This window comes from Syngnathus leptorhynchus, chromosome 8 (assembly GCF_054491065.1).
Source record: "Syngnathus leptorhynchus isolate UIUO chromosome 8, UIUO_Slep, whole genome shotgun sequence".
Taxonomy (NCBI): domain Eukaryota; kingdom Metazoa; phylum Chordata; class Actinopteri; order Syngnathiformes; family Syngnathidae; genus Syngnathus; species Syngnathus leptorhynchus.
The window spans coordinates 1602975-2699280 of record NC_141202.1 but is presented as its reverse complement, the minus strand read 5'-3'; the positions used below and the strand labels follow the sequence as shown (position 1 = coordinate 2699280).

The following is a 1096306-nucleotide window of genomic DNA, read 5'->3' as shown; positions in this document are numbered from 1 at the left end:
TACCTTTTAAATTTCCTTTTATTCTTGCAGGAATAGTTAAACACACTAACAGATTTTTTTTTTTAGAGCAAAGGACTTGAACGCGTCTTATTAAAAGTTCCACGTAATGAGGTGTCTTTCTTCGCCCGTGTATCACTTGGCTCTCGGACAAAGGCTATCAGAGAGCGGCTTAATCTGTAACCCGAGCCTCCTGATTCCCTGAGCTCTGTGCCAATCGTCCTCCCAGCGGTGTAGAGCCTCCTTCCTTCACTTGTGTGTCTTTCAGGGGAAAAAAAAAAAAAGACTTAATTAAAGAACGCGGCGTCTCCACGGACCTGATCTTCACGTCTTCCTTTTGTCTTTTTCCTTGCTTGCATAGAGCCAGTGTCAATGTACTATATAAATATATAGACATACCCTCATATATATATATATATATATATATATATTTGTTATTATTTTTATATTTATTATATTATATTATGAAAGAATGTCCAGTACGCATTGAGGGTTGCCATGGAAGTTCCTCTTTCACGCTATTGTTGAATTCCCCCTCTCGACAGCAGATCCCACTTGCAATATTTGTCGTGTATATCGGCCGGACTGGGCGACACCCACTTGTTGTAAAAGGTTGTCGTTGGCACGAGCTGTGTCTCGCCGCCGGCGTTGTCGAACTCTCCGGAGTTTCTCTCGCTCGGTTTTTCCGAGGCCAATAATAAGCTGCGGTGTAGCTGTCAGCGGGTGCGGTAAACACACTGTAAAAAAAAAAGCTGCAGGCTCCTCATCCCGTATTCTGAGCTTTCTCATCAACCTCGCGAGACAGGCCTGTTAGTAAGGATTAGCCGTTTCATAAATAGATACTACTCGCATTCATGTCCGGCAATATGCTTCATTTCCTGCTTTGGCACCAAAAAAAAAAAAAAGCCGATCAGTCACTTGCCACTATTGTCCCTGGGCGAGGCGTTCGTCGGCTTGCTACAGATGTCGGCGTTCGCCGGCGGGTGACGGAAACCAAAATAAATCCATCAGTTCATTAAATCGCACATTATCTTCCAACACCTGGCAATTAGCCACCGCTGTGATTGCGTGCCAGATCTAATAATGTAGCGACTCACTAATTTGTTATTTGCTGGCTATCTCTTCATTTCCAAGGGTTAGAAATGAATTGTTTTTTATTTTTAGCTGTTTGTTAGGAGTCATGTCACTCATGCTGGTTTGCATCTTGTGTTTACAAGAACCAAGGGGCCTTGAGATAAGAGTTTAATTTGTTGCGTCAACACACTTAACTTAAAAGTTGATCACAAATAATCCTTGCCTATCCAAATGAATAGAAATGCCATTAATCCGTTCCGGCTTCCCGGAAAATTTTAGCGAATGAATATTTTATTCAAGTAATGTCGTACTCTTTATTGCCCCTTTGTAGTTTGAGTGACTTGGCCACCAGGGGTGTATAGTACTGACATCCAGACAAAAAAAAGAAGAGTTTCACAACAAATAATAGATTGTGAGCCACTATATGACAATGACAAAGTGTTTTGGGATACCTTGAGATGCGCTAGTTAGTTATTATAAAATTATTGGTAGTCTACAGCGACTTTCATTGAGTCATATTCTAAAGTAACTCTTATTTGAGTCCAATTTTTTTTGCTTCTCTCCCCACCTTTGTCATCCGGTATAGACCCAAGTTCCACGCAAACCTAATGAGGACAACCGTTAGAAGATAGATGTACCGAACAAACTAACTAACCTAACCTTCGCAATCCTTTTATGTTTAATTATAGCAAAACAAAGAGCAACAGAAGGTTGAGGGGGGCGGGGGGGGGTCACCATCATAACATCGATGATGTTTGACCAACGCATTTATTCCTTCCCACTCCTTGTTCAACACAATAGCGTTTTTTTTTTGTGTAGCGTCGACATTAAACAAGCCAATCAAGCGAGCTCCTGACAGCGGCGCAAACAATCCATCGTCTCCCGGCCCCACTTAGCGCAACAACATTTACATTTATGAATATGTGCACAAAGGAGACTATTACTCACACACTATCTGGTGGCGTCTGTGTTTTTTTTTTGCATTAGTATGTACGAGTCATCCATCATGGAGTTTTTTTTTTTGCTCTGTCGCTAGATGTCAGATAGCACCTCCGCACGCACCAGCTCAGCAATCATCATAGTGGTTATATAGATCCGGCCGTGCCAGCGGTCATTAGTCACAAATAATAAGGCCTGCGAGGTATGCACTTGTTTGGCTTTTCGGGAGCAAAGTGTGGGAAGTTTTTTTTTTTTTTGGGGTGTGTGCGCGTGGCGTGCCGAAGACACTCGCAACCCCCGCCCGCCATTAATTAGAAACGATAGGGAACGCACCTGTGTGATGGATGACTGCTCTCGGCGTAATAAGACGCAGCGGAGGTCTACGCCGAGTAAATTTGGATAGACGGCAAAGAAAGTCATCGTCTCGACTTCCAAACTTTTGACATCTCGTCGACTACGTGAGAAGATCATTGTTGCGTTGAATTTGAGGCTAATGCAAGACTTCATTTAGCTTGTGTTCTGTTTATGCTGACGGTACCAAAAAGATATTTGTAATTTTGGTCTCGAGATGGATAAAGTTAAGGAAAGTGTTAAAATTGATGTTTTAAGGTGGCTTTTTTTTTTTTTTGATTGACAGGTGATAAGTCTCGGGACACCGCCCCTCAGCCTAAGTCAGCCCCCTCGGTGACCCTAACGGGATTAACGGTTTAGAAAATGAATAGACTTAAGGCTACATTGACAGCAAAAGCGCATTTTCCCACACTTTGTAAAACATTGAACATATAAGACTTTTAGTTATCTTTAACTTTACACATGCATAGAAAAAACATTTTTATTTTGCTCTAAAAACGAACTGAGAGAAAATCTGAGTCATATTTGCTCGGTTTTTATCATTCAGAAATTGTCAGTAAAATTTAAAGGGAGAATAAATGTTTTTGTTTTTAATGGGTTTGAGGAACAAATCCAACGTAATCGCCTTTTGTTTAACCAAGTCTTGTTTTCCACACATTTCCACCAAAATCTCTCCCATTGATGTGCATAATAACGTAAGACGTGGAAATGAAGCTCGACTCGGTCTTAATTGACTGTTTCATTCCCTCCCGTGCTGATGAGGAACTCATCAGCAGCACTTGAGTGAAAATGAAGTATTGATGTCCAATGCTAACTGTGATTGCTTTGAACTCAAACGTTGGCTCAGAAGCTTTAAATAATGTAAAGGCCATTAAATGTGGATTTGCACGTTGATTGGGTGACAATTGAGAACAAATGACTGATTCAAGGACATTACTTTTACAGTATAGGCTCAAACCAGGTGATTTTTTTTTTTTTTTGCTGAAACTTTAGTGCGGAAATTGGGCTCCTGCAATTTAAGTCGACCGGCTCCTCTGGGAAGACTTTGGAGTGTGTCTCTGGGAATCTTTGTTCCAAATGCACTCAAGCAGGCATTTATGGACTTTATTTGAGCAATGGACCTTTCGCAAGAAAGTTTGAAACATGGAAAATTTCTGCATGTGGATGGGAAAGGAGTGAGGAACTAGTTTATGCGTCGGCGTAAGAATATGCGGTCACGTGGTACAAGCGCAGGCAGACTTTGGGGTAGTTTACGATTTTTTAAGACTTTTTTTAATTTAAAAATTATTTTAAAAAAAAATGTTGAAATTAAATATTTTGTTAAAGTTTTAAATTTTGTTAAAATTAAAAAAATTTGGTTGGTTTTGCGGACACTCAGAGACACCATTGCCCCCCACCCCCCCCAAGAAAAAAAAATCCTAGCACCGCCAGTGAATGGCGCATATTGCATACAGATTTCTCGTAAGAGCATTTTCATCCGGACACTATCGTTGTACTAAAAGCGGAATTTGACAGAAATAATAGATTGTGCATTTTTGAAAATGCCTCTATAAGAAAAAAAAAAAAAAAACAGCGGCATCGGCACATTTATTAGATGCTGTCACAACTCATGCTAAATACATGCCAGTAAAAACCACATGGCCTGAAGCAAATAAACACACACTTTTTCTATCCCTGACAGCCAAATCGACGACTGACCGCCTTTCCCTTCCCCTTTGTTATCTGCCCGCGTTTTAGCAGAAACGTAGGGTGAGACGGGAATTTATCTTCCCCACCCATGTGTTAAATTTGAACAAATTGCCCACAGAGAACAAATCCCACAGCAAAAGGGCTGGAGGCAAATCACACAAACACACACATGCACACACACACACATACTTGTTGTCAGTCGATGCCAAGCTTCAGTGGCGTAATCAGGTGCTAATAACAAGGCCGCGCTGTTTACAACCCGTTTTCAAAGCACTTATATACATCCATAAATATACAATGTATGTGTGTATATGTGTTTCGAGCCACACACACACATGCACCCAGCAGATGTGCATATGGCGTGCTCGCAGGCTAATGATGGCAAGTCTGCAGCCTTATGCCGAGCGCGGTCACAACAGAGCGGAGCCGGCTTGTGTTAATAAAGCCGAGCGACACCACAATTAGGGTTTATCCTCTCGGGGATCGTAGACGTTGTCATCCCAGCCACCTGCCCGGGTCTAGAGGTGCAACTTAATAACACTTAATGGGGCTGCGCTAGAAACTGTAAGGTTGCACACAATCTGGTTGAGGATCGGGAAATCAGGTTTCTCATGGGAAATAATTGGAAGTGGTCTACATTGGTAAATGTGTTTATGGTATAGGCAATATTTGAAGGAATCAATTCTAGGTGATGTTTTGTGTCAAACAAAACAAAAATAGCGAATTACACGCTTATTTAAATCGACCACATAGCTTTGCCGTAATAAAGTCAGTTTAGCAAAGTCAAAAAGGCTAAAACACCAACAAACAGGCTAACAGATAGCATCGGTGTTAAGCGAACAAAAATGGTGGTGCAACACATAGTCAGACAATATAAGGCTACTCATAGGCATCTTTAATGAAGACTTTCAACCGGCTCGGTTTTATACTGCCCCCAGGTGGCCAAGTTGCGCACACCGGAAGGAGCCACACAATGTTCTTCGAATTAATGCCCAAAAAAAAAAGTGTTATTTATGTCTTGAAAGTATGTTTGGATAAAGTACAAAGCCAAATAAGTGGTACCTCAAAGCTTTTTAGAAAAACCGCCGGTAGAATTTCAATTCTGGAGGGGGCATTTGAATTGCGACTTTTTTTATCTGCTTAATGGAGTCAGCGAGAGCGGGCGAATTTTTGAGAGACACTTGATTACGAGGGCAACGGAGGTCGCCTAGTCAACAAACACACACTACGGCGATTCTACCCGCAAGGAAGAAAAAAAAAGCAGACGTCTTTAATTGAGGTTTTATCCATTTAAGCTGTCACAAAGCGGCCGACGCTGAAAGCTTTTCAACCGCTTTCATCGGCGTAATGACGCACATCACAGAGTTAATGTGTCTGTGTCTGAGCCCCCCCCCCCCCCCCCTTCACCCACCCACCTAGCAGAATGGGCTGGTACAGTAATTATCCGAAAATTGGGACACCGCTAAGTGAATTATGACTTTGTTTTAAAAAGTCACAGGGCAGCGGTCCTGAAAATATTTGAATGCAAACAACCGCCACCGTATTTGTAATTAGGAGCGGAACTTTTTTTACGGGGATAGTTTAGCGCGTCTTGGCCTGGCTGGCGCACGCTGTGCCGTCGTCTCAGCGTGCGGCTGCTTCTTCTCTTGCTGTCTGTTTGTGTTTGCGCTCAATTTACTGACAATACTACACACACACACACACACACACACACACACACACACACACACACACACTCCTTTACAGCCCTAATGTTGGCTTCTCTGCATCACTTCTTTCGCCGTCGCTCGAATCTCAGCCACTGCGCGTGCACGTTTGTACGTGCGCGCGTGTGTGTGTGTGTGTGTGTGTGTGTGTGTGTGTGTGTGTGTGTGTGTGTGTGTGTGTGTGTGTGTGTGTGTGTGTGTGTGTGTGTGTGTGTCTTATTCCTTCCTGCTTGTTTATGAGGGATTAACGTTTTTGGCTTCCCGTCCTGGAATCGATCAATCCCTCCGCACTAAAAGAAAACTTTGGAATTTGCACACGTGTGAGTTTGTCGGAGTCACTGCGGAAATTAACTTACTTACAGCAAATTCATGTTTTTTTTTTTTTTTTAATTGTATATATTATACTCATTATGAATCCTCAAGGGGGCTGATGGATATTTTATGTTGCACAGACACGGAGAGTCAGCGAAAGGTTGCTCAAGGGCAGCCCGAATGTAGCAAACTAGCGTCTCTCCAACAAGTTTTTTTTTTTTTTCTCGGGCCACAACGTTTGACAAACGTTCCCTCTTCTCTGACCTGGCTTTATTCTTGTGATTGATGACTTCAAACCAAAAAACGATCCTGTCAGAATCCATAATGTGGCATACGCGTATCCGTGGCGGCTCTATAAATTGAAATAATATATTTCTCCATCGATGGCTTGTGAATAAATGAGGTCTCACCGCTGTGAAATAACTGCGCCAGTGAAGGCAAAATAACATTACCGCCATGAAACGCTTCCCGGGGTCCATTCATATGCAACATTGCCTGGGATGCAAATCACATTGCTACAGATGTATATCATCATATAAATCATCATCTACCCCCCCCTCCCCCACCCGCCCAACCAGCTGCGTGCATCCACGTGTGTGTCTGTAGTATCATTTGCTTTGATTTCAATCCAACGTAAATGTCAGCCGTTGCGCATTTGAGCGAGGGATAGCTCGCCGGCCTAAGCGCAAACACCCACGCAAGTCTCCAGCGCTCCCAGGCGTGGAAATGCCAGAATATTTGCCGTAGTAAGACGACATGTGAATGAGAATTTACCAGTCTTGGTAATTAAAGTCCAAGCTTGGCCCGCAGGAGGTGAGCGCTGTCTTGGTGGGGGTGGGGGGGGGAGTAGGAGTGGGAGGGGGGGCCGTTCTTGGAAGATATATGTGCGGTTGGGGTGGTAGGGGTTGTTGAAATGAATGCACCCCTGGTTCAAAAGAATTCTGTGTCACTTCCCGGGAGAAAGGGAAGTAAAGATAGTGGCGGGGTGTGTGTGGGGGAGGGGGGGAGTAGATGTCGTAGAATAGAATGTGTTGTGTGGAGCTAGCGGAGTTTATGCAGCCAGGCAAACACTCCTCCCATCCCTAATATGTGCATATGTGAAGGAGAGCTTGTGTTCAGATACAACCATACCACCCACATGCATGGCAGCCATAAATATGCATGCTCCTCCTCAACCTCCCGTTTCATTTTCTTACGTACATGCGAGGCGAGGGACGAGGGAAATATGCGAGGACAAGTGCTGTCATTTCCTCTCTCAAGGGAGCGTACTGTTGTTGTTGTTCCCCCCCGCCCCCGACAATGCTGATTATGGGAACTAGAGTAAAAAAAATAATAATAATAAAAGCAACAGATTGTAATTCTGGATCAGGGTGGTAGGAATTCTGAACAGTTCATCATCATTGTTGGCAGAAAATCTTCAGGGTTATTCAGAGGTGATTTTAATGCCAGCAGGTGTGTGATTGGCGCAGTTGTGAGGGTGTGCACACTTGCGCAACCACGTTATTTAGATTTTTTTACCGAGAAAATATTTTCAAATTCATCTGAAGGTTACTCCATGTATTTGATGTTTACTTGATTCCTCTTCGTCTTACCCACACTGGCCCCGCCTTCCCAGTAGGGGACCACAGAATCCGAGGTCCAGTGTGTGAGAAATGACATCAAAGGGTCTTTTTTTTTTTTTTTTTTTGAGTTTAGGTCCAATTAAATAAAAAAAAAACTGACTGATGCCACACACAATCCACCCACTCGCTGCGTGTTCAAATATTCTTCCAGCATCACATGTTGGATTTTCTCCACTGTATCAAGCGAGATAATCAAAGCCGAGTAGGCGACTGGCGCATTCTAGCATGCATCTTTCAGCCTCTGGGGTAAAAAAAAAAAAAAAACAACAAGACGGACAAAAAACTCACTTACGGAAGGGCAAAGACGAAGGAGGGGAGGCCACGGAAGAGTAGCGAGAGGAACAGTACTGCCAAAGCCGAGGTCAATTGTGATGAAAATGGCCGTTCAGCATGACAACAATAGCAACAGCGTGAGTGACAGGACTAAAGCGGCGCCGCGGTCGGGCTTATCCCGATCACTCTGGGCCTTGACTGTGCCGGTGCGATCACAATCCCCCCGGGAGATCTGTCCTTTTTTTTTTTTTTTGATCACAGAGCGCCCACAGTCCCAAAAAGCTTCGGCCCCCGCAACGTCCCTGGCATTAGCATGTCAATGCCGGCCCGCTTGGCTGCCGCCAAGGAGCGGCGTGGCCGTGCCATAGTTGCCTCCTGGTTAGCGGCGCCCTGTGCCTTCTTTCCCGCCGCCATTCAACGGGGAGTCAATACGGACTCCGAGTGGGAACGGGATGAAGCTCGTCCCCCCCCCGAGGATGAACTGAGCTGAGCAATCCATCAAAGACATTAACTAGTACTATTTGTGTCTGGCCTCCACTTGTATCCCAAATTATCTTGCCCCATTGAAATGAATGGAAATGCTATTATTTCGTTCCAGCCCTACATTGTGACTCTTTTAGTTTGCACGCCTGGGCTAATATTAATCGTTCTTTGCAGAAGATAAAGAATATATACCTTTATATTGTTTGTGTGTGTTGCTACCAGTGGTGTTCATGACACAATGCTATTTGTTAGCGGACTTTGCTAGCGGGTGTGGTTGTTTTAAAACTTACTCATTCATTTTTTGAACTTTAAGTAGTGGCAATAAACGCTCAGAAGATTCCGGTTTGAAGAATCGTTTCCTATTTGCCAAACTGTCGCTTGTTGTCAAGCGAATCGAGCGAGTCCATATTTTGTTTCGCCTCTAGCAATCAAAACACATCTGCGTTTGTTCTCCCTGTTGGTGACCTGATTTAAGTTCTTACTGGATTACACCAAAAAAAAAAGTCCAATTTAGCCCGATCCAGGCGTACAGAGGTGCAACACGGGCCTATTAATTTTAGGTGACAGCCGCTCCCCAACGGAAAGTCCCTGAAGGAGGCTCGCCGACCCGGAGTCGTTAAAACAAAATGTTCGGGACAAAAATTTAGCCTGGCGGCGTTCGGCTTCCCTGCACAGCTGCTTGACTACATTTAACATTATCGCACGAGTTCAACATCCCACTTGCCAGTTAAGCACAAGCGCATCCCGACGAAATCCGTTCCGACCGTCCGAGATGAACCAAAAATGCCATGACTGCGCTTCACTTAGCCTGATACGCTAATCAAAGCAATACGCTACGACGGAATGTCCAGAATGAAACGTACCGCGGGGGTCCGAGTGCTATCTCATCTCACGCCATCGGTCGCTTTCAATTAACAGTCAGATCATTTGTGTGAATATTTAACAAGCAGTCTGTGTGATAACGTAATGACTCCGGAGAACTGGCTGGCTGGCTGGCTAGCTGGTGGGAGCGTCAGCAGCATAGCAGCTGCCGCGTTCCGTTTTTTGGCGCCACTCCGGGGCTCCGGATTAGTCAAGTATGAATAACTACTTGCTGACTACATCATTGGGTATGCGTGTATCACAACAGTAATAGTTTTTTAACTGGCACCTCTTAAAATTCCAGACGTTTTTGGCTTTATTCGGCAGTCATGTCGAATTGGACACTATTATGTGATGGTCATTACGAATTATTGTCCAGTAGGTCTTTGGAAGCAATATCCTCCATATTACAGATCATTGGGAATGGCAAAATGGTGGCGGAATCAAGATGGAGGATTTTAGAACTGTCGGAAAAAAATGAAATTGTTATTGGAAAGAATTTTTGTACTTTGTTTTGGTTGAATTTGTGAGTCATTTCTTTGAATATATATTTGTTTTATTTATGAGTCGTCAATTATTGGTTTTATTATTTGCATTTGATTTTTATTTGACATGTATGAAAGGTTTTGCATTTATTTTTTTCAATCTTAAAAAAAACAATTTATTGCATTTTATCCTTATTTCGGGGGTAAATTTGAGCAATGGGCGAGTTATCAATTATATCGAGCATCCCGAGTGAATTTCATTTCATCAAAAATATGTCAACCATTTTTTTTTCCTACAAATTGAAAATTACCTTTACAATGGAATTTCTGTAAAAAAAAATTATACTGGTCCTCCCTTACGCTCGTAGACCTGACAAGAAAACAGATGACCCTCTTGGGTTCCCCCCCCCCCCCCCCTCTCTCTCTATATATGATGAAAAAGAAGAAGCAGAGGATGAGAGTGAGTGAGAAAGAAAACTGTGGAGAAAATCAATGTCGAAAAAACGTATCTGAAGAGAAAGTAAAAGTTTCGGCTGCGATATTGGCAGCGGACGTCATGCTTTTGTCACGGAGAATCAGAGGCGCCGTGCGAGATGCTGTTTGATGTTCTGCTCTTGTTTTAATCTGTCAGTCAGTCAGCACACACACACACACACACACACACACACACACACACACACACACACAGTCTGCATTCCCTGGCTGCGCTTGTGCAGAGTGCTGGGAGGTTATCATGCATCGTCAGGTGCCAGACCGACTCAGCAGCACATTTGTCATTTGTAATTAGGAAAAAAAAAAAAAAAAGTGCCTCCTATCTCACCTCTCTCCAATACTCAGGATGACTTTCTGGATATTGACAAATAACACACACACACACATACACACTCGTGCCAACACTCATGCACTGACACATGTTTGATGAGCCAAGTTTGATTCCATTAAGCCGAGTTAGTCAGCGAGGTGCCGGGATGAATGTGGATGGGGCCCCTCGGAGCCAAATGGCATCGAAAGCAGACACTCAGAACTAATTGTCACACAACATACACACGTTAGCGCAAGCACACTCACACACACATGATAACAATGCCGATCTGGTCTTGGGTGTCTTTGCGGTCACGGTCTTTGAAGCTTTGAGTTCTGGTCACGGTTAAAAGGGCTTCCTTGCAGGGGAGATGCCAGCCCAAAAAAAAAAAAAATCAAACTGTGTGTGTGTTGGGGGGGGGGGATCTGGGACGGACTAAGGGGGGGGGGGCAGTTTTGGAGGCCGCATGCGTCCATTCCTGATGTATTCTAATGCTAAGTGTGTATCGCAGGCACAAGACCCTCGTATACTATTCATATGCATATCTGTCTTCGTGTCCATTTTTTTCTGTGGCACACATTTCCATATCAATGTGAACATGGTTCAGGTTGGAAGAACCTGATGGATTTTTTTCCTCTTTACTACTGATTCAACCCGAAATGACAAAGTCTTGGTCTTGACCGGGCCATAGCTCCAAAGTCTTCTAAAATGGAGTTTTTGTCATGATATGGACATGATAGGCCAATTAATTATATTGACAAATTGTGCTAATGATTTGTTTCCTTTCATGGAAAAATCCAAGAGCAGGTCTTTTTTTTTCTCATGTTATAAAAGTCAAGTGCCAAAAGCACAACTAGCTCAATGATAAAAAGTGACATGCTACTATAACGTTTCCCATTGGGACAATTATTGGACTCTAAGGTCGCCGAGGTCAAAACTTATTTTTTTCCCAAGCTATAAAAGTCAAGTGTACAAAATCAGTAACTTGAGTGAACTACCAGTGAAAATGTATTGCATCCCTAAAGGTACATAAAATATTGGCCTTTTTTTTATTATTTTTTTATTGATGTATAATCACATTTGACCTGAACTCTGCTTATTTGGACTTTTTTTTTTTTCCAGATTGACGTGCGTGCCCCTAGATCCCCCAATTCAAAGTTGTGTACTCTGCTTTCTTTGCCGTGTGTTCCGGTCCCTGACCGATTACGCCGTGAAATTCCACATTATCAGGCGGCGGGGAGTCTCACATGTGGACGGACGGATAACAAAACACACAAACTCAATAACGCGGCAAGTCAGAGAGGCCCGGGATAGAAAACAAAGCGGCGGTGTGGCGGTCGGTGTCAAAGCGTCGTGACGGATGTTAGTTGTAAAACTGCTCGCTCACAGCTTTATTGTCATGAGGGGAAAAAAAAAAAGACCAACGGTTAGATCCGGTAAGATTTATGCAGCTTCTTTTATTTATTTATTTTTCACAGGCAGATGTAAAAACACAGCATAGGTCAGCACGCAAATTTGCAAAACTCCAACCATCATTCCGCAGCTTTTCATCCTTGCATTGGATTGTTCAGGTGTCCCTAATGTTCTGGCCAGCTAGTCTTTAGCAAGCAACGGCACGGCACCTGAATACCAAAGATAGTGGCTTTCACCTCCGAGTGCGCGCTCGTGTGCCCCCGAGTCGCTGGAGGTGATTTGATGTCACCGTGTTGTCGCAGAAGAGCCAGGCCTCCCGCTGCAGGGAGGTTCACCTGCCTCTCCTCCACCATCCATCATTCGTCTCTTAGCAGACGCTCACCTCATTATACTTCCTCGGGACTTCTCTTGCTCCATTTCAGCTCTCGCTGGGCTGCCCCTGGTAATGTATGCCCAGTGGTGGGAAGTAAGCACAAAGACTTTTCTTACAGTACTTACGGATCTGTGGATACAGTGGAAAAGTCTACACCCCCCCCCCCCTCCCCCCGTTTGAAAGCCAGGTTTTTGGATTGATTGTGGAAAATGATTGCAAGATGAATCATTTCAAAACTCTCAAAGATTTTCTTATGGTCCAATGAAACCGAGGTTGAACTTTATGGCCATCATTCTGAACACGTTATATCAATAACCGGGTGTGCACACTTTTGCAACAGCACTATCTTCTATTTATTCCTTATCGAATTTTTTCTTGCCCCCCCCCAATTCATTTGAATTGCGCAGTTTGTAGGTGACACAAATAGGAGGAAAAAAACTGGGGTGTGCACACTTTTGCAACAGCACTATCTTAGTTGCGAATTTGTCATTCCATATCCAAAAAGTTTTTTTTTCTATTGCACAGTTTGTCAGTCACATGAATAGGAAAAGTTTTGAAACGGTTTCCATTTTCATATCGCAAATCCTATTCTTTGAACAGGGGGTGTGTAGACTTCTCATATTCAGTAGATCATTTGAGTACAGAGTATGACTACTTTTTCCACCTGCATATAACCCCCCCCCCCCCACCCCCTCGTCTTCCCCCAGCTGCCAGCAAAGTATTATTTGCGCGAGCGTGTCTCTGTCCTCTAATTCCGATTATAAGGCGCCGATGGGAAAGCGATGGCGGTCGGCCCGAACGCGCGGCGCGTCTACGCACTTAATCAAATCGCTCGGCCGTAATATTGACTCATATCACCGTCTGGCGACATTGCCGTTTAATAGCGTGCGTGCGCACGGCCGCCTCCGTTGGTGTGTACGCCTCTCGAGGACTTATGCGGCTTGCCGGAGCCATTACGCTCTAATAGGCCTAGCGGAATGTTCCGTAATGACACAATAAAACAATTGAATATGGTGGAGGAGAATTACTTTTCAAAGCGGCCCGAAGCCAGAAGCAATCTCGGAGCGACAAACGCAAAGTTAAAGACGCAGGCTTATTAAGAGGAGAGGTGAAACTCTTGCTCCGTTGTCATCCGTCATCAAAAGACACAAAAAAAAAAAGAGATGATCGATGAAGGAAAGGCACCGTGGTCAAACTTTGAGCGCCATCGCCGCTCAATCACACAAAATTGATCGGAATCTTCCTTCCGATTCAATAGCTGGCCGATAAAACCGAGCAGGCGGTTTAATGTAGATGAAGATGCGAGAAGCGGAATTTATTTACGCTTCAGATATGCTTGAAATATTTGCAGGAGATTGATGGTGACTCATAAAGACTTGTTTTATCCTAAAGATCTGGCGTAGGGGAATAATTACGTTTTAAAGACTCACTTTGTCTTTGTCATCATTTTTTTTTTTTTAAAGTGAGGAGTTCTTAGAATCCAATCTAATGCTTTTTTTGAATTGAAATGTTCATGGATCAAGGTAACGATTCCCATTGAAATGAATGGAAATGCAATTAATCCGTCCCAGTTTACAAGTTTGTTTTTTCAACAGTGTATAGTAAAAATAAATCAAAGAAAAGAAGCTCAGTGTAAGTCAATTTTGAGACAAATCGAGACAAGCTCATCATTTCATTTTGTATCATGTTAGGTACCGTGTCATTTTTCCAAATGCAAAATGGCCACCTTGTCTCAATAAAGGTTCGGAATCACTGGCATAGATAAGCCGCTAATGGGCTGCATTAGCAAGAGCGTCCGCCGTTGTCAACAAATAAGCCGTGAGAGCTTCTACGATGGTTATCATCAAACTACCAGGAGGGCCATTAGGGTGAGACGGGCATCCATATTGGAAGTGGGCGGAAGCCATATGTGCAAATGTGGCTTTGTTGCCGTGCACATCTTCTGAAAGTGCCTAGTAGGGTGTTAGTCTCCTCTCACGTCGTCCTTCTTTCTCCCGCCGGCCGCGTGGCGTGTCTTTATGTAATCATTTTGTAGAGATCTGTTGAGAATTAGAGATCGAAAACCCATTTGCGGAGGTTAGCCGCGCGCACTCGGCCTATTTGTCTGCGGTGAAATCGAAACCTCGCCCTCCGCTGCCCTCTACCTCTTCCCTTCCTTCTCTCGCTTGTCCCCCTTACGTCTCGCCGGCTTTCTCGGGGAGGGTCACAAAGCCGTCGCGGTGGAGAGATTAGATGATTGGGAAGAAATTAGGGAATTTGTTAAGGATAGTGGGATGGTACAGTGAGGTTGTTTTGTGCGCAATAAAATAGACAGTGTTAGGGTCAAGCTTCATTAGAGGGGGGGGGGGGGGGGATGAGGTTCGATGCTTTGCCGGCCAAAATGTGCTTTTTGAAGAAAGCTTCTTATAGATGAGCCATACAGATGAGACCTTTCAAAAAATGTATACATGCGGTCCTCAGTTTTAATATACGAGTCCTTTTTTTTTGTTTTTATTTCGCCTGCCCTTAGCTTAATGCTAACACACAATGCTATCAGGCTAATGAATAGCTCCTATGCAGACATTTGAACAAAAATGGTGCATCAACACATGTAGACAGACAATATCACAATACTCACATGCATACGATTTGTTTTATACTGCCCCCCAGTGGCCAAGCCATGATGACTTACGCTGGAGCAACTGTTTACGAATACGTTTCCTTTTCCCATCATGAATCAAATGGCTCGTAAGTTGTTCCTTATTTGTTTGTCTTGTCAGTTTCATATTATTCGTACAGGCCTTCCATTCAATCGCTAACAAAAAAAATACTTGATTAACTGATTGTTAGTTGGTCCGATGCCCGCCCCTTCTTGTCACAAATGTAATCTATTCTCGGCAGGATTTGATCAATTCTTGTGTTGGTAATTATTTGAAAATGTCAGAGCTGTTTTGCAAATCAGTTTCCTCGCAGGAGTGCAGTTTAGGCTTTGTTTATAATTATATTTTAGGTGGCTGGGGCTGAATAATACACAAATTGGACTCAAACTGGAATAAAATACTTGATCACTTTTCCTCGATGGCAAGATATTTGGTGTAATTGTTTAATTTCTCCCCCCCCCGCTTCATTTTATGGGTAAACAATCCGGAATCCATCAGTCAAAACAAGATGCTTTCATTGGCCGGTCGTTTGCTGAACACCTTTTGAATTATTAATGCAATTGTGAATATTAGATTAAGCGTCGCTCTATCTGACTTTGATCGAACGGCCTGAGTTGTGCAACGTTAGAAGCCGCCATCTGTTACGCCCAAGATCAATTCAAAGCAAAGTGGAGTGAGTGTTAGGTGATTGAGCCCAGACAAAGCAGAAGTTTAAAAAAACAACAACAAAAAAACAAATGTGTTCTGATAGAGTGAGACATCAAGCTAACAATAATCTATTAATAGCTCCCGCTAATGCTTGTCACTTTCAACCATTCATCATCTAATTGCCATTTATCAAGTTTTTAACTTCCTGACGAATGATTGAACTAAATTCTCCAATTATGGAGCAGAACGAATCAACTTGTGTTGAATTTTTAAATTTACCAGGCTAACATTAGGTTGAATCATTTTAGCATGCAGTAACGTTAGCACTTATGCTAACACATTTGTCAAAGGGCTGGTCCACTATTGCCTGTCTTTCATGACCTTTTCACTTTTCATTTCATGTTTTTTTTTTTCCATCTTCACCTTGATGAGTGAAGGAACGTACAATACTGTATGTCACACCTCCATTTTTTTTCACACGCCAACACTGAGGAGAATCCCCCAAAAAAAAAAAAAAACGCCAGAATGATGTATTCGGCCTTGGGAAGCAAGCAAGACGCATTAAACGCCATCACACATGCACAATTGCGCCGAGAGGACGTGACGGAAGAGGAAGTGGGAGGTGGAGGAGGAAGGGATGGAGAGAGGCGAGAGGCAAGGGGCTAATAAAGGGAGAGATAAAAAGCTGACGCTGCACTTTGGCGCTTGGTGGGAGGTCTTTGTCTCAGCTCATAACATAGTGCTGATGACTGTGTGTGTGTGTGTGTGTGTGTGTGTGTGTGTGTGTGTGTGTGTGTGTGTGTGTGTGTGTGTGTGTGTGTGTGTGTGTGTGTGTGAGTGGGAGAAGGAGTCCAAAGCACACTGAAGCAAATCAACTGTGAATGAAATACAGCACCATTCAACCCCCCCCCCCCCCCCCCTCCTACTCGATGCATATATGAATCATCATTTCGACTTCCCCCACCATGTTGTGGAGTGATTCCACCATGATGAAAGTTATTTTGTCATGTGCTTCCACCATTTTATGAAGTAGTTCCTCCGCTATGTTTGCGTGGTGATTTACTGTCCTACGGTGTTCCGCAGGGTTCAATTGCGAGGCCCCCTATTGTTTTCATTGTATTTGGGTTCCATCGTAAGGAAGCGTGATCTTTTCTTTCTTAGCGTTGTGGATGATAGTCAGATCTAGAAAGCAGGATGCTTTTCTCCTTGTGTTTCAATCTTGAAATGGTCCTGCCTCACCTTACCTAGCTCAGTTCTTCTATGTCAGGTCAGCAGACTTGAGGTGATTCCACTGCATTTGTCCGCCATGTTTTTTATATGATTTCAAAAATTCTTGGATTTTTAGAATTTGGACTGTTTGTGGAGTGGATTCAGATGATCGTTACCACATTGTGCTTGTAGATCCGACTCATTCTTTCATCGTGATCTAGATGTGACTCCTCCGACCATGTGCGTGGAGGAAACAAGAGCCAAGCGTCAAGGTTCCTGCAGCTGCAAACATTAGCATTTTTTTTTTCTTTCTCACCCCTCGCTCTCACTTTTTTTTTTCACTTCTTGTTTTTCTCCTCCAATGCACCCTCCTCACCTCAGTTGCAAAATACAGCTAATCATACCACAAACGAAAAAAACACGCTCAAGACAAAGACGCGCGTTTATGCAAAGACGGCATTTACTCTCGGAAGCGCCGGACCGCAACCAATTACAAGAGGTCCAATTACTGTCTACATGCAACACTTGATAGCCAGCAAAAAAAAAAGGTTCTGTTCAGCCTGTAGTCAACAGCATTGAGATTTAAGTGAGAACACCAGGATGATTCGGTCTGCTTGTGTGTGTGGTTGGCTGACCTGTAGGTGATTCCCAGTTTAGCTAATGGTCTTCTCTGATTGGCCCGGCTGCCGGTTTCATCACATTTCACCCCCCGAGTCAGAAACAGACCTTAAGGAACTGTAACCCGCAGGTCTCATGTGTGCGCTTGTTAAAAATGACTCTGTGGGGACTCTCCAATCTTGACACGGTGGAAGCTGAAATTTTTTGTGGGGGATCCAAACTTTCGCCCCCCACACACACACACACACACACAATTCCTCAGAAAGTAAATGATAAAAGTGTGTGTATGTGTATAGCTCAGTGTTTTGGCTGAATTCGATATGTTCGGCTTGGCAGGCCGCTGCTGTGTGGAAGCCATTTTTTTTTTTTTTTTTGTAGGAGCCCGAACAAAAGCACACAATGTTTGAAACAGCTGTCTTCAGCATGATAGTCTCGCTGGCTTGTGGACACGCACGTGACGACTCGTCGGGTCCAATATAGGCGAGCGTGTCATTTAATGAGCTCCGGATTCTTGAATGTTAACAGAAATGACGACTTGACAAATAATAATGCTCAGTTTTAGCATACTGAGAGTTGATCTATTTTCAACGTTTACAATCGTGCACTTCGTTCAGAAGTCCTAAAAAAGGCCAACGATAGAAAACACTGCAATAGTTTTGCTTTATTTGGGTAATTTTGAAATGAGCGTTTTGCATTTTAGCGTAATGGAGATCACCATGGCTTTAACCATCAATAGAAGACGCTTAGATAGTGATTTGTTATGTGCTTGCTTTTTAATGCACGATCTTAAAATTAGATCAAAGTGGCCTTTTAAAGTCCTAAAAAAAAAGTTTTACATTTAACTAACTTCAGCTTGCCGTTTTGAACATCATGGAAACTTCAACAACACTTGGATGTATTCTCAGACCACAGCATATTTCTCGAATCTGTCAAAACTTTATTTATTTTTTGTCTCTATACCGCAAAATACAGCTTGATGATAAATTACACTTGACCCTCGTGTCTACATTGTTTAACTCCTTCCAACTAATTGCGCCTCCATTAAACCATTTTAACAAGGCCCCGAGATGCCTATGAGATAAGTCTACAAGCAAATGGAAGCATTTTAAATGATTGAAAGTGATTTTACTCTTTGGTACAAACTTCACTTCAGAGATAAGCCCCTCCCTCCCCGCCTTCTTCCGTCCGTTCTGTGATCCTCGAGATAAACTAATGGACGGACGGATGCCTGTTGCCTGAACCTTGGCTTTGAAGGCCACAAACCTGCCGTAGATGCCGATAAGCGAATCGGGAAATATTCTGCATTTCAATCGGCGCGGGGGAGGAGAGATGTCGAAGTCAGACAGCCAAGGAGATGAAGGGGGGGAGGGTCAACCTGTGATAGATAAGCAAAGCTGATGGAGATATTTTACATAGGAGCAGATTGATGGATATGACAGGAAGGGGACGGGGCGAAAAGATAATGACTCCGATACGGAGGCAGGTAAAAACGACAGGTGGCGAAGGGATTACAACTTTACACAAGAGTGGAGAGATTGGCGGTGACCAAGACCAGAAAAGAAATTGTTTGATGACAGTTGTGGCGGGGGGGGGGGGGGGGGAGGAAAGAAGTCCTTGCCAGAGGGAATGTGGGAGAAAAGTCAAACTCCTAAGCCAGCTGCCTCCGAAAATATACCCAACGTCTTTTTATACGTGCGCCTAAAAATTGGCTGTCAAATGAGGTCCAGAGGAGCCGAGGTGAGCAGGTGGCACATCTGCCTTCAAAGTGCACATTTACAATTTCAAAACCGGGAGTGCCGGGGGGCCCTTCCCGCGGCTGTAGGAAATTCACCAAGGTGAAGTTGAAAGCGAGGCAGCGAGAAATAAAAACGCCGCCGTGCTAACTCTCAAAGCGACAAACATCCAAACAAGCATGTGTTTTGAACATCAACTCTCTCTAATCGGAACGCCAGTTAACGATTAACCGCTCTCGTCGGAATCTAATTGCACCTCGTTGATGAGTCTTACTAAATTATCTTTAGAACCTCGAGAATAATTTGTAACGGTATAGGCCACATTTCAACATGAACTGCCATACAATTGTAGAAAGATCAATCCATCCGTTATATCCTGTATATTGATTATTCTCGTTAGTTAGTTGTTGCTTTTTAGTTGCTAGCTAAGAATAACAACGTGATGTACTTTTTCTTAGCGTGAGTGTGTTAGGAGTGCAAGAGTTAGAGTTTAGATAGTTAGCTAGCTCAGCTAGCTAGCTATTTAGGTAGCTCGTTTGTTAATTTGCTCGCTATTTCGTTGGCTAGCGAGTAAGCTAGCTAGCTAGCTATTTAGTGAGCAAGTTGTCACTCCTTGATTTAGTCATTGTTTACCTTTTGCTTCATCGAGACAACTTTTGAGTGTTGGAATTTGTTGCCTCCGGGTTCAACGTCTGTCTCGCGTTTGAAATCTTTGCGACCGACGGTTACTGACACAACATAAAGAAAATACTGAGAGGTTTACGCAAGACCATCGCATCGATTGTTTGTGGAGCGCATCAAGATGTTAGCGTCGTGTCGAAGGACAGCTGCTGATATAACGCCTTTCCATTACGACTCCACGTTCCGAGCGAGCAAATGTACGCAGCTGTTATTGCATTTGCTTGGTCAGCACAAAGTTGGCACTCAAACTGATAAACCATTAAGCATAGTGTGCGCGTGTTTATGTATGCGCGTGTTCTTTAATGATCTTTTTTTTTTTTTTTGACGGTGGGCCGGTGCGGATATTGAGACGGATGGTCCATATGCTCTTTATGCCCCATGCATATTTCATCTTGGGCAGAGCTTCTTTGGCGGCGGCTTTATGAGCACTCACAGCTCTCGCCGCTTCACTTTTGGAATAAATAGCAAGAACATGAATAAATACAGCACATTTCAGAAGATGGCCACATGTTGGCCAACCTTAACTCCATGGGAAGAATATCAGCTCCCGAAATGGCAGCCATATCAAAATAATAACCTGAACTTGTCTTTGTTTGGGGGAAATAAATGCCGACTTTGCCTTTTCCACTTCTATTTGGAGATCCCGTTGTGCCAAAGTCATATTTTTATATTCCACTCTTACTTTACTCCACCTCATAAGCATAGTTGGGATTTTTTTTTTCCATATCTCTCAATATTTAGTTAGTTAATAGTTTCTATATTTAGCCTTTTTTTTATTTTTTTTAAGTTGGCTACTATGCGCCACGTGCGCACGGCTTCTTACATTGAAGCTTCAAAGGCAGCGAAAAGCAGGTCAGGTCTTTGCCGTGTGATGTTTTATTTAATACGCACTCGCACAGGTCCGCCCGCGTCAATGCACATTCTGCTGACTGTCACGTGATGATTGACAGCCGGCCACCACACCGTTAGACATATTGACATCGGGGGCGGAGAGAGACGACACATTGACGGGGCCAGTGGAGGGAAGAGGAAAGGGATGGGAGCCTCAGGTGTCGGTGAAGAGCGCCGTCAAAAAAGATTGAACGTGAAATATGAAATGGAAGGAGAGACAGATGGGGAGAGGCTGATAAGGATGGAGAGACAGAGAGGGTGGGGGGGGTGAGTGATGTGGAGGTGGGAAATGGGAGAAGGATGTTCCGCTGATAGACCGTCGAGTCTGACAGAGTCGGCTCATGTTCACCGGAGAGAATCACAGCTTCGCCGACGAGTTGTGACAAAAAAAAAAAAAGGCTCACGACGCGGCAGACAGTGGTCAAAGTGATTTGTTGATGTAATTGACTTGTTAAAAATTGAAAACAAAAATGGAAATGTAGGTTTTTTTTTTTTAATTTACATTCTTCGTGCTTAGTAAATGTTAGACGCGACATAAATGTCACCCAGCGTGAAGTCGGCAGAAAGCACGACGACAAAAGTAGAAAAGAACGACTGCCTCGTTTCGCTCCATTGATTTCTCCGACACGTAATTATTTTTTTTCTTCAGGACCAATTGAGATCCAAACTCTTAGACAAACAATCTGTTCCAATCTTCAGGCTTTCACTTCCACAATAACAATACGTGAATACGTTTATTTATTCTAGCCAAGGAGGACGTGTTTGAAAGTGCTACCAAATGAGCATCAAGGCTACGCTAAAGCTAAAAAGCGAAAATAAATGCCACCTTCTTACCATAACATCTGATTGTTGTCAGTAATTTAGAGAGCAGAGCGTACAAGAACAAGAATGGACCACATGCTGCTTCACCACAGAGTATATTCATGACGTGGGATATTTTGGTTTCCAAACTCGTTTTGTCGATGTTGTTAGCCCCCCCCTAATATTGTGCCTCCTTCTGAGCTGCTTCCCAAATGGCTTAAGCATGAGTTTCCCATTTGCTTTTAATGCTTGTGCTTTTTTTTTTTTTGTGTGCATGTGTGTGCGTAGCGAAAAAGAAAGAGAGACATGGAATTCATTTAGTCCGTGGTCAGGTTGAGGTTTTCAAAGTGCTCGGCTTACTCCAAACTGTTTATTTTGGCTCTGGGCCAGATGGATTTACGAAGGAAAATACGCGTCTAAACAAAACCATCTGACACGTCAGATTGATGAATTGTTTTCAAGCCTGCAAAGTTTGGAACTATCTCCGAGCGTCTGTATCTTATATCGAAAAGATTTTGCTTTTTGTTCCTGTTTATGGAAGACGGGAAAGGATGACAATGAAACGCATCTTGCTATCGATAAATGGAGGGAAACAAAAAAAAATGTTGCTTTTTTTTGTGTCCGTGTAACCACAGAAGAGCTGATTCAAATCTTGTGTTCAGGATCGGAGACTTAAATACGGCCCTACTTTTTTTTGTCATTGATGTGCTTGTGATTACAGTCACATGTCACATTAGTCACATGACCCAGGTTGTCTACAGGCCACCGTATCCACTCAGCCTCCTACGCTGCTCTTAGCCTTCTTCTTTGTTCATTTGGAAACCAAAGTGAAAAAAGGGCAGGCGAGGGGGGGGGGGGTTCTTTGAGGAAAAAAAAAAAAAGACGGGACACAATTTGCCACAGTAATAGCTGATGATTTGTGATAATGTGCAGCAGTAATAAGTGCTACTTAATTAGCCATTAGGGAGTCTGAGGAGGGATGTGGATAAAAAGCAAATGGATGGATTTGAAGACCAAGCAATGAACCCCCACAGCCTCCTCCTTCCTTTTTTTTTTTTTTTTATAGAGGGGGGTTACAAAAGCTCCATGGCGAGGGCTTCTTCTGTCGCCATGGAGACTAATGTTGAAAGCCAGCTGTGGTTTTGTCTTGGAAGCCCATTAGGGCTCTTTTCTTTTCAGTTCCTCGGACTTAGAGTCATCAAACTCGCTGCTCCGTGTCTAACTTGGCGGAATATACGACTCGGGTCAATTAGCTGCGGCAAATTATTCGGACACTTCGGTTTTGAATACGGGCAAATCAGTTCAAAGGTTGTTTGGGTCGCCTTTGTTTTAAGTTAGGTGTGAATTATATAGGTCAGGTTAAGTTCTATCAAAAAAATAAATAAAATAATAATAGTTCCCCTTTTTGAGTTTCCAATATCTCGCTGTGAGGCTTTCTTCTTCATATGTGATGCCATTTATGAGGCAGATCTTTTCCACCTTACCACTTTAAGCAAATATTACCTTCGCCAAGACTTTTTCTTTTTTTCTCTCTAACACCACATCATCCCTCTGCCAGGAAAATAATGTCTTTTTCCATCCGATCTCGTATTGGATGTGGCTCGGGAGACGGTCCTGAGTGATGTTGTTATCGTTGGAAACGTTGCCTGGGTTCTTTTTTTTTTTTTCCCCGAAGAGCTGATATTGGAGCCTTCGGCGCTTGACCCAAACATATCAGTGGGACAGAAGACCGTCACGCTGAGCCAGGAAGTAGCAGACTGATTGTTATGCGGGGCATTGATCAGTTTTCACAAGACCGCGCTGCACGATCAATTCGGTGTGTGTTTTTTTTTTTTTTTCGGTGTTCGGGATCGGGTCGGCAGTTGCGTTGTTTGGGGCAACGAACGGGGAGAATCGATAACTAGGGGCAGAGGGTAATGTCTGGGCGAGTGCTGAGTCTATCCACAGCCATCCCACTGCATCAGCATCAATCATAGCTTTGCCAACAACGAGCACTCTATCCTTCGCTCTAGTGGCGGCTTTTGGAACTGCAGCAGCGCCGAAAAGATTGATGGGAGCAAAAGGGATTGGGAGGCTTTGCCAGAGAAAGTGACGAGATACGCCGGATGCTTGTAAAATGCTTGATAAATAAAGGTGAAAAGAAAATCAATAAGTCAGCAAATTAAGGGCCGAAAGCACTTGTCAGGCTTTTATTCACGAGCGTTTGCCTTTAATCACCGTTTCTAGTCTTAGTTTGTTTTTTTTCCACTTTCAGTATGTTTCTCTTTCGTAAGTCCGTTTATTTTTGTTTTGTTATGAAAAAACACAAAGGTTATTTATTTATTTATTTATTTATTTATTTATTTATTTATTTATGAAATTGAGTGGGGGTTTTTTTGGGACAGTGATAGTGGTACAGTCTTTTGTTTAGAACTCAGAATCCCCCGACTGGATAATGGATGGAGGGAGAAAGGGAAGACAAGCAGCGAAAGAAAAAGAAAGAAAGAAACGTGACAGGAGAATGAAAAGATTTTTCAGGCTGTAACATTTTTATCAATAACCACCAATGGACCATGAGTAGCGAGAAAGGTGTTGTATCAGCCTTGAAAGAAAGATGTTGCGGCCTGCTTGACACACTCCAGACACTTATTGATTTTGACTTGAAGAAAGTGCACCCATCAGCCACTTCATTAGGTACAGCTGCACATCCAATCTCAGATCCCACACGGGACGCGAAAAAAATTCCGCCGAGGGTTCGAGAAAAGGAAAGTAACAGTCCTTATTCAAGTAGGTCCTAAGCTAGTGGGAAGTCTGTATCGTTCTGTGTCCTCCTGCAAAAAAAGGGGTGTGTACACTTTTTATAAACATTATTTTCTTTGTTTTGACTACATATATACAGAATCTCATTAGATGCACCAACGACAGCATCTCTATCAAAAGCTGTGCTATCAAAAGTTTTTAACTCCCGTCTGTATTTATCGAAGGCAAAAAAAAATAATAATAATCTGATCGAGACTGAATGGACACAAAGATGATATAAAAAAAAAAAAAAAAGAAAAGAGTGGTGAGCTGAGGGAGCTGGAGTAGGAAGATTTTCCTCGGTGTTTGATGGCAACGTCAGTCATGCTACACATGTCTGGGAGTCTCCATTCAGCAGGAGAGATGTTCTCTTCTATCCTTCGCTCTGATGCCTGATTGGAACCTACACACACACACAATGTTGGCATCTCTGAGCTGGAGTAAGATGAGATGAAGAATGGTGGCCCCCGGGAGGCTGAATAGCTTTTAAATCCTGAATAGCAGCAATGTTTGGAACACGGGCCACTTTTGAAGATGGCGTAGACTTACATCTGCTTTGATGTGTTTGGAAAAAAAAAAACATTTCGGCACATTTTGCTCTTCTGTTGTTACTCCACATTTTTAAACGCCCACCGCAACGGGGAATTGTGACTTCACAAGGTTTACGGATATATTTTGTAACAAAAAAAATCCGAAAGGCCTTGGAACATACAAACAAATGGTATTTTTTGTTATCGTGTATTTGAACACAAATGGTGAAGCAACACATGTAGACAGACTTTTTTTTTTTTTTTTTTTCCCCTCCAGATTTTACCATTTTTATTGTAAATTTAGACCCGCATCTGTGCATTCTGTGAGATAAAGACATAAATGAGCCAGTCACATCAGACGTAAAGGAATTATTAAGGCAAAACTAACGGCGGTAACATTTAAAACTCAGCTGTCATCATTTAAAGCAAAATGAGATCTGGCGCATCAATAAATGATGTTAATTTCCAGTTACATGTGTAATTCAACGGCGGAAAGTTGAGCAATTATCTCATTGGCTTTGCTTCTTGTCTTCCTAATGACCTCCACGCCGATTTTTCAAGGCTGCTGATGAGATGATTTCAACATTTCCAATTAAGACGCATTCTGGTGAACAATGAGCTTTTAATAAAGCCTTGTACAAAATGTACCTGTTAAGATCATTTCTCACCAGAGAGCTTTTTCAAAAGGGCACTGGTGAGCTTTTAGGAGCAAGACTGGTTAGGAGTGGAAAAATAATAGAGAGCGAGAAATCCACCAGGTACCGGCAAATTAGGGCGCTTCCATTGTGTGCAATTTTCGATGAAAGGGATGACGTCGGGGGAAAGTGCGCAGACAATTTGAGATCCATTCTTGAAGAAAAATATGATAGAACAAACAGAACTCTCGAGACTTGCCATATATTAATAATATATAATAAAAACATCTATATGGTTTTAATATATGTTATATATATATTATATTTATATATATATATTATATATAATAAAATGTTCTATATATTTATTTAATATATTAATATATATATTTTTATATATGTTATATATATTATTTTATATATATATATATATATATATATATATATATATATATATATATATATATAATAAAATGTTCTGTATATTTATTTAATATATTAATATATATATTTTTATATATATGTATATAGATATATTATTATATATAATACAAATTATTTAAAAATAATTCAAATGAAACATAAGTATATCATATATTAAAAAAAATTACCAACAAGAGTTTTATATCTGATAATATTCTGACTTTTTGCGAGCAAGATGGAGTGATCCGACATGAAACATGGAGGGAAGCGTAGACAACGCCACTTTGTTTCCTTCCCCCAAGAGCCTTTTTATGTCATAAACTCCATCAAGGCAAATGGAAATCCATTAGGGCATTTTGGAATGACACAAAAATCCATTTTGATACCCTCCACTCTAAACGGACGCACTTTCCGTTATGGAAATGTAAAAAAGCTGGTGAAAGAAATGTGATGATGACAGGATGGAGGGTGTCACATGACGTTTGCACAAAAGAAACAAGTGGCAAACATAAGCGTGAGCCATCCCGCTGGCCCCGTTTCATTCCGCGACGAGAATTTTCAAGTCGCTGGTCTCTTGGGTCGGATTTCCCTCGTAACGTAATCACAGAGCATATTTGAAAAATGAATTCCGTTTGATTCAAATCGTTGAGCAAAATCGTTGGAGCTCTCCCAGTGCCACCAGATTAAAATACAGTAGCGTAAGAGGCCTAAGTGTTCATCCAAATTCTTCTTCATAAGAAATCACAATTAGCCAAAAGTATGGAGACACCTTTGGTATCTAATAGCATGAGTAAGTGTTTCAAAACATTAAAAAAAAAATGTATAAGCCATCTTAAAGTCAAAAAGTTTTAGCGTGACATTCTAGTCTGTGTTTTTTCTCCAGCTGTCACCAAAATACAAATCACTGGAGAACAAATTGCAAGCCATTAAAAAAAGGAAAAAAGCCAATTTGTATCAACAGATCAACTTTTTGTGTGCGCTTTGAGTGCAGCACACCATTTAATGTTTCACTTCATTTCCTCCGTTATTTTGCTCAACATCACTTTTCGATTAGTCGGCACGACGAGACGGATGCTTTAATAAACTTAAATCCCCAAATCACTCATTCCCGCAGAATACAAACGGGTCTGCTGTTTGTTTTATTATCGACCTTATCCTGCGGTGAGATTGCAATTTGACATTGTTTCATATTTGCTTTGCTCCGCCCCTTAAAGAGGTCTTGCCATCCAGTTTAGAAGATTCCAGATTGATGCTTTGATGTCTCACACAGTAAATGCTTGTCCACAGCAGAAAAGCAAAGCAGGTGCACAGACACACACACACACACACACACACACACACACACACACACACACACACACACATTGGGGATGGTAAAATGTGCTTTTATCTTAAGGCGGGGATTTGCTTCCAGATTACTCAAGATGCTCCGAGCTCATTTCCCTCTCTTTGTTTTCTCCCCCTACAAGCGCTAAAACTCTCTCTTTTTTTTTTTTTCCTTTTTCTTCACGTGCATGCTCCATTTGAGCTCCCACCGCTCCCTGAGTTGATCTACATTCAGGCTTCCTTGGCGGAAGCCGTCTCTCGCTCTTACCTTGGCTGGCTTTTCTTTCCAAACACTGAAAATAGCGCTTTCACCTCGCTTTCCATTTGTAACAACTGTATTTCTTAACAAAACGTGACCCTGCAGCAGAGGAGAGCAAACCTTCACCTTTAACCTTTACTGCAATGGCGATGTCAGTTGTTGTAAACGTAAGAAAATAACCTGAAGTGGATTCAAATGCAGGATGAAATAATTCATAGATAATAATTATTTAAATAAGGAAATTAGTGTTGTAAGCAGTGGTGAAAGTGAAAGTGATTTGATGCCCTCTAAAAATGTTTGTAATTACTCATAGGTGCCACAAGATGGCAGCAAAGTCTTAATGAAACTCCTCAATTTACCTGTACATACAAAATACTTTCTGAAGATCCATTTCTTTGTTTCTTGTAATCTTTGTGAATGCTCACTTGTGGGTTTTTTTTTTTTGTTACATTAAGTCCAACATGTCTGCATTGCGTATAATTACCCCAAAAAAAAAAAACTGAGATGGCCCAGGGAGAAGCAGGAGGCGGAAGAATGACTGCCCGGCATTTAATTACTCTTTCATGCGGCTATAAAAGCGAGGAAATGAGGGGGGAGAAGGACGAGGCTTTGAGAGGAGCTGTGAGGGGAAGACATTGTTTCGATCTTCATTTAATAATTGAATAATAACCTCCTTAGAGACCTGACCTAGAACCAGCGAGGAGGAGACGAGAAGCCGCATCAAGACGTAGCGTGACACTCTGCTGCCCCCTTGTGGCCTTTTAGCAACACATGAACTTTCCAACTGACTGCATCATTCTGTTCCTGATTTACAGCAGATATGAGCCACGCTCAGTCATGGGAAGAGAAAGATGACTTTTGGATGTCAGGAAAGAATATATTTTATTTTATAAAACACACACACACACCAAGAAACTGTCAGACCTTATCTTCCTGTCAGGCATACTTGCTTTTTATTTTTAGGGCTGAAAGCGAACACTGCGTCGATTTTTGGGCTGATGTACGAGCGTTGGGATTAGGGGACAACATGGCGCGAACGCTGAGAAGACACACGGTCACCCCGGGGTCCATTCGCAACAAATACTTTTGTGTTCGGAATAACTCCGATTTGAATTAATGATGGATTGCCCCCGGTTTGTCACGTCAGTGCTTTTTGTCCAATTTTCCTGTTTTGTTTTTTTTTGCTCAGTCTGCGACGGGAGGGCTACACGATGCAGGTGAACGTCAACGACTACCTGGACATCTACTGCCCTCACTACAACGACAGCCAGCGCATGGTGGGCACCAGCGAGCAATACATCCTCTACATGGTTAGCTACCGCGGCTACCGCAACTGCGACCCCCAAATGGGCTTCAAGAGGTGGGAGTGCAACCGGCCGCACGCCCCCCACGCCCCCATCAAGTTCTCGGAAAAATTCCAGCGCTACAGCGCCTTCTCGCTGGGCTACGAGTTCCACGTCGGGCAGGAGTACTACTACATCTGTAAGCGGCCTGTTGCTCTTCAGTCGTGGCTTTTTATTTCATCGAAGGTTTTTTTTCTCTTTAGCCACGCCCACTCACCACCACGGCCGAAGCTGCCTGAGACTACGTGTGTACGTCTGCTGCTCCACAGGTGAGACACACACACACACACACTTTGATCCCCGGCCTATCCAGTCCTGAAATATTAACCTCTCCTCCCCGGCAGACTCCATCGCCCTTCATTCTTTTTTCCACTCGACCCCCCCTCCCTTCCCCTCCCCAGTGCTGCCGTGGCTTGTCAGTCAGATCGCTCCTGGCCATTTTGTTAACCCCCCCGTGCTCTTCCCCAATCCTGCTCTCTCTCGAACGTGTCTGTCAAACTGTCTTCCTCAGAAGTAATTAAAAGCCCTTCGGTCAATAGTTTAACCCCTTGCTCCTTGCCCCCCCCCCCTCCCTCTCTCTCAGCCTCCGACGTGGACGGCGAGCCGGAACCGACGGAGGCGGACTACACGCTCAGACCGGGCCTAAAAATGGATGACGTGGGTGAGTGGTTTTTCCCGCCAGTGTGGAAAACATCTTCCAGGCACATGTGGATGTAACCAGACACACTGGTACTTGTTCACACTGGAATCACAGCTGGGATGGCGGAAAACGTGGCAAACATCAGAAAAGAACATGAATGTGGAAATCTTGACAAAAGCATCAATGAGCTTTAATTGTTGAGCACAAATGATCGTTATGTATTTTAAGAAGAATTTGCTGTTTTTTGTCCTGAAAACAATTTTATTTTTTGTATGTGTGTGTTTGCTGAGAGCTCATATGCTCTTTTTGATTGACTGTCCAAAGCCCCTCAGCGAGCTGGTGGGATATGCTCCGGCCACCGGAGGCTTTATGCGGATATATTTTTTGCAGCGCCGACATGTAGGCTGAAGAAAGATGCTCAATATATTCGAATTTGTTTGACAGTTTGTCAGGATTCAGTGGACACGCCCACCACCGTGTTTAATAGACCTTGAAATTCTTTTCATAATTTTGCAGCCTCAATTTTTTATTTTTTTATTTTGTATAGTTTTTTTTGAACATGTTTAATTCCAAGCCCCGAGCCATATGTTTGACACCCTTCTGAAGTATGACAAACATGATGAGTCAATTTGGGGAATTTTGCCGCTCGATTTATTGCAATCTGAGTGTTTAGCAAAAAAAAAAAAAGGCTGTTTTCTTCCATTAAGTTACAACATATTGGCGAACCTTCAATTGCACAGCAGCTGATGTCACCCAAATGATGCTAAATCCGTCAGCGCTGATTTAGCATCGGCAGCGCAGCGGGCAGTAAATTGCTAAGTTGACAGACTCAATTAAACGCTAAGGTGGCTTTACAGCAACCCCAAAAAAAAACAATGTGCGCTTGACAAGGTCTTATGGAAGCGACCACGTGGGCATCAATCCTCATCCTGTCAAGTCTTTGCACTCTTCTGTGACAGCTTGTAAAATATGTTTGTTATTAATCTGTGTGTGGGTGTGTGTGTGTGTGTGTGTGTGTGTGTGTGTGTGTGTGTGTGTGTGTGTGTGTGTGTGTGTGTGTGTGTGTCTCGTAAATCAGTCCGGTCGCACAACTGTCACGAGAAAAGTCATCACTGCCGTGCGAGTCTTATGAACTCGCCTCGGACGTTCTGTCCAGTTCTTCGTCTTCCCGCGGTCCATTTTTTTTCGTGCAGCCTCCGTGTTTTTCCATCGCCTTTGATCCTGCATAGGAACGCAGACAAGATGAGGAAACCTGTACTGAAATTTAAATCTTTGGATTTATGGACAGTGTGTGTTTTCATTCCAGTTGCAGACAAAAATCTTTCAAAACAGTCATTATTTTGTTCCCTATTGAGTCCATTTCTCGTTGTGTAACGTCAAAGAATGTCTGCGTCTCTCCCGTGCAGAATTTAAAAGTCGTCGGCTGTGTTCACGCTCACAACGGCGCAAGCGACTCTTTCTATCTAGTTTGAGCAAGACATGTAAAATTCTATACGGTCGCTTATCTAACGCAAGAGTCAAAAGTGAGCAGCCGAGCAAACCTGCGAACAAGCGCATAAACAAAGTTAACAAGCCGAGGCGTCTCCTCGACTGACATCTAATTACACTTGTCGCGACACATTTTTAATTACTGTTATTCACCTTTCACGCTCAGGACGGCAGCCAGTTGCAAATCAGCCGGCTTATTGTCACCGCGCCCGTTTCACTCAACCGCCCTTCCCTGTTTACGACACTGGCGCGATTCGATTACTTCTGGTTCAGGTTTCAGCTTCTGACCAGCAGGTCCGGCCATTAGCGGAGAAATCAGAAGCTTTTTCTTTAATGGCCTTTATTATCGCGGCAATTACCGCTGACGACGTGTCGGACGACCTCTTCCGGGAACATGGAGGAGGGACGTCACTGATGAGAATGTAACGTTAGTCACACGGCCGCTTTTAGCATCGACGCCAGGCCCTTTCGCCATTCTGAGCCTTTTTATTTTGAACTACAATTACATTGTCGACTCTTTTGATGGACCGCAACCTCACAATTTGTTTTGAGATTCAGGTCGACTTTCAAGGTGGTCTGATAGGATATTTAAAAGAAGCGTATCGCTTTGCTCGTCAGTGTCATAGTGTCATAAAACACAAACGGTGCATCTAAACATGTAGAGAGACAGTATACAAATACTCAATGTGTTTTTTTAAATGACTAACATTCCTGTTACCCAAGTTTTCGGTGAATCTCCTCTTATTTCTGTTGGTAGGAATATATTGCACTGCCCCCTGCTGGCCATGTCATGCACACCCGAGAGAGCCACATTAAATTAATCACCATTAGTTGCCATTTATTAAATTCGATTTTGTTATTATGATATGATTTTATGTAGCAGAATATTATAGAGTACTTTTTTGTAAATAAAATGTTTTTTTTGAGAGGTTGAAACACACAATTTTGGTCGAACTTAAATATTTTAAGCAACTTGTAACGGTCATCGGTTTTGATGAATTCAATTCCTGGACTCTTTTCAATTTGCTGAATTGTTTTTTTGTGAGTAATTACGCTAAGGGCAAATGTGTGTTGAGGTTGGAATGATGATGAAAAAGTTTTCATAATGAAGCAAACAGCTGAGTTCACTCACAAGCACCGCAAATGACAGCTGCTGTCTGGAATTGTTCTAACAACCATTTGAAGTCAGTGAGGTCAAAACAGGTTCCTTGGCCTGTGTTGGGACTTGAATCTTCCCATCGAGGCACTTTTCCCAGACTAATAAACCCATGATATAAATATTTCTACCGTTTCGCCAGACCTTACAGATGACAAAAGTTCACCGCTATTATGTTTAGCCTGCGTTTGTGCTAACTTACCAGAATGCCCGAGGACAACATGGATATGACCTCAAAGATTTTGTGCAAGCAGCTTTTCATCTATTATCATTCCCATGCTGGCTCCAGTTACGTAACGTGGTAATTGCTCTCTTTGATTGCAATGTAAAAGTCTCCGGGTAAAGTATGTGCTGCTGTTTGGGTTAGCAACTGAGCACAAGGCAGGTGTCGTCTCATCATTACATGAGTCTGCTGTCTGCACTGAGCAGCTGCCAGACTATAGCCGCCTTTATTTTTTTTTCTGCTGACCCCGCCGTTAGTCGGCTGGGTCAGAAGGCGTGTCTGACCGCACGCCGTGAAGTGCGGCGAGACTTGCTATGACCTCACCAGGTGTGTGTGTTTTTTTCTCGTGTGTCAGCGCAGAACAATAGAAACGTTATAATAACAGCTGACACGTGCTGCGTGTGTCACTCTGGTTGCCTGTCGGCTTTTTTTTTTTTTCTTTTGAAACGTTACCGGACAGTTAATTGGGTACAAGAAGCGAGATGAGCCAAATGGAAAAATATTCACGCAGAGTTTGGACTGATTGATTTAGCAATAAATGTATTGTTCTTGACCTTTCCAGTGGCGCCTAGCGAGTTGGAGCATGTTATCACGTCCATTCAAGATGAATGTTTCATTTCAAGGCAAATTGGTTGAACTCCAAAAGTAAATTCCTTATTTTTTTCCTCTCTTGTCTCCCTCAGATGAATTTAACCCTTCTGTCCCCAAGCTGGAGAAAAGCGTGAGCGGTAGCAGCCCGTCCCGGGATCGCCTCCTGCTCACCGTCACCATGCTGCTGCTGGCCGCGCTCTTCGTCTCCTAGCAACGGCCGTCGCATCAGCGTCACCATGCCAACGAGCCTTCGGAGGGTGGACGGTGCAGCGGCGGGCGGGCGGGCGGGCGGGCGAGCGGGACAGTGAAGATGCAGTTTGTGTATGTGTAACGTCTGTCTGCGTGTGTGTGTGTGCGTGTGTGTGTTAAATCATACGCGCCACATAAAGCATTTATAAAAGTGGCTACATCAGACTGAAATTATTAAATAATTGTAAAACGGGGAGAAAAAAAAAAAGTCATTAAATCCACCCACGCTTTTGATTGGCTGGTTCACTTCCTGTTGCTTCGTTGTCATGGTTTCACGCAATTGAACTCAAGTGGATCAAATGGATGTTTCTCGGAACTTGATGGGAACATTGTGGAGCGATGGAGGACTGTTTTTTTTTTTTCTTTCTTGCCCAGCAGAAGATGAACACAACTTGGGACTCCTGCTTTTTTTTTTTCTTCTTCTTCTTCATCATTTCCACTCACAGTCAAGCCGAGGGGGTGGGGGGGGGGGGGGGGGATCACTCGTAAAAGCATTTAAATATCCGAGGTTAACAAAGCACACGTGTGCACAGTCACGGCTGAGCATCCCTGCATGTGAACACTCAGCAATATTGAGGAGGGAATGAAGGAGGGAGTGTGTTGCTCTTTCTATCTGTGAACGGATCCAACCCGCCAATGACACGCTTATGATTCAAAATTCAAAAAAAAAAAAAAGCAATGTGAAGATGGAGAGGTTGTGACCAGCCAAAAAGTCAACCACTACTACTCCAATAACGGACTGCTTACCAAGGAGAACGTTCCCATGGCAACTAGCACCTTATTTCACCATGGTTACCAATCCCCCCCCCCCCCACCAGTCAATCATAATGGACAATATTTGGAACGCCCAGACGGACTCTGATGAACCACCCTCGCATTCAAACGGCGTGTGAGGCGTTCAGGCGTGCGTGTAAATGTCAAGACCGAACCGCGAATGAACATTTAAACGTTTTGAAACGTAATGAAAGAGGGGGATTTTTTTTTTCTACAAACTTGAAACTCAGTGTCCCTTCAGTGTAGCTTTCATTTGATTGTTTTTTTATTATTATTATATTATTATTATTATTATGACATTTCTGTGATGTGTCTTTGTTAATGGTGATGGAATACTATTGAGCCATATGTTAACTTGGGCTGCATTGCAGACTGCTTGTCAATCCTTGACGTGTTTCATTGAACTATTACATGACAAGATTGTAGAGCCTATATGTGTGAAAAGCTTTTTTTTTTTTTTTATTCTTTATTTTATTATATATGTACAGTAGTCTGCTTTTAAAAAAAATGTGGCCTTTGCAATCATCTCTGAAACTATATATATATATATATATATATATATATATATATATATATATATATATATATATATATATATATATATATATATATATATATATGTGTGTGTGTGTGTGTGATCATATTAGTATACAATGCAACACATATGGACTCTATGGTCTGACAGTGTGATGCAGCCCAGGTGTATATTTGGCTATGAGGGTGGGGAGGGAGGGTCAATCATTCTTGCACTTAAGAATTAGAACACAAAAGAAAGTACGTGTGCGTGTGTGCGTGTGAAAGTGTACGCGACGTTGTCTGGCGACACAACAGAAGCATTTAGTAGTGTTGGAAACAACAGTTACAATCATGTTTACCTTCGGACCGGAATGACTTTAAATGTAAAGCGAAGAAACAAACAAAGCATAACAACAGAGGTTCTAACCATGAGCGTGATAACGAAATAATACAAATCCTACTTTTAACAAAGATGTGCTTCCCGTTTCTTTTATTTGTCTCAACAAACACATCAACACAATCTTTTTGAGGATGTGACAAAATGGACGGGTAATCCAATCCCAGAGGACAGCTGGAGGTGTTGCAGCAGAGCGTGTGCGTGCTGTGTTGATAATGTCAGATTGGATTTTTTTTTTTTTTAACATATCAAAGTTGACGCTGTCCCTTGCCAATAATGCTTTGACACTCCGACGCTCCGACGGATAAGATCTGCCGTCACCTGCATGGCACGTGAGTGATTTCAAATGGAGGGCCATGTTTGTGCAACAGGTTGAATGTTGGGAAGAGTAAACACAAGTCATGTCTCACTGTGGTGTAGCATTCAGTTGAACCTAAAAAAATAAAATAGATCCAAAAAAGGCACATATAAAATACACAACCTCCTGAACAGCTCTAGATTATAGAGGGGTGTCAAACTTTTTTTCGTGGGCAGCATTGTCGTCATAGCTTCTTTCGGAGGGTCATTATGACTGTCGACCCAAATAAATGTATGAGCACCTCATATTTTATACAGTAAAAGCTACAAAACAAACTGACGAATAACATGTTTTCAAATCAGATGAGTAAAAACTGGTCAAATATAAAAAAAGGGTATTCAAAGTGAAGACAATTTGTAATTCTAGTAATGACACGATTTTGATGCACAATTGGTTTTCGCGGGCCACATAAAATGATGTGGCGGGCCGTATCTGGCCCCCGGGCCATAGGTTTGATACCGGTGCTCTAGAAGCGCAATAAGGCCCCTGCTAATTTGAATCAGGTGTGTGAAACAAGGAAACGTCAAGCCGCACAAGCTCCGTCGGATCGGACCTGCCTAACCTCGTTTGAAATGTTTACAACTATAAAACAAGCGCAAATTTGATCATTTAATAGTTAGGATTGCATCTGGCAAACATTCTTTGCCAAATAAGGTAAGAAACATTAGCTGTCATTTTTTGTTGTTGTTAATTGGAAGCCCGGTTACTGCTCCTGACATTAGCTAGCTAAGCTAATGAAGCTAAGCTTTGTCGTTATCCACAAAGATGCTTTTATCATTTTTTTTTTTTATCTGCTCCAAGATTTAATGTTACCTTTGTGTTTGTTGTTATTATGTATGCTCGTTAACAGAATCGTGGTCATTTGTTTTCTCTATAACTTTAATAAGTGTTTCACTGAGTGAGCTGACAATTTAGCCTTCTTTGTCAAACATTACCCTCAAGGCTATAGCGGTTAGCATGGTAGGAGTCGGATGTAATTAGCGGTATATGAGGAAATGACTGTTCCTCCCAATTGTTAAGTTGCAGTCAAATGGCACATAGTAATCCGAATTTCTTTTTAATTAATATTCTCTATTGAAACAGTCCGTAATCACCGGAACAAAGCAACACGCAAACTTCAAACGTGGCAGCCGCCAATTGTGACGTCATGGAAAATAAAGTTGCCATTCAATATTGCTGGCCTTTTGTTTTTGTGAGAATTCAGATTTTATTTGATGTCATGGATCACGTGCATTATTGATTGGAAATAAGAATACTGCTGATGTTATACAAGTTTTAATGATTTTCCATCAACCAATGATCTGACTGTCTAGCTCGAACTTTATATTTTGTATAAGTGAAGTGAATTTTGTATTATTTCCTATTAAGGACACACAAAAACAAAGAAGCGAAACAGAAGACAAACAGGATGGATGACACATCTTCACAGCGCTTCGGAGAAAAACTGTCAGACGCAAGATGTGACTCATGGTTTAGACCCATTACCTTTATTTCAGGTAATGTTTTACACACAAAAAAGGAGAAAAGTGCCTCAAGGAAAGACGGCGTAATAATGATGACTAATGGCTGACAAGTGTTATTTGTAAGAGGGAGGGGGGGAAAAAAAGGCATTGAGGCGTTTGATTTAGTCAGGCGGGATAATCTTCAGCCTTCATGATGCGTTTGCCTCAATTTTTCACTTTTCTTTTCCTTTATGTTCATTTACAGTGATCATCACTTCCTCCTTTGAATCATCGGCGTAAAGAGTCAAGTCAGAACGTTTGCATTCTGCGCCATAATGCGCGATTGAGCTGGTGAGTTTCAAAGAAACTTTTTTTTAAATTTCACTATCAAGGTTTGCAACCAGATATGATCCTGCATATCTTTTGCAATTTCAAATATTTTCCGATGTTCAGTTTCTTTTGTCAATAAACTGCAGTACCGCCTCCAGCCACAGGGCGTCGCTGTAAAGCGCTTCGAGCGGTGCCCTCGTCGTTAGGCTCCATTGTCATCTTTCATGAGCAAGAGCAAAATCTGTTCAAGTCACAATAGCCATTGTGTAACTCGAGTCATTGAGATTAAACGGCGGATTTACTTTATCGGGTTATGATATAACGCTATGAGAGTGCTGAGGTCATGAACGGAGAAGACAATGTGTGGCTGGGGAGATGTGAACTCACACACTACGCTGACAACAACTATTACCACAGGATTTAATTTACTATCATTGACAAGTCAAGGTCTTGCCTTGAAAGTCACAGAGGAAAAATTTGCTTTTAATCCATCTTCCATGTACTGCATTATTGGGTTGGCATCCACATATGGTCTGAATAAGTACAGTGGTTATGAAAAGTCTACACACCCCTGTTTTCACATGCCAGGTTTTTTTTTTTATATATAGAACATTAGCCCAAGATAAATAAAGCCTGCAAGTTTTGTGCAAACACTGGCTTATATCTGAAAATGTTCACATTTTATCTTGACCAAGGCCCCAAAACAAAAAAAAGCTAAGGAGGAGCTGGTTTAGTGTTTTGTTTCATTTAATAATATGCTCTTTTTTTTTCTAATATGACAATTTATTGCAAATCAAAATTTTGGACGCCCGAAGCCATACCAGGTGGAGCGGGGGTGCCCAGTTTGGCAACCATTAGGCGGCCATGTTTGTTCCCACGACCCCCTTGACAGCAGCGAATGAAAGACGTCACGTTCAGTCTTGAATAATTTTGTGTTTTCTCCAAGTGGAGCCACCTTTATGTTTCCAACACCTCCAAGGCATCAATAGCATGAGGCGCTGGGTGTTTGTCGCACCATGTGACTGCTGATCAAGTCCTGGGCCTCGTGCGCGCGCCGAGCGCTCGGTTGTGTCATCGCCGTTTAAAAATGAATCGCCAAGACAGAAGGTTAACAATCACACTTGATCACGTTGCGACCTCGTGAGATGCTAATGGGATTTTTTTTTTTTTTTTTTTCCCCCTCCCAGTCACGTTATCTTCTATCTCGACACAAAACATTTTTTTTTTTCTGTTAACAAAAAATATATATATAGCGCTGGAAGAACTATGGCCCTGTCCCGACACGGCTTTGGCAATTTTCTTCTCCTAGTCTCAAGTAGATTCCACAACACAGTGGATGTTTTTCTCTTCTACTTGATCTCATCAAAGAGAGTCACTGAGCTGACTGTGACAAATGGCCCTGTCGCTGGATAACCTCCATTTCTCTTGCCGTCTTTGCTGTTTGGACATTTTGCTTTCCCCTCCTGACGGCTCCTCCCTACAGCTTATGGATGACTTCATTTTCACACTGTCTACACTGCTTTCAAGTTGTTGTTGTTTTCTCCTTCCCGCCTTCCTATTGGCTGCTTTGACGCTGTCACTTGCCCTCAGATTGATGCTCGGCGAGTTAGTCACGGACCGAGTTTTTTTTTTTTTTTTTTTTTTCCTCTTTCTCTCCCCTTCGACACAGCCTGTCCGCTCTAAGTTTAGCCGCAATTCTGTATTTTTGAGACAGCATCTGGACTGCAGAAGCAGATGGGAGGGTTATATTTATTCTGCCTCTCACGCTCGGCCAAAGCCGACTCCAACACGGTATTTAAATAGAAGATACAAATGAGAGGTTGACTTTTAAAACTTAAGGATGAGAGCAATTAAAAGTAAAACGGTTCCCATAAAAGGTGGAGAATTGACTTCTTAATTGCTTGTATTCTGAGACTTTGTTCTCGCGAGTGCCCGCCCATCAAGTGTGAAATTAAACAACCGGGGTAAATGTTTTGCCATCTGTTATCGACTTCTGAAAAATGCGTCCGACTTTATTTGTATTTATTTTGTTTACTTCAGATGATCTGTGGGTAGGCTTATAAATATTCAACAGACTCGATAATTAAAAGAACATTTTGATTTCTTTTCAAATAATTTTAATCCGTCGAGTTTCTCCCTAACTGCTCGCCCACAATCAACCCCCCCATTTGTAAAGCATGTGACGCAAGCATGTGATTGGCTGATTCACATCACGTGGGAGGCGTCACAATTTCCATATGTTCATACATGTGCCACTGTATGAACTGGAAAACCTCATTTAGCATGGAGACATTCTTCACACCCAATACTGTAATCTTCTACATCATTCCAATGAGCCCCGCCCCCTCCCAAACGTAAACAATTAAATGCTCCCTGATAGGAAAAATATTCCCCACCCTGCCATATGTTTTTTGTTTGCCTTACAGTAGCTGGTGCAAAACGAGCGCAGGTGTTAAAAGAGAGCAGACTGGTTATCGGATCGACTTAATGGCTTTAGATCTCATTTATTCCGAGTGGCGCTTTAAATGTCCTTCCTTGGTATCTAATCAGAAGCTTATATGACTGCAGATTGCAAGAAAAACAGCTTTAGTCTCAGAGCTGGCATATGAGGGTTGTACAGTTTGTCAAAACCGGTCATTGTGGGAGAGAAGAAGGACTCGTGAAGAATGTGCAAGCTCTCTGGTCTATTATCTTTTCTCTTCCAGACAGCTCGTACTCTTTAAAAACATTTTGTGGCAGATAAAGTCTTTGGAAGAAAAAAAAAAAAATGCTGAAGTATTGTGCGAAACCTGAATAATACGATAACGGCGTGCGTTGACAATGTTCTTCGGATTGACATCCACGATGTCTCTTTGACAAGCAAGGTCAGCTTTGCACGACAATGACGAATAAGTTTGAAAAATCTTAACGGCAAATAATGGTGAGGCTGAGGTTCTGAGTGGGAGTCACATTGCCTGGGTCTTAAGTACTGGCTGTATCAGAAGCAGAAGAGAGAAGGTGTTCAAAAGAACAAAGCCTCTGGAATTGACCCAGAGTTCTGTTTGGACACCTTGTTTGTCCACAAGTGTAAAACTCCCAACAACATGCCCGTGAAGCTTCAAAAATCATGATCCTTAGATTACGTTGCGGGAATTGAGAGTAAATCTCTAGCTCAGGTGAAGATCTTGCCTTGGGGTCTTGTTTGATAGCAGACAGACTTCCATTTGCTCTTTGACTGAAGTTTTCATTACATGATAGACAAGCGGCTGAAATGAATTTCCTTTTGTACGATGTCTGGAATCACTCTCGGAAATTTGATATGGATCTTGATTATCGCGTGACTCGAGGCTGGTTGAGAAAACAACAAGGGCTCCAGCAGGAGGCCCTGAGGCACACCAAGGAAGGGGCCCACATTTGGAAAATCTTGTGTCTCCGCTGGAGACGGGGAAAGTCTGAGCTGCTTTGACTTCTTCTCTCTTAGCTAAGTGGCAAGAAAAGACTTTCTAGATGAACGCTAGGCAGTCACATGTGATTTGATAACCCACACACGAAGCTGGCTAGCGACACGATGGGTGGCAATCAAGTCACGCTCGTCTGATTCATCCACCCGTGCACGCACAATTTAACCCACACGACCTCACACGCTCGCCGCTTCCAAGCTCCCGAGCGCTTGTGAGACATCTTCGTGGCAGCGAGCGACCAAATTTCCACGTGTTGATTACCTCTTAATGCCAGGCGCCAACTGGTCCACACCAACACGTGGCTGCAAACATGTTAGAATGTGACCCCCCCCCCCCCCCCCCTCCAGCTGGGATGACGTGGTCATCACATGCGGCATAACCACCCTCCTGACCTCCGTTCCACGGCGTGAAAATCAGAAACAAAATCAATATCGTGCCCACTTGTGAGATTTCAATAATAGAATCATTTTACACTTGGATCTAGGATCACACTTAAGACACGGACGCCGTTTGATGGCTCTGTGAGAACATTTCGATACTGACGGTCAGTGGGACAATGTGTGAGTCCATTGTTTCTTAATTAATCGGCACCGGTCCACTTGGCTGCCAAAGTAGCGCGATGTTCTCTCATCTCATTGGTGTCCAAGGAGCAAAATAAAAGGCTTATACTGGTAATCCACACTACTTGGTTTGAGTAGTGGATAATAGCTCGACGCGGCATATGGCGATGCGTCCACATGTCCCGAGATTTCCCTCCTAATCTCGCTGTACTAATTTTATGTCCCGATCACACGGACGTCATTTCCTTTTGCCAAACTTGTAAAATCGTTTCCACTTTTAAGTCCTTAAAATGCCTGATGACTTCCGAATAAACAGCTGAACCGTCTGGCCGCCGCGCACACACACACACACACACACGGGCTGTGGGCACGTTGCAACTTGCTGCGTACTGCTTGAACCAAATCGAGGAATTAATGAGGGAAGAAATAACAGGCTGTCATGGCGGGATACTGTAGAATGTGTGTGCGCGACTTGTTAAAATCTGGTCTGGCTGATTTTTGTCGTGACAATTAATAATAACAGCACTGTCTGATTAAGGCAGTGCGGCGTGTTTCTGATTCATGGTGGCATCAATACAGTTTATTGTGTAAAAGGGTTTTGGTGGAAAGTTTTCGGGTAAATAAACTATTGCGCCTGTATTGCAATGCCTCTCCTGATAAGATTGTTTTGGCTTTTGGCCAGTTGAATTGACATATCGTTCATATGTCTGGGTTAGTTTGGTCCTTATTGGCTGCATCGTTCGTTTTTATTGGCTTTGTTTGGTTGCTTCGTCAGCAAAAAAAATAATAATAATAATTCCGATGAATTACATGGTGGAAGGCATTAAATGTTAATCCAAATCCAGATAATTGCTAATGTCGGCATTCAACATGAACCAGACAATGGCTTGCTGACAAAAAAATGGACAGACAAGTTTGGTGGTGAACCATGAGGAATTCTTTCTTTTTGACATTTGTGTCAAAATATCCTCGCCACAGAATGAAAAAAAAAAAAAAGACATTCCTATCATCTTATGCTATCCTGACGCAGGAATGCTATTATGCTAATATACCAAGTCAACCCAAAACACTTCAAGCTTATGCAGAAGTGGCCCTCTGTTCTTTTCGGATACCTGGACTGCTATTCAAATTGACTAAAGCCATCTCAAGCATACACACACACACACACACACACACACACACACACACACACACACACACACACACACACACACACACACACCTTTAACTGCACCTGCAGCAATTTGCTACATAGACACCAAAAAAACAACTTTGTGCCATGCTGTCATCATCGTGTGTGCCAACCCGTCTGCATTTGTCGGCGTGTACTCGTTGGCACATGCATGCACAGGAAGCAAACATCCACCCTGGAACATCAGGGTCACGCTCCCGACAGCATTGTGGCCTAAGCCTGTAAAATGAGTGTCTGCTTCTTTGGCCCCCAGCACACAAATAACCGCTCTCATTTAGACAAGACATGCAGTAAACCTCCACTCATCTTCTTATCTCATGTAATTACAAATCAACATTGGTTTAGCGCCGCCGTGGCTGCCAATGTGGCTCCTCCCCGAACTGCCTAAAAGTTACCTCCAAATCATTCGGGGGGGGGGGGGGGGGACGGTGGATTATGCTGAGCTGTTTCATTATTGGCCTTCACATCTGTACCCTTTGTGCGCTCGGAAATTGCTCGAGGCTAAATATAGCGTGAATGGATTTGTTTTTCATTACTTATACAGATGTACTTAAGACTTATTTTTACTGAATGTAAAATAAATGCAAAGAAAACATTCAAGGAATAGTACACTTACATTTGTCTTTTGAGTAAGAGCTAACAAAAGCCTTTTAATAATAATAAAAGCATTTTTTTTTTTGGCGCTAAAAAACTTCCTTACAGGTGCTACAGAAAACAAAAACCTGTTCAGGGAGTAACCCCCGACCGATAATAGGTGGAGTGACTGACATGTCAACACCACGTTCATAAAAAGTGAGTCAGATGCTAACGTTATGGAAGGCACTCGAGCTAAAGCAAAGTGGAAGAATACTTGAACATTTCCAATGATTTTCTTTTCAACAGTTAAAAAGCATTTATGAGCCAAAGAGTTTCAAATCAAGTGTCAAACATGGAGGAGAAGCGCGTTATGATCGGGAACATCCTTTCTGGTGTTAATTAAATGATGTGACTGCTGACAGATGTAACAAGATGGATCAGGAGGCGTAAAGAACTATTCGAGCTGCTCGCATTCAAATTAGCGCTACAAAAGTGACACTTGAGCAAGGACCCTAAACGTTCTGTGAAAGCAATTTAACTTTCTGAAGGCAATTAAATAGGATTTTATTCAATGGCCCAGTGATGTTAACCCGGTAGAGCTTGACTCACTGAAAAAAGAAGGCAGCAAGAAACTTCACAATTAGGATGTCCAAGGACTCCACACAAGTAATAAAATAATGGTGATATTTACAACTGGGCCGCTTTATCAATTTACTTTTGCTTGGAAGTTCTTTATGTAAAATGTTGAATACCATTACTTTTTCATTTCGTTGCCAATCAATCATAAGTTGTTGTCCTTTGTCAGCATTTCACGTTGTGTTCCTCAAGGTTCAATCTTAGGGCCCATTCATATTCTACATACTTCCTCTCAGATGTCAAAAGAGATTTGGAGGAATCTCATACCATGTCTCTGCAGATGACCTTCAGCTTTTTTTTTTTTTTCAGCTCCGACTTAAATAGACAAACTCAATTGGAGAAACCGAAAGACCAACTATGCCACGTTCATCATCTGGAGCTTCTAAGAATCAATACATGGTAAGAACATCAATCTTGATTTATTAAATGCATTCATGTCAGTAGATTGCTACAGATGTGTTTCGCTAGTCCAGCTCGGCTTGCTTCACCAATCAGATGATGGAAAAATCCTCCCGTCGACTCTGTCCCCGTCAGGACGAATTTGAAATCTGATTTGGTTCAAAAGCGCAGCCTCATTCCTTATTGTCATTTAAAATATACCAACCAGAACATCTGATTCTGAAGGCTGACACCGAGAAGCTTCCGATGTCCTCAAATAGTGGTTGCGCAATAACGAGCCGAGCCACGAACGGCTCATTAAGTTCTATCAGCTTCCTAACCGACCGACTTTCTCACCGATCTGGCCTGACCTTTTGACCTTCACATGCCACGAATACCGGCTGCTTCCATATCTCCCAACGAGATGTGCGGACGGGTTACAGGCCATTGTGCGAGCCAGACATTGTTTTGGTAGCGATAAATCTCTGTCAGTGCAGCTGGTATCACCTCTCCGTGCATTCTGCTCCGAAATATTTCATAATAAAGATCAAGCCAGCGTTGATCTCGCTGTCGCGATGCAAAAAATAGAACTGAACTGCATCCGTACATGTATAGCGTGCCATCTGTTTGATCTTCCCCGTGACTGTACGCTAACTCGCGTTGCTTAAATGGAATTTGTTTTGCGGAACGCTCACAAATGCGGCGACTTAATGCTCTTGTTTTCTTTGAGTAAGGGAGCGGGGGGGGGGAGAAAAAAAACGGATCTGAACCAACTGTGTCTTTTCGTTTGTAATTGTTGGCACAAGAGAACTTTTGCATCGCATGCAGGTGGTAACTGTGGGAAGCCTAAAAAGAAAAAAAAAAAGCAGATGTAATGTTTTTCAACCCCCTACAGCTACCAGCTGTGAGTTTGCTGCATGGACCACTGTGCTGCCAGTAAAAACGTAATTTTTGTTTTGACTGCTAAAATGACCTTTACAAACGAATGCGCGCACGCTTCGACGTATAGTCAGCACGATGTTCATCAAGACATACACCAAAACTCCGATTATTTATCCCCCCCCAAAAAAAAAAAAACAGAAAATGAGCACTTAGCTTATGTACACAAGATGAATGTGTCCTCTCGTAAGAACATGCAATCACGGCCCAAGATTTACAGTTTGTGGCTTCCGTGTAGACAGCAGTCGTATATTTGCGTTTCAACGAATATGGATTGCTATGACGATGATATATCATGAAACCTCAGAGGTCAAACGCAATCGGTTCCGAGACACTGCTTGTTGTTTCACCAGACGAAATAATGAACTGTTACTGGGTCGTACAAAGAAAACCATCAGTACTGTAACCAAACAGGCTATTTATTTATTTATATTGTATTTATTAAAAAAAAAAATTCAATTTATTTATTTGTATATATTTAATTGTATTTATTTGTGTTTAATTTTACATCATTTTTGGCCAAGCTTAAAATTTCACAAAGCAAGTTTGACTTTGGGGGGGGAACGTGCAGAACCGTGAATTACACTCCTTATTAATAACACATTTTTGCTTTAATAGTCTTATAGTGTCTCTAATTAAAAGCGGTATTAAGCCGAACTAGTGTCACACACACACAGACCTGGATACAGCGACAGGCACACACATAAATGAATCCCCTCATTAACACGCATCCTGCAGGCTGCCCTTGATTCATTTTGGCATCAACGGCATGTTAACACGCGCGTATATCGCGAGGCTATTCATTCTCGTTTGCGGCCTATAAATACGCTCGTGCCCTCCATATGGGGCACGTCCAGAAATAACCGCTAAGTAATAGAGAAGAGATTATAAGGCAAGATGGATGGCCGGACAAATGCATAATAAAGACAGAGAGGGAGTTAAAAGGTGGGATTACATCTACAGCGCTATGTCACCGGGGCAGGACTGGAGGTCAAGCGTGACGGAGGGAGGAAAGTAGAAATCTGGAAACATCTGGAGTGTGGTGGCATGGAATAGCACACAAACACAGTGGTGCTTCTACTTTTGTCTGCGTGTAAGTGATAAATGAGGTTAGCCAAAGAAGCTGCGCGCGACAACTATTCCCTCTTCTTTCTTTCCGAATGGAAACAATCCAGCGGCCATCACTTGCCAGCATCGAAAGGAAATAACAGCGTATTAATGATAAACATTACTTCATAATGGATTTTTTTCCCCCAGGTATCTGGACTTAAAGATTGAATTTAATATTTAATTTTATTCTTATTGTTTTTGCTTTAGTGCCTTATATTTAAAAACAAGTGCAATATTGGAAACATTTGTTTTATAGTTCAAGCCTCAAAACGGCCCCCTCGCATATGTAATTCCATTAAAAGTTATTCAAACACTTTTAAAACAATTTGTGTTTCAACATAAAAGAATTTAATATTTTTTTTGTATCAAGTCCTACTAAATAACAGGGAGGGTTCCATTGTTGTTGTTTTTTCTTGACAAGTTAGCGTGCAGCTTCTTTCTTCCGTTCACCATTATGGTTACGGTAATCGTTTCGTAAACAAGACGTTCTCTGCAAATTGAGCTCACATTTGAAAGCATAAAACAAGCTTAACGAGCGAGCAAACCTGATTTGTAACTTCAAATCGAATGGGGTAAAGTGTTCTTGGCACGTGTTGTTGTGTCAGACTCGAGTGAGTCATCCATCCTCCGTGTAGCACGTGGTGGAAATGTTGACTGCACATAGCATTTAAATCTGTGGATCAATCAAACCCATCATAGGCGATATGTTCCAGACTTCAACTGATTATCTTCATCGACTTGCATAGATGGTCCTCCCACAGTGCTTAGTTAATGCCTAGTAAACCATTTCAGAAGTGGCGTGGGGGGGACAATGCCCTCTCGGCCCCCCCTCTAGCTCCGCCAGTGCATTGTTGCTATCTACAACTTTTGCTTTGACCAGAACAAGTGGCCACTTAATCACTCACACACACACATAGTCCATACACATTCCCAAACACACACACACTAGTCTAATTGTTTCCCTTTGGAAACAAACACAATTGTGTTTGGCTGCGCAAACGGTCGTGACAGACAAAGAGACGCCGCGCTACGAAGACACGGCAACGGGTCAAACGGAGATAGCGTGATTGATGGCAGCCCGAAATGATAGAGGATGGCGGGGACAACAACACGCTTTGGCTTTCATCGCCTCCGACCTCGACGCGAGAGAGTGAGTGGCCGCGTCGGTTTCTACATCTCGACTCGCACGATACAATTATACCGTCTATTCCAACTTCCAAAAGACCATGTGACGTCTTCTCTGCAATCACCGCTCGACGCGGCAGTAACTCGTTCTTTTATTGAGAGAAGACTTATCATTAGAAGAAGAAAAAATAGGCAGCTTCCTGCTGAGTCTTTTGCTTCCAGAATCAACTGGACTGGCTTACATTACGTCTCCTGAAAACCAAATGAAAAACTCCCAATAAACAAAAAGCCAGCTAGCACGGAGTAGGCTGCAATTAGCACGCATTAAGGAGTGTTAGCGCAGGCAAACGATACTACACCCATGTCACAAAAGGCTTCGGGTTTCAGCGGCCGGGAATAACGCTGACCGCGGCGTGCCGTCACATACAGCAGCACGCTTACGCGTGACTCAGACAATGGAGCCAAGAGCAGGTTGAGAGGTAAACAAGTGTCGAGTTTCTCCATGCGTGTACAGTAAAGTGTTGTGTCGGTGACCAGAAATGCATTACACACACAAATGATGTCATATTGTCCAAAGAGTGATAAGGCCGTGGAGGGAAACTACGGAGAGGAAAAAAAATAAATAAATACAGACGCATCAGCGTGGCCCTTACAAAAAGTCTGCTTTTAATATTGCCCTATTTGTAATATCTAGTCTGACGACTTTATTTCATATCAACTTTGGGTATCTTGCAAAAAAAAAATTCCACTTGATTCATTTCCTTCATGAATAATGTGTCACAGCAGACTTCCTGCTCAGCATCAACCGAAGCCATATTGACGCCTAGATGTTTTTTCTTCATCAGTATTTTCTTAGAACTGAAACATGTAGAATGCTACTTTCCATTTTCAACCTATTCCTATCTCCGTATGATCCGCGGGGGCGTTTTGGTCAATACAGCGTGGAAGTTTTACACGGCCCAGACGTCTCCCGTGTGGGTAACACTTGCCGTCGGTTATTCTTAATACCCTCAAATCGATGCACGCATCAACCTGCGTGTGTTTATCATCACGCTGTGCTGACACTGCGGGCGGTCGAGCCACACGCGAACGCACACATGCGCTAACACTTGTGATATTTCATACTTTAATAGCCTCTCGTAGAAACCAAGACAAGTAAACACTTTGGGATGTGAACAACAACGCTGCAAAGTCTGCCCTTTAGTAACTCCGCTGAACTTTACCCCTCCACTTGTCCGACAATAAAAGTTGGATTGACTTACGATAAGGAGGACAATACACTCCTTTTTTTTTTTTTTTTTTTATATCCTTAACCCCGTAACCTTTTGGCTTATGTGTGAGATACACGCCCGAGCTCGCACGTACTATTTCCCGCGCTCGCACGTTTTTTTGTTTTTGTTTTTTTCCTCGCACGTACGTAATGATCCTCACCGAGATCCTAATGACGACATGCACGTACGCTTCCACGTGGAACTGCGGCGATTTGTTACACAAGGGATTGTTATTGCGCATATTATCGTCCGTAGGCTCGCGATAATGCATTCACACAAGCGAGCCCCGAGGGAGGAAAAACAAAACAGAAGTAGCAGTAGATGCGTCTCTAGTTGCCATGGTAACCCAAACTCACATGTCAACCCTTCTTTGAGCTTGACCAGAACAAGAAAAATGTATCGTTTTGAGATATTTGGTAGTCTTGCACTTCGGAAGTCCGCCATGTTTTATTTTATTTTTTGGTTGTTTTTGTTTTACATCGGTTCATTAAAATACCGCTTAAGATGTCAGTGGCCCAAAAAAAAAAAAGGAGCGCTGGCCTAAAGTGGGCATTAAAAGAGATATAAGATGCATTTATGGAAATGTTGCCCTTAATATTCCTGTTATGTTTCCACGTAAAAGGCGGCTGCATTAGCGCACTTCTAATAACAGACTAAAGATGCTCTAAGCCGTTGTCGTCGTTGTTTTGTGCGGCTGCTCTTAAGCCCCGCTTAGCCTACTGTTGGATGTCTGAAACGATGCTAGCTTACTAGCATGTGGGTCAGAGCATTACGCGGCAACTTTGACACTTTTATGTTTTTATCTCGTCTGATCTTTAAGGGGTCAGACGAGAACAATCGGAGCGCTTGGTCGTTTGAGCGCTAGCGGGTTTAAATAAGCAAGAGGCCTCATGGCTCAAACCCAAAGTGTTTACTCATGCGCCCCACCCAAACACGCACGCCACCCAACCCTCAGAGACCAACAACTTCTACAAATGTGTGTGTGTCCGCAAGAATCTTCTCAACGTGACGTGTCATGTGCAAGGCCTGACTTCTGGACACCCCTGGGATATATTTTAGTCATCCATGTCTGAACATAAAACTAATCTGATGACTTTTTTTTTTTTTTTGTCTGTCTCGATAGTCTTCTCCTCAGGCTTGATAATCTGCTTGGTAACGGCCAGCCGTTTCAGGGAGCGTCCAAAATAAATTTGACAGCGATCACGTTACCATTTACCCTCATATCACCCCTCTTCCTCGTCTTCATCTTTCCTCTCGTGCTAATTTTTACACGACTGGGGGGGAGAGAAAAAAAAAGCTACTTTTGAACGTACTGGCCAGTCAACTATTTTCACAGCACATTTGCAGCTCACGTAAATTCCCACCATTTAATGTCTTCCTTTTTACAATTCCCCAGACTTTTAGTTTCCCCCTGTGGACGCTGTAAAATATACGGCATAATTAAAATCACACACACTCTTAATTGGACCTTTCCCAGGTCCATTCATAATGTTTAACGTCACACCTCTCTGGGTTTGTATGCATCTCTGTGTGTCACTGAAGGCACAAGTGGGAAATTAAGGAAACCGGAACACAGTAAAAAGCACAGCGCTGTCTGGATACTGTGTGTGTGTCTGTGTCTGTGTATGTGTGTGTGTGTGGTGCACTCATTAGCCCATGCCCTCTAATGAGAGCCCCGGGAGGGGAGGGGGGGGGGGGTGATCACACCTATAGCTGGGGCCCATCTATGCCAGCCTGCTTGTAATTATAGCAACCAGTCCCAAGCACAGCACAGTGCATTAACTGGCTTCTCTCCGCTCTGTAATTAGAAATGTCAGAGCTGACCTATTGTTCGACTCGTCCAATCTTTTTTTTTTTTTTTTTCTTTCTCCCGTGTGGGATTTGAACCGACGACTGAATCCCCAGGCAATTATTTCCAGTGTGGTCACGCTGGCGTGGAGGCCAGTAAAGGCGTGCCACAGTGAAAATATGCGCCTCAAGAATATTGCAAATACAGCAACGGAGAAAGGTTGACATCTTTGACCGATCTAGTTTTGGATACAATGAAAAAAAAATTCACGGCAAACTTCTCAGAAAGAGGATCTTTTAGTTTCCTATTTACTTGCTTATTGGCAAACATAAGCACATGGTGGGATATTACAACCCTGAGATTGCTTGACTCAAGGGCTCTTCTTCACCCTGGAGGTTTACCGATTAATTTCACATTCATGCCGTCCTCCAAGGTTACTTTAATAAAATTCCAAGCCGGCTCTATTTTATTTCCTCCGATTTTAATACTAACAAAAAATGCGAGGTGGCTGAGCGGAGGCGGACGAAATTCATTTGAAAAGTTGACACTAAAAAATCCATATCGGTGCTGCGCGGTGGATTATGTGAGTGCTAAAGTCACTGAAGGTTTCTGGATGATTTTTAAAATCCTATTTTGGTGCAGCGAGTGGAAATAAACAGTAATATCTCGCTATGGTGACGCTCGTTGGACTTGACACTTTGTTGAGCCGTGTATCAAAACATCCAAATGCTATCGTTAAAATGTATTTATTTGTTGCCTATTCATTAAATAAGTGTTACAAAAAGAACACCATCGTCAAGCTACTGACGTCAAGCCACTCTAAAGTTTAACATCCCATGATCGGATTTCCTCTCACGCAGCCAGAAGAAGGGGCGGAAAGCACTCGCCAAACCATAAAATCATCAGTGCTAAAAGGTTCATCTTAATACTCCTTCCTGCCGAGGCTAGATGACAGAATATTGGATGGTCGGATGATCCGCCATGCTTGGCTGCTTCCCATAAGCTCGTTATAGCTGGACCCCCGGACCCACCTGCTGTCTGTAATTGGACAAGAGTTTCTTTGAGAAGCAAAGTAACCCGGCGCGGCGGTGTCCGTTAGCTTAGTCTTTGTTTAACCCAATGACCTGTCCTCCAGTGGTATCGACTTTAACCTGACCACCCTGAAGGTCGTGTAGGCTTGCATGCCTCCTCTGTATGGGCGTCGTCAACCAAAACACCCCCCAAGAAAAAAAAAAAAGTTTGTCGTCACATGAATAGGAAAAAAAGCCAATAATGGTTTCAGGACACGGCCGTGAAGAATGGAGGTCTGGCGCACATGGTTGAAATCATAGCCAAACATCTCGCACACACCCCATTTTTTATTTCATTTGTCATTCCCAACTTCTCATTCTTTGGCAGTTACAAGTATGATCCCGGGAAATCGCACAATGTGTCCCATTTTTTTTTTTTTTTTTTTTTTTTTAGGGGTGTAGTGAAAGGCACGAGGCCAACACATGGCGGCTTGCGAACTTGCTCCCTCGCTGACAGTCTAACATGATCCCACATCACACGAGAACATTCTGTTTGAATGAGGAGATCAGGACCTCCCTCTCTTTGTAACTAAAAGATGTTTAAAACAAAACAAAAAAAATCCTTCCCAATCCCCAAAGCCTCTTTTGCGCAGGTCTTTGTGCGTGTCATACTCAATCAACATTGAAGTGGCAAACGCTCCATTGTGCCGGAGGACGCCATCTGCGAGCAGTTTTGAGCTGGAGATGAGACCACCCTCTGAACTTTCTCTCCGTGCCTGTTTTAACTCCAAATGTGACCTTCCAATAGGCCATCACCTGCTGTCAGCAAGCAAGTGGATGCACGGCCTCCGCCTGTTTAGGACACTTGGATTATTTCAGTGGATGCCTGTCGATAAATCACTCAAGTTAAGTAGGCCTCCTAGTGTGTGTGGATGACCCTCAGATGATCAGGTTTGGAATATCCCACCCAAACATGTTGTACATACTGTACATCTGCAGTGGAAAACATTCAAACCCCTAGTAACTGTGTCTCATATTTTCCCAAGAAGTTAAAAATAAATCATACAAAAAGGTGAATATTAGTCAATTATCTTTTTTTTTTTTTCACCATAAACTCCAGAAATGCTTATTACGTCAATTATTTGGCTCTGCTAACACAAAGAGTGGTGAGCCTTGGTGTTAGCAGTTGGCGTCGTATGCTAACTAGCTAACATTTCCTTCCAAAAATTATACACATGAAGCTAGTTTGCTATTTGGTCATTTAGTTGGTACTCACAAAATTATTCAAAAATGCGAAATAATCCAAAATGGCGCAATGATAGCGCATTAGTTCTGTTTGAGTTAGTCTCTTTAGCAATTTTGTATGAGCTTTATGTAAGTAAACGTGGACATTACATCCAAATAGTGAAGTACATTTTTTGAGGGGGGCGTTTTTAGAAATGAGTCTAATAGTGCGTAGAGTTGTTCACAAAAGCTTTTCCGCCAGACATGAGTTGGGGAATCTGTTTTTAGAATCTCAGTGCAAGTCATTACAAGTTTAGAAAATCCATTAAAATTGCCTTTGTTCGGTTGCTCAACGTCTCACGATGTTATTGAGAAAAGTCTCAAATCATCATAGTAACCGGTCTTACAATAACACACACAAAATCTATTTGAAGATCATATTATATGTATACAGAAGGATAAGTTCTGATATTTGCCAGTCTCTTATTAGCTTTCGGAAGTATCATTTTTTTCTGTCTATCTTTATGCGATTGCTTTTCAAAGCAGTGGTAGTATTTGAAATCTTGTATAAGACGGCATAATAATCGTAGGTGTGTGGCTAAGAGGTCGAGTGTGGGTGGAATTGGCTGCTTGGATTAACTGGTGTCAGTTATTGCACGCACAAGTCAAGACAACAGGTAGTAATGATGACAAAAAAAAAAAAGACTGATGTATTTTATTTGTCCATTTGGTGCGTGAGTGTAAAGTGGTACAAGTGTGAGACTGAAATTGAGCATTTGTACAATTATGCAACAAATCTTGTCGATGCCAATGATTGAGGACAAATAAAGAACAGGAGGCTGTGATTTAAAACACACGCACACACAAAAGGGAAAATAAAAGCAAAGGCACAGAAATTATATTAGAAACTTTTACTAGCCCCAAAAAAACGCAATACAGTATAATAGGACGCACTTGTGCCACATATATCGATCGGAGCAGTTCCGAATCAATATTTATCTAATACGATGGCAATAAAATTGCAATAAAATACATCGTAGTCGCCAGAGAGGATGATTATTAGATGTAATAATGTGGACATATTGCTACGAGCTTGTTTGACTTTTGCTATATTAGTGACATTTATCTCACAAGCTCGCAGGCTAGCTAGCGACAATGCAGTTAGCAGTTCATTTAATTTCATGGAACAAATGTTCGTTTAGATTTTGTTCGCGTTTTGGTCAGGCCTCACTGACCCTGACTGGTAAAATGGGATTCGATCTCCAAGTGAGGTCGTTCCAAACTATATTTGGAAAGGGTCAAGTCATGTGTGCGTGCATTTGGAGAATGCTAGCATATCCATGACACACATTCATGCACTTTGCCCTTGCACCTGTAACATTTTAACCTCAGCAAGTGTGTGTGTAGATGTGTGTGGGCGTATACGCCATTAGCGCATTTAGCAGTGAGGGTTTTAACGTCTTGGCTGGTCCATGTGTTGATCCTTTGGGTCTATCCATAGAAACTGTTAGCATAGTTTACGTGTTTGTGGGTTGTTACCCTGGTGGATTAATGCATTCAAGTCTGACATAATGCAATTACCACATAGCTGAGCAACGTTTAAATAAACTTAAGGATTGGTTTTACCGCTAAGAGCAATTTATGAGTTCAGGTGCTGATGTTTTTGTGATTATGTCTGGACACCAGTTTGTGTTCCACTTCATTCCGATGGTGTCTCGGAGAGGTCAGGGGCCAGGGATTCGTTCGGGGTGGTCAAACGCTTCCACGACAAACTTGGAGGAAGTATTTTTCTGGCCGTGACCTTGAACACTGTGTTAATATCCTAATTAGAAACAGAAATTATACTATCATTGCCGTAAATTGGCTCGCACTGGTGCAAATATTGTAAATATTTTAACCGTTGCCACTGTTGTGATTTTTATCCGAACTGCGAATTAACATTGAATATAAATGTCCGAATTAATAGCGGGCTGAGTACAGAGCCTTGTGGCACACCCAGACATAATTGCTGAGCATGCTGATGATTTGCAATGAAACGAGAACGAATTTCGAATTTTTTTTATTTCGATTTTCATTTCACTTTGTGACGATCCTACCCATGTGCATCATTTCCTATTAAAATTCCAAACGTCTTTGTCAAATCTGCAGAGATGTCATGCGAGAATTGCCGACAGACGGCGTAAGCCATGCATATCATCGGCAACATATGCACGCGTACAGTCGCCATATCGAGATCCACGAGCAGCCCACGCACAACCGCGTAGGCCCCCTCTCGCACGCCGCTTCCCCCCATCGAGGTTATGTCGGTCCATCTGGGATCATTAGCGCTACGTAATGAATATAAGGCCGAGGCCAGGAGCATGTGTGGAGACGAGGGAACAACACAGACACAGAAAGATAAAAAGGACAATGGAAAGAAAGGATGAAGGAGGATAATGGATTTTTTTTTTCGCTTGACAAATGCACTGCCCGAAGTCGAAGAAATCGAGTCCGCACGGGAATGAATAAAACAATAGAGGCCGAAAAGGCAACAATCGCAATGTGAAAGTCGCCCGCGTGAGATGTACTTGGTATGTTCTGACCACCGAGCGAACAGAAGGAAAGGATGGAGCGACAGCAGAGACGACAGATGAGCCGAGAGAACAGACAGGAGGGGAAGAAGGAGAACAAATGACAGCCGAGCGCCGCAGTTAAATATTTCACTGGGAATTTGTTTCTGCTTTTGTGCCTTCCAGTATGTGCGTCTGTTGACGAGCCGGGTTAATGATTCCTTTGGTGAGAATAGTGAGACACTGTTAGCCCATCGGGGAGTGAGAGGGGGGGGGGGGGGGAGCTCATTTACCCCCGACGGTGAACAGACGCCATTTTTTTTTTCAGCTTTATCTACATGTGACTGTGTTGCATTGTTAGCCACAATTTTAGTGTCAAACTCAAAGCACAAGTCGTGTTTATTTATAGAGGTGGGAAGTGCAGATACTTTGTTGCCACACTAGAGTAAATTTTAGCCCAATTTGTTTTATATTTTTTTAAAGGAAGCACTTTCAGATATTAAAAGTGACAAATAGTAAATAAAAACTAATTAGCATGGAACCGCTAGGGTATGTTTTTAGCATTTAGCCTACTTGCACATTTGGAATTATTTGCCGGTGAGTTATTCATCCACTTTGGCACTTCCTTGTTCCAGGTTTGTTTGTTTCTCACCGTGAACACAATTTAGCATAAGTGTGCCTCACAGTGTGTGCGTAGAAGACCACCTGTATGTAGATGAATGTCTACGAGGTGGGGGGGGGGGGCAGAAGACGTGCGTGCCTTTGTGGTGCCAGAGAGGCAGCAGCTTGTCAGAGTGTGCCGCTATGAGCCGGGGGAGGGGGGGATAAAGGCAGAGCGCGTCGGGGTGACAAGCTGTCCATGTGAACATGAAACAATGCCAAGTGTTAACAAGACTAAGCTAGCGGTAATGGCGAAGATCAGCTGGACAAAAGAAATGCAATCTGTGGGTTAGCTGAGAGTCAATAGAAGCAGATTACGCTCCTTTCATCCCACATTCACGGCGTCCTTATGTTGATGTTCCATATGTCCTTTTTTTTTTTTTCCCCCAGTGACGCGAAAGGTCGTTCACGGGTGATTTGGAGGATGAAGACGTGGCACCAGGGCAACACGTGCGACGATGCGAGAAAACAAGAGTCGGAGACGTCATCAACAGGTCTCCTTTTTCTAAAATTAGAAAACACTCCCAGGTCCCGCCCATCCTTCATTTATCCTTGCAAGCAGCAGCCTGCTTTGGTCCCAAACGCTTTTTTTGTCTTTGTGAAGCTTCGGGGTGACACTCAGCCTTTCCACGTGTATTTTTAGCTCCGACAGCCCTTTGGCCATGCAATGTTTTCAAGCGTTCACTCCACCTCGATTTGCGTTTCTCTTGTCAGATACTCTCGTGTGTGTGAGTGTGAGTCATCTATTTTTGTGTTTTTGTTTTTCTCTCTGTGTGTTGTTTTTTTTTTCCCCAACTGCATCACTAAGGTAAAAAGGCCAAGCTACCTTATTTGTTTAAATCTCAACTCAAGATTTATCAAGGCGAAAAGAGTTTATTTTTCATTTTCTTGTTGTATTTAAAAGAACTCTCCATCTTCATCAAACATTTTTGTTTTCTTTCCTGTCAAGTGCATACCCAAAGCAACAGGGGAGCGCTGTGACCCCTGACCTTGAGGCCGTCTTAGCCAATCAGAAGCATATGTCCTTAAGGTAAGATAAGAACATGGGGGGGACTTGAGTAATCATATTCTTGAAGTTACTTCCGAAATATGAAGTCTTGTCAAATCAAACGACATATCTCATCAGTAAACGCCAACTTTTTAGTACTCAGCAATCTTATCCGATTAATCGGTAAAAGAAAAAAATCTGCGTCACTCATTTACAGTAAGACCGACGCGGCTCTGGTCACAGTGCCGAGAAGCGCGCTTGCGTGTCGGCTCTGCAGAACTAACACGGCAACACAAATCACGTGACAAGCATCAGCGTGTATGCACGATCTGCACCGAGGTATTCACGTAGGTCAACGACTATCCGCCTCATCGCCCAAAGCCATTTGGAGGCGCAGGTTTGACGGGTGGCGCGTGTAAGAAAAACAAATGTTGACAAAGTGGATCACAAAAGCTCGACTGGTAAACAAAAGTCCTTTTGAAATTGTTAAAAAAAAAAAACTCTCGCCCTCACGTTCACCTTTGAGATCAAAACAAAAGCAAAAGGTGTTTCGTACAAAAGCGGCACGCAATTTGCTTTCATTTCGTGTAGTAATTGTACGTTATGCAACTATGAAATCCCCAACACCTACCGCCGATTGCGTTGCTCGGATACAAATCCCCAGAGAATCAAAACAAGACAAGTTCTGGAAACTTTTACACACGGCAGTCTGATTTTTGTCACTGTTAAAAACATTTTGCGCGTGTGTGTGTTTTTTTTTTTTTTTTTTTTTTTATAGAGCCGAGCCGTTCAGTTACCCAGCAACCTTTTTGGCTTTGGATCTCCAGAACATTGCTCATCCATGACTGCGTACATGTGTGAAGGGAGATCCCCGCCGTCTAGGCAGAGGCGAGGTGTATTTGTGGGTGGTAAATGTCGAAACGATCCGGGCGGTGTGGTGTTCCGTTCCGGCCCTTCCGTGTGTCCGTCCGTGTGTGTGTGCGTGTGAGAGAGAACCGGGCGATCCAATTGCCGGTCGTCTGAACTCTGTGAGTCACTGGCTGGTTCTGGAGCTGCTGGAACTGTATTTGCATTTCACGCATGCCTCAGGTAATCAATATGCTAGTTTGGTGTTGAGATGGATTGGTTAGCTTTTATATTTGATTCCATTATGGATAAAAAAAAAAAAAAAAAAACAATTCAACCTTATTTTTTTATTGGACCAGAACACAAAATTGTGTCCCAGCTGCTCAGCGCCGTCACGAAAAGAAGCGCAGAATTTATACAGTAAATGTTCTTTCACACATCCTCCGAGGTACTTTACGACTCTTTAAGTTTTAGTCTCCTCTATTTCATACTTATGTGACACTTAAGAATGTTACCTAAAACATGGCCTGTCCGCTTCATTAAGGTTTTACGGTGATGCGCAGAAGATCTGGAACTCAACTCTGGAACAGATGATTTCAATTGTTTCTTATTGCAATTTTTTTTTCTAAATACCAACAAACGGGAAAGCGGAAAGTTTTCTGGGAGCGATTGTGTTTTCAGGTTTCGGTTTATTATTGTGGCAGGAGTTTGCTCTACATCATCCCTTTTTTTTTTTCTCATATTTTGCTCCCGTAATGGGATACGATTAGCTAAAATACCTTTACGTGCTAAACTTCATGTAGCTCTCGGTATGATACATTGCAGTTCACCGCTGTAATCTACTAGCATAATAAAAAAACATTGTTATGTAAATACTTCCTAGACGATGTCAAACAAATGAGCTAACAGCTAACAAAGTGTCTGTTGGCATTCTTCTCTTTCCTTAATTGACTACTTGTACCCGTATTTTTTACTCACTCGTCATTTTTTCCCGTCACCAGAGTGTAATAACTCCCTCGGTCGTGATTAACACCCCACTCAGTGTATGTGTGTGTGAGGGATCCTGTGTCAGAGTAGGCGAGCGTGTGTGTGCTTGCCCAGCCAAGCCTAAGGACAGACCCCCCCCCCCCCCTTTCCCAGTACCCTGATACACATGAAATACTCCTCCATGAACATACATGCCCCCCCCCCCCGCCTCCCCAGCCAGCTGACCCAGGCCGGGCTCCATCCTCGCCCCAGGGAAGTCTTCTCATGCCGGGGCCACAATTACACCACGGCCTGGACTTTATCCACTCCATCTGCGACCCTGTTTTCTACCGTCTGGGGGACGAGTGCCGAGCACGAGATCAAACTGATAAAAAAAAAAAAACGTAATAATTCTTGACTACCTGACAAAATGTAAACAGAGCACTAGCGTGCCTCGGCGGCTACAGTCTGGAACTAAATACACTTCTCGTGAGAGGGGTTCTCGTATAAGCAGTCGGGTTGACAGTGTGTTTTTGTAGATTAGTGCTTCAGTCCGTCACAAGAGAGGAGAGACGGGGGCAATTGTGTTACAACATGGCCGTATGATAGATGAGAATGTGTAGAAAGCAAATGGCGTGAGTCAGTGGGGAAATTAACAGATTGCAACAGTGGTGGGGAATAAATAGCAGGACTTGGAAAGCTGAATTTTTTGCCTATACCCGGGGTGTCTAGACTTTTGCAATTGAAGGCCACATGCTCAGGTACGACCCAAATGAGGATACGTGTATGAAATAAATCCAGCTGTCATTTGTTGAACAGAGTCCAGTTTTTGCTGCTTAAGTAGGTGAATGGCAAGCAATTAGATAGGTTTTGCATATTTTGAAGGTCAAAAAAGTATTTATCGTTGCAGTTGGGATGCTTTGAAGATGTTTTTTTTGTTCAGGCAGCTGATAAGTACCAGCACCTTAATAGGACTTTTGGTTTCAGGGTAACAACACGTACACACTTGACTGTTTGAACCAAACCTTTTTGTGGCAGTTTTTTTTTTTTTTACGTTTTACTGTCCATTTCTGTCTGGATATGTGATTTTACAAATGCATTTATACGTTTTGTAGGGGACTGCATTTTTCCCCAGCTGTATTTATGTTTCCATCCTATTCCACAGACTCTATGATGCAGCTAGCTGGTTTTAAATCATACCCACAATCTATTTTCAACGTTTTTCGTACAGTGATTGGGATTCCCCAAGTGTATTAGCATTTTTATTTTTTTTGGGTGGGGCAATTGCATGGTTTTTTTTGTTGTTGTTGACGTATTTAGGTTTCCATCATTTTTTGCCGCCTGCATGATGCACTTTACTATTTTTAACATCTGACGTCTTGTCGACTTTTTCACTACACTCTAATTCTACAACTCCTCATCGTTGTTTTTGTTTTTTTTCTCTTTCTCTTGCAGCAGCAGCTGGAGGGCGCGTCTGCACTTGCTCCTGGTGGTGGGCGGGGGCACGTACACAACTGCCTCTCTGTGATTGGCTACTTGTAGCTGAGGGGCGGGGTTACGAGTAGACAAAACAGACGGGAGTCGCGCTCCGGTAAACAGTCATTGAGTTTCCACTTGGAGCGTCAGACCTTCGACTACACTACAAGATTCCCGTTAATTATACAAAGGCTTTTTCAACTATGGATTTGGCGTGTGTGCTGTTTTTAATTCTGAGCGTCGGGGCTTGGTTCTCCAGCGCCGAGAGGCACAGCGTCTTCTGGAACACCTCCAATCCAAAGTAAGTTGCAACGTGCGTCCGTTGTAATGCTCTTTTATGTTCTTTGAAGATCTTGCATGTCTGTTAAGTTTCTTTTATGTCGCAAAGAACGCTCTTTTATTCGTTTTTGTTGTTTTTAAATCCGCATTAGTGGCATTTATTTAATAGAGAGCGTAAGTAGATCGGAGTTTTTTTCCTCCCAACAGACAGGTTCTGCAGCGCAATTGCTCAACGTAATAGCACTCAATGGATATTGCTAAAAGAAGCGTCACTAAGTGCCACATCTCGTGCACAAAATGCTGATTGCACTGCTTTGCCGTAGGGGGCAGAAATGTAATTCCAGCCGACTCACTCAATAGGATCGATGCGGCTTGACGTGGAGGGGTGCGATTTATTGAGCTTTCAGGGTACAGAGAAAGAAAGATGGATTTGATTTGGTTGAAATAGGATTGAGTCTAGCGTGGGGAAAATAATAAATAAAAGAGCAAGATCAAAAGCCATATAGGTCTGGAGTTGACCTTTGACATGGACCGACCTTAAAAGACAGACAACATGAGTGCCTGTATGAAAAGGGAAGGCTAGTGGAAAGTCACGAGTTGTTTTGAAAAGGTTCGCCTGAGTCACATAACACCTGAAGGGGTGGGGCCTCAGGTAAGTTTCCTGGAGGCTCAAATGGACTTTGCAACAATTCCCGTAAAGGTTTTATTGACGATTTCTATCAAATCCTATCTCGGTCCATAAATTTGCCACCACTGTTCTAAAATGGTCGTTAAATGTCACAAAACTAGAAATCCTACACCGTTTTTGCAGCATCAACACATAGATTGAACTTTGATGTTGACAATCCTCTTCATCTTAATCAATCGGTCACCTGTTGGAGGGATTGGCTAAATCCGTCAGCAGCCTTTGACTGCGCCGTGACTGTGGATAAGTGATGCTAATTGATTCTCCGTCCCGATTGTACAGCGAGTGATTTGTCTTTGGGATGAGGACGCCGAGCAGATGGCAGCAGTCTGTCCATTCATGTAGGCGACCGCGTGTGTGTGTTAAAGTGTCCACTAGTAATGATTTAGTGCGTGTGTGTGTGTTTCCCCATGACAGGTGGTGAGGCATGTTGTTCGCAGTCAGGTCGAGTCTTGTTCGTCATGTGACATGCCTCTTCTTGTTATTGCCAGAGTGGAACGGTGGCATTACCTAATAGAAAGCTTTGAATGATTGGAGATGAGTTGATTGCGAGCACGTCACAGTCAAATAAGGGAGCGGCGGTCAATCCGGGCATCGTCACGTAGATGTGTGAGACACACACACACACACTCTCGGGTGGCGAGAGTGGGCCCGGGCGGACTTCAATGTTAATATTAGCATCAGGCGGGCATTCCAACGCAGTCAGCTGTGAGTTTATGAGAACTTTGCTGACTTTTTTTTTTTTTTTTTTTCTAAACTCGAGACTCCTAAATCCCACCCCGCATATTCCCCTCGTTTGTGTCGGTCAGGACTCCGGGCGTGACGTCTGGCCGTGATTGCGGAGGCAGTCAGCGGGCGGGCCTGTCTGGACACGAGTTTAGCTTGAAGACGGCCAAACCAAAACAGCCCCTCCAGCCAGCTCTCCCCACTCCTTAACCCCCCCCCCCCTTTTTTTTTTTTTTTTATAGCCGGCCTGTCTACTCCTCGGGCCGTTTAATCCCGCCAGAAGGAGAGCGCACACTAACATAGATTACAGACGGTTTGTAATCTGACCATCTGACCCATAGACACAAAAACGATCATCTCACTGACTTGGCTCCGTGCTATTTTTTATCTGCTCCAGTGAGCCGGTGATGTAACGTTCTTTTTTTTTTTTTTTTTTAAACCCGTTTCATTACATTATGTTCCCCACAATCTATGAGGTAAAAATAGCCAGCGAGTAATAGTCCTTGCATAATCTCCGATATAGTTAATATACTTGGAAAGTAAATCCAGTACATCATTGTACTTTTCCCTTTCTGGGTAAACTGGAGATGCATGGAAAAAGCTTCTCCTAGTCTGCTTTTTGACCTAGCCCAGCAGCAAATAGCAAGAATACATGACTATAATCGGCAAAAAGTAGCAACAAAGCACTACTTTTGTCTAAATGAAGATCCTCGGCTATTTTTCAAAACACTATTATGTCCAAATGTAGCTCCTCAATAAAGTTCCTCTGCACCAATATGCAACCAGATGGTGGCAAAGCACCGCTTTTGTCTAAAGGAAACTCCTCAACTCACTTGAGCAGTGTCATTTGGCCCCTACCTAATAGTGAATGTCAAACAGTAAACAAGTTCACTTCGTAATAGATACCTTGGAGTCCAGTACATTAGTGTAGTATGTTGCTAATGACAGTAATGGAGTCATATGTCACCCCTTTTTTTTTTCCTGAGAGTATACATTAAAAAAATCAATAACAAGGCTAAGTTCTTGTTGGCCCATCAATCACTTGCAGCTCTGTGATTGTCCTCTCCTCCTTTCTGCTCTTCCTCTCACTTCCTTATCTGTGCTCCAGACTTCCTTCTTCTTCCTCCTCCATTTTTTTTTTTTCCACAGACCCCTCTCTGTTTTGGCCCTGGTATTTTTCCACTGGAGGTGGACAGGGCACCTCTCAACTCTCGACATTGTAGTATGTGTGGGCAGGCATGCGTCATATGTGTGTACTCTGCTCATTCACTGCATTTCACACATAGTTTTGCAAATCCAGCCTGTGGCCCACCATCGCCCCCTGAAGGACACTTTTAGCCACGTTGAGTGGCTAAAACCTCTAGTTTAATTAAATCAGGGATTTTTTTAAATGCAAACATCTTGCTGATTTTATGCCCCATTTAGCTTTTTGCTATTTATGTCTGACAGAATGTGAGAAAGGGGGGGGGTGAAAGGATTTAGGGGCCAGAGGGGAGGAGTTGAGGTCTGGGTGGAGGGTGAAACAGCGTGTTGAAAAATTAGCCTGGACCAAGAGCGCTGGTTTATTAAGTCAGCATTAAGAGACGGAACAACCCCGAGGTGAAGACGTGAGAGGGTTGGAGCTCATTTGTGAGAATAAAGCGAGGCAGGCCAAGGGAGGAGAGAGTGGACACTGATGGATGGATGGATGGATGGATGGATGGATGGATGGATGGATGGATGGATGGATGGATGCAGGGGGGGGGGGGTTTGAATGAAGGATTTGTTTATTCTGCAAATGTCAAAATGTACATAAAAGCACTGGGAAGAGCAGATAGTGAAGAGAATGAGGCGAAAGAATTGGGATGACAATTTGACGACATTTGTTTGATAGCAAATCAACAATATATTTGTATGATTTGTAGTAAATAAATTGTATATAAAAATATTAAATAAATATAAAAAATACGTTACTGCGAATCCACCGTCTTCAAGGACAGCTAACTTTTTTTTTTTATTTTGGCAGCAAAACTAGTCGAGCAAACTCCACTCCATGTTGTCGCAATCACTAAATTAACGCCACTTAAGTGACAGAACGAGTAATTATCCGTTAATCAGCGACAGTGTTATGAAAGTCAATAGGCTGTAAGCCAGTCATCCAACAGTGGAAGAACCACTGACAGCTCCTAAGGAGGTGGAAATCTGACTCACCCGACTGAATTAATAGGGTATTAAATGAGCACACCCGAGTACGGGTCCTTAGCGCTAAACTACCCAAACCGCAACCCCCCCCCCCCCCCCCCCCCCCCCCCCCCCCCAAAATGGCGGTGGAGGGGGTGCATCGAAGGTTCAGCTCTTTAGTGTTTCGATGTTGCTGACCGCGGGGTTTTTTTTTTTTGCGCGTACGAAACAGATACGTGTACTGCTGCTGCTGACTCGGGGGGCCCTGTCGGCGCGCGTGAGAAGCATAGCAACCGTGAACCCTGACCTTCTGACCCACGCGTTCCCCAGTGAAAGAGAATGTCAGTTGTTTGACACCCCCCCCCCCCCCCCCCCCCCCCCCGGACCAGCCAGTCAAGTGCTCCGGGGACAAATGGAAGCACTGTAGTACGGTCAGGGTGAAATGGAGAAAAGGGCGAAGTGGGGGGGAAAAAATGTGGCGGCAGAATGTGACAACGGTGAAACAAGCTGGTCCCTCGCTCTACAAATGTTACATCGGCGTGCAAACATTGCCTGGTGATGCAAAAAGCTCATTAGTGAGAATTGACCTACCTCTGCCGCAAAGCGTCGACCTTAATAAACAGATGTGTTCAGGAGCCCGCGGCATGAGTTGCCCTCAATTGTCACGTTGGCACCAGGCGCTAACGCTTGATTTCAGCAACATTGCTCCAACTTGGCACAATGTCCAAAGTTGCTCCAGCCAAAGCGGAATGCGTACGCTAACGGCTACATTTGCCAACGTAGCATAGCCACGTTAGCTAGTTTAACATAGCTTACGATGGCTCGTTAAAACGTATAGAATAGACTCAGTCCCCGGTTCACGTTCACGCACTTTATTCAAAAGCAGTAAGAAGAAGAAAAAAACGGTTAAAAAAAAAAAAAAAGACGCTTTTATTCACAAGGACACTACTCACTGGCTAACGGGCTAGCTAGTAAACAATCAGCTAACGCTACATGTTATGCCCCAGGCCCGGTGCCGCCTCTTAAATCTCAAGCCCAATTTAACAAAAACATGATCTGAACCTCACTTGTATGTTATTGCGTTGAATAATATAAAATCAATATAGCAAAGTCGTTCTTTGGCACTTTTTAACTGCAACCTTTGTGAAGTGTGCGCCTCTTCTCTCTTAATGAGACTAATGCGAGCCTTCAGAGCACCTTCCCATGAGAATCTCACGCAGGAAAACCTGGGCTAATTGGGTTTTTGCAACAACGCACACACACACACACACACACACATAAAATGCAGCTTCAGTATCACGTTAACGCGACTCTCACCCCCGTGAGAAGTGTCAGCCTGTGGCAAGCGAGAGACGAGAGAGCTTTGATGGGCCAGATGTAAAAGGGCGGGAATCACGGGAACATTTCATCCGATATTTTTCAAAAAACAAACGAAAAGCGCCAAAGCCGCAAATGCTCACAATACATCATCGTCAACATTTTCCGATTGTTGCGTCATTCCGATACGTTCCGAAACAAAAAAAAGTTTAATTGTGAGAAAAGCACGCTCATAAATTGAACACATCCGCCGCAATCACGGTAAAGTGAACGCTCCACAGGGGGGGGGGGTTAGGTGCCGAGGTTGGAGGGGCCCCCGGAGCCTTGAGGCCTGCACTCTCTATGGGGAGGGGAAGGCTATAATTACACTCGATTCATTTCTCCGCCCCTCCTTTTCTAGTCAACTCATCGGCCCCAGACCGCTTAACAGCTTTTAATTAGCTTGGCTATTGGAGGCGCCGAATAAAAGACGACTTTTTTTTTTCCCTCCCCCCTTAATGATAAATGGTGTTAATGGAATTGGCAACACTATCCATTTGCTCCGCTTTAGCCAAGCTGTGCTATAGAAACCAAACCTTTTTTGGGCCAATTAGTTGGTTAAAAAAAAAAAAATTCTAGTACTAAGAAAATGGCAGGACAGGTTTGTGTGATTGAAACAACAAAGATAAATATAACAGAAAGAAATAACAAGGCAGCATTTCATTCTTGTCAATATTTTGAATGTTTGTGGAATTGCGGGGGGGGGGGGGATGGGGCAAGCAACCTAACAAGTTTCGAATTGCGCTCGGCTAACAAAGCATGTTTTGACTGGCGGGTCACGGCTAACGCACACGTATGCACACATGCCGAGGCAGGAAGGAGGGGTTAAAGGCCCGTGATTGGAGCCACTCTGTCTGCTTAGGCCAGGGGGTCCGAGAAGGAGCCACAACAACAGGAGGCGGTTTTTGAGACGAGGGGGTAAAGAGGCACCACGTCCTGCGCTTTGATGCTAACAGGCGCGCAAACACCACACGGGAGTTGCTTTCCTTCACAAGCGCGTTTCAATTCAAATGAAAATCACACCTTGACTTTATTTTTTTTAGTGTTAGTTTTAGATCTTTTTTTTTTTTTTTTTTTTATTCGTATGGAGCTTTTGCATGGCTAAACATTAACAGTGAAATAATTAACCGCCAATCAAGTTAATATCTTTGACGTCTATAACCGTCAATGGCACTGAATGAGTTCAAATAAAGCCCCAAATATTTTTTTTTTTCTTCCATTTTTAGTTTGAATAATTTCATTAGCTTTGATTAACTACAGTAAAGCCTCTGTTGAGGCGCAACCTTCGCGACGACCAAGTGGAGACGGCGGCGAGGCTTGAAAAGAGTCGTAAAACCCTAAAGGAAGGATGAAGATGAAAAGAGAGCAGGAGGGCGTCAGTTTGACTCGACCCCGCCCCCTTTGTCTCCGTCTTTGAAGGAGCAAAGTGGGGAAAAAACAGTTTCAAAAAAAAAAAAAGTGTCTGTGTGTTTGTTTTGTTTTTAAACCCAAAGTGTTTGGCGCGAATAAATGTCAGTGTGTGAGCGTAACGGCGCCAAGGCCAAAACAAGTCCGACCTGACTTTGAAATTGTCACACTAATTTGCGCTTTCTATAACAAAGCTGAACTTACACAAACACTCGCAGCAGATGCTAAGCAGGCGCGCGTCGGGATTCCGACACGCGTGTTTAAACCTCGTCATTAGTGTCAACGCGCTTGCTTGCAATCAAAACATTGGTGAGGCCCTCCGTCATTAAACGCGCTCCTCTCACCCCTCCCTCAGCTTCCTGTGGGACGACTACACGGTGGAAGTCCGCATCAACGACTACCTGGACATCATCTGCCCGCACTACAGCCACGGCGAGGTTCCGCCGCATTTAGCCGAGCGCTACGTACTCTACATGGTGGACAAGGACGACTACGACGTGTGCAAGCCGCGCTCTTTCGACCAGCTCCGCTGGGAGTGCTCGCGACCCTTCGCCCCCCACGCCCCCGAGAAGTTCTCCGAGAAGTTCCAACGCTTCACCCCCTTCACCCTGGGCAAGGAGTTCAGTCAAGGAGAGAGCTATTATTATATCTGTAAGTATTTGTACCTGAAGTGTTCCTCAAATTCTAAAAAATGTTGGGAGGTTGAAAATATAATTGCGTGCGCTCTCCCCATCAGCCAAGCCAATCCATCATCACGGCCAGGATTGCCTGAGGCTCAAAGTGGACGTGGCCGGAAAGAAAGGCGCGGGAAAGACTCAGACGGGAAAGTCCAAGGCAGAGACGGGGGAGAAGATCTCGGACCCGGCGAAAGCCAAGTTCGTCTCTTCCGGCGGAGTTCACAACCTGTCCAATCGTCTCCCAGCAGGTGAGGCATCCATCAGTAGACGGTCGCTTTATTATTATTTTTTTTTCCCACACACTCACTTTTTGTTTCTCTCCTGTTCCCAGACGACCCGACGGCCATGGAGCCCAATGTCCAGAGAAGCGTTGGAAATTCAGGAACGCGGCCCGTCTGCTTCTCGCTCTCCTTGACGCTCCTTCCCGTTTTGTTAGCGGCGATGCTACACTGAAAAAAAAACATTGCAAAGAAGCCCAGTGCCGGTCACCGGGGTCATGGACACTTTTTTTTTTTTTTTATAACTAATACAGAGCTTTTATACAAAGACAAAGCTGTGAGTGTGTGTGTTGTGAATGTGGAGTGTTGATCACTCCGAAGAAAATGACCTCCATTTTGTTTTGTTTTTTGTTTTTGTACTATGATGAGCATGAAGCAGCATTTTCCGTTCTGAGCAATTTGTTATTGATGTTTTCATACCACTTTGTTGTAGGTACACGTCCAGTCCCTGCGTCAGTGGCTAAGTGGCGGCCGACGTTTTGTTTTTGGTGCCGTTATTGTGGAGCACTCGCAAGCCTCAAGTCAGCATACCACTTTTCGCGCGTTATTCATTCAGGGACGACATCAAACACATTCGGGTTCAATACGCTGACCATTTGAAAATTGTTTTTATTCGATGTTTTGTCATTTCATTCCTCATTCTCCAATTTATACCACCCTGAAAGTAACTCTAAATACTGCAGCGATATTAAAATAACAGTAGTGTAGTAGGTCTAAGTGTTCTTGGGGAAAAAAAATGTCCTGCACAATTTGAACTGTGAAGAAAAATGGGAACTTTGAGGGGAAAAAAAAAACTGGACCACTCTACTGGAACATCCAAAATGAACTAATGATATGAGAACATTTTAAAAATGGTCAAAAGAGTGCAATGTTGTTTAGTCAGTCTTGTCTTGGTACATGCTTGCAGATGCCCGATGCTTGCCTCCCCCCTCCCTGACTTGTCAAGCCTCAAACTGAAGGGACTTTTTGAAAACATACACTGTACAGTCATTTTCTACCTGTTTATATGTACATTTGTACATAGGAAAAAAACTAAGATATTGTTGAAAGATGTGAAAACTTCATGGAATAAACAAAAGTGTTGTAATATAAATCCTGTCTTGTTGGTTTTTATTTTTTTTTTTATCTCATTTTGGCAAATGGCAAAGCTATCCCCCGACGAAACGTTCCAAGCCCACCCACAGGTCTTTCCCAACTTCTCCCGGCCTCGGGCTTTTCCACGACTTTCATCCCGTGTGTCGGCAGTTTGCTCTGGCTCCCGTTTCACAGACTGCAAACCAAACACGGATGGTCGGGGGTGCACGCTAGCAAGCGGGTGCGAAGGTGTCACTCTCGCCTCCTCACATGGACCCTTTTTTTTCGGGGCCTTTTTTTCCGCCTCTTTTACTGCTCCATACATCGAAAACCCAGGACGTGCCCACACGTCGGAATGAAAGACAAGCCGTCGAAAACCTCAGAAATGGCTGAAAACTGTCAAAAATCGCTCTCCTCTGTAAAACCCAGCAACATATACATACGTATTGTACATACCAAAGCAGAACATAAGGAGTTATTTACTTTTCCTTGGTACATACTCACCAAAAATGAGCTCAGACACCGAGAACGCCATATGCGTTAAAGCAATGATGATGTCATCGAACGCGTGTCAATCATTCATCCATTTTCTATTCCACGTTGGGGTCATGGGTGAACTGGAGGCTATCAGGGGAAAAAAAAAAAAATTACATTTCTTTGTGTTTGGATGAAATGAAAAAGGAAATCTGTGATACAGTCAAATAGAACAATAACACAAAGACACCACCAAGGGGCAAACAAAAGTAAAATGTCAAATAAAATGTCAAAAATGAAGGAAAGACAGGAAGGGAGAAGAAATGATGTGTGAAGAAGGGCTGTTGTTAAAGGTCAAACTTCAGACCTGTTGTCAGGGCGACTGGACTTGTCTGCTCAATAATAAATCTGATGTCCATTGATACCTAGAATATATTTGTAAAAGGAGCATTTAAAAAAAAAAGATCATTAGTTCTTGTATTGGATTTTATGAAGTGCATCCCAATGAACTGTCCGGTAAACATGTAAGGAAATAAAAACGTCTAGAGTTTGTCAAATATTGTTTATTTCTAATAGAAAGGTTGATTTTAGTTATATATTTCAAAATTGGATCAGTTCGAATGAAATTTATCAGTTCAAATTTATTATCATGATGACGTCAGGTGTACCCGTTTTAGCGTACCATTGGACAGATTACGTACCACGTGATTTGGTAAACAACCAATCGAAGCGCAGAATCATCAAGCAACTGATTGCAAACACGGAAATCCAACCAGAAAAGAAGCCCGCCGTGGGGTGTAATAATTTTGCTTTTCACGACTCTTATATTCGATAAACATATATTACACTCTAAATTACGAATATATTTATCGTTTTTTAAATCCTTTTTATGGATTTGCTGCATCTTTTATCATGGACGTGCATCGTGTTTACACTCGGGATGTTCTCGACTGGGCTGTAAGTAGAATTGTGTTTTTTTTGCGGCGTGGCAAACTTTCAACTCTTTTCGACCCAAATAATCATTTTGTGCAAATGTTTTCAACATTGTGTTTACGAGGTGAAATTCCTTTTCTTACAAGTGCGTTGTCAACTTGTTGCACTGTAGCTGTCAGTTGCAGTGATGAATATTTACGAGATTAACGTTTGCATAATCTTCTCAGATGATGTTCTCTTCATTTTTCTATTTGTGTGTGCAGGGTCGATCTAAAAAAAATGCAAAAATCCAAGAGTACCGACAACATCCAATTTCTGCCTTTTCTCATCACATGTGCCAAGTAAGTATTGTTATTGGAAAGCAGATGAAAAAAAAAAATCAAAGTCCTAAAACAAAGCTTTTCAGGCAGACTGACAAGAATGACTGTCATGAATTATTTGTCGTGTCTCCTTGCCCTGTTCATCCTCTCCATTGTTTTGGTTTCCATAGTAACCTGGGATGGTTATACTACGGGATGCTGAAGAGCGACCAAACGCTTATTGTCGTCAATCTTATCGGCGCTTTTCTGCAGTCCGTCTACATCCTCGTATACTTCAAGTACACAAAACAAAAGGTTAGCGTGGCATTATGTTTGCCAGTTTGTACGTGAAGCTCGAGGCCATTTTGTTTTTTGTTTTAGAAAAATGTCCTGTTCCAATTACTTGTCATCTCAACGTTGGTGACCAGCGCCAGGTTGTACTTTACATACCTCCCTCCGGGCGACCTGCTGCTAAACCAGCTCGGCCTCGTCTGCAGCGTGGCCACTGTGGGCGTGTATCTGTCCCCTCTCGCGGACCTGGTAAGAAACGTGTACTTGGGTCGTTTATTCAAATACAGCAAAAGTTCAAAACAAACTCCAACACTCCTGCACACCTGCGTGTTTATGTTTGTGTGGAAGCGAAGAGTCAGTTGTCACGGGGCCCCATCACATGTCTTCTTTCCTGTGGCGTTTGTCTCTGATCCTGTTTGTCTCCTTCCCTCCATCTGCCGCACAGTCAGAAACCAGCCCGTGGCTTTCCTCCCATTCTTCTCCTCCTCATCTGCATCTTCCTGTTATTCCTTCACCGTTTGGCCCCCCCATCCCCTCGGAGACGCCAGGTTGACTTCTTAGCCCTAATAGTGTGTTGGCATTTGGCAGCCGCTAATTAGTTTGAAATCCACGCTTGATTGGTTAGCTGCTCAAACTGTTGCCATTATTCAACTTTTATTAAAGGTACAGATAGTGATTGAACAAGTAACGTTTACAACGAAGGTTTGATAAACTCAGGTAATATTTATACCATTCAAAAAAAATTATTACACGATCAAATGTGTTATGAATATTTTTTTCCCAAATCAGGTTTTATTTTTTTAAATTACAGCAGTCGTTCCCATATTACTTTTCTGAAACCTAATTTTTTGGGGGGGTAAGATTATGATTGTCAAAAAAAAATGTTTTTGCCCCAAAAAATGAACATTTATTCTCAAAATATTTCTTTTTATTGACGAGGAATATACATTTAAATACTGAATGCCGTATTTATCAATTGATGACCATTGAAATCGTTTGAAACTGGTTTAATCTAAAAAAATTCTCCAAAAAGCCTTGAAAAATGTAAGTTTTCCTCAAAAAACAGAGGCTGCCTTCACCCCAACAAAAACATATACCACACAAAAATCGGTTTGAGCTTGAGCTGGCCTAGAATATTCTCTTTTTTTCCAACTTTTTGGGCTGAATTGACTTTGAACCTGCTAGCCTCCCGCCCGCAACCTGTTCCTACTTGCTTGACTTGTTTACAACCCTCTCGTGAGCCTGGTCTTTGTCGAAGCCATTCCTCGTGTTGAAATAAGCACGCGTGATTGCCTCTCATTCAGATGGCCATCGTGCGGAGCGGCAACGTACAGTGCTTGTCCTTCCCCCTGACCGTGGCCACGTTCTTCACGTCCACTTCCTGGTTCTTCTACGGCCAGCAGCTGGATGACTACTACGTCATGGTACCACACACAATTAGCAACCTTCATTTATGATGCTAATCAACAGCAAATCAGAATTTTCCAATTATTTGCCGATATGATTCTCCTGCGTGTGCATTTTAGGTCCCTAACCTTCCTGGAATTCTCACAAGCATCATCAGATTTTATTTGTTTTGGAGATATGCCCATGTCAGCAGCCCCTATAAGTCCATGCAGGTATGATCCTATCCAGCAATGGACATGTTGCACAATGTCAAAGAAAGTGCCACTGTGGGCGATGACATCTATATTCCACAAAGTTGTAAGTAAAAGTATTTATTTTTACAAAGGTGTATTGCAATACTTAAGACATTTAATTCAGGTCTTTTGTGAAAGGTGTCCCCTTTAAGTGCCTTGCGGTGGCTACTAGTGGGTATCCTGGACAGACTGGGAAAAAAAAAAAAAGATAAATAGTAAAACTTTTTTTCAAATGATCACATTTGGCGAAAATCTTTTCAAGTGCATTGATTTGTTTACTGCGATCCAAAGACCGCGTTGTTTGTAGGCTGCTATTTCGAAGAGGACCAACAAATGCTTGTAGAGCGTTTCCTCTTTGCTTCTGCCGGGAAAATACTTTTTTTTATTTTTTATTCTATTTCCTCTTGTGCCTTTCCTTGTTACCACAACATATCAGTGGCAGTAAGTTGTGTTTCTATGATGACTGTTTACATCAGCTATTTTTGAAAGCTTTTTTTTTTTAAAAGTGTAAAATGGACCTAAGTATGACTGATGACTTTTTGTCAATAAATGATGACAAAGTGCCCAAGTGTTTTTTTTTTTCTTCCCCCAATTAAATTTAAAAAGTGCATCTTGGGGATGCCATTGGTATTCCAACGGGAGCAACAGCGCCCCCTAGAGCCTTTCCCCTGATTGTAAAAGGAATTTGTCTGTGTGTGCATAATACAAAGCTTGCTTGATAGTGCGGTGGCGCGAATGAGCTTGTTTGTGTGTGAGTGTGTTGATCCAGAGAGGCCAGTGGTGGGAAAGGCCACGCCAGAGGTTCTCATCCCATGTGTGTGTGCGTGTGTGTGTGTTACATGAATCCTTTTCCTGAGCTCAAACAACACACACAGACACAACACGGCATTGTGTTGCTGAAGTGAGTGAAGGTGGGAAACCAATGTGGCATATTGAACGGAAGACGGGCCATGAATCAAAGGCGGACATTTAAATGGTGGCTTTTGTTTGACATTTAAATAATAAATGTCAACAACATGAGCTACAATTATGATGGTTTTCTGAATCAAGATTCTTCATTTAACCACAAGAGCAAAGCAGTAGTTTGAAAATGATCATTAGGTTTGCTATTGGGAAAAAATGTAACATGCTTATACATATTTAAGTTCATGACCGTTAATACCCATAAATGGTCTGCTAATAAAAATATATCAATCCAAACTGCTATCTGTTTTTACACTTGTGTAGCATTTTTGAATATCGAAATTTCTGCAAAGTTCATTCAAGTGTTATAATGGCAAAAGATCGGTTATAGCCCAAAATGAGTAAATGGAGCAAACTGGAACCACAATTCCGAATCATTAAACAGTGTCGATCCATGTGCACACCATAGCTTAAATTTATAACGTGTGAATAAATTGTGGTGGGGGGGGGGGGGGGGGGCATAGGGTGAGCGAAAGCACATTCCAAAATGTGCAAAACAGCAGCTGGGACAGGTGTGCATTTACTCGGACGGCCTGCGTGGGTGCACAGTGTGCTGAGTAGTGTCCGCTAACTGTGTGTGAGTGTGTGTGTGTCATCACTTTGTGCAAGCTGCACAAGGTGCTCCTTGCATAGGGGGGGGGGCAAAATGCCAGTCAGCTCATATATATGTGTGTGTAGTCTACGAGGAGGCAGGAAACAGAGCCATCCTGTTTGCAAGTTGAACTCATTGTTCAGCTGATTGTACTCCCCACCCCCCCACCCCCTCCCCCTCCCCTCCCTCATCGTCACCCTTACTCCACTACTACACACGCAACAAACAAACCCGCTAAAGTGTTTACTCTACTGCAAGCGTTGTAAACGTTCAAGATAAAGGCCGTCATTGTCCCTTTAAAAAGGCAGAGGCAGGAAATCGACAAAGCAACACATGTACAACTTGTTGCGTGGAATTCCAACACACACACAAAGACAGTGAGAGATGGAAATCTTCAGCTGTGTGCAGTTGTCACTTCAAGACCTTTGCTCCACATACATTAACAGGCAGAAGCTTCTCTGTGTATGTGTGTGTCCTCAGGGCGATGCACAAGGCGGTAGATTGTTTTACCACCTTCCTCCTCGTCTTTGCTGGTATTTTGGCGACGGCGAGGTGACATGCGGACAGGCGCTCATTAAACTGTCAGGGGCAGAAGGACGGCCCGGCCCGCCTCTTGACTGCCTGCACGCATACTTCTTCATTTCATACAAATCATCTGACACGCTCGTCTCGCTTTTTACACTGACGTCTCAATAAACTCACTTGGTTGGATTTACTCACTCGCTTTTTTCACGGGGATGTAATAAGCATTTTTTTTTTCCCCCCTCTCACTGTAAATTGCAGCATGTTTTGGGATTTATGGAGGGTTAATGTTTTTTTTAAGGCAAATTATGATACACGCTCACAATGACTGCCTGCCTCAGCACGCTTCAAGTTTGTGGTGCAAGAGAGAGAGAGAGAAAGAAAGAAAGACAGAGACATACTATATCGACACTATATGTTGAGAAAGTGCCCCGGGGTAAAACCAGTTTGAGTACTGTATGTTTCGATGCTTGTTGTTCCTGCAAATAATTCTTGATTTTTTTTTTTTTTTTATCAACATACAACGATAACAAATGGCTCAATAAGACAACTCCCAGTCGATTGTGTTTGTGAGAAGATTGAATGTGGGTTTTTTTTTTTTTTTAAATATATGATTCTACAGTGTGCTCAATCATTTATGGTGCAATTTTACGAAGCAATTGATGGAGGCAATTCTCAATGAATATAGTCGTGAGAAAGAGTTGTTGAGCTGTACAAGCATGTTTTGTTTACTGTGGGTGTAACCAAGTTAAAAATGTTACAAAATGTTCAAGTAAATATAAATTCAAAACGTGGATGAATTTTTTAAAAATATGTTTATCAGTAATCATGAACATTTTCAATGTAAGATGATATATTGTGTGATATTATTGAATAGCAAATAATTGTTTTACATAAGTTCTGTTTAATGTGTTCAAAAATAGTAGATGAAGAAAAATTAATTTGTGTATAATTAGCGTAAATGTATGAATCACATCCGGGGTGAAAGGTCAAGAGTAGAAAACAAGATGGTCGACAAGGGAACTCATTTAAGTAAATACAATTGGAATTCGCATCATTGAAAGTAAGGTACCTTTGTTTATTTTTCCTCTTGTGTGAAGGAGCCATTTGTTTTAAAAACGTAGCAGCAATATGTAATATTAGAAGTGAAATATATCAGTTTCATGAAACTTTGACATTCATTAACAATAAATGCCTTCATATGATAACATGAAAACCCCAAAATAACAAAAGCATGGATAACATGAGGTGGAAATGTCCCTTGCGTTGAAACTAAAATTGTGTCAAAAACATTTGAATACTTTCCATTCTTGTCAATTCTATTCAAACATAACAATTGCACAATTTAAAGAAGATAAGCCACAAAAACAAAGGTAATGTCGCCGCCTAGTGGTTTGATTGTAACATTGCAAGCTCACTCGACAGACACTGCTGTCAGTTTGCTCACAGCTACTCACGGTAATGTAACCAGACTCGACATGTTTAAAAACGCTAAACCCTAATTTGAAATCCTAAACCTGCCCTGACGTATTAACTTCACTAAAAAAAACAACCATTAAAAAAAAAAAAAACTGCGGCCATTCACACAAACGGAGCTGTCAAGTCACTCAAACAATTAATGGAAGGCTTGCCCTCACATGATGCTGTGTGTTACGCAACATTCACTCAAAGACAGCGTGTACCCCCCACCCACTTAATCCCAACTTGTCTTCTAGTTAACAATACCAAACTATCGACATTTACCAGCTGTTAGCAAGCAAAACAAAGTTAGGTACGTTACGTGTCAGATTACAAGTTATTTTATTCTTATGATTAAAAAAAAAAAAAGCAATGCATACAGTGTCACGTGATTCCACTCTGTCTATCACACTCATTTCCTAGAAAAAAAAATTCATGTACAATCAAGTTCAAATCCTGTGTAAATATTACAATATCGACAATCAAAGCTGTCAGGCATAAACAACCACATCATTACCTGCACAAAAAGAGAAGAATGTTCATATTTTACCCACACTGTCACGGAGGTATTATTGAATATAATAAGTGATGTGCCTTGGAGCTAGTTACAATCTAATAAATGTGCCTTAACAGCCCGTGAGGCCACACACATACAAATCAATCATTCATACAAAACATTCAATTGACAAACATATGCTGTATATATGCATGTTCAACACATGCAATGAAAATAATGAGGCAAATACATCACAAGACCTTTCAAAATTGCAATAAATATACTGTTGACATACAAAATGGTCATATGAATTCAATTCCAATCAATCTTCGGGAAAACAATTGTATTATCTCTACCCATCACGCTACATTACAAATAAAGGCTTCAATTTTTTTTGACAGAGTATATCTGCAGTGCTTTTATGTGGTAACAATCATAAAATAAATAGAATGCATCACATGCAATATTTGTCCCATGTATAAGTTATGCATAGTCAAAATCTTCGCTTCAGCCACAATGTTAACATGAATTCAGAAGCGTGAAAAAAAACAATGCTTGATTGCGCGACTTCATGATTTACTAAGATCGGTAGCCCGTGTTTTGATGGTGACCCTGGGCGGCGGCGGCGCCTCCTCCTCTATGCTGCGACTGGCCACCAGGTCCTGCAGCTGCAGGGCGCCGCCGCCGATGAAGCAGAAGGCGGGACAGACGGGGGCCGAGCAGTCCACGTTGCCCTCCCACAGCACGCGTAAGGAGTGGGCGTCGTAAAAGGCCACGCAGCCCTCGTCGCAGTCCAAGCACACGCCCAGCCTGGGCGGCAGAGGCGTCGTATAAGGGTGGGCGGGCTTGGAATGTTGATGGCCTCGGGGGAGAAGGATTTTGCCCATGCCCATGGTGAGGAAGCAGAAGGCGGGCGAGTCCTGGTTGTCGTCTGCCTCGCTGTCATGGCCGCTGTCTGGGTCGTACCTTAGGATGGAGAGAAAACGTTTGGTTCAAAAGGCCTGATCTTTTCTATAGCCTGCAGAGGGCGCCAGAGAGTTCTCACCGGGGACTGGCCATGTCTTGCGGCTGATGGAACCATTCTTGAAGTTTGGCCTCCTGTCCCACTCCAACCTGCATAAAGGGCCATTTTTTTTTTTCTTCAAACGAACCCTGAAGAGCAATGCTATGACAATCACTTGAAAATGTCCAAAGATTCTCCTGCCTTGATCAGGTAGGAGCCGGGCTCCACAGAGCAAGCCCAGTAGTGCCTGCCTTGAGAGACGGCCAGGTCGGCCACCAGGAGGTCGGCGGTCAGGTGGCAGGAAGTGAGCGCGCGGTCGGCGACCTTCAGCAGGGAGAGGCCCGGCACGCTGCGGGCGTACGTCTGACCCTTGCCCAGCGCCAGCCGGTCGGAATGCAAGCCCCAGCGAGAGTCCAGGGAGAAGGACAACACTAGACAGAGGGAGATAAGGAAGAGGAATTCACAATGGAGGAAACAACAGGAAAGCAGAAAAAGAAGTACGAAGAAAAAAAAAAAATTCAAACCCAAAACATTCACATTTTAAACGTTGGCGTAAACGAGAAGACGTGAATTTACCGGGAGCCGGCGGCGTGTGAAGGTACACGTCCTCGCTGAAGTCTCCAAAGCCGGCCTTGTTGCAGCCTCGCACCCTCATCACGTACACGCTGTCGATCTGCAGTTGTCCCACGATGGCGCTGGTCCCTCGCACTTCGTCCAGTCTCCGCCACGCGGTCGAGGCGTCGGGGGATCGGGTGCCGCCCCACGTGTCTCCGGACGCGCCCGTCCGTCTCCGGTACTCGACGGAGAAATGCCAGGCCGGGGCCGAGTCCTGCGGGAGGCGCCAGCACAGGAAGAGCTGGTCGTACGCCAGCGTCTTCTGGGTGTCGATCACTGGGGCCAGGGGGGCTGCCAGTCACAAAACAAGTCAAGTGGATTACAGTTAGGTGTACCTAATGTAGCGTCCAGTGCGGAACCTACCGCGAATGAAATCCAAGCCGTTGATGAGTTTGATCTCTTTCGTTGCATCCAGGTAAAAGTGTCTGAATGACGGATCGGCGTTCAGGGAGAAGCACTGGAGGTTTGTGATGGCCTTCACCAACCTGTCCGGGAAAATAAAACAATCATATTTAGGACAATAATAAAAAAAAAACGTCAACGAGAAGAAGCAACCTGTTGTGAGTGACTCTGGCCGCCTGCACGAAACACGGCTGGTCGATCTCCTTGAGGAGCTCGTGCGTGTAGGCCATCATGCCGGCGTGCTCCAGCATGTCTCGCCTGGCCGACGCCTGAGCGGACAGCGCCTCCTCCCTGCGACCGCGCGAGCCCTCCAGGGCCACGGACAACACCCCCTGCCGCTCGGCGATGGACGCGGACAGATCCTGCATGCAGCGGCTCAGATGACGGAGAGCTACGGCGCTGTTGGCCTGCGGGCACAAATGGAAGGATGGCCACCTTTAGCTCAAAACAATCATTAGCATTTGCTAACAACTTGGCTCAATTGGTATCCGCATACCAATTAAGAACTGTCTTTTCATACTGTACGCAGGCGCCCTCTAGTGGTATGTGAACAAATCACAGTCCAAGTGCAGTCGATTTGCATGGAATCTAGTCAAACCTGACCTCCATCTGTTTGATGGTCCCCTCCAGTTGTGTTATCTGGTTCTGGATGGTCTCCTGGTTGGCCAGGATGTAGTTAACCTCCTTGGTTAGCTGATCCTGTGAGAACAGCAAGCAAAGCTGATACCAGCGCCATTAAAAAAAAAAAAAAGAAAAAGACAATGTGGGGCACCTTCAGGGCCTGGTAGGCTTGAGTCACTGGTAGGACTTTGTGGCCATGGTGGTTGCGGCGGAGCTTACACAGCGGACACAGCAACCTGCGGCAAGCGCAGCAGTACCACAGCAGACGTTCCTGCTCGTGCTCCGTGCACGTCAGCACCTACGGGCGCCGAAACGTCACATTCGACGGAGACTATCCCGGGAAGGGAAACGAGAAGAAAGACAAAAACCTTTGGGCGAAAGTTGTTTGTGGGGAGGATGTGCTCGTGTTGGGCTCGGGGGGTCCCCCAGGGGTGGTAGAGCTTGAAACATTCATTGCAGAAGTTGGCTTTGCAGTCGGCACAGCCCTTGGTGGCCTCCAGAGATTGAGGAGGCTTGCAGAATGCGCACACGATGGACGTGCTGCCCAGACTCTGCGTCTGCCTGTACCTGACAAAATTCAATACAAAATCAAATTTGGTCATAAATGAAAAGAAATACAAATAATTAGAATGAATAAACTGTGTTTCTGGCATTTCCCCAGTTTATTATTATTATTTTTTTGCAGTTACCTTTCCACAATGCGCTCCAAAGTGAGGTTGCGGGGACAATCGGTCAGACCTTTCTCGCCAAGCTCCACATCCTCCTGACAGGAAGGACACGGGAACAGCATGGGGGGAGGGGCCACGTCCTTACGCCGCCGCCCGGGGTATGTGCTGCATGCTTGTGGGAGGAGAAGAGAAAATCAAAAGGAATATGTGCCAAATATTGTCAACGGAAAGAAACACCGAAACACCAGGTTGAGGGCTGACCTCATGGATGATGTCACACGAGACATCATCTCGCACCGCTCAATTTTGAGATGTTCACTTTCTAATATAAAAGTCGATGACTCACCATAGGTTCCTCCTCCCTTACCAGTTCTTAGGATGTGGTCCGGGGTCCTCTGCGTGGGTCTGCGGGGCTGGCGCGGGGAGCGAGTGTTGGGCGTGGAGGCCGGCGACCTCGGCTCCGGGGGGAGGTCAGGTTGAGGGAAGCCCCTCTGTACCAACACGTCGGCCGCACACAGTAAGCACACGCTGTGCTGGCAAGGCAGCAGGATGGGCTGCTTCACCATGTCGTCGCACACGGGACAACGAAGCTCTCGCTCCATGCTCTTCATGTTGGACTGGAATGAGAACATTATATCATTCAACTATATTTAATCCTGACCGGCGAGAAGCAGCATCCCGTTTCTATGACGACGTACATCACCTGTGATTTCAGCTTCCTGTGCTATGTTTAAACATTTTGTCTCGTGTGAACTATTTGGGTGCTTTTTTTTTATCGAATAGAAATCTTTAGTTTGCAAGGGGTAGCTAAATACAAGCTATGTGTGACATGCCCTAATATAACGACGCATTTGGACATTGCTAGGGGAATAAAGATCATTCCAGGGATTTTATACTCACACTGATACGAAGCAAGGCATCCATGATGGAAGTGAAGCTTTTTAATTCCGTGTCTGCCATCTGCCGGTGCCAGGGAGCCCTCTTATGTCTGTGCTAGCAAAAAGCCTACTGACGTGCTGCTGTGAGCATCCTCAGAAAGGTGAGATGGGAGAAAGAACGGTTTTGGGAGGGGGGGGGGGGGGGGCTCGTCTCGAGGCGGCTTAATTCGGTCGCATTCGTTTGTCATCCATCATATTATTGTTGCTGTTGGTATTATTATTATTATTATTATTATTACGTGCGTTAAAGTTTTCTATTCAGATGGTCAACGTTATGAAATAAAGAAAAATGAGCTGCCAACAGACAGCAGCATTGTAAAGCCCCATTGTCGTCGAATCGGAACTATTGCTGTATGAATTTGTAATTGGTGTTTCCTCCGGATGATAATCCAAAACGTACAATGCCGCGGTTGCTGTAGCAACCGATGCTACTTCCGGCTATAGCCAAGCCATTTGAATGTTAAACGCGGCGACAGACGGAGTAAACAAGCTTTTTGTGTGTTATTCTAGTGACCTGTTTTCCTTTACAAGGTAAATTTAACTATAGTTAGTTAATAACGTGCTGAATGTCGTGTTATTTTGTTACCTAACAATTTGCAATAGACAGAGGATGCCGACTAATCCGCGCAACTATTGTGTTTTCTAAACAGGTAACTCCAAAGTTAAGATGTCGGCCATCAGCAGCCTTATTCCTGCTCGATTCCTAACAATCATCGCCCACCTTGTTATTGTCATCACCATCTTTTGGACGAGGGTAAGATCATTTATATATTTATTGGTAAAACAACGTGTACTGTTTTATTCTTAGATTAAAATAGAATAGAATTTTGAGATGGCTTCTTTTTGTCATCATTTTATTTTATCTAGGTCTTAAATGCTTCTACTTGAGCCAACTATTTGATTGACACCAAATCTTGTTTTTGCAGGAATATAACGTGAAGGCGTGCTTGCCATTGGAGTTTACGCAAGAGCAATACGACAGCGAAGATTTAAAGTAAATACAAATAAAATGCATGCACACGGACACGCACTCAAATGCATTTTGTGTGTGTTACAGGTTGGTGGTGGCCCTGTCAGTCACACTTGTGTTATTTGCCATCGAGTTAGCTGGCTTCTTCTCGGGAGTGTCCATGTTCAACGGCAGCCAAGGCCTTCTGTGTATCCTTCGCCTACTCTGAGATGTGTATGACCACATCATCGATGGAGAAAAAACAAATTCCATGACTCCTGTCCCAGCCACAGGAGCCCATGCCTGTGGCTCAGTGGCTCTTCTTTTCTTTCTATTTGAGCAGTGGGACTGTGCAGTCTACTGGTGGATTATTGCATTCTGCAGGTTAGTTTGCTGTAGTTTAAAAAGAAAAAAATGATTTATTTATTTTTTCCCTGACATCCACATCACCTAGCATTGACAGTCCACTGCAGCGCATCCGTTTCCTTGTCTTATTTTATTTTTGAGAAGTGGGAGTGCTGGACATATTGGGTTATTTTTGTACCCTGCAGGTTGGTGCACATGTACTGATTTATGCAAATTGATATTTCTGGCTTAGACGGTGGAGTAGTCTGAGACTACAAGTTAGAAAATGATATTTCTGATAAGATGTCATTCTCTGTGTTTTCTTCTAGTGTGCTGCCCGCCCTCATGGAGATTCTTCTGTTTATCGCCGTTTTAGGACTTGCAAAGAAGCCGTTATGATGTAGAAAATGTTGACAAGGAATTTGTTGTGCAGTATTCAGTTTATCATGCTAGTGGTTAGCAAAGTTTGCCTCACAGTTGAGAGGTTCTGGTTCAGAATCTCATCTTGGTATGTGGATTTTGCTATTTGCAGACTTGCCTAGTCCCTTTCACTCACTGTATTGCTATTTCTTTTATTGTTACTTTTAACACTATTATATCCTACTGTATGTATGTTTTGGTTTTTATATTTATTAAATTTTCATTGAATATAATATTATTACTGTTAATTGTTTTCTGTTCATGAATTATGATCTCTTTCATGAATACAATTATTTGACTATTTACAATTTATTTATGATTTATTTTGCTATTTTATTTGAATAGCTCCATAGACCAGTTCCGGGTGAAGGTTCCTTCGGTTCCTAGGTCGTAACTCTTACCTATTCGGCTAGTTCGGCAAAGTTAAATTGGACCTTTAAAAAGTAAATCAAGAAATAACTACAGTTACAAGCAATTAACTTGGAACGATGGGTATGTATTACATTTAATAACAATTTATTTATGGGGATTTTGTGTGTTTACAGACGTCCAACCCCATTACTTCGCTCAAGTAGCTAGCTTGTCTTGCTAACTATTTAGCTAACTAGCACTGATTCATATCAATACTAGCGCTAAGTGTTTTAGCCATTGTGGTAATAAGCTATACTCTAAACCCAAAACCTTGTTTTTGCGTTATTACTGGCTATACGCTTACGTGTTTTTGACGAGTTTGACGTTAGCATTAATTTAGCATTTGCAAGGCTTCCGTCCGAACACTGACGTGTCATTAGAAGGCGTTCAATTTCACAAACTTTAAACTGTCAAACTAACCTATGCTATATTTACGTTCATGAAAATAAATCAAAAGTCATCTTACATTTTTCTCCTTAAGTACACAGCTTTCTAAATTATTTTCCCTTGTCCCAACTTTGAGGTAAATGAGTTGCATTGATTATTTATGAATGTGACATGCTTCATAATTTGTAAACTTGTGTATTCATTGCATTACATTTTTTTTTGCCTTTATATCCCTAATAAAGCTAACCAAAATATAAATCAACTGGTGTCATAAATGGCGAAAACGAATCGACTAAGTTGCTTGTTTTTGTCTCTGCAGCAGTGAATACGGGCACGTCTCTGGTGCTGTCCAGCCTTCTTTCCGTGTTGGTATTCGCCGGCATGCAGATGTTCAGTAAGCAGCTGGCATCCTGCGAGTGGCTCACTATCCTGGGGGGCTTCCTTGGCTCCGTCCTCTTTATCTGCTCCCTCACTGTATCCTCCATGAGCACAAGACTGATCACTTGACTTTTTGTATTTTCGATCACAACCGCTTAGCCTTAACACCTCCTTCAGGCATTTAGTAATCTGGAAAATCTGTTTTTTGGGAAAGGATTCCAAGCCAAGATCTTCCCTGAAAGTAAGTTTATGCAGAATGAGATTAAGATGGAGTATTTGGATTATGGTATATACATTTGTTTATTGTTTTCCATATTGTTGAAACTTTTAGTTCTGGTGTGCCTGTGCCTGTCGCTGTTTGCGTCGGGTCTGGTTCATCGCGTGTGTGTCACCACATGGTGAGTGACTTTCTTTACTCGATTGTACTCCATCCTTTTTTTTTTTTTGTCCTCCACTAAATCTGTCAACATTCTCTCCTCATAGCTTGATCTTCTCCCTCTTCGCCCTGTATTACATCAACAAAATATCCGCTGCCCTCTACCAGGCGGCCACGCCCATGGCAGTGCCCGTCAAGGCGCCCACCAAGAGCAAAAGGAAGAACTGAGGAACGGAAACAAGACGTCCCCTCATTTGACCGAAACTTTGATTGGCCACATTCCATGAAAGAGAACACATTTTGTAATTAAATAATAAAAAAATAAAAAACATTCAATGTGTCTGGTCTCATTCAAACTGGGGGGTATTGTTCAGTGAATTAAAACTCAAATAAAAAAATTGAATAATTAATTGCAAATTTTTCTGGTACCTTCCTTCCAACATGAAGCAGGTGGAACTTTTTTACTCCCACTGAACATTTTGAAAAGAAAAATATTTGATGTCATGTAACATGGCCGGATTATTCTCTGTTCAACTTGTTGGATCTTAACCTCAACTTGTGACTCACGTCATGTATACTTTTATGTATTATTATTTTTTAAATCACAGGTATTGGGACACTTGAGGAATCATAGCAAGGCCCCCACCCTTGCTTTGAATCCACCATGAGTCATCCTGAGTTCCAATAAAACCTCAAATAGGAATTTCCCATAAGATAAATGTATAACAATAAGAAATGATCATTTGCCTTACAAATCTATTTCCGTTTTTATGTCTCATTGGAACATACAGAAGAGGCAGAACATGGCGTGCTGTCATTGACTACCGCATCCTGGTAGAATGTTTGAAGGCTGACTTACAATTCACCCTTTCATTTAACAGCCCAACAAACTAGATGGAAACTTGTCATTCGATGCAGTGTGACTTCAGTTGGAAAAACTCAACTTTGTGGTTGTGATAGTCGAGAGAGAGAAAAAAAAAAGCATTTGGGGAGTCATATTCAAAAGGGTGTGTGGAGAAATGAGCACATTATTTTCTTGTACTCCCCTCCCACTTTTTTTTTTTTTTTTTTTCATCCCCTCCCATCTCCTCCTCCCGGGCGTTGCCCGGCGGACTATATATACTCGAATAAACTCACGTTGAACTCCTCCTTTCCTCTCAAAGACATCTTGCTCACTCAGCCTCTTCGTAGCTACGGTAAGTTTCTTCATTTTGGAACTTTTTTTATTTTTTTGGGTAGGGGGGGCGGATTGCGTTCATTTTACGCATGCATAGCAGAAGCGTTAGTTCACAAAAAAAATAGGAAAATAAACACTCAGATGGTTCAAACATCGTGTAGATGTCGTCGACTCATTTGAGTGACTAGTTTTTGTCGTTTCTTCTCCGTTTTACGCCAAATGTTTGCCACTGGGTGTGTTCCCATGCGTCATTCATCGGGAGGTCGCGGTTTGGGCGCACGTAGTACATTTCTCCAAGTGACAAGTAACCACTGGCCTTCTGCTTCCTGTGCTTTTTTTTTTTTTTGAAACTGATTGTATTCTACTCCTATTTTAACGACTTTTGTTTGAGTGAAATCCAATAGGAATACGGCGGATGTGGAGTAAAGGGTAGAGGCGATAAGGATGTCCGTGTGTTGCGGAACATTTGCTCTTATATTGAAAGAATTTGCTTTGAGTGCCAATAAAAGCAACGCCTGTATCCTCCCTTTTTGTGTGTTCACTGTTTGCTTTGGATAAGGATGATCTCGTTCGCTTATCTTTAAGTGAGCTTTTAAATCAACATAGATCATACAATATAGTGTCATTCATTCAATTTAAATTCAGAATGTCAAAAATCTAGCACACAAATGACCTTTATCGTGGTTTATTTTGCCATGACCTGACCACGCCTGATCATTTTCTACTTTTTTGTCCATTTGCAGCTTCCTTCCACCTGCCTCTGCAGTCATGTCTGATTTGGAGAAATGCATGGAGAACCTCATTGTCATCTTCCACCGCTACGCCAAAGATGACGGCGATGGCAGGACTCTGAGCAAAAAAGAACTGAAAAAACTACTGGAGACTGAGTTGCCCACCTTCCTCAAGGTGAGAACACTCCCGAGTTGCCGATCGTGCGACCAGCATTCCGAATCAGATCATTTGACTTATTCCTCATGACTGTCCCCTAACCACCTTTTTTTTTTTGTCTTTCTTTTCCCCCCCCCCCCCCAGACTCAAAAGAACCCCAAAACAGTGGATTGCATCTTGCAGGACCTGGACCACAACAAAGATGACAAGTTAGACTTTGAAGAGTTTCTCCCCTTGGTGGCGGGCCTCTCCTTGGCCTGTGAGAAGTGCTACGTGCTGCACCAGAAGAAGGGCAAACAGTAAACACATGAGTATAAATGAATTTCTGACTGAATATTTCTTTGTCTGTCTGATTATTCACACCATGAAGGTCTGTTTTTGTATTTTTATTCTGCACGATTTGAACACATGGAACCAGTTTCGACCAAAAGGCGTCCACCCTGTTTGTTCTGCCTCTGAAACGCTGTGATTGATAACCAAACAGTTGAGAAATGGCAAGTGAACTATTTGGCACAACCTTCTAGTTTTCCGTAAAGTGTTTCCGCTGTGTACTAAATCACAAAGCTAATCAATTCTCTGTATGTATGTGAGTCTTAATGAAACTTTCACGGCTGAAATAAAATGTTAATCTGCTAGCAGAATGGCTTCTTTTTTTTTTTTAGCTAATGCTTGGATAGCTGGTTGTTGCTATGCAGAAATTGATGAGGGTCCAAAAAATGTGGGCATTCAAACCAGATTAAAAAAAAATACACGCACTAAAAAAAGCAAAATCAACCAGTCCTCATTTTAAGAGTTTGAACTTCTGTCATGTTAAGCCCATATTTAAAAGTGCTGGAAAAAAGATTTAGCATAATCCATTTTCCTTAAATGAAGCTTTGTGATTTACATGCCTAAAACAGCGCCATCTGCTGGGACTCTTCCCTGGCTTGCCCCTTTTAGTACAAGTTTCTCGCAGCCTAAATGTTACACAAGGCTTGAAAGGATGACACACCACTATCTGGCATCCGAGGTTTGCAAGTGCTTTAAATCACGCCCTTAGAACACAGCATAGTTGTATCTGAGGAATTCAAAACATGTGATATGTTGCCATGACAACCTTGCCTGAGTATACAGAATCTGCACTCATGTTAGTCCACACTATTCTCCATTCATTTCAAACAGATGACATCACTTCAGAGTACCAAATCACAACTAAAAAAAGTTATTTATCAATTTAACAGGAATACACAGAATTAATGGATGGCATGGTAACAAAAAGCATGCCAAATCATGATAAATCCTAGATAAACGACCATGTGCTAACGTGCTAACAGTGTCATACGCTTTCATGTGACATGATAGCAACTTTAAAAAAAAAAAAACTTAAACAAGGCAAAACTAAACACTAGAGGGCAGCATCGATACAAACTAGGGATGGGCACATTGTGTTTGTTTTCTTTCAGCTGTTTTGACTCTTGTGCAAATCACACACAGGCGCGTCAGAACCGGTAACACCAGTCTGGGCAATGAACAGAGCTTGAGTCATAGTTCTTTGTATGCTTGAACGACTTTAAAAGTCATACAAGCGGAGGATTCCGGTTGACTTGCTGTACATATCGTGAGTATCTATCTATCTATCTATCTATCTATCTATCTATCTATCTATCTATCTATCTATCTATCTAATCGTCCATCCGTTTGTCTGTCTGTCTGTCTGTCTGTCTGAGCGACCCAACCCTTAGTCATACTTTCAAGAATTCTCATGAAAACATTTTCCATTCTTTTTCTCTCTTCCTTTGCACCGATTTCCAGGAGCAGATTTTTTTTTACTCTTCCCAAGTAGCCATGGGTGAACTGGAAAACGCGATTAAATGTTGCGTGGATGTCTTTGTAAAGAACTGCGGCGAGGGCAGCGACTGTTTGAACCTAGACGAGTTCAAAACAATGATGGGGAAAGAGATCACCGCCTCGAGTTATAAGGTACAAAACTTCTCGGGACAGGAGGAGATTGTGGAAGCGTCACTTGAGGTTAACCTCGATTTCTTTCACAGGGGAAGTTTAACTTGAGCGATCTGGACGAGGCCTTTTCCAAATTGGACAAGAATGACAACGGCGAAATCAGCATTCAGGAATTTTCCAGATGCATTAACATTCTGATTAAAGGTTACTACCGCAAAAATGTGAAAGCCAAAAGAGGTGGCAAAGGAGGCCGCGGCCGCAAGCAGGGTGACAAGGGAGATGGCGGCGAAGATGAGGATTAGCATATTTTCAATCTTTCTTGTTTCTCCTGCATTCTCAATACAAGCTCGGCACAAATAAACATAATAAAGACTGATCATTTGATTATCTTCAAACAGTTTCATCCTGTCTGGTTATTAGTGACAAACATTGACATGAGACCTTGTTTAACTTTCTTTTATTGCTCATATTGATAATGATGGGAAAACGAAGCTTCAAATTTGCTTCATGAACCAGTTGTAGTATTTTTTTTGGATGGCACTTTCTGTTTCAACATTGGACTGAGCTTACCATTTCATAAAAGCCTTTCTTTCTCACCATCACTTTTTTTTTTTTTAACCTAGTCAAGTGTTTCAAATCAACCGGCTGGGATCTCCGTGCCATTTATATGACACACCCCAGCGTTAAACATTGATTGAGGAAGTTAAACAAACGTGTGAGTCACCGAGCATTCTTATAGATGTGGCAAGTACATAAATATATATTTTTTTTAATTTACTTGAACCTGTGAAACACGCTTTGTGTTAAGTTGTCCTCGTAAGCGGTTTCACTGGCAAATTGGGCTCAGCAGACAAAAACCAGAACGGTAAAACCAGTCTAGGTGGAGTCTGAACAGTTCTCCCTTGATGACATTTGTCTCCATGTGTCATTAAATGAATTAGCAGGTCCAATATAAGAAGATTCATCTCACTCAAGTCCATTTTGACATCTCTTGAGTGTCACACGGGGATCTCTTCTTGACTGCTGAATATTCTGTAAGTGACGTTTGGTGTGTGATGGATGCGTGTTTGGCTAAAAATGAGAAGATATCTGCAATTCTGGGTGTTATTCAAATCAATACTGATTCATTCTTTTTCAAAACAATTAGAAATATCTCTCCCTACCAAGTCGCGTCACCATGGGTCGCCTGGATGAAGTTATCGTCAAGTTAGCGGAGCTCTTCAAGGAATACAACACCGACGGCGACAAGTATTTGAGCCCAGCTGAGACAAAAGCCATGCTGGAGAAGGAAATCAACATCGACAACTTGCAAGTGAGCGACACATTCCGTGCTTGCTGATGTGTTGCCAGATTCCCTGCGGCTTAACGTGTTCTTGATTTGGGGTTTTGACAGGGGATACTCACCCTGGAGAATGTCAAGGAGAGTTTGAAGCAGCTGGATGACAGCAAAGAGGTCAACCTTAGACTCTTTGACTTGGGAAAAGCTGTGACTGAACTGACGGTGGCTTACAACCGCAAGAAAACGAGCCAGTAAGCAATTAAAATAAGAAAAAAATACCCAAATGATTAAGGATGGTTAAAATAAAAAGGGAATCATATTGCTATCATGGAGTACAATAAAGAAAAATATTTGGATTTATTACAAAGTTGCTGGTCTTTTTTAACTGTCTGTTACTTTGAATAAATAACAAAATAAATAATGTGAAAAGTTTTTGAGAGTCCTGGCCTTTATTGGTGTTGTTCTCAAGCTTTTTCTGACATGTCCGTTGAAAATAAATGCAACATATTTGAGGGTTGTATCCTTGTTTAATTTTCCAATATTTTTGGGGCAAATAAAAAAAGAATACTTTCAAGTTTCATGTTGTCTTTGCATCATTTTCGTGTCATATTGGCTCTCAATTTTTGTCAATTCGACGGTGCATTTTATAATTGCATCGCTGCGCGGGCCCATGTTAACCACATTGGCCTAGATGCTACGTGCTAAATGCTAAAAAAAAAAAAAAGCTGAACCCGCTTTAATTGCCACTCTTTGGAAAGCCAGAAGTTGTCCATCAGTTTGTCTTGCTTCTCCTGATCTTGTCAATACGATTTTGACAAGAAATAAGACTCTATTTGACTGATTAAGATTTTTTTTGATCACATGATTAAAGGAACTCTCACGTCATCATCATACAAAAGCATCCATGTTATATCATATTTTCTTGTTTCCTATCATAATACATATGATAATATGTAATTAAAGTGTTTTAATTGAACATTATAGGCCTCACATGTAATCTCGCAGCACACCACCAAATAAAAAGAAGTGTGACAAAAACTTACAATTATAAGATGTGCGCTTGTTTAGTTGAACACAAAGCTAGGTTTTATTCTGCGAATGGCAACAGGTGCAATTGAGGATGGCGGATTCAAACCTCCAAAATTCTTTAAATAAATATAATTGTTTTTACATAACAGTGAATACACCTCAAACATAATGAGACAGAGAAACACCTCCCACACTCCCCAAACACTCACGAAAGGTTAATTGAAGTCGAAATTATCCGTGACTCAATGTTTGTTGGCTGACGTCCAGTTTAGGGTATACCTCGACTTTGGGAGAGGCTCCAGCGCACCCCGCTTGGACCGGTTCAAAGAATGTTTAAATGACCGAAACAGTGAAACCAGTCTAGGTGGAGTGTGAAACAATTTTTCTTTAATAACATTTAATTGAGTCTGTGTGCATGTGTTTGTGTAACATTATAAGAAGGACAAAATAAGTACATGCATGTCATTTGAGTCCGTCAGCATCTCCAAAGAGTCACTTGAGATCTTACCTCGTCCGCTGAAGTTACCGTAAGTGTTCAAGGAAATTTCTGAATGCTCATTTGGCTAAAATGAATCAAAGTTTAAATGAATTATGTCTGGGGTTTTTTATTTTTTCAAAACATTTGCAGGAAGAAGACTTTTGGTCAAACCGAGTCGCCATGGGTCGCCTGGATGAAATCATTGTAACCTTGTCAGATCTCTTTGAGGAATACCAAACTGGCAACAACCCAAAGCAAAAACGATTGGGAAAGGACGAGATTGCGGCCATGCTTGCGAGTGAAGTCAGCATCGACAAGTTTGAGGTGAGAGGACTTGAAACAAATTGACACATTCACAGTACTACGTTGCTTGACGTTTTCCACATTTGGTTCTTTGACAGGGCAAAATCTCCTTGGATGCTATCAAACAGACCATGCAGCAGGTGGACAAGAATAAAGATAGTGAAATCAAAATTCTTGAATTCTGCAGAGCTGTGACTAACCTGGCCGTGTTATACTACCGCAGAAATACGCCCGGGGAAAATGTTTAAAAGGAAAACTAACAACTGTCAAATTATCAGAAAAATAAATAATGTGGAGAAAATGTAAACATTTGTTATTTTTTCTGTATGCTTCTTTTTCATGGCAGGAATAAGACAAAAAATAAAAGACTTTTTTTTTTAAAAGCCTTTTACGGTCCTGTCTCTTTATTGGAGTGATTCTCAAGCTTTTTTTTTTTTTTAAATGTCTCAAAAAATTTCAGTCTTTGCATTCCAGTGCTAATTAACTAGCACCAGCTAGACGCCAATGCTAGCACTAAGACAAAGGTGGGCAGACCCAGAAAACGTCCGCAGCTTTATATTATTTAAAAGAGATTTTTTTGTTTGTTGGATATACAAATGAAATGCTGACATGAGAAACAATTAAAAAAAAACAACAACAATTTCGACATATGAAAAAAAATTCGGAGCCCATTCATTTAAATTTGTACTCAGATGAAAAATATTCTCACCAAGAAATTTTAACTTTAGGGAACATGAATTAGTCATGCAGGCATGTTAACAGGTTGTCATGATAATGTTGTTTAATGGGACAAGTAAACATAATGTGGCGTGACTTGTTTTGACTGACATCTGTAATGCGGAAAACTAGCTAAATTACCTTAGTGAGCAAAGGCCAAAAAATCTTAAAAGGGAATTAAAAAAATAAATTAAAAATGAATAAAAATAAAATAATGAACAAAAATAAAATAAAATGAAATGTTGCATAGGTCTTTTCAGTCATGTGTGCGAACGTGACTTGTGTCAGCCCTTTCTGCTCACTTTATTGACTAACAACACAAAAAAGAATTGAAAAAAAAAAGGCAAAATATCCCTGTTTATGTATGCAACAAAAACATTTCTACAACTTCTTTCAACTTCTTTGTTTTGGAGTGTTATACAGTTTCTCACAAATGTCAACATCTTCAGTGACTGCACAGACAAACAGGACCAAACTAGTAAAACCTGTCAAAGTGGAGGATGGCAGACCAAAACGTCAGTGTGATTAGTCATCGGGGCGTTTGTTTATTTATAAAAGGCATTCGCTTCATTCTCAGACTGTCTTCGTTAGAATACTAGAGAAGAACATTTGGTACGTACTGATGGAACTTGTGATATGTTATCTGCATGTTTAGATCTGTTGATATAAAAACATCGTGTGCACTTATACCAATTGAAGATTATTTTTCTAACCCATTCTGCAACCCTAACACCGTCATCTTTACTCTAGATGATCCTAACTCCAGTATTTTTTTTTATTTTTCTCTCCAGAACCAGATTGTTTACCCACCCGAAGCAGCCATGCGTGACATACAAAATTGCATTGATAAATTTGTGGATCTCTTTGAGGAGTACTCCAGTGAGGAAACGGACTGTTTGAGCAGGGAACAGTTCAAAGCACTGGTAACCAGTGAAATCAACTCCCCTGATTATGAAGTAAGTGTCAAAATAATAAACTTATCCATCCACATGATAGAATATTGTGGGTTGTGAGTCTTCTTTTATTTTTGTTTACTTGAAATCAAGTGGCCTGATTTGTGTTTTCATAGGGGAAACTCGAGTTAAGCGATATTGACGAGGTCTTTGCAGAGCTGGATAGAAACAATGATGATCAGCTGGACTTCCAAGAGTTCATCAGCTGCATGGGCAAAATGATTAAAACTCAGCGCAAAAAGGCTGGCAGAGGTCGCAGGGGAGGCAAAGGGCGCGGCAAGAAGGGAAAAGGGAGAAGGGGCAGTGGCGGTGGCAGTGGCAGTTGCAGTGGCAGTGATGAAGAATGCGGTGGTGGCAGGAGTGGCGGCGGTGGCGGCGGCGGCCGCAGGGGTGGCGGCGGCGGCGGCGGCGGCGGAGGCGGCCGTGGCGGCCGTGGCGGTCGCTGAGCACTGTCAGTGCAAGTCAATAAAACACAATGAAGCATAATAATGACTGTGCGTCTCTTTTTTTAATAAATCCACCTCAGAGTTCTTCAATTTGGGCTTCAAAACTTGGTTTTGACTCCCCCGTGTGGAGTTTGCGTGTTCATCCAATACTTGTGTGCAATGCATGTCACATCACCTCATGTCATTCTCGTCCCTGTCATGTGACGTCACGTCAGGTGATTTTCGTGTCAGCTCAGGTCGTGTTTACGTTCTGTTGTGGCTGTTACCATGACATAAAAAGAATGTCTTTAAGGAAATGCATGAAGGGAAAAGCAGGAATATTGCATGACTGCTTCATCATTGAAGAAGTTACCCAAAATGGATCCATGCAGAAATCTGTAAAAAGTTGAATGCTACATTTTAAAAAGGTACGTATGTTTATTATGGTATACATATATATATTCTCGAAACCGGAGAGATTTGTTGACTTGTACATTGCTTCTCTGCCAGGACATTTGAATTTTATTTTAAATACATTTTCCACATTATTCCAGTCTTGACATGAAAATACACGTACATAAATAGAATGTCATTTTATTATATAACGCCAAACCCTTAAATGAAATCAGTACAAAACAAATTATGATAGTCAGTGGTGTGTTGTTGGGTGTGTCTTCAAAAACCTGTTTGATCAATTCAACTGCCAACACCAAATTGGTTGTAAGAACCGGTTGTAATTTGGGACAAAGAAGTTGTGTCAGGGGAAAGATACCCCCCTGCCCTCCATAAAAAATAAAAGCACATTTCCCAGTAAGAACCAGTAAATAAAAATGTCATTTAAAGTCATATGTCAAAACATCTTCAGAGATATTGGGATAAGGCTTGATGTTTGCAATGCTAGCCCAGGGGTACTAACAAAATGGCTGCCCCCTTGAAATGGATGAATGAATCTGCTTAATTCTTGATGCACCAACTCAATTTCAATCTGAATTGCATATTTAGATTTAGCCAGAATAAATAGAACCTAAAATTGGACTTGAATTCAACTTTAAACCTGTATTTTAATGTACCACATTTTGAATTCAGACTTCTGATCAAACTTACAAATAACCCCAAAAAAAAGACAAAACAGCCAGCATATCTCACGTAACTCAAGAGTGAAAGCAAAAGGGCGTGTCGAGTGTTTTATAAAAGGTCTGGAGTCATTTTCTGTTGACATTTCTTGAACATCGTTAGCTGATCATACAAGTTTGGTGAGTGGAGATTTCTTTTCAAATAGCATCAAATCTATATTTTTCTCCTTCCAGAGCAAACATGAGCGCCCGGATAAAGTTGGCAGGAAGCACACAGCCAAGGGTGATAGAGGCAATGTGCATTCTCCAGGATACATTTGTAGAGTATGCAGAGCGATCAGAGGACAAAACCACTATGACCAAAGCAGATTTCGCGTTGATGCTTCGTAAAGAATGCTGCATGCAGGTGAGTGAGAGACAGAAAAAGATGAAATTCCTTCACATTCCAACTTAAATTGCTGCTTTTGTAACAGGTCGACAGCAATCTGACTGAGTTCTTTGACAGCTTGGATTCCAATGGTGATGGTGTTCTGGACTTCAATGAGTTTTGTGTTCTCATGGCAACATTTCTTACATTGTTGTCACCTTCATAAAAACATATTTGAAATGTTTTTTTGGTTGCTTTAACAAGCACACGGGAGTCTAAGTCTTCTCATAAAATGTCATGAATTTTAATTGACTCATTTACTCAGTTTTAGCCATTTGGTTGAGTGGTGATGAACGTGCACTGCTGCCACCTAGTGTTGAGATTTTGAATAATGAAACGTGTCAAAATGCGAGTGAATTTTCCTGTGTTTATTTCTCATTATATTTAAAGAGGAACGTTTGTCACTTGGTCTTAAAGTAACCTTGCTCTTACTTGAGTACAGATTTTAGGGAAACTCTACCCACATTTGTAAATAGTAAGTCAGTCTTGTGTTCAAATCATCTGACAAGATTTCACGTACATCGAGTCAATTGTAGTAAATTGAGATTGTCTTGATTGCGTTATTTTTACGTCTTGTGATGTTTATGTTTGGGTCATAGTCTTAAAAGATTTTTTTAATTTAATTGCGTGTTTTGTTCAAAAAAGGGTAGAGAACACGCTTAATTCTGCTAAAATAACAACGACCGTTGATGCGGCTCGCGTGAACGCGCTGAGGCGCGGTCACGTTAATCATCGGCGTCTTTCGGCATTTTCCGCTCTCCCGGACTGTTTAATGGTTTAGCTAGCGCAGCTGATTAGCCTGCTTTTATTCCGCTAATATCCGTCGCTTATTCGCCGTTTTCCCAACTGGCGCGGATGGCACAAGTGCTATAACAAATGTCGGATGTCGAGAGGCACGTATTTTGTCCACCGCTGCCTCAACATTCAGCGTGTAACGGTACCCGGAGCGGCGACATCACGCCGGACGCCGCCGGCGGTGATTTCGGCGGCTTCCAGAACCGCAGCACCGCCGTGACGTCGGGCCCACGTCTCATCCGAATAGTCAAGTCAGATTCGGGCTATGGTTTTAATGTCCGGGGCCAAGTTAGTGAAGGAGGGCAACTCCGGAGTATTAACGGAGAACTGTATGCCCCGCTGCAGCACGTCAGCGCCGTCCTGCCGGGAGGTGCCGCCGACCGAGCCGGCATTTCGAAAGGAGACCGGATTCTGGAAGTGTAAGTGGATTTTCGTGCTTATTGTTTGTGTGCAAAGTCAATGCCACAGACAGCGGAGTGTTGAAGCTGCACTGGGCTGGTGAATGGCTTGTTTGTGCCAGGGGTTATTATACATTCCTGTCACACAAGTTCCATCTCACCCCCCTATTCCCCATTCATACTTGCTTTTTATTCTACCTATCACCACCAAGCCACTTGAGTCTCATCAGAATCATTGAATTGTGACATGCTTCATCTTCTAATATTCACCGTGCAGTAGAGATTGGGAGCTGATGTTAGGCTCTGTTGCTATGGTGAGGAGTGTGCAGCATCCACTTGAGCATCATCTGTGTGTGTGTGTGTGTGTGTGTGTGTGTGTGTGTGTGTGTGTGTGTGTGTGTGTGTGTGTGTGTGTGTGTGTGTGTGTGTGTGTGTGTGTGTGTGTGTGTGCGTCAAATGTATGCAGAATGGCAGGAACGCTCATCCCTGATTGGCTTTGCTCTGGCAAAGTTGCCGATTCATTGGCTGGCTTCTGAATGCCGCTTTGTCGCTGGATGGCCTGCGGTAACCTGGCAGTTTGGTGACCACGTTATTTTGTGGGCAGGTTTCGTCATTGCCGATATGAGCGGTTTTAATTTCATCTACTAAGTTTGTATACGTGTAACAAGTTACGCAGCTTTTTCCTTTATTCTATGTATACTGTTTGTACACTATGTTTGTGTTACCCAATGCTCGAGTTCTTTCAATATCTAAGGTCTTTGAAATTTTCTGTCATTGTTTTTGGGGAGAAATGTTATTTATCAAAAGTAATAGTGGTATTGATACTTAGTATCGGTGACTACTCGAGAAAAATGTGCCTTTTTGCACCTCCAGTTTTGCAGAGAGAGTTAAAGCCCCTCAATGACAAAAAATAAATAAAAATCTCCTAACAGGTGATCCGAGGCAATTGAAAACATAAATCATTCCCTGGAAACGCGAGAAAACGACTGACTTGATGACACTGTGGAAAGTGCTGAAGTTGCAAGACCAAAAGTCACTGCATGAGGTGCTTATGGAGTCATAAAACTGGCGAGTTGAAATGGTGCCAAGTCGGTGCTTTGCACTTGCTCACCACTTTTTTTTTTGTCACTACTGCCTCTTAATTCTCCATCCTGGCTTTGCCGTATCCACGCCGCATTACATAACAACAGCTGACACCCGATCAGCTGTCAGTCACAAGTTCCTCTGAAATCATTTCCTGTTGGTCCGTGTTCTAGCTGACTATTGCAAATGGATGTGCCTTCTGCTATCCAGCATCTTGCTTCACTGCTGTTCAGCAACATAAAATACCATCAGGCCCCTTTGGGAATTGTTTTAATTAGCTTAAAACATATGTTTGGCTGCTGCTTTAGCATGAACATATGCTCCAATCAGTTATGGTTGCTGTTCTTGTTTCCTACCTTCAACCATGTTTTTGTGGCACTAAAATGTCATATTATTTAGTCATCAAAAGAAATGTGATTTTTTTTTTTTTCACAAAATTATCTTTGACTTTTAATGTACGTGACTTTAAAAAGTTAGGGCATGCCTGGTGAGTGACGTGGGAGCCAGAGGAAAAGAATGCAAAGGTGGCTCATTTTAGCACCCGACTAACTGTTAGCAGCTAACTAGCAGTGGCAGGCGAAATGAAATAATCAAACATTAATATTTGGCACAAATCCATGTCAATAATATGAAGGCTAATTAGCTGACATTCTTTAAGCTATTGTCTTTCTTCCTTTGATTAGTAACCGAGTGAACGTCGAAGGCGCCACGCACAAGCAGGTGGTGGACCTCATCCGGGCCGGAGAGAGGGAGCTGCTATTGACCGTGCTCTCAGTCCCGCCTCAGGAAGCCGACTGTTTGGATGTCGGCGACGATGGCTCGGCCCTGTCCTGTTACGATTACTCCGACAAACAAGCCGTCCCCATCTCCGTGCCCAGCTACAAGCACACAGAACTCAACCAGGAAAAGTTTGTGGTGAGTACACACATGGAAGATCGTGAGTAATCCAAGGTTTGTTCCGTGAGTGTCTGAAGTCCGACCTGACCTGCTCTCTCCCTCCCAGGTTTATAATGTCTACATGGCGGGAAGGCAGCTGTGCTCAAAACGCTACCGAGAGTTTGTGATTCTTCACCAAAACCTGAAGAGAGAGTTTGCTAACTTCACTTTCCCCAAGCTACCCGGGAAATGGCCTTTTACTTTGTCCGAACAGCAGCTGGATTCGCGACGCAGAGGCCTGGAAGAATATCTGGAGAGAAGTATGGAGGGAGAAAGTTGAGAGCATCAATCATAAGTTAGGATAATATTCACTGATCTTCTTGTTCCGTCTGTCTGTAGTGTGCTCCGTGAGGGTCATTGGCGAAAGTGACATCATGCAGGAGTTCCTGTCGGAGTCAGATGAAGTAAGAATTGACTGAAAAATGTGTGTGTGTGTGTGTTTTGTTGCACTGCAGCACGTCTTTCCTTTCTCCTAATTTAGAATTACAACGGCATGTGGGACGTGGACCTGAGAATAGCTGTTCCCGATAAGACCACCGTCACTGTGCGGGTTCGCAAAAATTCTACCACTGACCAAGTGTACCAGGTACCAAAAAAAAAAAAAGAAATCTTCACAAAATATAATCGTTAAAGTCTGATTAGAATGTGTTCTTGACCCTGACTTTTGTCTTTCAGGCATTGGTCATGAAACTTGGAATGGATAGCATAACGGCTAGCTACTTTGCACTCTTTGAGGTCATCAACCACACCTTTGGTGAGTAACTAAGCACCCTTTTATTACATACATGAATTTATCGTTAATTTGAAGTCAATATGACCACAAAAAAAAAAAAGTGGTCTTTATGCATGACGATGAGTTGAAAACCATGTTTTGTCCTGTGAGGCATATTTGTCCACCTTATTTTCGATTTGTTGGCTTGCTTCAGATGCTCTCCTTTTTTTTTTTTTTTCCCCTTCCAGTGCGTAAGCTTGCCCCCAACGAGTTCCCTCACAAGCTGTACGTGCAAAACTACACCTCGGCCATTCCCGGAACCTGCCTGACCATGCGCAAGTGGCTCTTCACGACCCAAGAGGAGACCTTGCTCAATGACAACCAACTTGCTGTCTGCTACTTTTTCCACCAAGTGTGTGCTGCAACGGTGCGACATTTATTTCCCTCCCCTCTTTAATTTGATTTGTCTTTTTTACAGGCCTTGGAGGATGTAAAGAAAGGTTTCATCAAAGTAGAGCAGAAGTCTTATCAGCTGCAGAAGGTTGCGGAGCAGAAAAATATGCCCATGGTTAGTCTCTCATATACAGTTTTACGGTAGCTTTCCAATCCAGGTTTTATTCCAATTTATAGAAGTAGATAAGTGTTCTATATTCCTGTTGTGACCATTGAATCATTATAACAACACTTGGCATATCATTAAAAAAAATTGCCATTTATTACTTAGCATGTCATAAAAAAAAAGATAAATATATAAAATAATAATAAATAAAATAAATCAAACTAAATAATTGTGGCAGCAGTGTATAAAATGAAATCATACAAAAAAAAATAAAAAATAACCGGCGCTGTCTCTTTCATTTATCCCCCCCTCACAGTATTTGAGTTTGTTGCGGGGCTGCGAGGGCTTCAATGAAATCTTGTTCCCTCATTGTGCGTGCGACTCCAGACGCAAAGGCCACGTCATCGCCGCCATCAGCATTCAGCACTTCAAGCTGCACGCCTGCACAGAGGACGGGACAATGGAGGCAAGGGCAACTGCTTTTTTTTTTTTTTTTTTTTGCATGCCATTTAACCATACATGTAGAAATAAACCGAATGCCTCTCAGCCAAAAAAAAACAAAAATCCAAGTGGAAGTGATGCCGTTAGGGAGCAGCCATTTTCTTTACTTTGATATCTGATGCTAACTTTAAGATTTTGTGTCTTCTAACAATTTGCATTCAGAACCAGACGATTGCCTTCGAGTGGAGCGAGATGCAAAGGTGGGACACTGACGAAGAAGGCATGGCCTTTTGCTTCGAGTACGCGCGAGGGGAGAAGAAACCACGTTGGGTCAAGATATTTACGCCTTACGTGAGAAGACAAAGCTCTTCTTTCTTTTTTTTTTGTGGATCATTTTTGTGGACTCAGTTTGTACTCTTCTTATTTATCCTTCCAGTTTAACTACATGCACGAATGCTTCGAGAGAGTTTTCTGCGAGCTAAAATGGACAAAGGAGGTAAAGGCGGTCCGTTTTTAGCTGCTTTCCAGTAGAGTCGACCAAAAAAAAATAATAATAATAATCTGCTTCTTTCAATGTTCACAGGTGGAGGAGGAGGCGACGGACAACGATAACAAGAACGTCTCCCACGATGGTATGTGTGGCAAGGTAAAGCTAAACCTGCCTCGGGCCCAATTAGCAAACCTGACCGAGTCTATTTCTGATCTAGTCCCGTCTGACTTTACAGAATATTTTCCAGCTGCTGAGGCACCGCAGCGATGGAGACACCCAGCAAGAGAAATCGTTACCTCTTGACTACGCGGCAGAATCCTCGGCTCTGCTAAGCCCCGCCCTCTTCTGAACGCTTAAGGACACGGTCGGCATATCCATTTCCATCCAACAGACGAGCCATTCCCATACGTGCGAACCAGCAAACATCTTCGAAACATCTCGTGAATTCTTCAATCACGCACTGAGAACATCGAGATCAAGTCGACTCAAGTCGGGACGAAGTGGGGTAAGTTCACCTCAATAGACTGAGATGTGTTTTGCAACTTTGAAAAGGGAAACTGGAAAGTAAGGTATGTTTTAATGGATTGCAAAATATGGCAATAAGCAACCTTTGACTTGTACTCAAAGCAAAACGGCGTGTTCTTTCACACGTAACGACGTCCATCGAAATATTTCAAGTCGGTGTCATTCAAAAAGTCAAGCTCAGCGGAATCTTTATTTATCATTTTGTAATGTGGCAATTGAACAAAGAGAAGAATCCGGAAAGGTTTTTCTAAATTGATGTGTACAGTGGTGGCCTCTGGATTTCTCTTTTGTCTTGTATTTAGTTGGCTAGTAAACCTCAACTTTAAGCAGCTGAATGAAAAACTTTTTGTAAGAAAACATTTATGTGCCAAACTGCAGCTGCTTTTAAAGCGAGTCAGATTGATTTTGCTGCCACTGCCGAGCGCTCGTGTCACACTTGCAAAAAAGGAAAAATGGAGTCAGGTCACCACTGTCCAAATAGCAATCCCGAGCATTGTCCAAATAGCAATGTTTCGAAACATGACAACACCATAAATCCTTTCAAAACATCTTTTCAAAGAATGGACTGACCTCAAATCTCTAGACACCTTTGAGACCTAAAAATAAAAACTTGTCAAAGCGCCTTTTGATTAAATGGCCGCATTCAGTCATGGCAGTCTTATCAGAAAATGCTTCAAATATGTCAGATTGTGAGGACCCAGCCCATTGAAGGGGGGGGAAAAAAAATAAAAAAATAATATATTTTTTTTATTATTTTTTTTTTTAACGGGGCGTTTCACTTTCACTGTGAGTGGTGATGCTAAGCTTATTTGAAAATTGTGACTGACTGCCTCATAAGCCACTTTGTATGAGTCATCATCCAAACGTCATACATTTATAGTGTATTATATAAACAAACCCGAAGACTTAAGTCTTTATGGGGATATTAGTCTGAGAAAAAGCGACAGTTGTTTACTCAGAAATGTGTGCGTGACCCAGACCGAACAGCCGACCCCCCCCCCCCCCCACCACCACCACCACCACCCACCCGCTCCGTGATTACTTTGCCCGCTCGATTTATAATTGGCCTTAATTCAAACATACGACAATTTATGCTTTACGCTCGGCGGGTAAATCCCTCACGCCGTCTCATTTCAGACGGAATATATTTACAACAGCACTAAAGAAATGTATGTGAAATGTAAAATCATTTTCAATAAGGGCTGAACAAACAGTAGCCGCAGTCTAATGCGGTGAACCGTCTGATATGATATCCTGTTATTATTACCGGAGTCATTTAATAGGAACGGCGTGGAAATGAGATATGGTGAATGTCATTACAGTTTATCAAACAAAAATATGCAACATAAATATGGATAGAAAGAGATATTTATTGTTTGTTTTTTCCCCAAATGATTTAGGAGGGAAAGTTATCGTGGTAATCAGAACAAAAACTTTCTCGTGTTGTGAATGATGATGTCATCAATATGTCGTCATGCACTTAGTACTCGTGAGCTCTAACAGGAAATTTGGGGCTACTATAGTATTGATTACGAAACAATATGTTTGTTATTCTCGACGGAGTCATCGCGGCTTACTTTAAGAATGTGAAATTTTTTCATTAAAGCCATGCCTGGAGAGTTAATTAAGATTTTATAATGCTACCTGTTTGAACAAATGAATTCTCTATGCATTATTCCCCATGGGGGGGAAAAGTGCTTTTAAAATGACTCGCTATTGTCTCCGAACAGAATGTGCTTAATATTTAAAGGGGAAGTCAACCCAACATTTTTATTTTTTTTTACAATAATAAGCTTTGAATTTGCCGGAGCCATTTTTGCAGGGTTCTGTTTATTAAGCGAACCGTGTCTGATGTTTTCCATTTCTCTCTGTTTCCCTCTCACTCAGTCCAGTTTGAGACTAATTTGTCGCTTTGATTATTTATTTACGGATTGTATCAATTTCTGCATCTCTGATAATAGCCCCCCCAACCCTCCGTCGAAAAAGCTAACTGACGACCCGCGGATTGTTGTCTTATTGTGATAAACTAAAGTATTCTTTTAAATAAATCATTTTATTGACACACTGTTTACACTCTTTCTCTTTTGGAAAAATGGGACACATTCTTTTCTTCTACTTATCCCACTCTCTTCTCATTGCCCTCCTCCTCTTTAACTTCCCTTAATGAGATGTGGGAGACAAATACACAAAAGTGGCCAAAGGGCCGTTCAGTATCGACCCGTGTCAACTCACCCGTTGCTGTGTAATTAATAACTGTTGACGCACAATATGAGTTTAGAAGGATGAGCATGAAAACTCCTATGATGTCACCTGGATAAATCGAATCATGCATTTTTAATAGTTGAACCCGAGACTCACTTAGGACAAGCCCTCTCTGCATTGCGAGATGACTACGGACAAAATAAAAAACAAAGAAATAAGTGAAAATAAAAAAAAATACAAAGAAATAATTTCAAATAATGTATAGAAATAAAAACAACATTAAACTATACATTCCAAAATAAAAAGAATAAAAAAATAAAAAAAGTATTTAAATTTTAAAATAGCAAAATAAATGTGGGGATAGATTAAAAATATAAATAATATATATTTCAAATATAATTTAAAAAATCACTTTTATTTATTTTTGTTTTTCTATATATAATAAATAATTCATTATTTGTTTTTTCAATTGTTCTATTTTCACAAAAAAATAATATCGCCCTAAGAGAACAAATAATTAAAAAAAAAACATGAGTCATTTTATGTTAAACCATTTTATTAAGACTAATAAACAAATGTACAAAAAGTAAGAAAGAGAATATAAAATATCTAATAAATTCCAAGTCCATCAATTCCTTCTTCTGTATTAGACAGCGGCGGGGAATCATAAAGAGTTTTACTCTTCGTTCAGGTAGACCATTTGCACAATGGCACTCAGGACACTGTTTCGTGCAGCGACCAAGGTTCCATCACAGTCCATGGCGTTGTAGTTTACAGAGCCCTCAATAAAGGTTTGGAACAAACTTTGGGTTATGTTACAAGCGGCGGCAGCGCAGAAGCAGTAGAGAGGACCTTGTGCCACATCTTGACGCAAGACTGGGATCGGACCCAGAGTGTTGACCAGCATCATGCCGATGGCCTTGCTGGCGTTGGCAGATCTTTGCAGCAAAGTCGCGCTGATGGTTTTTTCTTTGCCGGGTGTCTCCAGCTCCTCCAGAAGCTTGTCCACAGCCGTGTCTATGATACGCCTCACCAGGGAGCTAGTAGCACTGTGGAACAGTGGGAAAAGATCTAGTCTTTCTGCCATGGTCATCTGGGTCTTGTTCAATAACATCAGCAGCTTGTTGCAAAGTTGGCTGAGGAAAGCCTCGGTGTCCTGTTCGGCTTGAGGCAGCAGCAGTGTCCAGAACTTTCGGAGGCCTTCAAGCGTGACCTTGGGAAGACAAAAAAAAAAAAAAGATAGCTAAGCCACTGAAGTGTTGCATGGTTCATTTAGGGCGGGAAATAATTGACTTACCTTCCTACTGAGCAATCGCGATAGGCGCGCCTCTTCCGTTAGTTCCATGTAGACCTCAGTCTGAAGCTTATTCAAGTGTAGGATCCTTGTCTTTGTCCAGGCCTGGAAACGGCATCACAATCATAAATCAGAATGTGGGATCGAGACATTATTGAAAATTTTGCTTGTTCTGTATTTAAAACGCCCCCCCCCTCCCCCAAAAGAATAATCCATAAATTAACTTTTTTTAGCAGGTCAAATGTAAGAAGCGAATCTACTGACTTTTATATCGTCACATAACTTTTTTTTTAATTTCTTTCAACTCTTCAGTTCTTACCACTTGAATCATCTGAAGCATGCTGGGATCCACACTCTTTTCCATTTCCTTGTACCTATCAAATTTAAACAAATAGTTCATTCATTTTGGGTGAATTCATGAAAATATTTTTTAATATTGTATGTATATATATTTCACCCACTCTTGCTGGAATTGTCTTTTCTTCATCAACCACGCCTTCATGTCTTTGGGCAACAGGCACGGTGGGACTCTGTTTTCCATGGCCAGTAGCACAAACTGCCTCATGAACATTTTCTGTATATTCAAAGACAAAACGTGTTATTGATAGATTGAAGTCTTAAGATATCATTTCCAAATCTTTTACCTCTGCATTGGCCATTCGTTGCTCTCTCGCTGATAAAGAAGTCGTTTTGAGGAGTTCTTCAAGGAGGTTGACGGAATCCTCGGTGAAGTAGGATCTTTGAACACACAAAAAAAAATTAGAAAGGGATAAAAAGTCTCTCATGAGATGCAAACTGATATCCGTTAAAAAAAAAGAGTGCAATTGTATTAATTTCCACAAAATTATTTTTAGAATCCTTTGCACAGTTAATGTTGTAATTTTATTTTATACCATATTCAACAAATTTCTGAGTTTGGAAATATTTATACATACTTGATGGACGTTACATTTCCCATTGTTGAAAAGGTGAGAGCTCCGTGCGTTTCTGCTGGTCTGATGCTTTAGTTGAATTGGTCAAGTTTGCTTGCTTGATGTTTGCCACATATATATAAGTGCAAAAAAGTTCTTTCATCCTCTTTGATATCCATTTGTCTCTTTTATCGCGCGTTGACGTCATTGAGACGCACCTTTGCAACGGACCAATCAAAATCAATCTTGCATCAATAGTGAAACCGTTTATTTAAATCAATGTTTACTAAAACATAATTCACGTTAGGATGACATGAAAGTATTAAAAACAGTGTGCTCTTGTGCTAAAGTTGCAAAAGGAAAATGTTGCACCAACCATTTATTTGACCGTTTACTTGCGAGCACTAGCATGCTTTGTTGCAAGTTAGCTTTAGCGGTAACGGTTGAGTTCCGTGCGTAGATTTCAAAATTAAAGCTTTGATGCTTAAAATAAATAAATAAAATAGATAAATAAATCGGAGGTCAAGTTAAAACTTTACATTGTACTCTGGGAACTTAAAATGTCCACAATAATGTATTTATTTTTTCTCAAAATGATAATGATAATATTTATGGTCAAATAAATAAGATAATGGAGTTAACTTTAGCCCAAAGTCACCAAACCAAATAACACTAGACAAATTTTGTTGCAGTTCATAAAATACAAGCTTTTGATTAAAAAAAAAAAAAAATTGTCACTTTCAACTATAACAATTATGAAGATTTCATTCTATCACTTGAGGAATGTTTAATAGATTTAAGGCAATTCTTGTCATCCATGCATTTTTAAGTTGTCGTACCGTACGTAGCACACAACATACGCGTTCCCATGAGTGGGAGTTTTTTCGGTGTGTGCCGGTGCTGTCACAGTAGAGCACATGGCTGACGTTTTCTAAATTCATGACCCGCTCTACGTTTCATTGCAGCTCACCAGCACAGTCGCGTGATGCAACCGTAATATATACTCAGCAGCCACTTTATTAGGTATACCTACATGAGCAAATTTTACCCGGACAAGAGTAGAAATACTCCGAAGGTGTTTGTTGTTTACATGGCAAGGTCAGGGTCACTTCCCTCAAGTTGCCTCCCTCTTTAATGGCCAATCATTTAAAAAAGTATAAAAGCCTGTTTGCTTCCTCAGCGTGTTTCACTGTTTGCTCTCTCTCGGGCATATTCTTTATTTTTTTTTGCATCCTCTGCATAGCTCTCCTCCTCCTCTGTCTTCAATCATCCCCTCTGTCTCATTTTCTACTTTATCGCTAATCACTTCCTCCACCACCATCACTCTTGGGCTAGTTATCCTTCACATCAGCCCCTTCTGCATCCTCTTAAAAGTTCCACAGCCTGTTTGTCCAAAGGCGTATCAATCTTACTGTTAGGTTTATATTTTACAAAAAAAAAAATTGTCACGCTGTATGTAAATCATCCCATCCATCCGGCATAAATCCATATGTGGCATCATTGCTTTGAAGAACCACCAATCTCTCTTGAACATCTAAACAATTTGTTTTAATAGCCAATGACACGGAAATGTACATGCACGCAATTTCCACATTGCTCACTTTGCATGCAGTTCTCGTATTTTCACCATTCCTTAACGTTGCTTGGTCAAACAGCAAAATTGCACTTGCAAAAAAAATCCTAGTTGCTTCTTAGAGGAAGTCTTTGGCCAGAGCTTCTCCAAAATTGGGTGCGGCCATGAGAATGGCGATGGTGCAGATGATGTTGAAGACGCTGAATCCGACCAGACACAATCGGTCGATGACCGCCGCGGCGAACTGCCACTGCTCGGCTAAACTGAGCTGCCGGTCCTGCTCGCGAACCCGTTCTACCAAGAACTGCACTTCTGTGAGAAGAGCTTGGAGTTGGTTGTCCACTGCTCTGCTTCCATTGAGGCCACTGTGGGTGTTTGAGGAGGCCAACCTCCCTGAGCCCATCCCAGCTTCTAATCCACCTGGCCCGGGAGACGTAGTCGTCGACTCAGGGTTTAGCGACAATGGCGTTCCCTGCGAGTTCCCAAATGAAAGGTGATGGCTCTGCATATCTGCCCCTCCATCCAGTGCCTCTCCATCTTCACCAACAGGTCCGTAGGAGTTTCTCATTTGACTGTGACTTTGGGCTTCTCTTGTGGGTGAAAAGCCTTGGAAGCCTACGTAAGGCAGATGACCGTTTGGTTGAGGATGTAGATTGGGGCTGGGTTCTCTGTGGATGGCATGTGGTACGATGATGGCTCTGGAGATGCATCCGTGTGGTGGTGAGTGGTGAAGCTGAGCCAGACTGGCTCTCAAGGAGGCCAGGCTCTGAGGGAGAATGGAGGTCAGCTGGGTGGCAGGTGAAGACAGGGTCTTGCTTTGAGTGTCTGCCTGGCTGTGGGGAAGATCTTGTTCGGTTCCCTCGCCTGGTCGTTTCATTCGGAGAAACCAAGGAACCCACTGCAGCAGAACCAAGTTCACCTGAGAAAGAACAACAGAAGACAACGACTTGGTTTTCAATGTTCTACCTAAGCTTGAAAACAGAAGACAAACAGTCAAACTCACCCAATGTGGAATTTGGCCATTGTTGGGGTTGTGGTGATGGAACTGAAGAACAATGACCGTAGCCACTACGGACATGCCAACGATCACCATGGTACTGGCAAAATACTGCCCTGAGAAAGACAACATTAAATCCATCGTGACCATTGTCAAACTATGCTAAGAACTGAAGAAACTGACCTATGAGCGGTATGGAATCCGAAGTGGCGGGCATGATCTCAGCAACCATCAACATGAAGACTGTCAGAGAAAGTAGAACAGTAATGCCTGGAAGAATGAGATCAAAAATAATCATCCGTATTGGAAAAGTCCTTCAAGTTGGATTTGACAACTTTTATCATGCCTCGAGCTCATTTTAGCAAATGTCAAAGGATGAACTCGACTCTGCTTGTGTTTTGCATTTGACTTGGGATTCTTGTGAAATAAGCTGACTTGTTTAAAGGGCTTATGTTATGGAAACTTGACTTTTTATTGCTTGTGTACGGGAGTGCCAGCTCAGCCATTAAATCTGAAATGAAACTATCAAATACATTTTGTATGGCTATAAATTTAGGGTCCTTGGGGTATTGCGATGAAAGCTTGTCAGACGTCGCATCTTTAAAACAGAAAGACTCGCTGAAGATGTAGACCGCTATGTTAGCTTCTTATGCTAGCTGGTGACTACTTAGTTGTAATATGCTTACCACCTGTGATCATAGGTTAGAGTATTTTGTTTTATGTTATTTACATATGTGGAATTGTGTTTTGAAATCAACCTTCCACCAGTTTCTTGCGGTTAAACCCAAAAAGGAGTTCTCCCTGAAGACTGCTACGTTAGCTTCTCATGCTAGCTGGCGTGTCGCTTGCGATCAAAGCCAGGTTTGCGAGTCATCCAAATCAACGTTCCACCTGTCTCGTGGTTGGACTTTGAGGCACCATCGTAATTTACTCAGTATTCCGTGCTTGATTTTTAATTTATCAGACTTTTTGAACATTTTTTCCTTCTCATCTTCCTTCTTATCTGTTCTCTGTCTCATCGCAATTCTCCCTGAAGCGTCTCCAAAGCGTGACCAAAAAAAAAAAATTCCTCACACGTCTGTCTGTTTACTGTCTCCTCACCCAAACTGATCTTCTCGCCAGAATTGGCCGGGAGCAGAAAGACCAATAGCGTCATGGACGAGAGGAGCACGCAGGGAATGAGGAGGTTGAGAGCGTAGTAGAGGGTCCGTCGGCGTAAGGTGACCACAAAGGTCACGTCCGGATAAGGCTCTGCGCAACATTCGTAGAAAACTTCGTGGCGACCGCCGGGAACCTCTGAGGGAAAAAATAATGCTTGGTTTGATGATCCATGAATGACCTTGCCCAAGGAGAAAAAGGTTGACACTTAAGAAAATCTTCTTCCATGCGAGTTTTTGTCGAATTTCCCTTTTGGGTTTCTTTTTCTGTCTCTTAAAGGGCTAAAGGATTTCTCTTGACACCTCACTGTGCTTTCTGTTTTATGTTGAAATTCAAGAAAAAGCTGCCGCTTTAGGAACTGAAGCAAAACCAAAGACTTCCTGTGTAGGATGTTAAATTATGAACTGCGGTAGAGCTCATCCATTTTTTTTTTTTTGAATATAAATTAGAGGGGAAATAAGTTGTCTGCGGAAAAGAAATAAAAATCCCACCAGAGAGCAACCTTCATGGTAGAAATATACTATATATAGAATCATGAAAAAAAAGTAGACGACGCAGTGGGATACCTCGTCTACAAACGTGCACAAAGTTATGCATTCGATTTAAATAATGAGGAACATTCCGGTAATATTTGAATATCTGGTCAATGCATGTAGGTTACTGCTGTTAACTAAAACCCATTCAAAATGAAATGATGATATTTCATTTTCAACCTCACCCAGTAAGTCCCACTCTCCATTGGGCATGTATCCCGACACATCTGCCTCCTTCATCTGGATGTCCAGCAACCAACCATCAAACGTCCAGGAGCCAAATTTCAGCTCGCATCGCTGAATATCAAAGGGGAACCAGCGCACGTCCACGTTACACGTGCTAATAAAAATTCCTTGGAAAGAAAAGAGTGGAGGAAAAAAAAAAGGGATCATTTTTGGAGAGGGAGAAAATAATAAAAATAAATATAATGTAAGAAAAATAAAATAATCATAAACATCATCATAATAATAATATATAATTATTTTTGATTTGTGTGTATAATAAATAATACTGAACAAACTCACCTGGAGGCAGATACTCACAGAAGCCACTGGAGTTTACCAACACGTTGGTCTTAAAGGTGCTGTCAAATTTGTCGTGAGCACTGCCGAAATATTGTTATTCTGACATATTCATCCCGTATGGAACGCAGCAAATGTGTGTGCGTGACATACCTATTATAAAGCAATATGTCAGGTGTCCATATTTGATCTGCAGTGAAGCGAAGGTTTTTAACTCCAGGGTACTCTGATTGATTCCACTGCAAGTAATGATCATACCACTGCTGAGGGACACAAATATAACTTTCATTGATTGTTTAACGGATGCTCAGATTTGCATAACAGGCATAAATTATGCATGTGCGGGTAATTGTATTCAATTCTGTATTTGTGTTCCACCTAGTCTTGCCATCTGTGTTGCTGCGTGAGCTTGGCTATTTATATACAGCTATAATAACAAATGATTAATTAATAACTCACCATCTGCAGCCAGATATTTGTGGTGAGGATCTGGTTCTTTTCATCCTTGGAAAATGCAAATGTAAAAAAAAAAAAAAGGCTTTAATCTGTGAAGTGATTATTTTCCGGACACTTTTTATTAAAGAATTGTTCAACCTTGCCAGAGCCTACTGGGTGCCATTGTACACTTGCCGGTTATTGATAACTTTAATTACAGTAGCTTGTGTAAACAAAGCTATTTAAAGTCAAACTCACAAGTAAGACTATTGTGTAAAATTGTAATTCTATGTTTTGTTACCGTTAGGTAGCACTTAACGAGAAAATGCCATCACAAGAACATTTGAAATATAAAGACAAAAACTACCTTCATGGCACAGTTGCCAAAAAAAGAAAAACTGGTAGGAAATAAAGTATTAAATAATAAATAATAAATAAAATAAAAATAAAAATTTAGATTTTTTTTTTGTGCCATCATTTGTGTTGTGCTGGTTGTGTCACTTTACCTACCACATCCATGACTTGCATGAGAGTGATGGAGAAGTGGACGGTTAGGCCGTGGGAGTCGTTGGCCACGGGCCTCTCCATGGGGTTATAATCCCTCAGCAGCTCCCTGAGCAAAAAGCGTTGATGGGGACCCTGACTTGTCTCTTGGTGGGTCGATAGAAGGGGGACAAGTGGAGATGGAGAATTTAGAAAGTATTGATTATGTGGGGGGGGTAAAATAGGAGAGAAGAGCCATGAAGAAGAGAACGCTGTGTCAGAAGAAAGCAAAAGAGTAATAGAAGCTCGCTACTTCTAATCAATTAAAGCCCCTGATTGATCACCGGCAGACACGCCATCTCTTCCTGCTGTTGTAAAGATGTCCGCTTGGTTTCAGGCGTAGAAAGTGAAGCTGTTAAACGGGGAGATAACCAGCGGGTCACATAGCATTCACTGGAATATGAGCTTTCACTCCGCGGCCCATAACTCCACAGGAGGGGGCTTCGATTGGGTGATTTCTCAAGAGGGTAATTATACTGATGTGGACACAAGGATCACTCAAGAGTTACTGCTCATTTTGCATATGGACAAAAGCGTCGAGCTAGTCTTTGTGATGGCTGCACCAGTCCTTTCATCAAATGGGTCAGGTATTTTGGAGATGAGGTTTAAAATAAAAATAACAATCATTAAAAAATATGATATACATTATTGTTATTTATCATTATTATTATATCAAATAAATAGAAATTATTGTCTATGTCTGCACATCCATTTTCTGAGGGCTCAAAGCTTGCAATTTTTGAAACAATTTGGAAAACCACATTTTTGTGTGAAAACTCGTATCCCAAAGAAGTAATCACTGCCATATAAACCAGCATGATATAAATCCCCTACATTTTATTACAGCCATAAAAGTTTATGCTCACTGCAAACAGGACCAAAATAAAATCATCCACTCTACTTATATGTTGCTTGTTTTAATCATCCAATTTCGGGCAGAAAAAAAGCTAAATGAATGCAACAAATAATACAGGAATCTTGATGTCACAGTTACGTTGACGGGATTTAAGAACGGATGTGGCCCATCTCTGATCTGTACCATACAGCGTCTGCGAGTGAACTGCACAACTTCCTTTTCATTATCAATCTTCTCCGAACCTTTAATACCAAGCACATTCATTTTCAACCTACTGACCAGGGGCGTAGCCAACATTTTTTTTTGGTGGGGTGGCCAGGGTGATATAATGACTCGGGTATGCCTGTGTCAATCTTTATCATACCATCCACAATCAGGGTTTTGTCGAATTAAATATTATCCAAGTGGCTCTAGCCACCCCTGGCCACCCTGTAGCTCCGCCCCTGTTCCTCACAAAGTAGGCACGCCAACTCTCATCTTCACAGAATTAGATTTTTTTTTTGAATGATCCATTTTCAGTAAATACATTATTTTTATTGATTTAATCACAAAAAATGCATCTGAGCATGGGTGTGTAAACTTTTTATCCTCCTGATTTTCTTTTTTTTAAATTTATTTACTTATTCAGCATTGAATTGCCATACCAATAATTAATATAATAGTAATTCATATCTCTTTATTGTAGCATGATTGCGTCAATCCTCTCATGCATTGGAAACCTCTCATACATGACGCTTATCATTACAAAGCAGCTTCTTCAGTGGCGCAAACATGCAAGGTCACACGCGTGCACACACACACACACACACACACACACACACACACACACACACACACACACGCAACATAAACAAAACCACACTTGTTAGAACCCAGAAGGCCCGTCAAAGTCACTCACCGGGCAGCCGGGTGGCAAGTGTCAAAAGCCAAAGTGCCGCAGCCTGCAACATGCTGCGTGCATTCCCTCTTCGTGTATGCGCGGAGAAAGAGATGATGGATAGATCCAGATGTGAGGAGAGGTTGAGTGTGAAATGAACAGCGGCGGAGCGAGGAAAGAAGCAGGAGATTGGGGGAGGGAGGGTGAGAGGGAGTGAAACAAACACTAGTGGGATGGATTGGGGGGGGGGGGGCTCTGTTTGGCTTGTACGTGCACCTTAACACATGCAGCATTCATTTTTTTGGACACTTTCTTTAGTGATGGAAGTTCATCATTTGCAAAATTCATCAATAGACCCGCTCCGTCTCTTATTTAGGGTATTGAAGGTAAAGAGAAGAAACAAAAAAAGGTCACAAAATGATTGGCGCTCTTCAGCGCAGTATAATACGTACTTGGAATCAACTGTTAGCGTTCGTCTGGAAAGTTCACAGTAGAGAAATGCTGACATCTAGTGGACGTTACCGCAAATGACAAAAAAATACTTAACACGTCTTTGAGTTACGTTAAATCCAAACACATGAATAATACAACTTTTCTCTCAAATGTATGTCTTTATTTATTTAGAGTTTATTGAACAGGTCAGTCGAATAAAAGAATGCCCGATGACAATCTGGAGCAAAAATAAACCCACACCCCATCAGGGAGTCATAACACGAGGTATACATAAACGTATTTTCAGAGGAGTTGCATGATTCGTCCAAAAGTAAGGAAACATTTTCTCGTTATCATTATAAGAGGTATTATCGAGCCTGAAACAGTTCAACCTCGTGTTGTTATCACTGTTGATGAATGTAACCGATCGGTCATTGGTGTTCACTTGAACTCGGATCTTCTTCATGTTCTCTGGCAGAGGAAAGGATGTTGGGATGTTCACACGACGAGAACTTTGGTCTCTCCCATTTGTGATTATTCTCTCCTCAACATTCACCATTGGCAAACCGCTTGCTTCCATGGGTTTTGGCAGAAAAGGACCCCCCCACTCACGGACCGATATCCGGTCTGTGATGTATTCCATCTCATCGAGCCCTGATTGCAACACCGCCGTGTCAGAGACGTCTTGTTTTACAAACATTTTGTATTTTTCATGACGACATGCAAAAAGCCATGCTTTCATGGTCTTTGGCTGACAAGGATCCCCCAACAGCATCCCCACTGTCCAGTTTGTGTTGTCTCCCACCTCAACATCCCACACGTGGTTTCCCGAAGCCAAAGCACAACCGAGCACACCCTTCCACTTGAACTGCTCAGGATTCTTTGGGCGCGGCTGGTCTGTTCCAAATTTCACAATGGTCAGGGTCGGAGAGAGACTGAGGGTTGGATGGGCTGTGTTGGGGTCCAGAATGACGGGACAGTAGGGGACCATTTCCTTCATTTTTTCCCACACGCTGTACTTTAGGTTGCCTACGTGTTTGGCTTCTTCCAGGGGAAATCCCCTTGGGAGCCGCTCAGACTCGTCGGACAGCTCCTGCATTCTGGTCCTCAAAGTCTGGAAGTTATTTATGAAGGAAAGGTTGTCAGACATCAGCTCTGACATCTCCTTTGTGGTTCTGATTATGTCTGAGAGAGCGGCCATCTCTGTGCTGAGAGCCTTAATTTTTGTCTCCATCATCTGAGTCTTGATCTTCTCTTCCTCCTTCACAGCAGACAACCTGGCCTCCTCCTCAACCTGCAGGAAGCGCCGAAGCTGCTCGAAATCCTTCTTAATCTTGTTTTCCACCCGCTCCCTCTGGACCTTGATGTACACGGAATATTCATTGGAGTTGTCCCTTATCTCATTAGATTCTTTCAGTCTTTTCTTTGCAGCCTGAAGGACTTCTTGGAGTTTCTCTTTCTTATCTTTTGCAACTTCATCAATGGGGCGGAACTTGTGGTTGGTGTGGATTTCTGAATCTCTGCAGATGAGGCACACAAGCTCCTGGTGGTCCAAACAGAAGAGTTTGAGTTTCTCCTTGTGCAAGCGGCAGATGTCCTCCGACTTCGTTGAGATTTGTGAAAAGGTGTTGCACACGTTCCTTAGAGCCAAGTTCGAAGGGAGATCCAACGTTCCGCACGGTTTCCTACAGACTGGGCACGTCCGACTGACTTTGTGTTCCCACCACTTCTCCACACATGTACGACAGATGCTGTGACTACACGGCAGTAAGACGGGATCCTTAAAGATGTCCAAACAGGACGGACATTGGAGATCCTCCTCAACTTGGTGAGCCATCATTTAACAAGCCTTCAACGAGCACTACCAGATCCCCAAGAACAGGTTCTCTTTTTATTTTGCCCCGACCTCAGAAAAAAAACACACGCCTACCTCAAACCCATCAAACTAACTTACCCAGATGACAAAACTCGCGAAACAAAAGCAATAAACTGGAAAGCACGCACCCTTAAAATAGCTTGATGATGTACCATACAATGTTTTTGTTTTTTTTACAGACCTAACAAACCCGGTTATTTTTTGGGGAAAACAACCTCATGTTGTGGCAGACAGCCAACTTTCCGGGTCGGTCTAATCATACAAAGGCCTCAAACGCAGTCCTCAGCGACAAGTTTAAAGAAAGATTCAACCATGTAAACCTTTTTAACCTTTACACCTCGGAGGCGCTGACCCTGAACGATGTCCGCCATCTCCTGGGTAAAATTGGTATTACATCTTTCAATGGTCCTAGCAACAATAAACGTTTTAATTTTCAGAAGTTAATCGGGACAGCCCCGAGTTCGGCCCGCTGGCCACCAGTATAACATTGATAAACTATCCAGAATAATGATAAACCCATATTTACATTTATATTCAATATTTTTCTAACACTGATACACAGGAAAATATGTCAAATAATATTATTTAGTTACATTTAACCAATTGCGAAAAGACATTTCATTTAAATAGTCTTTTCTTGAGAATAATACAAATATTTAAAATTGAGAATCGCAACTTTGATTCCAAACGTTTCACTTTCGTGACGCAATAATCCCGCGACAATCGGTACCATCTTGTCGCAGGCCAAATGCGTCACAATTACCCGTATCGTGTACGGGATTGTTTGCATCTCCGCAGTACGCTTTTCCAAGAGCCAGCGGGGACAAAACAGTGGGTCGAGGTAAGGGCTGGAATTTTTCAGCATTTTGTCAGACGTTTTGAGAGTTGTTGACGAAACTGTATCATGTGGATAACGAAAGGTCTGCGAACCAAGCGCCAGGTTAGAATTGGTGCAGTGGCGACCTCCGGGCTACTAAACGGGCTAACCTCCGTTAGCTTGAAGAGCCGCTAACGATGCTTTGCACTCTTGAAACTACAAATCTGAAGAATCGCTCCATACGCGTTTAATATAATGTACAGCCATTAGATTAGCGCGTGGATATTGTTGATCCTTTTTTTTCGCCACCTGAAAATTGCAACGAACACAAAAAGCTATTTCATCTTTGCTCTTCCGGATGACTTTTAATGTTGTTGTTGGTGCACCTGTCTGTCAATGTTTATTCTTCTAAATATGCATAACCCTCACCCTAATAGTGTACTTTCTATACTACGTGCAATAATTGCACGCGCAATTTACATGTGCGCTCTTGTCGTAAAAATATGCACACACGAGACTGTACAAGAGTGGTGCACATTTGTATTTGTTACGGACTGTCCGTAAAATTAAGCTGAAAATAAGGCAGTCCGTATATTTAATGCGTTTTGCGTTCTTGGCTGTGACTTGCGTTTTAGGGCTGAATCCAACACGTGCTCTTGTTTGGTGATTGACATGTTATTGTTTTGTGTCTGTGCTTTTTTTTTTTTTTTAACATCACCAGTGGGTTTTTATTCTCGTTAAAATGCCCAATACAACACACAATAGTTTCTGCCTTTACAAAAGTCAACTTCGAATAGTTTTTAATTAGTGTTTTGTTTTACCGCAACGTCCAACATACTGTCTTCCGGTCACATGACTCAAACGAAAGTTAACCTTCTTTAAAGAAACGAAATCGAAACTAAATTTCCCTCGTGGCTTGTTTTTCTTTTTTGTTTTTTGTTTTTACTTTGTCCTCTTTCACGATTTAGCCGCTAAAATCAGTTGAATGATTAACTAGTGCGTTTTTAACTTGCCTTTCTATTTTTTTGTCTTCATTTTTTGCTTCTTAAACCTGTCGGAAGGTGGAAGAAATCTTATAAAACCTTTGCTGGGATTTGCGTGTTATTTATCACTTTTGTCGCCACGTCGTTTTTATACTCTTCATCGCAGCCACCTCCAATAACAAGGTGAGGATCATGTGAATTACAAAAAATCATTTGGGAAAAAACCGCATTTGCATCAAATAGAAATATTTTGCTTTTATTTCGCTACTCGTTTGAATTCCAATCGTGGTTTTAAGACTCTGATATATTCCACTCCCACTAGCACAGTGGAACTAACGGTTATTATATATTCTCAACTTGTAATAGACCCATTTGATTTGAATTTGATTTTGAAACACTAAAGAATGCACTGACAATTATATATTGCAATTATATTTCTATTTATTTTTTTGCAAAAGATAAATATATGCCTGTCACTATTCTATTCTCTGTCTTCAAGTGCATTTCTGCCCAAGACTTAGTCCAACCAGATAAAGTGACGTTTTAAGTTTGCAAAACAAACAGTGGAGGGGGTTCTAAAAATCCTCAATCCTAAAAGTTTGACTGTCATTGCCAGCGTCATTCCCGTTTGTCCTCGGGCTTTTGTCAGCCCTAATTATTGTGATGTCGTCCATTAGCTGGACAGCATTCAGATCTGCTCACATCGATGTGACGGGCTGCTGACTGAAAGAAACCTGACTCAGTATTTGGTGTTTTGTCACTGGCTAAAGTCAAAATAGTCAAACAGAGTTGCGGCTGAAACGGAGTGCCGGCACCTAACTAACGCTCTTTCTGAAACTTTTTTTATAGTCTGGTGACAGACTGTGTCACATCTTTTTTTTAAATTCACACTCATCCAAAACATTGCAAGGCTCAAAATAAAAAGGAATAGTCACAAGAAGATCTAAATTATTCACCACCCTCCTTTTACCTAGGGATTGAATTTCCCTGCGACCGGGCCCGGGGACAGTATGTCACCTTTGTTGACTGACAAGGTTATAATTCTCTCGGAGCGTACAACGGCAGGCGCGGTATTGATTTCCATCGTCTATTCCCCGCCGCCATGGTACTGATATCGTTTTTAGATCGCCGAGTAGGAATTTCTGCTGTGGAGGGAAAAAAAAAAAAAAAAAAAGCTCCCTGATGCGGTATTGATATTGTACATTTTCTGCACATTATTCAGAGACACTTGATCACGCCAGGTTGAAAGGTCTTAACAGGATATCGCTTCTTCTTGGATTTCCCTACGCCCTTCTGCTATCTAATTTTGTTTTTGTTTGTCATCCAGGGGTACTCACTCCTGCGACCTTCGAGGTTCGCTTTCCGGTCGGTGTGCTTCGGGCCCCATCTTACTCGACCCCTCGCGCTATGAGCAGAGGTAGAGGCGGGCTCGACAACGAACACTATTACCGACACCCGCCGCCTTATCGCCAAGCGAGGCAACCTTCGGAAAGGCCCGGCCCATCCGCTTCCTTCCCGGGAAGCGGCCCGCACTTCCAACAGCCGTATTGCTACGACCGACCTGTCCGTGGCGTAGCATCCTCTCCGTTTGCCTCGCCCGTACCAAGCGTGACTAAGAAGCCTCCCAATCCTAACACACCCTCGCAGAGTTATACCCCCCACCCTGTCCTCAATTCTTTTCAGTACCTACAAGTCCAGTTTCTGAGAGGACACAGCGCCGAGGCACCCCAGTTCAAAGTCAATCCGCAAAAACCCGGCGGCTTCGATAATTCCTCGTACCCGCAGCAGCCAGGTTACAGTGGATATCCAAAACCACAGTGGGGTCGAGGTTATCACAGCCAGACCCCCAATCTCGCCGGAGAGCCAAAGCAGGCTCAGAGTCAATACGGCGGGGAATGGCACTTCGATGCTAACGCCCTCTGCGATAGTTTTCAGAGCGTGTCCCTCTACAAAAAACCAACGGTCATCACGTTCACTCCAGAAATTCGGGAGCGGGTGCACAAGGCTTTAAATCCAACCAAAAGTGTCTCTGCTAGATTTTTAGCCAAAACACTACATCTTCCCAAAAAGGTGGTCAACCAGGCTCTGTACTCATTGTTGGAGTCACACAAAGTCTCCAAGGTAGGCCTCGCCCCTCCAAAGTGGACTTTATACTTCAATCCCGCCAGGGACGGGCAACCTCAAAAATCTCTTTTGGGGAAACCCCAACAAGTCAAGTTAGAGACGACGACAGAAAAAGAAGAAGATTCCGACGCCGATTCAAAGTTTTCCAGCTCTTCTTCTGAGTCGTCGCTTTCAGAAGACTCATTTGGACAAAGTCGCCGAGCTCAAATTTCCACAATGCCTGATCAGAAGGAGGAGATTTTGCAGCACCTGTTGAACTTAGGGCCGGTAACCGCTCTGGTGCTCTCCAAAAACATGAGCTTGAAGACTTCCAAGCAGGTCAATTCCACCCTGTACGCCCTGGAGAAGCTCGGCGACGTGGTGAAGAACGGCCACGTCAAACCGCCCACCTGGGAGCTCTCGGCCCATCGCAAAGAGAGGATGAGGAGGACCCTGCAAGCCGCGCAGAGCCAGCACATGATCAAGGTAGAAGATCAGGTCAAGGATCTCCTGCTGCCTGAGGCCATACCAGAACTTGAGCCGCTGCCGTTTGATGAACCTTGGTTGCCTAAGACTGAAGTGGTACGTCCCCCCCTTTTTTTTTTTTTTTTAAACCTTTGATTTGTTTGCAGCTAATTTAATTCGCTTGTGCCCGTAGCTGTCTCCCACCACGGTTCAACCTCCGACTTTAAACGCAAGTCAGGAGGAAATGACCGTGGAAGGACAGTGGGCCTCGGATGATATCCCCGAATATCTAAACGCCATTCGCAAACAGACCGACTTGGAGAGAGCGGCCGCCGACAACCCGGTGGGAACCGTCGCCGTGTCGCTGGCCGCCCCGCCGGCGCAGAACCTTTGGGCCAAGTTGCAAGAGGTCCGTCTGAAGAACCCCGTGAGCGGCCTAATGGAGTACGCCCAATATCTGGGACACAATTGTGAGTTCATACTCCTGGATCAGTCGGGACCATCCCATGACCCCAGGTTAGTCCACCTGGAACTCAACAAAAAAAAATTGTTCTTGCTGCACAATTGATCGCTTGCGCTCCGCCTACCAGATTCCGCATGCAGGTGCTGCTGAACGGGAGATTGTTTCCCATCGTGGAAGCCTCGGCGAAGAAGGTCGCCAAGAAAGACGCCGCCGCCGCCACTTTGCTGATCCTTTTCGGCGAGATGCAAGGAGGCGCGAGTAGCGGGAACGAAGGAAGTACCGCCGGGATGGACCAAACGGTGAACGCTCTCTCCGACTCTCATGTAAGTTGGGACTCGGGTTTTGGATAATGACCACCAAATAATTAACTGGTTTTTTTTCTGCCAGGGCACCATTGAGGGCTCCGGAGGGGTTTTTGGAGGAGGCACGGTGGAAGTGATGGGCATGCCCGAGGGACCTCGCCAGCCGCTGTCACGCTCTCTCCTCGGCGGGAAGAACCCCGTGTCCGTTCTGATGGAGTACAGCCAGCGTAGCGGGAATCCCATCGAATTCATCATCACCGGACAAGTTGGCCCGCCGCATGATCCGAGGTTTGGTCATGTGACACTCGCAACCTGAGATATGATTGGTTGCTACTCGTTGAGCACATGTAGCAAAAATGCCATTTTTTTTTTCTGAAGGATTAAATGTACATGAGAAATTATCCAATTAATTAGGAACAGTTTGGACTGCTGGAATTGTCTAAATAAGTGCACTATCCCTTTAAGTGCTCACCCCCACCCCCTCTGTATTTGAAGTTGGGTCTTCCCCCCCAAGGAAACACAGTCGTGTGTCAGCTGAGTGGTTTCTACTTTTGCACAGTCAGCTGAGCAGGACACACAGCGAGCTTGTGTTTTCGGAATTTGCCTCAAGCCATTTGTTCTTCTGCACCAGCGGATGCCCTCGTTGCAACAATTACACACCATCGTTGTGGATTTGATCCAATTTCAAATGGCATTCCCAGTTCAAAGGCTAAACTCTCGCGTCTGGCCTTCAGGTTCATGTACAAAGTAAAGGTCGGCGAGAACCTGTTTGCGGAGGCCTCGGCTCCGAGCAAGAAGGCAGCGCGCCAGCTGGCAGCCGAGGAGGCCGTGAAAGAATTGATGGCCGACGGCAGGCTGCAGCTTAACAAGGTGAGGAGCGGCAAGAGGAGGAAACTCCTGGAAGTTTGATGGTCTTGCTTGACTTGTTTGTTCTGTAAAGTTTTCTCCTTGTCTCCTCGCCATCCCGCCGCAGCCCCAGCTGCCCCTGGGCTCTTCCAGCGACAGCGACAGCTGCGGGACCTGCCCCTCTCTGCCGCCCCTGACGGCCGACGAGTTGCGAGCGGCCCACGAGGCCGGCGTGGGCGATCTCATCAACCACTTGAACAATAACGCCGTGTCGGGTCTTCTGGAGTACGCCCGGGCCAGAGGATTTGCGGCTGAGATTCGGCTGGTGGGCCAGTCGGGGTCCGCGCACGAGCCAAAGTAAGCGCGGAGAATATCATTTTTTATAACATATTTAAAAAAAAAAAAAAAAAAGCAAGTCTTGATTCCGTTTCCTGGCTTTCAGGTTCACCTATCAGGCCAAGTTGGGTGGACGCTGGTTCCCGCCAGTCTGCGCTTCCAACAAGAAGCAAGGCAAGCAGGAAGCGGCCGACGCCGCGCTGCGCGTTTTGATTGGAGAGGCGGAGAGGGCAGCCCGTACCGGAGAACTCATCCCCGCCGAGGTACAAAAAGCAGACTTACATTTTTGAAGGGTCAAAGGAAAAAAAAAAACAAATTTCTTACGGTCCCGTAACTCTGGTTTTCTAGCTTCCCGTGAGCGGCAGCACGTTGCACGACCAGATCGCCATGTTAAGCCACCAGCGCTTCAACGCCCTGACCACCCGCATCCAGCACAGCCTGCTGGGACGCAAAATTCTGGCCACCATCGTCATGAGGCGAGGGGAAGGCCTGGGAACCGTCGTCAGCCTTGGCACGGGTGTGTGACGTTTTTTTTTAAATTTTATTTATAAATTGCTTTTGACTCACTCATCTGTGACATTGTTTCTGGGTTGTTCGTTTCAGGCAATCGCTGCGTTAAAGGGGAGGAGCTAAGCCTCAAAGGAGACACTGTGAATGATGGCCATGCTGAAATTATCTCCAGAAGGGGATTTGTTAGGTACAAATTGATTTTTTTTTTTAATCGTTTTATTTTTACATGAATGCCAAATTTGTCTCCCTTTGTTAGATTTCTGTACAGTGAGTTGCTGAAGCACTTTGAAGGTGGCGACAGCATATTCGAAGCGGCGGCGGATCAGAAACTGCAGATCAAATCCGACATCACCTTTCACCTCTACATTAGGTTGGATGACGTTTCCCGCCTTCCTCCCTCCCTCGCCGCCTGCCGCACGGGCACTTTTTCACATTCCGACCGACCGCTCTCTCATTTGAAGCACGGCGCCATGCGGCGATGGCGCTCTGTTCGACAAGTCGTGCAGCGAAACGGGGGAAGAGGTGGGCTGTCACCAGCCGCTCTTTGAGAACGCCAAGCAAGGCAAGCTGCGCACCAAGGTGGAAAACGGTGAGAACACACAAAGATGATTTTTACGGCGCACTTTTGAGGCCCGCCCCCCGTGTGACCTTTTCGGGGTCTGTTACAAGGCGAGGGAACCATCCCGGTCGAGTCCAGCGCTATCGTGCCCACCTGGGATGGCATCCAGCATGGGGAGAGGCTGCGCACCATGAGTTGCAGTGATAAAATCCTGCGCTGGAACGTGTTGGGCCTACAGGGGGCGCTGCTCACTCACTTTCTGCATCCCATCTACCTGAAGTCCATCACACTTGGTAAGCCATTGTCTTTTTATCATTTAAATATTTGTATCAACATTTTTTTTTTTTTTTATCTGAGCTGTTTTTTGTTTTGGTTTTTTATTTTTTATTTTATCTGAGCTGTTTTTTATGTTTGTTTGGGTTTTTTTTTTTTTTTTTCTCCGTACAGGCTATTTGTACAGCCACGGTCACCTGACTCGTGCCGTGTGTTGTCGGCTGGCCAGAGATGGCGACGCGTTCGGCCAAAGTCTCCCCCCTCCCTTCCAGCTAAACCACCCCGAGGTGAGAACACTGTCATAAATCACTCTGTGTTCTTTTCACTAATCAAAGCCAGCCCTCCAGCCGTTTTTCTTTATCAATGAAACAAGCGTATTGATTCTCCGGCACCAAACAAGTGAGTCACTCTCACTGCGAGGTGAAATGTGACGACGTTTGCACTAATTATCTTGGTTGTGGTGTATCGTGTGACTGAATTAGCTATTTGATACTAAGCAGTACTTTGACGCCTCCACAGGTGGGTCGAGTCAGCGTGTACGACTCGACGCGTCACACGGGCAAAACCAAGGAGTCCAGCGTGAACTGGAGCCTTCCGGACCACACGAGTGTGGAGGTTCTGGATGGGACCAAAGGCAAACTCGACGGGTATGTCCGCTAACTCGTTTTTTTTTTTTTTTTTTTATGCTAATAGCTTTCCAAAGCAGTGGAATCGCTAAAGATGAACGCCCTAAACATTTTTGTCACCCCAAAAAAAAAAGTGTTCATCACATTGGGAATTATGATTTGCTTTCAATCACGCTTCAAGTGTCCTCCAAATTTGGTTCCAACAGGAGCAAGCTGGGCGTGTCCCGCGTGTCCAAATCCAACCTGTTCTGTCTGTTCCGCACACTGTGCCAGCGCTGCGAGCGCCCCGACCTCCTCGCCATGCACTCGTACTCTCAGGCCAAGCTGGCGGCCAGCTCCTTCCAGCTGGCCAAGCACCGCTTCTTCCAAGCGCTCGGCGACCACGGCTACGGCGCCTGGATCGGAAAACCGCTGGAGGAGAAGAGCTTCGAGGCCCGGGAGGAGGCGGCTAACGCGCCGGCCGCGTTCGGCGCTGCTCGGAACGGCGGCGCCATGGAATACAACCAGGCGGAGGCGTAGGGTGGGGTGGCTGGAAAAATCGAGAGGGGAGGGGGGGGGGGCAAAAAAAAAAGGACAATCAAAGCTTAGCCACTGGCCGCCCCATGTGTCATCTGATGGAAGCGTCGCTACCGGCTAATAACGGACCGATGAGAAAGGACAGACTGAATTGAAGGGAAGATGAGATGAGAAGCCTGAAGGAGGACTGGCTGTGGAAATGGCAAGAGAAGGACGGAGCAAAACAAAGCAGCTACGGAAGGCAGATTCTTTGTTTTTACACGCGCCATTTTGTTGAGCCCCACTGGTCGGTTCCCGTGTCTGAAAATCACGTGACCCGCCGGTGGCTTCCTTCTCTCATCAGGACCAAAGGTGAAGTCGAAAAAAAAAAACCCTCAAGAAGCGGTCAGCTTTACTTAGCATTTCTTTTTTTTTCTTTTTCGAGTGGACAAAAAGGCGCCGCTCGTGATTTAAACCAGCAATGAAAACATCCCTCTGTAACGTGGTCGCCGTGGTTACTGTTAGCACAACAGAGTATCGTGCACCGATCCTATGCTTTTATATTTACACACATGAGAAAAAAAGATGTCATGGCCGCCAGGCTGCACACGTGTTGCACTTTCGCGAGGTCACATTTCTTTTACTTTGTCCCGTGTCCGTTTTTAGTCATTTGCTGTCGACTAAAATTATTATTATTTTTTTAAATGTAAATGATGTCCAATCATAAGTAGCTCAAATGTGTGACAAATTGTCCCTACCGTAGTAAAAGAAGAGAGTCCAAGTTTCAATGCACACCACCGGAAAGTAAGTTTGACTTTTTATTGCGTCTTCTTCCCCTGTGCCCACTTTGACGCCTGTGGAAAAGATCTTAAAAATCCAACCCGTATTTCTTTTTTTAGGAATTGATTGAAAGCTTAGGTTAGAATTGAAAAAGTTCATTCCTTGGTGAGTCGTTTCCAAAAGGTTCCAACTTTCTAATTGGTGCCCTCTTAAAATCTTTTAGAAGAGGATTTTTATTTTCTAATTAATGTTTTAAAAAAAAAAAAAAAAGGCTCTCTCGATGCCTGTTTGCAATTTATTGTAGACACTCAAACGTTTATGTTGGTTTAATCTTGTGTTTTTTTGGTTGATATTCTTTTTTTTTTTTTTTTTTACAAATGAAGATATGTTCCCAAAAAATAAATTAATCATATTCCATCCCATTTTGTTTGGAGGTTTCCTCTCATCCAAAATTCATATAGCATCTGCTGTTTAGCCCTGAGGTCAGACGAGAGGGGCTTTCTTTACCTCTGGGCTGAATTATGAGAGGAACGCTCGATGTAACCTTCAGGGATTGCCCGTCTTTGCCGCAAATCTAGGCGCTACGCCGAAAACACCACCGAAGGCTTTTGATGCTTCTATCTCCACGAGGGAGCCGGGCTAAAAATGGCATCGCCCGGGATGAAACCGTGAGCAGCTCGGAGCTTTAAGAGGTGTGAATGTCAACTAGACCTTGTGGAAGCGGGCCGGGGTGACCTGCATTCACAAGAACTCTTGTCTAGGCGGGTTCTTGTGTGCTCTCAATGTTAGGACTGAAAAGCAAAAGGAGATGATGCTTTCTCAAACCCTTCAAAGTCATAATGCAAATGCATCGGCTGGTGTTGAAGTGGTTTCGATAGGCGCACTCGAAACCCTGGCTGATTAAACGACTAAAATGAAAGAGTGCAAAGTAAGTCAAGCCATTAGAAATTAAAAGTACTGAGTCAAATCTCAAAATGTACGACAGCTATTCCATCTTACTGTGCGATTTACAGATTTGCTTCAAGAAGACCGGAGCAGCTGACCCCACAAACCTGTTGGCAAGACAACAAAAAGAAGGTGAGGGGATTTATTTATTTTTAATCAAAGCTACAAAATAATTCTAGTGAAATTGCTTAACTGACAACAGCTAAAGCCAATGAGGATGCAATCAAGAGGAATGGGAGTAACACGAGTCTATTAAATTGGTCAAAACTCCAATTTGTCCGATAATAATCATCAAAATCTTTATCTGAAGACTTTGTGACTGGGATTGCCTGCCCCCCCCATCCCTCCCCGAAATGACGAAACACGCCCCTGATCTCGAATGACGCAATAGTTCAAACTCGGCACGACTGAGCAATCATCGTTCCTGTCAAGAGACTAGATGACAATATTACCAGCTAATTAGTCACGTTACTCATAAATAATTTTATTACAATATCCCCAACCCCTTCCCAAAGACACTCGTGGAAAACAAACTCAACAACATGCAGGATTTGTAGGACGTCTCATGTACTTATTAGCTCCCAACTAATTTGTCATCAGCTATGCGTGCGTATGTGCTCAATAATGAGAGCGCATTTCAATCAATGCTCTCCACCAGCCTCAAGTCAAGTACTTTGAGACTGGGACTAATGATGAAGAGTGAGACAACAAGCACGTAGGAGGGTGAGAAGGTTAGCTGGGGGTCTCGGAGTGAAATATTAGTCCAGAGCCGAGTGCTCGGGGGGGGGCCAATCGATGCTCACCAAAGGAAATAAATGAGAAGAGGGAAAGGGGGAATATCTCAAAAGCTGAGACCTCAATGGAGTCAAGTGTGGAAAGACGAGATCACAACAACTTGGAAGTGCGGGTGGGTGGGTGGGTGGGGATGAGGAGGCCTTATTGAGTTACAAAGAGTGGTCACGTGACTAGTTGTGGCGCAGCGTGAGTCAGACAAACCAATGGCGTCATTTGAGTGAAGGTTCGGGCCCAGTTGACTCTGGAGTGCAGTCATCTCCCATTGCCAACATAAATTTGAACGTCACGCAGACTTAATTTTTTTATTTTTTTGGAGGAGCGCAGCGTGCCACTTGTAAATATTGGCGTAGAGACAGCTGCGCTCGCTCGGCGGGGACCGCTGGCCTCTTCAATCACACCCGACACTATTACAGCCATTTCTCCAGACCTTGAGTCTATAAAACCAAGCCTGAAGCGGACGTGGCATCTTATGAGGGTCTTATCGATGCTGAGAGGGGGGGGGGGGCGAACAGTTGTGCTATATTTTTAAAAAAAGACATCGGATTCATCTTGTGATGGCACTTGGAAGAAATCCGACTGGAATGTTAAAGTGACATCAAGTGCCTAAGAGTGGAAATGTGTGTGTGTGTGCACTGGAATGTATCTATTTGCCGATGCTGCAAAAATGATGGTCGGCCTTGGCAAAGTCAGTCCTGTAGTATTTTATGTCAGTCAAGCCCCTCGTCTCGGGTTCAATTTGTCTGTATTTTGAAAAATGTTTCACACCAGCAGCACGTTGGGCCTTGTGTTGAGTACAAGTGACTCACATTTCAGAGGCTCTGGGTTTGAATCTCATCCCCAGCCTTCTTGTGGCATGTCAGACTTATTTTTATCATGGGCAACGTTCTAGTCATGACGTTGACGATGGAGTGATTTAATATCCGTTCTATCCGGAAATGATGTCGGGTAGGCTCACCTTCACCGAGGCTTGTGCGAGGGAACGGATTTGAATATGTTTTGCAGGCGGCATAAGCCACGATTCATTTTCTTCAGTGTTGTGTTGATGGTTTCATTAAAAAAAAAAAAAATGCTCCGAGACTTCAGATTCATAGCGCGTAAAGATTTATGAAAAGCAATAATAAAGCCCTTCACTGTGTTGGATGGATGTGTCGTATAAGTATAGTGATCCATCTAGCAGTAGTTGTAGATTACAGGTCAGCCCATCCAGGCATCACAATGCAATGCCGGTTATTTAATATGCGACACGGCCAATTAAGTATCTTGAAGTGACCTCCCTAACTTTTTATTTATTTTTATTTTATTATTATTATTATTTTATTATTATTATTATTTTTAATTAATTAATTTATTTTTATTTATTTGTGAAATTCATATTCTCATAAAATGTTCAGTTTTAATTTTCTTGTAATAAAAAAAAAATTCCGTGTCGCTCTAATCTTTATTCTTTGGGAAAAACTCGACAATCAGATTTCGGATGTCGAAAGGGCACAATTTGCACTTTTGATGGAGAACCTGAAAGCATCTCATTTGCACATCCTCCTCCATTAAAGCCCCAAACAAAGCTTGCAATTACACCGCCCTTCCATTTTCCATCATTTGCACCCTATCGTCCATACAAAAGCTTCTTTTTTTTTTTTTTGTATCTACTTTGACCTTTTATGAGCCACTCCCCGATTCAATTCCATTATAAAACCACGTATGCGGTTTAGAAACAAGCCTCTAACTAATTCCTCCCACCTGAAACAACACACGAAATGATGCGAGCGTGACTCAACATTGAAGAAGTGCTGCATGTCTTTTTAATTGTGCACATGACTAATATTATATAATTGTACGTTATGATGTGCATTATTGACGCCCGGCGGGCTGACCTGTGATCAGTACGCTCTTTAATCCGCTCCCCCGCAAATTTGAGAGCTGAGCTCATCCGATTATGGTGAACATTAGCCCGCGTGCCACGTCGTATTCATAGCATTAAAGCCAGGTAGAATGGTCTCATTAGCCGGGATTATGCTGAATACGCTCTGTGGCGTTGACAATTAAACATTAATGAGATATTACAAGACTGAATCACACACTTTGGTGGATCGAATGACTAAGTGGTGCTTTGAGATACAAGTGGCACATCTTACAAGTTTTTTTTTATACTAGAAGTTGTTTGGCCTATTTTTTTGCTTTGTATGTATTCTCCCTCTGATTTGAAATTTCCTCAAACTACTTAAAACAACCTTGGCTTTAAGTCTGTTAGCTTAATGCTAACATTTGATGGGGAAACACCATAGATGGGCTGGTGTGCAAACACTGTGGCTATATTGACTAATTTCCGTAGTTTAGATGCTTTATATAATATCTTGTGTTTTTTGTCATCTGTCTATAACGTCGTGTTTTTTTAGATGAACAAAACGGCTTTGAGAAGAGTCCTTATGGAGGCTACCAAAGAAAGTTCTCCAGCTTTACGGCAGGGGGTGCTAGTGATCCCGGGCTGCTTCATGTGCCTACCTGTAGAAGAAGAGACCTCCATTTCACATTTTCAGTGAACAGCTGAGGAGCAGTCGTTTAATTGTTTGGTTTACATTCGTTATGTTTTTTTGTCTTACGTTTTTACATTTCGTTTTCGAGGATTACATATCCAAATGATTTTCAACGATGGATTTTCGGTCGAAGCAGGAGGTCATCAGTAAAGGAAGAGCAACTCCGGAGTTAAAAGGTTTAATTCGGACAGCGGGACTTGGGAACGGAGTGGTACGTTTTTGATTCAATGTACTTTATTGAGTGTTTTTATGTGCAAAGACTGCTGATATGAGATTTTAATTAAAATAGTTCAAATTAAATAATGAATAAGCCACACTAGAGCAGCGGTCCCCAACCTTTTTTTTGTGACATGGTTAGGTGCCGGACAAATTTAACCGGGGGGGGGGTGACGTCAGTGCGTTCCGAGTCATGAACTTCACCGCACGTCACTGGTTGGAATACATTATTTGCTGTTTTCAATCATCGTTTTCAGTCAAATTAACTGTCAAATTAAGTGGGGTGCCATCTATTGGTCGCCCGTTGAATTACACCCTAAATAGCAGAAAGCGGAGCAAAATAGTTATGAACTGTAAAAATATCAGCGAGAATGTAATGGACCTTTCAAAAAAAATAATCAGGACGAATTGTGTGTATATATTATTATGCTATGTAATATTAAGCATTATATATTTATTTTGAATGACTCGGCTAGAATCAGAGTCTGCACTTGTCTACAATTCATTGGCGATCCATATTAAAACGTGTCATCATGGTAGACTCCGTTCCAGTGAAACAATATGACGCTAATATAATATTCCATCTTGTATAATTGCATGTCACACACAGTGGATACGGATCGTAGCCACCTGTTTCCATTCCAGCCCGTCTCAGCCTCCATCCAATGGGAGCGAGCGGGGGTGGCTGGTGAGTTGGGGGCGGAGGAAGAGCAGAGAAGTTGGAGGAGAGAGTGAGAGACGCTCATCCGCGTCCACGCAGAGCCGTGATTGAGTGGAAGCACACGTATTCAATCACTTGGCTCAAGCTGACGGGCGCGTGTACATATTTGGGCTGTTTTTCTTTTTTTTTTTTTTTTGTTGCCGAGGGAGACGCGCAAGCCACAGGTTGACACATCCGGTCATGGCTCGTCGTCCGCGAGCGACCACCGTGTCCGGCGGCGACGTCGACGTGGGCCCCGCGGACGGCTCGCCCGGGATGGGGAAGCACGCCGAGTGAAGCGCGTCGAACGAGGAGGAGAGAGGAGAGGAGCAGAGGAGAGGGGGCGTCGGAGCGTCGGGACGCCGTGCGCAAAGCTCGAGAGGCGGGTTGGTGGACCTGTGGAGGAAGCCTCATGAACGGAGGCGAGAGGGGGGCGAAGAGAGACACAGAGACAGACAGACAGAGAGAGAGAACGAGGGAGGATGGCATGGCTGTAACAACATGAAAAAGAAAAAAAGTGGGGTGCTCTGTCTTCATCCAGCCAAGTGATCCAAACACATCTGCTCTGGGGGAGTGGAAGAGAAGAGGTAGGTAGAAACCGTGCCAGGGGGTCTGGTTATGTCACACCAAAAAAAAAAAAAGTAGGCTATTGTTTTTGATCTCACCGAAGCTTCTCCAGGAGCCGTCCATCTCCCGGCTGAGAAACAACCCGAGAACATGCTATCGTAAATATCGCTAGTGCATGAGTAATGTGCTTCTCCTCTGATTGTTTAATTTCCTTCATCCAGTCAGGTGGCGTCCACCTGATGCTTTCCGTGTCTTCCGAGGCATCGGCGTAACTGTTTGTGTTTGTCCCCACCAGACAAGAGGCTGTGACCATGGAGCCTCCTCCCTCTCTGAGCCTGGCTCTCCTCGGAGGCAGCGAGGACGAAGACCAGCGTTTCCTCCTCCCGCTGGCTGGCATCTCCCACCCGGCCGCCTCCGCCGGTCAGGGTCCGGGCTCCAACCACTCCAACCACACGGCGCCGTCCAGCCTGGGCCGCCTCAACGGCAGCAACCCGTCGCCGTCCCCCGCCGCCACGCCGTCGTCCCTGCCCAAGTTGTCGACGGCGGGGCCGCCGGCCATCCCTAATGCCTTGCACCCCACCAGCACCCCGCTCTCTTCCTGCTTGGGCTCGCAGCACAGTCTGAGCGGGGACAACTCGCCCATCTACAACGCCCTCTTTTACTCCTCCCACTCGCCCTCCATGGATCGCGAGAGGGACCGGGAACGCGGGTGCAAACACAGACAGGCCAGTCCCTTGGTCCACCGCAGGGACAGCAACCCCTTCACCGAGATCGCCATGAGCTCCTGCAAGTACACGGGCGGCGTCATGAAGCCCCTGAGCCGCCTCAGCGCCTCCCGGAGGAACCTCATCGAATCGGACAGCAGCGAAACCAAAGAGGGCGGGGTTTCCGCTGTTGCCGGGGCGGCCGGAGGTCACGACCGGCAGCGGGAAGCCCCTCCTACCTCCTTGCTCAGCCAGTCCTCCACCAATCAGCCGCCCCTCCAGAGCCCGCCGGAAATTATCATTTCATCCAAAGAAGACTCGCCGTACCCCAGGGCAGGATATGACATCAGCGACACCGCCTCCAACCAGATGTCCATCTACCACCAGAACCACGCTCTGGTGGAGAGTCGCCGGGCGCAACCGGGGAGGGGCGCCAGTCAGGGCGCCTCGGGGGCGGTGGGAACCGGCGCCAGGGCCGGCACCACCAAGGCCCACAAACGGAAGAACCAAAACATTGGCTACAAACTGGGTCATCGCAGGGCGCTGTTTGAAAAGAGGAAGCGATTGAGCGACTACGCTCTCATCTTCGGGATGTTCGGAATTGTCGTCATGGTGATCGAGACGGAGCTGTCCTGGGGCGTCTACAACAAGGTGAGACCATGTGAAATGGTAATATCAAATCCTGTGCTGTTGCATTGTGAGAATCCCAATCTTTGGCTGAGGCCTCAAATCCAGGTCCAGAACGTAAACCCTGTCACGTTTTCTCTTTCGCCACAGGTGCTTCTTCTGCACCTGTGGCTGAACACAACCTGGACCCGCATGTCCTATCAAATCCAATAAAAATGTCGCTTAGCTGTCTGAGGGGATGGATGAGATTTTTAAAGATCTTATATTCCAGTCCTAGCGATTGGGATTCCGGTGAAGTTCTAGGTTTGATGCTGGAGGTGTGCGCCCAGTGATGTAATACCACGATAAAGAGAACAAGGGGGGCGGGGATTGTAGATTATCAGCAGGAGGCCAGCATCTCATTTATCTGCGTAATGGTGAGTGGAATAAGACGAATGGTGCCCGAGCAGCGATTGTCTGTTTATCTTGGCCAAGTCCTTTTTGTTTTTAGCGTGACATAGCACAAAAGGTCAACCGGTGGGGGGGCACGGCTAATAAAGTGGAACCAGCGTACGGATGGACGACGCGCACAGGTAGCCAGCCGCTGGATTTTGGGCCAGTGGGCGTGTCTGGCGTTATGATTACAGAGAGGGATATCTGTCTGGGTCATTTTCCCCGAGCGCGGCGCTTTGAAAGCTTTCCCTCCCCGTTCATTACATCCTAAACTGCCCCCGACTCTTTTTCATTAAGGGAATTGTGCCGTTTGAATTGTTTCTACACATTCATCATTGTCTCTTTTCTTTTTCCCGTCAGCCTCTGGTGTGATCTTTCTGTCTCTTTTTTCTTCTTCTTTTATTCCGGCTGTCTGTTTATTTGGCTTTTCTTTCTTTGACGTCACTTTTTTTTTTTTTCCTGTGTGTTTTTGTTAATGTTAATTGACAACTTGAGTCGAACTTGAGACAAATTGATTTGTCAGTATTTACTGTCACTGGAGCGCAATGGATTCATTTCCCAACTTTTTTTTTTTTTTCTTTATGGATGCATTTGTTGTCTTCTTGTTGTTGAGCAAGGCCCAGCTGCTTCGTGTAGTGTCCAAAAATAGAGATGAAAAATAAGAATGGAACTGAGGAGGGTGTGTTGTTTGTGTTACTGCAAGAGGGCAAATACTGTACGCGCATTGATTTGAAAATTGAGCATACAATTCAATTCGATCCAATACAAATAAATGTCTTTATAAAGGTAATAAGGTTCATTTAGGACTGGCACTGTCGCATCACTTCTTCTTCCAAAGAAGTTGAAGCTCATTAGAAAGTTTGGATTCCAGATGCTTGTTTACTGATTAGCCAATTATTTGTCAGGCTTTCACACACTTTGCAGTATTGAACTATGAAATAATTCATGAGTCGGCGGGAAAAAAAGTGGCCCCTCTGGCAGAATTGTGGCTTTTCATACAAAAGGAGCCTTTGAATACTCAAGCTTGATTTGTTTGTACGCCTGGACTCTTTGCGGCTGGCTTTATTACTACTCTGCAAAAATACACAACTGATTTCCATTCTTCCATTACAAAGGGCACGGGCCACGGAAGAGCCCATTTCATTCTTATGAAGTTCCAGAAATTTGATTTGCTCATTATTGCACAATGGGCAATTTATTTTTTGTCATTTCCCTTCAGTTTTTTTCATGAATAATGCATGAGATCATATTTGGCTTACTTAACTCGGACATATGTGGAATGCAGCAGAACCTCGAAGGTCGAACCCCAGATGGTCCTGGATATAAAATAAAAATAGGGAAAAAAAATTATCTTGATTAAATTTGGAATTTTCACACTTGTAGACTCACCTGAGCCTCCTTCTAAAGGATTCCGTGATGGGATTTCCCAGCGTCAGATTAAAGTGAGAGCTTGGCGGTTTGACACACGTCTCTATCTGAGAATAACCGAGGCAGGCTGCACGAACTCTAGGGACCGTAGCGTGAGGCCTGTCAGATCAATGCGTCATTAGAAGAAGGCCCACGTGGCTCCTTAGTGGCCCCCGGGCCTACCATGACTTGTCTTGAGCCCGCTGATGATGAAACACTCCCAGCTATTTTGGGGGAAACGCACAGCTGTGGTCAACATCACCTGTCAATACGCACAAACTGTACAGCTAGCTGCTACGTGTGTGTGTGTCGGTAGCGGAACTATGAGGAATGTTTGAACATTTTCTTTAGAATATAATGTATGTCCCCCCCCCCCCCCCCCCACACACACACACACTTGTCTAAACACAGCAATCAGATTGATATTACATTTGTGGAATATGAGTTAAGCAGCAAAATCCAACCGTTTCTATCCATCTCAGGGGGCGGCCATTTTGTCACTTGATGTCGACTGAAAATGACATCACCAGCCAGGTCACAACCAATGACGGCTCAGCTTAAAAAAAATGGTGAGCCGTGATTGGTTGTGACCTGGTAAGCGTGATGTCATTTTCTGTCGACAACAAGTGGTCGCTCCACAATGTTTATCTTCTGGTTCTCCTCTCAGAAGATCTTTGGAAATGGTGGTTCACTGCACTTAGTGTTCTCGTAGTCCCCTGGGCGAGCTTTTTCTCCAAGTAGCTGGCCAGTCGCTCCACTCAAAACCGACAGGGAATTAAACTGGCCCCGTCATTGACGTATATATATTCTCCGAGGATGTCATCAACCGTCTTAGTCATGTGTCACCTCTTCTCATTGTCACCATCTTCCTATATCGCCTTCAGGCTTCTGAGAGCCACCGCATCCCTCAGGTCTTGTTGTTAACGGTAACAAATTTGGATAGTTTGACTTTTAGCTGGAGTGTGGTGAAAAGTTGGACTTTTGCTTCATTCAGTCTTGTGACCTGATGAAAGCATGGCTGTGTGTGTGATTGTATCCGGCTAAGGTGACAATGGCCGCTCTCCCTCCTTCCATCCCGTCTGTTTCCCTGGAGACTGATTGCAAGAAAGCGCCACTTTGACAGCAAGAGAGGCTCAAGGCTAACTCTTTCCGACGCAATCGAAACGTACGCACATTCATATTCATCTGCAGCAGCACATGTCATGGAAAAACATATGGCCTTTGCCTATCTCAATACCAGCCTTAAAAAAAAAATGACGCTTTGCTTTTGCAGAGTTCTCACCGTCGTTATCTGTCCCATCAGTTGGGCAGCTTTAAGTTGAATGCGAGCAGAGAGTTTACAGTCGTCGTAAACTTGTTACATCTTCAATAAACACCTGAGAGCATGGTCCATTAGTGCTCACGTCTAGCCGCTAATGTCAAAACACCCCTTACACCGACCGTGATTGTGGTTTGTTTTGACTCGGTTTCCTCTTCCTCATACTTACGTTGACCTTGTTTTTTTTTGTTTTTTTTGTCAGTTTAATTTCTATCTCCTGCTCGTAAATGTTTGCACCTCGTTGTAAACACTCCATTTATATTCCCGCTGGCAACCCTTGATTGTCCATCTAGCCAACTTTTGTCCAGAGTACGTTTGTAGTGAAGTGCTTTTTCATAACCACTCTGCACTCATCCACTTTTGCTGTCTTGAAAATGGTCGCTCTTTGAATATGTCGTATTTTTATGCCAAAGGCGACACTTTAATCACATGTTGAATGGTTTTTTTTTTTTTTTCAAAGCCATCCCGTTGGTCTATATAGATAAATTCAGGAAAAAAAATCTTATGATTAACATTTTACCCCCAGCTAGCTTACATGTGTGTAAGATTTTGTTTTTATCTCCCTGATGGGTGCCGGCCAGACGTCCCAATACTTTTGTCCATATGTTATGAGTGCCCATATTACGCACATAAAGACAAGAATGAACACAAAACAACACTCTCCAGTTACGCTACATTGTCGTTATTGCTATTGAGTCATAACATCCTCAAACAAATTCGTAAGTCCCATTCAGCCGAGAGTCATTTGCTTATTTACACCTGTAAAACTTATTGGCTGGTTGCCTGGCAACCCCGCCGAGACTATTGTAACGCTCGGTATTACAAGCTCATGTAATGGATGACCTGAGCTATTCATGTTCTGTGCACACAGATTGCGTAAACCATGTGTGATTCAGTTGACCTTAAAATGACAGGGGCCAAATTATCCACATTGTACATTATAATAAGAACACTGTCGCTGTTGTTGCCACGCCGATTCGGAGTCGTGGACAAAAGACGTGTCACTCACGCACACTTTTTGACAAACACTGTCAAAGAGGTATGATCCTGATTATATTTAGAAATTTGATGCCCCTTATGAATATATATTTTATTTATGTATTTAATCTAAATAAATGAAATAGTATTAATAATATTGATGTTAGATTTATTTATTTACTCATAAAACCAAAATATTATACAAAACACTTCATAGTCTTTATATAAAAAGTCTGTTCAACTGCCAAGTGAAATCATTTTCGCCTCAATAATGTGATATTGAATTTAATATTATACAAACATGAAGCAAATATTGCTACCTGTAGTATATTCCCCCCCCCCCCCCCCCCTCATTTCCTGTCCTCCTTAATGTTAAAATGGCATCCAGGTGACTCCGACAGGCTCCAAAGTGATTTTTTTACTCTCAAAACAGCTAAATTGAACAAAAGCAGAGCACCGCGAGAGCAGATAAAATAAAATAAGGTTGCAAGTCGCTGGTGTGACACTGTGTTTACAGTCAGGCCGCTGAGCTCGGTATTTTTCTCATTAACAAGACAAGCGGCGTTTCCTTTGCAGTCACTTTGCTCCAGTGAGTACAAATGAGATGTTGGCAATGGGGGGAGTGAGACAGGAAAAGAGGGAAATAAAAAGCAGACAACAGCTTGCAGCCCTAGTGTTGCGCTGTGGCCCATAACAACAACCACTAACTACTCACTCACTTCACTGACTCAATGATATTCTGCATATGGTTCCAAAATCCAGTCTTTGACTTTACTTCCTTGATCAACAGTAGGACAAAATTCAATCAATTGATGATTTTTTTTTTTTTATCGTTACAGTAAATGATTTTTAATCATGTACTCATAATAGCAATTTTTCTAAAACTAGAATAAAAACTGACTACAATGAAAAATCCCCAAACCATTATAACCTTATGTGGCTGCAGCACTGGCGGAACTGGGGGCAAGAATATGGAAGGGGGTCTGCAAAACAAAAACTTCCAAATTTTCCCCCCCACAAATGTTCCTAAAACGCTGAGATGATATTTTCCCTTTGGTTGACAGGTGGATGTTTTACGAGTGACAGAAATCAATGTTGGGAAGCTTGCGTGTTTACATCCAGCTGCATTTCCACTTATTTTGGGCGGGAGCCGCAATAGACAAGATAACACACTGACACACTCTATTTTCCAGGACACTGACTCCCAATATATATTCATGAACCGATGCAGATTGTGCTTAATCACCTCATGAGGGAGACTCAGTAGTCAGCCACTAAATTAAGACTCCAAGTGCATGCCGGCATGAAGCTTTGACTCGGCCACTAAGAGGTACATTAAACCTGAAGCATTCACAGCAGCAAAATTATTTGGGGGAAAAAAATTTATAAAAAAGTTCGCTGCCATCACTAGTATAGGAATAAAAAGGAAATGAGCTCTCCAGTCAGACTTGGATTGCTTTTGTGAGCTAATCAATATAAGCTCAGTTCAATTACAATATTGAATTAGGCTGCATACTCTAACACAGGGGTGTTAAAATTATTTTTGTCACGGGCCGCATTATAGTTTGCTTGAAAGGGCCATTAAAAAAAATAAATGTATGAACGTCTCGTATTGTGTATATATAGTATAGGCTACACAACAAACTGATGAATAACTAGTTTTCAAAACAGAGACTAATACAAACTGTTCAAAAATTAAAAAAATGAAATATTGAAATCAAATATTTAAAAATAAAAAAAATAAAAAAATAAAAATGGTCATAAAAATTCCTAACAATACCTCTAATTTTCAAAAGTGAAAACAATTTGAAATTTTGGAATTGACATGAATTCGATGCACAATTTCTCTTCGCGGGCCACCTAAAATGATGTGACGGGCCGTAGCTGGCCCCCGGGCCTCGATTTAGACACCTATGCTCAAACACATCTCAGAGCTCGTGACATTAAACAAGACAAAAAGTCATTTAAACATCAAGTGCAAATTTTTGGGACGAGACATGATGCTGAGGTCACCTTTTTTTTTTTCTTTTTCCTTTTTTTTTTTAATCTACTCTTGCCTTCAATCCCCTCAGAACTAATTAGAAGCCTTTCGAGGAGACTTTTATCAGTTATTGGATTGGACTGCCACTATCCCAAGTGGTTCCGTATTTCCCTGATAACGTGCACTATGCTATTAACACGCCCGTACCTGCAACTGGCCGTTAACAGCCGACGCAATCTCACGATGGTCTCCAGACGCCATTGTGAGCCTCCGCGTAGTTTTCGAGTATGCAGTAGTTAAACTAATGAAGAGAAATAACAGTCATCCGCAATGTCACCCTGGAGTGTGCTAAATCTCTCTGCGAAGGCTCGCGCAAAATCAACTTTTGGATTCTGTGCTGACGTCGGGAAAACTGGATTAGAGGAACAATTTGATATTAAAAAAAAAAAAAAAGATGTGATATCCAACTGTGTGTGTGAAGCCAGTGGGTCTCTTTCCTCATGACAAGTTTTATTGACGAGCGAAACCGTTGTTTAATCCGGCACACACTTTAAATATGATTCTGTATTGAGACACAGTGTTAATGCTCTTAAATCATGGCCGCTCATTAGAAAGAAAGAAAAAAAAAGAGAGAGCTTGCGCTTAAATCTTTAATGTCCACTTATTTTGTGACGGTTCACCGAGTCTTACTGTAGTCCACCTGATGGAGCGAGAGAGAGAGAGAGAGAGAGAGAGGCATTCATGCTGTTGCTACGGCAACCGAACTTAAATGTGACCCGATTTATATGTTGCCGCTGTAGAAATTGAAGATTTTTTTTTTATTTTTAAAACATCCTCATCGTATTTATGTTTTTATTTCTAATCCCATTGAATTGAATGTCACGATAACCCGCTTCTACCGAGGATGTTTTCTTGAGAGTGGAAATGGATTTGATGACTGGAAAGCCCAAATAATGAGTTAAAAAAAAAAAAAAGAGAGAAAATCTCCCATAATGATGCTTGATTGATGGTGCTGAGGAGGGATTATGTCATTCAACTTTTCATTTTTCTTTGACCTATCATAATCAGCATCAGGGCTGAATGATTTAGAAAAATATTATAATAGTGATTATCATCCTTGCAGTTCTTTTTTTCAAGGTCCTCTTCTCGTGTATTTTTTAACAAGCACAAGTCATAAATTAATCAGTATTCAATTTATTTTCTCTGAACGTTTTGGTCTCATCAATTAGGTTTTAGCTCAAATGAAATATGAATTAATATGAAAGTTTGTACTTACTAAACATTGCAATTTCACAAAAATGAAAACAAAAGATTGTGGCAAAAACAGAAAGTCTTAAACAAAATTACAATAATAATGCAATCTCACTCTCACTCTCTCTCTCTCTCTAATCTATCTGTTTGCTAGAGTAGTCCATGGGGGGGGGGGGGGGGGGGTCAAGGAAGCCCCAGAAGTGCTATGAGTTGTATTGATCCAAAGTTCCCCGGTGCATTGATTATAAGCCCCTGTGAAAGTAGACGAGGGAAAGATTTAAAGCTCGGCGGCGGCAGCGCGCTATCGACAGGTGCAATACCTCGGCTCAACCTTTGAAAATCTCTTTGGTAAAACGAATCAGCCCCCAAATGACCCGATATGTCAACGGGTGCATCGTTGTGATGTTTTTTTTTTTTTTTGTGTGTGTGTGTGTCTTGTGCCCGCAGAGCTCCATGTATTCTCTGGCGCTGAAGTGTCTGATCAGCCTGTCTACCGTCATCCTGCTGGGCCTCATCATCGCCTACCACGCACGGGAGGTTCAGGTAAAATGGCTCACTCGTTCTGCGTCATTTAGCCGCTTCGTCCCCAAAAAGATTCTTTCTTCTTGAACACTCACCGGACACGACATTAGGTACACCTGTGAGTCGATGCTGCTGCTTTACTATTCATGTTTAACATCATTTAAGAATACATCATTAGCGGCCACTCGGGACCGGTTAATATGGATTTTTTTTTTTTTACGCTGATAGATTCTGATGAAAAGATTAGCATCTGTATGATATCTTATAGTCAGCTACATGGCGGCCATTTTGTTTTTAATGTGATTGCTACAGTGAGATCCATACAAATGTCATCATCACAGGAAAAAAAGTTAGATGCGTCGAAAAAGATTTCTTGTGTTTTGTCGTGCTAACGCTACAGTCGTAGAAAACGTAAGCACGCTTATAGCTGAGCGTAGCCTCGCTGTGCAGCTGTTCCGACACAGGTCTATTCCCTTCCTAATGCATTCCATCCCTCGGGCGCCTTCGGGGGCCCAGGTGTGTGTCCGCCTCACCAATTAATGCCATTAGCGGCCGTCACGACGGCATCGACTACGACCACGTATGCTGTAGCTAGACCGCGCCAATCGACCGCGCGCGTGCGTCTCCATGTATGAGATTTTGTCGTTTTGGCTAATCCAACCTCAGCGTGCTCATTGGGCCGGCGGTTTCATCATTCATCGTACATCGACTATTCATGTGAGCCTTGCGGGGAGCTGGGAGTGCCCCCCCAGACCAGCTATTACTCCCCATCACAAACCGCAATCATCCATCAGGCCTCATGCTGGTTTAATACCGCTACTAGCTTACATTACGTCATGCGCTAGCCTAGTGCGATGCGTTCGGGGAGGATTCATTGATAAAGTCATAAAAACGCTCACTGTGGAAGTAACACGTTACGAGGGGGAGATGAAGAAGCCGCGCTGACGAGAGGAAAAGCGTTTCCGTGATTCTGCTTGATGAAATCACAGGAGTAGCTCTGGAAAATGTGACTGTGACGCGGTGGAGGATGTTGGCAGTCTCGACACGAACGGTTCGTTTGAGCAATTCCACTGCAACATAAACTAAAGCGGGGTACACGTGAAAATATTTTAACACCTTAACTTGGGCTGAATTAATTTGTATCAATTGATAGGAATTTATTGTTGGGCCAAATATCGAATATTTTGGGATTGGGATATTGTACTGAAAAGTCGATTTGAATAATTGGGTATTCAGATAGATAGATTTTTTGTTGGTTGGCAATTTTCTTCTCTAGAAACACTAGTAGCAAATCTCTGCCCATAGATTTTGGTCTGTGAAATGTTGGTTTATGAACGGTGGTCATGACCCACTACGGCCACCCCATAGTTCCGCCCTTGAGTAACATTTAAAACAAGTCAACTTTTTCCACAGCACATCGTACATGTATGTATTTTTTTCTTCTTCCTTGGTTGGTCGCGTGTGACTTTTTTCTCCTTGGCTATCAGACAGAGGACGAATGGATGGATGGATTGTTTGGCCTGAAAGTACACAAAATTATTCAACGCGGGGGGGGGGGCTCGACCGGGTGTAGCGAAAAGAAAAAGCGGAAAGAGGCTGACAGACTCTGTTGGGCGTGTACACACCGTGCCAGTTGCTGACAAACAATAAAATGATACATTTGGGTTTTGCTTCTCCGTATGCTTTCCATTTTCACCTTTTTGATCATTATTGTGCAAAGTTACAAGCTAGACAAAGTAGAAATAAAAGGAATTATTTGCTTGATTAATTACAATAAATTAGTTTTTTTTAAAAAGCACTAAAATAAAAGTCATATTTTTTTTAAGGAAACCTGTAAGAACAATCTCATAATATTACACTATTTTTTTCTGAGAAAGATATAAAAAAAATATGAAAAAATAATCTTATACTCTCGAAATAAAATGTCTCTTCATTAAAAAATACGATTTTCATCCGTAATAATTGGCCTTTTTTGTTCATTAAAAAATACTTTATTCATGCCGGGTTGTTGGATTTATGTGATGACATGTCACAGTGATATTAGAGCTTTTAATTGGCCCTCTGTTCAGGTAAGGAGAAGCGATGGGCTCATTGAACATAACGCCATCCCATAATATTGTGCTCTTTTCCCTTCATAGCCTCGCGGGGAAAAAAAAAAAAGTGTGCAGCATACGTCAACATTCTAGTTGTTTGCCTCCATACACGAACATTTGTTTTGAACATCAATACAACGCAATATTTACATAACAAAGCGCTTTGTCCGGACGCGTCGCTCAGCGGGCAGCGCAACGCTGAAGGCGCAATCACATCGATTATACAGAGTAAACGTTTTCCTCGTTTGTTTGTTCCCTCACGTCATTATACGAAAAAAAAAAGTGACACCTGTCGGGCGTTTTCTGTTTACTTCCAGAATATCAAATTTTGCTTTGATTCTTGATTATCGTCGCTGCATGCAAAATGAAAAACATTTGTCCAATCACGATAGACATCTCACATCTTCGGACGCACTCTTCGTCGGGGATATAACAGGATATTACATTCCCTCACACACTTTATAGAGCGTTTCTGTTATAAGATTCCGTCGGCGTCTTAGCACCTTCCCTGGGTATCTTCCTTCTCTTTTTCTTTCCTTTTTTTTTCTTCCTCCATCTGTCTTTATCGCATTACGTCTGCCTCTCTTGTCTTCCACCGGGACTCAATTCAATTTGCCCGTCGATTTCTTCCTCTGTTCTGGCTCAGCATCCAGCATCTTCACCTATTCACCCCGACGTGCCCATCTCGCCCTCGAAAAGCCCTTTTGTAACTTTTTGGACTCTTTTCACACGCCCCGGCTTGATCAAATTCATTTAACCGCTCGCTTTGCGTCTCTTCGGCGTCTTCGCTAATCTGTCAGGGAGGCGGGACAGGCCCAGCCGTGCTCGGCATGAAAGCGTCGTTCATCTGTAATCGCAGCCGACTGCAAATCTCTGCTTGATTCCGTCTTGTCAAGGGAGGGAATGTAAGTTTTCACTCCGGAGGTTGTGAGTGTGGGGCGTCACTCCCCATTACAGACAAAAAGTGAAAGGAAATAGAGAGAAAGATGGAGGCTGACCTGAGAAATTCTTCGTTTTGAGCTGGAGCTGTCGTTTTCTCATTTTCTGCCTTATGTGGAGGCGTTACGTTTATTTTGATTATCTCGTCTCTTTCTGTAGGCCTAAAAAGCAGGATCACGACAGACTTTAAATGAAGACGTGATGTAACGGTTGCGTTCTTCTTTGCTAAATTGTAGTCTCTAACTAACTAAGCATGCTGCCATCTAGTGGTCGAAAGTGGTATCACAACAGGAGTACGAACGTTTCCGTTTCATTGAAAATGATTAGATTTTTTTAATTGTGAAAAGAGCTTGGCAAGATGTAAGCTTAGCAACAAAAAGAGACATTTCTCGTTCAGTAACTTCAAAACACAAGACCTGGAATGTTCTTATGACTCAGTTAATAATGCTCAGGAGAAACCATTGAGGTCCACTGCACTGACAGATTTTCCCGGCTACTGCCACATCTCCTCTCTTGTTATTCCTCCCTAAGACAAAAAAAAAAAAAGTGCTTTCCCTCAACTTGACCTTTTCGCAAAGCGCAATATTCCAAAGTGTTTATGTCGGCACTTATGGCTGTGTTAATTGCCCTGCAAGTAGCCATCAGACCTCGCTGGTTCTGGCTGAAAAAAGTGATGACATTTCAGTGCTGAATAATTTCATCTCCCACGTTTGGAAATAGATCGGCACCGAGTGTTGTGTTAAGAACATTTGGTAGATTTCTAAGAATTGATCAAGCATTCTGTTTCGGAAACCATAAGCTCGATATGAAAATTGTGAATTAAACATTAAGATGAATTAAAGATAAGACAACGTTTCCATCATGGAGTTAACATTAGCTGCCTATAGAATATTCTATCGCTAATTGGCATTTACATATTCCATTTAACCTCATTAATCCCCGACATCTTATGTTCTCTTCGGAATCCTGTCATGTTAATTGAACTTGAAAAATACGACGCAGTGCAACTTCCGAAGTGGAGGACTATTTGTTTCATGATTCTGCTTGAAGGAATTCCCAGTGGGAAATCATGTGGTCAATTAATTTCCTTTATTAACCATACACGCAATGTTCAAAATAGCGTTTACATTTTTTAAAAACAAATCCAATTATTTTGTCTCATCTCGTGTTTCACCCGTGTCACAAATCGTCTCGCTGACTTGCCATCCAAGACCAAAAGAAAAGGCAATAATAAAACACAAATGATCTGACAGCCGACTGTGAAATACAGCGCGAACATCGGCCGTCTCCCTCAGGATGCGTAAAGGTGCCGTGATTGATTGGCCGTTATGTACAACAACGTCAAACATTCGTCTGATTTAGCTCGGCCTGAAATATAATAGTGTTGGATCAAGGAAAAAAAACACCCCGAAGACAACAATGATTCCCACGGAGAACACTGTAAATGGTTATGTGGCTTGGGAGACAAATGAATGAATAAAAAAAAAAAAAAAAAGGAACGAAAATTGCACGATTGCAAAAGCTTGCACCATTCAGACATTTGATGTAGCCAGCGGCAAGTATTTGAAGTTTGGAGCTGTTTGAAGCTTTCTTTCTGTTCTGGGGTCCAACTTTCACTGCCATTTACTCCTCAGGAAATGTTTTACGATATGTTTGTTGTCTGTTTGCAGTCGTTAGCAATCATTTGCTATTGTTAGCAATCGTTAGCAATGAGGAATATGTTTTTAGTCATTTCTAATAATCTTGAGGCCGTCAACGTTTGGCTTTGTCATTTTTCTCAGCCTATCGTTCCTACGGCTCACCAATTGACACGGGAGCAGCGTTGCAAAATCGCTTCAGGTTACGGAGCATCACAATCTCGAAACTTTTGAAGGACCTGAAGTCGGTACGGGTGTAGCTTGAACGCATTCCGAAGCCTCGGCTGAATGGAACGTTTGTTGATGCCGAATTCCATGGCAGGCCGCCGGGTAGACGTTGCCTGTCTTTGTATGTTGGATGTTTTTATCGGTGGTGGCGGCGGCAGGCCTTTCGCCCTCCTTATCAAGGACAGATCCTGTTGAGAAAAAGTTGAATAGCATAAATGGTTCTTCAGCGTGAGGGTTGTAAAGCTTTTAAAACCACCACAAAAAAATGCAGGCAGGGAGAGAAACATTTTATGCAACGATATATTTCCGTTTTCCCGCTGGAGCGTAACAAAAAAATAGATGGGCGTTATTTCATGGTATCGGTACTCGCGACATTGATCGATACCAATATCAGCCCATTTTATGATCAGAAATTATGATACACACATGTATATTTATTTTTCATTTATATTTAATTTTATGTCATTTTAAGGAACATTTCTATCTTGAAGAAACAAAAAATCGACCTCATTTTTTTTTAGGGAAATTTTCTGTATCAAAAGTACTAGCGGTATCGGTAACTACTCAAGAATAATTGAATTCTGACTGACGAGACTTCGGTTGCGTTCCGTTAGCTTCTGTCTTACGCGCCTGCAAGAAAACCAGGCAAACAAATGCAATCAAACAGAAACAAGAGGTGTGTTTGTGTCTTTCAAGAACGAGCAAGAGCGATATGCCTCCAGTCCATTAGCGCGCTTCCAGCATTGCTCAAGTGCGTCAATTCACTTACTTTGCCCGCATTTCACAAATGCTCCATTGATCAACAAGACACCAGCTTGATTCCCTCAAAACTAGCAAACGGAAAAGTACAAAGGGTCATCTTGCTATTTAATATCTGAATGGGCATTTAATGATGCTCACCGCATTGGGAGGAGTAGAGCAGCGTTTTGTTTTTTTTGTCTCGCTGCCATTTATGGGCTCGGTGCAAATTAGCATTGAATGAAGGGAATTTCCCATCGCAAGACGTCTCTGGTGGAATCATCTTTACACCCCGCTTGCTGTTTTTAGACCTTTGTGAAATTCAGCACGTCGCTCGAGTGTGAACATTTTTCCTTTGTCACCTCACCTCACTCCCCCGCTCCGTGTTTACACTCTTGGCTGTGAACAAGTAAGGCTCGGGTGTTTGTCCTTGGAGAGAGAAGGGGGGGGGGGGGGGGGCTTGTCGCCGCAAAAGTCTTGGGACGCTCGGAACTCAATCAAGGCGTTGGATTCTGTCATGACAACTGATGGGAGCAAACAGTTTTATGCTAACAACAAGGCCAATGGGCAGGTGTCCCTATTTTTTTGAAAAACCCAATGTATAATTGTGAAACTAACCAAAAATTACCAGGGTGTGATGTGTCTATTTATGAATGTGTTTGTTTTGCTCCTTTTTCGCCCGTTTGGGGGATTTCCAAGCTATAGGACGTGCACACACTCCCCAGGGGTGCGACTTCGTGTTTGTGTGTGTCTCGTGCGTTGGCTAACTCCTTCGTTGATCAGACGAGTCTTCCCACCTCCCCTCCTTCGGGAAATACCACCCTGCCGACTAATTTGCCGGCATTTTCTTCTTCTCGCTAGACCATCTGGGCGTTTGTGTAAAAAGTTTGCATCCCTTTGTGTGTTTGTCGACCTGGCAGATTGTTTCCAGCGTCGCATCTGTTTCCGTGATGAGACGCGATTTAACCCGATTAGCTGTGTAGCCTAGCCGCAAGGCCTGGATGCGATTCAGGCAGAGATGGATGGACAAAGGGAGAAAAGGTGAAAGGTCAGCAGTGGCGTCCAATGTGACACATTTTTTCTTTTTCTTTTTTTTCTTCTTTTTTTTTGCGTTGCCCTCCTTCTGTCCGGCTCGCTTTTCATTTTGCGCTCAGGCGTTGTACTCGACTGCCACATTTTGTTAAAGATAAAGCAAAGGATTTTTGCTCAGTGTTCCCTTTTGGGTCTCTGTGTATACACACTAGCTCGAATTTATCGAGTATTTTTTTTTTTGGGCCACACGCACACACACACACACGTCTAAACATCCAAGCACCACCACTCACTTGCCTCCCGTTTTGGTCATGTAGGGGCAGTGGCACTCACTCACTCACATTGACAGATTACTTTCCTAATGGAATTTAATTATTTATCCCTTCCTCGTGGCGGTTTAGCCAGGAAAAGACCGACAGCAGCAGGAGGCAGCAGGGGAACGACAGGACCGGAAGGTGGGAAGGAGGAGGAGGAGGGGGGGGGGGGGGGAGTAGAAGAGAAATGGGCAAGGGGAGGGGGGGGTGCTCATTTCCTTGTGGCGAAATCTGGACCACCTCACATTTTTTTTCGGTTCTCTTGTCAAGCGGGGGAAAAAAAAAAAAGATGAATGGATAATGGCTGCCCAATTAAGATTTTACAACTCATCATGTCTCATTCTCAATTATAAAAAGTTAAGTGTGGAAACTTGTTCGGTAGCACCGCTTGGAACGTGTGGAGAAAAATTCGCTATTGCCAACGGTCGACTCGATCGACACGAAATCAAGGTATGACAATACGACAGATTTTTTTTTTCTCTCTTTGACTTTAGTGTGTTTTGTGCCGCAAAGTATTAGCACAAGAAAGCATAAATCCATCAAATCATATTTCACCTTCCTCACATGGCGAGCCAACCTGTTGAGTACTTTCAAAGACCTCAAGACATCACAAGAGTGTCTTACATCTTCTTGCAAGAAGAAGACGGGCTTATCTTACCTGCAGCCGCGGATATAGCCAAAGAAGTCTTTGATCGATCCACAGCGGATAAACTTAAGCCATCCGTCAGTCATCCAGATAATGCCAGACGATATCAATGATGATATGATTTTTTTTTTTTAATTAACGCAAGCGCTCATTTTAGAACTTTACGAACCAAAACATACCGTAGCGACTCCCATCAATTTAAATTACGTCGACCATTGTTGCATTTCCCACTTGAGAAGAAAAAACTGAAATTGTTGCCGGTTTTGTGTGCCAAAAAACATGAAATTCTAATTTTGGTCAGATCTTGACCAAACATCTCATGTGTGATAAAAGTCCTGCCCCGAAGAGATTCATGTGCCACTTTCCTTAATTATAGTGCCAACTGATGCTGACAGGAAAAGTCTAATGACAGATGGCCCGCATTAATCTCTTCCCTTAAGGAATTTTATTCAAATGTTTTGATAAATAGGAAACTGTTCACCGGTGTCTTCATAAGAGACCAAATATATAAATGTCAAAACGTTTTGTTTCAATTTCCTTCCAAATTTGCCCTATTTTATACTTCAATGTGCGACAGCCAGTTTGTGCCTCCCTCTCTCTGTATCTCTTTGACACGCACACCTCCATCATTTTTCTGACATCTCCTCAGCCTTTCTTCTCGCCTCGTCTGGAAACGTGTTTCTCCCTCCTTCTTTTCTTTTTGATTCCCTTCTCTTCCGCCGTCTTCCTGCTGCTCCCTCGCTCTCACTGGGGATCCTAATTAAGCTTGGCTGCTCTTTGATGTTGTCGCCGTGGAAACCGTCACCATGACGAGGCCGGGTCTGCAAACGCGCGCACGCCCTCACTTGAGCGTACGCGCACACACGTAATCGACGGTGGTTGACGGAGAAGCGAGAAGCGGCGTTTGACCCTCCGGCCTGCTCGATGGCTTCCCCCATTGGCTCCAAATGAGTGCGTTTGCGCACATGTTAGCAGCATGCACACGCGTGTAGCTAGTTGGAAGACACATTTCCTGCTGAGCCATCTCCCGCTTTAATGATGGACTATTGGCCGTGCATCCATAGGTGGTCTTGGCAGCAATGTGCCATTCATCATCTCATAGCTTGCAAAAAAACCCCCAAAAAAAACCACATTTTCATTTGTTTCCCCGAAGAGAAAAAGATGCTAAAGCTAAGAAGCTAAAAGCTAGTTTAAAAAAAACTAAATAAAAACTCAATATGCTAAAGTTAATGAGCTAGAACCTAGCCTAAAAAAAAAAAGATGCTAAAGCTAAAAAGCTAGAATCTAGTTAAAAAATAGTTAGCTAAACTTTGTTTATCATTAACCTTTTTGTTTACTTTTCAGGAATATAAACCAAATGCTTGAATAAAGAACAAAAAGCACGTGCTTAGATGTTTTGCCACAGGGATGTCAATTCCCTCTCGCGTTGCATTTATTTTTATAACCGTTCTCATGTCGCCAAGAGTCTTCCGCTCTATAGCACGAGTGGGAAAGTCCTCTGAGAGCCATGCTACTTTTATGAAATAATATTATGTAAGATGTGTTTGTGTGTTAACAGAGACATAATTTTTTTTTTTTTTCACGCAATTTGACACCAGGAATGCCTCTAATTTTTACTTGTAGTCTGACTCATACTTCTGTCTGATTCATAAAAACATTCTAATACTTAGACACGCAATAGCCTACCAGGGATTGTGGGGAAAAAAAAAATATTTAAACCCCCAAATGATTAGCAGATGTGGCAAACTGCCACAGTCATAGCGCCAACTATTGGCAAGGAAGACTTACTTCATTTTTCTGAAACCTTTCCTTGTAACGGCGCCTTTCATAACAACATCAAGATTAGCACAGCAATTAGCAACAAAAAGGTCCAAATACCGCAGGGGGAGTACAATTATACCAAAACGGTCACGGCGATCCCTTCTCGGAGCGTATCGAGATAAGCAGCGCTTGTTATTTTTATTTTTGCTAAGCAGCCCCGACGCGAAATGACTCGGCGAGACTTGTGTGTTGTGCTAATGAGGCCTCAGCCAGGCTGAATAGACGCCGATCAAGAGCCGTTTAGCCCCTTAAAAATAGCCCGCGCTGCCTTCACTCATCACATCCATCACGTGTACTGATAAGTGGACTCCTCTCCTTCGCATCTCCGCAGCTGTTTGTCATCGACAACGGGGCGGACGACTGGCGTATCGCCATGACGATGGAGAGGGTTCTGCTCATCGCTCTGGAGCTGCTGGTGTCGGCCGTGCACCCGGTGCCCGGCGACTTCAAGTTCCAGTGGCGGGCGCGGCTGGCCTTCACGTTCGTGCCGTCGCAGGCCGAGGCCGACCTGGACATGGTGCTGAGCGTGCCCATGTTCCTGCGCCTCTACCTCATTGCCAGGGTCATGCTCCTGCACAGCAAACTCTTCACCGACGCCTCCTCGAGGAGTATAGGGGCACTCAATAAGGTCAGATATAAATAATATATATTTTTTAGAATCACAGGATGTCAGGATTTAAAAAAAAAAAAAAAACACAACAACTTCAGAAACATGTAACTAGTACGTGCTCATCACTTTTTCACCCCCCCGCCCTCCTGCGAGAAAATGATAAGGTCAAAAATCTCTTAAGCTCAAATGAGATTGGTGTTCTCCTCCATCCTTCCAATCACACGTCTTTCTTTTGCACCCACCAGAGACCTAAGCTACTTGGAATCCCTCATAACACAATATGAAACGAGAGCTTGAGATGGGAGCGAGATATTACATGCGGCTCAAATGGGCCATGAAAAGAAAAGATCGAAGTAGTGCCAAGACGTGTCTGAGCCGTGCAGTAAACGATCAGTGTTGGATTTTAATGACGGTAAATGATGATGACAACGTTTCGAACGACGCAGTATGTTGTGGAGAAATTCAGTTTTTTTGGGGGATTTTTCTCTAGTGAAGTGAAAAATAGGTGAGGCTGCAATTTAAGTGAATGTGTTAATAACGTTGAGATTACCCCAATTGCCAGAGGAGTATCATTTGAAAATGAGTCAATTAACCAAGCTACTTTTTAAGGGGGGGAAAAAAAAATCTGTAAATTAGTTAAATTACTTTTTCAAAGTAACTACGGCAACACGTTCCACTTCACATAAGTTATTTTTTGCAGAAGATAAAGAATAGATTCCTGTAAGTATTGTCTGTCTTCATGAGTTGCTGCACAATTTGTGTTCAAATATTTGTTGCTTAAAGAAGCTAGGTACATTAAGTTTATTTCTTTTTTGCGACACAATTTGCAATTCTCTCCGTTTTAGTGCTCCCTTGACTGTAAACTGCTTTTCTCTTACAGCTCTGGTGCAGAAATTAGTCACATGACTTTGGTAACAAATAAATAAACCAAGATATAAAACAAACAAATGATAGCAAAAATGAAGACGCTATTGGGATTCAGCCAGCTCAATTATTTTCCCCTTTTGTATCTCCAAGCAAAATGACTGCATTGTTCACAAGGTCACTCCAAGACACTCCAAGTCATACCATTAAAGCAAATTCATCCACGCCAGCTGCCAAGAAGGACAAAGGCTTCAAGCTGTACATGTCACATTCGATTCATGACACATAGAAATGTAACTGGAGCTTGTATGTGGCCGCTTTTTAAATCCAAACAACTGTGACCAATATATTTTGCACAATATTGTGCAGTTGTACTAACAAGCGTGTGGGGATGTGTTGCAGGTGCATTTTAACACGCGCTTTGTCATGAAAACGCTCATGACCATCTGCCCCGGGACGGTGCTCCTGGTCTTCAGCATCTCTCTGTGGATCATCGCCGCCTGGACTGTGCGTGTCTGTGAGAGGTCGGTACTAGCGTGCGTGCGTGCGTGCGTGCGTGCGTGCGTGCGTGCGTGCGTGCGTGCGTGCGTGCGTGCGTGCGTGCGTGCGTGCGTGCGTGCGTGCGTGCGTGCGTGTCGCCAGAGTATGTCGGTTGCATCTGATTGGAAGAAAAAATGAAATACAAACGCAATGTCTCACCTTTGTTGATGAACAAGACTGACATTTTCAATAGCAAACTTTAATAATAATAATAGTAATAGTAATATAATAAGTATTATTGTAACATAAAATAATAAGTATTATATTATTTTTATGTTATTATTATTATTGTTTATATATTTAATTGTCTATGTGTACTATGTACATATATATTATGTACATGTATAAATATATGTATATATAATTATGTATGTACAACATAATATAGATCTTCACAGCCTAGCTGACAATGTCATGGGAGGAGAAAGTTGGTGAGGGGTTGGTTATTATGTAAATGAGCTGCACGGCTCCACAGAGGCAGTTATGGGCCCAAGGCAATCTCGGTCATGGGGCCCCGCCACATCCGTGTGCTGAAAAGATTTTTAATGTTAATAGCCATTTTCCATAACCAAAGTCTGAGTGAGGTCAAACCCTAAAACGTCATTAAGCAACATTAAGCGTTTCAACTGATTTAATTATGACATTGTCACCATTAAAAAAGATTTAACCTGCGTTAGTTTTGACCAAGCTTTTTTGTTTTTCTTTTATCTGCAAACCTCTTCCATAAAAGATTTAACCTGCGTTAGTTTTGACCAAGCTTTTTTTTTTTTTTTTAATCTGCAAACCTCTTCCATTCAGAATCAAGTCTGAGAAGATGGAATAGTCCATTGCATGAGTACAGGCGGGCGATCATGATAGATTTTACATCGATGATCGATGATCCGATTTGTTTTCGCAGCCTTGCCGCTGCATCATTTTAACTTGTCGTATGGCAAAAACAAAGCAATACAGAGAATTATTCATGGCTTAATAAGCTTATTTAAATGCATAAATGCCCTGCTGCTGGGAAGCCCTCTTTTGGGTGGCATCCAACTTTAATTGGCATCGCCTCTCCTTTGTAAGCCCAACTAATGAAGGTTGACAAAAGCGGGTTCCAAACTGCGAGCGAGGCGACACTTTGACGACCTGGTCGCAAAAGCGCTCGAGCAAACATTCCAAGCTGTCGTCGACTGTTTTTCCGATAAATATTTTTGACAAGACAACATCGTGTCCGATTTGCGCCGGCTCGGTTGCTACGGTAACAGTGTTGGGAGTGTATGTGAGCGTGTGTTTGTGTAGAGAACGCTCATTGGAGCCAAATGAGCCGTGGCTCGACATTGTATTTCATTTAGGGCACGCGCGCCGGGTTTAATCCGATACTTTTTAATGTCGGAGTTTTCCCAGACGCATTTATATTTATTTGCATTGTTAAGCATTCATTAACCGCTGTCAAATAAATAAACAAGCTCCCCTCCAAAAATATGCATGTGATTGTGCAGGTACCATGACTCACAAGATGTGACCAGCAACTTCCTGGGAGCCATGTGGCTGATCTCCATCACGTTCCTGTCCATCGGCTACGGAGACATGGTCCCTCATACTTATTGTGGCAAAGGAGTTTGTCTGCTCACTGGAATCATGGTGGGTACAATGCCAAACTGTACTCGTAAAAACGCTCCGATGCTACAGCACCGATACCACTTGAGCAAAATTATAATATTCACTGGCGTAGAATCGTAAAATCTGCGACTGAAGCTTAGTTGAAATGGTTTTCAAATGAAAAGTTGAATCTGTATGCAGTACGTCGCCCCCTGGAGGCCATGACGCACACAACAAAAACTGCACAGTGCGCTCTCGGCGCTGTCCTTGCCTCGTTCAAAAGGTCAACAGATTACAGCGCACTTTGTCCCCGGCCTGAGAAATTCCGCTGTTCGTGTAGCACAGAAGCACCACCACCATCGCCGTCCCCCCCCCTTGTCACCGCCCCCGAGCACCCTCTCGAATTAGCCTGCTCCTGCGTGTTTGTTCGTAGGTGCACAAACAAGAGCGAGCCCATTAATGTCCTCATTGCATAATGAAGGTCCCACCTTTCCAGGGTGTCACATCCTCCCACTTGCTGCTCCTCTCTCTCTCTCTCTCTCTCTCTCTCTCTCTCGCTCTCTCTCTCTCTCTCTCGCTCTCTCGCTCTCTCGCTCGTTCTAGCTTTTCCTACTTATCACATTTCACTTCCCTGGCTGTCCATCTCCTCCTCCTCCTCATCGTGACTGCGCTGGGCTCCATGTTTATTTCTACCCAGGCGTTTGTTTCTCAGTGTCCCATTTGAACACTCTGGATTTTTAAAAGTTTGTCCCAAAAAAAAAAAAATTGTCTGTCTGTTTTGAATGATTCCGCAAGGTCAGGAAGAGGAATGAAGATTGAAATGAAGCATGCAACCTCTGATTGCTTCCCTCAAAGGACATTTTTTTTTCCACATGGAGACTAATCGAGAGACACGGCACAGCGCCTCAATTGGAGATGATGCATTTTTTAATATGTTAGCTAATCGTATTAACGTTCTGAATGACATTTAGTTCTCCAAGCCCGTCAGCTGTCGTTCTCAGGAGCACTTTTTTTTTTTTTTACAGAAATGCAAATGCTTTCAAATCCATTTACTTCCAAATAATTGTAGCGACTTGGCGATACTTTGGAATTTGCAGAGAGAAATTGTCGAGCTATTATTTATAAAGAAGACAATTCGTGCTAAGTACAGTGAAAAGCTTATTTGATCATGATCCCCTTATATACGCTAAAGAAAAGTATCAACTTTAGTTTTTGCCAAACTTCTTTGGTGTAGTACACTGATTAAAACGATGCAATTAAATCAGCAGGGAGCTTTTGTCAATTAAAACTGAATCTTATTAGCTTGGCAAAGGCTAAACGTTTGATAGCGCTCTTGAGTTGATTGAGCAAACAAAAGAAGAATTGAGACTACCATGCTGGCCTGCGTCCTCCACACAGCACTGACACACACACACACACACACACACACACACACACTTAAAGAGGACTCCCCCCCACACACACACAGCACGCGCTCTCCTCCCCTGTCGCACACAAAAACCCTCATCAGACTTTGCCGAGTGTTTTATTTTCACTGCTCATCAGAGGAGGAGCGTTGGAGTGCGCCAGGGAAAATGGCGTTCGGAGGTGAAGCCCTCGCCATGAAAAACAGGTGACACTTTGGGTGACAGCTTAAGAGAAAGAAAATTGATTCCTTTGAATGATTCTAATGAGTCTGAACGGAGACAAGTCTCCCGCTTATTACTATGGCAACCGGGAGAAGATGATGGACTGGAAAAGTGGACATGTCCAATGTGCGGTGCATTTAAAACTAGGGTCAGGGTTTCAAATGAGGTTTTCAAAAATATGAAAAGATTAAAAAAAAGATTATGAAGATATTGTTGCGTCACACAATCAACTTTAGCTTTCATGATGAAATTTCAACACACATATCCAAATGTAGCTGATCTTCACAGCCCGGCAAAAATGTTCCGATTGACTCCTTGCGGCGTATAATTGTGGCGCAGATGGTAATTCCCCGTTCCCTGACAGCGAGGTGGATGGGCAGAGCGAGCGAGCGAGGGGAAATACTCCCAAACAAATCACAGCGGTTCGCTTCACGTCAGTCCGACTACGGAGATTGGATAGGGAAACCCCGACGGAATCCAACAAGACTCCCACACACTCCGACTCAAAACGCACGCCGACAACAAGTCTCGCATCGAGCAATCAACGCCGTGCTGATTCGGACCGCGGGGCGCAATTGCTTCACGTTGCGCCGCAGCAACTGCCGTATAAAGTTCACCGAGGCTTTGTGGCTTTCCATCGGCTTACATCGTGTTTTATTCATGTGGACGAGCGGAGCGACACGTCCACAAAAGTCTGTTGCATTTGACTGAACTTGGGCAAAGTTCTTTTCGGGAGCAAACGTCTTCTCCGTGTGCTTTTCTTCTGGCGTTGCGAAGAAGGACGAGGCGCCCCCGTACATTTTCATTAAAGGCGCTTAATCTTAATTCGTTGCTTATCAAGAGATACGTGACCTCATTAACATTGCCTTCCTTTGCCGCCGTCATTCCACTTCCTCCAGGATTCATCCTGCCTTTGCCATTTGTATGCACTCGCAGCGCTTCACGCTCTTTATCTTTGCCCCCCCCCCCCTCGCTTTCACGGCCCTCCCTCACCATCCCTACTGAAAACAATATCTAATCCGAAGGTTTGTTCCCTTTCCCCGCTCAAGGGCCTCCCGTCGGCCGACTGACACGGCGTAATTAAGATGGGGCGGTGCCTCCATGAAATGACATTATGAAGCGTCAATCTCCGAGGTTTTTTTCCAGCGCGCGTTGTCTGTCACATATTTGAGGAATATGGACGGTGGGGATCATGGAGCAGATGGATTGCAAGTTAAAATAGACTTGGCTTGCCTGTCGACATGAAGCATTGCGGATATGGAACGGAACTCCCCCGACCTAATTCAGTTTGCTCTCTCTCTCTCTCTCTCTCTCTCTCTCTCTCTCTCTCTCTCTCTCTCTCTCTCTCTCTCTCTCTCTCTCATCACTTCTGTCTTGCTTATGTTTGTGTCCCCTCTCGGGGTCTCAAAGTCAAATTTGCAACTGACCCGGTGTTATGCCTCGCAGGGTGCCGGTTGCACGGCTCTGGTGGTTGCCGTGGTAGCCAGGAAGCTGGAGCTGACCAAGGCCGAGAAACACGTCCACAACTTCATGATGGACACCCAGCTCACCAAGAGGGTGCGTAAAAAAAACATCTCGTCGTGTTTGTTTCAAAGAATCCGACAGGTTCATACCGATTGACAAAAATCCCCCCCCAAAAAAATAAAGCAGGAGCATTTGTTTCATCGTCTTTGGGAAAAGGTGCAGACCTTCACATTCGAATGGACGGTACACTAAAAGCAGCAATATTAGACATCATTCGAAAGTCATGTAAAAATTCCGGAAATCGTCTGTGACTCGCTGGCGAATGGACCGTTGCCATCTTAGCTGAGCGAGTGGTGAATCGTATCATTCGGTGGATTCGTCCCTGAGTGATTCTAAGCGTTTGCTCCTCACGGGAATAGCCCGGCATCCGTTTCTCCAAGTTAACGACTAATGTTGAGAGTCAAGCCACAGGAGCGCGTACACGTCTCCCATTATCCTAACGGACTGGACACATAAAAGTAATGAGAGGAAGGGGAGGGGCTGAGTAAATGTGCCGAGTAGGCTAAAAGTTGCCGACCGTAGGATGGGCACTTGGAGATCGCTTTCCAACCCACGATGTGTGCACAGAAGTGTTGGATTTTTCAAGCTTTAAAAAAAAAAATATGGCGTCGTTATCAGTTTTCAGGTGAAAAAAAAAAAGGTGCCGTTTGGTGGGGGATTGACGGCTTGTCCTTTTGCTGCGCCTCTTTTGCCCTCGGTAACAACACGCGACAGGGCTGTGTTATTTTACAGAGTGGAAGCAATAAAAGGTTATCTCTTCGGAATTTGCCTCGCCAAATGTCTGACTGTCTTTCCATCACTGAGCTTTTTTTTTTCCTCCACTCCGCCGCTGCCTCGCTTGGGCAAGTGTGACATTTGTCTCTTTTACTGTAAAATCCCGTCCTTCCTTTTCAATGTGATATCTTTCTGTTCTTTGCTTTTCTCCCCCCCCCCCTTGCCATTTGGCCTCCCTTTTCTTGCTCTCCGGGGCCTTTTCAATTTTTCATACAATTGAAAGACCCATGTTTTAAAAATAGCGGATGGTATCAAATATGTAGAGTACGTTATGGCAAGGGGGAGGGGGGTGATCAATGACTTGATGGACTCAAAAGCAGATGAGACGTTCGCCAAGTTGTCCGACGTGTTGGACAATTTGAACAGTTTTTGTTTCAATTCTCATATTTTTTTTCATATTTCTTGAATAAATGCAAGTTGTTGTTTTTTTTTTTTTTTTAATGAGCTCTCAGCCACTTCCGTCATCTGCTGCTGGAGATTATACAGTGAGCAGACAAAAAAAAAAAAAAGAAGAAAATCCACCCAGAGCCATTTGTAATACATTTGAAGCATGTCTAGGCTTTTTAAGAAATACAAATACTTGCTTTTCTGGCTAGGGTGTAATGACAACCTGATTCACATTGACCTCTCAAGTATTTTGTCTGCATATTGATTATTTATTTCTCCCCCCCATAGCAGAAATGTCATTGAATTTAAAAAGTGACGTGATCTCAATTAACACACTCCAGGAGTGTTATGTCAAGTGCCGCGGGTGTTCGGTGTGCTGACATTTCCTCGAAAGAGTTTTTCCGGGTTTACGCGGCGGTAATTGTCTCCTGCCCTCGATTACTGAGCGGCTAATGATTGAAGCCGTCGTATGCGCATTGATTTACATTTCTCCCTCATAGGCGTAACACGAGAACACAATCACTCAAGGCTATGATGATGATGAATAATGCAACAATAGACTCCCCCTGACATCCTGTCCATCTTGCGCACGTCGTACACGCACTCCGGGAATTACACCGCGCAATCTACTTTGGCGGCGCGGTGTTCCCTTTTTAATGGATGAACACGAATGGCTAGCCAATTAGCGGACACCGTGTCCCGTCAACCATAGTCGCTGCGGGGATGTGTGTCTTGTGGGGGGAAAAAAAAATAATAAAATCTTTTCTTACTCCATAAAGCATTGTGAAGATGCTCTGTACAGGAATTTAGCATAACACTCATTCGAGGGAAGACTTTGTTTAATAGTGCCGAGAAAGCAAATTACTACTCTGAGCTTGAACACACCGCGGAGATACTCATGGGCATGTATTATTGAGGAGCTGCCACAGTGATCACGGGGGATTGCCCGAAGCAATTGAGAGTCAATATGGCAGCTCTCTTGGAAAATGATCACAAAAAGTAGTTGGACCATTCTTTACTGTAATTACTGTAAAAATGGTCTCCGATCAACTGCAACTCACGGTGACATCAACGAGAAGCACATTTTTCTTCAATGGAGTGTAATCGGATTTAAGATCTTATTTGATAATAGTTAACGTGAGGTTTTAATTGCTCATGGGAGATATCAAGACTAGTATCAAAGGCTCGTCTCTCTGTTTGTTGATGATGACGGCGAGCTAAGCTAACGCAGTTTCCTCGACTATCCCAATTAAAAGCAACAGCGATGCACAACTGTCTCCATTAAAAAAAAAAAAATGTCATAATGTTCTTTTTTTTTTTTTTTTTTATCTTGTCAGGCAAAATTTGGCTGCTGGCATGAAACGCCGACGAATTCGTTGCCATTGGAGAACAAATATGCCGCGATACAACTCGCAGTTTAAACCATTAGCCAAATGGGGCATTCCCCTGAGATAGCTGCTGGCTTTCACTCCATAAAAAAACAACTTTTGAGGCCCAACACCTCCCTCCCATCCTGGAGGTGATCGGGAAACTAACTTTTTAATTGCCTGTATGTACAAACCAAGTCTCAAGAGTGGCCACCCACCAATCGAGTGTGAAATTAGGCGGCCATTTTGTTTCCCCTGTAAAATACAGATAATCTCCATAAACAATACATATTTTTTTTTGGAGCCTGTGTGGACATCAAGATTATTTTTTTAATAAAAAATTAAAGACTTGATTTAAAATTACACTTGATTGAAAGAATTAAAGATTTAAAGACTTTCTAGAAAAGTCAAACCTGAGACCTCTTTGTTTACGTTTTTGTCCTCTTCACCTCATTCGACACTCCCACACGCAGGTCATTATGGCGGAAAGGGCCAAGTCCGCCATAGTGGTAGTGATTGATTAAACCTTCTCAATCTGGCAAACTCTCAACGCCGCTTGTTGTGACACATTTCCCATGTACCTGACATAAGGTGTGCAACGGAACACATCTTTGACCCAGATGGCACCAACACGGCTCCCCATCAACCAACCATATGCCGCCACTATTGCTTCGTTAGCTCCTGTTTACTTTCCGGTGTATTTTCACATTCCATAGTCGATATTCAAATTCATCTCAATTGCCCACAAACGGATGAAAACAAAATGCCCTTGTCGCGTGGGTAAAATGCTGGGAAAAAAAAAAATGCAGTTGCCCTTGGCAACGTGCTACATCTGTGCCTCTCAACAACCCCTTTTACGCTATCAGAAAATGTCAGCATTTTTTTTTTCCCAGGGTCTCTCTTCTGTATTTCCGACACGAAATTGTCAACCCAGCAATGTTCCACCTTTGACTCCGAGGCGGAACGCCACCTTTTGAACCGTGGGATGCTACAAAGCGATTGTTCAACAAGTTTTGCCTGGCGTTGATGTCATCAAGCATCATTTGCACAATATCCAGTCTCCCAAACAAAAACAAAATTCAAACTTGAAGTCTCGATTAGGCCTTCTGTATGTTTTTTTTTGCGTGACTTCCTAGGTGTCATTGGAAATTACGTGTCGTGTGTGTGTAGCTTGACTGCAGGGGACGGGGGCTGATTAGCCAAGCTGCCGGGGGTCTTTTGTACTCCTGGAATTGAGGGAGAGGGGGGGTATAATTGCTCTTTGTTGAGCGCTCAGCTTCTCTTTGAAGTCTCTCATTCAATTGGCGTCTTTCTCCATTGGCCGCTTGTCTTCACTTGTCCCTGCTGCAACGACCCGCTGTTCACCACTTGGCTTTTCTTGTAATTACACGGCAACCTTTTATATGCGTGAGACATGTTCCACATACAGATATGGTCAAAGTGTGTCACAAGACCATGCAATACATCGGATATGTTGATGTTTCTATTTTTAAGAAATTTTATTTAAAAAGTGTTTTGGACTAGACTTTTATCCTAAAATAGTCTACAACAAAAAAAATGTGTGCGTTATAAAAAAACAAAAAAACAAAAAAAAACTTCACATGCATCAAGAAAAAAAATAATAAAATCGATTGGCGGACAAACCTGTTGCAAGGGTAACCTGTTGCTAATGATCATGTGTGTGTTTGCGCGTGTGCGTGTCGTCTGGGAGCAGATAAAGAACGCGGCGGCCAACGTGTTGAGGGAGACCTGGCTCATCTACAAGCACACCAAGCTGATGAAGAAGATCGACCACTCCAGAGTTCGCAAACACCAGCGGAAGTTCCTGCAGGCAATTCACCAGTGAGAGCCCTCACTACTAACACACGCCCACACACACACACACACACAAACACACACATGCACACTGATGCTACCTTTGAAATCCCTTGCATCCACCCCCGACTTCAATGAATCATCGTTCGCAAAAGGTTCATCCAGTCAAATACACTTGTGGCTAATCAACATGCATCTTGCTATTACAAACACTTTGATCATCATATGTAATCTGCACTGGAAAAAAAATATCGTTGAATTTACTCAACTGATTTTGTCAAGTGGTTGCACAAAATTAAATCTGATTTTTTAAGAAGATGATTCTTTTTTTTTAATTATTTATCCGGATTCAGATTAATTTATTTTGAGCAACCACGGCTGGTGCTAGATACTATCAATCCATTTTACGGTATGATTACGGTATGATAAAAAAATATATATAAATATAAAAAAATTGTTGAAATATTTTATTTTACATAATAAAAAAAATGCATTTGAACAGGGGTGTGTAGACTTTTGATATCCCTTGTAGCATTTCTAACGGTGGTCTTCTGCAATAATTTCAAAGTGCAGTGACATATAATCAGTCAGCACTCGATTGTAAAGGCCGCATGATTAATTATTCCAAATCACGCTCATAACTTTCCGGTCAAAGTTGTGTTCTGAGAACTCACCGGCTCCTATTTATAATTGCCTGGCAAGATTATTTTCAAAAAAAAAAAAACTAATTGTATTCCCTTTTGTTCATTTCCCCAAAGGTTTCATTATGCCTAAGGTCTCATCCTATGAAATGCCACACTCTTATTTATTCCTCCAGAGCTGAAATATTTGCTTGTGTGATTTACAAAGCCGTTAGAGAGGGAAAGCACACGCTGTGCCCCAATGTTTGCACACTGGCGTGTCCAGACACAGGTAGCGACAAAAGGTGATGAGGGCCAAGGTGACTGTGACACAGTCTTGTACTCGCTGAGCCGCAATTTGGTGGGACTTTCCTTGCATCTCAATGTGTGTGTCTGTGTGTGTGTGTGTAGATTGCGCAGCGTGAAAATGGAGCAGAGGAAACTCAGCGATCAGGCCAACACGCTGGTGGACCTGTCAAAGGTGGGTCGCGTACCGCCGAGCCTCCGTTAATTGACACGTTTAGAAGGGTTCCTTGTGTGCAAATGGTGCCGTTGCCATGACGACCGGCCTGTTTGTCTCTCCTTAGCAACCGCAACGAGTGTTGTGAAGCAGGGATGACTGAGTGGGAATGTGAGGAGAAAGGAGAAGAGTGTTTTTCTTTTTTGTTCTGCGACCGTGGGTGTCTGAGTGAGCGTGTGATCTGACATAAGTGTGTGTGTGTGTGTGTGTGTTGTGTGGAACCTTTCATTCTCTGCTTTCTCACAATGTTCCATCCAGAGACTTCCCTCGAGCCTCCTCTTTATTCTTGCATACACTCCATCTCGGACATCCCTCCCTCCGACTTACTCACTCCTCTCAGGCAACCTATTTTTACTTCTGCTCCTTCAAACCCCCTTCCAGCGTTGTGTTACAATCAAACAACACACAATATTGTCCTTTGCACTTTTTTTTTTGAAAGGATTAGACCTCCCACAAGCCCAAACAACAATGGCCGCGTGGAAGGTCGGTCTCTACTTAGCTTTGCGGCTAACCAAAGCAGTTGTATCGCGAGTGGTGTCTAAGGAAATGGACAACGGTGCTTCTTTGTGAAATTTACTTTGAATTAATCAAAAGGAAAACATGAAAGTTTGAAACCTTTTTAATTTTTTTTGCAAAAAAAAAAAACGACTTGATTTTTATAGTTAAGGGTTGAGGGTCAGAGGTCAAAGGCTAGTATATGCAATTCCTGCAGAAATTGCATAGTTGTCTGTTATTTCGGACAATAAACAAAACATGTGAGTCAGTCATGAGCAGAGTAGTGTTTTATTGGCTTCATTTTAACCCATCAATTTGTAAGGATGCATCAATTGATGGCAACACATTTTAATGACGACTGAGTGATTCTCTCTAATGGACACAGAAGGCACTTTATATCGATCCTCGAAACGTTCACGGCGCCTTCCTTCTTCTCGACAAAAATCATCAAGAGTCACCTTTGACCTTTCAGATGCAGAGCGTCATGTACGAGCTCATGTCGGAGCTCAACGACCGCAGCGAGGACCTGGAGCGCCAGATGTTGTCCCTGGAGCAACGGGTGGAGCAGCTGACGGCCGGCTTCAACGCCCTGCCGGCGCATCTCTCGGCCACCCTCGGCGCCCAGCACGCCGCCCTGGTGCACCTCCTCCGGGAGAGAGACTCCAGGGATGGGAGGGACGCGGGAGCCGTGGTGCCCCTTTCCCCCGCAGCTTCACTGACCTCCACCGCGGTTACGGCCACACCGGTATCAACTCCAGAAGTTCCTCCTCCTTCTGTCCCCCCACCGGCCGCTTTGGAGCCCCCTTTGCCCGGACCAGAAGGGAGCTCGGAAGTGAGTCCGACCGGCAACACCTCCACCTGCTGAGAGAATTCAGGTGAGGACAAACGCAAGGAAGCCAACGAGAGTGGGCGCGCTGACAAATGAGCCTCTCAAATTGATGAAGCTGGCCCAACGGGGAGAAATAATGGGAACGGGCGGGAGCGCCGGGGTGAGTGATGACACTTTTTTTTTTTTTTGGTGGGGGGGGGGGGGGCAAGCGAAATTTAGCAAGTAGACTCTAAAGGGTGCGGGGGCAGAGGAAGGGCGTCAAGAGGGTGAGAAATGGCGCTAGGAAGTATAAAAGGAGGAGGAGAAATAACGAGGATTAATTATGTGAACTCTGAAGGGTTGGGGGGGAAAAAAGAAAAAGCCTTTATCTCTCTTTCTCTCTCTTGCACTCTCTCTCTCTTTCTCTCTTGTTCTCTCTCTTTCCGTGCCCTTTCATCAGGAATTAATGACCATGACTTTTTATCCTTATGATGTATTTTGTATCAGAATGCTAATTGTGTGATAACGACCATCCCTTTAACAGAAGGTTAGATCAATACGACTGGAATTTATTGAAAAAAAATAAAAAGTGGCGCACACACACACACACACACACACACATCACCCCTGCACTAGACACCACATTGACTTTCACAATGCCCTTAAAATAACACTCAAGCCTCTACTGCCAGTAGTCAATGCACTGTCAATCTGCACAAAGCACTGCCAAGCAATGTAAAAAAAATAATAATAATAATTCTCCATCGTTTGAGAGCCCCATCGCTAAGAACGCACTGAACCACACAAAACACTCATCAAGCACATTTCTGCACTGAATTTAATGAAAGCGCCATCCGGAGTTTTGTTGTCATAAACTAATCAAATATGGATGACAGAAGTAGGATTATAACTTTTTTTTTCTTTCTTTCGAATCCCGCAAATGACAGCTATCATTTCACGGTTAAACGGCTTTGTACTCTATGATTCCTAAAGTCCTTCTTAAGCTTGTGGCAAAATGTGATCGATTTCTAAAAATATTCTTATGTGAGCGGTCACAACTGGTTCAAAATTGGGTGACGTCACTACCGCGGCAATGCAACTCTTCTTCACCAACTCACTGTTTTCATGAATGTATGCTTGAGCTTGCTTGGTCACATACGCACGCACGCACGTCAACAACCAAAGTGCTCTCTCCTAAATGGACTCCAATAAAAGACAGGGACCGCTACTGCCACCGTGGACAAAACATAACAAGAGACACCGTGGACAATATTTTTCCGAGGGAATAACTGTGAAAATCCAAGCACGGACTTGTTAAGAGTGCTGAACACGTGTTTGGTGGGTTGGGGGGGGGGGGCGCTCCTTACGTCACGTCCGCTTTCAAAACAACTACCCAAGGCGGACTCTGATGATGAACACAAATCGACCTTATAAAGGATACATGGCCATGAAAAATGATTTAATAACACGCAGAAAGGGAGATGAAGGTAAAACTGGAGGAATTATAACAGGGAAAAAAAAAAAAAAAAAACTACTTATGGCCTGACAGAGACAATGTGGAAAAATAGTGACACGCTGTGGCCGGACTACTGATTTACATCAAGTGGAAATATTCTTGTACAGTATGCTGTTCATGAACGGACTAGCTTTGTATCGCTTGGTCTTTTCTACCATTCTGATTCAACTGAGTCCTAGCTAATATTATTACTCTAGTATTCTTCTCATTCGTCATGACAACTATATCTTCTGTACATTCACAATGCGTTGGAAGGAAACGGTCTGGGTTTGAAATTCTTTTGTAATTTTATTTTATCAGAGAGAATTAATAAAGTATATATCTATAACATGACAAATGAGCCAAATTAACTTGTGGCAGTATTGTTTTGCAAACACATTCATGTGATCTTTAAAAAAAAAAAAAGTCTATAATATGTTTCCATGATGGTGTATGTCGAGTCAGCGTTTAAGAAACTATTGTACACGGCGCGTAGTTAATATTTTATCACTTGGCACGCAAGAAAATCCAATATTCCAGCTATAACTTGCAAAGTGTACCTGCGTTGAGTTGGAAGCTAATAAACACCAACCCCGCGGGTTAAACTGACGCATTCACACTAACATTTCAATTCTTGGCATGTGTGATTATTATTTTTTTCTCTCTCTCTCTCTCTCGTCCTTTCGGTTTTGTCTGACGTAGGAAATTGATTTTTGCGTATTTGTAAAGGTGTCCTATAAATCCGCTGTGTATTGTGCAAACAAAACAAGGTTAACGGATGTGGGAATGAAAGGCGGCGGTATGCTGATCAACTTAGGTGCGCTTTCTTTTCTTTTCTTTTTTTCTTTTTTTTTTTCATCGCCAGGCTCTGCTGCTCTGATTAGGTGCTAGAAGAACATGGCGCCGCTGTAACTCTTTGTGACTCGCTCCGCATGGTCCAGAAAACCCTCATGAGGATTTCTGTTTAAGGACAGAAAAAGAAAGAAATATTATGGGAATTTGCAATCAGGGGTTTCACAAAGCCATAAAAAAATTCAAAAAATGACGATAAAGTGCTGATGTGGGAGATAATTCCCGGAGAAATCAGAAAATACCAAAAAGTCAATTATATAGCCTAGCAACTGAGACGGTCCAAGTATATTTTAAGGGGAGGGGCGGTGCCCCTGCTGCCCCCCTCTAGCTTCGCCAGTGCATGGATCTCATCAGGGGCAGGGTGTGCAATGCCCCAACAGTTCCATTCCTTATTTTTCACATTCATCCATATTTTCCAAAGAGGAGAATTGTGAATTTTAAAAAGCACATCAAATTAGAGTCTTGTACTGTTGCTTCTTGGCATCATGTGCCCTACCTACTGTCATGTCCGTGGCCATTTTTTTCTGCTCGACAGTGATTAATTGAGAACACACGGGAGGAACAGCCACGGAGGCGGATTTACAAGGCGCCGTGAAAGAGAAGGCGCTTAGATAAGACACCTTGCATGACATTTGCAGATGGAGTGCCAGTGTTTGATAAGAAAATGATATATCGCGGCAGCTGGAATGAAACACGGCAAAGACAGTCGCACAGCATCTCACTTTCTGAGAAATAATCACGTGTAAAATGAACACAGATTAGGACTTGTGTGTTCAGAAATCCTTCTTTTTCTTTGGCAGGAATTTTTCTAGGAAGCTCCATAAGAGTGCTCATGTTAAATTCTACAAGGAAGTGTGATTTACACATTTTAGGCAAAGGCAAGGGTTGGGCCAGGTTGATGTGCCACGAAAGGACCCAAATCTGGGTCAGATAATACATTTTTGGGCATTAAAAAAACAACAACTCCGGGATTGTTTTTCTTGCATTTCTATCCGTTATATGGAACATATAATAAATGTTTATGAGCATTATTTTTGGGGTTTATATTTTTTTTTTACAGCTCCCCCAATGCCCCCCCCGAAGGAAAATAAACCTATCTCCGAGAGTGACTAGTTGCACTAACCAAGAAGTAGCAAATACATACATTAGTTAGCATATAGTAGCATATATTAGTCTCCAAATACTGGCACAAAGCATCCCCTTGAGAGTACAAGTAGCTTTAAATGAGCACCCTTCTTGAGCGGAGGCCCTTTAGCTCACCGAAGCAGGGACATACTTTTGTTACCATCAGTGCAGACGATTACAACATCATCTCCATGGCAACGCCAGCCTCCCACACCGCCCCCCCCACCCCCTCTCAGTTTTGTGCAACGGGGACATACCGGTGCTAGCGAGAGCAGAGGTTTTTTTAATTGACCTATTTTTCAGACAGTTAAATCGTCATGTAGGCAAAAGATGATTGGGTGATTTTTTTTTTTTTTAATGATCCCGCAGGGGAGTTGTGCGCCACTTCCTCCCATGACAGCACTCCTACTGCTGCCACTTCCACTGACACTACCTGGGAGGCCTCAACAAACCACACACTCATTTCTAAGCACCTTCTCACTGTGCACATCTGAAGCTCTTTGCTGCCGTATTATGCATGAGGAAAGACTCGTGTGGAGGTGTATGCATGCATGCTGGAAGCCCCTGGCCCTGTGGAGGCAGTCAAGGAGTAGACAGACACCCAAGAGTATTTCCACTTGGTGGGCTTTTCCACTTCAAGGCTATTCAGACGCTACTATTTTTTTTCCACCACAATCATTCAAAAGCTCTAATTGTAAGAATAATATTCCTCTGTATTGCGTAACTTCTCCCCGGTAACATGCTGAGTGCCTTTGTTTAATTCTCCTGTTCTATCAGGAGATGGATCTATCAACATGTTTCTGTTCAGCCAGAAAGGTTGGAGGGGGGGGGGGGGACTCTCCCAAAAACATCAGAAAAAATATTAGACCTGTGTGATCACACAATTACTCAGAACATGGGGCATGGTTATAAATAATACATAACTTTTTTTTTTTTTGTCCTTATCGTCTCTCTGCCATGGTGGCTGGCTGCGGAGTTTGCCCATCGTTTACATCCTCCTCCTGGCCGGCCATTTTATTTTGCCCCAACACCTGTCAAGTGATGATGAACGACTGTCTACCTTCATCCTTTACGCTCGTGTAAGGTCCTCGCTGACCGGTCGTCCTACCGCAACTGCATGCAAGATGCTGGCAGATAAGTGAAGCTACTCTGCCTGGAGAAAGAGAAAGGAATCAAATTTGAAAGGAGAGATGACTTGACATGACCTGTGTTGTTGTTTGACGTTGATTGATGGAAGGTATGGGAAATGGTGTAAACCAGGGACGTGCGGTCCGTCGAGGCAAGGGAGGCTTCTTTTATGCACGTTTTCTCCAAGCTAACGGCTAACTTCATTCAATGAAGGAATGCAATTTCACATTAGACTGCTTGTTTGAAATTTACTTTTATTATTATTATTATTTTAATAAACATTTATGTCAAAACTTGTTTGGTGTTTTATTCCTTGTTTTTATATTTGCCAATTAAAGCATAAAAATCTGACATTTGGTTAGCTGTTTTTTTTATGACAATATGTGTTTTACGTTGTTATGAGCTGGTGTCCCCCAAGATAACAAATGTCGATTTTTTTTTCAACCTTTTATTCAAACACAAACACATTTGGTATGATAACACCATCAACTACAATCCAACAAATACAAAACCAAAACATCAATGTCGTCATAACGTGTGTCGGCTGGCATAGCGGCAACTCTGTCACTCTTTCGTGAATCTTCGCGAATGAACCTGAAAATGGCGGTGTACCTAATGGAGTGTCCAAATGACGTCACATATCAACCAGCCAATCAGAAAGTGGGGGTGAGGGCAGGTGTGGCACTTTTCACTTTCACTTAAACTTTTTCCCTAATAAAGTGATTAGGTACACCTGTGTCCTTGTGACGTCACAGATCAACCAGCCAATCATAAAGTGGGGGTGAGGGCGGGTGTGGCACTTTAACTTAAACTTTTTCCCTAATGAAGTGATTAGGTACACCTGTGTCCGTGTGACGTCACAGATCAACCAGCCAATCAGAAAGTGGGGGGTTGTTTGGGTGTGGCACTTTTCACTTTCATTTAAACTTTGACCATGATTTTTCCCTAATGAAGTGGCCTGTGATTAGGTACACCTGAAAATGGCGGTGTACCTAATGGAGTGTCCGAGTGACGTCACAGATCAACCAGCCAATCAGAAAGTGGGGGGTTGTTTGGGTGTGGCACTTTTCACTTTCATTTAAACTTTGACCATGATTTTTCCCTAATGAAGTGGCCTGTGATTAGGTACACCTGAAAATGGCGGTGTACCTAATAGAGTGTCCGAGTGACGTCACGGATTAACCAGCCAATCAGAAAGTGGGGGTGAGGGCGGGTGTGTCACTTTTCACTTTCAGTTAAACTTTTTCCCTAATTACCTGTAATTAGATACACCTGTGTCGGAGTGACGTCACAGATCAACCAGCCAATCAGAAAGTGGGGGGTTGTTTGGGTGTGGCACTTTTCACTTTCATTTAAACTTTGACCATGATTTTTCCCTAATGAAGTGGCCTGTGATTAGGTACACCTGAAAATGGCGGTGTACCTAATAGAGTGTCCGAGTGACGTCACGGATTAACCAGCCAATCAGAAAGTGGGGGTGAGGGCGGGTGTGTCACTTTTCACTTTCAGTTAAACTTTTTCCCTAATTACCTGTAATTAGATACACCTGTGTCGGAGTGACGTCACAGATCAACCAGCCAATCAGAAAGTGGGGGGTTGTTTGGGTGTGGCACTTTTCACTTTCATTTAAACTTTGACCATGATTTTTCCCTAATGAAGTGGCCTGTGATTAGGTACACCTGAAAATGGCGGTGTACCTAATGAAGTGTCCGAATGACGTCACAGATCAACCAGCCAATCAGAAAGTGGGGGTGAGGGCGGGTGTGTCACTTTTCACTTTCAGTTAAACTTTTTCCCTAATTACCTGTAATTAGATACACCTGTGTCGGAGTGACGTCACAGATCAACCAGCCAATCAGAAAGTGGGGGGTTGTTTGGGTGTGGCACTTTTCACTTTCATTTAAACTTTGACCATGATTTTTCCCTAATGAAGTGGCCTGTGATTAGGTACACCTGAAAATGGCGGTGTACCTAATGAAGTGTCCGAATGACGTCACAGATCAACCAGCCAATCAGAAAGTGGGGGGTTGTTTGGGTGTGGCACTTTTCACTTTCATTTAAACTTTGACCATGATTTTTCCCTAATGAAGTGGCCTGTGATTAGGTACACCTGAAAATGGCGGTGTACCTAATGGAGTGTCCGAGTGACGTCACAGATCAACCAGCCAATCAGAAAGTGGGGGGTTGTTTGGGTGTGGCACTTTTCACTTTCATTTAAATTTTGACCATGATTTTTCCCTAATGAAGTGGCCTGTGATTAGGTACACCTGAAAATGGCGGTGTACCTAATAGAGTGTCCGAGTGACGTCACGGATTAACCAGCCAATCAGAAAGTGGGGGTGAGGGCGGGTGTGGCACTTTTCACTTTCACTTAAACTTTTTCCCTAATTACCTGTAATTAGATACACCTGTGTCGGAGTGACGTCACAGATCAACCAGCCAATCAGAAAGTGGGGGGTTGTTTGGGTGTGGCACTTTTCACTTTCATTTAAACTTTGACCATGATTTTTCCCTAATGAAGTGGCCTGTGATTAGGTACACCTGAAAATGGCGGTGTACCTAATGGAGTGTCCGAATGACGTCACAGATCAACCAGCCAATCAGAAAGTGGGGGTGAGGGGGGTGTTCACTTTCCGTGAAACTTTGAACATGATTTTTGATTATTTGATTTTATAAAAAAAAAAGGATCAGATTCGTTTAACTAACGGTTCGTTTGAACGAATCTTTTGAGTAAACTGATTCTAAAGATTCACTTCACTTAAAAGAAGTGGAATACACATTTACATACGATACAAATTTTAGGTTGACATCAGTGCCTCCCCAGTCATGAACCTCACATCCCGTCAAAGCCAGATATGCTGTTTTTCCTATAACGAGCATGTCGCTAACCAACCACTTACAGTCCACACTGGAAGGCCGGAGGCAAGATTTGTACCCATGACTCATGAATGTTTGTATTATACTGCAGCCCAGTTGGCCAAACAGCATTGAAGATTAATATATATATATATATAAATATATATATATGAATATATATATATATATAAATAAATATATATATATGTCACATTTCAATCAGTGCCAATTTAAACGTGCAGTGCAGGTAAGAAAACTGGAGCACCATTATATTCAACATCAGCCAGCTCTTTATTATTATTTGGTCACTGAACAGGACAGCAATAAATTAACGTAACATTAACAACTGAATCAGTGAATAATTTGGCATACAACTTCAGTCACATGTTTAAAATGGCAAAACATTGTAGCCAATGGATGTTTTCTTTTTAATACACATTGCAGCAAATGTCATTTTAGCAGAGTAAAGGTTTCTCAAAACCTTACACATATATCGCAAGTATCTAATAGTGTGTTGTAAGCAAGCCCAAATCAAAACCAAGACAGACCTTTCTCTGAATCAACCAGGAAAAAAAAGGAACCGTCATATCAGCCAACAAAAGCCAGACTGCAAACATCTACTTGAAATCAAATATTTACTTCTTCTAAGTGTTGCATTTATCAATAATCGATCAAAGAACATGATCGGAGCAAGGAATTGTAATCTCCAGGTGGGGCCACCGTGTGTCTCCCTTTCCGGAAAAAGCTTGGAATTGTTATTGAGCGGCTGATATCGGGAGCTCTCGCTCTCTCCCTCAACCCTTCAATCTGGCTTCATGTTAATTGTTCTGCTAATTTGAACTCTCAATTTAGCGAGGGTACACAAAGCACTTAGGCGATGACAACGATTAAACATACTGGGCTTAATTTAAAGAACGTGATTAAGTGGCGTCTGGGGGGGATGTGGCAGAAACAGGCCATACATCCCCGGGGGAATCGGTGTCATCTGATCTTGTTTTCCCGCGTCGGCCTCCTCGGGACCACAGCAGCGGCACTTCATTCAAAACTTTGCGTCGTTCTCAACAGTCGTATTGATCCGAGTTAGTGTTGTTTCCTCCTGAACGAACAACCTGTGAAGATGAAGACACAGACATTTGGTTATTAAAAAAAACATTTTGCTGGAAGTTTTGATGTCGCATTGAATGTTGATGCCCACTTCAAATCCCGCAAAATGTGCACATTTATCTCCGGGCGCTAGCTGTCACAGAATGAATCGATAAGAGACACTAATTTCATCTGCCCCATCAGAGTGACAGCTAGACAAATGTGTGTCAGGTGCCTCCATACGGTCTACGAATACAGCGCATCGGGAAAGCAGCGGTTGCCATGGAAGCAAAACACAGAACAAAAGTAGTCAGGATGCTCCGGTACAAACAAACCGGGTTTCCCGTGCACCCACATTCCGGTGCAGGCGATCCCTTTCAAAAAGCGGCGTTGTTTGTGCTTGCGGCTAAATGTGTTTGAAATACATCAGAGATGATGAATTCCCATCACAGCTGCAAGAATCAATGTCTGCCTTAGTTGACACCCAGTTCACGATGGATGCGATGAGAGGGCAACACAAAGGCAATGAATGATTGAAGACTTTTCAAAAGGATTGGCTACGGATCAGTTTGACTGCCTGAACACCAAATGAAACATTGAAAGCGCCAGGCTGGGGTGAAGATTTGATTCTTAAAGACTTTGAAATGACTAATGGCATCCCCAACCTTGGGATTCTAGTGTGCAAAAACTTTTAAAATGATAAATTGTCATAAAAAAAATAAAATGTTGAAAGGTACACACGTAGAAATAAATAAATGAAGACACCGATCTTGAACACGCTAAATTTGCATTTGAGCATTTTTTTAAACTGTTGTAAACTCTTGATCTAGGACTCCCCCTACAGGGCACAAACGTAATTTATTTCTATCTAGATGGTTTTAAAATTTTAAGTATGCTTTCATGTGAAGACGACGCCTCACCTTCTGTAAGACGAGCTTTACCTCCCGTAGGCTGGCAGAGGACCGTGGAGCAACCGACACACAACACCACAGTCTGAGCGTGACTGAACACGGTTGTGATCTTGTAGCAACCTGAAAACATAGTCAAGTAAACCTCAGTTGCATTTAAGATTCGACAACTAACAATGTGTTCACATAATACATATTTGAAATGAACAGAAACTTCTTCGACAAACCTGGACATTTGACATCCATAAAATAGGAATTTGGGCTCTGGACGAGTCGTTTCTTCTTGTGTCTTCTCTTCTCCTCTTCAGCAGAGGGAAGCAACAAATCCTTTGCGAGCTGCAGATTGCAAGTACAAAGAATATGATGAGACGTCACAATAACTATGATAATGAGAAAAGCTTAAAAACTTCATTTTTTTATAAACACATGAATAATGTTCTAAACGTGTATCATTTATTTTTGCTACTAGAACGAAGTTTGACTAATCTTTCAATCTTGTCATTTTGTCGCTCAAAGAAGCTAACGTCGCTAATCGACAACGTGCGTTGCTTTGTCAGCCACGTGTCTCGCCATATTGCGTTCTTTCTCGGCTCCTTATTTCCGCATTACATGACGATGCGATGTCACCAAAGTAAAACAAATACATACACTCGTGCCGAAATTATTGTTGCCGTTTATACACTTTAAAACGACGAACGACTGTTCGAGTAAGCGTAACAGTACTTACGGGCATGTCTGGACTTGTTTGGACTAACCGGAAGAGGACGCGGTGACAGGAAGTTGCCAGCACGTCACGTGATCTTGAAACAAACCAAAAAAAATGGAAAATTTCTTTTTTTTCCTTGCTGTACTACGATTTTATGTACAATGTGTACCTTTTATTTATACCTTTTATTTGTAACTTTTTTTATATTTACTATTCATTTACTTCCCCTGTGAGAAAATCGAATGACGTAGTGCGTATGAGTCCACGGCGAATTTGCGCTATCAGTTTAAATAGCAACTACTGTGAAAAATACAAATAATTATATCTGTGCTGTACGACCCCAAAATAAACATGATTTTTTTGAGTAATCTACTAATTTCTGAAAATATATTTTTGCAAACTCACTAAACCCTACCTAAATTCGAAAGCAATCAAATGGCGCCATCTAGTGTAGTTTCCCAGTAATGCCTGTCTGGGAGATACTCCCACGAAGCTCTCCCACTACGTAAGCTCTGGGCCGACTGCAACTTTTTCTGTTGTTGTTGGGGGGGAGGCAGAAAAAAAAACACGTAGACACTTTGGTATGTTTGGAAACGAACTCAAAAGATCCCTTTTGTTGAAAGTGAGACGACATTCATGCGGTGATGTATGCGGATGTGAACAACTGGTCAACAACGCTGGTCAACCCAAACGGGACAGAAGAGGGGCACTGAGGGGGTTCCGAGTTTACCGGTGTCAAGTTTGAGAAAGAAGAGAGGAAAGTTTTGCTGACGAAGGCTTTTTTATCAACTTTGAACGATTTTGCATTTGAAGGAGCGTCTTTGAACTATGGCGAAAAAGTATGATTTTCTCTTCAAGTTGCTGCTTATCGGGGACAGTGGAGTCGGCAAAACATGTCTGATCATTCGCTTTGCTGAGGACAATTTCAACTCCACCTACATCTCAACCATCGGTATGTTTGTGAGAAAAAAAATCTTTTTTTTCCCACTTTATTGTCATGTCTAGATTTTCTCATCTGATCTTTGTCGCACTTTTTTTTTGTTCCTCTCGCGATTCAATATGACGCACGTCATTCTTCCACCCACACCCATTCCTATCTTTCTAACCATCTTTCGCTCCAATTTTTTCCCCACCCATCGGACTGACCTATATGCGACACTATGTGTTGTGCGCATGAGTGGGTGGACGCAAGTCTGAGGTATTTTAACTGATTGTTTACCTCCCTCCTTCTCAGGCATCGACTTTAAAGTTAAAACTATTGAAGTGGACGGGAAGAAAGTCAAACTGCAAGTATGGTAAGAGATGATGCTGCGTTTTGAACTGTGCGTCACTTGACACTCGATGTGAATACTTGATGACGTTTTAAGCACTTGTAAGATGAATTGGAAAAGATCAACTTGAAATTTGGTGACACTCTCATCTTAAACGGCAAGACTCATTTGCTCAGTGGTTCCACTTAGCTTAATAATGTCATTATTTCCAATCCCGCCTTGAGCCCTCTTTGCTGTCACTTCAAGTCAGATTCATTGCTTGCTGTCTGCACACTTTCTTGGCAAGCCGATGACAGCCATTTTGTTCCCTGCCAACGTTTTTAAAAATGCACCCCGTAGATGAAAAGTGCAGCCCTGCCTTCTTGTCCACTCTGTTTTGCAACACGCAGGGACACGGCGGGCCAAGAGAGGTTCAAGACCATCACTACAGCCTATTACAGAGGAGCCATGGTAAGATCAGGCATGTGCCAATGCCATGAGCGATAAAGCAAGCTGACTTCTCTTTCGACCTCTGCCAGGGCATCATCCTAGTGTATGACATCACAGATGAGAAATCCTTCGAAAACATCCAGAACTGGATGAAGAGCATCAAAGAAGTGAGGCTAAAAATTCAAATCAAATAAAATCAATTCAAGTTAAATTAAATACATTTGACCTTGCAAAGTGAATTATATGACTATATTATAACCCGACTTAATCAATCAATTTCCTGACCCCCTTTCTTTCCCAGAATGCATCAGCGGGGGTGAGTCGAATGTTGCTCGGTAATAAGTGCGACATTGAGGCAAAGCGGAAGGTTACCAAGGAGACGGGAGAAAAGGTGAGCCGACCCCGACGAAAAAAAAAAAAGAAATTGAGGTGTTTTTTTTCACGAGCACTTGCTGACAGTGATGATCAGTGGGAGGAATTGTTTGCGGAAGGAGAAATCATTCGGTGGCTCGGCATTCTGTTTACTCGAGATAAGAAACAGGAAGTGATTGCCATCTATATCCTGACCCTGTGTAATTAAGTCGCGCTTGTTGTTTACAGCTGGCTAAGGATCACGGCATCAGGTTCTTTGAAACCAGCGCCAAGTCCAGTATTAACGTTGAGGAGGTGAGCTGCAATTCAACCATGTGGAGATTTTTCGATTCAGGCATGAGTGTTCTTTTTTTAAAAATCTGTCTCTATTTTGATTTTCTAGTCCTTTCTGTCATTGGCAAGAGACATACTTCAGAAATCCAGCAGAAAACCTGTAAGTCAAATATTATAGAAGGCAATTGAAAACTTTTGATTGGGCAGACGCAATATTTAAAAGAAATTTTAAAAGGGTCCTAAATGTCTTCTTCCGCTTTTGTTTTTTTTTTTGTTTGAAAGGCTCCCACGGGCCGAGAGGTGAAGATCACCAGCAGCGCACAGAAAAAAACGTCCAAATGTGTGCTTCTCTAGACACCGCAGCGCAGACAACACAAACGATGCCAGTTGCCCTTCAACTTGAAAAAAAAACAACACACACACAAATCCGTATGAACCAGTCACCTGTCTCACATGTCCAGAATATGTCCAACACATTTCTTGTCTTTTGCACAGTTTCAATTCACATTTTTTTTGGTCACATTTCCTATCACAGTGGATAAGTGAGCATTTGTGAGATGTTGTTTTTTACGATCGAGTGAATGAGGTCAACATTTTAGAATTGACAAAAGTAGCACGCCGACACCTGGAAACTAAATACAGTATGTGAAGAGCAATTTTTTTTTTTTATGAAAAGACTGAGTATGTGGAAGTTTGAAGCAGTCATAAGTGCAATATAGAAGATGTGAGGAGAGATGAAAAATGGATGAAGCAAGTAAATGAGATTTGTCAGATGGTTGGAGCAATTTCCTTTCACAAGTAATGTGATGATAACAGCTGACTTTTTTTTCTTCTCGGTCAAAACAAGTGTCCTGCCTTGCGTGGTAGCCGGATTCACTTTGCTGCTCGCTATATTTGGATTTGGTTTGTGGCCACACTTGTGTTGAATAAAAAGTGAAAAAAGTCATCTTTGTCTGGTGGTTTGAAAATACTTGAGAGAACGGCGACACAAACCATACCGTTAGCCATATAGCATGTCATATTTGACCACCATAAGTCAAAAGTTTCCAGTTACCATGACCTGAATGGCAAAGAGACAAAAAGAAAAAAAGTCAATATGTTATTAAGCACATATTTTTTTGTGATAGTGTGACAATGTTAAAAATGGCTCAGGTTAGCTTAGATTTTATAGCAGACAAAATATAATATTAATAATTAATTAATAATTACAAATAATTTTTAAGTGTGACTAATAAATTTGCCATTTAAAAAAGATCTACAATTGTTAAATACATTTGTGCCGATGACAAACCTTAGTGAGCTTAGTGTGCTAACCCACATGAACTCAAAAAAAAAAAAAAAAAGTGGATCTTGGCAAGATGTCTGTTTATTCTTGCTTGTGAATGAGGCCCATTGAGAGGGAGCCGAGTAGTTCACATTGCGGACTTTCAGGCACCTTATGATCAATTTTCTTTTTCTTTTGTCATGCATCTGCTGCAGCTGGTTGCTAGGCAACCATGGTTGTGCTCCTTCCTTCCTTCTTTCCTAGTTCACCTCCTTCCTTCCTAGCTCGCTCACCCCCTCCCTCCCTTCCTTCCTTCCCAGCATCAGCAGCACCCTCTGCCGCATCTCACGCACACTTTACGTGCCTTGTCATCATCACGCACTGGGGCAGGTTCGGGCTTGCATATGGCACGATGCCGGAGGCGGATCCACGCTGGATAACACGCAGAGGCGTTCAAATGGTGATTTGAAATGCGGCGTGTTGTTAAATATGTAGCTTGTGAGCAAGAGGGGGAAGGCGCAGTGTGCTAACGTCCGGCACACTTAACACGCAAGTGGACGTGATGCCCGCGTGACCGCGGGGAGGAAAGAGGCGGCACACCAAGGCGGACTTGTCACCATTCGATTCCCGTGAGGTGGCGCATCCTTTTTGGTGCATTTTCCAAATCGATGGAATGTGTTTGCTGTTGATATAGGTGAGAGAAATTCCGCTTTTTTTCCCATCTCGGTGCTCCAGATAGAAGGTCGGAGGATGCTCGCTCGGGAGGAGCACAACGCACACACACATAGCCGAGCGGCCCGCAAGCTGAGAGAGATGCGCGTCTTTCCATCTTTGTGGGATGTTTGACAACGCGCTACCTGCTGATGCTTGCCGCAATGCCACTGGCGAGAGTGGAAGGAGAGGAAAGAAGCAAAAAAAAAAAAAAAATCAGCGAGAACAACCGTCGATATGAGCCATGCAGAGGAGTCTTATTGCAGGAGGGGGTTGCTGCTGCGAGCTGTATTGACTTCTACGGCCATGGCTGAAACAGTCAAATGAGCTGGCTGTCCATTCTCAACTTTCTGCTGACCAGGCTCACAATGTTCAGCCACCCTTGAACTTTGCTTAAAGAACGACCGACCGATTCCTTCCATCACATCTCCAACATGCCCTCGCCGTCAGACTCCAGCAGCGTGGCATCGGCCTCGGGCTCCCGGGGTTGGTCGGACAGCCGGCGTGGCATTTCGGGTCGAGGCCCCGGGGGGGCCAAGTTGCTCCTCTATCTGGGCTTGTGCCACCTGGGTCTGGGCGCCATGGTCCTGGCCTTCTCCTTCACCAGCATGGCCTTCACCTCGTCTGCTCGCGTGAGGCAGTCTTGCCCCTTCTGGGCTGGATTTTTTGTAAGTAGAGCAACTCACAGAAATGGTAGCACATCTGGACTATCACTAGTTTGAATGGAATCGATAAAAATTCAACCCCAGTTAGAGGAAGGGTGTGCACACTTATGCAACTCCACTTTTCTCTGCGCTTTACTTGTTTGTAGGTGGTGGCATCTGGGATAGTCGGCATTATCTCATGGAGGAGACCTTTGACGCTGGTGGTATGTCCATTTTCCTTTTCCCAAACTTTTTTACCGGGGACTGGTCCTCTTACTTCAATGAGTAACAGGTATAGAAAATGGATGGAGGTTTTACGACAAATATACGGTAGCTGGGGGAGACAGACGGGATGTGGTTTGACGTGGCCGAGAAATAACCAACAAGGCACTTAGTCTTTTCACAAGATGTCATGCAATTGCACTTTTTTTTTTTTTTTTAATAGACACCATAAACAGCAATTGAACGTGACAGTCCGCACGAGGGGTCTTGTATTATTAATCGATCTGGCAACCCCTCGCAGATGGATCCTCTTGTAGTTGTGAATTATTGATACATTCCTGTGAAATATGGCTTACATATTTGCAAAGTTACTCCAGGATGGAAATGTCTTTCTCCCTGGAGGAATACTGATGGATAGATGGAAATTGTAACGATACTTTCAGTTTGGTCCAAATTGATATTATGGTGATAAAAAAAGAGAATAAAAAATCTGTGGTGTGTCCCCGTTCCTCCGCAGGTTTCTCTTTTCATGCTGCTGTCTGCAGTGTGCGTGATCCTCAGTCTGGCCGGCTCCATGCTCTCCTGCCAGAACGCGCAGATGGTCAAGTCCATGCTCACCTGCCAGGTGTAAACACAGCGAGCGCTAAAATGCCCTTCGGAACAGATGGAATATTCCAGGATTAGATTTTTGTCTTTTGGTCAGATAGCAGTATCGCAAAGCCTGACTTGACTTTTGTGTGTGTGTGTAGGTGGAGAGCGGCCGTTGTGTGTGTTGCGCGCCCACTGAAATCTGCTCCAGCAAAGAGGACGGAACCCTCGTCCTCAACCGTAATTCCGACTGCCACTCGGTTAGACATCAACTGAAGGTAAAGCCTCTCGATCCTTCTCGTTTTCAGGTCAAATGATGATGTTCCGTATTGTTCTACAGGACTTGTTGTTCAGCGCGTGTGGTCTGAGCATTCTTTCCACCATCATCTGCACTTTGTCCACGGTCACCTGCAGCATCCATATTTTCTCCTTGGACCTTGTTCACCTGGTGAGTCCACACACAAATCTCATGGGAGGTTTTTTGTCGATGATGCGCTTCCCATCCCGACCTAGCTGGCGCCGCACCGTTCTCGTTCCGTCAACCCGGAATGCACCACGCCTCAGGACGCCTTTCTGACCAATATCATGGACTTTGAAGAGTTTGTCCCGCCCATCCCGCCTCCCCCTTACTATCCTCCTGAGTACACATGCAGCTCAGAGACAGACGCACAGAGGTAAGATTTGGATCTTCTCACTTTAGCGATACGTCAATAATCCCAATTGCGTTGTGTAGTATCACCTACAATGGCTCCATGGAGAGTCCCATTCCGCTCTACCCGACTGACTGTCCTCCTCCTTACGAGGCCGTGATGGGACAAAGAGCTGCCAGCCAGGTGAGCATGATTGTGGACAATTTTCTTTTTGAAGTGGAACTCTGCTGATGTTTCTGGTGATATTGTGTTAAGGCAACAATGTTCGACCAACAGGGCGCTGAGCTGTCTGGTGAGCGAGCAACGTCCACAGCGTTCAGTGGAGAAGGTGAGCAAAGTCTTACATATGATTGTAGACTCATCAAATTTTAAAAAAGATATGGCATCATTTTCCCTTACTTCATGTATTTAGTCTCCATGGACAGTGGGTCTCTGCTCATGTCAGAGATCGTGGACATCCCAGATGATTCATCCCCGTCCGAAGATTCCTGTCTGTTGGAGGTGGGGATGAGGCTTCAAGGCGGCAGGGCCAGCAGGACAGCCAGCGAGGTGAGCGACGGGCCGGACGTCGGATCGGTCAGCTTCCGCTGTCCTCGATCGCAAACGCCCGAGAGTCCTCTGGCCGGAGGACCCAGAGCCAGACGTTTTCTCCGAGGAGAGAGGTCCAATTCGTGTTCTTCCCCCAGCACTGCGACCCCCACGTACAGGTGGGTGGATGCCGGTCATTTGGAATAAGATCCAGTCCCCCGGTTTTGTTCGTCTAAAGGCAAGAGTGCCAAAGAATTTTTGGTGTTACTCGCCGTGTTCTTGCTCACTCCTCCAGGTCTCCAGTGTTGCGGCGCCAGGCGTTGCTAGCTCGAAGCTGTTCCCAGTTGGGGTCCATGGAGGGTTCCGACTCACAACAGAAATCCCCCATACCGGACATCCGAGTTCGCCCGTCCACTCCTTTACGCCGAGGGGTTGTCCATGACGCCGGCGAGCAGAGCGGTGGACAGCGCCAGCCTCTGTACCTGCGACGACGGGCCGGGAGGAATAACGGCAGAAATGACAACGGAGGCGTCCTACGCATCATGAGGTCACGCAGTGAGCCGGGCCTCAGCTCCTCTTTAGGTGCAGGTAATTAGGGCAGGGCGTTTCGAATGTCATCAAAATATACCCAAAAGTCCTTGGTTCCTTTGAAAAGGTGCTAGATGACTGGTTAAAAATATCTTTTTGTCCTTTCTCCTCCAGACTTTAGCTTTGGGATCAGCAAAGCTTCTCCAGACATAGGTAATATTTTCTCAACTTTATAAAGATGGAAGAATATGGTGTGTCCATTCCATATGAGTTGAGAAGAATGATTATTTTTCTCCAAAGGTCCATCCAATGAGGCGTTGCTTCTGCCCCGCACAGCTTTACCGCCAGCTACGGCTTTACCGAGAAAAGACGGCATCCAACCTGCAGATCCGGGGGTGCAAGTTCCCCCAAAAGCTCCGCCGGTGTCGCCCTTGCGTTTACCCAGAGAATACCACCGCTCACTTGGCGACCTCAAGGTTTGTCTGAAAAGGTTCTCAAATATGTCCGACTTCCCGACCTTGGGAAAAACGAACCCAATCTGAGTTCTGAAAATAATTTGGTTGTGTGAATACAATGTCATAAGTCTGTTTCCAAAAGTCACTGTGTCCTACTTTAAGCTTCCATATTTATATTTCCAATCTGTCTCCCCCGCAAGGTGACTCGAGTTCTGGTGGCTCGCTTCCTACAGCGTTCCAAACGCAACCTGGCGCCCTCCTCCGAGCATGCTGGAAGCACGGGGCAAGTACCTAAAAGAAGAGCAGGTGCCGAGGGCACTGCCACCAACCATCTGTCTTTGGAACAAGTATGTCCATTCCATTATTCCCTCAAATAGGACATCCTTGCTTATATAACAAAAACAAAAATCATCACGCAGGTTTGGCGGGCGCCTTGGAGTACCAGTCGAGGACAACCCAACCAACAACGTACTCACCATCACTCACACAGCGACAGCCGCCACAACCGTAGCCACAGCGGCCGCGCCCCGCAGGGCATCCACTTGCGCAGCTGCGGGGATCTGAACTCCTCGTCGTCCCTCTCCGTACGCCGATTAGTGTCTCCTCACCTACAACGTGGCTCGTCGGGAGCGCTTTACTCGGAATCGGCCCTGTGAAGATGATCAAATAGAAGATCCATCAACTCCGAAAGTCTTATGGCCTTATTCAGAAAGGTGCTGTACATCACTCTGAATACCAGACGAGACGCTCTTTCCGTTCGGCCGCGGCCTTCCCTAGTGGAAAAATACTGGAGACTGACGTTCAACATAATGGATTACAATATGCTAAAGACCCTTTTGTACATTATTGTTCGACATAAGGGGTCGGCAGGGTGAACAGTGATTTAAAAAAAATATATATTTTGTCTTCCATGTAAAAAGAAAATGAAAAAAAAGACCTGACCATGCATATTTAGCTGAGTGCGATCCTTCTTTTGGCAATTCCACCCGCTTTCCGCCACCAATGTATTTGCCAGCATCTATAATATGAATGCTTGTATTCTCTATGGCTGGCCCCCTTGGAAATACGGTGTGGCGTTTGTGCATGTTTTGCGACCCCCCCCCCCACAAACATCAGACACAGTAAATATATCTTGTGAAATGTCTTCATTTGCATGGGTTGACACCCCCTCCCCCTCTTGTCCACACTAAACGTACAAGAAGTGTTCAAAGTGTGTCTAATATAGAGTGTTGCAAAAAAATAAAAATAAAAAAATGCATATGCAGCACACCCCGTTTGGTGTGCAATATGTCCTTGTGCACCAAGCATATCTGATTGTGGCTTTTTCAGTCGGATCCTGTAAGATAAAGATGTGTTAGTTGCACTGAGACTCAAATGAAATGAGGTTCTTGTAATAAATGTATATAATTACAAGGACACTACCGTATAGGGCTCAGACCGATGGGATCAGACTGATTTGTTTTTTCTGCAAAATGTACCCAAGTGAAAATGATGGTATCAGCAATGGTGCATTTTGTATCCACGTATAAGAAACATATTTTCAAAATGTACATGTACTGTCTACACACATACAAGCACTCTCCACCGAGGCGTGTTTCTACCTCCTCGTCTTGCATTATTATTGCATTATGTCTTGCATTATTTATTGAAAGAAATGAGTATCTGTATGGCAGGCTTTGCAATACAATCTTAAAACCTGAATAAATTGTATGTAAATATGACACCTATGTATTGGTTCTACATGTAAACTGCGGGTAGTGAATTTGTCTTTAAATTTGGCAAGGTATTAAGTGAAAGAAAATATTCAAGGTTGCCGAATTGTAAAAAAACAAGATATTTAACGCGTATATTACTTTCTTTCTTTATTCATGTTTTAGTTGAGTTTTTTTTTTAAACTTTTATTGGTCTCTTAAGTAGAAAAAAATAAAGGCTCGCCCATTGGTTCACAGTATCCACACTCCACTTGAAACTCCTCCCACTTTTGAATTCCATTGGCCAGTCTGTGAAAAAGCCTATCCTGGTTCGATACAAGTGGCCAATGAGAACGCAGAGTGTCAAATCGAGTCTTCTTAATCTCCGCCCATAACTACAAGGCGCAAGGCGTGATGGGAAATTTAGTTTTCCAGCTTCCTAATAAAACGGGCGTTATCCCAATGAGAACTACAATCTGCACATCCTGGTTTCAAGAGACATTCACGGTCCTCGGTTTGATTTCAAATCAAAAATCCATCGAGGCGCAACTTTGCGTTGATACAGTTTGGGAGACGACGACAACACAAGTATGGTACGTAAAGAACGTGTGTAGTTAATAAAAGTTGTTTTCTTTATGAGCGATGAACACCGGTCGCTTGCTGATCGGCAGTTTAAAGGTAAACGATTCCAGTTAACGTCAGCCAACGCTACTTGTGATGACAAGAGAAGCTGCTAGCTAATAATAGCAATTCAGCTTAATCCTTGCTCACTAACTAAACGCAGCGCACCACTTGCTCGCGTTCAAAGAAGCAATGTCAAAGGCTTAGTTTTGGAAGTCATTGGAAAGGAAGGACACTCGGACCGTTTTTTAGGATGAGGCACCTTTTCCGATTGCCCGTCCCGAAAATGCTTCGCATCATGCGGCCAGTCGGGACGTCGCTTAAAGTACAACACCGGGCATCACTGCTGTCGTCTCTCCAGGGAGACAACATCTGCAACGGGTCTCATAGCAAGAAGGCTCTACTCTCGGACCCGGGGCTGTTCGAAGCCCAGTTCGAAGAGCTAGTACGGGAGCTGACGGAGCAGGACCTCACAGACCCTGTACTGCTCGACGCCATGAACCGGCTCAGAGAGGTGACATGACAGCTACAGTCTCACTGACTATGCCCCGTCTAGTGAGTAAGACTACTAAAATTAATGGTTTTAGGTTTTGCTCTATAATGCCCCGGGAGGCAAAAGGAATCGCGGCCTGTCTGTGATTGGCTCTTTGCGAGAGCTCCTCCCACCGACTAGGCTCACGCAGGACGACGTGCAGCGCGCTCTGGTGGTCGGATGGTGTATTGAATTGGTAAGTTGTGACGAGGTCATCGATGACCAATACTTGTGTGTGGCTCCCCAAAACTCCCTGTTGGTCTTAAGACCGTAAAAATGTTTTTAACCACATTAATTTGATCATTTTTGTCCATCTGTGGCACCTAATGTGTCACACTGCTTCAACACCTTTTCGCTCTGCGGGTGTTTTTAGCTTCAAGCCTTCTTCCTTGTCGCCGATGACATTATGGATGCGTCTGTGACCCGCAGAGGACAGCCCTGCTGGTACAAGAAGGTGAAGCTTGATCCATTTGGGGGGGAAAAAAATCAATGGAGAGTGTCCTCCATTTTTTTTTTTTTTTTTGTATGACTCCTGTTTTTAATCATGATTTTAAAAGGACGGCATTGGTTTGGATGCCATCAACGACTCCTTCCTCTTGGAGGGCTCCATTTACAGACTTCTCCGCAGACACTGCAGAAACCAGCCCTACTATGTCCACCTGCTAGAACTATTCAATGAGGTACTACTTTATTTCTAGGTTGTATTTTTGTAATATACTAAATTCAAGGCCAGCACGGCAGGCTAGTGGTTGGCACAAATGCCTCGCACGTCAAAAGCACTTGGGTTTAAACTCTTGTGCGGAGTTTGTATGTTATAAGTAAAGTTGTGATTTCTTTTTATTATCGCAGACCTCCTTCCAGACAGAACTGGGCCAAGCTCTGGACCTCATGACAGCGCCCCCTGGTCACATTGACCTCAACAGATTCACCATCGAGAGGCAAGTAGACAACATGGAGGGAATAAAATCCCTGCGGCACTATTCCATGAAATAATCCAATTTCACTTCATTGGTCTGAATAAAAAATTTCACCTTGTCTTGATAAATATTGTGAAACACTTTCAGGTATAAAGCTATTGTGAAATATAAGACTGCCTTCTACTCCTTCTACCTCCCAGTGGCAGCAGCCATGTACATGGTGAGCAAGGCAGTCATTGAGCCCCCCAATTAATAAAACTCTTCCTGAAACATCTCTATCACATTTTTATAGGCTGGAATCAATGACGAGGAGGAACATAAAAATGCTAAACTCATCTTACTGGAGATGGGTGAATTTTTCCAAATACAAGTAAGTAATTATTGGATTTTTTTTTTTTTTTTGGGACAGAGACAAACAATGTGCTTGTGTTGTAGGACGACTACCTGGACTGTTATGGAGACCCCGCTGTGACAGGAAAGGTCGGCACAGATATCCAAGATAACAAGTGCAGTTGGCTTGTCGTCAGGGCGATGGAGGTCATGACCCCTGAACAGAGAACAGAGTTAGAGGTAGGTTTCAGTTGAGCAATCTCCCTGACTCGATTGGCTAAAAGTGACATTCGTTGTGTCCCTCAGGCGTGTTACGGGCGGCACGACGACGCCAGCGTGGGCAAGGTCAAAGCGTTGTACGACGCCCTGCAGATGCCGAGCCTCTACCGCGAGTACGAAGACGAGAGCTACCAGCGCTTGCAGAAACTCATCGCGTGTCACGCTCAGAACCTTCCTCATGCCGTGTTCCTCAACTTTGCCAAGAAGATCTACAAGAGGAACAAGTGAATGGGACAATGACAAAGGACTTGAAAGATCTGAAGTGGGGGGAGTTATAAACCGTAGTGGCAGTGGTTTAAATGAATTAACAATTTTGCTTCTATTCATTGCAGCATCGCCAAGTCATTTAGAATTCATCTGTGATTTGAAGATGCATGAATTTTGCCATAAAATCAGAGCTGCACTTTGAGGCAGACCTGTTGTCTATATTTTTATATCAGCTGCTGTAAGTATAGCCTGCCCAGAACTTGTTTATTGCCTTTAATAAATATCAAATGTACAGATATATTATGCTGTTTTCCCTGACGTCTTGTTTTTTTTTTATTAACGTGTCCCAAAATAAACTCTCATCCACCTTTTTTTTGTTTATTTGGATCGCCTATCCAAGCTTGACTTTAATTTATATACTATGTCAAGTCGCTGCAAGTCAGTTCCAATAAAAGCCAGCAGGGGGTTAAGTTCGAAAGTAATTATTTGCAACAGAACGAGATGAATGAGATGTTATGACAAGCCAAGTAAAGAGGTGGGGGTCAGCGTCTGGCAAGGTTGGTACAGCTTGGTGCCGGAGTCGACGGAGCGCTACGCCCTTGCGGGAATCACGTGACACACCGGGGGAGAGCAGTACCGACCACGTGACCGAGCGCCCTCCCTTTTCCCCCCTCGCATCATCATTTCGGTCGTATCGGTCCGCGGTGGATCGCGAGGAGACTGATGCTCATCACGTCCGGGAAAAGACGAACCGCCCGAGATGGACGCCTTCTACTTTGACGTGAGTCGTCATTTAAATCTTTTATTTTTTATTTATTTTTTATTCTGTATACAAGTACATGTGAAATAACAGGACGATCGGCCGCTTGAACTGTAACACAGCTACCGATTTAAAACGATCGCTTGACATGATCTTTTAGGTCATAATACAAATGCAGTAGCGTTATTTGAGAGTGTAATGGGAATATGTGCCCCAAAACAAGCGGATGGGCCTTCATAGTAGGGCGATGCGGATGGTACCCCCACCTCCCTCCGCCCCTCCCTCCCACCCTCCTCCCAGTCTCCATCATGTCTATAGGATCAATAAATGCAGGCTCAATACCGTACACGTAAGCAGAGTCAAATTACATGTCATCACGTCCTATTTTCCAAGGAGCTTGATTTTTTTTTTTCTCTCTCGTCTCGACGTGCCAATCAAGAATGAGCCGAGTGTGATTTACATTGCAGTGACGTGAAAGGGCACAGTGCAGCAATGAGCAATAGCATTCCTCTCATGCAGCCTCACCGCTGCTGCCTGATTATTTCATGCTCCACTTAAAGCGGCTCGATCTAGCTTTAAGGGATGCTTTTGTTTCCTTTCAAAAAAAAAAAAAAAAAAGAGGAAAAAAAATCATATTCATTAGGAGCTGGTGAGGGTGGATGCACAGATGGAGGCAGGCAACAACAGCAGTGAGCAGGCTGAACAGATGATGATGATGAGGAGGAGGATGGTGGCATTATAAGTAAAAGTGTATAAATTAGATTATAGTTGAAATTCACATTTTATAACATTAATTACGGTAACATTTTAACTCGATTGATCGATCAATGACGATTCAAATGGCCCATGACTGATGAAGACTCTCGAAAATATCTTTTTTAATTTACAGCGATTAGAAAATGAAACTAGGTCTCATTTGTTTTTTAAAATTACATGGATCAAATATTCTTGCAGGCTGTATATGAGTCAAGCTGAAAAGTTGCCCACCTCGGCTACAGACGATTGATTTAATTTCAAAAGTGATGCAAAAAAAAGTCACATATTGCTCATCATGAATATTCACTATGTGTTTCCTTTGATGTTTCAGGGATTAGGAAGTCATTCCAACATGTGATCGTCACGCCGTGGCAAAATTTGGCTCGGCCCAGCGTTTGTTACGATAAAACCAAAATATCTTATTTAAAAAAAAAAAAAAAATCCAATTATCACGATGCAATCCTCCGCTCAGCCTGGCAAGCCGCGGCGTTTTGACGTCAGCAGGCGGACCACGACCTACATGGGACCGAAGTCTCGCGGTGCTCAGAAGGAGGATAAAAACATGAACACCGTCACTTCGTCCTCCCCGAGGCGGGTCACGAAAACTCCCGTGGCCGCCCCCAGGACCAGGCCGACGGCGCCGCCGCCTCGGGTTCCGTTTACCCAAAGCCGGTTTGGTGCAAAACAAAACTCCGTCTCCTTTAAATCAGCAAAACCCAAACCCAAAAGTGTTCGCACGGCGGCGGCGGCGGCAGTGACCAAAACGTCGCCTCCTCTTCCTCCGGCTCCTTCCGTTCTCCCTCTCGACCCAAACTGCAACGAGCCCAGCCTGCCTTGCTTGTGCTGCGACGGCCGCTCGCCGCAGGACAGCAACAGTATGTTCAACCATAACCACAACAACAACAACACCGTTTCTCTCCGGCACCAACTGCAGCTTCCCCCGCCGCCGCCGCTGGTGGTACCCCAGAAGAAAAACGAGGAACAGCCTCGGTCCCCCTCTGGAGAGAAACCGCAGCCTCCTCCCCAAACTGAAGAAGAAACCGCTCTAGATGACAAGAAAGACGTCAAATCCGAGGAAGAGGACGACGAAAGCAGCAGCGGAGACATCGATATCGACGACGAGGACGACGGCGACCACGACGACGAGGACGACGACACCCTGGTGCCCTCGTGCTGCGATTGCCCTCCCTCCCTGCTGGAGTTCTCGCTCTCCTCCTCCACCTCTTCTTCGTCCACTTCCATTAGCTCCTGCTCCGATCTGGAGTCCGACTGTGCCGATCAATACCCTCCTGAACAGCAAGATCGGGTATCGACGTCAATCAAAGAGTCTTCTCCGCAATGTCAGGCGCCTGCACGTTCGCTCCCTTCCTTACCGATCAGTCGCTGTCCCGTAACCTCTCACACGCCCGTTTCGTCCCCAGATGAGGGTTACCCCTCAGCTCTGGACACGCCTTCTCCAGACTACTTGGGAGTTAAAGATGATCCCCAAGTCACCAAGCTGGGTTTGCTGGATTTTCTGGAATCGGTGGGGGAGTTTGGGAAAATGGAGCGTTTCAGTCAGGTGATCCAGGTGGCCCGTTGGGATTTGGAGGGCGAGCAGAATTGGGATGTCTTGAGAGATCGCTTGGACCACTTGGATCGCTTGGAGAAGGTCAACAGGGAAATCAAACTGGCCTACGTTGCCAGACTCCACGAGAAGGGGTTTGATCTGGGGGATCTGGAGGAGCAGAACCTCTCCGACGTCATGGATGAAATGGGCAACGTCGACATGGGCTGGAAGCTCTACAAAAGCGGCGGGGGATTCATGGGAGAATCTCAGGAGTTCTCAGATGCCGGCGTGGACCTGACGGCTCCGTCGGACAGCGACGATCCTCCCGCGCCGGACTCCCTCACCCCCTCCCCGGCGGAGCCGCCTCCTCGACCCCCGAAACCTCCGGCCCGTCACGCCAGCGTCAACTCCGACCTCCACACCTACATCAACATCAGCCGGGAGACCACCTCCATGGCCGTGACCACCTCGCCCACCTTGTCCACCTTCTCGCCCAACTCTTCCTCTCCCACGTTCAGCACCTTTCGCTGCGAGAAACCTTTGCCCCCGTCCCCGCCGTCCATTCCTCCCCTCCCTGCCTCCAAACCTGTCCAGTACCTAACTCTTTACACCGCCTCCTCTCCATCCATCCCTACCCCAACTCCTCCTATTCCTCCACCTCGGAGGAGACATCTGGCCAGGAAGGAGGCCCAACGCCTCGCTGCCCTTCAAGCGGAACAGGAAAAAACGCCGCTGTCTCTCCCGCCTCCCACCACACGCCCGCCGCCTTTGCCTCCTCCCCCGGCAATATCCTCCTCCCTGCCCCCTCCAGGTATCCCCCCACCACTGCCGCCGGCGCTGCCTCCTCCTCCTTCCTTCCATGCTCTGGATGTGGAGATCCGCAAGTTGCTGATGCTGGCGGGATTGACCCAGGCTGAGCTCCTCAAACTGAGCCCAGAATTGGGTGACTGCGTCGGGGTGCTAGAGGAGGAAGATGTGGGGATTTGTTTAGCCGAAGAGTTCAGGGACTGTGATCCCGAAATGGTGGAAAAAGACAAATGGAGTAGCAGAGGGAAGTCAGCTGGGGACGGAAGGGCAGACGTTCCCAAGGTGGGGAAGTCAGTGGAGGGCAAAGGGGTCCAGAGGACCACCTCGTTCTCCGAGATGGCTCGAAGGCGGAAGAAAAGCAGCATTTTGACATCAGACACTTACTACAGCACCACTTTAAGTCACACGCTGGACACAAAAGCAAAAAACACGAGCTCTGAGTCCCGCCATTATCCAGGTGAGACGCTAGATTCACCTCCCCCTCCTCCTCCACCTCGACCTTTACCACCAGTCCCACCAAGCGTGCCGCCCCTTAGGGTTAGCACGCTCCTGGCTAACTCGGCACAGCCCGAGCGCTTCGATTGGCTGATCGCGTTCACGCCCGAGGCCGACATTCCGTCGCAACCCGCCCAATTAAGAAAATTCCCCGTCGAATCGGCAAAGAAGAACTCCCCGGTTCCAAAGGTCACCAGCTTCAAAGAGTTGCGTTACCGCAACAAAAGCAGCGCCCCTACGACTAAAGTGATCACCGACCCGGACCCCGATCCCTCGGTCATCACTCCGGACCCCGACATATTGTACAACCTGAAGTGGAGACGGGAGAAGGAGGGCAGCGGAGGCAGCCAGTGGGAGTACACCTCTCAGGCCCAGGCCTTGTTCATGCAACCGCCCCCGGCGCTCACCTCCATGGCGGCCCTGAAGGAGATGCTGCAGAGGGTGGACGAGGAAAGCGCGAGAGGTGACAAGCTAGGCTGTTCGCTCAGCGACAGCAGCCTGTGGACAACCGGCAGAGAGTGGGAGCGCCAAGATTTGACGGTGAGGAAGGCGGACAAGGAGAGGCGGGAAGAAGAGGCGGAGGTGAGAGGACAGGCCGACGGAGGGAGAACACTTGAGTCAAGAAGCATTGGTGAGAGGCCATTCTCATTTTACAATCTTATATGTGACAGATGCACTCATAGTGCCATATAATTTAATGTAACAATGGAGAGAACACGAGTGGCAAGATGGAGGATGAGCATGAGTCACACAACCCTTACAGATAATGAGAGGACAAACTGGGAGGGATGACTGTGTGTGTGTGTCTGTCTGTCTGTGTGTATGTGGAAGGGAGATGGATACTGGGGGTAATATGAGGAGAAGGTTGGAAAGTCTCCAGCAAGTGTTATCAGAGTGTGATGTCATCACTGCCTCATTCAATTATTTATTGCCTCTCCTTGGTAAGCAAGGGAGAAGGTGGAAAGTTCTCCGGTGACCTCACCAGTTGTTGTTGTTTTTTTAAACCTCCCTTTTAAATATAAATCTGTGTTATCTCGTTTGCTGTCTTTTAGTTTCGTTTGAATCCATCACTTTTGGTGAACCGCTTCCAGCGTACCCTGTCTCCCACTCTCCAGAGTGACACAATAACTGGGATCGGGTTACTTATCTCATACAGTGCTGCAGGAGAAACTATAAAACTCGTCGAGATAAAACATGATTTAATTCGTTTCAGACCAATTATTCTAACATTTACAGAAATGATATGGAAAATTCGCGAGTCGTTTAACTTGAGAATGTAATGATTAAGGCTAATTTGCAGAATGGTCCGTTTAATGTGACGTTTTAAGTGTGTACGCCTTTAAGATTTGTACGGGGCGGGGCTTAGAAGCTCAACCAATTACTGACAACTTTTCTTCCAAAACAGGAAGTGCTGCTTGTTTACTTCCAACCCGAGTCGAAACGTGATATCTGTTGTTCTTATTTTTTAATCTCAGAAGTGATCGAGTGGAATTTAACGATCAAATCAAGGTAGTTTTCATTCGATCGAGCGGTGTACTATTAGGACGGAATAGGTTCGAGGTCATTGCTGTCTGACATCTGACTCCGCGTGTGCGTTTGGGGCATGTAGGAAATCTAAATGCCCGTCCTTATCCATGGAGAAAGAGCAGGTGACATTTTTGAAACATAGTTTCACTTTTATTTTTGGTGTCATCTCTTATCGTGTCCTGCCAGCTAAAATCCAATAGTACTGCTTTTCATGAATCACTCAAACTGTAAAAAAATGATCTTTTATTTCATGTATGTCTTTTTGACTGTGATACACTTCTAAGTGTGCATTTTTCTCTCAACAGACACTAACATTCTCTGCATCTCTCTCCTTCCTGTTTACCACTTCTTTTTTTTTTTTTTTACCTCTCTTCCCATTCTTATGTCTCCATTGTTTGTCCACGCCGCTCCTGCATTACTCTGCTTATGCCTCCCGCAGTTTCCTCTCCCCCACTGTCCCTTACCCAGCCCCCCCAGCCTTATTTCCTCCACGCTGCCCCTACTTCCCATCCACAGGGCCACATTCATATCAATTCAAGGCCGCACGCCCACGTCGGCCGAGAGTCCTCAGACACGCTCGGAGACCCGAAGTGGGCTCATGCTGACGCTGTGTTTAGCAACCGATCCCGGGCTGATTTTGTTTCTCCCAACCGTGGGAAGGAACTAAAGCAAAATACAGCAAAGCAATTTCCCAATGGTTGCAGGATTGATGACACGCCGGGCTCTCGCTGCAATTTGGACTCTCTCTACTGCGGCGACAAGCCCGGCATTGCAGACGGTGTTCCTGAATGCACCACCCCGTATAAAAACATAGACGTCATGATGACGCATTCGCGCGGCCCACCAAAAACAACAGACCCTGACGCTAACACCACCAGGATGTCCAAAGAGCTGCCCCCTTTGCCCACCTATTACCTGCACCGCTCCAAGCTTTGCCCACTGCACGGGGGCTCCCCTCCTCGCCTCTCCCCCATCGGAGCCCTCTCGCCTCCCCAGCGGCCGGGACCGCTCCCTCCCGGCGCGGTGGGCTCCGACCTCACCTCGCCTCTTTTCCCCCGCTCGCACACTCTTCCCGCCCTGGCCGCCCCCATCTACTACCCGCACCTGTATCCCACAATACCCCTCTGTGCTCCCCCTCTGCCCCCCAAACTCTACCAGGGTTCCCGACAGCCGCGCGTGGCCAGTAAGCTCTTTCTTTCTTTCTCTTCTTCCTCTCTCTACTGTATTGTCGTTCCTCCCCACTGTCATGATTGGAATGGGAAATCGATGTTAAAGAATATCATGCTGCCAAATATAAGCTTGCGTGGGGTGACATCTGCTTCTGACACATTGGGCTCTTGTCACTGCCTGTCCGTCTGTCTGTCTTCCTTGTGTGGCTGATTTGTTATTTTAGACACACTTGAGTTGTGTCTTTAAGCGAACACAGACAAGACAATCTGTTTACATTACGGCCTCCGATGTGTCTGTCGCCGACGTTTACGGATTGTTTTGTATCCGTTTTACGTAGACTAAGATAGATGAAGAACCATAAAATGGCCTAATGGCTGCCTATGACTCACTCCTCCTTCAAATCATTTGCTTTGTCCTGCCTCATCACCGATGTCACCTATTAACATTTTATTTTTTTAGTTAAGCTATATCTCTCCGCCATGGCTTCTCTTGCGCTTGTTAATATCAGTTTTTATTCCTCTAAGTCATCCCTCTCTTTTATTTATTTGTTTTACTGCTTCCGCTGCCAGCTGTTCGCAGTGTGTCGTTCGCCGGAGCTGTGCAGAGAGGCGACGCGTCCTGGATGGGCGACGAAATGCCGCATCCAATGAGAGGACAGCGGCTCTCCTCTCTGCACCTGCTGGAGAAGAGAGGTATTGCAGCTGCACTTTTTGGGTGCGCTTTTTTTATTTTTTTTATTTTTGCTTTAACCGCGCAACTGTTATTTTTCCTCCAGCTCTCGTCAGTGCGGTCAGCGTGGCGGTCGAAGCCGTCTTGGCCCAGTTCAGTTCTTCTCGCACGGTGGTTCAAAAGGTGAGTCATTCTTCAGTGACGGACATTTTGCTTTCCATCTCAAGGCGAATGATGCACTGGATTTGCCGTATCTCGCCTGCTCCCTCATCTTGTCGCCCTCCCTTCCAATCTTCAGGCCTTATCAGGAGACAGCACCGTAAATCCATCTCTGGGCCGCCTGGTGCTGCAGTGCCTCTGCCCCGCCCTCCACGGCCTGCTGACGGACGGTCTAAAGCCCCACCAGAGTGACCTGATTGCAGGCAGGAGGCCAAATTCGGCCTGGAGCTTGGTTTTGGCTTCGACGCGGCCAGGTGCGAGAAAGTATTACTGCAATTGTCAAATCTATTGATTTGATTCAGAGCTGTACTGAATGGACTCCAAATTGTGTCTGCATTCTTGCAATCATCACTCAGGTCCTAAAACAAAAGCGCTATTCAATTTACAAGTTCGAGTTGGCGAATTGCCTCAGCTGAAACAGAGCAAACAGCGCTTCAATGCCTTCGTTCTGGGATTACTCAAGTAAGTGTCGCTTGTTCACGGGAAGAAATGATTTCTTTGATCGGGGTCTATAGATCCCCCTCTCTTTCGTTCTAGTTCGAAGCAGCTCGATTTCTGGGTGTCTCTCCTTCACTCTAGCAGCGGTGAGTACCCTCAGATTTGTTTTTGTCGTTTAAATGGCCTTTCACCGCAGTCGTCATCATCATCATCATCTGTTTTGTCGATCCGCAGATGTGTTGGACACAAACTACCGACCGTCCTCCTTCATGCGGTTGTCGCTGAGCGTCTGCCAGCCCTTGTTCGACGAGCTTCTCCTCGTGCTGCAGCCTCTCAGCCTGCTCACCTTCAATCTGGACCTGCTCTTCCAGCACCACCACCTGGAGCCTCACAGTCCCGCACCACAGGCGTGCAGTCCCCCCACTCAGAATGCGGGACACTCAACAAAGGCGATCCGATCCGAAATGAGAGGTGGGAGATATATGGAAAGCCTCTCGGAGGTCGACTTTACAGGTCCCGCACATCAGGTAGAGGAGGAGGGTAAAGGTAGTCCTAATACAGCGTGGTCCTTCAATCTGGATCACACAAGTCCACAGCTGCGGTGGGTTCAAGACAAGAGGATTGGAGAACTACCTCCTCCAAACATGGAGGAGGAAAGCCTCGCTCAGCAGGCCGGACAGGTGCTTATTGAAGTTCAAGTCAAGTCTGACTATTCGGACCTGACGTTTGTCTTTCCGAATCACAGGCGATCCAGCAAGGGTGGGGCGCAGTGATGCGGTGGGGAGGCCGACTGAGCCAGAACCTGGCCGAGCTCAACCCGGCCGCAGGGAAGACGGATGAGGCGAAGACCGGTCTGCCAAATGGTCAGGCCCAGACAGAAAGCGATTTTGCTCCAGTTAGCTCTGTCGCGCAGGTGCCATGGAGTCTGGGTCGCCTCTTTGGCTCGACCTCTTCCAAAAGCCCCGATAGCCCATTGGGTCACGCAGCACCAAGCAGGTGAGTCCCTTTAAGCGTTTTGGGTTTGGATTTCACGGATAAGATAACCACATTTTTATCTGCGTGCGCAACCATCTAGGCGACCCTCACAGTGGTTGGCTCCCGGTGTCACGGCGCTGACCCGATTAGTGAGCAGCACTTCTGCCCCGGTTTTAAGGAAGACCCCAGAACCGATGGAAGAAAGTCACACGGTGGCGGAAAGAGCGTCTGATACTCCAGAGACAACAGACAAACCACACAGGTACTTTTGTACGCCAGCTCAACATAAAACCTTTTGACATAAGATCCAAATCTAAACCCTGGAAGCATTTCACTGTTGCAGTACAGCACATTTTTTTAATGGAAAATTTTGCAATATTTTTGATTGACTCTCCAAATGAAAATACTCAGCCTAATGTTTTATCTTTCATTTTATAGCTTCTTATGAAATTTAATTGGCACTTACGGGGATGATGTCATTGCTCGTGTTTGTTTGGCTTACACTATCCGTCTTGGCTGCGGGCCGCTCCTCAGGTCCGTCCGAACGCTGTGCGACCACGCCGCCGGGGCGGGCGCCGAACTCAGCTTTCGCAAGGGGGAGGAGCTCGTCGTCTTGGGAGGGGTGGACCAAGACTGGATCCGTTGTCGCCAGGGAGACAGAGAAGGGCTGGTACCTATTGGCTACACCTCGCTCATCATGTGACGCCGCAACAGCTGGAAAAACAAAACAGTCCAATTATATATGGGAATCCATCGAGTATGGTGGAGCAAATGGAATCAATTCTTTAGGTAATATAGCCCATTAAATGCCCATCCTGCCCAGCGGGTCGATCAGATCAGCGAGCGCCAACTGGTCGACACGCTTTGGGATTACTGTCCCGGAACCTCCTATTGCATACGTGATCATGTCGTGAACTGTAGCTGTGTGTAGGTGTGTGTTTTATTGCCCTTTCAGCCCTAAACTCACCTTTTGCCACCTCCCGGCCACCTGGTTCAAATGTGTTTGAAATTTTACTGCTGTATAAATATACATAAATATATATATATATATATAAAAAAAACAAATATATAGGTACATATATATATATAGATATAAAAAGTGAGATTGATATTGCATTAAACAGAGTAAAAAAAACGCACGCGGATCCATTCTCGAGTGGTCGTCACACATACGTGTTTGAAATCCAATAACCTTCCTTCCCGCGTGCTTCACGTGTCGTCTCCAAAATCAAATGCATTTGCCGCTTTTCCTCAAATAGCGGCCTCCTTTTATTTCCTAGATAGTACAATAAATGCCGCCGATTGAACTACAAATTCTATTCGAGCGAAACCAATCAGTCTTTAAATAAAGGTCGTCAAATGCCGAGTCAGCAGGCTGCTATTTGAGGAAATACAATCGCATTTTATGATTACCCACTTATTAAGGCTAACTAATTTCCTACTGGTTCAACCCGGCATGGGCTCATTAATCTTTGCTCATGTTTGAACACCGAAGTGAATGCAGCAAGCAAACCCTCTCATGTATATGGCGATGATGATAATAATAATAATAATAATGTCTGCCGGTTTGTTGGCTTTTGCATCCACCTTGAACCCGCAAACCTGCCATGTTTAAGCTTCTCTCGTCATCCATGTTAGCTACAGTGGTAGTAGAAAGTGGTCATGTTGTGGCAGTGATAGGTTCATAAACAGTAGGCTAACTTTGCTTTGCTGTCATCTATTTGAGTGATTCTTCTCATTTTTAGAATTGACAAGACATTGTATTGTACAACGTGAAGTAGAGTTGTTTCATTTGCTAGAAAGTCATCCACCCATTTGTTTGGTTGCACTGTTTGTATTCTGAGCAGAGAATGAGCCATTCTCTTTTTTTTCATGTTGAAAAGAAAAGAAAAAAAAAAAAAGAGTGAATGAGGCGAAGTTGAAATGTTTACCAATGACGTCATGATTTTTTTTTTCTCTTATTGATCAAATCAGCTATCAGGGAACGCTTTTGTTATCGTGTCAATGGCCGTGTAGCATTACCGTCACCATGGCAACAGTAGCATTACGTTAGACTGGTGCTCATAATTCAAGACTCAAGATGGTGCCATTAAATAGACGAGTTAACAAGAAGCAATCCGTCTGGCTAGAACATCAATTGACACTTTTTTTTTTTTTTTTTGCATTACCCCAATGTGAGGGTAACGACTGCCATGCATTTGTTTGCACGCCTTTTATTTATTGGATGGACTATTTATTGCTCTTTAGGAGTTGAATCGCTGGGTTCTGAAATATGTGAGAGTACGTGTTCATGTCAGGGAAAGCACATACTACACTTTCACTTGTGTTTAAGTGTGCGCGCAAGCGGGGGGTGTAACATGGGTAGTAGTAGTTAGTAGCTTCCTTCTCCTCCTCCTTTCCTCTCTGGTGTCATGTAGCCCGTAGACATACCCTGTGCGCCCTATTATTGATTACGGCATAAAGTGTCCCTGTCACTGTCTACTTCCTGCATGTGCTCGTTTGTAAATACACCAAATAAAACCTACCAGTATGAACCAAACTTGTTTGTATTTTTTTAAAGGAGTTTTACGTTTAAAAATTGTGACAACATAAATGTATGACGGAACTATTGAATTGCTTATCTTTTTGACCACGCTGTGGTCGGTTTGATACTTTTCAGACTACGAAATATGTGACATTTTCTACCATGGACATAAACGGGGACATTCGTTCGACAGTTTTGACGTGGAATACACCGTACGCGTACCTTGACTCGGTTGAAGACCGCCCTTAAGATCCCCTTAGTCGGTATTAGTTTGTATTTCGACCTGACTTTATATATTATTTGCGTATTCGAAGTACATTTTTGATGAAACGTACTCACATTTTTTTACCGCCAGTGTAGGTTTGATTGTGGCGTAGGCGCGTGCGCAGATTGAATATTATTCGCGCATGCGCATGCCTTCCTGTCAAAAAAAAATAAAAATGGCAATGATTGCGCAAACGTCAACATCTAGCGTTACCATCCGCTTTTAAATGTTTGTCTCTCAGATTAAAGCTACGAGATTGTTGCCCCCCTTCAAAACAAAACAAGCCTTTTACGAGACATAAGGCCGCTTGTAAAAGCCATCATCACCCTTTTAAATGACCTCGAGATACTTTGGCGCTATTAATAGTTGTTTTCGAAGAGGAGAATTATTCCCGGGAGATATCCACAACCCTCCCCCACACCTTGCAGCTATCATCTTCACGTCCTCTATTATGGGTCATTATGGAGGACAAACACGTCCTAAGCAATATAAACACCACTAGGTGCCACTGTTAGGACAAGATGGGACACTCCCACCTCTCTGCACCGTTCGTTGCCTTGTAATCAAATGCACCACAAGAGTTGGCAGGGTTTGGAGCTGGTAGACATAAAATGCTTTTTATTATTGGATATATATATGCAAAAAAGAAAAATCTGATCTTTCTATGACGTTTTGTTTTGCAGATGTACAGTGTTAGAGGCAGCAGGCAAAGGTTACATGTCATGCAAACTAGATAAGTCTTAAGCGTACCTTTGCGATAAAGTTAACTTGCAGCAATGCACTGTTTTACAAAAAAAGGAAAAGGGGGAATATATATATATATATATATATATATATATATATATATATATATATATATATATATATATATATGTAGGATATGTAAACAGTCAAAGAAATTGCACTTTCTTGGCTTGTTAATTTTTTTTTTTTTTTAAAGCCACAAAAACTTAAAAATCACTGACCAATAAAAACATGCTTGTCTAAAAAACATTACGAATAAAAAAGGTATACAATCATAGTCTAATGACAATTGTCTAATGTATTGGTCAGATGTAAAAGAACACTATTGGATGATTAACTCTTGTCATATAGTTTTGATATGTACATAAAACTAAATATTGTGTATTGTATGAAGCGAGCAAATGCTCCTAAAGTAAGAGCAATCGAAGAATAATCTGTACATGAAAATAACGAATAAAACAAACTTATAATGTATCATATAGTCTTATTAGGAGATATTGCTTGGACACAAGACAGCATGGCACTTCTACTTAGCATTTCATATTTGCCATCTTTTTCTCATTTTTTTTGTTTTCTTTTAAACACCCTGGGACATTCTGATTGTCAAAAAAAAAAAAACATTCTCAACGGCAGTCAGTCTGAAATACATAAAGACACATTTGACTTTCCTTTCTTCCCAGGAAGCAATACTTGAAGAAAATAGTTCACAATAAACATTCCTAGTGTTCATAGATTTGTTTAGCACACAAAAAAATAACATCTTTCTTAAAACCTTATTAGAAATTCTTTTGCAGCGGTGCCAAAATTCCTCTAATCACTAAGAGCCCCCCTCCCCCCTTGTCTTCTTATTCACTGGCTTGTAAAGTGAAGAAAAGCCAAACAAGTGCTTTTAAGCTGGCGAGCTTCCTCCCTTTTCCTAAAAGGTGCAATGTGACTTTGGAAGCTTCATTAGTGACCTAGTTAGCTCTCCCAGCCCAAGAGTTTGTGTTCTTTTCCACAGTTTGCTTCAAGGTGGCGAAGTAGGAGCAATCTGAGTGCATACACACTTGTTTAGTGTCTTTAGCGTGCTCGGGCACTAGTGCAAATTAATTTTAGCTGGTCTGTTTCTGTTGATCCTCCCTCCCTCTCCCTCCCTCTCTCTCGCGCTCCCCTTCTCTTTTTTTTCCTCTCTCTTTCATCCCGGACAAAAGATGTGTTGCCATGGTTTCATCCTTGGTGTGATGCCCTTCAGAGCGCTCGGTTCAGCGGCTGTCAGAGCGCGCCGTGATGTCTTTCTCGCGTTTTGAAATTCTCCTCGCTCCGCTTCCTGGCGTGTTGGTTGATGTTATTATTTTTTTTTTTCCAATTCAAATGCAGCACCTGTCCGTGCGTGTCCTGCGGCGTGGTCCCTTTTCCTCTTGAGTGCTCCTGCCTACACAGAGCGGAGAGATAGCGTCGATCAATCCGAGCCGACTATTACGAGTTGAAACGATGAGATGACGAGTTGACTTTGCTACGCCGAATGTTTCGAGATTTTTACGTGTATGTCGACAAGAGAGGAAAATTGAAGTTTAAGGAAGGGCTTCGCTAACTCTGGAGTGATTTCAAAGCGAGCTCCACTTGCCTCAATGTGCGTTAGCTTCTGAATGCTGCAGGGTCAAAAGTAGATCGTTCAGCCGCTTTCTCCTCTGCTCTCTGCTGCATTCTCCCGCTTTGTCTTCCTCACCCTCCTCCTCCTCATCCTCTTCTCTGTTGCCGCTCTCCGTGGGCTGCGATGAACAAGATCACAAAGCTATAAAATTGTGCGTATAATCGGAGGACGGATCGGAATAATCGTATCCGGCTCGCACGTACGCGGGGGCTGCTGGTGAGCGAGCGGGGGGTGTCGTCACTGGCGGGGTGGGGGTCACTGCTGGATATGGTCACCTCCGCCACCCCCACTGGTACATCTGGAAAGAGAATAGACAGAAGTCGTATTGTATTTTAGTCACGGTGATCCAGGGAGGAAGGAATCGGGATGTGAAGGATGCTCACTTGACAAAATATTAGGTACACCTCAGTTTTGCTTGACATTCTCAGAGAGATATTAGCGCGGTTGTAGTTAGCATTTGTTAGCATCTTCAGCTTTCAATTGCTTTCAACGCAACACGGCTTGACGAGGCCCGTGCCAAATGTCACACCCTTGTTTCGGCATTTCTTTACACGCAGGCGCCATCCCACCTCATGTAGATGTCACACTCCCTCAGAAGTCACAAAACCGCCAATGTCGGAATGGAATTGAAGACGAGAGCTTTTTTTTTTTTGGGTGCGCTTAAGCATTCTGTGGTTGGAAAAGCACTTTAGTTTGTGCTGCAGCCCGTGACGGAGAGAGCTAGCGATGAGGCTTGGAAAAGCGGCACACAAGCATGATTTAAAAAAAAAAAAAAAGGAAATGACACAGGACACCCACAGCACGAGAACCCTGTCCTAAATCCCCCAAAACTGGTACGGTATTGAAGCGGTATGATGTCATGCAGGATCTATGTGTCAATACAGAAAGGGGAGTCGTGATGATGACCAGACAAATAACAGCGACGGAGAGATGAAAACGGCATCTCTGTTGCGGCCACTCAGTAAATAATGGCTAAAGTGGCAATAAATCGTGATAACGTCAGCTACGTTTAGCATTGATGTGACGAGAATCCCCTCCCGGGCTCGCGCTGTAATCTTCCATCTGCGCGTAATCGAGTCACGTCGTCAGATAATGGTGAGGGCGCAACTTTTTTTGGGGGGGGAAGTTTTACGACTCGGTGATTAACTTCTTGTCACGCTTTCATTTCTTCAGGGATTGTGTTGTATTTCTGCCCAACGGTGTATGGAAAGGTAGAAAAGTGTGAACGTGTGACACCCACAGAAACAAAAACTAACACACACACTTGCTTCATGGACCTGACTTGATGTAGCTATCGTCCCCGCCGGCTCCGTCGGCGCACACCGCGTGCCAGTCCCCCTCCTCGGCCTCGCTGTCCCCCTCTCGCCTCCCCTCCTCCGTCCTCAGTCGGATTTGTCGTTCCCTCACCAGCTCCCAGTTCCTCACCAGGAACACGCGATGTGTCACCACGAAGCTCCTGACCCACATCGGAAACACATCGGGGTCAAATGGCTCTTACCGAAATGCGGCTTTGATTCCCGTACCGTTCGTCGCTGCTCAAGGGCTCCATGTCGAGGTGAGGAAAGAGGCTGGCCAAGTCACCCGAGTTCTCTTCCTGAGTGAGGAAAAGCAAATCAGTATTGAGCTCGTATTTTATGCATCAGTACAAACAACTTGTCATTGACTCTCACCGCTGCGTGCTGAGAAGGGAAAGTCCTTTCCTTCAGTCGGCCTGTGTGTGTGAGAGACAGTGAGACCCCATTTGAAGGCAATCATTTGAAACATTTTAATTTATGTAGAATACTCACAGTAGCGCCGCTTCCTCTTCAGAGGGAAGGCAGGTTGCCTCTGAAGCTATTGAGGAAATAACATGCCACGGTGACCACTTTGGTATAGGAAAGCAAGCAAATGAAAAACCACAAATATGGAAGGTAACATGGGAATTGCTAAATAATTGCGTCCTATTCCTAATCTTGACGATCTGGACCTGCTAATCCCCCGGATACATTTTTCCCATTGGCTGTAATATAATATAATATAATATAATATAATATAATATAACTTGACATAATACAATATAATAAAATATAATATGATATAATTTTCAATTAAGTCGTTCACTGCCATTGACGACTATAGACGTCCAAGATCTATTTTAACTGGCCTGGCAGTGAATGAGTTAAAATTACAGACAGAAATAACCAGAAATCTTCTCTACAGTGAATTTTGGGAAGAAAAAAAATTGTCACGGATCTATCTAAAATCCCCGATAAATAAACTGGCCAGCTTAATCTATCACTAGATACCACTCAAGTCAAGTCACTGATCTCGCCTTTGACAGTCCTACGCTTGGCTGCCAATGAGTTTCAGGACAAAGAAATATAATAGCTCGGCGGTCACAAACGAGCTCCACATTTTGTTCTCGGGATCAAGTTGAAATCCGATGAGAAATGACAAGGCTATTATGAGCCGTTCCAGTGTCGACTAGAAATAACCACAAACTGAAATTCTCTCCGAGATGACGCGCCAACACTGAACTCGGTTTCAGCTTTGAAATGCCACGCAAATCATATCCAAAGACTGAAAAATCAATCGCTCCGACTAAATACATCAAGCTGTGATCTCACCTTAGATCTTGCAAAGTCTGACATTACCATTCCCGGGTTGTTTTTAGAAACAAACTAATCAGCACCAGACAACACATCACCGATTTAAATGTCATAATGTGTCTGCATTTCACCTGGTTGTGCTGCCAAAGCCACATGACATCATAGGGTAACTGGAAATGAATCCTCTTCATCCTCAAGTACTTCCCTGTCAGAGACAAAAAGCAGGAGACTTTGGATGAATGCTCATTATTGACACCTTCTTTCTCCTCCGCTCGTGTCGACTCACCGACGTGGATGGGGGCCGGTAAAAGGCTGCACTCGCCCGGTTTGTACTCGGCGCTCCCTCTGGAGAAAAGTTGCGACTGGGAAGGAGGACTGAAAACAAAAGGTTGGGAATGAAACAAAATTCACGATGTCATCAACTGTCTTGAATGTCATCAACTGTCTTGAATGTCAGCGACGTGCTTACTCTGTCGTTTTGTAATCATCAGAGTAAAGGCCAGCCTTTAAAAATGGCTTCCTGGGTGGACCGTCTTCACTCTTGTCTCTCTGGACGGCAGCCGGTCGGGATACGGGCTGCTCGGGGGCCGATCGGCCGAAACGTTCGGCGGGCGAGTCCAGGCGCCCCGTCTCGTCCTCGGCGAGGCTAAAGGGAAAGCATGAAGCGAGAGATAGAGCGACAGGGAGGAAAAAAAAGAGAAAGAAGAGGCACTGGTTTAGCACACAGTGCTGAAATGTGCTCGGTTAATATGATGTCGATGTTACACGGCAAACGAGAGGCTGAATTGTGAGGGGGAAGCGTTCGGGGGAGCGTTTACCTCTGACGACAAGGAGAGGCGTCGTGTTTTCTCTTGCGTCCTTGCTTCCTCTTGGCCCGCGGCTCCGAATCCGTCACCTGTCGCACGGCGCTAACCGCCGCTCCGTCAAGGTCGGACAGCCTCCCTCCGGCGTCGCCGTTCCTCCCTCGGGCGAGGTCCAGGGACGACACGGGGGGAGGCAAAGCGGAGGGCAGAGGGCGTTTCCTGGGTCGACCGGGTCTTCGTTTGTTTTTCTCATCGGCGCCGTGCGTTTTTGGCACACCTTTGAGTTGCCCGCGGCTTCTCGGGTCACCTTGGAAAGCTGCGATGGGTGAAATGGAGGAGGAGGAGGGGGGGGGTTGGGTGTGAAAAGTGGCAGAGGAAATGAGACAGATGTGGATCAGCCATGAGGCCCGCAGGAGGCGTGAGGTGAGAGCACTCTCGGCTGACTCATGCAGATGGGCCACAGATTAGATGAGTCACGGCGTTTCCTCGGCTCACGCTATTTCTGGGAAAGTGATTTAGAAAACGCATGCATACAAAAACTAACCCAGCACGCTTACAATTTTCTTTGTGTACATGGAGGAGGGGCAACATCTGGTAGCAGCACAATGTATGGAAGCAAAAAAAAATAATTACAGTCAGTACCACAAATATTGGCCTTCACTTTTGATGGTCTTTCCCCAAACATGTTCTACTCATACGTTGTGTCCGGGCAACCTCGCACTGACCTCCATCAATCACTCCTGAGCTCATCTTTCCTCTTTCTTGCCATTTTTCCACAGCCTCCGACAAGGCCGACCAGGCTTTGCTTATTGAATCTCTCCAAGTCAAATAGGCCCTGTCGGCCGGCGGCCCGTCCTTAAATAGCCAATCTTGTGGTTAACTAATGACTGTGCTCGCTGGGTAGCCTTGGGCTCAAACACGGTGCGGTTCGCGACAGCCCGGAGAAAGATTTTTTTTGGCTGGTTCTCATCAAGACTCCATAACACTTTTTAGGGGGGGGGGGGGGAATTCCAACAGAAAGCGGTTGCCGAGCGGTCGTGCGTGTGTAAAACACATCCGCCGCTCAGTCGAAGGAGCCTATAAAAAGACAAGTCTGATCTCGTCTCAATCGGTCTCCATGCTTGGAAAAAAAAAATGTCACCCTTTTTTTTTTCGTAGTTAAACTGCAAGAACAAAATCATAATATATGTGTATATCAAAGAGAAAATAAAAATAAACTCAAAGGCCTATCTATCATCCATATGGTTACCATGGGATATTTTGGATTTTTTTTTCCAGATTTTCTATTGATAGCAATTATTTTTTGTGAAAAGTGGGCGGAGCTAAAGTAAGGGCCATAGATATACGTTTAACCCTGAATTTATCAGCATTTTACCTGCGTCTCTCCTCTCCGTCCAAGCTGGCTCGTCCGTCCTCCATAACCTGTCGGCGCTTCCTAGATTCCTATTGGCCGACACACTCCTCAAGCCACGCCCCCCGGTCGCCACGTCAACCGACGTGAACAGGTTGGTGTGCGTCGGGGACGGAGGCGTCCTGCTCTGGTGGGGGTGGTGACCGTCATCCTCGTCGTCCGGGTCGGAGGGGATCATCGGGCCTGCGCGTCCGGCGGAGGATCCCCAGCTGGTATTTGGGAATCCGGCACCTCGAAGTTTGGTCCAACTTTGACCCAAGGCGCCCCAGCCCCCTCCAAACGAAGACAAGTGAGAAGAGCCCAACCCCACGGAGAAGAGAGGCGCGTGTTTTGATCTCTCTGCCAACGATGATGATGATGCGGCAGCGGAGAAGGAATTATTTGCGTTCTCCCGTAACCATGGTGACTCTTTGGAGCGCACGCCCCCGATTCCTTTTGTCCCCTTCCACCCTCCTCCTTGCCCCAAAATGAACCTGGACTTGGAAGTGGAGAAGGTCTCTCTCGTCTCCTGTTGGTGTTCTAACGTGGCCTCGTCTTCCACGTTGCGTTCGCATAGCCTCTGTCTGTGTTTATGTTTGTGACCGCAGTCACACGGGTAACTTAAATTGCCTTCCATGTCCCCCCCGAGGGTGCCGTCCCTCAGCAGCCTGTTCCTCCGCCTGTGGAACCTGGCGGGGTTCAGGAGAAGGTGGGCGTGGTGGTGCTGTTGCGAGGCAAACTGGTGAGGGGAGGGGAGCGGGTACGAGCCGGGGAGATGATGGTAAAGCGTGGTGGCCGGCGGGTAGCCGCTGTAGAAGCCCATGTTGTCCACGGTCTCCTGGAACTTGGACGGGCAGCCGCACTGCCTGCGTTCCGGCTTTCTGTTACAATGCAACGTCTGGCAGGGGTAGAAAGATTGCGGGGGGAAGGAAGGGTTAGCGGCGTAGGACGACGGGTGAGGCGAGTAGAAGCCGTTCAGATTGATCCGGAAGATATTGGAGCGGTGGGAATGCGAGGGGTGATGGCGCCGGCCCCCGTCGAAAGCCCGATTCAACTCCGATCTGGCCCAGCCTCGCCGGCCGATGTGGACTTGGCCGAATTGACCGATGAGCTCTTCCAGTTCAGACAGGAACTCCGGATCCTGCCTGAGTAGCTGCTGGTGTTTCTTTTTGTGTTTGTTTTTCGCTCTCTTCGGTACGTTGTGGGCGATGCGAGGGAAGTAATCGGAATGAGTGCACTTGTTATGTCCGGAACAGGGACAGAGGCAATTGCAGGAAGAGGGACAGCTGTAATCCCGCCGTCTGTGCCTATGTCGGTGGCGTTCCGCGGAAGGCGGATTTACCATCGGATGTCTGGTCATATGCGGGTCGGCCAGAGAGGAGAGTTTGGGGCCCCCGAGGATGGCGCCGGACCCTTGGCCCAACCTGAGCATGCCTCTAACGCCCCTCATTTCCGCTCGCTCGCTGACGCTATTGTTATCCGTTCCGATCCCGCTGTCGCTAGGCAAGGTCTCTTCGCTATGCGATTCGCTCCTGGGTGACGGGGTGGCGTCTTTGATGTGGCCGGGCGAGCCGGGCGCGGGATGGAGCGGAGCGCCGCTTGAGGACAGCTTACATGACGACTGGTGAAAAGGGAAGTGTTGCCTGCCCTGGCAGGGACAACTTTTCTTCACAAAGGGGGACGAGGAACTGGACGGGGGACGGGGGGAAGTGCAGGAGGACGACGGCGACGGGAGGGAGAACGGCGGAGGGAAAAGGAGAGCGGAGCTCGGTTCCGTGATGCTCCCTTCGCTGTAAGGGCTCTGGGCCCCGCTGGAGTGGGTGAGGGACGGGGAGGGAAACGGATGAGGGGCCACCGGCGGCTGGTTGGACACGAAGAGAGACGTTTCGGTGGGCTGGCCGAACAAAGACGACTGAGCGTAGCTGTGGGAATTCAAACGAGCCGTTTGGGATTTGGGCTTGCGGCCTCTCCTCTTCCCCATGTAGATGGTTCCTCTCTTGCTCACGTTGATCTGAGGGCCCAGCTTGGTCCCGAAGGAGGAGGACAAGTCGGAGAGCGTGGGCACTGTCGGAGGTTCGATGGGTTTGTAGGTTCTGTGAGAAGTTGCAAATGCTGGAACGCGCTTGTTCTCGTCTCCCGCATTGCTTGACATCATGACTTTGTGAAGTCTCTTCTTCTTCCTTTTCTTCATCTCATTGATCAGCCTCCTGATTTTTAGCTGCCTGGGAGGATCTCCGTTCTTCTCCACGTCATCCGTTTTCCGAAGGGGTTGTTTGCGAGGACGGCCGCGTTTCTTTGGGCTCCGGTCCGGAAACGGGCTTTTCTGAATGTCGTCGCACTCCAGGAAGGCAACCTCCTCGGGGGAAAGTCTTAGAGGAGGATCGGTGAAGATCATGGTGTGGGATTTGGGTCGGCCGCGTTTTCGTGCCGACTGTTTAGGAATCGATACGTTGGGGTTGTGTTTCGGAGAAGATGCTTTTGCCGTGGAAGAAAGTGACGAGGAAGGAGTCGAGTGAGTCGGCAACTTGGGAGAGAAACTCGGAGAATCGGCTTCCTGATTTTCCACTCTGTGAGCTCGGTGAACCAGCTTGGTCCAGCTGGGCCTTCGGGCTTTGCGTTTCTTGAGTGGTCTGCTGTCCTGCTCTGGACAAGAAGATGGTGGCGACAAAGGGGGCGGGCCAGAAGATAAGGCCGGAGGAGACCTGATGATGTCATTCCCGCCGTCGGCAGCGGTCGCTTGCGGCTCCGCCTGTTTGCCCTCGTCAGATCTTTCTCGGTCCGTGACTTGATACGATTGATCGCATTTAGCCCCGCCCCCCGAGCACGTGTTCTCTTTTCTGTGTTTCTCGAGGCTAATCTTGCTTTTGTCGGCCATTTCCCCAATCTTCAGTTCATGTCCGTCTTTACCCTGTCGCACTTTTCCATCCTTGACTTTTTTCTTCTTTTTGATTTCATCCTTTCTGTCATCACTCGTTCCTCTCTCCGCTTCCAGTCGATTGCCCTTGGGTTTTCTTTCTTTTCGTTTGTCTTTCTTTAATTTACGCTCTTTCGCTCTCTTTTGGTCATTTGAGCGCTTTAGTGAAGTTTCCTGAACTTGTGACCCGGCAGGTGACATATCCAAAGAGGAATTGCAATTTTCTGTTTTGGAAGAACCTGGAGACGGACAAACGGAACTGCTGTGTTTTGCCGTTTTGACATCTCTGAGTTTATCTTCAGCGCAAAGTCCTTTTTTGCTCTGTACCACGCCATTGTGTTTCTTGACGATTTCCCTTCCAGTTTCGGCGCACGACCCGGAGAGAGCGGCCGAAGCTTCCTGGTCGGAAGTGGACGCTTTGAGCGACTGCTCGTGGATCTTCTCTTTCTTCGCTTTCTCTGACGAACCGGCGCCCTCTGTAATTCCCGCCAGTTTGAGAGGCAACTGGAAAATAGAAGAGAAAAAAAACAACGCAATCTACGTCACAATAAACATTTCCAATACGTTGACGACGGCCCAACTGACGACAGCGCTTAGGCGAGACAATTACCCAAATGCTTTTGTTTTTGTCCGCCCGGTTAAGTCCAGACTGAGGACAAAGTGACTCAATCAGGCAGAGAAAGGAGGACACAGGGAGTGAGGTGACGGAAAGGAGGGAGGGAAGGGGGGGTGACACAGAAAGGAGAGACGGAAGAAGAGAACAGAAAGGGAGTGAAAGATAAATGAGAGCAGGTAGAGAAAGGAGGAGATGTAAAAATAGAAGAGAGGGGACTGATATAGAGTGTCGGCCAGCGAGGAGAGCCGCGCCATTGGCTGCTATAAATTGCCGCTAATACAGATGAGGAGGCCTGACATTTTGTACTTGTCCTTTCATTTTGCTCGGCGGCAGCTTGAGTGGCGTTTGTGCGCGCTAAAGCAATAAGCTTCCCCCTCGGGCTATCGTCAGAAGGACCGACGGACCAATGCCTGGAATGGCCGAGGCGGTTGCTGTGCCGCTTGTCCTATTTATAGGTCCCCGTTTAGTTAAATGCGCCGCTTTGCTTATAAGTATGGAGACAATTGCTCATTTGACCTTACGGACGGCGCGGCTAAGTGACGTGAGCGAGCGAGCGAGCGTGTGTGGAGGTGAGCAAGAAAAACAACAATGCTCGCTCGGCTACTGTGGCATGAATAATGTACCAGTCTACTTTTGAAAGTAGCTTCGGCTAATAATCCATCCGTCCGTCCATTTTCTGGACTTAGAAGAGATGGGAGCTCTCAGCGAGCGGAAATAAAATGCCCGGGGGCGGGGTGGAGGAGAGGGTCCGTTTACCCTGGCTAGGGTTCCGTTCCTGAGGCGGTGACGTAACCCAAATTCGTCCACACCATCGTTAACGTTCTAGCGCAAAGTTTGGGAGGAATCAAAAAAAAAAAAAAAAAAAGACTCGATTTTAAGCTTGTCCATCCGATTTGGTACTTTCCCATTAAACGGGAGGGGTGCTTGTTTTCCAAGCAATCTTACACAATAATATTTTGAATGCCAGCAGCTGACGGGTTTGAATGCGTGCGCTCTCGCCAAAAAGCGAGCGTCACCGGTAAAAACGGAGCTGCGGAGAATGATCACCCGTCTCCGTGACTCCCGTCAGCTTTACTGAGCTTTAATAGTGAGTTACACCTCATTGTTTTGCTTTAGCGACAAGGCTTTTATTGTCCTGGCTCGGTCTCAGCGCTGGGGAGACACGTGTGTGTCGTGGATGTTAAATAAGCAACATATCGTAAAAAATAACGATTTTTTTCGGCGAGTTGTTTACGCCAGGTTTGACTCACCTGTTTGGGGCCCGGCTTGGCCGAGGCTACGGCGGGAACGGTCGCATTTGTCGGCGTTAAGGACTGCGCTGTTGCCGACGATGCCGTTTGGGTGACATCCGAGCCCGAGCGGTTCTCTCTGCTCGGGTCAACCGGATCGGCGGCGGTCCTGGCGGGCAACGCGCACCCTCGACCCTGCTGCCTCTGATAGGTTCTGATGGTGGGCTTGCAGACGTAGCTCTCCAAGATCTTGGGCGGTTTCTTGGTACGCTTGGCTTGCACTCCGATACGGAGTCGCACGTTCCCGTCGGGGCAGCTGGTCTCTCTGCCACATATCTGCCCCGCGCCCCCACAGCGCCCTTCAATGAGCAACTCCAGCACCGCCCCCTTGTCCCCTTCCCTCTTCTTTCCTCGCTTGTCCTCCTTCTTACCCACGTCTGAATCGTCCTTTCTTTTCTCTTGGTCTTGCTCAAAATCCTCAGGTACAGTCGAGGCATCCAATGTGGAGTCTGTCATTAGAGGGTTGTCCCCCTTCATTCTCTGATCCATCAGAGAAGTCAGGGGGGAGGAGAAAACAACTGAATAGTTCCCAGTATACCACTGAAGGAGTTCTTCTTGCAGGTGGAAGTCAGGCTTTTGGAGAAAAAAAAAAAAAAAAAAAACACTCAGTGGAGCTTGTTCATCCGGCAAAGACAGATCTTGTCCTTTGGGCTTGAGCTGACAAAACGCCTGTTAAGACGAGAGAAGAAAATAGAATCCAGCGATTAGTCGGTGAGCGCAGATGCTGAGCAACAGCAGCGGCGCGGGAACCGAGAGAAAAGTCCTCCTTTCAAGCGGGCAGCAGCAAAGAGGCGCTACAGTGTATGTCCACAAAGATGATCTCATCACACCGAAGACCCCGGGGGGGCTCATCAACACAATTCCCAGAATGCCTGCACTCAACTGCCTGGAAGCGGGACTTAGTCACATCATTGTAAAACACTAAACGCTCAACTTACGGCAATGAAATATTTTCAGTCCCTTCAATATCACACACGCAAGCTGCCGCCATCTTTGCGCCTTCTGTTCTCAGCGACTCCTTCTTCTCTTCCTGGCGCTGGGCTGTACTTTCTTTTCTCTCCGAAAAACTCCCCGTCTCATTTTTGGCAGTAAGCTTTCGCATGCATTCTCTATTAGCCCCCTCCCCTCTCCCTCCCTCCCTCCCTCTCTCTCTCTTTCTCTTGTTCTCTCGCTCTGAGTCGACCGACCGCACAGCCTAACGGTCAACTCAAACACTATATTCTTGTTAATCACAACCATATTTCCTCCTACACTTCATTCTTTTCCTCCTTTTCGACTTAAATCCCTCCATTCACGCTACTCCGCAAACCCCCCCCCCCCCCCCCCCCTCGCCTTTCAGTCATGGTAACACCGCGTCGGGAAAAGGGGGGAAACTTATTTTTGGAAAGGAGCGCAAATTCCTTCTCCTCCCATTGCTTCCTCTGAGTCAAGTAAGCTTTTCATTGACCCCATTGTAAATGAACGTCTAATGTGACATTAGAGCGAGAAACACGCCCTAAAATAACATTCAGCCCACCAAAACAAACTCGCTTTTGGTTCAGGCCAAATTTGGCCCCCCCGGCGTAGCAAATGGATGCAGCCTTCGCCCGTCCTTCATAACGTCGGCGCCCGCATCAGGGGAAGCATTCATTTCACAATAAAAAATGAAAAAAACCACACCTTGCCAAGCATTTTTGCGCCTCTTATGACATCCACTCAAGCGCCTCAGGAACAGTCGAGATAATGTTTTCATTTAGAGCCCCCCCCCCTTCTCCACCCCCCCCCCCTAAAAAAAACCCCATTCGCTCGAATCAGACAGAGGAGCTCAAATCAACATCAGTTCCAGTAAGAGACATTACGTAAGACCTTTGGAAAGTATTTCCACCGCCAAACCCTGCTGTGAAATTTGAATAGAGTACACTGCTAAGTATCTTTATTAATGACCATCTCGTAAATCATTGGGAAGTAGATTAGGGACTAAGGACCGAGCCCTGAATTCCAAAAAGACAGAAAAAAAAAAAAAAGTCAAATAATTTGAATTGGCTATATTGAAATATATAAACATATTCCCCGGGTTCATTGTAGAATAGAAAAATCCTTCCTTTCCACTCTCATGACAGGTCCTTCAACTTGAGAGAAATCCATTCTGCATGGCTATTAACAATCTTTTATACTCTCTGGACTATTCCGCCCAAACATAACTCTAAATTATCCCAACATTGGACCAGCAGTTATTTCCCGTGACAGGATGATAGGTGGACCTGACACACAGAGTGAGCTTGGACTCCTCAGCAGCGCCGAGGCGACGATTAAATCATGATAATGGCCCCCGCCGTCTTTTCCGGCATCCAATGGCGGCGGCGGCTTTATCATCATCAATAACCGCAAGCATCTGCCTGACAACAGCGCCGGTGAGGGAGCTCAGCTGGATGTCAGGATGCGGTGTTAAAAAGCCTTGCGGACGTATATGTCCTCACCAAACCCACTCACTGTTTTTCATTTGGCTGTTCGATATTCCCAAGCCTAAAACGTGTTTTTCATACCAATATATTTGTTAAGATTTTAACCTTTGTGCAAATTAGGGTTACATTGAAGAATAAAAATCTTCAGTTGTACTTCAGTTGCTAACAGTTTGCACTTTTAGCACAAGCCCCCCCCCCCCCCCAAAAAAAGAAGCAGGTGCAATAAGTTCCCATAGTTGTAAAAGTCAAATGTACAAAAGTGAAACCTTTACCGTACCAACCCAGTACAAAGTCACAGTAGCTAAATGAATGTACCTCTTGTGGTTAATTATTGGACTCAAATGGGTTTTCCCCTGAGTTGGAAGGTCAATGGTATCATAAATCTACATTCAAGTAACCCCCCATGGAGCGCTTTTATTGACCCCCCCAATGTAACTAATGCCGGATTTCCACTGATGGACAAAATTCAGATTTTTTTTTCTGCTCTCATGTGGCACAATTGGGTCATGCGTCATGGGAGCATGACTAGGGAAAAAAAAAAAAAAAAACCCCGCATGTAATCAGAGATGGATTGAATCAGTCCTCCTCTAAACATGGATGAAAATCTGTCACCCAACTGATATTTGATAGTGGATGTTACGTGATTTGTGGGCTACACAATGAATAATTGTCTTCACGTTATGTTTAGTTTGACAGTAAACTTCAAGTGTAAGTGGCATTCAAAAACTTGAAGTCTGTTTAAGCTAGCTGCCAAACTGCTGCTAGTTGTGAAGTGAGTTGAGACAAGTTGTGCAACTTGAGCATTTTGAGTCAAAGCGAGAAAAAAAAAACCCAGCTCATATCTTGAAAAAGTCTTAAAATGGGTCACTCTTATCTCAAGGCACCACATTATACATCAGGCTGGTAAAGAGTATCAGTGTCGTAGTATCGCAGCTTTTTTACAGTTGTACTTGTCTTGTTATTAATGCATCCATACTAAAAAACCGAACCAGGTACCTTTTCTGGTTCCCGAACCTCAAGTTTCAGAACCCACATAGAGTAGCCCACTCTATCAATGAAAGTACCCTCCTTCTTCCACTTGTAGTCTGAGTGTTACACGCGCAATAGTGTGTCCTTGTGAGTGTGTCAAGCGTACATTGTGTACCCATATGGCAGCTGCGTAGGCTAGCTGACATTTTCACTGGAACTACTTCGAGTATGGGCAGCGGGGGTGTTGCCGCACTCTCCTGTCAGTGGCACAGGAGAGCGTCCACGTACCAAAAAAAAAAAATCACAACAAATCACGCCTGACTGGAACGCAACAACACACGTGTCGTTTTTTTTTTTTTTTTTTTTTCCCCCAATGGTAACACGCACACGGAAGTGAAAATGCGCCACCTTGTTGTTTTTCTCCCTCCTCTTACTGGCGGGAAAAGACAGCATCGTGTACTCGGCAACAAGGGATAAAATTAGCGCAAAGTGTACACTAGCAAATGCTGCGTGGCGCTGACAGGCCCACGCAGCGTAGCAGTGACATTCCGGAATGAAAAGCTACGCAGGCTACTTACCTAATAACCCCCCGAAAAATCGTCCCGGAGCAAACTGCGTTTAAGACGCGGGAGGTGAAGGTGTTGCTGTCCGGATTCCTTACCCGCCTTCGTCGTACTGTGTGGTACCACCACCTCCGCCCACCCGTGTGACGACTGAGTGGTCCTCAAGCGTGAATGACGTGGCGTGGATCGGACGGGTAAAAAGGTTAGAAAAACAAGAGCCCCAACACAGCGAGCTGGAATACATTGGCGGGAGTGTTTTCATAATCATACAGTAGGCAGTTCTCAGTCCGCCGTTAGGGGGCGCGGTAGTTGATCTCAGCGCTGTCTTTTTTTTTTTTCTTTAGTCACTTCCCGGGTTGAGAAAGTTGCGTCGTTTCCCGCCAGTTGCGTTGTGTCCCACTGGCAGTGAACGCATCACCACCTTGTCCGCTTGGAGGGGGGGAGGGGGGGATTTCATATAAGAGACCACAAAACCACATTAATTTTAATGAACAAAATTATTTACAAAATAAAGTAAAATGGGAAATATGCAAACCCACCCAATAAATAGTTGGTTTATTGTATTAACTGTATAGGTAAACACAACTCAGTGGTTTGTTTTTCAGCGTCACATTTGGCCTAAATAGATCATCCGTTTCAGGGCCAGATGATGTCATAAAACCATATTTACAGTACCGACAACATTTAAACATTTTTGACTACATTACAAGTGTAAACATATATTGACCACTGTTTCAAATAAAACTGTTTTAAACAATGAAACTCTCCCTTTGAATGTGACAAGGGAATATCGTAAAGGCTGGCCCATATTTTCATCAATACTGTAGTCAAATTCCGAACTGAATAGGTCCAACGGCAAAGCAAAACCCAAATCATTACTTTAACTAGTGCTATGCACCAAATTTGCTTTGGGGATCGATAAGGCCTATCTCATTGTGAGTAATATGATGCAATTATTGTTTATAATCATAAAAGTAAGTACTCAGAGCCTCCCCATTCCCCTAGCAGACAATGCAGGACATTATCGCTCAACTGTTATCACTAATGGTGATATTGTGCACTTGTGGGAGGATATGTATTAATTTCATGACTGCAAAAGATGCCGACTCGGGGCTCTGGTATCTGGGGCAGTTTTCCCTGCTTGGCCTGGTTGGTACTCAAGCTTTGCATGGAGGATTACCTAATGCTTCGGGAGGCCCTGGAGCAACATTTTTTTTAATGCTTTTATCTTCATCCATCGACTCGCCTCCCACCCTTTGTTTGCCTGCTACACTTTCAGTCACAGTACTGACCCCAAAAACATCCAGCAAACAACAATGTCTAATTACGTATGGACTCTAACCTTTTAAAACACATTAGTGTACATTTGTACAACTTTAACCAGAGGATATAAAAAGTCTACACACCCCTGTTCAAAAGTGATATTGGAGCATTACAGTTATACTGTATATTTCACCGTAGGAGGTCATGTGACATCCAAAAGGCAAATTTAAGAGGAAAGGGGGCAATTAACATGGGAAGCCAGATGTATTATGACTCATAAAAGCGTAGGAATTTTGGAAGAAAGCCAAAGAATTAAGTGGGTAGTTTCTTGCAGCAACATGATGAGTAGATTATGTGCAGTATCATATGGGCCATATGGAGCAGCCATGGGTGAGTAGTTTCAAGTCCAGTCCTGCAGATATGAAGTATATGAAGGGCGTATGAGTGGATGATTTTGAAGGGATTTTTGAAGTCACTTATATAAGGTTACTGCCCTGCTAATTCTGAAAACATTAAGATTTGATTGTGGAATGTGAGTAGCATCTTGAGACTAGTGTTTTTGTGAGAGACAACTGTTATGAAAGAGGGGGGCTAATTACCTCATCACCCCCACATTGACTTTAAATAAAAATAGAATTTTAGAACTATATGCAGCTATCCCCCAAAACATTTTTGCACTCCAACAGTGTAAAAACTCCTCAATATAGCTTATGTATAAAGTAATTTAAAAACACAAAAACAAAACTCCATTTTACTGTTTTACCTAGTGTAACCTGATTGGTGCATGTGAAAACGTCACTTCCTGTCAGGCTGGCTGCATGATGGCGGCGCCCCTGACGTCTCTGGCACATTGACTGCTACCGTAGTCGTACGTGCTGGTGCTCTTCCACGTTATCCCGGAAAGTAAACTTGTTGATGACATTATTATAAACATTTAAAGACCGGGCGTGTTGGTAAATGTATTTATGTGCTTTTGTATTCTAAAGAAATAATAGCGTTGTCTGCAACTTACTAGCCTGCTAGCCAACCAGCTAGCTACCTGCTACATGTTTACCAAAGGTGACAGGATAGTGCCATTGTAGAATTCATCTTGGACATATTTGGGTCGAAAGCTTGGTTTTAGTTTGCGTTATATCCTCAACTTTACAGAAGATGGCTCTTCACAGAATGTCCTTCAGGCTTCGGCAAACGGTAAGCTTGGGAAAAAGATGTTACATTGCACATTGTCTCGCAATATAATCTCCCCCTTTATATTTTCTTGTAGGTGACGCATGTTCGATGGCTTCATACGAGTGGATTGGGCCAACAGCAGGAGGCCTTGGTGGCTGAGCCAGAACCTGAGCCCTTTTCAGTCTTCAGAACACAGCAGAACGATCCAGTAAGTAAAGCTGCTCCTCTTCCACATATCAGCATGAACACATGTTGTCAAAACATTTGTTGTGTATGAACGTGTGATTTTAATTCATTCACTTTTATGTCTCGTTTTAGGCTTGTCAGTCAGAGAAACACATCGGACAGTTTTACACAATACCGTCTGCACACATCCGGACGCTCTTCCCTCACGGGCTCCCCCGACGATATCAGCAACAGGTTTGTTCTTTAATACATGCACCCAGCTATCGTCTTGATTTTTTTTTTTTTCAACCGCTATGTCATAACCAGGAGCTTACTGTGTGTAGGTGAAGACGTTTACCGAAGCGACCGTGATGGTGAGGCAGCCCGCTTTGGAGGTCATCTCCTACCTGAAGGAAACAGATATGAGCAAACCAGTACAGCGTTATATGTTCTGTATCCTTGTCAAATTCATCACATAGTCTGAAAGACAAGAAACAACAAAAGGCAATTTTTATCTGTATATGGACTTAATGGATTTGCTCAGATGGATTAAAAGGCGGAGGAAAGACTTTGTCTCTCTGTCACGTCGTCCACTTTTGCTTCTCGCAGGGATGGCTGGTTCTGCATATACCTGATGGTGAGGGAAAAAAAACTTAGGATCTCTGTTGGCAATTTATTCAAGAGAATTGTTTTTTTTTTTTTTTCCATGTAGCTCACAGCTGGGTGAAGAACTGCAAAGAGCTGCTGCCTTCGTCCTTCAACGCCTCTCGCTTCGACCAGCCTTTGCAAGCCACCGAGTGGTTGCGCAACTTCAAAATCACCAACGAGCCCTTCCTGTCCAAGGTAAATGAGGAAATGTTACATTCAATAGCTGCGTGATATAAGACAAGCAGTAACTAACAAGCCACGTTTAGACCGTAAACGAGCCTTCATTGCGTCGTCGCAGCGGGTCGGGTTACGTGCCGACGCGCATAAAGCAGCGGGCGCTCGCCGGCAGCTGCGAGGCACGATGGGCTTAATTATTTAATGAGACATTAATGGAAGTCATTATGCGTTGGCACTTTATAATCTACTTCCCTAAATTAAAATATAATCATCGGTGCCCACACAACGATGCGCAATGGCACAATGACGGCACGTTAAAATCATAATCAAACCGCTACTTTTTCGTCTCCAGTTAAAGACGACGCAGCGCTACGTGTGGACGAAGAGAGAGCTCACCGAGGAGGGAAGACCTCTTGGCGAGCTGGTGGACCAGGTTGTTATTTTTTAGCTTCACGGATATTTTTAAGCCACGGACAGAGCTTCCATGGCATTGGTTTAAAAGTGTCATGAATCACTTTTACTTCCCCTCTTGAAAATCTTTTTTGTTTGTTTCTGTGCCAGGGCATCGCTCGTGTGAAGAGCAGCAGCGATGTGGTTGGAGCGCTGATGAAGGAGCTGAGGCAGCAGAGCGGGCAGCCTGGCTGTGACTTCCGCCTGGCTGTGGCTGTGGATGGCGTCAACGCCCTCTGGGGCAAGTCCAGTATGAAAAAGGAGGACAAGAGCGAGGTGAGTAAATCCAGCCACACTTCACACCGCCTTTGCAGCTACCTACTCATGTTTGTTTTTCACCAGGTGAATCCAGATGAGCTCACTCTCATATATAACCTAAGGAAGATGATGAGGAACGACTGGGTGAGAAAAACATGCAAAAAGTGTCGCTAAATTATATTGCCCCCCCCCCCCTTTTTTTTTTTCTTTTTTTTTTTTACATGTAACTTCTTGTTTTAGACGGGAGGTGCCATCATCACCACTTTGTCTCATACCGGCGCTGTGTACCCGCCCAAATTGGCTTACTTGCCCCAGGACCTGATGGGAGAGGTCAGAGTTCATTTGTGTGATTATTATTATTATTATTTTTTTTTTTTTGCTCACTTGAAACACAGCTCGTGAAGATGCTAACTTGCTTCTACACTGCACTTGGTTTTAGAGAGGTTTTGACAACATGGACCCGTTTATCCCGGTGTCCGTGCCCTATTACAGCGAGAAGGAATTTGAGAGCTGCTACCTCTACTACATGGACCGTAACTGGCTGCAGCATCCAATGAGTAAGAGTCACTCGTATGGGGGATGTTTCCTCTGACATTTGTATGTAATGCTTATTCAACTTTTCCCTTCTCAGGTCGATCAGAAGGAGGCAAGAAAGAACTCATCTTTATGACTGACAGGATCCCATCGTTAATGGAGAGAATTTGTGCCTTCCTATGAAGTCTCAGACAAAAAAAAAAAATGCTCATGTCACACAATAATCTGCATTCTAAAAAAGCAGAAGCTCAATATTCATGTCTATAATGTGTATCTGTAAATTATTCATTTGCTGTGTTTGCTAATAAATGTTTCTAAAGCCAATGTGTTCTTTTATTCAGCTCATGAGTGATTCAGAAAATGAATAGATGGGAAAAAAAAGCGTAATTACTTGTATTTTTACGAGACAGCAGAATAGATTGAAGAACGCATTCTGAAAAATTATTTCCTTACATTTTATTTGGAATAGACTTGAAAAAAATCCCGTTTTTTATCTTGACTAAACAGCACCTCCAACTGGCACATCCGGGAAATTGCATATCACATGAAAGTCACGTGACTTTCTCTCGACTCAAACCGTCAGAATGTCAGACTGGTTCACTCGTAAATCGTGACCCCCCCGACGAGAAGCGCGAACTTTCTCTTGACGAAATGTTTCTGTCATTGCGTTGCGCTGTTTTGCTAGCCGCCATTTTCCACACAACAACAACAACGACAGGTAAACATAAATTCTCTCTTCTGGGCTCAAAACGTTCTGTGTTAGTTGCAACATTAATTCTCCGTCATCTCCCTACAAGAACGCAACAAGTGTCTCGCTAGAAGCTTCGGTCATGACTCGGTGGTATGTGAATGTAACTCCACATACTGCGACACCTTGGGCATGGTTTCTCTTCCCCCGCCGGGTCACTACATCTCCTACCTGAGCAGCATGGAGGGAAGCCGGCTCGAGGACAGCCAAGGTCCAGTTCGACCCAACAAAACCGGTGCTGGTGAGTCTCATAAAATGTGGGAAAGTTACTTTTATCATGCTCATAAGACGCTTTATAATTTCTTCTTCTTCTGGCCACTCTAGGAGGATGTTCATTGAGTTATTTAATTTTACATAAAAAAAACAACATGACAGTTTCACTTCAAATGACAACTTTCTGACTTTCTGATACTAAAAGAAATCAAAGTTCTGTCTTATTACAGCCAGGTGTTGTGTTTATTATACAATATGTCACATTTATCCCTCCAGGCCTCAGACTGACTCTCCAACCCGACAAGAAGTACCAGAAGATAAAAGGATTTGGTGGCGCTATGACCGACGCAGCAGCACTAAACATCTTGTCGCTCTCCACTGGAACGCAAGATCAACTGCTGAGACAGTACTTCTCCGAAGAAGGTAGATAACTCTTTATAAGGTATGCTAAGTTTTAGTTGACATAGTCAGAGAGGTATTTATTCCTCTAAGAATGTGTGTCAATATGTACAAATAAAACAATGTGTCAATATTTTACGTTTTCCAGGTATTGGTTACACTGTGGTGCGTGTGCCCATGGCCAGCTGTGACTTCTCCACACGTCAGTACACATACGCTGACACGCGGGATGACTACAGCCTGCATAGTTTCAATTTGGCTCCTGAAGATGTACACATGAAGGTTGGGGAACATACACAGAAAGATTATTGCCAAATGCACTTAAATGCTAATGTTGTTGTTAGCTTCTGCACTCAACCGCATCTAAGCTACGAGGGTGTGTACACTTATGCAAAGTTGTTAAGTTTTGACGTTGCGTTGTTGTTAGATTCCTCTGCTGCTCAGAGCCCAGGCCATGGCTCCTCAACCTTTGTCCCTGCTGGCCAGTGCCTGGAGCGCCCCCGCCTGGATGAAGACAAACGATGCGCTCATAGGAAAAGGCTCCTTGAAGGGAAAACCTGGTGGAAAGGATCATAAAAGTTGGGCTCAATACTACATAAGGTAGTTCTTCATGCACATCGAAGATGTTTTTATAAAAGCTTCTATTGTATCGTGATAGTTACTCTTCGTCCTTCTCAGATTCCTTGAGGAATACGCCAAGTATAATTTGACGTTTTGGGCCGTGACCACAGGGAACGAACCAACTGCGGGACGACTTACCAACTACAGGTGTCCTCTTTCTCACAGGATATGAAAGTTCAAACAGATTTAGAGACATCATGTTTTGTCTCCATGCAGTTTCCAGGCATTGGGCTTCACTCCCGAGGAGCAGAGGGACTGGGTGGCATTGGACCTGGGCCCCGCCCTTCACGCTTCATCTTTCCCGCATACTCACGTACTCATTCTGGACGACAACCGCCTGCTGCTGCCTCGGTGGGCCAAAGTGGTGAGTGCGTCTTTTTTTTTTTTTTTTTTTTTTCCACTCGATATGTTTAGGCCGATCACGGCAAAATGTATTTCCGATACCGTGACCGCCACTAGGTGCTTAGTGACATCCACGCAGGTCGCTACATCCACGGGGTGGCGGTGCATTGGTATTTGGACGTCTTGATCCCCGCCGGGCCCACCCTGGTAACCACCTACCAGATGTTCCCGGAGTATTACCTCTTTGGCACCGAAGCCTGCGCAGGCTGGAAACCGCCGGACCGGGGAGTGAAATTGGGCAGCTGGCAGAGAGCCGAACAATACGCGCATGACATCTTAGAGGTAGGAAGGCGGCGGATGTGAGTCAGAAAGCCCGTAGGCTGTCAACACAAGCCGGGACGAGTTGGTTTTATTTTTTTCTGCTTTTATATTCAGGATTTAAATCATTATGTGACGGGCTGGACCGACTGGAATCTAGCGCTGGATCAAACAGGCGGGCCTAACTGGGTGAAGAATTTTGTGGACAGCCCCGTAATAGTTGATGCTAAGCGTGATATCTTCTACAAGCAACCGACATTTTACAGCTTGGCACACTTCAGGTACTAAGGCAAAATTGGATTTATAGATTTTTAGACTGTAGCCAAATTAATCTTTATTTATTTATTTTTATTTATAAATATTTTTAATTCATTCTTTTATTTATTTATTATTATTATTATTTTTTAAATCTGGATATAGTAAATTCTTGAGTAAGGACTCCCAGAGAGTCGGCGTGTCCGTCAGCGGGGAAACGGACCTCGAATTCTCTGCCGTCATCCGACCAGACGGCTTAGTGGTGCTCATCGTCCTCAACAGGTTGTATGATCGCCTAAATCTTTGCAGTTTGGAATTTAATCTTCAAACATAAAACAAAGAAAACCACACATTGTGTATTTAAAACAATCACCTAGGTTTGCTGGTGTTTAGCTCAATGCTAACAAATAATATATAACGCCATAGACAACTCGGAAGTGTCACCCAACGGTTTGTGTTCAACTTTGGAGGTTCTACTTTTCGAGTGTGACTTGGCTCTAATGAACCGTGTGTGTGTGTTGTTTAGGTCATCATCAAAGATCCAGTTTGAGGTGTGGGACCCAGTGGTGGGCTACATCCCCTCCACAGCACCACCTCGTTCCTTACTCACACTTGCTTGGTACACACTGGGATTAAATGTGTAATAAGATGTTATTGTTCACATACAGGTAAGACCTTAACTTGGCACTACAGAACTGCTCTTTTTTTTCTTAGAACTTTTAATGGTCGCTCACATTTCTGGCACACTGAAAAGACCAAAAAACGGGTTTTCCAAGAATAACACTGAAGTATGATAGACGTAATGTTGCATGATCAACATTTTAGTATGAGTTTATCTTTTAAATGATAAAATGTTGTGATGTGAGAATAATTTTATGTGCTTGAAAACAATTGCCTTAACTCTCAAGTAATTTTTTTGAGGCAATTTTAACATCTGATTGCCAAACTGGTTACTAATTTAATGCATTTGCGTGAAAGATTTCTTTGACATCCAAATATTTTTTTTTGCACTCAGGACTAATTTACATTTTTATCAGTGTTTTGATATGCTCACTTTCATCAAACTGTATCTATTTAATTGTAAATAAAAATAAAAAAATACTGCTCAGTCTTGACTTGGAAAGAGACAAAAAGAGAAGGAAGTTTTTTTTAGTCACTTTATTAATACATGATAGACATTTTTCATTTATATAATATACAGTTTGTTACCCATGTGTGCCATTCACATTTGCGCCTGTTGTTTTTCTTTGCAAACCTTTTTGGTTTGTGGACTACAATTATTTACATAAAAAAAAAAAAAAAAAGTTGTAAAAATGTGGTCATACACAGAGGACTAAAATGAGCGGGATGACAGAATATAATCTGACGTACATCATCAGAAACCGGTGGGGGGGAAAAATAAGGGACGAGCGATGATGGTTTTGTTGGTGCGAGGAGTTTTAAGCTGCAATTTCCCATTTAAGAATGCTACAAACAAAACAATAAACCAAAGGAATACGCTCGTGGACCGTCAAATAAATACAGAATGTTTACAGCAATGTGCTGACTTTTGTCCCAAATTGTGTTTAAAGGGAGGGGGGGAGTGGGTAAACATGGATGGGCTTCATCTGAAGCGGAAAGAAGACCTTAAAGGGGACCTAGTATGAAAACTGACCAGCTAATTGCTCGTATACAAATGTCTTTAAGATATTTGAAACAGACCTCCCAAAAGGATCCTGGAATTTGAACTGAAGCATCTCACAGAATTTGCCAAAATGTAGAATGATGTCTCCGTTAAGATCTGAGTGTACATGGTTCAGGGGAAAAGACATTAACAAGAAAATGACCCCCCCAAAAAAAGTGATTAAGACGGCAACGGAGGTGAAGGGGAGCGAGAAGCGGCTCCTAGGCGAGTTCTTTTTTTTTTTTTTTCCCATCCAGCTTCAGAAGGACCATCTCTCCTGTGTGCGGGGGTCCATGGAGAGCGAGGGGGGCTCTGACGGGGGCTGGCTGCTGCTGTCTTCGCCGTTCAAACTCTTCCGACAAACCGGACACGTGTCGTGCTGTGGAACGCCGACGCGCAGTTTTAAAAGCCGATTTGTCTTGTGACTTGTTTGTTGTGACTCACCATCTCCAGCCAAGGTACGATACAGGCTGAATGGAAGAAGTGGTTGCAGGGGAGCTGTCTGACGGGCTCGCCCACCTCAAAGTCTTCTTTGCACACTGGACATTCCATACAACAGTCTGCGAACACAAGTTTAAAGTCATTACTTTTGGGGTGGACGTGATCAATTAGTCAATCCACGATGGAAGTGACGGTAGATCAATCTTGAAGCTCTGAACGCTCACAGATATTTTTCTTGTGGTCATTCAGGATTTATATTTGAAGAAGATCAGATGCTGACCGACGAGTGAGGTGTCGGTGCTTGAAATTGATATTGCAGATGTTCAAGGTGAGCACCGAACCTCGCGTTGTAATCATTTCTACAGATTTGGTGAATTGCGACTTTAAGGACCCACCCTGTGCTTTATAACATAAGGAAATAATATGCAAGTCTAACCTGCTTGTTCCTGAGAAATATTCACAAAGGGTAGAGAAGAGATCCTCTCTTTCTCGGCTGGAGGAGGCCCTGTGTTCTCCAGCTGACCGAGTAACTACACAGACACACAAAAACGATTAGCGATGAGGATAATATAAATAAAAATTTCTCAGGTATGGCATGATTTGCTATACTTGTGTTATAACAGCATCCAGGCCTCCCTGTCCCCAGGCGTAGTCTCCCGGATTGGAATGCAGCATGCCTGTCCTGGAGAGCCACAAAGACCATTTGTTGACGGTCACATCGCCATACCAAATAACATCCGGACAGAACTCGAAGGTTGTAGCGTCTCACCATGACAACGGCGGCGTGCCCGAGACTCCCGAGTTGGCGAAGAGACCGGCGAGGAACTGTTGTACAATCCTGATCGACAGACGTCGATGGTTTAATGCGCAATTTGGAAATTTGCATTCAGGTGATGTCAACCTACCCTTCCACAGCGGGCGAGCGGTCGGGCCTGCTGCTGACTCTGGACCTATACCTCCTCTGGGTGTGTAGGCGCGGGGGTCGTGCCGGGCCCCAGTGGTCGCCGGCGCCTAGCGAACCCGCCATGGGCCCTCCGAGGCCGGCGGGGACCGAGCCCCCGATGGGTCCGCTTCCGAATCCCCCGAAGTCGCCGAGCCCGCCCAGGCGCCCGCCGGGGAGCCGTGGTTCCGAGTCGGGGTTGTCGCCGTCGATGGAAAAGGGCCGTTCCATTAACAGCAGGTGCCATAACTGCGAGGGTGACAACACAACACGGGAGGTTAGTCGCTATCTAAATATCATAAATATAGACCATCTGGATTTAACATAAATGATCTGCAGAGTCGCGATTTTTTTTCCAACCACGTGGAATCAAATGGTTTCATTTATTCGATTGTTTCGGTCACAGGCTGTCACTCAGTTAAGACAAGTACCTCTGCAAACTGATTGGTTGTGTCATCTAGTCCGTTGGCGCCTCCCTCTAAGAGGCTGCTGGAATTACAGACAAAAAAAAATAAAAAAATAGACAACTCATCACGAGATGTAACCCATCGAATGAGTCACAGCTCTTACCTGGAATCTTCCGTGACTTCCTCGATGAAGCCCGACTCGCAGCGAGGACAGATATACTCCTTGGAAAAAGTTAAAGCGCGTAGTTTTAACATTTATGATAGAATGATAAAATTATACACAATTTCTTTTCGGCTCGCTAATATTTGTTCTGATTGATGATTTCGGAATGTGTCAGGGTTTCCCAGGAAGACGTCAGATGGACTTCAACTGGGTTTGTGTGTTACATTTCCGCCATAATGATGATGCCAGTGCGAGTCAGGTGACTTCTGCCTGTCGGGAGCGGATGAGTTCTTTTTAATCTACAAATGATTTGGCCTCTCAAATTAAATGCTGCCTTGGAGCAGGCAAGTTCACCCGCGCTTGTTGTCAAATATGATCCACACATTTATATATATATATATATATATATATTTTTACATGATATTTTCTTGACTGTTTTCAATTTCATTTCAAGTAAGTTGGAACACAAAAAGGTGGGACAGTGATCGAGAGTAACCCAAGAGGTTGAGCTGGTCTACCGGCCACACCTAACGTGTTCGACACTATGACAGACTGATTTGCTTTTTTTTTTTTGTGAGCTCGGCGATCACAGATGGTCGGGGTGTCCTCCTCGTAAGTCATCTACGCTATTCTTGAACAATGACACGGAGATGTGGATCACTTGGCTTGGAAAGGCCACAGGTTCCAGCAATGTCCGCGTGAGACAAGCCGTCTGGAATTAACCTCACAACTGCTCAGTCAGGTCAGAAGATTACATTTCGTGTGGCTATAATATATTTAGATCACACAGTAAAGACTCTTAAGTCAGACTTTATTTCTGCTCTGTTTTGAGCGCCAAATCGAATGGTAGAAAGAGCATCTAAATTATGAAAATATTGAATCGGCTTCTTTTTTTTTTTTTACTCCACATTTATAAGCCTCTTTCCTCCCACCAGGTGTAAGCGGAGTCCCCTAATACCTCAGCGGCAGTCAAATGAAGTCATTATGCAAAATGTAGGCGGTGGCAGACGCATCTGGTTGAGCAACAGCGCAAGGATACAGGTGTCATCTTCGTCTTTTCGCCTTTGGGGCAAAGTCCAAGGTGCGCAAAGTGCTTTGCTACGCACAAATTTCATCCGCAGCCCGGAAAATCTATTAGTCATGATTTGTCTTTGTCATAATTTGTCTTTTCATTATGTTTGTCTGCATTCATCTGACACGTAAACGTTCTTGAATCTAAAATTGATTTATGGCTGGGTGATTAATTAATTTGATCAATTAGCATTTGTTTGTCAGCACAGATTTACTTTTAGCGGCAATCCATATTGCTTGAATCGAATTTTCAAATAGAAATGTCATTTGGGGGTCAGAGAAAATTGACTATAATGAATGAATTAAATCATTACTACTCTTTTCAATCCATAACTGCTAATTGTGTCAGCGGTAGCGAGAAACCTTTCTATTAAGGGACATTTTGGAAAGCCAGTGTTTCGAGTTTTTTTTCCACCAAGTACAACTAAGACACAAACTGCATTTAAATGTTTCAATTAAAATGCATTCCACAGGTAATTTGAAAAATATATTACACATTAAATGTAACTGTCATGATCGGAAGAATACAAATGAACTTTGGCAGTGCTTCAAGGTTTGGAGCTTTTCTCTTAGAGGTTTTTTTTTTTTCTTTGTTTGTGGAAATTGTGATGCAAAGCTTGAGTCGGCATTCCGTGTCCAACATGCTGCTACTCCATTTCAAATTGAAACTAAAAGTAATTGTGAATGCAAAAATTCCCCTGCTTGGACATAAACGGGGACTTTTTTTTAATCAGATTAAAAGGGTGGGGTGAAACTGTCCGTGAAGGAAATTAAAATACTATTTTATACGTCCTTATTCTGCCTCAGTATTGTGTATTTTAATGCAACACACAACAACCAGAGCAGACAAGCCGAGGCTCGAGGCTAACTCTTTGGACATGAATGTCTTCCACGAGCATTGCAAATAAAATATGAGTCCCATTTACAACGTGCATTAATGGACACATATATTTGTATTTGTTACCGGTGTATTTTGCACATTCATAACTAACAACAAACGCCGCTGACTGCTCGGAGGCTAACTAGCTTTTTGGCTAAGGAAGGCAAGCGGAACACACGGTAATCGGCATAGACGCCAATTTGTCAACTGAGAAAATACGACGACATAAAGCCGAGAGTGAAAAACAAAGGTCTTACCGGTAGTTTGGGGTTTACTTCTCCCTTACAACAGTGACAAAAAAACCGATGCGGGGGAACAGCCGCAGCCTCCGCCATCTTCCCCAAGCGAGCACACAAACAGTGACGTCGGTCCTCCACCAAGTCACTACGAGGGCCCGCCTCCTTCCCATCATGCACCTCGCCGCAGACCATCCAATCACAGAAAGGTACTCGTCTGTTGACAAACAGAGACCTGCGTGTGTCTCCCGAATGTTTCGGTGCCTTTTTTTAGCAGCCAAGTGATGTTTTCCAAGACTGGAAACTCTCAAAATGTAATTAAAAAAACCTTTATTCCTCATTAAAGATTATTTCCAGTTTTGACTGTATATAAATCCATGTTATTTTCGTTTCCATGCCGTTTTCAAACACATCGAGCTGACATTTGCCCCCACTAGCTTAGCCTCGTCAGGCACGCAGTTTCAAGGGCGTGTCGTACTATCCCGTGGCAGCGGACACTGAAAAACTTCCGGTATCTCCAGCTGCCACAGGAAGTGCTATGACGACAAGCCGCCACAACAAAATGCGCTAGCCATTTCTTAAGAGCAGTATTGTGACTAGTGTTTGTTCCCCACTTTTTCCATCCGTATTTGATTTAATACAACATTTAGAAAGCGGCAGCAGTCATGTTACGACCGAAGGCTTTGACGCAGGTTCTGAGCCAAGCCAACACAAACGGAGTCCAAAGCACCCTGTGAGTACTGCTAGCCTAGCCTCTCCGGATGCTAACTTGTCAGCTGATTGGAAAACTTTAGAGTGTCAAATACTGACTTATAAAACGATTGTTTTGAAATGCATCCACTAATAAAAGTCCTGCCATGATATTCAATGATTTTCAAAGGGTTGTCAATGCCGCTAAATGCCACCCTTTTTAATACTTTATGGGTATTTCTAAAAGTGTAATGCATTTACTAGTCTTCATGAAATTTCCCAATAATTCATGCACAAAATACGGAAACATGCACTTATTGTGGTAAATAGTTGCACGGGGTTCCTTAAACGGCTTGTTACTATAAGTAATGTTATTGAGCCAAATCAAACATTATTGACTTGTGCAAGTTCCTTTATTTTTTATATTTGCTTTTTGGCTGTCAGATTGCTAAACAACGAAGGCTCTCTCCTGGCCTACTCTGGCTACGGGGACACGGACGCTCGGGTCACCGCTGCCATCGCCAGCAACATTTGGGCGGCCTACGACAAGAACGGCCACCAGGCCTTCAATGAGGACAAACTCAAATTTATACTCATGGACTGCATGGTAAGACATGCATTTCTCCTTGGCAGAAATTCACTTTCACTGACAACATGACATGCGTTTTTCATCATAGGAGGGAAGAGTGGCCATCACGCGAGTGGCCAACCTACTCCTATGCATGTACGCCAAAGAGACAGTGGGCTTTGGAATGCTCAAAGCCAAGGTGAGGCAACAACTTCCTCATCCTGGTTGATTTATTGCTCATGTGTGCTTTTGTCATGCAGGCTGAGGCTTTGGTGCAGTACCTGGAAGAACCTCTGACCCAAGTAGCCGCATCTTAGTTGGATTGTAGCACAGGCCGGCAATTGGTGTGCCTTTTCACTCACATCATGTCTCTCTTTTTTTTTTTTTTTTTTTATTTAATCATGGAAAGGTGTTGATGTTATTAACTTTTTTTTGTCTCCTCAGTTAGACTTTGTGTTGTATTTTTTTCCTCACTGTGACATTAGTTTCATGAAAGGATCCTGATTTCTTACGTGTCATTGAAATTGTAATTAAGTTGAAATGTTACAGTTTATTTCTAATGTGTACATAAACATTTTCTGATTACAGAGCTTATCATTTTATTGTTCATTTCGGGACTTAGTAAGACAGAGTTCTCACAAGGCTGGAGGCAGGTAGGAAAAAGTCTGACATTCTATACAACAAAAACTTCAGAAATACAGCAACTTTTTACATTACATTAGACCTTGTTTTACATTACATTTTCTCATATCCAACAAAATGTGAATTTTTACCTAAAAAAAATCCCCCAAATTGACTCTATTCTCATATTACTATTTTTTAAGACCTCTATATACAAAATACTATTTCATCTTTATCCAACTTTAAAAAAAATATACAAATCTAGTTAGGAAAATATTCAAAATCCGACAGATGACATCGAATAGGAATATTCGGTATGTAAGGTTGTGGTGAGTGTTCCTTCTCATCCCCACCACCAGGAGGCGCCTGACAGAAACTGAGCTTTTCACCTGCCCCCACCCCGCCACCTGATAGTACCACACCTCCATTACCGCAGCCTGGCCACTCCCTGACCTGGATATGCGCTCAACATGTCTCACCCCAGCAAGCCTGAAATGTAAGCCAGCAGGCAGGAAAGCAGGAAGGCTGGACGGCTGTGCCAAAACCGGATGGTTTCCGTCCTCTGGTCTGACGGGGACCTGTCAGTAGTAAGACGGCTGCCGCTTGCCGACTGAGTCACTTCCCACAGAAGAAGGCGAGACACGGGAAGCAGTGGATGGACGCAACATGGGCTCGGACGAGGCCTACAATTTTGTCTTCAAAGGTGAGTCCATTTGTTCTGGTTCTCATGTAAGCATTCCAAAAGAATGAGTGTGTTGTTCAACTCTGCAGAACAACCTTGTCTTTCCATGCACACTTCCTTGTTTTTGATAAGCTTGACTGACGCCTCTATCTGCTTGGCTCACTTACACTGCCTGCTACATATTGAAAAAATAATAAATTTTTGTGTTTCCGACTTGAGAGAGTAAAATTAACTAACCCTAACTCGGGCTGTAATAAGAGTAGTTGTAACTAACAAACTTAATGTAACCCCATAATTTACAGTAGCTAAATTAAATATAAAAGTAACCAAACTAACCCTAACCTCCTAATCCTAACTGTAATTAAAAAAAAAACCAAGCTAACCAAGTATCATGAATGCCTGCATATTTATGATTTGATGCTCAGGTCAAAGTCATATCTAATAAAAAAGTGGTGCTTTGGCGCTAGCATCTCATCTTGGTGCCAAGCAACTATGTTGACATGAGGGGAGGAGTTTCATTTCGTCAGGCCAGGGCCTGATCTAATGGGATAAAATTCCTTTCTGACCATCCACCACGACTACAATTAGAAAATATCTCTCGCCAATAGCAAAGTAAAAGTAACTAGCCTAACCCAGTTCCCGATAAAAGTCAAAGGCACTACCAACAAACTGTAATACGAAACTAGATTGTAGAATGATAAAAGAAAAATGCAGGTTGGACAGAGCAACTTCCTCATTTAACTCTCGTCGAGCATCTCGCCCCGTCCAAAAAAACAGCGGTTGAAACCGGACAAACATGGTAATTAGGGCTTATCCAACAGAGAACAATACTGTCTACTATCTTATTGTAAGCGGCGTGGCGGGACCAGAAAGACTGGAAAACGTTGGAAAACCATTGGAAATGTGTTAGCCGTAGTGTTATTTGTTTCATATGACTTTTTTACGATGATTTTTAATATGTAAGTAGTCAAAAAAATGTTCATTTGTGGTATTTTTTGACGTTGTTTAATGCCCTCTGCAACAAACTGGGATTTGAAAAAAGTTGATGCAGTAAAGGAGAAAAACAACATTTTAAATTACAGTATGTCTGTTTCGAACAGAACATTCCCACGAACAAGGTTAGTAGATTCCAACAATGCCTTACAGTTTTTTTTTAAATATTAACCGCACAACCTCAATGAATCACTCGTTAAAAGTGATCTTTCATCTATTAAATATTACCCATGAGATCATGCCACATTGTTCAGTTCTTTCCTTTCCTGCTAAAACAAGCGAGCAAGGGGGAAAAAAAGTCAAGTGTAAGAAAGAAAAAAATTCCTGGGACTCAACAGTCCATTGTGGTAGAAAGCTTCATGCTTACCCGCACTTTGGGAATTGTTGCTATTGTTTGTATAAGTAGTTACTGAATAGTGAAGGACGCCAGTGGAAAAAGTGGCATTATTATCAATTCACGAGGGAGGGGGGGGGCTGCATGGATACTAGAGAGTGGCCTCCAAACCAGACAGAGTAGATTATTCCTCAAGGTAAACATTCTAGAGACAAAAGTGTCATCTCATCTCAGCATGATTATCTTGAAAAAAAAAATAAAAAATAAACAGTCGCTATGAATTTTGTGATTAGGGAATTCCAGAATGCCTAACAATGTTATCTAATCCAGTTCAAATTTTTTTTTTGTGACCTCCTCAGTCGTCCTGATCGGCGAGTCGGGCGTGGGCAAGAGCAACTTGTTGTCCCGCTTCACCAAGAACGAGTTCAACCACGACAGCCGCACCACCATCGGTGTGGAGTTCAGCACGCGCACGGTGCAGCACAACGGCTTCACCATCAAGGCCCAGATCTGGGACACGGCGGGACTGGAGCGCTACCGGGCCATCACGTCGGCGTGAGTCGCTGATGATATTGTAAACACAAGCGTGTGCTTCCACTTGTTTTCAGGACAAACACTTGACGTCGAGTTAACCTGCAAAACAACCCGCACTGAAAACACTGGACAGCCGAGGAGGCTCTTTTAGACAAAAGTAGTGCTTTGCTGTCATGCCATAGAGTCTATATTGAATATATGAACGATATTGAAGTGAGCTGATGAGCCTCATTTAGATAATAGTGCTTTGCATCTTGGTGCTAAAGAACAATTTTGAAATAAGATGATGAACTTCATTTGGATAAAAGTAGTGCTTTGCCGCTAATGTATAACATCTACATTGAAGAGTTGAGGCGATTCATTGAGACAAAAATGAGTGTTTTGACATTGTTGTGCAATGAGTTGAGGAGCTGCATTTAGACAAAAGTAGTGTTTTTCCGCCATCTATGCAACCAAAGAATTGTTGAAATGAGTCCAGTAGATTTGCTGCCATTCTGTGGCACCTCCAGGCAATTATAAATCTTTTTGGGGGTCAACAGGTACTACCGAGGTGCAGTGGGAGCCCTCCTGGTTTATGACATCACCAAACACTTGACCTACGAGAGCGTGGAGCGCTGGCTGAAGGAGCTCTTCGACCACGCCGACCCTCACATTGTGGTCATGCTGGTGGGCAACAAATCCGACCTGGAGTCGGAGAGGTCGGTGCCCACGGATGAAGCCAAGGACTTTGCAGGTACTGACCATACATTCAAATCGGCGCTCCGGTTAAAAAAAAGCTATAAATCATATAATATTCTTTTTTCTCTCTAATTTTGCATAGAGAAAAAAGGTCTGTTGTTTTTGGAGACCTCCGCTTTGTCATCAACTAACGTGGAGGCTGCGTTCAACACTGTCCTAACAGGTAAACATGCTAAATCATTTTACTCGCTGGACAATGCTATTCCACTCCAGTCCATTAGGTGGCAGTAATGAACATCGCCAAGTGTTTTCCAACTACCACACACATTTGTCCACAAAGGATGGATTTTTTTCATAGAATGCTAACTAACAAAAAATGAAGTCTCATTTTGTATGATAATGATTTAATTAGGGGGTTATATTGTGATAATCTTTTATCTCCCCCCCCAATGCAGAGATTCACAAGAAGGTGAGCAGTAAACAAGTATCTCGAGGTTCTATCACCGCTGTCACCTTGAGCACCCCAAGAGTGGAGTCCACCGAGGAAAAGAAACCTTGCTGCAAGAATGTCTAAGCTTCCGAGGGAGCGCATGGGAGAGATGGGTCATGAAACTCCTCTTTAAAAATGACTGATTTGAACATACACCAGGCTGGTGTCATGTGAATAAATGCAATATCCTGCCTGTTGTATTGTACAACTTGGGTTAGCTATAATTTAAATAATTAAACTGGATTTTTTTTTTTTAAATACACGTTAAGAAGGGAAGCTTTGCTTGCTGTCGAATGTAAAGTGTGTTTGTGTGTGTGTGTGTGTGTGTGTGTGTGTGGGTGTGTGTGTGTGTGTGTGTGTGTGTGTGTGTGTGTGTGCTCCTGCTGAAATAAATGATTTGCGATAAAAATGTTGACTATTAGATGTGACTGTGCTTTATTATAACGTGGTGAAGAAATAAAAGTCTTACTTTTATGCCATCTTGTGGCATCCTGGTGCCAAGGAATATATTGAAGTACATCGAGGAGCTTGAGCTGCACCATTGTATGGTTTTGCTACCACCTTGTGGCAAATATAGGTACTTATAGACAATTTTTGCAATTTTATCGTTTTTATTTTTAATTTATATTTGATATAGTTTAAATTATGTTGTATTTAAAAGTTTAATATTTGTATTATTTTGTATGATTACTATTATCGTATTGATTTAAAAGCCATTTTTATTCCTTGGCTTTCAACATAGCATGACCGTGCCCTTGCTTTAGTGTCTGATTTGTTCTTATTTATTTAATGTCGGAAGAAAAACAAGTAGAGTAATCAAGTAAAGTACGAATAGAAGGTAAAAAGTGCTTCGGTGCTTGTTTGTGTGCTCACTTTGCTGCTGCCATAGGTGGTGTCACCTGTGTTGCGGCTCTGAGGCGAAACCCAATTCTTACGTGACGTGACAGCCAGGTGAGCCAATCGCGTCGAGTCGCGTGACAGGTGTCTGTCGAGCACAGACCAATGGGAGCTGAGTGAAGGCGTGACCAACAAGTGACGTCACGCCGCTGCGGCCGCCCCGCTTTGCGGCAACTAGTGGTGACAACAAGAAAGCGGAGGCAGAGGGAGGAGGACGACGACAAACTTTGGCTCATACTTTTGCCTTTTTTTCCGAGGGGGAGGACAGGACGACATCACCGCTGACAACGTGTTGTTTGACCGGCTTGACGTTCGCCTTCCGTCGCTGTTGTCATCGTCTCTGTGGTTTTTGAAGTTCGTTCGACTTAAATAAACGCGAGTGCGTTGAGTGAGACGAAACTATGACGGGCCGGGAAGATGAATATGATTATCTCTTCAAAGGTGAGTTGCTCCATTTTGTCTCCCGCCTACCCCCATTCTATTAGCTGGCTACATTTAGCTTACCTGCGTTCGAATGACGACAACCCCCCCGTGACAACTTTACATGTTTCAGGGTGACGGCACCTGTTGCTACACATCTAAGCACTTTAAAAGCTATCGCTAGGGCATTAGCAACATAAGGTCACTTTTGTGAAGTAAGACAACCGGCATGTGATGTGGCGAGTAATAATCTTGCCCAAGCCGGTGACGACCTCATCATCTTTGGACGAGGTGACGGGTACCGAAGCTCCAAAACGCAAACAAATTTGCCAAAATTAAACTCGCCTATTTACTTTTTGGAAAGTTCAGGGTGAATTAAAGGTGTCCTTATTTTATTTTCTCTTTAAAGCAAAGCATTTCCTCACAATAAAAATACCATTTAAACGAACCAGAAATAGACTTCCTTCTCCCTAAGAAAAATGCTTTGTCTGTAGCTGTGGTTGTTTTTAAAGTACTCTATTAATGAAAAGTTGTGTAACAGTGCTGTATACAATAAATAATCAAATAATGCGATTACAACAAACAACAAAATATTTTTTAAATAAAATTTATTCAGATTTACTTATTAGAAAAACTCAACAGCAGTTGTTTTACTTAAAATTAGGGGCATTTCTGATTCAAACTCATTCAAAACTTTCAATGGTATATTATTTCCCTTAAAGTAAAAGCCAGGGAGGTCATACACATACACACAGTACTATCTTAACTTTTGGCTCATATCCCGTTTTACTCTGAAACATTAAGAATGTGCTGAATGTTTCCCCAAGATAAGAACAAGATTGGCTTTTTAATACCCGTTTGTTCAAATACTAGCATGACCATAGCTGCTACTTGGCTTATGACACACACACACACAAAAAAAAAAAAAAAAGGAACGAGCTGGCACCAGCCGGGTGCAAACAGTCATCCATATTTGTACCTTGATGTGAACAAGAGGAACTTCAGAGGCTTAAACGAGTCAGCGTTGTCAAACTGGAAATACCTGCATGGAGTGTGTGTCTGTGTGTTCCAGAGAATGCGAGTGTTTGTGTTCACCCAAAGCCATACAAAACCTTTGTCACAAAGCAAAGAGGAGATGAGATTTAATTCCAGGCATGAGCAGAAATTATAGTGACAAAGTGCGAACACAGTCAGGTGCCATAGGTTTTATTACTTTTCAACTTTTTCCGCCGCTCCTTTTGTTCCTTTTTTTTTTTTTTTAATGCCTAAGCTGTTTGCTGCGAGTCAAGCAGGGCAAGCTGCACACTGACTCACGCTTCCAAGCCCATTTGGCCATCGTCAGCACAGGAAGTCGTTCGTCCACAGCTGTCCAATTTGAGCCTTCTTTGTCGTCTTCCACGACTTAGCTAGAAATTTTTCCCACCCAAGAAAAATCCAAAGCAGAAACCCCACATTGGTTTATTACCTTATAGTATATGTATAGCCCAATATTAACTTAAATGATAATAAGAATAATTTCCTCCTAAAGCGACGGTGTCCCGCAGGGATCAATGCAAGAACCGTGAAAAGTTCATCTAACTTGCTTTTGCTTCACATGAACAATACGATATAGCTTCTGCTTTTTTTGTTGTTGTTATTTGTAGTAATTTTAAGTAGTTCAGTAAGTCATTTGTGGAGCTGTTTTTGCTCATATGTCATACTGAGATCCAATTTAACTAGTCTAATCTTTTTAATTTCCAAAAATCATTTAGCGGATTTCATCTGGCAGGCTCTGACGTCATCTGACCAAACAGGTTCATCCTCCCAGAATTAGCTTTATTGCTCACGTGAGCATTTGCAGACTTTGGGGAAAGCTGTCATACGATGGGTGCGGGAGTTGATGTCAGGAAAGTCTGATGTCTTTTATTGGCAGAAATGTCAACAACGTGCTTCGGAATGGGCGCGTAACGGAGACATCGTATCCCTCCTCATCTCGATTCAACTCAATCACGGTTGCCTAATGATTCTTCTCCTTCACCCGATAGTCCCAACAAATGGTGGTAACTTCGAGATAAAACAGACTGCCCGTGTCTCTTGCGCCACATTTGCTTTGACATTGCAACAGTGTTGAAACACAGCATGGTTTGTTGCTGCAAGTTTTAATTTCCTATTTTGTAAAGACAGGATGGCTCAAGTGGCGTGACTCACTTGACAAAAATCTCAATATGAGGATCTTGGTGATTCCAAATTAAGCCATGATTCATAATTGAACACAAATATTCCTCTTTGTTTCCCCAATTAGTGGTGCTGATCGGCGACTCGGGCGTCGGGAAGAGCAATCTGCTGTCCCGCTTCACCCGCAATGAATTCAACCTGGAGAGCAAGAGCACCATCGGCGTGGAATTTGCCACGCGAAGCATCCAAGTGGAAGGCAAAACCATCAAGGCGCAGATCTGGGACACTGCGGGACAGGAGCGATACCGGGCCATCACTTCTGCGTCAGTGCAAAGCATCATTTGGCTATTTCATCACATTTATTGCGTTTATTGCAATGTTGCTGTTTTCCAGGTACTACCGCGGCGCGGTGGGAGCGCTACTCGTCTACGACATCGCCAAGCACCTGACGTACGAGAACGCCGAGCGCTGGCTGAAGGAGCTGCAGGATCACGCCGACAGCAACATCGTCATCATGCTGGTGGGCAACAAAAGCGACCTGCGCCACCTGAGAGCCGTGCCCACCGACGAGGCCAAGGCCTTTGCAGGTGCCCACGCCAGATCACTGACACTTAAATTGCGTTTCGACTAACTTTTACTCATTTCACTCTTTAATTCTTTTATTCATAGAAAAGCACGGCCTGTCATTCCTGGAGACGTCGGCTTTAGACTCGTCCAATGTGGAGCTGGCCTTCCAAACCATCCTCACAGGTGACTTTGACCTTTCCGTCAAAATCCCTTAATGTCAGACATTATCTACCATCCGCCTGTAGATGGCAGCAACGTCCATCTAATGGGTTCCTTGTCTCAGTGGGTGCACTGAGGTGACTTCACATCATTAGTATTAGTTCACATCAATGGATAAATGCGATGTACTCGAATTGAGTTAATGAAAGAAAAAAAAAAAGCTTAAAATGGCTTCACTTCAGTCTGCAGCTTTTGCAAGTACCTAATGCTCTCTCTCCCATTTCTCTCTCAGCCATCTACCACATCGTGTCGCAGCGGCAGATGTCGGGACGCAACGACTCGGACTTCTCGCCCGCTTCCAACGTGGTGCCCATCACGGTGGAGCCCACCCAGAACGCATCCAACAAGGGCATGTGCTGCCAGAACAACTGAGCTGCGCAAAGACAGTTAGATCCAGATAGACAGACAGAAGGGAAGACCAAGAGGTGGGTAGACATAACCACTACACTTCTTTGCTGGGTGGGAGTATCCATGTTGAACACTCCTATTAACGTTAAAGGTTCCTGGGTCATTTTGACCCATTCACAAAAAAAAAGAAAAAAAACGTTTACTGTATATCTAGGCTTGCAAAATTAGGCTGAAGTATGAATGCGAGTCAACCATCCATTTTATCACTTTCAGGTTTATTTTTGTTACTTCTCTTAGTAAATTACCAACTTTGAGAATTCTCCAAAATTGTCCAACCTAAGTTGTAGCTCTGCCGTCAATATTTATAACTGATTAAGCTTATAAATATCTTTTGATTTAACTGTCGGTTTGACATAATATGAGGAAGGTTAAATGGAGGTTTCCAGCAATGTGTGGCGCACGCCCCCAGATCTGTCAAAATTAAGATTACTAGATGATCCCCCTCCTAAAAAAAAAAAAAAAAAGCAGTGGAATTCCCCATCACCTTCACTCAAACTTTCCCAAAGACTGTTGCTACTCCGCTCATTTGCTAAGTGATTCATCTAGAAATATTTATTGAACACTAGGTTTTTATCATTTTCATTGCTTTGATTTAAATCTACGCTTATTTGCGAGGACATCTGACTCTCCATGAGGGGCGTGATGGCGTCGTTTTTCATAAATCCACACGTTGGATCCTGGTCTGGCATTTTCAGATTCTTCTGGAAGGGGGGGGGGGGGGGGGTATTCCGGGTTGTAAATGGGTGACACACCACTGCCTTCTAGTGAGATAAATCAATGGATTTTTGGCTTTTTTTCTGTAAATCCCGGAGCCTCTTTTACTGCTATCTGTCTTAACTGGACCAGGATTTTTTTTTTTTTTTTTTTGCCTTGCAGAGGTCAATCCTCTCACTTGCTTCTCTTTCCCGCGGGAGGAATTTTTGTTTATTATTATTTTTAATTCAGGCAGACAGGTTCTTAGTGTGTGTGTGTGTGTGTCAGTAAGGGTTTGATTTAAAGTGCACACAAATCACCTGGTGTGTGCTGTGTGGCCTTCACAGGTCTTTAAACTGGGTGGTGTAGGACAAAGCATTTTTTTTTTTTTTAAGAAAAAGCAAACAATTATTCTAATATGTATATTGGACTGCATTCAATATGTACAAATAAATCTGATTTGTAATAGTGTCTCTAATGTTCTTCTGACGACATTCGAAACAGTTTGGTGTAATTCCATGAAATTAATTTTGGAGACAGACAATTTCAATTGATGTCTACCGCCAATTATATTACGCAATATATTTCACTGCCCAAGAGGAGTACACTTAAATTTAACCAAGCTCTTATCTTGTGGGTCAAATTGACCAGGTTTTGCATTTTTTTTTTTTTAATGAGGTTATTCACTGCTGTGTTCTTTTATATTCATTAGCTGGAATCTAACCATTTATTGCAAATGACAAATATATTCTTCAGATATGTTTTTCAATGGGGCAGGTATGGAAGACCGTCTTGTTCAGCTTGTCTGAAATTCAAGCTTGTAATGACAAACAGATGCCAGTAGATGGTAGCGTTTCATCCTGTTGGAATTGACATCAGCACAGCTTTTGAGTAGAAGAAAAAGATTAGGTAAGAAATCTTGTCATCACTTTTCATAGTGAACAAAAGCATGTCACCTCTATAATCATTTTCATTTTGTTCTTTTTATTAGAAACATTTACAATACATCTTGTATCTTGGAAAAATAACAAAGAACCAGAACTAACATGGAGCAGATACATTAATAATAATAATAATAATAATAATAATTAATCATAAAAATGTCTTCCAAAAAATGTAATTCACTCGGAAAAAAATGTGTGCTATAAGAAATAAACCTGCAATATCACATGCCTCGTCGAGGGCATGGCACACTGTAACAGAGTTCAAAGATTTTTTTGTGTAATTTTTCCTTTTTTTTTTTTGTTTGTCGTTTTTGTTCCCATCCATCAAAAAAAAGTTGACGGTCAGCCACAGAGCGCCACACACACACACGAGCGTGAGGGGGTGGGGGGTGGGGCGACCCTCTTTTCACCGTTTACAGAGGAACCAGAAACTAACGCCAGCCCGATGATGCTGGCCCGTAAACTAACGCACTACCACCACTATTAGACCGGCATGAAACACACACACACTAATTGTGCTGCAAATATTGGAAAACGCTACCAAGAGACAATCTGTCGGCCGTCTTCGGAGGAAGGTTGCAAGTTTTCACCTTTGGTCCCGTCACGTGCAGCAGGAAATGTGTCAAGTTTTGACCAATAAATACATAAACTACAAGAACTTCAAGTTGATTTGCTGTGAGGTGAATACTCGCCATCCAAAAGTATTGGAACAGTGAGGCTAATTCTTTGAGATTGTAGCTTTTTGAGTAAGAGATCAAAATTAGGCAGTGAACTCAGTTTTCCTCATTATTTGGTCTGAAACCGGTGTTTTTGATCATATTATTCCATATTAACAAAAATTCTGATGCTTATACTGTCACAGAAGACAATATTGAGACACAACAATGAGTTAACTGAACAACATCATTCATATTACATTGTCACAATTTTTCCTAATTTATGAGCTTAAATAACAATAAGCAGGTCAAAAGTGAGTATACATAATAAGATCAGTTATTTTTCCATTCATTCATTTTCAGCAAAACTGAAAGAAGTAGCCTCACTGTTCCTACAATATCCGACGTGGGGACCGACCGGCATTAGAACTCGCCACCTTTTGACCTCCGAAAACGCTCTCAACTATGAAAATCTAGTCTAAGTGACCACACGACATACTACATGCAAACTAGTACAGTAATGAGATTGTTGTGTGTTATGTATGTGTGCTATCTAGTTACAGTACAGAGATCTAAGAACGTGGTGCGCCCTGTTAAACACCACCGGGGCCTCACTTTTGTTTCCGAGAGCCCACCAAATCCGCAAAAAAAATCCGCCTTTGTCATGCTGCTCTGTTGCTGTCAATCAAAAAAAAAAAACTTGGAGATGCCAAAAGAAAAAGTTGTACGCAGTCAAGACCTAGACCTTGGTATTGGGTTTTGAATCACGGAGAAAATGTGTAATGCAGTCAGTAAGTCAGTACCATGGGCTTACAGTTGAAGGCATATGTGTGCATGGGGGGAGCGGCAAGGGGGATTTACTAATGCAGGACATGAATAATAACAGTAATAATAATGATATAATCGAGGCACAAGATTGATGCTCTGTGACTAAAATATCTCCAAATTCTTAAAAAATAGTTTATTCTGTCGTGGGCGCGGCACGAGTGTCGTCCGGCGTCCATAACCGTCATAAATAAAACTTTTTTCTTTTTTTTTTCTTTTTTTTACGTAGAAACTGACTTCCCCCCATCTTGTTTAGAAATATATTAACTTCTTGTCATTTGAATTAAAAAACAAAAGGTCTTTTAAATAGGCTTGTTTTCTTAAATAACATCCAGATACTGACTTTTTTTTTCCCCTTACTCTCTCCGTTTCTAAGAAATAAAAACCAATGTTAGCAAAATAGATCTGACAAAACTGTAATGTTTTTTTCTTTCTGGTTTCTATAAATGTATGCGGAAGAACTCAAATATATTGAAAACTCGTCACAAATTCCTTCCCCAAAAAAACAACAACAAAAACTTAAAGCTTGTAATAAAAACAAATTAAGGAGTGCATTAGGTTGAGTGTTTTCTTCGTACATTCAAATGCATTACTTGCTCGAGTTTCGTAAAAAGTTGGTTACAATTGCTTAAGTGCATCCATTGAGAATAAGGATTTCCTATCACTCCTTCAAAGGGATTCTACATAAATGCATAAGTCCATTTCCATAGCAAGAAAAAACATCAACAGTTCCCTATTTTGACTAAAACAGAAAGAAATCGTAATACGATATCGTAAAAAATAATACTACGGAAAAATTAACGACTCCAATGTCGCCGCGAGTCATCTCCGCCCCTTTCAAGTCGCTCCTGTCTCAATCCAAAGTATTTCATACCGGCCGGTCCGAGCTGCACAAATGAAACTTACGCACGTTTCTTAACAAGTCTATTTTCGTGTATCGATTAAACTACGCTGCAATACTGTATACCATTTAGGAAAAACCCACGTTCGCTTTGAGGTCGTAAAGCCTTTTTGTATGCGGATAACTCTTAGCTATACGGTACAATATCTTGCTAGCATGCAGTGGAAAACGCCAAAGTCAACTCTTAAAATTGTCAGCCCCTATTTTGGGGATTATGACCCACACATGACCCGATTGTGGGGTGTTCCAAACCTGATATGTTTTCACAGATTTGCTTTCACAATATCGCTTTTTATAACACTACTAAGTTGGCTCTGGTCGTACGTTGGTCTTTGGCTACATGTGACCGTAATACAAAGCAGAGGCGAAGTCTGGAAGCTACGCTAAAAGCTAAGAGGCCCCCCATTAGTGCCATTAGCATTGTTAGCTTCCACTTTTGTCTTCTCAGTGCCGCTCAGAACTCCTGAAACGAGTGCTTAATATTCAACATATCACGCAAAAAAAGACCCTGAAGAGCACAGTAATTATCCTGTTTTTTTTGTTTTTTTTTTATTTTCATTTTTACTAATCAAAGAGCTGCGACGAGCTACCAAAACGCTAATATGCTAATAGTCAAAGTAGTCTGAATAGAATATTACTGTTTATTGCTTCATCTTAATGTACATAGAAACTTGTGTCTTCATTCAGGGGTTATTATTATCATTATTATTGTTATTACACATACAATTCATCGGAACTTTTACGTATTTGGGATTTATACAGTAGAGGCTTCATAAATGATATAGTAGCGTCTGATAATTTATATACTACTAAGTTAATCCCTTGAAATAATATTTGTTAAACTTATGGATCTATCTCATATAGCCTATTATTTAAGTCAAAAAGTGATGGGTAAAACGTATAATAATAATAATAATAATATTTTTTTTTCCTGTGCTAAATTGGCGTAGTAATCCAAAAGCTTTGTGGAAGCAGGGCATCCAATGCGCAAATAAATGTGTATTTATTTACAAAGAGTCTTTGAATACTCGAATATAAAGAGGCGGCATCCCTCTCTCGTCGTGATAGCAACAACAAATACAACATAAAACAAAAATGATAGGGAATCCTTATGTGCATTTCTTAAATTCTAGGAAATATTTCACCATCAGTGGTCGGTTTGGTATTCATCAGATGCGCAGTTTTTTTTTTTTTTTCTTGGTAAATAAGGTGCTTTACTCTTCATATTTATATTGTGTTTTTAACCCCGCTGTTTGTTTCTCAGGAACAGCAATAACGTTCTTGGGTCAATTTGACTCGTGACAAGTAATTGAGACAAAAGGGTCAGAAACAAAAACAAAAAAAATCATTAGCTGCATTACAAACATTTCCTAGCCAATATGTGTCTGTTCATACCCCAAAATGACTTTTAATGTTGTTCTTTCGTGTTAAAATGGGTCAATTTGACCCGCGACGTAACAGACGGGTTGAGGGTGTCATTTCCTGAACCCCTTCCTAAGCCAAGTGTGATTCACATTCTTTAACTTGAAAAGTTGTTTTAAGGGGGTGGTGCAATGGAAGGCCAACATGTTAGCCTAAATGGCATTATTGGAATAAACGAAAAAGTAACATTAAGGCATAAAACAAAAATACTAAGATTTTTTTTTTGTTGACTGTGCAATTTCTCCATAGAATGATACTCTTTATTTCTACTCTCTGTAGAATTTAAGGTACTTTTATTTTTAAGTGTTCCACATGCTTTGCTCGGTGTTTGGCTCTTAATAGGAGGACAAGGAGAGGGGGGGGGGGGCTTCGGGGGTGGGGGGGGGGATGTCTCTTGAGGGTGGCTGGGACACAATTTTAAAAAGGCCAGATGACTTCTCTAGCGGTGGGAGAAAATATCGATATCGTGATACATCACATCATTATCACAGTATCAGTAGACCAACATTTGGTATCGATACCTTAAAAACGGAATTGAATTGAAAACAGTTGAAAGGCTCAAGCCGAGGCGATACAGGTTTTCTAGTTATCAGCCGCAGTATCGATATTGTGATACAGTGCATCATCATCAGCCAAGTATTGATACCTGATACCTTTAAAACAGTTTGATGGCTCAAGCTGAAGTGATATTGCAATACATTGCATCTTCTCAGTAACGATGCACCGACACTGGTGATCGATACTCAATACCTTTAAAACAGTTTCAAGCCCCATGTTCTCTAGGCGTAGAAACATGTATTGATATCATGATACATTGCACCATTATCACAGTATGGATAAACCAACATTTGCTAGCAAGACTTCCACCCACTACCATGTAAATACGCCCCCTTGTGTTTGAAAGCAGCATAGACGGGCGAGCAATCGGCCGAAGTTCTTCCCCCAATGCTATGACAGCAAAATTTGGAAGTTTTATTAGATAGCGTAATTATTGTGCTGTGAATATTATAATGTATCATAGTTATCAATACATGCTTTATCATATAATTGGGACAGTATTGTTCGGTATAATATGGACTCTAACATTCCCACCCCTAGATGGCGCACCCCCAACCCAACAAGACGCCTTCCCTTTTATTCAACATCCCCCACCTTCTAACGCTAACCCGTTGCCCTCCTTCCCTTTCGAGCTCAGGCTTGAGCATAATTTGATTCAGAGTGAGTGCTGGTTCAATGGGGCGTTTCCTCCGCTTTCCTGCCAATTACAATTGTCTGATTTCATTCAAGCTAGGGAGGGGGGGTGGGGTCTTCCATTGGCTGGGGGCCTCAGTGTCCATAGTGAAGGGGCAGCTGCTGGATGTCCCTTACAGTAGCCAGGGAGGGGTCGTCGGGTTGGCCTATTTGGATCTGTCACGTAAACCCTGTTTTGAATTTCACAGTTGGTGTGTGTGTGTGTGTGTGTGTGTGTGTGTGTGTGTGTGTGTGTGTGTGTGTGTGTGTGTGTGTGTGTGTGTGTGTGTGTGTGTGAGAGGGGGGCGGGGTTTAATAAGGGGGCTAAGCAGGGGGGTGGGGGGTCACGCTACACCTCATGTGATAGGACCATTTTTTTTTTAACATGGCCACATGTTTTTCATCAATGGTGCAGCTTACAAATCTTGTCTGTGGGGGGGTTGGATTCTCCCGTCCGATCTGCACCTGGACCGGCCCATTTGCCTAATTATCGAAAGAGCGCCCGCCGGGCCCCGCTGTCCGAGCGTCCGCACACAATAACCCTCCTCAATCCAAGGGAGGGTCACACTGTAAGAGAAGGGGACCATGGGGTGGGGGTGACCAGATATCCATACACCTGCTCCAGCCAGACGCAAAATCTTAAAAAAAATAGATATATTGTCTTATTTGCATGAGGTTTGCTCACATTGTCTAGTGACGAATATAATAGTAATGACAAAGAGAAGGTGGCTTGGAGGGGGGGGGGGGGCGTTTGTCGAGGCCAACTGGTCCGGTTTCAAAGGCGGTTTTCCTTTTTTTGGGGGGGGGGGGGGGGGGTCCTGGGCAAATAAAATCAGGCCTGTGAGCTACGAGGGGAAGGCGAGCATCACTGAATCTTTTCAGCAGATTACAGCGAGCCTTGTGTAATCAATGCACCGCCCCGAATGAGATTTGCACATTTTGGGGGGGCCGATGCACTGAACAATGACACCGATAAAATGGCAAATAATAATGTAATGCCCCCCCCCCCCTAAAAAAAAAATAAACGGAAGAAGTGGTTTGACTAAAACCCTTTCACATTTTCTGTCAAAGCATAGTAAAATGATTCAAAAAGTCTGATTGACAACCCTCTTTTAGACCCGAGATGATTGTTTGGTGCGGTGTGAATGAAATCATCCTCCACCCATATAAACCCACTTCATGGTAACGTGATAATACAAAAAAAATTGGAGTAATAATAAAATGTTCACATTATGTCGGCCTACACTGTGATTCTGTGTTTAAGAATAACAGCAGCAGTCCCATCATAAAAAAACAAAATACCAGAAAAAAAAAAATCAAAACCTGAAAAGGTACTATACTTTTCTTATAAACCAAACTTTTATAAAATATATATGCATATATATGTATATAAAAGAAAAACTGAAAAATATCTCTTATACTTTTTAGTAAAGCAAGCAGTGCCTTCTAAAATAGCTGCTTGATTGTTTTAAAATTTTTCTGAAAAATGAAAAATGTATCGCAATAATAGGAATAAGAATAATAACAACAACCGTAATAAGAGCAACTAATTAGCCGACCGACAAACGAGAGACCGAAGAAGAAAAAAAAAAATAAAAACCCCAAAAACACACAACTGGCTAAAAAGGGATCCTTAAGAGAATATTCGGATGGCCTGCGAAACCTGCGTGTGGCACACGGGACACTCGGGGTGGTTGAGCTCACAGATTCGGATAGCGCACTCCATGCAGAAGAGGTTGTGGCCGCACGGGACCAGGGCGGCCGTCACTTTGCTCTCAAAGCAGGTCATGCAGTCCCGCACGGCCGGCGGCGAGTCCGGCACGGGGAGCCGCCCGGGAAAGCCGCCCTCCCCGGCCGAGGTGGGCTCGCTGTGGGCGCGGCGAGCCTGCGCGTGGGGCGACGCCATGCCGCCGACGGACGAATTGGCCGGCGGTTCCGGTAGCCCCGGCGAGAGTCTAGTGAGGGGCAGCGGGAGCCCGCCGAAGCTTTTGGATCGCTGCTGGGCGTAGAAAGCCATCTGCTTGGGGTAGTCGGGGTCGCCCCAGCTCTGGGTGCCCTCCGAGCCGAAAAAGGAGCACGGCTTCTCTCCGGAGCTGGAGAAGTTGCCCTTATTGTAGATCCCCACGCCGTCGCCGCTCCCTCCTCCCCCGAGGGCGTCGGAGAAGTTCTGGCGGTAGCTGCTGGTCAGAGGTTTCCGCTGGCCCCCCTGGAGGCCCCACACTTGCTGGAGTCGACTCTCCAGACCGCCGCCGCCGCTCCCGCTGCTCCCGGCCGGACTGCTTCCGCCGTTGGGACCCAGGCAGTCGTTCTCGTTGTTGTGGTCGTGCAGGCCTCCCGTCCGGAAGGCGATGTGCGCCTCGATCTCTTCGCGGGCTCGCTCGGCGTTGCTCGGCGAGCCCGTGATCTCGAAGACGGGGTCACGGTCTCGGCTGGGTGTGACGATGTACGTGCAGGTCTGCTGCTGGATGCGCTTGATGGTGGAGCCTTTGGGGCCCACCACCAGACCCACCACTCGGTACGGCACCCTCACCTGGATGGTGGTCTGGCCCGGGAGCGGAGTCGGCGGGGAACCGCTGAAAGACACGCCCAGCTTGTTGCGCGACGCCCTGAGCATGGAGAAGTGCTCGGCGGCAGAGATGATCTCGCGGCGGGCCAGAGCCACGTCCTCCTTACGGCCGGTGATCAGGAACACGGGCTCCTCGCCTCGGACAGGGGTCTTGATGTAGGTGTTGGTCTTGGCCCGTAAGGCTTTTATCTTGCAACCTGCAGACACACAGACGGTTTACAAGCTGCTTGTGGATGTTCTCATTCATACAACCGGACCAAGACAAGACTTAGAAGACATTTGACCTATCATCTGACAAGGCGTCATCAGTTCCACTAACAGGATTTGGTTAGGGGTCTGTCCTAACAGAACCATTAGTAGAACCATATTTGACTGAGCAGTTTTACTTTATGCTCCGCCGTGTGTGTGTGTTTGAAGATTTCCAATAAATGCCTCATCTATGCTAAATTCCGTTAGCCCGTGTATGGTATTTTTCATGTTATGTTAGCATTAAGCTAGAAGTGTTTCATTAGACACTGCCGTGGTTTCTCACTTTATAATACAATGTTTAATTAGTTTTCCGTCTGTTTTACGGTCAACTTTAACACTGAGTGACAAAAATGAAATGTGCAAGCAAGACTGTTTTTCCTGTACGAAAATCTCCCAACAAACACTTGTTTAACTACAGATGTGGTGGGCCTGAGGAACCAGCGCAGATCTATTTGCAGCATCACCCGTCATCCTTACAAGTTCTGACCTCTCCTTGAACTTGAGGCCACTCGCAACTTGCTTTTTTTTTTTGTTCGGCCTAGTTCATTTGCTCCTTTTTGGAGATATTCACAGCGATTTTTGTCAAGTTACGGTGAGGTAAACCGGATGTTTTCATGCATCCACTCAGCTGGCCATTGAGAAACAGAGGGAGCCAGCGCCCTGGATATTGACCAGTCGGTCCGGCCTTTCTTAAAGGAACCAGCTCTTTTTATATGGCAGAAGGGAAGGGATCCTTTTTTTTTTTTTTGTTTCATTCGAACCCGACATCTGCAAACACCCTTCGGACGCACCCGTGGTTTAACGAGGCTAATTGACGTGGTGGTGTCGCGGAGGATCACCGAGCAAGGCATTCCTCCACGCCGCCTTTTAATCAGTACAAATGAGTGTCCCAATTAGACAATTACAGAGGCAGAGATTAATCAAACACAACAAGAATTTAGTCACCCGAGATGCTTCATCTGTAATGGTGGGAAATGGGAAATTTGCCAAAGGTAATGCAATAACAATCTAGTAAAAAGGTCTGTAAAGTTTGGGGAATTTTCACTTGGAAATTCTTCATGGGAAATATACAAATATATTTAAATGGAGTTCAAACCAGGAATTTACAATGTTGAAAGTCAGGAATTTAAATATACAGTGGTTGGATAACGTTTAGCATCATTGACCAACCAATATAAAAAATGTAATATTTCTATCATTTCCTATCTTAAATGGCTGGAAACCTTTCTGAAAAAAATTCCACCCCATTCCAACCCTTGAAAAGATTGAAAATATTTTTGGAACAATGACAAAATAACCGAAAACACTGTAATACGTGTGCCAGCCCAGTAGATGGCCACATAACTAAACGCTTTGAGTACACTTTACTTGCATTTTACTTCACTAACAATTTTGTCAATAAATTAGTAGTAATTCTGTGTAAAAATGTATGTTCCACCATACAATGTTGTGACAATTTTGATTTTTTTTCGGTTGTAATATGCATACCAGGCCACTAGTTGGCAATATAAAGAAACACAACACATACAATTTTCTAAATAAACAGTAGAAAAGTTAGCAAAAATATTCAGCCTAAAATTGTACTAAAGTTTTTGATTTTCACCTTCAATTAAACCAGATTTATATCTCGACCCAATTGGCCGACTGTACTTGAAGGAATTTGTCAAAATAAGTCCCAAAATGTGTTTTGGCCACATTTGGCTACATTTGGCCAAAAATCAATCTGCAAAAATGTACAAACAAGAAACTAATCAAAATGCTAATTTTTTTTTAATACCAGCTTTTGGACAACAACAAAAAAAAAACAACAAAGGGTGTGAACAAAAGAGGTTGTAGACATTTTTGGGGAATCTTTTTAAGCTTTTTGTGCTATCGTACTTGAAGAAATTAGTCGAAAGAATTCACACAGCAATTGTAATGCTTATATTAATCACTTGTGCTTTTGAGCCAGTGTCATTATACCATCCCTCAAAATTCAAACCTCATAAATGTTCCAAAATTGACCAAACATGCTCACTGTAAATTTCAATATGTGATGTGAATTGAACTTTTCCAAACACAAGATGGGGAAAAGGGTGAGGCAATGCTGGCTAACTGCCTGGCTGGCTCCCTTCTTTTGTCCTAATGTGTCAGTGGGCCACATGCACAAACAAGCCCCCCAAAACATCAGCCCCGCCAGAACCTGGCAGAATCCAGAGCTCCTTTCTCTACACTAGCAGCCCCCCACCCCCCACCCAACCTTCACCCACTCAGTCACCCACCCTCCCCCCACCGCCCTCCTCACAACAGCACGTTGCCTTTTGAACAGTCTGGCGCGTCCCAGACGACAAAGGAAGCCAACGCTCCGGTGACATTGATGGCCTTGGATTGTGGAATCGTGCACCAACACTCGAGGCTTCGCTACACGAGTGCTTAGAAAAGGGAATCAGATCAGATGATGAAATCATAAAAGGGAGGAAATATGAATAATAATATATATATTTTTTTTAAAAACACCCAAAAAAAACAGAGCTCCTGTGTGATGATGGAACTTGTAAGGCAGGCAGGAAAAGTGGGAGGCTGATGCCTCATGGAAAAGGAGGAATAAGGGGAGGGGGTACCAAAAAACACCACCACCACTCCCTTTTCTTTGTTAAAGGTAACATTGGAAGAAGAAAAGTTTGCAAGGAAAGGCATGCTTCTTTTTCATGATTTTTTTTTCTTTTCGGTTATGGAATTACCTTGCCTGCCCACTATCTCGGCCACATGCTCGGAGCTGGGCACCGGGACGCATTCGGTGATGTTGCAGCCGCGTCCTTTGGGCTCCCCGGACGAGCTCTCGTACAGGGCGCACAACTTGCTCTTGCCTTGGAGGATCGACGGGTCTCCTCCGCCTCCCATTCCACCGATTCCCCCAATTCCTCCTCCTCCACTATTGTGGTGGTTGTTGTTGTTGTTGTTGCTCCGGTCTTGCACTCCGCACGTCGGAGCTCCGCCGCCGCCGCCGATAACAACACTACCTCCACCACCTCCTCCACCACCTCCTCCTCCACCGTCCTCGCCCTCGCCGAGCCCCAGGAGCGACAGCTGGCCGAGCGCGACCCTCAGGGCGCGGGAGTCGTCCTCGTCCTCGTCGGGGGGACCCAGCAGACCCGCCTCGCCCCCGAAGCCGGAGCCGGCAAGATCGGCGCCGTAGCCCCCGTTTTTCTCCATGATCCCTGCGAGCACCAGCAGGCTCGGCATGGCTAAACAAAAGAGTGGCGCGAGACAAAGACGACGGGGAAGAGACTGGAGAGAGAAACTGCCTCCTCGCAGCCGCCTCCTTCCACCGGCCCCCCCTCCTCTTTTTTTGCGCTAGTCCCTCCCATAGATCGACCCACCAGCCACCCAGCCGACCCTCCCTATCCCCCCCGCCCCCCCTCCCTCCTCCACCACTCCGCCCCCTGGACTCCCACACTACTACTTCCAGTACGCTTGCTGGAGAGCTCCAGGGGCGGACGGGACACGCTTGGAGAACAAGGCCGGCGTCTGCGCGCTCTTCCCGGGCTGGACTTGCCGGTGGCTGGGGGGGGGTGGATGGGGGGAGGAGGGATGGCTGCTGCGCGACGCTCCACCCAGTCTGGCTCCTTCAAGCCGCTCCCCTCCTCATAGTTATGCTTTAAAAGAACCATGTACTGTATTAATATATGGACAATCAGCATTTGTTCTCTCAAGCAAGAAAATCGAGATGCTAAGAAAAATGACGTCATGTTTCCTTTAATTAATATGAACAATAATTTGTGAGGGTAAATGGGGGGTGTTGCCGCCCCCTCCCCTAAAAAAAAACAACAACAGTTTTTGTTATTTGGACAATCCTTTTCTTTTTGTGGTGAAAAATAAGAAATTCTCGTCTGATGTCCATTCACGTCTTCGTCACATTCTGACTATTGTTTTGTTGAAATCACAATATCAATTTTAAAAACATGGGGATGAATGGATTGGGGTGGATGCCCAAAACAGAAACATGCACATTATTATTCCTTCTGTAGTTTACCTAATGTCCTGTTTAAAAAAAAAAAAAAGGGGAATTGGATTTCATGCTCATGGTAAAGGATGACGTCAACTTTAGCACTCGTGTTTGTACTATTATTTTGATGAATCGTAAGGATTACTGATGATAGATGGTGAGTTTGTTGAGGCGATAGAAGGGGTGGGTGTACGCCCACCTCGTGTAGCCACGCTTTGCGGCACCACGTTGTCGTCTCCGCATGAGGATGTTATGTATAGACTACAGGGTGTCTGGCACAGGGGGAGGGGGGAGGCATCGAGGAGAGGTGGGGGTGGGCGGCGTCTGTACATATATTTATATAATATATACGAGGGGGATGGGAGTTGGCAGACTGCAGACCCTATGTAGGAGGCGGGGGCGAGTAGGGGGTCGCGCACGGCCATCCGTACATCCAGTTCCCAAAAAAACAGGGAAAAAAAGAGAGAAAAAAAAAAGCGCTTTGCAGCAGCAGCAGCAGCAGTAATCGTGCCGGTGAACAAAAGAAGCGCACCCGTTGCTTCAGACTCCCCAACAAGATGTCGCACACAAGCCACGCCTGACGGCATGTTGGTGGGAGCACACAAAAGCCGCCCCCCCCTCTCCCCGAATCTACCCTTACACAAAAAAAAAGATTTTACACGTGCAGTTTTTCCTGGCAAAAGTAGCCGTACATGCGGGGTTTTTTTTGGGGTCCCCCACCTTTTTGTTTTATTCCTGGGAGTCAAAGTCAAGGTTGGCCATGTGTGTGCACAAGGATGTGAATGACAAGGCAAACTCTGCATGAGCAATATGACACTCTCCCAAGCCTTGCTCCCTCCCTCTTCATCCTCCTCCTCTTCACTAAAATGTTTTCCATCTCCACGCGCGTTAAATAAAAAAGATTTTCCTCTCAGCGCAGCATGCTGTTAAAAAGAAAAAGAAGGATGAGGAACAATTCTCCAGGGCAGGAATGTGTGATCGCGCGTTCCCACGTTGGGAGAAAATTCCATCCAAAGGAATTCTTTCTTTATCTTTACATGGCCATTAAATTTCACTTGACAATTCTCTTGTGGCATTCAAGGTGTTTTGCCAAACACTGTTTGCTTTTCAAAGTTTTGCAGCTGAAACATACAATTAGGTTCCAGAAAGGCAGACCAACAAAAAAAATGCACCTGAAGCGTTGTAGTATTTGGAAATTAAAAAGAAAACATTACAGAAAGATTTTAGCATTTCATTTTCAACACAGTAATGCAAAAAATAAAAATAAAAAAAACGTTTTGGTGGGCTGAAAAAATATACACCTTTTTACTATTTTTTTTTTTGGTACATATCTTAGCAACACATTTGCACCACAAACTTGTCAGTTAGAAAAACCGCCCGTTGTTTGTTTACATTCAAACTCATTTTGTGTCAATAGTCTGGGTAAATAAAACGTATCAATATAGAGCAGGTGTCTCGAGGGGGGGGGCGGGGCGGAGCCAATCAGGGAAAGGCCTGTGTGCGTGTGCTGGTCTCAGGCTGGGATTAAAGCAACCCCCATGACCCATTCTTCTAGAAGGAGGAGAGCGCAATGGCGTGATGCATGGAGTCGCAGCGCGTGTGGGAGAAGGGAGGGAGGGAGGGAGGGGGGCGGTTGATCCCACCCATTCTGCCCCCAATCCTTAAACTCCGGGAATGGACGCCGCATGAGCGTAGTGTCGTTTGTCCGAGAGGTCGCGTGACTCCATTAGGAGGAAAAGGAGGGTCCACCGGGACAGGAGAGACCCGATCAATACGGAGATCCATGATCAGGTTTCTGCCTTGACTACAAGGGTGTCTTACTAGTAACACATTTCCCACTACTCGTGCAATTTTTGGCCTAATCGTAGAACTACAAAGCCATTCGACCCCCTCCTCCCAATATCTATCTTGTGGTCCACATACTAGTACGCGTTGTCCTCACCAGTAAAACAATCCAACCCACTAGTAACACAAATAGGAAGGACTAGAATTTTTTTTTCCATCACCAGAAGAACTTTACAGGCCTTACTTTCATGACTTGTGTAAATCCTCCCCAGCATGTGGGCATATCTCAGACAAATGAAAGGGAGGGCTGCGCCGCTGTGGGAATGCTTACAACTGACTTCAGAAATGTAACACAGTTGTCGCTAATGCAGCGAGTACGTTTTATTTGTTTACTATTAAGTCAAGAGTGATTTTTGGGAAATTTTTATTAAGTTCAAGATTCTATGAGTCGTTGTACTTGAGTGGGTCTATCTTTATCAAGGATATGGAATAACTGCTCAAAGGATTTTATGTGTGTGTGTGTGTGTGCGTGAGTTACAGGATACTTGTGAAAGTACAAGTGAGGTCATGTTACTGATTGGGACCATCTGGCCGTCAGAGTGGTCCCCACTGTCCTTCCCCCCCCCCCCCCCCGTCTCTGATGATGAAAGGCATCTTTGGGTTACTGTGCCTCCCCACATTTGTGCACGCACACACACACACATACACACAGGAGGCCCTTTCTTTGTCCGCTATCATAGACGATCGTGATGATCCACGCGGAAAGACAGATGCGAGTTAAGATGTGCAGCAAAGTGTGTCTTTTGAATGTCCAGCAGCACATGTCATTTTTCTTTCTTTCTTTTTTTTTCTTTTCTTGTAAAAAAAGACGCGTGCTACACAAAGAGACTCACCAAGCAGCACGTGCTCAACAGGCCGATGATGTCAGGGCTGCCTGCAACAAAGAACGACGCTTGGGATTCGGCAAGCTTCTATTTCAGAATTTTGGGGCTGAGTGCCAATTGAAAAAAAATCCATAATAATAATAATAATAATTAGCGAATATTTTTTTTTTTTTTAAATAAAGGTGCAACCTGAATATTTTTCTTCTCTCATTGTGTGCACCAGTAACACTTTAAACTGTGAGAATCATGGTGCTATAAAAAGACTTTCTATGTCATTTTTTATTGCTTTAGATCCATTTGAAGAGCCCCATAGAGGCCCTTAAACCCCACAATTATGTGGCCTGCCACATTGACCCATTTCAAGTAAATAAAAACAAACAAAAAAACAATAAAATGAAAAACAATCATATTTGGATTCTATCATTAGTTAATCCATTTGTATATATGTTAAATATTACATTTAGTGTTTTTGTAACCACTGATTACATTTGCAGTTTAACGGCGAGATGTTTATTTTTGCGCAGTCAGCACTTTTTGGCATTGTTCCATTGAATCTGGCTGCAATGTTTTGTTCCACACACAAATGTGCAATAGCATCAAGCGGACGGATCTTGATGACACTCGGCATTTAATGCAAAAAGAAAACTGCTTCAAGCGATGGAATATGAAAAAAATAAATCATTAAATTTGACAAAAAAATCTCAATTATTCTAAAAACTCACAATAAATAATAAAAAAAAAAAATAATGACACTTGTGGAAAAACATACTCCAAAAAAAATGTGCAATAGCATCAAGCGGACAGATCTTGATGACACTCGGCATTTAATGCAAAAAGAAAACTGCTTCAAGCGATGGAATATGAAAAAAATAAATCATTAAATTTGACAAAAAAATCTAAATCATTCTAAAAACTCACAATAAATAATAAAAAAAATTATAATAATGACACTTGTAGAAAAACATCCTCCAAAAAAATGTTTTGTTTGTCCACACTGGCTGGCGCTGATGTTGCTGTCATGTGGGAATATGAGTCAGGGTGGATGACTTCATTGCTTTTTGCAGCTATTAGGTCACTGCCACCTCGAGCCCCCCCCCCGCCCACACACACACACACACACACACACACACACACACACACACACACACACACACACACACACACACACACACACACACACACACACACCACTCCCCTCATCCAATCCTCTTCCCTCCCTCCATTGCCCCCAATCAAAGTGAGGATGATGAAGGCTCCTCACCTCAACGCTTGCTTCCAGGATGCTGATGACCTCATCCGGGTGACATCACCGACAACAAACACATGCGCCCACACACACACTGTAACACATTTAGACGTAATGTAACCATGTCAAATAACGTTACAAAAATACTATTTTTCAATGTGGATTTTTCAGGTATGTAGGCTGCTTGAATGTTTTTCCGAATACTTTTACTCCCTACATTTACCACTGCATTATTCAATATAATGATAAGAAAACACCCTACAAGTCTAAAATACAAGAAATACACGTATATAAAATAATTAATAAAAATCGATATGACAACATTTTGTTTAAAGTTATTGTGTTAATGAAGATTAGTGAATGCACTTGTTACTTAAATTCCAATTGGATATTCTTGATGCGGAATAATTTGTGCATTTATTCCACATCCATAATATATTTTTTAAAAAAAAACGCGGAAACGTCCTCGCATAAATACTGCACCTGTTCCCCGCCCCCAAATTACGTCCGCCAGGTGGCACTGTGCAATTAAGCAAAGCAAGCGAGCAGGCCTACTCCCCCGACACTCACTCACACACACACGCACACAAACTCTTTGCGTGTGTTTTCAGATTTGCAGCCAGTGTGCACTAACGCAGCTTCTTTTTCTTGCCTGGATTTAACACGTGGATTTTTGTTTTTTTTCTCAGGCGTGTCTGCTAATTCCTGTGATGTGACAGTGTTGTGTCCATTGCGGCTGGCGTTGCTCTTATTGGATGCGTGGACGTAAAACACGCGTGGAAAGAACGCCAGATTGCAAAACGAGCCTGAGGAAGATTCGAGAAAAGTCAGGTAAGATTCCCGCTTTGGAACGTAGAGGGACTATTCCGTGTTTGCTATTGCTATAAATTACGACGTTGTTATGTTTGGTGACGTCATGAACTCTGCGACCCTTTCATGAGAAAGCACATACTGGAGTTGGATTCCTCACCCGCCGCTAGATAGCGCTATGTGACTTTTTAACAGGACTGTGAGTTGTGTTAACACCGGCAGAGGGCGCTACAGAGGCACCTGCAATTCACAATAAAATGAAAAAGGGCGTCAATAAGATGACTGAATGAATGTAATGAGATAAAAATAGTGTAATGTCAAAATTAAACGCCAAAAATACAAATTAAATGCAAAGAAAAAAATCTAAAGGTCACTAAATAAAGTAAACTAAAATAATTTCATAAAATGTATATAAGAAAAAGAAGCTAGATAAACATTATCTAAATGAACCAGTAAATGAATTTTATTAGAAATAAAACATTCACAAAAATAACTCATAACACTAAAACAAATATAAAATAACATTTACTTGAAATTGAAATATGTGAGCTATGCATTAACAATTAGAATTGTATTTAATCCCATTAATTTATGTCAAAACTGGACCCATGTCGTTTTCTTTTTGTGCAGGTTGTGATGTCAATCATCATTTTCATTGAGACGTCAGCCGTCAAACCCAATGTACACATTGAGTGTTTACATTGTCTCACCTTCCTCCCTCAGGTGAAACAATGCGCGCTCAAAAATTTCCTTTTGATTCATATTTTTGCCCATTAATACCAGAACGTGATTGTAAACCCCCATAAAGCATCCGAACCAATATTAAGGACTTTTTTTATCGGCCCCACCCAGGAAGGGAAAATGACATTGCAATGATAACAACACGTCACTCTGCTTGCGTGTTGACTATTGTATGTGCGTTTTGCGTTGCTATTATAACAAGACTTCGCTAGAAAGACATACATTTGGTTTGACTCATTCACATGTTACTTAGATGAGAATGTAGTTTTTTTTTTTACACCTCTGACAATCTCTCTCGGTTCAGAATGTCATAACCCTATTTTGATTAAGGATTAAAAAATATAAGTTTTCAAATGCAGGGAGTTAAAGTCATTACAAAAATAAATACTCAAAATGTACAGCATAGCCATTATTAGTACAATAGAATATTTGTACTTTATTAGCTCCCACCAGGGATGTTCATTGCTGTACTTTTATTCCCAGCGCCTTTGTTTGAAAAAGAAGTGGGAAGTCAGGTTTCTAAACTGGAGCGGGAGGCGCTGGCTCATTAAACTTTTTTTTCTCTCTCTACGCTTCTACAAGCACACATTTACATTTTAGTCTGACATTCCTCTGTGAGTGTGTGTGTGTGTTGTGAGTCAAAGTCGACAGACACACCTTTGGTGTTGTGCGTGTGCCCGCTTGGAATGTTGCAGGCCCGACCCGCGTTTGCATCTCGCCTCGTCTGATGTGTTACATCACAGTCGCTTGACACATCCATGCTCTTATTCGAGCTTTCAACTAGAAAGTAGGCAGGAGAGCTGCACTTTCTAACAGTTTACTTTAGGAACGGAGCAGTTGCGAAATGTCCATTTGCCACGTGGGCCTAACAAAAAAAAAAAGAAAAAAAGCCAGAAATTGTACAGGGAGTCAATCATTTTGGTTTGAAGCAACATTTTGGGTGTTTGATGTTCATCTAAGAGTCCAGACTGTTGTGTAATTCAGTAGAACTTCCATGGAAAGCCTAAGGGGGGGGAAAGGAGGCGAAGAAGGAGGAGGTTGTTTAAAATTGTGACTGCTCCTTTCCACTAGGCCTGCCACCACCAGACCAAACCAGGACGCACCATCCTAGTCCATATTTAAGCACACGCGCAGACGTGTAAGCAAGTTCTTGTATCCTCTCCATCTCCATGGTTCCATTAACTCCACCCAGAGAGCACGCATATAAAAGTCTCTTCATTGAGACATTTGAAGAGTTCGCCCGTGAATTTCTGGATCGATCATTGGAATATCATAGATGACCGGATTTTTTTTTCATCCTTTGTTTCCGGATTCAGTGGATCACCAGAAGCTCATACTCAAGGATTCTGTAAAGAGGATGTCCTTAAAGAAGTGAGGATTCTTTTTTTTAGATCGATAACAACAGAAGCATGTGTACTTAATGTTGTGGCCAGTGTTTATAGTTATATTCAATTGAATGCATTAATATACTTTATAATGTACTGCATGTCACACAAATATTTATTTTGTATTTGTTACATAGGCAGATTTATTTTTAGCTGAATTATTTTGTGGTACAAAAACATAAAAGGGGCCCTAATAAAGATCCCTGTGGGACACCGTAACGATCTATACCGTATCATCATCCAAAGCGTTATGCATCGTACGTTTAGCATTAAGTTAGAAAATGTTCATTAGACCATTTGGATATTTAGGTGTGTTTGGTTGCTCTGTGTATCACACATTTTCCACCTGTCCCAGGTGGGTCCCCCCCACGGTAAAGTGGGTCATTTGCAGACTTTCAATAGGGGGCGGCTAAGTGTCACGACGTCTGCTGAGATGTCTGACTGCGTGCAGTGTGCTATCTGGGTGAGCGCAGATAAAGCGCAACAGCTGCACAACTATACACACACACACACACAGTCTCGCCTGACTCCTCCTAGTTGCCTCCCTCCGTCCCACCCTGCTTTCCTACAAGCCGGAAAGCAGTCTAGTTTTCCAGGCGTAGACTCACACACGCATACACACACATAGAAGTATGCACGCACACACACTCGCATAACCAGTAAGCGAGCACTCTTCTTCTTCTTTTTCTCCTCCTCCTCGACACACACACACGTCGAGCAATCTTCTGCCCACATTTGCAGCTCTGAAGAGGTAAGGTTTAAAATTCTCTGTCTTTTCCTTCCTTTTAGTTTGGAGTGTTCACGTGGCCCGGGAGAGGTCAGGAACAACTTTTAGGCGGGGAGGAAAGCCAAAAAAAAAAAAAAAAGGATCATTGGTGAAGTAGGCGCCGGTTAAAAGCTCCCCACATGTGTGAAGAGTGTAAATGAGCACTTTGATATGATTTGATGTATTAATGAGCACTTTTACACTTTGAGAGAGCTCCTGACTTTGCTGCTCATGTGGGCGTGTGCGTGCACATGTCAGTGTGGGCTGCGTGGGTGGTAAAAGTTTGCCAGCCCACATAGGAGCCCCTCCGAATGGACTTTTCCCGGCACTGAGTGTCCCGGTGCGAAATGGTGATTGCTCTGATGTGAGTGTGCCAGAAGCTGGTCAAAAGTATGATCAGATTTATTTGAAATATTGTTTTAATGATAAAAAAATGTATATTTAAAATAAAAAATAGCATATTGTGACAGTAAAATTTCACGTAATGAGTTTAGAACTGATTTAGCATTTAAACAATCGTATGCACATGTGAGGTCAGGTATTTTTTTTTGTCCTCTCAGGGTTGCCATCCTCACGTTCTACTGTAGTATCTGTGACTTTTGAGCGTGTACGCCTTTAAAAGGCGGGACTTGGATTGGTGAGTGACGTGGGTTTCGACAAATTAAAAGTGTACAGCTAGATAGCTGAATGAATTTGAATGAATTCAAATGAACTAAAAATGGTAGTACCTTTTAGTAAAACAACTAACTCGATGTACATTTGACATTTAAAATGCCCTTTGTCCTGGAAATGTATGACTTGTCCAAGAAAAACAATCATGATGGTTTAGTTTGCCTGCTAGCAGATGATGCTAATATTTAAATATCCAGTAGCCTACAGTACGTCTGCTCTTTTGATTAGAAGCTGCCATTTCCATCATTTTGCTTTCACATTGCTCCCAGGCGACTCTTAATATGTGTGCCGTGCTGAGTGTTTATTTACAAAGACGGTCAACACTCTGGCAACTCAATTACCTGGCCCACCTCTCCATTAAATAAAATAAATTGGTCAAATGTTTGACCAGGCCTGGTTGGGAGTCTCATGCAGATGGATGCTTGTTCTGGTGGGAATGAGTCAGGAAATGCGTCCAGCCTTCCTCGCTAACATAATAGAGGTTGTAAAATGTAAGAATAACAGGCACGTATAATTGAATTGGATCTGGAGGCCCGTGGAAAGTTTTTACGACCACTAAAAAAAGAAAAAAAAAACATTTTTAATGTCAGTGTAACAATGGTTCATACATGTCGTCCCGCAGTGACCATCCCGATCCGAATCCCTCGCCGCCATCGCCATGGAAACGTCAAGCCAGAGACGCAGCGCGCGCGGCGCCAGCTCGCCGACACGAATCACTCGCCTGCAGGAGAAAGAAGACCTGTGCAACCTCAACGACCGTCTGGCCGTCTACATCGACAAGGTGCGCTCGTTGGAGACCGAGAACGCGGGACTGCGTCTGCGCATCACCGAATCCGAGTCGCTGGTCAGCCGAGACCTCAGCGGCATCAAGGCGGCCTACGAGGCGGAGTTGGCCGACGCCCGCAAGACTTTGGACCAGGTGGCCAGGGAACGGGCTCGTCTGCAGCTGGAGCTGGGCAAGGTCAAAGAAGATTACAAGGAGCTCAAAGCCAGGTAAGAAACCATGCACTTGTTCTTGAACATTTTGTGGGAGGTCTCAAAATCACACCCCAAAAAGTCTCGTTCATTTCAGGGAGGATCTTCTCATGATAGACACATTTGGGAAAGAGGTTAAAACCTTTACCCCAACTATGGAATAATCATTAGTCTGATGGAGATCTGGAGACCTGTCAGGAGCGTGCAGGATGTCGTCAAATGAATGTCTCCCGCGGGTGACTTTGTACCGGATTGTTGTGCAGGATGCCACAGGTAGCGCTGGCATCTTAGGAATGTCTTTGAGTAGTTCAAGCACAAGTGAAAGGAGGGTGGGTGGGTGGGCCGAGGTCCAAAAGGGAAACTGCTGCTAATTATAGCACACTGAAGTGTTTTTCTGTGTGATTTTATAAGCAGCTTTGTATTTCTAGTGGGTGGTCGCTTTCGAGGCAAAACGATCATAATCGGTGTCGGTCTTGTGATTACGAGATGGGCACTTGTGACCTGGAATCACCCCATGTGTCAGCCCACAAGGCCTTGGGCTGCTTTGTGTTGAGGTTGTCATGGCGACCGGGAAACCTTGGACTTCCCCCATGTGATTGAGCAGTGACTCACCAGAGACACTGATTGGTTTACGTTTTGGAATGAGTGACTTTGTGGATGAATTGGAAAGTGTGTGAAGGAGTTAATGGAGTACTACTGAAGAGAAAACATACAGCACCGCCCCCCCCCTCCCTCAGGCAGAAGCTCACGTTACTGGTGCCAACGGTTCCTCATTCAATGTATGGAAATAAGGAAGGAGAGGAGTGCTGATGAGACTCAATGATATCCCAAAAAATGGTCACCTTTTTCGATTGCCTTTTGATTTGATCAACAAATTAAGTATTCATGATTTTTTCTTTAAATATTTAAATAATTTCTTTTAAATTTTTATTCTTTCATTATTTAAATAATGTATTTATTTAAATTAAAAAAAAAACAGTTCATGTAATATTACATTGTTTTATCCATGACTTATTTTAGAAACTTTGCTTCAAATACTTTTTATTTGGAAGGCATTACGTTTTTGAAAGGTCCTGTCATGATTGTGGACTATAACATTGATTGGCCTCCGCCCCGCTTGTAAATAAGAGTCCGGGTAAACATCTCGTCAGCGTCATTGACGCTTATCAATTGGCATTTACCAAGAAGGGTTTACCTGCTGTTAACTGATCGTTGGTTTTAGGGTGCGGCTTTAGGGTGTGAACACCATTTGTGAACATGTCATGGCTGGACAAGCTTCAGTCTGAAGAGTTTAACAACAAAGGAATAGTTCACAAAGTTATGGTGGTGCACATTTATTTCGTAGCTCTTCTGGACATACTGTAAATTGGGAGAAAAAAAATCTTGAACCCATTGAACATGTTTGATCATTTCTCAGAGAGCGTGAGGCCTGCGTTAATTGTCTTCTTGTTCCTATTAAAGCGAACAGTAAGGCATTGTTGTCTACTGTGCAAATGTATGGCAGATGTTGCCAATAGACTTTTTCTTTTTTCTTTTTTTTTTTTTAGACGTAGGATAAATGAGGAGATTCGACGCCACAACTTGGTGACGAGTGAAGTTCTTGGCAGGATAGTTTATATTGCGGGTGTGTGTATATGTGCTTAAAAGAGTTTATAGAAGTTTCCATGGAGGTTTGGAGTCAGCTCAGCCCTCTCTGTGAGTCACCGTAAATTATTGTAAGATGGCGGATAAATGTTCCCAGTAGGCCGTGGGTCAAAAGCTGGTGCGTTTCCACTCGGTGTGGCTTCTTATGTAACATGGAATAGCGTTTTAATTTGAACCAAATGTATTTTTTTTACTGCTTGGACCTCTGGTAGATTTGTTTCTATTTACTAACCTGCATGAGAAAGTGTATACTAATTGCATTTAAAAGAAAGATCATCTAATTCCACCTTAGTCGGACAATGGCAGGAAAGCCTCGTAAAAACAACAAAACATTTCCCGTGTTGGTGAATTCAGTTCAGTCTAATGAACATCTTAGATGTGTGATATGAAAACTAAAACGAGATTGTGGCGATAATGAATGTGAAAAACTAGTCAGAACTTGTGACTCATCCTCCACCAAATCGTTGCAAAACGACACGGGACTGGCACAATGGGGGCCTCGTATTACACACGCACACACACACACACACACACACACACACACACACTGAGCGACAGTGTTTGCCAAGTTCTAGTGTTTGCATACAAATGCTGAAGTTGAGTTTCTCGTGGCGACGAACCAAACAAAAGGCGTCGCACCGCCTCTTTTCTCAACGACGAGCTTTTCTTCGACACCTCCTTTTTCTTTTTTTTTTTTTCAGCCGCTATCCCCTGGGTAGCTCACCCTCTACCCACTGGGCTTCCCCCTCCATCACAGCTTGTCAAGCATATGACGTGCAGTGGTTGTTTGAAACTGGAAACTGCAACGCTCATCATGAGCACATTTTGCATACACAATGCTGCACATTGTCCTCCACACACAAGCCGTGGTCATGTGACTGACTGCCTTCCCCGTCAGAGGCCCAAGTAGACATGAGCTGTTATTGTTCCAAAGAGTTGATAGAAATGTGGGGGAAAAAAAACTTTTGGTTCTATGTTTAGATGGTACCCCCATTGGAAAAATCCCACACGCACATGCGCACATGTTGACCAGATGTGAGTGTGAGTGAGATGAATAGCTTGTGACGCTTCCATCCAATTGCAGCGTGGCCCTGGTGGGCAGCTGCTCACAACCAAAATGGCGCCAACAAGACGGACGGCTCTGTGGTCCAGCTGTCCAAGCATGAGGTGGCGGCTGGTTGGCCGTCTTGTCGCAAATGGTCGCTTCCATTAAAATACAAACAGTGAGGCAAGACAAGCGGGCTCTGTAGATTTATAGTTATTCAAATGGTTCCGTTATTGTTTCTATAATTGTCATAAATTTTACTTTTTTTTTTTTTTTTTTTTTTTGACAAATTTGCTGATTTTCTTTTCTCCATTTTATTATCGTGGTGTAGAAAATGACCATTTTCAGGTTGCATCCTGCTGAGGTCAGGGTTGCCCTGGCAACACCAAAGCAAACTTGGTCGAAGCGTGCGGGCAAAGGGGAAAGCAGGAAGTTCTTTTTTTTTTTTTCGACTGGTGGCGAGCGTCATTTGTGGCTGGCGCGGTGGACAAAGATAGCAAGGCTGCCTCTGAGTCATCGCTGAGACTGGGAAAAGAGCCAACACATTCCTCCTCCTCACATTTCTCATCTTTTATTCTTTCTACCATCCAAACGGTGTCACACGGGCTAAAATCTTCAGCCGCCTCCAAAAATGAGCTTTCGAGCTGCACATCTTGGCCATATGGCAAATGACTTCCTCGAGCGTTTAAAAAAATGCTAAATACAGCGAGTAGCTTTGCAGCCATTTTGTCAGTAGTAGCGTACATCAGCAAACACATTAAAACAACCAAGCTGTGGTAGCATTTAGCATATCATTTAAAAGCTTAGCGTCATTAGCTCCTAGCCACGTCGGCACTGTTTATTAAAGCCACACTAAGTCACGGTAATAAGATACAATGAACAATTTCCCCTCGGAGCAAATGGAATTACAGAGAGCTTGTTTCCGTGTTCTTTCCTGCTAACAGTGTGCACACATGCTGGAAACATGAATTCTCCTCACCGAGGAGTTTTATGGCCACTTACTGTCTAATTTAAGGCTAATTGCAGCGTGTTGATGGCGATGTGTTTAAAAAAATTTGCTCTGTGATTTCGGTCATGCGGTGTAAAGCAAGCACATGATTTGGAGTAGAAAAAAAAGACATTAGTTACAGTGGCGACCTCAGGCACTTTTTGCACATTAGAAGTCAAAAATAGAATCAGATTTGGAATATTTTGGGGTCTTTTCTTTGCATAGTCGCTACCAGCTGTACAGGGTTCGGTTATAATGAAATGAAACATTTGAAAATTGTAACATTATTATAAGCAGCAACCATAACATAGAGTAACATCCACGTGTGACATAATCATCTTGATGTGTTGGGCAGGAACACCAAGAAGGAGTCTGACCTGGACGCAGCTCTGGTCCGCCTCCGGGACCTGGAGGCTCTGCTTAACTCCAAAGATGCTGCCCTGAATACATCCCTCGGGGAGAAGCGCACCCTGGAGATCGAGATCAAGGATCTCAAGGCTCAGATTGCCAAGGTAAAGACAAAAACAAAATTTGGGCACATCACACATTTTATGTTCTATGAGCGGTGGTGGATGCTGAATGAAGATAAAGTGGCTCGATTGCTCCACCTAGTGGCTCGTTTCACGAATGACTCTTGTTTTTAAATCTTGCGGTTCCCCCTCAGTTGGACGGTGCCCTGGCAGACGCCCGTCGTCAGCTTCAAGACGAGATGCTTCGTCGCGTGGATGCTGAGAACCGCTTGCAGACAGTGAAAGAAGAGCTGGAGTTCCAGAAGAACCTCTACAATGAGGTGCCAGCTTCTGCATAATTATCCGCCAGCTTGCCGTTGACGCAATGTGTGACCAATCGACATTTCCTGTCGCAGGAAATCCGCGAGTCCAAGCGTCGTCATGAGTCTCGCTTGGTGGAGATCGACAGCGGGCGGCAGATGGAGTTTGAGAGTAAACTGGCGGAGGCTTTGACCGACCTGAGGGCTCAACATGAGGAGCAGGTGGCACTGTACAAAGCTGAACTGGAGAAGACTTATAACTCCAAGGTAAACTGCACCACGACGCCACCTACTGTCCAAGCTTTTACGAAATGATTTCAATATGATCCCACACGATGACAGTCGCTAACCGAAGTGGTCCATTTTTGTCAGTTGGAGAATGCCCGGCAGTCGGCCGACCGAAACAGTCACATGGTTGGCGCCGCGCACGAAGAGCTCCAGCAGACGCGCATTCGTGTCGAGGGTTTGTCAGCTCAGCTCAGCCAGCTGCAGAAACAGGTTTGCAAGATATTTTTTATTATTTAAAAAAAAGTTAAAGTACACCACTTTTGATCATTTGAATCCCTGGCTAGCTGTCCCAGAGCGAGTCGAAGGTGCGCGAGCTGGAGGAGATGCTGAGCCGGGAGCGTGACGTGATGCGGCGTAGAATGGAAGACAAGGATCGCGAAATGGCCAACATGCAAGCGCGCCTGCAGCAGCAACTGGACGAGTACCAGGAGCTCCTCGACATCAAACTCACTCTGGACATGGAGATCTACGCCTACAGGAAGCTGTTGGAGGGCGAGGAGGAGAGGTGACGACACGTCTGCCGATTGCAAACGCACCGATTTGCTCGGAACAAAACAAAAGTGACTCCGCCCCCTCCTTCAGGTTGCAGCTGTCGCCCAGCCCTCAGACGGGCCGAGTGTCTGTGACGCGTACCTCGGGCTCGTCCCACAGCCACAGCCGCCTGCTTCACGCCACGCCCGCCGTCGCCTCCAGCAGCCGCACGTCCTCCGGCGTCTCCAAGAAACGCCGTCTCAACGACAACGACAGCGACACGTCCAGCGTGGCGGCGGCCGGCGGCACCGTCACCAAGACGCGCATCGTCCAGCAAGCCGCAGCCAGCGGCCGCGTCACCGTGGACGAGGTGGACCAGGACGGGAAGTTTGTGAGGCTTAGCAACAAAAGCGACGAGGTGAGCGGCGAGCCTTGAAGCCCAACTTCACAAAGATTTTAGGAGTACCATGCTAACCAGCAACCTCCCCCGACAGGACCAATCGCTGGCCGGCTGGCAGTTGAAGAGACAGGTCGGCGACGGCGACGCCATTGTCTACAAGTTCCCTCACAAGTACACTCTGAAAGCTGGAGCCGCGGTCACCGTAAGTTCAATGACTAAAACAACAAAAAAAGGCAGATTGTTGTTTCCAAGTGTGAGCCTTAACTTTTTTTGCACAGGTTTGGGCCGCGTCGGGCGGCGGAACCCACGCCCCCCCGTCAGATCTGGTGTGGAAGAGTCAGGACTCCTGGGGCACCGGCGACATCCTGCAGACCGTTCTCATCAGTGCTGCTGGAGAGGTGAGTCGTTAGCTAGTTAGGGTTTTAAGGCTAGAAAGACTTTTGTCTTCATCACCACCAGGAAATGGCCAGCAGAAAAGTGACCCGCACCCTCTTCCAGGAGGATGAAGACGACATGGTAACATCTTTCTCCTCCGCTTCTTCAAAACGGTGAAGTTGAATGTGCAACTGTGAGCGCGTTCTGCCGCCCCCCGCAGGGAGCACACAGCACTAGCGGCGAGAACGAGTACAACCTCCGCAGCCGCACGGTCATCTGCGACTCGTGCGGCCAGACGTCGGACCGCGGACACGGAAGCCACGGTGGCGGCGGGCCCGAAGGCCTCGTGGGACATTCCTTTTTTGTGGCCGACAACCTGCCCAGACAGGTAACACTCGCTTATTATGAAATCCAGGTGAACATCTTTATTCTCATGCAATTCCAATTTTTTTTTTTTCTCTCATAAAAGGTATTCTCTGGCATTTTATTGGCATTTCACTATTTTATCGCTTTTCTCGTGATGACACAAAAATGAGTTTAAAAATTTTTTTTAAAGGGGAATTTAATCAAACCTTTACATATTTCAATTTTCTCTACCCATCTGAAAATTGACATTTCATATTTTAGTTAGTTATCTATTTTTGTGTGTGCAAAATGTTTTGATGTTTGCTCTTTGTCCTTCCAGAGTCGCGTCAAGCCTGAGAACTGCGTGCTCATGTGAAAGCAGACTTGCCACTGCCTCCACTTGCGCAATCATTAGTCATCGCAGGGATGTATTTTTTTCTTCTTCATTACCATCCTTTTTTTTTTTGTATCTATCAACTTTTCTGCTGCTTAGAAGGTTGCTTGAAGGTCACAGGAGCTTGCTTGCTGATGTATCCACTTCCTGCACGTGCGCTTACGCTAATGCTAATACACGCGTCACTCGGTTCACATTTCATGCTGTCAAATGTCAACGCGCACAGATGGTAAACCCCATTTAAACCGTCCGTTTGTCCCACGTTGCGGTTCATAACTTTGTTAGTCGAATAAACATTTTTGTTTTATTCAATGAACTCGTGCCAACTGTGGCTAATGATACATGTGCGGACATAAATATACTTTCATAAGAAAGTCAAGCCAATGAGGCTCGTTTGACCTTTTAGCTTCTGACGACTCAGTCATGATTACAAACAAACAAATAATTTTTCTTATATTTTGTATTTATAATTGCGCCTGAGATGAACAGTTTCATCATTTTGCAAAGAGTCACTTTTTTCAATTCCCCAGCCTGACTATTTTCACCAAATCTTGGTGATTTTCGGTCCTTGTGCCACACGTGAGCATTTATAGTTGTTGCTCAATCATGGATCATTCTGGCATATGACTTGATGCTTTTTTGCTGGCTTTTTTAAAACACCTTTTCATGCAATTTTTTTTTTGCATTGATGGAATATTATGTACTGTATACGAGCAGCTTGTCAGCCAAAGAAAGCATAGCCAAGCGGTTATTGGAAAATACTTGATGGCTTTATTTTTCCGTTGCTTTTCTGGTGATATTTTGTTGTCCAAAAGTGCCTTCAAGTTCTCTCCAAAGATTTCTATTTAACAGTTGTTGTGTAACAAATGCTGTCAATTCAAACATTTTGGATGAGTTGGAAATCTGCCAAAGGAAGTGCTCGCTGTTTGGAGATATCATGTCTGTCTTCAAAGCCATATTGGTCAATATTGGATTATTTTTGTGCTTCTTTTCCAAATAAACATGTGAAAATATGACAATGCTGTTGTTTCTTCATGAATATATATTTTTTTTAATTACAAATGTACAACAAACTTATGGTTACATCTCAAAATATGTGCACAAGAAATGAAGAGTCACATAAATGTGTTGGCGTGCTTGTAGATTCCGTCGCATTTCAATGCAGTTTTTGTCTTACCTTCTGTATTTTGACCCATTTTTTGCAGCAATTTTTATGTAATTTTCATTTCTCAGAACTATAATCTTATAAGCATGATCAAGATCTCACTATTATAAATTGTTTTAAAATGTCATTATATGAGACATTCTAGCATTACAAAATGATGCCACTCATTTATTACTTTCAATTTTTTTTTTTTTTTTTTTTTTACAAATACACACAAAGATAACAAATGGTTACGTCCAGAAATAAATGACCACATGTACAGAAAAAGAAAAAAAAAAACAAGCGCCCTCCAGAGTATGAGTGGCATCTATAAAGCTTTTTACATTGGATTCAGAGAAGTCCAGACAGTCCAGAGAAATTATTTAAAAAAACAAAAAAAAACGGTTTGGGGGCTTGGCAATACTACAACAGCTTTGTGCTGGGAAGAAGTGATGTACATTCCAGTTCTTTTAAGTGAACTGAATCTTTTAAATCGGTTCACTCAAAAGATTTGTTCAAAAGAATCGTTCACCTAATCGTTCGCTACACTTTATTTATTCATTAATTTTTTTTCTACCTCGTGTAGTGTACCTATTGAAGTGTCCATGAGGTGTACCTAATCACAGGCCACTTCATTAGGGAAAAAGCCTAAATGAAAGTGAAAAGTGCCACACCCGCCCTCACCCCCACTTTCTGATTGGGTGATTGATCGGTGACGTCACTCGGACACTCCATTAGGTACACCGCCATTTTCAGGTGTACCTAATCACAGGCCAATTCATTAGGGAAAAATCATGGTCACAGTTTAAATGAAAGTGAAAAGTGCCACACCCAAACAACCCCCCACTTTCTGATTGGCTGGTTGATCTGTGACGTCACACGGACACAGGTGTATCTAATTACAGGTAATTAGGGAAAAAGTTTAAGTGAAAGTGAAAAGTGCCACACCAACCCTCACCCCCACTTTCTGATTGGCTGGTTGATCTGTGACGTCATTCAGACACTCTATTAGGCACACCGCCATTTTCAGGTGTACCTAATCACGGGCCACTTCATTAGGGAAAAATCATGGTCAAAATTTAAATGAAAGTGAAAAGTGCCACACCCAAACAACCCCCCACTTTCTGATTGGCTGGTTGATCTGTGACGTCACTCGGACACTCCATTAGGTACACCTTCATTTTCAGGTGTACCTAATCACAGGCCACTTCATTAGGGAAAAATCATGGTCAAAGCTTAAATGAAAGTGAAAAGTGCCACACCCAAACAACCCCCCACTTTCTGATTGGCTGGTTGATCTGTGACGTCACTCGGACACTCCATTAGGTACACCGCCATTTTCAGGTGTACCTAATCACAAGCCACTTCATTAGGGAAAAATCATGGTCAAAATTTAAATGAAAGTGAAAAGTGCCACACCCAAACAACCCCCCACTTTCTGATTGGCTGGTTGATCTGTGACGTCACTCGGACACTCCATTAGGTACACCGCCATTTTCAGGTGTACCTAATCACAGGCCACTTCATTAGGGAAAAATCATGGTCAAAGCTTAAATGAAAGTGAAAAGTGCCACACCCAAACAACCCCCCACTTTCTGATTGGCTGGTTGATCTGTGACGTCACTCGGACACTCCATTAGGTACACCGCCATTTTCAGGTGTACCTAATCACAAGCCACTTCATTAGGGAAAAATCATGGTCAAAGCTTAAATGAAAGTGAAAAGTGCCACACCCAAACAACCCCCCACTTTCTGATTGGCTGGTTGATCTGTGACGTCACTCGGACACTCCATTAGGTACACCGCCATTTTCAGGTGTACCTAATCACAGGCCACTTCATTAGGGAAAAATCATGGTCAAAGCTTAAATGAAAGTGAAAAGTGCCACACCCAAACAACCCCCCACTTTCTGATTGGCTGGTTGATCTGTGACGTCACTCGGACACTCCATTAGGTACACCTTCATTTTCAGGTGTACCTAATCACAGGCCACTTCATTAGGGAAAAATCATGGTCAAAGCTTAAATGAAAGTGAAAAGTGCCACACCCAAACGACCCCCCACTTTCTGATTGGCTGGTTGATCTGTGACGTCACTCGGACACTCCATTAGGTACACCGCCATTTTCAGGTGTACCTAATCACAGGCCACTTCATTAGGGAAAAATCATGGTCAAAGCTTAAATGAAAGTGAAAAGTGCCACACCCAAACAACCCCCCACTTTCTGATTGGCTGGTTGATCTGTGACGTCACTCGGACACTCCATTAGGTACACCGCCATTTTCAGGTTCGTTCATTGTACGGAAATTGATGTTTTAATTTTGTATTTGTTGGATTGCAGTTGATGATGTTATTATACCGAATGTGTTTGTGTTTGAATAAAAGGTTGAAAAAAAAAGTCATGCCGACATTTGTTATTTTGGGGAACACCAACTCATATAATAACATAAAACACATTGTCATAAAGCAGTCATTTTCTTCTTCGTTTTGTTTTACGGCGAGGTGGCAGCAGCTTCAGTGTGCATTACCGCACCTACTGGTTGAAGTCATATGAACTGAAACTCTCGTTCACTGAAAAAATTCCTTCTGTTCAACGAATCGTTGACTCACGAGCCAACACGACTGGGAAGTGTAAAGCTGAAGAAAAAGTATGTTTCCAGAATACTAAACTCTTATTGTCTAAAATAAGGCATCATTTTTTGTTTTCATTGACGTGCAGCTTGTGGGAAAACCATGTTAATTAGCGAGCAAATTAAAAAAAATGGCTAAAGTGCATCATTACATCGCAAATAACTTTAGGAAACCAGCCAAAGTTGTACAACTTCAAAGAAAAAAGTGAACATTAGCTATCTGAAGAGGGTTCAAACCATTCTTGACGTCCTTTTCAAGTCATTTTCCCCATCCTGAGTCCCTCTCCTCGGGCGGCGTCCCACATCAACATGGCGTCTCCTCACCAGTCGTGAAAAGACCAGCGTCCTCCCTCGGGCGGCGGGGGGATCGTACGCCGTCTCGGAGGCGGCTTCGGGAGCCTCGCTTGCGTTTGCGTCAATGACGGAGGGTCAGCGTGGCGTCCTCTCGGGCGAAGGGGGCCGGCGGAGGGGCGGCAGGTCATAGTGGCCCGGGATGTGGCTGTTGACAGGGAGGTCGTAGTGGCCCAGCGGGTCCTCCAGGGGGGCGTGGCCAACTGAATGCTGACGTTCTGCAGAAAACAAACGGCAGTCAGCACACACCTGCCACCATTTCAGGTTCAGTTGTTCTATTTGAACTGGGGGTGTGTAGACTTTTTATATGGGCTGTATAATCTGCCGTGGTTGTCGCTTACGTCGTCGTAGAGAGGCGGTGCTGAAGGGTGGGGGCGGAGGAGGCGGGGGTCCGCTCTGGGTGTACGCTCGCCCTCGGGGGACAGCCGCCTTCATCTCCATATAGCTGCTTTCAGGGGGGCAGAAGGGGGGTCCCGGAAGATCCTTGATGGTGGCATAAACGTTCTCGCTATTCAGGGAACTGCTGCTCGCCATCCCTGCCACCTCTGTGAGTTCTGCACCAACAATTAACAATTCTTTTCAGGAGTCAGCAACACGTAGATCACCACAAAAACACTCATGGAAACAAACATAATCTAAAAATCATCAATCCTGTTTTCCAGATGAAAAAAATTGAAGCCTAATTTTTTATATTTATGTGGATTTAAAAATATCAACTTCTATGATTGTAATGTGTTGAAAGTATTTTTTTGTTCTCTGGATAAAGCATTTATTTGTTTTCAATTCTTGTTTTATTCCCACAAAATAAAATAAAAAAAACTTGGGGGGGAACTGGGGTGGGTGGATTTTAAGTATTGCAGTACCACCTTATGCCTCTAGAGTGTGTAAGTGAGTCGTTAGTACTAACTGCAGTGAGAACATTCGACCAACCTTTGTTGAAATATTTTCCAAGGCTGGCGCTGTAGCTGTAACTCCGATCGATCCCAAACGCCCCTGTGAACACCAACAATTCCTTTTATTCGGGAGAGAGATCTTATAAAATGCAATTTTATTGTTTTTATACGTCCATGTTGAACAAGTCTTTTTGACTCTGCCTCGAGGAAATACTGTCAAAGTTGTTTTATGGTCAATAAAAGATGACTTGGCAATACAATAACAAGACGATTGATTCACATCCAACAGACCACAAAAATAAATCAAACTTTTTCTCGTCTGCTGACTTTGAAAACCTAACTGAAGGTAGGCAGCGGTGGAAGTTACATCTGTACCTCACTAGATCTCTTTATGTATTTAGTTATCTGACTGGCAACTTTTGACACACATTAAAAACTTTCTTTGTCAAAACAGGCTGGTTAACTTCTTTTTTTTTTAAAAACATGAATGAAGAGAGTAGACTCAAGAGTAGACTTCTACTTTTTTTTCATACAAAAATATGATTAGACTTTTACTGTAAAGCTGGTTAAGGCAGGCCAAATTTTCAAATTTTTTTCATTGTTTGAGTACATGATGAAACTGATCTGACCTGGCTCCTTATTGCGAGCTTCGTGATGTTTCCAGTCGGCAGGCAGCGTCGCGTTGCTCTCCACGTCAAAAAGCCCGCGCCTCTCTCGTTCCGTGTTCTTCATGCTGCAGAATAACTGCTTGTTTGTGTTCTGCAAAAAAAAAAGTAGGGGGGCGGGGTATCAGAAAAGGGGGCAAAGGGTGACCTCAAAGGAGCAGAGTGCAACCTTGATGGTGCGGTCATGGTTGTTAGGAAGGTGAGGCAGCGGTGGACGGTTGTCCTGAAGTGTGTGGTAGCTGGGGTTGGAGTAGTAGTGCTGGTAGTTGGGAGCCATATCTACACACAAACAATACAAATCAAAAGTGATCTAAAAAGTTCAAATGAAAGGTCTACATTTGAAATGCAAAAAAAAATTGCCACGACTTACCTGGAACGGCGTACTCGGAGTTGACGGTGCGAGTGGTGGAGAAGGAGACGGCGGGCGTGTTATTGTGCTTGAGCTTCTGCTGGCGTCGGTACAGCAGCAGGAGAACCAGCAGCAGAACCACCAAGATGACCAGCGCCACCACGCCGCTGATGGCCGCCCACGATTCCTTCTCTCCTGGGGGTAGCGGGACCATCACGCTGCCGGGCTCTGACGATTCTGAAAGCAAATAGTGGATCGAGTCAGACTTGCGCAGGGATTCTTAAAGCCTTCCTCAATTTAAGAATCGCGTGAACCTTGTTGACAGTCAGCGTTGTCGCACAGACACTCTCCCGTGACGCGGTCGCACAGGACGTTGGTGGGACAGGAGCAAGTTTGGGAGCAAAAAGATCCAAAACGTCCCGCGCTGCAAGCTGGAAAGCAAACATATCTTTTATTTAAGATACAATACAAGAAGTAAAGGATCAATATGAAAATAATCAATTGGTGCTGACGTATGGAACAGTCGGTGGCGGTCCAGCCGGGTAGACATTGGCATTGGCCGTCGCGGTGGTTGCACGTGGCGTTGTTAGCGCAGCTGACGCAAACTTCAGAACAACCCTTGCCGTAGTAGCCAGACGGACATACTGCAGCAAATGCACACAAAACACAACACATTTGTCATGTGATCAACCTTGACCTTGGAGGTCACCATTCATTTCTAAAAAAAAAAACGCACCTTGATGGCAATCGTCTCCGGTGTAACCCGGAAGGCAGTCGCACTCCCCGGTCACGTGGTGGCAGCGGTACGACTGGCCACAGGACGGACAGGACTGGCCGCACTGCTCACCGTACGTACCCGATCTGCATTCTGCGGAAGGCGGAGGGAGACGAGTCAGCCGGGGACTGCCGTCGCCATCGGGAGTCACTCGGCGACACTCACTGTTCTGACAGGTGACGCCCCAGAAGCCCGGGCGGCATACGCACGCCCCCGTTTCCCGCAGGCACGTCTCGCTGTTGGGGCAGTGCTTGAAGCAGGTCTGGTTGCAATGGCGCCCCCACAGGCCTTCGGAGCACGGTTCACTGCAACGTGGCCCTGACGGAGACAAGGGGCAAGTCGGTTATCACTATTGTATTGAATTTAAGTTATACACCACTGCAAAGTATAACCAAAAATATGAAACATATTCTTCCATGAATACATCTCAAAAGTGAGCTATACTAGCTCATAAATGTGTTTTTTTTAATGATACTGTATTGATTGAAAAAAAATGGCCACTTACCCCACCATCCTGGCAGACAGTGGCACTCCCCTGTGGTTGCCTGGCAACCGTCAGCATTGACGCAGTCGCATCTCTTCAGGCAACCCGCCCCAAAGGAGCCCATCTGCGAGTAGGAACCAAAGCTAGTCAGGACAGTCTCTGCAGGCTCTCAATTGGACCGACGCCGGACAAAATGCTACAACGGTGGGGGGGGGGGGGGGCTGTCGCCATGGCAACGAAATGAATAAAGCCTTCCAAGGAAATTGTAGTCACATTTTGTACAGTAAGAATATACATCAATGGAGAAGAGTGACTTGGCCATGACTCTATGTGGTCACTTGTTGCTAGGCAGAGTTCATCAATGGTCCTACAAGTCAGTGTGGCAAAAAGCTCACCGGGCACGACTGGTCGCAGTGCGCCCCCTGCCATCCCGCTGTGCAAGTGCAGGATCCGTCCACAGGGTTACACTTAGCTCCGTTAGCGCACTGACAGGTGCCGTTGCATCCGCGGCCCCAGGTTCCCTCCGAGCACGGGAGCGAGCAATCGGGTCCTCGCCATCCTGAAGACATTAAACGATGAGATTGACGGCAGGAGATTGGTCACCTGCGTGTGTGAAGAACCTTCACCTTCTTTGCAGAAACAAGCACCGTCGATGGGCGAGCAGTCCACAAAGTTCTTGCAGGAACATTCCAGGGAGCAGTTCTTGCCGTAGGTGCCGCTTTTGCATAAACTCTCACAGTGAACACCCTGTGGGGAAAAAGAAATGCAAATGACATCATAGCACATCACTACAGAAAAACGAATGATGGCTGACCGTGTATCCCGGGCCGCACTGGCACAGTCCGGTGGCACCGTGGCACACGCCGCCATTAACGCACAAGCAGGGCTCTAAGCATCCGTCGCCGTAGAAACCGTGGGCGCAGGTTTCGTTGCAGTGCAGCCCGGCCCAACCCGCCTGGCACGTGCATTCGCCTTTCATCGGGTGGCAGCTGTCAAGAAGACACAATTGTGTCATTTTACATGAGTTCTTTTAGACATACAATATTTAAAAAAACTTATGTGAATGTAAATGCAGAATTTTTATATTGTTAACAAAATTAAAAATACCAAACACTTGTTTTTAGGATGAAAAATTGCATTTATTTAATTTAAATTTGATTTACATTTCATTTATTACAATTTAATTTAATGTCATTTAATGTCATTTCATTTAAAATCAAAATGTTTAATATATTCATTTCAAAAAATAATTAATCAATTTTAGTTTTCCTGATTATAATAAGAATTACATTTAAATGAAACTCAGAAGTTTAAAAAGTGTTTTTGGGGGTTGCCAGGGGGCGCTATTTCCCTGCAAACAGTGTCGTGGCCTCTTACTGACTTTAGCACGAACACCAGCAGAACCAGACAACAGTTGTCGAGTTGTGTGATTTGCGTCAACTTGATTTCTATGCTCACCTGAGCGTGTTTTTGTCCTGGCAGAGACACGAGCGTTCGCAGTGCATGCCGTATTTTCCGTGCGGGCACATTCTGTCCTTGCAGCTGGGCCCGCTGAAGCCCGGTTCGCACAGGCAGCCGCCGTCGATGTTGTAGCAGCGAGCGCCGTTTGCGCAGTCGCAAGCCCCTTGGCAGTCCTGACCGTAAGAGCCCACTGCGCATTCCTCGTTGCATCTGAGCACGACAAACATGACGTTAGAATTATTCACCTCTGTGATCTCCAACAAGGTAACTTTATCTGGGCTCTTAACAAGTACACACCTGTTTCCGGTGTAACCTTTGGCACACTTGCACTGTCCCGTCTCAGGGTCACATTTGCCGCGATTGTGGCAAATGCACTCCTCAGCACAGTTGGGTCCGTAGCGTCCCTCGGGACAACGCTCGGTACAAACAGAACCCTATAAGGCGGCCAAAGGAGGTAGATGGATGATCACGAGAAGTGCTCGCGAACATTTGGACCGTTTCTGTACAAGTGACTTTTGAATTCAGTTCTTGACAAATGAGAGGCAAAATAAAAAGGTGACATTTCTTCTTATTTTTCAATAAATGTACAGAATGTGCGGTTTTACTTACCATCCATCCGGGAGGGCAGGCACAGATCCCTTTACCCCGACAGATGCCGCCATTTTGACACGGACACCGAGCGGGACATTTTCTGGAGCATGGCCTCTCGCAGCTAAAAATTGCATCCGATAATATCTGTCAATATTGTGCCTTCAGCGAGTCTCACGTCTCATCAGTAAAAAAATACGAGTGAGGGACACCTGCTTGAAATGTCTAAATTCATAGTGTAAATGATAAATATACCACAAATTATGTTCTTGAATATTTTAGTCACAGTTGATTTGCATAAGAAAACATACCAGAAATGCACAAGACTCTCCGCTAACAACCCAAGCTAAAGTTGACATACAATCAAAATGCTTCACTGACACCAATTACTACTTTCCTATTAAACCAGGTCACGTTTAAGAATCTATTCTCCTGAATGACTTACAAAGTACCAGTGAAGCCATCCCGACACGTGCACTCCCCGCTGGCTTTATTGCAGGATCCTCCAGTCCCACACTTGCACTTCTGCAGGCAGTCCTTTCCAAAGGTTCCAGCGGGACATGCCTCTTGGCATTGGCGTCCAACGAAACCCGGCGGGCACTGACACGTCCCTTTGACCGGGTCGCACAGGGCGCCGTTCTTGCAGTTGCATTGCTGGCCGCAAGCCGGACCCCAATGTTTGTCTTCGCAGGCTGAGGGGAGAAGGACAGTTTGAGTTGCCTGGCATCTTCAAGTCATTGTTTATCATTTGGGATGTATGATATTTCATACACATGGGTCTTTTATTTACTTGTTTGGATTTGACTCATCATGTTCACATTCTTATGGTGTCCCACAAGGATTACAACTTCTGCTGTTTTGTAACACCTCATCCATCAAGAGTTGGACACAAATACTTTGGGTGTCCCGAAGTGAGAATTCTTTATTTTATCAACAAATGCTGCTCACTATATGGTGGGAACAGTTTGAGGAACATTTTAGCATGTTTTCCGGTAAAACTCGACATACAGTCCAACATTAGGCGTTTGCAGGACGTAGGGAAAAAGTTATTTTTACAGACCTCCTTCAACTCTGGCACTTAATAAATTTCCAACCATTCATAACAACAGTCACCTTACGGTAAATGCGTTTAGCGTTGTGTGGTAACACTGGATGATGACATCATCAAAAAAAAAAAAAAAAAGATTGAAAGACTGTCAAAAAACATTGAGTGTGTTTAGCCGCATATAAATGAAGAACAGAACACTCTTGCACCAATTGTGGTTTTGCAAGCCCCGCCCTCAACTCCTGTCATCCAAACACTGGGGTGTCGTTTTACCACCCCAGAGATTTCAATTATCGGGGAGATTTGCATGGAGCTCACCAAAGATGGACTTTGTTTTATCCAGAAGTGGACTTTCACACAGGGTTTGAGTTTCCCAGAGCATTCTATCTATTCGATGATGTCACTGACGGATGGGCGTCAGTCACATAACACGATTTCACGTTGACCTCTGTGGATGTTATTTTTAAATCACTCCGTAATCTGAATTGAGGCCCGAGTCACTCCTTACATTTTGTTGTTGTTGTTGCTATTGGGCGCTACGGGCTCCTAAAATAGTTTTTACTCGATCCAAATTTGGCTCGAAGCGAGCTGCCCTGCCAGTGTTTACGCGGCCAACGTTATTGCTTCTTCTCGTCTGAATGGATCGGCAGAAGGAGGGGGTGGGGGGGGGGACTTGGCTCAACTCTGTCATGTTGAGTAATGAGAAACTCAGCTGGTGGAGACCATTGTGTTTACACAGGCATGCAGATTTACTGAGGTGACTCACGAGAATAAAAAAAAAAAGTAGAAGTGGTACTTGTGCAGTGATTCTTAAGTACACCGATGAAATGAATTAACACCTCCACGAGGTCGTAAAAATCGTCAAAACAAGATATGAGCAACTAAAAAAACAGGAGGGCAGAAGGTAATCCATCCATCTGCAAAACATTTATGCTGATGATTCTTTTTTTTTTTTTTCTGGTTTTGATGACGTCAGAAGCCCCGAAAGCTTCAAAGACTATTGATTCTTAAAACCCCAAAATGGAAAAACAAAAATCCCACGATTAATATTTCACACAAGATTCATCATTTTTCCACCGACGTTGCGATTCTGATACGTATTTTCCTGTAATATCTCTCTGGAGCGCAAACATCCAAACCACAGGAGTGCGTTTTGGAAGCTGCTTCAAAACCAGCTGCTGTGCTACGCTAACGTCGCTAAAGTCACTCCTGATGACATTTTAATTGTCCGAATGTGATTTGAAGAGATGACCGCTTGGTAGAAAAGCATTAGTCGCTTCCTAACATTAGTTCGTATCATTTTACGCACGAGGCTGGGTCTCAATCGGATCCAGTAATTTTTTTTTCGCACTATCATCCCCCATCTTTTTCCATCCCTCTTCATGCTACTTAGCTTACTTGCAAACCTCAAAAAGCCCTCTCCTCCAATTTCACCCACTTCGATAACTCCACATTCAGACTGTTCTCCGAAAGAGAAAAAGAAGGCAAACAGAAAGGAAGAAAGCAAAAAAAAAAAGATTTAAACATAAAAAAAAAAATGAAGGGGAAAGGGTACAGAGGGAGCAAAAGGCGAGATGGAGAAACTGTGAAAATCAGAGTGTGGGCTCATTTTTTCCGTTTCCTCATTGTCAAGACAGCAACTGCTACCCGTTTAAGCTAATTCCCTCTCTCTCTCTCTCTGCTGCACGGGGAAAAAACAAGAATAAAGTGGCGTACTTTTGACCCAACTGAAGTAGGCTGTGGAAAATAGCCACTCAGGCCAATGATATGAAGTTCTGCTTTCACTCTTGATTAAAGAAAAACAATTCCGCCGTGTTTTGCTGACGTCTTGAACAAAATATGTGAGTATCTCATTCATGCATGTCAGAGTAGAAAAAAAAAAATAGCAAAGCCGTTTTAAAACTTGTTTTGGAACTTTACTAAAGCGAGAGTGCGCGAGCGCTTAAAATCGTAATTTACATAGAGGCTTGTTGAGCGGCATCACACAAGGATCCCTACTCGAACCCCTGACGTTTGAGTAATGACCGTCAAGTTGCTCTTTTAATCATTCATTGACATTTTCCTTCATTCCAAAACAGCACAATAATTTTTTGACTGAGGTGTTGTTATACGTAGACTATTTCATAACGGTGTGCACCAGGGATCTCTATTAGGTCCCCTAACGAAACAACAAATTAGTGCTTTATTAATCATTCACATCTATATATCATTAATATTTATGAGGAACTACTAAAGCTTCTTTCATGACTTCAATATGCTGTTTCCATCTGGGAACAGCCTGCCTGGTGTTTGTAATGGCCCCGAGCCGCTTAGCCTGACGCAGGGACGTCGCTACTTGTTGTATCGCTGCTGTTAATGAATGTCGAATGTTTATGCATGCTGTCACTCACATTAACAGTTTGGGATTAAATGGTAGAGATTTTTTTTTTTTTTTTGGTGGAAGTTTCCATACCGCTGGAGCAGTCGTCGCCTCGCCAGCCTCCCTCGCACTGACAGCGGTCCGGAGCCAGGCAGCGGCCATGAACGCACTCCTTGGTGCAACGAGCTGCGGAGATGAAAGGCAGACAATGTATGTCATCACATAAACACGACAAGTCGTTTTGCTTAATGATATGTTTATTGGCCGGCAAAAGAAAGAGAGCCCTTGTTTGGGAAGAAGCCGCCTTTAGATGTTTCAATTCTATAAGTTGCGTTCCAGTGACTAAAAGGTATTATTTTCTTTGGCCACGTTTGATCTTGTTGCACTCCATTTATAAACTTTACCACAGAACTCAGCACGAGGCAACGTGTACTATAATCACACACAGAGCCACAAATAGAAACTCACGATAAGAGACTAATATGCCTTCAAACGTTTAGGATGACTCAATTATATTGTCTCAACAAATTTTCGAAGCACACCGGTATTTTTAATTAATTACGCAATTAGGAGAGAGAAAAAATAAAAGAAAAAAAGAAAGAAAAAGAAAATAAGATGGAAAATAAAATTAAAATAAAAAATATATTAACTTCCTCCCTTAAGGAAGCATTTTTTCGTGTGAACTGGCAGGATTACGGCCTTCAGTACAAAAAGGATGCACGGCCTAAGCAAAAGGTGTGAACCCGGTAATTTTCTCGCATTATCTCTTCACATCAAGTTGCTTAATTGAGGTCAAACGGTGGAAAAAATCTGGAGAAATCCTTCCAGTCAACTGAAATCTGAAGAGAAATTTCCTTGATGGGAACGTTTTGGGGCTTTTTTGCAACACGGCTGCAGCCAGTACAAATAGCGAGCGGCCACATGGAACCCAAACCCTTCATTTTGTAGAAAGTGCTTTATGTTGACCGTGCAGAAGAAAAGCCAAGTGAGCATCTTGTTTCAGGAAGGCTTTCTTTAAAAATTACTTTTGAACTCTCCAATAACAGTTTTGTCTACCACTATTTAAAACTGGCTATAGTAGCAAAAAAATGAGCGCTATCTATTTAAAAACATATTTCAAGAAGACATATTGCCTTTTCTTCCCAGTTTGAAACCGTTTCCATCTGTCTTACTCTTAATAAAAATAAGAAACTTTAGTCAAAACATTCCAAAGAACAAGAATTATATGACACTTTTCACCCTTTTTGAGTCTCACAGAACACAGCAGGTATTATTTACGTCCACTAGGGGTCGCCATACATACATTGTAGTATTTGTGACTTTGAATGTGTGTGGCTTTAAAAGGCCAAGCCAGGTCTGTCGAATGACATGAGGGTAAAAAATAAATAAAAGTGTAGAATTGGCTCAGGATCGCAGTGAGCTGTTAAGTAGCTTTAAACTAGTTAACGATGTTTACTTTACCATCAAGCCAGTTCGGCTTTGCAGTAGACACGTTGACGCCGTAATACGCCGACTGTATTCTCTTGTGATGTTGACAAAAATTTCTTTTCACTTACGGACGCATTTGTCGCGGCTCTCGTAGTAGCCCGGGCAGCACTGGTAGCGTTTGCGGTAGTCCGTCTTGACGGCTTGCCTGTAAGCTGTCTTGTAGGTGATCCTGAATGAAGAACAACAACGGGATCAGCCTTCTCTGATAACATAAAAAAAAAAAGGTCAAAAGCACTGAGCTACATTGACAACATTTCTGATACCTGTGTCTGGGACATCTGTAGTTACTCCGAGGGTCAGAGCAGGGTTCTTCGGTCACGTGGTCGTAAGGATGCGAGTAGGACTCCTTGACGGAGGTGGTGAAGCTAAATGGAAGCAACAAAACACACAATGAAAATCAGGTCAGAGGAAAAAAATAAAGTGACACACAGGAACTAGCCAAAATAAACTAACATAGCATTGTTTCACCCGCAATAGTCTTTTCATAGGTTCACTACAGTCGCTTGACTTGTTGGCTTGGAATTCACCAAACAAGGAGCTAAAAAGGCAGAGAAAGTGATCTAACATTCTAAGTGGTGATCCTTGCTCCTCCGTCCTCTCCATCATGTCACGCGGCGTTATGAGAAGGTTATGCTTTCACGTTTATGACAGCAGCAGTAGCAGAGCGGGCCTCACCTCTCCCACAGGCTGCACACATTGGGGTCTCTCGGGTTAAGCGAGTAGGCCAGGCTGAGCAGAAAGCAGAGGAGAAGAAGCAAGTCCACGCCGTGCGTGCTCCGCATGGTCCTGCGAGTGTCCCCAATTTAAAAATAAAAAAACAATAAATTGTTAGATATTTTTAAATATAGCCTAAATCAATTAGAAGAGGGTTAGCATATGTAGCACTAGCATGTATGAAAATCAAAAATAATTACAATAAATAGATAATATAAAGAAAATGAAAGAAAAAAAATGAAAGAAATAAAATGAGTCCAGCAAATGCTTTTTTTTTTTTTTTTTTTTTTTTTTTTGGTGACCCATGACAAAACAGAAAGGTCATTGTCTATGTATGAATGACTAAGTGTCCACAAGAAACCACAAAGCAATTAAAACACCAGCGGACGTCCTGACACAGCAAATGAAGAAGTGTCAAAGAGGAAGAGCGAGGTGAGGTCAGGAAACGAAGCTCCCAACTCCATCCTGACCTCAATCCATCACAAGCTCATCTCTTCGCTCTCCTCGCTTTTTTTGCTCTGGTTGTCTCGGTGCTCGCTCCAACAGCATCTGGATTTCATCACAAGCCGTCAACCCGAGAGAGCTGGAGCGGCACGGGGACCCTGTTAGGCTCTCAGGGAACGAGAGGGAGACTTTTTTTTTTCCACCCCCCTTTACACCTTTTTTCATTCTCGCCTCAGAAAAAGAACTTAAGGGAGGCGATAAGACTTCAGGGGAAAAACATTGTGAAAATGTCACATCACCTATCGATTCCAATCTCATCTGGTGTTGATTTTTTTTTTTTGCCATTCGCCACCATTGTTTAAAAGTCTATGAAGAGTGTATCACAACGTGTAATGTGGTCTGTTTGATGTGTTGGTACCCAATAAACACATCATTTCATTGATTTACACACAAAATCTCAAACTTGCCGAGGAGTTAATTCACTCAACAAAGAGACTTTTACCCGGGGAGGCATATGGCTCCTATTAGTGGGGGGGGGGGAGTCATCAACTGGGTGGGTTTATATTTTTCATTAGCTTCACTTCTTAATTGTACTTCATTAAAGAACGGCTCTAAACCGCACGGGAAGATTCTTGAATGCTGACAAAGACGACTCGAAGGACTTGTTGTTTTGGAGTTTTGGAGGAATTTGTGGCCTGCGGGGGGGGGGGGGGGGGGGGGGGGGGGTTGCAGGTAGACAAGCTGAGCTCCAGGTGGTGTTGTCATTATGTGGAAGAAAGTGAGCTCTTGGAGGAAACAACCTTGATTCATGGAAAAATCATATTTTTCTCTTGGCCGGCGACGAACGGCGACCGTTTTTCCAATCATTTTTCAAGCTAGCGGCTAACAGGCACAAGTGTTTTTTTTGTTTGTTTTTTTTTTCACACGGGACATCAAAAGCTTGACGATAAACTCGGGATTCATTTGTCTACAACTTGTCCCGTTGCCGTTTGCTTTTAAGATATAGCTAGCTTCATGGGACTTGAATTTCAGGTGTACATTCAGGTAATTTGATCCATGACATCAGCACAATAAGGGATCGGCACCTTACACACAGAGTAACAAAGAAAATGTTATAATGCAGCAAAATGACAGCCTGGCAAATGTTTAAAGTCTATTTCCCAAAACCACAAAGTGGAACTGTAACCAAATAAACAATAAAGTCAATAATAAATGTTTTTTTGGGGGGTGGAGAAAATCCTTTTAAATTGAATCCAGTCAGAATTAATCCAAGCCAGATGCTCTTCGAATGCTAACGCTAGGTCTTTCCTTCAAAACGAGATGTCAATCATCACATTATTTACATCTGGTAAATATGCTGCAACTAACTGCAGCCAATATTTATTTTTATCGTAGCAATGATATAACAACCTTTCACATTGGGTAACTCAGAGTGTGACATATGCTCAAGTGGAGTGCCACAGGTATCATCATTAGAAATATTCATTTCGCTCCTACTATCACTGTTTAAAATATATATAAACTACATGGACACAATTATTGTGACACAAACCGCAAACGGAATAAAATATGGAGTTGATCTGCTTCGTAATGAACATCAGATACATACAGTACAGTACACGCCCTCCCAGGGGCCATCGTTGCTATTTCGAGCTATGACACAACAACACTGTTTACAAATGAATTCATAGAAGAGGAGGGGAACAAAATATTTCGTGCATGAGCATATTTTTGCCAATTCACAAAATAGGCACATACATATCTGCGCAAGAATACTTTACACGGCGGGGGACACAACAAAGTCTAAAGATAAACATGTGTTGGTTTATTGTCGGTCTCTAAAGACACTTGTAGCCATGATGTTCGCGTCCATCAACAATGACAGCTAAGCGTTTCATTCTTTTCCATCTCGAGCGGGACAAACTAGCAGGACGGACTTCACACGAACCGAGTGAGCGGTTGAAGAAATTCATTTGAATTATTTGCTGTAATGGCCATATTGGCTGCGACACATAAAGCAAAGCCGACCAGTAAATCAAGTCAGTGAATTAATGTGCGGCCGTGAAGTAAAAAAAATAAGAATAAAAAAAGAACGAGCAAGTAGTAGCTCACGCAGTTGTGAAAAGAGGCTTTTGTTTTTAAATGTGATGCAGCTGACGCAGAGCGACATGGCTCCAAAAATTAAATGGAAATAAAAACAGGAATAATTGAGGAGGACCTGGCGCAACTACAGTCTCCAGTAACCTTGGCGTCTTTGAAGCAAAATGGCCGACTGACTTCCTGTTCATTTTGGTCCATTTTGGTGTATCCTGTAAAAAAAATGAAGTCAAGTCCAAATATTCTGTTCACGTTGACTTCAACCGGCTCTGACAAGAATGTAAAATATAGTTTTCTTCCGAGTCGAAGCTGTTTCATGGTCGTGCTTTTCTCGAATGTACAACATTTGATCTATGCGTTTGGCGGCCATGTTTCCGTGGCAACTGTGAAGTCAATACAGCGGATGAGCTCGGAAATGTGTTGCAGGTGCGTGATGCAGTCAAGCACGTTCGTTTCATGTCACCTTGTCACGTAAATCAATCACGGCGCAAAGCCACACTTATAGCATTTGATTGACGATAATTCACTTCGAGGTCAAAATTTGCGCGATTGAAGTTGTCCCGCAAATTTTGTGGCTAGCGAAGTAACGACAGATGGTTATTTGTCGAGAGGTGAGCGAGTTTGTCTGCGAAATTCCGAGGTTTGAAAACCACCGTAATGACACACAGAGCCCTGTAGATGGCGACGTTGCATCGTTTTGGTTTTGAGATCAGCACAAAATTTTGAGCAAACGAAAATCGAATCTTCGCTTGACATTCAACTTGAGGCATGCAATGAATCACTGCGTTTCTTGAAATCAATTCATTCTTTTTGCCATCTTTTGTTCTTTTACAGTATCGAGTGACGCAAAAGAAAACGATGCTTGGCGTCAGCGTCGTTTTGTTCTGCTTGACATGTTTCTTTTCGCACTGCTGTTTTTATAATCTAGAAATCCACATCACATTCCCTTTTGTGACTCAATACTGCTTTTGGAATAAATAAAAAAAACTCCCTGGAGCAATCCACGTTCCATATGACACATCTACCACCGCGGCCCCCCACTCCTCCCCCTCCCCCACCAGAGTTGCTCTAAAGCCATAATGCTTCTCATGTGGAGCCAAGGGCCCCGTAGAGACCGCAATGGGACTGGCACATGTTGCTTTATGTTGGGCGAGGGGGCCTTCGGAGACCCTTAGCAACACACTGGTGGAGTAAGAATCATCGCACCGCACCCTGAAATGCGAGCGCGGAATAAACACACCCACAGATCAGGCTGTGTTTACGGTAAAGATCCCGAAAACGCCTCGCGTCGTTGGAGCCGAACCCCTGCGCTGGAAAATGATGGTAAGCGGAAAAGGGTTAGACGGTTCTGGATATGCTTTTGGGACAAAAGATGATCCAGAGAAAGAAAAATGGCAGCTGAGGCTCAAATTTCGCTGATGACAGGAGGGGGCACTGCCCCACCAGAGGAAAGTGAAATGGCAGAGAGACTAGCTAGCTACCATGTCGCTCTGCCACTAGGTGGCCTGGAGAAAATTTGTCTTCCTTTGCCCTCCGTGCTAAAGTAAGTTTACGAGTTTTAACAGGTAAGACGTTAAGGGCAACGTTAGTGGGGAGTTCAATTTGTGAATTAGCCGAGCTTTTACGGAACATGTAGCCACCTAGCATCTTTGTAATATTCATGGACAACAGCAAGCAGGAATTTCATCCATCCCACATCGACGGTGATTGCTTACAAGCTTCCTCATGAAAGCTCCTGATTGGTCCTTGCTACATTTTCCCGCCATTCCCTAAATGGACTTTTACAAGGATGAGGTCAGCGCCTCTTCTTTCCCATGCTGTGAAGGAGAACAGAGCTCACGGATAACGGCGTCGGAATGATAACGTCGCCACGGTAACGCTCATGTTGTGGACCACGTGAGGATATCAACAAGAAGAGTTCAGCGAGGATGAAAGGAACATTAAAAAACACACACGCATTCACTAGCAGGTCAATAAACGTGTCAGATGAACTATTTCAAAAACGGATGGGTCATGTTTTCGATTCCCGGTACAGGAGCAAGTTCAACGTTTTTTGTAAAGAGTCAATTTGGAGTAGGCAATTGTTGTCTTTCAAAATATATTATTTCACATCCCTCTTTCAATTTCAAAAGTCGTTTTTAAGACAGGAAAGGACATTTTTGCGCCAAACCTTGGATGCCACAATCTTTGTTTGACGATTTCCTCTTTGGCTTTCAGAACTCAATATCAAAATTTACCAACAGGCAAACTGTTTTAATTACTTAACGATACGGTTGGTTCTTTTAATACAAAAAAACAAATTTCCTTGCCGTAATTACGCTGACGACCGCACGCGCCATAAATTCATCTCTCTCAAAAAAGGAAATGGAAGCAGAAAATGACAAAGCAAATAAATAACCGTCTTTACATTTTGCAGATGTGGGCCAGCCATTACATTTTGGCTTCTTTCCAGTTGGAGACAAAAAACCCTACGCCTGCGCTTGCGCCTGCACTCGGGCCGACCCAAACCGCAGGCGGCGTGGCTTGTGGCTCCGCTGGTCAGGGAGACAAACTAACAAACGGAAAGGCTGGGGAATGACACGGCCTCCATTGACAACACACGCATTCAGCCAGCAAAATGGCGGAAAAGCCAAAATGGATGACTTTATAAGAGGACACGACCATACTGGCTTGTAATTATATGTGGCGTAATTCACTGTGGATCATAATCTGAGACACTCTGACTGAAGGAAACCCAAAACCAGAAAACATAGCTTTGCTGTAGAAACATCCGTATTACCAACACCAGCGACAAAGCCTCCCTGTCCACAATGTCGCACCCAACGCGGCGGACTGTTGCTCAGCAGAATTCACAGCTGCCCTCTGACCTTTTAAGTCTACAGGTGTCAAAATGAATCGACGACAAATCGATGAACTAATTAATCAGGGTTTCAAAAGTACATCATAAATCTAATGATGGAAAGCAGACTGATTTATCGTTTGCGTTTCACCAAAACGAGACATTTGCAAACATCTGCTTTTATTTTCGAAAACAATGACCGTTTATCTTGTTTTTTTTCAAATGACTAAATAATAGCAAATAAAAAGAATTGCAGTTAACAAACAATCATCGGGTAAACAAAATTAATACACTCACGCAAACGAAATAAAAATGAATTATTCAGTTAATCAATGGAATAATCGATCAAATCGTTGATTCTAAAAATATTCAAGAATGTGTTCTCCAAGCTTAGGATCATCAATAGAAAACATTTAAAAAAAAATTCAGACTGAAAATTTAGACCACTGCAATCTGCAAAACATTATCACCAGTGTATAAAAGTCAACACCAAAATCTCCATACTGAGCCTTGGTTAGAATTTATTAGCTGTTAGCCTCAGGACCTCCACAAACATTTGCGACCTCCAGTAGAGACAAAGAGGATCATCTGGAGGGACAGCGGCATTTTTAAGACACTTCCTGAGCCTTGTAGGACAATCTCGGTGTCCGTTTCCTACTGGGATTTATAACCTTGTTGTTCATTTTCACCCCGTCGTGTAAGAGCTGGCTTACTTCCTGCCGTCTAGTGGGGAAAAACAAAACAAAAAAAAACACCACACACAACGTTCATCAAGTCTTCAATGAATCGGAGACAATTTACAGTTTTGGAAAAACGAGGACACTTTTGAGTTTTCACTGAACATTAATGGACTTTGGAGCCTTCAGTGAACCTTTAAGAAGAGCAAATCAAATTTAGAATCCAACATGTACGTTTTCAAATGCTCACATCTGCTGTATTTTAATACATACGGGAAGCATAAAGGAGTTTTAAGATGTAAGATACCACATTAAGGGGACACTCAACGTAAGAATGTCCTGGCTGGCCTTGATGCATCACGTTAAAAGCGTCCATCCATTTCTAGTTTTTTTTTTTTTTTTTTGCCTTATGACGAAGCTGGAATAGTCCTTGGCGGCGTTGTTTCACAGTGAATCACAGATGACTTGTTGATTCAGACATACGTTGTCTCTTCCTGGTCTTTATTATTTGGCCGCGTGTCGGCCAGCCTGCCAGGAAACTTTACATGTGTCTCGCGTTACACTTTCAAAACAAACCATCGTTGGGAATTCGTGCTAGTAGCCAACAAAATAGCCGCTGTGGACTTAGGGTCAATAATTGGCATTATCTTCTTATTTTTCCATGGAATTTGACACGCAAGGTCAAATTCCCAAACGATGTACGCCATCTTCCATTTTGAGGGTCACAGAAGCTGTGGGAAACACCACAGCGATTGAAAAAAAACAAAAAACAAAAAAAAAACCACACAACAGCGAGTCGTTCATTTGTAGTTATAGCTCGAGTTCCCTCAACACAAACGCAAGAAAGGTCGACGGGGGTCAAGAGCCTTTGAAATGATGAGTTGAGGTTAGGAAAACATGGCTAACCTCTGCTAACGTCTCACAGCTATGATAAATTAGCGTTCTGTACTGGACTGGAGTACAAAGATAGTCTTCAAAGAACTCCAAACTAACATACACAATGTGTTTTCGTAAGAACTGAAGGCAATCTTTCTCCAACGTAACAAAAGAAATAATCACTCGGCTTTTTCAATGACCCCATTATGCGTGATTTGCAGAGATGGAACATTAACAACGTCTACAATCAACTCGCGTGAGGAGGGGGAAGCAAAAGGACTGCTGAGTCATCCCAAAATGTCATGTTGACATAAACACAGATGCATCATCCAGCTCACTCAAGGACACCATGCGGCCTTCGGTCTTGGAAGGAGGCTGCCGCCGTTTGCTAACACTTGACCCTCGCTGAGGGTGGGAGGACATGCTGAGGAGTCAGCCGGCTGTTGTTCGAAACATGTTTGAAGTGTGGAATCAAACCGCAACGACTACACGGCAACCATATTTTTAGAATTAGTTTGCACGATTGGTGCCAAAGCACTACTTTTATATGGAACAGGACTTTGGAACACTAAAAACTGCAAGTAGGTACGTTTTTAAGCAACTAGCGAGTCATCAAATCCAAAATGTTTCCAGAAATGATTTTAAAGAACGAGGCCTGGCCGTCTATCTGGGTGTCCTCGTGGCGAGCGAGCCTTTTTGTCGATATCCCGCGTCTTTGTCAGCAGACACACGTTTAAGAAGTGTGACCGTAATTCAAACAGAGACCAAGGTTCCCATTCGACGGCTCTTCGAGTCACGGCTAAACGACGCGGAGAATAATTTGGAGATAACCGCCGCACATCTGCTTTGGATTGAAAAGGACACTTGTGAAGTGAATGTATGGCAGCTCCTACCGTACGTATCACTGCGTTGGAAAATGTTGCACTCACACTGATTAGTCATGTCGGTGGAGTCCACACTTTCCATCAGTGTTCTATTGTGGGGATTACGGTAAAATTGATGACTCAAGGGAAGCTAGCATTAGCATTATTATTAAGTATGGTGTTGCTCCAACTTTTGAGGTTTTCCAGTTTGTTGATTGATTTTTTTTTTTTTTTAATAACACGGATTAATGGCATTCCCATTCATTTGAATGGAGTAAGATGATTTGAGATGCGAGTGTTTTGAGTTACAAGCGTGGTCATGTGACAATTTATATCGAAAGGCATCATTGTAAATGCAGAACTATTATGCCAGACCACCATCCTTAGTCGGGCACCCTCAGGACAGTTTTTTGTGAACCGTAGTCTAGACAACGTGCTAATCCGGACATCAAAAGCAGTAGGCGTTATGAGCTCACCTTCCCCGTTGTTTTTTTTTTTTTTTTTAAATGGCCATTTACAGGAAAACCAAGCTGGGCCAGTAAACGTGCTCAACGTTGGGGCCCGCCGATTTTGCGTACCACCTCTGGCATGTGCTACGTGGTCCGTGTCTGGAGAACCTGAAAGTTATTACGCTGATCACTTCAGAGCCCCGAAAAGATGACTTTTTTTTCCCTCTCTTTGTCCAGATGGGGTCCATTGAGAAAGCATCTGGAAGCCAAATATGCTCATTTTCTCTTCTCCGAAAAAGCAAAGAGCCACGTGTGCTTACCCCCAAGGTGATTGTCATAACCTTTGTGCTATGTCACTTTAGCAGCTAGCATTTCAGCATGCAACCAACATAGGGTCATCTCGGGTTGTGTTTTGGGTCAGCTTGGCTCTGTGTAACAGATTTGTCATCAGGACACCTGGGAACTGTTTGGAATTGCGAAGGAAAACAAAAAAAAAAATCTGCAAAACGCATCTTGTTTCAGAGATGAAAGACAAATACGTAGACCGCACTGGAGTTAATGGACAACATCGGTGCGGTCAGCAGTGTTTAGCAGTACGCAACAGGAAGACCGGGGTCCGATGGGGTCAGGGGGTACGAGAGCCACACGCGGCAGGACTTCCTGGAAAATGACACAGTGGGAGCCAACGATTGAGGTGCTGGGCGTGGTCTAATCTTCACAACAATGACAAAAAGTCAAAGGGAAACTGAGGCATGTCTCAGTGATAGGAATCAAGGCAACAATTGTCACTTGAGCACTGGGAAATGTTACTGTCAGCATATTTTAAAACCAGGCTGTCTTGAGATGGAACTTTGATTCTTGCCATGACCACGCTTGTAACTCAGAACAGATCTCAAATCAGCATTCCCCACTCAAATGAACGGAAATGTCATTAATCTGTTCCAAACCCAACTCCCCCCCCTAAAAAAAAATAATGTAGTGTTTTTAATAAGGAAAATTACATTTAAAATAATACAAAATAATACTTAATCAAACACCAATGAAAATACAAATTAATTTAAATAATATAAATTAACATTTAAAAATTCATCTAAATAAAACTCTCGACGTCTTATGGATCGAAAAATCGTGTCGTTTGTTTATGATCTTCCTGTTGACTGGCCTCTTTCATAGAATTTTTTTTTCTCATTTCTCATATCACGTTATCTTCTTTCAAAATACTTGCGCGGGTTAAAAGTGCAGCAAAGGATAAATGCAGCTTGCAACTAAGACATCAAACTGCAAATATGTTCAACTTTACAAATGACTTTTTTGTTGTTTCGCCGAACAAATGGCCTTCATCAGTCACGCCGCAAACGTTTGAAAAGTGGACCTGCAAGACGAAATCGAAACATAAGCGCTCTCATAAAAGCGAGATGGACGACAGGGAGCAGAGAACAGCTGGTGGGAGGATGAAGAGGACCAAGAGGGAGGAAAAACTCAAGAAAAACAGCAAAAGTTCTCTCGGTTCGCGTGTCAGGCTGCCAAGCGTGACATAAACTAGACTGGGGACTGCTTTTGTTTTTTTGGATGCAAAAAAAGCGAGTCAGCACCAACAAAAAGAAGGCCAGCGAGAACTGCAAGTCGTATGATTTATGCAATAATCCACAACACAAACAAAAACTCAAGGCAGCCGTTGGCGTTCTTTTGGGGGGGCCAAATTATTTCACGTGTCGGGTTTCAACGAGTTTCGGGCTTAACGAGCAATGCCTGCGGTGTGGATACGCACGCACACGCTCGCACGTACGCACACACATACGCCAACATAAGCAAGTCCAGGAAAGACCCTCACCACAGTACAAGTAGCCTGTGGTCTGTGCCTCTTGCTGGCTCCTCTTTCACATTTATGACGAGCACATATGGAGCAGAGTGAGGGGCCCGCTTATGTAAGGCCCCTCGATTCTCTTTAAAAATGTGAAAAAATACAAAGCAACACACCAAAAAAAAAAGCCTGACACATTTTTTCCTTGTGTCCAAATAAATGTCCCAGTGAAAATAACTGAAGATGCAATTATTCTTACACGCAATATTTATCTAAACAGAAATAAATGCAGCCCTCGGTTTTTCACTAGATGGTGCTATTTCTCTCTATTCAAAGCATGCAGCGAGATTTCCTGTTCTTTTACTTTTGTCTGCATGAGTGCCTCGTTACTGAAATGATAATTGCGATCATAACACACACACACACAAACACACACACAAACACACTCACACACTTAAACGCACACGAGCACACACTGATCTCTACCATCACAACTTTGGTTTTCAGACGGTTTTCTGGGTGAACGTTATGAAGCACAGAAATGATTCAGAATAAAAATCAAATCTAACATGCTTTGATGAGAACCCATTTTGATTTTACTTTTATATTAATTTTTTGGGGTAACTTTTCATTGAAGTTTTGCACAGTTTGCAGCCACACATTAGATGAATTGGATCATGAGATTATTAATCCTCTGACATTTGTTTCTTTAGGGGACAGTTTGAGGAATTAAACATCTTAAAATGCATTTTAAACATTTATCATTAATATGAATATATTACATTGAGTCAAGTCGAAGAAAATTGTGCCGCGTATTTGGCCAAATAATAACATTTTTTTCCATAATTAAAATTTGAAAATAACATGTCCGTCCGGAAGATTAAAAAAATATTTGTTCTCAATTTTTAAAGCTTTGAATGGGTCAGTTTGACCCGCAACATTTACATTATCACACCCAGTAGCAATAAATCACGATCAGCACCCCTCCGCAATCATACAAACAAGTATAGTGGCGTAAGAAAATTGGAATAATTCCGTGATAGTTTTACAAATTAACATTTTGTTGCATGCACACAACAGCTGCAACATGAAGCACACTTAGGTACTTAGACAATGCAATGACATCCAAAACGTAAGAATCTTCTGATGAAATGAAATAGCCAAATTATTCGACACAGCTCTCAGTGTGATGCAAATTATGATCACATTGATAATAACAATAATAATACAAATAAAAGATGAATCTGTATCTTTCTGACAGTACCAATCAAAAGTTAGCATCTTTTTGGACAGTGCCGACCCGTCCCACTAAGTCATAAAAAGTCTTACGTGTGCTCACCTTCCCGCCGCTTGTTGCCTGATGGTCCTGTCCGGGTACGACTGCACTCCAAGATCTCCCCAAAACAGGAAAAACAAAAAAAAAAGCAGAAATGTTACCTTTGTTTAATACTAAAACGTTGATCCACAGACTGCGTAAAGATCTTGTTGCTCAAAGAGGGTCGGGCAGACTTGGTGAGGGATAGAAAATAAGAAAGTAGCCACAGAGGAAAGAGTCGTGTGGCATCCCAAAAAAAGGAAAACAGGGAAAAGGGGGGAGGGTCGTCAAGACCACGCAAAGTGGAAAAACTGTGACAGAGGGAGGGAGGGACGGAGGCGGGAAGATGGCTGTTTTAACTCTTTTTAAATATCCAGAAGATAGATCAGATCGATTAGATAGATTACAATCAATATAATACAATTAAAATAGGAAGAAAACAAAACACAATACAATACATGGAATAACTACCACATAATAGCATAATGCAATATTAACAACAACAATAAAAAATGAGATGAAAATGAAAGATAACTCAAATGTTTATCGTAAATATCAGCGTTATTTTAACACGTGCGTGCATGTGCATGTTTGTGTGTGTGCGTGTTTGTCTCGCACACTCACTCGACTGTCAGCTGTGGAGCTCCTGCGAGACCACCAGTCAGTTTGTCAGTGAGCGTTCCTGACAACAGCTGGACATCTTTCCTCCCTAAAACGGGAAGCTGGCCTTGATAAGCAGCTGCCGCGCTGCTTGTCTTCTCCTCTTTTGCAGATTAAGACCTCATGCAGGCATGCATGCTCAGGGAACATGACATCCTAGTGGAACAAATCAGAATATTTGTTTCATGAAATTGCATGCACAATCTAATCTGCCCACGGTCTTCACAATCAATACTGCTGACGCATGGAATTTTGACAGTTATGGAAATCACAACTTCAACAAGTAAAACTCAATTGTTACTCTTATATTGTGTGTTTGTATAGTTTTTTTTTTCATAATTGCATTGATGTCACTGAGGTGGATTAATTCGTGTAAATCATGCACGAATTTAGGACACATGGTAACATTTGTTGCTTTATAATATATAAGGACTCATATATCATAACTTGTGATATATGAGTTATTCATATATATTATATCATTTAATTCACGTAATTGATAAAGTTATGATTGATAACTCGCTTATGATTCATAACTTTATCAATTACGTGAACAAAATGAGCTACTACTTCATCACGACGTCAGTGGAAGTTAAACGTGTTTGAATACCAATGCTGCCATCTAGCGTTCGTTTTTTTATATCTAATAAGAGTACACAGCACTTCAGCAACTTTAATACAGTATAACGTTTTAGGAAAGCTATAATGAAAACTGTGTGGATATATACCATTTCTAGGATAAATAAGATATCGATTAATATATTTTTTTACACGACACGCAATGTGTGATAATGGGAGGTGCTGAAACGGAATCAAGCGTTTAAACGGAGACGTTCAAAATTGACCCGCATTAACATAAAAATACATATAACGAAACTTTAAACAGACGCTAACGCAAACAAATTGGGCTAAATATATAAATACTACTTTATGAATAACGAAATATTTGATGGGAACTAAACATATTTACTTGTTGACCACTTTGTTGTTATTTATTTAAATAAGAGAAAGCTCTTCATTACTTTTAAAAAGAAACCAAAAAAATGGATAAATTCTTACCGCTTTCTTGACAGTGTAACACGGAAGTGCACGTGACGTATTTCCGGTGTCATGTCGGCCTCCTGCTGAAGCCTCATGTTATATTTCTCGAATGGTTTCAGCTGTATTTTCATATCTACGTTTGCGGAATTAAGGTGACAATGGAAAACTTTTGTTTTATTTAAAGATCGCCGTCAAAATATTACCAATGTAATGTTACAAGATGTTTTTATTGTCATGGTGTAATACCCGTATCTTCTTACAGATGACTGACGTTGTGCATAAGGGCCACGGATTGAGGTTTGCCGAGCGGCTGCTTAAGAGTCACGGCTGGAAAGAGGGTCAAACATTGTATTAACACTTGTCTACTGCCACTGACAACTACTGTACCATGACGTGACTATTAGTGTTTCTAATCCTCAGGTAAAGGACTGGGTCGGGATGAGAACGGTATATGTGAACCCATCAAGGTCACAAAGAAATGCAACAAACGCGGGGTGAGGGCTATGGATTGTTGATGTTCTTGTGAGGGTGGGTGCACATGTGAAGTGGCATCTAAACACTTGTTTTGTGTAAGGTGGGCCACCAAGAAGGAGAGCAGTTCACTTTCCAGTGGTGGGATCACGTTTTCAACAAGGCTTCATCCAGCCTGCAGGTGGAATCCCATCAGGTCGGTGGTTTAAAAGTAAAAAGCTATTTACACTCACGAAAACATAATGTCAATCTTTTTGATCTCCAGGATGGCATTTCATTAAAGAAGATGACCGAGGACGGCGAAGAAGATGGCAGCGTGATTTCTAACAAGAAGCCTCGGAAGGCCTCACTGGCTAAAGACAAACTCTATGGAAGCTTTGTCAAGGTAAAACACTCAAAGGTTTTCCGAACTCATAACTTATTAACTGAATGGTTGTCCCCCACCCCCTTCAGTCAGCAACACTTCTTTCTGGTCAGCCAAAACTAGCAGTCGACAGTGATAGCAGCAGCTCGGACCAGGAGGAAGATAACAAACTAGATCTGTCTTCCATTGCCAAGTAAGAACATGTTTGCTATATTTCTTTTGTGCATCATATGAATATTGGATGCATGAAAAACATTTGCTGATTTCCCTCCAGGCTATCTGATTGCAAACTCATGAATGCTTGCGGAGGACGCACTGCCCATAAGTTAGTCTATTTCTTTTATGGAAACACATCTTCAGGACTGAAAGACTTGTAAATGCTCATTTTGTGTTTTGCTCATCCTCCCCCAGAGGAGCCAGACACGGCTTGAAGATGAGCGCTAAGCTAGCCCGGCTGGAGCAGCAGGAGGCCGACTTCATGGCCAAATACGGTAAAAAGACTGAAGACGGGCAGGAAGGAATCGAGACTAAAAACAAGGAGAAGACTGAAGGATTAAATGTTCACCGTGTTTCACTTTCGGAACCGACTGACATCAAAATCAAAAAGAAGAAAAAGAAAAGGACAGATGAAGAGGAGGAAACAACGTGCGTAGAAAACGCTCACGAGAACCACAAGAGGAAGCAGAAAAAGAAGAAAAACGGAGAGTTTCTAAATCCAGAGCTTGACGTCGCTCCGCTGCTGGAAAAGAAGAAAAAGAGAGAACGGCAACTTTCAGTAGAAGAAACACATGCAGAGCCACTTGAACATCAAATCAAGAAGAAAAAGAGCAAAAGAGACTCAAACATCTGCGAGGAGCCTCAAGCATCATCTCAAACAAAAAAGAAAAAAAAGTCCAAAGAGTAACTTTTTTTTTTTTTTTACTTTTTGAATTTGTCTCAAGATTTTTCTTAAACACCCTAAATAAACCCTCAATGGATCTTTGCTTCCATTCTTTATCCAAACAGTTGAAATTAGGACTTGACAAAATGTTGTGCTCAAGAGATTTTTTGTTTCTTCAAGGAGAAGTCATAGCCACTCAAAATTGACAATGGCCTGAATACATTTATTCTCCTCAATACCTTAAGGTTATTCTTAGTGTACATTTGTTCAAATGAACCGGACATGGCGCAAAGGTGGATTGCGCAACTCAACTTCTCGGAAAGTATTACACGAAACAAGGTTCAAATAGAGGAAGTCGGACATTTGCGTTGGAGAATCTCTGTTGATAAAACACACAACACGCTGTCTCTCCTCATTTTGTTTTTATCCTCACGTTGGGATTTGGATTTGCTATTAAAATGTAAATGTAGCAATCCTGTATTTTTTGTTTATTTTATTTCCCCCCCCCCCCCCCCCTTGCCTACGATGACACTGAATGCTATTGGGACACACATATGCGGATTATTTTTCATAGTTGCGCAACACGTGGTTGCTAAATACTTGCTTTTACATCACACCACTGGCCAGAAAAATATCAATAACTCACATTGGGCTGATTTCATAACAAAATAAATATTTAAGCTCCTTACTCTGTCAGTTTTTTTTTTTTTTTTGTTATTAATTGACAATCTGTCCATTAAACCATAGTGTGATTTAGTGTGGATGCTAACTGGCTGTAGGTCTGTATGCTGTATTCAAGGAACGTGGGATTTCCCATTTCCGAGTAACAGAAGCAAACCAGCAACCAACTCAATTTGTACTATAACGTTTCTATTTTTTTGTGTTAATGTGGATCTGGCCAGGTGATGGCATGGGTTTGGCAGATGTATCTGTTCCTCATGTCACAATTGGCTCTGCTCCAGTTATCCAGCGATTTTGACGTCAGCGACTTTATGGTCAGAGCACAGCAGCTGTTTTGGTAGTAGTAGTTTTCTTTTCTCCAGAATCTAAACACCACACAAAATGTCATCAAATTTGAATCTCAAATAGATTTAACAAGTTTAAGAGTTAACTCAGATTATTATGACAGCAAAACTGGATTTTGTTCAAAAGCCAGCTAGCTAACAACTCCGATTTAGTTGAGTCTGCCTTATGTTTTTGTGTGTGTTATTGGTGTTTGTTTACTCACGCCAAAGTGAGGTTGCGTCCATCATTCCATTCCCACATGTCAGAAATAAACGTCTTCCTCAGCCCTATCCAATATCCGTGCTTGTCATCGTTGTAGTAATTCGTATGGCTCGTGACAAAATCCTGGAACAAGCGGGAAAATAAATGATAAATATATTGTACTAGATTTGAACAGAAATAAATGGAAGGCATCCCACAGGGATGTGTACTAGATCCCCTACCATTTAAAATGATATACAGTAGGATCACCTGTTCTTCTTGGCTTTCAATGAGCAGCAGGCGTGCGTTCATCCGCCGACAATCGTCAACGCTTCCCTTCCAGGTCTTCCAGTTGGCGTAGTAGGGGTGATGCAAAAACAGGTAACACTTGGAGCCAAATGGCAGCCAGCCGTTCGCACACGGCTTACACTGGTTTAAAACTACCAATAACAAATACAACATCCACAAAGTAAGTTTGGGTTTTAAATCCAAGATATACAATGAAAAGTACTAAATAAAAAAAATTCCTGATAAAAGACTGAGTTTAATTTTCAAAATTAATTGATCGGTGTTATGGTCTTAAACTATGTTAGCTTGTTAGCATGAAGCATAGCATCACCACGGAAACCAGTTTGTAAACAAATGTCGTGCGAAGGCCCTAGTGAGTGTGCTGACCTTTTTGCGGGCAGTAGTCGATGAAAGAGAAATTGTCAAACTGGAAGACCTGGCCCAAGGTCCAGTTGAGCTGGTCCCGTTCCCTGCTCAGGTTCTGGGCTCGTTCCCTCATCTGCTCCAGCTCGGCATGTATATACTCGTTTTCGGCCGTCAGGTTGATGTTCTGCCGACGCTGCTCGGCCAGGATGCCGTTCACTGAAGGAGGAAAAGTACTCAAGACTTTTTTTTTTTTTAACTGTTCATTAAACATGAAAAAAAAGAAAAAGTGACTGATTATTTGGTTGTTTGTGTTAGAGTAAAATCTAACACAAAATAAGGAGGGACTGTTTTTTTTTTAATATATATATATTTTCAATTTCAGACACAGAAACAGGTTCACGTGACCCAACAGTTTAAGAAGGAGATGAAAAAAAGAAGCAATAAAATGAATCAGTCATGTTTTCATTTTGTTTTTTTTTGGTTTTTATTTTGGATGGACAGAAAGCAACATTCTTTCAGGAATAAGAAAAAACCCAAAAGGGGTACTTACTGTGCAAGGTGAGGGCAATGATGACAGACATGAGGATGACGCAAAGAACGCTCAGAGCGGCAGCCGCCAAGGTGGTAGGCATCTGGTGCGTTATTTTAGACAGGTTTTCTAGAAGGAAAGCATTTTCATTGACCAAGTAAAAAAAAAAAAATGACCAGAATAAAGAGGAACCTTGGATGATGTGAGGCACGCCGCACGGTATCTCCTTTGACCGCACATCGTCGTAGATCTCCTCCTCTTCGCCGCACTTCTCTGGATGCAACAAAGTCACTTTAGTAAGTTTGGAAAGCCAGTCCAAGTTGTGTGAAAGGCATCATTAAAGAAGGTTTCTGGAAAAACCTTCAGCATGGAGTTGCTGCGGCCACCGCTCCAGCTCGTTCCTCACGTCTTCATAGATAACAGTGTCATTTGGTGAGCCTGGAAAAAAGAAGCATAGGTGGATGAATGAATGGAAAACGTGTCTACTAATTGTTGTATATTGTACATAAGAAAAATTGTTATTAATGTACTTTCCATATCCTTAAACATCAAAAGAAAATGTGTAACATGACTTACTGTGAGAGTTGAACTTTACTGTCACATAATTGAGTTCTTCTGCCATGACTCAATGGGGGGGAGGAAATAAAACACTAATCCTGCAAAAGGTTTGACCTCATCTCAACTAGTAAAGTGTGAAGGAGACCTACGCTGCTTTGAGGAAAATATGAAACTCAAGTGTGAGGAAGAACACAACTTCTTCTTTTTGCTGCATTTTCTATTTGTCCGATGTGAGTTGGATTTGGTGGGGTGGGGCTATCTCCGACACGTGCTGGTCTTCTAATCAAATCGATTAAAAGGGATCAATACAATCACATGGACTAGATAACTAGACAAAAACTTAATAATTATGCTCCCCTGAAGTTTTTCCCAATCGATAGAGATAAAGTTGGCTCGCCTCCTAAATGTGTATACTGGCGTCTTCAGTTGTCTGTTTTGGCCACCAGATGTCGCTACCTCGCAAAGGTTTACAATCGTCTAAACTCTAAACGACGTCATAAAGAGACAAACATTTTCCAAAAAGTTTGATTGATGATGAAAATTAATTAAAGCTATGACGAAAACGATTTCATTTCGCAAGGATGTTATTTAACCCCCCACGCCCAAATAAAAAAATAGAAAAAGATTTCGTCGCTGACGTCAACGAGGAAGTGTGCATACGTCACATGGCAAACACCTGTACACGATTACAGGAATGAAATAAACAAAGCCGGCTGTCCAGTACGAGAGTAGATATTGGAGAATTGAGTCAGTCTGAAATTGTTGAGTGGCAGAGATGGTTTGCGGAGGATTTGTTTGCACGAGAAATTCCCTTTGCGCACTCAATGTACTATACGTGGTAAGTACTGGGTTTCGTTTATTTTATTGCGTAATGACTACGATTGGATCTTTGGTCTTTGCACTAAACTTTTAAATGAGGGCTGTTCTTCCCAGTCTTCATTGACTAAGTTTACATAAATTTGGAATTGTACATTTGCTCATTGGTTTGTTTGTTTTTGGTTAGGGGAATTCAAAACAAGATGAACCTTCATTTAAATTATAGTGGGGATTGTCTAAAATTGTTGCATTGGCCAAAACAAGTGACTTTCAATCGTGTTGTATTTCTATTTAAAAAGGCTCAAAACAAATGACTGGCAGTTTAAAATTCTACATTTTCTTTTTTATATGAACAGAGAGCATTTAAGATCTATGTTGCGGTGCTATAACAGAACACAAATGATAAAACAAGTACAAAGACAATCTAATATATTTGTCCTCTGAAGAATGACTACAATTAGTGCCGTACCGATGAGGTGCGAAGAGCTGAGATACTACTTTGCCACTTTTTTTTTTTATAACTTGAAAAAATACCGCAATAAATAGTTTTTCGTTACCTCAGCTGGTGAGCCTGCTGCTAGTGGGCGTAGCAGCTTGGGGCAAATGGTTCGGCCTGGTGTCCAGCATCCAGGTGGTGGCGGGTGTGATCTGCGTCGGAATCTTCCTGCTCCTGGTGGCCTTTGTGGGGCTGTGCGGCGCCTTGCGGCACAACCAGGTGCTGCTCTTCTTCGTATCCTTTTGCGTTTTCCAGCAGAGCTGACAAAAGTACTCGTATTCTGGAATGAAAACTTATTTCGACAACGCAAGGTGTTGAAAGTGCAAATGTTTCCCGATGTTTTTTTTTTTTTTTTTAATACTTCCATCAGTCTGGTGCTTCCTTAACATAGCAGTACATGATCATCCTGTCACTGGTGTTTGTGGTGCAGCTGTCTGTGTCATGTGCTTGTCTGGCCCTCAACGAAAATCAACGGGTAAGGTTTTCGTTCCAGTAGCTCCACATTGTGATGGACTTGACTGACTTCCCGATGTCCCGACAGAATCATCTACTGGAAGTGGGCTGGAATAAGTCCGAGGCGACGCAGATGGATGTGGAGAAAACGCTTAACTGTTGTGGCTTCTACCACGTGGACTACAACAGATCTTGCGCCGCGGTAAAAAAAAAAAAAAAAAAGAACTGCAGCCAAACTTGCCAATGGAGTCTGTCTTCTAATGCAATTTGTTTTTGTTTTCAAAGAGCTGTTTTAACCAGCAGCCACCAGTGATGTGCGCTACATGCGCTGACATCATCGAGAAGTATGCCGGGGAAGTGTTGCGCTTTGTGGGTGGTATTGGACTATTCTTCAGCTTCACAGAGGTCAATAAGAATGATGTTTATCATTTTCTTTTAATCATGATGGATAAAACATCTTTTAACTATTTGATTGTTGTTAAATTCTGTAACTTATTTTACAATGTTGTCTTTCCTCAACAGATGCTTGGCGTTTGGCTGGCCCGTCGCTACAGAAACATAAAAGACCCTCGTTCAAATCCTGGAGCCTTTCTGTAGATTAGTTTTTTTTTTTTTTTTAGAATAAACATATTGCACTGCTCCAATTATTAATTGACTTGCCTTTTGGATTTGAGATTTGCTGCATGGCTTTCCTGTTTACAGTGGTTAAGATGCTAAACTGATTTAAAGGGATGTTTAATATTCTTCTCATTTGTTAGTTACAATATTCAAAACCACCACAAGTTGCATAGGCTTACTTGAATGTAAACAAAGTCCCACCAGTGTTTGTATTTTGGGTGATAATGCAAATGTAGCTGCCACGTTGGAAGTAGCTATCTAAAGCCATGCTAGCTGCTAGTTCCTTCTATCTGAGCTCAGGACGCTAAAGGATCTTTGACGTTATCTTAAGATGCTTGACTGTCAATATGTTGCACAACACTGAATTCCCTCGGTATTATACGCCATGGAAGAAATCATTTATTACTATGCTAGCAGGGTAGCGTGCTATACTGCTCTGTCATATTTGATGACAACCTTCAATTTTTTTTTAATTGTTTGGTTTTCAATATTTCATGGCTTAGAGTGCATGTTTGATTCTTAAATATATTTCCTTATTTCAACATTGTCCTTCAAAGGCGTGTTCAGCAATAAAGATTTATGTCGGTCCTTGTGTGTTTATATTTTTACATACGCATACAAAAACCAGACCAGACGGTAGAAAATGTGTACGCTTGGGCGTGTCATCTGTTGATCAAACCGGTCTTGGCGTCTGGTTGATGAGAAAAGAGGATCCGTTCTCACCTGACTCAACAGGATGATGAGCAGGAAGTTGAGCAGGTGGTTGAACCCGTTTTCTACTTTGACCTGCAAGTGTTTAAATCTTATTAAACGTCAAATATTTCTCCCTGGAGTATTGTTTGACTTAATTTTAAAGTATGTGATTTCAAAAAGAATGAAGAACTCTTAATTACCTTTAAGCCCCAAACTATAATCTTCAACATGGATTTTATTTTTCTCTTCAAAAGGTGCCCTGTTGATTACTACATGAATAAAGAGCATCAATTTAAACCCACTAAAAATGATTCAAGATGTTTGCCTTAAATCAATAGTGTGACAATACCTGCAATTTTTATCAAACCAAGGTTTTTTTTATTAAGCATTACTGTACATTCATGTACGAAAAACAATGTTCATCCCGTCCATGAAGGTTGACAAAAGCACTGGAGTGCGCAAAACTGGAATAGTGCAGCGCCTCCTGGTGGTCAAATGCATCACATTTGACACAAGCGATGTCTTTTTTTTTTTGCCTTTGCTGTTAATAGTGTGATTTGGTTAAAATCAAGGTTTTACTGTACATTGGTGTAGGGAAAAAAAAGAGTCTTGAGAGATGGCTGAGAGGTTGACGGCTCAACTTAGAAAATGGCTCAAAAAAAAAAAAAAAACTGGAGCAGGAATGCACAAAAACTAGAAGCGACTAAATCGGCCTCAGTCGTATCAAATCAGAACATTGAGAACAGTTGGGAGCAAATGACGCGCAAAACAATAATAAATAGGCACTATTAGCATTCTGTGATTACTGAGTGAGAAGGAGAGGAGGAAAGGGAAAAAGGAAGCAAGGGCATATCAAGCGTTGTGCGAGTGGGTCGGCGATGACGACGGCAAGCGTACTACGAGTCAGACAAGAAGGCTCTGTGCGCGTCGGGGAACTGCTGAGCGCTGAAGTCGGCGTCATCCCGCACTCGCTTTTTGATGTCTGCTTTCACCTGTGCGGCGATACAAAGACAAACAGCATTTTTTTTTTTTTTTCTCAAGAGTTTAACCTAAATTGTCATGAGTGGTGTGGCATTTACCTGCTCTGAGTAAGCTTCCCTCAGCTCAGGTGAGTCCAGCTCTTCCTGCAAATGCTCGCTGGACGTGATGGGCTTCACGCCGGCTGTCCTGGCTGCCTGGCTCACAGCGTCCGACAGCGAAACCAAACTCCCGCTGCCCAATCCCGTCTGAGAGAAAAAAAAAAAAAAGAAAACAAATGCAGTAAGGAAAGAAGAGAATTTACAGTGCACAAATTGGCTACACGTGTATCGTTACTCACCTTCCGGCGTTTGGCCGGCATACCGTGCAGGTAGGCGTCGGACAGCGGCGGTTGGGCCTTCATCTTTCTCTGAGTCATCATATCACAACGGATGATGGGCACCCACTCCTGCAAAAAAAAATGAATAAAACCCGAATCATCATCTAGCAGGGGAAATCAATGCCTTTGTTTAGATTGGGGCTCGACTATGAAGTCAACAAACCGTCCATTTTCTGAAGCTAACCTCAATAATTAGCATGACTTCGATTAGACAGAGAGATGGTTTGTAAAAAGACGCACCACCCCCCTCATTTAATATACAAAATCCTTCTTAACGATCAAAGAAAAAAGTTCTCACAGGAGGAACGGTGGCGGCCCAGGCTTCCGACTCTCCGGCACAGACCTCGCTGGTACCGTCGGCCCCCGCCGCCGCCTTGTCACCGCCCAGCGGCGCAGCCCCGCCCGCGGCGCCCAGATCGGCGGGCGGCGCTCTGGTCTCCCGTGACGACGACACTAACATGGCCTCTTCTGCTGTGGTGGCGGCGGCCGGTGAGAGGGTCTCACTCATCTTCAGGGAGGAGGGGAAAAAAAAAAAAAAAGGCAGAAAAAACCTCAAGCATCGGTTTCAGTATCAAACCTAAGTAATGAATTAGAAAGGAGGAGAAAGAGACAGATGGTTTACCGTTGCACTTTGTGTCTGTTCTGGTTCCTGCGCGTCGGTCGCGGTGGACTGATCCCTCTGTGAAAAGAAAAAAAAATTTGATACATTATTTATGCGCATTTAAGATGGCCAACGTAACAGGATATAACAGACAGCGCTTCCTCGACATACGGGCGTGTGACCTGCGGATGACTTAACTTCCAATCTATGACTTGGCTTCTTAATGAGTTATACCGATGAGTCAAAGAGAGAGAATGGAAATGCGGCGTCCAAGGGGATACGCGAAAAGAGCCGTCCAAGCGCTTACCTGTGTATAAACGATGTAATTCTGGATCTGCACCGTGGTGACGGGAAGGTGCTCCAGAATGTACTGCAGCCTCATGGTCATCATGCTGGTCATCCAGTTGAGGAGGCTCGGGCTGACGTCGCTTGACATTCTCCGCTGGAAGTGGGCACAAAGTGAAAAGGCAAGTTACGCATCACTGCGATAGAAAGAAGTGACAGTGGTCCACGTACGATGCGGTGGTTGATGACGGCGGTCAGAGCGCGTTGGTCTCCTCTCAGGCAGTGCAGGTTGAGTGCCAGGCACTCAAACAGAGCCTGGTTGCACAGCTGAAGCAGACGAAGCCCGAAAGAATCATCTGTGACAAAATGAGGCCAAAGTCAAATGACTAAGACTTGACCAGCTTAGGCCATGTAAAACATTTGTCGCCGTTTTACTCATCTACCGCAAACATTCAGACACACCTGTGCAGCGAAGAATGTGTGTGGCGATGTGTGTCAGCTGCTGTCTAAAGAAGGACATGTTGGTCTGGGTGACATCTACGCCTTCCAGAACGGTGACTGAGGATTCCCTCTGTGTGTGTGCATGAAAAAAAAGAAAAATGACCACAAGAAAGCATAGTAAGGACAGCTTAGTGCAAAAAAAAAAGAAAAAAAAACTATACTTACAAAGCTCTCAGTAATGTCTTCCTCCAGTTCTTGCACAATGGCGTCAGCAGCGGCCTGTATAAAGAAAAAAAAATAAAGATTACTGTTGATTATGTCTTAGTTTGTTGGTTTATGTGTTTAGTAAATTCCCCATAACGTGTCGTGTTCCCATGCTTATCTGATTGTCTTATACCATGCGCATAAATGTTCAATTAAAATATATGGGAATTGAACAAAAAATGGAATTTGAGCGGTACTGACGGCGATGTTTGCATCAGTGGGCTCTTGGCCGTTGAGGAAGTTCTGGCGGAAGAACTGGGCCAGTTGGGATTGGATGCGGCCCAGCGGCTGGTGATGGCCATGCAGCAGCATGACCAGGTCCGACATGGTGAACGTCTGGCAAACCAACATCAGCAGCTCGCCGAAGAAACCTGACCGCAAAAGACACAAAACGAGGGGAAACCGTGATATTCTGCTTCATCAATGACACGAGGGTGAAAAAGATTCATTTAAAATATTACAATGAAATAAAAAATATTTTAGCACAAAAATTGTGTCACCAACCAGATGGTTCTTCTGGGCTGATGAAGATGTTGGTGCTCTGCGAGAGCCTCTGCATGAATTGAGCGATGCTCTCCGTGTCATTCTGCCCCTGGCCGAGTGAGCCCATCATGCTGGTCAGGACGCCGCGGACGATGCCGATAAACGGTTCCGGGTTGAGGGGGTCGGGCGCCGCTGCCGAGTTGGCCGCCGGATTGGAGCCTGTGTTGGAAGCGCCGTTGCCGCTGGTCGGGGGTGGAGGAGGTGGCGGTGGCTGGGAGAAGATGGGCTGCATGGGGTGGGAAAGAGATTGGAAAGGGACAGTCAAAGGTCAGTCTCGCACTGATATGTCGCAAAAATACTGAGACTTGCAGATTAGTACAGATACGATTAGAAACAGATCTACAAACAACATGGAAAAAACATTCAAGAATAAAAGCACGCAAACCTGGTGCATCAAGTCGGCCACCCCCCTCATGAGGTGGGGAATGCTGGAGGTGGTGACCGTGATGGAGGGTGCCCCCACCTGACCGGTCGCGCCAAAAAGCGAGCCAAGCATTTGACCGAGGTCCGGTTGCATCTCGGGCGGCTGCTGGGCCTGATCGCCACCGTTGCCCTCGGACGGATTTGGCGGGCTGGCGGTGTTGCCGTCGCCGTTGGAGACGGATGAAGAGGAGGAGGTGGAGGAGGTTTGGGAGGATGTGGAGGAGGAGGTTGACGTGGTGGAAGAGGAGGTGTGAGCCATTTGACTCGCTGTGAAAATAAGAAAACAAAGTTGTCTGACATGAAAGGGAAGAAACACTTCTGGTGTGTGCAAGTTGGCCCCTGTTTGGTGTTTTAAGTACTTTTAGCAAAACCAGCACCGTGAAATGGGTTCATTTCGACAAAACAAAAAGTGTGCTGTAATTCTTCAAGAGATGTCTGAGAAATGTTCCAGGTTTGTAAACAAATAAAACAATCATTTGTCCCCTTTATGATGTTTCCATGCATAAACTTGCCCATTTGTCCCGGCATCAGAAGTTGACCAACCACTGCGCTGATCATCTGGTTGACAGCGGCAGTGTTGAAAGCCTGGAAACAAGCCAATCAAGTATAAGAGCAAATATGAGTGAAACTGCCAAACACAACTAGAGCCTATAAAGTTTCCTACCTGCCCCGGCTGCTGGCCCGGCATAGCCGCCCGAACGTTTATGGTAGTCCCTCGGGTGCCGAACGCCGGCAGAGGGATATTGGGAGCAAAGGAGGGTCGGGTGAAGACCACTCTAGCCTGAGGTTGGGGGCCAGCGTGAGGGGGAGGCGGCGGCGCGGTGGGTGTAGTAGTCGGGGTGTTGGGACCCGTGGTTGTGGCTGAGGAGTTGGCCGTTGAGCTGTAGCCGGGAGGGGTGGGCTGCGGCGGGACTGGCTGGCCAGTGGCGGCAGCGGTGGCGGCGCTGGTCGCCACCGCCGTGGCGTATTGAGTAATCTGTTGCATGAGATTACGCATGAAGTCTGGAGGAAGACCAGCTAAAGGAAAACAAAAAGAGTATTAGCCAGTGTGAAATGGGTACTTGAACTGGGGAAATTTGGTTTTACCTGGCTGTCCTGGCATCTGATGACCAGCTGTCTGGTTTGGGCCGGTGCCTACACACACAATATGCACAAATATCAGAAAATAGACCCATTTTTTTAAAAGAAGAATAAACACTGGTATGACCACTATGTTGATCCTGGGTGGGGGGGGGAGTCACATTTAACCAATAAAATGCCACATTGGCAGCCATGCCATGTCAGAAACATTCCATCAGTGGCAGGCACGGGGGACAACACACCGTCCGTGTTCATCTGCATCATGACCACCGGGCCTGCCTGGTGGCTGATCCTGATGACGCGGGGGCCGGGCTGGCCCTGTCCCTGTCCGGCCTGCTGATTGGACGGGGAAGTCTGTGGGGTAGAGGTCTGTCCCTGACCTGCCTGCTCCGACTGGCTGGCCGGCGGGGCGGTAGGAGCTTGTCCCTCGGTGCCGTTGGGTGCGGCGGCCACGCTGGCGCCCAGGTTCATCTGTGAGAGGGAGATGTGTTCACTTGAAAAACTATGACACTTAACTAATAGTGGCCCCTTAAAGGGAAAATCTCACTGACTGCAGTTTCAATTTCCCACCAAGAGAGGGTGCTCATTGACTGCGAATAGGTTGAATAACTCACAATTCACTTATGTGGCCATGAAATGTCTATTGAATTGAGTACAACTGGGACCAAAAATTTGTGTTAAACATATATTTTTGATTTCGTCGAACTCCCCAACCCTATGGTATGTAGTCCAGATGCCTAAGAAAGTATTGGGGAAAAAAAATAAAATAAAAAGCTACCTAAAAATCTTAAAGTACTTGGTTATATGCCTTCAGTGTCCACTTTCAAACTTACTTGCACGGGAATGTGGTGGTGGACGGCGCTGGGCATCGTAACAGGAACCGCGTAGTGGGAAATGGGCCGCACCACGTGGAGGTGGCGCGGCACGGGGCTGAGGAGATTCAGCCGCAGGTCACTCAGGGCCACTAGGGCATTGCCCAAGAGACGCAGACACTCCCATGTGAGGACCAGTGTCTGCTGGTCGTCCTCTCTTTCCTGCGAGCATAAAAACATAAAAATAAAATAAAAAAAGACATCGGGGTGAGTTTGGGTAAAAACTGACATCACGAGCAGAATCATTTTCACATATTTTCTATTTGACAAGAAAGAAGTCCTACTGTGTTGTTGTTGTATTCTGCAGAGGTGGCCGTCTCCAAGATGGTGTGAGCTCTCTGGATGAAGGGCTGCAGCCTTTCCTCCACCCGCCGCAGTTCCGACAACATCTCGGCCAGCTCGGTTGGGCTGGGGTGTCTAGGCAAAGAAAAACAATCATTACTTGTCATAAGACATTAGGAGCCAATTGGAAATAACAACACGAGCGTGAGGGTGACTCACTGGGGTCCTGGTTGAGGCGTCGGTCCCTCAGATGGCCCAGAGGAGGCGGAGGGTGGCTGTGTCACCGGTGGAGGGAAGAAGTCCATTGGCTGAGCAGAAGGAGTCGGGGTGGAGGTGGGGAACGAAGACGAAGGAGGTGGCGGGGCAGCAGAGGATGGAGTCTCTCTTTGGGTATGGGCGGACGGGTCGGCTGTCCGGCCCTGACACAAATGCAAATGGGATTTACTCAATTCAAGGGAACTTGAATACCGTACTTGACAAACAGCTTGAATTAGACTTTGGGTCTCACCTCCATTCTTTCGATGAGGTCATTGATGTCCCTCAGCATGTTCTCAGCGAGTACCAACCTCAGCCGAGGTTCGCTCTGCACCGGCTGATCCATGTCAATGTGCACATTCACTGAGCCATTGTTCTGAAAGGGATAAGGCGGATGAAATGATTCCAGCGTGTGGATTACTTAACCCCCACAAAGCTTCTTGACCAATCGGTTGGATTACCCCAGTGCTAGTTGTCACTCTGGCGTTCCTCGCATTGTCCCCCATGCCGGACATCATCTGCTGAACCGACATCTAAACAAGGGAGGGAAAACAAAGGTCAACGCTGGAAACTGGAAAGCTAATAATTGTGAAAACTAAAATGGTCCACAGGTCGTACTTGTATTTGTTGAGGGTCCATGATGTTGACGGGGAGGTTGAAGGTTCCCAGCATGACGTAACTGTTGGCGTTGCGGTCATGTGTTGGAGGAGCCTGAGGCCCATCCTGTGATGATGATGAGCCGCCGCCGCTCTCGGCTGAACTGCCACCAGACCCCGAGCCAGGTTGGGAAGGTGGAGCGCGCTCCACCAAGTGAATCACCTTGCCAGCCACATCTAAGACACAGGAAATGTCGGCGAGGCAGAGTATCTGATAGTTATCATCGAATAGCGTTGCATTTTATTTTGTGCTCAGTTAAGTGACACAATGTGTGGATTACTCACTGTAGTCTGCCAAGGTCCTTTCGTCCTGCAAGACTCGACCTTGGTAGATGAGCCTCTGTTTGTCAATGGGAATCCCCACAGAAGACGCAATGTGCTCTTTAAACTCTTTTACAGTTAACTACAGGAAGTGGAGGGGAAAACACCACAAATCAGACACCTATTCTGAAATTGAAACCCCAGTGTGGAGTTACTTTCTCATTTACCTGGGCACCAACAGTGTAGGTTCTGCTCTGAGAGTCTAATGTTTTGACTGTTACTTCTATGTCTGCACTTTGTTCCTCCATGATGTTCCTGGAAAATATAAAAAGGTTAAAAAAAACACAACGACAGACTACTATTCAATATTCGGATTCATCTCATGGTTATTTAGAACGTAAAGGTTGCCCAACAAACTTTTGGAGTCACCTAAAGGTTATATTATGTAGAAATACTAGTTAGTGGGATGAATTGATCGAGAAATAGATTAAAATTTAAAAATTTATCCCAGCAGCAATATTAACAGAAAATCTGTCAGATTTTTTTTTTCTAATAAATGTAATCGTCGGCTTAAACACATTGCTTCTCGAAAGGCTGCCACTTTCATCAACGCCGTTGTTCAGACCTGTAGTGTGTACTACATTGACGGTCAGGAATCATCTAGCTAGCCGAGCAGGAAACTCCCGACTATAAAAAGCAACACTGTTATAACTCAAATATTGTCGGAAAAACACTCGTTCAATTGGTTAAACATGAACCAAAAAACACGAGTCGCCTTTTCCTCAGCGTATTAGCTGATGGGGGAACGACCGACCGACCGCTCCTGTGTGGCGAAGTTAGCAACGAAGCTAACAAGAGCCGAGCAATGACCTAACGTTAAGCAACAACAATGTATTTCTTGTCTTCGTTATTGCAGTGGCCATGGCTTACATAAAAAAAATACCATATTACCTGAATGGCGACTCTGGTCGTATCACTTATCTGCCGTACACTTCTGTTTCTTATCACCAAATTCCAAACGCTTTCCGGCTAGCGTCTCAAGCTAGCTAGCGCTGATACCGGGTTAACGGAAGTGACGTAAAAATGAAGCCAGGAACGTCTTTGCAGTAACGACTCACATTTCAATTAAATTTAAATACATTATTGGTGGAGACACTGGAAATGACAGAATGGAAACGTCACAGTTCCTCTATTTTAATTAATTTATATAATTAATTTTAACAAGAGGTCGAAAATTATGTCACAGTTGCGTCACTTTACAGAATACCGGAAGCGGTGCTAGCAACAACATGGCGAACTTTGTGGAGGCGACAACTCGAGCGCAGTTTGAGAATATCCTGGACGGCTCTCGATTCGCGGTGGTTCACTTCCAGGCGTCATGGGCTCCCCAGTGCAACCAGATGAACGAAGTGTTGATCGAGTTGGCCAAGGAACATGCTCAAGCCACATTCGTCAAGCTGGAGGCTGAAGCGGTGCCTGAGGTGTCGGAGAAGTACGACATCTCATCCGTCCCTACTTTTGTCCTCTTTAAGGGCGGCGTGCAAGTGGAGCGGTTGGACGGAGCCCACGCTCCGGAGCTCACAAAGAAGGTCCAGCGCCTGGTTGCGAGCGGAGATTCGAAGTCCGAACGAGGCCCGGCTGACCTAAACGAGCGGTTGAAGAAGCTGATCAACGCGGCGCCTTGTATGCTCTTCATGAAGGGCACCGCTCAGGAACCCCGTTGCGGCTTTAGCCGACAAATGGTGGCCCTCCTCAACGAAAGAAACATCAAGTTCGGCACCTTTGACATCCTCTCTGATGAAGAAGTGCGCCAGGGTCTGAAAACCTACTCCAACTGGCCAACCTACCCGCAGTTGTATGTCAAAGGCGATCTGGTGGGCGGCCTGGACATCGCCAAGGAGCTGGCGGAGTCCGGCGAGCTGGAGAGCGTCTGCCCAAAGGCTGCCACCCTCGAGGATCGACTCAAGGAGGCCATCAACCGGAGCCCAGTGATGTTGTTCATGAAGGGCAGCAAGGAGGCGGCGCGTTGCGGCTTCAGCCGGCAGATCCTGGAGATCCTGAACGGCACCGGAGTGGACTACGACACATTCAACATCCTGGATGACGAAGAAGTCCGGCAGGGGCTCAAAACTTACTCCAACTGGCCCACCTACCCACAGTTGTACGCGAAGGGCGACCTCGTCGGAGGTCTGGACATTGTCAAGGAGCTTCAGGAGAGCGGCGAGCTGCTAACCGTGCTCAAGGGGGACTCTTAAGACACGGGTGTCAAACCTGAGGATCACAGTCATCCTTGCTAGAACAAACCGCAAACATCTTCCTCATGTTTGTTCATAAAATCTGTACCAAAATTGCCAATTAATTATCTTCACTTTCAAGAAAGTTGAGATATTGCCACCTTCAAAAAAACCACATATAAAATGATGAAATGTAAATCAAAGCGTCACATAAGCAAGCCGCAAAGACAAACAATAAAATCTGTATTAAAAAAATGCAAAGTGTCTTTTTCATCGTAATGCCATCAAGCTGTTCCAGCCTATCCCCAAAAATGTAATGGGGGGGGGGGGGGGGGCTTTTAATAAGGAATAAATGACAAATATTTTCATGTTAGAAGGGACAGCACCTGGTAAGCAAGACTGTGTAGGCGTCTGTTGTGTTTATTTGTCAGTGTGTGTGTGCACTCGACACAGATGAGTAAGGAGAAAGTTGGTGACATTTACGCGATCCAAAAGAACGCTGCCCGGATGCGAGGGAATTCCCCAACGAAACAACCTTCAAGTGAAATGATACGTTTGACTCATCTCTCGGGTGAAAGGAACACACCCGCATGAGATGCTATGAAATATGATCCACTTAATAGGTTACAGGACTCAGATTATACAGTACACCTGAGAAACCTCACAAAATTAAAATCTTACCACATTTTAAATTTTTTTATCCATGTACCACAAGTGATCACAAATTAGAGGGGACTCGGACAAGAGCCCTGGGGAACCCCGCAAGCTGCTGCTGGAGTTCAGAGTATTTTTTGTTGTTATTATTGCTATTTTATTCAGTCTTCCAGTGAAAGCAAAAAAAAAAACTCAAAAGTTTCGATGGTAAAATAACAGGGTGACCTATAAACATGGGAATTTCACATCGCCCACATCGATACAAAGAAGCGGGACACGAGTAAATGTTTTTAGATGGGGAAAATATTTTCGATCACACCGCAACACTTTCTTTAATATTTTCGATGTTAAAAAAACCAACAAAAAAACTTTAATTCAATTCACTTTTGTTTTACTCAACAACACTGGCATCCTATAACGGGTTAATACCACATTTCTCAGTTTCAGCAAAAACGATACGACACGTTTTGGTATCGGAGCCACCTACATGTTCACTCGCCGTGTACCACCCCCCCCCCCCCCCCCCTCACTTCCTCTCTGTTTGACCACAAAATGAAAATGCGGTACAAAATTTAGACGAGCGACATATGAATTTAGTCAGCGAGAGGAACAACACAGCAGGTGAGTGATGCTCTCTTTGAAAATTTCATCCTGTATGTTTTGAATTCTTGCCTGACTTGTCATTTACATGGTCACGTAACAGAATGGATTCTCGGCCGTGGTTTATGAAGAAGGTTCTGCTGCAGGTATGGCTGACTCTCCTCACCGTGGCCATTCTGGTTATGGGTGCGCTACTCGGCTTCTTCATCAAACGAGTGGCTTTCGCGGAACTACGAGAAGGCGCGACGCCGAGCGGTGGAAATCGTTTCGATCCGACGCGTACGTCAACTTTCATTTATCCGACAGTGGTGGGAGAAAACGAACGGTCTACTCGATGAAATCATTCAATTGGACATCTTTCTCGTTACAGGAGCTTCGTTGATGTCCGCTGGGGTTTTACCGGGTTTCTCTCATTCATACATTCAAATCATGAAATGTAAGCACTGGCAGATCTTTCAATTCTGGATTGACTTTTTCTCTTTATGAATATGGCATTGGAAAGCAATCATGACGTAATATTCGCAAGCCGGACGACCTACATAAGCAATGATGTCATATGTTTAGGGGATTCGCAAAGGATCCCTGAGGAACGCCACAAAAAATGATTTTAAGATGTCCTATTTGTGTCCATCTGGAATCCAGAGGCACATTTTGTAGTTCTCACAATGTTCTTCTCCCCGCAGCTTCCAAAGAACAACCTTGGGAGTCTCGCCCACCCACATGCGACCAATGCTCCCTAGAACTTCGCGATGACTCCATCCTGTTTGGCAGGGACGGCGTCTACTTCCTGTACGCCCAGGTTACCTTCACTGAACAGTCCGGAAACGGAGAGCAACGTGTGATTGTGACACGAAACGCCACATCTGGCAAAAAAATCAGGAAACTGGCTGAGGGCTCCTACCCGGCGGGGACGTCCCACAGCTCCGTGTGGTTGGCAAAGATGGTGCACCTCCGGGAGGGGGACAGCGTCAGCGTCAATATCAGTGGAGACTTTCTAACCGAGGACACTTTTTGGGGCGCCTTTCAGATCCATTAACGGAAGGTGGGAGACTCGAGACATTTGACTTAACTTAAGCGAGGTTTGAGATTATATTGTGAATCTCAGCTTGTCAATGATGAGCGAGAAAAAATAGCAAGTTGGAGCACATCATAGGTCAATTTGTTTTTGTTGCTTGGGTTCGGTAGGTGAATCGAAACTGCAATATTTTGACTGGCCACTCGGTAGCGCTGTTTCCTCCTCACGTTGAATAAACACTTTCGCTTTGTGTGACGTCGCGGCGACGACACAAACCACTAAATTGCTGAGCGGACGATATTCAGTTTCGGTATAATTAAGCGGCTCACTACGAGTGAAATCATTATACACACACACATAGCATACCTTAATCAATACAAACCCGTGTTAAGTAATCTTAATGATTCTATAAATAGACTTCTTCAAATGCGTACTCTTTTATATTCTAGAAATATGCTGTATAAGTAAAATATGTTGTGAATCAGAAATGAATGTTATTGTTAATTTGCCGGGCAAACTGAATATCATGTATTATATTGTCATGTTTTAAAAAAAAAAAACATTAGCTTATTTTTCATTGTTATTGGTCACATTGCAAGTCATTTATTGATTTATTTCAATGTTTAATATGAATGTTTATTGCTTTCTTGGCATTAATGAGGATTTTCTCACGGTAAAGATTGTCCATTCATCCATTTTCTGAACCGCTTAGTCCCCACGGGCGTGCTGGAGCCTATCCCAGCCGTCATCGGGCAGTAGGCGGGGGACACCCTGAACCGGTTGCCAGCCAATCACAGGGCACACAGAGACAAACAAGCATTTGCACAATTTGGAGTGCTCAATTGGCCTACCAAGTGAGTTTTGGGGATTTGGGAGGAAACCGGAGTGCCACGGGGGCCCGGGGAGAACATGCAAACTCCACACAGGGAGGGCCGGAGGTGGAATCGAACCCGCACTCTCCTAACTGTGAGGCGGACGTGCTATCCAGTGCGCCACTGAGCCGCTCTCAGTAAAGATTGTGTTTACTTTTTTTGGTTCTTTTATCACAAACAATAAAATTTTAGGTTACATTACCTGACATGTTTCGGTATGTACTTCCGCCTTCATCAGAGTGTCTGATGAAGGCGGAAGTACATGAACCAGAAAAAGTGATTGACAAGGGAAACAAAATGAACTTAGTACAACTACAACAAAGATTGTATTTACTTTTTTTCATGTAATTATTCTTTTTTTATTTTTGTCTATGTAAAACTGCAAAGCATTTATGGATTTTGTATACGTTATACATTGAGTGATACTAATTATAACATCGGTTGTAGGTAAAATATCAATGATTTATGAATTTTCAATTGATACTTTTGTATGCTGATATTGAAAAGTGCAATCCAAACAATTCATTTGAATTTATTCCAATGTATGAGAATAAATAAAATCCAAGAATAAAATTGTTTCCACTGCTTTAATTTCATTTCATTGCAGGAAAACTAAGCATTAACTTGTGGTGCGAACCTTGAAATTGCTACAAATTGCCGTTTGCGTCACGGAAAAGTGTCCTCCCATTGGTCAGGCCTTTCCTGATGTCATTATCAGAACTGGTCCTTCCAGAACTTTTTTTAAGCACACCAGCTGGCTAGGTGCCTGGTCATTCAACTATACAAAATAAAATTTCTTACAATTAAATATGTTTAATAACTATATTTTTTACAATCAATATATTGATTAATTATATCTAAAATGACACACACACAAATAATACATTTGTGCAATTAGGTGCATCATATTGATAAACTGAGATTCACTGAATTCCTTATTTGCTTTACATCCTCAATTGTGACGTCAACCGTTCATTCCCAATTCGCTCACGTTAAAAATGTTTGCCAAGTAGCCTGAAATGATTGCTAAACTTTCCCCACGATCCTGTCGTAACAAAGCATTCCCCAGGTGCCCGTCAAAACTTCCTGGTTTACTTTCTTCCAGCCAATAGGTTGAAAAGAAGAGACGTGATGACGTCAAGACACTTTTACGCAACACACCATGCCCTGCAGTCAGTTAACCATCACCATCGTGTTTCACAAATTAAATACATTTTGACGCAATTCCACGGACCTATGAAAACGACATTGGAAGAAAAAATTGAAAAAAAAAAAAGAGTTAATTGAATTCTTTATTTTTCAGTATTTATATTCTACTTGTGTAAAAATAACATTTCACTGTTATGTTGATGATATTCAATTCATTTCTGAAAAACAAATTAACCCACGCAATTGCTGTAAAATGGAGGCGTGACTTTTTTTTTTTTTTAAATAAAATATACCCTATTAGTCCTTGCTTCTTAACCCTTCGCTAACGAGTTCCCAATATTGGCAAACCCCCAAACCGGTAACATTTATTTATTGGCTGAAATGAACGTAACCGCAAAAACAGATTCTAAATTCTGGGGTGAACACTTGTCGCTGGCCCAAAATGTCATTAGCTGCTTCTATTACAACTCAAAAGAACTGGAGATGAGAATTAAAACCGGTTCTTTTTGACAACTGGTTGTCAATCATTTGATTCCCTGGAACGAAGACTTTCCTGATGTTTTCGCTTCCGAAGAAGTTTGGTTAATGGATTAATGGAATTCCTCGTCCTTTGCAAATAATTGATGATACCACACACAAAGAATCTATTTTGGTTCTGGATTTTTTCAAACATGGCTTAAACGTGCAAGGTCATTGTTTACTTTCTCATATGAATATTTGGATTCATGAGGTATTACTATGTCAGTGTTGCTACGCTAACGTAGCATCCGTCGCTTTACGTTTTTGAGCCTTTCTGTCACTTTTAGACTACATTCATTTTCAAATTGAGAATCTTCGGAATTTGAAGCGGAGTTGGGGAAGGCCGAATGGAAATATGCGTGACAAGGATCAGTGAGAAAGAATCTGGTGAGTGCGGTTAAAAAAAGAAAGGTCACCAGGGTCCACCTGGATCTTGCTCGCGTTCATCAAAAGCCAGCTTTGTCTGGGGGGGGGGGGGGGGGGGGGGGAGTTTGTAGTTACTCAAGTCTCTCAAGTTGCCCAAATATTCCACTTGAGCACAATAAATGAACAAATAGCTACGATTGAGTGACAGGAGTGATCTGCCTGGACTGGTTGGGCACGCCGGAAAAATCGAGTTGAGTAATCCGCAGCGTGCAAACCTGTTTGACGAAGTTTGCCATTTTCCACTGTTCTGCAAGGAAAATTGGAGTGGCTTCGGTCCATCTGACGCCCCCGGTTGTGTGGGCAAGTATACCGATACTCAACATTGCCACATTTTCACACCTCTTTCTTTGATTAATGTCAGCCCACGTAATTGATCATTTGGAGAGATTTCCTATTTAGGAAACTTCGATCTATTGCGAGGACATGACCTCATTACACAGATGCAACGTGACACCAGATAAAAGCGGTTTATTTGTAGTTTTATCCTTCCGTGTGCTTCATAAATAATAATAATACAATAAAAATAAATATATTAATACAAATAAATATAATAAAAATATAAAATATAAGGTAATAAAATTAAAATAATAGTTATTCAGATACACGTTCATTTGGGATGCATAATAATAATAAAAATATCATATAAAATAATAGTTATTCAGATACATTCAGATGGTTAATTTGGGATGCATGCCAATGACATGAATTTACTTTTTGTAATCTTCATGAAAAGTCGTCTTTGAGGAATGATTGTCCATTTTGTGATCCGTGCTACTTAAGGACTGGCTGACTCCAAAATAAAGTGCACGTAATATGTAGAAAGTTAAATAAAAACACAAATTCAAGTGCACAAACACAACTGAAAAAAAAAATCAGAGAGTATAATCGGTTTTGATGAATGCAATCAAATGTAAAGAATAAAAATAAAGTCCATAAAGTGGTTTAAGTAATAGTCTTGCATGCCTATCGAATAAAGCTCAGTGAGAAAACGAGTTTTAAAGTCACGTTACACCTTGTTATGACTAGTAGTGAAACCTCTAAAAATAACTCTTGTTTCCATTTTTAACTTGTTTGATGTGCTTGGCTGGTTGACAAAAGAACGATCATTCTTTTCATCGCATTGTGGTTTTCGCTTTGTTGTAAATTCCCACAGAATTTTACAATTGTTTAGTGTTCTAAATTCAGACAAATTTTTTTTAACCTCATTTAAGACACTATGCCAGAAAAAAACACACAAAGTGGCGACTTAATAGCTATTTTCAGAGGGTCCTGCAAGGACAGACCCATCATAAAGAATTTGACCGACTGCTCCCAAATGTGAGGAATATATTCTTGTCAGAAATAAATAAAATAAGGAAAGAAAGTTGCAGAATCTTCAATCTTGTCAACTTTTTTTTTTTTTTTTTTTGATGGGCTCACGTGGCTTTCTTGGCTTCATCCTAAAAAAATGTTGCTAAATCTGACAGCCTCAAATTTGTGGTTGACTTTTTTTTTTTCCCTCATCCTCATACTTTTTGTACTCGCTCCAAGTCGTGGAGCTCCGCTTTGAATTGTGACATCATGGGAGTTTCCCATCCTGCACAGACAATAAAAGAACAGGCCTTCTGACAGACACTTCACTCTCACCAGCGGGAGTAGAAGTGAGCCCAAAAGACAGCTCAAATCAAAACAAATCAAATCATCATGGTGGCTTTGACTTCAACACCGGCCGACGTGGAGGCGGCAGTGGGTCTCCGGGAGGAGGAGGAGAAGATGGTGGTGGTGGTGGAGAAGCGCTCGTACACGGCTTGGATGTGGAGGCTGTCTGCTGGCCTCCTAGTGGCTGCGCTGTGCTTGGGCATGGTGCTGCTCTTCGCCTGGTACTGGCACGGACGATCAGACGGCACGGTATGAAGTGGCGTCTCGAGCACACAAAAAAAAAAAAAAAAGTCTTTGGAGGACTCTCATCTAATGCTTTTTGCTTCCATTAGACGCCTTCGGTGGGTCCGACGCTGGCGCTGGTGGCCGACGAGGACAAGTCGGATCCTCACAACACACTGAAGAGGATCAGCAGCAAAGCCAAGGCGGCCATTCATCTCGAAGGTGAGATGTCGAGAACATCCGGTGAGCGGGTGGACCTGATTTCTGGGATGCTGCGCTAGTTGTGATAATTCTGCATAGTTTTAGTTTGTTCAAAATGTAACACATTTTCGGAGCGAACCAGTAAATTTACATTATTCATTTGAATGTTTTTTGACGCTTGTAAGCTATTTCAATAAGCTACTATAGCATCAAAATCTCTGCTTTTTATATTTTGTTAACATTAAGAATTAAAAAAAAAAAATCAAAGAAAGTTGTGTATGAGAGATCCCTAAATAACTAAAGAAATTGCAAATTTTGAAAAAAAAATATTGATGGAAACTGTCAATGTATAGGCCATTCTAATTTAATTGAATGAAATATTTGAATTGCAATTCAAATAAAACATCATTTTTAACCAGCAAAATTTTAATTTGCAATTATATCTATTTTTTTATAAAAGTAGTGAATTTTGAGGAAAGAATCATTATTATACACAAGGAATTCATATCTTAATTTTAAAAGAGAAATAATTCTGAGATGTTAAAAAAGAAGCATATTTTTAATTTACAAAATAGATTTTCAATTTTTAAATATTATATAAGGCTCATTCCTAATTGCCAAAACAAAAATGGTAATTCAAAAAACGAAAAGTGGTCATTGTGCAAGTTTACAAACTTTGTGGTCATTGTGCAAGTGTACAAGCTTTAACGAGCTTTCGTTTGTCTCCTCTCGCCAGGTATTCACGAGGAAGGTGACAACGTAAAGGAGAAGCTCCAATGGCGTAACGGCCAAGGTCAGGCCTTCGCGCAGGGCGGCCTGACCCTGCTCAACAACCAGATCGTGGTGCCGCACACCGGCCTCTACTTCGTCTACAGCCAGGCGTCCTTCCGCGTGTCCTGCAGCGACAGCGGCGAAGAGGGCATGGAACACGAGACGGCGTCTCCGGGGAAGCGCCTGGCGCCGCTCAGCCACCGCGTGTGGCGCTACTCGGACTCGGTGGGCCGCAAGGCCTCGCTGATGAGCGCCGTACGCTCGGCGTGCCAGCAAAGCGCTTCCGTCGAGGACGATCAGCGCTACAAGCAGGGCTGGTACAACGCCTTGTACCTGGGGGCCGTCTTCCAGCTCAACAAAGACGACCGGCTGTGGACCGAGACCAACCAACTGTCCGAGCTGGAGACGGACGGCGGCAAGACTTTTTTCGGCGTCTTCGCCCTCTGATGACTCGCCGGTCTACCGCTGTGTTCCAAATCACTCTCATTTCACGTGAACTTTGACAAAAGTGATTTGCTAGCGCTCGACGAATCGCTTCCGCCGTTTACTTCACGACCTAAACATCTTTATAGTCAAATTAGAGCATAGGGAAGGATGAACGAGTCCAAAAGCAGTCCCGGCCTTTATTCATCGTACAACGGTGATTGAGAACTGCTTCAATCTCAATGGAGATGATCTCGAGCGGATGCCATCTTTTGTATGAACTGCAACAGTTTGCGACTTCATTTCCGCTATTTATTTTATTTATTTATTTTCTATTTAAGCCATCTGGGAATGTGGTGTTATTTATGCAACGTCACGTTTTGGAATGTGGACTCTCGTGTGTCTTGTCTGGTACAAATAAAAACGCACTAACTCACAAGAGGGGGAAAGTTGTCAAACTGCTTCAGCCGGCCCGGCCCGGCACACGCGGATCACAAATCCCTACGTGGGGAGCAAACAGTCCCTTTGTCTGGTCAAAAGTGGGAATTTCCTCTATCTTTAAGAGTGCAGTGTCAGGTGAAGGCCCACAGAAGCCTCAACCCACAGTGGGGTTTCCCAACCCTCTCACCATCCTACGTGCTACCTACCACACATACCAACCATCTCTGTAAGTCAGCTGTGTGTGTGTGAGCGGATGTGTGTGACACATAAACCAGTGGTTACACAGACTTTCTACACCAAGTAAAAAAAAAATAATAATACTTGGGCTTAGGTGTTCACCAAAAATGAGACCGAGCGAGTAGCACACATGAAAGAACAGCTGTCACAAAAAATTTAATATGTGTAGAAATCATTGCATGTAGAAATGTTTTAGCTGAGATTGACAATTTTACATATTTCGCAGCCTTTTCAACCTTTTTGTAGTTCAATATGGGGGTCGAAGACTGATACAGAACATTTCAACAGAATGTCACATGAACTTTGAGTTGAGAAAAGGTCAGAGGACAACACGAGAAAAGACCAAGTCGTTTTGAGAAAATAATGGGCAAATAAATTGCTGTAAGAGTCTATAAATTGAGTGTTTGTCAAAAGATATTATGTGAGGTGCAGTAAATTGGTTTGAGGGGAGATGTAATTTATGTTTGAAGTTATATTGAATTAAAAGTTGTGGAGATTCAGACCAAATGAACATCTAATCAAATGACAGCTTGCTATAGGGCTAATGTTAGCTAGCAGCTAGCATTATGCTTTGCTAAGCTATTCAAAGAAAAACAACCAAATATTTATGTGAGAAAATGTTTTTCACCAACCTGATGATGGAAATATGCTCGCCAGTCTGTCCTTTTAGAAGTGGCTACTATTATTGGCAAAGTTTCTTTCTTCAAACATTTTACGGCATCTTCTCGGTTTATCCTCATGACCCACAAATTCCACTGAATTCATTGAGATTTTTGTCTGAAGGAAATGAACAAAAAACAAATTATATTTGCGGAATATCTAGTAGTGCAACTCTTAACACAAAAATTAATTATCGTTTACAGTTAGTGATAGTCAAGCCTGTATTGCAAGCCGTAAATATTCATCTATTGTTTGAGAACATTTCTATAAAAAGTAACATCTATCATCAATGCGTGCGATGTCAACACTAAGTCATTGTTCTTCGCTCGCCATTTTGGGTTTTTACCGTTTTTGCTGTGCCTTTTGATCTCCTTCGTGAGCCTTATGTGGGTCAATCGAGGAACCGAACAACAGAACAATACTGTAATAAAAGACAATTACTGTCATTGTTATTCCGGAACTAACAAGTTAATAATAGTCTGACAGTTAAAAAGTTAGGAGACGTTTCTGCACGCTAACATCGCTTGAAAATGTGTGTTAATTTGACCAAGCACAAATTTCATTTATGTGCACTAAATGAATAAACTGTAAGTAAAACTACTGTAGTGCCATCTAGCGGATAGGCATGGTACTGCATGCAACATCATCCAGGTATTTAAAAGTACTTGATGTGGGAATTTGAAAAAAAGAATGATTTTTATTGACGGAACTCACATATTTTGCATACACATAATTTGAACTATATTAACATTTACAATATGATCTTAGATAATTGAGTGAATACAAACATGACCTCTTGACCACAAACATGTGCAAGATTTACCAGAGTAGTTCTGCATTCATATTACCTACTATTTATGATACACTGTGATATAACTGCACGCTTCATAAATACTATATATAAATATGGCCTATTTATTTCATTTGCTTAGCCACTCCCGCACCCTGAGCTAATGTAGATCATAATAACAAACTCTTAAAAGTGCCCCGCTCAAATAATATACAGATAGCGCATTAAAACTCAGAGGTTATAATAATTCTCATGTCTTGCTTTACCCTAAACAAACAAAAATATTTTTGGGAGATAAAAGGATCAAATCAATTTGAGGATGTGTATCTAAAATACAAAACTTTTAGAAACAGTGTAACTATGTGTTTGCTATTTGTCTGTAATAGTAAACAAGATTTTTCAATCAGGTTGTTGATTTTGCGTGTGAACGGCACATGCAGACAAACATTGTCACTTCACTTTACAAAAAAAAAAAAATGAAAGCCACGAGATTTGGCGATGTAGAAAAAAAAGATGAATTTCAAATACAAATAAGACAGAACTTTTGTGACATCTGAGCTGTGCTTGTCATGTGACTGTCACTTTCCTAAAAAACAGGCAAATGTGACTTTGGAGGGGGAAAAAAAGAATACAAAAGAAAATTCAAGCTCTATAAAGACATGTCGATAAAATAATACAGATCATCTTTCAAAATTGTGTTGTTCACATGCAGACTAACATCAATATGTCATGTGACTGCTTCACTTTACCATAAAAAAACAACAACCCAATTAGGGGAAAATTAAAAAAATACAGCTTGAAAAAAAAACAAAATTTACATAGCAGAGCTTTTAAAAGTGGGCAAGTGCTTTACTCCACCAAAAAGACAACAAGAGAAATGATACAAATGTAAGGTAAATCTCAGCTGTGCTTGTCGTGTTCATTTATGTACACAAGTAGAAAGTTCTTTGCGCATGCCGATCCATTTCAGCTTGTTACCGACGTTACTGACACTGTAACAGCTAACAAAAAGTCTCTTTTGATATTTACTCGCCGTCCTCATCCAGTCTTCAGACTTTATGGCTGAAAATTTCTTGACGCACGCACGTGACAAAAAAAACAAAACCACAGAGAACAAGTGTGTGGGTGTGTGTAGTGAAGACACAAAAGTTCCGTAACGTCTCCCCCAAAAGCTCTACATGACGGAGAGGTTTGAGTGTGTGTGTGTGGGGGGGATGTGCTTGCTGTTGCCACGGCGACCAAGCGCCCATAACAAGTCACAGTGTCAGGTGGCAGAGCCGGCCCAAGCCGCCATTCATTGTTGAATTTCAAACAAATACACATTTAGAGGGTCACGCACACTCCGAGTCAGATGTAACACATTTATCCATGGGACACACACGCAATCATACTCCAAAAAAAAAAAGGGAAATAATACAACCCGAAATTGCTCCTGTCTGCCCCCTAGTGGTCGTTGGGGTCCTTGGCAGGTGCTTAGCTATGGTAGGCCTTGGGCTGACTCTGTTATGTGGTGTGGATGCTCCAGTGTGCTCCCCTTTTCCCCGTGATGAGTTCCAGGGTCTGGTGTTTTTTTTTTTGTTTTTTTTTTTCCGGTCTACTTGTAGAGTAGCGGAATCTGACTATTGTGACAGTGGTTGCGGCTCATCTTGCTCTCTGCCGGGTATAAGTTGGACGAGTTGGAGAAAGACGGCGGCAGCGAGTGATTGTCGGCGCTCGGGTAGCCGGGCGGGGGCAGCAGGGACTTGGGGTCCGTCTGGGACAAGGGCGGCGGCAGCAGAGGGGCGTTGTGGTTCTGGGTCTGGCCGGTGGATGGGCGGCGTCGGTTGCGGAGAGCTTGTCTCTCGGCCAGCTGGTTCCGCAGAGCGCTCACACGTTCTTCTTTCTAAACCGCAAACGGATACACAAATTTTGATTTGACGCCGACAATAATTCAGGGACAGACACCAAGTGTCGGACGATGTTGCCGAATCGGACCTCTTGTATGATTTTTTGCAGCTCTCTATTTTCTCTCTCCAGCTGCCGCGACTTCTCCTCGTCGTTGTTGTTGGTGGACGATCCCGTCTTCAGCGTGTCCTGCTGCTCCGATTGCCACTCGCCACGCGTGATCAGACGACGCATCTGCGCGGGAAGGGATGAAGAAAGGAAAATGTCAAATCAATTCTTTTACCGACAAAAGCATTCGCTAGTCATGAAAATACTTTGATTGAATTGCATTGTAAATCAGAATGTGAAATAATTTATTTGGGCTTTTTTTTATTATTGATTTATTGATTATTATTTGTATTCCTTTTTTTATTTATTTAATTTCACAATCTTTTTGTAATATATTAATGAATGAATGATATTTTAGAGCAAAAAAAAAAAAAGATGGACAACTGCTAAGCATTCTGTTTGAGCTGCATCTGTCTTTCCAGCAGATGGCAGCATTTCTACTTGAATGACAATGCAAACATTTGAACTTTACCCACTTTTGGCACAAAGAGCACCACCAGGGTGATGTAGGCCGAAAAGACGATGGCCAGGGCGGCAAAGGCGAAAGAGGCGTCCTGCTGAGAGGACAGGATCATCGTAACCGGAGCCGTAATCAGACATAGCACCTGGAGGAGCACACAGTCCGTCCGATTGAGTTCGAGCGCCGACCCAAACGCGTCGAAAGTCTCAGGTGACTCACCGCCACATTATAAATGGCCATCCCCACTGCCCGGTGGTCATTGATCTTCTCCGTGGACACAGATTTAGTCTCGTAAGCCAGGAAGATGCCGAGCAGCAGCAACAGGCCCTTGTAGCCGTAAACCACACCTGCAGGGGGCAGCGTTGACAAATGTTTGCCCAACAACTACACCGTATAACACGTGTATAATTTTTATTTTTTTGACACGATGAATCATGTACATGCTAGTGTTAATTGTAGTACAATTAAGAGTTAAGAATTATTTATTCAGAGTTCAGCAAGAATATTTCGTTTCTGTCACTAGCATGCTAGAAATGAAATATTTGTCCTAAACTCTGCAAAACCATCAGAGCAGGTTCCATGGCACACTGGACGGTGAATCCAGTGATCCCAGTTTAAGTCTTGCTGGAACCTTTCACATCATCTGAAGAAAACACCCACCCTAAAGTTAATCCTAGCTGTTAGCCATTTAACACCAAAAGCTCCTCAGATGCTAATTCCACGGAGCACGCTGGACTTTTGAATCCAGTGATCCGAGTTCAAATTTTGCTGGAGAAGCATCAATGCTGTCAGCTCGACTCATTAAAGCGACATGAATGAATAATGCGGTCCTTGGAACATAAAACATGTTGAGCTTGAACAAGATAAGAAACCATCTGTCTGTGTCCCACTCCGCTCCCTTTTCGACAGCGTATATGTGTTTGATTTCTGTTCTTAGCTGCTTCTTATTTGGAAGTTGAAAGTACGAGAAGTCGCTCGGCATCTCGCTGACTGACAGAGAAAAAAAAAAAGAATCGACGCAACGGGGGAGCCCAAAAAGAAAACGTCTCGCCGTTGTCCATTGTCTCATCGGGTGCGCTTGTGAAACGCTACCAGGCCCTGACCCACTTTGTGACCCACATAGAAGTTCAATGTGAGCTCCATACTTCTGTCATTAGACGACGAGCCAAAGAAAGACAAACTCACCGAGCCACGTGTTCATCTTTTCCGAGCTGCAGTGCTCCAGTAGGGGCTGGATCAAGACATCCAAGTCCACTTTGGGGGCCTCCCTGGTGAACTCCTGCTCCGGGTGAGATGTTGGTGAGTTGAGAAGATGAGAATAATTTCCTCATCCGCTACCGTGGTCATTTTACCTCCACGGTGATGTGCAGCGGGTCCACGATCTGCCAGATGACCAGCGACAGGAAGTCCACGCCAAGCAGCACGCCCACCGTGGCGTAAAGTTTCCACGGCTCCAGCTGTTGCTAACGATAAACCAAAGCACAATTGTTGATATTAAGAGAAAAATCAGAAAGCAGAAATAGAAAATTGGACATCAGACCTTCCTCTTCTCCTTCTTTTCGTCTTTCTTGGTGAAGAGGGTGTGGACCCACCAGATCTTAGTGAACATGCTGCCGTACGCTAAGCTGAAGCCCAAACCCAGCAGCCACAGACGGAACTGTAGGTGGGGGGTTAAATAAAAAAATAAAAAAAGTTAATTTGAGAGCAAAGAGGAGTCCTTCGGGGTGCAGCCTGCGCGTGAATATGATACGACGGAATATTAAACTTGGTCTGTCATTGACCCCATAGGTGGAGCAGTAATTACTTGCACAGATCTTATGTAGATCCCAAAGATACTTAAAAGGAAAAGCAATTTAGCTACTTTGCAAAATTTTATTTGCAGGTTTTAAAGTGCAAAAAAAAAAAAAAGAAGCAAATTAATATTTGTATAACGTTTGGAATATACATCTGGATTAAACCCAAGTTTTATTTGACACAGTGAAACTTACTTTTAGCGAGTCCTTGAAAGTTAGGGGGAAAAAAAAAAATCAGCCCTTGAGGGTCAGTTTGACCGATGATCAGAGAAAAATCTCAGAAGCGAAGTGGAAATCGGACATTTCGGTTGGAGGGTGCTAAATCGGCAACGGCGGTGCGTTGCTAACCTGGCAGACGACGGGGAACTGCGATCGGTGTACGTGATGTCCGTCGATGCCGAGCGGGAAGACGGCGGCCAGAGCCATCATGCAGCCCGCCGCCGTCATGTTGTTCAGGTACGGTTGAGAATTTTGGATGTAGCTGCAAAAAAATGCATCCACAAAACATCACTGGCTGACTCTTTTGTTTTGGGGTTTATATTTTGTCAGTACGTTACAATACAATACAATATTTTGTGAGTCTCAGAAAGCCCATTCTATTTAAATTTAATTTCTGTATGTATTTATGTATTCATTTATGTATTTCTTTATTTCAATTTAATTTATGTATGTATTTATGTATTCATGTATGTATGTATTTATTTATTTCAATTGAATTCATTTGTTTATTTATTTATTTAATCCTCCATCCATGAGAAATGGCGATTCGCCGAGATTCAGCGTATAATCACTCCAGTAAACATTTCAAAGCGTTTTTTTTTTTTTGTCCAGATAACGACTTGTGACAAGCCTAAATGCTCCAATTGGACGCCGAGCAGCTCGTCAGCGTGAGACTTTTTAACCGAGAGCGACATAATGAAAACATTTGATGTGATCCGACGCTTTTCCCTCTGCCAAATTGCGTGTGAAATCTAATCAAAGCCGGAGGAGATCCCACGGAGGAGGGAAGAAACTGCTGAAAACGTCTCATGAGCTCACCGACGTATCGGACTCGAGGTCAAACATAAATTTAGCGTGTTGGATCGACGGCACACAAATCTAGGATCAAAAAGGAATTTGCTGCCATCGTTTCCGCCTGGGAACTTGAGGCTAGAAATGAACTGGAAGAAAAACGATCATCTGAGTTATACTCTTACCGCACGTTGCCGTTGTAGATGTTAAAGGTGAGACAGACGATGCCCAGCAAGATCCCCAGGCCGGCAAACACCGACACGGCGGCGAACAATTTCTGCGACAGGAAGCGGTACTCTTTCTCCACCACCGTGCGATCGGCAGGAGGCCCCGCCCCTAAAGGAGACAATTCACCACATGTGGTCGTTACGCACCCGATCCGCTTGCATTTTTCATATCCAGCTCGAAGGGGAAGTCAATTCTTTTTTTTTTCCTTCCGATACAGTACGCTATTAATAAAAAAGAAATGTATATATTCATTTGGCTTTTTTTTGTTTGTTATTGAACTCTGCTACGTAAAAGTGACTGGCCATGCTAATTAAGCGAGCGTAGTGTAGAGTTAACGGCAAATGATCCCGACGTGCTCCGGCTTCAAATCAACTCCGTTGCTGACTAATGAAGTTCAACAAGGGCCAGATGGGCCCAAAAAAAAAAAACAATCGTTTTTTTGGATCTGCTTCTTCTACTTCTTTCGTCTCGAGGCAACTATCGCGTGCATGAGACGAGAAAATATTGAAAGCGTGATGTCGCTTGAGAGGAATTGTCTTTTTATGATACGGCATCAATATAGGAAGGGAGAGAAATTTTGCGTGCGCGTGCAAGTGTGAGCGCCACGTGAAGCTGATGTGTCAGATGTCAGAGTCGGGGTGTCAAGAGTGTCACCCCCACGGGCTCGTCACCGCGGCAACGCAGCTGATGTCTCAGCGCCGCCATCTGTCTGACGGCTGACAATATCTACTTCCCACATGACGCCTGCCCGTCGAGTGACATGTGAGATAAAAAGTCAACTTAGTGGGATTTTTATTTCATGGGATGTTTTTTTTTTTTTTTAATGCATTGTTGGAGCAGTTTTTGTGAAGTGTTTAATTCTTAAAAAAACAAACAAAAGAAAAATTAGATGAAATTATGTTATATAATTCAAACAACCACACAAAAAAATGTAGCGTAATACATATGGACGGATAATATGACAATACTCAAAGGCATAGATTATTTATCTTCTGCAAAGATATTGTCGAAACTGTCACATTATTTAGCCTGTTCTCATTTTCGAAGAAGCTTTCCAAATTCTTTTTATAAGTCATTCTTGCTAGCTTGGGGGTTTACTTTTTTTTTTTGCATTTTAGCACGTGACCGAGATGTGCTTTGTGACAGAGGCACTATGCAAATGATTTTAAAAACTCAAGTTATATACACACTTGGCATACACTGCGCATGCATGTTAAACATCCAGCGTCCTTGATTAAGAAAAAAAAAAAACAAGTGGCAAGAAAGGGGGGAAAAGAAAAACACGAGAACAGGGTGTTACCATGGAGATGCAGCTCAGTAACAGTTGCCACAGCGATTAGAAGAGAGAGGCGAACCAAAGTGGTTGTTAGGGCGACCGTGGAGACAGAGAGAGAGATAGAGGAAGGAGAAGGAGAAAGTGATAGCAGGAGAAAAAGCAGGTAGCAAAGGACATGGTGGTCAGGCACATTGAGGGAGAGAGTGGTGGGGAAAAGAATGGAGGAACTCAAGAAGGTAGTAATGATGGAGAGATGACATGAAGGCAGCTATTGATGGAGAAAGGGAAGGAGGGAGGGAGGGCGGGGGAGGAGTGACGGAAGCAGAGATGAGGGAATGATGGAGTAAAGAATCAGTTGGTAAAGGAAATAGTGAAGGAAGAGGAAGTCAAGAGTGAAGGACACCATTAAGGAGGAAAACGTGAAGGTGGGTGTTTGAAAGGTGTGTAGGAGGGAGTCAAAGTGAAGGAGGATTTTTTTTTTTTTTTTTTTTGAATGGGTGCAATTCCGAATAAAAAAAGAATGGAAGGCGATAAGCGAAGGAAGCTCCTGCATGACTCACCAATCCACACGTCCTTGCCAAACCACGAGAGATTCTTCTGGGAGCTGTCGTAGTAGCCGATCTTCTTGTAGCTGCCCTCTGAAAGACGGAGAAAAAAAAAATGTAACAGCATGAAAACTTTCTCAGCTTTTTGGACAGAAAAGTTGAGTTTTTGCGAAACACGTCGCAGTGCCGCTCATTAAAGAACGGAAATAGCGAGAGGCACACTTGTTTTGTGGTGAAAGAAGAACGTGTACTTTTTCTTTTGAAAGGTGTTTATATTGTCACGGAACATAATAATCAAAATGGCTTGCAAAATGGCTGCCGCAGAATTGAGGGAATCAGTTGAAATGTCTTTTAAAGGATGTGGGAAGGGTTCAAACTATAAAACAAAAGAGATCTTTTTTTTCACCATCTCGCAAAATTTTCACCTATCGTAACGTCCCGGTCCTTCTCGGCACAATATTCAGCCGGCATTAAATTCCGTTCTCTCGTTTTACATCCTATCGGATGGTGTCGTAGGTGTAACCAATGAAGTGCACTCCAATAAACCACTTCACTCCAGTGCTTTTCACGTTAAGAATGAAAATGTGCAAGGAGAAAGAAGGGATAGAAAAAGGCGGAAGAGGAGTGGGACAAACACAAAGGAGGACAAGAGGGAATAAAAGAAGCTTATGTGGCGGCCTTGACCGGGAATACTGATGAGCTCCTTTGTAAAGATGTTTTTTTTTCTCCTGGATTCACGTCAGGTCATTTCACCGTGCGGGCCAAATTACCTCTGACACCTCGCGCACAGTCGACGTGAGGCTGGAGTGTGAAGGAGGCTCATCTTTTAAGGAAGCATAGGCGAGCGAGAATAATAATCATCCCTAAAAGTCGTTAAGTGAGAAAACTGCAGCCCGGGTGGCCCGTTGCGCTAATCTAGCATCAAACTGCAGCGAGCACGTTTGTGCTCAGGGCAATTATGGAAGGCCGGCAGAAGGTGTTTTCCCCAAAAAGGGTTTTGGAGAATGCATGCTTGAAAAATACTCTTAGTGTCATTTTAATAGCGGGGTAGAATATGGCAAAAGAGGTGAAAAGTCACTGGATGATTTAAATTGTTTCTAAAAAGGATTGGCTTTGACATGAGCCATGCTTTAAAAAAAAAAAAAAGGCACCCTGAAAAATACGGGAAGTAAAATTCTTAGACAGGTAAGAGAAACTATTTGACATATTTCCTGACATTTTTCTGACAAATTCAAGACATTTTTGGAACTATTTATGACATTTTCCAAATTCCAATTATAATTTCTTGACAGATTCAAAAGATGACAAATTTGAATCTCTTATTCTACAATTCAATAAAATTCCGCAACCTTAGGGTTTCAGCTTTAGCTGAAGTTTCTATTTTCAATTCAAATGAATATCTTTACCTTGAAGCTGTTCAATGAGAGTCATGGCCATCCTGGAACCTTGAGCATCGAACACCACTTGGCCCTAAGGCACAATGACATTTTTAAGGACAAAAACAAACCACTTTTGTATCGACAATCAATTCGATGCTAAGTTATCTTAGCGCTCGCCTCATTCAGGGGTGGAAATCTTTCTGTAAAACTTCCTGTAAAAATTCCAATAGAAGTTATGTTGGGGGACTTGGAAAACATTCCAAATTGACAACTTTCCACATGACATTCCACCAACGTTTGGAAAGTTTCCGACTCAATATGCAAATTGACCTCCTACCGAAACACCTTCAAAGGAGCTGGTGTTGAGGGCACGGTAGATCTCAGACGTGATGTCTTTGTTGTTGTAGTTAAAGTCTTCCAGCCGTCGCCCCTTGGCCTTGAGTGGCGCCACCGTCTTATTAAGTGCCAACGCCAGAGCCCAGATAGCGTCGTAGGCTAGCGGGGCCTCCTGGAAACCGCCCGTCTCCTCGGGATTCATCACACCCAGGCGGGAAATTAAGGCGGCTAGAAACTCCTGGGATGTCTGACGAGAAGAGGAAACAAAATAGAAGGAAATTAGATGAGAACAGAAATGATATTTTAATTGTTTTGGGTTTTTTTTTCATTTAAGGGCCATCATTTAAATTTGTTCAGTGCATTGGGCTTGAGTTGAGGCGGGTCACTTTGTGCCCAATTGTGCACCACCAATATGGCTGATTGTTTCGAAAGGTAATAGCAAAGCGAGATGCAAGCTTTGCCAAATTTTCACTTTTTGGAGTATTTTAGAAGCAGAAGAACAGAACGGGAGGAGGATAATATGTGTCAATCAATCAGCATTTGTCGACAAAATGTCACTAACGCAGAGCGGAAGATGTACTGATGACCACAAAGCAAGCGCATTAAGTTTGAGAGAATTCCATCAAAACACCTCACCACCTGTTTTGAGGGGGGGGGGGGGGGGGTAAATGAGCCCCAGGTGATTTGTCAGTTCCGTCCGCTCGGCAGCGAGCAATTAAGCTAATCTGCTAGCGCTCATGTGTGACGGCAGATTATTGCTCGCAATCATCAAGATGTCCCCGAGGATTACCCCGGAGGCCCACGCACCAGTCTAATTCGGCTCTCTGACAAGTCCAATTCATTAAAAAATTCCACCTTGGCATTTAAATGTGACGTGCCATCCCACCGCCTTCAGTGCTTGCCGCGCCGGTTGAGAAATATGCCAATTTCAAACTTGCAAATTGAATTGGAAATAGCATGATTGCGCGTACGCATCTATCCGGGACGCCCCGTAGAGGAGCGCATCAACGATTGAGCAGCAGGTAGCGGCAGGTGCGTTTTTAAATACAAACAACAGCTGCTGAGGGGAGGGAAAAAAAACATTGCAAGGACGAAGCGAGGCGGGTAAACATGAAGAATAAAAGTCAACATTGAGGCAGTCAGAAAAGGTCAATGGGAAGACTTGAAGCTTCCAAAAAAAAAAAATGAGTGGAAACATTGCGTGCGCAAATATGGAATGAAGAATGATTCGGGAATTTTAAAAACTGAAAAAGTGGTGACATATTGACAATAATTTTACAACGAGGATGGAATCTTCTTTTTTAGAAAATCAAAGTATGAGCCCACGTGCCTGCAGAGATGAGCAAAAAGGAAATGCTGACGAAATAATCCACCAAAATAGGTGTTTGTTTTTATTCGTTTCTTTCCCTCAAGGAAAAAAAAAAATCCTCCTTCTGTTGGTTGAGATTTAGCAAACATATTGTTGATAAAAAGCTCAGAATATTTTGCGGTAAGCTAAACGCTGAGGCACAGCATCTGCGCAAGCGAGCGCTTTTACATGACAATGAATTATTTGAATATATTTCACATTGGCGAACTTGCAAGGTAAATTATTGCCAGCGGTGCAAAATATCAAGGGAAAAACACACACTGATAAAATTCACATAAGTCTTATCCTCAGGAAAAAACGAAGAATTGGCGACAAAGCGGCGGCACCTTCAGCTTATGTTAGCTCGCAGACCACCAAATAAAAAATGTGATATTTATAATCTCCAATTTAGTCTTAACTCATTTTTTATTTGTTTTAATCCTCTAAATTATGACTGTTGTATACTGGAATTTTTGTTTTCCAAGAAGTAATCATCGCTAATCGCTAGCAAACCTGGCTCAGCATGTAAAAACCTTTTCCCGACAAAGGCTAATATCTAGGAATAGCTAAAGCTAATGTTAGCTGGCAAACCTCTTTGCAAGCGGTCGTGAAAATGTGACAATCATCATCTTATTTTCAGAGAAATCACAAAAGTAATCACTAGCAGCGCATATCGCTAACGCAAACTAGTGAGCATCTCCAACTCGAGTCGGAGCTGATAAGAGGACAATCTCTGCGCTAAATGTCACAAATCGTCCAAACTGTTACTGGAGGACAAAGTCAGAGCCAAGTCATTAAAATTCTGCCCGAGTGTCATAAAGATAACGATAATGTCATACATTTTACGACAAACCATCTAATTAAAGCGGCAATTCTTTCCCGGGGCCGGACCTTACTACAACCTTAATAAAGTGCACAGCGTTAACAGCGAGCTATTAACACTGTGGTGCTTATCTCCGTGTAAAATAACCCACAGGTGATAATGGACTTTGGCAAACCAGGCTGTCCGAATTGGGAGTATTTTCCCCGTTATGTTGTCATCATTTAGCGAGAGATATAGTCACATTTATTTTTATTTTCGAATGTGTACCGAGTTAGGTCCGACAGTTTGTAGTATCCCACGATTGATGACCAACAGCAAACCAAAATGGTGTTTGTTTGCGCCTACCATGTTGGATACGCCCCGGACGGTCTCGGGATTGAGCATGACGATCTCGGTGGTCACGTGACCTTCCACGGCCTCCGTCATGTTTTCCACGGTGCAGTTGATGGTGGGGTCCTTGATCTTGAACCAGTTGTCGGCGTACCAGCCGATCAGGAACCAAACGTACTTTTTCCCGTAGAGCTTCTCCTTGAATACCTGCAGGGGGCGGCGTGAGAAAGGAGGGTCAGAGTACTACTTTTGTCTAAATGAAGCTTCTGGAAATTATTCCCTGACACCAAGATGTCGCCTTGTTGTGGCTTTCAAACAGCTCATTAAAGAGACACGGTCTGGCAAATTTGTGTCGACTGGCATTAATTGAGCAGAGAAAAACAGCCACTCACCTCACAAAACACCTTTCTGGCTTCGGTCTCGTAAAATAGACCCACAATGATCCTGGCGTCTTGACGCTGAGAACAAGACAGAAATCCCTTTAGAGGAACAACAACAACACAAAAAAAACAAAAAAAACAAGTGCTGTCATTTGTAACTAAGTGCTAATGGCAGTTTTAAGGAGCAACACGCTTCAGTGTCGGCCATTTTAGGAAGGACAACGTTCCCATCAAAGGCAATTCATTGACATGGATATTAAATCAGAATATTTTTCACCTGCTTTTCATATTTTGTCTGTATAAAAATGTAAAGCTCATAAAAAGCATGAGCATCATTATCTTCTTTGTCAAACCACATCGAACACGTACAAAACGAATGCAAAATGAATACGTAGGGTCGAATAGGAGCCTTGACCTTCAGAGTTCCGGAATATCTCATTAACACTGCGCATTAATTTCTGCCAACTGGCATCCATGCTAATGATATTTGCAGCTGTGATGTGACAGGGGGTCTGGATGAGAGGATGTTGGGGGGGGGGGGGGGGGGGGGGGGGGGTTTGGCTGACAGCCGAGGTGAATTTTTAATCAAAGCACCTTCAGGTTTTTGACAGCCACAGCCGGGTCGGTTAGGAAGCTCTGGCGAACGCTGATCTCGATGCCGGCCTCTTTGACTCGCTGCTCCAGATCGTCCAGAGTCTGATGGAAACAAAGACACAGGGAGACCATCAAAAGACTGATAAGGGGACAAAAGTACAAAGACGCTAGCGGCGGTGGTGGTGGTGGAAGAAAAAAAAAAAAAAAAAGAAGCAGATCATTAACCTCCATTACAAGCGTCCCAGTATTGACCGCCGCCTCTCGCGACACAATCGATGTGCTTTCACCACCAATAATCCGACAAATATGTTGAGAAGGAGTCCTATAATTACCGTGAGTGATTGCTGGAAAGAGCAACACTGCGGCAGCGGTAAACAAGCACCGAGACGGGCTCAATGGCTAATTAAAAACAAAACGACATCAATGTGACCAAAACAAAGACAGCAAATAAAATATGAGCAACCATTTGTTGTTTATTTCCCAAGACTATTTTTCCCCATATCGGAGAGATGAACCTGACCGAGGTGAACACTTCGGTGGTCTGCTGGATGGTGGCGATGCGGGTCCACTTCCACTTCTGGAAGAGCTGAACCCGGGTCGGGTTATGCAGCGTGGCAGACGGATGCGTGCGGAAAAAAGTCGGGAAACGCTGGCGGTTGGACAGAGCTGGCGAACTGGAGCCGTACGAAAGCTGGGGAGGAAAAACAAAAGGGCAGAAACTTTGGAGAGGTCTGGAAGGCAAAGGGGCGGCGGTAAACGCAAAAACAATTTCAAACGATTAGTCTCACATTGACAAGTGGAACGAAAAACCTTTGGCGGATCTCGAAGAAAGGTGGCATTTAGCGGGTGGGGGGGGATTACAGACGTTCCCCTCCCTACTCCGTGATGGATGTCGGACACGTCGGACATTGTGTACTCTTCAAAATAAAATAGTACAATTCCAGTCTTGGACAATTTTCACTTTTATCTCGCATAACTTTTAAGATTCAAGATATAAATATATATTTTTATTATTAATTAATTTAAGATTCATTCATTTATTTGATGTAACATGTTCGCTGGTGTTTTAGTGATCTGAAAGGTTTAATAACGCCATTCGTCACTTATTGCAAAGCTTGCAACATTCCCCAACAGTGAAATTAAACTTAAACTATCTGCCACAGGTGCACATGAGCTCGCTCAAATAATATGTTTTGATTCCGACCCATCGGGACTCCTTCAGCCCTCAAGCAGCGGCAATCAATGCTCAACAGAGCTTTTAGAAACGGATACACAGGATCACATTAAAAGAGTGAAAAGAGGAGCTGATTAAAACCCTCCTTTTTGATCCGGCCCGGTTTCTCTATGCCTGGATTACAAAGAGGCACCTGCAGGCAGAGGTGCTAAAAGTACAAACACGCTTTTACGAAAGTAGAAATCCGGCAAAAAAAAAAAAGAATCTTTTCAAAGCATTGATTCTACTTGAGCTTTTTCAAGTTTGAGTAATCAGAAGTCAAACACAAGCTGGTTTCACCAAAAACACCGCTTGCTCACCAAAAAAGCAGAGAAAACATACGAGTCAAGCTTAACTTCCCACTGCTGCATTCATCTCTTACGTCATTGTATCAAAAAAACAAAACAAATACTGAACTCGAAAGTACCCGAAAATATACAGTACAGATAAAGTATTTGTGCTTCCTCACAGCCTGCAGATAGAAACAAAATGACGGCGGCCATCTTGGGAGAAGGACAAGAGGGGCAGATGTCAACCACTCGAAGCCGTTGTTCTTCGCGACTAACGTCAGAAACGTCGAAGAGAAATGAATGAAGAGCCGAGTGAGAGGCGAGAGGAGACACAAAGGATGGAAGATGGAAGAACAAAACAAAAATGTTGACAAGCAGGATGCGAGATGGGACAATACGCTCCGTCTCTCGCTATTATGTCCTCGACGGGGTCTTTTGTGGAGCTGCCTCGTTCAAGTGTCGGCGTCTTCGGAATCGATAAAGAGTTACGCAACGTTGTGGACTGTACGTTTCCTCAAGTTGACTTCGTTTACAGTTACACTTGACGCTCTATAGGACATGTTACCATTATGTCGCACGTACTTCAAGGTGGCAAAAGCCCGAGCGTCTCCTGTGGCGCCGGCAGAAAAAAATAAAAACTTCTGTCATTTGAACAAGACAATTTTCAGTCCATAAAATGTTTTGCTAAATTACTACAAGGCAACCCAACCAATTTATAATCCTAATAAAATTCTCATTATTATATTAATAATATCATATAATAATAAAAAGTCATAAATGATTATTTAATAATAAAAAGCCATAAATGATTATATTAATAATAATATAGTAATAATAATAATTGTTCTTGTGGATCTTCATTCCCACCGCCTGGTCCAATTCCATCTCATTTCCCACGAGCAGCGAACTTACCACGATGAGGTTCCACATGCGAGCCGCCTCGGCCACGATGGTGGAGACGCCGCTGCAGCCAGGCAGCAGTACGATCTTGATGGGCTCCGTGTAGAGTAGGTCGTAAAGCAGCTTGGTGGACTCGCCCGGGTCGCACTGCAAGGACATCACGAGGAAAATCTGCTCATTACTGTTTCTTCAAATGTTCAAAATAAAAGCAAAATTAAAAAACAAAATGACATTTTTTAGGTCTAATTTTCTTATTATCAATATCGCAATTTCTTTTATTTCAAATGAAAAGCAAGATTTTTTTTTTTTTACCCATTCTTTCACTTTGGTGACATTAATTTTTCCATATCAAGTCTTCTGCAAGCCATTTATTTTTCATGTTAATGTTGTAAGATGACAATCTTAAAGTATTCATATAGTCAATTAAAAAAAATTCCTACCAAGGTTGTCTATTACTGATCCACTTCCTGTATTTTACAATTGCTGTGCTTTCAGTGTAACGGACAGCATGGCAGGAGTGATGGGTCGCTTGCCGCCTGCCGCCGTCACGCCTAAACTGTCCTGACACGTGTGATGATTCAGCCCCGCGGAGTCTTCGCAAACACAATGGAAACTCTCCTGACGGGTGTCACAAACAATCAGCGGGCCGTGACGTGGCTCCTAATTCGGGACGTTTGTCTCGCCGCCGCCGATTGTTTCTTTTGAGCTAACGAGTAAAAACACTGGCATGCGAGTGAGAAGAGATACGGCGGCCAAATTGCCAGGCGCGCCTCGTCATTTCTTGACTTTTGCCTCGGTGTCGACGGCACCCGAGGCGAGAAAGCAAATGAAAGTGCAAATAGTGGCATTATGCACATGGAAAGGTTCGTGGTGGTCAAACGGATGCACCTGCACCATCTAATGAGCTGAGGGGAAAAAAAAAAAAATCCTAATACTCACTTTTGATTAACATTGATCACCTAAACGAAAAGCCGAGGACACCGAGAAGCCCGGCACGACTGTTCATAGCGTAAACTAATAATTGCAACACACGTCAGCGCTAGAGTGCTCCGATACTAACAGAATTAGTATCGACTTTGCGGTTTGGCTGTCCAACCAGGAAGCGGCAATTTTCGCAACGGGGGGGGGGGGGGGGGGGGGGGCTAGGCCGCGGGGGTGATTTTCTTCCAATCAATCAGGAGCAACAATCACTTCCTCCCCACGGGTGGTTTTCGGGGTAGGAAAGCGCAATCAACCCTATACAGACTTCATGTCGACAAAGCCGCGAACTCAGATCGGATAAAAGATTGTTCTTTTCAAATATGACTGAATTTAACCCTTAATCACTTGTGGCGTCCCACAAGTTGAAGGTTTAGTCACGTCTGGTGTTAGCATTAAGCTAGCAGACGTTCATCATCATGAAAAATTTGTAAAGGCTGAGAGACAAACATTCACACTCAACTCGCTGTGAGTGATTAAATTGAGAAGGTTTAGAATTAGCTTCACATCTAGGGTTAGCATTAAGCTAGCAGACGTCCATCATCATACAAACAAAAGGAAAAATTTGTAAAGGCCGAGAGACAAACATTCAGACTCGACTCGTCGTGAGTCACTAAATCGTGTGAATGCCGACAGACGAGAGTTCGCACGGATCTTGTCGGATGTAAATATTTGTGGCGATGCTGCTGGAACAAAATATTTACAGGCAATCTTCAACTTCTATTTGCAAACAACAAATGTGTGTGAATGCAATTTTAATGTGTGGCTCTGATCTAACATCAAAGTTTAAAATTCCGTTTCTTTTTTTTTTTTTTTCCTTGCTACTTCAGAAGTTTCACTTAATGACTTCATTTCAACTTCAATTTGATGTCCTCGTCCAACAAGATGAATATTTGCCCGTTCGTGATGGACAATAATGAAAAGAAAATATTGCAGCGAATGAATCCCGGCTAAGACGCTCATTGCCATGCGAGCCACCTCAACTTCTCTTTGGCAATTACGAACAAAAGTGGAAAAAGACACAAATCCCCTTTACTCGCCTACACACACTTCCTAAAGTGTGTTTTAGTTTGTGTGGAAGTTTGCCTGATTAATTATGAGGGAGCGGCGACGTGTGTTGTTAAGTTTTTTGACTTGAAGTGTGTGTGCTAAAACAAGCTTGTGTGTGTGAGTTTACAGTAAATGCATGTGTCGTCAAGTCTTGAAGTACGTGCGTGCGTACGTGTCACCAGCTGCGGGCGACAAGCATTCTGTCATCCCATTGCCGTGGAAACGGCGCACGGAAATGTTTTTTTCTTTATGTCGGTGTGAGCTGCATCCGCCGCACGTGCTCGCACGCACGCGCGTGTTTTATTTAGCAACAAAAGAACGGGGAACACGCTCACACACACGTGCCACGTACGTCTTGATTTGCAGACAGGCATTTTGGATCCTCATGTGCTTTTGCTTGAAGAGCAACTGTGTTGCCATGCCAACGCATTCACACACATACACCTCTGCTATTTCCAATGCAGGGACACACACTCGCTAATGAGAATAAAGATACGGGCGCATATGTCTCACTTAAAGTGTTGTTGACAGACGCAACCTGGAACAAAAAGCACTCCACTCTTAGTTCCCTCATGTGACATTTTCAAGAAATGATTGACGGGCGTGGGAGGTGCGTTTGCTCTTTTGGCGCGACTAATGAGGGTCTCAGGCGCGGTGTTGATCCATCATGGCATGGAGTGTTATGACAGATATTATGATATATGGCCGGTTATGAAACCCTCCCCCCCCCCCCGAAAAAATACTTTTATTGACATCCGGCTGCTTATGCATTTCAGAATCAAATGGAACCATTCTTCCATCTATAATCCGACCTGTGAATTCTGGTTTAAAAAAAATAATAATAATAATAAAATAAAAAAAAAAAACACAAATAAAAACCCGCAGAGTGGTTTTCTAATTAAATCAATTCTTATTAAGAAGAACATTAAAATGGATGGATTGTATCAAATATATTTCTATTTATTAAATTTTATAAAATGAATAAAATGCAAAACAAAACATCACCGCAAACCACTGCGAGCTATACATCTAAACATTCCTAATCATCTCAAAACCTTGCTAGCAATCAAACAACAAAATAGTTCATGAAAATAACTCGAATAAATTTACTCAATCCAAAACTGCCAACTGCAATAACCATAGCAACAACAAACTAGTGCTAAATAAATCCCTAAAAAAAAAAAAAAAAGTAAGAATCATCTCAGATGTACCGACCTGTCAAACTCCTTTCATTTTTCCCACATGCACAATCCACAGAAAAAAATAACGGGACTCACCATACTGTCGTAGTGGATGAGCTCCAGTTCGTAGTCGGGCAGGATATCGCTGCGGTTGTTGACCAGGTCCAGCGCCATCTGTGCGGAAGGCATGCACGCCTGTCCGCCGGGCCATCCGCCGCTCATGGGGAACAGCGCGCCGATATACAGCTTCTTCTTGCCTGAGCACGGCCGCGCCGACAGCAACAGAAGCCAGAAGAAGAAAGAGAAAACGCTCAGAGAAGCCCGGAGGCAAGGCGCCCGCCGCCGCCGCCGCCGGGGATGCGCGCGACTCGCCGGCATCACTTCGACAACACGTGGAGGAGAACGGCCGGAGAAAACCGAACGTCATCAATTACATATTCGAAGTCACTCGGTCACTAAGTCGATTCATGTCAAGGTCTTATCTCGCCTCCTTGCTGCTGTGCATCAATCTTGAAATGTGGAGACCAAGTGTGAGCTTCACCACTTTTGGGCAAAAGGGAAGGGAAAAAAAAAAAAGAAGGCGCGAATGAGATACCGGGAGCAGAGTGTTGATTGGGAGAAGCTGGAGCCCCCTAATGCCCCCCCCCCCTCCTTAAAAGAGAGAGACTGGAGTCACTCGATGTGTGTATATGTGTGTGTGTTGTGATGACAAGGAGTGGAAATAGCAGCAGAAGGCAGGCAAGGCAACATCTTCCCTCCCTGTAAGACTATCGTGTTGAAAACAGATGAAAAGATTTGCAGCTGAAGAGGAAGCGGCGTCTGATCCGCACTGCATCGCTGGCTCCGTGTCTGAGTGTGTGTATCTATGTGTGTATATGTGTGTGTGTGTGTGTGTGTGTGTGTGTGTGTGTGTGTGTGTGTGTGTGTGTGTGTGTGTGTGTGTGTGTGTGTGTGTGTGTGTGCGTGTGTGTGTGTGTGTGTGTGTGTGTGTGTGATATCTGCTGAAAGATTAGTGAGTGAGCCACCACTACATTTGATCACATTTTGCCTTCTTCTCAATAAATGCGGCCAGCTACGTTGCATGCTAACAAGCAAATGGAAAGTGAAAAAAAAAGTGGTAGAAATGAATCTATTGTCACGGACGTTTATGTCCATAACTACGTGTCCACCGCCCCATGTTGTCGTGTTATTACAAAGACAAATCATCTTTAACCCTAATTGATGATATTCAGGGTTCTTAGTAGTGATCCTTGTGGAATGCCACAAGACCTTTTTTTTTTTTTTTTTCTATATGCTTGGCTTTATTGGGGTTTCAAGGCACCTCGAATTTTAAGGTATACATTATTTGTAATTTCCTAAGAAGGAGCCAACTTTTGGGGGCTTACGCTTCCCGAAATAAAAATATTAGATTTATTGTATACAATACATAATCTTTCTTTTAAGATAAGAGCATTTGCTAGCAGCAGGTCTTTAGCATTCATTTTTAAATGTATTAACACTGCACCTGAATTGAACCGGAACACACAGGAACCGAGAGAATGCCGAGTTATCCGAGTGCCATTATCCAAGTGTCTGCGTTACGGACGCGGTTGTCATCATCTGGCATTTGCCTTCCACCTCCTCGTGCGACCCGTCCGCCGCTCCATCAATTATTCAGCGTTGAACTTTATGTGCAGCTCGACTGGAGCTCGCTCTATATGTGTGCGTGTGTTTTTAAGACCCCCGCCGAAGCGGAAGGTAGTTAGACTTTTGTTTTAAAGGTTGGAGAGATTGAGAGCTTTGTACCTCATACCTGTAAAGGGGACAATTCATGTAAAATTGACTTTTTTTTATGTCTTTAATCTCAGGCTGTCACGGACTAATCTTTTTATCATCGATTATCATATCGATTATAACGTCGTCGACTCAGGTAATTGATCCCACCCCAGCAGGTGGCGCAAAAAGTGGTTTCGTTTACGATGTCATCGGAAAGACTTTGTGGCTTCTATATATATACCTGAAGATGCAAATCCTGTCCAATAAAGACCTTGGAGAGAGTTTAGAACATCGAGTGGTGTACTAAAGCAAAATCTCCCACGAGCCATCTGTGTGTACTGACCCTGTGCCGTTAGCCTACAAAAAAAAAAAAAAAAACCAGCAACAATCCATGATGTTGTTTTTTTTTTGCATCAGCCCGCTAACCAACAAACAGAATTGCTCACGGATGCTTGAAATTCGATCCCGCAAATAGAAAGTGTCCATCTTTGCGTCTGGCCGCCACCTCCCACCTCCGAGTGCGCCACCTCCGCCCACTTCCTGCCACCTCAGCGGGAGAAAGGTTAATGCCGTACCCGGATCTTGTCTGCCTCTTGGCTTTACACAAGTCCAAAACATGAGTCACAGTCCGATGATGATTTCAACAAACGAAAATGAGGTGAACATTTCAACCATAAAGTTGCAATTGTTCCTCGCCTTGCACAATAAAAAAAAAATAAAAAAAACAACAATGACTAGAAATGATCTATAAACAACAGCACAGTAAATAATCCACATGGTCCCCAACACACGTGTAATCAATAAAATGCAATCATTCCTTGACAGTTGCTCATGACAACCGCCACCTTGCACAAACCAGCAATAAGAAATAATCCACCAATAATGAAGAATTGTTCCCGAGTCTCACACATTTCAAACGATGACAACCCCCGTTCTCAATCGTCAGCCTCCGCAAGGCAATTAGTAGCAATCTCATGAGGCCACCCAATCTCCATCGAGCTGGGGGATGACAATTAGCTCAGTGATGAGAAAACTCAATGGTCCTCATCCTCGCTGCACTTAAACACCATTTTACAAAACTCCCTGGGGGAGGTACACGATATCCCTGATGGCGACATTGACATGCGTACGGTACACTGAAACTTGAATTCCAATGAAACTACTGTACTGGACTGTACGGATTTAGAAGTGGTGCATTATCAGTCATAATAGAAATGACATTTAATTATTTCATTTTTTTTACTTTTATTCATTAGAAGTTATAAAATGTACAAATGATATTAAAAAAATATTTTAAACCTCATTAGACAGCTTTAAACGTTTGTAATAAAATATGAATAAAATAAAACTAATTAAAATAATAAAATGAGTATTTGAGGGAGCAAATAAGCGCTTTAAATAGAAGAGCATAGTAAAAAAAAATCTAATAAATGTTTGATATCTTTACTTTGCAGTTTTTCTTTTCCATAAAAAGACTTTTCATGATTTTTTTCTTTTAGGCTGACTGCTTCTTGGTGGACGAGTTCGCACATCGTCTAAAGAACTCTGCTGCCCTCTTGTGGCCAATAAACAACATTACAGTTGAGGAGCCGTACATAATTTAGGTTCATAAGGTTCCAAACACGTACATGGAGACCTTTTTTGGGGGGGGACTTATTTTGAATAATTTCTATTTGTTCTGTGGCTTCTGATTCTACAACCTAGCATCTCACATAAATACGAGCAATCAATTACAATAGAAAATGTCTTACCTGTGTTGTTTTTGTCATCTATGGAAGACAGAGACAAAAAAAGAAAGAAGTGTTAAAAATATAGAAACGTAATGACGGTTACAGATTTATGAAATTTATGAATTATGAAAATATGATGTAGACATCGTAATCAGTGCAACTGTATTCTACTGCCGAGTACAACTGCGATGCAAACAATTTGTGTCCACTAGATGGCAGCAACAGTCTATTTGGCAATGGCTGCTCTTACGTAATCTCGTCACGTCTCGACAGTCAAATCACCAATGTCAAATCCACCATCACACATTTCATTCTTTGAGTGATGAAGGTCACCACACATCAGACGTCTGACTCAAAAATTCACTCAAAGCTTTCCGGGTGAATTTTTCCAACAGTCAACACTCCATTGTGTTTCCAAACTGCTAGGGATTACGCAACCAACATTGTCAGAGAGCTTTTTTTTTTTTTTTTAATTCAAACATTCCCATAGCAACTTTAATGGTTGCTGTGGCAACGCAGATAACCAGCTGGCAAGCTGTGGCTTTCTTTCACCAAATCCTCATTCATTTCCACTCATGAGCAAATATTGAAACTTAAATCTGACTAATGTGGATTTAAGTCATTTATGCATGTGTGTTGTATTTTTTAATTTATTCTATTCCGGTAGTAACACAAATAAATGTGTGAAAAGTGCTGTGAATCACTTCCAGATGTTTTGTATTTTATTTTCGTTAGCTATGGCGGTGTCGCGCGGTGTGACTCACAAAGGCAGATGGGTTTCGGTGCGTCCCATTTTCCCAGTTTGGTGCAGTGGCTGACATTGCTGCCCTCCAGAATGAAGCCGCTGTGGCAGCGGTAGTGTAGAACCGAGCCTTCCACCGGAGGTCCCGGGGGTCTCACTGTCACCTGACCGTCCTCCAGAGATGTCCAGACGCGAGGACACAGCAACACTGGAAGAGAGAAGGTGCGTTAGCATAACACGGCTAAAGCTAGACGCTAAAAAAATGTCATGTGAAAGATTTTGACTCATTGATTATCTGAATTACAAATAACTATTTAAATTGTTTCCCCAAACTCAATAAATGTCTTTTGTGAGCCTCCCAAAAGTAGTGACAGGCCAATATTATAATCTTATTTGGAACATTTTAATGTTTTGTATGTTTTGGTTTCTGTCTGTTTTATTCAAATCTGGCTGCAGGGGTTCTTTTTAGAAATGCATTTCGATCTGTGTTGTGTGTGCGTGGGGATTGTTCCCCTCCAGCATGTAAACACATTTTCTGTTAAAGTCATCTAATCTGCAGCTTTCTGCTTTTTTGCACAAAGAAACATTACTTGAATGTAATGGACTCAGGGGGGAATCTTATTAGGAACAAAAAAAAAAAAAAAGGAAAAATCTGAGGATTTTAGCGCATCACTGCACCCAAAACATGACCTGAATAGAAATTTCACATTTGCTTTTGTTTGCTCACAAAACTATGCGTCTTTTTCATCCAGTTTTTTTTTTTTAGTTTGTTTTGCTGAAACTGATGTCGGCGGCCATTTTTTATTAACTTTCCACAAAGCACTTGTGAGTGACCTTTGGGCAATTGTATAGGAAGGACTGAATTTCATGCTTAATCCCAAAATTGAAAAAAAAAAAAATCATTGAAAGAAGGATTTTGCATCCCCACGCCCGAATACAAATAAATCCCGGAGTACTCACGACAGCTGCTGTGCTGGGTCATGTCTGTCCACGTGCCGTTGGGCAAACACTTCCTGACTTTAGGCCCGACGATGACGCGGTTCCCGCGGCAGATGTACTCAATCTCATAATCCATGGGCAAGATTTGAACACTGCGAATCTGCGAAGGCACGGCAATAAAAATGACATGAAGATCCCTCATGCGTTCAAGTCCTCTCGAGACAGCGCCATATGGCGGCGACCAGAAAAAAAGAACATTGCAGAGTTGTTTTTGCGTGACGAGAATTTCAATGACACTAAAAGTCGATAGAGGGGAAAGATCTCGGGTGAACCGAAGCCCTTCCCATCTCACGGGACGAGAACATGCAAACTCCTGGAGCCCAGATGAGGCGGACGTGCTTAACACTTCCGCTATGCTGCCGATTTCTATTCATCATTTTGCAGTATTACCTCAAATACAATTCATTTTTAAACCATAAAATTCAGAGTTTCTAATATTGATCCTTGTGGAACACCACTGGGGTTTTTTTTTCCTTTGAAAAGCCTATTCTGTATTTAATTATAAAATAAAATAAAAATAATTGTATTGATCAGCACCTGCTCTTGTGTCAGGCCTCTGTAGCGGATGCCTCCCTCCCTCGGAGGCCGGATGATGGCACAGCCTGGGAAAGTGCAAAAGAGGGAAAGAAAAAAAAGATTTGCATTCACTGGACGATGTTGATATATCACAGCAAACGAAACACACGATACGCACTCAATTTATCTGACGAATCGCACTCTCGACTGACTTGGTTCTTTCCCATCGGACTTTATTCCTTCCCATCATCCCACACACAGTCACGCACACAACACATGCACAAATTACCTCCAGTTGATGAATTATGTATGGGCACAACAAGAGATGGAAGAATGTGGAGAACCAGTAGAAACAATAGCATTGCCATGACTCCACCTAAAAGATAAAAGAGAAGACCGGTGATTATTTATTTCATGTTATATTTGAGTCATCCTGCACAAAGATCTTCAATTATGTTTTTAGCGTGTGCTTATAATGCGATAAAATTGCTAACAGCGATTGTTCCACAAGACTTTTGTTGTCCACCACTGTAGCCAGAACTTCAAATCTCAGAGCTCATGCACACAGAACAATGAAACGAAATATAGCCGCTGTTGATAGAAATATTTGTGTATATGTGTGTTTCTTGCCTAAAAACGTGAATAAGCACACCTCCGTGGCAGAGACAGATGGCAGCGAGCTTTGCCGGCCGGTGGAAAGCAGACAAACTCAGCTGGAAGCCGACAATATTTTTAGACTTATGCTGACAAGAAGGCGTGCGGGAAGTAGACATTACCCCACTTGAAAAGAGGGAGGGGGGGGATGGAGTGATGGGGAGGTTGGGATGGAGAGCGAGAATGAGAAGAACGGGTCGGCCCACCGGGAGTCATTAATAGCAGCGTATCACACACTGGGGCAGATGAAAGCGGAGTGCACGTATGTGTGTGCGTGCGTGTCAATTGGCCTCAAGCTTGAAATGCAATTAAAGCTTGAGAAGCGTGGACAACGCTCCCGCCTCGGCTCCACAACACGGCGGGCCTCGTATCTGCGTGCTACCGGCTTTGCTACCTCCTTGTTGAAATATTCAAACTCTTATGCAAACCTTCTTCAAGTGACTTTTTTTTTTTTTTGTAACCCCGTCACTGTCCATTATCTTCCACAAACATGGAGGCAATTTCTCTCCATTTGGTGCATCATTTTTCTTTCAAAATATCATTCTGTCAGTGCCCTTGATGGTACTCCCATCATCGTCCATGAACTCAGATGATCGGGATGGGAGTATGGATAATATTGTTTAAAAATTTGATAGTTGCGGGCAGCAGAATGCTAACCACACAATTACAGTATTGTAATATTGATATCACATCTGGATCGTTGACAGTACGGAATCAAATATTGATACTGTCACTCTCCATTGGCTATCCAACAAATTGTACACCAGCATCAAATAACGATATTGCTAATATTGATTAACATAAAGCCCATGTCAAAGAGTTATCACAAAATGACAGTATCAGAACATTGATATCGTGACGTATCATATGATATCATACCGTATCATATGATATCATACTGTACAGTATCAACAGACACCTTGAATGAAACATACGATATACCAAAAGTAACTCTTGACTTTTTACGCCAAGTAAATCTTACACTTCGACTTTGGTTATCACCGGAAGCTGCCAGATGAAAGCTCGGCTCGACTCGGCTAAGCTCGGTTCGGCCTAGCATCCACCTGCCGGAAGCTGAAGAGGCGCGAATCACGCATATGGTGCGTTCAGGACAGCTCGAAGATTCCTCTTGTGTGTGCGCGCGCGAGGGGTCACCGGGAGGGTGCCGCCGCAGAAAATCTCCTGGACCGGTCACGAACCGAACCTAGCCAGTCTCTTTTGTCCAAAGCAAAGATAGTGCGATACCGTAAACGAATCATTGTAGCTTGGTCTAAACATTGACGTTGCGTAAAGCAATGTAGATGGCACTTAAACGCATCATTTTTCCTGCGGATCAGCCAAACCGGACCATGTCAAATGATAAACACCGTATACGCATATTGACAGACGTTCGTCATGTAAAGTGCACTTACCTTGACTTTGAAATATCAAATAAGAATAGAAAAAAAAATAAACTATACAGTCCAAATGTGCATTTTGTTCCTCTTCTTGTATGGCTTTTTGGGGCTCACCGCTATTTACGTACGAGTGTGTGCATAAACGGGACGTTGGCAGGCACGTAAAAGCTCAACGACACCAAAAAAAAGATGGATTGCTACAAAATAAATGAGACAAACATGCACTATATACAACAGCGAAGCTATTGAAAGCCCCCCCTCCCTCCTCTTCTCTCTTCCTCCTCCGTCCCTTACAATCTGGAGCTAATTCCCTGCCGACGTCATGAGGATGACTACGCATGCGCCCAAATCGGCTCTACGAGACTCCATCTTGGAGTAAGTGATGTGCTTGTTTTGAGTTACATCACAAAAATGTCTTATCAGTTCAGTTGTATTTAACTTTGAAGTTCAAATTGGATTAATCTTTCAGTACCTGCGATTTGGATGTGTATTGTTTTCTTTATCTTTAAATGATTTTTCATTGATTGGTCATTTCCTTCTGTTAGTGCCTTTTGCAAGTTTTTTTTTTTTTTTCCCTATTCTGGGCTCTGCTCTCATATTTCTATAAATGGCTAATTGCATCCAGACTGAGCTCCTCTTCTGCCATCCTTCCATTTGATCCCCCATCAGAACTCAACCTGCACTTCAGTCCAAACACATCAATATGCACACTTTTATTTTAGTTGTGTCATTGGATAATGACAAAGTCATTGGGGAAGATAAGGTGTGGGCTAATGTGAAGATTGTAAAGATTTTCTGCACAACTCACAATATCGAGCCAAATGTCCATCGATATTTACCAACTTTATGTTCATAATATACATAATTATTCCATGTACACATCACATTAGTTCAGCATCGTGTCACACACAAGAAAAATAAAGCAATTAAAAAAAAAAAGGACAAATAAAATTGCTTGTTTTAGTTGGGTTAGAATTGCATTTTAAAAATGGGAGGATTAAAAAAAAAAAGTGGTTGAGGATTTCAAACAAATCTGATTGTTACTCTAAAATTCTGACATTTAGGTTATTCTGCTGAAAAAGAATACGCGAGCATCGTCATGTAGCGCGTTTACTGCCGTCAGTGCTCACATCTCAGCCGGAACAAATAAAAAAATTCCCTTAAACGTGTGCAACATCAAGCAATGTCAGCAAAAGATGAAAGTGGAGTGTTGGAGGAGGGGGGGGGGGGTGCATACACGACACACGTCTCACTGCATTACATGAACAACTATGCATTCATCCAGCCACTCCCTTCATGCTTAACCATCCCGTTGTGACAACCAACGTGCAGCGCTAATGGATTGATTACCTTTGAAGGCGTGCACTAGCTTGTGATGCTAACAGATTCACACCCCTTTCCCCCTCAAAGGAGTTCACGTGTTCCAAGTTCAGCCACCTGGAGTGAGTCGTAGCAGGGTAGAACATTTGAACTAGCTTAAATGCTAACTGCGTTTTCCCCCTTCGAAGGAGTATATGGTGTACCGTGTCGTGGCGAGGGAGCGATTGCCAACAGGCCTCAGTGAACACCGGGTGTGCTTATTTACACTTCAGTGGCCATGTTTGTAGTTTTCCTGACAGAAGTTGGACTACAAGCTGAAGCTGCGATGGTGCTGCTTTGAGAACTCCTGTTGGCGCTGGCGGGCACTAATGTGGCTCAGCTTGTCTCGCCTCTCCACCGCCCGATTCTGGTCCTCCTCGCCCGTCACGCTGCCGGCGTCGCTGAGGTCGCCCAAGTGCTCGATGGAGTCGTACTTCTCCAGGTCCGAGGCGATGGTCTGCAGGCTGAAGACGGACACGGAGTCCGAGCCGGCTCGCTCGCGCTCCTTGTCGGCGTCCGGCTGCGCGCCGGGTGGCGGGGCGGCGCCCCCGCAGGCTCTACCCTCTTTGTAGGCGTCGGACTCTGCCCCCACAGGGGTGCTACGCCCTCCGGGCACAGGGGTGTCGCGACCCCTCTGAGCGTGAATCTGCTCGCTGATTTGCTCCAGGTTCCTCAGTGCAATGGAGTAGCGAGTCTTGACTTTGGACACGTGCTGCTCCAGCTCCACAACTTTGGTCTTGTGCTCCTGAGAAGGTGTGCAACACAAACACACGGGTTGAAGACAAAAAAGAAACAAACCTGGCTTGCTCCTCACCTCAAGTATGTGGTTGAATTGTGCCTTGAGCTCAAAATAAGGCTTGGACTTGAGGATGGCTCTCCTCAGTGACTTTTGCAGAGTTTGCACTCGAGCCTCAGCCTCTTGACACGCGTGAGTGACTCGCATGTGCTCGCGCTCGCTGCGAAGACGCTCCTCCTCGGCCTCGTTCACCTGCAACCCATTCGCGAGATGAGGTCACGTACACGATGCTAACCCTGGCGACATGCGCGCCACCTTGGAGGTTGCGTGGTTGAGCATCTCCTGCCAGGTTGGGTCCAGGGTGTTCTTCCCGTCCGCCATGAGGCCCTGTTCCGCCACGTACACCATCTCCCTGGCCGCCGTGTGCATGGAGACGGCGCGCTCGTAGCTCAGCGCCGCCTTCTGGGTCTCCTGCTGAGCCTGCGCAGGGACGAACGACCGCACATACATTTGAAGAGGCTAGCATCTTACGTAGCTGTATTCTCAATTCTCTTTATTTTTTACGCATAGTTTGATCGGAGAATAGTTCACCGTTTGCAAGCCGCTTTAACATGTGATGTCATTGTGAATTGTCATACAGGGGACATATGCAAAGTTTAACAACGAAAACTAAGAAAATATGTATTTCGTTTTTTTTTGCCAACCTCTTTGGCCAACCGCCGAGCCTCGTAGTATGGCCTGGCCTTCTCAATGCAGCTGCCCAGTTGGGAGCTGTGAGCGTTGAGCTTCCGAGCAGACTCTGTGAGAATCTTACGGTAACCCGATCGGGCATCCTGGATGAGAGAAGAAGCACAAGACAGAAGATTAGATTCTTCCGAAGCGGAACGCCACGATTGGATTTTGCAGTGGAGGGCGACGGGAAGCACTCCAGCACATCCAAACTATTAGCATCCGACGCAAGCTCTCCGGTTTCATAGTTGCAATAAATGGAATGATCGTATTGATTAGCGAGGTCTGGGAAGATAGAGAAAGTGTTTCAGCAGCAGAATTCCATGGATATAAGAAAACCAACTCAAGACTCAAAAGTGTGGTTGTCAACTTACATCTAATTCCAGCTCGAGCTTGTTTATTTCTGCGCTGGCTTCGTTCAGATGCTCTAATTCTTCCTGAGAGGGGGAAAAAAGAACATTGGAAATAAAAACAGAAATCATAATCTTACATGAATGATTTTATCCTGATAAAAAGGCATTTTTGTTGTTTTTAAAGCATAGATGTATCAGGTGTGTGTGTGTATAACAAAGTAAGAAACATCCCCATGGTATATATTTATTGGAAGTACCAGTGTTTGTTAAAAGAACATACAATGGACGTCTGTGTTGTGTTTACCTGAATTCGGGGGTCCAGTTCGTCATCATAAGGGCTGTGGAGCTGTTCGCCCACTTTAGTTGGTTTATCACCCCCGACGTCATGACGGCAGGTGCTCTTCGGGGACATCTCTATGGCCCCCGACGGCTCACTTTGGGCGGCTTTTCCCTCGTCGTCCAAGCCGGGCCGAACCTCCCTCCAGTCCCCGGCGTCGGATTCCCCGGAACCGGCGGGGCTCTCCCGCAAGTCGCTTGAGTCCATGCCAGGGCAGGATGTTTTGTCAACAGACGCCAAAAGGGCTGATGCTGTCACTTTTAGTCATTCACCGGAAAGACTTTAAGAAGGTTTATTGTTATAAAGTGCGAATAAATACAACAATGCGGCGAGTTGAGGTAGATGCTAGCTGGCTCCCGAGCTGCCATATCAAATCACACCGAGTCACTTAGCAACCGGAGCTAAGCTAGCTCGCGCACCGACGCGCAAAAGCACGACTAGAACGTCACTAACATGTCCACCGTCTTCTTTGTGTCGAAAGACGAAGACATTACGCTATTACAAGTTCAATGTGACTCTTTGTTCTTTTTTTTTTCTGAATCGCTTCATGATTGAGTTTGTCCCTAACGAGTGAGCTGGCGGTTAGAGTTCATATCGTCACGTCTAATTTGAGCTAATACAGCTTCCGTAGCTACAGGAAGTGAATGATAAGCTCGCTAGCTAGCTCGAGGCGGAGTCAGTAGCATCGTTAGTGGTCGGCCATCTTAGGACAGAAATCTGCTCAGCTGATAGTTTGGATTTGAGTTTCCATTGTTTTTCTTTATTACAAAAAGCCCAAACATGGAATATTTGACCAACAAAGTGATTTGATTGTTACAGTAGAACCACCATAGCAAAAACAAAAACCACCACCGCCAACAACATAAAAGGCCCTGAGAGTTTTGCAAATAATTTACACCGGAACCATTTTGATCTCCAAAAATGACAACAATTGAAAAGAGCAAAGGCAACATTATGAAAAGATTACCTGAGTGGAATTGGCATGTCGCCATTATGCTCGAGACCAGTGATTCCCAACTATTGTGCTTCAGGAAATTTTCCTTAATATGCTTGAAAATTATTCATTCACTACAAATGATGTTTCTTTGATAAAGTTCCTATACCAGCTCACACTGGTCGGTGAAATCATCAGGAATAATTCTCCCTTATCACCCCGATGAGGAGGAATAAAACTTTAGACCCCCTCATTAAAAAATATTTTGGCAAAAATCCCACACCATTTGAAAAAAAATCTGTAATTGATGCCCCTTCCAAAATAGTTCTATAAAATTCACAAGTCAGTTCCAAGTGGGATCATACTGAGTCCATCCTGGAGGCGGAGCAATGTAGACCCTGCGTCCTCTCGAGAAGATGCTGACCACGCCTCTGTAGCCAGTCCTTGGCACGCCGGACTTAAAATCGTTCATGATGCCCAGGTTTTGGGCAAACACTTTGAAGCTTTCCTTGCTGGAATACTGTAGACGGAAAGGCCCGCTACCCTCCAGCGCCCCCCGCTGGATTTCCTCAAAAGTGACAGCGGGGGCATCGTAAACCTCCTTCTGGAAGCTCTTCTTGTACACGTCCTCTTTCAAGTAAGTCAGATTCAGCTGGGTGAAAGGCACAAAGTCCGAGTTGAGTTTAATGTATTGCAGATACTTGTCGTAGAACTGGCCCAGGCTCACACCCTCCCGCCCGAACGTCAGCGTGCGCGAGATCTCGGGCCGGATGCAAGCGCGGCCGCGACGCTGCTCCGGTTTGCGCATCCAGTCGTCCCAGAAGGCGGCGGGCCACGTGGGCTCCAGTTCCTCCCAGAGCTCTCGAAGCAACATCCAGCCCAAGCCCGGGAAGAAGTCCGTGCGGTAGAGAAGACGAGAGCCCGCGGGGTCCACGAAGCCTTTCCGGCCGTTGTCGTTCCAGGCCGAAATGCACCACAGGCTCGGGTCCGATTGGAGCAGTGGCAGCGTGGCGCGGAAGTACTCGAAAAAGTCTGGCGCCACCTGATGGAGAATCAAACTTTAGTTGGACAAAGTTCCCAAATTGGTTCCATTGGATTTTTTTTTCATGAAACATAACCTTCATTATTTGCAATTATTTGACCTACATTCCTAAACACGTCTCGTGTGTGATTTTAAAATTAAATAGAAACCTTTCAGGGGGTGCATTAATTTTCGGCAAACTTACGGGAGTCGAGTTATATTTTCAGACAAGAATTTGACAAATACCTCCAAGTCGTCTTCCACAACGATGACGGCGGAGTGGTTGCTGAAGACCTGCTTGAGAGCCCAGCGGTAATGTCTGGAGATCTTATAGTAGCCCTGAAACCTTTGGTGCGCCTTCGGCACCTCCACGTCGGTCAAGTCGGGCTGCGTCAGATGTGTGACGGCGCTTCCGTACGAACGGATGACGTCGGCCGTGTCGGCGTGGCCGCAGTCTTGACTCACGACGATGGGGAAGAGTTTGGCCGAGGGTCGGTACCGGATCAGCTTGTCCAGGCAGCGCCGAACCGTCACCCGGTTGCAGGCCATCACCAAGACGGGGATGACGGGGACACGGGGCGTTGGCGGATTCAGGTTTTTTTTCTGCAACGCTTCCCGCACAGGCTGCAAGTTCTGGATCTGCATCAGGATTTTGTTTTGAATCTGCAGCTCCTTCTCCAACATGTCCGCCACGCGCAACACTTTGTCAACCACGTCATTGTTGTCGTCGTCTTTTGGCGCCTCCTGGTCTGGAAGTCTGTCCCGCAGGAGCAGAACCAGAATGGCGTTCCAGGTGAGGAACAGCAAGGTGCCGAACAGGATCACAGAACCTCGCTGGCAGCGCATGTCCCGCCCAGATCAAAGCACACACTAAAAAGGCTGCAAAGAGGGAAGAACATTGGTTTTTCCCCTAATTTTGAAATCACATTTTTTTAGAATAATCCGGTTTTTTTATTTTCAAGAATTGTTCATGCCCAAGGGCAACAATATATTTTTAAATATTATTTTAAGTTGTATTTGTTAAGAAAACAATGTCTTACCTTTCCCATATAAAACAATAGTATTAATCGAAATTGTTGATTTTGTTAAAAGAAAAATGTCTATATTTTTTTAACATAAGCTGTATTTAAAAATATAAAAAATATATATAAGCTGTCATTTTGTGGCCACAAGTTCACAAGCCGTGACCTTCGCCCCCTGGCCACCCTGTAGCTCCGCCCCCATGGCTGTCTTTACATCGTAGAAAAACCAGCCAACAAAAACCAGAGGCAGAACATTTGCATTCTCTTCCACTAGATGTCAGCCTGCGTTTTTTAAACTTCAATTCGCGTCCAACAGTTCTAATAAATTGAGTCAACCAATTTCTACCGCATATGAAACAAAAGGGCTTTTTATTTTTACAAAACCGAAACTAAAAAAGACCAACCCCCGGATAATATGATGTATTAAAGACAAAACGATTCCGCGTGTACGAATGAGTCCTTACCCGGAAAACATCGCCGTCTGTTCCTCTTGTCTTTTTTTTTTTTAAACCGGTGGCGGAAGCAAGTTGTCTGCACGAGACGTTAAAAGTTGGACTTGATGTTAATGTTGCACGATAATGAGCACGTCAAACAGATGAAATGTTTTCTTGTCTGAGCGCGTCTGCTACTTGCAAGTTGTCGGCGGCGCGTCTCGCCTGCTTGGCAAGTCGTCTGTCTGAAAGTACCGCCACGCCTCCCTTATTTAAGTTTTGCGTAAAGCTTCCGCCCAGAGAGTGAGAAAAAAAAAAACACCAAATAATTACATTTGAGTGCAAAAATAAATATACAGAAAATAATACATATGTACTATGAATAGGTGAATATGTGTATGGAAAGGTTTGAAAGAAAGAAATGCTAATGGGCCAAAAAAAAAAAAAGAAATTATAAAAGGCCAGTCCATTTAAATGTTGTTACAAAATGCCTTTGATGAGATTTTTTTCTTGAAAATTTAAAAAGAAATTTAAAAAAATTATTTAAAACAAGTTACTGGACTGTATCTCATACACGGTTGAGATTAACTGGGGGAGATTTTTTTTTTATTGCAGAATAGCAAGTAAAAATATAATATCTAGAATAGAAATAAAAATTGTGGAACATTTCCCTATTTTTTGTTTACAACGCTACAACCTTGAGTAGCCACACCTTAACATGGAGCCAATTAGTATTCCCATGGCAAATTTCTGGGACAAAAGCCCATTTAAAAAAAAAAAAAAAAAAAAGTCAAGTGAAGCGGGAGAGATGCCAAAATGGGACAGAAGACTCGAACCGATCCTTCTGTGTCACTTCCCATTGATGAATTGTTAGAAAACTACAGTTGAGTTTCAAACTTCACACACGCTGTGACGGTGAAACTTTCATTTCAGCATTCCCTCGCCTTCTTTTTTGGGCGACCGAAAAGGCACGTTTAACATCTATTGCACTGGAACATGGGCACTGTCCAAGTGGTAAACATCTTCCATGTTGCTAGGCATCAAAATTCATTCCAGGTGACAACTATTTTTATACAGTTGAGATTCACTTACGTAAGACCGGGCCAGTTTGTACTTTCTAAAAAGACCACATCATCATTTAGAAATACAATTGAGCCAAAGAGTTTAAACTACCACATAGCCGCTCAAAATCCACGAGTTAGGGAAATAACCTAAAAGTTATTGAGAGAACTAGAAATGAGTTCTCAGTGACTCAAATGGTAAAAAAAATATTTTCATGTCAATGACAAAGACATTTTCAGTTTTTTTTACCTCTCAACGCAGGTATTTCTTTCTGTTCACTGACGAAAAAGTGCTCACGGAGTTTTTTTTTTTTTTTCTGCTCAATAGGTTGAAGTCCAAATGTGCAAAATACACATGCAGGCCACGCTTTAGGAAAACCTGCACCACCACTTGTTACACTCGTGGACAGAAGATAACCAAAATGTTCACACAAGTCAATAAATAAATTCAAGGCCTCCGACTGTCAATCAGGTCCATTTTTGGGGATCTTCTGTCCGGAATCATTTCTCTTAATCTGGCAGAAAACAGAAAAAGCTGAACATTAGTACCAAATCTTGTATTGAAATATCATATTATTTCAATTGAAAATTATTTTCACATGTATCAGTATATATATTTTTTCTAATGTAACAATCTTTTTTTTGTATTCTATTCCAATAAATATTTATCGATTAGTTCAGAAAATAGATGCTTGGATGTTTCGCAATCGTTCTTGACGTGAGTCACCTTGCGTTGGCGCCCCCTGCCGCATCCGCAGAGTATAGCCAGCCGGCGTAATACAATGTGGGTCAGCAGAAGTTGGAGAGAACGACAGGTGCTCCTCAAAGTGCTCCATCTAGCCTCCACGAAAGACGGCGTCATTTGTCCATCAAACCCTAAACGATGCTCACACATGTCCCGTACGAACACTTTCATTTGACACGGTCGTATTAACCGGGTAATAACAACAACAACAACGCCAGCCGCGGGTTGGCGAGCTCCTCCGGGCCGCCCATTACTCGCTTCGAACATGGCGTGTGTCTCCGGGCCGCTTCTCTGGAGCTCCCTCGAACGGTGGGCCCCGCCGCCCTCCCGCGATGGTGAATCGTACCGCACGGACAGTCGATTGGACAAGCTCTCTCCGCGGCCGGGCGAGTCACGCCGAGTTCCAACCGCCAGCGCCGGGCCGTATGCCGAGGGGGAGCTTCGCTTGCTAGGTGGATTCCTGGTCCATAATGTGCCGCGACATCGGAGCACCGAAGTCAGGGCCGAAGCGGAGGGAGTCGAAGCCATGGCGGTCGGAGGCGTCCAAGAGATTCGGCTGACTCGTTCAATCTCCGTCCCCCCACTGGTGGTTACAGGGGCGGAAGGGAGGGGGGGATCTTCAGGGTAAGACTGACTGACCTATTTGTTGCCAAAGTCCGGGAGGGGTTGAGGGTGTCATTATAACACAGACGGACACTATAAATAAAAAAACTATCATTAAAGTGGGAGACGGATTAAAATAGATTGTTATTAATAATGATTCCAAGTTAATATCCACTTAAAAGTGAATTGAACTTTTAAAAAAGTCACCAAAAAAATCATGTCAATAAAATAATTTTATGCAATTTAAAATTAAAAATACACAGTCCATATTTCAAATTATACTGTCATTGAAATAATTGGAGTGAGATTTTAAAAATATTATATGAATCCCAAAATTGAATAATATCCATCATAAAAACATCCAAAGTAATAATTTAACACTCTACTAAAAAGAATATCAAGAAAAAGTTCAAGTTGTACACTGTTTAAAATTCATTATTATTCAAAACTGAAAAGTTTACAAAATTAATGTCAATAAACACTTTCAAGCCTCTTTTATTTTTGGGACAAATAGTTTCCTATTTCTTTTCTAAACTGCTCCATGTTGGCTCCAATCTTTCCGTTCCAGACTAAACATGTTGAATTTGGACCATCACATTAGATTGCAAATTTGCAGAGTTCTTCTAACGAGTTCTGTTGTCATGCGCTTGTCTCCTCCATCTCTCTCCGTCTCGTTAATGTCAAAAGATAAAAGTGTCACTCACCGAGCGTCAGACTGGTTTGGCTTCCTTCGAGGAAGTCCAGAGCAACTCACTTGAAACCGAGACCTCCGGAGCCTAAGTTCACACGTCTCGAGATAAACAAGATGACAATATGCGAGATGACAAACAAGATGACAATATACATTAGTCAGGCAACAGTCATTGTTTTTAGTGAAATATATTCTGTACAACTTTGCAATCATTTGGTATCATACAATAAATTCATTTGTTTATACACATTTATATTTATACACACTGTTCATGTTATTTACATTTTGGCTAGCTTAGCATTGGCCAAATGAGATCAGGGTTTCTGAGTTTGATCATGTGACGTGGCAAAATGGCCGTCTTCTGAGATGGATTTTCTTGCTTAATTCATATTCCACAATATTAATCTGTAATACTGTTTAGACTAGTGGGGCCGTATAGAACATAGTATTGTTAAAAAAAATTTTTAAAAATGTTTGCGTTAACTTGTCTTTATAGATTTTAAACCCGTTGCTGGTAGGTTTGGAAAATATTTCCAAATAGGTTATTTACAATGAATTCACAGGTATAAACATGGCTATGGAAAAGCCAGCTGGGTCATAAACAACAATACATTCCCTTGGCGTGCAGTTCCAAGTCGGTGCTTTCTTCATTTCAAAAAATGCCACCATCCTTGTTTGGCTTCATTTCTTCACCTCGGCCAAACGCGTGAAGCAGTAGTGATGAGTTAAAAACGTCACAGTAAGGGTTTGAACTGGGTTAGTAAATTCCAGTAAATTTCCATGGGAATTAAATTGGTTATTTAATAGGCTGGTATTATAATCCAGCATAATATATATAACATTTACTTTTGTCATAATGCGCTGCGCAAAAATTTGCACATTTTTCTTCCTACCTCAGTTCGCACGTCTAAAGTCTGCTTATACAATTTTTGCTTGCAACACAAAGCAAAGAAAATAAAAAACAAATACAACATCCAGACTGGTCTATAATTGTTGAGAATTAAAACCGAGAAAACGATGTGAATTATTGTTGTTTAGCTCCTTGTTGTGCAAAAAGTACCGAAACACTGACTGAAAAGAAAAAGTTCATGATGGAACATTTTAGTGGTTTAAAAAAAAAAAAAAAATTAAATTAAAACCACAGTGTATGTGAATCCCCAACTTTTGATGAGCCGTGTATTTCTTGTCCATGTTGAAAAATTCCTGGTTTATTCCAATTCAATTCCATGAAAATTCCTGAAAGTTTTGCTACCCAGGTCACGGCGATGTCGTGAAAGCGTTCCGTGGAGGCGGAGGCCTCGTTTGGTTCCCGGGCGGGGGTCTGGGGTTGATGGCGGTGTTGGGGATGATGACGAACGCTAGGATACCCACAAGCAAGAGCACCACCGTGATGGTGACCACGGTGGCCACCGTGATGTAGTAGCAGCGGTCCGAGCGGAAAAAACGGCGGATGCGTCCTCGTACCCTGTTGGGCGGACGCCCCACGTCCACCACGGTGGCGGGCTCCACGCCGCCTTCCATGGCATCCAGGCGCAAAGCGTCGGCGGGCGCCGCCTGGGTCTCGTGGTTCTTGCGTGGCAGTGTGAGGACCCCGACGTTGGCGGGTCCGCTGGGCGCCGCCGTGTTCTTCAGGAGTAGCTTTCCCTTGCTGCGTTTGAAGCGGATGGACTTGGCGCGGCGCATCTCGGGCGGGAGCCTTCCGATGATGTCCTGGTTGTTGCCCAGGCGGGGAAGGTCCTGGCCGTGCGGGATGTCGGTGAGCTCGCGGCACACGGGGCACGACAGCGTCTTGAGCTCGGGCGCCGTCACGTTGATACGCGCCAGGCACTCCAGGCAGAAGGTGTGCCCGCAGGTTAGAAGCTTGGGCGTCTTGAAGGTGTTGTCGTAGGAGCAGAAGCAGATGGCGCACTCCAGCTCGTCGCCGTCGCTCCCCTCGGGCGGCGGGGGGCGCTCGTCGGCGCTCCTGCGGCGTTGGTGCCGGCGCTGATGGCGTTGCTGGTTGGGCTCCCCCGAGCGGCGCTCTCTCCGCCGCCCTCGCTCCGAGTCGGAGCTCCTGGACCTCCGGACATTTTGCGGGCGATGGTTGTCCATCCGGGGCTTGACGTTGGGGGGCGGTCGGGTGTCGTGGCTGTGGCTACGACGAGGCCGCCGCCTCTCCCGCTCGGCGCTCATGTCGGGCGTCTGTGTTTTCTAGTCGAGGCTTTCTGCGGATGACAAAACAACCCGTTTATGAGTGGCAAAGGTAGAAACGAGCATGAGGCGTCCTGACATTGTTTTAGCGTTCAACGGTGAGTCTTTAGTTAACGTCGTTTCTATTTGTTTTTTGGGTTTTACTGCAAGGCAAGCATGCCTGTGGTGGATTCAGATTACGGCCCAAACCTGATTTTGCTCCACTAAAATCCACCCAACACACTTTTAGGTTTAAAACAAGTTCATCTGAAACATTCTTAGAAAAAAAAAAGTTTGAAAAATATTGCCTTACAGTCAAGCCAAATTATTATAAAGAAATATTTTTTTAAAAAGGACTCCAAATGTAGTACTGATACAAATTCATAAAAAATCATAATGAATCACTTTCTGATCAATTATATATAATTACTGCTTTAAAATTTTGACACAAATAAAAAACATTTCCTCCTCTATATTTATACTGCATATTGATTCTACTCATAAGGAAATGGAAACTTTCCAAAACTTTGCTAACCTTGTGAATTGAGTCATAAAATTGCTAAATTAGCTTATGCCAACAAAAAAAAAAAAAACATGTGTATTTCCATATTAGGAGAATATCTCAATGTCAGAAGCTGGCGAAGACACGTAAAGAAATGTAGGGAGAAAAAAATAAAATACCTCCAAAAAAAATCGACTCAAGTAGTTCCCAAATGTTTTTTTCACTTCCCACCATTGCAAAAAAAGAAAAATAAGATCAAAACCGAAACAAACCTGTTGAGGAAGTCTCACATCACCAGCAGATCCATGAGTGAACCTCACGTTGTAAAACTGGGCTGCTCTGGCCTCAAGTCTGGTTGTTCTGTCTTGTTTTCTCACTGTGACACAGCACCGCCTTCTCGGAAGAACCTGGCAAGCCGCCTTCGGTCGGACCAGTCGGACCTGCTCGGCCGTGTGTGTGTGTGTATACGGTTCTGCTTGAGGAATATGTCAATATGTCACTCAGAGCCTAGCTTAACATTTGACATGCATTCAATTTCATTTCCAACTTGTACGTCTTCCAGTTTCTGTGACACAGTCAAGCATTATTAGCACTTCCTGTAAAGCTCCAGCAGGTCCTGGACCTCCATTAGCCCACAGGCGTGATGGATGTCAGCAGGCCGCATATTTGCACAGGCGGGAGAGCACACGGCAAAACTGTTCCTTACCGTCATAACTTGTGCGTCCGCTTTTGTGCGGTGGTCTGGACGTTTACCGACGCTCGCCATCGTTTGACGTGCTGGGAACACTGTGGATAAATATCTAAACCTCATAGTTGCGTCATTCAAATTACTCTCATGATATAAAATATGTAAATTTCATACTCACCAAAGATGCCGAAACAAGTATTTGAGGAACTACAAATAACGGTAAAAAAAATTTATTGCTTTTCAGCAAATCAAGACAACAATTCAAGTGTGGGTATCAAAGCGTCACTAATGAGCCCGCTGAATCGTACGTTATCGCCGCAGGCAATCGGGTTTATAATTAAACCGTTCGGGAGCCACTTTAGGGTGGAATCTGTATTCATCACAGCTTTGTGTTCAGGTTGTTTGGGCATGTCCACATTTTTTTTTTTCTTCTTCTTCTCCCATGTCCACTAACGCCTGCAAATCGGAGGCTGCCCATGTGCCGGTGTGCCATTGTAATCGGGTCGGTGTGCTTTCAACCCAGTTCCTCCTTGGCCTTGCCCTGGTTGCGGGGCATCTTCTTATCTTTGCTATCCTCCACTTCCTTGCTCTTGTAGTAGTGAGGAGCCACTTCCAGGAGCCAGCCGCTCTCGATCTCCACCACCTGGGGGCAAAAGCAGAAGTTATTAGCTCCATAATTGTCAGCCGCATTTCCTCCTTCTGTGCCTAGTCAGCGTGACAAGCAAATAGTTTCCTCATGGAGTCACTCAAGAACAAACGCACTTCTTTGTTTTAACGAGACGTGGACGTCGTCTAATAATGGTTGAATGACTAGGAGTGACTTGAAATCTATTTGGATTTCAATAAATGTTGCCCATGTGAGGTGAAACCAATACTGGGGCGGCTCTCTGATTTTTTATTTTTTTTTGGTATGATTTTCTAGTTTTGAAACAATCGCTAAAATTTTTGTTGTCTTTTATACTGCTGTCCCAAATATTATTCCATTTTTTCCATTTACATATAGTTTGTACATTTATACAACTCATAAATATATACATTAAAGATACAAATATTTAGCTATTTTTTTTCCCCCCAAATATTATTTTATTCATGAGTTTCTATTGCTTATTTGGATTTTCTTTTTTTTTATTTGGTTTCCCTTTTGAGGGGGGGGGGGGATATTTATCTATGTTCCATGTATTATCATTAATTATCTAAAACAGCTTTTTGTTGTTGTTGCAACGGTAAGTTAATGGTACAGACCTGTCTCATGAACTCCTTGGTGGTCATGACCAGCTCGTGGTAAATGAGCCATCGGGGCTGCTCATCAAACAGCGAACTGCTCGGGTGGACGTAGACTGTCTGCTGATGTTTCACCGTCCTGTAGCCTCCTTTGCTGAGCCGCGCCGTGTGGTAGAAGTAGCCCGCTGTCACCGCCTGCAAAAATGTCAAGTTTCATATCATTGTCACTCAAATTGGCCTTGGGTGAGTATCGGGAACAGGTATCGGTATCGGGCTGATAGCGGTCCTACTTTAAGGTATCTGGTACTAGTGGATGTTCGTCTGTAGTGTATTGCACCCACCTTGCGGATGGGCATGGAGTCACCCTGCGAGCTGACCATCTCCACCTCGATGCGCTCCATCAAGCCCTCCAGCTGGTCGCGCACGTCCCGCGCTCGCCTCATCGAGCGAAACTGGATGAAGTTTTCGTAGCACCACTGTGTCGAGTAGCCGCTCTCCACCCACTGAGGTAGAAAAACACATTCAAAAAATTAAAATTTCTATTTGAATATTTTATATAACAAAATGAATCTTTAGAACAAGCCATCCATACTTGCGTGTAGACATTCAGCAGGACCAGGTGATCCCCGCCGGGCACCACAAAGTTCATCCTGGCGTTGTCAGCATGCACCGCCTTGTCCTTGGGCCGGTAGAAGATTGCGTTGTTTACTGAGAGCATGGCGGCGATTGAGAGAACCTCCTCAGAACACTTGTACCTGGAAGAGGAGAAGCAAAAAGCGGCTATGATGTGAGGGAAGAGGACGTGAAAAAAAACAAAAAAAAACTGTTGGAGTGGGATGAGACTCACTGCTCAGAGGCCAGGATCATCTTGCTCAGCATGGGGTCCACAGGCAGCTCGGCCATCCTGCGACCCAACTGAAGTCCACAAACAAGTGAGCATTATTTCCTAAAAGATGATCCCTTCAACTATGTGGAATACCGTGGTGAGCTCCCCCAGGTGATTGAGTGCTCCGAGGGCGTAAAGCTGCTCCAGAGCCATCAGAAGAGTCTCGTGCGGCGGCGGGTCCATGAAGTCAAAGTGGAGAAGGTCATTGATACCTGGACACGGACAGAGACAACAATAGTTAGAAAAACGTTCCACCGTCAGAATAGAAAATTTACATTTCATAAAAATAAAAAAAAAAGGTGATGTTTCAGAGGAATGTTTAGATTTAAGACAGGATAGTGTCTTTTTGTCATCGCTGCAGCCAAGATAAGCATCGGTGCATGTTTACTATCCGCTTGAGCTACAAAAAAATCTGGAACATGAGATGCATGGACTAGATTGCGTAGGACATGTGACATAAATTCCACCTTCATAAAGATAACAGAAGCTGAGCTCTCATTCATTCAACACTGTTTTTCATTTCCAGTAATGTTTTGTTATGTCATTATGCATCACACCCACCCAAGCTCTTGAGCAGCAGCACCACATTTCCCAGGTTGGTCCTCTGAATCTCAGGCACGGTCATCTCTTCCATCTCGTGTTTGTAGGCCCACGCCGTGTAGAGCCTGAAGCATTTGCCGGCGGCCACTCTGCCGGCGCGTCCTGCTCTCTGACTGGCCGACGCCTGGAAAAAAATCACAGTGTGACATCAGCAAACCAGTCTGAAGCACACTCAAATTTTGGCTCACGATAGCTAATTAATTTTTTTTTCTTCTCCTAAATTGCCGAGTGGTGTGTGCGTGCAGTCACCCGAGAGCAGGGCATGACGATAAGAGATTCCATGCCGGTTCGGGCGATGTAATTCTTCTGCTTGCAGAAGCCCGGGTCGATGACATAGATGATGCCGTCAATGGTCAAGGAGGTTTCCGCAATATTGGTCGCCACCACCACCTAAAAAGAAGGAAGGAAAATGAAATTCCGGCTCACTTTTCAGTTTTCACTTGCATGATCTCACCTTGCGTGCACCGGGCGGCGTGGGACTGAAGATCTTGGCCTGCATATCAGAGGGCAGATTGGCGTAGATGGGTAGGACGAGCAGCTCGGCAATTTTGGAGCCCAGTCGCCGACATCTGTCTTGGAGCTGCTCGCAGCATGTCTCGATATCCTCCTACATGACAGGAGAATTATTATTTTCAATTTAACGATGGGCCACAAACACAATTAGCATACAGAAAACAAAAATGTCACAAAGTAATTCTTCTTTTCTCTTGCAATAATATTTTTTCTCATATATGGATTTTTTTTTGCGGCGTACCTGTCCAGTGAGGAAGACCAGAATATCTCCAGGAGGTTGCGTGACGTGGATCTGCAGCACTGACACCACACACGCTTCCATGTAGTCAGCCTCCGGAGCCTAACATTTCAATTTACAACAATTAAAAATGTGTTGTTTTTTTTATGCACTAATAAAACAACAAACACACGACATTCATTTCAACTGCAGAAGCGGCACTCACTTTCGTGTAGAATATGTCCACGGGGAATCTCCTGCCTGGTATCCTGAAGACGGGCGCGTCGTCAAAGAAGGTGGAGAAGCGCGCCGTGTCCAGGGTGGCGCTTGACACCAGCACCTTCAATTCGGGACGGAACCTGCCGATGTCCTTGATGAGGCCAAACAGGATATCCGTGTGGAGGGTTCGCTCGTGAGCTTCGTCGATGATGATCACGCTAAAATGAGTGACATTTTTGGACCGGATCAAAGAACGACTCCGAGGGTCCGTTATAATACAAAAGGAAATTCGGATAAATGACACACGGGTCAGTGAGAACGTTACCTGTAGCTGGCGAGGTCGGGCTCGGTGAGAAACTCTCGTAGCAGCATGCCGTCTGTCATGTACTTGATGATCGTTCTCTCTGATGTGCAGTCCTCAAAACGGATACTGTAGCCCACCTGGGTAAATGTCACCCCCCAAAAAATGAAGGACATACAACAGCAAAACCGTAGTTTTTTTTTTTGTACCCCCCGCCCTTTAATTACCTCATTACCGAGCTTAACGCTCATTTCCTGCGACACCCGAGCAGCCACCGACATGGCCGCCACTCGGCGAGGCTGCGTGCATCCGATCTTCATCCCTCCTTTGGTGAAACCCTAAGAGAGGACACGTAAGGGTTGAGGGAAAAAAAAATTGAAATGCAAAGGAAAAAAATATTGACTGAGGAAAAAAAAAAAAAAAAAACAATTGTAATACAACACGCACGTCCTCAAAGAGGTACTGCGGAATTTGTGTGGTCTTTCCCGAGCCCGTCTCGCCCTCGATGACCAGAACTTGGTGCTCGTGGATGGCAGCTAGCAGGTCCTCTCTGTATGGAAAGATGGGGAGGCTGCGGCGGACTTCCTGCATGGATTGCTTCTTCAGCTCTGCCTGGGACAAGGCCGGAGGCTCGTCCTTGGGGGGGAATTAATTCCACGTGATTTAAACTACAGAGAATCACTTTCCACTCTTTTGACCCAGCAAGAATTTAAGATGGTATCACGTTGATATATTTCTATTTCACTGTATTATCAAGCTTCTCACCTCCATCAAAGTCCCTTTCATGGTGATGGCGGTGCTGACAAAGTCGATCATCTCGTCCTCCTCCAGGATGAGCTGATACTTCTCCTGTTGGCGCCTCACGCCCTGCTCGCGCTCCTTCTTGGCACCGAAGCTGAGCGAGGCTGTCTTGAGCCGCTCCTCCTCCCAGCGACCTTGCTCGCCGCCCAGCTCCATGAGGGGCTCCTCCTCCAGCTCCAACTCCTTCTGGGGCACCTCCTAGACGGCCAAAAACCAAGGCTGATAAGCTATTTTTAAACTTTGACCTTTTTCTGTCAACAAGAGAGGTCTGCATTTTTCATTTTAGTTTGGCACAAACAATATTCCAGGAAGTTGGAAACGCCCACCTTTCTCCTGATCTCCTCCGGCATGTAGTATCTATTTTTCCTTTCCTCCAGCTCCTTTGCTCCAGCCTTCTTGTAGTCCTTAGCCAGGTCTCGCAGTGTGCGCTTGTAGTCCACCTCCTTCTTCTCACGCTCTGTCAGGTCGTCCGAGGCAAACAGGTACTCCTCGTCTACGAGTTCCGCCTCCAGATCCTCCAGCTTTTCCTCCTCACGCTTCTTCAGGTATTCGCGGCGGGAATGCTTTCGCAACTCGGGCAACTGGCAAAGGAGGGAGCGAGGAATTAATTGTCACAAAATTATTTTTAATCGTCATTTATTGAGAGTCTGTTGAGATTTTCCTTTGTCTGTTGGTTCAACTCATTCCCAAGATTGTAACACTTGGGAACTGTTTGAAATTCTGGGGGGGGGACAATATGATGATTTCTACCTACCATGTTTCTCTGATCATCTTCAGCCAACTTCAGTCTCTTCTGAGCCTCCTCGTAAGCCTGAAAAACGAAAACCAAAATAGAAGACCATGAGGTCTTCGATTTTTTTTTAAGGGAGATCTTTTATGGGTAGCCTAACTCTTGTCACCTTTTTGTCCGTCCTCTCCGCGATGTGCCTCGTCTTATCTTTGTCTCTCAGCTTGACGCGTTCGGCAAAGGCGTCGCGCTCCTCGATGTCGTGTAGTCGCTCCCGCTCTTCTTTCTCCCACTCTTCTTCTTCATGATCCTCATTCTTGATAGCCGAGTTGTCATCCTTGCTCGACTTAGCCCTGAAGTACAAAGAAATGAACATTTTGAGTGACAAAATACAGAAGGGGACTACATTGGTAGATTACCTAACAGGCACTTCTTCTTCACTGGACGACTCGCTCTCCTTCTTCCGCCGGATGTTCTTCTTTTTGCTCCCACCGTCCTTCTCTTTGTTCTTCTTCTTAGTCCCGAGCTGCTTCTCCACAACGACGTCCTCGTCGCTGTCGCTATCCTCCAGCAAAGTGTACGTGCGATTCTTCCTGTCCATCTCGATGGCCTGGCGCTCCATCACCCGGGAGGCTTTTTCCACGACCTGCTTGCGAGGAATCTGCAACACACCGTCAGTATTGTAAGTGGACGTTTTTTAAACTTATCGTAATCCATCTATCGAGATGCGCATCAGTTTGTCATTTTTTAAAGAGACGCGCACCTCGAGGGGTTATTGTTGTTAAATGTGTTTATAATTATATTCAAGTGTTTTGGGGGTCAGGTGAGTCTACACACCTTGTCAAACAGCTCATGTGCAAAGGAGGTGATGCTCTGGTCGATGTCGATGGTGCCTGTCTGCTCGAGCCTGCTCACAAAGTCCTGAGAGCTGCTCGCCTTCCGGGCAATGCCGATCATGAATTGAGCAACATATCGGTCGCTCAGGCCCAAGATGTCATGCAGCCGGTCGTTGACCCACTGCTCAAGGTCGGCCATGGTGTCTGCTCAGTAAAAAAAACAACACATAATTATCTGGTCAGTGTTTTGCTGAACATAGTATATGAGTTCACCTTGTAGCAATAAAATAGGTTTGATAGTTCAAAAGGTTGAAGCTCGAAAATTGTTACATTTTGTTACTTATGTGATTTTCTTGATAACCAGGAAGCCACAACTTTATCATTTACCAGCCCCCGTTGTTCGTATATATCAGGAGAATATCAAAACTTAATTGGAGACAAAATAATCACAATATATATCCACCTACCGCTTTGAAAACGTCAAGTGGACGTTGTTTATGCTCCAAAACTCGGAGGCTAAAAGCTAGCTCACTAGTAAACGCGAGCTAACTAAGTCCATAAGCGGCAGTTGCTACAAACGGTGACGGAATGAGTAACTTTCAAGTCGAATGTATGAACATACATTTTAAGACACAAGTCATTATAAAATATGATAACGAGATAAACAGTCCATTTTTAATTACGCTAAGTTTACGCGCATGTCTGCATGCAAGAAACTCTTCACCGCTCATGAAAACAGTAGGGCAATGAAGAAGGCTACTAATTACTGCCCTCTTGTGGCCATCACTGGAACAATAACAAAAATCCTGTCACTTGACTAGGAAGGGTTGGCTTTTAAAAAAATTCAAGCATGCGCGCTTGACTTTCACTCAATGAGGTTTCGCTTCCTTTTTTTATTATTTCAACATAATTTGGCAGCATTTGGAAAAAAAAAAAACTTTCAAGCATGCGCCACTGACTTTCTCTCAATGAGAAACCTTTTTCTTTTCTTCCTTTTTTATTATTTCCAGAATTAAATAGGAGCCTAAATACGCAACACCGCCGCACTCAACCCCAATACTACTGACAAGGAACAATAAACAACCGAACAGAAATGACTTTCAAGATGAGGACTCCGACTGCGGCTCTCCTGCTTCTCCTGCTCCCGGTGCTGCTCCTCACCTGCGCCCGCGTCAATGGCTACCGGCCGGTCATCATCGTGCATGGAATCTTTGATGGACCCAAGCAATTCCAAAAGCTGGTTCTCTTCATTAATAAGGTCAGATTTCCAGATTCAAAAAATATTGTAATATTTCAGACGTTTTCTCCAATACTTGTAACAAGCAAATAAGTAGTGATTGAAAAGTTCAAACTAACAAATCACTAGTTTGTATTTAGGCTGATTTTTTAGGATGACAGCACATTATTATTTTGCACGATTGAAAACGGGAACTGATTGCAGACGCATCCTGGCACAGAGGTGACGGTGGTGGACATGCACAATCACGTATCCAGTCTCAAGCCGCTGTGGAAGCAGGTGGAAGACTTCCATCGGGCCATCCAGCCCATCATGAGTTCGGCTCAAGACGGCGTACACCTGCTGTGTTTTTCGCAAGGTATACGCGTATATTTCTTTCGGGTCAAGGCGAAAGTGCTCTTACAATATTTCATATTGATATTTGTCATATTCATATTTCCCAGGTGGTCTAATATGTCGAGCTCTCCTCTCCACCATGCCCAACCACAACATCCACAACTTCATCGCATTGTCGTCACCTCTGGCCGGCCAGTATGGAGGTTAGACAGCCCAACGGTGCTTGCAGCAAGTCGCTATCATGTCAAACTTTTTTTTTTTTTTATCCCGCCAGACACGTACTACCTTCAGCGGGTGTTTCCCTACTTCATGAAAGATACAATCTTCATGGTTTGCTACAACAGGATGGGACAAAAAGTGTCTATTTGCCAATATTGGAATGGTGAGCACATTCTTGGAGTTGAAACACTTCCATTTGGATTGTTCATGTGAAAAAGTCATATTTTTGATCCTGTGGATGGTAACAATTTGCAAGTTTGATAAATGAATGAATGGCTTGTTTTATGGCGTCCCACAGAGATCATTACTAGAACCCCTGACATTAGGATAATTATAATATTATTATTGTGTCTATATTTCACAGACCCTCATCACAGGCCCAGTTACTTGAAGAACAGCAATTTTCTTCCACTACTCAATGGTGACATACCTCACAACAACACAAAATGTAAGCGCAACCTCACACAATTCACAATTCCTGATGGCCAATTCACTATTTAGGCAGCACACAGAAGTAATCGCAATGGTACCTTTATGTTAAATTGTAACAATGAACAATATGAATAAACCTTTGTGTCAGCCTGGAGGGAGAACTTCCTACGAATCAAGAAGTTGGTGTTGATCGGCGGACCGGATGACGAAGTCATCACTCCATGGCAGTCCAGGTGTGACACTCTTCTATTTATAAGGATGACACAGAAAGGTGGGCTGAAAACATTTGTATATGACATCACAAGAAGACGATATGATAATAAATTTATAGGTATGTAGGGATAATAAAAAAAAAACAACACTCTAAGGTAGGCAAAGATGGCGGGTCACATATGTTTTGTTTTATTTTTGTTTTCAGTTGTTAGCAAATGAGCGATGCATTTTCTTATTGTTCACCCTGCCATCTCAAATTGAAACCACTTTGTGACGAAAAAGAGGATGTTACACAACAGGTGCCACTTCTTAAAATAAAGAGGCGCTTAGTCGGGGCAGTGGGTTCAGAGTTAATATGTGTTTCCTTTTTTTTATTCTTCAGCCACTTTGGGTTCTATGACAACAAAGAACAAGTTGTGGAAATGAGGAACCAAGAGGTACACTTTCTCTGTTCCCTCTTCCCATCGACTCCATCGCCATTAATGCGGAATGATTTTTGAAAGATATTCTAATTATAACCTGTGGACAGTTTTACAGGAATGACACTTTTGGACTAAAGACGCTGAGCGCTCGCGGTGACCTTTCACTGTGCCTCTGCTCTGGGGTCAAGCACATCCACTGGCACTCCAACTTCACCGTATTCACCAATTGCATCGAGAAGTGGCTCACTTAAAGGGAGAGAGGGGGACGATGGAAAGGTGTTTGAAAATTAAGAAAAAGATTTTAGAATTTTGTGACTTTTTATTTTGCTCTATGTGCCTTTTTTACAATAATTACTGAACTATGTTGACAGGTAATCATTTTGAAAAAAAGTTTTCTCAGTTAAATTTGTAATTGAATGAGTGATAAAAATAAAAACCAATTTTCCTAACTGTTTGAATTTCCATTTATATGCTTCAAGTGTTTTTAGGCAGGTAATGACAACGACTTTACTGCCATCTAGCGGATATTAATGAAAACTAATTTGACAAAAACCGCAGCATACACCGAGTCAATCGGTGATGTCACATCCGGTCCCTAGTACTTTGAACTTTTATTTTAATTTATTTTGGAGGGTTGACCGTAGATTTACGACCCTTCTTCGGGTTTGAACGTCGTAAAATATTGAACATAAATGAAGGATTCTGCTGTTTTTGCTGGCACCAGACGCCCCACAGGTAGGCTTGATGACGTAGGCACAAGGTGACACCTACCACCTCTCTTCCTCCGCGGCGCTGTGAGTCGAGTCGAGAAGAGCAGCTTCACTTTACTCAAAGCAGTGGTGGAGTTTTTTTTTTTTTCCCCCTTCCAACGAGAGGTTGCTCCTTTTGTGGCTGCTCTTCGTCTGTATCACAGTGTAAAGACTCATCCTCGTCTGACGGACGTTTCTCCGTCAAACCAGGTTTAAAGGTAAAACTTTGTTTTTTGGAACATAAACACTTGTCGCCTTGTAAAGGTAACGAACGACGTGGCTCTATTTTCTCAAGCCTTTGCTTGCTTTCAGGTACCCTCGGAAAAAGCAGATAACCGACACTGTGATCTGACAGCTGTTTTCTGTCAAAGTTTGTTTGAACGTTTTAGTACGTTTTAATTTGCGATTATTTTTCACTGGGAAGGTGGAAGAAAAGACGTTTAAAGCTGTAGAAGTGATTGTTAAAGTGAAGGTGCCCGGGCGACGAAGTTTGCGCAGCCCGCTCAAGGGAAAAGTTGACTTGGCGGATACTTCACGGACTGTCGGCGTGGCCAAAAGTCGACGTGTCGCGTCCTGAATGTGCTTATGAACATCGACTAAGACGTTTCAACTCGTGACTCTGAACTAGGAATCCAGTGTTTTGTCAATCTTTACCCATATATCGATCAAATGATCAAGAATGATAACTAAAATCAATGGAAGACCTCCGTGGTGATGTCATTTTTGTGTTTATTTTGAAAAACGAGTCACTTCCGCCCTTCGACTTGTCTAGTCTTGGTAAACTTGTTACATTTTCAGAGGATTCGAACAGTGTACAGTATTTTGAGTCACTGTTTGGTTAAGCAGATGCCAAATGGCTGAGTCGGAAAACTTTATTCAGTGAACCAAATAATGAGAGTCTGTGTGGCATTTCCAGTGAGCTTGCTTTCTTGAGTCAGCAAATGAGCTGATTCCATTGAGTCATTGAAAGCCCCTACTGGAATAATTTAATTGTGACTCCACAGTGTGAGTCCATTCATTCAAAGCACTCAGTATTTATATTTTGTGTATTTAGAGTGCCTGCCAAGATGTCGTCCCGTGGTCCAAATGACTTGTGTGTAATATGCGGAGGAGTTCTTCAAGGCAACCAAAGGCGTTGGCTGTTTGGGGGACAGCACAAGAAATGTAGTCAGCCTCAGACCCCCACAAGTTCCTTGAGAGGAGAAAGCCTGTCAGGTTCTTCACCAAGCAGCCCATGGGGTGAGTTTTTCCTCTTTTTCTTTGAGGTCACCTGAAACACTCATTTGAAGTCCTAATGTTGACTTCAACTTGACACTTCAACGTCCACAGGCAGCATGTCCTCCCTGGTCTCATCATCTTCCCTGTCCAAGTCCCAGCTGTCCCTCAACTCTCCCTCCAAATCGTTGGACCTCCTGTCGGTTCTGACGCACATCCTGGGCCGTCCCGTTCACCGCGGCGGCGGCCTCGGGGAGTTCGTGTGCGGCAAGTGCAGCGGCGTTCTGGAACGCGTCTTCAGATTCGATACGGTCATCAACAGGGTTAGGGCGCTCTCCTCGGAGAGGCTCAACAAGTTGACTCAGGAGCGAGACAACGTCCGGCGTTGGGTGCGAAGCAACTACGTCCAAAGGTACCCTCGGGAGCAGGACGAGGAAGCGGGAGGAGATGAAGACAAGGAGGACTACCGGGACATACTGAAGGACAACATGGCTCTGGCCGAGTACGAGTGCTGGTCAGAGAAGTGGGACACGTGTCCTTACTTTATACGAACAGGTAACACAAGACCCGGAGTTCGAAAATTGAATTATAGTTAAAATGCCCGGTTTGAAATCCTAACCCTAATTTTAAACCCTGACCCAATCTTAAAATCTTAAAGTCTATTTGTGGCCCCTGCAGGAAAACGGTGCCGAAAGGGTCAAAACTGCGAAGGCTGCGACTCTCTGCGCGTGTCCGACTCCGATTACGAGTCTGTGTGCGGCGTTCCTCGCCGAATGCCGTACCAGGCCTTCTCTCCTCTGCCTCTCTCCCGGGACAAATCCCAGAGCATGCCTCTCCACTGGCACCGAATCCCATCCACCTGCTCCAGTCCCACCTCACTGGCGGCGTCCACTTTCTCCCTGAGGACCCAATCCGTCCAGTCTCTGGACTCCCTGGACGGCTGCGACCCCTTGGACACACCCGGCGACGTGTTGGCCACTTTGTCGTCGGTCTTCAGGGAGATTCGACGTTTGGGAGGGAGGCCGGTCCGCTCGCCGGTCGGGAGCAGGATTCCCGTCCTGGCCGGGAGGAGCAAGAGGAGAAGTTCTAGTGAGATGACATCCCCTGTGGTGAAGAAAACCCTGAGCTTTGGGGAGAACGGCAATCACCACAACGGAGAAGAAGAGGATGATGATGATGATGTTCTGATGGAGATGAAGGATGAGTTCATACCGCTGCATCAGCAGGTGGCTCAGCTCAACTTGCTAAATATTGACACATCCGGGAGCTTCTGTGTGCTCGTTACGTAACACCAAATGATTTGTTCAAGCAGAGCGCCTCTCACAGGCTCCACCAAGTGATCAGGCATCTGCGCGGCCAGCTCGACCAAGCCGAGACCCGGGTCAGGACCCTTGAGGCGCAACTGGAACCCAAAACAGCCCAGGATGACGATATCAAGGACTGGACACATGTAAGCGCTCAATTTTGGATTGAAAGTTTGAGTGCTTTTGTCCATGGGCGGACACTTCATTAGGCACAGCGACGTTTTTAGACTGGGGCAGGTGTGCCAGTTTGAATGGCAAGTTATTATACAACACTCAGCAGCCGCCCTGTTCGTTTATTGTTGACGCACACACACACATGTACGAACACACACACACACTGAGTGGAATCTTGCCAGACCAGTGGAGTTTGCCCTTGGCTGATTATTACAGGGACAAAAGAAACATATCAGTGATTGTCAGATAAAAAAAAAAAAAAAAAAATGTAAGGAACGTGTGTCAAAGGCCACAAACAAGTTTAAACAAGCTAACTAATCGCCATGCTTTGCATGAACGTTTGCAACTGGATTCATTTGTTTAGTTTGCATTTAAAAAGATGCCAAAAGTCAAAGTAGCATGTCAACTTTATCACGCAGAGATCCCGATGATCACATCATGAGAACTTGTGCTTTTTAAACCTCAATGACATTTTTCTCCTTTAGCTTGCGCGTGATAAGGACGGCGCCTCCCTGCTGCCCGACCTCGCTCGCTCCCTGCACAGTCGGGATCGGTTCATCCAGGTGAGGCATGATGAGGACAGACAGACAGACAGACGTTAAAGCTCCCTGGAATGTTGTTTGTCTGTGTGCCAGACAGCCTCTTCCTGCATTCTAACACAAATGATATTCGCTAGTCACGTGTTAGCATTAAGCTAGCAGATTTAAAGACACAATTAGGAATATTTTTTAAATCGTCTCATTGGATCGAGAACATGACTGACTGAAGACAGCCGTAGATGCCTCCGGGAAGTAGACAACCTGATTTGTTTATGATGTTCCTCATTTTACCTTTTGCATGTGTGTGCTTGTGTGTGTGTGTGTGTGTGTGTGTGTGTGTGTGTGTGTGTGTGTGTGTGTGTGTGTGTGTGTGTGTGTGTGTGTGTGTTGTCATCATCATCAGGAGTGCATGAGCGTGATCAGAAGAGTGTGCGTGGAGGGCGGAGGAAGAAGCCAGCTAGCAGATGAGATTTCCGACAAACTCGCAGAGAACCTGAAAGATATTGTTCACGACGACAAGGTTAGTCAACCTGATGGATGATTATTGAACATCATTGAATTGAATTGAATTGAATTCAATTCAAGGTTGCCAAGGAGAGTTTGATCCGTGAGTTGGCTGAGAAAGAAAAGAGTCTTGAGGAAGAGGTGGCTTCCTTAAGAAAGGCGGCAGGAGACCGCGAGAAAGACCTGGACACCCTCAACATGGTGCTGCAGTGCAACCAGGACGTCATCGACGTAAGATCGTCCTTACAACGATCGGAGACGGGTTTACATTTGTCGAGCTGCGTTCATACACGTTGTCCCTCCAGGATTTGCGTCTGGCCTTGGCTGAGAAACAGCGCTTCCTACAGGAGTTGGAGACGGAGAGGGAGGTGTGGAGGCAGAGGGAGCAAGCCCTGGCTGCCACCACGAACGAGAAGGACGAATTGGTCGGAATCCTCAAGGTGGAGCTGGAGAGCTGTATGAAAGATGTGCAGGTACGGATGGACAAAAAAGGAGTTTTCATGTCATTTCTTTCACATTTATTGAATACAAATCAAAAGATCGTGTCATCATTAACGGTCGATACCACGGTGATCGTTTTCTATTCCACCAGGCTCTGTCAGACTCTGTTATTTGCCACGGCTTGGAGGGAGGCGGGGCCGAGGCATCCCTGGCCTCCCAGCTACGAGACAAGCAGACCCGCCTGGCGGCCATGTTGGAAGAACGAGAGACACAGAGCGCCACCTTGTGCGAGGAGGTCACCAAACTCACCGCCGCCCTGCAGGAATACCAGAACGTCGTTCAGGTGCGGGACTACCGCGTCCTTAAGGACACGACGGTTTCATTCGTGCGGGTTTTAATCGGAACACGATGAACAGAGTCAGCACGAGAGCTACGATCGGACGATGTCGTCTCTGAGCGCTCGGCTGACGGACGCCAGGCGGGCGCTGCGAGACGAAGAGCTGCGCAGGAAGGAGGCCGAGAGGATGCGTCACAACCAGCAAGAGGACGGAGAAAGGGCCGAGAGGAAACTGAGAGACAGTCTGGAGAAGAGGGACCGACTCATACAGGTACATAGATGCTATTCATTAGCCATTATGTGTTAGCATTAAGCTAACACACTTCAAGGCAGTGGTTTTAACAACATGCAACTCAAAGTCTTTCTTCTCTCCGTAGCAAATTCTGCAGGACGCTGAGGAACGCGACCGTCAGGTGCAAGAGCTTCAGCACAACCTGGTGAAGAAACGAGACGAGTGCATGTCGGCCGTCAAACATACGCTGTGAGCAGTGTGGACCGCCAATTGAAGATGTTGCACTTTTAGAGCGGTACTACTTGTTGTGGTGTCTATTTATCTCCACAGGTTTGCACTTTGACCTGCCAGGTTCGGGTACGGTGTTGTAGTTTTATGTCTCAGCCAATATGGAGATGTTTGAAAATTAGCAAATCACTGTTATTCAATTTCCAAGACAACTTTCTATGAATGGTTGTGTCAGCTTTTTTTTTTTTGGTCTGGAGTTATGCACCAAAATGATCTAATTTTATTATTGTCAGGTTTCTGGGCACTTTTTTTTTTCTTTCAATATCCTTTGTATGAATGTAATGTCTGGCAAGTAAAAGTAGTTTTATGATTATTTTTGCTCAAGAGAATTAAACACTCTGATTCAAATAATTTTAATGTGTTTTGGAGATTAACTCTTCAACTTTCTCACTATGACACCAACATTAAAATTGACATCTACCCAAACACACAAAAAAAGTCATTTTATACAAATATACTGCATTTAATATAATAATCGATGCATAATGGCTTATAACGTAATTAAAACCACCAAACGAGTTTGTATATACATAATTTGTCTCTTTCAGGCCACCGTATGTTCCTTTGAATGCATCCATTGTGATGAATGTGGCTTGACTGTATTATATTGTTCAATTGGGCTACTTTCGCCTTTTCTACAAGGCCGTCTGTGTGGCATCATTGGCATTATTTGACCTCTCACCCCGAGATTTGGGCTCGGAAGCTGGGACGCTAACATTAGCTTGCTCCACTCTGCTGCCACCGTCGTTGCCTCCGCCGTTTCCGATTGTCTGGCGATCCGACTGGGGTTCCGGCGGAGGGGACACGATGACTCGTTCTATGTGCTCATTGGCTGTCCGTTCGGTCACAATCACGTAATTGGGTTCCATCTGGTGAGAGCTGGAGCGGCGCTGCAATGCATGCTGGGTACACGAGAAGGAGCGCTGCCGGGGAGCCGGCTGCGGCGATAGGAAGTGAGGGGTCACCGCCCTGGGGTGTTCCTGCCTCCTATCTCGGTCCTCATCCTCCGAGGTGACCTCCTGCAAGGTGCTTATGGGCCGAGGGGAGCGGCCCATGATTCTGGGGGGTACCAGAGCGGTCGCTGATTGGTTGAGCTGCGGTCTCCAGTTTTGAGGCGATGGGTATTGGACGCCGGCCATCGACCAGTTACTGTCAAGACATCATTTGAGTAGAACATTCTCATTAGATAGAGCTCCTTTCACAAATGATGCCAACAATTGGTTTACAAATCATTCAAGGAGTTCCGCAAGGTTCAATCTTAAGCACCCTATTATTTTCCATTCAAAGTCATGATATCAAGTTAAAGATAATGGATTGGAGTTCTTTAGCAGGTTGTTATCTCCAACTCACAAATGTTTAACACTTACTTCTGCGGTGGTGGTGTCATGTCCCGATGTGCCACAATCCCAGAGAAGGACGCACTCCGTCCTTGCGTCCCAACCCACGGCGAGTACATAAGCGCCCGTTCTTCCCACAACATCTCGCTGGATGTGTCCACAGTGGTGGGCCCTCTCTGGATCTGGTGCGCCAGTAGGAGCTCTAGGACTTGATGATGCAAACCTTCCCTGGCTACATCTACAGGGCGGCGCCCCCTGCGGTCATGGAGGTCCAAGTTGGCACCGTGGAGAAGCAGAAGCCTGGCGGTGTCGTAACAGCCATAAAAGGCAGAAAGGAAAAGTGGCGTCTCACCCTGGTGGCGAAATACAGATAAACAGCAATTCATCATATTTCATTGATATATTGATGTTACATTTCAAACCGTACCTTATTATCTTGCAGGTCCACAGCAGCGCCGTAACGAATTAGCGTCCTGGTCAGGGAAAGATGGTTCACCGAGCACGCCCAGTGCAGGGCCGACCTCCCTGGGAGAGGTCATGAGTGTGGGGATGGAAGAAGGGAGTGAGTAAGTCAGCCTATGAATAATCTTTACACAACAGAGTCAAGAGCGAGAATGGAGGGATGTGTTTGGACATGGGTGCAGATGAAAAGAGACAAGAGGAGGGAAACAATGCCAGGAAACAAAGTGAATGCTTTTTGATTAACTTTGTTCCGAGTCAGAGCAAGGCAACAGAGGGGCTGGAGGAGAAAGAGAGGGGAAGAAGACATGGAAGGAAGAAGGAGGTAAGTTACTCCGTCTTCACAAGGAAGAGTCGCCGCATGCCGCTCTTCTCCTAGGTCAACCTTTTTTCAAAATTTGATTAGATCTGAAAAGCAAATGTCAGTGGGTCTCAAACTTTTTACATCAAGTTCTAACTAAAAAAAAAAATATATATATATATTTATTTTTATAGATAAAACAAATAAAAAAATCACAAAAAAATGTACTTTTTTTTAGTTAGTACTTGTATACATACACACACATCTTTCTTTCTTTCTTTCTTTCTTTCTTTCTTTCTTTCTTTCTTTCTTTCTTTCTTTATTTATTTATTTATTTATTTATTTATTTATAAATGTGTTTATTTATTTTTGAAATTTAAAAAAATATATTTTTCAGATTTTTTTTTAAATTGTCAGAATTTGGCAAAATGTCATTTTAGTCATCGAATTACTGTACTTCCATCAGTATTGATGATAATCATGATTCTCCAGTATCTCACCAGTATGATCCGTGTTATTGACAGATACTCCAGCTCTGAGTAGTTCCAGAACCACTCGATCCAGTCCACTGCGCACCGCACGGATCAGGACCACGGAACCATCCGGGCCGCACCACTCTGCCGACTGACCACAGCATAGTGACATTATATTAAAAAAAAAATAATAATAATAATATAAACGGCACTCGCAAACCTGTTGAGGGGGACTGAGCAGAGGCGGAGGCGTGGCGTTCCGGTGCCACCCGTGAGTGGAAGCTAAAAGGAAATGTAAAAAGTGCTATATCAGCAACTTCTCATGTTAAGATGCACAGTATGGCTGATGTTTGGTGGTGGTCTCACCTGGAGGCGGCCTACGAGGCTGTGATCCTCCCCCTCTGTAATGTTTAACCTCCTCCTGGCGTCCAACGGTCCTTACGTCCTCCAGGGAACTCTGCGTGAAGTCCGTGTCGCTGGCAATGTCCTGGTCCCTTTTAAGAGGTCTGAAGAAGAAACCATCAATATCAAGAAGAATTAAAACTCCCTGGAAACTCACCTCATCCTCATGGCATCTTCTCCCAGGGGTTCTCTCCTCCTTTTCTTTTCAGCCTCCTTGGCTTTCTTCTTCTTCCTGAGGGCCAACTTGTCTTTATCTTTCTCCCGGGCCGGCCTCCCCCTGGTTTCCTGCTGGGTGGCCGTTGCCGTCCAGGTTTTGGGTTTGCCGTCCGTGGTGGTGGAGCGATGGTTCACCTGCTGGCCTCCTGCTCCGTGACTGCTCCCTTCTCTTTGCCGCCTCTGCTGCCTCATCCTCCTCACCACCAGGAAGACCACCAAGGCCAGAGTCAGGAGCAGACTTATCGCTATGGCGACCACAGCCCACAGCCACGTGGGTGTCGGCTCTGTAACACAAAACAATGAGATTCAATTCTAATCAAATTTGGAATGTGTTGATGCTACCTTTAACATCTGGTTTTCTGGTCCACTGCCCTTCCTGTTCATCCCGGGTCCCGATTTCATCCTGGACACCTCGAACGCTAATGACGGTCTTCATCTCCGGTAAGGCCGAAGAAGCAACGATCCTCCGTGACCTGATTGCCCTCAAGAAGCTTGCTGCCTCAGTGGCATGAGGGAAACATGTAGAGGGCTGACGAGAACATGGACGGTTGTCCACTTGCAGAAAAAACAGGGAGCTGGAACACAAGTTATCATTTCATGGAGAACCCCAGGGCTGTGTACTGGCCCCACTGGTTTTCCTCATAATTCCTATTTAAATAAAAAAAATTCGTGGACTTGCTCACCCATTGGCATCGCCTGCTGACGTTTCAGCCAACAGGTCGACAAGCTGCTGGGGGTCGAAATCGAACAAGTTCCTGTCGACGGCGAGTGGCGCCGAGCCCCTCAGCGCCGTGGGGGTCCGCAGCAGAACGCTGAGCGCCCACAGCAGCGACGTATTGGTAGAGACGCCCCCTTTGTGGGGGATGCCAGCGTGGACCACCAGGGTACCCTTGGCCCACAGGGGGCTCTGATGAGCCGAGCAGTCGCCGCCGTCCCACCCGCAGGCGGCGTTGTCGCAGCCCTTGTCGCACTGCGAGTTGGCGTAGTGGTTGTGGCAATACGGAATGTGGCCTGGACTAAAAGGAAAAAAAAAAAAACACAATTTAAAGGGCCACTTTTTAGCCTATCAATTAAAAAATGTCTCACTTGCAGTGTCCTCTGTCCTTGAGGCAATCCATTCCGTCCAGGAGACATTCAGGCTTTATGCATTCTCTGTCACATGACCCATCTGCAAATTTGTCTTTGCACTTTCTGCTGGCTGGACATTGCCCCCATGGGTCGTTGGACAGAACTGTGGACACACAAAAACACAAGAAATATTCTTTTCATCACTTAATTCAAGTTGATTTATTTATAATTAAAAAAAAAAGGTGAGATTTTATTTCAACATCAGCTTGGATTGCTTTAAGCGTTTTTCTTTTTGTAATCGCACCATCTGCGTGGGTGACACAAATAACGTCTCTCATTGTTTTTCAGCACGAATGCAACTCAAGACGTGACGAGCGCTTCCTGATGTTGGCGTGTTAAATGGGAACAGGAAGTGAGGCCAGGGGGACCCGACATCAACAGGAAGTTTCCAGGACAAGCCAATGGCAAACGGGAAAAGGAGTCGGCGCTGGATAAAGGTCAGAATTGGTTGCTCTGGGAACCGGGTGTGTGATGGAGAGGGACAATGGGGCTTGGCAGGTGGGCGTGGCACCACAAACACACAACGTCATTGGTGAAGAGTGAAGTTGAAAATGACCCAAATGAAACAATCAAATGTGTTCCACTGTGTAATCAATTATTTCACACATTTCCAGAAATTTCAGATGCTAACTAACCAATTAACTAAATACATAAATACATAAAATAAAATAGAAAAATTGAGAAATAAATTAAATATAAATAAAAATAAAATAAAATAAAGTAGCACAAACAGAAATTTCAGACGCTAACTAACTAACAAATTAACTAAATACATAAATACATAAAATAAAATAGAAAAATTGAGAAATAAATTAAATAAAAATAAAAATAAAATAAAATAAAGTAGCACAAGAGACCAAAATGAACTTTTCTTTAAAAAAATTGTAGCCTTTGCAATTTTAAAAATGTGGTATACCGCATATCGTGGTGTCGATTTGAATTCGAATTATTATTCGGCCCCAGTGGGCATTCATCCATTCATCTGTTCATCTTTGCATCCACTAATGTAGAGGCCACACAACTGAATTTCATTTTTGAAAATGTTAAACTCCAGCCCCATGGTAGTGCATAATATGATATAAAAAACATAAGTTTCCTGACCTTGTCTTGTGGAGCTGAGTCCCAGGAGAATTAAAACGTTCATAGTCCGGATCATTTTCAACACATCCAGCTGTTGACGACCACTTTCAACTTTTTTACCAATCCAGCGTTATACTTCGAATAGCTCATATGGACCGGACCAGCAGCAGCAGCACCTTCTCAAAGCACTACCCGCCCCACTTTGTCCACTAGACCTTTTTTTTGTTTCCCGGAGGCCCTTGCGGATATCTGGACGACTTCCTGCCACTGTGTGCAGAAGAATAGAGCGTCTGTGACTCACAATGTCAAATGCTTAGGCATTTTTTTTTTTCATGATTTGACTCATATAACACTATCAAATGTATACGTAACATTTTCAGTGGGACTGCACGATATGTCGAGAGAAAAAAAAAGATAATCATCATTGCAACGATGGTACTCACAATATGAATATCACAAAGATGTGTCATACATGAATACTTTCAAATAGACATATGGATATAAAGGATATATATTTTTGGTACATGTTGAAAAATCACAATAACATTGATATTGAGATAGAATGTTTTTCTATGACTTAGTTTCAAGTAAAAGTTTAAATGTCAATGATGTACAAATGTACACTAAAACTAATGTGAAAATTCTTAGCTAGTTAGACAGTCTTTTATTAGTTTGATGTTTAATTGCATCTGCATAGCATTTTATTGGAGGTTAATTTGAAATACAAAACCAAGGTTGAAAATTACTAAATTAGGCATTTCTGAGAGAGATAACAAGCGAGAGTACTTTTAGCAAGCTATGATACAACTTTTTGCAGGATATTTAAATAAAAGTATAAAAGTAGTTTTTGACGCCACGTAGTTTGTCCAAGTGAAGTTGCCGTACAAAGCGGCATACTTCCGCACGCAGATCAGTTCTTCCAAACTTTCACTTTCATTTTGACGGAACAAGACCAAGAACAGTCAGTCGATGGCTTGAGAATGCTTTTTCATTTTTCCAATGTAAATATATATATTTCAAACACAATCGTAACCCTTTGAATTCTACTTTTATTCATCGGTGTCGTTGATATTTGACATACAAGTAAGTACAGCACCACGTGACAGCAAGATTCTTTATTTTGTCTTTACTGGTATTGCAATGAAACTTTATGATGCGACTGTGTTATTAAGGTTTTGATTTAGGTTAAGAACTTCTATAAGTGTAATAAAGGTTAACATATAAAGTCAGAACCTTGTTATTTGTTGTTACTTGATCTTGGTGGTGAAAGTGAAAGTAAAAAGCTCGACCATTGCCGCTCCCTATGAAAACAACGACCTCACTCAACTATACAATATACACTTCAATAAAAAATAATAATAATATAATTTATGATGATTTCTTGTGTTTGCAGACATGTTCAAAGTGAGCGCCTTGTTGTTCCTGCTGCTTTTTGTGTGCGTGGACGTATGCGTTGTGAGCGTCCTGCGTTCCCTGCAGCTGTCTCCACAATTCTTCCTCTTCTTCCCTTTTCCATCATTCGTCATCCTATGGGGAGGAGAGTTAACCAGAGCCATCCTCCTTCTCCTGCTGCTGCTCCCTGCCAGTGCTCCCTTGTGGACCAAAGGCTTCGGGGCTATCCAGAGCATCCTGGTACTGTGTTTGCACTTCCCGACGTATGTGACTATTCTCCATGTTCTCAGCTGGAGCGTCGAGGAGGAGATGTGGGCGTGGCACTCATGGGGAAGGGTGAGAAATAAACAGACACATACCTTGAAGCTTCAATTTACATCTATTCCATTAAGGGCCAAGAATGAAAGGTTCGGATTGTGCAGGTGTTTCAGGGTTACCTGGTGACGATGGCGTCGTGGATCTACTGGACTCAGTACGTCCAATCTTTGCTACGGTCTTTGTGTCTCTCCGTGTCGTCTTTGTGGACTCAGAGGAGCAGCAAACAAGAGTCCACAAAAGACACTTCCTCGTCTCTAATGGGGTTCATGTGGCCTCACTTTGGTGCTTTTGTTGTCATGCTAGTTTTGGTGATGATCTCCTGCTTTTGTAAGTTCTTGTCATTCAAGCTCACATAGACATTTTGGAGTCTTCAACACACCTCGTGAAAATGTTTAAAATGGTGTCTCCAGGCGAGATGGCGGTCCCTCTGTACACGGGTCAAGTGACGGACTGGCTCCAGAACCAAAAGGATCCTGACGCTTTCTCAGATGCCATCAGAATTATAGCAATCATGACTTTTGCCAGGTAATTATTATTAAAATTTTTTGTAATACCCTTTACGCATGTATATTTGAAGAAATGTTCCGCTTGCTTTGTTCCAGTGCGATACTGGAGTTCATTGGGGATCTGCTATACAACATCACCATGAGTCACATTCATACGGCGGTACAAGGAAATGTCTTCCAGGCTGTACTCAACCAGGAGATTGCCTTTTTTGATGCCACCCCCACAGGTATATTCCATTTTAGAACCGCTCACGATGGGTGTAAATTTATATTTTCAACAGAAAACGATTCAAACCTTCTGTTTGAGCCTAACTAAAGCCAGCTAGCTTAATGCTATATTGTGAACTTCCATAGGCAGGCTAATAGAATTTAGCATTTGCTAGCCAATATTTAACAGATTTCAATTCTTTTCAATGGAAGCTAAACTGATGAATATTTTAACTGAGTTATAATAATGCCCCCCCGAACGAATTCAACTTGCCCTGCTACAGGTGAGCTGGTGTCGCGAATCACGACGGACACCAACACAATGAGCGAAGCACTGAGTGAGAGGCTAAGTCTGCTTATGTGGTACACGGGTCGCGTGCTCTTCTTGTTCCTCTTCATGATCAAGCAGTCAGGGAAAATGTCCCTGCTCTCATTCCTGGGGCTGCCTATCGTATGGTTGGTGCCAAAATTCGCCTCACAGTTCCATCAGGTAATTGACCATAAAGGTTTTATTCTTTGCCCAAAAAACACAATGTCTTAATTTTCTATCTTTTGACATTTTGTTTTGTAGAAAATATCAGTGAAGGTTCAAGCGTCTCTGGCTAAGGCTAATCAAGTTGCTACAGAAACTTTTTCCTGCATTACGACGGTGAAAAGTTTCGCCAACGAGGAGGGTGAGATGGAACGCTACAACCGTTGCTTGGACGATTTATATGCCCTCAACAAGTTAGAAGCAGCGACATATGCTAGCACAACTTCGGCCAATAGCGTGAGGATCGTCCACACCGTCAGCACACGTTTTTTTTTATTCAATCTTTTAGTTGAATCTTTCCATCTTTTGCACCTTCCCAGTTGACCACTCTCGTCATGAAGGTGTGCGTCATGTACTACGGAGGCGTACTGGTGACCCAGGGGACCATCAGCAACGGAGAACTCGTCTCCTTCATCCTCTACGAACTTCAGTTTGGTTCTGTGGTGGATGTGAGTCATCGATTCAAATATCGTATACCCGTACAATATGAATATTAAATAATCGTGTGTCACAGGCCTTAATGCATTCGTACCCTGAGGTGAAGAAAGCCGTGGGAGGATCGAAGAAGATCTTTGAGTATTTGGATAGGAAACCTCAAATACCCCCGGATGGAACTTTGGCTCCTGAGTCCCTGAAGGGACACGTCCAGTTCAAAAACGTTACGTTTGCTTACTCCAGCAACTCAAACACTGACATCCTCAAGGTTTGTTGCTAGCGTAAAGATCGAGAAACTTTAGGCTTCGCTAACGTGGATTTTTCCGGACTAGGGTGTGTCCCTGGAAATGAAACCCGGACAGATTACGGCACTGGCGGGACTCAACACCGCTGGGAAGTCCACCTGTGTCAGGCTTCTTGAAAGGTTTTATCAGCCCCAAGGTGGACAAATTCTTCTGGACGGGAAACCACTGAACAGTTACCAAGATGCTTATCTTCGGCAGAAGGTGAGCGGGACCAAATTTTACGACTCTGTGAATAAAGATATGTTTGGAAAGTCAAGTCAAAGTGAATCATTGGACCTCTGTCCTCAGATTTCAGTGGTGAGCCAGGATTGTACCCTATTTGCTCGTTCCGTGAGGGAGAACATCAAGTACGGCTGCCCGGAGGCCAGCGACGAGGACATGTACCGGGCGGCCCAATTGGCCAGCGCCCACGACTTCATTATGGGGCTGTGCGACGGCTACGATACAGGTGCCGCCAACTGGGCTTCCAAAGGGGTGGAACATTTGAGAAAAGTTTCCAGAAAATATTCCATGTTAATTGGCATGGAATATTTCCAACTTGGAAAATACCTGGAATGTTTCTAAGTGTATGCAGTTACACCTGTGTTGCAGATGCTGGAGAGAAAGGCGGACAACTATCTGGCGGTCAAAAGCAACGTATTGCCATTGCGCGGGCTTTAATTCGACAACCCACCGTTTTGGTACTGGACAACGCCACCAGTGACTTGGACACTGAAAATGAACATCAGGTAAGCAGGGCATTCAAGCCTTTTTAAAATTTTTTTTTTTTTTACTGGCCATTCCGAAATGTAAGGTGGCAACCAATGTGAGACATCCGGGTTGGTATCCTTAATGCTGAGAAAGATCAAATGCAGTTTTGACACAGGATCGAAGATCATTTAGGAATCGTCGACAGACCTCAAATAGTTTTTTTGTCCCCCCCCCAAACGACTCCGATCTCCTCATGGCTTTGTCATTTTGTACTCCACAGATATACCAGGCTTTGCTGAGCCAAAAATGCAACAATCGCTCCGTGCTCCTGATCTCCACCAAGATGAGGGTGGTGGAGAAGGCCGACCACATCATCTTCTTAAAGGACGGCGTGGTCAAGGCAGAGGGCCGCCACCAACAGCTGCTGGAGAACTGCGAAGACTATGCTAAGCTAGTGAAAAATGAGGTGCAATGAAGGATGCCATGTGAAGTGGGACACTTTTTTTTTTTCCTTTAATTTCTTACGGTTTATTTGAACTTTCTTTTCACTCAAATTCAATGAATTTATGGGCAATGCTGTAGTTTCTAATTTACTAGACTGCTTGGACAAGTGTGTTGTCTTAATGGGATGACATTTTTGTAATATATTTTTTTCTCACCGTATTTGTATGTTATATCAGTCCCATTTATTAATAAACGGATGAATATTGTCTTGGGCACCTTATCATCTCTTGACTCCCAATGATGTTGCCATTCTTTGCACATTTCTATTTCAATGATAATGTTTGCTAAGATGAGCAACTAAAACGCAAACGTTTCGTTTTATACGCTATCTCGTGTGCTCATGCCAACTTTCTACGCTTATAGTAGAAAGTGTAAAAATGCCACTTTTAGTCGCATAACGGTGGTCGATTGTTTTAAACACTTTAGCTGATTCTCCTGAATTAGCTTGGTGGCGAATGCTAACGTCACGTGATGTAGATACACGGCTGTGTGACATAACAGGTTCGCCGTTGATCCAATCAACGCGCAGCCTGGCCAGCCATGTGACAGGAAGTGGGTGTTCTCGTCGTGCGTATGCATATATATTGGCTGAAGCGGAAGTGGTTGGGCGCCATTTCGTGGAGAAGCTGCAAGGGGTCGTTTCGTCCCCGCCCGCTGACAAGCAGCTTCTTCTCTTTTTCCTTCCCCCTTTCTTTCTTTCCTCTGCCCAATTGGATAGCTGTAACAACATCCAAACCGATAGAAATGGCCCTCAGTTCTCCCCACGAAAGGTAACAAGCATTTTTTTTGGGTGTATTCGTTCATATTTTTATCTCAAATGTCAGCCTTGGCGTGACAGTAATGCGCTTAGTTGCCGTTAGTAGCTGTCTTGGTTTAGCTTCTTCCAGCTAGCTAGCTGTCAGTGTCATTTGGTGACCGCTTTCCTAATTAAACTGGCGACATTATACAAAAACGTCTCTGTCATTAGAAGGGTTATTATTCCTCTTTCTGGGGAGCAGTTGGTGCGTGGACAGTTTGACAGTGCGTGGCTTAATTCATCCCCAGTCCTCGACCGGCCGCCCATTCATTCGAACGCCCCGCCGCGTCAAATTCGGACAACCCCTGTTTTATGAATTGGCCCTCTTCTTTCCGATTTAATGTTTTGAATTTTAGATGTCATGTCAAGCGTCTATATGAGTTTTTTTCGTCGTTGTCGTTCGCTGGTGTTGCTAGATACTTTTGGGGTGTACTGGCAGTTGGCAGTGGCCCCGCTGTCTATATGTTAACCGAGTTTATTTGAGCAATGCGAAATTTTAGGGAGTAAATATGATTTTGGAAGCTTTTTAAGCCATTATCATTCCGTCCTTGTCATTGTGAAACAATGTTTACAAACACGATTGGAGGGCGGGACCACACACCACGTGAACACCTCCCAGACAATTCGGTTTTATTACATTTGCTTTAACTCAACTAAAATGAATAAATGAGCCATACTATTTCCCCGTTGGAAAAGAATAGACATCAATATTTATAATAATAAACATTCTGATATTATTTGGGTTAAAGAGCCTCTGTGCACACACAAATAGAAATGTTAGCCATTACAGAAATACTTTTGCTAATCTCCAATACTGTTCATTTATGACAACTGTGGCATGAACCTAAAGTGCTGTTCACGCCATTTTCTTTCATCTCACTAAGTGCGTGCCATATCTCCAGCTGACTCTATTCCATGCGTGTCCATGCCTGTCTGCTACTCTCCACCATAGCTCTGCGGTGGGGCTGTCTTGCGGCGCAATGGACTCGCACGGCAGCACCGGCAAGCGTATCCGCAAGCCCTCGCTGCTCTACGAAGACTTTGAGAGCCCATCGCTGCCGCACACCATGCCGCCGGGCCCGCCCGCCCATCCGCAGCCCGCCGTCAGGGACCCGTCCCGACAGGGCCGCGCCACGAACCAGCTGCAGTACCTCCAGAAGACCCTGCTCAAGTGCCTTTGGAAGCATCACTTCGCGTGGCCCTTTCACGAGCCGGTGGACGCGCACAGGCTCAACTTGCCTGTGAGAGTCCCAATTGTAGACTCTCCTCCAAACGTATTGGAACAGTGAGGCCATTTCCTTTGTTTTTGCCGAAGACTCAAGGAATTGGCCTCATTGTTGCAATCCTTTTAGGACAGCAATGCTATTGCCTCTCCCTTTCAAGCAAAATGTAATGTATGTGTCATTTTTTCCCCCCCACAATCTCTCAGGACTACCACAAGATAATCAAGCAACCCATGGACATGGGCACCATCAAGAAGCGCCTAGAGAACAACTTCTACCGCTCTGCCAGCGAGTGCATCCAGGACTTCAACACCATGTTCACCAACTGCTACATCTACAACAAGGTAGGCCGCAGCAATCACGGCATGCTGATGGACGAGCGGTCAAACAAGCCAAAGCCAGTTTTTAAGGAAATGTATGAAATAATTCCGGCCTATCACTGCCACCATTGTAGCCAACCGATGACATTGTGCTGATGGCCCAATCCCTGGAGAAGATCTTCCTCCAGAAGGTGGCGCAGATGCCTGAGGAGGAGGTGGAGCTCCCCACGCCCGCCATTCGCAGGAAGAGCAGCCTGGGACGCGGCCGCAAGACGAGTCGTGAGTGTCTCCCCGACCCGTGACGGTGAGTGGCCGCTCTGCCACCGCCATCGCCGTGCTGACCAACGCGTCTTCCCCGTGTGTGTTTCCGTTAGCCATGCGGGCGCAGCAGGTGCCAGCCGTGTCACAATCCGCCTACTCTCCATCCTCCTCGGACACAAGCGAGTCAATGCTGGCCAGTTCGCCGCATACGGTGCTCACCAAGAGCCTACCGCCGGCCACCATCATGGGCCTGCCTCCCACGCAGCCCACCACCAAGGTACGGTTGCAATTCTTTTTTTTAGGGAGGGGGGGGGTCAATGACTACATGAACTGCCAGTCATAGATGGCTTCAGTGATGATGAAGTTGTTGTTGCAGAGTCCACTTGTTTTGATGCTCACTGCGATGACGTCTTGCATGATTTGCCAAAATCTAGATTTGCACTCCTCGTTTCGGTTGGATTTACTCTTCCCAACTGTTATTGACTGTATTCCAAGTTTTCATTTCAACCGATTCATTGCTTCAGAACCTGGGAGACAACATCATGAATGTTTTAACGCACATAATTTACAGCAACGAGAAAATGAGGGGTCTCTTTTGGTTTCCATGGCAACATTCAATGGTGTTTTTTTTTTTTGTGGGTTAGAAAAAGGGCGTTAAGCGCAAGGCGGACACCACCACTCCGTCCACCATGGGCTTGACGGTGGGGATTTCAGCGGAGGGACACGGACACTTGGTGGGCTTGGGCAAGGGAGGCCACGGCGGACAAGTCCACGAACCCTCCATGAACGCCATCTCCTGCATTGGCGGCATGACCTTGGAGACGCCGCCCGGCATGGGCCTGGTCCACAGCCCCGGCGGACCCGTCCTCCTCCAACCCATGATGTCGGTGGTGGGGCGGCGCGTGGGCAGCGGCCGCCCCATCAAGCCGCCCAAGAAGGACTTGCCTGACTGTGTGCAACCGCAGCCTTTGCGGAAAAGCAAGCTGAGCCCGGCCATGCGCTACTGCAGCGGGCTGCTCAAGGACATGCTGTCCAAGAAGCACGCCGCCTACGCCTGGCCCTTCTACAAACCCGTGGACGCCGCCGAGCTCGGCCTGCACGACTACCACGACATCATCAAGTCTCCCATGGACCTCAGCACCATCAAGGTGACACACAGCGCTCCCTCCTCGTTGTTTGCGCCGTCTCTGTATTACGTCGGTCAAACTCACTTTGTTTGCATGCCACTTTGTAGTTAGATGCACCTTGTGGCTAAAGCCAAACTATGGCAGGGGTTTTTACTTTCTGGACCTGGATTTGACAACTCTGATTATTTTCTTCAGCGGGCTCGAAGCTTTTTAAGTTGGGTGCCGTTCTAATACCGGTACATTTGTGCAACACTGAGAACTCCGTGCTCATGTAACTCTGCCGGCAGAGGAAGATGGACGGTCGCGAGTACTGTGACGCGCAGCAGTTTGCCGGAGACGTGCGCCTCATGTTCTCCAACTGCTACAAGTACAACCCGCCTGACCACGACGTGGTGGGCATGGCCCGCAAGCTGCAGGTGAGCCCCGGTGCTCCCCCGAGTCATCGAATCGCCCACCCTTACTTTGGGAGTACGCTCAACATACAGTGGAACCTCCAAAGTCCGAACGCCTCGGCAAAGCAAAATAAAGTTGTTTAAACTGTCGCTGCATGTGACGCGAGGCGTTATGTCAGTGAGCATCTATTTAACTCCACAAGTGTATTTTGGGGTATGTGCATGACATCACAAACACTGGAACACTTCGTAAAAAAAAAAAAAAATGGATTTCATGTCTTTACGTTCTTTATAGCCGCAGCAAAATTGTGGTTTAGGACAGTCTCTTTGCATGGCATCACTTGTTGCTAGGCAGACTCACAAATTTAATCACAGCCGCCACATGGTTCAACGTACTCATTCCTCTTGCATCATTTACAGGACGTCTTTGAATTCAGCTTTGCCAAAATGCCCGACGATCCACAGCTGGACCACGCCGCCATGTCCCTGAGCGGCCACCCGACATCCTCCTCCTCTTCCTCCTCGTCCTCTTCGTCGTCTTCCTCGTCCACATCGGAGAGCGAGCCCAGCAGCGAGAGCGAGGAGAGCGAGAGCAGCCCCAGCTCAGACAGCGAGGAGGAGCGAGCTAACCGGCTGGCTGAGCTGCAGGACCAGGTGTGCACGCAGGTAAGATGTTGGAAGGACAAAAAAAAAAAAATTGCTTAAAAATATCTGCACTATAGCGAGGGTGGTAATATTGTATCAATCGTTTCATCACTTTTTGCGGCTTCCCCCACGCAGCTTCGAGCCGTGCACGAGCAGCTGACCGCGCTCTCCCAGGGCCCCATCGTAAAGCCCAAGAAGAAGCGGGAAAAAAAGGACAAGAAGGAGAAGAAAAAGCGCAAGAAGCCAGATAAGCGCGGCCGTGGATCCAAGAGCCGAGCGGGCTCCGAAGAGTGGACCATGCCTACTAAAATGCTCAAAAGCAAGACGTCGAGAGCCGGCACATCGCAGACCAAGAAGAGCCAGACCAAGAAGAGCAGCAAGAGCAGCAAGTAAGTTAGTAGCACAAAAACATGTCTGGAATAAAAATAAAAAATAAATATATTTTTTTTTTTACTACTGTGCTATGAGAATACTAACAAAAGAAAAAGAAAACTCGAGTAAGGCTTGGATGGATGAAATTTCACAACCTTACGAGCATGATTTCATATCAAATCGAACCTCCCTCCAGGAGCACCAAGAAGTCGTTCTACCCGCCGCTGACGCCCGCCATGCTTCCGCACTACGACTCCGAGGAAGAGGACGAGATTGTGCCCATGACGTACGACGAGAAGCGCCAGCTGAGCCTGGACATCAACAAGCTGCCGGGCGAGAAGTTAGGCCGCGTAGTGCACATCATCCAGTCGCGGGAGCCCTCGCTGCGCGACACCAACCCCGAGGAGATCGAGATCGACTTTGAGACACTCAAGCCGTCCACGCTGAAGGAACTGGAACGTTACGTCATGACGTGTCTGCGGAAGAAGCCGCGCAAGCCCTACACTGACCTAGGTATGATTTACAACTTCATATGTGTCTTTTAAATCTTGGATCCAAAAAAAAAAGCCTGCCAGCCTGAATTATTTCTTTTGTCTGAGTCACGATGGAAAACGACTAACGTGATTGGGTCGGTGCTGTTCCTGCCATATTTATTTTTAACATCACATGATTCACCGACGGGACCACAAGGCCTAAAATAAATCGGCGGAATAATTTGTAAAACGATTAAGAGTTGAAAAATCGGATTATTTTTGCCATCCTCTTTCCCAATGGCCGCCGATCTTTTTTTTGCTTCCTCGCTCTCGTCAGCAGTAAAGAAAGGCGGCGTGCTCAAGTCCAAAGAGGAGCTGACTTTGGAGAAGCGTCTTGAGCTGGAGAGGAGACTGCAGGACGTCAGCGGTCAGCTCAACTCTGCCAAGAAGCCCGCAAAACCAAAAGGTCAGCTCTAATATCATGTTAGAGGTTCATCCATTAAAGATCTCATGTATTTGATTTAAAGTATTGTAATTGATTTTTTTTTTTTTTTTTTTTTTTAGCGGAGAAGGCCAACCCTACCGAGGCCCACACACAACCCTCGCGCCTCAGCGGCAGCAGCTCCAGCTCGGACTCGTCCACTTCTTCCTCCTCCTCGTCATCGTCGTCCTCGGACACCAGCGAATCAGACTCCGGCTGAGATCTTTGCGGCTAAAATAGAAAACAATAATTGAAGAAGAAGTAACTCAGGGACTTGGGCTGGCCCAGGAAGTGACGTTCCCTGAAAACGGACTACTGACACCCCCAACACTTTTTGAATGTTAGACTCGAAGGATGTGTGAGGAAGAGAAACGAAAAACACGTACGGCCTTTTGCTTTCTCCCTCCTGTCTTTTTTTGTTCTTGTTGTTCTGATTGTAAATACATGTACAAAATGGTATCTTTCTTTTATAAAGAAGAATTTTAGGATTATTTCCACCACCCAGAGAAGAATGTATAGTGCAAGTCTTCTTTGGAGCTATTTATTTATTTGAAAATGTTCACTCACTTGATGCTTTCTTCACAATCTTTTCATCCTCTTAATGGAGCCTGGCTTCTTCATCAACACGTCCACGGAACTATGGAAAGTCGTTTGAGCATTAAATCATGTCCTTGATGTCTATCTGTTCAATTCCTACCTGGACATCAAGGACATGGAATTAATGCTCAACGGTTTGCCATATGAAACGCTAAAGTTGGAAGTTGACGTTTTGCATAATCGTTTCTTGCATCCCGTTAAACAACGGAAAAGCAGACACACAACTTCATTCCATTCCTAAATCGTCTTCACTGTTACAAGCCCGACGTTCGGCATTGGAAATGCGTTCATGGTTTAGAATGTGAACAAACACCTCGCTGATTTGTGGAAGTAATGCTTGTGTATTCTTAGAAGTGTGTTTATGCTGTTGCACACATGACTGCATCCTGCCTTAGTTCCCGTTGGTCCTTATACATTGTTCTTATATTACAGTCATTGTTGTTTGCTCACTTCAAGCGTCTCTGCGCTGTTCTGGCGATCACCATTTTGTCTTCGTTTGACTGCTTTGTTTATTAAAAAAAACAAACTGTTGAAACTTCTCTTTCTTCTGAACATTGGCATTACCAGTAACACAAGAGGAATATGTTGCTTCATTAATATTTTGATTGACTCACTATGATGCATTCAAGGTGCATAAGTAATTTTTTTGTTCTTGAGTTGAAGACATTTGAAATTCAAATGTGTTTCCAACCCCAGGGCCCAAAATGTAATGGTAGTACTTTATTGGTAGTGATTTTAAGTCAATATAATTTCTAAATACGTATTTATATTTTTTCAGATTTATAAAATCCCTTTTTCATTGAACGTCTCACCTGCGCTCATTGACTGAACTTTCTGGAACGTCATGGATGGGCGTGAGTAGTTCATCGAAAGAGCAGGGGACATGCATCCGATTAAAATACGTATAAACGAACATTTTCAACCACGTGGTGTAGTATATAGTTTTTCAACTAACCTTAATAAAATATTCATAATTTATAGTTTGTGTCATTTTCTGTCCGTTATATAGCTATATAGTACGCCCAGATTAATTGTATTCCCCCCCGCTGTGAATACATGATGGTACATTCTCTGACAGCAACAGCTGAGCTAGTCTTGCTACCCATGCCCGAGCGACCATCTCCTGAGGCGCCGTGTTCATGTTTAAACAATTAGGAGTTCGTCATTATTTGTCGTTTCGAGTTATTTGAGTGCTCTCGTCCATTGTACATCGCCAAAATGTGCGCGGCCAAGAAAGGAGACTTGTCCCCTAGCGAAAAAGAGTTGTTTGACGTTATTTCGACAGGTAAGTAATCCCCCACAATGCAATGCAATGTGGCTAGCACTAGTTAGCTTGTCTGATACGCCACACCAAATCCTCTATTATAAACGACTAATTTGTATTTTTTATTGACGTTGTAGCGTTTGTAGTTATAGTTATGATTGTGGTTATAGTGGTGTAGAATCACATTGTGTTACGTGGAACTTTTGAGTACAGACAGCATTCTGGCTTATTTAGCTTCATAACTTCAGCAACACTTTTCATTGATATTATTCACCTTTATGAATTGTAGGAAATGTCCAAGAGGCTTCCAGACTTCTGGGCTGCAAAGATGTCAAAGTCAACTGCTTGGATGAAGTAAGAATATTTCATTTGACTTTTCACAGCTGTAATGAGCCTCATCTATTAGGCAACATTATTGCTGACTGAAATCAAAGTACATAGCAGTGTTGGATAATCAAGCCTCCAGCTTATTTTGTGTGAAAAGAACACATTGGCCATGTCTTTGTTTTCTGTGAGCAATATGCATGTGACAAGAAGCCACTGGGGTCCTTCAAGGAGCAGTAGAAGAACCCTTCATTTCCTTTCTCGTCATTTTTTCAATCTCTATACCCGTGTCAAAGTCAGATGTTGGAAGCATGTTTTCTCATCTTGTTTTTCCCCGGCGCAGTACGGCATGACGCCTTTGATGCACGCCGCCTACAAGGGCAAAGCCGACATGTGCAAGCTGCTCTTGAGGCTCGGCGCCGACGTCAACTGCAACCAACACGAGCACGGATACACTGCGCTCATGTTCGCCGGACTCTCAGGTTGGTCTATGGCTAAACAAAAAAGTCAAAGTGTATGCGCCACATCGCTCGCACGCCAACCACAGTCATTTTTGTTTGTGCTCACAGGGAAGACGGACATCACGTGGATGATGTTGGACGCTGGGGCTGAGACGGACGTGGTCAACTCTGTAGGCAGGACCGCAGCACAGATGGCCGCCTTTGTTGGTATGTGCCAACTAACCTAAGTTTTCTTAGTTTAGAGTCAGGCAACTTCTAATATATTTATCAAAGTTTATATAATCGATTTGAATCCTCTTGTCTTCCAGGTCAACACGACTGCGTGACGGTGATTAACAACTTCTTTTCTCGTGCCCGACTTGACTACTACACCAAAGTTCAGGGTCTGGAGGAGGAACCCAAATTGCCGCCTAAGCTAGCCGGACCCTTACACAAGATCATCATGACGACCAACCTCAATCCTGTTAAGGTAACAAGACAGCGTGATTAACCTCTTAGCAAACAATGATGTGAAAGCTGTGAAGAGAGACACAGCAGCCTCTGTTGTCATGCCACCATTTCTGGCGTCAGATGGTGCTGCTGGTGAAGGAGAACCCTTTGCTGGCCTCGCCCTCAGCCCTGGACAAGTGTCGTAGAGTGATGGAGCTCATCTGCGAGAAGTGCATGAAGCAGCGCGACATGAACGAAGTGCTAGCCATGAAGATGCACTACATCAGCTGCGTGCTGGCAAAGTGCGCCTCCTTCCTCAACGAACGCGACGACCAGCTGGACGGACTCATCAAGAGGTCGGCGCCCCTGACTCATTATTCTCATGACGTTTTCTCGGCAGTGTTGAAAAGCGACTTTTTGTTTTTCCCCCCCCTCGTAGTCTTCTGAAAGGACGAGAAAGCGACGGCTTCCCGGTGTACCAGGAAAAGTTCATCCGCGAATCCGTGCGCAAGTTCCCTTACTGCGACGCCACGCTGCTGCAGCAGCTGGTGCGCAGCATCGCCCCCGTCGCCATCGTGAGTTCAGCATTATATTTCTTTGCATCATGCTTTTCTACAACAAAGTGGTTTTCTTCTTTAGAAACACGATTAAATGGTATTTCAATTCATTTCAATTCTTTTCCCCCCCCCCCATGACAGGGCAATGACCCCACAGCTTTATCAGTGCTGACGCAGGCCATCACAGGTCAAGTCGGCTTCATGGACGCAGAGTTCTGCACCACGTGTGGAGACAAAGGAGCCCAGAAAAGATGCTCCATTTGTAAAATGGTGAGTCCTCATTTCTCTCTTGATCTCTCACTACAAACAGTGTGATCATATCCCACATTATTGAGGTAACAATATTTCGTGCGACATTTATTTAATCTTTTGAACATTTTTTTTTTTTGCCACCAGGTTATCTACTGTGGCCAAGCGTGTCAAAAGTTGCACTGGTTCACACACAAGAAAGTCTGCAAGAAGCTTCAAGAGCAGCGAGAGCAGCACCAAGCACAAAGCAATCAAGTCACCGGTCGGTGTCATCAATCACTAAAAGGATGGCTATTATACACAATAATAATAAAATTTGTTTTGCATTTCAGAGGAGAGTGAAGCAATTGAGGAGGCCTCCGAGTCCATGAAGCAGCTTAACGTGGACACCACCAGCTAGACGGAGGACACCCAAACAAGTGTGTACGCAACAAAACACGACACTCGTTGAACACAACAAATCCAAACCACTTGAGGCTCCGGCGGACATTTTGAGGTCGTTGCATCCATTTCGTCCGGTGAGAAACTCTAAGTCAGTCTTGAGTGGAGCAGAGACAAAAAAAAAAAAAAAGGGACAAACTCAGGAGAACCACGACTAGACAAAATATGTACATTGTGAAACAACAGTATCGTATTGTATGTGCATTTATTGGTATTACGTCAGGTTTCATGAAATAAACAAGACTTAAGGGCCATGAAAGTCGACTTGGTGAGGTGAGTTCTGGAATATAGACATTTTTCCCTTATATTTATTGAGTCTTTTTTCTTTTTCCCCCGTGAGACGTGTGAAAAGTGTTGGGTTACTTCCTAGACGATCGACTATAGTTGCAATGACCATTTTAGTCCTGCCAGAGAGCAGCGTTTCACTAGAAATTCACTAAGTGCAGGTCTGTAGAGAGGACAAAATTTTATCGAATAAATCAAGTTTTAATTACCAACACTGTTTATTAGAAATTTGACAATGCGTAAAAAAATAAACATTTCACTTTTAGTCCATCTTTACAAATATGTAAACTACGTGAAAATGTTTACTTTTTATAAACAGTTATTTGTTCTTAAAAATATCTAAGAACGTATATAAAACATTTTACTTTTATTTAAAAATGTTCACAAAATAAAAAAAGATATATAAAGAATACACTGTTTTATTTTTTGGTTTTATGTTTATAATAATACTGTAATGTAAAAATACAAAGCATATGTAGATTTTTTTTTTTTTTTTTTCAACATGCATCATACAATGAAAGAAAAGCATTAGTCTGGAGAGCATCAAAGGGACATTCCTGCAATTCCACATGTCCAAGTCAATTTATTAGTCATGGTGAAAAAACACTCGTATCAAGATGTGGAGGCGTGCTTAGGAGATGAGTGACAGTTTGCGCTTCCCACTCGATTTAAATGTGGAGCCGACCCAAAATGATTTTTTCGCCCGTCACGCTTGTAGAAGTTGTCCCACCAAAGCCACGCTCCGCTCTCGAATCAAAGCTGACGTCAGCTCAGCCACTTTTGACAAAGACTTTGCCCAACGCTCTGCATCCTGGGAAAGAAAAAGAAAATGGTTGATAATTGATAGAAACATTTTGCAAGCCGTTGAACTAATAGATGAATGCATCAATTTAGGCAATTTAGGGTGATGAGTGAATGACTGGACTAATGTAATGATTAGTTCATTGTTCTGATTAATGATAATGACCCGCTTTAGTTTGTGCGTGCCTTGCGTGTTCTTTTCTTCCTCCGACACATGAGAACAATTTTCCATGTACAACGCAATCAAATGAAGACGCTTTGTTGTTTTCAAATTATCACATCTAGACTAAATCGGCCACCAAAGTCTTTTGAGGTTAATTTTTTATTTTTTCCCCATTCGGTTTTGATTGAACTTTGAACCTGACCACAGGATGTCTGACAAATTGTTTTGAAGCAGCCATGTAAAGGTCATTTCCAACCAAATATACAAGACAAAACTATGATGCAAAATTTAGGACAACTTTTGTTTTGACCGGACGTTTGATGAGTCGACAAACACAAACTTTACTCAGACAACGACGTAATGTCAAAGTTTGACCAAACATCTTGTTTGTTTTGAAGATTCGGACAGATGAGGCTTCAACTAAGGTGCATGTGACAAGGTGTGATAGCCAAGCGTATAATCTGGCCTGACCGTGGATAATGACACGAAGCAGTCTCTAATCACAACCAAGGAAGGTCGCAGTACATGAATTTTTTTGGTTCTTTTTCCAAAAATACCAAAACTCGTTACTGTTTAGTTGCAAACAATGAATTTCAGTCCTTTAGAGATATTAACCTGCTGAGAACTTGGCAGATGAGATGCTTAAACATTAGCTAGCTAGCAGTTAGCCCCGCTAGCTTCGGCTATTCTGATCGACGCTCATCCTAAGGAGTTATTTGCATATAACAGAAGACAAAAAAAACGAAGTCAGGATCACCAAGGAGGATCAAAGAATCTATACTCTGCGTTCAATTCCGTTCACTTCAGATAGGCAGGCAGTCTTTGAATCAAGCTTCAAAGTGAAGCGTTATTGAATCAAGTCGTTGTTTGCACGGTGGCACATAAATACCGAGCAGTCTGTCTCGAAAATGTGATCTTCAGGGTAGAATTACTAAACAACAACAGCAAGTGAGGCATCAAAGGGAGTAAAAGTGGATGTCGGAGAGATGGGGTACCACTCCTGACGTAAAATAAGGGGGGAACGTGATCCTCGGTGGGATTAGCGTGTCTTCATCACAAGCCAAACAGTTTTTTTTTAAATCCTCGTGATGAAACCGCAAAGTAAGCGCTCAAGGCTAAACGCCTCTCCGAGTCTCAACCGCCTCACCTGTTTAGAGCCAGCCACTCATCTTCAGCTGGTTACTATTGACTTAAAAAAAAAAAAAAATCAGGTTCACTTGGTTTTTACAAGATTTGGATTTCAGTTTTTACCAGACGAGCGCCTGCCGTACTTTCCGCCACGACACAGCCTCACTTCACGGAATCCCGAGCCAGAAGTGTCATCACTGACTGGCGTGAATCTGAAGGAGTGTGACCGCAGATGCGTGTTAGAATAAACGCTTAGCACCAGGACATTTTCCGCTCATCCCCTGCCATGTCCATTATGGACTAATCCAATCTTTTTTTGGCCCTTTTTTTTGATGTCTTCACATGGGACTTTTACAACATTGAGAGGCAAGCTAACAAAAATTTGCATAGCATAAATTAGAATGGATGACGTGGTAATTATAACTTCAAACATCTGCTACCTTAGACAAAGCAGCAACGCAACAACAACAAAAAATCTTTCGCCGAAGAAACCGAGCATAGCCTATTTTTGCCAAATGAGGTGACAGCATTGTTTTAATATTCTGTAGATGGAAGATTGGGCAAGAGCTTAAAGCGAAACCATTCCCAATCATTCCCATGTGCGGCGTATACATAAACATAAGCAAAAGGGTCTTGTTATTGATGTCGCCACACTGCAACTTTTTAACCAATGAGACTTCAATCACGGACGACTTTGGCGAGCTACAAGGCGACAGCTCTTTGAAAGGCAAAAAACAGAGACAAGTTGTGTGTGTGTGTGTGTGGAGTGGATGGGTCGACCACACAACGAGTGGTCGCCCCCCTATCCTCAAACGCCACCAATGCAATGGACGCTTTCAAGTCCAAAAGGTCTCTTTGGGTAATTAGGAAGTCAGCCAGTGACACTCTCCCAAGATCCCGAGAGTTCCCTCTCAGCTTCTTCCCCTTCATGACCAGCCAAGAATCCCAATTAAATAACAGCTCACCAAGACCATTGGCGGGATGCCCAAACTCTGGGGGCCTAGGAATTGTATTTACAAAGCCTTTACGGACTCTTTAAATTCAACCCAACATCTTCATATCTTTAGGTTTGACAGTCGGACAGTTAGGCACCAATTGAGTTCACTGTCACCGTACCTCGCTGCCGCACTGTATATGTATACTATAAGCCCCCCCCCCCCCGTCCCTCCCCCGCCTGAAATACAGTATGCCTCGACATCTCGTGCCCAAGCAACCACGGATAGTTTAAGGCTTAGAGAGAAAAGTGGGGTTTAGAGTTCATGCGTGTCACACACAGCTCAGCCAATTCCTTGATGAGATGATTTACAAAGATAAGGAATTCAAAACCTTCAGTCGCAGTCGCATTAATGCCAAGGCTGATTTACGTCTGGAAAACCGCTTTCCACAAGCTCTGACAGTTCTATATATACAGTATCTGATCCCTATCGGTCTCTTCATGCTCTTCATCGGAATAGTCAAAGCCATGTGTACACAAGTCCATCAAAAGGGGTTTTCCTTCCCCGCTCGGTGGCCCGACTGGTGACTAGTTTTGGAGGGTGCCGTTTTGGAATATGACGGAACTTCCTCGTAACCAGCGATCGGAATCTCTGATGGATGGAGGCTTTCGATTTGGTGTTGAACGCGTCATTTATGAAGCTTGGAAATTTCCACTGGCAAATAAAAATGTTGGCTTAGTACGAGAATTGACTGTCAGGATGTCGGTTTGTTAGGCCTTGTTCATAGTCGGATGTCAATGGAAGAAGTTAAGTCTGATTTTATGATAACCAAGGCTGGATTTTTACACTACATGGTTCAATGGACTTACTGTAATTCCAGTTTCGATAAAAAAAAAAAAAAAAAAATCCTTTCACTAAAGGTCTTTTGAAGTTTGTGTCTGAAATAGACGGACAAACTTAGCAGTTCGTTCATCACGTCTAACGTACAGACTAGACGCCGACTTAACGGATACGACCTCGACGGGCATACCTCTCAACAAGGAGCAGAACCGCTGGATGTTTAGTTGAGACCATACAGAAACATGCAGGCCAGGAGTGTGATGGATGAAGTGACAATTCAGAATGCAAGCATGTTAAAGACACTCTAAAATGACCCGACTTCAGTTCCTGTACTTTTATCAGATCACGACAACCTCAACACTCAACTGCGGAAGGTATGCAAGGTGTCAGGAACAGGTGAACCATGGTAGCTAACCACGAAAGCAATCCGCTTGGCCTTTTATTGTACTTGTGTCTTCACGACGAGGTATTCTTAAACATATTGGGAATTCGAAGTTTCCTCGATGGAAATCACGTTGGGTGGCAAGTGGTCATCAGGATTGCCACTGCAGCGTGATGTTGTGTTAGCGGTTTTTTTTTGTGTTGACGTAGCTGCGGATCCAATCAAATCGAGACAGATTGGCATCTGGTTGCGTTTGCTTTTGTCTGAACAAACATGCGGCAATGTTATTTTCCCCCCTCTCGGCCGTTATAAATGCAAATCAAAGAGGAAGGTGAGCATTCTTGACAACTGAGGAGCGTCAGGAAAAAAGTCTCTGGGTGGTCAGAAACATTTCCCAACGAGTAGGAACATACACAAATGTCACGACACTCCACTTTTGGAACCCAATTTTCCACTTGTCTGTTCTAATGCCTAAATCCAGTTCCATCTTTTTAATCTGACATATCAAAGCTGAGTAAACACAGTCTGGTATGAACCCGTTTCTGGAGCCAACTTGAGGCGCTCCGGTTTCACACATCTGGAGATGTCTCGTTCAGAGAAGAGCCTGGAAGATCCATCTTGATACCGTGCACATGTTCCGCGTGGTGCATGTACCACAAGACACCAACATCCCTTCAATTCCTGGTCTGGTTGGGGATACCCTTCGAAAACACGTTTGCGGTTTTTCTACAAGAGATAAACCTTCCTCGCCATTGAACGTCAGAGGTTCATGACACACAGGAGACAAGTGCAGGGATTTAGTAAGGAGTGTGCTGAAACCGCTGAGATACCAGTTATCCCTAATCTCCCTTGACCCAAACCAGGCAGCAACTCTTGAGTTTGTGGTGCTAAGAGATTCTTTGGCTTGGGATCACGTTTCACCTGTCTGCCTTTCAGACCTTGATGTGAACAGGTCTGGGATAATAGTGTCTTTCACCCGACCTGGTCTCCATTCTCCGTTGCTCTTTTCTCCCCCCCATCCCCCCGTGTCGACTAATCTCCTCTCAGGTTTAGGATTTCCCGGCCGGAGAGGAAATACGGGCTTGGGTAAACATCAGGGCTCTCAGTCCGTTGATTACAAGAGCCATACATCAGTTTGACATCAGACTGACAAGTGTCTTTTCAGAAGGTGACAAGGGCGAGAGGGACTGAACGCAAGGGGGAGGGATCCTGTGACACATATCGCCCACGTTTTCACAAACAGGGTGTGACTTTTTAGGTGGGGGATCTGTTGTCAGAGTAGGCGGTTTACGGATTTCACGCCTAGTGTCCTCAGAGTGACATTAAAATCGGTGTGGTTTGATTGCGATAAACAGTTCTTGACTCAAAACTCTCAAAATGGCGATTTCGATGATGTGTTGTAATGCTTGAAAAGCCATCAAACATCATCATCGACTTGGCAGCGCTTACCAAATTAGCCCATGTTCTCTTCTCAAAATGTCTTTTTCATACCAAACCAGACCGGACGGGAAATTAACGCAAACGTCACCCTATTATTAATATGTGGCCAGAATGAACGTAAGACCTCCTTCAAGGCCAACTAATGTCTTAATTTTTGGACAGAGGCGTAAGTGTGCTGCAAATTGACCCGCAAACCACCTCAAAGCTGGCCAAAGCACCCTGGCAGAGGTATTAAGTAGGGACTTAAAGCACCAACATTTTCTTGACCAGTTTTCTTCTCTGCTTTCTGGAAAATTGCAATTATTGTCCCACGGACACAGCCAGTACCTCCTGGAAAAAATGATCTCTTTGAAATAATAAAAGATTGAGATTTATCCCAATCTGTATTTTGCTACATGTCTTTCCATGGATTCCCTTGTCTCTATAATTGGAGAAGGAAACCGTAACGTCCAACGTGATTGTCAAATCAAAGGCAGATGTGAGCACGGAGAAGACAACTTCTTCATCTTGTCCTTTTTTTTGGGAGGGGGGGGGGAACAAAATGTGTCACTTTGAGTCACGCAGCAGATTTGATTTATGAAGACAGATCAGCCTCATTTGTCCCACTGTCAAAGCCCCGTCTTTGAACATACATCCCGCGGCCAAAAAAGGTCCCGATTTGACTCGATGTGAAGCTTACGACCGATAATTCCGTAATAATTACCGAGCGATGAGTTTGAGATTTGAGGTCGACCGCATGCTTTCCGACGATTCTCACGACACACGTCGAGGTGCTTTAAAGCGAGCCGACGTCTTCCTCGACTACTTTGTTTATCGCATGGATTGGCTTTTAAAGGACTTTTAAATGGCTGCTTCAAACAAAAACATTCCGGCATTCCTTCTTGACACTTTTTTTTTTCGTGGCTCTCTCCATGATAAACATACCCGCCAAATTTCATGTTGCTAATTCAAACTGTCTTTCGAAACTGAATTCTGTTTTAAATTCCAGGCTATGTGATTTGTTTAGGACCTAAGAATGATAACGCAAAGACATTGATACAAAACAGTAACAGGCATTCAATCAAGAAAAGACACAGCTAAATAAATCATGTATAAAAGAGCGTGTGTTTAGTTTGGCTGCTCTTTTAAAAAAAAAAAAAAAAAAAAAAAAAGATACATTGCTCAGGAACAATGGGAAAAGTCAGACATGAAAGCTTTACCTTTGATTGCTGCACATGGACGCCGTACATGAGAATATTCCGGCGCTTGGCTGCTAATGCTAACTCTGCAAAGGTTGTCGGTTCGGCCGCCCGTCGGTCTGGAGTGTTTACATGGACCTGTTAAAAAAAACGAGTTGAAGAATCAGCACCTCTTTCATTTCAATCCAATTTTTTTTCAGACAAAACATTCAAACCTCAACCAGGAGGCCGCTGTGGCACCAACATTTTTCTCCCGATTGCTAACATGTGACCAAAGCTGTGATCAATAACTACTCACCACAATAACAACCACCGGGTGAAGAAGCGTTTGTCCGTTTCTCTCCACTGCTGTAAACGTGGTCTCCACTTTAGCCAAATCAGAAACATTCATCTGGGGGAAAAAAAAAAAATATCCAAATAAAGATAATATCTTTAAAAGCAGATGTGATTGTTCTGTGTTAAGCAGCCAAATAATACATTTTGTTTGAAGACACAAAAATGTAAACGTACAGAAAATTGGATGAAGTTCCAGGCCTTGAGCAGATACCTGACGTTGTCTCCCGTCACATCTGGGATGATGTTCAGCTTCTGGAAGGCAGATAGAAAACATCTCAAGCTCTTTTTGTCATCACCTGAATTATCACCGGTTTAATTCTTTGCGTTCTGTTTGGCCTTGGCGAAAGAAACGCGCGACGAGAGAAGAGGATGTCAATCAAACGCGGTCCTTCGGCAAATAAACACCGACTAAAAGCACTCAACATCTGCCAGGGTCATTCTCACTTCTGGAATGGAAAACGCATGTCCGAAAGCAAAATTATTATTTATTTTTTTTGCGGCTCTTGTCCAGTCTTTAAGACATATTTTCAGAAACCGGTAACTTTTGTCCAACTGGTTTAAATCATGTGACTTCTGTCTTCTTGCCGGTAACATGAGCTAGCTGAGCAACAAAGGAACCGAGGCCGCCCGTACCGCAATTAATCAAACAAAAAAAGTGCGGTTCCGGTTCAGCAAATGTGACGGCCATCTGCTTTTCCCGCATGCGTACGGTCACACTTCATTACTTGTGTGACCACAGACGGGCTAGTTGTTTCACTAGCGGACCACCCGGATGACGCTCATGTTAACACGATGCTCCCCGTTACACGCGTGCGACACGGACATGTCGGCGGATCGCTTTTTTTTACGTACTATTTGAATTTCTAGGCTGCGAAAGACTTCGCCGAGGCGGTCGGCCAACGAGCTCGCATGCGAACATCCGTCTGTGATCACGCAGGCCGATTGAGATAGCGTGTCTGGAAGGAAAGAGAAAGGACAACACCAGTGCGGAAAATTAAAGCTTCTCGAAATATGGAAAATTAAAAAAATACGTAGCTCACCTTTGACCACAGACTCCGCGGCGGCCAAGTCTCGTTTGTAGGTGACCTGAATTCAGTCTGTCAAATTAAAGCCTTTTACTAATTCGATAAATTGGGAAATGAATGCGAGTCACCTTCCATAACGTGGGCGGGCCTTCGATGAGTTTGGCGTTTGTGGCGCAGTACCGCAGTACCAGATGGAGACACTCGGTACCAAAGTCAAAGTCGGCTTCGGTACACTGAGGAGGGAACCGCAATAATTGATTTTATTTTGAAATCTGAATACTTGTGAGACGAGGCGCCGTCGTACCTTTTAAAAAAAACAAAAAACTGTTTACAAGTTGGTAAAACTCATCTGGAGTTTGAAACGAGTTCACAGTTTTTTACAAAGTGACCCAGACAAACGAGAAAGTAGCCAAATGGTTCATCGGCATTAAATTACACAGCACTCAAACGCAAAAAGAGCATCTAAAGCACATCAAAGGAGCAACCAAATAACGTCTGCTCGTGCATCATCCCCCTTGTCTTGCGAAAACACTCCGACAGTGTGTGTCTGCTGATATTTCACCGAAGCGTCTCGCTAATCTGGCGCCTGTCGTCATCAGAGGAACACAATGAAAACATCATCATTGGCGGCACCGCATTCTTCACTTTTCTTGGCCGGACGTGATATTTTCCGCCAAAGAGATTCAAGTCTGTCTTGGGGTGCGCAAAATACGGCCCGGGGGCTTAAGTTGGACTGCTACGTACTCTCTGATAGGCTCTATGGATGATGTTGTACTTGAAGGCTTGAGGCATCTCGCTGGCTCTGTACTTAGCTCGCTCTAGCGAATGGTCCAGGAAGCCCTCTGACGTGGTGGCGATCACCGTGGAGACAAGCGGTCGGATGGCCCCCGATGCCTGAGGCGGTTAGACGAAAACATTTAGCGACACCAATCTCTGATTTGTGCATCACTTGGTCATAGAAAACGACTCACGCCATGTTCCCGGGCAGCCATGGTTATTTGATAGAGGAAATCCTCCTCCACAAAAGGCCGCACAGCATCATGGATGATGACAACCTTGTTCTCCTGCATCTCTTCTTCACTTAGAGCCAGGACTCCATTACAAATGGACCTGTGACGCGTGCAGCCGCCCGCCACCACCCGAACTTTGGTGTGCTGGAATCGTTCAACGATGTCCGTCATCAGGTCTATGTTTTCTTGGGCCACGACAACCACGATACTGTGGATCCATGATACCCTGTGAGGACATCCCATCTCAGTTTTGACCTTTGACTCTGCTCAGTCTCCTGAGATGGCCATGATTTTTTTTTTTTTTTAAATCGAATTCTCCTTTCAAATGTGTCCCGAATCTTAACTAAATAATTTGCAGCATTACCTTCGGATAATAACTTTATAATGGGAGCAGTTGGTTGTCAATCTAACAAAAACTGGTCTCGTCATTGGCCCAGATATAAATAGGGGCGGGATATAGGCTGGTCGCAGAACAAACACATGCAGCATGGCAACATGTCTGCACAAATGTTCATGCAATTTTTTATTATTAGGAGTATTTAGACAAAGCTACGCCACAGCCATTACCTGGAAACTGTTTTAAAGCGTGAAATAATCATATTCCTGCAAAAATATTGTCATTATAGCGTTTAGCGTGAGTGACTGAACCACTGACTCGACTTGCACCGTTTAATACATCGACATACGAACGAACTTTCCCATTTTTTACAAAAATGTATGCAAACCTCTCAAAAGCCTGAATGGTGTAACTTATGAGCGGTCGGCCCAGTAGCAAGCAGAACTGTTTGGGTGTTTGCAGTCCGGTTCTCTCTCCGCTGCCTCCAGCAGGAAGAACCACACACACCGGGAAGTCTACACCAACTGTGACCGCTCCGAGATTGTTCTTCTCGGGTTGGCTGGAAAGGAAAGTCTCAGGATGTGCAGGCCGGCCCGATTCCTCGCGGGGATCGTCCATCATTTCCTGGGTGGAATATTACGGCATAATATTCCTGATATGATAGAAGAGGTATGGATGAATTTCTGACTTGGATGATTTTGGAGCTTGAATTTCAACTCAACATTTTACTTCCGCCATGAGCATTCAAAATAAAAGACGTTCGGGTCTCATAATATTAGTACGATACTTTATATGCATCTTCTTGCTGCTCTATATTTATGTATGTCAATAATATATTTGTTTGCTTTGTGTAATAAGTACTGACATATTCAAATAAAACTACCAATTGGCATAAAATCAGCATGGAATGACTTAAATCTAGAATTCAACAGGCCCGAAAATATATCCGGTACTTTAGAAGAAACCTAAAGCACGAACTGTAGATATATAAACTAGAAATTTTTATTCGTAATAACAAAAATGTTTGATTTCCGGATAAAATTGTGTGAATTCAGAGAACTTTACACTATACATACAAGGCGGATTGGCGGATGTTCTCGCGAGATTCCCGTCATATCATCGAATTACGTACATCTCGCGAGATGTTTGGACGCTTGTCTGTCAAAAATAACTGGTTGAAATATGTACAACTGTAATCCAGGTTGATATTTACTGGTTGATGATTGACTTGGAATATGAACAATTATATTATTATTATTGTTAATAATTGATTCTGAAATATTATGCGCAACTGAAGTCTCACGAGATGATAGAAAAATGAAATTGACTAATTAGTTAACCATGGACCTAATATAACTCATTTAACTTTTTTCTTTTCTGTTTGAAATGCATTACGTAATTTACGTATGTGTTTGGGATAATCAATCTGACTTTCATTTTCTGTTTTAAAACTTTATTGGCAAAACTTTTCTACGCATTACAGCCACATAGAATATATTACATAATTATTTTTATACACATGGTTGTCGGAGGAAAAACAAAATTGCAAAGAAAAGTCCAATTTTGACATGTACACAAATGTAGTTTAAACAGGTAGTTGCAAAAAAATGGTAAATTCTCATTGGAATTTAAGATGGAGAAACTTGGAAAGCTTCTATGGTAAATAATGAGGAATTTACTGGGAATTAAGGATCATATTTATGAACATTTTGTTTTGTCATAAGCAGACATCCATGCAAAAATGTAATACCTGTGAATTCACATGAATTATTGTCTTAACGTTTTCAAATTCCTGGAATTTTGCAATCGTACTGGTTTACTGGTGTTGGATGTGGTCACAGCAAAAACACATTAGCTCAAATCCATGACTACATGGGACAATGCATGTTTTTCTCAATACAGTTTCTGTTCACATTATTGAAATGGCAAGGAAGTCCTTAGATCTCCTCCGGTTTGGCATAAATCAAGTCCAGCCTTTTTGAGCGACACCATAATCCGCATAGACTTTTTCATCATGACCTTTCGTGTACTTCCAAGTGGCAAAGGCTTGAGCAGACAATTGTTAGATTATTATTATTATTTTTTAATTGTGCCCAGTGGTGCACTTTTGCATTGGGCATAGTCGTCTCCACTAACAAGATGCACTGTTTATATATATATATTTTTTAACGTTAGTCTTTTGGAGAATTTCTGGTATTGCAACACCAATTTTTTTTTTCTGGTCATGTTTTTTCAGTTGATGTCACTTGCATTGCGCCACCTAGAAGTAGCCCACCCTGCCTGTTGTTTACAAACATGATGAAAGAATCTATTGGCAAGGCCTCAAAGCCTCCCTCCACTCCTCATGGTGCAGTCTGGTGCCAGTTTTGGCTCATGTGCTTCTTTCCCATCACTTTCCTGCTCTTGGACTTGTGCGGGATTAGCGTCTGGGGTGGCGTCAGAAGCCCAAATTTATTTCCCGACTCGTTGTGCTGCCTGGAGAACCTCTTGCACTTACAGGAGGTGACCACGGTGATTTTGTACGTTCTGGTGCTGCCGTCCTGGCACTGCAGTCGGATTCGCTGAGTACGGGTTTTGTCGTTGACGCAACGCCAGTCCTGGCCGCTGCTGTTAGCCGCGCTATGGCGAGTCCAGAACTTTTTGTACTGCCGGGCGCCGCCGATCCAGTTGTGAAGCATCTGAGCCGGGAGACACTCGCCGGCGCACACCAGCTCCTTGATGGGGTGGATGCTGGTGCAGTGGCCGTCTGAGATGTACTTGGTGGACCTCAGCTCTCTGCAGCCCATCTGGCTTCGCTCTGAGGGAACATTTGAGTTTTTAAGACAACAGCTCACTTAAGTCATCTCTCTCCTGCCTGCTTAGTCCCATATGGCTTAGTCATTAATAAAAAAACTCTGACATGGTAGATTTGAGGCCTGCTGGAAAATGTGAACATTTGGGACTATTTGTTGTTGAGATTCCACAAAAAAAAAAGTAGGACTCCTCCAGACAGCTAACTCTAACAAAAGTAATGTTTTCCTTTTTCCCTGAATTTTGCTGCAGGCTACAAATTGTCCCCTTGCTGTAATTGAAGCCGGCATCCATTGACAACATCATACGCCTCCCCGACAATGGCTCCCTTTCCGTGACAGCGTTTGATGAATAGAGAGTGACTTCACCACAGGAGATGTCATCACCGAAGTTATAACATCAAGTGGGTTTCAAATTGCTTTTTTAAATTCATTTATTTATCATTTATTTTTTTCTCATTCCATTAGAAATTCAGATTGCTTAAAGTAAGAGATTTGTGGTGTGTTTTCATCGCGTTCGCGAGTAGTGTATTATCAAATTAATTCGGAGTTTAAAATATTATTCTGTGCTCTGTGGACTAATTGTTTTTAGCGGCCTCTAGTGGTCTAAGCGCTCTAAGCAGGTGCTTTGTTGACTTGCGTCTTCTTGGAAGGACTTAGTTATAAAAACTTCTTGAAAAAAATATCTGCATTATCTCTTTAAAATAATAATAATAATAATAATAATAATAATAATAATAATAAATTATCATCTTTGTTGAGCCATTCAGTCATTTTCGAAGTCAAGGTTCTCACTTATCTCATCTTACCGCTTCTGTCCTGTCCCGCCGCTCTCCCCCCGGCTCGAGCCCGGTTCAGGGATACATTTCCCGCCTTTGCGTCCTCCTGGGATGGGCCGACGTGAAGGAAGACACTTCCCGCACGCTCGGTGGCGTCGTTGTTAAGGGCCTGGCTGCTCCTCAGCAGGATGCCAAGTAAAAGCAATGAGTTTGAGAAGGACTTGTGGTGGTGCATGGTGGAAGAGCTGGAGCAGGAACAGGAGCAGGAACAGGAGCAGGAGAGTTTGAAATGAAGAGAAGGATGCTGCAGCTGCTTTTATACGGAGGAGGGGTTTTAAGGTGCTTCTGTCTGAGGGGCTCACTATCTTGGAGTCCACCCACTTCTTGGATTTAATTTTAGAAGCAAAATGACAATATTCATGAAAGGTGCACTAGCTTAATGCTAATATTCATTGTGAAACGCCATGAGCAGGCTAACGTAAATTAGCATGGCTTTTACGATATTTATGATTATTTATTAGTGATTGAGAATTTGTGAGTCAATTAACCAAAAGTACAAAAGGTCCAGTGAGGATGAACTTTTTTTTTAATGACATATTTAGTTCACAAAATAAGTAACTATCCATCTTTTCATCCATATAGCTATTGTCTACGCATCCACATATCCATTCTATGCGATCCTGAATGACGGGACGTATGTTTATTTTTGGGGGGGGGGAACAACAGCGACACCTGCTGATCAATTGTATTATTTTATTGTCGCAGTTGTTTTTGCAGTGTTTCTCCACTAGGTAGCGATATTGTACTTCTCATGGATAAGTCGTGGGGCCATTACGGATATCATCATTTATTTTTCACGACGGAGGCAAGACCCCATAAAGAAAAAAGCCCAAAAAATATTGTAGTGATGTTTTGAATGATAAAGTATTGTGCAACTTAAGAGATATTTTGTCTTCGGGGTTTTACAAAATATGCTATACTCAGTAGTACACATAAATTATATACGTAATTACTTCATGGTATGATATTAAAATGCGTTAAATGATAAATAGTCGCAATGAACGCATCACAGAAACACAAACAACAGCAGAGTTTGAATTGCTATATACAGTATTTGTACATATTGTTATTTTTTTTGTCTCCCCAATCTTGCCTGAATGTTCCCACCCAAATATTTCTTCAAATCCAGAGAACTCCTAAGGGCCAAATGAATTCCACATTTTTCAACTCCCATTGCTGTCACTGCTCCATCCGCACCTCATTTATGTTCTATATGCTTTAAATGTGCAATTTCTTTTACATCATATTTCATGTTCTTTACACCTACAATCTACCATATTTCTTTAAAATTAATGTTACTCATCTTTTTTGAAGCATATTCATTTGTCATCATTGTACTGTATGCATATAAATGACATCGATACATCATGTTTTATCCACATTTACATATTAGTTCATGTACTTTGATGTATATTTCATCGTTTGTACTGATACCTTCTGACCTTGTTCTCCACGTGGCTTGTCCCCAGGGGTCCTGAGCGGTTCTGTGGCGGTCCACAAAGTGTACAGCGGCCAGTGGTGTCGGGTTCTGCTTCACCGCAGAGGGTCCGGACCCGGTAAGACGCGGGGCCTCGTGGTGTAGTGGTTGGCATCGTTGACCCGGTTTGGGTTAGACTCCGGATTTTGTGCATATTTGGTGACTGACGACATTCCGGGATTGGAGGTCAGAACCTTCGCTGCGAAAATATGCTAATACATGAAAAATAACACACATGTATTTATTTATTGTGCTTTATGTTCATTTTTTTTGTCCTACTTTATGACATCCCAGTTTCTGTATTTTTTTTTCCACAGCCATTTGACTGCAGATATGTAAATATTTGTATTACCCTTGGGATTTTAAATGAGCTTCTCAAGTGCTAGCTAATGAGAGTTTAGCTGAATTGAATTTCTGACAAACTTGAATGGTAGTTTTGTTTGTTGTTGTTTCCCATTCTTTGATTTTCAAATGGAGTTTTCCAGCACCAAATTCGTGTTTCTCCCAAGTTCCTGTAATAATGACACCGCAGAGACCAATCCTGGATGATCTTTCCCATGAACGGGTTTGCCTCCCCCCCCCCCTTTTTTTTTTATTTTTTTTATCAGGCACTCTGCAGCATAGCGCATCCCGCCCCACCCATTATCCATAGAGGATTGCACATTTAAAAAAAAAAAAAAGACTGTCAACTCCATTTCACAAAACAAATATTCTAGTGTGTAAATGTAGGTCGGCGTCTCTGATCTCGTGACTTCTCATCTTTCGTATCCTCCTTCCTTTGCCCCACATTGGTTGTTTGGTGGCCCGTGCATCCAACTTCCCTCCCAAATTGTCTACCCCGACCACAAGCCGCCGGTTGTCCCACAAATCCTTCTTTTTTTTTTTCTTTCCCTCCACATCCGTCATGTCTTCATTGCCCAGCTGGGCAAATGGGTGTAGACCCACATTTAGGTCATTTCCTCCCGCTTGGACCGGGGCGAGCCGTCAATGGCACGGGGCCGCCAGATTGGAAGCCTCGGCTTGCCAGATTGGGGACCCAGTTAATGTAATTAGAGAGTGGAGGAAAGAGGCCCGATGGGGCCTGTGGCGCTTGCAGCAGCAACAACAACAAAAAAAAAAATCCCGTGCGGTAATGTCTGAGGAGCTAATTCTTCCGAAGCGGGAGCCAGCCGGCACGTTGTGCTGCAGACGCCCGCAAACTTTACAAATAGAGGTGGCAAAAGTACGCCGAGTCGCCGCACGAAGAAGACGATAAACTCGTCAAAGCTTTTGCTTTGTTTTATTTTTATGGTATGGGGAAATTTTATGATTCCAATTCTTCAGATGGGGGATTCGGAGCGAATTTGATAATGAGGCTCTTTCTCGGGGAGACGGCGGCGTGGGAGGCCCCACCCCCCTCCCTTCCCCAACCACAACCCGACCCGTTAAAAAAGCTCTGCTAAATTGAGCCGTAAGAAGTGAGCCAGGTTATTGCTCCTCACTTGACCTCGTTTTAGATGACACACACACACACACACACGGAAAGGTGCCTAGAGTTCAGTTCGGGCCTCCTCTCGGGCGTCCATGTTGGAACGTTTACAAGGCGGCGGATCTTTTTTCAAATCCTTCGCACCCCGCCTACACAAATCACAGCTTGTAACGCAGAAAGTCTTAACGCTGACCCAAAAAATTGGCCGGCAGGTTTATAGGGCCACCGCGTGAACTCGCACACAAACAAATCGTTCATACGATTGCCGTACATATTGTAAATCGAAAAATACATCTGAATCTTCCAATGCCGCGTTTACACTTTGTTCCCGGCGGCCCAAAATGGATGTTGGCCTTCTTTTTTTGTTTTCATCTGTGTATTGCTAAGTTTTCTCACAGCCTATCACGATATCCGTAACAGGCCGTGTGGGGAAGGGGCTGCTTCGTCCCGGAGGCACACTGCAATTCAACTCGTCGTCTATCACTCATGCCAGCACTTTCCCCCCTCCTGACTTGTCACATTCTGAAGGGGTTCCTCACTTGTTATTCTCTTTCATGGCTTTCTACGAAGGAAAGGTGCATGCTTGGCTCACGTTGACATCAGCGGGGGGGGGGGGTCTAAAGGTACGTGTGTGTATATTGTTGTCACGAAAAAGGCAGCAGATGCAGCAATGGAAAGCATCCAAAAAAAGGCGGTTTTTTTTTTTTTCTTCAAACCCCAAGAGGGCTTTTTCCTTCCTGGACTAAGCTTCTTTCTTTCTTCCTTTTCTTGTGGAGAGCAACAAGAATGCGGTCCATTTTTTCCATCAGCGCCGATGTTTACAGGGAGAACGTTACGCCGATGTGGCAAAGATTTACGACTTATTTACGCTTGCGATCTTTTGTTGCTCTGATCACTTTCGATGCTTTGCCTAAGTGAGTTTGTTGCACAACGCTTTTTGTGTGATTGTAATCAGAATCCAGAAGATAAACACATCCTGCTTGTGTAACACTTCATTAGCAGAGAAAATGGACCAATTATTACTGATAGATGGTCAAAGAGCATTGATTCTTTGTTTTGGAAATTACCACCACAAAAAATGTTTTAACATAACAAGAAGCATTTATGTATTTATTCACATCATATATTTGGAATTAAATGGAATTCTTATTTCCTGACGTGACCCCCCACACTAGCTTATGCTAAGGGAATTAGCATATTAGCAATTAGCAATGCTTGTAATTGTGTGTGATGATTGACACATGGACCAGCAATGCTTGGAAAATACTGAAAAAAAAAAGACAATATACAAAACAATTGACATATTTCTGTGTGTGTTCACACGTGTGTGTTTGTGTATAACTTCTAACCCCTGCAAGTCGTGCAAATGTGGAATCAAATTAGCAACACGATATTCAAGTTGCAAAGTGTTATTTATTTATTCAGTGTCAAAATGATTGTGACTAATGAAGCCAACATCTCTCAGTATGATTTTATTTTGGTACTGTTTGAGCAACAGTGGGGGATTTTACACTCTCCCAAAAAAATGCAGAGGATTGCCAGGGAATTTCAAAATTCTCCCACTCCCACTTTTTTTTTCTCTCCATATGATTCCTTGTCATTCCTTCCAATACGTGTAAATTCACAATGTGAGAGGTCACAACAACTTATTTTATTTCATAGACATTGGCAAAAAAAAATGACAAAATCCACCTACTCCCACTTCTGTCTTATTTTATTTAATTTTTTTTCCTTGACAGGAGTACACGTTCGACTGAGACAAATTGAGACGTCCAGTTGCTTTTCATATGGAAAAGTGTGTGGGATCTTCCCACACGGGGTTCAGGAATCTCTATTGTTTCCTGCTGCATGATGAACATCACGCGCCTGTCAGGCTCCAGGCGTCGTTTCCTTACTCTTTTCCTTCGCCGTATTGCGAAAAAAATATATATTGGAGAAAACGTGGTGGTTGGAAGTTGCTGTCATCTGTACGAGGAGATAATTTAAGGCTCGGAAGCAGTTGAAGACAATGGGAAGGGGGGGGGGGGACATGAAGTTATTCTTTTTCTGCTTGTTTTATGAGAGTTGGACCATAGCGTGGATTGTAAAAAAAAAAGTTGTGGGAGACAGGAAGGAGTGGGAACGAAGAAACGGGAATAAAGAAGTATTGTTGTCGAAAGCCGAACCTTGTTTACAACAGTAATGTTGCTTCCTAATTTAAGCGCGGTCACATGGTAATGACATGCAGAATGTTTATGTCACATCAAATGAAGACTAACGATGAGCTCCGGAAACAAGATGAAATGTGGTGTGGTTGTTTGGTAGTACAGTACATAAAGGATCCAATGCGTTGTGGGTAGCGTTGGGCCACATGAACTTAAAATGTAGTCTGACTTTTGTGAAATGTGATTTTCTTTTCTCCCCCTTTCGCTTTAATAAAGACATTTGAGAACGACATTGTTAAGAATAGCTGAAAATGACGTTTGTTTTTCACTTTGAAAAGGAAATTTGACGTTTCCAGTCATATGTTAGCTTTAAGCTAGCAGACTCAAATAACGTATGGTTTGTCAAATATTTTGGTGTTGTACTAAAAAATGTCGAATTGTCTTTTGTTCTATTATTCAATTGTATGTTGCTGCTCTATCTGTAATCAAATAAAAGCTGTTTGAAGGCTTCTAATTACAAGTAGCAGCTATGCTAATTTTTGTTAGCTTACATTTAGTGGTGGTACTAAATACTTTTTGAAATGCTACTTGATGTGAGAAGTTTGAGAACCACTGATGTAGAATCAGCGTAATAGGCTCTTGGATGCTTTTGACTGCGGCTTTCTGCCCACACGGGTTCGTTCCTTCAGGGCCACTGTCATGTGTCCATCGTTTCCAACAGGAAGTCCAACCAGTTCCCCCTTCTCCTCCTCCTCCTTTTGTTTTAATGAAGCCCACGGGAGGTTCTGGAAAACCCTGGAACTGAACGTGGCCTATCCCATCCAAACCGGCTCCTCTTGCGTGGTAACAAACACACCCTCTGGACTTACCCGCTTTTGCGGACGGTCGCCATGGCGACAGCCGGCGGACTGAGAGTACGACTTCCGCAGATGTGGGGGCACAGGCCATAGAAATTTTTGCTACCTAGAACTTCCACCTTTTAATTTGATGGCGGTCATCCAATTACTTTTCCATAAAGAATCCCAATTCAATGCAAATATTTCCAACCTTTTTTTCAATGAATATTTCTCTCTGTCGACATCATGCCAACATCTCGACGATTTTTGCGTCAAAACTTTTTGAGTCACCTGAACTTCAAAGTTTGCTGTTAGCTGCCCTATTTAACCCCGACAGCAGTTTTTTTATCCGTCTATATCCTCCCATTGTCCCAGCCATGCGTCACGCAGCTAAAATCCCGTCTCTTTTTTTTTTTTTAAAGGACTCTCCTAATTGGGCAACGGCGTGGAATTGTTCTGGACCGCAGCTTGACTCGGGAGGGGGAAATGCTTGGGAACGACAGAGAAGCAAGAAGCCAAGCTCAAGTCCGTCCCTTGAGTGGGTGTGGGGGGTGAAAAATATGCAAGAGGGGGGGCGGGGGGCGTCCGAGAGCTAAATCTGACTGACACCGAGCAACAATAACCCTTGAACCCACGGCCTGTTGGGGTGTGGTACTGTTTATTTGCAGGCGGATAAATGTCAAGCAAACATTTGTACTTCCCAAACAGAGCCGACTGGTGGGCCGAGAAGAAATATAGCCAAGGAAAATGACTCTGCTTTAAAAATAGGCGCCATTGACAGACGCATCAATCAATGAATCAATCATTGGCTAGATTTAGCGATTTTATGCATCCGTGCATTGGTCACAAATGTTTTTGGGTTTCTTATGGTATGATATAAAAAAAGATGTAAAGAAATAAACTGCTTTTTATGAAGTATAATGAACTTGATAGGCAGGTGAGAAGGTAAGGGGTGTCAAATTTTTGTGGTTATTTGTCTAGACGGCGTCCGCGACGATGATGTCATCATAGCTAATCTGCTAATAAGAGTGATAAGCATGCAGTGTATATCCAGTTTTATCAGAGGCAGACCTGCTACCACAAAAAAAAAATGGTCTGACCTTAAGTCAAACCACCTGTGAATGTCAACTTGACACCTGTGCAACATCTGAGCTTGGTTGGTTACTGAAGTTCTCAACATGGCGTCGTTAGTTATTTGATTAGCTGCTTATAGTTAGTTGGTGACTTACTTGCTGTTTAGTTTGTCGGTGGTTCGGTGAGTTTTTTGGTCGATTGTTTGGACAGTTAGTCAGTTTGTTAATTTGCTGTCCCGTTAATTAGTTAGTGAGCTAGCTATTTAGCTAGCTGGTTGTTAATTGGTGACTGGTATGTTATTTGCTTGGTTGGTTTCTTATCCAGCTGGTTTCTAGTTAAACTGTTCATGAGCTCATTGACGAGTTGGGCTGTTGGTTGTTTACAATACAACGTATTTGTCGGCCAACGGTGAGTTCAAGTCAAGAGCAAAGTTGCTTGATGTCATCATGGAAAAAAAGAAATGCTGTATTTTAATTTGAAAGCTTTTAGTATGGGCAGAAACCAGCTTTGTTGGATCCTTCCATAAAGCAGAGGAAGCTTGAAAAGCAAATGAAGCCATTAAATCCTAAAAAGGGTGACTTCACTCGCCGGAATGGTTTAGCTTAGTGTAAGGACACAGCGATGCATTACGGTGACTAGAGTGGCCCCAAAAGGACGTGTGGCGCTGCCGGGTGGGTCCGCTCGGCCACATGAAAGTTGGCCTGCTTCACTTCAGCCATATTGGGACGTGTGAAGTGTTTCCCCACCTGGCGCGAGCTCGGAAAGGCGTGGACATATTCGGTCTGGCCGGAAACGTTCGTGTGTGTGTGCGCCTGGCGGTAAACCGGTGCCCCCGGTCGCCTCGGTGCCCCGGGCGCCCGGCCCGTTTTTGGTTTTGGCGGTCGCGGGCCGGTCCGGATTTAAATAGAGGTTTTGGTACGGTGACCCCGAGTTTGCTCGAGGTGCGGCGAAAGCCTCTGCGCAGCATCACAACAAACGTCTGCACGAGTTCATTTATAGAGCATGATGTCACAAAAAAAGTGTTGAATTAAATTGGAAAAAATGAAATTATGAATTGTGATCGATTACAATTCACAATGGAAACAGAAATATTTCAATAACTAAATAGTATCTTAAATATCTGCAATATATTGAGGATATAGACAAAGAAGTGAGCTGACGCACATGATAAATTCACTCAGCTGGAGTTCAGAAGGAGAACAAAAAAAGAGTTCAAGCTGACTGGACCTCACCACAGGCCACCACTGGTACCATTGGAAACATGTGTGTGTGTGTGTGTGTGGGGGGGGGGTTAAACCCGGTCCAGTGCACAGCACCCGCTAACCTGCTAATAGCCTTCATTTATAAAACAAACATTGGAGAAGTTTAACACAGGCTCCCACAAGTATAATGTTTTTTTTTATTTTTTTAAAATACATATATAATTTTTTTACATAACATTATAGTGGAAATGTCTTTTAGAATTTTTTTACAGATATTATACTGTAAAAAATATATACTGATAAAAGAGTTGATATTTTAATCAAAAGATAGTTTATTAATATTTTTATTTATAAGTATTAGTTTAAAAAAATATATTTTACATGGACAAGATTTATTTGAAGACACTATTAGTGGAAAAATAGCTGATAAACTTGACATATGAATGAATCTTAAAAAAAAATTTGTTGAAAAAATAAATTTTAATGTCACGAGAAAAAAAAGCTATTTTATGAGGAAAAAGTTGAAAACAGAAAAAAATTAATTACAAGAATGAAATAAATCGAACGAAAAGGCGCCATGTGAGGCGCCTTCCTCTTCTTCTTCCGTTTAGGACCATGGCGGCGTTCCAGCCGTGTCCTTCTGCTAAAGTCATTTTCTCTCAAAAAGGAATTAATTTCCTTTCGGCGTGGCCCACTTGCTCCCCCCCCCCCCCATTCAGTCCAGCCCAGAACACGTCGACATTTGCAGTCACCGTGACAACCAAAAACACTCAACTTGACATTAGTCTGTCATTTACAAAAATAACTTGAGCTACTCATTCGTTTCGTATTTTATTATTGTTTCTATTTTTTTTTATCCACTGTCCTCCCCCTAAATAAATGAACCATGCTATCTTGCAGCTAGCTTGTTCTTCGATGTAACAAAACCACTCGTGTGTTTGTCAACAGTGATGCGTTGGCCAACAGGAAGTGGAGCCCACTCGCGTGAGAGGCGCTCCAGAGGAAGCAACGAGGATGACCACAACGTTGGTCTTCCTTTGGGGAGGTCACAGGTGACGCCTCGTTCCTCGTCACGAGAACCACACCAGCCTAGATGATCATACCAAAAGTCCTCGCTCTTTTAGATGTTTCCCTTTACGTGGTCTAAAATGTTGTAGCTGCTGAACAGAGTCTCGAGTGTTTGTTGTTGGAAACGGGTAAAATGGCTTCTTCAAAGTAAAGGTAGGCGACTGAACGCACTGTAGGTTTTTGGGTAGAGATTTTTTGTGGCTCTTGTTATGTGAGACAAGTCTACCAATTTTTAGGTTGCAAAAAAGAAACATTAAATGAAAGATCCCTGGAAATGGACCAAAAATGACACGAAAATGGTTGTCTCAAACCAAAATGGCAGACGTCTTTTCAAGCATGTCTCCTTGAGACTTTTTTTTTGTGGCTCTATGCATGATACACAAGCCTACCAAATTTCATGTTGCAATTTCAAATCGTAATTTGATGCTAGTTTTTTTTCTAGGTGTCGATTTTCACCTGGCTGAACACACCTGCAAAAAGTGCTGACATTGTGATTTATTGGGCCTTTGGAATATTAAGCAAGCAGTTTGAAACGGGCCTCCGCTCCCTAGAAACCTCCTTCGTTTCCTTGAGGCTCCCGGCAGATTTATGGCGGCGTTCCTTTTGCATGCACGCCGTCCCTCGGTGAGCCGGCCTCCCTCTCACGTTACACCCTATTTATAACAGCCCCTCGCCAGGCTCCCTGACTTCCCCGAGACCTCCTCCCAGCCTCCACGCTCCCCCCCCACCCTCGACATCCGAGAGACTCCGCTCGACTCGACTCCGAACCGGAGACCGAGCGGATTACGCCGGGAAAGGACGCCCTCTCCTCTCCTCTTTTTTTGGGAACTTTTAGGAGCTCTTGGATATGCGCTGCCGGTCGCTTTAGGAGCTTTTTGCCATGGATCACACGCTTTTCGGCTGCTTGCGGAGCCCCCACGCCCCGGCTCAGGGTCTTCACCCGGCCGCCTTCGCCCCGTCCCCGCTCACCCTACACGGACGCTCGGACCACGTCTCCTACCCCGACCTGGCCTCGTCGTCGTCCTCGTCCTCCACTTCCTCGCCGTCCACTTGCATCATCTCCAGCTACGCCCCCGACGACGGGCTGTACCACCACCACCACCACCACCACCCGCAGCAACACCACCACCACCACCACCGAGGCCACCACCCGGCCCCGCAGAGTCAGCACCACACGGCCGCCACCGCCTGGCACATCCCGCACATGTCACCCGGGGGAGCCAGGGCCAACCTCTGCCACCCGCAATCCCACCTGTCTCACGACGGGGGTCCCGCCGCCCAGGACTTGGCCCACGCAGGGGGGCCCGCGATGGGCGCCACCACGCCCGGCCTGGGCGGCAGCAGCACCCCCACTGGGGCCGCCTCTGAGTTTGGCAGGCCTACGCTGTCGCCTGCAGAGGCAGAGAAGAGGAACGGAAAGAGGAAAAGTGACAGTTCAGGTATAAATACAAACATTTAAAGTGTGTTTTACTTGTAATTCACTTCCAATCTCGCACAGGCCATGTCAAACTCATTTTTCGTCACAGGCCGTATCGTGGTCATAATTTCCCTCAGACTGTCAAATGAATGACTGGAAATCATACAAATAGTTGTTAAAAATACATAATTGACCCGACATTTAATTTGATATATTATTTTCAACTTGAATCGGAACATGCGGCAGTCAAATATAAGAAATGGGATAAATAAAGGTGACAGTTTAATAAAGATTTTCTGCCAAAATAAGCAAATCAGTTCAGCAACAAATAGAATTGATTTGCTTTAAAATAGATTTTTTAATATGAAATTAGTAGCTCTTATTTTTACAAAAGAAAGGAAAGAAAAGACATGATAAACGGTTTATCAAGGAAAATGGGACTTTGTGATCCGGGGTCGTATTTGGACTCAAATATAAGGCGGTTAAAAATGACATTTGATATATTTGAGTAGATAGCACCAATCAGTAACTAAAAGTCTAATGAGCGCTACTTACATCGTTTTTTTATGTTTGTTTGGTCGATATTTTATTCACAACATTCTGTAAAATGGATTTTTTTTTCCAGGCTTGAAACAGGATTTCCAAATTAGGATTTCATACATTCAATCCACCCAATTGGACTAATAACACTGACAATTTCAAACCGAGCGAAATTTGCTTTCCTTTGACATGAGACAAGTGCAAAGGAGTTCCATTTTCCCGTATTTAAATCCACTAACCTTATAAAAATGTGTCATCAATTCCAGTGAGCACATTTATCTTAGTGACCCCTCAAATGAGCTGAGCATGATGTTCCATATAAAAACAAATGACGGTGCAGCGTACACGCCAGCAGCACACACACACATTGGTCTTGCAGGCATCCATCCCCCGCTGACCCACCAGATCTTTTCCCACCTGCGCTCATCGCCGCTATCCATCACGAAAGGCCATCGCCTCACTGGCGTCGGCAACGTGATCTCTCTGAGCCGCTTTTAAAGGCCTTCTTTGTGTAAGCAGGCCATTTGTTTTTTTTGTTTTTTTTTGGCTTTTCTTCACACAACCTTTAATCTATTTAGTCCATCAACAGAATTAATTTCAAAAGTGTTTGATTCGGAAAAAATAATGCTTGGATTATTGTTGATTAGCATTTTTGTTTTAATAATTGGTAAAAGCGTTTTTTTATTTTTTTAAAGGCATAATATCAAAGATGGTTTATAATGTGTGTGTGTGTATGTGTGTGTATGTATGTATATATATATATATATATATATATATATATATATATATATATATATATATATATATATATATATATATATATTTATTTATTTATTTATTTATTTATTTATTTATGCTGTCATCGTGTTTAAAAAAAGAAAAAAAATTGGGCATTGACAGCACACCTCACCACTCACGCTCACACTCACATTCCCAAACTCACACCCACACACACACCTTCTATTTCCTTAAATGATTTGCAAGATGATCTTTGACCCCTCCCTCTCCTGCTAATCCTCCCCCCCCCCCCCCCAGTCCCCCAATAACTCCAGTTAGCACACTGATTAGCACGTAGCCTGCTGACTCAATCAGCTGTCTAAATATCAGTTTGAGGCCGGCTCCAGTTTCACCATCTGGAACCCCCAAAACCAACAATATAAACGGACAGGGAAAGAAATTGTAGAAAAAGCAACAAAAAGGCAAGAGACGTATCATCGATTATTATTCTTATGCTTTTTTAATTGATTTATTTTTTTAGGGGCATTATCCCACCAAAGCATACATTAGTAACTTGAACACACACATATACGTTTTCCTTACCCCATTGGTTATTGTTAATTAATAAAATAAAACAAATAATATTAAATATGATACATCTGAATAATATCATATTTCAGTCATTATTTGAATTTATTCATGTATAACTGTATAAACAATTCAAAAATCCACACTTTTTCCGGTAAAAGTAAAACAAAAGTTAATATGGCTGGAAAGTCTGTTTTGTTGCTTTTTTCCATCTCGAAGAAGGAAAACATTTTGGATGAACTCTCGGTATCATGCGCCTCTAATATAATATCACTTGAGGAAAACTTTTTTCCATTCTTAGAAAAAGTGTCTGGGTGTTTTCCCCTCAGATTGTTTCCTCCTTTATTGTGGAGGCTTGCAAATTGCTGTAATTGCTGTGTTACAAAAAAAGGCCCTTGCTGGTTTGTGAACTTTATTACCTTTTCATGCAGTGTTTACCACCAGAGAGAGCGAGCCAGAGGCCCGATTTGGAAAACGTAACGCGGTCGTTAGAGGGAGATCCTCTTTCGGGGGTCCTCGAGGTGAAGACGTTGGGGCTTAGCACCTTTTGGGCAATCTGGCTTCCAGCTCTCGGGAGCCCATTTACACTTTGACTCACCGTTTTAGCACGTGTTACATGAGAAATTGCAATGCCCTCGTTAAAACCTTGTTTTCCCCCACCAATGCAGAGTTAAAAAAAAAAAAACGATAACCGATATTAGCCAAGTACGCTAACTAGCAGGCTAGGATTGCTAGCTCACCAGTTAGTGCTAAGGGGTCTCCAGGAGTGAGATTGAAAATACCTTTCCACCACACTAGCTGGCAAAAACTTTCCCAAGTACTTCCAAAAAAAGTCAGAAAAACAAGCCTGGTTTATCCAGTAAAAACATATTTTCATTCAAATTTAAGGCTAACAAATAAACAGAACTCAAATGAAATCCGATAAGATGACTCAAGGCTTTCAAAAAAAGACTTTTGCGTGCGGATCAAAGACCTAAAAGTCACGTAAAAAACATACGTGGTGATGAAAATAAACGCAAGCCACATCAAGCTTCTTTTGACGATTACCACATATAGTACAGTATTGTTTATGGAGCGTGACTTGAATATTCGGAGAAAGTCCCGATTGGAGTTATGTTGTGGTTCTAGTTAAAGAAAACAAAATGAAGCGCCTATGGAAAGGCTAAAAATAACTGTCATAATCCGGGCAGAGTCGCAGGATGGCAGTCTGAAGTGCGAGCTGAGCAGCAAACCGCGCAAGGAGAGGACGGCCTTCACCAAGGAGCAAATCCGAGAGCTGGAGGCCGAGTTCGCGCACCACAACTACCTGACCCGACTACGCCGATACGAGATCGCCGTCAACCTCGATCTCACCGAGAGACAAGTACGTCCTTTTTTTTTTTTCCTGAATATGGTTATAGTTTAAAAAAAACAACAACAACGATGTGTTGGAGGTGATGCAAAAAGTACTTCTGACAAATTGCCATTCAACCTGCTCTAATGTAACGGACGAGTCGAACCGATCGACGTAATCTCTGTCAGGTGTCTTTGCTAACGTTCCATTTTTTTCCCCCCCCTACAATAATTCGGAATGACCTCGTAGCAATGAGAGAATATTTCACGCTGGATGAGTGCAGACAATGATGGACTGTTTAGCACACATTTCAACTATTTCATCCTCCCTAGTGAAATCACACTTTTCGGGAGGGGTGTTGAGGTGTGCTAGTTCTCGAGAAGGATGCGTTGCTGTGGAGAGGTCACGTTAGGTGACGCCGCCTCCCGAGGGAGGGAGAGGTGATCGGGGTCTGGAAAGCGTCCAGGGCTTCATGCGGAAAAAGTCTTCCATGACCTAAAAGCGATCCGCTGTGAATTTCATACACCCAAGACAAATGTTTACGCTTTCAGGCGTGTGACCAAAACAATTGAGAAAATAAACCCATAATACCCTGGCTGTCCTTTTTTTTTTTTTTACACTGAACTCGTGATTCATTATCTAAGAACATTTTGTAACTTCGTTCTTATAATAAACAAATATTTTTCTTGGTGTGTAGGTGAAGGTATGGTTCCAGAACCGGCGGATGAAGTGGAAGCGCGTGAAAGGCGGCCAGCAGGGGGCGGCGGCACGGGAGAAAGAACTGGTCAACGTGAAAAAGGGAACGCTACTACCTTCCGACTTTTCCGCCATGGCGACGTTACGCCACTCCACGGACTCGTTGGCCAACGACGACAGTCACGACAGTGACCAGAGCGATGAACACGCTCTGTTATGATTAAAGCCACATCATTAAATGATGACAAACAACGAGTGCAGTGAACCCCCGTTTATCGGAATGGATATGTTCCAGACCCAGCTGAAAAAAATCCACAATATAGTGAAACCGTACTTTTCTTCTAGTATTCCTTAGCTCCCATTCTCAGTTGCAGATAGCAGGGCTTTTAGCAAGCGTGCAAACGATAAAGCGCAATATCGTGGGGGTTCACTGTATTCCGAATATTGAAATGTGATCGTTTGGCTACACTGATGTAAACATTCCATGTTTGATTTGCACTGTTGGACTTGGCCGCCGTCAGATTTGTGAAACGTTAACCTGTCGACATCCTTTTTGGAAATAGTCCCTCTTTATGTTCCATGTTGGATGAGAACGAAGACTACTCGTTGGAAGCTTACAAATATTTTGCAGTACCATCTGAAAACCACAAGGGGCAGTGATGAGATTCCAAGCAAGAAATGTCCAGGTATGGGAGATACCGTTGGAAAAAAAAAAAAATCGCCATGATGCTGCCTCCCATTATGCATTCTGTTTTTGTATTTCGGGAAAATGAGTAAATTCATTCCATTTTGCTTGTATTGATCGGATATATCAGTCCCTCCAAGATTTCACACATACTTTTGGCAATTTTGCAGATGGCTTAAATATTGTCATGATTCAAATGTTTTAATTGAACAAAAAATACAGTATTAATCTTTTAATATTACTACAATATTACTTGAGAAAAAAAACTATTCTCGTGAATCCTTTTTACAAAATATTGTTTTCAAAAATCAAAAATAATACAAATTTTAAAATTTTCTTCTAAAACGTTTTGACATTTCCCTAAAAAACACACAAACTTTTATTTTAAACTTTTTACCATAACAAAATCTCACTTTCCAGTTTTTACTTCCTTTTCACGGTCTTATCCCCTCCTTGACATCTGCATTTGTAACCCACCAAGTGAGAATTTGATTAAAATGAAGACGAATCGGTGTGAAATCCGAAAGGGACTGATAATCGAACCATCTCGAGTCTGCTGACTTCAGCGTGTGATTCATTGTCAAAGCTTGACATCTGCAAAAGTTGCTTTCCTCTCCAAGAGGTCATTTGGTTGAGTTTCTTACTTCCCGTAATGCAAAACCTCAAAACGCTAACATGGCGGCCTGTGTAATTTGTCACCTGTCTGAACATTTTTGGAAGGACTTAAAAATTGCCAAGCAAAGGACGTATCGGTGATGATCAGTGATGTGTAAATAAATAAGCTGCATTCTTATACGTTTGTATCCGCAGTCGTCGGGTTGTGCCGCAATAAACACTGACCGACTTCACTTGTGATTTACTTTCTTGCGCACGATCGGATTTCCTCAAACGGCAGCTGCAGTCAGAAAAATTCCTCCTTTAAATAGACCACCCCAACAATCAAATTTTTTAAAAATGGGTGCTGCCACAGTTTCTCCAGTTCAAGTCATGATGTCAACATTTGTTTGGGTAATTTCTAGTAATCCAAAATTAATAGATGCTCTAGTTCAAACATTGACTTGTTCTGTTAACTGGAGTTTGCGTGACAAATTAAATAGATGGTTTATAGTTGTTGATTTTGGTGTGAGTGTGCTTGTGATGTTTTTGGTGATGAGAGACAAAGGGAGTAAACATTTCGGATAAAAAGAGCAAGATGGACAAAAATTGAACACTGGCTCAAGTAAGGAGCCAGTGTGTAGAGTGGTGGCTTATTTTTGATCTGTGTACATTTGAAATTAGATTAAATAGATTTTGATTGAGCAATTTTAGGGAAACAAGGTTATATTGGTCATTTCAATAACACTGAATAATTTATATATGATGGATGTTCTGGCTTTCCCTTCACCTCTGAGCGTGACGTAATCAAAATTCACTGAGGTCAAAAATATATTGTTGATATTTTTAAAAATAAAGTTGGACACACACACGCCATCTCAAATTGTAAAAATATTAAATTAAAATAATATTTGGAAAAAAAAACGTATAATTTGTCCCGGCGAGATTATCGCGACCCACTTCCGCCCCTCTCCCGCCTCCCTCTCCATCATCCAATTCCCGTCTCGTTACGTAATAATGGCGCCAATCCAAAGATATCATTAACATGACTCTCTCCATATTTATGAGGGAGCGTGTGACTTCTCCACAGTTGACCTCCTACCTCACAAGACGCAAGTAAACAAAAAAGAAGCACACAGAGGACGAGCAACGCAGTGTCGACGCGAAGGAGAGAAATTCTTTTCCTATTTCCTTCTTGTCCTACTTGTCGTTATCACCTGGGCAGGTGGTCATCATGGCGGACGGTGGTCTTCTCGGTCCGGTACCGCAGCGGCTCCGGGCCATGTTTTACTTACTCACACCGAACGAGTCCTCCTTCGAGAGTATCCAAGATGTCCCCGCGTACGTCCATCAGGTGAGTTCACAAAACGCACCAGTTAATCACTCGATAGAAATGATAAAACTGTTTTTATTAGTTAATACAAGACAGACAAGTATATCAATAAACAATTTTGTCCATGGTGTTATTCGGACACACTGGTGCTGGTTACTGTTATTATTGTTTTTAACACTCAAATTCAAGTTCACCTAGTTTGTTTTATAGCATAAGTTTAAAAACAAGATCTGACTTGTCTCTTCATTTTATGTGGTACAAAAGCAAATCATTTATGACAACTTATATAATTATTGCTAAAATATCCATCTCATAGAAATGATAGCGCAAAGAGACATTGCAAGCAATTTTTCTTACTAAGCCCAACAAACTAATATTTTTGACAGCCCTGATATAATTGCATAGATTTCAAGAGTGTAAAATTGAACTTTTCCAACATTTACACGCCGTATTAAAAGCGTCACAAATCATTTGCTACAGCGCTCAACTCAGTTAAACCCCGCAAAATACTGGCGACACAATATACCAGCTTAGTTGAATTAAAAATGTAAGCAAAGGATGAAGAGAGTTTGTGGTGTCTTTCAACTTTCCATCCACCATTACACCAATTGCAAAACCATTTTTGGCCCTTAGGGATTCAAAGTTGGCAGTGTGTCACATGGCTGAGACAATGGCTGTAATTATGAGCATTAAGAAGCCAAAAACCTCCGGCCATTTTTCCCGAAGCCACATTCCATCATGATGCAGCTGACTTGAGACATCCTGCGGCGGCCATTTTGACGTATGACAAGGAAGGATTGGCAACCTGGATAATTTTTCTTCAGCGCTACTGCTATTACGTCAAAGTTTGATAACTATTTTTAAAACTCACCACAAATAAAAAGCTAGCGATGGGCAACTTTGTCCAAATCTTCCCTGAGCGCTCACATTTAGCAGGTCCTTTGAGTTCATCTTCTTGATCAATTGCCCCTTCCACGTGATGTTCTTACTTTTTGGCCGTCTGCCACGGATAGGATAGTAGGAAAGTTCTCTCAGCATGAAAAGTGATTGGGAGTGCAGTTACGCTCAGTCTAATGACTCATAATTCACATGCTGCAGGGCTGAAAACAGTAAAACCTTTGTGTTGAAAAGTAACAATGAGGACAAAAGTTGTGTCAATAAAAAAAATAAAATACCTGAGGCAAACTACACCACGGGTTTAGCCCAAGAGCTTCTAATTTAACACAAATAAAACAAAAATAGGTCAACAATGAAGCTATACAACAGAATTGCAGAAGGAGCCTTTTTAAAGAATTGGCACTGGCTGTGTATAGTCATGATGAAATACATTTTGTATTTTGCCTCTTTGTATTGTATTATTTAAGCCTTTTAAAAAAACCTTTTCAAATTTAACAGAGCTACAGTATAAATATTTGAGTTCTGCTTCATCCATTGATGACAATGCTATCAAGTGTGTTTACCCAAGTGAAACTAGTTTGTCAATGGCAGTACAGTATTCTATGCTCATTATTTCTGAGAGCTGCCTGTCCTTAAAAGCCTCCTAAAATTTGTAACCTTGGTTGACATTTCGCAATTCGTGATTGGAATTTTATAATTAGTTGGCCTCGGGAACTGTCATGAAACCTATTGGTGGGGCGTATCAAAAGAATTAGTTACACAACAATGCTTCTTTTAATCTGTTAGCTCTCAGGCAAGGCAAGGAAATCAACTTCTTTAGATTTGTAGTCTTGGTGCGGTAGTGAAAGCGGGGATAAAAGTGTCTTGTCAGCCGCCATGTTTTATGTCAAGCGTGACCTCGGCGAGACGTATGAATGGAGGGAAAGGCGCCCACATCTGGTCGGCAAATGTTCCACGCGAGGAACCAAATTATCCCCGACCAAAAAGCGGTGCGTAAAGGCTGCTAAAGTGCAGACGGCATCGAATTGACTTGGAAAGCATTTTGAGCATTTATTCCACATTCTGTATTTACAGTAGACAAACAATTCAATTGGCCAACCCTCATTTAACAAAAACGGTTGTTGCCAGAATATCCTGTTTATTCCATATTCCATTTTTGGGTCAAAATTGTAGATATTGAACATTGATTTTCTTTATTTGCAGGCTGGATTGGTCCCTGTTCCCGGCGAACAACGAGCAACAGGGACCGCTCGATCATAAAAAAAAAAGGATAGTTGATAATAAGTATCAATAAAATCCAAGCAATGAATAATAAAACGCTATTGAGCTTTCATTCAAGATAAAATATGTTGTTTCCGACACCCTGTGCTACGTTTTACAATGGAAACGCAAAACAATCGTGAATTTAACTTTACTGCTGGAGGGGGAAACGGGACTTTTGACTCGGACGTGTTCGTAGCAGTCTGCGACCAGATGTTGGAATTTTTGCGCCTGTTGATGACTCCCTGGCGTTGCGCTACACAGATGCACACACACACACACACACACACACACACACACACACACACACACACACACACACACACACACACACACACACACACACACATGAACAGACACATGTTGGTGCTGTGGCTAAGTATCTGGCAGATAAACATGAGCAGCACTAATTACGTAGTTCCATGTTTGACAGTGCCATTAAGCTGTTATGACATGTTTTCCAGAGAGAAGGCCGTTCCTCAGCATTTATTCGGTCACACAACAAAAGGCTGGATGCACCAGGCATGCAAAATGTGACACAATTTCCATCTTTTTTTCTGCTCCTGAGTGGAACATTTTGGATATTTGACATGGAATTAGATTCCAGCCCTCCATCTATGGATACAAAAATATATTTATATATATGTCATTAAAAAGAATCACAATGCAAATATGGTCGATACAAATAGTTATTTTTATTATGCTTTTTTTTTGTGTAATGTAAATGCTCCTCTCGTGTATTCTTTGGCAGCCTCGTCCAGGCTGATGCTGCTGAGAAGCAAACATCACGGATGACCAGACTTGAAAGTTGCCTTTTTTTTTTTTTTCTCTGCGCCTCCAAAACAAATAGTAGTCCTGCAAAAAGCAACATTGGATGCCCTGTTTTTACTTGCTTAAAATGGTGCTGAGTCATGATTGTGTGTGTTTGTACGCAGGCCAACCCTTTTTTCCTGGGTCTGGTGATTCTGGAAATGCTGCTGGGCTCGCTGATCTCGGAAGCCAAACTTTACAACGTTGCTGATGGGATCATCTCCATCTCGTTAGGGATGATGTCGCGACTCCCGCTGTGAGTGGACACCTTTAAATGAATGTCAGACATTGTTATGGTGATTTATTCAGTGGTACATTTGTCTTTTAAAATGTAATCTAAAATAATTGGAAATTATTATCTCCAACATTCGTCTATTCTGAACAGTAGTTAAAAAAGAAAAAGTGGATTGCTCGTTCACAACAAGCGCTAGTAGCTAATGAAGCTCTAGCAATAAATAAAAAAAATGCCTGTAACTCAAATTTTGATCTCCATCAAGGCTGCTGGTGCGAGGTCTGGAGCTGTCGGCCTACGTGTACGTTTGGGAGCACTTCCGCCTTGTGGAGCTGCCCTGGGACTCTGCGTGGACCTGGTGGCTCAGCTTCCTGGCCGTGGACTTTTGCTACTACTGGTTCCACCGCTTCGCCCACGGTATTTACACGCTCACATTCGAACTCATATCACATGTTTCAAGATGTATCGCAATTTTAAAAGTTACACTAAAAACACGCAAAGATATTTTCAATATGTTCAATCGTGACGCTGAATCAAATGAACATTGTTGCTTTGGTCGACGTCTGCTCTCGCCAGGGTGCTTTAGAGCTTTGCAAAATTGCGTCCGTGTGGAAGCAAGAGGGCCATAAATCTTCCCGTTTTGCGTTATGGGGAGCGTCCAATAGAAAATTGCCAAAAGATTATCGTGGTGCGCCGAGATGCGAGGCTGTTATTAGCTCCATGTAAAACAGCACTTTCAGTTTCAAGTCTTTTATGGCCTCCCCCCCCCCACCCCTCTCTCTGCCGTCGCCACATCAAAGTGGGACGGCAGCGTAATTAAGTGGAAACACTTTGGAGAGGCAGTCAGACGTCCACGCTGATGTCTTCATTACCGAAGAGACGTTTCTGCTCGGCTTAACGCTCGCCGCACGCGCAAATTTAGGATTCTCCCTCGACGGAAAAGTCCCGAGTCCAAACCGGAGCAGACTCTTTGCCACCGCATGCTGTTCCGTGACGCCGTTCCCCACTTCCAGTTGGTCCGCTTACAGAACCAAGCGTACCTTTGGGATCACTTAGTTTTATGTGGATGAAGTTTTAATATAACGATGGGGGGAAAATAGTCAAATTAATAACTCAAGTTAAATAACTGACATAAAAAAAGTAGTAATTCTGCAAGAACTGAATATTTCAAACGTTATGAGATCATGAGTTTTTTTTAATAGGGAAATTTATATTAAGAGAGAAAAAAAAATCACATTAAGAGTATACATTTATAATTTATAAGAAAAAAGATGGCGCGGAGAATATTCATAGTACGAAGAGAAAGTTGCATTTTGACAAAAATGCCAACATTATATGAAGCAGTTATAACAAAAATAAATCAATAATACACTTGAGGGGTCAAGGTCATAATTGTATGAAGTTGGAGTTTGATGGCAAATAATTATACTATGACAAACATGGCAATCTTATGTGTTTACATGTACAGTGATTTATTTTCAGTTTACTATAATCCTTGATTGCTGCCTCAAATGAGCTCGACTGATGCACACTTGAAATCATCCTTGTGAGCATTGTGACGCTCCATTGTGAATCTCCACTTGTGGTCTTTGTCTGGCATTTAGCTTGCGGAGGAGCCAGTGGCAGCTCCCCGCCTCAAACAGTCTAACCCCTGGGCAAGACGTGACCTTTAGTTAAGCTGCGACCGCATCCATCAAATAACCTGAAGAGCGCACCAGAATAGCAAAAATGTACGCGGAAGCAGATGGTTTTGGGCGCGCGCGAGGCAGCCCGAGCTCGGAGGCGGCCGTGTTGTTGACAGGCGCGTTGATGCTGTTTACTCTACGCGTCTAACTGCAGCGCCACTAATGGCAGCTCTGCGTCTAAATGCGGCCCCGCCGGCGGGGCGGAGGCCATTAATCAGACCCTCAGCTGTCCCGCCTTTGATTATACATGAGATAATAGAGTCGTCTCGCCAGGCCACGCTGCTTTTCGGGGCCCAAAAACGGCAGAGCGGTCTAGCTAAATGGTCACGCTTGCGTCTCTAATGGCTTGTAGTCCCGACCCGGAGCGACCAGTACAAAGATTTCTCTTCCTCTTGTGGGCTTTTTTTTTTTTCCCGCACTGGGGAAACACCAAGGGCCCAATTTACTAAAGATTTGCGTGTGCAAAAACGGCCGCAAACCACGATTCATTTTGCGCATTGTGGGAGGAGTAGATGCAAAAAGATGAAATTATTCAAATTGAAATACACATACAGTAGAGGATATAAGTCAGTAGTCCAACTCCTGATGAATTAATGTATTGATTGGAGGAGAGGCGTCTCAGTGCATTAAGCGCAGAGAATCAACCACGCTCAGCATCTTTCGTTCGTGCTCAGGAACTTTTTTTTTTTTTTTTTTGGACTTTGCCCCGTCAGCTGTGCAGAGAGCAGCAGACAAACACGTGTGCTCAACGCTCCTCCCGTGTGGATGTTATTATTTCACGAGAGCTGCCAGGGAAGTTTTAACCTGGCCACCGGGGGCCACTTCATAAATCTTGGCGGTGACGGCGAGTTCCTGGCCTCGGTGCAGGTTTGACCAAAAGCCCCCCCCCCCCCCCCCCCCACTTCGCCCTCTACGCCCCCCCCCCCGACTCGAAGGCCAGGATGTGGGAGTCGAGAAAGAGAGCGAAAGGCCTCCCGGGAGGCACAGATAACATCAACAACATCAGCGGGGGCTTTGATCCGAGATGAGCCCGTCACAACGGCTTAGACTTTAAATTCGAACTTGCCTGTGTAACTGTAAAAGCCCAGTAAAAATTCACGTTTGCTGCAGATGATCTTTTCCGATGTCAGTAAAACCACGAAAGCTGTCCTGCGCGGTGTCTACATTCATTGCCGCCGGTGTCGTAATGGTGATGGGATATTTTCTTTGGGGCCCCCCGACTGCTAATTAGGGAAAATGTACAGACGACTACCGGTATAGCGACGCTGACCAGGTCTGTAACTTAGCAGTAATGCCACCGTTCTGTCTCTTGCTACTTTTTTAGCCGAGTAACGTCACCAAGCTATTTTTAGCCTTGGCAAATGCGCAACCACTCCATGCCACCTGGACTGAATAAAGCCATTTGATCATTTCTTCCACCTCCTTGAGATATGGAATAAAACTGAGCCACATTTTTCAATGGATTTTTCCAAATACAATTGATCTCAGTGCGAAAGTCAACGTAATTGTCGTCGGACCAGTGGATTGTGTTTGAACGTGGAACGTACCACTTCACAATTGTATATAAGAAAAGAGTTGTTTGTAGTGAGCCAAAGTGGGCTTGACCAAAGAGTGTGTTTGCATTGGTGTGCGTGACAGAGCCGAACTGCGGTGTAGCGAGCCATTCGGTCCTGTCCAGTCTTCGCTCCATGTTTGGATTGGCTCGCTAGCCGAGAAGCGTCCAATCCAAACACGACCGTCTACTTCACAGCCCATTAGCGCCGTGATTGACGGGGCAAACTTCCATTCACAGGACTTTAAATCAAGCGCCCCCCCCCCGTCTATTAGTGCCAGGAGGGCCTTCGCCTGATGTCATGCTACTGGAATTTCACTGGCGTGGCAGAAGCATAGGACATTTCTTTAATGTATGAACTGTTAACGGAACGGATCATTTGGGTCCACGTAGGCTAGCTGATAGCATTGTAGCTGTTTTTATCATTTCCATTTTGTTTTGGGTCAACGGTAGAATAGCTGCACAGGGCGAGCTCAGCTCACAACAACAGGCGGCAGGCCGTTAATGTCCTCCATATAAAATGTACCAAATGTTCCGAGGATGTTTTTGGAAGCGTTTGAGATTGAGGTGGGCCTTGTCGTTTTTTTGTTTTGTTTTGTTTTTTTGTGTGCGTTTGAGAACTTTTCCCTCCTGAACGGCATTGGCCAAACTATGCGGCGTCCTGTGGAGTTCAGAGATGAGGACATGAGCTTTTTCAGCGAAGCCTAGCGCTTCCCACTTCCTAGCGGTGACAAGGAGCATCAATCTTAACGCGGCCGCGCTGCTGGACCTTGCCAAGCTACATTACTGTTGCATGAAAAGGAAAGCAGGAAAAAAAAAAGACTGCGGTGTTGGAACAAAGCATGAACATAAACACTTTATACTTTTTTTTTCCTCTGCAACAAGTACGTAACGATAGATCAACACTATACTTGTTTAATTTGTTCAAAATTCTTCAAATGAATGGTTTTTGTTTTATGGACATCAGCACAAAAAGTGTGAAACTCAACTGGACTTTCAGTATGTTCATGGAGTTAAAATATCTGAGGGCAAACAAATACTTAAAGAAAAAAAAAGCAACATGCAATAATATATATATTTTGGAATTGACAAATTGTAAATAAAATAAATAAATAAATTAAATAAATGGTTGTGGTTTTTCCCCTTATATAAAGTGGAACAAAAAATGCCATTGCAATCACTGTTAATTTTCTGATATGATTAAAACATTCCATTGACATCTTTAACATTCTTCTTTTAATGGCCCAAATGTGACCATTGATCATAGTGCACTACGCACATGTAAAATATAAAGAGAGGGAAAAAAAAACTCAGTTTGGTGGTCTGATCAGGGCCTGGAGTCCCTCTTGTCCACAGCTGTCTTTTCCAGCGAGAAACACTTTTCAATAGTTAAACGCTTGGGAATCCTCCAAATCTTGTCACGTCCCAGCTCTGCTCTTTCTTGTTTTGTCCTAATCCCTAAGCCGTCATTTGTACGCCCGTTTCCTCGCACCTGCCGAGCTGCAGCAATAAAGCCAATATCCTACTTTTCCCGGGGAATCCTTCTGGATTTCCCCCTTCCCCTCAAGTCGTTTCTCTGATTGGAGCTTGGAACGCACTCGCGCTTCTCAACAACGTGTTTGTTCAGGTGCGAGAGACCCCCCCAGCCCCCCCGACCCGTGGCCTTTAAGACTGTCGGCCTCGATACAACTCACAAGTGTCGGTCGCACGTGATTGAGCACATAAAATCATAAACGCCGTAAATCACATTATCGTACCTGAGTGAAATCTTGAGATGAACTAAAAATTACCTCATAAAACTTTTTGAAATTGGGCTCAGTTGTACAAATAAAAAAAAGAAATCACCACTTGTGTGCAAAGCAGTAGTTATTTTACTTTATAATATTTTTGGAAGCCTGTAGGTGCTAAAGTGCTCCCGGGTACACCCGGTGGTCCCCAAACCAGTTCCCTAACCAGTAAAACTTAACTAGCTTGTTCCCATTGCACGGTAAAATGAAGCGTAACACTGACACAAAACAACAAAGAAATTCGAACGATACAATCATCGGTGCAAAGCTGCGATATCTAAGGCTGAAACGATTAATCGAAAAATCTGATCGTCAGACCGACCATTACTGAAGGAGCAAGATATATTCGCTTTAACCGTGATGCCAGAAAAAAATAGTCAAAACGTAATGTGTTATGATTTTTTTTTTTTTTGTAGAGGTGGCTATCCTGTGGGCGTCCCACCAAGTGCACCACAGTTCCGAGTACTACAACTTCACAACTGCACTACGCCAGCCGCTCACTCAGCAGCTGACGTCGTGGGTACGTTCCTACTCCCGTGAACCATTTCCAATACTCATAGAATTAAAAAAAAAAAAAAAAAAAGTCATTTTCGTTCACGTCCAGATTTTCTACGTACCTATGGCCTTGGCCGTGCCACCGTCCGCCTTCGCCGTCCACATCCAACTCAATCTACTCTTCCAGTTCTGGCTGCACACGGAGGTAGGCATCACGTCAGCGGTTGAAAAAATATCAATGCTTATCTTATTTGTCTGCTCCTGTCTAGACGCTCAATAAAAATGAGCCTGTGCTGTTAAATATTCCAAACAGAAGCAAAGCGACGACAAGTATTGCTGTTATTTTTCTTTTTTTTTAATGATCCTTCCTGGGAATGAATGGCTTTGTAACGCCTCCAATCCAACCTTTATAGTGCGCTATTAGCCAAAGTGCTCACAACAGACGCCTTTTTGTCTTTATGGTCATTTTTTTTATTTCACTGCTGCATGGATTTTGTTGCGCAGCCAAAGTGAAGGTTTTTTTTTTTTTCAATCCAGTGCAAAACACCCAGACGTGCTATTACATAGAAATACTAAATGACCAATTATGAATATTGTCCAACTCAGCATTCCTGAGGCATGTGTTGGAAGCCAATAAGAATTTGTCAAAGTATAGGAACTGGATTTTGCTCACATTGGGGTTTTGAGACTTTTTTTTTTAAGCATCATGTTAGGATAAACGTATCCAGGTAATCCTGAAATAATCCTCGATACCTTTTTCAGATAATGTATGACAGATACATCCACACAATTTTGTGTTGATTGGTGTCTGATGATTTAAAAAAATCTTTGCAGGGTTTGAAACTAAAATGCAGAAACTCACTTCAAGGCTTTTACTTTTTCTTTCAGGTAATCCGAGACATGGGACCTCTGGAGTGGATCTTCAACACCCCCAAGCATCACAGAGTTCACCACGGTGAAGACCTGTTGATTTGGTCTTATGATTTCTTTTTTTGTTAGCATTAGCCTTGTTAACGTTAACCTTTCTAACAGGAAGAAACTTGTACTGCATTGACAAGAACTACGGCGGGATTCTGATCATCTGGGACCGATTGTTTGGTAAGATAAACGAAAATGGCTAACAGGGAAAACTTGTTTTGTTTTTGGTGTTGGCTAGAAAGTGGAGAACCGTTGTTCTGAAGCTAACAAAGATAATTATAGTATTTCTGTTTTGAGATTTAAACAAGATGAGTGTTGGTTTTAGTATGAAAGTAAAAGAACCCTTGTGCTAGTGTGGCTACCTCAATTGTGTTTTAAGGCACCTTCTCACCAGAAAAGGACAAGGTGGTGTATGGCTTGGTCTTCCCCAGCAATTCTTTTGAAATCATCACAAGTCAGGTGAGTACTGCACTTGCTAACAAACTCGCTCTTATCCAGGTAACACCTGGATTTTTATTTTTATGTTAAAATTCCCCCCCCTCAAAGCCAGTCTCACCTATCAACATGAGTCCTTGGTAAGCATGTCTATCTAAAAAATATGTTTACCTTCAAAAAAATATCTCAAGACATCACAAAATTTGAACAACGTCTCCTCAATAAATGAGCACCGATAAATGATCATCACATGTGGGCAAAATTTGATAACTCCCCATAAACACAAACCACTGCTCATTTCTCTCTTTTTTTTTTTTTAAATCTGATTTGGTGTTCTGTCCTCTTTTTCAGTTCCACTATTATTTGTCCTTGTGGAGAAGGTCAACCACTTACTCGAGTCTTTCAGACAAAGTATCAACTTTTGTCAAAGGTCCCAGCTGGACGCCAGGAAACCCTCGGCTGGGCAACCATGATCACGTTCCAGAGGTGGGTGCGGGACCACGTCGTGACCTGACATCATTGCAAAAAAGAGAATTCCTCACGGCGGGAGTCTTCTGCGACTTTTACAGGGCATGGCCACATCAAATAAAAGCTGCAAAGTCTTTGTAGACGGAGCACAATAAGTTCATTTTCACCGTCTCTGGGATTAAAACCGCATGATGCCCCAGTGGAAATATGCGTGTACACACGTGTGTGTGTGTCTACAGAAAGGCTCCAGTGGAACGAGCCGGCGGTTAGCTTTGAAATAACGTTGATGGTGGCGCATATTTAGTTCCCTCATGCGTGACACTTGAGGGAATTTTTTTTTTTCACAATTCAATTGGCCCCTTTAGGCAACTTCAGAAGCCAAACGCCATGAAAGGTTTCTCATGGTTGGGGAAGACTCACCAGGTGAACCACGACCCGATGTAGCTGCAGGTGTGTCCAGGAGAAGGGGCAGCGGGCTGTCCGGCTTCTCTGGCGGCTGCTATTGGTCAATTTATTTGAATTCCCCCCTTCCCACGACAGAAAGAGGTCACATGACTCAGCAAATTCCAAAAAATAGACTCATGTCTTCCAGTAAAAAAAATTAAAAAAAAGTCCAGATGACCTCATGGGCTCATTTTCATCCCAACTGAACCTTTAAAATAATAAATTTCGTTCCCCATCACCCCTAAAAATCAATATTTGTCACTTTCTTTTTCTTAACTCACCTTTTACACCGTTGGAGTCAGAACGACAAACCTTTTATTGAAACATTTACACACACACACACACACACACACACACACACACACACACACACACACACACACACACACTGCAATGTCTCAAAATAAGCTTCAAAGGCAACTTGTGGCACTTTGCAATGTTTATTACAGCGCCGCAGAACAATATTGCCACAACAGAGGTTCCCTTAAGTGGGGAAAAACAGCAGTGACGTTGACATATTGTATATTTTTCATTTGGCCCGATAAGTGATGGCTTTGCGTTTGCTCCATTAGACGATGGAAAACTTAACTTCGCCGTGATCCCGACACCCTTGATGTCATTTGTATAGAGATGGAAATCAAACAAGATCGGCCAGACTTTGAAAATGTATACGCCGTATATATATTTTTCTTCCTTCTTCGACTCTTCAAACTGACCATCGTTTTATTTCCGCGAGTCAAATGAAAATCCTACCCATTAGACATACAACAAGGACTGTGGTTTTGCAATGAAAATTCACCAATTTGATTTAAGCTAGTACATGAAATTTGGTAGGCATGTCTGTGGTGAAAAGACCCACAAAAACACTCAAGAGGCCATGCCCTAAAACACAAATGAATTTAGCCGTTTTGGTTCAATGCTGAATTGCAAAGAAATGTAATTTGTGCCCAAAAAGACACAGGAAGTCTGTCAATTTAGTTTAAAGTGGTCACTTTTAGGTCACCACTCTGTCCCTTGCCTGGAAGATTTTGTTCTCCAAATCATTTTCACCAAGTGGTTGTGGTCAAGCGGTTTCAGGTCTTGTGTATTTTTTTTCTTTTCCGCTGGCAGGTGACCGGCATGGAGAAGCCTCACGATCCCAGCTGCTCACTGCCCTCACAAGTTTACGTGGTGACACATTTCCTGCTGGTGCTGCACACGTACCACGAGCTCTTCGAAAACCAGGCGGTACGTATTTGTCACATTTAGACACACGGAATTATTGGTGGCTAAAAAAAAAAAAAATTGAACAATTATATTAACATTTGGTTGTCACCTTTCCACTTTGTTGTTCAAAAAAAATATTTTTTTTGAATGTAATATTTAAAAACACCCTGAAACCGTTGACATAGCCGATGTTTGGTCCATGTGGGCGTCTTGACGAGAAGGTGCTGAGCTCCCTAATTGAAGACTACTCGTCTGCCAACATGATTGAACTAATGACACAGTTTATTGCGGCCGCTCGAGCTCCAGTAACTTTGACTTAAAAAACAAAAAGAAAAACGAGCTGCGTCTAATATCGTGACAGGATGACTGATCGGCCTTTCCCTTTGGAGGAACCTTTGTCTATTATTTTCCACTTGCCCAAGCCAAAAGACCCCCTTCCTTTCCTCCTCTGTCAGAAAAATAAAGCATCGGGTCTCCTCGGCAGTTATCTTTGGAATCCTTTTTTTTTTCCCCCCTCAGGCATAGTTTTGGTTAGCCGAGAAGTGCCGTTACGCCCAAACTCCTCTTGAAACTCCCAAATAAAATTGCCCCCCCTCCCCTCTCCCTTTTTTTTCTGTGCTCCTCAGTTGTGGTCCCACACGCATTTACACACACGCACACACACCTCCAGGGCCAAGAGGGCTCCCCATACTTCGCCTGCAAATGAAACACCAGCTGGTGGTCCGGCAGTGAACACAAACGCCTTAATTGTGGACTGGAGCCTTTCCCAAGCAAAATAGCCTTCAGGATGCTGCAATCAGGACTTTTTGCGAAGGAAAATAACAACGAGAGCTCTCCCGGCTCCCGCAATAAATCATGTCACCCTTTTGTGTTTATGTACCGTACGAGTGTGTGCCAGCTAGCTAGCTTACTGTACGCTACAGCTAACGTTATCATTGTCGATGAGTTGAAGCTGATTGTGTGTGTGTGTGTGAATTTTATGGATGACAGTACATTTATTAACTTGCTTTGCTAGTTGTAAAGAATACTTTGGTCTGTATAGGCTTCTGATTGAAGATTGAAGGAATGACTAACTGAACTACCAAGTGAATGATCAAGTGAGTGATATGAAGTCAAGCATTTCTTGAGTGAGTGAATAAGTGACTGACTGAGTGACTGCCTGACTGACCAAGTGACAGATTGACTGACTGGCCGGCTGAGTGTTGAACAGACTAACCCTACTGAGTGAATGACGAACTGATTGAATGACCGACGATCTACGATGAACTGACTGATCGGAGCGAACGGGGGTGAGCGTCTGACGCCCCATCAAAGTCCATTAAAAGTTCTGTACACAGCAGAGCGAGTGCACAAAACGTTATAGAAAATGCAGTGTACCCAACCATGTGCTCGCACACTCACGCCTGTTTGCCTTGGCAGTGCCCAGTAAACAGCTTTGCGGAAAGCGACTGCAGAGCCAAGTGGCCATGATGCTGATTACAGCTTTACATTGGAAGTCACGCCATGTTGCTGTATTTGGACCCCTAGACGCTGAGCCACTTGACCGTCCTGGGAATGACGGGCTACGTCATACTCACGCTCACCTCCCTGGGATTCATCATCGACTGCAGGTACTCTGTATGTGGTACAATTTGGATCATTTGCATATGTGTGATACGCCGCAGGCCCTTCTTTCTCAAACAAACACTTGACATGTATTTGATTATGAAATGGTGTATTGGCTAAATTTGTCAGATTTCATATGCAAGAAAATCCCTAATGTACGCGTGTATATGTTGCATCCAGGCCGTGGGCGTCCATTTTGGAGCTGCTACGTTGTATGTGCATGGCGATGTTGCTGCAGTACAGCCATGTGAAGGCCCCCAACACAGCTCTGACTGTGCCCATCCAGGTAAGGTCTTCTGACTTTTTATCCACTTCACAAAACAGTCAGTCAGTAGGCGAAAAAATAATGTACAAACAAGTGTTAACATAAATAACCTGACAATCGTTGGATTGAATACCTTTTCTGAGCGAGCTGAACTTGGTGCCCCTCCCCCCCCCCCCTAAATATATATGTGGTCCAATATTTAGCATTAGCGTGACAGCGTTCACCGTGCTCATCACCTGACCTTGCGTACTGCTTCCTGTTCTGCTCTACGCAAAGATAATCTCCAATGACAACTGTGACAATGATCTTGAACGATGAAGTCACTTTTCGGATAAAAGCGTGCCGTCACGTTGATTGTCCCGACACGGTCTCGTGTATTTGTGTGGTCTGTTTTTGTGTGCAAAGTCCGGCCGGCGGAGTCTATGATCTCTCGCTCCAGATGCGCGTGCCAATTAGCCCTAAAATTGGCGTGCCGTTATGGCTGTGGACTGTACATGGTGGCTGACCTGTCATTACTTTTTAACCCCCCCCTCATCTGGGCTTTGTCCTCGCCCTGCTCGCTGAGCGCAGAGCGACGCTTCTGGAAACAATTAGTGGCGTCTGCCGCTAACTAGAGCTGGCTGATGAGATTTGCACGTGAGCACAGAGTTGCCGCTTTTATTGTCCCGGCCACATCTGTAGGGTTCAGGTGCGCCCCCTCCCCTCCCAAAAAAAAAAAATCTGTATTATCATTTTAAATTAGAATGATCACAATTATTATATTTCACATTGCAGTTTCTCAGCACTAATTAAAGTTCATAAGTCTTATAGGACAGTATTTTTTTCAACTCATTAGCTAATGATGATAATATTTCCCACTCTGTTGGTGATATGAAATATTTATAGCATTTCATGTCTATCATACAAAATCCGATCCATTCATACAGACGCTTTCCAGCCTCACGTCTGGCTCGTGAAGCCTCGGTGTGATTCCGTGGTCAGAGCCTGCCAGCTGTTAATAGCACCGAGAGCTTTTAGGAGGCCGTATATCTGAAGCCAGACATTTTGTGTGCAAGTGTACAGTCAGCAGGGGCCACAGCACAATTACCAATTTTTTTTTTTCTTCACCGATTGGCCGCCGCTTCAAAACGCGTCAGAGCGGCGTGTCGTATCATTAAAAGCGTGACGGCTGCTTTCGCGTAAAAGGGCGCCCATGTGTCAGCCACCATTTTGAGTCTTTTGTGAGCCTTTCAAGCACCTGCCAGCACCAACGTGCCTAATGGTACTTAAAAAGTGCTCAGTCACACAGGGCCGTAACCATCATTTCAAATATGTGGGTGGGTGTCAAGGAGTTAAGATACTTTTACAAGCAAATTATTATACGCTTCCATTTTACTGCTTTTCTCTATGTTGGCCAACAGAATAAATAATAAATTAAGGCTGAGTTAAAATACATAGTTTTATTATTATTATTATTATCAAAATAAGTCTTCAAACAATACAAAAAGCACTTGGACTGTTGCCGATACCCTCTCTTATATTGTAAATCATATTATTATTGACAGAAATAGGGTGTCATAATTTCATTTTTGTTAGCCCGAGAGCACAATTGCCCAAGTCGCTTGAAACAGATGAAGAAAACACATGAATTTTTATTCTATAAATTTTTACTGGCATAACAGAAGTCTAAAAATGACTTTGGCGATAACGCGAGTCGGCTAACATTTTGCTTAGGGCCCCATGGAGGCTTGTACTGACTCTGATGTTTAGTTTTGGTCTTTCCATGTCAATGAAATTTGATGAGTAATCATAAAACAGGAAAGTAATAAGTCAAGCCATGACAGAGTTGATTGAGAGCTCATTTGTGCTTGTCTGCTTGTCTGTGGAAAGATAAATGTCCAGGTCACATCAATATTATCAAGTTCAAGTCCGACACAAATCAGCAAAAACACTGAATGCCGCCTCGCCTTTTCCTGATAAGACAACCCATGGCGAAAGGTCGCCATTATCTCGCCGCCAAAAAAAAACTCATGTGCGGAAGGTCGAAGCGGTAAAATCACGAATGAGGATTTGTTTGGAGCTGTGCAAACTCTTGAACACAAATGGTGGGGCAACACATATAGACATCCATCCTCTGCAACTAATATTACCGAATCTTACCGAGTCACTTTCAGTAGTTTAATGAAACTCTTATTTCATACCATAAGCATATATTTGTACTTTGTTTGTCCCACTCCTCAAATCCAGTCCATAGAATGCGAACAGTACAGGACCCAAACGACAAGCTTGATCAAATATGAAGGTTTTAATCCCGCTCTTAAATATGAAGAGGGTGTCTGCTCCCACGAGAGTATCTTGTCGAATCGACTCCCAAATCATTCAAGAATAATGAAAGAGGACGTTCATAGTTTTTCCGCAATAAAAATAAGTCATATTTTACAATAATATGGTCCAGGGTGGTAATATCGTTTCGTAGCATAAAGGCTTCCATCGCTCTCCGCTTACTTCATTGAACAGGCTCGCTCGTGACTTGGCTAACAATCACAAGTGGAGTCGTAAAAATCGAATTTTTCAAGTGTCCCCGCCTGGAAAAGTTTCCTCGCTGCCAGTTTGGTCAATTTTTTTTTTTGTCCCCCCTCAGTCCGAATTGCCCTTGAGTCGTTTGGGCACCAAATAGGTTCCCGATGACGTTTCCAAGTTGGCCGCCGCCGAAGCGTGAGATTGCGGAAAAAGAAAGTCGCTATGAGGAAGACTGGAAGGAGCGTCGGAAAAGCGGTCGCGTGCAAATACTTCCCGCTTTCAAGAAGAGAAGAAGTATGTTATTTTATCGGGACGCCGACCACGGTAATCACAGAACCCACGTGCTCTGTTATTGATCACTCTGTTACGGTTCCCAAAACACCCGAGAGGAAGCGGTCTGTCGGACCCGTTGGACGTTTTTTTTTTTGAAAACGTAGCCCCTGAAGTCAGTTTCACTTAGCAACCTAAAATTTGGTACAGATGGCTATCATGAGTTAGACCTACAAAAACATATCAAGAAGAAGAAATTTTGGCAGTTTTCAGGGATCCTTCAAACCTCATCCCTGGAGATTTGAAACCATGTACACTAGACAATAGATGGCAGTTTAAAACCAGTCTTCGGGCCATTCGTCAATATCCAAGGAATCAAAATTCACTACTGTTGTAAGATCTTTTTTTTTTTAAACATAATCCCTTTACTGCCGTCTTCTTCTTTCTCAGCCTCGTATTTTCCAACAAAGTCCGCAGCGGGAGCGTACAAGCAGGGGCGTCATAACTCTTGTAAATATCAGTGGGCGGATGGAAGGAGTCGAGGGGGCCATTAACCTCTTTGCCACCCCCCCGGAGACTCATTTGTCTTTGCTGAGGAATCCCCTTGAACTGAGTAGCAAAGGGCAACCACGTTTGCGCTCTTTAAGCTGTGAAAATTCAAACAAGGGCTTCATTTTTACTCATATCTGAAATGAAACGACATTTAGTAATCTTAAAATTAATTTCAACATTTTTTTTTTTTAATAGCTAGCAAAACTTTACATCGAAAATGACTGGTTGCGACATATATTCCAATAACTAAGTAAGTAGGGAATAACTGGGCTGTAATGTCCAGTGCGAAAAAAGACCCCTCGCTTTTCCTCGTCTTTGAAGCCGACGTGTAAAAGAAAACGTTTAAATGTGAATTTTTCTCCAGGGACGGATTGTAAAAACGGGTTTCATTGACGACCGCCTTATTTTAGAAGTCAAGAAGTTGTAAAGAAATGTTTTAATGATAATTCTTCTCAAGGGAGGAACCCTAAAACACAGAATTTTGTACCACTTCCACACTGCTTCTTTCCATTTTACTTTCATCCTTTTTTTTTTTGTTCCGCTCGCCTTGCCGTACAGATTTCTGGCGACTGTGGTCAGGGGGGGGGGGGGGGGTGCAGGGGTGCGCAAACCGTAAACCGTGATACAGTTGGGTAACACTCCACACCGTGTGTAAAATCGTCTCTCACTCGCAGATTGTATTTTTCCTGAATATCAACGACGATAAAACAATTTTATGATCTGGCATCCAGTTGAAGTGGGGTTGAAAATGTCAGGGCTCTGCAGCTGCACGGCTGTCTTCAAATGAAAAATCGGCTGAACTTCAGCCTTCCGGCGAGCGTATCATTTTGCTTATCAAAATAAAAATAAAAAATTGTCCATAAACGAGATTGCACAGCAAAATGAGGTGAAAATATGGACACACTTCCTGTCTACTCTACAATGGTGAGGCGTTCGGGAAGGATACATTGGGCAGCTTTACATCCCACCAGAGGCTGGAGCGCAGCCATGAGAAATATTGCTGTCACACACACACACACACACACACACACACACACACACACACACACACACACACACACACACACACACACACACACACATCAGACAGAACACATGTGAAACAACACTTGCTGTAAGGTGAAAGTGCAATTTAAAAACAAGACAGGAACTTGAGGGCCATCGCTGTGTACACAGTGAACCTTTGTTATATTTAATTGTTGCTTTTAATACGATTAAAAATGATTTTTGAGCACCGGTAAAAATGTATCGTTTGTATTTTATACATTGTAGCCCAAGAGAAGCACGGAAAAATCCGCATGTGCAGCATGACGCAAAAAAATGCGGTCTGGTTGTTCACGGTTTACAATTGTGAGCATATTTTCCGGTCGTGATGACTCGCGGTGCTCATGTGGCGTCCATGTGCGTCGCGTCACGGTTTGACATGACATGTTGATGTGACGTTAGTGATGATGAATGAACAGTTGCGGATTAAGAACAGAATGCGGTTGTTGTTTTTAGCAATCTTACATATGATCGAATAAATGTAGCGCGTGTTCACATATGTTGGACGTCCGCTTTTATTGTCCACTCAGGTTTCAGGTCCGTGTAACTTCAGCAATATTAGCAACAAGACTGTTTCTTTATCAAGTTAGATTTTGAAATGACTTCTCACGCCGCCAGAGCGCTGGCCCTTGATGACATCAGCGTTTTCCCGTCCTCTCATTGGTTGTTTCACGTAAGTTAGGATTTCAAGTTTATTGTTTCAACTCAAAATTGCGTTCCAAGCCTGGCGAGGACTCGGTTAATTCGTTGACAGGATTAGCGTTTCAAATTAAGGTGTGACGTTTGGATTACGGCCTCAAATTTGAATTTAAAGCCCTGCGTTAGGATTTCAACTGTGGACTTGAAGACAAAGTTAGAATTTCAAGTAAAGCTTTCAAACCAGGGTAAGTATGAGGTTTTTTTTTTTCCATTTGTTCAAATAATTGTAAAGTAAATCAAATACTGTTGAAAATGTCATTCTGTAAAACCGCTAATGTCATTTTACTAATACAATTTATGTCATAACACTTCCCACAGTCTGTCGTGTAAAATGTGCAGGTCTTTGTCTCCCTCTGTCTGCTGCACTGCTTAATACTGCAAGAAAAACCAGTAATCCCACTACTTGTAACGTGTTTATGTGTCATTCAGGCCTTGGTGTCCCTCAGTGTGCTGTACTGGGCTCTGCAGAGTTTCTCGCAGCTGCCCTCTATCAAGTGGAAGTCGCACTGAGAACTACCACCCGCTGACTCCTTTTACTTTTTAGCCTCTTAAACTGCACCCAATAGCACTGTGAATTTAAAAAAAAAAGAAAAGCATCATTTGCTCTATTATATTTCTTTGTTCCATAAACAGATGGAAAGGTAGAAGCAAATAATCTAACAATATACTGTTGTAATATGGCTGACAAATAAAGTCATACAAGACATGAATTTTTCTTTGTTTCTTCACTTGAAACATGACATCATCCTATTTATGAATTCAGGTATTTATTATTTATAGTTCAAGACAAGGCTGGGATAGGATGCAAGTCTAAAAGTCAGGTATGTAAAGGTAAGAAGTAATTCTTCTTTTTTTTTTTTTTGAAATATCTCCAAAACAATGGACCCGAAGCGCCGTACGCATCCTGACATTAAAGCCTCGACGGCGCTCGACTAATCCTTTCATCGGTCGATTCTAACGTGATTTTTGTCTTTAATCATCGCAAGTAATAAAATGAGACCAGAGCAGACGCATTGATGGCGCTGGGTCGGGTTGGAGCGTCGGAAAAGCGACGCCCGAGGCCTGCCGCTTAACCCCGGACAAAATGTCACCGCGATCAATAACGTCCGTTGGTGCTCATTAGATCTGGACACAAAAGAAAATGACAAAAAGTCAAAGAAAAGATGCCGAAGGTGATGTATGTTGATTTTTTTTTTTTTTTTTGGATTCTTGTGAGGAAGCCAACTCGGCGTGGGTTCCGTTCTCTCTCGGGAAGAGAAAACTTCACGTCGGGTCATCCCTGTAGATTTTTAGGATCTTACATAACAAGGCTCCCGCATCTATTTTTAGACTCACAAGTGGAGTAGTAGTGAAGTGATTGAATGATGTATCCAGAGGTTGAATGGAGATCCAATTGCTCTTCTGACCTCACAACACTTTTTAGCCTCCCAAGCTTGGTGAGAAAGCCTCGAAGCAGCGATGTGAATCGACTGCAGAGGCTTGATGTGCACTTAAAAGTTGCCATGGCGACCGCTCGCTTTCCAGTGTATGAGATGCGGGCGCACTTAATGATCCGTTCCCATTTAACTGCGTAGCAAAGTGGTCTCCTCAACCCGGGGGCGGAGTCAGAACATTTTCAGTGATATTTTATGCTTAGACTGTTGTGGTTTTTGAAGCGACAAAATATTTGAACACAAACGGTGGCGCAACAAATGTAGACTTGTCATATGACTATCCTCAAAGTCATATATTCTAACTAAAAATGACTAATATTACAGCATATAGTGTGTGTATATTACACTTTTTGCATTATTCTGATGATTCTTATCATTTCAATGCATTATTAAATCCGATAAATCAGTTCCGTTCCGTTGATTGAATGTTTGAGCCAATCCAGAATGGAATCACACTGAGCATTTCTCCTTGCTGTTGTAGTGCCGGATGAAAAAATGTCGTTTCTCCCCACAGGTTGGCGCACTTAGCGGCTGTCGTCTTGAATGCTAACTGATGCTACGTTCACGCTGACAGGAGAGAAAGGGAAAAAAAAAAATGCAGATAGAGGGGCGGGAAGAGTGATGATTCTGCGCTCTCTCTCTCGCTCCCTCTGTTTCTCGCTTGGAGGAAAACAAACAGCAACCCCCCCCCCCCCCCCTCAGCCCCCCCGCCATGAAGAGTGGGCTGCGGCAGTAGCACAGCCTCTCTCGTTGGACATCTGATTCAGAAATCCACTTTCTTGGCTCAGCATCTAATGGAGCACTCAATAGATGGACCAGCGGATTGACGCCCCCCCCCCCCTCTTCTAATTCAGAAAGACTCAACCTTGCTTCAGCACATGCTGGCTCATTCGCTAGACCCCCCCCCCCCCCCTCCTTTTTCCCCTCCTTCTTCTCGCTCACATGCGACATCTAATTCAGAAATGCACACTCTTGCCTCAGCAGCTACTTGATCCTGCTGGATCATCCATCATCCAACGTCCACTTAATCTGTACATTGTTGAAATCTGATTAACACCAAAAAAACCCCAAAAAAAACTCCACCTTAGCAGAATATTGCAACGCCCACTGGATCTCGCTGGAACATCTCACAACATCGACCGTTAAGTCCAAGCACTCATCCTCCACCGACAGGATCCTCCATTGGATCATTCAAAGTACACCGGATCACTTCTCCATCGGATCCCTTACTTGCTCACTGTCACCACTCATCTCACATTAAAAAAAAAAAAAAATTCCCAAGCACTGGATCACCTCTTCTAATTTAAAAAAAAAAAAAATCCCACTAGGATCTTCAACTGGATCGTCACCTCCTCTCCATCTCCGCGCTGGACATCTAATTACAAAGACTCTTGGCTCAGCACCCAACGGATCCCCCCCAGCGGATCGCCGCTGCCGCCTCCTCTTCTGCACACTCTCTAAATGACGAACACGTTCACTCCTCCTCTTCCTCGCCCGCTAACTGGAACGACCAGCGGATCTTCTGGACCTGGGCTCTTCTGCTCCCTGGACTCTGTGGCAGGTGAGCGGCGGCATGTTGACCTCATCTCGTGGTTTTATCCACGCGTCCCTGTCGCAGTGTGTGTGTGTGTGTGTGTGTGTGTGTGTGTGTGTGTGTGTGTGTGTGTGTGTGTGTGTGTGTGTGTGTGTGAAGGCACTCTCCATCCTCCCGATGGATGCAGCACACTCAAGCGTGAGCAAACACGTGAGGATGCTGCTTCCCAACCATGCCTCGGAATGACGAGATGTCGGGAACGGGCTTTCTGTGTGTTTTGCATTTTCATATTTCATTGACGCCGCCCGCAGCTTCACCGCGCACGGTAGAGCCGAGACGTAAACGACGTGCAGACTTTGTCGGATGTCCCTGATGGATTGCGCATCATTTGGCCTCACGACATTTACGACCAGGCGATTCACGCGGGCAGTGGTCTCATTTGGAATCCAGGGGGGGCTACTCGTGCCGTCATCATAGCAACAGCTCTGTCTGATGATGCCATTGGACACCGCACAGAATGCAGAAGAAAAAAAACAAAACAATAATAATAAAACAGTCTCCGTGCACTTGTTGCGTCAGGCTAGGATTTTGCACCCACAGGCACGAATAGCTAACGTATTCGCCGGGGCTTTAATTCAACACAAATGACATTTTCGGAATTTTTCAAGGGCTCGTATTGTGACGTGCCAACTCGCCCCAAATGACGGAGCGTTTTGGGCTTTTTTCTCAATATCCTCTTAACCTCTTCTTTTTTTTCTTTTTTTTGTCAGCCCATCTCGTTCATTTGGATTAAGCGTGACCGTAATGCTGCCTTGGTGAGGCCTGAGTACCATGACGAGCGGCCAGGACGTTTGGGTCACGTTGACCCCGGCGGAATTCGCCCTCTTGCAAGAATACACACAATGTAAGCATCCTTCTTGTTATTCGTTTTTTTGTATTTTCACAAGTTAGTCGAATTGAAGATTGTAAAATTGACGCCGCTCCTGTCACGTGACCTCTTTTTCCATTTCCTCCCGTAATGACGTCGCTAATGATTTTGGCACCCAGATGGAAACGTTGAAGCGTTAAATGCGAGCGCTCCAAGTCATCCATCCATCATGCCGCTTTTCACCGCGCCGTGCCCGGCGGTTTACATTTCCCTCCAAAATGTTGACGTGGTGTGGAAAATATGAAGCTGGCAGGGCAAGGACGCCTTTGCGCTACCCCGACGTGTCATTCCGAACAAACTTTACTCGTGCTGTCAAAACCTCTCGAGGTACTTTTAGTTATAGCCGGTGAATTAATTCATTGCTAATTGGACGTGCCGTTGATGGACAGTTACATCGGGTACGAAAAAAAAATCTATCGAGGATTCAAAAAGCAGATTTACTGAGAGAACAGATTTGTATTGTTGTTTTCAGCAGCTGCGGAAGGTTGTAAAATATTTTCTTCTTGTCAAGTGTTACGCAAAATAACCTCCACCCAAAGTGCTGTTTTGCTGCAACACAACCACTTTAAGAACATCTGCAGAATGTGACACACACAAACAGGCACACACACGCACACACACACACTCCGCCATTAAGGATTGTGTTGCCATGGCATTCAGGAATGATGACAAGCGCTCCAGCGTGTTGCAATGAACATCGTACATGAGATGTACAATTCAACACACACACACACACGTCCACACATACCGAAACGGTTTTGATCTGTCGTCAGATTCGACCAAGAAGCTGAAAGACGTGCTGCAGGAGTTCCACGGCGATGGTGTGCTGGCCAAATACAATCCAGAGGAGGTTTGTGCAAGTCATCGCTGGCCACGATATTTCTAATAGCTTATTCTTTCATCGTTGACAAATCATGAATACAAAAAAAAAAAAATCATAATAAGCGTCAATCTTTCTGCTCTCTCGTTTGACAGAAACAAGAAATCCTCAGCCAGGTGAGTTGAACTACCTTTTTTTTCTGGCAATCCCTTTCGTGACATAAAAACCCCGTAGGCTGCAGAAATGTGAATTGATCACATTTCAAAGAGGGAAAAAAAAAGGTGATTTATTTGACTGTATGTTTCAGGAGATTGACTTTGAGGGCTTCAAGGTGTTCATGCAGACCTTCTTGGAGAGCGAGCTACCGCAAGAGTTCTGCCAGCATCTTTTTTTGTCCTTTAGCAACAAGGACCACGCCAGCCCGTCCTCGTCCTCCAACAAGCCCAAAGTCGCTGGTAAGAGTTTACACTAACATCACTTAGGTTCTTTATAGCTTTTTTAAATACTTCACTAAACAACTTCTCTCAAGGCTTTCACTCAAACTCTTTCATTTGTTTGGCTGCTTACCTTAATTTCACCTTTTGAATAGTACACATTAAAAAAAAAAGAAAAAATATCCAGGGAGAGTATTGCAAAGTAAAAAAAAAAAAAAAAGCGAATATAGTTTCACGTATAAAAATATGTTCTTTTTATTTTAATATTATATTCAATGTCTCATGTTATATTCATAAAATAAAAAGTTAAAAGTTCTACATGCACAGCTATGCTCTATTGATGTCAGGCCTCCCTACTAACATGACAGACTTCCCAGTTGCAGGTTTGACTTTTTGCTTTCCTCACCGCAGGACTCAAGCTGATCAAAAGCAACTCGACCCCACTGAGGACGAGCGCCCTACCCGGACCTCAGAGCACGGTGCAGCTCAAAGACATCGTGTGCTACCTGTCGCTGCTGGAAGGAGGACGGCCAGAGGACAAACTGGAGTGTGAGTGCCGAGCGTTCCTCTTTTATAGCTCAAATCTTCTTTTCCGCTGACGCTTGATACTATGGCAATAGAGAAGAAAGCTAAAAATAGTCAGTCACCAAATGTCCAACCGTTTCTGACATGGAATAAGGGTTTGTTTACACGTGGGCCATGGAATATTGTACTTTTGCCACCCGAAAGAAAAGTATGACGTCATGGTGGTTCTCGAGTTTGGGTTATGGATAGATAAAAACACGGCAGTTTTGAATATGTCTTTGTATTGTTGTTTTATTATTAAATTTGCCAAATGAATCATTTATATTTACTCATACTAAGCGATGAGGTAAATTAATGATAAAAAAAAAAAGATTCTGACTGGAAGTCACAACTGTGTAATATTATCAGATAGCGCTCTCTGCTGGTGAGTCTAAGAACTGCAGTTACTTCTGTTGCCTTTAATCACTGGATGCAAGTATTTCTTTTTTCCAATTATGTTGGACTTATCAACTCATACAATAACATGGAAAAAGTATCATTTAAGTCCAAAATATGAATCTACAAACTTTTCTTTTATCGAAGGTATTTTATTATGATTATTCTAATTGACATTAGAAATTTACTTGTGAATCTTTTTTCTATTTTCTTTGCCATTCTTTAGTTTGCGTGTATCCGCAGCAAAACATTCGACATCACTTTCTGTGAAAGAAAGAGGCCGTTATCCGTTTGTTCTGGAGCATCTCATGATGTCTGCAGTCTCGGCTTACGCAATGTCCCAATACTAAGTCAGCGGCTATGATAATTGTGACTATCTTGTGTAACGTTAAAGAGTTATGAAAGCAGACGATGTTGATAACTTTTTTTTTTCCCACCCCCTTCTTCACAGTTATGTTTCGTCTCTATGATACAGACGGAAACGGCTCTCTGGACAGCTCGGTAAGTATTTGTCTCCATGTTTTTTTTTTAATGTACTTCATTCTGTTTACATAGCGTATTGATTGTTATCTTTCTCCCAAAACGTTATAAACACAAAAAATGAAACAATATTTCAGTTTCTCACAAATTCATCCAAGCCATTGATAGACGATTTCAAATATCAGTGGTACACATTTGTGAATGAATCAAAATGTGAAGAGCGAGGGTGGCAATTTTGTGTGATGAATTGGAGGCTTGGTGAGACAACTTTGTATATCCTATCATTAGTGTCCCATTAATAGCTCTGGATCCTTTTATTATCTCTGATAGGACAAGCAAAATGCCCCAAAACACCCACAAAAAAACACGCAGACGTCAATTAACTTTTGCTCCGTAAATATTACCTTAATACTTTTCTAGAAAGTGCGTATCTCTCATTTAGTGACACTCACCAAATTACGAAGTGACCCCCCCCCCCCCCCCCCGTGTTGAACTTTGTAATAATGTCAGCTGCTCTGCTTCTACCCTTGAAAGAAAACAACAAACACTGTAATTAAGCCACTGAGTTCTTCACGCCGCCTCCACTGACATTTCCTAACCTGTTATTATGCGGCCCCCCCATCAGCCCCATTATCAACAGCGGCTCACAAGGCCAGCTAAAGACTGTCTTTAAATATAGCGTATAAATATAAATGTGTGTGTGTGCGTTCACACAGGAGTTGGAGCACATCATCTCGCAGATGATGCACGTGGCAGAGTACCTGGAATGGGATGTGACCGAGCTCAAACCTGTAAGAGGTCAAACTTGAAATGTGTTTCTGAGCTAAAATGTAACTTTATTGAATTTTTTTTTCTTAGTAATGTTAGTTTCTCATCAGATTCATAAATATTCATATATACATTAAATAATATTAAAAATATGTCTTCGTTTTGATCAGACTAGGTGACGTGGAGACTTACTCGATTTTCTAACCTTGTTTTGTCCTCGTATCAATTGCCTGCAAAGATCCTCCAGGAAATGATGCAGGAGATCGACTATGATCACGATGGCACCGTGTCTCTGGAAGAGTGGATCCGAGGAGGGATGACCACCATCCCACTTCTGGTCCTGCTGGGTCTGGAGACTGTGAGTAGACAAATTTGTTCTTAACTTGTTTCTCTTGACTCTTTATAAGAAATTAAAATTTGCAAATAGAAATCAAAACGAGGCAGGGCTTCATTATACGCAGATCCTGGCATTAGCTAAATAAATCAGTAAAAAGGGGGCAATGCAAGATGGCTACCCCCTGGCTTCAGGTACGTGTGTGCAGTTCCAATAGTATCCACTAGATAGAGCCATCTATCCATGGACTTTTTTTTCTCTCTTCTCTTTAGTCAAACTTATTCTTCTTTTATCGAGTTGATACTTTGCCAAGAATGTTCTATGGGGGAAAATGTCTCAGAAAACAAATCAAATTACATTGAGCTGGTCACAAAATTGCACTTTATGGCTGTTTTTCTTTCCCCCTTTAAATATATGTACATCTATTTAATTGCACATCTATAAGGGACTAAAATAACTCAGTAAGTAAACCCTCGCATGAAAATACTAAAAATGTATTTCTCTGTCGATTTATAGTTTGTTGACATGATCTTAAACTGTCCCATGAAGAGCACCTAAAAAGCAGAAGACATTTTAGAATCCCTTCCTGCTCCAATGGAACAGAAGGTGTAATAATAACAATAATAATAAAAAAAAAGTGACAATCTTTATCTCCTCTGTGAATTTTCTGCAAGCGTGAACTTTATTGCATTTACGATAGCGGTAAAGCCAAAATAGGCTCAATGCTTATCAGATAGGTCTGCTACTTGAATTCTGCTAATGGTGTGTGTGCAGAATGTGAAAGATGACGGTCAACACGTGTGGCGTCTGAAGCACTTCAACAAACCGGCCTACTGCAACCTTTGCCTCAACATGCTCATCGGTCTCGGCAAGCAGGGACTCTGCTGTTCATGTGAGTGGATAGCAACACAAACACACAAGCAACTTGCCACATTGCCATTATTAAGAGCTGATCATTGTCTTGCTGCAATTTAAAACAATTCACGTGCCAAAGCTACATTTTCAATCCAATTTTTTGGAATGACCTTTTGTTATTTTACTCGGTGGTGTTGGTGTGCACTGTATAGTTACAGCCACCTCATTTCCATATATTCATAATGAGCACAGGTTATGTAAAACAGCAATTTTTTTTTGCATACACACCTGCAGCACCACCGCCAAAGACAGAAGAAATAAAATGACTTTTTTTAGAGCACTAATATGAATATATTCAATATACAGGGTGTCCCAAAAATTTCATTTCACAGGCCAGTCTTATTTTTATTATTCTTAGTATTCTATTTTTTTTTCCCGTAATCGGACATATCGAAGACATTTAATATAATAGATATTCGCTTCAGAATTCCGTGCACACTCTTAATGCTGTTGTTGTCTCCAGTCTGCAAGTACACAGTCCACGAACGCTGCGTGGCCCGCGCGCCGCCCTCCTGCATCAAAACCTACGTCAAATCCAAGAAAAACACAGAGGTGCGTCCAATTGGAGTGCGCCGCACTCGTCGGCGCGCTCGCGTTCTCCGAAAACCCCGATGCTCTCTCGTCGCCTTCTTGGAATTGCTAATTAGCGGCAACGACCGACTGATCCACAGACTTGTTTGCTTTTCCGTTAATTGTTTCCACGCTTTTTTGTTGTTTGTTTTTGTCTTGATTTCAGGCTGTGTGTGTACATTTGCCACCAGTATTTTTTTTTTCCTCAAGGTGTCACTCCTTCTGCAGGTCATGCATCACTTCTGGGTGGAAGGGAACTGCCCCAACAAGTGTGACAAGTGCCACAAAACCATTAAGTGTTACCAGGGCCTAACTGGGCTGCATTGCGTGTGGTGTCAAATCACGGTGAGGACTCGAGTACAATTGCACCTGGCAACGTCTGTCGTCTGTTTCGAGTCATTAATTACCGATACTGTAATGAGTTTTGTTTACATGGAACCCCCCCCTCCACCGATAAAAATAATAACGATGTGATGTCTCGCAGCTCCATAACAAGTGTGCCTCCCACGTGAAACCCGAGTGTGACTGCGGTCCTCTAAGGGATCACATCCTCCCGCCAAACTCCATCTGTCCCGTTGTCCTGGTGAGACCTTTTTTCTTGCTCTGACATTTTATTCGTTCCACTTACGCCCTCCCAAAAAAAAAAAAAAAAATCCTTTTCAGGAAAGGCAGTCGACTCTTCGGAAGGACTCACGGTGCAGCCTGTCGAGCCGCGGAAAGGTCCAGAGAGCCAATTCTGTGACGGTGGACGGTCAAGGCCTGCAGGTGATGAACACCATCGGCGAGTGGTTGTACACGATTTGTTGACTTTTGCGGCGCACAGCTCGTCCTGTCCGCGATCCTCTCTCGCCGTATCAGTCAGCCATTACGGCGTCCGTGGCGACTGCTCGTCTAGCAACGGCGGTGATGAATGGCATCCCGCGCCACATCCGTCTCTGCCCCTCGCCGGCTAACCAGCGTAATAATCAAGATTATTATTTATAATTACAGGAAGTAATGGATCACTCCGGGGCTGGACGGGGAGCTCGTTAATTCCCCCCTCGGCCTGCTGGGTTAGCAGACAAGGGAGAGTTAAGCACTTCATCTGTGTCACGAAAGAAGGGGCGGGCGGGGGTTCGGGGCGGGGAGCGAGGTCTGACGGCGACAAAAGCCCCGTTCAAACAAGGGCCGGCGGATTAGAGCTTGTTTGGGTTGGCGCTTTGCGAGCTTGGGCCCGCGGCGCTTTCTGGGACTGGGAAGCGATTCCCCCCGCGTCACGGCGGACCAACCGGCTGCCAATTAACACGTGCTGACTAACGAGTATTGAGAGTGCAGTCTAATGTACTCAGAACCAATGTAAAAATAGTGAAATTGATCTTACAATATTGTGTTTCAAAATACTGAAATTAAAAGAACATTCATCCCCAATTGGACAGTTTCTGAAATTTCTATAATTTTATTTTTTACTAAATAAGTTTTGTGTTCATAATTTAGATAATGGAAATTTCCGGATGTCTTTTTTTTTTTTTAGTACGAGATTAAATTAAGGCGACCGACCGTACCAAGGCCTTGCGAGGCGTGATCAGTTTTCAGCCGGTGCAATGTAGCCGTACGACGTGCCTGCTCAAACTGTTTGAGAAGATGCATCATGAAAGCCAATTCCCGCCAAGCATCCTGCAGTCTCCAAACACCCACGCTTTGTTTTGACATCTCCTGTTCAGATCACGACAATAGAGGGCACTCATCCGCTGCTGGTGTTTGTCAATCCAAAGAGCGGCGGTAAACAGGGAGAGAGGTGAGTACACAGTTTGAGTACACAGTTTGTTTCCACAAAAAAAAAAACAACAACACGAAAACAGAGTCCACCTCCTTTATAGCCTCGGAAGACCTCGGTTGTTTCTTCTGCTTTGGTTTTTTGACGTATCAAACATTTCTTAGGTCAATCTGAATTAATTTGTTCTAAAAAAAATCGTCTTGTTTGTTAAAAGAGATTGAACACACAATTTAGTCTGAGTTAGTCATTTCAGGGCTACTGGAAATATTCCAAATACTTTAAATGGCAAATATAAAACAAAACGGTCTAAGGATGTTTTTGTGGGTTTGCTCATAAGAGATATGCCCACCAAATTTCATGTCTCGTTGAGCTAATTTATGACGGTTTTGAGACAAAGCAATTTAAAGACCACTTTTGCAGCATCTAAAGCAAAGAGTGTCATCTTTTGGATGGCTTTCACCTCCTCCATTGCCAGCGACCCCTTCCTCACCACCCGGGCCGGGCCCTCTCTGTAACTCGGGGCTAATTGGGTTATTACTGAAACATCATCACTCGCTCCTTATTACGCCGGCCCCCCATTTGTTTAAATTATGAGATCAAAATATGACTTCAGTCAGTTGACATAATGAAATTGGAATTAAAATGAATTAGTCTTTCTAATGGCTTCTCCTCAAAGGGGTCTCAGGGTATGTCCCGCCCCGCCGCCGGCTAGTCCGTCTCGCCTCGTCACACTCGCGAATTGCCTTTAGGCCTTATCGGGACGGAATACGGAAAGTCATGGCTACTGTGTGACAGTGATTTCATTTTTGGTTATGTGACACTTTATAGGATCTACAGGAAGTTCCAGTACCTCTTAAACCCGAGGCAGGTGTACAACCTAGCTAAGAATGGACCGATGCCCGGGTAAGTACCGCAGCAATCGCCCCTCCAAATGTTTTGAGAACATTTTCACTATTGGAAGCATCTCAACAAATTCCAGAATCTAATAGATGGAATATTTCTTTGGATGCATTGTCTTCTTCTCAAATCCACATTTTCCCTCCAAAACTGGAAAAGGCGGGACGGGGAAAGTATCGCAGAGAGTTTAAATCTCATCCGCTTATCCTTTTTTGTTTACAAATGCAGTGATATTTTTCATTGCTCATGCATAATAAGCATCATCGCATGCGTGCGAGGCCTTGGCGTGTCTTTGAGACGACATGTGATCCCGCATTCAGATGAGCGGCGGCCAGTGTGACGTTTCCAGACGCCGACCGTCTGTGATTAAGGCCTTGAATGTTTGATTTCCATGCGTCTCGGCATCTGGCGTTGGCGGCGCTATCGTGCCGCCGTGTTGTTTGGCTTTGATTAAGCCGAGCCTCGGCGACTTCATCGGGAATAAAAGCGCGACGGCACACGGCACGTGCGAAAGGGATGCCGCCTCGTCGCCTGCGTCTTCCATTCCGAAATCTGAATTTTTGCCAGTGACCTCGAGCTGCTACATCCTGGTTAATATTTTCTCCGGCGCATTAGCGGAGTGGACACTGCTGGCCGCGCGCACACCCTGCTGCTGTCAATTAGCTCCCCGGGCTAACGCAATAAGCGCAAATGAAGTGTTTGCTTCTTGCTCTTTAAATGGGCCCAAAGTTGCCTTTCATGTACGCGGCCGTCTGTTTGCCTCTTTAATGCGGTTTGACCGTCCCGGACGGGGTGTAATTGAGCGAGTCATTTAGCCGCCATGCGGGCCTTCATTCGGTTACGTCTTTGTTATTGTGAAGGAACGGAAGACGTCCAACTGAACATTGGACGTCGTGATCCGATTAGGCCCGCACCAGGCAGCAGATGAATGATCGGCAATTTTATTATTATTATTAGAAGGGGCGCAGTGGCGTGGTGAGCGCTCGTCAAAGGTTTTCATATACGGCTAAATGATTCCATTTTGAAATGGCCACAAATGTCAGGACTTTACTTTGCTTCAAATATACTCCTGAAAAGTACAACATTCTTTTTAACACAGACTCTTTCACAATCTGGCTTTCTTTGGATTGTGTTTTTATACTGGGAAACTTTTGAAATTATCTTCTTCTTTCACAGTCAAGCTCAGTGCTGCCCAGCATGTTGTGGCAGGAAATGGTACTACACGTATCCAAATTTGCACTTGCCTATGTCATGTGAAAACAAGTAAAAAAAAAATTGTTTTTAATGTGCAATTCAGCAGCAGTGCAAATAATAAACAAATGATAAATAGTTACGGTTCACTGGCCTTAGTCATTCAAGAAATTATTTTACTGTGTACTATATTGCCACCGTAAAAGTTCTGCTCGTCCCTCGCAGGTTGAATTTCTTCCGAGACGTTCCCGATTTTCGGGTGCTAGCGTGCGGAGGGGACGGCACGGTGGGCTGGATCCTGGACTTTATAGGTACAGAACCCATTCACTGCTTCCAGTGATTAAATAGCCGCTATTTACGCTGCTCTTGACAACATACTCAAGCTTAAACACTCAATTTCTTTTTCTTTTTTGATGATGTCTTTTTTTATCACTGTTCCGTGCTCACATCAATGTTGACTAGAAAGCAGAAAAACATTTGATGGTGTGTATGTAAACACTTTCATTACACGCAAGCGTGTGTGGTCAGGGGTGGTAAAATGGGATGATGGAACAACATATTAGTCATCATTTGAAAGAAGACGAAAGAATCAACCCGCTCGTCTTTATTTGGCCGCGACGACGTCGTGACTTGTACGGCCAGCGAAGAAAAAAAAAATTGCCTCCATTTTTTTTTTAGCAATCAAAACAAGAGTGAGGCAATAAGAGGGAACGGCTGTCGGACAAAACGTGCCTCTAGAAATAGACCGCCGGGTTGTTTACGTTAAGTAGTACCAGAGCAGTACTCGAAATTGATTTTTCCATTTCGCTGTGATTGTGATCGTCGTGACTTTCTTTTTTTTTTTTAGACAAGGCCAACTTGGACCGAAACCCGCCCGTCTGTGTACTTCCGCTCGGCACGGGAAACGACCTGGCCCGATGTCTGCGCTGGGGAGGAGGTACTGAAAATATATTAACCTTAAAGTTGAACCTAAATCTTCTACTCTGTGACCTTTCACTTTGCAAGGCTACGAGGGCGAGAGCCTGCTCAAAATCCTACGTGACATCGAAAACAGTAGCGAGGTCATGCTGGACCGCTGGAAGATTGACGTCACGGCCACCGACAAGGACGAGCGAGGCGACCCGGTGCCGTACAGCATCGTCAACAACTACTTCTCTATCGGAGTGGTGAGTCGCGCACGTTGACATTAAAGCCTGAAAGACCAAAAAAAAAAAGATTTTTTATTAGCACTCCATGGTTCCTTTCCAAAACAAATACTGTTTGCGCATAATGGACACTGATGTCGGGTCATTACGGATGAATGTCAGCGAGGAAATCTTGTCATTGACATTTGCCAGGTGGCAGTGTTGCGCTGACGCACGTAATGAGTAGCCAAACGAAAAAAAAAGTCTGAAGAAGCCGGGATTGAAAAGACACAGGAAGTCAACCATTTTGTGGTCATTTAAGGTCACATAAGCCCCCCCCCCCCAGTAGCTAGCAAATTTGAACCATGTACACAATATTAGATGGATAGTTGGCAGATTCACACCAAGGAACATCTATCTGTAGAATGCAAAAAAAAAAATAATACTCATTATTTACGCATGTCCAAGCTTTGTGGCTCGTCTTGTCAATTTTTAAATTGCGCAGCATCAGCCAGCAAGCGTGATGATAACAAATGAAGTTGTTTGTAAGGGATTAAGAAGACTTTGAGCTCTCTATAGATTTGAGTGTCATATATTTTCTGACACTACCGTAAAGATTACGCGACAAGTCAAGCTAATAATTACCTCAGAGATTACGCTGATGAAAAGTAGATTGTTTCTATAATGCTACGGCTCAAATCAAAAGATCAGCAATTGCCGCCGCTAACCACGTAGCATCATCGCTCTGAGGAAAGGTTGCGCGACGAGAAGTTGAAGGACATTGTTTTTTTTTTTTAGATATACACGATGCCATTTCTATTCAGATTAAAAGAACCAATTTTCTCCTCAGATTCAACATGACACACAATGATTTCAATCAAGGCCGAGAGACAGAACTAATCAGGGCGTGCTCTTCGCTAGCATAATGCAGTCAGTCGGCCTAATGACCTCGCCACGTTCCTGTCGGCGGACATTACTCTTCCCACATGAAAGGCACATGAAAGTCCGCTCCTAATTGGACTAAACCTTGAGCAATGAGAGGACATTACACATGTCCCGCTTTAATTCGCCTGCCAAATGTTTAACATTGCTCATTATTTGAGGGCGCTTGTGTAGCAGGTAAAGATTTTTTTTTTTTTTTTCAAGTTGCCGAGGTGAAGCTTTTCGGTTGTTGCTTGTCAACGCCTCAAGCCAAAGGGGAGATAACTAACCAGCTAACTCACTCCCTCCCGGCTCGCTGCTCTTGTCCTGTTTTGTAAGAGAATCAAGTTCCTTCAGATACATCCATCATCTCACCTCTCCGTCTGCTTGCGTCCGTGGGGAATCAGCCAAAACACTTTTGGTCTTTTTGAGGAGACATCCAGAAGAAGAAAAAGATGAGCCATTGATTTTTTTTTTTTTTGTGTCTTCCTCTTTTGGCTCCTGCTAAGTTTGTGCACTAGCAGGGGGTCCTCCTTGTGTTTCAATAGTGCCACTCAAAAAGGGGGTGGATCAAAATACATTGTTGGAAGGGAGGAGGCGAAGGACACGATGGAGGAAAGGGAGGGTTGAGAGAAACCCCCTCCCCCCCTCCCCAAAAAAAAGTTTCCGCTAACTCGCTTTCCGTATTGCTCTAAATTGTTATCGAGCCAGACAACTTTGCTGAGTTCAGCCTCTTTTTCTTCAAAGGCCTTGCCAGCATTTTGTGTCCGAGACTTAGAAGTGTGAATTAAAGGAAATGTCACTGTCCTCACTTGATTACTTCAAGCTTCGCCGCACCAGCTATTTTACATCAAACACCTTATCCGAGAAACACCGTAAACAAGCTTTATCGACCGCATTTATTTTTTTTTCCATCCAAAATCTCCCAACAAGTAAATTTCCCAATGAACTTCCTCCTCAAAGTTTGTTTTCTTAACCGCTCCGAGCAGACGGCGCGGTGTTAATACGCCGCTCGCGCTTCTCTAACATACGTTGTTTAAAAAAAGCCTCTTTTCGTAAAACTCACACTTTTTCCCCGCCTCTAGTCTCCGGCTTCTCTCCGGGAGGCCGTGAAAGCGGGTGAGAGGACGGTCAAGAGTGACAGAGGAGGAGAGGTGGATGAGAAGTGGAAAAAAAGGGAGGACGCTTTCTACGCTGTCTGCAAGCTCCCGGAGCTGTGATTATCGGCGACGAGCGTTTGCTTAATTAGCTACTAGCTCGACGGCGGAGCCTCCGTCATCAGGGCCTCTCCTGTCAATAGCGCTCCACCTCTCTTCACACGGCGGCGTAAGCGCACGCCACGTGGCGCTCCGTTAATGAGCCCCGAGTCGCCTTAAATATCGTAATGAGGAAAGACACACTCGCACCGTTTGCTACAGTAAACCGACGATTCGTTTCCATTTTCATTGTACCTCTCAAATCGCCGCATATTATTTGTTTGTATCAATAAACCGAAGCACTTCAATTCCTCTTTGCAGGACGCCTCCATCGCACATCGTTTTCACGTGATGAGGGAGAAGCACCCGGAGAAATTTAATAGCAGGTTGGTCACACTTTTTTTTTTCCCCAAATTAACACTCCCAAACATTTTTTTTTTTGCAATTTTACCGTCACTGTTCTTAAACAATTCAAACCATTCTAGCGTCGAGGTTTACTGAAGTTAAGGATGAGAAAGTTCTTTGCCTTTCGTGATCAGATTATAAATAAGAAAGAAAAAAAGTATGTGGCCCAATGACATGAATGGTCTCCACCACAGGTGATAATAGGAAAAAAAAAAAAAAGGTTTCCACTGTGTGGTGTCACAGGGGAGGGGGGGGGCAGTGTGTAATTTTGAGTGTAATTAACCCAGTGGATCATCACGTGTGGTTTCCCCCCCCCCCCCTCCCTTCCTCCTTCCCCGGTGACCCGCGTCTCCACCGATGACGAATGGACGCTCCTCATATTTAGCCTTTGTGATGAGCTGCAGGAGACGTGTTCACCTTTGGCGCACGGACAAATGTGGCATCTCCAGTATGTTTCCATCAATATTTAACATCTTGCCCATACGTCTCCACTAGAGCCGGGGAGTCATCCAGGCCCCTAATTGAATTGGCTTGGCTAGTTTGACATGGCGGATCAGTCAGAGCGATGACACGCCGCCTTCTAATAATCCCATTTGTGCTCGTTAGCATATGTTAGCCTGCTCCTGGTGCGCCATTTAGCCACGCCACGTCCTCCTGGCGCTCATTCTTCAGAGATGTGAAGATGTTACTGGCCCAGCTGTTGTTTTTTATTTCTTTGTTGTTGACGGTATTCCGAGATACATTTTTGGCAAAATGATTTGTAGAAAAAACTCCAATAACCCATTTTTCGTGCCCGTTGCTATGTGAATTCCGTGCAGATTTCGACTTTTCACCCCCGCCTCCTCCTCTTTGATAAGTTGCGATACTTCCAATGCTCACGAGCCCCGTGGATAAATCCAACAAAAAATCTCTGCTACCCTGTGAAACTATCAGCATGCATTATTGAAGTGGCAAGGATAGTGTGTAATAGAGAGATCCTAAAGCCATTCGGCCGTGTGAATTATTAACGGGATTCAAATAACAGACAGAATCATTTTCTTAAAATACCTCAATCATTTTTCACCCAGGATTCGTAAAATGGTGTGGAAACAACACGGATGCGCCGCTTCGGAGTTCTGTACACGCTGCGTTGATTACATGGAGGAAATGAAAATTCTGTTCAAAAATATAACAGCTGACAAAATTTGGGCTTTAATATTTTTTCTAAAAACCGCTAGGATAAAGCAAAAATACGGCAACAAACAAAATAATATTAAATTAAAATAAATTAGAAAATTAATGGATAAATAAATTAAAATAAATGAATAATTATATAATTAAAAAATAATATAATTTAAAAAAACACATGAACACATTTACATGCATTTTAATGTGCAGTCATTTGCATGCATCAGTGTCACATACATACATTTTGTCTGCGATTTGACCTTATACGGAATCTGAATATTTAATCACCTTTAACTGCAAAGCAACATTGGGACAATTGCCTTAATTATGAACGGAGGAGATTTTCTTGATGGAATGTCGGGGTCTCGCGACTACCCTCCACCCCCCCCCCCCCCCCCTCTCCCTTGACTCCTCGCGTCCTATCCATCTTGTGTTTTTGCACCTTGGGGTGATTGCCAGGGCGAAGGTGTGAAGATTTGACACTCGGTAGATAGATTCATTTACTGCCACTGCCGGACCTGGAGGTGATAATGAGGTCGAGGATTAAAAGCAGACAATCAGCCGGCCCGTGACCAAGACTGGGCCTCCTCCTCCTCTCCCCCCCCCCCACCGTCATCCGATATTTTTTTTTGCTGATCCTTAATGTAATTACACGCTAATCTGTGACTCGGAGGGGAAAAGGAAGGATGGCGGGAAAATAAAGACACAGCACGGTTTGTAAAGTTTAGACCTCTGGGCTTTTCGATGTGTCATTATGAATTCATCAACGCTGTGTTTCTGCGCCGCTGTTTAACTTTAGTGCTCCTCCAATACGGTGATACGTTTTTGCGATATGCCTTTTTACGGGATATGCGCTGTGGTTCCGTTTAAGTTTACTGGCTCAGTGAATCGGCCTGATTTCTATTTTTTTTTATTTGTAACTTTAAATCTGCTGTGAGATTACGACCAAGCCAAACCAAAATGGCTGACTTCCTGTTCAATTTCCAACATGAGTCCTTGAGACCAATTGTTTTTGTTTTTTTCCCTGTTATAATCGAAATGTCCACCCCCCCCCCCTTTGTGTGCTGATTGTGGAACCCGGTGGCTTGGGCAAACTTTTCCTAACTGTCCACAAAATCCTCCATGCCAATACGTTTATCCTATTTGGTGTTGTGTTTTGGAACTGAGCAGTTTCTCTTCAACTTGGACTAATAAGCACTTTTCTGGAAGCCAATTTTCAGTTTTCTCCCCGGCAACCCGTTGTTATGTGACTGTGGTTCATATTGTTAATGTTTTTTTTGGGGGGTTAACACCTTCTGGCCACTATAAGCAACATGGCAGGTGTTGACAGAATTTCCAAGGTGTCACATGGTTACAACCTCTGGTGGCGGGAGAGATTCAGACCTAAAAACCTGCCAACTTTTCTGATTACATGTAGTTTACATTCACAAACTTCTTGTTTGTTGTTTGAATGTTGTGGCCATACAAAAAAAAAAACAGAGATCAGGAGAAAAGATTTTCAAATCACATTACCGCTTGAACCCAAATAACATGACGCTGCTAGCGTGTGAAATTTAGTTACTATCAAACTACGCTAAAGTAACAAAGTTTCCAAATTCAACTTGCTAGTTCCCCAAAAAACTATGAAGCGGACGTACTAACCACTTGTTTACCATGCTGTCTGCCACATTTAAAAATGTTTTTAAAAAAAAAGCAGATTTCTTCCCGTTGTGTTGCTTAAGTGTCGATCTTTACCAGCGCCTTGATGTCCCCTTGATATTTGGGCTTCTATTTAAGGTCCTTAGACATCTAACGGTCTCGGTGCGCCCCTCCCGGGACGCCCCACACTCTCGGGGTCCCCCACGGGCCCTCCCAGGCCCCAGCTGTGCTGTGTAACCATCCCGAGTTAACCTTTCCGGAAGGCGCAGGGAAGCCCGGGCATGCGGCGCTCTTTAGCATAATGAGCCGTGTTCATCAAAGCGCCGCCATGTGCTGGATTGGGCTACACTACAATGTGTGTGTGTGTGTGTGTGTGTGTGTGTGTGTGTGTGTGTGTGTGTGTGTGTGTGTGTGTGTGTGTGTGTGTGTGTGTGTGTGTGTGTGTGTGTGTGTGTGTGCGCATGTTGAGAACCAACCAGTGTTATAAATTACACACACACACTCAAACCTCGGACCTCATTTGAGGTTGAAATCGTTTATGCGACCAAAGTGTCATCTATAATTAATGACCGCTTGTGTGTAATTTAGAGATATCTCACCTGTGGCCCCTGTCCCACAGCTCGGTGGGAGCACACACACACACACACACACACACACACACACACACACACACACACACACACACACACTCGTTTAACCTTTCTTGTGAAGCCACTTAAGTTGTCCTCAACCAAGCACGGATCAAAGCCCGTTGGTTCGGTTTGTTGCGTTCATGACACATCCGTTTATCCTTAAGTCACTCTGCAATATGGAGTAACAGATAATTATTTTTCATTCAGTGGTGGCTTCCGATACTTGTGACCCAACTTAGTTTTTCAAGTTGCATGCCACAGCGTTTTAAACCATCAGGAAATAGATGTTTTAATACAAACGGTGAAGCAACACATGTAAACAGACAAAATAATACTCACCGGTACAAAAATGAAAAAGCTCAAGGCAACATCGTATAAATCTTAGTCCATGGGGTATTCTTGCTTTTAAAACAAAAATATATGTTTGTTGTTCGCCAATGCGGCTCTGGTCGTTTCTCAAACTGGCAAGCGGACGCGGGAGAGCGCTACAGGCGGCAGGGGGGCTAAAACACCGCGGCGGCGCAATGATGCGGCACGCAAAGAGTTGGTTATGTCAATGCGATATTTATCACCTCTGATCAAGAAGAAATTAGCGCTCGAATAAGGTCGTAGATCACTGTGGGTTAGATTAAGTGTCAGCGCTGGAGAAAATCAATGGAGGCCGTGTTGTGTTAAGTGCGTCCAGTGTAAAGTGCACGGAACGAGACTTTGGCCTGAGGGCAGCGACGCCACGCCGCGTTCAAATCAAAGCGTTTTGATGACACAGCAGCGATAGGATAGGATAGACGAGGCTTTGGGAGTTAGGATTAAATTTCCGAAATCATGCTATCAAGCGCTAATTAGGACGATTTTTCGATTTCAACCATTTTCCATTGAGCCGCTTTAAAAATACAGCGATTTTTAAAAAATATATATATATTAATTTTTTTCTTTGCTTCATTGGCAACTTTGACTTCAACAGCTGACTTGATCATGGCGTGACCAACCCGAGAAGCTATCAGCATACGCTTTGCATTGATACACTGCCACAGGTCCAATCTCGGTTTTGAGCTTTCACGATTTGAGCGGCGTTGCTTTTGCCTCCTCATCGCTCCCACGGGAAGCATCATTAAGTTTGCATGACGTCCCGTGGAGATGCGGCAGCTTTGAGGGAACAGGGCGCCTCGCGTTATCTTTGTCTCTCAAAACAAGGAATAAACAATGAAATGAAGATTTTTTTCAATGTTTTTATCAGGTTGCGGTTGACGGCAGCTGATTTTTTTTTTTTTTTCACTCGCACCTGCTAACCACGTGGCTCATTTGCCCCACAAATCAACAACCATCTCTTCTGAATACACTGTCCTGATTTGTTTACCTGCACGGTCCGGCGGTTTCAGTCTTCCGCCTTTCCCTCTCTTGCCACGATAAATCAGCTGAGACCTTGCAAGTAGACTCAATGAAAGCCCATCTATAAAGTGGCTAAATGGTCCTGACAAAAAGTCCTAATGAGGGAATCAATAATTCAGTGATTGTTCCTCTGCTTATACTAATACATCCCCCTCATTCTTTTACGGTATTCACACCTGTGTGTCAGCAGCATCGTCGTCGTTGTTTTTTGTCTTTCACAGTGGAAGAAGATAAATGTCTCGTGGAAAGATGAAAACTCTTCTGTGAAATTAGAATTCCCGCTTCAGATCAGCGAGACCATTCCGTATTGATCGGAGGCTCGGAACGTCAGAAAGTGGAGTCCCGCAAGGGTCGATGTTCGGACGTTTTTTTTTTTTTAAAAACAAATTTCAGGCTGGTAATGCAAATAGGTCAATGAATAGATTGAAGTGACAAATTATAAAATGTGATATCATTTATGCTAAGAGTATATAGACAGATGGTTGGGTCATTGATCGTCAGCCCCCCCCCCCCCTCCAGTCTTAAGTCAATTGCAAGATGCACACAGATGACCTTCTTTCATCACCTAACTGATGCTAATGGCGGCCACCGATGTTCCACGTGCTGCCTCTCGACGCCATCTTAACTCCTTATCTCAATATTTGACAAACGACGCCAACATTTATTCGGTGGAGGTTAATAATCCGCCGATAACAGAAGTGTATCTCCTTTCTAGTGTTTAGGAAATCCCTTTTCACAACAGATGCTTTGGCTTGTCCCAAGAGTGATATCTTGCCCTTCTTTTCTCTCCCAGAACAAAGAACAAGCTGTGGTACTTTGAGTTCGGCACTTCAGAAACCTTCTCGGCCACGTGCAAGAAGTTACACGACTTCCTGGAGGTTGAGGTGAGTACGTAATGATGCCGCACGTCTTCCGGGTGGACCTCAGTGCTGCCGGGGCATGTTGTGGCACAATGTGGTACTACATCGAAGGCGCAATTTGGAATTTGCATTTGATTGTATAGAATCTAGAGGAAAAAAAATATTTCAAAGGTGCCCAAGGGTAAGATAACAGGTGACCATCTTGTTTTCCATAAATAGCCCAGAATTGCGCTAATTTCACTCCTGTGAAAATGTGTAAGTGAAGAGTGCTTCCCATTAGATTTGGATCGTACGCAAAGGTAATTAGCCCCGCACAACCCCGCCGAGTGTGATACCAAATGTTAATGAAGATACACTTCATCTTTTTCCACCGCTTTGAAAAAGTGCCTTATTAATTAGGACGAGAAAAGTACGGTTGGTTAAAGATGGACTTTGTTCAAATTCAAAAATATCCAAACTGTGAGGAAGACGTGTTGCAACAACACCTCACCTCCATCTTGAAGATAATTCAATTGCCTCTTGTCTTTCTTTCTTTCTCGCTCCAAGTGCGACGGCGTGACCCTGGATCTGAGCTCCGTCTCCTTGGAGGGCATCGCCATCCTCAACATTCCCAGCATGCACGGCGGCTCCAACCTGTGGGGCGAAAGCAAAAAGAGAAGGGGTCACCGTAAGGCGGCCAAAAAGAGCCTGGACAGGAGGACGCCTTTAACCGACCCCAAGGAGCTCATGTTTGCAGTTCAAGGTGAGAGACGGGAGAATGAAAACATTCAACACCAAACTTGGAACCCCCCGAAACTTTTCAACCAGCGCATGAATATTTCACGGGTGACAAGGTGAATCACAGCTAGCGGCTTTTGTTTGCGACACGCAGGTAAAACCGTGTCACTATTTGGAACTGTCACTTGCGTATTAATGGCCTGCGAAGACAGCGGAGGACACGCTCGGTTAATAGGAGCGGACTCCCCCCCCCCCCGACTCCATTTACGTCAAAAGGACGGCCGTCATCGGGAATGGCCCAAAAAAAAAAAAGAAAAGCCCAACGTGGCTTAGCTGCCCTAAAAGTGGAGGAAGTCTGTTGATGATTTTCCCTGTAGAAATTGAAAATAAAACCGACTTAATTCAGTCCGTAATTCGTTGACTGTCTAAATCGGCCGTTTGAAATGCATAGCAAAAAGATTGAAATCAGAATATGACACCTTTTGCATGCATAAAAGAATTTCCATTAAATTACAAATCAAAACAATGACAGGAAAAAAAAATGCAAGTTTGTGACCATCATGGACCAATCAGCAGAAAGCTACACGTTGTTACCCCCCCGCCCCCCCCAAAAAAAGGTCCATTTAGTGGTAAACACACACGAGCGAATTAGCCAGAGGGGGCGTAGTCGAGCACGACACATGGATCAAACTGGTGGCAGGTTTTTTTTTGTGTGCGTGTGCGTGCGTGTGCATGGTTGTGTAGCTGACCTTTCTGGAGCTGTTAAATCATCCTGCTGGTGACGCCAGGAGACAAGCCCCTCAGGTGGAAGGGAATGGCTGTGGAGTGAATTATTTACAATGGGAGTGAGGTTTTTTTTTTTCCCCCCACTGTGGTTGGGGTGTGTTGTTTGGGGACTGATGCCCCATGACAAGCCCCCCTTGTGACGCGCTCATTGGACGACAGGTGGCCGCAGAAATCCCGACATTTTGCTGTAGTCGGACTTGACGGCTCTGCCGCTGGAGGAAGTTTCGAGTTTCTTTTGTCTGACGTTAAGTGAAGTACATCGTTACGTTTCAAAAAAATACATTTTTCATGGTAGTTCCCAAAGCAAAGTGTTCTATTTTATTCCACAGCAGTCTGCTTAAAAAAATGGAGCCGTCACTGTCATCGTATTTCCATGGCAACCCATTTAGGTAGCAAACTATGACTTCATCCGTCCCAATCTTTGTTGCCCGGGGCTTAAAAAAAAAAAAAAAAAAACGGACCCCTGCCCGTGGTGACACAGTGCACGTCACCTGTGTTAAAGCGTTTGCACTCGGGTGAGAAAACGAGTAGGGGGGGGGGGGCGATGTCATCCATGTATGTACACACAGTGTGACCCTGAAAAGCAGCTCACTCACAGCCCCAGATAGAGAACGACGCCTGTCCGTCACCACGGTGACACGGGAAAGCCGACGCGACAGGTCGGGAGCAGCCGGTCCTCACCCTTAACACGCATCTAACCAGCCTTTTTAAAAAAAAAAAAAAAAAAAATCAAGACTGAATTTCAATTAATGTGAACGCGCTCCCGACCGGGAAGGCGGCGGCTCCTTAATTCGAGGAGGGAAGCGTCGGAGGCTGAAGCAGATGGGGCCCCCGCGTGACACCCAGCCTCCAGCAGGGCCAAAATCAATACACATCAGTGCAAATTAATAATGATATGATCACAAGATTGCCTGGCATTGCCGGTGCAATCTAATTAATTGACGCGCTGCTGTTCTTAACGCGCCGTTTACGTGTCTCAGATGCAGATGTCGCCGAGTTCTTTTGTTCTTTACCCACCTGACTTTTTCTTCAACATCTTCTCCAAACACGTGCGGAACTCAGATCTGAATCGAATTCACAATAGTCACGCACGTTTTGTGTTTCCAGACCTGTCCGATCAGCTGTTGGAGGTGGTCGGCCTGGAAGGGGCCATGGAGATGGGTCAGATCTACACGGGTCTGAAGAGCGCCGGAAGACGCCTGGCGCAGTGCTCCTCCGTCACCATCAGGTTAGCGCTACTTTCCGTTTTGTTGACATGACGTCATTGAAAGCAAATCAAATCTATTTTCACCATTTGTCTCCTGCAGAACCAGTAAATCCCTTCCCATGCAGATTGATGGTGAACCTTGGATGCAGACTCCATGCACCGTAAGTTTTCGCTCTTACGTAGACGAGAAAAAAAACGATTCTTGTCAAAATGGCTGCCGCCATCTCGTGCTAACTTTATACCTGGTCGAGCGAGTGAAAAATACATTCAAGTAAATTATATTCGGATGACAGCTTATTTCTGCTATACATGTTATGAAAGCGAAAGAATAATTAAGATCCATTAGTGCAATCACACGCGAAAAGCACGTAACAACTGGCAACCTGTTCATCAAAGCGAAAAAAAGAAACATGTCAGACGTGGCTCAGATATGCAAATGTCTCTGACAGACACTCGTCAATATGTTTATTCATGCGGCGCCATTTGCATACTTGTTGTTAATAATTAGCAGGGGTAACATCCCATTTGGACCGTGATGTTTTTCTTCCAGCGTTTTAAACAACACACGAAAGAAGAAGCCGCTGTGCAAATTGTCACGGCGCCGCTTGAAGGGTCCTCGTTTGGTCACGCCGCGCCTCGTCGGGCTGCGGCCCGGGCGCCGCGTATGGAAATGGCTGGCGCGCTTCAGCGTGAGAGGGCCGTCCTAATTAAAGACAAAACAAGCTCAAAGAAGGCGAGATGTTTCATTGTGACAAAGTGCAGCCACTTTGAGGGAAGGGAGGAAACACTTGTGGTGCGCCGAGACAGGTGTGAACAAATTACGCTCGATCACGTACGGTTCCGAGAAAGAAAGAAAGTCAAAGGTGATCGTATTTTGATGGGAGTTTGCCAAAAGTAAGACGACAAAACTATTTGGCTGGGTAAAAACGCAATCAAACATTCTTTTCAGATCGAGATCATCCACAAGAACCAAGCACCCATGCTGATGGGTCCTCAGCAGAGTCGAAGCTTCTTCTCCTCCCTGGTAAGGAGAAGGCGGGCCGAGAGCAATGACTGATCCCTGGAATTGCTTCACAGGTTCTCCAAGTCCTCGTCACAAAATTTCTCCCAGCCTCTCTGGGAACGGTTAGGAGGTGCGTGGGGCTCGCGTGCTTGCCTGCTTGATAGCCCGGCGTGCCGTAGCAAAAGCTTAGCTTCTGCCAGGTGGGTTTCGGAGCGCTGTTTAGATCCACGAGTCTGTTGTATTTTTTTTTTTTTTAATGAATATTGACTATTTATTGAACTGTTGCTTTTGGGTTATGGCGGACAAATGTGTTTTGTCATGAGGCCTATGTAAATGTGTTTTTACTGTGGTACCTTGACAACTTGGCAGTTTTCTGAACCATGGCTTGGTCGATATTTTTATGCTATCTGCCGGAAATTGATTTGAGATTCACTGGCAGAGCTAAGAGGGTTTTTTTTTTCCTTGGTGGAGGTCTTCAGAAAACATTCCCATAGTGGAATAATCTTCAGATAGGATGAGGGAGACAAAATAATGGCGGAATTAACTCATTCACTGCCAGCTATCGCCCAAAGCAGAGTTGCTCGTATTGCCAGCTCTTTTGGTCTATTTTGACTGTTCTTTCAAAACCCATCAAAAAAAAATTTCTCTGCTGTCATAAGCATCACCCCCCCCAAAAAAGTCGGCATTAATTTCATTGGGGTCCATTTATTTGCAAAAAAAACCCAAAACTAGTAAATTTAGTGACAAGCTGGCTCACGAACGGAAACAACTTTGACGCCAAGGTAACACTGGATTAAATTGAATTGTGATTATTTGTATTTATTTTTCTGCACTTCAGATGTGAATTTTTTTCTCGGCATTTGTTGATCACCTTGCACGTGTTACCCTTTCCTGTTCATGGCTCACTCCTGCCAGTTGTCATTGATTGTTCTGGAAAAAAAAAAATACATGCATGGCGCTTCTTTTACAGGAATGGACGGCTGAGTTTTACTTGTGTTTTATTGGAGTGGATAAAGCCGCTCAAATGATTTTGCGGTGCAGACGGTCCGATAAGAAGGTAACATGCCTTAATTGATTTTTCTTCAGTGATTTTTGTTTAGTTCGTTCACGCAAAACAAAAAGAAAAGACACAATAAGTATTGAATAGGACTGTAATTAACGGTAAAAACAGTTGGCCTTTGCCTGATGGTTCAGTTCACATTGCGTACAGTAAGGCAACTCAGTGCTTTACTTTTGTATAAAGAGAAAAACATTTTATAAAATGTAACATACAAAACTGCTAGCTGTAAAAAACTCCGATAAATGAAAGATTGTCAATCAAAATCACATATTCAATTAAACTACCACAACACAAATACAGTACAGTAAATTATTTTTTATTTATTAATATTGATGAATTCATATTAAATATTTTCTTCTTAAAGTGCCACATCGACATTTTATATTTTTTCAAAATTGAGTGAAATACTGTATACCATGAAACAAATATTTTATTAATTTATAGCAACTGATTTTATCTTTTTTTTTTGGGGAAATAATTAATATTTTGTCTTCCAAGGAGTAAACAAATGGATACACTTACGTAAAGTATATTTATTCATATCGAGCTGCTGAAGTAGGAAAATGCAACGGCAATCAGTTGTCTTTTAACAGTCAAATAAAAAGAAATCAGTCAAATATTAATTATTTAGATATACACTAAAATATATTTATTTTAATACCAGTTGAATTATTTTTTTTTTTCCCCCAAGAAAGTTTCACTGTTCCAATATAAACTGGTCCAAAATGATGCACCCTATACAGCCAACGACGGCCACCGTTCGAGTAGCATGGCGTGTGCTCGGTAAATGTCACCATTGCACGGTTCTTGCATGATTTTAACACTCTTTCAATGTGTGAAACGAGTCTTTAGTTGGTATTTTTGAACATATTCTTTATCTTTCTTCACTTTGGAAACTACTGCCACGTGTTATTTCCTCCTAGAGGGGAACAAAATGCCTGTTGATGTCAACTAAGATAATACTGTGATTGAATTGTCAAATTAAAAAAAAGACAAAAAAACAATTGACATGATTTCTGGGATTGGTTCATTGTGCAGTAAACGTGCCGTACTTTTTTTTCCCCGCCCTCCAAGTTGTCCGAGGCGTCAGTCTGGCGGTGTCAGGTGGCGTTTCAGCGAGTGCGGTGAGCCCTCATGTCGCATCTCCATCAGCCGCCTCCGCTAACGCACCTGGATCCAAGATGGCAGCATCGCAGCGCTTCCGATGCGTCCGCCTTTCAGGTGGAGTGTTAAACGTAAAGATAAGATCCGGCCTTCAATCGCTTGTAAACTTCAACTCAAGTCAGCGGCCTTTTTACCAAAGCAAACAAAAACTGCCTGATGATCACAAGAAACAAAACATTTGAGTATGTTTTGATTCCCAGAGTGAGGAAAAGCACTATTAACTACCACAATGTCATCAAAACATTGTTACCATGGAGACAAATTTGTTAGCTGTGTGCGTTTTGTGTTACCGGTGATAACTTTCTTCAAAACGTAAAACACTTGACTGTCATTGTGCAAGTCAGCCGACAGTGGAGAATGTTGAGGAGGAGGAGTTGCGGTTGGTTGGGTGGGTGGGTGGGGGGGGAGGGGGCTTACTCCCTCGCGGGAGGCCGCGCTGAGGCGACGCCAGGCGGCCAAGCGAGCAGCAGCAGTGCGCTCCGAGCGAGCCCGGCGTGCACGCACCCTCAAGCTGCTTTGCACCTCCGGAGAAAACTGTAAGTACAATCTTGTTTTTCCAGAGTACTTTTGCTGAAGTGCAGTTAGAATAAGACTCGTAAAAATGAATTCATAAAAGGGCGATTTGAACCTTTTGTCGAATTTGTTTAAATTGCCTGAATCAATCCGATAGTTGGATGACAAAGAAATAAAAATCTCAGGCTCCATCTTATACTTCTAATTTGATGTGGAAAAGCAACCAATCAGAGGCTGTGTTAGTCATTTGCAGTGACTTCCCCCCCCCCCCCCCCCCACAGCATCATGCGGACTTTGCTGAAACTATTGCGGAATATCCAACTCCAGTTATCAACCCAAGTTAAAAAGGCTACAGTTAAAAGTTGATCCGTTTTAAAATTGAAAACAAGTATTAGAACTTCTCACCATTTTGTTTATTATTTCCTTACAGCTGACAAAATCCTGGCAGAAGCACGATGGAAGGATCCCACGACCAGCAGGTCCCTCACATTTTCGCCAAAGTAAGTCCGCACACATGCAAAAATTCTCCAAATTAGATTTTTTTTCCTGTCTAAATGTGTCACACACAAAAAAGAGTGTTTACGTTTAAGCTTGTTAAGGCTCACTCAGTCATTCATTCAATTACACAATTGATTTGTATGTGTGTGTGTGTTTGCAGAAGACGGTGAAAAAGAGGAGAATTTGTCAGAGGTCATCAAACGTCAAGAGAAAGTTGATTAAGTCCAACCTGTCGGTAGACACTGAAGGTAATTTCACGGCCGCTAAACATTTTAGCCACAATCCAATTGTTTTTTTTTGTGCGGCTGCATTACAGCACTTTTTTGTGATGAGGCCACGCCCCTTAAAGGCACACATCCAACACGCAACATGTAATGTAGTGACTGGAGTGGACCTGTCTTGAAATTGGGCCTCTGTTTTTTTTTTTGGTACCCATCTGCAGAACTTTTCCAGGACCTGAATCGATTGCAGGAGATCTGGCTGGCAGAAGGTGAGCTGTCTTGACTAAAATTAAACTTAAAAAAGTTTTTTTTAAAACAAAAAAACATTTAGTTAAAATATGTTAATATTAGCAAGGTCCCCAGTTTTTTTTTTTTTAAACATGAGCTTGAGGCCAAATTAAAAATTCATATAAAAATTTCAACAAATCAAAAATTGACTTGTAATTATTGCTCTAATTTTTTGTTTTGAAAATACAGCCATATATAAGAAAGTAGCCAAAATCTTTGAAAATTCAGAAATCTTTCAAATCTCATGGATCTGCTCACTTATTGTTGAAGAAAAAATGAAAAAAAGTAGCTTCATTAACACTCATGATTAACATGTATTTTAAAATGTAGCTCTTTTTTTTCAAATCTGAATATTGAAAAGACGATTTTTATCAAAATCCAATTAGAAAGAAGCACCTGCAGACATTGTGGTGGGGGGGGGTTGTCTCGGTTTGGGTTGGGGGTGGAGTGGTGGGGTCTCGTGCTAGAGCAAGGAGGTTCTAGCTGTGGGAGTGTCATCATAAATTAGCTGTGCGACGCTCAGTGTCTGCCGGGCTTTTTTGGCGGGAGCTGCTGCACCGCCTCCCTTTGCTCTCTCTCTCGCTCTTGCTCTCTTTCTCTCTCTTTCTCTTCTCCATCATCTCCAGCTGCATCATCACCTTGTCTGCTTCAATTCCTCCTCCTGCTCCTCCTCGCCTGCACAAAAAGACAAGAATGGATCTAACCACTTTTTCCTGACGCGCTCAACAGAAAAAGAGACTTTTTTTTTGGTTTGGCTTTTTTCAAAGTTTTCTTTTGTAGACTTTTTTTTTTTGTTGAGATGTTTTTCCTTCCATGGCAAGACTGGCTCACTGTGCTCTAAGTGAGACGGGATGCTTCAGGATTTAAGCGCCAGCGTCCTCTTTCCACCGTGTCTGCAGCACACAACTTTTGGTTAGTGCAACTCTCGACAAGATGTGTGCAACTTTGCTTTTTTTTTTTTTTTTTGTGATTAAGTGTTTTGTGTTTTTATTTTGTTGAATGGTGAAATGGCTTTTTAACTGGTTGAAGCTCAAATGTTGATGCAGTCGTTTGGAAGTTCAGAAAGGACCGAGCAGATTTGTGGGGATTTACAATTGACAAAAATGAAATATTTGACATATTTTTCGGAGTTCTTACCTCAAATGGTCGTCTCGGTATTCAATTTTAAAAGTATGCATTTATAATAGAATTTGAACAATAATTAAAAGTAAATAAGCACATTAATGAAAGTTTTTGCATGTAAATCAAAGATCCTGTGGACATTTGATGATGCTAAAGGTTTTGATCAATGTTTTTTTTATCTAGAAAAACTTGCCCATTCATTTTGTTTTTAATTCAAAAATAAATACGGGAATTCAACATTTCAAAGTACAGTTTTGAAGACACGTAAATCCTAAAAAAAAATGGTGCTTATTTCTTAGTTAGTTCCTACAAAAGGCTGCAATCTTGTATATATATTTTTTTTAATTAAACTGAAATAAGGTAATTTTTTTAAATTTAAACAGAAATTTTCAATGCATAATACTGAGAATAATTTCAAAAGAAATGTACGACTTTTTTCTAGTGTTCCTGAATTGTAGTGAATAGTGACTAAAGCTCACACGTTTTCCAAAATAAGCAGTTCCATGAAAAATGAAAGTGAATTTCAAAATATGAAATGCAGCTTTTTGTTGTCACCCAACAAAATCAGCAATATGATTTTGGAATTTTAAAATGAAGTCTGTGTTTTCGGGAAACAAAAATAATATTTTGCATATTTTTATCAAATGAATGTTAAACCGACAAAACAGTTTGTCTCCAAATGACAGCACAATATTTCACGCTGAGATGATAAGATTCACAAATTTTCCCTTTTCCTAGATGAGCGTGTGTATTTCCAAAAGTGTCATCTACAGCCATCATTCTCCTTTCAAGCAACTTCAAAATACTCCTTCCTTCTTCTTTGTATTAAAAAGAAATTGATTTGACAGCGGGTAAAAATGTTGAATATGGAATGAATATTTGATCCCGGCTCAGGATGACACTTCCGACGACGACGGCGGCTCTTAACTTCCTGTCCTGTTAAAAGCCAAGATTTATTAGGAGAGGTAATTGGAAGGAAGGACTCCAGGAACCGGGCTGAATTTCCCACTTGAGGGAACTTTGGCAGGTGTCATGTAAACCTTCGGACAAATCTTTAACTCGTTTCAACAATGAATGGCATTTTATAGATGGTGGAAAATTTTTTTTTTTCGGCAACTACCTCATTTGAGATTCACTTTCGATTTTTCTTCCTTCCCGTGTCCGTTTCTTCGCCCAGATGCAACATTTTCCAAAATGTCCAATTTTCAAGCCTACTGTGCTTTCAAATGTTTCCCATTTGTTGCCATGCGCGTCTGTGTAGCAACACAGCAAGCTCAGTCCGACCAAAAAATCTTTTCTTCCTTCTCACTTTGTAATTACAAAACACTTTTTTGACTTGAGTTGTAAATTTGATAAGACGTCAGTCTTTTAACTGGCCATTATGTTTGAAATTGGTACTCTTTGCTTCTTAATGTCAACGTTGGAAGCCGTCTGGTAAAAGCAAAAATTTGTACTCCCTTTCAAAAAAAATAATGCTTTGAGTTTGTAATAGCATCATATTTAAAAAATAGGTGGCAGAAATGTGTGTGTGTGGCTGCTTGGAAGCTTTTTCACCGTGTGCACATGATGCCAAACAAGAAATACAAAGTGCTTTCTTTTCTCTTTTATTTCGACTCCCTCTGCTTTTCCAAATCCTCTTTATTCATCGTGTAAAAAAAATAAATAATAATCATAACTTAAATATGTCAACGAGTACAAAGTACAGGAAGTAATTCAGAAAGAAAAAGATCAGAGCCACAATATTTAAAAAATAAAAGAAATGGATGAAGAACAATTAAATTGTGTCATCGTTATCTCATCCAGAGTGAGAATAAGGAAAAAAAGAATGAAAAGCAGACATGTCGAAACGTGTTATGCTAATTGGAGCTAATGTGTATAAATAGAGGCGATAATAGCCGCGTTGAAGCTTGATTGGCGCATTGTCCGGGTTGGGGAATTGGAATTTTTTTTGTTTTTAGGGGGGAGGTAGGTCATTTTTTTGGGAGAGCCAAGCGGGCAGGTGCGCAGGTAGCAGGTAACATTCAGCAGGGGATGGAGCCAATTAGAAGACGCTAACAATGGGAGACTACGTGATGGCATGCCAGCAAGCGGTGAATAGAGTCACCTACGCATTCAAAAGCGTATTAATTAGCAACATTGTGCAGACAGATACTTGCTCTCATCATCCAAACAATACAAAATTAAAAAGATTTATTTCTTGTGGTGACATACAATAGAATTACCAGAATGAAAATGCTTGAATTTACATAATATTTGAAAATGGTGAATTATTGTTTTGAAAGGCCGAATTTGTTGGTCAAATGTCAGACTTTAAATAACCAAAACCAAATCCATTTTTTAAATATTTTGAAAAATTAAGAAAATATATATCTTAAATGTGTGTTTCTACAAACTAAATTACAAATCTACAAACTTTTTTTTTTTTTTGGGGAGATTTTGGAGACAATTTTCTATTTCAGTAATTATTTTGATAATTTCTATTGAAGTAATTATTTTGCTAATAATTCATAGATAATCGGTGTCAACAAAATTATTATATCCATGGCAACTGTAGCAAATAGCACACTTATTATTAGATACTTTAAAGATGTATTCTTTTTCACAACTATAATTGCTTACTTTCTTCCATTCCAACCAAAATCTTGATCAATCTTTGTGAAGAAGCCATTTTAAGCGGCCACCAGCTTCCACGTTGAAGCGGCTTGGTGGCTTACAAGAAGAAAGACAAAGAGTAGGAAGAAGAAGCAGCAGCTCCATCTTGATGTTCACTCGGGGGTCCTTGAAGGAGGGAGAGGGGGGGGGGCGGTGTTGGACTTGGGATCAACATCACAAACATCTCAAGGTGTCTTGTCTTGTCTTCTTTGTGCTTGCAGCTCAAGTTCCCGACAATGACGAGCAGTTCGTCCCAGACTTCCAGACTGAAAACTGTGAGTGCCACCACACTTATTTGCATAGGGATGAATATTGTTTTTAGAGGATATTTTTAACATTGGGAGGGCCAGGCTGAGTGTCACCTGATTTTGGGGGGGAGGCAGTAAAAGGAAAGGAAGGTGTTTGGTTGTTGTTTTTTTTTAATCCAGAATAGAAATGTTCTCATCTCACGAGAGGCCCCTCGACCTTTTTTTTTTTTTTCCCTCAAAGTGCTTTTTGTGTACACTTTCCTCTAAATCGGGATTTTTCTTCTTTTTGGCCCCTCGCTATCGTCGTACGCCGCAAAAGCGCGTCTGCTCGCAATGTTTCTAAGAATACTCGGGATTGAAATTGAAGGTGATGTTAGTCTCACCTGGTTGGTTTGCCATGTGACTTGGCAGTGGAGGGGGGGGGGGACCACCACCAGTGGGGACCACATGTCTTTGGGACAGGACGCCAAAGGGAAAAGACACCAAACACCCCCATTTCTCCTCAATGGGCTTTAACCCATTTTGGTTTAAAGCAGCCATTTTGGACAAAATCCGGTGCGTGTTTGTTGGTGAAAAAAAAAAAAGAAACACCAGTTACACCTTGTTTTGCAACATTGGGTGAATTAAAGTCTAAAGGACCCATGCCTGAAATTTTTTTTTAATAAAAATCCCTTTGTCATGGTCATGAAAACCTCCTAAAAACGTTTAACTCAGATGGAATCGAAGCAGGTTCCTGTTGGCATTCCAGGCCCCAAAAAACACTAGGTGGTCTTCCTTTTTTTTTTTTTTTTTTTTTCCTTTTGATATTTTTCCCTCTTACTTGAAATGACACATCAAGAAGTTCAAGCTGATTACACTTTAAAAAAACAAACCCTTCAGACAAGCTGTTTTGAAACTACTTTTAGCATTTGTGACCCTCACGTTTAACGGGCTCCCTCTGATCTTGACTCCTTACTTCCGTTTGATTGATTGATTGACCAAGAAAGCTCAAATAAAAGCCATCAGGCTTCATTTCAATCGAGATTTTGGCTGCTGCCATTTTTTTATCATCAGACGAAAATAAGGCTGGAACTGCCGACCTCTATACCGGGCACTTAATGGTAAATACTTTGATTTGTAAATCCCGCCTAAGAGGTCAGGGTGACGGTCCGGTTGTCCTTCAGGAGTGCTGCTGACCATCTGAACGGCCGAGTTGGCACACTGGCAGGCTTCTGACAGATGGCCCCGTGGTTGGGCATCCCAGACGCCATTTCTCCCATATGGGTTCCTATACCACCACCACCATCATCACGCAGGCCCGTGTAGATAAAAATGATGGATAGCACTTGATGGGATGTCAACATACACCAAAATACTCCCAAAATAAACTATGCTAGCTTCTATTATTTTAGTGCGGTTTTAATTTTTTTTTGGGTCTGTACCGCAAAGACACCCACCCCGCTACTGTAAATACTTCCCAAAACCACAGTTTGAAAATATACAAGTGTACAATGTGCACAGTGTCTCTATAAAAGAAACCATTTTGAATGATATATTTACGAAAGAAAGGCTTATTTGGAGTCCGAGTTTAGAATTGGAAGTGAAGTGAACTTGCATTCCATTTGATCTGAGAGACTTTGTTTTTGTTTTAGCCTCGACGCACATTTAGCGTTGTGGCGCTACACTGAAGTAGCGCAACTCCAAATTCTCACCTGTTTAAAATTGTGTAAAAAGACCAAATGAACACAAAAAGACCTGCTTAAAATGCATGGTAGCCTAAAGTGTGATTGCGGGCTGAAAAAAAAAAGTGATACAACAGGCGTTCAGAATGTAGCCGAAAGAATACGATTAGCTTAATAAATCAACAGTGACTTATCTTTTTTTTTTTTTTTTTACCCATCGCAACATCTTGAACTTTGACTTGGCGGTCGTCTTCAATGTCACGTCGGCGTGGAATCAGCATGGTGGAAGCGTGGAGAAGGAAGAAGCTTCTTCTTTGTCTGAGCTCCACAGATGCTTACCATTAGCATAACTTAGCGGGGAACGGCGGAGGTGTAAAATGGGGCCACACGTTCCGTCTCCGCCGCCTCACCGCCATTTAACAACGAAGGCCAGCACCTACAGTAGGTGAAAATGGAATAGAAGATGTTTTCACCCTTTGCCAAAAAACCTTTTTTTCCCCCTATTTTTTTGTGAAATGAACGAACCAGGAGAGGATCTGCCAAATATGGGCGGCAAAAACACACCATTTGTACCTGAGAATGTCCAACATGTCACAGCCAAGGACTCATTAATTAGCCAGGATTTTTTTTAAAAAATATTTATGAATGGATGTCTGACATTGTGCTTTCAATAGTTTTGTTCATTTGATTTTGGCTGAAAATGATGTTGTTTTTTTTCAGCGGCGTCTTACGTCTTAATAAATGTGCAGATAATGAGAGTAATCACGCCATGATGGCTGTGACATTCTATATAAGAAAAGGAAGCGTCTGGCGTTGCGCTCGCTATCGATTAGCGTACCTTGGCATCCCGCCGTCAAAAATCCATTGTGACATTTCCACGGGTGACTCTTGGATGTCGTTGTGACGCTCCCACTGTTCAATTAAATATTTTTATTGGCTCTACTCAAACATAGTTGAGTGTGTACAATTATCTTAACTTACCTTACACAAAAAAAATAAAAATAATTCAACCAAATCTTTTCATCTCACAAAGGAGTTTTAAGCTACCCGGTAATGGAGAGGCTAATGGAAATTAGCATAGATGTTATTGTAATTGTAAACTGTCAAACAATTCAATTTAACACTTAAAAGGGAGCAACATTAAAAACAAAAAATGGCACCAGCTCTCTCTGCTAACAATGTTTTTTCCACAATAGCATCGTCAAAGGTCTCCCCACAGGAAGTGTCTTTTTGACCTCAGATCGATGACCTAGAAAGGGCATTCCCCCAGCGTGCTTTGTCACGCCCCCCCAACCCGTTCTCCAGTCACGTGACTTGAGCAGATCCACTTGTACTTATCCAGCATCTGTCAGTCAAGATGTGAGAAACTCCTCCCAAAATCCCCAAAGGCCATCCCTAAGAATCTTCCATGATGTCTCGTAGAAACGTGTTGGTCTGCCTGTTCTTGAAGGTAGATTGGAAATGAGATTAGACAAGCATGTGTGCACTCTTACAAGCACTGCTTTTCATTAGTGAGACAAACACAATCAAGATCAAGGTCCACTTATGAAGTTCTGGCAATTTCTGGCAATTCTCATAAGGTTCTGTTTTTCTCTTAGTGGCGTTTCACGGACTGCAGCTGAAGATCAAGAGGGAGCTGCACAGTCCGTGTTCCGAGCTGAGCTCCACCTGCAGCCAAGAGCGGCCCTTCAAGCTCCAGTATGGAGAGAAGTGCCTGTACAACGTCAGGTAGATGCTTCCTCAACCATTGCACAAAAACAACAAATCAAGAATCTCATATGTGTGCCGCAGTGCCTACGAGCAGAAGCAGCGCGCAGGCATGAAACCCTCCAGCCCAGTGACGCCCCCCTGTAGCACCCCCGTGTCCCCACTCCATCATGGCGCACCGACGCCCAAACCCGAGCGCACCTACGCCCACGCTCCGCCCTCCCTACCCGATGCCGCCTACGCCATGGACCACAGGTGCAAAACGCAATATGCTAGCATAGCTTTGAGGGCTAGCAAAGATGCTATTTTCAAAAAAAAACAAAAAACCTTTTGATTCATCAGATTCCGCCGTCAGCTCTCCGAGCCGTGCCACTCCTTCCCCTCCCCGCCGACCATGTCCCGGGACGTGCGGCCCCTGTACCAACGTCAAATGTCTGAGCCCAGCATTCCCTTCCCTCCTCAAGGCTTTAAGCAAGAGTACCCCGACCCGCTGTTTGAACCCCATCCCGCCATGATGGGAGCGCCGCTGCCCCACATGTACCCCGCCGCCATGATGATCAAGCAGGAGCCCCGTGACTTCAACTACGACTCAGGTGAACAACGCTAGCCTGCGGGTGAAAATAGAACTGCTAGCTTAAAGAATACAGACTTGACCACCGTGAGCCCGGTTAAGGAAGTGTAGTGGAGTTGATTACATTTGGCCGTTATTAAACAAAAAGGGGCTCTGGCGGATTTGGGCTCTGTGTTGGAAGCCATTTCCTGTGGCGTGCTAATAAGTGAGTGGGCGGAGGTTACGGCCGGTCAACGTTCTCAAGCCTACGCTCAAATTCTGGAGCGCTTTGATTACACGTATATAATGTCCATTTACTAATATAACTAGAAAGTTCATTTACTTCAATGGCACTCCTATTAAACGAATCATCCACAATCCCAAATGATGGAGGTGTTTGATTTTGACATGTTGACAGAAGGACAGGATGGTATGGAGGGGTGCGGTCGACGGCTAACGTAATTAACCACATTTCCGCCACGCGCCCATTAGCCTGATGAAGTCTGATAAAGATTGAACGGTTCATTTGTCTTGCGTCACACAATCAAGCTATTAGCTCACGACACCATAGAATGCTAACGTAATTGCTAACGATCAGCCTGTTAGTTTTTTTTTAAATCTTGTCTTGCCTGATTTTCAGCGGAAGTGCCCAGTTGCCATTCGGTTTACCTGCGCCAAGATGGCTACCTGGCACACGGCAACCGAACTGAAGGTACCAGCTATGACCTTTGGAGCCATCGCAACAACAACATTTCCCACGCTCCTTCTCATTGTCCAGGTTGCATGTTTGACAAAGTTGCCAGGCACTTTTACGACGACACCTGCGTGGTGCCCGAAAAAACGGAAGGTGGGTACTCTACTCCCGAGACCACGCTTGATGTGAAACTTAACCCGCGAACGTGCTTCCTCCTTTCAGGCGAGATCAAGCAGGAGGCCGGACTCTACCGCGAGGGTCCATCCTACCAACGGCGAGGGTCTCTTCAGCTGTGGCAGTTCTTGGTGGCGTTGCTCGACGACCCGTCCAACTCGCACTTCATCGCCTGGACGGGCCGCGGCATGGAGTTCAAACTCATCGAACCTGAGGAGGTGAGGAGAACTAAATTTATAACAGCGGCGTTCTTCAATTGTCAAAAGCTTGAACGACTACCACCAAATGTTCATTTCGTGTTATTACGCTGCAATTTCTTCCCCATTTATGAGAGAAACAAGGTAGAAAGACAATTTGGGTGTTTCCTGGAGTTTATTTATGACAGCAATCTAGAAAAATGGCTGTGTTAGGGAAGCCGGGTGATTGGCGGGCGGGCAGGTGGGCGCTACGCCAGACAGGTGCGGCAACATCTGCTTTCCTCCTCGGAGCGGCGTAATGAACACACTTACAGTACGCCCTAATCAGCGTCATTAGCGCCACGCGGACTCTTAGCTTTGTCACAGCTGCCGAGCGTCAGCTATTGTCGTCGCTAAGTACGTAGCGCGTGTTGTGACGCAGGTGGCACGCCGATGGGGCATCCAGAAGAACCGGCCGGCCATGAACTACGACAAGTTGAGTCGATCGCTGCGCTACTACTACGAGAAGGGAATCATGCAGAAAGTGAGTCCATTTTTAAAAAAAATGTATGAGAATAGGAGTGAGACAACTCTGGCTATGTGCGGTGCAGCAACACATGTAGACAGACAATTCATTCTTTTAACACAAGAAAACAAAAGGAGCTTGATTGTGTTTTTTAATATCGCTCCCGTTACTTCCACCATCCATCCATCCATCCATCCATCCCGACCGTTTCCCACCGTCCTATCCACATCCATCCACGTCAGGTGGCGGGCGAGAGATACGTGTACAAATTTGTGTGCGATCCGGAGGCCTTGTTCTCCATGGCCTTTCCCGACAACCAGCGTCCGGTCCTGAAGAGCGACGTGGAGCGTCACGTCAACGAGGAGGACACCGTGCCCCTGTCGCACTTTGACGAGAGCGCCCCCTACTCCCAGGAGACGCCCTACTGCCAGCCGCACCCGTACAGCGAGGCCTACGTCTACTAGACCGCAGGGACAAAGAGAAAAACATTCTACCTTCAAACTTGTTTGACATTTTCCGGCCGTCCTCAAGAATCGTCGAATTGACACGCCTACCAAATTTCATGCTGCTCAATGACAATGGCTGAATTGGAAGAAAATTCATTTGAAAGAATTTTTTGTTTTTTCTTAAATCACCAAATGCCGTCATGTACGCGAAGCATGATGTCAAAGTTTAAAAAAAATGATTTTGAGGATCCTTCATCAAAAAAAAATAGGGCGCAAGGGCTCAGTAATTATGATCTTTGTTATAATTCTTATCATCAACATGATTTTGTTGACGTGCACTTTATGGACCCTGACGGCTCTTTGGCGTACTTATAGCTTAAGTGTTTTTTTTTGTTTGTTTTTTTTTAAAGAAAATTAAGATGACTACTTTCCAGCATGCCTCACCTCAAAGAGACTCGACTCCCCGTGACCAGGATAAACTTCTGGTTCTGTATTTTGGGGAATTTTAGCAAAGCTACATCCTTCTTGTGTGCTCATTTCAAGAGAACATGAGCGCCAATGTGACTTTTTGGAGACGTCAAATGGATCAAAGACGTTCAGGAGAAAAAAAACAACAAAAACACTCTCTGAAGTGATGAACTCATGGATGTCAACGAAATGACCGGACACTTGATTAGGAACCCCCCCCCCCTACCCCTCCCACTCCAGAACATACATCCTACTCTTTCCAATGTTTTGACCCTCTCGTGTATCTTATTCTAAATATCTGTCAACCACAATAATAAACGTACTGTTCAATGCATCCTTTTTTGGAGTGTCATTTTGTGAAACCGACCATCAAACAATAGTGAATTTTAATTTAAACAAATGCTTGTTTACGTCCCCCCAAAAAATACGAATACCCCAACAGATGAATCACATATTACTATTAATTTTTTTTTATTTTGTCAGGCCAACTTGGCTATTTATTTATTTACTTCCAGCTGTAAAATAAATTTAAAAAAAAGATTAACCTCATACATTATTTAAATGTGTCACATTTGGGATTGTTTTCTGATATTATGACTTTTTTTGGTCAATTTTTAATGTCATGAATGGAATTTAAAAAAAAAAAGATTGTCAGGTGGTTTCAATAGTACTGACTTAGGTTTCATGGAATATGTTTTTAGAAATAAAATGTATATGTAAAATATGACTTGGTTAAATAAGGGGAGACAATAATGGACAAAATAAAAAATGAAATATTGAGTAGAGTTACGTATTATTACAACCATGTTTTTTTTTTTTTTTTCCACTGAGTGATATACATCCTGATACGTGTGTGTGTGTGTGTGTGTGTGTGTGTGTGTGTGTGTGTGTGTGTGTGTGTGTGTGTGTGTGTGTGTGTGTGTGTGTGTGTGTGTGCGTGCGTGTGCATCCATGCGTGTGGGTGTGTGTGCGCTCATTTTCGTGTAGACAAATAGATTCTAGTCTCTTGTCAATTTCCAGCTGTGGCACACAAAGTGTTTAACTAAAGTGACACCTGAGGAAAAAATCAATGGCTAATTTAAGACTGCACTTTTTTTTCTTCTCCAACTCACGTGTTGGAGGATGGTGTTTGGTTTTTTTTTTTTTTACAACATTGGCAGTAATAGAAAACAAAACACGCACACTCTTTTCAAGTTATTATTGCCTTGTGTAAAGTGTCACTATGGCTAAAAATCAATGACTAATTGAAGGAAGCACCGTTTAATTGCTTTCCGCCAATGGAAAAATGAAAGCGGATGTGTAAGTAATGAAAAACCAAGACTTGCCTTAATTTGTCAGAGCTGCTGTTTTTTTTTTAACTTATTGATTGTGTGCAGCGTACTGGAAGTGGCTTTAACTTGTAACAGCTGATTGGCTCCCTGGCCAACATCATATCACATGAATACATGCAAGTGCTCATTAGGTCCCCAAAATGTTTGGTTTCTTTGCCGTTTTGATTTTTTGGGTCCAATCAATAAATGCCTATTGGCTGCCTGAAAGTTTTACGGCCTTTTTTTTGTGTATACACACACACACACACTCAATGTGTGGTATATTGTGGTGTTTCTGAGCATGTAACAAATCCAGCTATCTGGCGAGCGACGTGTTTGCCATTTACGCCGACATATGGCGGACATCCTGCGCTGCTAATATTTGGTGGCCGCCGCCCCCGCCTCCCCCCCTTGCCCCCGGCATGTGTGTGTGGGGGGGGCAAACAGATGGCTGCCGGGTCTTGAGTCATCACAAAGCCATTAGCCTAGACGCTGGCCCTCTGCCCCCGTCGACGCCCGACGGCTCTCGCCCGGTCGTGTTTGCTCACGCTCTTGACGCAGGGTCGTCTTGGCGTTCTCTGTTTGCTCGCTTTAAATGGCTCCGCCGAGGCCTCCGATCGGTGGCCCCATTGGACACAGAAGCACATGTGGAGATGACAAGTTGGCTGGTGATAGTGATAGTGAGTGTTTGTTGACACAGCATAAAGCTCCAGCGAGTGTGTGTGTGTGTGTGTGTGTGTGTGTGTGTGTGTGTGTGTGTGTGTGTGTGTGTGTGTGTGTGTGTGTGTGTGTGTGTGTGTGTGTGTTGTTATATGTGTTGCTGGGGCCCATCACACAGCATCAATCATTCAACACTAATTTAGTGCAACAACACAGGAAGGAATGAGCAAAGTCCTACAAATCGAGAGTGGGGGGGGGGGGGACCTCCATTATAGCTGCTATAAAAGCTTTTATTCTCTTGTTTTGTGAAGAACGCTTATTTTAAGATGGACTAAAAATAACTAAAAGAAAAAAAAGCTTTACTTGAAATGTTCAAATGTTATTTACTGTCCATACATACATACATAGAAAATGCATTGATGAGTGACTATGTTGACCCAAGTCCAGCCCCGATATTGACCATAGAGGTGTAAATCTTCAGAATTTCCAATTTCCTTGAATGCATCATGAAGTATGTTATTTCTGCTACCTGTTTTGTGTAGGTTCATTTTTGTGCAGTGAGGAAAAAGGTTGCATTGAGGTTTCATCAGGCGCTTCATCGAAGCTAATATGCTAATAAAGTCACTGGAATGAGAACGACTTCCAACCGCCACGCTGGTAATGATGGCATATTTGCTGGACATATACGTATTTTAAAGATAATTTCCCCCCCGCCCCCCAGTTTGAGTCAATTCATAGAAAAGTGTTGGAGGGAATCACAAATAAATGTCACACGTGGAGGAAAATATTGCCTCCCAGTTTGATTTCTTTGTAGAAAAATGAGTCATGTTGTTTTCATCAACGTTTTTCATCAATATAAAAAAAGACTTTCATTATATTTCGAGTTTGTAAAGGAATATTTTCTGTCATTTACCACGACAACCCTTCATCACTTACGCTAAAATAATATGGTTAGAATCACTTTTCAGAGTGCTAAAATGTTAGATTTTAAGGTGATGATTTTTTATTTTTTGTTTGTCTTGGCAAGATACCTATCCAGTCACTTTCACCCAAGTGAACAATGGTGTTCTACAGGGCTCTGTTTTAAACCCACATGATATAGTGCAGAATATATCTAAACATTTTTAACCAATAGTTTCCATTTTGAGATTTTTTTTTCCCCCTCCAAACGCACCACTAAAACTAAAAAAATAAAATAAAACCCACGACATAGCTCCATATTCCGACCCTCTGTGTCCTGGCACGCTACCCGTCTATTCACCTTCCACAATGTCGTTCGATTGGCGTGCCACTGACCAGCCTGGCGACAGACCTCGATGTGGTCGACCATCTGTCATCGGGTCCGGAGACTTTGGACCCGGGACCCCGCCCATTAGCCCTCACCACTAACGCAGGCCCGACTGCTCCACCTTAACTCCAAAATGAACAAACACTTAAGGCAGGTGTTACATGTTTTTTCAAATGGATACATGGCGGCACCAGGCCAAAATTTTAGTAAAAAAATGAATTTAAGCCAACAAAGGAAGAAGAAAAAAAGTGATTTAATAGCGAGTAGACTGTGGGTGCAAATGAAGACAGATATTAGCCGGGTAAATTTAGAGCATCTCACATTCATAACACCTAAGGCCCTTTAAATAGCCTTAAAAGGAGCTCTGGAAATAGGCGCCCACATTCATTTTTTTTTTTTTTCCTTTTCACTTGTTACATTCATTTTCAGTTTATGTCTAATGTGCTAAATAATGCAATAATATTCCCATACACCTCCACTTGTTACGATAAACAATTCAAAGGTGGTGTCGCTTGATTTTAATTGTCTTTTTAGGATATAAAGCAAAATAATAGATACAACAGCTGAGATCTATCCCGAACTAACTCATCTCTGTCACTTTTCAGAACGAGAGCGTATCAACAAACACCAAGGAGGTGCTGGTTGTGGCTTAACCCAAAATAGGCCAGAGAACAAGATATTTTTAACAGTCACAACAAACCAAACAAGAGCCTCCTTCTTTGACTGTAACAGGCTAGGAAAAAGCTCTACGTAGCGCCCTCTGTCGGCCACAATGAACATAGCCATCAAAATTGGCCTTGCAAAAATAGAGCTCCTGTAAATGTACAGTCTATTACATGTTAGATTGTCTTCTCCATTGTCCCGTGTCTTGGATGAAAATTCAAACAGATGGGTGGTGTCCGGAGCGGAAGTGTCTTTTAACCAACTTGGCTCGCCATCCGTGGCTAACGGCCAAAGTGAATGGCGGGATTAGGCGGCGTGAGCAACAGGGCGCTTTGGCTTCTTCGGCCTGCGCAAGGACGACAGCTCGTCATACTGGAACACGCTCGCAAAAAAAAAAAAGCCTGGGCGCTGGGTGGCAGACCTCTAGTAAATGACAGTTAACATCCCATACGCAACAAGCATGCTAATTTCAAATCGCCCACCGTTCAAAAATTCAATGTTAGCTTTAAGCTAGCCGAATTGGTTGAGCCTATCTTTTTTTTTTTATTGGACACGTTAGAGTTAACAGTTGGGAATTACACTTAACTAAAGTCAAAGTGAGTGTGCAGTTTTATTTCCCCCCCCCCTCCTAAATGTAAATCATACATTTATGATATGTTAAACACATCATCTCTGACAGTGGCAATAATGAAGTCACTCTATATGACTTCTTCTCGCCATGAGGTCCAAGTGGCATAATCAGCCTATAGGAAATGTGCCTAATTAGGCAGTTGATTAATCAGTATGCTAATAATACACTTGCGTCGATGCTAGCGAGCGAGGACCGTTCCCGCGCGAAAAGATGCGTTGCAGCCACGGGCAATATATTATACAACACCGACGTGCCAAAAGCAAGCCGATTTATAAAAGAAAATGTCACTTGAAAAAAAAAAAAATTCAAATAGTCATATAACTTGGAAAATTAGTTTTTCTCATCAAATAAAAAAAAATGACTGACAATTGATTTTTTGGAGTTAAATTTGTCATTCATTTTTGTATTATCTGTCACCCTCACACCTCCGAAGTGAAAACAAACAAAAAAAACTTTAATTGAAAGGAGGCCCGATGAAGTCACAGTCGCTCGTGGCAGACGCACCGCAGCCCTCAATTAACGGCGGCCGAGCAGGCAATTAAGAGGCGCGTCCTAGCGGGGCAGGTAGCGGGAAGCCTGAGGGGGCGGGGCGGGGTAGCGTGCCCCATGATGACTATTGATCCAAAGGCCACTGAAGCATGAGCTGCCGCTCGCTTTGGCGCTTCGCTGTTACTCATAAGTTTCAACAGACTATATGCAAAACCACAAACATTATATTATTGTATTATCGTTTTCTTCCCCATAACACTTGTTTTATTTGACAAGAACTATTTTCATAAAAATAGACGGACTGATCCGGATGGACGCCGAGGTGCAATTGTATGAAGCTGGATCGATAATGTATTTATCATGTAAAATAATCATCAGCAACATTATCATCAGCCAATGGCAGGAAGTCTGATTAGTGGACCTGAACCATTTCCACTCCAATTGATCCGTCTTTAAGTTAATTGATAAACTCACTTAGCAATCATCTTGATGGACAACTTACATGTTTCTCCTACACGCACGTACGCTAGCTTATGACCTTATTAGCTTTGTCAGCGACTTCCTGTTTGTCTTTTTCTGTGCCGTTCCTCACTGTTATTCTTTGCTGGCGTGATTCTCAAACTTTCGAGTGAGAAACCGCGACGAGAAAAGGAAACAAATCTCTTCAAATACAATGTCAACGTGTTTTTTTTTTTTGTTTAGAATCTAATGTATGTGCGTGTGCTAATGACATCTGTGTTCTGGCTGGTCCAAATGACCCCGTGATGAAGATTAAAGGGCGGAACGAGTATGACGGTGATGAGATGAGCACTTCATTGAGTTTCTCTTCTTCCTGTGTTGATAACCGCGTAAGAAAACAGACTCATGGCATCCTTAATTGTTAGCCGCTGCTCATCTGTGCGCGGCCGCAGGAAATCACAATGACCAACCAGTGAAAATCAAACAATTCTTATTGATATCGTGACAGGAAGTTCAAAACAAGTGTGTTAGTGTGTCGCTGGCGGTTAGCATGTGCTAGCGTGTTAGTGTCTTGTTAGCGTGTCAGCATGTCGTTAAGCATGTGTTGTTAGCATGTGCTTCTTCGTGTCACCTTTTTTTCTAATATGCCCGTCACACACACACACTGCGTGTGTATGACTATAGCAAGTGTGCCAGTTTAGTGGTGCTAAAAGTGCATCCTCAGCTCTTTTCCCTGGGAAAGCGTTCCAAGCGCACCCCCTCGTCTCCTCCCCCCTCCCTTTCCTCCTCGCTCGCTCCGTCCCTGCGGCATTTCTCCAGGTAGCGTTCTCCAAAGTCTGGCTATTAATAAGCAACATATTTGATTAGCAATGTGCAGCAGTCTGCGAAGCCCCAAACAGCAGGCCATATGAGCAGCGTGCGGTCGGAGTTTGGCAGAATTATTTAAGGTGTGACGCCGCCCTGAGGGTCCCCAACATGCTTTTTGGGGGTGCGTACGCACGGAGGTGTCGGGGGTGCGAACGTGCAGCTCACCGGCGCCAACGCCTCAGGTGAGCTGAGAAGTGGAGCCTTGCTTTTGTCTTGTTGAATTGTTGTTCAAAGCCGGGGGTTTTTTTTTTCCTCCTATTTTTTTTTTTTTTGAAAGTGTTGAGGTGTCAATTAGACGAGCAAGCAGCTTGCAGCACCTCCAAACTCACTCATTAACACTACACACACACTCACTCACACACACACTTTTTGTTTGTTTGTGCCACCAATACACAGCATGCTGCAACAAGTTGTGTATTTGTGTGTTGTTGATTTGATTTTTTAAATTTAATCTGACAACTCAATATTTTTTTTAGATCATGCTCACCTATATTTACAAAGGAAATTCTACTTCCAGTATGTGTATGCTAATCGGTTCAATCACCGCAACAGTAATGCTAATTTCTATGAACTTGTCTATGGAGTTTTACATTTGATGTTAGCATTAAGCTAGCAGACCTTCGTTATATGTTGATTTTGAAATGTACATTTTTGGATTCTTTTGTTATTTTCTTCGTTTTTACAGTAAATTACAACTCAGGGTTACAATTTTTATTTTATTTGGAGAACTTTACGAGCTAGTGTGTCCCTTGTTTTTGTCCAACTTCCTGTTCTGTTGCCAGCTGTCCCAGGAAGTGACCCGACAGAAAGTCTTTTGTTTGAGCTTCTTTCTGCTCTTTTCTTTAGACCGCCAATAAAAAAAAGTTGCCGGCCAAGTCGGCAAGTTTCCAATCTACGCCGTCAAAACAACAATAGCGACGATGGGGGATCCCGCCATCCGAGCGGCGAGCGTGTCCTTGCGCTGATTACGCTCCCGACGGGCCGCCGTTTGTCAAGCTCCGGAGCGACGCAACGGGGCTCCCTGATGACTTAATTGCTCGCAAAAGGCTCGTTAAAGCTTCCTATCCATCATAAGTCGTAGAGCGAGCGACAAGTTTTGAGCAGCAACTTTTGAGCGGCGCTTGATGAGCAATTAGTAACGTGAAACCGATTCCAATTGTTAGGCTTTGGCTTCTTTGCGGTGGAATTCATCACATGGATGGATGCCGCTGTGCCGCAGACATTGTGATGAACGTCGACGACGGTGACAGAAAACCTCGGGAAACATGATGGACATGAAGGCATCATCTTGCTTTATCACAGCTTTCCACCCTGGCCACCTCACAAAAAAGTTTTAGCTCCGCCCCTGAAAAACACCCACCACCCCCTCAATTATGATTATTTTTTTTTTATCTTGACTACTGTACCAAATATTCTGAAGGTTGGTTAAAAACAAAATAGATATGACTGAAAAAATGTGAAACTGCAATATTTTTTCCCCGATCATTTATTCCCGACGTCGATGTGGACGTCCCGGAATGAAGGCGAGGGAGCAAAGTGTCATCGGGCTTCTCGGAGGACGCTCTCAGCAGTCCTCGCAGGTGCAATGTCAGAATTGGATGCTGTTTGGTATTAATTGGCGATCATTTACAGAGCTCCTTTTGCCAAGAGCGAGCGAGTCTTACAAGCCCGCAGCTGGGGTTGTCTAGGGGGGGGGTGAGCAGGCCTGTTGGCATTGTGGCAGCATATGTTTGGTGCCAAGGACGCCATCCATTTGCATTTCTGTTCGGGGGGAATTTTACAAAGATGCTTTTGTGCAGCGGCGAGCGTTGCAATTAATCACGAGTGAAATGTATCGGCTGATGAAAAGCCATAATTCTACTTGGGGGTGGGGGGGTGGCAGCATCTGCACTGCACTCGTGCCCCTCAACCCACAGCATCCTTTTTTTTTTTTTGATGAATGTGCCTTGAACGGCGAGCGTTCCAATGTGCTGGCAGGAAGAAAAGCAGCGACAGCGTCTTTTCATGTTGCGCCATAAGTCATGAAAATAGTTCTACGAAACAGGCGGCATGTCGCAAACGTGCCATTGAAGAAATGTGAAAAGACACTTTGACCAAAATCACTTTTCAACCTATGGGTTGGGGATTAGGGTTAATAGGTTTAAAGTAAGGTTAGAAATTTCTATTGGAGTCAAGGTCAAAGTTTGCGAGTCAGATGTGGTTCTTTTTATGACGTCATCTGGCTCGCAATAAATACGACATTTATTAATACTCTAAATAATTGATCATTCCACTGACAATTTTTGTAAAACATTTTAAAAATCTGTATTATAAGTTATTTAATGTATTCATTTTTTGGCTGGCAAGCATTATTTTCTACTTCCGGGTGCACAAGGTCCAAGTCGCCACTTTGATTGGATCATGCGAGCCTACAGACAGGTGTGAGGACACCTTTTTTTTTTTTTTAACTTGATCAGAAAAGCTGACTGCAGAGCACAAACGAGATGGCTAAAAGAATGAAGGATGACCAACAGCGCACTGTTTTGCTTTTGTGGAGAGAGCATCTTCTTCGTTGTGTCTAATATGCAGTCATAAAATGACATCGAATATTAAGAAGCATTTGCATGGAAATAACCGACAGGGGACACCAGGAAGGAAGCACACCAAGAGCTACAACATCGGCAAGGTGACTTCAATTCATTAGTGGGCCTGAGGAACGGACGGAACGCCATTCATAGATTCACATGTATGCCAAAACATTCATGCAAAATAATCAAACGAATAAAAGACTCCCATCAGTCATCAACAAGTCTTCACGATCGTACTGATCTGGATGAAGGTTTTGGAAAATGACACCAAGCAGAGCTGGAGTGGATTGAAATGAAATGAAATAACTGCAGACCAGTTGATTGTGACAACTTGTCCATGTTTTGGCTCCACGTGAGCAGTGGTCACATTTTAAAAACATCAAGCCCAACCAAAGATCACGTTTAATGGATGGAAGCATCAACACCTGCATGAACCAGAAACTCTCAACAAAGCCATCAGCAACACCAGAAGGCGCAATAAGAGTAAGAAGCATTTATTTATTATTGGTTAGCTTTTTCACAACTATGCTATCACGGCAATACATTTTGAAATATCTAGCTTGCATGGCGCTCTTGGACAAAAAGGTTCCTGACCCCTGAGGTCAGCTGGTAAATTTTGTGTTTGTTATTCTTTATATATTGTATTATTGTATTGTATTGCATGCATAGTAGTTAAGAGTTGTGTGTTGTTGGGGCTCCTGATTTGAAGAAGGTCAAAATTGTGTTAGCGTCTCAGTTTTTCGCCTCCATTATTCCGGATGTCTAATTGAGCCGATTAAGCAATTAATTTAGCATTGGGATTAGAGGCTCCGCACCTTATACGTGTAGCGGGACCAGAGCGGCGGTGCTGCCAAGCCATGGACCCGCTCCAGATTTTTTTTTTTTTTTTTTTTCGGCAAGGTGGCTCCAGATGGATGAGGGGGGTTTGGGGACTCTGCAGTGTGTTGGCCAACTGGTCCAAAGTTGCCATGCTGATTCCAGAGCTCTCACTATTCCAACATCTCCTTTCTGTTGACTTGCTGCTTGTGTGTAACTGGAACCTCTGTGTGGGTTTAAGGGGTTAGTTAGAGGTTAGGGTCTCCGGAGTTCCAAAAAAAATGTACATTGTAGTCCTTTGACGGAAGCCAGTAATAAGATTCGTTGCATTCTTGCATCATGTCGTGTGTGTTACCCTCTGAGGACTTCAAAGATAGGAAAAAAGGTATGAGGCTTCACTCTGAGAATCGATCCTCTGTAGACGCGAGATGCAATCCTCGACAAAAAAAAAAAAACTTTTGACAACTTTTTCCTCTGACGCCTCACATTCTCTCCTGGCTCCGTGCATCAGGGGCGATAAGAGCGCTGTGTACCCCTTTTTTTTTTTTTTACCCTCCCTGTTCTCCTCTTCCAAACGTACAAAATGCCTCTCATCAAAGCCTTCATTAACAAGGAAGGTTAATTAAAAAATAAATGCGTAAACATCAATATCAGCGTCGGGGCGATGCATAATGCGGCGTAATGATGTTTGAGGGGCGCTTTAGCACCTCGCTGGGACCCCTTGGTACCTCTCAGGCGCTTGCTTGTGTTGTAAGCCTTTGTTGTGTGACAACAAAGAGAATGATGTTAAATTCATCAGCGGATGAATATTTCAATTGCGTTTGCTTTATAGTTGAGCCGCTGTTGGCATTTCCATTTTGCCTCCATATGTGCAGCCATGTTAAGTGCAATCATTACCATTTTCTACCTGGGGGTCCGCCAGGGAGGGGATGAGGAGGGGGGGGGGGGTAACAGGCCCCACTGATAGCTCTGTTTTGCACACAGCAAGGGGAGGCGCTTATGCATCTTTTAAAAGGTGTGTTTGCTGCACCTACACGGCTATTATTTTCGAGTGTGTGTGTGTGTCTGTGTGTGCGCTTGTGCGCTTATGTGTGTTTAACAGCTGACTCACAGCCTTTGCAGACATTAAAAGTCAACATTATACTTAAGAAGCCAAATAAAAAGAAAAACTGAGTTAAGGCGGGATGAAGTTTTGAAATTTTTGCCAAGTATAAGTCTCGGATGAGCTAACGCTAAAAAAGTCGCTAACAAAACAAAGTTGGCTAATTATTGTCTTCTATGCAATGAGGCCACACGCGCGCACGATTTATTGATGAGCCTCACACATCATTCATTAGCATGCTAATGCTACTTAATAGCTCAAGACACACTATGAGTGACAAGTCAGTCAATTAGCTCGTTGATTATGTCGAGCCGACGCCTTCGTGGCTAACCATTGTAAGGTCACTTTATTAGGTAGGCCCTAATGACACCTGATGATAATGCTCACGTTTTGATTGACACTCACAGAGGTGTCAAAATAATAACACTGATTGAAGCGATAATGTTTTGTTACCTTCGCGACAGTCAAACTATTAGGAATGGCACTACAATATCACCGTTTTTCTTCTCACGTTAGCCACGATGCCGTCTAAATACTTATGGACACCGGGAGAATCATCCCTTTTTTTACTTGTTTTTTTTTTAGGATCATTAAATGCCTCGTTAAAACCTCTGAAACGCTACGCTGACCTAGCGCAAGCACGTACGCCATCCAAAACGCCGCCATTGTCTCTCAATCTGAATTGCTCGCAGCTGGCGTTGACCCGACGAATTTGCTACAGCTAATACGCTAAAGCTAATTAGCTAAGCGCGGCGTTAGCTTTAAATGCACTCCAGGCGGCGCAGCTGCCCTGGAGGGAGGCCTTCATTTCCCCCAATGGCGTGGGGAGATATTTAGCATAAGTGCCTGCTACAGGGCACAGGTGGCCAAACCAAGAGGGCGAGTGCCACCCCTCTTGTCAGGGCCCCTTAGTGTCTCCTTGTTGGGGAGGGGGGGGGGGCATAAGAGGGATAATCAGGGTCATGATCTGATCAGAACGGGCAGGCCTGCAATTAATGTGAAAAGGAGCCGAAAGGTTCGGCAGCTGGCAATTAAAGAGACGTCGTTCGCTCTCTCTGGCCTGGAGCCGCGTCCCCGTTGACGCTCGCCTCTGTGGGAATGAATGAGAACGCCATCGCAGCGCAATTCAGCGGCACGCTAACGCAGATGTCGACTCTTGAGCGGCCCAATTGACTCCTGAATAGGGAGCAGAGGTTGTCAATGGCGTCAATCATCCGCTGATTAGGCTTTGGGCACCAGCCACAATGGACGCCAAATGACACGAGCGGGAAGAGCATGCGTTTCCGCTTGCCTTTTAGAAAAATGAAAATTAATTTGATCTAATGCCAATTTATTTTTATTTATTGAATTAGACAGCAGCAGTCAGTGAATGAATGAATGCCCAAATGAATGAATCAAGGATTTTTTTTATTTAAAAAAAAATATCATTTTGCCTATACTGTATTTTAATTACATTCTTTTCCCTATATTTCTTAATTCAGAATTGTGCTAAGAATGACAATTACATGTATTTTTTAATGTAATATTTAATTTATTATTATTTAAATTTCTTCTTTAAACGTGGCTAAACCAATACAATTAAAATTAATATATTAAATAAATACACACTATTTAAATTTGATGATTTTTTGTCAGTTAAATTTAAAAAAATTATATTATTATAATTTAATTTGAAATGCATTGAATTAGATGGCCATAGTGGTTGTCTGATATCTTTAGGATTTTAGAAATAATTTACAAATATGTAGTTTACATGAATTGAATGAAATATTTCAAGCCCTCCCCGAGTAAAACAAGAAAAAGTCCAATGAATTACTTCTGTCCCAGTACTTTTGTCTTTTTTGCAACACGTTCCTTGGTGGACTCTCCCCAATCCGTTGACCTGATCTGTCATCTTAACGGGTGTCACTCAGCCGTCACCAGTTCTACCATCATCCTTCTCATTATCATCATCATCATCTTCACCACCTCGTCTGCTTCCTGTCGAGCAGTAATGACGTACGTTGAATAATTGAGCGTTCTTATCAAAGCAGGAGCCTGGCTTGTTGTGTTGCGCTGCGAAAAGTTGCTGTGATGTTGGGCACTCATGACTTATTCACCGTGCGGCGCCTCCATCCTGTTTGTCCTCGTTTTTTAACGCCACGCAAACAGCGCAAATGACACCAGATGAAAATATTAGCATTCCACACTGGGGTAAAGTGAAATGAACTTGCTCTCAGATTTACTTATTTTTAGTCAAGAGTTTTACAATGACCTCATCCTGTTTGAATTAAAAACACAGTGATAACATGGAACGGAAAGAATTCGATAGTCTACATGTGCTGTTCCACCGTTTGTGCTCGAGTGGCGGCGCATTGAACAATGAAGGATACAAAAAGCATCACCTCGGCAGGCTTTGCTTTTTGACGCTTCGAGAAGCACTTAAACAAATCACACACCTCATTCTTTGCATCACACCGCAAAAGGGGCGCCCGACACAACGACAACGTTGCTGTTGTGGTTTACTTTGCATCTTGGTGGCTGTGTGCATATTAAATCAGGTTGAGGTCATTTCATAATTTGATTGTGTTTATGTTTGTGATCAAATTTTAGATGTTGACCCAAAATAATAGTTTTAACATTTCCTTTTGTTTTTCCTTTACTTTCTGTACTCTCGTTTTCCTTCCTCTTATTTCTTGTCACTTCTTTTCCCTTCCTTCTTCCATTTTGTTCCCATTTTTCTTGCACCATTTCCTTTTCCTTTCCTTTTTTCTTCCTCTCTCTCTCCTATCATTTATTTTCCTTTGTTTTTTTTCCTTTTTCTTGCCACCTTGCGTTGAGCCGTCACATTGTTGCCGTACATTGCCTCCTTTAACATTCATAGATGTAGAAGACGAATGTTAGCGTTTAGCGTTAGCATGATAAAATAATCATGCCCCGCCCCCTCACCTCGGGGACATATTGTCCCGTGTGGGCGTCCCCTCGGGGACAGACGGACCCGCCGTGGGGAAGCTCAGCGGGTGAGCGAGGAGCTGATGAAACGGAGATCGGGTAATGAAGGCATGGCCCGTGGCTTCCACGGCCTCGCCATATGTTGAGCCAAATGCAAATTGCGGCCCCCCCACCTTCCCCTCCCTCCCATACCCGCATTGCCACTCTGTCTCCAATCCAAACAACTTTCTCATCTTGATGAATGCTAATGTGTTTATAAGTGTGCGCTTATTAATATCACAACACGCGTTTAGGCCGGGAACGGTGACGAGGCTTCATGTTGGGTTGTGCTGGGAATCACTCACTAGCCACAAGGTACCGAGTCGGCCATTTTGTAGGGATGACTGCTTGCTTGCTTGCTTGCTCAGTTGAGTTGACGGGATGTTTTTTAATTTGTGTGGTTGGTTAGGCTGTTGATTGGTTTGGTGTTTGGTTGGTTGGTCAGTTTCGTGGTCATTTGTCAGGTGTTTTTTTTTATCAACCAGTCAGATTGTTTGGAATGTTCAATGCATGAATCCACAACGTTAGCCCTGGTACCCAACAGTGTCATCAGCAGCTGGACCAGACTGCTGGGTCATAACTTGCCCACTCACTACCACAGGCCTGGTACATAATACTGGGACTCTGCCAAATGTTATTTTTGGAAACAAACCTCCTTTTTTTTCCTCCCTGTCTATTTAAGCATCACATTACCACCTTGCATTTTCTCTTTGCGCCATTTTGGTGCCAATCACACGTTGAGCTCAGGTAAAAACGCCTCTCGATTCACAGCTTTCATTTAGCGCATTGCTTTTTGGCGCCGCATTGTTTCGCTTTTCTATAGCAACACATTCTGGACTGACTATAAAAAAAGAGTTCTAAAGATTTTGGAATATGTAGCGCCTATGGTCTCCATGACGACCACAAACGTGTTGATTGGACCACTCATTTATGATGCAATAAAAGCCCCCAAAACAAATATGCTGCTTGTTTGAGCATATTGGGCCTCGTCAATTGAGTGTGCGTGTTTTTTTTTTTGCGCGAGCAAGATGTCGGAAAAACACAAGACAGCCAATCACATCACAGCAGACAAACTCGCTCTTAATGTGATTGACATGTAGCAGGGTCCAACTGAAGAGGAAAACTGCAGCATAATGATGCATTTCGGAGCAGTACATTTAAAAAGAATCATTTGTTCTAATCATCATTTATCTTCTAATAATTAGGAGCGCATATATGGTTGGATTCATCATTTTTATTGCACTGTACTTTATTTCAAAAGATATAACGAAGTCCATGAAGACTTGACTGTGAGGTACAATGGCGCCCCCTTGTGAAAGTTAGCAGAATGCTTTTATTCAGGTGGATTTCAAGTTTACTCAAGGTGAAGACAGTTAAGCCACTTTTGTCCAGCAGAGGGCAGCAAATAACAGCGTGTAAATCTGAATATTGACTTCAACGCAGACTCAAATTATTACTCTACTCGATGCTTTGCTGTTTATTTAACAAAATGCAATATTGACTCATATTATCATATGTTATGAAATGATGATAATAATTTTGCACCCTGTGTATTAAAAACACTACCCACGAGGAGAATTCCCTTGGGGAAGGTTGATGTGCAGTAATTGCCGTATTAAAAATTCTGTCTGTCGTCCCCTAGCGCATTCTTTTCAAAGCTGTGGCAATAAAGTGCATATTAAAATGAAATCATATTTATAATTATAATGATTGGGTTGGTGCAAGGCTGTAAATTATGCATGGGTGACGACCCACCCTCCTCCCCATGAATGGGTCTACTAAATGTCATAACCATAGTGACCACTAGGGGGCAGTCCGCATGTACCAATAAACAATAATCACTTAAATAGTGGAGAAACATCGTTGTAGCGCATTTGGCCGTGGTCCAAACTAAAATGTTAAACCCTCAAACTATCACTTTTCCACTTGAGGGGTACATTTATGCTCCCCGCAAACCTCAAGGACGCCCCTAGTGGGAAGAAGTGAAATGCTTGCCCGTGATTGGCTGAGGCAGACCCAACAACTACATAGTTACTATGTGCAAGGCCCCGTGGGTTTGCAGGTTTAATTTGTAGTGTTTGGCTTAAGTGCACGCTGGCTGTATACACACACACACACACGCACACACACACACACACACACACACCTCCTCCTCCTAGTCTCCTTTTCTTGTTGGATCCTTGGAATGTCCTCATGTGGGATGAGCTTTTCTTCAGCAGTCGGGATTTACAGTTAAACCAATTAGTGTCGGGGATGCCTTCCCTTCCATGTGGACAGGCACCTTAAGAACAAGAATGATAGCTAGTAGCTTCCTCACATTATTTAATCACATTAAAAAAGGTGTGAGGTGGTGTGTTTTTATATAGTCTGTGGTTGGAGTTTGTTTTGTTGGGATTAGAAGGAACATTGCAGTGTCACATGATTTGGATTGTGCTTCACACACACACGCCTACAATTTGGTCTTGGGTGACTTCTAAATTGTTCTCTTTTTAAAAATGTTTTCGCAATGCATAGGGAATCATGTAAATGGCAGGCAATTATGAAAGTGGGGAAAAAAAGGAAAAAGGGTTTTCATAGCATTCCTAGTGCAGTCTTCCAACTTTAAGACTAATATAAGTTGTGTACCTAATTGATATTTAATCACGCGTCTATCACAACATAGAAGCAAGAACATGCTAACGGCAACAAATCCCTTTTAGATGAATCGGTTTATTGTTATGTCATCGTGAGCGTACTCTCCCTGCTAAAAGGCGTTCATAGCATTAGATAATAATGATGTGATTGTTGGAGCATTAAGCTCACCTGAATAGGTTGCTTTGTTTGTCTTTGAATGTGTGTGTGACATCACAGCTGTTGTGTGTGTTATCACTGAGGGTGTAGCATGCACATTCCTGCACGTCCAGCACATGATTATTATTATTATTGTTTGTGTTCTGCCAACGTACAGTAAACCCAACACACCCTGGCAGAATTTTGGAATCATTGGCAATTTTGGTGAAAATTTTATTGCTTTGTTGTTGTTTTTTTATTTGAATCTGACAAAAACTGTCCGGCGTTTGCTGGGAAATCAATAAGAAGCTGTCATTTCTTTAACGACATGTTCGAGGCTTCCGAAAATAGAAGAAGAGGCGTCGTGATTGAACAGGAAATGAACCCGGCGCAGCTCACCTGAATAATTCAGCCTTTCATTTTGAGAGGCCACATCCAATCTATCAGTGTGGGGACTCATTTTTAGCTGTTTGTCCAAGGTTCGCAAATTACCATCTTTGTGATGTGGATTTTTTTTTTTTCTAATGTGCAAGATGATCATGAATGACACGTAGGAAATTAAATAGTTCCCTCACTTCATCACTTATTTTGAAACAATTCTTCCATTAGCATTAGATTTTAGCATTAAGCTAAAAAAAAATGTGTTAGGTTAAATAATACAATTTGTCGTACCAAATATTTAAATCTCACTTTTTTTTTTTATATATGTGTCAGCACAAATAAAAACCGTGTGGCCAGCATTTATGATGGTTTACAAATTCTTCACATTGCCTGCTAAAAAACATCCTCATGTTGTGATTTGGACAAAACTGTGTTGTTGCCTTCATTTGGGATGGACGTGCTCCCGAGCCTCCCCAATGGGCCAGCCAGGCTTTTGTTTGAGTTTGAGACCCCCGTTTGTCTCATTGTTTCTGGCACATCAGATAACTGGAGCTGACCCACTTGTTTCACACAAAGTGAAAGAGAGCCCATTTGTGTGTGTGTGTGTGTATTGTTGTGACCCCTCCCCTGCTGAGCGAAGAGACAGCTGAGAAGGGGCTATAGGGGGTGCAAAGCAAAGGCTTGCATTTGGATTCTCACTCTCCTCATGCACTGCTGCCAAAATAGAATGAGGAGGACCGCACCCACCCAGGCATGCGAGCCAGCTGAAGCTAACATGTTGATAACACGCACACACACACACACACACACACACACCCTCACATCATGTCAGCTGATAATGGATGTTCATACCAAGCTGAAGAAAATGTGTCATAGGGCTGATATGTTTTGGATTATTTATACTGTGCAAGGTGCTGGTTGTAAGGATTTGTTTTTTTTTTGCAGAGAATTAAATCATGGATATTTTCATATGGGCAAAAACAAATGTTCCCTCGGCTGCAGGTTTTCCACCTGAATTTTGAATGTAGTATTTGTCAGGATGTCAACAAGTGTGACTCACGACGCCACTGACAATAGCTGACGAGCGAACGCTCCTTCCCATATGCCAGCCACGCGTTTTTTTTTCCCGCAAGCCGTAGCAAAAACACTTCCTGCAGGACTGGCCAGGATGCACCTGCCCCCCCCCCCAACTCCCTCCCCCGAGCGGCTCTTCATTTCACGTGAAAAGAAAGTCAAGTCAAGTCTTTTCAAGTCTTGACTTGACTTGACTTGAAAAGAAACCTGTATAAGTAAGACTCGTTTTGTACAGATCCTGCATTTCTCTTGTTTTGGGGGTTTCTCTTTTTCCACATTAAGTCAAGGACACCGAGACTAGTTGGTCATCCATCTTTGCAGAAAAGTATCCCAAGGGAAGAGGGGGGGGGAGTCTTTTGTACGTGCCGCTGTTGGCTATGCGCCAGCGAGGCCCCTGGGCTCTGTGCAGACTGAAAGTGAGACGTCGCAAAAGTCAGAGTACACCTCTACCTGCCTCACAAAACACAAACCGGGCCTTGTTCGCACACAAAATATTAGTAGCTCAAAAGACAGACACATATTAGCAACAAAACAAAAATATATGGGGGTGTCAAAAAAAAATAGAAAGAAGTTACAAGAGAAAGAAAACCAGGACAAATGTTAAAGTAATTATAAATCAATCAATGGAAAGAAGTCACAAACAAAAGTCAAATAAAGTCATAATAATAATAAAACAAGCTACATGGAGTGCAGTTAAAGATCACATGAAAATCTCAAAATCGATCAGCGTCTTTGATGTACCTAATCACGTGGCCTGTCATTGTCCAAACACAATTCATGTTTGCCCCTATTATGAACCTTTCGTGCTACTGATAAGTTATCAGTGTGAGTTTGTCACAGTGTAGCAGTAAAGTGAGTGAGTTGTTTACTCAAGAAGTACAATCGGTATCACTTTACAGGCAGGACAAGGAAGTCTTCTCCTGTGGTATCAGTGTCATCTGACCTTCCTCCTCCTCCTCCTCTACGGTCCAGTGCTGTGAATCAGGCCACGTGAATATGAGGCGGCTTTACAGAGGCAATCTCGTCAACAATGTCCTCGCAAAGTGCATGCTAGCATCCAAAAAGGCTCGGTGACCTCGTTTCAGTCAGGCCACTTGAAATCCCTGACGTTTTCTTCGGCTGAAATGCTATTGGAAAAAAAAAGCTGAAATATTAAAAGCAAAACAAGACAAATATTTGGGGAAAATACCTCAACTCAAGAAGAAATAGAAAAATCCTGAAAATAATGTGATAAAGTCAAGAAATAACAAACTCTCAAACATACATGCACTTCCTGGAATTCCAGTAAACAAATCATTAACTAGATCACCCAAGCAAATCTTGCCATCATCAAATCACAGTTTGTGTTTTCCAAATAAACACATCCCGGTTGAGACGTTTACCACCTTTTGTAAAGACCACTGCGGCATTGGCCTTTAATTATTTGGATTTATGACCGTGAGGCGGCAGGACACCCCCACAATTTGACACTGTCTGGTTCTCATAGAAACCTTCTCACTGTGTTCTGCTTGGGGGTTAGAAGATCACTAGTCTGGCCCTGACATTTTTCTAACAATCTGTGAAAAGAGTTTGGAGGCATTGCTATTTTTTTTTTGTGGAAATAGTTGCAGTTTATTTCTAAGTGTGGCATTTTAAACTAGCTTTTCTCTCTGTTGTTGCGTCAAACGATGATGTAATCCCAATTTGATCCAAAGGCTTGTATTAACAGATTCCCGTGAACTGATTGCATGATATTGTCCTGCCGCAATATGTGGAGGAGTGGCACTGATTAACGTGGAAATGAAGTCAGACTGAATTCTTTATAGGTATTAATTATTCTTGCTTAAACCCTCTTCCACATAAAACCCGCACCCTCTTTCTCCTTCTCCTCTTCCTGCTCTTGTGTTGAAAAGAGGCCCGCTCACTTTTTGATTCCGACTCCACATTCTCGGAGTTAATCAACTCCTGCTCTGTGTTTAAATAGCGCCGCCCGTGTTATTGCCAACGTTGGGCCGGTCACGCTGAAGAGGTCACATGAGAAGAGGGAAAAAATAAATAAAAAAAAAACACCTCACAGCATTAAGAGGTGTGCGGATCAGATTAGCATCCAGTGTGAAACAATTGGATTGCCACAATGGTGATTTAAAGCTGCTTCCAAGAAAAATAAAGTCAACATGATGATTTAAGTCGGTGTAAAATGAAAATAAGTATCTTCTAAATTTGACACATGACAGAGAAGAGAGTTGTCAAAGCGGTGTGGAAAGCCGCGCGAGGTGCTAGCTAGCAGCTAGCTTGCGTGCTAAGTGGCGCTTCTCACAGGAACTACGTGATTGACTGATATCGCACCTAAAATTTTATTATTTAAGCTTTTCTATCCTTCTGGCGTGTCGGAACCCACCAGCTGTAGCGACAAAACGACTTTTTCATTGCCTTTAACCTTGAACCCGGAGCCACCCCGCCTCAGAGTCCAGACATAAGCCGATGGGCCGGCTTCAGGGGGGCCACAAAGAGCCGTGTCCCCTCCAGAGGGGTCTTTGTGAGGCACAGGCCTGTGAAATGTGTCTCTGGTCTTGTTTGGTCGTGAGGGATTACGGCGGCGGGCTGCTGCGGAGTGGCGGAATTCCTTTCACATGACCCCCCCCCCAAGAGATTTAGGATGGACACCCCATATCCACTGGAATAAGGGACAAAATAAATCATACAATTTAAGTGAATTGTGCGTGAATATGACATGATAAAATGCACAATAGAGTGCTGGCAAGTCAGTTACTCGCCTCATGTAACCATAGCAACCATTAGTCCAAGACACCAAAAGGTCGGCAGCTATTGCGAGCATCCTTTATAATCCCCTTAACTAATTTGACATAAATAACTAAAGATAGAAAAATATCACATTTGAACATAAATAGCTATGTCAAAACTTTATCAGATGCTACAAGGTTCCGGATAAGAAGTAATTTTATTTCATAATTGGAACAGCGGCTACTCTACGCAGTTGAGTTGTTCACTTGTAACTTTTATTGTTTGTTTGAAGCTCAATCTCGCTGCAGGCAAAGTGTGGCCTCATATAAAAAGCAATAATGGAAATTCCTGCATGGATGAGCGGCTTTTGGGAGGGCGCTTTTTTTTTTTTTTTAATGGATGGCCTGTGGACAGTAGACAAATTCATCTCATCTCAGGCAGAAACAGGAAACATAAGCGACGACTCGAAGCAGGAAGCAGGAAAAAGAGTGTGTGGGCCCTTTTTTTTTTTGCGCCATTCTTTTTCCAGCAAGCAAGGATGAGCCACCTGCGCCTCACAAAGACGACCATTCATCGACAAACGCGATGACGTCCCGAGACACGAGCGCGGAAGCTCTCCTGACTCGCTCTGATTGGTCGTCGAAACATCAAAGACGATACGATGATGACATTTTTCTGTGCTTTTGATAATGACGAAGATTAAAAACATGTTCGCCGCTCAGCCTGTGATTTTTACCTTACGACCTACATGAGATGATATCAATATTTAATCTCCCACTTTAGTGAGACTCGAGTACTAATTAGGTCTCTATTTTTAAATTCCGCTCTTCTTCTGTGAGCAAGGCAAGGCACACCATCAAGGTCACAGCATGTGGAGCAGATTTTTTCAGACCAGCTGCGAGGCTAACCCGTAAAAAAAGCCCCCACCTCGACCCAAATGACCCCCCCCCCCCCCCAACCCGACTCGCCATTCCTGTCCGAGCCTGTCCTACTGGCTTCGGGCTGCCCCGACCACATTACCGAGCCTCGGAGGACGGAGATAATTGTTAACCTAACAACACTCTGGTGCGTTTTTGCTCACACTTAAAACTCTTGTTATATAATCAGCGGTGGAAAACACATTTGCACTCCCCTGTCTTGTTTTTAAACGCAAAGTGTGTCAGCGTTAGCCACCTGGTTGGTTCTTAACATGTCGGGTTCGAAAAGCACACGTTGGAGATGGTTTAGTCAGAAATTCAGCGCGACGTGTTCAGGCAAATGCAGGTATTTGGAACATTTGGTTCTTTCAAAATCTTTTTTGGCCTTTAGTCAGCATGCAAACAGAATTTAGGGAAAAGTTCACCAAGGGTAAAACTCACTTTTAAACGTGGTGAGAATAAAAGTCTGGACAACATTTTCACCAGTGTACTAAATAGGTTTTTATTTATCCAAAAAAAAAAGAAAAAAAATCTCATGATAACGCGGCAACCGGCTCAAAACAGCATTTGTCAAAAGTGGTCAAATAATGCATATTTAAAAAGTCCAGCTAACAAACTGTAAACTCCATAAGAAGTGATCATCTAAAGTGCTTTTAGGTGGGAGATAGAAGACAGCAACCAGAATCAATCAAAAATGCACAATAATACTTTGCCTTCACGTATATGAAGTGTTAAAAAAAAAAAAGATGAGTTAGCATAAAAAAAAAGTGAAAATTTCATTGATCTAACCCGTCTAGTTTCTTTTTTAATTTCTTTTTCATTTAAAATCTTTTTTGGTAAGAATAGAGCAACCACTGTCAATCACATCTTGGTACCCCACTCACTCTTCCAGACCCCAAACCTTCTGAGTATTAGCTCACATCTTGAAACCCATACATGTCTCGAACTTTCTCATCATCATACTTTGTTCCTTTACGCATCACTTCCATGGTCACATGACTAAAGGCTGTGTTCACACTTGGGAGTTAGCGACAACTTTTGTTTTATCGCCGGTCCACTCGCTTGCAAGCAGGACCGGGGCCAGCTCTCCGAGCAAACTCAGTCATCTTATTTGGTACGTTCACACTCGACCAAAACAAACGGCACCATAGTCACAATTGAGCTCGGGTGGAGCCAACTGCAAGCTGAGTGGTCTCAGTTCTGATCAAAAGGGTTCACACTTGGCCAGACCTGATGAATCTGGTTTGGATGGACCAAACCAACCGCATTAGGAGAGCAAACACGACAAGTGTGAACACAGCCCGACAAACCTTCGAGCTCAGAGAACTGAGACAACAATGTAGACGCTGGATTCGACTCCAGACATTCCTTCACCGATAACTCTGTGGTTTTTATCGCTTCTTCTTCTGCTGCCGAATGGCCTTTCTGTGTTTCAAGATCAGGTCGTAGAGTCGGTCCAGACCCTCCCTGAGTCCGTCGCCGATGATGGCGCAGGCGGGCTGCAGGTGCCACGGCGTGGCCGGGCTCAGCTCCTTGAGCGCGAGGAGCTTCTCGATCTCCGGCAGGCCCAGGGAATGCCTCAAGTCCTGCTTGTTTGCCACCACCAGCAGCGGCACCCCCTGGTTCTCCGAAGTCTTGGCGATTTTGTGGAGCTCGGTCTTAGCTTCCTCCATGCGCTCGGCATCTACCGAGTCCACCACGAAAATGATACCGTCCGTGCATCTCGTGTACGACTTCCACAGCGGTCGCAGCTTCTCCTGGCCGCCCACGTCCCAAAACTGGAAGGTCACGGAGCGGTGGCCGCCCAAAGACACCCGTACCCGCTCGGCGTTGAAACCCTTGGTGGGCACCGTGTTGACAAACTCGTTGAACTGCAGCCTGTACAGCACAGTGGTCTTCCCGGCCGAGTCCAGCCCAAGGATTGCGATGTGGAAGGATTGGAAGAAGGGGATGCTCGCCAGGAAGCTAGGTTGTTCTGAGAAGCCATTCCCCATCTTTCCTCATGGGGAAGGGCCAGCGGGATTGGAGCCAACTTTCACCCACTAATCCTCAGTGTGATTTTATAATCCAAAATGGCTGCAGCAAGAACCTGAAATCACATTGAAGGTTATTTTTTTTCCCCAAAAGGGACAAAATGAGCAAGCCGGTCAAAACGTTGCCAATTTGTGGCGTTGTCGGTGCGAGGAGTGAGTCATTTCATTAAACAAGACAGAAAACGAGCCAATTTAGCAAGACTCGAAAAAGAACGCGACAAATGTGCTGTGGTTGTACAATATTTTGTAAAAGTATTTCACAAACAAGTTAGTCAGACACCTGGTAAGTCTTTATCAGGACTAAACCTTCTCTGGAACACTTGTGCCAAATGACATGGAAATCCCAAGTTTGGATGGGTTCCCAGTTATGCTGCACCGTTTTAGACAAACCAGTTTGACTTCAGATGACAGAATGTTCTTGATGATCTAACTACTAACAATTTTTGATCAATTAACTTCAACTTCATTTCTAGTACTACATGTATTCCTGGAGCTTCACATCAGTAGTTAATAAATGGATGTTAAAAAAAACAACAACAACAGTTGGGTCTTCTTCTCTGTGGTGATATTTAATAAGTATAATAAGACATTTATACCACCTCATAATGAATCCCATTGAAATGAGTCACCACCTATGACGGAATAATGACTTGGGGCACTATCCTAACTAAACATGTCAGTGAAAAGATAACAAAAGCAGTCTTATGCAACGCTGCTTCATACAGTGTGCAAACATGATCCAAACTAATCTTACAAAGTGCATCATAAAAACATCGAATGCATATGACGATATCTAAATATCGCTCGTGGTTGTAAACCTTGTTGTCGGTAAATCCAAGACGTAAAAATAATTGATCAGAAGCATTTTAATGTAGTTTCCTTCACCAATTGTTTTATTTTATGCGTATAGTGGAATGTGTGTGGCGCATACCTTCAGTCGAGCTTAGCCTAAACACGTAAACCTGTTTTAATTGCAGGGGGGCGACTGCGTACAAGGAGGGTGGAAAAAGAGCAGATCGGTTGAAACCTACCAGTCTGACTCCCCCGCAGCGCAAATATCCGCCGCTTTTTCAGTGATCAAAAGCCGCCTTCCGTTGTTAAATAATGGAAAATGTCGAATTTCCGACTCCCTGGTGGGAGCAAAGCGAACATGCCAGCCTTGGGTGCTCGAACCTCGCCGTTGTAGACTAGACTGACGACGCCTGGGTTCGGCAGACGGAGTAAACGCCCGCCCGTAGCGACTCCGCTGCCGCATACGATTGGTTCGTTTACTCTTATGTCTGACCCCTGATTGGTTCGTCAAAGATGTCAATCAGAAATACGCCCGGGAACGTGGATCACCTGTTGAAGTTCTGGCGTACGCCGCCGTCTCTTATCAATATTTAAATCTATTGAGTCTCATCTTGCTTCTGGCTGTTGTTTGTCGATTAAAGTCTTTAAAAGATAACAGAGCGATAACTGATACACCAGCGCATTTTTGTAGTTTGTTACGATCGCTATTTGTGTATTTAAGACTGATGATTGAAACCCATTGGCACTTTCAAAAATGAAGTAACTTCATTTCTAATGTTATAAAATGATTGTTTTAGTGTGACTACGTCTTTTGCCACAACACAATCGTCCGCACCCTAACTGTGCGTCAACTGGAGCGTGTGAATTTAATACTATATATGCGCAAAAGGACATAAAAGACTGAATGTGTGTTTAGTGGTTACGCTCATGGCAACAGTCACCTTAGCTCGCTAGCTTAGCAGCCGGTCTTTAAGTGCGCATGCGTGCGTCCCTTCAGCGTGTTTGTGTTTAAAATGATTGGTCCACAAGAAGGAAGTGAGTGCAGCACATGTCTTAATTTGACAGCGCCTCCCACGCAAGTGATGGCCATTCTAAGTACTACCACTGACTTTGGTAATATGTTTAATATAGAGCATAAATGAATATTGAAAAGAAGTCCTGGGAATTGAAACGGGAGAAACATGTGGCCGCTGTAATGCAAGGCCTGATCTTTGGGTGATTTTATATTTAGTGTGTGCTCACAGATGGCGCATTAATGTCATGCAAAGTATTCTACATATGCTTCAAGCATGTGCATGTTTATTTTTTTTAGGATGTGGGTGTGTCAAATGAGCAGCTGTGGTCACGTTTAACCCGGCGCCATGTAAATGACATCTAAACATATCTCTTGAAATCAGATGTAATGTCTCAATAGATCCGTTAGATGGCAGCATATTATATTACAAGTGTGCCAGTTCAGGCAGCATTTTGAAAATCTTATTTATATGGATGTTTTTGAAATGTGGGAGGATGTGGAGATATTTTGTGACTGTCCATTGTCGGTAGAATATTTTTGTCCATTATCTGTGTCATGTTGGTGAATTTTGGAAAGACATTTGCATATTTGTAGGATTGTTTTCCTTTCTTCCTTTCCTGCATTTGTATCTGTCAAACAGATGACTCCATTAACAGCAAAGCAGTTTGAAGTGAACTGTATCTCGTCAGTCCATTTTGTTCAGCAAAGATGAAGCGTTGGAACGTACAAGTCAGTAAAACAAGCAAGCGCTGGGCAAACGCAGCGCAACTCCTTGAGTAGATGACTCAAGTTGACAGCCGCCTCCCGGTGCAGAAACGCAAAGGTGCCTTGTGGCTGTCTTGTAGGCCGCGTGAGGAATAGAACCCCCTCCGCTCACTCGTAAATCTCTTCGAACCGTCGGCACGGCGGGCGCCTGGAATAGACATCGAGTCAGCCAGTTTCTCACAGTTTCCTTGTGCCTGGCCTTCCTCAACCCCGACATTAAATGGGAATTGGCCTCTTGAATGGAAAAGGCTGTGGAAAAGTGTTGCTGTATTTTTCTCTGATTGCAATCACAACAAAGAAATGACCTTTGTGACCCCACCATTATTAATGGGATATAATTATTCAGCTGGAATGCTCATTAATTACATACAACAAAAAGTTTGTTCAGGGAAGAATTTATCATTTATTTTGGATTATTTTTGTTGTTTTTTTGGCATAGGATTCCTGTTTAGGATTTTTTTGCCATTTTTTGTGAAGCTTTTGTTTATTTATGGAGGGAATATTTTGCACTAAGTTTTTGTCAAATGTATTTGTAAGAATTTGTCCGTTTTGTGGGAATTTATTTTTTGGGTAATTTTCAGTGACTACTCTGGATTTTCTTATGCATATTTTGATTTTGTGAGAGAACAAGTTCAGCTCCCTGCTGTTGTGTGTTGGCGCAGGTCTGTGGAAAAAAAAGGCTGCAATTTGATACAGTTACAGGGTCCAAGTATTTGACTCAAACCGCTGAGGACCCCGATTCATGTTTTTGTCTGATTCGAATCGGCTTGACGGACTTGGGTCAAATCATGAAGTAATAAATTGTGGTTCTCCTTCAGCAGCTTCCAATCATCTGGGGATACTTTCCAGATACAATCAGTGCGTTTATTATTTATTTATTTTTCCACAAAAGTTGCATACCTGTACATGGGCATCAGCGGTGAACCCACTCCCGCCCCTCCTGGCGCTCCGTTCGCGGGGAGCCTGACGCAGTGAGCTCAGCCTACCTCCAGGCTGCAGTCCGGGGACACCGAAGCCGGACTCCCACTTCCACCGAGAGACGAGAACGCTGCAAAATGTGGGGGATGAGGAGTGGGACGGAGGCCGCGGAAGGATTTATCTCGACCGGAACCAGATTGAGAAGCACGATGAGCCTTGGAGTTGGGACGCTTGTCACAGTTATGGCGTGCGTCGCGCTTGCGCTCCCTTACGCAGTGCGCGCGCAAACGGGTACGTTCTGCGCACTTCTTCTTAAAAGTGATTGAAAGCTATTCATCTGAAATTAATCCATAATATAAGCGTGTTGAGGTTTTGGTTGTCCGGCCAGGAGATGTGACAAAATACTTGTAGACACTAAAATTGATTGAAATAACTAAATTAATTAATTACATGTAAATGGAAGGTAACAGCACAAAGACTATAATGTACAAAAGTAAAAATCCAATAAAAAAAAGTCAATCAAGTGCGGTCAAATGAGGACAGGCGCCATGTTCTCAGTTCATCTCCATTAGGTCTCTTCTGCCTGTCAGTCACCTTTCATTGGGTTGAGTTAACCACTCGGGCTGGGTCTTTCCTATATCTATCAATTTTTATTGGCATTTTGTCTATTTAAAGATTTTTTCGTGGGGATTGATTATTTAAACTGAATATTTCATGATTTTTACCATGAATTCTCACATCTACCTAATGAAGAGTTGTTCCATGTATTGATCCATCCACCACTCCTTTTCTAGCGCTCCCACCCGAGTGCAGTCCGGGAGGCCACGGGGTCCTACAGAACCCGTACCGCAGCACAACCTTCAGCTCCAGTTGGCTCCAGCGGGACTTTGTCTGTGACCATTCACTGACGCCCGGATGGTACCAGTTCCAAATGTTCGACAAGCCAGCCAGCATGCCCACCCGGTGTGTGGAGGTATAGTAGCAGAAATGACTTTTAGAATGGCTGCTTGAAACCAAAACGGTAGGCTTGATTTATTTATTTGTATTTTTTTTCTGCTTGTGTCAGGTGAACCACTGCGGGACCCAGGCTCCGGTGTGGCTGTCTCTGGGAGAAGGCGAGTCGCTGCCGGGTCCTTTGGAACTTGGGCATTTGACCGCCTGCGCCGCCTGGCAGTTGTTCCCCAGCAGCAGCAAGGAATGCTGTCTGTTCCGCATCCCGGTGTCCGTGCGCAACTGTGGAGGATTCTACGTTTACTTGCTGCAGCCCACTCAAGGATGCATGGGATACTGTGCACAAGGTACAGTGCATCTTGTGAATATGGCTGTACAAAGAAGCTATAAAAGCTCATATTAGTGGTAGGAAAAAAATCAAAAGTAAGACAGAAATGTCAAAATGTCATAGTTTGATGAAAAAAAATCATATTAGATGTTTATAAGAAAAGAATAAGAAGAAAAAGAAAAAAAATCTGAAGAAATTATACATTTTAGATAACATTTTATTATGAAGGGAAAAAAGTCAATGCTTACTCTAAAAAAAATTCAGACATTACACACAATACAAAACATTTGAATTTTCATTACATTATGAGAAGTTTATCAAAATTATCATTTTAGGAGAATCAAGTTCCATAGTTACAGGAAAAATGTCCTTGTTGCAGTAATTCTGAATTTCCTCTCTTCTAACAGAAATGGCCTCCACGTCACCTTTGACCTGCGAGCACGGTGAGGTCAACATAGACGGAACATGTACAAGTGAGTATCTTCCCAATTGTTAGTTAAAACAATACATTTGGATGCTTTGCTCATTCTTTCCTCTTTATTGACATCAGTCGAGCTGCCTGCCGCTCCATCCGAGCCCATAATCGCTCCCGAGTGGATAGCGGGCAGTGTGCATCTCAAGTGCAGCTTCTCCCACAGCTCCAACAAATCCAGCAGCTCACTCGGCCACGTGGTGGCCTGGTCCCGAACCTCACCTCAGGGCAACCGGGAGGAGCTCAAGCGGGAGACCACCATCCAGACGTGGGCTCTCATCGAGCTGGATGGCTTCAACCTCCGTCTGGAGGACAAGGTCAGGCCTCACTCAACCAATCAATGAGAATGAAAGAAGTCAGCAAATATTTTTTTAAAAATATTTTCTCTCAGATTTACTGCTCCGTCTACAGCTTCTCTTTGGACTCTCCAGACGTCCACAGTGCTTCAGTGGAAAGTCCAGAGTTCTTTGCTGGGATTCAGGTCATTATATATATTTATTGTTGTAGTTGCTTTATTCTATTCAATTTAATTTAATTTTATTTCTAAGGTTTTAGTGCGTCCGTGCGAGTGCGCGAATGGTGGCTGGTGCGTGAGCGACGTCAACACCACAGGCGGCAGCGGCAACTACACGTGCGCCTGCCCGGGCGGGTTCAAAGGTCACCGCTGCGAAGTCAACGTGGACGACTGCAAACCCAACCCTTGCAGGCTGGGACGCTGCGTGGACGGACCCGACTCTTTTTCTTGCATCTGCCCGGCCGGAATGACAGGTAATCATGTGGAGTCAATTTACAGCAAGCGTGGATTTTATTTTTGTGATGCGCGCTCAGGTGTAACGTGTCGAGAAGATGTGAACGAGTGCGTTTCTCAGCCGTGCTACCCCGGGGTGGACTGCACCAACACGTTGGGCTCCTTCTCCTGTGGACTCTGCCCTAGTGGATACGTTGGCGACGGCGTCGTGTGCACTCGTTAGTCCTCCTGGATTCTGACTAGCATTTGTTTTGATTTCGGTTGAAAAAATGAAAAAAGAAATCACATCTCATCGCATTTTAGCCTTCAAAGCGACCGGGACCCCGGTGAGAGTGGCACCCCCGCCCTCGCCCTGCTTCCGCAGACCTTGCCACCCCGGTGTCCAGTGCTTTCAGAGCACCCATGTAGCGGCAGGCTATGTCTGTGGACCCTGCCCGCCTGGTCTCCACGGCAACGGGACCACTTGCATGCCATTGGGTGAGGATGCAATTTTTTTCATTTTTTTATTTAATTATAGCGCGATAGCATTCATTTGCATTCTCTCAATTGTGTTTTGTGCTTTCTTTACAAGTGATTTTTTTTCTAACTTGCAGTGTTTTGCAGGTCAGGCGAGCGTCGCGGATGAACAATCTCCAAGCGGCAGACTGAATCCAGGCAGGGAGATGATGCGCGCCACCTTTTCCTCACCCAGACGGCAACCTGACAGATTCAACAGACCTGAAACCACCGTCGCCAACCCACGAAGAGCTTCTTTGTCTTCGGAGAGAAGCCCCGGACGCTGCCGGCTTGGATACGCCGGTGACGGAATCACGTGCAAAGGTGGGATGACAACAACCATAGAGACACAGAAAACAAAAATTTTTTTAGTGGTTCTTATATAGAACATTAAAAACTTAAAGAATGATTTGATTAAAAAAAGCATGATATGTTAAAGTTGACCAAAATTTGCCTTTTTTTTTTAATATGGCTGACATTGAGAGAATTAAAAGTTAAATACAACTGAACTCGAACTCACAAGTGATTCTCTGGTCTACCACAAGAGGGAGCCAACTTACACCATTTTGCTGTTGTCCAGCTGTGTGCAGGTTTCAGTGCGGAAGGAATATGGAGTGCACGCAGCCCGACACGTGCACCTGCAAGGACGGATACACCGGATACAACTGTCACCTGGGTAAGTAAGTAAGTATGAGAGAGAAAGAAACACACACTCACACACACAAGTGTTTCAGCTTCATTTTTTTTTCCAATTCTTTGCTCTTTCGTACATGCCATTCAAGCCATTTGCCGGCCTGACTGCAAAAACCAGGGCAGATGTGTCCGCCCTAACGTGTGCGAATGTCCCCTGGGTTATGGTGGGCCCACGTGCGAGGAAGGTAACACCCCAACATCACAACAAGCTTTTCCCATCTATTCTTACATTTCTTTTTTTTTTTTTTTGTGGCAATCAAATAGCAAACTGCGAGCCGCCGTGTCAACACGGAGGCACGTGTCTTGCCAGGAACCTTTGCACGTGCTCCTATGGCTACGTGGGCCCAAGATGTCAAATAAGTGAGAGATTTTGTAAATTCATTTTCTGTCCTGAATTTGAGAGGAAAATGACAATTTCATTCTTATAGACAGTTTTTTTTTATTCCAGCAGTGTTCTGAAAATATTTCATACTTTTTCCCTCTCAAAGTTACAAGTTTACTCTGCCAATAATTTTTTTTTTTAATATTTCAACTTTGTATCCAGTTAGAATTATGCCATGTGTGTGTCAGTGGTGTGTAACAGGCACTGTGAAAACGGCGGCGAATGCGTTTCTCCTGACGTGTGCAAATGCAAACCAGGCTGGAATGGACCCACGTGCAACACAGGTATGACACAATATATACTGTAGCAATAATTACATTCATCATAATGATGTCACTTCATTTGTGTGTGCATAGCTGAGTGCAGTCCGGTGTGTCTGAATGGAGGAACGTGCATCAAACCAAACGTGTGCGCATGTCCCGGCGGATTCTACGGCTCACAGTGTCAAATTGGTGACGAACAGAATCAGTCTTTCCGTTTTAACTTTTGAATAATTCAAGTGACATAAGTCTGTGTGTGTGTGTGTGTGTGTTAGCTGTGTGCAGCCCACCTTGCAAGAACGGAGGTCAATGCATGCGGAACAACGTGTGTTCATGTCCCGAAGGCTACACGGGGAAACGATGTCAAAGGAGTGAGTCTCACACAAACACTTATTATATCCAAACATTAATATGTTTGTATGTTGCAGGCGTGTGCGAGCCCACATGTATGAACAGTGGCAAATGTGTAGGGGCCAACACGTGTTCGTGTACATCAGGCTGGAGGGGAAACAGATGTAACATACGTAAGATGATATTGAATAAATAGCATGCACGATTCATAATAATACAAATGTTATGTGTTTTGTCGTTTTAGCCGTGTGTCTGCAGAAGTGTAAAAACGGAGGCGAGTGCTTGGGGCCCAACACGTGCCACTGTCCCGCCGGCTGGGAGGGCCTGCAGTGTCAAACACGTGAGTCACATCATATAAATGTAAATAATATCGTTTAGCTGATATTTGCTGTGCAAATAGCGGTGTGTCGACAGCGCTGCCTGAACGGGGGGCGCTGCGTGCTGCCTGACTACTGCCACTGTCGGAGGGGCTTCAAGGGTCTCACATGCGACGTTCAGGTCAGTGCTAGATGGTTGAAAAGTAGATGGTGGACTACATCCATCTTATCGCCATGTACCTTTGTGTGTTTCGCAGGTCTCACAAGCCTGAAGTGAAGGAAAAAGTCAGGGAGTGTGTGGATACCAGTATGTATGTGTAGATTGACAAATGCCGCCGCCTTGTGGGGACTTGATGTATTGCTTTTGTCTTTTGAGTTCCGCTTACTGTCCTCTACCTCATATGAAAGCTTTTTTTTAGTCATATTGCATGAGAGCTTCCTCCATGCCCCGACCCAAAATTATTTGACAAATATATACATTAGTGACAGTAAATATTTGGATTTTATTATTCATAGTATCATGACCTTATATGCTATTGTTTATTAGCGCATCTGAGAGTAACTGTGATTGTTATTAAATGGAAACATATTGTAAGAAAAATATATGACGAAAGAAACATCTTTTTCCTTTAAATGTTTTTATTACTCCATTTAATGACACAAAGTACAATTCATACACAGAAAGACAAAGCAAGCCGTATTTGTACAATAAAAATGAGAATAAATGAGAAGTAAAGTAAAGTGGACTGTCGGGCTCTAGTGGCGCCTCTTCTTTTCCTCACAGCGAGGCCCCGAAAAGGGGAGACGGCAGCGGCATTTGTTCGGTGAAATACATTTTCCTCCATTCAGGCATCGCAGAGTGCATTCGGCTACAACACACATCCATAAAAAAATAACATTCCCTTTGCTTTTCACAAAGTTTCAAATCAAGCCACGATACACAAGACGATTATATTATGACATTTTCTGTCTTGAATACAAAACTTCACAATTGCCATCTCCAAAAATATTTTTACTGTTGTGGCCATTTCTGTTTAGAATCAGAGTGCTGTCGTACTCACCGATGTGGCAGGCGCCCCCCAGCCACCCTTCAGGACAGCTGCAGATTCCAGGGGCCATGCAGACACCCCCATTTCTGCAGCCTTGAGGGCAAATAGCTGACAGGAAACACAGCTTAGGAGCATTATTAGCAGAAGAAATGTATGTACCCCAGTTTGTCAAAGGGGATGTTTTAGTCACCATGTCCCCCGCAGAGCACCATTTGCCGCCTGGGAGCCAAGGTGCTAATGTAATTGAACCCGGGCCCATTAAAAAAAAAAAAAGGAAAACAAAACACAAACCTTCTTGGCATTTGGAGCCTGTCCAGCTGGAGGGACAGATACACTTGGCCACTCCGTTGACAGCGTTGCATTCACCGCCATTCCAGCAGCCGTCATTGCATGTCACTACATACACAAACAATATTTGTACAACTTTCTTTTGGATTTGTGTGACATTATACAATACTGAAATGATACCTTTGTGACAATATCTGCCTCCAAAGCCCGAGGGACATCTGCACTTTCCAGGACGAAGACACACACCTCCATTCTTACATTTGGGATAGCAGTTGGCTGCATGCACACAATTGAAAAATTATTTTTAAATGTAAAATATATTCAATAAAAACGTTGTCTAAGAGACGTTTAAAACACGCACGTTTTGGATTGTCATTTGCGCTTTTTGATTGAATAATTTTGATTGATTTTGTCAGTGGTAGAAAAAAATCGGATTGTATTTTATGGGTATGTTAAATTACAACGTTGTTGTATATTTGAATGCAACTTTATTTACAAAAAAAAAAAGCAATCACGTGACAAATTGAATTGACATGCAGGCGACAATAATTAATAATTAATAATTAATCCGCTTAATCAACCTTGATTAAAAACGAGCTTTGTATCTACAACAATTTCTGGAATTTTATTTTGTTCAAATCATTTCCTCACCATACTGGCAGTTGTCCCCATCGTAACCGCGGCCGCACAGGCAAGTGTTATTGCGGATGCACACTCCGGCGTGTTGGCACGGCGGCTCGCACGTCGCCTTCGGGTCAAAAACGAAGCCCAGTGCTACCCCCCGAGGAGCGTCCGAACGCGCCCAGCAAATGCTGCCACATAGACCACAAAGCCACACCACCAGAAGGAGAGCCGCCGTGGCCGGTCCCGGTGTCCCGAAAAAGCCCATGACTGACTCAAAGGTAGCAAGGGAAGTCCGCTAATGGAAGAATAGCACCGGAGGAGCTTCCCGCCACCCGGCAGCCTGCCCGGAGACAAGCGGGAGGTAAGTGTGGGGGGAAGCGGGCGTGGCCGCCTGACGGGAGGGTCCATGATGGAGGTAAGAAACAACTTTTTTTAACCTCGAACTTTTAACGTCAAGGAAAAGAACTTATACCATGACTGAGTTTGTTAACTTGTTTCAAATCACTGACCGGCGGCCGCCATTAATGAGCTTTTTAGCTAACTAGAGTAGCTACGTTTTCGCAATTAGCTTCATTAGCATTTTATGTCCTCCATCTCAGTTAATTATTGTAATATTTCTATTTGTATGGCCTGTTCAAATGTCACACATGAAACCTGTACGTTATGAAAAGTGATATTCAATTAATTAAAATTAATTTAGTGGAATGAATTAACATCGCTAGGTTCATCTTCCAATTGACTTTAGCATTAGCATTTATTGTCACGTGACAAATAGTAGCCATTTTGTGGAATTTTCCATCATATTAAACTTTACATAGTCTTTTACTCGTCTCATTCAAATAATCACAATAAGCACAACCAAGCAACAAAATTTGAGGCCAACGAATGCTTCAATACTGTTTCCTTTCCCTGGTTTCAAATTTTCACAAACATTTTTTAAATTGTTGCTGTATCTTGGTGCATGTAGAGCAACTTAAGTCAAATACGTGAAAAAAGAACACTTGTCAAAAGGGTCCATTAGTATAGGTTAGGTCATTACTGTAATTTTGCCAACCATTATTCAACATTCCAGACATCAGTAAACGTTTTTCAGTCTGACTTGATTTTGTGAAGAATGTCACAAGTCGGAAAACAGTTTATGCAGACAAGCACACATGTGGAAAAGTCATTAGCAAATGCACAGGGAGAGGAAACGTTGATCTTATATGATCCTCTGTTGGAGGTCACCTGGAGTGTCAACAACACAGTCAATGAGGGAATGTTCGGTCAATTTATGCATTTTGTTGTGTTATTGTTTCTGTGTAAATGTACAATTTGAATAACATTTGGATAAAATGAACACAGGTAAGTCTGAATTTAGAGAATTGTTGTGTTAGTGTTTGTGTAAATGTACAATTTGAATAACATTTGGATAAAATGAACACAGGTAAGTCTACATTTAGAGAATTGTTGTGTTATTGTTTGTGTAAATGTACAATTTGAAGAACATTGGGATAAAATCAACACAGGTAAGTCTGAATTTAGAGAATTGTTGTGTTATTGTTTGTGTAAATGTACAATTTGAAGAACATTTGGATAAAATCAACACAGGTGAGTCCGAATTTAGAGTTGTGTGCCTTCAACACACTGCAATTAAACATCTTGGACCACTTTGAGTTCTACTGGAAGAGATGCAAGATATTTACCAGCAAGAAGAAGCAGTGAAGGAGCAGAGTTCACCTAAGTAAGTTGCTGTATGTTTTGTGTACTTTGTATTTATTTTTTGCCGCCCCCACGTGTGTTCAATTCGTAGTGATTTGAAGGTTTAGAATTACTACAGCTATGCCAATTTCAGTTTAGCCAGTTTACTGTACAGTGTTTTACATGTTAGCATAGCACCAAGCTAGGTGAAATAATGTGATTTTCTTTGACATTTTAGAGTTTACATTTCAAATGTATGATTGTATTTTTTTGTTGTTGTAAAGTTCTACAACAAACCGACACTGGTAACTTGCAGAAATGCTTTAAAAAGTCAGTTTTAATATGCTTGAATTAGTTTACACTTTTTAACAGTAATATATATTTTTTTTAATGTAGTCTATATAGCAAAATTTAATTATCGTGAGTGGGCTTAGAATATTCGCTGTATTTGCGGTTGCTTTTTAAATTTTTGACCTATATACAATTTTGTGTGTGTTTTTTTTTTTATGCATATGTGTGTTTCCATGTTACAGCAAGCTATCCAATGAACAGGAAGTGAGAAGGCCGGGGTTTTGACGAGCAAAACAGATGGAAACATACTGCGATGCTCTGGAGACAGCTGGCGCGGTTTCTAGGTTGAGGAAGTTGTCAGAATAACTTGGACGCGGTGGCATGTAAATGCCACTGGGAGTTTGAATAAATGTAATAAATAAAAGTACATGATGGAATTTGTGTGTGCCGCATTTATATTCACCTCACTGTGCATCGGTTAGTTGACATTGACTTCTTTTGTGTTATCCAGTATGATATGAGTTCAAACAATTTTTTATCGCAAATGTCTTCTCTCCCTAACATTTTTGAAGAACTAGTTTTTGCAGTAGTCACTTAATTATTTATAGGTCTACAGCGCCCCCTGTATTCCACAGACAGTACAACACAACGAAAGGACAAAACATTTTATTTTAGGCCTTCCTTCTTTCCAAAGTAACCTCAAATGTTATCTATTTTATAGATTTTTTTTAAATAGCAAATGAAATAATCCAATTAAGTTTATTTAACAACATGGTATCACAAGTTGCACAGAGCAGAGTCAAGAAAGGAGGTCACCACAGATTCAGAAAATAAAGACAAAAATGTACCCGCACTTCAGTTCATAATCAAGCTCCGTTTTCATGTCTCACTTGCAAAAATAGCAGATATTCATGACATCTTTTACTGCAATCACATTTGTGTTAAAATCACACTCCAAAGAAACGCTCAAACTGTTGAAATAATAGTAAATAAACAACAGCAAGGACTAAACACGTCAAAATACAGCCAAAAGTAAAGAGTCCAGTTAAGAAAAACACAAAAACAATATGAGGTGTCAACTAAACTGAAAGTATCTTTCTCCCTTAACTGACTTTTTAATTCAAAACAAAAATACTCGATGTTGAACAAGTACCTAGAGGGTGAAAAGTGCTGAGGAAATTAGTGGTCCAGAACAGCCGGCAAAAAACATGCCAAACGATAGTCGGAGTGTGAACTATGCAAGCTTTCTAAAAACACATTTTTATTGTTAAAAGATATTTTTCCAAACTAGCGTTTTACTTTAACACACTGTTAATGCAAAACAAGCAGCCGTAACGTACATGTCTTAAGAACGACATCTCCTCGGCTGTTCAATTAAGGAAGAAAGAGCCAACTAACTAGCACTTCACCTAGTAAGACGAAGACTTTTGAAAGTTGGGCTGATGTTCTTAGAACGCTTCCACGTGACCATGCAAGGTCGTGGTGTTCCCTCCGCAGTCCACATACTGGTACATCTCCTGCGACACCTGCTCGGCGTGGCCAAAGTATGACGTGGTCACCGTTACCCTGGTTTATTTAAAAAAAAAAAAAAAAACAACTCAGTCGCCTGTATAGTAAATTCTGAGATTTGTTTAATAGCTTATGCATATCAGAAGATAAAGAGTGAAAAATTCGCTTCAGCGGTTAAACAAATAGTTGTTGAAGTCCTACTTACTGCATCATGACCACCATGTTGTGGACTCTGATGGACTGCAGCGTACAGTAGTCACTGCGGACGACGAGATAAACATCAGCACGTTGTGAGAAAAAGTCCATATCGCATAAAATACACTCGGACTTACAACATGTAATTTAATTCGTCTGCAATCACAGTGGGAACGGTGTAGTCAATCTGAAAAACACAAACGCAGAGAATTCTCAAAGGTGAGCAGATTAGAAAAGTTAACAGTGTTGTTTTTAAGTTTCCCTTTCTATTTTAGTAGTATGCGCTAAGTCCAAAGTTTGCAGAAGCCCATTTGTGATCCATTTTGAGCAGGTCTCACATGACACTGTGCTGGACTGTCATTGTTGTTTTTGTCCACTAGAGGGCAAGGGTTGACGCTTGTTTTTGACTTGGCTATAATGCTTTTGTTGCACTTAAAAATACCGGTACATACCTGTCGCTGGTCCAGAGGTACGATGACAGTGCTATTGTTGTTGAACTTGGCTTTGCCGATCACCGTCTTGGCAAACTCCACTTGGGCGGTGATGTTGGTGACCGATATGGCGTAATAGTTGTTATTTGTGATGTTCAGCGTATTCTGGATGGTGGAGGACAACGGAGATATGAGAGCACAATGTTTGATGAGTAGAACCAAAGATCATTGCTGGGTAACAGTTGCTAATTGTACAAAAGCAAATATTGACACAGCTGGACAATCGTACCGTAATGTTGAGATAGATGATCTGTCTCTCGTGATCGTAGGTCACGTAAGCCGACTTCACGCCCACGTATTCCACGTTGATGGTGCGAGGGAATAGGAAGAATACGGCGAGGCTGGACAGCAGTAGGCAAACGCACACCGAGATGGTCACGTAAAGCTTCCTGCGCGCCAAACAAAAACCAAAATGAGACCGAGCCGACGACGCGTTTTTCCGCGCATCCGTACAAAAACAACTCACGTTCTGCTCGGCCTCAGCCTTTGGTCACTGTAAGGAATCAGAGCCACCAGCTGATTTTCTTGACCTGGTCATTCATTCGGAAAACAATGAAAGCAGTTATTGTACAGCAAAGGTCCACATACCATTATAGTGCAACCATTTTGTGACGTAATAATTTCAGGTATTTGATTATTTACTGCAAGCCAAGTAGTCTGGAAACTTGGTATTGTACTTTTGAGTGCGTTTGGTAGATTTTATTTTTTTACCTCGTGGAATGCGACCTGTGCCCTGACACGTGGGACAGGTCACACTGTCTCGTCCAGTGAACTCCACATATGGAAACTGCGAAACTTCGCCGTTCTTTCCATCCTCCGGCACCGACGTCTCATCGTACTCGTCCGTGTTTGCCGTCAATGCGTCCTGACTGACGTCTTTGTGCCTCGCCAGCAGTGACTGGGACTTCCCCATAGCTGACGCTGTCACTATTTAGGACAAAAAAAAAAAAAAACAACAACACAGGCATGTTGCCACAGATAGGTTAAATGCTGAACTATGCTCAACAAAATGGAGGCTAGTGATGAATTTCAATCTTCTCAAAAGTTGTGCAAACCATTTTCCCGAGTGAAACGTGAATTAAAATCAGTATGACTGGTTCCACTATGCGCTTGCTTAAAATGGTAAAAATAAAAAAAAGATTGGATGTTTAGCTTTAACTCAATACAAATAAACAGATGCATAAGATAGGATCAGAGCAATGTATTTTTTTCCAAAATATGAATTTTAGTTTTTACAATATATAATTCTAATATTCTATCAGATCAATCAGTTAATTATATTAAAAAAACGCGTTCTTTTCCAACAGAAAACTCCTATAAATTATTGACGTTTCAGAAAACCAACACGAATGTTAAGAATAGATGTTTATTTATTTCACAAGGTTAATTTTTATCTAATTTCCGGGTGGTTTTGTAGGTGGGACTATGGGGTAACGTATTGTGCTTCACCATTTCACGCAGGACTATGTATGTTTCACAACATGAAGCTTCGGACCCAGTCCGCCGCCATACTGTTTCTTCCATATAGACGCAAGTGGGGAACACAAAGTACCGGAACCTTAAACTTCATTTCCACGCCCCAATTTCTATGCAGGCGTCAGTATTTAGTGACAAATGTTAGATGTTCACACAAAAACCGGAAAAATGTTTAGGCTCTGGTGACATCAGCCAAATGATTTTCACGAGACAAACGCAGCAGGGTCAGTGGACTGACGGCAGGCAATGCGTCACCGCAATAGTTTTTTTTTTTTTTTACCAATACTTTTGTTCGTCGCCTTCGTTTTTGACAATTCCTGTCAAATCCGGTACGGACAGGCTCACCTGTGTCGTCGCTCTTTATTTTGCGGAATCTGCTGTCATGCGATCGCGGCGCCGGGTTTGTTGTGCTTCTAATCTGCAAGGAAGAACGAAGCGCTCCGGAACGCCCCCATCACTTCTCCGTATTGGTCAGAAGAGGCCAACACTCGTGACGTTGCATTTTAGCAAAATAGATTACGTTAAATATCGACGGGTAAAAATGCGATGAAACCCTAACAATATATAAATAAGAGACTTTGAATAAATTAATTTGAATATTTTTTAGGTACACCCCCCCGCCGTTCCTTTCCCCAACTGGATGACAACATATAGCACCATGTAAATCTTACAAAGGTATTATTACATATCATCCATTTTTAAAAATTAAATATTCCATCATTTATAAATGCGTGCAGAAATGTCTAAATGTTATTAATACGTGAACTGCAGTTGGCAGGGTTGTTTGCATCCATTGGGCCAGACGGTGGCAGTGTTTTGTGTAAACAATGGGTTTAACCTTTCTTGTACCCCGTACTAATTGAAATATTCAATTACAAAGCCATAAATACATCTCTTGAGGCAGGACAGATTATTTTAACAATTGTGAATTTCTGTTCGCAGGCCATTTGGCATCCGCATGAAACATATGCTAAAAATAAAAATGCACTTTGGCCATCACAGTGACCTACTTGGCGACATCATGGAGGTTGTTTTAATACTCGGGCTAAATGACAAGAATGGGCATTAAGCAGAGGCCGTAAATATCTTCCAACTGACAGATTTACCATTTTTTCAGCGAATATGCTTTTAATGACGCAACGTTTTACCCGAATTCTCTCGAGTTTCACTTTGATAGTTCGAAACATATTCATTTATGAATGGAGGAGCGGAACAGGCAAGCTCAGAGCAAATCTGCAGTGACCGATATGCAAATGTCTTTGACTAAATGGTTCAGAAATCACCAGCAGCTATTTTAGAATATCAGCACTTAATTAAATAGATTTTATGAAAGGAATTGCCTCTCAGCCTCTATCTATAAGTTCTTTGAAATGATGGCTAAAAAGAACCGCTTAATGGATAAAATTAAATAAAAAATCTTCATTGTACTGCTACATTAAAGGAAAGTTTTGCATGCCACTTTAATATCACTGAAAAATATTACTATATCACCAGCTACTTTTTTTTACTTCTTTGAGCTTCAGTAGTTTCTCCGTCTAAAGAAATGAATGCCCGTGTATAAATATTTTCTTGATCAGTCCTATTCCAAATGAATGTTTCAAGTCTTCATAATAGTTCGATCTTTCCACAGAGAATAGGCTGACAATGGAAAATCAAAATGCTTATTACAATTGTCTGAAAGCATTGTATCAAAGAAAGATGTCAAGAAATTTGCCAAGACGTAGTACAATTGTATTTTCACCAATAGATGGTGGAGTTGAGCTATGTTGTTTTTGGTTTTGCACTTCCCATCTCACCCATGTATTTGAACAGGAAATAGGCAAATTAAATTCATAGACGTTATTGGGTTTAAAAAATAAAATCAATGTACAACAAGGACCATATTGCTAAAATGGAAAATAATTCCATGTCGCCATTATGTATCTATGTATTTATTGATTAAGTCTTAACATTCTGATTGATTCTAAATATATAAATTCCCCATTGTGAATAGCAAATAATAGTGTCACCCTCTGTATCAGACCAACACTGCAAGACCCAAAATGTTCACTGGCTATTTAATTCTGCTTAATATGTGGAACAAATCCAAATAAATTAAAATGTGTCTTTTTAGGGAGGGAGGGTCATACGGTGTCAACCTGTGCAGCCATGTTGAACTTGTGTGTTAAAACGCAGCAGGACGTCCACTCACGCGCCACCAAACTGCGCTTGGACACTTCAGGGAGCAAATAGAGCGCAACAGGGGTGTGTGAATGCAATCATTCCAAGTACACCCGTCATGTTAGGTTGTCTCTCGTATGACCTACAGCGTGCGTCCCCCCCCCCCCCTCGTATCCCCTTGACCAGATGGGCTTGCATCTGCCTAGCTCGGAATCTGGCAGCCGTGGATCTTCTCAGGTCAGAAACATGGCTTAAAACTGGGCACTTATTACAAACTCTATCCTGAAGTGGGTGCCAGAGAATCGCAGGGCAGGTAATTCGAAGATTCCACTTGCCTTTGACACAAAGACATAAGAATCGCCTCGCCTCAATGACTTACACTCGCACTGTCAGAGCGACCAAAGGAGTGTCGAGATGAAGGCGTGTCACATCTTCAACTTGAGGCTGACAAGTCGTAGTCGTCGCTCGTTGACGGTCTACACGACAAATCGAACGTGACAGTCGGATGCGGCGACTCTGGCGGCTCTTGATCACCTTCTCATTTACCAAATTGATCAGGCAGCGCGAGAGGAAGTCAACTAGATTTTCATCATGTCAAAGAAACCTTGAGGGAAGAACGTCTCATGTGTAAGGAAGGAAGGTTTGGTCATGGCAGAAAGACCGTCATCCTTCTTTGATCATGTTGACGTCTGAGGTGACCAACGTAGTTGTTCGGTTATGACGTTTAAGAGGCCCACTCGGAATCGCACCGATTTCTGCAAATACTTTTGATCTTCCTTTATTTGATATGAAATAACAAAACAAATGTTCCACAAAATCTCATGTATGATATTGACTAAGGGAAAAAAAAAGGGATTTTCACCATGGTTACAGTTAGCTGTAGCTAGTTTCATAAATATAAGATGTAATTTACCTTTTTGTTTTTTAAAAATAGATTTCAATTTTATTCTAGTTCACTAACAAGTGTTTTTCCAATTTTCATTGGTTAATATTAATGAACTGTGACAACCTTACCAAAAAAACAAAAAAAAACACAAGTAGTTTGTCGAGGTGCTCGTGGAGTAATTTTAGCATCACGTGTGCTTGAACCTTATGGGTGAATGCGAGGGTGGCGGAGTGCTTTGGGTTTGTTTGTCCCAGCTAAGAAGCAGAACAACAGCACATTAATGGGCTTTACGTAAAAACACGCGTGTGCATGCCCAAACACAATAACTGCAGGCGGAAACGGGAATAAAAAGTGTCTCTCTCAGTAGAACACACACTCGCATGCACGTTCTTGCCTGTCAGATCATATTAGCATCAGGTCAGCATGCTTTTTTCTCAGCGTGTTGCTATGGCAGCACGGAGAGAGAGAAAAAAATGTCAGTCAGTGATGACTGAATTGCTGCCTGTCACCGCTGCGCCTAATGTACGCTTCATTGGGCCTCGCATGCGATAAAACGAGTTGAACTTAAACACACAAATCAATGACATTTTGCTTGCAGTATTCATCTACTTTGTGGCTAAGCAACATCAAAATCCAGTCTAAAATAGTCATCCAAGTATTGTTTCCAAAAGCAAAAATTAGAGCCAGGATTAATACGGCTACATAAAATAATTCACCCTGTTTGGCCCTGAAATTAAAAAAAAAAAACTTTTTAACTTGAACTCACTCACATGCAATTCCCCGAGGTGCCCCACAGGCTTATTTGCATCTGCTTTTATTAGACTGAAATCAAAACAGTGACTACGGAGGTCAAAACCTGCCAATAAAATTGACATCAAGTTTTACATTTGATACGCAACACTGGAAGCATTTGTTGAGTATAATTCACACTTATGCTGACACCTCACCAAAATACACAGAAGATGACAACTACTGTTGAGCATATCGCTGCACGCATGTTTGTTGACTGCCGGCACAGTGTGGAACCCACTGAGAATTCTGGCAGGATGAGTAGAAATTTCTCATGTGGGTCAGTTTATTTTTTACACCCCCCCCCCCCCAAATATTTGTCTTCCTGTATTTCCAGAGGCTTGACAGAGTGGCCGCTAAAAGCAGAACGTGTACTGTAGGTGACCTCGTTCTGCTCACCTCTCTCTCTCTCTCGCTCACTCACTCTCCTGCTCACTCTCTCTCTCTCTCTCACTCTCCTGCTCGCTCTCTCTCTCAAAAAACACAAATTTATGACACTGTCACCGATTAAAATATTGGGACACCGTGTGCTACGATTTAATCTGAAGGACATTAAAATACACATACGCTACATCGCTTCACTTATAGCACAGAGATTTAAACTAGTTCACTATTTCGTTGTCCCGTGAGCATGTTGGTATTCCAACTCGTGTTCAGAAATGTCATATATTTTCACAAACATTTTAATACATAAATCGGTATCCAATCGTTCCCATAACGTTGCGTTGATGGAGCCAAGCGCATCACCGTCCAGTTTCCCCTCCCATCTGGCACCAAATCCCCCTTTTTGTGTAACAACCACAACACAATCATATATTGTTTGAACGGAAATGTAATCAAACGAATCACATTAATCCCACGTGGGTTAGCGTGTTTCATACATGTCGCTCGCCCTCCGTTAATGTTAGGATTTAGCATGCCGGCGTTAAAGTACATCTAAATGACATGCTTTGTGGTCTTATATAAATACCTAAAGGGGATGTATAGATGAAATTATGCATTATCTACACTATGGCGGGATAGTCCAGCTGCTTATCAGGACAAGTGGGCAGGCAGCAGGATGTGCTTGTCGTGCAAAGACAGCCATGCCAAATGTGAATTATTAAAAAAAAAAAAATCACCAAGTAACGTGGTGACTTAAGATAATGTTTTTTTTTTTTTTCATGACCACGCTTGTAACACAAATCACTCACAACTCAAAAACGACAATTAATGACATCATCGGCGGCTAGGTGACGATTCAATTTCCATCGTCGACATCGTGAACACACATTCCATCGTGTCCTAGTTTCTTCAACCTGCCGACAGAGAGACACACAGACAGAGATGTGATCTTCGCTCAAATCAGTGTGAAGTTTATTTAATTCATTTATCCAGGCCGATTTAAAGCGATCCGCCCTAAATTCAGACGTGCTCGTTCGTCCCACTAGGCTAGGATATGCGCTCACGCACTCCAAGTATTGCCCGACAGATTTGACATAATCCCACCGACAGATGGGTTAGAGCTCATATCCTCCGTCTTAGAACCCCAGCACAGCACACTCGTGCTACAACACTGCAGACAAAGTTTGATTTAAAATTGGGCTTCTAGTTTTTTTTATTTGTATGCATGTAATCCCGCTAAGAGATGTGGGTAAAAACAGAACTTCCTCACAGGATTTTCAGGGATTTATGCATCAGATGCGGGGGGGGGATCAGTTCCAAACTAGCAACATTTGGATGCGTTATGACTAGGCATTCGGGTTAGCACTTAGCAAAACCGCATGTTGCCAAAAAAAACAACTAAAAACATTATGTTCCGCCACGACGCCATAATATAGGAATTGAAACATATGCAGACATCATAGCGGCAATACGTTTCATTGGAGACGAAATTTTAACAGACGGTCATAAATATATACATGCGAGTTTGCGTCTACGCTCTGTCGACGTACTGTTCACTTGTGAACATATTCACTTCCAGATGGCATCACCTGCAGTGTAAAGGGTTACCACGGGAACCAAAACGGGTTCATGCCCAACATAAAAAAAAAAACCCCAGAACTCAGAACTAATTGTTATTGCACAAGTGCAATGGCAGTTTGTCCTAAAATGCACCTAAATAAAAAAACAAACCGTTTTTAGACTTTATCATACTGCAATCTGTGTGTACATGTCAAGCCTGCTCCCCATTTCAATCCCACAAATCAGAGAAATGTAAAATTTGATTTGTGGAGCAATTTGTCACACGCAGATAAAGATTATCGTGCCCTTCTGCTTTTGATTTTCCGCCCTGCAAGTTCCACCCCCCATTTGTGCTGCCTTATCTGCATTCCCCCCCTCCCTCCCTTTTTTTCTTTTCTTTTTTTCTCTCCTTCCCAGTGCTGACGTCCAGACACCGCGGCATTAGCTGACCCTTTAGCGCCATTGTTAGCCTGTCAGCTCATGCTGAGCCCACGCAAAGATTAAAAAAAAAAAAAAAACACGTTTAGCAATGTGTGTGTGTGTGTGTAAACGTGAGGAAAATTGCATTTTTGGCAAAAGTATCAAGGCAGCGACATTAAGGAAATGTGGAACTTGGACACTAAATATACTTGACAAAAGTATTGGGACACCTATAAGCGTTCCAACCAAAGAATTGGGATGCAGAAAATGAATGCAAGTGGAGCTTCGACTAAAGTTTTGGGGATTCCTCAGGGAAGTAACAAATAAAAAGCAGAGGTGATTAAAAGTATTGGAACGCCTGCAAGGAATACAATGCATTTTAGTCCACTTTGTGCTGGGTGCAATTAGCAGAGGATGATTTAGTGTAGGTATCGACGGTGTAGCCCGAGAGCCATTTATGTGTTATGTTTGCTTTGGGGAGGTCACGTTTTGCCACCTGCCTTTGATTGTTTTGTAACGGGTAGACACGGCGCTAAGTGGGACGCTCTCGGCTTGCTAATGAATCAACACGTCTGCGACAAATCATTTGTTAATTGGACCCAGTCTCAGCGTGTGTGCTGCTTATCGGCGCTGAATTAACTCCATCGGTCACTCATTCTTTTATCGGCCATGTTTTGGTTTTTTTTCGCTTCAGTCTTTTGCTCCCACCCGCCGCCACCATCATCATCATCAACCTAGCCTCTGCCTTCGCCGCATGGAGCCGCACTCTTGTCTGCCTTTCTGATTCGGGAGCAATGGTTCTCGGTTCCCCCGCTGCTCTCCTGTTGTAGCAAACCCCCACCCACCCCTGTCAATTCCCCCCCTCCCCAAACAGCATGAGCAAAGGGAGTGAGGGAAGATGAGGTTTTGTCCTTCCTTATGCCCAGAGAAAGGAATACCAGTATGCCAGGAACAGGATTTGAAGCAAACCTTGACCCAAGATGGCTGCTTCAATTCAAAATGGAAGTATAAAAATTGCCATTTTAATGGCCGACTTGTGTGTTGAGACTTTTTGGCGAGTCTACTCATGACAAAGAAATAGCCAAGAAATTCCTTGTTGCCAAGGGAAACTGGCAACAAGACCTAAAATAGAAGGGGAAAAATATATATATTGTCCTATAAAGGATATTTCCACTTTCCTGCAACTTTGCTACCATGCTGTGGCCTGTACTCAAGTTCTTTGCAATTTAGCATCATACATTTGCCATCTCCATGTTTCTAATTCTGTAGCGTGGTCCAGAAATGACCATTCAAACCAAAATGTTGGACTTCCTGTGTCTTTTCAGACATATCTTCCAAAGACTTCTTTTTCTTCAGGCCCTTCTCATGAACTGATTCTCATGCAGAGGAAATTTCACATCGCTAAGTGAAACTGGCTCCTGTGGCTGAATTTAAAATAAAAATCTGCCGTGCGCAACAGAGCCAATTTTGGTGTACTCGGGGCTTAATAAAAGCAAAGTAAGAGAGGGACGAGACAAGTAATGAGAATGGAGTTGGTGGTGGCGGTAGGGAGGGGGGGGGGGGGGGTAAGGCAGCGGAAAGAGCAAATGAACGAGCGAGGTGAGTGAGTGAGCTAGAGCGTGAGGTAGAGCGAGGCGGCACACTGCAGATCCTCGCCCACTGTCGCCTCTCTCCGCCAGCAAAGGAGACGACAGCGCAGGAGGGAGGACGCCATGGGGGAGCCTCTCCGGAGTCTCCGACAGCAGCTCTCCCGCTGACCACCACCACCACTATCCCCTCCTCCTTTCCATCACTCCTTTTGCATGTCCTTCAACTCCTCCTGCTTCAAAATGAGCCGCGCTCCACTTCTTCTCGGCTCTTTTTAGGACTACCGTTGTTGTTTTTATTTTTTTCTTCTGCAGTTGTTTTTCCTCAGCTGACCTCCCTCGAGCTGAGTGGATTTACTTTTTTTTGTCCCTCTGTGTCGGGACCATGGGGTGGCGGAGGGACAGCTGGCACCTCCTGGTGTCACTGCTGCTTCTCCTGGGCTGCGTTTTCCGGCGGGATCTCGCCCAGACGGATGACAGCGGGAAGTCCGTCTACTTCTGGGAAACAGGTAGAGCTGATCTGTGATCTCTCGTCGATGCACTAGTATGCAACTTCCTCGTGCCGGTGGGTCGCAAGTGTCAAATCGAATCGTGATGGTCGGTCCATTTTTTTCCCTTCAAAATAACTTAACCAAAAGATGATTCCCGATAACTTGCTGTGATCCGTTGTTGCATTGGATTACGCTCCGTCTCAGGTGATGCCATTCAGGCATTTTTCTAGAACGGGAACAGAGGAGGTGGAAAAGGTGGTTTGGCGTTTCGGATGGATTTGACACAAGGTCATGTGGTGTTGAGTGTTACGCACCATGTCATTGGCCAACGTGGCTACACATGGATGGTCATTAGCATGGCTACACGGGAAATGTCATTAGCATTAAGCAAGTGAACGAAATGATTCCCTTTGCTTGAACATGCTGGTGTTTCTGTGAGTCTTCTTCTCATCGTCCCAAAAGTGATTTTATAGTTTGCATCCCCAACCACGTCAACCTTCGACATTGGCTCGTAAAACTTTGCCCTCCTCGACGCCCGATTCCATCGCCTGTCGTGCCTTGTGGTGCTTGGCCGCCTCACCGTTTGACGCAGCTCACCGCCTCTTCTTGCTTCTTTAAAGAGGATGTAGCCTGCTAAGGAGATTAAAGCAGCGGGGATTTAACAAACCGGGAAAGGGAGCGGACTTGAGGAAAGGGGGCCGCCATGCAGTCACCGGAGAGGGAGCAACTTAACCTACATCCGCCCCAACGTAGGTCAGCCACGTTTACGCCCCCAGCTTTCTCCCGCTTCTCAATGGGTGGAAAAAGTTCCGGGACGACTTTGAAATGAACAAGGGGAGTTTTATAGTTGGCCTCAGTGGAAACGAATCGCAATGATTGCGAGTCTGTGAATCCCTGCTGTGATTTGTTTCATTATGATTTCAATGATACTTTGATTCAAGAGATTTGCATTGCTTCAAATCAGTGCACTCGATAATGGGTCAGTGGACCCAATGCAAATTGGTTATGTATGATTTTGCATCATCCTCTTAGCTAACGAACAATCCAACTAAAAACGTTATACGTCGCTTGTGAAAAAATATCACGTTGATGGAATTGAATGTGCTGACTTGGTGGACTGTAACTTGTAGTACATAGGCTCAAATGTAACAGCTTCTTCCCAGTACCGTCCAACAGATTTACGGAAACCCTTTTTTCCGGCTCCCACGCCACACCACCTTTCGGCTGCTTCTCAATGGGTGGAATCGCTCCGGGCGGGCTCCGTGCTTTGAAATGTAATCCAGCCGCTGGGAGTTTAGTTGGCCTCAGTGTAAGGTCTCGCATTGATTGTGAACCCCCCCCCGTCTGCCGTGTATTACATTCACACAATTTAGGGCTTTGAATGAATCCCTGACGTGTTTTTCTCTATTCTTTAAATCAAAACTCGATAATGTTTTTTTTGTTTGTTTGTTTTCCTTCCAGCCTTACCGATCATGTGCAAACCGAAATGGTGTTTGTGTACATTTATGTGAATATTCTCGTGGCAAGCGATGTGGTGATGTTTTGCATATTGATGAGTCTGGAGCTCAAGTAAAGGGGGCCTGCCTCGGAAACTGTGGGGAATAGGCCCCGCCTTTCCTCGCCGCGCCTTACCTCCCCGCCTCGTTTTCTCTTTGCTTGTGCGGAAATATCTCTTTTTGCAAGGTGAGGCGGCTCAGAGCAGTTTTGTGCTTTGAGCTTTCTATTGAGAGACAAAATCTCTGAAGGTAGTGCCGAAGATAACGGATAAAAATGAGCGAGAGTGAGCGATCCGAGGTTAACACAGCCTGTGATGAAGGTGGCAATAAAAGGATGACACACTTTGCTGGCCCCTTTGAGACCCCCTCCCCACAACACTGGAGTGTATTTCTTACCTCCGCCAAGCCCAAATGTGAAAGTGAGGAGTTGGTTCTGATGGCAGTTTGTCATTTCGATGGAACACAATATTTGGAGTGTATTCCATGGCTCCTACTTGGGGATTTGTCCAAATGTCCCATCCTTATCCTACGCAGATAGATAATTTTTTTTCTACAGCAGCTTATGTAGGCTAAATATAAACAATTATTAATGATGGTGGGAACAGTGCACTGCTCTACCCGTTTGAAAACAACCTTGAGTTTCAGCTACTGTATCCCACCATGCTTACATTGCAGTTATTGCACTGTACGCTGTCAGGGGAACGTCTCGGTGACATCCGGAATCAAACACGGGTCCGCACCTGCTTATTCATGCTGGAAAGTCATCGTTTCGCCTGCGGAGGCGCATCCATGCTCCCGATGACATAGATTCCCTCCGCGGTGCCTCGTGTGCACTTCATTACTCTTGCCGTCGGCGTGAGCTGTCAAGACCTTCCATGCTTGCAATTACAGGTGCAATATCCGGCCGAGGTGTCTCGGAGCCTACCTCAGAAATTGCCTTTGCGGTTTTGACAACATTTGAGCGTTGTTGTCGTAAATGTCACTCATTCATGCATTTCGTTTTTTTCCCCAACTTAAATAACCGTTTTAGTCGCAACAAATACAAGTTGTGCCGGTAGGATTTCATTTATCGTATTCTTCACACAAAATAAGCTGTTGGTGTGCCCAATGTGACGCGAATCTCCACCTCAAAACCAAGATACGTACCGACCGTGATCGTTCTCCACCTCAACTCACTAGCTTCCATAACCGTGTGTCACTATCATTTGCGTGAGGGACTCCAGACCTTTGCTAAACCCGCCTCTCTAACGACCTGTCACATCTCGAAGAACGTTTGGGTGGCACGGCGAGCGACGCGGTTGTTCCCCGACAGGCCCGTTGCTAGCCAGCCCGCCCGCCTTCACCCGGCACGGCGGCAATGAAGGATGTCGTCTACGCTCGGCGGGGTCGTTAGCTGCTGCCTCTGGAATCACCAGTAGAAGAGTGACGCCTCAGAAATTGAGAGAGCGAGGCAGGTGTGAGCGGTTCACAAGTTCAGCAGGTGCAGCCGACGTCGGGAATACAAATATTTTCATGCCGTTCATTGTTAGCACCTTCAATGTATCACAGATTTGTTCCTTTCAAAGTAGAACCGCGCTGTGCTACCATGTACGAGATGTCAAAGAGAATTAACACACACATATTATGGCAAAAGTTTGTAACTGATATTGTCAACTCGACTAACCTCATCAGTGACCTCACTCGCTTTTGAAATAGCAGCTGTCATCTCTGAGCAGCCATCCCGCATTCTGTAGCTCGGTCTTTTACATTAAACACCCGAGCAGGAATCCATTTCCCACCCGGAGGAAACAAAAACAGGAGCGAAGCTTCATCCCCCTCCGCTGGGAATACCAGATTGAGTTCGACTCTCCGTGACCCTCGTTAGCATAGCACCTGAGGTCCAACACAAATGAGTTACTTAGCAACAAATTTAGGCCACGCATAAGAATTAAGACGCCGTTCTTTGGGATTCTGCGGTTTGGTGAAGGCCTTGGGCTTCTATTCAGATTGTTTTTAAGCCCGTGTTTTTATTTCCATTCATTAGTAGGAGTGGATCCTGAGGCTAATGGATTGTCGTGACTCGCTACTAAAGAATCCGTGGGACATTCACTACGAGATGGAAACTTGAGTCGCTTGAGTCGAGTGTCAGTTAGCAAGTCTTGGGAAGGGGGAATGAATGATACACTACCTGAGACAAATTAGAACTAAGGAAGTGACTTTTTCTACTGTCTTAAAATACTTTAAGTTTCAGGTATCTGTACTTAACATTAGAAGGAGACACGGGAAAGATTTTTACTCTATTAAGCACTCTATTTTTTTCGTTTTTGGCTTCGACATGATCGTGTTTCTCTGCGTAGTCTAATTGTTGCCTGGAAATGGAGAACCTTGGCCAGGCCTAGCTGCCAAGTCTTGCTCAGAGAAACTCAGTGTGGAGGCTGTATTTGGAAAGCGAGCCAGACATTTTTTGAGAGGAAATGGGCAACTCGTAATACATTTATTTGATTGTGTTATATCACACTTGATAGAACAACAGTGACTAAATTAGACTAAGTTGTATGATAATAATAAGAATATACATCCATCCATATTTTTCCACAACCATTATTTAAAAAAAAAAAAAATTCATTTTACAACCCCTTATAGTGGTTTTTTTTTTTTTTTTTTTTTTAAATTGGGTGGTTCTGTCTCATATACACAAACCACTGCTCACCCCACGCAATGTAATTCGGGACAAGGCTGATATTTCGACATAAATCCGCACAGCATGGCTCAGTGACACAGCGACCTATCGGAAGAAAAAAAAAATATGTTATTGCCGCTGCCGCAATAAGGCAGAGGCAGTGGTGAGAATCCTCTTATCTCACTCTAAATAAAGTTTTTTGGATGAAGTGTAATCTCTAAGCCCGGCGTGCTTGCCGTATCAGTAATAGCCAGGTTTAGTGTAAGCTGCGCCATTTAGAACAAAACTCTCTTTGGCATTGCGCTCGGCTCGGGATGGATGGCAGCGTTTAGCAAATGCGCAGAGGCATCTCTTGTGCCACCAAACAGATCAATCTGGCTCAGACGTGGAAATATTTTTTAAATGGAGTGCACTGTCATGGCATCACTCTGTCGGAAAGCCATTAGAGCGGCGGCGACATGGAACGGCAGAAGTAGACGGGAGCTAATTTTCCCACTTTGATACTGCTTCATTTCCGCTTGACTGCCGCTGCCGTTGTTGTGAATGCTGGTCACGAATACGAAGGCAGCTACGAGCCTCAATTCCTGCTGGTGAAGGCAGAGAAGGGGGATCAAGTCACAGACGTGAAAGTCTGGAGTCTTACTAAGGTCTTAAGCAAGTCCCAAATCATTTTATCCTGGGAAAACGTATGCGGTTGTTCCCTGCTCCAATTTCACCAAATGGAGATGAAGAGTAAAACTGTGAACCTTACGTACGACACTTAACCAGTCTTCAAAGCATCCGAGAATTTCCAGAATTTAGTGTCCTCTAACTTCTTAAAATATCAATCCTGCCGAGTGGTGCAAAGTGATTATTAAAATTCATCTGCACTTGGAATTTCGTACAAAACCGACAAAAAAAAAAGCTTATTTGCATGCCCAAAGGCTCTTTGCAGGGTTTTCCCCGTCCCAGAGTCTCGAGGTAACGCTGCAGGCGGAATTCGGGAAACATCTGCTCCCAAAATTTCCTTCTGTAACCTCTACCTGGGTTTTCTGGGTTGTGGTCTGACAAAGGTCTCATCTCCACGGCATTTCTTAGCAGCTCGTCAGCCAGTTAAAAGACAAACAAATCCGGCGGCCATATTTGTGAGCCGTTACGTTTGCGCTTGATTCCTAAGAGACAGCCTCCATGACATTTACCTGGAGCCTCCTCTGATTTTTTTTTTCTCTCTCTCTCTCCAATAATGGCGTCAAGGCTCATGCATAAATACTGTATCCCACCACCCGGCAGTGTTCTCCTTAAGCTTTCATCTCCCTCTTTCAGTCCGTCAGTTGTGTTTTTGCCTCGTCATGTGACAGTTTGCTGTTAAATCTGCAGTGGGGGGGGGGTAATTTTGTTTGATTACGCTTGGAAGTATATGAAAACATGACATTAGTGGATTGGTTGTTATGTAACAAGCATTGCTTGGGTGATTGAAGGCTGTAGTGTCGTGCTGGATTCTCACAAAAATGGCAATTGTGGACATTTTCCATACTCATTAATGTGCAAAAGTTGTTTTTGTCTTAGAAATTAATTCATCCTAGAAATGTTGTCTGATTGCAGGTATTGCTACCAGACGTCAAAATAATTTCAGCTTTTATAATTGCGTGTGCACAAAAGTAAAATGAGATTTTCCATAATCAGTAGCACAGGTTTTTTTAATTTTTTTTACAAAGGAGAGTAAAATAATGTAACAAAAATATTATATTTAAAACAGAAAACCAGTAATGCAGGCAAGTGCATTAACTCAAGATTAATTCGAAATAGCCTCGCCTGCTATGGCCACTTTCCGACCTTGAAGAAATTAATTTCACAGCTACGTCAAGACATCCATCACCATACGTCAATGTCAACAACCTTGTGGCCTTACAGCGGGAATTTAACATGTACCAGAACGAATATGCCGCTTATCACAACACCTCACGCATTTCCGCTTAGCCGGATAAAACCCGCTTGTGGTGTGAGCTGTTCTTTGTGGGGCTCATTAAAAGTGACCCAGAAAGTACCAGGTGCTCTCAGAGTGAAAGTGACAGCACGATTGCTTTGGTTAATTGTTAGTGACAGTGTTTGCCAATGCTTCAATTGAAGGCCACGGTCTGTGAAATAGCATTGACGCCCCCTTGGCCCCACTCTTTGCTTTTTCTTCTCATTGCGTGCGGAATAGCCAAGTAAACTAATGAGCAACAATTAGCCCAACAGAACCGTGGCGACCATTTTTCTCAAGCTGCACACTAATGGCTAATTAGTATTTAATCAGAGATCATAAGTTGATGCATGATGTGTCAAGAAACCAAAATATACATTAATGTATTGGCACGAAGCACGTTTTAAGATTCATTTCCGGGTACGCCAAATTGCCACAAATTTGCCACATTTGAGGTTAATTGTCCGAATTTGCTCATACAGCATTTTTACCGCTTCTCGCTTAAACTAAACAAAATACTAAAATGTGCATTCGGTGACATTGGGCCATTGGATAGAAATTGCACTTGTAGCGTTTCGCCTCATAATCACCACAAGCAAGGAATATTTACGACGCACAGAGGGCTCGTAAAACGGCCGCCACAGCGGCAAATTCGCCACTGATTCATCCGGTTATGGATCGGACGATAATACCGACATCATGTGCCTCATTTGAAACTGCGTGATGGCACAATATGAACAGAAAAGGGGGTGACTGAAAGGACGCCATAGAATGTTGGCCGACGCGGTAGAGAGGATTTGGTCTCCGTGAAAAGAGAGCAGGATCAGCTTGGCGTTATCGATGCAATAAGAAACGAGTCGCCAACGGCAGCGGCGGGGAAATAAGCACGTGAGCATATTTTGTTACTGTACTTAATATTTTCCCGGGTGATGTTTTTATCACGATATTTAATGGAAGTGCAGCTGGACAGAAAATGCTTTGTGGAAATAACACGCTTGAATCTTGTACTTGATTAAAAACATGGTCACGCCTGTCAACAGCAAATTGTAATCTCAGATGGATTCTTGTGTTCCTAACCGTATTTAAAACGATTCTTTAGGCCAACTCTGCAACTTATTTTAGCATAAAGGGGTCATTTTACTTTTTTTGGGTCTGGTTTTTTTTTTTTTAAACAATAGTATCTGTGCTTCTACTTAAGTATCCTAGCCTACAGATGTCAGTACTTTAGCACCTCTGTTTGGAGCGAGACTATGACAGTGACGGAGCGGCAGGCTAATCAGCAGTGACAAGGCCTTGGATTAAAAGCAGGCCGGCAGATGGCCGGGGCGCCAACGACCGGAACGTGGCGACCCTGCGATCCGCTTCAGTAAATACTGACGTCCACGATACGGTCGCCCTCGTGTCAGCTGTCATTCTCTGGCTGCAAGAAGCCATCACGTGACCATTAAGAAACTTAGTCGAGAAGAAAAATCTCATGGCACGCCGCCAAATACAATCATGTATTGTGTCCGAGTTTTTTCGGGCCAACTTGGAATCAGGCTGGAATGGCACAGATTGCTTTGACCGTGATTATGTAATGTTACTTTTGGGCATGTTATTGCACAAATTGTCGTGCTAACACTAATCCCCCTAATGCTTACCAATGAAGCGGCAACAAGGCTTTAAAGCAGCTATTTGAAGATCAATAGAAGCCTTAGACCTGGCGCAGACAGCGACTGCCAAGTAATCACACCAAAACGGTATTTTTAATAACACAACTCTGAGGAATTACATGCGGGGTTTTTTCCCTGAGATTTGGAGCCCATTTCATTTTAATAAGCGTGAGAAAGTCATCAGGGCAGTGTGTGTTCCACGCAGGCTGGAACAGATTCCACAACACGCCCAGTTACATGCAACAAATCCTCCTTTTTAGCACACTCTCGACAAAGATTGGGAGATCTGACGGACTCAATGACTCACAGACCAACCGACCGCTAGCTATCTGGTGGTCAAAGCGGCTAAGTCAATGGATAGTTAGCACGCCTAAATAATCGCAGCAAAGGCTCCATTTACCAAGCTTTCTCCGAAATTGTGTTGTGACGCTAACTGCTACAAATAACGTCTCGATTGGTGTCTGGCGCTTTATCCATCATGTCACTAGCTATTCACTTGTTTGTCCATTAGCCAATATGTCCTCCTTTGCCGTGTGGCTGTTGTACTCACTTTACTTTCCCGGGAAAAAGCACTTAGCTTGAACTTGAAGCACACACACACATCGAGGAGCACGTGTTATCCACCGAGAGAAAGTTGGCATTTAGCTTAAAGATCGCGTCGATAGCTGGGCAGCTTCTCACGTGGTTTTGTCTGCATTGGTCACACCTTGGCTTCTGGCTTGTGTCACCTTGAAGCAGAGACTGTTTCTCGTATTATCCTTACAAAGATTCATTGAAATCAGTGACATCATTGACTGGCTGAATAATAAACTGACTAACCTAGCAACCTTCTGACTAGCTAACAAATGAATGATTCACTAATCAAGAGGCATATTAACAAGCTAATTGATGGGCAGATTAGCTAATTGATTAGCTAACTGCAGTGACGTCCTGACTCACTAGCCAATCCACCATCTGTATAGATTAAGTAGCAAACAAATAAATTAGCTAACTAATCAATTGATTGACTAACTGAGTGATGAATTAACCAAAAAGCTGATGAACCTACGTGACTTGCGGATTGACCGACTCGCCGAATGACGTAAAGTCAGTGTTTATAAGACTTTTTGAGGAATGCATCGAGTGTTTGATCCTACTGTAGTTCAGTAGTAGAACTTCTCGTCCCACTGATGCAACGTGAGTGCAAGCATAAATTATGCTAATGTTGCTCATTTGGAGACACACATACAGTGAAAATATAGAACCGAGCAGAACCCCCCGCCCCTTCACCCCCGAGAGGACTCATTAATGGAAATGCGGCACACAAGACGACAATGTCGACAACGTGGAGTGTAATTCATCATGGCACGTGTGACCCCTCGCCGCTGCCGCCGCCGGGCCTTGTCTCGGCACCCTTCCTCCACTCAAACAATCCTGATACCCGCCACCCTGCCGAGCGCTAACGCCGCAGGATGTCTGTCCCCTCACCGCGCTCTTTGTTTAGCGCCCTACGCTGCCTGGAAAACAAGTCGTAAACATACCAGTACAGTAAACAGCTCAGCTAGCAGAAATCAAACGTGGCACATTCTATATGTTGACCCCGACCTTCACTGCAGGCACTTACGGTATAGCAACGCATAGCACGAAAGCTCACGGCCCAAATATACAGCTGAACACAGCGCTTGTCAGAAATAAGTCCAAAAGAGCATCACGCTGCAGCCCCATGCAGTGCTTTGATGCAAGCTATTGACCCTTCTGAAGAGGACTTTTAAAAATAAATTTACCGTGACATTTTAATGAAGTCAGTGCTTTCTTTAGTATAGTTTTCAGTTTCAGTTTGGTTGGCTGGCTGGCTGGCTGTTTGAGCAGCGAATTAACTTGATAAGAGACTTACTGGCTAGCTAACTGACTAATGAACGGACAAGCTGAATGATTATATAACTGACTGCCAAACCAGCTATCCATCCCACTTGAGTGCCTAACTGACAAAGGCACGAGAAGAGAGTTTTGATCGATTAATTGCCCTGAAAATGAAATGACCTGGATGAATATGAATATTCATACGCAGACTGACCTACTAATTCCGACCAACTGACTGAATAACTGACGAGCTGGCAGATTGGTTGAATGACAGACAAGCAACTAACTAAAAGGTTTTGATAAGTAAAGTAGATGCACATGATTTTCTTTAGATGGCCACATAAAGTTATATTAGGGGCTGGATACGGTCCCCGTGCCTCAGGTTTAACATCTGTGGTGCATGCATTGAAAATCCCTGTCACCTATTTGTTTAAGATACCTGCTTCCGATTGGGGCTCATTTGGAGGAAATTCACGAGGAGGAGCTTGAAAGTATCCAGGGTTCGATTTTGACTAACTTTGGGCCGGTCAGTTTCACGGTGGTCTGCATTGTTTTTACAGTACAAGATACGATGAGGACGTGTAGGGTCCGCGGCATGGCTGTGTTCCACATGCCATCTTCCATTGACCACAGCGGCGTGATTGCAGGGTTCATCGGAAGGCTAAGGCTGTCAGACTGACCTACATTTCGTACACACTCTCTCACACACAGGCAGAAAATCCTCGCTTCAACATCTGGAGTCATGCCAGGATGCCCAAAAATTCCCAAACGCAACCCGAAAGAGAGGACGGGGAAGGCTTTGTAGGAACTCAACAAAAGAGACTAAAATCTTTATTTGCGCTACCTTGTGAGAGAAAATATCATATATTAAAATATCAATAACATATAAATTTGTATATATCATATATATTAATATGATATGATGTATAATTCTTTTGTATTAGAAAATAATATAAATATAAAAATATAATATGATTTTACGAAAGAAGAAAACCTGTATAAGTTCCCCTCGATTGTCGTGGTGGTTGTTGAGTGGTGCTGGTCCACATTCACACTTTATTGGCACTCATTGACCTTGTCAGCCTTCCCTCACCTGTGTGTGTGTGTGTGTGGGGGGGGGGGGGGTGCACTGCATAGCGTGTGTACTCCTAATACATCTGTCAATCAAGTCCACCTTCGCACGTCCACCGTCCATCATGGCAAAAAAAATAAAGGCAAAATAAGAATTCAAGACTTGATCTCCCCCAAATACAGCTTCGGCAGACAGTGTGAAAACGGGCTATTAATTGCATCGCAAGCAGAGCAAACACTCATAACCTGCTCGTGTCCCATCCCTGGCGTCCTCTATGAAAAGAAGTGGTCTCTTGTCAACGGCGGGGTCTCCAGCATGGAAATTGAAGGTATTAACCTTAAGTGGTGCTTGACTCCACAGTGCTCTCACTCGATGCCGCTCACGTAAAAGATACACACCATATTTCTTCTTAGAAGGGAATAGAAAGGGATGGCAGAGAAAACAAAGCAGAGGAATCAAAGACAGCAGTCTACCTGGTGTCATTTTATAAGATTACCAGAAAAAAAACTTCTATGATGAGTCTGTGATGAGAAGACTTTGTACCATTTCAGTGTCATTTTTAGTTAGGTGAAAATTTGGGGATTTTTTTTTTTTTTAGAATTAACAAATCTGATGACAATTTTAAAATGATTGAACCAGCTCTTTTTTGGAAGCGATTAAGATTCCCCAGGTGGAGAAATGGAGCCTACATAGTTATCAGCGCTGCCTTTGTACAGATGACGAATCGCCCTTCAATTTCATTTGCAAATGTATTTCTGTCCGTCGCCTTCAGTTTCCGTGGCTTCATGTACGGTACGTGTCAAAATCGGATCGTCAAAGAACAGGTTAAAATGCCAGTGCTCGGCAAATTGCGCCTTTGAAGTCCGACTTGAACATTTAGGAAGGGGGGGGGAAGAAGCCACATGTCTTATTGCTTGTGTAGACACCAAGAGTTCAAAGTCAGCCTTTCTGTAATCTGTAGTGGATTTATGCTCCCTGCACAAACCGGTGTCATCTTTTTTTTTACATAACGTGCAAAAAAAATGTGATTATCCCAAAAAAGGAGGTATCTTCTAACTTATAATGTAATCATTGCAAGATTATATATAGTCTTAACACTACGATTGAAAAGTACTAATATTATGAAGAAAAAAAAATGTCAAAAATGGGTGAAAATACAGTTATAACGAGAAAACTGGGCAGAAAGTCCCAGATGTACTCTCCGGCATATTGTGGATAAGTCTTCCCAGAAAAGCACAAGATGTTAGGACTGCAAAGAGTCCAACATTTTCTTTATGCTGTGCTAGAATGCGTCTCCAGAGGAGCCGAGGAAAGAACTTCACCATTCCATTGATGCTTATGATTGACACGGAGGATGCCACTAGTTATCTTTTGCACTCCTTTGTGGTGTGCGTACAATGTAACGTGTATATTGTCGACATTTCTGCTAGCTTCTCTGTGTGAAAGGTGCTATGCTTTGTGTTGTTCCCCATGCGTGTCACCTCATTTGCGGATGATGACGTTACATTTTGGAAATTCATTGTAGTAATTCACAGAAAGCGACAAAAGCAATGTACATGTGTAGTATTGATGTACATTTCATGTGCGATTGGAACAGAAAGTTGAAAATTAGGTTGCTCAAAATGGTGCAATTAGCACGTCAATAACTAGCGTTAGTGCTGAGCTTCAGGCTCTCCTGACATTTTTTTTCCAGACTTTAAAAGTGTTGAGTTTACATCATCATGGGGTGTGAAGTGAGTTGTGCTATTATGAGAAAACTAAACTTGGTGTTGAGAGTGAGAATCTTCAGGCTTTAATTGCTTTATTTTGTTAGCATTAGCTCGAGCCGCAGCGTTTTCCACAGTAGCACTCGGTTCAACAAGACCTACAACCCAAAATATTCTTGACTTGTTGACATTTGAGAATCAGTGCATTCACATTGCAGTCTTTGGATTTTTTTTTTTTTTTTTTGCCTTTGGGAAGCCTTGCCTTCGTCATGGTCATATCCGATATAGATCTCCATCGAAACACAGTCGATGAATCACATCAGTGGTCTTTTCAGGCTTGTGACTCGTCCTGATGTTGGATTTATGTTATTGCGCTGGAAGTAAAAATGGTTGTTGATTTTTTTCCCCTCTCCATGTCTCGTGGTGAATCCTTCACAGCAGGCGCCAGCCAGCTGCTGTTTTAATATTCTTACTATTCATATTTTTATTAATAGGAACACTATAAATAAGACATATTGTAAACAAAGTCAGTGATGAATGTTTCATTTGAATGCCTCTGACCTCAAAAAGCAACTGCAACTGATTGGCTTCAAATGATGCTTTGGCACATTCTTATTCTCTCATTTACTCCAAAACTTTTTTTTCCCCCAAAATTAACGCCAGAGTGATTGTGCAAAATGCAGAAGCAGAAAATAAGCAGGCTTCCATATTCCGTTTTGCTCGCGGCATTCTTTTGATGCCAGCATCTCATCAGTGACACTTTTAGCATCGCTAGCTTTTGAACGCTAATGTTAACTTTGAAAGAGACAAGCCTTGACGAACGATGACAGAGAGGCAGGAATGTTTTAATGGTAAAAAAAAAAAAAAAAAGTCACTAATATGGTGCTTTGTCTCTTTCACGCTACATATTATGAGGGCGTTGAAAGTAAACAACTACACTAAAATGAGAAAACGCTGATAAACACACCAGCAAAGCCTCACAATAACAAAATGTCAATCAGTCGGTCACGGCTGGTTCTGGAACGCATCCCCGCCCGCCGATAACCGCACAAGCAATTAAATCGCTTTTACATGAAACGCACCTTTTTAAAAGCGTCACTTTTTTAATGAATCCGTGTTGTGACAGTAATACGCCTCAGCGGCAACCTCGGCTGCTGAATCAGCAAAGCTGCTCCACTTGACTGGTCGCTTACAGCTGGCGCAACAAACATACGCATGGCGTCACATGTCGACATATGGGAGGCCGTGGCGTCCCGCCCGCTTTATTCGCACCAGTCTTACATTGTGTGCAGAAAAATGCTCGCTCGCTCACCGACTCGCTCGCTCTTATCGATCGCCCTCTCGTAATTATTGAGCGGGCCTTCGGAATGATGATGTCTTTGGGGAGCTCTGTCTCAAGATGGCCTCTTTAAAGGGGCATCATTCACAGTGCTCGCAGTACAAATTGACTTTTAGAGCCGGAGACAAAGTCCCCGAGACGGCCGCGTATGGATATCTTAGCAACAGTCACCCGGGGCCTTGCTAATCTGTGCCGTATACAGCCAATTAACCGGGGGGGGGGGGGGGCTGCAGCGTCAACGTTTCCACTTGACACCCTTTGCTATTAATCTCAGAGCCCAGCCCAGATGCTTTTATCGAGAATTGTATTTTATCAGAAATTTCACGGACCCTTGGAGGATCCCTAGATTTGGCCAAAATGACCCAAGACGTCCTCACTTAGGGTCAATTAAGGAGAACGGTGCTTTTGGCTAGTGATTGACAACCGATGAGAGAAACCTCATCAAGGCTTCCTCTGCACTTTGACAGTTGTCCCCCCCCCCCCGAGTGGAAAGCAGAGCGTAACATCTCCCGTCTGCACTTTGTTTATCATCCCCCCCATGAATCATTCACAGCTTTTCTTCCTGCTTGCTTCACTGACACCGGGATGATGGTGTGTCACTTTTTGTTTAATGTACTCACAAAATCCCGTTGGAGAATTTACAGCTGCAAGGATGGCTGCTATGACTTTGGTCCCCATGTAAGCATAATTGAGTTTATCCCCTGAAAGCCAATGCTGGGAAGTAAATACTTGATTGCTATTACGTAAAAGTGCCTTTGGACAATCAGCACTGTAATATAAAGCCATAAAATAAGTCAATAAACTTTCCACTGATTTGAATTCCGGAAATCAAATCTGTCAGTACTGACTTTTTGGAACTATCATTTTTCATTGCATTAGATGTGAGTGAGTCATGCAAGTGGTGGAGGGATATTTTTAGACAGGCTACTGTAAAGGTATGAAGATTATTTTGCTTGTTGCTCCTAATCTATTTTAGCATTTCAATTATTATTATTATGATTTTACCTGCCACAAGGATTTGTAATTTGCATTTAGTAATTTCAGTTCTGCTCCGCATGATCTGGCACAACGTGGTACAACCCATTTTGGGCGTAACTCAAAATTTCAACTCGTACACTGTAAAATACTATTTAAAAAAAAAAAATTTTTTTTAAAAAATCACTTTTGGAACATTCCTCTTTCAATTAGCATATGACTGACCTGTTGCGACAAGCGTGGTCCAATTGTCTGTATGGCAAAATCGGCCGCTCTTCATAGTTGATGCGTGGGCTTTTTTTTTTTTTTGTGGCACAAATCATCACGAGCGAGAAAGTGAGCAGCATCCCGTGGGAGGAGCAGCGAGCTGTCATTTGTCAGATCTATTCTCAGCAAGCGGCAGCCGGACCAGCGCGCGGCCACCGCTGACAGCTTTAATAGTAATCAATCATCTGTCCCTCAACGCGCTCGCCATTTGATAAGGGCGACGACGAGGGAAATAAGGGGAAGCTGTTATTTGATGCTATCCCAGAATAGTTTTTACCTCCTCCTCTGTGGATGAAATGGAATTATTCGAAATGTAAATATTCAAATGCAGGTGGTGAGAATAGAAAATAAAAAAAGAAAAATTGACAGATCAACAGATCTCTGACTTTGCACGTTTTCAACAGCTATCTTCAAATATTTTCAAACAAATACCTGAATTCACTTTCGGGGTATTTATGAGTATCATCATTTGCAAAGTGTTGTTTTGGCACTGTTGTCTTGTTAAAGGCCAAGCAAGAAGAACACAGGAAGCAATATGACACATCATTATTCAGATACTCCACTGATCTATGTATAATATATTATATTCTGGAATATATATGTGCAATATACCACCTGAGCGTGTCCTCTATGACCTTTAGCTACCGTGTCCGCCCCCGACAACATCTTGTGCAATTATAGCCGGACCACGCTAACAAGAGCTAACAAGAGCTCCCAAGTGACGCTGTCAGTGTGGCCGCTGCCATGCCAGCAAAAATGTCTCATTACTCTGCCAGGGATCTCCTCTACAAAGAAGGAAAAAGTCATTAGGAAGGAATAAGTCAGAGGAATGAGCAGCTACCTCCACCTGCCCCTCGGTCTCCCCCCATGAATAAATGACACCGTGGTACTTTAGGTTCTCTCAACTCTGTCGCTCGCTGTGCTTTACTCTTCACAAATCAAGTGTGAGATGATTGGGGTGTGTTTGAATTCCAGCTAATGAGGCGGACTATATTACTCACAGACGATTTAACTCGTCAGGAATTCAAGTCCAATTTTTCAGATCTCGTGGCCCAGTTTAGCAAATGTGTGTCACGGATTTCCTTTGAAGTGAGCCTTAAAAGCCATTTGTGGAGAAAAATCATATGCAATCGAAATTGGAGCAAATTGGATCTGGTGGTATTGTGAATCGGATGCGTCGTATTGTCATCCGAATGAATCGTAGCGAGAATCATAATTGGAGCGAATCGCGTATCATATCTGAGGTGAATCATGAACGGAATAATTACCGAAACGAATCGTATTGCTGTGGACAGTAATTGGATTACATTTTTTTTTTTTTACGTACGTCCAGAATTTCTAGCCTTTTCCTTGTCGTCGAAACTCGACAATAGCTAACATCAAAGAAGAACTCAAGCTGCGTTGCTTGTTTTGCAATTTAAAAATTGCAAATGCAAATTAATTGAAAAAACAACTCCTGAAAACATCCCAAAGGTTCCGCCTCATTATTCGCTCGTTTCATCCTCACCTTCCACATGAAACCGAAGCAAAGTGTGAAGTTTGCTGACAGAAGGATGTCAGTGTGCGTTTGCTTGTGTGTTTTTGTGTGTATGCTAACGCTTGGCACCGAGACGCACGTTCACAGCCAACACCTTCCACCTGCCAAGTGATGACGCCCTCCTCTAAGGTCTCTAAAAATGGCTCCCTTCGCTTGTCGCAAGAGGCAGCATTCATGTCCAGGGCTCAAGACTGCCATCAAATTGGACACAAATTCAGAATATGAAGATAAGATTTTAATTCGTAATGCTCCCACCAACACGGCCACTTTTTGGATGAATATCCTGGCGATAGCACAGCTCGCATTTATCTTGACGTTTTGGCATTTGAAGCTAACAATAGCATGACACGATTTTACATCGAATTCAGTTATGTGCATTTATGACGATATAGATTTGTAGACATTCGACTACCACGTGGCTTTATCCACGTTTGTGTTTTGAGTTTAGAACAACACAGCAATGAGAAAAATCAGCATGATAACAGCGTAGCGCCGTTTTCTCGATTTACACCACACACCCTGGGCTAATTTTACACCCATCATTCTCACCACTGCTGTGTCGTCACGCCTTTGAAAGCAAACATCACCGCAACCCCTCCCCTCCTACCTTCCCCCTCCCCTTTATTGGATCGGGATGTAAAAGTGATGCATTGTGGGAGACGCTAATCTAATCCTGACGCCGAGGGCGGCGCATCCCGCCGCGTGATTGGACAATTTGTCTTAATAAAGCGACATCATCACCATCAATGCCGTGCTCCCTCCCGAGTCACGCACACACACATATACGTACACAAACACACACCGTTTTTTTTTTCATTCATAGATTGTGAAGAAAATCCTCACGGTTTAATCCGCAGAACACAAAAAAGATTAGCGGGTAACGACATGCACGGTGAGGGATATTGCTGTCAGGAAGGGATTTGGCGCTTTAGATGAAAATATGTAGACACAAACATTAGAAGGGCTCTTAAATGCAGGCACACTGGGAAGCGTACAAGCCGAGAGTTACGTGTAATGTCTTGTCCAAAGAATATTTTTGACAATCAACATCTGGTCTCAGATGTCGCAGTCTGTCACTTAATACGCAGCCGTGTCTTCCTCCCGACCGTCGTAGGCCTTGGGGGAGGTCACGTTTGGGCTTGTCGGCTCACGTCGAGTCAAAGCAGACGTATAGAAGACGCGACGCTGTCTCTCGACATTTGGGGTTTTGGGAAGAATTGCCCATTACCTCGCCCAAGGAGGGTCAAAGCTCCGTGACGGTTCATCGTTTTGGTTTGTCAGCAGAATTATGCCGAAGCTACTGTTGTTTTTTTTTAACTGGTGGAGCAGGAAATGTAACAATAGTAACGTACATTTACAGTAAAAGCAGAAAGATTATGGTAATAACAAAGTGCATCAATTGCATCCATGAATAAGATATAACAACAATAGCTTCAGTTAATCCTTGCTGCGGATCGTCATCATCACAATCGAATAAATCCCAGCACAGGGGAAAGTTCACTTGTGCTTTTTCTAAATCCCTATTTCTACATTTTTCTCATTTATAGTGTTTTTCATGGATGCAAACCCCCCTCTGTCCGTCTTTAAAACTCATCTTAAAATATTTTATTTGTGGGCTTTGGGCTTAATGTGACACTTGGCTTTTTTTTATTTCATGTTATTGATTTACTGTTTTAAATGGTTTACTTTTTAGATGTCAGATGTTTTTATTTTTTTAACACACAGCACTTTGTGTGCAACAGTGTTTGTTTTCAGCAATAGCAATAAACAATTTCGACCTCTATGCCTGTCTTGACATGCAAATTTGAAAACCTAACCTCAAGTCTCATTCGTCTTCTTTACCACGATTAAGTTAGTGTCATGTAGGTGCGGTTTAGTTATAACTGGTTGTTTGTCTGTTGTCAGGTCCTTGGGGGAGGTGCATGGGCAGCGACTGCGGCCCGGGGGGCAGCCAGAGCCGGGCGGTTTGGTGCGCCCACGTGGAGGGCTGGACCACGCTGCACACCAACTGTGATCAGTCGCTGCGGCCATCCAACCAAAGAAACTGTTTCAGAGTGTGCGACTGGCACAAGGACTTGTACGACTGGCGTCTGGGCCCCTGGAACCCGTGCGTGTCCGTGTCCTCCAGAACCTCGGGGGCTCCGCGTCCCTTCACCTGCAGCGGGGGCGAGGAGGGGATCCAGACCCGAGAAGTGGACTGCACCCTCAAGTCGGACGACTCACCTGCGGAGGACGCCATTTGCGAGTACTTTGAAACCAAACCCAGACTGGAGCAAGCCTGCCTGATCCCGTGTCCTCAGGACTGCATTGTTTCCGACTACTCCCCATGGACGTCCTGCTCAAAAACCTGCGGGACGGGCCTCCGCAACCGCGTCCGAAGCGTCCTGGTCCCGCCGCTATTCGGTGGCTCCATCTGCCCCAATCTGACCGAGTTCCAGTCTTGCAAACTGGGGCCCTGTGCAGGACCGGAGGGCATGTACAGCCTCAGGGTGGGCGCCTGGACACCTTGCGTCCTGCCCCAGACGCGGACGGCGCGCCAGGCCAAGCGACGCAAGGGGAAAGGCCAGGGAAGTGGAGGAGCCAAAGACCTGGAAACAAAGGAGCTGATCCAGAAGAAACGGACCAGGAACCGGTTGAACCGGCAGGAGAGTTCCTCCTGGGACGTACAGGTGGGATACCAGACGCGAGATGTCAACTGCGTTCACAGGAACAGCAGCTCAGTTCCACGCAAGTGAGTTTTTCACTTTTTCACCTTATTTCACTCAAAAGTAACTCATTAGAACGAGAAGATAAGAATTATCAGGAGTTATTACGTTTGAGAAGAATTAGTTTGAGATATGAGGCTACGATGTTGGATTTACACAAAAATGTCACGCAAAGTTGAGCGCTGCTCAATGCAAGTAAGTCGTGAAAGGTGGTCATGGCTGATGATAAGGAACTCTTTCTGTTTGGTCTTCCTTCTCCATAAAAATTCCACAGTGTCTGCAGCAGTTTTCCAGCACTGTTTTCGCTGCTCTTTAATCTCCAGGAAAGCTTTGCGGGCAAGCCTCCTTGCTCGTCAGCCTTTGTTCCCGCATCCCGGTGGTGGAGGATGCGATATGATGTATTATGCACTAAACGTGTTCATTCATGTTTCTCCACGGTGACGCCCATCAAAAGTTTCAAAGAACAAGCGGTTGTGGCCTCCCCCCCCTTCCGCACCCATGAATATTCATCCCGTCCTCTGCCAGTCGTGTTGATTCCCTCACGTTGATATATTCACACTTGTTTTTCCACAACTTTGTGCAGAAAACTTGCCACTAGCGGCACATGAGGACGACACCATTATGTCTGACGTGCAGGGAGCCGCTACGCCAGCTTGTAAATTATATCTATATATCTATATATTTAAATATATATCCATACCAGCAGCGTGCTAACATCCACCACATGGTGACTAGCAAGCCTCATTAGCATTGACTGCGACGCTGCGTGTGGAACATCATTTGAGGGTCTAAACTGCATTTAGCAAAGCCCCCCCCCCACACACACCCCCGCCTCCTTCCCTTACCCCAGGGTGCACGAAGAGTCATTAGAAATGTTGGAAACTAAAGCCGACGACTTCTCAGCTTTTCTTCCCCCCCCACACCCCCCCGAAGGCCGCGTAGCTGACGAGCTATTAGCTCTAATTCTACCGCTGCTTCATTTGGAAAGCTCTCATTTGGGTAACTCACCTCAGGCGCAACTCACTTTATTTTAAAAAACACCTGCATGTGTGTGTGTGTGTGTGTGTGCCAGATGAATGAACGCTACAATGCCGCAAGGCTGAGCCACGATGTTTTGCTACAATGTTAAACGGTGATGATGATTCGCAACCGTGTTTTGGAACGATCTCTTCTCGACGTTTCACCTCGAGCACACCACACACATTTCCTGTGCGTGTGGCACACATTGTCAATCGACAATGTTTTGATTGAACAGTCACACTGGTGATAAAGGCGAGCTCTCGCCATTGTGCTAAAATATGAATGCGTTAAACAACAAAAGCTTTTTTTTTTTTTCCAACTCTCTTAAAATGGCGACTTGCGACATTTCCTACATGCTTCATTAACTGTTGAAATGAAATCTGAGCGTTCATTCTATGCCAAGCCGGGAGGAGGGAATTAAGCAGCCTGATGATAATGATGCATTACAATGTTTGCGCTAAAATGTCATGCTAGGATGTCACAATGCAGTCAAAGTGTGTTATTCTTCCGCGTGTCCGCAGCTTGTGCACACCGAGGGAAGCACCTCTCATCATCCAGTCTTGCGTGCTACCCAGAGACTGCCAAGTGGGCGACTGGAGCGACTTGTCGCCCTGCTCCAAGGCCTGCTCGGACTCCAAGCTGCCCGGTGGCTGGCGAGAGCGCCGCAGACAAGTGTTGCAATTCCCCACGGGCGAAGGGACCGAGTGCCCCACCCTAAACGAGCGCGAGCCGTGCGAGCCTCAGGGCGATGCTGTGATGCCTTGTGCCATGTGAGGTCCACTTGTAGTTCTAACTGACTTCAGATCTTAGTGCCTAACACTGAGATATAGTTTGACTTGAATTTAACTCGAATGTGACCTCAGATCAAATATTAGTGACATAGTGCCTGACTCGCCTTGTCACGCCTCCCAGCTATGCCTGGAGGACCACGGAGTGGTCCGATTGCCGGGTGGACTTGCTACTGGGCCAGCAGGACCGCCGCCGCGCCAACCTGACCGGACTCTGCGGTGGGGGTCTACAGACCAGAGAGATCTACTGCGTCCAAGCCAACGCCGAGCTCCTCAAGTACGTCAGTGACTTCCAAGAGAAAGACAAAGGTAAAACATCAGCTTTTTTTGAGGGGGATTCTGTTACTAACTAAAACAGCAGCACCTACAGAGTCAAAGCATATGATCGGTGTATTAATCAAAACAGAGCAAATATCGGGACGCTAATGTGTCTAAAGCCGTAGCACACAATCACAGTTACAAGCTTGAAATAAATGTGTTGTGTTGCGTTTAAACACACACACACACATACACGCCTCGAGTGGTTATCTGTGAGGAGCAGGAGCTCCCCCTCCACTGAGGGGTGTTGGTGAGCGGGCAGGAGTTTTTATAATCTCCCAGCGAGTCAGTGAGGTCCACCGTCTCTAAAATTCAAATCCATGCAGCATATGCAAAACTGACCTCAGATGAGATCTCGGTGACATTGTGTCCGACAAATTCACAGTGTTAGGATTTGCCTGAGCGCCAATGGGTTCTTAGTGCTTTACCTGACCTGCATGAAACTCACCCTAATGAAGGAATTCCTTCATTGACCACCACCTCTTTGATACCCCACCACGCTTGTGTGCTGTCTCATGTACGTATGGCTAATAGCTTGTGTCGTGAGCCTAGCTCGTAGTTAATTAGCGCTATTTGTCCTCCCTGTTATTGCAGCGGGTCAAACCCAAAGACAACAGAAGCCTAGCGTACCCCCACTCCTTTCTGTCTCCTTTCACATCACAGGTAGGTAGTCCACCTCAAATACTTCTCTCAATCGTCCTCTTCCTCCTTTAGCCGCTCCCTCTTTACTCCTCCTATAATAACCTAAAGATGGTAAACCATGGCAGCAAAGCAATATTTTTATTGCTTTGGGCTAAGTACCAAAAAAAACAATCGCTTTTTCACGTGACTTTTTCAAGCCAATCATCAAATCGTCTCTCCCCATTTAAATGAATGGAAATGTTATTAATCTGTTCCAGCTTTCCACAAAAAATCCAATAAAAATTCATTTATTTTGTTGTGATGGTTTTGGCACTTTTGGCGAGTACTATTATATTGCATTCTTCTTGCATATTGATGTTTTTTTTTTAATAATTGCTTAGCGTGATCACGGTGGTTTTAAGCGTCGGATTAAGTCGGGTTAAGACCTTACTGAAGCCCCACGCACCAAACGCACCGCCCACCACCGGTTAAAACCGTATGCAAATGAGTCAAACAAAGAGGTCACTCGTGAGGTGTATTTTCCTAACAAGGCGTAGATTAACGGGGACTCTGCAAGCCGCCGTTTAACATGCCCGCGTGTGTGTGTGCGCGTGTTTACCAGTGGAATTATTTATAAACGCTATTGGCCTCTTTGCATTTCAAAAGCCCCCACTTGACTTCTGCGCAGAGGATTTGTGATTCAGCTCTTGTGATTTTTAAGCTTCTGGACGTCTTGCCTGCACACGAGTTGTAGTTTTATGTATTCTTTTTTTTTTTTTTGTGGGTGGTAATATTAAACACGCGACGTAGTAGCAAAATGGAGACAGGCATTTTTAACAACAGTACAATTTAAAGTCCAACAAAATCTTTTCAAAATCGTTTCTTCACTATGCTTCTTCCTTGTCCTCCTTTTACACCTTTCTTCTATTTTTCCATTCTTATAAAATTTTCCCCTCTTGCTGCTCTTTCTCTTCATGCTCCCACTCTTACTCCTTTAATTCTTTCGTTTTCTCAAAATTCAGTGACACAAAAGACTAAATACATAATACTGTTGTTTCCATTCAAACAGGTCTAAACAGGATAGCACAATTTTCAGTTCTATAATAATGCAATTATAGATGAATGACACTCACACACACATCTGTCTGTCTAACTGATTCGATTAAACCCCCCACAGCGGCTCGTCCGGTGGAAAACAGTCTGTGTGGCGGTTCCGTTCCCGATCGCTCACAACTCTGCCAGTTGAGTTGTCCTGTCGAATGCCAAGTGTCTCCCTGGGGTGCCTGGGGGCCGTGCACCTTTGAGACCTGCGACAACCAGTCGGCTAAAAAAGGTAGCGCAAACACACCGGACATCCAGCTACGCTTGGTGAAGCAGCATGTGGCTCATTAGTTGAGCGTACCACATTCCTTTTCTTTTTCTGGCAAGAAGACGAAGCCTGCAGAATCCTTGCACGTAAAAGATTTATTAGTCACTTTTTACAGTGTGCTAAAAGCCTTCCCCACTTGACTTATGGTACTGTAATAAACTTTATTGAAAATTAACATGCAATCTTCATAACGCAGACGGACAACGGGAAAGCCTTATACAGCTAAAATGGTCTCGGAAAAATCTCCAAGAATCCCACAAAAATGCTAATTTATGATGGAGTGTCATGGAATTTTAATCCTTCTCCAGATTCGGAGTGCACTGAATAGTTGATGATGTTAATGTTGGTAAAAGATGGATGAGAACCATACCATTACGGTCACGCGTGTTCTTATGCCCCCCCCCCGTGTCGCAGGTTTCAAACTCCGACGGCGCCGTATAACAAACGAGCCCACGGGCGGCCCCTCCAACTGCCCGCACCTGGTGGAGGCGCTGCCGTGCGACCAGCCCAGCTGCTACGATTGGCAACTGGTCGGCCTGGAGCGATGCGTTCCCGTCGAGCAGAAGCCGTGCGGGCCCGGAACGCAGCTCGCTCGGGTCCGCTGCATCGACAGCAACGGTAAAATCTTTGCTTTTTTCGGGACGTGTGAGTGACAGTTAATCACTTTGGCTACAGCTTTTCTTCCGCGACGCTGAACGAGCTCTGAAAAATGACTTCCTCTCGTGAAAAAGTCTTCCTCGCTTTGATGATCTTTATGCATGACACAACATTTTTCTCGACCGGCCGCCCCGCCGTAACGCTGACTCGTACCTCCTCCCTTTCCACGAGCAATTAAATTTACTACTAAATCAAATCGTCCTCTAAGTGCATCTCGCTGCTTGTGACTTTCATATATATATATCGTTTGATGGCCATTTTGTTTTATTTCGTCTCATGAAAGAATCACCACCACCGGTGGCATTCACTTGTAAATGTTAGCACCCATCACGAGAACGGATCGTGATGCCTCCGGTGGCGAGACAAACTATAATGATTGAACCGCCCACCTCCGATCCGGATGAAAATGGATTTTCTTATTCTTCTGATCCCCCCCAACCCACCCCACCTTCCTCTGAGAGAGAAAATGTCACACGGGCAACAAGTGAAGGTTGTTCATTAAAAATAGAGACGGTCTCCTTGTCTAGTAGAGATTTTTCACTCTTGAATGATACGCATCTTCACGAAATTTCCAAGGACTAAAATTCTACATTCTATTTGGTGTTTACGTCCAATCGAAGCCGCTCCCCGCTCTCTCCCTCGCTTATAATTCGGCAGAGGTGAGGCGTGCGGTCTACATGGCAGTCCGTATAAATAAATGGATTTTCTCCCACTCCCTCATATGGTGGCTTCACAGATATGTCACGGTTATATCAGCTTTATTAATAATTCATATGCTCCCCAGTGTAAATTCCACATGGATTTACCATTTTGATTTTATTCCATATGCGGGCGGTGCCACTCAAGTGGTGGCGGCTAAATCCATATGAAAAATGTAATCCGTAAACAAGGTCGAAATCAGATGTCGTGTCAATATGCTCCACTCTTGTGAAGTTTTTTGAAGGACCACTTCTGGTCCGCTATACGGAATGTTGATGCTAACAGATGCTAAATATGCTAGCTAAACAGTATTTTGATTTGTTGAAAAATGTAAAATCATCTCATTGTAAACAAGAAATATGAAATGAAAAACAGACAGAGAAAAGATGTACAATGCAAAAATATATTGCAAAATATTTTGGACAAAAATTGTATTTTTATTTTACTGCTTGGACCCGCCATGACAACGTCGCTTTGGTGTTCAGGAAAGCCGGTGGATGAGAGCCTGTGCTCGTCCACGCCGCCTCCGGATCCCGTGGCCTGCCAGGTGCCTTGCTCCAGGGACTGCGTGCTGAGCGACTGGACGCCGTGGTCCACCTGCTCGCAGACCTGTTCCAGCAAGACCGTGGAGGGCAAGCAGATGAGGACGCGCTCCATTCTGGCGTACAACGCCGGCGAAGGTGAGTCATAGAAAATGTACAAGTTCCATTTTGGTTCATTATGTCGCAAACCTTTTAGGAGTCGGCTGTGACTTTGTTTGTCCTCGCCGGTTACAAGTGTGTCTTGTGTGTCCTCACTCGCAGTCACTGCCATGGTTGTGGCCTGGATCACAGTCATGGAGGGTAACGGAAGCAGACTAGTTTGAAACCTCTAGTTAGCTTGCTTAGCACGTTAGCACTTCCTTCAAATATGGTCGTGAGTTTGACAAATGTTTTTGTTCATACAAGCCTGGACTTGTTTGTTACTGGATCGATTGACAGGCTTAATTAACGCTGTTTCTTTGCTTCAAGGTCTTTCACGGGTACCAAAATTTCCAGAGATTTTGGGTAAATTTTGCTCAAAATAGACAAATAGTTGTGGATGTCTTGGAATGGTTCTAGATTTGTGGACACTTGGGACTTAAAGCGTGTGGGAGGGGAAGAACTATGAAAGAAAAATGTTTGTGATAAATGGGGCGAGGCTTCACGAGATAGCAGCCTGCTCCAGTACGTCAAACTTAACTGTGTCCCGTCCCAAGGTGGCGCCATGTGCCCCAACATCAGCTCGCTGCAGGAGGTCCGCAACTGCAACGAGCACGCCTGCACCGTGTACCACTGGCAAACAGGTCCATGGGGGCCCTGCACAGAGGACCCATCGCCTGCGCCCCTTAACGCCACCTCGACAGGGGCGAGCTTTGGGACCTGCTCCAAGGGGCTCCAGACGAGAAAAGTCATGTGCGTGCGTGTCAACGTGGGACAGGTGCCCCCCAAAAAGTAAGTTCACTTTGCGTCTGCTCCAGTTAGACTTGTAGAAGGACACTTAAGGAAGGGGCTTTGAATGGGGGGGGGCGAGCAGCGGTGTCTGCTAGGCAAATATAAAAATTGAAAAACACATTGTGCACATTAGTGCTCCATTTAGATGACAAAGCAAGCAAGACGGATGTGGTGCTTGAGAGACAGATGCTTCTAGTGAATCGGGGCTGAATAATTTGCAGGCGAGGAGGGGAAAAAATCGTAAAAAAAAAAAAATTCTAAACAAAGATGACAGACTTTGAGCTCTCCCGAGTGGTATCTCGCCTTCACAGCCACGCTTGGGTAAATAAAAATCAAATGTGCGCTTTCCAGGAAGCCTAATTAACTGCTGCCACTTGTCAGTGATGATAATGACAATAATTAAGCCGCATTGATACTTAAAGGCAATTTAATCAGCAGACAGATGCTGATAAATATTTCTGCTTTCGCTCCAAGGACTCAATGACTGCAGCAAAGAAGAGTGAAAACAGAAAATCTGTCATTTAGGGACAAAAAATATGTACAGTACTTATTTGAGTATTCTTTCTTGTCTGTTGTCCGTCTTTTGCTGTCAAGAAACGGGAGCGTTTTGCTGTCGATTTCTTTAAGTTTGCTCCATCCACGGCTGTGCGCAGGTGTCCGGACGCTCCTCGGCCCAGCACGGTGCGTCCTTGTCAGCTGCCCTGCAAGAAAGATTGCATCATGACCCCTTTCAGCGATTGGACGTCCTGCCCTGATACCTGTGACGCAGGTAAACCGAGACAAAAAAAAAAAATGCTTTCAGTCCTCAAATTACTTTGCTGATGATGACTCATTCTTATCGCTGGAAAACGATTTTCTTTTCATTTTTTCCCTTCGTATGTTCCACTCCAGTACATTTTGCTTTCATTTGACGTGCTTTGGAAATGATGAGAGGCTTTGTCAACTTGTGCGATAGGGTCACTGAACTCTTGTCTTCAACGTTGACAAAAAAATTTTACGTTACGATAACAATAGAATACGTTAGATTACACCGAGGACTAAAATGTTTGTTTGCTGAAACACTTCCAATATGTTCATTTAAAATTCGAATTGAATATATATATATGTATACAGTACCGTATACTGCATTTGATTCATCAGCCAGTCGACCCCGCGCACCGACACTCCCTTACGCCTAATTAAATTGACAGATCGACGACCTCTGAATGAACTTTTTTTCCTCGCCGCGTGTCAGCAAAGATGTCGTTGATGTTTCCGTGCTGTCCGAGCCAAAGACGCTCGGGTTGAGGTCAGACAAACACTCATTAACGCCCACGTCGACGACCTCACGGCATCGATAACGTTTGCATTTTAATTGGACACCGCTCCGTCTTGGTCAATAAACGTAGGTACACCTGCCGATTTATTAAGTACCCCTGAATGTGTCTTAAGAGATCCAATACAAGAGTCGTATCGAGGATGTTCTGCTTTTGTAAAGAGGATGCAAATATTTTGTCACGCTGTTTACTCATGAAGCTAAATTTAGCTCATTCGTCGCCATTTTTGTCCTGACACTTGTCCCGGAAGTTTCGCAGCTCCGAATCAGCTCTTCATATATTTGCCGAAGTTTAACATCCTTCTCATCACGTATCTCGTTTTCCCCAGCTGGTAACGCGGTGAAAACCAAACAATACAGAAAGCGTTTGGTCATCCAAGCGCCTTCCAACGGAGGTCAGGATTGTCCCGAAGTGCTGGAGGAGGAGAGAGAATGTCAGCCGCCGCAAACGTGTCCCGGCTTCAGGTAAACAACTTGAACTCACAGCGTGCTTGCAAATGTGGGTTACGGTGATGAAAGATGCAAATATGTTTCACACATCTCTGGAAATAAACCGCAGCGTGTCTGTGTGAGTGTGGCTTATTAGAAGCATGGCCCCGTGTTACGCGTGATGTTAGGTGTAAACAAAAGCGAGGCGTGCGAAGGGACGTGTGTCAAGATGACTAATTAAGTTACAATCTCCCGGAGAGCGCCTTTGATTATTAGGCCTGCCTGATTTGGTTGGTTTTTGCGCGCTCGCTCCAGGATGCCGCTAATAAACACGGAGATGGTTTGTTTTTGATGGCCCCAAATCTTGTCACAAGTCATTTTCCTTATCAGTTCACCTCAGTACAATTGCTGTTTCCAGTGAATTGAATGCAAATCGAATTAGACTCTTAATTATCAGTGATGCAATTGGGAGGGTTTTCTTTTTGGATTGCCCTGGCAGGTGACTCAACTTCAAAGTCAACCTAAACAAAAGTATATTTAAAACAATCCTTAAAGCTAATGTAAGAAACTTCATAAGGGACACTTAGCATCTATGTGGCGGTTTTGTTACTAGTTCCATGATTACCAAGTGTTTGCGGCGCACTCAAAATGGCTCCGCAATCCACTTTTGGATCCCGATACACCAGTTGAGAATCACCAATCATTGCTTTAAGCATTCTGGGCAGTACAAATGGTGCAGCAACACATGTAGACAGATCATAGAACACTGCATATTCTTTTTTTTTTCCTCTGTCCAAAAAAAAAAAGACAAATAGGTCACCAATGACTTTGACTATGCATGTTGTGATGCCTTCCAGGTGGAAGTCCCACAAGTGGAGAAAGTGCCAGCTGGTTCCGTGGTTCCTCAGGCAGGACCGACCCGGCGCTCAAGAGAACTGCGGGCAAGGACTGCAAACGCGAGGTACATACGCTGAGATCACAAAGTTAAACATCTTCTTGTTTCTTTACAAAGCGTGATAATGGCTGGGTGGGGTGTGGAATTCTCCACGCCTTGCATAAAAATTCAATTTAAAGGGGTCACGCCCAATGATCAATTTCATTATGTTCTCGCCCCTGCTAGGAGTGCTTATATTATATATTCCACGGTCTGTCTTTGCTGGATTTCATTAGTGTGACCAAAAAAAAAAAGACTTTCAATCTCAAAATAGATGCAGCAGTAGAACCTCCAAAGCACATTGGCTCGTTAAAGGATAAATTGACTTTGAAGCTTACAAAAGCACGCACTTTATGTTAGCTTCATTTTTTGTTGATTTTCCGGGAAAATCCCGAGTTAGGTTTGTGGAAGACTCGAAATTGTCTCTAATGGTTACAAAAACACTTTTCCTCCCCAAAAAAAACAATTCTAGACTTTGAAGTATATTGATGACTTTACTCTGACATATTTGGTGTGAAAAATTATTCATTATTACTCATGTTTACAAAAAGCCATACACTAATCTACTGTACAAAAATGATTTACTCTTAATTCATCGGGGACTGTCTGAGTGTTCAGCGTAACTTAAAACATGGCCCGGCTGGTCAGTAAAGATTTTACCAGGGTGACAGTTTCATTGACGCTACGTTAAGTCGACCGGCACTTTGGAGGTTGCGCACTCCGTGAATCTTTGGAGTAATTTGGCAGCACGGCTACGTGAGTTCCCACATTGTTACCTTGAAACGGACAAGAGACAAAACTCTCCTGAGGCGAGCAGATAAAAGCTGACCTCCAAAAACATGCGCACACAGCCAACGGGCCTAAAGATTGATCTGTCAACGAAATATCCCCGCAACGCGACTCGCCGCTTTTATTGAACGCAGCGCGCCACTGGAGGGCTTTTTCAACGGCCATCGTTCCGTTTTCATTAACTTTTAAGTCGCCCTTTGTGACCGCTGAGAAGCGGCCGGCGTCCAAAGGCTCTCTCGGGTACACCGACCTCCACTCGAGAAGGAGCCCCGGGGCTATGAGGCTCACCTTGTCCCTCTCTCCTCCAGAGTCCCTCAGCCAGTCCTCGCTGTGTGGGTTGAGAACATGCACCATAAATTCCCTTTATGTCACTTTGCATTCATTGAATTTGATCAAAACTCTAGACTTGCTAACATATACCAAAAAAAGAATTCAAATTTTGAAAAAAAAATTATTTATTGACTTACTTTTTTGGGTGCATCCAGCCGTGTCGTGTCGGCAGCTGGACGGAACGCAGGCGGACGTGAGCGAGTGTCTGCAGCTGGGCCGCAGCATGCCCGCCCTGACCCAGCGCTGCCAGCTGCCCTGTCAGGACGACTGCCAGCTCAGCAACTGGTCCAAATTCTCGTCCTGCTCGTCCGACTGCGTGGGGGTGCGCACCCGGAAGAGGGCCTTAATCGGTATGCCTCCTTTAACCGGTTAAGTCGTCAAAACATCAAACACTTCTGCCTCGTTTGCACCCAAAAAGGGAGAAGCAAGAAGAAGGACAAATGCAAGAACACGCAGATGTACCCTCTGAGCGAGACGCAGTACTGCCCGTGCGACAAGTACAACGCTCAGCCGGTGGGCAACTGGTCCGACTGCATCCTGCCCGAGAGCGGCCGAGCCGAAAGCGCTTTGGGTCTCAAGGTGACCGGCGACGTCAGGGAGTGCGGACAGGGTTACCGATATCAAGCCATGGTCTGCTACGACCAAGACGGACGTTTGGTGGAGACGGCGAGATGCAACAGTCACGGTAAGACATGTGTTGTGTGTTTCTTGGATGATGTTTTTTGTCTCAGGCACCTTTTTTTTTTTTGTTCCACCAACGCATTTTGTTGCACACAAATTGAATCGGCGCCGACACACTTGCTGCGCTCGCAGTCTTAGATGTTGTATTTGTCGAAAGACTTGTTTCTATTCTGTTAGCACAACGTTACACGTCAGCCTTCTCAAGCATCAGCCTGCGATTATAATTTGATTATATGACTTTGAACAACTTCCTGGAATTCTTTTCATTCCTTTGTCTGCGCCTATGAAAATTGTTTATAAAAACAGAATACATTGTTCATTGACATTTTTTTTTCACGTTTACTTTGTCCGCTTATATTATTGAACACAAAACATTCGATCATGCAGTCACAAATGATTTAGGGGTACCTAATTTTTTGACCGGGGCTGTATCTTATCGCTGCTACTGTCACGATAGCTCAAGGTCGGAGAAAGGCTTAACGGAGGCGAGGGGCTTTTTTTGTTTGACAATTTAGCAGGCCTCCTTTTTCCGCCGCGCTCCGTCGGCGTCCTTCCCGTCCGACTTGTCAGCTCTTATCTGGGATGGGGAATACTTCAAGCGGAGAATTCTGGAGACCGGTTGGGAAATTGCCACCAAATTGAACGTGTGAGACATTTGAATTATATGAACGCAACAAAAACAGACGTTTATAAGACGTGGATTTGTTGAATTTCTCCATCTTTTATTTTTTTGGCCTTGTACATCGGGTTCACTGGTGACTGGTAGATTGTCTTTAGTACCAAAAGATTCAATTTGCTGAGTAAGAAAAACAACACCATCAATTTGTTGACTTTTGTCTTTATCTTTTCGCTTACGTTTTAGTCAGCACGCACACAGATTTTCAATACCCCGTTGTTTTTTAGGCAGACCCGGCCGGGGGAGTACAATGTGTTGTTCCGCCTTCGATTAGCAAAATCGATAAGTTGATGAGGCAGCAAGTCTTGCTCTCAAGTATCACTTGATCTCTTTCACGTAAAAACATAAGCCACTCCTTTTTATTTTATTAATTAATTCTTTATTTTAATTATTTAAAAAAATATATACTTTAACTTTTTTATAGAATTATAAAAGACTCTTTTGAGCAGCCCACACATAAATGGAGTTTGAGAGCCCTGACCTAAAGAAAAAAACAACAAATAAAAACTCAGAAAGGTGTACAAACAGCCAGAAAACTAACAATGTTACGAATGACGAAACAAATCAAAACGTTTTCCCTTTGAGTGCCCGGTGGGAACAATGAAACCTTTATTCTGACATTGCCTTTTGCCAACATAGAGCACAAACACCCCCCAAAAAATTGCTATCATGCTTATAAATACATCAAAGCAAATCCCCTGCTTCAATCCACATTTGTCTCTTTCAGCCAAAGGTCATATTTCTCCCTTTTCTTATCTTATGGAGAAAGAAAATCCACATAGATTGCAGAATCGATACATTTGGTAAAGAATCTCGGGGGATCTTTGTACGATATTCAAGAACATTTTAACTCGTTGAATAGCCCATCGTGGCAACCTTTTTTGTCTCCAAAACCAGAATTTCCGTTTTGAACACAAAAAAACAAATTCACATTTTCATAGCTGATCCTCACAATAAAACGCGACTTATTCTCTCGTGGCGCTCTGCTTGGTGTCCTCCTGCGCCCTTGAGTGGTGATGAGTCACCGTGACGATGGAGATTTAATGCACCCAACAGGTGGTTGGCCCTGGAGACTGTATATACATGTATATATACGGTGTGCAGATGAGACACATGATTTACAAAAGCGCACAAAGGCACTCTTTGCTGGGCTTGCCGTACTCTACATAAAAAGAGGCATCATAGATGCTCATGTTCAGGAAGTACATCACCAGTCCCCGCGGGGAGCTCATCTGCGGCTTTCCCGGTGCATCAAATGAGGATCTTCACGGGAAGTCTCATTCAAAGTCTGAGTTCAACGCATACGGTTAACCCCAGATTATCACCGGCGATACATCCAGGATCCACAAGGGCTTCCGGTGTTATTACGACGCTTGGTGCCTCGAGTTGATTTCTCCGAAATTGGTGTCAACTGTAGCAATGGCTGATTACGCACAGCCTGAGCGTTTTCATTACTCAGCATTCGAATGAGAAGCCAACGCAAAGGCATCAAGAGTAATGACTTTTGGGCTTTGTCCCGACAGGTTACATCGAGGAGGCGTGCATCATCCCTTGCCCGTCCGACTGCAAATTGAGCGAGTGGTCCAACTGGTCACGCTGCAGTAAGTCGTGCGGCAGCGGCGTCAAAGTGCGCTCCAAGTGGCTTCGGGAGAAACCTTACAACGGGGGAAGACCCTGCCCCAAGCTGGACCACGTCAACCAGGTACACAACCCGCTGAGGAATATTTTATCGTATCGTTTTTCATTTGTGAATTGATACGTTTGCGTTCACTGTCGCTTTGGCACCATCTTGTGGCCATTTTGTGCCAAGGAATTATGTCGAAGTGATTTGAGGAGTTTCATTTTGAATAATGTTCAATTATAAACATCTTGTATCTCAGAACATACTTTTCTATTTTTTTTTCACATCATATGTTAATTTAGTGTGGTATGACAATGAAACCACACAAGAATTCTAATTTGCCTCTGTATTGTTAACGAACGATTCCAAAAATAATGGCCTCACTCCCAGTGAGCGGCGGAGTGCTTTTTATGACAGCGTGACGACACGAGCGGTGCAGAGAGAGCAGTTGATTATTAATGAGTTACCAGCTGAAGCTTGCCGCGGTTATTGCAGCTCCTGCACAATTTTTTTTTTTGCTGAGCTGCGACTGTGCTGAAAGTGTCCACCTTTCACACTCTGAATGTTAATAATGCTAATGTTAGCCTTAAAGGCCTACTCTGCGTGTGTGTGTGTGTGTGTGCGCGTGTGTGTGCGTGTGTGTGTGTGCGTGTGTGTGTGTGTGTGTGTGTGTGTGTGTGTGTGTGTGTGTGTGTGTGTGTGTGTGTGTGTGTGTGTGTGTGTGTGCGTGCGTGTGTTCTAATGACATCCCGTGCCTTATTAAATTAATGATGCTGTGTCCTCTACATAAATATTTTGCTAATTAATTCTTGTGTCTCTTTTTAATCCTGCTCTACTGGATTTTTGAACGATGCCAACGACTCCAGGCTCAGGTAGCGAATTTTCCTCATCTCTAATGTATAGCACTGCTCTTCTTCTAATCGTATTTATTGATAACTCCATGATGGTTTCAATTGTTTTGTTTTGTTTTTGTTAAAAGCATACTGATTGAAGCGTGCGTCCTCAGGTGTACGAGGTCGTGCCGTGCCAGAGTGACTGTAATCAGTACGTTTGGGTAGCCGAGCCCTGGAGTGTATGGAAGGTCAGCAACGTGGACCTGAAGGAAAACTGTGGAGAAGGAGTGCAGACCAGAAAAGTTCGGTAGGCATCACAAGCTGAACTGCTCCTAAATCGACTGTTTTGGACATCCTTGAAAAGAATTGATCCGTTCAACCTTGCAGTTATTTTGTTTCAATGTCGGCTTCCTTTTGATATGTTTAAAATAACAATCGGAATGTGGACAGGTGCATGCTCAATACCATCGACGGGCCCTCAGAGGCGGTGGAGGACTACTTGTGCGACCCCGAGGAGATGCCCTTGGGGGCTCGGGAGAGCCGGCTGCCTTGCCCTGAAGATTGCGTCCTCAACGACTGGGGTCCTTGGACCCGCTGCAGCCTGGTAAGAACTCCCCAAATCTGTCTGCTGTGTGCTTTTTTTTTTTTGTCAAGAGTGAGTTATTAATTTTTTTTCAAAAAGACATGTGCAGTGAGATGTTGCGGGAAAAGTACTTGATACATCACAGGTACACACACTCGATGGTGTATTCAACCGGGAGGTGAGATGATTGATGACACACACCACACTCAACGCTACACAAAAAACCCACACGGCTGTGTTAATGTAACCGCATTAGTAAGTGCAGCGTCCCTGAGTACAAGGTGTCTGCAGATCCTCAAAACGTCTTAACACTTAATCCTTAAATCCAAGGACGCAGGTTATCAAAAAAAAAAAATGGCCTCAGGAAGAGGTTTTAAAATCGTGGCTACAGTCCAGCGGAGACCTCCACTAATGTAAATGACTCCTTTGAGTGGGGAAAAAAAGAATGCCCTGTAGGGGGCGCTGTTTTATATTACAAAACTGCCACACATAATATGCTAACTTAAAAAAAAAGACCAAATATCTAACTAACTGACTGACCAAACAACCAACTAACCAAGTAATTCACCAGCGAATGAACCAATGAATAAAAAGTCAACGTTTTATTCGCATAGACAAAAAGGTTAGATTGGGTTTAGGTTGACGTCGGAGTCATTAAATGTGTTCACGCGCAGCCGAAACTCCTGAAGGAACATTCCACAAAGAGATGGGGAAGACTTCTTCTCAATCAATCTTGCGCTCAGATACCGTCATCACCCTTTGAAAGTTTGCGATCATTTTGGCTCTAATCTATTCCGCTCGTCGTTCTCGTAAGCGCCTTCGTTGGATACGGGATTTCCCAGGAGGAGGCAGTGCTCGGTGCCGTTAACGCGCTTCTCCAATTCACCGCGCCTAATTGGACCGTAGGGCTCTTGAGTCAAGAGCAGAAAAAGAAAGAAATACGTCGACTTTTCAAATTTTGATGTTCCCGGAAACAAGTGAAGGGAGTCAGATCGCGGCGGTGGGTTAACCCAAAAACAAGTTGGAAGAAGAGACAACGGCAGGTGTTGAAGCAGTTAGTTGGTATTTTAGTTGATTAATAAGTTAATTTGGCAGTTGATGTTTTTCTGTTTTTGTTTGGAAGCAGACTTTTTAAATTCCAAAAACAGTACGCAACAGCTTCCATGTTTGTTCAAGCTGGGGAACAAACTGCTCCATGTCAAAAAGTCGTCATGAGCTCTGCCAATGTACGCTCATTTCTCAGTCGTGTACAAGAAATCAAGAAGAATGTTCATGCTAAATTTTCACTTCCTCTTTGGTTTCAGCCATGCGCAAGAAGCAAAGGTCGCATTCGTACCGCGTACACGCTTCGTTCGCCGAGCGCGGGAAGACTTTGTCCTGACACTGCCGAAGAAGAACCCTGCAGCCTCAACCTCAACTGCTTCAACTACTTCTACAACATCACAGGTAGCGTAGCGTTAGCAACATTAGCTTTATTGGCAATCTTCTTATATCTGGATTACTTTTTTTTTTTGCTGTTCAGTTCTGATTGCCGCGTTCCAATTGGCCGTGTGGCTTAACAAAAACGGTGTACTTGTCAATTATCCAGACAAAAATTTTCTGTGTGGGATTTGGAATCATGTTGTCTTAGTGGGCATGTTCTCACTCAGCAGCTATAGAATCGCCCCAAGCACACACACACACACACACACACACACACACACACACACACACACACACACACACACACACACACACACCTTCCAAATATAATGGTTCATTCCAGCCAAGCGCATCATTGAATCAAAGCCACGGTGGAAAGCATCCAAGCTGCACCTTCTCATCTTGTTCTTATCCCTTTCCGTCCCTAGAGTAGCGCACCTCACCTCCTACAAGAAACACACACACACACACACGCATGGACTCGCACACAGAAAAAACATACGGACACACACCCGACTTGTGTTGTTGAGTTGTTTTGGTGTTCATAAATGAAGTGATTGTAGCTAAAAACAGACACAGTTGTTTTTGTCAGCTTGAAGTCAATATGGGCCTCCCTGATGTTTTTTCTTTATTTTGTAGACTGTAGCGTGCATATGAAGCATTTAAAAACAGCCACGTTGTTTTGTTTCGGAGAGTTCTGTGGCTGTACCAGTTATTTAAAGCTGAGCCACACGGCCGTGCGAAAGCCTCCATTTTATTTTGTAGCACCATGTTGTTAAAAAAAAAAAAGACATTTATTGTAGCCAATTTCAGAACAAAAGTCATCTTTAGAAATCACCTGGACGGCGCCAGACAAATTTAAATAAATAAAACAATGTATAGTTTTGCAATAAAACGATGAGAGACATGAAATCTGCCGAGAAACAGACGACTGCAAAACGTTATTCCAAGACAAAAAGAATTTGCTTGCTGCTGCATCTTCCAGCTATGACCATTTTGATCTCTTCAAATTGTTTTTCAGATTGGAGCACGTGTCAGTTGAGTTCAAGCGCCGTGTGCGGCCAGGGAATCAAAACACGCATGCTGGACTGTGTTCGCAGCGACGGGAAATCGGTGGACATCAAATTCTGCGAGGAGGTGAGTCACCTTCGTCCCTCTCCTCTTTTTATCGAATGGCAGTGTGAAATACTGTATTATGCTGTATTCCCGTGTGTGCGGATGTGGTTTCGAGTATTCATTTCTTATGAGTCTCTTGTTCCCGCAAATGTAGCCCGCAGTGATGTTTGTTGGCTCATTCACATAGCTCATGATCATATTAACGAGTCGGGTGTGCGCAGTTGAAACTGGAGAAGAAGTGGCAAATGAATATCTCCTGCGTGGTGGAGTGTCCAGTCAACTGCCAGCTCTCCGAGTGGTCCACCTGGTCCGACTGCTCGCAGACCTGCGGTTTAGATGGTAAGTGACGGTAGTCATATCAAATGGGATGTATAAAATGAGAAAGAAAGAAAAAAATCCTTTGCTTGCAAAAGTTGGACGGTCAAATTGGTCATGGGGAAAAAAGCAACAGAATAAAAGATCAAAATGATTGTGGACTTTTCGGTAGATTGCACTTTTTTTTTTCCCCCTGCTCTCATTGATGTCGGCTTCTTTGACCACGCAAAAGCCTCTCCGTGTGTGCGTGCGTGCAAGTGTGTGTTTCTCTGGATACGCGTGTGCGTGGGATGAAAGGTGCACACGAGATGGAAATGGGGTCGCTTTCTTACGTGCACTGTTACGTAAGTTCTATTTTTGGACTCGCACTTGTCGCTTAGGTGATCAATGCTTTCCATTCACTAGTTCAGAATTATATTTTGTTGTTGATTGATGAAGCGAAATGAAAAAAAAAATAACATGGCAGGAGCTCAATAAAATTCTATGACATAACTGAAACTTTAAAGCTAGACCACAGACATAGAATGATGATGTCATTTCCTTTGGCGTGGTCTTCAGGCAAGATGTGGCGTCAGAGGTCTGTCGTGCAAGCCTCGCAGGGCGACGGTCGTCCGTGTTCCTCGCCGATGGTGCAATGGAAGCCGTGTCCGGTGAGGCCGTGCTACCGATGGCAGTACAGCGCCTGGTCAGAGTGTCGTGTCGAGGTTGGTACAAGCCGTGCGTGGATGTGCTCCATTCAAACTTACTTCCATTTTCAATTGGCATCGGAAAAGTAAAGAAGTGACTCACGATATTAGAATTTCATTTTTATCAAACACAGGAAAAAAACGACTCAAATGTATTCAACCTAACTATTTTTGCTCGTTATTGTTAAAAAGACGACATAATGCCACTCGACAGTTAATAGTAAGATGGGTTGACTCTGCATTTAGTGTAAATGTTTTTTTTCCATTCTGAGTGAACTATGGTTTGGCCTGTGATGAAAATGAGTTTGACAATACTCCCCCTAAGGGGACATGAAAGAAAAAAAAGAAAAGCAGCTGAAGTGCAAATAATGTAATATTACATTACAGAATGAATTCTACGCTCACTTTGTCTTCTTTCATGTGTGTAATGTCCACTTTTTCTCTCCGACTGCCTCCTTAGTGTGCAAACAGCCATGTAAATGTTTAACAAAGTCTATAATTCAAGTAATTTTCCCCTTCTGACTCTCGCAAGAACTCGTTTGCTATGTTCGCTTTAGTCTGGTCAGTAGGCCAAAAGTGGCCCAAATTTATATTATTAATATGAATTATTAACGGAGTTATCTCGTGAAAGTGTTTTCTTGAAGCAGAGTTTATTTGGATTATTTAATTGCTGCTGTTTATATGGCTTGGAAGTTTTGCCATAGCTATAAGGCTAACAAGCTAGCGTAGCTTTACTGACGCGAGTTACCAAACTGCAGGAGTACGTCAACACGGGAAAATTAAATACAATGCAGATGAGTTAAGTTCCTCGGCCTATTTTTCAGTTTCAGTTTTGATCTTAGTAAAAAAAAAATAAAAGAAATACAGCATATCATGTTTGTTGTGGTAGATCGAAATCAAACAACAAAATAATGAGTCACATTGTCAAGTGAAAATGGAATTAAAAATGTCCCACCAAAAAAAAAAGACAGTGACTGGCTTTAAATCAATACAATGGTGTCGTAAAACAAAAAAAATGATGAGTAGAGAGGAATGTGGGCTCAATGGCTCATTTTGCTGAGTTGTTCCTCTAAATTAATTTTATGGCATGTCCAATTATCAAACTTATCCCTCAACCACACACCAGGGGGAGAAATTAACAGTTCGTGTCCAGTATGGAATATAAAGTCAAACTGTATCATTGTTCATTTATAAAAAAAAATACTTTTTTCTGTGTCTGCTCATGATCAACTTGCCTACCAAATTTCACATTACTCAGTCAAATTGATGGTGAAAATGTTGTCCGTTGAATCAGCTGCTGGTCTTTGGTGATTTTTCAGAGCGTGGTATGCGGTCACGGCACGCGCTACCGGAACCTCACCTGCTTCGTGTCAGATGGCAGCGGTGGCGAACGGGACAGTAGCGGCCAGGTGGATGAAGAGCTATGCAGCGGTCTGGAACTTTCCGTGGATGGAGACAAGCGCATTCGACTGAAGGAGGCCTGCATGCTTCCTTGCCCTGGTGAGGATCTCATAGCAAAATCTGAGATATTTTTTTTTAGGTGTGGTCTCTTAATTTTTTGCGTAGTTGTGGGGATTTGCTCGACTGGGGTTATTTTCTGGAGAGCTGCTGTCATCGTGATGACAGGCACCAGTCATGTGTCAGCTTTTGAGGGATCTTTGCTCCCAAAAGCTTGACAGGACACAGCAGCCCTCTGGATATTTGTCAGCGTTTCCATTTTGAGCTCCACAATCAGCGTCTCGGTTAGACGAAAAAGTAGACCCAATTTAGTAGCGTGCCTGATAAGGCAGGTGAGTGTGCGGCTTGCAGTTAAGTCCTTGTTGTTGTCCCTATTTTATTTTTTTTGTGTGTCAGTGTCAGCACTCCCTTAAGGGAAATTAGTGCTCGCTCGCTCGCTCTGCCAAAAAAAAGCAAACACAAAGCTCGTTTCCAAAAGTGTCTAATTTAACTCGTCACAGATTGTTCAGCATTCTGGGGCGGAATAACACCATCGCTTTCTTTTAAGTGGGGACACACAGATAGGGGGAAAAACTGCAACCACAAAATTAGCTGCAAAAAAAAAGTCAACGCTACTTAAAAAAAAGTAGAGAGTCTTATAGAGTGAAACTAAAACCTAATCGTATCTTCAGCATTCGTTACAAAAAGTACCTTAAACTCAAATTGGCTGTCTTTTATTCTTGGACTGTAATTCTAGTTGGCATGTAAAACTAGCCAAAGCATTTTTTTTTTTTTAAAGTAGCTAGCACAAGAGAACCCGTCCCCGTAATTCGAGTCGGCACTAGAGAGCAGCTGGAGCTTGTCTACCGGAACCTTTTAGTTTCCTTCAGTTTTAGAGGTGAGAAAAGTGTGTCAGCTGGCTGCATGGGAGACGGCGAGACGCATCAGAATGGGAGGAGGTTCGCTAGTATGGGAATTGGGGAAACTCTCACACACGTTCATGCACTCTTGACCCGTGCTCCACTTTCTTTTTCCCTCCTCTTCGTTATTTGACGAGCTGCACTTGTCAGCTGTCGTCAAAGCTGACCCGCGCCGAATCTAGAGTCCTTTCTACCTCCTCCGCCTCCTCCCCGCTCAAATGGAAAGTGAAACATTCCAGACACGTCTCACCTCATTCATCCATTTCCCACGCAGCTCACCTCTGATGATCCCTGCTGTTAGCGCGGCGACAGGAAAGAGGAAACGAATAGAAGCGCCGGGACGTGGCCGGAGGCCGCGTAGACATTGCGACGGTCATCGGCAATTATCCGCCAAAGATTGAAGCTAATTGATTCTGTCCGCCTTTTTTTTTTTTTTCCTTCAGGCCACGAGTTGAAGCCGCTGAAAATTGAAACGCATAATTAACCTTTAAAGCAGTTAAAAGGGCCGTATAGAAAGAAAATAAGTCGGCAGCCGGTTAGGACGAGTAATCAGGCGGCTGTGATATTTGCTTTGCGGTCGGAGGAGAATTTAATACACAAGACATCAATAGCAAAATAACAGTTCAGATGAGAGCATCGCTATAATTGGCATACTTTTTTTTTTGGACTGCCACAAAATCGAAATTTAGCAGATTTTAATCGTCGTCTTTGTGTTCACTGTTTATCTCGATCAAAAAAAACTATAATACAGAAAGTTGTGGAGATTGCAAAAAAAATAATAATAATTGTGTTTTGTCAGGTGAGTGCTACCTGATGGAGTGGTCCGACTGGAGCTCCTGCGTCAGCATCTGCGTCAAAGACGCCGGCGTGGACTTCGGTTCGGTCCGGGTGCGTTCGCGGGCCGTGTTGGCTCAGGAGCCCGAGAACCTGCAGCTGTGTCCTGACCAGGTCTGGGAGTCGCAACCCTGCACAGGTATGGAAAAGTATAAACTGGATCATCCAACATTTCCTGGATTTGATCCAGCTTTGAAGGACCCTCGGACATGGCTTTCGGGCACGGCTTCTAATGTGGTGCCTACCGAATTTCACATTGCCAAGTCAATCTGGCTTTTGCGACACTTCCCACAAATTACAGGTTCGCTATCAAGGCCCGATCAGAGTCAATTTCCACCAGGATGCTCGTGATGTGGAGTAGAAGCTCAAGCGGCGTGGCGTGAGCTCCTTCAGATGAACGAGAGTCTCGAGATGACGAGCAGAGATAGTGGCGCATGTCTCTTCTTTGTCCAAGGTTAAATTGTTCATTTCCTCCAGCTGAGTCTGCTGAGACGCTGATACTGATTTCATCTCTCAGGCTCGCCGATAGACGCTCATTAAGCCGAGACTCTCGGTGAACATTAAAACACTCCGTTGCACTCCTTTGACGTTTAAGACCATGACACGTCCACAACCTCAGAAGTGCTTTTGTGATCAGTCGTCTTCACATGATTATAATTTTTTTTTTTCTGTGTTGTTGTCATTTTAGAAGGAGAATGTTTTGAGTACAAATGGCAGAGCAGCTTTTGGCCCAACTCCTCGCGACCGTTCATCTGGTGTCAGCGCTCTGACGGACTCAACGTCACTGGTAAGAACATTACAGTCACTCTCCAGTAAATACAAAAGTATTAAGCCACTCAAAATTTCTCAAGTCAAGGTTTGCTTTATGGCTGCACTTTTCAACTTAAGAAGTCTTAAGCGTCACAATATTGGGAAGCCATTTTATGGTGGTGCTGCCAAGACACACTCATGAAGAGCTTTGTCTAATTGCTACCAAATTGGAATCATGTTTTTGTTTTTTAGGCAGATGGACGACTACACTAAATTGCAAAACATTTTAGTTTATCATCGCATGTGGCCAAAGCTTGGCAGCCAAGTTTGATGACTTGCCAGTAAAACACCAACAACTCCAATCAAATTAACCCCCCCCCCCATTGTCAAAGCCAGATTAACACTTTGAAAAATCAGGCCTTGGAGTCAATTTAAATTAGTAACATGAAATTTCTAACACTGTAATGCGTAGACCCACAAAAAAAAACTTTTTGTGGCCCAAAACACTGCTATTTTGGTTTGATTTTGTGTGATTGCTACCACATTAGAGCCCCGCATACTAGATGAACAATTTTCACGAAACTGCAATTTGGATTTGGCAAAATTTCACGCAAAAACTCCAACTCCTCAAAATCAGAACCCATTTGACTAAATTTGGTATACTATCGTGTTGTTGATGTGCTTCATTGATGCTCATTTTTTTCCCCGCTTAGGAGGCTGCCTTCCCGCAACCCCCGTGATGGACGACAGCGCGTGCAACCCGCCCTGCTTCCCTCCAACGTCTTATTGCAGCGAGGTCAGTCACCAGGAAGTAAAAGAGTACCAACTCGCAGCAAAATCCATCGGTCTTGTGCTGCCCCCCGCAGGCGGGTATGTGTATGTGCGAGGAAGGCTACACTGAGGTGTTGTCGACCGGCGGGTTCCTGGACCAGTGCGCCCCCATCCCCGTCCTGGAGATCCCCACGGCGGGAGACAAGAAGGGGGACGTCAAGACCAGCCGCGCCATCAACCCCACGCTGACTACCACCACACAGCCGGGCCGCTCGGGGCGCACCTGGTACCTGCAACCCTACGGACCAGGTCACAAACATTTGTAATTATATTGCGAATCTCGCGTGAGGACTTCATCAACAAGGCAACAACTTCATAAAAGTGTCCCTAATTCCTCCCCGTTCCTCAGCAGATGGTAAGTTGAAGATTTGGGTGTACGGCGTGGCTGCGGGAGCTTTCGTGCTGCTTATCTTCATCGTGTCTATGATCTACCTGGCTTGGTGAGTAAGACTCTACTTCTTCTGCTTTCTCATCTTCATCATCAATTCATCATCATCACCACCACGGTCACCTTCTCCTTTCACTCGTCATCCCTCCCCCACGGCGAGGGCAGCAGTTATTGTGCCAGGGTACATCGTTCTCTGGCCTCCCAGGAGGTCCACGCCAACGGGGCGGCGGTGTGGACGGGGCAGCAGAACACCCGCGGGATGGTGTACACGTGTCCCGACTGCCAGGAGCTAGCTCAAAGCAGCGGCAGCTAATGAATAGAGCCACCCCTTCATCCCCCGTCCAAGAAAGCCCCTCCTCCCAGCATGCTTTGCTCAAGTGCCTGCAGCCCCTCCCCTCACGCAGTCCGCCCGATAGCCGAGTCAGCTCATTGGAGCAGGTGAGGACCAGTCTTTAGTAGATCAGTATGGAAAAGTAAGGAAATCAATTAGAAGGATGGATAGCTGAATAGATTTTGCTCTGCTGCCCTCGTGTGGCCAAGTCATGCCATTGCATTCATCTCCTTCCCCCCCCTCCATTGTCTGTGCTGATTCCATTTTCCAGTAGGGGGTAGCATTGTCCCGCTTGTGGATTCATTGAACTACCCAAAGTAACTTCTTGTCTTCTTCATTAGCTAGACCTGTACAGTACATTGTAACGATGTTGGGCTTTGATTGAAATATCTGGAGAGCACCACTGGAGCATTTGGATTTGATCAGATTTAGTGGAAAAGCTGAAAGGACGGTTGCAGGTACTCGTGTGCAGGTCTACCTAATGTTGTGACAGCGCTTATTTAGGCTCCTCCCCAAATAGTAACCATAACGTGTGTTTCCGTGTGTGCGACCGGCAGCAAGAAGCCAAAGCGACCGGAGCGAGCGAGGCAGCAGCAAAACAACCGCCTCAAACCTCTGACGCTGGCCTACGACGGCGACACGGACATGTAGTCAGAACTGTGCGCCGGACGCTTTTTCTTTCTTTCCTTTTTTTCAAACAGCATGAAGGCGAGACAGAAAATCCTCTTAGAGCACGTCTCTGTTTCAAAAAGTGCTCTCCCCGCTCACACTTTTTTTTTCCGCCTTCATGACCTCTGCAAGTGTTGAGTCAAATGCCTTTTTTTTTTTTTTGTCATCCCGCCCAACCGAGACATTTTTTTTCCCCACACACTTTCTATCCGCTGAGCCGCCGCCTGAGGCTTTACGGGATACGTCGCATCCTCCGTTGCCAAAAAAAAAAAAAAAAAAGATGAAGGATGAAGGAAAGGCAAATCTCCATAAAGGGGTTTAGAATCCCTTCCTCTGCCGCAAGAGGATTCTCTTGCTCTGGACAAAAGAGCGACGCCACTCTCTCTCTTGCGCTTTTGTGATTGTTGTTGGATTGGGGCGGCCGTTGCCATGGAAACTGCGCCCTTCTTTTTGTCTCTGTCTCTCGCTCTCTCGTTTCCGGCGCTAATGTGCACTATATTAGTGCAGCACGTGACTGGTGATGCCATAAAAGAGGAATATTTCGGCAAAAATAATGGTCAACACAAACACGCGAGGTTCCCTTACAAAGGAGCCTCATGGCCACACTGGGGGGAAAAAAAAAAAAAAAATTCCCAATGTGGTCCTAACACTCCTTTATAAATAATCATAAATATGTATAGATTTTTTTTTTCAAGAGTAAAAAGGGGGAAAAAAAGTACCTTTTGTGGTTTATTGAGGTCGTCTAATGTAATTACGTTTCTTTCCACTTCCCACATCTATTTCTCCCTCTTTCGGAATGCAAGACGTAAGACATTTTTGCATTGAAGCGGCCATTTTGAAGGTCATTATGACTATTTCCCCACGTACGTTGATTCAAAAGACAAACTTGACAATCTTGAAAAAGTCAGCCCCCCCAAACTTAGTAGGGTGAAATTCATGAAGCAAGTCAACCCAGGAATCCCGTTCCAGAAATTCTGCCATATGGGTTCGAAGTAGCCATTGTAGGAGCATTTCAGCAATTTCCAGAGGTCCTTCAAACACAAACTCCTCACATAGATGATGTCATCTTATTTGTAGCATGTATGGAGGATGCAAAATTAGGAAAGGTTCTTGGGTGTGCGGAGCTTGGTGGCAAAGTTTGGCGACCTGATCTATTCATCATTGCCCCCCGAGGGCATCAAATGCAATAACTCTTTGCTCCTAAATCTCTTTTCCAACTTTTCTTTTATCTGCCTTACTGACGATCACTTGCAGTTTTTCTACTTGAAAGGGTCCAACTAACATGCGGTCACTTACAAAATGATCACTAATGAACACTCGTGTGTTTTTCATATAAGCTTTATTATTTATGAGGTGGAAAATAACAAAACAAGGTGGATGTGAGACATTGTTTACGCTGGTGGATTTGTAAAAAAACAAACAAAAAAAAAGATACTTTTTTTTATTTTCTTGTTTGTCGTGGAGAGAAAAAAAAAAAGTGTTGAAAGGTTCATGTAAATTTATTTTGTATTACACAAAAAAATGTTTAGTTTGAATATTGCAAAAGTGGCTGTATAATATTTTTTGCTGTCCTGATGCAAATTCTGTGATGGGGAAAGGGGGTAAAAAAAAAAGCAAGAAGATGACAAAAAAAGAGAGTAAAGCTTGTTCGTTTTTGTACAGGTTGTTTGTGCGTGGGGAAAGAAAACGCGATAATAAACAAGGACACGGTGATAATGCAAAAATATTTGTCCTTTCTGTCTTTTATGCACGCTGGAAAAAGCTTAAGTGCGAAACTCGCGCTTCACTTGCTTGCGGCTTTTGTCCAAAGTTTTTTTTTTTTTTTATACCTTCAAAATTGCACTTATTCCGCACATAATTATCTTTTATGAATATTTTTTCAGCCACAACATTTGGTATTTGTTATTCAAAAAAGGCAGCACCCCCTCTGGTGCTTAAGTGACGCTAAGTGAGTTGCAACATGATGGTTGGTTGCAGCCGAGAGCTCCCCTTTTTACTTTAGCAGCGATGCTAATCGCGTCGCATTAGAGTGCGACGTGCTGCCATTTATGAGATTGATTTTGACCTTTCCTCTTATCTTTGCTCTCACTGCACTTTTTTTTTGTGTGTGCGTGTGGGGGGGGGGTTGTTTATCTAACAGCTGTTGTCTCGCAACCTGAATGACAAATTGAATATTTGACATCATGACTTTCAAATGTCAGTTGAAAATTACTACCTGTACAATTTTATTAGTCGTTCTAACAAAGCTTGTGTTTGTGTTGTGACATTTTAATTTGGCTTTTTCATGATGAGTGGTTATTTTTTTTTTCAGACAAGATCGAAGACAAGATAAGACTATTGATTTGCTTGTAGGAGAAGCATCACAGAAGGACAAAAAAAGGTCGTGACAGTGAACCATTTTCCGGTAAAAAAAAAAAAAAAAAGTACAGTAAAACTATATAAAGTGGTGTCTTGAAAACAAAATATACAGCATGGATTAAAATACAAATTGTATGAGAAAAGATGCACAAAAAAATGTACAATTTTGTCAGTTCATTTTATTTATTTTCTATTTTCATCACATTTTTATTCACAATTATTTCTCAAGTTTTTTTTGTTAATTATAGTATAGTTATTTTTTTACGTTATATATCATATTTTATACATATATACTTTTATTATTAGTTTATTCCTCTTATATTTTTTCCTTTTTTTATTCATTCTCTCGCTCTATATAAATATATATGTTTTTAAACATACTTTTGATATTTTAGAAATTTGCATTTTCTTTATCATTTTACATAACGGCAGCAGACATTTTATTGATGTTGTTCAAAAAATATCATTTGCAGTACAACTGAGCACCACTTGAGGGCAGCCTGACGACGTCCCAAGTTCTTCAAAGTCCCTCAATACCCCCTCCACCATCCCACAAGCCCCCCAACTCCCATCCTGCATCCCTGCGTGTGGGTATAAAGCATCCCTTCCACACTCACTCTCTCATGTGCAAATAGCGCAGCGTCTCCCCTTGCTCTGCTCTACCCCCAACCCAGAAGACCCTCATCGTCGTCATTCTACCTTCGGACCCCCCACCCGACTCTGGTCCTGCACTTTATTTCAAGTTGGGTCAGCAGGAGATTTTTGGGGGGGCTTTTTTCCCCACATCAGAGAGGACGACGGCTGGACTGAAGCCAGGCGAGAAGCTTTGTGGTCCGAACATGCCGACCACATGGTGCTGCTGGGCTCTGCTGCTGTCAGTCATCTCTCTGGTGAGTAAATCCCGTTTATTAACTCAGATTTGCTCACATTTGTAGTCATCTTTTTGCAATATTTGCATTCAAATGGAATCCTGATGAGGTCCTTTTGGTGAATGAAGCCTTGGGGGGGAAAAATCAATGTGTTCCGCTCCAATGTGTAATTTTTGCAAAGCTTAGCGTAATAATTTTGTTTTGAATTGAACAAAAATGCATAACATTTAAAAAAAAAAAAAATCCTGAATCAAAAATTGACTTGTGAATTTTTCCCACAACTAACGCTAGGCTATCTGTGATAAGATTTTAAATGAACAAAAATGAATTATAAGGACCAATGTATTTTTTTTAGATAATGCTGCATTATTTCTGATTAACAAAATTTTTATGGAAAAAAAAAACCTATTCAAAATTTGAACATATTTCTGGCAGTATTTAACAGCCAATGTGTATGTAGTTTTTGGAAACCAATGCTAAGCTGTCAGTAATAATACAAATAAAATAACTAATCGGACTTAAAATAAACATGTTTTAGTCTGAGACTAAGATGTGATAACATTGATCATAACTTAGAACATTTTGACTTTAATTGATCAGGAGCATTCATTAGTGTACATCATTAAAGGACCAATGTGATCCAAGATGTGTATTTGAATTGAATTTGAATTACTCAAGTTTATTGATATCATTAAAAGACCTTGTCATTTCTTCCAAAGCTAATGCCTAGACAGTTTTGATCACTTTTAATTAATAATTAGCAAATGAAGCTTCACCTAATCATCTTTTAGACACTGCCTCCCATAGCTAATGCTAAGCTAATTAAGCTTCTAAGTGCCTCAATAAAGTGATGCTAACAGAGTCAAATGACTTCTTCAATGCCTGCTCTTTTTTTTTTTTCCCGAAACCTTATTCCAAACGTAATTGAAAATGGGCCCACGAAAACTTGCCGTCTACTTAAATCCTAAGAGACAATGGTATACCTTTAGCGGTAGACATAAACCTCAAATTGAAGTACTACAATCGTAACAGGGTAACTGAAAATCCTTAAGAAACCGAATCCCTCACTTGCCAACCACAAAATGTGAACCCCTAAAACCTGAGTGGAAGCCCTGAAACTCAAACTGGTAATGTCCCAAACCAATAAAGGAAGTCTTTAAACTTTAGCGAGTGGCTGAAAGTTGACCTAAATTGAAACATAAACCTTGAGAGCATGTCAGTAACATTTAAAGGAAGTTGTAAAACCTCACTAGAGACCTTTTGTGCAAGACTTGTGCCCTTAACCCCTCTTAACCTTCAGTCCTATCAATATTTTTAGGATAAGCAAAAACCCTCAATGGAGTCACAAACCTTTTAGCAAGATTGACATAAATCGATTTTCCCTACTGTTACACCCAAATACTTAATGGAAGACTAATAACCGTCATGGAAGCTCCAAGAATTTGTCATGAAAGTCTTTGTAACCTCATTAGAAGTACCAAACTAATACCAGAGTGGAATTATAAAATTTTATCTCAAAGGATTTTTAGTTTTGTTGAGAGAAAAAAAGAAGAAAAAAGCTTCAGCAAGGAAAGAAAAAAAAAAAAAGTTTCCCAAAAAAAAAAAAAAATGTCCGACTTGACGGTTTGTGACAAGCCAATTGCTTTAATCCCGCGTGAGCCGGTAACCCCGCCATCCTGCCGTCCCGCCTGCTCTGATGAAGGCGCCAACAAAGCAATCGATGGAGAACAGCGGCCGTAATCCGCGTAAAAACTTCACTTAAAAAGCTCCCGCGGCGTTATCAGTGTTTAATTTGCATAGTGATGGAAAGAAGTCAATTACTATTAATTATTCTCTACAACTTCATTCCCATTATCCAATTGAATTTGCCGTCTTGAAAAGCATAAACTCAATTTCACAGCCGGCTAAACTCGCTAATCATTTACAACCCCCCCCCCAACCCAACACGCCCCCCCCCCCCCCCCCCCCCCTTAATGCCAAACACCACCGCTAAAAACTCACTGATTGCCGCATCCTAAACTCCTGAAGAACAAGTGGTAGAAGGTCAGGTCTAAAAGCATGAATCTATTTTAAATTCTAGTTTCATGAAATTCATACATTACAAGAAATTCTGAAAAAAAATTTCAGATGGGATAGGTGCCTATTTAAAAAAAATAAAAAATAAAAAATTAAATCTATATGTAAGCAAATTCACAAATACCAAATGCGCAGAGTTCCAGCCAACTGGTCCTCGATGATGTCAGCATTTTTTCCACCTTCTGATCGGTTGGTCGGCGCAAACCTAATTGCAAAACACACCTGTGGCAATATATACCAATTAATTACATTTGATAATTATTACCTCTGGAAAGCATATTTTCTTTTTCAAGGTTTGGATATATTATTCCATAAATATTAATTAAGTGCTCGTTTTGCATAGAATTGATGTTTTCATTGCAATGAGGTGTACGAGGTAGCAATCCACAGATCCCAACACGTGTACATCCCATGTTCTTGTGATCATGTTTCCCCCAAAGGAATCTCCCAAACCTCTTTGAAGCTAGTGTGGAAAAAGTCTGATTATGCGTTTTCTCCTGTGGCTACCTTAAAAAGTGCACACTAGTTTCTTGGTCCTCGTCTTCAAACCGGTTCTTCTCACATATCACGAGTGTGAGGTCACGCTTGTAATTATGCCCCCGAATCCTCTGGAGATAAGGCACGTCCACCTGTGATTTCCTGACACTCAGATTTGTCATCATCTCTAACGCCCTCAGGTAGCACTTTGATACAACAGCTACACCCAAACACTCCAAACTGAGTGAAACTCTCTCAATATTTCAGAGAAGTCCTTAAACCTTAGTGGGAGGACCGAAATCCTTAATCGAAACTTCTAAAACCGGAGTGGTTTTGGGGTACCAAAACCTGAATTTGTCTTTTAAAATCTTAGACGTCAAAACTGTTTAGAATTGTCCAAAGTAGTTTTTTTGTGAACTCTCCTAAAACCTCAGTCTTAGTCCTAAAACCTTAAAGGGGACCAAAACCCTGAATAAAAATCCTTCAAAGGAGAAACCTTAGTGGAACATGCTAAAAAAAAATGAGTATAACTCTTAAAACCTCAGTTGGAAATTAAAACGTTAAATGGAAGCCCGTAAAAAAATCTTTGTGGTACTCAAAAGACAGAAAACTAAAACGTTCAACCAAACCATATCATTTCGTGTCATGAAAATCTGCTAGCTTAATGCTAACACACGATAGAGGCATTTAGTAGGGGGGGGACCTTCTCAACCTCTTCTACTCCCCCCCAAAAAACGTCTCCTCCCATATCTGCCATTTCATAAAGGTTCACTGTATGTCATTTAAATTCCCATATGTAAATCAACTCCAGAAATAACCTCATGACATCTCCCCATTGAGCATCCAATCTTAAATCCAATCAAACATTTGCCACATGCGATGTAAAGCGACTATTTACGTGGAGTCGTATTGTGTATGATACATGGTCGTAAATATTGCGGCAAGCAGCTGAGTTTGCCCGCTATCTCCGCAAATTGCACACACTTGCACTGCTGCATCCAGCCCAATGAAAAGTGACACACGCACTCTATCTTGCGCGTCCCGCTACTTCCATTCAAGACGCGTGTGTGTGCGTGGAGGAGCTCGGTATAGAACGTGGCGTCACTTGTTTATCTTGAAAGCGCGCCGGGCGGTGCGTTATCTCCAGGCTCGGCGGAGTGGAGATAGCGTTGAGTTTGTCCAACAAGCTACGAGGACTTGAGTGCGTGTTGTGCGTACGTGTGTGTTATCTCCTCTTGTCGCACCCGCCCGGGATGCCGCCACACTTCTGGAAAAACCTGGAATATTATTAAAGTCGTCCCCCCCTTTAAATAGACTTTCTGCTGGTAAACGGTGCCGGCGTTAAATGTAAATGCAAATGAAGTGTCCAAGCCTTGAGCAATAAAATGTTCCATCGCAGCGATAACGACACTTTTTATTGGAAGGGACATTGACTTTTTTTTATTTTTTTTTTATTCTAACAGCGGGTGAGAAATGCAATTAAAAAAAGAGACACAGAGGACTCAAAAGCAAAGCTAAACACAGAACGGTTTACGATAAAACTAATGAACATTGTCGGACTCGTTCGTTGTTTCAACTAATGTTCACTGATGGGTCAATGTGACGCGTTCTTTGTTTAATCAGCAAAAAGAAAAAAATCATACAAAAAAATAAGGTCAGCGTGATGATTATTATAGTAAAGTCTGTAAAATGTCTAAAAATCTAAAAAAAAAAAAAAGTACAGTACGAGATTGAGTTGGTTGACAGGTAAAATGATTTTCGAAAATATTTGCAAAGATTGAAATGCTAAATGTGCTGAGTTGGTTTACAAGAAGAATGAAAAAGAAATGCCTTCATTAAATTCCTTCATTCCACTCGATTGACATTTCAGAAGTGGTTAAATGAAACACTTTGAATCTCGTGAATTTGTGTTTTGATATCAAATGCTCCTTTTTGTGGCTTTGAAAACGTGCGCATCAGCATCAAGAATGCTCGCCACGCGGTGTTTTCCTTTGAGGTCGTTTGCGTGACAGATGATCGTTTGCGAGTCTCCTGGCGGATAACTGATGATGTTTCCCGCTGTCACCATCAATATTATTTCTGCCACTCGTCTTTGTCGCTTTTGCCCGATAAAACAACTTTTTCTTGCCTTCACGTATAACCCCTCGTGACTCGCAAGGGCTAACAAGAAGCTTCGTGACTTTTGGCATGAAATCCTGCTTAATGTTTAATATTTGCTTGAATCTATTGATTGTAAAAAGTGCTGTGATGTTTTCTTTGAAAATTATCGCCACTTTAGAAAACTAAAATCCCGATACAGTGAACTAGCATTTTCCACAGAGGTTATGCGAATATGAAAAAAATATTTTCCTTTTCGGAAGAAGATAATTCGCTAAAAGTGTGCTCAGTGCTGCCTGACGTGTTGTGGCTCCAAGTGGTACTACATGCAAGGCACTCAACTAAATTTGACTTGCCAGGATATCGTAAAAACATTTTTTTTGGCAATTAACACAATATCTTGAAAACTATTGTGTACACTCTTGTTTACTGCCCCCGCTGGCCCGGAGGAACCACTGCAGCGTCATTAAAGCAAAGCAATCAATACCTCCCCAGGCCTGGCAAAGTCATCTCGGTCGGTGTGACTGCTGACCTTTAAACAGCACCACACCATCACCTTGAGGCACACACACACAAACACAAACACACACACACACACAGGTTTGAATCTCCCAGTTGAGATTACAAGTTGGTGCTCTAATCCACCGTGCAATTGTACCGCTAATCCTGTCAGGTGTGCTTCTACACGCCAGCTAATTACGTGTCGCCCAGTCACACAAGAAGAAGAACTCGCAGGTGTGACAGCCTATCGTGAGAAATCCCATTCCTATTTTTTTCCGGCACATTCTTGCGCACAACTTCTGAGTCCTTTTGGCAGCCATCTTGCTTATGTGTGTGTGTGTGTCAGTGTGTGTGTGTGTGTGTGTGTGTGTGTGTGTGTGTGTGTGTGTGTGTGTGTGTGTGTGTGTGTGTGTGTGTGTGAGTGTGTTCATGTGTAAAGCAGCTTCCTGACATCCCTTCATGTGACGACGGCGCCTCTGTTGAGACTTAACCCACTTAGATGAGAAGCTTCCGGAATCACTTTTATGAGTCGGAATAGCAAGTAAGACCAAACCTTATTTGAAGTGCAACTTTTTAGCAGTGGTCAAAGGTCATGGGCAGCAGACGCTTTTTGATACAGTGCAGTGACTTTGATCTTAATCATTTTCGCTTTTGTGACGCCTCACCTTTGACGGTAAAATGATGTGTTTACATTTAGCAAGCTTTAACAAACCATTGACTCACTGTTTGTGACGGCAAAAAGCGTAGTTAACGACAATGAATGTTGACGGCATTTCACGTCATCGGTACGCAAATGGTTGACCTTAAAAAAAATCATAAATGTTATGAAAACATACGTGCATTAAATTGAGCACTGGCATGGACATTATTGTAAATGATTATTAAAGTATTGCAAAAAATTCAATATTGTCAAAAATATTCAAATGTATGGCGACAGATTGCCAATATACATTTTTAAAAAAAATTCTGTCATCCCTTGAGGGTTACACCTTTTTGTTTTTTGTACAAATGAACATATTTACTTAGTAAGGCGGCACATAGACTGTATAAAAAAAAAAAAAAAACACGAGTCGTCACTTTAATATAAAAATGAAGGAGAGTCCACTTTCCAGCTGCTTGCTCGGCACTTTGCGAGACGCCACTTCGTTGAACTTGTCCATCCTTAAGGAGCTTTACGTCAACGCGAAATGGCGACCATAAATCCCGAGCGGGAAGCCGCGACCGAAGCCCGCCGCCGAATTTGTCTTCTGATAATACATCATGGCGGCCGGCGCGTGTTAGACAAAAGCCGCGCTTCATTAACGCCGTTTAACTGCGCCGCTGAGCCACAAAACATTCCAATTCATTCTTCATCTCACCTTGTCACTTCAAATATTTTACTCTTAAAAAGTCCTGCGGCGACTTTCCTTATATATAAAAAAAAAAAAAGATCTATGCACGTTTTTACCAAGGCAATCGACTCGTCCATCACGGTGTTCTCTTCAAAAACAACCGGAGGCCATCTTTCTCCAAAAGTCCAAGTGCACAAAGCCGCCGCGTCCTTCGCAGAGAAGATCATTCACGGCCTCACACAATGCACCTCAGCCGTGTAAAAGAAGACCTTATTTTCATTCTATTGATCGGCCCGGAGAATATACGGAAAAAACGGCGAAGGCTATGCTCAGATGGATCTGCTGTCACGGAACGGCGAGGGTCTCGTCGCGCAGTTGGCGCTGTCATCTGCGGGATTGTTGGAGATGACTCATCCATCATCGGAAAGCACGTTGGACGGGCGAGAGAGGAGGGGGGGGGGGGAGGCGAGATGGCTCTCCGTCTTGATTTAGACGACACGCCAAAGACGTTTGGCGCTCCGTAAGCGTCGGTGGCGAACATCAGCGCTTTCTGGAACGGGTGATGATGGACGACGCCAACACGCGCTGACGGAGGAAGCTCCAAAGTCAAGCTGCTGTCACACTTGCGCCCAACACGCTAGCCATGTTGCATTCAAGTTATCAAATACTGTGGGAATTTACTTCAAATAATTTTTACTTAGATGACCACCTTGAAAAGTGACGTCCATCTTTGTCCTCCAGGTGCTCGGAGCTGACTCGAGATCAGCAAACGGCCAAAAGTCCAAAATGAAGTCCTACTGGTCCAGTAGTAGCAAGGCAGCTCAGACTCTGTCAGTCAGCCGCTTTATGGCCCGCACCTTGGAGGGCAAGGACAACTTTACCCCGGTGGACCTGGACTTCCACATGGAGGAGGATTTGGATTCAGATTCCAAGCAGTGGACCTGGCTCTCCAACTACTCGGCTTCTTCGGCCTCGGGAGGACGCTCCCGGACCAAGAGGAGGCCCATCGTGAAGACAGGCAAGTTCAAGAAGATGTTCGGCTGGGGCGACTTCCACTCCAACATCAAGACGGTCAAGCTCAACCTGCTCATCACCGGCAAGATCGTGGACCACGGCAACGGTACTGTAGCTCGGTAAAGCGGCCGCGGGTTTTCACGTTTTATCTTCTGAGAATGCATATCCTGTCCAGGAACCTTCAGCGTCTACTTCCGACACAACTCCACCGGGCAGGGTAACGTGTCGGTAGGGCTGGTCCCGCCCAGCAAGGCGGTGGAGTTCCACGTCCAGCACCGCCAGCAGCAGGAGCTACGCGTCCAGCAACAGACGGCGGTGGAGAGCAAGGAGAACAAGCTGTTCAACTGCCGCGTGGAATACGAGAAGGTGGAACGCGGCACCCGAAACTCGCTGTGCGCCCACGACCCGTCGCAGAGTTGTCCTCAGGACCAAACCCAGAGTCACGTCTCCTGGCTGTGCTCCAAACCCTTCAAAGTCATCTGCATCTTCATCACCTTTCACAGCACCGACTACAAGCTGGTGCAGAAGGTGTGTCCCGACTACAACTACCACAGCGACACGCCCTACACGCCCACCGGTTGACTGCCACCAAGAAGGAGGTAAGCGGACTCATCCTGGTCCCCCACCCCCCCAGCCTGGAAGCCGGCGACGGGGCGTTCAGGGAAGCTTGGACATCTCCCTCAAAGTGAATCATGTAAATACACAGACGCCAGCGTTTTGTCTTTTGTTTTTATTTCTCATCGGTGGCTTTTTCCGCCTCAATCACAGACACCAATCAGACTCCAACAATCAGTCGGCGGGGCCTGATTTTGATTTCTACTGTTCATCATGAGAGTTACGCTCATCATTCTTATAGTGATTGAGAGTCTGCACTATAAGGAGACCGTTTAAAAAAAAAAACAAAAAAAAAAACGTCAAGTATTCTTTCGCACTGCAGTAAAAAAAAAAAAGGGGAGATTATTGTATAACACTACATTGAGCACAACACAAATAAGAGGTTAAGCGTGCTTGCTTCAAGCTATTATTATTCTCAATATTGCCATTTGGGGGGGACACACACACATTTTTTTCACAGATTTTCAGGCCTTTACTGTAATTATTCTATGTTGCAAGGTGTCACATATAAAAGTGTGTTTATTGTGAGTCATGTGTTTAAAAGAGCCCCTAACCTGTGCGGCTGTGACCAATCACATCCAGTGAATGAATAAAATATACAGAAACATTTTCTCCTGTATTTCTCCTAAAATTGTAAATCCACAGTCAACCCTCTGGAATCTGACACTTCTGCGATGAAATGAAAATTCAAGCAAGAGGACACCTTCTCGGCTTTCGGTACGTATTATTTTGCATTTCCCGCTCCTTTTTGTGTGTTTACCTTTGCATAAAGGACTGAAGCTAAAGCAGAAAATGGGCTGGAACTACAGACTACAAAGTGCTACACATCAAAGGTAAGACTCAAATACTTCTCTGTGGAAGAATTCTTCCTTTTTTTTCTATTTTATTTTTCTATCTTTATTTTCTATTTTTTTATATAAAATTGTGGGTTGAAAAAAAACTAATTGATCAAGTTATTGATTTTATGCTGTTCAAAAAAATATTTTACTAAAATATTTTTTGTGCATGTACAGTACTTGGAACTGGTGTAATGTGTGAGCATTATAAAGAACCAGCAGGGGGCGCTGATGACAGCTCTTAAACAGTCAGCATGCAATTGACTTCCTATTAAGCATAATGGCTGTTAAATCTTGGTTATTACACTAATACTTGGCTCCACGTGAAGATTCCAAATGAAATGAGCTTGCTGATGTTGCGCTGACTGAGAACTCCAAAACTAACATGGCCGCTTCTCGCCATTTCCACTCATGTGACACCGAGCAGGTCCTGAAGGACACAAAGAAAAAATTTACGACGCCGAGGAACAAAGCTCGAAGCGGCCCGCTCGTAAATTGCCTGCAATTTTTTTTCCCCTCAGCGATGGCGACGGGATGACGAATGTCCGCCGACTTTTATTTTCGCCGCTTTCCGTCTTCTCAGCGGAGGCTCGTTAACGCCAATATGGAATCGGCGTGAGGCTCGTTGCGTTACTAAATTATATGCAAAGTTTCATTTGCAGAGGTTTTTGAGACTTTTTATTCACACTGTCCTACTTTATTGTTTAGCCATATTATTTTATTGACTTATTTGGAATGCCAGCCGTCAGTCCATGCAGTCATAGCTCAAAGGCAAAGGACAAAAAAAAAAAAAAAAACCTAGATGGGCAACCTATAAATGCATAAATAAATAGAATAAGGAAAACAACAAGAGCATTTTTGTGGTTAAAGTGTAAGCATATTCTTTGTTGTAAAATGGTCACGTTGTAAACTTTTTGTATCACTTCCTACCAAACTGCTTGGAAGTGATGAAAAGGTCCAAATGGTCCACGCAGGACGATGACTACCACAATAAATAAGACAAAGCACCTCGCTGACAGACCGGACCTTTGGGAGACAATTATCACCTCGTTGCACCACATTTGACTTTTTTTTCTTTTTGCACTTTTCAATTCTGAAAACTTTTCAAACTTTATGATGACAAACTTGCGCAAATGACGGCAAGAAAAAGGTCACAGTGATAAAATGAATTACCACTTTGCCCTGAGCCTACTGCTTAAAAAAAGATTTGATGTTAATGAGTGTTGACTGTAAGGCTTTTTTTATTGTTGGGGTTTTTTTTTTTCCCCCCTTCGCTAAAATCAATTAGCATAACTTTGACTTGATGCTTTGATTGCACCCGTCAATCAACGGTGTTGTTACTTATTTTCATGCTATGTTTTGAAGTTCACTTCAATGCTTAATCCAATTAGAACGGGAGTCATTACAGATTCGACAAACTTTGTCGTCATGTTACACCCACGCTCGATGACAAAAAAAGTTTAGCCTCTTGTGTACGTTTGGTACCAATGGAATAAAATTTCTAAGAGGAGTGTCAGTAAAAGGCCCCTGGGTTGACCCTAAAATGGCGGTTTTAAATCAAAATGGCTTACTTTTTCTTTTCTATCTTTTCAGACATGCCTTGTTGAGACTTTTTTTACGCATCACCATTGAGTCATCATGCAACTTTGTGGAGACTTCCGACTTCTTAGCAAGACTGTAAGTCCAAATCCTGTTCAGTGTTCTAAGATCCGTACTCGCTACCTGATTAATGTAGCGTAGGCGGAAGGTGTGGAAGTGCAAGAGAGCGAGCGTCATGAGAGTTTTGGGTGAGCTGCAGGAGTAAACAGATGACTTAGTAGTGGCCTTTTGGCAGAGGGAAGGTGGGTGCGCTGGGCTGTGGCTTGACATTTAGCGGGATTAGAAAAAGTTCCTCTGCGAAGGTGTCAGGGGTTGCTTGGCATCGCAATCGCGTGAATCTTCTTCACGGTGACCTCCGAGCTAGCGAACAACCTTTGCCTCGGAAGTTAGCATTAGCTAAAAGAAAAACACGAGGAACAGCATTCAGAAAAAAAAAAAAAGTGACAGCCAAAGATTCACCCAGTTTATCAATTAACAATTAATTGACAAAAGAATCGATAGATTAGTCGATTATCAAAACAATCGTTAGGTGCAGCCCTAAACTTAATTTGTTAATTTGTTTTAAAAAGTATATGACACGCTGTAATTAAAGTTATTGAGCATATCAACTTAAAAAAAATTGTTAATACCTTTGTTTGTTTTTTTTGTTAAGCCCAATATTTTTTATAGTGCTCTCGGGTACTTAATAAACTGTCCCATCACGGGACACGGGACTGCCAATGGTTATTTTTAATTAATTGTACTAATCGTCGTGCTCCACTCATATCAGGTAAAAGTGCAGAATTCATTAACCTTTGTCATCTTAATTGCTTTTGGGGGCATTCCCGCTGCGAGATTAAAACGACACACACACACCCACAAATGAAACATCTTATTAAAGCGGGAAAACGCACTACAATGTCATTAGAGCGCGGCATGAGAAAACAAGTCTCTTCGTAAACATTCACAACTGCACGTTTATTTATCTTGTAGTAGGAAGGCTCAGTGCCAGTTTTTATCTGACATGCAAAAAAACGTAATATTTCAATGAAACTATTCTTCAATAAAATCGTGTATAAGGTTCTAACTGTTTATAATATTTTTTGTTACTTTTAATATTTTTTTTTAAACTGCTCCAACAGCCTAAAAAGTAGTTGAATGGACAAATGTTCTTTTACACCTTGTCCACTTGTTCATCATCTTTTTCCTTTGTTGTTGTTGTATTCAACATCATCATAAAACAGCCGCCCCAATAATGAGTTTTGTGTGTTTGTTCAAAACAATATTTCTTTGAATCGCAATGAGGGCTGACGTGAATTTTCATTATCAGTTAACGAGATGATTACTGTTGAGCTAATAAGGCCAGAAAAGCGGGAGTTAGGCCGGATGCTTTGCAAAGCTTTTAAATGTCACTTACAAAAACAAATAGCACAATATTGTGGGTTAGGAAAAAAATTGCTTTATCAGGCATTGACAGATTCAATTAAAAACATTCATCAGAAAGATGTTCTCAAACTAAATCAAGTGTCTTGTTATATTAATCATCATTATAAATGAGACCCTCAGTTTCTGTCTGCACAGATTAGATAAAACAAAATGGCTTCTCAGATATAAAATGTCCAACATCTTGTTCACATATAGGAATGGGTCCTGGAAAAAAAAAAAAAAAGCTTAAAAATTTAACATCGCCGAACAATGCATATAATGAGTTTCCATTGGGGCATAACAACGGTAGCAGAAGCTAAATTTGAATCACTAGCAGCATTAGCATAGCACTGTAAGGCTTAAAAGTGTAAATAATTTTGTAAAAATGACATTTCAAACATGGCGCTCTGAAGCATTTTGATACGCGCGCTGTCGACTTGTCCGCCCGACGGCTATTTGTGTGCTGTCGACGCTAAGCTAACGCTAATCCCCATCGCAGCTGACACAGCACAGCCATCTCTGTAATATGTTTGCATGTGTGTGCGTAGTCACGAGAAAGTCCTGTGTATGTTAGCTTAGCTGGCCTCAAAACAGATTACTCTCTCCATTTAAAAAAAACAAAAAAAACAAATACTTAGTATTTTGATATTTATATTTGTCATGTTTAGCAGTCATCACTTGTATGTCACTTTTTAACCATAGTGATTGCTATTAATGTTGCTTATGAGGATTATAGGGGATTTGGGCTATAGTATAAAAGATGATCTTTAATCTTATTTTCCAGCAAACAGTGGCAGTGTGCTTGATTAAGTTGTGGAATATTTTGGAAGAAACTAAGGACCATTTTAGCAAGTCCCATACATGCGCTTTACGTGTTGCTCTACCACGTTGGATGTCCTTGACCAGTAAGCATTTTGGCCCTTCATCCAGTAGTACTTAAACTAGCCGCTGGCTATTTGGCATGCGTGGTGGCATCGCGGACAGAGCGCGTGTCATCACGCTGGCGTCGACCCGAGCCAGCCTCGCTCAAGGTCGCTCGTCCATGCATTTTTTACAACAACCCCCCAAAAAAAAAAAAAAAAAGACACAAAAATGGCATCATCCTTCTCTCAGTTGTCAGCGTGCCTTTAGTCGTCCATCTCTGTCAGCTCAGATCACCTTCTGTCCTACACACGATATTTATCAAAGGCCACGCCGACTTTAATTGTACGGTGATTCCTCGCTAGTGGCGGGACAAAAACCGAACCTCGACCTGAATGGCAAAAATGTGCAAGTAATGGATGATTCCCGCCGAAACATATTTACAACTGCCTATAAAGTGGAATCGAAACTGTGCTGTGATTGGCCAGTGGTTTAGTGAAAGGTTACTAAGCATCCTTAAAACGTGCTGAGAATGTCCGACTTTCCGTCAGTAGCAAGAAGACTGGGGGGGGGAGAAATAATTTTGGTATTTTTGAGGACAAGAGTACATCCTTTTCTCCGGTCCATCATCCTAAACATCAGCGGCGGCGGCGTGTCAGGGAGGCCCTCACATCACCGGCTGCTCGCCAACAGGATTGCTGAGCCGTGTGGAAGTTACTTTCAAATTTTAACGGCCTCCACTTTCCTCCCGCATTCATCGCGACGCGTCGTCCATCTATCTCGGCCCGAGGCGGCGATAGTTCCCGCGAACCGTGAGAGGCCGCCGTATTTCAGCGCGTGGAGAATTCCCCGTGAAGGGTAAGGGATTACGGATTGCGGCCCTCTAAGCCGCCCGGCTGCCCAGCGAGGATGTCTCTGAGCGGCGTAATCTTCAAACGCGGCGCAGAGTGATGAGTGGGCACCCAGGAGTTGCGCGGGATCTAAATGTGTTCCGCCGGGTTTTCTGGCGATAGAAGGGAAAGGGAGGCCGAGTCGTGGGGGGGGGGTGAATTTTTTTCAGGTGTCTCTACTTTGATTATTTATTTCTCTGATAACATAAACACACCCTACATTTGAAAACAAATAGATTGGTAGTTTCAGATAAGAATGACCCAACAAGTACTTTTGTGAAATCAAGCAATCATTCACATGATATTGTGCAGAGATATGAAAACTGCAGTGGGAATGAAATCGGCTCAACTTGATAAGAAGCAGCGGTTTGGTAGATAGAGGTTTCAAGTTGTTGCTACTCCCCATTGAAAATGTCCCCAATTTTTGGACTCTCCTTCTTAACCCTGTCCAAAGGCTAACCCATAACTCGCTAAAGCTAACCATAGCAGAGGACATCAGGTCTTGAAAGGTCGGGCAATGAGAACATGGGCTGCATCATATCCTAGAAAGTGTGTCTGGAGTTGAAAAAATGGCCGCAGGTTCTTCTTGCAGTTTCTGTAATCTTTTCTAGTGAACCCAGCAAGCAGTACTTCTGTCTGTCAGATACATGCCTTGTAGGAGCGGCAAATTACTTGACGCAGTCGGATCATAACAGAGTCATCAGGCATGACGGCGTCGAGAAGCGGCAACCGCAGAAGTTAGCTCCACAACATTTACTTTTAGACCTTCAGGCATGTGTATTTTAAGTAGAAATGTCAAACTCATTTCCACTTACAGGCCACAACCACAACGTGACCTGTGACAGAAATGAATCGGACATTCTGGGCATTAAGGGTCCCCGCTAAATCAAAAAGAAGCCATGCTAGCTTTTAGGCTCTAACATGGATGGCAGTGAAATCCCTACAAGAAGACTTTATTGATCACACGGTGGGGAAAATTCACTGAAAGAGCCCAAACAAGAAGAGCACCCGTCAGAACAAAGCGCTCGTGACACACACATACCCGATCTGTATCGTTAACGCGATTAAGCGGCGGACGGGAAGCTTGTCCAGAGCCCCCCCCCCCCTTGTCTCGCCGTCTTATTTAAGAAATCCAACGTGCGCCGATAGCATCGAGATGGACCTTAAGACGGGGGGGTGAAGGACATCAGATGTCCTTGGTGGAGACTCTCGAAGATTGAGTCCATCAAAAATGAGACGAAGGGTTCAGGGTTCTTGTTTAAGGCCGAGATGCAAATTGGCTCGCCAATTTACGACGCGCTAACGGCAAAGGGCGACCCGGAGGGGGCCCGCGGATCAAGGGGCTTCATGCACTTGCCGACATAATCAATTTGGAAAACACACACGCACACACACGTGTAATTCGGCGGTGTGCTGAGGTGTAAAATTGTCTGAACTCTCCAAACAGGTACATCCATTTAGGGCGTGACAACAAAGTGCCTTCAGGTGACAACAAAACCTACACGCTATTAGATCAGCTGCACTACGATGGGATGGAATAAAGCCCGGGGCCCCCACAAGGGGGGGGGCGGGGGGTAAGGGGTGAGGGTGAAGCGACTGGCTATTAAAGTGGAGGCACTTGCTTTGTGTTCTAGCACCACCCTTTGGAGGAGTGAAGAACTGCACCTTGGAAAATAAGTGGCCAGTAATACTGCTTGAAAGTGCAAAAATATGTTCTTTTCTGTGTTCTACCGATTATCACTTTATGTGGTGACATCAGACGCACAGATAATATGATAAACTCACTTTTGTTTGTATTAGAATTCATCTGCCACTTTATTTTGTGTAAATAAACACTTGCAACTTCAATAGGCGCACCTGCAACACTTTTATTTATTCAATCTGATGACAGATCAGGCACGCTCCGTCAAACCAGTTTTGAGACAAAGACACACAATTCGTTTTATTATGACTATTTTGGAGCTTGTTTGCGCGATACAAACACACTGGATTGGAGTGGCCAATCAGAGAGGAGATGAGGGAACGAGGTACCATTGGGTGACGTCATCGGAGATGATGCGGTATTGAAGATGGAGAGGAGGAGGAGAACGCAGCTCTGACAGATGATCGTGACAATTTATGGAAAACACGGCGAGGTGCGTGTACTGGAGATGTATTTTGGGATATTTGTGTTGTGTTGTCATTTCCTTGCTGAGGCGCGTGCACGATCGATGAGGAGTCACGAGGAGCCCGCTTCGGCAAACAATCACAAAAGGTCTGACATCAATTTTATAAAATAATACTCCTTGTGTAGTTAGCCGAAATTCAAACAGCTATGTTTCGATGTGGGATGTATATTTAGCTAGATAGAAAATAGTTGTTCGATGGTCCTCCGGAGTACCTAGGTGGCGCTCGAGTATCGATAGCACGTCAAGAGGTGAAGTACAAGCGTCGAAGAAGAACCTGCTATTTCCTCCTTACCTGCCCGAACGTCATTAGCACTTTTAGATTCGTAACAACCAAATTTACTTGGTTTATAATGTAAAGTTTTAGCAGAATAATATTTTTGTGTTTTATTCAATGATTTTTGTCTTAAATTAGTGTTCACATGCGGACGAAAAGCCGTTATATTTCGTCGTTTCAGTGCCGTCACCAGTCTTTTAGTGATCATTTGCTTTATAGTTTTAACAAACGGTTTTCCATAACCTAGCAATGCGCGTCGACTTTGAATTGGAGTGGTTGAGGGAAGTTTTACTCCAAGATTCCCCTGGACGACATATATGACAGGTGGGAGGACTGCAGCTCCAAGTCGATGCAGGTGCGTGAGAATAAATTAGAATATAGATAGAAAGTCCATTTATTTCGTATGTTTCGAAAAGTGTATTTTTTTTTAATGCGTTCAGAAAGATACACACGATTCCAATATTTACAAACCTTTACTGACAGTAAATGTCTCACTAGACTTTAAGCAGTTTGACTTTTGTCCTTCTCCAGGTCCACTGTGTGATGCCAAGATTAATGTTTCAAAGGAGGGTTGGAGAGCTGGGGTCAAATTTTAAAGCCTTGTTTTGGGTTTCAACCATGGGTTAACAGTTCTTTATTAACTTAATAATAAAATTCTCCCCACAGATTATCCTAAAAAATGGAAGGCAGGAACTTGTGAGTAAAGTACATCTCTTTGTCAGAGTAATAGGTGACCTGTTAATCCATTCCTGACGTCATGTGTGTGTTCTGTCTGAATAGCTGTTCCTCGGGCGACCCCGAGCTCCTGGGCCAGGACTCGCGTTCGGTGGTGAGCCGTTTCCAGCAACGTTACTGGAAAACCAAGCAGACGCTCATCAGGGTGAGCGGCACAAAGGAGGACCAACACGTGGTGGCCTCAGACGCAGAATTGGATGCCAAGCTGGAGGTCGGTTTCAAATTAGGGTTTGAGTTAAGGTTTGTGACTGAAAGCTGCTTTGTGGTTGTTTTGGATGTCAGGTGTTTCACTCCATCCAGAGGACGTGCATGGAGCTGCTGAAGGTGATTGAACAGTACCAGAGGAGGATCTGCTGTACGTGGCGCCCGTTTAATTTGTTCCATCACGATCACCCTTGTGACTCAGAACACGTCATCCAAGTTTCATTTGCTTTCAGTTCTTTGCCAGGAGGAGAACGAGCTGGGTCGCTTTCTGCGCTCTCAGGGCTCTCAGGACAAAAGCCGTGCGGGAAAGATCATGCAGGCCACAGGCAAAGCACTCGGCTTCTCCTCCCAACAGAGGTCGGCCTCGCACCGGCACCCGCGCCAATGACTGCCACCGCTATGCTAACGCTCACGGTAACGTTCCTGCCGCAGAACGGCGCTGAGGAAGCCCCTGTGCCGACTGTATCAGGAGGTGGAGACGTTTCGGTTCCGGGCCATCTCGGACACGTGGTTGACGGTCAAGCGCATGGAGCAGAGCCGCACCGATTACAGAGGAGCTCTACTCTGGATGAAGGATGTCTCTGCTGAGCTGGACCCAGACACCCGCAAGCAGATGGACAAGTTTCGCAAGGTATATTGCAGTTTTTCGTGACAGGATCATTTACAAAATGTCCACAAGAGGGCAGGCTTTCCCAACAAAAAAAAATAAACTTGTGATCCTGCTAAATAACACAACTGTCTTGTGTCATCACATTTCATGTGTGCGTCAGGTTCAAGCGGAGGTCCGCTGCACTAAGCGTAGCTTCGATCAGCTGAAGACGGACGTGTGCCAGAAGGTGGACCTGTTGGGAGCCAGTCGCTGCAACTTGCTGTCTCACGTACTGGCCACCTACCAGGTAGGATTCGTCATGGGTTAGGGTTATGGGTTGTGACCCTCATGCTTACTCGTGTCCCTCCAGACCACTCTGCTACACTTCTGGGAGAAGACCTCCCACACCATGGCTGCAATTCACGAGAACTTCAGGGGCTGCCTGCTTCACGAGGTCCACATCATGCTAATAGCGCCATTTCATATTTCACAATATTTCATATTGAATCTGATTGATGACAGGAGCCATCAAGGGAAAAGAAGAAGAAGAGGAAGAAAAGTAAAGGAGAGAAAAAAGATGAAGACAATGCCGCTCAGGAAGAGTACGTAGCTATAAAAACTGAACACCAGTTGATTAAAAAAAAAAAAAAAAAACGGTGTGTATTTTTGTTTTGTAGACTGGTCTCATTGGGGGATGACAGCAGAAGTAGTACAACAAAAGAAGGTAAAAATGTTCTCAATTGTAGTTAAGAAAAAAATGTGAATCAAATCACTCAGTAAGAAATGATTTCTATATGGTATGTAATACCAAAGTAAGATAAGGTCCATCAACTACGACATTACTAACACCCTACTTTGGATGTTTAAGGAGAAACGTGTGAATCATCCTGGGACAAGGACGGCTCGGCCTTGCTGGAGGAGATCCTGGGAGGCTTGACGCTTCACGACCCCGCCCCCTTGTCCCGACAGTGGAGTCCGGTGTTTGGAGACACCCAGGACGGAATGGCTGAAGACCCTCGCTCACTCTTTCTACCATCTCAGCTTCTGGACCAAAACTTGAACCAAGCTGCTCAACTCGCAGGTATGCACAAGTCGGGAAAGAAAGTGTTCGCCGCAAGATGAATGTCTTGATTGTTTAGCAGCTTCAGAGAGAGACGGGACCACCTCGCAACCTGTCGCTATGGGAACGGAGCACCCCCAAGATGCCAGTGGATTTAAAGGTACAATATTAAGACCTAAGTCTTCTGATTTTTAAGAGCAGGCTTTAACCGTCTCCCATCTCCGTAGCAGGGAGCTGTTCCGGTCCGTCCAAGGACCTGTCGGCATGGTTCAATCTGTTTGCAGACTTGGATCCCCTGGCCAACCCAGACACAATCGGAAAAAGTCACGCTGAGCAACAACTTCACAACGCTTAGCTTGGTACGTCGCCATCCGCGTTAACTTGCCAGCCTCCTACCAAGCCATAGCAAACGTTCAAGGGATCTCATTTGCGCTTCCTGTTAAGAGTGAGAAATGCAAACAGAGTGAGCTTCAGACTGGATTGAAGCGGACGTATTATTATTTTAGCCAAGCCAAAGACGACCACGCGCGCGCTCTGTCGACCCTGGCGTGTTGGAAATAAAACATATCATGACAATACATTTACATTTTCTGTCTAATATTGTCACATGTTTTCTTTGGGTAAAGAAGACTCTTTAGGGTTAGACACAATCCTTTGAATCGTTTTTATTTTTTAATCGGAAAAGACAGGCAGGTGAGCACACACAGACACACACGCGTCACGTTTCATCCAATTGATTTGTCGCACTTTGCTTTGGTCCATTTCACACATTTTTCTCACTTTAAGAGGGCAGGGCCGACATTGGGGAGTACCAGGGACGTACCAGGGACCCCTGCCATCATGAAAAGGGGAAAAACAAATTCTAGTGTTCTTATTGTAGTCATTTTCCTTTTAATTTCAATAGTTTCGTCTCATTTTGAACCAAAATCCCTGAATTTGTATAGTTATTTTAAAACCGAAGACTATTCGCTCGGAGGAGTGAGTGAGTGAGTGAGTGAGTGAGTGAGTGAGTGAGTGAGTGAGTGAGTGAGTGAGTGAGTGAGTGAGTGAGTGAGTGAGTGAGTGAGTGAGTGAGTGAGTGAGTGAGTGAGTGAGTGAGTGAGTGAGTGAGTGAGTGAGTGAGTGAGTGAGTGAGTGAGTGAGTGAGTGAGTGAGTGAGTGAGTGAGTGAGTGAGTGATTTGCATTTCCAGTTGATCACGACAACGGATCAGTGAGGGAACGAATCGTGACTTTCCTGTTCGCCAACGAGCCAATGGGTGAAATGCCTTCCTTCCCCTCCATCAATGGATCAGTCAGTGAACGTGTTGAGTCTCCCTCCCAGCGTGAACTGTGTAAGCCAGAATGTAGATTTACGATTTGCCAAGGATAGAAAGAACCACTCACTGAAACACCACTTCTTTTATGCACGTTTTCTACAAGCTAACAGCCAACTTTATTGCATGAAGGGATGCACTGTTATGCAACAACAGGGAGAGTATGCTTCTCTTTGGGTAATCTTTATTTTATAACACTTATAAAATAAAGATTTTTAAATAACGTGTATGCATATATATATATATATATATATATATATATATATATATATCCAATATATCTACTGCAATTTCACATTAGATTGCTGGTTTGAAATGTACTATTATTATTATTATTATTTTAATAAACATTTATGTTAAAACTTGTCTGGCGTTTTATTCGTTGTTTTTATATTCACCAATTAAAACAAATCTGACGTTTGGTTAACTGCTTTATATGACTATGTATGTGTTTTACGTTGTTATATGAGTTGGTGTCCCCCAAAATAACAAATGTCGGCACAACAGATTTAATATTTTCAACCTTTTATTCAAACACAAACACATTCGGTACATCAACTACAATCCAACAAATACAAAATCAAAACATCAATGTCGACATAACGTGTGTCGGCTGGCATAGCAGCAACGCTGTCTGTCACTCACTCGCGAACGAACCTGAAAATGGCGGTGTACCTAATGGAGTGTCCTTGTGACGTCACAGATCAACCAGCCAATCAGAAAGTGGGGGGTTGTTTGGGTGTGGCACTTTTCACTTCCATTTAAATTTTGACCATGATTTTTCCCTAATGAAGTGGCCTGTGATTAGGTACACCTTAAAATGGCGGTGTTCCTAATGGAGTGTCCTTGTGACGTCACAGATCCAACAGCCAATCATAAAGTGGGGGTGAGGGCGGGTGTGGCACTTTTCACTAAAACTTTTTCCCTAATGAAGTGATTAGGTACACCTGTGTGTGTGACGTCACAGATCAACCAGCCAATCAGAAAGTGGGGGGTTGTTTGGGTGTGGCACTTTTCACTTTCATTTAAATTTTGACCATGATTTTTCCCTAATGAAGTGGCCTGTGATTAGGTACACCTTAAAATGGCGGTGTACCTAATGGAGTGTCCTTGTGACGTCACAGATCAACCAGCCAATCAGAAAGTGGGGGGTTGTTTGGGTGTGGCACTTTTCACGTCCATTTAAATTTTGACCATGATTTTTCCCTAATGAAGTGGCCTGTGATTAGGTACACCTTAAAATGGCGGTGTACCTAATGGAGTGTCCTTGTGACGTCACAGATCAACCAGCCAATTAGAAAGTGGGGGGTTGTTTGGGTGTGGCACTTTACACTTCCATTTAAATTTTGACCATGATTTTTCCCTAATGAAGTGGCCTGTGATTAGGTACACCTTAAAATGGCGGTGTACCTAATGGAGTGTCCTTGTGACGTCACAGATCAACCAGCCAATCAGAAAGTGGGGGGTTGTTTGGGTGTGGCACTTTTCACTTCCATTTAAATTTTGACCATGATTTTTCCCTAATGAAGTGGCCTGTGATTAGGTACACCTTAAAATGGCGGTGTACCTAATGGAGTGTCCTTGTGACGTCACAGATCAACCAGCCAATCAGAAAGTGGGGGGTTGTTTGGGTGTGGCACTTTTCACTTCCATTTAAATTTTGACCATGATTTTTCCCTAATGAAGTGGCCTGTGATTAGGTACACCTTAAAATGGCGGTGTTCCTAATGGAGTGTCCTTGTGACGTCACAGATCCAACAGCCAATCATAAAGTGGGGGTGAGGGCGGGTGTGGCACTTTTCACTAAAACTTTTTCCCTAATGAAGTGATTAGGTACACCTGTGTGTGTGACGTCACAGATCAACCAGCCAATCAGAAAGTGGGGGGTTGTTTGGGTGTGGCACTTTTCACTTTCATTTAAATTTTGACCATGATTTTTCCCTAATGAAGTGGCCTGTGATTAGGTACACCTTAAAATGGCGGTGTACCTAATGGAGTGTCCTTGTGACGTCACAGATCAACCAGCCAATCAGAAAGTGGGGGGTTGTTTGGGTGTGGCACTTTTCACTTCCATTTAAATTTTGACCATGATTTTTCCCTAATGAAGTGGCCTGTGATTAGGTACACCTTAAAATGGCGGTGTTCCTAATGGAGTGTCCTTGTGACGTCACAGATCCAACAGCCAATCATAAAGTGGGGGTGAGGGCGGGTGTGGCACTTTTCACTAAAACTTTTTCCCTAATGAAGTGATTAGGTACACCTGTGTGTGTGACGTCACAGATCAACCAGCCAATCAGAAAGTGGGGGGTTGTTTGGGTGTGGCACTTTTCACTTTCATTTAAATTTTGACCATGATTTTTCCCTAATGAAGTGGCCTGTGATTAGGTACACCTTAAAATGGCGGTGTACCTAATGGAGTGTCCTTGTGACGTCACAGATCAACCAGCCAATCAGAAAGTGGGGGGTTGTTTGGGTGTGGCACTTTTCACTTCCATTTAAATTTTGACCATGATTTTTCCCTAATGAAGTGGCCTGTGATTAGGTACACCTTAAAATGGCGGTGTTCCTAATGGAGTGTCCTTGTGACGTCACAGATCCAACAGCCAATCATAAAGTGGGGGTGAGGGCGGGTGTGGCACTTTTCACTAAAACTTTTTCCCTAATGAAGTGATTAGGTACACCTGTGTCCGTGTGACGTCACAGATCAACCAGCCAATCAGAAAGTGGGGGGTTGTTTGGGTGTGGCACTTTTCACTTTCATTTAAATTTTGACCATGATTTTTCCCTAATGAAGTGGCCTGTGATTAGGTACACCTTAAAATGGCGGTGTACCTAATGGAGTGTCCTTGTGACGTCACAGATCAACCAGCCAATCAGAAAGTGGGGGGTTGTTTGGGTGTGGCACTTTTCACTTCCATTTAAATTTTGACCATGATTTTTCCCTAATGAAGTGGCCTGTGATTAGGTACACCTTAAAATGGCGGTGTTCCTAATGGAGTGTCCTTGTGACGTCACAGATCCAACAGCCAATCATAAAGTGGGGGTGAGGGCGGGTGTGGCACTTTTCACTAAAACTTTTTCCCTAATGAAGTGATTAGGTACACCTGTGTGTGTGACGTCACAGATCAACCAGCCAATCAGAAAGTGGGGGGTTGTTTGGGTGTGGCACTTTTCACTTTCATTTAAATTTTGACCATGATTTTTCCCTAATGAAGTGGCCTGTGATTAGGTACACCTTAAAATGGCGGTGTACCTAATGGAGTGTCCTTGTGACGTCACAGATCAACCAGCCAATCAGAAAGTGGGGGGTTGTTTGGGTGTGGCACTTTTCACTTCCATTTAAATTTTGACCATGATTTTTCCCTAATGAAGTGGCCTGTGATTAGGTACACCTTAAAATGGCGGTGTACCTAATGGAGTGTCCTTGTGACGTCACAGATCAACCAGCCAATTAGAAAGTGGGGGGTTGTTTGGGTGTGGCACTTTACACTTCCATTTAAATTTTGACCATGATTTTTCCCTAATGAAGTGGCCTGTGATTAGGTACACCTTAAAATGGCGGTGTACCTAATGGAGTGTCCTTGTGACGTCACAGATCCAACAGCCAATCATAAAGTGGGGGTGAGGGCGGGTGTGGCACTTTTCACTTTCACTTAAACTTTTTCCCTAATGAAGTGATTAGGTACACCTGTGTCCGTGTGACGTCACAGATCAACCAGCCAATCAGAAAGTGGGGGGTTGTTTGGGTGTGGCACTTTTCACTTTCATTTAAATTTTGACCATGATTTTTCCCTAATGAAGTGGCCTGTGATTAGGTACACCTTAAAATGGCGGTGTACCTAATGGAGTGTCCTTGTGACGTCACAGATCAACCAGCCAATCAAAAAGTGGGGGGTTGTTTGGGTGTGGCACTTTTCACTTCCATTTAAATTTTGACCATGATTTTTCCCTATTGAAGTGGCCTGTGATTAGGTACACCTTAAAATGGCGGTGTACCTAATGGAGTGTCCTTGTGACGTCACAGATCAACCAGCCAATCAGAAAGTGGGGGGTTGTTTGGGTGTGGCACTTTTCACTTCCATTTAAATTTTGACCATGATTTTTCCCTAATGAAGTGGCCTGTGATTAGGTACACCTAAAAATGGTGGTGTACCTAATGGAGTGTCCGAGTGACGTCACAGATCCAACAGCCAATCAGAAAGTGGGGGTGAGAGTGGGTGTGGCACTTTTTGCTTTCACTTAAGCTTTGACCATGATTTTTGTTTCTTTTTCTTGACAAAACTAAGAATGAAATTAAATCAAATCAATTTTTATTGCCAGGTTTGAGCATGCCAAACAAGGAATTTGACTCCGGTACATCTCGTTTTCTGTACAACATTTCTAACAACATTCAAGACGTGCAAAAATTGACAATTCTTCTCAAACATCCCCTGATCTTAAACTCCCAGGAGGGCAAGGGCAAAACTCAAAACTCCTACTAGGGGAAATGAAAAACCTTGAGAAGAGACCACAGATGGGAGGGTCTCTCTTCCAGGATGACCAGGCTGCAATGGATGCAGAGAGGACACATAGTACAAATAATAGACAATTCAAAGATGAAGCGTCGAGAGCCAGATGTTACTGCACAGCAATGTCTCTGAGACTCCAAGAGTGGTGTGAGTTCATCAAAGTGACAGCCTGGCTGGGGGAAGAAGCCGTCTCTACTGTCTGCTGGTTCACTGATATCAGTGATATCACAGATATCAATACTAAAATGTTTAGTATTGATATCAGTGATATCACCGATAAACATGTTTAGTGTGGATATCATCGATATCAACATGTGCAGTGTTGATATCCGCAGATGTTGTCCCATCTCCAGACCAAGAGCAGCAGTGTCCTTGTCTACTAAAAAGCCGATTGGCCAGCCCAGTTTTGTCTGAAATGTTTGCTGCCACGGAAACCAGCAGTTCAGACTCGAGTTCCATTAACAGTGGAGAAAATAAACAAAGTAGAAGACTAAGGATAAGGACATGTCCACATAAACACAAATATCTTCGTACATTTTCCGACGCCTTGTGTACTGATAGTCTGAAGTGCTTCTTGCCAGAGATGAAATCTATGAAGTAGCAATAAAGTGATTGAAAGAGCACCGGTAATGGACTTCATTAAAGCTAACAATGTTCACCCTTTGTTGTTTTAGCTTCTTTTATGAGCTTCTAGTTTTATTAGCACAATTGGGGGAAGAAAAAAAAAACTTAAAAAAAAATATATTAGTGAGTGTGTGGACATGAGCTTGATTTGGAATGAACGGAGTGCAAAACGTTTTGTTTTATCACGCTCGTCACGAGGCAGCGTCTTTTATATTCCTGACAATAAACCGCTGACGACCGCCTCTGCTTCTTGGTTGTCGGGCGAATCGCGCGTCTCCCGAGACTGGCCGTCGTTGCTTTGGGGACCGGTTGGGTCGGCGCTGGCGCTGGCGCGGGACACGGGCGAGAAGAGGGACGAACAGAGCAGCTTGACGGGGCAGAAAGCTGAACCTTGAGGGATGAAGTTCACCTTGTTTTTGTCGGGACAGGAGAAGAGCGGGAATCCTTTCGATTGGCCACACCTAGCGAGAACAAAAGCGGCGATTCGATTTTTTTTTTTTGCAACAGTAATGATCCGAGCAACTTACAGTATCTCGTCAAAGACTTTGACTCTCTCGCAGCCTTCCGGTGGCTCCCGCTTGAACATGTAGCTGTTGTTGGGTTTGGGAGATGTGGCGAACTTGGGTAGCGGAGAGCCGCACGTGCCCTCTAACAAACACAATGAAACAAAATACAATCAAGTACGGTGCGTTTGTAAGCAATCGTTTTGCCGTGGCTTCGTTAACCTTTGTCTACATCATCCGCGGAGGACGAGGGGCTTCCGTCCGGGGAGTGCGGGTGGTGCGGGCTGAGTGGGCTGCGAGGTCGAGGAGACGGACTGGACTCTCCACTAGAGGGAGCTTGCGTGTCAGTGTCACGGGTTTCCCCGACGTTGCTGTAGCGCTGCAGCGGGAAAGGAGCCCGACGGCCGTCCGCGGCGTCCGTGGCCTGTTGTGAAATGGAAAACAATCACAAGGCATGTCATATCACACAAGACAATAAAGAATGTGAAGAACCGCTCATGGCGACAATGACCTGAATAACATGTTCCCAATCATGTCTGATGAAGACATTTTCCAGCTCGTGGTTGATGGCCTCCACGCTGCTGGGCACTCTGCAGATCAGAGACTTGGTGGACAAAGAACAAGAAGATCCTTTATGCTGAAGAGGAAACATCTACAAAAAAACAACAACAAGAGATCAGACAACGAGTTTATCGTAATGTAGGGAAGCTAGTGGTGAAGTCACCTGTGAGGGACAGGCAGCGGCTGCGTGTTGGCCGTGCGGCGTCCCGGACGTGGCGTCTCGCTCTTTGCTCTGCCGACTTCCTTGTTTGCTACGCTGAAGCTGCAGCCTCAGCTTGGCGATCTGCTGGAAGAAGAAGGGAGACTTATTTCCTTTTTGATTTTCACAGAACCGCTTGAGTTCACCATTATTAGTCTGACGGAAAATAAAAGCTCAAAGGTCTACGTCAGGTTTTCATTTCCCACAATCGCCATGTCAAGAATTTACTTTGCGCAAACAATGTTGAGCATCAAATTAAAGGCGCTTTTATATTGCTGGCTATTATGTCGTTATGATTTCATATGACGCAATGAGCCCCCTCCCCAAATTTTGGGGGGCATGAGAACACCACTAAACTGGACCTCTTGCCAACTCGACATTATTTGAACCCATAAAGAATCAGCAAGGACGCAAAGCGCGATGCCATCAGCCAGCCGTTTACAAAGCACGTCTGATGATGAACTGAGTTCAGTGAGCGGGGCGGGCGGGGGAGGGGGTCCTCCGTATCAGACGAAAACAGGATGCCCTTTATAGGCCTGAGAGACGCACTTGTGCTATGCAGACAAAAGGTGTGGTCTTCACCGCTTGCTACCACAAAGACGCCTCTCTCTGCACACTCCCACACTTTGCATGCAGCGCGCCATTCCGTCAAAATCCGAGGGCCCGCCCGGCGTGGTCGCGGCTCGGGATGGAAGGATGTTCAATTAGGACAACCCATAGAGGAGACGTGGAGGCTGAGCAAGCGACGACACGTGTGGAGGGAAACTTCCAGAGAAATGCCAGCTGCCACTTTTGTGCGTCTACCTCCTTGAGGTGGTCCGCGCTGCCCCAGGAGGCCGATCTCTGGTGAGGACTCCCTTGGTCGGCTCCCTCGTCCATCCACATGCCCGGAGTCTGAAACGCATGTTGTCATTTCAATATGTTTTTCTTCAAGACAAAAACAAAACAAAAAAACAGAGCTGTAAAAAACAACAACAACAACAACAACAAAAAACGAGAGGCTTTACACGCGTCCGAAAATGTCGCGAGTCAAACACGCCGCCATAAAAAGTGTGAAAGGTTTGTTTGACGAGCGTCACGAGGGGCCGCTGCTGCTTTTTGCATACATTTGCATAATTCCTCCATTTCCTGTTTTGCGCTCTCAGATATGCAACTGGAAACACCGATGCCTCTCGAGCCTTTTGCGTCACGTAAAAAGTTTGCTACAGATGGTCAGCGCAATTTTGAGAGTCGTGCGCTCCTCGGCGCCAGATAGCGAGCCAGCGGGCAGATAAACGCTTCCCGACACCGATCCCACCCAGAGAGCGGCACGCAGGCGACATCCTCAAGAATCCAAAGCAGGAAATCAGCACCGCCGCCGCTTTCCAAGGGAATTTCGATTGTTTAGATTGCACGCCGAGACACGCACGCCACTAAAGTCGGTCGGATGAGGAGGCCGATTTGTTTGCTGCTCGTGTCTGAAAATCAGCCAGCGTGCCCACCTGTAAAATATGGGTCAAAAAAGGAGGTCCGTTTGGTTTGCGTGTGGGTGGTCTACTTTCAAACCACATCCGGAATGAGTCGACACGTTCCGTGTAAACAATGAGACCAAAAAGTGTTTCTTGAGGTGTTAACTTTTGGTCTGGTAAGCATATGACACAGGTTTGTTGTCCAAAAGACCCAAAAAAGAAGTGAATGTGTTTTAAATGATTCGTATTCCATGTAAACACGCTGTAAAACAGGAGTGAACATGTTTTATATGTGAAGACATTTTATTATGCGCTGTCAACCTGTTCGAACAAGTCTTCCGTAGTAAGCATGAATGTGTTTTATCATACGTGATTGTGTTTGATAGCAGCTGTTACACAACGGCTGTAAATGTATTTTACTGCAGCGTTTATTTCCCCGTTTGTAGGTTGACAAACGTCGACGTGTCCGAAGCTCACGCTCCTTTCATATTTGAGGAATGTGCTGGGAGATTGTTTTGGTATTCCACTTGGAGCTCTTTAACCTGTGATTTCCTCAACCGGGCTTAGTAGCGGAGCGTAGATCCACAATCACGGCCGAGTGCAGCGTTTTTAATTGAGGGGAGGAAGAAGGAGGGGAGAAAAAAAAAAAAAAGAAAAGCCGTTTGATGAGTCGGCCTTTGTGCGGCGGTTCCTTATGTTCATAAAGAGTGTGTGTTAGGCCCCCCCAGGCAATTAGCATATCTATGGGCCCTCTGTGACACAAAAGGAAGGCGTTCTACGGGGCCACGAGGGCCAGGTGGTGAGCAGGGGGGGGATTTGTCCTCACTCAGGGGGGACAGGTGCAAACCACCAGCGGGGCTCGGAAAAAGAAAAAAGGACCGAGGTCCTTTTGTGCACGGTTAGCAGGAAGTGGTTGAGGGGAGAGTCTTTACATTTATTTGCTCAAGGATTGTCAAACGTGCTCGGCGCTCGCGTTGTTGGAATAAATCCCCCTTGGAGACCCGATAACGTATAAGGCAGTAAAAACTTTTTGGGTTGTTGACACAATAAAGGAAGTTAGCCTAGCTAGCTTGGATATCAGGTGTGAACCGGTTTCACTTGTAGCGGGTTTTTTTTGTATCGCTTGTGTGTTACCTGAGTGGATTTGTCTTTCATGCAGTAGGGGTAAGGCCCGTGAGCATCTCGGGGCCACTGACCGGTGAGGTAAGGCCCGGTGATGGCGTCCAGGGAAGACGTCCGGCGGATGGCGCTGGAGCTCCGCATCTGCAACTTGGACCTTTCTGTGAGACATTTGTAGAAAAGAACAAATGTGTGCTTGATATGCATTTTTCAATTCTGATTTTTCATCAAATGACTTCAATAACTTGAAGTATTTATAAATAATACAAGTTTGAATATTTTTGGTGAATCTTTTCCAATTCTTGTAGTAGCGTTTATTTGACATATTGCCATAACAGTCATAATCGCTGGCACACACACTGCACATGAATAGTTTATGCACACACATTAGCAACAAGAAGTGCATTAGGGTTGCCAGGTTGGGCCCTTTCGAGAGTCGCAGTGAATATGATGAGCACAAAAAAAAAATACAGTACATTCTGTCCCTGCTCTGTACATACATTTATACACAAACACACTCGTATATGTGACCCCCCCCCCTTTTTCTGTCTCCTACACACAAACGGACATTGTTGGTAGAACATAGAGGGCCATCCAGCCGAAGGTATGGCCTATGTAAGCTCGCTGGGCTACAGTACAATTCCCCGAACAAAGACGGCGGGCTACATTTCCATCAATATTGATACAGGGCCCGGCCAGGCCTCTCGGAGCAGGGGGATTGTGGTTATTTTCCACCGCCTCCGCACTTGCCAGACCAGAATAATCTCCCCTCGACGAGCCTGGCCAAGACGATCAAAGCGTCCTGATTTTTTTGGGGGGGAGGGGGATGAAGAGTGATTATTTTCAGACTGGAGATGTAATAAAAACTTTCGCCGTTAGTGGACATGGGGAATGAATAGTGCCCGCATTTCCAGGGTTTATTGAACAGAGGGCAAAAGGTGAAAATAAATGTGTAAAAAAGCACAGCGGAGAAAGCTTTTACGCAGACTCGCGGGAAATTGCGCACACATTCAATGGTGCCTTGAGATACGAGTTCCATTTGTTCCGGAACCACACTCGTAACTCAAGACGCTCGCATCTCGAGTCAAATGAACGGCCATTAATCTTAATATGTCATATTTGTGTATAGTTGTGACCATTTCTAGAATAAAGGCCTGAAAGTAAGTCACTTTTCAAAATGCAAAACTGTGCAACACGCAAAAAGAAACACAAGTGCTGAGTCTGTTGTTAATGTTGGCTGCGATCACCAGAGAAACTAGCGCGTCTCCCGCTAGCATTGTTAGCTTTGTTAGCATGGTTGCACCAGTTCAACTCCAACAAAACAAGCAAGCGCTGACGAGTCGCTGCAAGAAAAAACAAAGATGTGCCAACGACGCTGATTCAAAAAAAAAAAAAAAAACTCCCACGGGCGTTTGAACGCCGCTTTTCACATTCGGTCCGAGTCTGCACTTTTGAGCCGGGCCACAATAAAACGGGAGCCTTTCAGCACAGCTGCCACTTTGTTGATGCTCTTTGTTGCGGGGAGAAAAAAAAAAAAGTGTCGGGCGAGTGATATCATGCCGACAACATGCGGAATATGACACTTGTGCCCCTTTTCCACCGCGTGATGCAGAAAGTACCTCCTCGGTTTGCCGCTGTTGCTTTTTCGCTTTGTTGCAATGGGGCACTGGAAAAAAAACGCACAATTTAGAAGACTCAAGGCTCACAATACACAATCCAGGGAGAAGACTCATCAGCTACAAGCTAAGCTAATGCTAGCAGTTGCGAGGACTACATGATCAGTCCCAGGGGTGTGTTTTGACAGTAAGGTGGCGCCGATACGGTACGTCGGGCGGGAGGTGAGAGGTCGCCGCTCTGTGAAGACCAAAGTATGCACGGCATGTGGCCGTGCCGAGAAATGGCCGCCCTGTCGTGGAAGAAGAAGACAAAGTGCTTCTTCTCATTTCCTGCCAGGCACGCTACACTGATCAAGGTAGGTGGGCAGCTAGGAGTACGGCGTAAATATTTTTTGGCAAGGCCTGACTCGTACGGCGAGTCGAACCTCGATTACCCGTGTGAACCACCATACGACCGATATTTTACATCATGGCTGTCACACTGCGAATAAGGCTCTGAGTACTAAACGTGAACCACTAGGCTGCCAACGGCCCTAACAGATGAATGCACCGTTATCGGCATCTCGCCAACAAATTTCGTTTCAGGAAGAAAAAAAACGAGTCAGCTGTGTGAAGCGCTACACTGCCAACAACTTTATACAGTTGTCTGTGTGTTGTGCTGCCAACAGTATTCGTCCTACAAATCCCATGGTGGGAACAAAAGCCGAACCAAGAATTATGTGGTCATTTAGTCACTGATGTGAACCACATCCACAGAAATCAGTGTCACACTGCTAATAGTATTGTGGCTACAGATTCTGTGGTGAAAACACAAGCCCGGGCCAAGTTTAGAAGGGATGGAGTCATCTATGTGAACCACTACACTGTCACAGGCATCGAATAGGACTCTCAAACATACTGGCCATTCAGGAATTTCACAAAAGCCTCTGCTGCAGTTATAATTACAGTTTTGTTTTTTTGTGATCTTGGTTCAGACTCCAAATTTTAAAGCACAATTCAGAAATTCAGTTTGAACTTTTTGCTTTGCTACTGTTCCGTTTTGGGTGGTAACAATTTGAACACAATGTTTACTTTAAGACGTTTTTTGAACTTCCAATAGTTCGACTTTTGAGTCTGTGGTTTGAATTACACATTAGTATTCAGTGATGATGGTTAAACTCCTAATTCTAAGCAATTTTACCCCTGGAGTGTGGTTGAACTCCAAATGTATCCATTTTCTAGTTTCTACAGTTATAAATTTCAATTTCGTGCTTGTTGATGATTTCGAACCCACACACAAAAAAAAAAGTATATATTTGAAATTTCTCATTGTTTTTGTACTAACTGTGTGGCTATACATGAGGACTTACAACGTGGCATGGCATACTTTTTCGCGTTTGTTTACCTCTGGAAACAGGCGAGTCCGGAGCGCAGGAGGCGTCCTTGTTTTCGGGCGACAACCCCTGCTTACTTCCTGGGAGGAGGAGAGTCGGGCTGGAGGGGGGGCTGGAGCCTCGGCTCCCCGCGGTGGCCCCGCCGTGGACGCTGTGTGGCGCCCGAGTCGGGCTGCCCTGGCCGCCGCGCAGCAGCTGGTAGGGCACGGTGGCGCGGAGCGGGTGCAGGCGACATCCACCGTTGCCAAACGAGCCCGGGGAACCCGCGTTGCTGCGCCTCACCCGGGGCTGCTGGAGCGAGTTGCCAGGGACTGACATCCTTACCCAAAGAGGCCGACTTTTAGGAGCGAAAGGGGGGAGAGAAAAAGTGTGGCCACCAACAGCAGCTGTTGGAGTAGAGTTAGCACAACACGTTAGCTTCCTCTTTTAGTGTGTGTGTTCGTGTCTGCGTACTCAGCTCTTGCGCTCGAAGAAAAACAACGAAGAGACGTATTCTAATGTGAAACTTACCTTTAAGTTCGGTACAAAAGCAAACTCGCACCTTAACGGTAACATAAATAACTTAAAGTTATATTTATAACTTATTTAAAGCTTAGCTTGGGTCACTAAATATGAGTGTTGTCCATCTCGACCGCTCTTCTAAATGACTTGTTTCGGCTTGACTACTAGCTGACTTCTAATGGGGCGGGCACAAGAGGCCGCTCGCCGGTTTGTGATTGGACAACAGTGATTTACAGTAACGCCGCCGATTGGTCCAAGCTTATCTATCGGTCGCACTTGTAGCCAATGGCGTCAGATGTTGGGCTCAACATGTGTAATTTGGGGAGTTGCTCAGTTTTTGGAAAATTTGTTCACCCAAATTTCTAAGTTTGATATTGGATGTTATCCTACAATTCAAATAACAATTTTCAGGCTACATTCATTACTTTGCGCCAGGTATGGGACAAAACACAACTTGAGTTTGATCAAATACTTTATTTTGAAGCACATCATATAGATTTCAACGTCCAGGGACATGTGACAAAATATTGGGGGAAAAGAGTAGCATTTCTGTGGCAAAATACAACTCTGTGGTCAACTGCTGCATTTTAGTTCCTGGCCAAATGCATCACTCTTGTGACAAAATATGAGGTAAATATAACATGTTTCTGTCAAAATACCCACCCAACCAGATACTAGCACAAAATGTGACAAAAAAATATGTTTTAATGGCAAAATATTTCATCTAATCTTGAAGTAAATTCATGTATTGTTTTAAAAATATTTAATTGTTGTGGCAAAACATGGGAGACTACAATCCCATCTTTGCGATTTAGAAATTCATTTTAGTGGCAAAATGTTTTATTACTGTAAGGTCATGCAACTTTAAGTGGTCAAGTTGCATCTACTGTGCATGAAAAAAAAATTAGTTAAAACTGAAGAAAAATCTGTGTTCCACTTATTTCAATTGCTATAATAGTCCACTTTTGTTATCTTTATTTTTCAGGCCCATTCATGTTGCTCAATTGCCTTCTTCATATGTTTCACAGTACTTTGCTACAGATAAAACACTCAGATGTGTCTGAATTGAATATAAAACTTTTTTTTAAAAGGACTGTGACATTCAAATTGCTGTTCTTAAGAGCCAATTTGTCAGGCCTTCTGGCCCAAAACACTCAGCTAAGGCCACGTGGGGGGATATGAAACCCCCAAGATCCGCATGTCCATGACTAAAGTGATTTATCCAGTTCTGCCCTGCTTGCAGTTGGTTGCGGAGGGGAAGAAAAAAAAAAAAAAAAACTGGCTACAATGCCAGAGCAGACGGCGCCCGTCCTCGGATTGATGATGCATAGTTTCGGGGGGCAATGTGGGCATCGGAGGGAGTGTGAAAGAAAGAGAGGTTGTAGGATTGTGTTTTTCACTCAATGGGCAGCTGAGCTTCTGTATTAAGAGGCGGGGGGGAAGTAAGAGGGGGGGGGGGGGGGGGGCAATCTTCTTGTCTGAGTGCCGAGCAGCTGCTGTTTTCCGAGGAGATTCTTTTCATGGAGCCCAGGGCCTGGAGTGGGTCGCTCAATGCGACCCCCCCACCCCCCACCCGCCCCAACCACCACTCGTTTCGCAAACCTTCCTTGAAAACGTTGAAAATGCCAAATCAAGTCATAAAAATGTGCTTCACCTAGGGTGCAATCCTTTTTTGCCAACAATGCTCGTGGGAGAGAGAGAGAGAGAAAAAAAAAGTTGCATACTTAAGCTGATTTGCCAGGTAACAGAGTAGCGTATGTATGAATATGAATAGCAGCATTAAGGCTAAAAAAAAAAGATGTTTTCCCAAACAAATAGTGTTTTTATCTCAAAAGAAAACATTTCCATAGCGTATTGTAATCTTATTGTGATCAAATATGATGTTTTAATGGAAGAATGGGTGTGGGGGGATCACATTTCATTTCACAAAGGCTTTCAACTGCTGAGAGGTAAAACTGCCTTGTGGCAAAATTTGCTTCCACTGTTTGAATTTAAAAAAAAAACAAAAACACGTTTGGCACCTAGAATCACATTTTTTTTTTTTTAATGAGGTTCTTCACTGAATCCTGATTCAGGTTAGACAGCAAGAGAGAGCGCCTACTTGTTGATTGTCCTGAGAGGTTGACGACCCCAGCGAAATAAATCACCGAGTTTCCCTTCTTGGTGGAGGACGTGCCGGCTGGCTCCGACAGGCCGCTTCATCTTTCAGCTGCTGTCCGAGGGCTCTAAATTGCCCGTAGTGTCTAGCTGCATGCATTTACACGTGCACGCCGACACGGGGCACTCTGTGTGGTCCCTGCGACAGGTGAACGCAAGAAAACATTTAAAATGGCCTTTCCCAACTCAAATGAAAAAAAAAAAAAAAAGTTTGGAAGATTGATTACCTGAACCAGCTCAGCATGTGTCCAGCGTGGCCGCCGTGGCGACAGTTGTGACACCAGGTGAACCAGTTGTTGAACTGAGCAAGTTTGTTGTCCCTTGTCAGGTCGACCTTGTCGTCGGATTTCCCCGTTCCTGCCAGTTAAACAAAACAGAGTCGATAATGACCACACGGCCGCGATGGCTGAAATGGGCCGGCGTGATCGTCACCGGCGCAGCTGGACACGGGCGTGCCCATGTTCATGAGGCAGAGGGCGCAGCGTGGCAGCGGCTTGCGACATCCCGGGCAGCTGGTCACTTTGGACTTGGTGGGCGAGCCGCTCACGCCGTACTGGCTGAAGCCGCGGCCCTGGTGGGGCATGGCGGCGCAGCTGTACGAGATGGACTTGCCGCAGAAGTTGCAGCTGACAAACACCTGCGGAGGGACGCAAAGGTCGTGGCGATAAGGGGCAAAGGTGGAAATGGAGCCACGCGGCGGGCGGCCAGCTGGCGGGGGTTTCCGCTCCGATGACAGATAAGGAAGAGATAACCGCTGTACAACATTCGCCGTTTCCCATAAAAGCCATTTTGAATTTCTGTTCCAAAAGGGATATCAAAGCAACTTTACCTGGGCTAGAGGTTTGGAGGTGGGGTCCAATTTTCCTCGATGGATGTCAAATTCGGCCCGCTTGTGCCAGAAGCGCCACGCGTCCAGCAGGTTGCGATAGTTCTCGATCCAGCACTGGACTCTGGGGTCCTTCAGAACTTCACCGGGAGAACCCTGGAAGTGGGATATTCAAAAGAAGTAAAGATGTTTTTAAAAGGATTTTTTCCTAATATCAATGACGGAAAAAATAAAATCCCACTCCACAGCCGTGTCCCATCCTTTTTTCCATCCTGACACACATTGTGTACTTGAACAAAACGTCCACGGGTGGAATGCGTGCATGTTAGCGTGACCGTCCTGTACTGACAACACAATCCAAAACACAATCACCAGATGTGGAAAGAATCACTTTGAACTACCAAAAAGAATCATCGTGACAAACAAACGGAGTCAACTTTGAATTACTTTTAGGGTTTATCGCATTCCGGTCCCAGCCGCAATAGAAAAATATCTTCAGATCATGTTAAATAAATATTTGAACTTACTCCTGTCCCACATGCTTTAAATATATTCAAACTGATTAGCTGATGCTTTTCAAAGTATTCCTTAGCACCTCTCTTACTGTCAAAAAAATCTTATGCCTCACGCTTTGATGCAAAAATAATTAATGTAGATATTTGAGTGAGTGTCACGTGCCTGAACTTGTCCCTCTTCCAAAGCGTTGGAATGTCTCTACATTATTATTGAAATCACAAGCAGAGAGTCCCGGCACTACACTGAAAAAAAATATAAAAATTCCAAAACAATAATAACACGATTGGACTTCTACCTTGAGCATGCAGAAGCTGGCCGTCTGGACATCTCCAGTCCGGTCCACATAGCTCTCCATCAGATCCACGCCATCCTTGGTCAAGCCGGTCAGCAGGATGCCCTCCAGGTTGCCCGCCTCTTTCATCTCGTTGGTCAGTTTGTCCACGTAGCGAGGAAGCTGCCAAACGACGCCCCAAAACCTCAAGCTTGATGTAACGTAACGTGGACATTAGTGTTGCTGAATGTTACCTGAGTGTCGTTGAGGAACATGGAGGCAAAGGCGACTCGGTCACGCACTGCCACGCTGCTTTCGTACTTCAAGTTTTGGGGAGAAAAAAAAACATCCATTTATTTTGGGCTATGGTGGGTTTCCTGACAAGACAGCAACATGAAAGGAGAATTTCTGGAGAGTTGGCCTACATGCTTTCAGAGTATCTTGTCAAGAACATTTAGATTTCTTCAGGAACATTATGTATCAGCCAAAAGAAACACGCCACCAGAAAAAAAAAATCACTGACAACAACAACTAGCTAGCAAACTAGAGGTTAGCATAGCTTAGCAATGCTGTCTTTTCTCCTTTTAATTATAGTACTGGATGTGTCCTACATGTGAAACCAATCTCCTGCATTCTTCTCATTGGATATCTAGACAACGGAAAAAAAAAAAGAGGACCCCAAAATTAAAACAGAAGCAGGAATTTCAAGCAAGTACTGGCTGTGTCCCATAGAAGCCTCATTTTTGTTGCACTTTTGTCCAGCCCTTCATGTTGAAAGTTTACCAGGAGCCCCAATAAACGTGCAGGCCAAATAGCAGTCGACAAAATTTCAGACTTGATGTTCTTTGCTTGCCTAATCTTGTTTGAAGCAGTCAAAACAGCTCAACGGCAGCTGTTGCCGAACCCTTGCGCGCTCGCGGACGTTCATTCGAACCCGATACGCTTATTGATGCGGCGCAACAAAAATTACACAAAGAGATTCTTTCCCCCTACGACTTCAAATCACACGACAAGTTGTTATTCCATTCGTCTACCAGCACGCCGTCGTAGGCTCCCGGCTCGCTGGTGAGGAAGGCGAACATGACGCAGAGGTAGGGGTTGTTGAGCTGCAGCCTGAGCGAGCTGCACATCTCCCGCCACAGCGAGGCCTTCTCGTCCGTGTAGCCCGACAACGCCATGGCCACCACGTTCAGGTTCAGGTCACCTGGGACAGAAAAAAAAAATAATAATCACACCAGGCTTGTTATGTTTTCTCAAACGTGGATTCTTGATTTATCGGTGAGTGCTAGACACACTCGTGTAGTGCTGCGACAAGAGATTCCGGCGATGGATATTTTAACGAGAGACTGTTAACAAGTCTTATCTAATGAAGCAGGCGGCTAGCCACTTTCAGGAAAGCGTCATTAGCGCACGCAGCAGAAAAACAGCTGACCTACATGGGCCAAATGTTTGTGAGTCAAGATCAGCAATGGTGAATGCACTTTTTTTCTTCTCTCCCCAGGAGTGTTGTTGTGTTGCTACGTTTGACACATTCCTTGGACGCTTCATTTCATTGGATTCTCAACATTTTGGGGTTATTTATGGGCTCGCATCCTCAGTCAATCTGTTTCACATTCCTGCATTTACAACAACATGGAAGGAGTGGGTTTTTTTTTTTTTTTTTTTCTTCACTTACCCAATTTCCTTTTAAAACAGCAGGATATTGCAAGACAATTGCTTCACGCTAGCGCATAAAAAAAAAAGGAGCACTTATTTATAGACGCTGCTTTCAAATGCAACCACAATGACAGGCACCATAATAAACCAGTACTTACAATGACTGACTGGCCATTTCATTAGGGACACAATCTAGTGAGATCTAACTCTGGAATGCTTTTCTCGCATTTCCTATTACTTGCACTTTTTTGGGGGCTTTTTCCTACCTGACTTTCCTGACATACTATTGCGAGTGTATAAGAGGAATTGTGCAGATAAGGATTCCCTCACCCTTCTCAGCCATGGCTCCCCTGTTGAGGATCTGTATGGCTCTGCGGATGTCCAGGTTGAAAAGGGCCACGGCAGCGGCTCGCTCCCACTCTCGTTCCTGCTCCAGCGAACGCAGGAAGGGCTCCACGTCCGCGTCGGACGCTCGGCCCATCCAGCCGCAAAGGCGTAGGGCCAGGCCGCGCTCCTCGCTGTGGAAACGCGTCGCCTCCGTCTGCCGCTCAGAGCCACTCCAGCACTTGCGGCTTTCCGTGGTGCCTGGTGGTGCAGAGAAATCCAGACTGAATCGTCTTGACACACATTTCACTTCAATATAGCCTGGAAGCCAACACATTTGAATTATGTGGTGTGTCAGTCTGACCGCTAGAGGGCGCATCAGACTCAGATTTGCCTTATTGCTGCCCTAATAAAAAAAATTACACAAATTCAGATGACAGGTGTCTTACCTGAGCTGGTCTTGACGATATTCTTGATACCCGAGTAGACGACGGCCTGTTTGTTCACCTGCAGCTTTAGCTCGGCGTCCTCGGCGCACTGCTTCATATGTGAGCTTTACATAGGAATCATCATTTCGTATTGCAGTTTGGGTCAAATTTTAAAACTTTTCCAAATACTTGTTATAGCAATGAATGAATAATAATAAAAAATCATTAGAACACATTTTATAGCCACTGTAGTCATGTGGCAATACAAAAAAAAGGATATAGAAGAGGTCAAACCAGAGGGACTTGAGCTGGGAATCATTGCCCCCTGCAAGTAGGTGGTTCCTCCACACCTGGACGGTGTCGTGTCCATACCTGGACTGAGCCCTCTGCCTCATCTTGGTGGCGATGTCCTGCTCCAGGAGGCCCTGGGCGCCCTCCGGCCCGTCCTCGGCGCACTCGTACAGGTGGCGTCCGCAGGCCCACATGAGCGAGGTGGTGGAGCTCCACGCCAGCGAGATGCGCTCAAAGACGGTGAAGTCGGTCATGACGCGGTTGGCGGCAGACACCACCACCATGCGGTTCTGCCGGGACGGGTGCCAGGCGAAGGTGCCGATCAAACCGTCGCAGGGCTGCACGCTTCGCTCGATGATGGTGGGCTCGGTCTCGTCCCCGATGGGCGTGGGCGTGTGCTGCATGTCGTACAGACGGATGATGTTGCTGTCGCGGGTCAACGTGGCCAGCAGGCCCGTGCGGGTCGGGCACCATGCCACCTAACCGATCAGATTAGATGAGATGTCAATCATTACGTAAGACAATAACTTTGATGTTTCAAAAACACTCCTGCTGGAATTTACGAAAGCATCCATGAGACCTTACCTTGGTGAGAGGCTTCGGCTGCTCGGTGAGGGTGAGCACGGGTTTCTCGAACTTTCTCAGGTCCCAGATGGCCACCTGACCCTCAAAGAAGGAGGCCACGCGGTCGGGAAAATGGGGATCCACCGTGACCCCCTGGATGGCTTTGGTGTTGACAAAAGTCTTCTGGCTGGTGTTCCTCAAATCGAAGATGGCCAGGTTGCGGTGCATGCCGGCCAAGAGGAGCTTGGGGTCCCGAAGGAGCCAGCAGAGGGACAGACAAGCGTCGTTCTGGCCCAGGTCATACAGTGGCTTAGTTACGACCGAGCTCGGGTCCAAGTCAGAGGATGACAGGCGGATCTTCTCGGCGGAGACGCTGGCCTCCGGGGAAAACTTGCTGCTGATGTCCCAGATGAGCACCGAGAAGTCGGCCCGGTGTTTATCCAAGCCGGCCGCCAGCAAGTTGCTATCCACCGGGTTCCAGGCTAGCGTGTTGCACTGGCGGGCGTGCTTGGGCACAAACTCTTTGCCCACCAGCTCCTTGCACGCCGAGTTGTGGCTTTGACCCAGGCTGGTGAGCACCACCCTGCCATTGGCCTGGCCCACGGCGAGCAGGCACTCGGGTTCCTGTTTGGGGTACCAGGCCACGCACTTCATGTAGGGAGTGTCCGAGTTGATGGCCAGCAAGGTGGCGGCCGTCTCTCCCGAGAGGGGCACGGTGCCGGCCTTGAGCTCGGCAGCCCCCGCCGGACCGATGCGGTACAGGCCCAGCTCCGAGTCACAGATGACATAGCGGTCCGGGTGGTGGGGAGACCACAGGATGTCCGGCTTGGAGCCACTCATGACTACAGGGAGGGGCTAGAGGACTCTCACCATGAGACCCCACCTGCACAAATGGCAATATTCATTCATAGTGACCCAACATTTTTGGAGATACGAACCTTTGCTTTAAAGGTCGTTTGGTAACGAACACAACAAGCGGTAGTTTGGCAGACAAATGCAACTGCAAGGCTGCGTAACCACCTTAAAGTCAAAACTATCGTGTATAATGTATGTTTGTAGTTAGCTAACAAAAAGGAGCTTGATCAATAGAATTGGAGGGAAAATGCTGTGCAAGCTAACTTTATCTCATCACAGCAGTTAACTCCATCATGTAGTTCTTGTAGTGATTGCTGCACACACAGGGCGTCCCCCAATCTGTTCTCCAGTTAAATCACGTGATGTTCCACATTAGACCCATTCTTCTTCAAATGAGGGACTTTGCCACTTCTGGTTGAAGTTCACTGTCAAACCAAACATTAACAAAACGAGAATTTCACATTGTCACAAAACCAAACAATACAATTTTGTGTAAACATTGAGAGGATGAGTGGTTCGCAAGAAGGATGAAATAATTAATTTTTTTATTATTATTAAAATCATACAAAATCATTGGCAGTTTCATTACATTAGCATTACCACAAGCAAATTTGTATGTAATATTTATTTGTGAAAGTTTGAGTGACTTAATAACACGCACAGAATGTGACACGTTGGTGCACTTTCAAGTCCAATTTAATTAACGCAGACGCTTCGAGAAACAATGAGCCACTCCCAAAAATTATTTTTAGAGGCAGATTTGCCAGTGCAAAAGTGAAACTAAGAATACTAAGGCGGTTTAATGTTTTGTAAACAAACTCCGCAAAGCTAATGCTAACGCGAGTCAAGGACGAGTTTAGATCCAATTGTTTTTGTCGGTTCCGGATAACTAACAATTCATGATCTTAGTATGAGTATGCTGCATTTGTGACACCAAGTTACGTTCACTTTAACGTTATAACTGAATAAATACAACACAACTTGCACGTGTAGGGAGGGGAAAACTTACGTATTCTTGTTGTCTGTAACACAAAAACAGATCCGGCAGGAAACAATGGTCATTTGAAGTTCCGGTTAAGATTAGTCCCGTCGATTATGTCTAATTTCACGAAGTACACTTGTTCAGTGATAAAACAGGATTTAGTATACTTGTTCAGTAATAAAACACGATTTTGACATAATAATAAAATATAATTGTGTGGAAAAAAAATGAAAATCTAATCTGCACTGTATTGCAAAATAAGTTCGTTATAATAATACAAAGTGATTATGACGTTCCGTTTAGGATGATTTGCGACCGATAATAACTCAATGGAAAGGACGAAAAAAAGTATTTGATGATAAAACATTTCAAAACATTATTGAGGCGAATGAAGAAGAGGAGGAAGAACTAGACAGTGGAGATGTCATTTAGGGTGACAGCCAGTAGAGGGCGCTGTCGTCCTAATATATGATATATATAGCCCTAATACCATCAAATGATAGCTGGAGTTCTTAACTTTTGTCTCATATTCATCTTTTGATTTGATCAATCAAATCCCAATGTCTTTAGTATCAATTTACAACAATTGACCTTGCCGTTCCAATACTTCTGGAAGGGACTGTATGTGTGGATGGATTGGTGCACTGAGCAGGGAAGTAAAAGGCAGCATGCATGTATTGTAATGATGATGACATCTTAGGTAAAATAATTATTTTGATTATTATTCTAACAAGCAGAATGTAAGTATTTATTTATTAACTGTCATTTTAACATAGTCAACAAATAATTTTTCAGAAGCAGCTCTTAGTTGAAATAAGCCTACTGTCATTAGAAATAGCAGCTTATCTGTTTTCCACATTAGTGGGCGAGAGTGGAAATCTTATTGGCTTGTTTGCTTTTTTTTTTTTTTTTTTTCATGTACAGTAGAACATCGAATGTGCAACAGCTGAAAACACAGAAGGAAGGAGAAAAACACTCAAGCGTGTGGAAAATCTGCTACTTGGAGTTTTGAGATCCATATTTTTTTCATGATGGAACTAATCGGTAAATCAGATATGACCCCGCCCTCTCTGACACACACACACACACACACAAACACAAAAGCGCACAGAAGCTTTACCCACAGTCAGTCTGTGTTGGGGTTTTACAAGACGGGATGTCCCCAAAAGGACCCCAGCTGACCGGACTGCAACAAGTGGCCTCGGCCCAATGACATTTTGGGTAAATGTTTGAACATTTGTGCAACTTTTTTTGTATGTTTTTTTATGTGCCACTTCACATGAGAAAATACAAGTGTTTTGCATCATTGCATTTGTTACAATATGAATGAATGTTTAGGATTGCATAATATCGTTGAATCGTCAAATTTTATGTGCATTCTTCCTGGCCTGCTTAGTTAGTTATTGACTCAAACTGATCTTGTTTGGACTGTATCCCATGTGGGCTAGGATGGAGGTGTGCAAGTTGAGGGAACTCGCGTGGATCCTCCTCCTGCTGTGGGCTCTATCGCACAGGACCACCGCCCAAAGGCGTAACGGACGCAGGAATAACTACAAGCTCTATGAAGATGGACCAAATGGTAAAATACACAATGAGCTGCACTTGATAACCACTGGCGACTTTAATATGTCCGGAAACACTTTTGGTAGGTTGATCGTGTTGATCGATCAACATCAAAGACCCAAGGTTGCAACTTAGGTTGGGATCTTTATGAAATGATGCTAGGTTTCATCAAAGACACAAAAATGTCTGATGTTGACAAAAAACGTTGTGGTGTTTGAAAAAGATTTTGTTGTCATGTTTCTGCTGCTGTTATGTTTTCATCAATAATATGACAAATGTGATGGGTTGCGATGTTTACAAAAAAAATGTGCAGATTTATCAAAGACACAAAGTTGTCGAGTGTTCAGCAAAAATGTTTGGTTTGAATTTATTGACAAAAAGATACTACGGTGTCTTTGATGTTTTCAAAAACCAGGTTGGGATCTAAATCTGTGTTTGCCGAAATACTTTTTTGTTCAGGTTATCAAATACAACGAAACAGATGAGTAAAAACTCATCCGATGGCCTTTGTGTGCAGCAGGTCGCCCGTGCTCCCTGGAAGTGGTTTTCATCCTGGACAGCTCAGAGAGTGCCAAAATAAGCCTGTTTGAGAAGCAGAAGGCGTTTGTGCTGGGATTCAGTACACGTCTGTCCATGCTGCAGGTGGCCGGCTGGACGCTGAGCATGCGAATGGCCGCTTTGCAATACAGCAGCTCCGTATCGGTGGAGCAGCGCTTTTCAGCATGGACCAACCTGGACGCCTTTCACGGTCGTGTCAGCGTCATGAGCTACATCGGCCACGGTACCTACACCACCTACGCTATCGGGAACGCTACGGAGCTGCTGGTGAGGGAGACCTCGGAGGACAGCGTCCGTGTGGCTGTGCTGATGACGGACGGAGCGGACCACCCGCGAAACCCCGACGTGGTGGCGGCCGCCATCGAGGCCAAAGAGCACGGCGTCAAGATGTTCGCGGTGGGGCTATCCCACATCGCTCAGCAAGGGCCTAACAGCGCTAAGTTGAGGGCCATAGCCAGCGTGCCTGCTCAGCAGTTTGTGCAAAGCCTTCAAGACCCTCAGCTGGAGCAGAAGCTGCTCAAAGAGATGGTGAGCACAGTCTTTGATGTTTAGAATTACACTATTCCTCAAAGACAGGTGCAGCAAAGACTCGAATTGTCATTGATGTTGACAAAAGCGGATGTTAAGTTCATCAAAAACTCTGATTCATCAAAGACCACGTGTTTTTGATGTTTACAATAGGATTTCAGAAAACACATTTGGGTCATGAAAAATGTTTCTCTTTGATGTTTTACCAATTTTGTTTTTTTGGGGATAGCGTTAAAGGACAGTTGTTTTTGATGTATTGTCAATATGTAGTCAATTTAATGTTTACATTTTTTGGGCAATTTTTTCTTTGATATTTTTGAATTATGCTCTATTTTCTTGCTGCCTTCACTTATTTTCATCTGTGTTGTTTTGCTTCCAGGGCTCAGTTGTATTACAAGAGGTATGGCAGAGTTATGTTTTATTCCTCATTTTAATTCATTTTTCACAGCAAAAACAATCATTTTGACTTATTATTTCTCATGTCCTTATTATTAGTGTCCCGAAATGCAGGAGTGCTTTTGTGAAGGTGGAGAGCCGGGCCCACCAGGACCTCAGGTGTGCTTTTTGAATAAACTATATTTGATAGCTTTTACTGAAATGAAAATGTCTCTATTCAGGGGCGAAAAGGAGATCTAGGTTTGAGAGGACCAGCTGGTTCCAAAGGAGCCAGGGTAAGCCATCAAAAATTCAATGGTTTAAAAAGACATTTTTGGGTGTTTATGGGTTTGGTGCCGCCACTCCAGGGGGAACCCGGTGCGGATGGTCAACCAGGAAGTAATGGCGCTGAGGTAAATTTCATCTCATCTCAAGCTGTTTATTTCAGGTGAGGCTTTCAATTAAGGGCTCTGTCTTGCAGGGACGTCCGGGTTTCAAAGGTAGCAAGGGGGACAGAGGAGAATGCGGACCTCCTGGCGGGAAAGGTGACCCGGTATGTGCCTGACTAGAACTATTGAGTGAGAAGCTCTGAATTAGCGCTCATAATAATCAATCAGGTGTCATCTCTCAGGGATCGGAAGGGCCGATTGGACCACAAGGACCGAAAGGAAATCAGGTACAACATTTAATCCTAGGTTTTCTCGCAATATTATGACTTTTATTGTATTTTTTTCTAGTAATATTACAATTTTTTTTAATAACAACTTGATTTTTTTTCTCCACATTCGTCTTTGTATTATTGTGCTAGTATGAACAAATAAGGCAACATATTCTCCCAGGAATCCTTTTTGCTACAAAACGTGTACATCAAAGTGTACCGTACGTCAGGAGTGGAAGCAAAATTCATCTTTATTCACCTCTGCACTCATGGAATGTGAATATTGGCTTCCGACTAATCCGCAGCCAAAAGCAGGGAATCCAGGCTCGCAGGATATTTTTTTTGGACTTTGTGTGGCGGGATTAGCGCAGCGACCTGGACACTCGCTTGTCCGAATAGAAAAGTGTTTTGCTGTGAAAAGCTATAGAACATGAAAGTCAAGGATGTTGACTTTGATCTATTCTTACCACCTGTGAGAAAATGAACAAAATATTACATGTGTTTTCCAGGGTGAGCTTGGGCCACCTGGAGACATTGGACCCGAGGGACCAACTGGACAAAAAGTAATTTTTTGCTTATATAAACATATAATTGTTTGAACTAAGGGCCCACCAGAAAGATTTTGTAATATACACCTGGCAAATCCGAAAAAATTGCATCTGTAGCGTCTTTCAGATTTGGAAGAAAATCCAGCCACTGAAGCTAATGTCACATAGCAGCACTCGTTTCACTTAGCAACATGAAATTTGGTTGGCATGTCTACCATGTGATGACTCCCAAAAAATCTCAAGAAGCCATGCTAGACAATCCACAGGAAGTCGGACATTTTGATTTAATTCTGACACCCTCAATAATTATTTTAAAGACAGCTTCACTAAGCTGCAAGAAATTTAGTGGGCATATATTTCTTGAGTAGACCCACAAAAATAGCCAGGCGATTGAATATTGGGAGACATTTTAAAGGTTAATTTCCCACCAGTGATGCACTGGACTTTGTTAGTGTCATTGACTTGAATGTCACACAATCACACACATACAGTAAACGACCTTTAACGAACGAGCCCCTGGGCTGCCCTCTAACCTTTGGACAAAGATGCCTTTATGGAGGGTAAATATGAATTGATTTTTAGCCCATGAGAGAATTCCAGACATTAATTCAGTGAAGATTTCACAAAGATGTATTCACACAGTCTTCTCCTTGGTGCTAAAATTATACAAAAAGGTTGCAACGATGAACTGTTTGACTGGCCAATCAATGTCTAAAATTCTGAATTATTATTTCACCATAATTTGTCATTTTCTATTTCATTAATCATTGTAAGGGTGACAGAGGGCCAAGCGGCAATGCCGGACCACCAGGAGACTTCGGGATTGGCTTTCCAGGAGCAAAGGTGACTCATTTGTCGCCAATTATTAAAAAATAAGAATCATGATCTAAAATATTTGATCAAATTTGATGTTTTTAGGGAGAAAAGGGCAACCAGGGAAGACCTGGATCAACTGGTCCAGGTGGTATCGGAGAACCGGGACAACCTGTGCGTATTGACACAATACTAATAATACGTTGCATTGGTTTGTGCTTCACAATTAACACATTGATAGTTAAATGAGGTCATAGGAGTCAAAAATCAAAGACACTTTCCTTCATATCATATATAATTACTTTTAGGATTTTTGCTCTCTTGCTTCAGGGTCCTCTAGGACCACCTGGACAGCGAGGCAACCCAGGACCACCTGGAGAGGGACTTCCAGGACCCAAGGTGGGACTTTTATTGCCATTTAACTAACAGAATACAAATCAAGTAGAAGTGTGCGCTCCCTCTAGTGGTATGTGCAAGTATTACTCAATTCAAGGATCAACTTGACAGGGGGATCGAGGATTTGAAGGACCCAGGGGGAATCGTGGGCCTCCTGGCATCGGATTCAAAGGGGACAAGGTAAAACTGCTATGCTATCTGATGACATGCAATATGTAAACTCCATCGTAGTTTATGAATCGGGGAAAAAAATAGCATCTATGTGGCAAAATAAGTGATTCACACGAATAGAACTTCAAAAAATGACTTACAGAGATTTTCATTCTCAGGGCAATATCGGTGCACCTGGGTTGTCGGGTCCAGTCGGAGCGTCTGGTGTCGGAATCCAAGGAGAAAAGGTAAAAAAAATGTTTTAAAAAAAACAACAAAAACAAAAAAATATCAAAACAATGTATCTTTTCTGTACCTTAGGGTGATCCAGGCCCACCTGGACCCGCAGGCCTCAGAGGAGGTCTAGGTGTGGGAATTCCAGGACCTAAGGTATATATTTGTAGCTATACTAATCCTGATGGACATTTCAGCTGTTTAGCATTTTGATTGCGTCGAAATTGCTCTGCAGATGTTTACGCACAAACATGCAAATGATGTAAGACCGTCCTGTCAATCAAACCAGTCAGGCTGGTTGCGTTATTAAGGACACCTCAAAGCAGGATGTGGCTCGTTATCCAAAGTTATTATTGGGCGTAATTGTAAACGATTGCATATTCGCTATCATGAGGCGGTTCAGTCTTTCGTAGAACCGTGATAGTAACTAACGATCTTGTACACAGTCTTGGCAAACATATTTGCCACTGCCATACAAAAAAAATATTTTGTACAATAATATGTGTTTGTTATTTCAAAAGACCTAACGTTTATTTGTAATTGCGGAAAAGAAGCAATAAGAACTATGTTTTGTCTGAAACATAGGGGAATCATGGATTTCCTGGAGGACCAGGACCACCCGGTGAGAGAGGTGTGGGAGTGCCAGGTCCAAAAGTAAATATGTACAACCTCACCTCATAAAATGTCAGCAATAGTGTCAAAAACGAAGAAAATATTAAGAAATAGTTGGCATTTGACCACCTGTGACTTTGAATTTCTTACTCAGGGGGACGTGGGGCCTGGAGGCCAACCAGGGATACCTGGTCATCCAGGAGAAGATGGTACCCCGGGACAGAAGGTAACACCATTGATCCTGTTCACACCAGTATGTCATAACATTTGATCCAAAACAAGTAACGCTTTGCCATTTTTCAACACAAGGGTGACATTGGGTTTCCAGGACCTAGGGGACCAGACGGTACTCCTGGTAAAGGTGCGCCTGGAGAGAAGGTGAAGCTTTTGATGATTATGTTTTTATCGTAGACCTCACCATGACATCTCATCATGGTGGAAAGGTCTAAAGATGTGACGTTACGGTTGTCATCACTTCAATAAAATTCATATGGTGTTTTTCCAGGGAGCCAGAGGAGACAGAGGCTCCAGAGGCCTACCAGGCGCTGTTGGTTCTGTGGGACCAGCTGGGCCCAAGGTAGGGACTCACTTTCAAAAATATCATCTCAGGCACTTTGTTAGTGGGACTTCTTCTGACTTTCCAAGTTTGGTACGTTTTTGTATTCAGGGAGATACAGGATTTATCGGGCCACCTGGCGCACCTGGACAACCTGGGAGGGGACTACCTGGTGCCAAGGTAAGACGGCTTGTAATGTTTTAAATTTGATAGTATAAAAACATACTCTTAAGTTGTTGGACTTGTAGGTCTAGGTACCACTGAATTATGATTTGCAATGTCTGTTCTTTTCTGTTCAGGGAGATCCAGGCACACAGGGTCTCGCTGGAGCTGTGGGCGAACCGGGGCGTGGTATAACTGGACCCAAGGTGAGTTGAGGTACTTAATCTGATTCCGATCCAAAGTGTTAACTGTGGTTTGTTTTAAAGGGTGACAGAGGTCCACCAGGGTCTTCGGGGTTGCCTGGAGGTAAAGGTGAAGGCTTTCCAGGACCTCCGGTGAGTATCAAAGTCCAGCGTCAGTATCAAGTATTTGAACATCCTCAAGGCAAACTCTTGGCCTCAGGGGCCTCCAGGACATCCTGGTTTGACAGGAGAAACAGGAGCAGATGGTGTCGGCCTACCTGGACCAAAGGTGAGGATTAAATATGGTGAGGAATGATAATGGGAAGATTATTTTATCTATTTTAATCCAGGGAGACAGAGGCCTTCCTGGATCTTCTGGACCCGCCGGACCACCAGGAATTGGACTCCATGGGCCAAAGGTAGTCAGTGTCAGAATAGTTATTATTGTACACGAATCCAGAAATGGAAGTGTAAGTTTTTGCTTCATCCCTGTAGGGTTCCCCTGGCATAATAGGACCTCCAGGTCCACAGGGACCCCCAGGAGAGGGCATCCAAGGGCAAAAGGTAAATCAGGAACCAGCTGACTCTACTTTCCCTCCAATCATTGCCAAAGTATTAACATCACGATTTCTATTCAGGGTGAGTCTGGATTTCAGGGAATCCCTGGCCCAAGGGGTCCTGCTGGAGTCGGACTACAGGGTGATAAGGTACCAGTCCACAGTCCAGTTAATTTCTGATTGTCAATTTTTGGTAGAGGACTGCTAAAATGGACACTACCTCTTGCAGGGTGACCGAGGTTTTGCTGGTGAGAAAGGAAAAAAGGGAGACAGAGGGACAACCGGAGAACCAGGAATTATTGGACCTTCGGTATGTGATCTTGTAGTTAAAGCAATTACGAATGTGTGGTTCTTAAGGTAGCAGATTCCATTTGTTTTCTTTGAGAGCTATTTTGCCATTTGATATTTGACGGACTGACATTTCCACTGTCAAAGAATTTATGATAAAATATTCTGTTTTGAATCACAGGGTAGAGCTGGACTAAAAGGAGAACCAGGACTTACGGTAAGTCTTTCCCTACCACAAGACATCCACGTACATGAAGAATGACTCTCAAGGTGTCGAATAGACGTTCTAAACCACATTAACGTCGAACTGACACTTTAGTCGGGGAAATCCCAAGATCCACAATCCTTAAATGCTCCACCCACATGCACTGATGAAAACATGGATTTGATTCCCCATTTTGCAGAGGGAAGAAGTCATCAGAATTGTCCGATCCATTTGCAGTAAGTCAAGAAACAGTTCCTCTGTTTTCCTGGCTTGTGTTCACCCTTAAAGCCTTTCATTGCAGATTGTGGGGTGACATGCCGCCAGAGCCCCCTGGAGCTGGTCTTTGTCATCGACAGCTCTGAGAGTGTGGGCCCTGACAACTTTGAGGTCGTCAAGGACTTTGTGAGCGCTCTGGTGGACCGAGCGTCAGTGGGCCGGGACACTACAAGGGTGGGAGTGGTGCTCTATAGCCACATCAATGTGGTGGTGGTCAGCCTCAGTCAGGATGCGTCTCGGGACCACGTGAAGGCAGCGGTGCGGTCCATGACTTACATGGGCGAGGGCACCTTCACGGGCAGCGCCATCCACCAGGCCAACAAGCTGTTCCGGGTGGCTCGGCCACGCGTCAGAAAGGTGGCCGTGGTCATCACCGACGGCCAGGCTGACAAGAGGGACTCGGTCAGTCTCGAGAGCGCGGTGAGGGAAGCCCGGGCGGGTGAGATCGAGATGTTTGTGATCGGAGTGGTGAACGCCAGCGACCCGTTTTTTGGCGAGTTCAAGAAGGAGCTGGACTTCATGGCCTCTGAACCGGACGCAGACCACGTGCACCTCATAGACGACTTCAAAACGCTGCCAGGTGATCGTGGTGCCATTTATTGTTGAAGCTAGCTAGCTGGGCTAGTGGTTAGCATGTCTATGACACTCGTCTCCCTATTTCACAATTTAAGCCCTAGAGAAGAAACTCCTGAGCCACATTTGCGAGGACAGCAGTAGTGATGTTTTACACTCAATTCTGAGCGGTGGACCTCCTCCAAGACGCCCAGAGGTCACCAGAACTGGCATCTGGCGGCCTCCCTGGACCGGGACGGACACAGACAGGCCTACCTTCACGGGAGACTTCCGCAGGATTCAGGTCACGGTAAGGACAATTACTTAACACAATTTATAGTTTCAGCTTTTATGGAAAGTCAGCTAACGTAACCATCGTGTATTTGTATGCTATTGAACGACCGTGCTAGTCCTCTATCGCCATCATGGCTAACTTTTGCCATCTTTATGCTAAGTTAGCTTAACATCTTTCTGAACATAACATTCTCTTGGACAGCCGCAGCCACCACCATCTTATCCCGAGAGACAAGTGACCACTCCGAGACCAAAAATGGATGATAGGAGCTTATCAGAATCGCAGCGATTTCCATTCTTTGACAGGAAACCTTTGAGACCTGACGGGAGCGTCCCAACCCGACGCACGCCAAAGGTGGTGGTCAACGAGCCCATCGTAACTACCATCAAAACGCCACAAGAGATTCCACAAATCACGCCAGGTAGTGATGTTATTTTTACAGAATTCAAAATATTAATTCTATTTTCTAGCATTTAGTAATTTGAATTGGCAAATGTACTGTTAAAATGCAAGCTGAAAGTGTTTTTCATAATTTGATAAGAAATCGTTTCATTTCACAACGACAGAGCTTTGCCGTGCACCGTTGGATCCGGGTCCGTGTCGAAACTACGTGGTGCGCTGGTACTACGACTCATTGGCCAACGCTTGCGCTCAGTTCTGGTTTGGAGGTTGCCACGGCAACGCCAACCAGTTTGACAACGAGAGGAGATGTAAACAAACCTGCGTGCGGGTCTAACTTAAACCTTATGTCATCATCATAGTCATAAAAATGTTTTTGGTAAAGGTGCTTCCCTGTTTAAAAAAAAGCATGTTACTTGTACTTGAATATTTTTGAACACTAACTTTTTAACGTTATATTTTTTTAATGTTTTACTGTGTAATGGCGTAAATAAAACTTATTTTTTAATTACCCCTGTCAAACTGAATTTTTTAAGTACTAAAATTCATTACTAATAGTAACTATGTATTTTTAATGTAATAAATAGGACATGCTAAGGATTCCAGGTCACATTTTTAAATAATGAATAAACCAAAAAACGGAATTGACATTTTAATTAATTGATATTGACTTTATACTGATTTAATTTTGATACTACATCAAGGTGAATTGAAAATAAAACTAATTTAAATTTTGTATTAAAGTTAAGTTTGTTGCGATGGGCAGAAAATTAGTCATTTAAAATGACAAATGATGCAAAAAATGTTTTGTTTGTTTTCAAATACTGTATTTCAAAATGTGCGTACAAAATGTGCATACGTATACGTATGGAAAATCAATTAGTGCAAAGTCAAATCTTTGAATTGATTTTCTTAAGATGAAAAATTACAATAACTATAAATTAAAGTCGCTAAGGACAGGAGATAAATTAATTGCTATTTAATTTTGAAAGAGGACGTTTTTGGCTTTCATTTGTAGAAGACGAGGAAGGACGACATGACGATATAACCCGGCTGCTGAGTCGGGTCCGGATCCTTCCCGTTGAACAGACCGAAGTAACAAACCGTGTTGGATGCCTGACCGCTAACATCCAACTGTAAACAAACCCACAAAAAAATAACAAAAGGCTTTTTTAAAAAAAACAAAATTAAAGGCTTCGGTCCAACACCAGCGATTTGAAAAAAAAATAAAAAATAAAATCTGCATTCCACTGTACTTATTAGTGACTTGTACCTGCGCAGTGACGTCAAGCCTCCAGGGATCCACCTGCAGTCCGTCACACCATCCGCCGCGGCCGTACAGCCACGTGCCGTGCTCGTTGGGCACGGCGCCCTCCTTTACGTGCTCGGTGCAGCCCAACGCTGAGCCTTCTCGAACCCACAAAAAGCGCAATTTAGAAGCTCGCAGCGAAAATTATTTCCTAAATTAACTGGTTATCAAAAATATAAAACCATATTTTGATTTTTCTTCTTATCACTCCATAGAATTGTTTTCCTCCTAAAATCATGAACTGTTTTTTTCCTTTATCTTGTCAATTAGCATCCAGTAAAACAACTCGAGTACAAAATAGCGCCGCCGCTCACCCGCAGAGTCGAAAGATCGCGTGTTGTTGTAAACGCCGTTGACCAGGAAGTGGTGCGAGGTGACGCAAAACTCTCCACATCCGTTGTCGTCGCTACCGTGTCCCGTGATGACGGCGTAGAGCTCCACCTGCGGGCCGCTGCACGCCGTCAGAACCGTCCACCATTTTATGGACGGCGAATTTTACCTTTTTGGCAGAGGCAGGTACGGGGAACTTGATCGGGGGGTAGCGCAGGTTGTACGTCTTGTCAAAGGTCCCGCCGTCATACAGTGACATCACTCGGAAGGGGCGGAGCTTCTCTCCTGATAGATCAATCGGATATTGACCGCCAAGAATAATCATTCACTACTCAATCTTGACGCGTGTGTTGAGCCACATGGTCCCCTACCTGTCAGGTTGGCGACGCTGAACCTCAAGTTAAGGGAAACAATCCAGGGCATGGCCCACGGAACAGTCTTCATGGTGAAGCGACAAACACCAGCGTCCAGTACCGGAAGGAGCGGAGACACGTCTGTCTGCCAACGACCGATTCTTCTGCACAGCATGTCCGGAACAACAGAGGAGGGATTATGACTAACTTGCAAAAACAATATTGTCATATTTTTATTTTTTTTTGTCAGTATATTTCCAGTCGTAATGTAAAAACGTTTTCAAGAAAAGTGAGCGATCGCACCTTCGGAAAGCGGTGATCCAGCGTCCCAGCTCGACGTGGCAGTAAGGTCCGAGGTGATCGCAGCAGACGAAAAGTTGAACCGTGTGATCCCACTTTGGACATGACGCGTCTCTGCTGCCGGGACACGACAGCGACGCGTCCAGCATCAGCGTGTCAAACGTTGACAAGTCTGCTCACACACAATGTGAATATGTGAAGATTCTCATCACGTTTGAGTTTGAGCTGTGCTCAACGTAAACAATTTAAAAAGTGAAATAGCGCCACCTGGCGGCATGTTAACATCAGCCACGGCTCCTTTGTCCCCTTGCATTTGTACTTTGTCAAAGACCGTCACCACGGTGGCGGGAGATTTCAATTTGAGCTGTAGGGCTGTGGAAAAGTCAAACCTGGACACAAACATGTATTCTTATTAAATTTACAAGAATGTACACTTCAACAGTTTTTTTGAACTCTAAAAACCATCTAATATTTAACTTTTTTTTGTTGATTTTTGTTTCACTCACCACTGCGCCTGCCAGTTGACAAAGCTGAATGAGGGGTAGAGGAACCAGCCCAATTCGGCCAGCGTCCCCTGCTGGTCGATACCGATGAAGAAGTTGGGAGATGGGGTGGTCTGGAAAGACACGCTCACTGCCAGACCTGACCTGTCAAAAAAAAAAAGATTGGCATCCAAAGTGAAACAATTTACTTATAAGTTGTTAAAAAAATCACATTTATTTTCATGAATTCAAATAAATGCAACTTCAATGTTATACGATGACTTTTGTTCCACTTTTGAGGTCCTGGACTTGTAAAGTACCAGTGTGTTAGTAATGTCTGGCATAATAGCATTAATCCAAATGACCTTCAAACAGATCTGATAATCGAGCAATCGAAGGATTTGATAACAGCATTAAAATGTCATCTCCATGGTGGTGGATTAAGGCTTTTGTGTGGCGACGAGACCTGAGTGCATGGGCGACGGCCGGCTGGATGTGCACCATGGCCGCGGGCAGGCCGAGTGGCGTGAGACACTCAGCGTCCACGCAGTTCATGTCCTGGATAGAGTTTCCTGCCAGGGCGTAGACCAGCACGCCAGAGGCATTGGACTTGGCCATATTTTGGACCTGCGGGTAGATGAAGACAATTTGCAGGTTTTATAATGACAACAATAAGAAAGCAGTGACACATTAATACATATTGAGTGTATTTATGATTTGAAGGTGACCTTAGTGAAGAACGAGCAAGTTCCCTCTGACAGCCAGGCTACAGCACCTTCCAGAGACGGAGACGGCTCACAGCCATCCCCCGCGTCCTTCATCTCGTACCTCGTTTTCGCCCAGCGAGCGCTCAGCCAGTCGTATCTTGCGTCCAGTCGCTTGACCACCACGGGCACATCCCATCCTGAGGGAAAGGAGAGCATGATAAACTTGCAGGTCGAGTTGAGGGTAATCGTTTTTTTTTGTTTTTTTTGGGTGAGAGTCACTCACCCTCGGAAGTGAACACAGCCTGGGCTAGGCCGCAGTTGTGCCCCTTGCAGGCCCAGGAGTACAAGACGCTGGCGATCCAGTTGCCAACAGCAAACACCGGCGCCGGAGACACATGAAGTCTGGACAAAACCTCTTTTTGACTTCAACAACACACACACACATGCACAAATCAATAACATACATTTAAGGCATTGAATCTGTAAAATTAGAAAATGTCTGGCTGCCTTTGACTTACTATATTACTAACGGTTTAAGTGCAATTTATTCTTATTGACCCCACTGCGTCTTTTGCATTGTTTACCTGTCTGTATATACCAATTGCGATATAATTGCTATGAAAATGATTAGTAATTTCATTTTTTGGGTGATATTCGTGTAGTAAATTTGTGTGAAAGTCACCCATGCTTGTTGGCGGCGTCGAGCAGCCTTTTCCGCATCCACAGCGCGTCCTTGGCCGCGGAGTCGTCCAGGGAGAGGAAGAGCAGGTGAGTGCTGGTCGGCAGCTCCTGGACGAGGCTGGCCAAGGACGCCGAAGAGTTCCACAAACACTCGAGAAAAGCGGACTTGTTGGTAAACGCGTGGATAACCAGCGAGACTCCCGCCCAACCCGCTTCTCCCGGCCGGTACGCAAAGTCCCCACTCAGAGTCGGCACCGTGAAGGCTGGAGCCGGTTCTCCCGGCTCAAGTTCTCCGAAGTGTCTTTGCTCCACCAAGTTGTCGCGGGGCTCCAAGCCCGCTGGGATTGCGTCATCGTCGGTCAACTTGAATCGCCGTTTTGGTATCTCTTTCGCGGCGAACGTCACGTGAATGCTAGCTAAGATGAAGTAGAGCACAGGAGACGAGGACCACAACATTCTTCTTTCCGCCCCACAACGAATGTTGAGTCGAATTTAGAGCATTTGGATTTGTTTCATTTAAAGTTCATTCTTTAAACTCTTGGTGGGTTTCGTGTCAAACGCGGAGGCTAATAATCGTCTAATCGTTGGTGCGGTAGAGGCGGGTCACTTAATTACGACGGCGGCCGCAGTGGGTCAAAAAGTATGTAAACATCACTTTTGAAAAAAAGTCAATATTTGTCAATAAAGTATTTGCTTAAACGTGAATATGTTTAGCGTTTATTAAAAGTTTATAGAGCAGAAAGAAGCTTACAAAGGTTTTTATGTTGTTTTTTTACAGATTTATCTACAGCACGGTATGGTATAATGATGATTAAATTGGATGTGAGTGACTGGAGCTGCTGTCACGATTCATAAACGTCCCTGGAGGAACGTGAAGATTGCTGATTTAATGAAGCAAGGTGCAGAGAAATTGGAGAAATGTGTGTGTAATTATTTTAATGCGTGGAGGTAAACAGCCTCCCATGATGCATCTTCATCATCCTCATCATCATATTCGGCATCATCAACCCAGTGGCACCTTGAGAAGGCAGCAAGAGCCCTCAAAACTGCAGCATAAAGTGGATAACGATGGAGATGCTCAAACTTGTTCTTTTGTTTCTACTGCTGACTAACGTTTTCTGTCTGAATGGAGACAAGCACACAAGTCAGGTAAGAAATGACTTCCAACATTTATTTAAAAATGATCAAATAAAGTAATTGTCTATTTATTTTTACAAGATCAAAAGTGAAAAATCTGATTTAATTGAAGATATCTTGACAAGGATGGCCAGAAAACCACCACCACCTCGGCGATTTTTCAAGAAAAATACCGGTAAGCCTGAAGTTTTATTAAAAAAAACAAAGAAAAACATCACTGATTTGTAAACATTTTTTTATGTATACATTTCCCTCAAGCTGCGAGAAGTCTAGCAGCACGTAAACGTAAGTAAACAATTAAAGTGTGTAAGAAAAAGTTACCGGCCACTTATATATTTTTGCCTTCAATTCTCAGTACACAGGTTTCAAACCTTTGTCGGTCTGATGGGCAAAAGAAGCTGAGGGTGCCATACAACATTCAACACTTACCTGCAGGAAGCACGAAAAAAACTTCACCTGTATTTCAAATTGACTTTTAGCTTACATGTGATGATAGAATATATGTACGTAGAGGATAAAGATACGATATGGTATGTTGTCTTAAGTATTAACGTTTCTCTGAATTCAGTCACGATTTGGTAAAATGGCGACCTCCAGTGGGGATTTTAAGATCTGCAGTCACATGAACTTAAAACAGTACAATACATACATTTGAAAGTATTAGTGGCATTCGAAAAAATTACCACTTTTACACGTTGAGTCCAAGTATTTTACTTAAGAATAAAAAAAAAAATCTAGAATACTGAATTTCTTTTTCATGGCCCTAACCCTGCTTGATGATGCCATCACAATGAGGCCACCTGAGTCAACCATATGATCACAGGTTTATTAAGTGACTTTGTACAATACAAATGGAAAAAAATAACATTAAAAATACAAGAAATGGAGTACATAGCCAAAAGCAAAAAGGAAAAAAAAAAAAAAACATGGTGTTGACTCTTCATTTCTCACTGGCCATTAAACGCAGCATGACCTCATACTTTCAGGTTTTATTTTCCTAATTTTGTAGTTGGTGGCATGTGTTGATTATAAAACTTTATAAACAGTGGATGCAGCTCTCGCGTCTCTGAGGATTTTATTTTTCTTCTACACATACAAAAGCAGGCCTTACTTCAGCTGGCTCGGTATATATTTATATATAAAAATAAAAATAAAGAGAAATATAATACTTTTAACATTATATAAATGGTGGTCCAATGCTAGCGGTAGATGGCTAAACACAGAAAGGTGGATAGGTGAGGAAAGAAATTGTTATAATGTGAAAATAAGAAGCTTAAGCCAGGAGTTGAGTCTATAAAAAAAAAAAAAATAGCCCAGTTGGTTTTTCTCTAACTTGGAAAGGTTAAACAGATTCAGCGGGTACTTTCAAGAACAAAAAAAAAATAAAATTCATCTTCCCGCTGTATCAAAACATGGAAGAGCGTCTGCCTTATTAGAACGTAAATTCTTATTTATGTCCTGTCAAATGTGATTGTACAACCGTCAATAAAGGAAAAAAAACAAAAGAAAAGAAAAGCACCACGTAAATTAAAAAGCAACCTTGCTTGGTAGGAAAAAGGAGCGCAGCAGGAAGGGGCCGGGCCAGAGTTACAACAGTAAGAACAACACCAATAACAATAATTAAAATAATAACGGTTTGGCCTTTGTCTACTTTGATGTTTTACTGTTGTTAAGGTAAACACATTCTTCAATGATGATGAGTCCTCAGATTTTGTGTGTGTGAAGGATGTTCCCCAAACAATTTGAGACACACACACACACACACACACACTGCAACAAGGTGCAGGAAAAAGAGGAAAAGGAAGATGGGGTTAAAGTTGAAGGGGAGTTGGGGGGGGGGGCGTCAGTGCCACACACTGATGGTGCCCTGAGCGGCAAACGTTGGCAAAGAGAACTAAGCGGACGCGGGCTGGTCCTTGACGACTGTCTCTTTAAAAGATCTTGCCTTTCTTTTTGTTCTTCTCAAGAGTTCTGGAAAACAAACAAGTTGGTAAACATTTAATTTTATAAGTGGACTTTTTGTTTTTTTTGAATGGCTTGTTGGAACAATGTATGTGTGTGACATGCTGACCTGGAGGCCTCCAGTTTCTGCTGCTCCAGGCGCTGTTGGGCTTCCCAGTTAGCTCGCTCCTCCTCAAACACACGCCTCTTCTCCTCCAGCTCCTTGTGCTGCGCCTCCAGATTCTTCTTCATCTGCTCGTGGCGTCGCTGAAGCTACGCGCGCAAAACAAGAGCATCGAGTGTCGTCATTTATTGTCAACATTTTTCCATCGAACTGAACTAAAAAAATGTGCTCGCGGGTATCACCTCTGCTTCGGAGTCCTTGAGCTTCTGCACTTTCTCCTTGACTTTCATCTCAAACACCTGCTCCATCTCCATTTCCATCTTCTTCATCTTGGTCACGTGCTCCCGCCGCTCCTCCTCCATTTGGGCCAGAGGACTCCTGGACGAGCACACAAAGACACACACGGTTACCGCCGCGAACGACGGGGCTTTTCAAAAGGGGGTTCTCGTGTTCATGCGCACGGACGAAGGAAAGAGAGCAGCGGAAGAGAGAAGAATCGGCAGCTGGATCTGGAAACATGCTGACTGGATTGAAGGCCCTCTCTGAGCAGGGTACACACATATACAAATGCTACGTCCGGTCCGGTAGAGCCAATTCCACCATTTCGTCCCAAACCAGTGAAGACGAAATCCATAATAGCGCAGTACAAAAACCAAAATGTGTGTACCCCACTGCAACATCTCAGTCTACGAGAGCCCACAAAAAGACAGAAGAGTGCCACGGGTGCAAAATTGTCCATTGGATAGACTGTGATTTCTTTGCAAAGGAGCCACCGGCTGGTCGGAGGAAAGGACACGAGGATGAGGCGAAGGAAACAGCAGAGGAATGAAAGCGATAAGGCGTGGGGGAGAGGAAAAAAAAAAAAAAAAAAGAAAAAGTACAAGAACACAAATAAAATGACCACTTACATTCCTTCGACTGCGTCCATTCTAAAAAAAGACGGCACAAAACAAACAAAGCATGCAATGTGAGCTCATGCACTAAAAAGTGTCGCACAATGTGAGCGGTGTGTTAGCTTAGCGTGTTAGCGCTGCAGGCTAAAACTACAAAAGCCTACATTATGTCTTGTTAAAACACCTTCTTCTACAGTTCTCACCAAAAGTTAGGGATATTGAGCTCTGGGGCAACATTTCAGGATGAAGCTAAAATTGCTGAATTTATTTATGGTGCTCTTAAAGCTCATCCTGACATTTCACCGCAGAGCCTGAAACGTTTTGTGTTAGCTAAATCCTGAATGTAGCTTACTTGGTAGACAGTTGTCCCTTAGCCCTGTTGTTCTCCACGCCGTTGTAGGTAACGGCGGCCAGCTTCCTGCTGCGGTAGTTCTCGTAGTGGACGTTGTTTGTCACGTCCTTCAAGTCCTGCATGTGAGTCCTGCGCGCGGCGACAAGCGTTTCGTTTTCGTCTCCTTTCGGCACAGTCCGGTGAAACGTACGTGGTCTTAAATTCGTAACGGAGAAGTACCTACCTGATGAGCATGTCCCTGAGGATGGTGAAGTCGCAATGGTCACTGTTCTCAACTATAAAGGGAAAAAAAAAAAATATTAAAAACACATCCTAGCTGTGTCTTTAAAAAGTGAGTCCACACCTTCTGCGACTCCCCATGGGTACTGTCGTCCCCTGACGCGCTTGCTGTTCACCTCGATGATGGTGTTGCTGCCCACCACGGCCAACGGCAGCTTGTCCTGGAAACGCCATTTCGATTTTTAATCTTTTACAAGCAAACTTTCGCAAAGCACATGTCCAACTCCTCAATCGTTCTGTCATTTTTCTAACCCTGAAATTGAACTTTTTTGGAGTGGTTGGTGAGCACCTTAATTTTCTTCACAAGACGGTTCTCCTCTTCGTCATCTGTCTCGGGGAACTCGTAGATCTTGATCTTGTGCTCCTGAATCTCCCGCATGATCTGCAGGCAAAGCAAGAGAAAGACGCCATTTTAGGAAGTCCATGACAGGAAGAGGAAAGACAAGAGTACTCGAGGGACTTTTTTTTTTTTTTTCCCGGGTTGGGGGGGGGCGGGGGGCAATGGAAATTGTTGACCTGCTTCTTGAATTGCTGGCATTCCTCTGGCGTAAGTGTGTCTGCTTTTGCGATCAGCGGGATAACGTTGACTTTTTCGTGCAGACGCTTCATGAACTCGATGTCCAGGGGCTTCAAGCTGCGGCCACGTAAACACAAACAACTGGACGTTAGCCATATTGACACTCAACAGAAAAGACGAACGTTTACATTCATCAGTCCTTTTTTGGGGGAGTCGAGCACACAAAGTAAGAAGCAGACGGATGTTCTGAATGTCAGAGCGACCTCGCAGTCATGAGAAAAGCAAAGAGAGTTATTCTTGGCCCGTCTGACGGCTGGATAAATAAGCCGCCACATTTATGGCAGGCTCGCACACATTTTACTTTTATTAAGATTTGAATTGGCACACACGTTTAACACCAGACAAAAAAACAACAACAACAAAAAACTTTTTACGCATGCTAAAAGACACAAGTTGTAAAATGAGCCGATATCCATGACGTGATCTATGGCAATGGCACTTTGATGTCAATTTCATTCAACAGCAGGGGGCGCTATAGAACAAAATGGCCACACCCTGAGAGGGATGAAAATGGATGGGGAGTTATGTGATTCATTCCTATTCCAAGAACACAATTTTATCCAGAAATAATACAATATAGTACTGCCAAAAATAAAATGCCTGGAGTTCCCCTTCTAAAAAAAAAAAAAATGCTGTGAGCAAAATGTTAGCTCATCATCTGGCTTCCATCGCCAAGATAGCAGTCCTTGTGCAAGTTGCAACACATTTCGATTGAATAAAGACAAACCACAAATATGCACATGAGCAGCATGCTTATCATTTCAACTTAAAAGAGGGACTTCTCCTTTCGGGTATGAAGCTATTTTCTCTTTCCGCAGTACATTCAGCAGAAATGCAAAGCCACCAAAGTATTAGTTTTTTTTTTTTATCTGTGGCTTCTCGTTGAGCCTTTTTATTAAAAACACGTGTGCGGTAGCTTTGCTATATGGAAAGAATTTGGGGGATGATTAACAGCCAAATTGTCTGTCAAAAAAAAAAAAAGAAAAAATTTAGCGTAACTTCATGAGTCTCGACATGTGCTCGGAGGCGAAGAGTGCGGCCTGAGGACGTTAGCTTGCGCAAACACTCGGCAAAGAGGACAGAGGCCACTTTATTAGCGTGTGCCCACGCCGCAGTGCCACATTGCATGCATGGAGATTAGATTCGTTTCCAGGCAAAAAAACATTTCAAGCTCTTAATCAGCTGCTGGCAATTTTGTCAACGCTTCCTCCGTGGTGACGCAAGTGGGTTTTTTTTTGTTCCTTTTACAAGACAGTTGGGTCAGGCTCCCATTATCTGTTACAGTGACGGCCCGGAGGGACGAGCGGAGGCAAATTAAAAGAGAGCCAATTGACTTTGTGCCACTCACCCGTGTCCTGATGGCGCGATAAAGTAGAGGCAGCAATGAATTCGGCTGTCGGGCATCTGCCGTCTGTTCACGCGCGATTCAGAGTTCAGGTAGTCCTCGAACTTGCTGTCGATGTGGTCGATGATCGGCTGCCAGCTGCGCGCACAAACGACAACATCAATGAACGGCGTGGGATGGATGAAGCCTCGAGTGTGGAGCTGAAGAGGCGGAAATGTTTACCAGTTGCTGTTGTCCACGGCATCTCCGAAGCCCGGGGTGTCGACGATTGTGAGCAACAACTGCACGCCGCCTTCCTTGATGAGCACCTTCGACTGTTCCACCTGAAGTTACAAAATAAACATTCCTACGTGAGCGACACTGTCCGCGACCAATGTCTCGAAATCTACACCTCACATATGATTGTTGTTCAATATCGAAAATTATGTTTTGTTTTTATCAGTTTACTAGCTGATCGGTTGAAGAATCAATTTTCTAAATATTTGATGAATGCAACTCTCCACTTTGTTCTTTTTTTTTTTTTTTTTTACTTGAGGCATTGCTTGTTTTAAATGTCAACATTGTCTGTGTGGTTAAAAAGCCTTTCGGAATCTGGAACAATACAATTGATCTCAGTAATCAATTGCACTGGACTTTGGAGGTCCGCTCTGTAAAATCATTAGCGCCGCCGGCTATCGCCACACACGCACGAGGCCAGCGGCATGTTGGGACAGGTCGTCCTCACAATCTGAGCTAACTATGTTGAAGAACTGGTCCAACATACAAACAATCGGTTTCGTCACAGATAAGAGAAAGGTGCGCATTTGTGCAGCTCCGGAGGTGTCAAGGTTAGGAGCCAGCTGACATTGAACACGAGTGGGACAAAAGTAGAAATATAATCGCTATCTACGCCAATCCAGACTGGTTCGAGTGCAAACTATTTGGCCACGCATCTCCATGGCAGTGGAGTTTACGCCAATGTACCTGGACAGTCTTCTTGATTCGATGCGAAGGTCCGGGATACTCTGACGAGTACAGATCGGTGAGAAAGAGGGAGTTGATCAGCGTGGATTTGCCCAACCCCGATTCACCTAGAAGAGGAGCAGCAAAGGTCACGACTGTTTTATTAAGAAGAAGAAAAAACAAAACAAATTGCAAGCTGTATCGTTTCTAAACAAGCGTGTGCCTTTAGGAGGCGGGGCTTAGGGACGGTGAATTTCCTTTGCCATTCAGATGCACACTTTGTTGTTTAAAGTGGTTATTGATGAAAGAGGAGAGCTTTCAAGTCTCCTTTCATCGGTGGATCAGAGATGTCACGAATAAGTGTCCTAATTTTCCCGATGGGGCCAGCATCCCAAAATGGCTCGGGTTGGACCTGAAGTGTATTTATTCACGGTGAATGAGTGAATACAAAACAAATGCAACAACGCAATCCACAAAGCATCTGTGCATGTTAATGGTTGTTGGACAACCAACAGAGCATCTCATTGTGCTACTCTGGAGCGTTGTCAAGCTGTGGCGCTCCGGCGTGGACGCCATCCAAAGGATCATGGGCTCACGTGAACATTGATCCTGGTTCGGCCTGGCTAACGTTCAACAGACAGTGGAGTTGAGGAATTTGCTTTTTTTTTTTTTTAGCAAAGAAAAATTTTCCCCGCAAAGCCAGAACAGGAAGTCGTGATGGACGCTGGCATCGGTCCCTTCTTCCCTCACACCTCCTCCCCTTGGTGACGTTCTTGTATTGCACTGCTGGGCCATGTGGGCTCCATGCGAAGCGCAGCCAAGACAAGCGCAATACTGAGTGTGTGTGTGTGTGTGTGTGTGTGTGTGTGTGTGTGTGTGTGTGTGTGTGTGTGTGCTTGTGCGCACTAGTGTGTTAGTGGGAGAATGGCAACACAAAGAAAACAAGCTGTTCACTAAAAACGAGCCTCTAAAACCTTTTCCATGTCGGCTCACATTCCACAATCGAGCCCAAAATGGGAAAATTGGTTCCAAACACAACGAGGAAACCTAAATCACGACTAAAAACTGCCTTTTTGAAAGACGGAGGTATTGTTAGCCACTTCCACACTTTATAGTGATAAATCGTTTCAGTAGCCTTGAGACAAGAGGTCTGGGGTAACCCAGAATCCCAGAACTATGGGGCAGACATGCTGTAACCACTAGGGCTCCTTGTTATAAACATTAGTGGGTTGACTAATACAGCTATAACGACACGAAAAGAAACAGAAGCCCTCGTCTCTTGTCATCGACACTCTCGCTAACACGTTTGGAGTGTGTCCAGCTGCGCGTTAAGCAAAAAAGTTCAGCGCGAGCTATTCTTAGAGACGCGCCTTTACGAACACTCGATCCGCGCACAGGAAATGCTTTTGACCCGAGCAAGCATTTTCCCTCTAAACTGATGAGCGGGAGGAGAAACTCTGCATTTTATTTCCATCAGTGTTTCTGCAAGATGATGTCGCAGATTATTCCGAGCCGCCTCCGCAGCTTTTTCACTAGGCAAAGACAAAGCGGGTGGCTTGTCCGAAGTGTATAAATACGGCTACACACACATACACAGAGAGACACAATCTTGTCTCAACAAAACAAACCACAGCGAAGACATTGAAATGCCAAGCGCCTTTGGGGGGGGGGACACACAATGAGACAATTGAAAGCACAACAAGGCAGGCAGCTTGCGCTCTTACCAACGACCATCAGGGTGAACTCAAAGCCCCTCTTGACCGACTTCCTGTACACTTGGTTGGGTAGGCTTGCGAAGCCGACGTATCCTTCGAGGTTCTTTTGCTGCTGCAAGACAAACAAAGCGAAATCACAGGTGATCTTTTCCAGCTACTATTATTTTGGATATATTTAGATTGAGTGCTGCGGGCATTCATATTAGCTGCAATTATTATTCATTTGTCTCAGAGGATGACTTGAATACTTACAGCTGTTTTATGCAGATCGGTGTGGGGGCGACACACCGGCACCGGGAAGCAAAGAAAAGAGAGAGCACAAAAAAAAAAAAACAGAAAATGAGCACCAGAGCACATGACAAACATACAACAGGAGACATTTGACCCACACGCTGTGTGTTTCGCAACATGCACTCCCTTTATGTGATGAAGAAAAAGACTATTTATTTCAGCGTTTGCCTCGGGCTCCGAGGCAAAAGAAGAGCATCTCTTTCCTGTGCTGCAGCTGCCCATGTGCGCTCGGCGGATTGGTCATTAAGAAACGCGTTTTTCCTATCACAGACATTTCCCTCACGAGTAACCGACATCTGATATATCTGCAAGAGGAACAAACTGCTATGTCTACTCATTCTAATATGGGAAGGACAATGTAGTTTCAAAAAGAATCTAATGACGATTAAATATCAATATTTTGATTGTGATTTATGATGCAATTATTTTCGGCCCATTTTGTTATTTTCCCGGGTATTTTGGTTTTAGAAAACACAAGATGTTGTTTGGTTAAATTCACAATGTGGAATTCTTTTAGTTTGATGTTTTATTTAACAGTAAACTTCAACTGGAAGTGACAATCAACAACTTGAGTGTCTGGTCTTTGAAGAATTGTTTACCAACTGCTATACTGATTCTCGTGGTGAAGCGAATTGAGTTTGCTGCTGGCAGCTAGCGTTTGCCTCTCAAATTCTTGCAGCCAAGTTAAAATAAAGAAGATAATTGGCAGAGTAACAGCTCGTGTCTTGAAAAACTTGTAAATCAGGTCACTCGTAACTCAAGCTGCCATCGTATAGTAGTTATCCGCTTTCCATTTCTTTTCCTTGACTTTGTTTTCTTCAATTTACTGGTAGACAAACGACAATGTTGCATTTCATCTAAGTAACAAATTGATTTATGAGGATAAATGAAAAGTCATTACACTGTACTAACTAGTTATTGATTCACAGGACACTTAATACACAGGCTGCAATAGTCTTAGACCAGTGATTTTAGAAGTCAAAAAATGCCCGCTGAGAGACAAAATCCAATTTAATCCAGATTAGAAAGCAGGGGCAGCCTGCCTTCTCCTCTTTAAAACCTTGGCGTTACCTCCGGGCTACCTTGTTTGAAACGACCAACGACACAATTATTTACACGATTAATAGAAACTCACATGTACGACAATAATCTGGCATGTATGAATTTAGTGTCCATGGTTGTTTTTTTTCGTGGGGCACAGCTACGAGCTAGAATGTCTAAAATTAGCGTTTTGAGACTTTCAACTCATTCAATTGATGATAAATAAAACAATATAAAAAAGACATATGTCTCTTTTTTTCTACAAACCAGGAATAATTACCGAACGCTGTTTAAATCCATAAACTGACCATGGAGTAGCGCATAAATCACTCTGGCGTGTCAACGTTAGCGGCGAAAGCTTAAATTAAAAGTATTAAGGGTTGCCGATATCATAAAAAGAATGCAGCGTTGCGGTTAACTTGGAATTTTTGAGGAGTTTGCTAAAGAGCAAGCGACAGGAAATGACACTCCCGCTAGCTGCTAGCCAAAAATGAAGCTAATGCTAAGCTAGCGAATCCAAGTGGAGGCGGACGACTGGGCGTTGGTTGCTCAGACGACTGTACAAGCTTTACAAAAAGCACCTCGGTCAAATGTATTACATCTAACGCGGACATCGATCATAACCGTGGCATTTTTACAACCGGCGTGGGCCATAGATCTAAAAGACGCTAGCCGAAGAAGCAAGCACGCTCACCCATAGCGTTGACGCTCCCTGCCGCCTCAATAGCAGATCATTCACGAGCCGACATTCCCCCAGTCTGAGCGCATTTACGCGAGTTACGTACTATAAATGACGTAACTGCAAGCACAATTCCCGTAGCTGCGCTGCAATTTTAACGCAGCTCCTCCGTGAATGCTAATGGACAAGTCTCGCGAGCACGCCAAATTCTTTTCAGACCAAGTCCAGTCTCGCGGCGTTTCATACTTTTTTGAAACGTTTCTTACAAATCTAAGAGAGAATATTTACATTGATCAATTATTACGTGTAGCTGGCACAAGGTATATTAATAATTGGCATATAGTCGCAACTGTCGCTCATTTAATTCTGATTTTCCGTTGCTAGTTCATTCCATTGGAAATATGACGCGTGACTTGTATCCATGGCAACCAAGACTGCCTCTGCTGCCTAGAGCGTCGTTTTATCACCGATGTTAGGTCTTCTTTAAATGGACTAATAACAAGAGGGCGACATTTTCAACCTAAACAACAAGGCAAAATCTTAACCTAATCACCATTTATAACAATGGAGGAAGGGTAAGATGTGACTTTTAGGTTAAAAAGCTTAATTTTCTCCTAGTAGACAGTTGACTTGTTGCTCATTAAAATAAAAGAATTGTGTTTACCTCCACAGATGACTCAAACAAATGATAAAATGTCCAAGCGAGTAAAAAAAGACAGCAGAGGGGACAAAAAAGCCTTGCCATCCACAGGAATCCACAACCAGTAAGCGATACGCCCCTTGGCTGTGATCTAATATGTTTGTGACATCATTAACATCAAATATACATGACGTCATGTTATATTAGAAAAAAAATGTTCTCACAGGATATGGTGATGATGTTGGTAGTGATGCTTCTTTTTTTTTGTTGGTGCTGTGTTTAGCTTGTTCCACATTTTACAAAGAATGCTGCAAAGCATGCTGGAAAGTGTGTAGCCAATCCTCGACAATCGCACAAAAATAAGAAAATATTTCGTGTCGAATTTCGTCCCCTTTTAATATGTGCCACATTTGTAAGGAATGTGCATTTGTGGAAAGAACGGAAGAGCTGAGTATGTGGGTTGTGCTTCAAAAAAAAGAAGTTGTGTGCCAAACATCTTTTTTTGTTGACTCTCTTGTCTTCTGTGGATTCAATAATGGAGGAACGTTAAGCAGTGACTGACAAAAAAACATTTTTGCAGGACACCATGTAATCTGAGGAGGCTTCAGGCCCTGCTTGCCAAGAGCAACCACAAACAAGAGGTGAAGAAAAACAAAGCAGGCTGTTTTGATTTCGATACAAAGAGGCTCATGTTTCCTCAGGTGTGCTGCTCCGTGTGTGTTGCAGGTGTCGGGTCAAACCAAAACAGTCGGTAGCCGACTCCACAACCCGCACCCACCCAAAGACAACAATGGGGAAGCCGCCGAGCTGGAGAAATTCAGGTTCGAGTGACCAAAAATATTATCGTGACCCGCAATGTAATAGAATAGGAGGATAAATTAAAGAGCTAACGTTCCTTTTCCAGCATAACATATAGCGAGCTGAGATGTTTTAGCAGTCACCCATCACAGAAGCTTTTTGCAGGCATCTTCACCTTGCTTGTCAACAACCGCCTCTGCAGGTAAAATACATTTGCTGTTGCTTCTAAGACTTGACAAAGTTGACAAAGTTTGGTCTTCTCCTTCCTGTGCAGTGATTGGATGGAAATGGCGCCGCCCGATTGGGCTCTCAGAGTTCTGCTGTGTCTTCGATTGCTCATCAGGGATCCTCAGCATCAGGTGAAAACATTGCAAGAGTAACTTCAACATAAAACATCTATTCTTATAAATGTCATCTTCTTTTCAGAAAATGTTTCATCTTCTCCGAGGCGCCCAATCACTTGCCAGGGTAAAAAAAAAAAAAAAAGATAGGGATGATGAAACACAAAAAAAATAGTTCAAATTTTGACAATTTGACGTTATCTTCTTGTCAGTATATGAAATGCGTTGCTGATATGTACTTGGCTAGTGGCCAACCGGCGCTGGCTGAGCAGTTGCTGGTCACCATGACCTGTGAGTACGCTTCCGCCTTCATTCAAAATCATAATAATTCAAAAATATATTTTGAGCTTTGCTGATTGCTATGCAGACATTTTCCAGAAGTTGTCTGCCGTGGACAACGAAAGAGTCTGGGTCGTTGAGAGCGGCATTCACACGGTAAGATGTCAATCAACATCTTGCTTTGAAACAGAAGGAAAGTTTTAAGGCTCTTCAACCTGTTTTTTTTTTTTTTGTAGACGCTGGTGAAGCTGCTGTCTACCACAGACCACAGCGTGCTACTCGGAAATCTCACACTTCTAACTACCTTGGCTGAAAGGTAAAATTGGTCTCCATCATCCGATTCGATTTAAGATTCTATGGGTTGACTTCAGTGGCGGCGCAACAGGGTGGCCGGGGGGGGCCTTGACCTCCCTTGGTCACTATTTTCCTCCAGTTCGCAGTGCAGAGCTGATATGGGCGAGCTTCCCATTGTGGAGAACCTCGTGGTCGTCCTCCAGGACTACGACCTGTCATCTAAACGGTTAGTTAAATTCAACTGGATCTCTTCAGCGGAGGTTTCACGCGGCGTTGTTTCAGGATGGCCGCTGAGCTGCTGAGGCTCCTCTCTCCGGTGCCACGTATCAGAGACCAGCTGAGGGATGCCGAGGCTGTGCCGGTGCTGCTCAGTCTGTTGCACGGACCCCATCTCAAATTGCAGTGGAGTGTGGCCTGGGTTCTGGTGCAGCTCTGCCAGGACGCCCAGGCCAGGGCGGAGGTGCGCAGTTGGGGAGGCATGAACACACTTTTAAGGTTGCTCCACAGGTGAGCTTTGTTTTTTTTTTTGTGCCTTCCTGGGATACAAAAAAAATAATAATAACGATTTTAACAGCGGCGGCGGAGAACATACGACAGAGGAGCTCGGACAGCGCCAGGTTGCCGACAACGTTGTGGCCCTGCAGTCAGGTTGGCCGACAACACAAGCACAGACTAGGGAACATTTTTTTCCAGGTCAAAGGTCAAGCTGCAGCGGTTTAAGCGAATGATTTGTTGCCTGAAAAAAAAACAAAAAAAACATCCAGGCTCCCCAGAGATGTTTTTATCACAAGCTGAGAATGTAAACAAGTCATTTCCCGAAAGGAGAATCACAAGCTTCATTCTTCCATTCTGCCCATTTGTAAAAAAAAAATGAAATATTTTTAGATCCAGCCAAGATGTGATTTTTTTTTTTTTTTTTCTTGCAGCCTGCTGCACAGCTCTGACCGAGCTCAGCCTGGAGGACCCGAGCGCTCATCACATCGTGCAGGTCGATTCAGAACGAGAAGTGAGTGGAAAACATAACAATTGAATCCAGTTGAGTTTCCCCTCCAGGAAAACGGAATCTATATCCTCGCCAAACTGACTTTACCGCAAAACTCTGAAGCCCAGCCCTCCTCTTTACAAGTATGACTCTTTGTGTTTGTGATATATGATGACACACATTGTTGGCGTAACACGAGCCCATTGCTCGCTTGGCAGTGTTACGCATTCCGAGCGTTGCGCTTTCTCTTCAGCGTGGAAAAGAACAGACATCATTTCAAGAGGTACCCATGACATCATCACCAAAGTCAACTTTGATGGATGTTAAGTTGATTTTTTTTGGTTTTTTCTTCCAGGCTGTTTCTCACTGACCTTTACGAATCCTTTATTGACGTTGGCCATTATGTGCGGGACCTGGAAGCCTACAAGGGTCTTCAAATGAAAGTGTTGGACTATTCTGTGAGAAAATTAACACTAATCCATCTAATTTGTTAACTCATTCTCTAGGCTTACTGATTTATTTATTTATTTTTTAAAGGAGGAGGAGCTAAAGAGCCTGCGAGAGAGCATCAAGGCTGTGGACCAGAACCGGCCCGCCCTCAAGCTGATCAATGGCTACGCTGTACTGGACCATCTCGGCACTGGCGCTTTTGGAAGTGTATTTAAGGTATGGAGGCGTTGAACTTGGAAGTCCATCTGGTTTTCGTGACATTGTGTGAGGTTTTAGGTCCGCAAGCAGAACACTGGCAATCTGGTGGCCTTGAAAGAGGTCAACCTCCACAACCCGGCGTTCGGCAAAGATAAGAAGTCACGTGACTGTAACGTGGAGAAGATCATCGCCGAGTTGGCCATCATTAAAGAACAGGTTCGAGCTTTTTTTGGTGTTATTTACTACGTGACTTACTTCATGTGTCCCTATTTTCGTGCAGATGGCCCATCCGAATATCGTTAAGTACTACAAGACCTTCCTGCAAGGTGAGGCTCTCTTCTAAGTTGATGAGGATGGCAGATGGTTTGACTTGCTCGCTCATAGACGACAAGCTTTACATCGTGATGGAGCTGATCGAGGGAGTTCCTCTCCTGGAACGTTGCAATTCCCTGAAGGAGAAGCAGCAGAGCTTCACCGAGGAACAAATCTGGAACATCTTCATCCAGGTCATGAGCTTTCTGAAGAGATCATTTTTGACATTGTAGATGATTAGCATGTCCATCATAGATGTGCTTGGCCCTGCGCTACCTCCACAAGGACAAACACATCGTCCACCGCGACCTGACACCCAACAACATCATGCTGGGCGACAAGGACAAAGTCACCATCAGTAACTTTCATTACCAGCAACGTCATACTTGTTCCATCTGGTTGTGTAACACGGCGTTGACGCTTCTTCTCGCCCGCAGCTGACTTTGGCCTGGCCAAACAGAAGCAGGAGAGCAGTAAGATGACCTCGGTGGTGGGCACCATCTTGTATTCTTGGTGAGAACAGACAAGTGACATTTTTAGGAAATAGAAAGTGTAGTATTGATTTTCAATGAGTAACTGATGACAAATCCAAATGCGTGTGTGTCAGTCCAGAGGTGGTGAAGAACGAGCCATACGGGGATAAGGCGGACATTTGGGCCCTTGGCTGCATTCTCTATCAAATGGCCGCCTTGGAGCCGCCATTTTATAGCAACAACATGCTATCGCTAGCCAGCAAGGTGGACAAAAAAAGCATAAAGTGTGGGAGATTCCACAATATTGTATGTTGTTTTTATTTTGGTAGATTGTCGAGGCCGTCTATGAGCCACTGGAAGACGGAATTTACTCGGAAAGGCTGGAGGACATGATCATATGGTGCCAATGTTATATTTCATCGAACAAAAGTCGACTAGCTTAATGCTAACATACTATGTGAAATGTATAGCATGGAAGCTAAGTGTAAAAACATGCCAAGAGAAATACCTTGACTCTGTGTGATGTATCCAATCCACTTTCAATGTCAAATCCAGATTAGTTTCCTATCCTGTTTTTGAACTCCCCAGGTGCTTGAGTCCAGACCCGGAACGTCGTCCTGACATCGTGACGGTGAGCTCCCGGATGGCCGACCTGATGATGAAGCAGATGGACGCTCTGTACGCTTCTCACTTTGCGCTGGAGAAACGAGCTGAACGTGACAGGAAACGGGCGCAGAGGTATTTCCTGGAAGGGCGCCGCAGTGGGAAAAACTGCTGCTGCTCAGTCCTGGCTCAGGTAGTCTGGCTTCTTTGGAGTCAAATGAAATACACACAGCGACTGTAAACATCTCAGCCATTTTTTTTCCCCCACTGTTCTTCCAGAAACAAGCCTTCACAGCATCTGAACTTGAGCACTTTCCTCCAAGCAACATTGAAGAAAATCTAAGTTTGGGTAACAATTCTATTCGTTTCGACTCTGTGACACAATGACGACATGTTCGTATTTTTTTTCAGATGCTGCCTCAAATCAGGAAGAAGCAGAGACCAAAGATGGACCATACTACAGTCAGTTGCCTGCCTTTATGGTTTCTTTGATAAACTTGAACACAGCTGATTATTTTTTAAACCTTTAAGGGTCAAAATCTGCTTCCTGTGTTACACCTCATCGACCTCCATGTGGGCAAGTCAACCTTTTTGCCTGTTTACACTGCGTGGTTGAAGTGACTCCATTCACATTTCCATATGCATGAGTGACGAATATATTCGTCATTGGCACTCAATGGTTTGAATCCCCTTGACGAATTTTTGCGACTATTCCAATTGGGATCGGAAAACAAATCTGAATAGTATCACTTGAATCATGCAGTGTAAATCCATCCTTATTTCTCATAAGTTGCTTTCGGAAGTACTTTAAAAAAAAAAATTCTTTGTATCCTTTCAGAGAGAATTTCGTGACAGCGAGGGTGAAATCGAGATCAGGTACCTTTTGGATTATTTGCTGTAATGTTGACTTTGGGGACGTCAACTTGTCTCGGGTCTTGCTGCCGTGTCAGGACTCTGCGTCTCCCAGAGGAACCTTCGGCAGATCGAGGACCCGATTCACAGGTTGCTGGTGCAGCTGCACAAAGTGCTCTACATCACGCAGGTACACACTCCATGTCACCATTGTATATTCTATTATTGTATCCAAATTAAATTGAAGTTCCTTTTTCCAGCTTCCTCCAGCTCCTCGTCACAACGTCAAGAGGCGGCTCGTGGAACAGTTCAAAAAGTCACTGTTCCAGTTTGGAAGTAACCCGCATAACCTGAAGACGGAGATCAGCAAGGTGGGACTACAATTATGGTTTCTTGCCTCCTTGAAGACCTACAAAATGATTTCTTCACTGCAGCTGGTCCAGGCGTCATGTGATCTGATGGAGTCTGGTTCCAGCAGTCCAGACTGGCGGCCTGTGGTGCTTCCCTTCACTGGAAACATTGATGAAGACTCGGGTACGACTCGGAAAAAAAAAAAAAAAGATTCCAATGATTGTGCTTCTCCCATCCACAGGTGACTGTCTGAGGGAAGGAGTCACATATGAGCAGATGCAGGTACACATGGATTTTTTGATCAATATATTTAAGGCTCAGACTTTTAGTTTTAAGAAATTTAAAAGTAACATATTTGTACCTCCCACCTCTGATGAGATTTGACTGAAATTCCACCCTGGTTGTCCTCAGGCCGTGGTAGAGGAGCTGCTGGACGAAAGTGGCTACTACCAAGATGGCAGGTGCACGTCACCATGGCGACAAGCTGCTTCCTGTGTGGGCACAACTGAGTAGGTTGAACAAACAGCACTTTGGGCGTGTGTGTGTGTGTGTGTGTGTGTGTGTGTGTGTGTGTGTGTGTGTGTGTGTGTGTGTGTGTGTGTGTGCGTGTAAAACCGCATACCTAAATAGAAGTGAAGCAAAACACATTTATAGAGGAAATGAACTCACACAGTCAGGTCTGTTCAGTCTGCCTCTGACGTCAACACAAGCACACACACCAATTGAAAGCCAGGCCATAACATTAGGTACACTTGAGTTGTGTTGTTGCGTTGTGATATGAAATTTCTTGGTTCATTGCAAACTATGATTCATTTGTAGCCGTCACTGTGAAAAGATAAAAGTAAAAACTTAAGGAACGATACTGTCAAGTGTTTAGTGAGCAGTACCTTGTTTAGCCACAAGAGGGAGACAAAGCATTAGAAATACTTCTCAGTACACGCTTCATTCTTCCGTGAATTTAAGATGAAGTGGTGTTTTGTGTTGATTTCAGGGAGGCAAAGAAAAAAAGCGAGCGCCGGCCGCATTCATCATCTTGATTCACAAATGCAAATCCTCTATTTGAACTCATTAAAGAAAATCCTCAGGCTTGTTCTCATTTGCACCAATATCATGTGACATGTATTCAGGTAAGGAAGCAAAATTTCCTCTTCTGCAATTTTGCACTTTAAACTACACGGAAAAATAAAACCTCCACAAAATATCTTTTTGTGAGATATCTGTGATGCCTTCTAAGCTTTCATGATTAAAATATGTGACAACCCTAAGGATTCTAGTGTATATTTTGTCATGTAGTACCTTTATACACCTGTAGAGGGGAGTACGTTGCACTCAATAATCTATTCAGCTTCAAATGAATATTATCAACAAGAGTAAGTGAGTGTTTAATATATTAATGACACAACATTGTTAATCAAACTGCTATGAGATGAAGCTTGGGCAGTTTTTAAGAAGTTGCCATGGCAACGCTCTTTCAAGTGAATTAAACAACTGGACAGGACTGGGGCGGAAAAATCTGGAGCCCAAAAGTTTGAGAACCTGGACTTTAAGAGTCCCCCGAATGGCTGAGTGTTAAGTCACGTGACGGCGATTGGTACTATAATAATAATAATAATAATATATCGGTTTTACTGTTTGCGGTTTACACGTGTTTCCCCTCACATGCGTGCTCACGGCCCCACGTGGCAAGTCAATTATGAACTCGACTCGGAATTTTTTTTCCCTTGTTGGAAAAATCCAATTACACACAGTCTCGATTTAGTTTTTCCAACTACGCGGCATACAAACACGTGAACAATATTTGAAGGGAACGTAAACACCCAATTCTTGTAACTTGAAAAAATGTCAAATAAAAATGTAAACAGTAAAATGTAAACCCTTTTTTTTTTTTTAATCCTGAATTTGAGTACCCAATGGATTGGAAGCGGAATCCAGTTTGCATTGCTCTCTACCATTGGACCTTTTCAGACCTGGAAAAGTGTTAGCTTGAAGCTTAAATAAAGTCCATAAGATCTTACAAGAGGTTAGCTTTGTTGCTGTTGTTCCCTGAGATGGTCAAGTTGACGACCACGTCCCTCAATTGTCCAAGAATTGTTTTCTTTGTTTTCCGGGACCTCGTCCAGCATCTCCTGGATCAGGGGCGGCATGCAGCCTGGGATTTCCATTTTTAAAGTGACCACACGTTCAGCTCCTTAAAAAACACACATGGGACTTTCTTTATAGCTGTGCTTGTCAAACTGGGCTCAAAAAAAAAAAAAAAAAAAATGCTGCTAGTGCGCCGTAATTGTTCCGTAGGCAAAAATTTGTGAAGCCCAGTTTTAAAGCGTGTGTGATGATTTTGTGGCACCTTTAGCGCTGATACTGCGCAAGTCTGTGATCTTCATGAGGGCCCTGGGGAAGAGCAGTTGGGCGCTGGGCCGACGTTTGCGCGAGTAGATCTTAAGAGCCTCCAGCAGAGGCTCCTGCAGGACTTCCACCTTGGACGGCTCCTTCAGGTCCTGCCGATCTGCTTCGGCCCCCGAAAATATGAGTAAAGGTTTGATTTGCACCTGGGAGACACGTATTGACAAAAGCATACATTACCCCCGGAGACAAGACAGATGGCGCTGAGGAGTCCGCTTTCAGTGTCGTCCATTTGTAAAGGCACCATCTGTCCGGCGAAGTTAAAAACCGGATCTGTGAGCGGACCAAAGCCGGCGTTGTGGATCTGAGTTCGGGTCAGCGTCAGGCCATCCGAGAAGGTCATGGTGTCTTTTTCCGGGGTGTAGCGAGCACAAATCCTCAGAATCTAAAAAGCCGGTAGATAATCATGATTTACTTGTATCCCAAAAAATTCTGGTTCTGAAATCGATAGTAATAAAATACGGAAAGAGATTCAGATCGATTTTTCCGAACGTCATCCGATAAAAGTGTGATTTCTCACCAGCATATCCAGGCAGGCGGACCTGAGCAGGGTGATCTGGTCGGCCATGTTGAGGCCGGTGAATCCGGGCACTCTCTTGGCAAACTCCACCACTTTGATGATGCACCTTGTGGCCAGATCGCTGAACTTGTCCCACAGACCCAAGTCCAACTGGACCCTCTGCTCAGAGCTGGACTTCTATAAGGGGGATATTGATGGTAGCAAAGCACTATTTTTGTCCAAACAAAACTCCAACACATTTTGATTCCGCCAACACTCACTGTGGTGTATTGTCCGAGTTGGCGTAATGGCGGGAAGGTGTCTTTGTGCGCCCTGCAGATCTTCTCTACGATAGCATCCAGCTCGGCTGTCATCTCGTACGCGTCGCCGATGGCCATCTTTGGAACTTCGTCCTGCTTCTTGGCATTTTTCTGACTCGTTCTGTCGTTCCTCACCGCTGAACACGTGACATTTTTTATTTCATTTTCATGCAAATTAAATTTTAAATGAAATTTTGACCTTTTCATGCAAATCGACACTTTGTATGTTAAATTTAGTACAATCAACACCTTGAATGTTTTTATAACCCCCTTGAAAAGTATTTTTCACTCAAGGCCCATTTTTTAACTCAAACATGTTTGAAACACAAAATATAGTCATCATAACTGGAAGTTTTAAAGTCCAACATGTAACGCAAACCCAATTTTCTCCACGTTGTCCCACTGACTGGAAGCACATGTGAGTGGATGCTATTACGCAACAGGCCATGCTGCTCTACTTCTTCTCTTGCTGGTGTGTAAAGAGTTCAATGTGAGGAGCTCATGTTACGTCCTTATTCCGTCTTACACCGTGCCATGTGACGCCACTCTTATGTAATATCCCACAGCCTGCCTCCGTGACATGTGGCCACAGCTTAGCCAATGGCGAAGCCTGACTGCTCCAAAATTCCCTCTCACATTCACACACACATGTGCGGCAACGGGGCTATGTGGGTCACTAACACATATTTTGCAGGCACATGCACTGACATATTTGGTGACAGGTGCTCCAGTAAAAAAAATCTGAAATCAGTGCCATCTAACAGGAGGGCGTTCGTTTGGCATGACAAAAAACACGTGCGGGGGGGCGTGCACTCGCACACAACACGAAAACATACGCGAGCCACACGTATGTTCGATGCTGATAGAACTTATGACACGGCGGGCGAAAATTGGCTTTGAAGCCAGTGTTTTTCTATTGCGTAGCTAATGCTAATGCTAGGCATTTGAGCGTTTTGCACTTACATTGTCGGGACATGCCGACCGCCAAGCACTTGTGCAGCCTGCAGTACTGACACGTGTTCCTGGTCACCTTGGTGATGACACACTTCCTGTCTCGCTGACACGTGTAGGACATTTTCTTCTGGACGCTACGGCGAAAGAAACCCTGACCGAGGGAAGGGAAATATTAGACAGAAAAGAGCTAGCCGTTGCGAAATTCAACAGTCCTGCTCTTGACTTTAAGGCGTGTTACCTTGCAACCCTCGCAGGCGCTGACTCCGTAGTGGTAGCCCGAAGACTTGTCCTGGCAGATGAAGCAAGGTTTGGAGGTGCGAGGTGGCGGAGAGAAGGCGGCGCACATGGACGAACTGCTGGGGCTTATCGTGGCTGTAATAGGGAAGGGAAAAAGTTTCAGGTTAGGCTTTGAAGCAAAGAATAGGACTTTAAAATGAAGGTTTCATGCCAAGGTAGTTTGGGTTTCAAATGAAGAAATCAGGCCTCAATTAGGGTTTCAAGTCCGGGTTTTAATTGAGGGAATCTCACCTGGTTGTGTTTCAAATGAAAGTTTGAAATTAGGGTTTCGAGTTAAAAGTCAGGCCTTCAAGCTAAGGTGTTTATTAGTTAGGGGTTCATTTAAAGCGACAGACAGAATTTGTGTCACATTGCGCATACTTCATGACTTTTGATGATGACGTCATATCTTCTTTCTGCTTTGGCATGAAAGAACGCCGTTCAGTGCGGTTGTGTACCGTTTCACACATCCATTACGCGGTGTACTTACATTGCCAGTATCCGGGGAAGAGCTCCGGGAGGTCCCCCGCAGTGAGCCGCTGCACCGGGCGGTGCTCCGAGGGGCGCTCCAGGCGTCGCCGTCGGATATCGTTCGGGTTGCCAGCCGTCACTATGCATGGGCTTGCAGGCTTCGCGGTGTCGAAGACCTGCAGGTCCATGTAGTCGAACATCTTTTTGTTGCAGATATTTTCCTTCTCGGTGTCAGCGTGCCGCAGTCCTCAAGCAGCAGTTTGTTTTGGACCGAACCAAAAAAGTTGGACGGGTCCACTTGAGGACTACAAGAAAATGAAAAAAAAGGAGTCAGTTCGCACTCGACCTGAACTCTGCATGAACCTCCTCTGTGCGCTGACCTTCAAATGACCCACGGTGACGTCACAGCACTTTCGCCAGAGCTTTTGAATACATTTTCTTTCTTTGTTTATACCTTTTGAATAAAAGCACATTATATTACAAAACAGGGCGTGCTCAAAACAAGCAGAACACAAAAATGATTTTTTTGTTTCATAAACGGTTAACTTTTTTTTTTTACTTGATTATAAAAAAAGGAAACGTGTCCAAAAAAAGAAATGTATATATTCCTGTAATATTACACTTTTGGAAATTTTGATTTAAAAAAAAACATCCTGTAAGATCAACCTTTTTTAAAAATGATGAGCACGTGACTATTTCTCACCTTGGGATAATGCAAGCATCTTTTCACATGTAGCGTGGATTCCACAATCCATCATTGTTACGAAAAACAAAATAAAAAGGCCAGCAGAGGAAAAACATTCGGCCTTTTTCCAAAATCAATAACAGGCCTCGTTTATTTTCATCTGCGACGTCTCCTCTTCCTCACGCTTTGACTTTAACAGAGAAATATTTGTGCTCGTGATGGCCCTTAATTCAATCTGCCTCAGCATAATTTCACTGGCTCATCTTTAAAATATAGGGGAGGAAATGTGTTTACTTAAAAAGAGAGGCAGAATGAAAATGCAAAAAAACGCCAACAATAAAAAAGTCTGCGTCTCTCTTACATATGATGTTCACTGGTTCTGGTTATACTCCCAGTTTAAGGTTATTTATATGTATTAACCCTTTTGTGTGCGCGGTCATCCAGAGGGCAAGTGTGTGAAACATTCCATCTCCTCTTCCTTTCCAGAACATTCCAACCCTCTTAAAGAATAAAGCCGCATCCCCAACATTCCTCCGAAAGGGCATCTTGACTTTTAGTTTGTTTTCCCTCTGTTGTAAAAAATTAAGTACAATAGTCAATGCATTGTTATTAAATGCCATGTATATTTATATTTCTGAGAATTCAAATCTGCAGGGTCCTCACATGTGCTATAAATAAAAACAGGCTGCTCATTTTCTTCTCCCATATTTATTCATTTATACTATACATATTTGTCTATGTTCAAGATATATTCATATATATATATATATTTATGTATAGATATTTACAATTGACAGTGTTGCCAAGAAACAAAAGATGGACGACACTTTTTTTTTTTTTTTTTTTTCATATTCAGTGCCGTGCAGAAAGCACATTTGATTGAAAAACAAGAAAATCATACAAAGAAAAGTGGAAAGTTCCAAACAAAATTAAAAATGTGATGCTTGGGCCTGGAGCTGGCGCCACTTTACACAGGTAGACTCAGGCCAACTTGTGTGAATGTTCTGGAAATGTTCAGGCGATGATCCGCTGAAGAAGTGGGGTTGAGGGGGGTACAAAAAAAAAGTACAAGAACAACAAGAACACTAGTATTTAACACGCACACGGTCGGCGGAGAGGAGGAAAGTGGCCACAAGCACGTTCAGCCATGCATTAGCATTAGCAGCACATTGGTCACATTAGCTTTTTGTCGCTATCAACATGCATCAAAACATCTTGCAAAAAAGAAACAAACAGAACACAAAATGACCATCGTTTGCATAAAAGCCGTTCAAGTTTTCAAGTGCCTCCGTGTCGCTTTGCAACAATCCTCGAAACAAATACAGTACGGATTCTTTTTTGGAGTCCATTAGGTTTTGGTCGCCCGTCAAGGGTGCACCTTGAAGGAGAGCAGCTCCTCCGAGTGCATGTTGTTGAGGGATCGCAGCTCGGGCAGCTTGAGCAGCAGTTTGGTGAAGGTGGTGGCCGCCTCCTCGCCGTGGTTCTGCATCAGGAGCTGGCGCAGGGCCCGGATCAGCTTGTCCTGCAGGGCCTCTACGGCAGTCAGGTCCTGCAGACCCGACCGGTCTGCGCAGAAGGGAAGAAAAAAAACAAACATTTAATCACCTTGATGGCCAACATCACTTTTTAAGGAAACACAATTTAAATATTTACCGGCAGAGACGAGGACCACGGCGGTGAAGAGGCTCATCTCATCGCGGTCCAGCCTGAGCGCGGTGAGCTTCTCGCTGAAGTCGCACATGGACGCCAGCAGTTCTCCGGCGCCCAGCGCTCGCAGTGTGTCCAGGCTGTAGTGTTTGCCGCTCAGGAAGGTCACCGTGCGCTCGGCCATGTTGAAGAGCGACGCGAAGCGCACCATCAACACCTGAGGTGGCAAACGCAAAGAGTGACGCAAGGAGTGCCGAGCGGACGTTTTTCATGACGGCCGTCGCGGAGCGGGCGTACCTCGAAGGTCCCGGCCTTGAGCAGCCCCACTTGGTCGTGCTCGGGGAGATCCTTGAAACCCGGGATCCTCTTGGCGAACTCCACCACCTCACGTACGGCCGGTGTGAAGCTCATGGAGAATTCCTCCCAAATCTCCTGGCTGGGCTTGCTGGGGTCAACGTACGGGGACGTGTTCATGGGACACACCTAACATGGAGGAACATTGACATTTAACAACCACGCCATGCAATTTGTGGAAAATAAATAGACAATGAGAGACTTGAAGGTGGAATGGGTAGAATGAGTAGAGGAATGTGGATGGAGTCCAATTTTTAATATGGAAATTTGGGCATAAATGTGCTGAATGAGGGTGTTAGTTTTTTATGGAAAATGTGGGAGAAGTACTGATTTTGTGGAGGTGGAAAATACACAAGATCCCATGAATGAGGTGAATATTATGACCACGAAGATGTGGACATGGAAATAAAATCACCTGTTTTGTGCAAATGTGCGTAGATCATTTTAATGAATAATGCACATCATAATAACAAAACAATATTGAATGGACCTACTGCTGAAAGAATGAAAAGACTCTTCTCAAGATGGTGGACTCACCAAGTGAGCTCGGCCATTGGAATAGGCCCGCTGCTGTTGTGGCTGCTGCGGCTGCTGCTGCTTTATGTCCATGGGACAGACGGGGGCGCCACTGAGCTGTTGCTGATGCAGCACATGTTGATTAAAGTGCCCATACATGTGCGGAACGTCCCGGTATCCCGGCATGGCCGCATCATTGTCGTCGGCATTGTTGTTCCAGCAGTTCCAGCTCTGCTGCGCCGTGTCCACGCGGACCTCGGCATTGTTTTCCGTCGCTGACTGCGACGTCGTCATCTCCGTCTGCCTGACGACGGCGACGACGTCGTCCTCGCCGCTGTCTGAGCCGCAGGATGAGGACGAGCTGGAGTTGGTGTCCATGGAGACCACCGACTCGGCGTCCTGCAGGGGGCACTGCGGAGACGAGGGGTTGGAGCAGGACGGCGACTCCGAGGAGGAGGAAGACAACGATGACGACGACGAGGAAGAGGAGGACGAGGATGACGAGGATGACGGCGAGGGGCTGGCGTCGTTGGGCAGCGACGAGCTTTGGTGGCCGTGCAGCATACTGTGCAACTGGCTGTTGTTGCTCATCATGTTGTTCATGGCGTTCTGCATCTCCAGAAGCATTCGCTGCTTCTCGCGCTTGGGGATGCGGCCGAATCGCACAGCTGAGGATGCACAGTGATGATGTCATCATGACACGCCGGCAAAAACGACATTCCACAATGTCACAAACTCATTTTGGTTCATGGTTTTACCTGGGTAACATCTTAGCAAATTTGTCTTTGGCGCCATCTAGTGGCTAAGCCACATCACTACAGTATTCCTACTGAGTGTGTGTGTGTGTGTGTGTGGGTGTGTGAAAGGGAGTAGAGCTGCGTCTACTGACCATCTCTGGACATGCCAACGGCCAAGCACTTCTTGAAGCGACACTGCTGGCATCGGTTCCTGTTGATCCTCATGATGGTGCAGTTCTCCATCTTGAGACACTTCTTGTACTGAATGTTCTGCTGGATGCTCCTGCGGAAGAAGCCCTGCACAAACACACCACCATAAAAACTCACTTTTTGCATCAACATTTGTCGTGGCATCATTTTTTTGGAATGAAAATAAATTTCAACCTGATTTTTATTTATTCATTTGCTGATCTCACCTTGCAGCCTTCGCACGCGTGGACGCCGTAATGGAAGCCCGAGGCGACGTCGCCGCAAACTTTACACAGCAGCACCATGCCGTTGATTTCTAGAAAAAAAAGCAAGACGTTACTCTAAAGCCACGTGACATTATGAATGATTCCATTCCACACGACTTTACGTACTGGTAATGCTGCTCTTGGTCGAGGTAGACGAGCGTCCCGCCTTCTCCACGCTATTTCCTCCTCTGGTTCCGCTCTTGGTAGGTGGCGCTATATCCACCACCATGCCCACCGCCCTGCTGGGGAGTGAGGAGCGAGGTGGCGTGGGCGATGTGGACAGGAAGCCGCTGCCCACGCTGCCAGGACTGGTGCTCATGCAGGACTCGGGGCTGGAAGCGGCGCCCGACGAGATGTAGGCGATGACTCCGCCTGAGGAGAGAACATGGAAAGGTGTTACCCAAGGGTGGCAAACATATGACAACATTGCAACATATGGTTGGTGGGTGTTGGTTATTTGCAATTTGGTAATGAATTATGGCATTTTTGGCTTTGCTAATGTATTGTGACATATTTTTAAAACTTTATATTATGACAGAATGACCACTTTTAGTTTAGTTCTGAATTTGGAAATAGGATGATTAAATGATTTTTTTTTGCGTTCCCATTTTCTGACTTTTTCAAGCATTCTTAAAAAGTGACTTTATGTTTCTGTTCTTGCCCGTGCCTTTAAAATGTAAAGGTTTTGATGACGGAGGTTGAGTCTTGCAGTGTGCGAGTGTGTGCGCATGTGTGACCTGTTTTCTCACCTCCAGTCTGCCGGTTGGATAACAAGTGTTACATAAGAGGCCATGTGCATGTATACATGTGAATGAATACATTGCATGGACTGTATATTCAGACCAGGTCACTGCAAGACAATTTGCCACATGCCCACATCTATACCCGCAACTAGTTTGGCAACAATAACACCCAAAAAGGAATGAATGAAAAATTATGAAAGGGAAACTTTTTCAGAATATGCATGGAATGCACGGTACGCTGTTAAACGGCAGACGCATGGAGAATTTTATGAGATTCATATCATGTGCTAATGAACGTTTTTTTTTTCTCTTCTTCCATTCTTTTGTCGTCCACGTAAGTGATTACCTAACGTGCACCGTGACTGCTGTGTTTCTAGCCCCACGCACACGTGTCGCGGGCCCGGCAGCGAGTGGCCGCCAAGCAGTCGAGAATGTGGGTCATCCGGACTCACGTGTACCTCACACTGCCGTCCACTGTTGGATTATGCAATGTACCGCGTCACCGGCTTGCCGACAACCAATGAGAGCGCTGGATGGCTGAGACAAGTGGATACTACGTCACGCCCATCCAGCAATCAGCAACCAATCAGAGATGGGTTGGAGAAAAGCGTGTACACAGAGGCACATGGCTAGGCTGCTGTGTCCATGTGAGCCCGGCCGAGGAAGTGGAACACGGTTGTTGTGTCAAAGTGGAAAAGTGAATGAAGCAACAGAGCCCTAACCCACATTTAGACAACAAAACGCGGATACACTCGACTTTTAGGACCACATAGCCCATGACGGAACACATATGAAGTATTTTAGAGCTCTCGTTTAAACGTCACGTCTTTAAATAGCCATTTATAGGTCGAGGGAGGTGGATTGTTGTGTCAACTGTGAGTGAATGAACGGAGGTCTCCTAACCCATATTTAAACACCAAAATGGAGCTGTAGGTAACTTAATAGCGCACAACCCCTTGCTGGAGAACACAGTCAACAAATCTACCTCCGTTTTTAACGCCAAGGTTTTAGAAACTGCTTTTATAGTGCGATGAAGTGGATCTGGGTTGTTGGGTTAGTCCGAACACTGATTGTAACACTCATAAGGTCGATAAATTAGACTTTTTTATTTTTTGCCGTATAATGCATACAGGAATGTATTTGAAATAATTTAAGATTTTTTTTTGTGTTATTGACGCCACGGATTTAAACACTGTGCTGACAGCCGCAATCATTCTCGCGTAAAACAACAAAACACGCTTAAGGTGATAAAAGTGTCACTTAATAATGCAACTGGCAAATCATTTAGTTGTATATTTCAACATGACGTCTTATAGTCAAGTTGTCGACCACTTACCAGGTTTGGCTGGTCCAACGTCCTCGGGCATGGCGACAGCGAGGAAAAGAGCGAAAAATCAACAGGAAAAAATAACAAGTTGAGGCGAAAATGGTGGCCGAAGCGGGGGGGCAAGAAATGACTGGAACACGAGTTTGTTTCAGCTTGTCATGAAGGTTCCCCAGGTCCGCTCCGGTGACTCACGGCTTGTGTATGAGAGGTAGGGAGAGGAGAGCTTGAGGAAGGATTGGAATAAAATGAGAGCAAGAGGAGGGACATAGACAGGAACTCCTCCCCTGCTCTTCTCTTGTTGTGCGGCAAGTACTGAATGTTCTACCTCGGCCGTCCGGCTCTCATGGGCTGACCCCTTTGCCCATGTGACCGAGCTCCTGCCTCTCACCCCTAGGCCACGCCTCTCCGACCGACCCCGCTGCAGCCACTTTAACCCAGTGACACACTTTCAGGACACCAGGAGTGGGCGGAGCTTGGTCGACGTGAGTGACGTAACAGACGTAATCGAGGCGGCGGTCACGTTGCAGCCACAAAGTGCTGCGTGAGACTGCCGAGTGAGTGTCCACGCATGCGCATATGTACCCGCTCGTGTCAACAGCAGCAGTCGCCTCACCCAACCTCTTTTTTTCTTTTTTCTTTTTTTTAATCCTCCTATTTATACTTGTCTAAACATGAAGTGACACAAAACGCTAAGAACAATTATTTTGATTATAAACATAGTGCAGCACATGTGGAAAAGTTTCAATCTTATCTTTCTGTCCGAAATCCTTTTTTATACATACAATGGATACGAGGTTGTGCTCAACATTCTTCATTCATTCTGATGGATTGTGTTTTATACAAAATTTTGCCTAGCAACAAATGACCGAGGGTTAAAAAAAAATATTTCTGTACAACGAATCATTTGTTTACATTCAACATTCATCTCTGGAATTTAAAACAAGCGTATGAGTCAGTAAGAAAATACACCCAAATGTTCCACGTCTGTTATGTGTCCTTGTTGAATGTTTTGCACATAAGAAAAAAAACCTGCAGGTGCACACACACATTCATAGAAAACTATATTTAAACCCAACAGTGGCAGCCAAGAAGAGTGAGGCGTTTTTTTCCCCCTCATGGAGGTTTCCATGCAGTGCGCGTTTCCCGCAGGCGCAGGGAACACTGCGTACGCACAACAGCTGAGAAACATGTACTTTTTGCACGTGACACCAGCGCTGCGCAGAATGAACTTGGACACACATGCAAAAATCATGTGTTCATTGAGTTTGGTAAAAGAAAAACAAATCTGCTCTATAAAGACACCATACAAGAACCCCCAGGCATTTGAAAGAAAATTCTTCCACGTGCACATTTTCATACTTTTGCAAGAAATGGGACGTTTCAAGATACATTTGTTACTTTCTGTTGAAGACTAGCAAAATATGTTCCACTAAACCATAACAACGTCTCTAATCAAACTTTGCTCGCTTATAATGTGAATTCCATCGACGGACTCAAGTATGTTAACAAAGATCCATTTTGGAAACCATGACCTACTTTTTGGGTAGTTTTGAGAGTACCAGTATGATCTATATATACTCGCAAAGGAAAATTTTGATCAAAATACCTTTAATTATGTTATCAAAGCTGTTGCCATGAGAGGATTTTATAAATGACTTTTTTTGTGCTCACTCAAAGAAAAGCAAACCAAATATGCTCAGATCCAAAATCCCAAACTGAAATATGGGCCACAGGACTTTGTTTGATTTCACAATCGACTTGCAATCTGTCATGTTGGCGGCTATCTTGTTTGCTGCCGTAAACAACCAGTCAAACAAGAAATACTATAAACACAATTCCTGATCTGACATAATAGCTGAAGGAAAAAGAGAATGCAACTTTATTGTGGTTAAACATTGTTCCGGGTCTACTCAGATGCGTGTATTGTTGTGTGTAGACGTGAATTAAAACTAAGCAGAAACTTTGAAGACAATTGCATTATCTTCCTCTTCAAGTTACACCTACTCGGATTCTCACTAATCATGCGTGAACGATTCAATGCCCAAGTATAATTCAGCTGCATTTAAAAAAAAAAAAACACTCCACTTTCTTTCTGTTGTGTTCTTTTAATTCCATATTTGCGCAGATAACTTAATCAGGAAGCAAAAAATATACCAGACAATAAAGTACTAAAAATCTGAGATAAAAACCACCCCCCCCCACCCCAACACAGACCACCAAGAGCCCCCCCCCCCCACAACTCCTTCCACTTCCTCCTCCTCTCCTCAGCCCACTGTCGCCCCCCGCAGGTTTATGTGGCGTATCGCTTGGTCCACTGTTTGGCTGTTCGGTCATGTTCGGCTCTGTTAGTCGTATACTGGGTGGCGATGCTTCCCACCAGAGGGTCGGCTGCAGGGAAAGTTGACTTCATTAGACTTATTTGCTTTGCTTGCCAAATCGCATGTCATTAAACTGACTCGTTTTAACTGGGTCACATTCTAATATTAATATTAAACATGTGTTACCTGGGTTGCAGTCTGTGAGCAGGGAGCAGATGGACAGCAGAACCTTGGAGATGGTGAGGGCGGGGCTCCAATTGTCCTTCAAGATGTCCAGACAGATCACGCCCTGACTGTTGATGTTGCAGTGGTAGATCCGAGTGCGGAACGTCACCTATAGAAACAAACATACATGAGCAAAAACAAATACAAGGTGGGGGAAAAAAAAACAAAAAAAACTTTGTAAACTCGCTAACCCAATTCCATAATTGCCATAGCCATTTCTAACTTACATTACCGGTATCAACAAAAACACTGATGTCATCTTTACGTCCGTGTAGATTCTCAGTCATGCAGATAAGGTTGGTTTTTTTTAAATATTAAAACCACAAAGAAATAAATTAGTATGATAGTCAGTGCTGCAGCCCATTCACCACGCTGCCCTTTTACACGGTACTTGAACGCCCCCTGGTGGCCACTTTTATAAGAGCGAAAAATATCATAGCACATCAGCAAACAAAAATGTCAGAAACTTTGACTTTGATTCCCATTGGGACCCTTAAATATGGCTCTTAATCAGTCACACACGTAAATCCAGTCGGGTTTTCTTGGCTTGTTTCGATGTGAACGTACGTCACTCACCAATATTACCTCTTGAAACAAGCCCATAAACTTCCGATAACATACCTTGGGCGGTTTGAAGGGGTAGTCGGGCGTAAAGGCAATGTCCAGGAAGAAGACGCCACCCTCGTACACTGAGCCTGGTGGTCCCAAGATGGTGGACCTCCACTCATAGATGTTGTCTCCTTTGGGGCCGGCACTGCGAGTACACACACACACATTAAAAAAAAACAACAACACACAAGTGAGCGTGACATGAAACCACATCCTGACATCACTCAAGTGAAAACATCAACCAAGAAGGCAGATGTTGCAGCAGACATGTTGCAGCCATACTTGACTTTTTAATCATGATGTAGACCGCTTGAAGTTATTGGAGTGGAAAACCATGTAAAGATCATTTTGGAACGCTTGAGACATTAGAGAGATCAAAGAGCTGCTTGTGACTGACCTGCAGTTTGGTGGTGGGTCCAGTGTGATGTCAGCCAGCTCTTTCTGAATCCTGCACAAACAAAAAGTTGTTGAGGGACAACCTGACAGCAGCATTTGACAGAGCAAGACCTTAAAAAACGAAAAAAATCAAATTCCGACAGGACTCGTGCTCGGGGTCACGGTTCTAAGCAGATATATTTTGCGGCTCAAACGTGAAAGCTCAAAAGATGAGGTAGCGGCCATCTTTCTAGGACTAGCTTACTTTCAAAATCAACATATTGACATGAAATAATTGCAAAGATGGGGGTGGGACCTCTTGGCGCTGGTGGAAAGCAGCTTGGAGGTCTTGCTCATGCTGGCTTTGCTCTCGCGCTTCTTCTTGCAAGACGTGTCCTTCTGTCTACTCTGGCTGGACGACGGCGGCGACGACGAAGAGCTGGTGCTGGCACGAGAATCCTCATCCGACATTCCGGTTTGGATTGGAGAAGAACCCGGACCCTGGCAACACAACCAAAAAGCATACACATTATTATTTTTTTTTCATGATAATCTCCTGGGTTAGAGTTGCTTTTTTTTGGGTCCAGATTGCTTCATAAATTGAAAAGAAAATATTTGACTCGCTTCATTCGGAAACTGATTTGACTTTTAAGAGGATGGAAATGAAATTTCATTTGCTGTTGTTGTTGAATTAGGAATGCTCACCAGATTGAAAAGAAAATCTGCATCATGATTGGATGAACAGCCCTCAATTGATTTCTTGAGTTGACATTCCCTTGGTCATAATTACTGAGGGAATTCCATTTCTTTTATTGTAGCGTTGGGAGCGCTCGCCACATTGGAAAGCGTCACACTTGATCGGATGAACAGTTCTCCACGGATTTCTTTGGTCATAATATCGGGGAATTGCAATTTGACTTTTATGTATCTTTCCAGAACAAAGATCACAGATCAATGCTTAATTGATTTTGGGGGGGGGTTCTAATTGTTTAAGCGAATTTCAAATTCAGTGTTTGTTGACAGCGGCAACTTCTTCCAATTGATTTCTGTCATTTCTGTTGTTGTTTTTAAACATGCACGCGACATAATGGTGAGATATAATAGAAAAACAAGAGAAAAAAACAACCTAATGTAGTCGATCTACATGGAACAGCAAAGTGAATGTTGTCTTTTTTTTTTGGGTGCTGTGTTACCATGCGGCTCTTTAAACGAAATGACATCACTCATACCTCTAGCTCGATCAGGAACTAATCGAATGAGTGGCCTTGTTATTCTCGGGTTGTTTATTAAATTGCAAATGATATCGACTGTTTGTGATAGTTGAATCGATGGTTGACTTTTCAACGTTAGCATCTCCGTTAGCCTGCGAGCTAACAGTGCTTCCATGTCATCTCGCGCAATTTTCACTTGTGTTTAGACGCCGCTAGTTGTTATTCAATTGAAACCCAACGGTGTCATGTGTATGATAAATGTCAGAATGAAGCAAAGACAATTTGGGCTAAAAAAAACAACAACAACAACAACTGATGGGCAACGGCTATTCATCAGGCCCAACGAAGGCCATGACTACTTCCTGGAACGGCGTGGCTGCAACGGACCTTTAAACTGGGGACCGAACGTGCGTGTTTAACACGTTGAATGTCTTTAAAAGAACAAGCAATGGCGTTTGAAAGCAAAAACCTTTCAAGGCAAATTAAATGACATTATAAAGCATTATGGGCAAAGAGTGCGTGCCAGAACATAGCCGTAGCCGCTTTTCCGCTACCGTCTATTATGTTTTGTCTCGGCTTTTTTTTTTTTCTAACACTGCTCGGCGGTCATAACAATCGGTCAATAACAATGGAGTCGTAGTAGTCCGAAAAGCTTTGAAAGCCACAAGGCAAATGTTGTGTTAGCTGCTTCGCCATGCCCGCCTCGATCACCCGGATCTGCACTCACCCAGTCTTTTGTGTCTGGACCTCCGCCGGCTCGCTGGCTGCTGCCTCGTCGCCCTCTGCGGAACGGAAGTAGCTCTCCTCGGCCGCAGTGGGCTGGACTGCGCCGGTGCCTGGTGGTGGAGGTGAGGTGGAGATGGGGAAACGCCGCAACCGCAACGTCAACGTCCTTCTTGACGCCTTCACATACGCGCGCGTGCACAGACACGGAGATGCGCGTGCACGAAAAAAAACCCCAGGAGTCACGAGGAATTCCTTTGGTGAATAGTTGCAGCATCCGATTGGTTTTCAATGAAACAACAAACGTGTTTTGTTTTTAAACATCAAGATCAAGAAGTGCTGGATAAACAATGACGTCATGGCGTCATAACACTTGCTGTGATTTTTCTCGTTAATTGACTTATTTAGTAATAACTAGAAATGGAATTGCAGTTAGGTTGACAATTTTTTTTCCCCAATCTGGCATATTTTCCCTCTCCCAAAATAGAAAACTCCTTTTTTTTTTCTATTTAGAAATCTCCTGTTTTTATTGAATGTTCACAGTTGCTACATTTTATTTAACTATGCAATTTGTTGCATGGAGAAACATTCAATCTCCTGTTTTTATTGAATGTTCACAGTTGCTACATTTTATTTAACTATGCAATTTCAACTTGATGAAAATGATTTGCAAGTGTACCATATGTAGCAGGAAAACATTAATGCAACGTAAATAAAGTGGCTTTGGTTACTGTTTGTGTGTTGCAATGTAGTGTTTGACTAGTTAAATGGAGCATGACAACATTGCAAACTGAACTGAATTGTTGACTCAACCTGCACACACACGCAAACACACGTTGAATTTAACGGGAGAATTTCCTTTCGGATGAGAAGTTATATGCTCTTCGATGACCTCAGGTGGCCGTCAATGGCACTGACTTGCATCTCAAGAACTAAAGGCCCTGCCGTTTCTTTCAGCACCGGAATTTGACAGTCTACTCATCTCGTTGATTTGCCCCATGTGATTCAAAAACAAACCCGCTGCACACGATAAAGCCGAGAGCATTGTCATTTTGATTCTCTTTCTGAACAGAAACGACAAGAAACAAGTCTTACCTGCCAAAAGATGACACGATCGCTTTTTCTGCACTCAGAGAAATATTGAAACGAGAAAATGGGATGGAGGAAAAAAAAAAAGAAAAGCAAAGAGAGTGAGAGCACAGTTGTTATTTTCTCACAAGCCAACCACAGTGTGTTTTTTATTGGGTGTTTTCAGTAATACAAGTGCACAACAGCAGCGGCGCGGGTAGCCAGTCCAATATACAAGTCCTGCCCTCTTTTCACAGGCAGACCTCCACACACACGCTCACACACACATACACACACGCACGCACAATCTCTCACACAAACGCACATACACACTCTTTTTTTTCCATCATGTGGTCTGCCTGCAAAAAAAGCCTTTGAAAAAATACATACAGTACAAAGAAAAAGCGGAAAAAGGTAAAAAGCATGTAGGCTCCTGTTCCATGCATGTTGAGACAAATACAACAAACAACAAAATAAAGAGGAGAAAGTAAAAAGCGCACATTGTCTTCCAGATGCCAAATAGAAAAATGAGAATGACATATTTGTGTGTGTGTGTGTGTGTGTTGGAGGGCAATGAGTGTGATGCCTATAATCAGGGGTGCACATCATTTTGGTTTGATCCTCAATTGGGCTTCAATTGGTGCCCGTATTTTTCCACCCACCCCGCTGACTTCACTGAATGAACGTAAAACTTGGCATGTGCGAAACGTGCGGTGGCCGCAGAATTGATCACTGTGGAGAAATATGAATTCATTTCAAGTTTTGACGTCCGTTCGTACCGCCGCGATTGTGAAGCTAGGTTTGCCCAAACTGGTCGGTTAAGATAGCTAGCTGCCGCGGGCGACCTCGTTAATTCATATCGTTGAACCACGTCATTTTTGTCGTCAGCGTGATTGCTATAGCCGTATTTTTTTTTCGTAAGGTTTGCGTGCTTACTTTAAAATCGTGTAAGCGTCAACAATAGTAAAGAAGGAGAACTTGTACAGGGTGCTATTCAAACTAGTCCCCAAAATATTTGCACTTGCAGTTCATATCAAGAGATTCTGAAAAGTTGTTTACAATCAACACAAAGCTACCGCTCCTTCCCACAAAAAAAAAACACGAGGTACACAACCGCGCAGCAACTGGAAACACTTTCGAACTTAACATTTTCCCTCGTGTGCACCCTTGCTTATAACGCTGTGCATGTTTGTCTTAAATTTTCAATACAATAACTTCAAAACAATCAGATATTGGAAAATAAAAATCCCCCAATCGACTACTCTTTGTATAAAAAAGAACCTTTCAAGTCAACAAGGAACAAAAAAAAAAAAAAGGAGGATTTTTTTTGTGTGTGTGTGTTTTTACATTTTTAAACCCATAAAATGTTTGGGGTGGAGGAAGAGGAAGAAGAGAAGGGCCTGGGTACAGCGATGCACTTAGTGAGTGTGCTTTGACAGAACATAGGGGGGGGGGGGAAGAGGTAGAGTGGCAGAGTGAGGAGGAAGAAGAGGAAGGGGGGGGAGGAGGAAGAGCGAGGCTCAAATGTGTGTCTGCGTGTGTGTGTCTATGTGGCATATCTCTTGGTCCACTGCTTGGCTATCCTGTCATGCTCGGTTCTGTTGGTCAGGTACTGTGTGGCGATGCTTCCCACCAGGGGGTCGGCTGGAGGAGGAGGAAAGAAAAAAAAAAAATGCAACGACGTGTAATCAGTGGCAACATGTGGCCGGGGGGAAGAAAAAAAAAAAAGCAGCATTTGGTGTGAAATGACCCAATCCATTTTGGTCTCAATGCCTTACCTGGGTTGCAGTCTGTGAGCAGGGAGCAGATGGACAGCAGAACCTTGGAGATGGTGAGGGCGGGGCTCCAATTGTCCTTCAAGATGTCCAGACAGATCACGCCCTGACTGTTGATGTTGCAGTGGTAGATCCGAGTGCGGAACGTCACCTGGAAACGCACACACACATCGTTTTGAGATTCACTTTTCTGGGTTTCCGTGTGAAAGGCACACGCCATGGATGACACGGGACATTTGTCACCTAAGTGTAAATGAGGTGGTAGAAGTCACTTAACTCTGCTGCCCCCCCCCCCTCCCTTTCCAAAATATCCCAAAGGAGTCTGGACATCCGTTTGGATCGAACACAGAGTCCAATGTTTTGCCTCAGTTCTTCCACTGCTAACATCTGGTCCTTCTGACCTTGCACCCGAGCCCCCCCCTCCCCTCCCTTCCCACACACATAGAGGAACTTCTCTAATAGGCCTTGGCATTCTCCAAACTCCCACAAGATTGAACGTTATAAATAACCTTCCACCTTCCTTGATGCAGTGTGAGGCTCATAAGCTCGACTTGAGAAACAAACACAACGGCACACGCACGCGTGGTTGGTCATGTGACGACTCCCACCTTGCACAATGGAAATGAAAGTGACGTGTGTTGGAGCGTATTCGAGAAGCGGACGCACCGAGGGAGCCTTGAGCAGCTGCAGAAGTGGCTGACGTGTGAGAAAGTGGGCTTTGGCTCACCATCACAGCATGGAAAGAAGGAGGGAGGGAGGGAGGGAGGGAGGGAGGGGCGTGGGCAGAAACACCCGAGCCCCTCTAGAGAGGGGAAATGTGGGCGGGGTCTGGCTTGACAGCGCAGCACAAAGACGGAAAGGCGAGAAGGGTTGACGGGGTGCACTGCGGTAAAATATCCCGCTAGCGACGGCGTGTGTCAGGTGCGAGCCCCTGAAATCCTTCAATGAAAACAATATAATTCCAAAGGAAAAATGGACGGACCAACCTTGGGGGGTTTGAAGGGGTAGTCGGGCGTGAAGGCGATGTCCAGGAAGAAGACGCCTCCTTCATACACGGAGCCCGGCGGTCCCAAGATGGTGGACCTCCACTCGTAGATGTTGTCTCCTTTGGGGCCGGCGCTGCCCCAGGGAAACAAAAAAAGACGGAATACAGATAAATTGAAGTTATGGGACATTTTCTAAATGTGTCCCATTACTTTTGAACGAGAACGTTTTTGACTTTTTAGATGATGTCAGACGTTCTGTGGTAAAAGGCGGTGTGACGTTGGACCCATTCCATTTGATTTGTCACTTTAAGACTAAATATCACCTTTAAACAACTTATTTGTATCTTTTAATTTCTTCAAAGTGATCAGGAGCCGGACAACCCCCCCCCCCCCCCCCCCATAAAGTTCTCCGCAACGAGAAATAACTTTGAATTCAAAAGCAGGTTCCACGTTGACCAGATGCCGCCCGAATGCCGACAGTCACGTCGGCGCTAGTCAATACAATTTCCATATCGAGAGCCATCCTTTACTCCCCCCCCCCTCCCCTCCCCTCCCCACTGCTGTTTGTGATAAGACCCTGAGCTGGAACGCCGCCAGCGAGACACCAGGACAATGTCCACATTACAAAGCCGGGGAACAATGAACAATCCCCGCGTTTTCATGTAATTACCGGCAAGGGTGTTTGATGCCAAGCCTTTCCCTGCTGTTGCACAAATTGTGTGTGTGTGTGTGTGTGTGACCGCCTCGCGCCGGCTTTCCCTCCAGGCTGTGATATCGCCGCTCGTCTTTTATATTTGGCCAAAAACCAACAGAGACTTCCTGAAAGCAGACCCCCCCCCCCCCCCCCCAACAATAAGATCATTCTCCGCAAATAGGAATCGCTGGCGTCCTCTTCCGGTGTCAAGGCCTAATCTACTTTGCCACCTCTCTTCAAGGAGGCCCCCGCTGACTAAGCCTTTCTTAATTAGCTCATTACCAGCCGCCGCGAAAAACGTCCGCCCGGCCCCGGGATTGGCTTTTGTTCGACACAAAAAGCAAACGTTGGGATTTTCCTTTTCCTCCAGAGGGAGACGCTAGAACAAATAAGAGAAGAGGCGATCGCGTTACAGTGTCCCCGGCGTCACGCTTTTGACCTTGGTGTGAAAACAAAAAGCTCAAGTGTGCCGAGTACAAAAAACGACACAAACATTTTTACGAAAAGTCGACGCGAATACGGATTGCGAGGTTTGTGCTCGACGGATGAATGATGTCACGTTATGAACGAACTACCGATTGACGGCAAAACATCGTTATGGTGATGGCTGGTAGGAGCGAGCAAAAGTGGCGGCAATTTCCCTTGGCATCCAAAGTTGACTCGGAGCAAAGGCCAGAGTGTGTGTTTGTAGTGGAATGAAAGCGGCCGTGTGTTTGTCATGAGGCGCTATTGATCTTCAAGCTAGAGGGCACTCACACGTCTGCCGTTTGAATGCGAGCTGTTGTTATCCCCCGAGACAAATCGCAAAATCGCACGTGATAGCTATTACGTGGCAAACAACACTAGCTCAAAAAAAAAAAAAGGGGGGGGGGGGGGGGGGGGGGGCTCATTGGCTACTTCAGACAGAGCAGTGAGCGATTTAACAACAAGATTATCTTTGCAAGGGAGCATCTTGTGATTTGTATCCTCTGTCTGGTCGCAGGCGTTCCTAATGAAGTGTCCCGTGGGTGTAAATCTTTCCCAGGGTGCAGCTGGCGTTCTCCCTCCGCGGACGGCTGTGAGAAGCTTGTGAGCAAGCAGCTCTGCATCTGCGCTGCTGCCGTCAGCCAAATGCCTTGATTCACTGACTATTTGGGTCATTTGTTTCAAGGGTCTGGGATGCGTTAGCAGGCGGGATTCTCGCCCAGATCCCGTCTACCGCCATTACGCTCGGGCGGGTAGACGGGGGTCCGCTTCTTACCACCTCGGACCACCGACAAAGACTACCGGGAATTTGCATCCATTTTGTGGTAATTGTAACATGTTGAACAATTGTGATGTCATCACAAATGGCGATTTTTTTGTGTGTGATGCAGCCTAATTGTTGTTTTTGTTTATTTTAATCACTAAACAATTGCAAATAAACAACAATAATCAGTTAATAAACCGCAACTGGGGAAAATGGTTTTGTAATACATGAGTGATATCTGTCCATCCATTTTCTGGACCACTTGGGTGCAAAATAAAATTTTATTTGATTCATCGATAGGTAAGTGATGGACATTCAATAGTGTGGACAATTAAAAAGTCGATGGGATGAGAGAAATTCGGCGCTTTGGATCCTCTCCCTCCATTAGAAGTATCAGCGCAAGTGTTTTAGATCAACTAGACAGCTTTTATTTTCTCTGAGTGGCACTAAATGTGTTTGGAAGATGGTATCGTGTCACGCCCCACTCACCCTACAAGCGTGTCACCAGAAAGAGCAAAGCAAATGTTTAGAATTAAGCGGCCCAGAGCATTTCCAGGAATTATCTGGAGAACCACATCAAAGTAGAGCGACTATGACATTGCGTTGTTCGGCTAGCCTGCTATTTTGGTGGACGATCATGAGGTGTTTACTCATGAAACACTCTTTTCCCGATAACTGTGTGAGAGCATGTATGTGTGAGAGCGAGTCACAATGTGCTGATGCCTGCGCAGGGTAATGATCGACGTCGAGCATTATTCAGCTCTAGCCAGAGGCCGGCGTTTGCGCCGCGTCAGACGACGGCCCAGATGCCGAGGGAGAAAAAAAATAAAAAATGCTTATTTCGCCGGAATCTTTGTTGTAGCTCGCTTGGAAAAAAAAAAAGGAGAATGAAGGAAATTCAAACACACTCTCGCTTTATGAACAACAAAGGAGTACAGAGGAGGCATCAACAGAGATGAAACATGTAGCCGTGAAGCACAGTGAGAATAATAAACCAGATTGCACGGAGAAAAAAAAAAGATGCCATCAATAAATAGTGAAAGCAGTTGAGTAATACAGATAAAATGGAGGTGACAACAACATTGAAGAACCGACTAATGTGATCATCAGATTTTTTTTTGACATTTAAAACTGCTCCGCTGCATCTATAATCAAGCACTTTCTCAACTAGTAGTCAGCCAAACACCAGGGGGCGCAAGCACTTTTTCAACTAGGAGTCAGCCAAACACCAGGGGGCGACTGCTTGGTGAAGACTTCATTACACCGCCAAAATATCAAGTGAGGCACGAGCATATTAGTGCGCGCTTAATAAATGTTAACTTTGTTTTTATATAACAATAAAAACTCTAAAACGAACCGCAAATCGGCAATACTAACAAACAGCTGGGGGAGGAAAGCGTTTGTGTATTTGGTCAGTAACGTTAGCCGCCATTTTATCACTAAACGCTTTACAAAAAAAAAAAAATGGCGTCAGTTGCGTCACCTCTGCCCCACCTCACCTCACGCTAATTGGCGGCGGGGCTCTTTCACGGTCAGCGGCTAAGAAGATTGCTTCATCAAAGCTCTTCTCCTGTTAGCGTCAACTCGAGAAAAAGGAGATGTGAAGCGAGTGGCGTCGCCATTAGGAGACGGCGCGACCACGGTGGGGTGGGGAAACGAGCCGGAAGAGTAAATAATGCAGATAATGGCGTTATTTGTGCGTGGTTGTACTCCAAAAACTCTGCTCCCACACATTCACATACAATAATTGCCCCCCCAAAAAAAATGCAATATAAAGAGCTGTGATTTGTACCATGATTACTACATGAGACATTAAAAAGTGCATTAAAAGGGAAATTGACATGAAATCACGCAGGGGTAAAAACTTAGGTTAGATTTTTAAGGCCCTGGCAATTGATCACTAACAACCATTGATGACTTTGATGGGATTTTTTTTTTAAGCTAGTCATAACACAACCTGTGAGTAAAAAAGTTGTATTTGTACTGTGGAGACCTACAGAATATGATATTAATGGAGATGACGACGGCGCGAATGGTCTCGGTGCGGCCGTAACTGTTAGATGTGAACGCAGATTAGCCGCAGTCGCCGGTTTATCTTTTGACATTTGTGCCGAGGAAATGAGCGGGCGCTCGCCATTAAACCGGCGGATAGGGTGGCTGCTGTGAATCCTGGGAAAGAAAAGGTCACTCCATATATATGGAAATGATCATTGCTGCCTGCTTGGCTACTTCTCAGGAACTTTGGGCGGGAAAAACCATCAGCTTGGCAAAAAGAAACGTTTTTTTTTTTTTTTTTTAACGCCGCTCTATTTCAAGGAGACAAGGTCGCGGCAGGTGAGGCCGACGTTGCGTTTTACAAGACGACGCTGCGAGTGTTGATAACACTTTTAGTGGCGTCGCTTGCTTGTAATGACAGGCTATATCGTGCACTTATTTTTTAATGACGGGTTATATATCACGCAAGGATATAGTTTATCGGATAACTGTGTATGTCCAACGCAAAGTTTGATGGTAGACTGTCATAAAAAATAAAAAACACACACTAAAGACTATGATTAGACCCAACGTGATTGTCATATCACATTAGAAATCACATTTGGTTTTAAAATGTGAACAAGTAAACAGGTTTGACAGCGGATTCAGTAATCTGGATAAGAAGAATACAAATATAAATAATATTAGTTTATTATTTACAATAAAATCAACAGACCAATTATCAAATTATTCTTGGGAATTAGGCAACACTTGGAGTGTAAATCCAGCATCACATTTCCCTTTAAACAATGACTTTAATTAAATCATTGTCTTCTATTTGGACTCAAGATTTATAAGTAAAATACCACAGAGTTTTTTTTTTCTTTTTTCAGCGGCACAATAAGTCAGTATTTTATTTGCTCGCTTGATGCTAATGACATTTCACACAGATAAATGTGGGGGGGAAAAGTCTTTAAAGAGCCATTCCAGAGGCGTCATTCCCGTCTAATTTATTCTCCCATTGTGCGACGAGACGGCGGACAAAAAAAGAACGACGGCGCATCAGGGCGACCTGATGTAACTTATCGTGTTTATTCACCTGCCAGAAAATGACTTTTGTCAACGACCTGCCGTGAGGAGCGCGCGTAATGGCAAAATGTCCAAAGCGCTGGCGTGTTTCACGCTTCGAGCGAGGCCATCTATTACAGCCCCGCGACAAATGTTTACCGCTAAAGTACCCCCGCAACGAGACTGCTGAAGATTCAATGACACACATGAATCAGACGCGAGCGGAAAACATTCGGGATGAATTAAACTCAGGCTGGAGGGAGGGAGGGAGGGAAGCGGTACCTTCTTTCAGCACGAGCGAATGTTTTCTTTTCCACGCAAATAGAAAAGGATTTTCCTGGATTGCTGTTGAAAATGATGAACTGGACACGGCTTCTCTGTGTGAGACTTTAAAATTCCGTGTTGACCATATGTTTAGCTCCGCTTTAGGCCAGGAGTTGGTTTTTTTTTCCACCCCTTTTCTGGGTCGCTGGCACTGACGGGCAAGGGGGGGAGTGTGGAGTCTTCCCGCCAATATTCTGCCTAGTAACAGAGCCCTAACGCCTGTGTTGAGGCATGTTTACACAACAAGAGTTTTGTCTTTTTTACATCTCTTGATTCCATTTCTGTTTCAGATTGTTCTTGGTCATTTTGGGCTAGAAGTCCGTATTTATTATTAACACCTTTTTCTTGTATTCCCAACAGTGCAGTATTTTTCCAGCTGCCTCTTCTATCCCTCGTTTTTAAGCCTCTCCCATTGAAATACATCTTTACGGTCTACTGACATCCAATGCGAGTCCATGTTGCTCGCGGCATTTTTTTTTTTTTGTAGTATCTTGAATTAAGTGCTTAGTCACTGTTTTTTCTTGACATGTTTCTTCTCACAATAAACTTGTTTTTTTTCTCCACTTTTTGGTCAGATGCCGGAGTTTCTGATGAAAATTGATTTATGTTCTGCCGTTAATTACTAAAGAATAGGAAGAAGAAGAAAAAGTAGGCATTTTTCTTTTGGTACTTACAATTTGGCGCAACACAACATTGTGAGGGTCCTGTCAAAAAGCTCTAAAATAGCCGCCATTGACAAAAACAGTCACTCAACGCCCCTTCGCTGGGTCTTGGCGAAACGTAAACGCTGCCTATTGCCAGATCTTCTGTTGTTAGTTTGGATTTTTTTTTTCCTCAACTCTGTCAAATGTGCGAGGCAACGAAACGCAGATGGCTTCGACTCAGCAGTTTGCAAGGACCTCTGTGTGAAAGCTTTTGACTTTGTATATGTCACACTTCAGCTACCTTCCCCCAACCTCCATAGCGTCACCTTGACGGAAGAGCACTTGTGATCTCGAGGCATGCGTCTTTTAAGGTTCTTATCGTGCAGTCAAAGGGTAAACGCACTAAAAAGATCAATGTCACGTAGGTGGGTGGGGGGTTCACACAGACTGAAGGGTGGATATGATTCATGAATATTCATGAGGACGACTACGGAACGCCAATCGATCAGCCGAGGTCAAAACCAAACAGCGTCGGCTTGTGTTTTCACATCTTTCAGCTAACAATCACCGCAGTTGATCCGCACGGGTCGTCGAACACCGCCCGAGAGCTTTTCCTGAAACTCACACACCCCTTCGTCCCTGTCATGAATATTGATAATGCCGACTGCTGGTTATTGTCACTCACAACAAGCCCCTCCCCTTCCGGACCGATCATAATGCAGATGATATAATTTGCAAGAAAGTTAAAAAAGTGGAGCCGTATTAGCATTAGCATCTCTTCCCACTATGCTAAGCGGTTGCTAACAGCGTGAAAACTTTCAATTGGACTGCCTCTGCCGGATCCGCCAGCCAACAAGGTCTTCGTACACCTGCTTGGGTCAGCGAGAACGAAAATAAAACAATTGTGGATGAGTATGGCGGTTAGCCTCAGGTCACTATCTTGCGGCAAGTACGATCTCTTCTCGTCTTGAAATATTCATAACAACGGGACTGACGGCGAGGAACGAGGGCAACGGCCCGAAGTGAAGCTCCGTCTTGGTCGTGAAGATGTTATGTTGAAATATATTGATATATTTACCACAGTCCCTTTTCTATTTTGTCTTCTTTAAAGTGTTCTGAAAGAAAAATCTAACCTTTTTTTTTTCTGGCACGTCATTTTTCCCTTTTTTTCTTAACCAACCATTTCCTCTGGGGCATAAAAACCTTCAGCTATGTTTTAAGGATCCCCCCCCTACAGAGTATTTTTGGCCAATTAAAAAAAATCATATTACAAACACCTAAAGACTAATATCAGCATTCAAAGTGAATGAAATACCGCGACTAACGTTACACCAGCGTTTCTGCGGTGAGCTTCTGCTGTGTCTTTGACGTGATGGAGGAGGAAAACTTAACGACTTAAATCCAACTCGCCCTTCTGATAAGCGAAGCAGCAGGAGACGGAGGAGGAGGAGGAGGCGTGACAAGTGAGGAGATAACAAATGAGGTGACGGGACAGCAGATGTGGGAGATTACTGTACTCATCCTGACTAGAATCTAAAATACAAAACAATGTTTTTGTGTATTCATATGCATGTCAAACTGCTAAATGAGAGAAATAACAACAGAGTGAAAATCTTCTCCCTGTGAGCGAGGGAATGCCGAACCCAAGTGTGAACTTTAACACGCGGCACTTAATTCATTTTTCTCCCTCCGTGTTGTCGACAGCAATTGTTGCCAGACGCCTGTGTCATCAAATTATCTGTCTGTGTCTGGCAATTTGCAGGATCTCCGTGTGAAACAGCCTCTGGGTTTTATTCACTCCAAATATTATTTAAAAACAGATCAGAGCATGTAAGCAGAATAATAAACATTAATAGCGCTCTCTGGCAGCATGAATCAAAAGCGAGAACCTCTCTAGGGAGGGACGCATATTTATTAGAGCCGGATTAGCCGGATACCAGTTAGGTTATTACTAAAGTTTGAGCATTTTGACGCCTACTGCAGTTTAAGTGGCTTCTGCCGCTTTGACGTATGTTGCTTTGCCGTGAACTTGATCTGCTTCGCTCGAATCACACCAGCGGTAAATACAAAAGGAGGCGACGTTGTGGCCCGCTGGACGTCAACTCCTCTTTGTGGCGGGATGTTTAATTAAGTCTAAAACGACAGTGACGCAGGTGCAGGTGGGTGAGCGGTAGAAATGCAGCTTCATTTGCATCAGTGGGTGCCAGAGTGGAGAATAATGACCATATCAAATCCTTATCCAGCTTTCCTCCTGTCGCTGTTTAAAGAACATCAGCTTTAATCATGACAATCAGCCTCGCCATACGTTGGGCCGAGACGGAATAACAAATGACCTATCTGCATCGTTTCAACCATTCATAGATCACAAATTCATCTTACGACATCTCAACAATTTCTTCAACTTCTACAGTGTCGTGACTTTTTGCAACAATTGGGAGTTTCCGTGTGACGACGTTGTATTAGCGCGGCCACTTAATTAAATAACAACGCATCTGCAAGGAGAAAACGCTCGGCAGATTAAACAAAAAGACGATTTGGTAACGAGACGGCGAGCAAGCGAGCGGACGTGACATCAATCAACTGGCCGCCGAGCATAACCATCCACCCACCCGGCCGGCCGGCCGTTTGTGGAACGCTCCCAAGTGGATGTCTTTAGCGGCGCTCTCCTTCCTGCCTCCTGAAGAAGGCCAACAGCCTGTGACTCCATTTGTCGCAGCCGCTCAAATGAATAACCTTTCAAGCGAGCTCGGTCCGGGGGAAAAGCGGCGAGCGAGCAGCATACCAAACGAGCGCCTGAGAAAATGTCGCTTCTCCCCTATCGCCACCGCTGTTGCTGTATATATCACCGCAAAGTAATTATTAGATGAAGGTACCCCCCCACACACACACACACCCCTCCCCAAACACACTTACATACACACACACACACGTTGTAAAAGGATTATCTGGAGGAAGCTTAATTGTTTCCCAGGCAACTCGTGCCCCCCTACCAAGACCACAAAATCTCCTCTGGCGATTATTTTACTTTCAAATGACATCCTCCAGCCAAATCCTTCATGAGAGCCAGCCTAGTTTTATTTCCAAAATGGGAGGGAGTGGGGGGGGGGGTCTAAAATGGATGAAGAGTACTCGAGGAAAACAACATGTATTTTAGTTTGAGTATCATAACACACACACAAGCCTGGCAGCTGCGATGAAAAGCTTTGCTCTGTTTTTAGCGCTAATGACATCAGGTGTAAACATGGCCGTCGCCGGTCAGATGACTTCGTACGCAAACTGGTTTTGCTTTCAGAGCCGGAAAACACCTCGGACTACAACCGACTCAAAGTATTCAAGTACTTAGTTATGTAATGTCTGGCAAACCTACCATTTTTTTTCGATGTATCAAATTCATTGTGGTGTATTTGATGGATGTGACGCTCCGTGTTAATTTAGCGAATCATTTGCACAATTGGTAGACCACATCCAAGCCTTAAAGATCTCGAACTACAACCAAAAAAAAAAAAAAAAAAAAAAAGAATATTGTGTTGAATCATCCTCGTGGACGTTAAATGTCAGAGCCACACAAACAGCAAGCGGTGTCTTTGATAATAGCAGTTTGACATCATAAACGACAACTGCTAACTGGCACTGCAGCTAAAAAGCCAGGAAAAGAATGACTTTCATCAAACTACAATAGTCTCCCAAAATTGTGGGTGTGTCTTTGATGCACCTCAATCAAAGACAATGAGAACCTAACGGATATTTTTTTTTAAAAACACTGAAGGGTCTTTAAGAGAATAAATGTCATGCCTTTTTGTACACATTTGAGTAATCTGCCATAAATTAATCTTTGCGTTTCCTGCCACAAACGCCCGCCAAGTCAGAAAACATCAGCGACACCGCCGTCTCCTCAAACTACCGACAACACAGGCGGCATCAATGACACCATCACGGAAGCTGATAAAACGAGTCCTGCGCGGCATCCCCCGAGGGGGATGACGGCTTGCCGGCAACGTCTCTCGTCCTCAAAAGGCCCGAGACAGGAAGCGAGAAAGCGAAAACATCACACAATAAGGATTGACTGCAGCGAGCAAATTATACAAGAATGGAAACGGCTTTTAAAAAGGTGACACTGCAGCCAGAAGTGTGAAAAAGGCGCACACACACACACAAACAGCAGCATCGTGTACATCAGCAAAGCAATCATCAGGGAGCAGATAAGAGCGTCTCACCTGCAATTTGGAGGAGGGTCTAATGTAATTTCAGCCAGTTCCTTCTGAATCCTAGGGGGGGTGGGAAAGCAACATTATAGTGTTAGCATTAGTGGTACTGGAAAAAAGTCTTCAGAAAAGTTCAAGAAATAAATGTTTTAGGTTTTTGACAACACAATGGTTATGTTATGTTATTCCTTGAATTGAACTTCTGGAACAATTTGTTGTTTCGTGACAGGGAAACTGCGATTTCAGGCGGTGCTTGAAAGCAACACCTTTATCGACCGATTATTAAAAGTTAAGCTTTTATTTCAGTGAGAAGGTCAAACACTGAAAACAAAACCGCATAATGAGCTACCTTGTCAAATATTGTGTCATGATCCAATTTAATTGTCAAGATGAAACCTCAAATTCAAAACGTGTCCATCTTGCCGATGTGCGGTTTCAAAACAGATGTCAGATTAACTACTAAGACAGTCCTCATCGCTTCATCCAAATCGAGGACGTTTTGGTTTGATGCCAGCAACGACAAATGATGACAACAATGTGATTTGGTCGTTATTCAAAAAGAAAGTTATCGAGCGAATTGCAGTCTAACGTCTTGGTGTTGAAGGCCGCTCGAAGCTTTTAAGCCTGGCGGACCTCATTTCAGCTTCCCAGTCTGGTAAATAGATGAATAATACTTTCAAAAGTGAATTTATACAAGTTTTCAGGATCAGGATTTTGACCCACTAGCTGGAACATATCCGCCGAGATAAACCGAGCTTCACTCTAAATCCAATCGAACAACAAAATATGTTTCCATTGAGGGTAATGAAGCTCCATTGATGTGTGTGTGTGTGTGTGTGTGTGTGTGTGTTGTTTCCTTTCAAAAGGAGGTTTACAGTCCCGTTGAATAGCAGCCATGTTTGAAATGACAATGCCTTTGGGACCAGTGTTTTTTTTTTTTACAACAGTTTCACACCCTTAGGGCGTCATTTTAACAGACAACCCAGTGTACCCTCCACATTGGGGGTGGTCTTACCTCTTGGCACTCGTCGACAGTTTAGCAGCGGTTTTACTCGAGATCTTTGTTTCCTTCTTTTTGGGCTGCGCTTGCTCGCGCTCCTGCTCGGTGGGTACCGACGACTCGCGCTGCTCGATGTCCGAGCTGCCGCCGCTGGTGCTGGGGCTGTCGTCCGGTCTTTGCACTTCACTGGACATCGTGGGCCCTTGCGTGAGGATGAGGAGGGGAAAAAAAAGCAAGACCTCACATTATTACATTGGCTTCCTGTGAGGCAAATAGTGGATTTTAAAATCTTGCTTGGTCAAACTATCTCTAATCGGTCTTGCACCAAAATACATGCATGATGTACGAGTATGCCATGAAGGATCCAAGACCCTCGGGTCATCTGGTGTGTGTGTGTGTGTTCCCAGAACCTGACCCAAAAGTGAAGCAACATAGAGATTTGCTCAAACTGCCCATCTGTTTACATTTTAATTGATCTCAACTGAGGTTTGATTTGAACTATTGTGATCAAATGAATTTACATGATTTCATACCGCTTTTTACAATATTTAGTTCCTCTTTCTGCAATACTTTGAGTGTTAAGGACTTTGAATTGTTATGTACACGAGGTGTGCTATACAAATGGACTTGACATGAATATAAAAAAAATATTCATTTATTCCCACGCATTTTTGTTATTTCCCACGAAAAGTTTGCAACTTTGAAAACCCCCGTTATTCTTCGCAAGCCTAGTAAAGGAGGCTTCTTTGTAACCAACGCTCGTTACCACATCCTTTTTTTTCTTTTCTTTAAAGATAGTGTCATACGTGGTTATTTTAGCGCAGCAGGAAGATGTAAGCTAAAACGTAACAACAAAGCATTCGTGCCATATTAGCGAAGCGACCGTGATGGCGTCATTAACACCAAACGGAGCTCCTCAGCGGGCGACAAAAACATGGCTAAACGAGAACCCGTGTCAAATGAATTACAAAGACATGTAAAAACACAGTGGTATTTGTATATTTAGATATATTTACGATGAGTGGTTGGCGAAGTGGACAGACAACAAGCTCGCCTTTCCCGGGGTTGGTGGAGGGGGCGTTTCATGGCGGTGGTAGACGTCGGCACTCAAACGGAACGAAAGCCGTAGCGATGCACGTCGGAGAGGGGGGGTACGATGCCCACAGAAACAAGCACTGAGGCCGGGAAAGGTTGGCGACAGTCACCTATTCCGCTCACAAGCGCCGAGCCGCCCCTTTGTGGGGGCACAAGACACAATAGGGGTCGAACGGGGGCTAGAAACCGAGTCGTCCCTGAACGTCACAGGGGAGCTAGCTGCAAGGCTAAAAGTAGGGTGCGTTACAACATCGCCGCCGGGGGGTTTAAACACAGACGGGGGAAGAAGGGGTGAGAGCAGGCCTCGGAGTTGGAAACTTGACGAAAAGACGCATAAAAGAAGGCGTTTCTGTCGGGCAGACGACGGCGACTGCGGGAGGACGGTCGACGGCGGGGCCGGCTGAGGCGACGGACCGTCGAGCGTCCACATTGTGACCCTGGCTCCCGCACAAAGGGAGGTTCGTCTCCCGCACATCCACCTCCACCTCTCTCCTCCTCCGCGGGGGTAATTGGATAAAAATAAAAAAAAATACGAAGAAGAAACAAACACTTTCCACGGGACACAAGCTCCAACTGTATCGTGTTTACCTGCTGGCGCTCGGCCGTCAACGCTGCGGTTCGGCGTGATTTTTAATCCCCCCAAAATATCGACGAGACGGGGATCCACAGGAACACGGCCCCCCTTTCCACTCGCTCCCGGTCGTCCTTTTTGCTCTTCAAACTCGCGTGGTGGAGGCAGCGAGAATGGAACCGCAAGCAAGCAGCACTGACGAAGAAGAAGCGAGGAAAGGAGGTAAGTCTCCGGACCGGACCACCCCCGCTTGCGCGCTCCCGACACGATGCGTGCACGCGGGACCGCGCTCGACCGCCGATGCTACACTGCGCGTGCGCGCTAATGGATCAATTAAAACTGTGAGAACAAAAGAGTCGTCATCCCCATGCCAGTTGCCCAATTTACTGTTGAATTCTTACACTGCTTTTGTTTTGTGGTTCCAGTAGTTATCAGATAATTGTAGTCTTCGAAATTAAAATCATATTTGGGTTTGCGCTGGAAGGCAGTGGTCCCCAACCACCGGGCCACGGTCCATGGGTCACCTTGGTACCGGGCCGCCAATCGACGATCAATTAATTCAGGTCAAGACGCTCGTCCCGGTCACGTGATATGTTTCCCCTAGTCGAGCCCGCAAAGCTCGCAAAAATGAGTAAGAATTTATTTTGAAAAATAGAAAAAAAAATTGGCGATTCTCTCCCAATTACATCCGTCGATTCACGTCAAGACGCTTGTCTCGGTAACGTGACGTCACGTCAGTCGAGCCCGCCAAGCAAGCAAAAATGAGCAAGAAAAAGATGTTTGGAAAGGGAAAAAAGCCCAACGAGGAGACGGAAGAAGAGGCTACGACTTCTAAGAAAAGGAAAGCTGTATTTAAAAGAACATTTCTGGAGTCCTACTTAAAATATGAATTTATCGTCACCGGTGAGTCTGACGCGCCAAGCCCACGCTGCATAATATGTGGCGCCAAAGCTAGCTAACGAGGCAATGAAGTCTTCCAAACTGCTTCGGCACATGGAGACCAAGTATCCTGTATTAAAAAACAAACCTTAACCACTTAGGTTGTCATTGTCTCCGATTACGCCTAGATTGGAGAAACAAGCTCAAGAAAGAAACAAGCTCAGTGATCCCACTAATTCAGCGTAATGGTGAGTTCAAATTTTTATGTCGTTTATACTTGTTTGTATGCCAGTCGTACCATTTTATTTCATCGTATTGATATATTTACTACAAATGTATGATTTATTTGTATAAATGTATTATTTATTTATATAAGGGCGCTCCGCGAAAATATTTCTGACACGTAAACGGTCTAGGGCGCCAAAAAAAAAAAGGTTGGGGACCACTGTTGTATATGAAATACCCCCAAATGTTTCAGCTTTTCAATTGTAGGAATAGAAATGTTACCAAATGAACAGAATCGAATTTTGGGAATAAACATAGAAATGTATAAAACAAATACTTTGTTAATCGTTTTATACCAATCCCAAAGGACTCCAGGCGTCCTGATCTTGCTCTTCGGGTTCACATTTGTATGAATAGAAATGTTACCAAATGAACAGAATCGAATTTTGGGAATAAACATAGAAATGTATGAAACAAATACTTTGTTAATCGTTTTATACCAATCCCAAAGGACTCCAGGCGTCCTGATCTTGCTCTTCGGGTTCACATTTTTCCAAAATCAAGCAGGCCACCGAGCTAAGACGTGTTATGTCACTGCCGCTGCACGCTTGGCTGGCCGGAATACTCCAGCATTTGATGGCCCAACTTTAATGTCATGGGATACGGAAACGTCAAACAAGTGAAGAATTAACTTCATTTGTATTGTCCCATTAGAAGTGACATTTTACAGTTGAAATTGAGCGAGCTCAATCTTGGGAAACCTGTGTGAATTCCTTAGTCAGAGTTTGCCAAAATATACAAACTCTGAGACTGGGCCAAAATGGCCGCTTCAAATGAAAATGGCCGACTTCCTGTTCTTTTTTTTTTTTTGAAGTTCTTGAGACTTCTTGGTGCGTTCTGTTCTGATAGACATGTCCACCCAGTTTCATGCTGATCGGTGAATTTGGTGTACGGAACCAATTTCTTCTAACATTCAAGGGGACGCGAATGACCCCCAACACTTGACTCGTACTCACAACTGCATTGACTCACCCCGCAGGGACGAGCTGATGTTTCAACTTTTACATCCCTGCATTTCCATTTTAATTGCAATGGTTGCTACGCGGAAAAGCCTCGGGGAGTTGGGGGGGGCGGGGGAAGGGGTGTCGGTCGGGGTCAACACAAAGCGTAGAGGCTGGACAGGGGCCCTGATTGCATTTAATGCGAAGCGGCTAAAGCCCGGCTAGATAATTGCAAGCACATGACTGTCGTTTTGGATCGTGTAGACTTAGCTGTGTTGTAAATGTGTGTAAGTGGACTTTTATTACAAGGTAATGCAGATTTATTCCAAGCCTAAGTGCAAAAGTATTTAGCTCAATCAATGCTAATTAATTACACTTCATAGATTATTAAAAGTATATTACTTGAATTCTGAGCATTTAGTTTTGGGGACTAATGCATCATTCATGGGCCAAATTGACCCGCTGCAGGTCCTCAATTCTTCCAAAAAAGAAAGAGAAATCCACAAAAACACCTCGCTGTGTTAAATTGAGGTAAATTATGTGTGTGGTTGTGTTCATGGGTCATTGTGTGACTTTTAGCCATAAATATAGAAATAAACAGGTTTTTTTTTTGTCTGCCGAATCCTGAGAGATTTGGTTTGTGCGGTTGTGTTCATGGGTCAGTGTGACCCACTGCATGATAACATCCCCCAAAAAAGATTTCTTTGAATTGCGGTAAAGTCAGTATGTCTGAGAAAACAAAACGGAACATTTTTGTTGGTGTTAAATTGGGTAAATTGTGTTTGTTTGTGGTCATAGGTCCATTTTAGCCGCTGTTTGTTGAACTATCCAAAATAGAAGGCTAGTTTGGGTGGTAAATTGTGTGTGTCAACAATTTATCCAGCACATATTCTAGTTTTTAAGCCATGTTTTACATCGACCACAGAGTTGGCACAGCCCCCCCCCCCCCCCCATTAATTTATTTTAAAATCTTTTTTATAGCCAATAACCTTTTTATTTTGTAAAGAAAGGGTATTTAATTATCCACAACCTGCCATTACACTTTGTATTTAACACACCCCTGGAGGGCGCTCACACACTCCCAAGAAGCAACCCAACAGAAACAAACATTATAAAAAAAATGATTAAAAATGAAAGATCAGACCTTCAGACTGCAATTAACACGACCACTACTGCTTGTGTACCTTTCGTAAGTGCTCCATTGTGCTCCTTTTGTACGAGAAGGGGATTAGTCAAAGGGCACGCCTTTTATTCCGCTCTCTTCTTGAAGATTTCCTTCCAAAATCCTCCCGAGATCTGCGGAAACGCCCGAGGGGAAGATTTCAAAATTATAAGGAATAAATTACTCAATGGCTGGCTGGCTGGCTTCAATCCACATGTCCAAGTAAGGTCCATTGACTTTTTTAAAAAAATAAAACATAATAAACGAGATGTCATGCTTCATGTCCCTAATAAAACACATCAGTAGGCATGATTCATTGTTTATATACATTAGTGCCCAACTAAATCCACATACTGTCCAAAATTGTGATAGAAAATCAAATATCCAACAGTCAGCAGAGAGCACTACAAAAATGCTCTGCTAGTTTTGCAACTTGCCTCGCTCTGATCCGTCAATCAAAGGACGCAAAAGATCAGCTCGCTGTCACTTCATGCCACATTTTGACCGATTAACCTCAGACGCGATTATATCAACATGATTAAGCGACACGGGCGTGATGGACGCCGCTGACCTACATGTGAAAAGGGGGTGCGCTACCCCTGGGCTCCCTTTTAGGGGCCCCAAGGTCACGCCTGCTCGGTTTTGTCAAAGAAATCCTTTGGATAAAATGTAAGCCCTGGAACTAAACTGAAGCCCCCCCCCCCGCAACTTTCTAACATCCACCTAAACTGCTCACTTCGTATCAACATAAGGGAAAAAAGGCATCGTGGCACTGGCTCATATAATCTTAATTAATTGATTAAAAATATCACATCACGATTTTATACAGCCTAGTGGACATGTCACCAATTATATTTTGTTTTTGTAAGAGTGATAAATATCCCTGACGTTACTGTCTAACAATTGTTAATTTGTCACTAGCTGCTTTTAAACACAGGGAGGCGCTCTAAGACCTGCCTGATCACTATATCCTTCTCTCCTCTTTCTGTAAATGTGTGTGTGTGTGTCTGTGTGTGTGTGTAGCATTTACAGCCACGTGCCGAGGTCATTTGTTGTGTTCAGGAGGTGGACAAGGCGTTTAAAAGCATGAAAAATGAGCTCTCATCACACTCGTGCTAACAGGCCCCCGGAGGCCTGAAAGCATCTCAGCAGGCATAATTGAGTTCCTGTACTACAAAAAAGCTTCTTTTTTTTTTTGGACTCCTTAAAATCAGTACATTTGCCATGAAATTGGATTCGAGCCCAGTAGTAATGAAAGGTTCCATATCTCAACCTGTTGAAAAAAAAAAACATCTTTCCCCAAGGGTTCAACTGGACTTGACATATCTCTCTCTATATTGCCATTCATTTTTTTTTTTAACATATTTGCATCGATATTTTCCCCTTAAAATGGTGTGAAATTCATATTTCAGTGCATTCCCTCGCCTCTGATTTCAAGCAAAAAAAATCAAAGCAAATCTTTTCCTAACAGCAATTAAGGCGGCTAGTGAGTTTCCCTTCTTTTTCCCTGCAGCCTCATTAGCTCAATTAACCCGTTTGCTTTGGTGTCTCTTATCGATTATGTATGCGCCTTTTTTTATTTTTTATTTTATTCATCTGCTTAACCTGCAAACATACAAAAATGACTTAAGTCTCAAGTTTACTTTTAAAAAGTGGATTTTATAATACTCTGTGGATAATTCTATAAACAATTAAAATGTGACGTACGTTTATTGTGTCAAGCCTTCCATTTCGACAGTGGCAGCAGTTTTTCTGTGTACTTCATTTGCGTTCTGAGAACATTTCAATGCAAAAAACAAAAAGGGACCGTTTCAGTTTCCTGTTGTGATGTCATCCATGCAAACACAAGCAGCATATATATTCCACGAAGCTAATGACTAGTCTGAAAACATAAAAGGCGTGTTGTTGTGTGCTTTTGCTTTGTGAGAATGCAATTTTCCCTCCATTGTTGCGTTGGGTGCTGGCGGCGATCAATCAGTGGCTATTGAAACACAATCAGGACACACATATATAAGAACAACAGTTGCTTTCCAATTTAGACACACAATGGCATGTGATTGCTGGTCACACGTTGTTGTCTGGTCACTTTTCAAAATGGTGGCTGAGACACTTTCCTCTCTTTTTTTTTATTATTATTTTTTTTTCGAAAGTCGCACATCTGACCATCACTAACAAACAAATGGGCTGTCTGACTAATGGATGATTGCAACACAAAATATAAAATAGAAAAATAGCAGTGTTTGTTCAGCAGCTCTTTATTTTTTTTACTTGCATCTTTATTTTGTCTCGTATTTTCGAAACAGGAGTTTTTCTGGGTTGCGTTATTTGAAGCAGTAATTTCCATCCCGTTAGTTAATTTGTCTCTGGGCTCGAAAGCGAGTCGTCATTAGCAGCGAGACATTTGTTTGTTATTAGTGTGGAGGAATGTAGTCAACACATTTCACAGACAAAGACGTGTTCTCATCTATTTTTAATGATGGGAAAATAACATCATAGCAAATATGAAGGGAGGATGCGTTGCTCTGTCTGTGCTGCAGGTGGGGCCAGGAGGACATGGAAACGTCTTTTTTAAAGCTTCTTTTAATTGGCTACATTCCAAATGGACCACCTCTCCCCCCCCCCCCCCCTCCATGTTTCGCTCTGTTGGCCCTTTTGCTGCATCTCAACATGTTTTCCCAAAACATGCATTACTACTGCCAAGAAAAAGCCCAACACCAAAAACAAACTATCAGCACATCTGTACAGAGAAAAAAAAACAGAGCTTTTTTTTTTTTTAATGTTCCCGGCGAGGCAAGTAACAGCAATGATTTATGGCAGTTTCAGTGTTCCGTGGCATCTTAACAAACATTTCAAGTAAGGCACATACCTGATTAAAATAAATCAATAAATTTGACCATAAATTTATCAGGATTCTCAATTGATCAACGTTGGCATGCAACAACTAAAAACATTCTTTGTTTTTTTTTTGCTGAGTAGGCCCAGTGATGTCATGGCGTCAATCGGGTCGTAACGGTCCCATCTATGATTTAAAGAGTACTCGCTCACTCGTTAATCACGGCCGACAATACGTCTCAAATCCGTCTGCGTTCTAATATTCCGGACGCTAATAACGCGGCGAGGTCTGTGGTGCTAATATTTCACGTCGTCCATAAAATATTCCCGCCGCAGGTTTTTTACGGGATGTTTCTCGGGTCGTTGTAACTTTCTGAGTCATTCCGCTAATCATAAAAGAAAAGCCACAAAAATGGCATTGCGCAAACCATACGAAAAAGCCATAATAGAGATTTTAGAGCGCAAGAATCAAATCTGTGAGCCAGACCATTGATTCAAAAGGAAACATGTTTCAAGTTACTTACAGATTGTTGTTTTACACGTGGACAGTTAGAAAATAGGAACAACATTAAACATGGAAAAAATAAATCAGTGAGCTCACTTCAACAACATGATTTTGAAGCTTCATTTTATTAACTTTCCCTTTTTTTTTTTTTTCAACAGTTCACATTTGTCAAGGTTGTTAACACTCTTCTCTGCGGTATGCCACATTTTAAAAGACATTTATTTTCATTTGGCAGGAATTTTGTCTGGCCCCACAAATTCTGCCCGGCAACAAGTGATGTGTCAATTTCATGTTTGTGGCCGGTGTATGCTAATGTGAATACTTGGTTACAATATTTTTTATTGCTTGAATTGATACTGCGCGAGAGTTTCCGAGCTCACAATTACACCACATTCATTCATTCTTGCTTTTTTTATTGTGCTGTCATCCGAGCACCTTATAAAAGTCATTTTTATTTGAGCTGAGAGCACTCGGGCAAACGAAACCTTAGCTGACAGTTTGAGAGTCTCTCATGAACAAAGTCAAATAATACTAAAACACACTCACACACATTCCACAGTCGAACAAGACGGAACATAGAGACTGACGATTTGAACTGTGTCCGAGTCACTCGAGGACGCACGCTCGCCTCGTGAATATTCATATACTCGTTTGCATATTTTACACATCACTGCCAACGAGAGGGGAAACATTACTTTTCCCCTCAAAAAAAAATTGTACGCAGCTCGAGAAATTAATTGCGCTACCCGGAGAATCATACACATTCGGAATAATGAAGTGTGGAAAACATACTTTGAAATGTTAAGTAGGTTGATTTTCCCGCCATAGAAAATAAGGTAAATTCTGTGTTTTCTTGAATAAATGTACAATTTTAAGTCTCATTTGAACATTACTAACTGTTGTATAATAAAAATAAAACAACTATACATGCATTTGAAGGAATATGAGTCTTGGAACCAACTGCCAGACTTGTATCTTCCCTGAGGCTAAATGTTGTGCTAACATGTCATTAGCATGTAGCATCTGCTACATGGTCTTCAAAGCGAAGCAATAAATAGCCTTTCAAGAGCTAATAACACGCGAGCTGTTTGCAGCTGCTTTTCCTGACAGTTGTGATTCACACACTCGGTTGTTATTTGGGGTGGGCTTGTCACTCCCCCTCCGATGTGCACTGAGTTTAGAATCATCGGTTGGATGCTAACGACGCTACTTTTAGAACTGACATGTTAGCATTAAGCTGTAGCAGTTTGAGGTGGCAAACAAAAGCAGCGACCTCACCATTAGACGGGTGAGCGACAATTAATTAATCTGCTTCATGATCAGTGGCATGAGATGATGATTAAGTTTGAGTTTAAAATCACACCGGTGAGTTAATGGGGTGTTGACGACTTGACGGGTGAGTTGATTAGTGGTGCGAATTGCCAAGTAGTGACGGGTTAGGTGTTAAGTCGAGTGAGATGAGAACGAGTAGACCACCCTCATTTTTGATGAAACGGGTTTTATTCATTGGTTGGAAATGTTGAAAATAAGAAATAACCACGTCTCTAAATATACACAGGAGACAAAAGAAGGTTGTTGTGTTCCTGCTGTGTTACCGGAAAGGTGAAGCGGGCAATTTGTCCTCCATGTGTGTGTGTGTGTGTGTGTGTGTGTGTGTGTGTGTGTGTGTGTGTGTGTGTGTGTGTGTGTGTGTGTGTGTGAGAGTGTATGTGAGTGATGGCTTGCGCTGGCACAGAAGTGTTATGTGTGTGCACCCGAGTGTGAAATGAACGCCACTGTCTACCCGACTAGGCCCCTCCTCTGACCCATACGGCACCGCCAGGGAACACCACTAAGTCACTGTGTGTGTGTTGTGTGTGTTGTGTGTGCGCGTGTGTGTGTGTGTGTGTGTGTGTGTGTGTGTGTGTGTGTGTGTGAAAAAGAAAATGAAGTGATAGCTTTTTTGCCAATTTGACATTTAAAGCAGTGTTTGTGGGTCAGCCCCGGTAGCCTGGCTGTGAGGGCCATATTAGTCACCCAGACTCATTGTGCTGTTAGCGTAGCGGCTATCATGCTAACGAGTTAAATGTTGTCTGTTTGTCCCTCCGGTGCTGACTCTCATCTACTAACAGAGGAGAAGACCGATGACTTGAGTTATGACTTGCTTTTAACCCAAGTAATGACTTGCTTGGAATTTATTGCGGAGGCCACTTGACTTACTTGGGATTTGCCAGTGTAACTTGAGAGATAGCCAGAAAAAAAAAAAATCAAAGGCAAAGGGTCAAAGGTGCCCGCTGGTAATCAGGAAGTCCTCTGGGAAAATTAACCCCCCCCCCAAATCTCTGTATACAGCGGGCGAGGAACCCCAAAATGTTGACCTGCGTGCCAAAAAGTAAACAAACTGATTGGTGTTCTGCGACTGGAGGAGGAAGAATGACGGCCAGCCGGGTGGGACGCGACACGCCACCAAAAGGTCGGCCCGCTGTTCGCCCGCACGTCACTTTGAAATGGAAAAAAAAAAAAAGGCCAAAGACGGGAAACAGCAAAAGCAAAACCATGTGTGCTTACTTTCCACAGCTTTTCCACCCGCCGCTGATAGTCGCCATTACTGTCAATTAGTTGTTGGAACATGACTAATAACGACACGTTATGTAAGCCCGGATAGCTCACCACATGGCCGTCCGAGGCGGGACTCTGGTTTGCGCGCTCATTGTCAAACGGCAATAATTTTGAAAAACACTTTTATGTATAATCCCAACAAAAGGGACGTTTGACATACTAAAAGGAACCATTTCGATAGTGGCAATTTTCAAGTTTTTTTCAGTGTAGTACCACATTATGCCACAACATGCCAGGCAGCACTGAGCACTACTGGACAAGATGCAGTATGCTCCAGTTGTTTATAATTCCCGTAGCAAACCCATCTGTAGGATATTACATTATATGTTAGCATTAAGCAAGAGGACTTTTGTAAAAAGACAATTTGCTTCATGACATGTATAAGTTGTTGAACGCACTTTTTGTTTTACATGTCCGTTTTACGATAAAATTCAATTGGGAGTGTGAAGTGTCGGGTGCGTGATTGTGTTTCAAAAATGAAGTACGTATGTTGCGCATGAGTCATGTTGCTTCGACTGCACTGATTGCTTCTCCTCAGTGCATCCAATGTGTTTACGCTTCCAACTTTTCCATCCGTGTCTCTCTTGTCAATGAAGACTTTGTGACCACCACTTATTCCATGATGCGCCCGAGTAAGGATTGTTTGCGCTCGGGAACTCTTTTTGGCTGGCGTGATCGGAGTGAGCTGTTGAGGTTGTCGTAAACACGTTGATGGCGTTACTCTGTACTTAAGTCGAAGTACAGCTACCCGTGTCAAAATATTCCACGCAAGCAAATGCCGAGAAGAACATTCCGTAAATTCCACTAGGAAGGGGAACATGGCTGAAAATACATCTTCCTTGGCAGAGGTCACAACATTTTCAATCAATGAATTAACAACTTGGCTTCCGGGACCGCTGCTGAGAGCTTGACGTCTTTAACCTTCAGATAAGAAGAAGGAAGGACGGCCAGCAACTGTGTCAGAATTGAGCCACGAGAATAGAAGCCCGCAGAGGACAACGTGAGGCAAGGACAAAAGTAGTCAGAGCGCCATTGTTCGCACCAGGCCGTCGTTCAAACCCGGTCTTTGTTCACACCGGGTCATTACCAAGGTGAATCAAATAGTGACTGGTAATAGAACAGCGATAGCTCGGCTAGATAATGGAGCATCATTCTGATTCATCGTTCACGGTGTGAGCATTAAATCTCAAACGTTCACTTTTGACCTGGTATAGTCTCGGGGGGGGGGTGCTAACGTCAAGGTCGAGCAGTCTGCTGAATGAACACGGTGTTTCATTGGGTAACGCAGATTTTTAAGTGATTGTTGGATGAGTTTACCGGAAAAAAATAATTAAAAAAAACAGCACCCAACAATGCCGCGCGGGAAGAGGCTCGGTAATGCTGCTAACTCGCTGCTAGCTCGCCAAACAGCACTACAAAGAGTGGCCTAGATGACTTTGACAGCTCGCATGTTATCTTTTTAACATCTCCTCCAGTAAGTACATTCCAAACATACACAATACTTCAAAAAAAAAATTATTTATGGTCACTCCATGACGTATTTTCATATGTCAAGGGTGCGTCCGGAATGCAATTAACAACTATTAGCTGGAGCGGTGATGTCTCGACTTGTCGGCTGTTATCCTCGCCGGGATTTACAAGCAGCTGACTCGCTGTGTTTCGCGGCGTCAAGCCCCTCGGGAAGACTCAACCTTTTGATACAGACGAGCGGCAGTCTTATGTTGTCTTATTTGCTGTGAAAGCAGCTCGGCCTCATTCACTTCTTTTTGGTTAGCCGTTGTTCTCCTCGCGGCCTCCATTTTATGTCAAACCTCATAAACGTTACCGGCTGGTCAACTCACGCTCCGGCCAGAAGGTTTGGAGCGTAAAAGATGAATCCCCCCTCCAGGCTGGATCTTTTATCACTTCATTTCGGATTTAATAGACATTTTTTACTGTGGAGGGGGAAAAAAATATTTATCGCGCTTGTCCGCGTAGCTCGCTCATTTATAACTAAATTCCCAAATAAGTGCTTTGTGATTAGAAGGTGAGCAAACACAAAGAAGTGGTACAAACTCTTCAAGCTCATTTCAAACTTTGGACTTTTATGGTGTTGATCTGTTGTTTGGCCTTAGTGGAGGTCAGAACTCTCAGATGAATGGATGGAGTTAGAATATATTGTTGGGATGGATAAACAAATGGCTATATTTTTTTTGTACATGCTTTTTAATCCTGCACCAGGCAGCATTTGAGTAAAACTCAATTGGACCTTCAAATAAATAGAAGCAATGTGGAAAAAACTGCATTCAATTAAAATTCAAAAAAGTGCGTGCTTGTATGTGTATTGAGCTGGCCCCCAAACATAATTTTACTTTATAAATATCCAGAGTGACTTTAAAAAACAAACAAACACTGCAGCCAAGGCTAGCGTGAACTTTTTCATCTTAATGAAAAGAGCTGTCTGAAAACCAATCATTGCTACTTGGTTTTCTTTTCTCCCAATCAAAGGTAGAAATCACCAAAGATTCTTTGGTTTTCACACCAAACTGAAATTAAATTCACTATAGCCATCGTGAAAACATCTGCTTTAAAAATACATCCCAGGGGTTCACTACCCGCGTTATAGATTGTGATTTACAAAAAAAAAAAAAAAATTGCACTGCAAACAGGGTTGCCGTGAGTGTGGCATTATGGGAAGTCTGGCATGCTTCTCGAGTAGATTAAAGCAGTCAGAATAGAGAGGGGGCGCCCTTAGGGGGTCCTCTGAGAATGTATTCATGACAGCGGCCCTAAAAGCCATTGGAAGCCATTCATCGCTTGATGCGACTCAATATTGCCTTTTGCTCTCGGAGCTCACATTGTCTCCCTCGAGCAGCGTCCACTCTCGGATTCATTCCGACCGCTTGGTAAAAAAAAAAAAAAAAACGTATTAACGAGGAGCAGATAAGCAAATAATATCCTCCTGCATTTTTTTTTATTCCTCCCTTCAACTACCAAAAAACAATTAGCCGGCTAACAAGAAGGACGAGGAGCTGCCGATTCCTGTCCGGTGCGTTCGAGTCCAACCTGGAAAAACAAACGTTCTGACAAATGGACGTGGAACGCACGCACGCACATCTGGACGGTCAGGAAGGGGAAAAAGAAAACAAATGAGAAACGCTCAGCCAAGCTGTTATTAATTACAAGATGATGAGGAGGATGATGGGGAAGGCCCGAGCATTTGGAACGAGAAGGGATGACAAATCGGCCGCCGCCTAAGCCGGTCGGCGGGAATCCCAGGAGTTAAAACTCCAAGATGTATATGCTGTGAGAGACACTCAAACTTGAACACACATGGATGGCGGCTCCTCAAAACGGGATTTTCACACATCCATCATCGCGCGCCGCTTGTTTTTCTTTCAAATGCAAAGTAGAGTTGTCAGCGCCTCATACATCACATAGCACTTTATTTATATCACAAAAAAACAGGGGTGTGTAGACTTTTGATACCCGCTGCATTCTATCTTTCTAAGAAGACAAAAACAAAGTGAGCTCATTGTTGCCGCGCTAGTTTCCGAGCCATCAAAGCAGATTCGGGTCAGCGAGCTTGACAAACGACCGGCGGTGGCGTGGCGCTGACCCACAGGTCCAGTCAGGCCTATTAGGGCCCGGTTAGGTCCGAGCGGATAATGTTGCTGGCCCGAGTTGTCATTAATTCCCGTTCTTCTATCAATATCTAATTATCTGATCTGTCCGCAGATGCCCAGCCCCAAGATGAAGCCCGCAATAGAAGTCCTTAAATGGCCGATAAAGTCACGCGGCAGAGATGAAATCCGTGCTCCAGTGGCCGCGTTTTCTTCAGATCATCATCATCATCTGGTGTGGTCCTTATGGGATGTTATTAATTTACATTAGGTACCTGGTTGGGGGAGATAAAGATGCAGTTGTGTAGTGGCAAGCCAAATATGTTCCGGCTGTGAATATTTGATCTATTTTTCTTCGTTTTAATGCCTTTTTATCGGCGTACACATTCGGAAATATCGTTTCGTCAAATGTGCCCACACAGCATTGCAACCCCAGCAGTGGTCAGAAGTAATAAAATAATAAAAATAAATGATTTAAGTACAAATACTTTGTCAAAATGATAGTTTGTTAAAATAAAGAATACTGGAAAATATAGCAAAAGAGAATTTCCAAAAAGTTTACGGATTAAATGAAGGCTTTTCAATTAATTTCAACCCTAACTCTCGCTCTGGTTTATGTCCTATTTTGGGTTAAGTACAGTTGATTTTTTTTTTGCTTTCTAATTTCTTGCTATTATCTTAAATTGTGTTTTTTTTTATATGTATTTGTTTATATACAAACCATTGCTATTTTTCTTTATTACTAAAAAAAAAAAAAATAGTGCTACGTTTCAGGAGGCTGGAATGCATTCATGGCATTTCAATTTATTTCAATGAGCAAAATTGATTTGAGACGTTTGATATGTGGACATTCCAACCTTCGCAAATGACTCTCACACTTCCTACTTGTGGGATGTTTGGGTTATAAACACTTGACAAACTGATTTTACCGATACCACTCGCTGCTTTTTACACAGCTTGTTGTAAAAAAAAAAAAACCCGTTTATCATCACTGCTCCGTCACGCTCAGATTATTGTGGAAGAGATAAGCAACGCTCAGATAACGCAGACAATAAAAGTCTGGAGCAGGAAGCGACTCAAATGTTTGCTTCTTCCTGTGACATTCCAATGTTTTCGTGTTGTACTGCAACTCCACATTCCCAACACTCCATAGGGGGTTTTAAAATATAAATAACGTCGTCCAAACAACCTATAAACGCATCACAAGAGTTTTATAGGGGTCACTAGTGTTGGCCATGTTGTGGAAACTTGATGAAAGTTCAATCTCCAAAGCTGGTTTCACTTCAATAACATAAAATTTGGTTGGTATGTCTGTTATGATTAGACCCACACAAAAAAAAAGAAGCCATGCCAAAAAAAGCACAGGAAATTTGGCATTTTAGTGTGAAGCAGATAATTGCCTCATCTAATATCTGGAAAATGAAGCCCCTGAGGTCAGTTTTACTTGGCAACGTAAAATTGGGGAGGCATGTCGATCATGAGTAGACCCACCAAAAAAAAAAAAGTCGAAATAAGCTTCGCCTAAAAAGATTTATGAAGTCTGCCATTTTGGTTTGAAACAGCCATTTTGGGTTCCTTTGGCCATTTTTAGGAGTTCTTCAATGTCTTGAAACTTGTCTTAGTGATTTTATCCAGTTGCCACCAAATTTTCAACACGTCTACGAAACAGATGGACCACGTTAAATCTTGAGATTTTCTATTGCATGTGGGCATAATGTGGTAGTGAAATTTGATGAGTTGCAAAGAAACGGGAAATTCTAATCAGTCTGCTCCTCAAGGTCTGCTCTTGACTCGTGACTCCTGATATTTGGATTTCTTCAAACTGCACACTAGCTCATTTTTTTGTCTTGACTTGGTGTCACATCATGGGTTGAAGCTTTAATCACTATTTGTGGATGACTCACTTACTGATGGCGGGCATGTTATTTGTCAAATTTTCCGTGCCGAAGAACTCGTTCAAAATGGCTGAAAAGGAACAGAGGACGTTTATTTTATTTTTTTCCAACAGAGAACAAATAAAATAGCACACAATCTCGCGTTCTCGTATTCCTGGCTGATCAAATTCGAGTCACAAGTGTGACTTTTTTTATCAACACCGAGCGAAATGACTCCTGCTTCTCTCGTATCTCTCCAGTTCCTTCATCCGCTAAGGATAATTTCTCCTCTATTGATTTGTTCTTTTTCACATTATTTCTCGGGTTGGAGGTGAGAGGGGGGACTCGACCGTCTCCAAATGGGAAGATGATTTATTTCTTTAAAGAACAAGAAGGGCAGAATGTTCCGCGGGGTGGCACTTGTTACAGCGGGGAGCTTGTAAAGGGACTTTTTCTCTTTGTGCTACGATTTGATTGGTGCTATGCTATGATCACGCGAAACACGCTATGTTTCATGCTAAAGTATATTGCAGTTGTTTTGGTGGGTTTTTATAGTGCACGGGCAAATCTGGATTTAGAGTTGCGTATTTTGCACTGTACTGAAAGAGATGCAGCGTAATTAACAGAAAGAAAAGATACAGAAGGTCAGAAATTACTTTATCATCTAAGCTAATTTAAAATAGCGGCATTTCCGACTAGACATTTGCATTAAGCTAGCAGTTCAATTTTTTTTTGGTGTCAGTCATGAAAATACTCTTTAATAAATGAGAAAGAGCTTGAAGCAAGCACACTTGACCTCTTAACTGGGGAACTGCTCAAGTGAGCGAGTTTTCAGCTTTTTTCTTTCGTCAAAGCGATGGCACATTCTTAGACAAAACCTATAGACTCGCATTTCTTAACCACGAGCGTTTGAGAACAGCTGAAAAGTGTGTTTCAGGAAGTCTAATTGTCTATATTGTGTCTGTTGTTATACGGTCTCTCGAGTATTTTAATACAAATACGCAAAGCACCCAAAAGGCAGGAAGACGACATTTACATCTTCACTTGAGGCTGTCGGTTGCCTACTCAGTATTTCTTGTAAAAGTTCAACATTTGCATAAAACAACAAAAATGATGAGATCAAATAATTGTCAAGTCTAGACAATTTTACCTGTCGTCAAAGGCAGACGTAAACAATGTTTTTTCTGTCTATACGCCAATCCGAAACAAAATTTGTCTTAAAATGAATTTATTGAAACAATGATTGACTTGTTGCACAAAGAAGTTTGTGTCCCACCATTCTCCGATTTGATGTTGATTCAATGCTCTGGACATTGTCGCAATGATGACTGTCACATTTTAGGTGTTTAACTGGTCCGGGCAATCTTCTGTATTGTCGGATACATGTCGCAGCTAATTTATTGAACATTTATGCAAAACAAACTGTGGTTTGTGCTCTTGTCCTACAGTGTCTTCATGTGTTTCTGCTGGAGTTAAGTGGCTGGAATGCGCTAAACTGGAGTCACGCTGCGTTCACAACCGTTGACGGGAAATTACATTTATCCCCCCACTTGGATCCTCAGCTCCCCCGCTAAGTTGCCGAACAATACCGACCGCTAATCAAGGTAAAGGGTCACAGGTTCACCTAAAACGGCAACGTTGAGGTTTTTGACGAGCGTGAATCGATAAATGAAGGCGTTTAGTGCGTGTTTACGAGCTGGCAAATCCAGTTGGTGAGTCAAGTGGATTTCACATCGTTTAGTTTCACTCTAGAAATTGTATTTTACGAAATAATATTGGCTTGTGCATCCAACAGGACAGGAAACATAAGAAACAAGTATTCAACTGCGCATACTCGCTGAGGAATCTTTTGCCTGGATGAACATGCGCCCCGAGGGCATGTGATTATTAGGCGGGTTCACAGGCGCCTGGTCGGGTTTAACGCTGATGTCGTCAAAGCTGAACAAGCTCAGTGTGAGATTCACCAGGCTGCCCAAAGAAAATCTCCTGAACTTCAATGACAAGAGTAGAAAAGACAAGACACGACTGGATGACTTCATCCACCTCACTCAGAAACATCTCCTAGCCTCTGATTTTTATTTATCTTCTTCTTCTTCTTATTATTATTATTTATTTTTAAACACATTGCAAAAGTATTTTTTCTTTCAGTTGTGGCCACTGGCAAATTTAGTTTTCAGTCATGTCAAGTTAATTCACAACATTTAGCAAAGCTACACTAGTAAGACAAAGTTTTGATAGCATTAAAGTTGTGCTTATGCTAGCTACTTTAGCTCATGGTCTAAAAAAAACAACAACAAAAAAATCCAAATAATATACATTTACACATATTTAAATAAGTCACATTTTTCAAGTATATCATATTTAGTATTAGTATAGTTAGTATTTAGTCTTAACGGCCAGCTCTTAAACGCCATTACAAAGCTACAGCCAACTCTCTGATTGTTTTTTTTTTCGTGTCCCTGTCAGGCAGTACAATATTCCAGACAAACGAGGCGTCCCGCTCCAAAGTATTTCCATCACCGGCAAGACGACGGTGATGAGGTCTCCTGGGCAAACAAGATGGAATTGCGCGGGTCCGCTAATGGATTGTGGAGTGCGATGTCTCCGGAGCGCTGCCAGGTAACTGTTCTCATTTTACCTTTTGCCTCAAAATGAATACAACTCTTGCTTAGATACATTTCAAGAAGTATCCAAACATAATAAGTTATTTATTACATATATATACAATTTTTCAAAATTGAACAGAAACTTCCGAAGGGTGTATCGAACGGGGATCCCGTTAGCTGTACATCCATTTGATGTAAATATTCATTCGAAGCGCAAAGGACATTCAACATAATGTAAATAATATACACAGATGTGCGTTTTTTTTTTTTTCCCATGAGGCTTTGCAATCTGTATGCAAAGGGACACGAGGGGGGGGAGTGACAAATGAACGAGGCGCCGTGTTGTCAGCTCCTATTTGTCAGGTGAGAGCTGAGCAGTCGTCCTGTACGTCCAGCGGGCAGGAAACACTTGTACCCAACACGCATCGCGTGATTCATAATCACAGAATGGCAACACGAAAAGGGGGAACAAAAAAAAAAGAAAGATGTTCCGATGCCTCGTCTAGTCCTTAAAAATACTTTTTTTTTTTTAAATAGTCTGCTGGTACGGCTGCTCGACAGCACCGTGAGCGCAGGTCTAATTAAAACCTCCGACAATGGACAAAATAATCGTATTTATCGTCATTTAAGTGGTGAAGTGTCGAGGAAATGACACCTGTCGTAACAAAATGAAGCAGACGTTCAGACTTTGTTCTCTCAACACACTTTTTTTTTTTGGGCCTTTCCGGCACTCCAAAAGGGGGGTGAGAATTAAAAAAAAAAAAAAGTTCAGCTTTATTTGCTTTGCTTGTTGAGCTTTAACCAGGCAATATGATTATTTCCACCGAGCGTGCAGCTGTGTTTGTCTAACCAAAACTCCAATCTGTGTTGGAGATATTGCGTCTGGCGTGGGAATAGGAATCAAATCAGGTAGGGAGGGGGGGGGGGCTTTATTTACAGCCGCACGCTTATTTGGAATGTTTGCTTCACGGTACAAATGACACAATAGGGAGAATGAAATAGTGAGGTCGTTTCATACATGAAATGGAGTCTACAATATGGGAAACGCGAGTGGGAATATTCAATTGACTTGATTAAGATGATGTGTATGCAAAATAGTCACTTTTGAACATTACAGACATAAATCATACCGATATTTAGAAGTCTACACACCCTTGTGTATGGAAGGCCCATAACTTGGACAACCTAACTAAAAAAAAAAACACAAGAGGGGAATTTAAAGTAAATCAAGTGTGATACTGTGGTTGCAGAAGTGTACACACCCTCTTCTGTGGGATGTGGCTGTGTCAGTCACTCTCAAACCCATGTTAAATGGCTGTCACTTTACACTTGGCTCCATTTGAAGTGCCTCCAATTAAAATAAAGTTGACATGTTCTAGTATTTCTTTTCTTTGTCTAGTATGGCCCACGAGCTATACTTTGCCCACCCCTATTGTGTTGTGAGCCAAAATGTGAGATTCGAGCCGGTGCTACCACTCAACTGGAGTGAAAAAAAAAAAAGAGCAATTACGCTATTTAATGCCCTTGGACGTGGGCAAGGAGAACTATCTGTTTTCCCAAGGAAATTTCCTGGAAACTAGCTGAACTTCCTGGGAATTTTCCACCTCTTTGTAACTGTGGTCTCCACCCATTTCTTAAGCGGCAAGTATAGAATGATCCAAGGGGTCATGTGTAAGTAGTCAAGGAGGGTGAAAAGATCCGTCAGGGAACAAATGGCATGGTCCGACCTTGGCGGCGGTCACTGCTAAACGGCGGGGGGAGGGGAAAATAGCTCCAGCGGAGCGGCGGGATTTATGTGGGTGACAAGTTCTTTACGAGCATTACGCCGAAGATGATGGCAGTCGGTGGTCCCCGTAAATAACCCGACGCTTACATATTTTAGCGACTTTATGATTTATCACGGAAGCGTCATTGTTGCAGCTACGAAGCCAGAAGTGAATTGGAAACGGACACTAAATTTAAACCAAAATGGCCGTCCACTTGGGATTCACCGCGTAGGTTCCGCATTGACATCCTATCACGATGAACACATGCGACCAATTTCGTATCATTCCGACGTACTTGCGGCAGAGGTTAATAGTGTGGCACTCTCTGGGACTCATCAAATTTTGTTTTCAAAAATATACGTTCTTAAAACATGTCAGTCGGCCAAAAAACATGTAATCATCAAACTTTTCAAACATTTGTTGGAAAAGTCAGCGTTTGCCAGATCCAACGTGTTTGCTTGTTCACAACGTGAGACACCGGAGGAGCAAATGAGGATCGATTTTTTTTTTTCAGACAGAATGATTTAGCACACTTAGGTTGGACTTGATTTAAAAATCAATCTTTGCTCCAGTAAGACGTCCCTCATCTCTTTTCTCTCGTGTGGATCAAGTATCAGCATGAAACAATTTGTTCCTCTTACTGCTACTCTGCAAACATTATTCGATTTTCCCTGTTATTGACCGTTCAGCTTTTCAACTTTGCTTTGACTTTCAAGGGGAAAAAAAAAACAACTAAAATCGTGTTATTTTCATAAAACTGTCCTTTTCTGTAAATCCTGATTAAAAAAAATCTAACCAGGGTCAAAAATACGACAAATTATAAATACATTTAAAGATGTGAATCTATTATTCATCAAATAAACCATTTTGATGTATTTATGTAGTTATGTCATTTGTCTAATTAAATAACAAGTTTAAATAACATTTGTTTTTGTAAATAGTGTAAAACATTAATGAGCAAATAAATTGTATTTATTATTGATTAAAAAATGTACTTGATCAATCAGTATGAATAGAGTATAATTGATATAATTACTCCTGATTATTTAATATCCTCCAATTGAATAATTTCAAGTTGAAAGCAGAAAAAACTCCTTACCACCGGGGGGGCGTGTAACATGTTCCGCAAAGTTTTGTGGGCTCCCTCACAAAGCGGCTTTTTTTTGTAAACGTATACCAGCAAACATTTGCTGCGGTTTCATCGCAGCAGGATTAACGAGCTGCGGAGGATTTAATGCATCAGGTTGCCGGGATGGCACGATTGAGTCGGTTCACTCAAGGACTCACAAAATGATGTTTCCAAACAATGGAGCTGGCGAACTACCACACTCAGCTTTTAGTGGGATGGCGCTGACTAGAGAGATTAGCTCACTGCAGGGGGGGCCGCGCTTGCGTTGCCATCAAAGGCTGGATTTACATGGCTCAAGTCACACAATTTGGATTTTGGTGCTCTCAAGTGGCACGACAGGAAGAAGCCAGAAGCAGATCGAATCTCAGATTGGAATCAGACCTTTTCCGAAATAGATAACAATCAGAAATTCATCTGCCAATGAGTCAGTATCATCTCGACTCCATCTTTTTTTCAGTAGTGGAAATGCACAAGTATATTAGCTTAGCGGTTTAGCTGCTACTAGCTAGCCAAGTACATTAGCACAGCGGTTTAGCTGCTATTAGTTAGCCAAGTTGCTAGCTAGGAGCTAGTCAAGGTTTCTGCTTTAACAAGTCCAAACACAATAACAATTTCTATTAAAATAACCAGTTTGAAATCTTTTTTTTTAAGGTCCACTCTCCATTTTATTTAATCCGGACGGTGTTCCTCCACACCAAACCGGTCCAAGCATGCCTTTTGTGGACTTTGTTTTGGAACAGAAAAGGAACTTCCCCAACGCAGTGCCATAAAGTTGGAATCACAAATCCAAAAGGCCGTCATCCAAGCCCTGATCCTGATTGATTGATTAATGGATTAAGAGCCGTGTCTTGATCCTCTTTTGTGTCTTTGATGATTTGACAGTTTTGGCTGGCGTCTGTTGTCGGCACAGCCTTTTTGGACTCATCCTCTGATGATGATGTCACTTCTCGTTCAGTGGGAACGCCAGACATCGGGATTTCATTTGAAATCCAAAATGCAAGTCAGATGATCAGCCACGTGGGCTCCCATTCCACACGAGGTGGCAGAAGCGCTCATGTGGAAGTGCAGACAGTTACTTTTGTAATCCAAGACGCTGATCAAAATAGACGTACTGATTCCTTTATTTAGTAAGTGGAAAAAAATAAATAATTAAATAATTGTTTTGCCGTTTTATTTGATAAAATCTCATTAGAAAAACCTTTTTCTTTTTGTATTTCTGAGCTCTCATAGTTACCAAAATGCTCAACTAAAAATCAGAAAGTACAGTAGCCAAGTTATGAAATGTGTTTGTTTACTTCACGCAGCCGCCCTCCAACTAACCAACCAACCAACCACACCTCCTCCACGAGACTCCCCACAAAAGAGACAGCGGGGCCCGGAGGACTTAATTTGTCCCCGCACACTTTGTCCCCGGCCGGCTCCAGTGGAAGCCGTTTCCAGCGTGTAGCCGGTGACATTCCAGCGCTAATGCCTGCCTTGGCTTTCCGCGTAACAAGAGTCAGATGATTGGCTGAGTCACAGCGGATCACGTAGAGCCTGTCCTTCGTCTTAATCCGCTCTCCGGTGGCCTGGAGTTGGCTTCGCCGCCGGTTACGAGTTAGACAAAACCACAGTTTACTCTCGCCGTTCCTCGTAAAAAGCTCGGTTGTTTAGTCAGATGCCATCTGCTGTGGACTTGATTTAACACCACTGTTGTTTTTTTGCTGAGCATTAAGGAAGGAGGTCACCGGGGAACACAGCAGTGACCAATTAGACTGTCAAACGAAAGGGGGGGGGCGCTCGCACGCTGACTCGATGGAAGTCGTATCGCCGATTATCAAAGTACTAAAGCTGGGGTGGGAATGGCAATTTTGTTGCCAATGATAACCATGATATCACCGCCCGAGCGTTATGCGATAATCGATATTGGAAGGAAAAGCTCCAAGGTTGTCTGCAACCCTCGGCGCCTTTTTTCAACTCACTTGGGAAGAATGAAGTTCCAGTCTTTTGAAAATTCATATTTATGCCTTGAGATTTTTTTCAGTTGAGAAAAAAAAGTGACGACACAAAATGACCGCCTTCATTTAAAAATACCACAACATTCCGCGCCACCTTTTGTTCCACTTTTCCAATCAGCGCCGACACGATTCCAATTATACCAAATGTTTTCAAAGCGATGAATTTCCAACAAGATGGTCTCGCCCGGGTAGCTAATAATAATAACGGCAACAATGATATTACGCTTCTCCCCACGCTGCTAATCTTCCCAAAAAAAAAAGTTTCCAAAATGGAGCGTCACATGACTCTTCATCACTTTGAGGCTTTTTATGAAAACCTCAAGTGGTTTCATGCGCGCGCTAATTAAAAGTTCACAAAATGGCGGGGGTGTGTGTGGGGGGGGGAGTCATCTAAATGGAGCTTGTTGTCATTCCTCGCACAAGTCGTCTCCTCGCAATCTCCCGCTTCTTCTTCTTCCTCGTTATCAGTCCCTGCAGCCCGTCAAGCAGAACGCGGGCCGAGTGGACGAGCGCAGGTATTGATCTCCGAGGGGAAGGCGCCATCGCTGCAGTCTAACGAGCAACAAATTAGAGTCAAAAGCTTTTCCCGCCGACTCAAAAGACACAAAAGACGTGGAAAGCCCATCGAGTGAAGCGGCGGCCCAGACAAAAGGTGAAATCAAACTAGAGGGAGATTATCAGCAGCTTTTTAAGTCCCATCAAAACAGCAGCTTTGATTGACTTCACACGCCGCCATTACAAAAAAAACACTCGTCTGATAGAACTTCACAACTTTGATATTTATTTATCGTCACAAGGGCACATTTGAACCCGTGTTTGTATTTTAATCGACATTAGGATGAGGCCTGATTTTGATCTGATGAATTCTAGGCAGATTTGTGTCAGCGAGAAGGTAAATCCATTTGCTTTTAATCTGCTTCTAATCACCTCGTTTAAACATAAGCACGGCGAGAGCTGTTTACAATCTGCCCAAAAAGCTTTAAAAACGGCGAGTTGGCGCAAGGTAATGCGAAACATTTTATTTTTGCTTCAATATACCTCGTTTACATCGTGTTCTCCGACCGATGAGCGTTTGAAGGACCACCTGCTAGCAATCACGTCCACCGTGCTGGGACTCTGTGACTTAGTCCGCTGTCTGCTTTCATTTACTCCAAAGCAAAGGGTTGCTCCACAAAAAAAAAAAAAAAGGGGAGGAGGGTCCGAGGATATTTTGATCCTCCCAGCTATGAAAAACATAAAACAAGTGAGGCGAAGGGTCAAAAGTTTGTGGAGTTTGACAAACTGCTAATATTTTTTTTTCTTTTTTCTGCTTCAATCTTACAGCAACTGGTTTTCCTGCCCCGGCGGAGTCGCTATCTTCCTACATTAATAACGTCCTCAGCTGCTTCGGTCCCAGATGACTCCCAGCTGTAAATGGAAACAGCCAGAATAGTTTGGAGATGCTGCCACTTGTTCCAGTCTTCCTCCAGTCGCTCCCGCCTTGGAGGCCTCCAGGTACGAGCGCTTATCTGGCCGCCTGCTGATAAGAAACACGTGGAGGGGAAGCGGTGGGAAGTCAGGCTAAGTGGGGAGTCGGTCGGAGGGGAGGGGATATGGGGGATGCATGTTACAAAAAGTTGGAGATGCTCCAGGGAAAGCTCTTGCAATCACAGGTCACCAAAAAAACACTTAACACTAACACAGTGTTAAGCATCAGATGTGCACTCTAAAAAAAATAAAAAATACATAAAGACTGCAACGTACACATTTTGGCACTTTCAATATATGTGACAACACGAAATTCTAATTGCATCAAACTAGTCATGAATTGCAGTCTCTTGCCAAGACTTGCATGGGAGACTCCCTTACGCAAGGCTTTGCCAAATCTCATCAAATTCCTGCCAAATTACACAAGATTTTTTTTTTTCCCTGTAATAACCATGTCTCACGTATTGCAAGATTTTTACAAAATCATGTGATTTGACCTATTCCTATGAAATTCCAGCTAAATCATGTTAAATGTCCTCAAATCACACCAAATTAGATTTATGCAACTCTCATGCATCTTCCGTTAAAACGGGAAACATCGAGATCTTCTCTAAATCACCCACGACTTCCACGTAATTATTTTAGAGACTTAAGCATCATGTGAGACTTGCATAGTGAATGTTGTCTAATCAAACAAGACCTTTAAAAATTCTGTAAGAATTCTGACAAATCTACAAAATTATGTGAGACATCAGAAAGTTTCACAAAATTAGCGCCAAATTCTTTAGGAATTCTGTTGATTCATTTCTTCAAATATTCGGAGTCTTCAAGCGAATGAGATTTATGATGTAATTCTTGCAAGACTTCCACGCAATTATCCAAGATTTACGTGAATCTCACAAGACCTCTGTCAATCTCACGTTTTGTGTCGATATATGTCACACTGTATTTTTCCTCCCGTGCCGTCTGCACGAGCGCGTTCTCCCCGTGACGGCCGCTTGATAAATCTCGCGCAAACGTGAAGCGACACGCCGGGACGTTCTTGAGAGGCGAAGCAGTCGCAGCTCTCGCTCAGCCTTACATCATTTTGTACGCGAGCCAACTCATCAGTTTGGACAAGTTAACACAAACGCACCTGCCTGAGAACAAGCACCGGCACAAATGTATTCCAAGAAATGTTCTCATGTGCACCAGCAAAAAAAAAGGTTTTCCGTTTCAAACAATTTTCCACTAAGCTCAGCGTTTAATGATAGGCTTGTGCAGAAACCGATTTTGTATGGAAACCAATTTTCAGAAATGTTCAAGCTCGTAGCGCTGAGCTAATTGGATGATGATTATATTGCAATGTAGTATTTTATTTTTGGGTAAATACAAGTGATTTTTTATTTTTTTTCCTTGATACTCCAAACAAATCGGATTTTGACCAGCATCTTGCAATAAATAGTTTTGGACATAAGAGGTTCTACTCGAGATTCACAAAGCATAAAAGCGGGCACGCGATTGCGGCAATTTTTTCCCCCTCCCAGAATGATTCTGTTAACATGATAGCGTTTCATTCCGGCTTGTGGGTCAACAAGCTCCCTCAGGAGGCCCATTTCCCCCTCTCTGGCGTCTCCTTTACGAGCGCTGCACGGATCCTGTCGTCCTCAAACTAATGAAAAGCGTCGTGAAAGTGACATCGGGATTAATGAAGTATCCCGGGCTCTACGTCACGGCGTACTCGGGCTTCTCCTCCGCGCCGCTTCAACGTGGTAACAAATCAAACCTTTGAAACAAGGTTAATAACGCGTATGGTGGCAAAAAATATTACATTTTTTTTCTTTTACAAAAAATAGTTTTACGTGATTGAATCTGTCAAGAATTCCAAATTCTGTCACACACTCATGTGAAAAAAACAAACAAACATTTATTGATTTAATGTATTATTTATATAATTTAATTTATTTATTTATTTGGAATAAACACTATGAAATATTTATACAAACAACTAAAACAATTGTAAAAAAAAATAATTGAAAGCAAAAATAAAAATAACTCTTTCCCCCGGAGCATGAAAAAATCCTTCAACCTATCGAAAAGCATTTTGTAAGTGACAGCGAGATGAATGAAGTATCCCGTGCTCCTCGACACGCTACACTGACAAATAACGCCTGTAAATCACCGTTAAAAAACGCTTATAGATTCAATATATTTACAGGAATCAGGCTCCCGGGGATGAAGGGATGGATGGATGGATGGATGGATGGATGGATGGATGGATGGATGGATGGATGGATGGATGAATGGAGGGAGGGACGGAGGGAGCTTGGACAGGCAGAATGGGAATTGAGGATGAATTGAAAACGCGTGTGGGCCAAAACGGTTGACCGAAGTAGCCTGAAGGGGGCGCTAGCTGAGGAACTGAACCGGCAGAGGACATTTTATTTATTATTTTTGATTGGAGCCGACACGTCACGGGGAATCTGCGAGACGTGTGTGCGTGTGTGTGTGTGTGCGCCTTCTGTGTGCGTGCATTGCTTTGATTAAGAAAGGCATCTCATTTGTAGTCGATAGCGTCGCCTTCGACTTGAATCGGTCAATTCTGTCTGACCTTCCGTGCAAGTGGTACAGTCGGCCAATCAGACCACTCTTTGTCTGCTCGTGTGTGTGTGTGTGTGTGTGTGTGTGTGTGTGTGTGTGTGTGTGTGAGCATGCCTGAGCGGGAATGCTAAGCAACGCAGCAAAACAGAACTTTTCCAATCATTTGACCTAATGTGGTGTTAGCAACAAACACACGTCGTCTCGAATTGCTTTGGTCATTGATTATTATTCGGAAGAATTATCGCACCGTTAACAAATGGAATGCGATCAAAGAAAACCAGCCTACAATTGAAAGGATTAAAATATCCTAAATCAACAAATCGCTGATTAGACATAAGTAGAATTGTACCATTTATTATGAGGTGAAAGTTTTGAGCGGTTCCATGTTAAGTCTGTCAACAGTGATGATAAATATTTTAAAATTAAACTTATTTAAACAATGTAAAAATGTATTGAGGAATCGGATTTTAATATAAATTTGAAGGCCTGAAAGATGAAATGAATTAAAAATAATTGCATGTATCACTTTTCATTTATACATCTTGTCGGCCACTAGGTGGCACATATTACAACATACGTCGACTTGACTAATTTATTGCTTGGCCACCTGGTTGTCCCATATGAACCATTCTCATTTTTCTTTAGTTTTGGTCCGCAGCGACTCCTGAGGGAAATAAGCAGCTGTGCTCTTAACGCTAAGCAGCTAGTGTAACCCACCCCCAACCCCCCAACCCCCCTCCCCCCTTCTGGCATCTAACTCTGGCAAACATGATGGATGACGGTCGACGTCACGGGGTCGTAAAATCCAAACAGCCAAGCTGAGTGGCTGCCGAACGACCCGCATCATCATTAGCTCCATTTGGTAGAAGATTAGCTGCCACCTGCCGCACAAAAGCGTCACTCAAAAACTGCCCGACGTATGGGCGAGGGGAGACGTTCATATGTGTGCGTTAATGACCTTGACGAAGAGACCCGACATTAGCATTTTTTTTCTCCATCATAATCCAGATGCTAATAGTGTTGCTATAATGCGCTTGATCTTTTGTGGAAGAAACTTTCGAGAAAACATACCACCATCAGTAAAAAGTATTCACTTTTTGACTACTCATCGATACGGAATCTGTGTCAACGGATAGTATCGGGACGCTAGTACTAGCAGCCTCCTTGAATACTCGATGCCTTAAAATAAAGCTGTGTGTGTATGTATGTGTGTAAAAAACAAACAAATATATATATTTATGTATATATATATAAATCATTTGATTTGCCTATCACAGATTCCACTTGTCGCCATACACTTCTAATCCCACTCATCACACTTTTCACTCTTAATTCCGTCCATTTACATTGCGCATCGGAACGCAAGAGGAAATCCATCGGGATCCATTACACTCATCTGCCACTTTGCATATCGAGTTTATTACCGCTATGAGATCACCGTTTGGCGCTGAGTGTGAGGAATAAGAGCATAAGAAAAAAAAAAAAAAACAGGAGAGGAGAGGAGTCAGGGAAGTAAAGATACGTCTGGTGAATGGAGAGGGGCTGCGGGATTAAAAAAAAAAAAAAAAACGGAAGCCAAGGAGCAGTGAGATGAAATAAAAGGTGAGTGAGCGAGCGCAAGAGGCTTGGTTGACACATAAAACAAAGATGAGAGACCTCCTGGGAGAGGAGAGGCTGGAAAATGTAGATAGACACTTTGTAGAGAAAGAGAGAGGAGGAGGCGGAGGAGGAGGAGAGCGAGGCCGAGGGAATGCAGGGCGAGAGAGAGAGAGAGAGAGAGGAAGAAAGCAATCCTCGTGCAGTTTGCAGAGCGAGCATTGACGCCGGAGTGAACACACGCGCACACACCCACACGCCTGAGGAGTATATGGCCATGCTGCACGCACACACACACTGACACGGAGTTAAGCGTGAAGGAGCTATGGAGGGAAGCATCTTTTTCGGTGAGTCCTGTTGTTTTTTTTTTTTTTGGCTGTCTTTTGGATGTGCCACATGCACACACGCATGCACGACTACTCGGTGCCGTGTTCCGGATGAAAGTGTATGCAGAGTGTGTCGTATTCAATCTGGCAGGTGATCCACTTGAGTTTCCTTTGATTGTAATCCTGCGAGAAAAAAAACAAAAACGGAAAGAAACATAAAGGCGGAGGAGCTCTGCATAGATTATAAACACTGACAGTACGGGGAAGTGCGGGTCCGATTCGTGGCAGGCGAGGGTGACCTTGTTCGTGGACGTAATCCCGCGGATTAAAGGCATCTGTTGTTGGAGAGGAAGAGAGGAAGGAAGGGTTGATGATGTTGGATGCGGAGGAGAAAGTCCCAGGATGGACACGGTAATAGGGGGCTGCTTTTTGAAAAGAACTAACTTGAAACTATTGCTTCAAAAAGAGAGAGAAGTCAACAAGTTTTGGTTATGAATTGACTTTCAATCGGGGCATTTTTTGGGGGGTAGACATTTTTTTTTAAATTTTAAACATAGCATTGTAATACTTTAAAAACATTAATTGCATGAATATATATATCTATATATAGTATTTTCTTTTACATTTTATGCGCTAACCTTATCCTTAGTGCTTTCAAATTGTATTCAAAATATAAAAAAATTAATCCCTTATTATTATTTTTGACACTATTTTCCATTTTTACTTTTTTGTGCATTTATTTTTACCCTATAAGCACATCATATTGTTTGAAAGGAACAAACATACCCGCATTGCATTAAAATTCAATATAATTTCATACCAGTCTTTCTTCTTTTTACCACATTTTTCTCAAGTAAATAAATTCTTAGCTTTATTGGCTTGCAAGGTACTTTTTTATTTAATTTATTAAGGACATAGTAATTGCACAAAATTGATAAAAAATGTTCTTTGTGAATCAAATGTTTGGAATTTTTCAAGTTAATTTCTTTCTTTCTTTTCCCCCAAATCCTCATTGCACTAAAATTAAATGACTGTACGTGTTACGAAATGTTTCGACTTATTCCTGTATTTATTCCTCATATTGAAAGCAAATTGTCTTTACACCCTGCCAGCCTTTCCGCACAGTAGGCGAGCATCTGCATGAATTTAGGAAGATAATGCATGACAATTAGGAGAAAATTACATTTTCTCATCCCAGTGGGGGTCAGTTGAGCAATAACATTTGTATTTTTCAAGTGGCTGTAATGAAAAGAAAATGCCGTTACCCACGTCCAATTTGCGGGAAAAATATTGCGGCTCGGTGGTCTCGCCATCGCACGCCTACGGGAAGTTTGAGGAGAGGTCACATGCGGAGATGCAGAAAAGAAGTCCTTGATAGAATACATTTTTGTCTCATGTCACATCCTCTCAAAGAGATACCGTACAATTTTTAACAGTAAAAAGTCCATATTTGTCGAAAATGATCTTTCTGTACATTGAATCCCTTTAGAAATGCCACTCTCTGACCTTGATCATGTGACCTGTGCAAACTGAGCCGTGATTGGTTGCTACTCGAGCATTCACGCTCTCATGGCGTGAATGCCGAGATGATAATTAACGCCGATCGTAAATGTTATTGTTTATCAGGTGCATCGAGACAAACATTCACGCAAATTAATCAGTCATTTTGTTGACACAGCATGTCCCCTTTTGTCCACAGACGCCAAACGATACGCCGGGTCGATCTTTTTAACTTATCCGCAATCAAAGCCGAGTGAAACAAGCGCACTTTAAAAAAGAAAAAAAATCTCCCTCAGCCTTTTATGCATCCTAAGTGCTTGAGCGGCCAATCGAAAACGACGACCCGTTTCAATTATTCATACAACGGTTTGTCAGCTTTGAAATGCATTTTAAAAACGAAATGTGATCATAAACATGAAAAAGTGCGGCAAGACTGGACAAAGTGCAGTCATCTTTTCTGTCTCTCCCGCTCTCGCTCTCACTCTGCAAAAGGGCCCGGAGGAAATGGCTTTGCGGTCGCTGCGAACGCCTTCTTGGTTAACCTCAGATTACAGGGAACGTGTGGAGTCGCTGTCGGAGGCCGCCGCGTTTATTAGCCAGACGCTCACCGTACATGTAAGGACGCTAACGGGGGGGGGGGGGACCACGCACAGACTGAGATACTCTTGTTTTCCCAATTAAAATGAAATGCATGTGCAGTAACTGATTACTGTGAATCCCGGCGGGAACCTGCGATAGGTCACCTGCAATGTCTGAAAAAAAAAAAAAAAAAAAATCCCCATTTTAACTTTGACACACTTTTTAAGGTATTCCGTAGTGCCTGTTCTCGTTCTCACGCTGTCAAGTAACAAGCCATGAGGGAGGCAATAAATAAAACCAGCTGACCGAGGCATGTAATAATTGGAAATGAAAAACATGAAGGTGGACCGTTCTCCTTTGTTACTAAAACATGTATCTTACAAAACTATTTTTACTGGTTGTTGTGAAAAGCAAAAATTCCATACTTTGTATCTTGAGGTTACATGATGCGGAATGGCTCCGGCAGAGTGGGGGGGGAAGGAGGCGGAGTTTTACAACACTTGCGATACATTCCGAGCGTTTAAGAGATTTGTTCTCAACTCTTTGAAGTGGTTAACATGTAAAAATGGGGGATGTTTCAGAGCGAAAGATGAATACGAGACAAAAAGTCTATTAGGCTAGCATCAGGCTAGCATAAATTAGCATAGATTTTAGCCAAAACACATACAAACAGCCAACTACAAGATGCAAAGGTATATATTCTCTCTCTTCTGTGAGGAGAAATATTATGACGGGAGAATAGCTGAAGACTTTCTTTGCTGCAGCTCAGTGCTGCCCCACATGTTGTGGCGTAACATGGTACTACACCGTAGGTGCGCAACTCTAAATTTAAATTTGTCTGTAAAAAAGCAAGTTATTTGGTGGGGGGCATCAACGACGAACCTAATATTTTGAATCTGTAATAAATATGTACGGGGGCACACTGGATTCATTCTTTCGAGTGGGCATTTTAACGAGGCGGCCTGAAGCGTTATACGGCCAGACGGAGTGAGTTCATTGGCCGTCCTCTACCTTACCCTTCAACATTCACTTATCTGGGCTCAGAGCTGTGTCGAGAGCCAATAAGAAAAAAAATGTCTGGAGGACAGCGACTGCCATTAATAATGAATCACCTCGCGGCACTCTCTTGCTCTCTTTTCGTGTCGTGGACTGGAGATGGACGAGAGAGTCTGAGAGACTCCGGCGGTCGGGGCGCCACTGCGTTTTTTTTCCCCCCTTGGCAAACAGGAGAAATCCAATTATGATGAATCCAATTTTGATAGTTATTCCAACGTGATTACACTCCCAATGCAAGGGAGCTGACTCCCGACAAATGAAGGGACGTCTGAGCTGCCCTGCCAACAACTCACCGATTATTGCAAATGTGTCTATTTTAGTAAAACTGTCGGTACTTTTAGGGGTTCTGAAAAGGAATTAACTCTTTTGGTTTGAAGCAGCAAAACATTTGTCTGATCATTAAAAAAATGAATGGGCTAAAAAGTCTCGAAAACAAATGCTTGGAATTGAACAGGAAGTCGGCCATTTTGCTTTGAACCAGCTACATTGTGATGCTAAGCTAGGATAACAGAATTCAGCTCAACTTCTTCCTAGCGAAAACTTTGTTAATGAAAATATTGAAGTTGTGATGTAACCATAAAAGCGTGATTTTTTTTTTGGGGCGTTCCATCGCACCCCCACAGTTGCCCAGTTTCAGTCTGCTTGTTCAGTGCGCACCAGGGTTGGAATGATAGCGTTCATACGTGACCAAACAAACCACGCTAGCCTCAGGGTTTGTTTTCTGCGAGTTATGCTTATGTATTTGTTGGCGTTATTTTCGCATCCCTAGCATCTCCATCCACGCTGTAGCGGTTTGGCTATTTACCATCTGGAAGATGGCCCGGCATAAAAATAAGATGTTATTATAATTTATGTGGACAAATATTTGCAGTCCCATTTAGCCGTCGCCGTGTCAACAGGAGAAAGCACATGCGCAAGCGTCTCTCGCTGTACTTTGTTTGTCATCCCACGTTGGCCTTCAACAATTATTGCGCTGAAAAGCATTAATATTTTCATTTGACATGATTATTCAGACACTTTTTTTCCTTAGCTGGGTGAATATATTCAGCTCATTCTATTTTCTTGAACCCCCACATTTTCCACTGAAGAAAATCCCCCAAAATTGAGATATTTTCCATATTCAGCTCATCTGTTCATATTTCATGTTATTATTGTACTTATTCAAAATAGTATTCAAACCATTGAAAAATTGACATTTTTGCCCAATTCAACTCGATTTCTCAAACAACTTAAATACTGTTTCAGTATTTGACATTTTCACACTGAAATTTACAAAGTAAGGAACATTTTTAAATACTTAGTCACCCTTCCAGCGTCACAATGTTTGCTTTATCTTCTAGGTTACTGTTTTGCTATATATTAGCATAACTAATGATAGCATTTGAGAAACGTTTCCAAGTGAAAGAAATCTGGCTCATTTCTCGAAAAACCTCTGAGGTCACTCATATCTCAAGGCACCACTGCATTTTTCCTTCTTTCTGTATTTGCTACATTTCATTTACTCGACATAAATTCACTTAATAGGATTCACACTTTTAATTAACAAGCCCCTGAGGAGAAAGTGGTTGTTTTGCGCCACCCCGGACCTTGGGGGCTTTGTGCGAATCCCTCCGTTCTGGCCCACCTGAGTCCTGACAGACCAAAAAAGTAGAACTCAAATATTTACACCTCCGGCAAAAAAAAAAAAAGCCAGCGAGAGAGCGAATCAGCCGTTGTTGTCTTGTGTGAGGACACAGCAGATATTTATCAAGCCTCATCCCCTTGCGATGTCAATAAAGGCAGAGCACCAGAGGCCGCTCTGTTCAATGCAATACCAATACACTCAATGTTAGTTCAAGCTCAACTTGATTACCTCCTCAAAGCAAGACAAGAAAGAGAGAAGAAAAGATCCGGATGCTTCCATTGTTCGCGCTGGCCATCCCCGCGCTATTGTTGTTGTGCCTCTAATAACTTTTTTTTTGCAAACTAAGAATTTGTGTGAAGGAATCCCTCCCCCCCTATTCTGTTGGGGTCTTCAGCGTTACCGATGCGTCATATCACCAAAGTGAAAGCTAAAAAGAAATGATTAATTTCCCATCTGTGCTAGATAAACAATTTTATCGGCGGTGCGGCCACACACGGAAAGCAGCACTGCAGGCTGGCTCAGCCGGCTAGTGGAGCAGCAGCAGCCATGCATGGAAGCATATGTTGCGCCAAAATCGCTTTGGACCTTCTAGCGTTGAGTGGAGACTCCACAGATGCGTGGATTACCCATGATGCACCCAGGCACTATTAGCCCTAAACCCCCCGTTTGCCCTCCTGCCATCGCCGCAGATGCTCTTCAGAATCGACCTGTCCAAAATTAGGACGCGTCCTCTTCGGCCACTGCTGTCGTAACTGCTGCACGGTCAAAAATACAACACGATCCTAAAATGATGTTGGTGTTGTCGTTTATTAAACTAAAAATGACAAATTGATGATGCTGGCACTCACTGATTCAACTGGTAAAACACGTCGCATGCACGTCTACATCAAATTCCGCACTAGACCAGACCCAAAAATTGTGTTCATAATTCACCAAAGCAAACGGCTGCAGTTACGTCATCTTCCTCAAGGTCTTCCAACCACAAATGATGCAAGAACTACACCGATCAGCTGCCTAAGAAACTTTGCGCAAAATGGCACAAATGAATCCGCATCCACCAGTCAACAAATTCTCCATTTTATTTGACCCGGGCAAAGTAATTAAGAAAACGTGATAAACTGCTTTAATGCAAATTTTATTTTTCTCAAGCACCTCATTTGAAAGTGCGACAAGATGCGTGAGGTTAAACGCTCGCTCGGAAGGAAGCGCCGACGGCATCCGAGCGCAAAATCCAGACATTCGTTGACGGGCCGGCTAATTAATTCAAAAGATAGCAGCAATAAATGAAATGTCATTACTTTTGCTAGATGTAGCCAAAGGCTAGCATACTAGCATAAACTGTCAAATGAGAATATTAAGTGGTTATTTTGGAGGCTGGTGGTTGATGCTCGACTTGTCCGCAATCCAAAAGCTTTAAACACTTGAGTTTGACTTTTCTATTACTTGGATTAATAGCAGGGAGGTGTTCTTTTGACACTAAAATGGATTAATGACATTAGCCCGCCGGAGCTCTCATTTACTAGTAAGCTAGCCGTTACGTTTCGCTACATTCTTCAAAGACAACCCAAGCAAAGATTTTAAACACAATCACTGTGCAAAAAAAAAACGTCTATAAAACAGATGATGAATCTTTGCTTCTCAGTTTGTACCTTCAAAAGTGGCCTCCCTTCTTCTCTGAACTTTTATTTACAACATCCTGCTCACCATAGGTTCACCTGGATTCATTTTAGATTTTATTTTTATTTTTTTTCCTTAAGGCACTTGAGAGATAATTCATGTTGGTTGGGGAATCTAAATTGAATATCAACTTGAGTCATTTAAGGCTCTTGTCTAAGATGTTATCTGATTTTTGTTTTAACTTGTAGCCACAGTGATAAAAGTGACATGACTGTTCCTTTTTAAGTGCTTTGAGTTTTACAGCTAAAAAGAGAGCTCCACTCCCGTTTGTTCATCTGTACATTTGCGTCACATTAAATTGATTAATGCTGACCAGCTTAGTGTTTTGTCATGTTGCCAGTGCAGCATGGCTGGAATGTACCATTTTGTGTCCGGACATGTTTAGCCCGGGAGGTCGCGACCGTCATGCTATCTCCTCACAGCTGCAGGCAAAACAACATCAACAACATTTTGTGGCATTCGAGTAGCTGCGCTTTTTTTTTCTTGTTAAAAAAATGCCGTTTATTTCAATTTCCCCAACGCTTGAGTATCATACGTGTATTTTCAACCGTGGTCACGCCGCAGACGCCCCAAACGGAATCCTCACACGGGTGTGCTCAAAGGCTGACGTGGAACGTGGCACCAAAACATGGCCTTTTATTGTTTATTAGAAGCACGATGCGCAAAGAGGAGCCTCCGCATGAGTCACCGCATGTGGCCCTCCTGGCAGCAGATGGCGACGCTGTCACTCTCTGGCATCTTTTCTTCCTGCTTACATTTATTATATTTATTTTCTCAACCACATATGCTTCATTTTAATATGAGTTTTATTGCTCCATTTTGTGGTTGAGTGCTTTCGTTTGACTCGAAATTGATTTGGATTTTTTTTTTTTGAAAAAAATTGTCTGGTCATTTAACGTTCGCAAGATGAATTGCGTTTACAGTTGACGAATCTGCGTTTGTTATTTTCGTGGAAGACGGCGTCGATGTTCGGCCCATCTACTGACGGTGGCTGCGTGGCCTTCCGTCTTCCTCCTCATTCTCGCAGCTTTTTTTCTTTTTTACGACATTTGCTTTTATTTACTCTCGACTGAAACGCCGCCACCGTGGCTTTCCTTGGCCTGTAATTGATGCGACGTGTTGGCCGTCGTCAAAGCCACTCTGCTTTTCATTAGGGCTGCGACGGGCTCCTTTAATTCCGTCAAGTTCTGGACGGCCTCCACGCTTTTATCGGCCTATTCTTCTCTGATCCTGGCACGTCAAGCAAATGTCGTGCTGTTTCCAATTAGCCGTTTATGAAAACTTCAGCTGGCATGACCGACGCGGCGTAAATGTGTTCGCTCGTGACATTCGGATCATCTGATAGGACACAGGTGGTCATCCGAGGCCGCCTAATCTCAATTGTATATTTTTCTATGCTTTTTGGCCTTTTGGTCCACACGCAAAAATTTGGTTTTGGAGTCGCCCCGAGCGGAATTTATGGAAAATTGTGGCTGCGATCAAGACGAAACTCACTGTGTTGACAGGAAAATCTGATTTTGGACGTTGGCTCGCCTCCTTTTGCATGATCTCACAACTGTTAAGTGAAAAGAAGTAAGACGAGTAATTGCGTTTAGCCCACTTTCGAGTCTCGGTTGCTAACTAAAACAGCAGCACCCGGCAGCACATTGTAGACTAAATTGGCTTTAATTTGTAAACGTGAAGAACCCCTATCATGTAAAGACACCTGTTCATTGAAGACTGATATTTACAAACATGTTTGATAGATTTCCTGATGATTAAATTGTCTGTTGTTTACAGAAAAAAAAGAAAGGCTTGTTGAGAACATTTATGACATAACATACATTAGGTCCACTTGAAGACGTCTTTACTTTAAATCAGTAAGTGGCCAGGGTATGAATAATTTGGATCGTAACCATTCTATACGCTTGTAATCCTAAATAACCCTTTTTTTTTAATAATGTTTGAAAATGAGCCGCTGGCTATCTGATTAAAAGTGGCCTGGAAAGTAGATAATTTTTAATTGTACATGCAAAGCATTTTGACCATTTGAGTGAGATTCATCTCAAGAGGGAAACCGTGTCTGAGTTTGGATGCTGAGCGCTTGCCCGTCGCCAACTTTTTATTCCAAGCAGATGTTTGGGGCTCATACTAACTGTTCTAATGTAGGTGAATAAACACAACATGCATACGTCATTCAAAACATGTTTCATGTGTGGAGCCTTGTTGTAGTCGAGATGTTTTTTTTTTTTTGTTATTACTTAAATGTGACTGAAACGCTAAAAATAAAACATTTAGCTCTCGCTCTTCATGCTGGTCAGCAGCGTGACAGTCATGTGAAGATTTAAGAGCATTAATAAAGCCATAAAACTAATGGACATGTTGGACTGAAACCATGGAAGATTTTTTTTTTCCCACGATGCAGCTGCCTGATAAAATTGCCAATGTTCCCAAAGTGGAGTGCAAAAAAAAAAAAAAGTTCAGAGACCCCTCAGGCAGCAAAAATTGGGCTTAAAAAAAAAACAACAACACAAAAATATGAGGAAAATTAAAATGAATATTTAAAGGGGAACTTAAGTCCAAAAACCTATTTTCAATCATATCTCTGATCTGCCAATATGATATTCTGATATTATTTTGTGCCCCCCCCCCCCCACATAGGCAACACATGTCACAATGGCCTGGTGCCCCCCATGGCCCGCTCAGCCTTGCCGTCTGTTCACAGTGCTCTGAGCATCAAGCACTTTCTTCCCTTCCCATTGGACAACAACGCCTCGGCCGCTGTCAACCTCTTCCCAGGATTCAATGCCGTGAGTGTCAACATTTATTTTCATTTCTATTATCTTCTTCTTATTATTTATTTTCTTGTATTTTTTCCGTGCCGCTTGAAAAGATGGCCTGCGCATGTCCAACCACAAACTGTTGCTATTTTCTTTGTCTCTTGTGGGAAAGTGATTTTTTTTTTTTCTTGCTCTTCACATTCTTGATGTGGACTCGCACGCAAATGAGCAGAGAGACAATGTGGAACTTTTCAACCTTGTCGTGAAGCGTTCATCCATCCGCCTTCCCCGTGGGCTTATTGCCACTTCCTTCCACCGCTTCCTCTTTTTCCCAGCTGCGCTCCAAACATCAAACCCTCTGTCCTCTCAGTTCAAAAGAAACAGTTTGCCGGCTTTTATCCGTTCCGCTTCTTTGTTTCTGCCGCCGTCATCACGTTTTGATGACGCTGCCAATTCCGACCTGGCTCGTATTTCCCTGTAATGACTTTCAAAAAGGCGGGGATCAATAGATCTGTAGGAGTGTGCACGTGAGGTCGTGCACGAGCGCTAATGCGCCGACACCATTATGATATCCATGCAATCATGAAAGACACAAGGAAGCTACAGAATAATCCCGACGTCTGGATTTTTGCAAAATGAGTCCTTGCACTTAATGTCGCTTTTTTCGTTCAGCAGTTTCGTAGCGTACTTGATAGGCAAATTTTTAAGCCAGGGATGAAATTAATCAAATTAATCAAGGTTTCTTGTTTTAAATTCTGCTTTATCAAAAAAAAAAAAACAATGGATGAAAATAATTGAGTTGCAAAGCGAAAGAAGATATTTACTTAACCGTGAGTGATGTACTGGGATTCCCGAGTCACTCTATTTGGTGGCCAACCCCCTTGAGTGTAATGTGCAAACACTCTATTTTATAGACAAGAGGAATAAAAATGTATTCCCATTTGTTATGGCAAACCGTGGCTGTATCAAACAGCTTCTTTTTTTCGCACGCATTCAAAATTCATGTTTGTAAAAAGGTGGTAAAGCGCCAGCCCGCTTTGCATATTTCTCAGGTGAGGAGCTTTTGAAGGCAGAGGGAGAAACACATGCGAGCTTTTAACGAGAAGATGACTCGCGCTTTGGCAGCCGAGCTACTCAGAAATCATCTCCGGCGTAAATCGTCAGAAAATGCAATGGCATTTATCGTATGCTGCTCCAAAATCGGTAAATTAGTCTTCAAATTCGCTGCTTGCTTTTGCTTTTTATGATTGCCCCCCCCCCCTCCCCTCCCAAAGGAAATTTTCACCCAAGAAAGTTCACAACTCTGGAAGGCATCTTGCCTCCTCTGGCAGTGACGTCTCTGACATTCTTTTGTCGAATTTTTTTATTTATTTACGATTTATGGCGTACGACTTGGTTATGAGTAATGCATTGCAGATACTTTGGGCTCTCGCCGCTTCCACTCATCGTGTCGAAGCGCACTCTTGAGGGTGAAGGGAAAAAAACAACAACACATTACTGTACCGCTCTATGTGGTTACCATAGCGACTATTTTAATGCACGTTAAATTGAATGATAATGTTTTCCTACAGTCAAGCATTTGTTTTTGTTGAGTGAGCCTGACCAAATTCACATTATCATGTCAGTCATGCTATCAATCGCAGGGCTAGCGACAAATCATGACATGGCAGATTCAGAAAATTGTCACTACAGAGAATTTTCAAGGCCGATTCTCAAACATGGCCGCCTCTGCCCTCAAATGAAATGATTGACACCGCCGTCTTCCTCTGATTGGTTGTTTTTCCTCGGGGCCAAAGAAAAAAAAAGCACCGTGAGGATTGCAATAAGATGCCAGCTGGTGTGGAATTGAACCTTTCTTTTTGGGGGGGGGGGGCTGAATTGAAAAAGAAACTTGAAGTGAGGGCAGAAGCTTAACACACAAAGTGTCTTTGGAAGCCTGAAAATAAGATCTGTCTCGCCCGCGGCCGACATTTGTCTTAGAGAAACAATACAAAGTCCATTTCCCCCTGCAGAGTAATCAGGAGTGTGATTTATTGATCGTGCACGCTGGGAAATTGCTTCGTAGCGCCGCCGCCGCGCACCAGCACGCATAGACACTCTGGCGAATGCACACGCACACGCCCAGGCCTCCATCAAAGGCCATTTGGGGCGTGGACCCGCACTCACTAAGTCAAATGTTAGTGTTTCGGCTTAATGGTGGTGACGGACGTGTTTATTCAAGTAACTTAGTGTGTCATCAAAGTGATGGGATAATCATCAGTCAGGATTTTGCTAGCTCTTGTTAGCATTGTCGCCGACTAAAATGCCTGATTATTATTCTTTTTTTTTTGCAGCAACATTCAACAAGCTTTTGTTGAGATTTTTTTCTTTCTGAAAACAAAGTACTGAGTGCTTTTGTGTTTAGAATACAACCCTAAGCACCTTTTATAAAAAACAAAACTGCTTAAAGAGCTGTAGCAAAATTGTAGTAGCTCGAGAAAGAGGTTTAATTCATCTGGCAATAAAGTATTATTATAAATATGTATATGATGTTTCTCATTACAAGTGGTAGGATAGGATTGAAAGATGTCATGATTGTAAAATATAACCATTTGATTGGCGTGAGCTACGATAAAATTCTGCTAGCACGGCTAACAGTTAGCTTGACATAATCTACAAAACGGCCACACGGCGGCCGACAGGTTAACAACTGTGACGCGTTTAAACGACCTGCCTTCAAAAAAGAACAAGTGTGAGTTATCTCGTGACAAGAAAACTTGGTCGCATTTGAGGAGGCAATTTATCAGTAGTGGTATTTGTTGATGCGCGGATTTTTTTTTATTTTTTTTGCGGTTCGGTTTCTCGCCAGACCGTAAATGTCATCTTCAGGGTCTCCAGCGAGATATTTACAACAACAATGTGCCTGAACAAGCATTACGGTTTGAGAGTGAAGCATTATTTAGGCCTTAGCAACATTTACAAACTTTTTTTTCGGCCATTTTGTAGTACTCATCAAATGACTAACGGGATATTCCCTCAACCATGCACTCAATGTATCCCACAATACCTCTTGAAAATGAGTGAACAAGCAACGGTCACTAGAAAAGCAATACAAAGACATTAAAGCTCAGCAGGGAAAAGATTAACGATGGCGTTTAGTCCAAGTGAAGGACGTACTTCGCGACTGTGAATTAGAGCTTCTCGCAAAAAAAAAAAAAAAAATCCAATAGAAGAGGAACAGGCAGCTTGAAGCCATTAAGGTTATCAACAAACCCGTGACTTTATCTACCAGTCGCCTGGGCAACCGATCCTGAAACTCACCGGCTTGGAGAGCTCGGGGCTCGTAAATCTCAGGGAGTACAAAAGTTCAAATAATTTTGCCTTTTTTTTTGCAGCTGGGACCGCGTTCTGTTTTTTGGTCTCCATGGCAATGACGACAATGTAATTTTCCCTCCCTAACTTTGACCTTAGTCGTGTTCCAACTCACAACGAGAGGTGAGCTTTGAAAGCAAAGTGTCATACTTGTTTTTGCCATGTGCTAAATGTCCGCCGGGCCTCTCGATGAGTCATCTTATCTTGACTTTTGGGATGACCGGCGTACATGTGAAAATATCGTAAAGCTTTGTCTAGCACAGTTTAACGTTAAAACTTTTACCCATCAATCATTTAAAGATAATGAAATGCACACAAAAAATAGCTAGCTTAATGCTAACATCGATATACGAACACCATAGACCGGCTAATAAAATTAGCATACTAAACTAATTCTACTGCAGAGCTACAAGTAGTGCTCAGTGCTGCCAGGCGTGTTGTGGCACAACTCGGTACTGCGCTGCTGCACGACTGCAAAACTCCAAAAGATGAAATGCAATATAAATTTTTAAGATGAAGCTCTTGCCACAGGGCCAGGTGGCACCAGGTGCGACTGCAGATGGCCAGCAGAGAATTCCAAATCTCGCTACCTTTGATCCCCTTTTTTTTTTTTCTCCCCGTCACTGTGTTGAACCCTTTGCCCTCCAAGATTCCAGTCTCATGTTTACGACTGGGAGGGGAAAACAAAAGTGTCCGCCCCGTTGTTTTGATGCAGTGCTTTTGAGCTGAAATCTGGTGTCATTCAGTGGACGCCCTGCTCAAGATTAGGGCATCAAGCAAGAATGTGGCGGAGACGATTCAGTGCAAACATGCGAGTCTTGGAAAAGTGAGCTCGAATTACTGACAACGTGACGTCCGAGTTTCCCTCCGTGATTGTACTCGTGACTTGATTTCGTCATATATTAAATCAATCTTCCTTGAAATTATATTTAAATTAAATCTCATGATTTTCTTTCACCCTAACACAAACTTGCGACTGAAATGGGATCAAATCAGCCATAGCTTGTTTAAAACCCAAACGCAGACTTAAAATCATAAATATCTAAAGATGACATTTACTACCACACAGAAACCGCAAAATATACAACAGGCTTTGTCGTAACATATACGTCGAGCCATCAAAGAGTAAAAAAAAATCTGGCGTGCGTGAAACCAACCTAATGAAATTTATCCGGGCATGCGACCAATTTGCCTACAGGGATGAATAAAATGCAATCTTGCTCGCTCACTTCAAACTTGTACAAACTTTCAAGCGTGTTTTGTAAGCTTTGCGTGCGGCCGAAGTACTCGAGTAGCAGTAGAGACGCTAAAGGGACGTAGCGGCAAGACGACGCAGATTGGATTAGGCTGGTAATTAAATAAGAGGGACCCCGGGGTGCGGTTGGAGGAGAGGGTCAAAGGTCAGCGGTAAATCTTAACGCGAAGGCCTCTAGTTAAAAGAGACACGACCTGCTGTGACTCGCCTCGGAAAAATGCGGCTAGTTATGTAGCGACGGGGAGTTAATAGGCGGGCGCACGCTGGAGAAATGTGTTTTCAATAAAAGAAAGTTATTATAAAACAAATAATATTTTGACTTACAAGTTGCTTGGTCATTTAAAAAAAAAAAATGGATGTGTGTTCCGATGTGTGTTCAAGGACATGGATTTTCCCCGTCCCTCTCATTACTGTGTTTGATATTCATGATGGAATATTACAGCAAGATAAATGGTTTAATCTGGATTTTTATTGAACGCTGTCACCGGCGAAACACCCCCATCTTTCCTCCGGGCTGGCTTCTTGATAGTATGATAGATTAGAAATTACCCTAAAAGGGAATTTTTGAAAAAAAAACGATCGAAGTCCATCCAGCAGGCCAACAGATGAGGATTTATAAGCCTCGCCTGACGTTGCACTTTAGAGGCAAACTGCAAGCTATACTTTGCACAATTATTTTTTTTTTTTGCTGATGGACGTCAACAAGGGAGTCGGTGTAATATCCCAGCTGCCAATCATAACGACACGTATGGATGACGCGGTCCGCCGCATGTTTCATATTTTCTAGCGAGGCAGGCAGGTAAGCAATTTAAAATGACAGGAATGAATTTGTGGGATGTGCAAAAAAAAAAATGCTGGGTTTTTTTCCTCACCCATTTGGGTTTAGAAGGTATTAATCGACAACTAATCGGCTATCAAATGAATTGATCATTATTTTTATAATCGGTGAATAAAAAATAATCTGAGAAAAAATATTGAAGTCATTAATCGACAACTAACCGGTTATCAAATGAATTGATAATTATTTTCATAATCGGTGAATAAATAATAATTGGTGAAAAAAATAAATATTGGATTGTTTTCTTAACAGAGGTCATTAATAGACAACTAATTAGTTATCAAATGAATCGCTCATTAATTTTATAATCGGTGAATCTTTTAGGGACTTTATTCAATTTTTCTAAATCTTTTACCGACATGAACCGCCTCGTTCAGGTCACGCCGCCAGCTCGGCACTCGGGTCCCAAAGTGCCGCTTGATTTCTTCCCTGGCTCTCAGTCCGCTTTCCTAATATCGCCGTAAGTGGGACGTTTCTATTGTGGGTCGATTTAGGAGGTGCTGAGCTTGTGCGTTATCTCGCTGCCGTCAGGTCACGCAGTCGACGTGATTTACAGCCAAAGTCACGTCAGCTTGAAAGCCAACAATAGCCCCAGAGCAGGAAGGAGGACCAGGTGCGGACGGAGCTTGCGGTTCTTCAGGCCGCCGTTAGGGTTTCCATTTCTAATCACTACAACTCAGGTTTCCACACAAAGTTAAGGTTTCAAATGATGCTTTTAAGACATGGTTCTCCTTTCAAGAAATTGTTACAGTTTGAAATTGGAGTTTCAATCCAAGGTTCAGGTTTCAAACTAAGGTTTCAAAAGCGGCTTCTGCTTTCAAGCAAGTGTCGGTGTCTCAAGCCAGTGCTGGGTTGCATCCAAAGCTGAAGCAAAAAAAAAAGCCCAGAGCTGTATTTTATATGCAGGGAGGACCAGGAGATTCTTTCTCTTTGCGTCTTTCATCTGGCTCAAGAGTTCTGGGACGGCCACGGCCAAACGCCTTCCGGGCAAACATTCTTCACGGTGACGGCCTAGAGCAGAGCGAAGGGGAACAAAAGCAGAAGTAGGGAGGACATTCGTACCTGCTGGAAGGGACCAATGGAAGTCAAAGAAGATGGACGCTTTGCTCAAAAGCAAAAAAAAACCCCAAAACAAACCAATTTATCTTCAGATTTAGTCGACTGCTTTCAGCATGTTTTTGTGGCATCAATTTGGGATTCAAGAAAAAAAAAATCAGGGTCCAAAGTGGAAGTTCAAACCTGTGACAAAAACAAGAATAGAAATCAAATAATCTTTTGTTTTGCTGTGTGCTTTGAGATTGTATTGATTGCTGGCGGTTCAGCAGTAAATGTCGCCTCATTGATTTGAAAACATCACCGCTAGTTTTTGTCTTTTCTGGCAGCTCTCATGCGGGAAAGTCAGACGTCCTCGTCACTGTCGTGTTTTCCCGCCGGGGTGGACAGGTTGTCACATGACGCGCTCCGCATCCTGCCATCGTCTCTCCCGTGACGAGACGAGCTCACAGAATGACATTTCGCATGATTTAAAAAGATAGGGTGTGTTCAATTTGCTCTTGTGCGGAACTTGAGACTTAACCTGACGTCTATGCTAATTTTCGTAGTGTAAAATCGTTTTCTCTGCGTCGTAATGGGAGTGATATATTCTTTATCACAACTGGAGTGAATTGTATCGTATTCCGGTTGTATTTGATCACATCATAATCGGAGTGAACCGTATCTACTGGTTGGAATTTGAAGGAATCGTATCTTGATCGAATCTTTTGTTTTGTTGTAATTAGAATGAAACACATCTCATCATAACTGAAGCGGAATGTATCAAATACCGATCGCGATTGGAGCGAATCGTATCTATTGCATGGTAATCAGAGTGCATTCTATTTTGTGTATCATAATTGGGCGAATCGTATCGACACCAACTGATTTCCGAGTGAATCGTTTCTTCTACTGCATTCGAAGTAGAGGGGAAAAAAAATGTGCAACTTGAATGAATCGTATCGTATCACATTGGAGCAAATTGTATCGTAATCGGAAAAAATCGTATCTACGGCATTATAATTGAAGCACGGGCATCGTCGTCATTATAGTGAATGGTATCGTATCATTTTTTTAATTGTAATGTGTCCTCATAAAATCGGAGGGAAATAGAATCGAATAGCTACTGCATAACAATTGGAGCGAATGATGTGGATTTATAATCGGACCGGAGCGTCACTGAGTTTGTCACGTCGTAATTCGAACCCATCACGGCGTCATTGAAGTAAATGCTATCATTTCCTACCAGATACCTATTGTGTTGACTCGCAAGCGGCGTGAATGACATCACATCCCCGACGTTATTTGCGCCGGAGGCCGCGTAGACGTATCCCGCCCGTCGGGATGATTGACAGCTGCGAGTGGGACGCACGCGGCGGATCTGTTCCTCGAGCGTGATGAACGCGGCGGCGGCGGCCCATCACCATTATGCAGAGAAGCCAGCATTATGAGATGTTGTGGGAAGCGCGCGGCGTGGGCGTTCGCATTATACGAGCACGCCGCTTCATTTAGTCCCAGTCACGGCTTGGGCTAAGCCTCGGGTGAGACCCCCGTGCCACTTGGTGGGTGGCTGATGCCGAACCCTAAGACCTGAGGACCCCCCCCCCCCCCCCCCCTCCCCTCCCAAGGCATTGTCAGAGTTTGATTAGACTTTTAAGGGTTCATTAATATTTTTGTTTCGGGTTTTTAGCCACATTAGATTAGACTTGACTTTTAAAGTAAGGTTTCTAGTGAGGGTTTCAAGACTGGATTAGGATTCAAAGTTTTAAAACAACCGGTTTTAAGGCTTAAACATAAAACAGATTGAAAAAAGTATTAAATACATTAAAAAAAAAATCAATCATCACTAAAGAATGATGATCACTAGAGGGAGATTGACAGGTTGCCATCAACAGAAGGATGGATTGCAGGATGAAGGATGTTTTCCCCAGGTCGGTCCTGATGCTGAGCTTTTGAAAAAGAGTAAAAAAAAAAAAAAAACATGTTCGCAGGCCAGCGCGTGTTTCTAACAGCAGGTCATCCTGCTCTGTCACAGCCCAGATGTTTCTCACTGGCGCTGCCTTTCCACAGCTCTGCTTTCCCAGCATGCCGAGCTGCCAGAGCAGGCCGCCAACTCCATGTGTCATCATCCTCACACGCACGCACGCACACACGCACACACATGGCAGCCCTCCCTTTGCAAAGTTTTGGGCGAGAGCTGCAAGTCTGAAGCCTCACAAGTTAACACAAGCTGCTTGTTGCTGCTACAAGTGCACACAAACACAAACTAACTACAGTTGGGATGATCATTGTGGAAAAAAAAAATATTGCTATGTTATTGTTATCGTTATGATTATTCTTTTTTTTTTTGTGTGGTCCCTCCGCAGATGGACCCGGTCCAGAAGGCCGTCCTACATCACACGCTGGGCCTCCAGCCCGCTGCCACCAAGAAGAGGCACGTCTCCTGCGGCGTCTGTCGACTGAGGTTCAACTCGCAGGTACACCTGGTAGGGCTCAGTAGCAACCCCCAACGAAGTCAAAATTCAAATCAAAAAAATGAAAAAATGGTTTAAATGAATACAATTTAAATAGAAAAAAATAAATCCCCCGTTTTGGTTTTTTTTTGCCTTTATTTAAACACCAAAACGTTGAACCCAACCAAAGTCCACCAGCTTAATGCTAACATTTAATGAGAAATCCATAGACACGCTAAAAGAAATTAGCATCGATATTGCACTAAGTCTAAACCTTCAAACTGCGACTTAAATACTCATGGCACATTAACTAATGCGGATTTTTTTTTTCTTTTCTTAAACACGGTAGCGTTCATTTATTTAAAAAAATACTTTGTTGGACATGGTTAATAAATCATGAAACTCAGTACTAAATATTCACCACGATGTGTTTTTTTTTTTATGTGTCGGTGCTGACTCAACACTTTTCACCTGCGCAATTTATACAGCCTGATTTAAAATGTATAGGCTCAAGTGGGACTAATGCAATTCTAATGTTTTATTGATCACCAAACACATACACGTGCGTACCATGTACATAAATAAGAAAAAGTTTAGCTTTGTTATTCTTTCTTTCTCGCTGTCGGTTTGCAAATGAAGGTGTTTTTTTTTTTGTTGTTGCTGTGGCAACACGGCGTCTTAAGGCCACAATTATCCCCGCGGGAGTTTGCGGCTGAAATATCTGAGCATAAATTATCTCTTGTATGATTACAAGTGTTTTCTTTCCGTCGTGTCTCAAAAGGGAGCTTGCATGCGGTTAGAGGTAAATGTGCTACCCACACAACTTGCCCCTGTTATCTGTTGCCCTATTTTTTCATGATTTATTGAAGTACATTCAGTTTCCAACAGCAATTTAACGGTGAACAAATCCAGCAATTTTTGCCATCATAAAAAAAAACAAAAAAAAAAAACAAAAAAGAGTCATTATTCTTTAAGTCATGACGTGTCGCATTTCTGGGCTAAAAAAGATCTCTTTGCTCCTCGCTTGAATTCACCGAGAATTTACAAGCGGGATTTTCGAGTCGGTGGAAGAAAAATGTGGAAATGTGAGCAAAAGTGACAAAGGATTGGCATTAGCGACTCCAAAGCAATCAAATAAATCTGCGCTTTCCAAGTGAATAAGTCGTTGGTTGGATCATATGAGCAACAAAAACACGGTCTGAAAGGAGTCGGTGAATCACCCCCGTAAGATGTGTTCAAGGCTGGCAGCGAGAAAATCAAACATTTGCGCTTTGTGGCCTGAACTAATTAGCTGTAAGCTGCTCCGCTCGCCTCGTGCTCGCCTTTAGCTCGGCGGCTTTTTCATGTTTCATTTCATCCCTCCCCGATCCCCGGACTCAATCCAGCCTGCTGTTTGTTCTTCTGGCAGAACCAAGCCTTGGCCCACTACAAGGGCACCAAGCACGCCAGGAAGCTAAAAGCCCTGGACGCTCCCAAAAGCAAGCTCAAAGGAACGTCGCTCACCAAGGAGCCCAAAGCAGACCGGAAAGGTTGGTGGGAAGCTCCTCCCCTTTTTGGGGGTGATGATGTCACACGTTAGCATTTTAGCTCGCTACAACTGAGACAAAAGTGAAAATTGGCAGACACGTTGAAAGAACTTTTTAGATATTGTTAGGTGAGTAGGTAGCTCGACAAATACTTTTTTGAGCCAACTTTTATTTACATTTCCCCCGTTACTGCCAGGTGGGTGCTTAAATCCAAAAATCTCAGGCAGATGTCAGACAAAAACAATTAAGAACTCCATTCCCGCCGGATCGACGACGGTGGAATCTCAGAAAGTTTTGATTTCAAATTGCTAGATTTAAATATGGAAGCTGAATTTCAATGTCACCGACTGGACCGTCACGTCGCTAGCACGTTTACGGACTTAGCTAATCAGCCACGCAAGGCGTCACATTGAAAGGCTCCCGCAAACTTTCTCGTCACGATATTGTAAACTCGTCACGCACAAAGCAGCGCCGCCGCGGCGACCTTCCTGGCTGCGGTGGCGCTCATTAATCATCCTGAAAGACACCTGCGCATTCCTGGCGCCGCATTACCCACAATCCACTAGCGCCACCTGCTAATGAATATTAATACACAACGGAATTGTCCACCAGGAAGATGTTTGTATCTTTGTATGAATATGATATTTTTACACAATTTCTTGGAAATATGCCCAAGAACGACTCATTTACTTGAGTCGGTTATATTAATGATATGATTATGAAATAATGTGGAATAAAAACGCTTCATGCATGGACGTCAGGCTAATGGTTTAATGGAGGAATCATTACTAACTTTTTACTTCCTCCATTAACTTAATGTGAGGGAGGACTAATGGACAGCTGGACTCACTCTGTGTGTGTGTCTGTGTGTGTTTGTTGCTATAAAGTAGTGTGATGTTTCATATTGTCACTGCCGAACTGCATTTTTTGCCCTCAGGTATCTGTGTCTGGTATCGGCAGCTTCCACAAGTACTCGAAATCCAAAATACTCAAAAAAAAAAAGTGCACGACTCTGACAAAATGTTAAGGTAGCGAAGATTTATACGAGCGCTCGTCCGTGTAAGTAGCTTATCGATATTCCGCCGAGGGCGAGCGAAGAGCCGCCCGGGGGGATTTGGGACTTTTAAGTTGCGACGGCGTGTAATGAGCGCCGATTGCTTTAATGAAAATCTTTTCATCCGACTTCGCTCACAAAGCTAATCGCATCTCAGGGGGGGAAACGTGCCGTCGCACCGGAAGTATGACGGTGGAAAAAAACACAAGAAGAAAAGAACTGAGCCTTTCCCGCCATCTTCTCCTTTGTGGCCTTGGCCTAATTCCCTCGACCGTTGCCGCTCGCTCAATTACTCCTCCACGCTTTTCTTCTTTTCTTGCCATAGTGTCTTCCTTTCTCTCATATCTTTAACATTCTTATGAATAGAAACTTTTCTCTTTGAAAGATCAAAAACCTCGACTTAGCTTTTCGCTAAAACATTGTTTACCTTTCTCCACCCCAGTGCTGGTATCTGAGCGCTCACCTTGCCGGTTTGCCTTTAAAGTGGTCTCACTTTTCATTTGACTCATTCCTTTTTCTTCCTTCGCCGTCCGCAGTGTAAAGATGGATGGCGGTCGTTAGCTCCATTAGCGATAGCCCATTGACTTCGCCGTCCGTCGGGTCAAGGGTAGCGAATACAACGAGCCAATGTAATCTAAATTACTTTTCGTCGCCTTTTTGTCTTCAAATGCAAACTCCCGCTTTTATCATTTTCTTTTAGCATCTCCCAAAAAGACTAGCAACAATTTTGTAAATCATCAAAAAGAGGTTTGGCTTATTACTTTTTGGTCAACTGAACATTTTGTGATCTGGCTTGCATTCAGGTAGTCATCACTAAAAACATGATGACTAATAAACGCTCATTTCCGCTTTGTCTCATCTGGTTAAATTGTTTATTAAATGTAGTGACTCAACATTTGGCTCATTATGCAAGTTTTTTAAACCCAAGTAATTGTCAACAATTGAATTGAAGTTTGCCTCCCTTTATCTTTTCAAGCCAACTTGCCCTGTGGTGTTATATTGTTTGCAATAAGAGAAATGACACTGACTGAATTGCACTGACTTCACTATTGATTTTCTCATCTTTCGCTCTTGACTTGTATTTCTTGTTATTCTGGCAGTTGCTTGTATTGATCCCAAAAATAGAATTGATTGATTATGTTCATTCTTCGCTGCTGACCGCGGATGATAAGTCATGAAGTGGCCGTTTGTTTCCCAAACACAAGACCGTCTATTTATTTATTGCTTCGAGTCACACACGCAATGTCCCAAACACTATAAAGCAGTCCTACTCTTATCTTTGAAAAGCTAAAAACAACGTCGAGTTTGGGTGACATCCATCATCGTCTATCACGAGAAGACCTCTGATAACGAGTCCGAGGAAACCCTGCTTTAAAAGACAATGGAATTCTGCCGTTTTGGTTTTGAAGCGGCCATTTTAGAATCCATCTGGCCACTTCGGCAAAAGTTTTGATGACTTACCGCAATATGCAAAAAATCTCCATCCATCATCAGCTTTAATGGCGATGATGTCTCTCCAGATGTGGTTGCTAGCGCGGCGCCCCCTTCGCTGTCCCCCGCGCTCCGACTGGCAGAGTCCCACGAAACGCCGACCGACGTTGCCGGAGTCTTATCCTCGCTCCCGGACGCCCCGGAGATGACCTCGGAGGTTGAGCTCCGCTCGCCCTCAGAACCTGAACCGGACCCGGATAAAGAACCCGAGAAAGACGCGGAAACGGAGGAGGAGAAAGCTCGGCGTCTGCTCTACTGCTCGCTTTGTAAAGTGGCCGTCAACTCGGCTTCGCAGCTGGAGGCTCACAATAGCGGTATGGCGTCACTTTCCAATGACCACAATACGCAAATTACAGTGAGAAGAAATGATCTCGACATTTTTTATGTGTTCACAAAAAAGGCACCAAGCACAAGACCATGCTGGAGGCCCGCAGCGGCGTGGGTTCCATCAAGTCCTTCCCGCGGCCGGGAGTCAAAGGCAAAGTGACGCCGCCGTCCACGTCCAAGGCGTCTACGGGCCTGCAGAACAAAACGTTTTACTGTGAGACGTGTGACGTGCACGTCAACTCCGAGACGCAGCTGAAGCAGGTGATTTATTTCATCTAGTTTTGTAAGAACTGAAGAGCTAAATTGCGGTTTTTAAAAATTGAATTTGTTCTTAAAATATTCTTAAAGGTATCGATCGACAATATATAACATGTTTTTTGTATATTTTTGGATGAAATATGAGTATTTAATGTTCTGTAATGTAAGGAGAGCGGATGTTGGGTGGTTGTCATAATGCGCCGGATCTGGCTCGTCAGTTGCCATGGCGACGCTCCACTTGCATCATTATCAGACGGCTTGTCAAAAAAAAAAGAATCGGCGCAACAGGAATCTTTGTCAGTCTTTGGAAATATCAAATCGTGTCGATTACATTACCGTGGCAACAGTGGCGCACAAACGCAGAAGTTGAAAGACGACGGGTCGCGATCTTCAGAGGGCGGCATGAAAAAGAAAAAGTTTGATCACTCAATAAGACTTATCTCGAAGTCATCTCGCAATTCCTCATAATTACGTTTATGTTGACACGAACTGACAGTAATTACAAAATTGCTAAAAAAAGGATCCCAAATTGATGTAGCATTAATAAATGTAAATAATATTATCTAAAAATATTTGCATTGTGTTTTAGCATGAAGGTTTATAAAGTTTCTGAATGCTAAATGTGTATTTTGCTCGCTGCTCCAAGCTCCCGAATGGTTTCTTTTTTAGGCTCGTAGGTCTTGTACGTGTGTGACTTTTGTGAGAGCTCACGCTGAGATTTTCCACCCAGACGTGACGCATCCATTTTTCATGCCGACGACTAAGAAGAACAAGCAGCCGCCGCAGCGCAATCAAACCACGCAGGGCTTGTTTTTAAAAAAAACAAAACAAAGATGGTGGAGATGTGGAGGATGATTTTGCCATTGGCTAATTGCCATGCAGTTCGTTTTGCACTTTGTGCGAGGACTTGATGCCGATTGTTAAATCTGAGAAACAAATTGCTGGCTAATTTTGTATCTTCTGCACCGTGAACATTTAAAAAAAAAACTTTTTCCTTGCCTTCCTCAGCACATCAGCAGTCGTCGCCATAAAGACAGAGCGGCAGGCAAACCGGCCAAGCCCAAATATACTCCCTACAGCAAAGGAGCCACCAAGCAGACGGTGAGCTACCAACACACACATTTGAAAAAAATTATCTCAGCAGCATCCAACAAGACTTAGATAAGATTCTCGTACTTTTGGAGTCAGAGCAAATTCGAGTATTATTCACTACTATGTCAAATGAAGAATACGCTGATGTTTGGCAGAGCTGATAGACGGAAAGAAAGAAAGGAAGAAAGAGAAAGGAAAGAAGGAAAAGAATAGATAGCGAGAAAGAGAGAGAAATAGCAAAGATGGAGGGAAGAAGAAGAGCTTGAGCTCCAGAGGGCTGTCTGTTAGCACTTGTGAGGAAAATGTCTTCCCCCCCCCCAACCCATCATTGAGCAAGTTAACGGAGGGGAGCTGGGACTTGTGAGACTTCCTTGTTCCGCCCCCTCCTCGTCCTCCAACAGTGATTGATAAGCCGTGACACGCCGGCGCCGCCGGAGCGCCGCGTTTCCATTATGGATACAGAAGATTAGGCCGGATAACTTTGGTCACCTTTTCACACTATTAGCTTCACTGTGAGCGTGTGCGAGAGGCTGAAGCTGAGGCTTGATGTACAAAACAACACCAGCCACTATCTTTTGGATTTTCTCTCGCGTTATTAAGCTTTAATGTCTTCACAAAACATTTTGACGTTTTAGATCCTACTTTTATGACACACATTCGGTTCCATCGAGAAGAAATTACAAAAAATGTGCATGTCCGCTTCAGTAAGGATGACATGTAAGGTCTGATAAAATAAATAAAGGTTCTGTTTACTCCAAAATATGTCAACAAGACAAGATTTACGACAAAACAGCAACATTTGGATTCAGCTAAGACTAAATTGTCTTGGTTGTTTTTGACAAAAACATAAAGAAATTTCTCTGACATCTTCAAAACAAATGTTCCTAAAGTTCAAATTGCTATTGACATCCGCAAAACCAAACACATGGGTTTGGTTCCTGTTAAATACAAAATGTGTTTTGACGACTCCCAATTGTTTTTGATGTTTGTCAAATTAGGCTGTTTTAAGTTGATGGTTCCAAAAAATACCCATTCAATTTCTCCAAACACTCCAAATTGACTTGACAAAATGGCCTTTGATGTCAAAGACCACACAGGCCCATTTGTTTCATTCCAGACTGTGGATGTTTTGAAAAATCCTGTCCCATGGTCTCATGGCAACGTGCTGCCACTCTAATTAAACTGAGAGTTGTTATTCAACGACTATACCAAAAAAACATTGAAATACGTCTGCATGCATTTCAATCGAATGACATTTCAAGATTGGCGTGTGGGCTGAAAACAATATATATCCTTAATACTCGTCGTCGTATAAATTAGATGGACCGAGACAATTAGCATAAATGTGAGTGACATTCCACAATTCCGGCATTTAAAGATTTGAAAACAAAAAAAGAAATCTTAAAATAAAAGCAAAGGCCAGAATTGGAGTCTAAGATCTTGTCAGGAGGCCAGCAGCACCATTTTGGACCAATTGGAAATGCCTGACTGGCTGACTCCAAAAATCAAGTGAAGATGTAACAAAAGTAGACGCTTGACTTTAGCCCAAGCTGCCTAAAATGAAAACAAGAAGGTGGATTTGACAGCAGCGCTTTGTCCTTGTCCCTCCCCCCCCCCCCAGCAGATCAAGTTGACTTTGGACAAAGAACGTCAGTGCCCCTCCCTGGCAAGCCTTCTTCCCGCACAGCTAATGGCCGCCGCAGCCGCCGCCCTCGGCAACACGTTCCCGCAGCGCGCCGCCGCTCCTGGCCACGCCCCTAACACCGGCCTCTTCCCCACACCGCCCCTCCCCGCCTCCCTCCTCCGTCCCGCCCCCGGCCCCATCAGGACCGCCCATCCGCAAGTCCTCTTTGCACCGTACTGACCCCCCCCATGACCAGGCAGCGGCGGCGGACCAGTCTATGCATCTGGCATTCAAGATGGAGAGCTGTCGGTCCACTTGTACAGCTACATGACGGCAATAATGTAACACACACACACACACATGCGTGAACTACTATGCAGTGTCATTACTCCATGAGTGTCGTCGGGTGGCGCGCACGTTCCTGTTTGCACTTGAACTTTTGTTGACGTGCACGTTTGACGTTAGAACTCTGTTCAATGGTTAGACTTTGTGTGGTTTTTTTGGGAGGGTTTGTATTAGTCCTTGCGTATGTATACACTATTCCCAAAAAAGTTCATGATATTTGGTTTTGGTGTGAAATTTCCACAGGAACCTCATATGGACCTGTACGGGCCAACGTCATTTTCAATTGGTTCATTTTTGGGTCATACTGAAATTTTACACTAACACCCCATATCTAAAAGTTCTTGTGAGTAGTGTGTGTGCGTGTGTGTGCGTGCGTGCGTGTGTGTGTGTGTTTTGTGAGGACCACCGATGCTTCTGTGTGTGTTACGTGTCAAATGTGTAAAAAAAAAAGTCTTCATTTGAAATAAAACAAGAGTCCTACTTTGTTAAATGTGCTTCTCGTTTGGAGAGTCACGTCACGGGACATTTCATTAGGTACACCAGTCCATGAATAATCTCGTAAAAAAAATTAATTTGGATGATTTACCAAAGGAAACAAGTTGGAGAGATGCATTTTAATGCCTTTAATAATTTAATACAAGTATGTTTAACATAACTGACCATCTTTAGAAAAAAATAAAATAAAATCTAAACCATGCATTAGACAAACAAGGCTGTGCTCTTTTTACAATATGTATTTTGTGAAATATTGCACATGTGAACATTTGCAAGCTGGGCCTTCTGATTCTGGTGCAGGGAGCTAAAAATAGCTCGAGTCAAAAGTTGAACACACAAACACACAACGTGGATGTACAAAACACACAAGCACACAACATCTGCCCACGCGTGAATGATCAAGGATTCGGGAAGATTTGTCGCCCCCTGTTGGTCATGTTTATATTGACTTAACAATGTGGTCGCATAATGTATTGCACTCTTATCTCAAGGCAGACTTGCGTGTCCTTAATCCTCCTACCAGTGTAAAAGGCATTATATAAAAAAGAAACATCTGGAGGGTTCTCCAGCACGGACGTCATCACCATAATCACACTGTTGCTTTTTCCCGGCGCGTTCTCCAAAAGCAGTAACGCAAAGTGACGCGAAAGAACATTTTTGTGTGGTTTTCGTGCGCTCAAATATTTTTTTTATGTTGGCACCAAAGCGATTGATTTTTTGCGGAGCGTTCGCTACGCTAGCATCTAGGCTTTTAAAACAAATCAAATTAATTTGAGAGTCATGAATGTGGACAGCACGGCCGGGTGTACTTATCATAGCTCGCCACTTTTCATTTATTAATCTGGCTTGATCTTTACTAACGCATTATTTCTTGTTTTGTTCCTCTCCGGGGTCAGTGATTTGCGTCCCCCCTCGCTTGCTTTTCTTCCTCAAGCATTTTATCTGCGTTAATGCAAATGGTTGGCGTCAGGTCGAATCTTCTTACCTCTGAAATCATTTTTGCTTGGCTGAGCCAGGAATCTTATTTTGTCATAAATAGCTGTTGATTTTAATTCTAATCCATGATGCCTTGAGAAGCAGTTTGGCATATAACATAAGTTTCTTTTTACTCCAAACTTTTGATGGCACTCCACAATGGACAACATATAGTAAGTGTCAATCAAAAGTGAATAATGGCATCATTATTATATTATGGCGGCTATGGCTCTTGTACTGACTCTCATAAGATTCTGCCAGTGACCTCTACTTAATCAAGCCTTACTGATGATTGACGGCTCCATCCATTATGGACTTATTCATTGGCGGCTCAGACAGGTGAGACGGACTCTTTGACTTTGACACTTTCAAACACTGTGTAGTCTGTCCTAAGATGGAGAACAAAGGAATAGAGTGTAAAAACTTTCTTGTGCAAAACTTTCCACTAGCTTTGTTTTTAAAATGAGCCCTTTTCACAGCATTCACTTTGACATTTATAATAGGACATAAAAAGTCCCAAACCAATTTCCACAATCAAGCGATAAATGAGTGGATTCCCAAATTGGCCAAAATTAAATTTCCTAAAACATTCCCCTGACCTAAAAAACTAATCCAAACATGTCTTAAAGCTCCTGTATTTTATTCTGCCTATGCTCCAATTATTATATTTTTTCAAATAACCTTACTCATAACCAACACTAAAATGTCATAATATCAAAGTATTTTTTTGTTTACCATTTGGGACTGTTTACATCTTCTCGTCTCTTCATCTTGTTTAAGGGATTTTATTGGAAAGTACTTATGAGCTCAAACCACATTTATTTGATGAAATTTCGCTAGGAAAAAAAAAGGTTTCCCTCAAAGTTTAGCCTGCTGACCCCCGCCAGGGAGCACAAGGGACATGCTGTAATGAGGAGGCTGTCACCATGGTAACGGCAAGCGATCAAAGCCTGTTTTTTAAAGTTTTTTTTTTTTGTGTATATTTAATGTTGTGGGGTCAGAATATGCCAAATATAATATGATAAACTCTGAAAACATTTCTCATACCTGAATTTGTATACTGATTTTTTTTAAGACTGATAATTCAACCGTGTGTGGTTCGAAGCATGAAGACGTTGTGACGCTACACTACTGCCCTCGCGTGGCCAAGACAGAGAACTGCAGCGGCGGGCCAAACAATATAGGTACTGGCTCTCCTCGCTTTACGTTAGTTTCGACATACGTTTCCTTTGAAAATAAACGAAGACGGGCACGTTGTTTGCAAGGGGAATTAGTAAATATGTGATGGATAAGTTCTGTTAAACAATGCCATTACCAATTAACTTATGAGCATAAGTTTTTACCAACATAATTAGCACAGCCATTGATCCAGCGAGACAGCAAAAAAGGCGTACAAGAGATTCAATCTTTATTGAATTTATTAAGTCATATTCAGACACTCAAAAACCGATCGGGCCCGTCGCGTGGTTAAAACCCATCGAGCCGTTTGCGGGTCACAAGCACTCGCTCGTATAAAATGAAGACATGATGATCAACACTGTGTGCAATGCGATTAAAAGTTCCTTTTTAACGTGACACCAGAGTTGATTTTTTTTTCGTTTTCTTTTGTTAATAACACTACACAGAGCTAATTAGAAGAATCGTTTAAAAAAAAAAAAAAAATAACACCACAGCTTTACCAGTTGGAGACGAGTAGAGAATGAATACAAAAAAAAAAATAAACAAAATAAAAAGCATAACCAACTGTACAATTGTTCGGAATCTCTTTTGTTGCATGGTCATTTCTACACGTGCGGTGTTGACTCGGTGGTGAGGGGGGGGGGGGGGGGAGTGATCCACGAATCCTCCAGGAAACCCAAAAAAAAAAAAAAAGATCCCTCCTGTTGGGTTTTTGTTTGAGAGAAGATGAAAAAAAGGTCAGGATGGGGGCCATTTTGTGGGCGGGTTGTTAGTTTACGACAAGAGGGTGAAAAGCTTTTTGCTTCAGGCGTTGTAGTGATAACATGCATCCATTATACTGATATACACCTCTTTTAAAAAACAAACAAAAAAAACTTTGAAAAAGAAAAAGGAGGAACATCAACTGAGGAAAAAAAAAAAAAAAGGTATTAGAAATGCAGCTATACAAAGTCTTTCGCTATTTAGGACTGGGTGGTGAGGAAGCTGATGTGTGTATGTGTGTGCATGTTTGGTGGTTGTGGTGGTGGTTGGCGGGGGGGGGTCGTTAACTGAGACCACTGTGCGGGCCCTTCCTAGTTACTGCAACAGGTGCGGCTGCTGGGTTGGGCCGTCTCGGTCAGGTCCACGCCCCGGTTCCGCCCGCCGCTGGCGCCGGCTGTCTGGGGCTCGTTCTTGGGGAGCTTCTTGGCTAGGATGACATCATCACAGTTGTCGTCAACAGCGCTTACACGACGAGCGACTCGTTGCTATCGAGGAGATAGATGCTCACCGATGGCCATGAAAATCTCGTTGACGTTCATGGAGGTCTTTGCCGACGTCTCCATGAAGAGCAGGCTGTTGTCGTCGGCGTACGATTGTGCGTCCTGAATCCGACATCAAACTATGAATCCAATTTTTCAACAAAACAACAAGATTGTGTATTTTACCGCACCTGGAAGTCAAGCGCTCGCTTGCTGGCCAGGTCGGCTTTGTTGCCGGCAAGTGCAATGACGATGTTGGGACTGGCTTGCCTCTGGAGCTCCTTCACCCAGTTCTTCGCCCGGACAAATGACTCCTGTGCAGGAAACAACCGCGGCAATCATTCCACTAATTAAACTTGACATGTTTGATTTTCAGATAAGTCACTTTTTTTTTCTTCCCATGAGCTCCGCGCCACTAATTTGCCCCGGCTCAACCGTGATCTTACCTCGTTGGTGATGTCATAGACCACGATGGCGGCCTGGGCGCCTCTGTAGTACATAGGGGCCAGACTGTGGTAACGTTCCTGACCGGCCGTGTCCCAGATTTCAAACTTGACCGTCGTGTCGTCCAAGCATACCGTCTGAGTCAAGAAGGCAGCTGTGGGGAAGCGCAAAATGGTTTAACGACAGCCATTTTAGCGGGACTACGATCACGAGGTAAACTCCTAAGCCCCGGCGAGAATACGAAAAGAATGTAAGTCGTCGACCTGCCCCTCCCAAAAAGATTTTGTAACACCTCAAATGTAATAATAGCATTCCCAAGTATTCCACCGGGACAAGACGAGAGCCAAACCTCCAATGGTGCTCTCCTGGAATTCGTGGAACTGTCCCTTGACGAAGCGGAGCACCAGACTCGACTTCCCCACCGCCGACTCCCCGAGCAGCACAAGTTTGAACTGGCAGATCTTGTTGCCGGCGTTGGGCCCATTGGGCCGGGTAGCTCCGCCTCTATTTGCCATGTCGCTTTCTCCGGACGCTTCCTACTGTGGATGCTGGAGAAACACCCGGATATTGTCACCTCAACACTTGAACGAGCTACGGGGTGAAAATTTTGTTGTTGTCCTCAGAGACCTGACATCTTATCCTCCCGTTTTGAATGACACCGTCAGATTTAATCTTGGTAGTTATTGCATTAAATACACTCTGCAACGAGAGCGACAGCCGTCCACGCAAATTTGAGTCATCGGGATAGTTTGGCATTCCCAATGTCACACGACAAAAACACTGCTTGCTTTCACAGACTCAACAAGTAGTTTGGGCAATTATAACAACGTCCATGAGAAGACTTGACCATGATATGTGTCATTTTAGGTCACAAGGGTTGCACAACAGTAGCCATAAAATTGATATCAGGAAAACAAATTGGGAATATTTAGGACGCTGTCAGTTTCCCTGGAAGTTTTGCCAGCTCACACAAACATGAAATGATATGACAAAAATTAACGTGCCACATCATTTGTCCAAGTTTGTTATAAAATACCGCCATCTGCGTGTTACACGCACGACGTGAGCAAGTTTAACTAAGCAGCTTGCTCAGTTGTTATTGTTGTTGATTAGCGTGAAGTAGCACAATACTAGCTAGCTAACGTTAGCCGAGCGGCTATATGATAAGTTCGTAACGTCGTAACGAGAGGCGAATCTTAGCCGGTGACAGAGTCAACGGGACGGCGTGTTATCATTCGAAGACGCCGAAACATCGAGCGTGTGTGTATATTTGTGTGTGTAAGTGTCGCTTTGGCAAACGCTGGTGGATGTGCGGTAAATTTGGGTGTGTACGGCTAGTGACAGCTATGATGTTAGCCGTCACTGGCTAACAGCTGGCTAGCGTCACTATCCATTCGCTGTCTTTTGGGTCAAACAAATGTGGTCAAAATGCTTCACATGCGTCCGTGTTTATCATCACAATACAACTAATGGCGCCAATCCAACCGCTCGGACCTGCCCGAGTTACCACGTTAGCGGGTTAGCTTCGACCCCTGTGTAATGTCGTCGTCAGCGACGGACGCAGGCTAACAAGCTAACCCGCTAAAGAGGCGCTGCGCTCGGTGTTGGGTATGTGTTCAGCCGCGGCCGCGTCGGGTGGAGTCCCCACCACCTCCGGTTAGCCGCCAGCTAGCTGGTTCGTAATCGGCTCGTTTAACTCACCCAACCAAGAGACGACGCCGCTGCCAAATGTTGCGAACAGAGTCCCCCCTAAAACCAAAACTACGCACTTTGATGACTGCCGGTCTTAGTGAAACATTCGATTGTGTTTTTTTTTTATTCTTATTTCTTTTTTCCAGCAGGCTCCGCCACTTGTCTCAACTTCCCTGTTGGCTTTGTACGAGCGATGATGACAGATCGTATGACCGCAACTGGCAATCCTCCTACGTCTCACCGAGCCGCACCAATCATACGCGCGTCTCCATTCTTATCATTTGGGATCATTTATATTATGTCTATGAATTCCTGCCTTAATAAAACTTCAAAAAGGCTGAGGTGAACACAAAATGGCGATGTTTTCAAATAGTAGAAATGTAACTCCTTCTACACGTCATTCTTTTTTTTTTTGTTCGCAACATTTTTTTCCCACACAAGTTGATCTAATGTCGCGTTTGTTGGAAAGCGCTCGGATGTTGTGTTTAGATGAAAAGTAGATATTTCCTATATATCACCTTGTCGGCTTTTGAAATGTTGCTAGGCAACGACAAACTGTAAGGAAGCCAGACCTGTGTTCTCCCCTCAGGGAACATTTTATTTTTGGTTGCAAATTAATGGAAATTATCAGTCAGTCGGGGGCTGAATATGTCAGACGCGATGAGAATAGCACAGATGCCGAGGGTAAGTGAATTTTCACGTGTTGTTGTCTGAGTTTAGCCACGTTAGCCTAACTTGTGACTTTGATGTTGTGTGCGCGGATCTGTATCTTCAATATAAATTTAATTTCTACCTTTTTTTCCCTCCCACATTACAGGCTGGAAAACGAGTCCCTTTCAGGGACACAGTAGCTGCTTGTTTTCAAGAAATAAAAAAGGTGAGTTATAACAAAGCTTTTTAGAGAGAATCCAAACAATTCTTTTGAGACAAAGTTAAACACGCATGTTTCAAAATACAAACAGATCTTTTAAAGTCGGAATACCACCATTCAGCTTGTGTTGAAAGCAGTCATCATTTTTTTTTTCAATATAATTAGTACTGACAGATGAGTTTTCTCGGAAATTTTCCATTTTCAGAAGTAGTCAGAACAGAACTGGAATCAAACGAGTCTTAGGCAATTTTTGCCTTTGCTGGTTTATGGCTTCCACCTTTTCTCCTCTCATATGACTGGCATTGATGCGGAATGGCGGAATAGGGCAGTTAAGCTTATTATCCAACACTTACGTCCCACGCCCTGTCATGTTGAAAGCAATTGCGGCTGTCAGACTATTTTATGTCACAATAGACGCTGGTAATTATATCTATCATCTAATTATTGGATGGCAGGATGTTGCGTCTCAAGGCACAAAGTCACGGCAGTATTCTGCCCTCGCTGAAAGATACGCGGCTTATGTTCCAACCTTTATTCCGGATCTCCGTGTGAAAGAATCCGAAGACTGACTTTACTGTAAATAAGAAATATGCTGCTCATATATGCTTATTTTCACAAAGTCATGTTAAGTATGTCAAAACATTGTCACTTTTTTTTTTTTCCTAGGCCCCGACGCCACCTCCGGTTCGAAAGTACCACAACAGCAACAGACCGGGGCCCGGTGTGATCCGAGTACATCCCGGGAAGGCCGATGACCCAAAAGTGGCCGACGGGCTTGTTCACGGCGTCCGCACGAAGGCTTCTCTATCGGTCAGCCGGCATTTGAAGGCGTAACTCATCTGCTCAAAATCTATTGTGGCTCAAATATTAGATTGTTTTATTCAGAACGTCCTCTATTGTGCAATCTCTATTAATGCAAAATAATGATGTCATTTTTATTTTTTTATGGCAGGCCGCGGTCATGCTCAACCCGCCACCTCTCAGCAACTTCCAACAGAAGCTGCAAGAGTTCAGTGAGGCCAACTACGCATCGCACAGGGCGGCAGACCACGCCGGATTCCCCGCCTGGTACAACCAGAACACCAGGTTTGGAACTCCATCTCATCGAGGTGCGACACTTCAAATTATTCTCTTCAGGTTTTGAGTTTGGTTGGTTTCTCATTCCTCCTTTTTTTTGTGTGTGTGTTTGGATCCAGATGTGGATATCGGCCAAATTATTCATCCTTCTAAAACTTTGGATCAGTTGGAAAAGGAGGACCAAGTTGGGCACGAGGCTTACGTTCGCAGTCACAACAGTTATTTTGTCGGTGAGAAATCTGCGTGGATTTAAAAATACAAAAAAAAGCAAACGAGTAAATTGTAGATTTAATCTAGAGCTAAACATTTTTTCACAGTTGGCCAAACAAAACAAAAACTACTGAATTGTTCTATGTCAACAGTCGCCCGAGTTTAATTGGAACTTCGTGAAATGTAGCCATTGATTCAAGACTGGCGCAATTAATAATTTGAACGAATTTGTATTACAAAATAGAATGATGCAGTTTTACAAAATTGTAATTGTGTTCCAGGTGAGCAAACTGACCGGAAGTACAATTATAATAAAGACAGCTGCTTCGGGATCCCGACGCCTTATTGCGCCGATGGACGCAACGTCGGCAAAAGTCTGCATTGGTTTGGAGAATCCACCAGGTGACAGCAAATGTTTGATTTTTTTTTTTCTTCCCCCAAAGCCTAATTTGTTAGCTGCCCTATAATAAAGTGCGATCATGTGACTGCGTTGGTTGCCGAGCAGCAGTTGCCAGGAAACAACTGCCCCGTTGCTATTTCACCGCCAATCAATCATCATTTTATCAATTATAATTGTGATGATGTTGATTAATGTGCAAAGATGTTCAAGACAATCATGACAAATGCAATCATGAGAAGCAGCAACCAATACAAAAACTATTTTGGTAGCATTTACCAAAATCCTCCTGTGACAAAAACTAAATATATATATATTCAATATGTCTGTATTTTATTTATAGCGTTACATTATGTCATATATTTAGATTATTTTAAATTCTGTATTTTATTATTGGACAATTACCAAATTATTATGGGATGATATGAACTTGCACTTTGTGGGCTTCATAATCAAAACATTTTTTTTCCTGTAAGTGTTTATTTAAAATATTTGACTTTCCGAAGGTTGTACAATCCAAACCCTGTGTGGAAGAGATCTCCAGACAGCAGTGAAAAGTTGAAGCAACAAATTGGGAACGTGGACAACAAGAAGTACGTCTTTGTTTTAAATATATTTCACAGCCATCATGATGAAACTTCAACTTTTAGAACTTGTCATGTGATTCTTCCAGGAGAGGAACCAACTTTGAGGCACCTTCCAACCGCACTTTCGGAATTGTCATACCGCAAGACCAATACAGTGAGTTTGTGTCGATGGATGGCGTGAACTGAGATGGCTAGCTGACGTTTTCACGTTTGCGCAGATGTCGGAGATCTGATCCACTCGGGGCAGCAGCCGGCGGGCAAGCGAGCGCGAGGCGACGAGCGCCGGCGTTGCCTGGCCAGCGCCGTGCGGAACCGCCTTAAACAAATCAACTTTCAGAACTTCCCGTCTTTGCTGCAAGCCTTCAAGCACTACGACAAGGTAAGACGCCAGATGTTTCAGATTTAGGAGCGACCATGACGGCCTAAGCGCTGACTTCAAAGGCGATTTTTGTCCCCAGAAAGGCAAAGGTCGCATCGATAAGGAGGACCTGCAGGAAGTGTGCCGTCACTTCAAGGTGGTCGTCAGCGATGCCGTTCTGGACGACGTGTTGAAGGAATGCGACCTCGACCGAGACGGGTTCATCAACTTCCTGGAGTTTGCCAACTTCCTCAACATGAAGAAAAAGATGCCGTTGGACAGGCGAGAGCAGGATCTGGTCGTGGACAGTGAGTCCCACAAGTGCACAATTTCTGAAAACGAAAACCAGTCCAATTTGTTTTTGCTATTCAGCCCAGTTCCAGACCGACTCAGACAAACTTCCTGGTTCTGGTCCTTTGTTGAAAACCAATGACCTGGAGCCCTTCAAGACTGGCAGCTCAAAGAAGACCGTGAGAACTCTCAGACGACCCGAGCTACTCTCCGACCGCTTCGTCACCTCTGCCTCCTTCATCGGGGCCGCTGCCAAGAAGCCGCAAGAAACCGGTAAGCTAACTAAATCTTGTATACACAACCCTTAGATCCAAGTCTTTAAAAAAAAGTTTCTTTCTTAAGACACTCGCACCTTCGGCATGCCGTCGGTCCGCAAGGACATTGCGGCCCCGCCCATCCAGAAGATCACCAACCATGTCAATTACGGCGACATGACCACGTTGACGGATCTGCTGCTGCCGTCAGTGTTCGGACGTCAGGGGGTATATCGGGACCACTTCTTCCTCCCGCGCTCCAAGAAAGAAGTATGTGCTGTTGAGACGCCGGTGCATTGCAAATAATTCAATACACTCTGATATTTCGATTTGCCGTTGACAGATTGCTGAGATTTTCGGAAACCTGGGCGAAAATATTTCCGAGGAGATGTTCGAGGAGGCTTGGAAGCGGGCGTCCAAGAGGCATCCCAATGGCGACGTCTGCGTGGAAACCTTCCGAACCGTACTCGAGGAAATCAAAGCTTTGTAGTCGGGACAAAAAAACTTTTTTTTTTACTTTGGTAGCAAATGTGGCATTTTATGTCACGATAAAATCTTTAAAAAAACGTCACAAATCAAATAGAAAAATCAGCTTAATTTAGTTTAGGAACAAAAACGTGTGTAATTGAGTCATGCAAATGATTTGATGTCTTTTTCTCATCTGTTCTGTGTGAATATTATATTATTTGATGTCTAATTGCATCGTAGAGACAAAAGATTTTCGTTATGGCTTCTTGAAGCTATTTTGCCATCACTTTCGCTAAGCGGATTAATGAAGCGTCTCGCTGGCACGCCGCCTCGACTCGTTGACACTGTGAAATAGTTTTAAATAAATCAAAATATTAATTCATAAATTAACACGTTCTCCTTGTGCTTCTTTGTGTTTGCCGCCATTTAAAGGGGAGTGACGCGGCGGCGTGACAAATTGTTTAAACGCCGTGGCCCGCCGTCGCGTTGACATTGCGTCACTTGGCGTAATCTCATTAGCGCGCTGCGGAATTGATGCTAAGCACTACGATTGACGCACAAGTGTTTAGATATATTCAAGAGTCATTTTCAATACAAATGTTTAACAAATGTGTCAAAATTGCATTTCTGGATGTTGGGAGCATTTTCATGACCTCAGTGGGGTTTTTTTCTTTCCTTTTGAATATCAATCATAATAGACATTGTGGTTTTACAAATGACTTCCTGGTTAATCAGACAAACCAAAGCTTCTTTTATAAAACAGAAAATCTCAATGTATTTTGATGGCATTCAATCAGTTGGTTTCCAGTTCCAATGCCAAACAGTGGTCACCATCCAGTCCTGAGACGCTCCTTTTGTCATCTCACGATGGAACCTGACAAACAAATGGTAAAACACAACTAATAGTTAATCATCTCCAAATGCATTGCAGCAATGAAAAGAAAAGAACCTTATAGTCAACACAACTTTCAACTCTTTGGGCAAAAAGACAAATCCAACATTATACTTACTCGTAGACGGCTGTGGCTACTTTCTTCTGTCTGACGCCGTCTGGGCCGGGAGACACTCGGAATATCTTGGTGCCTTCGGGGTCGTCGGGACCGTCCAGCGTCGTCAGATACCAAAGCCTCATGACGATAGTGCAAAACCTTCTACCTGCCCATCAAAACAATACAATGAAACTCATATTTATTATCACGGTTTTGGCTATAACGTCGCTCCCGATGCACCTACTGAAAGCACAGTTCACTTTTCAATTTAAACTAATTTTGGTCATGTTAAAGGCATTTTTGTTGATGCTTTATGATCATCTCCGCAAGGATGTAAACCTTCAAACAACTGTTAGATGCAAACAAAACAAGACATGCAAACACGTCAGCAAACTGACCATGCGTATCAGAAACGACAGAGATGTCCTCCGGTAACACAAATATGATGTCATCCATGGAGACGGCCAGATGCTGCCTATGATGCTGCGGGAGAGGCTGACACCTCTCCTCGATGTATCGGATCATCTGAAAATCAAAACACACGCAAAGACTAAAAAAAACAAAGATGGTTGCAGATACACTCATGTGGTGGTTGATTTTGTCACCTCAACAGAAACCACGCCGATGAGTTCAAAGTATTTTCCTTTGGACATCAAGCTGGAGACGTGCACCAATGCCTGAGTGGCAGACAGATTTCAAATTAGAGTTTCAAATCAGGGTTGTTGTCTTAAGAAGGAATTCATGCTAAAAAAATACTCTGTTATTGATGAGTTTGTAAAATATGAATTATTCCGAAAAATCCACCTGTACATCTACTCATTTAAGAGGTCGGCCATTTTGCCACTTCCTGTCGCCTGAAAATGACGTCACAGTTTCCGGCTGATTACTGTCACCTGTGTATAGGTTATCCTTATGATGTTCAAGCTAAGATGTAAAGAAAATGTCTGGACTCGATAACTGCTTTAAGTAAGTAATTGGGTTTTAAATTGGGGTAGGGGTTTAAAGAACGGTTTAAAACAGAAAAACAGGGTTAGAGTTCGAACTGGGGAGATGCGGTTTTTCAAACAAGCGTTCGAGTTTCAAATTAGCCCATGTTAGGCTTTCGAGACAGTTATTTACTTGTGCTAGGATTTGAAAAAGTTTGAATTTCAACATCTGTTTTTAAACGAGGGTAAAGATTTCAACTCATTGAAAGTTACACTTGAGTGTAAAACTCTCAGTAAGAGATGTGACTTAAAAACTCCAAATATTCTTCATCTGTTTTACATGTTACCTGCTTCACTCCTCTTTCAAAGTCATTCGAGTTGACATCCAGGTCGAAGAATAGCTCAACGAGGAGCAGGGTCACTTTACACCGGATCCATGTGATCGGATCCGGGATGCCCACCACCGAGATGTCAGGCTGCAGGTCGGAGCTTCCATCAGCTCCGCGTTGCGAGCAGAACGTCCTGTGCCCGGCGAACGCAAGCCGACTGAATCCCTGCACGGGACACCGGGACCTGCTGCACGCCAGGCCGCTCCTCCGGCCGCACATCCGGGGTGAGCTCGCCGCGAGCCACCGGCACGCCGCGAGGCGGCTGATCCGCAGCATGGCAGCCGGGAAGCGGCGGCGTCGGAGCGGGAGACCGCGGACCAGTACCGGTAGGAGGGTTGAACCCGATGCCTTTCCTTTGACCACCTTACACAAGTCATCCCATTTTGTTCCCCATAATGCCCCTGTGCACATGCATTCGACTGCTGAGTTCACGTACTGTTGGACATCACAGAACTACGTGCAAAACGTATCAATAATTGTTCGTTTAAGCGTTATTTGTGAAAATAAGAGTCAAGAATGGTCACTTAAGTCATTGAATGCCCCTCATGCAAATAATACGATACTACTACTCTTATTATGATTGTTTATCATAGCCACATATGTTAATTTTTTTCTCAGATTATTAAATTTATCACATCGTTTAAAAGTTATACCACGTTATGCCCTCACAGCACATCTTATTTTGGATGGAAATGAAGTTTTTAAAGGCAGGTTTCATAATAAAGTAGAAATATTGTTTGCCTTATTTGTCCAGCAGAGGGCGCCATGTATCTATTTTTCCTCGTCTTAAATGAAAAAACGATCACCCCAGTTAGCAAATATATTGTGCTGTTTTGTATTTTGTATATCATATATAGTTCATATCTGACACGTGGCTGTTGCTGTAGAGTAGGACAAACTATTTCAATATTTTGTGATGTTTTTGGCTGACACTGACATAGAGCAAACATACACCCATCAGATACACTGAAGTCTAATATACCACGGCAATACGACTAATATACAGCTTATATAATATACAATATTTGTCCCATTTATGTTGGTCATTTGTGGATTTATATATCACAAAGTGCCGGCAAACTAATAAGAAAAATGTGAATCTACTATACAGAGAATAATTTCAAAAGTTTGATGGAAAATTATGCAAATAATGTAGCATGATTATCCTAACTTTTGTACATGGTGAACTCAGGAGTAAATTAAGAAGTTTAATGTGAAGCACTTTGGTGCAAACATTCAAGCTTTATACAAATACATTATGTAGCACCCTATTATACTCAACAAATGAAGTAGAAAATTTCAAACTATTCTGAATAATTGGAAGACAAAAATATACATAGTACATACGTAATGGCACATAAATGAGGTTACGTTAGCAAACTGCCACTGAAAGGCACTGCTGTCTGCATTTTGTGTGCGTGTTTGTGTGTGTGTGTGTGTTTGTGTGTGAGAAACTGTAAATACATCATTTTAATTTAATCCACATATATTCGGTGCCATATATATCGAGCAAAGTGTGATAACAAGCAGAATAAGCAAGGGTGCTATTTGGAATTTACAAGTTTCGGAATTTGACACTTAATGTGACACCCAAAAAGTTTAAATTGAGTCCAAATAAGAAATGTAACTGACTGACAGCCTTTTACAACTTAATGAAGACACTTGAGTATATTGATCTTATGTATTGTATATGAGGATGGAGGAGAGAGAAAAAAGTAAAAAAATAAGTATTAATACATTTAAAAAAATGTTTTAACCCCATTATTCCACAACACTGTTACAAATGACTCTTGAAGAAATGATTGCGTGTTTTTAAATGAATTAAATTTGTAATTATCAAATTAACAAATTCCTGAATTAAATAAATTCACAAATGTCTCCCCCCAAACTTCAACAGGACGTCACTCATCTTTGACGCTAATGAGAGAAATGAGGGAGTCTTTTTTTTTTTTTTTACATTTATTTATCTGTGCATAAATTTAAAAAAAAAGAAATCCGTCCCAAATTTATTATTCATCAGTGATGTGATTAATATGCAAAATTATGCAAATGAAGACGCAATTAGGCTCCAATTCTCCAGCGGAGTTTTTCCATTATAATTTAATACAAAGTAACAGAGCAATTGGTGTCACGTGTAATTACGCTTAGCGGAGCGCACGCACACTTGCCACCCAATGCTGCGCAGAAACTTCAGAGCTGAAACTGTTGGAGGAAAAAAAAAAAAAAAGTCTCACCTCTACCTTGGGAGGGCCATAGATTGTAAATTGTCACATACACACCCACAAACATTTCTGAAATTGCGTGACTTGTTCCGCTTAGGACATAACAGTACTTTTTGGAAAATCCAGGCCTTGTTCTGCTAGCAATTTAGAATTAGGTTCTTCTCCAGTCTCTCGGATTCTAATAGATTCCGTCTTGGGGGGGCCATAAATTCAAAATTGTAACATATACACACACACACACACGTACAGTGGGAACAAAGACGTCCTCCCTCGTCCGTCCTCGCCGCCTCCACTCTGCTGGCTGTGCTCTGTCAAAGAACATAATCCCTCCACAAAATGGAAGCACAAAGGAAACTTGAGCTGAATCCTGTAAAGGCGCGGACACGCCGCACAATGCGTCCTCCCACCCGATTTTTTTTTTGCCTCGCTCGCCTGACGGAAAAAATGCCCCGTGGCGCAGATCAAGCGTTTTTCTCATCCTCCTCCTTCATCATCCCTGATTTACCCCCCCCCCCCCTCCACTACCACATTGCCTCCATAACCAAAGGCCAAGGTCCATTCGGACTTGACCAAGTTTAGTTGCAGTATCTTTCTTTAGCTGCAAATTAGTTGAGTACATCCGGGAGTCAATTTGTGAATTGCTTGTGATTGAGCTCGGGAGTTCATTATTTAGTTATTTGAGTGACTCCCAAAGTTAGATCATGAGTTATGAGTCTTTAAAGTGACACTCTAATGTCAATTCAGGAGTTATCCGAATAAGTTTCCTAAGGTAGGGCGTTAAGTATTTTAGGCGGTTGAATCTATCTTTTCTGAAGGCAGCGTCTGTTGTTCTAACAACAGAATAAATGTGTGCCAGCGCTCGTGCGTGTCATTTTAAATGTGTCAATGCGACACTACTGTTTTATTTGTGTGTGGTGGAAAGAAAACCAGTTGTTGAGGTTAGTCCATATAGGTCATTGTTGTCAGTTGTTGGCTTTTTTTTTTATTTTTTGCCTTAAACGCTGCACCTGAGGGGCGTGCCCCGCTCAGGCTCGCCCCCTGCAGGCGGAAGTCAGAAAGGCGAACGTCGGTGCGGTTTGCCATTAACTTGAGTCGGCTGATTACATCAAACCTTTGGTAAAGTAGGCCGCCCCCGCTCGCCCCCGCCACAGGAAGGGGAAGTGCCCCCCCCCGGCGGGGTGGGCGCACCTCCACCTGTGCCGCCGCGCATCTGCAAAGCGGCGAGGCGCTCCTCCCGCCGCACTTCCTGTCGCCGCCAGCGCACGACAAATGTCAAAACGAGCACGTGAGAGATAACCACGCTTGGCTTGACACAAATTTATCTCTCACCAAAATTTGTTATGGTAGTGACTCGTAATTAGTTGAACGGTTTAGACATGTCGTTGAACTTGAGTAAGTCTTTCGCATCCGAACGCCACCGCTCCCTACTTTGTCTCCAGTCGGACGCCAGATGACATCGCGCACGTGCATTCTTGTGCGTCTGTTGAAGTTCCAGCGTGGTAATTAACCTCCTCGATGCGCCGGTGCCGCGACGAGAGTCAAACGCAAGGTGGCGATTGCTGTATTTTTCCACTTACCCCCCCCCCCCCCCCACACCACCACCACCACAAACATCACAGACACTTGCTGTAAATTCTCTAAATGTCTTCTTTGCTTTCATGGATTACTGTCAGTATTGTGAGCGGCTGCCAGGCCCGCTTGCCTTTTTTTTTTTTTTTTTTTTTTCCCGGGCCCGTCTCCGCCACCTTGATACATTTGCCAAATGAATATCTGAAGCCGTAATTAAATTTATCCACCTCTGCACCTTCTGTACGGACGCCACCTTGCACACATCACACACATCACACCTTATACACAAGCAAGCACACATACACAAACATACAGACAGACACACACACACACACACACACACACACGCTCGCTTCAGGACATTTTATTTTCAAAAACAGATTTGAACGTCATTTAATAATCATCATTTGGCACTTTGGAGCTGTTTTCCCATCATGTCCCAAGTAAAAGTGTTTGTGACAAATATAGTAAACCTTGTTTAAAAAACTTAATTACATGGAAAAAAAAAAGCATGAAACTTATTATTGAAATAACCTAACCCAGAGTTGAAGTCTTAATTCTGACTTGAAACCCTGCTTTGAAAACCTAACCCAGGCTCATTTGAAACTGGTCTTGAAACCTTAATCTGAGCCTTAAAACTCTATTTTAAAACTCTAATCCTGTCTTGAAACTCTGATTGAAAGTCAAGTGACCCGTTGTCCTTTTTATTTTAATTGCCCAAATTTTTCAAATCCCAAATTGTAATGACTTGTAAGGTAAAGCTGATGAATTGTTCAGAATCGACTCTCCCGCTAGGTCAACCATTCCCCAATGTGGCCTTGTCCTTTTGACCACCACCGCCACCGTGTCCGGACCCCTGGAACGGCCTGAAAGCAGCCTGCTGCATTAGCATTAGCATTATCATAGCCTGGCATTCATCACTTTGTCCAACCTTTTGTCTCTCGCCCTTTTTTTTTTTTCTGAAGGCGAGCGCGGGAATTATTAGCGGCTTAGCGTCAAGAGGCCCCCCTAAGAAGCTCTCGGGGTGTGTAAGCCCCTCTCGCGAGTCCCCGCCAACAACAGCGATGCCGTGTTCGTGTCAGCGGGAGGGCCGACGATACCGCCGCGCCGTCAAATCTACTCCCGCGGAAAAAAGAAAAAAACGAAACCAAAATAAAACCCCGGGAAATATTAAGTGAACAATAGGAAGCATGACTCAGCACATTCCTATTGTAACCGCCGTGTGTTTTTCAGCGTACAACAACACTGCACACTTTTGTGGGAAAGCCACAGTGGAGTTGAGTTTTTTTTTTCCACGGATTTGGGGGTACGGCGTGAAATCCTGTGGCACCTCTTTGCGGCTTGCTGGCATACGTGGGACCGAGGCGCCGGGATTGAACGCGGCTTAATGTTGGCGCAGGCCGCGTGTGTGCGCGTGATAACGCGCTGGCTTTTCTTCCCAGGTTAGCTGCCAGGTTAGCTGCCAGGTTAGCCGCCTAGCGACACCCGTCGTGTTCTCGCGCCGTATTTGGGGGGGTAGAAGAAGCCTGGTCGTCGAGGTGGTGGTGGGGGAGGGCTAATGCATGTTTTTGGAAAGGTTTTGGTAATTCCCACCACGTTTGTGAATGCAGATAGTGTGTGACAATGCGTGTAAAAACAGACAGCTAGCGCTTAGCCGCTAATGGCTGATTGGCTATTTTGAGGCTTTAAATGGAGGCAGAAAATACCTGCGTGTACACAAACTATGCGCCAGGTTATTTTTACACTCACACTTACATTACTTTGGCTTGTAACTCTCAAATCAAATGTGAAACCTGGTTTTGAAAGCCTCATTGGGAAAACGTAACCCTGACTGAATTGTGACTTGAAACACAAAGTCAAGTTTGTAATGCTAACTTTGGATCGACAGCTAATTGTGAAACCCAGGCCTGAAACTTTCATTTGAAACCCTAAACCAGGTTTGAGAACTTATTTTCAAACAACCAGTCTCGAAACCCTAACTAATCCAAAAGACTAATAAAGTTGAAACTTTCAAACTTTTTGTTTTGTTTAAAGCAAAAGCTTTATTATGATTACATTTACATAAATGATTTCATAACATCTGCTTGTCAATAATTATCCTGTGACCTCTGACCGGCGCCGGCAGTGAACCACAGGTGTAAGGCAGCGGCGGGCGGAGTAATGAGCGCCTTCCTTCTCTCCCGCACGCTTCAATTAGCGCCTTAATATTAGCCTCTAAAATGAGAAATTGGGAGACTGCATGGAAAGAGGACAAAATGGCGGCTTTCTAAAGTTGTCAGCATGCGTGTTCACAACACAAACCATTCAAGATTCAAATTGGGATTTAAATCTTGAAATAAGGTTTTAAGCAGGAGCTAGAGTTTGAAGCCAGAGTGATGGCCTAATCTTATCTTAATTTATCTGAATTTATGTGATCTTAGCTTATCCTAGCCTAGCTTAGCGCCGAGCGCCTGCATCAGAGGATAAGCGCTAATAGGAGATTGATGGCATGTAATTAGCGCGTTCGACGTGGGCGCTGCGCTGCCGTGTCGCAGCTGTCACCGGCAAACCAGGTGGAACGCCGCGGGGAAACGCCGCCTAAGCGCTCGCCGATGAATCACTGACAACCGCGCTCGGATGGAAGCGTAATACTGCGCCGCGTTGACGGGATTTGAACGGCCAGTCGTTTCGATTTTGCGGCGGGAAGGCAGCGTTAAACTCCCCCCGAAAAGTTTGAACTTTTTCTGCCTCTCACGCAATCGTGTTAATCAATCAGGGACAGACCGAGTCAAACACAACGGGCCCGTCTATGTCTCGGATACAAATTACAAGATATGTACGATGTGACCCGGTCAAGTGGAACTACTGAAGACTGTAATGGCGTTAGAAAAGGTCAGACGGAGGTTCGGCAGCTTTGCTTGATGACGGGCGACACGCGAGGAATCAGGAAAGCTAACTTGGAAAAGTTACTTTTAGACTGCAACAAGTTCATAACCTGATCTGTTTTGACAGACGTCTTCCTGGAAATCCAAAACGGATTTGGAAAATAAGGGTTTCAAGTCGGGGTCAATTTTTTTACTTTGAGGACAATCAATGCATCGAATCTTTCAATCAATCAGCACGTCAGTCCTCATTTCAGGGGGGGGCGCGGGGGGGGGGGGTGGAGGGATGGGTCGCTCGCCCCCTCCCATCCCACGGCTTCATTAAGCTCAGTATTGTAAGTATTGTATTGCATACTATGCAAATTGCTGCCTCGTCATGACAGGTGGGTGCCCCTCCGCCGCCACCCAACCCTTGCCCCCCCCTGCCGTGAATCATTTTTCACCCCCTTCCCCTGTCATTAGTGGGTAATGATTGGATTCTTTATTCGCTGAAGCAGTTAAGGAAAACAAGCGAAATGATGTCATCACTCATCGTAAGCCCACCGACTGCGCCACTGTCATATTCCATCAATGTACTCATTAATGCACGTAGGAAGCAGTTCAACTCTCAAAACTCAAGTCTGTAAGATGATCCTCCTTTCTTACATTTTTCCGTCGCTTTCGGACTCGAGCGCCATCGTTGTAGTACCGCGTTGCGCCACAACATGGCAGGAAGTGCTGTTCTCCGCTTGAACACAATTTACAGAAGAAGAAAAAAATTGTTTTTTGCTCCCACAAAAGCAGACAGAATCTATCCGAATTATTAGCTTGACTGAATTGTTTCAAACCCAAAGTCTCCTGCGACGTACAAAAGAGTGAACTTTCCAGTCCATTTGGACGCTGGTCCACATTTGTCAGCCTCCAGATGGATGCTGATACCTCCCCCAAGCCCCTTCCATTCATCCATCGACACGCGGCTCCACGCGCGCATCCCAGCGTGCGAGCGTATCATAGCCCGTGCGCGCCAAACGCACCGCGGCTCGGCCCCAGAGCCTCCAGGGGGGGCCGAGGCTTTTTACGTCTCCACGGGCCAGCACGCCAGAGGTCCCGATGCCGGGGGACGTGAAGCCAATCGCGGGAAGGGGGGACATTATTCCTCCCCGCCTTACCCAACGCTCTCCTTAGCCTTTAGCTAAAAGCAGGCTAATGGTGGCCAAGTGTGTAGCGAAAGGGTCTGGGGGTGTTGGGGAAGCGTGTCTGTAGGTTCATCTGGATTGGCGTCGATAAGGATGCGAAGTCGCCGTCTTCTGCCTATCGCCGCAATGCACGACTCGGTGTGTGTATGTGTGTGTGTGTGTGTGTGTGTGTATATGGCACCGAGCGCGGGGACTGGCAGACCACCTCCAGGATGCCAACAGTGACTGATGCCACATTAGACATTCCTTTCAGAGCAAACGGCGGCGGCGGCGGCGTTGGTCAGCATCATGCCAGCTCGCACAGGCTCTCAGGATGCCCGCACCAAGCCCCTTCCCCCAGCACCCCCCCCTGAACATCCAAAACAAACCCCCACACCCCCGACCCCCTCTTCCTTTGAGCACAGAGCTGGCAGCCACAGCCACCAAGATTCCAGTGAATTCCAAGAACTTGCAGGAAAGCAAAACAAACCAACAAAAAAGACAGTGTTGGATTGTAACTTTGGAATTTAATTTGTGGAAGACTTTTTTTTTTTTTTCCCCTCTCTTTTGTTTTACACATCAAATGTTTGCTCATTTAGTTGTTTCCATTGCTTCCAGCCATATGTAAAAAAAGAAATAAAATGATTGTCACTGCATTTGATCTGTTCTCCTGTCGGGGAGGTAATATCTTTCAAAAAGGCAGATTTTTTTCACGTTTTTTTTTTTTTAGTATTCATCCTTTAAACTTGGTCACAATTAGACGTAAAATGGCCTTGTCGAACTAAAATGGCTGACATTCTGTGACTTTTTTTGGCATGACCTTTTGAGACTTTTTTTTGTGGTTCTTATCATGTTAGAGGTGCTTACTCAATTCCATGTTGCTTTGACTTGTCCAAAAGTTCTGTTCTGCTTTTCTTTACCATCTTTGAATTATCTCTGGAAATGACCCAAAAAGGCAGTTTCAAACCAATATGGCTACTTTCTTGTGTCTTTTATCAAACATGGCTACTTCAAACTTTTTTGTGGATCTCTACTTTGGGGGCTGAATTTTCAAAATATTCCGCAGTGCTTGACCAAACTATCATTGATCTTAAAACGGCCACTTTTAATCAAAATGGCCGACTTCCTGTTTCTTTCCCAACATGTCTTGAGACTTTTTTTTTTTTTTTTAAGTCTAACCACATTTAGATGGGCCTACCAAGTGAAACCGATTCCGGGTGCTGTAAATCAACTTTCGAGAGGTCTTTGCCGCATGGTTGGCCACTAATAATATACGCTTAAATATGAATAACTCAGTGACAGCGTCAATCTTCTTTTACGTTCTAATGAAGTGAGTGTTTCTGGAAAAAAAAAAAAAAACCACCAAAAAAACCTGACAAGCTATCATGACCGGTGATGCTGTCAGAAGAGGCTCTTCATGTCCAATTATTGTGGAGGTGAGGCCGCTATTCAATCGCGCTGCTCCGCCTGGGCTTAAGTGATGACACTGAGTGATTAGAGCGCCGTTAAATACCTGAGCTAATGAGCCAATTAGCCCTATTGACATCCATGGCCGCCTCCGAGGTGGAGCGAACGAGTTGTGCCGCCGCCGCCGCTCGCTAATCACAAGCGATAACAGCGCTTAGCCTTCAAACGCTAATCCTGACTCGCGGGCTGCTCCTGTGATTTCTCTCAGTACCCACGCTGAGAGGAACTTCACGCTCCATTCGCCACTTCCTGCTCACTTGTAACTTCGCTGCGGTTTTCACTACGGCTGTGTGTCGCTTTACTGATTATTTTATTTTATTTTGTGCTGCACGTTTAGGAAAATGTCAGAATTTGGCCTTCGCGCTCACACACAAAATTTACCGGCACTAAAAATGAAAGTGAAAACGACAGTGAGTTTAGGGGGGGGGGATTTCATTCAAAATTCAACTCAAAACTGAAAGCGAAAAAAAAAGTCAAGTAAGGCGCCTGAGTGTTCAAAATGACGATAACAATAGACAGTCAGGCCAACTTATTGAATTTGATCAGAAAATATGAGGGGGAGGGGGGGGAACCACCTCAAATTCCTCCTGCTTTTCATCCTGACGTGAGTCGCCTTTGTGGAATTCTTGTTCGTCTATAAAAGCTGAACAATTACAGGACAGAACAAAAAACGCAGGGGAAAGTTTCCAACCACAGAACAAAACACAAAAACAGAAAATGCTACATTGACGCGTCTTTCGGCGTCGTTTTCAGACAAATGACTGCGAGCCATCATTAAACTATGATGAAGAGACGTCTGTGCCTTTAGTATCAGCTTGTGGAAAGATTCATTCAAGGGTGTGTGTGTCGCCCCTTGTAATTTCACCTCGCTAACTTTTTATCGTCCAGACAGTGTTGAGTGCAGAGGTGGCAAAGGTACTCGCATTTTGTATGTACTTAAGTAGAATTACTGTAACAGCTACTTGTGTAAAACAAAAGTTTTTATTTTTATTTATTAAGTTTTTATACTATTATTAGTCAAGAGGCCTTGACTTCCCTATGTTAATGCTAACGCTAAATAGTATCTGCTGTGTATCAAACCTAAATAACATGTAGACTATGGTACTTATCAGCATATATTCTTTATCCTCTGCGAAGAGTGATGATTATTAGCACTAGGGTGAGGATTTGCGACAGCTCAATATAGCCATCTATCTTATACTGCCGTTCAATTGATGAAATGTGACAATATTTTTTTTATTCTTAGTCCTATTTAATTATGCAGTTGCTGTACGGGTTTGTAAAGTATTATGTAGTGCTGGAGGCACCGCGCCGTTTTCATCCCGGTGACTGCCAGTGTAGTACAAATTTATTTATTTAGATTATTATTATTATTTTTGTGTTTTTATTGATTTTTTTATTGATTTATGTATTTTTATTTATTCATAATTTATTATTTGTTTTTGTTTATTGAAGTTGGGCCAAGTAGTTACAAATAAAACTTCATTCCCATAGAGTGCAGATACCAGAAAAATCTAGTTAAGTTCAGTCAAGAAGTATTTGTGTGTCTCCCCTTTAATTTGCTGACTTGACTTTTGCCCCCTTTTACGTCTCTCCTGCGCATTAACATATCACATTAACGTCTTGGAAATGGTCCACGGCGGTCGGCAACGGTTTGTTGTGTGATTTGCTCGAGCAGCTGTGGAGTGGCGTCAAGCGCAAAAAAGAAAATAAGCCTAAAAAGTTCCTAATGGAAGCAGAGGTCATTTGGGAGCGCAGTATCTCTGCTCGTCGAGGCCACCTTGTGGACACAAAGGGAAGCGCAGCAGCCTTTCACCGGCTCCTCGGGAAAAACACAAAACAAACAACACACACATTGAAATCACCAGCTGTTGTCCGCAATGATGAAAACATTGAGTGCGAATTTATAATGATTTGGAATCTCTTTAAACTCTTCCTATTCTCATTTGGACTCCCGGGAGGAATGATGTATGCACACGCACGGCAAGGACTTTTTACCTGGTTTAATTTCTTTTTTAAATGCAGATGCCCCCCCCCCCTCCTCCCCTCCCTTCCATTATGATAAGTTGGTTGGAGGTACACAAGAATAAACATGAGAACTTTTCAGTTTTTTTAAGACAGTAAGACAACGATAGTGTGCCAAAAGAATGGATTGCATTTTTACATTATTTTCAATTGAATTAACGTGCATTTATTTTGCATCTTTTCCCTGTTTGCTGCTTCTAAATTTCATTTTAGTTAAGTACATTTTTTCTAAACCATTTTTTTGCTATGAATGAAAATGTGTTTTAATTGCTGATGGTTAATTTAGTCTAACTTTGTGTTTTTAGTTTAGTTTACTGTTAAACTGTCATCTTTTAAAATTATTGATAATTAATTTCTAAACAGTTGGAGTTTATTATTTAAAAAGCAGTTCAAATTTAGTCCCTTAGTTTGCTTGCTGTAAATTAAATTACACAATTTTATTCTCTATATTTGCACATTTTATTCCCTTTTTCAGTAATTTAACCACAAAAGAATATGTACTTCCCCCCCAAACATAATTTTGATTTAACATCACACACAATTAGATATTGTATACAGATTTTTTTCCCCGTCATGCGTACGTTAGCACACCCGCAATCTGTCAGTCAAACACTCCGTCATGCACGTGCACGCGCACAGGTGTCGAACATATAAGAAGTGACGTCAAGACAACTCTTGTCAATGCTGGTGCAAATCAACAGGAATATAATTTAGCGCTTTGTACAGATTATGATAATAACCATAATTGCGATATTATATTTATGAGCTCTTTCATTGACACAGGGAAATTTCCACACACAACACCCACGTTGTTCTTTTCCCCTATTTTTTGTCACGTGAAAGTGTTCGCGGACCGTAAATAAACATCAAATTTAATTGAAATCTGAATTTTCATCTGTCGCTGTGTCCTTAAAAGACTTGAGAGGTCTAAGACTTTGGATTTGATCAAGTTTGCTTTGATTTTATTCTCATCTTAAAAATAAAAAGAAGACCAAGCCCATCTTTTACAATTACCGTTATTGGATAATTTTGATTTGATTTATGTCATTTCCGCGTCATCTGCCAGTTGAGCTGGAATGTTGGGCGAGAAGAAGGAGGGGGGGGGGGGCAATAAACGCAATTCAATTTTAAAACCATTAAAAAAATGTGACAAACGAACACGCGATAAAATGCGTTATTAAGATTTAAGGTCACTTGACGTGCTTATTTTTTTTTTCTGTTTAGTTTTGCGTTCAGGTGAGCCTGTCAATTCGCTTCTTGCGTGCGTGCGCGTGCCCGAAGCGCACACTCATACGCGCGCGCACACGCGCCTCACCGCAAAGTGGGGCAAGCCGCGGCACAGCTGGCAAATGATCGATTTGCGCACACGCATAGCGGGGAGGGGCGGTCCTCGCGCGTTATACGTACCTGCCCGCCGTCCCTCTCAAAGTGCCACTCGCATGCCGCCACTCCACTCCACTCCACTCTCCTCCTCCTCCTTTCCTCTCCTGTCCTCCTTCCTCCTCCTCTTCTTCTTCATCACCTCCTAAACCTCCGCCGCATCCTCAAACTTCAGCCCTGTTCGAAACATATTTTAAAACTAAATAAGAGAGCGAGAGGGGAGGGGACCAGTTATTTTTTTATTTATTTTTTTACGGGGTTTTTTTTTTTCCTCACCTCGCTGTGGAACTTTTGATGGAAAACAAGAGGTCGAGCCACTGCTGACTTGACAGGTACGTTCAGCTCTCACTTTGCTTTCTATCTCGCGTCTTTTTAATGCGACTCCCCCCCCCCCCCCCCTTCATATTTTTATAGTCATAAAGCTAATAAGTGCTGCTTCAAGGATATAGTCTATCTATGAAAAATAAATAACATGAAAAGCAAAAGGCAGGCAGACCTTCGTTTCACTTAAAACCCAGACGGACCCAAAGTGGCTTCTTCTTCTGCTTCTGGGATTTTTAATATTTCATAAAGAGTGAGGGGGAGGAATAAAAATATGAATTAAAAAGTTAAGAGCATACAGGCTTTCATGGTAAATATAAACGGTGGCTTTCAGCACGCATTCATCTCATTTGATTTGGAAAAAAAAGGAAAAAATAAAAGAGGCCAACTAAGAGAACACACACACGCGCACACACACTCATTAACAGAACTTATTGAGGGGAAAGACGTATTTGATATTGCAGATTAGGATGGAGAAGGTGAACAAATTGTATTTAATACATCTATTCTTCCCATTTCATCTTTTACAAACAGCGTGAGCTCCAATGATGGTTTACCAAGGTCAAGATTAGTAGATTTTTGCAAACGTTTCACGGGCATTCCAGCATGTTTGGAGCTACGCTATACAACTTTAGCACATTTAATTGACGCAAGGCATTCATTATTGAACGATGCAAAAGCAAAATGAAGCGGAAAGACTTAAGATCCAATGCAAGACTTGTATTCTATTTATTTGACATGAGACATTTAACTTTGATTGGCATCAAGGGAAATGAAACTTTAACAGTTAATTTTTTTTATTTTTTGCCAAAGTTGCACATTTTACACTGTTTGGCTAGTAATAAGATATTAAGATATTAAATTGATAATTTGTTATGAAATCATTTAAAAGAAAACATTGACCAAGTTAAGATTTTCTCAATGCTGCACGTTACTCCTGAACGGTTCAATACAAGAGATTTATGCTATTTAATCGACCAGGCGTTCATTTTTGACAGATCTGAGAAGACTTTTAACAAGGACCGACATTTGTTGATTTCGCCAAAGTTGTCTATTTAGACGTGCTGCGCGCATGAGGTAAAAGTGCCGTCTTCTAATTCATTGACACGAGGCATTGTGAAAAGTGAAGACTTTTAGATTTTGTCAAAGTTGTGCTTGCAGTTTGGATCTACACTCATTTCATTAGGGACACCTTCACAATCCAAACAAAAGCTGTATTGTATTTAATTAAGTCTTGACTGATCGGTCAGGGTTTTGTTCAAAGTTGCAATTCTTTCATGTTTGGAGCTGAGCTAACTTTATTAGTTACACCCGCGCCAGTCATTAAGAGCCAACCAAAAAGTGGAATTATATTCAATAAACATGAGGTATTCATTTTTGATTGCAATTATGTCAAAGTTACATTCTTTCATTCTTCAAGATCCACTTTTATCATTTTCATTGTTTCTAAAATTCTGCAGATTCGATTATTCCCCAGGACAGTTTTCGGTCTGAAACTTTGCACGAACCCGATCACCCCACCTCGCATTAGTATTAAATTACAGCGTCTTATTCGCAGGTGTCGTAGGCTGTGCTGCGTCTCGTCACAGATAAAGCAAAACATGTCGTGGAGCAGGTTTGTTTGTACGTGTGAAGCAATGTGGAAGTTTCTATGAAATTACAATCTGGATCAGATACTAAGTGTGAGGTCTTGTGTTTGTTTGCGGTTGATGTTGAGGAGGAAAAAAAAAAAAGGGGGTCAAGTCATGTTGGCAGCAAACTAATCGCGGCACATCTTCGTTGTGGTTTCTCTGGACGCCAAAGACGAACATGTGTGCCACTTCCTGAGAAGCGGCGCACACAAGAGAACCCGATGATTAAAAAAATAATAATAAATGGCTGTTAACCCTCAATTTTATTGGATTTTATAACCCTTGCAGTTTGTTTGAAGCTATTTTGTGATTTTGTGCTCTAATCTTAAACCAATGTCATTTGTTGTCATTGATCTAAAATATTCATTTGTTAATTTGTTAAACAACCATAAAAATTGATGCAAAAAAAAAATCTTTTTTGAGCCAGTGGAGTGAGCTTCCGATTCTCTAATTTAAATGTAATTCTTTCCCATGGTCACCAGAGGGTATCTCCAATTTCTCGGAACTAAAACTGCGTTGTTCATTCACGCCGTTCAAGGAGGAATTCGCCGTTTTCCCCCTAAAGTCATTCTGACTTGATAGCAGTATATGATCATATATGAAAAACGGTCCGATCTCCACCCCGATCTCGGTGCCTCTGTTTTCTGGGTTTGGTCATGTGACCTGAGCCTTTAAGTACTTTGATGTCATTTGCAGTTGACAGCAAGTGACAAAATGGCCGCCCCCTTGAGAGGGATAAAAACAACTGCAATATTAATCAGGAGGCCAAGGAAATATTAATTACCTCAAGTTGGATCAGACAAAAATCAGCATCTTGGGAAGATCTCATTAAATTTAAAACAACATGAATGGTTTAAAAAAAAATAGAGGTGGGCGGGGCGAGTAAATGGCTAGCATAGCGCACAGAGCGCTGAAGCAAAACGAGTCGCACTCGGTCGGAATGATAGGAATCAAGACTGTGATGAGCAGAAATGTGTCTTGCATGCTTGTCGTTCTTCTTTGCCTCTTACAGTAAAGATCGTTCAGAAAACATCGCGGGGGGGGGGGAACATCCCACTTCTTAATGTGGTTGTCGTTTCGTTTTTCACTTTGAAGCCCTGGCAGTACACCCAAATGTTCACTTTCAAAACCGTTTACCGTACTCCGCAAAGTTTTTTTTCATCTCTTCAACAGGGGTTATTTCGTATTTTGAGTATTTCAGAAATGATTGTGCGGTGATTGAGTTTCACAAGCGGCTGCTGACGCCCACCATCTTCGTCTCCGGCTGGGAGGCTTGTGTGAGACATTTATTTCTTTATTTTTGACCCTGCGGGGCCAATTACTCGCAAGGTGGTGTCTTTTTTTTCCTTTGTTTATCGGTGATGAAATAATGCTTCCGTTCAAATTGCTTCAATCGTCAAGTTTTATTCCCATTGCCGCAGCGGGAGGGGGCTCCTTGGGGGATTGAAACACCGTTGCTGTTCCTATTATTTTGACACTTTTCTCGCTGTGTGTTAAACTGCTGCAATGACAATGATACACATTTTTGACGTTTATTTTAAGATTTTTTTTTTTTTAAGACTTTTTTTGGTGGGGTTTCTCATAATTGCTATGCCTACCAAATCTCACAACGTTAAGTGAAACCGGCTCTAAAAAAAAATTGTAGGATGAGTTTATTTTGAAAGGACACCTGGAAATGATTGTGAAGCAGCCGCTTTAAGCCATAATGACAACGTAGAGGACATTGCTGCTTGAGACTTTTTTTGTGGGTCAACTTGTGCTAGACATGCCCACCAAACTTCACGTGGCTAAGCAAAAACTGGCCCTTGGGGCTGAATTTTCACCTAGGGGGTACTCCAAAGTCAATTTTGGGGACGTGGGTGCTTGAATCATTGTCTCAGTGCAGCATTCCATGAGGCTTATTAAACACACACACACACACACACACACACACACACACACACACACACACACACACACACACACACACACACACACACACACAGTTTATAGGCCCCAGTTTGGGTGAGAAGGATATGTGGGATAAAGCCATTAATTGCAGTCTACCGTCTCAATGATGATGATGATGGCAGATCTGCGTGGCAAAGAGTCCAATTATACCTGCGGTAGGTAGGCATAAGACTAAATACCTGTTTAGATGCCTTTTACGAGACTGTCGCCAGTAAATAAGAGGGCAGTCTGCCACACGCACTTTTGGGGATTCCACCTCCAAATTTTACGATTAGTATTATGTGATTCATACAGGGTTTATTGCTTTTTTTTTATTTTTTAAATGCTGCGTGTTGTAGCGAGTTTGAATGCTGCATTCCTTGAAAAGTTAGATGAGCTTCCTCCTGGGTGAGCACTTGGTGTGCAAGGTTTATGGGTCATGTGACCTGCAATACGATTCATCGTAAAACAAAACCGTATCATCGCCATAAAGTTCGCTTTCTATATGATTAACTGTGTTTACCCTTTTGCAGGATACACATTGTTTGACTTTGCTCATTGTTCATGGGTCAGTCTGACCCGCTTTATAGTGAGTCAGAAAAAAGAACAAAAAAAACAATGACAATTTTTTTTGTTCAATTATTTTTACAAAAAGAAAAAAAAAAAGTTAAGCGGAATAAGTTCAACCGCATCTTTTTCTTAGATATTCAAACGGTCAAATTGACCCGCAACACGACAATTGTCTTATTTGCTTCAAGTGTTTGTTCTATATGTTCCAATTGTGTTTTCCATACGGTTGCTCCTTATTGCCCAGCTTAGCTTATTGTTTGTGGGTCCTCAAAAGGTTGTTACGGGGTCCATCATGTCGGTTTTGTCACGCTTTTGGCGCGGCATGACAAGCCTGGGATATGCGCGCTCTTCCTCTTTGCTTCTGCTACAGCGTGGCAAATACAATTTAATACAAGTTTGAAGTCACGATTCAAATCACATTAGCTCAGGGCTTATTTTCTTCACTTCATTGTCCTTCATTTCGATGCTTGTCTTTATCCCATCTGTGGAGGTTTTTGGGAATCCTTTGCCCGTCGTCGTCGTCGTTGTTGTTTTTTTTTTTTATTATTACGGAGGAGGTGGGAGCGTTTGCGGGAAAGCGCATCCGTCTGAGATCAGGTTGTTAATACCCACCCACGTACGGCAAAACACACACTGCATCCTTATCGAGCGTTTTGTTTCTCGCCGGATGAGTGACGCCTCCTTTGACGAGGGATTAAAGCGGCAAAGAAAAAGATGACGATAAAAAGGCGACCAGTCTTTAAGTCGACACCCGCGTTCTTTTTATTTATTCTCTTATTTTTTTCCCCCCATTCTGTCGCCGCCTCGCTTTTTTGATTCAAAGTGATGCTATGACATCAAAAGAAGACTCTCGCTCTCAAATCGGCGCGGACAAATTTTAGGCCTGGCTAGTCGAGACTTTTCGTACGCGAGTTCATCACAGCATGCCGTGTCGGATGTTTTGGCGTAAACACAAAGGTTTTGGGTGGGTGTCTTGGAATGACTCGCCACACGATATTATCTGGCAATATTTTGCCAACAATAACGACATCCATCTGTGGAATGAAGAAACGTCCGTTCGGGATCTTCTGAGTTGGGTCACGGAAGCTTAAACACGGAATCTTGGGGGATTCCCATGCAATGAAGAGACTTTCTTTCCAGCATGTCCAGGGTCATCCTCGGGGCCTCCTCCTGGTGGGACCTGCCCCAAACTCCACACCAGAGAGCCATCTGGCCCCATACCATCTCAAAATTCATTTGGTCTTGCATCGAATTAATTAAGTACAAATAAATTCATAAAATAAATAACTGACCAAATAAAAAAATAAAAAATATATAAAATAAATAACTGACAAATTAAATAAATAAATGAGCAGCCCGATAAATAAATAACCAAATAAATAAATAAATTAATTAATAAAATTAATAACTGACCAAATTAAATAGGGTCGTAGCGTGAGAAATAATGTTTGGTGCAGTGTGATACCAATAGTGGGTGGTTTGTAGGATGTGGTCAAATAGTTCACACGTTGACACCAGAGTGGCTCTCTCCCTCGCTCGGCGTCTATTTCTGTCTGCCTCACGCGATTAGAAAACAATTAAGCACTTAGGAGACGACTCTGTGTTCATTACACCTCTTCTTCTGCTTCTTCTTCATCTTCTCTCTCTCGCCTCCCACACTGCCGGGCGGACACGCGAGGAACGTAAGAAATCACCTTCTTTCACCGCTAATTGAAAGCCACACTCGCCACGCGGTGGAAAGAGGGGGAAAAAAATTTGTTGTGGAGCGGGTCGTTACGGAATATTTGCACAACTTATTTGGCGCTTAACATAGACGAGACGATTTACGAGCCGTGCTCTTGACATGAGGTTATTCATAAAACCTGCAAGGCATCCACGACACGGCAAAGTCGGTTTGCAGAGGGAGTGACATTGTCAAATTGACAGTAGCGGTTATGAAATGATGACAGTCGTCGTGTCTCGCGTCACCCACGGGCCCCACCCACACCTGTTAGTTCCCAGAATTTTGTTTTCATTCACATACCCACTGGTTAAGTACACCCGCCCGATGTTCTAAATGTCAGCCTTCAATAATATTGCATGTTTAACAGCCCCGCCCCCAGGTATTATGTTAATTATTGTGGTTATGGACTTGTGTGACAATTTCCAATTGGTTGCTTTTTTTGGGGCGCGGTAGTTCCTCAAAAATCATATTAGAGGTACAAGATTGGGCCAGAGAGGCATGATTTCGCCCCCCCCCCCCATCCCCTAGATTGTTTTGCTATTGTATGGCTATCAAGTGTATACTGACATTTTTAACAAATATAAAATAATCTGACTTGTTTGAAAATGACCGACTCGCCTTCACTTCTCTAAAAAGTTTCCAACTTTAAAAATCCGCTACCTAACTGACAGTTTCTAAAATTGTGGCTCTTTTAGAAAGTAAATATCAGTATTTTTCAATGTGACACAAAAAAATATATATATTAAACAACAAATTAACGACATTCTTTTTGGCGACCTTGACAGTGTCCCTAATAATGTGCCCGGTGGTCACAAACAACACAATGGCATCAATGCAACAGATTAATTTACTAAAGCAGCACGTTTTTTTTTTTTGTGGGGGGGTAGGATTATTACACCCTTTATTATTATTACACGCCGAGACGTCGCTAAAGACCCCCGTTACCTCCCCGTCGCCCACCACTCAGACTAATTTGTATTAGTAATCGCAAATAATGCTATTAATGCCCATTAGCAGCGAGGCGAGGGGCGAGCATGAAGACATTACAACACCTACGTGCACTCAGCCTCTAAATAAAGACGCTAGCGCCGCGCCGAGCCAACTCTTCTGCATTTCCATAATCATTCCCGTCTCTTCTCCCATTAGTGTCTGTTTTTTTTTTTTTCCCCTCAACGCCCCCCCACCTCTCGTCCTCCTAAATAGACGGAATATTCTTGTCCCGCGGTTTAAAGAGCGCAGGCCCAGGTGTAGCAAACGTGTAATGACGGCTGACATTTAAACGCCTCCGTTGGCGAACGAGGCCGCTTTTGAGCTTCGTGTTTTCCTTACAAACATAGCCAAGCGCTATCAAATCAAGCCTGCACTACTGTGTGTGTGCGTGCGTGTGTAGCCGGGCCATAATGCCGCAAACTCGACTTGAGCCCAGCTAAATCTGCATTCAGCTCACAATTAATTAGTTTGATTCAGGATGTCATTTTCACATTGCCAAAATTCACATGTAATCCGTATTTTCCGTGACAATATTCCCAAATTTCTCCATCTTAACTCATTCAAGCCAACTTGAAGTCTCCAACATGCACACACCAAAACGCGAGATGTTAATTGATAATCAGCAGTGTTGCTTCGCCGGTGCGTTCAGTGCAAGTCTGCGCTCCTTCAGGACGTCGGATTTTTTTTTGTTTTGTTTTCCTGGCTGCAGCCATGTAGCTGCCAAGATGGCTGGCTGGCTGGCAGCGCCGCCACCTGTTGGCCGTGCCAAGGCCTGGCAGGGGTTATCGGCGCTCTCTGATGGGCGCCTGACAATCGGCGTGGAAATGACTGCGGCTGCTTGCGTCACACCGTGGAGAGAAAAAAGGAGCAAATTTTCCTCACCACGGCTGACAAAAGTAAAGCATGTCGGCACACACCTTGTGTTTTGTTTTGTTTTTTCTTTGTGGTGCACAGCGAGTATAAATGTGTGTATGTAAATTGGTCATGTATCGGGATTACGCTACAAAAATACGACAATTGTAGCTGTGGGGGGGTTTTGGAAAATCAGCCCCCGGGATCAAGCTTCACCGAGTGACATGAAATTCCGTAAGCATGTCGATCACACATTGCAATGACAGACGCACAAAAAAGAAGTTTGCAAATAGAATTCCTTGGCTCGATTCAAGTAGACATCTAATCGTTGATCCATAAGTCAAAGTTGCAGAGGCTCTCAGTGGACAAATTCTACAAACCAGAAATGAAATCACCAAAAACCTTTCAGTTAATTAGTTAAAGCTGGACAGGCTTTTTTTTTTTTTAAATTCTATAGACAATCCTCAAAATCATACGCTCATCAAATGACAGAACTTTCTCTCGACTGCAGAACCACCTCACTTCTCTTTGACTTCCTGTTAGAATGGTTTCTAATAATTTTTTTTAAAAAAAGCCCCAAAACTTCAGCAGTCGTGAGACCTTTTGACAACGTTTCCCACCGACAAGTCTTCGTTTCCGTTCTCGCATCTTGCGGCCAATTCAGGAGGACCAGACAAACTTTTGACCTCATACAGTTGCGTGCAACAACAATGAGGGGGTTGAGCGCAACGCAACACCTCTTCTTCATCTAAGTCACGTGACTTAACGTGAAAGCGTCTGTGGTCGGCGTGTTTATCAAACAGCGACTTTGCAGAGACGAGGCGATTACCGCGTTCATCGTTGTGGACTGAAAATATTGCTTTGCCACCTCTACTTTTGTTAGTTAGTTAGTTAGTTAGCAAACGTGCTTTCTTGTTTGTCGGTTTCCTGTTCTTCTGTCTTCGCCACCTTTAATTATCGAATCAAATAATTGCGGTGGATCTCGTAAAGTCAAACACAGCCACAAATTGCACCATGATTGTTTTGGAAAGTAAGATTGCCAAGTATGAACTGTTGTCCTTCCTGCAAGAACAATAACTTATTTTTGTGTGTATGTGCCACATCTGAAAAGCAGGTACAAACTTTCTCATAAAGTTAAGCTAGCATAGCGCAGGTAAAATGCGAACGTTGACATGTTTTGGTGCTTCAATAGAAGTCATATGTTACAGTGGATCCTCAAAAACCCCAAAACTCGTGGCAGGACTCAAACCGTCATTTTCCATTCCGGTCCAGTTCGACCACGCCACTTATATCGCGGGCCTAAAATGTTAATGACTGTTTTAGAATGCCGATATCTTAGGCCTAATGAATCATTTCTCTTTCCACTAATTCTTCCATCTTCCTAATCCTCATTAGGGTAAACCCACTCCATACAGAACCCCCCCCCCCATGTGCTAACCACTAGCGCAACGTGGCACACCGTTCACTCCTATGGGAATAAAAGATTTGGAAATGCTAACACATGGGACACAAGCTCAAGAGTTGAGTTGAATCAAATCTCAGTTGGATTTATTGACATGTCAAAGAGACATCAGCTGTCAGTATATAAAATAGACTTGCTTCATTCATTACAATGTCAGCTTGCGAGTATTTGCACAATCTGTGCACACTCTCTCCATGCGTGTTGACAGTTGGCACTTTTGTGGAGCTTGTCAAATATTTCGGGCCGGTTAAATGGCGTCACGTCAAGGCACGCTGACCTGCTACACAGGTTTTCTCGATAGTTACACGGCGGAACTCGGAATGTGAGAATGTCTTGATTGTCGAGTCGGTGTCTGTTGACAAGCTAAGCAGCTTTGTTGTGTACTGACGACTGTGAAGAAAAAGGAGTGCAAGAAAAGTTTTTGAACGTCATTGTGATGTTGTTGCATGTTTTGTGGCTGTATTGCACAACTACAACAGAGAATGGAAAAAGTTTCACTGCACGCTTTGTAAAAATCATTTGTACTCGCCATAGTTCGACTGTATTCGAGTATATTTATTAGTGATTCTAATCCTAACAGAAAAAGTAAATAGTATTTGGAAATGAAAAAAACAACAACTAGACAACCCCCACACGTTTTCCGTCTTGATGTTCAATAAATACAAACAAAAAGTGGCCGTGAAAATATGAATGATGGATTTGACTGATTTATAGTTGCCACTCATAAATGCAGGGGGGGGGGCGGGGCTTCTCACTCCAATCAAGATGATTAGAAATTCCTCCGCGCACTTTTTCCACTTTAGGGACTTTTACGGCCGGTGTGCAGGTGGAATCATCCGCTCCTCTCGAGGGACTAGTTTACCGTCAGTTTACCCCCATCACCCCGGAAATGTTGCAGCCCCTTCGGTCGCGCCATGTGCCTGCCGAGGGGAGAGGGAGCAGCGGGGAGAGAAGCAGAACGAGAGAGAGAGCGAGGGAGGGAGGGAGAGAGAGAGAGAGAGAGAGAGGAGGAGGAGGGCGATGAGTCAATACAACTAATAATTTAATGGGGACACGCAGGGAGAGCCGGAGCGAGAGAGGGGGAGAGACCGAAAGGCGGATAGCCGAGGCACAGGAGCTCCGAGCCCGAGTAGCGAGACACCTTCCTCCGCCTCTTCTTCCACCTCCGGACGGGCATTGGCGGCGATATAGCAGCGCGACCAGCCCCCTCGGACGAGCACCCGGCTGGGGAGCGTCGTTTATCCGCGACGTCGGGAAAAGTGAACGGCACTTTTTGACCTCCCCTCGTCTTTTCTCTCCCGTTGTTTTGAATGTGGCGAAGCCGCTCCGTATCGCGTTCCGGCTCGGCGTTACCAACAGCTGAGGGGGACGCTGGTTCGTTCTTGCCTTCTCGTTAGCTAGTTCCAAAGCACCCCCGGCTTTGAAGCGCGGTGTCGCCGGTGCCTGTGTTGGGTTGTGGTGGCTGCGGTGGCTACCATGTTCCGTTCCGCCGTACGCTGTCCGCTTCCCGGCGGCGGCTAACGGGCAGGCTGGCAGCCGCTCTCCCCCCCACCCCCCAATCCTCCCACGGCCATGTTTGTATTTTTGGGCGAAGTAGTGGCAAACCGCTCACTTTGCAGCCGCTTGTTGTTGTTTTTCTTCGGGTTTGTTTGTCCGCATCCATGTCGCCGGACGGTGTAAGCTAACGTAGCGCAGAGTCTCACCCAGCCAGCCCCAACACCGGTTGGTGGTCCCGCCTCTTGCCCGCCGGAGCCTCCGAGAAGCCGACTTGACTTCCACGCCCTCCCTCGCCTTCACTGACACTTTACCTGCCCACAGGAAGTTTATTTTTTATTCATTTTTTAAAACTTCTCAGTCTACCCTGGCCAAACTTGAAGATAAGAGGAATCCAAGTGGTTGGCAAGCTGCTTCTTTCCAGGTTGGTTCCCATCATTTCCAACTCCTTTATTTCAACTTCTTCTCACGTTTAAATCATATTTTTGTCATTTAAAAAAGTCCCGAGCTGATTTGAATTGACTATGTTCCTGAAAGTCAAGAGTAGAATGCAAAATGATGTCGCACAAATTCCTAACTTTTCACGGATGCAAAGGAGATGCATGAGGAATATAAGAATGATTATTGATGCGGATTTGACTTTGATCCCGTGGTGTGGATTCCTTCTCTATGCCCCTCCAGCCCCCACCCTCATCCCTCACTTTTCTGCCCTAATTGCAGGGAATTACTTGGCTCATTGCGCGTCATGAATGGGGGGAGTTGATGATCTTTGGATGCGGGGGTGGTCGAGTTTGTCCTCTTTGACAGGGCCAGTGAATTAACACGATGCACTGACATGCACCGTGACTCTTACACACTCGTGCAACCCCAGCAAACGACCTAATAGACACTACAATTCGGCCATGGCTGTATTCAGACAGATAGAATTTGTGTGTGGTGTTTTAATCTCTATTGTGTGTGAAAGTGGGTTGATTGTGCACAACTGTCCATACACCCATATGATTTGGCTTTCCTTGATTTTTCTCATATTGTTTATTGTGCCTGTTCCAGAAATGACTTTCTTCGGGTTTGTGATTGTCTAAATGGACCTACAATTGGGGTTTATAGTGTTTTTTTGGAAAAATAAATTTTCCCAGGATCTCCCACCCATTTAAGTTACACAAAAGACAATGAAGTAGTTAAAACTTACTACAACAAGGTTTTGGAGGGGATTTATTAAATCTAATTCATGTATTTTAAAACCTTTTTTGAAAGTTGAAGAACAACAATAAGAAATCATGATAACTTTTAGAAACCACAATGTTAATTTAAATTCACAAGTAATTACTGTGCAAGTGTGGTTAATGTAGTATGCACACACTGTAGGCCTGTTATCAAGATTTTTACAATTGATCATTCTTTTAATTGACCAATTAAATAACTAATAAACTGTCATTGCACTCAAGTGTATGGCAAAAACAAAAAGGGAGGTAAAATGAAACCAATCAATGACCAAAAATAGAATGAAAGCACACACGTCATGCGTCAAATTGACTTAATTGTATATTAGAGCGGACAGGAAAGTCTAAACCTGTTAAGTTGTCACACTGTAAAATTTCTTTGCGTGTTGTTACACAAACCAACGGAAAGCCTTGTCCAAACCTCAGCCAATCCTCAAGCCTGCGTGCTCGGCTGCAGAACCTCATAGCCCGCCGCTGTACGCATCCAAGTGGAATCTCCCTGAAAATTAATGTGTTCTCGCTTATATAAAATAAAATCGACTTGTTTGGCCCACCTCGCGTGGGACTCGCTAGTGGGACGTCCATACATAATACATGTGGTAGAAAGAAGAAAAAATAAAAAGAGTGAACGCGACGGAAAAAGCAATTACGACAGAAGTGCTAACACGGTGGTCTTCAACCTCAAAGTCTTATAAGAGTCCAGTTTTTAACAACTGTTATTAAAATGCTAACAGTTGGTACGCTAACATTGTGCATCCCGCGCACAAAGATTTTAAAATTTTAACTTTGGTCGCACACATTCTCAATCAGATCTCCTACTATTCTAACATGCTAAGAGTTTTTATGCAAACAAGAGTAGAAAAAAGCGCCAACTGAGGCAGATTCAAAAGCAATTTACATTGGAACCAATTCAAAGGTGATCAGCTCACACGCTAACACTTCTTATGCTAACATATATGTAGCAACATCTTTTTTTTGCCACCTGGTAGCCCACCGCCCAAATGTGTTTGAGACCCTGCGCTAACAATTTTCCCATGTCTTCACAGGTGACCGCAGCGAGTCGAGGGTTGCTGAGATGATGATGGACCATCTCAGCGAGACGTGTCTGGGCAAGGAGAACGCCGAGCTGGTCAACAGCATGGCCGAGGCCAAGCCGCCGCCCGCCAAGCTGCCTCGCATGGAGCAGAACGGCAGCCCCCTGGGGAGGGCCAGGCTGGGCAGCACCGGCGCCAAACTGTCCGGACTGCCCTACAAGCCCGCCAATCACCTCCTGAAGACCTACCACAAGCGTGGTACGTTGCTTTTACACACGTTTTAATTCCCTCAAAATTGAAATGCGGTATGCCCGTAGAACACGAACACCAAGTACCTACCACAAACTTCCGACATTGTCTGCGAGTTATTAGTTTATTGTGTTTGTGTTGGAATGATGTCTGCTTCTTAAACAAATGTACAAATTTAAAAGAAGCCCTTGGAGCTACTCCGCTCCGCAAACAAATAAGACGCTTCCGACGACTATTTTGAATTAGCATATGCTTTCCTCTGGTGTGTGTCTTCGGGTTTACATAGCGTTCGCATTTGATTTCATACCGTCCTTTGTTTGCAACTTTTTCACACTCACAGTTTACACAGTCGCAGGGTGCGCCAAGTTTTGAACGATAATCTTAGCACTTCGTGCCATGCTGTTAGCATAGCGAGCTAGCTAACTGCATATTGCGCCAGATAACCGGTCATGCTAAAAGAAGCGCTAAAGTTCTTTTACAGTGGGGCGAAGGAATTGCAAGCCAAGTCATTGAGTGTCGTTTTAGCCTCGCAACCAAAAATCTGGAAATCTGAAACATTGGAAAACAGTTTAACACTAAAAATGGATATGCAGTGACTTAGCGTTACCCAACATTCAAATTGCTTTGTGTAAAAAGACAAAATGTTATTCTTAATTGGTAAAGTGTGTTGGTTTGAGGTTTAACGGCCTGGACAATTTGTAGATTTAATAAAGATTTGGTGCAGTAATAATAATAATAAAAAAAATTAAAAAAGCTGTTGAGTTCAACCCAATCACACTCATTGCCAGTTAAAGTTGAGGATGTTTGCACCCCCCCCATTCCCCTCTGCCTGCCTGCATGCATGCACTCCAAAACTCTTAAACTTTGGTCACAATGCTCCTTTAGTCATCGCAGCATGCACGCACGCCACACACTCACATTTATTGTGTCAGACAATGGCAAACAGAGGAGCACTGTGAGAATCATCCCTGTGTTGTGCTGCCTAGCTGCTGCTGTGTCATCGCTCCTCCGACTTTTTTGTTTACCCGCCCGCAACGTTCCCGTCCTCCAAGAGCCACGTTGCCATTATGACATCATCCCCCATTGCGCCAAAGTTGTCCTAAAATGTTTATTTATTTTTTCCTAAATGAAGGCACTTCATTTTCTTTTTTACTTGTATTTTCATATAAATCAGGTAAAGAATACTCAAACTCCACTGACCTTTATTTGCTTACCCGCCTGCACTTTCCCTATCCTCCAAGAGCCATTTTGTGATTATGACATGGTTTTTCTTGAAGCCCGCCAAAGCTGTCCAAAAAAGAGGCAGGGCCCTTTTTTTTTTCTTTTTAATAGTTGCGATGTTTTGTTTTTTGAAATGAGTTTGGAAAACCCGCAGGTTCCGAGTCTTAATTGCACTTGGCGTGAGTACAGTGGCTTTGTTTTGCCGGGAAGGCGTCCTCAGATGGGCCGTTCTTTCCTCGCCGTCGCTCCTTTTAAATCTGCGACTGTGGCGCTCCAGCTGAGAGAGCCTAATTCCTCACCTTCATCATTCTGAGTGGAAGGAGCGAGGAGGGCCCAGCGGCCGTGCCGCGCCGCCGCCAAACCTTCGTGAGAGGGCCCATGTTTCAAGCGTTGGACCGCCAAAGGGTCAATTATTGTTTAATATTCCAGACCTATCGGTGAAAATTTACAACATACCGTCGAAATTGTTTTTGGAGAAACTGCGACTCCTTCTGATGGGTTTATTTGTATTATTTTCTCATTCATGATTTAAAATCTGTTTTTGTTTGAGAGTTGTTAGCTGTGAAGGCGTCCTGGGATGTGCCGTTTTTTTTTTTTTTTCTCCCCCCTTTTTAAATCTGCGAGTGCGGCGCTCCAACTGAGAGAGGATTATTTCTCACCTCCATCATCCGCGGTGGAAGGGCCTCGCCGAAGCCTTGGCGAGAGGGCCCACAGCGGGCATTGTGTCCGAGCGCCGGAACAATATTTACCGCCGCCCGTCTGCGGGCTACCCGGGAAACAAAGCCGGTATTGATCCTCCCCCGCCCGCCCCTCTCAAATGAACCTACACAGCAGTCTTTATTGTTAGATCTTTATCTATTAAAATGGAGGCAGGAGGAAAAGCAGCCCTTTCAGCACATTCCCGGGCATCTGTGGGCCGATTGATTGTTTTGCCAGGGCTCTGCGCGCATCTTCTGGAATGCCAGGGATTGGGAAATATTAGGACGTCTAATGGGCAGAGGACAATGGTGTGAGAACATGACCGAGCTCTCGTGGACTTAACATTTTATCGCAGTGTGCTTCAAAATACTTTTCTGATTTAGGGAATTTTTAACATTATTTTGCAGCTGTAGTGATATTTAGACAGGTTTTGAACTTTTAACCGCGTTTGGAAATGAATCCAAAGGTATTTTGACAAGAGGCGAGTATTGTGCCCATTGAAGATTCTCGTAAAAAAACTTTGCCCTTCCCCAGATTTTTAAATGTGGCCCTCCAAGAACTAACCAACATACATACAAAATTATTCCCAGTTGTGTTTGCTTTTTAAGTGGTACTAGAACCATTGGGGGGGAAAAAAAAAAAAAGATAATTTATGCTCATAGGACATATCAAAGTCTGGAGGAATAAAATATTACCAAATGTAGCAACATCTTTTCTTTGCTGTTGTTCCAAAACTTTTGTCAAAGTACTCTTCCTCCATTTCACAAAGACGGCAAAAAAAAAAAAGACTAAAACCGCATCTTAAAATGAGCTTCAGCATGGGTTACTATGCAGCTTCTTTCCCTGCCAAAGTCTTTCATTTCTCACTTTGGCGTCGACACAAATACACGACGGGGTCAAGATAGAAATTGTCCCATAAAAGACGAAAATTTCTTTTTTATGATCTTCACATGGCCTTTGTGCATAGACAGCAATCACTCAAAAGTTTGCAATGTGTGTGTGTGTCTGGCAGGCAACATGCTGCCCGTCTTCTGCGTGGTGGAGCACTACGAGAACCCGTTGGATTTTGACAGCAAGGAGGAGCACGCCGAGTTCGTGCTGGTCCGCAAGGACATGCTCTTCAACCAGCTCATCGAGATGGCGCTGCTCTCGCTAGGCTACTCGCACAGCTCTGCCGCCCAGGCCAAAGGTAAGCGACGTGGTGCACTTCCTTATGCGCCCCTACTCCTCCAAAATAACATCTAGAAAAATCTTCCATCTTCCACCAGGTATGATTCAGGTGGGCAAGTGGAACCCCATCCCCCTGTCATACGTGACGGACGCGCCTGACGCCACGGTGGCCGACATGCTGCAGGATGTCTACCACGTGGTCACGCTCAAGATCCAGCTGCACAGGTTAGGGGCGCTCACGTGCACACACACACACACACACACACACACACACACACACACAGCAAATTGCTGCGGTAGCTGGAAAAACCCGGAGGGGAGACGCAAGTGAGCGGGAGGAGGATGGCTATCCATGCATTCAAGGCCAGCATGCTGGAAATAAACACAACCTTCTGTGTTCCTGCTGCTGAGCGAGCCTTTGTTGATGAGCATGGGAGACAGAAGGAGGTAGAGAAGTGACAGAAAAAAATGGAAGAGCAGATCTCTAGAGACCTGCCTCCACAACGCTACGCTGGCTTAGCATGCAGCTGGCACCGGTTCAACAGCGGTCGGTGCCACTTGGATGATTGTGGGTGCCCGTCTGTGTGTCGCATACCTGCATTGAATGTGTACCGCTGGACGACGACACAAGACGAGCTCGTTCTCAAATTTAGATGAACATGTACGTTCTAATTTAAAGCCTCTTCCTGTCATGTAAAAAAAAAAAAAAAAAGAAATAAGGGCAGCACAAAAAGAGCTTTGATAATATTAAAAAAAATGACGATTTTTATTTATTTTGACAACGTAAATGGAGGGTTTTGAGTGAACAGACGTTTAAAAAAAATAATAATTCCCCTTTCATGTGATTCAGAGATATTCTTTGGTGTCGTGGTCATATCTGTCTGACAAATTCCAACGCAATCCTTAAATGAATTTACTGACTCATACAGAGACCTTTTTATGGTCCTAATTCGCTGTCCATCAAAGCACGTATCTCAAATTATTTTGTATTCCCCCCCCCCCCATGTATTGTGTTACATAGATTATTGCGAATACATTTTCGTCCTAGTCGTCAAACTCTTAAATTTGACACCCTTAGACCCTCGGCTACCCCGATAGGAGTAAAAACGACACCAATTTGGAATCAGCTAACATGCTAATCTACTTTGTGTGTACATTTCCTGCGCCTTGTTGTTATTTTCCCCCATTATCTCGCCCCCCCACCGAACCACATCCCTCGTCCCCCACCTGACTACTGCAGACATGTAGCCAATGTTTTGGCAGAGCGCGGCGAGAAGGTAGAAGTAAGACAAAATAATAGCGGCGGCGGCCACATGCAGCTGATGTATAATTCATGCATCAATCCAGCAGATGTGTTGTATAAAGTAATTAACTAATCAGAACAATCAGGAGAGCAAGAGAGAGAGAGAGAATATGAAAGCAAGGGAGCGAGAGAGAGAGAGAAAGAGGGAGAGAGCGAGCGACTAATCTCCAGATGCATCTGCTTGATGCGCCAAATGAAATCTGTCTGTCTTGGAGGGGCGCTTGCAGCAGGAAAACTGAGAGGATGGAGAGAGGGAGGAGGGAGGGGAAGAAGAGGAGGAGGTGATGGTGCTTCTTCTTTACAGCTCAGTCTGCCACTTCAAACCCACCAATGCTGTATATCCCGTTTGGAATATACTGTACTTGTCATACGCACTCCTGAAAGTATCGCCGGAGTGTTGCAGCCGGCTAACGAAATGCCCTACCATCCAAGATATTGAAATAAAGTCGTAACTTGCTTGTTTCTTAACCGGTTTTCATGAGGTCAACGTTAAAGAGTGTGCTGCCAATATACTGTATGACAGTTAAAAAAAAAACAACAACCTTGGTTTTCTTGTCGTCCACTCAAATGAAACGCGCTGCACTTTGACCCTCCCTAGCTTAGCAAAAGGGGCATGTAGTAACTACCGAATCGTAGAGTCATGTGACATGATTGTATTATTCCGCCGATTTCAAAGATGGCTGTTATTATCCCACATATCAAGGAATTGTCCTCACATTTTAATGAAGATTAAATCATGTCAAACATTGAATTGCTGCCTATAATTTAATTCAAGATAGCATCAGTGCTATCTGCCTGCTCTCCATCTGAATTGTTTCTCATTATTCCTATCGTCTTCTCAAATGCCCTCCCTCCCCACATCTCCTACCCCACTTTTTTCTTTTTCTTTTTTTTGTCTCCACAGTTGTCCTAAGCTGGAGGACCTGCCACCAGAGCAATGGAGCCACTCTACAGTAAGAAACGCCCTCAAGGAGTTACTCAAAGACATGAATCAGAGCTCTCTGGCTAAAGAATGCCCCTTATCACAGGTGCTGAAGCCCAGTCTGCTTATTACTCCCCCTTTAAAACATATTCTAAGAGCAACCACTAGGCCAGCTATGCTGCACAAAAGTACACACACACACACACACACACACACACACTTTGTGTCCTTAACTTACTGTTACATTTTTATCAAATGCCCCGAGTTTGATCTGTTCCCTTAGCTTTCCAATCCAAACCAATGAAAGCACATGTTTGCTTTTTATTCCCTTGCAGAAATGAACAGTCAACAGATTTTTTTTCATTTTATTTTTTTAGGGTTAGTGGTTCACAAACCTTTTGGTTACGGAGAACCGGCTCCATTTGATCAATTGTGTAGTTTCCCAAAAAAATGTTAAAAAGACAATATCAATCTAAATTCATATTTTTTTTCGAGAAAATATTTATAATACCCATCCATCCATGCCCATTCCAATATTTTATGTCATATATTTTTTACATGTTATGTGGACCCCAATTCGAGAAGCTCGTGGTTTACGGCACTCTTCCTGGCATCAGATGGTTTTCTTTCCAATTGATCCATTTCCATTATCTCGACATCACAATATTGTTGTTGGCAAAATCTTGTGAGTTACTCTGCAATAGCCACACACACATACACACAGTGTGTGTGTGTGTGTGTGTGTTGAGTGTGCATATATCCTACTAACAGGCACTCTAGTCACTATATCACGGTGGCAGCTCTGGACTCGATGCAATGAAACGGCCATATTTCTCCGTGAACGTGCGTGTGCATGTGTGTGTGCGCGCGCGGGTATGTCGATGCAAAGATTGTGCAATGCGTGAGTCCAAACTGTATTTCATTGTGCTGCATATTGTCAGTATATGTGCTACCCCATCTCCTTTCAGGCTAGCCTACGGTCACCTGGAGACCCTCTCGTGCACTGTGGGTGTGTGTGTGTGTGGTTGTACGAGTGTGTACGAGTGTGTACGTGTGTTCTTTAGCAATGCGGCGGCGTGTTTGTGTGTTTAGCCGGGCATGAGCAGTGCGCTGATGATGTAAAGAGTCCCTGGGTGGCGTTCAGGCGGAGCCCAGCCCAGTCTGGTAATCACCCTGTTTACGGTCCATATGTGAAGAAGGCTCAGAAGAGAGCGCGCACACATACACAGGCAAACACACACACACACACACACACACACACACACACACACACACACACACACACACACACACACACACACACACACACACTAATTTTAAATTAAATTGAAGAATGCCTGAGTTCTCTAGTGAGTGCAAAAAAAGAAAATCTCTTCAACTCTCCTTTTTATTATTATTGTATAACAATATGTCCATTATTGAGCTTGTAGCTAGAGAGCTGTTTCTGTATGTTTAGGTGCTAATATTTTAGCGTGTGGTTTATAGTTTTCAGAATTTGTGGAAACGACTTTTGAAATTCGGTGCAATTTAGGTCGCCCAGCTGTCTAGTATATTTGGTAGCACAATCTCAAAGATGAATTGACCCTTTGATGGACTCCAGGAAAAGGCCAAATTGACCCTAAAAGACTAAAATGGAAGAGTTGTTTGAGAAGATTCCGATTGAGCTTCGCTAATCAAAACATGCTTTATTTGCATTTTGTTTCAAGTCGTGTAATGCTAGCAAAACGACAGCCAGTCGTCATCGTTTGGATAAACCGAGTGCGGAAAAACGCAAAGTGAAGTTTGTAGTTTGTTTTCTATTATTCAGAGGCAACAGCTTGTGTGTAGCTTAGCAGCGCCGCAACCCGGGGTCATGAAGAAAATCTGCTTTGTTTTCACTTCGCACCTTCGCCGCAATCGATGCGGCCGGCGCACATCGCCGTGCTTTTGCCATCTGTCATCTCGGTAGGGTTCCATTTGACCCGACACGTTTTTTTGGGCTCAACTTCTGTTACCTTGAACCGCGGTGGTAGTTGGAAAGCACGACTCAGGGGGCCACTTTTTATTTCTCGACTATTTATTTATCCGTTTATTTATTTTAAATGGCGCCACAGTGCGCTAGTGGTCTTGAAGTTCTTCTCCCCATCCTTGCGTGCTCCGACTTCCTTCCTTATCCCCCAAACAATGTTCCCATGTAAAAAAAAAAAAAAAAAATCAGTCCTTGGTTATCACCCAGAGACTAATGTCATTGGTGTCATGTCCACGAATTGAATATTCCTGTTTAGCCACGACCGCTACACCGAAGGCTTAAAAGCGTGTTAATCCCGCTCGCTTCATTCAGCCAATCAAGGTTTAGCGACGTGGTTGGTCGCTACCAAGCTTGGCAGCCTCGCTTTGCCCACTTGGACAGGAACTATGGCAACCAACGAGCTCCAACCCCCCCCCAATCTTCAGACACAGGCGGATGCGCCAGCTGCAAAGAGTCATCAAAATGCCATCTTAGTCTAAATGTGTGCGCGCGTTTATGGGGGGGGGGAGGGAGGTTTTGTGGGTCACCCCCGTTGAGGTGGATGGCGTAATTGAGCTGCGATGTTGGCGAGGTGGCAAATGCAGTTTTGCTCCCTGCCCGAATTGGAACGCACGTGCCCGATTTGTGTAGGTGTGCTAATCTACCCGTTTGTGTATGTGTGTGAGACACTGCGCCACACACACTTCCTGTCTCCCTAGATGGGGGAACAGAGTAGATGTTGGGGCCTGATAGTCGCCCAGTGCCACTTCCTGGTCCTGCTGATAAGCTCAGTGAGCCGCAGATGGCTATCTCACACACACACGACACACAGGTGCAGAACCATGTTACCTGTTGACAAGTAATAGAACCTTCCCAATGGTACCGAGACGGCATCACAGGGTTCTGTTATGCGTCGTGTCGTGTTGGTTGTTGCGGTGTGTCGCGCACACGCAATCACGAGGCCGGGCCCCCCGCGAGAGAGCCGGCGTGATATATTGAGGGAGAGGGCTGATTAATGAGCAGCGTTTATTAGAACATCTGTGTCAAAGATGGCGCCGAGGGTAAGCCAGCCTTGGAAAAGCATTGCGGAGAGAGGGGGGGGTAAGAAAGAGCGAAGGGAGCCTCAGCCCAGATACACTGTAAATAAAACATGGATGGCTGGCTGGAGGGGAATTTGGGCAGGCTGAGCCAGGTAGCTAGCGGTGGACGCACCAGCATTCACTACATTAAAAGCCCAGATAAAAAAGGCGAAACTCCAATAGGACCAAACGAAGGCCGTCATGCATAAATGTATGAGGCGTTAAAAGGAATATTTTGCCTTGCTAACCCTCCACTCAGCTCAACTCAGACTGAATGAAGGCTTTTCAGAGCAGCCACAAAAGATGGCTTTGTAATACGCCGCATGTCCGAATGTGCCTCATCCCGCTCGTCTCCATTTTTCAGCTCAGACGACACTAATTGGCCGCCACCCCTCCCCAGGTGTCACTTGGTATCCAACATATGCTACAAACCAGTTACAAATCCAGTAGGACTAACTCGTATTTAGTCAGCGGAAATATGTTAGCGTAACTCAACATGACATTGGGTTACGTTACACCAAACAACTGCGTGCGCTAACGTTAGCTTCCCGACACAACTGTCCCTGTGTCAGAAATGAAATCAGGCCACAACAATCCTCCTTTTTTTTTTTTTTAAGACGCCCCTTCAAAAAGCAGTTGACACAAAATAATTTTCATGAAATGCGTCCCAATTTTCTCTGTCGCTAACACCGGTTAGCCATGACACCGCATTGCTAACAGGGCTTGTTGTAAACACCAAAAAATGACCCGGATTGCCTCTACTCCTCATAGTAAAAATAAACGGGGTGACTAGGAGGTCAGGAGTTGCAGGGATCATCTCCTATTGTTGCTGAAGAGCATCATCAGCGTCTCGCTGGAGCTTACGGCGCTCGCTGGCAACCTCCCCCAACGCATACATTACGGAAAATGATAAAGACAGCATATACCTGTAATTTGAAAACAGATGGTCGGGCTCTTTTGAATATGTATGATGATCAAAAACTTGCCCCCCCCCCCCCCCCTCCTCCTCCTTCCACCCGCACGCCAACCTCGATATTCACCCGGAGGCCAGCGAGGTGTTCAAACATTCATTTTAATAATGAAAAGCCGTCACGGAGGAGAAGAAGAACCTCTTTGCTAATTTCCGAGGAAGAGGAGGAAGGCGCGGGTCCGGCGGCCGACAAGCTCACCGCGACCCGCCAACTCCTTCAAGTCCGAGTCTCCGACAGATTGGTTCGAAGGAAACCAGCTGCTGCCATTATTATTATTAAACGACTACGTACGCCTTGTGAAGGTAAAGATTTCTTGTGCGCTCAACAGATGCACAGCTTCCCCGTGTGATTAAACACAAGGGAAAAAAAAAAAACCTCCAGACAAACTCTTGTGGCATTTGATAAAAAGGCAGAACAGGCAAAGGCCTTTTGTCGTTTCCCTTTGTTGTTCTCAACCCAATCTGCTCGCATGCCTGATGTGTTTCACTTGTGCCGTCATTTCCCGACAACTTCTTCACATCTGTGTTGCATCGGAATGCATTCGGACGTTACTCGATAGCTCGAAATTAATTAATAAGTCTGATAACTGCTTCACATCTGTAAACTGCTTTTTTTTTTTTTCTTCATAATTTCTCGTGGATTTTATTTTTCCTCGGCGCTTGTTTCACCAATATTTGATGAGTCACTTGATTTTAATTCCGCGTCGGGATTCTAATGTAACTGTCTGTCGCTCTCTTGCCCCCACCCCTTCCCCTCTCTCGCTCTCTTTCTCAATCAATCTCTTTCAGAGTATGATTTCCTCCATTGTCAACAGCACTTACTATGCAAATGTGTCAGCGGCAAAGTGTCAAGAATTCGGGCGCTGGTATAAACATTTCAAGAAGACAAAGGATATGATGGGTAAGCAGAACCGGGCGGGGTGGATTTTTACAAAAAAAAAAAAAAATCTGACACACACACTTTTGTCCTTCACACACACACAAGCACTAATACAATACGCTATCTGACTAAGTGCGTCTTTGTCTCGGCTGCTGTCACATGAAGCGGCCGACACGTTTTTATCTTGTTATCTAATAATTTGAGATTACGACGCACTATTTAGCAGTTGAGCTGACTTTGCTTTGATTTGATCCAATCACGCTGAAAACAAATGGAGGGTTAGGGGGGGGGGGGCTTCAACCAAGGCCCATTGGTCATTGTAGGATTAAAATCACTCACATTTCAGTTGCTTAAAATCGATGTGTCTGCTAACTGCCTCACATCTATGTTGTTTTTGTTTCCCCCTAAGTCGCGCAAATTGAATCGTAGCAAACTTAATAAGACATTTTTGCTCGTTTTTTAGCTTATTAATGAAGTTGCTTTTTATTTTTTTGGCATGCCCGCTGTTATTCTGCAATACTTCCCACGGTTGCCTGGCTGACATATTGACTTTTTCGTGTTTTTGTGTGCCCTCTCCCTCCGCAGGCATTCGCCAATCTTCCCAGCTGGAGGGCTACCTGGGCACGTGTGTCCTTCGCGAGAGCCCCCGTGCTAATGCGCTAGGTATATTTTGACCACACACACACACAGTTTGTGTCACCCACGAAAAAAAGTTGAAATTTATGAACATTTTTATTCAAAATATTGGAGCCCCCCCTCTCTTTTTAATTCATTTAAGATTGACAACCGACAATCTTCGAAATTTCCAAACCTGACTGATTTCTCACGCAACCTCAGCCCCTCCTTCACTTCTTCACCCCCGCGGCCCACATCACGTTGCCATTGTGTCTTTAATCCGGGGCCCTTTTGTGGCACCATTCCACAGGAGGACCTCCTCCTCCTCCTTTCGGGGACTGCCTGCTCCTTTTCTCTATTCAATTTGCATGGCAATGCCCCCCAGCGCTAACACGCACACACACATTCACATACAAGTCATACCATCAGAGACCCGGGAATGGCGGGGATTACGGGGAAAAAGAAGACGTGATTATTACCAGGATGATTTTGTTTTGTTGTTGTTGTTCCTCCCACTAACCCCCGTCACCCTCCCCTCCGCCGTCATTTGTTTTTGACAAACGCTCAATAGACTCATCTCGGCCGCTCGCTTTGTGCTCGCTGACAGTCGAGAAACTGGCGCGACGACGGTGCGTATTTTTGGAAAAGGTCCACGCGTGTTGTTTTTTTTTTTTTTTAATCTTCATCATCTGTTTAAAACGTATGTCGGAGCGGCGTTTTCATCAGGATGTGTGAATGCCGAGTGTGGAGGTGTTCCACGTATGAATGCGGCCCCCTCACTCTTGTGAAAAGGCCGCATTCGCGTCCAAAGATAAAAGCGCAAACATTCGCCATCTGCAGATGTTGCCGGTTAAAAACGCCCTTTTAAACAAACTCCCGCCGTTAATTGCCGTCGTGGCCTCGCAACCGGATACGGTTACTTCAAAATCCAAACGTAGCAAAGATGAGCAAAGGCGTCTCCCCAAATTCCATTACCAATCTACCCAGCCATTTATTTCGAGCATTTACTATTTTGAATTTCACGTGCTCATTTCCTGTCCTCTTACCGCCGTCCCTCCAGCCGAGATGGACGGCCTGTCCGACTTGTCTCCGCCCGGCTCCAACCACAACCACAATCACAACCACCTGGGCTTCTCCCAGCAGCAGCAGCAACAGCAGCCCATCCCGGGAAGCACGGCGGAGCAGACCCCCTCGTCCCCCGTGCCCCCGCTGTCCCACGCCCCGCCGCCACCCCCGCAGCACGGCGGGGGTCAAGCGGGCGGGCGGCAGATGCCCCCCGGCCTGCACCACCCGGGCCTGGTGTCCACTCCCATCAGCCCCCAGCTGGTCAACCAGCAGCTGGTGATGGCGCAGATCCTCAACCAGCAGTACGCCGTCAACCGTCTGTTGGCGCAGCAGTCGCTGTCGCAACAGTACCTTAACCACCCGCCCGTCAACCGCAGCTCGCACGCCAAGCCACTGGAGCCCCAGGTGGGATCCAACACCGAGGTGTCCTCCGAGATCTACCAGTGGGTCCGAGACGAGCTCAAGCGGGCGGGCATATCGCAGGCCGTCTTTGCCCGAGTGGCCTTCAACAGAACTCAGGTGAGTCCAACGCGTGTTTGAATTTCCATTACGATTCCTCAAGCCTTCAATGTGCCCCCCAAAAAAACCAGGACTTGATAAAAATCTTTTGGTCGGGCTTCTATTCCGTCTCCCAGACAAACAACAACCTGTTATCTGTGCTGCTAGAAGAAGGTGGCCTTGTGTGCTGTCTGAGAGCTTGTCTTTGGGGGATTATTTATTAGCTCTTTTTTTTTTTTTTAATAAAAGCTGAGATGTAGGTGTTGTTAGGGAAGCTTAAGGAGGAGCTGAGGATGTGATTTATGTCCAGTCATCAAATGTGGCTGCCCTGCTCTGCCCACACGCAATGAAAAAAAAAAAAAACCTTTTTACAATCTAGTGTCAGACATCTAGATGTCTGATGTACGTGCTACAAATTTGATAGCCGTCAGGTCGGCTGGTCGGAACTTGCCAAATTGGTTTTGGGGTGGAAACTTTTTTTTTTTATGAGAAAGCTCTAAGTGATTTGACAAAATATATTGGGCAAAAAATGGCACTACAATGGCAAATTTGGTAACTTCTTTTCAGGCATGGCGTGAGACTTTTTGTGGGTTTTTACTCGTGATGCCGAGCAACCACCTTCAGGGGCTGGGGGAAAAAAAAAAAAAAAACAGTTGACCAACTTGAACCAAAAATGGCCACTTGTAACCAAAATGGCGAACTTCCTGTGGCTTCTTGAGACTTTGAATTGTTTATATTTTGATGTACTCACGATAGACACGCTTACCAAATTTCATGTTGCCAAATGCAACTGCCTTCAGGGGCTGAATTATTTTTGCTGCGTTTGTGTTAACTCTATTCTCTGGGGAACCCCTCAAAATTGCAATTTGTTTGATCCAAGAATAATAACAAGGGCCCAGTGTATAATTCTGCACTGAAGAGTCTACTTGTACATCTTTTGTGGACATTTATTAAGAGAACACTTTCTCCTTTTTACACCAAACACCGCCCAACGTTTGACAAATAAACTCACAAGTGGCTGAAAATCAGCACAAATTGCCTCCGTCAAATTGTTTTCATAGCAAATCACACCTATTGACGGTGAGAGAATTGCTCAGCGTGTGACCGAGAGATCCCTAAAAAGGGCCAATCATGCTTCGCGGAACGCTATTTACCAGTAAACAAGAGGACATGCTGATTGCCAGCTGTGTCACACTTCTAAGAATATGTCCAAGATTGCTCGCAGGCTTGGAAACCAGTTTCACTCCAATTAGTTTTTCTCTGATGTTATTTGAGAGTCTGATTTGAGAGTTTTCTTTCCTGGCCTATGAAGACTGTGGTAGATTGTTGTCCCATGAAGGACAAAGCCAGTAGTTGCCAACAATTCCTGCAACTCCTGACCACTTCCCACAAGTACTCTCCAATTGTTTTTCTTGAACGTTCCTTGTCCGGGGTGTCCCGCAGGGCTTATTGTCTGAGATCCTGCGCAAAGAAGAGGACCCGAAAACAGCCTCGCAGTCGCTGCTGGTTAACCTGCGCGCCATGCAAAACTTCCTGCAGCTACCCGAGGCCGAGCGTGACCGGATTTACCAGGAAGAGAGGGAGCGCAGCCTGACCGCCGCGTCCGCCATGGGCGCCGCCCCGCTCATCAGCACACCCCCCAGCCGGCCTGTTCAGGTGAGCCCATTCAATTACTCCAAATCCATCCTCTGTAACTGGTCGAAACGAATCAAATATATCTGGCCAAATAGAAAATGATCTCCGAATTTTACCATACAATCAATTCATGAAACACTGCCACACAGAACCATTGCATTTTTTTAATGATATACAAATCTTCATAACAGATTTAATTAATTAATGGCACATTTATTCATTTGATCTATTTCAATCTATATTTAATTGATAAAATAAACATTGAATGGCATTTTTAACGAAACATTTCATGGTATGGTTATTTAATTTTGGCACTTTCAGCCCTTCGTCGTCTTCTACATCTCCCACAAATAAAGCGATCGTACTTTTTTTTTTTTTCCTTCTCCCCAGTTAGCCGTTGTGCACTCGAGGGTATTAAGCCCAAATGTACAACGACACAACTCGAGTCAGTGATCCGTGTTGAAAGGAACACTACGTGCGAGGAGAAGTGCATTTGTCAGCAGCATCCTGCCGCCGAGAACAGCCCACAATGACTTCCTCTGTCCTGTTTTTCGCATAGTCGCCTGCCTACAAACCGTAGCCCCCCCCCACCCCCCAACCCTCTCTTTTTAAATGGCTGCGCACCGTCACAGAAAGTCAAAAGTGTGATTGTGAAGCGGTGGAGCTGCCCTTCCACTCTGCAGCTGAAAGCTCATCTTCACATTCAGACTCGCTGTGTTTAAGTGTCAGTTCAGTCAACGGGAGAGAACACCCAAGTCAAGGAAGAAAGCTGTTTGTTGAGATTCCTTCTTTCAGAATCTTTTGCTAAACTAACCCCGCAAAAGTAGCACTACCCTAAAAAATCCACTTATTCCTAAACGTCAATACCAGTCTGACGCCACGATGCAAATTCCGCCTCGCTAGTTAGCAATAAAACACAACTGACTCGATCCATCGTTTTATTGCAGTAGTCTTTTTACTATTATTACCCCCCAAAAACAAAAATTTTTCACAAAGCTGTCAAACCGATGCCATGGAATGTCGTCGGCCTTTTTAATTTGCGGCCTTATTCTCCAATCAACAACATCAGTGGAATATCTGTGGGCTGATATCATTTAGCCGCGTGATTTAAAGCATGCTGACATCTCTCGTGTAGACCTACATGAGGCAATTCTCGCAAAACCATACACACACACACACACACACACACACACACACACACACACACACACACACACACTTGGCCATCTGCCAGCCTCTCATATATGGTGCGAATATGCGCACATAAATCATGCAGGGTGGCAATTGAGGCCGAAACAGAGGAAGGTTTTTATAGGCTTGTAAAAAAACACATGCGGAGGTATGTGGCGGCGCTCGTGCACGCCGCCGCCATAACACTTAACTCTGAATGACGAGTTCCAGTACCACTGTAACTCTTGCCCTAGGCCCGACCCGAAACTACTAACACATCCTCACCGGTCCAACCTGTCATTACACGTATATGAGGATGATTCATATGCTAATAGTTTCTCCATTTTTTTTTTTTTTTTTATCAGGCAACTTGTTGCCTCGTCAAGAAGCAGCACGCCTTGAATGAAGATGATTTGATTTTGTTGAATCCTCCACGCCAGAACAAAATCACAGAGTACAGCATATCAAAGTGTGTGCGTGTGTCTTTAAAATGAATGGCCGCGTTGTTGTCTTTTGTGCAGCCACGAAGAGAAGACTGTAATAGCGTGCGGCCCGAAGACTGGAACCCTCGCATTCCCGTGGGCCTTTCTCCTGTGAGTCAAATAAAATAATAGTAATCTTAATAAAACTCCCAGAATCAAAGCAAAGGCGTTGGAATTTGAAATATTTTTTCCTTTGGGAGCAGGTGAAGCCATCTCCTCTGCCCAGCGAGTGGAACGGCAAAACGGAGAGCTGCATCCTCAACATCAACTCCAACATCTACGACGAGATCCAGGGAGAGATGAAGAGGGCCAAAGTCTCTCAGGCGCTCTTTGCCAAAGTGGCCGCCTCCAAAAGCCAGGTACACACACACACACACACACACGCAGGCGTCAGTTTACAAAAACACACACAGGGAGCCTCTAATTGAAGGTTTAGGATTTGAAATTGTTGATATTATTCTTCCCACACGGACCATTGCCCTCACACGCTCGTTAAAAACTGGCAAAGACGTGCGACCGCTACCCCCTCACTTAGCGTTTTGACAAAACAGTTTCCCAAAAAAAAAAAAAAACACCCCAGAAATAATGTGTTATTATTAAAGATTTTCACAGAGTCTGAAAGAGTTCCACAATCGCACTTGATGGGGAAAAAAAGCGAGGAGGCGGAAGGGGGGAATAGATCACCGGGGGTGGGGAATCATCCCGAAATATCTGCAAAGACTTTATTTTTTTTTTTCCTGCTGATTAGCACGATTACACTGGCAGATTGCTTTGTTTGACCAAATTGAAGTGTGATGCACAAACCCCTGTTTTTGTGTTCAAAGACGTAAGGTTGGGAGGAAAAACGAGGGGGAGAAAGGGGTGTACGAGGCATTTTTTTCTTTTGCGGGGGAACGCGCTTGTGTCTGGCCGCCGACTCCCGCCTGCTTCATTGATGGCGGGCGGCTGTGAATGTGAATTGAGGAGCAGATAAGAAGTGTGCTAATTATGCCTGCGAAGGGGGCCTAGGAGAGCACTTATCGCTGCCTCCATCTCGTAATGGGCGCTCCCCGGGCAGCTGGTACGCCCCCCCCAACCCGTCCCCCAACCCTCCCACCAACCAACCAACCCAGCCGGCCAGCGTTGCCACTTCGGCGCCAGCTCTTCCTCCCGTCGCCACCTCTGAACTCGCAACTTGACAATCTTTGCCGTTTCTTTGGTCAGGTCTGCAATCAAAACACGCAGTCGGTTCGGTTTGGCATCTAATAACACCTTTGGGTTACGGAAACCTTTCCAAACGTGACGTAGTACGCCGACGAGAACCCAGCGGACGCATCTTTGGCTCGTCCCGCGCGGTTGAAGGCGGTAGGAGGTTCCGCTCGAGTTTCACGCTGTGGGCAGACAATTGTACTTTGATTCACTTTCATGGCCACCCGCGGTGTGGGTGGAAATGTGAAGCCCCCTTCCCCACATTTAGCGCCCTATATTTACCCTCCTCACACTCTCTTGAGTGCAGCGCTAGTCCTGATTGTTATTCCGTACGAGATGGCTGTCCAATCAATATCAAGCTGTTATTTTGGCCAAACAATCCCAGTTAGCGTATACCATCATAAATCACTTTTTCCTGTACCCTTCTACCTGGGTACCACAACCTCGTGCCTTAAAGGTACCAAAACGGGAGCGTGGTGGACCAATTCAGAAATGGATCCATGACTCATGACGCTAACACTTACTTCGACTCTAAATCACTGAAGCGAGGACTCGAAAGGTGACGTGAAGAACTCCCCGGTCTTTAAAGTGCGCCGGATGGAAATGCCACATTGAATGTGTGGGTGAGGGGCGCGCAGTTAAAGGCTGGCAGAGGCCCGCCCGCAATGGTTACGAGCCTTGAGAGGGGGAAAAGGATGGCAAAAATCCAACATCCCCGCCATTTGCCCTTCCCCTCTTTTTCCCGAAACACACGCGGAATACAATGAGAGAGGCCTGCGCGTCGTCCATATTGCACGCGCACACACACACACAGTTGCATGCATCAGTAAACTAGTGTTTATCGCTATTCTCCTCAAGAGACAACTAGCCCACCAGAACCGCCGAGATGCACCACGGATGATCTAGAACCGAACACACCGATGTAACAGAATCGTGCCAGGCGTCGTCCCCCCCCATTGCCCCCAACCATTCTTTTCCAGGACCCCCATCTGGGCTTCCCGCCAGTCAGGCCCATCCTCCACTCTCATCCTCGTCCCTGAATTGTGCTTCTTCAAGATGGACCATTTTGAACGGGACATTGCATGGAGAGTAGTCCTAAAATTGGACTAATAGATTTACCGTAATAGAATTACAGCTCCGATACGTTTGTTGTGTCTGCCGTTTAGGTAGCGTTGCCATTGGTAGCACAGAGGTAAACGGTCGTCGTATTTGTACCTTTTATGAAGAAAAAAAAAAGAACTCCACAGAACCGAAGCATACTGTTTGGGAAGTGCCTTTTAAAATCCCAACAAAGCTTTATTTTAGTCTGATTTGTATTCCCACAAACAGTTGCCCTTCCGCAAATTAAAATTCAAGCTCCACTTTTGACTTGCCAAACTCGACGCCTCTCCCATCTGCAGTTGAGTAAATAATCGCTATTTGCAGCAGTGCCGCTTTTCGCTTGCGATCGAGCGCCTTGTTGTCATTGGCAGAAACCAAAACGACTCGTTTGCTTGGCAGGCTAAAATTGGGTTGGGGGGGGGGGGGGCAACACAGGTTGTCTTGATGCGGAGGGAGGGGGGGGGGGGCTAAGGTTCCAGTATCGTTCACTCCTTTGACACAACTTTTATGTCGCAACATTCCCGACACTTCCTTAGAGGAATTTCACAACAGATGGAATCAGAGTCCCTCCTGTTATAAAACAAGCACCCTGGGAACCTGGGCTCAAAGCCCTCCGACTTGACAATGACCAGTAGAGACTGGCGAGTCGCTCCACCAGGACCCCCCCCCCCCCCTCCCCCTCAGGCCCCCACATGCCTCCCCTTCCTTGCTCATTCTCCCTGGAAGAGGCGACGCTAATTAGCCAGGCTCTAATGAGACAGAATGGCACTGATCTGGTCCACCAGAGGGGGGTGGGCAAGAGAGGTGGTGGAAGAGTAGGTTGAGAGTGAGGGGGGGGGAAGCACAGGGGGTAAGGGGTGGGGGGGGATGCCATCTGTCGCCCTGCACTCGCCTGGCATGGCAGTCCCAAGAGTGGAGGGAAGGGTGCGGGCGGGGCAAGCCATCGGTCTGTGGTGGGTAGGGGCAACGAGGGAGGGTGACGACATAGCTGCAACTGCTGCCATCTTGTTTTGAAAATGACTAATTGGTTGGAATCACTTTAGTGGACCGACGTGATTTGTAGTTTCAGTGTGTGTGCGTGTTGTGTGGCATCCATGGCTTGAAAGGAGTGATTAACTCCTCCTTTTTTTTTTTTTGGGCGGGGGTGTTTTATCTGCAAGGACTTTTTATGGCCTTAGTGGTCAACTATCACCCTAAACGCAAATTTCCAAATGTGGTGCATATATTAGTGTGCATGTCCTTTGTGCTTGCTATAACTCGACAGATATTATTATATTTTTTAATCTTTTGTTTTTGTCATCTCTCATGGCTTGTTCCGGCCTCGATGATCAATTACAACTCTAAATGTCATTTTATTTTTAAAATGAAGGAGACTTTTAACAACATGACTAGAAGAAGAGATCACAGTTCTCTTTGTGCCCGGCATTAATAATAATAACAACAATGTTAATAATCTACGTTTAATAACCGAGCCCATTCTTGTTGTCGGGGAGTCGCCGTACCTTGCCGGTAATGTTTGCAGAGCCGTAAAAAATGAGGTAGATGAAAGCTGGCAGCCCCGAAGGGGTTCAAAAACAGGCAGCATCTGTTTATTAATTTATTCATGTATTTATTTATCTCCCGCTTGCTTATTAGGTTGCCATGGGAACCAAATTGTCTCTTATTGCAGAACTAGAGAGGCAGCTGTCTGAATAATTAATTTAGGGAATGAATTATCCGGCAAACGGCGGCATCCTCCCCTTCCCTCTGAAAATGAGCCTCTCTTTAAATTGTTTAATGGACGGTGGAATTCCCACCAGCATGTTTTTTTTTTTTTTCTCTCCCCTCCTCCTCATCTTTTTCCTCCTGCCGTCACCGAGCGTGCTCATAGCACTTTGTGACTCCCCTGTCATCTCACTTACGCCACCTCTCACCCCATCTGTCGGCTTTGACGCGTCACTCCTCGCCTACCTACCTCCTCCGAGGACGACGCCAAACCCTCGGGGGACGGACTTCCTGTCCACGGGCGGGAAATAATCTGGACAGTAGCTCCTGAGTTTGACCAGTAGGTTTTCAGAAGTCTTTGATGGGTGGACGCTTTAAAAAGATGGAAAGAAATAGCTTTTAGCTCGTTTTGTGTGGCCTTGGGATTTTACTTTTTTGTCCAATCAATTCTCAGCCTCGATGTTGCTATGAATCGAACTGTACATGCTACATTCTGTTCAAATTGCAACACGCTCTTTGGTGGCATTAAGAGGCTGCTAAAGTCACTACTGATGGCCTAGCGCCCATCACTGGTTTAGCATGGCTAGCTAGCTCATCCTCCTCTCCTCGCCTCTCCTCGCCTTGCTCGCTTGCCTCCTGACAGACCACACAGGGCTTGTTCTGAAGCCCATTCCCGCTAATCTGATCAGGCAGGCAAATACGCCGGGAAAAGCGCTTTAATGATCCCCCTAATTACCTCAAGTCAATACCAACTGTATTATTAGACTCAGGGAAAATATTCCATTAGGGTGCCCCCCGTGGGAGCGGCCGCCCCCGCCCCGCCTGGGCGCGCTCTCTCGCCACCCCTCCCTCCCCCCACTCCATGCTTGTAATTAATTTTATGTACACACGCAGGAATGCACAAGGTCGCACCTGCAGCCCGCAGCCGCCCGACTCGGAACCACCTAATCGGATCTGTCATAATTACCGTGCTGCATGCTTGTGACACACGCCGGCAAATATTTCAATTTAACTACGACCCTGCGTGTGCGTGCGCCCGTACGTACGCGCGCGCGTGCTCGGGGAGATATTAAGGCCGATAAAAGTGCTCATGATGGTGCTTGTGTCCACTCTCTCTCTCTCTCTGTCTCTGCTTCCTCCTTTTGCCTCTTAACGCATCATCATCATCGTCATCATCACCATATTTTTGTCTCAAATCATTACACAATGTGTTCCCTGCGTAGACATCATACCAAGGAGGGCCTTTAAGCGGCCATTTCTGGACTTCGCTGATATTTTGGACCTAAATGCCGCAAGAAACTCATAGGAAATGGAATTGCAGTCAATTATTATCATTCTAGTTCTACCTCTGCTGAGCACTTTCAACACATTAAAACGTATTAAAACACTCTTAAACTTATTAAAACACACTTTTTCCAAAAGATTCCTTGTACGCCTCTTTTCACTGTCTTGAGACAAGCCACTTTTTTTTTTTTTTTTTTTAGCACAGTTCTCCAAATAAGAGGCAATTAAAAATTACAACTTTGTATATTGGAATATTTCGTTTCACAAAAGTCTGCTAGCTTCTTGCTAACGTCATGCAAAACTTCATTGGCTGGCTCACGGAGATTAGCTTTGATGTGGGGTTCAATTTACCAGTTACCAAAAACTTCCCATTCCGTGAGCATCTGTGCTAAAACACGAAAGAAAATCCAACTCGCCTCTACTGCACAATGCGGCCACTTGAGTGCTGATTTGAACAAGGAAATGAGAACATAGTTTCTATTAGTCAATACTTCGAATGGTATCAAAGTAACATAATGCTTTATGACATATTAATCAAAAAAGATCTTTCTGAAAATGCCCCAAAAACAGGGAATTTCCAAGTTAATATTATTAAATTAGCATTTAAAAAAAAAAAAAAACATATTTGGGAACAATTTCTGAGTCTAAAATGCGTTTGATGAACACTGGAAGCAAACTTGTCAGCCAATTCCAAACACTTATTGAGCTGACAGTCAATTTGCTGCTTCTCTGCTGGCTCCTAATTCAATAAGATCAGTCACGATTTATCATCTTAATTACACTTTGATATTAGCAATTAAAGCTCGTATTTGAATTAAATCACACCCCGCGCCTTAATTGACGGAATCCGACTTTGCGTCGTCGTTTGTGTGTTTGAAATGCAGCTGCTGTTGCTGTTGTTGTTGTTGTTGCTTCATCGTCGGCGTGTTGGTGCATTTTTATCCTCCATCTGCCCGACGAGCGCCGCCGCGGCGACACAAAAGACGATCAACAAAACTTTTGTGCTGCCGCAACGTCCCCAGAAAAAGCTTTGGGACTCAAAATCGAATGTCACTTGAATGTACTAATCTCAACGAAAGGTGCAACGATTCATCAGTCAACTAATCGATTATCAAAGTGATCATCGATGAATCCTTTAAAGACATGATGCAAAAAAACGCGCTTCTAACGGGCCCCCAAAAAATAATTTCTTGACGAAAACTTGGATTTGATACCATTCCCGTTGTTCGGCGTATGGTTTGAAGGTGATTGTCTCGCGAACGTTGGTGTGAGCCGCGCAGGAATAAAAGATGTGCTTAAAAATAAGTGTAGCCACGCAGATGTTTAATGTGCTCCATTTAAGATGAACTGGTCATTTGCCTTTGGTTATTCTTTATGCTCCATCTGCTTCTGTTTGCTTGCCGAAACCTCCGCCCGACCCCCTCGCGCTCATATTGGCGGTGACGCAAGCCAGCCGCTGAACCGCCCCGCCATTGTTCTGCCGGGAGCGAGCGAGCGAGCGAGCGAGCGGTGACACGCGCAACTTGTGGTGCGTCATTGTTGTCAAGTCAGCCTATTGTTTCCACGGGGAGAGGTCACGACCGCTGGCGGGCACGATGGCTCGTCACGTCTCGCGGTGAGACTCCAGCCCGGTAGCAATTAGATCATTAGTTTGAAATCAACACTTTGTTGATTGTGATGAGTCACTATTTAATCCTGTCTGAAAGACGGAGCTCGTGAGTCCGGATTCCAACGTGCAGTTTTACCCAGCTGTTAGTCCTCGGGGCTTTGTTTGTCATTTTTTTCAGACAAACAACCAAATTGTTATCGCGACACATTGGTTTTGTTCTCACCCCGGCCGGCCTCGGCGGCTATTGCTAAGCTACGCTAAAGTCATAAATATTTGAATGATATCAAATCAAACAACAGTTCATCCGAGGCCGGTTGTATTCCGATTTTTGCTACATTGCCCCTCCCCCTTTCCTCCGCTTCCCTCTGCAATTATTGCTTATTGTGGCGGGAGATGGGCATATGGCGCGCCGCGTATGTGGCGGCCGTCCTCAGCAGATGGGCGGCCACTGTGGCGGAATCTTATTTCCGAGTCGGCGCACGTTAGCCCGCGCCGGAGCGGGACCGACCGGTTTACGCGTTCCCCCTTTTTTTTTTTTGATCGAACATTTTTGTCTGACCGCGCTTCTCTTGGAGCTCGGCCAGGTCCAACACGTCTTTGTCTCTGTTTGGTTTTTGGTTTGTTTACCTTGGAGGAGCTCATCATTCCTTCCGTTTCCTCATTCTTAGCAAGAGCACACATAAACTGAGGTTGTTGGCCTGACTAGCAGCAAAAAGAAGACAACTGATGTGCGTCTGTAGTCTTTTTTCATTTATCCCGCAGGCCGAGGTCAGCCAGGCGAATGAGATTAGATGGGAAAACTCTGCCCGGGTGCTGCTATTTTGGTTAGCAACAGAGTTCATAGCTTTTATCATGATCTTCTATCTTTGATTGCTTGCCTTTCTTTATGTGTGACTTGAACGAGCAGAGGACTATGTCTAGCAAAAAAAAACGGCAAACTGATGGACATCTGTCGGCTTATTTTATTTATCCGGCGGGCGGCCGAGGTCAGCTTGATGGAGCTGATAACGACCAAATGAGATTAGATGGGAAGGTGTGTTGTTGTGTGTGTCTATACTGGACTGTACGTGTGTGTGTGTGCGTGTGTGTGTATGTGGGTGCGTCATTGGCCAGCTTGTGACTTCACCTCTTCCACATCAACACTCTGAATTCCACTATTGTCCCATTTGAAGCACAAACGACCCGCTGATGGTTTTACACCCGCGTGAACTCGGTCATACATAAGGGAAAAAAAAGTCTGCATTGTGCTTTCTTGCCGTTTATTAATTAGATGACGGTGACCCGGAGGATTACGGTGCAATATTGTGGCAGGTGCGCGCCAACATCGCACGATAATCCCGAGCTGTCGCTGCTTATTGCTGGGGATGAACCTGTTTATGGCATCTGGGAGCTCGTCAATTGTCTATAGGAGGAGGATTTCATACCTCGCTAGGTCACCTGGAGGTTTGCGATTACGCCGGGGACTTGATCTTCACGTTTGATAAAATCTCAAATGAACACTTTCTCACACCAGTCATGTAACTTCAGATTTAATACGATAGGGAATGGGTACGGCAACTGGTGAATCATTTTGTCCTCACAAAACTGGTTCCTGGTTTTTTTTTGTGGGTTTTTTTTGTCATCGGGCACCGTGAGAACTTCACTCCTTGAACTTGAATCTGTTATTAATTTTGGGGAAATCCCACACTTGGACAATGAGCGCTATCTGTCCCGTGTGTTATGATTGTTTTTGACAGCATGTCAGAGATGCTGTGATTTATTTGCGTGACAGTTTTATATTTTGGAACCTAATTAACTAGCTAAGTAGCTGCTGTTAGCTTGGGTTAACACATCCAAGGTATTGCTTTTTTTTTCTGGAACTGAATCAACAAAACAAAAAACTGCAAATGAGTAACTTTCCGAGGTCCGGGAAGTTTTGGGGGCAGGTTCCGCACATGACTTTGGAACCTATTTTAATTCCAAGAAATACAAGTTACAAGAACAAAAAAAATGTAACCGTGTCTAGCTGCGAGCTACTAGACGTAGCGTATACTTAGCGTTTAATGAAATGGACTTCCTGGCAGGCAAGGGGAGTTCCCGCCGTGTGGGCTTTGATTGGCTCTGCTACTTTGGGTTTAATCCTGCTGCTTTGCAGAGTGTTTGAGTTGGATTACGCCGTCACAGGCTCGCGTTGGACAAGACAAGTGTGTGTGTGTGCGCGAGTGTGTGTGAGTGTCTCCTCCCTCACTGCCGAATCAGCTGAAAGCACAGACGGCCCAACTGGAGCACGGTCCAAATCCCTCTGCATGCAAATTAAAAAGGCAACAATAAATGTGGCAAAAGAACAAGGTGGGCACGGAGGCTTTATGGCCCCTCTTTCTCTTTCTTTCTCCCGCCTCCTCCTCCTCCTCTACGGTTTGATGAGGCTTACGGGAGGATCTGGAATGGGACGCGCAAAATGCTGAGTTATCTCCCGCGTGCAGCGTGTGTACTCGGCTGCCACGACGGGGCGTGCACGTGAGAGCGCGCGCGAGCCGGCTAGCTAGCCAATGAGCCAACCAGCGCCGGCCGCCTGTGTAATCCGGTGGCGACCAACACCGGACGCCAGATTACCACACTCGGACCAAACCGGTCCTTAATGTTCTTAACGGACATATAAGTGGTGACAAAAAGTTGCTCGTTGGACTAAAATGACAAAAACAATTCCCCACAATAGTCTCTCTTTCCCTCCAGTACTCTTGTAATTTCCGAGTGTCCCAATACTTTTGTGCGAGGACTATTTGTGACTGTGCTTTCCCTTGACGGCAGGGTTGGCTGTGCGAGCTTCTGCGCTGGAAGGAGGATCCGTCTCCGGAGAACCGGACGCTGTGGGAGAATTTGTCCATGATCCGCCGCTTCCTCAGCCTGTCGCAAGGCGAGCGTGACGCCATCTACGAGCAGGAGAGCAGCGCCGGGCAGCAACATCACAACAACGCCGCTGACAGGCCGCCACACTTCTCGCACGTCTCGGCGGACCAGCTGCAGGTGCGCTTAACCTGATAGCTGAAAAAAAAAAAAAAATCATCTTACTTTTCCACTCCCTAAACTTATTTTCACCCAAAATGACTTCTTTGGCATTCTTGAAAATAATCACCAAAATATTGACAATTTGTTTTCCCCTTTTTCTCTAAAAACAATAAAACATCTTGAAAAATTGTTTTAAAATAAACCATGACTTTATCCTGCCAATTTTTTTTTTTTTTTTAACTGCGACAAGTGTTGTTGTGCAAACATGCTTGTGGAACATCTCGTGTCCAGCGTGTGATGACTCACTCATTTAAATCAAAGCGTGAGCGTTTGGACGGGTCAACAGGCAACTCCGCTCACCCACTCACGAGCAGAACATTTTGACAGTGTCGTATGTTTTAAAAAAAAAACTTGAATGTTCCTTTTTTGAGTCAAAATCTAATTTTAGGGCCTCCCCATCAACCCCAATGTTAGGTCTGGCTTGAATGGTTTTGTAACGCGCTTCCTTCTGGTTGGCAGCTTCAGCACCAACCGGCCCTGTCCCTGCAGCACCCGTCCCAGCCGCTGCCGTCTCAGCAGCCCCCCTCGGGCCCCCGCCTGCCCCCTCGCCAGCCCTCCACCGCCTCCCCGGCCGAGACGGAGGACGACGTGGTGCGCAGCCTGGTCAAGTCGCGTGGCGGAAAGATCTCCCTGGAGGCGCTCGGCATCCTGCAGAGCTTCATCCAGGACGTGGGCCCGTACCCGGACGAGGAGGCCGTCCACACGCTGTCCGCCCAGCTGGACCTCCCCAAACTCACCATCATCAAGTTCTTCCAGAACCAGCGCTTCTACGTCAGCCAGCCGGCCAAAGGGGCCAAGGAGAGTTCCCCCGCCAACAGCGGCGCCAGGAGCGGCAGCTGCAGCAGCGGCGGCGGCGGCAGCAGCCCCGCCGCCTTGGACGAGGAGCCATCGGAGCCCGGCGAGGCCCTCAAGGAGACGGAGGAGAGCACGCAGACCAACGCCTTTGTGGTCAAGATGGAGGAGCAGCTGGGCCGTGGAGGCTCTACCCCAGTTATGGAGCAAGCTCATGACTAAAAATCTACTGACTGAGCTGGACTCTTGATTTTTGCATTTTGTAAAAGTATTGTATTATTATTATGATGATGATGAGTAGGACTCACTGTAAAGACTCTTCTGGCATCATTTTGAAAGCTGCACAAAAAAAAACAAAAAAAATGTGGAAATTGTCAGTACATCTTTATCCTGGTAGTGTAAGTGCCCGAGTCGTTTTAGAACGTATTATCTAAACCAGAAAAATTAACAAGAATTGAATCTTTTCAGAATTTTTTTCCGATTAAATCATTGCAAATTACCATAACATCAATAACTGACAATCTACATAGACCCCCCCCCCTCAAAAAAAATAAAAATAAAAAAATATATATATTCTTTTACATTTTATATTTGTAAATTAAAAATGACTTGGGCAATTACACCATAAAGGGAAAGATTTGCTAACTGCACTCATCTTTTTGGACGTGTCCACACGTCAATTGAGTAGTTTGTCTGTCCATATAAATTCGTTTTGTAAGATTATAACGCAAGAAATCAATGAGTTTAAAAAATGATTTCGCAAAAACTCTTGCCGGTTTCAAAATTTCAAAACGTTTGTTCCCCTTACTCAAAGGTAGGTCAGCGTGTACGTGTGGACGCGTCCGCGCACTGACTTTCCTTTTCTTCTGTCTTGGAGCTTCTAATTCAGTAAGCCAAGACAAATTGACACTGGTTTGATCCACTTCGATTTTGGTGTTTTATGTGCGTAATGATTTATTTTTTTTTTTTTTAAACAAAAATCAAGGACCAAGTTGTTTGACAAGGCCTTAAAAGACGCGTCACGTATTAATATTATGACGATCAACAGGCCAACACTCCTGTGGGGCTTGCTGACAACGGAACAGAATCTAAGGAAAGGTTTCTCTCTACTGTCTGTGTATAAATAAATAAATAGATGTGATATATATATGATCAAACTATGCCAGCAATGCCTTGTACCACACGGTTCCTTTTGCCACTGGAACACACGAGAAATGTGAATGACGCCATCTTATTTATTTGCCGTGTTGATAATGTAATTGATGTTTTGTTTCTTTGGAATATTTCTACCCCCCCATCTTTTTTTCTATTTATACACAAACGGACGGACAACAACAAAGTGTCTTAAAAGTTTTCCATAGCAGAAATGTGCTTTAAAGGTGGCCTATAATCCCAGAACGATTTAAAAAAAAAAAAAAAAAAAAGCGCAAGGGCGAGTGGCACTGATTTCATGTTGTATGCAATTTTTTCAAGGATCATGCAAATAAGCTTAATAAGCGTCTAGAGGGAGAGAAAAAAAAAACTTTATGCAATCTGTGTGGAAATCATGTGCGTCTTCCTTTTTGGTGAACGAGCTAATTGTGGGGAACAAATGATTTTCCTTTGTTTTCCTTTGATTCCGACTTTTCCAAGCCGAGCGGACGAGTTTGCTCCTCTCGAAAAAGATGGCCATCGGACTTTTGATGTTTGTAAAAGTGTACATAGCACACACACCCACGCACACATCCACACGCATCAATGTAAATAGAGTGCAAATGTGCTGAGCAGAGAAACGTCTGTGGTGCCTCTCTTTCAATCAGCTTCTTCTTCTTCTGCATCTTTTTCGTGCCGAGTGTACGTCGAGCACTCGGGACGCACCGGTGAGGTGGGTGATCAGCGTGCACTACACGCGCTTGTCGCCTGTTTAAGTAACCGCCGCGGTGTGCGTACAAGTTAAGTCGGTCCTTGCCGGCCATCTATTGATGTTCTGCTGTTTTTTTTTCTTTTGTTTTTTTTCCATGAATAAACAAAAGCCACAGTGAACAATTGCTTGTGTTTGTCCTTATTGCATTTTGCTTGAGAATATACTTGGGTCCTTGACATCTTTTAGACAATTACGGATGGATGGATGGATGGATGGATGGATGGATGGATGGATACAGATAGATAGATACTGATAGATAGATTGATAGATAGGAATTTGACTCCGGTACATCTCGTAAAAATATTCATAGACAGATACATACAGTGACGTGCTGTGCAGTTCATGACTGGGAGACACTGACGTAAATCAAATGATCAAAAATCATGGTCAAAGCTCCACGGAAAGTGAAAAGTGCCACACCCACCCTCACCCACACTTTTTGATTGGCTGTTGGATCTGTGACGTCACTCAGACACTTCATTAGGTACACCGCCATTTTAAGGTGTACCTAATCACAGGCCACTTCATTAGGGAAAAATCATGGTCAAAATTTAAATGAAAGTGAAAAGTGCCACACCCAAACAACCCCCCACTTTCTGATTGGCTGGTTGATCTGTGACGTCACACGGACACAGGTGTACCTAATCAATTCATTAGGGAAAAAGTTTAAGTGAAAAGTGCCACACCCGCCCTCACCCCCACTTAATGATTGGCTGTTGGATCTGTGACGTCACAAGGACACTCCATTAGGTACACCGCCATTTTAAGGTGTACCTAATCACAGGCCACTTCATTAGGGAAAAATCATGGTCAAAATTTAAATGAAAGTGAAAAGTGCCACGCCCAAACAACCCCCCACTTTCTGATTGGCTGGTTGATCTGTGACGTCACACGGACACAGGTGTACCTAATCACTTCATTAGGGAAAAAGTTTAAGTGAAAGTGAAAAGTGCCACACCCACCCTCACCCCCACTTTATGATTGGCTGGTTGATCTGTGACGTCACTCGGACACTCTATTAGGAACACCGCCATTTTAAGGTGTACCTAATCACAGGCCACTTCATTAGGGAAAAATCATGGTCAAAATTTAAATGAAAGTGAAAAGTGCCACACCCAAACAACCCCCCACTTTCTGATTGGCTGGTTGATCTGTGACGTCACAGACACAGGTGTACCTAATCACTTCATTAGGGAAAAAGTTTTAGTGAAAAGTGCCACACTCGCCCTCACCCCCACTTTATGATTGGCTGTTGGATCTGTGACGTCACAAGGACACTCCATTAGGAACACCGCCATTTTAAGGTGTACCTAATCACAGGCCACTTCATTAGGGAAAAATCATGGTCAAAATTTAAATGAAAGTGAAAAGTGCCACACCCAAACAACCCCCCACTTTCTGATTGGCTGGTTGATCTGTGACGTCACAGACACAGCTGTACCTAATCACTTCATTAGGGAAAACGTTTTAGTGAAAAGTGCCACACTCGCCCTCACCCCCACTTTATGATTGGCTGTTGGATCTGTGACGTCACAAGGACACTCCATTAGGAACACCGCCATTTTAAGGTGTACCTAATCACAGGCCACTTCATTAGGGAAAAATCATGGTCAAAATTTAAATGAAAGTGAAAAGTGCCACACCCAAACAACCCCCCACTTTCTGATTGGCTGGTTGATCTGTGACGTCACAGACACAGGTGTACCTAATCACTTCATTAGGGAAAAAGTTTTAGTGAAAAAAGCCACACTCGCCCTCACCCCCACTTTATGATTGGCTGTTGGATCTGTGACGTCACAAGGACACTCCATTAGGAACACCGCCATTTTAAGGTGTACCTAATCACAGGCCACTTCATTAGGGAAAAATCATGGTCAAAATTTAAATGAAAGTGAAAAGTGCCACACCCAAACAACCCCCCACTTTCTGATTGGCTGGTTGATCTGTGACGTCACAGACACAGGTGTACCTAATCACTTCATTAGGGAAAAAGTTTTAGTGAAAAAAGCCACACTCGCCCTCACCCCCACTTTATGATTGGCTGTTGGATCTGTGACGTCACAAGGACACTCCATTAGGAACACCGCCATTTTAAGGTGTACCTAATCACAGGCCACTTCATTAGGGAAAAATCATGGTCAAAATTTAAATGAAAGTGAAAAGTGCCACACCCAAACAACCCCCCACTTTCTGATTGGCTGGTTGATCTGTGACGTCACAGACACAGCTGTACCTAATCACTTCATTAGGGAAAAAGTTTTAGTGAAAAGTGCCACACTCGCCCTCACCCCCACTTTATGATTGGCTGTTGGATCTGTGACGTCACAAGGACATTCCATTAGGAACACCGCCATTCTAAGGTGTACCTAATCACAGGCCACTTCATTAGGGAAAAATCATGGTCAAAATTTAAATGAAAGTGAAAAGTGCCACACCCAAACAACCCCCCACTTTCTGATTGGCTGGTTGATCTGTGACGTCACAGACACAGGTGTACCTAATCACTTCATTAGGGAAAAAGTTTTAGTGAAAAGTGCCACACCCGCCCTCACCCCCACTTTATGATTGGCTGTTGGATCTGTGACGTCACAAGGACACTCCATTAGGAACACCGCCATTTTAAGGTGTACCTAATCACAGGCCACTTCATTAGGGAAAAATCATGGTCAAAATTTAAATGAAAGTGAAAAGTGCCACACCCAAACAACCCCCCACTTTCTGATTGGCTGGTTGATCTGTGACGTCACAGACACAGCTGTACCTAATCACTTCATTAGGGAAAAAGTTTTAGTGAAAAGTGCCACACTCGCCCTCACCCCCACTTTATGATTGGCTGTTGGATCTGTGACGTCACAAGGACACTCCATTAGGAACACCGCCATTTTAAGGTGTACCTAATCACAGGCCACTTCATTAGGTAAAAATCATGGTCAAAATTTAAATGAAAGTGAAAAGTGCCACACCCAAACAACCCCCCACTTTCTGATTGGCTGGTTGATCTGTGACGTCACAGACACAGGTGTACCTAATCACTTCATTAGGGAAAAAGTTTTAGTGAAAAGTGCCACACCCGCCCTCACCCCCACTTTATGATTGGCTGTTGGATCTGTGACGTCACAAGGACACTCCATTAGGAACACCGCCATTTTAAGGTGTACCTAATCACAGGCCACTTCATTAGGGAAAAATCATGGTCAAAATTTAAATGAAAGTGAAAAGTGCCACACCCAAACAACCCCCCACTTTCTGATTGGCTGGTTGATCTGTGACGTCACACGGACACAGGTGTACCTAATCACTTCATTAGGGAAAAAGTTTAAGTGAAAAGTGCCACACCCGCCCTCACCCCCACTTTATGATTGGCTGTTTGATCTGCGACGTCACAAGGACACTCCATTAGGTACACTTCCATTTACAGGTTCGTTCGCTAGTGAGTGACAGACAGCGTTGCTCCTATGCCAGCCGACACACGTTATGCCGACATTTATGTTTTTATTTTATATTTGTTGGATTGTAGTTGGTGTCATTATACCGAATGCGTTTGTGTTTGTATAAAAGGTTGAAAAAAAATCCGTTGTGCCGACATTTATTTTGGGGGACACCAACTCATAACAACGTAAAACATACATATTGTCATATAACGCAGTTCACCAAATGTCTGATTTTTGTTTTAATTGGCGAATATAAAAACAAGGAATAAAACACCAGACAAGTTTTAACAAATGTTTATTAAAATAATAATAAAAGTACATTTCAAACCAGCAATCTAATGTGAAATTGCAGTAGAAATACTGGATCACAATATTTAGGCGTATATATGCATACACGTTATTTAAAAACTACTGTGTTATAAAATCAAGATTACCAAAAGAGAAGCATAATCTCCCCGTTGTTGCATAACGGCGCATCCCTTTATGCAATAAAGTTAGCCGTTGGAAGTGGAAGTAGGAAATGATTCGTTCACTTGTTCACTGAAAAGATTCATTCTTTTGAACAGAGAGAGAGAAAGACCGACAGACCAAGACAGACATATAGACAGACATACATAGATAGAAAGATTGATACATGGACATTAAGAGACTTGTTTGCTGGTCACAACGATGATCGACTGCGGTCCTGTCATCAGACGTCTTTTTGCTTTTTTGCAGGCCTGAGTGAGTTTGCCATGGCGCCGGCGCTCTGGAGCCATCTGCGCGTCTTAAACCTTCTCCGTCGCCGCCCGAGCAAACACGTCTGATCCCTGGCAAAACAGACATAATGAGCAAGAGCACCTCGACGCCGCTCGGCTTGTTTGTCAGCGTCTTCACCTCTCTTTATTTGTATTGACAGATATTTATTGATATTTGTTTGTCGGCGGGACGGGGACAGAGTCGCTCGCTAATTGAAAAGGGGAGCGGGCCGAAAGCCAAAAAGGAGACGTGCCGCTCAACTTTTACATAATTAACTACACGACACTTGACTAAACAATGGCAGCTGAAACATACATGAATCCAAGTTCGAAATTAAGCAATTGTATTTAAAAAGAAATAATAATAATAATCTATCTTCTCCCGCTTATCCGGGGTCAGCAGTGAAGCTCCATACTGCCCTCTTCCAAGGCACTTTGTCCAGCTCGGTCTAGAAAAAAAACAATTTCTGTGCCTGTTGATGACTTGTCTGAGTAGTTTTGGAAACAAAATGTTCCATTCAGCGTCAATTGTGCAGACGCCCTGAGCACATTGTTCCCTAATTGACGTATTAATGAGACAAGAGCAGCTATTAGCACTCACGATGACGGGAACAATGACAACGTGCGCGGTGAACAAACTTGTTTCAATTGCGACAAACACGTCATGCTGAGTTACTGCAACAACGTGACCATCAAAAGTGGACATTTTATAAGAAGGAAGAAATGAAAAGAAATAAGACCGTGGGCGTATGATGAAATATAAATAAAATATTGGATGGCTTATGCTCAGAATTGTTGGTGGGTTTGGTTTCTTTGTGTGGTCGGTTGAAGGAAGATGTCTATCGTGACATGATGGCGCTTCCCGCTTGACTTCCTGTTACATTTGGGCGTAGTCCCGAGGGCTTTTGCTTCGACGGCCAGGAGCGGGAGCCGCCAATGTTGACCTGCGGGCGCTTATTGCATTATTGGACTTCATCTGGAGATAAAGCATCAGCGAGTATCTCTGCTGCAGATTCTGGCCGGCCTGCAGTCCATCACGGCTCAACGTGAAACTTGATTTCCGCCGAGGCCAAATGATCCTCGACTGAAAACCAATCATAAACCCCCCAAAAATTGGGCCAGGGTAAAAAAAAAAAAAAAAAAGCCATAAATATGGAAATATTTAAATGAGTTTGAGCATTGTTAATAAAGTCACCCAACAGGCGAGAGTCGGGCTATTAATAAAACTCTCACGACTAACAAGCGCGCTGCTGTTGTCCTCTCGAACGTCCTCTTGTCGCTCGTTGAACCCGCGAGCTCCTCTTCGCGCTCGTCCATTCCCAAGCAATAATGCGCCGACGCAACTCGTCGCCGCCGCCGCGTCGACACTTGTGCATTGACCAAAACAGACTCGACGAGCTCAGGTGCCACTCGTACGCACAATAACTTTTTTTTTTTATCATAAAAAATAAATCCAAATACAAGCACTCAGGTAGAATACTTGACTTCCACTCACTGTCTGATGTGATCTTTTATTTTCTGCTTATCTTTCTTTACATATCTGAAAGGCAACCTTTTTTTAAAACACGAGTCAGAAGCATTGACTTGACTCTTCCCCCGCAAATCCCTCTCTGTCTCCATCTTTGATTTCCCTAAATGTCGTTAAACCCTCGCAGAACCTCGGCGATATTTGAACCTTATTGAACCAAAGTCTGCGGGATTTAGCAAAAGCGCGCTCGCACCTGGGAGTTGGCGGGATGCTCAGCCGGGGGAAGTTCGGATCCTGAGATCACGACGACGCAGTGACAGATGGCTCAGAGCAGAGAATCATTTTCCAGAAAAAAAATAGTAAAAGAGAACAAGGACAAAAATTGCAGGAGCAGAGGAAATGCTACGTTACTAGCTTTAGGATGCTAACATTATGCTAATGTAATACAACATGCTGCCCGTTAGCTGCTGTAAACCCAACACAGAGTTGGATTTGACCCAATAACAGCTATCAAAGACTTTTTGAGATGCCATCTTAGCCGCCCGTAGCTGTGACCCGGCGTCTGCTTTGGGATCCCAGCGTGGCCTTGGAAAGTCTTTTGTTTCTCACCATTTCCTGCGATTGAAAGCTGGGCAGAATGATCATTTTTCTCCACCATCGTAGAGGCCGGCTTGACGTCACCTTTCAGCCCCAAAAATAGAAATGGAATCTTTACAACAAGATAAAACAAAACAAACTTGTTGATATAATAAGAAACGTACAACTTTTCGGGCATCGGCCGAGTGGCAGTCAAATGGGGACGAGCGAGGAGGAGGAGAGCGTGTGAATTTTAATTGCGCTGGATGTCGACGCACACACAAACACGGCGGTGTTCCCTAAGGTATAAAAATTTAAAATCGACTAAGTAAGAAAGAAAGTCTCCTTAAATGGGGTGACAACTCGGTGACGCCAAAGGAAAAGCTAGACAGAGGGGGACGGCAGGCTTTTGAATTCCCCAACGACGGTAGATTATTCCGCGCTAAAAGGAAGCGAGAGCGGGAGTGCTCGCCGCCGATGCCTCGCATTAAAACGCTTGCAGAGTTACAAAGACCAGATGTTGCCACATACCTTATTTATGCGGCCGTCAGTTCGCCGCCACTGGGTCCGCCAAACACTCCGCCATCTTTCAACCTTTTTTTTTGCGCTGAGAAAGAAAACAGACAGTGACTTGTTAGTTAAGGCAAGTTGGAAAACAGCTCAAATCCAAAGTGGTTAACAGAGAGGGGATGAAAAAAAAAAAAAAGCAAATCCAAAAGTCAAAGCCGAATCCAATCGACCATTTAGTCGTACAGTAAAGTCTGACCAATCTTCAATTCGAGAAACGTTTTCAGGTGGTAATAAACTCAAGCTTTCCTCAAGGATTTTCGGTGACCTGTTTTGTTCGTCATCCCGCATGAAGCGGCGCTAAAAACTATTAGCCGGCGAGGCCGACAGATGCTGACGTGCTGTTCGCCTTTCCAGGGATTATTATTTATTTACGCTACTCAATCGGGAGCCGCCCAGATGCCGGCGATGACTCTGGCATAGCACGCACGCTGGGAATGGCGGCGGGCAAAGCAAGGCATTCTGGGTAACTAAGCAGGCTAATGGAGATGTTTGGTGGCACGCCAGGTCGGCAAAATCTACCTGATGATGCCGCTTTTGTCCCTAGGCCGCTAATCGCCGAGCATGCGCTAATGGCCAGCGAGCTAATTGGCAGGGTGCTAATGGCTAGTGCGCTAATAGGCCCGGCGTCTGTCACGCTCACGTGATTGTTTTTGACTGGTCGTCCCATTTCGGGGGTTGTTTGGTCATCTGGCCGCGGGAAAAGGGAGCCCGCCTAACTAAGCCACCACCTCGCGCCCCTTGTTTCAAAACATGTTTCTGTAGCCTCGCCGCTAATGTCTGTGGCGCAGGCATCAACATGCTTTGTGCAAAATGAATTACCGCTAATTAAAAATCAACAGAAATGAGCATGCAACACTCTGTGCCCCATTAATATTTTAACCAGCAGAAGTAGCAGCAGCAGTAATTAAAGCAGCATTTGCTCTTCTCTTGCTCGCTGTCCACAAACTGCAGCCCCAAAAAAAAAAAAAGCCCGAAAAGAAAACAAGAGTACAGGTGTGTTTGTCTGTCAAGCTCACTAATGTCATGATGGATCGATATCATCCTTCATCGTTAGCCAGTTCAGCTACACCGAGACGGGAGGTGGGGGCTTTGCGGCTAGCAAATAGATGCTAATTGCTTCCATAACAGAGATGCTTTTACCAAGAAATATGATGCAAAAATACAGTCAAGCTGCTTTTATCGCTTTTAATGCAAATTACAGTCAACTCGTTTGTTGCCGGGGTTATTTTCCATATGCAACTGGTGAAAAAAAAAAAAACGAAAAATAATGATCCAATCTTATCATCTCACATCATCTTTTCATCACACAGTTCTCCAGAAAACAGACAAAGTGCGCTTGCATTAAAACAAGGGTCAGGGTTTCAAATTAGGGTTTCAAACTAGGGTTAGGGTTCCAAACTAGGGTTCAAAACTAGGTTTAGGATTTTAAACTCGGGTCAGGAATTCAAACTACGAATTGTGCGAGCAAAACAAATTGTGTCAAAAACCAAAAGTGTCAAAGCCAACGTGAATCGATAGCAGAACGATTTCAAACCTGCTTAATTGAGACGAAGGAAGTCACGACTGGCTTCCCCCCCCGCCTTTTACGATGTTTACAAATGGCTGATAACTTTGAATGTGTGAAATCAAATCTCGTTTTTATGGTGCGAGTGATGCCGATCAGCCCCCCCCCCCTTCCCCTCGTCTCGCTTTAAGTGGTCCAAAATAATGTGGCGAGTCGCTTGTATATTTTGCCTTTGACATTGATGGGCCGCGTCTCTGCCTTTGATTGCATTAAATGCCATTATTGCTATTACGCCCATTATTACGGCTAATGAGGGAAATACGGCCCTGCTTTTCCTCAGCCGGACTTTCAGCACGGAAATAAACGAGTAAAAAAAGGCCTTGATTGAATTAGACTAAAAGCAATCTCTAATAAATGGGCCTCCTCCATGAGACCGCGCTGGCCGCAATGAAATTAGGGTGAGCTGATGCCAGGGCTGGGCATCGCCTTGGGAACCAACGCTCTCGCATGTTTGGGTGGAGAGAAAACACGTGAGCGAGCGTTCAACAAGTTCTGCTCATTTCCGAATGTTTCTCTCAGCTGCAGGTGTAAGCTCAATTTTGGTTTTATCCAATCACATTTCAGCCTCTTGTCGAACCAAGCTAAAGCCGAGTGGTGACTTTTTTTCTCTTCTCCTCGGTCAGATTTCAAATCGTCCTCACCAGGCCATCAATGACATCAGCAATTTTTCGGTTTTCGGACTGATTGGTCAAAGTGTTCTAACAGAATTTTAATATATGTTAAATATTGCTGGGTCAGCAGCAAACAACAGATTAGCGTAAACTTCTAATAGTTAACCCATAAAGTATTTATTCATTTTATCTTATAGAAGTTTTCATTTATAGGAACAAATAAATAAATAAAATCACATGGAAAAAAAAAAAAACAGCTTTTAATTTCTAAAATAAATCACCACTACAGTGAGTGAATGCCTACGTTCTAATCAGCCTTCTGTTGCCCTTTTCCCGCCACAGATAGTCTGTAAGTTTCTTAAGTTTATGAATTTGCTTTTTAACAGCTTTTTTTCTTTGGGGGGGGGATTTTTCTTATCATTATCATAGAATTCCATCAGCAGCCCACAGGGACTTTTTATTGTGACGAGGTCAATAGACTTTGTTGAGCCTCGCATAATGTCCACATTGTGTGTTTGGGACGAGGTCAGGTCACACGATGCAACCTATCGTCCCCGATAATCAGCGTGTTGTTGTTTTACCAGTCAATTCATTCAATGCACCCCCAAAAATAAAAACCTTGGGAATAAGATTACATCCTGCTTACCAGGGTGGCACTACAACACTTCAGTCACCACACACACCAAAAAATAGAACAAAACCCATGATGAAAAAAAAAAAAGTAAAATTAATACTAAAACTAAAAAAAAAATCTAAATAAAAAAAAAAAAAATTGCTCTAAAATCTGGAAGAAAAAAAAAAAAAGTCAAAATGAAATCAACACAAAGTGAACTCTGATCTCAAGGCACCACGACGCTATCATGTGGCAAATACGTGCAAAGCTTGCGGTGGCGGTGTAGGTAGCGAGCCGCAAACGCGATTTGGGACAGCGCTGGGGAAAAAAGACGCTCCACTCCTCCGTCAGATCCCTTTTCCACCTCTGGGGGCCAACTGGCGATCAAGATGGCGCCAAGCAAGGCCACATTTGAATATCCTAAACCAGCTTAGGCTTCCTTTTGCCCGCCTGACGCTGCCAAAATGCCAGGAGAGCGGCGGCGTTGGCCGGCCCCCCTCCTCCCCGACACGCCAACCCAGCCACCCCCGGGCCCAGCCCCGGCCCACCCGCCACACTATCAGCTGACACAGCTCGCCCCGGGGCTGAAAGCGTCTTGCTCGCAAAAAGGGAGCCGGCCACTTAAAATGTGATTTTCATGCGAGTTGGGGCTCCCTTTCACATCAAATGACTGGATGCCCGCATCTCTGGCCAAGCAAGTGCCCCCACTTGACACCCTGTGACGTTTTTCTTCGGGTTTGGTTAAGTGCTGATCGGGGGAAAAAAAAAAAAAAGTTTAGTGATTCCATCGCTCACCACTAGAGGGAACACGTACTTCCACACGTAAAGAAAACTTGTCAATATATACATGAACAAACATACAGTATGTAATGTTTGTGGATCAAGCGGCCATCTTGGCTCCTGATTGTCTGACAAAAGCAGTTTAGTAAGAGGAGAGACATCTCAAATGATGCAAATGCAAAGCGGCAATTCTATTATAGATTTTTTTTGCATTCAGTGCGTTTTTTTTATTTATTTTTGGGTCCAGACGGCGGCCGAGCTGCTCCCAGATCAGCTGCTGTTGACTCAGTGTGTTGACACGTGAATTTGGGGGCAAAGTCCTTCTGTGAGATGTTGATTTTTGAGCTGGAAGGCAAGCTGTGAGTTCCAATCGGAGCCTGCTGAAAACATCCAGCAACATTATTACGGGATGTCACTCACTCCGATGTTTATTCTGGCTTTACTTCACGTCTCCATATTTAATTTTTGTATTAACAAATAATAGCTCAGATAATTCTGCCGCTCGGACTGCTTCAAAAAGTACACGAGGCCCCGTCTCCCTGTGCGACACGAATAAAGTTTGATCTTATGTTATCAAGACTATATTATGGATTGAAAATAATAAATCAATGAAAGTTGCGCGACATTATCGTCGAGGCGGTGCATTAAAAAGCAATTAAAATGAACTATTGCATTAGCTGAGAATAAACCAAGTGGGCTGTGTTTTGTTTCGTAAGCAGGTCTTCATTAAGCGTTATTAGTGCGAGCCCGTGAAGGTGTTGATTATCAGCTGCTTAAATTAACACAAGAAGAAGAAGAAGACGTGGCTCACGCGTCCAAACTAGGCTTTAAGTTTTGAAGCGGTACAACTATATTTAAAAATGATATGGTCACGTTGCACAGTGGAGCGATAGATAATAAGAAGCAGTTGTTGTTTGTTCATGAAAACTCCAGCAGGTTGTCCTTGTGCCAACTTCAAGCAAACATGCAGCAGGTGCAGCAGCATTTTGGGTAAATATTGATCCCGGAAATGCGCACCATCACAACATGGCGAGCCATCGTCTTCAGGGCCGCTGCCGTCTCCCACAAGGCCACCGCGGGGAGCGTGCAACTGTTGCGAGTGGGCGGCACATCTGTTCGCAGAGACAAGCCAAGGCTCCGCGGGTGGCGCCGCGACTGGGTTATCCAGCTAATGCTAATGGATGCTCTGGTGCGGGCGCTCGGGCCTTGACGGGTGCCACTCGCCGTCAGATCCCTCGCCACCGCTTTTCTAATGTTGTCCTCTCCTGCTTTCTGTCCATCTGGTGGCGAGACGCCGTGTCGCACTTTGCCATTGAAGCGCCATATGTAGACTAAGCGCTCGCGTACCGCGTCTACGTTTGCCGACGAGAGGATAATTCATCGAGGTTGAAATCCAATTTAGGGAGCACCGTGCGGGTGGAAGTCAGGTGACCACGTTGCAGGTTTTCCCGGGGGAAAAAGTGAAGGTTGAGGTAGGCGGAGGGCGAACGGAGAGCTTTGAGGATGAAGGATAGCGACTAATCTTCCACATGTGGCATCTTGGTCTTTTTTTGTTTTGTTTAAGGAAAGCCAACTGGAGCCATCTTTTGGACTCTAGGCCAGAGGCTCCGGCAAAGCGTCGCCCGAAGCCAAAGCACATAGTGTGAAATGAGAAGCTCAAGCCTGGATGTGCTTTTGTTTATCGGAAAAGTGCACTCCAAGTCAAGCTTGGCAGCGGCGGACCGTCTTTCTTCCACAACTCCGTAAGTCACCGGGACGCGGAATGGCGGATACGGGGCCGGAGCCGCGCTGAGGCTTTCAGGCTCGAGTGGCCCGACGACGCTCAGCCACTTGGCTCCCGACACCGCCGCTCGCCGTGGTAATCTCCGCAAGACAAAGTGGCGAGAGGTCAACGTAAAGGCGGGAGAACGTCGAGGCGAGAATAAAAAGAGCGACGTGGCGAAGTGTAGCCGTCGCGACTAAGCTGTGAGAATTGGGAACGCAGATTTGCCGGTGAGCAGCGTCCAAGTAGCCACGAGGTTTTGAGATGAAACGCGGGAACGGATCCGCGACCGGCTCAGGCGGAAAACTTCACAGTCGGCACAAAGTTGGGAAGAAGCTCACGGCTTTGGATGGATCGCAATTTGGGAATCGGCGCCAAGGTCAGTAAAGGCCGCGAGAAGATTACGACTGAGGCACTTGAGTAACAATTGAATTTTTTGACAGCATGATGAAGAAAGAATAAGGCCACTGTGGACTAGCCGTTAGCGGGTTAGCCGAATATACTCATTTGTACTTATTTCACTTTCAGAAAGTGATGGTGTAACTTTTTAGTCGAGCAAAACCATTCTTTTAATTACCCTTCACAGTTTGTTCCCGCTTTTCCCTTCTACTTCCTTCCTAATTCTTCCACTTCCTGTTTACTTCCTGTTTCTGTCCTCATTTTTTACTTCTTCCACTTCCTGTTTACTTCCTGCTTCCTTGCTTCCTTCCCTTGTTGACTTATCTCCCTTCTCACTTTCTTCTTCCTCGGTTCTTTCCCGCTTCCTTTCTACTTCCACTTCCTGTTTGCTTGCCGCTTTTTTTGTGTGTGACTTTTTCCTCTCCCAGCCAGCCGAGTGCCGCTAAACATCTGTTAGGCCAAACAAATCATTAGTAACAAGCGTGGCTTCCCTTACCGCTCGCTCCTCGACTGAACGCCAATCACAGCGAGACTCCCGCCCGACTCTTCGCATCCTCTCATTTTTTTCCCCCCCAGAGGGTAAAAATTAATTCCTCCTCCTCCTCTCCTTTTTTTCTTCCTCCTCCTCCTCTCTTTGCTAGACGCGCCAAGGTGCCGCTCGTTCGCTCGCCTCTGGAAAGGAGGCGAATGAGAACCTTTCCCGAGGGGATCCAGCTTATATAGCATTTCATCCGCATTTCTTAAATCCTCTGATAAAACGTGAATGGCATTCTGTGGGAAACTTGCGTAATAAAAAGAGAGATTATTTCCCGGAGATACTAATATTAGTCTTTTGGCAGCGCGCGGCGCTCGGAAGGGAGGCGGCTATTGACGTCGCCGTTTAATCTCGCCACGCTCTTTTGTGGCGGCGGGGATGAAAAGGGGGGGGCTTGTTGTTTTTATTTACATACCTGTGAGAAGAGGCAGCCATTCATGTAGATGACTTATCAGGCCGCGGCAGAACCTCCCCTCTCCCCACGGCAACGACGATGAGGAGGAGGAGGTTCCAAGGAGAAGTTAAGTCGCTCCCGTTGGCACGCGGCGGCGCAACTCAACTTCCTACACAAGTTTGCCATTGTTGCTTGGATCTTCATCACAAGACGAGTAACAAATGGTATGCAGTCTATTTATCGTTACGTTTCAATGCCAGGTTGAAATTCTTAACACAACCTAAAGTCACAGTTTGTTTCAAAAAATAAAAACTGATCAGACAAATAGAATAGTGTACAGGTCTTTCTTTAAAATTAGAATACTATAAACCTGCATGAATATTATGAGTTATGTTTATTATCTCAAATGCTGCTGTTAAAAAAAAAAAAAGATATATTGATGACTATTAAGAACTTTTGTGTTAATGTTCCCTTTTGGGCCTCCTTCAATGTGACTCATCGGGGCCCGAACTCTGCTTTAATCCACGATTACCAGTGTCCCAATTAAACCTAATCTACGATTACAAAATAAAATATCTTTCCCCACGCTCCAGTGAGATTATTCAAATCCCCGCCGGTGTAATCGCAGCCGAGAGTAATCTGGACCCGCCGCGTTCTCCGTTCATCCGCCGGTGTGTAAACCAAAAAAACGCAGAGTGGCGGGAAACGGCGTCAAACTTCGCAGCCTATTTCCGATCATTAAAATATTAATAGCAGATTAAGCGCCTTAGTGTCGTCAAGTACAATAGTTTCTCGACGTCTTTCTTTGAACGGGAATCACGCGGCGAATGGTGGATGGGAGCGTAATCCCCCGTCAACGCACTTTGCCGCCACCTTCTCGCTAAAACGTGTGACTAATGGCCACAAAGCCGCGGCTTTGGGAGCAACGCCGCAAAGCACGATTGCGCTCAAACGCACCTCCGGGGTCGCCGTCCCGTTATCCCGCCTTGCCGTAATGGCATTAAGAGAGGAGGAGCACTTTGGGATTTGAGGAGGGGGCTTCAGCTGGATGATAAAGTGAAGCTTTCGGAATGTTGACTACCAGCAAGATGGCATTTTTGTGAAAATTTTAGAAATTAAAAGCTAATTAAATCGTTTTTGAGGAAATGAATTTAAATCGTTTACCCTATTAAATATCATTTGTAGGCTGTAACTTTGGAAAAATTAAGTTTAAGACTTTGAGGTCACTTGGAGACCTTTTTAGAGGTTCCTGGAAAAAAAATGTTTCGTTTGAAACTGGAAACCATGAAAAATTAATTAAAACCATATCCATAAAATGCATTTATTTATAAGGCTTTCATTTAGGAAAATCAAATGTCAGACGTTTTATAAAATTTAAGAGCTCTAATTTGGTCATTCACATTTTTTTGACTAGGGAACTTTTTAAGGCCATTTACAAAAATATAATTATGGCCTTTATTTTCAAAGGACTCATTTTTGAGTATATTTAAGGCCTTTACTGTAGAAAGTCTCATTTTAGAATTTGAGCCTTTTATTAAATAAAGGCCACTTGAAATTGAAAGCGCACTCTCTCTCCTCCAATAAACAATTGAGTGCCCAGGAGATTGCAGGTGAGAGTGGCCATCTTTATTCATGCGTGGGGATTACAGCTATTACTGGATTACACCCAACAAGGCCGGATTGGTTAGCCCCAATTTGTCATCGTCCGAGCCAGATGCGCTCCTCTTCTTCTATTCTGTCCTTTCTAGGAAGTTAAGTTTTAGCATCAAAGCGAAGCGCTGATTGTTGTTTTTCTTTTTCCCCCAAACAGGTGAGATTTTGTGGATCCAAAGCAATTTGCGCTGTTGTTTTTGTTAAATACACTTTGGGAAATGAGGTGAATGAAACCTATAAAATGAAGTTTGCTTCCAGCTGAATCGTTAATTCGCTGCACCCCATCCCTAGGAGAAAGAGAGAGAAAAAAAAAAGCCTTCCTCCCCCTTCCAATAATGACAGTGTTTCGCCGTTGTTTGATCAGCCTTTGCAAATTTGAATGGCAAATTTGTTGTGCAGGTGTTACCCATGGAATAATTTCAGCGCATAATGCGAGGAAGGTGATCTCTGCTTAATGCGCTTTTTAAGCGCCAAAGCAGCTCTAGCCGCTTGAGCTGAGTTGATTCGAGTTTAGGTGGACGGCGAGCTGACACCGGGCTAACACATTTGGGTGGAACCATTACGACTTAAAACGTCCACGAGCATGGCAAAAAAAAAAAATTTAAATAATGGTGGCCACATAAAATAGTGACAGTCATGAAAAAAAAAAAAACAACTTACCATCCAACCGTGTAAGACATTAACCAACTAACCTGCCCATTTTTAAACAGGCATTCACTCAGTGTTTCATTTTTCTTTGTTTCACGCGCCAATATGACCCAACTTTCTCTGCAGGCCCGTGAGGAACCACGTATTTGCTCAAAGACTGGGTCCGCATGTAAACACACACACCCACACCCACAATAAAGACAATGGCTATTAGCGTGTGCACCTGTGCTCCCGCCTGCGCCGCGCTGCTAATATCTTCTAAATCTCCACATAAGGTGCGCCTTCCACGGGGCTTACAGCACCATTTGCTCTAATAAATTCTTTTGGCAGCACGGTGCGCAAGCTGCTACTGCGAGAGCCCCGCAAGGAGCCCCGCAGGACGGGAGGGAGGGGGGGGGGGGGGGGCATTGGAATATGAGGATAAATCGTGGCTGAGTAAGGGAGGGGCGAGAGGCGTTGGGGTCCCGCAGGACCCTAAGCCTCCTCATCCAACTGGAATTTGTGGACGTATGGATGAATTCTTCATCATTTAGCTCATGGCCGACTCCAGACCGTATTACAAATTTGATCAGTATCACTCCATTCTACACAATAATATCATCTCAATATCGATGTTTCTTTGAATCTTAATTTTTCCTTTTAGTTTTTCCATGTTCCAGGAAGGCGCAGACGAGTCGAGCACTTCAAACGTGCGCGAGGAGGGCCTCTCCCTTCAATCTCGAAGACGATCCTCCAACGAGAGGCTCGTTAGGAGAGTCGGGAAGGAGCGCTGAGAAGAGGGGAGGCGGTACCGAGATGGGGGCGCAGAAGGGGGGCTTAAGTGTTGACTAATAGAGGCGCTCCAAGGTATTTATTTCTTATTGTTTCTCGGGAAAGTCATTATAGCGCACCAGAGCGCCGCCTTCTTCCCGATTCCCAGCAAAGCGCACTAGAATGATCGCAAGGGTGTGTGTGTTTTAGACCCCCCCCCCCCCCCCACTCATCACGCCTACTTTGAGGGACTGGCTGTGGGGCATCTTCACAATAAGAAGCAGCTCCTTGCTTTGCAATGAGCTGACACTTGTCAGATCAAGAAAGCGCCACATCATATCACGGATATCAACAGTATCACCGTACCAACACTGACACAAAAGCAATCACGATAACACAAATATCACCGTACAGACAGTGATCCAATACCGACAGTACCAACCCATAACGAGAGCATCACCGTAGAAACAGTATCAACACACCAAGCAGTATCACAACACCAAGGGCATCCATTGATGGCAACTGTATCCCGATATCAACAGTATCATGATACCAACAGTGTCATCATAGTTCTTGAGTTTTAACAGAAAGCCTTTTTGCGCCTTGCTTCTTTTTCCTCAAGCGATATGAATTAAGATTCAGATTCAAGTATCTTTACACAAAAGCACCTGACAATTGACGGCCTATTTTGTCTAAGTGGTCGTCAATATCAGCAGCTGGCGAGTGCTTTTGGTGGGGTTAAACAGTTTAATAGTAATTATGGTCGAGCAATACGAGTAAACTTTTTACGGGCGCTCAGATTGTCTTCACAATCGTTTAATTGTGCGGCGGGCGGCGCCCACGCAGCCGAGCTAGGACGACACGAATACGATTAAGAGACACCTGCGGACCTCTACGCTCAGTTTCAATGCGCCGCTTTGTCAATTTTCTTCCGCCGGTGCGCTAAAAGCTAGCTAGCGCGCACAAAGTAGCCCACTCACTAAGAGTGAATAAGTTGACATTACAAAAAGTTTTCTTCAGTCCTAATCAACAAGCGGTACACTTGATTGTGGAGCCGCCATTAAGCGCTATGACCTTTCAAGGCAGAGAAAGATCAAAAAGGTATGCTTGAGGAGGAGGAAGAAGAGGAAGAAGAGGGTAAACACTCAGCATTCGAAAAGTATGATGGGAGCCAGGCGGCTGACTCGCTTTTATGGAGATGAGCAGAAGTTGCTCAACACAGGTGACACCAAACTATTTTGGAAACAATAATGAGACTTATTGGTCAAAATAGTGGCTTGTAGTTTATAGGCTAACTTTGTACATTTTCCTCACTCACAGGCACGAGAGCGATTGTCATATAGGGCCGTTCATAACATCATAGAATTTTCGTCACGAGATTAGCATCGCTAGCAAGCTAGCATTACCGTTGTAAACAAGTCAACGTTAGCTAGCCGAAACAGCATGACTCAAAGTACTCAAAAGTACTGAAATACTTTGTAACACAAAGAAGTGTTGTGATCAAATTGATGAATGACTGATACAATTAAAACAACGGCACACTTCCTGTTAGCTTACATATGGTATGTGTGTGTGTGTGTGTGTGTGTGAGGTCCCTATTTGTACGTATGCTGGCAAGTACACACACAAACACACTAGAGCAAAGCCAACCAACCGCTCTGATGGCTTGGGCCCGCTGACGTCTCCCGTGGGGGTCGTCGAGCTGCGCCAGGATTCCTCCACGTGTGTGTGTGTGTATGTGTGTTAAACAAAAGAGATGCACTTGCCAGTAGTTGCGTCAAACACCGGCAGCGGCAGCAGTCTCGTCGGACGGTAAGGTCGGTCCATGAGAATCCCTTGGGAACCTGGAAAGTGGATGAAGGGGTTTTGAAAGAGGGTACAATATGGAAAAGTCACTTTCTATGGCTTTTATATACTTTGATACAATGATTCACCATTTGGGAACCAGGAAATTTTTTTAAAAATTAAAATTTAGATATTGTTTCTTTAAAAAAAAAAAACTCTAAAGGGAGTCTCAAACTCTCTGGAATCTCCTTAAACACAACAAAGTGGTTCGATTTGCTGTGAGTCACTCTTTTGACAAATATCAAAATAAAATTGGCTGGCAAAAGTTGACAACTTCGAGATGCCTGAGCCCGGTCGTGGTTGCCACGGTAACGGAAACAATTCGCAAGGAACACACTGTCCCTCCGCCCAAAACAAAATGCTTTCAAGAATTCTTCATGCTTTATACATTTGGAATATTAGAGTGTTTTTAAAGACACCTGGGAATGGTTAAACTGTTAAAAAAATATATTTGCCTTTTAACACCAACATTTGGAAACGCTCGCACACAAGACGGTCTTTTAGGTTCCTGTGAATACCTGATTCCCCCTCCCTCATCTCCTTTAAAAAAAAAAAAAAAAAAATCAGCAAATCCATTTTGCTCAACAGCTGCACCTCTGTAGTGCGCAGATAAGCCGGGCCAGGCCCGACGCAGCGGCAGATAGGCCCAAATCTGGCCCCCTTTTTCTTTTTTTTTGCTCAAATGCTAATGACGACGGGAACGGAAACACTTGGCGGGCCAAAAACAACAACAAAAAAAAGGATGGAGGTGAAAAAAAAAAAGAGTGCGAGAGAGAGAGAGGGGCTCTTGTAGATCTGTCACGTTCTCTGTTGACAGATATGTGCTTGTAAGTGCGCTCAACACTTGTTCCTGGTGTCTTATCTGGCGCCGCGCAGAATGCTGACCTACATTGCATCAAGCACAATGACGCCGCGCACAAACATGCTCTTCTTCTTCCTCCTCTACCTCTTCTTCTTCTCCTCTCTTGTTTGTTCTTCCCCCCCCCTTCAACAGCCGCCTCCCGCCATCACCTTAAAAAACAGATGGATTGAGAAGGAAATGCCGGCAAATGCCGCCAACAGAAGGTATTCTTCCTCAAACAAAAGCTTAAGGCTTAAATTAAAACAAAAAAAAACATTTCGCCATCCTTCCTGATGTTTTATTGCGGTGGCAGGCGGGTGAGTAAATACAGGAAATATGGCCTTAGTTGAACGAGGGGGGGGAAAAAAAACATGGCGGTAAATTGACATAATTGAAAAAGAGAAATATAAAAAAGTGGCATTTTTCAGCCAAAACGGTTTAAGGGAAAGTCATTATGAAAAAAATATAAATATAAAAAAATAAAAAAAACTCTAGGGTACAAAATAAATTCTAATTGGAAAATCAGTTTTGATTTACAAGATGTAAAATATATCAAAATACAAATCAAATAGTCTTTAATTTACTATTATTTCCAATTTACTGCTTTTTAAGTATCTGTCGATACCGAGTACATCGTATACATCGGAAAGCGAGGGGAAAAAAAAAGAATGTATCAAAATTGTCGGGTTTTTAATTTGAATAAAAGCATTCCAACACGATCCCTTTTTATACGCCTTTAAGTGAAGTGCGGCAGTAATTCTAACAAAGTAAACAAATAAAATATTTTTATAGCTTATCAGTAGTGCAAACTAATTACATTTAAATATCCTGTCTTCTAATCTAAGACCTAAAGTAGCATAGATTTTAAATGCTCAATGAATCAATTTCACAGAGCGCAACATTGAAGAAGGGGAAACTCGAGCACTTAGCCGCCACGCTAAAATGTAGCATCGCGTTCGGCGACAAAGAAAACCAAAAAAATCCTTTTTCGGGGTGCCAATTAGGTGACATTTTTAAAAGTGTTCGTCAAAGTGTTTCCCATGAAACCAAGACAATTTCTTCATTTTGTACCAAACAAGCCAATGTTCCACCTTTCTATTTATAAGTTTATCGCTCATCAGATGCAAACAAGCGAGTTATTATCTGCAAGCGACCATTATTTCCCATCGCGTGACGCTCCCGTCTTCGGTAATTACGGGCTCTTTCCTCTACATGCTAATTGCGGGTTGACTTAATTGTGTTTTGATATACGGGAGAACATATAGCTGGCTGCTGCTGCTGTCAAGATTGTTTTTGTTCGACGGATACGTCACCATGGACACCCTCTTTGGGATGTGACCCACACTTTTTTCCGGCTAGACCTTTCGAACAAATTTTTGGGGGGGAATTTTTGTTGATGTTGAAGACTTAAATATGACTTGGAAAAGTTTGGCAAAATTTGGATTCAAAGGAGGAGTGGCTTTCACACAATGAGCCTTAATGCCGCACGCGAAGGTCCGGAGCAAGCAGGCGAGCGAGCGAGACAGCGTAAACAGTTTGTCGGCGCCACGGGCTCGGCGTCGCCTCATTAATCGCTGATTGGCATCCGCGAGGAGTTAAACGCAATGGCGGGGCGCAAAAAATAAAAAATCCTCCCTGGCACAGGTGCTCGCTTGACAAATAACTGCTTTAATTAGCCTTATTCAATCATTCTCCTTCTTCTTTGCATCAGCAGCACTTCGCCGTGGAGTGGTTGTCGCCGCCGCCGCCGCTCCACAAACACCCATCAGAAGGTGTTTAGGAGGCGTTGTACCTGCTCGCCGCTCTCCTGTCGTTTCACCTCGCCAGGTTCGTCAAAGGGAAGAAAAGAGAGCACTTGGATGGGTCGAGGTGGAAGGAGGCGCGCCGTCGCCTTTCAAGGGAAACATCTGCGAGGCGATGGGAGGGGAAAGTGGGCGTCGATGCACCTGCTTTCGGGCTCCACAATGTCTTCTTATTAGGGACCCAGAAGGAAGACACGGCAAGTCAGCACACTTTCAAGTGGATATTTTTCAAGTCACGTTGGCCAAGTGCACGGGTCTTGTTGGTTGGGTAAGCTCACGTTAAACATGCACATAAATAAACAAATCAATAAATATCAAAAATAAATCAAATGTGAAAAAAATAATATAAAAAAAAAAAGTTTTGAAGGAAGCTGAACGTACCAAGGATAGACCCACAAAAAATTTGAGACTACTTTGATTCCAGACTGATTGCAACAGTGTTGGGTAAAGTTTATGATTCACTTTGTTTTTCAGCCAACTCAACTTTCTCCGAGGGGAGGGGCGGGGGGGAAAGAGGAGGGGAGGGGGGGGGTATCCCATTTCAGATTTGCTGTCATCTGATTTTGATTTTGCACTTGCATAATGATATCATTGATTGGAATTATAATTAAAAACAAATGCAGTTTAGTCATGTGGGGACATAATTTGCAGCAGGGAAGGATGGAACAGCTGCCCCCCAAAAAATGTGATTTCATTTATTATGCCGACAAAAGTATTGGGACACGCCTTTTAATCATTCAGAAGCAGGTGTTATTTTATTCACAAGGCGTCCCAATATTTTTGTACATATCTATCCTGACTTAAAGGGGGAAATAAAGCTTGTCATTTCCCCTCGGGGAACTCGCGGCACAACAACACTGGCGGATTTGAGTGGATTGACACAAAACAAACGAGGTGATTTCCTTTGGATGGGGGGGGGGCGACAAGTGGGGCTCCCCCGGGAGCGCAAATAGAGATGTTAGCACTCCAAAGCGAGAGCGTCACAGCTTTTATGTTAGCAAGAGACAGAAAGATTCTTCTACTACTGCGTCATTTGTCGTGACGATACAAAAAGCGCGTGTCACTTTTGGTTTTACGATTGGAGATATTGAAAGCGTCTTTACAAGCATCCAACCGAAGGAAGATGCGTTCAAAGACCTAGGTTGGAAATCAACCATACATTTTTTTGATCTGCAAGCCCGACATTTCACTTTGTGATCTGGCCCGATAACACACAGACACATCTGACGCAGTCTCGGACCTCATTCTGTTACGTTTAAATATCGTTTAGATTATGGCTCATTGTGAAAATGGAAAAGACCGAACCCCAAAAATAATTTGTTTTCAAATTGAGCATATAATGAACTATGATGTGAGCAAAAGGGGGAAAAAAAAAAAAAGCAAATCATTTTAAATGATCCAATGGTTTGATGCCTGACTGCTCGTGTTGATGGGCAAAAGCCACTAAAACTTATTTGGAAACACAGCTGAGAAGCTTTTGCAGTTTTTTTAACAAATCCTACTTCCCATACAGTGAAGAGCTAACATACCTGGACTGTAGCCAAAAAGAAAGCTAAGTAATGTCTCGAAATGGTCCACCATTAGTCTCTTGTTGAAGACAATTCGTAGCACTCAATGGTGCCCTGTAAGGATCCTTAGCTGGCCACAAAGGTGCCCGAGTAAATTATCAACAGCCCATTTTTTTTTATTTGTATCAGGTTTTTCTTATTTTTCTTTTCCTAAATGACATTGAGATATCCAAGATCACATTGTTTTTTTTTAATTTATTTTAATTTCTTGAGATGAAATGCTTTCTTAACACTCGAAAGCATTACCATGCTAGCAGGCTAAGCTAAATTGCAATCTAAAAAGTCAGCTGCTCAAATTTTTAACCGATTCTTAAAACCAGTTTTTTTTTTAACCAAATAGTATCTTAGACATCCTTATTTAACCAATTCCGCATTGTGCTTCTATGTTTTAAAATAGATTATAGAACATGACTTCTGTCATACAGATTTAATCTTTGCAATTTGAATATTCATCATTACAGTAGGTGTTACCTTCATTATTGTCTTCTTCCATTTGTACAGTAAGTCATTAATTAGACTAAATTTAACAGGCTGTTTAATTACTCGCCTATGCAAATAGTCCGATCGTCTGACAAAATCCTTATTTTCTCTTTTTGAATGAGCTTTTATGATGGCATCGTGGGCTTGAATAAAACGAAGAGAGTTGTTAATGAGATGTGATTGTCCTTATGAGAAAGAAGGTGTTATTGAGTAGATAATGTCCCGAAGAGCATCTGATAAACTCCGGGAAATCATTTCATTGATTCTTTGCCCTGCTGACAAATGTCATTTGTTTGCTCAATTAAGCTTATTCGGCATCTTTAGCCTCAAATGGCCGCCGCAGACATCTGCAGTGTCGGGATTTTGTTGATGCATAGAAATTGTCGCATGTGCAGCAGAATTTAGGGCCTCAAAATTTGGGGAATATTTTTCATGACTGTAAAAACAAGACTAACAAAAGGTTTTAAAATGACAAATTAGCATCTCGAGGTTGTCTTGGCTTTCAAATGACTTAAGAGTTTCAAAACAAAATTTCACACTAGCTTTACACTTTCAAATGAGGGTTTGAAGCTAGGAATCGGCTTTCAAATTGAGGTTTGAAGCTTGGGTTAGCCTTTCAAATTATGCTTAGAAGCTTAAATGACTGGAAATTCAGGCCAGGGTTCTATTAGTTGTCACTGAGCTACCACGATGCTGGCTAGGAGAAAAAAAAAAGTGTCCTCTCCCCCGGATGGTGCAGTGGTGAGCCGAGGTCTATTAGTTTAGTAATTGCTGGCCGATTAGCAGACGCGGCGCTTGGCAGGGCCCGAAGGCCCGCCCGCTGCCTGGAAGGAGAAGCAACTCCTGGAGGATCCTGATACAATACAGCCGCCTGGCCACCATACATCCTGCTCGTCCTCCCCTCGTGGCTGGCCGCCTCCATCAATCCTCCGCCGCCTGTCTGGACGCCCACCAGCTGGCTTCATTACGGCCTCCTCCTCCTCCTCCTCCACCTCTTGGTCGTCTTCCGCCACATTTTCTCACTGTTTTATCTGCGGCGCCGGTCCAGCCTTCAGACCATGGCGCACGCTCTCTTGCCACGCAACTGGCGGCTAATGAAAGAAGCCAAGCGGTCGTTGTGCCCATTTGTTCTTTTTAAAGTAGAACTCAAGTCAAAAATGTTCTTTCTTATCTAAACATGGTTTTCTGATGAGTATTGCGGAGTATGAATTAAGCAGCGTTTTAAATCAATCTCAGGGGCGGCCATTTTGAAAAAGGCTTACATATTGTCCGGTTTCTTAAGATTGTCTCAGGAGTCAAAGAAAACCCTCAAATCTGTTTGAGACCCTGACCTGAATTAAAAACCTTAACCCTAACTATATCCCCTTTTTGAAACCCTAGCTTTAGCATTTAGCGATTAGCATGTCAAACAAGGTCAAGTTGACCCTCACATTTTTTTTTTTTTACGATTACTTTTGAAATGAATTTTAACAGAATGAAATCACCACGAGAACTTTTCCCGGGACTGCCGTAAACGGCACGAGTGTACTTGCATGTTTGGTTTGCATTCATCTTTGCGTCCCTGTTGGCTCGCACACACCAAACACAAAGTTTTGAACTTGTACAAGCCTCTTGATCACAGAGTTAAATTCTGACGCTAATCAGCAGGCGTCCTGATCCACTCACTTGACTTAATCCGTGTAAATCCAGATTAAAGATGCCATTATGACAGTCAAATAGTCTTTTTTTTTTCTTTTCTCCTTTCCCTGCCACTGTGTCTGTGTTTGACGGAGCTCTGCAGTTGGACGGCTGACTTAGTCACCCTGCCTTTTCCCGTTTGTCATTATTTGCTTTGGAGGGACGACGGGAAATGGAGAGCAGACCGCAGATGGTCCTGTTGATTGTTTCTTGATAGGACGTCGCTGATAGGCAGATGGCAAAAAAAAAAAAAAAAAAGGGTGGAAGTGGAAGGCTTCTCTCAAGTCTTGATGAAGTCAGAGTCGAAATAGTGGATCCATCATAAGGTCCTTTTATGAGTGGCCCTTCTCTCTTTGTCCTAAACAGTAATTCTGTGTGTATTGGCATTCCAGCATCATGTCTTATTTTTCTGCTTCTTTAGCTTCCACAACACAAAGACAAGAAAAAAAAAAAAAAGACGTGCCCGAGACGTAGATTTAATATCCCCGTCTGCAACAAGGCAGCGTCTTGATGCAATAATCTCAAATTAAATCATGAATAATGGAAGGAGGAAAGTCATGAAGAGGAATTAATAATTCAATAGATAAATAATTTACAAAATAATCAAATACATAAATAATGACGGCCGCCATAAATAAAGAATCCGATGAAATCTTTCCTGGCAGGCAGCTTGGCGCATGAAAGCAAATAAAAAACAAAAAAACAAATTACTGTATTTCCACAATATACATATATATAATATGCATGTATTGAGTGAGAAATAGCTTTGCGCTGAAGTCGTACATGTTATTTGACAAGTGGAAATTAAGGTTGGATGGATCATGCGCGCACACGTACGTTCCAAATAATTTCCACGTTGTCATGTGACACGTTATGCAGCTATGAAATGGCTCATTTAGGATTACATCTATTCCATAGATCATTTCAACGTCATCGTACTATACGCCGCCGCTTCATTGGAAGCATGCGCGGAATAATGACATTACAACACGATGCACGTATTAGGAATTCGGTAATGTTTATTCTTTGATATACACACGTGTGACATCGGCAATCTGAGACCGTTCGTGCGCGACACCCCCAATCGTTGTTCCGCGTATTTGCTATTAAAGCGTTTTAAAGACGAGGGATTGTCAAACACGTATTTACGAATGAAATAAATACACCAGAGAATTCCGCGGAGTGCCAGCCCCCTTGACCAAACTGCGCCATCGTTTAGTCCTGCTTTTAAGGAGTCTAAAATGTAGCCCACTTTTTCCCTCACCAATTTGACGGGTGTGACTTCCTTTAATCTCAGTCGACTCGCATTGAGTCCTCCGTTTGTCAAGTGTGATGAACAAAACGCAGTGTTGTCCAGTCCTCGTGATAGGAACCGATAAGAAGGAAACATCCGGAATGCGACACCTTAACGCTCGTCCCGGGAGCATGAATGGCTTCCCGGAGACTCTAAAAGGCAATTATCTGTGTCACAGCCACCTTGGGAGTGTTATCTATGTCCACACACCTCTTTGCGCTCAATGCGACATGACAGCTCTCTTTTGGTTCCCCCACCTACTGGCAGTTTGGACGTCCTGAAATGCTTAGGAGATGTCGGGCGATATGAATTCAAGTGTCTTTTCAAAACGCCACCCAGCCTTCTTTGATGCAGAGATTATGGTCGCGGTTTGCCGCGACAAACCCGCTATAAGTAAAAATCGGTCATATAAGAGACCACGGGAAAACACTTTCACCGCTATTGACGAGTATAGACGTTAAATATAACTTTGTATTGGGCTGGCAGTGAATGAATTAAATATGAAAACATACTTTTCTCTCGAGCTGATGCTGTCAAGAAATGGCTATATTTCAGTTTGTTTGTATTACGTTAAAAGAAAAAAAAATCGGATATAGTGGGGGCGTGAACGACGCAGCGCAATATAGCGGGTATTTCCATTTGTAAAAGCGGCAGGCAAATTGATTTCTTGCCCGAGCGGCACACCCGGCTGTTATTTACATTTTAAAGGCGCTTTCTTCCAAGTGCACATTGTTCACGCAGAAAAGAGACTCTCGAGACCGCAAAAAACGTCAAAATGGTGTCACCGCACAGTGGAAATAAAAAGCAGCTGAAGGAAAAGGCAGTGAAGGAAAAAAAAAATAATCAAATAAGACGTCACTAAGCTGATTTCTATTTTCGGCGGCGGACGTGTTTACGTGAAATCAAGGTGGATATAATCGATCGTTAAGAATTGAGCGATGGTGTGAAATCGATTAATTGTTGCTTGAAGCAGTTGAGGCAAAAAAATGAGTCAGGGAATAAAATCTTAAGTTTAGGACTGGAGGAATGCTGTCAATGTCATTTTCTTCCTCTTAAAAATGTCACACGCATTGACAGAGAAGATGTGGTCTTTTTGTCGGGCTGTCAAAATCATCAGCGGCTGGTTTCCGTGGAGACATAGAAAAAAAAAAAAAATGAAGCATCATTAATTGATGCGCAGTAGCTATCAGTCTAAATATTTAGTCACCTCTCACAGACGACTTCTTCATTTTAAATGGCTTAAAAATACTTTATGTGTCCACTTGGGGCTGTTTTTAAATATTTGATCAACGTTCATGAATAATGAATTAATGACTCATGCACAATGTGTTTTTCATTTATGTCCACAACCTGACTTTATGGGGCGCCATTTACTTATGCATTTCTTTGTCCACGAGACCTGAAACAAAAATTTGTCAAGTATTTATGCCTATATATTTATATTTAAGGCTTTGCTGTTATTTTTGGCCCAAATATTTGACTCAGTAGCACCCTCCTGGATAGTTTCTAAAATTCTAGAACGTCTATCCAGATTTGTACTTTTTTTTTTGTCTTAACCTTTCAACTCAAGTCCTGCATTCCTTTTTAACCGCAATTCTTCATTCGTCAAAATCAAAGGCCAAGAAGAGCTGCGGGGTTGTTGGATGCGGACATTAGTAGAAAATGTGACAAACAAAATATATTAAAAAAATGATCTAAAGTGATATGGCTGTTGCATATTAAATTTGACATTTTTAGAAATATTTTACTAATATCACACCACCAAAACATGGCAGCAATGTGCTAAAATGAGCACACGCTGACTGCATGAAGAAGACATTAGGACTCTTGTTGAAAGCCATTAAAAAAAAACAAAAAAACAAGCCTACCAAGAGTTTTGAAAATGCCGGAAAGCCACGGGAAGATCTGATCGACGTATTTCTGAAAACAGCACTAAATGATGATAACATAATTGATTGAGTGTTGAACACATGCTTTGCGACGACCGGTCTACCTCGATATTCATCATATTTCCAAAATGGAGGTGCCGTTCAAATGGACAAGCGCTGACCACGGCTGAAGTCCAGCAAGTTGAACTTTGGCTTCAGTTGTCACTTTGAGGAGAAAGAACGACGACGGCGGCAGCTGGCAGGTGCGGCGGTTTATCACAACGCCAGAAATAATCCAAAGTGACAACTGGCAGCGGCACAAATGATTTATTAGTCTTTTTACTCGGCTTCTAACCATCCTCGGGGCGGGAATCAATTATTCACCGACGACGTGTCTTCGAATCATTAATTCTGCCAGCGGAAGAAGAGTCAAGCGAGCCTTTGGACGAGGTTTACCGGGCGAGTCCTGCGACGCCGGGTCACGTTGCCCAGGCCGGAGTGCAAAACAAATGTGAGGAACGTCTTTTTTTTTTTTTTAGGCCATTTATAGCAATTATACTTGTCACAACATTAGGAGTCACAGCAACACCAGCTTTGCGGGACACGAGGGAGTTTGAAGATCTGATATCAGCTCTCGTCAGAACCGAAATCTCACAAGAGGCCAAGTGTGCTTGCTTCAGTTTGTTATTCATAAAGTAAAATAATTTAACTGTGTATATTTAAACACCAAAATATGGCACCGAGCCATATTTCGTCGAACGCCAAGTCGGGAAATGCTAAATGCTAACATAGATGGCTAATGTAAATTAGGATATGATGTTATAGAAATTGCTAACCACTGCATTCTTACGACAAAATAGTTCACGAATACACACGTAACGCAAGAAAGGCCCGACTTTTTACGCAAACATTTTGCGCCGTGACATCACGCTACGATGTCACGAAAACGTCAACGTTACTCTACGCCACAATGTTAATTGTGCACCTGGAGCAGCGTGCGTTTCACCGCTAGTACTTTCTCCATTTGTTAGCAATTAGGCCTGTCACAATATTAGGGACAGCCCATTGACAATCGGCGACGAGTGAGATTGACGACATGAAAGGTGGCGCGCAGCCGACTCATTCTTCTTGCTTTGCCTGGGAAAGGCTTCAAGTTTTATGTATAATTAATTTGGTTGTGTTTTGGAAAGTTGCATTTTATCTGCCATAATTCCAACCCTCTCATCTTTATGAATACAAAGCATATATAATGCGCCGCCCGCCTGTTATTAATTATGGAAATAACACAACAAAAGCACATCCTAAATCCATTACGCTGGTAAGCAAGACTTGTCTCAATAAATCAGCATCTACAATCAAAATTGAAATCATTTTTTATGCATAATGTATGTGCTTGTTGCCCGCAACATCTGTTCATTATGCAGAGTAATGCATTCTTGTAGTTTTTTAAAAACTTGCGTCCTATAAAATAATCATAATGACTGCTTCATTACGGCTCGCGGGAAGACACCAGTACATTTTACAATACGCCGCGTGATTTACGCCTTCATTTACTTCTTTTATGGGCCGCGCCGTCGCAGGTTTGAAGGGAGAAACGTGTTTGTCGGTTGCTTTTTTTTTTTTTTTTTTTTATGTTTTAATACGTGCAAAGTAAATCAAGCACACGTGTGAAATGGCTGTGAAAGCTATGCGGACCTTGAGTTCACCATTCCGTCGTTCATCATGGATAAAATAAAAAATAAAAAAATAATAAAATGAATCAGGGAAAAACCTTCTTAAAAACCATGCGATCCAATTGCTCATTTAACCGTCACACGTCTAACATAATGGTGTCCAAAGTACGGCCCGCGTGCCATTTGCGGCCGCCGTGCAATTTTTGCAGCCTAAAAATAACATTTGACACGGCCGGAAAAAAAGCATCTCTAGTGTTGGTGTAAGGAAAAAAAAAAAAAAAAAAACATGGAGGGGGGGGGGGGGGTGTTGCGACACCTAACCACTTTCCTGACAACTACTGTACTACGAGAAATAAGAAATTGCTTTATTTCTCTGGTATGTGTGCTCCCTCTAGTGGTATGAAAGAAAAATCACAAAAATTAATGTTGAAATCGTACATACGCTATTTGTTGCCGTAAAATTTATTTTGAACTCTGCATATTAAATGATTATTTATTTAGGAGCAACATTTATTTTACGTGCAGAAAGCGATTCACTAGCTAAACACCATTTTTATTTTCCAATATTTAAGCACAGTGTTGATGTTCAATCTGTTACAGTGACTTTAAAAATATAGACGATTTCATTTCGCGCCCTTGTTATTGTCGTTTAGGTAACTTTACAAAACTAACGGTGGAGCTGATTTGTGTGTATTGAAGTCCCAAAAATAATTGAGCATATCTGATGGTCCTTTTTTTTATGTTTACAAAGGAGTCAAAAGTCGGGCAAACACAAATTGGTATGGTGTGATCCGGTCGGACGCTGGCAGACGAGCATGTGGCTGGAAAGGGATGATGGGTTTGCAGTAAGCGGCAGCTGAGCCGACCGGGTAGGGAAGAGGGGGGGAGGAGGGGGTGGCCCGACGAGGGACGGATGTTGTCGGGGCGGTCGGGGATCAGCGAGGAACAACAGCGCTGCTCCTGTGCGTCTGCTCCCTGACACTTTCCCCTAATCTGATAACCAATGAGGACAGGTTGCTCCATTTGCTACCTGGCAGCCCACCTGCCCGAACGGCGCCATCAGATCGGGGGCGGATAAGGCCTCGGCCCGGGTTTGGCAAGCGTCGGGCCGTGTAGCCTCGCGAGGACGCTTAAAGGGTGATTAATCATTGTTTAGGCGGCGGGACGCGGCGACGGGAGGGGAAGCTGCGTCGCACACCTCTGAAGCAATTAATCCCGGTGATCTCCACCAGGTTTGTCTTGTAGATAAGTCGGCCTACCAAATTGTTCCCAATTCATCAAGTGCGCTCAAAAAGGACTACATTTATTCCTTGTTGTTTTTTTTTTTTCCCCAACTAAAATAACACCAACTTTGGTATCAAATATAAACGCCAGATTTAAAGGGAAACCTACTTTTTTTTGTTATCACGCCTCTACTACCAAACTGCATGAATTGGGGAACTCAAAGATGATGTCACTAAATATTTAATCATCTTTAACAGCTTGATGCGAAACAATCATTTGTCATATTTTAAAACTTGGCTTGCGTGCGCCCCTAATAAATTTTGTTGACCTAGAAAACGACCCATAGCAACATTTCGAATCTGTTCACCCATTTTATCGAGACCAATAATTTATGACATTTGTAATATTTTCATTTATGACGTGCCAACATTAGGAGCTTGTTTTCTCAAAGTCGACTTGCAAACATTAATAGTGGTCATGAAAACATGATTTTTTTTGGGTGGCGGGGGTTTCAAGGATAATTTGGGGTTCCAAGGTGAATTGCAGGAAGATAAAAATCACCTGTGACGCAATTACTAATCCGCACGATCACCACCAAGTTTGTCCTGTTGATAAATTGTCTTCCCAAATGGTTCCAAATTCATCAAGCGACTTCTCTCGCACCCGCCCTCGCGTAAAACACACAATTTATTCCCCATCGTTTACGGTGGAGTATTTTTTACATAAAAAAAAGCCGCGACTTTGCCACATCGGAGGGTGTGTTATATTAGCTCCCTATAAGATAAGTACCCCAGATTACGACGGGAATCTGCTTTTATTGCTCGCATCTGGCCCAGTCACAATTCATTTTCGCGTTTGCTGTGGCAAATTTTGAGCGATGCTGGCATAAATCACGCCGCTAATCAGAAACATAAGTGACAAGAAGCCGTCGCATCCCCGACCCCGCCCCTCCCCTGCCCAACAAAAAAAGTAACATATGGCCGGGAAAAGAAAAAGCTTTTATTTGCGAGGTATATAACCTGAGCGTTAAAAAAAAAAAAAAAAAAACATATTACTCGCCCTCATTTGCATTTTTCCGTCATCGTGACTTTCGCATGCTCGACTTCAATAATGGACGAGAAAAACATTTGTGCCTCGTTATAGATTTGATTCTCAACCTGAGTGCAGTTAGGGAAATGATTTTTTTTGTTTTTGCAAGGTGAATTACGGCGCAAGGGTCTTTGCTAAAAAAAAGAAACTAAAATATTCAATCATTTTGTACGGTTTGATCTTTTCTTTTTAGCAACGTCCAACATAGTCTTTGTATTCCCTTTTTGTGGCAAGCCCAATGACTGGGGCGAATATCTTTGCTGAAAGTTCACGCTTCGCCTCTAATAAAGTGCACTGGCAGGCGAACCTGACGCTGATGCGACAAGACGAATCCCAGTTATTACGAGTTCTCTGCGGAAAACTCCCGCCTCTCGCTTCCAAATCATATTTGGAGAGGAGGGAGAATGAGGTGGGCCGAGGGGGAGGGAAGGGCGCATTCTTGCCAATGATAGTAAAATGGCTGCGGTTTTAATTGCGTCATTACATAGCCAATATCAGCCGCCTGCCTGCCAATATCAATATTGCCATAGCGCGGGCGGAATACAGATGACCCCGGCCGGGTGTATGCGGGGCACCCCCACGGCACCGGGTGGGGTTTGCTTGGCGACTTGTTTTTCTAATGTCCCGCCCCAGAGTCCCCACCCTTGTTTGGAGTTTCATGGCGATATGGTGCCACACACGAATTGATGGGCCTTGAGGGAAACATCTGCATGCGTGTGTGTGTGTGTGTGTGTCTTCATAGTGGTCACTTAGGGACGGGCTCAGCGAGAAAGCAAGTCGATTGTAAATAAATACAATTACGTACCCGATATTAATCGAAACGCGAACCTTCACCATCTTTTCTACCTAGCAGTATCTCAACTATTTTAGATCAACTTCACACGTGGCTGCTTTTCGGACCTAACCTACATACTGCTGCCCCCCCCCCCCCACCCCCCTTGATGATGAGACCCCTGATTGATGGACAGGGTCCAGGACATCTCGGCGATCGACAGCTGTTGATAGCTCTGAAATGGAGAGCAGCAGTCGGAGCGTAACAATGAGCTCATTGCGCTCTTGGCTTGGGTCGCCGGTACTGAAGGGAAAAGGGGGGGGGGTACCTTGCGAATTTCACGGGGGACCACAAATGAGTGCACATGGAAATTGAGCTGAGGAAGGAGAGCAGAACTAGTCATACAACACTGATAACTACCACAAGGACAGCAAATTGAAAACTTTTTTTGACTTGAATGCTCAACAAAAAAGCAGATCAACTTTTGATTACGATTGAAGATTCTATGGCAGATTTTTTTATTTCGGGGCCTACACTACACTATCAAGTTGCATTTCAGCTTATTTTTCCAGGGTTAGTGTTGACAAAAAAAAGGACACCCAAAGGCCTTGGTTGGTTATCCTACCTTGAGGGACAACTATCAAATTGTTGTGGACACCAATTTAGATATGGGCCAACAAAAAAGTTTTGGTACGCAAGACATGAAGGTATATTGTTCTTTTGAGGTACACTTTTTTTTTTTTTAATAAGTGCATATGATAAAAGCTGTTTTGAAATGTACGAGAAGGCCAAGCGTAGTTCCGTGTCGCGAATACGTTGATATCCGCCCTGGGGTGTTTCCCAAAACAACACATTTCAAAGCGAAATTAGCATTGAGGGAGGTCAGCCGTCCCCGAGCTTAATTAAGGTGATTTCCAAATGTTTCTTTTATTCCTCTTCCTTCATTTTTAAAAGCGCTTATTTGGCAGCTGTTTATTTCTTATATTAAAAAAGATAAAATTAGGTGGCAAATGATTTGGCAATGATTTTTTTTTTTGTGAGTTTTGAGTCCTCTATTGAGGGAAATGGCGCCGTGATGGAACGCTTAATAAGCGTTAGCGTGGCGGCTGCCAGCGTTTGCGCGCGCTAACGGCTCGCTGGAGTGCGCGAAGACTTGTAAACTTTCCAAGCCTCGCAAAGTTCATCACGGCGGTATCGACGATTAGACGGGGAAGGAGAACATCTTTAATTGCGTTAAAATCTGAATGCATGATATGACGGGATTAATTTGATTTTTTTTTTCCCCCTCTCTTCCCCTCCTTTGTACAAGTAGCAGATGGTTTATGCCTTCGCAAAGGCTCCTGTTGTAAGATGAGATTCCCTCAGCACGCCTGTGATTGGTCACCGCTAATGAAGCATGCCGGGCTGATTATTGATTTAGAAAATGAGGACAAGACGAGTATTGTGCTTGTGTGTGTGTGTGTGAGCGTTGGTAATAAATTAAAGACAAGCTTTGTTTAGGACTTGACAGAAATTCGCTTTTAAACGACATCAAATATTACATTTTCCGTTCAGGTGCTCTCCGGCCTGTCACACTCGTTTTATTGTTTATTTCCAAACAGCCACTCTTATATTTACCGCTAACAAGCAGATGGTCGACTTGACTTATTTGTGTTTCTCAATGACCGATCGGATGCATGATGGGAAAAGCAATGAGCTGCTTGTCAGTGGGGGGAAAAAAAAAAGGCTCATTCCTTCCATTGACTGCTGTTTTTTGTCATTTTTTTCCGGTTATTATTGGCCGCCGCAGATGTTTTCCAGCTTCCTTGCCGACAAATTAACATCTTCACGCCGACAGGCTTGGGAAATAAACGACATGTTTTACGGGAGAGGTTGGGCCGGTAGCGTCGCAAGGTTCCCCGACACTCGACTTTGGTGGTTTTTAGATACGGAAGCAGGTTGATGGGAAGACTTCTAGCTATGGCGATTCATGCATGAGCAAAGAATTTCTTGCATTATTGAAAACGTCACCTCTGCCCATCCACATCTGAGTCGGTGCTCGAAACAAGCCCCCCCGGTGGCGTTTGGCCACCTGTTGCTAATCGCCGGATGAACCCGTCACCGCGCCAGCGATGATTCGAGGCAGCTCCGGGCAGGGACTGGAGACTTTTCTTGCACACTTAACAATTGATGCATTGCCACTTCCTGTTATTTACACTGGACTGATGGTGACGCCGGGGTGTCCGACGGGAACTGGCGGCATGTGCCAAGTCTTTAATATTGTAACGCGGACGCCACCTGCAGCCGGAGGCGGGAGGACTCCGCCCCCCCCTTTCACTGGCTACGCGGGGGACTTATAGAAGAATATATAATGGATAAAGTCCACCGCCCCATCCCACAGGACAGCCGTGATGTTCACTTGACCTGCTTTAGCTTTCACTGCACACCGCAATACACGCATCATTACCTCCCCCAAGGCAGCCTCGGCGGAGGGGATGGCGCACCGTCGAGCCTCCATATTGCGTCTTTTCAGAAATAATCATTCCTTAGCATACCACAAGAGGGAGCCCGAGTACCACCACACTGGACTACTAAATATTTTGACCACTCAGCGTCCATCTTTAAAGAACGTTTACGTTCGAGTCATTTCACGACCCGAGCGAAAGTTTGCCGAGCGCCATTGTCGTTTTTTTGCAAACAAAAAGGAGCCAACCTGTCGCATTAATCGAAGACGACGGCGCGTTACAGGAGTTCAGCGCATATTAGCGAGGCGGCGCGGACCCGAGGCGAGCGAGCGGCTCATCTATATGCAGACGCTGCGTTAAATCCATTAAAAATAACAAGACGGGGGAATAGACAAACAAGATTGACGTGCAGATAAAGAGCGGTAGCACGAATAATGAAAAATCCTTTTATCGACGACACATCGAGGAGCCTCTTTAGGTGACGCTCGCTTTAATCCTGTTGACTATTCTGCGCCACTATATTTGTCTCCCCAAAAACGCGCGCCTTGACAAATTGCTATAGAGCCGCAATCCTATTAAGGCACGCTTTACTGTGCTGCGCTGTCATTAATGCACGGGAAGAGCGTTGATGTATTTTTAGAGCTTTGTTGAGACGCTTTTGTGAAGTCAATCAGGCAAAAGAAAAAAAAAAATGGCAGCGAGTGAATGGCTTGACTCGTTTCAGACAACTTAAAGCAGTAGCGATCGTTCATGTCTGAACTGATGTGGGTCGGTTGACACAAGTGTGGAACAACTTGCACGCCAAAGTGAGTCATTCATTAAATCAACATTCTAATGAATGATTCAATTCAAATTCAGGTATACTTAGGACTTACTTAGCTTTACTATGTGATATACAAATTTAAGCAAAGAAAAAGAGAATAAAATGTGAAACATAAAATAAAAAAACGCATTGAATTTATCATATTTATTTTTTCATTTATTTACCTATTTTTTCATTTATCTTCCTATTTATTCAATTATCTGCCTATTTATTCCATCACATTCACTTATTTAAAAAAGTAATATCGCGGCGAAGAAATTAAAATGTTAAATATTTCAAAGTAAAATTCAAATGTAAATCACTCGACTCCTTACATTTTTATTTTTCTCATCCTTACGCCATCAGATAGGTCCCTTTATTTACACACGAGTACTTATTAACCCGAATGATTCAACAAAAGCAGAAACACGTACAGAAGATTATCATTCACATTTTTAGTCGGCGACAATTATTACACGCATTGTGTACGCGACATACTCAACCGCGGCGACTGATCTCAGTTCAGATTCATCCCCCAACGCTCCGCCCAGCCGCAGGATTAGCGGCTGGGTAATAAAAGCGTGAATCCGCCGTCTATTGTGGGCCACAATGCGTGGCGCCGCGGCGAGCGTGCCAGGATGCTGCGACCGTTTGACTGACTGCGGCACTTATTAGTATTAACCATCAGCCAGCCAGCAGATTGGCGTGCGAGCGCCGCGCTGCAAAAATGAGAAATGAAGCAATTAGAGTGCTTCACATACATTATTTAGCTCTCATTAGCTTCCCGTGACGCCAACGCCGCTAAAAACGCCTTGGCCGGGCACAGGCAATTAGTAAAAATTAGCGGCGGAGGATTTGGCCTGGGTTCAGGCCACATGGCGGCCGAGATACCAGAGACGGTGTCACGCGTGTCATTTGCACTTTTGGCCGACAAATGAAATACGGTAATACTGCTCGTATTTGTGCTACACTATTCTCGTATTAACCAATACATGTTTTTCTCTCTCTCAGAATACTAATCTCAGCAATTTGGAATTGTGTTCCTTCTGAAACGTTGTGGGATGTGACAAGCTAGCGCTAAAGCCAAAGCTTGGTCTAAGAGGAAAGCAGTTTAGCAAGGTTATTTGTATTTTTTTTATCATTTTGTTTGAGAGTAGACTCGCATTAATCGACTGGATGCTTCTTCGACTTTGTTAGGCCTAACCCCTGACTTTTGTTTCTTAAACTTCAAGTTCGTTTTTTCAGTACTGAATTTTAACCATTAAGTTTATGAAGTTTCCACTAAGCGTGAGTCTGTTGTCAAATGTTAAACAAAAGAAAGCATTTTACATCTCTAAAAGTAGAAAACAACGCGTTGAAAGAAGCAAAACAGGTGTTGCGTGCGTGAGCTAGCTAAGGCTAACGTGCGGCGGCTAATTACACAGCCGCGCATTACGGCGAGCATGTTAATGAGCAGGTACGCCCGTTGATTTCCTCTTATAATGCTGCTCGGTGTCATTAATGATTCATTTTGGCATTTTTTACGCACCTGTGCTGCCGCCGTGTCGCCGCGCTCGCTTGCGTGGACTGACAACCGTTGATTTACATCTCACATAACACTTACTTGACTACAACCCTAACCCGAGCATTCAACTTTTTCCCCAAACTGTTGATGTAAACTAAAAACTTTTATCAAACCTGACTAGCTTCACACATGCGACTCTTTGGAATGGTTTCTTTTGACAATGTCGCCCCCTGTGGCAAATCTGGCTGTCAAACAAGCACAAACAACAAAAGTTTGTCCTTGAAATTTCACACCTGCGCCGGCTGGAGGCATGTTGTTTGTCCATCCTCCTCTTCTTTTTCTTCCAACATTGTTTGTCCTCCATTTTGCGCCGCAGCAAAATCGCAAATTGCATTTTTTTTTTTTTTTACGCGTCACCTGCCCGGAGGTGTACGCTTGGCGGCAGGTGCGGAAAAGATAAAGATTAAAAAAAGAAGGCAAAGAAAGCAAAAACGGAGCGCGATCTCCCACTCATCCAGGAGAATTTATGCCGGAGTGCGACTTAGCTTCTTTGCGATGTAAATGCATGCCGATGACAATATGGCGCGTAAACTTTTTCCACAGTTAATTGTTTGGCAAATGATGATAAAAAAAAAAAGTGATAGTGCTGTGAGCGCCGGCCAGGTTTGCGGCTTCAAACAATCCGCCTCCCCGTCAGGTACGAAAAAAAAAAAAAAAAAAACACTGTACTTTTTAGAGGTTTATAATGTCTCGTCCCCAAGGGGGTGCCCTCAAAAACTTTGAATAAACTACCTCTACTTTTCAAGGGTGAATAAAACAAAGCAAAAATGAACAGTCAATTCATCAATTGTGATTTGAACTATTTAATTCATCATACTTGGGGAAGGTCAAATACACTCCAGGTCGGCGACCGAGAAGTTAGCGGTTAGTGACCGGTTGATGATGTCATCGGTCGGTGAAAGAAGGGGTGAAGCGCTTTGAACACGTCTCTAAGCGGCGTTCCCGCAAATAGAAACAAGGAGTGGCAAAGACGCACGCGGGGAGGGACGTCAACAATTAGCAGGCGTGAAGCCGACGCTGGAATTAGCATGCGGTGATGATAAATATGCATGTAAAGACGTTCCCCCGGGGGGGGAGGAACATCTTTGATTGATAGCTGCGCAATTGAAGGATGTGTAAATGCGCTAGCTAGCTGGCTGGCAGCACTTGTTAAAAGTTGGAGCAACTTTATAATCCCTCACGCCACATCTGCTCGCCGCCTGTGAAACGTCATTAAATTATTACCGGCAGCTGGCCGCCCAACCAAGCTAACGCCGCTGCGTCTTATCCGAACGCTTCCTGATTTACGCCACGTCGCTAGCAGAATAAATGATTGTGTTACACGTCTTTGAAATAAATGCCTCGCCCCGCAGAATTCTGGAGTTTGTAGTTTGATATAACGGTTGTTTGGGGTTCTGGGTTTGAATCCAAACTTCACGTTTTACTTTCAGAAACTAATATGGTCACCTTTTGGCCAGCGCGGTCGGCTTGTGGTCAGCACAGTTGCCACACAGTTTTGGGATTTTTTATTACAATTACTTTTTTATTTTTGTTTTGACGTTTTACGTACGTAGTTAATTTTAATTTGATTTAAAGAGCATTTTTTTCCTCATTTTGAACTATTAGTATAAGATACTTTTACAAATGCATGCATCACTCCGCCCCTCCCCTTCTCTGTATAGTTGAGATATTCTAAAGTTCTCCCTACTGCCATGTGACATGTTGAAGGCAAGCAGCCTCACTGGGAAGACTTGCAGCGCCACCTAACGTCAAGATGGGGAAAAATAAAAGGGCTACACTGCACTGCCAATAAAGTGTTGTTGTGTTGCTGTGTTCTAGGGGGATGGCATCCTCAGTGCTGCATTCTCCCGCGGGTCTCACTGCACAATGAGGGGGCGACCATATTAAACACCAAATAAAAAAATCAGAGCGTGTGCGTGCCTGCTTGGGAGTGTGCGTGTGTAACTCTCAGGGGGGATTCTTTTCATTTAGACACTGCCATCGCTTTATCTGCCTCAATTTATTTGAGACACTCATTTGATAGTCACACTGGACTTGCAATATAATAAAACAATGAAAAATAATTAATATAGTGCCTACAGTGATTACGTTAAAATCTTTTTTTTTTTTTTTTAATAAAAAAAACTTTACATTTTTCCTTACAGACAAGTGTATTTCTTCAAATTAATTTTGCAACAAATTATAATTACATTAATAATAGTAATGAGAGCAGTTTTGGAACTATGACACTTTCTTCTTGTCATCTTATACACATAAAATGATCATTTTAAATCCTCCCTCAGTAGGATGCCTTAAATGCTTTGAATGGAAATTTTGTCAAGGTACTTTTTACAGCATCAAACACACGCACACGCACACACTGATGTGTGTCAGTATGCGTGCGTCTTTGTCTTCCCGCCCTCCTGTTTTCTCCTGATAATTCCTAATGTCCGCATTCTTCTGTTGTGAAGTTGATCCCTCGTCTTTGTAGAAACCCACACCGGCAGCCAGCGCCTGTGTTGTGCTGGCGGCGTAGCGGCCAGGCAATTAGTGGGATTCAAACGCACGTGGATATAGCTCGCAGGCCTCCCGTATCTTTGGCTTTGGCCTGTACGGCTTAGGATATTCTGTCCGTATTGCTTACTATGGGCTGGTATTGCTCGGTTATACTGAAGTTCGCTCGGCTCACGTATCGCTCACTATCAGCCTGTATCGATCTGATATCATGCGATGGCTGTTGGTATTTATTAGCTTGTATCGTTCTTTGACTACCACTCGCTATTAGCTTGGATCACTGACTGTGATGTATCCAATATGGTTGGCTGGTTCTCTTCACTTGTCTTGTTGATATCACAAACTAGGCACTGGTGTCAATGTTTGGATTTGATATCGCTCACTACTGGCTTGTGTTGTTTTTCTCAAAGAATAAAGATTATATGACACTATTGTTACTGGCTTTGTTTCTTTATTTAGCTACCATTTGTGTTCAAATACAAGTTGTTTAAAGGTTTACAAGTCACTGAGGCTAGTTTCATTGGCCTGTCGATAGCGTTTTGCATTAAGTTTTATCATTAAGCTAACGGATTCTTGTAACGCAACATGATGTGGATTGGTTAAATACAAAAAGTTACTTTTCTAACAATGTGCATTATGTTATATTTTGATGACTTAAGTGCCGAAGTGCAATCGTGCAAATGTTACAATTATTCGAGAAATAATATAAAAGAATAAAAATAGAAATAATCCATGGCCTTTACTATAACACACTTTTGAAAAAAACTTTCAGTTTAGCCCCATTTCATCATCCAGACGCTTTTATGTACATTTGTCCCCTTTTCATTTGCTTTCCAAACAAACAGATGTGACATGATAACCTACACACGGTGAATGTATTTTTTTTTTTTAAATAGTATTTCGGTCATTTTTTGTGTGTTTTTTTTTCCTGGTAAACGTGCGTAAAGAGAAGAAAAACCATTGCGTCTGGAAATAATTACCCGAGGCTGCGTCTAGCAGCATATGGCGAGGTCGCGTGGCAAAGGAGGCGCTTGTCAATCATCTATCCGCAGACGTATGGAAATCAACGGCACAACTGGCGGCGACTCGTCAAGTCGCTGTCACAAGGGCAAACTTTTACAAAACAAACTTCAACACTTATTTCCAGAAGTCCTATAAGCTTATTTAGCCACGCGCAAAAAAAAAAAAAAAAAAAACAACTGCTAGCATAACTAGCTTAGTGATAGCGCCGCTATCTTTTAAAGATAGAAGTCACAGTTTTTTATCTGAGCAATAGAGTGGAAAAGTGTGTCGTACAGAATATCCTAAATACATTTGAGACTTTTCTGAGGTTTTCTCCGACGTCCTGGTCGGTTATAGTAGCAAACTATCCTCGAGTGAAAGTTAGCCACGAGGGAAATCGACACAAACTCCTCTTTTTTTTTGCCTGCTTTTCTCTCTTTTGCCGGAGCGTATGACAGCTGCATTTAAATATGAAATAGCTGCAAATTTGCTGCGGCGACAGCATCGCGCCGGCAAACAAAGGCGACGTTTGGAGGCGAAGAAAAAGCAAAAAAACGCGTGTAAAGCAGCTCTTTGTCGCTGTTCACCGCGCCGCCGCCTTTGTTTGCACACAATGGGATGAAATATTTTTAACCGGTAATTACCTGGCGGGGATCCGACGTGCCGGGATTCGCGGGCCAGTGTGGCGCGGCAGGTTGGAAGGTACCGGCGCCGTGTGCGCGCGCGTGTGAACATGTGTGTGCGTGACTGGCAGAAGCTTTTCCGCAACTGTCTCTTCGACGTCCAAGACGGAGTCACCGCTTCACGCCAAGTCCATCACGGGCGAACGCGAGCGACGGATTTAGAAAGCCTCGCCGCTTCCAAATCCAGTCCCCGTCTGTTGTCGCGCCTTTCGTAAACTAATGTGGCTCGTCGCCGGTTATTTTTACCTTCTTGTGTTGTTTAACGGGCTAAAGTGTAAGGGGGCTTAGAAGCGGGCCCAATTCAACTTGTACTGCACAACGGCAAAGAACACAAGCCAAAAGAAAATTAAGCAGTTTTAAAAGTGGACAAATAGACAGAGTTTCCTTTGAGACTATAAAATAACTCTTGCTTGAAGGAATATTTTGTTTTGATTTATTTTCTCAGGTGACACATGCTGCATTTGTTTGTGTTCCAGACATAGAAGGAAAAATACTTTGGATATTTCCTAATTTCCTGACAGCTGTTTTTTTGAAGGACAAAAACAAAAGATGTCAAAAAGAGATAAATCCCAAATTGCGTGGCTTGTCAAGAGAACACAATCAAACGTCTCAAGGTCTGCTCGCATTCATTTTTTGTGTCCAGACAACAAAGAAAAGTGTCACTTTTCAACTCGTAATGAGACTTTTATTTTACTGTTAAATGACCTTCACTATTCTGATGAAAAAGCTGTTTGTTTGGTTTTTTTGCTTTTTAATTCCCCATTTTTATTTTCTTTGACAATAAAAACTATTGTGGATTTACACCGGGCGATAAAGTAGCGCGTCTCATAACATGCTCCAATAATCCACCTGCTCTAATTACAGTCATAAAGTTTCGGAGTCGAGCCGTAATGTATGGGACTGATTCATGTACGTAGCAACTCAGCCTTTTCCCCCCCCCTTTAACTTTTGTGAGTCAGCGGTGACAACAAATCTGTAACTTCATTATTACCAGTTTTATTCTTATTTATGAAATAAAGTGAATAAAAGTACTTTATAGATTTAAATAAAAACAAAAGATTAGAAGTACAACTTACCGTTTCAAGGAATGTAGTTTGTGACCTCTGAGCAATTTTCCCTTTCATGAGCTGGTTCCGTATAAAAGCTTGGCTTTGTTTTTTTTAAGGCCAGTCCGGAAACATTTTGAAGAGGAATCGCTTCTGGCTAAAAGGAGAGGGAAAAAAAAAAGTTATTGGCAATTTGAATGCTTTCAATACCTTTCTTAAAGTGTGTTTTACTCCAGATTTCAAGTTGACCGGAAAAATATGTGCAAGGACAAATTCAAAAGGTATATAAATGTCAATGTACTTTGACATGATTTTAATTCAATACGGTGTTTAACGGCTGAATGCATGAAAATTGGATTTTCATCATTTAGACGATGCTACCGATTAAAATGTGATTTTTTTTTTTTTTAATTCATGCCATTTGGATTATCACAACATAACAAGCAGGTAAAACGTGGCAGCAGATCATCTCACGATAACACAAACAACAACCGAATGACGAAGACAACAAAACGGAATTTTAGCATAGCGGAAGCTAACAAACCGGCCGATAAAATCTCAGTGTTGTTGCCTTGAAGATCAAAGTTGATGGCGTTGTGTCACGGATTATAATATCGCGCCAGAACCGGAACATATCGATATTTTGATGTTATCTCTCGTGGAGAGGATACAAAAACGTGGTTATTTTTTTCCCCCCTCTGTTGTATGAAGCCATTTGAGCTTTTTATTTGATACACAGCTTAAGATCTCGCACACGCTTTTGTTTTACAAGTGAGAAAGAAGATGGACCTTAAAATGGACTAAATGCTACGACTGACCCTTTTTTGACATTTGACTGAGCGTTGGTGTGTTTGTGTGGAAATTATTAACATCTGCCGCACAGACATCAGGAAGAAGTCACGCGTGCCTTAATGGGCCCTTGTTTAGGCATTTATGGCTAAGCGTGTCATTACGCCGCGATTTACGAGCCGGCGTCTCCTCCCCGAGTTTCACCTCGCCACTATTTATTTTGGGGCTTTTTACGGCCATGGAGGCTGCCTAACGGTCCTCCCTCGCTATCCAATTAATGCTGATGATCCGGTGCATCACCACGCCTGTTTTTTAAATGCCCTTTGCTGTGACTGTAGAAATAAAATAAGGGGGGGGGGGAAGTTTGTGCAGTTATACTTTAAATTTGCTTTCAGCATTGTTTGTTTTGAGTGGATCAAGTGGGAGTATTTTTTATTTTTTTTTATAATTGTGGCCAGCAACTAATCTCTCAAAGTTACCTTGGACTACATTTATTAAAAAATTGGGTGAATTCAAAATTTCAATACAATTTTTAGGTTGGGCAATTGCACTAACTTCAAACTTCTTGTTTGTTATTTTAAGCTCATTAATAAAACAAGCATGTTTTACCCAGAAGCAACAATCTCACTCACTCCAAGTCCTCCACCGCTGCTTGGAAGTAATAAAAACACACCCACTCAAGTCTTTAAGCGCATCAATGTCACATGACCCGGTGTCGCTGGTGCGGCGCCGCGTTGAAGAGGCCCGACGTGCTCGCACGCTCTAAATATTCGATCAACTAATGACACCATTGGTCACGGTGAGCGACGACATGCTCTCAGAAGCAGATGGGGGGGGGGGGGGATTAAGGTGTACAAGTACTGTATTTCACAAACTCGCCACACAGCCATTAATAGAGACCCTATTGGGCTTTCCGATTGGCTAAACTTGTCGTAGAGTCCGACGGGTTAGAGCTCCACCTGTTGGATCAGCATGGTATTTATATTTTCGACCGTTCCGTGTCAGTATTCCGTTAGCGTGTCGTGTGTTTCACATTCACGTCAAGCGTGATCTGTCGGCGAATGTCATCCGTCAGCTCGTCGCCGTCGTCGTCACGCTGCTTTTTATGGCGTCTGCAGCTTCTCGTTGGGCTGATTTATGCGCCTGGCGCAGATGTTGCCTACATCCTAGATTTTTTATTTATTTATTTTTTATTCAATTACCGAATCTATCTGGCTGTTTTAATTACGGCTATGAAAAGCCCCATATCCTCCTCGTCGGCGCCTCTGCCCGGATCAACGCCTTCTTGACATCACATCACACACCGGCAATCTATGAGGCTGCCTGAACTCTGCTTTTGAAATATCAGCTCATATTACATGCCTGGGAGTGGGTGTTATTTTACTGTAGGCTATATTAATACATTTATCTTTTTTAAGTAAAAAAAAAAAGTTGAGACCAAGGCCTATAACGGTTATACAATAAAATAATAATTAACTTGTGAATCCTAACAATTATAGACAGGCATTCACCTGGACACCCCAATCGGCCCACCACTAGTTCTGACCCATTGCTAGTTATGTCAACCTAAAATGAAAATTTTGGGAATAAAATAGGAAGCTGGCGTACTCAGTGGAGAATGGAGCTGGGATTCGAACCTCCTAACTCGACAGTGAGTCGAACCACTTGGCCACTGTGTCGCCTCCCAATCACCACATTGCTTAATTGCTACCTCTGGGGTAGAGTGTCAATCAAACATGAGACGTCTCATTGCGTTCCCACTCAAGGGCGCGCATCACTTTCCGGCAAGTTTCTCGCCAAACTTTTCTCTCCGGCATTCGTCCTGCATTTCATCTCGAGTATTACTCTCAAGAAGGAGGAGGAGGAGAAGAAGCGCTGAGTCGACGGCCAGCGATAACAAGATGCACATCCGCACTCATCTGAAGCTCCTCCGAGGACGGACTTGGCGACTCTCTAGCTCTTTTTTTTTTTTTTTCTTTCCCCTCTCGCGCTCGCTCTCAGAGGTTTTTGTTGTTGTCGTTCTCTCTGGTGGATGAGCTCTGGAAGCTCATGCATTTTTATTGCCATCTGGAGAATACCAACAGGTCTTAACAAGAGAGCTCTCGCCGGGGAAACGCTTGACTCTCAGTCGACTCCTTTGACTGCCTGCTCCCAAGTGTGAGCGTGTTTGCCTAAGTGTGCGCAAACCCGTGTGTGTACATTAGCGGTGGCAATCGTGAAGCTAACTTGCGATACCGGGCTACAACGATATCTGACCAAATACAGTGGGACCTTGCTTGACGAGTTTTCCAACTTTTTTTTCCAATTTCTTCTCGAAACAAAGTAACCAAACTGCTAAGATTTTCCTCAACTCATTGGCTTCAAATATAAACACACAATTCCAAAGTAACAACGCACTGGTCAGGGGCTACTTTCTTCTCGCTCGGGCTGAACGATTCGTTCACTGAGGCGGTAAGCTGTGAGGATACTAAGTATCCCGTCCAGCCCCCCCCCCCCCTTGCCTCCCATCGGAGGGGGGTTGCAAGGTGAGCGGGAGCCGCGCTCGTCACGGCTGCACGCCTGCGACAAACAGTCGCCGCTAATGACGGCATGGTGACGGCGTGCAAGTCCCGGCGCCATATGGCAAATTGCCACAACAATATCCTGCCAGTTATTAATCAGGATTTTTTTTTTTTTTTGCTCTGTGATAATTGGAATAATTAGGAGAGGAGCAGGCATAGGGACGCCATGGAGGAAGAAAAAAAAATCCATCTTTTCCTGTCTGCGGGGACAAAACAAGTGTGGTTCTCCTGGTTGGCGTCTTATTTTGTAGATTCTGCTCACCTTTCAAACTAAAGTCAGAGGCGCCCGTGGTCATACGAGACATTTGCTCCGGAAATGTCTCCAAAGTAGCATAAAACTTTTACTCGATCATACTGATCCATAAATTTGGAAGCAAGCCAAAAGATGGTATTCTTATTTTCCATTTTGCTATTAATTTGGAGCGACATCACAAAGGAGTCACACAAACACATGTTTGTGATGTGAAGGGGGTTGGCGCTGTCATTTCACACAGTTTATGAAGGTAAAAACGACAAAAAACATCTGCTCCTGTGACTGTCAAGCCCTCCCTGAGCGTGGCCCTTAATTGTGAGCGTCCCCACCCGGGCCGAGCTGAGGAGGAGGAAATGATCGGAAAACCAGGTCACGACTGAAAACACAAAGCACGAGGGATACACTTACAAGCACATTTGAATCCAGGTTTAAGCAGCGGGGTGTGCACACTTACGCAACCTGATTATATGATTTATTTTCACTTCCACTCACAACAAAATGTATTTAGACTCAGTTGTACAGGTTATAAGTCGCATTTTGGTTTTGTAATTATTCATCTCTGTCTCATTATTTTAATATCCGGGTGTGCAGACTTTTGATATTCACTGACAGTTTAGCTCACTGATAAAATTAAAGTGACTAACTTGCTCGAAGCCAAATGGAACTTGCTCCTAGCTCTCGCCCACTTGAGGAATAGACTTGCATCCCGTATGAAGTATTTTGTGCTCTGGTTGATATTGACGACGTGTCCTTTGAAGAAGTCGTCACTTTTGTCTTTAAACTGTTATGCAAGCGCACACACACAAAAACACACCACGCACGCACGCACGCACACAGTGATGAGTTCACGCCGTGCCTGTGATTTGCACGCAGCCCTCAGAGGACACACTAATGTTTCCAAATGTATTTACAACAGATGTTGCATTTTATTTTTCACGATAACAAAAACAAAAAAAGAAGCGAAGAAAACATTTTTGCTTTTTTTTTTTTCTACTTCATTAAGGCCAAGTTTGTCTTCTCGCCTCCTTGAGGTCGCATGGCCATACGACGAGAGAAGTGCGCCACCTAACGGCTGCATGCGTCAGTGGTTTCGATGTGTTTGGTGGAGAATCCAAACTAAAACACCACACTTGTATCCACGATGAAAAAAAAGTCTTTATGTTGAGGGAATAAGGAAGAAAAATAAAATTGTTGAAGATGTACTTTTTTTTTTTACTTACTAAAAACCAAGTAAGTAAAATATGGAGTATTTTTTTCCCTTTAAAATACAAATAAATGTATCTTTAATAAGTTTGATTAAAGCTATGAATAATATCTTCAGCATAGTTTTTTACTATATTAAATTCTATTTTGTATATCATGGTAATATCTATGGCCACTAGGTTATCAAATTCAATCAGTTTTTCAATATTTAAATAAAATTAGAATTAGTTGATTTTATTTTTCCATTCATTAATCTTCCAGATGTGTTATTTTATTTTTGTTTAACATTTTGGTGAGTTTTGAATTGTGTGTTATCATTGATCCGGATGGGAAAGCGGGACCCCGCACTCCCTCGGCGATGATCACTCTTCCTCCCTCCGCCTCCCTTTCCTTTCTCCTCAAACACCCTCGAGTGCTGGCGGTGGCGGAGCAAGAGGAAGAAGATGAGTGATTTTTCAATAAAACTGACAATCGACGCTTCCTCTTCCTCCTTCTTCACGCTTTGATTGATCTGCGTGCGTTGATTGATTGGATGGCCTGCGGAACTCTTTCTCAGTGGCGTTTGTCACCGACTTGTCACCCATCGCATGTTTTAATGTTAAGCGCACTTCATTAGCGACGCACGGAGATTTATCTGCGTGATGTCTTGAAGATATTGACGACAAAAGTTTGCCATGATGATGATAGTTATCAAAGGCTTTTTGTGGGACCTGTGTGAGACCATTAAGGCCTGCACTTGCCTTCTAACTAGCCAAAGACTGTCGTGGCATTTAGCATGAGGACATATGGTGCGAGCTGGCTTAAAAAAAAAGAGTGCAACCCCTCCGGAGTCACTTTCATCTTCATTAGGACTCGACTCTCACTTGGTGTTGGCCACCTCGCTCGCTCAATGCAGACAAATGAGCGTCAAGTGATAGCCACGCTACCTCCACTTGGGGTCTCTCATTCATATTCACGACGGCGGAACAAGTGACATATGGTCGCTACTCACGCTACGCACACTCTAAACGAGAGCTACCAATCCGGAATTGGATTTAACACTTCAATTCCCCACTGACCAACAAGGCCGACTCAATTACCGGAACACACACACACTCGGAACACACACTCACTGGTGTAATCCAATTAGACCACAATGAAGATGATGATGAGTGTGTGTGTGTGTGTGTGTGTGTGTGTGTGTGTGTGTGTGTGTGTGTGTGTGTGTGTGTGTGTGTGTGTGTGTGTGTGTGTGTGTGTAAGAGAAAGAGCTTATTTGAAATTTATATTTTTACAAAGATTATGAAATGATAAATCTATTGTAGGTACTCAAGTAGATTCACACACATATTTTTCAAGCAGGTATATATATCTTTTCTGGCGGTTGAGTAGCTCCATATTAGGTTTTATTTGTATTAAGTATCGGTAGCTAGTATTGGTAACCTCCACAAGTACCAAAACCTTGAAGTAAGACCGTTAATCTGTTACCAGTACTCACCTTTCCTAGCTGCAATGACTGATATAAAAAGTATTTCATGAGTTGAGACCCTTAATTTAAGTAAACTGGCTTTCATAATTGGCAAGCTATTAACATTTATTTCAATGTAAACCTACCCTATCAAACATTCATAAAATAAATATGCAGTTTACTGAAACACCAACGGATTTGTTGCTTGAAAAAAAAAACATGGAGAAATATAGTCACATACAAAATCATCATTATGTTGATGGAAAAATACTATTTCGTTTTCAAAATGTGTATTAAGTCAGTCAGTTAGGCCTGGTTAGCCGCTAATTAGCCGCGTACGTCACTGGTAGTTAGCACAAAAAGTTGAGCGACAAGTATCCAATAGTTAGGGAAAGTACGGTTAGTAAACTATATATAAAAATGTATATATACAAATCATGTTCCAGCTACAGTTATTCGTCTTTACATAAAAACAACAACACACCCAACCGACCCATAATGGCCGACAAACAACAAAGTGCAAACAAAGCTATCTTACCAGTGCGTCGAGTCAAGGGATTTATCCCGTGCCTGTTGCTGTAAAACAGTATCCAAAAGGCGAGAAGGCCCCCGGCTAACTCCCTCGCCACCACCAACCGAGGGGGGGACACTCCCGGGAGAGCCATTAAGCTGGAGCTTCGGTAGCATCAGCCGCTGAGGGAACGGAGGGAAACTCACGGGAGAAGCGGCCCAACGGAGGGCCGGGCCGGGCCGGGCCGACACGCTCGCAACACCTGTCACCCCCAACACTAATGAGACACACAATTAGCAATTAGCAACGCGTCGTTCTGTCAGCGCTAATACCTACCTGGCGCACACACAGCCGCACTTTCGCCAGGCGGCCCCTGCGAAACCGGACACACGGAAAAAAGAAAAAAACAACCGTCATGATACCACTGTATATTCACAGATGATATTGTTTGGTTGAATATTTTAAATATTTGATTAATCAACGTGTTGTTCTCTTTTGTGTTTTACAGTAAAATTCAATTGGGGCTGACCCAATCAATAGCCAGAAGCAAACAAGCTTTGAATCTTATTTAGACAACGATACAAGCAGCAGTCTTCATTTTATTTCCTAAAAATAGTCCCCAATTGCTTGTCATACAATTTACACATAATGGAGTCGGAAAAAAAAAATATCAACTACTGTACATGCACAGTATATGAATACAGTAAACTAAGGGTCTTGCATTGGCTAACTTAAAGCAAAATGCTACATTGCCCAAATTCATCAGTTTGCTGACTGGTAGCAAAATACACAGATATAAATATGATAATTTACCTGACAGGGCAAACATGTGTTATGTAGTTGCGAAAATGTTGTCCCCAACCCAACTGCAGTGTTTTCTACCTGTGCCCAATAACAATTCAATATAAAGCTAAATGAAATGCAACATTTGCTTTTACACGCATTAGCTTTTACTGTTTGAAAATCCTCCAGCTACCATCTTGCCTCAGTCATCATTTCATGCTCAAAGAAGCACATGGCCCTGATTTGCGATGACAACTCAAAGAAAAAAAACATTAATAGAACATAGCGCAAAGGGAATTGTTTGCTTTGGTTAATTATTAGCATTGGTGTTGTCACTGGCTACTAATTACAAGCTGGGAAGCGAGGGAGCTCCTCCAAGGCCAACAAAGATGCCGGGCATGTCCCTGCGGTGGCGCCAGCATTGTCCCTCACCGCCACTATTAGCTTGGCGTTAGCTCCACTTGCCAGCCGCTATTAGCCTGGGTATTAGCATTGCACAAACTCAGCATTACCTGGATGACTGCTCATTTGAGATTTGGAAGCGCTAATAATAATAATTACGACAAAGCCTTCGGGTGCTACGTTGAACATGCTCATTTATATTGAGTCGAAGTCATGTCGTAAAAATTGATATCTGTGTAAGCGTATAGGCTAATGTAAGGGAAGATAAGCAATTATTAGTAAATAGTGTCAGTAAAGAGTTAGGAACTCGTCACTGGTAGGTAGCTAGGTAAGCACAAAGTGGGTAGAGAGGTCGGCCGGTCAGTAGGCAGGTGTTGTTGGTCGTATGTAAGTCTGCCAGATCGTAGCTAGGTGGATTTTGACTGAACCCAAAATGGCTTCCAGGTCAGCATTGTAAGAAATTGTTCAAAGCTGCTTTACTAGATTAAGCCATGGAAATGATTTATTATGAAGTGACATAAGTTAATAGATAGTTCAAGCCTTGTTAACTTAGCTTGCTACTACTCTTATAAGCGTCACAATGAGCCTCAGTATTTTGACGTATGGATACTGCAAGAATTTTTTTTTTTACCTGATTTGCACACAGACAAACTCACCTGGTCCCAACAGTGCTGAGTTCAGGTGTCGTGGGAATTCCCAATTTTCCAGCTCACACAGCAGAAGGGCCCAGTGAGAGAGATGCATGAGTGAAATGATGCCCAATGCTTGTTTGTACACACAAATGCAAGCCATGTGATTTTTAGGGCTGAGCAAGCAAAAATGAATTTGACTTTTTATTGGACTCTGTGGATTATTTCTAGTTGTTGTGTTTATTTCTATTGTGAAAGGTGGCCGTTTTTTACGATCCACTGGAGTCATCACATTAATTGCAATATATCGCATGTTCCTTCCGTGCATTCGATTGTCTACGTTATCGGAACGTACTGGACTTGTCAAGTTGTCTAGTGAGCCCAAGTACATTTTGGACTCGAGTAGTTTGAGGTGAACGTAGGTATGACTTTCATACTTCCTCCCTCAACGCGTTGTTTAGCGCATTGCTCATCGGGCTCGGTTCGCTCCATTAACACGGCGGCGTCGAGGTGACTTTAGCTGCTAATGAAAAACAGATGTGTCCGTTTAATAGTCTTAATAGTGTGTGTGTGTGTGTGTGTGTGTGTGTGTGTGTGTGTGTGTGTGTGTGTGTGTGTGTGTGTGTGTGTGTGTGTGTGTGTGTGTCTCATTAAAACAGGAGGCCTGATGATGATGAGAAGCACCTAATGAATGAAGACAGACGTGTTTAGCGGCTTGTTGGCTCTATCATCTCAAGGTTTAGTGAGCTATCGAATGACGGGCTGGTCACTACTTTAAACTCAGCCGCCTTGACGGGCAGCCATGGCTCTCACGTTTCCTTCATTTGGAAAAGTGCTGACTCAGCAGCTGGCAGGGGCAGGAGGTGAAGTGCCCCAACTCATTCGTTCATATGTGAGCTTCTATGGCCCACAACTGACGAAGACAAGCTAATAGTCAGTTAACAGCCAGCATCTTAACTGAGTAAACAACAGCTAATTAGAATCTCATTCATTGGCGCACACGTCACTCACCGGACTAGGCTCCGCCTTCTAAACCACAGTTACTACAATGTTCAACGTGAGTATGAGTTATCCAAAATTTTGATATTGCTTGGTGTTGGTATTGTTAAAAGGAAAAAAAAAAAAAAAAGACTTTTCCTCTTGCATGATTAATCGGTGGGATAATCGATAAAAGTTTTGATAGATGCAGCCCTAAATGTGATCATTCATTTCCTCGGTAAGCTGCAGTAAAAGGTCCAACTTTATAGCTCATCACTTTTATTTGTTTTTGTCATATAATCTTTTGTTTGCTTTTTATTTTAATAAAGTGCCATATGTTCATCATGACACTGCTGCTGCAGTGAATTGTGGGAAAACGGCAGGTGCTATCAACTCCCGGCTGAATAGAAAGAAACATGATTAGATTGAAAACTTATGAGCTGCCTTAGGGAGGGAGGGGGAAGTGGGGTATGGGGGGGGGGGGGGGGGGGGGCATACAGTCAAGAATTCCATAGGTACAAGCCGCCATCTAGTGTTCCAGATATGGAATTGCATGACAGACTGACATAAATGCAGTTAATTCAATACAGTATAAGAAATGGGTCAAAAAATAAAATATCTAACATTTTATAATTCAAGACATGTTTCTTAACTTGGCTTTTTAACATTTTGTCACAGAGAATTCAAAATTGAATTGTAATTAGGCATTACTAAATTCAGTCCATTCTTTTAGTTACAACTGATTACAATACAAGAGTAAAAAATACACTGAAATTATGTACGTATTTAAATGTTAATTATGTCTTTAGGTTGACTCAAACTCCCTCCCACGCAACAATTAGTGGTATGGTTGCATTAGCCGGTCACGGCCACTAGGTGTCAGCAGTGCACCGCTTAATAGTTGACTTGCTTGTGGCCAAGCCAGGGCTGGGAAAACGTTTTTACCATGTAACATGGTTTATTCACATTTTACCTACAAGATATAACTTATAAGTAATATTTCACTAAAATATAAACGTATTTTTATAATTGCATTTTTTTTCTATTTGCATTATTACATTATACATTATTTTAGCATTTACAGCTCTGAAAAACAGTACTAAACCAAATATAGTAAATTAAGTAGTTGTAATTGCTAAATAATTTTATTTGATAAATATATTTCAAGTCAAGAAATTTAGTGACAACGACCCCCCCCCCCAAATATTGTTCAAACAAATGAGAATTTTGTTCAACCAAAATCCACTAGCTTAATGCTAAAATAGTAGCAACCCCATGACGTCATTGCTTTTCTTGTCTCTGGTCTCATCTTTGCTAAAATGTCATAATCGATACGTGTCTGGCCCATGAAAATGAATAGCTCTTTCTTTTTGTCCTTTAATGGTTGCGAGATGCTTTTAAGATCTTGAGATATGAAGTACTATAAAAATGCTCGAAAGAAAACATGCACTGCTGTTTGCTTTATGTTTGCTTGGCTAGCTTCAAAGTGAAATATTAAAGGCTATCTTTGAAGGCGTTTTGGGGCGTATGGCATTTGAAGTCTTGAGGTGTTTAACTTTTAAATGATTTGACTTTTGAGCAATTTGCTATTTGACTTTTGAGGTGATTAGATGTTGGACTTTTGCCGAGTCTGATATCATTTTTTAGGCATTTGATATTTGAGGCGTTTGACTTTTGTGGTCTGACTTTTTTTTTTTGAAATCTTCATTTAACAAGGAATGATTTCTATTGGTGTAACATTTGAAGGACAAAGGCAGTTGTCTGCGAGCGTCTTTCTTGGGACTATGAGAGCGCGCCGGCTGCCGCCAGGCCTCTTAAGTGCTGCACAAGAGGGCTTGCTTGTACTTGCTCCCAACACGTTTAGGGATGAGTTGAGCATGAATGATTCCCAGAGAAAAGGCACGAACGCTCCGGCCCTCGCTTGACTGATTTGAAAGTATCATCTCACCAATGCTATTTCTTAGCCTGTCTATGGTGTTTTGTACACGTAGTTAGCCTTAAGCTAATCAGCATTTGTATGCTCCCAGACACCACACAGCAGATGATGTGTTTTTAACAATGCTTTATATATTTTTTTTTTTTTACCAACTGATTGCTAATCAGTTAAAATGCTAATTATTTCCATCCATTCTGCAATCAGAAGCGCACCACGGCACTGAAAGACAGCCTTGTTTGTGGCATTGTTGTTATTAGATCTGCACAAGTGAACATTTATAAACCCAAAATATGTTGCCAGCAGCCAGCTGCACCCTTCAACTGACCACGATTGCGTCATTAGGCCGTTTGAGCACAGCAGTGGAAAACATCTTCCAACTTCTACAAGCTAACAAGAGGGAATTATCATCTTGGTCCACATCGAATAAGTTGTACATTGTATTTATGAACTTGGCAAACGGATCCAAGAACAGTACTGGGGCACTACCAAAATAAAAAGGGTCCACATACGTATTAACCTAATGCAGAATGTCCACCGGCGGTTCTGCTCATGCACTTGCTGGTTTGCTTAGAAGTCTTTCCCGTCACACTTATTCATGTACATATATATATTTTTTTTATAAAATAAATCCTTTTTTTCCAACCCAGGTAGTAGTAAAAGGGGGGTGGGTAACAGGTATCTCCATATATACACATCAGGTTTGCTTGGCACGCAACAAGTTCAGGAATGTAAACATTTCTTCCCATCACATTCACCATTGTGCTTTAAGGAATATCTCGGAATGTGTGTGTGTGTGTGTGTGTGTGTGTGTGTGTGTGTGTGCGCGTGTCCAGAACGCAAAGAACTTCACCAGGCACCGATGCAATAAAATTCACAAACTTTGCGAATCTTGCGCGGGAGAAACGGGGGAGTTTAGGCAAGTACAATGTTTTTACGATCATCTTGTACGGAGTCACCTTGATGAACGACCTGAAAAGTCGTAAAATTTTGGAGCTACTCCAGAAATTTCAGGTCATTTTTTTTTGGGGCCCGAGATCAAAGAATTGGAATAGACATTGCACCTCAAGTCAAAAGACGAAACTTTCAGAAAAACTCGTAAAACGTAAAAATCTGATGGGATTTCGGCAAAACCACGTGAGACTTAAAGTAAAATCTCACGAAACTCCCACTACAATACGTGATGCTCTTGCTAAAATCCCACAAATCTGCTAAAATCTCTGCAGAATTCTAAATGCTAAAATCCCGTGAGGAAAATTCCGTAATTGGTTTTATCCCCGCCCACTCTGCCCAGCAACTGCTGTGTTAGCTTCTTAAGCTAGCCGCAAACTGTTAGTTTTTCCTGAGGTTGGTGGTCGAACGTCAAGATACTACCGTACAGGCCCGATGGGTTTTCTTAAGGAATTTAAGTGTCGCTTTCCTCAGAACAAATACCTGAAGATTATTAAGCGGCTACGTCTGGTAGGTGAAAGTCTTTGGTGGAATGCAAGATGGACGTCAAACGTCGTCTTGGTCCTCGTCGTCGTCGTCTGTGAGCTCCGCCTCGGCCGTGGCCTTCTCGGGAATGGCCTCCATGCTGCGCCGGCTACTTTTGGAGTCGGACGAGCCGCTGGCCGGTCGTCCTTTGCCGAGGTTGCACGTCAATGCCGCGTAATGAATCTGCTTCAGGTTCTCCTGCACTTCGTTGCGGGCGTGTTTTAGGAGGTCCGCCTGGCCCTGAGGGGAGAAAACAATAAAAATGTCTTTAGTGGCCGAACTGACCTTGTTGAATGTGAAATTGTGAATGAAGGAGTCACCTTGAGGATGGTAATGTTCCACGTGAAGCTCTCCACGGCCTTATGAAGCTTGCGACCCTTCAGACCTTCCTTCACCGCCAAGTCGTGGAGGTTCTGGTGGAACTGCATAGCTGAGACAGACACCAATCGACATGAGATAGAACTTTTTTCTTTTTTTTATTATTATTAATCATTTTTTCATTCCCTCATCCAGAACTGGCTGCACTGCTGAGCCGAGGCTTTGCTGTATGTGATTTGAAATCCCTTCATTGAAAAGGCAATATCTCAAGCTATTGTTTTTCAAAGTATCGCCAGCCCCCCGCGGGAACCTTTGAGTGTGTAACCGAGAGCTAAACTGCACTCTGAGCGAATGAACATTGGAGGGGAAATGCGTGTGTGTGTGTTTTTTAATGGCCCAGACTGTTATTGCTTTTTTTTTTTTTTTTTTTTTTTTACAACCTCCAGTTAGAACACGAGCGGGATGGCGTCTTAAGAGGCAGTAAAGTCAAAGGAACAAACGTAACGTTAATGTACACAGTCGGGCAAGGTGCTGAAGATGACGTTGGATGAAGAAGGAAGGAAGCCTCGACGGCGTTTGCTAGCTTACAAGGCGGTTTCTGCCCTCAGCTGGAATCGAGGCTCCTCGTGGGTCCTGTTGGTGCCGTTACCATGGAAACACGAGACGACGGGGGTGGGGCATTATCGGTGGGGCGTTTCCCCCGACTGACGTGAAAGGCTTAATGACATCACGCCAGCGCCTCTTTACCGCGCATTTCCAATTCTGTCTGTCTGCACGTTATGACGACAAACGTATATGTGTGTGTGTGTGTGGGGGGGGGGTTGCCTAGCAACACTGGACAGAATCTGGCAGGAGGAGGGAAGATCCTTCTTTTCCTGAAGAACGACTGTGTGAGGACAGCAGACGGCCATTTGAACGCAAACTTTCTTCCCAACGCTATCACGGAATTGCAACTAGACTATCTAGCAGTGGAAAATGAAGCGCGCCCAGAAAAAAGTTGGGTTCGAAGCAGCCATTTTAGAGTCATTTTCAAACTAAACAAAGAACAATGCCACTACACGTCCAAAGTGTGTCTTTGTTTTTATCTGTGGTCTATTTTAGTCATGTTTTCATAATTATTTTATATATATATATATAAAAAAAACTTTCCAGTCATGCTTCAAAGACCAACTTGTCAACTATGCAGAAGCCGGGGGGATTTTTTTTTTTTAAAGTCAGCCCCCAAAACCACTTCCAGTGAACAGCACAAGAGTTGGTACTGGTAGGCATTTTCTAAACTTAGCAGAGCCACAAAAGCATTTCCAAAAAGCAATGCCTGCAAAGAGTCAGGAAGTCTGCACTATTTCAACACAAAGATGCATTTCTATTCATTCTCTGTGTCTATCCATTTATTTCTCCATTCATTTTAAAAGCAGTGCCTGGAAGCTAGAAACCATTTTGTGCTATGTGAATATTAGATTAACTTTGATCTAATGAATCTACCCTGAATTTTATTTGACTGTGGAAAATGGGACGTTTGCTACCGAGCGCCGCAGGTAGACGAGTTCCCCCGTGATGAGACGACACGCGCGCTCAAATTGCCCAGAGACGAGAAGCTTTTGTTTTGGGATTTTGGCTCACAGTAAAAGAGAGGGACAATCAGTTGTGTTTGTTTTTGCAGGGCAGAATATGAATGAATGATTAGAAGCGAGTGATTTGGGGGATTTAGCTGTGTTTGTCTTTTGATTTACCAACAGGGCCCTGTCTGGTCGCGGCCACCCACTTCCTACACAACACACACTCCTGACATGAGTAGATGTGGTTGCAACCTTCACTGTCTGCTTTCTAATCTGATTTGACTTTATGAAGATAAATATCGTTTTGTTTTTTTTCCCCAATGCGTATGTTTGTATTCACACTTCAGCAAGGATTAGTGTTTGCTCATAAACGCCGTGACCGCCAAAGCAGCACTTTGTCAACAGGAGTTCGCACATTTTGTGTGTGTGTGTGTGTGTGTGTGTGTGTGTGTGTGTGTGTGTGTGTGTGTGTTACAATAACAGTTACATCACATCCTGGAGCGCTCCGCAAGATGTTAAGCAGCAGCGGAAGAGGAGCTCCAAATAACAGCTTGTTTAGCTTGAAATATCCTCAATTATTTGGAGGACATTGCCGGCCTTGAAAAACACGAGGTTGGGCCAAAAATATCGCTGACTGTCTTTACTTTGTGGAAATAAACTAGGGATGTTCGATATCCCTTTTTTTTTTTTCAGACCGATACGAGTACTCAATTACGTTGATGCCGATACCAATTCTAAGTACCGATACCACTAAGATTTACCCCCAAGATTTTTTTATTTTTTTTTAAACTTGGCCTATATGTATATATCCCAATAACGAATGTTGCTGAAAATTAATGTTAATTTTAAATTCTTCTAATGTCTAGTTACCTACCTTATCTGTCTTGAAATTCGGTACCAATGCTAAAATAAAACAAATGTAGCTTCATGCTTACCGGCTTTTTGGGTTTGGAGGATCCTTTCGTAGACCCCGTCAGAGTTCTCCAGGAGAGTCTTGCTAGTCTGGATCACCTGACACCAACACACACACACACAGAGAGCATTCACATTAGCCACATGGTCACGCTGTGGTTTTCAGGAAGCTTTTTGCGCATGGGAGGTCTCTCCGAAAAAGACAGCAGCCACTATTACAGGAAGGCCCGCGTGGGCGAGGTCGCAAAAGCCTGAAATTAGAGGGAAAGCAGACAGGAGGGACTTTTCTATTAAAAGCCTCGCTCGCGTCTGGAGGGCTGAAATGTAGACGCGACTGGCTTTGAACAGACAAAATGTGGCTCTTGGGGTAATTTTAGCGAGTCAAACGGCAGGGTGAGTCATGGCCACACGCTAAGTTTAGCTGTGACGCTCGCTTACCGAGGGAGCCTCGTCAATTCTTCGACAATAGACAAAACGCAATGTAGCAGGAGTCTGATTGCAATCGAGGCGGTCCATTTCGGGGTGCTGAAACACCACGTTCATGTGTGCGATGGGTTTATTAGCAAAGTTTGAGAGTTTCCTTAAAGCATGTGAAGACAGTATCGTTTTTTGTTTTTTTTAATGACGACGATCATTTTGTCGCAGCACGGCAAAGCCCCGCCGGTGGAATGGTGGCGACGCCGCAGCTGCAGTCAAAACCTGCTCATTGCTGCACGCTGTCATTACCTCCCCCAGGGTGGAATCAAATGGCTATGTGATTTATTTTAAGATGCTGCTTCCATCTTCCACCCAGACAAAATACAGGGCCCCTTTTTTTTTTTGCTCCAAGTGGTTCGGGAAGTGTCTGCTTATCTTGCCACAGCCAATCCTGCAGGTGCTTTTTTTTTTTTCCAAAGTGTGAAAATCAATTATCTGCTCAAAACATAATATTCACTGACCTTGTTTACTGACAAAAAATATACACAAATTAAATTCATTAAATTTCATTTCAATTAATAAAAATGTATCAACTTTTAATTAATTAATTTAAACTACTCATTTTATTCACTATATGACTTTCGAGGTGCATATATCCATCCGCAAACTCATTTGCATTCCCCTTTGCAGCTTTTGTTCCCCATAAAAGACTTCTTTTTATAGAGAACTCTGGGGTCAGACCCATATTCTCTTCCCGCCAATTAGGAAGCAGAACAGTCCGTCCCCACGGTGGGCCCGTCACACACAGCCCAGTGTGTCCTAATGATCCCCCACATTATTTACAGCGCTCTTAGTTTTCATGAGGTTGGTGACTGTGCTGAGCAAATACCTGACTCTCTTCTCCCCTGAACTCAATTGTCCTCTTTCCGTCACAAGCAATTACCTCGGCGAGGGTCACCTTAACAAGCGCGTGTTACGTAATAACAAATAAAAAAGCTAAACAGGCGCGGCGTGCCCGTGCTGCGCATTTGATTAGCTGCTAAATTATTCAGCGGCGACGACTGACAACAACATCCGCTCGTCTAATGTGCCAAGAGGCTCTGGAAGGGATTCAGCCGTGCGTAACAAAATAAAAAAAAATTGATTTAAAAAAAAAAATAAATAAATAAAAAAAGAAGGGGGGGGGGGGGGGGGAGAGACGGGGGAAGCCGAGTGTGTTGCATAACGCACGGGTATTGATTTTATTACTTAACAGCAGCGGCTGCGCTATTAGCTTGCCAAGGCCGCGTGTCCCCGCAAAAAAATCAAGCTATTGATGTGAACGCTGCTGACGCTGATTTTTTTTTTTCCATGCCGGTGGCGGGACAAAGACAAAATCACAAATGCATTCATGTCCGTCCATTTCCTACAATGCTCTTTGCTAGCTAATAAAAGGTCATTCTTTCAAAAACATCTTCTACTGGACTCACCAGGTCATAAGTGATGACCACCTTTTTGAGGACCTCTGGTAGCAAACCCTGAGGCTCCATGACTGGATAGTGGTCAGCCAGGTTGAAGAGTAGAAGGGGGCCACTGTCCTGCGCGCTGAGTCGAGGGGAGAGCGCCAGGATGCACTGCTTGAGATTAGCCACCGCCGAAAGGCCGCACAGTTCTTTAAAGGACACCACGGCGTTCTGCAAAAAGAATTTTTAAAAAAAACATGACTTTGGTGTCACCTTGAGGAGTGGACTCGACAAAATCAGACCTGCATGTTTTCTCGGAGGTCCGTGGCCTCCCTTAGCGGCGGAGCGGCCGTCTTGAAGACGTCGTCCAGCGCCTTGATGAGCAGCACCCTCATGCTGGCGTACTCCCGGTTCTTCTTGGCCTTGCGCACCGACAGGCCTCTCTTGTGGGGCTTGCCGCCTCCCCTCCGGTTGGTGATGGCCACGTGGACGAAGAGCAAGGTGTGCAGCAAGACCTCGCCCGTCAGCGACTGCAGCGGGATGTGGCGGAAACCCGCTTGCAGGCACTCGAAGGGGATGGTGTACTGGCCGATGAACTCGTCGCCGATGTAGTCGTCGTCCAGCACCACGAAGCGGACCATGGCCAGCTCGGGCAGGTTGATCTGAAACTCGAAGCTCTCGTCAAAGAGCGGGTTGTCCCCGTTCTGGTTGACCGTCTTAGTCCTTTGCTCGGCGCAGTCGGCGGGGATGCCGTGGATCTCCACGTAAACGTACGGGTCCACCACGTCCCCTTTGGCGCCCGAGCCTTTGGGTTTGGGGAAGTTCTGCCCGCTGATGATCTTAATGTGCAACAGTTGCGGCGAGACGCCAGGCACGGAATCTTTTGTGTTGGCACTGAAATAGGACACCTGCTCACGCATAATGGCCGGCCGCAGGACGTAGCCGCAGTTCCCGTTCTGGCGGAACCAGCCGATGTTCAGGTCCATCATCAGACCCGGAGTCTGGTAGTTCATTGCCACGATCTGGCAACCGCACTTCCAGAAGTCCTGCGGGTTCATGTTGCTGGAGTCGATCCGCATGGGACTCGGGTAAACCCGGGCCAGGAACTTCTTGTTGTAGTTGACAAAGTCCCCGGGAAAGTCGCTGGCGCAGCGGCCGGCGAAGACCTCGTTGAAGGAGCAGAGCTCCCAATGCTTCTGGCCTTGGAAGGACGTCGGAAAGTCCTTGAACTCCATCGACTTGCACAAGGTGACCAGGTCGGAGAGGTCCTTTGACAGCTGGAACTTCTTGAGCGCGAGCGTCTGTTGTTCCGGCGTGTCGATGCTCATTCTCTGCGACATCTCGGCGCCCTCGTCCTCGTCCGTCACCTCGCCCTCGGTGGCGGTGCAGTTAGTTCCGAGTTTCTTGCCCTTCAGCAAGATCTTCCCCTTCAGATCGGCGGGGGACGGGAGGTAGCAGTCGTCGGGTTTAGGGGGATCCAAGCTGAGCTTATCCCCCAGGATCTTCTTCAGGTGCTGAAACATGACCTTCTGCTGCATCAAAGAGCAGTGGTTCTCCAAACACAGGATCAGCGGGAACTCCGACGCCACAAAGGCGTACTTGTTGACCACGTCGATGACGCTGCGAAAGACAATCTGCGAGGTCATGGTGTGACCCGTGTAAATGACCGGCTCGTTCTCGGGTCCGTCCCAGACGTCCAGCTCCACGCTGCGACAACCCATTTTCAGGGCTCGGATGTAACCCGTCACGTCGGAAGGACCCCTGAACTGATCTTCTATCAGGTACGTGTTGTGAGATGCGTTGATGTAGTAGTGGGACAAGGGTTGCTTCATGTCTTGGCACACCGTTTTGTGCTCCGGGTCGAATATGTGGCACTCGGGCGACAGAAGGTAATTAGTGAAGCCGTCCAAAGAGAGCCAGCCTCTGAGCCGACCCTCTTTGGATGGCTCGTACTTCTGAATGACCTCGGCGCTGGTGTCCTCGCTGACTTGCGCCATGCCTTGCTCCGCCTCCAGGAAAATCATCAAATCCTTGGTGTCCAAAAACTCCTTGTTGCTGGAGAACTGGACAAAGAGAAAATAGATTTCCGGCCTGGTGCAGAGGTCGTGGAAGACCTCGATGAACTCGTCTCTCGTCACCTGAGAGCCCGCCTTGTCCTTGACTTTGTGGAGCTCTTTGAACTTGAGCTCGATTTTCACATTTTTAAGTCCCGGGTTCAACTTTTTAACCAGCTGCACAGCAGCGCAAATTGTTATTTGTTGACTGTTGTCGCCGCGGGCTTCGCTGAAAAGTTCACCCAGCCACGACGAACGCATGTTATTCTGAGTGCTCTCGATCATGTTCAGCGTATGCTTCCCATAGGAGATCAGATACCTCAGCCCGGTAATCCAGGTGTTGGCTACGTCCGCGGTATTGGCCACCAAGTCCAGCGACTCGTAGTTCTCGCCAAAGATAACCGAGAAGGCGCAGTCCTCCGAGATCTGGTCGTAAGTTCCGTTGGTTCGAAAAGTGTCCGTGTTCTTCCCCGTGCGAACCTCCTTGATGGATTTGACGTCGATTTTGGCCTTGTCCGACTCCTTCTTGGAGGGCTCCCAGCGCAGGGACTGCATGTCGGCGTCCAGCAGGAAGTAGCGGTGGTAGACGCGCGAGTTGGAGCGCACCTTCTTAAGCTCGGAGCCTTCCACCATGGCGGTGATGCAGTCGCTGGCGCTGCTCATCTTCTTCTCGGTGGGCATGCTGCTGAACGACACCGTCTTCTTCCTCTCCTTACGCTGTCTCGACGAATCCTGGGAAGTTAAGCAAAAGAATGAGCTCCCTGGCATCAGATCGGACCGGCGCGGCAAAAAATGGCCAATTTCAGCGAGATGAAAAATAGGGTTAAAGAAAATGAATAAATAAATAAAATAATATAAATAAAGCACACTTTCCCCATTATATTAGCTCACCTAGGAATTTTTCAAAATTGTGTGAAAAAAAAAAAAAAAATAATCATGACATGTCTCCTTTAAAGCATGAAATCCCATTCAAAAGCGCCGACAGCTTAGTCGCCTCCTGAACTGTGAACATATTTTGGGCTTCCGACTTCAGCTGTGGACCACAAGTACCTGTCAGTGTGCATTACCGGGAAGTTCCCTTCCGGAGAGAAAAAGTTGCCTACACGAATCGACTCAAAGTCTCCAGGCAGTGTTGACATTTTTAGTGAACTTTTTTTTTTTTTTTTTTTATTTCCCTATCGTCGCTGCAGCAGCAGCAAGTTCAACGTGAGGGCAAACTTTTATGGAGTTCAGAAAGTCAGACGTCATGTGAGGAAATAATGGTGCCCGTAAAAACTCCAGTTAACATCATGACTGAAATGTTCCCGTGTTAAAACTGCATTTTGCTGCAGTCAGCTTTTTTTTTTTCAGCTCATTCCCATTTGTGTGTTTCAAGTCACGAAAACTTAACACAAACTGGCAAATGCGTATGAATGCATGAGCAGACATAATCCTTACGAGTCAAAGCAGCGGTGTGCTAATGGTTCGTGTCTACTTCCTGTAGATTAACCTCCGCTTCCTTAGGTCACAAGTATTTTTTCTCTCCCGTCTCACCCATTTGCTCTATCTAAGGAATCCTTTCCCTTTAATTTCTAAAGCAATCTTTTTTTTTTTTTTAAGACCGGGGGCCATTTGAGCAATCCAGGAAACGGGAGGGTGAGGCGAGCGACACTTGTGTAACTCTGTTACACTTCATCTGACGCAAGAATAAGCAATGTGCACACATCGGCAACGGCTGGAAGAATTTCTCCGACGTGCCAGCCACCTGGGGTCGGCCGAGAGGCTTTCTCGAGGCTTGGAAATCAATTGAAAAAAAAACACACGGTGTCTTGTGCGGAATAAACAAAACACCTGTGTCTTCTCGGAGCCCAGACGTGACTGTCACATGAGATGAGACAAGAGTCGGTTGTGTGACTGGCTTATGAATGCTCAATGTGGATGTCTTTCCACAGCATCGGCATGAATGGACAAGAGGGGGGCACTACCGAATCAGAGGGGAGCTAGCGGTGATGATATATTTCCCATGATAAACAAAAAAGGGAAAGAAATAACGGCGTTAAAATTCCTCTCAAGAAAAAGCTGTTACATTTGCCACGCCGCAGAGAAGTAACGCTGACGCACACTGGCTGTCAAAAAGTTTTAATTTTTTTTTTTTTTTTTAAATACAACAAAAATAAATTAAAAATAAAATAAAAACATCTTCACTGACACTTTAGAGCGTTTTTATATTGTTTTGAGGGCTTTAGACATAGCTAGCTAGCTAACCGCGCGTCATAAACGTACAGGCTAGCCGCTGATGCTAACAAAGCTACTCTTTCTTCTATAGCGAGGCAATTAATGCCACACTTTATAGGGTGTCTTTTAAATTTAGTGAAAAGGATAAATACATTTCAAGTCGCGTGAGCTGAAATGAGAAACGCAAAGGAGGCCATCATCACTGTCACAAGACACCTGCTCATTTGCAACTGCTTAACGCCAGCAGCCAGATGGACCAGTTCTGTTTTTTCATCGCAAAGTGTAAATACGCCACGGGGCCGGTAAACATTTAGCGCTGGTTGTTGAACAGTCTTGAAAACAGACCAAATAAAAATCCATAGTTTAACTGCCATTCTACTGTCTAAAATTGTTCAAAAAGAAGAAAGGTGGAAACAAAAGGCTACCGTGGAGAGCAGGAAAAAAAAAAAAAAAAAAAAAATGCCAATGCGTCCATTTGTTCCTTTAACGCTGGGATCAATGAGAAGATGATGTTTATTTTAAATAGCCGGAGGCTAAAGTGACTTGACAGCTGCCGAGCACACAATGCAAAATGAGGGTGATTCAAGACTGACTGGTTTGCTGCAGTTACAAGGAAAACAAGCGCTATGTCCCGCGGTGTTTGGTTTGGTGCGGACCATAGCAATTAGCATGGTAAATATTGGGACACTGATGCCTTCCAGAAAAGACAAAAAGTGAACACTGTGTACCCAAAATGACATCCAACAAATTTAGCCACCAATTTATAAGGAGTACTTTTTTTTTTTTTTTTAAACACCAGGGAAATAATGAACAATAAGTGACTCGTGATGTTTCTCCATCGGCGTTGGAAAAGCCAAAAGCAAGCTAGGATTTGAAAAGTGTTTGACAGTGCATATGAATTATCTTCCGCGCTGATTCACAGGGGTGCTCGATGGTGTCGTGTGATTACGGGACTCTTGTTTTGATTTTCAGGCCACTGAGCATTGTGAATATGCTGGGTGAGAAAAATAGAAAAACAGTGTTTCAAAGAATGGCGGCGACAATGCCACACGTGGAAACTACTGGACCGGATGCCACAATGTTATTTTTTTAACTACCACTCCTTTCTCTTTTAGACAGTAGTGCTGATCCATGTAACGTCAACTGTGTTTATATTCTCTATTCCTCCTTGCATGGCATCTTTTTTTTTTTTTTGTCTTCTGTAAACAGGCAACATCAATCATGCCTGGAGGAATCTGCAGAAAATATTTGGAATCCCTCCAGAGCATGATGTATATGATTTTGGTTTTCATGATGTCATTTGATAAATACTGATGTTAATGCTGTTGTGGGCAGTATTGATTAGCAACCATATTGTGGTTTTTACTAAGGAATGGATTAAGTTGGGTCCCCACTGGAGGGATAAGATAAATGCATGGTCCAAAACTGCTAAAAATTCATTTGTACATCACGGTTTTTTTTGTTTTTTTTAATGCTGAGTCTTGTGGTATCAAATTTAGCATTAGCTGATGGGAAACGTCTGCATGGGGTTACGACACGCGGAAGGCTCCACTCCTTCACGCTGTCATCATCTTTGCTCCCTATTTGGCAATCTGAAATGACTGATGTTTGCAAAAAAATAATCAAAGTACACAATGTACTGCTGTAAATAACCCATTTTGTGTACCAGAGTGTGTATTGAAAAGTGGCCAGTGGAAATAATGAATATATGTTTGAATGAGCTCTGACTTCCATATTTCTACTCACCTTGATGATACTGCTCCGACGGGGCATGTCTGCCTTGTTGTCGGGCTCGACGGAGGCTTCCACGCTGTCACTACCTTGGTCGACCATGTTGTCTTCACACATGCCACAGTCGCCGTTCGACACCGAGCCCTCGCCGGGCATCTTCACATCGGCTTGCACGCCCACCTCGGCCCCCGCGTGATCCAAGAGGCTGACGCCGTCCTCTTCGAACTCCGCCATAGACGCACACACACAGTTCCGAAAAAAAAAAAACCCTCCTGATTCGGATTTAATCCAATTTCCTGGTTAGGAACATCCGCGCGAGGTGTTTCTGCTGCCGCTGCTTCTCGATCATCCGCAGCCGGGTGCTCGGAGGTGCCGCGCGGCTAGCAGGGAAGGCGTGTGCGCGGGGAGACGGCGGCGGAACCACTGGTGGTGTCGGTACACGACACCGTGACATTGGATCGAAATGGGAGCGAGCGTTTTAGACAAATGGCAAGGCAGACGCTTGTCTTTCAAATGGCAAAACCGCCGCCGTTCGACTCACCGGGGGATCTCCAGTTCATCGGTGGCGGGGTAGTTCTCCATTTGAGGGGGGGAGCGGCGGCGGCTGCGCGTTAACAGCTGCTCCGGCTACTGAGCGCCGCTTAGCTACCTAGCCAGCTACCTAGCCAGCCAGCTATGAGAGTTAGCCAACTTGACAACTTTGGGCGTTTGAAAAGAATCTCCTTTCAAAAAAGTCAAGGGAGACCACCACCACCACCACCTTTGGGGGCTTCCCTGGATTCCGTATCCCGGAAATGTGCAAAGCAGCAGCCGTTGAACGTTTGAACCGCAACTACCACAATTGATTCGTCCACGCGCCAGCAACTTGTGTCGTCTCGTGAACGCGCGCCGGTCGGCAACAACAAAAATGTGCTGTCAATCAAAAAAAGCTCATTGTGATTATTATTGTTGTTGTTTTTAAGTGCAGCAAATAAGAGCAAACCTATTTGACTGTTTTCATTCAATGCATGACACACACTGCGCTTCAACCATCAAATGTCTTATAGAAACTTAATTACTTCTTTGACATCACGTAGATGTTGTTGCTCATGGAAAAAAAAAATGACACCTGCATCAGTTCACAAATTGATGTTGTCGTTTTGTGAAGGAGAAAAATCCCACTTATTTAAGAGAGTGGGACAAAATAACATCAACATACGAGATGCATTGCAATGTAAGCCAACCAATCAGCGATGAGATTGCAAAGAACTTTCTCGTCTCATCACAACGCAATGATGAAGACAATGAAGAACAGAGCACATAAACCATCTAATCAGACGACATGATATTACTCTGCATGACTTCATACATTTATGCATAGGCCACTGGTTTACATCCAGCAAAACAAATACTGTACTGTATGGAAGGAATCTCCACATGCAGAGGCAGCGTGAGGGGGGGACACAATTGAGGGTTTAGACAACAGTGCCATCTGTCGGTCAACAAAGATTAGTGACGTCAATGGACATACATTTGATTAAAAGGCAACGCTTTACGACAAAAATGATTTCTTCTCAGGATATGTCATGTTATTCGCACATTTTGAATATCAATGTTTTCATTAATTACGGTGATTATTCACTGAATTCATGAATTGGAAAATGGAAAACTTTCTTTGATTGAATAAAAAAATGAGAGAAATACTGTATTCCAGAGTCCAGTTGCCATCACTAGATTTTTTTTTTGACAGCCTCACACACTGTTTTATTTTTTTTCTGTCTCTTGACCACCAAATTGTACCACTTTTTGAAGTGCTCCATTTGGATGTTCCATTGTGATGATGATGAAGTGGTTGCAGATGTTCCTAACACTAAATCATCATTTTAAACATATCCGCCTTGCATTCGTCTCTATTAAAATGTAAACAAGACCAGGTGGGAATAATCTGTGGGAATAATTCATAGCTCTCATCTATTGAAATGTTGAGCGCCAAGTCATTTTTTTTTTTTTAATATAATTTCATTTTAACAAGCTGACAATGTGAAAAAGAGGCTTTGTGCAAGAGCAGCTTTTTATTCTCTTGAGACACAATAAGCATCTTGACTGTTTCCTCACTGTGCTTTTCCATCACCTAGTTACACCTATGGGCGATTATAAACCTTTGTAAGAGGAGCTTCATGTTCCATCTCTGCCTCTTCTTCTCTCTCCTAATTACAGTGTACCTTTTACAGTAGACCTCCAGCGCTGCCCAGCATGTTGAACTCCAATATAGCTGCGGCTGGCTCACTGTAATCACAATCAGATCAATAACTAATCTTGCAGACACCACGAGAAGACAATACGAGGTTTGCATGGTGTGATTCAAAGCCCTTCCAGAGTTGCTTTTAATGAGAAAAAACAAGATCGAGAGATTTGAAGTAATAGCGGCATTCAAGTAATCATCAGCTGTCGCATGGAAACCCTACAACCTAATGCACCGAGCGAGGAAGGTGAAAATAATGTGTGGGTGAGGGTGGAAAAAAGGGAAATATCTTTTGTATGCAAGGTGGGTGGAGAAAATTACAATGTGATGCCTGACATGTTCCATTCTAGCTGTAGTATGTATTCAAACAAAAAGTATCCTTTATAGTGTCTAAGGAAGGCAACTATTCCATTTTTCAGTTCCTTAATATAGTTGTTGGAAGGCCATCTATTAGGAATTTTAGGACCAAAGACAGGTCTCGTCAAAATTGACAGATTAGGAAACCGGACTTTGCAAATTTCACCATGCAATACAATAATACGTACAATACAAATATTATCGCGTATATATGTTTTAGTGGATAAATGAAAACAAGTGATGAGGAAATATGACTAAAGCCGACTTTAATATTTATTTGGGGTAAAAAAAAAAAAAAAAGACAGGTTTCCATGAGGCTCATTTTCTCACATTGGCCACTAGAGGGTGCTGCTACCTCGCTACAAAACAGCGACGCCCGATTCCTGTTCGCGGGAGGGAATTGACGCGCTTTAAACCAAACTAGAATCAAAAACAAATTACCTCCACGTTAAGCAAATCACCATAATGTGACAATTACTTCATTGTAAAAGAAATATTTTTGCTACAGCTTTGGCATTAGATGTCATTCAAATGTGCTCCTAATGAAGTTGCCGTGGAAACCACAGTTTAAATATATAAAGTGGTTATTTATCCTTATTGCGGCTATTAATTCAAGATAGCGAGCTAACCATTTATCTTTTGTAGCTATATGTCAAAAATAAAAAAAAATAAAGCAATAAAGAAAGACTATTTGCCTTTGGATAGTGCGTTTGAAGATTTACAGTCACATAAATGTACAAAGTTAATCAGTGCGTTGTGAAACATTTTAAAAAGTGTGACTCCACATCTGCAACTGACCTAGAATGTCAACAAGAACGTATATCGTTCAAATTAGCTCATTTAAGAATGGAAGGAAGGGAGAGAGGTCATCAGTCCAATTGTAATAAGTGTGACTGGAATAAAAGGAATATTTTGGCCCTAAATGTTGTTGCTAGTAAAATCCCATCACAGGTCTGACTTGAGTCAAAAACATCCAGCCCCCCTGTCCTCCCTCGACTCTGGTATTTCCCAGTGACCCCCCCCCCCCCCACCCCTCCCCAATTCCATCCCCTCCCCTCGCGTCTCCTCAGATGGATTCTTCAAGCAGTCGAGTGGAAGCTGCGCGGCAGACGTCGACTCGAAGCTGCCGGGTCACAACACTCGCATCCAGACGATCACGTGAACGCGCAGACAAACGAGCACGGAGAAGAACATAAGAAGGAGGAGGAGGTGGTGAATAATGTGACAGGATGTGGTTTCCCTGAGCTGGCAGAACATCCGCACGCATCAAGCGGGGGACTTGAAGAGTCTTGACGGCCGCTTCTGGAGTACTGCGTTCAGCCACATAGGAGAGCTCGGAACCAAAACCGCCTTAACCAACCTTCATCCACGCGTGGGATGCTTCGCTCCGCGTGACGCTGACTCTACTTTACTCCACAGCGAGAGGTAAGTTTGCTCATTTCCACCTAATTTGGATGTTTAATGATGAAATTGCGAATGTGCGTTTTACGCGCTGATTGTAAAGTTGACAGTTTGTCGGCCGTCACCGGTGAGTACAAGTTTGGTGCACGCGTGCCTGCGCTGACGTCACGTGAGTTTTGGTGCCAACGCGTGTCGGGTACACCTAGATCGGCCAAAAACAGACGATATTATATATATATATGAATAGCTTAAACGTGGCTTTTCAAACTTATCTTATATTACATCTGAAGATAAAAGGCTTTCTATAAAATGGGCACAAGGTGCGAAGAAGCTGGAGTGACTGACGCTAATTACTACTTTCCTATATGTCACTGACAGTGACAGCAGGAACTTGTGGTCAGGGTAGGCAAATGAGACAGTGCTGCCCCCCTGCTGGCTGTTCTCTGCATGTGAAGAGTAAAAGAAGAAAAAAACAAAACAACTCATGATTATATTAAAATCATGTTCCATTCTAGTTCTACAAGCATTTATAAACTTATAGTCTGCAAAAAAAACCCCTCTTATTTCTGCAGCTTCCTGAGTCATCGTTGTTAGTCTTGATAATTCCTGACTCATCGATACAGACCAAATAAAAATTCGACAAAATTGCAACTGGTAAATAAGTGGTGCTTCCAGGTATTGCGCAATCATTGTATTGTCCAGACATACTCCCATATATGGTCATACTATTGCAATGTGAGTTTCGGTAAGTGATGGCAGGTTAAATAGGAAAAACAAGCTGAGGGATGTCAGTGAGGAGGAAGTTTGGGGGCATGAGAGAGGAAAAGGCGTGTGTGTGTGTGTGTGTGTGTGTGTGTGTGTGTGTGTGTGTGTGTGTGTGTGTGTGTGTGTGTGTGTGTGTGTGTGTGTGAGTGTGTCTCGGCGTGCTTGTGCGAGAGTGAGAGTGCAGATAATTAGTTCCAGCTGTTAGCCTGTGGAGTTAACGTTACGCTGTTGGTACACACACACAGTAAGCGTGTACACACACACAATCACAGACACACACACACAATCATAGACACACACACACACACAATTGTAAATGTGGAATGGATTGGCGTTGCGTCACACTGCAGTCATGCCACCAAGCCACAGGAAAGAGGTCAAAGTTGAACTAATGGCCAGATAAATGCTTACGAAATGCGTAAAGTTTTGTTTTCCTTCCTTTCCTTCTACTACGTTCTGTGCTCCAGATGTTTGTGTCGCCGGTCAGGCGTGACATGGCGTGAAACCTCGGTTTACTCCGAGTTTGGATTTTCCATGGTGGAACTTAATCCTTGAGAACTTTCACAGAGGCCTTTTAAGATAACAGAAGATCGAGCCGTCCAACTATTACAACACATGCTAAGTTGCTAGCTAAGCACATGTTTACACTTACGACTCTGTAGCGCCTCCCCCCCAGGGAGTTACGCCTCTCGTTTTGTAAACATCATTAACACGGACGGTGACGCGGGTACGAGGAACATTTCCTTTGATTGGCTCTTTACCGCCGTGTGTGTCATTGTCTGCCTTTAACGACTTGATGTTTGCGTGTTCGGAGGTCCCGTGTGGGTCGTTTAATGTCATTCAGGTAAATTGACTGCTGACTCAAATGGTTTCTCCTCACTAAAAGACAAATGAGGAGAAGTCGGGAAGCTTTCAAAGGGTACCGACGTTAACGCAAAACTAGCAACTTTCGGAGGAACATAATATAACCTTGCTTTAGCTTTAGCTAATTTAATTTGCTACATGACTGGCACTCTAACCTCGACTTCAAACACTAGTTCAAAACCTTAACCTTTATTTAAAATTCGTTCACCTTTCAAAATGCAGATTTGACGTCTATAGCCGTCATTGGCAGTGAATGGATGACCAAAAAAAATGTTTATCGATGACACAGGTGTCAGTCAGCATAGCCTTTATTTCCGCAAACAGCATATCTCCTCCATTCCACCGGTGTTAAATTGTCTGTTTTGTTCTGGCGGTCCGACAACGCTGCCGTTTTCATCTCAAGCAGACCTGCTGCTACTACAAAAAGTTCTTCTGCAAGGTCTCGCTTTCCATTTTCTTTCATTTCCTCCCATGACAAACGTGCCTATACGACGTAGTTGTTATAGTCACGCGAGTATCACTCACTGACTCGTCTTGTAATGATCGTGTCGGAAAATTGCTGCGCTTATTGATTGTGTAATGCGCACCTGTCGATAAACGCCTAAGGGCCTAACAACTTCCGCTCCAGGCTAGTTTATTATTGTTATTTTATGAATTAATGAGCCTTGGTGGAGCAACTTTATGTGAAACTTTGAGCCGACAGTAGAGGAGTCGATAAGATACCGATGTCGATAATGTAATACATACGATACCAGATATGGAAAAAGCTCGTCTACGTACGAGGTGGTTCACTTAAAATGATGTGATTGCCTCATCGCTAGTGTTCAGAGAAACGATTCAAACGGATTCAAAATGACTCATTCACGACTCATTTAGGGCTGCAGCTATCGACAGTGCACGATCTGTCAACAATTGTCACAAATACCGCAAGTGTCTCAAATTTACTTTTCAAATAAAAACTTCCTCACCAAACCAACTTTGAATCCCATCGTGTTTGCGAGCGTTCAGACGGCCGACTACCTCCGGGCTGTTTACAAACGTATGACGGAAATGCTTTTTTTTTTTTTTACCCTAAATCCCGGTGCAGACGGATTATGCGGTGAAAATCAAACTCATGACCGCCTAAGGCATGCGAGAGGAGCCCGGGAAAGAGAAGTGGTGGTGGTCCTGAAGAGAGCCAGAAAGAGAGAAAGTGACAATGAAAGAAGAGAGAGAGCGGCCGTGAGAGATTGCTGCCTATTATTCTTCTGAGAAGCCGACAGTCGACGAGGGGCTCGTTCCCATGGCGATAGCAGCCTTCGTGTGTGTGTGTGTGTGTCTGGGCCTTGAGATGGCACGGAGGCGGTGGCGGGTTTTGGCTGGGGTCGGCATTGTGCCGCTCGCTCGCGTCCTGAAATTGGTGCACGTGCGAGGCCCTCTCCGATTGGTCGCATCGCACGCACGGCCGATGGCATCGTCATTCGGCAATGTCAAGCGTTGTGAGCGTTTTAAAGGACACGAAAACGGGGTCTAAGTTTTAACGTGTTGCGGTGAGATGATTCGCGAGCGGGTTTCGTTAGCCACGCCACTTCCTGTTTACCCCTACGACCGATGCCTTCCCAAATTCATTTCCAGCATCTTCTCCCTGGGCTCCTTTTGTTTGCCGTTCCGCCCGCGTCTTCATTTCACGCTCGTCAGGTCCCGCCTCGCCCGGTTTCTACCACGATTGAGTTTCACCTTTCCCCCATTCTTGCCGCTAACCTCATTAGCCCAAGCCGCCGTTTACTCATTTCCTCTTTTTGTCCTGCTACCACCCGCCAACTGTGCACACTTCCTCACTGCATGCAAACACCCGAGCCCACAAATCCCCTAAGGGGGTGTGGGGGGGGGGGGGGGTCTACGTCCTGTGCTGTCGTTTCATCGTGTCCGGGCAAGATCATGTGACCGGGCCTAAATAGATTTCAAAGCGAAAAGCCGCCACGTGTCCATTCGTCGGTTCTTCTATCCATCATTTCCCCTTAGCCTACGTCCGTCCATCAATTCCTTACACAAAGAATCAATTTGGCGTTTTGGGGATACGCTACGACTTGACGTCCTTCTCCTTCATGCTAGTTTGCATTTTATTTGCTCTCTGATGCGAAGCGCAAAGCCGTGAAAAATCAGCCGTGTTTATTTTTTTTGATTTATTTGAAAAAGGCTTATCCGCCTTGTACACTTTCCTTATTTCTTCTGCCTTTCAAACTCGTTACATTCCCGACACGTTTTTGGAATGCTTTATGCTAGCCTACCTTTCAGCTATAGTCACAGTGATTATGTTGCAGAATTTGATAACTGGTGGGGGGGTGCGGGGGGTGCGCCGTGTTAATGTTGTTTTAATGTGCGTTCTCTATTCATAGGTTGTCTTTGAACCCGACATAAATTAAAATTAATGAGCTGGCTCGCTTCAAAAGTTTAACAATACTTACGTTGTCAAAGGAAAAAAAAAGTATTACAAAGCGTCTGCATTCTTCTATTATTAAAATGTCCAATGTTGTTTTTCGTTATTAACGAGTAAAAGATTTGTAAGGAAGCGCGGTAGGAAATTGAAAGAATGCGGATTGTTGTTTTTACAGGAAAGCTGGCTAATCTGCCAGCTCATCATTTGGATGGTTATGTTGTTGTTTTTTTTCCCTCTCCACCTTCTGCAAAAAAAATATTTAGTCTGTGAAGAGGCTTTGGGAGATAACCAAAGGATAAAAACTAGGAAGCCCTAACGAATTGACGACCCGACAAATGAAAAAAAACATGATTTGTGATTTGATGCGGTTTGTTAAAATGTGATTATTTTTTTGGGATATAACCTTGGAAAATGGAAACTTCGAAAACCAAAGAACCAAAATGGTGAAACTTAAATGCGTTTTCAGTGTTGGCGGTACACCGAGTGGCGTCATGGGCTGCGGACTGCGTAAAATGAAGCCTACGTCGGCCGAGAAGTCACCGGGCAAGATTTACTCCACACTCAAAAGACCTCAGGTGGAGACCAAAGTGGGCGTGGCCTACACCTACCGCTACCTGGATTTCCTCATCGGCAAGGACGGTAAGCAAATTGAAATTTTTGTCACTTTTAATACTTCAGTCAATTTGATATATATATAAAATATCATTCAAGGCAATTTTTTTTGTTTTAAAACAACAAAGCGGGTAATGGTTTCATTTTTTTGATTGCCATTTGAAATATACACCGACGACTGCGATTCTTGAAGATTGGAACTTTTCGTCTCCGTGACGCTTCCACACAAAGCGATGAGTCTACTTAGCCGAGGCCGCCGTCAATGTCACAAGCATTTAGCGTTTAAATTCATCTACTTGTGGCTTTTTGGGCGATAAAACAAATTAGACTTGATGTCTTTTAATTAGTTTTACGCCGCTGCTCTCTAAGCACTTTCTTCTCCCAACACATCCGAGCTACTGTTATTCATCCTTTTTTTCTTTTTTCAAAATAACTGATTGATGAATTGGTTATATTAGCAGCAAAACATTGTTGGTAATTACAGAATCTCTTGAGGTTTCTGAATATATTGGAATACAATCTTGGTTATTGAGGGAAGCAATGTATGAATTGATTTGGATATGCTAGTTTGAGCTAATTGCTAATACTGTATTCATTATGGCTGTAAACTGAATTACTGACACAGTAGTGATGATACAATTAATCATAAAAGGATTCTCTCTCAACGAAAAATCTCTAAGTCACTGCTGAAATTGAACTGGGCGGCGGCCATTTTGGTTTGGGGCGGGGCTAAATCATTCTGAGGCTTTACCATCAAAAAATGAGCGTCGGAGCGCGTTTGATTGCTGCTTGCGGCTTTGATTTATGTCGTTTTTTGGAATTGATGTTGTAAACATATACAATTATGAGTAAATAAATAGTCTGTCTTTTATTAGAATCATAAAAATATGGACATTTGCAAGCGCCGCAGTAAAATGTTTGCATTTATTGGCGATAAACAGGCTTTGTTTTCACTTTTGTGTGTGGGTGGGATAATGGAATGCAGAGGGAAAGGCGGAAATGCCGAGTGGGCATTTTTCCGCCGACTGAAGACAACTCACCATATTGTTTCCACTGTAAAACTTTTGTATCTGCTGACTGAGTGTGGGGTGGGGTGGGGGGGGAAGAAAAACACGAAAACAAAATGGCACCGCCTACTTGGCGGGAAGTGAGATGAAGGCCGAGTTCACTTCCTTGTTTGTTCCTCTGGGTGGAGGCTTCTTTTTGTGTGTGTGCGTTAAATTTAGACACGTTGCTCCTCTGCTGCTCGTCCGGACTGATTGCATTTCACCACAGTCGATAGACACGTATTGATCCAAGCCGCAGTCCAATCACAGCCAATGAAGCGTCCCCTTTGATGCTGCCTGAAAAGAAGCAGCCGAGCGCTACGCACCTTATCGTTTCCGATAAATAACTTTGGCAGCATTTTTGAGGGCGAGCGTGATGCGACGCTAGAAAGGGGGACGAGAAAAAGAATTCCCCACTCAATGTCACGCCGGCCTTCAGTGAGAGGGGATTCAATTCCAAGCTCTCCAGCCGCTGAGCCGCGGGGATAAGTCGTAGCTCCCCCGCCGTCCCGCCGCTAATCTCACACCGGAAAGACACTCTGGCGCGACGCTTTCCCGCTGACCTCTCCCGCAGCGACGAGTTGCATCTGAGAGCCACTGATGCAAAGACAGGAAGCCACGGAAGGAGGGGGGGGGGGCAATATTTTTTTTTTATACGTCCCTCACCTGACGCCATGACGACCGCTCGTGTCAAGTTAAAGGGGGGGGGGGAAGGGGGATTCGGGAGAATTCACACACACGGCCGGCCGGGCTCGCGTGGCCTCATATTTCCAACAATTGCATTTAGCGTAAACTAGATTGGTGTGCTTTGGAGAAGCAGCGGCGGTCACAACATCAACAAGAACGACGTGGAAGCACGGGTTCATCCCCGTGGCGACGCAATCCCAATATCAGACGCTTTTGTTTTGGTGGGAAATAAAAGCAGATGACAAGCTTTATTACTTACAGCTCTCCTTCAATTTACGCTGCCTTTCATCAGCCCCAAGCTTATTTTGCTACATTTGGAAGCCGTTTAGAGCCTGACGAGGCACCGCTCTCTCTCTCGTGCTCGTGATGTCACACTGAGGTAACAAGTGATCGCAAACGCCGCTCTCAGCCTAAAATAATAATTAGAATAATAATAATGTGGGAAAAATGCACAAACAAACAAATAAATTAATTAATTAATAAATAAATAAATAGTGATTTTTTACGGATAAAACTCAAATATTTGAGTTTGGATCGATTTGAACATTATTTCAATTCCACACAATTCTGGGGGAAAAAAAAATTAAAAAAATCACAAAAAATAACCCAATCTTAACATGGCTTGTAACGTAAACCTTCTGTCTGCAGCTGCCAATCAAACACAGAAAGCAAAATTGCTGAGTGGAGCAGAAAAGAGTAACACATCATTTCACACTTACAATATCTTGGAAAGTATGTTGAATTATTTCATGAACCTGAGTGTGTTTTTGTGTGAGCACCTCACCCGACGACCAGAGAATATACAAGTCAAGTCTTTAATGAAACGAAGTATAAATGTAACAAGGTCATTCCGGATGCACGTGGGAATCCAAATGTGCTGATGCAGTGAACTTATTTAGCCACCGGGGCGGCGCCGGTTGGCAGGCTTTCAGATCTGGCGGCAGACGTGCGCTCCCTCGAGGAAGACAACACACACACACACACACACACACACACACACACACACACACACACACACACACACACACACACACAGTGATAGACAGCGCAAAGGTCGAGTGATTGTGTTAAGAAGCAAACAGCTCAGGCATGCACTAACACACACAATAACCTACACACACACACCTTCCATCCTCTTCATCCATCCATACTGTCCCATCCTGTCATCCTGACACGCTAATGGAGACTAATCAAGTGTCGGAAGGAGCACAACGGCCGCTTCGTCTCCAGACTTTCCGGCTCACCTCGCTCCCCGCCCACCGCGTTAGCTTTAATGTGATTGATGGGCAGAAATAAGTACACCGACACGTACTGACCACTTCATTTGGTGCACCTGCCCAAGTTAGAGTGAACTGTATCGTATTGTAGTTGGAATGAATCGTATCGCAACTGAAGGAGATTGCATTTTATTGTCATTGGAAAGGATCGTATTTGTAAGCGGAGAAAACCGTATTGTAATCGGAGCAAATTTTATCGCATCATAACCGAGGTGAATTCATCACATTATAAATTGGGGTTAATCGTAATTGTGCTGAATCATACTGTAATTGGAGTGAACCTTATGACATTCTAATTGGAGTGAATTGTACTTAGCAGTTGAAGCAAACATATAATAATCGAGGCTAATCGTATCATTATTGGACACAGTCGTAATGGAATCGAAAATGGGAACCAAACTTGGGGTTAGTTGTATCATATTGGAGAGAATTGTACGTATTGTAAGTGTATCAGCATTGACTGTACTGTGAACACGTCCCCGCTATAAACTCTAGCGCTAATTGCCAGAATAATGGGCAATCAGGCCTGACTAATCAAGCACAGATCCTCAGCGAGATCAGCAGGCATGACCTTGAAAAGCAGCAGAACAACTTTTTTTTTTTCCCCCACCCACCCGGCAGGTTGCTATTGTCAGTGCTATGCTGGTACATAATTGATGAAAGTTGCATATCATTAAGGCGACTTGAAAGTAAGACGGATGTAACTGAACAGATGCTAGCATATGGCCAGCGTTTGCTAATTCACAACTTGCTGATGTAAACTGCAGCTCGCCAAGGATTTCCTCCGCATTTCAACTGGTAATGTTTCTCCGAGGTAAATTGCACTTTTCACACTGTGTTGTATTGTTTTGTTTTGTATAAACATATAAGTTGCGGTTGATTGATGATTTTTCTCAACATGTCATTTTTTTTAAGCTTTTTGATTTCTTCTACTCCCAGTTGAAATGTACTGTAAATTAAATAAATATTATGGCAGTTAATCTATATCTAAAATGCACTAATAATTAGCGCCTTGCGGCTAAAGCCTGACGGCAGCCATCTTACGTTGCCACTGTTACTGACAATTTCTGATATTCTTTTTTCTCTGAAATCATTGAATGTGTCAATTCTTTATATTCTATTTAATCGTGTTTTAACTTTTTTTTCATAGATATAAAATACAATATTAAATGTTGCTACCAACATTGCTAACCTTCTTTGCATTCAACCACACATAGGATCTTTCTTGTTTTTCATCGTCCTGTCATGATGGACACGCAAGCCGAATTTAGTATGACTGCAACGTACTTGGAGGCGAGTATTTACCTGCCGTCCTTTTTTTTTTTTTTTCCCCGCCGCTGCTGGTGAAGGGTCCGTTGATTGAGGTGCTTTTCGCATGCACGCTGCTCTTTGATTGCAGCCATTTGTCGGCGTGACGAATTTGCCGATGTGCAAGAGAGACGAAGAAGGAAAAGCAATCAGAATTCACCTTGCAGCGGCTGCCGTGTGGATAGATTTTCTCAGTTTGAAGCCGTAATGTTCCAACGTGCCGAGCTCGGTTCCGCTCGCCTGGATGACATGTCCGACATCGCCTATATAACATGTTTGCTTTTATCATTGAAACCCAAACTAGAAATTGGCGTAAAAAGTTTCAAATGGTCTAAATCATGCTTGGAACACAAATGAAACATCAAATTCAATTCACAAAGGGGTGGGGGAAAAAAACCGAAACAATTAAACATAATAAATCAGGAGTAAAATCTGCATGCCACGAGACAATGAGGCAATCCATCATATGAACAAGAGCCTCAAATGTCACTCCTTGGAGTCGCCTTTGTTTGCATTGACGCCACAAAAGTAGGTGTCAGGTTTTTACCGGGAGAGACCACCTGTCGCTCAACGGGGAGGTTTTGCGCCCATCTGTAATTAGACTTAATTACTTCTCGTGACGCAGGGTGATGGATTAGCCACCTTTACCTATTAGCATACGCTCGGCTTCGGTTTTTCCGAGACGACCCTCATTAAATACAGTCGTAAATGTAAACGTCTGCGAAATATTCTTTGTTTTGCCATCATGTCAAATAAATCAAGTAAAAAAAAAAAAAGAATTGGGCACAAAACTGGGTAGACTTGTTTCAGGACGAAAAAAAAAAAGTCTCAAGGACAAGTGCCCCAAAATTGAACGGGGAAGTCAATTTAGTTGAAAGTAGCAATTTTGGGTGAATTCCAGGTCTTATACTTTGACATGGCCTCTCGTAGGGGATTCACCCAAACAAGCCCCAATTTATCCTCGACAGCTGCGAATGATAAATTGCCGAATATGTTTTGCCCCTCGGAGTCTAATGTGGGCAGAGCATACTGTCGAAGTTTGATGATCATTTTGAGGATTTCTCGGTTTGTACATTTAAAGCTACAAGTAGTTTTCCGATTTCTAGAACTCAAATGTCAAGAAAAAAAATTTTGAACCTTTGGGCGTACAACACCGGTGACAAAGTGTCGTCGTCCAAAAAGGACAATTATGCACTTTGTTTTTCCGAGAGTGAGGCCACCCAAAGACAATTGGACTGTCAGTGTTTAATGGCTCGGTAGATAGATAACAGTGAGGGTTGACTACAGACTGGAGGCAGTAATACAGTTGAGATTCAAGATGCTGACTTCAAACCGCAGCAAACGGCTCACTGGAGGCCCGGCTCGCTTCCGCAGTCGGGAGCAATTTGCAAGCTTAAAACCGTTTTCACACGCACACTATTTTTAGACGCTCCAGTGAGGTGTACGCGCTTGCTCGAGAAACACTTCGTCCGGGCTTCGGGCTTGTTCAAGGAGACACAAACACTTCTGGAATGATTGATAAGCTCACTTTTTGGGAAAACTGAAAAGTTTTTGGGGTGCAGTTTTGTCACAACCTCAAGCTTTGACTTGTAGCCTTAACACAAGACAAAACAAAATGGCCGCCCCTAAGATAGATAAAAGGGTAGATTTCTACGTTTAATTTATATTCCGCAAAAGCTATAGTAATCAGAATACCGTGTTAAGACTTTTGACTTTATTTCCAGTTGAATAAGCTATAAATTAGAAGGCGCCATTAAGTCTCATGAAGCCCTACCAGAAAAAAACACGGGAGGTCGGCCATTTTGGTTTTAGCGGTCATTTGAGGGTCGTTTTCATGAGTCATCCAAAAATGATCTTTTCTTCCTAGGGTATACAAATTTGTGAGAAATCGGAATTTTGGTCATTGGGTGTCTAACCGATACGCCAGGAAACGCTAAGCTAGTCATAATGAAGAAACCAGCAACAAAGTTTCATGAATTCATAGCACAAAAAGAAAACAGCAAATGCTTAAAATTACGAAAGCAAACAGGAGAGATAAATGAAATCTGCAGAAAGCGCAAGAGGCAGATTTTTCGCACGGTCAACAATTTGCGTGTCCTTGAGATACTTAGCTTAGCCACATCCTGGCCAGGCACGTGATGCTAAATAAGAACAGAGGTTCTCAGGGTAAACAAGGTGTCTAAATGCTAATAAGGCTGTCTTCTCTTTTGTGCGGGCATCATTTAAGACAACTAAAGCCAGCCGGGAAACGGTGGAGACGTCCACCAGCTAAAAGTCAGCTAATTCCCTCTTTGCTCAAGACCCCAAACGTCATGTTTTGAAGGCACCTAAGTGGCAAGGCGGGATGAAACTACCTATAATTTGTTCAACAAAAAGCTTTTTAAAGAGAAGCATGTTCAGGGATTAAAGTGGACCTCCATCACAGGAAGCCGGTGCATTTTGTTCGTCTTTTCCGCCGCTGACAGTTGCCAAGAGACGGCGGGAGACGAGCGAGGGGTTTAGACACGACACGAGTCTTCTTTTTTTTTTTTTTTTTTTTTCGAGCTGCACCGCGCATTCAGCCGCACACAACTTCCTGGTAATCAAATATCACACGTTGGTCTTAAAAGGCAGAGCCTTGGTTGCCATTAGCATAATTTGGATGTGGAAATGCGACAATTACACTCTCGGGGTGTTGAGGCAATGCCGCGGGTCGTCCATTAGGTGCACTGAATTGGTGGGTAATTACCTTGTCATCCTTAAAGACAGCGACTGACGCAAACAAATTACGATATACTCGGGCTGAATGATTCATCGTTTTCTGATCAAAATTGCGATTTTAAACAATGAGATTTTGTGGAGTCTCCCGACAAGCTGCCAAACATCAAAATCAGAAGTAGCATGCTAGTTCATGCTAACCAATCAGTATTAGCTTTCGCTTCACGTTTTGTATCTGAATTAAAACGATGTGAATAAAGGTTGGGAAACGTCGGGCTTAGAGGATGTGGAAGACTCGGGATGACTTGCAGATAGTCTTTCATGTGACAAAGCATCTGAGGAAGTGTTTTGACTTTCACTTGACATTCCTCTAGTGCCGAGGTTTGAAATGTCAGTGCAGTAGCAACCAGCGCGGTCGCCCGCCTGCTTGGTGGCTTCCTAAGCGAAGGAGGACAAATGCGACATGTCACCCAGGAAACCCTCACAGAGAAACTGAGAGACAGAAAGATAGACAGATTGAGAGACCCGCCATGTTAGACGTACTCTGGAGATTCATGTCAAGATTTGTAGGAAGTGGTTACAATGTGCAATTTGGCATTCTGTTCAAAAAAAAAAGAAGGAAACAGTGGTTGAAAACACTTTCTAACCTTGACTTGATATCCAAATTTAAAGCTTACTTTGAAACCTTGCCACTAGCTTCAAAACTCTAGCAGCTATTTGAAAAGCAGCAGCGGTGCGGTAAAGGAGGGGGGGGAGGGGGGGGGACCCCACAGGGGGGCTTTTCAAGCTGAAGTAAAGCAGGAGGAGAATGTAAAGCAATCCAAAGGGAGGCGAGAGCGACGACGGACGCCGCCCACCTTTCGGGAGGCTAACGACAGGAAAGAGGGAACCACCCGCGGGGGTCCCCGCAGGTCGAGGCGTCCTTTTAATTGGTGGTAGGAAAACAAGACGGAGACTTCACGGGGAGAAAAGTCGAGTGTGAGAGGCCAATTACAGCCACGACTTCAGCCATTTATTATTCATGTGCTCACCATACAGGATGGATTACGGTACGGTTTGGTTCATAACGTGTTTGACCACAGTTAGCTTGTCTTTTGGAACAAAAAGCCCAATTTGAAAGACAAACCAAACTGAGATTTAAAACCTGACTTTGAACCCCAAACGTTTGTTCCAGGTGTCTCATGTCAGACTTGCAGACCATCTTCCTTCTTGGATGCCAGCCTACTTGCATGCAAATGTGTCTTTCTCCCGGAGGCGTTGTGCATGCGCATATTAATTTCATATTTACTCATCTATTTTTAAACCTGCTGAGTGATGACGGCCTGGCACCAGCGAGGCGTCAAAGTCGATTTGATCTAACGCCGTTTGTGTGACTTTCTCACTTTTGAGGAGGAAATGTGCTGCTTATTGTTTTATTGCTTCTGCCACCTCCGCTTAGAATGGATTCATTTCTTTATCGAGTGATATCGTTTGATTTATATTATAGGGTTCTTGCTCCGACATATTATAAAAATCCCTGAACAAAATTGATAAAGTGCTCGGGTCGAGCGAGGACATCATAGTTTTGGAGTTTGTATTATAGTTGGTATTTATTTCATTTTGTCTTTTGTTTATGAAATTCAGTTTTTAATTTGTTTTCGATTTTTGTGAAACATTTATTTCATTGATTTTTTTTTATTTTTTATTACTATAATAACTGTAGTCTTCTTGAGGTGCTATCAAAGATGATGTTTGAAGCCGCCCAATAACGTTCTCGATCAATAAATGTCCACCTCGGAACAAGAATGACAAAATCGATGCGATTCTTGCTCTGACACGAGATAACAATCAGCGAGAGTTAATTAAAACCCAACGCTGACACTCTTGATTGAGTGCTATTTACCCTCAGGGACCAGAAAAGAAAGAAGGAATGAGGTTCTATTTTTTTTTTTTTTTAATCCGTTCTGTGTGACGCGATTAACATGCTTCGTGAGGATTTCGAATTGGAAATAAATGTTCGGGTTTCAAGACTTGTTTGGAGTTGTAATTTAGGGTTTCAAATGATAGTTATAATAATTACAATCAAAGTGTAAAGGACCGAGATATTGCTTTTAAAACAAAAGATGACGCAATTTAGTAGTTAACTAAAATAGAAACGGCAAGAGTTATTGTTTTCTATCGTTTTTTTTGTTAGCTAGCGAACGCAAAAACAACACAACAGATATTGTGTTGAGATTTTACTGGGAATTTTATTACCCTTTTGGTTACGGCACTTACATTGAGTTTTAAACCGTGATTCAGGAAGGTTCCAGTTATGACACCAAAAAATAAACAGCCCGACACAAAAACTGAAATGAATGTCAACATAAATAATGTCACAGTGCGTAATATCAGCGCAGACAAACACGACGGGTGGCGTCACGCCACCTCCAGCTCCAATTTCCTTCTTAGATTGTTTGCTGCCATCTTTGATTAGGAGCTCTCACTCCATCAGCTATTCGGAATCCAACCCCCGAGGCTCGCGCCGCCGCCGCCGCCGTCCTCATGATGCATCCATATAAACAACCCCCCCAAGCCTCTGTGTGTTTAATGCTCCTGTCTGACTCTTGGCTAACACAATTTCCACGAAAAACCAATTTGTTGCCTGTCAGACAGAAAAACGTCTATTTTTTTTGCCGTGATTTGTCATAACGCCGCTTCGTTTTTCTTGTATGCTACACAAACAAAAATACGCAAGCACTTTTTTTCCATGTTTCAAAAGTTTTCATAGATCAAAAGTTTGGAGTCCCTATCACCAGTTGCACGAATTGACATGGAATTGGGCGGACATGTCAATCATAACACAACGCCGGAAAAAGCCTCAAGCACCCACGTCCGAATTAGAACAGGAAGTCGGCCATGTTGATAGAAGCGCAAAGTTATCCCACTTTCAAGTGGAACGAACCGCCGTGATCTCCGATGAGGAAATATCGCACGTGTGTGTTTTTAAAAAAACGAGATTAATAGCGACTCCCAGAGTGATTAGCGCCCACTCGGGGAAGAAGTGGCCCGCGGGCTGTGTTTCCACAGCTAATTGAAAGCTCTCCTTATTTACTCTTCTCTGCTTTTCGCTTCCTGCTCTGATCCTCCTGGCGCGTGTCGTGATAGCTTCTTTCCACCAGGAGTTCTTCTCGCACCAAAGGCAAGAAAACCAAATTAGGAATCACAGAAGGATTAATGCGCCAGTGGTGCAGGAAGATGGAAATGGAGGAAGGGGAACGGGTGGGGGTGGGTTGCTTCAGTCATTTTTCCATGGCGGCCTATTTCTTCCTGTTAATTCCTTCACGCCTGTTAGTTTTCAAAGCGGCGGCATTGTGGTGCAGTAGGACACTATGATTGAGAAATTCAAGGGGTATTTTTAGATGAGCGCTCACTTACGCCCCCTGAGGACATCATTCTGTTTCTTTTGCTTCTCTGTCAGCACTTCCGTAACACTTGGGAGGACATGCTGGGATGTCAGATTGGCACTATTGTTGTGTCACTAGCAGACACAGTTTTCAATCAAGGGGCTTTATTGATTTGGGATAATAAGCTCAATAAATGGATGGAAAGGTCCAGAAGAGAAGGCGTTACTATATAGTGTCCCGGTCGGGTAATTTTGAATAAAAATGTGAATTAAAAAAAATAATAATAATAATTGAATGTGCATTGTAATATTCTGGTTGTGTCTTTCACGATATGTAAAAATCAATCATTAAATAAAAATGTAAATGATAAAAAGAATTACAAATATTCTGGTTCTGCCTTTAACGTTATGTAAAGACAAAAAATTAAATAAATAAATAAATAAAAAATTGGGAATAAATAATAGATAAATTTCATCTCAATCAAGGAAAATTGGTTTATTTACACATCTTGATAATCTCTCATGATGCAATGGTTGGGAATCACGACTCGAAATGTTACCTACCCCCAAGCCATTGCTGAGTTCTTTCTGAAGACATTATCCATGGTCTTCCTTCGACCTTACGTTGACTCGAGGCAAGAACTTGCCCGTGCGAGATGTTAGGGATTTAGCGTTAGCTGACCTCCAAGGCTGAGCAGCTAATGCTTTTTTATTGAACAACGTTGGGCGATTGCAGCTCGTTAGCCGCCGCTAACGCCACGGCTCTCGGACCAGCGAGCCGACGAGCACGTGCGGCGTCAGCAATCAGCGCTGATTGGATTTTGATCTCCTCCGATTAGGTCTGGAGCACCGAGTCTAATTTAGCAAACCCGACCTGAAGTGAATTCTTAATCACTTGACTATTTGAATTGCAAATTGTCTCAGATCTTTTATTTATCTTTTTTTTTTTTGTAGGACAGTTTTAATGATAGTTAACGACTTCTGCAGCTGCAGATGTTCGCTCAAAAATGTCAACCGTTGACGTTTGTGTGTTTCATCAGTTCTTCTTCAGTAATGATGAGTTATTTTTCTATGCCATGCATATCAATGAATAAAAAGCAGGCCACTTATAGTCGCTAGCCACAGACAATGTTAAAAGGAGCAAAGCAATCATGACAGTCTCCCTGTTTGTGTCTCAGGCGGGACGTCAACGTTGCGTCTGTCGTCGGTGCGAGAGCTGCCGGAACAGTTGCAGGAGCTTTACCAGCAAGGCTTCCTCCTGGCCGCCATCCACCCGTTCATCCACCCCTGCGGCCCGGAATCCAACAGTCCGCAACACCAACTCTACCGCGCCATCTTGGTTCAGATCAACGATGGGTACGTGCGAGCACACTCATTTCTTGGCCAAGTAATATAGCTGCAAGTTGTATGTACACTTCAATTCTTACAAAATGGCTGCTTTAAAACAAAATGCCAGACTTCCTGTTCAATTTCGGACATTGGCGCTTGACTTTTTTTTATTTTTTTTTTATTGACCCACTCAGTCTGTTTAGTCTCAGTCTTGTTTATGCTTTCAAATTTTCTAAGGGGCGCTACTGAGTAAGAATTGGGTAGTCTTGTTCGATACTATAAAATATAATCTTTTCATCACGATAGAACGAATAACAAACTCTGATTCCCATGGGGGAGTTGATGGAGAGAACATGTTAAAGATTCAGCAGGGCTTGAATGAAATATTTATGATTTAAGAATGGAGTGTCTTGTGAGATCTGCCACTTGACAAGTTCATTTGAAGCTATTTTGCTGTTTTATTAAGATTGCAAAATAATTATCCTGGATTAAAAACAACAAAATAATCAGTCGTGAAATTTCCGCATTCACATTATTGAAAAAAGTGACCTAAAATGCTTTTTTTTTTTGCATATCTGTCAAATGTAAACAGCGCCAACATGCATCGTGAGCACTAATGCAGCTCGGAAACAAGACAGCGCTGTAGTACCTCTCACTTGACTGACGCGGAGGGTAATTTGCCCCCTCCCCACGGAGTCCCCACCTCGCCTCAGAAAAAATATAAAATGTCAACTGTCAAATCCCCCAATGTTCCATTAGCCAGCGATGTGACCAAGTTACACTTGAACAGGCAATGGCTGATGGGAAGTATTCATCATTACTGGCTGATTGTAGGAGAAGCCGACGACGAAGCGAGTGGGGTGGGGGGGTGGGGGGGGTGATAATGAGGTCCCCGCTAAAGAGCAATAGAGGTGAGCGGCCGACATGAAATGACTCACAAACAGGTGAAGAAATGTTCTGTGGCACGCTGTATTGTCATAGCGATGGATGGAGGCCATGCATGGATGGCTGGAAGGAATGAAGGAAGGAAAGGGGGAGTGCTGGAGCAGAGGAAAAAAAAAAAAAAAAGAAGAAAGGCACCAGAGGGAGTCGACTTCTCCGCCGGGAGTCTTTTTATAGCTTCGTCGTCGCCTGTTGCACGAGAGAAAGACTTTTATGTTGCAGCGCTGAGTGCACCTCATAAATTTCCACTTATCTGACAGGAAGTGATGTCACAAAGTGAAAGGGTGCGTGAAAAGCTGCGGCGTGGCGTTTAAAAATGACATTTGAAAAATCTCTTCTTGCTTCCGAGTTTCATTTTTTTCCCACCCTAAATGCTTTATAAATGAACGTCATCTCGATTTGAGCTCCTTCAGATAGCCCGAGTAGGGTTCTGATTTTGACAGGTCTCCATTTTCACAGCCAGCGCAAGTCGAGGGCAAATAAAAGGGACGTTTGCGCCGTTGAGGGGGTGAACACAGCCGACGTACTTCTTGCCTTCCTGCTTGGTCACAGCGGGCCAAGTCATCCATGAACCCCAAACAGCAACATCTGTCACCTTAACGCAACATGAACGTTGTCCTGCGGAGATGGGGGCGGGGCATCAGTTGCCGTATTTGTTTGTCAGAGTTCACACGGCAGGTGTCGCCTTGGCATTTTCAATGCCCCAGGGGGCAAATGCAAACAAATCTATTTTGTGTTTCCTTCTTTATCACATAGTCTCATCCCCAACAATTTCATTGACTTTTATATTTTGTTCAAAATATACTTTATATTTTGTTCAAGGGGCGGCCATTTTGTCACTTGCTGTCGACTGGAAAATAACCTCACAGTGCCGAAGGGCTCAGCTAGCAAAGGTCACATGACCAAACTTAGGTGTGGCGTGATTGGTCAATTTGTGTATACCGCCCCCGGTGGTAAAACACCAGAAGAAGAATGTCGTCGTTTCCTCCACGCCGGATGCGTTCTCAACCTTTTCCCGTCCAAATCAAATTACGGCGCATTAGAGCTCTCGATGGCTGGACTGTCTGAGGAGCCATTGACACACAAATGACAAAATGGACTTTATTTTTTTTCTCCCCTTGCTATCCGGTGGCGTGTTCATGCTAAAAGCTTTTCATTTCATCTTCTTCTTTACGCAGTAACTTGAGAAGAGATTTGAAAAAAGTATGCGAGTGCGCTCATATGGCTCCCTGGACGATCGCAAACAGAGCACAAGGGTGTAAAAATAGATTAAATGCGATGTATGATTCATAACCTCATGTTTGTATTAGCCTTTGATGTCATCTACGCTGAAAAAAGATTTCTTTTTTGTACATTATATGGCAGTATTTAGGTGGGGGGGGGGGGGGGGATATCTCACATTTAATTTTCTCTTTTTACATTTTGGATCGCAACGATGTGGAAAAACAACAACTCATCTTTTTCACAGCGAGTGAACGTTGGTGGAAATTGTTGAATTTCAGCGACACGCTGATTTGCCCTCGCTGTTATAACTGTCACCATGACGACAGAGCCACAATGCTTTCCCCTTCCAGACCCACCAAGGTTTTTTCTGTTCATATTATGCAATTTTCATTTCAGAATTTCTAACTACCCAGGTGTCTGGCATTGAAAAACTCACAAAGGATGAAGAATTACAGCTTATCATCAGCTACTTATCATCCATAAAGACGCTTACAATTGACACGTACGATATAATGCACGCCGATTATGATGCAATTCACTCCGATTGCGACGATATCACGCACAATGATTCAATCCATTCACGATACCTTCACTCCAATTATGATTCACTCTGGTTTCAATACGATTCACTGCAATTATGATACGATTCACTCTGATCACAATGTGATACCATTAATTCGTATTCGAATAGGATTCATTCCAATTCAAATGTGATTCACTCCAATTATATGAGTCACGCCAACCATGATATGATAATATCTATGGTTTGGGCCATTTACAAAATATTTCACATCAACTCTGATAATTAATAAATAAAATAAATAAATAAATAAATAATCACCCGATACTGATTGGATTCATTCTGGATTTAAATACGATTCTTTTCTATTACCACAATGCAATACAATTGACTCCAGTTATTCACTAATTAGTATAATATACGACTTAACGTCAATTCAATTCCACTTCCAAAGAAAAGCGTTTCTATGGCGACGAAAGTAACTGCACAGATTGGCATCCGGTTGTGTGCGTGCGTCTGAGGCGTTAAAAGTCAGCAAGTGTCAACTTCTCTGCACGCGAGATCGAACACCAGAAGCTCTAATGCACCCTGCTGTATATCGGGTGACTTCACTCTTGTCACACACAAACACGCATGCGGTGAGGAAAAGGCCGTTCGGGGCTTCTTGTCAACAGGATGAGCAGCAGGGAGATGGAAACGCCAACGTTCTCCTCCTGGGGGCCGATGTGGGAGAAGATCGGAGGGGGAAACGTCTTCTTACAAATAGAAAGCAGCCTGCTTGAAGACACTTCAGTCTGCGTGTGTGTGTGTGTGTGTGTGCGCGAGGAAATTTGCATCGAATTTCCTGCCTTTCATCTGCGAGAGTCTTTAAGTTGGTTACATTGTCATCGTCGCCTCCCGCAGGCCAACAATCCCGGCAGCAAATGTTTACACGCTCCCTGCGTTTACACGGCCACAGAGAAGAACGCATCTCTATTTGAAGTTCTCCTGAAAGTCAAAGTGAAGCTAATGTTGTGTTCTCCCCGCAGGGTGGACAGGAGGCAGGCGGTGTGCCCGCCGTGCAGGCTGCAGTTGGAGCAGTGTGTGCCCGCAGAGCAGGTGCCAACCCCGGAGCTCATCCAGGGCTACGTCAAGAAGGTAACAACTCAAACCGCATATCAGACTTCAACCATTCCCTCCAGTTCACATTTATTCCATCGATGGTATGATTCATTCCAGATATGGTGGAAAAGATTCACTTGGATTCACTCCGGTTGGGATTCATTACATTTATGATTCACTCCAGATTTCATGCAATACGAGTCAGTCCAGTACGACCAATTCCAAATATGGTGGGAAAAGATTCACTTTGATGATTTGATTCACACCAATCACGATACGAGTCACTCCAGTTGGGATTCATTACATTTTTGATTCACTCCAGATTCGGTGCAATACGAGTCACTCCAGTTTTGATACGATTTGAGTCGCTCCACGTTTAGTAGGATTCACTCAATTCACAATATGACTTACTTCAGCCACGATGCAAAATTATTTTCTCATGTGATACGAATCCTCCCAATTAGCAAAACCATTCACTCAGTAACATTACGATTTACTCCGATGACAAAACATTGATTTTTTTTCTCCCTAATTTGAACTCAATGCGATACGTCTTATCTTCATTTGACTTCATCTTCTCCAACGTCTAACCTGTTTGCAAACACGGCCAGGATGTTGGCACCCCGCCCCTCCCTGCCCCTTGAAGTCCCCCCCCCCCTCGAACCCTCTTTGCCCTTCCATTAGTCATGCCTCCGCCATCCTGTTGGACCTCATTACCGCTTCTTATCGTTTTCATCTGCTGAGCTGAGCGGGAAAGCTGGAATTCTATTCCGACGGAGACTTACAGGGATGACTTTTCTCTTCTCTATCATTATTTTAGCTTTCTCTCAATCTCTGTCATTATCCGCCGGCTTGCATCATGACCTTCAGATGCCTTCTCCGTAATATCGGCGGCGGGAGGAAATGGGGGAAAAATTCCAACTTGTTGTTACCCCGCCGACGGGATGATTCCGGAATATTGTTCTGCAGAGTTTACGCCTGGCAATCATCTTGGCTAACGAAGGGGAAAGCATTCGGCGCAAAGCGCTTTGACCTAAAAGACGTCTGGCTCACCTTGTCGCTACCTTCTCGGTGTTTACGCCGCGGGAAACGGTCGGGCCCGAGGTCGCGTTTGACGGGTGCATCTGTCGGCGGCTGATCCAGACGGAAATATCTCAACTGTGTCATGAATATATCACGGTGACACCCGCAGCAATCATTCCCGATCCCAGGAGGTCTGCGCTTTATCGGCACGACTTCTCGCATCACGAGGCGCACATCATACAACCAAAAGTTAGCGGTGTGAAATTTCAGGAGCAACCAAAACTCCACTCAAAAAAAAAAGTTACAGCTCAATTTAATTGTTAGCAAAAAAAAAATTAGCACAATGGGCTCCAAACTGATTACGTGAGCTAGCAAATATTTGAACACTTACATTGATACAATAACAACATTATGGGCTACAAAATAATGACTAAAATGAGCTAATGAACATATATCCACAATGTCATTGAATAGTGAGCGCTATTATTTTTTTTCTACAGGCAGATGTTTTGATAGCAGATCTCATTAGATTGCTAAGCTAATACCGCGGGTGTGCTTTGGATGGCGTTATTGGAATTAATGTGTGTGTTCTACTTGGTCAAGCAAGGCCTTTAACAAAATGATGTTAATGACGATAGCGTTATTGAAAATGAATTCATTCAAATGCGCCGGTGCTCTCCGTTCATCATCCCTCCATCACCTCGTCCATCACCCCCCTTTGCCTGTATTATCCTTAAATGAAAAAACAAGCTTTTATCTGTGTGATTCCATTTGGACGCATAGCAAGGAGCAGCGTGGCGTAGCAGCCGTCGCCTCGCATCAAGCAATGAGACTGGGAAGCCATTTGACTGTTTTCCAATTTAATTTCATAGTGAATAACCTGCAATTTGATTTTTATTCTCTTCCATCACGGAGATGGCGGTGGAGGGCTGCCGTGTTTTTTTTTTTTGTTTTTTTTTTTGAGGGAAGGCGTGTTTGGATGCCGAGAATAGCGGCCATTAACGTTCTTCCACGGCAAACGGCTCAATCTTTCTCTATGGAACAATTGCAACATAAAATGCCAGTCGACGGGAACGCAATCTGAGGGGGGGGGGGGTGCTGACTTTTGAAAATGTTCCGGTTGCCTTCCCAAATGACGCTGGAAATGATTTTGTGTTTCAAACTGAAATGGCAGACTTGCTGCGGCTTTTTGAAAATGTTTTTGTTTGTGTGCTTATGATAAGACATGTCTACCAAATTTCATGTTGTGAGCTAAAACTAGCTTGTTGACACCATTTTCAAATGGCTGCTAACGCGCCTTTGACTTTGTCTTTCTTCCCAACAGCAGATCCAGGACGCAGCTGAGCAGGGTGTCACATTTGTGGGCTTTGTGCAAGAACCCTACGGGGCACCCTGCACCATGATCCGAGAACCAGACACCCCCTCGCTTTCCCTGCACTCCAGCCCCAGCTCTGTGCTGGGCTCCCTGGGGAGCTGCAGCCCCTCCGACCCCTCCAGTCCCACCCGCCACGGACACCCAGGAAAGGAGACAAACGCGTGCGAGAACTCGGGGAATCACTCGGGGGGAGTCTCCGTGGCTTCGTCACCGATATCTGAGGAGTTGACGGAGGAGGCGGAGTCAATGTGCCAGAACAACAGCGCACCGGAGACAAAGCAGAGGAGCAGATACAAGCAGAGAACCTGTGGTGAGTGGTAACCATGGTTACGGTCTTTCAATTTCAAAAAACAATATACATGTATATTTGGTTTTTTTTTTCAATCAATAACTTCAATCTGGCTTCACACAGTTTTTGCAAAATGGTAGACCCAGAATTGCTGAGGTCTTCCACCATCAGATAATTATGGGGGGGGGGGGTTCATCATCAACTAGAAAAGAAAAGTTAATCTCCTCAGCCTGGAAGCGTTTGTGTTATTTTGTGCGAGTAAACCCCCTCCGCCCGCCCCGCCCCGCCCCTCCCCACCAACTACACTAATTGGTCCGTGGAGGGTCGGCAAAGGTCATCATTCCAGTCTGCGCGCAGCTTGTCGAGCCACAAAGACACGCCGGACATTTTTATCCTGCCCGACAAATCCAAACAATTGCGATAAGGATGTAACACACAAAGGGCTAACGAGCTGTAATTAAGATAGCCAAAGGTCAAAATGTCTAATCGGGGGGGAAAAAAGGACACAACTGCTTGACTCATTTGACAGAGACTTATTTCAATGGCTCTGTTTATTTCTAATCGTCATAAATAAATCAATTGGAGCGGTCACATTAAACACGGATGGCGGGCCGCACAATGGCCCCCGGGCCGCAGTTTGGACACCATTGTCCTTTGAAGTAAACACGAGGGCAGCGGCACGCTTTCCCGCTATTGCCTCACCATTACGCCATAACGCTCCGCTTCGGGCCGTAATCCTCATAAAAAAAAAAAAACAATCATTCCGCTTAAAGAATATCTTGAACAGAAAGCCCAATTAGCACGTCTGCGAAATAATCGTCAACAGTTTCGTCGGATTCCTCGCAGGCCTCACATGAATAGCGCCCACCCGTCCGTCGATGCGCAACTTGAACAGATGGCGACGCCCACTTCACCCCCCGAGAGAGAGAGAGCAGATCATGTATGCTGTGCCCCCCCCCCTCATCACCACTAAATGTATGTGTGAGTCATATGAAACACGGCATGACACGTCTCCATCTGGGCGTCCATCTTTCTGGGTTCAGCCCAGACGCTGCGAGAAGTGGAGGCCCCGTGCCAAGCTCCCGTGTCGCCTGGAGCTTGGGCCGGCTTGATCCCCGAGCGTCGCGGCCAGCGTTGGCACACCAAGAGAGAGGAAGTGAGACGTGACCGGAAAAGCTTGGCGGGCTTTGATTGATCTGTCCCACAGGAGCTTTCTCGCTCCGATTAGACAAATGTAACATTAATAGGTTGAATCACTCGGTGCTTTTCCTCGTGGCTATCCGTGCGTGCCGTCGACTATCTGGTTGTGCATTAGTTCTTTTTGTTGTTTGTGTTTTTATTGTGGTGTGCCAAGCGAGGTTATATTATTTTGACATTTTTAATTTTGGTTCATTCTTAGTCTGTTTTGTGGTTGTTGTTTTTTATTTATTTAGTTTGTTTTCATTAGCAGGTTTTTTTCAGTTTCATTTTTGTTTAGGTTTTATTTTCATTAAGTTATTATAATTATAATTTATCATTTATTTGATCAATTTAACTTTTTTTTCAAAGATTTTCATGTGCGTACAATAAAAATAAAATTAAAAAAACAGCAAATAGATTATTTATTGCTATTGTTGGTGGCCATTTTCAAGTTAAATCAAAGAGTAAGTCAAAACTTCAAATAACTCGACAGTAAGTTGCTAAAAGTGACGGAAATGGAAATTTGACGATCCATAAGCGACCCTAATGACCATTTTAGTGCTTTGTTCCAGAGCACAAACGCAGATCCAACATCTCGCGCCGAGTCAGCAGAGGAAGGTCACACATGCTCAACAAAGACAACTTATTTGTCTTTATTATCTGTGAAGTGCAAGGCCTTTGCTAAATGATTGATGTTATTTGCTGCTGAGGCCGTTGGAGATAAACAAACGGAAACGTATCTGCTCATCTAGAATTTGGAGCTTGGGCGTCATCTGATATCATCTTCTTTATTATGTCGCGTCGCCGTTTCAAAATTGGGCCTCGTTTTCAGTATCATCCACACACCGAAGCTAAAGTTCACAATCGCTCATCTTTATTTCGTGTCTCCTGCAACGGTATATTCTTCGTCGTTGCCGGTGGACAATTTTTTTTTTTTCGGGTTTGAAGACAACGGTTAGCACTCCTGACTTAATATTTCGAGTTTTGTTTATCTCTATGAAATCGTTCAATGTTCATTCCCGCTTGCTATGTGTGCCATGACCACCTGGGGGCGGTATAATAATATAATTTATTCATCGCGGAGGATAAAGAATATCGTCTTATCCGTCTTCATGTTTCTCGATTTCGTGTTCAAATATTGGATATGCTAAAAGGGTTATGAATCCTTATTCAGATGATATTTGTTCGTAGTTAGTCTGAACTGCGTTAGCATTAAGCTCGCAGAATTTAAGTCTGAGTCGTGGCTTCGTTAGAATTCCGCAGCGACTGGCCCAAATGTCAACATTTGGCGGCGAGACTCTGGCGTCCGGCCGCCTCGTCCGTCACACCAGCTTGACAGGAAAGCGCTTATGAATGATTCATCTTTGCCCACGCCGGAACCGAGCCCTGAATCCCACATCGGGCTCTGTTTGTTTTCTTGTGTTTGTTTTTTACGTGTACGTGTTTATGTATTCTACTTTTTTTTTACATTTACGTTTGTGCCAATCTTGGGTCGTCTCTAATTCTGCCTTCCATCTGGTAGACTGTGGTTCAGGTGCACTCACTAACCGCCTCCTTCATCTGCTCGGCTTTTGTCTTTTTTTTTTTTCCACCCTCGGTGACTGCAAGCGGAGGAAAAAAATATTTCCACCAAAGAAAGAAGTCAAAAAAAAAAAAAAAGACTCCCACTTGGCTCGTCTTTGATACAGGGACACGTGCGCTCTTTTCTCTTCTCTCCCCCTAAGCCGTCTGCATTATGTATACGCTTCCTCTTGATGTAAACAGCGAGCCGGCGGCAGAGCCTTTAATGCATTATTCACTCAGTCTAGCCGCAAATTAACTCACAGTGTAAACGCTCCCTCTTAACTCGCTGCATTCCTGGAAAAAAAAAAAAAAAAAAAAACAATGGCGGGAAAATTGCGAGCTGCTATTAATTCGACGCACGCTCGGGTCGGAGAGAAGAGACGCGACAAAGGGGGGGGGGTCGAATTTTTTTGCACATCAGCACATATCGCGCCAACGGAGTGTATGCTAATCATACAGAACAGACGGGAGCAAAGAGTCACCAAAAGTTCTGACTTTGTTTTAATGACCTGAGTGACTTAGTAGTCTCACAGGATGCTACAAATCACCATCGAGCGTAGACTTTGAGTATAAGGCCGCGGATCGATTCAGTTTCCCCAACTGAATACAAGAAAGAAGTTTTTGGGTTGAAATGAACCGACTGGAGAACTTTTTCCACACTGCACCTAGCACTGGTTGTGCGCAAGGATGCTAGCAAGCAGCTACGAGCTAGCTCATATTTATCTATGCTCTCCACAGGGGCTGAACTTCTGGCTTTGTTCAACCACCCGGCGGTGCGCGAGGGCGGCACGGTGAAGTACTACACGGTCAAGGTGCCGCTGCGAGTGCACGCCGGCGTCAACGGCGGCGACGTCCGAGAGGTGGAAGCTAACTGGCTGGATCACATGACGCAGCACTTTAACAACGGAGCCTCGCTGGTGGACGGACACTTCCACCTTGGGGACATTGACGGTAAATAACGGGCCATCCGTCTGGCTTTCCTTGCCGGCATTCAAACTATTTCCTGTTTGGGTTCTTTAGCGGGCTTTGGTGGGGCATGGCAACAAGCTGTAAGTCATTCATCTGGCAACGTGAACATCTGGAAACAGATTTTGGGTTTGCAAAAAAATGAAGGATAAAAGCTGCCATGCTCAGTTGCTGCTGTTTTGGTTAGCAAATGAATCCAAATGGGGCAAGATGTTAATGAACTCTCAGCCATGTGTAAACTACGGCATACAGTTCGGTATGAGAGTTAGCCTCCGTTTAGTAAACAAACATCAGTGTCATGTTCCCGCGTTGTGACCTTTTTTTCCAGCAGATGTTCCGGCACCTTCCCATCATCCCATCTGATCCGCTTTGTTCCAGAGATCACCGCGAGTGCTCTTTGTACACGAGTGTTGTCATGGTGACATCGCGGCCGGCCGAGCGCCCGTCGTTTGCATACGCATGTCGTGCGCAGTGTGTGTTAGATTAGGTCATATTTGGAAAAAAGCGCGTGAGTGTATTTTCGTGTATGTGTGTGTTTGGCTGTGGCCGCAGGTAATACAAAGGTATTCAATTTACCCAAATGCATTAAACATTGATACGCGAGCGTGCGCACACACACACGTCGTCACCAGAGTGGAGTTTCCTGAGCAAGACGTGCAGAAGTGCAAAACAGGACTGTGTCTTTTGTTACCCGAATGGCTTAATCTCGCTCGCTCTCTCTCTGTCAGAGCTGCTGTGAGGATTTAGTCTTTTTCGTTTCTTTTTTTTTTTTTTCCTTGTCACACACACGCCTGAGCCGCTATTCAACATGCGGCACACTCGGCTCGCCACGCGTTCTAAATTTGGGCGAGGATGACAAACACGCTGCCACTCAAATCAGCCCATGTGCAAATTTTTGGTACGTCATGAAAAAGGTTTCAAGTGTTGCGGTTAGTTAGCGTCGTTGGGCTAGTGGGACGTTCAATTGCTTCGACAAAACACAGGAATGTCCAATGATATCTTCAGACCTATATATCAAAAAAATAAATTAACATATCATCCATTCAAACGAAATTAATCGATCAAATAAAAATGATGTGTTAATATTAAACGAGTTAATTCAATGAATAGATTAAATTACGATGAAATGAATGCATTCAAATGAAATAAATATGTTTTCAATGAAAAATCTAATTAATTTTACATTAGAATAAATTTTAATACATTATAATTAAAATGTGTTTTCATTCAAATTGAAACCAATGTATTAACATATAAAGAATCACACAGTAATGTATTAAAAATAAATGAAATTGAATTTCAATTCATGTAGCCCAAGTCTCCTCTTAGCTGCATAGCTCCAAAATACGATGCGTCTAAGAAAGATGCAGGTGCATAACAAACATCTAATAAATAAATAAATCGCTATTGACGTTGCGACAAGGCGAGCGGCACCGAGCTAATCCCTTTGTTACACATCGCAAGCTGTGTTGGACTAGCAGAAAGGATTAGTCTGAATCCACAAACATTACTGTTGCTACTCCCGTATTATCATCTACGGCAGGAAATAATCATGACTTGAATGATTATTTCAATCTTTGGCTTCCTTTAGTTATTCGAGACGGTCAAAATAAGGAAGCATTGTCGCTGTCGGGCGGAATCTGTTATATTTACAAATGATAAAAATTATATCATGATACAAAAATGAGTTCGTAAAAAAAAAAAAATAATTCCGCCATGTTGTGGAGTCTGAGCGCAAAAGGGCTATGTTGACGTGAGCTGAGGAGCTGCATTTAGACAAAACTAGTGCTTTGGTATCTACAGATAATTACAGCTTTTTTTTTTTTGCAGTTGGGACTCAATTGCTCACAGATGTTTGCTATTCGCGGCACATCACTCAACTGTCATTTACTGCCATGTAAATTCCTCCTAGCAACAGCTACGCACACACAAACGCACACACGGGTTCACCAGAGCCGTCCCGTCCACTGTATGAAATATAAATGAGCTGTCAGCGCCGGTCCCGGCCTCCATTTTGAAACGGGCAGACGTGACCTGGTCACGCGGCGTCTCCGAGCCTTAATGCGCAACGTGCTAATGAGCGCAAAATGATGTGCGTTTCATTTTTCATGTCACACAATCATTTATTGATTAACCACCCAGAATGCATGGCTCTGACATCAAACATCAGAGTTTGCCCGGCGGTGCGGCTTTGTCACTCAAATGCCAAATCCAGAAGAGCCGTCGCACTTTATTCACCCGGAAAGGTGAACTCTACACATTTGGAGAATGCAGCCATTTGATTGGTTGACAGAGAATGGTCACTCCAGAATGGGTAGAGTCTGGATGCTTGGATGGTGGGGGGAGGGTTGGGGGTCTGGAGTGAACAATGTCTGCATTTGAGGGAGCCAGCAGATGTCTGAAGCGTCTTCAATCGAGAGTGCACCAGCCCCTAATTAGGTTTTGGGGAAGCATCTATATGAATCCCCCCGCGCCCCACCTCCTTCGCTGTCTGTCCGCTTTTCTATCCTCCTTCCTGTCGCTCCAGTCATAGGCCCCGCCCCTCCCCGGCAACACTATTATTGGGGTCTCGTAATGAAATGTGGAGTGTCTTGTGTTGCGTCTGGGTTCGGGCAAACTGTATTAGCGTGGAAATGGCAGGGCAGTAATGAGAAAGCACTCAGGGCCGGCCTGGATGACCGTGCGCCAATCGCCCAACATGTGTGTGTGTGTGTGTGTGCGTGTGTGTGTGTGTGTGTGTGTGTGTGTGTGTGTGTGTGTGTGTGTTGAAAAGGAATAACAAGAAATCTGGGAGGTGGGGGGGGGGGGGTCATGAAGGCCAGTCTGTCTGGGATGAGATGCAAAGGGAAACGTATCAGCAGCATTGGAGCATGTTTGAGATCATGTGACCCGTTTTGCACCGCCTGTCAAAGAGAAATGTATTCATACGAAATGTGAAATTTTTTTTTTTTCTTTCATTGCAGATTTGCTTCCCAAGTCGGTGGAAAGCGTCTTTGTGTTCCAGGAAGCCGGCGAAGGCGAGGCCAATACTACCTACGACGCCATCGTGGTGGAGCAGTGGACCGTCATTGACGTAGGTGCACTTTTGGTCCCGTTTGAACAAGAGTATATATAAAGTATTTGATTTCAAATCATATCGGATGTCAAAAACAAGATTTAAGGGTTCTTCTGAAGAAGCTTTGGTTCTTTCATGCAACAATTTGACCCTTTCTGTGTATATTTGTCTAATTTTTTGCTCTTCTCTACTTTTTATTGCTTTTCTGCTTGTTTTTATTGTTTGTGGAATGAAATCTTGAAACATGCAGTACATCTTATTGACATATTGACCGTGCGCGGGCCCGTGCGTGTCAGTGGCGGTAAACAAGCTCTTATCTTCTCCCGATGATATCTTCCGTCAGCAAAGGTTTGGTGTTAAAATGGATTTCTGTCTAGTGTGTTTAAAAGGTGTGTGTCTGCTATATACTGTATGTGTGTATACAGATGCTATCTCGCTAATGGAATTTAGACTTTTCTCAGTGTGAAAGGACGTTTTCTTGTCCCGCCAATCCGCCTCTTGACGGGCTTAACGAGCGAAGAGGTGAAAGTGCAGTCAATTGTAAGAGGAGTGAACATTCATTGGTTCCTAGATCTTCTCGCGTCACGCCCGATTGAAGTTTAATGGAAAACTTAAATAGCCAATGAAAGTTTATTAGCTTAATGAGACTATGTCATTTGACTGACTGGCTAACGCAAACTAGCATAGACGTTACGGTTCTTCTAAACTTTAAAACAATCTGTTTGACACGGTGTCGTAAAAGCAGAGCAACTTTATAAATTAAGAACTCGCACAACATTCAAGGTACTACGTAAAAATTTAAATAGCTCATGAAAGTCTATTAGCTTCATGCTACTACACAATTTGAAAAGGCATTGACTTGCTAACGCAAAACTAGCATAGACGTTACGCTACTTCTAAACTTGAACGCAACTCCAAATTCTGTTTGACGCAGTGTAAATGAAGAACTCACACAACATTCAAGGTACTTTTGTGTTATTTAGTTGAAGCCATGGGAGATGTGTTTAACTTTAGCGTCAAAAAAAACGACATGTAAGCAATCTTAATTGACCCATTTGCATTGCATTGCGCTTCATCTTCATCATGCTGTTTACTTTTAGTTCCCCGAATTTGGCTCAAAGACTTCAAACCACAACAGAGGCTTGACTTCATTTATTTAAATCCAGCGCAATGTCCTTAAAAAGAAAACTCCTGAGCATTGTTCCTTGGTTCTTATCGAAGCGGCAGAACCTGACAAGCCGAGCGAGACCTCTCCTGCTGGGCGCCGGTGCAAATTAGCCCCGTCGCTATCTGGGTCGCGCCTCTTGTCTCACCTCCGCCAGGGAGAACCGAGACATCACACGCACACTGCGAGCAAGGTGTGTGCCACATGTAAGCTGGTGACGGATATACCTCGGTTAAGTCTAGACAAAAAAAATTAAAGAAGAAACAATTCCGGTTCTGACAACAGAAGAAAACTATTTGGATATGCCCAGGTGACATTTTCTGCTTTTACATAAAAATCATAGTGATCACTTTCCGCAGAGGTGTGGGGAGGAAAAAAAAAAAAAAAAAGTCAGCAGATGTGTCATCTTTAAACAAAACCCAATGAAACTCAAAACTCTTTCCATGAATAAGAATGAAGGCGCGCAAAGAAAAAAAAATTAAGCCAAACTTTGGTTTGTGACTTTTGAACGCTGTTGACATTTGAATGCGTGCAGTTGTTGACTTGCGGAACACGTTTGCTGCTTATCACTTGTTTCTCTTGCTTGACATTTTTATGTTAATTTTCTGCGCTTTGCCTCCAGGCTCCTTTTGGCTCGTACGTCACCGAATGAGTTTAAATTGTATTTAAATGTTTGTGATGTTTGACATTTATTACTTGTGTCTGTTTGCAGGGCCTCATTAGCTTTTTCCATTTATTTGTCTTATCAAAGTGCATGAATTCAAACTTCATTTCCTGTTGAGGCTACTAGCTGCTTTGGTTACGTTTTGGTACGTGCATTTCAACATCTGCGGTTTGGCAGCATTTTGGTTTGATTTGACACACTTTTGCTCACTCAAAACATGCATTAAATTAAGTCCACAAAACTAAGAGGAAGGGTTTATCAAATGGCATATAAAATAACAGATTTTTTTATTTTACTTCATTCACTCTTACCCACTGAAAACTTGTCAAATCTTGTAAGAAACTTTATAAAATCCCACAGGACCTGTCCTAAATCTCACGAGATTACAGCTAAATCCCACGAGATTTCTAAATCCCACGAGACCTCCGCAAAATCTCACAAGGCTTCAGCTAAATCTCGAGACCTCAGTTTAATCTCACAAGACTTCAGTTAAATCCCACGAGACTTCAGCTAAATCTCACGAGACTTCAACTAAATCTTCCAAAATAATCCGAGACTTTTGCTCTCACTTTAAAATCCACTTGCAACACATCTTTTTTGAATGACAATGTCCCAAAATAAATACGTGGGTATCGCCTACCTGACAAAATGAGCAGTTTCACTGAACAGCCTGTTTGTTGAAGGACAAACTCTTGTCATCAGCTCAGAGCGTTGCTATGTTGACTCATAGCAACTGGGGATTTTCTACCGTGCTTGATTTATTTTTCAACACCACGCAAAAGCCTCCAATAAAAGCGGCGATACACATAATCATACAGATTGATTGTACTAAGTGCTGTGTGTGTTTGTTCCACAGGGTTTACAGGTGAAGGCTGATTATGTTCCCCTACTGCAGTCCTTGGCGATGTACGGCTGGAGACTCACCTGTGTGCTGCCGACGCCCGTCATCAAGACCAACAGGTAATCAGCCATTTTGGGGGAAATTCAGACACCAAGCTAGCTTCACTTAGAAAGGCGAAATCAAGACTCGACCCACCAAAAAAATAAAATAATCACAAGACATGCTTGAAAAGATACAGGAAGTCGGCCATTTTGTTTTGAAGTGACTATTGTTGGGTTGTTTTGGTCATTTTTAAAGCAAATGTATCCTAAAGTGTACCAAATTTCTACCGTGTATTCTGGAAAGGTGTAATAATAATGGCGCGGCACTTTCCTTTTTGTCACCGCGTGTGTGTGCCGCATGGAAACAAAGTAAAACGTGAAACTCTTTGCAAGTCATCTCCTTTCACACTCGTTTGTGGCTACGCTGACACGTCTCTCCACCATCGCTTGGCCTAGATTGTATGAAGTGGAACACAGCTAGCATGCACACCTTGTCTCGAGTTGCGGTTCAAACAAACTTCCTGCTCAAAAGACGTTGACCTGAATCTGCTTCACCGCAACTTAAAGAAAAAGCCGAGCAGCCGTCACAGGAAAATCTCATAACGTTCTCTCGTCTAACCTCGGTACTGACAACGCTGGCGGCGGCGGCGACGACGTCGGTTAAGAAGGAGGAACTTGGCGAGATCAACATGTGTGGAAAGCTTCTCGTCTTAGATGAAAAATTGCTAGAAATGACCAAAAAAAAAAAAAGCTTTCACAACCGACTCATAATATCACGGAACCCCCCCGCCGTTTACACGGCGCAACACAACGGCGCTAATTAATCAAGCCGGCCTAGATAGCGCACAACAAGCAGCTTATTTTTCACCCAGCCTGCAAACAGTTTTGATGATACATTTCACTCCCATACTCATTAGGCTGGTCTATTCGCCCGCTGGATGAAACAACGTGTCTGCAAACGGGTTCCGGCGTGGTTGTTTTGGTCTCATCTGAAATGGATGCTAGCCGACGTTGGGCTGGCTGGCGTCTCCGCGCAACATTAACCCAGACGCTCATCTTGCCTTGACTGCATTCAATTAGTGTAGCTGCTGATTACATTTTGGAGCCATTAAGTCATTTCTCATTGTTTGCCGATAAAAAAAAAATGTAAGAACGCATAAAAGTCTTGTTCGATTGATGATTGCATATGAAAATCAAAGCTCATTATGACAACGAGAAAGTTCAAGTAGACTATTGGACCTAACGTCAGTTCAACCCAGTGAGGTTTTAAGATACATCAAATTATTTCTATAGTTTTGTTAGCAGTTTTTTTTTGTTTTTTTTAAGCCTCCAGCTCCATTCGGTCGTGAGTAGACGTGAAGTCTTAATAGCTCGGCGACAGTGTGTGCCACAAAGGCCTGTCATTTCCTCAACAGGCTGGACTGAAGCTTCTGCTGGGAAAGCGTTCTCCCTTTTTCTTTTTTTGCCTTTGATTCCCCCTCACCAAGCCCGTCCAGCGTTCTCGACAGCCGAGAAAATAGCTCACGCAGACTTCTCGAGCAGGCCCGCTAATGGAAAAAAATGTTTTTTTTGTGAGGCTTTTTGGGTGGTTTATATAAGGAGTCTTGCATCTATTTCATGTCGTGAAAAAGGGGGAAGATTTGCAGCGGGGGCTTTTAATGTTGCCGAGCCGTCATCAAGCTCTCGTTCGTGGGCGACGTTGGACGGGCTTGGGTTTTTTTTGGAGCCCAAAACAGCAGGATGGAACATGAAAGCCACAAAGCAGACGCAAACAAGAAAGCTGTCAGCGTCAGCCCGAAGCGGACCATTTATACAAAAACAAAACGGGGCCGACGTCTCGTTAATGAGAGCGGCGTGAAGAAAGAATGAAAGGAGCGGGATCATAAAGAGGCGCCGACCCAAAATGTGACACGGGCCTATGTTGTGTAGCCATAGAAGCTTTTGTTAGGTACGGGAAAAACAGACGCTCAAAGATAAATTACAAAGTGCGTCGCCGACGTCAAAGCGCCGCTGACAAATTACGAAACTAAGAGCGTATCGAGAGTCGGAAATCTTTTTTTTTGAAGATCATGTCGTGTTCTCTGCAGTGATGGCAGTCTGGCGACCAAGCAGATTGTGTTTCTGCAGCGACCAGTCCTGAGCCGGAAGCAGAAGGAATCCAAGGTACACTTTGCTCTCATTGTTTTCAAATGGCCGCTTCCACGCAGATGTTTTCCCTTTTACGCCAAACACAATGGCCTCTCTGTGAGCGTTACGGTGGGCGAAATGTTTACAGAAGTCGAGCTGGACATTTTTTGGAGATGACCTGTGAATAGTCGTGATAACCTCTTTGGGTGGAATGACATAGGCCGAAGATTTAGGAGATAGCTCAAGTCCAACACATTTTTCTCAATGGCAACTTTCGGCCACGGACCTCATCAGTCAGATGTCTGGGATTTGATGTATATGATGAACACTAATCCCAAACTTTCCATGTTGCAGAAACTAATCTTCAAATCTTCTCGTGGTAAGGCCAACAAAAATGGCATCAAAAACAAAGAGAGGAAGACAAAACCCAAATCGGAAAAAGACATCCCCGATCGTAAGGAAAATGGCGAGAAACCAAATGAGCAAGATGAAAGGATTGAAGACCAGAACGCTGTCAAGGTTGAAACTGTTCAAACAAAGGAAGAAGCTGAAGTCGACGAAGAGATAGAAAAGGAAATCTCTGAACTTGACGAAGAGGGATTGGCAGAGTCTCCGGAGAGGACAGACGTCCAGGAAGTCACAGAAACTGCGGCTGACAAAAAAGACGACCAGATCGTGGACGAGCAAGAAGTTGAAGTTTCAGTGGAAAATGGCATCGAAACGGACGAAGATAAAAATGAAGATGAATCAGATCAGAATCAATGTACAATTGAAGAATCCGTTGGCCTGGACCTCAAGGACAAGGGTACGGTGGCAGATTCACAGACCCCAAATGAAATCCTACAAGAGTAGCTCAGAATTTGAAAAGCCCTACCTCGAAAACCTCAAGACAGGGTTCACGGCAAACATTTTCGGGGACTTTGAGCACCATCGACTTTGAAATCTGCCATCTTTCATCTACCGACTGCTGTATAACCACACCTTGTGAATGTACCACGTATCCTTAGAGGACTCGAGGGAAACAAATGAAGATGCTCGGACTAGACTTAGATCCAGAGTTTGCTGGCCGGCGCCTTTCAATGGCCAGACTGATATCCGCGGGAAAAGTTATTTTGATCTAGGTGACGAACCTAAAGTCTAAAGACCACTGGCCAACCTCCGTCATACTGCTGACTGCCTAAGGACAGAAAAGACTTTTGATTCATTCAACTCTACGGGAGCTGAAGTGTTGCCTCGGCTAACACTGGGAGCGGGATTCGTTTGCGACAGGCAATCCAAAGTTAGCGACACATTGTTGACGGCTACGCTCACCTCGCATACAGAATGTTCCGAACAAGCGGATGTGAAATTCACGGGACTATAAATGTAGCTTTTATCTATCGTATCGTAAACAACGTATGCTATGAAACTCGACTTCTGTAGCCGCGTCTCTTGCCATACTGATGATTCGACAAATATATTCCATTAAATTTCACTTGACGGCAACCTTTGATGAAAAAAGGCACTTTTCTGAAATGTCCATTTATGCCAGGGAATGAATTGAGAAAACGGTGCCTGTGGCGCGTAAAGCGAAATGAACTGACTCGTTTGAAAGTAATAGCGGTTAGCATGGCTCTTACCTGCGGCTATTAAAGCCTTCCTCAGCGGGTGTTGTTTAGAACAGTGAGCGAGTCGTGAGATGGCGTCGCGTGCCTAAAGGCCGGACGGCGGGTGGGTCGCTAAGATGAGCGGCGGGCGACCACATCCGCTACACGAATCGCCCGTTAGCTCGCTAATGGCTTTTGTCAGTAGGGCATCTGTCAGGAATTGTGCATTTCTTACAAAAGGGGGTTTCATTTAACCGCGGTGGTATTGACAATAATGTCGACCCCAGGTACCTTAGCAAATAGCTTTGAGATTTCACACTTTGACGTGAACGGAATGATTTTTTCTGGCTTGATTGTTTTGCTGTTTAAATGTAACAATTACACCCAACAAGACGCCGTGTTTTGTGCTGTCCATGTGTTGTCTGGTGCTGTTTTTGTGTAGAGCGGAAAACACACGAGACCAGCTTAGCCTTAATTAGCCAAATTCTCGTTTTTTTTTTTTTTTTGTACGTTGCCTCTTCAACGACTTTCCCATCCACAAAAAATTTTTGCTAGTGAGGCGTCTGCCTGTCTTATTGAGGCTTCAAGCTACCTCCCGAGGGTTTCTCGGTTTTAAGCTTGATGTCTACGCCCTTCCCGATGGCAAAATGTGAGGTCATACTTAATGGCAGCCCAGGTTCAAGGGTCACATTTGGCCGCCGGATTGATTTTTCCAGAGGAGAGAAGCACTCTTAATTGTGTTCCAAGATGTGAGGAACATTCTCTCACTGGCTTTTGGCTGCTCCTGGGCTTTCATTGAATGTTTTATTTCGTGCTTTACAATGATTTATGCAAATGGCATCGCGCTTGGGCACCACAGAGCTCATGTAGGTTTTTTTTTTTTTTTTAAATATATATATACACAGGGGTTACTTGGTTTACATATGGTTGGGAACAAAAAAAAAAAATCAGACAGTGACGATATCAAGGTTTTGCGATACTGCATCGTGACGATAGGTATTATACGTTGCCGATTGACCATAAAAATCCGCGAGTGCTAACATGCTAACATTTAACTGTCCATCGGTGACAGCGGACGTCACAGACACGATGGGTTTTCATCATGGCGGTCAACGATACGTACGTCACGCTGATGAATCGGCACCCGATCGTAGCCGATAACGATTCGGTCCTTGGCGGTATCGACATTTTGCCACGTCATACCAAAAGTTCTGCCTTGAGGCATTTATATTCATTGTTAAAAGGAATTTAATTTCATCAATTTCACCTTTTTGTTTTTTCCTGGCCAGTTTAAACATGGCCATCAGCAACACCCTTGACCTGCCCTCCCCTCAGTGACATCATCAAGGTCACATGATAGCACTGTTTGTCTTAACATTCCATTCGGACAGGCATCCACGCTCGTACCTTGACGAATATTTCCGTCAGCAGACTTCTCAGACCGGCCCAACTCTTGGGGGATTGTGGGGATTTTTTTGCCATCAGGAAAGTGACATTTGAATATTTCAACATTCCAGCTGCCTGTTTTTGTGATGGTGTCAAAGTATTCTTTATCTGTGTGCTGTCCCATCCATCCACGTTGTTATTGTTAGCCGCCGCTACTGCATCTGTACAATTTGTACATTATAAAAATATTTATATTTAATGTCCACATGTGTGCTTCTTTACTGGGTTCTTAAACAATGCAAAAATGATTTAGGTTTTTATCAATTCCCAAAAAATCCTAACAATATTTTTGCAAACACAATAAAATAACTATTGCTGCATACCACATTACATTCCCTACTCTCAAGTGTTAACAAAATGATCACATTAGCACTCCAAGCCATGTTTTGTTGATGACATCATTCAACGAGAACGTCATTAAATGTGCATTTGGGCTACTATTTGGCTCAACGTGGTAAAAGGTCAAAAGTTTGCATCTAACACTGATGTGATATTTGTGCCGCTGTTGCACCGCAACACGGCACCCAAGGGCCACATTACACAAACACACACACACACACACACGTGTATAAACGCACAAATGTGGCTTGTAAAAGTGCAGCAAGAAGGACAAATGAAAGCAGGGGACACATGAGAAGCTTTTGCTTCTGTATGGACATGGAAATCCTAATAATGCCACAAGGCCCCAGAACGGCCCCAGCACGGCCCTCGCAGGTCAATATTTCAGGCCAGATAATAACACGGCTCGGCGTTATGAAGGGTCCACAAGGCCAACTCAATCCATACTGACTAAGACTAAAAGATCATTAAGAGCAAAGCCCAAACACCAAAGCACTCTCCTGTCTGCATTGATTGATTGCTAATTGAAGACATTGATGAGTCCATCACACAGACGGAGACATTATCAAAGGTTTGCGTGTCTATTATGTATGAGCAACAGAACCCCATTGAATCGCATACAACTCTGCTGAATATTTTCAGCAATTGTTTTGTTTTTCCAAAAGGCTTTTCGTGTCTAATCGAAGGAGGAGGATAATTGACACTGAGGAATAAAAAGACTAAAAGTGGTCAATTTGCTGCTCTTTAATAAAGTGTTTAAATTAGACAGGGGATGTCTCACTGGTTGTGGTTCTTAGTCTGCCTCGATGCCACACTGCCCTCTAGTGGAGGGCGGCGATACAACATCAAAATAACTACACTGCTAAAATATTGAATTTTGGCTTTAATGGAATGGAAAAAAAATGCTTTTAAGAGAGGTGGGGGGGAGGGTAAATTATATATAAAAAATAAAGATTCCTCAATATAAGATTTTCTTTTTAGCTTTCCAGGGGTGGACTGTTTGAGACCCTTAAAATGCATACACCGTATTAATAAACCGTTTTGTATTTTTGCCACTTTCCAATCCGCCTTGGTACCTGCGCCACCGCCAGGAAGTTACTTCTGCAAATTGCAGCTATAACAGACACTCCCTGCTCGACTTTGAATATATTCCCCCGGTAAGCTTGATGTGGCGTAATGAGGTCGCATGGTGATGATATGGAAATGTGATGTCACTATGGCGGTAGAAGAGGAACATTAGAGACATGACACAGAGCTATGTGACATCATTACTCACTTTACAGGAGCTTCTAGCAGGGACAACTCCAGAAAAAAATATATATATATATACATTTTATGTTCAAATAAAATAAAAATACTTAATCAGTCCCGTGCCACGCTTTATTTTTTTGATTGCTGCCGAAGGTGGATTTGTTATTTTTATTTGTGTCTGCCATGAAAGGAAAATGGCTGCAGAGCAGGTGAGTAAGCAATTAAGAGCCTAACCCTTGTTTAGAAAGGCACCAGAAATGAACTATCGTTTTACTAATGGCGGCTGTCAGAACCCCCCTTACAGGGTGCAGGCCAAAGTTATCACGTCGTCAGAGGAGGAGGCCGTCGGCGTGCTCTCCTTGCTGTACGACGCCGACAAACACCTGAGGGTCCTCCACTCGCCCGCCTCCGACTACCACATCATGGAGTTCCTGGGTGAAGGCACCTTCGGCGACGTGGTCAAATGCTTGAAGACGGCCACTAGGGAGGAAGTGGCCGTCAAGATCTTCAAGCAAATGGACGCCCTGGACTTGTTTAAGAAAGAGGTGCCCGACGCCAGGCCCCGTCGGCTACTTTGATGAGTTGATCCCATTGAAATATCTTTTTCAGGCCCGGGTGTTGAAAAGCTTAATGGATTTCGACACAGACAAAGTCAACCTGATCCAGTGCAAGAGCATCTTTGTGGACAGAGTCTACATGTGTCTCGAGTTTGAGATGTTGGACATCAACTTGTTGGACTTTATGAACAGCAGACCCACCAAGTGCCTTCTTGTCAAGGAGATCCGACCCATTCTGCATCAGGTACGTTTGGTCAAATCTAATGTCTCTATTTTGCATTCTCCAACGGCTAGCAGAGGTAAAGAGTTCTTAATTCCCAAACATAAAAACAACACAAACATTTGCTAGTGACTTTAGTACGGGACCGCATGAAAACGAGAATTTTAATGCCAATCAAGCTGTGACGGGGTTGTTTGTTTTTGTAGCATGATGCTTACACTCTAGCAAGGGATGCTAATCCATTTCACAGAGTTGTTTGTTTTTCTAGCTTGATGCTAACACTGTACGTATAAGATAGCAAGGGATGCTAATCCATTGAACATTTCAACAAGTGATTTTAGAGAGGGGCAGCTTTTCTGTATTTGTTACATCGGCAGAGCCGGCCGGCCCGCTACGTCTTCAAAAGCTAGCGAGCCGGGCGGATGACGCTATCATAATTGAATACCATGTACTCGTGTCTTCAGCTGGCCGTGGGCCTGCATTTTCTGAACAGTATTGGACTTATCCACGCAGACCTGAAGCCCAACAACATCATGTTGGTGGAGCACATCAGCCGGCCGTACAAAGTTAAAATCATCGACTTTGGCTTGGCCCAGCACATCTCAGAGATTAACCAGGGTCAACACTTTCAGAACCGCCGCTACAGGTATCCTTTTTTTTGCCCTCATCATTTTGTTGAGATACTTGATAACTATTTGTATTGATTTTTTTTTTTTTCAGGGCGCCGGAGATCATTCTGGGTTTTCCCTACGCGGAGGCCATCGACGTGTGGTCTCTTGGTTGTATTATCGCCGAGTTGTTTCTGGGCTCTCCACTTTTCTACAGCACCTGTGAATACGACATGGCAAGAAAGCTAAAAACATTTCTCGATCCTAAGTGTTCTGACATAAGGTGACTTCAATCTCAAACATTTATTTCCTCTCCGCAGTTGAGAAAGATCGAGCATATCCTGGGTCACTTTCCACAAAGACTACTCAACATTGGAGTCAACACGACGTATTTTTACAAGAGGGAGCGGGGCTTCCAGTCATTTCAGTGGAGACTAAAGGTAGGAGGCAAATCGGGTGCATTTGTAAATTTCCGATTAGCTGCTAGCTAGCAACGACCTCAGATTTGGAATGGCTGGAAGAATTTAGCATCGCTTTGATTCTGACAGTTTTGTATCACCTCTCCCTAGACGACCAACGAATATGGCTACGTGGCTTGCACCAACAGTTTTATCAACTCTCTGGATGACCTTTGCAAGGTATCAAGCTCGGTTGTTTATTATAGCCGCGAAAAAAAGAACAAAGAATAAGAAATGCCATTTTTGTGACTGCTGCTCCCAAGGCGAAAATGCCAAACAGAACTAAAAAATAAAAAAAATTGGAGCTACCGGGAAATTCACAATCTGTGACCTTACAAAAAGTCATTCTTTATATGTCTTGGTATTAAAGCCTGCAGTGTGTTCCGGTCCAGGTCAGACAAGTGGTCCACCTGTCAAATGAGGACACCACAGCAGAAATCCAAGACCAAGAGATCTTTGTGGATTTGCTGAAGCAGCTGCTGAGACCCGACGCCGGCCAGCGACCGACCCCCAATCAAATTCTCCAGCACGCCTTCGTCACTCTGGATGACCTTGCGCTCAGCCACGCCGACACCTTCTAGTAGGTTCACGGCAAGGAACTCTAGGATCCACTTGAGTAGATTAAACCTCATTTCTTCTGTTCAAGCTTGAAACTGAGCTGCGAAATGATGCAGGCCTGTCAGAATCCAAGTTCGGGAACTCGGGCCTCGCAAGACGAGACCGCGGGCGCTCGGCCCGCTTGGCGCATCCACCGGGAACATCCCGACATCGTGGGCATCTCGTCACACATCACGAGCGGCCTCAATCTGGACACGCTCGACTCGGATCCGCAATTGAGCCTCGCCAATCAGCTCCGTTCAGTTTGCCTCCACAAGTCGCCGCCTCAGGAAAATATGTGGCACGTGGCAGGGTAAGCTAGTTAGCCGATACGGCCGGCTTAATAAAAAGTACCGATTAATCGGTCAATGAATTGAATTTTTTAGAGAACCACAACAGAAGGAGGATCAGGAGCAACGAGGTACGTTTAGAGCCTGCTGTTGGAATGAAGCTACGATGACATCACTTGTGACCTCCCGACAGGGTCTTCCGCCATGATGACCAGCAAATCGGCTAAACCTGAGCCTCCGCCACAAAACAGCAATCAGTCAGTTCTGGACTTTTTTTTTTTTTTTGGTCTAGATTCTTTGGAACAGGTCTGAAGTTTACAAGTGTTTTTTTTTTTTTCTTTGAACAGAGTTCCTAAAAGTACCAACCAAGATGGTGGCCGGATCACCAATGGAGACCAAACACCAAAGAGTAAGTCACATTTGGACGTTTCTTTTTTTTTTTTGTATCGAATTTGATGCCAGCGCAAATGTTGGTTGTCGTCATTTTTGTGTCTTCAGCTGGCCGTCTGCCTGCATTTTCTGAACAGATTTGGACTGTTTTAAACAGTCTTGAACAACACGTCGTCCCTTTTTCCCCCCAGAAATCCCCAACGGCTTTACCGACCCGGCGACCGTCAGAATGGCCACCGCGGCGGGGTCTTCAACGGCAAGGAGCATCAAGTAAGTTTGTGTTCAAAATCATTTGGAACACGTTTGCGTGACATTCATCTTTCATGTTTTTACTGGTCGAGCACCAAGAGGAGGAAATGGAAAAGCAATTCGGGCGCCATCCGCACAACACAAGGTAGGTAAACTACTGGAAGAATAACGACAAAAAAAACAATGAGTGTGTTTGTGTTGTTGTAGGAAAAGGAAAACTGAAAAGAAGAAGGAGACCCACACCGAACAGAACAAGGTCAGTGTGACGTCACCCTTTTTTTTTTTATACAGATACATTGCTTACAATTTGTTGCCATTGGTGCTCAGGGACTCGCCAATAACAAAGAAGAGAAAAATGAATCCCAAAGAACCCCCGACAACGGAAAGTAGTCGTGAGTCTTCGGCTAAACCAGCAGAGCCCAGTGTGTAAGTATTTGAGACAGACTGTTGTATTTTTTTTTTTTAAGTCTAAATAAAATTAAAAAAATATGAATAAAATAGAAATTAAAAAAATAATAAAATATCTAAATATGATCCACTATTATACTTTGGCAGAAAAAGTCAATCTAGAGGCACCCTGGCGAAACGTAGTAAGTCACTTTGTGCAATATTGGCTGAGCGAGCGAGTTGCGTCATCAGTCTGTGTAACAGCATCTCGCCTCTCTTGACGTCCAAGAAATTCCAAAGCGCAAAAGGACACGGAATACTTACTCAGCCTGGAGAAGGAGAAATCAATCTGCGGGGAAATTGAAGGCAGCGAACACCAGAGGATGGAACAACCAAACTCAGGCCCCCTCCGAAATTACAAAGCGCAGTGGGTAGGTTACAGGATGACGTCATAGCCTGTACTTTTTTTTTTTTTTTCTCTCTCATCCAAACATCCTTCTTTCTAATAGTGTGGGCAATAACAACACCAAAAAACACAAAGATAAGACGTGACGGTGTCAACGATCAAAAGGTGAGATTTTTTTTTTCATTTGATTTATAAATGATCTTTTCATTCACTTTTCATTCCTAAGCAATGTCAACAAGTCTTTGTCCTTCTCTGGGTAGATCTTCCTAAAAACAACAGGACCAGTTTCACAACCTGGTCCAGCAAAAGCTCCAAACCCAGCAAGGCAACCAAAGCTAACCACGACTGGAGATGAGCATGGTATTCTAGTGCATTAAATACTCTATACCGAAAGTCTATGACATATATGACATATCTATATATTTACTTTTAGATCTGTTGATTGCCCTGACGGTGTCTAAGCAGACTGATAAATTTCCCGGTGGCACTCCAAGGTATGACATCTTAAAATTTAAAATTTTAACTGCAAACTCACCTTTGTTTTAGTCTGTTCAGGTTTAGAGGAATGCGAGGAGTCTTCAAAAGACACAGATGGAAAAAGGGTACAAACTACCTCAGTCATACTTGTAAACAAAACTACAGATCAACAATCAAGGAAAAAACCAAATTCATCTGAACCAGCGACAAGTGAGCAAGTCCAAAAACAAAACAAAGCCTTAAAAGTCAACACACAAATACATAACACAAAATGGCAGGAAGGCATAAAACATTTGTTTGACTTACTTTTAGATGACTTGAGGCTTCATTTCATTTTCTTAACAAGGTCCATTTGCTGCCTTTCGGGGTTCCGTGCGTCCGGCCACATGTTTGTAATTTCTAAATATCTAATAATGTTTAAACTGTCGTAAAAAAAAAACAATAGCCTGCAGGCGCCGTCCATCAAACTTCCTCCTAACCTGCTCACCCGTTCCAATTAACGGAGCTCGTTCACGAGTCTGCGCGCACCCTGCGTGCTGGCTTGAACACAAAATGTCCAGTAGGTGGCACAATTGGTCCGTTTAAAAAACAAAATAGTTCCGAGAAAAGTTATATTCAAACAATATTGCTCCAGCAGGCAACCTAACATCAACTGCTACGTAAAAACTGTATATCTGCATACGACATATAAAAATATGAAACTACAGGAGTCATTTTTTAGGACATTTTAGACGGAAATTGGATTTATCAATTCAGGACATACTATATCATGTGATTTTTTTTTCCAAGAGCTTTGTCGTAAGATATTGTTTAAATGAACAAATAGTTTCAAATGAAAATGTAACATATTACAGAATTCTGAAAATACTTGTTTTTTTTCCCCCTAATTTCTCAGGATAGCCAATCAGCAACGAGCAATGACCAGCCGTGGATTCCGACAGGCAGTACCGCCGAGTACCGGCAGATGTCACTAAAAACAAAGATTTACTCTCACTTGCTCATTAAACGTATGTGCTTGTTCCGCTGGTGCGGATTCAATTTGTTTGTAGTTTTATGAACTTACTTTAAATGGTGAGTTTCAAACATTACATGTGAAGTGGGTCAATTTGATATTTTATTTGAATTTATTGATAGTGTTGATCATGATGTTTCCAGAGATGTAAATAGATGAGGGTGGATGATGTACTTTGGGAGTCTGGCGACGGACATCAGCAGTAGACATCTGAGGAAAGGAAGCAAGAAAGCAAAATAGAAGCTCTTCTGATATCTGATAACAAAACTAGTTTGGAAACAAATTTGAAGATTCCAAATCATTTGTCAAAGTGCTGACACGGCAACTTTGCAGGCCATGAGCCCTCCCCCAAAGCAAATGATGTTTATCCACCCTTGCTACTTTCAGCCTGACCTCTACAACAACAAGAAATGATGATGGTGATGATTGACAAGCTATTGAAAAGCGGAAGATTGTTTTGAAAGCAAACATTGTAAAGCACACAAGTGTGTCGTTTAACGCCGTTGTGTGTGCGTGCGAGAAACTGACATGTTTATTAGCGAGCAACAACGCACGCTGTCAAATGATCAGTCCTCCTTTAGGTCTCCTTATCTCAACATTAAGGTCACTATTCCCCGCACGGCAATTCAATTAGCGCTCTCCACCCCTCCACTTTTTTTAAATCTAGCGTTGTGTGTCGATTTTATGTGCGGTGTCATCGCCATGGAAACGTTTGTTTTAGTTGGGCTCCAACGGCCAAACTAATCCCGCAAACGCAGCTGCCCGGATTACCGGTGCGCCTTGACCTCCGGCTTTTTTGAATCTCTGCTCTTCCTATTGACAAAAGCCTCCGCCGGCCTCACCTGCCACCGATGGCCAGATAAACGATAAATTCCGATTAAAGAACAGAACGTCTGATCGCTATCGCTGAGCGGTTTCATTACACTAAAACAGTTTCTCAATGGAACTGTTCAGAGAGCAGTACATCGGGGTTTGATGACAAGGTTCAGATTTGGAATTGAGTTTTTAAATATAGGATACGTGAAGTATCGGTGGCTTGTATCGGCAGCCTCCGCGAGTACCGATACCTTGAAATAAATCCGGTATTAAGAAAAATAAGGTATGTTTCAAATTGGAGTTTCAAAGGCGGGTTATGATTTGTGATGATCAGGCCCGATAAGCTCAGCGTGCAGTCATGCTCAAGCGACGCTCGCGAGGGATTAACGGCACGGACGATTGATCGCAGTCGGCTTGCTAAACGGAAGATGGGAGATGTTTGCCTGTCGATGAACTCATTCACTTCATTTTAAAACGCTCAAATATTTTCAGAATCAATTTAGAAGTACATGGTGGCTTTGAAATCTAGGTTCGGACACAAGCTAAGATTTCTAACGAGGGTTTGAAGCCCATTTTGTACTTATGGTAAAAAGTTGCCAAGGCTGTTGTGGACTTTTTATATTAAAACTGACAAATGTCTTTGGAATCAAATTAGCCGCAATTAGCGTCGTCTCTTCCAGAGCACACAATGAGAACCGGGAAGGTGGGCACTGATGTGTCACCCAACATGGACCTCCCCCAGGGAGGAACCCAGCTGGGACTTTGTAGCTAATGGACTCACCAAGACATAATGAGACACGAGACTCGCATCTTGAAAGGGAAGGGTAAGGCGGGAAATGGGTTTAGATTCAATGTTGGCTTTCCAATTCTAAAATGAGGATTGCAAATAAGGAATGGAAAACAAGGTTACGCTTTCCCCATTAGGGTTTTAAATCCAGTTTAGGATTTCTAGTTAGGAATAGGCGCCATCGGTGGGCTCCGAGGGGGGTGAGGGAGTACCAAGTACGGCTCCTGTGTCACTTGTCAACACCCTGACGCTTTAATCGGTCACACGCCTGCGCACGTATTAAAAGATTATGCCTTGCGTTGCGCTTGGCTTCCCCGCACACCGCATAAGGGGCTGCTTCTGGAGGGGGTCTTCGGTTCACACTAAAGGGGGGGGGGGTCAAACCGAGGCCCTTATAAGGAGAAAGGAGGTGGACTCAACAATCCAGACTTGACACACTCATTTTGAACCCTACCTTGAGAAGTTTAAGGCCTAAAAAAAAAAAAAAAAAATGCTAACACACAAGCTAAATTGAGATGGATGTCCGTGTTGATAAATACGCCGCTGAAAGGTGTCTGCACTCGGACACTAGCACCTTCTTCTGCTGCTCTCAGCACCCGGGGGTCGTCCACCAGGGGCGGGGGGGGGGGGCCTACAATAATAAAGTGCTAATTGAAAAAGTGCCGCGAGCAGGGAGGAGGCCAAAGACGATGAAAGATCAGCAAGATCAGCAAACCCTAGCAAGACCACCGGACAGCTAGCTTCTGTGTGGCCTGCGTGTGTATAGAAAAGACATTGTTATCGTCTCCTTTTTAAAACGTACGTGTATCAGTACACGATGAGTGACGGACGTACGCACACACGCAAACGTAGTTAGTATTCCATTTCCCGTGTTGGTTTGCGTGCGTGACATCGCTGAGCAATGTCTGCTCTTATGGAAATGAAAGCAGGGTTACTGTAACCCTGTTAAAATCTAATGAGATTCTGATTAAATAGAACATCAGTATGACTAATTCCCCGAGCTCCCCGAACGCGGCGCGTTATTGATAGGCCGGCGCGTAAGTGGTCTCCGCGGGCCGGGTCCTAATGGCCCAATAATGCATTAGAGGGGCCGTGCTTATTGTGCCCCATTGGAAACACCTGGGAGGGGCATCCATCAAGGTGAACTCAGCGGGGCCTTCACGAACCTGTCACTGGACGTCTTGATCCACTCTCGGACCCCGGGTTTGTCTGACCGGCCGGCCGGGAGGGAGGGGGAGGCGGATTCGAGGACGGCCGGGCCGCCAACGCTTCCTGGAATGGACGCCATCTTGGAGAAAGAGAGAAATATGTGAGGATGTCAGGAAAACTGGAGTGATGATGAATGGCACGTGACAGAAATAACTGTCATGTTATTGATTGTATTAAAGTACTTGTGTAGACAAATACAAAATATTTTTTATATTTAAAAATCTATCAAAATATATTAGATTGTGTCATTCATTTCAATCCAATTTCACGTTTTAAAAACTTTTTGTGTATTAAAGTGGCAAATTAACTTATATTTAAAAAAATAATATAATTATATATAATTATATAAATTATGATATATTGTAAAAATATGAGATCTTTTTTAGATACATGCAATAAAATGCAAAATATATCTGTTTAAAAAAATCCCTTCTTTGAATAAATTTGTCATTTTTTCCAGGTAATAATTTGTTACATATTTAACAAGATAGTGTTGCACACAAAAGCTTGACGAACGTATAAGAAATAAGAAAAAAAAAGTTGCGAAAAACCATAACGACAAACTAGTTAGTGTTTAGTGAGCTGACTGGGAACGGTGGTGAAAAGGTTGAAGAATCTTTTGCTCAACATTTTCCTTGTCCTCCACTGAACCTTGCCATGACCTTGCACCCTAAAGCAACATGTGCACTTTCTAAACATGGAACGAATTTCACTCTTGTGTTCAAATTGTGGTGAAATGTGATGACAACACCACGGGCCCGTTGCTGTGAGACAATAAACTCTCCCTCCCACGCACGCACGCACACATGTGCAGCGGGTGGCCGCCGGTGTTGAAGAATGAAGACGCTAACCGTTTAAATCTGTCAGAGGCCGAAGCATCTGTCAGTGAACGGTCTGGCCTGAGAAAACACGCAATGCAAATACACTCTGGGTGTGTGTGTGTAGCGGCGGTCGAGGCCATTACATGTTGTGTATTCAAAACAAAGTTTGATCAATTAGCTTAATGCTAACAAACAATGCAGAACACCATCCACGAGCTAACGATTAGCATCGGGCGTCTAAATAGAACGATATACCGCAATGTAGTGTTATAAAATATTGCCTGGTTCTTTGAAGAAAATCGAATCATTTCTGTTTTACGTTCACAGTCAGAGAGTTTTTTTCGACGACATATTTTTTTTCCCGCCTTTTCCAGTGACATTTAGGAAGAATTAAAAGCCGCTAAATGACTTTGGCATCCTCAGTTTTAACATCAGTATCATAAGTAGCAGCCATGAAGACTTCCCGGCACTCCCCCCCCTCCCCTCCTCACCCCATCCTCCCCCCCCCCCGACAACTTCCCAATGACTAAAATGATGTGATTACGTTGAAGCTAATGACGGCGGGCATGCTTAGATCCATCTGCGCCGTTTTTCTTTGCTTCTGTCCTGATTCAGCCGCCTGTCAGCAGCTTCTTGGAAGAGCTTTTCACCACCGCCACGACAAAGCATCGCCAGACGCGCCGGCGCAGCAAAGCATTCTGGGAAGGCTCCGTAAATGAGGATACTGTGACAAGAAGTCCGATTACCAGAAAGAAAATAGTTATTTGTTGAAATTGAACCTGACAAATCACAGCAATCTTATCATGCTGTTGATGGAAAAACTTTTTTTTGGGTTGGGGTTTAGGCAACAGCCACAGATTCAGCTGACATATCAAATCAGAATTTGATTGACAGGGCTTGACCTCTCGTCTAGCGACAAAGAAGCCGGTTGAACCAACCAGCTGCAATCCTCCAACGCATTACAGTAAAAACCACCTAAATCGAGTTAGCGGCGGCGGCGGCCTCTTGTGCTAATATTAGCCGCGCCTTTGTTCGCGGCTCCAGCTGCGAGCTTTGTGACGAGTCGCGAGATTGAATTTTGCCGTCGAGACGACAAAGTCGGGAGTCATTTGTGCGCGCTTTCTAGCGCAATGCGCTCAACCAATCACTTGTCTTCTTATTGTCTGCTCCAACTGGGATCTTTTGCATAGAAAAACAGAAACCATAACGATTGGTTCAATAAATAAATAAAAAATAAAAAATACCGTAAGAAATGACACCATAGCGTGCAAACCGATAAAACACTTTGTACTAAATAATAAAAATGATGATACGAGCGCAGGCTGGTTTCTTGAACGAGCAACAACTGAGGAGCCCCCCCCCCCCCTTGTGTAATCACATCAGGATGGAAAAGTTTTACTTATGGCAAACGGAATTGAGTTACAATTGAGCGGCGGGGCGGGAAGCCCATTTGCATCGATCCCCATAGTAAAGAGCGCTCGCAGTCAGTCTATCTATTCAGCGCGGGAATGAAAGGCCGCTCAGCCTATAGAGCCAGACTGTATAATCCTATGTTTCCCGATCAATAGCGGCTGAAACCCGGCTTTTCCCGTCCCGCCACTATCGGAATATTCTGTGTGTGTGTGCTGATGGAGGTGGTGAGGGGGGGGGGCGAGGTAATAAGTGCTGCCCATCTTGCCATCTGGCAGCGACATCACACCAGAAAAGTGAAGTGACAGAAAACACAGAAGAATCCAAATCCAGACTGGTTTCGAACTGGAATCGTTTCAATTCTCAACGTGGATTCTGCAATCTGATATTTTCGAACAACACGCCGGGAAAACTTCATATCAATCCAAATGCTGCTACACCATTAAAGCAGTATAAGGAAAAAAAAAAATGTCGAAAAAAATAATTGGTCGATTCATGAAATATGGATTTGTCAACACGCTGAATCATCATGTTGTGTTTACATCATGGCGTCACACAGGCAGATTAGTTGCTTGACATTGATCAGCCAGCAGTCCATCAATCACCTATATTCACTCCCGGCCTCCGACACATTCCCCCCCCCTCCCCTCCCCCCTCCGCGGGACCGCCAATGCGCTAAACGCCCACGCCGGCGACCTCTCGATGCTAAAACGCACAAACAGCCGTCGGTCAGGAGGTCTCCACGACCCACAGGAGTTTTGACATTGGCCAATCTGATGACTAAGAAATCCAAATATGAGATTAGCCCTCGGTGACTATCTCGCTCTAAGTGCCCTCCTCCCCCCCTCCCAACACACAAATGGGGCCCTAAGAAGATAATAGCGCTACAATTGGTTTCACAAGGGAGTGGAAAGGGGGGGGGGGGCTGTCATTCGATTACAAGCCCCCCGCAGAGAAATGTTGCCCCAGCGAAAGTGCAGATGGGCCGTGTTTGGGTCGGACCAATCGGGAAGACTTCATCGGGAGAGAGAGAGAAAAAAATGGACAGTCAATCATCAAAAATTGTGGCCAGTAATATAAAAAAAAAAAGCTAAAATGTTTGAAGTGTCCCAATACTTTTGCTCACATAGCATGTCATCATTTGACCGATAAACTGCAAGAATTCTGAGTTGACTAAAAAGTCAAATATGATTTGTTCTGTTGTCTAATCCATTGCTTCTTCTCCCGGGAGAAACTCTCGAAAGATTATTCACAGATATTAGAATTATTGATCGATCGAGTCAAAGGTCAAGGCATTGACACCTTGCTGGTGTCCTAAGAAGGTTACAGAAGCATTTATGTCCTATTTAGCTACATTTAGCATGTCGTGGCTTAACTCACCAGAATGTTGGACCACACACACACACACATATCTAGCTGCCAATCATCCTTTGGGCCGGACGTGGTGACACAATACGTGGATGCCGCAATGTTTTCTAGCTAAACAAGGCTGTCAATCACGGTGTGTGTGTGGGGGGGGCACAGAATTTTCATTCCTAATATTTTGACCGTCTCACCCTAACAAAAGGCAGAATTTTCCCATTATCAGTTGTACCTAATAAAGTGGTTTTATGTCATCAAAAGGAGAGGCAATGTGACCGTGAACACAATTAGCTCTACCTGGCACACACACACACACTCACACACACACAGACAGACAGACAGACACCTAGCCCGGGGCTCATCCACTACCAGGCAAGCTAATCAGCTAACGAGCCGCTAATGGCGTCAGCAGCAGCCGGGCGACCGCCGCCGGCCCTCTAAGGCGGGAAGATGGCCGCTTCTGTCATCGGCGTCCAATTGCACCTTTGCTCCGCTGTCCTCTCGGACGTCCTTTTGGACGTCTTATTCTATCTCACTCACACACACACACACGCACACACACACACACACATTAGCGATCTCCTCGCCTTCCCAATTAGGCCTCTAATTTGGCTAATGGAGCATTAATGGAGAAAGAGGCTGCTGAAGACCCGAGCTCAGCACAATGTCCTCACACGCACACACACACACACACACACACACACACACACACACACACACACACACACACACACACTGTCCTATATAATCCAATGCCACACACAGATTTGATTTCATTAACAATAGTATCACAATGAGGACAAAATAACACAAACAACACGAGGCTTGCTTTTTCTTCGCTTTTTCTCACACTGCATGAAGCATTTGGGGATCTTTGCAAACATACTGATTTTCACAATATAGCTGAGATTTTTTGTGTGTCTTCACTAAACATAAAACAAAGAATTTTTTTTAGAGCATCCCACACAGATTGTGCGTGCGTGTGTGCGTGCGTGTGTGTGATAAGGAGAAGTGTGACGGCGCCATGTTGATCTTCCACTCAACAATGCCGCACTTATTCCCACGCTGTCCACATCTTTTTAATGAGTGTGTGTTCTGTGTCAATGTGTTGCATTTCTGTATACGTGTGTGTGTGTGTGTGTGTGTGTGTGTGTGTGTGTGTGTGTGTGTGTGTAGATAACTCACATCAGTAATTAAGTAGAAAGACAAATATTTGGGTGAGAAGTACTAATTTAACTGTTACTTGTTACTTGAGTATGAGTAGAAAAAAAATAAATAAATATATATATATATATATATATATATATATATATATATATATATATATATAGCATGATGACGCCGTGGCGACAGAGGTATCTGACGCTTTTGACCCGTTTCAAGTCGACACACACACACACACACGTAGTGTGTGGAGATAGCGTCAGTGGCTCAGTCTCCAGCCTTCGATAAGGGGGGACCCCCTTGAAAAAAAAAATAAAGTGTGTGTGTGTGTGTGTGTGTGTGTTGTTGCTTACAGTGAGCAATGGAAACGCTCCAGTCGCTCCTAATCTCCAACTCGGCTCCATAAACACAAACTCGGGGGGATGCGTCGTGCCGATGGGCCGATGATGTCATCAAAAGGCACCCGGCCGCCGTGTTTGAGCCGCAGCTATGTGAGGCATGTCATTTTTTTTTTTTTTAATCATACATTCTTAAAAAAGGAGGTTATTATTATTGTCTCTACTGCGTTGGGTTGGCTAGTTGATTGCGACTAGGAGCCTACCTGATAAGAGTCGGAGCCGGCACAGCGCAGGCCGGCCGTCTGTTAGCATTCCTGGCGTTTCTGCATATCCTGTTGACACACACACACAAAGTTTAGGAACCTGGAGAGATTCAAGTCAGACTCGGTGGACCTTTAAAGGACACTCACTTGAAGCAAAATTCATGATTAAAAATGGAAGCTTGAGCAAAATGGCCCATTCGCTGTTTCCTTTCAATGTGATGGTAAAGGTCGCAAATTGACAATAATAATAATGGATCCAAGATTTGTGGAGGACAAAAGCCCCTCCATCATGAACGGCCATTTTGGACTTCCTGTCTCAAAATGTTGGCCATTGAAAATGTCCTGCCGCTGTTCACTACTTCCTCCTTTCGCTCTTTGCCACTTTCACTCATTCACGCATTGGGAAGTGGCACGCCATTTGTCACGGGCCCTTGTTTGCCCGTGTCGCCTTTTACGAGACAACCAGAGGGGCGCCGGCTTCCTGAGACCACCCAGCGCTCGGACCCTGGACTGAACTTGAGCCGCTTTTCCAATCTGTGATAGAAGAACTGATATTCTGTCATTTCAAATTTCGTGGTATTTTTCTGGCTTAAATTCCAAACCTTTGTGGCTTTTATTTGCCCAGCATTTTAGTTCAATTAATAACTTTTGTCTAATTTACCAATCTGTAGAAATGTCTTTTTTTTAAATATTTTGGAAGACGTGCACTTAGAAAGAGGTGGTTTGCGCCGTTATGGGCGTGAACACAGTCTCTGCGGCCAATAGAAGCGTCTCTTCTAATTTAACGAATTAATGCAAAGTTCCAGAAAAAAGTCAAGTGTAATTCTTGACCCTCAGAGTATTTTGACGTGTCATAGAATATGAAAGGAGCGGCAAGTGTGAGGTAATGGCGTCACGAGGCCTCGCCCCCCCCCCCCCCCCTCGCCGTTCCAGTCGTGCTGGGATGCCTGAGGATTAAAGAGCGTGCTGACAATCGCATCTGTTTTGTTTCTCCAGTGCGCTAAGCACCCGGTGTGGAGAAATAGTGTGTGAAAATGTCGATACGGGAGCGGCGTAGGTGTGTGCGTGGAGTCATAAATACAGCCGGGCTTAAGTGCGCGTAAACAGTACCAGCGAGTGGCGCAATATTTCTTGGGATTCTCCTAGTAAAAAACGAAATCCCGTGAAAGCTTCTTTCACAACAATGTGAATGAAGGACCGGCTGGGGGCTAAATTACAAACATTATTATTGGCCTCGGGCGAGACACTGGAGAGGCAAAGTGGCTCGCCATTCTTTTTGAAATCCTCCCAAATCTCCCCTTCTCGTGATCCACGGGATGCCTCGCCGACACGCCACCTCCGTGCTGGGACAATTAGCAAAACACACACAAGGAGCACTTTGAAGTTCTCCACAAAAGCGGCTCGTCTGTTAACGCCGCGTTTTTCCGCATCCGGGAAGCTCAAAGATGTCAGATGAAAGCCAAGATGGCCGACGAGGACGAAGGTTTATAAATCCTCATTTCAACTAGGGCTCAATAAAAGTCTTAAATCTCTCATGACAACCTGAAAACAAGCACAACCGGGAATGAAGCCTTGCTCTGTAGCAGTTGTTGAAATGTTTACAATGATCACGCTAATTTACAATAGCCTGTCTATGGTGTTTCACATTAAATATTAGCATTAAGCTAGCAGACGTAATAAAAGGAGCATGGAGAAATTTTGGAAAAATGTGTGAGTTTTCCCAGACAGCTGATCTGGAATTTGGACAAGGGTGTGTAGACTTTTTATATCCACTGTATATACAACAATGCATTTCTAACATTTAATTAATAAATTATTTTTAGCCAAGCCCAGAAAAACAAACGGATTAGCAACACTGCGTATCGTTGCTTTTGCCATCGTCGTCTCATGAATCGGCTTCGGCGATATTACGATTGCGCTTCACTCTCTCGGCCTGAACCGCAAAATCGAAAAGTAAAAAGGCCGCTGTGAGACAATCGCTGACAAACCATGAAGTGAGTGAAAAGCCTGCAACAAGTGCACCAGGACACTTTGAGCAATGGAGACGTTTAGAATCCGCTCAGAAACAACAAGTGCTCGCAAAGTAGGCCATCCATCACAGGATGGAGGGGCTTGGAGATTTTAGGGAAGGGGGGGGGGGGGGGGATATATGAGTCATGGGTGGTGAAGAGGGGAGGGGTGTAGAAAGAGAAGGATGCTGGCTGACTTTACGCTGATAAAGGCGAGCTCTGCCGGATTAACTTGTCCCGAGTTTTGTTTCGGTGGCGGCGAGGCCAAGCGAGGCGCTCTTAGCTCGCCAACATCTGGAACGTGTCAGCGAAGGCCAGACGCCGCGTCTACGCACACACACACACACAAACAATCACACAACTTTAGAAAAAAAAACACACACATGAACATACAGTTCAAACAAATTCATGATCATTAATTTCACGCACATCGAAATCAAATCAACACGAATGCAGTGACCTGAATGAAACCATCACACACGTCAATAGATAGAAAAGTAACAAAAAAATAAAAACACATCCAAATAAAATAAGAGACACACATAAAACCCACATTGAAATAATCCTGACAAAAAACACACACGGAGAAGGGTAACATCAACACAACGCCTGAATGTGACAACAAAATCAACACATGGAAATACAAATAAAATAAAACGCACATAAAAGGTGAAAACAGCAACACACACACACACACACTCACGTGCACTCTCTCACACACTCTGTCTCTCTCTCAGACACACACACATCACAAACTCACACTTTGACACACGCAAGGCCACATACAGACATACAGACACATGAAGACGGAGATGTCGTCTTTGCGCCAGCCGAGATAAAGAAAGAGTCCTGCTCCTTGTCACACACACACACACACACACACACACACACACACACACACACACACACACACACACACACACACACACACACACACACACACACACACACACACACACACACACACACACACTCCCAAAAGCCACACTGCAGTTGCTAATGATGGACAGCTGAAGGCACACTCTCGGGGCGCCAATCAAATTTGCAGGCCTCTAATTGGATTACAGCGGGCAAGAGGGAGGGCTTTTATCTCGCCCCGCTCACAACACACACACACACACACGCACACTCGTTTGTTTGTGCTCTCGTCTGCGCTTGAATGATGGACAAAAGAGCGGCCTGTCGACTGGCGGCTGAGTGCTGATTGGTCGGAGCCGCCGTGGCTTTGTTGTGTGCTTTTGCCTCCAGCTCATCTGTGTGTGTGTCTGTGTGTGTGTGTGTGTGTGTGTGTGTGTGTGTGTGTGTGTGTGTGTGTGTGTGTGTGTGTGTGTGTGTGTGTGTGCACGAGGCGTCACCTAGCTCATTGCCTGCTCTCTGTTGGCTTTTCAGCAGGCCTCAACGCTACAAGTAGTGAAAAGACGCCGCGGGCTAGCATGGCGGTTCAAAGGCAACACGGCGAAAACAATACACAAAAGAAATACTTTGGGGTTTTTTTGTGTGGGTGTGCAAAATTTGTTTTGGCAATCCTGCAAGATGATGACAGGGGAACGTCAATTGTGTTTGTGGCCAATGAATGAAAAGTCTGCAGGGAGCACCATTATAATATTAGATATAAGTCAAGGAACTGGTGAGAATGTTACTCGTCCCTGCGGATGCCCGAAAGACGCCGAGCGTATCAGCGGCGCGTTGCCTATCAGCCTCGACCGACCGAGGCCAGCCAGGAAGTCACAGAGCAACCAACACACGCCCCTAACCACCTACCCACATCTTATCTGTTATTGGCCGGCCCACTCGGACGCTTATCTTTTATTGGATGACTCCTCTGTCAAGCTTATCTTTATTGGCTGGCTCCTCCTGAGCACCGAGACGAGGAGAAGGAGGAAAAAGAAGGAGGAAAGACATCCTCTGACGTGTGGGAGAATATCATAAGCCTGTTTTCACCTTCCCTCACTTCCTGTCCTGCAGCCAATCACAGTAAAGAGAACTCAATAGCTGAGTTGATTCAATGGACAATATCATTAGGATGCTAATGTTATACAGAAAAATTAACATTGTATTCAATTAATGCCCATGAGCAAAATGCATTATTTTTCAAGAAAATTAAACTCATATAAGCTTGTTATTAATTATTATTCTTATTCTTATTATTATTATTACTATTATTATCCTTTTTAAATCACAAATAATCAATCACAGACTTATTTGGAACACCAACTCATAATAAATAATTGAGATAGAAAAGTTTGATTAAAAAAATTTATCAAATTCAATTTGTTGACTAGCCTACATTTTAAAACTTTAAGACTTAATATGGAGCCGGGCTGTACAACACTAGTAAAAAAAAAAACTACAGTGGAAATAACAAAAAAAAAAAAAGCTCATATGTTAAAAATGACAGCGTGCTACTTCACTTAAATGTAATAATGCTTTGAGTATTTTTGTGTGCCTGTTTGAGCTCCTGGTTGCCGTGACAACGCATCTATCCTACAGGCAAGGAGCTCTTATCGCACAGAAAAGCTTTTAAACGCGAAAAAAAAAAAGACATAAAGAAGTTAAAGCAGCAGGAAGCAGAGCCTGATGGGTAAATACGTTAACAACACGCCATGTCCACCATTTACGATCACTTGCCGCATTTCCTGGTTATTTTAACCGTTCCTGTCCGCTTCTGTTTGCATTAATCCAAATATTTATGACCCTTTTCTAGCCTCTTGAACATGCTCTCATTTTATGTCTTATTATAGAAACTTGAGTGGACTAAAGTGTGGCTTTCCTTCATCCATTTTGATAAGGAAACATCAAAAATAGGGCTTTTGGAATGTGGCAAAGATTGTCCAGTGGACATCCACGTGAACATTGTCGTCATCACATCTCCTTGGCGTCATCTTGAGACACTAAATATGAACAAATATGGAACAAGCGAGGCCAGACAACACACACATCCCCGCCTCCCTGGGAACAGCGGGCCGTCACTGTTAGCGTTACGTGCCACTCGCGCCACCTGATAAGACAAGCAGAGCCATAATCGGATCGCAACTGAGCTGGCTGGCCACCACGGGGAAGTTCTCAAGACAGTTTGTTCAAATGTCTTTTGCCCAAATAGCAATGTAGTCACAAAACACAATGCTCACATGGAACATGAATTATTGGCGGCTAGCATAAGAAGCTAACATAGCAGTGAATTTTTTGACTCTGCACAAATGGTCAAGAGACTTAAATACATCCCAAAAATGATTTTGTCGACAAAAATGTCCTCCATAAAGTTGTAAACAAAAAATTTGCGGCTAGCAGAAGATGCTAATGTAGCGGTCTCCATCTTCACTCAGCATCTAATCGTAGTATGTATATGTTCTAGCCATCTTTTGATAAATTATTTTGTTTCGAGCTTTCCATCTTTATATACATTCTTCCTGTCTTTATATACAGTCAATCTGTCTTTATTTACCATCACTAATCTTCATATACAATGGATTAGCTTTCCGTGTGTTTATGCGTGCTTAGCATCAGTTCCTAGATAGACTTATCTCCCAGACGCTAACGGTGTCTGCGCAGCCCATTACTGAGCTGCAATTAGTCAGACTCTCAAATTAGCCACACGCCACAACAAGTGTCTGCTCTTTTATCAGAAGGAGCTGTGGAGCTTTTCGAGACGTCTTGTTGACTGATTGAGCTCAAGAGCTGTGCTGGACGCTAAAATAAGCTCAATGGCGTCGTGCGCTTGAGTTCCACGCCAGCTTCTCACAAAAGTTAAGAATACCTAGTGGAAGACTGAGATCAAGCGCTGATTCTGTAAAATAATGGTTAACTCTAATTTTGCTAGGTTTCTTCTTCCTGTTTGTGTTAAGCATTTAGCATTGCACAACGATACAGATCGCTACGCTTCTCCTGCTGGTATCTAGCAAGAAATATTTGATGCTTCATTTGATGATTCATCTTTACATTGTAACTTAGGATAATATCATGCGTGTAAAGTAAGAAAACTTCGGACAGCGCTAAAAGATGAAAGCCTCCTTTGGGTCCGTCAAGAGAAGTGCACGCTCGCGATACAGTACACGCACAATTTGTGTGCGAACCTCAAGGGAAACGAGCGAGCTGCGAAGAACTGCTGCTAAAATCCAAAGCTATGGAACATCCACGCTCGCACCTCCTGAATGGACTTGTCGCACTTACACACTCACACGTTGTGATATAACACATCCACAATGTCACACATCCCAACTCCCGACACAAATAAATATGGTGTCCATTTTGTCGTACGGCCGATCCTGCCGTTCGTCAATGATACAGATAAAACAAAAATGCACTATCGATCCTGCAACTGTGAAATAGCATCTTAGCATCTAAGCTACTGATTAGCATGACAACATAGCACAAGGTTGACCTTCCCCTAAATGAAGCTTGTAATTGCACATAGATGCCACAAAATGGCTCAACTAACACCAAAAACTTTCACAAACATAAATTACATCGACAACGAGAAAACATTAACTATGTCTTTGGGAATGCCCCAAAAAAATCCAGACAATCCAGAGTTGTCAAATCCCATCATTCAAATCAAAGTCAAGCGGAATCTTTCATCATATTTTGGTAAGTCGTAAAATTGCAAACTCAACTGACTCGAGTCGAGTCACGTGACGTGAGCTTTTGTTGATATATGCTAGCTGCCAGAAACATGACAATAAAGTTGACGATCGGCTCTCAATTCTGTAAATATGATTTTAGGGTGGTCAGGTTTTACCCAGATGTGCCTGAAAAAAGTGGCTGGGGAGGGAGGGGGGGGGTGGTCTTCGGGGGCGTAAAAAAGTTCTTAGCAGGTGCCGGGTGTTTATGTGACACCTCTTCAGGGTGCTAATGCCGGATAGGCGTTTAACGGTAGGGTAATGGACGCTCGGATGGCAGCCGGGGAGAGTCAAAGGGGGGTGAAGATGTTGTTAGCGGGGTTAGGGGGGTGAAGAAGGGGGGGCACTTGTGCCGCTGCGCTGGATGAAAGCTCCCCGACCAGCCGTCGTCGCGGTAACTAATTTGCTGAGATTTTCCGCTCGACTGGAGGCACGAGGAAGAGGCCCCCTCGGACCCTCCTTAAGCCCTAACTTCCCCCCCTCAGCACTTTCACTTGACATCAGGCTAGCAACACCACTGACAAGTAGCCTCGAAGCTAACTCGCGTTACATTTATAGATTATCTTCTGAACACAGATGAATCTGAAAACATCCAAAGAGTTAGCATTCAGATTTGGCTTCTCTGTGTCATATTTAAAAGACACTTTTTTTTTTCTTCTCCTTGACAAGGACTTTAAAGTAAACGATATGTACCATGGAAAATGTCCGAGTCAAGTTTGAGGGTTGAGACACGCTCTATCCCAAAGGCCGTAATCCTCTCCTTCCACTTTCACCTCAGACGGACGCTAAGCGCTAAGTGCAGATTATTAGGAGCAATAACAACACTTCCAACAATGGAGCTTTTTTTTTTTTACCTTGGGGCCGCTTGGCCCTGCTCCAGTTAGCTCGCTGTTAGTTTAGCCGTCGTGCTAATCCCTCAACTCGGAGAGTCGGCTACAGCCAAGACAAACGCGAGACCGCCAAATAACAGCATTAGCACCGTTACTACTTTACCGAGTCAACTTGTTGGATATCGGTCGAGTTTTTCTTCTAGCATTTCTTTTCTTTAGCGGGTCAGGTATGAGCGGGCAAAGTGGATGGTGTAACACTGTGGTGAGCGTGTACATATTTAGCCTGGTGTCTGCTCAGCGGGGTGGAATCACAACACAATTACAGAGTCGCTTGTTGAAGACATGTAGCCCAGGAGGAGGCGCGTCTCCGCTTAGCTTTTAGCACCAGGCTGCTGTCGCTAAAATGTCATGGCTATGCTGCAAAAAGCCTGTCAGCTTGTTATTAGCTTCTGGCGTGTCTGTCGCGCTCAAATACTCTCAAGAGACGACGACCACCGTGTGTCTTCCATTATTCACAAGAGTCGAACATTTCTTTTGAACGGACGACACTTGTTTTAGGATCTCAGTTACGACGCCCCCTACAGGAACACCTCAGATTTTTTTTTTTTTTAGGGTGTATTTTGAAGTAAAATTCATTATATTGCATGACAAAAAAAAAAACATTAAGTCAATCTGACTGAAGAGAATGGAAAATTCTATAAGTTTCGGGTCCTGCACCTACTGCCACTTGTTACCAAAAATAACACGCACAGTTGAACTGAAGTGAACTAAAGTGTCGTGTTTGGGTGCACAAGTGGATTATGGTGGAGGTTACAATTGGTGGGGGGGCTCAGAAGGGAGAGGGGGCTTGGTCCTGCATTTGAACTTAACCCGACTGACTGACGCAGCAATTAACATCAAAAGCAGCAAAAGCAGCAGCGCAGTGTGACGCTGCGCTAATTAGTCATATGAACCAGACAGTGTGTGTATGTGTGCGCTTTCACAGCGGGTGGATGAGAATGGACTGGAAAGACAAATGTGTTGCTCAGTCATCTAATTGGAATTTATTTTCACTGGAATGAAGGGAAATGAAAAGAACCCATTAGTTTCGAAGAAGCAAAAGCTATGTTAGCATTTGAGCAATCATTTTTGCTGAGGATAAAGAATAGATGACTAGGAGTACGTTCACATTGTGTTGAAATATACGTCGCTTCAAAGTTTTTAACGCCGCAAAATCTATGGCATTCTGTTTTATGTGTTAGCATTAAGCTAGCAGACTGTTCTATGCGACGACGGAATGTCAAACGTTTTGACTCAGGATAGACTCGAAATAAATCATTTTTTATTTCACGTCGGGCTAAAGTGTCACATACAAAAACAAAGTAACAATTGAGCAGGTGAGGGTATTTTTCATATAGTGTTTTTTACTTTAGCCATAAATCGTTTTAGAAAGGCTGAAAAGCGTGTGATGGGTGAGTGGCACGTAACAAGATCTGCGTTGCACTCAGGGATATGACAATGAAAGCATCCCCGCCATTATCCCACCGGATAAATGGCCTCCGTGCCGCTAGGTCGGCCGCCCGCGACGGCCAATTCCCCTCAGAGTGGAATTTGGTGGAAAAATAATCGCCCCGTGATTGAATTGCCCAGCGGGACGTTTGAGCCCGGGCCGTAATGAAATGGCTGTTGTCGCGAGTCGACCTTTTTGGCCCGGCATGGCCACTTTTTCAGCAGATTACGCCGACTATTTGCCTACAGGAAGACGTGTAATGTATGTACATGGCCCTGTTTTGTCAATGTAAATCCCCATTAGCGCACACAACATTGTGTTTAGAACTCAAAGGCTGTCACCCGTATGCCGGAGCGGGGACACGCTCAAGTCTTTGCACGGCACGCCAACTCTGTTTACAGTCGGTGTAGCTAAAAGGCCAAATGAATACATTAATATATCAAATGCTAAAACGAGGCTAGTCCTATTTTGGGTGGAAGGATAAAATCAGAATTCCTATTGTAGAATTACAAAAAGCAAATGATTTTTTTTGGATTGTCTTTTGCTTTCCTTTTTTACTATACAAAAAGTCACAATCTTGCTAAAAATATATATTTTGGGAAAATAATCACATTTTTGCTATTTACAAATATTAAAGTTAAGTAGCAAAGCCATCATGTTATTAGTATAAACTAAGAAACATTGAAACATGTTTGGAATAATGCTAAATGCTAACGCTAGCTTCACAAATAATGCTTGAAATCGTCCAAATTTAACGACAAGTGCTAAAACACGAATTGCTAATGTTTAGAATTAATCCTCTAACATAGCGACCATTTAAAGACGGCTTTTTCTTCAATTGTATAACTTCCGTTTGCAATCTACGCATCATTTGAATATGATTTAAAAAAAGTGTCATTTTGAGAGTCTTACAGTTTGTGCGAGTGACTTGACTGTTTGGCTTGGAGCCGCGTTGCCCCTTCAAGGCCCCGCCGGCCCCTCAAAGTGTGAATAATATCCAGCGAGCAGCGCAAGGGAAAGCTTTTAGCACATTATCCACTGCAGACGCCAACGCACGTTAATCCACTTTGTCAGCGCGGGTCTCTTATTAAATATCTGCACGGGCGCATTTGCATTCTGGAGTCTGCTAAAGGCTTTAAGAGCACAGCACATGGTTCTCAAAGCAACACGTAGAGTCACATGGAGGACATTTGCCTCACTTTAGAGGACGCAGCACTTGCTATAAATAACGCACTTGCTCATCATTTTGGCATAACAAACGAAAAGTATGCAGAGAGGAAAAGTTGCCAAAGGTGTTCATCTCTAGCTTTAATGATATAAAATGACATGTCTATTCTCTACTGCTGCTTTTTCTTATCTGTCTCACTATTTAGCGGGCAACAACACGGCGGATCTGGCCGTCTCAAAGGAGTTGAAAGCAAAGAAGCAGCGAAACAAATATGGAAAAGAAAGGAAGATGTGCCGAGGTCATTTTGTTGCGAGTGTACTATGTAAGAAAACAATAAAATACTACATAAACTGCATAAGATGACGTGAAAGCGTAGTACAACGAGCTTTCACCAAGGTGGCGCTATCACTTTTCGGAGTTCTAGCCTGGCGACGTAGAATTGTAAAGAAACATTTTGACTTGACTTCTCCTTTAAGAAATCAAACTTATTTTGGGGTTTTTTTGGTCGTTGTTTTTGATATGCGGATATTTTCTCTGTTTGATTTTGTTTATAATCAAAGTCTTAAATTTTTTTTTTTTTTTTAATTGTTTTTCTTTACTGCCTTTATGCTTGTTGCTTTTCAATAACGGGTTGCTTTCGGTTTGGGGTATGTTGTCTGTTTTGATTGGGAGGACGGGGGTTCTTTTTTTTTTCTTTTTTTTAAAAACATTTTTCCGCTCCAAAGTCAGGAAGCATTAGTGATTCCAACAACAAACTAATGTGTTTTGATACCCAAGAAGTAGAAGATAGCAGATGACTTCCTCTTGACCATGACGTCTTCTTAGGCTCCGCCCACACGATCTCCACCGATTGGCCACCGAGGCGGGACAGCGTGACGTATGAACCTCTGCAAAATGATTGGAGTGACGAAAAAAAAAAAAAGGCTGAAGTTGCCTCTGAGCTTTCCACAAAAATCTGTAAAGCACCTTCAGACCGGTCTGGAAGTCACCTGAGAGTTCTGGATGTCCTGCTCCTCCTCTTTCGTCTTCTCCTCCATCATGCGATCACATTGGCCTTTATAAAACACATCAAGCAAAGGGATTTATTACTGTCTTATTAACGAGTTTGTGCGGAGTTTTTCCTTTTTTTTTTTTTTTTTTTTTTTGCGGAGCGACATGGAGTACAGCAGCTCCCCGAAGCCGCAGCTGTCCTCGCGGGCCAACGCCTTCTCCATCGCCGCGCTCATGTCCAGCGGCAAGCCGAGCAAGGACAAGGACGGCGGGGACAGCACCATCAAGCCGCTCGGTACGTGCAGCAAAAAAAGTGATCAAACTGTTACACTCGTTATTTTTGTTTTTGTGTTAACTTTTTTTTTAAAAAGTTTGTATGAATCAGAGTGGAAGAAAACCAAAGTTTGGAAAAAAAAAATAGTGACATTTATACAGTGGGCTTTTGTTGATGACATTTTCGAAAGTTTTAATCATGATAAATATTCATATTAAATATATTCATGACGCATATATGATTAAAAAAAACTAATCCAAAAGGTTTTCTATTGCGTTAATAAAACGTGAGTTTGGGGGCTAATTTGTGTATTTTATTTAGGTTTTGTATATAAATGCCATTGACAACATTAGTAATATGAGAAGTTGAGAGTAGTTTATATAAAAAATAAAAATGTAGTAGTGCGTCTTAGGACATCATATTTATTGACATCTATATTTACATTTTAATAGTGTGTGTACCTTTGTTTTGTTTTTGGTATTGTAGTGAGTTAGTAAACAAGACTACATTTAATGTCTACTTCAGTTTATTTTGTTTCTGATTTATTCGATAAAAAAAACATATTTAATGAGAATTTCTATGCACGGATGTTGTGCCTTTGTATTTTATTTTCATTTTAGGTTTTATATTGAGTTAATAAGTCTATACCGAATTGCAACAGCGTATAGGTCACTGTTTTGGTTTATTTACCTTTGTATTGAGTTAGAAAATTGATAACTTGCATTCATGCACATATGTGTTCATATATTTCGTTCTATTGAATTGCTTATAGGAATGTGCTACGTGCTAATGTTGTCTGTATTGCAATTGTAATTATATATAGATAATTAATGTGACAGATTTTTTTCTATATATCTGTAATTATTTTCAGATTTTAAAAACATATAATCTAACACGTTTTTTAATTTGAAAAACGCACACTTCAAAAATATTACAAAATTTAAAAAAAGAATCCAATAAATGGATATATTGGTTTTCCTCGTATTCCCTTCATATGTTACGATTAAAACAAAAACTGTGACGCAATACATTTAATTTGAAAAAAAAAACGTAACTAAAAAAAAATCTAAATATTTTTCCTTCTATTTACTATTATACCAATTTTATCACCGAAGGGAAAACCATAAATCTCGCTATAACTTGATTGGAACATGTGGTGAATTTGTCTTTACCAAACATTTATTAATTTATTCAAATTGCACGCTTGCCTTGCAGAGCAGTTCGTGGAGAAGTCCTCGTGCAGTCAGACGCCCCTCTCGGACCGCTCCTCTTCATCTTCTTCCTCTTCGTCGTCACTGGACATCCTGCAACCGCTGGCAGGAGAGCTGGTCGGGAGCGCGCCGCTGTCAGGCGCGGGGGCGTGCACGGAACCCCTCATCCCCACCAGCCCGCCGCTCCCGTGTAGCGAGGAGATGGCCAACATCTCATGCAGCCTCGAGACCAAAGAACTCTGGGACAAGTTCCACGAGCTCGGCACTGAGATGATCATCACCAAGTCGGGAAGGTGAACACATATTTTGTTTTGCTGCCAAATATTGCAAATGGGAGAATATTTAAATTTGCTTGGCTCCTTTCTTGCTTTAGATGTAATACGTATTTCGTTCATTTGAAACACATTTTCCATATTATTATTGTATTATTATAAGTATTATTAATAATCATAATTATAGTAACAAGTGCTTATTATATGATAAAGCATCAAAACGTATTTTACAATAATAATAAAATGTTTAACACGTTTTAATGGCTTAAGTCAGTATTTTTTCCAGTTAAAACAATTTTTAGAGTAAATATTATTGCTAACGAACAATTTTATGTGAAACCCAGTAGTCTTTTTTAAGAGTTGGTATTTTTGCACGTTGTTGTGCACTAAAAGTGTCATTTTGGTTATAGTTTATGATTTACAATTAAAAAAAAACAGCATCATGATAGACATTTCAATAATAAATAAATGATTAACGTTCCCAAATTGGGAAGGTGTCACTTTACAATCTATGTTAATCATTTAATATAGAACATTAAATCATTTATTTAAAAAAATCCGTTTTGACTAGATTGTTATTTGCATAATACATTTAAAAAAGGTGGACTTGAAGTGCTTTTCTGGTGATTTTCCTCTTCATTTTATCCATGCCTCCATTTAACGTGTTGTTGTGTGTCTGTGTGTGTTTGAGGCGGATGTTCCCGACCATCCGTGTGTCTTTTTCGGGTGTGGAGCAGGATTGCAAGTACATCGTGTTGATGGACATCGTCCCGGTGGACAACAAGCGCTACAGATATGCTTACCACAGATCTTCGTGGTTGGTGGCTGGCAAGGCGGACCCTCCTCTTCCTGCCAGGTAATACAACCCTAAATATAGCATATGGAAAATACATATGATGTAGAACCCTCGACTTTTTTTGTGTGTTTTCCTTTTCTGCAAAATAAATGCCCCAAATGGTATTATGCAAAACTTTTTTTTCCCCAATCAAGCCATTTGATTGGACAATAAGTGCACTGGACCTTTAAATGTACAACTGTCAATTAGCGGACATCAACAGTTTATAGATAGCGTTTCCGTATGTTACTTGCATATTATACTTGGAATAACATTTTTATTTAAAGCATCTGTGGTCGTCAAACGAGGTTAATGAGACAAGAATTGTGCAAACAAACAAAACTATAGTTCGGCTAACATGCTAACGCAGCTAACCAACTTGACAGTCATGGCGTCAGTTGGTTTCATTTAATATTTCTGGACTACTTTGATGTTTTTTTTGCAGAGTGGATTACTCACCAAATGACGTGATAATGAAGTGGTCCAATTTTCCCGAGCGCTCCGTGCAAATGAAAGAATCTTTTTTTTTTTTTTCATTCATTCTTTTGCTTTAACTATTGACGCGCTAACGACTATGCGGAACTATTTGTACTGGCGGAGCCGCATCAATCATTACGCACCCAAATCATAATTGATTGTTGTCGCATCTATTTTGCATTGCGGTAATTCGAGGTATTTTTAAGACAATTAAAAAAATTCATTTTATTTACTTTTGATTTAAAAAAAAAAAAAAAAAGTCCCAAAACGCCACAATAATTGCTTGTCAAACCCGAGCGCTGATTGGTTGCTTTCCGCCTCAGGTATGCGAGCTCTCGGCCAATCAGCAGCGAGCATGTGACGCCTATGTTGTGGTGTTGCGTTCACAGGTTGTACGTACATCCCGATTCTCCGTTCAGCGGCGAGCAGCTGATGAAGCAAATGGTTTCTTTTGAGAAAGTCAAACTCACCAACAACGAGCTCGACCAGCACGGACACGTCAGTTTGTATTTGAGTTTCAATATTTTTGTAATTATTAATTCCAACGGTGATATTTCATGTGAACTTTGATATTTATGACGTTGTGTCACTATACTGAACATGCAATTATGATCAAATAACAAACGAAACATAAACAGGGTTCAGACATAAACTAATTCGATATTGATTCCAAATAAGGTGATCTTTTTCTCTCTTAATTTCCACATTTAAAAAATGACCAAAATGCTCACTGTAGTTATTCATGCATCTGTTCTTGCAGATCATCCTCAACTCCATGCACAAGTACCAACCTCGGGTTCACATCATCAAGAAGAAGGAGCACACGGCCTCGTTGCTCAACTTCAAGTCGGAGGAGTTCCGCACGTTTGTCTTTGTGGAAACCGTCTTCACCGCAGTCACCGCGTACCAGAACCAGCTGGTAAAAGCAACCAACCGGGCATCATATGTTATTTTGCAGGATCTCTGTGTCAAACAAAGTCTTCCTGATGTTCAAGATTTCTCAAATGAGTCTGTATTATATACAAACGTGTGTTTGTCAGATCACCAAGCTGAAGATCGACAGCAACCCCTTCGCCAAAGGATTCCGGGATTCGTCGCGGCTAACGGACATGGAGAGGTACAGGGATTTCTGGGAAAGTCATTTTATGTGCTCGTATACTTTGCTGAAAACATTTTGTCCAAAATATCCATTAGAGGTTGGAGGCGTTTGCCATTCCACACAAATTTGAATGAGATTGATTCATTAAGAAACACGTCCAAATTTTGATGTGTCAGGGGTGTGTAGACTTTTGATATCCACTGTTATTTACACATACACACACACACACACACACACACACACACACTCGAAGGTGGTGTCAGAGTGTATTTGAGGGGCTGCGAATTGGAGCTGATCAATTGATCTTTGGGGCGCTGCAGAGGGGAAAATGCGATTAGCCAACAGTCGCCATGCGGCTGCACTCAAACACACTTTAATCCAATTGGACGACTTTGAGTGATTGAAGCCAGCAGGTCCCGCCCACCCCATCCCCTCCCCTCGTCCCATAAAGCATTGTGGGATTTTGCCATAGGGTCAACCTGACAAAAACACACACATTTGTACTGGTCTGCTGACACATATTGCACTTTACTAACCTGATTGGAGGGAAGGAGGGGGGAGGGGGGGCGGGGGTAATGTGGCCACATGGATGGCATCATGCAGACCAGCACATACGCTGAACACACGCACACAAACAATTTGTGTCACTGAGCTTGACAAGTGCGGCTTGACAAGACTCAAATGAGCTAATGCACTCGGGGAGTGTAGCGGGTACACACACACACACACACACACATACATGACAAAAAACTGTTGCAAAGAAAATAATGTCAGATTTGATTATGGTATGGAAGATGTCACAACGAGGAAATCAATTAAAATGAAATTTTTGATATATATTAAAAGAAATGGTTGGGTAATTGAGCAGAAGGATTGTGAAGTACGTTTTAAGGAAGTTCCACATTGACATTACTGACGTATTCATTCATACTGTTTGTATGTAAAATGACAACAAGAGCCAAAAGTCAAACGAAATCAAACCACTGTGATATCCGACTTGTAAAACAAGGAGATTTATTTTGGGCTGTTGCTCTTGGACTTCTGCTGCAGGGAAAGTGTGGAGAATCTGATCCACAAGCATTCGTACGCCCGCTCGCCCATCAGAACGTACGCCGGCGACGACGACCATTTGCCTGACGACGGACACCTGCCCCACGCCAGAGGTGACTCGTTATTATTACCGTTCTTGACGCGAGCAAAATAATGTCTCTCGATTCGTTCAAATCCGAGTCATTTTTCTGAAAAGATCCATTTTTTTGCCAAACAGGCTCGGCATTCACGGCCTCGGACAACCTGTCGCTGAGCTCCTGGGTGAGCGGCGGCACGTCGGCGGCCTTCTCGGGCTTCCAGCCCCCTCCGTCACTGTCAGCCATGGGGACCGGCGGAGCCGGCTCCCTGCCGCACCCCATGCAGGGCTCGCTGCCCCCCTACGGGCGCCTGGGCATGCCCCTGACACCGGGCGCCTTGCAGGCCGGCGGACCGTCCTTCCCAACCTTTCACATGCCGCGCTATCACCACTACTTCCAGCAGGGGCCCTACGCCGCCATCCAGGGCCTGCGCCACTCTTCCGCTGTCATGACACCCTTCGTATGACTCCGCCCCTCCCCAAACCTCGGACCGCCTCACTCTCATCTTGTGTAAATAGTTCACCGTAACGAAAGGACGAAGAAGCAGAAAGAAAGGGACATCCTGGCGCTCAAGGACCGCAACGTGGAGTCAGCCATGTTGTCAAAAGCGACCTGATCGGTTTGCATCCTCGTCGAGACGAGACGAGAGAGGCCGGATGGGAACCAGATGTGATTCCAAACACGTGTACAGTCAAAAGTCAACCTATAGTATGTGAGAAATTAGGACTGGGTGGAAGCGCTACACTAGAGAGATCAAATCAAATAAACGCTAGCACGCATGCTGGATTGAAACATTGTTAGAAAAAGAAAAACAATAATCATCATTGATTCACTTTGGGCTGTGGAGTTCAACGTTAAAAACAGCAAAGTAAACTACCTGACTGTTAGCAAAAGCTGACTGGCCGTTATTTGGGTTTTTTTTTTTTTGTTGAAAGGGATACAAGAAACGTTTCAGTCTTCCTAGAAATTGTCCTCAATGCTTCTCATGTCATGATTATTATTTGATTTAGAGAAGAGTGGATAGAAAAAGTCAACACACTCCCAATTCAAATGTCAGAGATTTTTTTTTTTTTTAAACAAAAATGTGGTATTTGAGCTGGGGTGTGCACATTTTTACAATTCACTGCAGATACTGGCGTCCAATAGTTCAATCATGCTAAAAAACTTTAGTAACACATTAGCCTCATTAATTGACTTTTTTTTTTTTTTTTAAACTCCAAATTTATGAAATTATTTTTTCCAACTCTCGTTTCAAGGACGTCTTCCTTCAATTCACATTAACATTTTTTTCTTACATCTCAAACATGCGGTAATGCCGAGGTTGAATGTGTACATTAAAAAAAAAAAAAAAACCCTGCATATTTATTTGGTTTCCATGAATGTAAAATGTACAAATGACACACTGGTTTCTTTGTTGTCATCTGAGCACCAAACAATCTTGCGTTTTGTTGACTGTTTTTTTAAGTGCAATATATTTATTTTGTTGTCTGAAAATGTCTAATGTATCACCTTGGAAAAAAGTGATTTGTCAAACTTGAGAAATATATATCACCACCCAAAGGCTGACTCATTTTTTGTTCTTTACATTTAAACAACGCATGAAATAAACCCAATAAATGTATAAAATGACATTAATTTTAGAGGATTATGACGGTTCTGTATTATGAACCATTGCAATCGTAGGATGAGATTTATTCAGACAGCGCACTCTGGTGGTGGATTGGTATAATAGGTGCATACGCATTTAAAAAAAAAACCATCAATACAGGTCATTTAGTGCAGCTCCATGAGGAAAATAAATTATATTAAAATAATTAAAGTAGGGAAGGGAGAAAAATTCTAATCTACACAGAAAAATAAAAATAGCAACATTAAATTAGATGCCAATAAAGAAATACATAAAATAAACATGTTAAGCAAGAAGAGTACCCTAAATTGCAGGACCAGCAAAATATGCCGACTTAGACAAATATTGTAAAAAAAATTGTTTTAATTATTTTTAACTTTTCAGTTTGTACTTTTTTTTTAACTTTGTACTAAAGTGCAGAGTGTAGGTACTTTTGCCATCAATTTAGCATTTTGGCTCATTTTCCACTACTCTGGCTTTTAGCGGACGCTACGCGACGAGCTAACAGGTCAGCCCTGAAGCACAGGCATGCGGCGGCCATCTTGCTAACAATATGCTAATAGGTTAAGAGCAGGCCGGGTGATGGATGGCGTGTCTGCGGGCATTTAGCGGCAAAGTGCTTCGGAAAGCCAAGACGCCACCAAAGTGCTTCAAGGACGAGTGACGTTTTTGTGATGAAACGTCAACTAGACAGGAAGTGGACGTGGAATTTAAACGGAACGTCAGCGTAACACATTTAGCGTAAAAAGCTTTGCAATATTTCCATTTATAAACTGATTTTCACAAACATGCACACCCGTTTCACATTTCATTCGCTGAGTCAGAATTTATGAATTTATTTATTATACTAGTCATGTACATTGCAAACTGCAAACACAACAATATATATATACATGACCAATATTACCAATTTCTTAAAATGATTATTTAATATAGTGTTCAGTGGGTCTATTGAAGCTATTAGCCACCTTTCGCTATGCAATCAGTAGACGAAATCCTATTTGTGTGCGTGTGCCTCGTACAAACTCTACAAACTGACACACACACACACACACACACACACACACACACACACACACACACACACACACACACACACACACACACACACACACACACACACACACACACACACACACACAACTAGTGTAATGAAGTGAGTATGCCCTCTGCAGACAAGGTTTGATAGGAGGGAAACAGGCTGCATAACAACAAGTTATTAGGATGATGAAACGTCCTACAAGCGTCCAAACACTCTTAAAAGAAAGCTCGGCTCAGATAAGGAGCGACGGGAGGCAGAGGGCACGGGAGGGGTGCTTACGATCCTAACCCGATTGGATCGACGGCTCGCGGCGGGGACGGGACGTAACCCAATCAAACATCCGTCAAGCCCATGTCATGCATAATTAATTGAGCCCGCTACACAAAAATCGATACTGATTGCATTAGGACCTTTCAGAGGACTCGTCCGAAGTGCATGGCGTCATGTCGTTTAATGGCGTTGCCTATTCTTGCTGCTTTTTATATTTATAGACTATTTATTGAAAGATGTCCAATTGGACATTTAATGCTGCTGTTCACTCACTTGCACATCTACGTATATACATTGAGGCGGTATTTATTCTTCAATAGTTGTGATTTTCTTGCTGTCATATATAAATAGCTTAAATGTTGATTATTTTGGTTTTTAAGGTTGAGGTAGCTGGCACATGTTTTGTAATATGCGTTACACAATATTACAAAGTTTGCATAAATTCTCTTGCTCTTTTATACTTTTACTGAAATACAAATATAATTTCAATACTCACTGGCCAATCTCCGATGCGCTGAAGTTCTTCCTGTGCTCTTTGCCTTTAACGTTTGCAAATGCTGCCACCTGCAGGACAGCAAATGACTTACAAGAAGAAGAAAAACCATTTATACACACAGCTTTTAATTCCTCAAAAAGAATACATATAGCCATGACTAACAATCAAATCAAATAAAACAGATGGGTTTAGGGAATCCATTCACAGCTTGAGTGATATATTTTCAAATAGTGCTTAAGGCCTTGTGAAATGTTGAACTAATTTACAGGCTAGTTGAGGTCAGTTAAGGACTAACGAGGATGGAGCACTGGGGGTAAGGCAGGCGGCCTTTGGGGCCACCCATCGGGAATAAGTGAGGTGAAGAAGATTCGGACAAAGGACCACGCCACGGTGAGCAAGCCGGGCTCCTCCTGCTGGGCTTCTTCCGTGCCGTCGTCCATCACCCGCTCCTGAAGATGCACACACACCCTGTTTAACCCCTCAGGTCGCGTGTAGTATTTGCCCTTTCCGCTTCTGTGTGGCCGGTTTGTAATTCGCAAGAGTTTTAGCTTCTCGAACTAAACTTGAAAGTTGAGAAAGCGCAAATCTAGAATTGAATTCAAGTCAAAACATACCAATTCGTGCAGGCCTTGTTGCAGCTCAGCTTCCTCCCAAGCTTGGGCTTGGTCGGGATCCTGAAAGTTTGGTGGGTCTTGCTGCTGCTGCTGGTCTTGCTGCTGCTGCCGGTCTTGCTGCTGCTGCCGGTCTTGCTGCTGCTGCTCCACCGTCCTGAAGGGAAACCAGCCCACCTGGTGCCTAAAAGCAAAAAGTACCATCTAACTTGTGCTTGAGGAAGCATTGACAAAATTTTAAGTGTCTTTTATAGAAACAATTGTGCATCTGGATCTATTTCCAACATTGCACAATCGACTAATTGACAAAATTCCTTAACCCTTCCCAGTGACTCACAGGTAGACGAGCATCATAGCTCCCACCACCACCATGAAGCGACCGAAGGAGCAGTTGAAGTAGACGAAGCTGAGCAGGACGCAGACGCGGAAGAGCGCGAAAGGCCAGTCTAGCCAATCCCCGTTGAGCTGGTCTTCGTTTAGCATGCCCCCGCCGCCGCCCGCGCCTTGTACGTTCATCTGGATGTTGGCGTCGGCCGCGGGAGGCAGCGGCAGGTTCTCTGGCAGGGGGTCGGCGGCCGGGACGGGGGGCTGCGCGGCTTCGTTGGGCTGAGGAGGCGGCAGCTGTGCGGTGGCAAAGCTGGGAGGCTGGGATGCCGCCACCGCTGCCTGACTGCAAAGAAAAAAAGACCGCTGTTTTAACATGTTTCATAAATGAGACAATCAGAGTGAGACATTTTATACTCACTACTGCATGTAGTAATGCCGCGCGTACATCTGTTGCCACCACAGCATCTGCATGGGCGCCAACATCTGGCCACCTCGCGAAGGCAATCGAGTTCCTCCATGAGACCTGATAATGATAACCATCAGAAAAAAGAAGCACGCTTGTGAAGAATAAAATATGAGGTCACTTACGATCGGGAGACGCCAGCCAGGTTTTCAGGGTTCGAACTGACGGTGTCACCTCGACGCCGGACATCCATGACTCATTATCGTAGAGCCAACAAAGGTCAGAGAAGGGATTCGACGACCACCTGTGGAGGAAGCTTCCTTTAACACCTCACTGGGAGACGCTTGCACTTCTGCATGATTTTGTTGGTGTTGGTGCTTCTTTGTTCTGTCTTTTAAGATATCAAGTGAGAAGTAGACTTTGAAACCACTCATATGCACTCAGTGGACACAATGACTAAAGAGTTTGATTAATTTCCGGACCAAACATATTGATGTGGAGACAAATATTGACGCCGCCTATTATTAAATAGATGTTCTAGATATTGTCCATAGATCGATGCTATACTTTTAGTAAACGCTGCGCTGACTTTATGGCGTCACGAGTTTTGTTTTTTTTACTATTTTAAGTGTCGTACGTGTGTAACTGGGTAGCGATAACCTAACGGGACAAATTTAGACATCCATATCGTTCAGAAGTGATTAGCTCGGCTGACATCACAGCTAGCTCTCTTTAGCTCATTGGCTAGCAAAATAGCTTGCCCCCCGCTTTCTTACCGGGGCTTTGACAGCGCGATTTAAATAAAAAAGGAAACGTTTCGTGGTGACAGGACCTCCTTATTTACCTGTTGAAATGTTTCTATAGAGAAGTGCCGCCGTCCTCTATGTTGTTTACTCAGTGCTTGTTGTCGATGACGCCATTGTGAAAGTCAATATGTCGTCACAAATCTGCGTCCCGGTGACGTCATATCTGCGCGACATTTGTACATCAAAATAGTGCGTTTTTTAAAATATTAATAATTTAATATTTTTACGAAAGAGCAACCTTTGGTGAACATATCTGGAATCAATTGAAAGAATACTATTTATGTGGTATTTATTACTACAATCGTTTGACAATTGTCAAACTTTTTACCTCTAAAAAATGGAAATAAGGAAATTTAAAGCCTTATTTATTTGAGAAAATTTTCGAAAATGTTACGTGGAAACTGCATCAGACTTTTTTTAATACGACATTGCATCCCTGCACTCGCATTTTTATTTTGTATCATCTTTTCGTGCGACATATCAAACAAAAAAAGTTCAACCCGAAGCTTTTGTTGTGTTCAAAGCTTGAGCTTGCTCAGAACCTCTTCAGTCAGCTTCTTGTTGTGGCGGTCAATCTTCCAATGTCCTGGCATCCACCCCAGCAGGAAGCGTTGGAAATCGGTCCACGCAAAGGCAAACATCTCCCGCCACTCTTTCTCCAATGCCACAAAGTCCAGCTGGGTGCTGCTCAACGCACACTTCAACTCAGAAAAGTAATAATCCAGGAGGCCCGGCGCCTTCTTCACACACTGCCTTTCTTTGAGACAGCTGCCCAGGAAGTAAGCCACATCTTTCATCCCACAGCCGCCGCCCACATACTGAAAGTCCACGGCCGCCACATCCCGTCCGTCGGAGGAGAAGCAGAAATTGGCCAGCTTGGCATCCCCATGCACGATGGTAAGGAAGCGGCAGCTGTTGAGCGCCTCATCCACAGCGCCAGCCGCTGCCTTCAACCTGGCATCATCCATGGCTTCAAGCTCATCCGGGCGTGTCTCCAGGTGCCAGTAGGTTCCCACCGGCCACAGGCCCTGCGGAGCTACGCCCAGGAAGTGAGCGTGGAAGTGGGCTAACCAGCTGAGACATGCCTTCATCTCATGATCGTTTACGTTGGTTCTGTGAGGACAACAAAAGGTGTTTTGTTTTTTTTGCAGCAAAATACTGCAATGTGGTGCAAAAGCTCATTAATACTGCACATTTGTGGAAGGAAAATACAAGCGATTCAACTTCTACCTTCTTTGATCATAACCAGCCACATCCAGATCTTCCAGTACAATGAGAATCTCGTCTTCATGGGAACTAACGGTGAAACAGGCGGGTATCCGACACTTGGAATTGGTGGCGTAGTTCTGGTACCAGTGAGTCTCCACCTCGTAAGACCTCACCTTCCTCATATGGGATCGATGGGCGGCGGTGGCGTGTTCGCCCCCGTTGGGAGGGAACTTGACGTGCTTAACGACCACTGATGGCCGCTCGCAGCCCTCCAGATGCAAGCGGATGATCTCGCCGTAGCCGCTCCACAGTGTCTGGATCTTGGCGCCGACCTGCAGCGAGGCAGCGCCGCATGCCTGCAGAACTGTGTCCTGGTGCTCAGGCTTCATTTACAGTCACTGTTGACAATCAGAACAAGGAATTCAAACAAAAGCGGAAGTTAGTCGACGTAGAAAACACAATTCAACGTTTCCCTCCCCGATAAAATGAAAGTCTGCGTTATGGACTTTTGGAGTCCTGTCCAAAAACTCGCACGACCCTTGTTTTAGTGTGGTTGTCATACTCTGCGCATGCGCAATACACCGTGCAGCAGCCGCAAAAAGTGTAATACGGGAGTCATGGCTGCCATCAAATGGCAAGGCCGAGTTTGTACTTTACTACTTTATTAAAAATTTTATATAATTTTGTCATATCAACAATCGATGCCGCCATGTTTGATGACGCGACCAACACCGTGGCGCAGGCCGATGACGTTTCAGTACATCCCAATTCTGCATGCACACTTATGCCCTGTGACCTCAAACACTACGTGCATCCTACAAAGTGTACACGTCATGGCGGACCGCACGGCAGCGTGGGGCCCGACATTGCGTTTTAAGCACTATACCGAAATGCTTGAACAACATTTCCCAACTAACCTTTACGTTTCTGGTAGGAAGTGCTAACAGACTAGCAAGGAGTACGCATGTAGAGTGTTGAAAGAAATGAGACGGGACCACGAACGCTATCCACTGACCTTGTTTTTTTTTTTCCCCCAGCTATCGCCATTAGCAGTATTCGGCGCTTCTGTACGCTCACCAAAATGATGACCATCAGTAGAATGCTCGTCCTCTCCAACTGTTTTCACATTCGAAAGCATCTGCTGCGCAGTATAAGGCCGAAATACGTCTTCTCTTTCCCACCGCAAAGGTCAATTAAAACTTATTCAAGGAACCTCGCGTATGCTAAAGACTTGTTCCTCGGTCAAGTCAATCAGGCTGAAGCATTTCCCTTTCCAGAAATTGGAATAGAAGAATTGGAGGAGATTAACCAGCTGGTGGATCCTGTCGAAAAATTCTTCAATGAGGAAGTTGACTCTGCAAAGATTGACCGAGAAGCCAGAATCCCCCCGGAAACGTTGAATGGCTTGAAAGAACTTGGACTGTTTGGACTCCAGATTCCTGAGCAATATGGAGGTCTTGGATTATCCAATACCATGTATGCACGACTAGCAGAAATTACATCATTGGATGCTTCCATTGCAGTCACACTAGCTGCTCATCAAGCAATTGGATTGAAGGGTATACTTATAGCGGGGAATGATAGCCAGAAGAAGAAATATCTGCCGAAATTAGCCTCAGGGGAACACATTGCAGCTTTTTGTTTGACTGAGCCTGGAAGTGGAAGTGACGCAGCTTCCATTCAGACACGGGCAACATTGTCAGAAGATGGAAAACATTACCTTCTCAATGGATCCAAGATTTGGATTTCAAACGGCGGAATGGCTGACATCATGACTGTGTTTGCACGGACCGAGGTGGTCGTAGATGATGGCACGAAGAAAGACAAGATTTCCGCCTTTATTGTCGAGAGAGCTTTCGGAGGCATCACGAGCGGAAAACCTGAAGATAAACTTGGTATCAGGGGCTCCAATACTTGTGAAGTGTCCTTTGATAATGTTCCAGTACCGCTGGAAAATGTTATTGGAGAATTAGGGGATGGATTCAAGATCGCTATGAATATACTCAACTCTGGAAGATTCAGCATGGGAAGTTCTTCAGCTGGAATGATTAAAAAAATGATTGAATTGACCTCGGAATACGCCGCGACACGGAAGCAGTTTAACAAACGCTTGAGTGAGTTTGGGATGATCCAGGAGAAGTTTGCAATCATGGCCTTGAATGTCTTTGTGATGGAGAGCATGGCATACCTGACATCAGGAATGATGGACAGACCTGGGCTACCTGATTGTTCTTTGGAAGCTGCTGTGGTCAAGGTGTTCAGCTCAGAGGGAGGTTGGATTTGCGTCAGCGAAGCTCTTCAGGTCCTGGGAGGTCTAGGATACACCAAAAACTACCCATACGAGCGTTACCTCAGGGATTGTCGTATCCTTCCCATTTTCGAAGGTACCAATGAAATTCTGAGAATGTACATCGCTCTCACCGGTATGCAATATGCCGGTAAAATCCTCACGGGAAAAATAAAGGAGATGAAGAAAGGAAATATCGGTCTGGCTTTGGGGATGATTGGGAAAAAATTGAGGAGCTCGTACGGAAGCGTACCAGCGGGGGTCCTTGCGGGGAAGAACGGAGTGATTCATCCCAGCTTAGCTGAAAGTGCGCAAAAGTTTGAAGAAAACGTTTATCTTTTCGGATCAACCGTGGAGAGCCTGTTGTATAGATACGGAAAGACCATCGTGGATGAACAGCTCATTTTGAAGAAAGTAGCAGATGTGCTTATTCATCTCTACGCCATGACGGCCGTCCTGTCCAGAAGTAGCCGTTCCATCAGCCAGGGTCTTCGGAATCATGACCACGAGGTGTTGCTCACAAACACCTTCTGCGCTGAGGCTTACTTCAAGAATAATTATTTGATGACCCAGTTGCAAAAGAACTCTCCCGAGAACAATGACGCCAACTTGAAGAAGATCGCCAAGGACGTTTTGGAGAATAGAGCGTATATCTGCTCTCATCCTCTTGTGAGGACATATTGAGTTCTCGAATAGTTTTTTGGTTTGGGTTTTATGTACGAGTGCCTTTCACGGGAAAGCTTTGCATCGTCAATAAAATAAAAGTGCTTAACTATGGACTCTGCTATTGTGATAGATAGATTAAAAAAAAAAAAGACATGTTTGATACTTACGGTCAACTTTTCCGTTTCTGGTGGAAAAAATACGGAAACTTGAGCCTGGAGTCGCCTGGAACGTGTGACAATTTACAATCTACGGCAAGAGTGTAAAATTATGAATACAATCAAAGAGAGGGGGAGAAAAAATACATCAATTGTACCATTTATTTTAATACAAAACGACTATAAAACATGTGCAACACGCATAGACAGAGAGAGGAACCGTAATACTTTAGAAACCATTAAAAACATTCCTAGGAAAAAAAAAAAAGCTCTGTACCTATTTTTTTTGTTCACGCGGAGGCTCCCTTTGGCACATAAAGGCTTCCTATTTAACTTCTGCAACTTTTTGCAACCTTATTTCGACACGCTGCTACTGTTAGGGCGTGATGAACCACTACGGGTAGTTTGGCAGTGTGGACAGGTTAAAAAAACAAAAAACAACAATTGAACAAAGTGCAGCTTTCTGAAAAGATATTTGGCAAATAAATGATATATGAATTATGAAGGCAACATCTTTGCATGTTTGGGAGCCCCCTTTCGCATAGATTCCGAGGTAATATCCGTGGCGGAACCGAAACTAGTTGATGACGATATCTTGTTTCACTGGAATTGTGTGAGTGAAACAAGATGGGCAAAACCAATGCGAGGGGCGGCTCAGATATGCCAAATAAATTTTCAGCAATATTTGCTGAGTTTTGTGTCAAACAATGAGGAAGTGGCAAAACAATGCACAGATTGCACCTATTGAAATACTTGAAAAGTTCTGTAACATAGATTGCTTCCACCGCTGCACCGAAAAAAAAAACCAAGAGATTTGAGGATTCTGAGTCAAGTCTAAAAGCAGATGACCAGAGTGCTGTTATCTGGCATCTTTGGGCACTTTGAGAACTTTGTAGATATGATTGGCAAAGACGGTGGTGAAGTGTGGCCGTGAGTTCTTGGACATGTGAGTGCACAGAGGAATTTTACCCACGTTCTCAGGGTCTTCCACATCCCAGATCTCCGGCATGCTGCAGCCGGGTCTTTGCAAAAAAAAAAGAACATTTGATTGTACTTCTTTTATTATATGTCCCTTCTTTGCAAACGACGTCTCCTACCTGGTTCTCCTGGTGCACCAAGAATCTTCCAGAACAAAAAAGTCGACTCCTAGCTTGTTCAAATTGCTCTTGACGGTCTCTGCGGACATGCGGCTATACATGGAGTACACCAACTTGGTTCTCTCCCTGAGGAACACGACATACGGCTTTATGCGATCGTCGCGGTCCCGTCACGGCGGTCGTGTGACCCCGCGCTGACCTCAAACCGGCGTCTTCGTAGTGGGGGTGGTTGACGATGGGCCGACCCGTGGACAGTTTCACGCTGGCCATTGTGGGCATTGCACCCGCAAACACAGCATCTGTGTCACATGACAGAGTCATGAAAAAAAAAAAGTCAGGCGGAACCATGGGGGAGGGGTCGTGAATTTACACCTCACCAGGGAAGGTGTTGTCCTGTATCCAGTCCAGCAGCTCCTCCTGAGGCATGTTGCTGAACTCCCCGATGATGCCCCACTGGGCCTGCAGGTTGGCCACGCCCTTCACCGACATGAGCGCCAGCACGACAAACACGGCCACCTGTTGTTTGGTCCTGTCCGCCATCCAGCCCAGTAACTGAGGAGAACACGGGAAAAAGAGCATCGGTGAGGTTAGGAGGCAAACGGCAACGGCGACGTGGTTACCATTACAACCTGCCGGGAGCAGATCAGCGAGGCCACGATGCACATGTGCGGCGTGAGGAAGAGCTTCAGGCGCATGATGAGGACGGCCAGCACGCTGAAGGCCAGAAGCTGCAGACTGTGGTACGCCATCTGCAGGAGTTTCAAGTCATTTTATTTTTTGTATCGCTAAACGATTTTTCTGCATGCTTATCTTCAAAGATCAGTTCTGTAAAAGCTTCATGGCGACCACAATACCGATGCTAGTTTTGTTAGCCAGTCTGAGGTGTTTCCTATTATGTGTTAGCATTCAGCTAGGAGACATTTGTCAGATTTGGTTCGATCGTGAATATGTGAGCCTTTATTTTACATTTGTGCAGAATATGTAAGAGTTCTCACCTCTCCTTTAGTGACAACGTCACACCTATAACAGAAAAGAGAAGCTGAAATGTGTGTCATGTTGTGTTATTGACTTTTGTTGCATAATGTCATGATTGGAAATGGATAGTTAAGTGCACAGTGACATCATCTGACCTCACAACTGTGTCATCTTGATGAGCAATAGTTGCTTTTCCTCCATCCTTCAGGTAGCGGATGACATCTTGCATAATCTGATAAAGAAAACAAGTTTTGTGCATTTTAGGTTTGCGCGTGGAAAAAAAAAACAATCTATTTACCGTCTTTGCAATCGAAGCCACCAGCAACAAGTTGACGGGCAGCAGCAATGTTGTCAGGTAGCGGGTGGGAGTCTGGCGAGGGGGGGGGGGGGGGGGGGGAGACAAAGAGGTGTTACAAAAGCGACTTGCACACGTGCGGCGATTTAAGTCCCACCTCCCACTCCATGAAGTCAAACTCTGCAGCGCATGTGTACATGAGCGTGTGGAAATCCTTGTAGCTGGTAAATTTGGACTTGATCAGGCCACTGATGTGAGCCTGGAGAGCAAAAAGTGTGTCAAAGCACAACAACAACAAAAAAGCGAGTGACCCGTAACTCACATCGTCGGAAGCACCGAGAATGGTGGACAGCAGGAATTTGAGCAGAACGGTGGAGCCCACCCAAAATAAAGCCTGCATGACCTGTGGAAGTCAGACACATAAGATTTTTCTTACATCCAGAAGAAAAAAAATAAATCCTTCCTACCCAGAAGACCAAGCCAGTTCTGAAGATCCGAGTCAAGCGATCCCTCAGCGCAATGACGACCTGAGAAAGAAAAAAATGATTTGGTTAAGAACATTAATTTAGACATCATCCTCGTGACTCCACTCACCCAGATTGAGACCAGCGAGGAGGCGTAAAAGGACGTGAGCAGCATGGCGTTGCCAAACATCAACACAAAGCAGAAGGCCAGTGCAACCTGCAGTTTCAGTAAACAAAATACAGGGGGCGCCAGTGAGCAGAATCCTTCCACATCTTTTCAATACATTTGAGTTGTTATAAGACCAAGCATACCATGTGAGTGACCAACAACGACTGCATCTTAGCCGCGCTGAGGTAACCCAAGATGTAGGACGCAAACAGGGAAGCTACCTGAGAAAAAAAAGAAAATTCTCATTCATTTGATCTATTCAGTTCTATTAAAAACACGTGTAGATATTCCTTGGAATTTTCTGTCTTGTTTTGTTCTTGACCTGAGTGAGCAGCACAAACTGGGCAAACTGCCATGGCAGCATGAAGCACAGTGTGGCCATTCCCAAAGCGGCCAGGGCCATCCTGCTCGGGTTCCGGGTTCTGGTGGTGGGGGGTGTGAGGGAAAAAAAAAACCCCAAAATAAAACAGACACCCACTGGACACTTCATTAAGTACACAATTGTACGCGATCTAAAGGTTCCACTCCCATCCTGTGGGTGGCACTAACGAGCATTCCGAATTTTATCAGTTGTGTGTGAAAAACTCTCTACCTCAAGATGAATGTGAGTAGCATCATCTGCAGGACCAGGAAGGGGTAAGCAAAGCTTTCCCTCAGAGGAGGAGTCCACATCACACGTGTGCTCTGACGCAAAAAAGAGGAAACGTTAGCCGATTTTTTTTATTCAGAGTCACATTTCAATCAGCTGGCACTCACCTCGCCGTGATTGAAGAAGAAACACACAGTGGTCACGATGCCGCCCAGTCGGCTGCCGCTGGAGAGGAAACAAAACAGACCTTATGACGTGACAACAATTATTAAGCCTCATTTTGATCGGTTTTTTTTATTTATTTTTTTACCAACCAGCCAAACTAGGATAATTACCTGAGGTAAGCGCCGTACAAGAAAAACATGCTCATCATCAGTCCGTTGAGCAAGAACACGCACGTCACGTAGAAGTAGGCTGGGTCGCCCAACCCTGAAAATAGATTTTGATCACCCTGGATCATATTTTCAATTTCAAAGCAGTTCCTAGAATTTCATTACAGTTCATACAAATCATTAACTTGATCTTATTTAAGAGATTTTTTTTTTTTTAAACAAGAACCGACCTGTTTTCCTCCACTCCCAAATCTGAACAAATCCACTCTTTGTTGCATCACCTTTATGTAAACTTTGACGAATCAATAAGCGGACCTAAATGTTTGTTTGCCCTTTTTAGTTTCGGAGGACTTCACTCATAACTTTGCTTCTTTCAGTAGGTCGTGTGTGTGTGTGTGTGTGTTAGAAGATATTTGCAGAGGGCATAGGATCTCCACGGCAACTGCGAGTACCTTCGCAACTGTCCACCGGCGTAAGGCCTTCTCCTCTGTTGATGGACCAGCACATCTTGGTGGGAACGCCAAAGTAGCCCATGACGGACGTGTACATCCGGTACCAGCTGGCTAGAACCACCTGCGGCGTGCACACACACAAATACACACAGTCAGTCGGCCTGACCGGTATGGATTTTTTTTTTTTTTGCTGATGCAGGTTTTATATAACAGTTTCAAAATCACAAGTCCTGCCAAAAAAAATACCTCTGGGTAAAGATTAAATCTCTTGAGGGTGTTTATGACGAGCGGGTATTCGGTCAGACGGTCGTTCATGATCATGTGCAGGCCCTGCAGGAAGGACGGTGCGTCGATGATGGTCTTGTAGTACGAATAATACAAACCCTGCAATCCACAAACAAGACGGTGTATTGATTAAAAGGCCAGGGGAAGATTCAGAGCCACTTTCAAGCAAGGATTAGAGTGAAATGTCACTCAATATAAGAAAGAAAATGATTTTATGTGCATGCTTTTTTTCCCCTCACACCAAAAGGTGTCCAAAAAAAGCTTTCAGTATGATGAATTGCACAAACACAATAATAAGGAAATGATCACCATTTCGGTCCGGAAAGCCATTTCCTTCTCTAAGCTGGATAAGTGTGAGAAATGTCTGTCATTCTCAAATAGCTGTGTGAGATGATACCTGCAAGTGGAGCATAATAATAATAATAATAATAATAATAATAATAATACTAATAAGCGTTAGACAGGAAAGGTCAGATTGGTGAGAGAAGTCAAAGATTTAAAATGAAAAACAAATAATAGCATTTAAATTAATAACACCGCTCATTAATGCACATGTTTGTTGTTGTTGTTGTTTTATTATTTTACAACTCACCAGTGGAGATATCCGCTCAAAGCAGCTGGGGGCAGACAGAAATACAATTTAGGAAAAAAAATAGAAAAAAAAAACACATTCTAATTGCAATTGAATTAGCAATGAGTGGTGGCTAACGGTCCAGAGCTAACAGACAGGTGAGCTAACGTTAGCCCGGATGTTGATATACGGTGGAGATAACAACTTTGTTAGCCGCATATTCATCGCAGTTTTCGGCGTCCCGGCGGGCCTCGCATCTTACCGAGCAAAAGCGTGAATCCCAGGCCGGCCGCCGAGGTGTGACTTAGCCCCAGCTTGTTCCGAATTCCCGATAGCCCATTCGCGGCTTTGGCATCCCTACCGCCAGCAGCGGCAGCAGCGGCAGCAGCGGCGGCTCGCTTGGCGCCGCTTTTGCCACCAGTAGAAGCGACCGGGGGACTCTTTTCGCTTTTGCCTGTCTGCTTTCGGTTTTTGGCCGCCATAGAGAACCCCGGGAGGATGGGGAGGCAAACGGAAAAGGAAGCCGGAGGTGAACGAGAGCTGAGCGGCCACAGAGCGGCGGTGCGTGCCTGCTCATGAGCTCCTGTTGTGCAGACGCTTTCACTTACTACAGTGGTGGTGTGGGTCGATTCAAATGTCGATAGTGTCAAATCGATATCGATAGTGAGTTTGGTCGATATCAATGTGTTGAGATCGATACGTGGGTACTTTTTCCTCCCTGTCGTTTTATTGAAAATGTAAATGAACTGCATTTATGTGTCGCTACTCACTACCAACAAATAAAAGTCCCTGATAAGCACATTATTAAAAAGGAGTTTACATTCATTAACAGCTCTGCCAAATTTGAATGGTTAAAAAAATATATTGATATCTAAAATAAATACACAAGTAGAAGTCCAGTGCAACAACCACTGCCACCATGTGTCTTATTCAGCCCAAATAAAGTTCAGATGTTCTTTTCGTCCCATATTACGGCACAAGCCCACATGCTGAGAGCTTCCACGGTAACAGAAAGAATTCATTGTTCAAAGAGATCAGGTTAGGTTACAAAAGAATTTTTGAAGGAGTTAAGTCATCATCGAGTATTGAAAATCTAAGACAAAGTTGGTAGAACACTTGGTGTTAAAATATGCTACTATCTTTTGCTCGATTTGTACGTGTTGCTGCGGTTTTAATTTCTTTATAATTACCATAATAATCTTTCTGTTGTATAAAAATAGCAGCGGGTGTTGCGAGAGTGTGTGAGACCGGAAACGTTTTGAGGACGCCCTTCATAATTGACCAATTTTCACCTTTTGTGAGCAGGTCTAAAATGTTTCCTCTGCAATAAATACTATTTTTGTCCATGGCGGCAGTAATGACAATAGAATAATCTGTTTAAATGCTTTTGGTCTATCCTTTGAACTTTCATTTCTAAATTGGGTGTACATAAAGCTTACCCAAAGCCTTGTTTGTGGTGTTTATGAGCTCCCCGGGGCGATTGGAGCTTTTTCCTCTTCTGCTGGGAAAGATGATGAAACACACTCAGTGACTGAGCAGGAGCGGTAGAGGGAGCTGCCGTAAACAACATGGAGGGGACAGCAAAACATGTTTTTCTCCCCCTCGCTTTTTTGCACCCTACTGTGCTGCTCCACATAGAGAGAAGAGAGAGAGGGGGGGGGTATTTATAGGCCCATAATGAACATGTGTCCTTCAAAGCCACGCTGTCCACGCTCGCACATGTGGAGAACATGTCTGACTAACGGAGCTTTGAGTCACAAGGCGTTCCCGGAATTCAAGACGACAACAAGATTGGAAAAACAAAAGTGTGTTTATTAAGACAACCCCAAAAAAAAAAAAAAAAAAGTCCTGAATACTCAGGAACATTATCAAGATACTTCGTTACGAAGCGGTTGTGCATTTTTCTTGACGCAGAGCACAAATACAAAAAAAAAAAAAAAAACAACACCAACAGAACTCCTCATTGGAATTCCCAAAAGGTGAAGAGCACCACAAAAGTGTTGTCACGTGACCGTCGACCACACACTTCCCCCTTTTACAAGCAAACAAACAGACCCATGTAATAGTAAGCCCTGTGGGAAATGGCCTTGCTTTTCACATGCCTCCCTGCACCCCCCCCCCCCCCCCACTATCTTGCATATTTGCCCACCAGGATCCCCTTTCAGAGGACACCTAGAAGCTTCCAACCACAAGAGACTTTTTGTTGTCACATTGCTTGGTATAGAAAAAAAAAAAAAACCCCAACAACTTCCGATACTCCTCGTAAGGACCGAGGGTGAGCTGGAGCCGATCCCTGGGAAACATCCTGGACTGGTTGGCAGCCTCAGACAATTGTAAGACTCTTCAATGATTTGAACAAGTCACTTGGAATGTGGGAGGAAACCGGAAGCCGGGATTTGAACCCCTGTACCGCAAAACTGCAAGGCAGTGGCGCTAAACCACAACTCGACTGCGTGGTGTCGATAAAACTGCTTTAGAAAAAATAACACAGATGGTGTCTTTGATGAGGTTTTGGATGGTGAGAGTAGCTGCTCCGAGAGGAAAGTCAAACTGAGGGTGAAGAAATAAAAAAAAAAGAAAAGTCAAGAAAGGTACACATTTGCTTCCTGTCTCCTCTCCCCGAGTGTAAACAAAATGGCCACACACAAACACGAAAGCATCTTAACTCTCCTCCACGATAAGAGTTCATGAATGTGAGGAGTGAACCAAGCCAGCACCCAAACGACAACAGATGAAAGGAGAAGGTTGGAGAAAACAAAAACAAAACAAAAAAACGTGTTTACGTGTGGGGGGGGGCTTTTATGAGTCGTCTTGAAAATGGCGTCCATCTTACTCTTAAAATGACACACAAAAAAGCCCCACCATGTGAAATTTCATTCATCTGAGAAGAATGGGGTGAAGTCGATGAAAAAGAGCAAATTTCGGATTGTTCATAGCCCCTTCGACCCCCCCTTACCGCTGCACTCGAGTTGAGATTTTCAAACATAAACAACACGGCTCATTAGCCGGGCGGCTAACTGGCAAGCTAACCGCAACGGAGCCAACGTTCCAGGTCAAATTAAAAAAAAAAGGGGGGGGGGTGGAAATAGGAGGTCAAACTTTTCGTCGACTTTAACTTGAAAGTCAAAAAAAAAGGAGAGTCACGGAGAAGGTGGGAAGAGCCGTGTTGGAAGTCTCGTCAGCACGGCACGTTGTCCGCTGCCTTGGGGAAATCTCCACAGTCCGCCGCGGAGAACTGCAGCCGTTTTACGGCCTCTTTGATCAGATTGCCAGACAGGATGAGCTCCTGGAGGAGACGGTGCGGGTCGTCCTCGTCGGTGTGCAGCCTTTTTTTGTTCCACGGTTTAATTTGGTCCCACTCCTGGTCGCTCGAGCCGGGGATGTGATAAGGGCTCGCCCGGCTGCTGCCGCGGTTTCTCAGCCGGATGCAGCAACCTTGCCGTTTCGGAACCGGCGCGCCCGTGGCGATGGTGCCTCCACCGCCGCCGACGACGACCCCCGCCGGGTTGACCACACTCCCCACGCCGGTGGTGAGTCCGTGCAAGCAGGCAGCCTTCTTCGCATGGTTGCCGCTATTGTTGTGGAGCTGCAGTGCCTCGCCGATTCTCGTCACCAACGCGTCCACCTCTTTGGAGTCGACGGTGACGGACTGTTCCAAGAAGATGTAGTTTTCCTTTCGACAAGGCATGGTGAGCGCCGGTGTTGTTGAGGATGAATGAAAGTGGAACCGCTCCACACACCGCTCCTCGGTCCTCGCTCTCGCCACGCCGCCAACCTCCAACAAGCACCGTTGATTTGTAAACAATGGATGACGTCTAGAAAGGAACGTACCAAGTCTCCCGCCAAGGGGTTCGCTGGGATTGTTTCAAAACAAAAAACCCCAGACTCCTATTGAGAAATAAGTGAGACATTTTATGAGCATATTCATAAATAATAATTATCATTTTTAAACAAATGAAATACTTTTATCAGGTTCGCCCCGATGATTTCCCAACATACCGATAGTTCCCCACCCCCCTAACTGCTCTCCTGGTTTGGACTCTTCCAGCCAAATGGACGTTACATAACTCGTAACTGCTTGTCAAGGGAAAACAAACAAAGCACGTTTTTCGGTCGAACGGGGAAGAAAAGCAAACCGTTAGCATTCTGTTTTTGGATCACAAGATCATGTTAAACCACTGTGCTGTTTTCCATAATAACACGCTCGTGTCCCATAATAAACAAACCAAGTAGTCCCGAAAACGGTGTCGTTTTGATAGTATTTGCATCATTGGTTGTAACAAAGCGTGCCATGGCTAATATCGGCCGTTGAACAACTCAGAAATGCAGAAGAACTTCAAATGACATTAGCATTGGCATCCAGACGGTTATTCTTATAGCACAGTCTGCATGTTGTGTGAATGTTGGAAAATGAGAGTGACGAAAACAATGAGCAATGACGTTACTTGCTGGCTTGCAAGGTGAAGTTGAAATGTTAACAATAAAACCTGCAGTTTTCTAGCAGATGTTAAGGTTGTTGTTGTTGTTTTTTTGCATTAGCGACTAACACAAATACAGAAATTCGACCCTTTTGCTGTTTTTTGTTGTCGCTTGTAACACTAGCAATACTGTTACATTTTACAACAGCAAACAATTTTGTGTTGCTACTCAACCATTCTTTTACATGCACATGAATGCATCCTTTTTTTGATTTTAAGAATCATATCCCCGAACCCGTATTTGTGAGTGAGTGCGTGGTTGCAATGCGTTGACAGCGTGGCAGCCGGCATGTGTATGCTGACAATAGGAGTGTGTTTCAATGTGCGTTGCTGAGGAGAGTACACAGTGTTCAGTTGTGCTTTCTGAGAAACACCACGGCTAAACCTGATGCTCCAGTCAATGAGAGCCCTCGTCACCATATAAGGAGCTACGGTGCTTGCCAACACGTGGCGCGGCGAGCCAATCCGAGGAGGCCCGACTCAGACTTCCTGTGTGGCTCAAAGGCAAGTGGTAAGGAAGAGATGGCGGGTCAGGGAGTGGGAGGCGCATTTGGGAGTGGTAGCAAAAAAAAATGTTGGAAACCAAAAGTCAGAGCCAACAATGGCACAAAGCCAAACATTATACTCAAAGAGGCCCGATTCAAATGTTGGTAAACACTTAACCACAAGTCGACTTTCACACAAATGAGGAAATGAACTCCAGATTGACTTTTTGGACTTTTACTGGAAGCGTTTGCGGAACAAAAGTTTTCAACTGGACAACAAAAAGTGGCTTTCCTTGTTTTGAAAACGAAACAATTGATGACTGCTCTCAAAGTTTCATGCGGGTACTCAAATGATCAGCTGAAAACGGGTCACGCGTTAATGCCGAAGGGTGGAGGATATTTGTCCGAAAGGATTTGGGGAATAATAAACCACAGTAGGTCAAGCCAAAGTCTAGTTTTGTCAATGTCTGTTTATCCAAAAGTAAAGTCAACTACCTTTAGTTTTAAATGAATGCCACACCCAGCAACTATTTGGGGCACGGTGCCTTTTCAAAATTCTACGGTATGTGATAACGTCACAATAACAAAAACAAACCATGGGACTTTTCTGTACTAAATGTGTCATGAGGTGAGTTGTTTTTAGCTAGCGCAAAGACTCTCTGAAAACAAAGAGAAAATTGTTACCCGGAGGGGAACTTGACAACAACATCAAAACATTCAAGAGGGAGATTAAAAAGGTTCCACTAAAATCCCAGAATTGAGCATGTTTTTGTTTTGTTTGTTCTACTATGTCGCTTGTCCATCTGTTAGCGGGATTATAGCCCAAACATAGACTCTTGTCGCTCGCCATGTGTTCAGACTACACTTGTGTTCATTTATAGGGGCAGATGTCTAATAAATTATGTTGCAACTCAACTCGCGAGTGTGTGGCAATAGACTAGTTGAGACTTGAGGTGTGTCGGGAGGAGAAAATCTTCGCTTGCTCAATGGTAGGTCACAAAGTTGGTTAACCGAAACAAGCGCAGGAAATGATGTCACGTGATTGCAGTTTGATTGTCACATACGATCATGTTTTTTATTTCTTTGCTTTCATTCCGATTAAAACAATAGGAGAGGAAGCGTGAGGAAAATAAACGCCATCCACATCAACAAGGGAGACTAGCATCCGCTACGGCGACGTGCCCTACGAGCGGAGGAATGTAGCGGAAGTGGGGAAGAAAAGCCAGTTTGTTGTCATCACACCTTCCCCCCACCTCCTCCCCGTTACGAAAAAAAAAAAAAGACATGAGTCATCTGTGCAACGTTCTTTTTAAAAGAGGAAGTAAAGCCTTCAGGGAGGAATGAGGGCATGTGCTTCCTCGTTCTGTGTGAAACATAGAAGGAGATTGTTGATGAACAATTCGTCCGCTTTGTTTGCATTGTAAAAAAAAAAAAATGATTCGAGCGCCCTTATAAAGTCACAAAGTTCAGCACTCAATAAAAATACTTTCATGTCAACATCCGCCCCGGTCGTATAAACGGATAAGACGGTGATAAGACAAATGTAAATATTAATATATGAGCATGCTGAATCGTTGGAGGCCGTCGAAGTTAAAACGGGACGCAGAGACAAGGTTGCAACTTCTCAAAGCGGGACTTCTTTATTTATACGTGGGCAGAATTCAAATAGGACTCAATAGTGACATGCGAGACCCCTGCTGGCAGTATTTACCATCTTGCAAATGGAGACACTCCAAAACATGTTGATGACCTTGTGGAGATTTCCTCAATGACATTGTGGGTTGTATACAAGTCATACCACAACTGACTAAGCACTCACCTGTTTCCTGGCTTTGGTCATGTGACACTGGCTAGCTGAGCTATGATTGGTTGTTACCTGAGCCCTTGACAACAACTGGATAAATGAAGTGATCAAATTAAATGTAGGAAAAAAATAGTACCTATTATTGCCATATATGATGAAATAAGTATCTCAGATGATAAGAAGTTTCAAATGAGTCAATATTGTATGGTTTAAAAAGAACTGTTTGGCATATTTGAAGTTTTTATTGATTTATTTGACCTCAACTGCAAATGACCTGGCCCTTTGTGCCCTTTTTAAAAAAAATGTTTGCCTACTGTTTAGACAGTATCACAAACCAAAGTTAAATATTTCAAAGTTTTGAAATGATCCTAACAATTCCAAAGCGCTCCTTGTTGATACGGCCAAACATTTGCCTTTGTGGCAATGCTCCCTGCCCCTGCAAAAGAAAACAAGAGGATCAACTTTGATAGCATTTGGCGTGCGTCCAGACGTTCAAGTTCACAGAGTTTGTTTCCCTCCATTCAAAGAGCAAGCGAGAGAGTGAGAGGCCATTTTTATACTCCCTATGCTGAGGAATGCGAAGCACATTGCGAAGCACATGGATGCCAGTACTATGAAAGGATTTATGTGTTGCACATTTTGTAAACACATTCAGGAACGTGAGCTCCGGCTAATAGCGGCGTCTTTAGAAAAACAAGTCGAAGAAACAAAATATAGATACTAAATATAGCCTATACAAAAGAGGACGCTAAATGATAACATTCAACTCGTACAGATAAGATAAATGCTACATGCTAATCTATACGATCTATCTAATGGATTAACTGCACAAACTACAGTCTAAAAAAAAAAATTTGGTACTGAAAAAATATGTTACGTTTGGACTTGGTCGACACCTCCAACAAAATCTCACAGACACAATGATTTTTTTTAAAAATTTGCAGACAAAATGGTTGCCACCCGTTAATCATCCAAAAAGTACACCCAGCCATAAATCACTCGCTCAGGGGTTTTGTCACATTTGACTTCATATGATCCAAACATTTATTCACCCTTTCTTGTTCCTGTTGTGACCATTACAACCTGCTAGAGGGCGCTGTAAGTCAAATACATGAATAATATAAGCTATGTTCAATTATTACTTAAGTAAGTACTCTATGGGGGAAAAAACCTACTAGTTCAAGGATTTGTACTATAGTTCAATTATTACTTAAGTAAGTACTCTATGGGGGGGGGGGGGACTACTAGTTCAAGGAGTACTTCCACACTGGCTGTCAAAAGACTGTTTACCTTTTCCAACACGTGCTTGACGTGTTGCTTCTCCACATGATGCAACGGGCAAGCGTGTTACATAATGCAACATGTCTTTTGTGAGACGTTGGAAGTTTGATTGATGAGTCTGTCGGAGGAGGAGGCCTCCGTGACCCACAGCAAATTATATAATGTTCCTTTACAACCACGTGTGTGTGTGTATATGTGTGTGAGGAAGTGCTGACTGGCTTATTTCTTGGAGGCAGAGTGAGACGTCGACTCGTGTTTTTACCTCGTGAACCCACTGAACCGACTAATAATATGCACATTATATCATGTTCTATATGAGTTTCTAATGAAACTAAGAAGTTTATGGTTGCAAACTTTGTTCAGTTTAATTGTTTTAAGACACACACACAGGTCAAAGTCTTACTTTCGGGTTGAATGGTGGACGTCACCCTCTCTGTTGTTGTTTTTTGGTCAAAAGTATTGGAACATCAAGCCAGCAACAATTATAAACGATCAGGACAAAAAAAAATGAAACATTTAGGAATCACTGAGTCCAATCTCTGAGCAAATACTTTCACCAAGGTTCAGTTGTGTACGTTGACAGATAAAAAGACATCTTGTCTTACTGTCCTTATCAAAGCTGTACAGTTAAACGTGCATTGCCATTCCCTCCTTGCGGTTTGATGACATAACATCTTCAACGCATGTCTTCCCCACTCGAGTGAAAAACCATAAATCCTAACCGCTAGACCATATGGGATTCCTGGAATCTCAGCTACAGTAGATGTGTTCCTAGGCTCAGAACATAGCGTATCTCAGAGTGTGGGTTATTTAAAAAAATAAAAAGCCCAGAAAAAGCAGCACGCTGATTCCAGTACATGAAAATTAGAGGGTTGTTTTTTTTTGCCCGTCTCCATGTGTTGCTGCACCTTTTGTATTTGCATTACTTAAAGCACTATAACAACCCACATGGAAATGATTCGTTAGCCTGTCTATGGCGTTTCCCATTACGTGTTAGCGTTATGCTAGCAAACATTAAAAATGCTGAATTTTTTCACCAACCATGACTACAAGGGAGTCCAATGTATATTCATAGCATGAGTATCACTAACAGCTAATTTGATACCCTAAGTGCCTCTAAATTTGTAGCAGCTAATAATTGTATACAGCGATTTAGCGCCAGTCAGATGACATCCACACACACGCACACACACACACACACACACACACACACACACACACACACACACACACACACACATGCAGACACACTATCCAATCCTATTCCTGGCCACGGTGTCCTTTTGGAAGCTGCCAGCATCTGTGAAACTTCACACTGACCCGACTTGTATGCTGAAAATAGAAAGTGAGCGCATAAATTGGCTCACGGTGAAAGTTGATTGCCTCTGTGTGCGGGTCAATGACTTTTTGCTCCAGCCGAGTCAGTACGTCGATATTTGTTGATCGATCCGCTTGTCGTTGGTGTCCAATTTCAGGGGTGACATTGCTTGAGTCAGTATCCTTCAGTTGTCACATTTTATAGTCAGCTGCAAACAGCTGAAGACCTATTGTTGTTGTCTCTGCTGTTACCATGGTGACTGAAATAACACAAAAACATCCTGTTCACCTGCATCACTATGGCAACCACTACTACAGCATACTCACCTATATCACGAGAGCAACCAAAGCATCTAACTTTCTTCTATTGTTATGGCAAGCAAGCATCATCTGGCTTTGTATCGCCATAGCAACCAAAGTGCAACGACAATCAGAGCATCCTTCAAAAATGCATCCCTATGAAAACCAAAGCACCATACTCCCCATGGCAATGCAAGCATCACCCGCACCCTATTTGTGACGTCATTTGATTTAAATAATAATAATAATACATGTTATCCACACTTCTACATGAAAACAATACCTGTGCATCGTGTCGGGTCTAATGCTGTACTGCATACTTCCACTAGAGGGCAGCATGTGACCTGTCATGTCTGTCTATTTTCTTTCACCAGTCACCGACATACGACTTTATGTAAGCTGAATTGTTCATGTTCAATTGAAATTGGTAAGGGTTCATTTGACCTACCCTGAAGTCCACGTGTGGGTACCACCTACGTCGTCTATCCGAAAAGAAGATACTTTAAACGGTCACTCAGCTGAAGGGTCGGCCTGGCTCGAAGTCAGGTGCTCCCAAGCTTTCCAACAAGCCGACTTTTTTTTTATTTTTATTTATTTTTACACGGTCCGGGGAAAAACTCCTGGCTGACACTTTCCATCTTTCGGAAAACTCGTTAATTGCCCTAATAATTGAACACGGTCTTCTTTATGTTTTACGGCGATTGGCACTGGCTTTAAAGTGGATTGCCGCCCTCTACTGTTTCGGAGTGTGAACGATTGTGTAGCAAAACAGTCAAGTCAAGTAGCTACTCACAGATATTCTTTACTCTGCATAGAATGACCTTAGAGCTGTACTTTGAATAAAACCTCAGAGGATATTCAGGGAAAAAAGTCTTTTTTATTTATTAAAATTCATGTACAAAAGGAAATATTCTTTCAGGTCATTATAAAATGTCCATATTTACATTATATCATACACTTCAAATAAGCAACAAACACTCAAGACTTTTTCAAATGAATGAAGACGCAGCACGCACACCTTAGGTGCATAGTTTACAAGGAGAAAACTCTGAAAAATATGTTCCCAGCCAAAACAAGCTATATAGAAAATGTATTCTTAAGTCACTCAAATGTAACAAATTTTTTTTTTTTTGCTATCCTGTGAACATATTTGGTGGGGATAGAAGGATTGATTTGTTTTCTCTTTGCTTTTCAAAAATAAGTCACAAGTACATTCCTAAGGCAGCCGAGGACAAACTTAAGTTTCAGGATCTAAAAGAATGAACAAGTTGGGAACATTTGAAAATGCATATGAAAATGTTCCAGTAATTTTAGCTTTCAATGCATCTGAAGAGGAGGAAAAAGCTCCAGTTGGAAAAACTTGAAATGATTGTTGCCGCCAAATATGGAAAAACTTCAAAGATGGCCGAAGACGTCCGTTTTGCAATCCGGCCTCTCGCTTTTTGTGAAAAATCGACATACTGTCCAAAAATGAGAAGGAGTCCAGAATGTCGGGTGGCCCTCTAGTGGCTGGGAGGCCGTCGTGCGACGGTCCCGTACGAGAGCGCCGCTTTGGGGCGGTCGTACATGTCGCTCAGCGTCTGGAATTTGGGTCCCCAGCGCGACAGCCGCTCGCGTGTGCTCTCCCTTGCGTCGCCCTCCTCTTCGACGTCGTCGTACCCGAGTGAGCTGAGGCTTCCCGCCGGGGTTCCGGATCCTTCATCCCGCCACCTGTGGAAGACGTCCTCTGGGAGCGCCTCCTCGTCGTGGTCGGCCTCCCACACGATGCGAGACACGTAGTTCTTGAAGTCCACGTGGGAACGTGATGATGGGTGTTGGTGGACGTGCGGCTGCGGGATGCTGAGGTAAGGGCCGCAGGCGGGGTGCACCTCCTCCTGCGAGCCCGGAGACGATTTGATGAGCGGGGCTGTGGTGCACGATGACGACTGGGACAAGCTGGAACGCAAAGGACGCTTCAGCTCCGTCATGTCGTAGCCCTTCTGCACCGTGGTCCGGCGGGAAAGAAAAAATACGTGTCGATTCGAAGGTTCGGCCTTTCAAATGGAGCTTTGGGATTTCGGGGGTCGCTGTACCTGATCCTGCTCGCCGCCGCCTTCCTCGTTGTAGTTGAGGATGTTCTCGCGGACGTCCTCCCAGCTCTCGTGCTCGGCCGGGATGTGGTAGACGCCGCGCTTGCGGAACTTGTTGCGGCTGCCCTTCTGGTTCCACACCGTCACCGCCACCAGCACGGCTACACGCACCGACACACAGCGAGATGATGACTTAGCTCACGGGGTGGGCTACGAAACTATACAAATGTCTATGTAATAAATATTAAAAAAAAATATTCGTTTGCACAATAAATCGTCATACTTTTTTTTTTAGAATTGTCGACATCATTTGTTCTCCAACTGATGCATTGAGAAAGCAACTGACCAAAGAAGACGAGTAGACACATGCTGATGGCCAGAATCGAGCTCGGACTGAGAGCGGCCAATCGGTGGCCTCGGTACTGGCCCAGCTCGCAGCGTTGCCCGCGGAAACCCTCCAGGCAGCGGCAGCGGAAGCCGTCGGCCGACAGCGGCTGGCACGCGCCGCCGTTGCGGCACGAGGCTGGACCGCACGGCGACGGCACGCAGCGCTCCGCGCCCGACTCGTCCGTCAGCGTCACCAGACCGCCGGGGCACCTGCGAGGGTAATATTTCATGTTAGCATTTTTGGGCTAATGGCTAAAAATATGTGTCGCTTTGAATCCAAGGTGTGTACGAGAGCAAGTACCTGCACTGATGTTTTCTCCACAGGTCGACACAACGCAACGATTCAGGGCAGGGTTGTGCCCGGCAGGCGTCGCTGAAGCAGCCCGACGTGACGCCGCGCCGCTCCAGCACGCTAACCAGATCGCCGCTGCTCCGCCCGTCCAGAGGGAGCGCTCGGCCGTTGAAACGAACGTCCCGCATGCAACCTAGACACAGAGACGTGCGAGCGTATCGTGCAAAACGTTCCAATCGTCAACCCGTACTGGATTCCCGCGCCTCGTCTTACCCTGAAAGTCGCCGTCTTCTCCGCCGCGGGGTCCCTTCCCCACCGTGACGCTCGTCGGGTCCACCGCCAGCTCCCGCCGGTTCCCCAGCCGTGCCCGGGCCTCCCGCGAGCCGCCTCCCTGCTCCAGTCGCAGGACGAAAAGGTTGTCGTGACGACTGAGGCCCACCAGCACCCACTGGCCCACGTCCACCCGCTGGCCCGGGAGCCGCAGGGCGTGGGCCCCGTCGCCAAGGTTGGCCCGGACCGAGAGGTGGCCCTCTGCGATCTAAGCGGGAGGATGACATCGTCGTTGGAGCTTCGCTTCCTGCACATTTTTTACATTTCAAAACTTCCCACGACGGCTCGTACCTCCAACGCGATGTACTCGTCGGCTTCCCGGGACGTGACGGAGAGCAAGGTGCCCGAGTTGGCGCGGGTGCGCAGGAGCATTTGAATGTTAGTGCGGCGGTTGGTGGCGCCCCCGCCTCGAAGATGGAATCTCAGCATGCTGTCGGAATCTAACGAGAACTCCGGAACCACTGCGAGGCGAGACGACGGCGGGGAACTCGAATTTAGACACGCGCAAACGCGCGACATAGCAGTCGCACACACCTGTGTCACACTTGTGTCCGCTGTGTCCCGGGTGACACTCGCAGCTGAAGGATCCCCAGTCGGCTAAGCAGGAGGCGCGGGCCCCGCAGGAGGGCCCGGCCGCCGTCAAACACACGCCGTCCGTCGCCCTGCAGCCCGGACTGCTGTCCACGCTCTCGCCGGGTCGCGCCAGGTCGTATACCTGAGCGAAAATGAGCAAACGTTGTTTTTGGACTTCTTTTCACTTCAAATGTTGAGTTCTGGGGCCAACCTGAGTGTCCACCAGCAGGTTGCGGATGCAGCCGCTGAAATTGGCGTAACGCGGCTGAGGAGACGTCGGCTTCGCGCCGCCCAGCTGGAGAGGCTGATACACGTTCAGATATCTGAAGAGGAGAAAGAAGGGATCAGCCAAATAAAAAAAGAAAAAAGGGGATGGAGGGATGGTTAATGGCAGTCGTCACCTCTCGTTTCCAGGCGTTTGTCCGGCCGCCCTGCAGCCGGACTCGTCCGTCTCGCGGGGGTCTCCGGCGACAAGGCCCTCCGGCTCGCTCACCTGCAGCCCCGAGCACTGATCCAGGACCAGCTGCACGGCCTAAACGACGCACATTGATGATTATTAGCAGTAGGCCCAAGTCGATTTCTAATTCATTGACTTTTGAATTGAACTTTTAGAAGTTGAGGAAGTTAGTCAGTCCCACCTTGCCGTCACTGGTGACGTCGAGTCGATGCCAGCGGCGGTCTGCCACGTTAGATTTGGCCGGTAGTTGCAGGGTGAGGGTCCCGGAGCCGTGGTTAACCTTCAAGAGCGGAACGCCGTGCTTCAACTCTGCGTGGAAAAAACAATTCATGATTCCGCAGAGTCATTATAAAAACGGACGCTAGGGGGCAGCAATCAACTGCTCCATTCTTTAATTTGGCCCACCAAGCATTTACATACAATATGTTTGATTACATTTTATTTTTTTTTTAAAGCGCAAAAATCTACATTTTGTTATGTTCCAGCATTATTCCAATTTGGAATGAGTTTTTTTTTCTCCCCCCCAAATGAAAAATTGTTTGTGTTGTTGGCTGTGCCGTGACAAAGTGAGGCGCTGCGAATACTTTGTGTGTGTGTTTAACTGCTGCGTTAGCAGATGAACCCCATTAAAAAAACAGCACGAAAGCGGCGGGTCAATTCTTCCGTGCCGCTTCCGACATCCTCGTGTCCACCATCGCTATTGAACGCCTTTAATGACAAAAGCACTCCTGTGATCAATGAGGCAGCCATATTTGATTTGCCCTCCCCCGGCCGGGAAACGACGACGAGCCGGCGGGCGAGATAATTACGTAAGTTTAATGGCGCTAGATTATGCAAGACGTGTCTGGGAAAAGGCCGGGGGGGCGGCGGCGGCGGGGCGGACTAATCCTATAACGCCACATCAGGACCACCGGGAGGTGACATTAACGTCCCATGATGCTCTTTTGTCTGCTGACACGCCGCATTGATCTGATCCCATTGTTGCGGAGAACAAGAGGATCAGCATCTTTGATAAGTACAAATCCAATCTTTTCGTAACTCTAGCCAGGAGGCCTTGATATACTCAAATATAAGGAATAGAAATGGTCAAATAGAAACTATAGCGTCATTGGAGCCAGCGGAACTGCAGTGACGTAAGGGGCGTGGCCTAGTGCGGCAATGTGACTGGTTAGTTTGCGTGTGAGCATTTGGGCGTGAGCTGTGGCCTACAGAAGTTCTCGTGATCATTTCCGTCTGATCAATACCCACCGATAGAAATGAAGTCTTGGAGCTCTCCGGGTTGGGCGGCGGGTCCGAGCGGCCCGTTGTAGAGCAGCAGCCCGTCGGCCGCCTCGGTCAGGAACTCCAAAGAAATGTGGCTCTGGAAGCACGGCGCCAGCGGTGGGAACCACGCGTAGCCCCCGCCGCCGAAGCTGTGCTTGGTCTGCTGGCACTCGGGTCCGTCCAACATGGGCGGACACTTGCACCTGACGTGAGGAAATGAATTTTCTTCTTCTTCTCATAACTGTATCATGACAAAAGAATATTTCCACTGCACCCACCTGTATCCGAGCGGACCGTCAAGGCAGGCGCCCCCGTTGAGGCAGGGGTTGCTCGGGTAGGACGCGCAAGGCAGATGCGTGGCCTCGCGACCGCGGCAACCGCAGCGCGCCGTGCTCTTGGCGGGCAGGGAAACCAAAGACACGTTGCCCGAGTTGAGAGCCGCCGGCGTCTGACCGAAGGAAACTTGAGTGGAGCAGCCTCCGGATTGAGCGCAGTCGGCGTGGGGGCAGTCGTCCACGCCCACCTGGGAGATGGACGCGCCCAGCACGGCTTCCAGCTGAAAAAGACAACAGCAAATGACCATCGAGCTAACGCTAAGGAAGCTAGCGTGTCCAAGCGCGTATCCACCATGCGTACAATTTGACGTCAATCCAAATCATTTGACCTTGATGGAGGTCTGTGATGTTCCGAGTGACAGTTTAGCGGACACGGATGACTGACTCTCAGCACACCGAGTTGGGGTCAAGCCAGCATCTGCTCTCGGGCTTTTAAAGGATCTCAAGTATTCATGTACACGCGTGTCCGTGTATGTGTAACATGGACATCCACTTAGCGACACACACTCGTGTGAAACGGCTGTATTGACCCGCCACGTGTCAAATGCTTGACATGTGTGTTAAGTGCTGGTGTGCAAACAAATCTTTCGCTCCTTCCGCCCTATGCGGCAAAATAACAACCGAGCATTTTCTATTGCGCTGTAAAATGAAATGAAAAAAAAAATCCACACCATTAAAATTTGAACCGGCGCTCACCTTTGCTTTATTGGCCGCCACGTAGCCGTGCAGCTTCTCCGCTTTGTAGTACGGCGAGCCGTGAGCGGCGAACCACACGCTCAGCTCCTTCTCATCTCCCCTGCCGGCGTCTTCCAGGGAGAAGACGTGAACCTTCTCCGGTGGCGTCTGCAGGAGATCGGCTAGCGTTCGAGCCAAACGGGAGAAGCGGCTCTCCTCGCCGCCTCTGGACGAGAACAGTTCTTCTACGGTCATGTCTGCGAGGAGAACCAAGAGTCCGATCTAAACCGGAGCTGCTCGAGTAAGCCCGAGCGTTCCCGCTTTCGTACTTACTGCGTAGTCGGAGGGAAGCGGCGTTCAGCAAGGCTTCCCGCGGCAGCTCGATCACCTCCACCTGCGCGGTGGACGTGACGTCCGGCCAGGCGGGATCGGAGACGCGCACCTGCAACTGGTACGAGCCGGGCGGGACGCCTTCCCTGATGCTCAGCTGGCCAGAACTATGGTTCACGCTGAAAAGTCTGTACAATGATGAAAATATTTCATTAGAGGTGACGATTTAGGACAGTCATTTTTCTTTTACATGGAAAAGCAAAAAAAGCTTTTTCTTCTCGCTCCTTCTTTTATACAAACGTCTAAAAGTATACATGTTTGTATTTGTAAAAATACGAATGTGATAATAACCCGGAATTTAATTGAGTGGCGCACTTCCGACCTCCCACGTAGAAACCCCCCCCCCCCATCCAAACAAAGGCTTTTATTGCCAATAAAAGCTCCCTTTAATTTAGTCATGCAAATTTGCAAATGAAACACTCGATTTTCCCCACATATGGCTTTCAGCGACAATTGCACACGTGCGTCATTAAATTGGCCCTTTTTTGCCGGGCATTTTTTTTAATAACACACTAAATATGTAATTAATACATCAAACCACCATTATACTTTTAATCTCCATAATCCCAGCAAAGTTAATAAAGACCACAAATATAAATACGTTTTCCAGCCTTGGTTGCCCGGGGAAACGAGGAGCAAGGACAAGTTATGTCATGGCACCTTGCCCAGACGTCCTGTAATGGTATAAAATATAAAATCTCTGCATTAAAGTGATTTTTTTCCCCTTTTAAATGATGTCACTAATATTTCAATTTTGTGCTGTGTGATGTCGAGCGTATGCCGGGCCAAAAGTCCATTTACAAAAGCCCGACTTTTTAAAATTGTATTTGAGAGAATTTTAATCGTAAAGAAAAACGTGTAAATGCATTTAAATGTTGTATTTGATGGCGTACCTACTTTTGGCTCTCCCTGTACTTATGTCCGTATTATTAAAGGCCTAGTGGAAGAGCAGATGTGCTCTGTGGTCGGTCCAACAGGCCCGCTCAGAACATCTTGATGTAAAACCCTCACGCTCTGCCGCACCGGAGACGTCAACGCGGGCCGGCTAGCACGCTGGATGCGCGCCACGCCGCTCGTGTAGCGTTAAACACACGCGCTACCGCCGCTACCGCCGCTACCGCCGCGCCCTTCAGACTGCGCGCCAGATGGGCCCATTAGTAGCGGCTGAAAGCGGGCCAAAACCTGTCCGACGTGTGGACGGCAGCGCCGCCGCGCTCGCTTTTGGACGGTGAAGACGTCACGTGGGAGCGGCAAAGCACGTCAGCCGCCGCATTGCCATGGAGAGCCATGGCGTGATGTGGCCAACGTGTAAACAATCGCGTGGTCCGTCTGGAAAACCGTCTGGGCAATCTTAAATTTGAATTTAACCCTCATGGGCTCATGAAAGGACGATCTGATATATTTTTTTTATTGTCGATTGTTCTTCTGGCAAAGCACTACTTTTGTCTAAATGAACCACCTCAACTCAGTTCCCTGGCACAACGATGCCACAAGTTGGCGTCAAATCACTACCCCCCCCCCCCCTGGTCCCTCCTTGGAGCTGTCTTGTCACGGAGAAATTTCAATACATCTTAAGTATAAATAGCTCATATCCTCGTCTCTTTTGATCCACTCTTCTCCCGCAAGTTTCTGTCGCTGTCTCTCTGTCGCGGCACACCTTTGTACTGCCTGCCACGCTCTGGTTTAAATCTGTCACTTTCACTTACACACGAGTTCCCCGCTTGTCTTCTTCTCCTCATTCATCTCAAAATGCGAAGAAGAAAACCTACAAAACCTCTTTGACTTCATTTGAAAATTTGGAGCGGAGCTATTAGCTTCAAATTTGGTTGCGTTGAGAAAAATCTTTTTGAATGAATGCGCTTTGCTGTGGGTCAAAAAATAAAATAAAAACTATCATCCTACCTGGATGGTTTGCCTTCAAATCGGTACGTCTTCTCGCTCCAGTCATCCAGGTCTGGGGACGGGATTTGGCCGAGCGCTGTGGTTGGCAGAATACCTGCTTTCCAACATAAAGTCCAAAACAATAAATTAGCCCCCCCCAAAAAAAAAACAATCAGAGAGGAAAATGTACTTTAGTAAATTCGAGCAGCTGACAGCTGGTCTGAAGTGCTAAATAAGTGATGCAATCTGCAGGGAGACAGCGGAAGCACTCGACTGTGACAAAGATGTCTTGTGAGCTTAGCGGCCGGCCGGCCGGCGGGCGGGTTGGTGGCGAGGACACGACGGGGGAATGGAAAGGTGAGGACCACCAGCCCAAAAATTCTCAAATGTCGTCCGGACGGAAGCGACGTACCTTCATAACTATACACAATGAAGTTAGCGTGTCCCGGCGAGTGGGGGTGGTCGTTGCGGTCCCCGATGACCACCGTCAGCGTGCTGGTGGAGCTCATGGCGGGCGAGCCGCTGTCAATCATGAGGATGGGGAGTCGGTACTCTTTCTGCCGCTCGCGGTCGAACGTGCGCAGGGCGGTGACGGCGGCGCTGCCGTTGCGGAAATCCGTCAAGTTGAAGTCGGCGGCGTCGGCGGTGAGCGCCAGGAGCCGTATGGAGAACGGTCCGCCGTTGGACGAGAGGTCGCGGTCGGTGGCGTGCAGCAGCGGCGAGCTGGCGTTCATCCAGACCGCCTGCGGGGCCGCCGTGTTCTCCCACACCACCGGCCTGTAGGGGGCCTCGAATTCCGGCCCGTTGTCGTTGATGTCAAGCACGGTTACCATGACGATGGCCGTGCCGGTCAGGCTCGGGCTGCCGGCGTCTGTGGCGAGAACCGTCACCCTGTGTTGGGAGATTTTCTCCCGGTCCAAAGAGTGAGCCACCACCACCCAACCGGACTGGTCCACCAGGAACTGATCGTAGGGGTCCGACTCCTTGGCGATACTGTAAGAAAAGCGGCCATTTTGTCCGGAATCCAGATCGGTCGCCATCACCTGGGCCACGATGGTGCCCACGGCGACGTCCTCCAACATGGCCGGCGACTCGTAGAACTGCGGTAAGAAGACGGGGGCGTGGTCATTGGCGTCCTCCACCTGCACTAGACAGTACGCCAGGCTGAAGAAATCAGCATCCTCCGCCTTTAGAGTGAGGTTGAAAGTTCTCTCCTGAGGCTTCTCAAAGTCCACTTTCTTCTTGAGCTTGATCACGCCGCGTCGGTTCACTTTATCGGTCTCCACCAAGAACTTCCTGTCATCGTCACCGCCCACGATGCTGAAGGTCACGACGGCGTTCTCGCCCTGGTCTACGTCGGTGGCGGACACCACCAGGACTTCACTGTTCACCTCCAGGTCTTCAGTTACCTGAAGAACGCGATTTCAAGACAAGCCTTGAGATCTTGAAAACTGAAATGAGAGCGTGGTGGACTCACCTGGGCAGTGTAGACTCTCTGGGAGAAGATCGGCGGGTGGTCGTTGACATCCGAAACCAGGATGGTGGCGGTCCCCGTCCCGGCTAATCCGCCACCGTCTCGGGCTTCCACCACCACCAGATAGCGCTCCTCCAGCTCTCGGTCGAGCGAGCGCAGCACGGTGTAGATGGTCCCCGTGGTGGCGTTGATGGAGAACAAGTTGAGGTTGATCTCGTTGCGGACGTTCTTGACGATGCTGTAGGTCAGCGCCGCGTTCTTGCCTTGGTTGGCGTCGTCCAAGTCCATCGCTCTCATCTCCATGACGGATGTATCGGCGGGGGAGTTCTCGGCCACTTGGCCTACAAAGCAGCCGTCCGCTTCCAACGCCGGGCACGGGAAGAAAGGCGCGTTGTCGTTGATGTCGCGGACCTCCAAGAGAACGTCGGCGAATCCCGTGAGACCCGAACCGCCCTCGTCCGTGGCCAGGACCAGAAACCTCCAGGCTGGACGTTCCTCCCGGTCGAGACGGCGTTGGGCGTAGATCCTCCCGGTGCGCTCGTTGATTGTGAATTCGCCGCCGGCTCCTTGTCCGTGGAGGGAGTAGCGCACGGCGCTCTGGTCGGCGTCCTGGTCGGGATCGGTGGCAGACACCTGGGAAAATCCGAACCGCGTCGTCGCGGTTGAGCTTGAATTCATTTGTATCTTAACTTGGTGATACTCTGACCGAGCAATCCAATAAGCACCTCGGTCTTATCGCGACGTTTTTCATTAAGCAGCCGCATCAAAATAAACATTTCCCCCCTCGGCGTCCTTTTATCTCCCTCGGAGACGCCAGCCGGCTGTCGGCGTGCAATTAACACTTAATGGCGACGTCGACGCAGAAGAGAAAGCAAAATGACACTTTGGAGTGTTGCGTCTCCTTCTTGTTTACAGAAAGCTTTGATGTGTTCCCGCCACCGCCTCCCTCGCTTTTTCGCATCTGTGTTGCCACGGTGACCAGATAGATCCATCGGCACAATAAATCATCCGTTTCGTTTAATTGCTCTGAAAATGATTTGTTTTTCTAAATACGCTGCACGATTGCGTCCGAGCACCGGTGGAGACGATACACCGAGGAGGGAGAGGAGGACGAAGAGGCCGGAGCGCAGGTGATGTGAGAAGCATTCATTTCAAATTGGATTTTCCCCCCATCTGTTGGATTGCGTGAACGCCAGGGGATGAAGAAAAGGGCACGGGGATGGCACGCCATGGCGGCCGGCCGGCCGGGCGGGCGGGCGCACATCAAATCAATTCCAGGAGAAGCGAGGCCGGGCGGAGGACCGGGTGACACGGCGGATTACTTCCCTGCCCTCTGCGGCGCGCTTCCATTTTGCTAATCTGATAGAGCGTTACGGCGGGGAAGGTGTGACCAATGGCGGATGAACGAGGGATGGAGGAAGAAAATAAAAAAAAAATAAAGGAGGAAAGTTTTCAGAGGACGTCTGACGCCGTCGCACACTCGCAACGTGTTTTGACGGGACCCCGCAAAGTGAACAAAAGTATTGGGAAGAAAATGTGATAAAAGTATTGGGACACATTCAAGAAAAAAAAAAGTTAAAAGCAAAAGAAAAAAGTAGACAAACGTAATAATATGAAGGGAAACTGTGGACAAAAGTAGTGGGACATCCACAAGCCAAAAATGGAAGAAAAGGCAAAATACTGGACAAAAATATTGGGACACGTACACAAAGTGAATAGAAAATGTAGAGTTGGGACAGAGGTGTTAGAAAGGCAAGAAATATGAGCGACGCACCTCCATGATGAAGACGGGAAGTTCGGTGAGCTCTTCCTGGATGACGGCGTGGTACTCGCTCAGACTGAAAACGGGCGCCTCGTCGTTCCGGTTGACCACCTGCACCACCACCAGCGTCTCGTTTTCCCATTTGCCGTCCGAGGCCACCAGTCGCAGCTCGAAGCGCTGCTCCATCTCGTAGTCCAGCGGCTGCGCCACAAAGATGGTGCCCACCTCGGGCTCCACGTCAAAAGTGCCCATGGTGTTGCCTGCCGCGATCTGATAGCGTAGCTTGGCGTTGGCACCTGTGATGAAAAATGTGACATTTGAAGATGATTGAGGGCTCGACACCACGACAAACACACATTGAATAATGATATCAAATGACTAACAATGTAGCTTCTCCGAGTCCCCGGACACTTCATTAGGTACACACGTAACGACTTTTCTTGTGATCTCTGACACTTTGCGTGGCACGTCGCACCGTGTATGGCACATTTGCATATTTTGCATGTTTCTTTTTTTGTCACCTGCCAAGGGACGACGACATATGCAAACGAGCAGCCTCTGGCATGTTTACGTTTGTATTGTATAAGCATCTTCATGAATATTCTTTCAATGAGATAAATTTGGTAGCTAGCGAGCTAGCTAGCGGTCGACAACGGCATGAAACAAATTATCGGTAAATCTCATTTTGTGACCCTCCGACGTTGTCTGTAATTTGGATTTATGTTTATTTTTTTGTTGATGACATGTTTTATCCATCCATCCATTAATCCACATCACGTATCAAAACAAAATATCAGTCAAATTCAAACCAAAATGTGTTTTGCACAGTTGGCCTTGGTAAACACACACACACACACACACACACACACACACACACACACACACACACACACACACGAACAGATGCATGATGGGAGCCCAGAGGCAGGTCCGTCTGGGTCGAGGCTCGCTCAACATTTACTGGCACCCGGGAGAACTTAGCAGGCTATCACCATCTGTGGAGACATGCAGGACCTTCATCAACCACACACTCCTGCGAGTGTGTGCGTGAAAGCTAAAGCTCACCGGTCCTTCACGGCCTCTGAGCACGATCTGTGGCGACCAGTGTGTGTGTGTGTGTGTGTGTTGAAATGTGTACAAGGGGAGTAGCTGCAGTGGTTCCTTGCCTGCAGCAGCTTCACTAATGATCAAGCAGGCCATATGGCATTGCCCTCTTCACACACACACACACACACACACACACACACACACACACACACACACACACACACACACACACACACACACACACACTCCTAGGCGCTGATTTAATTGGCGACCCAGCAGGAGGCTCTAAAATGAGATGAAGGTCAGTAGAGGGCTCCTTGTGAGGTGGACCCTTGGGGGAAGTTGTCCCCCAGCTGTGACTACAGGTCCACCGTGCTCTGAAGCACTCCTCATAACTCACAGCTCAAAGTTTCATTACATGGTGGTACAAAAAAAAAGTCCCTCGAGTGCTAAGGTACTTCAAAGCACATGTTGGTTCTGTGATGACGCCGTGTTGGATCGATATGATGGGCCGTTATTCTCCTGGTTCTAATCGTTTTATTGCCTTGGTACTGGAATGGTCTATGTTAGTACGATAATAAGTCTATGTTGGTTTTGTCTTTTTTATGTGTCAGTTCTCAGTGGCTTACTAGACACAAGGATGTGTGTGTTTGTTTGTGTGCGTGTGTAGGAAAGAGTGAGTGTGCCCATCCATGGCCTTACGTGTGTGTGTGTTGTTTGTAAATGTGGCGAAGTGTTTAAGTGCGCGTCTGTGTGCGCGCGAAGCTCCGGGCGACACCGCTGCTAAAGAGCCAACTCGGCAGAATCTTAAACAGCCTTTTTGATCTCATTAGCAGACGCACTTAGTTCGGCACATTTTCCAGTCGGAGGGCCGAGTAGGATGCAGAAATCACACAGGGTGACAAAGAGCTGCACCGACTAATCAGCTTTACGGGGCAGCACGGGGAGGGAGTGAAGTGGAGGGGGGGGGCTACAGGAGGGGATTCATCCATCCCCTACTTCGCACTTCTCTCGTTCTATAGTAAGATGAGGAAGTAAATATATTAAGGGATTTTCTTCAGCTGCACGTGTAGGCTAAAATGCAAATATTGGAAAGTGGGGTATTGAAAATGTTCTTCCCCCGCCAGAGCAGATAAATCCACAACATCCATGCTAATTTCTGTTAGCCAGTCTATGGTGTTTTGCATGATATATTAGCTTGAAGCTAGCAGGCTTTCATTCGATGATTACCTTGAACATTTTGGTGTTTACATATTAGTCTCGCCGGCTCTCATATTTTCACTTGTTGCGGGTGGGTTTGAAACACAGGCCGCTCGATACGCCACGATAACTTTCGATTGTATAATGAAGTCGATCAGGAATAGCCACGCAAAGGCCCTAATGGCTTCCGCCGTCATCACCGTGACACAAAGAAAGGAGCCTGTTTTGTTGATTTGTGGCCTCCCGCTGCTCATTGGTGGATAGCGGAGGAGGAAGACGAGCGTGGGACAAACAAAAACATCAAAACTATCTCACTCGGGGGGAAATCGTTGCGGATCCTGTTTTAGTAGCGTGCTATCATGTCGAGATTGTGCCGCGTTACCCTTTTCCTATCACCCGTGGCTTTGGCGCCATCTTGTGTCCGGGTCCGTGACTAACCTTCGTCGTGGTCGTTGGCTGTGACGGTGATGATGACGAAGCCCACCTCCTTGTCCTCTTCCACGCTCACCTCGTACACCGAGCGCGGGAACGTGGGCGCGTTGTCGTTGACGTCGGCCACAAAGATTCTGACGTAGGCTGTGTCTGAAAGGATCACGTGTCAGTCAGTACCGTGTGTTTTGTGTTGGGTCCGTACTGGTTCCGAGGTGGTTACCCGTATTGGGCTGTCCCTGCTGGCCCGGTCTCGCCGACTCCGAGCCGTCCTGCGACTGGACCTCGATGAGGTAGGAAGCTTTTTGTTCTCGGTCGAAGGAAGCCCGCGTGGCGATGGCGCCGGTCATCGGATCGATGCTGAACAACTCAAAGTCTCCGCTCTCATCCTTCAAGATGGTGTAGTGCACCTACACACAGCAAGAACGACCATGGCTGGTTTCTTTGCTGATCAAACAGGAAATGGGGGGAAAAATATTCACGTGGGAGGGTCTCACCATGCCGTGAAGGCCCGAATCAAAGTCGATGGCCGACACCTGCGCCACCGACGTGCCCACCTCGGCCCCCTCTGGAACCGTGGCCTCGTACGTGGAGGACAGGAAGAATGGAACGTTGTCGTTCACGTCTGAAGAAAGAAGACGAAAGAGGCTTTTTAATTAATTGTATAAGTAAACAAATAAGTGGTCTATTTATGAAATAATTGTCTGCTTCATTACCATATACAAAATATATTTTTTTATATATTCTAATATTATCATATAAATACATACAAGTACAAATATTTTATTTTATGAAATAAGGGGTTTAATAAAATAAAGCAATTTCCAAGACAAAAAATGGGAATAATCGATTAAAAATTAAAGGAATACAAATTAATTATTGAAATGTATTGTTTTAACAAACTATACATTGTATATAAATATCAGAAAAAATGGCCAACGGCAACTTGACTCAGGTTCTCACCCGTCACGTTGACGTAAACTGTAGCAAAGGAGGCGAGTGGCACGGCGGCGACGTTTTGGACTCGAACCCTGAGAGCGAAAAAGCGCGTGGTCTCGTAGTCCAGGTTCTCGGCCACCAGGATGGAAGCCGAGCCGCCCGCTCGGTTTGGTTTGATGTAGAAGCGCACAGGCATGTTGGTCTCGGGTACCTGACCCTCCTCCAAGTTGTAGGTCACTCGCGGGTCACCCAGCGCAGACGTGGCCTTCACCGTCTGGGGGAGGGGGCATTCGTTCGATGATACAAAATTGTTTTTATTTTGAGTAGTTGACACAACAGTTTGACTTATGGAGAGCGGAGTACACGTTGGAGGTCATCCTTTTATTTTTTTCACTTCGCCTTTTGACAAAAATCAGACTCGGCGAACGGCGGGTCGCCATGACGACGCGAGAAAAGAACGCCTGGCGCGCTTCACCTTTGAGCGCTGCGGGGCTGCGCGTCAGCCTTGTAAGGACAACGAGGAGCAGCCTCGCAGAACATTCCGGAACATTCTTCTCAGAGCACAAAGAAATCAAGTCCGTGCATCTCAAGTCAAATTTGGACCGGTTATAAATCAAATGCTAAAAAGTTGAGACTTTTATGTGCGTTGTATTTTTTTTTTGTTTTTTTACTCTGTTGTTGACCTTGGGATAACCTCAATCTTCACTTCCATCTCCACTCTGACGAAAAAAATACTTGGCCAAGAAAAGATGAGCGGGAGGGGGGGGGCAAGCACCGGTAGGAATGTTTCCGAGGAAAGTACTGCGTTTTCCGCTGAGTGAGAAACGCTGTCCGAGCAGTTAAAACACAGAAAGACTCTCAGCCTGAATGTAATCGGAACACTTGGACAACACAATGTGTCTTATTTCCAGCCGTTGACTTTATTTCTATTTTGCGCGCTGATGGTTAATAACACCAATAGATTCCGAACAGAGGACCTATTTAATTATACGACCCGTGCAGTTTTTTGTGACCCTGAGGGATTATCGTGAACAAGTGGCGAGAGGAACATTTGATATAACATGGACAATGCTTGAGTGCCTTTAGATATGAATTTCTTCCGCATCCATGCTCCTGACACAAAAGATTCATATGTGAAATCCTTGTTCTCGATTGAAATGAATAGATTGCCGTTAATTCGTTCCAACTTCCACCAAAAATGAAACAAAATTTTTTTTCATATTTTTTTTTCTCTATACAGACTATAGCACTAATAACAGTCTAGTATAATTTTATTTATTAATTTATTTCGTTATTTAGTTATTTATTTATTGTTCAGTACAAGTAAAGTTTGTGTTTTATGATTCTTCAGTCCCCCACATACACTACAACATGAACATGATATGTTACCTACAAAGTTTTGGAGGAGGAGATAAGAAGAACTTTTGTAAAGTTTTAAAAATAATCTCAGCACATATGCCATTAAGAAAAAAAAAAAAACATGACAGACTGCCTCGCTACCTCGTTAGCGGTGTAATTAACAGGACGGCTAAATTTAAAACTAGCGCTCCTCCGGCGTGTGATTAGCACTCGAGTGGAGAGCGAGGAGCCAGACGGGGGAGACTTGAGGGCCACTTCATTAGGTACACACATCCAAACATTCTATTGTCGTTGCAACCTTGGGCTTCGGCATTTCCATCGAGTTGGTTCGTATAAAATTTGACATCATTTCAGCCGGTGGAAATACAGAATTATATTTCTTCCATCCGTCCTACTTCAGTACGGAGTGTGAGATGGTCCGAGTTGTTCTTACCAGGATCTTGGCGTCCCTGACGGTGTTCTCGGGCACGGTGACCCAGTACTCGGGCTGCTCCCAGTGCGGCGGCTGGTTGTGAACGTTGGTGATGATGACGGTGAGCTCCACCGAGCTGCTGCGGTTGCCGCCGTCCGACGCCACGATCTGTTGGCTGATCTTGGACGTCTGCCAGCCCAGCCGGGAGAAAGTCCCGCTCCGTCATTGAAATCGCTCAGCCGGAAGCGAGCGGCGCAAATGTGTCACCTCACCTGCGAGATGGGCTGATTGACGTAAATCCATCCGGTGCCGGGGTTGATGTGGAGGTAGGCCGGCTTCTGCGGCGACAGCGAGTACGCGATGGCCGCGTTGCTGCCCTGGTCGTCGTCGTGCGCCGCCGCCCGTAGGAAGCTGGTCCCCACCGCCGTGTCCTCTCGGAGGAAATCTGCGAGAGGCCGGGACGCACGGTCTTGAGAGCGGCAAACCTCACGTTCAATATTTGATGACAGCAGACGTGTAAAAAGAACGTGGAGCGCAGCATTGTGTCGTGCTGACATTTGGACTTTTATGGAAATCCTGCTGAGTGGATGCCGAATGTCAACGCTCATCACGCAAAAGGCAAAAAACAGAAAGCTTCATCGGAGCTTGGAAGTCTAACTCCTCGTTTTAAAAAACAATTAGGTCTCGAGAAGCTCGTTTGAAACCGTAAACTTTGTTTCAAAAATCAAAAGACATAATCGCTCACATCATTTGGGAATTCCTGTTTTATAGCATTCTGTTTTCATTCATTTTAATGAATGAATCAAATATGGATTTTATTGTACGATGATGACTGCTCAAACGCACACACGCGCATGCCGGGACTATTCCAACACTGTGTGCTAAATACTTAATGATGTCCTCGTGCGCTAATGTGACGAGGACGACTTGTGACGCGGCGCTTATCAAAACACGCATCACAAATAACAAACAAACAAACCACTCGGACGCCTGAAGAGCGTCTTCATCTCCCGCCTGACGTCGATGCAGACTGACGGCTAACGACCGACTGACAAACCCGACGCTAATGCGAACACTCACACTGGTAGCGGCTGTTCTCGAACTTGGGGTCGTTGTCGTTCTGGTCGGCGACGAGGACGGTGATCTGGCAGATGCCGATGAGCGGCTCCTCGGCCTGGTCGGTGGCCGTGACCGACAGCGTGAACTCGCGCTGACGCTCCCGGTCGAAACTCATCGCCGTGGTGATCGCGCCTGATCAACAAAGACGCTCGATAAGATTGACGTACCAATTGATATTGCGCCGTCGATACCTACCGCTGTCTGGATGGATGTCGAATCCAGACGACACCCCGTCCCTGTGCATGATGCCGTATTTGACTTCTCCGTTCACCCCCATGTCGGCGTCCTGGGCCTGGACCCTCAGCACAAAGGTCCCGGGGGGCTGGTTCTCCAGAACGGCGGCTTTCAGACTGTAGTTCTGACACTACAAACAAACACAGCGGACGTCGGATCACTTTGAATCTTGTAACGGGGGAGACGGCTCCAGCTTTAAACGACAGCCACCTCCTGGAAGACGGGCTTGTTGTTGTTGATGTCGTTGATCCCGACGATGACTTGAGCCGAGCTGCTGAGCGGGTACGGACCGCCGGACGCGTTGTCGTCGGTGGCGGTGATGGTGAGGACGTACTGAGGGCCTTTCAGTCGAGGCGGAGGGCTGCGCCGTAGCTTAATGATGCCTTCAAACAAACGATAGACGTAATATCTTAATACTTTATCCTTGCTTCCACCTTTTCACTTCCCTTCTCCATTTATTGATCGGAATTTACTCGTCACTGTGTACAAATTTTAGCGTGGGTGGCCAAAACCCCAGATATTAGCCTGCGTTGTTGAAAAAAAAAAAACAATGTCGCGTCTTCATGTGCAAACAATCAGGCGGGCATTAGCATAACACAGCAAACAAACTCACACACACTAAGCGGCTTTGCCAGGGAGCGCATCGATATGGAAATACTTACTCCACACTTTGAAGTGACAAAGCCCAACATCCCAGCAAGCAAAAGGCTATCTGCCATGTGAGGGTAACAATAAAACATTCTTATAGCCATTTATGTGTTTAGCGCTTTGCTGTGTGTACTCTGTCTGTGTGTGTGTGTAGCAGAGGAGTGCATGGCGGGCGATAAGGTGCAAAACACACAAAAAGATAAACATGAGCAATGCGCCTGAATATCAATAAATAATTATGTGTGTATTCACGTTTTTATATATGCACGCCTGTTTGGGGACTCTAGCTTTGTCCCTGATATACCGGTTGCCACGGCAACAACCGTCGTACTTGTGTCTGTGTGTGTGTGTGTGTGTGTGTGTGTGTGTGTGTGTGTGTGTGTGTGTGTGTGTGTGTGTGTGTGTGTGTGTGTGTGTGTGTTGATGTTTCTGTCACCGTTGCATGTGGTTATGCTAATACATGCTAACAAATAACATACCGACTACCCAGGGAGAACTAGCGTCAACGCGGTTTTGTGTTTCTCATAAAAACGACTGTATGTTTATTATTTGCGTAAAGCAGTGACAAAATAATTGGAATTAATTAGAAGTCCATTTACATCTTTTGCTATCTTGTCGTTTCTTTTTTGTGCCTTTCTTCTTATAAGCCTTTTAAAAAATGTATGTTCTCCAAATTCAAATGAGATTTGGGCTATTACACGAAATCCTCACCCTTTTGGTTGTCCAATTGGAAGTTGCTGTCCTCGTTGCCACCCGTGATAGCGTAGGAGACGCCGTCGCCGTCGGGGTCGTTGGCGTGGACGATGGCGACCAGGGTGTCAGGGCCTGCGTCCTCGCTCAAGAATGTCTTGTAGCTGATAACAAATTGAGTAGAGTCATGAAAGTGTGCCGGAGCTTCTTCTTTGCTTTCAGATAAATTGATAACAGAGCCTGTCTTCAAAACCTACTAGCTAGAATCTGGTACGGGATAGGCTAGCGTTCTACTTGTTGATTAGCTTCTACGAACAGATAGCCTTGCTACTTTTCTTCTACCTATCTAGTAATGGCTTCGTCGACTGATCTGAATCGAGAAAGAGAGCGTTTGTCGTACACCGTCTGCGAGAAGACGGGCGTCTCGTCGTTAGTGTTGGCCACCCGGATGCGTATGGAGGCGGTGCCCGTGCGTGGCGGCGTTCCCGCGTCCACGGCCACCACCAGGAACTCGTAAACGTGATTGGGTCGCTCGTAGTCCAGCCGGCGGGCGGCGCTGACCACGCCCGCCGATGTGATGTCAAAGTCATCGCCGTGGACTGAGTAAGACAGCTCCGAGTTCTTGCCCGAGTCGCTGTCCCGGGCCAGAACTGAAGATGAGATCGGACTTTAATACTCCCGCAATGTGAGATGGAATGTTTTAGATGCAATCTTACCTTGTAGCAGAGACGTTCCGGGGGCGACGTTCTCAGGAACGTTGTCCCGGGTGTAGATGGAGTGCAGGAACTCTGGTGTGCAGTCGTTCTCGTCCGTTATGTACACGACAACCTGTAGGCGACATTCTGGTGTTATTACGTAATGAGCTCTGTTCATGAAGATGAAGACAAATGTGAAAGATTTTTTTTTTTTTTTTGCATTTCAGTTGATTCGAACTTCTGGCGACTCCACGAGATTGCGTGCCGTGTGACATTTCTTCTCAAATGTCCTTTGGGGCTGAAGGCAACACAACCTATAGATGCTACCGTGAGGTGCACTATAAATAGTGTCACTGAGGAGGAGGCAGCGTGCACATATGACACACACACACACACACTCTTGGGCTGGATTAGCCAGCCAAGCTAATAGAGTCGCCAAAGCCTTCAGGGGCCACTGGTAGCCATTTTAAAGCACTTACCAACATTTGGACAGCAGGGAAGGTGATAATGGACTCCTCCAGGTAAGCGTGTACATGTGTGTGTGTGTGTGTGTGTGTGTGTGTGTGTGTGTGTGTGTGTGTGTGTGTGTGTGTGTGTGTTGTGTATTAATGCGAACAGCTATGACATCTTCAAGGCTTCCCATGAGCAGTTAGCAAAGTTTCTGCACAATTTGTGTGTAGTATATTAAAGAGTGTGTGCATAAGTGCTGATGCGACGGCGATGGCGTCTGATCACTGAGCTTGCGAACGCAGCTTTGATGTGCTGACTTTTTATCAAGCACCCCGATGGAAACGAGGTCAATGGCGGCGTGCGCGAGCCTGCGTGCGTGCGTGATGAGCGGCAAATTGGTGCGTTGCATCACAAAGTCTGATTCAGCAGCTGTGCTCGGAACAGAGCTGGACAGTCATCAGCCAAGACAAGTTTGGAAATCAAAACACTTAAGTCCCACAGTAGATGCGTTCCTGTCACGTTTGTTGTTGATTGTTGTTTTGTTTTCCTACCTCGCCGACGCCGCTGAGGCCGGTGTCGCTCTCGGAGGCTCGGACTTGCAGCGTGTGCACGTTGTGCCCGCTCTCGTAGTCCACGGTGCGAGTGAGGCTGAGGGCGCCGCTCTCCTGGTTGATGCTGAACAGATTGCCGGGATTGGACTGCAACACGTAGGCCAGCGGCTTCTTCTGGAAAGACACGGCCTGGACTGCCCCCACACTGCGCACACAAAAGAGGAGTAATAATTGTTATTCTTAGACAACAATAAATATCTGGTTAAAAGTGAAATACAACTGAATGTGTACAGCGATTCTTTCGTGGACCACAAGAGGGAGCTCACGTGCCCCTACTGGTACGTGGCTCTTTGAGAGTTATAAAACCGCTTCAAAATCAAAGTTACAGGCTACAGTAAAGCTCATGAAAACAATGTTTGTTTTTCTTTTGCAAGGCATTACGGAACTCTCGAATTAACAAATGAGCGAGGCTCAAATTGGGTGTCTTTTTTTTTTTAAATGCCAGCTGAATGTGACACGGGCAACACATCAAATGGACCCAAATGGATGCGCGCGCACACACACACATGCCCCCCAAACACACGACTCACAGGGTGGCATGGACACTCGGATATTATTAACACAATGTGCTTTGCGCCAGAAGCCCAAAGGGAACCCACATACACACACAAGCACATATCCCTTCATGTTTATCCAGACCTCGCTTTTAATAAATATTTGAATTTGCCACACTTTCAAACTCTCAGCCTCGAGCCACACACACTCTTGCATCTGGGTCCTCTTCATCTGTCATGCTGCCTCCAAACTCTATCCTCCATCCTCATCCTCATCCATCCATCAATGAATTAAGACACAGAAAAAAGCAACGCTTGGCACTCACGGCTGTCCGACGGCCATGTTCTCGGCCACGTTGAGCTGGTAGGTGACGTTGGTGAACTGCGGCGGACGGTAGCCGGCGAGGACCGACACGGTGGCCGGCGGACCTTTGTGACCGGCGGCGTCCACGGCCTGAACCTGCAGATGGTACTCATGGCTGGGGGCCAGGGGGCGCCCCGTGGTCCTGACTTCACCCGAGCGCCGGTCCACCTCGAAGCAGTCCATGCCGCCTGAAAACCGCAGAAAAACATTTTGCATTATTGAACGACTACCGTGTTAAAAATAAAAAAACAAAATAGCCAAGTTGCCTTCTTTTTTTTTTACATACATTATTCCATTAACTTTTGTTTTTAATTAAGAAAACCCAGATACTGTTTTCTATTCATTATTGTGCATTGATTTTTCTATAAAATCCTTTAAAAGCAGTGTGGTTGATGTATATTTTGGAAAGAGCCCAAAGTAAAAGAGGTCAGCTGAAGATGATGAAGATGAAGGGTAGGAAGAAGAGGACGTGGGATCCTCAGCTGTTGACCAGAGGGCCTCCACTGGTCGCAGCTGCACCCCACCTGTCAATCATTCCATTCTGCCGCCACAGTGATGCTGCTCATCATCAACTGTGGTGGAGCACCACCGTTTTCTATTAACAATAGATCACCAAGTTTCTCAAGCGCGGAATTGCACAGTGGACACTTGAGCTGTTTCCAACATTTTGGAAAAAGTGGCCGTTATTATTTTCGGAGCTCTCATGAAACGGTGCACCCAACAACGCTGTGAGTGTAAAAATAGAATTGTGTGAAGTGTGACTTAATCTCATTTAAGTCTACATTGGCAAGATCTAAGAATAAGTTAAATTAGTGGATTATTTGTGAGGACACACGTCGTCACATTACGCCAAAGGGAGGCAGTAGAAAAAAAAAATCAACTCTTGAAATATCTTCTTATGCTCTAAAAAAATTAAATAAAAATACAAAAATCCACAGCCACGGGCAGCCATCCGCCCACCTCGCCGCCTCTCTGGAGAGCTTCCTATTATTCCCCAACGTGGGAGCGTTCTCGGCCCCCCAGGGGAGTGTTTAGCGATGGGGGGGCCGCGCCGTTTAACAGCATTTCTTTTTTCTGTTTCTTGATGATAATTGAAATTCAACAAGTCACTTTTTATTTAGATAAATCTGTGGGGCTCCGAGCGAAAGCAGGTTTACCGCATGAAAATTCATGACAGGTAATACATACACATTCTTATTTGCATGTACGCATGTAAATATAAACTCACAAATTTACATATGCATCAGGATTTAATGTCACACGTGCTGTGCTGTGATAGGTCGGTTTGTCTCAAGGGGCGTGGCTTAGCAACATCTCAATAAATATTCGTTATTGATTTGAAGTATAAACGTTTACCGTCCAACAGGAGAAACTGCGGCTGTCCGAGGGTGTCGTCACGTTGCCGTGACGACAAGCGGTAGACCACAGACCCGGGGGCGGAGTCGGGACCCACGGCCGCCAGGTAGGGAACCGGGAACATGGTCCACTGCAGGTGGGCCTGACTGAGCGAGGTCAGAGTCAACCGGCACAGGTACCATTCCTCACCTGAAGGAGAAGGACAAAGACTCGGTGACATGTCAAAACAACAAGCGACACTGTGACCCCAAATCGCGAGAAGGTTGGAGCCAATCAGTAAGCTGACAGAAGGAACGTTATTGAGTTGTTTCGTTTTTACTAACGCTTTGCTCATTTCTACCGTATCGTGGCATCAACTCGACAAACTCAACTGTTGTTTTGTGTGTTCAAGCTGTTGTTTTCCTTTTGTCACCGTCGTTAGCGGGTGTTACGTCTCCCCGCTTTGTAGCTAAACTAGCAAGTACCGCGCGTTGTTCAGTTGGCGTCATGAAAGCCAGCATCTCTGCAAGGCCCCGAGGGGACACGCTGACATTAGTCAACCAGCTCATATCGCGCCTTTATCTGCTTCCTGTTCCCCGGGAAGACAACAGCCACATTTTTCTTCTTTTTTTTATGACGTTGCTGACAAAAAAGACACAGGTTTTTGTTTTGAAACTCTGGGTCGTGTACTTTTTTTTTTTTCCGTGGAGGGATTTGTCAAGAAGAATGGAAAACAACAACTCTGTGTCAACTTCTGCCAACTAACTGTGTCAGAGGAGCATTGGAAAAAAAAAATTATAAAAAAGAACTAATTTACAACAGCTAAATTTATTGACTGATTTTATTTCATCTCAAATGTTATACCTTTGGAACATTTTACAATATATAAGCAATTGTTTTGTAATATATATAAACATTTGTGTTATAAGCAAAAATATAAAGACTACTGGTACTATAAATCAGCAGTTGTCCATGGCAATTTAGCTAGCTAGCTAGCTTATGCTAAAAATGCTTCTAAAAATCTACAGAAAAACTCGGTGTCCTTGTCTAAATGATCAACTGTTGAATATTTTACGCTCGTCACTCCTGGCTGGTTAAATACACAATAATGGCGTCGATTTAATATCTTGTTTTTACATACGCTACGCTGCTCCAGCGGAGTAATGGAACTCGGCCCGTTAGCACAATCGACATCAACGCGCGCTGACGGCTCAGAAGTGACGAAGAAGCAGGTAGAAAGATGGATTGAGGTCGTTCGAGTGAGACAAGTTGATGATAAAAGAAAAAAAGGAGAGTTTCACCTCAACTAAGTCAAAGTTTGTTGGAGCGTACTGGAAGACGACGGCAACATGTTCAAAAAAGCGCGCTGACCGCACACGTTTGCGCATTCACGCGCGTTCACGCGCATTCATTGTCTGACACCAAAGGAGCGCTGTCGTAAGCCTTCCGTCGCTCTTTTGTCAAATGGCGTCCGCTTTATTTTTTTATGCGGTGAGGTGACGGCCGCCTCCGCTCATGAATACGAGTTTGGAGATGCCCGCGAGGTCATTTTCCTGTGGCCCACTGAGTTTGAGGCGCAGTGCAGATGATTCTCAGGGCCAGATTTGAATAGGAGTCGACAACATTAGACACGCCTTCACCTTATTATAAACCGCTGCTCTGTGATATTCTCTTTGTTTTTGTGTTGGTTCTAAATTAGTCAAGCACACACCAAAAAAAAAAAAAAAAAAGTGTCCCGCTTGGAGTGTGAACATTGTTGAAGTTCATCCTGACAAACCTTCACATCAACTTAAACCAAATCAGCGCAGGAAGTGAAAGATGTTCCAAAAGTCTTTTAACGTCAGCGTGTACACGTTTGTGTACTCGTGTTTGTGTCACACCGGCAGCTTTTCAACCACGCGGGAGGAAGCAGACGCCAAGCGACTGCTACTTGATGTTATTCAGCATGAAGGCGCTGGAGAAATAGAGAAAGATGGAGTAAGAAGCTCCTGGATGCCGGAGGAGCGTCAATTAGCAAAGGGAAGGAAAACAAGATGCCTCTGGGAGAGGGAGGGAGGGAGGGAGGAAGGAGCAGGTGGGAGGTGGAATGATGGAATGACGGCAAAAGAAAAGAAATCAAAGACGTACAAGAAAGCTTATGCCGACTCATATTCATTAGGGTGGCCGAGCATTAGACATCGCCGTGTTTGTTTTTTGCGGTGGGTGCACCATATCAAGGGGTTCCTCGTTTGCAACTTGGGTTGAACAAATAAACATCTCGAAGCAAGCACGCTGGGCTTTTAATTTGAAGACTTGTGTGTGTGTGTGAGTGTTTGTGATTGACAGGGTGGGATACATCGCCATGGCAACCCGCAGCGGCACAGGTGTCCCCGGGTGCCATGGCGACATGTCAAATTGACATGTGACAAGCACTCTCTCGTTCCCTCGTCTGTGTGAGTGTGTGTTAGCGTGTGTGTGCGCAACGCTAGCGAAAGTATGCGCCTTCAGATCGGCGTAGAAGTTAGAGCGAGGTCACGTAACTCCAGAAAGACACCACGGTAGCGAGCAAAGTCGTCTCGACCGGCGAACAAACAAACACGCTTCTGTTGGTGAACCGGGCTCTCCATCTGGTCCGTGGGATCCAGCGGACAGAGGCCTGCTGCATCCTAATTAGCAACCTTATAGACTGGCCTACTTTACACACACGGGCACGAGTGCGAACACACACACACACACACACACACGCACACAAAGGAAAAGTCCTGCAGGCACACACTTAATTAAAGCTCATTTGCGCTGATGATGATGAGCAATGCAGGAAATGAAAATAATAATAATTACAGCCACATGCAGTTTTCATGGCGAATCCTCAAAGTGATTGTCGAACTCTGAGACCATGCTCTGACGCATGAGACAATAGGCACACACACACACACACACACAAAAAAAAACAAGCTTGGCAAATCTCATTTATCTGAGATAATCACTTTTAGTAGGGTTCACTGATGCAAATTCTATTGCAGAAGTTTGCCATAGAAAGAGTGATGGAATGGCTGCTTCAAAACAAAATGGCCGACTTCTTGTTCAGTTTCGGCCATAGGTCTTTTATGTGCGATATGCATTTAAGTTTGTGTAAATCCCTGACCCCCCCCTCCCCGCCTATAAGAATCCTGGCGGAGACTCTCAGGAGAAGCGTGCAGGCCGAGTGAGGAGCAACATGAAAAGTCACTTAGGGCTGCAAGTTGTGGTTTTTGCGTGGGGAAGATGATGAAAATCAAGTAAAACACATCAAAGAAGGAAGCGATGATTTGGAAAAATAACCCAAAACAGCATTGTATGTTGCCGGAATTTTCTCCTCAACATTAGATTCAGAAAACACCAACAAAGGATCAAAAGTGGATTTCCTCTCCTCCATATTTGATAGCGAGACTCCAAATGAAATATGGCCACTGAGGAAAAAATGATGAGGTGCTTGCATCATTGGCATTATTGTTCAATTCCCGCCAAAACCCATTCCCTCTTTCCCACGGAGCCGATCAACGCGGACCCTGCGGGGCCCCCGACGCAACAGCTCAGAGGCCCTGGGCTCCAGTCCGCTTCGGCTTCACACGCCTCGATCAATGGCGGCGCGGCCAGATCAGAAGGGAAAGAACATCAAGACGGAGACCGAGCGAGGAAATAGTGAAGCAACCAAAACAAAGAAAAATCACAAAGGGGAGAATAAAGAATCAAATCAAAACGGGGGAAAAATGGGATGTCAAACACAGAAATGGATGGGGAAGGCATCATGGGAAGTGGGCCAAGCGGACGGGTCGAACGGGATTTACCGATAATTCACCGCGTTTGTTTTAATCACCTCCGAGGAACAGACGAGGCAAGTTGAGGTCTGATTACACTAGTAGATGAAACTAGGACGTAAACATGAAGATAAGACCTGCAAGTACATTTAATTGCATACTGAACTGAAAATTTGTCCAAAAGTGTCCGTTTTTTGGTGGGTCGTCTTCTGACAGACATGCCCACCAAATTTCATTGTGATCGGATCTGTCTTAAATGCATGGGATGTTTTTGTGGGTCCCTTCGTGATAGACATGCCCGTAAAATTTCATGTTCTTCTTAACGGCCTCTTGAAACATTGTTAGCAAAGAATTTGAGGGTTTGCTATTTTAACGAGCGTACCGACTAAAACTAGCTTACGGGAAGTCGCATTAAGGGTTCGTATCGCGCTTCCAGACGACTGCGGGGAGGATGAGGACGAAGATGAGGATGAGGAGGATCCGGGATATGTGCTTTAGGTGCAGCGTGGTCACGGCGCCCGAGGAGGAAGAAGAATCCGGTGCGATGCGCGAGAAGAGCGGCGCTCGTCTGAATTATGAATATCTGAGGACTTTTGTCGGCCATTAAAAAATAAAGTCCTAAATGTTTAATGAGGCGCCTCGTATATTATTGATAGCGCGCCGCGTTGACAAGTGTGCGAGCGCGTCCGCCACAAACGCGTCACGTCGTTGTACACGCGTGTACTCCTGCGAGATGTTCTCATTAGTGTCTATGACAATTGATAACATGCTAGCATGTCAACATATAGCATCATGGCAACCTGACCTTTGGAAGAGGTTAATCCTAACCCTATTGGTTGAGATGTCAAATTTAAAATCAATCGATGATCATTGTATTACATGCTAACGGTTGACATGCTAGCATAAGAAAAGAAAGTAGCCTATGTAGAAGAAAGCAGCTCGGATTCGGTATTTTTAAACAACTGACAAAAACTATCTCCATGTGCGTGAACGTGTGTGTGTGTGTTTGCGCATCAGCCCGTAGCGCTTTCAACTTTGGTGAAGGGATTTCCTCTCCGTGACTCAAAGGGAATTATCTCCGACTGTCATCTGCAGCGATAAAGACGCATCGACGCCATAGCTTTCATCTGTGTGTGTCTGGTGGTGTGTGTTTTTTCCAGCATGTTTGTGTATTTTTCTCCGTGTGCTGATTTCACTTTGGTCCTGTCAAGTCATTGCGTATGATCATTTAGTGATTTCAAACAAAATGGCGGTTAGTAAACTCAACTGTCAACACGTGAGCATTTTGTCAATGGTCATTTGAAATAGCACTGTCTAACTGGAAGACATCACCTAAATCTTGATTGAGTATCAGACAGTTAGCTTGTTAGCATTTGATTAAAATTTCTATAAAATAGAACGCAAATACAGAAAATGTAATTAATCCTTATAGATCTGCCTTAGTGTGTTCTTTTTGTGTCCTAAATGGTAACATACCTGATAGTATGTAGCTACATGTTAGCATACCAGCTGTTAGCCTATTAGCAATGTATCAGTTGAAGTTTGAAATCTTCCCAAATTAACATTGACACTTAAAACCATTAAAAGAAGCGGTCAATAATTATATTCTGTTATATGACGGTGAAATGCAATTATTTATCGTGCAAATCCAGTGAGCGAGCTAACGCAGAAACACTGTCACAAATACAAGAACACACAAACTGTGATGAATGGAATTAATCCACCCAGAGTCTCTGATCAAGTTTGATGCACTTGTGAATATCATCCACACACACACACACAGACACACACAAAGGCTCAGATTTGTTCCATTATGTGAACAAACTGCAGCACACATTCATCCAACAAACAGCAGCATTCGGCCAATTTGGTCCAATCTTGTAAAGCTGCTGTGTGCTTGTGATGTGTGTGTTGAAGAGTGGGGGTGGTCTCCTGAGTCCTGTCATGGCTTAAATCCATTGTAGGCGATTGTGAAGTGTTTGCCACAAAGCAGATTGTTGAGCCTCCCATGGCGTGTTTGTGTGTGTGTGTGGAGATGTTTCAAATATGATTTTGTAATCGAAAGACTTTGCAACAAAGAGTATTGTTAAAATAACATTTATAAATATCACAGGAAAGCCGGTCATAATCTAAAATCCTTAGCAATTTTGTCTTAGCATTGATTTCATGTTAGCATAGCCAACAGTTAGCAGGTTAGCGGTCTACCTACGGTTTCTTCAGAGGTCAAAGATTCACGTTAGCTATTAGCATCATTTCATTGTTGTCCTACATGAACATAGTGATGTTATCCGTCTCAACTACAAAAACATAATCGTATAACAAATGTCAGCTCCGAGCGTCGCCTCAGGAGTAACTGCCATGAGTGAAAACATCAGAAGTGACCAAAGTTCAGGTTTTCCTTGTTGGTTGATTTTTTTATTTATTTTTACGCTCCCCTTTTCACTTGAGTGTTCTCATTATGTCTCACTTCATCCACTTCTCTTCTCCCGGTTGGACTTAACGGCAAAGTGAAGGTGACTCACGTCCCAGAGATGGTCAAGGAAATGCTAACGCCTGCCTGATTCATCATCTGCACTGATGGGATTCAAAAGCACACACACAAACACACACACACAAAATGTCAACTAATATCCTATTTTGCTGCGTACCACCTGTTAGCATGTTAGCATCTGCAATCAACTTTGGCTTATTATCTTGTTCTTTGGTGATATACCCAACTACGTATTAGTAGCCGACAGCGCAAGCGGAGCAGAAGACGAGCGGGATCATATTCATAGACGCAGCTCCCGTTCCCCGAGGAGGAGGCGACACCAGGAGGAACTTGTCATGGAGCCCAGACGTTTGAGTATGCTCCTCCATTATGAAAGAGCGCAATCTCACTCGGTCGGTCGGGGGGACGCAGAGCAGCGACAAAAAAAAAAAAAAAAAAGGGGGGGGTGGAGAATGTAACTGCGTTCATTCTCCCATATTTAATGGGTTATTTAATGTGTTTGACTCCTTTTTGCCAAGATGAAACAAAAAGGAGGTGCACCAGAAGAAACTGATGGATGAGAAGAAATGGAAGGAGCCAGTGAGAGGAGGGATGGCTGAAAAGAAAGGAATCAAGGAAAGATGCACGTGAAGAGAAGAAGGGTTGAGTCCAGAAGAAATGGATGAGGGGAGGATTTGAAGAAAGGGAGGATGCAAGAGGAAGAGTGAAAGATAAAATGTTATAAAGCCTCCCGTGCACTGGAAAACACACAAGAGTGTGTGCGTGTGTGTGTGTGATGCAAGCCTGGCGGGCCCTGCTGTAATCGAGGCCGGATGGACATCAGGGCTAAGAGTTGCAGCAACCCTGCAGGCTACACACACACACACACGCTTCATTATTTTTTGGGTGTTGGTGTAACTTGTTCATTCTTCCACCAGACTGACTTCATCTCGCCATTCCTTTGTCTTTTCTTCTTCTCGTCTCACTTGGCTTCCTCGTCATCTTTCTGTCCTCTTCAACTTCCTTGACTGGATTTCCTCCTCTTCAACTTCATCAACTAGCTTCTTTGTCTTGACTTCCTGACCTCCGTCTCTTTTGTCATCCCTCTATCTTCGTCCTCCTCTCAATGTTGTCCACATCTCAGGTGAGAAGTGACGCTTGATGGCAAACGTCTTCATTTCAAAGCTCATCAACACTCACTCGTCCTCAAGTGAAAATAAAAACCAATCTAATAAAGCTCCAGCATCCTTCCTCGTTAATTTACACTCCTCTCTCGCAGCTAATTATCAACGCCTTTGATCTGTCCGTTAACCAGTCCCCCCCCCATCTCCCCCTCCCCCCCCTGTTAACGCTTCAATTAGTCAGCAACCATTCGGGTGAAGATTGATCCCAGCCCACCGGACTTCTTAATGGACTTAATTAAACAGACAGACCAAGCGTGTGTGTCGGAACAATGGGTTGAACCGGTGGTTACCACGGAAACGCCTCTCCAGTAGAACACCCGCCTTCTAAAAATGACAGTCGAAAAAACACAAACTCCAAAATAGTTTTCGCTGTAAATTATGAATGAGTGTGTCGGCTCGACGTTTCCCCGCCGCAGGAAGTGATGTCACATTTATTATGCGCTGGTGAGAAGGCGTCCTGAGCTTACAAATGCACAAAACTGAGATTTAACAATAGGGCTGAATGCTACGAGTATTATTTCCATTATTCTTCATATTCATCTTAAAGGGAAAAATAACATATTTTATATTTTTATATTTTGAATATCTTTTTAATGATATGTTCTGTGCAGTGTCGTGATTCATGTTTTTTTGTGGGATAAGAAATAAATAGCTTGTTTTTAGCTAGCTAAGGCGGCGGCCATTTTGTCACTTATTGTCGATTGAAAATGACATCACAGTTGCCAGGGCTCACGGCTCAGAAACTGAGATGTAATGTAAAAGAAGAAACTATGACAAAAGATGAAAAAGCCACGACTGGTCAGGAATTTCCACCATTTTAGTTCAAAGCCTCTATTTTAGGGTCATTTCTCCATTTCCAATTGTCCTTCAAAGCCAAACCCATCTGGAGGTTTTTCCCTCCATTGACTAGCAAATTCCAACCATGTAAACTCGACAAGAAGAAGATTCTAAATTGTAAAAGTGTAAAATATTCATCACTACCCATGGGGAGCTTTGATGACTCTCCAAACTCAGCGAAGCTTTGAGCTTGACCAAATGTCTTCTGACATAATACATCTGCCGAACCACCACATTTCCATTAACACCGTCATGCACTTGAAGGAGCGCCTAATGCAAGCGGGGACCACAAACGCTTCCAAACGTCATCCATCCGACTCGTCATAATTAGTCCGAATATGTTACGGAATGTCTGAGGGGCATGAAAAAGAAGAGAAAGGCATCAATTCAATGACGCCAAGCAGCCAGCCATGAAGCGTGTGTTCATGCTTAAGAGACAATGAGGCGTATTGAGGACAAGAAGGCCATGACAAACACAAAGTTTATGCCCTCTGTCATGTCAATAATGACTCTCACACACACGCACACACACACACACACACACTCACACACACACACACACACTCAGTGGCAATAAGTGCCGCCTGCTGCGCGCCGTCACCCGCAGGACCCCGGGGCCGCTCTCCCATCCCTCGCCATTGCGGCCCCAATGTCGTTTCAAGATGTGATTGGCAGCTGAGGTTAAAGGGCGGCGCTGTTGTGTGAAAACATAAACGGTGGGAAACACAAAAGACAACAAGCGAGAATCCCAATTAGCATGAGCGTCTTCATCCCAGGCTGAAGAAATGGTGAAGGATTGATACATTGATTATTTTCATGAGAAATGAAGGCTTAGTTTCTGGATTTTTTTATATATATATTTCATTTCTTTGAGCAATTAAGACGTAATTTTCTATTCAATAATGATGAAAAAAATGACGTTATTTCAAGAAAGCCATGAGGGGGGGGGCGGCGGAAAGAAAATGATTTGCAAATAAAGATGCATTTTAAACTGAATTTTAATTTTAACGAGTCCAAATGCTCATGCGAAATTTTTTTTTTTTTCATCAGTCGGCATCATTTTCCATTCAAACGAGGGCTTTAATTGCAATGGGGGGGGGCGATGTATACGAACACACTTGTATGCATGAGCGTTCGCACACACAAACACACACAAACGCGCATGCCGGTGCCCTCCCGCTTGAACCCTCCCAAAACGGCTGTCAATCAAAGGTGCAAACAAACACAAAAGGCCCGCGAGTGGCCGCTCAGATCAGGCGGACCGGCGCCCCTTCAGCTTGTCACGGCCGCTCAATGGAGCCTTTTGTGCGGCTCTTTAGCCCACGTCGGGGGGCATAATTGGCCCCCAACAACGCAGATTTCAGAAAAATCTAGCAAAGGTCGACTTTAAAATGCCATTTGCGCTAACGTTACTAAGCTAACATTCGTAACACGCGTCACTTCTATATTTAATGTCAACTGTTTTGGGGCTACGGAACAAATCATCCCGTTTGTTTATTGGCTGGTGTGTTAGCTTAGCGCTAGCCAGCTAAAACCCCCCCCTCACCTCTCTGCGGGCCGTTAAATCCAACCAGATGCCCGTGTGCGCTAATCCGCCATGCAGCAGAAGGGTAGGGGGGCCCGGCCAGAGCCCTGTGGTACCCCAGGCCACAGAGCGGATTCCGGTGGTGTCGGTTTTAGGTTTTTAGGAGACCGGACACCATCCCACAGCAGATGGAGGACACTGCTGTGTGTTTTTCTTTTTGTCTTTTTGTGTATGTGGTGTGTGTGTGTGTGTGTGTGTGTGTGTGTGTGTGTGTGTGTGTGTGTGTGTGTGTGTGTGTGTGTGTGTGTGTGTGTGTGTGTGTGTGCATGCGCATGTAATACAAATAAACAAAATGCCGCCTGTGCTCCGGTGAGCAGGATTATTGTTGTTCAAGTGAACAGCAGTTGTTATGAGTTTCCGGCCAGTAATCCCAAAATACAGCATTATAATTCATTATTAATTCATTATGAAACAAACTAGAAGCAGGAAATCATTCGAAGCTATTGTTGGAGTTAATATTGGAAGCTAACATTTATCTTGCTTAGCGCTAATGTTAGAGAAACTCTAATAAATGAAGCTACTGAGGCACTAACATTGGATGTTAAAGTTAGCTTTAAAGCTAATATTGGAAGCAAAGACTTTAACTTGAGAAACTTCTATTAAAGATTTTCCTAGATTCGCGGTTTACTTTATCTTTGACATGCTAGCATATGAGTTAATACTATTAGTGAGTCAGTGTGTGGAAAAAAAAAAAATACAAATGGTGGCGAGACTTGTGCCCTGGACTTTAATGAGGTAGGCTGTTGCTATCACTGCTAATTAAGTCCGCCGCTTGGCTAAAACGCAGCGCTAATCCTGTTAGCCCGCAATCGAGGAGGAAGCGGAGGGAAAGGAACCAGGGCAAATTAGCCGAGAAGATGTGAAAATGAAACGATAGAAAGAGTGGTTGGGCTCCACGCCGCACTTTTATTTCCCAATTAGCCGAGCAGAAAGTGGTTAGCTGCATCGTGTCGCCATGACGCTACGCGGTCTCCTGATTAGCCGCCAAATCTGCATCTTGTTCTTTCCTGCTCGACTTCTTCTCATCTTTGGAGCTTTATGGAGACAAATTGGATGTTAGCGGAGTCTGTCGCCAGCGCGCACACACATTCAACATCATGATGACCCCAATAAAAACCTCATTCAATTAAAATGTGAGCTCCCCTATGGACATTTTCCATCTTTTTTTTTTTTCCAAGTCATTTTTGTCATATTTCAAAGAAATGTGACTTTTTATTTTACACTAATGTGAGCATTGTTCTAGTTTGTCACCATTTTAAAAGTCAGACTAAAATTCATTCACATAAATGAATCACTCATATGGCCTTTTTTTGACTCACTTTATTTCCTTCAACTTGTTTGAGCAAGTTTAACTGTTACTTGAACTACTTGAGCAAAGACTTTTTTTTTCTTTCCCCCCGTCTGTGTACGTTGACTTGAAAGCATCTTTGGCAACATCTTCTCGATGTGTGTGTCCGGTTGCCTTATCTGTCCCAGTCGCAGACTCCAGAGCCTGCGGTACACATTCCACCAGCTCTGAACACAACGCCAGCTGGCACGCACACACTCACAATCGCACACACGTACACAAAAACACACACACGAACTGAAGTCTCAACCGAGCCTGCGTTTGGCCATCGCACGTCGGAGGATAGCGCTCGAGGAAGTCGGAATGAGGAAGAAGAGGAACGTGTTTTTGATCAAAGCAACCTTTCAACCCTGAACTTTGACCCTGAGGTTGTACGTGTGTGTTTGCGTGTAGCAGCAGGGGTGTAATGTGAAGCAGACGCTTAGCAGGGGAAACGGATGAAGACGACAAGTGACAATGATGTGCAGATGGAGGCGGAGGTGAAAGTGGAGCTAGCATCCCTGGCTCGCAGTCAGCGGTTTTGGGTTTGAATCTCGCAAACTAAAGGACGTAAGCAAGAAGTCAGCAAAAAAGAAAAAGCAGAAGATTTGACAACTGTGATACTCCAATTCACCTCATTTCCATAATCCTACCCCCAAATAGAGGTAAGCAGAGCTGCAATGTTAGCACACATTAGCCTTGGCTAACAGCGTTATGCTAAGTTGTCGACGTGAGCCGTTTGCGGTGCATGACCCGACACCGTTTTTTTTTCCGAGTCAGCTTATTTTCAAAATGTTGCATTTTTTTTTTTTTTTAGTCTCCTTTAAAGCAGGATGAAGATGAGGAGATGAAGGGGAGGAAGTGGAGGAAGTGCTGCTGAAGAGTCTGCAGGCTGTATGTTCAGCTTGACTCCATCAAGCTTGTTTTGAGCCCGGAAAAAAAAAAAAAAAAAATCCGCGTGCTGAGTCAGGTGTGCGTGCTTGTAAATGCGCGCCACTGCTGTTTGACCCGAGGACGAAGCGAGACGCGAGGATGAAAAGAAAGTTCAAGATGAAGGAAGAGGATGTTCACGCTAGGCGAGCCAGCCGACAACCGGTTTGAAGTGGGACGCCGGCGACCGCAAAAGGTCAAAGGCCTCCGAGGGACGTCTGAGGACAACACGAGCGCTGCCTCCAGCTGTTGGACTCATTAACAATATTTGCTAATTAGACAGAATTTTAAAAAGCGCAATTCAGCACGTTTTGCATGTTCTCCGGGTGCGTTTGGGAAAAAAAAAAAAAAAAGTCAACGCTGCAAACTTTGGCTTTCAGTACATGGAAAGAAGCAAAAAGAGCTACGGTGAAGAAAAAAAACAACAACCTTTTGAGCTTCTCTTAGGTTCAAGCGCTCTCCCATCTCCTCGCTAACCTGCCCCAGCGTGCCCACGCCGCCGCTGTCATCTCGCCGCGCCGCCGCCGTCCATCACCCGCCACCGTCTGTCATCAACCCTTAACCTCCCCACACCCCTCGGCGGGCGAATTCCAGACGCGGGGCCTCCTCGGACATCTGCGCGCCATCCGTCCGTCCATCGTTTTCCATATCGCTTATCGTCACTTGGTTGAGTTTTGCTGAAAGAAGCAAGGTCCACCTCTGACTGGTCATCAGCCAATCACGAGACGGCATTTGGATTTTGAAGCTAGTCTTGAATTAAGCCTCCTCTGACAGTTCCATTTGATAAAAGAGCAAAAGTCATTTGGCCAGGAAAACAATAACATGCGCGCCATTATTTTCAATTCGAGTTGCGTCGCCAGGGCAACATTTGTCATTTTTGCAGGTGTGCAAATTGACGAGTGACACTTTTTGGTGATTGGGTGTCAGATGAGGAGCCGCCGACACGGTGTCTGTCATCAACACAGCTGGAAGGGGACACCCCCGAAAAAAAAAAAAAACCACACAAAGGCGCCACTTCACGTCTCATTGAGCAAAGTGAAGCATGCCGCTAGTCACCAAAGTTTCTTTCATCGACTAGTAAAAGAAATAATCCAAAATGTAAATATTCCCAGATTAACGTGGGGTTAAATTAAAATCACAATTTGGAGATTCATGCAACGTGATGAGCATCATGGCTGACACTCAAACACACACACACACACACGAGGCTCAAGTAGGTGTTAACGACTGCTGCGGCTGGACCTCTTGGCACGGAACCCCCTCCGTACACACACACACACACATAGACAGATTTCTTTTTTTGCACACCTCTTCATCGTGGGGCTGGTAATCCAATATGAAGCAGGTTTGTGTTTGCGAAACTGCGGCTTCAAATCAGCTCTGACAAGACGAGCACCGCTCGCACCCTGGGGCTCATTTGCGTGCGCGTGTGTGTGTGTGTGTGTGTGTGTGTGCCTGTGCGTGTTTTGTCCTCGCCACACTTGAAACAAGTTTAGACCTTTATTTTTACTGAAATTTGCATGTGTGTGTGTGTGTGTGTGTGTGTGTGTGTGTGTGTGTGTGTCTGTGTGTGCGCGCACAGGTTCATTGTCATCATGTATTTTGTTTGCGTTGACTGCGTATGAGTGACAGTGTGCGTCTGTATGTTGGAGGGGGTGGGGGGGTGGAGTATTTTGCAATGGTTTATTTTTACCGGATGTTGATTTCTATTAGCAAGAAAATTGCTGCGATTAAATTGAGTCATTATTTCTATTCTTCAAATAAAAAATGTGTGAAGCGAGTCACCACAGCCACAAAAATGTGATGGACAGTCAATGCACAGCAAATAAAAATAGCTGGCGTGAAAGCAAGTGTTTGTGTAATTAATTTGGGAGCATGTGTGTGTGTGTGTGTTAGAATGGGTCCATGTGGTGAAGGAAGCATGTGGGTCAGGTTTCCAGGGACTGCTGGCAGCTGGCTGTGCGTGTGTGTGTGTGTGTGTGTGTGTGTGTGTGTGTGTGTGTGTGTGTGTGTGTGTGTGTGTGTGTGTGAGATGGGAGTCAGCCATGATTGAAGTAATTATTACAACAGTCCCACTTGTACTTTCTACTTTGTGCTTTTAATTGACTACAAACAGACCTGAAGTCACCTCGTAACCTGGCAATGACACCGACATCCCAGAATGCAACACTGCGGAGGACGCCATGACAGTGCGGAGTCTTTCGTTTCGTATGGAACGGACTTTTTTAGCTTTGCATATAGCTGAGGAAAAAAAAAATATATATATTTTTTTCAAAGTGAATATATTAAAAGAAGTTCTTGACTTCCTGATTGCTTGGTTGCCTTGGGGGACCGACTCCCCCCCCCCCCCTCCCTGGGGAGACACAGATAAGCTGCAGGGCATAGAGGAAAAAAGTTTGTCCCCAGGTCGTCCACTTAGCCTGCAGAGGAACTCCCCGAGAGGCGGAGGCCTCAGGGAGAAGTGTCACGCTGGAGATTGACGGACAGGCTGAGGAGACGCCAAGTTTCCTAAGAGCATTGGCCACGCTGCCTTTCAAAATGACTTTGTTCAAGTCTGAATTTCAAACTTTCAACAAGAATAATGATAATAATAAATCAGCGGCGGGCCGTTCTGGGCACTAAGAAGGGGGCGACAAAGCACTACTTTTGTCCAAATGAAGCGAAGATGGTTCCTAAGCAACAAGACACCAAAGCATGGCAGCGAAGCACCACTTTTGTCCAAATGAGGTTCCTTCAAATTTTCCCATTTGAAATGTTATATATCATTTTTATGGTTTATCCAATAGCCATTTTTCTTTTACATCAGTTCAATCGAAAAAATATATCAATACAAACAGCAGGTTTTTTTTTTTTCTTCTTTTTTGCTGTTGAAGCTCTGCGGACAGCTAAAGGATTTAGGAAATGTAATTGGCGTTTCCACGGTTACCGTTTAGGCTCTCGGCTCCATGGGACGGGTACCGATGCTGATTGGACGACCTTGTCCTAGTTGGCCTCGCCCCAGGCTGCGGTTGATTGGCTGTCAATAAGCCATTAGGACGTTCCACGAAGGCCAAAGCCAAACAAAACCCAACAGTGAGAACACACGCAAAACTGCTCTCAGCCTGAATAACGCCCCCTAGAGCCCATCAAATGCATTACAGACAACTGAAGCACTTGAGTTGAAACTTCAACTTGCTCATCTAGAAGCTAGCATAGCATTAGCAAGCATTCACGCGAAACAAAACACATTTTTCTGTGTGTTCTCCTTGTAAAAGGTCATTTCAGGGAGCGCCACCATAATTTATCCCGCGGCATTTTTTTGCACTTGCACAAACATTAACACACACACACACACACACACCAGCGAGAAAACATGCATATCGAAAGTGGTGTGATCAATGCTTGTGACAATGACAGACACACAAATGCACTCTCTGTGAAGCTCAGCTGCCTCCAGGACACACAATCTAATAGTGTTTGCGCTTACAAACACACACACACACACACACACACACACACACACACACACACACACACACACACACAGACACACACACACACATCTACACACACAGACTCACAGTAGTGGCAGGTTGCTTCGCGCCTTTGGCAAAATCCACAAATAAAGACAATAGAATAAACCTGCGCGACAAACCTCGTGTGTCACCTCGGGGCTCACACACACACACATCCAAAAAAACGGCGACACAACCGGACGTTTGTGTAGCCGCAATGAGCTATAAATATGACTTAACGGCTTAATGAGGGAAGAGTCGGCCATTCCGACGGCCACGTAAACACATTTGGTCCCAAAGACTTGTGTGCTTGTATTGATGCAATCAAAGTTTTTCCATCAATTAAAAAAAAAAAAAAGATCAAAAAAAGTTTCTCGCTACTGTGTTCAGAATATTGTTGTGTGAAATAATAATCAAAGTCATCGTCTTTGTGTGCACAGTTTGAATTTTCCTGGCCGCGATTTGTGCTCATTACAATCCTTTTGTCTCGCTGCGCCACTGATCTTTATTTGGATGAGATAATCGTTTCTCTCGACAACTTTAAGGGATTAGAAATGACTGTTTGTCTCTGTGATCAACTCATAGCTTTTTTTTTTTTTACCCAACAATAGAGGAGGGAAAAAAAAAAATCTCTTTCAGTCACAAAATATGTCACCAGAGGCGAAAAATAGTTGCCGCCGTCCGGAGAAGCCAGAATTTTGCCACAAATGACAACAAATTTCACACGGCAACACAGCATCTCGGTCTAACTATTGCGTAATATCGCTCCAAGTTGACTTTGACATGTTTGTTTGATTTATGTGGGCTTAGCATTTTTTTTCAAATGACCTTCTGTTTCCCCTTTTTGGTTAGCTTAGCTTGTCTCTTGTCGATTCCAGACACGGCGGCGACCAATCAGACCCTGACGTGGCGACACATCCGCCCCCGGGTTTGACCGGTGACAAAAAGCAGAGCGCCTCAATCAGAGCTGGAGTTTACACCACGTTCAGCAGCGTGTCCCACAAATCACACAAAAGACGCCCTGGCCTGGACTGGCCCGGCCCGGCCCGTCCGCCGTAACAAAAACAAAGCTTCCTGTCGGAAGGGCCCGAGGGTCTGGGCGGCTGAAGCGGGGCCTGGGGGGGAGGGGGCGGAGGGGGTCCAGGTGAGCAAACACGGCTAATTAGCACAAATAAACAAGAGCCACGCGGCTAGCTTGCGCTGATTGAACAAACGTGACCTGGATGCTGAGCCGCCGCCCAGATGGGGCCAGTTTAGAGTCGCGCTTAAACATTTACTTTGCTGGTGGGATGTGGGGGGGGGGGGCGACGAGACCAACATCTGGATGTCGTTTCATCTTGTCAAACAGGACGTTGTCATCCTCGACACTCGGCTACTTTGTTTTGAAAAGAGCTCAGTCTCAACTTTGCAGTTTGGATGAAGACCACATCAACCTTATGAAAATGATATCAATCAAGTTGAGGGGGAAGAAATGGACATTTTTATGGCCATGTGAGGGAAAGGCCTTCTTGAAATGTATATTTGGTATTGGTCGAAAAATATCGGTGCAAAAAAAAGGATATTGTCACATGTGACCCACCAAAACTGACACATTTATGTTTGAAGCCTCCATTTTATAGTCACATTTTCTAAGAGTTCTTCAAAGAAGATTTCAATTTCGCAAGGTTTGTCTAATTTTATAACTCAAAGAACAAAACGTCCATTCTGTTCAATACATAAGCAATTCCTTTTTCTCCGTTTCTATGCTGTGTTGCCGTGTGAAATCTTTTCACTTGATCGCCTTGGTATTAAAAGCGTTACACTTCATTTGTTAGCATAAACACAACCTCTGCTTCAAGCTAAATCACCAATCGGTGCAAAACTACTCATAGCTTCTTCGTTTACGTGAGCTAATTGGTCGAAGGCAAAGCAAACGGGCACGAAGAAAAACAAAGTGCCTCGAACAAATAAAAGCACACACTTGATGAAAGTGACTGTCAATGCAGCAACACGTGTGTGATGTTTAAGTGCCCCCCCTCACACACACACACACACACACACACACAGACACACAGACACACACACACACACACACACACAAACACACGCTTGCACACACATGTGTCAACAAACCACAAAAGTGAAAAAATACAATAGAAGTAGCCTACTGATTTAACTCCATAAAAGATACCAAGTACCCACACATTCACTGAATTGCATAATTGCAAAAATAATAATAATAATACTTACTACTTAAATCAATAGCAGTGATAGGGTTAGTCCAGTCAGCGTTACATTTGGGAACACGCACGCGCGCGCGCGCACGCACGCGCACACCATTTAAATGCAAAATAAGTTCCGTCAAATAACTAAATGTTAATATGATGGGCTACTGTAAATCTCGACAACTCCCGTAGGACCACCATTCAAGATGAAACGTGTTGCTCATACATACCTCTGTGTTTGTGGATCTTGATCATCACCTCCGCGGGCTCCGGCAGGCTGCGCGCCAGGAACACTCTCCCGGTGTCCCTCTCGATCTGCACCGGGGAGTCGGCGTCGGAGATCACCTCGAACCATCGCTGCTCGAATCTCCGGTCGGGTACCGTGAACACCACGTCTCCAACGCCGGCTTGATCCGGGACGCTCACGGCGTACGTCACCTCCTCCGCCAGGGCGCGCGACCTCCGTTTGGCCGGCTTGGTCCTCTCCAAACGACGCACCAGGACCTCCAAGACGACCGGGCCTCCAACCAGCGGTTCTTTTCCGCCATCCTTGACGTAAAACCGACTTGTGACTCGACTCAGTCCGTGGAGGGATCCCACCAGAGTCACCTGTCCCATTTCGGGGTCCACGCGGAGCAAGTTGGACTCGGGTTGTGCGTAAAAAGTGACGCGCCCATTTACATCCGCGTCTCCGTCTTTGGCGTGGAGCCGGATCAACTCGGTGCCGATCGGGGTGAACTCATCCACTTCCAAGGTTCTATTAGCGCTCGTGAAATGTGGCGCGTTGTCGTTGACGTCCGTCACCTCCACCTGGATCAGCACCGGACCCCAAGCACAGCGCTCTACAGTCAGCTCGTACATGGCGATGAACTCTCGGTCCAAACGTTTGGATGACACCAGAACCATGTGGCGCCGGTGTCCGTGGAGGTGAACGAGACGGAAGTCGGACGCGTAGCTCCCTTTCAGCGTGCCCCCGTTACCGGGGCAGACACCGACTAGTACCGGCACAGCCACCCCGTCCACGGGCGTCCCGGCGGGGGAGTTCTCCGCGATTCTTCCCGAGTTGTGAGACCGACGAGCGGAGACGGGAAGCAGGTGGACCAAGAGGAAGAGGAGGAGGAAGCGCAGGGAGACTTCTTTTTGGACCATGTTTCCATTAAAAAAAAAAAAAATACACAAATTAACTTCTATACTCTTAATTTCAAGCCTTCTACTTAGTCAAACTTCCTTCATTTAAGTCCTAAGTCTACATTTAAAATTTTGAAATCCATCCTCTGCGCCATGATGGGGGAAAAAAACAAACAGTTGATGGTTCTCGAAATTGATCAACTGCGTTTTTCATCAACACAAATGTGCAAAAGTGAGACGTTTGGACATCTCTGGATGGAGGCTGCTTGAGAGTGGAGTGGAATGGGGGCAGAAGGGAGACCGACCGGCAGAGGGACTCCATGTGGCTCTGTTGGAAACGCCCACACCACGCGGAAATCAGCCAATTGGAGAGCAGGATGGAGACTTGATTGGCAGCCGGGAAAAGCGAAATTCGGGAGAGAGAAAGTCACATTTGTGGAGGGCAAATAGTGTGTTAAATCTCTTTTTTTTAATTTGACATCCTTATAACAAAATATGTGCTTTAATAAATGCACTTTACAGATGGCTAGTTTTGCTCATCAAAGTTGTCTTTTCTTTGCTCCTACCAACCAATCAGAGGATGGAAACATACTGACGTCATCGAGGCTGATTGGTTAAAAACCTATTTTAAAATGCCAATATAGGTTTAAAATACGTCGGCTTGTCAGATTTGATTGATTGTCTGATTGGAGTAAAAAAACAATGTTAACATTTGTGTACACAAGCAAACACACTGTTGGGAATTAATTAAAACAATTTCATGGAATGATATTAGAATTTAGACTGAATGTGGGTCACTGCCACGGATAGACACTAAACCTTTGATTGACATAGTACCTAATAAAGTGGCCTGTCTGTATTATTTATTCATCCTGAGTGTGTTTTGGTAAATAAACTTGCCAGGTCATTAGGCGAGAACACAACAAAGTGTCATCAATACAAACCCTGACACTTGTGATCAATCTAGATGCTGATTGGCTGGCTCCATTGTGCTCACCATAGATCATGTATCGATCCCCAAGGAGGCAAAGATGGTCGCTCTTGTGTTTTGACTAATTGCTTTGTGATGACATCACTTGTAAGCAACCCTGCAGCGCTTATCCGTCAGCTTAGATGTTTAGAATTGAAGAGGGGGGAAAAAAAAAAATAAAAGGCCACTTTTGCAGACATGAATGTGTTTTCTTTGCTTTGAAAAGAGTGACAGCTCAAAGCTGCGTCGAGAAAAGGAAGCCCCCCCCCTGGGAGACGTCAGAATTATCTCCACATGTTGGCGGCGGCCTGATGAAAGCTAAGCGACGCTTTCAGAGCGAGTGGCGAGATGGCAAAATGATGTGAAGGATGAATAGAATCACTTTGTTTGCTCTTTTTTTTTCCCCTTAAATGATCTTCTTTCCACGGAAGCGCTAGTAAAAAGAATCTTACCCAAATCGAGAAGATTCTCAAGGATTTGAATCATCTATGAGGTCAAACGAGACCATCGAGTGACGTCACGTGACCGCACCGGGAGGTCACATGACCAACCTCATCCACACTCAAGACAGATGGCTTGCATCGGTATGCATCTGTTTGCAAAATGTCACACGGCGATCTGACAACCTGAGTGACACGTGTGTGTGTGTGTGTGTGTGTGTGTGTGTGTGTGTGTGTGTGTTTTTGCAGCAGATGGAGACCATCCGCCAAATGACACTGGAAATTGTACGGCATTTCCCCAATCACAGGTGACTGACAGGCAAAGTGTGTGATTATCTAACACGCACACACACACACTTTTAACGGCCGCTAACTTTAATTATAATTGAGCCTGACAAACGAATCAAAAAAATGTTGCCGGGTAAAATATGTGATGGCTGTGGGGCTCGTCAGAGTTGAAGGCGCGCCAGACACACACACACACACACATTATGGAGTGGGTGTTTGAAGCTATTTCTTTCCACTCTGCCTCTAATAACGGTGTTTTTAAAGAGCTGTCAATCTAGCGCTGCCAGATACATGATGGGATGCTATGTGATGTTTCCACAGCAAACGACATGAAGGGATGTTTGGATGGACTCCAGGCAAAGATGAAAATCAACCAACGGCTATATCATTTTTTTTTTTTTCTGCTATGCCATCGATTTATAAGTCCACTAAATGTCATGCTGCTAAGTCAAACTGGTTTCAGGGGTCCCATTTTTTTTTCCAACTTTTGTCATTTGTCTGGCAAGTCGTTAAACTTACTGTTGTCCATGTCCTTCCATTTAGTGAAATTTGGGAACATTCAGCCAGCCATTGAAGAAATCTTCCAAATATGGTGATCCCTTTTTTTTTTTCCAAAAAGACTGTGTAAAAAATATTTGCAAAATATCTTCTTTCTGGTCGAAGAAACACAAATGCAGATTTTAACACCTTTAAAAGCTTCCATTTACATAAAAAGAACATTTTAATGTCTTCTCTGCTATTAGGCTTTTACAATGTGTGCTAGTTTCCGAGGCTTGTTTGCGCTATAAAAGCACCTCGTGTGCCTGTGTGGACAAAAAAAAAAAAAAGATTATTACCATTTTTAATGCGAAGTAAAAATATATTTTGATGTCCTCAATCTGCAGCTGCGGGAGCAACAACGACATTAATTACACGTCGTAAAGGGATTACACGTGCACACTAAAAGGGATAATATGCAATATTGCATGTGGTGCGTTTGCATCACGCGTGCTAAAGCCGCTAATGTGAGTCGATAAATTAGCTGCAATAAATAACAAGATTGCTTCGCGGGGCGAGTGAGGCAGAAAAAAAAAAATAAGGTGTGTGTTTGTGTGTATCCTGTGCTCCTCAATTATTTTCTGTTATGCCCCCTTAGGAAGAAAAAAAATATTTCACGCCCCCCCCCCCTAATTTTCCTCAGTGACTATAAATAGCATCATTTGTCTATAAAATTGTGATAAATACACTTTTGCATGACATTGGATCCTAATAAACATGTTCTCTTGGGAAGCTATGGACTTTGAACAAAAGTATTAGGACACAACAGAAGTGGAAAAATAGAAGGGAGTTTTGGATTTGGACAAAAAGTATTTAGGACACGAATCAGATTCTCCCTCGGAATGAGAGTCAAGCCGGCGTGATATTTAAAAGGATGGCGAGCGACGCTTTGCCGAGGCCCGGGAGACGTGTGTAGGGAAAAAGATGATCAGGATGAAGCAGACGCTGCGGGTAAAAAGCACTTTGTCAAAGCAGGAAGGCGCAAGTAAAGCTGGAGGCCAATAAGGAAGTGGCAGGAAGCCCCGGTAGATACAGGAGATGATTGCGAGACTGGGGCTGTGTTGGGATTCACGATATTGTGCCCTGTAAAGTGAGTTTGCCATTTAGTATGGCTGCAACACCAGTTATTTGAGGGTGTGCACACTTTTGCAACCGCATGATCCCAGTTATTTTTACTTTTCAAAATTTGTACAGGTTACAGGTCGCTAGCTAAAACAAAGTTTTGTATCACAAAAACCTGACATGTAAACAAGTGTGTGTAGACTTTCGATATTCAAACGATATAAAATTTTATCCATAGCGATTCGGGGGTAGGGAATTAGTGAATGATTCCAAACACATCCTGGGAAGCTTCATTTCCTCCCGGAAAGAATAAAAGGAGTCATCCGAGAGCGTGGAATACCGTCGCCTGATCCGCCATCACCGTTGACTCCGCCGCGCGTGCTAAAGCGCTATAATACGTCCGCCACTTTGATGATGATGATGAAATGCGACGGGCAGCTGAGACGCTTCCCGAGAGGAACGCTTTGCTGAGACCAGACAAGGGCACGTTCACGGCGGGGAGGATCTAAGCGAGGATAGAAATGTTTTTTTTTACTGACAGGACAAACCCAAATGTCACAAAAGCAACCTAACGTATTCCCGGCCACCCCGAAAATCCGTTTCGAATCATTCACACTTCAGAGTTCAACACATCACAGTCAACAGAAGCTTGTTAACAGCAACACGAGCTCAATGAAAACACAGAATCGATCATCACATCAAGCTCTAATCATCCTCCGCGTCGTCGTTTTCTGACTCTTTTTGTTCCGCGCTAGCCGAGCGGAAAAAGCGGAGGCGTTTCTACGCGTGGCGGCAGAAAGCAACCGACCACCGGCACAAATGACGTGATGGGAGAGACAGGTGGGAGAGAGAGAGAGACAGACAGGTGGAGGAAAGACAAGTGGGAGGGAACATACTAGCATGGCATTGTAGCATGACCTCACGTTCCGAGATTGAAACAATGTAGCAAACTATCAGAGCTGAAAAGTAAAGCGTAATGTCATCGTCGCAAGATAAGCTAGCAAGATAGCTTAGCGAGATATAGTAACAACATATCAGTGAGGCTCATCTTAGCCAGCTAGCATAGCCAAGATAATGTAGCTTAACGTTGCAGCAACAATGTGAAACGTCGTCGTGAAATATTGTGGCGTGACATTGTTGAACGAGCAATATGCAGTCAATATTAGCCTCCTAGCGGTATGTTAACAAATGCGCTTATGAATTTATGAATGAGCCAATCTCGTTTCTACCCCGCTGCCGTCCACTGGAGGCAATATAGTGATAATTACGACATGGATGTTGCAAATATGGCAGCCGGGGGGGGGGGGGGACGAGCTTCGGGAAAGTGCGTCGGGTCGGTGAAGCGTGAACCCCGACGAATTTTAAAAGCGTCCACGGGGCCATGTTACGAAGTGACTTCTGCATGAATATTCATGAGGACTTAATGTCACATGACCAGAGGCAGGTTAAATAGCACAACCTATCATTTTAGTTTTAAATGTGTTCCTCCCCCCTCCCAAAACATATTAGCCGGTGAGTATGAGATTTTGGAAAAACTAATAAGAGTTTTTTTTTGTTGCTTTTTCCACTGAGACGACTTCTTGTCCCTGATACAAGCAATAAAGAAGAAGAAGAAGAAAATTCAACAATTGCTTTCTAAGTTCCCAACTCAATTGTGATTCTCCGTTAGTATCTGGCAGGCAGTGTGAAAAGGGCTTCAATTTCACACAGACTTCTTAATAATGATTCATAGTTTTTCTTTATTGATCCCCAAGGAAATTCCAATAGTCAGGCTCATCCAGTCTCTTTCATCTCGGGCAACGTGCCTGGCAGACACAGACGGCAAAGTGACGACGACACTCGGGGGTCCCTGAACGCACCACCACACGTCCTCCACAATTCAGCTCGTAACTCATGAAAATCTCCCGACGCCTCTGTCACAAACATGCGCAGGCGAGAACGCGCGCACTCGTGCACGCGCGCACCTTCCAAAAGAAGACATCCTGTCTCATCAGATCATTTCCTCCCTGCAGGAAGTGTCATTAAGAATCTCGCACATTTCACATTGCGACTTCCTCCAATTTACGAAACACTCACCTAACTTTTTGTTACATTCCATACTGTACACTGTCATAAAAATAAAACAAAACAATGATGTGGTTCCTTTTCTTGATTGAACGACACGAAAAGTGGAACACAAGAATGACATCACGTGACTGCTGACCGCGCCTGTGTGTGATAAATTGGGTCGCAGAGGCCTGCGTGCGTGCGTGCGTGCGTGCCGGAGGGTAACTTGTCTGACACCCCCTCCTCTAAACGTTCAGGTTGGTGCAAGACTGCAGAAAAAAAAAAAAGAAAGAAAAAAGGATGGACGTGCTTCCTAGTTCGGGATGAGATGAGCATGCTGGAGTGGAGCCAGTTGGCGCGGCTTCAAAGAGGTGTGAACGTTTTCCTTTTTGGTTTTAATTAAAATGTGAGGAAATCAATGCTGATGCTGTTTTTGGATGTCATTCTGACGGTGGGGGGGGGAACTAAACGAAATTTGACCACATGAACTTTGTCTTTTCCAGGACAAGTGTGCGTTTTGCTCATGGGATTTTGCGATGCAAAAAAAAAAAGTGCAGAGGTGCCTTGACTTGCGAGTTTTTCAAGATACACACTGTTACTTGGCCTCATTTTTTGCCTTGAGATACAAGGAAACATTTCAGACATGAGTGCGCTTCAAGCCCTTCCCGCTAGATGGCGCGTTTGTAAACAACTACTCACATAAAAACATTACCGTCTGCTTGCCAAATAGTGAGCCCAAGTGATTGCTGAAAAATCATTTATGAAAGTTTATTAATGACTAGTTAAAACTTTAGGATATGATGATGAACCTGCCATTTATAAAAAAAGAACTTTACGAGGGTAACCTTGGGCTAAAGTGTGACGACAAAGACGCGCTTTTTGACAGAAGCAATACATCTCCCTTTTTGCTTTGCTCCGTGAAATGATCTTGGTTCAAAAAAAAAAAAAAAACAACAACAACTCCTAATTGATTGTGAATAAATCAGCAAATTAATCAAGCAAACTAATGAATTGAAAACAAGTGGCTGCTTGCTTGGGCGCACTGTGCTTGCTTCTGCAGGTGGAAGCCGAAAGCACAATTTGACCAATTTCACGCGTGTTTTGTTTTTGCCCCCGACACCACCTAAGTGTGTGCGCTTCCGTGCGTGTGTGTGTTTGCTTTGCGTTGAAAATGAGGTCAGCCGCGATGCTTCCAACACACTCCTTCCCTTCCCTTCCCTTCCCGTCTCTCTAACCTTTAGAGAATCCTGCCGACACTCAGATTAACTCTCAGTGAGGGTAAATCCTGGACGACAGCTCGAGCATGTACGCGCACACACACAAGCTCTCAATTTCTCAATCTGGGGAAAATATAAACACGAACTTGAAAGTCTGCAAAAAAAGTAAAAGCTCAGACGACGCAAGCTCTCGATCTGTCTTTAAGTCTCTCATGCATACACACACACACACACACACACACACGCGTTGAGTGAACTTTGGGGACGTGGAGGTAAAAAGCTGACTGGATCTGACGGCAGGTGTGCCGACTCGGCACAACTGAGCGAGCGTCTGTGCGATTTGACGCAAACCTGCCGCGGCTGTCAACTCAGAAAAGCTCGAGTAGCTTATTTTTTTTTTAATTTTATTATTCTTACTACATCAGCTCTATCATCTGCGCACACATATCGACCATATTTCTACGCAATGGTAGCATTTTGAATGTTTGGTATGATTGCAACATTTATGCTAATGTCTGTTTAGCCCGTCTATGACTTTTCATGTTATTTGTTAGCTTTAAGCTAATACACTTAGTTCAAGCCGTGAGAAAGAAATCATCATTTGGTTTAAAAAAAAAAAAAAAAGGGTATTTTCTGTTTGGGTCTGGAAAATAGCCCCCCTTGATAAATGAGGCTATAGAGTCATTCTTAACCAGTAGGGGGCGTACTTGAGTTTCATCAAGGCGGGGACATTTGATTGAGAGCTGACCTTGTGGAGCTGACTTATGACACTTTCCTATTTTATGGCGAGTCATCAAACCTTGCTGCCAAGCTCCGCCCACACACAATGATGGAAACTCAAATCCTTTGCAAGTTAGCGTTGGAACTGGATCTTAATATACATAATGACTTTTTTAAGGCTCCCTGGAAATTAGCATCATACTTGAGACTTTTTTTGTGGGTCTTCTCTATGTATACGAGTCTACCAAATTTCATGTTGCGATATAAAACTGTCCACAAGGGCTGGATTTTCAAAAGGTTCACTGAAGGCTCCCTGAAAATGCCTCCAATCTTTGTGTGTCTTTTGGCGCCTGGCTTTTTGAGACTTTTTTTTTACGTTACATGTCTACTAAATTCAATGTTGCCATGTGAAAGTGTCTTAGGGGGCTGAATTTTCAAAAATCGCTACATTGTGTGCCTAAGGAGGATGCGGCAAACACACACATACAGTAGACACACATACGCAAGCCCCAAGGAAAGGGATTATTATTATCGCACAACGCACACACACACACACTGGTGGGCAGGATCTATTTATTTATTTATTTTCACACTCGACGCGCACACACACACACACACACATTGATGTGTAATCTCAAGAAGAGGGTAGCAGGCACAAGATGAGGATTTACAGCATCATGTTGCTTTTTCTCACTCCCAATGGCCCCCTTTGCCTCCCCCCCCCCCCCAACATCTCACACACACACTGCATGAAATAAGGCCCTGCGTGGCATAAATCTCCGCAATGTCAACTTTAGTGAAACCGATCACTCAGCTGAGATGTGATTGGCTGATTCCCAGGAAGTACATATATGTGTAGGGTACTTTGCTAGTCAATCTAAAAGCAACCATTCGTTCTATATTATTTGAATTTTTTTTTTACAGTATGTCCCCATTTTTTTTGTAAAGGATGCATCCTAATGTTGTTTTAAGACGGTTACCAATCACAAACTTCTTCAAAAACACTTGAATCCTGAGCTTTTCGGTTGTTTCCATTTCAGCTCATCGTGTTTGCCATCAAGCGAGAAGACTGCAAAAAAGGCGGAATGGGATGAAAAAAAAGACTTCAAATAGCCCTGATGAAAAATTGAAAGTTCCAATTTAAAGGCAGTGCAAACAAACAGCGACGTCAGAACTTGAACGCGGCGTACGGTCGACTCAGTCGAGCGGGCCAACTTGAAGATGATGCCAGAAGACGGAGCAGCTTTTAAAAGAAGAAAATGTTGTGTTTTGTTTTTGGGAACACAACACTAACCTGTTTTGAAACCCTGTCTTCAAATCTTACTCCTCTCCAGTCCCTAATTGAAATCCTAAACCCTCCATTTTCTTGTAATTAATTCAACGGATTCATTTGTCATTTGAATCCCTAACCTGAACGACGTGACGAAGCCTTAGCCTTTTTTGTTTTGTTTTGTTGAAAACTCCAATTGGTTCCAAAGCCTACTTGGAATGCGCCAAAGCTGTCTCGAAAGCCTAACTTACTGCTGTCATTCCAGCGTACGGGACAAAAGAGGTTCCACGGCCGGACCGTCCGTCGGTTCCGGAGGCGTGACGACCAATCATTTGGGCGCTTTCACGAGGATAATTTACGGAGGCGTCAGCGAGATGGATGAGGCCGCCGGATGTGGCAACACGGGCGTAAAACTTCCACGCACGCACACGCGAGCATAAGTCATCTTCGTCAGCGCAGGAGTAAGAAGACGGCGTCAACCTTGAGGCCGCGTACACAACATGAATCAAAAAAATAGAAGAAGAAGATGGCGGCGGCGGCGAGCCAGCGAGGAAATAAATCCACACTTGGATGTTCAGCACACAAATACACGACACACTACAAAGCACCCAATCTGAAATAATAATAATCATCATATCTTGAAATTCTAAAGTAGCATTTCAAAGAATAACCATTGAAGCTTATCTTGGAAAGCCTACTTTGTGATCAAGTTGTGTAGCAGTGATGTCTTTGCGCATAAGTGACGATTCAGCTGGAATGAATGACTGCTGCAGGTTGTTGTTGATCATTGAAATGTCCAGCGGACGTTTACAAGCACGCCAGCCGCCTGTTACTTCATCTTTCTCATGGATTTACTGCACAAACAGTGTGAATGATGCTATGCATTGATCATGTGACTTAACTGCTGCCGCACATTGAAACTGGAAAGGGAGCAATGAGATTTGTGGCCCACACGCATATCGTGATGGCGTAATACAATTATTGAGCATACATCACAACATTAAGCTTGTATTGAAAGCCGTTTGTTTGAGATGTGTCACATGGAGGAAATTAAATAAAGGCTGATTGTATTGTCATACTTTATCTTTGGCTCTTTCTTTCAACTACTTTAATGAAGTGGTCACTAGGTGTTGTTTATGATATGGTGATCTATTGTCATGTCATCTCATTTAACATGCAGTTTAGGAAGGGTAAACTGAAGCTGCTTCATTTTGGAGAAATCATTTAAAAAGGATTAGGGCAACGGGCCTCGACTCCATGTCTTAGTTGACGTCACAATTTCCCCATTGAAAATCATTGAAATCAAAATGTCAAAAATCAATTGGTAGATAGCTCTACTGATGACTACTTGAACATATCACAAAGCTCCATGGCTGAAATGAGGAGTTTCCTTGCACATATGCAAACATCATGATATATTTAATTGAAATTGAGAAGGATTCATTTGACTTACATTTGGATGCCACTTCTGCCGCATATCCGAAAAGGAGGCCCTTTTAAACGGCCACAGTGAGCTGAGGGAGTCGGTCTCCTGGTTGGAACTCAGGTGCTCCCAATCTTTCCAACAAGCACATTTTTGGGGTCCGAGGAGCCTCCTGGGCCGAGTTGCGAGCCCGCTGACACTTTGGAGTTTGTGAATTATTTTGTAAATCTTTAGAAACTAGGTTTCTTTTCTTTCATAAGTTCTGCAGGTGATCCGGGGTGCGTTCAATGACCCCACTCACATGGTCGGAACTTGGATGACTCATGTAATGCACAAAAAAAACAATGCAAGACCAGGAATTTGTAACCCCTGTAACTTTGCTTTGGGGTTACAAATGTCTGGTCTTTCATTGCTTTTTTAAAAAATGAAAAAAAAGGAAATGAGAATGATAGCGTAAAATAATTGATTAAATACAATAAGCAGCTATATACTGCCATCTTGTGTACACACTTGGTAGTGCAGCAAAACAGATAAACTACTGATGCAAAATGACACAACCAAAAGAGACCAAATTTAAATGAATAGTAATCACTACCATCGATTTATTTTTTTATTTAAAAGATTCCAATATTCTGTAAAAGAACATTTCCAAAAAAAAAGTAAGTATGTACACACAAAAAAAATGGCTGAACATCTCAAGGCACAGACAAAACAGTCATAAATAGCTCTCAAGAGTCCTATTAATTTTTTGTTTCTTTAAATTCAATAAATACGAGCCCATAGTAGCGTGTAAGCAGCAATCAATGGCTCAGGTCAAGTTTCCAGGAACGAAAAACACACAAAATGAGTGATCGCCAGTGACCACGAAGCTGCATGTTCCCCCCACGCCGCCAATGAGATGGAACGACCAAATCAAGAAGCACCAGGAAGTCTTTCACAAAAATCTCATTTCATGTCTTTAAATTCAACTTGTACGGTTGTTTTTTTTTTTTTTTTTTTGAATCCCTCTCCCACTCAGTGATTAGTCGGTTTCTCCGTGCTGCTGGGTGGTGTCAAGACGGTCGCCGTGGCAACCACAGGTGAAAGCGGGCAGTTGATGACATCCTGAGTGTGACGCTCTTGAGCTTTTCTCTGTCAGGCAGAATCAGAAAACAATTTATTCCATTTTACTTAAAAAAAAAAAAAAGTACACAACACTGTCATTGAGCGAGACTCACCAGGAAGTCCAAGTAGGTGACGTGCGTCTGGATATTGTGTCGGTCTTCGCTCTTCACTCTGGCGAAAGTCTTGAGCTCGGGTTTGGCCTCGGAGCGCAGCGTGTCCACGAAGGGGCTCATCCACCGCACGCACTCAAACACGCTTTCCCACGTCAGACCTGATGACCGGAAAACACACAAAAACCTTACCGAGCTGCCTTTACCAACCGTTAGCAGCATCGGCGGAACCTACCGGACACTTTGTTGACGACGTCAAAGGTGGAGAAGTGACAGAAGGCGGCGGCGGCGAGGACGCTGTAGCTAAAGTCCAACGAGCGGATATCCATGATGCACAAGTCCAACAGCTGAGAGGACCAAAAAAAAAAAAGGTGAGGGAGATGTTTGGAACAGGAAGTCCTCGTGTTTTGGGATACGAGCACAGGGAAAGGCCGCCAGCGACTGAAACTGTTCTTACCTGCGTCATCTGAATGTATATTTCCTGTGAGAACTGCGGCACCAGAAAGTTCTCATCGCCGTTCTGGGCTTCCACTTGAGCGTAAAGCTTGAGCCAAGAGATGGGAGTCTCCGGACAGAGATTCCAGTCTAATGCCTACAAGAAATCAAAAATGGAACATTCAGAATTTGTCGAAAGAAAAAAAAAAAAAAGAAAGAGCTTGAATGTGGTTCGGAAGGTGGTGCGCCACCTTGAGGATTTGAAGCTCGGTGCGGCGGATGTCCCACGTATCGCACGCGCCGTCCGTCACGTAGGCAAACTCGCCAATTTTAGGAGGGTAGATCTCCTGCGGTAGAGGACTCGGATCAGACCGATACTTTTTGGGCAGCGTAGAAAAAGACGAGGGTGACCTCTGACCTCGATCTTGGAGGCGATGAAGAGCGCGGTGATGCCGATGAGTTGCAGGTAGTCCTTGTTGACGTCCTCCTGAGTCAGCATGAAGCGGTCAAAGAAGTCTTGCGCCAAGTACGCCGTTTGCCGGTGGAGGCAGTACACTTCGCTCACCTATGAAAACAAATTTGGTTTAACAACAAAAATGAAATCATGACAACATTTTTTTGGGGGAGAACTTCTGACCTCAAGTAACCAGTCCAGGAGGATGGCCCTCATGCTGGGCTGCAGCTTTTGGTGTCTCTGCATGTAATTCTTGTCGTGAAGGTACTTGAGCTCCTTGTTGAGCATCTTGATCCACACGTCGTCCGAGCTGGCCCAACTGCAACGTGGTCACGAGGTCAATATCGGTCGGGGGTGACGCTATTTGAGGCGGCCATTTTAGGGAGGCGCTACCTGAGACAAGGGAGGGGCGAGGCCTTGATGAAGAGGTTTTTGAAGCGGTACTGCTTGAAGCCGGCAAGGTCGGCGGGTTCCAGTTCTTTGTGCGGCGTCTCGATGAGGACGCACGGACTCGCTCCTTCGTCCGACCAACACTTCTAAACAAAATAGTAGACCGTCATTAATAAATAAAAAACAACATGGCTGCCATCAGACGACCTGAAATATCTCAAATGGCTGATTTGACTTTTAAAGAGGATTTCAGGCCACTTGAACGAGCGAAGCAGCAGAAGAGTCATCAGCTCTCATCACACACTTGGTTTGCTAATGAGACTCCCCGACCCCCTTAAAAAAAAAAAAAAAAAAAGCACAAACCTGAATTTCATAGCAGCTTTGTTTCTTTGCAGCGGGTTGACTCTTCTTGGAGGGCTGCCACACAAACACAAGAGCAGAAACACGGACATGAACTTTTTGTTTTGTGGCCTATTTGCCCAAAATGAGCCTTTTCTCAGTTTTCCCCCAACTGCGGTGGAACAATGTGTCTCATTTGCATCATCCCGCCCACACTTTCTGAAGCTAGGCTGATTGACGATGATGTCTGTGCTGTGCGTGGACCAACCTCGCATTTTCTTTTCTTCAGTGGCGCTCTGGGGGTGGGTCCGGGCGTGTTTGAGTCTCTGGCTTGAAGGGTGATGCGATCACTGAGAAGAAACATGAACATCATCGATTAGCGTCATTTATTTTCTCCTCGTGGGTGATCTGAAACTTATGTCCGACTAAAATTCAGCGTGAAAAGTTTTCTTTTGTGTGACGTGAACGACAATGTACTTGACTGACGCAGACACGTTTAAATGTGATAATGGTCTCGCCCCACCCGGCCCACCCTAATCCCAGGCGGGAGGGAAGAACACCCCCGCCCGCCCGCCCTCCCTCGCTCTCTTTCTCTCACTTCACCCTCCCCTGCCTACACAAACAATGGCAGCAGGTGCTCACCTGCGTCTGGACATGGTCGTGGTTACTGGACTCGAGTTTCTGCAAAAGAGACAAAAAAACGTTAGCGTGCGTCGTAAATAAAAAAACAACAACAACAGAGGAGATGGACGTCACATTCCAGAGCCACTGCGGCACCTACGTGCTAAAGAGCCATCTTGTCCTATTTGACTCACAAGTGGCAATTAGAAGTCAACAAAAATGCTTTTAAAGCCCAATATCGCACACACACACGATGTTTTAATTCACCATCGATGACAAAAAGTGACAAAATGGTGGCTTTAAATAAATTTAAAAAAAGATGACTGAATCCACTGAGTCTCAATTGTGTGTGACACAAAAATGTGTTGTAAAATAATGAACATAAGAGTCAAGATGAGTGACATCCATCATTATTTGCTGACTACTCACTCTAACTATTGTATTTGATACGTGAAATCATTGTGGTATAGTAGGTGGCTCAAATGATAAGTACAGGGGGTGTAACAAGTTAATAACACGATAACAAAAGCTTATAAAGGATTCGTCCATTTGTATTGGACATGACTGGCAAAATACACGTTATAACATTCGCATTTAAAACCAAATGATGCATTGAATGTTTCAAGAATGAATATGACTCCACTGAGGAAGGAAAGGAAGAAAGAGGGGGGTGGTTGTTCCCTCGCTTCCAAACAAAAAAAGCTCCAAAAACACACTATTTAAACACACCTTTGTACCATCAAATGCTAGAATCAACCCTTCCAAATCATTTGGCGTACTTTGAGCGACGAAAATGGGTCGAAACGTCAAGTTTAAGCGAGAATACAAACGCAAAGACGCGCCAATTCGAGCAGCGTTAAGCGGGAGAGGATTGAAGGAGCCCCCCCAAATCTCTACGGCCACAAAATAGTCGAAAAAACATCCCATACATAACCATGTAGATTTTTTAACCCCCCCCAGCAACTGAATGAAACCCTCATCGACTCTTTTAAGCACACTTGTGACCATTTTGAAGCGGATAAGTGCTTATAATGCCAGCTCAAGTTTGGGAGGGAAGCGACTGTAATTAGCTGCTGTTAGCCTCCTTGCTAACTGGGTCAATATTGCTCTCGATGATGTTAGTAACACAATTATTAACACCACACAAAAGACGCTTTTAGAGCTGTCGTGTGTGCCACGCCACGAACAACGACGAGGAGTTCAAATGTAACTTTAGAGACGAGCAAAAAAAAAAAACGACTTTGTGAATGACATTGTCAACGATACTTTTGCTTTTGTCAACTTTCGTTTGAAAAAAAAAAAGTCGCAAGATGCCACCAAGCGCGGTAATAACGACATTGTAATAAACCAAGCGGATGTCGTTGAGTGTATATTTTTCTATTCTCGGTGACAAATCATCGAAAACTGAGGCAACATTCTCAAATTCAATCTGAGACGGATTGCAAAAGAAGAGGGGGAAAAAAAGACTATTTTCGTCTCACCAAGCAAGATACATATCACATAAAGCTTAGTAGCGTGAAAACCGAGTTTAAAATGGATCTTAAAGTGGATAAAAGAGATGATCGGAGCGTTTGTCTTACCTCCAGAAGGAAGAATGAGTGAATGGATCAGCTGTGGCGCCGGCGCCAATCCTTATATCCGCCTCTTCTGCCGCGCTGCCACTGCGCATGCGCGTTCCCGGTTCGCACATAAACGCGCTCAAAAAGTTTGAAAAGGAGCGGAACTATTTTCCGCCAACCTGTCTATGCAAGCTCCGGACCCTATGCGCCTGAACTCAGATGAAAACGCTCATTGGAGATAAACATTCGCCAATTTGAACAGCATTTTTTCCCAGTTCCCCGAGCAGACTGCGTTCGTTTCAATCGGCGGACGTCATTCACGGGGTTTGTCCACTGAAATACGGATTTTGCTGTGTTCCGGTTGGATTTAAACGACGCGCCACAACCCCTTATACTATCCGGAATATGAATGAGGCAGGGAAGTTATTGCAAAGTGGCATATATAGCCATTTTTTTACCAGCGGCTGGAGGAACTTCCGCGTTCGGGGGCGGAGTCTCCATGACACTCGGCCAATGGAAGCCGTGCCCGACTGGTCATGTGACTCGGCGGGCAAAATGTAAACAGAAAAGCACATGCTGCGGCTGTCAAATTTGTCAACAAAGCGAAAATGCGGACTTTTCAACATTCTAACACATTTGTGACATATAGGACACATTTATAATGTAACTTTAGGACTTACATTTAAATTATAGAGGGTTTATATACTTTGGAGGGCTTTTGTTGCAGTAGCTGTCTATCTAGATATAAACAATAAATCCAACAAGATTTTGTAAGTATATGTGTAAAAAAAAAATATAATAGTCTTTTAGACACAAACAAAAACTTCCACAACTGAACGTGTGAGTATGAAAACATTTATTTTGCAACTTCTAAACGATCAAACATTGGAACTATTACAGTTTGAAAACAGACGACCCCCAAGAAAAGTGAACAGTCGTACATATACAAAATACAGAGGAAATATGTCGATAAATTAAAAAAAAAAACCTTAAGCCTATAAATCCTACACCAAGTTAATTTTTTTTTTTTTTTTTCTTTTGGCAAAGTGCGGTATTATTCCAGTAAACTACACAAGGAAAAAAACGTGTAACACTTGGTGAAAAAAAGAAAAATACAAATGCCACATAATATTCTTCACACTTGAGAATAAAAAAAAACTGGAGGTTTTGCTACATGATTCTGTCTGCTTGCTTGTGAGTCTAGAAAAAAAAACAAAAAGGGCGAGTGAAAGAATGTGGTGCATAGTTGACATCCATTTGGGTCTTCTTATGTTTTCTTGTAGAATGTTCCAAAACATAAAAGACAGAAAAACAAGAGTCCAAGTTCTTCATTGATGCATTGTCCTAAGAACACCTCAACCTGGAAGGCACGTGATGCGCAATTTTTCAAGGCATTGAACATTAGCAAAAACAAAAATAACACAACAAATCCCTGTTAGCTTTCAAGACATACCAATGGAAATATCCTGTGATCCCTTGTGTCACAGATATTGTAAAAAATTAAAAAAAATTACATGATTTGTGACATTCAAGATATGATGAAAAAGTTTCAACGGCACCAGAGAAACTTCCCCAGGTTTCATTCGTTGGTGCTTTAAAATGACACAGAAGTCCTGATTGTTATCATTTGTCAAATGTGCCTGTTCTTTTTTTTTTCTTTTTCGTAATCATCCTAAATATAATAACACGAGTACATGCGAGCAAGTACAGTATACACTCTTTATGGTAAGGAAGTTAATTTCTGCCCACTTCTTTCATAACAGCCACTAAAATTATTTCAAAGTAAAAATACAAAATAGATATACCGTTTAGTCCATGAACAAAGTGAGTAATTTTTTTTTTTTTTTACCATAACGTAAATGTGGATTATTATTATTATTCATCCTCATCATGTTAAAAGTCAAACAACAAAAGTTACAAACATCATCTTAATATCATACTAAAAGATTACAGATCCTCGCTACCTATTTTTTGGTTTAGTTTTACAAAGTGTATCTACAGCAATAACATAAAAACAATAAGAAAACATGTCGCAATCAACAGTCCAGGGACCAACACTAAATGTCTCACGAGAAAAAAATAAAATAAAAATCATCAGCCATCAAGTAAATCTGCATTTCCGAGTAAAAAGTGATTGGTTGTGACCCTGAGAAGTGGACTGCAGATTCATTTAAGAACAATAAAAAAAAAAAACTTTTTTCTTTCCATTTTCTGTTTTTCATTTACTAACAAAAAGTCTACCAGACGCAAATACACACACGCGCATACAAACTTTCCCATACTGATATGTAATCTGTTTTTAAATGTTTTTTCAAAAAAAAAAATATTTGGGACTTTTTTTTTTCTTTTAAATACATTTTTCTTACATTTCTATTCAATGTAAAGCTACAGTGAAAACAAGGCAAGCTTAGTGATATCTAACCCATTTTTTTTTATTTCTTTCTTCCTCTGATGGTGAAAATGACGGGGAAAAAAGTCAGAGGCAGGACAACACATGAATTTTCCCCTTTCGATGCAATGGAGTGACTTTTTTTGTAACGATTAAAAACAATCAGTTCGGTTCTCTATTTACACTCGAGTTGACGGGGTGATCGACACCTTCAAGCGGGGTTCCAATTACGATTTGAGCTTTCTACGTAAAACGTTTTGACGACGGGCGCCACGTAACAATGTTGGGGCCGCCTTTCATAATCGTTGGGGGCGCGTTGTGTCCATACCACATTTAATATGCTACATTGTTTAGCCATAAGCTAACATTTGGAGTTTGAATGGTAGAAATAACAGCGTGGGCAAATCACAAAGACCAAAACACGATAACTGGAACCCCGCCTCCGAGCGCTCGACTGTGACGAGGGACGTCGTTCAAGTATTGTGACGGGTTGTCGGGTGATGATGTCATCGTGAGTCCGCCTCTGAGTAAAGTGACCTACAGCGCTGATTCTACACGTGAGGGAGGAAGAAGAGTCCACGAAGGAAGGAGAAGACAAACCAAAACGGCCTCGCGTGCCGCTTTTTTGACCCAATCGGACGCCTCTGTTGTCAAAAATATCATCTGCTGGTGCTTGTTGCGTGACGCCCGCCGAGGCCAAGGCGGCGCCCTCAGAAGTTGAGGTGGCGCTGGCTGGGCTGGTGCAGGTGGGTGGGGCCGGCCTTGGGCGGGTGCAGCAGGTTGAGGCGGCGCAGCGCGTTGCGGGACAAGAGCGACTGGCCGGCCAGGCCCGGCCGCTGCGGGAACAAGCCGGCGGCGCGGGTGGACAGCGCCGCCGCGTAGCACGCCGACTGATGCGGGCCTGCGCGACGTTGGACCGATGACACGTCTGACCTGTGAGACAACATATGAGAACGATATGAGCGCTCGTTTCTTCGCCCTAATCTCTTCAAACTAATCCCCCGAATATCTAACCTGTGGCGTGAAGCATCCAGAGCCCGCCTGCCTTTCTCCTTGGGGGCGGCGGTTAGGTCCAGAGAGCGCTGCATGGGCTTCTGGTTGAGCCTGGGGGGGCTGTGGTGGGCGTAGACCGACATGCTCGGGTGTTCAATCAGCAGGTTCTCCAGAGGACTGGTCTCCACCAGGACGGACTGGACCCCGCGGCCGGTGAAACACGGCGGCGGGGTGACGAACCAGCTCTCCTCCAAGGACGAGGCGTCCAGACGCAGGAAGTCGCCGTCCTCCTCTTCCTCCCCCTCGTCGTCTTCGCCGCCGCCCTCCGGGTCGGTGTCGGCCGTGGAGTTGAGGGAGGTGCAGGAGGCGTAGCGGACGGGAGGGCTGGCCATGGGGGACGGGATCATCACCAGGTCCTCGTCGTCTTCCTCCTCCCCCTCGCCAACGGTGGAAGCGGATAGGCCGTCGCCACGCTGGCTTGAACAGCTATCAGCTGATGACACAAGAACAATATTTTTTATACATATTAGTCTCGCTCAAGAGCAAAAAAATAAACATTGGTGCTAATGGATAAAGGTGTCATGTCTCATAAGTAACAGCAGGAGGCGCTGTGATCGTGTTACTGTGTTGCCTGATGGTTTAGCAGCCAAACATCACGTGACCCAACCTGACCACAGGCTCACCAACAACAGCTCAACGCTGACATTATTTCTGAAGCCCGAAAGGAAGCCAAACGCCGAGGCCAACACACACACACACACACACACACACACACACACACACACACACACACACACACACACACACACACACACACACACACACTCACTGCAGCTTCTCATGACTCACCCAGGCAGGAAGTTAAGATCTCAGCTGGCCTCAGCTACTAAAAATAACCCGTCTATGATTTTAAGGAACAATAAGTCAAATATTGCAATTGATCGACTTTTCCTTCCGGACTTTTTCTGCCTGATAACGTCCAAACACGTGAGCAGAGGAATGATGCAAGAACATTGCAAACAGACCTGCTCGCTGTTTGTTTACTTCCTTCTTCGGTGGCACGTGTCAAGTCTGAAGTCACAGGACACATAGCAAATGACCCCAATAAATAAGATCTACCTCGTCGCTATCCTTTGTATTTATGATTGCTCATCGGGTTGAATCGATGAACAAAACGAGCCTAACGAGCAAGATAAAAGTCAAGTCGGACAGGTTTTGAGCACATCAAAGGTGAGACTCACCCAGAAAGTTAACCAGAATCCAGTCTTCCTCCTCCTCCTCCTCATCGGGCTGCTTATCGTGGCGAAGGCGGCGGGTTGGCTCGGGCGCGGCGACGTCGTCGCCGAACAAGGCGCTGGCGAACCTCTGGAACATCCTGCTGGGGCGTGCTTCGGGTCATCAGCTGCGGGCGGGCAGGCGCTCGGCCGGGGCGCTAAAGTGCATGGAGTGGTCGCAACTCATCGGAGAGCCAGGGGGCCGCACATGGTTAGACGTATAGTGGAGATGCTTGACAATGACTCGGAGACCTGAAAGAAACAGGAGATCAATTTTAGCACGTCAGTTCATCATATCACAGATATTTCTGATCAATCACTCTTTATGGGGGTTTTATATATACGTGCAAACATTTTGAGTAGCATTATTATTATAATTAAAGCAGTTGTTTGAAGGTTTATAACTATGTTTATTTCCATTACTGGCACTCTACATTATTAAGCTTGCATTGAGGGGGGGGGGGGGGGGTCATTTAATTAGTATACGTGTTGTAATATTCTCTCTTTATATCACGAGTTTCCAATTCATTGCACATGCGTTTGCAATGTGTAACACACGAAACGAACACATGTTGTGACTCTTGGCTTGTAAATTTGAAGGATTCTGCAGCTGCAACGGTTTCAGCTGTTAAACGAACAAAAAAAACAAAAGTGTTCCATTCAACAGCGGTAAATAGAACGAACACACACCAACATCATCACAGTTGGTCGGCACACTGGAAGGACAAAGCGCATAGTCATTCAGCGCCACAGGGACTCTTCGTTGCTTTATTTCAAGCCATGACAACGCTTACATTTCCGTCCAGCTAGTATTTCAGCCAGTTGGACCTATCCAGACACTCAAATGTCGGATTTATTTGGCGGTTTATAAACTACCCGTGACTTGCCAAAGCTGTGGTGCGTTCAAAACGGCTCGTACATCGCCATCCTCGAGCTGTTTTGATGGCGCTTAATACTCACAATGTCCGTCTAACTTGTGTCCCCTCGTCTAAATGCTGCTAAGCATGTCCACTTCTTGAATTTCCATAACGGATGGAGCCGAGTTAAACGTATTTAACGTGTAAAACGCGTGTCGTGACTTGAGTTTGCTCGTTGCCCAAAACGTTCTTTGTTTACTCGAATCGAAAACTGCGCATGGCTGTGATTGTTGTTCGTCAGAATTTCTACATTTCGTGGACCTTTGTTCTCAAAGGTAGAAAAGCGCAAATCACACAATTCTTTCCTAAATTTTCATCCAAACTTGCTTTGATTCGCTGCGTGGCACTTTTAACATTTCGAATGTCTGATTTGCTCGCAGCACCTGAACACGCTACGGGGTTCACTGCGGTTGTGCTGCGTTAGCGTGTCCTGTTCACACTCGTACATTTCAATATCAGGTAAAAAGTGGCTTTTTTTTTTTTCCCTGGAGAAGTCGTTGAACTTCAAACATCATAAACATGTTTGGACATGGGGAAAAAAAACGACTGTCTAACACACCAACGTAGGAGACCAACAAAAAAAATCTGATAACCTGCTGCTCCTCCTGTCAACAACTCAGACCAAGTAAACAAATACCGAATCAACAAGGCAGTTAAGTTAAATGTCAGATAAAAATAATCCTAACCGGTTGTTAAAAGTGTGGATTTATTAGTATTTGATGTTTTCAAGACAAAGTAAACTTATTTCGCAAAATGTAAAAGTGGATTCATTGTGACATACATACACCAACTGATTCCGTTGGAAAACTAGGCTACTTATAGCAAAACTACCTTGTCAATTTTGAAAACAACCCAATAGAAAGACGCTTGAAGTTAAGTTTTCACGTAGATCGATTAGTCGATTTATCGGCTGCCATTTTAGGCCTTTAAGTGATAGTCTTAGAGCGGGGGGTGAGAAGCCTGTTTGTCTAAGACGGTTTAACTCGTTAGCAGCCGGGGGTGGAAAAGAAGAAGTGGTTTGGGTGGGGGTAGGGGATTTGTTATTCGACACGACCGAGCGACGTCAACACAATGTTATTACGGTGTAACAACACACAATCGAATGCACTGAAGAAAATACGTAGTTACAAACGCGCAAGAACTTCAAAGCATCGAGAAGTAAATATGCGGAGTCAAATGGAACAAAACGTACAACATGAATATGTCAATGATTAGAAAAAAACAACAAACAATCCGATCACTGCACAGTTAGAAGTGAAGATACATGAAGAAAAAAAAATCTGGATTCATTGCGCAGAATGATGCAAATGATGACAAATCTGATCGTGTGTGCGGAGAAAACAAAGAACCCACCTGCAGCTCAGCCGACGACGTCAATAAAAAAGAGAAAATTCCTTCTTGAATCCGAGGTAGATGGGTGTCTTTTTCTAAAAACGAAAAGCTCGACGTTTTCTTCGTAGAAGAAATAAAGTATTTAAAAAAAAAAAAGGCGTAAGGTTAGGAACTTAACATCGGCTGTTGTTTCTTCTTGGTTTCCCCCGACTGCTCCTTTTGTTATTGTTGTATGCGCTTAGGCCTCCCCAACAGCTGATCGGCGTGACGTCAGGCAAGGCGGGGCCAACGCCCGCGTCTCGACCAATCGCGGGGCGCGGGACCCAGTGTCACTAACACACGTGACCGTGTTCTCTGAAGGACAAGACCAGGCAAAGCTCGCTAACTCGCTGTATTGTTATGCAAGTCGGTTCATATCCGGTTCCGCTTGTGTTTTGTAACGTTTGTAAACGCAATCCAGATTCAATGTTTTTCTTATTGTAGTTTTACGATGTTTACATAACGTTTATTTTGTAGATATGAGCCAATCATTACACGTTTCAGAATTTAAATAAAATGAGCATTTTGTAAGTCACATTTTTGTTTGGTTTTAATTTTGAGGAAAAACAAGTTGAATGGCAATCATATTTAAGTAAATAATAAAAAAAAAAAGTCTTTGAGGAAAAAAAAAACTTGCAATATTTCCAGACTAGTAATCATTTTACTTCAGTAAAGTAATATCTTCTTTGAGCAACAAAGATGAAGCGAAATAAAAAAAAAAATTGTTGGCACTATCTTATTCTAAGTGGCTGAATTCCTCAACCAAACTGGTCCGGTCATATGAATCGGTCCTTGCTTGATTCAAATCAACCGGACCAAAACAAAACCATAGATTAAAATTGGAAAAACACACACATGAGATAAGGCCCGCTTGTTTGACCTGCCATTTTTCCATTTGTGCGCAAGCAGGTCTTACCTGGCCACTTGAGGACATCACAACACTGATAAGAACGTCCTTGATGGCTTCTGCATGACATACGAGAACCTTCCCAAATTTTCCAACGGGGTTAATCTTTAATTGAATCCATCTAACCTCTTTTGAAACATTTATGGCTGCTATTTGGAACTGTTCACAATTGTGTCCACTTTGTTTCAAGGAATGGGGGTGGACAAAATGTCCCTCATTCAGTGTGTCAGTGTTCCAGCAAAACAATAATAAAGAGCCTCCTCCATATGTGGAGTTGGGTGGGCTTGTCTTTACATAAGCGTGTTTTCCTGCCAGTTGCACAACTGCACTTGGGTCAATAACCTACTATTTCTTTGGTCTACGTATGCTCCAATGGGAAATGGGACAAGATGTACAGTATGGAAAAAGCAACTGGTGTCATGATGCAATGTGTCATCTTGTTGTGTTCCCAGTGATTGTTCACTGCAGTAGTTCTATTGCTTCATAGTTTGTCGTTTTCTTTTAGAGCAATTAAAAGCCTTCCTTTTATTTGACTCCATTTTTAAAATGTATTATTTGATTAACATTTTTGTTTTCAATTTTTTTATTTGTACAAATAATCTCTGGTGATATTTTAAAATATGTTGATGTCCCTATGTTTAAATGTGTTCAAATGATATAAAAAGGTTAATTTTGTAATGTTTAACTAGCCTTAAGTTTTTGCGCACCCAAATATAGACATGTTTTTTTTTCCCCCGCTGTGGTGACCTCATGCATGACGGGAGCGCCGACAGGGTCATGCCCTTCCCGCACTTTAACGTCAACACGCTGAGGGGAATGTGAATGAGACACACTGACCTCTGATGACAGTCACACTTTCTTTTTGGTTTCTTCACACAATTCCATGTAATTGTCATGACATATTTACATGTTGTTTCCTAGGTAGGGTGGAGTGTTGGGCCACAAATATGTGCACACACCCAGGGGAGCAAATCACACATGCTTTCTGCACAGTATTGCATCAGATTGATTGAGTTCAAAACAGTGGCAAAGTCCTCCAAGTCACAAAGTCAACTTCTTTTCTCGACAACAACAATGCAACAAGTCGTGTTAAATTTATTCTTTAAATTCTTTTAATACCACGTATTAATCACAAAATATTGTAATTAGGTTTTCAGTTTTTTGGGGGATTTGTTTTGCATATTGTATTTTATATTGATTTGTTTTCTCTCAAATTATCAGGATTTCTTATGATTTGAATATCTTTGTTTTCATATTTTTCTAGTTTTATTGATGTATACATAATTGTTCGGACTTGAAAACACGTTTAACAAAAAAACAAAAACAAAGGGAAATGGAGAAAAAAATACCATAACAGTATACTTGTTCTTGAGTCTTTGTCGCCCTCTATCAGGTCGACAAGGGAATTACACCCTAAAGGCTTTTTCGCAAGCCAACAGAAGTTGACAACACACCAGACAGAAAAAGAAGTATTTTCTTTATTCATTTGTTGGATAGTCTCATCAAATGTTGATATAGATTCCCCAAAATTCTATACATTCTTCATTGATATTTTAATATTCTATCAAAATGATTCCAGCTGACTGGCAGCAGAATTTATCCCTGAGAATTACCAACCATCTCCCAAAATAAAAATTCAAATAAAGTACATGAAGTTATCATACTTGAAGTTATAATAAAACAAATGTGTGTTTGTGGAATGTCAAGTGTAACAGACTTCATGGAACTCACCTCTTTCCAGTGTTTGAAAGTCAAGTGTCTCTTCTTCATGGACTATATTATTTCCAGTGAGTTTGAGCCATCCCCATCACATTTGTCGGCCGTGCCGCCGTTGGAAACTTCTCCCTCGAAGGTGGTCAGCGGCAGGTAGGTGTAGTTGGCACGCGAGCGACTCGCCCGTGAGGGCCTGCGCAGCAGGGCCGCCACAGCCAGCAGGCTGAGCAACAGCAGAATGCTCAAAACGATGGTGAGCGTCAACCAAGTTGCCCTGGAAAAGAAAAAAAAAAAAGTGCATTTTCAGGATTTGTTTTCTCTCCACAAAAAGTTGCAGCTCTGATGAAAAACACGCCGCTATATGAAAAGTCATAATCACAAAGTGTCACAAAAACAGATCTATTTGTCAACTCACTCTGTCAGATAAGTTTCTCGCTCCCGTGAGCGTCCGCCTGAAACAACAAAAGAGAACTCTTCTGACGGAGAGCAATTTGCTGGCCTCGGGCGGAGCTTTTCCGAGACGGTACCTTCTTCGCAGTTTGCTCCGGAGAATCCCGCTGCGCAGCTGCAGCCTCCGTGGACGTGATGGCACGAGCCGCCGTTCATGCAGATGCAAGTCTGATTGCAGCCCTTGCCGTAGAAACCTGCCAAACATTCTGAGGAAAGAGAATATTTCCTTGACACATCGGAGTTTGTCTTAGCGCCTCTCGCTAGCTACGTACCTCGACTGCAGTTCTTGCCTCTCCATCCGGCATCACAGACGCAACGGCCTGCAACGTGATTGCGCAAATGAAGCATCTGAGCTGAAAGCCGAGGTGCTCCGCAATGCTTACCGGCGCCGCAGACCCCGTGGGGACGGCAAAATGGCGCTTGACACACCGCCCGCTCGCAGCCGGCGCCCCGCCAGCCTTCTCGGCAGCGACAAACTCCGTCCTCGCATACGCCGTGCCCGCCGCAGTCCGCCGGCTGGCAACGTCGCGGGTGGACGCACAGGACGGTGGAGACTGGCCGAGCGCAGCGCCACCTTGTGTCTGCCTTGCTGAGGGCGGGAGAATCCTTTCAGTCTGCAGCGAGAGGTGCTTTTTTTTTTTTTTTTTTTTTTGCTTATGAGGCGCAAGCTACCATTTGTCAGACGGGTAGCTAGCCAAGACGCCATTGGACACAAAGGTGGAAGAGCCGCCGCCATCCATATTGATGGCGTTGATGACTCCATTTTCTTTGAGAAAGTCAGCCATCTCCCAAAGGTTCATTCTGTCAAGACATTGACATAAAGCTACAAGATTTTCATGTGGAGTTCTTTTTTTTTTTCCCCTCTTCCAAATCTCTCACCCCCTTTCTCCCGTCTGTCCGTCCATCTGCACCAAGACCACCCTGCCCTCGGCGTCGTGACCCAACGCCGTCCTGCCCGAAATAACGTCGGTGAAATACTGCAAGGAGCCTGGCGAAAGCGCACAAAATGCCTTTGGTCATTCACGACGGAACGCTACGACCACCCCGCGGACGCACGAGGACGTCAGTTACCGGTCTCCTGCGTCCCCTTGCATTCGGCCTTCAGACTGGAATTGATGTACACCTGGCCGTTTCTCAGCAGCCACATGACTCCGCTCACTAACTGAACAAAGGGATTGGATTCATCCAAAACCTCTTCCTCGGACAAATACCTGCATATACAGAAGCGCGATATCGAGTGAAAGAAATATCAATTCCGATTGGATTATTTTACGTCTCTTACCCAAACACCAGGGTCCCGTCCCTCCTAATGCCAAACTGGGCGTTCTGCACGCCGCCGCCGTCCTGCACCATCCTGCCGTCGCTCACCACGTTGCCCAGACACTGGCCCGTAAGAGGGTTGTAGAAGCCGCCATTCAGGGCGTACAGACAGCCAGCGGCCCGGGACGTGGCCTCCACCGTCGACAAAGTGGAATTGCCGCAGCCTCCCGGCCGACCTGGCTCCAGCACCGACAGGGTCCTCGGTGGGTCGTGGACGACAATAAAATGGGCTGAGGCAGAAAAGAAACTCAGCGCATTTTGGGTCGGGGAAAATCCCGACAATAAATCAAGATAACGCTAATAACGTGATGATTTACCGGTCGCAACACGGCCGGGTAGTTCGTACGTGACCAGCCTGGACTCGGCTAGCGGTAGACCGCTGTGGTTGCTGGCTGGAATGTTCTCGTGTGTGAGATTGCGGTGCACTTTGGCCTGACAGTCTCTGAAGCGTGAGTGGTGAGAGCCAAGGCCGTCCGGGTTGGGCTGAAGGATGCTCATGTGGGCCACTGGGGTGTCATCCAATGCCCACACTCTGGAGAGGGAAGGAAAGATAGCAAGAAATGTTTTCAGTCCTTACAATGAACTAAAGATAGTTTTAGCTACTGCATGATGATTTTCTATTATTTTTACGTGGATATGCAGAGGTTAGGGTCACGTGATCGGATATCGAAAATGTAAATATGGTACAAACATGTTTTTTTTTCATTTTGGCATAGTCATCAAATATGACGTAAATATAGTGCAAATATATAGAAACGAACTAAAAGATTGTTACAATTATACACAGAGGAGCTGTCGACCAAATTAAACTGATTACAAAAAATGAGGAAGTTGGTGAGTGTCGAGAAACAAAAACACTAACAAGTCAAGGAATATTCCTTTTTTTTTTTAATTACTCTAAAGGACAGTATTAGTTGATATCAAAGTTGTTATTTGGGGAGAAATAAAAGTTTCCATATGCTGGTTACTGGGCAGCTAACTAATTAGCATCCCTGGTCGTTTGCTCCGCACACTCACTCACCCGTCAACGGGACTTGGGCTTGTCCACACGCGGCGGCAAAAAAGCCATAAAAACAGCCACAAAAGTCTTCCGGATATTTGTGTGGGTGCCATGAGGAGCTCCTCTTATTGATTAAAATGTCAGGTGACTTTTTTGCTTCATGTCACGCAGCATGGCCACTTTATTATCGCGTACAATTGCAAAGTAGACATAAAAGTTAACTTGCTCGGCCTCCGGTCGTGCCTTTCAAAATAAAAGTATAATTTCCGTGAAACGAGTTACAAAATAAAAGCACACGTATGGTACCAAAAAAATAAAATGATTTGCTTTTTACATTTTTTAACATCATATATACTGGCACCTGGTGGTCAAGGTAGGTCTGACCATTTTCTATCAACATTATTAATGACGTAAGTCACGTTGATTTTCGTTATACACAGTCTCGCCATAGATGGCGGTATTGAGCTCACGGTGGTGTTCACCATCCACCAAAAGCATCCAGAGAAGAAGAAAAAAAAGTAGGAAGTTGAAGGGTAAAAACATGGCAGCGAGCATCAGTTGTATAAATCACGCATTGTCTTGCGTGAAACCTTCGCTGTTCTTCACCGTTCAACGCAAGACGTCCCCGGCCAGTGCGTGCGCTCGGCGGGCGGCGGAAATTCGGAGTGTAAGAGCCGCGGCCAGCGCTACTGCGGACGTTCAGCACAATGAGAAGTTCTGCTTAGAATTGGTCAGGTGGGTCAAGGTTGGCATCTCCCAATTCTGGAGCAATCTGTACTCAAGAAAGTAGAGAAGCCCATCATTCATGGAATTCTATTTCTCGATCTGAAATGATGATTTTGAACAGGTCCAGGGACTATGAGGGCTTTGTGTGCTCCCTCCTGCTGCCACAAGCGGCACGACGCTCCGCCTTGGCTTTGAGAGCCTTCAACGTAGAACTAGCACAGGTGAAGGACTCCGTTTCTCAAAAGTCTCTCGGTCTGATGCGAATGGAGTTCTGGAAGACGACCATCGAAGAAATCTACAGAGACAAACCGCCAAATCAGCCGGTCAGCATCGAGCTGTGGAAGGTAAGCATGAAAATCATTTGATTGAACAATTTCGTGACCATCTTTTTTTTTTGCAGGCCGTGAGGAAGCATAACCTGACCAAAAGATGGCTGACAAGGATGATAGCAGAAAGAGTAAAGCTACTAAGACCACAACATCTTATTTTGCGGACGAACGGGATGGATCGGAATGAATCTTGGCGTTTTCGTTTCAGGAAAAGGATCTGGATGACAGAGGCTACCGTAACCTTCAGGAGTTGGAGTCCTACGCCGAGAACGCGCAGTCTTCACTCTTGTACCTGCTGCTCGAGTCTCTAGGTAAGAAAGTCTTACAAGAAGAATGAAAAGAAATCATTTTGTGCAAACGTCTCTTGCGGCAGGTATAAAAGACGTCCACGCGGATCACGCGGCGAGTCACGTGGGCAAAGCTCACGGCATCGTGACGTGTCTGAGGGCCACCCCTCATCACAGCGTACGACGAAGAGTTTACTTACCCATGGACGTCTGCATTTTGGTAAGCTACTCGGCTTGCTATACTTCTCCACGCCAGGGAGTTTTATCTTGGTCTATTTGTAGCACAGGGCTTCTCAGGAGGACTTTATCCGCGGCAGCCGGGAGCAGAACATCCGGGACGTGGTGTACGACATCGCCAGTCAGGCTCACGTTCATCTGGAACACGTCAGTACACCAATTGCAAGCTTGTAGTTCTGTTCATTTAGCACCCTCTTGTGGACATCTAGGACATTACAGCTGACTCATCAAATAAGGGAGGTATATTTACAAGAATCAGTTCCACAGGGGGGGAAAAAAAAAAAAAAAGTATTTGTACAAATAACAAATAGGCAGTGGCTTGACTATATAATTTTTTTATTTTTATGAATGAATTACATATCTAGCTTGGAGCAAACCTGTTCACAAGTCGCGTTGGCATTCTTCATTAATTAGCAGTAGAGCGTCAGTGTGAAGGTCATGCATGCTGTGTTTTATTTTTTGCTTTTGTCTACCCCCCCCCCCCCCCCCCTCCAGGCACGTTCCTTCCGCCCCAGCGTCCCGGCAGCTGCGACGCCGGCTTTCCTCCACATGGTTAGTCCTCTCACGGCGACTAATAGGCTCATGAGCGCTCCTGGCTCTCTTATTAGCCGGGTTGCCTAGCCAACTTCAAATATATGTATTTTAAGCTTTCCCCATTTGCCATGCAACAAGCAAATGATTTTCACCCCATCGTGGTTATTTTTTGGCATGGCTACCTTAGGAAACTAGCTCGGCGTCCCCTCTCAAGCGATTAAGAAATGAATTGGGAATAATTGCTGCCGTCAAAAAGTGATCCCAGACTGTTATCAATTAAAATATCAAGAAAAATAAGAAGATAATTCCACCATGAGAGTTCAAGGAGACAGAGCGACGCGATCCGTCGGGTAGTTTTACCTCCTCATCACCTTTTGTTCTGGTGTTTGTTCCATCCAGGTGGTGCTGGAGGACTTCCTGCAGAGGGTGAGGAAGGCGGACTTTGACATCTTCCATCCGAGCCTGCAGAAAAGAAACCCCCTACTCGCCATCCAGCTTTACCTGCGTTCCTGGAAAAAGACCTACTGAAGGCCCTCAAAGGCTTTTTTAAAGAAATGGACATTTACAACCTCTGCTAGAAAATAAAAACAAAAATGTGAGTAAATGGCTGATTTAATCTTGAATTCAGAGGGTGCGCACACTTGTGCAACTCCAACAATTTTGAAATAATCTCGGTTTCATGTTTTGGTGTTCGTATAATGTTGCATTTGAGTAAGGGTGTGTAGACTTTTTATATCCACATGGTTCTGATTTCTGCCCCCAGCAAAAAAAAAAAAAAGATGATTTGGACTTTTCTACTTTGAAAAGAAATTGGCCTTTGTGTCGGCTGTCACGCTCGCTTACATAACGCTCGCCACGCACGTGTTGCCGTGCATATTTCATGATGTTAATTTTTCATGATTTAAGTAACATGTAGAAAAGTGACGCGTCTCACAAGGGAACGATGTTTTTCTTTTTTTTACGGCTTGCAAAAAAGCAGCCCATAAAATGGAAAAGGGGCTGATTTTTAGAGGGACGTTTGATTTTTAGGGAGAAAACTGAGACGAGAGCTCATTAGTCCGAAAAGACGCGAGTTTGTTTCTGCTGCCCACAAAGGTCTGCCTAAAAGCTTTGACACATCATTTCTATTCATCTCCCATCTTCTCCTCAAAACAACGGCGCACCTGGCTTGAGTGGATTTTACGCCAGTAAATAATCAACGGGTCTTTTGGTGATTGCTCATGCTAATAATAACGCTCTCGTCAATTTTTTGGCGATGGCGTCAAGCTGAAAGAAAAAGCTTTTTGCTAGATGCGCCGCGCTTGTGTCATATTGCGACTGGCTCAGAATGACTTGAACAATACCGTTCGAATATTTCTTTCGCTTTACTTCATGAAAAGTGACCAGTGGTTCTGTAACACACTTTTTATTTTTGATTCTTATTCTTGAGCTCAGATGACAAAACCATTTCACCAACTTCAAGCACAGCTTCACAGAGAACGAGACCAGCCTCCCGACACTCTGCTAACAATTTTACCGAACCACAGATTGCACAGACCCGTGAACAACTTCGGGTTAGCGTACCCAACCCGGACCTTTTGACCACAACGTAACAAAAAAAAAAAAAAAAAGTCTCAACTGGAATCATCAAGATGTCACTTTAGCAGTCCACGTGACAGACATTCATGCTTGATGAAGAAGAAAACTCAAGTCCGTCTGGAGCTCTTCTTGGCGTCTCTCAAAAGCAATTTCTGCGCACACAGCCGGAACTTGTGATCACGTACGCTGTAGATGATCACGTTGCAGCAGCTGTTGCTGGCCAAAATCCAAAAGGCCAAGAAGGAGAAATTACACCACTGGTTACCCAGAACGTTTCCCACCACAAAAACAGCAATGGGGGTGAAGGAGGCGGTGAAGGCCACCGTCAAGGTCCCGATAGTCTTGGCCGCTTTGATATCGGAGAAGGTGGGCTTGCTGGCTTTCTGGCACTCCGTCTCGGCCAGGTGCTTCCTACGTTTGGAGTGCTGACGGATGCTGGATAGCGAGATGATGTTGATGGCCACCGTCCCGCCCAGCAGGGTGAAATCGAAAGCCGGGAAGAGCAATAAGATGTTCCAGGCCTGGGAGGGGAACTCGCCGATACTTCCCAAGGCGTAGTTGCACATGCGGCTGCAGGTGTTGTACTCCAGGACGATCTCGCCGCTGAAGAGCAACGGCGAAACGGCGAGGAAGAAGCTCCCCAGCCAGGACAAGGCGATAAGGATGCTGGTCCGTTTGCGAGTGATCACCGAGTCTTTGTGAAGCGGCCTCAGCACGGCGATGCTCCTCTCGATGGTCATGAAGAAGATGGTGGTGATGGACACCAGCGTGCAGCCGGCGAAGATGGGTCCGATCACCGCGCAGGGGTGGACGCTCACGGAGCGAGAGTTGGAGGCGGTCCACTCGGGCGCGGAATCGCCGGCCATGAGTCGGAGTTCGGCGTAGACGGATAGCGGCACCACGAAGACTCCCACCGCTAGGTCGGCCGCCGCCAGCGAGGCCTTCAGGTAACCCTGCGGCGTGCGGAAGTGCTTGGTGCCTAAGACCACCGCTAAGGTCAGAAGGTTACCGAAGAGGATGGCTAAGATCAACAGCGCCATGAAGACCACCATGAAGATTTTGTTGGTCTGCGTACAGCAGCACACCGTGCACGGAGATTCCTCCGCGCCGTCTGGCACGCCGGGCTCGACCGGGTCGATCATTGCGCAATCGATCCCCCCGGGCCGGACGCTCACGTTAGCACCTGTGAGGAAAACAAGGTTGAGGATTAGCGGTTGCGAGAAAGCGCTATGCTAGCGCCAAGTACTCAGCCTTGAATGTGACTTGGAAAGAAAAAAAAAAAAACAAGCTAAGGTTTCCACGTCAACAAAAGTGAGGCATTAATCATGGCTATTTAAACTGATTTCTTTTTTTTTTTTTTTTATCCCTCGGCTGTAAACATTTGCGCTCTTTCTCCGAGCGAAATGCGTACAAGGTCATTGGTGTGTCATCGAGAGGCTGGGAAAAAAAAAAAAAAAGAGAGGTTCTTTATTGCAACGACCTTCGCCTTTGGGTCGAGGGAAAAAAAAAACGTTGATAAAAGAATCCCATTCAGTATAGAATACAAAGTAGTTTATGTAAGTCGCAGTGATTGGGCTCGAGCACTTTCTTTTTCATGGCCGGAACTCGATACTTAAAATGAAGATCAAATTTTGACTTCCTACTGTAAAGTGGAATGAATTCCCAAATACACATTGAAGACTTTCAACCATATTTGAGAGAGAAAAAAAGCGATAGATGGAAATCAATTCAGAATAAATTCATACATTAATGTCATGTAAAAAAAATTATAAAAAAAATACACATTTAAGATTTTCAATCATATTTGAGAAATCAAGCAGAAAAAAAAGGGATGGAAAAAAATAAAAGAATCGGAAATAAACGAATGTCATGTAAAAAAAAAAAAAAAATGTACTCTCCATTTCTGCTCCATCTGTAATCACATCATGTGACTTGATACGAGTAAATAAGCCGGCTCACGTGAGACCGGAGCGAGCGGCCTTGATGGACAACCACATCATAATCTAAGCCGACGGCCGTAGTAGTAAACACAAGCCAGCGAGCTGGGCCCTTTTTTAATCCTCACAAACATTAAAAAAATAAAAAAAAAATTGCCCCTGCGACATTTGACCCCCCCCCCGTGTATCATTTTCGACACTGATGACACTGTACCATAATAAGCTCGTTCTTGTTTACAGTAGATGTCGCAACGGGACGACAAGCCTCCTGGACCCACGCTGTCATTGCTTATCTCTCAGTTTCACATTCGTTTGCACCAGTGGCCAAATACACACAGACACACACACACACACACACACAGACACACACACAGACACACACAGGGTCCCCGAGCCCATGTGGCTGCTCATGCAGAAGGCTCGCTCATATCTAGCTAATCATCTTCCCCGGAGTGCCAGAGCAAATAGATGCCATGCTATGTAAACTATCTTTACATGCACGGATGTACTTTAGCTTGATTTACAGGTCGTATAAAAAGTCTACACACCCCGAGCCAAATGCCTTGCTTTTCTCAGATATAAATGAGACCAAAGGTCTACACACCCCAATCCAAATGCTTGGTTTTCTCAGATATAAATGAGACCGAGTGGAATCATTTCAAAAGCTTTGATCGATAACGATCGATAACGATCGATAATCGGAACTGGTTGCATATGTTTACACACCCTCTTGCAAGTGGCTGTTTGCAATGACACCCAATTGTGTATTACAAAATTGACCAGCATCAATTCTTTTTTTTTTTTGTAAGCAGACCTTGTATTCAAATGAATGTTAGTTTCGATTTCATTTTGAATCCGTTTTATTTCATTTACATGACAACTATACATTCTGTTTTACATGACTTATTCAATTAAATTTTTTTTTTACTCAACATTTATGGACTATTATTTTTTTCTCTTTTTTACAAATCTTACTGTCACTTTTCTACCTTGAAGGTACACAAAGCGGCATGAGCAATGAAAACCTTCCTCAAGGACATGTTGACATGGTTGCAAGAGCTTAACAAACAAGAAATAATTCTATTTATTGATTTATTTTTTTTGACTTTACCTAGCAAATAAACAAAGACATATTACCATAACAGATTTGCAAGTAGTCCTAAAGTGCAATTGTACAAATGATCCTTTTACACCAAAGTGCGCTTCAACCCCCGAGAAAACCTCCGAAATGATGCTGGACTTACTTTGAGTGTCACTTTGAGGAAACCACACCAATCTTCACACATCTTGCCCCCCCCACTCCATCCTTGCACGCATCCATGCACGCACGTGGCGGCTCCTGCTCTCCCCCCTCCCTCCCAAAAAAAAAGAAAGAAAGCCCACTCACTCATCAGCTCACGTCCATCGCGGCATCTTTGTAAAAGGACCAGGAGGAGGCTGATGATGATGATGTTCCGCTCAGCTTTATAAGGGTCTCTCTCTTCCTGCTCCCTCCATTGGCTGACTGTGAGGATGATGACAGCGAAGCCCCCCTCCTCCACCTCCGCCGCCACCGCTCGTCCAATGTACATACTTTCCATTATGTCGACGGTCCTGCAAGTCCATTAAAATGCATTAAGGTGTTTATTCTGGTGCATGGAAAGAATTCATCGACAGTTAGAAAAAAAAAAAAACAGCCATTATGGAAACGCGTTAATGAATCAGCAGCATGCATAAGGTTATGGAAAAGAAGACATTTTATGTTTATCTTATGTGGATTAAAACCATTTCTTCAAACTGGTAGAAAAACACACATTAACATTCTCTCGTGCAGTAAAATTGTCATTTTATAGGTCATATCGGTATATGAAGACTTTTTTTTTTGGGGTGGGGAAATATAATACATAAATCAAAGTAATCAATCTAAGGAAATACATTTGTGTGTGTGTTAAAATGTGTGTATCGAAACACCAACATTTAACTTAATGCTAACATACAATGGGAAAAACCATAGACAGGCTAACAGAAGTTAGCATAAAGCAGCTGTCAACCTTTTTTTTTTTTTTTTTTTTTACTTTAACAAACATGGAGCAGCCATGCATTTTGCATTTCAAAGATGATGTCATCGACACGGACACGACTGTGCGTGGATCTCCGAGTGAAAGTTGAATCTTCATCTTCAGCTGCTGACACAACACTTTAATCTGCATTACCTCACTGGTCGGGTTGCCGCCGTGACTCCCGGATTAAGGATTACTCGCACACAAGGGAAACACGAGATTACGCCATTCTCTGTGTGTGTGTGTGTGTGTTGCTGCAGTTGTGCCAAAACAGAAGATCAATTGTAACGCTTTGAAGAACACAAATGGCACCTCCACACTTTCATGTACTTTGCAGTTTAGTGTGTGTGTGTGTGTGATCGGTCGCACTTTATGCGTGTCGGGGCGATGATGACACAGCAGCTCGCGTGGCACGAGGCGCCGTTCGATCCCCGCCCCGCACGCCACCCGAGAGCGTGGCGTTAATTCACTGTGACTCTGACATGCTTTGCTTGTTGTCTGCGGGCCTTCCTCATCATCTTCATCACCCCAGCTGGGTGAGTCCCTGGGCGGCCTTGGGGATGGGGGGGATGGGGGGGAGTTGGACAGATGGGTGTATGCGTGTGCGTGGGGGCGAGCTCACGGTCCACTGGCTGGCCTCTGAGTCACGTTTGAGTGTGCAGTGATGTCATCTTTGTTTGGACGTGCGTGTGTCCAAGCAAGAAAGCAGGCAAAGCGGAGGGGGGAGGAGGCGAGAGATGGATTATGGGGGATGCTGCCTCATCCTAACCTGAATAGATTTTTATTGATTTATTTGTTTTTTGTTTTTGTTGTGCCCTAAAAATATTTTTTTTTAAATCTCATCTGGCATCTTCCTGCTCTGCAAATCAATCTTTCATATTAAGATATAGCAATATGAAAGGTAGCCACCGAGGCACAGAGCGCTGAATCGATAATGACATTCATATCTAAAATATGAAATCCAGAATGAATCCATACCCATTTCGATAATACGTCGGTGTTGTTTGGACGCCAGTACTCGGGATTCGGAAAGGCCTTGGGCAGGTTTCAGTTGCGTGGCAACACATTGAAGCTAAAATCAAAAGAAGACACAAATGAGTGAAAACAAAAGGCTGTTGGAAATGAATGAATTTGGGATGTTAAGTGGAGAAACGTGAGAGGAGTCGAATTGGATATGAGCAAAGACGAATATTTCTCCCTTCAAAACTCACATTTTCTACCACGCAACATCAGTTGAAGTGAATTTGCCCTTATTTTGCAGTGGTTGAATTGACAAGTCAACTTTCCGACCTTCAAGTGTCACTTGAACAGGCCTGATGACAAGCGTTCTGATTTCCGACCCTCGAGAGTCCTTGAAGGCACCGCGTTGCTCGGCTGCCATGTTGTTGTTTTTTGCCCCCCCTCATCTCCACAGGCAGGCGGCGGCTTGCGGTGTTGCGTTTGAGGCTGCTCGGCTCCTTTTTAACGGACACTTTTTTGATGGGATCCGCTGCTCTACCCGCTTCGTCGGAAACACACATCACGTTTATATAGTCATCGAGACACAGAGAGAAAAAAAATAGAGAGTCTGGTAAGTACTTACTGTCAAAAAAGTTACTTGGGTGTTGTGTTGGTAATGTTTACTAGCTTAGCCGATTAGCTTGGACTTCGCTTAAGTATCGCCTGGTGAACGGTGCACGCTCGACAATCTTTCCTGGAATAGATAAAGATCAATTGCTTGCAGTTTCTGATCGAAAGGTTAAAAGTAAAACAAAACAAAAAGTTAAGTCTAAAGTACAATCGAGGCGAAGAGCTAACTTTGTGTCGAAGCTGCGCTGGCCAGTGAGGCGAGGCTAACGGTAGCAACAGTTTGGTCCAAGTTGCAAGTTTGACATCTGTTGAACAAATTTGTCCGTTTTAATCTACAAGTTTGCGTTAAGTGTCATTTGACAATTGTTACAGGGGGTAAACACCTATTTGGAAGTACTTAGTGATTGGCACGTGTGCCATCATATTTCTCAGGTTCGGGGTTCGAATCTAGGATTTCTCGATTGACTTTGCATGTAGCAAGCAAGTTAAATATAAATGATTTCTCTTGTGCAATGCAAACAATGAAACTTGACAACCGGCTGTAATTAAGCCTTTTCTATTTGAACTTTGTCGACCTTCATTTGGGAACAATGTCAAACAATTTACTGCGCTTAATTGTCTAACAAAACAAAAATGGTTTTGAAGAGGAGCGAAAGTATGATCCAGACTCCTGCTGAGTCGTCTTCCTGTTTCAAAAGGGAAGTTGCGGCTCAGCAAGTTGCATTGGAATAGAAAAAAAAAAAAAAAAAAAAGTTGTACCTCCCCCAAGGAGTCTGGCACACAGGCTTGGGTCTGCTAAGCTACTTAGCATCCACAAATATGCGTCTTACAAAAAGGCTTTATGCTCAACACATCCTCTCTAATCTCTTCTATTAGTCACCATTAGCTACCCAAATAAAGCATGATTAAAAAAAAAGTTATGATGAGCAAGCAAGGGGCAAAAGTTGGAAAAGCTTCATTGGGTTTGTTAAGAACAGAATAAAGTCCAGGATTTTGCAAGAGCCTTGTTGCAAGGCAAATGCAACTTGAGATTGGTCACAATTATTTTGTTTGAAATTCACTACCAAGGATGAAATGAAGTCTAGTCCAAACGAGAGATGGAGACATCACCTTCATGTTTACATTTGTCTGATGGTTAAGAAATGTGAAGGTAACGCAATGCCTGAGATTGACTCACCTCCATCGCTCCACTTCCTTAAAGGCTCAAAAATCATTATGTGTTATTACCATCTTTCTTATATGGCTGTTAAAAGCCGTTTCAGAGAAATGCTTTTAAAAAAAACTTGTCCTTAATCCTTTTCAATGCTACCTAGAAAAGCGAGGGGGAAAATAATGATCTTGTGCTTGTGAGGAACTCTGTGGTCATTTGACAGCTTTTTTTGCTTTTTTCCACTAATGAGTCCGCAATAAAGCTGGTAAATATTTGTAGGTAGACACAATTTGAATACGAGCAGGGCGAGGCGCCTCGTCAATGATCTACCCGAAGCGTCCTCCGCTCCCTTTTTTTTCCCTTCCAGCCAGCACAGCTTCTTGTGTAATCATAATCCAATATGTCAGCGCGTGTATAAATGGCCGCAGATTACAAGGCGCCCCCGTCGGACATTGTCTGCCGTACATGAAGTGGAACTTACTGTTGCCCCGGTAACGCTGACTCAATGCAACTCTTTAAGTCGCAGTCTTAACTAACTGCTGGCAAATTCAATCAACGGCTGTCTTTGCTCAGTGTGCCTAATAAATTGACCTGCGTGTCGTGAGAAACGAGAACAAGATCGACCCCGAGACGTGTCGGGACGCGCCTCGGCCAATCAGACGACTCGCTCGTTGATTTGTGTTACAACTTGACGTGAATTAATTAGTTTTTTTTTTTTAAACGCTTGCGGCTAGGACAGAGAAGTTCCGATGAAACACGCCTTCAACCAACATGAATCACTCAAACACACTAAAGTTATGTACTCGTCGAAATAACTTTTTCAAAGTTTGGAGCTGATAGCAAAAGAATTTCCAGCCCGCTCACAATTTGGATGAGTCTGAAGGATAATCTCACGTTTTATCATCGTTTATTTGGATAATTCCGCTTCATTAGATTCTCTCCCAATTGCGCCTCCGCAATTAACGTCATTAACGAAATTCAAACGACTAACAACATGGCGGCGAGCTGCTTAAAAGGCCAAAAGTGACTCTGGCTCATGAATATGTTCCATGTCATCTATAAAGCCGCAAAAAGTAACTTCAAAGACATTAATTACAACGGCGGCGATGATAAAGTAAAAAAAAACACAATAATCCGTCCCTTTGTTCCCGTTGAAAACAATTTCAGCGTTTGCTCGCCACGTTATCTAGCCCACCACACTGCTTCGGTGGCAAGCGGCTAAAGTTGCAGAAAGGCTGGTGGCCGGGTCCCTTCGGAGCCGCTAATTATTCTCATCCCTCAGACGGCCATTGGCGCCTTGCTAGCATGTCAACCAAACAGGCGTGCGTTTCATGTTTTTATGATCACTAGGCCAGGCGTGAACGTGAAGTTTTCAGAAAGGCGAGCGTGGCCAATTAGCGTCGTTGGCTCCAGTGTGGCAACCGCTCCAGCTAGCTTATTAATGTGCACGTCAACTCGGGTTGCTGCGCAAGCTCATTAGCATAGGCGCCGTTGTGAAAGGGCCTTGTGTGGAAAGCTAATGACTTGGAAAAAAAAACCACAGCGACTCGCTTCAACGTCGATTCCCGGTGCCGCGAGATGGCGGCAAAGCACTACTTTGGTCTAAATGACCTCTGAAATCATTTCGACAAAATACGAAGAGTGCTCTGACCTCTTGTTTGCGCCATGTGGTCGTAACCCATACGTTTGCAGGGCCGGGCCAAGATGGTTGACCGCCTGGCCAACAGCGAAGCCAACTCCAAGCGCATCTCGGTGGTGGAGGGCTGCTTCGGGGCGGCGGGCCAGCCCCTGGCCATCCCGGGCCGGGTCCTGATCGGCGAGGGCGTCCTCACCAAGCTGTGCCGCAAAAAGCCCAAGGCGCGCCAGTTCTTCCTCTTCAACGACATCCTGGTCTACGGCAACATCGTGCTGCAGAAGAAAAAGTACAACAAGCAGCACATCATCCCGTTAGAGAGCGTCACCATCGACACGGTGCCCGACGAGGGCGAGCTGCGCAACGGCTGGCTCATCAAGACGCCCACCAAGTCCTTCGCCGTCTACGCCGCCACCGCCACCGAGAAGTCCGAATGGATGAACCACATCGGCAAGTGCGTCCAGGAGCTGCTCCAGAAGAGCGGCAAGGCGCCGGCCGGCGAGCACGCCGCCGTCTGGGTGCCCGACTCGGAGGCGGCCGTCTGCATGCGCTGCCAGAAGGTCAAGTTCACGCCCGTCAGCCGCCGCCACCACTGCCGCAAGTGCGGCTTTGTGGTGTGCGGGCCCTGTTCGGAGAAGAAGTACCTGCTGCCCAGTCAGTCGTCCAAACCCGTGCGCGTCTGCCAGTTCTGCTACGGCGAGCTGATGGCCGGCGGGCGCTCCGACTCGGTCGGCGGACGCGCCGGGAACTTCCGCGACATCTCGGACGACGACGACGATGACGACGACAGCAGCGACTGATTGGGGGCCCCGCCCGCCCGCGCCGTTTTTTGAACTGAGACTCTAAAACGCCACGCGCGGGTGTACCACCACGCACTGACGTCCGCCAAAACCAGGAGGCGGAGCTAAAAGTCAAACTAGTTTCATGGCCTGTCATTTCCGAAAAATGTTGGCATTTCCCCCGCCCCCCCCCCCAATTATTGAGAAAATTCAGGGAAAAAAAGTGGAATGTTGAAAAGTAAAAGTAACCTTTTACTTTTTTTTTTTTGAAGGGAGCAAAGTCAAGAAAAAAAAATTTATTCAAGTAATTTTTCCATCAAAAGTTCTTTCTTGCAAAAGTCATTTTCCAACGCAGTTGTACTTATTCACATTTTGCTTATTTTTGAGAATGCTATATTTCTCCAGATGTCTTTTTTTTCTTTTCTATTTGGGGTGTCACCAAGTGGCTGCTTCCGACAAGTCGACCACGCACGTGCCTACACTCGTAATCACCTTTGTGCCTCGTACAACACACTAAATGCCTCTCCGCCCGCCCGCACCAAGCGCAAAAAAGAAAAAAAAGCCATTTGGTGCTTGCGGAATGTCGTCTTGACAACAGTTGCCATGGCTACAGCATTTCTATCTGTTGGCATTTTGTTAAAGCAATAAGCACAAAAGCTTGTCCATTTGTGGCTACGCAATTCAACAATCAAACTAATGTACAGCTTTGTGTTCAGATGTGGATTTGTACTTGTTGGGCTTCCCCACCAGGAAAAGAAAAGCATGACCATATTGTAAAAGTCGATTTTTCAGCGAGAGAAATTTACATTTCGACTGTAATGTGAGTTTAGGACTTTTTTTCCCCCTTGAGAATAAGAATGAGAGTAATTTAGTAATAACAAAAAAAATCCAGAGGGACAAAAAAAAAACCTTTACTTTTGTCGGAGTACGATTCATTTCTAGAAAATGTAACCTCTGAAGATTTTTTTATTCTCACAAGATAACATTTAATAAAATAGTATTTTTGTGAAGTTACAAATTTAAAAATAAATTAATAATAAATCTAAATACACTGGTTTGGAATAAAATTTTCAGTTAAAAAACCCTCAAATTTCTTCCGTTATACCTCTGATGAATTTTTTTTCTTTAGAAAATCTAAGAAATTGACAAAATTGAATTAAATCTGCTTTATTTTTGTAACACTATTACGAATGGAATGACTAATTCTACTCTGACTACATATGGTCAAGATCATAACATTTTACAGAAAAAAAAAAAGCTTTTCCCATACACAAGCGATGCTCTAAGAAATAAACTATTTTAAAACATTTATTCTTGGAAAAAACAGTACAGTGGAAAAAAAAACATTAAAAAAAAAACTACTTTTGTAGGATTATTTTCAGAACACTTAAAACTAGTGAAGATTAAAAGCAACTAAAGAAAGGGATTTTTTTTTTCACGTCATATTTGTTTGAAACGAATCCAGTGATGAGGTGACCCTTGTTGATCCTTGGGCATTCATATGACTCCCATGTTGAATTTGTTTTGTTGCCCGTCCATCTTAATGAGAACAATTGAAAGCCAGATGTCTTGTTGACACACTAACTTCTGGCGCGCTTCCTAAATGCTGCACCAATGACATTTCATCGTCCTTCCCCTCCAAAGACGCAAGGAGGCGGCTTCGGAGCTTCAACAACAACAACAACAAAAGGCTGATTTTGCTTGGAATTCCGTTTTGGGTTTTGTGTGTTTCATGTTCTTTTAAAATGTCTAGCGAGAAAAAAAGGGCTTAATCAGAATGTAAAATGAGATTAATGACCATCACTAGTGTGTATTAATTTTTGTACGAGTGAGCAGCTGTACTATGGCACGTCTCTGCTTGTTTAAAATGAAAAAATGGAAAACGTCAATGTTGCTTGTTTGAGTTATTTCACTTTTGATTGCGCTCCTTTTTTTTTTTTTATTCAAGCGTGATTCAAGTCCAAAGATAAACAGTGTGGCTCCCTGAACCAGCCAGATGAATCCGAATCAGACGGCCCAAATGAGGAAAAACCAGCAGTTACCTGGAGGGCGATTGGTGGATCCAGTCCCACACGTGCAGCGATGTGTCATCAGCGGCAGACACCAGCGTCCTGCGCTCTTTGGGATGCCAAATGTGATGAGTGACGGCAACAGCGCCACCTTCAGCTTGACCGGACGACTGCGGAGAACACACGGCGTGGCCGCCGTGCTCGAAAAGCGGACGGGCGTCACGGCCATCCGTTCCCCACCAGGACGTGTCGTAGATTTGGACCGAGCTGCCGAAACCTGAAAATAATCACAAAAACATCACGTAATAAATCATTTAAAATTATTTAGAAATTAAAACCCATAAAACCTCAAAATCCAAAGAATGTCTCGGGCGAAATTTAAATGTCATGAATTAAAGAATTAAAAAATATTTTCAAATTAAATCCAAAGAATGTCTCCAACTAACCTGACACGGCGACGACGTCATCCAACGCCGGCGCCCACGACACATTGACGTCATCCGAAGCGCCACGCGCCACGCCTACCGCTAGCTGAGCCCCACGCACGACGGCCCCCGGGTCCCTCGGGTCCGACACCGCCGCCCGCCCGGATGACGACACGCGGACCAGCCCAAAGCCGGCCACGTCCGCCCACCACGCGGCAGAATCATTCCACGGGGGAGCGGGTGCCAGCTGAGGAGGCGCCGACGTCCGCGTGTCCACGGTGAGAACGTCGCCGTTGGCGCAGGCGGCCAGGAAGACGGCGTCGCTTAAAAAGTGCAAACTGCTCACACGCTCCTCGCAAGCCGACGCTGTTTGGACACGTGACAATTAATCAGTTGACCGGTGGAAAATTAACGTCAATCTTTAGTTAGGGTTACCGAGCTGGTAGAGCGTCTGTCCCGTGGTGAGCTGGGTCAGCTTAATGTCGTTGCCCCGACACCCGTGAAGAACCTCCGGTTGCGGCCGGAGCCGGGCCGCCATCTTGACGCCGCCCGGGCTTTCCTTGGAATCCGGGAAGCTCGCTACCTTTGTGATGACGTCTGACGCGCACATAGACAAAACGTCAGCTAACGGCTAATTCATGCTAACTGGGGATTATAGTTTTGATGACATCACAGGGGACCCACCGCTGTCATCGCCCCCGAGGTTCCACACGTGCAGGTCAGAGGTCAGCCCGTCATTGGTCACGATCAGCCTTTCAAAATAAAACACGCAAAACTGTCAAGACTTTTACAGTAGACTGGAAATGTTTACATCGGAGCGTCATGGTCACCTCGTTCCTGGGATATGTGTGAGAACGCTGACGGGACCGGGAGAAAATCCACCGTGGAGCACTTTGAAATCCCGTTCGGCACAGAGACCCTGAAAGCGTTATCGTCATTCGTGCAAACAAACGCACCAATAAAAATAAAAAATAAAATCCAGCCACATCACTCAGCCTGCATTTATGATCGGTGGATTTACCTTGTTTTCTTCAGCAAAGAGTTTTTGAGGCAAACTGAGCTCCAAAATTTCATTTTTGGCCGATTTGTTGTAACCTGCCACACAGATGGCTGTAGACAAATAAAAATAAGCAGTTATATTTGAATTGTGTGAGTGGAGCTCGTGCAAAAGTAGCAGCTAACGTCTGAGTTTACCTTTGAAGAGTGCAGACCAAATCTGGATCTTATTATTATTATTTTTTAATATTTTCCATGATACACACTATCAATTTGAAACAATGACTTGTTTTGGATAATATTCATTATTTATTCAAATTACAGATGTTTGCTGCAAAAGCATTTTTTCCAGACCATTACAAATATTCACTGAGTACCATTTGTGTGATGAAGTCACAAAAAACAACAAAACACACAAATTGGTCGTTTTCAGTCCACCAGAGCGACTGCCCAGGCCGAGCTGGACGGCAACTGGGGCAGGATCCATCCCGGCGGGACGCTCGTCCCGTCACAATGATCATCGGGCACCAGGAAGACGTCCCACTGTCGCCGGATGTGAAGCAGAGCATGTAGCGAGGACTCCGCCTGGCCGTAATACTCGGCGTACGGCCGCAGGGCGGGGTCGACGGGCGCCTCTTCGCCGAACAGCATGGCGTCCATTTTGTGCTTTTGCCGCCTTTCCCTTTCCTTCTTGAGCGCTCGCCGCTCTTCCTCCTGCACGCTGTCCAGCATCACCGTTAGGGCCTTTTCCTCCGTCGTGTAGATGGGCGTCCTGGCCTTGATGACGCGTCGCAGCTCGTCCAGTTGGCGTTGGAAGACGGCGTCCTCATCCTCGCCGGTATTCACCCCTCTGCGGGTAGCGGCGTCCTTGCGTAGTCGCCGCAGCTTCTCCAGCGAGCGCAAGATGTCCTGCATGCGCTTGATGTCGCTTTGCTTCTTGCGGACCTCGCACAAGACCGAGTCTGCCGCCACTTTCAACTCTCGCTCCTTCTTCTCCTCCTCCGCTCGGTGGATTTGTCGCAGCCGCCACTTGTCCACGGCGCTCTCTTTCTCGGCTCGTCGCGCGTCCCGCTCGGCTCGCAACATCTCTGCTTTTCGCTTGCTTTTCAGCCGCCGCTCTCTCACCCTGGCCACGTGGCGCTTTTTCGCTTCGACCTGGTCCGCCAGACTCGTCAGTTTATCCCGGAGGTCCCGTTTTAGTCGTAAGGCGTCTCCGTAGGCAGCAGACCAAGCGGCGCCGTCCTCCTGAAGCTTGTCGGTGAGGTTTCGGCAAGACTCGGACAGGTGGGAAGTCAGAGCGGCGGCATCGCGCAAGACGTCGCCGAATTTTGGATGAGATCGTGACTCGGGCATTCGAGCGTCTTCCTTCATCTCTCTGGATCTTTTTTGTAAAAAATGACTCAGCCATTGCTCATCCTGATTCCTTTGGAGAGCTTTTTCATCAACGGGAGCCTCAGGAAGAATCTCATTCGGTGGCTGGAAGTCAGTTTGTGGGGGATTCCAGTTAAAAGTCTGGACCAGTGGCGGATACGTCGGAAGCGGAGGGGGACCGGTGGGGAAGTAGCCCAAAGGAGGATGTTGCGGAGGTGGGTAAGCGCAAGGAAATCCAGGGGGAAGATAATTGGAGGACATTTCGTACCCATAGCTGCTCGGCATGTTTCCGCCGGCGGGATAATTGCCGAGATTTGGGCGGTTCCCAGGCCCACCGGGGCCGTATGTCCAGTCCATTTTTTTTTTTCTAACAATGGCCAAGAAGTCTTAAGCAAATGGATTTACTCACTTTTCCCTGAAGTCCACTCTATGACTCGGGTGGGAAACTCCAGCTGATACACATGAAGGTCTCTGTACCTGCACAACACAGAATCATGACCTTTGACCTTACAGCTTCCATAAGAAATATTATTTTGAAAAGTCAGCTATTTCACCACGAATTAAAAAAAACACCCGAAAACTTGGAGACACTTCAGACAGTAAGTAATGCAAATAGCATCTTAAAATCTATTATCAATGACAGAAACAAGCCAAAATACAAAGTGGGTTTATTTAAAGTATGGGATGATGCTATAAGAGACGTACGAGATGAAATACTCATGGTAAATAGAGGTTTCTCAAATTTAGAACAAATTCGAGATCGCTTGAACCCTCGTGCTAACATATGCACGCCGCCTTATTTGCATTTACTCGCAGTGCTTTATTAAGGTAATTTCTTTTAGCCTTTAAAAGGTCAATAACCAAACCTTCTCGGTGACTTACGTTTTCAAAGATTCGATAAACCAGTCGTCTATTAACTCGTCAAATTCGGAAGCTTCCATCACTTTCCTCGTTATTAGCTATGTAGCAGCCGAGTTTCCGGTTCACCTCTTGCGTTACAGCGCCACATGCTGGACTGGCGGACGACCCAGTGAGCGCGAAGACTGCGGAATCAATTTATTTATTTTCAAAAATCGACATTTTCTTTGTCAACTCAACAAGTTAAAGCTTCCGAATTTTTTTTTATGGGACCATTAAAAAATTCACAGTGACAAAAAAGCTGTTATGATTGAATTTTTTTATGAAATATAATTGTCTCAGCTACTGTTTGATTGACGTGACCGTTTTGGAGAAGCAGCAACAATTCGGTTTGCCTCAACTAGTCCATTTTTGGATACAACAAAAAAGAGAATTCTCTCCATCAGACACTCATTAGAGGACAGCAGGTTTTGTGGATTTTTTTGTGAGTAGTCTATGAAGACGGTTTAGGCCGGGTGTCTTGCGCACGCCCATCTGAGCTGCGGCTGCATGGACACGTCCGTGACCTCCGAGACGGCCGACCAGCTGCACTGGCAAGCGTACGCCCGGACGCCTTTCCTCTTTCTCAGCTTGGCTTCCAGCTTCCCGTGGTCAGGCATGTTGTTCCTGCACGTGCATCTTTTCAAGTTTGGACCATAGGAAAAGTTTTTCTATGCTGGCAATGTGATTTAGGCTCACCTGAGGAAAAGGTAATCGCACGACGAGTCCCACTCGCAGTCGTCAAACGTCAACACCCGGAAGTCGCAGGAAGTGCATCTCAGCTGGTCACATGACCTGCACCGCACATGCCCATTGGTCATTGCCATTCAGAGCAATATGGATTTAATTGCATTCATACTCATAGAGAAGGATAAATTGGGTTTGGACACCTCTTGGATGCGGCCGTTCCAACTCCTTTTGCCACGCCGCTCCCTCCCAGGTAAACGGGACAGCACCTGCAAAGACGCGTGGGTAGATGGAGAGGAGATATCAAACTGAGAGTGGGCTCCAAATATTCAGCTCATTGAGCTCACTTTCTCCCTCCGGATTGAGAATGAACGCGGTCATCCGAGTGTCCTTTGTGAAGTGGCACGGTCTGGATTGAAACGGGCAAAAAATAAATTCATTGAATGAACATTCAGAAACTGACATTATGCATGTTTTTCTTTTGGCAGGGTCAACAATTAAATGCAAAATGATTCTTCCAAAAAATCCTACAAGTAATTATTATAGATATATATTCACATTAAGCTTATACTTAGCTTCACTCAGGGACCCTTTTCCTCATGCTATTAAAATGTCATAACATATGTAATAATGATGAATGATGGTGTTTAGAAATCAAATGAAATCAATTTAAAAAAAAATGTGTTTAATTGAGTTGTGGTAGTCGTGTTTTGATTTGATTTGAATTCAAATGTGTTCACCTTAGCCCAAAGCGCATCCTTATGCTCTTCGTCTTGTAATTCTTTCAGGGCAGCATCCATGTCCTCCGTGATGCTGTTTATCTTCTGTTCACATCTGCTCGCATAAGTGATGCCCATGAACAACTAACTGTGACACACTCGCCATCTTGAGCTAAGTTAGTTCGGTTTACCCGACATTCCGCGGGTGCTCGTCCCTGTCTTTACCGCATTGTCCTCCCCCCTTGGAGCTCGCCGGGCTGACGGAAATGTTACGACAGAACTTCTTTTCCACCTCGTCCAACAGCTCGTCCAGGTCGTCGTCCATGGCGGATGTCTGTCCATTACCTTGAAGCTAACAAGTTCGCCATTACAACATTTGACGTTGCTAAGTAACGCGAGGATAAGGCGGGGATTGCACATTCCTTCAAAGTAAATTACACCTCTATTCCCTTGCTTTATCTAAATAAACATTCCAGTTATAACAACCGTTATACAATTCAAACAAGTAAATAGGAGTCATTAAGGATTTTTTAAACTAAATTCTTTCGCAGTGTACATAATGTAAATTTTGTACGCATTTATATTGAAAGTTTGAAATGTCGAGATACAAGGCGGAAATGCGCAAATAATAAATAATGCTGCTGTTCTATTGATTTAATTTGGACAAATCAAATGAATATACCGTAAGTATTTGATTAAATCAATGAAATGCGTTAAAAATTCGAGTGCGGAGGAAGAGGAATCAAGACGCAAAGGAAACAAATAAAAGAAAAATTCATGCGTTGTCGGCAGGATTCGAACCTGCGCGGGGAGACCCCAATGGATTTCTAGTCCATCGCCTTAACCACTCGGCCACGACAACTGATGGCAAATCAGGCATCATTTGTAGTTATAAACATAGATTTGACCGAAACGAACATTCCATATCTTTTTCAGGTCACTTTTATTTAAACGGAAATGTATCAACTACACGTGTAGTTTCCAGATAATTAAGTTGATTCATTACTTAAGTTCATTGAAATAATCAAAATCAATAATGGCCACCTACGTAAAATCAGAAGACAGTGAGTTTCCTGCCAGATTGAAATAATTGATAAATGTATTTTTTTTTCTTCAGATTCTCCTAAATTTTGCTTATATTCTCTTGAAGGAAAAAAAGGAAGACTATGTTTTTTTTGGGTCATTTGTGTGACTCTTCATTTGCACAATTAAAATTCAAACAAATCGAATGTTTTGAACGTATTTATTTAGAAATGTATTGTTTTTCAAACCAACAGATAGCCTCTAGGTGCCATCTCAAAACACTTCACAAAACTCACGGAATTATTAATAAATTTCACATTTAATAGAAGAGTTGAACACTTTGAAAAACACGAATACTTGATTCCTTTGATGCGAGCTCACCGTGTTTCCTTGGAATTTGTGTGGAAAAAAAAACAACAAACATGTATGAGGTCCTGTGATAACCAAGAGGAAGCGAAGACAAAACATCAGGCAGTTTAACTGAAACACTTCAGAGCACCGTACTTGAGATACTTTACATCATATTTACACGTCATCCTTTATTTATTTATTTACCGTGCGTCAAGAAAAGATTCACAGCGCTTCCGCTGTTTCCACATTTGATGTTCCAGCCTCAATCTGATGGAAGCACAAAAGGCCCAAGATTGTCCTAAAAGAACTTTTGGGCTTGAGGCTGGAAGATAAGATGAGGATATAAAGCGAAACCTTCTAAATGCTTTCCAATGGCACCCAATCCTCGTATGCGTTTTGAAACATCGGAATAAAAAAAAAAAAAAATGGGACTGAATGAAAACATTGAAATACTTTTTACCCAACCTTGAAAATGGATACAAAGCAGTGTTCCGGAGCGGAGTGCCCCTCAGGTCTGTACTTTGCCCACTGATGTTTTCATCAGCTCGAAGCTTAAATAATGCAAAAAAATGATGATGACTTTCCGATATTTGTTAATCTTTAGGTTAGGAGCTGCGCGCTGGGTCCCTTAACCAGACCCTGCTCTTTGCGCATCACCGGCGCGTGGATGCTGCAGTCTCGAGCCTCGCAGAAACCCGGAACGCCGGCGATTCCCATCATCCCGGTGATACCCATCCGACCTGGGAATCCGCGGGCACCGTGCGGACCTTCCATGCCATTTTTGGCAACGCCAGGCTCGCCCGGAAAACCTGAGGAAACCATAAAAGTAGTCCTGAGGTTTGGCGGCGGTAGTTCCGTGTAGTGTTAGCATGGGTTTGAGTGTTAGCATGGGTGCTAACACCTCAGACCAAGGCAATGCTGTAGTTAGAATGAAAACAGTCTCACCAGCGACCCCTTGTGGTCCATCCAGTCCCTGGAAGCCTTTTCCTGCATCACCTACAATTCCTTTAGGACCCTTTTTGCCTGCTCAGAATGGCACCTATCAACTTCCACACATGAATTGAAAATCATTTTGAAACTGAGAAATAAATCCTGATCACAGACCTCGTTCTCCCTGTGATCCTTTCTCTCCCTCTAGACCTCGGTCTCCCTGAACACCACGGGCTCCCTTAGATCCAGCTTTGCCCGCTTTGCCCTAAAAGAGACACGGAATACATTCATAAAAAATAAAAATGCATCTTACGTAGAAGCCAGTCTTACAGTTTTGCCGGCTGCTCCCGGAGGTCCTTTGGTTCCAGGGGGTCCGATGAGCGTACGGTTGTTGATGGGGCAGCCCTGCGTGCACTTGGCCCGAATGGAGGCGGCGTACTGCGAGATCTGAGCTGTAACCACGCCGCGGCACAGCTGCAGCACCTGCTCATCTGACAACCCGGGACCCTAAATGACAACATTTAGTCACCTTCGCCAACTTGAACTCATCTTTTCCACCTACTGTGTCTAAACATTGTCCATTTTAAAAACAACTCACAATGGAACCTTGCACGCCTTTGGGTCCGGCTTGGCCTTTGACACCCGGATCTCCAATGGGGCCGCGGGCTCCTCGGGTACCCGGGACGCCGGGAGGACCCACGGGGCCGGAATTGCCGGGTCGACCAACTCCACCTTTTGGCCCACGCTGAGACAAGGATGCAAGTATTTATGAGTTATTATTAATGTTACATTATTTCCATATTCTAACAAAGACAGTCATGTTTATACTATTTAGTATTTCACTTGGACCATTTGAAAACCTTAGAAAGAGCAACAAAAATTCATGCAACGTTTGTGTTTTGATGACCTTTAAACCCTCGTGGCAGGAAACTCACCTCTCCTTTGTCCCCACGGTCGCCACCTGCCCCCTGCAGGCAAAAACCCAAAGTCACTCGAGAAGAATATGTCAATGTGTCAAACATGCTGACAAAAAACCCAAAAGTACCTTTAGTCCTTTTTGTCCTTTTATCCCTACCCTACCCTTTGCACCCTGCATGTGGAAGTAAGGAAAAATAATGAAGGAAATCATGAGGAGGAAATTGCACTTGACCGCACGACTGGTCTTACCGTGTCGCCGTCCGGTCCGGTCTCGCCTTTGGGCCCCTGAAAAGCACGCACACATAAGTTGTGTCGAAATCGTGCGGTTGTCGGTGTGTTACGGTACTCACGATGGGTCCCTGGAGACCCGTTGGTCCTGGTTTGCCAGGTATCCCGGCATCTCCTTGCTCACCTGGGGGACCCTGATGGAAAGACCAAGTTTTTTTTTTTATCAATTTAAATTTGTAATATATCAGAAGAAACTTGTAAAATGTAAATGAAGTGGACTGCTCGCTCACCACAGAGCCCACTCTGCCTCGAGGTCCTCGAACGCCCGACTCGCCTTTGCTTCCCTGCAAGGGTGGAAAGAGCCGCTTCAGCGTCACGTTCAACTCAGTGAGCGTGCGGACAGTGGCCGAGTCACCTTAGCCCCGAAGAAACCTGGCTCTCCCATCAGACCAGGGACACCTATGGGACCCTGAGGAGACAAATGTGAGATGATGTCATAGGGAAGATGAGAAGTGAATGTTTTTATTTTTTTTTGAACTAATATATCTACATTTTATCATTCAAATGAAATCAACTTACCGGTCATTCATTTAGATAAATAAAAATAATTAAAAAATACATTTTAATTCATTTAAGTGAAAAATAGCGACATAAATGGAACAAATTTTCCACGGTGGCTGTACTTTGCCCACCTTAAGTATACAAATATTTATACCCACTCACATCTTCTCCAGGGTCACCATTGCTGCCTGGAATGCCACCAAGACCTTGGGTACCCTGCCAGAGAGGGGGAAAAAAAAAAAAACCAAAAACGTGCTTGTTTTAAAATTTCAACGCACATTAAAGCTCATGTCTCCCAAAAAACAAATGACTGGATTCCGTGGGAAATGTTTTCTAAAAGAAATCAGTGTCAAAAATATTTGTAGGTATCAACGACTTTTTAATGAAATGATTTCGATGTCTCTCTCTGTGGAACTGCTTGTGCATAACCATTTTATGTTTGAAATGGAAGTAAACGATTGGCATAGGTCTGTCCTTATCATCAACCACGTGTACCTTTGTTCCAGTGGGTCCACGGCCACCGGGCTGGCCAGAATAACCCTGAAGGGGACAGACAAAGAAATATTCAGACGGAAATGTAACGTAACAATCAAATAAACTCAACGTATTCCAATTAAAATATATGCGAGGTGTCCTACAAAGTATCCTCTGTCGCCAATGTCTCCTGGGAATCCGGGCGCTCCAGTCTGACCCTGCAGGACGAGACCAAGAGTCAACTCAATACCGACCTCTAGCGGCCAACAGCTCTTACAGCAATTTTTCATCTTTCTTAGGACACTGTTCAATCTTTTTCTTAATTACCTTGAGTCCATCTTGTCCTTGAACTCCTACTTTGCCCTCTTCACCCAGAGAACCCTGGATAGACAAAACACATGATGATTTATTCATGCTACGCATAAAGGTTGAGTCATCAGTTTTCATTTTGCGAGCGAGATTTAAACGTAGCCTCATATGACAAACAAATATGTATGTTTGAAACACTCCTCCTTTTACGGAAAGAGTATTTCTGCCGCAGCAGAAAAAAAAAAAAAAAAAGTGAACATCAAATTTGTACCTTGGGACCTTTACCTCCCCTTGATCCCGCGGTGCCGGGATCACCACGAGAACCCTAAAAAAACAAAAAAACCACAACTTTAGACTTTGATGTTAAAATGAAATGGATTGAATAATCAATTGGATTTTCTTACTAAGTTACCAGGCCCTCCAACTCCTCCTCGCGGTCCCTCCATGCCAGCGTCACCCTGCAAACACAAAGTGTGTAGTATATTTGTGTTGTCTGTGTAACGCTTTAAGTTTCCATATTGTGCAGTATTTAAAACTCTAAATATTGACAAGGGCAATTCTAAAAGATTTTTTTTTCTCAATTCACAGCAAGGTCTGGTTCATTATGTCAAAATATAAAAGTGGGATAAAGTTTGTCCAGGTGGAGTTGCCGTTATTTCGCTGCAAGTTAAGAAGGTATGTTTGTCTAACTAACCTCAGGGATGTCAATGAGTGTTTACCTTCAGACCCAGCCCGCCACGCTCACCCCGGTCACCTATAAGTCCTGGTTCTCCCTGGTAGGAAAAAAAAAAAAAATCATAAATATATTCTGCTTTATTTGATCATATTTTATTGTCTGGCTCTTTATTTACCATGCCGCCAGTAAAACCTGAACCTCCGTCTTCGCCTTCGGGTCCGGGATCACCCTGGAATCAAATGCAAACACAGATACAAACAAACAAAGTTTTTGCTGTTTTAATCAAAGGAAAACTATTTATTTTTGAATCACAATAATATTAATTAAGTAGAAGGCAGGTGGATTTTTGATCAAGTACTTTAAAAAAATTCATTTGGTTTCCTCACCACTGGACCAGCATCTCCTCTTCGGCCATGTACTCCTTTTGTTCCTTTATAACCCTGAAAACACAAGTCACTCGTTTATTTGAATTTGTTTGAAATGTTCATGATGTTGGAGCGTCACCTCTCTGCCTTGGTGTCCTGGCGCTCCCATTTTACCCTGATGGCCCCGCAAGCCCTGACAGGAAGTGAGAAGATCAGATAAGCCTTCTGATACACCAATCCGGACGCTTCTAGTCTACCTTGGGTCCAGCAAAGCCGGCAAATCCGGGTTCTCCCGGCTCACAGTCGCACTCGGTGGGACCCTCCTCGCCGAGGCCCGCGTTGCCATCCAAGTCCTCTTCTGAGTCGTCGGGTCGTTGGGGCCTGAATGGGACCTGAAACCATGACGGGGGTTTTTTTTCACACGCTTGTCTCTTTATGTCTGAAATGATGGACATCTTCTGGATTTTTGCTATTTGTGGGCTGTTCCTGCCCTCCCAGGGGTCAACTGCGGTTACAAATGACTCCCTAGGGTCATGAAATTGGTGTGCCTCCCCCTACCTTCCTCCGACCCAGCTTGTCCTCCTTGGCGTAATGCGACTCCGTGGTGGTAACGTAAGGGAAGGCGTCCTCTGTGATCATGGTGACCTGGGTGGGGGCGGGCCCGTAGGGGTCGTAGTCATCCTCCTCTGGATTCTGGTCCTCGTCGTAACCATTGGAAGACTCTGGTGGAGATGACCATGTCTGTTAGTTTGAGGTTCACTCACCAAGTAGACACTGGAGCCCCTTTCACACAGAGATCCTGCAAGATAGCCGCATCAGAGCCGTAACACGAGATTTGGCATTCAACCCAGAGGAACATCCTCAAAATTCACCATCTACATCTGCAAAACACATACACTCTTAAAGTCATGTGACCGACCTGGCTGCGGGGGCCTCAAGTGGTCATAGGGGTCCAGGATGGAGCCTTCAAAGGTGTGATCCTCGCCTGCACATTTCAGCCACACATAAATGATTAGTTCATTCATCCGATGCATCCAAAACACGATATCTGTCAAGCGCATTTGGGCCCGGACCCGAGTGGTTTCCGGAATAATCTTCCTGGCAGAGAGCGCAGCTGACGATGCACAGCAGCAGGACGAGCAGCGTCCACGGCGAGGACGCCTGGAAACAAATAACGCGTGTTAGCATTTGAAATGAACATGCTAACTCAAGAATTGCCTTTCTTGTTGATTCAATACAAAAAAAAAGAGAAATTGCATGAATCCTTTTTGACATTGAAGTGCGATGTGGAGCTGACACCGATGACCCCACTGGACCCCAAGGCCAGTCAGGTGATAAAATTAAGCATTCTTTATTTGTTTTCTTTTCCATCACTACTTTTGAAATTATTTAGGATGGAGTTTACCATCTTTACATTGGGTTTACATTTTTTAAAATCTCTAACCACATACTGAAGCCTACTATAGTAGTGATCGCCAATGGCAAAATATATATTGTGCAATCTCATTTTGATTTGATGTACTTTTGTGTATTTTAATACATGAGCATGTTCCATCTCAGCTCACTATTAGTCTGCTCAGAAATTATGGTTCTAAGATATTTTGATAGTTTTTTTTAAATCATACACCAGTCTCAAAAAAAGATAAAAAAAAATACAAATAAATGTACAAAATGTATTAAGAATTTATGCTGTCAGTAGTTTATACAACAAAATCATATTCAAAATGATAGATTTTTGTCACCTCAAGAAGCTTGCCTAAAAAGTACAACTAAAAATATGCTTTGTGATTTTCATTGCAACCTCAATGGACCCCCCTCTTTTGTTTTCTTCTAATCTCAGATCCGCCGGGCCGCCACCAGGCCGGACCATCACGCTCACCTTGTCACCGAAGGCTCCCATGGTGCTGCGCGACCAAAGTCCTCTCAAAACACACCACGCTTCAGTCAGGAAGAAAGCACCAAAACAAAGCAGCTACGACGCCAGCTCGGCTGCTCCTCACTGCATAATTCGCCCGGGACGGTTGCCCTCCTGGATCCTCGTGTCTCTGGCTCTCTGCAGGAGCCCTCAGGTTCCCAGGAGGCTGGCAGGACCCTTGCTGGCGTCTCTCGTCCAATGCGTCTTCTTCTCAACAGGGTGAGAAATACCTGAGGCAGAGTAGAAGGAGAAGACACTCGCTAAGTGTGCAGCTTGATGTCATGCAGGTGTTTGCAGCAACAAGCATAGACAATAATTACATCACCGGGAATGTTTACATTTATGTGTGTGTGTGTGTGTGTGGGGGGGGGGGGGGGATACAGATCAATTCAACTTTTTAACCAGATCCCACAAAAAATGATCATTAAGATCATTTTAATACAATCCTGAATCTTGCACTGCATGGTTTGCAGCTCTAAACTGCACCATTTATTTGACCCATGAGAGGTGGTGCACAGCTTGTTTTATACATTAATATGACAATAATACGCGAGTTAAATAAAAGAGAAGTGTGACCTTTGAACCTCCCCTGGCGTGACACACCAGTCCAACATTCCGTGGCTTTTTTTCTGGAGATTCCGTCAGCCAATCAGTAGGTGAGGAAGGCTGAGCCTGGTCCACAATAAACAGAAAAACGAGCAGTATTTCTTATTTATATTCCTCTATTGAGCTTGGTAAACACATGAAATGTTTTTATTTAAAAAAAAAAAAAAACGTTTTAATATGTGATTCCTCCCACACAAATTAAAACACATTAGCAAACGTAGCATTACATAGTAGCAAGAAGAAAGACGTCAAGAAATAAACTTGTAAAAATAAACTAATGAAAATAATACACAATAATAAAAATATTTTCTTCGGATTTTTGTTACGTGACCAGCAACACAACCATGAAGCGCAATTGATTAAAACAAGCTAGCATAGCTGATAGGCTAGTTTAGAGTATACGCTAAATCCTTGGTCGTAAATTTTTTTTGCCAATTCTTCATTTTGTCCTTTCTCCTGTCGTAAAATACTTGAAAAGAAATACAATCAAATTATATTTCAATGTTGTATTGGCAATACATTTTTTCTCAGTTTATTCGCCCACCTGGATTACAGTTCATCTCAATCGTCATTTGGCGCCACCTGACCAATGACCTCTCTTCTGATTGGATGACGCAAAATGACGCTCAAGCGCATTTATTAATAAAACCGCCAAAAACAATACAGGGTGACATCGTTATAATATTACTCATCAACTCCCCAAAAATATTGACACATATTTATTTGATATTTACATCAATTTATAATGTTCAAGTGTAACAAAATAGTTAGTTGAAAAAAAAAGGTGCCATTTTGCTGTTGCACAACTTTATTGACACAAGTTATCTGGTCAAGAACTGTCACTCTTTCCTCGCTCATTCCTTTTCTTTTTCTTCTTCTTGCTGCTGTGGTGGTGTCTGTCCTCTGGGGAGCGTGAATCTCTGTCCACATGCAGACAATTAAGATGAATAGAAGAACAAGTGCCATTCTGACATGATGCTAATGTCAGGAAAACACAAGTTTACCTCTTCCTTTTTTTCTTCTTGCTTTCTCTCTCGCGACTCCTCTCGCGGCTACGGTGGCGTCTGCTACGCGATCTGCGGGACTCTGAGGACAGAGAACGCCTTTTGTCCGTCCGACGCCTGCCGGACACAAATAAACATCAAATGAGCAAGTGAACCTTCACTTTTAGGGTAAAAACAAAGGTAAATAGAACCTTTGGGATTTTCCTTCTCTGGCCTCATCCGCCTCGTGTTCTTTTCCCTTGTCCTCCTCTTCATGCTCTTCCTTCCACTGTCTGGCGAGCTCGTCCGAGTGGACCTGGATGACTTCTCTGATAACCTGTGAGACGATACGATTGCTATAGCCTCATAAAAAACAACTTCCAACTTGAGGGGCGGGGGGGTCTCGAACCTCCGTGTAGGACTTTTTGGTGATGTGGACGTTCTTGGCTCGGTAGGACTGCCGTCGCCTCTTGTAGTCTCGCATCTCCGCCATCAGCTCCAAATGCGTCTTTGGTTCGTTCTGTTCTTCAGCTGACACAAACGCAGAAGTTTTGCCAAGAACTTGACTTACGACATATCCAGAGGTGTCAAAAGTACACACCCTTAAATAATCGACTAAAACACAGTCACAAAGTATTTACTTACCCTTCTTCAGCTTTGACACCAGATCTACGTAAAGTTCCTCGTTGCCTGAGGCGGCGACGGTCTTCTCTTGGTTGAGGACGGCGATCACGTGGTCGTACAGCGCCAGCCGGTCGGCCACGGTGAGGTCGCACACGGCTCGCTTGTGGTTTTGCGGCACGTCCACGGGCTGGTACGAGTACTGACCTGATACACCGCAAGAGATCAATCGAGCTCACTACAACCGTTTCTTGGCACCAAAGCAATATTTTGACTTCAGCCTTCCAAATGAACCAGGTCGGTCCGTACCTTGCCAGAACACACCCTCCATCTTCATGAGTGGAGCAGCAGCTCTGGCCCGTAGGATCACCTGGTTCTGAAGGGTTTTGTCTGCGCCAAAGACAAATTACATATTACAATGCTAACATCGCTAACACATTCTCCTCGAGGAAGTCGTCACTCACCCATCGAATAGCTCCGGACGCTGGTGTTGACGTAAGATGAGGAAGCGTCGCACATTTCGGCCTGCAAGACGACAATTTTCACACACACACACAACCACAAGTGAAAGATAGTAAAATGGTGTCACCTGCTCGTCAGAAGAGTAGCCCGTCTTTCGGAGGTAACATGAAGCTTTGTGTCTCTCCATGCTGCGAACAGGGACGCGATGGCCGGGATCGTAGGGGCACAGCACCATTGGTTCCTGGATTCAAAGAAAAAGAGAAAAGAATGAGAAAATGAGAACAGAATAGCTTGTTAAGATGAAGTAAATGTCTGAATTTAGAATCCAGTGACCAATGGATATTGGCCTGTTTTATTTTGAAAGTCATTTGAGATTTGAAAAATAAACTTGATGTCTTTGTTGTTGTTTTAGCTGATACTTGTGGTTACCTTATCCGGGTCGTTGTCCGGTGACCAGCCCAATGCGTCGTACAGATCTTGTATCTGTTTCTGGCAATGTTCCGTAAACTCCAACAACTCCTGCAGGTGTTCCATTCGCTCCTGCGGGGTTGTGGTTTCCAAAGAGTCCGACATTTTTGGTGGCTATAGATCTAAAGAGAGAGAAATTCCATCCGAAATCACCGCAGTTTGATTCCTGTTGATACAAATGTCGCCATGTTTCCCAGGGATGACGTCAGAATTTTTTCTTTGTGTGTGTTGCGATCACATGCGGTTGTTCAGCACGCCACCTACAGGGATGTTGATAGATTACAGGTCAGGTGGTCTGTGTGAGCCAATCAGAATGCTACATGGGTGGATGAGCTATTTTGTAATAAATGAAGTCTATTTTTTTCACTTTCTATACAACTTTAACCTGCAAAACTGTTTTATGTTATGTTGTTACTTTTCACCGACATTTTCAACGCCCTTGATGAAATCAAAAGACGGTAGCTTGTGATTGGTGGGCTCTTGTGAGCTAGCCTAACACCGGAAAATAGAAAAAATTACAACAATCTGGTGGGAGGGGCAGAGATTAACCTAACCAGTAACTACTACTCCATTAGTACTTTTCGGATCAACGTTCACATTTGAAATAGTTTTCGAAGAGGTTGAAAATGGCTTATGCGGGATACGGCGCCGCTCCGGGAGGAATGGTAAGGGCGAGGATTCGAGGAAGTTTCGCCGAGAAAAGTGCTTCGGTTTCCGTGCTGTGCAAATCCTGTGAAAAGCAGAAATGGAGCGAGATTCAATAGATTGGCTTGAAAAAGCAACCGGAATTGCACTTAATCGATATCTTACCCGAAATGAATCACCTTAATGGCTCGAAATGTGCCAAAGTCAAGCTTGCCGCTATAAACGTATCCGACTAATGCTTTAAAATGATATATTAAGGTCGTTCTGCAACAATTTACACTAGTTTTAGATGATGTAATCAATGGTTATTGATTATAGATTTGCTTGCAGCAATGCGTCAAATTAATCAATGACATTTGATCTATTTTTTTTTTGTCCTCGACACACCCAATGTACCGTACATGTACTGTAATGGAGAAAAGGTCTGGGGTTTTTTTTCTCATGTATTTATCTTTATGTAATTAACCTGAAATGTGTTTTTATTTCAGTTGGCTTTTTATGTATTAGATGCACTTTTAAGAATAATGCCCAAAATCTTAAGATATAATCATATCCGCAAACATTCTCCATTTTAACAGCACTTTACATACATTCATATCATGTCAAATCTTTCAAATACATTTTTTGCAACTCCGCAGCAGCAGCAGCAGCAGCAGGATCCTCTTTATGGATACTTTTCGGCTGTCGCTGGCCAAGTGAGTAAATTCAATTCAAATTAAACATGAGAGGATATGAGTCAAATGGATCAAAATCATTTTTTTTCTTTCATTCATTCATGTGGTTTGACAGGACGGCCAGATCTCCGCAGATGAGCTGCAACGATGCCTCACTCAGTCCGGCCTCTCTGGCACTTATCAACGTAAGAAATAATCATTAAAAAAAAAAAAATTGTTTGGTATAATGGACAAATGATTTGAATCACGCCCTACACGAAATGAATGGATAAATGATCAAATGTATGTTTTGTTATATTTAACCCAGCCTTCAACATGGACACCTGCAGACTGATGATCAACATGCTGGACGTATCCTTATTGACGTGAAACACTTAAGCTGGAAAATCTGCGGTGAGATCCTTGATTGGCGCGTGTCAGCGAGACATGTCGGGCACCATGGGCTTTAACGAATTCAAAGACCTGTGGCAGGCGCTCAACGCCTGGAAGAATATTTTCATGTCTTTTGACCGCGACCGAAGTGGCATGGTGGAAGGTCAGGAGATGCAGCAGGCCATCAAGTCGCTGGGTATGTGATACACTGACAATGGGAGTGGCTGCAATGCCTTTTGTGGCCAGCAGGGGATTAGTACCCCCCCACATATATCGCTTTGCTTATGTCGCAGGTTACAATCTGAGCCCCAACGGTATGAACATGATAATGAAGCGCTACGGCATCAACGGAAGAATCCCCTTTGACGATTTTGTGAGCTGTTGCGTTCGACTCCGAGGTTTGACCGGTGAGAACGCGAAAATTCTCGGATCGCGTTTGAATCCTTTGAATCGATAATTGCGCGTGTTTATTTTCAGATCACTTCAGACGCCGCGACACAAGTCAAAACGGCTCCGCCAACTTCCAATATGATGATGTAAGTGCGGAAATACAACCGATACGTTTATTTTTCCCTCTCTAACAATAATGGCCATTTTTCTCTCTGTCCAGTTTATCCAGGTGACCATGAGCATGTGAGAAAGGACTCGTGGAAGGGACACCTCTTTATTTTTTCACCCATAGACTCATTTTTTTTTTATTCAGATGTATTTTTGTTTAAACAGCGGAACCTTGAAAGTCCAACAATATTCTATCATTTGGCCAACAAAGAATATCGTGGGGGAAAAAGTTCAATTAATTTACTACAATTTGTTTCCGCCCTTACAAACTTCATTACATTCCCAGAATGACATCTTAACACCAGCAGCATTCACTATTTGCACACACTGCACATTTTACAACCACAATTAAGGCATTGTTTATCGCAAATCATCTTGGGTGTGCTTTGGCGCCCTCTTGTGACATCAAAGGGCACCAATGATGAAGATTTGACATGGAATTTGACTTAAAAGGTTCCACTGTGCAATTAATTTGTGTAACGTACCACTATTTTACTATTATCAATGTATTGACACTCTTTATCAGCCTTCACACTCTTTTAGTTCTTAAATTGTATTGGAAAAAAAAAGGTGCGACTAAACTTGGCGCTTCAAGATGATCCTCAGACAACCGCAGACTTCATGAACTGGAAGAATAAAAATATATTGATATAAAATCAATCAAATATGGAATATTAGAAGTGACTGTGTTAGATTAAAAAGAGGGTTGTTGTTGTTTTTTTAGAAGCGCTGGGAATATTCGATGACTTTGGCTTGTGTACGGAATAAAGTGTCCGGTGACAGTAAACGCACCTGTTTGAAAGAGAAGCTGGCCACTTGGCAGTCGCACGGCAAATTGAGGAGGTGATTTTGGAAACGATCTGTTGGAATATTAATGACATCCCAAATAAATCTGACTGTAATGAAATGGTATTAATTACTAGCCAGTTCTTATATTTCTGCACTAGAGCATTAAAAGATAAATGTTGAAAAAAAAATGGTCTGAATTTGTTACCTTGAAGGATTCGCATCCGTGTGACCAAAGCAATGAAGTCATCATACTCCAGCTTCCCTTGGCTGTTGTACTCCAACCACAGCGTCTTTAAGCTGTCCTTGTCCAACCCGAACCCTGCGAGAAAGATGGAAACAAAATTGGCGTCCCTCAGGGGTCAATCTTGCACCCCTTGCAAATTTGTTCATAAACATTTACAAATAGGAGATATATATATTTTTTTAAATATCCTTTTTTTGACAACATGATAATCAACTGAATCATACTGTCGAAAAATCCTTACCCCGTGCAGTGAGGGCCTCGTTCATGTTGGCTTGAGTAAAAGAAGGCGGTAGCCTTCTTTCGTAGCTGTCCAAGAACTCTCGTCTGGCGGCCGCCACATAGTGGTCTAGCTTGAAGAACTCCACCGCGTCCAGGTCCCTAGATTTGTCTGCCTGAGAAACTCGGCTCAGGAAACTCAACCACGCATCAACACCGACACACACCGGTGAAGGATACGTCTGCCAGTGTCAGCAGCAAACGCGCAGTTCTGACGCTCAGCGCTATTTGGGGGGGGAAATAAATCCCATCATGAGTGTTAGACAAAGACAACTTTCAAGTCCAAAATGTCAACTGACATTTTCCGGCAACCGAATGTCCCGCAGCCTGCAGCCTGGCCGCCACGCCCTCGGCATTCAACATGGCCTGTGATCACAAGAAATTCAAAACCGGTGTCCTAATCATTTTCACCTTTTAGCCCGTGAGCGTATTGTTCGACGTTTTTGTGTTTACCTCTGACTTCTCGTCATCCTGCAAACGACAGAAGACAATCATAACATCAATATTATGGATATCAAATTCAACTTTGGATGATGAATGATCAATATTATTCGCTGAAATTACACGACACAATCGCAATAGGGCTAACGTTTGGTTAGCCTAGCTATGGCGTTTCTTGCTATGTGTTAGCATTAAGTTGAGCTACTCGTATACATACGGTGACGCAGTCATCCTGTGGGAAGGCTTCGCAACGCAGCTCTTGAGGCCAGGAGACGCCGTAGCGGCCCAAGCACGCTTGGCAGCTATCACGGGCCTTCTGGCAGAAGCTCCGGCACGGACGGCGGATCTGTCCCAAGGAACACTGCGGAGCGTAGGCGGCGCACAGGAAGGGGCGGATGTTGGCCGAGCAGCTGGTTTGCACGATGGAGTGGAAGAAGGACATCTTGGACGCGGCGTCGCGCTGGGTGGCGTGACCTAGCTGGTTAGGGGTCATGGTCTGGTTGTAGGACAGGCCTTGGCACATGGGGATGGTGAGGGGCTCGCAGAGGCCGCCGCCCTCGCCCACGCCAAACTGAAAAGTACAGACATCATCCAGAAGATGGCTAGCTACTTATTCGATCATTTCGTTTACGTACGTGCTGGCATGACGCCGTGGTGAAAGCGTCGCACTTAAGCGACTCGGGCCAGAAGAAGCCAAACTCCCTGAGCAGCGGCTCGCAACTGGAGCGGACCAGCTCGCAAATGGTCCTGCAGGGCAAGCGGGCTTTTCCCGCCGAGCACTCGGGGGTCAGGACGGAACACAGGAAGGTTTTGAGGTGGGGCGAGCACGCCAGGTTGACCAGGTTGGAGTAAGCGTTGACCTGTACGCCGACTTCTTGTTGCGTCTTGTGGCCGAGGATGTTGGGCATGACCGTTTGTGTGTACGGGAGATCTTTGCAAAGGGGCTCCGTGATGCTCTCGCAAGTTCCTAATGTCGTCGTCTCAGACTGGGGAGCCTGCGTGGGGAGAATCGCTTTATTAGGAACACGTCTACGAGTATTGTCGCATGCTCTGTGTTGCGTTAAGCTAGCGGGCTTGTTTTGAAACCATATCTGGCCTAACTAGCTTAAAGCTAGCATAAATGTGAAACACCATAGACGAGCTAATGGAAACTAGCATCGATGTGAAATCTTTAGACAACAATGCTATAAATTCTCTCAGACATGCTTCTCCTTACCGGATCACAGGAATATGTGGAAAAATCGTCACAATTCAGACGTGGCGGCCATTGGAAGCCAAACATGCTCATCAGGGGCTCGCATCCGGCGCGAGCCTGCTCGCACTGAGTTTTGCACGGAGATAGACGAGTTCCCGCCTTGCACTCTGGAACGTAGACGGAGCACAGGAAAGGCTTGAGCTGTGGCGAGCACTGTGCCTGCACCATCGGGGCGAACTGGGACACCTCCATTCCCGCATCGCCCTGGTTGGTGTGGTCTAAAATGTTTGGCATGATGGTCTGGCTGTATTTGAGGTCTTTGCATAGTGGAATGGTGATGGTCTGGCACGTTGTTGCCGAATCAGTGGAGGATGACAACTGTTGAGCCTGAAAGCACGCAAACATCATTTGGATGGATGGCCCGGGCGGAAATACGTCATGCCCTAAATTGAACAGGAAGTCGGCCATTTTGATGGTTGACCACTGACCTGAACACAATTGTATTCGGGCAAAGCGTCGCACTGAAGCTTGCTGGGCCAGGTCAGGCGTTTGGCTTTGAGGGCGGAGTCACACTCTCGCTTCACCTTGTGACACACGGCCTTACACGGTTTGACCCGGGCGTCGTCTTCCGAGCATTCCGGGAAGGCCACGCGACACAAGAGCACGGCTACGTCGGGCGAGCAGGCCGTCTCCACCATCTGACGAAGCTGCTGCACGTTGAAGCCCTGAACTCCGGCTGGGTAGCGGCTGGTCGCGTAACCCACGTTCTGGCAGAAGGAAGCGGTCAGGGGTCGGCAGCCGGGGCGTTCGTCCCTGCCGCCGAACGTCCGGTGAAGGGTCGGCAGAAGAACCAACGTTGCCAGGAACAGACGCAACATGGTTCGTGGTCTCTGAGGGTCCAGCTCGGGAATGCAAAATCTACTCAAATGCTGTTGGTGGACTTCAACCTGTTTGCAACATCTGCTTAGCATCATGTGCCTGTGTTTGTATTGGGGGGGGGGGGGGGTCAGGGGGGTCCAATAAACTCAAAACAACACATTACTGTACACACAACGTGCAAAATAGTGAAGCATTTTGAGTTTGATGATCTGCCTAGCAACAGTTTGACCATGGAAAAACAAAATAGACGATAATGACGTTTTATGAAAAAAAATCACAGACATGTCTGTGTGATTTATTTTAATACATTGCGTTTAAAAAAAAAAACGTTATGTTATTTAAAAACCTCCAAAAAGCGAGGCGAAAATCATCTTAGCTTGAAGTTCACATACTGTACAATCCTTTTATTCGGGAATCTTCCGAGCCACCAGCACAAAATTCCTCGGAGAAAACTTTGGGTGGAAAAGAGGAATCAGCTGACTGCGCACCCCTGCGCAGACGATACGATGAGTCGGAACGTAAATACCCGCGGACCCGTTTAGGCGGCGTTGGCGGCTCACCGTTCTCCTGCAGGTAGATGATGCGGTCCAGCAGCACCAGTGTCTCCACGACGGGAGCCAGCAGCAGCGCCAGGCTGAAGACCACCACCACCCGGCCCTGCTGTGCCAGCATAGCCTCCAAGCGGTCCTGGTCCAAAGGCAGGGATGGAGGCAGACCCACCCGGGCCAGACCCAAGCGGGCATACCTAAAGCACAAACATCACGGACGTTTTTAACCTTCCGTTTTTTTTTGATGACGTACGCAGAAATGGAGTTGACTTACTCGTTGAAAGTCAACAAATGGGCTTTCTTCACCGTCTGTATTCCCGCCCTGCGTAGATCCGGCCTGCTGTCTGTGATGAAGACCTCCAAGGCGGCGCGGTAGCAATGCGTCCTCAATAGCGGGCTCTCCTCGCGCAGCCTCTCCACGTAGTCTTCCATGGCGTGACAAGCCGCCTCTCGCGCCTTGTAGGGCAGCTGGTGTCCCGGCAGCCCCCTCACGTGCCTGCTCATCGGGTAGCCAAAGTCACGGGGGTCCGGAGGTGAAGTATCGGGGGGTCCGGGAACGCCCGGAGGGAAGGGCTGCTCTTTGGTGGTGAGCTTCATGTAGCAGCATGCCACGGAGGTGATGGCGAGAACGTGAGGACATTTGACGAAATGGCGGAGGAGGGTGGGGCTGAGGTCCCCGCACGCATGCAGACCAGTGAGGACCAGGTTTTCCCAGACGTCCCCCTCGAGGACTGCCGCCTCAGGGCACCGGAGTCTTTTGTTATGAGGTGAAAATGGACCTTCGCCGACAGCGTGGCCTGCGCCCAGCTGCTGCATGAAGGCCTCCCAGGAGGCCTTGGGGTCCACCCAACCCGTCACATGACGAGGACACTCCTCCGATGATGGAGGATCAGAGGAACATTTCTGCAGCATTTAAAATGTTAGTTATGTTATTTGATGAAAAGTCGATATTCTTATTACTCATGTGTGATATGGTAGAATTAAAATAATAAATCTATTTTTTAAATTTAATTGAAAAAAGATTGAATTAACAAAATGTCTATATTTTTGTAACATTAAATCAGAACAATTATTATCGTCATTTTAATTGACATTTAATTTGAAATCAATGTCCAATAAAATTAGTAATACATAATACTGTGAATATCAAATTAAGTTTGAATTGAAATGACCTGTTTTTTCCGCCTCTCCTTGTCCAAGGCGCACAGTAGCTGTTCATCAAACTTGGTTGCCATGGCAACCAGCGTAGGGTCAGCCTCGATGGCCGTTACTGACAAGCCAAGCCCGAATGATAGAAAGCGAGTCAGGTGACCCTGCGGCCAGAGAGATGTTTGATTTAATGGCAGGATTTTGTTGGTTTTATACATTTCATTCACATCGTACTACCTGTCCAGAACCAACGTCTACAACGCGGTTGCACGCCGTCCACTCACAAAGTTGCTTCACCAACTAAAAGCAATTCAAATCATACAAATGTATTTTGTGTTTTTTTTATTTTTAAACACATTGAACAAATATTCTTGCGTACCATGCCCAGCTCACGGATCTCGTGTTGCTTCTTTGGCTTGACGTGCTTGCGGAAGGCATGTGCCAGCAGCGAGCTCTGGTTCAGGTTCTCCTGAAACTCTTTGGGTTTGACTGGACCATCGGCGCAGGTTCGTGACCGCCGGGAACTTCTGGGAAAGGCCAGGGAGTGAGCAGTGGTGCGGAAAGCCAAGAGGGACAGTGGCCACACGTGTGAATATCTGAAAAAGCCATGTATTCATAAATATCTATTCTGTTATTTACACAATATATGTGTGTGTGTACCTCCTGTGTGCATGTCCAGCATCCAGCAGAAGCTCTGCTATCTGAGGATAGGACAGATTCTGCAGAACAGACTGCCAGCTGATTGGCAACTTGTGCCACAAATCTTCAGTGAAGAACTCCTTCAATTAAAAACAAAGCCAATTTGAGAGAAATACTTCATGTATTCAGATAAAAGTTACTTACAATAATGTATGACTCTGACAGGTATCTGTATTGTGATAGAAAGGAAATGATTCTTTTGGCTAGTTCTTTCTGCTCCTCCGCAGAAAAACTAAGATTTGAAGTTTCCCACATTTTGTCTTCTTCTTGCATCATTTAACATGCGAGTCCGAAGCTAGCGCGATGCTAACTACCCAAGAGCCATTCTCGGAGGTAAACGTGAGTTAAAAAGGTTAGTACATGAACTCACGAGTTTCATATATTATTCGCATACATTTCAGGAATGTTTTAGTTCAGTTTAAGCGGTTATTGTAATGATAATTACGCGGAATTGGTATGATTTTAGTGGTAGTCGGCAAGCTAACTCTGCAAAACAATGGGGCGTTCACTGTCTTTCGTTAACTTTAAGATATTAGCATTTCAAAGCAAAGGGAAACTCAAATCCAATACAAACAGAACACATACTACAACTCTACATTTATACTATGTTATTACAATGTATTAAAATAACAATTGCTGTGCGTCCAACGCATACTTATATTTATATGAAGTTATTGAACATGCAAAGTTCTTTTTCTACCTGAACGCACCATGACCCGGAAGTAGATGTTTGTTGTTTGTTCAAAACACCAGGTCCACAATGTGTTACAGGTCTGTTTTGTCTTCTTTCTTAAATCGTTTCAAGGAACATAGTCGAAGTTGTATTTATGTTAGAACAAGTCAAGACGTCGTCCATTTTTTGTTTGTGTCATATGCAACCATTAATCATCCGTAATTGTGGTTAGTACGACCGTTATAGCATTAGCTAGCATTGGCATGGTGCTAGTTGACGTCAGAACCTCAAGTAAATAAATAAAGGCCTTTTTAACAGTAGTTGTAAAGGATAATCATTCGGTGCTTTTCCAATATAAAAGTAGCAAAATGATAAGAAACGCCTCTATTCACTTCATCATAGTTCCTTTGATAAAGTATGAATATTGAATCATTCAATGTATTATTAAGGGGGAAATGGCACCACGGACTGTTTAATGTATTTTTTTTCTCTCATTTTTTTTGTCACAGCTCATATCCTCTAAACTGCTGGAAGTGATCTGACCCAAATAGCTACTAAGAGGTCATCCCAAAATGTGTGCTTGTGTGGGAACATCGGGAACTAAGACGACAAGCAAGATGCGTGTGAACAACATCCAACAAAACAATGTGGCACAACCCAACAAAAAGAAATCAAAACATAAAAGAAAGCAAAGAGAGCAAAGCATCACGTCAACTCAGCTTCCCTCCTGTCATTCCGCCACACCAAACCAGCTTTTAACTCCTGCTGCAGGGAGCTCCAACGAGCCTTCATCTCCCCCACACCAGCAGCTTATTTTGAACGTGATAAACACCAAAACATCAAAACAATACTCGAAACCAATCCCAGTCGCCAGCAAATACCTCGCCATGGACTGCGAGATGGTGGGCACGGGTCCCAAGGGAAGCGTCAGCCACTTGGGACGTTGCAGCATCGTCTCCTACGAGGGTGACGTGGTGTACGACAAGTTCATTAATCCCTCGGTACCCGTCACCGACTACCGCACGCGATGGAGCGGCATCCGGGCCCGGGACCTCAGGAAAGCCACGCCCTTTTGCCAAGCCAGGAAGGAGGTGAGGGAAAGTCTACTTCCTTAATCATTGAATGATGTCTTGATCTTTTTTTTTTTTTCTCAAACAATCTTTGACAGATCCTGAAGCTACTGGCGGGAAAGGTAGTGATCGGCCACGCCGTCCACAACGACTTCCGCGTCCTGCAGTACTCGCACCCGCCCCCCTTGACCCGGGACACGTCCCGCATCCCGCTTCTCAACAAGCGGGCCGGCTTTGAGGAAAAGGGCTGCGCTTCACTCAAGAGACTCACCAAGGCCATCTTTCATCGCGACATCCAGGTTGGAATTTCACGAAACGAATGAAGCAATAATAATAATAAAAACTGATCAGAGCGACCCATCTTTGTGCCTTCAGACAGGACGCGGCGGACACTCGTCGGTAGAAGACGCCCGAGCCACCATGGACCTCTACAAGCTGGTGGAGGACGAGTGGGAGAAGAAGTTGGCGTCGGGTAGTGGTAGTAGCTGATTGGCTCATTCCATAGGCTCCACCCACTTCCTGCTCGAACCGCTAACTCCAATTTGGCTGAAGGTGATCAATAAGTACAGTATAACTTAGTGTGTACTCACTAGGAAAAAAAAAGTACAGATAAATGTGTGACTGAGCACCTATCGATGCTTCTTTTTAAATCACACTGAAATCTATTTTATTTCTATTTCGGGGAAAAAAAAATGTTGAAAAAAATGTTTTAATACTTTTTGGTTTTTATTCATGTTTCTCCACTATAGCAAGTTTTTGTCAGGTAAAAAAAAACAAAAACATTCATGACGACAATTATGATAAAAAAATTGAAAAAAAAATAAATTGAAAAAAAGTGTTTTCTTCTGTGAATGTCCTTACTCGACGTTTTTACAAATTCTTTCTTGAGTGATTTCCTCCATTTTAGGAAAGTAAAGCAGATTAAGCGCTCGCCTGCTGCGTTCAGTGAAATAACTTGATTTAAATATAATATGGATTCATGCTGGGTTAACTTATTGAGAGCTTGAATAATTGCCACATGCAGTGCGTAGCCCAGCATGAGCGGCTAATTCGCTTTTTATTAGCTTTGCGCAGGAATTTGTTCATGTTGCACATTTTTGGCCGTGCAACTCCCCACTCGGACTGATTAAAAGTCACTTTTCACTACCTGCACTTGTTCCAATATTTTTGTTCAACTTTCTTTCATTTGACTACGTACGTGTCCTAATACCACCGTTTTTGCCGTTACTAATAATATTTCCACATTTGAGCTTTCTCCACAATATTTCTGTCCATACTGGCCAAATACTTTTGTCTTGTATACTTTGAAGTATTTTAATCTGATTAGTTCCTGTAAGGCAGCAATTTCCAGGCAGGCAGGGAGGATGTAAAGCTGTGGGTGAGGAGTTTTTTGGGTAATGCCCTCCCAGACCCACCCAGGCCTCGCCCCCCCCCCCCTTCTTTCCTTTATCTCCACTCTCCGGAGCTGTCTGGGTGGACATAACCAACTTCCCTCCCTCCATTTCTTTGACTCTGGAGCTGCGCCTGAGCAAGATGAAGTGAGTAATGCACTTCATTGAGCATTTGATGTGATGACATTAATATTTTGTTACCTAAGATGGATTAAAATACATAGATTTCAATAGTATCGACGAACTATATGTGTATTCATTCATTTTTCTGGAACGATGTCATTGACCTGTCATGTTGAAGGTTAAATTGTCATCAATTTTTTGAAATATTCTTCAATAGATAAAAATATATTGACAGTGATCAAATTTGTTGAAATAGAATGTAGATTAATGTAGGCATTTTTTATTGTATTTACATAAATATATATATAGTAACTTAGTAAATAAGAAAAAAAATATGTTTATCGAGCTTTGTGTCACCTCTCAAAGTGCCTTGGATAATTTTTTTTTTACTTTTTTTTCCATCTTTAATCGCTACTTTTCAAAAAATTGTTGGAAGTTGATTAAATATTACCCAAGGTAACGCATTTTCCCAACATGCTAATGATGTTTGCTAGTTAGCTGGACGGCTCTTGAATTACAACACAATCCCATGACAAAACAAAGGCTGTAAATCTTAACTGTACAATTGAAGTGATATATATTATTTGTTTTTTTATCCTCACATGACAGTTCCTGGCAAAGTGTGATTGGCCTCTTGGCCTCTTGGTTCTCTTTTCTAAAGGGGCTATTCAACCTGCTGCGCCACCATGTTGCCTGGATGCAACCGTTCTTCTGAAACCATTCGCACATTCAAAAAAAGAAAAGAGACATTGTTTTAAAAAGTCACATTTTTATGAATTTTTAGATTTGTCCATTTTATTAGCTTTTTCATAGGGTGCAATGCTGCCACCAAGTGGTCTGGAGCTGCTTGTCCTTGAAAACCAAATCCAGGATCGAGCAGTGCTTTTCACAGAATTCAATCCAGTTGTGAAGGTTTACAAAACAAGCACTAATGAATGTCTTTCTGAGCACAAAAGCACAAAGAACACGCTGAGCTTCTTTCAGAGCAGGAGAATAAACTGAGGGGGTAACTTCTGGGAAAACGGAACGTTTTCAGGGATAACTTAAAAGAACCACAGGGCAGGCAGTAAATGTCGTTTTGTCATTCAATCGCTCGAGTCAACTCTTACGGTTAGCGCCTCTTGAGAATTTTTACGACCAATTAGGATTCGTTGCACACAACCCAACTGCCACAAAAGAACATTTGGGATTTTTCTTTTGTGTGTCCAAATCCAATATTGGCTAACCTTGTAAAAATGAAGAAAAACAATCAAGTGAATCATAAAAATAAAATAATAATAAATAAATACTTGTTTTTGTCTTCAGACAGGTGCGTCCACTGGTCATGTTGACCGCCGTCGCTCTGCTGGTTCTCCCGTTATCCTCCAGCGCCCAGCATCCTCCAGGTAGAATCACAGAATCCGAAACAAATCAATCCACATGATAGACATAACGATTTTCTTCGCAGATGACACAAACCTCCTACATGTGACCATCACGTCTGGTCCAAACGCTACGGCCGAGCTGGGCGCCTCGCTGATATTACCGTGTCTGGTGTCACTGGCCCGTCCGCCACCCGCCCCGGCCACCAACGGCCGGCACGCCGCTCTGGCTCTACCTCGGGTCAGGTGGAGCCTGGTAGGTCACGATAAGGAGACGGAGATCCTGGTGGCTCGTGGCGACGGCGTCCAAGTGAGCGAGGCCTACCGGGGCCGGGCCTCGCTGCCTCGTTACGCCGTCTCCCCCGCCGATCTGACGCTTCGACTGGAGGGGCTGAGGTACGGCGATGCCGGCGAGTATCGCTGCCACGTGCAGCAGGGACCCGACCGAGACCACGATGCCACGCGGGTCCAGGTCAAAGGTAAAATACAAAGGTCAAATCGACAGAACTCCGAATAATCCAGTCAACGTACACTCAGGTTTGGTGTTTCATCGCGGGGACCCGTCGAGAAGCTCGCACGCCTTCACCTTTGAGCAGGCCCGCGAGGCTTGTACGGGGATCGGGGCCCAAATGGCCGAGCCGGAGCAACTGCTGGCGGCGTACCACAGCGGCTACGAGCACTGCCGAGCGGGTTGGCTCTCGGACCGCTCGGTTAGGTGAGGATGAGATGAATCCACCAGAATTTACATTAGAAACGATCATTGCATGATTTGAAATCACTTTCAAATCAGTTTCAAACAAACCCCCATTTGAAAGCAGTTCCTCTCGTCAGATATGCGGTTCAGAAGCCGAGAGAGGACTGCTTGGGTGTCATGGAAGGACTTCCAGGAGTGAGGACCTTTGGAACGTTAGAGCCCCAACAGCTCTTTGATGTCTACTGCTACGTGGGCCACGTTGCAGGTATTAGATTTCATCTGATATAAAAATAAGTTGCCATGACAAACATTTCCACAAATCCATATCTACCAGGTGAGGTGTTCCACGCTTCGGCCCCCCGCGGTTTTACCTTCGGCCAGGCCGAGGCGTATTGCCAGAGCGAAGGGGCGGAGCTAGCCACCCTCGCCCAACTGTACTCAGCCCAGCACCAGGGACTGAATCACTGCGGCTCAGGGTGGCTAAAGGGCGGCAGGGTGCATCACACCGTAGTGACCTCCGGAGGGCGCTGTGGGGAAGCGGCAGGAAACATGACGGAGTTCCCCGAAGCTCACAGCCACCATGACGTCTACTGCTTCAGAAGTATTAAAAAAAAGCTTCTCAAGTCTTTTCAGTTACTGGCTAGTACGTATAATGTTCCTCTGATGTCTTCTCTCCAGGTGACTTCACTCCATCTCCGCTATCTACTCTCACCGCTGCGTCAGAGGACGTCAGCCAGCTTCTCTCCACAGCAGATACAGCCACCGGTAGTGAGGTTCAAACTGTCCACCCTGTCACCCAAAACCTACTAAAGACCGAATCGTGGACTTCGGATGATCCTGAGCCTGAAAGTCACACAGCATCTTCCGCCAACTTGATGATCTTCAATACAAAGACAACATCTGGACCCGAGGACATCACCAGCCACTCTGAGGAACACAAGAGCACTTTTCCCACACGCGCTGGTACCGTGGATTCATCTCACAGTACAGAAGCAAGCTCCTACTCCACTGTCTCACCCACTTTTGACCACAACAAAACAGTTGAAGATCATGCAGATTCTGGAGAGGAAAAGACCCACCCCTCGGTTACTATGGAAACCAACTCAATCACCTCCTCAGAGCCACCTTTGCATTCAAGTAAGTCATTCTCTTGCACTTATGGAGCAAAATATTGCTTCAATAAAGTGCCTACAGTTGAACATTTGTGGGGGTTTTTTGACAGGTGAGGAGCTTTCTGGTGTGGCATCCATCACGCCAGAGTCACACAAGATCCTGCCAGCTGGGGTCATGACAGTCTCTGCGACCCCTTCCACCAGGACCTCATCCTCTGGAATCCAATCCAGCTCCCCTCCGGTGTTGCTTACCTTCATCTCAGACAGTACCACACACCAAGAAGCAGTCCAGAAGATCACACCGGAAGATGGAGACAACGCTAGAACACAAACCTCCGCCAAAGAAAGTCCAGAAGTAAAACCAGAATGGCGATCAAACCTGAGGGACTCACCAGATCACACAACTGATCCTGGAACACCTCCATCAACATCTACTTCCTCCACACATCAGTCTGGATTCCACATGTTGTCCAGCACTCCACTTCCTGTTGCATGGAAAGAAGCCACTAGCATCACCAGCAAACCAAAGGGAGGACAAGAGAAGACCAACCCTCAAAAATGTTCCGGGTGTCTCCTTGAAGACCAAACCAAGGAGAACGTAACCGACCCGATTGTAGACCGAGAAGAACCCACGGCCATGGCTGAAAGACAGGACGTCATCCTAGGTAAAATAAAAACAATAACCGCCATCCCAGTTCAGATGGATCTTTGACGTCTATAGTCGTCAGCGGTAGTGAACGAGTTAGCCCTCGATACAAACAAATGACGTAAACGGGGTGTTCTCCTCAGACCTATGCGGGGAGAGCCCATGTTTGAACGGCGGCACATGCGTAGACGGCGAGACGCCCAAATGCCTCTGCCTGCCCGGGTACAACGGCGCCTCCTGCCAGTCAGGTCAGGAATTACACCCTCACTTGAATTTAAACGTCTCCTCAAGCATATTATTTGTCACTCTCCAGATGCGGAGGCTTGCGAGGCCGGCTGGGAGAAGTTCCAAAGCTTCTGCTATCGTCATGTGACAGCACGGCAGAGCTGGGAGGGAGCAGAACAACACTGCCGGAGCGTCGGTGGACATCTTATGTCCATCATGTCCCCTGAGGAGCAACAGCACATCAATGGTAAAGAGAAGGTCTTCCGCCATATCTACGCTTTGCAACTTTGTTTTGGAAGTGTTGTTGAGGAGACACAACATGAGGGGGGCGCTTGGTGTTTGGTCTGGAAAGGAAGCTCAGATTATATCTGATGTTCTTCTGCCACCATGGACAATTTTTTTGTTTCTCATCCGGATTTTCTTCACGTTAGACAAATATCGAGAGTACCAGTGGATCGGATTGAACGACAAGACCATCGAGGGAGATTTTCGTTGGTCCGACGGAAACCTTCTGGTGAGGATGTTGTTGTTTTTTTGTCTTTGAGGATCTCCAGTAAGTAAAAGGGGATTTTTTTTTTTTCTGCTTCAGATTTATGACAACTGGCACAGAGGGCAGCCGGACAGTTACTTCCTGTCCGGCGAGGATTGCGTCGCCATGGTTTGGCACGATGGAGGACGCTGGAGCGACGTGCCTTGCAACTACCATCTTTCCTTCACTTGCAAGAAAGGCCTCTGTGAGTTCGTGCACTTGACTTTTTTAAAGCTTATTTACAATCAGGTAAACATTTTTAGAATCAAATAAACAAAAACAAAATATTATTTAATGTGTAATTGTAGCTCTTTATTTTCCATTAAAAAAAATTAAAAATCTATTTATTTTACTTTTATTTTTTCTTACATCTACATCACATTAACCCATTTAATTGAATAATTAAAGGCAAATTAAAAAAAAATTAAAACCAGGAGTTGAATGAATAAATGAAAAAATAAATAAACAAATCAATAAAAAACGAAATATTAAATGTGGAATTATAACTGTTTATTTTCAATTAAAAAAATAAAAATGTGTATTTTACTTTAATTTTTTCTTACATCTACATCACATAAACCATTTAATGGAATAATTAAATAAAATTAAAAGCATCTTATATCTTGACTGCTTGTATGTATATGTTGTTGTCTGCCAGCATCCTGCGGCAAGCCTCCGGCAGTTCCCAACGCCACGCCGTTCGGTAAGACGCGGACCCACTACGAGACCTTCGCCAAGGTACGCTACCGCTGCCACGCCGGCTACGTCCAGAAACTGAACCCCATCATCAGCTGCTTGCCCGGCGGCCGCTGGGAGGAGCCCTTGATCTTGTGCATGCCAGGTAAGCAAAAAAATGGAAAGACGTCAAATGGACATTTCCTTTTTGAACGATATAAACGTCTTCACGTGCAGACCTCCGACTCAATTCGACTGCTCGCCCCCATCCCGATGCGGTGGAGGAGGTCACCGTCCACACACAAAGCAGCACCCCGCTCCAGACACATTGAGAAAATCACTCTCCAAAACATCTTCAGCACAGAAACTAACCTTAGGCTCCACCCCCCCCCCCCCAAAAAAAACCCGCTGTAATCCAAATAATACAGCCAAACAAGCAATTTTAGCGTCGCTTTGATGAATGGTGTTTGTATTTTTTTGATTTCCATAAAGTGATGTATTTTATTAAAGCAAACACGGCGGGGCACTTGGACTTCACTTCTTATTATTTCCGATATTTAGTCTGTTTTTATTTTATAACAGAAAAAATGGAAGAGCAAAATCTTTGAGCTGGATTTTTTTTTTAAATTTATTTATTTTATGGGCAGATTTTCAAGATCATTCATATACAAATACATTCAAATAATACATCATAAAATGCAATCTTTTTTTATTTACAATTGTTTAATGAATAAATTAAATGAATAAAAATGCACTAATACATTTTAATGAAAATTTTGCAGCTTAAATATTACAGCACTCCTAATCATTTAAATACTTGGAGGCTTTGCTATTTACAATATATATTTTTTAATGTACAGATCAATTTGAATTAACCAGTATTAGGCACAAAATTTTTTTTCGATATAAATGCTAACTGTCCGACTACCTATAGCAATAAGCTCCATAGAGATGCGACGTCTTATCGGGGAAGCCAAAAGAGCGTACCCCGGGTTCGGGGACGCCCCCGCATCGTGTCCTGGGAGTACCGATGGGGAAGCGCACGCTGCCGTCTCGCAGCCAGCCGCCGTGGCATCGGTCGTAGCCTCCAAAGTGCCAGGCTGCGTAGAGCTGGCCCACCAGCGCCAGCTCGGCCCCCCGACGTCCGCATGCTCGCCCGGCCTCTTCCAGGGAAAATGCGCCCGCGATATAGAAGACGGAACCTGTGATGCCACATATAGGAAATTGGGAATTATTTCAAAGAAATGTATTTCATTTCAATTTAAAATGTATTTATTTGACCATCATTTTTAAAAAGATTTTTGGCAGCAAAAAGTCTGAGAATTCATTTGAAATGCATTTTCCAAGAAAAGTATTTTAATGAGAATTTTTTTTTTCAAAGCATTATTCCCCAAAAATATTAAAAAAATAGATATATATTTTCTAAAAACAACATACTTTAGATTTTTTTTCCCACCCCACAAGCTCACCTGCAGTCAAAGAGGTAAAGCAGAATGCATCAAAGTGGTCTCTGTTCTTATCTTTGGGCGAGTAGCTGCGAATACCCGGTTGAGTTTGTGGCCCGCAGGCGGGGCGGGGGCTGATGATGGGGTAGCGGACGCTTCCGTCCTGGAGCCAACCCGCTTTGCACCAGTCCAAACCTTCCGTCCAGGCTGCACAACAAATGATACCGAACCAAATTCAATCGAATGCAAACAATGTTGCGCAACACCACCGGTACCTCTGTAGAGTTGCTGGTAGGAGGCCAGAATTCCATCCTGCTCCTCGCACGCCGCTTCAGCCTCTCGGAAATTCAATTTATAGCGTCCTTTTTCACTCTGATACGGAAAAACCACTCCTGACCGCAAAAAAACAACTCCTCAATATCCCAACCATGATAAAGGTCCAAATCCGGATGAGGTCTTACCTTCAATCCTGAGCGTGACCTCCACGCTCTCGTCCTCGATGTCGTTGATGAGCTCGCATCGGTACCTTCCGCCGTCTCGCAGTTGCAGTGGGCCCAGCCGCAGCGAGGCGTCCATGTTGTGGGCCCGCCGGAGCGACGCCCTCGGGCCCAGCCCGCCGTGCCGCTTGAAAGCGTGAGCGTTGGAAATCATCACGATGTTCTCCGGGCCCACGTGTCCCGGTTCCAGCTTGGTCCACTTGATCTTGTAGTGGTCGGGCTTGATCTTCAGGATGCACGGCAAGGTGACGTTCTCGCCACGACGCCCGACCACCTCGGCGTAAACGGGCGGATCCAGGAGGTACTTGAGCTTGGACGGGGATCTCGTTTGGGTGGCCGTGTTATTGGCTAGTTAAAGAAAAATGAAAAGTGGTGTTCTTCAAGTGGCGTCATGATACATCTTTGTAGTGTTTACCTGAGAGCAGAGCCACGCTGGCGGTCAGGCAGCTCACCAGAAGAACCAGGGAGGAACTCATGATGATGGAAAATCCACGAGGAGCGCCTTCAAGTCACTTAAGAAGTTTACAATGAGAGATCATGGCGATATCTCACGTGGTGAAGATCTCGGACTCTCCGTGAAGTTGTCACATTGGTTTGGTCCATTTTTTGGTTTGGAAATCCTTGAAATCTCCAAAAGTCTTTGTAGTTCCCGTGCTTGCTTGTTTATTGAAGTGGCGAATGTCAGTTGGCTCTTGCCCTTTCTCTTTCTCTCTCTCTCTCCCCCCTCACGCTGGTCGCGTGGTCAAGCGAGCACCATTGTCATCCTCCAGATGTTTAATGACCTTTGTGGCTCTTGGCTCGTGTTGTGCCAGCCCAAGCAGAAAGCACCAGACCACAGAAAGCTTTTTTGACACCAGAATTCCTTGTCAATTGCGTTTGTATTCCAAACTGGACTTTGGTAAGGATCCTTGGCTGAATAAATAAACATTAGAGCGTGCTAACTTGCAGCCAGCTAGCACTGAAGCTGCCATTCAAGCATCTTTATGGCCGCTCGGTGAGAGAAAGCTGTGTTGGCTCAGTGACACAAGGACCCCCATTGTGATACTTTCATTGTGTGTACACAACACACACACACACACACACTGAGGTGGACACAAGAGGAAATAATAGGAGTCTTTTTTGTATAGCCTAAGCATTGTTCTCTTTATCAATGAACCTCTTTATTGGCCTCCAATTAGTATTCACCCCAAAACATCCTGCTGCACTCTATCTATCTATCTATCTATCTATCTATCTATCTATCTATCTATCTATCTATCTATCTATCTATCTATCTATCTATCTATCTATCTATCTATCTATCTATCTATCTATCTATCTATCTATCTATCTATCTATCTATCTATCTATCTATCTATCTATCTATCTATCTATCTATCTATCTATCTATCTATCTATCTATCTATCTATCTATCTATCCATCCATCCATCCATCCATCCATCCATCCCTCCCTCCCTCCCTCCCTCCCTCCCTCCCTCCCTCCCTCCCCCTCTCTCTCTCTCTCTCTCTCTCTCTCTCTCTCTCTCTCTCTCTCTCTCTCTCTCTCTCTCTATCTATCTATCTATCTGTCTGTCTGTCTGTCTGTCTGTCTGTCTGTCTGTCTGTCTGTCTGTCTGTCTGTCTGTCGCTCTCTCGCTCTCTCGCTCTCTCGCTCTCTCGCTATCTCGCTATCTGGTTAGCTCGCAATCTTGCTATCTGTCTCAGTGTCTGTCCTTCTGCATGTCTGTCTGTCTGTCTGTCTGTCTGTCTTTAATTAATTTCCTGTGTAAAGGTTCCAGTGCATTCTAAATGAAGTGCCTTTGAAACGAAATCAGAACGTCCGGCTATCGTCAACCTTTTGTGAGTGGGCTCCAAGACGGGTTGAGAAACAACCTCAAAGACGTTCAGTTCAACAAGAGGCCGTCGCTCGGGGGGGAGCCAGACCGACTACCGGTCCCGTCCTGCCGGATGGCTCGCTCAAACCACGCGTGACGAGCATCGGGGTTATGAAGCACGTCGACGTATGACGGCCGAT

General features: G+C 43.9%; 103 protein-coding genes, 7 long non-coding RNA genes and 1 other non-coding gene across 237 annotated transcripts in view; 55 read left to right on the top strand and 56 right to left on the bottom strand.

Moving 5' to 3' along the window:
• efna3b (ephrin-A3b) overlaps positions 1-33250 on the top strand; it is a 55059-nt gene extending 21809 nt beyond the window's left edge. For 3 of the 4 annotated variants that reach the window (XM_085917700.1, XM_085917699.1, XM_085917701.1), the window contains 4 exons: positions 28741-29033; positions 29098-29163; positions 29478-29555; positions 33085-33250. In XM_085917700.1, coding sequence (XP_085773826.1) covers positions 28741-29033; positions 29098-29163; positions 29478-29555; positions 33085-33203 — 556 coding nt within the window. In that variant the 3' untranslated portion in view covers positions 33204-33250. Of the gene's footprint in view, positions 1-6732; positions 6882-28740; positions 29034-29097; positions 29164-29477; positions 29556-33084 lie in introns of those variants that run through there. The other variant, XM_085917702.1, reaches the window with a different exon arrangement.
• A 2543-nt stretch (positions 33251-35793) lies between these two features.
• Positions 35794-68454, top strand: efna1b (ephrin-A1b). Of its 2 annotated transcripts, none has more exons than XM_085917697.1 (10): positions 35794-35940; positions 36655-36782; positions 36994-37079; positions 43772-43861; positions 55908-56011; positions 56467-56547; positions 59776-60094; positions 66762-67057; positions 67143-67331; positions 67415-68454. In XM_085917697.1, the coding sequence occupies exons 7-10, from the start codon at positions 59997-59999 to the stop codon at positions 67534-67536; spliced, it is 705 nt and encodes a 234-aa protein (XP_085773823.1). In that variant the 5' UTR covers positions 35794-35940; positions 36655-36782; positions 36994-37079; positions 43772-43861; positions 55908-56011; positions 56467-56547; positions 59776-59996; the 3' UTR covers positions 67537-68454. The 2 variants fall into 2 exon arrangements, with proteins under 2 accessions (XP_085773823.1, XP_085773822.1); XM_085917696.1 differs by having other exon boundaries at positions 59773-60094.
• A 1174-nt stretch (positions 68455-69628) lies between these two features.
• Positions 69629-72639, top strand: slc50a1 (solute carrier family 50 member 1). The gene is made up of 6 exons (XM_085918697.1): positions 69629-69866; positions 70106-70183; positions 70333-70456; positions 70523-70681; positions 71737-71856; positions 71959-72639. Exons 1-6 carry the CDS (start codon positions 69799-69801, stop codon positions 72055-72057), a joined length of 648 nt encoding a protein of 215 aa, XP_085774823.1. The 5' UTR covers positions 69629-69798; the 3' UTR covers positions 72058-72639.
• A 2498-nt stretch (positions 72640-75137) lies between these two features.
• On the top strand, positions 75138-82295 carry LOC147051760 (transmembrane protein 107-like). Of its 3 annotated transcripts, XM_085919122.1 has the most exons (9): positions 75138-75212; positions 79430-79570; positions 79783-80451; positions 81001-81104; positions 81277-81344; positions 81408-81508; positions 81587-81683; positions 81754-81850; positions 81974-82295. In XM_085919122.1, the coding sequence occupies exons 3-8, from the start codon at positions 80397-80399 to the stop codon at positions 81803-81805; spliced, it is 477 nt and encodes a 158-aa protein (XP_085775248.1). In that variant the 5' UTR covers positions 75138-75212; positions 79430-79570; positions 79783-80396; the 3' UTR covers positions 81806-81850; positions 81974-82295. The 3 variants fall into 3 exon arrangements, with proteins under 3 accessions (XP_085775248.1, XP_085775247.1, XP_085775245.1); XM_085919121.1 differs by lacking the exon at positions 81587-81683; XM_085919119.1 differs by lacking the exon at positions 81754-81850.
• trim46a (tripartite motif containing 46a) lies at positions 75938-80372 on the bottom strand. Of its 2 annotated transcripts, none has more exons than XM_085919123.1 (12): positions 80313-80372; positions 79732-80029; positions 79434-79584; positions 79113-79311; positions 78896-79042; positions 78727-78822; positions 78277-78530; positions 78085-78206; positions 77683-78012; positions 77308-77537; positions 77149-77216; positions 75938-77069 (listed from the first exon to the last, which is right to left on the bottom strand). In XM_085919123.1, the coding sequence occupies exons 1-12, from the start codon at positions 80370-80372 to the stop codon at positions 76673-76675; spliced, it is 2352 nt and encodes a 783-aa protein (XP_085775249.1). In that variant the 3' UTR covers positions 75938-76672. The 2 variants fall into 2 exon arrangements, with proteins under 2 accessions (XP_085775249.1, XP_085775250.1); XM_085919124.1 differs by having other exon boundaries at positions 79759-80029.
• A 112-nt stretch (positions 82296-82407) lies between the features above and the next one.
• On the top strand, positions 82408-83945 carry krtcap2 (keratinocyte associated protein 2). The gene is made up of 5 exons (XM_085918776.1): positions 82408-82556; positions 83182-83336; positions 83418-83481; positions 83572-83638; positions 83724-83945. The coding sequence occupies exons 1-5, from the start codon at positions 82553-82555 to the stop codon at positions 83842-83844; spliced, it is 411 nt and encodes a 136-aa protein (XP_085774902.1). The 5' UTR covers positions 82408-82552; the 3' UTR covers positions 83845-83945.
• A 708-nt stretch (positions 83946-84653) lies between these two features.
• LOC147051758 (protein S100-A1-like) lies at positions 84654-86322 on the top strand. 2 transcript variants are annotated; one of them, XM_085917544.1, is made up of 3 exons: positions 84654-84812; positions 85537-85699; positions 85826-86322. In XM_085917544.1, the coding sequence occupies exons 2-3, from the start codon at positions 85562-85564 to the stop codon at positions 85982-85984; spliced, it is 297 nt and encodes a 98-aa protein (XP_085773670.1). In that variant the 5' UTR covers positions 84654-84812; positions 85537-85561; the 3' UTR covers positions 85985-86322. The 2 variants fall into 2 exon arrangements, with proteins under 2 accessions (XP_085773670.1, XP_085773671.1); XM_085917545.1 differs by lacking the exon at positions 84654-84812 and adding an exon at positions 85295-85377.
• A 786-nt stretch (positions 86323-87108) lies between these two features.
• On the top strand, positions 87109-92854 carry LOC147051755 (uncharacterized). The gene is made up of 6 exons (XM_085918262.1): positions 87109-87278; positions 87473-87640; positions 87712-87920; positions 88441-88504; positions 92217-92381; positions 92495-92854. Exons 2-6 carry the CDS (start codon positions 87506-87508, stop codon positions 92822-92824), a joined length of 903 nt encoding a protein of 300 aa, XP_085774388.1. The 5' UTR covers positions 87109-87278; positions 87473-87505; the 3' UTR covers positions 92825-92854.
• Positions 88486-89330, top strand: LOC147051757 (uncharacterized). Its single transcript, XR_015066847.1, has 3 exons — positions 88486-88653; positions 88767-88931; positions 89013-89330. It is a non-coding gene; the product is annotated as an uncharacterized LOC147051757 (long non-coding RNA).
• Positions 90289-91094, top strand: LOC147051756 (uncharacterized). Its single transcript, XR_015066846.1, has 3 exons — positions 90289-90454; positions 90556-90729; positions 90807-91094. It is a non-coding gene; the product is annotated as an uncharacterized LOC147051756 (long non-coding RNA).
• A 223-nt stretch (positions 92855-93077) lies between the features above and the next one.
• Positions 93078-110174, top strand: snx27b (sorting nexin 27b). Of its 8 annotated transcripts, none has more exons than XM_085917537.1 (15): positions 93078-93231; positions 94111-94282; positions 94350-95517; positions 97263-97494; positions 97583-97775; positions 97855-97919; positions 97997-98101; positions 98191-98269; positions 98476-98639; positions 98706-98795; positions 99103-99252; positions 99450-99578; positions 99664-99723; positions 99811-99873; positions 99953-102304. In XM_085917537.1, exons 3-15 carry the CDS (start codon positions 95180-95182, stop codon positions 100064-100066), a joined length of 1782 nt encoding a protein of 593 aa, XP_085773663.1. In that variant the 5' UTR covers positions 93078-93231; positions 94111-94282; positions 94350-95179; the 3' UTR covers positions 100067-102304. The 8 variants fall into 8 exon arrangements, 6 of the variants coding, with proteins under 6 accessions (XP_085773663.1, XP_085773662.1, XP_085773666.1 ...); XM_085917536.1 differs by lacking the exon at positions 93078-93231 and adding an exon at positions 93981-94056; XR_015066844.1 differs by lacking the exon at positions 93078-93231 and adding an exon at positions 109100-110174 and having other exon boundaries at positions 94006-94282; positions 99953-100222.
• LOC147051754 (uncharacterized) lies at positions 102934-104814 on the bottom strand. The gene is made up of 6 exons (XM_085917543.1): positions 104674-104814; positions 104383-104476; positions 104200-104312; positions 104058-104112; positions 103742-103843; positions 102934-103657 (listed from the first exon to the last, which is right to left on the bottom strand). The coding sequence occupies exons 1-6, from the start codon at positions 104694-104696 to the stop codon at positions 103121-103123; spliced, it is 924 nt and encodes a 307-aa protein (XP_085773669.1). The 5' UTR covers positions 104697-104814; the 3' UTR covers positions 102934-103120.
• On the bottom strand, positions 106341-112216 carry LOC147051752 (neuronal acetylcholine receptor subunit alpha-7-like). The gene is made up of 10 exons (XM_085917542.1): positions 112165-112216; positions 110378-110517; positions 109892-109936; positions 109586-109695; positions 109436-109515; positions 109096-109263; positions 108321-108515; positions 107403-107489; positions 107226-107335; positions 106341-107141 (listed from the first exon to the last, which is right to left on the bottom strand). Exons 1-10 carry the CDS (start codon positions 112214-112216, stop codon positions 106341-106343), a joined length of 1788 nt encoding a protein of 595 aa, XP_085773668.1.
• Positions 112217-112759: 543 nt separating this feature from the next.
• LOC147051751 (E3 ubiquitin-protein ligase TRIM35-like) lies at positions 112760-114428 on the bottom strand. Its single transcript, XM_085918329.1, has one exon. It carries the CDS (start codon positions 114413-114415, stop codon positions 112841-112843), a length of 1575 nt encoding a protein of 524 aa, XP_085774455.1. The 5' UTR covers positions 114416-114428; the 3' UTR covers positions 112760-112840.
• A 781-nt stretch (positions 114429-115209) lies between these two features.
• Positions 115210-124426, top strand: adar (adenosine deaminase RNA specific). 3 transcript variants are annotated; one of them, XM_085918925.1, is made up of 16 exons: positions 115210-115292; positions 117579-118936; positions 119130-119335; positions 119410-119605; positions 119670-119872; positions 120319-120454; positions 120558-120787; positions 120873-121029; positions 121115-121283; positions 121370-121463; positions 121533-121646; positions 121738-121865; positions 121946-122128; positions 122283-122395; positions 122628-122755; positions 122941-124426. In XM_085918925.1, exons 2-16 carry the CDS (start codon positions 117659-117661, stop codon positions 123251-123253), a joined length of 3648 nt encoding a protein of 1215 aa, XP_085775051.1. In that variant the 5' UTR covers positions 115210-115292; positions 117579-117658; the 3' UTR covers positions 123254-124426. The 3 variants fall into 3 exon arrangements, with proteins under 3 accessions (XP_085775051.1, XP_085775049.1, XP_085775050.1); XM_085918923.1 differs by having other exon boundaries at positions 119013-119335; XM_085918924.1 differs by lacking the exon at positions 115210-115292 and adding an exon at positions 116103-116434 and having other exon boundaries at positions 119013-119335.
• Positions 124427-128288: 3862 nt separating this feature from the next.
• kcnn3 (potassium intermediate/small conductance calcium-activated channel, subfamily N, member 3) lies at positions 128289-166937 on the top strand. Of its 4 annotated transcripts, XM_085918749.1 has the most exons (12): positions 128289-128491; positions 129107-129783; positions 129867-129921; positions 130059-131118; positions 138909-139004; positions 148763-149059; positions 150308-150429; positions 151924-152065; positions 155098-155208; positions 159418-159545; positions 160550-160619; positions 161626-166937. In XM_085918749.1, exons 3-12 carry the CDS (start codon positions 129914-129916, stop codon positions 162016-162018), a joined length of 2427 nt encoding a protein of 808 aa, XP_085774875.1. In that variant the 5' UTR covers positions 128289-128491; positions 129107-129783; positions 129867-129913; the 3' UTR covers positions 162019-166937. The 4 variants fall into 4 exon arrangements, with proteins under 4 accessions (XP_085774875.1, XP_085774876.1, XP_085774874.1 ...); XM_085918750.1 differs by lacking the exon at positions 129867-129921; XM_085918748.1 differs by having other exon boundaries at positions 129107-129921.
• Positions 166938-169684: 2747 nt separating this feature from the next.
• Positions 169685-172193, bottom strand: rps27.2 (ribosomal protein S27, isoform 2). Its single transcript, XM_085919101.1, has 4 exons — positions 172136-172193; positions 171636-171744; positions 171421-171531; positions 169685-170526 (listed from the first exon to the last, which is right to left on the bottom strand). Exons 1-4 carry the CDS (start codon positions 172139-172141, stop codon positions 170498-170500), a joined length of 255 nt encoding a protein of 84 aa, XP_085775227.1. The 5' UTR covers positions 172142-172193; the 3' UTR covers positions 169685-170497.
• Positions 172194-172588: 395 nt separating this feature from the next.
• On the top strand, positions 172589-175406 carry rab13 (RAB13, member RAS oncogene family). Of its 2 annotated transcripts, XM_085919100.1 has the most exons (9): positions 172589-172619; positions 172738-173066; positions 173349-173409; positions 173775-173835; positions 173904-173981; positions 174116-174205; positions 174415-174480; positions 174569-174619; positions 174742-175406. In XM_085919100.1, exons 2-9 carry the CDS (start codon positions 172943-172945, stop codon positions 174811-174813), a joined length of 603 nt encoding a protein of 200 aa, XP_085775226.1. In that variant the 5' UTR covers positions 172589-172619; positions 172738-172942; the 3' UTR covers positions 174814-175406. The 2 variants fall into 2 exon arrangements, with proteins under 2 accessions (XP_085775226.1, XP_085775225.1); XM_085919099.1 differs by lacking the exon at positions 172589-172619 and having other exon boundaries at positions 172626-173066.
• A 743-nt stretch (positions 175407-176149) lies between these two features.
• entrep3 (endosomal transmembrane epsin interactor 3) lies at positions 176150-181125 on the top strand. Its single transcript, XM_085919102.1, has 14 exons — positions 176150-177102; positions 177246-177302; positions 177818-177925; positions 178050-178166; positions 178229-178336; positions 178402-178562; positions 178622-178721; positions 178794-178866; positions 178951-179245; positions 179362-179654; positions 179769-179807; positions 179895-180070; positions 180250-180396; positions 180469-181125. Exons 1-14 carry the CDS (start codon positions 176869-176871, stop codon positions 180703-180705), a joined length of 2145 nt encoding a protein of 714 aa, XP_085775228.1. The 5' UTR covers positions 176150-176868; the 3' UTR covers positions 180706-181125.
• Positions 181126-182158: 1033 nt separating this feature from the next.
• fdps (farnesyl diphosphate synthase (farnesyl pyrophosphate synthetase, dimethylallyltranstransferase, geranyltranstransferase)) lies at positions 182159-184997 on the top strand. The gene is given in 11 exon segments (XM_085919098.1): positions 182159-182296; positions 182299-182333; positions 182723-182875; positions 182949-183089; positions 183267-183347; positions 183451-183573; positions 183743-183831; positions 183958-184030; positions 184103-184180; positions 184246-184380; positions 184447-184997. Coding segments are annotated over 11 exon segments (1203 nt in total). The 5' UTR covers positions 182159-182202; the 3' UTR covers positions 184648-184997.
• A 302-nt stretch (positions 184998-185299) lies between these two features.
• On the top strand, positions 185300-196530 carry rusc1 (RUN and SH3 domain containing 1). 2 transcript variants are annotated; one of them, XM_085919097.1, is made up of 12 exons: positions 185300-185407; positions 186474-189624; positions 190960-191703; positions 192260-192382; positions 192466-192542; positions 192658-192832; positions 192935-193040; positions 193116-193162; positions 193251-193696; positions 193762-194012; positions 194092-194253; positions 194526-196530. In XM_085919097.1, the coding sequence occupies exons 2-12, from the start codon at positions 186597-186599 to the stop codon at positions 194692-194694; spliced, it is 5328 nt and encodes a 1775-aa protein (XP_085775223.1). In that variant the 5' UTR covers positions 185300-185407; positions 186474-186596; the 3' UTR covers positions 194695-196530. The 2 variants fall into 2 exon arrangements, with proteins under 2 accessions (XP_085775223.1, XP_085775222.1); XM_085919096.1 differs by lacking the exon at positions 190960-191703.
• Positions 196531-197376: 846 nt separating this feature from the next.
• On the bottom strand, positions 197377-213030 carry LOC147051743 (uncharacterized). Of its 5 annotated transcripts, none has more exons than XM_085918037.1 (14): positions 212743-213030; positions 208716-209423; positions 203921-207353; positions 202561-202861; positions 202212-202388; positions 202029-202117; positions 201874-201947; positions 200942-200987; positions 200825-200865; positions 200678-200748; positions 200432-200610; positions 199358-199452; positions 199124-199272; positions 197377-198931 (listed from the first exon to the last, which is right to left on the bottom strand). In XM_085918037.1, exons 2-13 carry the CDS (start codon positions 209241-209243, stop codon positions 199129-199131), a joined length of 5178 nt encoding a protein of 1725 aa, XP_085774163.1. In that variant the 5' UTR covers positions 209244-209423; positions 212743-213030; the 3' UTR covers positions 197377-198931; positions 199124-199128. The 5 variants fall into 5 exon arrangements, 4 of the variants coding, with proteins under 4 accessions (XP_085774163.1, XP_085774165.1, XP_085774166.1 ...); XM_085918039.1 differs by having other exon boundaries at positions 212826-213030; XM_085918040.1 differs by lacking the exon at positions 212743-213030 and adding an exon at positions 209693-209857.
• Positions 212613-217710, top strand: dap3 (death associated protein 3). 3 transcript variants are annotated; one of them, XM_085918044.1, is made up of 13 exons: positions 212613-212929; positions 215140-215181; positions 215255-215368; positions 215479-215580; positions 215670-215778; positions 215870-215962; positions 216038-216168; positions 216503-216583; positions 216712-216876; positions 216943-217002; positions 217099-217188; positions 217298-217415; positions 217490-217710. In XM_085918044.1, exons 2-13 carry the CDS (start codon positions 215143-215145, stop codon positions 217573-217575), a joined length of 1188 nt encoding a protein of 395 aa, XP_085774170.1. In that variant the 5' UTR covers positions 212613-212929; positions 215140-215142; the 3' UTR covers positions 217576-217710. The 3 variants fall into 3 exon arrangements, with proteins under 3 accessions (XP_085774170.1, XP_085774169.1, XP_085774168.1); XM_085918043.1 differs by lacking the exon at positions 212613-212929 and adding an exon at positions 213924-214889; XM_085918042.1 differs by lacking the exon at positions 212613-212929 and adding an exon at positions 213924-215049.
• Positions 217711-217944: 234 nt separating this feature from the next.
• On the top strand, positions 217945-225769 carry gba1 (glucosylceramidase beta 1). The gene is made up of 13 exons (XM_085918556.1): positions 217945-218110; positions 218190-218381; positions 218630-218776; positions 218901-219034; positions 219180-219352; positions 219431-219520; positions 219590-219737; positions 219833-220057; positions 220151-220314; positions 220454-220570; positions 220815-223282; positions 223366-223609; positions 224838-225769. The coding sequence occupies exons 1-11, from the start codon at positions 218044-218046 to the stop codon at positions 220930-220932; spliced, it is 1575 nt and encodes a 524-aa protein (XP_085774682.1). The 5' UTR covers positions 217945-218043; the 3' UTR covers positions 220933-223282; positions 223366-223609; positions 224838-225769.
• rnf115a (ring finger protein 115a) lies at positions 221438-226243 on the bottom strand. 2 transcript variants are annotated; one of them, XM_085918557.1, is made up of 9 exons: positions 226111-226243; positions 223903-223961; positions 223764-223821; positions 223298-223581; positions 223162-223230; positions 223002-223074; positions 222829-222922; positions 222396-222511; positions 221438-222330 (listed from the first exon to the last, which is right to left on the bottom strand). In XM_085918557.1, the coding sequence occupies exons 1-9, from the start codon at positions 226186-226188 to the stop codon at positions 222211-222213; spliced, it is 951 nt and encodes a 316-aa protein (XP_085774683.1). In that variant the 5' UTR covers positions 226189-226243; the 3' UTR covers positions 221438-222210. The 2 variants fall into 2 exon arrangements, with proteins under 2 accessions (XP_085774683.1, XP_085774684.1); XM_085918558.1 differs by having other exon boundaries at positions 223764-223818.
• Positions 226244-226550: 307 nt separating this feature from the next.
• On the top strand, positions 226551-227934 carry lamtor2 (late endosomal/lysosomal adaptor, MAPK and MTOR activator 2). Its single transcript, XM_085919310.1, has 4 exons — positions 226551-226822; positions 227224-227386; positions 227457-227546; positions 227608-227934. The coding sequence occupies exons 1-4, from the start codon at positions 226755-226757 to the stop codon at positions 227662-227664; spliced, it is 378 nt and encodes a 125-aa protein (XP_085775436.1). The 5' UTR covers positions 226551-226754; the 3' UTR covers positions 227665-227934.
• A 517-nt stretch (positions 227935-228451) lies between these two features.
• On the top strand, positions 228452-232162 carry LOC147051738 (ras-related protein Rab-11A-like). Its single transcript, XM_085919309.1, has 5 exons — positions 228452-228671; positions 230337-230532; positions 231051-231244; positions 231332-231412; positions 231645-232162. Exons 1-5 carry the CDS (start codon positions 228635-228637, stop codon positions 231761-231763), a joined length of 627 nt encoding a protein of 208 aa, XP_085775435.1. The 5' UTR covers positions 228452-228634; the 3' UTR covers positions 231764-232162.
• Positions 232163-232752: 590 nt separating this feature from the next.
• On the top strand, positions 232753-237503 carry rab11al (RAB11a, member RAS oncogene family, like). Its single transcript, XM_085919308.1, has 5 exons — positions 232753-233017; positions 235278-235473; positions 235544-235737; positions 235820-235900; positions 236169-237503. Exons 1-5 carry the CDS (start codon positions 232978-232980, stop codon positions 236306-236308), a joined length of 651 nt encoding a protein of 216 aa, XP_085775434.1. The 5' UTR covers positions 232753-232977; the 3' UTR covers positions 236309-237503.
• Positions 237504-243366: 5863 nt separating this feature from the next.
• mex3a (mex-3 RNA binding family member A) lies at positions 243367-249076 on the bottom strand. The gene is made up of 2 exons (XM_085919334.1): positions 248551-249076; positions 243367-245778 (listed from the first exon to the last, which is right to left on the bottom strand). Exons 1-2 carry the CDS (start codon positions 249050-249052, stop codon positions 244649-244651), a joined length of 1632 nt encoding a protein of 543 aa, XP_085775460.1. The 5' UTR covers positions 249053-249076; the 3' UTR covers positions 243367-244648.
• Positions 249077-254224: 5148 nt separating this feature from the next.
• Positions 254225-266811, top strand: lmna (lamin A). Of its 3 annotated transcripts, XM_085918511.1 has the most exons (14): positions 254225-254561; positions 255171-255263; positions 258727-259097; positions 263112-263268; positions 263421-263546; positions 263622-263792; positions 263898-264023; positions 264098-264318; positions 264396-264702; positions 264779-264886; positions 264963-265082; positions 265144-265200; positions 265280-265447; positions 265745-266811. In XM_085918511.1, the coding sequence occupies exons 3-14, from the start codon at positions 258763-258765 to the stop codon at positions 265778-265780; spliced, it is 1932 nt and encodes a 643-aa protein (XP_085774637.1). In that variant the 5' UTR covers positions 254225-254561; positions 255171-255263; positions 258727-258762; the 3' UTR covers positions 265781-266811. The 3 variants fall into 3 exon arrangements, with proteins under 3 accessions (XP_085774637.1, XP_085774635.1, XP_085774636.1); XM_085918509.1 differs by lacking the exon at positions 255171-255263; XM_085918510.1 differs by lacking the exons at positions 254225-254561; positions 255171-255263 and adding an exon at positions 257202-257417.
• A 2329-nt stretch (positions 266812-269140) lies between these two features.
• On the bottom strand, positions 269141-293839 carry pear1 (platelet endothelial aggregation receptor 1). Its single transcript, XM_085919416.1, has 25 exons — positions 293824-293839; positions 292729-292920; positions 292129-292183; positions 280705-280815; positions 280293-280394; positions 280098-280198; positions 278635-278727; positions 275583-275829; positions 275159-275261; positions 274847-274983; positions 274547-274759; positions 273903-274077; positions 273715-273835; positions 273484-273647; positions 273110-273212; positions 272770-272922; positions 272566-272697; positions 272342-272473; positions 272144-272260; positions 271851-272066; positions 271650-271759; positions 271445-271574; positions 270853-270915; positions 270264-270476; positions 269141-270140 (listed from the first exon to the last, which is right to left on the bottom strand). Exons 4-25 carry the CDS (start codon positions 280809-280811, stop codon positions 270001-270003), a joined length of 3072 nt encoding a protein of 1023 aa, XP_085775542.1. The 5' UTR covers positions 280812-280815; positions 292129-292183; positions 292729-292920; positions 293824-293839; the 3' UTR covers positions 269141-270000.
• Positions 293812-295617, top strand: gpatch4 (G patch domain containing 4). The gene is made up of 8 exons (XM_085919419.1): positions 293812-293957; positions 294068-294143; positions 294226-294299; positions 294380-294472; positions 294542-294661; positions 294730-294833; positions 294915-294965; positions 295052-295617. Exons 2-8 carry the CDS (start codon positions 294068-294070, stop codon positions 295542-295544), a joined length of 1011 nt encoding a protein of 336 aa, XP_085775545.1. The 5' UTR covers positions 293812-293957; the 3' UTR covers positions 295545-295617.
• A 412-nt stretch (positions 295618-296029) lies between these two features.
• On the bottom strand, positions 296030-299031 carry LOC147051732 (oxidized low-density lipoprotein receptor 1-like). 2 transcript variants are annotated; one of them, XM_085919418.1, is made up of 8 exons: positions 298486-299029; positions 298270-298347; positions 298102-298182; positions 297931-298038; positions 297402-297596; positions 296997-297166; positions 296749-296870; positions 296030-296566 (listed from the first exon to the last, which is right to left on the bottom strand). In XM_085919418.1, exons 1-8 carry the CDS (start codon positions 298529-298531, stop codon positions 296404-296406), a joined length of 963 nt encoding a protein of 320 aa, XP_085775544.1. In that variant the 5' UTR covers positions 298532-299029; the 3' UTR covers positions 296030-296403. The 2 variants fall into 2 exon arrangements, with proteins under 2 accessions (XP_085775544.1, XP_085775543.1); XM_085919417.1 differs by having other exon boundaries at positions 297931-298182; positions 298486-299031.
• A 98-nt stretch (positions 299032-299129) lies between these two features.
• Positions 299130-301444, top strand: LOC147051731 (tetraspanin-13-like). Its single transcript, XM_085919420.1, has 6 exons — positions 299130-299305; positions 299846-300013; positions 300174-300254; positions 300321-300434; positions 300518-300637; positions 300755-301444. The coding sequence occupies exons 1-6, from the start codon at positions 299243-299245 to the stop codon at positions 300827-300829; spliced, it is 621 nt and encodes a 206-aa protein (XP_085775546.1). The 5' UTR covers positions 299130-299242; the 3' UTR covers positions 300830-301444.
• Positions 301445-301895: 451 nt separating this feature from the next.
• On the bottom strand, positions 301896-309961 carry bag6 (BCL2 associated athanogene 6). The gene is made up of 25 exons (XM_085919421.1): positions 309815-309961; positions 309091-309178; positions 308888-309005; positions 308565-308779; positions 308408-308479; positions 308200-308322; positions 307911-308110; positions 307694-307826; positions 307371-307571; positions 306780-307008; positions 306544-306591; positions 306122-306474; positions 305970-306042; positions 305420-305724; positions 304996-305260; positions 304693-304862; positions 304453-304506; positions 304249-304357; positions 304018-304142; positions 303809-303943; positions 303523-303579; positions 303199-303408; positions 302862-302969; positions 302623-302769; positions 301896-302535 (listed from the first exon to the last, which is right to left on the bottom strand). The coding sequence occupies exons 2-25, from the start codon at positions 309169-309171 to the stop codon at positions 302440-302442; spliced, it is 3627 nt and encodes a 1208-aa protein (XP_085775547.1). The 5' UTR covers positions 309172-309178; positions 309815-309961; the 3' UTR covers positions 301896-302439.
• A 77-nt stretch (positions 309962-310038) lies between these two features.
• glrx3 (glutaredoxin 3) lies at positions 310039-311356 on the top strand. The gene has a single exon (XM_085918432.1). The coding sequence runs from the start codon at positions 310153-310155 to the stop codon at positions 311116-311118; it is 966 nt and encodes a 321-aa protein (XP_085774558.1). The 5' UTR covers positions 310039-310152; the 3' UTR covers positions 311119-311356.
• A 1099-nt stretch (positions 311357-312455) lies between these two features.
• lta (lymphotoxin alpha (TNF superfamily, member 1)) lies at positions 312456-313387 on the top strand. Its single transcript, XM_085919103.1, has 3 exons — positions 312456-312630; positions 312722-312787; positions 313035-313387. Exons 1-3 carry the CDS (start codon positions 312456-312458, stop codon positions 313385-313387), a joined length of 594 nt encoding a protein of 197 aa, XP_085775229.1.
• A 3447-nt stretch (positions 313388-316834) lies between these two features.
• On the bottom strand, positions 316835-321466 carry LOC147051726 (uncharacterized). Its single transcript, XR_015067003.1, has 3 exons — positions 321272-321466; positions 320898-321042; positions 316835-318233 (listed from the first exon to the last, which is right to left on the bottom strand). It is a non-coding gene; the product is annotated as an uncharacterized LOC147051726 (long non-coding RNA).
• tnfb (tumor necrosis factor b (TNF superfamily, member 2)) lies at positions 317866-319991 on the top strand. 2 transcript variants are annotated; one of them, XM_085919423.1, is made up of 3 exons: positions 317866-318219; positions 318303-318414; positions 319130-319991. In XM_085919423.1, exons 1-3 carry the CDS (start codon positions 318016-318018, stop codon positions 319609-319611), a joined length of 798 nt encoding a protein of 265 aa, XP_085775549.1. In that variant the 5' UTR covers positions 317866-318015; the 3' UTR covers positions 319612-319991. The 2 variants fall into 2 exon arrangements, with proteins under 2 accessions (XP_085775549.1, XP_085775550.1); XM_085919424.1 differs by having other exon boundaries at positions 318303-318443; positions 319162-319991.
• Positions 321467-321634: 168 nt separating the features above from the next.
• On the bottom strand, positions 321635-347863 carry gabbr1a (gamma-aminobutyric acid (GABA) B receptor, 1a). 3 transcript variants are annotated; one of them, XM_085919151.1, is made up of 24 exons: positions 347631-347863; positions 345854-345940; positions 345586-345650; positions 345010-345148; positions 344072-344257; positions 343329-343346; positions 339919-340079; positions 336626-336760; positions 334731-334901; positions 334211-334312; positions 333629-333694; positions 333252-333443; positions 330737-330982; positions 330427-330490; positions 329036-329113; positions 327157-327307; positions 326309-326441; positions 325708-325824; positions 325520-325630; positions 325353-325446; positions 324387-324514; positions 324184-324312; positions 323690-323833; positions 321635-323597 (listed from the first exon to the last, which is right to left on the bottom strand). In XM_085919151.1, exons 2-24 carry the CDS (start codon positions 345930-345932, stop codon positions 323310-323312), a joined length of 2997 nt encoding a protein of 998 aa, XP_085775277.1. In that variant the 5' UTR covers positions 345933-345940; positions 347631-347863; the 3' UTR covers positions 321635-323309. The 3 variants fall into 3 exon arrangements, with proteins under 3 accessions (XP_085775277.1, XP_085775279.1, XP_085775278.1); XM_085919153.1 differs by having other exon boundaries at positions 325520-325624; XM_085919152.1 differs by lacking the exon at positions 347631-347863 and adding an exon at positions 347201-347512.
• A 574-nt stretch (positions 347864-348437) lies between these two features.
• sh3bp5la (SH3-binding domain protein 5-like, a) lies at positions 348438-351741 on the bottom strand. Its single transcript, XM_085919323.1, has 6 exons — positions 351097-351741; positions 350814-350876; positions 350415-350543; positions 350026-350190; positions 349789-349962; positions 348438-349719 (listed from the first exon to the last, which is right to left on the bottom strand). The coding sequence occupies exons 1-6, from the start codon at positions 351334-351336 to the stop codon at positions 349243-349245; spliced, it is 1248 nt and encodes a 415-aa protein (XP_085775449.1). The 5' UTR covers positions 351337-351741; the 3' UTR covers positions 348438-349242.
• Positions 351742-351867: 126 nt separating this feature from the next.
• Positions 351868-355931, bottom strand: mgat1a (alpha-1,3-mannosyl-glycoprotein 2-beta-N-acetylglucosaminyltransferase a). Of its 2 annotated transcripts, none has more exons than XM_085919322.1 (3): positions 355849-355931; positions 353331-353963; positions 351868-353105 (listed from the first exon to the last, which is right to left on the bottom strand). In XM_085919322.1, exons 2-3 carry the CDS (start codon positions 353928-353930, stop codon positions 352407-352409), a joined length of 1299 nt encoding a protein of 432 aa, XP_085775448.1. In that variant the 5' UTR covers positions 353931-353963; positions 355849-355931; the 3' UTR covers positions 351868-352406. The 2 variants fall into 2 exon arrangements, with proteins under 2 accessions (XP_085775448.1, XP_085775447.1); XM_085919321.1 differs by lacking the exon at positions 355849-355931 and adding an exon at positions 354571-354806.
• Positions 355932-355964: 33 nt separating this feature from the next.
• On the bottom strand, positions 355965-356998 carry LOC147051722 (uncharacterized). The gene is made up of 2 exons (XM_085919328.1): positions 356326-356998; positions 355965-356113 (listed from the first exon to the last, which is right to left on the bottom strand). The coding sequence occupies exons 1-2, from the start codon at positions 356869-356871 to the stop codon at positions 356063-356065; spliced, it is 597 nt and encodes a 198-aa protein (XP_085775454.1). The 5' UTR covers positions 356872-356998; the 3' UTR covers positions 355965-356062.
• Positions 356999-358412: 1414 nt separating this feature from the next.
• rnf183 (ring finger protein 183) lies at positions 358413-361057 on the bottom strand. Its single transcript, XM_085919325.1, has 2 exons — positions 360581-361057; positions 358413-359841 (listed from the first exon to the last, which is right to left on the bottom strand). Exon 2 carries the CDS (start codon positions 359807-359809, stop codon positions 358895-358897), a length of 915 nt encoding a protein of 304 aa, XP_085775451.1. The 5' UTR covers positions 359810-359841; positions 360581-361057; the 3' UTR covers positions 358413-358894.
• A 153-nt stretch (positions 361058-361210) lies between these two features.
• dhx16 (DEAH (Asp-Glu-Ala-His) box polypeptide 16) lies at positions 361211-371199 on the bottom strand. 2 transcript variants are annotated; one of them, XM_085919318.1, is made up of 22 exons: positions 370948-371199; positions 369679-369787; positions 367319-367521; positions 366901-367142; positions 366654-366834; positions 366509-366565; positions 366081-366335; positions 365719-365952; positions 365401-365589; positions 365181-365291; positions 364978-365093; positions 364660-364870; positions 364458-364556; positions 364158-364310; positions 363953-364093; positions 363665-363827; positions 363197-363315; positions 363065-363132; positions 362810-362972; positions 362559-362720; positions 362239-362412; positions 361211-361639 (listed from the first exon to the last, which is right to left on the bottom strand). In XM_085919318.1, exons 3-22 carry the CDS (start codon positions 367514-367516, stop codon positions 361511-361513), a joined length of 3165 nt encoding a protein of 1054 aa, XP_085775444.1. In that variant the 5' UTR covers positions 367517-367521; positions 369679-369787; positions 370948-371199; the 3' UTR covers positions 361211-361510. The 2 variants fall into 2 exon arrangements, with proteins under 2 accessions (XP_085775444.1, XP_085775443.1); XM_085919317.1 differs by lacking the exons at positions 369679-369787; positions 370948-371199 and adding an exon at positions 367785-368109.
• On the top strand, positions 368194-370616 carry LOC147051720 (lysosomal thioesterase PPT2-A-like). Of its 2 annotated transcripts, none has more exons than XM_085919326.1 (8): positions 368194-368575; positions 368759-368912; positions 368998-369093; positions 369165-369272; positions 369474-369557; positions 369690-369774; positions 370137-370191; positions 370284-370616. In XM_085919326.1, the coding sequence occupies exons 1-8, from the start codon at positions 368411-368413 to the stop codon at positions 370425-370427; spliced, it is 891 nt and encodes a 296-aa protein (XP_085775452.1). In that variant the 5' UTR covers positions 368194-368410; the 3' UTR covers positions 370428-370616. The 2 variants fall into 2 exon arrangements, with proteins under 2 accessions (XP_085775452.1, XP_085775453.1); XM_085919327.1 differs by having other exon boundaries at positions 370292-370438.
• LOC147051718 (uncharacterized) lies at positions 370841-376397 on the top strand. Its single transcript, XM_085919320.1, has 12 exons — positions 370841-371143; positions 371980-372164; positions 372255-372695; positions 372819-373366; positions 373453-373590; positions 374104-374181; positions 374561-374677; positions 374743-374892; positions 374967-375134; positions 375254-375445; positions 375519-375710; positions 375817-376397. The coding sequence occupies exons 2-12, from the start codon at positions 371993-371995 to the stop codon at positions 375922-375924; spliced, it is 2304 nt and encodes a 767-aa protein (XP_085775446.1). The 5' UTR covers positions 370841-371143; positions 371980-371992; the 3' UTR covers positions 375925-376397.
• A 4-nt stretch (positions 376398-376401) lies between these two features.
• notchl (notch receptor, like) lies at positions 376402-381512 on the bottom strand. The gene is made up of 11 exons (XM_085919319.1): positions 381377-381512; positions 380234-380378; positions 379831-380163; positions 379490-379722; positions 379089-379431; positions 378896-379035; positions 378750-378811; positions 378557-378680; positions 377724-377821; positions 377327-377649; positions 376402-377108 (listed from the first exon to the last, which is right to left on the bottom strand). Exons 1-11 carry the CDS (start codon positions 381429-381431, stop codon positions 376595-376597), a joined length of 2370 nt encoding a protein of 789 aa, XP_085775445.1. The 5' UTR covers positions 381432-381512; the 3' UTR covers positions 376402-376594.
• A 752-nt stretch (positions 381513-382264) lies between these two features.
• tap1 (transporter 1, ATP-binding cassette, sub-family B (MDR/TAP)) lies at positions 382265-386464 on the top strand. The gene is made up of 13 exons (XM_085919168.1): positions 382265-382438; positions 382749-383083; positions 383170-383392; positions 383476-383590; positions 383668-383798; positions 384063-384268; positions 384350-384547; positions 384631-384759; positions 384825-385013; positions 385078-385251; positions 385339-385498; positions 385642-385778; positions 386021-386464. The coding sequence occupies exons 2-13, from the start codon at positions 382751-382753 to the stop codon at positions 386213-386215; spliced, it is 2190 nt and encodes a 729-aa protein (XP_085775294.1). The 5' UTR covers positions 382265-382438; positions 382749-382750; the 3' UTR covers positions 386216-386464.
• Positions 386465-386866: 402 nt separating this feature from the next.
• LOC147051715 (bromodomain-containing protein 2-like) lies at positions 386867-393466 on the top strand. Of its 2 annotated transcripts, XM_085918725.1 has the most exons (12): positions 386974-387014; positions 387993-388281; positions 388470-388607; positions 388718-388862; positions 388958-389121; positions 389489-389992; positions 390259-390387; positions 390784-391029; positions 391144-391397; positions 391577-391893; positions 392194-392319; positions 392418-393466. In XM_085918725.1, exons 1-12 carry the CDS (start codon positions 386989-386991, stop codon positions 392552-392554), a joined length of 2475 nt encoding a protein of 824 aa, XP_085774851.1. In that variant the 5' UTR covers positions 386974-386988; the 3' UTR covers positions 392555-393466. The 2 variants fall into 2 exon arrangements, with proteins under 2 accessions (XP_085774849.1, XP_085774851.1); XM_085918723.1 differs by lacking the exon at positions 390259-390387 and having other exon boundaries at positions 386867-387014.
• Positions 393467-393766: 300 nt separating this feature from the next.
• ankmy2a (ankyrin repeat and MYND domain containing 2a) lies at positions 393767-409700 on the top strand. Of its 4 annotated transcripts, XR_015066901.1 has the most exons (12): positions 393767-394216; positions 394485-394549; positions 394863-395001; positions 395089-395187; positions 395289-395449; positions 395551-395765; positions 395849-395984; positions 396108-396236; positions 396363-396477; positions 396548-396634; positions 406255-407185; positions 409559-409700. XR_015066901.1 is itself a non-coding variant. In XM_085918145.1 (11 exons), the coding sequence occupies exons 1-10, from the start codon at positions 394150-394152 to the stop codon at positions 396613-396615; spliced, it is 1194 nt and encodes a 397-aa protein (XP_085774271.1). In that variant the 5' UTR covers positions 393767-394149; the 3' UTR covers positions 396616-396634; positions 406255-407375. The 4 variants fall into 4 exon arrangements, 3 of the variants coding, with proteins under 3 accessions (XP_085774271.1, XP_085774270.1, XP_085774269.1); XM_085918145.1 differs by lacking the exon at positions 409559-409700 and having other exon boundaries at positions 406255-407375; XM_085918144.1 differs by lacking the exons at positions 406255-407185; positions 409559-409700 and adding an exon at positions 404009-406170 and having other exon boundaries at positions 393768-394216.
• Positions 397224-407246, bottom strand: crppa (CDP-L-ribitol pyrophosphorylase A). 2 transcript variants are annotated; one of them, XM_085918142.1, is made up of 10 exons: positions 406905-407246; positions 406141-406405; positions 405914-406063; positions 405298-405402; positions 405185-405230; positions 404997-405100; positions 404319-404396; positions 404107-404199; positions 403830-403946; positions 397224-397752 (listed from the first exon to the last, which is right to left on the bottom strand). In XM_085918142.1, the coding sequence occupies exons 1-10, from the start codon at positions 407135-407137 to the stop codon at positions 397648-397650; spliced, it is 1296 nt and encodes a 431-aa protein (XP_085774268.1). In that variant the 5' UTR covers positions 407138-407246; the 3' UTR covers positions 397224-397647. The 2 variants fall into 2 exon arrangements, with proteins under 2 accessions (XP_085774268.1, XP_085774267.1); XM_085918141.1 differs by having other exon boundaries at positions 404997-405230.
• On the bottom strand, positions 407981-410319 carry sostdc1a (sclerostin domain containing 1a). The gene is made up of 2 exons (XM_085918149.1): positions 410115-410319; positions 407981-409313 (listed from the first exon to the last, which is right to left on the bottom strand). The coding sequence occupies exons 1-2, from the start codon at positions 410317-410319 to the stop codon at positions 408859-408861; spliced, it is 660 nt and encodes a 219-aa protein (XP_085774275.1). The 3' UTR covers positions 407981-408858.
• meox2a (mesenchyme homeobox 2a) lies at positions 410189-426223 on the top strand. Of its 3 annotated transcripts, XM_085918147.1 has the most exons (6): positions 410189-410423; positions 411614-411700; positions 419294-419397; positions 419856-420852; positions 423866-424038; positions 424706-426223. In XM_085918147.1, the coding sequence occupies exons 4-6, from the start codon at positions 420294-420296 to the stop codon at positions 424922-424924; spliced, it is 951 nt and encodes a 316-aa protein (XP_085774273.1). In that variant the 5' UTR covers positions 410189-410423; positions 411614-411700; positions 419294-419397; positions 419856-420293; the 3' UTR covers positions 424925-426223. The 3 variants fall into 3 exon arrangements, with proteins under 3 accessions (XP_085774273.1, XP_085774272.1, XP_085774274.1); XM_085918146.1 differs by lacking the exon at positions 419294-419397; XM_085918148.1 differs by lacking the exons at positions 410189-410423; positions 411614-411700 and having other exon boundaries at positions 419361-419566.
• Positions 426224-426961: 738 nt separating this feature from the next.
• On the top strand, positions 426962-448706 carry agmo (alkylglycerol monooxygenase). Of its 7 annotated transcripts, none has more exons than XM_085919054.1 (14): positions 426962-427337; positions 430409-430539; positions 430781-430932; positions 435956-436059; positions 436144-436239; positions 436923-436989; positions 437067-437132; positions 437332-437411; positions 437739-437873; positions 439410-439526; positions 441033-441115; positions 441291-441396; positions 446869-447270; positions 448387-448540. In XM_085919054.1, the coding sequence occupies exons 1-13, from the start codon at positions 427218-427220 to the stop codon at positions 446947-446949; spliced, it is 1338 nt and encodes a 445-aa protein (XP_085775180.1). In that variant the 5' UTR covers positions 426962-427217; the 3' UTR covers positions 446950-447270; positions 448387-448540. The 7 variants fall into 7 exon arrangements, with proteins under 7 accessions (XP_085775180.1, XP_085775181.1, XP_085775182.1 ...); XM_085919055.1 differs by having other exon boundaries at positions 446869-447260; positions 448387-448435; XM_085919056.1 differs by lacking the exon at positions 446869-447270 and having other exon boundaries at positions 448387-448706.
• An 85-nt stretch (positions 448707-448791) lies between these two features.
• Positions 448792-472589, top strand: dgkb (diacylglycerol kinase, beta). Of its 2 annotated transcripts, none has more exons than XM_085918459.1 (25): positions 448792-449433; positions 450177-450310; positions 451108-451184; positions 451310-451330; positions 451462-451609; positions 452000-452137; positions 453000-453049; positions 453745-453819; positions 454035-454154; positions 454905-455022; positions 455509-455597; positions 455844-455960; positions 456100-456198; positions 456279-456380; positions 457316-457389; positions 458197-458271; positions 459682-459767; positions 460304-460393; positions 460462-460622; positions 463019-463083; positions 468719-468809; positions 469332-469527; positions 471396-471516; positions 471596-471656; positions 472445-472589. In XM_085918459.1, the coding sequence occupies exons 2-25, from the start codon at positions 450238-450240 to the stop codon at positions 472550-472552; spliced, it is 2355 nt and encodes a 784-aa protein (XP_085774585.1). In that variant the 5' UTR covers positions 448792-449433; positions 450177-450237; the 3' UTR covers positions 472553-472589. The 2 variants fall into 2 exon arrangements, with proteins under 2 accessions (XP_085774585.1, XP_085774586.1); XM_085918460.1 differs by lacking the exon at positions 448792-449433 and adding an exon at positions 449592-449676.
• A 3000-nt stretch (positions 472590-475589) lies between these two features.
• Positions 475590-486993, top strand: etv1 (ETS variant transcription factor 1). 2 transcript variants are annotated; one of them, XM_085918462.1, is made up of 12 exons: positions 475590-475735; positions 475894-475981; positions 476176-476223; positions 480238-480291; positions 483524-483653; positions 483717-483887; positions 483975-484225; positions 484823-484894; positions 484961-485029; positions 485099-485268; positions 485669-485770; positions 485995-486993. In XM_085918462.1, exons 1-12 carry the CDS (start codon positions 475691-475693, stop codon positions 486214-486216), a joined length of 1422 nt encoding a protein of 473 aa, XP_085774588.1. In that variant the 5' UTR covers positions 475590-475690; the 3' UTR covers positions 486217-486993. The 2 variants fall into 2 exon arrangements, with proteins under 2 accessions (XP_085774588.1, XP_085774587.1); XM_085918461.1 differs by having other exon boundaries at positions 484823-485029.
• Positions 486994-495426: 8433 nt separating this feature from the next.
• Positions 495427-520466, top strand: vwde (von Willebrand factor D and EGF domains). Of its 4 annotated transcripts, XM_085919137.1 has the most exons (21): positions 495427-496083; positions 514668-514836; positions 514940-515171; positions 515560-515625; positions 515703-515941; positions 516016-516105; positions 516173-516392; positions 516453-516590; positions 516676-516849; positions 516976-517191; positions 517448-517543; positions 517650-517745; positions 517825-517920; positions 518131-518226; positions 518299-518394; positions 518478-518573; positions 518631-518726; positions 518798-518893; positions 518954-519051; positions 519128-519177; positions 519909-520466. In XM_085919137.1, the coding sequence occupies exons 2-20, from the start codon at positions 514789-514791 to the stop codon at positions 519140-519142; spliced, it is 2304 nt and encodes a 767-aa protein (XP_085775263.1). In that variant the 5' UTR covers positions 495427-496083; positions 514668-514788; the 3' UTR covers positions 519143-519177; positions 519909-520466. The 4 variants fall into 4 exon arrangements, with proteins under 4 accessions (XP_085775263.1, XP_085775261.1, XP_085775264.1 ...); XM_085919135.1 differs by lacking the exon at positions 519909-520466 and having other exon boundaries at positions 519128-519608; XM_085919138.1 differs by lacking the exon at positions 519909-520466 and having other exon boundaries at positions 514668-514846; positions 519128-519608.
• Positions 508829-511641, bottom strand: arl4aa (ADP-ribosylation factor-like 4aa). The gene is made up of 2 exons (XM_085919145.1): positions 511415-511641; positions 508829-510439 (listed from the first exon to the last, which is right to left on the bottom strand). Exon 2 carries the CDS (start codon positions 510342-510344, stop codon positions 509742-509744), a length of 603 nt encoding a protein of 200 aa, XP_085775271.1. The 5' UTR covers positions 510345-510439; positions 511415-511641; the 3' UTR covers positions 508829-509741.
• On the bottom strand, positions 519504-521316 carry seraf (Schwann cell-specific EGF-like repeat autocrine factor). The gene is made up of 5 exons (XM_085919144.1): positions 520859-521316; positions 520388-520483; positions 520211-520315; positions 519932-520027; positions 519504-519739 (listed from the first exon to the last, which is right to left on the bottom strand). The coding sequence occupies exons 1-5, from the start codon at positions 521094-521096 to the stop codon at positions 519627-519629; spliced, it is 648 nt and encodes a 215-aa protein (XP_085775270.1). The 5' UTR covers positions 521097-521316; the 3' UTR covers positions 519504-519626.
• Positions 520898-523239, top strand: LOC147051704 (uncharacterized). Its single transcript, XR_015066977.1, has 2 exons — positions 520898-522554; positions 523045-523239. It is a non-coding gene; the product is annotated as an uncharacterized LOC147051704 (long non-coding RNA).
• Positions 523240-523547: 308 nt separating this feature from the next.
• On the bottom strand, positions 523548-526961 carry tmem106ba (transmembrane protein 106Ba). The gene is made up of 8 exons (XM_085919143.1): positions 526819-526961; positions 525709-525924; positions 525464-525527; positions 525227-525386; positions 524959-525102; positions 524644-524693; positions 524517-524570; positions 523548-524368 (listed from the first exon to the last, which is right to left on the bottom strand). Exons 2-8 carry the CDS (start codon positions 525908-525910, stop codon positions 524251-524253), a joined length of 792 nt encoding a protein of 263 aa, XP_085775269.1. The 5' UTR covers positions 525911-525924; positions 526819-526961; the 3' UTR covers positions 523548-524250.
• A 7317-nt stretch (positions 526962-534278) lies between these two features.
• Positions 534279-581655, top strand: thsd7ab (thrombospondin, type I, domain containing 7Ab). Of its 3 annotated transcripts, XR_015066974.1 has the most exons (29): positions 534279-534767; positions 553139-553964; positions 555480-555728; positions 555871-556055; positions 556659-556727; positions 557863-558018; positions 558469-558672; positions 559896-560090; positions 560648-560882; positions 561536-561651; positions 562527-562662; positions 563484-563587; positions 564835-565029; positions 565098-565364; positions 567560-567739; positions 568659-568797; positions 568941-569094; positions 570378-570519; positions 571517-571632; positions 571833-571950; positions 572485-572630; positions 573932-574112; positions 575769-575942; positions 576492-576590; positions 577267-577349; positions 577420-577633; positions 577737-577824; positions 581084-581176; positions 581604-581655. XR_015066974.1 is itself a non-coding variant. In XM_085919133.1 (28 exons), the coding sequence occupies exons 1-28, from the start codon at positions 534644-534646 to the stop codon at positions 578083-578085; spliced, it is 5043 nt and encodes a 1680-aa protein (XP_085775259.1). In that variant the 5' UTR covers positions 534279-534643; the 3' UTR covers positions 578086-578107. The 3 variants fall into 3 exon arrangements, 2 of the variants coding, with proteins under 2 accessions (XP_085775259.1, XP_085775260.1); XM_085919133.1 differs by lacking the exons at positions 581084-581176; positions 581604-581655 and adding an exon at positions 577938-578107; XM_085919134.1 differs by lacking the exons at positions 581084-581176; positions 581604-581655 and adding an exon at positions 577941-578093.
• A 234-nt stretch (positions 581656-581889) lies between these two features.
• Positions 581890-595822, top strand: LOC147051701 (neurexophilin-1). Of its 5 annotated transcripts, none has more exons than XR_015066975.1 (5): positions 581890-582020; positions 589223-589601; positions 589671-590094; positions 590756-590943; positions 592540-595822. XR_015066975.1 is itself a non-coding variant. In XM_085919141.1 (4 exons), the coding sequence occupies exons 1-3, from the start codon at positions 581970-581972 to the stop codon at positions 590075-590077; spliced, it is 837 nt and encodes a 278-aa protein (XP_085775267.1). In that variant the 5' UTR covers positions 581890-581969; the 3' UTR covers positions 590078-590094; positions 590756-595822. The 5 variants fall into 5 exon arrangements, 3 of the variants coding, with proteins under 3 accessions (XP_085775267.1, XP_085775266.1, XP_085775268.1); XR_015066976.1 differs by having other exon boundaries at positions 591124-595822; XM_085919141.1 differs by having other exon boundaries at positions 590756-595822.
• A 1626-nt stretch (positions 595823-597448) lies between these two features.
• On the top strand, positions 597449-602204 carry ica1 (islet cell autoantigen 1). 5 transcript variants are annotated; one of them, XM_085919249.1, is made up of 14 exons: positions 597456-598497; positions 598674-598726; positions 598809-598838; positions 598923-599088; positions 599160-599232; positions 599315-599438; positions 599514-599712; positions 599852-599977; positions 600041-600124; positions 600193-600272; positions 600348-600394; positions 600539-600751; positions 600810-600890; positions 600958-602203. In XM_085919249.1, the coding sequence occupies exons 3-14, from the start codon at positions 598822-598824 to the stop codon at positions 601083-601085; spliced, it is 1338 nt and encodes a 445-aa protein (XP_085775375.1). In that variant the 5' UTR covers positions 597456-598497; positions 598674-598726; positions 598809-598821; the 3' UTR covers positions 601086-602203. The 5 variants fall into 5 exon arrangements, with proteins under 5 accessions (XP_085775378.1, XP_085775377.1, XP_085775375.1 ...); XM_085919252.1 differs by lacking the exon at positions 598674-598726 and having other exon boundaries at positions 597449-598497; positions 600813-600890; positions 600961-602204; XM_085919251.1 differs by lacking the exon at positions 598674-598726 and having other exon boundaries at positions 597455-598497; positions 600961-602203.
• Positions 602205-606337: 4133 nt separating this feature from the next.
• glcci1b (glucocorticoid induced 1b) lies at positions 606338-614653 on the bottom strand. Of its 2 annotated transcripts, none has more exons than XM_085919306.1 (9): positions 614506-614653; positions 614007-614381; positions 611022-611167; positions 609244-609333; positions 608404-608526; positions 608191-608331; positions 607902-608103; positions 607704-607824; positions 606338-607637 (listed from the first exon to the last, which is right to left on the bottom strand). In XM_085919306.1, the coding sequence occupies exons 2-9, from the start codon at positions 614311-614313 to the stop codon at positions 607385-607387; spliced, it is 1383 nt and encodes a 460-aa protein (XP_085775432.1). In that variant the 5' UTR covers positions 614314-614381; positions 614506-614653; the 3' UTR covers positions 606338-607384. The 2 variants fall into 2 exon arrangements, with proteins under 2 accessions (XP_085775432.1, XP_085775433.1); XM_085919307.1 differs by having other exon boundaries at positions 608404-608523.
• A 310-nt stretch (positions 614654-614963) lies between these two features.
• On the bottom strand, positions 614964-623449 carry mios (missing oocyte, meiosis regulator, homolog (Drosophila)). The gene is made up of 13 exons (XM_085919167.1): positions 623394-623449; positions 622649-622809; positions 621551-622412; positions 620955-621444; positions 620696-620794; positions 620253-620507; positions 619301-619470; positions 618521-618586; positions 618291-618449; positions 617483-617635; positions 617086-617290; positions 616881-617010; positions 614964-616792 (listed from the first exon to the last, which is right to left on the bottom strand). The coding sequence occupies exons 3-13, from the start codon at positions 622367-622369 to the stop codon at positions 616702-616704; spliced, it is 2637 nt and encodes an 878-aa protein (XP_085775293.1). The 5' UTR covers positions 622370-622412; positions 622649-622809; positions 623394-623449; the 3' UTR covers positions 614964-616701.
• A 1366-nt stretch (positions 623450-624815) lies between these two features.
• col28a1b (collagen, type XXVIII, alpha 1b) lies at positions 624816-633610 on the top strand. The gene is made up of 33 exons (XM_085918223.1): positions 624816-624945; positions 625447-626015; positions 626395-626415; positions 626511-626570; positions 626633-626686; positions 626759-626803; positions 626872-626943; positions 627022-627066; positions 627558-627611; positions 628371-628439; positions 628515-628583; positions 628740-628808; positions 628917-628985; positions 629135-629203; positions 629277-629345; positions 629775-629843; positions 629956-630027; positions 630111-630179; positions 630307-630378; positions 630469-630537; positions 630657-630725; positions 630786-630854; positions 630922-630990; positions 631052-631120; positions 631197-631265; positions 631340-631408; positions 631488-631568; positions 631728-631763; positions 631951-631987; positions 632053-632607; positions 632699-632889; positions 633076-633295; positions 633441-633610. The coding sequence occupies exons 1-33, from the start codon at positions 624816-624818 to the stop codon at positions 633608-633610; spliced, it is 3519 nt and encodes a 1172-aa protein (XP_085774349.1).
• Positions 633611-634069: 459 nt separating this feature from the next.
• ngly2 (N-glycanase 2) lies at positions 634070-638041 on the bottom strand. Its single transcript, XM_085918682.1, has 12 exons — positions 637437-638041; positions 637038-637177; positions 636776-636951; positions 636514-636674; positions 636072-636212; positions 635833-635954; positions 635569-635737; positions 635284-635429; positions 635082-635197; positions 634897-635023; positions 634547-634680; positions 634070-634407 (listed from the first exon to the last, which is right to left on the bottom strand). The coding sequence occupies exons 1-12, from the start codon at positions 637889-637891 to the stop codon at positions 634282-634284; spliced, it is 2013 nt and encodes a 670-aa protein (XP_085774808.1). The 5' UTR covers positions 637892-638041; the 3' UTR covers positions 634070-634281.
• On the top strand, positions 637517-639820 carry LOC147051695 (uncharacterized). Of its 3 annotated transcripts, none has more exons than XM_085918692.1 (6): positions 637517-637660; positions 638214-638334; positions 638448-638584; positions 638654-638747; positions 638831-638857; positions 638928-639820. In XM_085918692.1, the coding sequence occupies exons 3-6, from the start codon at positions 638504-638506 to the stop codon at positions 638972-638974; spliced, it is 249 nt and encodes an 82-aa protein (XP_085774818.1). In that variant the 5' UTR covers positions 637517-637660; positions 638214-638334; positions 638448-638503; the 3' UTR covers positions 638975-639820. The 3 variants fall into 3 exon arrangements, with proteins under 3 accessions (XP_085774818.1, XP_085774816.1, XP_085774815.1); XM_085918690.1 differs by having other exon boundaries at positions 638392-638584; XM_085918689.1 differs by lacking the exon at positions 637517-637660 and adding an exon at positions 637828-638075 and having other exon boundaries at positions 638214-638584.
• On the bottom strand, positions 639378-647121 carry septin7b (septin 7b). 3 transcript variants are annotated; one of them, XM_085918684.1, is made up of 14 exons: positions 646993-647121; positions 646750-646852; positions 645047-645153; positions 644306-644406; positions 644087-644221; positions 642678-642795; positions 642451-642543; positions 642226-642322; positions 642106-642157; positions 641883-642011; positions 641546-641566; positions 640880-641015; positions 640644-640786; positions 639378-640543 (listed from the first exon to the last, which is right to left on the bottom strand). In XM_085918684.1, exons 1-14 carry the CDS (start codon positions 647104-647106, stop codon positions 640504-640506), a joined length of 1389 nt encoding a protein of 462 aa, XP_085774810.1. In that variant the 5' UTR covers positions 647107-647121; the 3' UTR covers positions 639378-640503. The 3 variants fall into 3 exon arrangements, with proteins under 3 accessions (XP_085774810.1, XP_085774811.1, XP_085774812.1); XM_085918685.1 differs by lacking the exon at positions 641546-641566; XM_085918686.1 differs by lacking the exon at positions 646993-647121.
• Positions 647122-649183: 2062 nt separating this feature from the next.
• nek10 (NIMA-related kinase 10) lies at positions 649184-656573 on the top strand. 2 transcript variants are annotated; one of them, XM_085918681.1, is made up of 36 exons: positions 649184-649326; positions 649424-649515; positions 649972-650032; positions 650118-650212; positions 650296-650391; positions 650464-650548; positions 650616-650657; positions 650743-650821; positions 650898-650965; positions 651046-651125; positions 651195-651329; positions 651386-651610; positions 651678-651751; positions 652030-652091; positions 652157-652228; positions 652304-652368; positions 652441-652543; positions 652623-652751; positions 652812-652949; positions 653014-653059; positions 653118-653239; positions 653331-653403; positions 653483-653558; positions 653653-653782; positions 653848-653918; positions 654107-654314; positions 654401-654470; positions 654533-654583; positions 654653-654698; positions 654960-654997; positions 655072-655163; positions 655234-655344; positions 655408-655507; positions 655566-655606; positions 655736-655833; positions 656316-656573. In XM_085918681.1, the coding sequence occupies exons 2-36, from the start codon at positions 649424-649426 to the stop codon at positions 656359-656361; spliced, it is 3120 nt and encodes a 1039-aa protein (XP_085774807.1). In that variant the 5' UTR covers positions 649184-649326; the 3' UTR covers positions 656362-656573. The 2 variants fall into 2 exon arrangements, with proteins under 2 accessions (XP_085774807.1, XP_085774806.1); XM_085918680.1 differs by having other exon boundaries at positions 653301-653403.
• On the bottom strand, positions 649774-660629 carry LOC147051692 (retinoic acid receptor beta-like). 2 transcript variants are annotated; one of them, XM_085918688.1, is made up of 14 exons: positions 660264-660629; positions 659736-659869; positions 659507-659648; positions 658505-658680; positions 658245-658421; positions 657905-658109; positions 657669-657827; positions 657340-657512; positions 655686-655815; positions 655387-655573; positions 655002-655323; positions 654027-654326; positions 653418-653554; positions 649774-653251 (listed from the first exon to the last, which is right to left on the bottom strand). In XM_085918688.1, exons 1-8 carry the CDS (start codon positions 660442-660444, stop codon positions 657346-657348), a joined length of 1341 nt encoding a protein of 446 aa, XP_085774814.1. In that variant the 5' UTR covers positions 660445-660629; the 3' UTR covers positions 649774-653251; positions 653418-653554; positions 654027-654326; positions 655002-655323; positions 655387-655573; positions 655686-655815; positions 657340-657345. The 2 variants fall into 2 exon arrangements, with proteins under 2 accessions (XP_085774814.1, XP_085774813.1); XM_085918687.1 differs by lacking the exons at positions 649774-653251; positions 653418-653554; positions 654027-654326; ... (1 more) ...; positions 655387-655573; positions 655686-655815 and having other exon boundaries at positions 656622-657512; positions 657669-657830.
• A 944-nt stretch (positions 660630-661573) lies between these two features.
• On the bottom strand, positions 661574-667078 carry nr1d2a (nuclear receptor subfamily 1, group D, member 2a). Its single transcript, XM_085918683.1, has 8 exons — positions 666718-667078; positions 664765-665010; positions 664600-664688; positions 664336-664480; positions 663468-664114; positions 662874-663059; positions 662583-662793; positions 661574-662495 (listed from the first exon to the last, which is right to left on the bottom strand). Exons 1-8 carry the CDS (start codon positions 666746-666748, stop codon positions 662296-662298), a joined length of 1755 nt encoding a protein of 584 aa, XP_085774809.1. The 5' UTR covers positions 666749-667078; the 3' UTR covers positions 661574-662295.
• A 1864-nt stretch (positions 667079-668942) lies between these two features.
• LOC147051690 (ubiquitin-conjugating enzyme E2 E1) lies at positions 668943-672461 on the bottom strand. Its single transcript, XM_085919474.1, has 6 exons — positions 672174-672461; positions 670552-670736; positions 670258-670308; positions 669873-670005; positions 669213-669360; positions 668943-669096 (listed from the first exon to the last, which is right to left on the bottom strand). The coding sequence occupies exons 1-6, from the start codon at positions 672444-672446 to the stop codon at positions 668999-669001; spliced, it is 888 nt and encodes a 295-aa protein (XP_085775600.1). The 5' UTR covers positions 672447-672461; the 3' UTR covers positions 668943-668998.
• A 910-nt stretch (positions 672462-673371) lies between these two features.
• LOC147051689 (ubiquitin-conjugating enzyme E2 E2) lies at positions 673372-689345 on the bottom strand. 2 transcript variants are annotated; one of them, XM_085919475.1, is made up of 7 exons: positions 689200-689345; positions 688149-688993; positions 687148-687334; positions 686145-686195; positions 675999-676131; positions 675016-675163; positions 673372-674881 (listed from the first exon to the last, which is right to left on the bottom strand). In XM_085919475.1, exons 2-7 carry the CDS (start codon positions 688216-688218, stop codon positions 674784-674786), a joined length of 687 nt encoding a protein of 228 aa, XP_085775601.1. In that variant the 5' UTR covers positions 688219-688993; positions 689200-689345; the 3' UTR covers positions 673372-674783. The 2 variants fall into 2 exon arrangements, with proteins under 2 accessions (XP_085775601.1, XP_085775602.1); XM_085919476.1 differs by lacking the exon at positions 689200-689345 and having other exon boundaries at positions 688816-689054.
• znf385d (zinc finger protein 385D) lies at positions 688024-743278 on the top strand. Of its 15 annotated transcripts, XM_085919463.1 has the most exons (14): positions 688024-689701; positions 689866-689925; positions 701718-701837; positions 704925-706095; positions 706222-706276; positions 706362-706445; positions 712298-712468; positions 726020-726168; positions 734981-735100; positions 736476-736596; positions 739168-739452; positions 739539-739726; positions 740732-740824; positions 742437-743278. In XM_085919463.1, the coding sequence occupies exons 7-14, from the start codon at positions 712414-712416 to the stop codon at positions 742677-742679; spliced, it is 1254 nt and encodes a 417-aa protein (XP_085775589.1). In that variant the 5' UTR covers positions 688024-689701; positions 689866-689925; positions 701718-701837; positions 704925-706095; positions 706222-706276; positions 706362-706445; positions 712298-712413; the 3' UTR covers positions 742680-743278. The 15 variants fall into 15 exon arrangements, with proteins under 15 accessions (XP_085775589.1, XP_085775594.1, XP_085775591.1 ...); XM_085919468.1 differs by lacking the exons at positions 706222-706276; positions 706362-706445 and having other exon boundaries at positions 704925-705080; positions 705943-706095; XM_085919465.1 differs by lacking the exons at positions 706222-706276; positions 706362-706445 and having other exon boundaries at positions 704925-705080; positions 705272-706095.
• Positions 743279-745645: 2367 nt separating this feature from the next.
• rab5ab (RAB5A, member RAS oncogene family, b) lies at positions 745646-749089 on the bottom strand. The gene is made up of 6 exons (XM_085918978.1): positions 748820-749089; positions 747468-747666; positions 747121-747272; positions 746866-746988; positions 746704-746797; positions 745646-746622 (listed from the first exon to the last, which is right to left on the bottom strand). Exons 2-6 carry the CDS (start codon positions 747631-747633, stop codon positions 746507-746509), a joined length of 651 nt encoding a protein of 216 aa, XP_085775104.1. The 5' UTR covers positions 747634-747666; positions 748820-749089; the 3' UTR covers positions 745646-746506.
• On the top strand, positions 748128-753971 carry efhb (EF-hand domain family, member B). 2 transcript variants are annotated; one of them, XM_085918977.1, is made up of 13 exons: positions 748128-749152; positions 749628-749687; positions 750348-750491; positions 750634-750790; positions 750878-750988; positions 751250-751370; positions 751872-751958; positions 752039-752106; positions 752171-752331; positions 752411-752618; positions 752683-752874; positions 752944-753125; positions 753199-753970. In XM_085918977.1, the coding sequence occupies exons 4-13, from the start codon at positions 750643-750645 to the stop codon at positions 753343-753345; spliced, it is 1425 nt and encodes a 474-aa protein (XP_085775103.1). In that variant the 5' UTR covers positions 748128-749152; positions 749628-749687; positions 750348-750491; positions 750634-750642; the 3' UTR covers positions 753346-753970. The 2 variants fall into 2 exon arrangements, with proteins under 2 accessions (XP_085775103.1, XP_085775101.1); XM_085918975.1 differs by lacking the exon at positions 748128-749152 and adding an exon at positions 749159-749494 and having other exon boundaries at positions 753199-753971.
• Positions 753972-754049: 78 nt separating this feature from the next.
• On the bottom strand, positions 754050-755179 carry LOC147051685 (m-AAA protease-interacting protein 1, mitochondrial). Its single transcript, XM_085918979.1, has 4 exons — positions 754918-755179; positions 754711-754837; positions 754334-754478; positions 754050-754197 (listed from the first exon to the last, which is right to left on the bottom strand). The coding sequence occupies exons 1-4, from the start codon at positions 754963-754965 to the stop codon at positions 754113-754115; spliced, it is 405 nt and encodes a 134-aa protein (XP_085775105.1). The 5' UTR covers positions 754966-755179; the 3' UTR covers positions 754050-754112.
• satb1b (SATB homeobox 1b) lies at positions 755167-810210 on the top strand. Of its 6 annotated transcripts, XM_085918971.1 has the most exons (15): positions 755167-755278; positions 755608-755953; positions 781544-781789; positions 784713-784889; positions 784969-785095; positions 787078-787201; positions 791921-792032; positions 792597-792674; positions 793687-793993; positions 794069-794210; positions 795633-795845; positions 797516-797587; positions 797677-797835; positions 807150-807365; positions 807867-810210. In XM_085918971.1, exons 2-15 carry the CDS (start codon positions 755692-755694, stop codon positions 808419-808421), a joined length of 2790 nt encoding a protein of 929 aa, XP_085775097.1. In that variant the 5' UTR covers positions 755167-755278; positions 755608-755691; the 3' UTR covers positions 808422-810210. The 6 variants fall into 6 exon arrangements, with proteins under 6 accessions (XP_085775097.1, XP_085775098.1, XP_085775096.1 ...); XM_085918972.1 differs by having other exon boundaries at positions 787078-787126; positions 793687-794210; XM_085918970.1 differs by having other exon boundaries at positions 793687-794210; positions 797680-797835.
• Positions 766065-768780, bottom strand: LOC147051684 (uncharacterized). The gene is made up of 3 exons (XR_015066958.1): positions 768582-768780; positions 768333-768482; positions 766065-766719 (listed from the first exon to the last, which is right to left on the bottom strand). It is a non-coding gene; the product is annotated as an uncharacterized LOC147051684 (long non-coding RNA).
• Positions 810211-813811: 3601 nt separating the features above from the next.
• Positions 813812-861947, bottom strand: LOC147051682 (uncharacterized). 2 transcript variants are annotated; one of them, XR_015067007.1, is made up of 9 exons: positions 860338-861947; positions 859861-859897; positions 859552-859801; positions 852791-852917; positions 831072-831250; positions 828360-828437; positions 816846-816921; positions 815992-816419; positions 813812-814342 (listed from the first exon to the last, which is right to left on the bottom strand). It is a non-coding gene; the product is annotated as an uncharacterized LOC147051682 (long non-coding RNA). The 2 variants fall into 2 exon arrangements; XR_015067006.1 differs by lacking the exon at positions 831072-831250 and having other exon boundaries at positions 860338-861942.
• A 2411-nt stretch (positions 861948-864358) lies between these two features.
• Positions 864359-924556, bottom strand: plcl2 (phospholipase C like 2). 4 transcript variants are annotated; one of them, XM_085919448.1, is made up of 7 exons: positions 876911-877660; positions 876385-876594; positions 870673-873156; positions 870398-870601; positions 868535-868610; positions 866046-866155; positions 864359-865965 (listed from the first exon to the last, which is right to left on the bottom strand). In XM_085919448.1, exons 2-7 carry the CDS (start codon positions 876523-876525, stop codon positions 865747-865749), a joined length of 3234 nt encoding a protein of 1077 aa, XP_085775574.1. In that variant the 5' UTR covers positions 876526-876594; positions 876911-877660; the 3' UTR covers positions 864359-865746. The 4 variants fall into 4 exon arrangements, with proteins under 4 accessions (XP_085775574.1, XP_085775573.1, XP_085775575.1 ...); XM_085919447.1 differs by having other exon boundaries at positions 876385-876792; positions 876911-877659; XM_085919449.1 differs by lacking the exons at positions 876385-876594; positions 876911-877660 and adding an exon at positions 924356-924556.
• Positions 880047-918023, top strand: rftn1b (raftlin, lipid raft linker 1b). 2 transcript variants are annotated; one of them, XM_085919458.1, is made up of 10 exons: positions 880047-880372; positions 884860-885032; positions 896563-896740; positions 900428-900536; positions 902848-903208; positions 906668-906880; positions 909859-909968; positions 912636-912739; positions 914749-914824; positions 915143-918023. In XM_085919458.1, exons 2-10 carry the CDS (start codon positions 884885-884887, stop codon positions 915638-915640), a joined length of 1797 nt encoding a protein of 598 aa, XP_085775584.1. In that variant the 5' UTR covers positions 880047-880372; positions 884860-884884; the 3' UTR covers positions 915641-918023. The 2 variants fall into 2 exon arrangements, with proteins under 2 accessions (XP_085775584.1, XP_085775583.1); XM_085919457.1 differs by lacking the exons at positions 880047-880372; positions 884860-885032; positions 896563-896740 and having other exon boundaries at positions 899783-900536.
• Positions 919497-925454, top strand: LOC147051679 (homeodomain-interacting protein kinase 3-like). Of its 5 annotated transcripts, none has more exons than XM_085919455.1 (24): positions 919497-919619; positions 919701-919955; positions 920020-920211; positions 920652-920833; positions 920908-921031; positions 921116-921235; positions 921365-921433; positions 921646-921833; positions 921900-922163; positions 922237-922271; positions 922334-922397; positions 922488-922549; positions 922722-922800; positions 922872-922924; positions 922987-923035; positions 923107-923205; positions 923335-923369; positions 923456-923597; positions 923676-923737; positions 923833-923932; positions 924006-924066; positions 924119-924259; positions 924945-925120; positions 925205-925454. In XM_085919455.1, exons 1-19 carry the CDS (start codon positions 919605-919607, stop codon positions 923716-923718), a joined length of 2070 nt encoding a protein of 689 aa, XP_085775581.1. In that variant the 5' UTR covers positions 919497-919604; the 3' UTR covers positions 923719-923737; positions 923833-923932; positions 924006-924066; positions 924119-924259; positions 924945-925120; positions 925205-925454. The 5 variants fall into 5 exon arrangements, with proteins under 5 accessions (XP_085775581.1, XP_085775580.1, XP_085775576.1 ...); XM_085919454.1 differs by having other exon boundaries at positions 922722-922802; positions 922868-922924; positions 924119-924174; XM_085919450.1 differs by having other exon boundaries at positions 922722-922802; positions 922868-922924.
• LOC147051678 (uncharacterized) lies at positions 925168-948495 on the bottom strand. Of its 3 annotated transcripts, none has more exons than XR_015067010.1 (9): positions 948194-948495; positions 946894-946957; positions 945816-945932; positions 944333-944397; positions 944116-944230; positions 933232-933300; positions 932984-933117; positions 927831-927952; positions 925168-925271 (listed from the first exon to the last, which is right to left on the bottom strand). It is a non-coding gene; the product is annotated as an uncharacterized LOC147051678 (long non-coding RNA). The 3 variants fall into 3 exon arrangements; XR_015067009.1 differs by lacking the exon at positions 948194-948495 and adding an exon at positions 947385-947623; XR_015067008.1 differs by lacking the exons at positions 946894-946957; positions 948194-948495 and having other exon boundaries at positions 945816-946234.
• tbx20 (T-box transcription factor 20) lies at positions 944499-950867 on the top strand. Its single transcript, XM_085919477.1, has 8 exons — positions 944499-944628; positions 945823-946111; positions 946782-946946; positions 947792-947900; positions 948163-948321; positions 948443-948519; positions 949552-949664; positions 949769-950867. Exons 1-8 carry the CDS (start codon positions 944499-944501, stop codon positions 950092-950094), a joined length of 1368 nt encoding a protein of 455 aa, XP_085775603.1. The 3' UTR covers positions 950095-950867.
• A 2307-nt stretch (positions 950868-953174) lies between these two features.
• herpud2 (HERPUD family member 2) lies at positions 953175-955348 on the bottom strand. 2 transcript variants are annotated; one of them, XM_085918245.1, is made up of 6 exons: positions 955249-955348; positions 954590-954795; positions 954420-954524; positions 954012-954344; positions 953678-953858; positions 953175-953512 (listed from the first exon to the last, which is right to left on the bottom strand). In XM_085918245.1, exons 2-6 carry the CDS (start codon positions 954655-954657, stop codon positions 953354-953356), a joined length of 846 nt encoding a protein of 281 aa, XP_085774371.1. In that variant the 5' UTR covers positions 954658-954795; positions 955249-955348; the 3' UTR covers positions 953175-953353. The 2 variants fall into 2 exon arrangements, with proteins under 2 accessions (XP_085774371.1, XP_085774369.1); XM_085918243.1 differs by having other exon boundaries at positions 954590-954708.
• Positions 955349-955558: 210 nt separating this feature from the next.
• On the bottom strand, positions 955559-959618 carry pkdc (protein kinase-like domain containing). Of its 2 annotated transcripts, XM_085918242.1 has the most exons (3): positions 959540-959618; positions 956441-956817; positions 955559-956323 (listed from the first exon to the last, which is right to left on the bottom strand). In XM_085918242.1, the coding sequence occupies exons 2-3, from the start codon at positions 956806-956808 to the stop codon at positions 955729-955731; spliced, it is 963 nt and encodes a 320-aa protein (XP_085774368.1). In that variant the 5' UTR covers positions 956809-956817; positions 959540-959618; the 3' UTR covers positions 955559-955728. The 2 variants fall into 2 exon arrangements, with proteins under 2 accessions (XP_085774368.1, XP_085774367.1); XM_085918241.1 differs by lacking the exon at positions 959540-959618 and having other exon boundaries at positions 956441-957143.
• acad9 (acyl-CoA dehydrogenase family, member 9) lies at positions 957268-960484 on the top strand. Its single transcript, XM_085918240.1, has one exon. The coding sequence runs from the start codon at positions 957501-957503 to the stop codon at positions 959388-959390; it is 1890 nt and encodes a 629-aa protein (XP_085774366.1). The 5' UTR covers positions 957268-957500; the 3' UTR covers positions 959391-960484.
• Positions 959672-965368, bottom strand: dpy19l1l (dpy-19-like 1, like (H. sapiens)). 2 transcript variants are annotated; one of them, XM_085918238.1, is made up of 22 exons: positions 965019-965368; positions 964778-964802; positions 964495-964582; positions 964147-964284; positions 963901-964021; positions 963452-963545; positions 963284-963341; positions 963120-963211; positions 962850-962949; positions 962671-962748; positions 962489-962575; positions 962362-962421; positions 962217-962297; positions 962052-962153; positions 961898-961969; positions 961755-961831; positions 961620-961644; positions 961245-961373; positions 961002-961176; positions 960824-960923; positions 960625-960750; positions 959672-960549 (listed from the first exon to the last, which is right to left on the bottom strand). In XM_085918238.1, the coding sequence occupies exons 1-22, from the start codon at positions 965236-965238 to the stop codon at positions 960387-960389; spliced, it is 2211 nt and encodes a 736-aa protein (XP_085774364.1). In that variant the 5' UTR covers positions 965239-965368; the 3' UTR covers positions 959672-960386. The 2 variants fall into 2 exon arrangements, with proteins under 2 accessions (XP_085774364.1, XP_085774365.1); XM_085918239.1 differs by having other exon boundaries at positions 961254-961373; positions 965019-965367.
• Positions 965369-966547: 1179 nt separating this feature from the next.
• gbp (glycogen synthase kinase binding protein) lies at positions 966548-968937 on the bottom strand. Its single transcript, XM_085919209.1, has 2 exons — positions 968756-968937; positions 966548-968644 (listed from the first exon to the last, which is right to left on the bottom strand). Exon 2 carries the CDS (start codon positions 968442-968444, stop codon positions 967935-967937), a length of 510 nt encoding a protein of 169 aa, XP_085775335.1. The 5' UTR covers positions 968445-968644; positions 968756-968937; the 3' UTR covers positions 966548-967934.
• Positions 968938-975329: 6392 nt separating this feature from the next.
• On the bottom strand, positions 975330-1027501 carry LOC147051671 (neural-cadherin). Of its 5 annotated transcripts, XM_085918883.1 has the most exons (35): positions 1027274-1027501; positions 1016373-1017278; positions 998357-998545; positions 996963-997188; positions 996083-996287; positions 995103-995214; positions 994787-995036; positions 994408-994550; positions 993259-993431; positions 993010-993178; positions 992776-992946; positions 991968-992140; positions 991717-991884; positions 989949-990198; positions 989483-989610; positions 989209-989395; positions 988995-989138; positions 986322-986605; positions 984551-985180; positions 983486-984482; positions 983095-983191; positions 981136-981320; positions 980824-981059; positions 980071-980348; positions 979778-979995; positions 978711-978838; positions 978474-978604; positions 978284-978395; positions 978034-978214; positions 977791-977960; positions 977443-977707; positions 977179-977362; positions 976837-977087; positions 976494-976651; positions 975330-976400 (listed from the first exon to the last, which is right to left on the bottom strand). In XM_085918883.1, the coding sequence occupies exons 2-35, from the start codon at positions 1017046-1017048 to the stop codon at positions 975924-975926; spliced, it is 8346 nt and encodes a 2781-aa protein (XP_085775009.1). In that variant the 5' UTR covers positions 1017049-1017278; positions 1027274-1027501; the 3' UTR covers positions 975330-975923. The 5 variants fall into 5 exon arrangements, with proteins under 5 accessions (XP_085775009.1, XP_085775007.1, XP_085775008.1 ...); XM_085918881.1 differs by lacking the exon at positions 1027274-1027501 and having other exon boundaries at positions 1016373-1017542; XM_085918882.1 differs by lacking the exon at positions 1027274-1027501 and having other exon boundaries at positions 983095-983188; positions 1016373-1017542.
• A 343-nt stretch (positions 1027502-1027844) lies between these two features.
• On the bottom strand, positions 1027845-1032654 carry ccne2 (cyclin E2). The gene is made up of 12 exons (XM_085918340.1): positions 1032277-1032654; positions 1030718-1030756; positions 1030344-1030425; positions 1030100-1030153; positions 1029740-1029882; positions 1029530-1029665; positions 1029311-1029457; positions 1029144-1029239; positions 1028915-1029049; positions 1028693-1028804; positions 1028461-1028618; positions 1027845-1028374 (listed from the first exon to the last, which is right to left on the bottom strand). Exons 1-12 carry the CDS (start codon positions 1032384-1032386, stop codon positions 1028258-1028260), a joined length of 1329 nt encoding a protein of 442 aa, XP_085774466.1. The 5' UTR covers positions 1032387-1032654; the 3' UTR covers positions 1027845-1028257.
• Positions 1032655-1033094: 440 nt separating this feature from the next.
• Positions 1033095-1039522, bottom strand: tp53inp1 (tumor protein p53 inducible nuclear protein 1). Of its 2 annotated transcripts, none has more exons than XM_085919105.1 (4): positions 1039182-1039522; positions 1036879-1037163; positions 1035659-1036130; positions 1033095-1035577 (listed from the first exon to the last, which is right to left on the bottom strand). In XM_085919105.1, exons 2-4 carry the CDS (start codon positions 1037009-1037011, stop codon positions 1035355-1035357), a joined length of 828 nt encoding a protein of 275 aa, XP_085775231.1. In that variant the 5' UTR covers positions 1037012-1037163; positions 1039182-1039522; the 3' UTR covers positions 1033095-1035354. The 2 variants fall into 2 exon arrangements, with proteins under 2 accessions (XP_085775231.1, XP_085775232.1); XM_085919106.1 differs by lacking the exon at positions 1039182-1039522 and adding an exon at positions 1037872-1039168.
• Positions 1039523-1041589: 2067 nt separating this feature from the next.
• On the bottom strand, positions 1041590-1044850 carry nagpa (N-acetylglucosamine-1-phosphodiester alpha-N-acetylglucosaminidase). The gene is made up of 11 exons (XM_085917654.1): positions 1044611-1044850; positions 1043907-1044121; positions 1043552-1043819; positions 1043341-1043480; positions 1043149-1043257; positions 1042942-1043070; positions 1042653-1042858; positions 1042542-1042589; positions 1042347-1042475; positions 1042235-1042271; positions 1041590-1042093 (listed from the first exon to the last, which is right to left on the bottom strand). Exons 1-11 carry the CDS (start codon positions 1044700-1044702, stop codon positions 1041880-1041882), a joined length of 1587 nt encoding a protein of 528 aa, XP_085773780.1. The 5' UTR covers positions 1044703-1044850; the 3' UTR covers positions 1041590-1041879.
• A 207-nt stretch (positions 1044851-1045057) lies between these two features.
• Positions 1045058-1048915, top strand: ndufaf6 (NADH:ubiquinone oxidoreductase complex assembly factor 6). 2 transcript variants are annotated; one of them, XM_085917657.1, is made up of 9 exons: positions 1045059-1045324; positions 1045437-1045659; positions 1045716-1045772; positions 1045853-1045955; positions 1046018-1046151; positions 1046214-1046315; positions 1046664-1046720; positions 1047102-1047297; positions 1048137-1048915. In XM_085917657.1, exons 1-8 carry the CDS (start codon positions 1045131-1045133, stop codon positions 1047228-1047230), a joined length of 999 nt encoding a protein of 332 aa, XP_085773783.1. In that variant the 5' UTR covers positions 1045059-1045130; the 3' UTR covers positions 1047231-1047297; positions 1048137-1048915. The 2 variants fall into 2 exon arrangements, with proteins under 2 accessions (XP_085773784.1, XP_085773783.1); XM_085917658.1 differs by lacking the exon at positions 1048137-1048915 and having other exon boundaries at positions 1045058-1045324; positions 1046219-1046315; positions 1047102-1047294.
• On the bottom strand, positions 1047982-1056877 carry LOC147051666 (trace amine-associated receptor 6). Of its 6 annotated transcripts, XM_085917649.1 has the most exons (6): positions 1056627-1056764; positions 1053839-1053949; positions 1053547-1053757; positions 1053235-1053328; positions 1051605-1051810; positions 1047982-1049463 (listed from the first exon to the last, which is right to left on the bottom strand). In XM_085917649.1, the coding sequence occupies exons 3-6, from the start codon at positions 1053635-1053637 to the stop codon at positions 1048388-1048390; spliced, it is 1467 nt and encodes a 488-aa protein (XP_085773775.1). In that variant the 5' UTR covers positions 1053638-1053757; positions 1053839-1053949; positions 1056627-1056764; the 3' UTR covers positions 1047982-1048387. The 6 variants fall into 6 exon arrangements, with proteins under 6 accessions (XP_085773775.1, XP_085773778.1, XP_085773777.1 ...); XM_085917652.1 differs by having other exon boundaries at positions 1053468-1053949; XM_085917651.1 differs by having other exon boundaries at positions 1053547-1053949.
• A 731-nt stretch (positions 1056878-1057608) lies between these two features.
• wdr73 (WD repeat domain 73) lies at positions 1057609-1063211 on the bottom strand. Its single transcript, XM_085917656.1, has 8 exons — positions 1063071-1063211; positions 1062598-1062665; positions 1060843-1060931; positions 1060652-1060740; positions 1060506-1060573; positions 1060257-1060418; positions 1059843-1060187; positions 1057609-1059673 (listed from the first exon to the last, which is right to left on the bottom strand). Exons 1-8 carry the CDS (start codon positions 1063127-1063129, stop codon positions 1059426-1059428), a joined length of 1128 nt encoding a protein of 375 aa, XP_085773782.1. The 5' UTR covers positions 1063130-1063211; the 3' UTR covers positions 1057609-1059425.
• On the bottom strand, positions 1061141-1062599 carry pdcd7 (programmed cell death 7). Its single transcript, XM_085917655.1, has one exon. The coding sequence runs from the start codon at positions 1062543-1062545 to the stop codon at positions 1061247-1061249; it is 1299 nt and encodes a 432-aa protein (XP_085773781.1). The 5' UTR covers positions 1062546-1062599; the 3' UTR covers positions 1061141-1061246.
• Positions 1063212-1063353: 142 nt separating the features above from the next.
• On the bottom strand, positions 1063354-1064873 carry cfap418 (cilia and flagella associated protein 418). Its single transcript, XM_085917660.1, has 6 exons — positions 1064683-1064873; positions 1064513-1064606; positions 1064120-1064181; positions 1063976-1064041; positions 1063785-1063880; positions 1063354-1063712 (listed from the first exon to the last, which is right to left on the bottom strand). Exons 1-6 carry the CDS (start codon positions 1064814-1064816, stop codon positions 1063553-1063555), a joined length of 612 nt encoding a protein of 203 aa, XP_085773786.1. The 5' UTR covers positions 1064817-1064873; the 3' UTR covers positions 1063354-1063552.
• Positions 1064874-1065271: 398 nt separating this feature from the next.
• On the bottom strand, positions 1065272-1065353 carry trnas-aga (transfer RNA serine (anticodon AGA)). Its single transcript has one exon. It is a non-coding gene; the product is annotated as a tRNA-Ser (tRNA).
• A 380-nt stretch (positions 1065354-1065733) lies between these two features.
• Positions 1065734-1073450, bottom strand: LOC147051661 (uncharacterized). 3 transcript variants are annotated; one of them, XM_085917487.1, is made up of 29 exons: positions 1073392-1073450; positions 1072818-1072913; positions 1072327-1072471; positions 1072206-1072246; positions 1071400-1071487; positions 1071246-1071311; positions 1070885-1071048; positions 1070584-1070718; positions 1070466-1070519; positions 1070348-1070401; positions 1070137-1070190; positions 1070005-1070058; positions 1069690-1069743; positions 1069557-1069610; positions 1069304-1069357; positions 1069141-1069194; positions 1068998-1069042; positions 1068665-1068718; positions 1068357-1068410; positions 1068232-1068285; positions 1068064-1068135; positions 1067963-1067998; positions 1067841-1067885; positions 1067731-1067763; positions 1067394-1067540; positions 1067126-1067302; positions 1066970-1067060; positions 1066811-1066888; positions 1065734-1066674 (listed from the first exon to the last, which is right to left on the bottom strand). In XM_085917487.1, the coding sequence occupies exons 4-29, from the start codon at positions 1072224-1072226 to the stop codon at positions 1066466-1066468; spliced, it is 2001 nt and encodes a 666-aa protein (XP_085773613.1). In that variant the 5' UTR covers positions 1072227-1072246; positions 1072327-1072471; positions 1072818-1072913; positions 1073392-1073450; the 3' UTR covers positions 1065734-1066465. The 3 variants fall into 3 exon arrangements, with proteins under 3 accessions (XP_085773613.1, XP_085773612.1, XP_085773611.1); XM_085917486.1 differs by having other exon boundaries at positions 1072206-1072471; XM_085917485.1 differs by lacking the exons at positions 1072818-1072913; positions 1073392-1073450 and having other exon boundaries at positions 1072206-1072248; positions 1072327-1072340.
• A 118-nt stretch (positions 1073451-1073568) lies between these two features.
• snrnp48 (small nuclear ribonucleoprotein 48 (U11/U12)) lies at positions 1073569-1076040 on the bottom strand. Its single transcript, XM_085917491.1, has 9 exons — positions 1075343-1076040; positions 1075041-1075154; positions 1074916-1074976; positions 1074761-1074841; positions 1074476-1074658; positions 1074240-1074361; positions 1074043-1074167; positions 1073852-1073968; positions 1073569-1073767 (listed from the first exon to the last, which is right to left on the bottom strand). Exons 1-9 carry the CDS (start codon positions 1075484-1075486, stop codon positions 1073677-1073679), a joined length of 1038 nt encoding a protein of 345 aa, XP_085773617.1. The 5' UTR covers positions 1075487-1076040; the 3' UTR covers positions 1073569-1073676.
• sri (sorcin) lies at positions 1075717-1078601 on the top strand. 4 transcript variants are annotated; one of them, XM_085917496.1, is made up of 8 exons: positions 1075717-1076046; positions 1076671-1076721; positions 1076816-1076885; positions 1077008-1077051; positions 1077121-1077268; positions 1077366-1077479; positions 1077550-1077608; positions 1077683-1078601. In XM_085917496.1, exons 1-8 carry the CDS (start codon positions 1076008-1076010, stop codon positions 1077707-1077709), a joined length of 552 nt encoding a protein of 183 aa, XP_085773622.1. In that variant the 5' UTR covers positions 1075717-1076007; the 3' UTR covers positions 1077710-1078601. The 4 variants fall into 4 exon arrangements, with proteins under 4 accessions (XP_085773622.1, XP_085773620.1, XP_085773619.1 ...); XM_085917494.1 differs by having other exon boundaries at positions 1076665-1076721; XM_085917493.1 differs by having other exon boundaries at positions 1076662-1076721.
• On the bottom strand, positions 1077718-1081552 carry LOC147051658 (uncharacterized). 2 transcript variants are annotated; one of them, XM_085917484.1, is made up of 11 exons: positions 1081064-1081526; positions 1080597-1080962; positions 1080016-1080375; positions 1079598-1079951; positions 1079393-1079410; positions 1079239-1079305; positions 1079120-1079163; positions 1078905-1079055; positions 1078625-1078738; positions 1078423-1078490; positions 1077718-1078256 (listed from the first exon to the last, which is right to left on the bottom strand). In XM_085917484.1, exons 1-11 carry the CDS (start codon positions 1081451-1081453, stop codon positions 1078233-1078235), a joined length of 1956 nt encoding a protein of 651 aa, XP_085773610.1. In that variant the 5' UTR covers positions 1081454-1081526; the 3' UTR covers positions 1077718-1078232. The 2 variants fall into 2 exon arrangements, with proteins under 2 accessions (XP_085773610.1, XP_085773609.1); XM_085917483.1 differs by having other exon boundaries at positions 1077718-1078490; positions 1081064-1081552.
• Positions 1081553-1081651: 99 nt separating this feature from the next.
• Positions 1081652-1084517, bottom strand: mettl25b (methyltransferase like 25B). Of its 2 annotated transcripts, XM_085917490.1 has the most exons (8): positions 1083995-1084482; positions 1083812-1083930; positions 1083531-1083747; positions 1083389-1083451; positions 1083175-1083315; positions 1082277-1082905; positions 1082015-1082199; positions 1081652-1081944 (listed from the first exon to the last, which is right to left on the bottom strand). In XM_085917490.1, exons 1-8 carry the CDS (start codon positions 1084124-1084126, stop codon positions 1081859-1081861), a joined length of 1572 nt encoding a protein of 523 aa, XP_085773616.1. In that variant the 5' UTR covers positions 1084127-1084482; the 3' UTR covers positions 1081652-1081858. The 2 variants fall into 2 exon arrangements, with proteins under 2 accessions (XP_085773616.1, XP_085773615.1); XM_085917489.1 differs by having other exon boundaries at positions 1081652-1082199; positions 1083995-1084517.
• isg20l2 (interferon stimulated exonuclease gene 20-like 2) lies at positions 1084504-1086951 on the top strand. Its single transcript, XM_085917492.1, has 4 exons — positions 1084504-1084621; positions 1085033-1085614; positions 1085692-1085892; positions 1085969-1086951. Exons 2-4 carry the CDS (start codon positions 1085096-1085098, stop codon positions 1086080-1086082), a joined length of 834 nt encoding a protein of 277 aa, XP_085773618.1. The 5' UTR covers positions 1084504-1084621; positions 1085033-1085095; the 3' UTR covers positions 1086083-1086951.
• Positions 1086952-1087084: 133 nt separating this feature from the next.
• On the top strand, positions 1087085-1092996 carry bcan (brevican). Its single transcript, XM_085917497.1, has 14 exons — positions 1087085-1087131; positions 1088413-1088492; positions 1088555-1088947; positions 1089006-1089183; positions 1089300-1089427; positions 1089497-1089763; positions 1089841-1090299; positions 1090385-1090939; positions 1091064-1091168; positions 1091234-1091392; positions 1091577-1091659; positions 1091735-1091879; positions 1092333-1092515; positions 1092587-1092996. The coding sequence occupies exons 1-14, from the start codon at positions 1087127-1087129 to the stop codon at positions 1092679-1092681; spliced, it is 2835 nt and encodes a 944-aa protein (XP_085773623.1). The 5' UTR covers positions 1087085-1087126; the 3' UTR covers positions 1092682-1092996.
• On the bottom strand, positions 1092997-1095149 carry hapln2 (hyaluronan and proteoglycan link protein 2). The gene is made up of 5 exons (XM_085917498.1): positions 1094707-1095149; positions 1094256-1094639; positions 1094070-1094186; positions 1093819-1094001; positions 1092997-1093551 (listed from the first exon to the last, which is right to left on the bottom strand). Exons 1-5 carry the CDS (start codon positions 1094765-1094767, stop codon positions 1093274-1093276), a joined length of 1023 nt encoding a protein of 340 aa, XP_085773624.1. The 5' UTR covers positions 1094768-1095149; the 3' UTR covers positions 1092997-1093273.
• Between the last annotated feature and the right edge of the window lie 1157 nt (positions 1095150-1096306).

What these genes read in the sequence shown, in the direction of transcription:
- LOC147051692 (XM_085918687.1), bottom strand. Translation starts at nt 660,444, where the DNA reads ATGTTCGACTACATGGACCTGCAGGTCTTCGACACCGCGAAGCCTGCA. An exon ending in CTTCCCCGGATACTGGCAAT is followed by an intron (nt 659,870 to 660,263) that starts GTAAGTACACCG and finishes TCCCTATTACAG; the next exon opens with CCACGATAAGCCCCAGCAGT. An exon ending in AACTCGGACAATACACCACA is followed by an intron (nt 658,422 to 658,504) that starts GTGAGTGTTGGC and finishes TCCCCCTTATAG; the next exon opens with AAGTCCAGCTCTGAGCAGAG.
- plcl2 (XM_085919446.1), bottom strand. Translation starts at nt 876,603, where the DNA reads ATGGCGGAGTTCGAAGAGGACGGCGTCAGCCTCTTGGATCACGCGGGG. An exon ending in ACCTCCGAGAAAACATGCAG is followed by an intron (nt 870,602 to 870,672) that starts GTCTGATTTTGT and finishes TTCTTTTTGCAG; the next exon opens with AACGCCGTGGTGTCCTTTAA. An exon ending in CCTCCAAACCCAAAAAGCCG is followed by an intron (nt 866,156 to 868,534) that starts GTAAGCATGAAG and finishes TGTCTGTCTCAG; the next exon opens with CTATGCAGTTCCACCAGAAC.
- cfap418 (XM_085917660.1), bottom strand. Translation starts at nt 1,064,816, where the DNA reads ATGGACGACGACCTGGACGAGCTGTTGGACGAGGTGGAAAAGAAGTTC. An exon ending in GAGCACCCGCGGAATGTCGG is followed by an intron (nt 1,064,607 to 1,064,682) that starts GTAAACCGAACT and finishes TTATGCGAGCAG; the next exon opens with ATGTGAACAGAAGATAAACA. An exon ending in AGGATGCGCTTTGGGCTAAG is followed by an intron (nt 1,064,182 to 1,064,512) that starts GTGAACACATTT and finishes GTTTCAATCCAG; the next exon opens with ACCGTGCCACTTCACAAAGG.
- sostdc1a (XM_085918149.1), bottom strand. Translation starts at nt 410,319, where the DNA reads ATGCACCACCACAAGTCCTTCTCAAACTCATTGCTTTTACTTGGCATC. An exon ending in GGCGGGACAGGACAGAAGCG is followed by an intron (nt 409,314 to 410,114) that starts GTAAGATGAGAT and finishes ATGTTCCCTCAG; the next exon opens with AGCGAAGCCAGATGGGCTGC.
- pdcd7 (XM_085917655.1), bottom strand. Translation starts at nt 1,062,545, where the DNA reads ATGGACTGGACATACGGCCCCGGTGGGCCTGGGAACCGCCCAAATCTC.
- gba1 (XM_085918556.1), top strand. Translation starts at nt 218,044, where the DNA reads ATGTTTCTGTCATTGCGTTGCGCTGTTTTGCTAGCCGCCATTTTCCAC. An exon ending in ACCCAACAAAACCGGTGCTG is followed by an intron (nt 218,382 to 218,629) that starts GTGAGTCTCATA and finishes TTATCCCTCCAG; the next exon opens with GCCTCAGACTGACTCTCCAA. An exon ending in TACAGCTTGGCACACTTCAG is followed by an intron (nt 220,315 to 220,453) that starts GTACTAAGGCAA and finishes ATCTGGATATAG; the next exon opens with TAAATTCTTGAGTAAGGACT.
- LOC147051718 (XM_085919320.1), top strand. Translation starts at nt 371,993, where the DNA reads ATGTCGTCCCGTGGTCCAAATGACTTGTGTGTAATATGCGGAGGAGTT. An exon ending in ATATCAAGGACTGGACACAT is followed by an intron (nt 373,591 to 374,103) that starts GTAAGCGCTCAA and finishes TTTCTCCTTTAG; the next exon opens with CTTGCGCGTGATAAGGACGG. An exon ending in GCTGTATGAAAGATGTGCAG is followed by an intron (nt 375,135 to 375,253) that starts GTACGGATGGAC and finishes CTATTCCACCAG; the next exon opens with GCTCTGTCAGACTCTGTTAT.
- glrx3 (XM_085918432.1), top strand. Translation starts at nt 310,153, where the DNA reads ATGGCGAACTTTGTGGAGGCGACAACTCGAGCGCAGTTTGAGAATATC.
- rnf183 (XM_085919325.1), bottom strand. Translation starts at nt 359,809, where the DNA reads ATGAGCGCCGAGCGGGAGAGGCGGCGGCCTCGTCGTAGCCACAGCCAC.
- LOC147051738 (XM_085919309.1), top strand. Translation starts at nt 228,635, where the DNA reads ATGGGCTCGGACGAGGCCTACAATTTTGTCTTCAAAG. An exon ending in CTACAATTTTGTCTTCAAAG is followed by an intron (nt 228,672 to 230,336) that starts GTGAGTCCATTT and finishes TGACCTCCTCAG; the next exon opens with TCGTCCTGATCGGCGAGTCG. An exon ending in GTTCAACACTGTCCTAACAG is followed by an intron (nt 231,413 to 231,644) that starts GTAAACATGCTA and finishes CCCCCAATGCAG; the next exon opens with AGATTCACAAGAAGGTGAGC.
- herpud2 (XM_085918245.1), bottom strand. Translation starts at nt 954,657, where the DNA reads ATGGATGTCCGGCGTCGAGGTGACACCGTCAGTTCGAACCCTGAAAAC. An exon ending in CTGGCTGGCGTCTCCCGATC is followed by an intron (nt 954,525 to 954,589) that starts GTAAGTGACCTC and finishes TATCATTATCAG; the next exon opens with GTCTCATGGAGGAACTCGAT. An exon ending in CGGCATTACTACATGCAGTA is followed by an intron (nt 954,345 to 954,419) that starts GTGAGTATAAAA and finishes TTTTCTTTGCAG; the next exon opens with TCAGGCAGCGGTGGCGGCAT.
- LOC147051695 (XM_085918692.1), top strand. Translation starts at nt 638,504, where the DNA reads ATGGAGATGCTCAAACTTGTTCTTTTGTTTCTACTGCTGACTAACGTT. An exon ending in GAGACAAGCACACAAGTCAG is followed by an intron (nt 638,585 to 638,653) that starts GTAAGAAATGAC and finishes TATTTTTACAAG; the next exon opens with ATCAAAAGTGAAAAATCTGA. An exon ending in AAGTCTAGCAGCACGTAAAC is followed by an intron (nt 638,858 to 638,927) that starts GTAAGTAAACAA and finishes TTCAATTCTCAG; the next exon opens with TACACAGGTTTCAAACCTTT.
- LOC147051685 (XM_085918979.1), bottom strand. Translation starts at nt 754,965, where the DNA reads ATGTCCAAAGGAAAATACTTTGAACTCATCGGCGTGGTTTCTGTTGAG. An exon ending in TCGGCGTGGTTTCTGTTGAG is followed by an intron (nt 754,838 to 754,917) that starts GTGACAAAATCA and finishes TTTGATTTTCAG; the next exon opens with ATGATCCGATACATCGAGGA. An exon ending in GTAGCCACAGCCGTCTACGA is followed by an intron (nt 754,198 to 754,333) that starts GTAAGTATAATG and finishes TTTGTTTGTCAG; the next exon opens with GTTCCATCGTGAGATGACAA.
- rab11al (XM_085919308.1), top strand. Translation starts at nt 232,978, where the DNA reads ATGACGGGCCGGGAAGATGAATATGATTATCTCTTCAAAG. An exon ending in ATATGATTATCTCTTCAAAG is followed by an intron (nt 233,018 to 235,277) that starts GTGAGTTGCTCC and finishes TTCCCCAATTAG; the next exon opens with TGGTGCTGATCGGCGACTCG. An exon ending in CTTCCAAACCATCCTCACAG is followed by an intron (nt 235,901 to 236,168) that starts GTGACTTTGACC and finishes TTTCTCTCTCAG; the next exon opens with CCATCTACCACATCGTGTCG.
- wdr73 (XM_085917656.1), bottom strand. Translation starts at nt 1,063,129, where the DNA reads ATGGAAGCTTCCGAATTTGACGAGTTAATAGACGACTGGTTTATCGAA. An exon ending in AGAGTGGACTTCAGGGAAAA is followed by an intron (nt 1,060,932 to 1,062,597) that starts GTGAGTAAATCC and finishes ATTTGTCTACAG; the next exon opens with CCATCTGTGTGGCAGGTTAC. An exon ending in CCTCGGGGGCGATGACAGCG is followed by an intron (nt 1,060,419 to 1,060,505) that starts GTGGGTCCCCTG and finishes TGTGCGCGTCAG; the next exon opens with ACGTCATCACAAAGGTAGCG.
- LOC147051658 (XM_085917483.1), bottom strand. Translation starts at nt 1,081,549, where the DNA reads ATGATGCTAAGCAGATGTTGCAAACAGGTTGAAGTCCACCAACAGCAT. An exon ending in CCACATATTCCTGTGATCCG is followed by an intron (nt 1,080,376 to 1,080,596) that starts GTAAGGAGAAGC and finishes CTCCCCACGCAG; the next exon opens with GCTCCCCAGTCTGAGACGAC. An exon ending in CGAGGCCCTCACTGCACGGG is followed by an intron (nt 1,078,739 to 1,078,904) that starts GTAAGGATTTTT and finishes TCTTTCTCGCAG; the next exon opens with GGTTCGGGTTGGACAAGGAC.
- crppa (XM_085918141.1), bottom strand. Translation starts at nt 407,137, where the DNA reads ATGATGGACGATCCCCGCGAGGAATCGGGCCGGCCTGCACATCCTGAG. An exon ending in TCCATAGAGCCTATCAGAGA is followed by an intron (nt 405,403 to 405,913) that starts GTACGTAGCAGT and finishes TTCCCTCCTCAG; the next exon opens with TGTACCGAAGCCGACTTTGA. An exon ending in GGAACTTCATCCAATTTTCT is followed by an intron (nt 404,200 to 404,318) that starts GTACGTTTACAT and finishes TTTTTCCCCCAG; the next exon opens with ATGAATGTTTCTGATTTGGC.
- lamtor2 (XM_085919310.1), top strand. Translation starts at nt 226,755, where the DNA reads ATGTTACGACCGAAGGCTTTGACGCAGGTTCTGAGCCAAGCCAACACA. An exon ending in TTATACTCATGGACTGCATG is followed by an intron (nt 227,387 to 227,456) that starts GTAAGACATGCA and finishes TTTTCATCATAG; the next exon opens with GAGGGAAGAGTGGCCATCAC. An exon ending in TTGGAATGCTCAAAGCCAAG is followed by an intron (nt 227,547 to 227,607) that starts GTGAGGCAACAA and finishes TTTGTCATGCAG; the next exon opens with GCTGAGGCTTTGGTGCAGTA.
- LOC147051679 (XM_085919454.1), top strand. An exon ending in GCACCTGTGAATACGACATG is followed by an intron (nt 921,032 to 921,115) that starts GCAAGAAAGCTA and finishes TCCTCTCCGCAG; the next exon opens with TTGAGAAAGATCGAGCATAT. An exon ending in AGGCACCCTGGCGAAACGTA is followed by an intron (nt 923,370 to 923,455) that starts GTAAGTCACTTT and finishes TTGACGTCCAAG; the next exon opens with AAATTCCAAAGCGCAAAAGG.
- hapln2 (XM_085917498.1), bottom strand. Translation starts at nt 1,094,767, where the DNA reads ATGAGTTCCTCCCTGGTTCTTCTGGTGAGCTGCCTGACCGCCAGCGTG. An exon ending in CAGCGTGGCTCTGCTCTCAG is followed by an intron (nt 1,094,640 to 1,094,706) that starts GTAAACACTACA and finishes TTCTTTAACTAG; the next exon opens with CCAATAACACGGCCACCCAA. An exon ending in GGTCACGCTCAGGATTGAAG is followed by an intron (nt 1,094,187 to 1,094,255) that starts GTAAGACCTCAT and finishes TTTTGCGGTCAG; the next exon opens with GAGTGGTTTTTCCGTATCAG.
- ccne2 (XM_085918340.1), bottom strand. Translation starts at nt 1,032,386, where the DNA reads ATGTGCGAACCGGGAACGCGCATGCGCAGTGGCAGCGCGGCAGAAGAG. An exon ending in TGAAGAAAAGAAAATGCGAG is followed by an intron (nt 1,030,154 to 1,030,343) that starts GTTGGTCCACGC and finishes TTTGTGTGGCAG; the next exon opens with CCCTCCAAGAAGAGTCAACC. An exon ending in AAAGCTGCTATGAAATTCAG is followed by an intron (nt 1,029,883 to 1,030,099) that starts GTTTGTGCTTTT and finishes TATTTTGTTTAG; the next exon opens with AAGTGTTGGTCGGACGAAGG.
- rftn1b (XM_085919457.1), top strand. Translation starts at nt 900,075, where the DNA reads ATGAGCAGCAGGGAGATGGAAACGCCAACGTTCTCCTCCTGGGGGCCG. An exon ending in ATACAAGCAGAGAACCTGTG is followed by an intron (nt 903,209 to 906,667) that starts GTGAGTGGTAAC and finishes TGCTCTCCACAG; the next exon opens with GGGCTGAACTTCTGGCTTTG. An exon ending in CCACCTTGGGGACATTGACG is followed by an intron (nt 906,881 to 909,858) that starts GTAAATAACGGG and finishes CTTTCATTGCAG; the next exon opens with ATTTGCTTCCCAAGTCGGTG.
- mgat1a (XM_085919322.1), bottom strand. Translation starts at nt 353,930, where the DNA reads ATGCGCTGCCAGCGAGGTTCTGTGATCCTGTTCGGCACCTTGCTGTTC. An exon ending in TTGTGGAAGACGACTTGGAG is followed by an intron (nt 353,106 to 353,330) that starts GTATTTGTCAAA and finishes ATTCTCCATCAG; the next exon opens with GTGGCGCCAGACTTTTTCGA.
- tnfb (XM_085919423.1), top strand. Translation starts at nt 318,016, where the DNA reads ATGGTGGCTTTGACTTCAACACCGGCCGACGTGGAGGCGGCAGTGGGT. An exon ending in ACGGACGATCAGACGGCACG is followed by an intron (nt 318,220 to 318,302) that starts GTATGAAGTGGC and finishes TGCTTCCATTAG; the next exon opens with ACGCCTTCGGTGGGTCCGAC. An exon ending in GGCGGCCATTCATCTCGAAG is followed by an intron (nt 318,415 to 319,129) that starts GTGAGATGTCGA and finishes TCCTCTCGCCAG; the next exon opens with GTATTCACGAGGAAGGTGAC.
- LOC147051732 (XM_085919417.1), bottom strand. Translation starts at nt 298,531, where the DNA reads ATGGCAGAAGAACTCAATTATGTGACAGTAAAGTTCAACTCTCACA. An exon ending in GCAGCAACTCCATGCTGAAG is followed by an intron (nt 298,183 to 298,269) that starts GTTTTTCCAGAA and finishes TGTTGCATCCAG; the next exon opens with AGAAGTGCGGCGAAGAGGAG. An exon ending in CATTGCCCTCACCTTGCACA is followed by an intron (nt 297,597 to 297,930) that starts GTAAGTACCCCT and finishes TTCCTCCTTCAG; the next exon opens with TGAACGGCATCCTGGCCGAG.
- dhx16 (XM_085919318.1), bottom strand. Translation starts at nt 367,516, where the DNA reads ATGGCCGACCTTGAGCAGTGGGTCAACGACCGGCTGCATGACATCTTG. An exon ending in CACATGAGCTGTTTGACAAG is followed by an intron (nt 367,143 to 367,318) that starts GTGTGTAGACTC and finishes GGTGTGTTGCAG; the next exon opens with ATTCCTCGCAAGCAGGTCGT. An exon ending in TGCTGAATGTCTACACGCAA is followed by an intron (nt 362,721 to 362,809) that starts GTATGGATGGCT and finishes TTTCTACCTCAG; the next exon opens with TGGGTGGAGAGCGGCTACTC.
- notchl (XM_085919319.1), bottom strand. Translation starts at nt 381,431, where the DNA reads ATGATCCGGACTATGAACGTTTTAATTCTCCTGGGACTCAGCTCCACA. An exon ending in ACTCAGCTCCACAAGACAAG is followed by an intron (nt 380,379 to 381,376) that starts GTCAGGAAACTT and finishes GTGTGTCCACAG; the next exon opens with TTCTGTCCAACGACCCATGG. An exon ending in GCCTCGTAGGCCGCCTCCAG is followed by an intron (nt 378,812 to 378,895) that starts GTGAGACCACCA and finishes ATTTCCTTTTAG; the next exon opens with CTTCCACTCACGGGTGGCAC.
- efna1b (XM_085917697.1), top strand. Translation starts at nt 59,997, where the DNA reads ATGGATTTGGCGTGTGTGCTGTTTTTAATTCTGAGCGTCGGGGCTTGG. An exon ending in TGGAACACCTCCAATCCAAA is followed by an intron (nt 60,095 to 66,761) that starts GTAAGTTGCAAC and finishes CCCCTCCCTCAG; the next exon opens with CTTCCTGTGGGACGACTACA. An exon ending in AGAGAGCTATTATTATATCT is followed by an intron (nt 67,058 to 67,142) that starts GTAAGTATTTGT and finishes TCTCCCCATCAG; the next exon opens with CCAAGCCAATCCATCATCAC.
- tp53inp1 (XM_085919105.1), bottom strand. Translation starts at nt 1,037,011, where the DNA reads ATGTTCCAGAGGTTCGCCAGCGCCTTGTTCGGCGACGACGTCGCCGCG. An exon ending in GATTCTGGTTAACTTTCTGG is followed by an intron (nt 1,036,131 to 1,036,878) that starts GTGAGTCTCACC and finishes TTGTGTCATCAG; the next exon opens with CTGATAGCTGTTCAAGCCAG. An exon ending in CTGGATGCTTCACGCCACAG is followed by an intron (nt 1,035,578 to 1,035,658) that starts GTTAGATATTCG and finishes GTTGTCTCACAG; the next exon opens with GTCAGACGTGTCATCGGTCC.
- LOC147051751 (XM_085918329.1), bottom strand. Translation starts at nt 114,415, where the DNA reads ATGATGGCTCACCAAGTTGAGGAGGATCTCCAATGTCCGTCCTGTTTG.
- mettl25b (XM_085917489.1), bottom strand. Translation starts at nt 1,084,126, where the DNA reads ATGATGCAAGAAGAAGACAAAATGTGGGAAACTTCAAATCTTAGTTTT. An exon ending in GCTGGACATGCACACAGGAG is followed by an intron (nt 1,083,748 to 1,083,811) that starts GTACACACACAC and finishes TGGCTTTTTCAG; the next exon opens with ATATTCACACGTGTGGCCAC. An exon ending in TAGACGTTGGTTCTGGACAG is followed by an intron (nt 1,083,316 to 1,083,388) that starts GTAGTACGATGT and finishes CTCTGGCCGCAG; the next exon opens with GGTCACCTGACTCGCTTTCT.
- LOC147051666 (XM_085917648.1), bottom strand. Translation starts at nt 1,056,861, where the DNA reads ATGTCGTTGAAGAGGAAGAACTGGCGCGCCTTGGGCTTTTTGCGGCAC. An exon ending in CCACATGGCGCAAACAAGAG is followed by an intron (nt 1,053,329 to 1,056,626) that starts GTCAGAGCACTC and finishes TTTTGATTTTAG; the next exon opens with CTTCAATGTGTTGCCACGCA. An exon ending in CCGACGTATTATCGAAATGG is followed by an intron (nt 1,051,811 to 1,053,234) that starts GTATGGATTCAT and finishes ATGGACTTGCAG; the next exon opens with GACCGTCGACATAATGGAAA.
- isg20l2 (XM_085917492.1), top strand. Translation starts at nt 1,085,096, where the DNA reads ATGTGTGCTTGTGTGGGAACATCGGGAACTAAGACGACAAGCAAGATG. An exon ending in TTTGCCAAGCCAGGAAGGAG is followed by an intron (nt 1,085,615 to 1,085,691) that starts GTGAGGGAAAGT and finishes AATCTTTGACAG; the next exon opens with ATCCTGAAGCTACTGGCGGG. An exon ending in TCTTTCATCGCGACATCCAG is followed by an intron (nt 1,085,893 to 1,085,968) that starts GTTGGAATTTCA and finishes TTGTGCCTTCAG; the next exon opens with ACAGGACGCGGCGGACACTC.
- sri (XM_085917493.1), top strand. Translation starts at nt 1,076,008, where the DNA reads ATGGCTTATGCGGGATACGGCGCCGCTCCGGGAGGAATG. An exon ending in GCGCCGCTCCGGGAGGAATG is followed by an intron (nt 1,076,047 to 1,076,661) that starts GTAAGGGCGAGG and finishes TTTGCAACTCCG; the next exon opens with CAGCAGCAGCAGCAGCAGCA. An exon ending in CCAACTTCCAATATGATGAT is followed by an intron (nt 1,077,609 to 1,077,682) that starts GTAAGTGCGGAA and finishes CTCTCTGTCCAG; the next exon opens with TTTATCCAGGTGACCATGAG.
- nek10 (XM_085918680.1), top strand. Translation starts at nt 649,424, where the DNA reads ATGACTCAAACAAATGATAAAATGTCCAAGCGAGTAAAAAAAGACAGC. An exon ending in GCGCTCATCACATCGTGCAG is followed by an intron (nt 652,092 to 652,156) that starts GTCGATTCAGAA and finishes TTTCCCCTCCAG; the next exon opens with GAAAACGGAATCTATATCCT. An exon ending in AAGTGCTCTACATCACGCAG is followed by an intron (nt 655,164 to 655,233) that starts GTACACACTCCA and finishes TCCTTTTTCCAG; the next exon opens with CTTCCTCCAGCTCCTCGTCA.
- bcan (XM_085917497.1), top strand. An exon ending in CGGCGCCTCCTGCCAGTCAG is followed by an intron (nt 1,091,169 to 1,091,233) that starts GTCAGGAATTAC and finishes GTCACTCTCCAG; the next exon opens with ATGCGGAGGCTTGCGAGGCC. An exon ending in CTTGATCTTGTGCATGCCAG is followed by an intron (nt 1,092,516 to 1,092,586) that starts GTAAGCAAAAAA and finishes CTTCACGTGCAG; the next exon opens with ACCTCCGACTCAATTCGACT.
- col28a1b (XM_085918223.1), top strand. Translation starts at nt 624,816, where the DNA reads ATGGAGGTGTGCAAGTTGAGGGAACTCGCGTGGATCCTCCTCCTGCTG. An exon ending in GGGGACTACCTGGTGCCAAG is followed by an intron (nt 630,538 to 630,656) that starts GTAAGACGGCTT and finishes TTTTCTGTTCAG; the next exon opens with GGAGATCCAGGCACACAGGG. An exon ending in CGACTTCAAAACGCTGCCAG is followed by an intron (nt 632,608 to 632,698) that starts GTGATCGTGGTG and finishes TCACAATTTAAG; the next exon opens with CCCTAGAGAAGAAACTCCTG.
- LOC147051689 (XM_085919475.1), bottom strand. Translation starts at nt 688,218, where the DNA reads ATGAAACGCCCCCTCCACCAACCCCGGGAAAGGCGAGCTTGTTGTCTG. An exon ending in CACTTCGCCAACCACTCATC is followed by an intron (nt 687,335 to 688,148) that starts GTAAATATATCT and finishes TCCTCACGCAAG; the next exon opens with GGCCCACGATGTCCAGTGAA. An exon ending in GCTCACAGACTGCAACCCAG is followed by an intron (nt 674,882 to 675,015) that starts GTAAGGCATTGA and finishes CTCCTCCTCCAG; the next exon opens with CCGACCCCCTGGTGGGAAGC.
- LOC147051701 (XM_085919141.1), top strand. Translation starts at nt 581,970, where the DNA reads ATGCCGACCACATGGTGCTGCTGGGCTCTGCTGCTGTCAGTCATCTCT. An exon ending in TGCTGTCAGTCATCTCTCTG is followed by an intron (nt 582,021 to 589,222) that starts GTGAGTAAATCC and finishes TTTGTCCTCCAG; the next exon opens with GTGCTCGGAGCTGACTCGAG. An exon ending in GATCGTGGACCACGGCAACG is followed by an intron (nt 589,602 to 589,670) that starts GTACTGTAGCTC and finishes TATCCTGTCCAG; the next exon opens with GAACCTTCAGCGTCTACTTC.
- slc50a1 (XM_085918697.1), top strand. Translation starts at nt 69,799, where the DNA reads ATGGATTTGCTGCATCTTTTATCATGGACGTGCATCGTGTTTACACTC. An exon ending in GGGATGTTCTCGACTGGGCT is followed by an intron (nt 69,867 to 70,105) that starts GTAAGTAGAATT and finishes TTGTGTGTGCAG; the next exon opens with GGTCGATCTAAAAAAAATGC. An exon ending in TCAAGTACACAAAACAAAAG is followed by an intron (nt 70,457 to 70,522) that starts GTTAGCGTGGCA and finishes TTTTTGTTTTAG; the next exon opens with AAAAATGTCCTGTTCCAATT.
- septin7b (XM_085918684.1), bottom strand. Translation starts at nt 647,106, where the DNA reads ATGTTTGTCATGTGCTCTGGTGCTCATTTTCTGTTTTTTTTTTTTTGT. An exon ending in GTCTTGTGAAGAAAATTAAG is followed by an intron (nt 642,323 to 642,450) that starts GTGCTCACCAAC and finishes TGGCGTTTCCAG; the next exon opens with GACAAGCTGCCGTTGGCCGT. An exon ending in TCAAGGACTCCGAAGCAGAG is followed by an intron (nt 640,787 to 640,879) that starts GTGATACCCGCG and finishes TTGCGCGCGTAG; the next exon opens with CTTCAGCGACGCCACGAGCA.
- LOC147051760 (XM_085919121.1), top strand. Translation starts at nt 80,397, where the DNA reads ATGTCTGTGCTAGCAAAAAGCCTACTGACGTGCTGCTGTGAGCATCCT. An exon ending in CTGTGAGCATCCTCAGAAAG is followed by an intron (nt 80,452 to 81,000) that starts GTGAGATGGGAG and finishes TTTTCTAAACAG; the next exon opens with GTAACTCCAAAGTTAAGATG. An exon ending in GTTATTTTTGTACCCTGCAG is followed by an intron (nt 81,851 to 81,973) that starts GTTGGTGCACAT and finishes GTTTTCTTCTAG; the next exon opens with TGTGCTGCCCGCCCTCATGG.
- acad9 (XM_085918240.1), top strand. Translation starts at nt 957,501, where the DNA reads ATGATGACCATCAGTAGAATGCTCGTCCTCTCCAACTGTTTTCACATT.
- LOC147051758 (XM_085917544.1), top strand. Translation starts at nt 85,562, where the DNA reads ATGTCTGATTTGGAGAAATGCATGGAGAACCTCATTGTCATCTTCCAC. An exon ending in AGTTGCCCACCTTCCTCAAG is followed by an intron (nt 85,700 to 85,825) that starts GTGAGAACACTC and finishes CCCCCCCCCCAG; the next exon opens with ACTCAAAAGAACCCCAAAAC.
- lmna (XM_085918509.1), top strand. Translation starts at nt 258,763, where the DNA reads ATGGAAACGTCAAGCCAGAGACGCAGCGCGCGCGGCGCCAGCTCGCCG. An exon ending in AGAAGACTTATAACTCCAAG is followed by an intron (nt 263,793 to 263,897) that starts GTAAACTGCACC and finishes CATTTTTGTCAG; the next exon opens with TTGGAGAATGCCCGGCAGTC. An exon ending in AAGCTGGAGCCGCGGTCACC is followed by an intron (nt 264,887 to 264,962) that starts GTAAGTTCAATG and finishes TTTTTTGCACAG; the next exon opens with GTTTGGGCCGCGTCGGGCGG.
- trim46a (XM_085919123.1), bottom strand. Translation starts at nt 80,372, where the DNA reads ATGGCAGACACGGAATTAAAAAGCTTCACTTCCATCATGGATGCCTTG. An exon ending in ATGCCTTGCTTCGTATCAGT is followed by an intron (nt 80,030 to 80,312) that starts GTGAGTATAAAA and finishes TTCTCATTCCAG; the next exon opens with TCCAACATGAAGAGCATGGA. An exon ending in TTGGAGCGCATTGTGGAAAG is followed by an intron (nt 79,312 to 79,433) that starts GTAACTGCAAAA and finishes GAATTTTGTCAG; the next exon opens with GTACAGGCAGACGCAGAGTC.
- mios (XM_085919167.1), bottom strand. Translation starts at nt 622,369, where the DNA reads ATGAGTGGCTCCAAGCCGGACATCCTGTGGTCTCCCCACCACCCGGAC. An exon ending in GGGAGCCATGGCTGAGAAGG is followed by an intron (nt 619,471 to 620,252) that starts GTGAGGGAATCC and finishes TTTCTGTCCCAG; the next exon opens with GTGACCTGAACCTGAACGTG. An exon ending in TGTTCCTCAACGACACTCAG is followed by an intron (nt 618,450 to 618,520) that starts GTAACATTCAGC and finishes GTCGTTTGGCAG; the next exon opens with CTTCCTCGCTACGTGGACAA.
- LOC147051720 (XM_085919326.1), top strand. Translation starts at nt 368,411, where the DNA reads ATGACTTTCAAGATGAGGACTCCGACTGCGGCTCTCCTGCTTCTCCTG. An exon ending in CCTGCTGTGTTTTTCGCAAG is followed by an intron (nt 368,913 to 368,997) that starts GTATACGCGTAT and finishes CATATTTCCCAG; the next exon opens with GTGGTCTAATATGTCGAGCT. An exon ending in TATTTGCCAATATTGGAATG is followed by an intron (nt 369,273 to 369,473) that starts GTGAGCACATTC and finishes TATATTTCACAG; the next exon opens with ACCCTCATCACAGGCCCAGT.
- agmo (XM_085919054.1), top strand. Translation starts at nt 427,218, where the DNA reads ATGGCGGACGGTGGTCTTCTCGGTCCGGTACCGCAGCGGCTCCGGGCC. An exon ending in GCATCACAGAGTTCACCACG is followed by an intron (nt 436,990 to 437,066) that starts GTGAAGACCTGT and finishes CCTTTCTAACAG; the next exon opens with GAAGAAACTTGTACTGCATT. An exon ending in CTCTGACTGTGCCCATCCAG is followed by an intron (nt 441,397 to 446,868) that starts GTAAGGTCTTCT and finishes TGTGTCATTCAG; the next exon opens with GCCTTGGTGTCCCTCAGTGT.
- LOC147051690 (XM_085919474.1), bottom strand. Translation starts at nt 672,446, where the DNA reads ATGCTGCAACTATTCACCAAAGGAATTCCTCGTGACTCCTGGGGTTTT. An exon ending in CTTTCCACCAGCGCCAAGAG is followed by an intron (nt 670,309 to 670,551) that starts GTCCCACCCCCA and finishes TTGTTTGTGCAG; the next exon opens with GATTCAGAAAGAGCTGGCTG. An exon ending in ACCCCTTCAAACCGCCCAAG is followed by an intron (nt 669,361 to 669,872) that starts GTATGTTATCGG and finishes TTGTTTCTATAG; the next exon opens with GTGACGTTCCGCACTCGGAT.
- lta (XM_085919103.1), top strand. Translation starts at nt 312,456, where the DNA reads ATGGATTCTCGGCCGTGGTTTATGAAGAAGGTTCTGCTGCAGGTATGG. An exon ending in AAATCGTTTCGATCCGACGC is followed by an intron (nt 312,631 to 312,721) that starts GTACGTCAACTT and finishes TTCTCGTTACAG; the next exon opens with GAGCTTCGTTGATGTCCGCT. An exon ending in ATACATTCAAATCATGAAAT is followed by an intron (nt 312,788 to 313,034) that starts GTAAGCACTGGC and finishes TTCTCCCCGCAG; the next exon opens with CTTCCAAAGAACAACCTTGG.
- LOC147051661 (XM_085917485.1), bottom strand. An exon ending in AAGGCGTGCAAGGTTCCATT is followed by an intron (nt 1,067,303 to 1,067,393) that starts GTGAGTTGTTTT and finishes GTTGTCATTTAG; the next exon opens with GGTCCCGGGTTGTCAGATGA. An exon ending in CGGGAGCAGCCGGCAAAACT is followed by an intron (nt 1,067,061 to 1,067,125) that starts GTAAGACTGGCT and finishes TGTCTCTTTTAG; the next exon opens with GGCAAAGCGGGCAAAGCTGG.
- entrep3 (XM_085919102.1), top strand. Translation starts at nt 176,869, where the DNA reads ATGCCCTCGCCGTCAGACTCCAGCAGCGTGGCATCGGCCTCGGGCTCC. An exon ending in TCAGAGACAGACGCACAGAG is followed by an intron (nt 178,563 to 178,621) that starts GTAAGATTTGGA and finishes TGCGTTGTGTAG; the next exon opens with TATCACCTACAATGGCTCCA. An exon ending in CAGCTCCTCTTTAGGTGCAG is followed by an intron (nt 179,655 to 179,768) that starts GTAATTAGGGCA and finishes TTTCTCCTCCAG; the next exon opens with ACTTTAGCTTTGGGATCAGC.
- tap1 (XM_085919168.1), top strand. Translation starts at nt 382,751, where the DNA reads ATGTTCAAAGTGAGCGCCTTGTTGTTCCTGCTGCTTTTTGTGTGCGTG. An exon ending in GCACAACTTCGGCCAATAGC is followed by an intron (nt 384,548 to 384,630) that starts GTGAGGATCGTC and finishes GCACCTTCCCAG; the next exon opens with TTGACCACTCTCGTCATGAA. An exon ending in ATGCTTATCTTCGGCAGAAG is followed by an intron (nt 385,252 to 385,338) that starts GTGAGCGGGACC and finishes CTCTGTCCTCAG; the next exon opens with ATTTCAGTGGTGAGCCAGGA.
- pkdc (XM_085918242.1), bottom strand. Translation starts at nt 956,808, where the DNA reads ATGAAGCCTGAGCACCAGGACACAGTTCTGCAGGCATGCGGCGCTGCC. An exon ending in GCTGGTTATGATCAAAGAAG is followed by an intron (nt 956,324 to 956,440) that starts GTAGAAGTTGAA and finishes TTGTCCTCACAG; the next exon opens with AACCAACGTAAACGATCATG.
- rab13 (XM_085919100.1), top strand. Translation starts at nt 172,943, where the DNA reads ATGGCGAAAAAGTATGATTTTCTCTTCAAGTTGCTGCTTATCGGGGAC. An exon ending in CACCTACATCTCAACCATCG is followed by an intron (nt 173,067 to 173,348) that starts GTATGTTTGTGA and finishes CCTCCTTCTCAG; the next exon opens with GCATCGACTTTAAAGTTAAA. An exon ending in CCAGTATTAACGTTGAGGAG is followed by an intron (nt 174,481 to 174,568) that starts GTGAGCTGCAAT and finishes TTGATTTTCTAG; the next exon opens with TCCTTTCTGTCATTGGCAAG.
- krtcap2 (XM_085918776.1), top strand. An exon ending in AGCCAAGATCTTCCCTGAAA is followed by an intron (nt 83,482 to 83,571) that starts GTAAGTTTATGC and finishes TGAAACTTTTAG; the next exon opens with TTCTGGTGTGCCTGTGCCTG. An exon ending in CGCGTGTGTGTCACCACATG is followed by an intron (nt 83,639 to 83,723) that starts GTGAGTGACTTT and finishes CTCTCCTCATAG; the next exon opens with CTTGATCTTCTCCCTCTTCG.
- vwde (XM_085919137.1), top strand. Translation starts at nt 514,789, where the DNA reads ATGGTACCAGTTCCAAATGTTCGACAAGCCAGCCAGCATGCCCACCCG. An exon ending in CATAGACGGAACATGTACAA is followed by an intron (nt 515,626 to 515,702) that starts GTGAGTATCTTC and finishes TATTGACATCAG; the next exon opens with TCGAGCTGCCTGCCGCTCCA. An exon ending in CGACGGCGTCGTGTGCACTC is followed by an intron (nt 516,591 to 516,675) that starts GTTAGTCCTCCT and finishes ATCGCATTTTAG; the next exon opens with CCTTCAAAGCGACCGGGACC.
- glcci1b (XM_085919306.1), bottom strand. Translation starts at nt 614,313, where the DNA reads ATGTCAGTCCCTGGCAACTCGCTCCAGCAGCCCCGGGTGAGGCGCAGC. An exon ending in TGAAAGACAAATCCACTCAG is followed by an intron (nt 609,334 to 611,021) that starts GTAACACACAAG and finishes CATGCGTTTCAG; the next exon opens with ACTCCGGGCATGTGGATGGA. An exon ending in ATTGGGAACATGTTATTCAG is followed by an intron (nt 608,104 to 608,190) that starts GTCATTGTCGCC and finishes ATTTCACAACAG; the next exon opens with GCCACGGACGCCGCGGACGG.
- snx27b (XM_085917537.1), top strand. Translation starts at nt 95,180, where the DNA reads ATGTCGGATGTCGAGAGGCACGTATTTTGTCCACCGCTGCCTCAACAT. An exon ending in TCCTGTCGGAGTCAGATGAA is followed by an intron (nt 97,920 to 97,996) that starts GTAAGAATTGAC and finishes CTCCTAATTTAG; the next exon opens with AATTACAACGGCATGTGGGA. An exon ending in ACGATGGTATGTGTGGCAAG is followed by an intron (nt 99,874 to 99,952) that starts GTAAAGCTAAAC and finishes CTGACTTTACAG; the next exon opens with AATATTTTCCAGCTGCTGAG.
- mex3a (XM_085919334.1), bottom strand. Translation starts at nt 249,052, where the DNA reads ATGCCGAGCCTGCTGGTGCTCGCAGGGATCATGGAGAAAAACGGGGGC. An exon ending in CGAGATAGTGGGCAGGCAAG is followed by an intron (nt 245,779 to 248,550) that starts GTAATTCCATAA and finishes GTGTGTCTGCAG; the next exon opens with GTTGCAAGATAAAAGCCTTA.
- gpatch4 (XM_085919419.1), top strand. Translation starts at nt 294,068, where the DNA reads ATGACTGACGTTGTGCATAAGGGCCACGGATTGAGGTTTGCCGAGCGG. An exon ending in GAGTCACGGCTGGAAAGAGG is followed by an intron (nt 294,144 to 294,225) that starts GTCAAACATTGT and finishes TCTAATCCTCAG; the next exon opens with GTAAAGGACTGGGTCGGGAT. An exon ending in GATCTGTCTTCCATTGCCAA is followed by an intron (nt 294,834 to 294,914) that starts GTAAGAACATGT and finishes ATTTCCCTCCAG; the next exon opens with GCTATCTGATTGCAAACTCA.
- LOC147051671 (XM_085918881.1), bottom strand. Translation starts at nt 1,017,291, where the DNA reads ATGGTCCAAAAAGAAGTCTCCCTGCGCTTCCTCCTCCTCTTCCTCTTG. An exon ending in AGCCAACGACCACGACGAAG is followed by an intron (nt 986,606 to 988,994) that starts GTTAGTCACGGA and finishes TTTTCATCACAG; the next exon opens with GTGCCAACGCCAAGCTACGC. An exon ending in CAAACGCCTGGAAACGAGAG is followed by an intron (nt 978,396 to 978,473) that starts GTGACGACTGCC and finishes TCTCCTCTTCAG; the next exon opens with ATATCTGAACGTGTATCAGC.
- seraf (XM_085919144.1), bottom strand. Translation starts at nt 521,096, where the DNA reads ATGGGCTTTTTCGGGACACCGGGACCGGCCACGGCGGCTCTCCTTCTG. An exon ending in AGGCAGATATTGTCACAAAG is followed by an intron (nt 520,316 to 520,387) that starts GTATCATTTCAG and finishes TTGTGTATGTAG; the next exon opens with TGACATGCAATGACGGCTGC. An exon ending in GGGGGGCGCCTGCCACATCG is followed by an intron (nt 519,740 to 519,931) that starts GTGAGTACGACA and finishes TGTGTGTTGTAG; the next exon opens with CCGAATGCACTCTGCGATGC.
- rab5ab (XM_085918978.1), bottom strand. Translation starts at nt 747,633, where the DNA reads ATGGCAAATAGAGGCGGAGCTACCCGGCCCAATGGGCCCAACGCCGGC. An exon ending in TCTATGACATCACCAACGAG is followed by an intron (nt 746,989 to 747,120) that starts GTAAGATCACGG and finishes TTTCCTGCACAG; the next exon opens with GAGTCATTTGTCCGGGCGAA. An exon ending in CGAGATTTTCATGGCCATCG is followed by an intron (nt 746,623 to 746,703) that starts GTGAGCATCTAT and finishes ATGTCATCCTAG; the next exon opens with CCAAGAAGCTCCCCAAGAAC.
- dpy19l1l (XM_085918238.1), bottom strand. Translation starts at nt 965,238, where the DNA reads ATGGCGGCCAAAAACCGAAAGCAGACAGGCAAAAGCGAAAAGAGTCCC. An exon ending in TTGTACGGCGCTTACCTCAG is followed by an intron (nt 963,342 to 963,451) that starts GTAATTATCCTA and finishes TTTCCTCTCCAG; the next exon opens with CGGCAGCCGACTGGGCGGCA. An exon ending in CAAGATGACACAGTTGTGAG is followed by an intron (nt 961,645 to 961,754) that starts GTCAGATGATGT and finishes TTTCTGTTATAG; the next exon opens with GTGTGACGTTGTCACTAAAG.
- thsd7ab (XM_085919133.1), top strand. Translation starts at nt 534,644, where the DNA reads ATGGGGTGGCGGAGGGACAGCTGGCACCTCCTGGTGTCACTGCTGCTT. An exon ending in CAACCAGTCGGCTAAAAAAG is followed by an intron (nt 558,019 to 558,468) that starts GTAGCGCAAACA and finishes CCCGTGTCGCAG; the next exon opens with GTTTCAAACTCCGACGGCGC. An exon ending in CCGGAAGAGGGCCTTAATCG is followed by an intron (nt 565,030 to 565,097) that starts GTATGCCTCCTT and finishes GCACCCAAAAAG; the next exon opens with GGAGAAGCAAGAAGAAGGAC.
- etv1 (XM_085918461.1), top strand. Translation starts at nt 475,691, where the DNA reads ATGGAAGGATCCCACGACCAGCAGGTCCCTCACATTTTCGCCAAA. An exon ending in TGACTTCAACTACGACTCAG is followed by an intron (nt 484,226 to 484,822) that starts GTGAACAACGCT and finishes CCTGATTTTCAG; the next exon opens with CGGAAGTGCCCAGTTGCCAT. An exon ending in AACTCATCGAACCTGAGGAG is followed by an intron (nt 485,269 to 485,668) that starts GTGAGGAGAACT and finishes GTTGTGACGCAG; the next exon opens with GTGGCACGCCGATGGGGCAT.
- rusc1 (XM_085919097.1), top strand. Translation starts at nt 186,597, where the DNA reads ATGCAATCCTCCGCTCAGCCTGGCAAGCCGCGGCGTTTTGACGTCAGC. An exon ending in ACTTGAGTCAAGAAGCATTG is followed by an intron (nt 189,625 to 190,959) that starts GTGAGAGGCCAT and finishes TGCCTCCCGCAG; the next exon opens with TTTCCTCTCCCCCACTGTCC. An exon ending in TCGCTCAGCAGGCCGGACAG is followed by an intron (nt 193,697 to 193,761) that starts GTGCTTATTGAA and finishes TCCGAATCACAG; the next exon opens with GCGATCCAGCAAGGGTGGGG.
- gbp (XM_085919209.1), bottom strand. Translation starts at nt 968,444, where the DNA reads ATGCCTTGTCGAAAGGAAAACTACATCTTCTTGGAACAGTCCGTCACC.
- LOC147051752 (XM_085917542.1), bottom strand. Translation starts at nt 112,216, where the DNA reads ATGTTGCAGGCTGCGGCACTTTGGCTTTTGACACTTGCCACCCGGCTG. An exon ending in CAAATATCTGGCTGCAGATG is followed by an intron (nt 109,696 to 109,891) that starts GTGAGTTATTAA and finishes TGTGTCCCTCAG; the next exon opens with CAGTGGTATGATCATTACTT. An exon ending in GGATTCCATACCGCTCATAG is followed by an intron (nt 107,336 to 107,402) that starts GTCAGTTTCTTC and finishes TGTCTTTCTCAG; the next exon opens with GGCAGTATTTTGCCAGTACC.
- satb1b (XM_085918969.1), top strand. Translation starts at nt 755,692, where the DNA reads ATGCCCACCACCGAGATGTCAGGCTGCAGGTCGGAGCTTCCATCAGCT. An exon ending in GAAGACCTACCACAAGCGTG is followed by an intron (nt 781,790 to 784,712) that starts GTACGTTGCTTT and finishes TGTGTCTGGCAG; the next exon opens with GCAACATGCTGCCCGTCTTC. An exon ending in TCTCGGCGGACCAGCTGCAG is followed by an intron (nt 807,366 to 807,866) that starts GTGCGCTTAACC and finishes TCTGGTTGGCAG; the next exon opens with CTTCAGCACCAACCGGCCCT.
- adar (XM_085918923.1), top strand. Translation starts at nt 117,659, where the DNA reads ATGAGCAGAGGTAGAGGCGGGCTCGACAACGAACACTATTACCGACAC. An exon ending in GGGTCCGCGCACGAGCCAAA is followed by an intron (nt 120,788 to 120,872) that starts GTAAGCGCGGAG and finishes CCTGGCTTTCAG; the next exon opens with GTTCACCTATCAGGCCAAGT. An exon ending in ACCAAAGGCAAACTCGACGG is followed by an intron (nt 122,756 to 122,940) that starts GTATGTCCGCTA and finishes TGGTTCCAACAG; the next exon opens with GAGCAAGCTGGGCGTGTCCC.
- nr1d2a (XM_085918683.1), bottom strand. Translation starts at nt 666,748, where the DNA reads ATGCCCGAGGACGTTGGACCAGCCAAACCTG. An exon ending in CGTTGGACCAGCCAAACCTG is followed by an intron (nt 665,011 to 666,717) that starts GTAAGTGGTCGA and finishes TTCTCTCCTCAG; the next exon opens with GCGGAGTCATCGCCTACATC. An exon ending in ACGCGTGCGAAGGCTGCAAG is followed by an intron (nt 664,481 to 664,599) that starts GTGAGATCAGCA and finishes GTGTTTGTGCAG; the next exon opens with GGCTTCTTCCGCAGGAGCAT.
- sh3bp5la (XM_085919323.1), bottom strand. Translation starts at nt 351,336, where the DNA reads ATGGACTCAAGCGACTTGCGGGAGAGCCCCGCCGGTTCCGGGGAATCC. An exon ending in AACTGGACCCCCGAATTCAG is followed by an intron (nt 350,877 to 351,096) that starts GTAAACACAACA and finishes TCCCCCTCTCAG; the next exon opens with GAAGAATTAGAGCATCTGAA. An exon ending in AATTCAACCACATACTTGAG is followed by an intron (nt 349,720 to 349,788) that starts GTGAGGAGCAAG and finishes ACACCTTCTCAG; the next exon opens with GAGCACAAGACCAAAGTTGT.
- efhb (XM_085918975.1), top strand. Translation starts at nt 749,459, where the DNA reads ATGTCAGACGCGATGAGAATAGCACAGATGCCGAGG. An exon ending in GAATAGCACAGATGCCGAGG is followed by an intron (nt 749,495 to 749,627) that starts GTAAGTGAATTT and finishes CCCACATTACAG; the next exon opens with GCTGGAAAACGAGTCCCTTT. An exon ending in CAAGAAGCCGCAAGAAACCG is followed by an intron (nt 752,875 to 752,943) that starts GTAAGCTAACTA and finishes TTCTTTCTTAAG; the next exon opens with ACACTCGCACCTTCGGCATG.
- pear1 (XM_085919416.1), bottom strand. Translation starts at nt 280,811, where the DNA reads ATGCGGAGCACGCACGGCGTGGACTTGCTTCTTCTCCTCTGCTTTCTG. An exon ending in TACAGATGTCCCAGACACAG is followed by an intron (nt 280,199 to 280,292) that starts GTATCAGAAATG and finishes TTCTTCATTCAG; the next exon opens with GATCACCTACAAGACAGCTT. An exon ending in GATGGCTTCACTGGTACTTT is followed by an intron (nt 275,262 to 275,582) that starts GTAAGTCATTCA and finishes TGCAATTTTTAG; the next exon opens with CTGCGAGAGGCCATGCTCCA.
- LOC147051755 (XM_085918262.1), top strand. Translation starts at nt 87,506, where the DNA reads ATGGGTGAACTGGAAAACGCGATTAAATGTTGCGTGGATGTCTTTGTA. An exon ending in GGCGGCGAAGATGAGGATTA is followed by an intron (nt 87,921 to 88,440) that starts GCATATTTTCAA and finishes TGTCCTCGTAAG; the next exon opens with CGGTTTCACTGGCAAATTGG. An exon ending in GTAAAACCAGTCTAGGTGGA is followed by an intron (nt 88,505 to 92,216) that starts GTCTGAACAGTT and finishes TTTTCTCTCCAG; the next exon opens with AACCAGATTGTTTACCCACC.
- dgkb (XM_085918459.1), top strand. Translation starts at nt 450,238, where the DNA reads ATGACGAGCGGCCAGGACGTTTGGGTCACGTTGACCCCGGCGGAATTC. An exon ending in CTTGCAAGAATACACACAAT is followed by an intron (nt 450,311 to 451,107) that starts GTAAGCATCCTT and finishes ATCTGTCGTCAG; the next exon opens with ATTCGACCAAGAAGCTGAAA. An exon ending in TGGACGGTCAAGGCCTGCAG is followed by an intron (nt 456,381 to 457,315) that starts GTGATGAACACC and finishes TCTCCTGTTCAG; the next exon opens with ATCACGACAATAGAGGGCAC.
- ndufaf6 (XM_085917657.1), top strand. Translation starts at nt 1,045,131, where the DNA reads ATGGCAGCGAGCATCAGTTGTATAAATCACGCATTGTCTTGCGTGAAA. An exon ending in CCATGGACGTCTGCATTTTG is followed by an intron (nt 1,046,152 to 1,046,213) that starts GTAAGCTACTCG and finishes GTCTATTTGTAG; the next exon opens with CACAGGGCTTCTCAGGAGGA. An exon ending in CGCCGGCTTTCCTCCACATG is followed by an intron (nt 1,046,721 to 1,047,101) that starts GTTAGTCCTCTC and finishes TGTTCCATCCAG; the next exon opens with GTGGTGCTGGAGGACTTCCT.
- LOC147051722 (XM_085919328.1), bottom strand. Translation starts at nt 356,871, where the DNA reads ATGGCTTCGACTCCCTCCGCTTCGGCCCTGACTTCGGTGCTCCGATGT. An exon ending in GCAGGGGGCGCCAACGCAAG is followed by an intron (nt 356,114 to 356,325) that starts GTGACTCACGTC and finishes GTTTTCTGCCAG; the next exon opens with ATTAAGAGAAATGATTCCGG.
- LOC147051731 (XM_085919420.1), top strand. Translation starts at nt 299,243, where the DNA reads ATGGTTTGCGGAGGATTTGTTTGCACGAGAAATTCCCTTTGCGCACTC. An exon ending in CCCTCAACGAAAATCAACGG is followed by an intron (nt 300,255 to 300,320) that starts GTAAGGTTTTCG and finishes ATGTCCCGACAG; the next exon opens with AATCATCTACTGGAAGTGGG. An exon ending in ACAACAGATCTTGCGCCGCG is followed by an intron (nt 300,435 to 300,517) that starts GTAAAAAAAAAA and finishes TTGTTTTCAAAG; the next exon opens with AGCTGTTTTAACCAGCAGCC.
- snrnp48 (XM_085917491.1), bottom strand. Translation starts at nt 1,075,486, where the DNA reads ATGTCGGACTCTTTGGAAACCACAACCCCGCAGGAGCGAATGGAACAC. An exon ending in CGTCCGGAGCTATTCGATGG is followed by an intron (nt 1,074,842 to 1,074,915) that starts GTGAGTGACGAC and finishes TCTTTGGCGCAG; the next exon opens with ACAAAACCCTTCAGAACCAG. An exon ending in AAGAAGAAAAAAAGGAAGAG is followed by an intron (nt 1,073,768 to 1,073,851) that starts GTAAACTTGTGT and finishes GCATGTGGACAG; the next exon opens with AGATTCACGCTCCCCAGAGG.
- arl4aa (XM_085919145.1), bottom strand. Translation starts at nt 510,344, where the DNA reads ATGGGGAATGGCTTCTCAGAACAACCTAGCTTCCTGGCGAGCATCCCC.
- znf385d (XM_085919467.1), top strand. Translation starts at nt 712,414, where the DNA reads ATGCTGCCACTTGTTCCAGTCTTCCTCCAGTCGCTCCCGCCTTGGAGG. An exon ending in CCCGCCTTGGAGGCCTCCAG is followed by an intron (nt 712,469 to 726,019) that starts GTACGAGCGCTT and finishes CCCCCCACATAG; the next exon opens with GCAACACATGTCACAATGGC. An exon ending in GCCCAAAGCAGACCGGAAAG is followed by an intron (nt 736,597 to 739,167) that starts GTTGGTGGGAAG and finishes ATGTCTCTCCAG; the next exon opens with ATGTGGTTGCTAGCGCGGCG.
- dap3 (XM_085918044.1), top strand. Translation starts at nt 215,143, where the DNA reads ATGGCTCTTCACAGAATGTCCTTCAGGCTTCGGCAAACG. An exon ending in TTGGCGAGCTGGTGGACCAG is followed by an intron (nt 216,584 to 216,711) that starts GTTGTTATTTTT and finishes TTTCTGTGCCAG; the next exon opens with GGCATCGCTCGTGTGAAGAG. An exon ending in CTGGCTGCAGCATCCAATGA is followed by an intron (nt 217,416 to 217,489) that starts GTAAGAGTCACT and finishes TTCCCTTCTCAG; the next exon opens with GTCGATCAGAAGGAGGCAAG.
- rps27.2 (XM_085919101.1), bottom strand. An exon ending in TATGGATGTCAAATGTCCAG is followed by an intron (nt 171,532 to 171,635) that starts GTTTGTCGAAGA and finishes CTATGTTTTCAG; the next exon opens with GTTGCTACAAGATCACAACC. An exon ending in TAAAGCTCGTCTTACAGAAG is followed by an intron (nt 170,527 to 171,420) that starts GTGAGGCGTCGT and finishes TCATCTTCACAG; the next exon opens with GTTGTTCGTTCAGGAGGAAA.
- ica1 (XM_085919249.1), top strand. An exon ending in ACGTACTGGCCACCTACCAG is followed by an intron (nt 599,978 to 600,040) that starts GTAGGATTCGTC and finishes GTGTCCCTCCAG; the next exon opens with ACCACTCTGCTACACTTCTG. An exon ending in CCAAGCTGCTCAACTCGCAG is followed by an intron (nt 600,752 to 600,809) that starts GTATGCACAAGT and finishes TTGATTGTTTAG; the next exon opens with CAGCTTCAGAGAGAGACGGG.
- kcnn3 (XM_085918749.1), top strand. An exon ending in CCTGGGGCGTCTACAACAAG is followed by an intron (nt 131,119 to 138,908) that starts GTGAGACCATGT and finishes TTGTGCCCGCAG; the next exon opens with AGCTCCATGTATTCTCTGGC. An exon ending in CGCTGGTGGACCTGTCAAAG is followed by an intron (nt 160,620 to 161,625) that starts GTGGGTCGCGTA and finishes TTGACCTTTCAG; the next exon opens with ATGCAGAGCGTCATGTACGA.
- bag6 (XM_085919421.1), bottom strand. Translation starts at nt 309,171, where the DNA reads ATGGAGGAACAAAGTGCAGACATAGAAGTAACAGTCAAAACATTAGAC. An exon ending in AAGACATTACTGAGAGCTTT is followed by an intron (nt 304,358 to 304,452) that starts GTAAGTATAGTT and finishes GCACACACACAG; the next exon opens with AGGGAATCCTCAGTCACCGT. An exon ending in ACACATTCTTCGCTGCACAG is followed by an intron (nt 304,143 to 304,248) that starts GTGTGTCTGAAT and finishes ATTTTGTCACAG; the next exon opens with ATGATTCTTTCGGGCTTCGT.
- ankmy2a (XM_085918145.1), top strand. Translation starts at nt 394,150, where the DNA reads ATGTGCGCGGCCAAGAAAGGAGACTTGTCCCCTAGCGAAAAAGAGTTG. An exon ending in CCAACCTCAATCCTGTTAAG is followed by an intron (nt 395,450 to 395,550) that starts GTAACAAGACAG and finishes TTCTGGCGTCAG; the next exon opens with ATGGTGCTGCTGGTGAAGGA. An exon ending in ACAAAGCAATCAAGTCACCG is followed by an intron (nt 396,478 to 396,547) that starts GTCGGTGTCATC and finishes TTTGCATTTCAG; the next exon opens with AGGAGAGTGAAGCAATTGAG.
- ngly2 (XM_085918682.1), bottom strand. Translation starts at nt 637,891, where the DNA reads ATGTTGTGGTCCTCGTCTCCTGTGCTCTACTTCATCTTAGCTAGCATT. An exon ending in TGGATCACCGCTTTCCGAAG is followed by an intron (nt 635,430 to 635,568) that starts GTGCGATCGCTC and finishes CATGCTGTGCAG; the next exon opens with AAGAATCGGTCGTTGGCAGA. An exon ending in TACCTGCCTCTGCCAAAAAG is followed by an intron (nt 635,024 to 635,081) that starts GTAAAATTCGCC and finishes AGCGGCCCGCAG; the next exon opens with GTGGAGCTCTACGCCGTCAT.
- rnf115a (XM_085918557.1), bottom strand. Translation starts at nt 226,188, where the DNA reads ATGGCGGAGGCTGCGGCTGTTCCCCCGCATCGGTTTTTTTGTCACTGT. An exon ending in AAGTAAACCCCAAACTACCG is followed by an intron (nt 223,962 to 226,110) that starts GTAAGACCTTTG and finishes ACTTTTTCCAAG; the next exon opens with GAGTATATCTGTCCTCGCTG. An exon ending in TATTTCTCAGGAACAAGCAG is followed by an intron (nt 222,512 to 222,828) that starts GTTAGACTTGCA and finishes TTGTGTTCGCAG; the next exon opens with ACTGTTGTATGGAATGTCCA.
- LOC147051754 (XM_085917543.1), bottom strand. Translation starts at nt 104,696, where the DNA reads ATGGGAAATGTAACGTCCATCAA. An exon ending in AAAAGACAATTCCAGCAAGA is followed by an intron (nt 104,113 to 104,199) that starts GTGGGTGAAATA and finishes TAAATTTGATAG; the next exon opens with GTACAAGGAAATGGAAAAGA. An exon ending in TGCTTCAGATGATTCAAGTG is followed by an intron (nt 103,844 to 104,057) that starts GTAAGAACTGAA and finishes TGCCGTTTCCAG; the next exon opens with GCCTGGACAAAGACAAGGAT.
- meox2a (XM_085918146.1), top strand. Translation starts at nt 420,294, where the DNA reads ATGGATCACACGCTTTTCGGCTGCTTGCGGAGCCCCCACGCCCCGGCT. An exon ending in GAGGAAAAGTGACAGTTCAG is followed by an intron (nt 420,853 to 423,865) that starts GTATAAATACAA and finishes TAATCCGGGCAG; the next exon opens with AGTCGCAGGATGGCAGTCTG. An exon ending in TCGATCTCACCGAGAGACAA is followed by an intron (nt 424,039 to 424,705) that starts GTACGTCCTTTT and finishes CTTGGTGTGTAG; the next exon opens with GTGAAGGTATGGTTCCAGAA.
- LOC147051715 (XM_085918725.1), top strand. Translation starts at nt 386,989, where the DNA reads ATGGCCCTCAGTTCTCCCCACGAAAG. An exon ending in TGGACCTCAGCACCATCAAG is followed by an intron (nt 389,993 to 390,258) that starts GTGACACACAGC and finishes CTCTGCCGGCAG; the next exon opens with AGGAAGATGGACGGTCGCGA. An exon ending in GAAGCCCGCAAAACCAAAAG is followed by an intron (nt 392,320 to 392,417) that starts GTCAGCTCTAAT and finishes TTTTTTTTTTAG; the next exon opens with CGGAGAAGGCCAACCCTACC.
- LOC147051743 (XM_085918037.1), bottom strand. Translation starts at nt 209,243, where the DNA reads ATGGATCAGAGAATGAAGGGGGACAACCCTCTAATGACAGACTCCACA. An exon ending in CCAAGCCGGGCCCCAAACAG is followed by an intron (nt 207,354 to 208,715) that starts GTGAGTCAAACC and finishes TCTATTTTCCAG; the next exon opens with TTGCCTCTCAAACTGGCGGG. An exon ending in GATGATTACAAAACGACAGA is followed by an intron (nt 202,118 to 202,211) that starts GTAAGCACGTCG and finishes TTTTGTTTTCAG; the next exon opens with TCCTCCTTCCCAGTCGCAAC.
- gabbr1a (XM_085919151.1), bottom strand. Translation starts at nt 345,932, where the DNA reads ATGGCAATGCTATTGTTTCTACTGGTTCTCCACATTCTTCCATCTCTT. An exon ending in AAAAGAAGGAGAAGAGGAAG is followed by an intron (nt 325,631 to 325,707) that starts GTCTGATGTCCA and finishes GTTTATCGTTAG; the next exon opens with CAACAGCTGGAGCCGTGGAA. An exon ending in CGCTGCACATCACCGTGGAG is followed by an intron (nt 325,447 to 325,519) that starts GTAAAATGACCA and finishes CACCCGGAGCAG; the next exon opens with GAGTTCACCAGGGAGGCCCC.
- tbx20 (XM_085919477.1), top strand. Translation starts at nt 944,499, where the DNA reads ATGGAGTACAGCAGCTCCCCGAAGCCGCAGCTGTCCTCGCGGGCCAAC. An exon ending in AGCTCGACCAGCACGGACAC is followed by an intron (nt 947,901 to 948,162) that starts GTCAGTTTGTAT and finishes CTGTTCTTGCAG; the next exon opens with ATCATCCTCAACTCCATGCA. An exon ending in CCGCGTACCAGAACCAGCTG is followed by an intron (nt 948,322 to 948,442) that starts GTAAAAGCAACC and finishes TGTGTTTGTCAG; the next exon opens with ATCACCAAGCTGAAGATCGA.
- tmem106ba (XM_085919143.1), bottom strand. Translation starts at nt 525,910, where the DNA reads ATGGGGAAGTCCCAGTCACTGCTGGCGAGGCACAAAGACGTCAGTCAG. An exon ending in AGGCTGAGGCCGAGCAGAAC is followed by an intron (nt 525,387 to 525,463) that starts GTGAGTTGTTTT and finishes TTTGGCGCGCAG; the next exon opens with GAAGCTTTACGTGACCATCT. An exon ending in GACGAATTAAATTACATGTT is followed by an intron (nt 524,571 to 524,643) that starts GTAAGTCCGAGT and finishes CGTCGTCCGCAG; the next exon opens with TGACTACTGTACGCTGCAGT.
- nagpa (XM_085917654.1), bottom strand. Translation starts at nt 1,044,702, where the DNA reads ATGGCACCCACACAAATATCCGGAAGACTTTTGTGGCTGTTTTTATGG. An exon ending in CAAGGGGACGCAGGAGACCG is followed by an intron (nt 1,043,258 to 1,043,340) that starts GTAACTGACGTC and finishes CGCTTTCGCCAG; the next exon opens with GCTCCTTGCAGTATTTCACC. An exon ending in AGCTACCCGTCTGACAAATG is followed by an intron (nt 1,042,859 to 1,042,941) that starts GTAGCTTGCGCC and finishes TCCCGCCCTCAG; the next exon opens with CAAGGCAGACACAAGGTGGC.